The following is a 1,142,664-nucleotide window of genomic DNA, read 5'->3' as shown; positions in this document are numbered from 1 at the left end:
GCTTCTCACCACGTCGGTGTTTTAGGGAAATAAAGCGATTGATTCTCTTGGGCGTCTGGTGGAGCGTTAATCGCAGCCGGCAAATTAGAACGCGCTCATTTAGTCACGTGATCCTGCAATGTTCCCAAAAAGCCCGTCCCAGCGCGAGATAAAGAGGACGGTGCGGCCCGCTGCGTCCGGTGATGAGGAGAGCGCTACTTGACGCCTGTGTCCGAGTTGACGAGGCGTCTGGATGCCCGGGGCTTCCATTAGAGGCCCAGGATGGCGGCACGGGTCGATGGGCTAAGGTTTGGTTGGGGGTCGGCCATCTCACAACGGTGTGGTTCCTTTTCCCCCTGATGTGAAGAGCGCTGTAAACCTGAGCCACAGTAGACTGGAAGGCAAAGAGGGGGAAGGACTGCTCCTCGCAGTGCCTCATCCAGCAGTGTCCCGGTGCAATTTAAAAACAACAAAACACATTTTTAGGTCCTGACATGCTTTGCCAAAGTATCAACTTGCAACAATTTATCGCTTTAATATGCTAGGCTGCACTTTGCATTGTAGTAAATACTCTAAATCAGTGTTTTTCAAACTTTTTTTTAGTCAAGGCACATTTATTTCATTGAAACAATCCCGCGGCACACGACCAGCTGAAATTGTGAAAAAAAAAAAAGCTTATTTTAACAATATAAGTGTTATATTGTTTATATAAGCATTTTTTAACATTGAAGAATGACGTCATATTATAACTTCTTGAATAGGAATTAAAGTAACACAAAGAAAAAAATATTTTATAATGTTTCATATTGATTCTTAGTGTGAAACATGAGCCTGTTTGGATAAACATGCGTCACTAATTCACTTGTCTCTAAACAAAGACAATTAGCTACCTGCTGCTGCTGCTGCTGCTACCTGCTGGTATGAAAGAGTACTACAATGTAGTAGAGACATGGTTACACTGCCAGGCGCTAGACCGCACAGGCACACAAATTAGATCATTTCCCACGGCACACCTGACAATATCTCGCGGCACACACTACACAGTTTGAAATACACTGCTCTAAATTGTCCATAGGGATGAATGTATTTGTCTACATATATGAACAATGAAATTGATAGGCGGGTAGTCCAAGGTTTTCCCCGTTTCTCGCCCAAAGTCATCATGGATAGGGTCCAGCTCACCCACATCCATGATGAGGATAAATTCTACCTCAGATGGATTACTGTAATGCACTTTATTTTGGAGTCAGCCAGTCCTCCCTTGAGCGTCTCCAATTGGTCCAAAATGCTGCTGCTCGCCTCCTAACTGGAGTGCGTAGTAGGAAGCACATAGCGGTACCTCCATTTCTGGCCTACCTTCAGTGGCTCCATGTACATTTTAGAGTTCATTTTAAGATTTTTTATTTTATATTTTATTTTTAAAATATATTTTTAAAATTTTTAATGCTGTCCTGCCGCATTATCGGAGCTTTTTCCTTTGCTGGTCATTCCAAAGGGTAGGCATTTAGAATGACCTTCCGTTAAGCGTGAGGCAAGCTCCCTCTCTGTCCATCTTTAAAACTCATTTTAAAACACATTTTCTCTGGCTTTTGACTCAGCATGAGACTCGGCATTGCTTTAATGTTTTATTGTTTTCTGTTTTTTAAGTTAATAATTTGTGTTAACTGCCTTTGTCTTCATATGTCTAATTTTTAATTTATGTACAGCACTTTTTATTCAGCTGTGGTAATTTTTAACGTACTCTATAAGTAAAATTGAGTTGAGTAGAATAATGTGTTTGATCAGCGCAGAGTTGGGCGCTGATTGCGAGCATCACAAATTGTGATGTGAAATGGAATGAAGATCAATTAGGAAGTGAGCTGAAGCTTGTGCCATTGCCGTGCACAAATAGAGGTGCAAATAGTTGTGTTGAGTGTTTGTATGCCTCCCTAGTCATTCACCAAAATATAAACTTGACAAGGAAGAAAAACTATTGCAACTGCAAAAAATAAAGTTAGCTAACTTTTAGCCTAGCATCTTATACTTCTTATGCTCTTTTTCCTTCTTTGTGTTGTGCGGCACACTGGATGCCCTTTGGCTCCCATAGTGAGTGTTTGTGAGAAGTTTCTGTGCAAAATTGATTTGAGTTTCGATCAACTGTGAAGGATATTTTAGAGGGTATGGGGGGTGATTCAGCCTCCAAGTTAAATATGGCAGACATGTCTCTCATGAGTAGACACACACTCGCACACTGTCTCAAGGAGCCATGTCTGAAAAAACATAGGTAGTCAGCCATTTTGGTTTGGAGCGGATATTTGAGCTTATTTGGGGCCCTTTTCAGGCATCATTCAAAGACAAACATGTTCAAGAGATTTTGTCTGATTGATACCAAATTTGAGCCATATATAATAGAAGGGCACCACCAAATATCCATTTTTGTTTTGCTTTTTTTTATTGTGTGTGGGAAGGGCAAGGTCGTTTTATTTATTTATTTATTATTATTTTTTTTTAGCCTTTGGAGCAGCTAGGGGTCACCAACCATTTGAAACTGAGAGCTACTTCTTGGGTTCTGATTAATGTGAAGAGCTTGCCGTTTAATAGATGCTTCTGAAATAACAAATTTGCTTCAGTAATTTTATTAGATTTTATTAGAATTTACTGATGTCAGCGTAGAAGTTTCGGCAGTTCGTACTGGAACCATCACAGTACTGGCAAGTTGATAACAGATATAATGCAGCAATGGAACCTATTTGGTGGGAACAATGCAATGGATACTTTAGAAACGTAAAAGTCCTCAAAATATGATGTAAGTGTTTTTGTTTCATGGGCTAAATTGCCCTTATGTATTTCCTGGATAAATGCATGGAACTTTCAGCCAGTAAACCACACATACACACATATGTACACGCACACACACACATAGAGGCACTGTGTGACTCCACTCTGCCAGTTGGAAGCTTGGAAGTTCTCTGCCCCAGTTCTGTGCGTCCTTGAGAGTTGTGCCTGCAGGCCTCCACTGGTGAGGTCCTGCCGTGCGCAATGTGTGCTTCTCACCCGGGCTCCCGCTGTAGCTCTGCTGCCCCGGTGTGGCTCTGGAGAGTCGCCAAGCTCAGAGGGGGCTAACCATACGAGGGAGGGGTGTCTGCGTGTGTATGTGTGTGTTGGGGGGGGGGGTCTCGTGACGTCTCACTTGCTTCCCAAAAGAAGGCAGAGCATGAAGAGATCGTGTTGCTTGCTTGGGAAGATGGCGGGAATGAGGCGGATGTTGTTTTCCCCACATTATCTTTACATGTGCATAACCACAATTAAGGATTCCAATTTATACTTTTTTAATCAGGATATGTGCATTGTCTTTTCTTTGGATTTTTTTTGTGATTTTTCTTTTCTTTTTTCGGGGGCTAACCACAAAATGTCAAGTGTCTGGCCTTCTTGGTATAACGAGCAATATTGCTTGTTGTTGATTTAGTATGCAAAAAAAAAAGCTGAATGTTTAGGTTAACTACAAATAAAATAATTTTAAATATATAGAATTAAAAGAGCAATAGGGTCTTTTAGGATTTGTTTTTTTTCTAAATATGTCCTTTTGGTTTAAAAAAATAAAATAAATTCGACCTGCAATACAGGAGGATTCACTATCAATGATATAATGTACAGTAATTATTTTCAACATGATAATGTAAATAACCTGTACTGTACTAGCTATTTCAAAGTGAAAAAAGTTGATGAGGATGACGGCGTTATTCATTCTCTCAGTGCATTTAAATCACCACTAAGTGCCACTGTTTCACTCTGCAAATCTATTCTCTCTCCATTAACTGTCACTGTCTTCAAGGGAGAGTAATTTTACTTAGTTTTACTTTGTTACTCTAACAAGCAAAGTTAGAGTAGATTGCAGCTTTTATATTGTGTCCTTGGATTGTACCCATTGGGAATTTTTCCCTCTTTGGCCAGCCTGGCTGGGAATTGGTGGGATGAGAGGCTATTCCCCGACTAGCCCGTGGCGAGAGGTATCCTGATTAGCATGCCGCCTGCTCTTTGGCAGCCCTCCTGCAGGCCACCGGCGCTATCACTTACGTGCTGTTTGTATTTGTACTCGATAGTGTGTGCTGTTATAATTGGAATGAGCTCAGAACCCGCTTTGCTTTTGATCCGCTGCCAGCCACTCGGAGTGCTATAGTGGGCCACAGCTCTCACCTCAGCACTCCCAGAGGATTATGGGAAAGTGTGACGCTTATGTTCAGGGAAGTAGAAAAAAAAAGCTCCCCAAAGCAACGCAGTCAAGGTCGAACTATATGCTGAGGGAGCTGCAGGAAAAAAAGAAAATGAAAGGTAGAGAGGCACAAGAGGTAAAAGATGTGTGTGATGCAATCCTTTGACGATCAGCGTTGGGATGACGTGACGAGCTGGGGTAAAATCCACAAAAATCGCCATGGGACCTCACGTAAAAATACTTAGCAACTCTTTAGGTTGGCCTAATTGGTCCGAATTTCAGCAGTTTCTCCGCCACTTCTGATCAATATCAGATGGCTTTCAGTCAAGGAGATCATCCTGAGTGATTGTCCTGTGGTGTGGGGTGTGTTACATTTTTCCTGCGTGATCTGCCCCTGCAACCGCAGCAATGTTTCTGATGACAAATTCTAAAGTGTGAGGTCAGCATCAAATTTGGCCAATCCATGAGCTCCGAGATTGTGATGTGAAATGTAACGAAATGCAAAAAAAATAAATGTTTTCATTCATAGCACTTATAATTGGATTTGACTAAATTGGTGTACCTAATGTTGTGGCCCTTGAGTGCCCGTGCTGTACAGGATGTGGAAAATAAAGTGTACTCAACAGGAACATGCAATTAAGAAAACACCCACAAGGGTGCAATCTGGAACATAAAATACACAGCTTGTCATAAACTATGAATGGCTTTTATGCATTGTCGTCATAACAATAACTAGCTACAATCTCCAACATAAAACATGAAAATGAATTATATAAAACGCAAAATAGTTACGCATGGAGATAAGCTTCGATGTGGGCTTTGTTGTTGTGAACTTTAATGCCACATCTGTAATCGACTCCCAAATGATACACGCTTGTCTTTTTGTGTCCTCGTTATTCCATTTACTCGTTGATGTCAGCATTCTTGCGAAGTGGACTTGCTCGAGAGACGCGTCTGAATTTGATGCTGCCACGCTAACAAATAGCAGCAGGCAAAGGTAAAATAAAATGAAAAGATTCATAAATTATAATCGATAATTATGTTTTTTCCACTCACATTTACATTAGGGAGAGCATCTACTATATTTATGTATAATAGTATCGACTGTCTAGAAATATGCGAATGTGTTATTAAAATAGAATAATGGAAATGAAAAGGAAACATCGTCATTTATGCTAGTCTTTTGTAAAACATCTATAAAGGTCTCAGAAAAATCTCAATAAAAATACTCTTAGTTCAGTGAAAACGTTCCTCTTTTTTTCCATCTTTGAATTTGCCTTTTTGTCTGGCGGTGAGGTCATTATGCTCCATATCATCGTCATTAGCATTAGCGCCATCATTAGCATGATCATCCTTCTTTTTTGACCATCCACAAGGTTGGTGCTTGTTGCATCCTAATCACCAAGGACCGAGAGATTCAGCAGAGAATACCTCTGATGAGCTTGTTCCAGGAGGGCATTACCATCAGTTAAGTACAAACACCTGGTAAAATATTGGCAATTAGCACATAATTAGCTACTAATGTATTTCTAATCCGTAGCGGGCTGTAGAGTTGTCTCTTTTTTTTTTTCCTTGCGTAGACACCCCCCCTCCACTTTTTTTTTTTTTAATGTTCTCTGCTGTTATTGTTTTCCTCAGGTATTTGTATCCCAAGAACATTGACTAAGTGCCCTAGTTCATCATATGCAAATGATTTATTAATTACACATGCATTATGCCCATTTCCCAAAGACATCAAAGGGCCTGTGAGTCTTCTTCAGATGGTCCCTGTCTGTAGCGAGCTTGCTTTACAAACGCCTGCGTGTGCATTTTGCAAGCGAGGCTTTTCGGGGCACAATAACGACATCTTCAATTAAAAATGTACACAGGAACCGCTCTACTCCCCAATATTTGACAAACACTTCTGGTGCTCTTTGCTTGTTTAGTCGCTGTAAATAGCAAATAATCACTTGAGCCTGGATTGCAAAGCGCTGCTGGAAAAACACAACACACAAAGCAGTTTGAAATGATGCCAACAACATATTTTGTAATGGGAATTTTAATAAGGAGACATCGCACTATAATTTTGTACTTGGTGTTTTTTATTATTTATCAGCATTAGCATTAAGCTAATGGATTTACAGGCTAAGCAATGTGTTTGGGCTCTATTTTCATGACCAGTGCAGAAATCTGCGTTGATGGATGTTAGACCAGGTGTTGGTAATTTCACAGACGTGCCAAGCCGGAGCATTTAAGAAGGTTTTCTTTTTACGCCGTTGTGGGCGTGAACACAGCCGATTCCCATTCACCTCTAATCAAAGCGGGTCCTCTTATTTCCTTTAAATGTGGCACACTCACATCTCACATGGAGACATCTGTGAGCAAACAGAAGCAGCGTTCTGTATGTGACCGGAGCATTGTTAGTGTTTTGGCCGGTGTGGCAACAGACAAGCGCAATGAGTACCCTTATTAAATGAGCTAGTGACAACCAATAGATATGTCGACGTACTTTATGTTTTTATCAACCCATAGCTGTGTGCCAGCTAGTGGGATGATTTAAAATCTCTAACAATGCTGACATTAATAATAATAATTACAATAATAATGCATTCAATGAACTGATTTCTGCAATGATTAATAGGGTTTGAAGCCCACTGTTGTCCTATTTATGAATGAAATACGACATCCATGCTCATGGCCGTGGGGCTCAGAATCTGTCTGCCTGTGCAAAAATCAAATTAAAAAAAAATCGCGTTAGACCAGCAGTCTACCGGTGCTTGTGTGGTCCCCTTTTTTTTTTTTTTTTTTTAATGAAATGGAAAAATTAAACTCTTACGTCATTGGATGCCCTAGCTCTGCCCCTGTTGAAACAAAGTAATAAAGCCGTGCTCAGCATTTGCAAGAGACAGAAGCACCCTACCAAAAACAACTATTTGAACCATAGCATGATAAATTGATATTAAGATGACTCTAATTTTATTCAAGCCACCTCATAATACCACCATCCAGTTACATTTGTAGAAACCATACTTCACAAAATGCAAAATTATAGCACTGCACTTTCAGAATCACTATTTATATGATAACATAAGAAAGGATTTAAAAAAATAAACAGGATACATCATACCCACTCAAAGATGCTAATCAATAAAAACATTCATGCGTTGTCGGTCACTAAAGATATGCTTTGCTCATCAAACCTTCTCTGACCAACCACTCAGAGGAGAAAAATTCTCTTGTCATTGTGGACCAGCTAGCTGGCCCTGTGAGGCAAATTTGAAATCTGATTGGTGAAAGAAACAGACCCATTGCTAATATAATTTAATTTACATCAACAAGCACTTCTGATTCTGAAGGCCTTGGGCAGATTAGATTGACACGGCGGAATGTAGAGCAGAAGAGATTTCATTTGTATTCGCCATAGTAGGTTCAAAACAGTAAGCCGGGTGCAAACAAACAATTACGGTATTCCTGTCTACGTCATTAAAATGCTAAATCGTAACTGATCTGGCCAATGAATCTGCTTTGCGGACGTGATAATGGTGTTTTGGTCTCCGTTGTTTAGCCTGAGCGTCACATTGTTTGCTTCGCTCACTCGTCCCCAGTGGCATCCCCCTGTTAATGAGCCGTACGGCGGAGTGTGATTTATACACACCCTAAAGTCTCACATTGATTAGCGATAGAGCTGTAATTGGACGCCAGCTTTCACACGAGAAAAATAAGAAAAGGACAAAGAGAGAAATGTTCATCTGCGCCATGTTACTTGTCCAATGAGGTGGCATGGAGTGTGTGTGTGTGTGTGTGTGTGTGTTTGCATGTGTGTATGAAATCACTGCCCAATCCTGAGCGGTTATCAGTCTCCGGTGCGCCGCCCTGACTGGGTGCTGCTAGCGTAATTAGCACAGCATTCGCTTTGATGATAAAAACCGGTAATAGAGCATTTCGCTCCTCCCTTGCCTACCTGTTTTTTTTTTCTCCACCGTTTATTGATCTAATGAAAATAAGTACGCTTTAATGGAGTTGTTTCAGCTACAGTAAATCTTTTTTGATTAAATGCACTTAAAGAGAATGCCTACTTGTTTATTACTTTTATATTACAAAACTGATTGGAATATCCATCTATCCGTTATCTTGTGGTTGTCATGTTCGGTGTTTCTAATTAGATTTAGTTTTGGCACGTTCTCCCTGTGTCCCTTTGTTCATGTCTGTCTTTTTAGGTTTTTTGTGTCCACCTGTTCTCGTCAGCCCTGTTCCTTGTATCTTCCAATCAGCTCCCTCAGCCACTTGTGTCTTTTCCAGGTGTTGCTCGTTGTCTTGTCAGTTGGCTTGTATTTGGGTTCCTTGTTTCTTTCTGTCTTTGTTGGATCGTTGGATCACAGTTTCCTGTGACACATTTTTTTTTGTGTGTGGACTTTTTCTTGTTTAGAATTGATCATGCTGCTCCAGTACCTTTTGTTTTGTCTTATTGAACATAAATTATTTTTGACACTCCTTTCTTCCCTGCATTTTGGGTCCTAACCCCACAATGTAAACCCCCAAACACAACATTGGTAAGTAGAAATGGAAGCTAAAAGCCTCACTGTAAGGCAGCGTGACCATGTGATTTTTCCCAGACAATCAGCGAATTACAAGCACATAAGAGGAAATTTTGAGCACAAAAAAGGGGTTTGAATGCAGCCGAGTACTCATTTACCGAGTGCCCACACAAGAAGTGAGCGATGTGTGTGTGGCGAATACACGCCGCCAGATGAAAAGTGTGGCTTGTGTTCAAATAAACAACTAGTCGATAATAAGATTAATAATTAATATAATATTGCTCAAGATTTTATAGGTCAAACTTGAAAACAAAAAAATGAAAATACCTCAGCAACCTGATGTGCTTGAAAAAAGTAAAGACGTTTTTTTTTTTAAATCAGAGTCAAAAATATGTTTAGGGACACATCTCTGATTAAAACTTAGTGTTCTGACTATGTGTCTGTTTTTAAAAATTATGCGTTATAAAGGTGTGAACTAACGTTTTTATATTTTTTTTATTATGTTGGATATTTTGTCATTATTATAAATGTATTTTTCTTATTTTTTTTCTTATTGCTTATTGGCTAGGAGACAGAACTCTGTGATTGGGAAAAAAAGTTTCCCCACATTGTCTCCTCCACATGAGGCCACCAGGTGGGGCTACTTCTCCCCCAAATCAAGCCCACAGTCGTTTTACAGCAAGACCTTCTGTGTGGTACTTACCAAACTATCATTTTTCATGAGGAGAGCCCACACAGTCTGCAGTTGTCCTCATTACTAAAAAGGTAGTATGCACCGCCCCAACCCCCCCCAAACACCCACACACACACACGCACACACACGCACACACTCCAGCCGTCTCCCCCCAAAGGTAACTTCATCAACATGGCAGACAAATCTATCTTAGCTGCTCTATTTATATTTCTGACTCACTGCCATGAAGATTTATTCTACACTCCTGTCAATCTGTCTCTGTAATGGCCAAAGACAGTCTTTTTGGATAAGGTGTGTGTCTAGACACAAAAACACACACCTTTGAGTCCCAAAGCAAAGAGAGTCGTCGTTAAGATGGCCAACTCAGATGTCATGTAATTAAGATGATAGTGAAGGGGGGAAAAAAAACACATTTCACGGGTTATTAATGCGGACTAATGATGCTGAGATCAACTGGAAGATGTCTGCTAGTTATGTGGGGTTAAGCTCCTCATTTTCACCAAAGTCATCCAGATAACATCTTTACACGCACACACACGTGAAGCCCTCTTGAGAAAACGTGCGGCAGCGTCCCAACTTCATCAGGAAAAGTTAAGACGCACCAAAAATAAAACTGCTGCGTGTGCACTCATTTTTTTCCCCAACATGTAGGCAATGCCTGTTAGAAAGCACAGCACCACATTAGAGATTGGGTGTAACAAATGAGTTTTCTTCACTGATGGTGTAGTATAGTGAGGACATGCATGTGGCATCTGTTGTGAATGTTGTTTAGAGTAGCAAAGATGGTTCAGTGCCCTATGAAAGGCTAATCAATGCTTCTAATGACATAATTTAGATTTATTTTACTACTTGAAATCCCCGGAGGGAGATTCAATTTCCTCGGCTGTTTATATTGTGTCACATACTATAGTATTGTAAATGGAACATAAAATCAATTACATCCCCCAAAAATAAATGGAGTCTGACAAATGTGGAAATTGAGTTGACTTTAAAAAAAATTGGAATCTTAAAGAATTTTTTAAATATGTTTTGCATGTGTTATGTCTAGAAACACTGACTGAGACTGTTTAAGCAAATTCATAATAATAATAATAATAATAATAATAATAATAATTCTTCTTATTATTATTTTTATTATTATAATTATTATTACTGTTTTATTTATTTATTATTATTATTATTTTTTTTTTACAACAGCTTAACTATTAGAAACAAGGATGATTATAAAGAACTGCAGACTGGACTAATACGTCACATGACTTGCCGGAACATAAACACGCATGGTGTGGAGCAACCACAATGTGTTTACAACTTGCTGTACCCACACTTTATTTGACTGTTTACATGCTGATTTGGTTAGCCAGTGAACTCCAAAGGTCTTAGCAGTTAACTCTTTAATATCTATGTGTGAACAACAGCTTTTATGAACTGCACCATATACAGTTACTAACATACTCCTCTTTTTCATGGGAAAAGGGAGGCATTGTGTTTTTGCTACTATAAGACTCATAGGGGACATATTATGGAAAATTGACTTTGTTTTTATACAAATAGTTGCGTCTCTGGAGTGCTTGCTTGCCAATCAAGTGTGAAATTAAACAACCAAGTAAATCTTTATGAATATTTCTAAAAATGCCTTGGAATGAGTCTTTCTGAATTTTGCCAAGTAAGAGGTCACAATTCAGCTAATTCAAATAATGACCACCCCCACTCTGAGTTCCTCCATCTATAGTAAAACCGCACGTGTCATTCATTGGCAGTCTGGAAGTGAATAGGCTGAACATTTCTTGCTGTGGAAGGATCTCAGAATTTCAAGAAGTTAACACTATGAAAAATCACTAGATTTTATGCTCTTTGCTTGAGAAAATAGTCAAAGAAAACAACAAAGTTGGCAACACTGAATAGTGTTGCATGCACTTGGTTCCATGACCTTGCTTGTCATGGTCATGCAATCCATAATCAACATTTCCTTGAAACAGAACCGCAGGTGCAGCAAATACAATGAAAACAGCAGGGGCCCCAAAACTGAACCCTGAGGAACACCATACGACAATGGCAAAAAGTGGGACTCAGAGCAACCAAGGCTAACACAAAAAGACCTGCCTGCCAAATAGAATCTATATCACTCAAAAGTGCTCCCACTAATGCCCACTTGGTGCTGCAAACGAGCCAGCAGAATACTATGTACAGAAAACTGTTTAAAACTCTGGAAAAAAATGATCAATGTTCTCCACCTCGATGGCATTTGCTAACTTTCCCTAAAGTGAGCCTAAAAAAATAGACAAAAACGAAAATATTTATAAATGTCATTCTTTTTGTATAGGTGCTACAAAGTTAGTGTGCACTGTGTCGTGCCGTGTCTACTAAAATGGATTTTGGGTTTACTATTTTGTGTTGAATCAAGAAAAATCATGGCATTGATGTGAATCTTAAAACCGTGAAAACAATACAGTGTTCATAGGGGCATGCACAGTGTTCACAGGGGAAGTTTTCAAACATCATGTCCCCTTGAGTGTCCGGGTGGGACGTGGAGGGTTCGACGGCATCAAAAACGAGGGAATGACAAGGCTTGTGATGACTTTGTCATGAAGGCTCTGATCATTACCTTGTCATTAGTTACCCCGGATGCTTGCACCTCGTTAATGTAACACAAACAACAAAGGCGGGGGAGCCTTGCAGATAATGTGGTGCTGTTTAATGAGGGTCTGCATTTGCATACTGGCCTCCACCCCCACGTGCAGCCCCATCTCTCATTTATAAAAATAAATGGAGGACTAATAAAGTCCACTCCCGGCCCTGCAGCCCACGTCTTCACCACAGCACAGGAAACACAATGCGCTCTCAGGAGCACCAAGAACCTATTAGGCAGCATTCTCATATGGCGGCCCAACATTTGTCATATTAACACTCAAGTAAATGACGCCTGTTGTTGTGCAGGCCACAATCAAAATCGTCTCATGTGGAAGTTAACGTCCGTGTTGAAAGTCAGGCTGTGAAACAATTCAGCCACTTAGACAAGTCACATTTAATTACATCTCCCATCTACCCAAATAGAAGTAAAACGGGAGTGTGTTTGATTTTTGAACTAGTTTGTTATCTTGATTGCGTGTAATTGTACAGGATGCCACCCGAGGCGAGAAAGTTTTTTTCTTTTTTTTTTTTTGCATTATTGAAAAGCTTTGATTTTGGCGAAGAAAAGATTGCGCTTTGATTGTGGGACAATTAATAGGAAGGCTTACAGTTAAGAGTCAGCTAATGAAGCCTGTTTAATATGCTTCCCCGATAGCATGTGGTGCTCAGTATTATCATCACAGCCCAAACTAGTAGAGAGGTCAAGACATACACCCTTGGAGGAGTACTTTGTCTACTCAATAAAGAGTGTGTTTCCTGATGCCTAACGGTGTACATGCACCACTGATATCAATCCACCCAGGACCACCAGCGGACCCTCACTTACTCACTTCCTTGGCTTGCTCCATCTTTCCTTCATGCTCAAATTGACACTTGGTGCACAGGCGGGCAGACAGCAAGTAGGAGGGTGGGGGGCCCATCAGCAGCCTCCAGAGATGTGGCCCAGCTGTCAGCCGTCTAATCCAGTCCAACGTCCCCACGAGTCGGGTCTCGAGGCGGAGACGCGCGGCCTCGTCTTCACGCCTTCAGAGGCACGGCAAACAAACGCCGCCTTCGTCAAGCGGCCGCTCTGCTAGTCAAATCCATCTAGGTGGTGCTCCATAAATCAAGTGCAGCCATCTTCAAAGACTACTTCATGTTATTGTGTGAATGTCGAGAGCGGGGCATTCACCTCGATATTGTTGTGTTGTCTAAAAAAAATTGTCCTTTTGATTGCCTGCTTAACTCAAGTTAGCAAATATGCTTCCTTTCCCTAATCAATAGCGCTAATCAATGCTTCTGCTAAGATCCTTTTGACTACAATAGCTTGTGTTAATTAAAGCAGACATTCAGCCATTTCCTTTAATGCTCCTCTTCATTAGTGTTGTGTCGTACTACCACAAGCATTAACTTACATATCTGCAAAGATATAGCAAAGAGAGCAATGCGCTAATGGAATGTTAGCATTGCACTGAAGTATGAGGCATCGTCAGATCATAATTACGCAAACCTGGCAGTCAAGCTGGTCATAAAAAATAAAAAACGGCGCCAGTCACTCGTTGTTCTTTCTGCTTCTAATAACCGTGTCCAAAAATGTTGCATCGTCAACATTTAATTTGTAGCTGTCTATCACGTTTATGTCTCAACAATGTGAACAAAGCACATTGTGTCTCTTTGCCATACGTGCAACTGTTAGCATTGTTGCCATGGAAACAAGAGTTAAACCATTGACGGCTTCTTTTATGCACTTTAGAAGCAGTCATATCGACACTGTGTTCTCTTCGATCATCGGACCTGGGTTAAAATACTGTACTCTTAACATTCTGTATCAATCTGTGTACAGTATTTACATTTATTTGATAGCACAAAGGGGGAAATCTTGCTTGTTTTAAATTATGGATATGTTTCTGTGTGGTTCCTGCATGCTCGGGGCACAGACGTGGGCACGCGTGTGCGTTTTTTCTTTTTTCCGTGCCTTTTGTGCGTTTCCCCACGGCATTCCCAATATCAGTATTCCCGTAGACGTGTTTGAAGTGTTTGAAGCTACATTGCCATACCTTGGAACATGACAGTAAACATGGCAGAAGCTTTTGCTCCTGAGAGGAGCAGCCATTCGCGCCACCCGCCTCACAAGTATGTGACGGGTGTACAAACCAAACCAGTCGGGCCACATCGTCAGCCGAGGACCCTCTGCTCTCTCTTTTGCTCTCACTCGCAGGCGGAGCTGTGCTGACTCGCTGGAAAAACAAAAGAGGGAACGTTAACACCGGATGCCAAACGCGGGCTCGTGACAAGTTATGGCACCCGCTTAACTGCTTATCTGACCTAGCAACAGTACATACGCTACAGATATCCTATTCGAATGTTTTCCCTGCGTTTCATCCCCTGGAAAATCACTAGTGTCTGTTTCCCGCATGCTTCCCAGGGGAAATTAAGAGGCGCACTATGTATCTCTGGAGGAATCCCACCAAGAATGAGAATAAAGGAGGCAGCATGAAAGAGCAGTGTTGGCATGAGCGAGTTATTGGGCTAGCAAAGGGACTGTCGGCACATCAGCTACAGCGCGGCTGTTGAACAAGACACAAACTAGAATCATTTACCCCTGCCATCCTGACACCGAGCATTTCAATGTAAGTAAACGCACGTATACAGTAGTGTCGGGAAGTTTCACATCAGAGAGGATTTGGCGGCGGATTACGCGGACATGAGAGAGCTTTGAACGCCTCTCGCAGGTTACTGAGAGAAGTAATTTGTACTATAGACCTTTTCAGTTTCAGATGGCTCCGATGGCAAGTAAATAAACCATTCTGTCATGTGACCAAGGCAAGTGTCAATTGAAATGATGTTACATGAGGTAAATGAAAGAATAGTGGCCATCATTTACATTTAAGTAAGGCAAGTTGATTCAAAATTAGAAAGTCTACTTGAACAAAAAACAATTACTATGCCGGCCTACACCATACATCAGCCAGGAGGCGTGGCCTACAATGTTAAAAATATCTTAATATAGTATAAAATATGTATAATATTGGTAATATAATTTGTTTGTTTGCACTAGAGTCCTGGGTTTTTGATTTTGACTTTTGAGACAATAAATATTCTCAAATTACATTACAGGCATTTCATTACATTACATCTTGGTTTTGTCAAACTCTATTTAGCTTTGCTTCGAGACAAGAAAATACAGTTAGGTGTTATGCTTAATTTGCATTTAAGAAATAAAAATTCTTGATTATATAATGAAAAGAAAATTGTTCATTCGATATACTGTATTAAAAAAACAAAAAAATTGCTCCACAAAATTAGAAATTTGCTCCTCAAATTGATTCGCAAATCTGCATTCGCAGAGATTTTTTTAAATGATTTTGAGCCTTGATTCAGACATAGTTAACATGATCACTGAGGACTCAGGCTAATTAACAGATTTTTCTGTTGCTCAGAATAAAGGCACAGATGAGCTCTGTTGACCCTCAAATGGAGAGCATGTTGGAGGGCTGACATTAGCTAGCAGGCTAGCCATTGTTTTGCTGAATTACGCAAAGACAACCCACCCCAAACATTTTACACATACCTATGATGAATAGCTTCCATAAATCCGATGTTAGCGGTTTGGTTCACTTTAGAAGTCCTCTTTGTACAATCCCATCCACTAAATTGATCCTCACCCACAAGTTCTGGATTATTATTCATATTTTATTAAGGAAATTGAAAAAAAACCAAAATCAGGGTTCAGTGTCTTGCCCAAGAAGACTTCAACAGCGATCACAACCTGTGACACTTTGGTCACGGGACAATCTACTCTACCAACTAAGCCACAGCCATGAATATGGGACTTAAAAGTACTGCGTCATCAGAAACATACTGAGGTAAAGTACAGATAACCGAAAAATCTACCGAAGCCCAGTAACAAGGTATTTGTACTTCATTACTTCCCACAACCACCCACAAGCACGATCCATTTTCTAACCGGAAAACCGACCACTCTGTTACCGAGGCGAGCGGAGTATCTTGTGTGTTTTGTTGTCATTTCAAAATTGACGGAGAATGCCAGGAAGCGAGCTTTAGGGGATGTCGAAGGAGTAGCAGGCTGGTTCAATGAGGTCAGGATGACAGTGAAGAACAGATGAGGTGGGGACGACTAGGAGTGTTTTGTGGTGCAGGGTCGGAGTGAAACTAGGCCAGTGTCCAGACTCGGAGCACCAAAGGCACACCCCCGGTCCCCGGACGTTCCGTGTCAGCCCTCTGACAGGGCTTCATGTGGGACTTCAACACAGAGTTTTCCACCAGCAGACGCTTCTCTGAAGAATACCCCTCCCTCCTCTTCTTCTTCCTCCCCCTCCTCAGCAGTCAGAGTTTTGAGGAGAAATGCTCTCGTTACAATAAGGAGGTCACATGGCATGGGACCCACGGCTTTTGAGTGCCGCCTCCTCTTCTTCGACTATCTCAAGACATTTGTGCAAGTCGTGTGTGTGTGCCCCCACTCCTGCAAGAAGTGCGGTAAATACAAATGTTGACTCCATATTGTTGATTTCTACTCTGAATGACAAACTTGTTGTCAGACTTCATCAGGCGCTTTGTTACTTTAACATTAAAGCCTTGTTAGAGATATAAAGCCTCCATGGGGGTCCCTGGTGAGTGAAGCCGCTGAGAACACCCTTAAACTAAACAACCTTCCAGTGGGAGCACTTCTTCTCTGAAGATAGATGTTTAATTATCTCTGATTGTTTAGTCCGGGAGAGGAAACGCTTTCATTCCCTCTCGTTTGTCTTAAAAAGCGTGTGTGTATTTATGAGAATGACATCAAAATGAGGAGTCGGAGCGCTGTGTCTTTTACACTCAAATGCTGGGACGTTCTCTTAACCTCCCCCCCGCTGAGTAGCTGTGGATTTTGAGCAGATTGGGATACTTTTACCCAAGGTTGGGTTGATTATTTTAACTCAGCAGATTAGGTTGAAGACTGGATTTGGGCGGTCTGAAGAGCTGAAGCTGGTCACCGTTTTGGACAGAAGATATCTCAGAAGATATTGGTGGTGGCTGGATGGCTCGGTGGGTAACACCGACACTGATGACCTTGGACACAGGGATTGGAGTCCAAACCTTGGTGAGGGCGCCAGCCCAGCCGTGCAAAATGGGCGAGCTGCAGGAAGGGCACATTCAGTGTGAAATCTAAGCCAAATATATTGTACTATGTGAATGACTTGCTGTGGCGACCCCCTGATAGGGCAACCACAGCTATACTGATGACCTGGTAATCCATTTCTCGGTAGCTTTAACTCACCAGTTTGGATAGTTTTTACCCCTTGTTGGATCGAAATCTTGACCCAATGTGCTGGGTCAAATTCTGAACTTAATGCGCTGGGTATAAATAACCCAGCACGGGCTTGTTCTCTTTTGGGTTAGCTATTTCACCCAATCTGGGTTACTATCGGCCCAACATTTCAAGAGTATCCAGGTCATTGTTTAAAAGAGATTTGTTTGAGTGCAATGTAAGTGTCACGATTTGTTTTTGACTAGATTATAGTTATTTTTGTTTCATGTTATGTCTTGTGTCCTTTGTTGCTTCTTTGGTTTTTTTGTTTCCACCTGTTCTCGCCAGCCCTGTTCCTCGTGTCTTCCAATCAGCTCCCTCAGCCACTCATGTCTTGTCCAGGTGTTCCTCGTTGTCTTGTCAGTTGGCTTGTATTTGGGTTCATTGTTTCTTTCTGTCTTTGTTGGATCGTTGTCGCTGTCACATTGTCTCATTGTCATTGTTACTTGTAGTGGTGATTGTTTTGTTTCCTGGTGTTTCTTAGTGACTTTGAGTTGTTTTCTTTTTTTTTTAACTTTGTTGATTTTGTTTTTGGGGTTCTCGCCAATAGCCTTGCTAGTGGTTTTTGTTGATAAATTGTTTTGTTCAGTACACTCTGCATTGCTGCCTTGCTTCCGTGCATTTGGGTCCTCAGCCAAGCACATCCGTGACAGAAAGTCAGGTGTAGTGTAGAAAGGCTTGGTGTAATGTAGTCTGGTGTTTGCTTTCATGGGTTAAAAAGCTTTCAATGTTGTTTCGGGCCTTTGCATTTTTTTTCACACACTGGGGTCATATTTGCTGGTGAGGTCAAGCCCACAATTACTTACAGTTATCTGCTGCCCAGCAAAATCCATATGTATGTGCCCTGTGATTGGCTGCCAGTCCAAGTTGTATCGCAACACCAACATCACAGTGTTAATATATTTTTTCTCCACAAAAATTCCAAGTCCTACCATTTTTACAGAATAAATACTTTTTCATCATAATATTATAACATTATTGTAAGATTGCAAGTGGTTTCTAAAACAAAGTAGAAATTTCAAGATCATGAATTTCTCATTCTATCAACATTTTGTCTCAAACATGACTTTTACTGCAATGTTCTATTTTTGCATTATTTTGTCAATACCTCATTACAACTTTTCTCATAATACTACATTTCAACATTTTTCTCATTAGGATTTATTCCTCATAAAATTTGTATTTAGGATCCAGATGATTTCATTTCATGCAAGCACTTAAAATAAGATTGCGTAAATTCAACACACCACTTTTTTTGGTGTATTTCAATATAGCGCTAATATTTAATATCTTAAAGGCCTAAATGCAACAACAGATTGTATTTTTCTTCTAATAAAATTATTTTGTTTCTCATTGAGTGTAATGATTTAATCTTGCAGTTATTCGTGACCCATTCATCACATAGTCCCACCTGATGCCATCAACCATATACGCCTATGACGCTAACTAGGCCAACAATTTTCCCGCGTGAATATGTATTTTTTTGAGCAGAATGAAGTGATAATTCATCATTATTTAATGATCCTGTATGTCACACACGGCGCAGGTGGCGGCGATATTGATGATCTCGCTCCCCCTAACTTCTTTGGTGACCCCATATTTGTGCCTTTTCTGGTGCTGTCTTCTCTCAAGCTCACCTCTCTTTCTGCTTCTCCTCTGTTTTATGACACTTGGAGCTGGCACACATCCCGCTGTCTAATGGAGGTGTGTATGTGTGTGTGGGCGATGTTTAGGGAGGTGAGACCTTCTCTGGGACACACTAATCAGCTCCCAACCAAGAAGGCCCAGGCCGGACAGGTGAGTGGAAGCATATGGTACAACCACTTTAGTTTGAGGGTCATCCTTTATGTCTCAGTCAGACCCAATCACCCTGGAAAATGTCCTCGGTTCCTAGTTTTCCTGTGGGGGGGTTTCAGGGCAGCTCGGAGGGAGGGAACCAAGCAGATGCTCCACCAAGGGAGACCAAGCGCCCGCCCACCCCGGAATGTGCCTCCCGCCAGCCTCGTGTGTGTTAACCTTTTCTTTTAATTAACGCCGTACCGGCTCCCGGCTCCCGCCACCGTGGTCCGGAGAGAGGTTCCGTGGGCTTATGCAACTGTCAGGGACGTGCAGGGAGAGTCACGGGGGAGCCGCAGAGTCAGTGGGCTGGTGGGAGCGAAAAAGGTGAAGAGGGGTGAGGAGGAGGAGGAGGCCAGGATGAATAATGCGCACATGGCGTCGCCCGGGAGCGAGAGTCAGCCCTAATCCTTCCGGGCACGTATTATCCAACATGCCTTCATGGAAGTGTTCGGCACAGCTGCCGGTTTTCAAGGGATAATGTGCCGGAGTAAATTGGACCTGCTGAGGAGGAGAAGATGGCTGCTCTCATTTGCACTACTGCTCATTGCTCTCACAACCAGATTTTTATTGAGGGGCTCTAGTAGTCACTAACTACCCATGTTCCACAATTACAAAGGGGAACAATGAAAAAAAAAGAGAATACATTCATAAAATTGTGAAACTTAAGTCAGAATTGTAAGAACAGAAGTCATATCATGAAGAATACTACACCACTAAAGTAATTTGACTCTGAACTTTATAGATGTTTTGTAAGAAACAAAACAAAAGAAAGAGTCACAATATGAAGAAGTCAGCATGACAACAAATAAGATGCAATTTTAGTAAGACTTTCATACATCACTATTTTGCAAAGATATTAAGTAAAAGGATATGATGAAAAGAATCTTACATCAGTTAATCTGCCATATACAGATATACGTATATATATATACGTACTAGCATTTTTTTTTTCTTAGAAACAGTTTTTACCGCTGCAACAGTTCAGTAAAATTAATTACTTTTTAAAAGGAACTCTGTGGGGCAGGTCTTTACCGTTATTGATCAAATTCTATTAATTGTCATTGATCTAATTGTATGAAAATTATATCTGCATATAAATGCATACTGTTTATGAATATATAAGTGAATATACAAAAAATAAAATTTTGAGCATAAATAATAATGATAATTATAATATTCATAATATGATGGATACTACTTTGATAAAGTTGCGGTTTCAATCAGACTTATGTATTTATTTTGTGAACAAAAAATAAAAATGTATCATATGAGGAAAAAAGTGGTAGTATTAAAACAATGAAGCTTTAGTTTTAAGCATAAAAGAAATTTGCACAAATAAGGAAGAAACAAGTTATCTGAGTTATGAAGCATGTGATGTGTCCTCATTAGAGCTGCATCTAATGGTTATTTTAATGATCGATCGATCTGATGATTTTTTTTATTCGGATAAAACCAGTTTTTAAGTTTCATCCCTTGATTAAAAATAAGACATTATTTCAAATGGCAAAACTCATGAAATACATAATAGTAATAATTATACACAGTACCGCCATAGGATATATGATTACGTAACAAAATAGCATAATTGTTGCAAGTATCTTAATTTCATCTTCTGTTTTTTTTTTTCATGTGTTGAAAGGTTACTGTTACTTGGCATTGCCAAGAGTTCTTTTAAACTCTGGGATGTTTTTTTTGTGTGTCTTTTATGACCATGTTGGACTGTGGTACCACCCCCGGGAGGGATTGTCTTTCTTGGCGTGTGGTGGCCATTTTACAGTGGAGGTCAAAGCCATTTCAGAAGAGGACATAAAAACCAGCAGAATGATTTTTGATCGCGCTGTGAATCTACCACGTTGTGGCTAAATGGTGCCAGGTGCCAACTGCACATCTTTGTGCATGTTTAATGTAAACTTGTAAAGAATTCAACTATATATATGTGTGTATATATATATATGTGTGTATATATATATATGTGTGTATATATATATGTGTGTATATATGTGTGTATATATATATGTGTGTATATATATATGTGTGTGTATATATATATATATATATATATGTGTGTATATATATATATATATATATGTATGTATGTATGTATGTATGTATGTATGTATATGTATATATATATATATATATATATATATATATATATATATATATATATATATATATATATATATATATATATATATATATCCACAAAGGAGGCTATGTTTTCATTTGAATTTGTGAGCAATCACAAAAATTGCATACTGTGTTACGGTATTACCCATCAAGTGTGAAATTAAACAGTCAAGTACTGTAAATCTTTATCTGCCTTATTCCAAAAATGTGTCTGTGAGAGAGCCCTTCTGAAATTTGCCAAATTGTGTCATCACAATTTTAATTTACATAATAACCTCCCACACAACAAATTTCTTTGTCCACGGCTTGGCAGCTGTAGGCAGGAAGTACAGAGAAGCACTATCATGTCAAAGCCAAAAGGTAAGCAGAGCAGCTGTGCTTGCACAAATTAGCGTCAGCCAACACTTTTTCGAGTGTGAAATTCTGACAACCGGCACATATTCAAATGTTCGGCTAAGTTGTGGACGTGGAGGTGTGGGGGAATTTGCATTTGGAGGTCTCATGTGCTGCACTGGATACACGGATTGTGTAATTTGGCCGCTTGGTGACGAAGTACTTCCTTCACGAGTGAAAATGCAGTCGACACTTTCGTAGTTGGGAGGATGTGGTGAAATTAGAAAGCTGTTGCTATATTTGTTGCACAAACCTTTTTTCTAAATAGTTGCTAACTGGATCGGAAAAGTTGCTAAATTGGCAATATATATATATATATATATATATATATATATATATATATATATATATATATATATATATATATATATATATATATATATATATATATATATATATATATATATACATATTGGCAAGTAGATGAGTTGATGTTTACAGTACACTGCCAGGCCACAACGTGACTTAGCATTTTTAGTGAGTAGTTCACACAAACACTGCACATAACTCTGAACACTAACGTTAGCATCAGTGCTGTCAAGTCAAATTTATTTATGTAGCCTTTAATCACAGGAAAGTCTCAAAGGAATTCACATATGCACCAGATCATATACACGACATCCCCTGATCTTAAACCCCAGGAGGGCAAGGAAAAACTCAAAAAAACCCATCTGGGGAAAAGTGAGAAACCTTGAGAATGGACCACAGATGGGGGAATCCCCCTTCCAGGATGTTCAGGCTGCAATGGATGCCGAGTGGGCAACACAGAACACACATTAAAGTACTATACAGTGTTTGTTAAAGTGATGTGAAAGTTAATCAAATGAAGTGCTGCAGGAAGATGACATCGGTGAAGTGAGCAGGGGCCCAATGGTCAATGTAGAAACCTCCATAGCAGCGCCTCCGAGGATGTGGTCAGCAGTGCTAAGGCAAGAGTGGTTCTGGCTAGTCAACCAACATCATAGACCACAAGTTGGTTATCTGGGCTTGCTGTGGCAATGCCACAGATGCTATTTCCCATTACACACGCGCATGCAAAATTGTTGTTTTATGACTATTATATATTGCTGCTTTAATAGGACTATTAATGTTGCAGTCCTGCGGCGCAGGTCGTGATGTGGCAAGCCGGCCGAGTTTTATGATGAAGTAAGCGAGCGGGGGAACGTTGCCAGGTCCTTCCCCTCACGAAGACCCAGAGCAAGGGCACTGTCTCCCCAGCCCCATAGATCAGCCAGCCCTGAATGTCAAAGCGCACAGCAGCCACCGTGGTGCCAGGAGTCCCCCTCTCTCGCCGCCTCTCTGGCCCGTGATCTGCTGTCTGGTGACACCACTGCGCTAATGACCCGGTCTGGGAGTTGCTCTGTGGGCTCCTTGGCTTGGGAAGATGGAAGTTGTGGATATCTGACTGGAAGGTCACTTTCGAGGAGGACCATTCACTCCGTATTACAGCTACAGCAGAACCTGTAAAGCTTAACGCATTCTGACTTGGAATAGTGGGTTGAGAAATACTAAAGTTTCCTCATTTACTATAGGTTGGCATGTGCAACAGTGGCACAACAGTGGCACAGTTAATTTCTCATGAAACCAGATGTGGAAGTTGATCTACTAACTGGGCGCACCCAGGGTCGCAACATCCAAAGGGGCAATGTTGCTACGATGTTCATTTTGTTCATTCTGGATCTGGGAAGAGTCAATGCAAATAGATAGTACTAGCAATGGGGATTTGTCAAACCTCAAAACAAATGTGATGGCGGCTTTTGCGTCTTTAAATACTGCATCATGAATGTAAAATGAGAGGCAACGAGGAGAACTTTTCGGCTTATGTATATATTTTTGAAATGCCAGAAACAAAAATGATTATAGCATAGTCTGTTGAACAGTGAAATTTTGGGAATTTGGGGAATTTTCAAAATAATTTTTAAAGAATATTCTAAAATATATTTGAAAAAAATAAAGTTTGCTTTTTGTTTTGTGTTTGGGAGGCGTCCCCCATTTTTCATGGAAAATGCTCATTGGAGGTTTATCTGTTTTTAAAATAATTTTTTGGGTTAAAAAAAACAGCTCTATGCCGGTCCGGCGGCCCCTGTCCCCCACAAAGCGCAGGGATCCACTGTACTTCTTTTATCTAACTCAGTCATCTTTGTTTGCCTCTTCCACTAACACTTCCAATTCCATCACTTCAAATGTCATTTTGCACTTGCTGTACTCTCGCATGTTCTCTATGTTGTATGGTAAACCAACAGAGCTACATAAAGTGCAAAATGGTCTTCTAAATACTAATTAACCAATCACTTAAAATAAACTACACCTATTGCCAGCAGGGCACATAATTTGGTAGAGCGCACCAACAATTTTCTTGTAAGTATTATTATTAATTTAGTGTATTTACATGCGGTAGGACCACCCTCTGAAACATCAACATTTCATCAAGACAATCAATTGGGCATGTAATGTATTATAATTGACACTTGAGGTAATTTGACAGAAAATGTTAAAGACAAATCACCTGGGAAATGTTTCATATAATCGAAAAATGCATAATATGTCACATTAAAGTTTTTGGATGAACTCCAAATTGTGCTTTGACTGTACCTTGCTGACTTCCATCAGTTTTCGAGGATGTGTGACTGAGGGCGTGGCTTCCTTTCGGCTTCTTTATGGAATCACTATCTTGAAGTCAAACTCCACGCACATGATCACTTTTGCTCCAGTGTTTAATTTCTCAAGAATTTGGATGAGAACAAAGTTGGAAAGCCGCACTCTCGCTCCAGCTCGCCAACTTGTAATGTTTTTCTTTTTTTGTTCTTTGTTTTAATCAGTTTAAGACAAGGCCTAAGCGCAACACTCTCAGTCACTTTACCATCGTAGCTGTTTTTCTTTTCCGCTCAGCCTCAGGAGTTTGGCTTGTTAGAAGAGAGTGTAAAGTCCCCGGGGGGTGCTCCTTCTGGTGATGGGGGCGCTGCCTCGACCTCACTCATGCCCGGTGTGGGTGGCGTTCCGACGGGGGAGCGCGCACACAGCGGAGAGTCGGACTGGAGATGGTGATGTGTCTGGTGGGCTCTCGTAGGACGCAGCCTTATTCTCGGGGTCATGCATTCCGGCAATGTCTGTAATTACAAGCAAGTGAGGAGGAGAAGGAAGGAAGGAAAAAAAAAAAAAGTTGAATATTTCGCCTTTCTCGAAACGAACGTGTTCAGCTCCTCAAGGGAGGCATTCACATCTCAGACTTCTGCTAGCTGGATGGGTTTTAATGAGGCAAGTCAAAGTGTGTGCGTGTGTGTGTGCATGTGTGTTTGGTGCACATGCATGTCTGTGTATGTGCCCTCCTCTAACAAGCATAATTGATCGACTGCATTTTTAAGACGCCGTTTTTCACCATTTATAAGCGAATTCTTCTAAATAGCCTTCAGTGATTATTACTTTCTTCAGAAGTCATCACGATTCAAACTTTCTTTGAAAAGTTAAGTCATGACTTTTAGGTGGGTTTTTTTCTTCATGTTATGTTGTACTTTTTTTGGGGGGAGCCAAATGGACAGAGGACGAAGAGGCCACAGGTCACGGAAAAGCCTCCAGTTGAGGGCAGAGGATTCTGGGAGTCGAGCAGCTCGTCCCCGCTGAGAGACAGAGTGGAGGTTGAAATGTTGCAGCGCACACATGCAGCTTCTTAGTTTTTGTACAAACATTCTCTGGCGCCAAGCTCCTAGTCAAAAGATTTAAAGACCCCCAAAGTGAATTCAAATATTTCTTTCTAAATTCAAGTACATGTTTGAAGATCATTGTTGAAAACATGCAAAGATTGACAGCTATGTAGGACTGAATTGTGGAGATATATCGTTAAAATATCTTTCACCATTTCAGTTTTCGTGATTTTTTTTTTTTTTTTTTTTTTTTTGTGCATTGGCCAACATGGTGTCAAGTGATTCACTTTGGAGTCCAGAATGAGTCCCTCCTCCCTGACTTTATAAGAACTTGAGTGCCTTTGTTCGCATCAGTAACTATGTAGTAAGTTATTTAGTTTTTAAGAAGAAGTCAACACCCCCAAAATTCTTTGCAATAATATGTTCTCTGCGCCTTCACTACTCTAAACACGACATTCTGATTATTGCCTTTGTGGAATATGAGTTAAACAGCAAAATCCACCCGTTTTTAGCCATCTCGGGGGCGGCCATTTTGTCACTTCTGTCACCTGAAAATGACATCACAGTTGCTCAGGGTTCATGTAACAACCGATCACGGCTCACCTGTTTTCTGAAACGGAGTCATGATTGGTAGTTACCTGAGGCCTGAGCAACTGTGCCGATCGACTATACCCTGTCAATGCCAATGTGACATCACAGATTAAAAATTACATACTGTAAAATGGAATGCAATCTGTTTCCTATATAGTCATGTGCGTGTCCTGCCAATTAAATCGCAAAAAATCATCAAGTATATTTTGCCAGAAGACCAGTTTCAAGAGGCTCTTAACTGAGGAGAAAATTACCAACTCCAGACAACAAATGTATCTAAAAATTGCATGTGCATGAACCATTACAATGCTATGAAAGGCACATAATAATAGAATGGTAACTTTGTAACAAGTAATAGATTTGAACATTCAATAAATATCAATCCAAACTGAGTTTTATTATTCAGTAGTATTTATTTTTCAATTAGAAAAATGTCCATTACACTTAAAGCAAGTAATACTGATATATGGCGTTGTATTTTTCCTTATATCCATATTTTTTAAAAATATTAGGCATTTCATCCTTTTTTTGTCTTGTATCTTCCAATTCGGAGAAACAAATTTATTTGTGCTGTTTATCCTTGTTCCCATTTGTCCCCCTCCTGTAAAAAAAATGCATATATGATTGTTTTCCCTTCCATATTTCAAAGACAATTCCTGGGGGATAAACAGTGTCAGACAGTTTTTGGAGCGTCTTGAGCAATATTCCTCACATGACGTAGGGGGAAAAAAAACTTGTGGTTAAGGGAGTATTGAGTAACTTTAGAGACTGGAAGCAAGTCAACCCTTTTCCTAGTTACTTTGTCACTAATGAAAGTAGCAAAAAGCCCTGGAGGATGTTTGTTTGTATTTTAGAGAGCACTGGATGTGTGGTGGTGGTGGTGGTGGTGGTGGTGGGGGGTCTAGGTGGTAAAACTTTGGGAGAGACGTCTGACAGTGTGCCGAGACAGCGAGGGGGAACTTTGAGGGGAAGCGTTGTTGGGATTGAAGCGTTAAGGCGGCTGAGACCTCCTGACAGAATCCCAGCGCCGACAAATAGACCTTTCATATATGCGTGTTTACCAAGTTTACTGTAGTTTGTGAGGCCTTTGAACGGAGCAAAGCGCCTCACGTCAATCCCTGTCACGCTTTGTCTTATTGATCTTTTGGTTTGTGTGGCAACGTGTGGGTGGGGTGTGTGTGCGTGTGTGTTGGTAGGGGGGCTCATTTGAGAAGCAAAGGGTGCAGATTAAATAAAGGATGAAAATTGAGCATGTAAAATGAGGGCTTTCCAGGTGTATGTAGGTCACAAGTCCCTCTTTAATGCTAGTTTTAAGCAGGATGCGCACAAACCGATTTGAACATCTTCACCGATGTTGAAAACGTGAGCGACCCCTCAGATGATGAAGAAAAATAATCACGTGTGCTTCTTGTTTTTATGTGTGGTGGACTCAATATCTCCTAAATCAGGTGTCTTTTGTATTTCCAAGACTAACCTGTGAGTGGCAGTATGGTGCCACAGGGCATCCAGACTAGCAAAATACAAAGAAGAGGAAGCAGAAGAAATTAAGATGCCTGTTAGCTGGTTTCGAGGCAGGCGCGGAGCCACGGGTGGGCCTGGGTGTGTACAAGCCCACCCAGATTGACACACTGCCCACCCAGTGAGATTCATGAAATATATACTTTAAAATTTTTTGTAAATTATTATTAATCTCCGAAGGACCAAACTGTGTTTTTACATACATTTTTTAATTTCTTTCTGCTATTTGGATCTTATTGAAACCTAATTAGAAGAAAAACTAAGCATCGTCTTTTTGTTTTTTGTATTGAATTGTACTGTATTTTGTATACTGTATTTTGACTGTAGTATGCAATACTCTTCTGAGACCACAAGATGGCAGTGTAAGTGCCCACATATGTGTCCAAAACACCCACAGTTCCACGGTGCACACGCTTGTCGACACAAGAGCTAGAAAGTGTTGTCCACATATGTGGCCACTAAGCCTGAGGAGGTTAAATCATTTTTGAATTTGTGTTTCCTTGTGTGTGTGTTTTTTTATTTTTTATTTTATTGAATATTAAGAATGGCATAATTGTGGTTGTCTAAGGAAGATCTGAACTTCATATTATTCAGTTTGTCATTTTATTTGAATATACGACATCGGGACAGGAGGATTGTGCTCAGTGAGAGTAATATTCAGGCCCACCCATTAGCCACGTTCTGGCTCCGACCCTGTTTTGAGGTCATGTTTAATTCTAGTTTGCTCACACTATCACACTGTCATCGTATTTATCCACGCCCACTGAAAAAAATGTAACACGGCTGATGTTATATTTGGATTGCCGAGTGAGTGCGTGTGTGGGTGGAACTTCCATCTTTTGCGGTCCACAGCGAAATTTATTGCTTGGTTGAGGAGACAACAAGTTAATTTTTTATTTTTTTTATTTTTGCTTTTATGGCCAACAGTAACCATTTGTTGTCTCAAATAAAGTGGCACTTCAATACTTTACAGTAATTCCACACTCCATCACGGTTTTGAGTTCACACTCCCACTATTTGGAAGATTTTTCTTTTTTGGTACAGTTGGTAAATCTATTTTATACTGACTTTTGTTTATTTTGGGTGTAATTCCACTATTGACTACTAGGTGCTATTTAATTTGACATTGCAAATTTGAAAGAAGAATGATAACAGGAAGTATTTCAGGTCAGCCTAGTTTTTGCTGAAGGTTATTTTAGGTCAACCCTCTTCAATCTTGTTTTTTATGTCTACAAAAAGCAACGGCTATAGGGTCATTTTTATAAAGTCCATCTTTATAACAAGTGAAACCCTGTAAAAAGTTGCAAAACAGTTAACCCGCATTGCCCCTAATACATGATAAACATTTTTGGGGATCATTACACCACATTTTTAAAATCTATTTAGTATGTGCGGGTATGTGTAATTTAAGGACCCCCATCATAATTTTTCTATTTCTTTGCTTTCTGCTAGCACTTGTGTGTACTGTAGTGTCTATACAGTAGAAACTCAAAATTGAAATGTTGGGATACCCTATAGAAGAGAGACAGTTTAATTATGTACTCACATCATTAATTTTAACTGTTGACTTTTATGGTGTGTGTTTTGCTTTTACAAAGTCAGATTGCTCTGAACTAAAGGCCATCAAACAGTGCTGCTATTTTCCATCCAACGCATTAGACTGGAACAAAAAATCTGATAAAGGCTTAGTCGCCACCAATAATTTTTTAAATGTAAAAGATCGTACAGATTTTAGATTCAGTTCGGCTAAGTGTCCAAACGATTGCTCTCCATGAATTCTGCCTAGCAACAAGAGGCCCTGCAAACTTTGTAGGTCGTGTCGTATCTTAATTGTATGGTATATATCGCATCCCATTGTATCTAAGTGTACCCAGTTGCATCTATCTGGATCACACTTTAGTATTGTCTCTGCGTTTTCACTCAATCGTGTTCCCCTAACATATTACCTGCTCTGAAAAACTTGGAAAAGTCCAAAACTCACATGGTCCACACGAAGTTGCATCATTCAGGTCCTCAGCAGGCCACGGGAAGGCCAAAAGTAAGTTCACAAACGTATTTTTCTCTATATTTGATGATCAACAATGAGGAGTGGTTCAAATCTTGGCACAGTTTAGTTACCTAAATTATTTTTGGGGGATGTTCTTTCTTTACTTTTAAAATACATTTTTTGTTGACTCACTGTAATGTTTTAGTATCAAATTGTTATTATCATGGATGTGAATATATTTCATGCTAATTCTACACTGAAAACTCAAACTTGTTAAATGAGGACTTTCCATACAGTAAGACAGCGACATAAAAAGTAACATTGCCTATAGATGGGCCAATCGGCTTTGTGCAGATCTTCACAATACACATTTTGATTAGTCAATGTATTATCAGATTTAAAGTTGAGGGGAAAAAGCACAAAATTTAGAAACATTTTGAATTACAAAAAGCAAACAGCAACTATTTGGTTAAATGGCCTGCATACTCTGTCTGTCTGTCTATCTATCTATCTATCTATCTATCTATCTATCTATCTATCTATCTATCTATCTATCTATCTATCTATCTATCTATCTATCTATCTATCTATCTATCTATCTATCTATCTATCTATCTATCTATCTATCTATCTATCCATCTATGAAAATGAGAATCATCAAAACCAAAAAAATACAATGTCGTGTTATGAGATTACACCATGCATTTAAAGCTATAAAAGTTTATGTGTGGGGGGGAAAAGTGTATGACTGTGTGCGTGCATGAATGAAGGTAAATGTGTCTTTCTTCTTCCACCAGAAGGGGGACCAGTCTGTCTGCCGTACAGGCTGATCGACGGACGGAGTGTCCGCCGTCGGCCTGCAGGAAGAGGCGACGCCAGCCAGCCAGCCAGCCAGCCAGCCAGCCAGCCAGCTAGTCAGCCAGGCCCATTTTGTGGGGCTGGGAGCGCGACTCCGGATCCGGGGACCGATGTGAATCCAGGCGTCCACATCTTGCGGCGCTCCCTCGGATTTTAATCATGCCTCTCTGTCTGTGTGTGAGTGCAGGCAGGCTGACAATGATTTCCTCAGTGATTACGTACAGAGCGAGTCCCTGCGGGGTAGGGGCCCCCTCTGGAGCCATCCTGATGGCTTTGGGGGCCTTGCTTCCATTTTCCATTATTATGTGGACTACCGGAGCGACAGCGCAGTCCAAGACCTTGCAGGTTTGTGATGAGGAGGGAGCTTCCATCTTCTCTCTGCTTCTTCATCCTCCTTTTAAGAGCAATTTAGACATAGACTCGGAGCACATCCGCGCACCTAATTCTACATTAGCTCTACTCCTCTGACGCGCGACTACTTTTCGTGTGCTTAGCTGGATATCCCCCCAAAAGTCTTATTTAGTCGTTTTTTTTTCTTTTTTTTTTTACGGAAGGGTGTTTTGTTTTGTTGCACGTTTTTTTCTTTTGCACTCTCATAACGGAGAGGTGTTTTCCACCACCGCGGATTATTATGATGACGGTGGCGGGGGGCGAGAAAAGAAGCAAATATTGCGCTTTTTATTCCTGAGCGTGCACACGCGTGACATTTTCACGGGGAATGGCAGCACGTGACGGAACCACCACCAGTTCCAGCACCACCAGAGCCACATTCTCGCACTTTTCCCGGGGAAATTGGACCTTTTAAAAACACGTCTTGTCTACCTGCTCATCACAAAAACAAGAAATTCCACTCCTCCAGATAAAACGCTTAGCGTCGCGCGCCGGTGATGGTAGCGAGACAGCCGCGGTCGAGCCCACGCGCATTTCGAGACGTTTTTGCCACTGAGCCGTTTTACGCACATTGTCAACTTCAACGTTTTGTGTAGGATCATGTCGCGCCGCAAGCAAGCGAAGCCAAGATCCCTCAAAGGTAAGCTGGCTCTCCAAACATTTATTTCCTCTTATTCTTTTGAACAACAACAACAACAGCAGCACCAGCAGGGCGAAACGCTGAAATGTGCTGTATCGTGGACGCATTTCTGCTTGGTGGATATGTTTTTGCGCATGGAAAAATCGTTTTGGACCGGTTCGTTGAGGGCGGGTTTGTGTGTGTGTGCGTGTGCGTGCGCGCGCCCGCGCCCGCGCATACACGCAAACATCTGGAGCCATGCTTAACCAGACAACTTTAAGTAAAGGAATGGCGTGCACGGCAGTCACGTGACCAAAGTAAAGCAAGAATAAGGATGAAAGTGACTTTTTGTATGTATGCGTGTATGTGAGACAAAAAGTTGGGCACATGGTAGAAAATAACTTTAAAGGTTCAACTTTTTTGTACATGTTCAGTGTCTTGCGTGTGTTGGCAATGTGGTCAGAATGCATGCATCCATGCGTATTTTGGTAAAGTGGAGCTCTAGTTCATTGATCTGGCAGCCATTGTATTTTGCTCAGCACACCATATTGTATTCCACAATTTTGTGATCATGCATCGGACCCTTCCCCACTTTTTCCACATCTCCTCGGAAGTCTTCATCACAAAGGAATGCTCTGCAGTACACAGTATAGTGCATAGTGCATAGCAGCCACCATTTGCAATCGATACACCCAAGTCGTCTTCGATTCTTAGATGTCCTATTTTCCCTCTCACACTGCAGCCATTTGTTTTTTTGTTTTTTGTCTTTGTCACTTGTGTGCAATGCCGCCTGCTACATGCTACAAGTGTGTGGTGCACAACATCTGTTCCGACTAGTGTGCATGAGCGAGAGAGAGAGAGCGCGAGTGAGCAAATCAGTATGCAAATGAAGCCAGTTTGTTTTGTTATCGTCATGAAGCGAAATCGGCATTTGCTCGACTTTTACGTCTACATTCCGACCGGCTGCTGCCACTCGGGCCGAAAGAAAGCAGGACGTCATAGATATTTCCTTCTTTCTTTTTTAAAAAAAACAAGGGGGGAACCAGATGTTATTTACTGCTCTTTGTCTGTGTGGCTCCTCTGGGAAGGGGGGCTACACTTATACAGATGTCCACAATAACTTTCCTTGTCATTCCGTCTGCCTTCCTATTGTTCAGAGAGGAAGCGTCGTCATCTCCTCTCTGTCTTTCGAAAATGTATTTTTGCCCGCAAGAGCGTTTTCGCCTGCAGTCTGACTTTTTTCTATGCCGAAAGAACTCTTTACCACGCTTTAGGGCTGGGGTCTCCAACGTGGTGCCCACCAACGATTACATGAGTAGCCCGTGGTCCTGTCTTAAAAATAACTGACTAGTGATGGGACATTGTGATTTTTCTAGGTTGTAGTTATTGTGAGAAATCATTAACACGATCAGCGTATTCTCATAAATGAATAGCAGAGACTACACAGATCTGATCCTCTGGATCGGATCTGCAGATATTTAGCATTTTGTGCAAAATCGGCGATCGGATGTAATGTCAAAATTTACCGATTGACGACATTAGGAAATAATATGGTTACTTTGGGGGGGGGGGTGTCTGGTCCCCCCCCCCATTTTACGTGAATTGAATGTTTATCAACGTTTTGGGGACATTTTTTAGGGTTTGCAGTAATCGTTATCATTTTATCCCACTGCATTTAATGGGTGTCAATTATACGCAAATTTTGGCTATTCGCGGGCCGGGCCGCTCCCTTGTGAAATGCGGGGTTCGACTGTAGTAAATAAACAAGTTGTTTAAATAGATTGGATAGATTGGTCCATCTTCTGATCGGTGATCGCTTACCGTTTTTTTAAAACTCTCTGATCGGTGGTCAGATCCAAAATCCTGATCGTGTATTGATATCGTTCATTATTAATAGCATGTTGTTATCCTTTCGGCTTTTCCCCTCATAATATTATTCAAAGATCATTTGAGCAAATGTGTTATTTCATCAATGCCTATGGAACTGGTAGCCCTTTGTGCATTAATCAGTATCCAAGAAGTAGCTTTCACTTTCAAAAAGGTAGATGAGCCCGGCTTTAGGGGATGTAAACAGAGGTTAGGTTCGATGACAAGCAAATGCGGTTGTTTTGTATTATTTCATTTCGCCGTCTCGTCAGTGTTGGCTGCTTGAGGGAGTCCAAGTCTGCTTTTGGTCCCATCGAGGAGAAAAAAAAAAAAAAGAAAAAAGGGGTGGGGGGGGCAACAATGCAGCTCCCGTTTCAATTAAGTACGCGAGACAGACCGGGCTACGTTATTGCTTGGGGGAATAAAAAACGGAGCAAGGCGACGACGTACGTCATCGGCTTATATGCAAAGGCTTCAACACTAGGCGGTAGTTGTTACTCAAATCTGTGTGACTCCGTGTTGTCCTGATGTGCAAGGTCGAAAACCCGCACGCGACGACTGCCACGTCGCCTGTCCCGACAGCACACTTCTTGAATAAAGAACGTCAGCCAGCCTGGATGTTTTCATTCGACGCACAGACCGCACTCTCAAGGCCCTCGGCACTGACGTGTTTATTGGCGGAGGAGCCGAGTTTCCACGTCGGCCATGTGCATATATAAATATATTTTCCGCGCCATTTGCTTGTAGAGTGCAACGCTTGTCCTGAAATCGGTCCTGTGTCATGTCGGCCTTCAATATTTCATGTTGTGGAGGAGCTGCAATTAGTCTACATGGGTGAACTTTGGGTAGTATGTGAAGTTGATTGAGTCTTCATGTATGGATTGAAGACTTTCAGGGATTTTGTAGAGGTGCATTTCAGTTCCTCCAAAGCTTTGCGACTGCAGCTGTAATTCAAAGATGAATGCCAACGAAATGTGACAAATTGAATGAATTGTAGCATAAGATGAGTTTTAGCATCAATCTGCTCTGTTTTTTGCAGTGATTGCATCACAATCTGCTTGTTTGTTTTTCCGGGCTGTTGACCATTAATGGACCATCGCATAACACTCATTAACACGTCTGTAATATGACACAAAAATACGGTTAGTACAAAAATACACACACCCAAAAAGTTTTTCAATGTATAGTGATGGTATTTTCTCTCAAATTTTTCCAAACTGGATTAAAAAATAAAAACTTAAAAGCATGCAATTTTTTGGGTTGTAAATTTTTACATTGCAATTCCCACCTTGTATCATTTAGATCAGGGGTGCCCAAGCCTGATCCTCGAGAGCCCCGATCCAGCCTTGTTTTAGATGTTTCAACTCCAACGCACCTGATTCAAATGATCAGGATTGTTATCAGGCTTGAATCAGGTGTATTATTGATTAGAAACATTAACATGTTTCTAATGTGACAAAAACAGAGGATTAGTACAGAATTAGGTTGAACTTTTTTGGGGGCGGCATGGCTCAGTGGTAGAGTGGTCGTTGGCCAACCCAGAGGTTGTGGGTTCGATACCCGGCCATTGTGACCCCCGTTGAAGTGTCCTTGAGCAAGATGCTGAGCCCCCAGTTGCTCCTGATGCTGCGCCACCAGTAGGCAAATGTCAATTCAGTGTGAAGCGCTTTGAGTGCCTTAATAGGTGGAAAAGCGCTGTACAAGTGAAAGACCATTTACCATAAAATGTCAAGAAAAAACGAAAGATGGTTGATACATGCCTTTCTATTGGCAGTGGTGCATTTTCCCCCCTCAAATTTAACAAATCTTAAAATGTTGAATTTTTTAAACAACCATAGCCGTATACAAAATCAGACTTACGAAAATCGAGGGTTAAAAAATTTATTAATTTAATTAATCACATTAAAAAAGTCACAACATAACACAATGAAACACCAAAACAATGGCGATAAAATAGCGATGAGATTTTTCTCCAATTTAACCCCTTTGATTTTTTTTCTGTGATTAATCAAATTCAGTAAAAAGCTCTCCTTTAAAATTAGCATTCAAATCATTATATTGCAAATTTCCAATGTTATTCTCACCTTGGATTATCAGCTCCATCCATCCTATCAGGGATTCATCTTTTTGTCCTCCAAGGGTTGCGTGACCACGCCCCTTTTCACAACGTTGACCCTGCTAAAAAAAAAGACTGTTGAATTAGCGATAGCATTTTAAGGCAAAGTTGCGCTCCATTTCCATCGTGGTTGCATCAGATTGGGCCGTCTTCCGGGCTGTTCGCTGTTAATGGACCATGACATAACACCCATTAACACATTTCTAATGTGACACCAAAATATGGTTAGGATTATCATTAAGGAAAATTATGATGGAGCCGTTGGTTTAAAGAAGAAAAAAAAAAAAAATCCCATTAGCACGGCTGTCAGCGCGCTTGACACGCGGCTGAGGCGTGCCGGACGGGAGCGTCGCGGGAGCTGGCCGATATCTCCTCTTATTTCACGCCGTGTGTCTGTCTTGTTGTCATGGATCGTCTGATCGCCAGACAGTGATTGATTCCCCACCGTTTTCCCTTTTAAAAAACCAAATGAGATGTTGCTTGGCTTATTTGCATCGTCTGACTTTACTTCCACACTGCTACATTTGCAATAATTGCGCCATGCTGTTAATGAATCCTCCCTTCTATATATAAATGAAGGATTACAGACATTATGCAACGTGATTAACATGCTGCTCCATTGCAAATTATTTATGACACTAATCATCAGTTCAAATAATGCTCATTAAGAAAGTTAGTCATGTGTGTGTGTCCTCCACCCGCCTCCTCCCGGGCCTAATTGAAGAGGGTTGACCTGCGGACCCCCAGCTAAATTGAGTTGTAGTCCCCGTGGCGAGCGTCTCCTTCGCGGTCAGTCAGGGCGGATTACAGCGCCATTGTGCTCGCCAGCGGATCGTCCGGGCGGCTTGTAACCAAGCGGATGAGTCACGCATATCCGGGAAGACACACGCACACACGTAAAGGAAGGAGCGTGCACGGGCAGGTGCTCAAAGTTGAAAAAGGGACATACTTTATCTTTTATTACTGTAGAAATAATTTAAATATAACGTAGGCAAAATGCTAATTTGGGGCCATTCGATACAAATAAGTATATGGCTGGTAGAGTTTGTATGGTTTTATATGGCACAGTGTATTAAAGCAGCACTGGGCAAGAATTCGACCTTAAAAAGTTTTCACAACTATTTTGATGAAACATTGACTTACAAGTAGTTGAATGGGACTTTCGTCAAAAAAATACAAATGTCCTGAATTGCTTTACGGCATACTCACTTCCTCCTTTCGCTATAAGGACGGAAAGTTGATTCGAACGTCTAAGCGCTATTACTGATATCATGGCAGAAGCCCCAAAACAAACAAGAAAGCAAAAGTATTGTTTGAACAAAATTAGATTCATTACTTCATCACTATTCATCTTTCACACAGCCACTGGAAATAGAAATATAATTCAGTCCAACTTGCAGGCCAGCGAGAACTCAGGATTTCACAACATTACGCGCTGGCGCGCATGGGAGATGCGGTTGACTTTTGTCAAAACACTACCGCTTTTGTCCACATGGTGCCGTCATAATCAACAAAAACTGACATGACACAGTGTTGTGTTAAAGGGATTGTCCCGGCTGGGATGGTCCATTTTTCACTAACAAACTCAATTTATGATTATTGTTTTTTGTTTTTTTCTTTAATTCGGAAATTGATTTTAGTTTGCATTTCCGATCTTCCCGACTTTGTTTTGGAGAAATCAATAAATAACTACTTTCAAAACGCCCCTTTGTAGTTAGCAAGTTAGCCACGCCCCCTCCCTCTTCCCATGTCTTGGTGGGAGTCATGGGACAGTATTTGTTAATATTTTTCAAAATCATACCATAATTATTTCCAAAAATAGCAATCAAGCAGCACCAAAATGTATGCGGACATCGCTACTTAGGCCCACTTCACCCTCTGAAAATATCGCAGGATTAGCCTCGCCATAGCTGACTTATAAGTGAATGATGAAATGAGGAGTTTGCATGCAGTAATTATCTCATGCCAGATTTACTTTCTTTGATAAGTCCCCAAGATATGAACACGATACGTTCCGAGAGGCTTTTCATGAGCTGAATTGTTCATAGGTTCTGTATTAAATTTCAATCTATAATGGTTAGCTTGACTTATTTTTTATCCAAAAGTGAGATGCTCTAAATGGCCACACTCGACTGCAAGGTCTTCTTACCATTCTAAAATAATTTCGGACCACTAACCTTGATTGTATCAGTGGCCCAACGTTAATTGCTGCCCGGACAGCAAAATTGTGTTAGCCTGTTAAATGTCTTATAAATTTTAGTACCACTAAATGTCAGAAAAATCCTACCTTTCGCCACCAAATTTCATATACACATTCCTACTCTTGTCCACTTCAACCTGTAAAAATAAAAAAAAAAGATCAACACAACATTTTCAATTTTGTGGAAGTGATAGTGTTTTTTCCTCATAGAAACTCACATTTAATGTTAATAAAATCCAAAATATTGAATAAAAATTTTAAAAAAGACAAAAAATGATTTTTTTACATATCGAAATAAAAATACCAATATGTGCATCCTCAATTGCCGAAATGCGAGTATAAGAAGCACATGCAAAATTTATTTTATTTTATTTTTTTATTTGGTGGGAAAAGTGGCCTATGTCCAGGCACCCATACCCCTCTTCTGCACGTCCCTGCTTCAAGGCATCCACGTGATACGCAGCAGGATTGTATGTGATGGACTACCAAAATTTGTCATTGTCTACTTTTTCGAAACATTTGCCGCATATTGTGTACATTTGTCAGTTTGTCCGCGCACAATTAACTCATTCCTAAAAAGCAAAGCATCCCGTCTGGGGGATTGTCACTCACAGGAAAATGACAGTTACTTTCCATTCATTCCTGTGTGCGGGTGTGTGTGTGTGTGTGTGTGTGTGTGTGTGTACAGTATGTGGCCGCTATGTTAATTAGTGGCCTTTAATGCTGCAACACTTGTTGTGGGATTAGACGTTTGTTTTTGTTGCATTACCCACCCCTTGGTTTGCACTTTGATAATCAAAGGACAACAGTCCCGTCTGGGTTTGTATCAACAAAAGCTCCCCCCCCCTCTCTCCTTAACAGTCTTAATACTACATTGTACCTTGTCAAACATTAATTAACTGATAGCAGTGATTCTGTCGCCGCACGGCTGCATGACATGTCCGCTCCGTGTCGTTATGAGATAAGCTTTCGGAACGTGTTCATTAAAACTGTCCACTCGTGTTTGCCTTCGCTGTCCGACGACGGCCCATTACCTGACAGTGCACCTTCATTCAGTCCCGCAGCAGCACACTTTAGTTCACGTCACTTCAATAAAATGGAGAGCAGGGTACAGTGAACAGCCACTTTATAGTCGTTCATCGTTTGTACCCGGCACATTTTTAAGCAATGTTTAAGTGCAGACGGTCAAAAACCTATGCTGTAGTCCACAACAGGACACACGTGATTGTTGCTCACACAGAGCAGAGATAATATAGCTACAGTAGTTGTTGTATGCTATTTCTTTATATGTGTAGCTTTTCTGTGTCGTGAGTCGCCTGTAGTTTGAAGTTGTAATATCAATATTCACCACTAGATGGCAGATACGGCTTGGTTGCGCTTAGACTGGGTCTTATGCTTCCCAATACGACAATGTGAGTAGACCTAATGTTTTTTTTGCAGATTTGGAAAGATATGCAGGACGATAATAGTTGATTTTTGGGAGGTCCTTGAATTTGAACTGGATACAAAAATCACAGTATATAGTTATTTTGTTGATTGCTTCAAACGCTTTGTTGTTGGCTGAGGATAGTCGATGTTTTATGCATGAATTGAGAAATGTACAATATACAACCTGAAGATAGACAATCTGGCCCAATCCCAAAATACGGTCTACGGTCCTCATTGAAGTGCACGAAGTGTTCGAGAGCACAGATTACATGCATACAAAAATTGCAGAATTGGGACAGTGCGTGTGACGTCATGGATTTACGCCCCCCGCGTCATCGAGCATGGCAGCACGGGTAGTTGTTTGGCAATTTTGCTGTTTATAATCATATTAAAACTTCAGTAAAGTGGTCATAAAGTAAAAACACGGGCTTGGTCTTTGAGTCGATGGGAGCTATGGCTCCATTATTTGGATTAGTTGCGGCTCCTGCACTATCTGCGATGCATACGCAGGAAATCACTAAGTACGGCAGCTACACTAGGACAAAATACGTAGGTGACTTTAAAACATTGTTTGAAATGACACATTTACACAGGATAAACTATGGGTTAATTTGATATTTACACTTGAAGAGATATATATTTTTTTACCAAATATAATCATTAGTTTCCCACGATTTTGGTCAAATCCACAATAAGTTTTGGGTAATTATGCTTTGGCTGAAGAGCCATGGAGGCGGGCTCAGCTGAAGTGTAAGGCGCAAAAGGGGTGGGACGACGGAGCATTTCTGAGAATTGGGACACCGTAGTACTCGCAGACTCGCTGGGAACACGCAAATGAGCGGTACAAGGGTGTAAGTGTGGGTATCGGGATTGGGCCTCTGCTGCCTGTCGATTCGCTGACCACAAATTGCTACCTTTCATGCAAGAGAAATTGAATGGGAAACACACATTACTGTTCTTGTGCTCAAAAATTTAAAAGGAAACAGATTATTGCAGATCCTTCATTGTGTGGATTTTTTTGAGGCCAATTCCAATATTTTGGCGAAAGAAAATTCTGATAACTGTTTAATCAGCCGAGTAATTCAAAAAGGATAGCATGAATAAAATAACCTATATATTGGTTCCTTAGAATTTATAACAACAAAGATATGAATTGCATCCAGACCATTTGACTGTTTTTAATACCATGTCCTTGAATATTTAACTTCACAACAGAGAAAAATCTGAAAATTTGGGATTATTTTTTTGGGCGTATCTTTTTTTCTCCTTTGGGCGAATATTTGAACATTATTATCATTGTTGTTATTGTCTTGTGTTGTAATGTCTTAATCTGTAAAAAAAAATAAAATAAATATATATATATATATATATATATATATATTTATTTATTTATTTATTTTTAGTTTTTTTTCAAAACAAGGATATTAACCAATTAAATTGGCTGGCAGGTGGGCCCTAGTTAAAATATCCACATATGTTTGAAGGTGGGACAAAACATCAATATCACAATGTCTGCTGTCAATATTTTATGATATATTATCAATCCAACCGGCTGGAATATCAATATTGTCGCTGTTTGATGGCACACTAACTTAAACATGTTGTGAATCTCCGTTGTCTCCAACTGCGTTTTTAAAAAAAACACAATCGGACTAACCCTGCATTATGCTTACGTAGCTGTAAACATCATTCATTGAATGACCTTTAGTGATATCATATGACTATCGTAATCTGATGCCTCCCTTGTTTTTTTTTTTCAATGCATTTTCCCTTCTGGTTACACAAATGCTGTGATGTATCATACTTGGTTGTCCCCCAATACATCGACTGGTTTATTGGAATGTTTTCCCCGTGTAGTACTGTTTAAGTATGTTTTTTGTTGTTGTTTTTTTTACATATAATTACGTGCAGGATTATCGTTCAAATAGTACAGTGGCTTACAACCACATTAAATAAAACTTCTTCCTGATTTTTGATGAACATAATGACCTACTATGCTAACGTATATTCATGTTGATCATTATAGTGGTTCTTAAATAACAAAGTACTTTTATTATTTAGGTGAAAATGAATTAATGGATGAACTTTCTGTGTGATTAATTTGCATATGAGCATCCCACAGTAGAAAAAACAAGTCAGGTCAGCAATTTACCGCTCCAAACACTTCCGTGACAATACCGGGTGTTTCAGAGACATGAACGTGCACTCTACTCAAAGTTGTCTTAATGACAAAACTTTTAATACGCTTACAGCGGGCGACAAATCATCCCCCGACCGCCAGGGCTTCTTATGGTATCATAAAAGAACATTTTCTGCCTGAACTCCCTCATCTCACCAACAGGGATGGTAATCAAAACAAAAAGAAACCTCTGCCACCCATCGCTGATAGAACCACGGGGGATTTATTAGGACCCCCCCCCCGCCCCCCATCCCTGGCCCCATTTAAATGATCTCAGGCGCGAGGAGCTTGATGGTGTTGGAGAAACTCATTAAACTCTCAGGGCGTCAGTCACCGAGGCCCGCTCCAGCGGGAGCGTCTTGGCTGATTCCGGCTTCTGCGGCGGCGCTGAGGGACGTCGCTCCATGCTGTCCGACCGTGCCTCCTTGCATTAAATGACGCCGCTAATTAATTGCCGGCACCGTGATTCGTTTGGCGTATGCGGCGTCAGGCAAGATGTACAATCAGAGGACTGATCATTGGCAGTCCTTCAAAAGGTTCAACGAAATTCGTGTTTGGCTGGACGATAAAAAGGATTATTCGGGATGCACTGAAATGAAAATAAATAGTAAAGTTGTGGAAAAGCAGTCATAACGCGAGAAGAAAACTATCGTGATTTACAATAAAAAAGTATTTTTTTTTGTCATGATGATATGATATCCTCCCAAAATGTCAAATTGTTTCTTATAATGTTACAACTAGGGCCTCAACGATATGGAATTTTTTCAAGCCGATTCCAGTAGTATAACCAACTAATTAGTCGATTATTGTAAAAAAAAATATATATATATATATAAATAAATAAAATAAATTCTGCTTTGATCCTTTTACGCTTACAACAAAAATATATGAATTACAAGCAGAATATTTTGCCGTTTTACAATAGTTTGTCCTTTAGTATTTATATAACTTTACAATAAAGAGACAAATCACTGAACATCGGTAGGTATTTTTATATATTTTTTTACAGATTTCTTTTTCTTTAGTTTTGCTTTTTCAAAAGTTTATTTATTTATTTATTTATTGTCTACAAATGATTCTTTAACTTTATTCTTGCAAAATGTATTTATGGAAAAAAAATTATCTCATGGCAATAACGCTGCAATAGTATTTTAACTGGTCATAGGTTTTGGCTTCAGTCAAATAAAATTGATTTTTTTCCCCCTTGAAATGTTACAGCTTTATTCTCTTTCACAATTTCACCCTTGTAAAATTTCTTTTTTTTTTTTTTTACCATGTTTCAACTCTATTCTCATAATATTTTGACTTTATTATTATTTTGTAATACTGTGACTTTGTTTTCGTAAAATTACATTATTTTTTTCGGTAACATCACGTCTTCCTTCTCGTAACACGTTGACCTTTCCCTCTTATTATGTACCCACTTTTTTGTTCTGAGCGTGGCTCCAATTCGCCTCTGTGACAGCCAAACTTTTCCACTTCATTTTTCACGGCGGTTCGACTCCCTGTTTGCATTTGACTTGCGCTCCCCCGAGGCGAAAGACTTCTGCCGTCATAGGATCTCGTCTTAATTATGCAAAGTACAGGCTATTTTGCGCGCTTTTAAAAGTGCTGCACTTCCTGCGTCGGCAGTCATTGTCGCGCTCCCCTGCCGGGAGGTCCTGTCACACTCCCCCCTCCGTGCCGGCGAAAATGAAAGGCTGGAAAATACATAATGGAGAATGCAATTCGACTTCACGGGTGGAACGCAGAGGCGTAAGAAGCCCTTAGCGAGACCTTCATTTTACATGGAACAGGTGGGAGACTCTTTTGTACTCTTCCCACTGTTAAAATCCATTTCACTCCTCGTACTTGACACGCCGCTTGGAAACCTCACGCACCCTCTGACGCGAAAGCTTTCCTGGATGCTTTTTGACTTAAACGCAAGCCGTTCTTTTCTCGTGGTTGTCGCGGTCGTTAAAAAGTGGTTCAAGTTTCCACACAATAGGCAGGGGCGTAGCCAAAAAAATTTTCAGGGGTGGCCAGGGTAAGACAAAGTCTCACTGAGCACACATGTACTGTAATTTGCATGCTTGTAACCCCAATCTCTAGCCGAGAAGTGATTGTTCATCATACCATCCACAGTCAGACTTTCATAAAGTCAAACATCTAGAACGTTGCCCAACACACTGATAATACAAGCAGGAACAAGTCTAAGAAAACAAAGCAATGTTTTGCTGAGCTTAATTTACTAGGTAATGCCGTTTTCTTTGCCGTTGCTTTGCTTTTGTGTACTATTTCTACTTCTATCCAGTGCCACCAACGACCAACACCAATTTTCTTGTAGTGTAGGGCAAGATTGGTATCTGTGTGCAATTTTTTTTTCATGAAATCATAACTGTGGATGGTAGGATAAACAATGACTTCTCTGTCACGGTATGAAAGAAATATTGATTGACATTGACTGTAAAACTGAAACATTCATACTAAAGACAGGTTGTTTTAGAGTTTGCATTCAGATCGACTGTAAATTCATCGTTGAAATCTACAATTAATATAAATGAATTGGGTTAGTGTGAAAATGGCAGTAAAGTATCTAAATGTTCCACTAGTTGTGGGGGTGGCCAGAGAATAATAACCAGGATCATTTCTGATTAATTTCTATGGGAATTTTGGAAATGTTTCAAATTGGAAACTCTTGAAGGGAATTATGGGAGTTAACCGAGGATCAAAGGTCATTTAATGGAAAGGTATTCAAGCATAAATATAAACATTTTGTATTGTCATAAGCTGCCGTTCTTGCAAAAACAGCGCTCCCTGACACATGCAAGGACATTACAGCAAAAGACTTGAAACAAAAAACTTTCATGTCAAGTAGGGGGCCTCAAAATATCATCCAATGGGCCGCAAATAGCACCCCGGGCCGCGAGTTTCAGATCGCTGGTTTAATGAGTTCTGATCAACTGTTACTATTCTGCATGCCGGGCCTAAAAGTGGGAAAAGCGCTTGACTGAGACTCCTGCTTGTTTTGGCATGTCCAATTTCAAGTCAGCATCCCTTTAAGTCTCCTCCGTCTGATGTGCCTTCTTATCAACCGAAGGTTTCACTCGTCCGTGTCTGGGCGACGTTTCACCGGACGCGTCCTTTATTCATGGATGCTATTTACGTGGTGGCTCTTTGCCTTGTTGCCAACAAAACTCATCCATACGCCTCGCGCGGACTCCAAGTCTCAGTTGGAGCTGCCGAAAGCAGTCCAAATATCCCGGCAGTTTTTTCCTCCCCTCCTATTTCAGTGATAAATAATAAAAAAGAGGGAAATCTCAATGTGTCAAAGATGTTTTTCCACGATTAACCATGTCTTTCCCTGACTTTTCCCCGTTCCCTCCCTCCCTCCCCCTCTCTCTCTTTCTCCGTTTGTGGCAGTAGAAGACAATGTGACAGAGGAGCAGCAGCAGCACAGTCCCGGGCACACCGCCATTCCGAGCGGTAATGCTCCATTTCATATTTCATCATTTTCGTCTGGAAAGTGGATCATGTGTCTGTGTGTGACCGCGCGTGCGTGCGTGCGTGTGTGTTAGGTTCACAAGGATATGCGTTTCCTGTTGTTGAGGTTTTTATTGAGTAACCTGCATTGCTGCTGAGTGTGTTATGCTCATACAATTATGACTTCACTCTTGTGAAATTTGAGTTTTTTCTTCTAATATTAGGACTTCATTCATGGAAAATCGAGATTTTTGGGGGGGTAATATTTCAACTGCACTGCTAAAAATGGTGATGAATTTACTCAATTTTATTTAATTATTTATTCATTCATTCATTATTTAGTTCATCTAGATACATTTTTAAATGGATGTTTAGCCTACTTAAAACAATTTTCTGTAAAGTGCAACCACTTGACGATATAAAATTGAGTAAATTCAACTAAATCTCTTTTCAGTGTGCACTGAAAAAGAAATGGTGTGTGTTGACATTATTACAATTTTATTTTGTCAAGTGGTTGCACAAAAATCTTTTGGATTGAGATACATTTTTTAAGTGGATGTATTCTTCTTTTAATATTAGAACTTTATCGTGATTATGACTTCAGATGTTTTCCTATAAAATATTTCAATTTCATTCTTGTAATACTAATGACTAATGTTATGTCCTGTGAGATGTATTCCTCCTAAAGTAGCAACATATAAAATTTACCTTTTTCATAAAGTACCGGTAATAGACCTTAATTTTCGTAAAATTAGGATCATTATTCTTGTAATATAACAGCGAGAAAAAATTTCGTCAAGAATATCCTTCATAATATTAAGACTTTGTTCTCGCAAGAATTTGTTTATTTTTCCTTGTAGTATTGTGTTAATATTATGACGGTTGTACATATCTGTTGTTGTTGTTTTCATTGCATAACCAGTACAGAATTTCCTTTTTTTCCGCGTTATATTGCTATTTTTTATTCTCGCTCTGACTTTTGATAAACATTTTGTTTTCTCATGAAATTTTGCTTGTTTGTCTGTTTTTGTTTTGTTTGTAGCATTACAACTTTATTATCCTCGTTTCATTTTTTTCCCATTCTATTGGGACTTCAATCGCTGAGTTTTCAGTGAGTAGGCAGTGAGAAAACGCATGCACAGAGTTGTGTTTAAAGTGGTCCTTGTGTGTGTTTTACTTTGTTTCCCGCTACCGTGTCGTATGTAGATGAATGCGTCCCGTCTCCAAGCACGGCATTAACACTGGCGCTCCAGGACTTTCGCGGCTATTCAGGTCAGGCTATAGTAGAACTGCCCCGCCCCCACTCAAACCCAAAGTTCCCCTATGAATGAAGGCTGCCCCTGATGCACCACACTGTATATTTTCATTTCATTTGTCTTTGCTAAAGGTTAGGTCTCAGGTGTGGCTATTTTAAAGGAATATGGATGGTTTTTAGCCCAACAAGCTGAGGACCTTCCAGGTAGCCATGCTTACTGTCTCTGCTCTACCACATTGCAGCTCCACATTTAAAAGTTGAAATTAAGGCAGACTTAACGAAAAGAAGTAACATTTAGCTAATTTAGCATTTACCTAGCAGCTAAAGTCTGTTTGACCAAAAGGAAATAGAGGCGAAAAAGATATGTCAGAAACTGCAAAAGCAATGCTAATGATGAAGTTGAATGCTAACACGCTTGATATAAGTTCAAGATAAAGGTGATTTCAGTGTGCTGCATGTAACTCTGAACAGTAACATTAGCATCTTTGCCAGTGCTTGCTTCTCCTCTATTATGGACCATAAATGTGGTCCATTTAGAGTTGGCAAAGAGGCAAGAAGCCTCCATCAACATAATTGTGATGTCGTTATTGTTGTGTTAAAACAAGAAAATTAATTATTGTGTACAGACTCATTGTTCTTTCTTTCGGGTGGAAGCGCAACCAGCGTTTACCTGGTGGGGAAACTGATTAATTTGGCTTTCATTGACACTTAACCGCCAAAACTTAACTGGGGTTCAACTCTACTGTACAGTAATGTTAGCACTGACGCAAGCGTTAACTCAACATGAGCAATAGCATCATCCTGGCTAGTCCGCAGAGATGGAAAATCCGGGTCCAGAAAGTAAAAACCCTGCCACAATTTGCCTTGAGCCACAGGTGCTTCTATTCAACTGGCAGGTAGACGAGCTCAGTTGATTAGAAGCACCTGTGGCTCAAGCCAAACTGTGAATTTCCCATCTCTGCTAGTCTGCCAATATTGTAAATTGCTAAAGTAGGTGATCTGCGGTTGGTAATGAAAGAAGAAACAAGATACAAGTACCATTAACATGATTTGAATGCTTGATCAAGTCTACTTAAATTCATCGAAATTGGAGTAGTCAGTTCAACTCAGAATTATTAATGTAAACGTTAATGCTAGCGCTAAAGCAATATGTGTGGTGTCTTGGCTGCTCTATCAATATTACAGACAACCAAAGACAGCATTTGCAGAGTCCCTTTTGCCCTTAATACAAGTGAGATTAGTGGCGCTGATGCTAGATGCTAGCATTCTTATAGATCATATTTTGACTTTGAGTTTCACAACTCAAGATTTGTGTCTTATATTGTGCATCAAGTCTTGCTGAGGATGATCACTTTTTCTGATCTGACCTTTAAAGCCTGCACTAGAAGGACCTAAATGTCAGCAGAACAATATTTGTGCGCCATTGTCCTAATTTGTATTGACGGATATTAGCGGACGGTTGTGTAGAATGAAAGTCTCTCGGTCTACCCTAACCCCGATTTGTGGAGGCCTCTCATCTTTGTGCCTGATTACAAGGACCCTCCTCAGACACATGTGTCTCAGCGAGTGAGAAACGGGTGGCCGTGTGATCGATGTCTGCCTGCGGACAAATCGTGAGGGCGCGCACAAATTAATTTCTCACTTTTCCTCATGTGAATTATTTCGGTCTAGACAAGTGTCGATGATGTGCGATGTCCTAACAACCGTCGTTCAAACTTATTCTTATAACGTTGTTCTCATTGTTCCATTTCATTATTTTTATTGATATTTTTTTCTTATAATTTTGCACATTTCTCCCTCAAAAGTTCTCACAATATAATTAGTACAATGTTTAAATAAATAAAATTTGTAATTTCTTTGTTTTCTCTTTATTCTGTGATTATATTTTTGGCCAATCATTTTACCACTTTAGTAGCTTAGTAGTTATTTTTTTCTCGTAATATCAGCACTTTATTGGAATAAAATTTCCCTTTTTTTTTCTTGCAATTTAATGAGAGCACATATATAAAGCAGTTCTTTTTGGTGGGGCTATTTTTTCCCCATTTATTTTTCCCCCCTATAATATTACCACTTTATTTTTGTATTTTTTAAAACTTCACTTCTTAAAAATTTCATGTGAAGTGTGATTTTTTTTTTTTTGTCGTTGTAATTTTATCTCTGGTAAAATGTTTTTCTGCTTATTATTACAACTTTGTTGTAAGAGTATTTGGAATTTAGCATCTTTGAATTTTATGTTGTTAATCTCCTAATATCCCCACTTTATGCTCATAAAATGTATTTTTTCTTCATTGTCCTTGCAACCCTATGTCATTTTCCTAACCTTCTGACTTTTTCCTCGCATTATTTTTTCTTTCCAAGCATGGCCCTAATAGTCCTTGGTGACAGCCCAGCTTGCCACTTTTGATGGACGAGGCCACAATATCTATTAAGACCCCCTGACAAGTTTCAGGCTTAATCAGAGCCACCTCTAAGAAGACCCCCATGAGTGGTCTTCAAGCCCCTGCTTCCTGTTTCTCATTCATGTTTGACAGGACGCTAAGCCAAATGCTAACAAAAGACAGAAAGACGGCATAATGCGCCGTATAGCGAGAACGCTGAGATTTAATGAGGCTTTTTCGTAGCTCGAGCGTGGCGTGCAAGGCTTAAGACGCTGCTGCCCGTGTGTAATTATAACCACATGCCCAACCCTCTTTCTTTCCTGTTGTACTGCTCATATACGTCCATTATAATTTGCCCGTTTCTGGAAACACGGTGCCGTCATGTCTCCTTCTGCTAGCCTGTCAGATAGGAAAGAGATGCAGTGTTGAAATGTTCTTAGTCAACTGCTTTGATTTCCGCTCGTCTTTTTTAAAAACTTGGAATTGCTGGGTTGACTATTTTTCTTTAGAAGGATTAATTGCCTCAAAATGCACCAGAAGTCACAGATTTTCGTTGTTCTGGCGAACATGAATATATTTCATGGAGGTACCAAACACAACCCCCAGCCCAACCCCAAAAAAACGTGCTCACGAGTGCCCCATGGAAATATGAGAGTATTGTTTTTGCTAAGAATTTTTTGTTAGCCTTTATGATTTGATTCTTGTAATGTTCCAACCTTATTCTCATAATGTTACACCTTTTTCTTGTAATACTTTGATTTTTTTATTTTTGTCTTTAAATAACAATATGGCTCGTAAAATTTACATTTTGAAAATAATCTTGCAATATTACGTCTTTACTCTTGGAGCATTTTGAGGAAAAGTATTGGTCTCTTTTTATTCTAACATTATTATGAAAATGACCACTTTATGACTTTTCCTCTGTATTTTTTTTTCTGTAATTTGAAGACTGTATTAAAATTGAGGAAGTTATGTTTTTCACCTATAGACAGGATTACTACTGCTACACCAAGGCTAAAAAAATTAAGGGGTCCCAAATACGACCTATAACCCCCCCCCCCCCAAAAATAAAAAATCTTTTAGTGGTGCCTCCTGAAAAGTTGAGAAAAATAGCTTGTTTTTTCACCAGACTTTATTCTCATATTATGACTTTATTCACATTAATTGTTGCATTGGAATTTTCATAACAATGTTATTTTTGTAGTAAAAATAAATAAAAAGGGTCTATGAAGGCTTTGATTTATGTAATTGAGAACTAGATATATGCATTAACTTGACACTTAATTTTTAACCCTGTTTAACAATGCATGGCGCTAGGAAGTGTGACCTACTGTACATGCGGATGTATGTATATACGGTGTGGGGGTGTACCAAAGTTTTTCAATTTTTAAGTAATGAGGTGCTGCCAAGCGTGTGAAGGTTATTCAATCTTAATGTCCTCCTATTTCTGACAGCTCCCAACCTACCCCACATTGATAAAGGCGCGCGCTCACCTTTGATCAGGCTCGCCGACATGTGTCGACAGAAGCCGCTCGCTGGTTAAAATAAATTCTTAATTTGAACTTGGGGGTGGTTTTTGCGGGGAGGGTGGGGAGGTTGAGGAATCAAGGGTGGGGCATCACAGGATCATGATCTCCGGGAAGTGATGGGGAAATAAGGAGAGGCGCTTGAGCGGGTAATTATGTTTCCAACGGGTGCACAAAGAAGCTTGAAAGCCCTGACGGAGTCTCGCTCTATCCACGGGCAAGCTGAGTTGAAATCTCTGCGGTTTCGTCTGCTTTTTGTTTTGCTGTCACATTTCAATGAAGTTGGTTAAAAGACATCTTTTGCCTTTCGTTAGCCTTTTAGCCGTTAGCTGCTGTTTACGGTACATCACAGTTCTGGATGGATGTTTTGTATGCTAGCTTGCCAGAAGGAGGAAAACATGTTTGTCTTTGGCAACCCTTGATTACTTACTTATAGGAGAATAGTATCTAGGGATATTACTAACACTAAATAACTTCATTAGATAAGAATATGTTGAGCCTGTTTATATTATTATTATTTCTTTCATCGGATAATACCGATCATTTTTTAAATTGTTAAATATCGCAATAATATCGATACTGCAATATTCAACACCCATATCGCATGTTTTCCCAATATCGCGCAGCCCTACTTTTGATCACCAAGAAAGCTTGGTGTTGATAAATTCCGTCTAACCCGTCTTAATTGATTTCCTGTTCATATACTGTTTTAGTCAATCTCCACGCAGGGGTGACAGCCTAAACAGTGTCTCGGCCTTGGTCTTAACTGGTTTTAACTGGTCTAAATTCAGTGTGCAGAAGGTTGCAGAGAGAGGAAATGTGCAGAGCGTTCAGCAAAATAAAAGGTCACGGCAAAAAACTAATCAAGTTAAAATCCCACTATCTAATTATGTGCCAAAGCGGCCTAATCTAACAGTGTGAAATATCAATGGACCAGCCAGGGCACCTCATGCTGCCTTAGTGTATTACATGTATCCATCTAATTTTCATTGATATAGCATGGAGATAGCAAGTCTAGTAATTGTACATTTAGAATATTTTTAATGAGGAGAATGCCTGTGAATGTACTGAACTCCTGTTTGGACACCAGTTGACTATAATAATGCTAATGAATGTTCAATCTCAACTACCATCGAAAATCCTAAAACTAAAGTCATACTCTAGAGTTTAACCACCCTAAACTGAAGACATATATCTCTCTATTGCTGTTCTGGTGACATTTTATCACGCCACAACTTTCATCCTCCAAGAGTCCCCTGGACACCCCCACCCTTTATATTATTGAATATTTCTGCACTTAAATATTTATAAGCCTTTAACTGATATTCTCCTCTGCGCTCCATTAGCTCCACTTGGGACCTGTGGTCCCTAGCAGGGGATCCCACTGTACTTGTACCCCCTTCCCCCCCTGCGGTGGTCTGCCCACACTGAGACAGGTGGTGACAGTGGGAGGAGGAGGAGGAGGTTGCAAGAATATAAAAGGAAAATATTACAGTAGTGGTGAGATTAATTGAGGTAGTGAGACAAAGAAAGCCTGAGATTGAAGAATATGTGCTTGAACCATGCTGGACTTGGCCTTGGTCCTTGCATTGTTTTCTAGTTTATTTCTATTGTGCAAGGTGGTGATTGTCATTCATAACCGGCGAGAGGAGTGATCACATTAATCATATGACATGTGCATTGTGCCTAACCAATTTTGTTACAGGATTTTTTTGGGAACTTTGCGTATTCTTTCAAATCATTTATTGTGCAAGGTGGCGGTGGTCAAGAATAACTCATAGCAGCCGTGACGGGCCAAGTAATCATGACGTGTAGGTTGTGAATAACCGAGCATGCAGGGTATAGACTTGTTTTGTATTATTGATAATCATTCTATACAGAAGCATCACATGACCAATCTTTGACTGGTACATACGTTTAAACGTAACTGTGAGTATATTCGAACGTATTTGTAAGTACGTTCGAACGTACTTTTGCAATTATGTTTGAACATACTGTGAGTATGTTTGAACGTAGTTCTTGGCTAAATCCCACAAACGTAGCATTTTTTCCCATAATGCCATGAGGTATGGACTTGCGCAGGTAAAAAATAAAATAAGCTTTTTTTTTTTTTTTTTTTTTTTAAACATTTGACCTACATTATACCAACATGTATGAAAATTAAGTAAGTAAACACTGTATATTCATAATTGTATGGTTTTATTGCCGTATTTTCCAGACTATAAGCCACAACTTTGTATAAAGCGTACCCACTCTATTTAAAAAAAAAAAAAGAAGAAAAAAAACAGAGCTGGGCATTTATTTGACTAAAAAAATGAGCGTCCGTTATTCATCATCCATCTGCAGCGTGGGTACCTTTCCGTCACCTGTCATTCACCTATTTTCCCAGGGGCCGGTCCACCTCTTACTTTAAACTCCACATTGCCAGTTTTCTTTATGATTCCATAGTTCTTTGTTTTTCTATTGTGCAAAGTAGTGAAAGTATCACATGTATTTTCAGACTCTCCTGCACGTACGCGCCAGTCACCGACCGTAACTCTTAATAGTGTGTTATTTTTGGTTGCTCTGTTTGGTGGCTGTTATAATGAATAACTGACAAGAGTGCATCAACAGAGGAATCTCACTTTCCAAACATACCAGACTTTTAATTGTCAAGTGGGCTCAAGTATGATTCGAGAATGCTCTGAAATCAATGATTCGATTAAGTGTAATGCTGATTGTTGATTTGTTGATGAATCATGAGTTTAGAAGGCAAAATGCAACAAGCAGAGGTGCAAGTACTTTGTTGTCGAAACATCAACTTGCAATCAATTACTCGACAAAAACTTCTCAGGTCTGCATTTTTTCTGTTCTGACAGCATCAACATAGGAGTTCAGAACATATAGAGAGATCGACAGTAGATCTAGAAAATTCAGGCAGGACTCCTGTAACCCACTCGGAAATCTCTCCATCCAATCTTCATTCTATTCCCCCTCATGAATAATTTCCTACTGGGCAAGACGATCATTTTACTTTGGCCTTATCAGAATCTGGATCAGCGCTCAATACGTCTTCCTTCTTGTCCTTTGCACGTTGGCGAGTTCATTAAGAACATTTTTGCAGAACTCAACGTCATTTGCCTCACATGTCGGGATGAGCGTCAGCCAGCGCGTGCGCGCGCCGCTATTGATCCGCTGTCCGGCCCGCAGAGGCTGTGAGGAGATGTCGTGATCTGATAGATTACTGTAAAGGCCCACGGGCACAGGAACCTCAAGTATTGACGTGGCTCTTTAATCCCAGGCTTGGACGTGACCTTGCAGTGTCAAGTGCTCCCAACGCCAGCCCCCATCATTGCCCTCCCCTGTCCTCCTTAAAGCCCTCCCCCTGCAGATGTGCCATCTGCCTCTGCCACCTCCAACATGTTGCATCCATTTTCGCATCGGAAATAACTGTTTATTCCATATTTTTATTATGTTGTGTACCTACCGCAAATGTCACTATTCAATCATGTGCTATGTCTACACAGTAAGAAACACAGCTTGTTTTTTCTTTGAGGGCAGGGGGGGGCTAAAACTGTCATTCAAGTTGGACCAACTTTAAAATATAAATGATTGACATTTATGACAATTAAAAAAAAAAAAAAAACCCAAACAACAAAGCAAGCAAGTTGTTTGCTCCAAAACAAATTGCTGAGTTGTATTTCCTTATATCTTTAAGTTGGGGGGACAAGACAAGGGACAACAGTTCTGTAAACTCTTTTTCTTTGGTGTTTCCACAACAGCAAAACTTGAAATATTGAGATAAATTGCCCAATTAAAAAAAATATTGAAGTTTGTTGCCTTGAAATCTGAGTTCACACAACGTTATTATTATTATTATTATTTTTTTTTTTACACAGGGTCCTACACTGAAATGGTCAGACAATGTTGTTTTTGGTCAGTGTATTTAAACCTTAAAAAAATACTACATTAGAAAGTGTAACTTTATCCCCTTGTTGATAGGTCATTAGCATACTTTAAGGAGAGTAATATCTCCATCGTTGCCATGGTGACCCCTGAGCGGTAAATAATACTTGGTGGATTGCGTCTCTGTCATTGCGTTGTGAACCCGGATTGCCTTCTTTGGTGCTCTATACTCATTGGTGAGCCAGCAAGTACATCTTTTATCTTGTGTTAGCACTAGCATTGGCGCTAATATTACTGTTCAAAGTGTGTGAGGCTCTTGTATGAAATTTTTCCCCACATTTAAATAGTCATTGTAATGACTTTTGAACCAGCCAGGCAATCTCTTATATTGTGTCACATCTCACTAATATTATATTACTTTTTAAAGTTGTGTGAAATTTGTGCAAACCTCGTCCCACCCTAAAATGGTTCTGCAGTGTTGTTGCCGGTCAGTGTATTCATGCGTTAAAGTATCAAAATGTAATAGTTTGACCATGAAGTAACATTTTTAAACTCGTGATGTTGGGTAACCCGCTAATAATAATGCTGAGTCTGGATTATGTCATTTTGTGGTCTGTAACATTGGTCAGGACACATCTCATGTTGCATTCGTTTACATTATGTGTAGTCGTCAATCTCAAAGAAGAGCGTTAGCAGTATTATCAGAGAAATTAAGGATTCCAAACCGCATTCGAGGTCAACAAAATAAAAAAAGGATTTCACTGGCATATGCTTGAAAAAGAGTTGACTCTCTCATGCCTATTGTCATTCTGTGTCAGTAGATGAGGTCTATATAGTGTGGCGTTTGTCCCCCAGAGCGACAAAGGCTCGCGTCTGTGAGGATTGGGTTGGGATTTTCATTTTCATGAAACACCTTCCGCTCTCTTCTGCATGCTCCCACTGGGGACCACCAGGCTGATATTTTTAGAGGGCATGTTCAGTCTGAGGGAGGGAAGGACAATGGAGGCTGTGATGTGGCATCAATACTTTGCTCTGAGTTGGAGGGGGTTCAAAGGGGGTGGAGTGGAGTGAACCGTATTTCCTCAAACAGTGGCCCCCACTCGAATAAATACTTGTTCTATTAATCATTTTTTATAAAGAGACGCTACGATTCACACATGCACCTCAAAGTATGCACTTATGAGCGCATTTGAACTCAGCTGCTAACCAAAACAGCAGCACATGCTACACATTTTCTCAGATTAATCAACGTGAAGAAGCCAGTAAGAAGCTGCTCTCCTATTTGCTACAAAATTCATTTTGTTTAAATATAAGTTTTCAAAGACACATTGCACTATACCATACCAATAAGTATTTCTTTATTTTCGGACATATAAACATACTTCGTTCATTCACACTTGGTATGATCTGGGTTAGTATTTATGCTCAATTTTATGTTGTTTTACCCTATCACTGTTTCGAGTTTCCCCCATGACCCTGAAAGGACCAACGTGGTGGAAACACAGACAGTACTAGGGACTGTTTCAAACTCTCCCGTGAACACTGTCCCTACTGTTCTACATAGTTGGTTCGTTCTTATTTTCGTTTTGGTTCAGTTTTATTTACATGTAATTATTCATATATATGTGTGTGTGTACATATATATGTATATATATATATGTATATGTATAGATAGATAGATAGATAGATAGATATACACTTATAGTGTACGTACGGTTCGTTATCATGTTTTTTATAAGCACACTCATGTTGTGTTTATTTCTTTAGCAAACATTTTTATTCTTTTATTTATTTATTTTTTTTGCGAACTATAATAACCTACACAGTGCACGGTGTTTGGCAATCAGTGCTTGAGACGATAGTCACTGTATCATGCTGAAAAAGAGGCTTCCTTCTTCATATTCTCTGAGTCCAGGCATGCATGATGGAGGTTTAAAATGGCTGCCAGTGAAGTACACAAGCTCCTTCACCCCACAGGGCCTCGGCCACGGTGGTGATGATTGTAAGTGTGGCTTTTTAATCAGCCTTATTGTGAAGTGCATTGGTCACAGCAGGGGAGGGCGAGAAGCGCAGCTCGCCACCCGCTCATAAAGCGCACGTTCGCCTGCACAAGGTTTTCGGCTTCTTGTTGTTGTCACGCGGCAAAGTTGTGATTAAAAAGTGGGACATCGGTGGTCATCCTTTTGGCTTTCAGATGCGCAACGCCAACCAGAGACAAACGTGCAGATGGATTGAAGGATATTGATGTGCGTGACCCGCTGCTGCTGTGAGCCGGGCTGAATAATTTAGGGAAGTGTGGCATGATGGCAGTAGAACACACACACACACACGGGCGTCACTTTTGTGTGTATCTGCACTGTTATGGCCTGGAATGTCTGCTTAATATGTTTTGTCTCCTGACTCATGCAGTCCACAACTACTACCTTCTATTTTTTTGGGGGGGGGGTCCAGTCCAGCCAAAAGCTGCAGTCCAGGATTTATTAACTACACTTATTCCCATCAGTCTGCTTTCATATACTGAAGTTTTCCTCGGGTGAAGCAGGGCAAACACGGCATAAAACCATTTCTAATAACAGAGGTGTGTGTGTGTGCGCGTACACGTGTGTCTTTCACCTGCCCAACACTCTTGCTATGGCACGAATGGTTGAGTTACAAGGGTCCAAAGTGAACCTGCATTTTTATTACACTTTTTATTATTGTTTTTTTATTATTATTATTATTATTATTATTATTATTAAATCCAAGCTTTGGAAAAATACTTTATTGCTGCCCAAAGGATGTTGGAGGGTTACCCCTTTTTCTTTTCCCCTCCTTTCTGACTATCATTTCCCGTGGCTCCCCAGATCCAGAGTGCGCCACCGAAAGGGCGTCGGAGGACGCGGAGAGCGGCCGTCTGAGGAAGAAGAGGCTGCTCTCTCCCGAGGAAGTCGAGGAGGGAGAGGAGGAGGACGACGAGCCGGCGCTGCACAGCTGCGACAGCTGCCGGCAGGTGTTCGAGTCGCTGAGCGATCTCACCGAACACAAGATTAATCAATGCCAGCTGACAGGTAAACAACGCTCAGCCCGCCGCGCCTGCCCGCCACTCTGCCACTCACTTGCTCACCCTCGCCGGAGAATACGCCGTCGCCGCGCCGAGGGGGAGCCCCGCGCCAGACTGCCACTTTGGCTCGGCCTGGCGCACATTAGTCATGTTTGCTGCACATCAATACCTACAGATGTCACGTACAAATAGGCTGTCCTTATGCTACTTGACTGCAGGCTAATGAGAGCACAATAGGTACGTTGTCTGTGCGTGAGGATGGGAACCTTTCACATTTTCATCGGTACAGTAGCGATTTCCGGTACCTGTGAATTAGGGCTGAATAATTAATCAAATTCAAATCGACCTCGCATTGTAGTAAAATTCAATTTTCAAATCAAAAAGGCTGCCATTTGCAGCAGCAACTTTTCATCCTTTCGGTCACTCGGTAGGCGTTATTATTTTTGTGATTACATTATATTATGTTATATTCTATTCCATTGTATGGAATAGAATAGTTGTCCTTTTGTTCTTAAAACAAACTTCATCATGAAGGGATTTATTTGATATGTCACATTAGAGCTACATTAATTGGTCCAAAGCTAAACTGGGGAGGAGCAATTGATGTATTATGTTTGCTTTATTGGCCACCGGTCCCCATATGTAGGGATGCACTGGTACAACCTAATTTATTTTAAAATGATTGTGCATATCCGCAAGCCACTCATGGCTCACAAGCGCATGGAAGTCCCCAGACTCTAGTTTGCTAACCCCCGCCCTATAGTAACAAGGCCAGAGAATGGCGGGAGTCCCAATGCTAGCGTGCTGCCAGTGGAAGCGAAAAGGAAGGGTGCCATTGGCAGTGTGTGTCATTGACCTGTTGATGGATGAATGCTGCTATAAATATTCTGACAAGGTGGCAGAGAGAACTAATGATGTGATTTGAAGGTTTTTGTGTGTATGTGTGTGTCTTCCTCCCCCGGACATGCTGTCCTCCTTTGCACATCCGGGTTGCTGTCACCACCACGAGCTCTTATTTTCAAATCCAGTGGAACCTCCAAAAAGACGAACACAGTCCAATCTGCACCACTGGTTGACTGCTAGGTTGTTCTAATTCTCTTTAAACTGTTTTTACCTTTGTCATTGGGTATTGGATCCTAGCCCAACATAGCACTTGACTTTTAATGCCATCACCTTTGTCAGTCTCTAGTATGTCATTTATGTGTCTTGTAATGAAGTAAAATGTATTTGCAGTAAATAGCATCTTTTACATAACGATGACAAAGTAGCCTAAAATATACAGTACATACAAACAGTCTAAGGAAGCTGCCAAGACAGCTGACCTGAGTGAAAATGTGTGTGTGTGCGCATGTGTGTGTTGGTTTGTTTGAATGTGTGGCTGACATACCAATTTTGAATGGGCCCCTGGGCTACAAATGATTAAATGCCACACAATCTGCCTAGCAACTACCAATGGGCGTTTTACTACATTTCCTCCATCAAATATGTATCAAAATGACAAAATATTATTTGAATTCATAGTTTTACTGAGATGTATAATGCTGATAATGATAGCATAGCGCGCACATACGTAGGCCGTAGCTGAAGTTCAACAAGTTGCCACTGAATCAACACTGCCTCTGTTGGTAAAAACCAAGTAGTGCACTTAATTTTAGCTCACCCATGACTTCAAACAGAATTCTTAACGATGGATTAATAAATTAGAGCAATCCCGCTACTCTATGTTGCTGCGTCTGCTAGATAGTTCCAATTGTATTCCAGTTGAGAAGTCTTATAATGAATCATGAATGATTTGTGTTGTCTGTGCTATTTTTAACATTTTAGGAAGAGGCAGTACTGTACTGTGGTGCCCTCCCATTTTATCCAGTCATCCATTTTCTACAGCGCTTGTTCTCATTATGAGCCCAGATGACTTTGGGAGAGAGGCGGCGGACACCCTGGACTGGTTGCCAGTTAACAGCAGGGCTCGTAGACATAGACAAACAAGCATTCAAACCTATGTAAGATTTTAGATGCTTCAGTCAAACTAACGTATGTTTTGGGAATGTGCGATAAAAATGTCACTTCATGTATCAAACCAACGTCAAGACCGATGTGAAAAACGCCACATTGGCAACAAGAAAATGACCGGATAGCTGCACAAGAGAGTTTCAATAGATTGACGATACAAACGTGCATTCATTTGTTCCTTCCGTTCACACGAAGAGATGCACACACACGTGCATTATTATTGCAGGCGTGCGCACGCATGTGCTTGTTGGCCTCGGGTGTGCGCATTTGCAAAGCGCGACTCGCGAAAAATCAAAGCAGGCTTCACTTTCATTGCCAGCCAACTGAAGCCTTTTAGCGGAGCGTATAGGTGCTGAACCTTCTTTAACACGGCTGTCCTTCTAATCCAATTTCATCCGTCTAACTCTTGATTTGGCTGTTTGGGAACATCAAGACACAAAGGGCATTATTTAAGAGGCGGCAGGGGCTGGAATTAAAATTCTCTTTGCTGTAATTAGACTTATTTTGTGGCGTAATAGTCGGGAAATAGTCTGCGGTGTTGTGAGAGTTCGATATTTGATTGGAAGCTTTTATGTCGAGCGCTGGCTGTACTTTGTGGTCACGACTGACTCAGCCATATTGTTCATATAATGAAGCCGGGCTTCTATAAATGTCAATCTTACGGACAAATAACTCTTAATTGCTCAATGCTGATAGGAGGGGAAAAAAAAAAAAAACAGAGTTTAGATAAGAGCCCCCGTGGAAAGCAAACAAAAGATTCTAATTGCCATTAGGGCATTGTGATTGTGCAGAAACACTCTATTAGTATTCAAACGCAGTGGGAGAAAAGAAACTTGGAGATGGCATACTAAGTACTGCTCGGTGTGCGTGTGTGCGTGCGTCTATCTGTTTGTGTACACTCCGAAATATGGGAGGAGATTTCCTTTGTGGCATTATGTAGACATCCATGACCAATTAATCTGCCTTACATCCAGCCTCCACTCACAGATGGATGCTTTATTAAAGACATTTTCTAATCAAGAAGCGGCACCTGCTAAGAAAAAAAAAAAATCCAGTTTTACCTGTTTAAACCTTTTCTTTTTGGGATGAAAATGGACAGATTTTTGCTTTGCGATGGATACCATATTTCCACAAACACTTACCTGAGGGCATTTATTTACTCAACAGTGGGTGGGGGGTATGCATTTATTTGTACCGGTGTATATTTGGAATAATAATAATAAACAATATCAGAACATTACACTTCATGCCAATTGAAGTGTAAAACTAAATAAAAAGAACTCTGAAGTGACCCCCTGTCCAGTAAGCTTGCACGGAGCAAATGCACAGAGTGCAGTAGAGAAGGTCTTCTGATTAAGACAGCAGCTGCTGTGCCGCTTATGCTAAGCTTCCCCGCGATGACTGATATACAATTGTTTACAGTTCCAAAATAAAGCAGATTAATGAGCCGCATGCTGCTTCACCATGTCTGAAAACAAAGGATCTGATAACATGTAACAGCCCGTTCTGATCAATTCCATTACATTCTCTTTTGTATGTCTTTTTTTCTATGGCCCCGAAACAACCACTTGGCAAACTTCAAAAGTTATCTTTGCATTTTATTCGCTGCAAGGAAGAGGAGAGCTTGTACAAAGTCTTTCAGACTAACACGGCAGCGGCTGTCTCACTTGTATTCAATATTGAGCCCCATGACAAGCATGCAATTTTTTACAGTTACTTGGAACAGTGCGTACAAGAATAACCGAGTATCCACATGCTGCTTCACCAAGACAAATACACTATCGCACGTGGCAGCCTGATCTGGTATAATTTCCATGCCACTATGTATCTATTATGGCATTGTTTTCTACATAACTACACCTGGGGAAACACTAAGAGTTGAATTTCTTGGTTAGTCCTCTTGGTTAGTCCTTTTGTGCAAAGATGACACATATTGCTAATGCTATGCTATGCATTATTTGACCACAAGTATCACCCCGTTCTGGTAAATTTCCAATACAACTTAAAGGGGAAGTCAATCCAAAGACATTTTTGACAATAATATGATCTATGTGCCTCCACTAGTCTAAACAAGGCATTCTGATTGATATTGTGTTTGTGGAATATAAATGTAAGTAGTAAAATCCAGCCGTTTTTGTTCATCCCAAGGGGTGGCTATTTTGCGACCAATCACGGCTCACCTGTTTTCTGAAGCTGAGCCATGACTGGTCGTTAGCTGAACCCTGAGCAACTCTGATGTAATTTTCAGTCGAGAAGAAGTGACAAAATGGCCGCCCCGCCGAGATGACTAAAAACGGGTGGATTTTTCTGCTTAACTCATATTCAATATTAATCGCAATGCCATGTTTAGACTTGTGGAGGCGCGTAGAACATCTTATCAAGAAAATTTCAGGGTTGACTTCCCCTTTGATGGTATATCTTCAGTTATGCCGTAAGAGGCTAGTCATGCTTCCATACAAAATAGAACCACTACATAGCAGAATTCCTTTTGCATACTTTAGTGTGACAGAAAACTCAGAAGTCAAAAGCACATGCTGACCACACCCAAGATAGACAGAAAGAAAGAAAAAGATGTTACAAGTCCCCACGATCAATGGCGACCATTGTCCACCCCCTTCCCCCGGTCCCCCGGCCCCGCCAGCCCCCACCCCGTCTGGCGGAGGTATAACACCTTTCCGTGCACTTAAGCCATGACCACTGCAGTGCGCTAAGGGAGCGCATGGGTATGGATTGCCTTCTGTCCCAGATGCAATCGGCGCTATCGATCGCACTAATGCTGGACTGCGGAGGAAGGCGAGAGGCGGCGAGGGGGCGGGGGAGAAGGAGGGGAGGAAGGGGAGAAGGGGAGCGAGTGCTGCAGGAATGCGTCCCCAGGGAGTCTCCGCTGGGCCGGGGCAGGGCTTCAGGAATGCTCCCCTGGAGATCCCAAGTGAAGGCTATGGGCACGGCTGCAAGAATGCTCCTCTGGAGAGTTGAGGCCGGCTGGGGTAGGACTAGAGGAATGTCCCCCCCCCTCGCCCTTCCCCCCAACCAGAGCACCCCTTCAACTTCAGGGGCTCCAAGGGGAGGCGAGGCGAGGGGAGGCGGGGTGGCCCCTGCGGCTCCAGGATGGCTGCGGATCAGGTTTCCATACGGGGATCAGCATCCTGCCGACAGGGCTTTGGGCCGCCTTGGGGAAGAGACGCAGGCCAGAGGCTTTTTTTTTTTTTTTTCCGCAGGTCTCGCCAGAACAACACTTCACCATTGCTTTGTCTCTCAGCAGAGGAAGTGAAATTGTTTCGAGGCCAGCAACCGCACTTCTCCGCGCTCCTGGTTTACTTGTAAAAAGAAATAAGAAATTTCAGACTAAAAAGTTCAATTCAAAGCGAGCCTTTCACTGCACATCTGAAGGCATCTGAACGGCCATTCTTTCATTACGGCTCCAGCTCCCCGGAGCAACACCTTTCCGTATGTCCTTAGCCCCTCCTTCCCTCCCCTCTCTCAGGAGATCGGCGCCCGGCTATTTTAACCCTCTGCGAGATGACCTTTTTAATAAGTGTCTTTCTCTGTTTTCCTGCCAGCCACTGTGCGAGCAAACAGAGCATGTCTTCTGCTTCCCCCAGATAAAGGAATCAATCAGAAAAGGGTGCGACGGAGAAGCAGAGAGAGATAACTGGGCCACGTATGGATTTATATTATGTAGATTTTTTCCCTTCTTCCCCGTAGACCTTGCACTCGGCTTCAATAAAAGCGCATCGCGGATTTATGAGAGAATGCAATGCTAACACTCCAAACAATAACATCGGCAAAATGCAGAGCGTCGAGGTAATGTGATGGAAACAGTACGGACACATTTCTAATACGCGATCTGACGGCGAGTGGGGTGAACGTTCCTGAAAGCCGTGATCCGTGCTTTCCTCCCGTTTGAATGCATTTACATCAAGTCTTTGGGTCAGCCACATGGAAACATTTAGTAACATCCCCTGACTATGAGCAGCATGCTGGCAGCCGGTCTGTGTTTTTTAACAGTTTCCAACAGGATCCCATTAGCTGTACTCTGTAACTTTCTGCATTGATCCAACATCTACTATGCGAGTGCCAAGAAGACTGTGCCAGGGCTATATTTGCTTCAAAATGGCTCGCACAAGACTGGTAAGTGACAAGAGCAAGAGCTGATTAGTCCAGCTCTGTGCTGAGTTCCGCTGTTTTTCGCATGTGTCCGGCGTCTTGGGCGTCCCAGTACAAAGAGGCGGCACGCTGATTACAAGGATGTGACAAGACGAGAGGTGGTCGGTTGGGGAGAGAACGGCTCACTTCTGGCATGCCATTTGGACTGGGGTCCCGTCTAACTGTGCTGGCATGTAGGGTGCCTGTTACATGTGAAAAGACGAAGGGAGCTTTCAAGTCGCCGGCTTTGGCTCTCGGTGCGCCTGTGCCAGTAACATTAACAGGAGTGTCATTAGGAATTCAAAGCATATGCCCTCATGAGAATGCCCCTCTTCCTCTCTCTCCCCCTCTCTCTCTCTCTCTCTCTCTCTCTCTCTCTCGATACCCTGTGCCGCACACTGCACACATTATGCACTGTATAAAGTATTTATCGGCCTTTGTCAGACGAGGGCTGCGTTTCCTGCTGAAAAACAATCGCAATGAGAATGGAGAGCCTTGGCTTGTATGCCCAAGCCAGAAGGCGATTCTACCTTTGCATCATCATCATAACCCACACCCCCCTCCACACTTTTTATTAAACACTCCTGTATCCGCGTGCTCAATCAGCCATCCACTCGGAGCACTCATTCATGCACACATGCTACATGTTAGCAGCACCTGCGTGCGTTCACGTTGGAGTTTAGATGAGACGTAGTTTACTGCCCCGCAGGCTTCACTTGACCTCCTTCACAGAGCATGTGGATAACAACCACTCACAAATCAGCCTTTGCTATCAGCTGGATTTATTCGTATGGAAAACATAATGGTAGAACCGACATTTATTAGACCGTGCGTTTTCAACGTAAGCCCGAATGGGACAATGCTGTTATAATAGTTTTGTTATTTTTGTATTTGTTATAGTTAGTTTTTCATTTGTTTTTAAATTCAGTAATTTCTTATATATATATATATATATATATATATATATATATATATATTTTTTTTTTTTTTTTTCAGAAAGAAGGAAAAGAATTAAAAAAAATAAAATAAAACTCTTAACTTTGTTGAAACATCTTTAAGCATATGTTTATTGAACCCCCACCGACTTCTCCCGCATTTAAGTTGCACATCCCCAATCTAAATTGTTCATATAGGTATGAATGCAATTGTGGACGGATGGATGGCTGAATGAACTTCATCTGCCAGTCTTGGATTGGTACCTAACACAGGGGAAAGTGAGCTGGCTAATACACGAGAAGCCAAGAAGGTGTGAAGGGTCTTAAAACTCTGGGGTGAGTAGAAAATTCATCGCATTACACAGTCACTCCACCATGTAGCACCCTTGCATCGACTTCAATGAGGCTGCCTTGGCCAAAAAACAAGTTATCTCGTTTTGCGGCCGCGGCTTTGGCTCTGCCTTCTCTTTGTTCGCTTCTTTTTCGGATGCACGGGCGTACGGATGGCACATTAAGTCTTTATAGCGCTGCGTCTGGCCGCGTTGAATTGCCGAGCGTGTTAAGCCGCCGCTGCTTTTCCTCCCTCCGGCAGGGACACTTGCTCACGGAAGTGGAAAACAATTGTGAAAAAAGACGTCCCTCCCACCCTCTGTACAGTGCACAAGTCACTTGGGCTGCTCTGCCGAAGCTCAGAGACTGAAAGCGACTCCAGCTCAGGAGTGGCTTAAGACTCGTGCGAGGTAACTCTAGCCGTAATTGCATTAGCCCTTGACGTTTGCTGCGAGGAAGCATCTCAGCTCCCACACGGTAACTGTCGCAAGTTCACGTCGCATGCAGAAAACAAAGGGAAAGGTGACGTTTGCAACAAAGAGAGTCCGTGGCTGCTTTGCGAGGAGGCTTGTGGTGATTAGTCGGTGATGAGTTGACCAAGTTGTGCAGCCAGTACACAACACTGCTGGGTGGGGCTGTGAGAGCCAGATAAGCCTGGCATCGGCCTTTATCTTCAACAAGGACACGACGCTCCAGCCCCGCCAGGCAGACCGCTCGTATTTCTATTAACAACATTAGTAATGCCACACAGGTTATGTGCAGCGACTTGGAATAGAAACCAAAACAATCACTACTCGTCTTGGTCAGCATAAAAGTGTTTTGAAAGCAAAGTAGTACACTGTTTTTGCCAATAAACGATGACTTCAAGATGTGATTTGACAACACTCAGTTCCACATAATCGTCTGGATTCTTGATGGTCAATTATTTGACGATTATTACAATTTCTCTGTTAGCTGTCCTTCATCGGTCTAGGTTTCTTTAGTTGTGCTTTTACTTAGCTAGTTGTCCTATGTGTGCAACTTCCTGTCAACACTTTTTATAGCCTAAACATATTCATAGATTTTTATCACTAAATCTTGCTGTAATATATCCAACAATCTCAATTTCCGTATTAAGATTTTGGTGGATTGATTTATTTGTTTTTGTTTTTTTTATGGAAAGATCATGCAAGGTCATATTCCCTGACATTGAACACAGCACGCACGGGTGATAATCCTGTCAGTTTTAGAGATTTCAAACATGTTTTCCCTAATACAAGAAGGTATTCCTCAAAAGAACCGCTTTTGCCGTTTTAATGTTGACAATTACACAATTTAAGGGTGAAACACAAATTAGTATTATGAAGAATTGTTTTTGGTTGATATTTTTCCAAGGATATTCCCATTAAATTGTACTGCAAATCCAGACAGTGAGCTAACAACAACACACTGAAAATGACATCTTTATTTTTCCCAATCAAAATTAAAACTGCCAATGAATGCAAGGTCAGAAGCTGTCATGTTCAACTTGTTTCAACCAGATCTGTTCCACCAATTTAACCCTTCATACATATCGTATCATGTCATACCTCACCAAATACAGTTTTTTTTGTTGTAGGATCTCTATATCTTGACATCTTGTACCTTGAAGTTGCTATGAATATGGATTAAACACACATATGTTTGCCCAGTAATGAAATCATAGACATTCACTCATTATCCTGGTAACAAATGGTTAAGCCTTGGTGGAAGTGTTCTTGTTGATTTTTGATTGGCCATATACCAACCAGAAACGTCAACTGGCCCCACTGAATCCTGTTAAACTCCCAAACAGTTCATAAAGGTTTGCATGGAAATGTGGCGCGCATTGATCCCCGTAGGGTTGTTTTTCCTTCAATGGCGTCTATGGCAAAGCCGCCAGTAATGGGAGGAAAGGAAAGAGGGAAATGGAGGGCAGTGGAAAGACTGACCATTCAGACAGGTTTATGTCTCTCGGGGGGGTTGGCGCTGTGCGGAGCCAGCTGTGACGGCATCCTGCTAGCCACTGTGCTTTGGGAACTTTTTGGGGCTATCATCGACTCAACATTTCCCTTCTCCTGCGCCTCTCCCTGGGGTCGATGTTTTTGTTGGCCGGGCTGTAGCGCTTGGGTGGGGGCTGTTATAGGGCTCTGCGGAGCAGCCACTCCCAAACTTCAGGATGCGGGGAGTTGAGCCACCCACAAGGACAGGGATTCTCAAATATCATGTGAGGCAAGCGCATTGGTTCCTGAGTGCTAATTGCCATTTTCAGGCTGGAAGGTGGCATTCATAAATTGAGTTTTATGTGCAGGATGGGTGTCGTTGAAGGTCTCTGAGGCTGACAGCTGGAGTTCGCCTTAGCGGCGGGAAAAGACTGTGTAATGTCGAAGCCGTGCAGCCAGGTAGCAGCTGAGTTGTCGCCTTAATGTTAGGAACAGCGCACAGTGGCGCTCGTGCAACACGGACAAGAAGGTAAAGGTCATCTAATCTATTCCACCTACAATATGCCCGGCCGAGTGATCGTTCCAGAGAAGTCGATCGATCGATTGGAGAGCCTCTCTGAAGAGAGAATGGCAGCCACTCGCCAATGAGTCAGCTTGGCACGTTTCTGTGATGAACCCAGACATTAAGGCGCACAGTAAAAAAATGTTGGGCGGTTTTCCTAACCCACTTGCTGGGTAGCTGGGGATTTTCAGCAGATTGTTCATTCTTTTGACACAGCAGATCGGGTTGAAGATTAGATTTGGGCAGACTGAAGAGCTAGCGCTGGTTGCCATTTTTGTTGCTGACACTTTTCTGCTGTTTTCCGGTGTCTACTTTACATATTAATTTGTGTTTTAATTTATCGCTTTCACTGGTTATAGTATTGCTATTTTGTTTTTGTAATGTAAAGTGCTTTGTTATAGTTGTAGCTGTTATCAAATGCGCTACATAAATAAAGTTGTATTGTATTGTCGTGTTTAAAAAACATTGAAAACTTGGTAACCCGATTCCTGGTACATTTAACTGATCAGTATGAATTATTTTGACCCCTTGCTGGTTAAAAATCTTGGCCCAAAGTGCTGGGTTCAGTCCTCAACCCAATGCACTGGGTATAAATTACCCATCATTGGCTCAATCCCTTTTGGACCCAGCACTGGGCTAGCTATATCACCCAATTTGGGTTACTTTTGACCCATCAATGTTAAGAGTGTGTAGCTTTCCCAATTTGAGTTTGAAATCGAATCATTGTTAAAAACAAAAAGAAAAATTCTGGTTGTCAAACTTTTTAGTTAGTCGGATAAAGCAATGACTTCGTCTAAAGTTCCGATGCCCTGTTCCTCAATTTCAATTCCATAAATGTGTATCCAAAGTCAAACCTATGAAATGAAGTGCTCCCTGGGTCTACCGGGCCAGCAATTCCGTCCGTTAATGTCCACCTTAGATCTTTTTCTCTCTTGACTTTTGCAATGCCAAAGTCAACCATCACAAGTCAGTCCGCATATGCTCACCTACCGATATTTTCTCAGTTTGTAGCATCAGTATGTCCATTTACATGCACATACAATGTAAATGTCAGTCTGGGGAGTGACAAAAAATGGCGGTCCCAACCTTAGCCATGACAGACAGGGATTCAATTAGAAGAGGGTAAAGCAAGGGCAACCATTTCAAATATGAAATTGTACTACTACTACTCTATGTATTCGAACGTCTACAAGTACAATAGATGAGAAGAATAATCAGACACTTATTACGTCGGCTTACTGTCTAGCACTTTGCGGTAACTGTCTAGCACACTAGCACGTTGTGTTGATCATCACCTTGTCTGTCAAAGCATGGCACAGTTGACAAAAAAAAAAGAGTATCGGATGTGATAATGAAAGCTTTACTTGCCCTTGGCATGAACTCGAGCTTTAGATGAAATTAGGCTATGTTGCAGTTTCACATAGGAAAGCAACTCATGAGCTGCATGAAGATTTTTGCCATTGTCCCTTGTGGCCTTTTACGCCTATAGTACAGCATCATCAACAGAGTATTCTAAACTAAATTCTCGTGAAATCAAAACCATATTATGCAATGGCAAAACAACATCATGAGCCTCCTATGAACTCCTGGCAATTCATTTGAGTAGTTGTACGTGCAACATTAATTGAGACATTCTCTACATAACCTAGTACTGCTGTTATATGTACACTATACTTTTATCATCAATTCTATATGCAATGCATGCGCCCAAAAATCAGATCATCTGACGGCCAGTACAGATGGAGGTGAAGTAAACAAAGTGTCAATCTCCATATCAGGATATTATGAGTAAAGACATGTTACACCACCATGCTTTGTTGAACATATCCCACCAATAAAGTCAACAGAACAAAACCCGCACTGTGATTGTATTTTAATCCAATTGCCTGATTATTCGGGCCTCCCATTGGCCGTTCATTACTCTTGCATGGCACCCGTGTGGGTTGTTATCGCCCAATCAGGCGCAGGACTGTATTCTGGAGAGCGCGCTTTGGTTTGCATCCTTTAAACCCTGTGAGCCTTCCCTCTCTGCGGACCCGCCAACGGAATGCCTAATTCCAAAGTAAACTGATTGCTCTCTGCAACCAGATTATGCTGTGATGATGTTAGCCAAATGAGATCGCTACTCGGATGCAACCAGGGCAGGCGAGTATGCTCGCTGCAAGATGACTGATCAGCATGTTAAGGGAAACAAGGTTGGAGGAAAGGAAAAAAAAAAAAAAAAAAAAGTGGTGGAAGTGGCGGTTGGAATCGAAAGAGTGCGAGTGAGTTGGGTGTGTGCGGCGTGGGGGTGAGCAGGAATGCAATTTGCTTCTCACCTCAGGCGACTGGGCTCTGAGGCCAGTAAATATGCAAACAAGCTGAGCCTGGCCATCAATATGAAGACCCTGGATGATTACTAATCTCCATCGTAGAAATAGATTGAGATGTGCTCAGCATCGCCATGCAACTTACCGAAACAGAACATGCAATGGAGCTCAAGTCCAAACTTAGTCGGAGTTTTGTGTATACCGCACCTTTACGAGTGATGCTGCATACAAATCGGCACATGTTGTCACCCTCCTAAAAATACAGGTGTCCTTTTTAGTTAACAATAAATATTTGTACACAAACTAGATACAAAATCTTGAGGAAAATGTCTTTCGAACTGTGTCAAAACGTTGACCTCTGCCACGATCATACTGGAGTGATATTTGTTACATTGCACCTGGATTGTGATCATTGAAAAATTGCAGGAAACATCAATATAAATATGAATGTATCAATCTTGCAACATTTACAAGAGTATAAATGAATTATGATGGTAAATAGTGGCGCACGATTGACAGATGTCTTTCACTGTCGATCACAAAAAACGATGACCCGCAGCTCGTGCTTTGCAGCCTGCAGCCAACTCGGGACCAAGCCGCGTGCGGTGTAGTGTTCCCTCCCCCTTCTTTACCACTGCACAATACAGACCAAACCAGTTGGTGAAACATAACACACGTTTGTGCATTTTCTGCACAGCCAATTTGAAATTATGGACATTTGGATAGAATGTTATTTAAAAAGTTGATTCATCCATTAATCAAAAACAGTAATTGACAGATTCATTGATTATGAAATCGTATTGAAATCGGTATTGGCTGATCTCATTCATCGATGATCGACTGCATGAAAATTTCACAAGATATCCCTAACAGTTTGTAAAAAAAAGAAATAATAATAACAAAAAAAATAATAATAATACCGATAAATGAAATCAAAATGGAAATAACAAACATATTAAAACAATTATAATTCAAATAATCTAAAAATATTATTAGAAAATTGATCAAATAAATATAGATAGTAACGAGCGTCTCAATATGATGCCGTTCACTGGAAACCACAAAAATGAACATTGCCAAATGAATATCTCTTGGCCACTGAGCATCAAAAACTCCTTATTAGAATATGCAGCAGAAACAGAGGCCCTAACCTCTGAGTAGCTTCTCAGACGACGGGTTGTCGGATAGGAACTTTTAAATGTGAGCTGCCCTCATTCAGCATTCTATTGTCGTTGCCCCTGCGTGATCCATGGAAGAGAAGCCCTTTGGGGGGGGGAAGTCATTAGGTGTGTGTATGGCTTAGCTAGACAGCCTGATAAACCAGATGCCTCAGGATGGCCAGGGGTTATCTTTCAGGGAGAACTGGAAGGGGTTAAGATTAGCCAAAAACCTGTACTCAGTGAAGTAAAAGTAAGTAAAAGTAAAAAGTATTCTTCCAAATAAGTATTCTGTAAAAAACTAGTCCAACAATGCTGCTACTACTACTGTTGAGTAATGTATGAATGTCAGAGACAAAAATGTAAAATAGGTAGATGCAAATTGTATACTGTGTATGTATCTCTCTCTCTCTCTCTCTCTCTCTCTATATATATATATATATATATATATATATATATATATATATAATGTATATATGTATATATAATGTGTGTATATATATATATATATATATATAATGTGTATATATATGTATATATATATATGTGTATATATATGTATATATATATATGTGTATATGTATATATATATATATGTGTATATATATATGTGTATATATATGTATATATATATGTGTATATATATGTATATATATGTATATGTATATATATATGTATATATATGTATATATGTGTATGTATATATGTATATATATATATATATGTATATGTATATGTATATGTATATGTATATGTATATATATATGTAATGTGTAGAGAGAGAGATGTACTTTGTATATGTATGGTATACATATACGTGTATGAATTGACTCCTTGACTTAATTTGATTGGTCAAATGGAGTCAAAACATCAAGTCGGACTAAATAGACTGCACAAGTAATAATGAATACCTTTAGTTAAAAGTACAAGGAAACTCAATGTTACAGAATAATAGTAATATTTCTTCTTAACAAAAATACTCAAGTAAAAGTAAAGGTTGCAATAAAACGACTCCGACAAACTCAGTTGAGCAAAAAAGTTACTTCAGTAAATGTAACTGACTGACTACCCACCTTTGGCGGGACCAGGCTTCCATGTCCTTTTTTCTCCCCACTTTCTTTTTCTTCATCTCCTCCTTCCTCCTGCCGCCTGTCTCCGTCACACTTTCCCCCGGTCTCCTCTACCTTGATTGCGCCGCGTCGCCATCACAAACACGGCCGTCCGCGTTGGAGCTTAGCAGCCCAAGACCCTGTCAGCTACAAGGAAAGGAGAAAGGACAGACAAGGGAGTTGTCTGTGGCCCTAGGTGCAGTGCCTGAGGGTGAACTACGTGTGGAGGATAGTTAGTGCGGCCAGTAGGGGTTTGCAGGTGGATCCGTTTACTTTTGGAAGACTTTAAGTGCATTTGCATTATCACCTTGGGGCAACGCTTCAAAATAATACCAAAAAAAAAAAAAGACCTTGACAAAAATCCTGCCTAAAGTTACATCTTTCTTCAATGTTTTATTCCAGAATGCAACACTTTGCCCATTCAAGATGAATACATGCAGAACCCTGACAGGCCACAACATTAGGTACGCTTGGTCAAATGCTTCTCAGTGCCTTTACAAGGACAATAATCATCAGCGGGTGGTTAAGAAATTCGATTTTGTGAGCTAGAAAGCAAAGCAAACCTTGTCCAGCGCTCCATTATGTCACTAATTGAAACCACCAGAAAAGCCTTCTCCAAATAACCGCAAACAATTGTTTGTTTGTGATCACGACGTGGCTTAACTCATTCACTGGCAGCCCGTTAAAATGGATCTTGGACATCTTTAGCTGTCGATTGTAGTGAATGAGTTCATGTTTAGTGCAAGTGGGAGAACAGAGATCACGTGATGTTCGCCAGAAAACATTTTGTACTGCATTCAGTGCATTTGATGAGCACAATCTCTTCACTCTTTTCAAGGACCGAACTAGAAAGTAGACTTTGCGGCCTTTAATAACATACTATCGGAAATATTGCCGCAAGAGTCCAATAAATTTACCAGAACAGGCTGCTATGAGTTTATGCATTTATATCTATCTGCATGTGGCGAAGCAGCATGTGGCTCTTTATCCAGGGTTATTTTTGGACGACGGGTGTCGGTGACTTGCTCATAGGCACTCAGGACTCAAGCCAATGTCCAGGTCCTTACAGGTGAGCTGCTCCCGCCCTAAATTGTGCACTGACTTTAGGGATGACCCTTTTCTTGCTACTGTTAGTATAGATTAATCTATGCATACGGAACGTATATTTGTGCACGGAGGGAAAGGAGTGTGCATGGCAATCGATTAGGATGGCGAAGGTCAGCGAGTGCATCTCATCCAACCAGTCATCTCACCAGCCCCTCGATTTATTTCAGTGGCGGGGATGCGCGCTGCTGGCTAACTGGGCTCTCTGAACCATTCATCTCTTCGGCCATCAATCTCCCGGCCCCTCCTGTTCATTTACCGCACCGGCCGTTTATCCGTTCTCACCCGTGGCCAAAGGGCCGCGTCGCCTTTGCGGCCCTGATCATCTCCTCCCATCTCCTCTGCCATTTATTTTCCCCACCACTTGAGCGAGCAGCCTCTCAAGGTGGAGCCACTCGTCCCCAGCAAGCCGCTTTTCCCCGTCAATCCCGGGTCATCTTCCAACCTCCTTTTGTATTAAGTTGCTTCAACGCATCCTCGGAAGGTTTCGTTTACCCACCGTCTCCGTCTTTGTTTTATTCTGTATGAGTCTCCTCCTCTCTGCATTCCCTCTTCTCCCTCCCTCCATCCTGACATGGCTCCTCAGTATTCCGCTGCCGTCTTGTGCGGAGTGATTTTGCCCAGACACGTCTGGCTCCGGGTAAAGTGTGGTCCCTGGAGTGAGTGCGCCGCATCCCCTTAGGTCGCCGGCACCATGAATACATTATGATCCCCATTTCCATCCTGTTGCCACGGCAGCACTTTTGGAAGCCGCAGGGCGATTAGGACGAGCGCTGTCGATATAGCCTGATAGGAGTTGGGTGCGGGAGCTGGTCTTTTTTTTGTTTAACCCTTATATACCGTTCATTTCCACACATACGTAGTATGTTTTGGGTTGACAAGGGCAAAGACATTCCTGTTGTTGTGTCGACCACAAAAATTAGTCAACACAATAATATACGCTTCAAAATTAGAGTTAATCATTTTATATATTCCTATATTCCGTGTTGCCGCACAGATATTTGTTGCTGCAAACGGCCAGATGCACATCACTCATGAGAGAAATCCATCCATGGATTAGGCCCAGAGTTTGGGTTGTTTTTTTTATCCTCAAAATTGACTAAATTAAAACTTTTATGTCAATACTGCTAAGAAACGGGATCACAGCGACATAAATACAGAATGTTAGCTCGAGTCGGTGGTTGGGTCCATCCACCAAAAAGGTTAGCTTGATTCTCAAAACATTAGCTTGTGACAGTCCTAGTCAAAACCCATTTTATCGAAGTAAAGAACAAAAAATGTTTTGGTTAAAATTAGCCTCCGTACCGTCAAGTGTGTGTGTACCGTAAGGATTATTAAACACCCTTTCAAATCACTTTGACATACCGCCAAAAGCATATTGCTAGCTAGCTATGATATCCAAAGGTTGCGCTTGCATGGCATTTATTTACAGAGTATCTAGTGAACAGAGCAAAAGTGTGTCACGTTTACTGACGCTTCCCCAAGATTGTATGTTCTTTGGGGGAACTCGGTACTGTTCTGAAAAAGTCAGAATACGAATACAATAAATTTTGTACGAGCTATCCATGACCCACCTTTGGTTCCTAAACCACCAATTTAGAATCATGTGTGCATTTTGGGTCACTTTAAGAAAAGGAAGGACATTTCATTCATGTTAAAATGGGTCAAGTTTGACCCAAACATGAAAGGCTTATAGGAGATTGGCTGTTCTTTTTTGTATATTAATACATTTCATATCCGCTAGTAAGATCTCTTCATAACTGCGGCCATGTGATGTCATGACGAACTGAATTCATCCTACCTTCCTTCCTGCCTCTTCCTTCACTTCCGTAGCATCCTGCACTGACTGCTTTTTTTCACATAGCAAGCGTCTCTCTTACCTCTTATATTGCTCCGTCTTTTGCGTGAGGGTGGGTGGGAGACTTGGTGCACATGATGTATAAAACATGGTGCCTCAGGTAGAGGATGTTGGCGAGGAAGCCATGTCCCCCCTCTAAATGGCCGGCCGTGTGCACGCGCCTAACACTTCACTGAGCAATCTGTCAACATGTCAGCAACACATGTTTTGTAAAAAGCCTCTGGTGGGAGCCAGGGGAGGAAAAGGAGGAGGAGGAGGAGGAGGAGAAAAAGCACTCCTGCCAGACCAGAGAGGAAATGCTTTTTTTTCTTCTCCATGCAGTGGATTTTCTATTGCTGGTGCTCAATCCCGTGGGGACAACCATCCACATACATACACACACACACGTTGACTGTACTTCAGAAATTTGAGCTGCGGTGGTGGTTGGGGGGGACCCTCGAGGGGTTTTACCACAAACCACCCCCACTTTTTTTTTTCTTTTTTTTTTTTTTCTAGAGCCTCTGAAATTGTGAAGGTATATTGTGGCAGGTCCCCAAGCGGACTTTTCTAATACCTGAATTTCTGGAAATTACCAGCAGCCCCCCCGAGGGAGGGCTTTATCCACACCAGGAAGGGGAGCAGGGCTCAGTAGGGAGGTGACTTAATGCATGGCTGAAATAAAAGAATTTTTCTCCCTTTCTGTTTTAACTTCCTTCCTTCAGTCCCCATACTCCCCCTCTCCTCTCCTCGCCCCAGTCGTATAGTTTACTCCTCTTGACGGGCCTCGAGTTTAATAAAGTTTCATAGGATCCTGCCGCTGCCGACAGCTCAACAAATACCCCCGTGTGTTCCCTTTTGTCGGCGATACGAGCTTTTTGTTATGTGCACGCGCGCCAATGTGATTGCTGCCTTTTGCTTTTTCTCTCCGCTGCCCTCTTGTCTCGCTCCCTCTCTGCATTTTGTCTTCTCCCCCCCCCCCCGCCGCCCCCCTCCTCCCCACCCCCGCGAGTTGTCTCCCACTTCAACACGCACACACACGTTGCAAATGCGCACACAAAGTCAAACTCTGTCACATGTGGTTGAGCTTATTGTTTGCTCTGTCTCGCCGCTCCCCCCAATGTATTCCCTTTTGTATTCTGCATGTTTTGTTGTATTGTGCAGAGATGCAGATAGAATACAAACAGTTTGCCCCGAGTTAACCCTTTGTGCGGCGCACGTCGAAATACTTGGCAAGTCCAAATAATACACAAACTTGCCTGCCATTGGAAGATCGCATCATTGGATTTCAGTCTACACTGATGAAAAAAAAGCCAATTTCAATGACCTAAAAAATAATGAAGGAAATATGATGCTACAGTATTTCTACACAATATAAAACATGTCAATTAAAAAAAAATACAGTGGGACTCTGATTTACAAGATTAATTCGACTTGGCCAGTCAGTTCAGTGTGAGCGTCTGGATGTGAGTTGTGGCCTACAGCATATCCTTGCAAGTGCTTTGGATTTGTGTTTTTGGTTGTTTGTCTCATTCGGTGAACATGCAAGGGCATTAAAGAACCTTAATTATTCCTTTTTATTTTTTAATTCACTCAAGCTGCGGTGTATCAGAGGCTCGCTCGAACTCAAATTTTGGCTCGCAACACATTGAAAAAAAAACGACCAAGCGACAACTCTATAGGTTTTTTTCTGGCTGCGGTAACTGCTTGTGATTGCTACCATGTACAGTAAGATCATGAAGTGTGTTTTAGTGTTCACAAGAAGCTAACTCTGATAGCGCTACTTCTTGCATTGCTAAGCTTTTGGCTTTAATGAAACACTGGCAGATTTTCGCTCGGGAAGTTGCGAATTTGTGGATGGAAGACTCACTCTCGTGAAACCGATGTTAAATAAATTAGCCCAAAATGTGACATAAAACCATTATAAAATATATATTTTAATAATTGATTATATTTTTGATTAAAATTCCAATTTCCTTTTTTTCCCCTTTAAGTATAATACTCATAATTCCTAAAGGCAAAATGTAACTCTGACAGTGTTCTATAGTTGAGCTGCATGCCACACACAGATCACACTCATGCAATTATGCAAGGAGAGATGTCAATATGTGATTTATTGATTCCTGTTATTGGATGTGGAGTCCTACTTTACAAATCAATTGCGTACTTGTAATACGATAAGAAGTAATAGTCAAATAACAGCAGCTTTACAATGGAAGATGTTTATTCATTCTCTCATGGCTATATGGCATTCTAATGGAAGGAATTGTGGTGCTGACTGATTTTTTTTTTTTTCACGTTTGAGCTGCAAGGCCCATCAGTGAAATTGTTTTTTATTTTTGTGATATCGTATTGGAAACAACTTGGGGTTGCTCGGGGACCACTATTGGTCACACACCACACTTTGGGAAACACTCGTCAAAAAAGGTGCAGGTATGCTCCCAAGCTAAGGTCAAGCAAACAAAAGCTCTATCTTCAAAATGTAAAATCAAACAACCTCTCTGTTTTTTATCTGATGTGATGTTTTCTGGCGCCACATACACACATTCTAATTGCTGTCTCCCTGAAATGTTTTCAATGTCTTTACGGACGCTCATGGTAACAAAATCCAGACTCACCATTGGCCCAGCTATAATATGAGGCGGGATAAAACAGGGTGAGCCTCTTAAGAATTCTCACCCTTACGTGGAAGGCATGGCACCACTTTTCTCATGTGTAGGGAGTCCTTTTTGAGCACCCAACCTCCCAAATATACTTTTGCCGTGCAAACTATCCAGTGATAATAAATCTTCATTTATAAACTCCAAAAAAGGTCTCCCTGTATAAAATACTTTGCTCCCTCCCTTCTCTTGTGTTGGTAAATAATTAAATCATCTTCTTGTTCCAAGTGCAGGTCTTAATAGGGACTAGAAGCTATGGTTGTGGCTAAACAAGGCAGCCTGGCTCAGCAGTGAAACTGAGGGATTTGGGCTACAAGAGGGCAACGTCGCTCCCTTCAAAAAGGCTAACATTAATTAGACCCTATAGGATAAAGGTTAGCTGAGGCAGAGGCTGAAGAGAGCGGTGGTTATATGTGTGGCGAATCTTAACACATAGTGCTTATGAAAGTCATGTGTGGGCTCACAGAAAGAGCTATAGATATTCTCATGTTTTTTTTCTAAGTGTTTTATTTCTTTTTAATAGTCTGTTTCACTTCTATTTTGCCTTATATTTATTTTGAACTAGTAAAACAAAGACAAAAAGGTAATTATAACTTAGTTTTGAGGCTGTAACTGATAAATTACATTTCCAGTCATTTCAATGGATTGCGTTGCATCGATTTATGAACATTTCAGGTTGTTAACGGAACCAATAAAGTTCTTAACTTGAGGTTCGACTGTATAGGGATCCGACCGCTTTGTGTTTTTATATACGGTGTCGCATAATCGCAGTGCCGCAATTAGTTTTACACCTCAAAAACACGACTCTTTTCCCATCTGAAAAAGAAACCAGAAGTGTAATCATCTTTTCTCATAGATGCTATTGTATTATAGCACTCTCATAGATGATATGTATGTATATCTACTGTATATATCTATTATATCTATTGTGTGTGTATATGTGTATATATACATATATATATATACATATACACATATATATACGTGTGTAAATATGTATATATGTATATAATGATGTGTATATATGTGTGTATATATATATATAAATGTGTATATATATGTATGTATATATATATATATATATATATATACGTATATATATATATGTATGTATATATATATATGTATGTATATATATATACGTATATATATATATATGTATGTATATATATATATATGTATATATATATGTATATATATATATATGTATATATATATATATATGTATATATATATATGTATGTATATATATATGTATATATATATATATGTATGTATATATATATATATGTATATGTATATATATATATATGTATATATATATATATATATACGTATATATATATATATATATATATATGTATATATATATATATATATATGTATATATATATATATATATATATATATATATATACTGTATATTCGCCAAAATGAAATGGAACACTAATTACTGAAGCCTAAATATCTTCTGTTTACTCTTTCACAATGTTAATTTGACTGCTATGAAAGGCCATTGAACTATAAATACTACCTGTGTCTTTTGCAGAGTACTGTATGCATTTGTGAGAGTCTTATTTTAACATTCACACATATAAAGGCCAAGGCAGAGTGCTAACTCAAGAGAATTCCATATTTAGAAAGCCATGTTTTCTTTTTGTCACGTTGCATTACAGTAACCAAGTTCTTGCATTTTCTGAAGGGAAAAAAAGTGTTCAATGGTTGGATCTGGTGCATTTCATTTTCTAGAAGTAAACAGAACACCTTACCTGAGCTCTAACAGAACACTCACCCCGGTTGCACAAGATCACCTCCGTCGCCCTTAAAGAAATGCAAATTGAGAAAAAGGCTGCACACCTCTGACCAGTGGAGTTTACCACTGTTGGCTTTACAACGTCTCTGCAACTGTCCCTTGCTGATTCATCACCATATTTGCACACCAAATTTAATTAAAGGTCACCCTAGTTGTAATATTCTCCTGGTAATTCAGATAGCAACTTGAGCACTTTTATTACCTTCTCACTGTATATTCCAATTATAGCCATACAGAAGCAAAATACATTAGCCCCGTATTAGCACCGCACTTCCTGTCTGCGACAGGCAGATAAAAAAAAAAAAGAAAAGAAAAGTAATTATCTGATATGGGTGTTGCTGTCAGTGATAGATGATATTGGGAGGTGATTATATATGCAGTCACTATCCTGTATCAGGATCCCTGGAAGGGGTCCATCACTGTAAGATGCCCAGATTGATGGATTGTTCCTACAGATTCAGTAGAGTTGGATCGCACTAATGTCGCTTAAGTGGGGTACAGTGGACACCCGCATGCTCTTTACCAGCGTTTTTAAAAGAAAATAGATTTCAATGGCAGTGAGCGGGGATCCATTGTCCGTACACACATACCAATTTTTAACATCTGACTTATTTTTCAAATGAAAGGGACCCCACAAGAGGAAAAATCACCAGGTGTGCTTACTGCTGTAATAGTGTGTGGTGCACTCGAAATATAACACGCCACACACCTCATAAGATAATTGAAAGAGGCATGGTGCCACAGAATATCAAGACTGCCAAAAAATACAAAGAAGAAAGAATAGTAGTAGAAAAATAAACGTAAGAAGCTAGGCTAACTTAGCTTATCGGGTAATGACATTTGGGTTGCAAACTCTTTTCCTTGTCATTTTTTTTTGTGGGGAGTGACTTTTAAATGACTCCTAATTGGCTACAATTACGTTTACGTGGTTGTGGTGATCACAGATTATAACACAATCGAAAAATCAGGGCTGATCACGATATTTTCAAAAGCTATAAAGAGCCTGTCAAATGGAACAGTAACAGCTACATTTTATTTCATGCAATGTTGCGTTTTCTTTTTTTGGACTCTGACTCGGTCTTGGGTGCCCATTTAAGTGTGATGTCAATTTATGTAACTTTTTTACACTTGTGTGACAAAAATGATAAGTGTTTTAAGTGCTTATTTTTGTAATATTATTTACATCATGTTGAATAGCGCGCAATTCTTTGAGACAAAATTAAAGAACAAGCGAGAAGTAGTGATCCAAGTTCGCCTGTTTGGCCTTGGCGGAGGTCTTCACTCCTCTGAGTGCCTCTGTGATTTGGTGTTGGCTGGTGTTTCTGTCAAATTCCTCTCCTGGGAAGGAAACACAAATAGCCTCCCAGGTGGTGGTGATGTGTTACTAAGTAAGTAAAGCCTAGCAGTGATTGCCTTCTTGCAAATTAGGAGCTCCCATTAAGGATCTGGGAGGAGGAGGAAGGTTTTTAAAATGTAGGATCATCTCTTTTTCCTTCCACAGTGACCCTGAAAGTTTGCCACTTAGCAAACACAATCAGAAGTTGGTTCCTTTTTTTTTTCTGCTGATAAATAGCTAAACAGGAATAAATCAATTTGCAGTGATGGATGAATAAGTAAAAATGCCCCGTAGTCATTCGCCTGCTTGTATTCCGTCCGGCCTCACGAAGATGCGAGTGAGGAAGAGTCGGGCGCGTGCCTGCGCGAGTGCGTACACATGTATTTGCGTTGCGCTTTTTAGCATTAGGAATCAGCGTGGACACAATGGAAAAGGGAAGGCGTAAACAAAGCAAACCCTGAAATCTGTCAGCCATTTGTGCTCACATACTGTACACACATGTTGGGAGTCTTCTGGCACGCTTTAGTGGGCCCAGGGAAGTGCTGGTCCAGGGCCTGTTTGGTTCTCCAGGGAGCATCCGCCTCCCCAGCAACCCCCAACCACCCGCCAACCTCCCATCCCCTTCCCCCTTCCTGTGCAGTCTGTGGACACAGTGTGAGGCAACAAGGTTGCACAAAAAGCTCAAGCATGTCTGCCGGAGTCTACTCAAAGACAAGGAGACTCATCGCAGTGGTAATTGTGTCGAGTGAGAGATCAGACGAATTATTGGAAAAAAGCAGAAAATCTCGCCGCGGCTTTTGTTACGTTGCCGTTTGCGCCGTTTCCCCCACATTGATCCACCCTTCCATCTGTCATCTTTCACTCGCGCCCCGGCGTCGTCGTCTTCTGCTGCTGCTGCTGCTGCTCTCTGCTTGAAAGTTGGATTCAAGAGTGCAGAGAGGAGCCTTCTGGCTCGCACAGAGAGGAGGGATGAAGCTGTTTATTCATCTGGAGGGTATTAGAGGCATGATTAAGGAGAGGAGGGAGCGGCGAGGCTGATGCGACATCTGAATCGCTCGTTCATTGACCGCCGCTGGGATTCAGTCCAACATAAAATAGCAGAAGAGTGACTGGAAAAGAACTTGTGAAATTTGATTCTCTCAGGAAAAAGAAAAAAATGTCTGTTTTGAGCTAATTATTAATAAATTCAGGTTCTCTTGGACCTTGGAGAGGTGTCAACACCGCAGTCACTGAGGGTTACGAAATCTTGACATTTAAGACAGGGATGCATGAAAATACATCGCCTTGCTTGAGTAGATGCTTGTTTTTTTTTCGTATGTGTGTGCGTCTTTTTTCTTCCCCTCCCGCTCTGCTCTCTGTGTTTTTGTCTCCCTCCCGGGCTGTCTCCTGTTGTTCTACCACTGACAAGCATGGACGCCTTTGAGGAGATATCAAATAGAACCTCTGTGTATTAATCAGGGGAAAAAAACAGAAGTCACAGGTCAAGAAGCAAGGGGCAGATTTTTCTTTTCACATGTCGTTGCTAAAGCACACAGACTTTTTTTTTTTTTTTAAATATCTGAGCCAATTTGTTTAAAAATGGAAGACGCCACACAACGAGCAAATGTATATGTGCTCACTGCTGTTATAGTGTGTGGTGTAATAGACATAACACACATGGAACACCACATGTGGTACATAATGCCTCCAACGACAATTGCCAAACTCCTCCCCAAATCAGTTGTCTGCCGTAATACCGAGACTGACCTGTGAGAGGCAGAATGGTGCTATGTGGTATCTAGATTGCTGGAAGAAAGAGTATTGGTAGTAGAATAAATAAAAGGCTAAGTGTTAGCCTATGTTACCTACATTAAGGTTGTAAGCTCTCCTTGTCATATTTTATGGTAGCCAATGACTTGTGAGAAATGTTTTACAGACACTCATTTGCGTTTGTTTCATATCACAATCACGGAGTCCGTGGCTCCACCCAACTCGATTTTGATCACATATATAAGGATTTGTAATATTAAAGGTGGAACTAACAGGCATCATGTTTACGATTGTTGGCGTCCAACCGTTTTCTGAGCAGATTGGGATTTTTCTCATTATAATGACTATTTAGGATATATTTTTGTCTTTATTTGAAATTACGCACTCTCCCAAAATTGTGCACCCAGGCGCCTGCCCCCCAACACTACCCCACTGAATTCACTTGACAGTTAAGCTCAGTTTCGAGTCTTGTCCCTTGAAACTTTCTAACGAAGTGGCCATATAATGAAGTCTCCATACGTATAAATCAGCATATTTCTACACGCCCAACAATTCTTTTTGTCCAAGCTGATACATAAGTCATATTTACTCGAATAAGTAAAAAAAAAAGAGAGGGAATAGAAGTGTACAGTGCACGCAGTGAGCAGGCATTAGCAACAGCACAAAATGGATTGCTGGATCTTGCACCTGATCTGCCGCAGTGTTGAGGGAACAACACACACACACACACATACACACACACGTCCTGCCCACCTTGTCCTCCCTTAGAGCCAGTGCAGTGAGGCGGGCGATGGAGGGGCCATGCTGTGGGACAGATTGTCATCCTCCTCTCTCCCCCTGCGAGACTCACTGTGGCCACTGGACAAGCCAAGACCTGCAGGACAGCCTTCTTCCTGTTTGCACTAATGCCTCAACCTCCTCTCTCTTCTCACTCTACCACAAGCTTAGACCAGACTGCCGCTACTAGCAACTTCACAAAAAAGCACTGCAAATCATGTTTTTAAATTGTGCATCTGTTCTTTAGTTTGGTTTGAGCCATTAGCTCACCATCTGGCTAACTACCTGACTGATGGACAGATGAGCTAGCCACCTGCCAAACTACTAACTAGCCCATTGGTAGTGGGACTAGCTTGCCACCTGGCTAACTAAGTAACAACTAACTGACTGAGAGACAGACTACCATGCCAACTTCGTAACAAACTCACTGGCTTTTCAGACGGACTAGCTCGCCACCTGGATAAATAAATCACTAACTGAGGCTAGGTTTACAACCACAGGCAAATGCGACCCAGATCTGATTTTTTTTTTGCCCATACGCGACATGTATCAGATTTTTTAATGACAGACTGAACGGCTCAATTCCGAGTGTTTCAAATGCGACCTGGGCCACTTTCATATATGGTCCTAGCTCGGATGTGTATCAGATTTTTTGCAATGGGACCAAAGTCGGAACCGTTGCGTATATCCGACATTGACATGATCCTCAGCCCAAAATGCGCTACTCGCGGGCGGAGAAAAAGTGCTGGAATCTCTCGAATCTGCAAAGTTGTATTGAGTAACAGTATTAACTTTATATTTAACTTTAATTTAATCCCACTTCAAACATGAAACATAAAGTGGACATTTATGGTGATAGTAGAAATTCAGCCACGGTTCAGATTGATTCATTTTTTTACATACGATTATGACATGACATCCTCTTTCATGACGTCTCCGTGAAATGAGATAGCAAAGCATCGCCTCATAATTTCCCCCAAATACTGAATTTCTACCTCCTACTGAATCACTCCACTGTAGAAATGCCCCGACAGCTGGACCACATTTACTTTGGTAATCACTACATCGTGAGTGACGTCATCTCTTCTTCTGCGCATGCGGGTCACTTTGGAGGAGCATATGTTCATACACAAGAGAAACCGAGGTCTCATTTATAATGTAATATGAACGCTTACACAAAAAAAATGGATTTAAAAAACAAAAAAAACAATTTGAGCATTAAGACCTGTGGTGTGAACCTAGCCTAATTGACAGAGTCTTCAGCCACCTGATTAAATAATTGTCAACTAGCTTACCGACTGACTGCCTTACTATATAATTTTCTAACCAACTAAGTAATTCATGAGCTCAGTGACCGATACTCTAGCTAGCCGCCTGCTGAACTAACTAGATCATTAGTGTAAAGACGAGCTAACCACATAGCCACTAACTAACTAATCGTATCCTAACTGGTTAGCTGGCAAAATAACTTTGCACCCCCATAAAAAAGTGGAGGTAAGAAGCTAAAAGAAAAAAAAATAAATAAGAACTACAAATGCCCATTGATTTTCGCTATTGGAGGGCCGGCACGTATTTTGTCCATATTCAAAACACATCTGTTTAGGAAGTGCGTGGTCCCCCTTCTATGTGAGCATGCTGATGAAATATTCATTCAACACTCCTAGAAGTAAATATTACTATTGTTTTTTCATGTCATTTTTTGGGAAGTATATGAGTGTGTCAGGGGCATGTCTGCCATACAGTATGTAATCCATTTGTCATGGTGTCTCACTATCATAGGCCACCTAATAAAACAACAGCAAAACAAAAAAAAAACAGTAAATGATGACCGGTCGCCCTACTTTTCCTCGGATGTTGCCTTCCATTTGTCTAACTTTCCAGTGTGCCATTGGGGCACTGTGATTTCTGGGACAGTGACCAAGTGTGCATGTCTGAGCTGGGGGACATGGCTAATGTGGACAAAGTAGTTGACGCTTTGCCGCGTTCCCCGTGACTGAAAGGCGGGGCCACGAGGGTGCTGGCGTAATGAACGCTCAGACCTCAGAGTCCAGACTCCAGACGGCGCTTGGTGCTCGTCCGTCTCTGATTGCACTTTAAGGCTTGTGATGTCAGGAACTTGCTGATGAAACCCCAGGAAGTGAAGTCTTATTTCATCGCCTGACTTCCTGCCTTGGCCTCTATCTAGCACTGCTCATAAATACACACACTCATGCACACGCACGCACGCACCCACACACACACTAACCAAACCCCTCCCTTCTCATCCTGTAGCATTGATTGATCTCTCGTATGCGGAGGGGGACCTGACATTTGTCAGTTATGCGTCAAGGTATGTTGTGTTTAAAGGAATAATAGGTGCAAAACATTTATGATTTCTTCACTTAAATTAGTCATTTCTTCCTGTCACTATCACTGTCACCTAATCTTTGTACCTCCAAAACAATCACTTTTCAGGACACCCCAAAAAACAACGTTTGTTCAACCGTAAACATTACATAGTCATCCGGTATGATGCAAAACTGTGGTACGTAATTATCTATCTTAATAACTGGTTTGGACTGACTGATAACTAGCAACTAAGATGGCAAACTAACAGCACACTAATTAGCTGGCAGACTTGACTGCATTTCTAGCTGGCCACCTAACCAACTAGCTAGCTGGCTAACAATATAACAACAATAAAAACATTTATACTATACTATCTCACACATCTACTAAAAGTGATTTCGTATGCAAAACTTGGTGTGGCTATGACAGATAAATATTTCGGTGCCATATTTGGATTATGCAGAGGCAAATGTCACAATCTCAGGATTACCTGCCGCTAATATGCTAGCGGGTAACAGCAGTTCTTAAAATGAGTGGCAGGTATTTGTGAGAAAGAAGTTATTTCAAAGTACCCTTAAACACACGTTCAGTCAGGGTACTGAGATACTGTATAATGTGAAAATTCATTTTGCCGCATCCTGCATTCGATCTTAAGTGACGGTGTCACAAAGCGCGCTGTACATGACGAGTGTGTTGTTCAGACACACGCCGCTATTTGGGCATCAGAAAAGGTAAAGTGCTGAGATGACATGTGGTTGTCTCGCGGGGAAATGCTTGCTACTTCTGGAATAATAATATTACAAAAAGAAACGATCATGTCTGTGAATATGAAGGGAGGTCACGGTGTTACATCAGACAAGTTGTCATCTTTTTGTTTATTCAATGAATCCCCAATCCCCCATGTGCCAACAAATACAGTCACACTCAACACATACAGTATCTCTTATGACAAGCATACACACAAAGATGTAGTTTACAAGAGCTTTGAACTGGAGTCTGCCACACCTTGGAAGTAGTGGATGAAGCTACAATGTGGATTTAAGCGTTACCGTCAGTCCTAAACTACACTTTGGACTGTTCGCCGTCCAATTGCAGGGTACATGGACACAAATAAGCATTCGCATTCCCACCAATAGACAATTCTTTAATAAGCTTGCAAACTTCACATATGAGAGCCTAAATCAAGACGCAAACCGCGAATCAGAACTGCGAGGCAGCCTTGCATAAATCCATAAATCTCCACCTCATCACATTTCTCAGGATCTGATCATTATTATCCAGAGGTGATGAAAACCAAAAATGTTTTTCACCACCGTATGCATTTCTATTCCAAATTAATGTCATGCTCTCTTAAAAATATGCCTATGTATTTTGTTAAGACCCCAATATATTAATAGCAGGCATAAATCAAAACATATCCTCTGGGTTTGGGAGTCCAAAAATGGCAGACGACCTGTTCCCAGATTTAAGGGCTTTATTTGAACAGGAGTATTTACTCTGGGAAAGGTTACTATGAATGAACCCAGAGGAAGCAGAGCACAAAGAACACTTCACTCTGCTACGGGAAACTTCCAGACCTGCGTGCGAGAGAAAAAATATATGGTTATTACTTCTGTAAACAGAAGAGGTTTTTTAATATAGTGCTCTGCATGTATGGAACTTGATGAAATTTACTAGAGCTAAACTAAAGGATGAATACAAGAGGTATTGCATTCGCATTCGCCGATTAGTTTGTCGGTGCGTTGTTTGGGTTGCATTACGCAAAACAACAAAACCGCTGATTTCCATGAACCTTTGAGTTTGCTTTGGCTTCTCCCATTACCACTAGTTGAGTCTGGTCCTGGAATAAATCTTGGAAAGGAGCCACAAAAAGCCAAAGAAAAAAAAAAGGGTTAACCCTTTGATGGCTGCTAAATCGAGGTGAGGTATGCTGAGTCGCACATGGTGTCATGCATGGCAGTCGTTACGACTGCAAATATTTGTGTGAGTTTAGAGGCATATTTTTCAATGAAATGTTGGTTGAATTCTGAGTTGTATGACCTCAGGGTAGTTCGTCTTTAGCGTCTTATCATCAAACATTTTGCTTGAATTCCAAACTCCACTACCACAGGAGTGTTCAGTCATCAACAGCATATCTTTTCCTGAAAAATGTCGCCAATATGTAGGACTTTATTGGCACTCAAATCTTGAGGGATATTTTTCCAACATATTTTCGTAGAATTCCAAATTGTCTGATATCAGCGACATTTGGCTTAAGAGCTAACCTCTTAAAGGCATAGTCTTCCTTGAATATTTGAGTTGAATTCCAAATTGAAAGATGTCAGAAGGGTTTGTCCATGTATTTTGTTTGAATTTCGAAAAGTACATGGCCAGGGGTTTTCGTCGCCACAAAAGTTGGCTAAGTTAGATTCCGGTTGTATGAAATCAGGGACGTTCGACTTGGGTGGAACATGCATTGTACGGATGCATTTAATATTAGCGGATGTTGGATTGAAAATGTGGGTCCAATATAAATTCTCTGTTTGCTGTCAATGGCCTTGTCATAAAATTGTCCCATATAGACTATAGAGCTTCATGTTACACTGCTGCATGGGCCACATTTTCTGTTCGTGGTACCTTAGCTTTTGGTGTGGATGGCATTTTCCTATTTCATAACCCCGTTTGAGACTTTAATTAATACAATTTCCCATTTGTACATGAAGGATACAAATATTTGTTGCTTGGATTCCTTTGTGTTTCCATCAGTCCAAAATCTTTGCACCTTGGTGGAGGTCTCTGCACTACTGAATGCCCTTCCAGTTGCTGTGCTTGTTTTTCCGTCATCTAAGTAAGCTAAGATCTCATCTCCCCAGCTAATGTACGACGATGGCACACTCCCTACGGTTGGGGTTGTTTTGTTCCATATAGGAGACATTTAACGGAGTGAGTGGGAGGTGGAGGTGGCGGTGGCGTTGAGGGGTAGGGACACAACTCCCAAAGAGAGACAAGCCTTAAGATGGAGGTCTTCCTCCCAGGATGTGACAGGCTGTTGGCTGAAGGATGCTCAGGAAGGCCTTGGCAGTCCAACAAAGACAGCCCTTCAGCTGCAGGGTGTAGTTTTTCAGGCCCCAGCATCCCCTTTGGCAGCAGCACAGAGAGCGCTGGCGTGCACAGGCCCCCGGCCCGAGAGACTGGGAAGTAAGGCCCGTTCTTTTATTTACTCAGGCTGCTGCTGAGGCCTGGGCATTTCTTGTCAGGGTGAAGAAGGGGGAAAAAAACAAGTCTGTCTCTCTCTTTCCTCTGACGGTCTCCTGAGGAAGGATTGCGCTTTCATCCACGGTTGTTCACATACTTGTTTTGGCCATTGGACTTCTATCTCTGTTTTCTGTGTATGTGTGGGAGAGAGCGAGAGAATCAACCTGCACTAAAAAAAATATATTCTTCTTGGTTTTATTGTCCTGCCACTAAAACAAAGAACTAAGTCACTATGTCTTTACAGCAGCAGAACCTTTCAACCTCGAGGGATATTATATCGTTCATACATCATAAATAGTTCAACTTCTATGGTCAAACCTCTTTTCTTTGGACTTTGATTATGGTACACTTGTTACTTTTTTTCCCATGGTAAATATTGGCAACAGAAACAAATCTGTCACCCTCCAAAATTGTTGCCATCTCAAAAGTATTATATATCATAATTATATATATATTTAGAAAAAACCATACACCTCCTAAGAGACATTTTCAATTAATATTCTGGTCCTTGTCCAAACTGTACGCCATCATAAGCCTTGTGTGTTATAGGTAATTTTTTTTGCTGATAATTTCGGTCGGAGAATTGTACAATTCGTTCATTTCCAGGATATGTTTGGCCTAATCCGGGACCGTCAATTTAAAGAGAAAATGTATTCAATTTCTGAATTGTACAAATCCTGGGCTATTTGACTTGAGAGGTATTTTTCATGTTTTTTCCACATAAATGTTCTTCAAATTCCGGACTACACAACTTGAGGGCAAATTTTTATGCACAAATTAGGTCACAGTCTGAATTGTACGACGTCAGGGTGGTTGACTTTGGAGCACATTTTTCTCCGAACATTTTGGTCGACTTTGAGTGGCAGTTGTCTCGCTGTCTTGCTTTCATATGCGAGAATATCACTTGGGAAACTATCCGAACATGATCATTCATTCTCTTTTCTAAAGACAAAATCCTTTTACTATGTTTTCTTTCAAATTCATGTTTATATGTCCTTGGGGTAACAGCACTAAATAAATAATTGACATCAAGCAAATAAGCAAACAATGAAACGACAGCTTGACGGCGTCCCAAGGCAAATGCATCCTCATTTAGGACCGTCGAATTTCATTTAACCTTGTATACAGGCCCATTTGTTTGTTTGTTTTATAGCGTTGTCTTAACGCCAATACGTTTGACTGTAAGGCATTGACTGGGGTCATTCTTCATGCACTGTCTCCATGGCAGAGGGAGAGAGGGCAGAGCCGCCCCCTCTGTGGAGGAGGGCATCGCACTGAGTCAGCCACCCTCCCGCAAAGCAACGAGAGAGGCACGTATAGAAGCTTGCAAACCAAGCGAGGTTTGCACCTTGAGAGAGATGCGTAGAGTGGGCGCCTCGCCAGCGGGGGAAGGTATTCAGGAGGCCCGTGTTGTGGAGGTGGGCTCTCAATGTGGTGCTTTCAGCAATTTACAGTGGGGGTGGGGACAAGGGAATGGCCTCCTCCGACTGCATCTGTTTCCTGAAGATAGGCCCTGATGGGGGGGCAAGTGTTCGGAGAGGGCATGATATCCTGATGAAGGGCAGATCACGTTGTAAAAACAACAGCGATGGGAAGAGGAGACACTTGGTTTTGTCAGCTCAACTCTTTGCAGGTTGGCTCCTGCAAAGAGCTTTTCCTTCACCACCACCCCTCCTTCCTTCATAAATCTTTGCAGTTTCCTCTTGTTTTTCCATTTCTAAGTTTTGGCCTTCTGACATAGCTTTTTCTGAAGGGGTTGGGATTACACGGTTTTATTTAGGTAAGGAAGTCGAGAGCACTTGGAAGTGGACAGCAGGAAGAAGTGGCCTGTAACCTTTTGAACTTGTGGAAGTGGTGTTTTCCAGTCATAATACTGTACAATGCAACATTGCTTGAATGTCAGCACATTTGCGTATTAAGAGACCGTCAAGTATTTGTAACACATATGGAAGCAGTATTGTTGGCGTCCCCTGTGATTCTCAGCACCTGCTTGCCCTTGAATGAGTGAGGTTACGCACACAGGGATTTTCAAGAAGTAATTTCCCCCAGAAACATACAGTAAATGCCACAGCAACAGATGGCGCTGTAAGTCTAACTGCAAAGTCATTTTAGCTAGAAAGTCAGTAGCGACAATAGAGAAACAAGGAGCATAGTGTGGAGTTATTCCTGAAAATAGTTAATCCATGCATCTGTTTTCAATACCGATTTTCCTGTTCAGGGTCGCAAGGTGCTTGAGCCCAGCTGTTGGCGAAAATCAAGGGGTTGCCTCTGTCATTTTAGCGATGCTTAGAGTGTTCGTAACATTCATGCGTGTTGGTAACATTCATGCAGATCTTTGGGAAAGTGTTTGCGAAAGACAGACGATTAGTGACAGTTTTGAACAGTATTAGGAAGATCAGCAACTATTTACCACTCCTTTGCTACTGTTTGGGAACCTTTGTCACATTTCCCAACTCCTGGAGTACACTGACTTTTTACCAAGTCATTAGACCACAGAAGCTCACTTGTGTTTTGTCCCTTGTTTGACTCCTCTTCGAAACATACATTCTTTCAACCATTGTCACTTGCCTTGCAGCTTTGCATGCTGATAAATATGATAATAATGTTCATTCCATAATCGGGCATGTATTGACTGATGCTCTGAACACTCAACTTTTCATGAAAATCATTTGTCTTGCGGCGGAGGCTTCCTAAAGGCTATGTATGGCTGTGGTTGAAATTGCACGTTTAATCTTCCCTCCCACCGCCACCAGTGTAGAATTTTTCTTCTGCGTTTCATCTGGCTTTAAAGTTGTTTCAAAGGCTCTTGTTTTTTAATTTTGTATTTATTTGTTTTATTTTTTTTTATAGTCTTGTAGCTGTTCAGAAATAATAGAAATGTTCTAATTTACCTCATGCCAGGCTTACATCCTCAAGTACACCCACTGTCTTGCTTTGGCTTTAAATGTCAGAGAGATTGTGTTATGAGTCACAGTGGGCTAAGCCATTACATGGCCACATACAAGGTTAATTGTGGTAAAAGTATTTCTTCGTATTATCATCTCTAATTATACTTTCAATTGTGTGTTTTACTGTAACTTTTTGGATAACACCTACAGGGAGGCATTGTTCAATGTTATTTAAAATACAAAACAATTCACATCCTACCTGCAATTAGCATGATCGACAACACAATAGTGACCCACCTTTTAGTGTATATGCAAATGAATGAGACTAATGGGTTGCTAACGTAAACACGTGTATAGTCCCCCACCATTCCCCCCCCCCCCCCTCCAATAGCCTCACTGACAACCTTGTTTCTTTTTCCTTTCTATTTCCTTTCCAGACGGCGCAGACATCGAGGACGACCCGTCATGCTCTTGGCCGGCGTCATCACCCTCCAGTAAGGATCAGACATCTCCGGGACACTGTGAGGACTACGATTTCGGAGAGGACGAAGGAGGACCAGGCCTGCCGTACCCGTGCCAATTCTGCAACAAGTCTTTCAGCCGCCTAAGCTTCCTGAAACGTCACGAGCAGAGCCACGGTGACAAGCTTCCGTTCAGCTGCACCTTCTGCAGCCGTCTGTTCAAGCACAAGCGCAGCCGCGATCGACACGTCAAGCTGCACACCGGTGACAAGAAGTACCACTGCGGCGAATGTGACTCGGCCTTCTCCCGCAGCGACCACCTGAAAATCCACATGAAAACTCACGCCTCCAACAAACCACACAAGTGCCCCGTGTGCCGCCGAGGCTTCCTTTCCTCCAGCTCACTGCACGGCCACATGCAAGTGCACGAAAGGGGCAAAGAGGGCGGCGGCACGAGCCTCGGTAGAGTTGACGACTGGAAGCTGAAAGAGACGCGCAAGTGCAGCCGCTGTGAGGAAGGCTTCGATGTCCCGGAAGACCTTCAAAGGCACATTGCCGAGTGTCACCCTGAGTGCTCCCCATCAGAGGACGGAGGGCTGGGTGCCACCCTTCAGTGCATCTACTGCCACGAGCCCTTCAGCGACGAAGGTGCCCTGCTGACCCACATCGACCAGGCCCACAGCCGGGATCGGAAGAGCCACTCCTGTGCTATCTGCTCCGAGCACTTTTTGTCTGTTGAAGACCTCTACGCTCACATGGACATCCATCAGCTCCCTGAATCTAGTAACCATAGTAACAGCCCTTCTTTGCTGACTGTGGGCTACACTTCTGTCTCAAGCACCACTCCTGACTCCAACCTCTCTGTTGACAGCTCAACAATGGTGGAAACAGCGCCGCCTGTCCCCAAGACGCGGGGCAGGAGGAAGAGGGCTGCTCATAACGCATCGGACATTGGGGGGCGAGCTGCCAAACAGCCGAAGGTTTCTTACAGTTGCATGTACTGCAACAAGCAAGTGTTCTCCGGTTTGGCTGTGCTTCAGATTCACCTACGGACCATGCACCTGGACAAGCCGGAGCAGGCTCACACGTGCCAGTTTTGCTTGGAAGTCCTGCCCTCCTTATTAAATCTTAATGAACACCTGAAGCAGGTACACAATGCCGAAGGCCACGCGGCCCTACTGGCCGGCTTATCCGACTCTCTCCTTCAGTGCAACTTCTGCCCTGAGATACTGAGTGATCTCAACGCCCTGCAGGAGCATATCCGCTGCTCGCACGGCTTTCCAAGTCCCGTGGCCAAGGAGAGCAACGCCTTCTTCTGTCCCCAGTGCTTCATGGGTTTCTTGACAGAGACGACCTTGGAAGAGCATGTTCGTCAGACTCACTGTGACGGGGGTAGCCTGCGTTTCGACTCTCCTTTGGCTGTCACCCCCAAGGAGCCCATTGTAGAGGTATACTCCTGCTCGTACTGCACAAATTCGCCCATATTCAACAGTGTTCTGAAGCTCAACAAGCACATCAAGGAGAATCACAAGAACATTCCCCTTGCACTCAACTACATCAATAATGGAAAGAAGACGCTGCACGCTCTCAGTCCCTCGTCTCCAATAACTGTAGAACACGCGTCCATGCTCAAGCAAGGCGGCGCCGCAACACGCTCTTCTAGCGAGTTCATATGTAACCAGTGCGGGGCCAAGTACACAAACTTAGATCTTTTCCAGACCCACCTGAAGACACACCTCGACGGCCTGCAGCCTCAACTCACCTGCCCGCAGTGCAACAAAGAGTTCCCAAACCAGGAATCTCTGCTCAAGCATGTCACCATTCACTTCACAATCACCTCCACCTATTACATCTGTGAGAGTTGTGACAAGCAGTTCACGTCCGTGGATGACCTGCAGAAGCACCTGCTGGACATGCACACCTTTGTGTTCTTTCGTTGCACTCTTTGTCAGGAGGTGTTTGACTCAAAAGTCTCGACTCAACTCCACTTAGCTGTGAAGCACAGCAACGAGAAGAAGGTGTACCGCTGCACCTCCTGCAACTGGGACTTCAGGCACGAGACCGACCTGCAGTTACATGTCAAACACAGCCACCTGGAAAACCAAGGCCGCTCCCATCGTTGCATCTTCTGCGGGGAGTCATTTGGGACGGAGGTGGAGCTGCAGTGTCACATCACCACCCACAGCAAGAAGTACAACTGCCGCTTCTGCAGCAAGGCCTTCCATGCGATAGTCCTGCTGGAGAAGCATTTGAGGGAGAAACATTGTGTGTTTGAGGGAAAGGCCCAGAACTGCGGTGCCAACGGTTCTGCTGTCGGCGGGGCGGATGGCCATCCGAAAGATGAGGCGGAGTTGCAAGGTCTCCTCACCAACAGCCATGGCACAGGGGCTACAGGAGGATCTGCAGTGGAGTCTCAGAACAGCCATGACGGAAGTGAGGAAGAGGTGGAGACTGCCGAGCCCATGTATAGTTGTGACATCTGCGGGGCCTCTTACACAATGGAGTCACTTCTCACAAACCACCAGCTGAGGGACCACAACATTCGCCCTGGCGAGAGTGCCATGATGAAAAGGAAAGCTGAAATGATCAAAGGAAACCACAAGTGCAACGTATGCTCTCGCACCTTCTTCTCTGAGGCTGGTCTAAGGGAACATATGCAGACCCATCTTGGGCCCGTCAAGCACTACATGTGCCCCATCTGCGGCGAGCGTTTCCCTTCTTTGCTCACCCTGACTGAGCACAAGGTCACCCACAGCAAAAGTCTCGACACGGGCAGCTGCCGCATCTGTAAGATGCCTCTCCATAGTGAGGAGGACTTCCTGGAGCACTGTCAGATGCACCCTGACCTGAGGAATTCCTTGACGGGTTTCCGATGCGTAGTGTGCATGCAGACGGTCACCTCCACATTGGAGCTCAAGATCCACGGGACCTTCCACATGCAAAAAACGGGGACCATGTCCGCAAACCAATCCATTGGGCGCGGCAATGTCATAAATCACAACCAGCAGCTACATCACGTCCAAAAACCTTTCAAGTGCGCCTCCTGCTTGAAAGATTTCCGTTCAAAGCAGGACCTGGTCAAGCTGGACATAAACGGTCTGCCTTATGGACTTTGCGCATCGTGCGTGGCCAGCGCTGGCTCCAAGAGCTCCAGCCCGACGATGAACGGAGGCAGACAACAGCAGCAACATGGGGGTGCCACCACTCCAGCGCCCAACACGGCACAATGGATCCAGGGAGAGAGTCTCAGCCCTGGTGAGGGGAAAGGCAAAGCCATCTCCTCATCGTCCTCGTCCTCTTCGACATCCTCGACGGCGGCTGCAAAGACACGGTGCTCGAGCTGCAACGTGAAGTTTGAGTCCGAGGCAGAATTGCATAACCACGTCCAGACGGTGCACGCAGGGGACAGCGGCAGTGGACAGCTAAAGACACCCCAGATGTCCCCAATGCCCAGATCCAGTCCATCGCAAACTGAAGAGGTATTGTGCCTCGTTCTTTATGACCATTATGTTTGTGCTGTATTTTTATTGTTTACGATGAGTCATATTGTCGGTCTTTGTCCTTTTTTACAGAAGAAGACATACCAGTGCATCAAATGCCAAATGGTATTCTACAGCGAATGGGACATCCAAGTTCACGTGGCCAACCATATGCTCGGTAGGAGATCATTTTCATTTGTGTGTGAGCCTGTGCTATCGAAATGAATTCGCTGTCGTAACTTTCCAGGATGCTTCTATAATATTAAACAGGTTGTTTCCAAGCATGTCATCAACATTCTGCATTTAAACTTTCACTTATGTAAGAAATGCGGTGTGTGATTTTCTGCTGTATGTCATATGGAACAGACTTGAGACCGTGATCAACATCATCCATTTAAACATTCAAATTAAAAAGAACATTTTTGAGGATGAACCACATAGTGTGAAAAATCTAATAAAATATTTGACCCTGTCTCATTTAGGCTCACAAGTTTCTGGATCACATCACAAACTAGGTGGAATTACTTTAATATTTTAACTTCATCCCCAAGTGTTGTGCATCCATAAACATAAGCAATTCATTTTAATTTCCCCATGCATGTGAATGATCGAAAATGTTGTGAGCATGCTTGTGGAGACTGCTGAAATGTTTCAAATGATTCAAAGTGGGAAGAAAATGTCTTGACGGTCTGAATTTCTATGATTTGGGTTTTTGGGTCATGCATCATTACTCTTCACCTGGTTACTGCACATTCATTCATATATGTATTAGGGCTGCAACTAACTATTTTAATTGATTAATCTGTTGATTATTTTCTTATTTTGTCAATTCATTGATTTAAAAAAAAAAAAAAGTTTTAATTTCCATTCACAACAGGACAATATTTCAAATTGACAGTACAGAAAATGCACACACGTAAATGAATTAAGATTTAGGAACTGGTTTAATTCGTAACAATATCAGAAAATTGGCAAAAATGTTGATCATCACTTTCCAAAGTAAAAGGTACCGGTAAATGTTTTATTTTAATCCAACACAAAGATAATCAGTCAGCTTTTATGGAGGACTACAAAAATTGGCGAATATTTTCTGTTGAGAAACTGTAATTCTGAGGATGGGCACAATTTTAAATTAAAAAAGGTTATCTAAACAATTAGTCGATTATTAGTGTTCAATTAATTTGACACTCAAGTAGTTGTTGATTAATCGATTACTCGTTGCCCCTCTAATATATATATATATGTGTGTATATATTAAAAAAATTACATGATGCAGCCCAACAATCATGCAAATTACATATTATTTTACCCCACATCCATTTGACAGCAAACGCAAACATCCGCATTTGCCAAAAAATCTTTGGTTGCCGTTGTTTGTCATCTGTATGCAGGCAGAAGCATTTGTAAAGACGAGACAATTGGAAAACATTTTTTTTTTTCCTCGCCTGCAGTAAGTAGGCATCTGAATTCTGGTCTCACATTCCTTTATTCATTCATTTATTCAGCTCGTTTGGCGGCTCTTTCATTACACTGCATTATCTGTTGTCTTCAGTGGGGGAGAGACTCATTGATCTGGAACCAAACCGCCTCTCTGTTTGGGACACGCTTCTAGGCGCAGGTGAATTTAAACACGGTGGGCAATTCTATCAGGGCCGCTAGGCAATTCTATCAGGGGCCCACTGTTTGTGCATAAACAATCAGAAGCATGTGATTTGTGATTTTGATGCCGCCGTGCATTTGCAAAGGAGAGAGATGAGCCCAGAGTGTAGGTGTGTGTTTTGTATTCATCTTTGCAATCTGCTCACCCACTATTCTACTGGGGGTGCCTAATACAGTACCATGCCAGCATTAGTCCTTTCTGTTGCAAAGGCGGGCACGGAGCACACTGGGAGGGTAGAAAACAAACCCCCCTACTGGTTACTTTATGTCTTTCAGCAGCGCGAGCACACAGCTCCCCCGTAATAGTAGAATTCGGGCAGCTTAAGATAACAGGAGGATAGGTGATTGGGTTATTGTCTGATGTCTTACTCCTCTGATATGCCATCGCTTTGTATTCCGCATGATCACGCGTTCCATCAGACTCCTCAAAAGGGTGTCTGCTGGATGTGTTTGTTTGACGATTTGTAAAATGTGGAGGAAGCCACACGTGTGCTTCACTGTTTGTCCTAAAGTGACTTTGTAATATCTGTGGAACAAATACACAGAGCGGAAAGAAAGGAAAATGCACCGACTGGCCACAACATGAGCACCTGGACAATCATATGAGATCCAACACAAGATCTGTATCCTATTTTCTGACTTTGCAAAAGTAATAATGTTCTCTTTTGATCGACGCCGTCAGACTGGTATTCATAACGTTACGCTTATTATGCTCATTGAAGTTTACGGTGACTCGGCTTGGTTGGTTTTCCACCTCACTCTGTTGCATAAGTCAGTCACTTGACGTTCACTTATACTTCAAATACTGTTAAAGATATGAAAATCTAAAATATATTTCCTGAAAGCTTTTGATCTTACACTTTTGTATAGAAATGTGAACACAAAAATCCAAGAAATAAATGGTTTATTATATTTTTCACAAATGTTCAATATTTACCAACCGTTGGTTACGCGGCATACACCGCAATGGTGTTCGGTTTCTTGCCAAACACTCTATCCGTAATCTGCGTTGAACACGTGCCCAGGACTCATTCTTACGGCGGCAGCACGGGTGGCTTTAAGTCTTTCAAAAGAACGCGACAATTCTAATGCGGGCCACATCGAACCAGTAAAAACTGAGGACTCTGATGCGTTTTATTTTCTAGAGTAAGTCTTTAAGGTGGCGTAGTGACATTGGCGGGATAAATAATTGTTATTTTGTGTAAAAGTGTTCATTTCCACTTTGTTCACAAGTTGAATTGTACTTAGGAGATTAGAACTCTAAGACACAAAACACCTTCTACTTTCCAGTGAACGTCGTCATCAGTCAAAAGCAATGAAATCAATGCAAACCACGCAAAAAGTAAACACATTGATTGGAACGTAGCAATGGCCTGACAAAGACCACCGCTGCAGAAAACTTGAAGATTTTATCTTGCTACTCTTAAGACATGAGTTTTTGTAAAGTGATACAGACTGATGAAACACCCTGTCTTAACATCTTAAGTGCGCACTCATATAAACGGTTTACTACAACAAAAACATGGACAATTAAATACGGTCTAAATCTACTACATTAGAGGTTTGTTCACCATAAAATAAGACAAATAAATGCCAGCGGAGTAATGAGGTTGTTACCATCATTGAAATCAGAAAGGGAGTGGGGGTCAGCTGCCGTGACCAGGTTGGTGAAAGTTAACTGAGAGAGGTATCAAGCAAAAGTGTCGGTGCATCAGCCGAGTAAAATGTTAGCATCCCTTTTAACATAGAATGTGGGTTGAATCCAATCCAACCTATAATCACCGCAAAACTAGTCTGGGCCAAAAACGCAGTGAAAAAAAAAACCTACTAATTTGGAAAAGCTCTAAATACCTTCTCTGGTGGAAAAAAAGGACACTTTCTCTCTTTAATGGCCATCTGCACGGGAGAGGGGAAACAGGGGGGCCGGGGTCATCTCCGCTCAGCTGTCAGCGTTATTAGCGTAGGTAATGGAGCAGACGCTGGATTCATAGGGGTGTTGTTTTCATCCGTGGCCCGTTCCTCCATGGTGTCACTTCACACTGATAACTCTATATATAGTCATGTGGCCCTGCATAACCATAGCGCTAATGTAGCTACGGAACAACGGAACCCCATCCCGTCCCAGCCGGACATGTCCATATGAGGCGACTTTGTAATGTCATCGGCACCCTAAACACAACCTTTGCTACACGTTTTCATGCATGGATATGACACTCGGACGGTCACGGTTGTGAATGGCACGTAAAGTGACCGGCTACTCAAGATTGTGGTATTAAAAAAAAAAAGTGGGGGGGGGGGGGGGGTCAGGTGTGGGCAAGGTGGCGGTGCACAGCAGCGTCTTAAGATGGAGGTCGCAGCCCGCCTGGGCCCAGATGGATCAGCGCACATTTACCGTACAGCTGGCCGCTCTGCTTGGGGACCTGGTGGGATACTCCTTTGGAGGGAGAAAAAAAAAAATGATATCGCCACCATCCAAGGAGCAATATAATAGCAGGCCAGAAGACAGCTGGCCACTCTTTAGTTTAGAGTTTTGTTGGCATGGCACGGTCGCAGAATCGAGGGTGTCCAATTTTTCTCCAGAGACGCGCAGATTTATACTGCTTTCAGCTGCCGCCGTCGCTGTATAATCTTTTATATTTATGTATAATTCAGACAGGAAACCTCACCGTAGCTCCATTTGGGGGAAGTTTAACAGTGGAACATACAAATTCGATTGCACCGGTGGACTTCCAAGTCATAGCATTTTTTTTCCCCCCCGGTGAGATCAATTTTAATCAAAAATAATCCGTGCCAGGCCTTTACTTACCTTCATGAACTGTGCAGGTAGGGTTCAAAGGAACATTTGAACATTCATACAGTATCTGTCATAACAAAGCGTAAAATAAAATATAGAGTAATAAAGTACAACTAAAATAAAGTAAATCTACTCACTGAGCATGTATATGTGATAGTGTGTGTCTGTAATTATTTAGGCCATTTTTTTGGGACTACTTTTTTGTCTATATCCATATACTTTACTAATGACGCATACTATTTCTCATTTGGAGTTGGAGTTATGTGCTCCCTCCTATGAGCTCCAGTTAAGAGGCAAATAAAATAATATTATAACAGCATAACATCTCTGCTGGAAATCGTGTAAGTTATTTAACTATGCTTTAGCCGTATAGATTCACAACGGATGTTTATCAAATGGGCAGACACAGGTGTGTATATGTCACCGATAGAATTATTTCAGTGAGGCCAAGATTGCATTTATGCTGCACTCACATCGCAATCGTAGGTACTGTACCTGACCCGTATCAGATATTTATCCACATTTGTAAGAGGCCTGATTCTGATCTGAAGTTATCCAAAGCTGTTTTTTTTTTTCTTTACGCTTCCCAGACTTATATCCCAAGAGTGCAAGCTGACAGGAAAAAAATCTTAATTATTTCACTTGCAGTCTAAATCCAGCCTTAGATATGTTCTTGTGAGATATGCCGAAATCTGAAGTCATGGTGACGAATGACTTTTGTGTCACATCTTTGACGGAAAATAGCTTGAACTCCTAATCGGACAACGTTGCGGACATTCGGCTTTGAAGGTTCCAATGTACTTTTTAGGTGATGTTTTAAGAGGACGTTTGGAGGTCTTCCAATGACACAAAAGCCTGCTCGGGGTTTTATCAGCATGCTATCACGAATCCCCATTGCTTTACTTTGACCCCACTGTAAACTATGACATTTGGAGCCTCACATGGGGGGTCGCTTGTGCTCCATTTATCATACTGTTTCAAATGTCCCTCCGTGGCGCACAGGCTGCCGTCTCAAAAGGTGAAAAGGCTTTTCTTTTCATTTTCCTTAGATTTCTCCATTCGCCCTGAAGGACACCTGTAAACAAAACAAACCACATCCTAGAGAAGTTGTTGTTGTTAGGCAGGCGAGGGGGGGGGTCACCTCTACAGTTTAGTCGGGGCTGGTGATAGCAGTGAGCCGCAAGCCAAGTCAGGGCGGAGCCTTCTTCCTTTACTGAGTGGGGCTTGTGACCCGGTCATCCCGGGTGTAAGGGGGGAAGGGGGGTGGGCACCGACCGGAGGGGCGGGACGGTTTGGGGCAGAGAGGGGAAAGGCACATTTGCTGTACAGCTGGCCGCTCAGTGTGAAGCAGGCACTGTGGACTGTTACGTCGCTGGATATGGGCGCGAGTGAGCTCTCCTCTAGCTCTCCTCTCTCGAGTGCTCATGTTTGCTGTGTATTAACCAAGCTGCAAGCTCGCTGAAACGCACTGTGACGACTGATAGTGAGGAGCAGACAAGACGGTTGTTGGTGTTTGTTTTGTCTCCCTCTCGGATAATGTTTGCAAGCTATCTTCGTACCATTACTCCTGACTGAAATCTGTCTAGGGTAGGGTTGTGCGGTATTCAAATTTTGACACCGTTTTACTGTCTGCTCATTATACCCGTGTGTCCGGGAGTACCGCCACTAATTAATAACCAAATTGCGCTATATGCATTTTTGCGGGAAAGCAATGCGCTTGAGTTTGGGCGCTTGTCGCACAACTGGCCATTGGGCGGTGACATGACTAATAGTAGTAATTGAAAACACAACTATACATTTATAAGTGCAATCAAAACACTATATTTGACATAATGTCTGGTCCTTATGCGCTGCAGTTTTTTTTTTAATAATAGTGCTGAAAGTAACACGGTTGCTATTTTTAGACGCTGTGAATGATCGTCTTGCTAATACTGCCCAATCATAGTGTGCGCATATTTAGATTTTTACGCTTCCAGCTCAGTCGTTAATCAGATCTCTAATCAGTTAAGTAATTTTTTATACAGTAGGGGCCCTCCTTGAATGGTCATGGGTTAATTTTTTTTTATGTGTGATTTTATTTCATTTTCGTTTTTAAGGCCAGAATTTTTCACTTATCATATCACATTTCTCATAGTGCAAGAAAAAGCTGACAGAATAGTTTGCCCGACCGTTAAACATGATTTTGTTTATCTGTAACATTATACGATTCCATCTTTGAACTATTTAATGGAGCTTGTTTATTAATGTAAAACATTTTGCAGCATTGGATCGATCAGGTTTTATACAAATCGCATTGGATTTCTTCTCTGTGTTTTGCATTAATTGTATCTAAAACCCATAGTACAGGTGAGATCCAGAAATTTTGCATACTACAGAAATAGTGTAGTATTCTGGTTGCTCCTTCTATTGTAACTTCACCCACAACAAACATCCAGTCAAATAGTTTACAATGATGTTAACTAACAGTGATTAGTGTGTTCCACATTCATGGTCTCTCTGATGGGAAATAACAAATTCCAAAATGAAATCGTGTTAATTAGTTGACAGAAATTGTTCAACTTTAATTATTTACAAAAGACCCTAGCCGATAAAATGTTGTCAGAAACATTTTAATGCCAAACTTGAAAAAATAGACCATTAAAATATCTATTTTGATAGAAGTTTTCAACTTTAAACATTTAGAGATTTCCCTGGAATTTTTCAACCAAACGAATTAAAATGTAAAGGAAAAAAATCATATTGAAAAATAATTCAAAGGAAATTGTACAACTCTTAATAATTTCACAATGAAATTGAATCATTTGAAAGATTTTCAGACAAAAATTCCAAATTTATTTCCTGATCATCCTGGAAGGGGGATTCCCCCATCTGCGGTCGATTCTCAAGGTTTCTCATTTTCCTCCAGATGGGGTTTTTGAGTATTTCCTTGCCCTTCGAGAGTTCAAATTAGGGGATGTCATTAATAGTTGTCAACTGTGGTCATGTAAAGCCCTTTGAGACTTTCTGGTGATTAAGGGCTATATAAGTAAATTTGACTTGACTACTATTAATATCAGTGTCAGTGAAAATCATTAAAAAAAAAATCTCATTGTTTCAAATATAAATTATCCAACAAAAATAATTCTGGATCTGTACTGGAGTTTTTTCACCAAACAAAATCAAATTTAAAATAGTTCCAAAAAAAATCCCAGACAATATAAAGTGACCGTCTGTTCCTACTGTCTCTTTTTAGCTGATATTTACTTGAAATGTTCCCAGTTTAATTAGAGAGCTATTTTATGATAGCTAGATAGAAGTATAAAATGAATCTTGAAAATGCTTGTGCAAAGGTTGTACGGACCAGGCAAATCGATTGGTTACTTCTGATGGCATGAGTGGTTCTTTTATAGAGCATGCACACACGTAATGTGCAAACAAACACTTCTCATTGGACTCTTCGGGGGTTGTATGTAAGGAGTCAATAGATCAAGAGTACTGCAGGATCAATGTAATGAAAAAAAAATAAAGAGAGAAGCGCATTGGAGCATCAAGCGGAAATAAAGGAAGCCGTACGTGCTACATAGTGAGTGTGATATCTGCCCGACTTTATTAATTGGTGATTAATAACGCCTCTCCGTTCGTTAGCGCAGTCACCTCCCGCGCAGCCAAGTGTGCTGCCGCTAATATGCAATTATGTGCACCTTACCGCTTGTTACATTACACCGCTAGCTGACTAATGTGGCATCCATGAGGAGAATTGAAAGCAGAATGAACTGGGGGGTGTACCAAGAACTAAAGAAAGAAAAAAAAAAAGTGCTGACAATACAATTCTCACATTTATTCAGTGATACTAACAGTATGTCTAGGTTGCAACAAAAATAAAGTTTTCTCCATGCGCCAAGTTTTGCAGACACTTTTCATGCTCTTGTGTGTTTTTTTGTTGTAAAGCAGAGATAATTGACATCACCATAGGGATGCACCCTCACTAGGCCAGACAAGAAAGGTCTGATGTGGTCCTTATCTATTGATTTTTTTTTTTTTTTTTCTCTCTGACATTTCCGCACACCTCACAGACTGGGCCAACATGTGAGAAAATATCGGATTCTCTCAGTTCATACGATCTGTTTGTACAAACGCGCTGGCCGTCGCTACGCTGCATTGCAATTGGCTGGCCGGATGTCTCCATGGTGATGTGTACGTATGCCGAGCCAAAGACAATATAATATAATATAATAATGTATATAATATAATCATTTAATATAAAACCCTAACCTTGTTAAATCAATTCAACAAATGGTACAAGACTCCTAATAATTTAAATGTCTGGTAGGCCTTTTAAATAACCGAGTGGACTGTAGGTTCACATGGGACAATACATTTTTCACATTGTTTAGCTGTTAACTAGGACCTAGGCAGTACCTAGGGGTTGAAAAAAAAATGGAATGATTGATTTACAGCGCAGTTCGTACACTGAAAAAACAGTACTTGATGTTTTGTTGCACATGATTAAAATGCAAATGCATTTAAGTAATACATACAATTTGTTTATTTTTCAGGAAAACACGGGTAAATTACATATGTTTACCACATTTGAATCATGTGCAAGTGACGTACATGTTGAAATTAAGCAAATTGAAAGAATCTTTTTTTTTTTTCAGTGTACGCAATGTTACCCTATATGCTTCACATATTATAATTAAAAAAACAGCATTTTAACCAGGTACAGAGTTAAACATATTTAAAAAAAAATAGCTTTCTAAAATTACTGAAAGAAAGTACAAGAGTTACAAAAACATGATTTTAAAGATACTTTGAAAGACCTTAATCATAGCTATGGAAAAGGAGCATAGTTTTTAACTTGGATTTAAAAGCATTTACTCTTCGCCGGTATGCTGTGAATCTTTATTCATTCATATTATTCACTCTAAAAATAAAGGATACAAGCATTATACACAAATACAGAGGGAAAAAATGCTTTTGAAGGATGATTTGTGTGTGTGGGGGGGGTGGCAGTATTATACACGGGTGCGTGTTATTCATTTGATTTTATGGTATTTTTATTAAAATGCAAAAACATGTCTGGAATGGATATTTACCATAGTAGACTGCTAGATGAAGCAGCATGTAGTTCAGGGTTATTTTCATATGCAATTTTTCCAAACAACCATAATCAATTGCATATTTCCGATCATGAGTTCACTTAAACTTACCATCTGTTTTGTCACAAACAACACCACGTATACTGCGTTCTGTGCATCGACCCGCTCTCTCCCAGCGTTGACGAAAGTAATATTGAAACAAGTTCCACAACAATGTCATCATTTTTGAGAGCCCATACCTAATGGAGGATTCACTTTCAGGGTCCTTTAATGCAGTCTGAATGAAGGTAGCCTCCTCCTGTGCTTCTATGTTTTATTGATATACAGGAGGGATGTCTCCTTTAGAGTGTTAATGCCAACCCTTGTTCTGAAGTGAAGCCCATAAATAGTGGATGATCGGAATTAACCTCTGCATTACTCTGCCCCCCTGTCAGTCTCTGGAGTGTCACCCCTGGATGTGCAGCCCTGGTCTGATGCTTAGCAGTCTGGCCAAAGGTGGATGTCGGGTGGCAGGGAGAGGGGGGCTGATGGGAGAAGTGCAAACAGATAGTCCCCTCTCGCTAAAGGTCAGAGTTGCGAGCTACACCTCTCAAATCCGACAACTGGCCCTGAAGGGTCTGAGCTTCCAAGCCTACCTGGCGATGCTTATGTGCTGAAAGCGTTGCACTGCTGTTGAACCGTGATGCTTTTATAAGTTGTCAGCACTAATAGCGCCGTGACAGGAGTGATTTAACTTTGCGTAGGGGCTCATACTTAAGCCGGGCATGCATTGTGCTGTTATAGAGGTGTTGTCAACAGAGCATGTGCTTACTTAATCGTTTGTGCCTTTAAGTGCAGCCTTCTTTTCCTGTTGAATGGAGCACCGGTCTTAACTGGTTTAGACCAGAAACCAAGTCTGGTACTCATACAGACATTGTTTAGGCTGTCAACCCCTGAATGGGCATTGACTAGGACAGTATATGAACAGGGAATTATTTCGGATGATAGTTGGATTCCCAACAATGAGCCAGACGTGTTATCACTTGTGCACCATGCTATAGTCAAAATATAATGTGTGAATTACAGCTATTGGGTGCAGGAAAAGCTTGGGAATATTTCTTGAAAGTGCTTGAGGAAGCTTTATGACCCCTGAAAATCGATTAGTTTTGTCTGATTGGTAAAAACCTTGTGAGAAAAGACATACTGATGAATAGCAAAGTTGTCAAAGTTGTCGGAAGTGCAGAGCGAGAGCTTTTTGGTGGTAGTCCCCCCCCCCCCCCCCCCCCCCCGAAAAAAAGATGAAAAACCAGCTAGGACTATTCTCATCTAACTTTTACGTCGCCAATGGCTGACAGGGGAGGATGAGGAGCAGGAGGAGGAAGAAGCAGGGGGAGGAGGGGGGGGAGGTGCATGCGGCTCTGAAAAGGCCCCCCAGCGTCAAAGCCTTAATAATCATGTGAGCAGCACTGGACTTCATTACCCTCCTGTTCGACAGGCCGAGTGCCAGCCCGGATTGCTGGCTGGCTGTGGCAAGGTCAACGGCGGAGGAAAAACCAGTTACTGTGTTACTCTGGAGCGGAATGGAGAGAGGGGCGGCCATCTGTCAGCTCGGGCCTGCCATACCCGCAGAGCAAATGGACACGGGCGACCAGAGGAGAGGCCACAGACACCCATAGAGCCAAACCCAGTGAGCATAACGCTGAGGCGTGGGCTCAGCCAAAGAGACGGGCCTTGGTACCACTAAAACACATATATACACACAAAGCCGAGCGTGCAAGACTATATCTGCAAGAAATTTGGCAGGCGCTTTTGTGTGTTTATGCTTGTTTGTTTTCAGTGTCAGCACACTACTGGGCCCTACTGTTTTAAGTCCAGATGGCAGACCATGTGATAAATAAAAAAAAAAAAGTTGATAAAAAAGTTTTGCTTGGCTCGCCAATAGTAAATGTTTTGATCATAGCATAGCTTTGTAAGGACCACATATTGTACTGTAAATATTGGGAACAAAGGCAGGGGACCAGTGGGTAAAACTCGTTTTCCTCCAAGTGACCAAACGAACATTTACTTCCATATCTAGTTGAACTGTTTCACCTTGTTGCCTGTTTTTTTTTTTTTTTTTTCTTTTTTGGTGCTGCTCAGCAAGGACCTTTATGATGTCCTCTGGCTAAAGTGGAGGAACCCTGTGGAATGTTCCAGAGCTCTCTAATAGGTTTCAGGTGCTGCAGGCCACCAGCCAGCCCCCCCTCTCAACCCAACCATCACCGCCCCATAATCCCCCCCCACCCCCCCACACACTCCCTGTGTCTTGTGCAATAGGACTTTCCTCTAAAGGTCACGGCAAAAGTATACAATTCTTTTCTGTCAAATGTTCACCTTGCCTTGGAAGTTTAAAGCAGCTAAAAATCAATCAAAATCCCAGTGATGATTTACACTGGTCTGTGTTGTTGGACCTGCCAGGATACCTCTCATGTATTGTTAGCGCAAGCATCCGTCTAACAATCAACAACCTCATCAAAATCATGGTGATGGAACACTTGCTTGCAGAAGTGGGCATTTTACTCAATTTGGCTGGTCCGTTTTTGTCATCCATCAGCAGCCAGGGTACCCGTCCGCCCTTCGACTGTCCATCATTTTTTCGTGTCGAACTGAATTGTAATCGTCTGTCCATCGGCCAGTCCGTCAGTGAAGTGCGTCAGTTAGTCCATCAGGACTTTCACAAGTCCGTTGGACCATCATTCGATCCCCCCAAAAAAACGTCAGAAAATGGGCGTCCGGCAGTGACTGACTCATGGTCTTTCAGTGCATTCCGTCAGTGACGGACTGACGGACCGGTCCTTCAGTCTCATGGAGTGCCCACCTCTGCTTGTTTATAACAAGGAGTGTGGTGTTGCTCACATTTCCATGGCAACCAATAATCACCCAGCTTCCAATATCTGCACACCTCTCAGCCAGGACACTTCTCATTCTGTGTTCACACTAGCATTAGTGCTTTCTTTCAAATCTTGCCTTTCCTTTCAATTTCAAATGAGAAGTCAACGCAAACATTTTTTTTTTCAGGAGTGTGTTCTTTGCAAGCACACTAGTTGAAACAGTGCATTCTAATAAATATTGCGTTTGTGAAATAAGTGTTAATCCACTCGTTTTTAGCCATCTCAGGGGGCGGCCATTTTGTCTTCTGTCGACTGAAAATGACATCACAACTGCTCACAACGACCAATCACGGCTCAGATTCAGAAAACAGGTCTGCAGTGATTGGTCGTTCTGAGCAGTTGTGATGTCATTTTCAGTCGACAGAAGACAAAATGGCCGCCCCCAGAGATGACTAAAAACGAGTGCATTTTGCTGCTTAACCTATATTCCACAAACGCAAACTTAATCAGAATGCCCTGTTTCAAATAGTGAGCCTGCTGGGAAAATATTCTTGAAAAAAATATGTTTGGGTTGACTTCCGCTTTAAATCAACCAGCTGCATAAATTTCTATGTTAAATCAACCTCTTCAGAATCATGTTAATGGTACACCTGGCTTGTAATAAAGGGAGTATCATCTCTATTATCAACTACTTTAGTCGGTGGTCTGCAACAGTGGTGGACCAGCTCAGGCAACACATTGTCTTAACTCAGCTGTAGCATCAGCGCTAATCTATATAGCAACCATATGTACAATTTCCAGCTTTAAATCAACCTTTACAAAAGTATGTTGCTGGCACACTGGCTTGTAATAAGACCAATAGCATTCCTCTCATTGCCATGCAACGTGTGATCACTTACTATAGCAGTCTGTAATGTTAGTGGACCAGCCAGGACATGAATCATGTTAACACTAGCATCAATACTAATGTTCAAGGGTTTGTCTGGTGTTTGTGTCATCCAGGGATGGGAAACTGACAGCCACATTCTGAGTGGCCCCTTGATTAATTAATCCCTCCCCTTTTTTTTTTTTTTTTGCGGGGGGTGTAAAAACACTGCTAAAGATTCAGTACACTTTTTCCATGCTACATGGAATTGAATGGAGGAAGAACATCCCAGAAAAATAATGTAAAATAAAAAAAATATATAAAATATTGGGGAAAAAATGAAACTGCAAATACATGGGTGCTGAACTGTGAATATGCAAGCGTTGACTGTACTTTAAAGTTGTAATATCAACAATCACCGCTAGTTGGCAGACATATCTTAGTAGCCCTTACACTGGGTCTTATGCTGCCCTATACTACAACATGAGTAAGCCTAATAAAATTACATTTTACAAAATGAGTTCTCGCACTTATGTTGGTTTGTTTTCCAGCAATTTTGAATGGTACATTTTATGCAAAAGTCCTGGCAAATGACAGTCTGTGGTTGTTTTGTTTGCTTCAAACCCTAGTGGACAGTGGCTCATTTATACATGCATTGAAAAATGTACTATCAAAAATGAAATATATTATTTTGCACATATTTTGTCCGTATTTAAAATAGCATTTTTGTCAAACATCTGGTTAGGAAGTGCGTGGTCCGATGTTAAATGTTTGATGAAAAAATGTGCCCCGCTACAGCATTTAAGTTGCCCATCCTTGGTATAAACTAAAATAGTCATTGTTTCTTCGATTGTCTTCTCCAAAATGCTACCTTTTTTGAAGTTGTTAGGCCTGCCAACACCTCTAATGTTGTTCCCGTTTAGTATCTGGCGATAGTTAAGAATTGTATGAAGTGGTTCGAAGCAAAAAAAAAGAAAGAAAATAAAGAAAAACAATTATTCGTGCCTGCTTGCTTTAAAAGGTAGATCTCAGAGGTAAAATCGATGTCTTGAACACTAATTGGTGAAGTTGGTGCAGAAACGCAGCTTGTATCCTCAACATTCCACAACTCAGCACAGATAAAGTTGCTTGTTTTCCTCTCGCAACCCCCCGGCTTCAGCATCCACATGCTCCGGAAAACAGGGAGATGGTCCTGGGCAATTCCCCCATACCCCCTCCTCAAATTAATGGAAATCACACAGGAAACTCCCTGGATGAAAGCCTTATTAGTTATTAAGGTTTAATATGTAGCACTGCTTCTATACAGTATTCGCCAGATATTTTGGTGCTGCTGATGTGGAATTGTCAGGGAGGTGCCGATATAGACAGGAATTGGTGTACACCCTGGGCTTAATTAAGGAGATCTATTTCCATCTTGTTAGCAGGAGATAATGTGAGTGCTGCCATGCATCACGAGTTCTCGTATTATACGCTACTTCCTGTCATATTAGATCCACCGCTGTTCGCACTTCAAGGCTGGAGTGCCAAATTCTATATCCAGGTGTGATAGGCTAAAAAGTGCAAAATGTGACACATTTTTACATTTCTTTCTTTATTTTTTCTTTTTGCCTTTCTGTTATTTTAACACTGCCTTGTAATAAGTATCTCGAATTGTCCAATTCATGTTGGACTGGCCAGGACACCTCGCATATTTCCCACAAATTCATTTTTTGAATTCTATTTTTGACATGAGAGTGATTGTATTCCTAACGGCACGTTCCATTTCCAGAGCGTGAACACGATGTGGCCTCTTTTTGTCTCCGCGCTTTTTGTCCCGGTCGCCGCCTGGAGACGCCAACCTTAAGCCACTCACTCGCTGATTAATCTTTAACATTCATAATTACTAATTAAGTTAGTAAGAGACTTTTAATGTAGTCTTCCTTGAGAGGACAACAGATCATTAGCTTCAATAATGAACGCGGATGAGATGCATAATGGCCTGTGATAGGTGAATAGTGACAGTATGAAATGAGGCGCGTGCATGGGTGATAGTCGCCTGCATGGACACCCGAAAGGTGCCAAAGTGCTCTTACGGATGGTGCATTAAGAAACGCATCTTAGGGTTCATTAAAAAATATATCATCAAGTCTGTATTTACATGAACATCTGCAGTGGTAACCGTGTCATCCCCACTTTTTAAATACAAACATTATTTATTGATTCATCCTGGTTTTGGTCTCCCTAATGCCTTCACTGTATCTCATTATCACATTATTACATTAGCGTCGGCATTATCATGGTGGCTGTAAGTTGCTGCCCATTAAAAGAGTCATTTCATCTCTTGTTTTGTTTTTTTACATTGTTTTTTTGGGGTTTTTTTCGACGATGCTACTCTGGCACATTTTTGTGAGCCATCCCGCATCGGGGGAAGGTGCTTATGCCGTAATGATTATTATCATTAAGAAGATATTAATGTGCTTAGTGTTTGTGACCCAGCTGCTCACGGCGAGCCCGAAGGGGAGGGGCAGGGTGGTTGGGCAATAGGGTTGCCAAAAAATGGACAGTTCGCAGAGGCGGCCACCGCCCGCCTGTCCGGAGATTTCAGGGTCGCTAAAGGTTTAGCCTACCAAGGACTATTAAACAAAAGGCTGCAACTTAACAGTTTAACATATTCAATTTAGTGGGGGAATGTGAATGTGTTGTGTATGTTGCTAGGACCACTTTACTTACAATAGAAAATACCAAAAAATAAGTAGAAATTGAGTACAGGGCTTCCAGTACAACACATTAACAATGATATAGTTTGCGCAGAGGAGTAAGTATATGTCGTCAGGTGACACAAAAAGACACACTTAGTTATCACCATACAAGTACAATCATTTATTAAGTACAAATATTAACTGCCATCATAATTTTACTCTTGACTTAAAATACGGCGCAGCCCTATGATACATGATCACGTGGCACGAGAACACGCTCTGTTACTACCGTGCTTACTGTTTCTCATTTGATTTCTGTGTGTTTATGACCTAGTGTTTCTCAAACAAATACATTACAATTATGACTTTACTCCTGTGTTTGTGATAGACTACGGCCCGCTCCGCCTTTCCAATTCGGGTTACGTTGCCCGTATAGGAACGCAACTTCGAAATGGAGTAGAAAGAGTAGTGTGTTAGCTCATCTCAGCTTAGACATAAACAAGGCAACTCAAAATGGCTGATACGTTAGCTTAGCTGGCTCAAAAGAGACATGTGGCAGAGGAATTAGCATTTGCTTAATTAGCAGCAGGAGCTATCGCAAAACCTACTGCTACTAAAGCTGCCACAACATAACAAGACTCATGATTTGTGAAAATAGCAGCTTGTTCATCACTTACTTCGTTCTAAATGCATTTGGAGAGTCTCCATAAGGACTCGTCGTCTACAAAAGCGCCTGCCTAAAAAATGTGTGAGTAAATAGAATGAATGGAAGGCAATGTGACCAAAAAAGATACATTTACAAACAAGAATAATACATTAACTGACACCCACATTGGGTACGCCTACACAACTGTTGATTTATATGTTTAGAATTGTGCTTTGCAGTTGCACTGAAGTTACGAGAAGTGCAACGCGGGTTCTGAGGGTCCGGTGGGAGGTAACGCTGAATGCTGGTCCGAATTTTTCATCCCTGGAATTTGTTTTTTTTTTCTTTAAACAGTGCATTTAAGCAGTGATGCTCCATTGTCGCGTGGTGCAAAATCAGCCTGGCTCTGTATCCTCCCGTGTCTTTGTTTCATTAGAATTCGTGAAAAACAAAAACCCATGCTCACATTTAATCAAATGAATTGGTATGCAAGACCTGCATAATCAATCAAAATCCTGATGCAGCCAATATGCTCCATTCTGCAAGCGGCAAGCAGGCTTGGAGGAAAGTCGATTACGTCCCCCTCTGTCTACTCCTCTGCTACTGCACTCTTTCCGCACTTGTTTTCATTATGCAAACTAGGATTTGAACGTCTCACTTCATGTGCATGTTTCCTATTATTCCTTTGTTAATACTATTTTTATAATGATAAACGGGTTGGGAGTGAGTATGACGCGCCATATCTGGAATAATCAGTTTAACTATTTATGAGGGTGCTCACAGTCTGCTGCAGTCGTTCTATGGAATGCTGCTTTCTCCCACCGTAGCACATTGATGCGGATGCAGCCGTACAAACAGCGTTACTGTACACACACTCAGCCGACACAATCCATCAGTCAGTGCCTTTCTTCTTCCTGTGTGTTCCTGTGTGTGACACCCTCATCATGCAATACACACACGTGAGGAGGTGGAGTGGCGGGGGCCGTGGAGGCAGCTCCCTCCGTGGCTCCCGGGGCCCGGCTGCCAGTTGTTTGCCAGCGTCTCCGTGTGGAATTCATTCAAATTAAAGCGGCGGAATGAGGCCCGGGTCCCAGAATGCCTCGTCCCTCTCCTTCATCAGCATTCCGCCGATGAGAGTAATTAAAGCAGAAATTAATTCTGCTGTAAGCAGAGGAGCCACAGAATAACTGATATTAGAGGCTGAATGATGAATGCTTGGCATCAAGGGAGGTCTCGCGGGGGAACGGCGAGAGGGGAAAATCACAGATCTTTCTTTCATTTCTTCGTCTTTCCCTCCATTTTGCCATCTTGTTCTTATTTATTTGGTGATTGTATTCCACTTTCCATGCTATGTGTTTGCCCGACTGAAAACATTGGCGCAAAGCACTCCTTGCTCTCTAACACTGTTTCAGATTCCGTAGAGCACCGGCCCTCTCATTTGTAGCCAACTTGCCCTTTGGAGGGTGCCAACATTGCTCATGTCCTTTGGTCGTTTGTCACAAGATTGCTTACATTGAATCGAAAATATAAGACATAACATTAGGCGCACTTAATCTAATCTGGAGCCATATCAAAACCTCTGCCTTTGAACATATTAGTGCTCTGTTTTGATGAGGGATATTCATAACAATACATTGATTAATTATATAGAAAAAATGTTTGATTCTCATTATGATTATTGCGACAAATAATCTGCCTGTTCTCATTCAACAATTTACTCAGTAGTCCCACACGGAAAGTTAAAAATAAAATTAGTCCCCCGCCGCCAATTTCACCAAGCAGCTCCAATTTGGTGGACATGTCTGTCATAACAAGATCCACAAAAAACTCTCGATGAACGATGACCAAATTTAAAACGAAAATCGGCCACTTTGGTTTAAAGTTGCCTTTTTTTGCATTGACCCACATGAGCCCTAATTAGAAGCAGGTATTTCTATGGGTAGGGGCAAGGAGGACTCAATTTGGAAATGTTGCTCCAAATCTGGTGACAACTGTAAATTTAAGTTATTTTGCACTATTATAAACATTGCAAAAACACGTATTTTTGGGCGAGGGGAATTATTCAGTGAATAATGCTTGAATCTTGATAATATGGCTCTCGAAGATGGTGGACACTTGCTGGCGCATCTTTGAATGGTTTGGCCTCAACGAAGGTGCTAGTTAGAGTTTTAAAATGGATAGTTTTTTCTAATTTTTTGATAGCAAGATCCCAGTATCTGGATTCATGGTCGTCGTTTCATTTAACACTGTATTGTATAATCCCCAAAACAAATAGAGGATTCATAATGTAGTCATCCACAACTATGCATTTCTCATCATTCAGCTTGAAGAGAAGAAGTGTGACAAAGTACACGAATACCAAGAGGATACATTTACATGTGACTATAACAAGATTTATTGCATCAACAGACTAAAACGCAAATCCCTCCAGATGATCCTTATACCTGGTGTCCCGTGATGCTTTATTTTTGGAAAGGTGTATCCTTAGTGAGAACAGTCACAAGGCCAAAAAACAAACTTGTCAATCGCTCACCTTCCTTCAAATGGAACTGAACAAAGGTTAGCTCTGTGGGGTGTTATGCTAATGCAGTAAAGTTAGCGTTGATTTTGCCATCACGTGTCTTAGGCAGACTGTCTGACTCGGATAGAGAAGTGAATGGTAATTTAATGACCTCTTTCCCCTCCCTCTCATATTTTGGCCTCTGGGTAAAAAGCCTGAGGAGGTGATAAACAATAGATAGATTTGTCTTGTTTGGATTTCACTTGCCTCTCCTAATGGCACGAGGGATCAGCCTCTATTTCAAAAATATTGCACACCAAGATGCGCAGGTATCTGTGTTGCATTTTTAATTGGTTTTGTGCTAAAGAATATCTCAATAAGATGTTAATGAATGGAAGCTCAGCCTGAGCGTTGCTGACTGTTATTAAGAATTTAGCAGGCCGCCTTCGAGTCGGAGCAAAATGAATTATTAGGAGCCCTAAAGGGCGCCAATGCTGAGGAGATACTAAGTGGGGCCAACAGGAAGCCAGGATGGCGGTGAGACCTACCACAAACTCAGCTGATGAGGTCATCTCGGGTGACGGAAAGGCAGCAGGATGAGACTAGAGTCATTTGCTCCAAAATATGAAAGTTTGCTTATTCCCCAATCAGCAGTCACAGGGTATAGAAAGCGCTTCTCACTAAGAATGCGGAAGGTTTCCTGCATGACCAGACCAAATATTTGTCTGATTTTAAAATCTGACTTCTACTTGGATGCATGATGTTTAATTAGACCAAGATTAATGTGTAGATCTGAATGGACGTTATACTTTTTTTTTTTTCATTGCTTTTAAATTGCCAGTTTTAAAGCATTGGTACAAACAAAGATAATTATAGAGTAATTCAACATTTTATTAACATATATTTTTTTCATTTTATTTGACATTTTATTCAACAGTACAACAAATGTAGAACATGTAAAATAACAGTGAGCTACTGAAAATGAACTGCTCGGGAATAATTGATTAAAATGAAAACATAATATTTTTCAAGTTATGATCTTTCATACGACGTTAAAATCATTGCTACTTACAAATATGATCAGAAGATGACACAATTGATTGCTGCTTTTGTCCGGTGCATGCCAGTTAGTTATTAGCAGCTAAACTGCTAATGTTTACATGGGCAGGCTGTGCAAATTCTGCTTGCATTCTAATGCATTCCACTTCATCACTTGGGTGCTACTTGTTCAAGTTATTAAAAAGGTTTGTTGAATTGCCCCGTTTTTGATGACACACCTTGCACAAGGAACCTCTCTTGTCAAACCGGCTACATCTTCGGAAGCTTACGTCAAGTTATGGCCGCCCATCAGATGTGCCTTTAGCTGCATGTTTGGTCATTGTTACCATTACTTTCTGTTTACTGCTGCACAGTTGATCACGTAATATCTCGATTACAGCCCTACTTATATTGCCCTTCAGGAAAGTAATCAATGGAGTTGGGGGTTGTGGTGGGTTTATGCTCCCCAAAACAAAAACAAAAATATTGGAGACAACTGCTGTAAACCAGATATTGATGAGTGAAGGGATGGTTGGATGGATGTACTCTAATAAGATGGATAGTATATACCAGGGTGGATGGATGGATTAATGAATGGATAGGCTCTATATACTGTTGATCGGATTGACGGTCTCAGATGAAGCTTCGATGATTAGATACAGCAATGGATAGATGGCGGACACACTATATGAGATGAGTCTTGGATGTATGGATGATGGATAGATGATTGAGATGTGACTGAATTTGATGGATGGGTGGATACAAGGGTAGATAGATGGATAGAGGTTGAAGGGTGGGTGAGTGAAGGAATGGACGGTGACTATAGATGTGTGATTGGTGAATGGATAGGAGAACAATGCTGTATGGAATGGACAGCCTTATAGATGAATGGACCTATGGATAGAGCAATTAATTGATCGATAGCTAACTGCTGAATCATTCTGCAAGATTGCTGCCTATCATTCTCAAAATGTCAATTTGTGTGTTTTGTTGGGCATACCAAAAAATGAAAACATCAGCGCTGTGCTGACCTTAGATGAAATGAAACTGTCTTATAACACAGTCCTGTCCAATAGTCCAATGGAAGTCCCCAAAGAGGACTTGGAGGAAGTCTAGGAGGAACCGAATGAGAGTGAAATCGATGACGTTCCTCTCTCCACTGTCTCTGTCCTGGCTGAATTACTGAAACAAGATGCTGCACTTAGACGAGTCTTTGGAGAGGCAGATGGAAGTAGAGGAGAGAGCGAGCGAGAGAGAAACACTTTTCGGGACATGGGTGCCATTTAGACGAAGACCATCTTCTTACCAAAAAAGCCACTAAAAGCAGTGAATGATCCTTTTCCTGTCCCTGGCCGGGTGGCGGTTAGCATCCTGTGGTCGAGTCAAGACAGAACAGCCGCTCTGCTTTTGAGGTCACGGCAAAAATGGCGAAAAAAAGATGGCAAAGAATGACTTTTTTTGAATATCAATTCATGGCCTCCTGGAGCATGTTGCAGACACGGCGATGTCAAGCGGGTGCTGTTTAACATCCACGCCAGGTTTTATCCTCCGAACTACGAAGATGAAAATGAATCCCGCTCATTTGCTAGACAGAACAGGGTGCTTAAGGGACCCAATCCCTGTAAGTGCCATTAAGTGGAAATTGCCGTTCACATATTCCAGTGGTTTGATTAATTACACTCTCTCATGTGCTTTCATAAAGGCCCAATGAAATATGGGGAGCAAATTGCATTGTGTTCCTGTAGCCTGTTACGTAAAAGCAGTTTAATTATTGACACATGTTTTGCCACCTGGCAGGGGAGAGGATAGTCGGACATGAATAGGAATCACACACGACATGCTATGGACAGGCAGAGTGAGCGCTATAAAGTCGCTTGGTGTTTCTCTTTGTATTGACCTCCCCTCAGCTTCTCTTGAATCAAAGAGTAAAGTTGGATGGCTCGCAATCATAATATAAGCATTTTATGGCTGTGACTGCGCTTAACATAATATAAGCAGTCTCTTTTGATAAATATGTAGTTACGGAGATATTTTGTGAAGGCAGCACACACTCTCAAGGGGATAGACGGATCCCTGCCGGCTTTGTGTGATATCTTAACATGTCTCTTTTGATCAGAGTGCAGGCTTAGACGCCGCTTAGTTACTGATGCACTGCTACTTTGAACTCCAGGAAGCATAAGAAAACAACAACCCAACGTCTTCATTCCGTGGCTCGTTTCCGTGCTCTGAGGCATTTACTCAGGAAACAGCACCATCTACAGTCAATAAGACTAACGACTGGTTTTAGCTAGCAATATTTTGGCCAGAACTATACATGACAACAATGAGGCCTAATGCAAATGCCTAATCTGTGGGTTGTTTCGGTGCACTAAGAGCAGCACCTTAAAGTGTCACAGAGACTGAACAGCATCAGGATGTTTATTCTGATCAATTTTAATCAACAGGATTGAATTTAAATCCGTACACTTGAAGATTATAGCAAACGGTTATATTCCGTAGCCTGTTTCTGTCATGCATTGCCTTTCTTCCGAGTTGTGCAGTTTCTCTAAGATCACATTACCGGCATAAGAACAAATAGTTTGTACACATTTATTTTTTTGCTATCTTCTACCTTACTTCTTTGCTGCTGCATGTTTTCTGACAACAGCGCCCTCTAGAGCCATGAAGACTAAATAATAGGTTTTACTTAGTGGCATTTAGGCTTGAATTCACATGAATTCTAGAAGGAGACTACAACTCATCTTAACACAAAATTATTCTTTCCGTGGCTTGTTTATGTGTCCGTGCATTATTTTTCTGAGAGGAGTGCCCTCTAGTGGCAAGGAGCTTTCGCCATTAGTATTTTGGCCTGAACTCAGAAAACCAAACCCCCAAAAAGAGATTATTGATAAATGGCTGTTTCTGTGACCTTTCAGCACTCTAAAGTGTCAGGAAAACACAAGGATGCAGCTTCTCATCTGTTTTAGCCAGCTCTATTTCAGCATGAACTGACATACTTGGCATAAGGAGTCAGCTAGATTTACAATAACTCAAGTGATATCATTTCTTGGCCTGTTTCTTTGCTCTTGTGCTTTTATTTCCACCACGAGCTGCATCCTACAGTGTCACGCAGGCTAAGTAACATCCAACATCAGCTTTTTATCTGTTTATATGAATAAAGACATGTTTTTACCCCCAAGAGCAGTTTCCAATGTGTCTGAGACTAAACAATAGGATGGATCTTCTTATTTGGCATAAACTCAAAATTGGCATCAGACCACAAATGAATATTGTGCCGCAATTCTTTGCTACCCCCCAAAAGCAGCGCCCTCTACTGCTGTGGGAACGAAATAACATTGCTGCTTCCCATCTGTTGTCGGCAGCAGTATTCAGACCCAACTCAATTCTGTATTCTGCTGTGTATATGGAGGTATTAGCTCATAAAACCCTCCTACTGTCATATGATCCCTTCGCCATCCCAGAGCTGGATAAGAACAGCAGGCTTCTGGTACTTAGTCCCAAGCTGTTCCTGTTTGCCCAAAACGACCATGGCTGGCCCTGTGCACACGACCTGATCTAGTTGACTGGGCTGTGTTAAGTTAGCTAGGCAGTCCTTGTCTCCTTCCCCCTCCTCCTCTGTTTCTCCCCCAAAAATACGCTTGGACCCGGGCTCAGGCTGCACCTTTTGAGTTCCATTGGGACCACGGGGGCCAGATGGAGGAATTTGATTAACCAGCAGTGGAGGACCAAATGTTCAATTGGATACAGAACCAGTTGGAAAGTGAGAGGGAGCGAGGGATGAGGCAGGGTAGAGGGAGGAATCTAAAATGGCTGGTCATGTGCGCCGGCCAACACTTTCCAAAGGGGAGCCCAAACAGACACGGAGGTGTAGTAATGCACAAGCTCTTTTCCAAGTACCAGCTGGGCCTTTTAGGAGCCTCTATCCCCACAGCAGACACTCGGCAGCCTCCGAGCAGCTTGACTTTACCATATGTGGAACTTTTTTATGCTCCACCTGGTTTCCCCGGGGGAGCTGTGCCGCTGGGATGCCGGAGGCAGGTGAATTGCTCTTAATGCAAGGCACTGAATCACTGGGCCAACAACATGGGGGAAGTAGGCTGCCTGGGGAGGGAAAATGGATCTGCGGAATGACTGGCATGGACTGGCGCGACCTTGGAGCCAGTGCCCATTGTGGAGCGGAAAACGTGGATGTGTCATTGTGCCTCTGCTAATAATATACACACTTTTGGCAGCAGGCATTTATTTCTTTAATAGAGATTTCACTGCGGATGCGGATTACACAGTATTTGAATAGGTAATGGGGTATGACTGTATTATAATTAGCATAATAGAGCCATCTAGCTATTGATTTGAAATGAATTTGAAAAATTCAAAGTCGTCCTCTTTCCGGCCCCATCAGCGACCATCGTGCTTGGCAAATGTTAGTGTTCTTCGAATTGGAAGTCTTTGCTTCGAGTCATTGTGTCCAAATATCTTAATCTTTCTCTGACCATGAAACGTTTGTACAGAAGGCATTTGACTCAGTGTGGTAAGATGCAAATTTAAGTCAAACTTAAAGGTGTTGATTTTGGTGCAGTCTTCTTTCTCAGTCCATGGCAACAGACACTGGTATTCCAGCTGTTTTCGCTTCCTTGTATTTAGACAGGATAAAAAACACAAGAAATGTGTCGCTGATAGTTGGTGGCACTCTAGTAACAGATAAAAAGGTCGCTGACATTGAATATTGGCAAGTGCTGTCAAGCAAATGCTTACTACTGTAGCAGAGAGAAACTACCAGCTGAAAAATATTGTAGAAACTTTCCTGCCACATGTTAAAAGATTTTGGTGTATACAGTAGATTTGACCTTATTTAAATCATTTGACCCCTGTGTGGAAGAGGAAGTCCAAAAGAAATTCAAACAGCAAACAATTCCTGATCTTTTAAACTGTATGATGTTTTATAATCCACCCTTGGAACAATCATTAAAATCCTTAATGGTGGTTGTCATTGTGAACACTCCAAGCAACTGTATGTTCCAGCTTTTGTACGTATAGGGAATGATTAGATTTTAAATGCCAGATGATCGTGGCAGGTAGGTGCACAGTACAGGATTGTTGGCCTCAGAAGTAAGTGAAGGTCACTCTTGTTCATCGTTGAGTCTGTGGCTCAGAGCCAGAGGTCAGGGGTCACCGCAGGGGGGCAGTCAAGGTCAAAAGGTTTATCACTCTCCGAGGGGTCTTGGAGCCATCACTCAGGCCCTGTGCTACTGTCCGGTTATCTCCCCCCCCGCCCCCCGCTTTTTATTTTTTCTCCCTAATCCTTCCAAATGGCTCAGGCCGAGCGTCTGACAGTAGCAAGAGAAACAAACTGTGGGGTGTGGAACTCTAAGCCGTCAGCTGGAGATTTCACTTTGAAAAGATTCCCTTTCACTCACTGCCCTTTTCCTGCGTTTCCGAAGGCCCGCCAGAGTCCAGGCACCCGGGGCAGCTGCCCCCCTGACCCTGCCAGCGGTGGCTGCTTTATGTTGTTGAGGAAGCTTTTGACAGGTCAGCCAGGCAGCAGGACTTGGACGAGGTCTTGGGCAAAGTCAGCCGGAGAAGCCAAAATTTCACACATGGATTTACCCCCAAACTAATGTTGCATTTCCATTCATATGAGGCTTGTCATCTTCATCGAGACATGTGGAAAATGGTCCATTTTGGCTCGGGGAAAATAGAGGCCATTTATGCAAAGGCAATTCCATCAAGCAGGCAGAAATTCCTTGATGTGCGTGTTAGTACAGCTGTGCCCATCTATGAAATGATGCCAATCCTTTGGCTACAACCACACCTCACTTCTGCTTTTTTCCAGCGCCTTCATGCACTTGCAGAGTCAGTGAAGTTTACCCTTGGACATATGGAAATTTGACCTAACATTTAAAGACAATTATGGTTACAAAACAAAACAAAAAAATCCAAATCTAGGACCCTCGAATTGTTTCAGACAGGAAACCTTTCATAAAACTCTGTTTTGACATTTTGGAGCATTTTGTGTGTATACCCTTCACAAGGTTATACGGGATGCCAAATACAAAAACCGGTAATGACGACATAGAATTCAACTCATTACCAAAAGCAGTAAGGCAAGGATTGCCACACATTTAATTGTTTTTTTCTATTTTCTATTAAGTCATTTTTTTTCTTATATTACAAGTACTAAAATAAGAATTTAGTCAAATTTGACTATGCAGTATAGAAACATTTTACCATGAAGGAATTTAACCGCTTGAATGGATTCAATATAATTACATTGTCTCTTATTGCAATGTGTCCTGCCAGTGTTAGTCTTTCATTTGATTTTACAAAATTAAGAACTTAATTATCCCTAAAAAAATATGCGTAGTTCTTCAAGCTCCGATCTTAAAATGGACATCTTTTCAGGGTTAAATACATTGTCACTGGTGTGCTACCGCTCCACTGCACCACTGTTTTACCCTTGATGCTTGAATTTAAAAGCTTGGCTACTTACCCGTACATAAAAAACATGTTATTTTGTGACATAAGGACTGGCGACTTTATTTTGTATTCGTCCCTCAACAAGATGCACTTTAAATCACAGGCTTGTTCTGTCGATTTTAAAATACTTCATTCACAAGCCTAAGTTGATTGGATACTCTAAATTGGCCCTAGGTGTGATTGTGAGTGCGGATGTTTGTCTCTGTGTGCCCTGCGATTGGCTGGCAACCAGTTCAGGGTGTCCCCCGCCTACTGCCCAAAGACAGCTGGGATAGGCTCCAGCACGCCCCGCGACCCTTGTGAGGAGAAGCGGTACAGATAATGGATGGATGGATGGCATTCACAAGCCATGACATTTATTCAACACCTTTTAGAGGACAGGAACGATAGTCATTTAGGAAGCCACCTGAAGCTTGTGCTGTTGCCGGGCACAAGTGGTGTAACTAGTTTGGTCAGTGTTTGTACAAAATGTCTCAGAAGTCATTCAATCCAATCCAAATGACAAAGAGAAGCTTTTGCAACCACAGTGTGGACGTCCAGATTAGCTAACAGTTAGGTTAGCTTTTTCTACGACTACTCTTTATTCTTCTTTGTATTTTGCAACAGTCTGGATGCCCTGTGGCACCATACGGCCTCTCACTGGTCAGTTTTGGTGCTTCGGCAGACATCTGTTTAGGGGAGAAGACTTACGATTGTCAGTGGCGATACGGTTATGTGTGAGGTGGGCTGTGTTGGTTAGCTTGAAGTGGCCACACAGTAAAACAACATTAAGCACATGCGTGATGATTTCCTCAAAACACGCAGCATCTTTCATGTTTTAAAATGTGGTTAAAATGTTAACAATGGGTAGTTGTGTAGCCGTCTTCACCAAGCAGAAAGCGTCCTACCCACTGGTCATGCTAATTGGGGCAAAGCCACATAGCTTCTATGGGTCATTGGAAGGGCTTTCAATGTGGACCATGCAGTCAAGGGAGGCACATCCTGAGGGATGAGGTACTAACTGCCACGTTGTAGTACCAAGTGTGAAAGACCTGCAGGAAATGGACCTGTCTTATAGGGAGCCTGTCAACTGATCCAGCAGCAAAGTGATGGTGGCACCCTCCACAGGGACTGTATTACTTCTGACTTCTGACTGTTCCACCTTGTTTTATTTTTCTGGAGAGGGCAGAGTTGGGTGCATGTGTGTCGGAGTGAATGTGTGTGTAAGGTGTGTGTGTGTAGGGGCGCAGGGGGTGTCGAGCGGTATAATTGAGAGCACAGAGGGAGTTTCTTCACTCCATCTTACGATTTGAAGGTGAAGACAAGCGCCCTCGGGGGCCCCCTGTCAGAGCTTTTGGGCGCACTTGGCACAGACTTCAATAAAAACACACAAAAAGAATTCCCCCCACAAGGGCGCCTGGCTGAATTGCTGACGCCGATGTAAAAGATTCTGGTTTTCTGTGAATCATTTAGTACGCAACCCTTGGCTCCCTCCGTATAACATGACAATAAAGGAGGAGCTCCCAGCCCACCCGCCCTCTGTGAAGGAACACTTGCAGACTAAGTCACATGGTTCACGCGCTACATTTCAGATATGGGCCATGGCGGCGTAAAGAGGAAAGCATGCATGAAATTGGATATCAGGACGCAGCCCAATGTGGATCAATTCTAGGTCCAACAATACGGGTTTTCCCGCCTATGTTGTCTGTTGCCATACCGGCAAAGCGCATCTGCGAAATTACCAAAACCCGCACCGGGTTAACCCTAACCCACTAATCCTAACCCTCAGCACAGGGCTAACCTTAACTCTAGCTCACGCCAAGCCAGCGCTGGATTGGCACTAGTCATGAAAATAGAGACCTGTGTGTAAAGCCAAGCGATGCTAACACTTATTCTGCATATAACTGACATTAAATGTTTTCACTGCTCTCAGACTAACATTAAACATATGTAAAAGAAAAAAATTGTGGCGGTTTTCGGTTGGAAGGCTAACTTGATTTGACATCGCTGTCACCGAACAAATCAAACATGTAAGTCGAGGTAGCACTCTACATAGGCACTCAATCCAAATTTTGATTTAGTTGACAGTTGCAGTGTAAAACCCAGCTCACTCCTTGTTTTGCACATCACCTTCCACCTCTCACTTTCCTTCCTCCCACCTCCACTTTCCTGCTATGAAAAAAAGTCAAATGTCGTCAGATTTTTGTGTGCGCGCGTGTGCTGGGACGAGGATGCAGCGGAAGCATCACAGTGGAGCATCAGCATCAGATATTTCTGTGAAAGTAACAGAAATGTTTGAAGGTGTTGTCACAAGCTCACAGGTTCCAGCTGTTTGTGTGCGCCGGTGGGACACTACGCCTTCTCCCCTCTCGCTAGCACCACCTCCTTGCACTCCCTTCCTTCTATTGTTGTTGTTTAAAAAAAAAAAAGTTAAAAAAAAAAACACAAAAAAACTGTATTTCTCTGTTCGGTTTGTTATCACTTTCATTGCACTTAAGCATCTCAGGGTGGCTGTTTTCTGTGGTTTTGACAGAGGAGCTCTGCGTTGCAGTTAAAATTAGAGGAGCGTTCTGTCATCTCCTTGAAGCGCCGGAGAGTCTGTCAGTCACCGCCGCCGTGTGTTTTAATCATCTCTGTCCCACTTGGTGAGGCGCTGACGGTTCGAGCGAGGGTTCCCTCCCCTGGACAATACCAGCATGCTCCACTCGCATCCGCTCTGATGTGAGACGCAGCCACCGGTTAAGAAATGCGAGACGTCTCTTCCGCGACTTAATCCGGCAAACGCAATTGGGGAATGGATCCACGTCTGGTGAATTTTCAAGACGCATCACACGCACGTTTGAAGGCTTTTTTTTTGTTTTTTGTTTTGTTTTGTATTTTTTTTTTATGATCTTTCGATACACATGACAAGCGCGAGGAGATTGGCAACAAAATAGCAAGGGTTTGTCACTTTTGTAAGGGAACAGAGCGGATAGAAATCATCAAAACAGGCGACATCTTACAGGCTTAATGACTGAGGTCTCCCCCCTTGCGAGCTGTAATAATAGTGCGTTGTAATTCCATACCCCTTTTAATGATACTCAAAGGGATTGAATAGACGTTTCTTTGTAGAGCAAAGTAGGTTATGTTTTCAATAATGTGATGACGCCGATGCGGATGCACTGTAGCTAAGTCAGGCCGCAGATTCCGTTAACCCGCGAATGCACGCACTAGCGTGACTGCTCACTCCCCCCGTTAACCCCCGTCGCTCGCCCGAGCGCGCTCCCTGCAGACCTCTCCAGAGATACTGCCTCTCATTTTCGGAGAGAAAGCTTCATCTGACAGTCTTAATGGACAAGTATTCTCTCCGAGAGGCCAGGAGAGCTCTTGCTGGAAATACCACTGTGGGCCAGTCTGGCCTAAGTACTCCTTCCTGTTCGCCTCATCTCGGGCCCACCTAAGATTGTGTTTATGGCAGGGAAATTAAATGGCCGCAAACACAAAAGAAGGAGGCAGGGGAGGGGCTTTTTCTTTTCTTGAGAATTTAATCAAAAGAATATTTACTGCACAGTGCAAGTCTTGGTTTTTGATTACCTTTTTTCAACACACTCATTTTGACAGAGAGCAAATACAGGGCACATGTGCGTGCCGACTTTTCACATTTTAACCAATTCTTTATTGCATTCCATTTTGCAGCGGGCCACAGCATGTAGAAAAAAAATGCCATTCGTCACGGCCCAAATCACTCTTTTAATTTTCTTTAAAAGCGAGCGTGAAAAGTGTGAGTGTCAAAAAACTGGGAGGGTTACGACACACAAATCCCCAATTCAAAATTGATACAACTATAACTGAGACTAAAAATTCTCTTGTCCGGTTGCCTCGATTCAACCTTTACGTATTATCATGACCTGGATAACAGACATTCTACGCAGACATAAAGGAAAACATTTTTTAGCAATCACATTGGGATTTTTTTTATTAACATTGTGACAGTAAGTTAAAAAAACTGATTTGGGCCGTTCCGCTACTATGCTAACAATAAACAAAGATGCAAAGAAAAATTTTGACATCTAAGAAGCAAAATTTCTCTTCATATCTGCTCCTTGTTAAGGTCCAATTAATGATCCTAAAAATCTTAGCTTAGTAAAGATTTCTCTTGCTTTGTACTCATTGTGGAATCAACATAATGCAGGGGCGGATCTTTTCTAATGGGTCACATGGCTGCGGACCACCCCCAAATGATCACCTTTAACAGAAAACTGTGATGTAGTATTTTTTTCTTAATAACTACAGTTTATCAACAATATGAAGTTGCTTGGTAGAGTGGATTTCATATTTTATAAATGAAAAGTGAAGAATTCCAAAGGGCCGGGCCTTACGTCCTTCTATCCTTCTATCGTTGTCCTGCTTTGCTGGGTGCTGTGTTAAAAAAAGAAAAGCATGATAAACGTGGGGTGTTCTGTTACGTCTCTGTCAGGGCTGTTTTGTGGAATCTCTGTGTCAAAGACGCTGTATAGTCAAACCGGAAATAGGACCTCCCAGGAGTTAACATCTATCTGCCTTGGACACATGCTCCTCTGTGTAGTTGAGTGAATAAACGGCAGAGGGAATCATACAAAAACTTAAGCCAATCCATTCATTTTCTGTAGCTTTTGCCCTAATTATGGTCAAGGGTGAGCTGCAGCTGACTTTGGGCGAGAGGCCACCAGCTAATGGTAAGGGCACATGTTGAAAAACAAGCATTCACATTCAAAACTAGGGACAGTCTTCGAACGTGCAGAGAAATCCCACGTGAGCGCAGCACAAATATGCAAACTCCACACAGGAGGGCCAAAGCTGAGATTTGTACCCCGAACCTAAGAACTGCAAAACACAGTTACACACTGTTCATCCACCATCCTGCCTAGTAACGTAACGTGGGTGACAACATTTTGCTGTTTTCTAATTGTAGTCTCGTGGCTAAATGAGAGCTGGCAGAAGACTTTTTTGCAAAGTTCTTTATTTTGTTGTCATAATATTAGGCCTCTAATTGTGTTTAGAGATTGTACATTATTATAATTTGTTGTATCTCTATTCATAAGAGCAACAACATCACCTAATTGAGCTTTAAGCAGTGGGAAATTGTTCCAACCAGTCCCCAAGTAATTAGTGGGGCCGCCTGCTTTTGTCCACCTAGCCATTGTAGACTGTGTGAAAGACGAAAATAAAAAAGCATCACTTGAACCTTCAATAACTCCATCCTTGGAGACGCCATTGGAAAATCCAGTCCTGGCTCTTAAACCCACAGTTGGTTTAAGCGCAGTGAAATGTGTGTCATGTCTCTTGCTCCCTCTGTTCCCTCCCCGCCTCAGACTCCATGGAGGCACTACACCCTTGACAGGGGGGCCTCAGTGGCTTTCTCTGCACTGGTCTTTAGCCCCATCACGTCCAGTTGACTATTTAAGGACACCCCTACCATTGTAAGGTTGGCTCGACCGTTCACTCACTCTTCGCAGCACGAGTGGAAACGCGGAATCAAAAGTGTGATGTGCGAGCCCTTGAGCTTGAGGCAAAACCTAACAGGGTCTATGGTGCATGTCTTAGTTGCGTTTACATTGTCTTATACTGCCCGAAACTACAATGGGAGTAGGCCTAATATTTTTTTGCGGGTTGTAATAATAGCCATGGCAAACATAGTACCTCAATAATATTACAATTTTGAGTGATTTGATTTTTGTGGAAAAAATGCACAAAATTAGTTCTTGCACTTAATTTTGGTTTATTGTTCAGTAGTTTTGTGCCATCCTTGAATTACCATTTTTGTGCAGGAAAGCTCTTTACCCTTTTTTGTTTGTTTGTTTGTATATTTCACACCCTTTGTGAAATAAACAAACAAAATTTTATTTTTGTTATTAGGATACAGTGGAAACTACAAAGTGAAACGCCACTCACAAACTTGTGGAATTTGGAGTTCAACCAATTATTTTAGAAAGAATATGACTCAAAAGTAACAAACAAATTGAAAAAATAAATAAAAAAGCGGTTTGAAAATGCATTCTACTATATAATGATGTTGATTTAAATTTAGTAAATTTTTCAGCCCTAACATATATGCACAGTATGTACAGTATTCGTGCAGATACATTTTCTTCTGAACCATCCCGAGGAACTGGCAGGACAAAGTTAACTATTATCTTGTAGAGTTACAAGATCATGCCAGTCTGTAACCTAAATGTAATGTAAATGTAATTATGTCATTGCTATCGTGTCTTTTCGACCATTTGCCATTTCATCATGCCAGAATGACTGCTTGTAGAAGTACGTATTTTTACTCAGCAATATTTTCAGCTCATGGTTAACACCCGCATAGAATAACGCGCATGTGAACACTGTGTATGTTCATAAGGTTGTGATTTGCCAGAAGCGTTTTTGCGGGTTCGTGATTGTGCCTTTTATTCCCAGCGTGCGGCGCACACTGATATTGCGGCTTGCAGCCCGCGTGAACGTCCGCCATATGCAAGGTAGCACGCGAGAGAGAGAGCCGCCTCGTCGCCGCGCGAGGACCCGCTGTGTGTTCAGAGCTCTCGGCACCAGCAGGGTGCGCCATTCCAATTTAGCCATCAGCCGCGGAAGTAGGGGGTAACAACGCGGGGGCTTCGCGGGCGAGGCGCGAGATTACAAGTCAGGAGACTCCTGCGTGGAGGTGATGAGGACTCGCAGACCGCAGGGGCTTGGTGTGGGGAGTTAGGACTGTCGGGGGAGCGGTGAAAAGGGGGAGGGAAGACGGAGTTGACGCCTTCCTAAAATCCACGGGCTCTCTGTTTTGAAGGAGAGAGCTGCCAAGCTGCACATCTGTTTGACACCAGACTCCGTGGTATGGCAGTCAGGGGCTGTCTGTCCTTATTCCCATCTCCTCCCTCTGTCTAGCTCGGAAAGAAAATCAGGATAAATCTCTTTGAAAGCTTGAGTTGCCTGAAAATGATGGTGTATGCACTTTGCGGAAGGCAAGGCATGGAGGCTATATTTAAATACGGCATTTAAAAGCATTTATAAACAAAAAAACTCAATACATTTCAAAGCTAAGTACAGAAATAAAAGGCATCTTAGTGAAATTATCCAAAAGAGCATACGGTGCAAGGAAAATATTTGGGAAAATAGATCATGGGTTTAGGGTCTGACTTGGATTGGCAGTTTATTCCATTTCCGCGCAGCATCACAGCTAAATGCTGCTTCACCGGGTTTGCTTTGAACTGTGGGGTCCACCAACGATCCACCTTATTTCATAGAAATGAAATAAACATTAATAATATGGATGGGGTTGTGAATAAATTCAACAGTTTTTTTGTCAGCGTTGGATCAACGCCGGCAAAAAAACCCAAAAAACAATCATGACACAGCGAACAATACTTACCGTTACACTGACTTAATTGAAAGTAATTGTTCCAACTCTGCTGACCTCAGAGCCCAACCGGGTTTATATTTAATCAGCATTTCTTTAATGTATTCAGGACCCAAACCATTCATTGATTTATAGACCAGTTGCCTTGAATTTTAAAGTCTATTCTACAATTAACTGGGAGCCAGTGTAAAACCTTTAGAACTGGGATAATATGTTCTGATCTCTTTGTTCTGGTTGGAACCCGGGCTGCAGCTTTCGGAATGAGCGGCAGCTGTTTGATGCTCGTTTTAGAAATCCAGTCAGAAGACCATTAGAGCGGTCAAGTCTACTGGATGAGCTTCTCCTTGTCTGCCTGGAACATGCAACCCTTCACTCTGGATTTAATAAACAATAACTGCATTTCATCTTGATAAAACAAGACGTCATCACAGCAGTCATCTGATTTGCTAATTGGCACTTTTTTTTACATTTTGAATCAGTGCTTTTTATATTGTGGTAAATTCATTTGTGGTAATGTTTGGGTGCCTTGCACTGGATGCACAATTGTGTCTAATATTACATACTTATTCATTCATTCACTCGTTTTGTTTTTCCCAAGCGTGATAAGAATTGTGTTTATTACTATAGTAATGATTGTTTTTGTTGCATTTGTTTTCCTTTTATGATGTTTTATTTTTAATGTTGTTCCAACCTCGAGGTTGTCAAGGCCACATATCGACATGTGTTCTGATCTTTTAACTCATAAGCTTAATATGCTTCAGTTGACACACATACCCTTGACAAAGCATTCATAGGCAACATGAATTTAAAACTACATACTAACAATTGTCGCCTGGGAATAAGCACTGGGACTCGCAATGTGTGTCACTTGATTATACATTTTTACTTTGCGACCTAATAAAGTCAACGAAAGACAGTCTCCATTATCTAGAAACGGGTCCTCCATTTTAGAAAGATTTAGAATTTGAAAATGAAATGGGGATACAACAAGCGACTGACTAACAGGCACATCTAATACAAGATGCCACCAGTCTCCAGGTGGTCAGGCATGTTGTTTGGTTATTGTCAAGTGGAAGGTTTTCAGGTGGGCTATATCCTACCTCCACGGAATGCAGCATTAGTGATGGCATTGTAAAACGGTCTCAGCGGTTGCCTCAGACCCTTTGCTCACTCAGCCTGTGCTTGAGCATCGGCCAAATCCATTGCGGACTCCTCCAGAGGCCTCCGAAGCCTGTCGGGGAGAAGGGACATTCCACGCAGCATAAGTCATCCTCTACACCCTGCCATGACTTAATTATATGCAGGTGTTTGCCTTGCTCCGTTTTTTTTTTTTTTTTTTTTGCTGTCAATCTAATAAAAATGTGATGGTAAGTGTATACAGACAGAGAAAAGAAGGCAATGGAGCACTGGGGAGGAAGTGGCTGAATGTGCTGTGTGAAGCAGATGATTGCCCCCACGTAGATTCATCAGTTTTCCCGGCTGGATTAAGGAAGGGCCATTCTAATGAAGTTCGCCTCGTCAAAATGAAGGGACTAATTCTGATTTAGCTGAGGTAATGAACTTCCCCCTCTCCAAGAGAGAGCCACACCGTGGGGCGACGATTGAGTGCAAGCTCGCTGGTGGGATCGGAGGGGAGGGCGATGGGAGAGTGGCAGTGAGACAAGACGAGGAGAGAAGAAACATGGTGTGAGAAGCAAGGTAGAGAATGAGAGAAAAAAATTATGCAAAACGCCTGTCTGGTATTTGCTGAGGTGTATTAAATTTCCAGTGCGGGCGCCTGTGTTATATAAAATTATGCAAATGTCTTCCGGCCCGCTGCGAACGGCAGCTTGCTGGTCCTGAGCATGCGTGGCTGGCCGCTACATGGAGCGCACTCAGTGGGACTCAGCTTTTCTATTAAGGAAAACCTCTAGACACCTGATGATGAATACTCTGCCGCCAAATGTTCCTCTCTTTTTTTTTTTTTTCCTGCCGAAAATATGAGCGCTTTCCTAAATGACTTTGGAGATCCCGGCGTGGCGCTCGGCGGCCTGCGTCGAGCAAGGGGGGGAAGGTGGGATTGGTGGTGGTGGTGGTGGTGGGAGAGGGGGGGGGGTGCGGGGGGTCCCTCTGCAGCAGGCTAGGGGAGTCAATTAAGGCGAGCACTGATAATTATAAGCCGGCAGAACGTAGGGGCTGGCTAATTGTACAGAGTTCCATGCGGCGAGCCCAGCCAAGGGGCCTCTCTGCAACGCTCCCCCTTCCCTGATCCTTTGTGTGGACCACAGAGCCAGTGGAGCTGCATACCTCAGCCTGACAATGCTGCATTGAGGCTAGTAAGAAAAAAAAAAAAAGACAGGCATGAGCCAGTAATTAACTTTTTACATTCAGGCCACTCAGCCACTTGAAAAAGACTCATTTAGACTCACACCTCAATCTGTAGTTTGCTGGACAGAAAACATTTGTTTGGGCTTTCTTCTTGCTTTGAAGGTGGTAATAATCCAGTAGACCTGAGTTCAAATCAGGGTTGAGGGTATTACTGCATATAAAGAGCCGTGACAAATTGCATCAGAAGTAGGATGGTTTTGGCCACCGTGGTGTGCCCACTTGGAAAAAAGTAACTTCAGCGTGGTGAAGCGGGATTAGAATTGAGCTCATGTGACAATCTGACTCAATGTAAACTTTTTTTCAACCAACAGACCTTCGTTCAAACATTTGAGGCAGGTGATCAACATGCGATGGTCCCCAGAGATTGATGACTATGTAGACTGGAGCATCTATGAAAGTGTCCTGTAACTGTGGTTTAGTATGTTCTTTGGTAGTTCGTGTTTCACATTTTTGATCCATAAAACCTGAGCTCCAATCGTTGTTGAGGGTAGTACCTCATGAAGTCTCTGTGACAAATGGCCACAGAAATGGGATGGAAGGGTGACCCAGGTAGTGCTGAGTAAAATGCAATTAAACTTGTGACAGTTGAGTTCACGATGAGGTTCACAGATAGACATTAAAACAGGGTTGGATCGTTATGTGCTTTTGCAAAGCGTGCTGATCAGCCGATCATATGAATCAGGTGTGTTGGAGGAGGGAGACATCTAAAACAGGCTGGATAGGGGCTCTTGAGTACCAAACTTGAGCACTTCTGCATTAAACGCTAAGAGGGATGAAGGGCAGTTCTCCATCTGTGAAAAGTTGGTGAAAAGGTATTGGAAGTGGGATCGTTTAGGCCACTTTGGGTGCACCTATTAGAGGCAGGTGACCCCTGTGCATTTTTGGAATAGGTTAGGCCACCTGTGACAGTGTGTTATCACTACAGCTTTGAGTGTTGTCCGGTACTTTGGTACTCATAGTATTTGGTCTTTATTACAACAGACGTAAATTAAAATCATGTGTTGAGGCTATTACTCCCTCCGTGAAAAGCCGTGTCACAAGTAGGGCAGTTTAGACAACCCGTTGGAAGGAAGGATCCCTCCTGCAAGTACAATCGTCTCTTTAGATCATTGCAACATGATTAGGGTTGGGCACTGGTGAGAGTTTTGTGTGTGATCTAGCAACGATACCAAAGAGGCATGGTTTTGCATTCAGTGTACAGATATTTTGATTAACCCAAGTCGAAGGTGTTTCCTACTTAAACTTCGGTGACAAACACTTTATATGAGCACTTTATCTGACCTTTACTCCCCCCCAAGAAAAATCACATCAGTTCACAGTACATGTGTTGCTGAGTAAATTAGAGCATTTAAGTGTGGAATGGCATTTGTGTGGCTGCACGGAGCTCCAACGATCCCTTTTGATCCACCAGACTGTTTGTCCTCAATGGGCACCTGTGCCTACCTTGTTGTGAAGATATATGTCATTTAAATCAACTTGTTTTTACAACAGCAAATGAGTTCTAAAGCAACTCATCTGTAATCCTTCAGATGCTGGCTTTTACTCGAGTGGAAATGCACTCATTCAATTGCTTCTAAAGGAGAAAGTCCTCTCTGTTTTTGTCAAAAAGTGTAAATCACAAAGCTGTTCCAGTGGTCTCAAACCTTTTGTCACATCCGTTCAGGCGTTACGCATGTTTATGTCGAAAGCGAAAAGGTGTCATCTCGGGCTTGGTCTTGTAGCTGGGGAAACGCTGCGGGCCGGCAAACCTGGGCTGATCTTAGCAGGAGATCTGCTCTGCTCTGATTAGCACCTCCAACGAGCCGCCATGCATCAGAGCTGACATTCTCCTAGAGACGTGGTACCCCAGAATTCTTTGCTCTCGCTGTGCCAGGGTTTCTCCACCCCTGGCGTGTCAAAGCTTCGCCCTCCCTTCTCCCCCTGGAGAACACAGCATCAAGCATGCAATGAACCTGGGGCCCTGACATGAGGGCTTTGGTACCTCGCTTCTCTTCCACTTTTCCTTCACACGCACTAAAGATTTCTTTTACATGCCCACTTCCCCACCGGCAAAACGCAGCAGAGCTTCCACTTTGAGTTTTTTGAATTGCTTTGATTTTCTTTTCTATTTGTCTGACACATTCATTCGCGGATCGAATGGGGGGGAATTCACGGTATCTCGATTTAATCTCCTTCTTTCATTGCCGTATTTTGCACATGCTTCCCTCTGTCCGCTCCTAACTGTGCAGGCAGGAAATAGATATTAGCAATGTTCCCCACCGGCACCGGTTCTCCAATCAGCTTTGGTCGAGAGGGGGTATATCCCTCTGCGCTCCCACCCACCATCTTCCTTTCTCCCCTATCCGCCGCATTCCGCCAGCCTTAATGGGCTCTGGAGCTCTTCAGAAATGAGTTTGTTTCTATGAGCAGTATTTCTACCTCAGGAGAGCACATCACACGGAGGTGGAGTCAATTTGTATTCACCCATAATTCCCTGGGCCTTAATCACTCTGATTTTCCTCCCATTATCTGTTAATGGATAGTTCCCGCGGAGAGAAGAGAGAAGTAAACCCACCTACTGTTTACAGGCCTGAAGCTGTCGACTGTGCTACCATCCAATCCCATAGAGGTTTGCGCATACAGCAGAAAAGCCGACAAAACCCAAATCTTCCAGCCTGATTAATTGAGAACTCCTATATCAGGCAGGAAATTATGAGACAGATGCTAGGCCGGAAAGTAAACTAGCGAAAGGTGAAATTGCTCATAAACAGGATGGCAGTGAAAGGTCTGGTATTTGAAACGCTGGGAATCTCATTGACCTGTTTTGTTCGATTAGACCTCTTTTAATTTCTAGGGTGCCCTCAAAACAACCCACTGCTGCCTACTAAATATTCCCAATTTTCTCCCTCCCTTGTTTACTCATTACTTTCGGCAAAAGAGTGCCTTGATTGATGTCCTTAATATCATTTGGGTGAGCTGCGTTGGCCACACAAGCAGAGCAGGCTTCAGAGAACAACACAGCAGCGATTAGCATAAATCCATCTTGACTCCCCACACCAAATGCTTCAAGTGATTCCGAAAATAAAACACTCAGCTGACACATCAGAAAGGTGAAACTGTCTGGGAGAAGACTGGAACTTTGGGGTAATTTGAAAATGTTCGGTTACGTTCAGAATAACAAATGCAACGGGAGCAGAATAGTTATTCCTTGTCTAACAAGCCAGTGTTTTATTTTTTCTTTGCTTGTTTGTTTTTTTCATGAAGCAAGTCGGGAGAAAATTATTTACATCAAGGCAAACGTCACAGTTTTTTTTTTATGTGAGTAAAGAAATACTGTTCTGATTTGACAGCCCCAGTTTACAAGATTGAAAAGTGATTTAGGAACATCTAAACCCAAACCAATGGCTCTCTGCCCTTTATCATCAATAAATGCCAGGGTTTACGTCTCAGTTTATGAAACAGGGTTTTGTTAGGGTTATGATTCGAGGGTTGGGTCGGGGTGTTAGGGTTAGAGTTTTGGGTTGGGTTAGGGTTTGGGCTTGCACGTTGGAGTTGGGTTTTTGGCCAGGATGTTAGGGTTACAGGTTTGGTTACTTAGATTAGGATTTTGGTCAGGTTGTGTTTGGTTTGGGTTAGGTTGTTTGGTTTGGCCGTCAGGTTGTCACAGTTTGAGTAACTGTCGGCTTTTGGTTTGGATTAGGGTGTTTTACTTAGGATTTGCGTTTTGAGTATTGTTATGGGTTTGGCGTTTTGGTTGGATTTTGGTTATAAGGGTTCTGTTGTTAGAGTTGAGATTTTGATTGTGTTTGTTTGGGTTAGACGTACGACTTTTGTGTTCGCAGTTTGGTTAGGTGGTGAGGGTTTTGGTTAGGTTGTTTGATTAAGTGCTTGATCTTGATTGCTGCGGTTAGCACATTAGGGTTTTGGTTTTGGTTCAGGTTGGGCATTTGTTAGGGGTTTTTAGGGTTAGAATTTGTCTTATTGTTTAACGAGTTGTGTTTCGATTTGGATTACAATGGTTAGGTTAGCAAATTCAGGGATTATAAATGAGCATTCTCAAATTCAAAGTGCCCCTCATCCGAATGAGCTCAGTAGAGCATCGGTGGCCTGATCTGTGGTGTTGGAACCATATGAGAGTCTTTAATTAATTGCGCTGCCTGTACTTAATTATTAACTGGAACATCTTTAGTTACTTTGGTCTTCTTTACTCACTGTCAGTTGATCCGCTCCCAAGCAAAATAAAGACGTGTCTATTGAATTCACAGAAGACTTCAAGTTCCGTGTTAGCCTTCCAGAATTGACTATGCAGCAACTCCTGTCCTGTTACATAAAGGTTTTAGCAAACCGTGCAAGCCTGAGAGCGGCGAGCTCCAGCTCCCCAAACAACCTTCAACGGCACATGAACTTCAGCCTGGATGAAAAAAAGTAAACAGCGAGGAGAAATAAAGACAATTCTTTCTTTCTTTTCTCCCACTTCTCCCCCCCACCCCCCCCCCCCCCCCCCACATGGGAAGGATATTAGTCGTTTGTGTTTTAAGGAGCTGTGAAATACATAAAGCATGAGCCCCAGGAAGGCGAGGCCCTGTGGATATGCAGATGGGCTTACTTTTCTGGTGTCAGAGATGCTTAGAGGGAGCAGGCCCGGGAGAAGTCGTCATCTGAAGGATTTTCTTAGCAGTGCGCAGGGACACGGCGATGGCAGCCCACAACGCTCCAGGGACTCCCAAATAGAGAATGGGAGGAGGATGCTGACGGCCCCCTGTGGATTTGGGACTGTATGCTGAGTCTGCGCAGTGCCATTCATGCAACCATGGGTACCACTGATGGGAGGAACAGGAAGTGACATCAACACCACAAGTTAGCGTGCTCCTCAGACTTTCACTCAGGCTCAGTCCACGAGTATTCTATTCTAGTATTCTAATCTGCTGGTTGTCATGTTTCATTAAGCCTGAAAAAGCAACAACAACCGCCTCGGTTGCCACTTCTGATGCTTCCAAAACATCCATCCATCCATTTTCTATACCGCTCATCCTGTTCTGGGTGGCAGGAACCTGAAGTCTATCCCAGCTGAGCTGACTTTGGACAAATGCAGACTACTTCCGACTGGTCAGCAGTCAATCACAGGGCAACAACAACCGTTCACAATCAAACTGTCTCTGAGTGGGAAATGAGCGCAGATAGTGCACAGAAGTCAGCAAAGTCAAAAATACATCATCCAAAATGTGTTCTTTTAGGATACGCAGTGGAACTGCAAAACACATTTTCACCACCGTGCTGCTCGCAATTAAAGCACGTTTTCATATAAGTATTCGTGTGTATAGTAGGAGCCCTGCCGTGATTAGCGAAAATATGTCAATAATTGATGCCCCCCTGCCCCCCATTAAATAGGTTTAAACTTGCCTATAGATGCAACAAGGTGGTGGTCAGTCGCAACTTTTTGTTGTGTGTGAAGCTACTCAACTCACTTCATAGTTCCTTGGAACGAAGATTCCACAAGATACTAGCAAACTTTTTCTCTCAGTGAAACTCCTCAACTCAGTTCAACGTAGTTCCTTGGCACCAAGATGTCACTAGAGTGCAGCAAATTGCTTTTGCATGAGCATAAAAACAGCAAACGATGATTTTCAGTGAATAACAGAGGGTAGTTTTCCCCCCAGTTTCACTGTATTCCGAATTGTAAAACCTCACCTCTAGTGGTTCCTCTGCATTTCTAACACTGTTAGCTATAAAATAACAGCACCCAGCTGTTTATTTATTTTACGTAACACAAATTACATAATGCTTTTTAAAAATAAACCTACAAATGGAAGGGCCCGCGGTAACAATACTTAGTCCACTGTTGGATTCGTTCAGAGGTGACGGAACACAGCAGCGTGACCTGTGTTTGCCCTAAAAGACGTTGCATTCTTTGCTGCATTCTTGCAACTTTGCCTCCACGCACCTGCTCCCAAACACACACGCACACACACACGTCCACAGGTCAGTCGGGTTTCTGCATAATGAAGCAGGTTGGCAGGTCCGACGGGAGCGCGTTGTGCGCCGGGGTCAAGCGAGGAGCTGCGCATATGGCGGCGGCGTAGATGATTGAACCCTGCAGCACGCTTGACCTCAGCGTACTCCCCAACACACGCGCGCACACTCGCTCGCACACACAATCCATGTGAATGATGATCAAAGAGGGCAGACGTGCTCGTGCTGACTGGCTAGATAAACTGGCGCTACCCTCCTCCTCTTCTTCCTCCTCTTCGGCTGATGCCGGCTGCTCCACTCAGACCTATATTTAGGCTGCGCTAGCTCATCTGTCAAATGCGCGGGCTGCAGCAAACAACACTTTTTTTTTTCCCCAATCCGAATTGTGATTGGCCTACCTATTTGTAGCCGCCTAACCCCTTAGCAACCCGGTAGCTTGTCATGTCGTGCTGCACAATTCGTCTGTAATTAAGTGGAAAGTTTGAAAACCGTCGTCTACCTCAGGGGTCACCAACTCCGATCCCCGAGAGATGTTTCCCTCCTCCAACACACCTGATTCAAACGATGAGCTCATCAGCAAGCTATGCAGAGACCTGATAATGATTCTGTTCATTTGAGTTCAGGTGTGTTGGAAGAGGGAGCATCTAAAACCTGCGGGACCCTCAAGTTGGTGACCTCTGATCTGCCACATCTGTCAAATAGGCTACCAAAAACACTTTTAACGTTTTGAAACTCTGATTGGCCTTTTTGTATACAGTCATGTTAGCCTGCCATCTTATTATTGACAGGAGCGTAAAAGTGCAGCATAGCGATGTGCATGTCTGCCTCACATTCTGGAGGTCCTAGCTTCAAATCTGGAGGTTTCATGTTCTTCCCATGTTTGCGTTGGTTTTCTCCAAGTACTCCGACTCCCCCCCCCCCCCCCCCCCGTGTTTCAAAAGCATGCATGTTAGCTTTGTTGAAGATTCTAAATCGTGCATTGGTGTGAATGTGTGTATGAATGCTAGTCCATTTTTGGGCGTGCTCAAGCACTCCTAAACTGAATCTCAGCGCCCCTTAGATTAAAAAAACATATTCTGTGTCCTTATAAAACAAGTAAGAAAAGTCTATAATCATATAGCACGTAGCTGAAATGTATTTTCTAACAACAAAAATACAGGACCCGCCACAAAAATGGTTTGTTCCGCACAGTCGCCCTCCGATGTTATACAGTCTTGGTTTAAGTACTTAACATGTCTTAACTACTACCAATCAATACAAACACACTTTCGTCGTTAACATTCGTGAATTCGTGGTAGAATTCATTTACTTTGCATCCACCAGCATCTTCCTACTTCTGGTATCGGCGTCATGTGCTGGCCAGGCCACTTGGTTGCAAAGACCTTGGATAAACCCTAAAGATGTGTCCCTGGTGTATCTATCCTTCCTGTAGCAATAGATGACCAGCGGGAGTTTAATCGAAAAGCCGTCTGGCCCCAACGCAGACAATATAGGCCTTTTATCGACATGCTGGAGATGAGTCGTTCGGCACAAGGCTGACTCTGCAAGATTTTTTTTTCACTGGAAAAGGAATGTGTGGAGTTTGTCTAAATGATTTAAGACAAGTGGCAAATTGATGTATTCCAATGTGGCAAAGCAGAGAAGATAAATGGAGCATCTGTGCTTTTCTGGGCTGAGATGTCGTCCAAGTTGTAAAAAGGAGATGTAACGGTCTGCATGAGATGAGTTTTGGTGGCATTAATAACTTTAATGAACAATTTTTGAGTTATGGGCTGGAATTTGATCAGCAAAACGTCTTCTGATGTGTCTGTTTCTTTTCTCTTTTTTCGGATGGTTAATCAGCTCCTTTAAGGGGCTTGTTAAAAGAATCATTAATAAACTATCATTGATCATTTTAGTTGTGTGATTTGTTCACAATGCCGTATTATTATAACCCTATTTAATTATAATATAATATAAATAACCCTATTTAAATCTTTGCTTTCTATGATTTTCATTCTTTCTCATTGTTGATTGGCTGGGTAGCTAATCAATTTGAAACATCCACACTAGCATAAATGGTCCATGTTATATTATTTTGGATCATCAGCATCACAAAATATCAGCTTGAACATTCACGAATGAAACCTGAATTTCGAAGATCAGTTTGTGAGGCCTTCATGCATTTTTGCTCTTTCTTATCATTGTGTTTGTTTTGTTGTCTTGCAGAGGAGGGCCTGAACCACGAATGCAAACTCTGCAGTCAGTCGTTCGACTCGCCGGCCAAGCTTCAATGCCATCTGATCGAGCACAGCTTCGAAGGCATGGGCGGAACCTTCAAGTGTCCTGTCTGCTTCACAGGTGTGTGTCGTGCGTGCATATTTTTAGAGGCTATTTCTCCCCAAAAATGGTCAAAACAGGAGCCGCTTTAACAATATTCCCTCTAAGCTGCGTGCGCGAGCAACTGCGTACATCTCTTACCGTCTCAGCGCACACAGTGATGCTGGTGCCAACCACGCACACACATTACATTTCTACACTCATTCCTTCATTTCCACCCCAATTTAATCTAGAAACTGGACACCACACCATTCCCACTTCCTTGACAGTTTCAGTAGCCCGACCAAGGGTGCACTCTGCAGGCGACGCACAGATTGCTCCATTCAGGAAGTCCAAACATGAGCGTAGTTTACGAGACTCTTTCACGCATTTCAGAGGTCAGGTGACTAGAAATGTATGTGTTTTATTGGATGACATGGTTTCCATTATTTATGAGTCGACAATGTGTGACCAAATGACTTCTGTGCTAAAATAAAAGGAACAAAATAGAGTTGATTTTATTCATGTCAAAAATCTCTATTCAATTATTTGCTCTATTTTGATTATTATTATTTTGTTTTTTGTTTTTTTTCACATCGTGTAACTTGTTATGTCTGTGGTCAGCTGTGTGCATGTCTGATGTTGCTTACCGTGGATCAAGGAAGATGGTCCAAGGCTCAGGAAACATTGCTCTTTAATGTGTGTGTGAGGGAGAGATTGAGGTTACATGAGTGACTGTAGCCTCTTTCACACTGGTCATCCAAATCATCTTTTTCCCGCCTCACTGTCCTGTGTGTAAGATACAGATGCAAGAATGGGGCAAGGGCAGAGCTACGTGGTGGCCAGGGGTGGCCCAGGCCACCCACGGTCACAATCTGGCCACCCCACCTCTAGGTGAAATTTTTGATACCTCTGACTTGTCATTTTCACATGGGTGCAGTATTATTAGATCCCTCCGTACTCTGCCACAATTCATTCGTATTAATTGTATATTTAAATAACACATTTACAGTTGATCTGAGTACAAATTCAGTTTTCAGTAAAGAACATTTGGTTCTTATAGTCAATATCAATCAAAATCATTACTTTTACACCGAAACAAGCAAATAACATGGCTGAGAAGTCATTGTTTATCATACCATCCACACTCATGGTTTCATGAAATAAAAGGCATACCGTTCTTGCCCAACACATTGAGGATACAAGCATAGTTTGTTCACGTGAAGTTACGTCCAACTCCCACTGCAAAATTAGTCCCGTGTACTTAGCTCCATTGAGTTCAAAGGGTCTGCTGTTTTGCATCCCCACGAACATGTTGCGACAGCTCAACAAGTCGGCTACGCCTCCATTTCGAATCAACTTTGCATCTCCTAGCCGTCTCGCTCGTGAGCGTTAAAATGTAAATGGACTCCAAATGAGTTGGGAAAGGTCAGAGCAGGTGGTTGGACTAAAGCGGAGAGCAGTTCTCCCGCATGCGTCTCCTTATTTAGTCCAAATGGCTTCCGTTATCGGGGTCTTGTGAAGTGTCGGGGGGGGATGACATCACGAGGCAAGCAGAGGAAGAGTAGGTGGTGTTTGTGGGGGAGTGGGTGGTTGGGCGGGTGGAAAGGACATGTGCTAATTGTGGATGGCAGTGGCGCTGATAGCTGTAATGATCTCATCTGTCTCTGTGCGTGGAGGTGGAAGGAGCGCGCTCCTCTCGAGAGGAGAGCGCCCTCCTTCAGTGTCAACAGGGTTAACTATCTCCATAATGAAATCTGCAAAGTCGTTAACTTGGGCTCTTCACTGTTATTTCCCCGCCTCAGCTCTTTAGTCTTCTTTTGCACTTTGGAAGTTCTCAGCTCATTTCCTTCTCTTTTGCCCAACACACTTGATACATCAATTAACACCATTAGCTCCCTTTTTTATTATGTCTCCATCAAGGTTATTATAGTTAACAAAAACTCATGAAATAACTAAAACTAAAGTAAACTAATGAAATAACTAAAACTCAAGTCGAAAAAAACAACGAAAACTAACTAAAACTTCATATTACGTTTACGAAACTAAGGAAAATGTCCTTTGTTATCGTCTTGGTAAATTAATTTCATACATGAGATGTCAGGGTTTATTTTAAATGTGTTTATTTCGGTATTGTTGTCAGGTCAAAGAGTCGTTAGTGAATTGCCGTTTACCTTCTTTTATTTTCAATATTTTGTGACCTTTTGTTTATCTTGCACCCAACAAATACTTCATATATTTAAAACCTAAAAACAACACTAAAACTATTAAAGACTCGACTGAAATGATGCATTAAAAAATAAATCAAAACAAAACTGAAATGAAACAACAAAAGTCAAAACAATATAACAACGAATTCTAATGAAAAATGCAAAACTATTTTAACCCGGGTCGTCATCCACTATCGTCCTCTCCTCACTAGTTTGGCTTTACCTCTCTTTTTAGCCGGAGCCTATTGATATATGCTCATCCCTCCTTGGCTGACGTGATGTGAGTGTTTAATATACAGCGCATGTCTCCTTCATCCGAGCCTTCATTTTCCTCCATCAGCTTTGACGGACCGGTAATCACCCCGCTCTCCCTCCGCGTCCGTATCGACCACGGTGCACCAGGGGGGTGGCGCTGAGAGGTGGAGGAAAGGAGGGAAGGTGGAGACCCTCAGGATAGTGGTCACAGAGTAGATAGACAGATGGGTGAAGGCGGAGTAGGCCCTGAAAGTTTAATGGTTCATATAAAAATGGTTCCATCAAGTTTGGAATGAAAATATAGAAACATTTTGCTCTATTATTAAATAAGCCACTGGTAGCGTTGCCCAAGTGCCATTTATTTGCCGTCTGCACACAAAGGGGTGAACATCTCCTGCTGTGGAGGGAGTCTTGAAATCTGCGACCCGTTGACCTCACCGGACTGTTGCATTCGTCATTTGAAATGCTTTTCCACGCCTTGATTGCGGCCTCTTTAAGTTCTCGTTTGTTTGTGGGGGTTTCCCCCCAACCGCTTCAAACAACATAGCGTATGTGGGGATGAGGGATTTTGTTGATTTGTTATGTTTGTATTATTGTTAATGTTTTATCTCACGTGTTAAGCGCCACGTTACGGTTTCAGCTGTTGTGCGTATTTTGAGATGCTTCATGCGACTTGGTGGGAGGTCCAATCGGGCTCTCGTTCTTTGACGCGCCTGTCTATCACCACCACAGGGGACAAAAAGAGGACAAATCTCACCCCAAAAAGTGACTGGCGGGAAAGTGTGAGTCAAAGTAAGTCATAGACGAAGGGAGACAAACTAGAGGAGAAAAGGAGACCAAAAAAAAAAACTTGGTAGGAGGCTGAGAAGGTTGCAACCGGCAAGTTTGGATGTGAGATGAAAGTGTGGAAGAGGGGGAGGAGGATGAGGTGGCAGCGGTGGGAAGGGTAAACGGAGAAAGAGAGCGAGCGAGAGAGAGGGGTCCACAAGCCCCTGGATGATGAGAGGGAGGCTGACTCTCCCAGGACACATTTGACAGGTTTCAGAAGTGGGGGAGCCTGCAGCTAGAAGTGTCTGCCTGCACCCTTAGGAGCCGCAGCCAGGCAGGCAGGCCTGCCGCGGAAATTGTGATTGGGAATATGCGCTTAAGACAAACAAAACAGAAGAAAGTCTGCCTGATGAAAGTAGCACACTTGTGTGTGTGCGCGCGTCTGTCTGTGTGTGCTCTTGGAACTTGAAAAAGTACGACATGCTCCGCAAAGCTACGAGGTTGTCACAAACGCAGAAGTTTAATTACCGTATTTCCCCGAATTGTGACCCTCCCTGTAATGTATAAGTCGCTCACTGTATTAAGGCATTAAAGTGGAAGTCAACTCAAACATTATTTTTTTCAGGAGTGTGTTTTTTGCAAGTGCATTCTAATAAATATTGCGTTTGTGGAATAAGTGTTAATCCACTCGGTTTAGCCATCTCTGGGGGTGGCCATTTTGTCTTCTGTCGTCTGAAAATGACATCACAACTGCTCACAACGACCCATCACGAACTTTTGATTTTATAAAAAAAAAAAAAAAAAAAAAAAAAAAATCACAAATGTTGCACTTAATGTGGGTTTCTTGTTCGGTAGTTTGGTGCCATCCTTGAATTGTATTTTTATTTGTATGAGAGCCCTTTAAACTGGGAAAAAAATGTGGTTATTTTGTTTTTTTTGCTTCAAACGCTTGTTTGTTGGGTTAGGATAGTGGATATTTTATACATGCATTGAAAAATGTATTATCAAAAATGGATATAAAATAAATTTACTAAGAGCATGTATTTTGCACATATTTTTGACATACTTAAAATATCATTTTTGTCATACATCTGGTTAGAAAGTGGGTGGTCCTACGAGGCCCCCCAGTAGCACAGGATGAAAAATTGTGAGACCCCTCCAGTATTTAAATTTCCCATCCCTGTTTAAAATTATGGAAGTTGTCTGCTTTTGACATTTAAATCACTATGGACACATTCCCCCTTCCCCCCAATCAAAAAACGTACAGTACCGTCATCAAGTGACCATTTACCACAATGATGTGACATATCCTTACATTTCATTAAATGTCCCTGATTGGCTAGAAGACATCACATGGCTTCACAGTACGGCTTTGATATCCATTTCTGAATTTACATGTGCCTGTTTGCTTCCCTGTTAAAATGGAAAAGTTGAAGAAATCATCTTTTGACTTGTTTGGCTGCAGAACAGCCTCCGCATTTGTGATCAAGCGGGAACAAAAACACGTAGGTTAGAAGAATAAATAAATGAAAAGCAGGTCGAAAGAGTGGGGGTTGTTAACTTTGTTTCCCTCTCTGCACAAACAACTTAGTATTGCTGCAGTGCATCCTGCAGAGAGCACCACCCTGCCAAAATAAAGATGAGCTGGGGCCTGTAGAGTAGGACTTGTCTGCCATGGGTGGCCCCTGAGAGCCAATCAGAGGGCTTAATATCCCCCACAGCGAGGAGACCTTGGGCCCCCGCAGCCCCGTCAGCCATGACACCCTCGACGGCCCACTGACTCCACTAAGTTGTCTTTCTCTTGCTTTCTCTCAACAAGCAGAGAAACAGTTGCTCTCCTCTTTGAATGAGGTTGTAAATTATTGCTCAGGATCCAATGTGTAACCGGTTCTCTGCCTTGTGTTCTGTGCGTTGGTCAAGTCGACTCAGACTGGCTCTCACGCGGTGTTTTATTAGTCCACCTCAGCCACATGGAGTACGAGAGTCCATGGAAAACAACAACAGTAAAATATACAGTAAAAAAACATACCTGGGTACATGTAATGACGCGTGAGACTGATGTGGCTCCCCTAGAGATCACAAACAATGCGAGTAAGGTGTGTGCTAATCGGCGCTAGCGGTATTAGCTTAGTGCGCGATGGACAACGGCCCCAAATGTCTCCCCGCGACTACAGCAAACGGCCAAAATCACCCAGAGCATCTCCAATAGGAGCACTAATGACCACAGCACGACCCATTTGTCGGAACACCGAGCTCTACCACGTCAATTAGTGCGGCTATCGGGAGAGAGCGACGCGCGTATCTTACCTCAGCCACTTGCCGTACGAGAGTGACCGGGCTCGCACACGCAGCGTGACGTCACTACGCGAGCAGCGCGCAGATCAGCTCACGTCATTAATCTGCAGGTATGAACATATAAACAATAACAAGATAAAGAAAATATACATTCAATCCCAACTGCAATACAAGTGTTTTGGTGAAAATTAATAATATACTATAACCTGTTACTAAAGCATACCACGTCCTGTCGTCAACATGGTGGAGGCAGTGTTATGGCGTGCTTTAGCGGCTAACAAGTTATTTTATAATGTTGCTAAAAAGGAAAGTAACATCTCATGATCCAAAACATACCTAATCATGTGTCAAACACGGTGAATGACACTTTGTTAAATAGTTTAGTGATCCAAAGCATACCACATCATGTTTTGAACATGGTGAACACAGTGTCATGGCATGTTATAGGTACTAAAAATAAATGTTTTATTATTATTGCTTAGGAGGGAAGGAACATTTGATGATCCAAAGCATAACACATCATGTGCGAAACATTGAGAAGCTGTGTTAGAACATTTTACAGAAACTAACAGCTAAGTTCATTTTTTATTTTTCCTTAGAATAAAAGGAACCTCATGATCCAAAGAATACCACATTATGTCGTCAAAACAGTGGAAAAAGTGTTATGGCATGTTCTAATTGCTTAAAAACACATTTGTTCTGGGGTTTTTTTTACACAGAGAAAAGGAACATCTTACAATCCAAAGCATACCACATCATGTGCCAAACACAATGGAGGCAGCATTGTGACACTTACTGTTCTTAACATGTTAGTTTTACATTATTGCTTTGATCACTGCATTATCAAAATTATACCACATCATGTGTCAGACACGGCGTAGGCCATAAATGACATGAAAATGACTAACTAACTAAATTACAAAAAAAATTACTAACAAGTTAGTTTCTTTTTTTTTTTTTTTTAAGTTTTGGCTTTGCTCAGAATGAAAGGAACATTCCATGATCCAAAGCATACTGCATCAAGCACCAACGTGTTTGAACCCAGCATTTTCCAGTCCTTTGTTGCGGCTTGAGCTGTGCATGTACAGTAGATGTAGAGAAGGGGCTGACTCTTGTCATCACCATTTGTGTTGAGCGTCTGAAGGCCCCCCACATCTCGGATCCATTTTTATTTTCGCTGTATCGACTTGTTCCTCTGCTAGCCAAAGACATAATGAGTGCTTCCTGCAGTTGCGCTGACCTACTGCTCTATAGCATATGGACACAAAAACACACTACTAAGAAATAATCCCAACATTTTGTCTCTCAGTGTCACTGTTACCACACAGGCAAAAGATGTTATCTGGACCTTCTTGCACCAGCCGCCTGTTAAATAACAATAAATAAATAACCCTCATTGCGCCAGGATAACTATAATATCTACTTTGCCCATATATATATATATATATATATATTAGTCACATATATACTTTACACATTTACCTGCTTTCATTGGCTGAGAAAATAGAATGCTGTTATGATTCAGTGCAATAATACGCTCTATTTTTTCCTGTCGAATGAAGTGTAGGCAAAATAGCACTTTTACTTACTCATGTGTATTATTTTACACTAATTTATTTTGAACAAAGACTAAAAGTCAGGGAGTTGTCAGTTTTATTTTGCTCTTTGTTAATTTATTACAAATGAATCCTAAATCAGACTGATTTTTGTAACTCTTCAGCCTTTAGGTCAGAATTATATGGAAGGTCTTTAAAATTATCTGACGTTGGTACGATAGAAATGTTATGCATCAGAAGTAATAGTGGTATTGGTTACTTGCTATCGGTGAATACTCAAGGGTTTATTACTCGTACTTATATTGGTCTGAAAAAAAGAGGTATTGAATATTCCTAGTTTACAGTACTATAAACAGTCCAGTTGTTTCCAAACTAACAAACTTTCAAGCTTTCTGTAGCGTTAAAAAGCAGGATGACAGAAGATGACATTAAACATTTTCAACAAAAACTAGGCTGTGCTGACAACCTCTGTGTTTTCGTCCTTCTTCTTCTTGTTCTTTCAAATTGAAACCATCTCAGAGTAAATTGCGTGCCACCATCAAGTGGTCAAGAATAGAATTTAGACCCAAAAACTTGATACAACTTTTTTTTTCTGCTAATATTACCCCTTTAATCTCATCGAGCTATGCATTTTTTTTCTGTTCAGTGTGGCCCTTGGTACAGGTGAGTTCAAAGCGGGGCGTGTGAATGTAGCAGAGCCATGCCCAGGGGGCCGCCGTGACCCCCATCCCCGTCGCCGCCTCACCTCGCCCCCCCCCCCCTGCTCCCGAACGCCTTCCTCCCTCTCCGCGTGGCTCCACGGTGCATTTATTAGAATTAAAGTTATTTTGAGCTGTAAGAAATTCAAATGAAGGCCCCTGCATGATAACTTTTTTTTTTTTCCGGCGTAGCACGCAGTCCTTTGAGATTGGACGGCCGTCGTTAAAGCACAGGGGTCCGGGATAACAAACGACACGTTTGAAGTGCTCCTAGGAGGAAGCTGAAACACACCCACACATTCAAGACACATCCCCTTGGCTCTGCCAGTGTGGCTTGATTAAAGCACAAAAATATATATATATATATATATATATATATATATATATATATATATATATATATATATATATATATATATGTGTATATATAATATATATATATGTATGTTTAAAGTGCCAGTGTGATTATAAGGTGGCGGCATGAATAAGTAGTGCATGCACCACCATGAATATTTATATTGTCAATATAATTAGCCATGTTGACTAATGGAGGCCATGTTTTGCACTTGAAGCCATGCCAGTTTTTGCGCTTGTTTATTTTCCTCCTTGTTGGTGCTAAATATGGAGCGTTATTATTCCCGTCACACAATATGCATTCGGGAATGTTCATGCCGTGGTTTTGACCGCTGTCGCATTACTTATAACATCTCAATTGTTACATCGTTGTTGTTGTTTTTTTGTTTTTTTTCAATTATATCACATAACAAGGTTGTTGTACTGCAGACGCAGCACTCATTTGTTTGTAATTAAGTCATTTTCCTTGCCATTTGACATATTCCCTTCAATTTCCATTCAGGCAAATGCAATTATGATGTTGCCTTTGTTGCAGGAATGCTTGCAAGGTTCCCTGCATTCCTATTTGTTTTTGTGCGGGGCAGCAAACAATCATAATCTTAGAAGATTACGGTCGTATTAAAAAAACATTTTTAAACCTTAAAAGTTGTAATATTACAAGAATGAATAAGAGTTATGATTTTATTTTTTTTAATGAAAAAAAATCATGTTTTGTTTTCTTTTTCAACAAAAACTGTAGCAATATTACAAGAATGAAATCAAACCGTTTTCAAGATTCATGATTTAAAGATTTTTTTCTTTAAAAAAAAAAAAGTTAAAGTAGTAAAGAAACAAGTATTCTAAGAGGAAAGAGGAAAGGTGTAATCTTATCAGAATATATGTTGGGCGAATGCAATACAAAAAAATTTACATACATTGGGGCAAGTAGTAATTTTAAAAGAATAAAATGTTTTTGAGGAATAAAGTTGTAATCTGTAGTGGGGGAAAAAAGGCCCAATTTTAGTCTGGGGGGGAATAATCTAGTCTACATTTCAAAAGGTCTTTTTGAGGAAAAACTGTTTTATATGTAAGTATTAATCTCTTGAGGAAACATGAGTTTTATCTTCTCTGACTGGTACAAAAATGTATCATACTATTATAAAGTTGTATTTAGAAATTGGAAAGAAAAAATCATGTCATGCTTTTTCTATGATGAAATAGTTATCGTACAAACTTATCCTCCCCCTTGTTGTTCCCGCCGCATACTAAGAGCATCATTTATTTGAATTTGATCACTGATAACGCATCAATTGTTGTTTGTCAATTAAACCCCATGACAATGTTGTTATATCGTACATTGTAATTCAGTCATTCTCCCTGACATTTGGCATATTCACTTTATTCCATTTATTTCCATTCAGGCAGACACAATTATACTGGTTCCCGCTCTAATTTACCCGAGCGGAGGCATCGTTTTCTATTCGCCGATTGCATACAGCGAATCTTAATGCCTCTTCTTCTTCCGCAGTGTTCGTGCAGGCTAACAAGCTTCAGCAGCACATTTTCTCCGCTCACGGCCAAGAGGATAAAATCTACGACTGCTCGCAGTGTCCTCAGAAGTTCTTCTTCCAGACGGAATTACAGGTGAGCCACGTGACGCTAAATGCCCCAGCTATCCCCTCCCTAACGCCGCGACTGCAGATTGGGGAAGGAATAACTTCAGTCCGTTGGAAAACTCATTTGTGATTCCCAGATATGATTTGATTTGCTTATTAGACCGGCAGAGCAGTAAAATATCTGGAATTAAAGGGATTAGCCGAATGCTCGTTTTTGAAGCAGTAATTACGCATAGCGCAGAGGCAAAAACACGGATGGGGCATTTCAGAACGGCTGCATCTCGCCTTCTAATCGCAGTGGAGGCCTCGTGGCTAAATATGAGTGTTTTCCTCGAGGGGGTGTTGGGGGGGCATATCTGCCCTTCAACAAAGTTACTAGTTGGACTTGTGAACTCGTAGCGTTAGAGAGATAATCCATTTTCTGGCAATCTTTTTTCCCTTCTTTTCTCCTCAGGGAGTGTGAAAAAATGAAACCGGCCTTATTATTTTATTACACTATAGTGTGTGTGTGTGTGTGTGTGCATGCTGCGTGTGTGTTTGGGGCATTCTCCATAGTGCACATGGCATCATTTTTTTATTGCCGTTTGAAGATGAATCATTAAAATCTTACTCCATAAAGCACCTTGTTCTGCTCTAATCACTGGCGTTTTCCCTTAATTTGCCAGCGAGGGTAAAGAGAAACAAATGAGGTGCTAGTCTCCAAACGCAGCTTCCTGAATGTGGGATTAGCAGGTAGCCAGAGGATGCACCTTCCGCGTTTATGCATGGATGGCCAGTTTGTAAGTCTGCCAGGAGGAAGGCGAATGTGATCATTATCTGATGGTCATTTGACTTTTGTAAACATGAATTAAACAAACCCTGATCCTGGATTATTTACCACAATATCACTGCTACATGCCTAAACTATATAATTTTATCCAGCCAAATTCAGTGATCTTAATGCTAACATATAGGGCCCTATTTTCGTGCCTAGTGCAAAATGCAGTCTAACTGTGTGCATGAGTTTTCTTTCTTTTGGTACTTTGGTGGACGGGATCAGATAGAAACGGGCGTTTGCATCGTTATGGGAGTGAACACAGCTGGCTCGTTTCTCGGCCAATGAAAGCGGCCCCCCTCCTCGTGCTCTTTAAATTCAGTGCAGGAGATGCGTGTACAGTCTTTGACATTGCAGAAGCAGAAATACACTCGCTGGAGTCCATGCAGAGGATCGAAGCATGCAAAGTAGCTTTATAAGGAAATGCAAGCAGACTTCCACTTGCGGATGATGTAAAGTTGGCTGCTGTGAATTGGGCACTTGGAAACCGCCTTCCACACTCGATCACACATCCATGTGTAGATCCTATTTGGCAGGCAGGACTTTTTGTGTTAGCCTTGGTTGCTGTGAGTCCCACTCTGCCACACTGTCTGTCTGGTGTTCCTCAGGGTTCAAATGTGGGGCCCCTGCTGTTATCATTGTATTTCCTCCCCTGGGTTCCATCTTAAGGAAGCAGGGTATTTCCTTTGCTAATCGATGACAGTCAGATCTACAGTATGTCTCCGTAATGCCACTTTTGTCCTGTCTACTGCTACTTCAACACACACGGAGTAGCAACGCATACTGACAGAACATACGGACATAGTCACTGCTATATACTCTTTCTGCTCTTTGGGAATGGCTATTAAGTCATTCTTCTGGTCAACCACAGTGCTGCTCATCATGTTGCGGCACAAAGTGATACTGCACTGACGGCGCATAACTCTCAATTTAGACGTGCCTATATACTGTAAAAAGTCATGAACAATTGCTTCAAAAGCTGCGATATAGCAGGGGAACACTGCGATCAATGCACTGCCATGCACATAGCGGTCATCGGACAAAATAGAAATCAGGAAGATGCACACAATTGGACAAGCCTATGCTGAATCAAACCGATTCTCCTTAGAAGAACTAGGGGGGTTCAACATGCGCCATGTCCCGGAGGAGATGTTCCACGTATGATTAACACAGTTTTACAGGAGGAGATGAGAGCAAAACATGACAGACCTGTGGCACTTTGTTGTGAAAGCAAGAGTGAGCTTGGGGGGGCAAAGATGATCATTAGAGTCAACCTGTGCTCGGGTAACTCCCAAGTGAGTTCATCGCAAACAACACCAATAGAATAATGCAACCAACATGCTTGCCGTGCACTAGAATACAGCAGTTGAAAGAATTTGCGTACAATTCTTTTTCAAGAGGTAATAATCGCAAGAAAAGTCAAAATTTTACAAATAAGAAGAGGACAAAAAAGTAAGAGAGGGTTTAAGAAAATTAGGGAATCTTACCAAGATAAAAGTATTTTTGGACGGTCTCTCAGGAGAATAACATCATAAAGGAGTAGTAGGGTCACTCTGAAAAAAAAACACGACACGGCACACTATCACGAGAATTACGTTTGAGTTATTTTTTTTCAAGAAAACAAGAAAAACAACATTGCAATATTACCAGATTAAAAACGAAAAAGATACACCTTTTTGAGTGAAAGTAGTACCTTTACAAGAATAAAGTTTTTTGTTTTTTTTTTTAAGAAAAAGTAATCTTACAAGAATGAAAGTCTTTTTTCAAGAAAATGCAGTGCAAACTTGTTTTTCATGATTGTAATAGAGCCAAAAACGTACTTAAACTATTATTATACTGAATGCTTTTATTTTGAAGGATTGACTTTTGACAGGATAGTCAAGCTTTTATTTTAATTTCAGTGTGGCCATCATACACCAAATGGTCCAAGTTGTGAGTTGTCCAAGTTGTACAGCGCCTTCACCATCCGCATCTCCCTGACACACGCTGCTCCTTTGTCAGTCCTTGTGAAGTCGAACTGTCTTCCAGCCGCGCGAGAAGTGGAAGCTCCCGGTGTTTGCCACGTCTCCACTTTGCACTTTTCTCCTCGACACTTTGGCTCCTTGTCTCTCGCAGTAGTTGCAGGGGTCAAGGGGGCGGCCATCACGTAGAGCCGATGCGGCAGGTACAGGCGAGCAGGAAAGATATTTTATTAATTTGCTGCCGAGATCCTGGAACAGACCAAAGGCTGTGACAGGTATCCAGCGTGCGGCGCCTCGCAGCCTCTTCCCCCTCCTCCTCCTCCTCCTCCTCCCCCTCCCCACGAACCCCCCCACTGGTGAACTCTACCCTGCGCGGGGGCTAGCCAATTTTCGCCAGCCTGTCGAGATGGATGATGGGAGTGCATCCATCTAATCAGCCCTCCGAGGACCCCCCCCGCCTGGCGGGCCCCCCTCAGACTGGTCAGATTGACTGACTCCTGGGCCACTGTGCCTCGGAATCCACATTCCAAAGGAGAATAATCTCCTTCCCTTCACAGACAAAACAATACAAGTCAGATGCATGCGTCGACGTTCCTTCCACAGCCCTCCAGAGGCTAGCCCATCCTCGTCTTCACCCTCTGCACCCCTTCTCCCTCACCCCATTAAAATATAGAGCAAAGTTTCGATATTTCATGAGGTGCTGATGGGGAGGGCAAGCACTCGCCGACCCTCATCGGGACACATCCACGCCGTGATAGAACCCCACGCTTGTCTTTTGGTTGAAGCAACTCCCTCCTCCTCTTACGAGACTGAAAAAAAAAAAAGTCCCACGGGTGATTGCGAAAGCCACACTGCAACGCGAGACCTGATAACAAACTTCCTCCGCAATGCCGCTCGGCCCGGATTAATTAGGCAGATTCATTAACTGATGGACGCGCGCTATTAGCCGCAGCTTAAATCTCACATCTCGGCAAGAGTGCGGATAGTCGGTTTAAGAAGAAGCGCTTTAAGTTTGGATTCCGCAGCGATGCGGCGTAGCAGAAGGAAGCGATTGGGGGCGTCTCGATCCCGATTCGGGGGCTGTATTTGAAGACTAGACTGGCTCAAAGGCTCCCTCATGCAGTCTTTTTTTGGCAGGATTCTTTACAAGAAAAACATTAACAAGTCAAACCTTTACAAAGAAATTAGGCACATTTTTTTCTTTTTTTACAACAAAAAGTTCCATTAAAAGAAAAGTTGTAAAGTCGTAAACTCTTGAGAATAAAATTCATTAAATTAATAACGTTTGAGGAAACAATGTCATATTTTTAATGAGAAAGCATTACGTCGTGTGTAAAGTCATAATCTGACAAGATTAGTTAGTCCACTATATAGTAGTTGTACTTTTCATGAAAGTTACACATTTGAGAGAATCACATCATAATGTTACCAGAATACAGTATTTTTTAAATAGTCATAATCTTACAATAGCAAAGTCATGTTTTTGAATAAGAGAAAAAACATTATCATATTATTTTAAAACAGACAAATTTATCAGAACACAAACATAATTTTACTATACAATTAGAGAGATTTTTCGAGTAAAAATGTCCTTTTTTTCATGAGAAAAAATAGATGTGGATAAGTATTATAAAGCCCAATGAAACAACGATTAGTCATTTACAATATATACAATAGTTATTGTTGGATATATTTTCTAGAACAGAGTCATGATTGAGTATTAACGTCACAAGCTCTCAATTTTTTTAAGAATAAAATTGTAATATTACAAGTACTCATATTGGATGAAGGAAAAATCTTTCAAGAATAAATGTATAACTTAAAAAAAGACTACAGAAAAATATTTGATGTTGTCATAAGATTAGCTAACTGTTAGCCGAGCTTCTTCGATTTCTTCTACTACTAATACTGTTACTACCTTCTGTTTTTTTAAACGTTGCCTTTAAATGTTCTGTAACTACGTGAAGCATATTCAAACCCGGTTGAAGACACATTTCTATTCTCTGGCTTTTGATCCGACCTGAAATTTTCGGCTCTTTTCCGGTGTCTATTGTATAGTGTTTTAAGTTGTGTTAATTTATTGATTCCATTTTGTTGTATTATGGCTATTTTTTTTGTTTGCATGTAAAGTGCTTTGTTACAGCTCTATCTGTTATGAAATGCGCTATATAAATAAAATTGTATTTTATATTGTATATTGTATTGTACTACTACTACTACGACTACTACTACTACGACTACTTCTACTACTACTACTACTACTACTACTACTGCTACTACTACTACTACGACTTGTTCTTCTTCAGTCTTGGTATGATGACAAACACCTGGCATTCTCTGCAGGCCTAAAAGCACTTGACCTACATTCACAACCTAAATTGGCCCTCACTGACATCAGCGTGTTTCCCTTGGTTGGTCAGAGCAAAACTTGCTACAGCCCACTCTGACTAGCAAGACACGTTTTTAATGAGCATCACATAGTGAGTATGATGTACAAAGTATTTTATTTAAATGTTTTAAATTGTCATGGTAATAGATAAATATTCAATCAATCAATCAAACTTTATCTACAAAACACTTTTCATACCAAAACATGGACTTGCCTTCCAAAAGGATCCCTTCATGGACAATCCCGACATCCTTAATAAGTGACGAGCGCACATCTGCATCACGTTCTGCTCAAATGAGAGTCTCCTCTCCCCGCATGATGCCAGTGATTGCCACGCTGTGACCAATTCCAGCGTTTTAATTAAGCGTATTTATTGGCTTGGCGGTCACCAGGTCAGTGTAAACAGCCACGCGGCGTCCGCCAAGCGCCAAAATTGAGAGAATGGACAGCCAGAAAAGAAAAAAGTGGGAGAGTAAGTACATGCCACGAGTGATTAAAAAAAACTGTTTTGGGGGGATAGTTGATAGTTGACGTTAAAATAATGCATAAAAAGAACTGCTACAGTTTTTTCACAAGTCGGTCTGAAGGGTGACCTTGCCGTTCCAAGTGTGTTTTATTTGCCAAAGACAACTGAAGTGAGGACAAGAATACCTTACAGCACATCATAGAAATCAACTAAAGCGTTTGCAAAAACAATTTGGGACAACTTTGTAAATGTCAAGGAAAGGTAACATGACGATTAAATTAGAAATTTGCAAGAATTAAGTCAAACTCTCACAAGGAAAGTATTTTTTGAGAATAATATTGAAATCTTTAAAAAAAAAAAAGTCATAATATGTTGGCAAAGCGAGGTGGTTACTTTAAATACACAAGGTGTAATTCTTTTTTTTACATTTACTTTATTAACAAACTTCATGGCGTCATAATCTGACAAGATTATATTTAGTTGTAAAATATTTATACCATAGTAGCCTTTTTTTAGAATAAAGTTGGAATATTATGAGAAAAAAACACATTGAAAGAAAAAAAACATCACAAAAAAGATAGTAGGGAGAATATAGTAGATTATGAGAGTAACTTTAATTTTACCCAAAAAAGGTTTTTATTAAAAAAAAAAAAAAAAAAAGTCATACATTGAATGAAATGTGGTTTTTCCCCCGAAAAAAGACATGATGTCATAGAAGCCATAATTTGACTTGGGGGGGGAAATAATAATAATAATAATAATAATTTAAAAAAAATTTAAAAAGTCATAATCTCTGAAATAATAATGTTAAAATTGTACATCAAAAAGGTGTTATTTCAGGAATTGAAGCAATCTCTTGAAAATAAGTAAGTCACGATATAATGTAAAAATATGACAGTAGTTATAATTTTTCTCAGTCGTAATCATATGAGAATAAAGTCCTTTTCTTTAAAAATTACTTTGTTCTATCAAAATTGCTTTATCTCTTCTTTTAGTGGTGCTCGACAACACATAGTGTCTCTTCTTTAACCCTGATTGAATTTAATGCACTCTTCATACTTGTTTTTTCATAATATAATTCTTTCTGAATTGTAAAACATTCCCCCCAAAACACCCCAAATGCCCCGCATCCCAAACGTAAAGCAAAGCTCTCCGTGTTTGTCCCTAAGCGTCTTTCAAACACTGCATTTTCTGGAAATATCTTGATCTGCCACGTGTGACAGCTCTTCACGCTTTTGAAAATTACATACGTATTTTTCCCCCCCTTTTATATGACAACTTGTTTTCGTCTTCGTCACCCCAGGTGCTTCGGATACTGTCACCGTTTCAAAATGTTACACGCCAAAAAAACAGCAACAATAAAGGAACAATGAATGAGAAGGGGTAGAAAAAAAACGGCACCTTGTGAGGAGCCATCATTAATATTTCAGCTTATATCTAATTATCTACAGAACTGTACAGGCATTACTGTAAACGGGGACGTAAACAGCTTCAGATGGCGAGTGATGTGTCACCATTGTGGCGTTTCTTGTTGTGGAGGTGCATCAGAATTAGACAGCATGACAGACCTCGCCATCCTGGGAGGATTTTCTCCCACTCAGCGTGCTCGCATGTGCGTGTGTATATGTGTGTGTGTTTGTCTTTGTGGCGGTCTCTCCCAGGGTCTGATATGTGCACGCAAGCACGTTGTCTGCGGGGAGACATGACAAAAAACTCCCAGAAGCCTTTGAGCTCTTTTCTCTTTCCTGTGTTGCGCCACCAGGGAAAGTTAAATCCAAACAAAGAGGAGATGCTCGGCGCGCTGTGCCCCAATCCGTCGACGCATCTCTTGTGCAAACATGCCGCCTTCACTTTCCGACTTGACTTTTCGAACAACTGTGAAAAATCAACAACTAAAACATGTTTGTGCTTCTCAGGAAAATCAGCGTAGGTGCTATTTGCTGTCGGAAGTGATTTGAATAAGGCTGGATATACCCGGGAACTTTCAAATGCCAAACTATGATTGAAATAATTATAACTTTTAAATATTCACAACTGACAAATACGTAGGGCTGCACATAAAAATTTGGGAATGAGCACCAGAGGTTGTTTGGTGCTCATTTTTTTCCGGCCCACCAACCTCACGGATGAACTTAGACTTATTGTTAATATGTGTAGATATGTCATTTTAATATAACTGAATAAACTTTTTTTCAGTTTTCAATGACATCAAGCTGCTGTCTATGGGGTACATTGGATCTGTTCTGCACTCGTAATGAGAAGATATCCGATCCGGATCCCGTGATACGTATAGAAATTGTAACATTTCACAGCAAAAACATCTGAACTGTCAGCTGTTTAACCAGTGGTTCCCTTGGTTTTTTTTTTAACATTTGACTGATTGTTAAAAATTCTAAATGTGTGAAGCTGATGGACAAGTTTGACCTCGGGAGAGATTCTTTCTTTTCCATAACATCCAACGGTCGATCTTAACGTTTGACTGTAATATTAAAACTAGACTACTTTAAGTAGTCAGACTGTATGACACTCAAGAGGTTGTGGGTTCAAATCTCGGCTCTGGCCCTCTTGTGAGAAGTTTGCCTCAATCGCTTTTCTCCAAGTATTTCAAATTCCCAAAACTTGCTAGTTAGATTAACCGAAGACTTGAAATCATCTCGACAGGTGAAGGTGAGTGTGAATGGTGGTGATGAAGCTGAAACACTAATTAAATGAGGACAAGGGCTATTGAAAATGGATTTCCGAAACCCATCCAAGCACGACAAGAAATTCCATATCGGAAGGCCATAGCTGAGATTTGGCCCCCGAATCTCAGAACTGTGAGGCAGACATGCTTACCACTAGTACAAAATGCTACCCTGCACTCTAAATATTCACTCAATTATTCCCTCTTGAATTCCAACAGCGGAGTGATGTAACTCTCGAGTTGTGAAAAGGGGTACCGAATGACGCCCATCGTCAGTCAATTAAAAGCTCGTTCTACGATTCGCTCTCCAATTTGGTGGGAAAACACCAGCGTGCAGATTAGCTCTCGAGCTTCCACGTCGAATCGATCCGGAAGGTGCGCCGTGTCGAGGTTATCGGTCCGGCATCTCCTTTCAAAGCATGTCACAGACTGAAGTGGTTAAATGTGAGAGTAATTGTGTTTTTGTTTCTGGGACTGACATGAGGAACCCCACGGACCCCATCTCCCTCCCAGTGACAGGCAAGGATCCTCCCCCCTCGCTCTGTCTAATTAGAGGATGTTGCCCAGGGCTCATGTCCCAGGAAGACCCATCCCCCTCCCAAGATGGCTCCCCTAAGAAAGCCTTTAATTGGCTTCTTTAGTCATAGTCTTCATTTTGGCTGGAAAGGCATCTGTGTGTATGTGTGTGTGTGTGTTGCCATCACCTCAAAATACACTTTGTATCGCTCTCTTGTGTTTCCTCTTTTCTTCTTTTCCTTCCCCTCGCCGGCCCTCTCGCTGACGCTTCCCCTCGCCCGTCTCCCACCTTCCCCTCACTTAATGAGGCCCCATAATAACACAGCAGTTGCGCACTTGTTTTGCTACCTCAGTCAAACAGCGGGATCGCTGCACGGCCCAATTCGAGCGCCATTCGATTGTCTGCTAAGACAGGCTAATGACTATCATTCACAACAACAAAGCAACCCCTCCCCCACCCCCCCAAAAAGGTGGTCTGTCATCTCCGGTTACCCCTCGGAAACATCTCGTTGTTTGCCGCCATTTCCAGCACGCTGTTATACACGAGTATTCCGTGGGAATATGACAAAAGGAAGCCATGGAGATCAGTGGTTGTTGTCGGCTGTTACTGTACCGCCACGACTCCCCCGGGCACCTCGCCTCAAACAAGACAGTCTGTTGCCAAGGAAACCAGGCGGGTTGTGGCACAACGCGGGTGTTTTGGGCGGGTCATCCCTCCCCGCGGCCCGATAAGTGATGACTGTGGAGAATGCCAACTGCTCAATTATTTATTTATTTATTTATTTGATTGTGTTCTTCGTCGGGCTAAGTTGGCCGGCGGTAAGCCTGGCCTGAGGTCAAAGACAGGGAAGGTTTACTGTGGGGAACGCTCAGAGTCGATACTGGACTGAGTTCAACACGCCATTAAAGATCTAGCCCGGATGCAACGCCCTTGTCTTTTTTTAACACAACACAAGTAGAACTTTTGCACATAATCTAGGATGCACTGCAGCACATTCATCTCAATGATGAAAAAAAAAATGGAGCACATCTAAACTGATTTTTAAATGTGAGAAGATGTAGTACACCGCAAACATAACCATATCTCCTCCGACAAACGTGAGTCTCCTTCGCCAAACCTGTTGTAGTACCTGCGAGTGGCAGCGCGGTGCCACGGGGCATCCAGACTGCCAGAAAATACAAAGAAGAATAAAAAGTAGTTGTAGACGAAGAAATAGAAGAAGCTAGGCTAACTGTTAGCATATCTGTGAACGACATGGTCGCAAATTGCCCTCCTTGTAAATTTCATTTGAAGTGACTTGTGAGTTTTACAAACACTCAACACATCTGGTTGATCTTCTATTTACGTGAAGCAACAGCGCAAGCTTTAGGCCGCTTCCTAATTGGCTATCGTTCTATTTCACAGTAATCTGTGGCTCCTCTGAACTTGGTGTTGACCACGTGCATAAGAATTTGATATTTACACAAAAATCACTCTCTACACACCCAATACCACGGGATGATTGCTCAGGATAATCTTTAGACACATCAGACAATAGGACCTTTGCTGACTTTTTTTCTGAAAGGGTGGGGGGGACACTTAAATGTGTCGCAATTATCAGTAGGGCTGGGAATCCTAAACCATTTTTTAGAGCCAATGCCTTATAATTCAATTCCTATTGAAGCACTTGATTGCGTGCCTCTTCCTTTTAAATGAGTGATGACATCACACTCAATAAGTATATTTTGGTTCAGAAATTTTCTAACATGGCGTCAAGGCAGAAGCACTGTAAGGCTTGACACTATTTCACGCGAAAAGACTTAAAGCTTTAATTTCGTGAAAGGGGGATACTTTGAATATGCAGAAATACAGTTGTTTGATGTAATCAGTGCGATACGAAAATCTATCGGACTATATAACACTGTCATTTATATTGTTATTTTGATGTGTGGGATATTGTGTTAGCTCTTTTGCTACATTAATGTTGCATCCAAAATGGTAGCATAACAACAGTTGCCTTTCATCATTTTGCCTCATTTTCCAGGCAAGGCAAATAGAAATCCTTGATAGACAAAATTATTGTGACTTTTGCGCTTAGAGGAAGTGAAAATGGTCTTCTGGGAAGATTTTGGAGTGGGTTTTGGAGATTTTTTTTTACCCAGAGCTTGATTAACAATATATTTGAAGGGCTTCTTCCGCACCAAATGCATCCAACCATGCCGTTGTGGACCATGCCGTGTGCCCTCAGGTCAGAAAATGGGTTTTTGAGTTTTCCCTTGCCGTCCTTGGGGGGTTACGATCAGAGGATTTCGTTAATATTTGTCATCAGCGGGCATGTGAAGCCCTTTGAGACTTTCTTGTGATTAAGGGCTATATAAATAAATTTGACTTGGCTTGACTTCCCCAAATTGTTCCCACAAAGTAGATAGCCTTGGCATGAACTAAATGATTAGTTCATTTAACATGTCCTCAACAATTGTGAAAATGATCATAATTTCTGCATTGGTGTATTCTGGTGTATGTATTTTAGGACTGAAGAGAAAGTCGCTCATGTTGATTTGAAACTTTGACAGACTCAATCAGAAGCAGGTATCCGAGACAGTTGTAAGGTTGGGACAATGTAAACAAGATTTAGCTTCTCTAAGACTTGCCTCCAGGCAGACCTTTTTTTCTATTATAAGTGGAGCATTGTGTCAAAATGTTAGGATCTTTTCGACGATTCGCCATGAAAAAAGGCCTACGGGGACCAATTCGTTACTGCTTGTGTTGTATTTGTAACCGTTTTTTTTGTTTTCCAAATTAACAGACGACGCTAAACTAGAGGCTGGTGGAACGCTGCCTGCGTGAACTCTGCTTTCTAACCACTGGCTAAAGCTCGGCTTTAAAGTTACATGCTGCAAAACACCAGGCAAGCGCACAGGCGCAGGCTGCTTTGCAGGTATTAACATTATACTAATCAAACATTGTTAGAGCCGCGATTAAGCCCGACATCTTCCCTCTCTGTGATGTCGTACAATAAGAGCTTGTGTCTAATGCGGCTCGCTCAGATGAAAGCGAGGAGAAAAGTCGGTCCGGGTCTTTCCTCTGCGGCGCTGATGCAAGCCGCTCACCTCGCTTGCCTCACTGGAGAACGGACGCTCTCGGCGGAGGCCGCACAAACGGGCTACAATGTAAAGAGTGATCATAAATCAACTCCCCATCCGGCTGCTTCCCTCCAACTTCTCCTTCCAGCCGCAGCCTTAAATTCCGTAGGACACGTTGCACCTGTTTGCATGCTGCAGGGTGTTCTCCCGCCTCCTCTTCGTGCCCTGAAGGAGGTTGCTGTGGGGTGATGAAATCACATGAAAGTGGGGGTTGAACAGAAGCACCCAGGGAACGGAGAGAAGAAGCAGCTGGCACTGCCCATCTTGATGTAGTGTCGAAGCCCGTCCGTGATAGAAGCAAAATGTAATTTAGTTGTGACTGCTGTGTTTTGGGGGTTTTTTTGGGGGCGGAGCCTTCCAGCAGGTGGTTGAAAGTGTGGAGGAGGAGATTAAGGTTTGGAGGGAATGGTCGAGCTTCCGGGGGAATAGGACGCCATCGAAGGAGGGCGTTGAGACGAGCGCTAAAAGGCTTAATGGAGGCCATCTAATCCTAAATTGCAGTCATTCTGGTGTGACACCATTAGTGACATCCTGCTTACCGCCTGGACGTATTTTTTATTTTTTTTCCCTCCGTTCGTGTTCCACGTCTAATCTGCGACCGCGTGCTTGAACTCGTGTCGAGCTCTCAAAGAAAGAAGTCCACGTTAACTCTCCGTCACTCACAATAGCGACTGCGGAGTTGAGCGTCCGCGGCATCGGATTCATTTTCAATCTTTCAGCAACACCCTTCATCTCTCCCCCCATTTCCCTTTAGTCTGCATGGTTGCCACTGAAGGTGTTTAACACCGTCCTTGAGAAAGCCCTCAGTGAGGGAACTAGTGGCGTGTCTAAGGAAAAGGTAGGAATGCGGTGTGTGTGTGTGTGTGTGTGTGTGTGTGTCGGACAAAGCTGGGACGGTGGTGGAGGGGGTAGGAGCGTTCCCCAGAGGGGTTATTTTCCCCTCTAATAGCTGTTACGAGCCCTACATTATATCCAAGGAGCTGCGTTCCTTTGGGGTCCGCGCACACGCACACACATGCACGCCGATGTGCGCGCGCACATTTTCTGTCTGTTTCCCTCTTCCCACACGTACACAACGACACGCACACTCACACATGGAGTCCTAGCCGCTTTGCTCTCTCCGTGTCAATATCCTGCCATTTGAAGTCACGTACTGCAGGGGCTTCTGGGAGCAGTCGAGGAGTCAGGCTGACGGGTAATGGGCCGCATTCATTAATAAGGTTGCCGCGCTCCTGTCCCTCCTCGGCAACACCAAGGATGTCTTCACCGGAGGGGAGGGGAAAGGGAAGGAGGAAGGGGGGGGTGGGCTTGCGGGAGCGTCCCAAGGGGAGTTTCCTCCCAGACTCACTTAAAGGAGCTTTATTTCTGCAAGAAGGCAAGCCGAGAAGCCAGTCCAGGGCCTTCATTTTAAGAAAAATCAGAGTGAGGGAGGGTTGGGCCCTACAGGGGGGTCACTCTCCCTGCTCCCCCGTCAAACTGCTTATTACCCCACCTGTCGGGGAGTAATCGCCGCAGCTGAAGGGAAAGCCGTGGAGGTGTTTAAACGCTTCATCTGGAGGCAGACGGAAGGGTAAAGAGGGAGGGAAGCAATGCAACGGGGGTTAATAGTCGCCCACCGGTGATGCTCGAAAGGGTTCTGCAACAACAGCGTAGAAGGGGAATGATACACAATACCACCTCCAAATAATAATAATACCTTTTTGGTTTTTTTAAATACGATAGGAAAATATTTTCAGCACCTGAGCAACAGGCGCTCTTGTACTTGTAAGAGGATTAAGGCAGCGAAGGCGTGCTCACCGTTTATCCGCATTTGTCACTTACCGTTGGTACTCCGAGCGCTAATTTGCTAGCTAACAGCCAATTAGAGTGACTATATGTCGCGACTCACGACGCCGATTCAACATGCTGACACGCCCACCAGACGCTTCCTGACCGGTTTCGACGCTACGACGATGGTCACCAATCAGACGGCGCGATCGGACGCCATGACGCTTCACGTCCTCCGACGTCGGATTGGTGTATCTAGGCCTTCGCCATGAAAATGAGGGTGCCAAGGTCCTGTCATTGATTGTTATTGTTAGTAATTATAGCAGTATTATTTCATTAGCATTCTATTCCAACAAGTCCGTGTAGCTCACTTTATTACGTACACTCGCACAACTTAATGGCTTCCCTTACAACAGGGGTCCCCAATCACCGGGCCGCAGGCCACTTTGGACCAGGCCATGGCGCGCCGTACAGATGAAAGAAAGAAAAAAAAAAAAAAAGTACAGTGCTTCATGTTTATTTATTATCCGAGGCTGAAAAACATTTTATTTTGAAAAGTGACCGGATTCTCTCAGTTACATCCATCCATGACTGACTCTCAACGCATGTCATGTTGTCTCCGTCGCGTAAAGCGAATATTAAATGCACAAGTGAGTAAATGAGTAAAATAAATGGACGTATTTGGAAGGTTTCTGAGATGTGTGTGTGTGTGACAGGTGTGTCTAAGTCCATGCCAGTCAACGCGAGTCCAAGGCCGTGTTTTAAAGTGAGCGCAGCAAGTGGGGCATGTAGTTTGCATTAAAGGGATTAGCAGTCACTTCAAAAGATGACCTGGATTCCGCCCACCAGGGACACCAGTTACACACCCCCTGGTCCACGCTCCCTTTAAAGAACCTGGCACAGCTGCCCCACTACAACCACTCTACAATGATCTGAAGTGTGCATGTGTGTGTCAGTGTAGCTTAATGAATGTGGATGAAATAACACAAACAAAGTCAACCTTTTGCGGCGTTACATATGTACAAAAAAGCCACTGTTAACTTTGATAGTCCCTTTTTGTACATTTTTTTTTTTGTAGTGCAGACATTGATTAGATGGCAGCCCAGGATAAATAAACAAGACTCCAAGGACAGTATTCCGTCCGGTGTGCCAGTGCCTCGTTATGGATTTGTTTCCATGGCCACAGCCTTTGATTGGGATGTGATATTTTTCCGCATTGGGGTGGGGTGGGGGGGTTATCTGTCAGAGGTGTTGTGCTTTGGTGTCAGAAGCGGGTTTTAGCAAGCTTAATCCCGGCATCCAGCGGGTATCGATCCGCCAGCGCGCACGTCTGACTCAGGTGCAAGTTAATTGGAATGGGGATAATGAAAGCCTGATGGTGATGATGTTGAAATGTCAAGATAATCAAAACATGGCGTGTACCTATAGAAGGGGATGTGGACAAAAAGAGCACCATATTTGTGTTGTGTATGCTTATGTACGCCCGCCGTTTGTTAGTAAGCAGGGTCATCGGGGACGACGTGGTACGTACGACATCAGCGTTGCCAGTACGATGAAAAATGAAAATAGCTTTATTGAGATCGAAATTAAAATGATCCTCAGCTCAAAAGCTCCAATCTAATCTATTTCCAAATGCTGTAAGACCTCCCATTTGTTCATATTCTCAAATGGTGAATCCCTTCTAGCGTGCCGGATACGTTCCAGACGTGAAGATCCACTATATTGAGTCATGTTTTTGAATGTAGTTTTACCCCTAATACATGCTTTTAACTAGACTTTACACATGTCTGATCGCCTGAATCGGATAGTCAGATATTTTTTTGCATTTTTTACAAAATCGGTGATTGGTTGTCATCTCATAATTTGCCGATCGATCAATGATGTCATTGATCAGATCCAAAAATAAGACATTACATCAAACACAATCTTATTCACTCCAGGAATGTTGTATGCAGCCATTGTTAATAATCCAAGGTTTCTCACCATGTACCGTCAGATTTTTTTTCCAATATTTTAAAATGATATTATCTTTTTTTGGAGGGTCTATGAATTGATTGTTTACTGGCTTTTGGGGAAAGTTTTTATGGTTTAATTGTTTGTTCCCCCCCCCCCCCCCCCAATGCATTTCAACGGGCGTCAATTATACGCACATTTTGACTTTTTGTGGGCCGGGCCCATTCCAGCGCGGATAGCGAGGGTCATCCGTAAAGGAAATAAACAAGTTGTTTAAATAGATTGGATGGATTGGTCCATCTTCTGATTGGATCGATGATCAGTTATCATTATTTTAAACTCGGTGATCACTTAACAAACACAATTTTTAAAGTATTCCTCATCACCTGTTCTCACTCTCTCGCTGTGAAGAGATGGAAAAGTACAGCATATCACTTTTGAGAAAGTGTAAAGACCTCCAGAGTCCAAGCGTGCTTCCTTCAAGCTGTTTATTTCTCACTCCAAGTTAAAGTTGACCGTAAAACACATAAAAATGAAAGAAATTAAACATTGTATACTTTAAAATCAAAAATGTTCAACCAAACCATTTAATTCCATCCAATGAAATTTGCTTAATCCTAAAATATAACGCCAAAAGCTATAAACGGGCAAGTGGTAAGTGACTCGCAAGGGAGGGAAAATGCTCAAATTCAGCCTGACTCTCAATATGTCTGCACACTTGTTTAATCGTGCAGAGGAACGGCAGCGACCATTAAACATGTTTCCTTGTGTGTCCTTGCAGAACCACACGTTGACTCAGCACAGTAGCTAACCCGGCCCAGACGAGCACCGCCGACGACCAAACGGAGGACGTGACGCGGAGAATACAGCCCGAGCGCCAATTATGGCCAGTGCACCGTCCCGCTCGCTGTCTCGCTTAAAGGATTCAGCTGCGTGGGGAGGAAGCGATGCCACTGCGTGGAAGCAAAAAAAAAAAAAAAGAAAAAGAAAAGCAAGAAAATAAAGACATGTGAGCAGGGGGGCCACAAAATGACATTGCCCATTGTTGACTTTAAAAAAAATGTGCTTGTACATAGACTTCTTCATGTGATGCTTCACTACAGCTATATTGCAATCTTATACAGTATTTGCCAATGTACAGTTTAACATGTTTGTCTGTTAAAAAAATGACAGAAAATTACGTCAATCAGCTTCAATTGGGCTTAAAAAAAGGAAAAAAGAGGGTTAGGCGGCATGTCGCTCCGCATCCCGCATCAATCATGAAGATGAGGAGAAGACAGCGTCTTCTTCAGAAGCAAAGCGGGACATTATGCTGACATATGCAAATACGGCAACTCCCATTTGTGGAAGGTGAGGTCCTCCTGGTCCTGGTGGGCTGCTGAACTGAGGCGTGAAAAAAATCCCACGTGGCTCCGAGAGCATGGGGAAGTCTCCAGCCCGCTGACTCGACCTGTACATTTCTACTCTTGATGTTTACTGCTCATTGAAACCTGGAGATGACTGGATTTTTTTTTTTTTTTTTTTTTTTTTTTTTTTTTTTTAAATGTTTTGTTATCTCTACGTTTTTGTTCAACAAGGGAGCAAGAATCAATTGAAATGCTATGGTTATGAAAAGGAATACAGTTGCATCCTGTATTAGGGATGTACTCTACCCAGTCCCTGGCTCTCCTGGAGAGTGGCCGACATAGTTTCTCCCCCCCCTCTGTCTTCTTTGCAGTGTTTCATTGCCCTCCGCTCCAGCTGGAAGCCGCTGAGGCAACACACGTTAAAAAAAAAAAAAAAAACATTCGGTTGTGTAAATGTTTTGCATTCATTGAACCTGAGATGCACTTTTGTATGAAACTTTGATGTTTTGACATTTTGACTCAAGAATCGTTCGTACACCGTTTACAGGAAATCTCCGGCTAAATCTCCCCGCAGCAAGAGGACAGTTATTGCCAATGTTACTCAAAAGTATTGTACAAATATGGAGCTCTGTATTTCAGCAGAGCTCATTTTTTGTGTTGCACATGTGATGGAAATATTAAAAAGTATGAGGAAAATGCTTTGGTCTTCATTTGCTTTTTATTCAATAGTTGCAACATTGGTGTGTAGATGCACACACACACACACACACACACACATACAGTACATGCATAGGTATGCGTGTGTAGTCACTTATTTTCCAAAGCTGAGTCATGAATGATTGTTAGCTGAGCCCTGAGCAACTGTGATGTCATTTTCAGTTGCCAGCAAGTGGCAAAATGGCCGCCCACTGAGATGGACAAAAACGGTTGGATTTTACTGTTTAACAGAATGCCGTGTTTAGACGAGTGGGGCTGCATAGAACATATTATTGTGAAGAAAGTTTTGGGATTGACTTCCCCTTAAATGACGTCGGTAGATTTCTGTCCTATGATTGGTTTGGCTATATTTAGCTCTCACATTGTTTGAGTTTAAGATGTGCACCAAAGATTGGCTTAGGACATGATTAAATATGCATTTTCAAGGTGCACCTTTCAAGAAAAACTACACTTTATGAGGCTAGGTCAACCAACACCGCTGCTGACTGGCTTGGTTCAGCCCGTAAATTAAGAGCAGTATGTATTGTTACAATGGAACGGCCTGTGACTGATGTCTGTGTGAAGCAGTCTGTGGCTGTTTAGGTACAGGTCAGAGCAAAGAGAATGATTTTGAGTCAGGATAAGCATAGTCTATTTGTGCCATAGAATCCATTTCTGCAGTGCAACCACTGTTTTCCTGTGTTTTGCTTGGCTACCAGATATTCCCACACCATCGCTGGCAACAGATGGCTATCTTATCCTTGTCGACGGCTCCCTGCGTCTTCCCCCATTCAAGGTTAGGCGACACAAATTTTACCATAGTGTAGAATTTGGTTCCATGTACAATTTTCTTCCTGTTTACGAACGTGATGATACTTCTTCTGCATGTTCCCGAATATCTCAATTATGTGTGGTCGATATCCAGTAACAGTTGCAGCTAGCTTTCAACGCTGCTGTCAAAGATGAGTTATCCTACCGTGCGTGCGATAAACATCGAAACACTGCATGAAAATCATCAAATTGAGAGCGAGGCGACAGGGGAGATTCCACTGTACATCATAACTAAAAATAGATGCAGGATTTTTTTATTTTTTTTTTGTGCTATTTTTTCTGAGAGAGATTGCGAAACACACCTGTGCGACGTAATCACACGAAAATCACCTCACGAAAAATGTCAGAGATGAGTTTATTGTCAGGTCCCTAACAAATTGGTGAAATGCTCTGTCTCTTCTTTAATGCCACGCATAGTTATATCGCGTTTTTGTGAATTATTTAGCGACGTGATGATGGTATAAAGAGGTCACTTAAATGCCCACTAAAGGCCCAGGTCCGAAACTTACTGCCCACCACTATATTCTTCTGGTACAAAATTGCACTAAAACATATCACTCAATAAATAAAAGCTCTCAGTATTATGCATTGTAGTACTTCTACCGTAGTGGAAACCACAATAATAAACGTTTTTGTTAAATTAATTAAGCATTATTAATTGTCATAAAAACAGAATATTTGATACAGCTCTTGTATTACTTCTCATTAGATGTGGTACTAAAATCCTTGAACACATAGGGGTACCTTTTTTTACCCTGGAAAAGGTGCAAACACTTCCACTGGCATCCAATAATTAGTCTCATGGGATACATTAGTGAAAGGGACACAAATGGTTTCCTATTTGAACATTATTTTTGACAGTTTGGGGCCCCTCAAGGTTGCTCTCCATGTACACAGTCTATAAATGTGTGTGCTTGCAATTAACCTATCAGACAAGACCTATGACAGCATGAACACAATCATGAAAAAGAAAAAAAAATCTGATATTAAAGTGCTTTATATTTCCCTGTAGCTCCCTTGTGGCTCTGGTTAACGAACATCTGAGCTTCTTGAGGGAGGTCCACGTTATTAATGACTCCATTACCCATCACCCTGTGCGGTCCCATTCCACACACTCACCCTCGCTCTCGGTCTATTTAGGGAGGCGCCAGCACTACAGGAGACCGAGAAAAAGATTTGCAGAACGGGATGAAACAGACAACATCTGCCCATCACCTCTGATGATTCATCAGCGGTGAGACTTCAACAGCATTCATTCAAGCTTTTGCTTTAGTTTTTCAAAGCTTGTCGGTTGTGAAGCTACAATGACAAATGATGCTTACTTGTCTGCCCCAGTACAATAGGTGCATGTGTAAAATTAAATTACATCTTACATGAGGGGAAAAAATGCTAAAGGAAAAATGTGGTCATTGTGAATTTTTTTGGGGGGGATTGCAAATTAATATGTGATTATTTTTTCAAGGTCCTTTTCCCGTACATATATTTTTGTAACAAACACAAGCAACAAATGAATCTGTATCACAATAAACAATATCAAATTTATTATACATAAATGTAATTACCATGAATTCAAATGAAAGACTGTTTATCTACTTCAATTCGAGTTGTTAACTTACTACACACTTTGACTCGCATTCTTTTGAGCGTTCACCATGACAATTTAACAAAACTTTACCAAAGTGTGGTGTAAACAGAAATCCTACATTTTTCAGATTACAACAATGTTGCAAACATCTGCGGCTTTATCACTTCCACTTTAAATGTTTCATGAAACAATAATATGTTAACATGTGCACAGCACCTCTTCAACACTGAACTTATCTAAGGAACTATATAAATAAATGATCAAATATATTCAGATATCCATCCATCCATCCATTATCTATACCGCTTCTCCTCACAGGGGTCGCGGGGCGTGCTGGAGCCTATCCCAGTTGCCTTCGGGCAGTAGGCGGGGGACACCCTGAATTGGTTGCCAGCCAATCGCAGGGCACACAGAGACAAACAACCACACTCACAATCACACCTAGGTGCAATTTAGAGAGTCCAATCAACTTACCATGGATGTTTTTGGAATGTGGGAGGAAACCAGAGTACCTGGAGAAAACCCACGCCTCTGCAATTTGAAAATTGCGTTCTACTACTACAACATTGCAATGTCAATTTGAATTCATTGAATTGTCCAGCCCCAAAGATAATGCTTTTCCAAATATATTTTGCACTATTTGTTTTAGCATGAGAGTCATAGTTTGTAGTAGTGCAGAGGTTCTCCTGTACAGTATGTATTAACAGGATAAGTAATATAGAAATATTGATGGATGGATTAATTGACTATTAAAAAAATAATAATAATTGTATTTTTTTGTATTTCTAATTTAATTTTGTATTTTTATTTTGTATTATTATTGTATTGTTACTTCTTCATCTGCAAGCGTCATGTATTTACGTTCTTGTTTATGTTTAAAAGTTGTAATTTTAAACACAACTTAAGTGTCTTCTGTTGAGACCTTGGAACACCCCTCAATCAAAATTAAAGATGGTCGATTCCAGGTTGATGAACCGCCTTACTGAAAGCAAGCCACGCCATCCATTTAACAACTTTGCTAGCATGTCCGCGTGCCAAACACTTTTAATAAGCTTCAAGGGCATTCGATCGAGTCCAGAACTTTGCTTTGCCAAAGACGGACTGGCCCATATCATCCATTACATTAAATTGGGTGGCGGCCTCCAGCTCATATTTATGATTTAATTAAATTCACTTGTGAGGCGTTTCAGAACCACTGTGGCCTCTCTCTTAATGCCAGCCTAAGCAGACACACACACACACACGCACACCGACAAGTGCAAGAGTTGCCTTTCTGACGCGCGCCAAAGTGTGAGACTTTGTGGGCGCTTTGGCAGGAGCGTTCTCAGGGGCTCATTTAAAGCGATATAATTACACAGCCCCCCAGTATTCTTCCATCAGAAAGCGGCAGAACGGATGGCTCGTTCAGAGATAACTTAAAACCTCGGCGGTGTTGTGGCGCGAACGCCGGCAAAGAGCCCAGCCAGCCTTTTGTTGGAACCGGACTCTTTGAGGCAGATGTTACAGAGGAGCTGCAATGTGCAGGATGTGTGTAGAATTGTGTTTTAGTTTTTTTTTTTTTTTTTTTTTTTGTTCTTTTATATATTCAACAGACTTTGTATCCAAGGGAGGACTCTGAAGCTTCAGCAGGATGATACCATCCCGCAGGCTGGCACAAATATGGAGAGCTGTAAATCCTTAATATTGACAAGTATACTTGTCAATTACGGTACATTTTATTCAGCGGGGATAGGTGGGGGATGAGGTAGAAGTTGGTTGCATTTTGTAGACGCAAACAGAAGCCCATTTAAAATGACAGTCTGACCGGCCGATAGGCTATTTGTTCCGGCCGGACTAAAAGGCGGATAGACAGACGTTGCAAGGGTACCCTGGCTGCAGAGCGGAAGGCGATAAACGGACCGGGAAATTTTAGCAAAATAGTAAAATGCCCAGCTTTGCCTAATACCAGAGAGTTTTTTAATCACCTTCGGACAGAAAACAGGTAGTAACTATCTAGTCTAAATTGTACACTGCCAAGCTCAGTCGAAGTCTTTTGCTAACCAAAACAGCAGCACTGACATACCTGTACATATGTGGTCTCAGATTAATGAAATTAATTAATTAATTAATTAATTAAAGTGTGTGTGTGTGTTCTAAACAAATGTCTTGCGCACCATTTGTGTGGAGAGGGTGTCTTTAATGATGTCTTCAAGCAGGTGTTTAATAGTCCTTTTTATTTTGTTGTAAAACTGCACTTTCACTTGACATAAATTGTAATATGTAACCCCCTTCTCCTGAGAGACATCTCCTTATTAATAGATACCCACCCCCATCTGCAGTTGAGTAACTAAGCCAAACACGAAGCTGTCGCTCTGCTTTGGTGTAAAAATGTAGCTGGGTGCAAACTCCACATTGTTAGGCTGCACATTCCTCCTACTGAAGGAGACCTCGGAGACCTCTTATGGCATTCAATATGGGCGCCCGAGCGTGAGATCCAGATCCATTTGGCCGGCAGATCCACTGGGAGTGTCTGCGGGGTAACCCAATCTCTCACAACGGCACTCCACATCCACGGAACCATCTTTTCACCGCCGAACTGTGTCAGCAAAATGGACGCCGCGACCTTAAGATTCGCTCTATGGTTTATTGTTGTTGCATGCGTGTATCCAAGGTAACTTTATGTATACTATTTTGTTTGTGTCTATACATTGCATGCAGAAATCGAGGTAGATAGATAGATAGATAGATAGATAGATAGATAGATAGATAGATAGATAGATAGATAGATAGATAGATAGATAGATAGATAGATAGATAGATAGATAGATAGATAGATAGATAGATAGATAGATAGATAGATAGATAGGTCGATGGATGGATAGATGGATTGATTTTTTTAATCTTTGTTAACATATGTGTGGATACGTGGTGGAACGTGAATCAATAAATGAATTTCAAAAGATTTTTGGATTTCCCATGCTCAATGCTGACTTTGAACGGCTTGAGGCATTTTCCTGTTTGCTCATTGGATTACTAGCTATCAATCTTTTCTCTCAGCAAATCAATTTCTAGTTAATGCACGATTGTAGCCTATCAATGTTTTTAAGGGGGCGGGGCTACCTTTTCACCAGGAAAGAGTGCCAGGAAAGAATGCCAGGAAAGAAACCCGTAAAAGCTGTCCTGATTATATTTGTAAAATTGCCAGTTTATAACTTGTATAAATATAAAAAAGGATTATGCAGATTTGGGCGTTCCACTCGAGGAATTTCGAGCAAAGCTCTTTCACTTGCTGAAGCCGAGTGTTGTTGTTAGCCAAGTAGCCGTATGCTAACACCACTGAGGCAAAGCCAGTACAGTATTACATGAAACGTCTGGGTGAGTTGCTTTCTCATAGACAGCGTTCAAAAGTTTTATGAATCTTATTATTTTAAGTTAAACATGTATCACCTCTTATAAATCTTGAACCGACATTGAGGACTTACCTTGATGTAATTCATTTAATTTGGGGAATTGGGCCATGCACATTATATGTCCATTGCTTCCTGAAATTACACTCCAATGCAAAGCAGAGTTTTTGTGGTTATAATTTTTGCTTAACCAATTAAGTAGGATTCACAAACTGTGGGGGTCACAGTAGTCAATCTGAATCTATATTTTTATTATTATTATTATTATTATTATTATTATTCTGTAACTGTGCAAACAAGCAGTCATACCGTGCAATTTTTTTGTTGTTTCCCCGGGTAGGAGAGAGTGGGTGCAGACTTTTCAAAAATGCATGTACTGTAACACCGAAATATAAACCAGCTGAGGGTAAAAAACTTGCTGCAACTTTGCTGTGATGAGGCGAGGACAAGGATCTTAACAAGCGGAATGTAAGTATCAATAATGCAGAATACACACACTGTATCCAGCTGGAAAAATTAAACAACCTGCCAGAGAGGAGGTCATATTGAGATCTACAACATTGTTTCATTGGACGCATGCTCAAATGTCTCTGTGTTAAAGGCGTGTGTGTGAATGCACCACTCTTCAGAAGTGTTGTTAACGAATCAGCATGGGTGTTGATGAGGATGAGCTTGTGTTTATTGATGGGACACATCTACTGTAATTAAACTGTTAAGGTCCAGATACACCAATCGGAGGTCGGGAAGCGTCGTGGCGTCTGATTGCGCCGTCTGATTGGTGTAGAGACCACCGTCGTAGCGTCGTAACCGGTCAGGAAGCGTCTGGTGGGCGTTTCAGCATGTTGAATCGGCGTCGTGAGTCGTGACATTTAGTCACTCTAATTGGCTGTTAGCTAGCAAATCAGCGCTCGGAGCACGAACGGGAAGTGACAAATGCGGATAAATAGTGAGCACGCTTTTTTGCTGCCTTAATCTTCTTACAAGTACAAGAGCGAGGGCTGACAATGTAGCTTTCTGGTTGGATTTTTCTAACCATGACGAATAGTGACTACTGCCGCCAATGGTATGGAAGGGTATTACATCTCTCGCATGCGCAGAAGGTACTTTTAATGGTCAGGGTCGCCGGCTGTCGTTGTGGTGTATTTTTCCAGAATGATGTGCAGACAGCCGCACCAACACCACAGGGGGTAAGCGTCGGTCACAGTTGGCCAACGTCGGATTGGTCTATCTAGGCCTTTGAATTGTCAGTCAATGGCATTATGTGTAGTTTTTTTTTATCGTAAAAATAACAGATTCAAACTGTTTTTTTTCTGGCTCCTATTGCGGAACATACTGAACATTATGAGCTGAAAAACTCACTTATGCAGTGCAGAGGCCAAAGAAATAAAAGTATTGCTTTGGCATCATCTTGTGGCAATCTTAGTGTCAATGAACGTTGGCGGGCTGGCCATCAGGAATTTCAGGGAAATAGATGAATTTTCCAAACGGCCGGGTTATTTCCGGACCGGTCCTGGCCATCACGGCCTCCAGTAGCCGTTAATTCCGGTGTGTCACGATTACAGTTACATTAGCAATTAGCCTTGCTTCTCCGTCCTGTTAATTCCTACTCGTCATCCCTTTGTGAGAACGATACTTGTCAGAGTAGAAGTGTAGCTTATTCGCCACCATTGGAGGCGATGATTACTGACTCAGGAATGAGTCCGCAACGTGTTTAGCTGCACTAGTAGCCAGCTGAAGCTCATTGGTAGCTAACAGGTAGCAGCAATGCTCACTGAATGGAAGTTTAATGAGGTAACTATTTTGTGGCAGGTAATATGTTTGTTTGTACGACTTGAGGTTTCACTTTATGCAATTCCCTTGTTTGTTTATTTCTGACGTTCGATCACAGCTTTCCCTGCACTCCACCTTTCGCTTTGTCTGTCTCAATCGTACCCTTGTCCTTTTTAATTCCGAGCTTCCCATTCATCCCCACCATCTTTTTCATCCTTTACCCCTAGCCGCCCCTCTTCACCCAACCATGTCTCCCTCCATGCACCCCCCCACCCCTTTGCATCTTGTATTGTAAACAGCTCACAAAAGCATAACAAGGTCTCTCCTCATGTTCCCCCAGCCTCCTGCTCTGTTCTCCCAGCTATTTATTGTTTCCCCGTTATCTCGCATGTGTTTGTCTCTTTTGCGCTTTCTTTATTCAGTTGTTTTTTTTTTTTTTTTGCTCTCCTCAGCGCGTCAGAGAGAGGTAAAAAAAAAAGCAAAAGTTAATTAAATATGGAACGAGACGAAGCAGGCATCTCTTTAAACCATCATGTCATTAAAATGGCGTCCCAAAGAGATCCGCTTAAAAGGAGACGTGGAACAATGTCTTCTCAGTCAGATATTTATGGGTCTGGTTATGTAAACATGCCCCCTTTATTCTCTATGTATATTTCATGTAATTATCACTTTTTGTAGCACTTCCCCCATGAGGTTTTTGCAGAGGCAAGGAGGTACTAGGGGAATGTCATTAGAGGAGACGATTGCTACAGTGCTGCTATGATGCCACACTAGAAAAAAAAATGTCTACAGTCCCGCCCCGGTGAAAGCTTTTATCTATATTTGACTGCTTCATGTAAAATCAGTATTGTTTGTAATGCTGCTGCCTGAAATTAATGACCAGATATATATTCACTGACCACAACAGTAGGTACACCTACACAACCTATTGAACTCCACTGTATGGTCCAGTATGAATAATTCTGCCTTCACTCGAATAATAACCCAGAGTTTTGGTTAACTCTCTCAATGTTTGGTGGCATTATGTCTGTGGTGTGAAGTGTTGGTTATCTCAAGTACACTACACACTAGTAGCGCAGTAAGCACATGCTTGTTTTTTTTCTTTATGTAGTTTTATTTATTTTATTTTTTTTGCTGAAAAAACCCCCAGTGACATTCATAATAACCGTAACATCCCGTGCATACAATGAATTTCCCCGCCCAAAAATGATACCAAATCAGGGGAAAGTATTATACATGAGTGTTAATATGACACAAACATTTAGACGTTTACCAGTGCATAGGCACCGCTGCAACAATAGTTCATGCTGTGCATCATGCCGCCAACGCGGTAAAAATGCCAACTACAAAATAAACCTTACCTAACCAAATAACATACAGACATCAATGCCAAGGGATGCTTTTATTTGGAAGTTGCTTTGTTTCCAGCGTTTAGCAGCGGCCACACTAGTGGCTAGCATCGCTAGCATGCTATTATATATGCTATTATAGCTATTATACATGGGAGCAGAGAAAAAAAATACATTTTAAGGTTGATTTCGGTGGGGCTGGCGCATAGGTGTATTATACACAGGTGCATATTACACATTGGATTTTACGGTAAGCATTATTGTCTTTTGGGGGGACGGTGACAGCTCACTATTGAATCTCATTTGGATGTGCAGGTCTACTGAGTGAGCCTGTGATGACTCACGGTTTATATTCCTGTGTGCGTCCATTCCCCAAAAGCTGTTTCATGTTGGAGGCCAGGACTGGCATTTTGAGGGTGGGTGCCAGCTGATGAAGAAGCTTGGAGAGTTAGCGGGGTGTCTTAGAAAAGAGAAGCACCTGGGTTCCATGTGCAGAGGGAAAAGCTTTGTTGGCTCCAGCACTTTGCCACCTTGCACTCAAACATGATGTACAGCTAACACACAAGTGCTTTTAATTCAAGCCTTGTGCACTTAGGTGCAAGTACATGAGTGATTATATATATATACCATAAACACTATGCACACACACACATTGCCTCACATAGAATCTGGACTCCCACAAGCATAATGTAACTAAATGCTCCTCCTAATGCTCCTCTCCATTCTATTGTTCTCTGAGTCTCTCCTACCGTCGGGTCAAAAGGCCTCCAAGTAATCTAACAAGCTCCGATTTAAGTGACAATAGAAGGTCTGCCATTACCGCTTTACCCACAAGAGGCGGTAACGCCCCCCCCCCCCAACGTCACCCCCCCAGGAACTACTGAACTTGCCATATTGCTATCCGGCCTGACCCCGCCGCACAGACGGCAGAAAACCTGAGCCGAGTTGCCGGCGTCGGCAGCAATAACCACTGAAGAATTGCTTTTAATCAACGTCTGAAATGAGGGTGACTTGAAGCGTCGCCCCATGCTGATTAAATGTAATTGTTTAATTGCCAAGTGCTGGTAACCCATCCTAAGAGGATTCTGATGGAATTATTTAATCTCTAGTCAGGAAATGCACTGCCGGAGAAAAAGCGGTGAGAAAAGGGAAAGCGGAGGGGGGTAAAAAACCTCTTTTTATTTTTGAGTACTCATGAAATATGAAAGGCGCTTTGCATTAAGAGAAAGTGAACACTACAGTACCTTAAGTGAGGCTCCAGCCTCAAAAGTGGTCCTGCTCTGACCTGCAGTAGGAGCGTTTCAGTGTGTTTGCTTTAGTGCCAAATACCACAACATATCAGTCATGGCTTTGTTGTGCGCAATGCTCGGACTATGTCGCGTCATGCTTAACATCACAGTGGGCTCGCTCCCTTTTTTTTTTCTTCTTTTTATTTTTGGTCTGCTTTGAAGGCCACGCTGTTTATAAGATTAGACAAGGGATGATTTCAGCATTAGGTCATTCTAACAAAGGAGTTTAGATATTCTCAAGGGGTTGTCTCACAGTCCCCCTTTCCCTCTGATCACCGGCTGCTTCTCTTCTAATGCAGCTCTATAAACTTAAAGGGCACAGGTGCTCTCCATTAGGGGCCACAGCTCTTAGATATAGACATCCAAGCCCCCCCCCAATAAACCCAGTGACTGTTAATTAGGGCTGGGGGGTGAGGGGGCAACAGCAAAATCGTAAGCATGCGGACATGTTTCCCAGATTAACACCTTCCATCCATGTTTTTCACAGCACTCCAATGTAATCCCTGGGACGATTCCCAGCGCAGCCTCGGCCCGTATCCTAGCGCTGTGGCGCACATGCCATGACATTTCAATCTATCATCAAAATCAATAGTGGCTCTCCCGCTGGTAGAACTGCACACAGTGCAAGTGTCCTCACCCTCACCAATGAACCCCGGCTCTCAATTCTGCTGATAAATGCAGCGCTGTCATCCCTAGGGAAATGGGGCCTCAAGACCCCACCATCCCCCCACGTTTAGTCATAAGGGTGGGTCGGTCCTCAAACACCCCGAACAGAGTAGTGGGGTGCAGAGGCCTGGTCCCTGCAGCTGTGCCTGTCCTCCCAGCACCTGACCAGGGGCCTGGATGTGACAATTTGAACAATGGGAGTCCCCCGTGGGACGCTGGCACCTGCAAAATGTAACCCCGGGTATCTAACACGATGGCGTAATTACCGCTCCAGTGAGTCTACATCTGGACAAAACTCCTGGAATCTATCAAGCTGAATACAATAATTCAGTCTGCACATTGGGGGGGAAAAACGCACAACTTTGCAAGGAAGTGGGTAAAATGCACACGTTGTGGTTAAAAGGACAAAATAAAGCAGTGATTCCCAACCACTGTGCATTAGGGTGCCATGAAAGTGTAGAATTATCCAATTTCGCTTAAATGAGTCAGATAACTGGTATTTATATACTGAAAATAATTTGTCTTCTCATCAATCTATGCTAGTGACAGGCAGAACAATTAAATGCTCTTTCACTAGGTGGCAGAAGGTACAGTTAACCTGTGTTGCCATTCATACATCAGAAAAATAATAAACTATTATTCTGTTGTATGAATGGCAACTTGTTCAATTTAACAGTGCCAGATTTCATACTGTGTAAATGAAGACAAGATCATCATTTCAAATTTCAATGTATACAGTGTGTGTGGGTTTTTTCAAAAGTAGAAAATGTCCCTTGGCCTTGGCTCACTGAATTTGGGAAACATTGTAATGGTCATTTATTTAAAATCATGCATAGGAGGCACTTTTTTTTTTTTTATATCGAAATCTACATTTCAAAATTTGCCACAAAAGTGTAGAAATACAGTAGGCTACAGGTTCCTCTGTTTTTGTGAATTGTGGCCAGAGGTTTTCGTTTGCTCAACTGCAGAAGGGGGAAGCCTTCATTTCCACACAAGTTAAAATAAAAAGCACTTTTATGAAGTACGGCCAACTGAACCAAGCCCAGTAAGTGGTGTCGCTTTACCGTGACATAAACGTGGATAAGCAAACATTGTGGAACGGCCATGTCAGTCTCCTATTATACGTTATACACGTTTTCATCCAAGTATTTTACCCCAAAATCTAATGCTACCTACAAGCACGATAACATTAGCAGAAATACAATGCTGCTCCTATAAATGAAAAACAGTAGATGCATTACTGATGGAACTGTGTACTTTTTTTCCTCAGGGATAATTAAGTGACATTGTGTGCCTGAAGCTAAAACAACTCAAGACGTTGGTGCAAATACTTTTATTACTTTGCATTTAGGTGTTAATTCAAACATTCACTGCAGTCAGTCAGAGAGCAATTTGGGTCAACGATGGTTTGAAGCAAGGGAGCACGCCACACGCTAAAAGCTGCAAAGATAAATAGTGACATCTAGTGGCACTAAAACAAACACACAGCCGCCTCTACAGTTAAATGTTACAATAACAATTCAGTCATTATGGTTGTTAACTTTTTTTTTAATTGTTTTTGCTCTCTGTGTCTCTTCCCAACTTATTTTAGTATAAATACAAAATGTAAACATTTAGAAGAATACAAGTGAGGATGCAGTCCAACTTACAAATGCGTTTGTTTTCCAGGAGAAAATGTCTGTTTTATAGTCTAAGGATATTCATGATATGCCATTGTTCTATTGTGTAATATAGGCCTTTGCAAAAGTGATAATGACAAAAGCAAGAGGGGGGAAATGCTTTTTACGAGCACGATGGCATCATAGATGGATTTCCCATAAACCCCGATTTATGGAACATCACGGCGAGAGCAACGTTTATCTTTTATGCAAATAGACTCATGATGTAGAATTCAGGCTGAAGTTTGCAAGACACAATAAGCAATTTATTGAAGATGGACTGAATTCCACAGTTTCTCTTTTTTATAGTGCTTCCCTTTCGTGGCACCTGGCTTAGCGACTAAACATTTCAGACATTTAGTGTATACAAAAACATAAATCATGTGCAAGATATCACATTATCATACTTCACCGTAAATGAGCTGTGTGTAAATACACGAGCAAAACCACAATGCTGATTCGATGCGTTACGTTTGGAATACTTCACAGTTTGGCCTGTCAGCTGGGGAGAGTCTGCTGGTCACTGGCCCGCTCGAAGGACAGCTAAAGGGCGAGTCGAGCTTCGCCGCTTATTTGGGCACAGAATCTTAGCAAAGGCCCGGCGGAAGCTGCTGTGACACAGTGGGTAGAGGAAAGGGTTAATGGCAGAGTTGAGCCACAGGAGCCAGAAGGTGACCTCATACCAGTGATGCGGGATGCATCGCCCTCTGCAGGCGGCACGGATGATCATCAGTAGGGTGTACGGTGCCCAGCAGATGGCAAACACACACACAATGATGGCCAGCGACTGAGCAATTTTCTGATCTCTGGACAGACGGTTAGGCTGGGCCGCCCTGCCGCTCGACGGATCCATTTTGCCCAAATTGGGAGACGAGGACGGGGAGTGGATGGAGCCTCTCACGGCCAGTTTCCCTCCCGTCCCCCAGGTGTGGGGAAAGGGGTTGGCTTCCCCTTGCGTCGACACCGGTTCATTTAGCTGAAGGTTGAGCTGGGCCTCCCTGCAGCGGAGCCTCCGCCGGCGTATGTTCAGATAAATGCTGAGGTTGAAGAAAGCCACCGAGATGAAAGGGGAGAAGAACTCCAGCATGGAGGCGCACAGCAGGAAGTACCAGGAGTGATAGAATTCGGCAAAGCACTCTTCATTCGGCACCCGACTTCGGCCCACCGCCAGCTCCCAGAATATGATGGCCGGGCTGTACAGGAGAAATGCCAGCACCCACACGACAGTCATCTTGATGAGTGCGGGATGAGATGTGCCTTGTCTGGCCCGGTAACTCACCTGCAGCAAACAATAGCAAAAATCTTGACTTGCCATCCAGCCATTCTAGGGTTAAACAATTATGGGGGGAAAAAAAATCCAATTGCGATTGACACCCCCACCCCTCCAATTGTGATTGCGATTTAATATGCAATTATTTTTTTCAAGGTCCTCTTTGCATGTTTTTTTTTTAACAAAGAAATTAATTTATTAAAGAGTTTGCTTATCTACTTTAGTTTGAGTTGTACCAGAGATTACAGAACTAATTCCCCCACCCCCGTCAATTTAAAAAACATAAGTAAAAACAATTGTTTTGGAGCAAAAAGAAATTGCTTGCTTTGTTGCTTACATTGTTGCCACTAATGTCAATAATTACTTATTTACAGTTTAAGCCCCCCAAAAAGTTGTGTTTTTTACAGTGGCTTGTGGGTAAACTACAGTAGAAACTGGAACATGTAGAAATATTGTAAACCAGTTAAATGTTATTCTTACTTAACGAACTGAACCAATCATGTTAATCACAAGTCAACATAGCTAAACATTTGTGATACTCTGTTGCTTAGTGACGAATAAGACGTGTCTTCCCTTGTAGTGAACATTAGCCAGTGTGCTTACCTCTCGCCCAACCTGAAAATACGGAATCTGCATCTAATTTGACTGCAGCTTTTGCTTTCAAAGAGACACTTTGTCGGGTCACTGCTGACGACCTTTTGTCTGTCAGCGTTCACAGAGGCAGGCTTTTAAGAGAATGCTGTTTGGCCCGCCAGTGGCCTGCTTCTGGCGCGATTGATCTCTCCATGTTGGGAGGACGATGGCTGCGTAAGGAGGAGGAGGAGGACCTCAATGATCAAAGGTGGCTAATTAAAGAAGAGCCCCCCGCTTTCTCTTTGTGGTGTTATTTGTATTCATCGCTCTGATGTAAAGTGTTTGCTCGTGAAAGGAAAGAGAACGCTGCCTTTGTGTACTACACCAGGCCTCGCCCCATTTTGGCTTAGCAACACGTGGACGTGGATTCAGTCTCTTCATGCACACAGGCCCAAAAATTAAAAGCTTCAATGGCGATGTGGAGGGTTTTGTAGAAAATCAACACGGTTTAAGTAGGGAATACAGATGCCAAGAAAACGGACTGAATTTCAGCATTTTATCTATTATCGGGCCCAATGCAAATCTAGCGCAAAGTGCAGTCTAACTGTGTGCATGGGTAGAGTTTTCTTTCTTTTGGTATTTTTGTACATGGGAACAGGTAGAGTGGCAATTGCGACGTTGTGGGAGTGAACACAGGCGACTTACTTCCTGGCCAATGAAAGCAGCTCCACTCATTCTCTTTAACTTCAGTACTAGTCGGGCACGCACACAGTCTTTGACATTGCGGACTGGCCGACGGACGGCCATTTATAAATAGAGGAGGACCGGCCTATAGACAGGTACTATTTTTTTCCACCTGGAAAAAAAGGCGAATGATGGAAAACGGAGGGATATCCACGCTGCAGACGGATGATGAATAACGGACGCTCAATATTTAGTAAAATGCCCAGCTCTGACTATTAGCACAGCACGCATTAAAGGTAAAAGAACCGGGCAAAGGTTCCCCCCAGAAACCTGTCAAGAGGCATTATCTTTGTGCACTATGAAGTTGACGTGCATTAAATTACAGGAGCCTGACACATCAAATAATGTGGACATGCTCACGACCACAACAGTTTGTAAAAAGGAATTTATGTATAGTCTATACTTAAATAATAATTGTTTTTTTTTAATGATATGGTTTCAAGATAACATTCTCCACGCTGTCTAAGATAAGACTTTATATTCTTCTCAATTAAAGCATAACTGACATCGAGTTTAGTTCTTATTTGACCAGCTACTAGAGAGCTAAACTGTCAAGTTATTTTAGCTAGCTTGGCTTCACAGTTCCTACAGCTAGCTCACCTGCATCTGTCAAATGAAGGTAAATGTGTCTGTTATGTTCAAGTTTCAAACCTTGCATATTGCTATTTTCTTTTTCCCGGTTTCATTAAACGTACCAGATTCGTGACACGCACAACACAAAGTAATAATAACTTGTTTCACAAACAAAAGGCATACTATATTAAAAAAAACATTTCAAATTTAAACAGAATGACTTGTGAAGTCATAGAGTTCAAGTCAAAGTCGAGTCGCGTTCATGAATGTCAAGTTGAGTCTTTAATGCGTTTTTTGCCCAACAAGTCGCAAGTCATAAAATGAGCGACTTACATCAACTCGAGTCAAAGTCATGTGACTCGAGTGCCCCGCCTCAGGTGTGGGATGTGGTTTTAAATATTAAACCGCAATGAGTTACCAGAATAAGGCTTATCTATTAGCTTATCTAATAAGATAATAGTTAGCCTAATTACTTCTATTTCTTTTTCTACAACTACTCTTTCTTCTTCTGTTCATTTTCCATCATTCTGGCTGCCCTGAGTTATCATGGTGCCTCTTACAGGTCAATCTTGGTACTACATGTCATCTGGACTGGGGGAGGAGACTGAAAATTGTGCGCGAAGAGCAATAATAAATGTGGTTTATTTTTTTAAAATATTGGTGGGCGTACATTAGCATGGTGTTGTCTTCTGTGTTTTATTTTCCAAAGACAATTTTGTTTTTGTCACTGAGCAAAGAGTCTCTTCAGGGAGTGGCACAGGGCCAAACTGGGTCAGCCATGATTAACCTGTGCAGATGGGCCCATTTGGGAGAATGAGGTGATGGTGGTGTCACTGCCCCCACCACTAACCTGGCATGGTGACCAGTCAGGAATGAAGCCACAGACTGTACGCAGTTGGGCATCTGCACATCACCTCTTTGTGTGGGTTTTCAAAGAACATAACAAATGTATTAAATCTGTTCCAGAGTGTAAAAAAAAAAAAAAGTCGTAGAACTACTTGATGATTTGTGACCTAGGCAAAACAATTTAGGAATAACATGCTATCACACTTTTTAACATTCTTAACTGTCACACAACTTTAACAAGAAGTGGATTAGGGATAATAAAACCATGAGAAGCATTTGAATAGGCATGGCGTAGGCAAGCTATGTACTGTACAAAACTGCTGCATAATAACTTAACTACATTACTAACTAGTATGTTCCCACAAAGGCAGACAAGAACCACGGAAATTGGGGGAGTTCTACTCACCGCTCTGGTGACGGACAGGAAGCGGTCATAGCTGATGAGAACAATGCTGAAGACGGACGCGGAACACAGCAGGTAATCCATAACCAGCCACAGTTTGCATAGTCCCCTGCCCAGCGTCCACCGGCCGGTGAGGATGTAAGGGATGTACACCGGGATGCAGAACGCACCTGTATAGGATAGGATGGGATGAACTTCATAATCCCGGGGGGGGGATTTGTTTCGGACACGACAGCATTGTAGGCAAACGGAAAGTTGCAGGTCAATTTTAAAAAATGTCATAATAATTGTCTAGATCAAGTTATTAACTACATATCTTTTCAACATGTGTTAATGCCTCGTCTGACATAATTAAATTGTGATTAGGCCTTATCAATCTTTCAGAGAAAAGAGGACTTGTACTGTATTTTTTCATATTTTAGGCCACTTATTTTTTGGATGGGTTATGTTCAAGTCCATCAAGACGTTATCTGTGATTTTTTTTTTTTTCATTGGAGATGTGGTGGCTGGGAGGGGGAGTCAGGTGTTGATGGGCGGAGGGGGGGTCCAAAATGCATGCTCCCTATTGCACAAGAGAATGTCCATTGACCATGCGCATTCATCTATTATCGATCACCAACATACAGTACATGCCCCAAACACATTTTCTGTAGATGCCCGAGGCCACCGCACCATTGGCCCCACTCTCATCATGATTGTCAAATTATGCTGATTGAGCTGTTTCAAGATTCCCCCATGACCCTTCAAAGACCAACAGATGCATGTTTCTGTGGGGACCCGTGCAAATGTGATAGGTACGCAGACAAATCTTGGGTCTGTTTCAAGCTATCTTGAACAGTGTTACCCCTGGGCCCAAAAAATGCACACATTGAACAGTTTCAATATTCCTGCCATTCTACAGTTTCTCTTGATTTAAGTTTACACACTTTCAAATTTAAAATCCATTTTAGTATGAATGAGTCCCAGAAGAGCCTCAGTGTACACTTTTACAAAATGTCATTTGAAAATTATCTTAATTTTGGTGTACTTTGAATCACTTCATTAAAAGCCATGAAATTTCAAGAAAGAATTACATTTTGATGAGTTCTATTGATGTCAAATGTCAAAACGGGTCAAATTTGTCACGCAGAGTATGGGTTAAATAAGATTAGAATGCAACACAAAAAAAACAAGAGAGAATGAAAGAAAAGACTTACGGTGTACTCACCTACAAGAAAGTCCGATATTGCCAGATTCAGAAAGTAGTAATTACATTGCCTCCTCAGACTCTTGTCCACTTTGAACGCGAACATGACCAGCGCGTTGCCCAAAACCGTCACGACCACCAAAGTCACCATCATCAGCATTAGAATTGCAAAAACCGGTCCCGAAAACGCCAAGGTGCTTTGCACTCTTGCCGGGCCATTGTCCAAATGACGCCCGCTGGAGTTGGACTGGCTCCGCTCCTCCATTCGCTTCTTCTTTCCTCAGAGCTGACGATGAGGCGGCAACAGGTGCGCTGCTGTCCCACAGCCGCACATCCTCAACTGAGGCACTCGAATGCGTCAAAGTTGTTAAAAAGCGGCCTTTTGTGTCCGGATGTGCCCATCGAGTGCAGCGAAGGGTGGGCGACGACCTCGACCGACGCAGCCAGAGGACGGTTACTCATCTCCCAGCAGTCGCTCTCTTGCCACCCGGTGATTTAGCCAGAGAGCATCAACAAAGTAACAAGACACGAATGACTGATGATTTGAAACACACGCACGCAACCTTTTTGATACAATCGCAGTTGCTCAAATTAAAATTCTCTATCATGCTATGCAGATTAGTTATGTCTAATTTATTCACGTGGAGGCAATTTTACCCACATATTTTGGACAGAAATTTGTGGGGGCACCCTAGTGCCCAATTCAGCGTAAGTGCTTGTATTGAATTGGTTTTCTGTTCAATAGGAATGCATTTCATGCACAATTAACGTTTTAATTCAATGTAATTTTACTCGACAATGTCCAAATATAACTGAGGTCATTAAGTTATTACTTTTTTAAATAATATATTCATGTTTAAGTTTGAGTGCAATTATTCTACTGTATTGTTTAGTCTGCAGTTTTGTGATTCCCCCCCCCCATTAAATACAAATTAACTTAAAACTTTTTTAATGTTTGTTTTTCAGGTGGCCAAAAGAACTACTATTTCATACAATAGAAGTATATCTACATAGTTGTACCAGAAAGTTTGAAGTTAGGCTAGACAATTCACAACTAGTTAGACTTGCAGGTAAAATTAAATGATGTACCTAAAATAGTTTCCTTCCTTTCTTTCTTCCTTCACTTTTCCCCAAGACCAGCTTTTTATTCATGCATCTGTAGATCCTTCCTTCAATTAAATCTACTTTTTCTTTCTTCCTTTGTTTCATCCTTCCTTCCTACCTACATCTGCCTTCCTTCCTTACCTTATATGTGCTTTTATGTATGTGTACACAGTGCATATTGAGTGTATATTGTGTAACTGCTATAAGATATTAGATAATCTTTGTAGGGCTGTGTCAGCTAAACCAAAATTCTGTTTTGCACCCATTGCATGCAAAACACCACTGACATGTACATGCACACCTTATGGTTTTGTTCACATTTCTCCCAATTCTGGAGAGAGGTGACAGAATCACTCTCTGCCCTCCTAGACTGTTGCATCCCACTTTCTTCCTTACTCTGCCTCCTGGGAGACACCTCAACTTTGACCCTGGCTCCATCAAATAATATGGCTCTAACTTTTGCCAAGAAACAATACTCATAAACTGGAAAACAAAAGACAAAATTAACCTTCAACAATGGAAAAATCTTCTTCTTGACCGTATCTCCATAGAACAGACATTAACCCTCAGACACAGTAGATTCACCATTAACTGGAACTCACTACTACAGTTCTTAAAACACTGACCATCCACCTTCTTATTGTCCTATCCTTTGTCACTGCCCTTTTTCTGTGTGCCCACCTTTATTTATTTATTTAATTTTTTTTTCTGTTAACCATCCTCCAAATTTACATATACACACTCACTTATACATACAAATGCACTTTATGAAATAAGCACTCATTGTATCTTCTAGTATCTATCTAGTTTGTTGATTTGTATCTTTATGTACTTTAAATAAAGTATATTTAAAAGAAAAAAAAGTTGTATATATAGCCTACTAAAAAAATATCAGATTACATTTTTAAATAGTTGTATAGTCTACATAAATATGTATCTGGATCCTGAATATTTTATTTTGTGCAACCACTTTACAAAATAAAATAGAGTAAATTAAAAAAAAAAAAAAAAAAAACTTTACTTGACCACAGTGAATGAAGACCGCTGCATTCTTGACAAGATATGCATACATAATTTATAGTATATAGCTGTGTGACGCAGCACCATAAGTGCCATTATCCAGGCTGCGGCGAAATAACGGCTTACTTTGTTGTTCCCACATTAACCTTTATATGAATGATCAGGCTAATTTTCCGTGATCAGAGACCACACAACGATGGCTGTAGTGGCAACGCCATGGAAACGTGAGTTAATTACAGATATCACCAGAGTGAATTAGTCGTGCACCTGCCTCCACGAACAGAGATTTCACAAGAGCAAACCAAATTATTAGATGGTTTTGTGCACGGAGATAGGGACTTGCAATTTCCTTGCTGTGAATCACCGTGATGATGCACCCATTGAGCGGCGTGTTACGCTTTTTCACTTCTGAAAAACATTCACAAAGACTATAAATTGAATTCCCAGATGACACACTCAATTGAATAGTTATTCCTTTCTCTGAACACACACACACACATACTTAACCATATTATGCAGGATTTAAGCAGGGGATCAGACTGAAGTCCAAAACAATTGTTGATGAGTCAAATATTTTTATTTACCCTAAACAAGTGTGGTTTAAAAAGAATTAAATATTCTTTTTGGAAAGTGCACACAGCATCTCACAAGGGCCCCAATTTGTATTTTACTCTGTGGGAGGCTTTGTCTGCCTTATTTGCATTCTGACTCTATGTTGTCGGTCCTCCAGCTGAGGTCCGAAAGAAATGAAACACACTACAGATTGCACTGCAAGCCACTGAAGGAGCCCAGGAAGAATTACTGTTATCTTCGGCCAAATAGGACACACTGACATCATCTCACAGAATTGCTCACATTGTAACACGGGGAGGTGGGCGAGGGAAGGTTGGCACAATAATACAAGAAAAAAACATGTTTTTCGAATTACAGCGTAGATTATTGTTAGCAGATTTTATTCACAATGAGCATTGAAAAAATACAGTTGAGGGCAGATAATGGAAGTGTACTTTTCGATAGGGACAACATTGCATGCAATGCATGTATATAGCTATCGAACCCAATGTTTTTTTTCATCAATTGAATATGACCTTCGGAGGATAAAATGGTACCCTTTTCTTCTTAATTAATCATGTCACATGTACAAAAATAGCAACCAAAAGAAAGGTCTCATATCAGATTAATGGCAAGCTAATATAAAGCATACAATACTATTCAATATTCAGGTCAAAAGATCTGTGTTCGTAGAAAAAAAGGCCTCAATGACAAATACCACTCATTCAGAAATGTAACAAAGAAGCTGCCACACTACAGAAAACCGTGCTTTCATGGAAAATAATGTTGCACATCCATTTTGGAAACCGTGACAGCTGTCCTCATGTGTGGGTTACTGCTATGAATTGATACTGAAAAACATAAATACAACATGCTCAGCATGCAGTTGGCTCGATGTGTGGTCTACTTACAGACGTGTAAGCTTGTGTGTGACATGACTGAACATCGCATGTTCAACACGTGTTGGGTTTAAAAATAGATAACACACGAAAGCAAGTGCTGCAGCTGGATTTGGAAAGACCTGAAGTGATTCATTTGAATATGGAGGACACTCTGAAACAAAGCCCAGCGGGTCCGTCTGTAGTGTTGTCGATTACGCTGAGCCTGCTGTGGCATTCCATTATTTTACCACTCGAGTGTTTGCATGTGGCTCTTGCTCTGGAGTATAGTGACGATAGCGTAGCATAATAGCATGCGTAGCCGGCCCCCGCCCATCCCATTCGAAATAACAGACACAATTAAGTGACAACCTAATGATCAAGTGTGAAACACCCAACGTGGCTACATTTACTTGTTAAAGAAATCAGGACGCTAAATGCAAGCAAACCGCCGAGAATGTGAGGAACATCCCGTGTGGATGGCCACGAGTGACTGGAAAGAGCCGATTGGAAAAAAAAATTACAACTCCAAACAAATCGGCGGGTGATCATTCTCTCTTTTTGCTCGCCCAACTAATTAGAAAACCTTTTTATAAACAGATGAATGAAACAATGCAAACATTTGAATTGGACCTCACCTGGCTTCTTATTTGAATGGCATAATACCTGATAGCAATAATCTCATCTCTTGTTTGGTGCCATATAAACAGAGTGGTTTCTTGCCATGAAGGTTGGTCACAGTTCACATGCTAATGTAGTCACGCCAGAGCCAAAGCCAACTCGGATGACTTCCGAGTCCAACAATCCGTTACCTGCTGCTGACATTTAGTTGACTTCGGATGTGCCGTGGGTGTGCCCTCATCGTGACGTGAGCTTGTTCAATTTTTCATTAATCCGTGCGCCACTGCACTCCACCTTATTTTTATAACGGCAATGAGCGAGGCTCCACAAGTGCTGTATTGAGAGCACACATTCAATTGGAGAAGTTAGATGCCAAAGAAACATTTTGTTCCCAATATGAATTACACAGGTCTTTTATCCTAATTGCTATTCAGGTGCTCAGACGGTGTACACACTTGCATATACAGCACTGTAAATACTGTTATGTTTCTGTCTACAGTTATCATGGTGATTTACCATTTAGCATCTTTTTTTTTCTTCTTTTTTTTTTTTGGTGTTATTGAATTTGGTCTCCTTGCAAAGAGAGTTCATGAATATCATTTAATTTATTGTACCTTTTCTCTATTCTGGATATTAGAAGCATACCCGTTGAGCACAACAACATCTATTCAAGTCTATTTACCATTAGAACGTAGACCTTTAAAGTATTTTCTTATAAAGACTGGGTTCCCTGAGATTCCTCCGTCCTGATAGCAACGGATGGGACAGGCTTTGTTTTGACAGTGACAAACGACTATCGACGCGATAGCACGACAACACACTTATCAACACTTGGTGGACCATCAAAATTCATCACCGAGATTGACGTGTCAAACTTTTTGGTGCGTTTGTCATCTTTTGAGCGATTGAAACAAACTGAGTTATTATGCTCACAATATAGACCAGGGGTGCCCAAGCAAGTCCGGTCAAGAGCCCTTATCCAGCCTGTTTTAGATCTCCTTCCTCCAACACACCTAATTCAAATAATCAGCTCATCAGTTGCCTTTCCAGAAGCTTGATGGCGATCCTGAATTGTTGGATCAGCTGTTGGATGAGGGAGACATCTAAAACACGCTGGTTAGGGGCTCTCAAGGACCTGATTTGGGCACCCCCGATCTAGAGAAAAGCAATGACAGGGTATCCACAGAGGAACTGTGGTACTGCATCAGAAACTCTGGAGTGGCAGGGAAGTATTTTAGAACAGTACAGGACATGTGTGAGGGCAGCAGATCAGTGTTGAGGTGTGCTGTAGGCGTGACAGAGAAGTATAAGGTGGAGGTGGCACTGCATCAGGGATCAACTCTAAGTCCCTTTGTCATTTGCAATAGTGGGTGAAGGTCTTTAAATATTTAAGGTAAACAAGTGAGGAAGTGTAGAAAACAATCCAAGCAGGTGGAGGAAATTGCCAGGTGTGTTACATTAGAAAAACGTGTGAAAATAAGAACACTTTTTTTTTTTTTTAATATAACTTGTAAAGGTAGCATCTCCAGGCACAATTCTTGCTTTGGAGTTGAAGTGTCAGGTTAGTGTATAGTGATCCATTTTTACAACATAAAAATTATTCAGTGTTGAAAGACAAACTTTCAGACCCATTTCACGTTCCTCCAGGGCCATTTACATTCCCAAGCAGTCAAATAATTTTCTCCCACTCTAGTTGCGAGGGGAATATGGGCCTCTGTTTCATTCATACTTCCTCTCATTGTCTCTCCCAGTCCTACAGTCTCTCTCCCTCTCCCTAAAATGTCCCTGTAGGGGATTCTATCGCCTGGCTCCTTTCGATGCGGTGGCTTCACTTTGCCTCCATTATCTTGTCATTTGTGAAGGATTACGCTCCGGAGCACCCGCAGTCCGTCCCCTTTGCTTAAAAAGTGTGACAGCTTACAATAATTGCCATGCTAATTAGTAGAAACTTGAACAGAGAGCTGCTTGCCCCTTGCCAGACCTGATATGATGGATACACATCAATCAACGTATACAATTGAGTTATTTCTGCACCGTTCTTCATATATACTCTCAATATATAAGAAGTCCATACCGCTTCACTTGAGTTGTCAGGTGTGCTGGAGCCTAGCCCAGCCGACGTCGGGTGAGAGTCAGGTCTGGTCACCAGCCAATCGCTGGGCACATAGAAAGCATTCACACTCACATTCGCACCTAAAGACAATTAAGTCTTTAATGAACCTAAAATGAATGATTTTGCAATGTGTGAGGAAACAGGAGTACATGGAGAAAACCCATGCAAGGATCAAGAGAACAATATAAACGCCACAAAGAAAGGCCGCCACCCAGATCCCACCCTCAGAACTGTGAGGTGGATCCGCTAACCACTTGAGCACTGTACGAAACATGAAGTCAATCATATTTATGTTTTACTGATGGGGCAGTATAGAAGATGGATGGGACCCAAGTATTAACATAAATTAAGTGAAACTAATTAGGATCAGATCAAATGAAAATGTCCCTTTGGTCTAAAAATGCAGTTGTCAATTTTCAGAAGCAGATGGCCATCTATCTATTGAGGTGTTTGTAAAGTGTTGCAATAATAGACCCATAGCCGCATGTGTTCATGGGCTGACATTTAAAAGGAAACCGAAGTGTTTTTTTTTTTTTACACAGCATGGTGCACTCTCTGACCTGGTGTGTGCAAACATTAAATAGAGCACATCTTCAATAACACCTCTGTGGAAGGAATACATGTACACTTATAAGAGGAGAAATTTGCCCATTTCTCTCAGCAAAGATCTAATTGGCGGATGTCTCTTAAAGACTACCCTGAGCAATTATCGTGCGGTGTGAGGTGTGGTAAAAGTACGTTTTCCTCACCAATCTTTTCAGAAAATGGTAAGGACCAACCATTTTAAATGTTAAACTTGTTCAAAATATATTATCGCAAATCCTTCTGTGTGTGAACAACAATGAGGTGAGTAAAAGTAGGATACAGACATACTGTACCCATAAATGGGCCTGGTTGGAGCATTTTTTTTCCTACGACCGGACTACTACTATGGACTCATCAGAAGCCTCTTAATTGTTTCAGTTTCAAAAATGTGTAGTAAGTATTGTCTGCTTGAGTGTTCATATTTACTTTTTTTGTTAGTATTTTCATTATTTATTTTGATAGATTAATTAAAACCCCTTTTAGTGCTACAATTATAGAAGTTTCTCTGATTTCAGAATCCGTTGGAATTACATTCTAGCACAAACAGTTCAGTAGTTACAGTGATTTGAAAACCTGTCGGCGACGACAGGTCTGCATCTCTAGAGGATTTTAAAGCATATGTTTATATTAAAGTTCAGAATAAGAATAAGTGAAGTGGACATAAGGACTAAGGAAATCAGAAAGTATTTACATTTGAGAGGCTGAAATAAAAGGATTTGGATTTCTCAAACTAATAATTTATTTTAAAAAAATTCTGAACCCTTTAATTTCCTTCCCATTTTGTGTGCAATAAACCTGCTAGCAAGAGCCATGTTTAGCTGAATTTCTCCGTACCGTTTCACCATTGGACATGTAATGATCTATAAAGCTACTTATCCTTTTACCTCAACCAGAGTTTGACAGTTTAGTTACTTGGTTATTTGTCTGCCACTAAGAGAAGTTGTGGATCTGGGCTGGATAAACATGATCTTGCTCATAAACAACTCCTGGATTAGGGAGGGGAGGAAGGTAACACAAACGTGTTGGTGCCCCTTTGAAGTTACAACCCAATTCTTAATGATGGGGGCCTAGATTTTTGTGCGGCACCCACGATTAGAAGTGAGTAAAATGTATCAGTTTTTCCATTATCCAGATTTTTTTTTTTATATGTCTTGTTGCATGAATGTGCCATGCTTTTATTTTTGTAAAGCCAATAAAACTCCAAATCATGATGCAAATCAATAAAATTAAAATAAAAAATAAAATCGGGACATAATGGCTTCATTAAAAATATTTTAACATTTGTGTTTGAGTTTAATTTCAAAGTGGGGTCTTGGGTGCAACTCGACTAGCTGCTGCCTTGTCGACCACGCTCTCGAGACGCGTGGTCACTGTTGCCCACAGCTGTCAGCTGATTGGGCTGCTAAAGATTAGCTAAAAGTGTTCCTCTCGGCACACTATTCCTTTAGGGGTGCACATAAAACCAATGTAAGTCTGAAATATATTATTTTGACCTGTTATTGTCGTTATGGTTTTTCATAATTTCAGTTGAGACGCTAACAAACGTGTTATATTATTGACGCCTTGGCGTGCGCGTTTTGTTTGAAGGAGAAGTTTTGAGCATTTACGGTAATTTCACAACGAATCTGATGGGTGACCAGCAGCTGCTCCTCAAGTCGGCAAAAGACGGCAGCTCCTCTCGCATTCGGTGGCTTCTTAACTCGCGGATCGACCTGATCAACTGTCGATGTAAGGCAAATGAAATGAAATGACGTTAAATGTGTCGTAGAGTGTTGATTTTTTTTTTCTTTTTTCCCCTCACAGCAAAGTCAAAGGACAGCTCTGGGTGGGCGCCCCTCCACATAGCATGTTACTATGGAAACAGGGAAGGCGTGGAAGAGTTACTAAAAGTGAGATTTATAGTTGCTTTGCTTTTTTTCTGGAACAGTCTAAATGCGCTTGATGTAAAAAAGTTTAATATCAGTTCGCGATTTTCTGGGGGGCGGGGCGGGGTTGTTTTTACCTGGCTTCTACTCCTTCCAAATGGGATTGTATCCACAGCTTGTCTTTAGTGGGTCACTGGCCCTAACTGAGACCTGCTGATGAGTGCACTGGCATGCAGAATGATTAAAACACCAGCGGGACATTTATCACGTACATCAGAAACAGTCCAATCATATACTTCAACATCTTCTGTTGCAGCTGTGTAAATCCAGGCCACAATCTTGAGAAGTGGTGAACTGTATATTTTAGCATTGAATTGAATTATGTAGATGATAGCATCCCGTGTAATCCTGCACTTGCACATCTGTGTTCAATGGAATCAGTACGGTATCAAAATTCAGGACCGTTAGTGCTGCACGAAACTGGAAAACTAGATCAAAAATTGAAACTGCAGCCAACTGGTAAATGTAAGTCGGCACACATAAAACACATTCCCAGTCCTTAACGTGATTAACTATGAGCAATGGCCTTATAGTCTCCCCTTCGATCCATGTCTTTGGGTTAAGACACTGACTTCTTGAACACGTAGGCTCAGCTGGATCTATGTAGACAGTTTCTTCATGGTGTGTGTACAATACATCTTGTGCAGCATCATGACGGCTGCTGTCTTGCTGCGCTATAGTGAGCGTCTATGGGGAGAAAAAACTTTCATGCCCATAAAATCCAAAATACCGTACTCTGGCGATTGTTGTGATATTTCCCGAGATTCAAGTGGGCATGAGTATAGGTGTGCATGTGAATTTTGGGGATGAGTTATTGCAATTTTCTGACATTACGCTTTTTTACATTATGCGTTTTGGACGCTCCCTGTTTTTTTTTTTTTGCAAACATTTGGTTGAACAGCTTACTAATTATGTGGTCTGTATTGCAGGCACATGCTTATGTGAACATCCAGGATGACTTGGGCGACACGCCTCTGCACAAAGCAGCCAGCACTGGAAGAAAGGTAAATCACAAAAAACATCCAAACAAGAGAGGCACAGCCAAGCCTCGCTATCCTTATGGGGTTATGGACCGAGCCAGCACATGAATAGCGCAAATTTGCAAGTAAATGGACATAGTCTCAAATCTAGAAATTCCTACGCTAATAGTTCAAACCCTAAATATGCCCCAAATTATCTTCCTCAATCGCTTTAATATCAGTTCAAACTCATCTTACTACATAACCCTTAAGAATAAACAGCTGACTGAGGATTTGATTTTAAAAAGAAAAGGCAACTCAAATGTAAGGACACTGGAGTATTTGTCACACATATACTCAACTTCTAGTACCAATTACTAATTTCCTATCAGCAGGTTTATTATGTTTTTGACTCTGTGATTCATAAATGCACACATTTTGCCAAATTATGTCACACGGTTTGAAGTGGAAGTTTTTGTTGCCCCTTGATCTGCTCCTTCTTTTAGAATAAGTGTTGCAAAAGAGAGCCAATGAATAAGCAACCAAAGGTGGTCTTTTGCTTGCTGAACTGAGGTTTCTTTTTTTTTCCTCTTTTTTTTTTTTCAAGCACAAGCTCAAATAAACTCAAAGCGCTGATTCAATACCCAAGATGAGCTTTTGGGAGCTTTGCTGAGGTCTCCTGCGATTGCCAGCATCGTCTCAACAGCTTTAGTTGGGCGCATTGGATTGTAAATGTTCGCCTGTGCTTTTTTTTTTTTTTTTTTTTTTTTGGTGTTGATCCTCCTCAGGAGATTGTTCTGTTGCTGCTGCGTTACGATGCCTCTGCCAGTGTCATCAATGGAACAGCGCAGATCCCTAAAGACGTCGCAGAGGACGATGAAATCATAACCATGCTCGAGGGTACAATGACATTATAGAGTATTTGGAATTGATTGTCCAAAGACATTTGTGTGTTGGCGCTCTTGTTCTGACTCAATTTGTGTGTGTGTGTGTGTGTGTACTTTAGCCGCTGAGAGAAGAGAGACAAGGCAGCGGGAGGAGAGACTGCTGGATGCCGCCAGAGAGGGGGATGTCTCCACTATGTCAGAGATAGTTAGTGTCAGAGTTTTGTCATCTGAAGTTTATTTTTGTTGAATTGATGATCAGGATGTTGTTCAGCTTGGCGGCGAATGCGGTTAGCACATCGGCTTGACAGGCATGCTAGGATAACTTATGATCAATTGTTCCATAGGTGCGAATGTGAGTTTGGTTATGTGTCGTGCGATTAGCTTTGTAGCCTGCCTCTTGCCCAAAGTCAGTTGGCATGAGTAGTAGAAAAATCCAAATATTATGGAAGTAATACAATGGAGTCTCACTCACTGAGATTATCACAAATATTGTAGGATACAATCCCAAATCAGCAAAAATCATAATTATTGCAAGTGGGAGTTTCTTTGCTAAAACTGAAGTTTCAAGAACTTACAATGACTGTTTTGAAAAAGGAAAACCTGTGAGGTACATACTTTTTCTCCAATTGTTGCTTTAGGCAGCAGCATTGTGTACAGCTTCGAATGTTTGATTGTGCTCAGTTTGACTGGCATAGGCAAATGTGAATTTGACAATATAATCTTTTCAGAGGGGCTTCGCATATTTCCCCCAGTCCTTTAGCTGAATTTCTTCCTTCAATTGAGACCATGTTACTTTTTTTTACCTATTGTCATAAATATATTGTTCAATTAAAAGCTTATCTGACATTGTCAAAATGGAACACACCTAATCAAATGTACAGTGAATATAATTGTGTGTGGTAAATGCATTATATTCTGGTTTATGTTCTCCTTTTTTAAGCTTGGTAGAAAAGAAGCCGTGGATGTGCACTGCAAGGATTCGGTGGGCAATACGCCCTTACACTGTGCTGCCTACAGAGGGCACAAGCAGTGCATCATCAAACTGCTTAAAGGCGGCGCCTGCCCTACTGTCAAAAACAACCGAGGTATACTCTCAAAGTCCATCAAAACTGTCATTTTAACCTTTCCTGTGTTCAAATAAATGCATGCTGCCTTACAGGGCAGACAGCATTGGACCTGGTGCGCACTCATGAGCTTAGGCAAATTCTAACTGACTATCAGGACAAGGTGAGGACTGAGAACCAATAGTTCAGGCTCTTTGCGGGGTGCTTCATGACCTAATTTATACTAAAAATAAATATTTGACAGTTGAATAATGCCTCATTTGCATGGTTTTGCGGCACCAACATTTTGCAAGTTTACAGGCCTCTAAGGCACGCAGAAAAACACTCGTGAAATGTAACATTGACACTTCATAGATTTCCTATCACACAATTTGGCATCACTACCTTTGTTGGGATTGTCACATGTGTGTGTTTTTGTGTTCCGCTTCCTCTGCCTCTGTGGCTGGCACCTGCTGCCTCGTTCAGCCTTAAAATAATTGAAATAACAACACTGTGCGCTCGGCAGTCTGACAAATTTCTTTTTTTTTTTTCTTTCTGAAAAAAAAAAGGAAGTGAGCAGCAGAGTGCAGAAGATTGAAGGCCCTCTTTGGAAGGTACCCAGATGTCAGAGTGTGTTCCTGTTTCTTAAAAGGACAAGCTATGTCCCTGGTCAGACATCAGCACATTTAGTAGATGGAGCAAGCTTTAAAAACTGTACTGTGCACTTATTTGAATCCATATTTTTCACGAGAGAATATTTTGTTCCGACTGTTTGTTCTCCTGCTTATGTGTAGTCTTTCCCTGCCACAGAGTTCACGCTTTATTGGGTGGCGTCTCCACTGGGTGGTAATTGAAGACGGAACGGTTTCCTGGTACTCCAGACAGTAAGATTGTTTTCTATTTTACATGTTCCCATGGCGGTTTCGTAATGCAGGGTTACACATATGCAGAGTTGTAACATCTTTGTTGGAGGACGAGCAACTCACGAGTCGGCAGTTGTGCGTGGTGGCCGTTTGAACCTTTTTAGTTTTTTTTCATGCCAGCGTGTGAGCACAGAAAGCTAAACGGATTGCATTTGAAGGTCAAATGTACCGTTAATGTACCCTCCTTCTCTTTCTAGAGGTGAATCAGGATCTGGTGTAAGAAAACAGGGCAGTAGATCTTTAGGACAAGCTTACTGCATGGTATGTAGAGAAATTTGCATCCCATCTGCCATGTAGTATTTGTATTTATCAAATCCATATTCTGTATATGCATCAGGGATGTTATGATATCCAAATGTCACGATATGATAATGTCACGATATGAACCTCATGATACGATAATCATCACAATATTGAAATAAATAGGCTTGGCCAGTCATGGGCTCCTACTGGTGATTAGCGTGGATCTTAAACATAGGTGGCGTCAAATTAAACTGCACGAACAAACTAACCACCAGACGGTGCTGGAACTGCATAAATGGAAAACAATTTGGACTTTTTGAAGTCAACCCAAACATATTTTTTTCAAGAACATGTTCTATGCAGGCCCACTTGTTGAAACAAGGCATTCTGATTGATATTTAGTTTGTGTATTATAAGTTAAGCAGCAAAATGCACCCACTTTTAACCTTCTCTGATGGCAGCCATTTTGTCACTTCCGTCGAATGAAAATGACACCACAAATGCTCAGGGCTCGGATAACGACCAATCACAGGGCACCTGTTGTGTGAAGCTGAGTCGTGATTGGTCGTTACCAGAGCCCTGAGCATTTGCGATGTCATTTTCGGTCGACATAAGTGACAAAGTGGCCGCCCTCAGAGATGGCTAAAAACGGGTGGATTAGCTCTATAACGCAATTAACGCAATATTTATCAAATTGCCTTGTTTCAACTAGTGGGCCTGCATAGAACATATTCATGTAAAAAATATGTTTGGGTTGACTTCCCCTTTTAAACAGATTTCCTGCTATTAATATCATGACATTACGACGACGATATATTGTGGCGATTTTAATGTCACGATATTGTGACATCTCTAACATGCATGTGCTCCTATACATTCTTGACCATATGGTCTGACAAGATCTTTCTGTCTTTTAAATGATTGCCCACGTGTACTTGCCAGTATAGTTTTCTGGATGATGATGTGTACTTTTGTAATTCCAGGTCAAACCATGGGATCATTGCTTTTTCATGCTGAAGTGCGCCGACAACTCTGCATTGTGTTTTAAAGTCCCCTCCAAGACGGACGCGGTGGCGTCACGAAAAGTGAACCGCTTCTCTTCCTGCTGTGTTGCTTCATATAGACGCGATGGCAGATTTCACGTGTGTTGAAATGCCACTTGCTCATTCTCCTCTCAGAGGTGGTTGGATGCCTTTGAGGCGCACTCCGCTTACAGCGCTCAACACTGCGCCCGCCGCCAAAACGTAGACGACGCCGATGGGGACAGCAGCGTTGCGACGAGCAGCGTAGCGCAAGAGCTACAGGTAAGATTAAAACTTAAGAGGCTGATGATGGCGAGTCACGCGTGTGGTTGGTTCTCAGCGCCGTGCCTCCAACGCCTTGGAGGCTGCCAGTGCGTGCCAGCAGAAACTGGAGCGTGAGGTGTCCATTTTTGTTTCTATGGTGGAGAATGAGAACTGTGGTGAGCGCAAAAAGACACTTTCCCCCCTTCTAGCTCTTTTTTGCTCATTTCATTTTTCATGTAACTTCCATTGTTCCTTATTTTTTATTTTCCAGTACTGGCTGCACCGCTTCTCCTGAAAGCCAAAAAGACTAGTGAACTCTCCGGTGAAACTTGTGCTGCTCTCCAGCTCTGTCTTCAGATTTTGTCCAGACAAGAGGAGGTAGTGTCATATTTTCCCCAACATTTTTTCTTTTTTTTTTTCAACATTTGAACAGATTTTGAAAATGTGACAAGCCACACACATGACGAGGGGAAAGAAAAAAACGGCATGTGTTCTTATTGCTCTCATAGTGTGCGATTTACTCGAGATGATCGGAGCGAGCCACGCATGACAGTATTTCCACAGACAACTGGAGTCTCCCCCAGACCAGACATGTGTTGTAGTACCAAGACTGACCTGTTAGAGGCAGCATGGTGGCTCAGGGCATTGAGACTGCACGAAAATGCAAAGACGACAGACTGCGGTTAAGAACTCGTCATCATTTTTCAGTGATGCTCAACATGCTCATCTATTTGCGTCAGTAAGAGCTTCAAGTTTCTTCCTATAGGCTGTCGTTTAACGTCACGTCAAGGATTTGTCATTGTAAAGAGTGAACAGGTTAAACATTTGCGATTGTCTACAATGACCGTTTTCCGAAATGACTGGGGAGGGGAAAAAAAGTACTGGATAATCCACTAAGCAGAATCTTTCAGAAACATCCGATAATCGGGTCTTTGTGACTTTGATCCTAAATAGAGAAAATTGCCCAAATGAAGCCTGATTAACAAAGTGTTGTACCCATTTGAGCTTCCGGGATGTAAAAAAATATGCATTTTTTCCACCCCTCGATAATATGCAGTATGTGATCTGAACTTATTGAGTCTTATTAGTGCATGTGCGTTTTTATTGGCCTCTGGAACGATACTGAATGGTTACGAGATACTTGAGCAAGCCGCCGCTCTGGTGCATAACCTTCTTCATGTACGCCTAAGGGTTGAAATTGTTGCAGGCACTTGCCCCAGGTGGTTGTAGCATTTGGTCAGTGTGGTAATCACCGGTAAAAGATCCCCTTTTATGCTTAGGTTTGCATTAGCTTTGCAGATCAGTGCACATTCACATATACTCGAGGGGGTCGGTGAGGGAGGAAGCTGAGGTTAGTGTGTGTGTGTGTGTGTGTATGTGTGTGTGCGGATATTAGCCAGTGCAATTCCAGGCAAGCGTGCTCATAACACACGCTGGCAGACTTGCTTTTATGTGTTAAAGCGAGGTAAGAGGAGACTCAAGAACAGCTTTCTCATCCAGGTAGAAGACTGTCGATTCTATTCTTCACCCAAACCCGTTTTTTTTTCATAGTCGCCAAGTTCTGTTTGGCCTTAATGCATGTTGGCTTGATCTTGATTGCCACAAAACTTTCAGCTATATTTTTTTCTGCACTGCCTGTCTCCTCTTTTTATCTGAAGCCGGCCTTTGATAGATTCAGCTGAACACGGTAGAAGCGAATTTCTGTGCTGAATCGATCACACTAAAGGCTTTTTTTCTTGCCTGTGATGTAAGGTAAACTTCTGAAATTCTATGACTAAACTTTCATGTTTACGCAAGGACGTGCATTGCCTGTGCTCGATCATCATCATTGCATGAATTGCCAACAGCTGCTCTCCTGTCAGAAGGATGAGCTGGCCTTGTTATCAGAGGAATTTTACAGAGCATGAAGTGAGAAAAAACGCCACAACAATGCATGCTAAATTAATCACTATCAGCTGTATTGTGTAAAATGGACCACTCAATGTCTTTTTTTTTATTTTTTATCTGTGCTAAGCTGCTGCTACTTATATACTAAGTGGATTATATTTTCGCCAGTGCTGAGATTGGCTGTATATGGCATTAAAACTAATTCCACCATCCCATTAGTCTACGTAACATCCTGCAGTCGTACACTGCCTCAGTTTCACTCCAAAGTCTCGGCAAATATCGAATAGAGAAGCATGGCTATTTCCTCCGCGGGTTTCACAGGGAACGTGACGTTGCCCCTAAGCAGCATATGCGCAGTCTGACCCACTTGGGCAGCAGCTGTACAACTAGACCAAGTCTGCCTGACTGTTCTAGTGTGCGCAAGGTTGAGCTCCTAGTAGACAGTAAGCCAACAGACGGTTTAATTAATTGATCACAGTGAGGCTCAATATGGAGTCAGTCCTCGTTTTGCTGCTGCCACTCCTCCTGACAACAAAAGATTGTGCAGCATGTCTGGGAATCTCTGTTTTCGGTCTTACGTGATGTGTTGGACGGGATTTTCCTCACCAAACTTATCCAAGCATCCCTTTGCTTTGTGTACTGGGAACAGAAAAAGTTTTTTTTTTTTTTTTTAAGAGACCCCACCACATGACAAGGAAAACAAATGTTGTCTGCATACTGCTCTTATGAGAGATACCATATTCTTGAGCTATATAAATAACATTGCGTTGAATTGAGTGTCCACCACCAAACCAGATGTCTGTCGTAGTACCAAGACTGACCTGTAAGAGGCAGCAGGGTGCCAAAGGCATTGAGACTGCCGGAAAATACAAAGAAGAAGAAAGTATAGTCGTAAAAGAATTGAATGCTCAAATTTTGCGCGATTATCGTTGTGTGTACCTGTGGGGTTGTTCCATGCCAATTCACCCCCAAAAATATGAACATTTTAACCAAGGAGGTTTTGGTTTTAATGAAACTTGGTGAACTTGTTTGAGTTTGCACAACACAAAATCTCAAATTTTAGGTCAATCGGAACAAGGTTTTGGGAGCTACGGCCCGCTGAATTTGCACATTTTTGGCAAAAAGGAAAGTTCCTTCTTTATCTCAGGAACTACCGGGTCAATGTTCACCCAACAGGTAATGTTGGAAAGGGAATTCAACAAGGATTCCAAAAATGCCTAAAATCCGTAAACCCTACCCTCACCTTCAAATTAGCTCCTCCCATAAAGGGTTCAAAGGAAGGCGGCCACGCCCCTTTTTGCCACATTTGGCGGCCCGTAGCTCCCAAACCCGAGCTCATAGATTCACCTAAAATTTGAGATTCAGCATCCACCCCCCCCCCCCCCCCCCCCAATTCTCCCATCGGCGCGGCGATGGAGCACGGCGTCAACAGGGCTTAAAATAGACGCGTTTGTGCTCAGAACGGGGACAAAGTGTTTGTTTCCTCTTCAGCCAAGAACCTGGAACTGTGTCTACCAGATTATTTCTTACATAGTCAAACAAAGTCGTCTTTCATTTTCATACTGTTCAGCTGTTATGAATGTTATGGATAGGGGAGCAGTTGCAGTGTCTGGTGAAGGAAGAGACTTTAATGGGTTTTTGTGACGTTCTGCTTCAGTCAGAAAGATCAAACAAGACATATCAATCACATGACTAAACATGTTGGTCGCCTTTTGTGTTGCTTTATCCATCATGTCCTTCTCTGCTACACTCAGTAAGATGGAGCTGCTGTCTGGAAATGGAAACTTTGGCTTCACTTTAATCAGCCCTGATAAAGACAATCACTCAAACGTGTTTTTTTTTTTTTTTTTTTTACCCAAATGACCACGTGGACTGACTTAACAATGCTCATTTTAAAAATTGGTTCGTGCCACGGGACTAACAAATATTCTACATTTACGATACTCAAAACATTTGCATTCCTATCAATCTTTATTCACGTCAGTATAGAGGCGCAACGGTTATTCGAATAATTAACTAATCAATTATCAAATTAATTGATCATTATTTCTGATAATCGATGAATGGTTTAGATGGTTTAAAAATGGCAGAGGTGGGTGGGCATTCCGTCTGACCAATGAACCAGTCCCTCTGTCCGTCGCTGATGGACACGCGTTTTGCTAACGAAAGACGGGAAATTGAAAGATCTATTATGCTCAATCAAGTTTTTTGAGCATTTAGCAGTGTTCAAATGCCCTTTCCTCACTAAAAACACTCCCAAACTGCTCTTTTCTCCTCTCTAAGCACCAGCCGCACCCAACCGTTTTTTTTTTTCGGATTGACGATTGAGGGGCTGGCAGACCTTTGTATACTGACAGAAGCGCGGTTAAAATAACATGACGGACTCACCGACAGACAATTACAGTTTGGTTCGGATTGACGGATGGTGGATGGGTACTTAGGCTGCTGATGGATGATGAATGACGGACTGGCAAACTTTGGTAAAATGCCCACCTCTGCCAAATTGTTGGAATTTCAACTTCTCAACAATAAATATCTGATTTCTGTAGTGAATCTTTTTGTTGAATCAAAACAAAACCATTGATCGTTTTTTTTGTTGTTGTTTTTTTTTTACCATTTTCTGACATCGTACAGACAAAAACAATCATTATCAACAAATCATAATTTGTGCATTGTCAAATTGAAACAATCTCATGTTTTTGAATAAAGGGATGAGAATTTAACCTTTTTTTAATCCTAATCATCGCATAATCTACGCATAAACGCCGCACAAGATGATAGGAAATACTGATCTGCTGCATCTCTGTGGCGTGGTTCAGGTTGCACTAAAGCGACACTTAATCCTGCCATGCACATCGCTGGCCTCAGGGTGTTTGGTTCTGATCAGAGGAAGTCGGATCTGGTGGCAGGATCACAACAATGCAGAACCACCACGACTGATCAATCACTCCTCCACCCGACAGGTTGCATCCTGGTTGGTTATTGTTTGGTTTCACGCCACAATCACTGAGTCCATGGCTCGGCCAAAGTTGTTGAATGCACACTTAAAGTGGAAGTCAACCCAAGCACGTTTTTTTCCAGAATATTTTCTATGCAGGCCCACTAGCTGAAACGGGGCATTCTGATAAATATTGCGTTTGTGGAATAAGAGTTAATCCACCCGTTTTTAGCCATCTCCCGGGGCGGCCATTTTGTCACTTCTGTCGACTGAAAATGACATCACAGTTGCTCAGGGCTCAGCTAACGACTAATCACGGCTCACCAGTTTTCTGAAGCTCAACCGTGATTGGTCATTACCTGAGCAATGAGCAGTTGTCATTTTTCAGTAGACAGAAGTGACAAAATGGCCGCCCTCTGAGCTAGCTAAAAGCAGGTGGATTTCTCGTATTCTACAAATGGACTATTAATCAGAATGCCTTGTTTCAACTAGTGGGTCTGCATAGAACATATTCTCGAAAAAAATGTTTTGGGTTGACTTCTATAAGTGTTTATAATGGGAACTATTGCATTTAATGCCATTCTCAAAATCATTCCCTACACTTTCCACACTATCGGGCCTTTTCTGACTGATCAGAAGGGGGGAAAATGCTCCCACCAAACCAAAAAAAAAAAATCTGCTGTGACAGTTATAGTGCCATTTGTTGCATTCGTGCAGGTGTGGAGTCTGAAATTAGAGCAGGAGGAGGAAAAGAACAGAGCTCTGAAAGAGGCGCTTCAGACCATCGCCACCGAGCACCACGAGCTCAAGCAGTCCCTGAGCAAGAACAGGAGGTCGCCCACCCTCTGCACCCTCGCCGAAGATGATTTCTATGATGCCGTGTCAGGTCAGCAGAGCCAAACTGAACAACTGCTCGCTCGACAAGAAGCAAAACACTTGAATGAAGTTACCGATATGTATGCATGACTCTCCTGCATGTTCTAGATGTTTCCCTCCTGCAGCACACTTGATTGAAATGATCAGCTCGTCGGCAACAGTTTCCACTACGCTGTAAAGACTAGTCTACAATATCCTTAATTTCATTAGTTTTGCGTCCTTTCATTGTTGAAGTGGAGGTCTCTGAAGGGTTCTTTTATTTTTCCACACCCCAAAAAAAATGTATCACCGGTAATTCAGTCAGCGCTTTGGTTCGGAGTTTCCTTCCTGTTAATGAGTGACCGGACATGGCCATTCTGTTGACCTTAGCTCCCTTACCCTTCAAGTGTCATTATCTATTAAGTATCATCCTCATGATACTGCTTCTTTCAATTTGGCTGTTTTGTGCCGGTTTGATGAATTATTTTGCTTTTTCTAGATGTTGAAATTAGTCACTAATTCATTCAAAGTTTGCGTCGATGTCTTGCGCAGACTTGCTAGAATAAATATGGACTGCCTACTCCCCACCCCTCCCCCCCCCCCCCCCCAGCCCCCCCCCCCCCCCCCCCCCCCCCAAGGTGTTTGTTCACGAGCAGTCCTCAGGGAATTGGCTGCATTATTCATGTTGCACTCCGAGCACTGACCGCACACGGCGCGGCCCCGTGAGACACTAAGCTCAGCACTTCCTTGGCATTTCTGCTGAGCGTAACGCCATGCTAAATCACAATAATGTAATTCTATGCCCGAGTGTAGCTGCTGAACATGTAATGATGTGGTCCCACAACGCATTGGAATCATAACTTCGTCACAAAGTCGTAATGACTGAGCTCGCCGACGCGATACTACGGATATGGCCGTGATGTGCCGCTTGGAGCGCCAAGCAAACAGCGTTGTGGGAAGTGAAGCCTCTGCATGGCTTCTCATTGGAACACAACGGTCAGGCGGGGTTGCAATGGGGAGGAGGAGGAGGAGGAGGAGGAGGGGGGAGTTGGCGCGCAAATGGAGTTGCTTATTTGCGAACGGCAAAGTGACGAGGCCGTCATCGTCCGCCCCGCAGAGTCCGAGTCGGAGCTGTCCGTGAGCGGCTTTCTATCGGTGGCCAGCTACTCCTGCGAAGAGGACGAGGGGAGGGACGCCCCCCTTCTCAGCAGCAGCCGCCGCCGCCGCCGCCATCCCAGCGCGCTCGCGGGGGCCGCCGGAATGTCAGGGGAGGGTAACCGTGGCAACCAGAACAATGCCGCCAAGAAGCACAGGTGGGACATGCTCCGGTTATTTGCCAATAGATGACAGTTGCCGACTCGCTGAGGTGATGCGTCCTCGTCTCAAAAGATGTCTGCATGTTTTTTTGGGGTTTTTTTGTTTTGTTATTGTTATAAGAGTGCACTGCCAATCTTCAAGCGGTACCTTTTAGCGTGCAAGTATGATAACAAGAGTAACACACCCCAATTAGCACGGAAGATGTAACGGGATACGATCTTTCCGTTCCGTTGCGCTTTTGTCGGCAGGTGTGTTTTTGCGAGCATCCGATCCACAGAGAATCAACTGCTTTGTTTTTCCTTTCGGGGACAACGAAAGGGACAATCTTTCATTTCCGTAGAGGCTCATTCCAACTTGGCTTCTCTTGTTTGATCCAACAAGTGATCCTTGAATAATTTAGCACGTTCTGGCACGGAATAAAAAATAAAAAAAAAATCAAGCTGACTAGCTCTGAAAAGGACTTTTTAATAAATCGATAAAAGAATCACAAAACAAATCCCAATATCAATCAATCTGTTATACAAAGCTAGTTTTATTCAACCTGTATGATCACTTTAATACAATGATCATTTTTTTTATGATGACCGACTTTTTAGACATGTTGACCTAACGCTGCCGAAAACATTCGTCATCATTTCACTGGGGAAAAAGAGGCCGTATAGCCGGGGAACGATTTTAATCATGTTGGGACCAACAATATGAAAAAGAAGCCCCCCCCCCCCCCCTTAATAAACACAAATGTCCTCTATTTGGGGCAGAGGCAGGAGGAAAACAAAGTGGGCCAAAAGCGGCTCCGTCTTGCATCACTACTCTGTTCCTACTAGCACAGATGGAACCAAAGCTCCCCCCACCACCCAGCCTCTTTCTGTCTTTGTTTATTTAACAGAAATAATGGCGTGTATTTGGGTAGACACCATCTGCCTGCTGCACAAATAATTGTAAAACGGCCTCGTACTTGTGACAGGCAGAGACACGCCACCGCGTCCGTTTGCAAATTTGCACTTAACGTCTGTTTTGCCGGCGATCAAATCGTACGTTTCCGCTCTCCAGAGATGAGCATTTGAAGATATCGAAAAGTGCAGCGCAAATGCCTGACGACGTCCGTGGACGGGCTGGAGCAGCTCATTAGCTCGCAGGTGTCAGGTGGCATTGCTCAACTGGATTATCTTGCATGGAGCTTTTAAAATGGCCCAAACGTTTATCCAAAGGCAAAATGTCCTCATGCGTTGTCCCCAGGGGTTTTAAGCATGTGCTATTAGCATTATATTGACTTCGAGAAAAGTGTAATAGTTTTCGTGCATTCGCAACAAGGAACTATCAAATTCACATTTCCTGTGTATGTATACACGGTACGCTAATGCAAAATGATAGCTGACGTTGTTTCTCCCTCTTAACAACCGCTGTTCCCTAGAACATCTCTACCGGCGCCGATGTTCTCCCGAAATGATGTCAGCATCTGGAGCATCTTGAAAAAATGCATCGGCATGGTGAGGACAAACCAAAGTGATTTTTCACATTGATCCGCTGTTGCAAGTAAATTGTTCGCGGACTTGAGATTTCTCGCGTGCTCAATGGAGGCAAACGTAACTCAGGTTTTCGCTTCCTCTGTACTGTTTTGCATAATTAAAAGTCTCTGACAATCTTCTGTCCAACACACACAAATGATAATGAATTACAGTTCACTTGGGGCAGTTCTGTCTCATGCAAATGCGGAGTATGGCTTTCGTTACCGCGACAAAGTAAGCGGCCGCTCAGTGTGTCCAACTCAAGGACTTTGCGGCTATATTTAGCAAGTAACGAATCGAGCGACATTTTGGAGTGTTATTGAAGACTTCTGGAGCCTCTGAGACCCCCTTGTGAGAAGACTCCCTTATTTGTCCAGACTGCAAATAAATGGCGTTTGCAAAAAGCCGCTGCTGGCTAATAAAACGGAGACGTCCCAATTTGAAAAGATACGCTCACTGATACAATTTCCCACAAAAGTGGATAATCCCGAAAAAAACAAACAAACAGTGGGTTCATTTCACACCTGGGTGGGTAAGCACTTCTTAGACCCAACTATTTGCAAACAAGCAATTAAAATGTCCTCTTTTGATATTATCATGCCAAAGCTTTGAAACTCACATACGCCTCGTCAGTCTGGATGAATTATGTCCATCCACCGTGGCCCATGAAAGGCAAGCATGATCTCAACGTACAATGTACACAAACCTCACTCATTGTATCAAGCTTAACTCTCATTATGAAAAGACCCAACTCGGTCCGTATCGCTCAATGAACGTGCTTCATCATATTCATGTCGTCTCTCAGGAGCTGTCCAAGATCGCCATGCCGGTAATATTAAACGAGCCTCTGAGCTTCCTGCAGCGGATCACCGAATACATGGAGCACACCTACCTCATCCACCGGGCCAACGCCACCGCTGACTCCGTCGAACGGATGAAGGTGACACAATGCCCACGTTCACGTCAGCTCAAATGGTCTTTAAAGCAAAAGTCAACCCCAACATATTTTTCCCAAGAATATGTTGTATGCAGGCCCACTAGTTGAAACAAGGCATTCTGATTAATATTGTGTTTGTGGAATATGAGTTAAGCAGCAAAATCCACCCGTTTTTAGCCTAGGGCCGGCCATTTTGTCACTGTCAACTGAAAGTGATATCACGCACCCTCGGGGCTCAGATAACGACCAGTCATAGCTCAGCTTCAGCAAACAGGTGAGTCGTGATTGGTCGTTACCTGAGCCCTGAGCAACTGTGATGTCATTTTCAGTCGACAGAAGTGACTAAACGGCCGCCCCCTGAGATGGCTAAAAACGGGTTGATTTTGCTGCTTAACTCTTTCATATGAATCGTAATGCCTTTTTTTCAACTAGTGGAAAAAATATATATGTTTAGGTTGATTTCCCCCCCTTTAAGGTTCTTTTTGTTGCCATTCATGTGTGTAGTGGAAGTGTCGATATTGAGCGTCATTGTCTGTTGGCAGTGTGTTGCAGCGTTTGCAGTGTCAGCTGTGGCGTCACAGTGGGAGAGGACTGGCAAGCCCTTCAACCCGCTACTGGGCGAGACCTATGAGCTCATCAGGTTGGACGCTGCGCTCGTTAGCTTGATACGTGCACTCATATCATACACAGTTTGCACTATTAAAAAAAAGTCAGTCTTTGTCTCACTCTTCTCCAGAGATGATTTGGGCTTCAGGTGGGTTTCGGAGCAGGTGAGCCATCACCCCCCCGTCAGTGCCTTTCACGCCGAGGGCCTCAAGGAGGATTTCGTCTTCCATGGCTCAATCTATCCCAAAATCAAGTTTTGGGGCAAGAGTATAGAAGCAGAGCCCAAAGGAGTCATCACGCTGGAACTTCCCAAGTGAGTGCGGAGCTGTGCGTTAGCTTTGTCACGCCCTCTTTCGAACCTCTATCTGTCGTCCTCCAAAGGTACAACGAAGCCTACACCTGGACAAACCCCACCTGCTGCGTCCACAACATCATCGTCGGTCAGCTTTGGATCGAGCAGTACGGCGGCGTGGAGGTCGTCAATCACAAGTAACGACAGTTGGTCCCGTGGTGTGAAAGCCAAACGCCGAGCAGGGCAACGGAGGAGACGTGATCCAAGAATGTGACTGTGTGACAGGACCGGTGAGCGATGCAGCATGAGTTTCAAACCTTGCGGCCTCTTTGGGAAGGAGCTCCACAAAGTGGAGGGATACGTTCTGGATAAAAGGTAGCATCTGACTCCTCTTACTGCTTCTAAGGAAGCGAGTTGTGTTTCTTTGGGTTGTCTGTCATGAAAGAAATAACAATACTCTGGCTTTTACCGCGACTACAAAATACTACCGTTACACTGGGCAACAATTCTTTTTTTATTTTTTTTTTTCAAAATTTGGTGTTAGAGATGCAAGAAAACTTTGCGAGATTTTTTTTGCGCCGATTCCAAATCAGCCCTCATTTCTTATCTAGCACATCAAGTTTTCATAATATATTACATCATGTAATTTAGTAATATTTATGTTTAGCAACAGGTGGATTTTTTTTTTCTGAAACACCATATCTGTAAGTTACAACACATGGTAAAAATGTGTATTGAGCAGGCTTTTCTAGGTCAAAGTTAAAAACAATGCAATTCGTAAATCTCAAAAAACAGACGTGCCAGATAAAAGTAAAGACATTTTTTAAATGTTATAGAACACAAAAAGCCATCTCTGATGTAAAATTTGCTGTTCACCAGTGTTAAGAATGGTTTTTATTTATTTTTTATTTTTTTAACTTGCGTTTAATGCTAGATGTACCAAAAATTAATTAGGCCTGGGTTAATAAAAAATCGAGCAAGTCGAATAAGTTGACTTAAAGATGTCGACATTTTTGCCCCAAGGCTTCATCGGCAACATGCACATCATTCACGCAGACATTTCCAGTCTGAAGAAACATCCATCCTACTTTATCTAAACCAGTCATCATGATCTTTTCACATCTATTAGCACCCTCTATAGGTGTAAAGATGATACTGAGATATATATATACTTTTTATCTTCATTATTTGTTTAGATGTATACTCTGCTTTTGATATCCACCCAGCCTGAAGCATTTTTATCAAACCAAGTTTCAAATGGCTCTGTTCCATTTATTCATTTTGCGGGTGACAAATCCTATATTCAAGATCTTGTTATCTTTGCAGCAAGAGGAAAGTCTGTGCCATCTACGGCAAATGGACCGAGTGCTTATACACAGTGGACCCCTCAACCTTCGACGCCCACAAAAAGTCAGACAAAAGGAGTTCAGAAGAGAAAAAGACCTGCAAAAGGGTAAGGGTCGTCTTTTTTTTTTAACATTTCTCGCCACCAGCTGGGTTTGGATTTTTTTTAGTCATTGGAGGCTTGAGCATCTTTCTGTGTGTCACCTGACCTCAGAGCAGTGTAGATGAGGAGCCCGAGGAGATGCCGCCGCCTGACGCCGAGACGGTGCAGGTGATCCCAGGAAGCGAGCTCATCTGGAAGATAACGCCTCGGCCCGACAACTCGGCCAAGGTCAGACAGCTTGAAAAACAAAAAGGATCTTGCGTCTTGTCTCTCACACGTTACCCCCCCTCCCCCCACCCCCACAGTTTTACGCCTTCTCCACGTTCGCCATGCAGCTGAACGAGCTGGACAAGAAGATGGAGGGACTTCTGCCGTCCACTGACAGTCGTCTCCGACCTGACATCCGCGCCATGGAGAACGGAGATATCGGTATGACCTTCATCTGACCTTCACTTTCACACATGCTAGTAAAACAGCCGATTTTCAACATAGTAACCGATTTTTAAAATGTGAGACCCCCACGACAAGGATACATTGGGCAAGTGTTTTCTCTTTGCTCATCCAAAAATCGCGACCCTCCTCCCGCCATCCAGATGTCTGTCGTAGTACCAAGATTGACCTGTGGAGGCAGCAAGGTGCCAAAGGGCGTCCGGACTACTGTAAAAGACAAAAATAAAAAGTAGTAGTAGAAGAAGCTGGCTACAGTGCTATCTTTTCATTTCAGGTCACAACTACGGAGTCATTGGCTCGGCCCAAATCTGTGTTGGCCACACACAAAAGGATTCCACGTTTAACATTTGGCCGACAATTGTTAACCACGAACAAAGATCAGGGAGTAAAAATCGTTATTTTTGTTCTTTTCTTCTTAAGCACCGAACTTACCTGGACACTTTAAATAACTAAATAAAATACACATATACAGTATATAAAAAAAATAATAAAGCCTACTGACTGGCCTAAATGAAGCAGTTATTTTTCCTTTCAAAGTTCTAGCCTTTGCGATTTGAAAATCGCAACTACATTGCTATGTTGGTTTGAGTTTGATGAATTGTTCAGCCCTAACTATTGCAAACTAGTTTGATATGCCCCAATTTATTGTTTTATGTTTTCACAATTTCTTTGTTGTCTTGTACGGATTAGGGCCAGTGGGGGAAAAAAATAAGGTTGGTAAGATTCTCACTTATTTCAGAATTCTGACTTTATTCTCAGAATTCTGACTTAGTCAGAATTCCGACTTTAAAGTGAGGATTTCCACTTTTCCGACTTTAAAGTGAGAATTCTGACTTTATTTCCAGAATTCTCACTTTAACCCTTGGTTAACCCAATTAGTTCATTTGGAGAATTTTGACTTTCAATTCAGAATTCTGAAAAGTGAAAATTCTGACTTTAATCTCAGAATTCTGACTTTAAAGTCAGAATTCTGAGATAAGTGAGAATCTTGCCAACCTATTCCCCCACGGGCCCTAATCCTCTTCTGCAGTCTTGCAATATGGTGCTCCCAGTTTTAACAATCTAACGCAAGTGTGTCATTTCACATACGGTATTTACATTGCCACTGTGTATGTGTGTGTGATCGTTTGGTAGACGTAGCAAGTGCGGAGAAGAAGCGACTGGAGGAAAAACAGAGGACCGCCCGGAAGAATCGCGGCAAGTCGACAGACGATTGGAAAACCAGGTAATAGGGTCGTGCGTGCGTGTGTGGGCGGGGGGGCGAGGCGTGTGTGCGTGTGCACGCATGCTGCCATTTGCACTGCTCTGTACTGCCCCCATCAGGACAGACCGCACTACTGTACATGTGAGTCTATCATTAATAGTTTTGTTAAAACATCCACAGGTGGTTTCAGCAAGGAGCCAACCCGCACAATAAAGCTCAAGACTGGCTGTGCGTGAAAGGTTACTGGGACAGAAAGTTCACACAGCTGCCCGACATCTACTAAGACCAGGAAACGCAAAGATCCCGTTGGACTTCCTTGAAACGTTCAACATGTCAATTTTGGTGTGGCGCTGCCATTAGATGATCACTAAGTTAATAGATGTTTAAATGCAGGCACTTTAGGTCCAGTGTGAACGGTAGAGCACAAAAAACGCATTGAGACATAATTAAAGGAGACTTAATATGCAATTTAAACGTTTCAGATGTCTTAATAAAAGGTCTGACATGCTTGGGTCAAAATAAAAACTGATCAAGAATTACATCAATATGCACTTGAAAATGGTTTGGGTTGGCAGTTCTGTTTCAGGCAAATACAGAGTAATGCTTTTTTGAACATGATTGTGGGTGAAACTAGGGTGTTTCAACAAAGCAAGCAACTGCTCAGTGTTGCTAACTAAGCAACGGTTCCTTCTAAACCTGTGAAAAATAGATATCTTGACAAATCAATTATTGGAGACGTTGAGATCTACTTTTCACAGACAACACACACACACACACAAAAAAAGATGTCAACCAGTGCCAGTTATTAAAAGCCAACTCTGGTACCACTGTTATTTAAGGCTCATGTGCACCAACACTGCAGCTCTGCTTACCTTTGGGCTTAGGCATGAGAGAGCTTCTCTGTGGTCTGTTCGTTGCTTGACAATGGGACTAGCTGCCAAGGCTTACGTTAAGAAATTGTGTATGGACGGTTATGTAAATTAGCCCAATTGTGATAGAATACTCCAGAGATTCAAGCCACTGAAAAGTCCATTTTGCGTAAGACATTCCCTTTAATGAGGGTTTCATTATAATTGACTTTTGGTTTCGACAATGAGAATCAATTATTAATTTGTAATTTTCCGTGTGCATTGACTGCTTACTTTTACTATGTATAGATAGTCCAGTTTTCAAATATACTGTAGGTGCTTTTGGTTGTCAGGGTGAAAATTTGAACTGGATTAAAAACAATACATGTCAGGAACATGTATGACGTAAGAGCACTGCATTGTTTTTTGGTTGTTTTTTTTCTCTCTTACTGTGACAGGGTCTTAAATACGATAGTATGTATATTTCTAGCAATGTATGCATACGTACATACAATAAGTGCATGTGAATCACTGTAACTATGCAACCACCTCCACAACCCTCATCATGTGAGTAGCTGCTCTTTAAGAATATTTCTATTGTTCAATAAAAGCTCAATTATAACAAGCTCTTGGTTTTATTTGCTTTAATTAAACAAAAATTGAATAGTGCACCATTTGGTCTTTCGTGGCCTAATTTTTAGCCCTTAACCTTTGCTGCTGAAAAAATATCACACCTCAGGGTCCCATAAAAATAATTTTAATAGCTTAAGACACAATATATGAAAGAGAACCTAGTTCACAGCAAAGTAATGTGAACCATAAAATGTTCTCTAAGAAATACGTGCAAAACATTTCCACATGGGGGAAAAATGTGCAGTATTGCAAAGGCCAGTAAACCTTTTCCATACAAACCACAGAATCCGTTTCAAAAAGACGCCACCAAAACATAAATACTTTAAACTTTTGTTATTGGTTGTCTTTTTTTTTTCCTGCTAAAGTCGACACGCTTCAAGGTTGAGCTGCCGCTCGCACCGAGGCGAGAGCCGAGTGGATCCGCACGTGAAGTCTGTTCTCAAAGTCATAGCCTGCATAGTCCTCCTGCAAAAGACAAAATGTCCTTCAAAAACCAACAGCACGTGTGCCAATTTCGTGGCAGCGGCAACACACTGTTATACCTTCGCCTGAAGCATCAACATGTGGCCGTTGGATGCAGACTGTAGGGGGACAAAAAAAAAAAAAAAAGAAAGACTGTCACCTTGAATAACCCAACATGAGGCACTGACACGATGAGCTCACAGGAAATAGATGTTGAGTACCTCAGAGTATATTATGACCACGATTATTGGTATTGCAGTATTGCTAAAAAAAAAAATGACAACAAAAAAAATCCAACATACATGCTTTGAAAACATGTTTCAATTTGGAATACTAAAATCCGAAATCAGAAAATGTCAACATAACCAAATTCATTTTTTTTATGCATACATGAGCCAAAACATCTGTGTCTATATTCGATAGTGGCGGAATTCTATTAATCATTATTCTAGTTAATTAGTTATCAATTCTCAATTTAAAAAAAAATATTTGACACAATGTTCAGTAACAAGTTGATTTGCCAGCAAAAAACGAATTTGAAGATATAAAACAAAATTCGTCATTTTATTTAGTTTACTTACTTTTTGAAAATGTCGAATTATTTTATTTATCAATGCTTTTAAATGTTGTACTTTTAATGACATGAAGCACAGTTACCTTGTGTATGAAATGCGCCGTATAAATAAAGCTGCCTTGCTTTAAAGAAATGCTATTTTTCCAATAGACTGCTACTAACAGAGATTTTTAAGCGCAATTCCACACCATTATATAAACATTACATGATTTCAAGCTAGTTTGATTTGACTTGTTAGCACGCGCGAGGCTCTAACTCTTAAATTCACAACTCAAGCACTTAATCCTGATGAAAGTCGTTCCTGCGTGAGGCTTCAAGACTGAGGCATGGGGGAGCTCTGTCTGCTACTTGAGAGCTGAAATCAGGCATTTCCTACCTCAGAGTCGTTGAGCAGCATGCAGCCCAATTCGTAGCAGGCGTAAGGCTGCACGTACGAGTTGCTCAGCAGGCCCATCTCATCGCGCAAAGCCACCTGGAAATACTGCACACGCAAATCCAGTTCCAAAACGAGATTTGTATTTGGATTGTATTATCATAATGATCATTAGTGATGTGAATACCTGAATGGCATCTTTGTTGTTATGCAGGTATTTGCTCACAGTTCCCAAAAGCAGGTTTTTCAGCCCTGCGCAGGAGGCGTCGTCGATAGCCTGCAGGACTACGAAAACACAAGACTCTTTTTATTTATTCATTTTTTTAAATACCAAAGAGCAGATGACTATCAAAGACTAGCGTGGTACCTTGCGCCATTGTGTGTAATTTGCTGGGGGAGCAGTTGCAGAGAGCTTTCCAAAGATAAAGGATCTCAATGACGGAGAGGACGCACAGTTCTTTGGACAGACTGGGGATCCTCAGCTTCTCAGCCTGCCACAGAATCAATCGGCCGATTAATCAGTCATCGCAATTTTATTCTACCGAATATCACAATCAGCATCGGCCCCCCAAAAATCCGTATCGGTCGGTAACGTGTATCCACCTTCTTCATGGAGAAGAGCTCTATTTGATTGTTCTTGCGTTTGAACAGTTTTTGGACATCGTCGAAAACTCCGGAGGCTCCCTGCAGGTCGCCCATGGCTCCTTGACAAACTGAAAAAAAAAAAAAGAAGAAATAATTTTAAAATAAAGAAATAAATATAACCGAAACACGGATTAGGAGCCAATACAAACACTGTGGAGGATCTAAGCAGGGTTAGCACCTGCAGTCAAATATGCGTAGTAGCACTGGGACCAGCGAGACTCGTTCTTCAGACGCTCAAAGGCCTTGAAAGCCTCCAAGTAGTTCAGCTCGATCATGTTGCACCACCCTAAAAAACATACGACAGACAGATAAAGTGCCGAATGTACTGACTCCTACTTCTACTAACTACTAGGGAGGTTGGCAACAACTCCATGGATATTCCATTTCTGAATAACATGTGCAACTGTAGTCACAGGAACTTTGAGCTGTTTGGAGACAACTTTCTCCTTTGCTTCCTCTGGTCCAGGTTTAGTGTGGTACACACCATGTCCCCGAGTTTGACAGTGATGCTAATTTGAGGACATATATCGATTCAACATGTTCCAGTGGTGAAATTATTTCCATCTTTTAAGACAACCGTTTTGTTTTTTTTGTCCAGTCCTGTTCCATGAGTTTGTGTTCAAAATAATAACAATTCTGTTGAACCACAATTCAAAAGCAATGTCTGATTTTCAATGGCTAATTTTCATGACATTTTTATTCATTATGACTTTTGTCAGATTCAAGGTATTTCTGTGGCCGATGTGGGCTTTTCTTTCATTAACACGGGTGTACCGACAATGTTGTCCATGTGTGTACACGTAAGAATCAAGTGGAGAAACCGTACCTATTTCATACAAACACACATGCTGGATCTCCCTCTGCTCTGAGGCCAACTGTAAGGCGTCGCTGAAAGACGTCAAGGCGGCGCTCATCTGGCTCTACGCACACACAGGAAGTTGCTTGTGACACAATGTTGCGTTTTCAGCAAACCGGTGGGTGGGGGTGTCTGTCGACAGACAGGCGCTCGCCTCGAGACGCTGGACTCTGCCTTTAAAGAACATGAAGAGCGACGAATTGGGGTAGATGGTCTCCCTCTGCCGAAGAATGGCTTTGGCCTCCGCCAGGCCCGAGTGGGTGTCGCTGTCGTCCAGGGCGAAGAAGGGCTGCACTACCGTGTGGTACCACAGGAGGGCCAGGCTGTCGCATGAAGAATACGAAATGTCAGCAAAAATGAAATAAAATAAAAAATAAATGGAAATGGAAAAAAAAAATTTTTTTCCCCTAAAAAGTTGGTCCAATTCCAACTTGTTCAACCATTATGGAGGTCCCGCAAGGGCTGGACGAATCGTTGATCACTACTAGCAATCGCAATAAATTTCATGTCCATCACAGTGATCAGCTGCGAGCATATTTACTCAATTAAACATTCCGGAAATGTGTGTGACAACCGGTAATCTGTAAAACACAAAAATATAACATTTCATTTCACATTCGTCGTCGCACCACTGTTCCAACATGACGTGTGGCTCTTGTTTGTTTTTATGATGTAAGCCTCTCTCGCAAGGCAGCAAATGTTGTGCTGTGCTCTTTGGAGATAGACAATGTACATTATTCTATATTTTTCTTCATTTGTTGTATTGTTGAGTAAAAATTGTTGTCGTATATTTCTGTTCATCTTTTTCATTTTTTTATTTACAGTACTTCATGTGACTAAAATGTTGTACTGTACCCTTAAAAGTACTCTTATTTTTTGTTCTGTTTTCAATACCGGCAATTTAAAAACAATATGAATAAAATTGTGATAAATCAAGATCCTACAACGTGAAAAAATATCTCTGATTATCATTACTGTTCTGATTTATTTTGCCATACCGTGTGTCTTGGTCCCGCTATATTTCAACGGTAACTGCTGCAATCCGGATGCACTCGCACTCGCACTCACGTGGCTAAGGGGGCCTTCATGTCTTTACTCTCGCTGGCGCACGCCAGCGCCGACAGTCCTTGGAGACGGTCGCCGGGGAAGCCCAGCAGGTTGACGATCTTGAGGAGGTGCGGCGGCACCATGGAGATGCACAAGTGGAAGAGGCCGTAGCCGAAGCTGACCGAACCTTTGAGCCGCTCCAGGTCTTCGGCGCCAACGGCGTCCGGCCGCTGGCAAGGGCTCGACGCAGCGGGGGACGGCGACGACAAGGCCTGCTGCTCGGACGCCTTCCTCCTCCTCCTGCTGCTGCTGCTGCGCTCCTGCAGCTGCATGATGTCGCTGTAACATTTGTCGTAAACTTTCCAGGCTTTGCGGAGGATCCAGCCGCCTTTGATGTACGCTGTGGGGGTCAAATGACAACGACACAAATTAGTCTAAAAGGTCTGTACTACTTCACCCGTCCGCCCCACCCCCCACCCAACCAATTAACCTGAGAGTTCTTGTTTGGTGAAAGCTAGCACGGCGAGGTAAACCTGGCAGTCGGCAATGATGATCTGCCTCTGGAGTCGCTCCACGGTGGCCGCCCCCGACCTCCGAGAGTCCGCCTACTCGCACGAGAAATAACTCACACTTTTCAAAGCACACACAAGGCCACTGGGAGAACTTAAGAATCACCTTTGCTTTTCCTTAGAGCAGACACATTATGGAAAATTAACTTTTTAATGGCTTGTACACATATAGATGGATCTCTGGAGTGTTTGCCCACCCAGCAATTATAAAATGAAATGAGTAGATATTTTATTTTAGGGCTGCAACTAACGGTGACACTCGTCAACAAAAGTCCAGACTCACAGAGCGCTTCATCTTGTTTTTGAGGGTTTGGATGACGCCGGCGTTTTCGCTCTCGCACAACCTCTCCGTCGCTTTGAGGTCCTCGGACGCCTGCTGCATCTTCTCCTCTTCAAAAGTCATCATGGCGTTCTCAACAACAAAACAAAACCAAATCAAAGACAGAAATTGCATGTACGTTTTAGGGGGGGGGAAACTTTGCCAAACATTGTCCATGTGATTACACATGAAGTGCTCAGTGAAAGTGAGCAAAAACATTCTAACCCTGGATTAAGTGTTGGATTATCACGAGTCCAGAAATCAATATTAGAAATCCGAGGAAAAGGCCGCGCAATTAGCAATGCTACAACTCCTCCTGACTGTTATGTTGGAATCGGATACACTTTTTATTTGCCAAATGCATCATATCACAACGCTTAATAACAAAAGACCATGAAAAATAGGGCTAAACAGACAATAAATGCACATTCGCAACAACAACAAATATGTAGAGTATGTACTTGTTATTGAATAGGTCTAAATAATTCAATCCATAAAAGGTTATGTTGAAAAACCAAGTAACACGTGTTTGGCGTCGACTCACCAGAAAACTTACAAAACTGGCACCGAAGCTCATGAGAGGACTGTGGTTCCTGTGGCAAAAAAAAAACACAACAACAAAAAAAAGCATGTCAGCGCGTCACAGAACACGTCGCACGCTCAAACACATCGTTTCATAACATTCAAACGGCTGGACAATTCAGTCGGATAGTGTGCAAAAAAAAAAAGTTTAGAACGTCATAATGTGGGACTAAGAAAAAAATTCTGTATGTTCTTAACTCCTGTTTGGAGCAAGCGTCATTCAGAGCAGAATATTGGAGTGGAGCAAAAGTAGTTAAGACTGAACCAACAGCGCCTCTGCTGGTTGCAAATAAGAACTGCATGTCATTTTGCCTCAACCTCACACGATCAATGCAAATCTTTAAGGATCAATTACAATTTCAGTTTACCACGGTACTGACATACCACCTTGTGACGAGTGACGCACATGAATTTCATATCATAATTGTACACGGTCACGTGGCACAAAAAGATATTTAGGGCGGCCAATATTAGCTCCTGTAAAATCAGATGCTCTTTTTTTTTTAACACATTACAACATAAAACAAAGATTCAAAAATCCGCCCTACAAATGGCCTATTCTTTTTACATTTGTTATCCTACAAATATTTACTCTAGTTATGACCGAACAACTGTGTTAACATAAATTAGTGACAGACTTTGGCGTGTTCTACCAAACACCCAAAAATCTATCCGTTTTCCAGTCAATGATGTGACAAATGGTAGTAAAAAATTGGCTTTAAATCAGTCGATTTGCTGCCTAATATTCTTTTCTCCCTTGATGCAACACAACTGGCAGCTGGGCAACAAGCTGGTTAATACAAGCGATGCATATTTACGTGGTTCAAAAGCAGGACGGCCCCCAAGTGTGCAGTGCAATTAGAGAGCAGTTGGGGGGGCAGTTTATGAGGGGGGGGGGGGGGGCTTTCCCCCTCTGCGCCACATCAGCACAGCCACCCACCACAAAATCAGCCCATATGATATCCATACAATAAAAGGACTCAGAGAACCATTATTACAGTTTTGCATTACTTGAAAATATTACCCAGAGTGCTTACTTTTTAAAGTTTTGGGATCTTGGGAGAAGATAAATAGTAGCGATGTCCTGATCACTTTTTTGGGGATTAAAGAAATAATATTATGAGGGGAAAGCCCTAAGCTAGTTTCTGACAAGTTAACTCCTCAAGAGCACAACAGGAGACACACTCATGCAGAATACAGTCTAACTGATACTATGATGCATTCATTTGAAAATGCTCCACTGCTCACTACTGAGTAGTGCACATGAGTATGGCAATGCATGCAAGGAGAAAAGGCGGACAAGATGATTATTGTCAGGATCCGCATGTTTTTTGCAGTCACGCGGCTGTTTGAACATCAGCAGCTCAATGCTAGCGTGTGAACATTTGCTGGAGGCTGTTTGAAGATGGCAAATGTGTCTTCTTGTGACCTGTCAGACTGCTTAAACATTAGCTACTGCTTTGGGTTTCACCTTGAAAATTGCATTTGCTGTTAAGCAAACATGAAGACGAGTGAGTTAAGTGGGTGAAAAGCAAACCATTTTGAAGTTAAAATCAGAGCTGTTGCGCAAATATTGGGCATGGCCAAAACAACAATTTGGTCCGGCTTAGCTTGCGGACATCACATGACCAAACACAGAAAACAGGTGAGCCGCGACTGGTCGTTACTAAGACCTGAGCAACTGTGGTCATTTTCAGTCGCCAACAAGTGGCACAATTCATGGATGTGTATAATAGCTTGCACTGCCAGTCACCTGTCACGGGTGAAGCCTCTCGCTCACATGTCTCTAGCTAGTCTAAAACAAACAAAAGTTTCAGTTTTTGACTTGGCTTTCCCGTTAAAGGTCATAAAAAAGTTAAGTGCTGTAAATGCGCTCATAACAATAAACATAACAATGCCTAAACTGTATTTCTATACTGTATTGCGGATTTGACTTACCGCAGTGGGGTTCCGGAACATAACCCACGAGGCGGATTTACTGTACCTACTTATTCAAGATTTTTCTTTTTTATTCCCAAATGCACTATAATGGCCATAAATTATTCGCGGCTTTTCGCGGGGCGGCCCAATTTCTGTCCACTGTACTGTAACAGACATTTGTCAGATACTTGTTACACAGACAAACGTAACAGCTAACGTATAACCAAAATGTAAGTAACGTCACCTAGATTCTAGACGCAGCAGACATGTAACGCAAAATGGAACGTGTAACGCAAATCTCGTAAGCAAGCAGTCACTGGAATGGACGCTGCTTGACGTCTCCACAGCACACTCACCTGTACGATCTGAAGAGCTTGTCGCTCTCCTTGAATCCATTATTCAGAAGCATGTTAATGCCTTTCAGTGCCAGCTCGGCGTCGTTGAAAGCCTCCCTTTCGTCGTCTTCCACGGTGGCTTCCGTCGGGGCCGCCATTGAAGTTGGCCAACACCGGGGGGGTGGGCGAGAGTGGCCGCGAGAGGCTGCTTCGAAGGCGGCGGCGAGGCAGAGCTGCACGCGCGCTGTCTGGCGGCTGACTTGACTTCCAGGGGCTCAGCTCAGCTGGAGGTTTGTGTTCCAGTCAGTCACTCACAGTGCAGGAAGTGTGGTGCCTTCGGGTGTCACTGGAATTCTGAGAACTACAGTGACATATGCAGTGATCTCTGTTAACGCTACGTAAAGTAACCGTGATTAAATGACGTCACATCTCAAGAACATCGGAGGATGTACAAAGTAAGATGCGCAAATAGAAATGTACAACAATAAAGGCATATTCAGCTTGTACTTTGATTACTCTTCTAATTACGTGAATGATTTTAAATGTATAATTCGAGTGGGCGTGGTGTTGGTCGGAAGACGTCACTAAAGAAGACGTGCTTGTTTAATGCTATGATTCCCTCCCAACAAATGTGAAATTGCACTGGGGAACACAATTTTTGTTAGGTCTGACAGATATTTTAACCAGGGTTAGAGTTAGGTATTTCTGGGTGCGGAGTCCTAAACTGAGCTCAGTTTTTCACTATTACATCAAGTTTTTGAGTGGTAAGATCCTGGGTTTCTTAAAAAAAATATGACAATTTAAATAAATGTGTATGTATGCAAATAAAACACAGATGGAATAGTTACAAGCTTTGAAAAAAATGCATAAAACAAAATAGATTTTACAATGCTATGTCCATGTCTCCTACTATGCTAGCTTTCTGTTTGCAGATATTGATAGCGCTAGGGCTGCTCGATTATGAAAAAAATATTAATCGCGATTGTTTTGGTAATAATTGAAATCACAATCATTCAAACGATTATTTATTTTTTGCTACAAAAGAAGAACAGGTTTAAACATGTAAAAAATATTAAGACAAAATTCTTTGAAACGCTATAATAATTTAAGTTCGTTTTGGACCCAACAACATTTATTAAATTAATTATTTAAAACAAATTTAAGTGTAAATGTATAAATTCAAGTATGGTTTCCTTGTATAAACAAAAGAGTTAACTTGCGATGCACCTATAAGTAGTAAACTGCTTGGAGTAAAATGCCAATTTTGACAGAATACCAGACATGCTATACATCTATACATTTAGACCTTTGTCTGGAGCCTTTTTTGTTTTGTTTTTAAAGTAATATTTGCATATAGTAAAGAAAGTTAAAGTAATTTGCTTCTGATAAATTATAAATTTAATATGCTGATTGGGTCAAACTAATCTAAATGTTGACTGTTACATACTAGTACGTAATCTATACAATACTTCTAAATTACAGTAGGCCATATATAAACTGCATTACAATATAATGACCAATAATATGTTTGCAAACTGCATTTGAAACAATTTGAAACAAAAATGAACACACAAAAATTTGACTTCATATTATATACTACACAAGAAATTTAACTTAAGTCACAGTTTAGTTTGGTTTCTATTTTTGTGCTGGTTAAAGTAGTGTATATTTGCATAAGATATGTTATTTAAAATAAATCCCTCGTGCCGATTGCGAAGTGGAGTCTGTGCCCTAAACATTTGGAAGCCTTGTCCAGGCAATAGAGTCTGTTATCTTTTTGTGTCTCTCCGATGTTTATGGGTGGGGGTTGCTGCGTACAGTGATTTAGAGATTTGCGTTGCAGACGACGCCAAATCTAACTCGGTGTTTTCTTGCTTAGGTGTACCATAACATCATCGTAAACCAAACGATGGTTGAATAGATTCGTTGTGTTGCCGGTGGATGCAGAGGCAAGTTGCACTTTATACGTCTTTGCTCGCCATCTTCCACGGCAAACCCAAAATGTAACCAAATAAGCGATTTCGACTTGCCTTGCTTGTTTACAAGTCGTTCCTGTGTCGGGTCTTGTGCCATTTTTAGGTCTGTTACCGTTGAGTAGGAGCATGTGCAGTGTGACTTGCGGAGTGCGGGCTGACTGGCTGGCTAGCTAGCTAGCTAGCTTGGAGAGGGCGGTGAGGCGGAGTAACTCGTGTGCGCATGCCTCAAAAACAACTCAAAATTAATATTAATTGTTTTTTTTTATGGTTATGCCAATTTTGTAATCGTGGAGTGTGCTAATCCAATTCGTAATTGAATTTTGATTAATTACACAGCCCTAGATAGCGCTGACCTGTTGGGAGCTGCACACACCTCTCACCACACTGACTACTGACATGCAGTCAATAACCCTTTTAAAACCCGAATATTGGGAGTATTTGGGGTTTTAAACATGCAAAATAACCCGAATATTCCCTTATGCAGATTTGTAAAATTCTGAATATCATGCCTGGGTTACTCGTTTTCCAACCCGAATATGTGCGCAAGTATATACACCGATCTGAATTTCCCGACTTCCCGAGACACTCTGCGCATGCTGAACCGCAAGGAATCTTGGTCTTTGTAGAACAGGAAGCGGAAGAACAAGCAGAGATGATGGATAATTGCATCATGACGTTGTCCGTGCGTTACCGTTTCAATCGGGTTATTTAAATGCGGAGATAAATCAAGCCATGTAAAAAAAAAAAAAAAAAAAATTCTTGAATAAATGGAGCTAAACCTCCAATAGTGGGAGTTTATTTATTTTTTTGGCATGCACAAATTTGTTTGATGTGCTGAGATTTATTGCAAAGTAAACCTGGCTCAAGAAAGGTTGTCTAACACTGTTTGGACTGCTATTAAATACTGATTAACAAAATAAATAAACAAAAGAGATTTCAGAATTAATTTCTGAAGTAATTTAATTGGCGAAGTTAAAAATGGTTTACAAACCAGTGGTCACAAAACAGGAATGCAAGTTTTAATAAAAAAATCCAATCTTGATTAAATTTTCAGTTTTTTTTCTTTTGCATTCAGAGGCAAACACTGTCTGAATCATGCAGCAATGTCTTTTTTGGGGGTATATTGTTCCATTATTAATCTTAAACTCAGGACATGCCATTGTCGGGTGTAAACCACATTGAGAACCACTCGGAAGAATGCATGCAAAAGGAATGCAAAAAAATTGGAAAAACGCAGTCATAAATGTGATTTCTTGGCCTTTGTGGGGACTCAAATGATGCAATAGGGAATCCAACACGCCAAATGGGAGAAGTAGCGAGCACCATCAACTGCAAAGTATTTTTACATAAATGTTTGGGTCCAACCATTTTTCATCTCCAAGCACCAACGCAATATACATACTGCATTTACATATATATATATATATATATTATCAATAATGTTGTTAAAGTGCTCTGTTATTATGTACTGTACACTGCAGCTCCAACTGACTAATCACATATGCACCCCCCCCCCCCCCCCCCCCCCCCCCCCCCCCCCCAAAAAAAGGAGATGCATTGTGGAGCTGGTGCTGTACATTATTTTAAAATAATATTTTAAAATAAATACATCCATACACACACACCTCACAATATATACATTTTGACACACACACACACACCCACACACACACACACACATACTCTGTCCTCTTGGTAACAGATTGCACATGGTTGTTTGGAGGTGGTCCCAAGTTTTGGCCCAAAAAAAAACAAAAAAAACACTGCAGTGATGCACTTCAGCCCGGACATTCCTTGAGGTTTACTGGCCCGACCACTGAGGGCAACCTGGAGAACATAACGGAGTCACCGTTGACCTTCATGTCCTGGATGCAGCCCACAAAGGACGACGTGATAGGCGGCGTCCGCAGCAATGACATCCCTTCTGTGGAGAGTGCAGTCAACGTGAAGTATTTCAATTCGTAACGGGCTTTTTGTGTAACTGCGTGACAGACACCACATGGGTAAAAGCATTGAGACGTGCTGTGTTGGATGCTTCCAACTTCATAGGAACAATTTTGAGGAAAGGACTTCTTTGGAGGCTTTAGTGTATATTTTCTTCTATCTTATTTCCAACTTCACATTTGTCCCAATACTTTTGTCCACATTGTGGAAACACATTGATAAGTAGACAGGCACTGACCAGGAACGCCCCCCACATAAAGTGGATATTTGGTCAGATTGGCGTAAGACGGTGGTCCTATCTTGTATGTGTCCACTGTGTCCACGTGAAGTTGCACAACATTCTTCCTCTTGATGACTGCAAGATTTATATGTAAAGTGATATACACGCATACATGTTTGTAGGGACAAGTATGCTGAAGATGGCATTTTACCAGAAATTTTATGAAACGTTCCATCGCAGAGGGTCATTTTTGGCCGCACAGATGCCATGAACTCCCCATTGCCATTGTTAACTACAGCCACAACCTGTAAAAAAGAAAAAAAAAAAAAAAAAGAATGTCACTGACAATAACAACACGCTCATAGATGTTAAGAACAACAAAGAAAAAAAATATCGTTCAACATGTATAGTATTTCATATTGCTAAGCATAACTACACATGCTGACCAAGGTTATTATAGTTTACAAAAATCAACAAAATCATTCATTGCTTTCAAGGGACAGTTTGTAGACGTATGAAGACGCTAACGTAACGCCAGCCTGTACAATGATGTCGTCATGTTCTCTCAGTAGGCTTTAGTGCATCATTGGAGCATCACAGACGCGTGTTCACATTCTGGGGCATGCTTCCACAGTGTTGGAACATACTGTAAATCAATTGTTCAGTATATAAAGAGTGTATGCTAAGTGAGGTCATGCTAAGGAAAACATTAGCATAATGTCGTGTCCTAACTATAATAGTACTTCTTTGGCATCGGTTTTGACAATAAAATTTAGATTCTAATTGTCGTCATTGTACAGTAGATTGTTTTAAATAGTCGCTACAGCTTGAATTAAATCATTGATGTACATTTCATTTCATTGTCTGTTTTTAGCAAAAGTCAACAAATCATTTGTGCTCACTTGCATTGTATTTTGCCTTTTTTTTTGTTGTAAAAATTTCAACTGGGAAAGTTTTAGCTGATCTAGTTATTGCTTATACATAACTATATTAAAATACTTTACGCACTTGAATTTAATTTGAACTTTAACTAAGTCTTTTCTTTCACTGTTTGTAATAGTCTTAGCTAACTTAGCATTTTTTTAATCTTTTAGTTTATTTGGTTTCATTTTACTTTATATTATTGTCTTATTTGGTTTCATTTTCACTCCATTAGAGTTACACATTGAACTTAATTTGATTCCCTTGTTTTGTTTGAATTTACTGCCTTGTTTTTGTTTCGCTGTTTTTTATCTCCTTACTTTGCCGGCTTTACTTTACTGTCTTACGTTTTATCTTACCCTTTATTACCATTTTATTTTCGGCCGCCCTACTCTGTTGACTTAGTTGTAAATGTATTTTACTGCCTTATTTGGTTTAAATCAACTTTATTAACTGTCTACTCGGATGCTGTATAAATTTGATCACATGGTTTTACGGAGAATATAATGTTAGTTCAGATGACTCCCAAATTGTACTCTTACTGCACTTCTCAATTCAATTCAATTGAGTAAAATGTTGGATGGACTTTGAGTTCATTCCTGTATATCCGTGAAAGCTTTTGTACATTTCAGGACCAAACAGATCTTGGCGTATACTGTACCCAAGCTGTTGATAACCCTAAAATGTTAACATTTCCATGTTTTTTTTGTCATAGTACTCAAACCTGTCTGTCAGTCCTCACCTCTCCTCTGAGCAGGTAAATACTGACATAATGTCCTGTGGTCAGTCCTTGAGTTGAGTTGGTCCGTTGAGTTCCGCTAGAATCGCCAACGTGCAGCAGGAGCCCAGTTGGCGTCCTTGGTCGAACGTTAAACAATAGCTCAAAACTGGATCCCACAGCAAAGGAGTCATCTGGAAGCCAAAAAAAGGAGTCATTATTTGATACTATTGAATAATTGACTGAGATTATTTGTTTTAAGTCATTTTGGTTGGATTATTTATGTAAATAGAATATGTGTAAAACCAGAATTCTATGGACTTGACTTGAGATTTACTACAGCTCAGAGTGCGCCTAATGTTGTGACTATATCATGAACTATTACACAGGACTTATTAGTGAGTTCTCACTGATGACGACGTGCGCTCCATTCCCCGAGAAGTAGGCCCCCCTCTGAGTGTGGCCCTCAAAACAGGGGCCGGCCCCGTGGTTTGTGGATGGATTCAGCATGGCCGCTCCGTTCATTTTAAAATGGCGCACACAGCCGGACACGGTTTGCTTTGGGAGGTTCTTGGACTACGAGTGACAAAAAAGGTACAAATCAAAAACAGAGTATAACACTCTAAATATGTGCTCTTTATGTTGTTCTATACCTTTAACTCTTTGTGGAGGTAGTCCGGGGCACTGCCCAAGAACACAGGCGGCATGAAGTGCTTCATGGAGGCCACATCATCCGCACTCAGCTGACCGTCCTGCGCTCGTATCCCGTCCACCACCAGGTGGAATTTCTTCTTCTCCAAACTGAACATCACCTGCAGGAGGTACACCAGAGCGTGAGGCACATACACCTGAGACTCATTGTGCAGTGGAGTGTCAGGTGTGTCATGAGTAACAACAAAGCTAATCTGAGTGTACTCACTGAATGCCACTTTCCATCGTTGTACTTCTCCCTGTTGAAGATCTCATTGTATTTGCCAACAGACAGTCTGATTCTCCCTTTGGACACGTACAGAGCCAAGTGAGAGTTCCCACCTCTCGTCGCAGCGAAGAACAACAAGCCCTCTGGGGATCGAGTCCGGATGTCCAGAGAGAAATGCGGTCTTGGAGGGAAAGAATAATCTACAGTGAGTGAACTGTCTCACGCGCCGCTATGATGTGTCTCAAGAATGAAAATATGAAAACGAGTTTGACGCCGCCGGTCTCACTGTGAAGGGACTCACCTGGGCTGCAGCACCTGCAGCGGCAGGCTGTAGCTCAAGCGGCTCACGGGGCCCCCCATGTGATACGCGTCTGGCACCAGGCCCGGCAGCGTGCACGGAGACGCACTCTCGTTCGTCACGCGCAGCGCGACCTCCTTAAACACAAGCGGAAAGACTCAAATCAAAGCTGGCTCTTTGGAAAAACGGGTTTCCTGTCAACCTTGTCGCCGCGGCCTCCTGGGATGTCCTAAATACTAAATACAGTACGACCGTCGCGGGGTCAACTTATAGATTGTATTAGATATTTTCATTCATCAAATATTTATATTGTGTGTGTTAACAGGTGATCTACCACGGCACTCTACCATTTTGTAACATAATTCATTTGAAATGTGCTGTGTGCTAAACTCAAGTCTAGGGCCTCATGTGTACCAACGGGCCCTGGAATGACGGTTAAATATATATATTTTGATCATATTTTAAGTCATACAAAATGGATGGAGTAATGAACAGATTATATATATATATATATATATATATATATATATATATATATATATATATATATATATATATATATATATATATATACATATATATTAAAAAAAATAAAAAATAAAATAAAAATATATATATATATATATATATATATATATATATATTTTTTTTTTTTTTTTTTTTTTTCGGGCAAATTGAATTAAATGTAATTTTTTTTCTTAACGTTATATTCTGTATGGATTTGCGCAAAGCAAATGATGCGACCAGATCAACAGAACATAATATTTCAGTCTTAAAGAGCTCAGGGGATGTGTGTTTTTGTTATTTACGGTAGCAGCTCGTGTTTCACACCACTTGGATCTGCGATGTTAATCCACCATTACGGATCATATCTGTCAAGTTTATGCAGTTCAAGCCATGTGGGTCGGGAAGACACACTATGATTGCATATCTTTATCCAGCATTGGTTTCAAAAGCGTTTATAAGCAAAGTATCTGAACATTACTAACAAGGCTGTTATATATTGTCACTTAATCAAAAGTAAATGATTCTAAATATATATTTTTCAAAACGCATAATGCAGACATATGGGGGTCTTGCCTGTCCGCCAGACATACAAATAAAAAATGCGTTATGGTCACATGGACCTGGCATGAGGGTGACGATGAGTTATGATTCTGTTCATCCATCCATCCATGTTCTATACCCCAATTCTGTCATCACTGAGAGGAAAATGAAGCCATGCTACCTGCACAAGTCAGGCAAGTGAACCACTACACTATCAATGACTCGAGTTAATATCCAAACTATGCTTATAATCAAAATGGTGGGTGATGTGCATGGATGGAGTGCTTGTGTGTTACTGTTAACATGGAAGAAAGAGACAATGAGATGATTTCAGTCAGGCTTGTTATTTATGAGTGCCGTTTAAGCATAGAAACATCGGAAAAGATCAAACATGGCGTTGAATATTTATTATATTTTGAATTAGTTCTGATGGTCCATAGGCTCATGCAACGCGTTGCTTTTATTGAAGCGTGCGGTACAATGTTAGGGTTAGACTCTTGACGGCAGGTCTTTAGGCTCCTCCTTCTCCGTCATCTCTGGAAATGAGGCAGCGGAATAAAGTCAGTCAAACACATCAAGTCACACGTTTCAACAGCAGTGAGCAGCAGGGACGGGGCCCAATAGAACAGGAATTTTGCTCATTGTGTGGAAGTCAATGGCAACGATGCTGGTTGGTGTTCAGGAGGTGATGTTGTGTGCTGCCTAAAATGGCTGCCAGAGAAATCAGTACGGGAAGAACTAAAACAAGAAAATATTAAATACAGACAAAGAGCACACTCACACAGGAGCTGTTGTCATCCATGTCACTCACATGCACAATTGGCTGATTTTGGGAGGAATATATCCTCCGGTATGGATGAAAAGCTCAACTAGTTACTGTTTTTTCTAGATCAGGCAATTGTTTTGGTGTTTTCTGGTGGTTTCTTGGTTTTAATTTCAATCCCTAATGAGCACAATGCACTTTTTTTTAAAACTGTCATTACCAAATTGCATGTTGCTGAACCGATAACTGAGCTGAATTTGAGCATTTTTCCCCTCTTCCAATTTAATCCAGCAAAGGCCTCTCTGAACTAATATCCCTATATCCCTAACAATTGTAAATGTTCAACATATTCGAGATTTACGATTTTCACAGTTACGTCTGCAAAGTCACAAACTCTGTGAATTGGTATTTGTGTCCGGTAAAGTGGAAATGCATGTTGACGCAGCGCAAGAGCAACACTCACCTTCTTGGGGAAACGATTGATCATCTGTTGGACAGGACGTTCGGGGGTGCACACGTTCAGCAGGACGTCTCCGGACGACTTGAAGTCAGTGAAGTCCTCAGGCTTGTACTGACGGCTGGGCCTGCGAGCGGAAATCAATTAACATGCCGTTAAAAACACGCGACAGCACACAGCGGACGCGGCTCGCCGACGACAATCACCGTCCGGTGTAGAGGTTGGAGATACAGCCTTTGAATTTGTCGCGTCCCAAAATCACCGAGCCCCCCGAGTCCGGCACGGTGACGCTTCCACTCTGCTCCACTCTGCCGCTGTCGTCGTCATCAATGAGTACCGCCGTCCTGTCGGGAGCAATCATATATATATATATATATATATATATATATATATATATATATATATATATATATATATATATATATATATATATATATATATATATATATATATACATCGTGTCGCGATGTATCGTGATAATTTTTATGCCGATACCAAGTATCGATACGTTGATGAAGTATCGATACTTTTGATACCTTAAGTTATGTTTTGCACATTCTATAACATACTTATGGAACATTTTAGGTCCTTAAAGTTGCTATATATATTTTTCTTCTTTTTTTTTCCAGATAGTGCTCTTTTTTTTCCCCATTCTAAGCATGTAGCAAAATTTCACACCTTTTACTTTGTCGCTGTAATTATCATGCCCATGAATTGTCAAATATTCATATTTGCCCTTGCTTTTTGTCAACATTTTCTACAATGATATGATTTATTCGTTTGTATTTTCACAATAGACTTTACCAAATTGCCATGGATTAACGTGCATTTCATACCTGCCAGGTTTTCTGACTACAGTCAAATAATGCCAGTGGCCATCGTTGTATTTGTTGTTGGAAATCCACATCATGTTGTTAAAATACACAATCACATTGCCATTTTCTAAGGCCAGATGAATCCCGTTAGCCTGGATGAACAAAAGGAGTAAAACAAAAAATTGTGCAAGTCCGATTTGAAGGAAAAGCAATGTCATGGTTCAGGTTTCAGGAACTGACCGCTTTTTTCGACTGCAGTAGGATCCCGTCATTGTCGGTGCTCATGAAGCCCAGCGAGACCGAGACGTCGCCGGCCAGGCTGAAGTCCGACAGGGCCGCCGACAGGGAGCTTCCCGGGCTGAACTCGGCTTTCCGAGAGGTCTGCACAATGAGACATGAGCACACTCAAGCGCGCATAATTCATAAAACACAATATTAACCCCAATGGCATCTAAAGGTCATTTGCACTATGCAATTATTATTATTTCAATTATATTTACATAGTTTCTTTTTCTCATTAAAAGCATGCAGCAAAAAGGAAGTTAACTCAGTAAACCAAGGATCTCCTGTACTGTCTTTCAATTTTGTATTTTTACATTAATCCACCAGATGGGGCAGTTTTCCCCATTCAAAGCATAACGCAATATTTGAAATTTTTGACCTTTTTTGTATTTTGTAATTATCGAGCACATTAAATAATTGGTTCATGTATTTTTTTTGCAAATAAAGTCAAAAGGATTAGTAAAACAAACAACTGCTCATATACATTTAACATGTTTAGATTCCGTTTTTTAATAATTGGTTAATAAACAACCGACCTAACGATTCAAAATAGCGTTAAAATAGGAATGCATTATCTTTTTATTAAAATATTTTTTACGTAATTTACATGTATGAGTGTTTTTTACTTCTATCATCTTAACACAATATTAAAAAATATTAGAATATACAATTTAACATGCTTTTATTTATTTGACAAAATAATTAGCTAATGAATAAGAATTAAATGAATAAAACAGGATAAATTACATTGGTCACTGGTTTTCATAATATTATAATAACAATAATATATTTGTAATATTGAAGAATTAAGGGTTAGATTCAGGAACAAGTGGTATTTTTTTCAAAAGGGGTCAAATGGGGTCAACATTAAAAAATATCTCCGAAACCTGATGAGCCAGAAAAAAAAAAAAAAAAAAAAAAAAAAATCAGCATACGTTTCCAGACACACAAAACCATCAGTGATCAAAATTTGCTGCTGGCCAATGTTACTGTATTATCAAATTGAACCATTTTACATATTTGACATACCCATATTATATTAATAACTATTGTATTCAATTTTATGTATTTTTATTGTCTTTTTTTTTACCTCAACTACAAATGACCAAGCCGATCTATCGATCTTAAAAATGAAATGTGGTCTTTGAGGCTTCAGTCAAAGTGCGTGGAATCGTGACATACCAGGGAATCTTTGGGACAACCTTTGCTGATGCCCACTTTCTCATCGATGAATTTAAAGTTTCCGCCTAGCTTCACGTTGTTCATGCAGCCTTTGAAGGCTTGTATGGTGATGTTGTGCCTGTCAGCAGAGAACGCAGTTAGTATGACGCTAAGCTCTCTTTACATGAAGCAAGAAGCTGGAATCTGATGTGCATACTTTTCCCTCATTTCTAGGGGTGCACCGCCAATATAGTACTCCTTAAAGTCAGCGCTGGTGAACTTGGCTTGGGCCGTGGCCACCTTTTTAGCGGCTATATGGACTGTAAACTTCCCCTGGTTGCTTAAAATGATGAGCACGTCCACCCAGTCGCGTTTCTGGGGGAAAAAAAAGAAAAAAGAATGTGACTATTATAATGAATGTCATCAACTCGCTATGCTTTGACTTACCGGGAATATTTTCAAGTTATTTGTGGCTGGTTCTTGCAGCAAGTTGCTACGCAGGTGCACGACACCCTTCTCCATTGTTACAGTGAAGTAATTGTCCTTTGAGGGGAAGAGAGGAGAAGGTTAAGGGCCGTTACATAACTGAGGGACATTTTATGTTACCCCCATGAAAATTCAAATAACACAGGTCAACACGTTTTTTTTTAATTAGAGATGCAAGTAATCTTTTCTTGATTATCTGTTCCCATTAATTCCAAATCCGCCCTCGTTTTTTTCCAAGCATATTAGGATTTCGTAATAATATAATAATAATAATTATAATACTAATATAACAATAATATAAAACGTAAAAGTCATACATTTAGTAATATTTATGAATTAAGCAACAGTTGGATTTTTTTCTTCGGAAACACAAAGGGACACATAAAACCATATCTGATTAAAATGAGCTGTTAACCTGTGCACAAAAGACACGTTATTACTTTTTTTTTTTTTTTTTAAGAAAAAAAAGCCCAAAAAAATGTAAAAGAAATGGTCAATTTTCCTAAAATGTTGTCTTTTAATTCTGTAATGTCCCTTGCACGATTGCAAAAGGGCAAACATTTTGCGATGTTATCAAGAAGAACTTACCGCGCTATCAATGTACAAAAGCAGCCCATTTTCTGCATGCGTCATGATGGACATGCCGATGAGGACTGATCCTCTCGTGTCGATATTCATGCGGCCATATCCAGAGCCCTCGAAATAAAAGCCCGATGGAGATACATACCTGTGTGCAAGAGAGCAATCAGAATTTTGAATCATATTTTTTTAAATTGGAGATTAAAAGTGGTGGGGGGGGGGGGGGAATTTTCATCTTTTTTTTAGGCGGTGGCATTTTCCAATATGTGTGTGTTTAAATACATTAAAATGTATTGGAAATGTCCTTGGATGAACCAAGGTTGTTATGTCAAGCATAATATAAAATAGTCTTATTGAAGTCTTAGAATAGTATGCAATTGAGAGCATTAAAATGCCCCTTCAAAATTAACGTTAAGACTACATTTTTATTGTATGTACGTGCTACTATGGCTAGTGGCTAATTTCTTTTTCCGCAATGCTAAATATTTAAAAAATGCTTTTACAGTCACATTTTTACAATGGTGACAATGGAGCCGATTTTTTTCCATATAAATTCCAAATACAAAATAAAATAAAAATTTTAAAAAATGTAGTTTCTATATCACTGGTGTCGGGGGGAATCATTCTACCTCCAAAATCATCAATTTTCAGGAGACCCCCAAGATGCATGTTCGTTCAAACATTAATTTTCAACAAATGTGCAAATGTGTAGAAAATATGTTAAATTTGCAAATAATACAGCATAACAATATATAACAATTATATATCATAATTCTATATTCTCCATCTCACGGGATAAATGAATGATGAAGGATGTGTCAACAACTGTGGCCGGAAGTTGCACACAAACCGGGACCAACCTCTTGCATGGAGTCTCGACATTGATGTTGTCTTTGTGCAGGAAATTATACAAGCTGACAACCTTGTCGTTAAGATAGGCCATCTCGATGCAGCCTTTGTACATGGGGTAGTTGAGAGGCGTCGGCGGCTGGGGAGGAGCCACAGATGGATTGAGAAAACCAAAAGCGTTTTAGTTCACCCCGTGTTGGGATAGTGGCATCATTGTTTGCTGTTGCCGTGATCTCACAGTGAAGTTGGATGGATAGCCTCCCACGTAGAAAACCAAATCGTCTGGAGTGAGGTCCAGAAGGTTTTTGAGTTCGTCTCCTCGGTTGTCGCTGACAATCGGAATCCCGGGAGTGTCGGATGTGAAGTCTTTGGTGAGGATCAACTTTGCATCTTGATAAATTCTAAATGACAACAAGCACAGAACGAAGCATGGTTTGAGATCAAAAAGAAAAAGATGTCGGTGTGAACATAGTTTCTGAATCAATTCTGCAAACAGAAGTGGACGTGCTTTGCTGTGATTCCCGCCACCTCTCAATGTCCGTCCGTTCCCAGCGTTGTGTGGCAGCAGATGTTGCTATGGAATCAGTATTCTAAAGCGCCATTGGATTGGGTGCTAAAAAGAAATTATTTCAGGACAAACAGTACCTCGATAATATTAACATTTTGAGTGAGTTGTTTTTTGTGAAGAAAATGTAAAAAAATAAATTGCATGTTGCTTTCTCATTCAGCAGTTTTGTGCCATCCTTGAATGGTAATTTTTATGTTAGAGCACTGGGAGGGGGATAAGAATACAGTATGTGGTTATTTTGCTGTTTGCTTCAATGCCTTTGTTGTTAGGTTAGGATAGTGGATCTTTTATACATCCATGTAAAAATGTATTTTCAAAAATTAAATATATTAAAAGCATTTTGTACGGATTTTGTCCATATTTAAAATAGCATTTTTGTCCTACATCTGGTGGGAGTGTGTGTCCTATGCGGCTCCCCAGTAGCATTTAAGTTGCTCATCCCTGACCTAGAGTATCCTAAGCAAAACCATTTTTCTATTTTTTTGTTTTACTGGACACTGTTATAAAAACATTCAATTCCAGCGGCCGTGCAAACGATTGAGTCGCCACTGTTGGCGGCCACACGACCTCTCCACCGTACCTTTGCAGGTTGACTTTATCAAACTTGGCCGGCTCAGATGGAGACGTGGTGATGGCGTCGGTTTTCATCACATGCTCGATTCCGTTCAGCTTGTAGACGCCGTACAGCACGTTGTTCCTCAGGACCATGCCGATGTAGCTCTTGGAGGGCTAGAGAAGACCTTTCGTTAATCATTTTAATTCATCCACCGGGAATCCCCGCCCCTTATACACACATCCTTGTTGCCGAGGTACATCACAAACATGTCGCCTTTGTCTGCGGCCTGCTTGCGTCGGCGTCTTCCATCGCCCCTGCCCTCGGGCCTCTGCAGTGACAGCGACAAGTCTGTGAAGGCCTTCAGCTCCTCCAGGTTCTTGGGCGGATGCAACTGCACGTGGCTGTTGCCTGTGAACTTCATCGGGATGGGAATCTGGGGGGGATGCACGGACAAATGTTAGCTAACAGCAACTTAGAGCGATCAATTGCCATTGACGGCCGATGCCGTTTTGCTTACAGCTGGCTCCACTGCTTACTAAAAGCACAAATACTTCTCTTCTTCGATTCCAAATGTTTTTTTTTTAACTTAGGTTTATTCCTGATGTATTTGAATGGGAATGTGTTTGTCGAGATTGGTACATGCATGCATTTTTTTTTTTCCTGAAACCAAAATAAACAATGACTTCTCAGCCATGTTGTTTACTTGCTCTGGTGTGAAAGTAACAATTTTGATTGACATTGACTGTCAGAATATATATATATATATATGTATATATATTTTTTTTAGCAGGCCGATATTTTTAAAGAGTTTCAGATCAATTATGGGTTTGTTCTTCATAAATAAATTGCGGCACAGTATCACGGGACCTAAGGTTGCTGTGTTGTGAAAACGGCAGGAAAGTGACAGGCGTCCATGTTTTAGTAGCTCCGCGACAGTGCATAAAGTTTGCAAAGAGAGTGAAGTCACCCTGTTGGCTGCGTCGCGCGCTTTGTCAATGAGCTCCTTGAGTTTCTTGACGCTGTCGGTGATGTTTTTCAGCGGCTTAAACTGCGAGGTCAAGGTCTCCACCTCCGTGATCCTGTCGCTCAGTGTCGGGATGGTTTTCAACAAGTTCTTCACTGCAAACGGTTGACAAAATGGCATTTGTACAAATATGACAAGGACAATTGTCGTCTTCTGTCTTTTCACCTGTTTTGTCCACGTCGTCCAATACGCCGCCAAGGTTGGAATCCCCGGGGGTGATGTTGATCTTTTCCATTTCCTTCCTGATGGCCTCCAGCTTGTCCATGGTGTCGCTGGCCGAGTCGTTAGCGGAAGCGGCCTTCGTCTTGGCTTCGTCGATCATACCTGCAATGTCATCTGAAGGGGGGAAAGCGAGCAAAACGCTGGAGGTTCCTACAGACTCAATCGTCACAGCGGCAGCTCGCAACGGACGTCGCTACCTCTTTTAATGTCGTTCAGCTGCCTTTGCGCATCCAGAAGGTCAGCCTCAAGATCATTCTTTTTCCGCTCTGCGTTATTCAGGCGCCTATTTATGTCCGGAATTTCATTGACAGCATCTGGGAAAAGAAGGAGAAAGAAGAAAAAAAGAAGTGAGCAGAGCTGGGCATATCGCCTTATATGTGACGGACTGCTCCGCCTGTCCGCCTATGACGGATGCCCATTTTGTCTGCGATGAACGATAAACGGGAAACTTAAAAAAAAAAAAGTGTCTGAATAATCCGAAGCCCATTTTTTTTCTGTCTTTCTGTCTTACCCCGGCTGTAGATGGAAGGCGATAAACGGACCGCACATTTTTCGTAGAATGCGCAGCTCTGTAAATGTGTGTGTACTTTTTTCATTATTGAGCAAAAGTGAAAAGAACAGGTGATTACCTTCCAGGACACTCTGTGCTTCTTGTGCATTCTGCACCAGTTCTGCACCATTTTCATTCTGGTCTTTTGCTCTTTCCGCCAGTTTTTGTTTTTTTACATTCTAAAAGCAAACATTCATGATACATATTTATCAATATATTGTGACATGTAATTTGTGCATCATTCATTTTTCCCCACTTTTAATTGGCAATCAAAAAAAGAACAAGTAACTTTTTTGCTATTTAATCTAACCCCCCCTCCCAAAAAAATTGAAAAAGAATGATTGATCATTCATCATTTAATTTTTGGCTTACAAAATTGCTGCAGCTAACACATCTTCACCAATTCGTTATCGCTACCAAACTTTCTGGTCACTTTGCCCTGTGGCCTGTTTTCCATTTTGTGTTTTATTAAAAGAGAAACAAAATAAACAAGTGACTTTTGGGGGATTTTTGGTCACCGTTTGAAAATGGAAAAAAAACAATGATAGATTATTCAGAAACTTACGTTCAAGGCTTTGTCGGCAGCTTCTTTGGCTTGGTTAGCGGCGGCCTCGGCGGCTTTAACGGCGGCAGTGATGTTCTTATAGGCATTGATGGCGTCATTGGCGTTGCGTACCTCGGGGCGTTCACTCGCAGACTTCACGGCACTGCAAAGACGGAACAGCTTGAGTGCCATGTAGTTGTAAAAGTACAGCTACAACCACAAACCTCTACTGTACCCCTGTGACAGTATAATTTGAACCAAGCATGATTACATCTACCATGGAGACTGTGCTTTCATCGCCATTTGTTTGCCATTTAGACGGTTGATGCAAGGAAATTTAAAAAAAAAATGTTGCGGTGCAATTTAGTGCAGATTTGCCTTTACATAAATCAAATATAAATAATGATTTATTTTGTGGTAAATGAAACAAATAAATTGCACAATAATAAATAAATACAATTTAAAAAAATAATTGATTACCTAATAAAAAAATAAATAAATACCTTAGTTAAAATACAATGTAAAATCTCTGTATAATTGACGGCCTTTAAAAAGGCATTGAAAAAATAAAAAGGGACTTTTTTTTTTAACCCCAAAATTTCTTGAAAGACAATTGCATTTTCCACAAAAAAAAAAAATATACTGAAAAAAAATGGCAAAAGTTGAATCTGTGGGTGCCAAATCACGATCATTTTTTGCTTTAAAATATAATTAGAATAAGTCAACTAATTAGTTAATTTAAAATAAATAAATATTTAAATTAAAATACTGTACATAAATAACTTAAATGGGTACATAAAAGTACATGAATTTAAAAAACAAAAATATAATGAGCCCAGTCGACTTATTAATATTTAAGGGTTTATCTAATTATTTTTTTCATATTTTTCTTTTCTATTTTTTTTTATTTTATTTTTTTGGGTTTTTCCTTTCCAATGTCTAGGTTTGGGGCTGTCCAATATTAGGGTTGAGTGCTAAGAGGCAAATGTACTTCAGATTAAGCAAGTGTACCCAATAGGGCTGTCCCAATAGTGACAATATCGCAAAATTAAAATTGCCACGATACATCGTCGTCATCAAGTCACGATTTTAATAGCAGCAAATCTGTTTAAAAGCCCAAGTTGTTTTCCATTTGTGCAGTTCCAGCACCCACTGGTGGTGAGTTTATTAGTGCAGTACTAATTAGGAATTAGTACTAATTTTAAATACTCATTTTAATTAGTACCAATTAGTACTACGTTTAAGACCCACGCCAATCGCCACCTTAAGGGCAACACACATTTGAGTTCCTCAAAACAGAATATTGTGATGTTTTTTTTTTTTTTATGCGCTGTTTTTTACAATATCGTGAGCTTTTCCACATCATCATAAGCTTTTTTATATATCGCCAACCTCCCACAATATTGTGATATTATTGCATCGTGACATTTGTATATCGCGACATCCCATGTACCCAACATAATGTCCTGTGAGTGACTCATTGTCATGAACCTACTCCTCCAGTTCCTTCGACAGCTTCTTGAGATTGTTGGCGTGGTCCTCCGCAGCCTCCACGACGTTCTCCTTGGCTGCCACTTTGGAGATCTCGTTGACTTTCTTGGTCAAGTCGGCCTTGCCGCCATCCAGCTCAGCGGCCAACTTTTCGTACGCCTGCCGAGGGCAAAGGCAATTTGGGCAAACGATATTTACAGCATTCCAGTGACCTCACCTCAGCAACAATAAAGAGACACAGCGATCTTTGTCTGCGGGGGCTGCGTGTTAGGACCTGACAGCTATCTCGCTTACATCGCGTCGTTTATCATAAGCTGGCAATAATATTCTCAAATTCTTCATGCGTTTTTAGTCCTCAGGGTGTACTCAGAGTTCAATAAGAGTTTCATATTCATGTATGTGGAGGTTGCACAATCTCCAGGCTAGAGTGCAGTACCAGCAAATTGTAGCTTTTTTTCTTCCTTTGGAATCAAAAGCCAGATTATCAGACATCATGAAAAGACTATCCTGAGTGATTATCCACTGTTGTTGGGTGAGTTGAGAGTGATTATTACGATGTATTATTTCTGAATGCGCTGTGGCACCATGCTGCCTCTCATAGGTCAATGTTGGTACTACAACAGACATATGGACTAGAACGCCCAGAAGGTGGTCATTTGACTGCTTGTGCTTTACATTTGACGATGTCACCTGCTATTTTGGCAGGGAATGGCTAATTTACAAATTAAAGTCATCTACTTGTAGCGCCAGCAGAGTTGTTTTTCAAATATCACCCGGATTTGTCGTTCAATCGTTGTTGCAAAAATAGGTGTAAAAACCCCTGGGCATTCTAGTTTAAGGGAAGGAGACTCGCGATCGTTGATTGAGATTCGGTTATGTCGAGATGTGCTGTGTTGCTACGCAAGATACTACACGAGCAGTATAAACACACATGCCGATTTTTTTCCTCATCATGTAAGAGTGGAATTCTCTTACAATTTAAAAATCAGCTACGATTGTCAAAATTGTCAACGCACTTTACACGCACCGTTTTGTTGTTGGAAAGCCCTTTGACTAAATCTTGGATTTTTTTCAGCTCATTTGTCGCAATCGTCACTTGGTCCTTGACAGTCTTGCGCTCCTTCTTTAGGTTATTGATGCGATCCTGTGGGGAAAATGCGAGGAATTGTCACTGGTCAAAACATTAGGTACACCTAAAAGAGCTTTTCTGAAGAAATGAATTGGTTCCCATCAGATCGGTATTAATCACAATGCATGAAATCAAGTAATGTGTCCCGATTCTGCGGTTCTACTGATTATTGTCGACTGCGTTTAGTTTACCTGCAGCTCCGGTACAGCTTGGGCGTTGAGTCCATTCTGGGCTTTGGCTTTCTTCACCAGGTCCGTGGCGTCCTTCAGAGACTTGTCCAGCTCCTTCAATTTGCCTTCGTAGTCCTTCAGTTGCTCTTTCAAATGTGCTGCTGAGTCCTCGTTCTGATCCAACTGCTTACTCACGTTGCTCTTGATGTGCTCCAGGACTGGATAAGGGAGTAAAATATAGTCCCGTAGTTTAGACTTAATTAACTCATTCACTGCCATTGACGGATTTACTTGTCTTTTCACAGTCGAGCCATTCAATCCCAGCAATTTATTTTTCTATTTTTTTGGGGGTAAAAGAGTGTCTGAAAATGTCTGGCAGTGAATGACAAAACTCAAATTTGCGCTCACATGAGATTGTTGTGGAGGAATCTGAGGGCACTCAGATGACACATATATACAGATTAATTTAGGATGTTTTTTGGTCCATAAAAATCTTACATGTTGTGTATGATGATATCATATATTAGTGCTGTCAAGCGATTACATTTTTTTAGCTATTTAATCGCAAGATTTTCCATAATCGATCGAGATTAATCAAATTTTTCAACTACAATTTTTTACGAAGCTTGGAACCCATATTTACTTGAATAAAATCTTGGAATTAAGGTTGATTAAAAAAAAAATCACATTTAGATTCAAAGACTCTAATAGCTTTCTTTGATTCTTGAATACGATTCTTTTCCTGTAAAATACAACAGTTGAGCGATACACCAAAGACGTACAACTAATATGGTATTTGAATTCGGCTGTGTGCAAAGTGTGCAAATTATTTGGGATTTCTCCAATGAGCCATCCAGCAACTATTTAACGTAAAACCACGTAAAAGTCCGTCTTTGCGACAGTGACTCTTCTCTAAGTTTGGCTGCACAGTGAGCAGAGGTCAGCTGCTACAGGAAGTAAATAAAACTGAGTTAACTGAGTTCATTTTTCTTTGTGCGTTATGAAATTTAAATGAATCTCCATAGTATGCCCTTGTGATTTGAAACCCTACGAACGTGCTATACATATCAAACGCACTCACCACACTTATATCTGTCATCAGATCAGATCTCATTTGTTATGCGTATTGTAGGGTGTCTTTATATTGTGTTTTCTTTGATCCTTTTAGCTAAACATCCCAGATGACAGTTGTTATTAATCAACTCATTAATGGACACAAATGCGGAAGCCTTGGATGGGGTCGACTGCCCGAGTGTTAAAGGCGTGTACATAACATTATCGTACGTTTCCTGGCGTCGTCTCTTTCCTTGTCAGCAGCGGTCTTCTGGGGCGTGAAGTTCCTGTTCTCCATCTCCTTCACCATGCGCTGGGCCTCCTCCAGCATCTTGGCCGCGCTCTCACTAGTCAGCGTCCCCCCGCTGGAGCCCGCGTCTTTCAGCTGGTCCAGCAGACCTGGAAGCATGAAGCAAACGAATGACGACACTTCCACGATGAATGAACGTCTCACAAGCTTTACCTTGGATTTTCTTGAGCATGCTTTGAATCTCGAGGGCCATATCCTGAGCCCTCTTGTGGGTTTTTTCAACCCCTAGAACTGCTTTGTCAGCGCCCGCAACTGTCTTGTCAGCCTGAATGTCAATGGAAATCGCAGATTTTTACACACAATACAGAAAATGGACGGATTTAATCAAAATATTTTTTATGACCTTGTCTTGAAGAGAGGCAATGTCATCAGAAAGATTCAACATGTCGTCTTCCAGCTGCTTGACCCTGGAACTTTGGCCATTGACAGAAATACTGAATTTGTTCACTAGATCCTGCAAAAACAAACAAAAAAAATAGAGATGCGTATGTAATTTTTTGAAATAATAAAAAAAAATTTGTGTACAAAATAATAACCCAATAAATGGAAAAAAACAATGATAAAGTAATCCATCCATCAATTATCATATCCGTGATTATCAAAATAATCAAAAAGACCCATTTAGTTAAACCACACCAAGTACGTGTACAAGTACAAGTAAATATGCAAGTACTAGACTCTTGCCCTGTCTCACCTCTGACATTTGGATTTTGGCCTGTTTTACTGCCACTTCTCCTCTCTCCTCCCCTCAAAATATGAGTTAAAAATAAAAAAAGTAAAAAATAAATAATAAAACGACATATTTTTTAAGGTGGCACGGTGGTCGACTGGTTAGCACGTCCGCCTCACAGTTCAGAGGTCGTGGGTTCGATCCCGGCTCCGGCCTCCCTGTGTGGAGTTTGCATGTTCTCCCCGTGCCTGCGTGGGTTTTCTCCGGGTACTCTGGTTTCCTCCCACATTCCAAAAACATGCATGGTAAGTTGATTGGACTCTCTAGGTGTGATTGTGAGTGCGGATGTTTGTCTCTGTGTGCCCTGCGATTGGCTGGCAACCAATTCGGGGTGTCCCCCGCCTACTGCCCGAAGACAGCTGGGATAGGCTCCAGCACGCCCCTTGTGAGGAGAAGCGGTATCGATATTGGATGGATGGATATTTTTTAAGTAACATTAACTTCAGATTTCCGCGAAATACACTGTCTATCAAGAAAATGAGTATGTTTTCCATGTCTCTAAACCAAATTGAGGCACAGTGCGGAACAAAATGCATTGTGATTACTTATCAGTGATCCCATCTGGAATGTTTGCATAAGCACACCCATCCCAGCATTTGGCACGCAAGCATGACTGTCAACGCGTGCATATGTGTGTGCCGCATATGTACATAGAATGAAGAGAAGTATGTACATTGCACTTGCAGCTACGCATGAGGCACCGGGATATGTTAAATGCGTCTCGACTTGTCAACCGGAATCCCGCAACTTAAAAGTAAAACATCTCCAGTGGAGTTACTCGGACTTTTTTCCCTGTTACCTTGGTGTCCGATAAGGTTTGCTCCAGCTTCCTGAGCCTGTCCTGGGAGGAGGCGCTGGCGGAGGCGTTGTCCAGTTGAATTTTGATCCGCACCAGCACGACATCCAACTTCTCTAAATCTTGTAGTAAAGTCTGGGCGCAGTTATCACACTCTGAAAATCAAGAGAACGTTTAAAGTAGGCATTAGGGAAACCCTAAAAACTCTTGAATGTTTATTCACCTAGGCAGCGGTCATCTGTGTTTGTGTCCCCGGGTTCCAGTGTGCTCTTGCAAACTGCAGGGATTGAAAAAAAAAAATGATATCAATAAATATATAGAGAAGACTAGGAGCAGGAATTCCTTTAAAATCTTTATTATTGGGATTATTTGTCTGTATTTTAACATCCTGGTAAATGGCACTATGTATCTGTCATTTAAAGCGGAAGTCAACCCAAACAAATTTTTTTCTAGAATATGTTCTATGCAAGCCCACTAGTTGAAACGCGGCATTCTGATCAATTTTGCGTTTGTGGAATGTAAGTTAAGCAGCAAAATGCACTCGTTTTCAGCCATCTCTGGGGGCGGCCATTTTGTCTTCTGTCGACTAAAAATGACATCACAACTTCTCACAATGACCAATCGTGGCTGACCTGTTTTATAAATCTGAGCCGTGATTGGTCGTTGTGAGCAGTTGTGATGTCATTTTCAGTCGACAGAAGACAAAATGGCCGCCCCAGAGATGGCTAAAAACGAGTGGATTAACACTTATCCCACAAATGCAATATTTATCAGAATGCCCTGTTTCAACTAATAGGCTTGCATAGAACATATTCTTGAAAAAAATATATCTGCGTTGACTTCCCCTTTAACACAATGGACACTGGTAACTAGTCTTGTGTGTCTCTTCTTTTTGCATGTTTTGGTGCAAGCGATCGATTAGCGAAATGAATTAATATTAATATTATCAAATATTTATTGAGCAATAGTATGTGCCTCCGTGTGCTGACGCCGACTCTGGAGCCAGCCCCGTCAGCGGCGCTTCATTCAACACTACCTGGACCCATAAGTTGCCCGGTGTCCATGTTTCATTCGTAGAAAGCAGACAGATCATTCGAAAATGTGAGGGACCACGTCACGACGTGGCAGGCCGGGAGCAAGCATATTGGCATTTTCTCAAATGGATTATTTTGGCTATATAAAGTAAATAAAAGCGCTTTGATGGTGCCACACGATTTTTCGCATTCAACGTAATATATAAGCAACATAAATACGTATACTCAGTGAACATGAATTGTTGTATTATATTATTAGATGGACGATGTAACCTCCAGTCCTGGGATCACAGGTGTTGCCATTTCCGTTACAATTACAAGGGCGGCAGCTTCCCCCTGGAACCACCGGGTCACCATAGAAACCGGCAGCGCACCTGTCGGAAGTAGGAATGAATAAGGTGGAATCAGTTCAACGGTACAAATCTATTCCAGTGGAAAATAAATGCTACCGTATTGCGGATTTTCAACCGCTGGTGGCTCTCACCAAATGAGGGTTTCACTTACTTTTCGCATTTGTCTCCGGCGTATCCTGTTCTGCAAATACACTGGAAGTCTCCGTAGATCTCTCTGCAAGCGACTGCAAAGCTAGAAATGTAACGAGTGTGTTATGTAACAACAGAAAATCTGGTTAGGTGCAGCTTCTTTGTTTTTGTTTTTTCTTAACTCACCTGTTTGTGGCCGTACTGAAAGGGCAAGGGCACGCCCGGCACGTCCTCTGAGCCGCGTTACCATAGTAACCTTCCCTGCAGTATTCACATCTGTCTCCAGCTGTGTTGTACTGGCAATTCTGAGGCAAACAAAGAGGACAAAATTGGACTTTCAGGCATGCACTTTGCAAGGCTAACCTTAGTGGACCATCAAGTCTTTTCTTCCCAAAGCGGGCACACACACACGGCGGGGGGGGTTAAAAGGAGTGACGCCCCCCCCCCCCACACCAAGAACGTATTCGATGTTGGTTTGACTTGCGCAGCGTTGCAAGGGCGGCGCACACGCGGCAACGCAGGCCCGGTCTTGCATGACGATAACATAATGGAGATGGTTGAAATGTTCAAATGTGCTCAGGCTCATCCTCCCTTCAAGGAGAATAATGACAAGGAGAAAACCACCATGCCATAGGAAATATTTGTGGTAATTAAAAAAAAAAAAAAAAATGGGAAAGACACAAGATGGCGAGGTGGCAACACTATATTCAAACTTGTATCCATTTTCTATTTATTTCTCTTTTTTTGGGTCATATTTATTTTCTGCCTGCGTGTGTTTAGAATTGACAAAGCCAATTTGCATAAAACTGAAGATGATGAAGGTGGCAAACCAGCAATTTTGTTGCATTCTCTAGTTGAGCCAAGGCCGTTATTTTACAGTAGAAAAATGTCACGGCACAACACCATACAAAAATGTCAAGAGTGATATGAATATCGCAATTTTAAATCGCTCATTCCAAATATTAAAAGCAGCTAATATTTTTTGAAAGAGTTTAATAAGGGCAAATATAATAAACGATTGGGCTTGAGGAATGTTAAGCCCTAAGGTACCATATGTCATTTACCGACTCTGCATTCATTACTATAAAACTCATCATATGCTGTGTAAACGTATGACCTTTTTAAAATAGCTTGTGATTGGAGCATTAAATGTAATCGAGTATTTGAGTACTGTGAGTGTAGCTCACCAGACACCTGCCGGTCCAGTCCTCGCATTCGTCTGCCAGACCGTTACAATTACAGCGCACGCAACGGCCCAGGTATGGCCCGCTGGCATCTCGAAAGTATCCAGGGGCGCATTTCTACAAAAGAAATGAAAAAAAAAGACAAAAAGTTGATTGTAGTAAAGCCAACTTGAGACTTTGAATTCAGCCAATATATTTCTTATCCCACATTTCCATGGGAGAAATGTAAAACCTCTTGTATGGCGATGCCTGTCAGAGGGCTGAACTTGAGGAAACATTAACTGACATGAGCGCAGCCTTTGCCCTTTTCCCAGATAGACAAACACACCTTAAGAGCCACCATTTACCTCAAACGGACTAAAGGCCGAGTCGTCATTGACAGAAGGGAAGCGGACCACTTGACCCCCGTCGCCCCGCTGCTCGTTTAGCCTCGGATACTCTAGCCACTGGTCCGCCTGCTGTCTTAACCCCCATCTTCCTTCATGTCTGCCGCGTCGGGGTCGAGACACCCCTCCCTGACTGGGCCTGCTGCCGGCCCAGCACAGCACGATCAGAGATCCCCACAGCACAATCCTGAGCAGAACCCCTCCGGGGCGCCGGTGTCGGGCCATCGAGCTATCTGGCATTCCTGATGTTTAGTCCGATCGAAAGAACGCTCCACTTTCCCCTGCTTGTGCCTCTTAAACGCACACACACACTGACACACACTGACAATGAGGACACGCCCCATCTCCAACTGAGTAAGGGCACTGACTGTACAGAGGCGCACAAGCACGCACATGCAGGTGGTAACGTGCGCTCTCATTCCTTTTTCAGTCCCCTCTCTCATTTACGTACACACACAAACAAACTGCACGCACGCTAATAACAGCGAGCATTTTGATTCAGATCCACTGCGGGATATGGTCAGGTGTGCTGCAGGAAATAATCCAATTTGTTATATATATATATATATATATATATATATATATATATATATATATATATATATATATATATATATATATATATATATATATAATAGATACAGTATGTTGTATGTTAGGGCTGTGCAATTAATCGAAATTCAATTACAATTACGATCATTACACTGAACGATTACAAAAATTGGCATAATCGTAAAAAAAATGGTTATTAATATGCATTTATATCCAACAAACTGTTTACACACAAGGAAATCATTCTTGAATTTATACATTTGCACCTTTGTTTATTCTATAATAACTAATTTCATAAAGGTTGTTTCGAACTTACATAATTTTCGTGTTTCAAAGAAATGTATGTCTTTCTATTTTTTTTTATTTTAAACATTTTCCTGCTTTGCACGAAAAAAATAAATGATCGTTTGAATAATCGTGATTTCAATTATTACCGAAATAATCGTGATTCATATTTTTTTCATAAGCGAGCATCCCTATTGTATGTTAGATTATTTGTTCATATATACGCAAAAGCATTAAATGCTAGAACAGGGGTCTTCAATCCTGTTCCTTGAGGCCTGCTGTCCTGACTGTTTTCCATCCCTCCCTGATGCAACACACCTGATCCAAATGATCAGGATCATTATCCAGCTTCTGCAGGGCACCAGGTAGCCCGGGAGGACCACATGAGTAGCCCACGGGCCTGTTCTAAAAAGGGCTCACCGGCGATGGGACATTGTGATTTTCTAGGAATGTTGTAGAAGTGATCATTTGAAAATGTAAACATGGAAAAAAATAAAGATGTGCTATTTCAAGTCAGATGTGTGTGTGTCAAACTGGTAGCCCTTGGCATTCATCAATGGCCAAGAAGCAGCTCTCAGTTTCAAAAAGGTCGGTGACCCCTGCTCTAGTCCATCACACTTTTCACGAACACACTTTATCGCAAAAATGGCATTTATTGTGTCCTGGTTGGCCATTTCCCAAAAAAGTTTTTTCGATGCGACAAATCGGTTGTGGACGTGGGATGAGGGCGTGTGTAAGTGTGTATGTTACCCTGTACGTGTGTGTGGATTTTACAATTGTGTCAGACACCCTCAGACAGTAGAGTCACACCTGAATCACACTCTGCAAGCAAACACACACACACACACACATGCTTGTGGGTGTGTCTGCTGGACTATCAGACTCACGCACACACACCCTTGAATTGTAGGGGATCGAGTGCATACACAATCAAACACAGTCAGGTTTATGAGTAACAGTGAGGTCAGGTGAGGTTTCCCCACCTGAAGACTCAACTTCCTCTAAATTGACCAAATTAACTCATTCACTGCCATTGACGAATTCACTTGGCTTATCACAGTCCAGCCGTTCAATCCCAGGAAATGATTTATATTTCTTTCAAATATTTTTCAAAGGTTAGAGTAAAAGAATGTCTGAAAATGTCTGGCAGTAAACGAGTTAAACGTTACTTCATGCGCAATTTCCAACTCATTCATCCATTTGCTCTACTGCTTATTACGGACTTCACAAGCCAATTACAGGGTACACAGAGACAAACGCCACACAGGGAGGGCGGAGCCAGGATTCAAACCCAGGACTTCTGGACTGTGAAGCAGACGTGCTAAGCGCTATCTCACTGTGCCGCCGTTATATGCAGAACTGGGAAACAAACACAAAACCTCAACAAAGATCCCCACAGACAAGATGGAATGCATGTCTAAAAAACAGACTTAAAGCACAAAGACACTTTTTTTTCCCTTAACAACGGAATGCCGGTAGCGCCTCTTATGAGTTGTAGCCATGGCAGTGATCCCGGCTTTATAATGGCTAATATTATGTCTGCGTGATTGTGCATTTCATCCCGTCCTAGCCTGAGGCTACGTCGTTTTGGCCGACTGGTTATTTTCCAGCAGCACATTCCGCCCAAGTCTCCTCAGCTGATGACTCCGGGCCCCGGGGCAAAAGGGTGCAATGTTTAGTTCGGGCGTGTCGGGACAACCTTACAAGAACGAAGAGGAGGTCCCGCTCCTCCAAGATGACACAACGCTATTTCACTCAACACCTGAGAAGGTGATCCTCCCCGTTCTATTTCAGTGGTGCAAATTGAGGACGTTTGGAAGCGGGCACAGATGTCATGCGTTGCAACGCATTGCAGTGGAACTGCACGAGATAAAAATGATAAGGCTTAAAAGTCGAAGGAAAAAAACTCAAAGATCAAATGGCGGTCATGACCTCAGCGTAGGAGGCAATAGTCATCTAACTCTTGGAATATCTGAGCATTATGTTTTTTCTTTGGCTTTTTTGCAACACTTGTTTCAACAGATGAAGACGGACAAAAGGTTACAGACTTGAAGGGAAATCAACCCAAACATTCAAGGATATGTTCCTAGCAGGTCCACTAGTTGAAACACGGCATTTTGATTGATATTGTGTTTGTGGAATATGAGTTAAGCAGCAAAATCCACCCCTTCTTCTTTTTAGCCATCTCAGGAGGCGGCCATTTTGTCACTTCTGTCAACTGAAAATGACATCACAACTGCTCAGGGCTCAGGTAACAACCAATCACGGCTCAGCTTCAGAAAACAGGTCAGCCGTGATTGGTCGTTACCTGAGCCCTGAGCAGTTGTCCAATCACGGCTGACCTGTTTTCTGAATTTGAGCCATGATTGGTCATTTTAAGCAGTTATGATGTCATTTTCAGTCGACAGAAGTGACAAAATGGCCGCCGCCAGAGAGGGCTAAAAACGGGTGGATTAACTTATTACGCAAACGTAATATTTATCAGAATGCCTTGTTTCAACTAGACGCCTTGCATAGAACATATTCTTGAAAAAAAATAGGTTTGGGTTGACTTCCTATTTAAGTGAGGGACACACATGCCAATAATTGGGCAAAATTTCTGCATTTTCCACCTTCAAGTCAGTGATTATAATGTAAAAGATTGAAAAGAATACACTATGATTATAATTTCCCTTCCCATCCTTACAAAATAAAGAAGACAAGCTTCCTGTTGTGTCGATATATTTGACTCACCTCGCAGGAGTCTCCGGCAAACTGAGGTGGGCAGGAGCAGACCTCCACAGTGTTCCCGGGACCCCCGGTCCCCGTATCGGTGGCTTCCTCCAAGCCCACTTGGCCCAGACTAAGTCGCTGGCTCTGCGTAAAGTACAAGGCTCGGATCCTCAGACGCGCCAGGCCCGCAAGGACCATCATCAGCTCTTCTCTAGTCACGGGCCTGTTGGTAGCGGCATGGCGCCAGTTTCCCTGTGGACAGGGACATTGCTGAATCAATAAGCAGGATCCGGAATTAAACACGATTTGATGACACGTTTCCAATTTAAAAAAGGAATCATTTTAACTCATTCACTGACCGACATTTTCAGACCCTCTTTTACCCCAACATTTGAAAAAAATTGAAAAACATATAAATAAGTACCTTGGATTGAATGTAAATTCGTCAATGGCAGTGAATGAGTTAAATGGGTAAAGTATCAAGCAAAGCATGTGCCTATTCGACTACTAAGGTTGGAAAATAAATATTTTGAAGTTTGTGCAACCAAAACCTATGAATTTAAAACTAGCCTGACAAGCTTGGGGTGTTTTGAAACAAAATATTCCGCTGTTTTGTATTGTTTACCTCAACAAGCTGGACTCTGCCTTGATACAGTCTGTCTGGCAACTGGCCTTGAGGGGCTAAATGGACCAGCGTCAGGTCCTTACTCTAGAGCGGAAACATGGAAATGTATGTCAACTATATCATTAATTACAACAACGACAACAATAATGAAGGCTAAAATGGAACTTGACATACAATCAGTAAGACATCAGGTGTTCTGTCTATCAGAATCATTCCCTCAGTGGGAATACCAAAGGATTTGGCCTGGTAGGTGAGGAAACCACCATAAGACGACACCTAGGGGGAGAAAAAAAAATCACATACACAACATTAAATAAGATATAGGAATCACTGATGACTAGCTCATTAAAGAAAATGTCCAACATACAGTATTTTACTTCAGTAATTCTTCTTTCTTGTTTAAAAGTACGTACTAAAAAAAAAAAATGACGAAAAGTGACGGCAACCTTGGAAATAAATCAGCGTGCGAGCTGCAGGAAATTAGTTTTATTATTGATATAACATGAGTGCACTGAGTGCAGCCTTGGACGCACCCTGTCTCCTTGGTATGAGGCCGGTGCCACCCAGTGCAGAGCTTGAATGGAAGGAGGAAGCTCCTGGACATCCGACACCACGGTGTTACTGGCCACGTTCAACACGGACGGAACCTCTCGGCGGTCGGAGCTTTCCAACCTCCAGCCGCGCATGTCCACAAACTAACAATAGAAAACACGGAGAAGCGTGTGGGACGATGAATGACGGAATAACTGTCATTGGGTGTTCACGTTAGCTGCTAATGTTCACCTGCTCGTCATCATCTAGTGGATGAGGTTACGCAACAGCAGACAGACTACAGGAGGATAAGCGGTATAGATAATGGACGGATGAATCTTTGAACCAAAAGTGGCATTTAGAGGGGTCAAAGTGCTTCATGAAGCTTCATTTGGCCATCACTACTTCCAAATCTGCAATCTCAACATTATCAAATGCAGCGTCTACCTTCCCTCTGCGTTTTCTGGAGCTGTGACACTCGTCAGTGGCTCCAAAACAGAAGCAGCCTGTGCATCCGTTCGCGTTGGATGGGTCGAAGTAGAAGGAGCCGTCCCGACAGGCGTCGCACCTGACGCCGGCTACATTTTTCTACAGACATGTGGCGGGAAAAAGAGAGGGTAAAGCAAGCGATAAGCAATATAGCATGCTCTATAGCAGTGATTCCCACATTGAAATGCCATTTATTCATTCAACTCCCATCCCCAAAACAACATTTTTTAAAAATGACTTTTTAATAAAGGAAAGTAGCACTATATTGTATTGAAAAGAATAAAACAAAATAAAAGACAATGTGGAGAAATAGACAGGTGTATAAAGTGGAATCATCGTACGTAATGTAGTATTTATGTGTTGGCTATCTATAGTATATATGTATAATTTTTGTGACTAGCTTGTTTGTTGATATGCTGTGACATTTTTCTGATGTAAAATATGCCTTGGCATCATCTTCAATATTGTATCATCACAAGTAGCTATACGGAATGAGTCACCCGAGAGTTTAATCAGAGAAATTAGTAAATTCATGTCGCTAATTATTTGTTTTATTGGAAATTTGATGGCAAATACGTAAACATTGAAGTGTTTTGTGCTTCTTTGTGAGCAGTGAAAAGCAGTTATTGCAGGCAAACAAAATGACAAACAGACAAAGGAGACGAAACATTTAGCGTATTCGGTGTACCTTGCAGAGACACTTCCCCGTGTCGGGGTGACACACGTCGGGCGTGACTCCCCCTTGCTCGCAGTCGCAAGGGACGCAGTCGGGAAAGCGGTAATAACCTGCGGCGCATCGATCACACTTGCGTCCGCCAATCCTGGGCTTGCAGCTACATTCCATTGCGCACAAACACACACATACGCACACGCTGTAAAAAACAAAACTTGTATTTTGGGGGACATAAAACAGTAATTTAAGTTGGAACAGCTTTCAAATAAATAAAAAATATCTAAGGCAACAATGTTAGTTAGCACAACAAAGCAAGCTGAAATGTTTTTACTTGTATCTTTAAGATGGGGGACAATACAAGTTCTGTTCCGTAAACCTTTTCTTTGTTGTGAAATGTGGGAAAGTCAATTTTCTAATTTTCACAACCGCAAAGCTTAAAATATTTTGTTGAATTGTCCAATTCAAAATGTTCGACACTTTTTGTTGCCATGATATTTTCAACCAACTTTTTTTTAATTAATTTTTTTACAGTGCCCACATAAGGTCAGGTATTAGCAAAGAGAAGAACATCTAAAAAGCATTCTGAAAACACAGACCTCAGCCAAAGCTTCAACATTTGTCACCTCTGGAATCACACAACTGTGTCATATTCCCGGCTAAATGTTTATTTCGTTTGAATTAACAACGGCCTACAATAGCTCAACATCAAACTATAATGTAAGACCAGAAATGCACGTCCAGAAATAACCATAGACAAGGTAGCCTACCAGTCTTCCTCCACTTGTTTATGACACTGTATATCCTGACATGAACCATGTAAATTAATAAACCAAACAATACAATAATTGCCACGTGCTACAATAATAGTGTGTCACCCAGCAAAGCATCAGTTTGCGTTCACCTGCACTGTCCGGTGACACGGTGGCAGCCGGGCCCAGCGTTGGCTCGCAGGCCGTTCCTGGAGCAGTCGCAGCCCTCGCAACCCAGGAGTGGATGATAACTGAATGTCTGGTTCTGACACACGTCGCAGGCCGGCCTGACGGTCTGAGGCGGGCACAAGCAACGGCCCGTCACCTCGTCGCATAGCCGGCGGCCGCACTCGCACGCTGCGGAGGAAGACAATTATGGTTCTTGTATAGCATATTATACAGTGACTTCGATGTTCATTAAAACATTTTCGAGATGCCAAATTTAGAGTTGAATGCCTTCAGTGTTGTACAAAGCTGTGTGGCAACATGCCAGTAACATCCATGCTAATTTCCATTACTATGAAGTTTTACATCATATGCTAGCATTATGCTAGCAGACTTTTGCTGGATGAAACCATATACTTGGGTTTTTGTTCTCTTGTGTTTTGTATCTTAGTTTTACTGAAAGCTTCAACTAAGACTGACAAACCGCTTTATTTTCCTTTTATTTAAAGGAAGAATGCCATCGAGAAAGTGAGAACAAGTGCTACAAAATACTTTGAAACATAATTTTCAATAAGTTTAACGCCTCGATTCGGTCTAAGTCCTGCGCAGAGTCCAGTTAGACACATTTTTGGCGTATGACTGCATTTTAGTATGTTTAAATGTGTCTATATGTGTTACACTTGAATAACAGTTTGATCACAATAAAAGCCAGTGGATGTAAAGCGCAATTTGAGTTTGACTCACGTCTGCAGTAGGGGAAGCCATAGTACCCCGTGGCACACTTTGTACACCTCCGACCGATGACGTGAGGCCTACAGGGACATTGTCCTCCGGCTGGGTCACATACAGATCCAGTGGACCCAGACTGGTCACAATCGCAAGGCAGAGCGCCATTGTTGTAAAACGCCACCAGAGAACGGGATGAGTCTTTGCAGAATTGGGAAGATGTTCTGGGGCTGAGGAAACACGAAAGCAAGACTGAAGCCCCTGAATCCATTTGATAGAAATTAAAGTGGTGGAATTTTATGTTAAATTTCAATTTCTGCCAAATCTGATCTAAATTTATGTCAGGGTAGTATGGCTCAAACTCACCTGTAGCTGTTATCAGGATTTGCAGTATAACATGGATGGATTTATGTTAAAAACAACATTTTGATCATTTCTTTTTTTTTTCTTGTTATATCATTATTGGACAAAAATTACTGAACATTTTATGGGACTATCCTGGGAAGAACATCAGTAAGAAAACAAGGTTTGTATCAAAAACTACAGATAGAAGCAGATTTTTATCATCAGAGGGCCCAAGGGGGCACTAGTTAGTTGGATATACATCTGCTTTTCTGTAGGGCCTCCAGTATAGGCTTGTTGTTAAAGCTGCTGTTTTAGCTCATTTAACTACTGAGAAGTAAATTCATATCCAAACCAAACGAAGAAAAAAACAAAAACATCAAGTACACAATTTGCTATAAGCAAGGAGACTTCAGGATAGAAAACAACATTTCAAATCCTTCAAGGTGCCATTTCAAGGGGATTGAAAATAAACACCTACTCAATAAAGAAGCCTTCTCCACGGCACTGCTGGATGAAAAGTGCTGACTTATCCAGAGGCTTCTCTCTCAAGAGTTCTGGGGTGTAACGACTCTCAGGAACCAGCAGTAAATGATCCTATACAGAACAGTGGAAAGAAAAAAAAAACATGCCACAAAAAAGAGGCAAGTCACTTCAATCATAAACTATAATAACTAACGATAACAAGCGCTATTAAAAAAAGTGTACGAATAAACCACCGACCAGAATGAGAGTCTTGCGAGCAGGAACAATCACAGAGATGCTTGGCAGCTGCCCAGATTGCCGGGTAAAGTCGAGGATGGTGCGCCCGTCGGCGACCAGCACGTCTCTGCAGCCTGACACCGAAGGGCAGAACGACGCATTTATGGAACCTGCGAGAAAACCACAGGCTACATTTCAGGAACTGACGAGAAGATGACAACAGAATCTTTTGATATTATAGTAAACAGAAATTTCGGTTTCCCAAATAAACATTTCAGTGGCAGCTTAATGCACCCTTCCAGTTGTAGCCAGCATCCACTCGGACTTCCACAGGAAAAGAAACATGCTCCGGCTGGCGATAATGCACGACAAGCGCATATCTGCCAGGGAGGGGCACCTTGGGGGTGAAGCTTATCTCTGTCTGGAGGGACGGAAGGATGATGCCTTTAAACATGATAGATGTGACCCAGTCAAGGGGACAAGGTGGCATTCTCTTGATACCTGAGGGTATTTCAGTAGGATCTTGTCACCGTGAGGGGATGAGTCGGACTGTCGTCTCTGCCGCCAGTCTGCGTTGCCTTCTTGTTGGCGGACAGCATTCAGCTTTCCGTCGCGGGCCGCGTGCAAAATCCAGCCCGGCGAAGGCTTGTCCAAGTGGCTCGGAACACAGTGCTGACTAGAAATATAAAATGTGACGCCTCGCTGAATACGGTGACATAAAGATTGCGATTGAGATTTTTCAAATGGAAAATGGCTGCCAAGGCAGGTTAAATTCCTATAGTTGTAATGTTACAAGAAAAATGGAATCGAGTCCAAACTTTACATTAAAAAATAATCTTTGAAAAAATGTAGGTTTGAAAATTTTAACAAAATGACTTCTTGCACTTAATGTTGCTTTCTTGTTCAGCAGTTTTGTGCCATCCTTGAATGGAATCTTTATGCATGAGAACCTTTTACACTTAAAAAAAAAATTACAGGATGGAGTGATATTGTTGTTTGCTTCAAACCCTTTGATAGTGTATATTTTATACACGCATTGGAAAATGTATTATCAAAAATGAAATATATTGATAGCAAATATTTTATAGGTATGCACGTATTTTGTCCATATTTAAAATAGCATTCCTGTCATACATCTGGTTCGGAAGTGAGTGGTCCTATGAGGCCCCCCAGCAGCACTGATGATAAATTGTGGCCCCCTCCAGCTTTTAAGTTGCCCATCCCTGCACTAGAGGGTGCGCACGTACCACGAGTGGTACTCGAACCATGCTAACATGGAAGAGTCCCGAGAAATTAATGAACGTGAAAGAGAATTTGACTTTAGCTATGGGTAAAATCGTCAAGACGGATGCCACCGCACCTGGAAAGCAGATGTTCTCTTTATCCTCTTATTCCACGACAACAGCAGAAAAAAAAAACGAGTCCAACAGCATGACATCTTAATTAAGTCTCATTTTGGCAATTTAAGGCAGCATGTAGAGGTAAACATTTTAGGATGCATTACCTGTCTCCAGTGAAGCGACCGTGAGTGGAGACGCAAAGTACCTTGGCCTCAACATACTCCATGGAGAACTCCTTAGCAGGAACTGCGTACACTTTGTGCTACACACAAACACGTTGTCGGCTCAGCATCTTCAGAAACCGAGATGGTTGACCTGCAAAAATGCATCTCACCAGCAGGAAGGAAGCGGTGGACGTCTGCAGGAGAAGTTCCGTCCTGCGAGCGAGCTGCAGCACGGCCACCTGATTGCCGCTGTCCACCAACACGCTCCGACACAAAAAGCTGCACAGTTGGCCAAAAAAAAAAAAAATGTTTGGTGTTATTTTGACACGGCTATGATGAGGCGAGATGAAACCTTTGCTCACATTTGATTTTTAAAATGGGCAGAACAACCGTGGTATTAATTGATGGGGTTAAATAAACAAATGTGGAAATGTGGATCTAAAATATGTAAACTTGTTCATTTTAATAATAAAATGAGACTTTATTTTATTCGTCATTTTAATTGGATTATTTACAATGAATTGAACTATAATTAATTACGTAGGTACTTGATACAATTTCAAAAAATAATATATCAAATTTTATTTATTTATTTTTTTTCCAATTTCATAATGTACAAGTAATTTCTTAATGTGATAAATCAATACATAATAAAAAATACACTAACCAATGTGGACAGTGGACAGTCAGAGTCAGGAATCGAACCACAGCCAACTGAGCCACAATCACCCAGAGTTTTTTTTTTAGATACATTTTAACGTTTAATTAAATAAATGAAAGAAGTCATATGTATGTAATACAGCTTTCATTTTTTAAAATTTTATTATTTACAACAAATACATTGATATTGAATAAAATAAATGATTGTTTCAAAAGTATGTGTAACTTTTACATATTATTTAACCAGTTTGAAATGAAAAAACAGCCAAATGGGACGTAGCAGGCTATATGTGGCCATACTGGCCTACAACGTCGTTTTCAGGCCTCACCTGTAGTCACATCTGTAAACGTTGGCTCGGGCTCGCATCTGTCCCCCATGCTGGACACCCACCAGGATGTTGACATTCTGGACACTGTCCACCTGGCTGGCGTACTCCAGGATGAGAGCGTGAGGACCAGGATGAGCCACGCGCAGACTGAGCTGCAGCTGAGACTGGAGGACACACAAAGAGGAACACATGACTTGTTAAAAAACACATTAGAAGCATTAAGGGGACATATGGACGCATTCGATTAGTTGTTAAGTCCACACAACGCATAACACATTACCAGCATCACTGCCTAGGACCTGTTGTAAATTGCAAAAGAATGTACCATTCATAAAGTGGATTAAACACAAAAATCAATGATAAAACAGCGGCTATAAAGGCAGTAGTCTGTCACCTGTGTGCCGTGCAGGGAGGCCATGTCGGGGTGATCCGGGGTAGGCCGACGCACTAGTGCCTGCCTCCTCTTGCGGCCCCTCCGGCTCGAGAGGCTTCCCTGCGATCCCAAAGCCGAGCCGTACGCATCCATGGCCACGTGCTTGAACAGCAGACAGCTGGGAGACACAACGGGAGGTTGAATAAAAACAAAAAAGGTTGGGTGCCTTGTGTGAATTTATTCTACTTTTTATTCCTTTGTGCCGTGGACACATATGTGCAGGGCTCTGTGATCTCTTCGTGCAACAGCGGCGCCTCGTAGTAATCCTGAGGCAGCAAGACCAAATAGTCCTGAGGAGCAAGAGACATTTTGTCATTGTCGCAAAACATTTGGAAATGACACTACGGACCAAAAAGTATTGCGACATTAAGTACGTCTTCACGAGAGCCACATTTGATTATTTTTTATTTATTATTATTTTATTTATGCTAAAACTTGACGTGCATCTCTGATGTAAAAAAAATATAGTAAACGTGTTGACCAGCGTTTTTATTAGTACTAGTAGTAGTAATTTTAATTGTAATTTTAATATTTCAGAACTTAATTAATTTTTAATATTAATAAATAGTTCTATTTTCCAGACCAATTACTGAATATTTGTAACTAAATAAAGAACAAATGTAAAGCATGAATTAACCACTTGAAATAAATAAAAACAATGTTAAATGTACAGTTTATATAAAACTGGTTATTTTTCTAATAGTTTTACAATAAATAAATAAAGAAATTATTTTAATTAACACACATTAATAACAAAAACACATATTACAGGACTAAAAATAATGTTATTGATGTTGACAATAAAAATGAGCAGTGGGCTGGATTAAAGAACGGAAGGCCCAATGTAGGCAATGACAAGACTTGTGTGTCTATGGCGCCACACAGTGGTCAACTTTTCTTCTCTTTTGGGCAACTCACCAGGAGAACCCCAGGCGCTTTGATGCGGATGATCCAGTTGCCAGGCGTCAACGCGAAGGGCTCAGCAAAGCCGTCGCCGGGCACAGTGAGGAACGATGGTTGCGGACTATCAGGGAAAACCACTTCCTTACTCTGCTCTGACGCTACAGGTGCACAAATGTGGCATTTGATGAGACACTTGTGTGAATGTCAATGTCTTTTCATCAGTGATTCTCAACTAGTGAGTCGGGACCCAAAATTGGGTTCGGACCAACTCTGCACGCATGGGACATGAATTGTAATTTTGTGGGTTGATTCTAAAATTAGGGACATTTTGTTATTTGATTTTACTGTATTTTATTCATATGTATTTATTCATACACAAAAATTACAGCTTGATTCCTTGGTTAAGTAATAATGTGCTCTAAAATGAGCATTGAACATGCCATTATGTGCATTTGACTTTAAAAATATATTTTATTTCACAACTACTGAATTTACTCTGCATGGTTCAAATGACAATTCCGATTTGTTTTTTTTGCTCTGCCAATGCGAGTGCATCGTAAAGGCGCAGATTGCATTGACCCCGTCAATGTTGCTGAACTACAGCTGAAGGATAGACATTTAATAACTCATTCAGTGCCAGACATTTTCAGACCCTTTTTTACCCCATCATTTGAAAAATATTGAAAAATTGTTATATATAAATTCCTGGGAGTGAATGGCTGGACTGTGAAAAGACAAATAAATATGTCCTTGGCAGTGAATGAGTTAAATAAATATTGATTGATTAACTCATTCAATCCCAAAGACATATTTCTATGCCAAGACATATAAATAAAAAACGGCTGGCATATTTCTATGCCAAGACATATAAATATGTCCTTGGCACTGAATGAGTTAAATATGGTCTAAATTAAGAAAGGGCAGCCGAGTACCGATACCAAGCATCGGTATTCGGCCAATACTAGCCTTATTTCAAGGTATCAAGTACTCGAAGGATGCCAATACCAGCCACCGATACTTATAGCAAAAATAATAATAATAATAATCATCTGACATTGAGTAAGTCTTCTTTGCCTGTGATTGGTGCTACACTGCGGCCGTTTGACACCTCAGAGAATCATCAAGGTCTTTGTTCACAATTACATGTCAATGTCTTAATTGAAATGTTACGTATCAGTATAAACAAGGTTGATTTGAGTTGAGAACCTGTGATTTGGATTTGCAAAGGTGACTCGGGCTGCTTTAATGGTACAAGCGTCACTCTTCATAGGTTGACTTACCTGCATGGCCTCTGTTATTAGCCGCCTTGACGCTACCACTCACACCGGCACGGCTCGGGTTAGTGAATCGCAGCACCACACGGAATAAGTTGCGCCTGGCATCTTTCGGCTCAACATGCACTATAACTCGAACTTCACTCTGCATGGGGAGGACGACAGCGACAAACAACTGGCTGGGTGAGACATTAGATGCACTTGGCGGTGGGTTTAGGAGGCAAAGCAGTTGCGCAATCACACGAGGGTTAATCGCCACACGGCAAGCACGGGAGAGGAAAGAGGCAGCCAAGCGCCGCCCTCTACTTACAGTCACAGCACGGCTGCGAGCCGCCTTCATCCGCCACTGTGACCCTTGCTCTTAATCGCGTGGCCCTTCCCTTATATCGCGGGGTGGCGTAGCGCATTACAATTTGGAAAGTAGCAGGAAAGCCAAGGGGAAGGGTGAGGATCACCTCTGGCTGGAAAGAAACAGCTCAAGAAATTGCTGCAGAAGAAGGGATCAGAAACTACAAAAAGATTCTCAGTGGTTTATTGCACTATTGTACTCACAAAAGGTGAGATTTGGGGCGGGAATGGAATTTCAAAATGAAACCAAAATGTGCTCTGTATACCCTTTTCGAGTGAACTTATTTGACCTTCTCTAACGTTTTTCAGGCCCATGTCCAACTGTTCAAAGTTGCAGTACGTTTTGCACAAGGTGAAATTCTGTTTGTTTTAGTCCTTCTTCTATGCCTTTCTGTGACTCCTCCAGTCTATCCGATCGCTGTTGCAAACTGCCGATAGCACTCAGTGACTCTCTAAGCTGAGTGGCCACTACTGTCTACATGAGCTGCTGCTGATCAATTGAATATTATCGCCTTGGTCTCAAAAGGTCAGCAGCATGTTTAAATACAAAATCGAATTATCCGAATGAATTTTGCAGTCCGGCTCCTTGTTAGACGATAGCAAATTGTGCAAAGGGGACCATTCAAAAGTTTAAAGAAGGTCATAATCATTCCTACTGTAACGACTACAGTGTTTTAGGAAGAAGTAGCTGATAGAAAGCATCACAGAGAAGAGAAGGCGCGGGAATCATAGAGTAAGAGGAGGAAGTGGTAAGGGCATTTATTATGGAGAAGGCATTTAATTGTACAAAGGCATGTTTATGATAACACACCATTACATGTAATGATATCTTTTTCGCAAACCATAATGACATACAAGTATTGCTTTGTCGCTATCTCGTGGCATCTTGATGCCAAGGCTCCATGCTGAAGCGAGTTGAGGAGCTTGATTTGGACAAAAGTAGTGCTTTACCACCCTCCTACAGCAACTTTAAGCCTTTCGGGGCAGTGTCAATCACTCATGGATTTTCACTATTTGTCGTATGTGAAAACACTGTAAAGTATTTGCTTGGTAAAGCTGGTATTGTTATACTACAGACAAAGAATACGATAACAGTACTGTACAATCATTTATTGATCAGTCTTATCGGTTCTCAAATGGACAGTTCAAGTGCATGCTCACCTGTGCTGGGGACAGCTCAGCATAACCTCTCCAGCTGAACTCGGGGAACTCTTGGGGGTCGTATCCAAAACGCACAGGCCTGGCGTTTGGTGCGGTGCCCTCCTCCACCTCAAACTTGAACTGATGCAAGCTGGGGAAATAATAGCCTGGGGCTGGCCTGAGAGGGAACACAGTTTGTTGAAACAAAACTCATGTGCAACCTCCGCAATGTGCTAGCCCATCGACATGTTTGTAAAAGTCCTACCGTGTGCACATCCGGTCGTCTATGTTACTACGGCAACGGCACTGGCCAGACGTGGCGTCACAAGCCGCGCCGATGGCGCCGCCTACATCGCATTCACAACCTGCGCAGGATTCAAAATTATCCGAACGATTTTTCATCAAGGAGAATGAGTATGGTACCGAGGACTCACCTTGGCAGCCGAAATAATTCTTTTTCTGCAACAGGAAGTAGCCGTGGTTGCAGGAGTCGCACGTGCGCCCGCCTACACGAGGCTTGCAGTGGCACTGCCCGTTTCTCTACACAGGTGCAAAACGATCGGCAAGGCGGTTTTATTTCCATGGCACGTTTTAGACACAAGGCAATTCATTGCTTTGCACAAGACAAAATTCAAAAGTAAAAGAGAGTCATTTAAACGAAACCTAAATTCTAACACTCAAATTCAAACAAACAATAAATCATAGAATGAATGAATGTTGCGACTCAAATTACCTGCGCACACTCTCCAACACCACTCAGCGTCCCTTTGACATCACACCTGCACACTGGAATGAAATACCAAAAAAAAAAAGAAAAAAAAAAAAAGAGGAGGAAGGTTATGAGCTGAATAGACTCTGATTGCAGGATATCGTCACTTTGATGGGGGAGGAGCAAGAGCACAAAAGCTCACCGGGAGCTTTAAAGTCAACCGAGTGAAATCAAAACATCCCCATAAATGTTCAGCCTCAAGCAATCAGAGGCATTCTTCGGATATTAAAAACGTTTTTTTTCTGTCTCGTTGTAGAGGTCACATTCTTGCTACAGAGCGGATCGGTAACACTGTGAAAGGTATCCAAGAAAAACATGAAGCCCAGACCCTTTTTTTTCATATTAAACACATTTGACCATTACACCATTCTGGCAATGGAGTGCAATGTGTTTTCAAACGTCTCATGCCTTATCCAGAGATTTAAGATGCTTTAGCTAAGGAAAAGAAAATGAGGTCTTCTACTGCCCATGAAAAAGCAAAACACCTTAAAGCGGGGTGTGTTTAAAGTTGGTGTTTTTTCTCTTGAATTAACATAATAAATGGCAGAAATTGGAAATAGTGCAGACTTTTTACGTGTCACATGTCACATTTTACAGCACTGCACTGACCACTACGATTCCTAAAGACCAGTTCGAGCGATTCCGACATGTTGCTCATGTGGAGCAAATGACTACATGCCAGACTTTCCCTTGTATGACATTGACTCATTGTACAGGTCGTGTTTCAAGTCACATTTTAAATGGTTGTAAAAATAACAAAAGTGTCAAAAATAAGTTAACCCCTGTTAGTCATTATTAATAGCTAATGACAAAAACCAACACAAAGCACACACTTTACACATATTACAAATCTCACTTTATACGTTATAAAGTCACAACACGTTTCGAGTCTTACGTCACTTTTCAGAGCCAATTGGTTGCTGCGAGGCAATGTGGGAGAAAAGTTCAATTTTTCTTACGAATATGTGAATGTCCTACCGCTTCAAACGCATCATCCGGCCACCCCGCACACAGGGAACAAAGGGTTGCTATCATTATTGATCTTTGGGGTATTTTTGACAAAAGCATTCTTGATCTTTGGGATATTTTTTAATAAAAGCGTGTCACAGACATGTTTGAAAGATACCTGGGAAATGTTTTAAATGGTGACAAAGATGCGTGATTTGAAAAGTTACCTTCACAGCCGTATGTGTTGTCAGCTGCCAGGTTCCAGTGGAGAGGCTTACACCTGTCACATAAGGCTCCCTCCGTGTTGGCTCGGCAGCGGCACAAACCCTGAAACAATAGAGGAGGCCTCAGTTGACCACAACGTATGAACATACTTTCTTTTTTTTTAACTATCATGACTGAGTGTCTGCACTGCTACAAATTTAGTCCACTAGAGGAATTATTTTCTTTCTTCCACACATTACAAATGGAGAACTCAAATTTGGCAACGCATTGCTTCAAGTTCTTGTTTTGCTTCCTTTCTAAAGGGCAGGAAGTCTCTTTTCCTTCATTTTAATTACACTAACATTTCAAGGAGGAAAAGGGCACTTCCTCGTTCAATCAATTGGCTGGATGCAGTTTTAGCAACACAGTTGCGCTACAGTTGCCAGAAAAATAGCCAGAGTTTTCAAAGAGCTGGATTGAAAACGGAAACTAGCTAGACAGCTAATCCAACAGTGTAAATAAATACTAAAAGTCACCGACTCACACTAATGCTATTGCCCTTCAACAAGTGAGAGGCCACTCAATGATATCATTTTTCCTCAACGGGGTTAATGAAGTGGGTGAGGGCTCCCTGACATTTAAAAAACAATCAGGTAAAATATTAAACATCAGTACGTGTGCACACCACTCAGCTTTGTGACAACATTCTCCTTATTATGAATACTGTAATCTTCATACCGTTTGATGTCCCATGCTCTCGGTCCCATGTGGATTGCATTGACTGATGGAGGCTGTAGGCACAAAGTGATAAATATATAAAGACTCCAACCCCCAAAATATTACATTTTTCGTGCGCGTGTTACCTGAGCACGAGGGGAACCTGAGTCCAGAAGCGCAGTGGTCACACTGCTGGCCCGCCACCCCAGGCAGACACAGACACTGACCTGACAGCGGGTTACACGTGGTGCCGTACGAGCCTTCCGTGGAACACTGGCAGGCTGCAGGAATGAAGCATGCAAAAGGTCAGATATATTCACATATACAGTCCAAACAGTTGTCTTTTCTGGGGGAGTTGATTTCCTTAAAAGGAAGATGGGAGATGACGCGTCACTCAAAGTATAGTATATGAAGTTAAGCAGATTTGATGCAGGACGTTTTGGGGACAGCGTGGGAAATGAATACAGACGAGTGCTTCACCAAGGAGGCCATAAAAAGATGCATGAGAAGAGTCAGTCCCTTTTCCATTTGCGAACATTTTCCACCAGTGATTACGATTGGAAAATAAAGCAGCAAGCTACAATGAACAGGGAAGGTGTCGGTGCTAGTTTCGTTGGATCTCAGTGCAGCATTTGATACAGGTGATCATAATATACTGTTGAATAAATTTGTTGAAACTTGGGTGGGATTAAATGGAACAACCTTGAAAGGGTTCAGGTCCTGCTTAGAGGAAAGAAGTAATTTTGTGACCAATGGAAATTTTGAATCTGATGGAATGTGGGGTCCCTCAAGGGTCCACCCTTGGACCCCCTTTTGGTTCTGTATGTATGTTACCTTTGGGTCAAATGCTTCAGAACGCCAATGTTGATAATCACGGCTATGCAGATAACACACTATTCTATTTTTCAATTTCCCCAAATGACAAAAGTTCAATTAACATGTTGTGTCACTGTCTAGAGCAAATTTCTAGACTCCCTCAAAAGAGCATCAAACAGCTGCAGCTCACACAAGGAGATCAGAACATATCACTCCAATCCTAACGGCTTTACACTGACTCCCAATTAGCTGTAGAATAGATTTTAAAATGCTGCTACTTGGTCTATAAATCACAGAATGGGTTGGGTCCTGAATACATTCAAGAAATGCTGATTCAATGTAAATCCAGTAGGGTTCTGAGATCTGAGCCCAGAGTTCAAAACAAACATGGTCATGCGGCATTTAGCTGTTATGCTGCACACAAATGGAATAAGCTGCCACGTGATGTCAGCCTTGAGTGTAAATGCTTTTGAATCCAGGTCAAAAACCTAGCTCCAAAATACATTTGATTAAGGTCTAGTAAAGGTTTTTAAAACAATTTCACATTAAAGTCTAATCTTGCTGTGTTTGAATCTCATCAACGCATGTTCTTTGAGTAATTTTTGGGAAGCTACTTTTGTCTTATCTGCTTTGCTTCTGACTGCTGTTAGCTGTTGTGTTTGTAAATGCTTTTAGGTGTTGGGTCTTTGCTTGTGTGAAGCATATTGAGTTGCCTTGTGTATGAAATGTGCAATATGAATAAAGCTGCCTTGCCTTGTCTCAACTTGAACTTTAATTTGGTTTTTTTTTGCCCTTTCTGCTTATGATAATACTGACTGCAGATAACCTCAAGGTTGCCTTGTACACAAACACAGTCATTGTTTGAGCCCAGTGTGGCCTTGCGGCGGTTTAGTTGCATCAACTGAAGATACTCAGAGGTCCCCTTTTAGTGCTACTATTTGTGTAACATTGCCATAAATGTACATTTGACATGTTTGATACACTGTATCATGTCACTCGCTGCTGTAAAAAAGTAGAATTTCCCCATCGGGAGATCAAGGTCAAAAGAAGAAATTATGCATTTGTTTCCAACACAACTCACCAGCGCATTCCGGGTACCCGTAGTAGCCTGGTGCACATTGCTCACAGCCCTGGCCTCCATAGTTGGGGAGACAAATACACTGACCGCTGGCACTGCAGACACTCTCGGCCACACCGGCCCCATCACAAAGACACGCTGGTGATGGGGAAAGAAATACAGTAGAATCTCACGTTACAAACTTAATTGGTTCTCTGATCCCATTTGTCACCTGAAAAATTTCATAAAACCAGGTGATGTTTCGCAAGGAAATGAATGAAAATGCAATTATTGTCCTTATTATAAGCCAGCGTTTTTATCAACATTTTTCTTGTCATCGAGTTAAGTTGCTTTTTATTTGCTTTCGCGCAAATGATGTGACCTGATAGTGTTGAGATGGCGAGGAATTCTCTTGGCCGGAGATAACAAGGTGATGACGCACATTTTAAAGCAGTTATAAATTGAACATCACAAACATTGATAAGATAGTGTTACACAGTCTTTCATGTGTATATGTGTCACACCGTGGCAATTTGGGAAGGAGTGGAAGCCCGGTCCGCAACGGTCACATTGCTGGCCCACCACAGTGCGACGGCACAGGCAGCGTCCCGAGAAGTCACACACCTCACGCTCTGTCCCCCTGGAGTCACACGCACACCCTGCATGCGTGCACACACACACATAAATGTAAGGGTAAAAAAATAAAACTGTAAAATAAATGCTTTGACTCACAACTGACAATTGACCTTTAACTTAAGTTCTTCCAGAGAACTACTTCTACTATAGTTTTTGTTAGCTTTATTACCACTAGATGCACAGTAAGTATGTTCAGTTAGCTTTCTTTTTATTTTGATTTTTTTAAATCATTTTCATTTTTATTCAATTTCAATAACGAAAAAGTTTTTTCAATTTTAGTTCTAATTTCATTAGTTCTTGATTGTACTCACGCTGACAATTGACTGAGCCAAAATAACCCACAGGGCAGCCAGAAGTCACTAAACAGAGGGGGAAGAAATACAATAGGATTAGATTATCATTCGTATAACAGTATTTTCAAGAATATTAATCATATACCAAAGTTACATTTACCTATAATGGGTCCTGCGGGAAATTCAGTGGTTGTCTGGTACGCAGGATAACCTGATTGCAAATGCAAAGTACACAAACAGAAGAAAATCCATCGATACACATGAGCCAAGGGGGAAGTAAATATTTATCTATTTTTCAATTTGACTCTTAACTTAATCATTTTTATTCAGACACCTTTCAGACGCCTGTGACAAAAGAACAACAAATTGAGATAATTTTGATGGCTGTCTGGAAATAGTCGTAAGATTGCAGCAGAATTCAGAAAACACAAAAACATAACACACGATACAATGGCGAAACTTATTTTCTGTTTTATTTATTTATTTATTTTAATGGGATTGTTGAAGATTAAAGAAGAAGCCATTGCGTATGGCCAAATAAATAACTAAACAAATAACGGTGTCAAGAAAATCAAGTTTCAGTACGACCCACCCATTTCCATTCTCAAATGGTTGCCAATTTAAAAAAACTTCAAAACTTAAAGACAGCAAAAAACTGACAGGTAAAGTCAACCCTTGAAGAAAAAAAAAAATACTCAAAGCTTATCTTTCCGCCCTGGCAGACTTTAAAAAGGTGATAAGATTGAGGAAACGCTACTTGTGTGTCTAATATGGCTCCCTCAGTTTAAAAGCTGTCCGGGCATGCAGACGTGAGACATATGGCCTAAACGTCGACGTGTGCGCATTTAATGCATGTCTTTAACATTTGCCTTTGTCACCTCAAGGCAAAAACAGACACAGACAACAAAAGCTTAACATGAAACAGGAGCGGTTTAGGTTACCCCAGGTCACGTGACACAACAACAACATTCACTTATTTCCAGTGTGGATTTGCATCAAAAATGAACTTACGAATGCACTGAGGGTAGTAATAGTGTCCCTCTGCACACCGCTTGCAGTTTTCTCCTGCAAACTGCACTTTGCAGATGCATTTCCCGGAACCCATTTCACAGCCTGCCGTGGTCCGCTCGTCGCACCTGCAGGCTGCCGACGCACACACACCACACACGCATCCGAAGACCAAATCAACAAACACAAACGATGCAAAAGTGGAATATAGGTTTTGGATTTCTCGATGAAATTCTATCTTGTTTTCCCCCCCAAAAAAAAATCACATTTGTTTTTAGGATTGCATGATGGGCCGGGTCAAATGCCAGTAATTTCCCACCCCTGACTTAAATCCTCCACTTTGTAGAGGCTATTCCTATGAGGAGGAGCAGGCATGAACTGCAAGAGAAATGTAAACAAGAGAAGGGCCCACTTGAGAACGATGCCGTACATTTCTATATATAACTGTTTTATGTTGCATGCACTCGTATTTTCTTTTTCATACATTAAGCGAGCAAGGCGGAGAGTCTAGCAAGACTGAACGCACCACTAATAGTCCTGCTTTAAATCCCACTACACACACACACACACACACACACACCTGCTGTGTATCATCAGCAGAGCCCTGCTCCCATTGTTCTTTTATCCAATCAGCTCCCTGCCCGCCCTTGCACAACGCCACCTGTTGCCTCATACGCCATTTCTCATTGTGTTCAGCAGCAACTGTGATGTGTCAATGATGTGTCCGCGCACCACATTCACACAGTGTAGTGTATGAAGTGCTGCTTTCACAAACGAAAGTGCTTTCATTGTCTTTGGTTGCCTGCTTTGTTCTATACTCTTGGCTCTGCTTCGCAAGCAGAAGCACTTGCTTGCCTGTTCAAGCTCCTAATTCCATGACTGGTCGCCATGGTGACCAAAGCCAGCAATATATAGGGTGGGGTAAACAGTCACTCACTTGCAAGGGACGGGGCTGCTTTCTCAAATGGGCAGTGTGCAAAACAAATTGGGTGAATCGAGTGTATTTGGATGAAATCATGTCAGACATATAAAAATAAAATTGATAACTGCAGTCAATATTTTTTTTATAATTTTTTTGACCAGAGATGCAAGTAAACTTTTCTGGCTGGTTTTTTGGCGCTGATTCCAAATCTGCCCTTGTTTTTTTTTTTTCTCTAGCACATCAGATATTCATAATAATAATAATAATAATAACAATTATGATAATGATAATAATATAAGATGTAATATAGTAACATATTTAATAATATTTATGTGGTTTTTTTTATGAAGGGTTCAGCAACAGGTGGAATTATTTTCTGAAACGACACAGCTATAAATTACAACGAATGGTAAAATTGTGCAAGCTTTTAAAGGTCACACTTAAAAATAAAAAAGGAAATATCTCAAAAACCTGAGTAAAGACATTTTTTAAATCAGCGTCAAAAACACATTTAGGGCCACATAAAGACATGTCTGATTATGAGCTGTTAACCATTGTAATATAAATTTGGGTCGAATGAGCTTTTAATATGAGTTTGAGTTTGAGTTTCTCCTTTTATGTTGGTGTTCAAACAAAATCTATATATGACAGCAAGATAAATATTACTCACGTATGCATCCTTTGGGAGATTCGGGGGCGACTCCATAAGGTCTGAAGTAGCCTTCAATGCATCGCTCGCAGTTCACTCCAGCAGTGTTGTGCTAGAAACAAAAATATTCACTTTGTGCTAGGTGAAGGCCCCCCAAGAGGTGATTCAGTGGTCAGAAGAATAATGATGAACACAAACATTTGTTGAACATATGCTGTACTATTCAAAAACCTGAGCATTGTTGTCTCAGCTCTTGTTTTGATCTCATTCAGTTTTGATAGTGGCCAATGAGTGTACACTATTTGCACTATACAATAGTGTGTGTTTTTTTTAAATACAGCAGCCAGTGAGGATGAGTTGAGGTCACACTGTCTAGATACTTCCTCCCCGACTAAACACACACATAGACACACATGTACACACACACACACATAGGAATCAGTTCAGACTTGACGAGCGCTTCATACCTGGCAGTTGATGCACACGCCTCCTCCGCTGTACCCGCCGGAGATGTCTAAACTTGCTCCTCTGGCTTCCACCTCTGGGTCGTAATAACAGTCGGCGGCATGAGCAAAGCACTGGCAGGCTGAGGAGGAAACCCCCAACAGACATCACACATAAAATTAATCTATATGCCCTGGCAAAACTCACATAACTGTGCTTAAGATCCATAAGGACTGAAGAAACTGGTTGTTAAGTTTAGAGAAACAATATACGTAATCCAAATTTAGTAGCATATCCTCTTCCTGTTTCACCAGTGATTATGCATGCAGAGCAAATCCATCAGATTTTATAGGAGATTCCCCTCTTTTGTCATTAGACGTTTAGAGCCCCACCACTCCCACACATAAACAAACAAAAATATTAAGTGAATGCCACTGCCACCTACTGTAGTGAATGTGCAATTAAACTGTAATACAGTACAGCACAAAAAAGATAAAAAATGATCCCCAGGGTCACAAGCGCCCACCCTGGCATCACACCGTAGGCTACCCCACCCCCACACACACACCAAAAGGGTGGGGCCCTACTTGGAAGGACTGGTCTAATGTCTCTCATAAGTCGTTCACCACGATAAAAATAATAATTAAAAGATATTGCAACCTGCGATGTTATCACATTAGCTAGCAGTTAGCATAGCTGCTCCTTTATTCTTTTACTACAATAAACTGCTGCTCGAGGGAAAACAAACACCTCGGTCTCTCAGAGAAGATGTATCACTTTCATATACAGTACTTCCTTGACAACAATTACTATGTTTCCTATTCGGTCAGGGTTTTGCTGCCATCTTTGCAGAAAGAGCACAAAAATGCCTATATGGTAAATAGACGAGTATTTCAGCGAAGAGCTGACGATAGGTTCCTTAAAAGGTCAATTTGTGACTAGCGAATCGCAAATGTTATTGTACTAATAATATTCTTGCAACTTGCTGCCTCTCACTGGTCAGCCTTGGTACTACAATGGCCACCTGATGTTCGGAAGGAGGCTCACGATTGTCGTGGACCCATGTGTGTGACATGATGTTTTGGTTAGATACACCACAAGCTATTAGCTGAGTAAGCACACATGCCGACTTTTTCCTCTTTATGTATGGGGGTCTCTCACATTTCAAAAATAGGTAAGGTGTTAAAAATAGATATGCGTGTACCCCGCTTTAGTAGTTTGAACTCTTCCGCATGCATGCCATATGAGGAATGCCCTCCCCAGTCTCAATGAGGCACTGAGTGATACCATATCAGGGCATCGACAGCGGCAGCAAGTGGACACTTCACTTCTCAGCACAACACAGTCAGACGGCACGTCGCGCACTTACGCTGACACTCGTTGAGGCTGTCGACGGTGGCGGCGCGCCACCGCGTCTGGCTGAAACCCGGACAGCAGCGGTCACATGACTCACCGCAGGTGTTGTGTCGGCACTCACACTGGAGCCTGACGACAGGACATTAGAACACATGGAGCAAGCCAGGAGTATAATATAATAAATAGTTGTTATGCTTTAATGGAATTGCACACCACCTACTTGACTTTCATTACATTAGTGTTGGTTTGAAAACAATCTGAAATTGCGCAATCCCTTATGCGTATCCCGCTTCAGTTGTTCAGCACATAGAACATTGCCATTGACATTACACCATTTGTTTACAATGTGAGCCGACAATCATGTCTTTCACCATTGTGATGTCCAGAAACAAACACATGAGCTAAAAGTAGGCAGGAGGAATGTCTTCACTGTAGAAAATGTCAGTTAATGAATAAACGCAGGCGCTTGAAGGAAGTTAACGTTTGACAAGCTCCGGAGAAGACCTGCTGGAGGTGCAGTACGATTTTTAGCAAGATGACGTACTTGTTTGGGTTTTCCGTGTTGCGAGCGGCCCCGCACACCTGAGCGTGGCCATGACACACGCAGCGCCCACCGATGCTGATGTCTTTGATACTGTAGTAGTACTGGACAAAAAAAAAAAAAACGTAATTAAAGCATTTGGCTTGGTCGCTTGGCAACAGGAGTTAATCACGCACAATGAGTGTCAATAAGAATTTTGTGGGCTGACTCACTGCACTGTGAAGGACGATCAAATCATCAACACCTGTCAGCACACTCATTTCAACTCGATGCGGCAAAATTCAGGAAGGTTACGGAGATAGATACATTTGTAGAATTTGCAATGCTACTTTTCGTGATATGATACAATAAATAGCTTTAAAAGTGGCCACAATATTAGGGAAACCTTCACAATAAGTATAAAAAAAATGGAACTGCACTGTACTGGGACATGTGTCTCATGTTTTATTTTGACTATCTCTTCATTCACCTGCTACTTAAAATGTCAATAGTGCTCATCCTCATTAGGGTCACAGGATTCATAGATAAATTTGGATACTAGGCGGGGTACACCCTGGTCTGGTTGCCAGCCCATTGCAGGGTACATAGGGACAAACAAGCATTTACGGTCACATTCTCACATTTGGACAATGTGACAAATAAAGGAGTATCAACTCTAATAAGACTAATTAATTGACATTAAATGAGTTTTATGGTGTATTCAGTTCACTTTCAACAGTATTCAGAAGCTGTTCAATGTGCATGCCAGCACAGAGACTAGTATCATCAACAAATAAAACATATTTAGCTAAATATTTTAGGAACACAGCATATATCAATAAACAATATGAATAATTTAGTACCTATGGCAGACCCTTGAGGTACCCCACAAATCACCTTTAATAGATTTTTTTACTATTAAACAGAACATATTGATATTTATGTGCCAACCCTTTTATACCATATCACTCATTTTTTTACATGAGCAAACTATGATCAAGAGTGTCAAATGATCTTTTTTTTTCAGTTCTATAAATACACCAACCAAAAATTCTTGCTGATCTATGCTCTATGCTAGTAGATATCCCTTCCACAAATTCCATTTTTGTTCTAAATCCATATAGTGATTGTCAGTTAAGAGATTATGTTTCTTTCTTACGGTAATCTATCAAGTCTATTACTGAATATTTTTTTCTGAGATTTTTGAGAATTGTGGGAGTGCGGTTAATGTCTGCAATGTGTTAATTGATATCTTTGTCCACTTTTATAGATAGGAACACGTTTAGCAGTTTCACGTTAGGTTCAATGAACATTAAAACGTATCCATAGGTCGGGACATTCTCTGAACTCAGGAACAATCCTCTAGTTCAAATATTCCACAACATGAATGTGAGTGCGAACAGTAATTTGCAACCCGTGATTGATTCATGACCAGTCCAGAGTCAAAGTCAACATGTGGTGGTCTCACCCTGCGTGTGACGGTGGGGTCTCTCTGGGCCTTGGAGATGAGGTGGCCCAGCAACGTGTTGGTGCGCAGGAATTGCAGGCGCACGTTGGTGGCCCTGGTGAAGTCCTGCAGCAACGGGGAGCGGGTGAAGTCTCTGGAGCCGGGCCGACCGTTGATCAAGGACACCACAACCTGGACAACACAGAGCGCATGTTTATTTTTCAGCACTAACCCCAAAAAATAATAGAAATCTTGATTAAGATTGGTGACATGATGCTTTATTTACCTCTCCATTCTCCAAAGGGACAATTCTAGAATAATCCGTGGTGCAGAGCTGATCATCGTCGTTAACGAGTCGAGCATTGGGATGCTTTCCAAACCTTTCGATGCACTCACGCTTTGAATCTGCACGCAAATCAGCAATATTAGTTTGCTTAATGAATTTGAATAATTATGGTTGCAAATTTGTTTGTCGTAAACTGAGGACCGTAATAACTTTCAAGGAGACTTTTAAGGGTAACTAAGTGATAAACTACTGGTAGTCAGATGATGACTTATTGGTGAGGAAATGATTAATGTAAATGAATTTGACCTACAAAGGTCTAATAATTAATTCCAAAGAGGTGGAACTTGTCAATTGTGGAAAAAGGTTATCATTTTTTAGTGGTGGATAATTTAACCACTTTGATTTTCCACATGACGGTAGTTAGCAGAGTAGTGTGTGGGAGTTTCAAAAATCATGTAGGAAGCACATTTTAAGAGTTTTATCATTGTACTGGTATGTGTATAAATGTATGGTTACTTATAATGGGACCTCAGAGTTTCATTATTCTGTTACGTTTCATGATGGCTGAGTGATTCTGATTAAGATGTTAAAGGTTAGTGATCTTGACCCAACCATGAGTGAGTAACACTTCTCCTTTTGTCTCCAATTGTTGGCAAGAGTTGCACAATAAAAGTGAAATGGGGTACGCCCACATTCCTGTTTCCGATAGAAGTCATCAAAGGCCTGATTATCCTGAACGGTTATCCTGGGTTGTGGGGTGTGTTAAGAGTGACTTTTCCTCCCCGGTTTGCTCCAAAACCATTTTTTCTTTGTTGTGTCTGTGTGGGGGGGGGGGGGGGTCTCTTAAAGTTACAAAATTGCCTAAGATGTTAAAAATCGGTACCTGGCTATGTGGTAATTTCATGCTCATTTGCAGACATGGGCATTCCGTCAGACATTTCGGTTCGTGACGAAAAATAACGGACTAACGAATGACGGACGGGTACCTAGGCCGCTGACGGATGACGAACGACGGACATCTGCTCATTTGATGATTTTACAGCTTTGTCAACAAAACAATACAGGCGCATTTTCTGATTTGACAACTTACGTGCGAAATACTGCCAGGGGGTAAAAGTCTTCCCGTTGTCCACGGAGCGTTCCAGCACCCACAGGTCGGGTCGAGGGGAATTAGCAAACTTTATGATGACGTAAGCAACATGAAACAGCTAAAAAAAAAAAAGAGAATATAAAATATGGTTCAAATTGAAGAATAAACTGCTACAGCTTCCTGTGGCAACATATTTAAAAATACTTTGCTGGTCACTAGATAATTACTGAGGAAACAGTGGTTAAAGCGTGCTGACTTTTCTCTTTGCAGTTTATACATGATAGACAAACAATGGTCAAAGGTGTCTTTGAGGAGTCAATAAAAGCAGCAGAAGGGCCACCAGGTTGGTGAGAAGAGCTCAACTTGAGCCCACATGATCTGCTCCCTGAAGCCTTTATCTCCATCGCTCATCAAAAGCATACAAGGGCGGAACATCTTGTCTGTGATTGTTTCTGGCAAAGCGCAGATTTCCATTTTGTCTGCAGCGCGGCATCAACAGGCAGGTGACATCAGCTTGATGGCGCGTCACACAATGGACAGGTAATTGATGCTCGTCAAGGCTCTCTTTGTTACAGCCTGGCGCGGGACCGTGTGTGTCTTGGCGCCGCAACGAAAAGCCACACCTACACTTGACCACCAGCAGGAGTGGAGAAGAAGATTTGGAACGTCAACAGTTGGAGAGGATCCTAAGGCAATATTTAACATGTCAATAATGGGGGCGCCATCAGGCAGTGCTTTCCAAATTCTTTGGCATTGAAGTGATTGATGAAAAGCGAAGCAGGAATATTGCGTGCTCCTTTATTTCGAGACATTTGTATAGAATATTTCCCTTGATGCGTCCAAGGCAGGCCCGCACTCGTCTCACATCCATCAGTGCTGTGATGAAAAAACCCAGCAGGCAAGTTTTGTTTTTTACTTTAAAGGAGACATAGGATTTTTTTTCACAATTTGAAATAGTTCACAGGTGTCTTAACATCTCTGCATTGCGTTTATCAAAATACCACAAAGATCCAAATTTATGGTACACTTCAAACATCTTTGTTTTTGTCTGAGTGGAATGTGCACGTTTTTGGGGGCGAGCATGTCTCACGCAAATGAGTGATGTATACCCCCACCCCACATACTGTTGGGCCAATATCAAGTCAGTGACAAACAGTCGAGTGGGTGAAACAATACAAAAAAAAGATGTTCACTTGTAGAGGCAGCAGTTCATACAATACAGTGATGGGAAAACCATTTTGCCCAGTCATCTAAAACAAGAATGAGCAACTAGAGGCTGTGTAACCACACTCTGAGTGGCCCATTGATTGATTTATATAAAAATAAAAATTGAGATTTTTTTTTTTTTTTTTATAAACCCAGAGAATTCTGCTAAAAATTCAATACACGTTATACACAAAAAACGGGCAGAAATGTGTGGGGGAAAAAATCACGGAAACAACAGGACAAATTCAAAATATGAAGCGGCATAAAAAAAAAAAAAAAGAAAAAAATCTGTGAGTATGCGAAACTGCAGGTGCCGAAATACTAATATGCAGGGGTTAACTGTAGTTTTGAGATGTAATAGCACCAATCACCACTAGATGGCAGCCATGTCTTACATTGGCTAACATTTGGTCTTATACTGCACTACACTACAACGTGAGTAGGGCTACTAATTTTTGGCGGACTTGGAATGATATGAAGGACAAACATAGCACCTCAATAATATTAAAATTTTGAAAGAGTTGATTTTTGTGGAAAAACATCCAAAATGAGTTCTTGCACTTAATGTTGGATTCTTGTTCAGCAGTTTTGTGCCGCCCTTGAATGGTCATTTTTATGCAAGAGAGCCCTTTGCATCGGAAAAAAATGCAGGATGTGATTATTTTCATATTTGCTTCAAATTCTTTGTTGTCGGGTTATGCTAGTGGATCTTTTATCCATGCATTGAGAAATGTATTAAGAAAGATTTTGCATGTATGCATGTCATTTGTCCATATTTAAAATAGCATTTTGTCCATACATCTGGTTAGGAAAATGCATGGTTGTATGTGGCCCTCTCCAGCACTTAAGTTGCCCATCCCTAATCTAAGAACCAGTGAGGTCACTGATGTTGAAAGTAAACTTGGCCCTAGTCGCTCACGATAAATTTTCCTCCCTCCGAAAAGTGTTTGACGGGGTTCTTCAACATGAAACTCGTGCTAGCATGCCTTAATGAACAGGAGAAGGCCTTTCTCAAACAAAATCAATTTGTCTATTGTGTCTCAGAAAGATGACGATTTAGCATCCAGGGGAAATCAATCCAAGCCTAAATGATGTCCTCATTAATTGATAAGGTCCATGTCTCCATACTTTTGTCCATATCAGACCCACTTCAAACAACATGTGGGCACTGGGTTTGTTTCAAGTGTGTGTTTAGACTGGCCTAACGGAGTTACAGGGACAGAAATGAAAGCAGGCGATGTCACATCAGGGTTGGTCTTATCCGGAAAAATTCCTCTCAAAGTCACCGGCATCAACAACACAGCCACATTTAGCCTATTTAAGAGTTTTTATATGAGGTTGGATGCATAAATTGTGGAGTGCCCTAATGTAGCACAACCTAAACAGAGTCACGTTCATTAAAAAGACACTGTTGAGATGCTGGAGCCAGACTTGCAGCTAACATCTTAATCCGTTGTGTATCTATCACACAGGAGAGAAGATTTTCACCACCGTGAGTTACGGCTAGTGACGGGTTGCCGAACGCGGCGGCACGCTCGGCTTCGCGCGGCATTAGGAGGGGGCGGGAATGTGGCGCTATGTCCGGAATTTCAGATGGCTCGGCGTGCCAGCCAGCACGTCTTTGACCACCCTGCCTCACCCCCAACCCCTCCTCCTCCTCAACTTCCTGGCAGTTTTTTTTATTGATGGCGGTGGGTAGCTCCCCTGCAAAGCTTTGGTGCTATTTTCGGCACTGGTGTTTGTCTGTGCTCCTCTGTTTGCCCATCCTGTTGCAGGAGCGGAGGTTTTCTCTGATTAGATCGGGTAGCACAGCCAACACGGCGGGAGGTCAATCTGTGTAGCATTCGTTCATTCATTTTTCAAAACAAAAAATAAACTGAAAAAAAATGAACCGATGACTTGTGTTCTCAATATTCCTTCCCAAAACCAAAATGAAAAAGGTAGCCGTTTTCCAACTTCTGAATTTGTGCACAAATGGAAAATGGGAAAAACCAGATAATGGCCGATTTGGACATTTCATTCAATACAGTAAATTTCATCTGCCACAAGTTGTGTGAACCAGGAGGAAACTTGAACTGGAAGAGAGAATTCAACTTCAGTTATTTATTGAGATTGAGGCAATCACACTGAAGAAATTTTCGTGCAGTTTTTTTTTTGTTGAAAACGTCAAACGTTTGTTGAAAATGTTTCTTTCCTAAAAAATTGTGACCTTTAACCCATTAAGGTCTAAAGCGCCTGGCGCAACATCTCCCTCCCCACAACCTAAGAACGACTATTGAGTCACCCTCTTAAACCTGAGGTTCTACCAGAAATTCAACACCTACAAAAAAAATTGATATCTCATCCCCTGTAGCATATAGAAACATTATTCCAAATTTTTTTAGACTTTTACACCGGCCCGAGTGTATTATTATTTACGGTTTCAATCAAATATGCAAAAATAAAGTGACAGTGCAAGAGAATCACTATTTTATTTTTTTTTAAATCGAGTGGTAATTACCATCCTCTATTCTGTTACATAGACGTCGACATCGTCGTTGTCTACAAACATATCTTAACCATATATAACGTTCCACTGGTTCCAAGTCCACAAGCGTCTTTTTCACTGGCGTCACTTATAAAAAAGACTCAATATCGGGGCGATCGTTTCAGCGTCAGATCATTCCGGAGTTTGAAATGGGCATGATTACAGATGTTCACATGAATTTCGGTGACAACAGTTTTCAGACATTACACATAGTTTTCTGTGGCTTTATCACATCAACTTTTCTGTTTAAGTAAACAATGACATCTAAACATGCGGCGTGCACTTCTTAAACACTGAACTTATCCACACTGAACTTATCCAGGCGCAGTATAAAAAAAAAAAAATGTAATACTGAATACATATACTTTTAGAATAAAGACTACAAGCCATCCAAAATGAAGCATTTTTTTCCCTCCAATTGTAGCCCTTGTGATTTGAAAATTGCTTTCTACTACATTGTGAAATTGATTTGAATTCAATGAATTGTTCAACACTATTTATTTTTTATTTTTTAAATAATACAGTCCCTCTCTATTGCAAAGTTTCACTGATAGCGGGTGAGTCTGGGATCCACAACGTATCGACCGTGGTTTCAATATTCACTATTCGTCTTATTATACAATATTATTCGTCTATTTGCCCGTGTTCCATGGTAAGCATTACACATTTCCTCTTTGCCACCAATATACCCCGGTGAATAAAGCACATTCAGAACAAGAATAGACTTTCTCCAAGGCCAAAAAATCCTGACCATGCCTGTCTGATTTATATTAGCCTTGTAGCTACGACTGCATGCGCTACCTCTGTGAGATCACTGCACTACTTGGCCCTGATTGTCACAGCAAAATGTGTTTGTTTTTTTTTCTTTCCCCACCTAAATTCACTGGAAATGGACAGATTTACAACCAGCGTGTTCATGTTTAACATCGATAATAAAACAATGATAATGGTGCGATGACTCTATGCATGGATGATTATAGCACTAAGCAAGAGTCCTATCAGATTCACTGATGTCATTTCATATTATTGCTCTCTTGCTATGCTGTGTTGTAGTAACCAGTGTTATATTTCTGGATTTATCTACAGTATTTCTTGGTGACAGCTTCTCTCAGCATTCATGCGTCATTTAAAAAGGACTTTCTATCTCGCTATTCCTAGAAGCACGTTTGATAAATTGCTAGCATTCATTTGCTGTACTGTGATTCACACTAACAGCTGACTGGAAGCCTTTATGTGTGCGGCCCCGTCCTGAGAGTACCTGATGCATTTTTTTTTTAGATCCCTCTAATATATTGTAGCATATGAGTGTGTCTTTCTCTTTTCCTGATGATTGAATTGCTGTCAAGTGTTAATTTGGAGGTCAGAAACCCACGCAGGAGGCAGCTGGCCCGTAGCATTTCACACCTCAGGGTGCTCATTTATCACAACACATGAACTGGCTGTGAGCTGTCGGTGCTCGGTAATTCAGAAATTACAACAAACCCACATGCAAATATACACTTGGCATGTCAGGGGGCAACCACTGTGGGAATGTTTTGACAGCACATCAGTGCTTGTCAGAGGCATTTACACATGCAAGGAAGAGAAAACGTTGACTTGGAAAGCTGTTTTGTGCTGACGTGTCATGAGGTTAACGGTTGTCTGGACGCTTTACGTGTTGTATATGTGACGCTTTTATGGGGGTGCAGGGTCAGGAACTTGAGATGCACACACACATCAAACAGTCCATACATGTCACAACTCATCACCTGACCTATTTTGACACCCATGCGCAGCATCGTGTGCGTTAAGCTTGCTGGCATCACTCACAAGCAAGGTTGATCTGAGTTACATTTAAGTGTTTTTGTTTACAAGTCTGAAAATCTGTTTTGTGTCTTTCTGGCTGATATATATATATATATATATATATATATATATATATATATATATATATATATATATATATATATATATATATATATATATATACTGTATATATAACACCCTAACCCTAACCCTGTATATACATAGTATGTACATACATATACATACATACTGTATATATATAAAATGTAGTCGAGAAGCCAAAGTTCACCCAAAGGGCACGACAGAGGCCAGAGGACTAAGTCTACATCCTGGCACGTACAAGTCCGCTGAGAGTCTGATGTGAGAGCAGAGGAATGCCATTCAAAGAGGAGGAGGCATCACCTTCTGTCATGGCGGATCAGACCCGTCGGAGGCTTGCGGCGACAATGCATCAGTGCAACTGTTTGTGTGCGTGCGCAACAGGTGGACAGCGGAGGGTGGAGAGTCCACTAGTCTGGTGTATTTTTCTCCATGACAGCATAGTGGAATTAGGCAGTTGGCAAAGAGTCATCGCAGAGCTGCAGTCGGGAGCGTGAAAAAACAAACAGTGGATACGCATCTCTACGTGATTGTCATCATCTCGTTGCGCAAATTTGCGACTGCGATGAAAATGTATTGTGCTTGGGGTTGATTTTAAAGGGTTAGGATTGTTTTTCAAATAATATTTTGGTAGAGTTTTTACTTCACAATACTGATTTTTTTTAGGCTTGCAAACAAGAAATATACAACATTTCTTAAAAACTAAAACTAGTACTAAAACTAAACTGTGTGTGTGTGTGTGCGCATGTTGGACTACAATCAACCTTTGGCTCGTGAAAATGTTTGCACCGGTACTGTTTAAAATCACCTCTTCCAAACCAGTCAAAATATATACGTTTACGACAACACATGCTGATGCTTTTTGATCCAAAAAGCATGTTAGAAACAACCTCACCATTAAACAAGCGTGTCATAAAAACCAGCCGACTATTACAAAAAGCACAATGGTTTAACTGTATGGAGGCCTGGAAAAAGATGGAAAGAATCTAAATTAGCTCACATACTTTCCCACAATACAGCAGCAGATTTATAAAAGGACGTGCAAGCCAGCATTTGCTGGTGATGCACTTTCCCAGCCTCCCGTTAACAAACCCAGGGCGGCTGTAGTAAATATCTGCCACGTTGGCCTGGCGCCCCAGGAAGACGGGCTAAAGACGGCCACTTACATCACCAGAGCAATAGGTGGCCCGTCTAATAGCCAATATCTGTCTCTGGAGTTGGAGAGAACCAGCTGCACCATTTGAACACAATTTTACACTGGGATAAAAGAGGAATGTGTCTCAAAAAGACAGAACATGACAATAATCATAATAACTATTAATAGTAGTAGTAGTAATAATAGTAGTAGTAAAAATGATTTGAAAAAAATATTTTGAAAGACCTTACTCATAGCTATGGTAAAAGAGCAGCGTTTTTAACCTGGATTTAAAAGCATAGTAGAAGTACACTTTTTGGGTTGTGAGTAATCTTTATTCATTCATATTAGTCACTCTGATCATAAAAGATACCAGCATATCAGGGGGGCGTATTATACACGACTACAGAGGAAAAACTCCTTTTTAAGGGGACATATTATACATGGGTGCGTGTTATTTACAGGGTTTAACAGTATTGAGGCCACTGGTTAAGATGTGTTCATCAGCGTCTAATACATTCAGTTTTGTTCTAAATAATACAGGACCAAAAGTGGAAAAAACAAATGCAACCTTAAATTTAAGTGTATTCATTCAGTGTGGGGGAAAAAAAATCACGTTAAAAAATAATTCGTTTCCATCAAATCATGTACTCCACAATTATTAGCACTCTTGATTTTAATACTTCGTACAACCCGCTTTTGCCCCCCTCCAAAAAAACCCGAATCTTCTCCTCTCATGTTTCACGAGACGAGAGAATACAGAAAGAGCAATATTTGACCAATCTTCTTTGCGACCTGGGTCCTCTCCTCTGCACTCTCCTCTTAGCTCACTCCACAGGTTTTCAATGGGGTTGAGGTCAGGGGACTGAGATGGCCATGGGAGGAGCTTGATTCTGTCTTTGGTGAACCATGTCAACAATTTTCAGTATTCAGTAATTTTCAGAGTAAGCTTCTTCATTAAAAATTCAATTTATTTTAAGGCTTTAAACACATCTTAACCAGGGGTGCCAAAAATTATGGAGGGCACTATGAACATTAGTTTCAGAATATTTTTCAGACATTTCCTTAATGTACGCCATTTTAGTTTGACTGTGTTCATGAAACCTGTGTGGGGCAAAGGAACAACACACAAGTTAACCTAGAAACAGAAATGCAAGCGCTTTCACTGATCTTATGCGGCACAAACATTTCCTTCCAACAAATTTTGCCTAGCATTAAGCGGGCATGTGATATAACAAGTGGGGCAAATAATCACTGCGAGAAAAAAAAATGTAACCGTTATTGTGGTTATGCTTCTCAAACAAGACCAGTAGCTCGAATTTGGGTTTCAATTTGAAATTCCTCATTGCTGATCAAAGTGGGAAAATGTTGAGAGCCTGTAAAATACATCGGCCTGTACGAACGGATGTAGTTTCCAATTTAAAATAAATACAAAGTAATTATGTCCTGATGGCTTTAGTGTAATTTCCTTCACCGTTTACTTATGCCGGTCCTATGACAGCCCAGAAATGTTTGTAGCTTCTGTCTGCAGCCATGTACATACTGTGTCTATTATGTGCTGCATGGTTGTTTTTGTTTAAAACTCTCACCATCAATTATTACCTCTATATTTGTTTGGGCTGAGAGGATCAGGTAATTTTTTAGCAATGCTTTAGGAGGGGGGACCAAACTTTTGTAAAGGCCTGAGAAGCACAGAAAGGACGTGACACAATAAAGCCTGGAAGGACACAAAAGGGGGCGACGGCAGCAAATACAACATTCACAGCAACTTTGGTGGGAAGTGGAGTCCTGACTAAAGGGATTAGGTTCCGAGGGAATGCTCCTAAAATTGCATTCTTGAAAGCAGATCACTCAGCTGAGCCAAAGCCATTCCCTGTACCTGAACCTAATCGACCTCTCCTTTCACACAGAGTGAAAAACAAGCACACTCCAAATCATCACCCACTGAGGGGGAAAAAAAAACGAAACCTTAATTATCAGCAAACTACATAGTGTGCAGTGCAATTAAAGCAACAAAACCAACGCATGGTAACAGGAGGACCGTTTCAAAGGGCCATATGAAATTTCTTTAAAAAAATGTACAGAGTGATGGACAAGGCTGGACTGAATTAAAAGCTCTCACAGGCCGCAACAACCCCTCATTATTTGACGGAGACAGTTTTGATACCACTGTCAAAATCCTCCACTTTTGAGACACACTTTTCCCACAATTCCGTTGTCATGACAACAAACAACCCAAACAATTCATGTAATGGGCCCTTGATTGCTTTACTGGCATAAAAATGCCAATAAATTAACAGATTATCAACTTTGTCCCCAATCAACTCCTCAGTAAAAAACAAATGGCACCACTTCACAATACAGGCATACATCCAAGAGTTTCCCAATTGTTCACACATTAGTTATTAATTAGGTAACCCGTTGCTATGAGTATGATAAAGTGCTACACGTCGTCCGATAAGATTGGCAAGAGTGACCTCCTACTTGCCAAATAGTGAGTCCACATTTAGCTCCACCACTTTGGCCCCTTTGTTTGTTATAAACGGTAGAAGCTCATGGTGACAGTTGGATTACAGATTTATCCCAATAGATAGCTATGATGCGCGGCACTAGCTAGCGCCAGCTAATGAGCCAACTGCTAAACTGCCGTAAGTCATTTACAACTGTTTACTAATGATTAAACAGTTACAACTAGTGATTTGTAACCTATTTATAAAGCTTTCAAAAGGGTCTCCTTAGTGTAAAATGGGAGCAAAAACCGCTAAAGTACAACAGTCCTTCATCAGCACACGTATCAGAATAAGCTCCGGCTCATCAGATGAACCACTGACAGCAGTAAAGCCCGCTATGTTTGCCTCACATGCTCAGCTCACTAAGTCACATAAGCACAGTATATGCAAGCCTCTTAAAATAAATTCCCTAGAAAAATGGAGCGGCTAACACGTCTGATACGTGTCGTCCATGTTTACAGCAACGATAGCCGGCAAGTGTTCCCGGAAAAATTGTTTTTATTTTGGTGTGGACAGTGATTTAAGTTTACCACAAAGGCAAGTGAGGTAGAGTAGCCAAAAATTGGACTCAAGTAGGAGTAGGCTCCAGTTACTTTAGTATAATATGACTAAAGCCAAAGTAAAAAGTAATCTTTCAAATTATTACTTCAGTAACAGTAAGTATTCATTGGAAAAAACACTACTCAAGTACTACTTTGACAAGTACAGTGAGGAGCATCTAAGCCTTGTCGGGGATCCACTGGTCCCTGCCACTAAAACAGCGGCCACAAAATGTCTTCCAAGTTGGAATGTTATCAACATTGTCTATAAAAATCTCAGAGTTCAAACTTCTATTGTACATGAAATCACACAAGGGCCTCTATTTTCATGACCGGCATAAATCCTACGCAGTGCATGGTGTAAGTCTGTGTGGAGGCGGATTAGACCCGATGTTGGTAATGTCACAGACAAGCACAGGCCGGCGGTTCTGCGAGAGGGAGTGCTGCGCAGCTGTGTGAGTGGTCAAAGTCGACTTAAATAACGTCCAATCAAAGCAGCTCTTTTCATTCGCCCAAGTAATTGCCTGCTGTGTTAGATGACAGTCGATTAGGAAGCGTCCTGAAGCATGCACTGCTAAATTACACATAAACACAAGATGTACAGTAGAGGAAATCTATGGACATTCTGGTGCATGTATTAGTCTCAGTCAATTTTTCTTTTCTCTCGCTTGAGTTTAGACTGTCATCTGCCACACTTCTATCGTTGCAGTGACGGTTGAGAGACCGTGTCGCCAACAAAACATACATTCGGAAAGACTTGTCTCTCAAATAACATGTTTCTTTACACTTGGTAGACCATCAACTCTTTTTTTCAAAGGATCAGCGGAAACGACTTGTTTAAAAAAAAAGAGAGAAGAAAAGCTAACTTTGAACCTCAGCATACACATCAACAGTGCCATTATCTTATTTATCTCCTGGCAGCGGTATAGAAAAGCCACCTGCGCTGGCCTTGAAAGAAACCACAGAACTCATTCAGCTAGTTGCCGCCCACATATTGCACCGACAATATAAATTATCCTTCAGAATGTGTGTTTTCTTTCATAATATCCACAAAGCAAGCATTGATCTGTATTCCAGAATTATTGAACCACGACATCCAACTAGGCTTTAATAAGAAGAATGTGAACTCCATCATGGCCATGGTAAAATCAGATAATGTTGGTGGAACCAGCCAGGAATCAATAAATTCATGTCACTCCATTTGTCAATCAATGTGCATTTTCTGATTTCAAGTTTCGAAACGTGACTAATGATAAATTAATTTTCACAACTGTAAGAGCAGGCCAGAAAACCCAAAACAAATAAACGTTCCTGACTGTCGCTATGAATGAGACATATTCATGCATTTTTCGCACAGTTTAAAACAGTTCCAAAGTGTCTTAAAGTGGAAGTCAACGCAAACATTTTTTTTTTCAAGAATATGTTCTATGCAAGCCCACTAGTTGAAATTCTGATAAATATTGCGTTTGTGGAATAAGTGTTAATGCGCTCGTTTTTAACCATCTCTGGGGGCGGCCCAGAGACTTTTTAAAAGTTAAATGAATACTAAAGGACAAAGTATTGTATAACAGTCAAACGTTCTGCCTGTAATTCATATCGCTCTTGTTGCAAGAGGTACCTAAAAAAAAGTTATTTTATTCATTATATATATATTTTTTAGTTAATCAGTTATTTTTCTTTATTTTATTCTACCAAAGGTTGGAATTGGTCATCATGCTCAAAAAAAAAAAAACCAAAAAATCCATATCGGTCGGGTCCTACTATCAAACCTGTCCCATATACTGCTAGGTCAAAGGTGAATCCGGCATTCAATGCCTTGACAGGTCAGTACCCATAAAGACAATACAACATTTTTACTCTGCACAGCACTTCATACACTACACTGTGTGTATGTGGCGGATGGCCACATCACCAAACACAATCACCCCCACCCTGATTGTTTAATTTCACACTTGGGTAAGCAGCCGCTCCACAGACCAAACTATTTGTATACAAGCAATCACAAAGTCGGTGTTACATAACATGTCCCCTTTACGACACTGAGAGAAAAAGGTATGACCCCGCATCAAAACAGTGATTATGATTTGTTTAGCAATTCAGATATTTGCAATATTTGCTTTTTTTTAAAAAAATGGCTAAAAAACACAAAATGCAACAATGGCAGGTGAGCATTGTTTATAGTCATGCTGGTAGTAATTAAAGCTGTTAAAAGAAAAATGTGTGCGACAGGTGTGAGTGTTTTATTGTGGTAGCACGCTGTGTGCTGTGTGGCTGGTCGTGACAGTCAAAGAGATTGCGCCATACCCTTTATAGCGCGCTATAATACAGTGTAACGCTCCCAAATACACAGAGCATTACCACATATTAAACTCAGGCGTCCTCAAAGGCCCTGCACGCGTCCTCGCACATGTAGCTGTATTATATTTAGCTATGCGAGATCTTTGCTTAGATTAAGCATGGAAATAGAAAACAAAAGCCAGCTCCCATTAGGTGGCATTATGAAGGTGAAAAAAAAAATGCAATATTCAGGGCTCCAATGTCATGCCTTTAGTCTTCAAATTCGTCTTATGCTTGAACCCAAAGCAGAGAATTCCTGTCTTTCCTCAGAGTGGATAAATGGGCGTGATGTGCAAATTTAACAGGCCGCAAGCCGGACTCCTGCCACAGGAGCCACGAGTCAAGACGGAAGCGTATTTGCCAGAAACAGTGACATGAATCGGATTCTTGGCACGCATTAACAGCATTGCTCACGTGAACGCCAAAGGGCTGATGACTCTAAAAAAAACTTCACAATAAGCCTCAATTTCTGCGGCCTATTTCAATGCCATTGATCAAATGAGTTCGTTCCAATCGTGTTGAATCCGAAAAAAAAATCAACGGTGACATTTACAGCCGATCGAGATATTGCAAAATGACCCACCAGCAAACACGATGATCAACTTACCTGCCCGAGGTCCAGGGTGAGGTTGACCTCGTTGTAGAGTAACCCCTTGGAGAGAGGGGGGCTCTGCCACCAGCGCTCCGTCCCGTCAATAGCGTTGGTCACCGGGTGGGCTTTGCTCGGGTCAGCCGCGTTGCAGTAGTCACAGAACTGGCCCTGTGTTATATCAAATATTTGGTTATGACAGGAAGTTAAAAACATAACTCTTAATTATGAACAGCCACCATGTAAGATGTCATGACAGATGTTTTTCTTTGGCTTTTGGGGATTTTTTGTGTCATCCTCAACACATGCAGATGGTGGTTGCTGTCTATTAAAGGAAGGCCTTCATTTGCATAAATGCATTTTTGGTATACGGTGAACCGGCATTCATGTAGAAGGACACGGTCCAGACCCACCCACACAACAGGTGAAAATTTGCAATAACAAAAGATCTTAAATAAAACGTTATTATATACTCCAACACATTTGAAACATATCAAAACACACTTTTTATATTGTATTTGAACACAGCAACAAAAAAATTAAAAGCATGAAATATATATAAATTGAGTACAGTATAGTACAGTACATAAACGTTCAGTACATTTTATGTTACTTTTAAAAGTTTATTGCCTAGTTAATTAAAGTTTTACACTAACATCTTCATTTCCGGTGGGTGGATAATTCATGATCCCCCCACCCACCCACAAAAAAAAAATTCTTTGTAGTTCAGATGTTACCACAAGAAATTTGATTAGTGTCGTTCATACCTTGAGGGACATACGTGTACTTTTGGATTTAAAAATCTGTTTGCCTTTATGCGCTTTGACACTTTTTAACAGTTTGGGAACACAAGTGTAACTTTTTGGGCTCTGGTAAAGGTTACCTTACAGTCCAGTTAATATTAGAATATTAGCCTCTATGCAGGGACATCCCTTCTAGGGGGCTATATCTCACTCATGGACATCCTTCATGACCAAGAATTAAAAAAAAAGACATCATCAAAAAATCTACTGGAAGCATGTTACAGCCAGATCATAATTTGAGTTTATTATGAAGATGATATTTCTCAAATAAAGGCAAACAAAAACAAACAGAAAGCATGGAAAAACAAGATATTATGTCTCCAGGGATTAGGTTTAGACCTTAAGGGACAGAAATGGACTCCTATTGTCCTCCCTACAGTGCATTCAAATACAAGCATTGTGTATGTTTCATTGTGAGACTGCTATTATTCCAAAAGTGATGTCGAGCCCTTACACTTCTACTGCTGAAGGCTATTTCCTTCACAAACAATGGAGTAAAACTCCAAGGAGTTCTGGCAGTTGAAACCTTGTCTGAGGCAACAGGAAACATTCAGAATGGTGGCTATATAATGTTAATACAAATGGCGGTGCAACTTACCCGAATATTTTGAGTGAGAAGTCCAGTGGTTGGTCCCCCGACAAGTTTACAGTACAAATCAGCCCTCGGCGTCCCGAACTCATCCTTCCCACAGGTTGCTGTTGCAGAAATCCTCGCTCCTTGCGCCAGGTTGAAGTACGGAGGGCTCAAACTAAAACCAGTGAGTCCATTGAAGGTTTCTTGTGCACGCGTGCACCTGCAAACAATAATAGCGAGCAAAAGTGCAAGGAGGTGCGCTCCCGTCACCTCTCTCCCCATGTTCCACACTAGAGGTCCCTCCCGACTGTGGGTCTGGTCAGCTGGAGAACCCCGAGGAGCGCCGCGTCCTTGTGGGCTGCGCCATTTACGCGCGTTACTTCCTCGAGCAGAACACTTTGCCCAAGTCCAGCCTTTACCGTGACGACCCACCGCAGGAGGAAGTGTCCCACGGAGGCATGTTTCTTTGTGGAAAGCTTCAGGTTGTCTGTTGTCATGCAGCGGTTCCGCTCCCTGACGCTCTCAGGTGTCACTCGTACGTCGACTATTGCCTGCTTGTGTGGTCCTCTTGTCACGATTTGTCAATGGTGGCAAAACGTATTCACTCTCTGTACTTACGTAAAAGTACAGTTACTTGAGTAAAAAAAAAAATGCTCTGGTAAATTTAGAAGTACTGATTGAACTGATAATCGAAAGTGAAAAGGTACTGGAAGCACAGGGCTATATTATTACATTTAAAAGTGGGCCTGAATTAAAGTAAAAGGTAATTTTTTTTTGTTTTTACTGTCAATTATGTACAATGACGATGTTGGTGTCCAAGCACATTCTCCAGACTTAATACCACCACCCTCCTTTATGTAGTAACTTAACCCCTAATTGCGATATCAATTAGAAGAAGGTACTGATATATGTTTGTAAATAAAGAGAGTAAAAGTAAAAGTCGTCAAAAAAATAATAGGTTACCCAAGTAAAGTAGTATTTATATTTTCGTCTACTAAGCCAATTTCGTTACATCCCACCACTGTGATTTCCATACACTTTTGTAGTAAAATAAACTCTTTTTACAATCATTAACATTTGGACACGCTCCAAACTACAATCAAAACTAAAAACATTACATATCTTGGAGGTATAAATCTCTATAAATCGGGGCGTTTCTACACATCTGTTGTTTGTGCGTGTCCGTGCGTGATCGCGCGCAAGTGTGCGTGTGTTCAACTCCACGTTTAAACAATCGCAATTATTTAAACTAAATTATAATCAAGACCGAAATCCGGCTTTTGGCGAGGTAATTTTGGTAGGTCACCAGTCGTGGCGAAAAGTAGAACTCTGGCTCACTCTAGTGTCTCTGCTGTGCATAACCTTTTTTTTTTTTAGGGGCGTTACACAAGACTTAAGTTTCAGATATCGAAGTGAAATGAGAGGGGGCTTACAGTGTTTCACTTTGGGACGAGTGCTATTTATTTAAGTACACTATGTAAAACAATAACTAAACACTTGTGTTTGAATGGGTTTCTATGGTAGGTGAGGAAAAGCAAAGGCTTCGGCGAAGCAGTGTTTGGAACTTGCACGACAACAACTTGTGACTCACCCACTGGACGGCATTATTTAGCGTGTGGCACGTCTGTGCCACCAACCAGGAACTAAAGTGCGCTGTCATTTGTGAGTGACTGATTTTCAACAAATTCAAACCCGGGTTTGAATTTCAAATTTGTTGCTTTTGGGTCCTATTGGACTCCGACATGGAGCCCACAAATCTGCAGGTAGGAGGAACGAACTTTCGGTGTTGTTTAAATTTTCAGCGTAAATGACAAACTCAAATCGTCATTTTGTGAACAAATCACGTTTTCATATTCAGTGATCAACCTGGGAAAGCTCATGCGTTGACTATGAATTCTTACTGTCTACTTTTTCAAGTGAAGAAGCTTGTGGAAGCCGTGCTTGACTGTAATTTAAGGTTCAAGTACCACATTATTACACTACTTATCATAACATCTGTGTCCCCGTCTTGCAATAAAAGTGACCTGAGTTTATGTAGTCCATAATAAAAACATATTTGTTGCCCTACCCAAGCTAATTGCAAGCTTCAACATGATACTATAGCAAAATTGTTTAAAAACAAATAATAATAATAATAATAATAATAATAAAAACGCACGAAAGAATGTAAATAAGTAACTAATAAATGAATAAATGGAAATTACTGTACGTTTAATACAATTCATTACGTCAATGGGTTATCATTAATTAGTCACATTTTTCACTTTACCACAAAAACCTCCTCCTAATCATGAACAGTAGTGACAATCTTTTATGTTATGACAACACATCTTTACTCCCCTCCAAATGTTTTGGGACAGTGAGGCCGTTTCCTTTAGTTTTGCTGTCGACTGGAAATATTTGGGATGGACAACAAAAGATGAATATGGGACAAATGTTCAACATTTCAGCTTTTATACCCAGCAACTGACATCTGGATCTGATACACAATATAAAAGGATGGTATTATATATAACAAAACACCTTTTTCCCTTTTTTTTTAGGTGAAGAAAAATATTGTAATTGATGGACTTAAAATACATTGACACAAATAATACCGTACTGTATTTTGCATCACATCCTCGGCTGGTCCTACCAACCTTTTGCATACTTATTTGTTTTTAAATTTTTTTTTCTTTTTTTTTGCTTTCCCAGGCTTTTCATTGCTCCCAGCTCAGCCTCCTTTTATTGTTGTATGCTCTGGCCCGTTACTCCCTTCAGTCTTGTTCTTTCGCTGATAAAATGCATGCTCTGTAGGGTTTAAGTCTCTTCTAGTGACACCTTCTGCAGACAAACGCTTGTGATACCTTCATTCCTGGTCATTGCTGATGTCATTAACAGTTGGTTTTTTTTTTGTTTCTTTTCCTTACAGCTCTCACAATGTTTCTTTCATCAACCGCTGCAGCCTTCCATGAATTGCACATTTTTTATTTGTTTCTTATTTGTGTCTGTCCTCTTCAGAACATTCCAAATGCTTGTGATTGCTCTGACCAATGTTTGTGAACTTCTCTCAGCTTCACAATTGCTTGTTCTTTACTCATCGACCACTCCCTGGGTTACATGTTGGTTACATCTCTTACTAGTATGAATTTAGTTAGGGGGAAATCCAAATTAGAAACTGAGCATAAACATTCAGATATTAATTGTTTGAATGGTCAATGGATTAAGGCACACCTGGGCAACAAAACATATCTGTCAGTCACTTGTTCCAAGACTTGACCTCACACGAAAAATAAATGGGCTATAACAAAATCTAATGTTCTTTACCCCACCCTCCCTAAATATTTAAACAATCCTACATCCATTGATTATCAGATGCAGATGTAAATACTGGAAAATAAAAGACGACCTGTTGATCTCTGGACTCATATTCAAATTTTATGTCAAGCACAAATGTTTTCAGTCCACACCAAAAAAAAAAAAAAAGGAATTGGCCTCACTGTTCCACTAAATAACTTTTGGAGGGGAATTCAATGCAGTGGTACAATGAAGTAAATAAGTGCTGTCCAATTTACATTTATTAGAACAGCACAACCCAATCAGATCCAATACAAGAGCAGATGTACAAAAAATATAATTGTTCAATTTTGGCTGACATTGTCTGAAAGTTATCAATTTAACACTGTTAATTAATTATTGTTGTTGTAGTTTGACCCGCTTTACAACCACACCACATTAGTGGGCTGCTTTTAACACATTGCTCCTCATATGCAGCCCAATAAGCAGATGTAAGAATAAGAAACATGTTTCAAGCAACTATGATTGTCGTCTTTCAGAAAGCCATAGCAGTGGCGCAGAAGGCCGCGCAAGAGGACCAGGCGGGAGACTATGAAGAGGCCGTTCGCTCCTACAAACACGCTGTCAAGTACTTTCTCCACATTTTAAATCGTGAGTCACCAAGGCAGGTACCTCATTGTGTCTGATGTCGGTCAGAAAGGCTCCGATTTTGACTCTTCACAGTCCACACATGGATGTGCATCACTGAGATTGCCTAAAGTTTCGACAAATGATGCATGTTATTCTTCTGTGTACCTTGAAACCTTAAAATTCCGACACCCCTTAAGTTGTGCAAAACCCTGTCATCAATATGTGTGAGACTTCAGCTCAGTGAGTATCTTAATGATTAACTCATGCATTAATTAAAGTGTGTTTTGTGTTTTCTTCTTGTTTTTTGGGGAAGTGGGGCGGGGGGGGTGAATCTGTGATGGCAAAGAAATTGAAGTGTGACGAATGGATCACTAATGAACATGCTAATGAACATGATGTCTTTCTTTCCATCAGGTGAACCCCAGGGTAAAAATGGCAATCAGAAAATCAGAGACAAATGTAAGGAGTATCTGGACAGAGCGGAAGAGCTACAGGAGTACCTAGAGTATAAAGAGGTTGATATTGAATAATATTTCTTGTGCAAATGCGTGAATAACTATACACGTGGGGGACTATCCTGACATACATGGTTTTGAGGTTACAAAAACCACGCATTTAACTAATTTGCACTGTGATCGACTACATTGTGCTGTAAGAATACTGGTCATGCGTAGAGGTGGTTAAAGTACTCACGCTCGGTAAGTAGAAGTAGAAGTACTGATACAAGTCCAACAGTCAATCAATAGTTCAACCACTGTTGACTTTACCTCTCTCCAGTTACTTTTTTTTAAACTTTGTGTCATCTTCACAAACTGAAAAATGCAATAAGACTGTTTTGACAGCGTAAAGAGTAGAACATACAGGTGTTTTCAAATGTGAGGGAATGCAAATAAAAAGTTGGCAGAAAAATAAATCTTCAATGTAAGTACAGATACAGTACATGAAAATCGACCTGAATAGGTATTTGTACTTTGTTACTTCCACAAGAAGCATGCTCAGTTACCGCTGCACTCAGTTTTTTATATTTGATTGTTTTATAGGTATGACCCTAAAAGTGTTTTTCATACATTTTCACTGTAGTATTTATGACTTAAGTATTGTGTTAATGATAGTCTAGTGCGTAAAAAAATGTCGGCGGTGGAGCAAAGTCGTAAATCGATGACCTGCTGTGTGTACTTATACAAACGGTATGAATTTGAAGCAGCCATGGATTTTAAAGGTTGGGGGGATTTAAAGTTACAATATCCAACATTTCAATAATTTCCCAAAATTAATGTATTTGTAAGCCAGCAATAAGTAGAGGGTTGAGTAAAAAGGTAATATTTATCATGTACGTTTTGGTGTGTTGTTTAAAAAAAAAAAAATCATTGACGTGTGCGGAGCGTCGTCTGCGTCGTGACGTCATCACATTCCCCGTGCGCAAGTCGACGCTCTTCAATGCGGAAGTTTCCTCCTCGAAACAAGTCGGGGACGATTTCAGAAAAGAAAACAAGCCAAAAAGCTGCGATAAATACATGTTGACGAGTTGACTTATCGACTAAGTTTTAAAAGCAGACTTTTTGAAAGTTCTGTTGATCGTTTCGGCTATCGGACAAGTGATCAGCCCTCATGGCTACCAACAATAATTTACAGGTAAGTGAAAGCTCAAACCCGACGCTGCCGAAATGATTGGGGAATAACTAACGAGTTCACTCGACAACATTAAATAAATGTGTTGTTTTGTCTTGGGTTGTTGAAATTTGAAAAGCCCCGTTTAGTATTTGGACGACAGTCGAAAGAAGAAAGAAAATGTGTGCTGCTAATTAGCCATTTTAGCTTTCTTAGCCGTTGCTATCTTTGATATTATTTGGTAAAAGTCGTCTGTGGACAACTTCAAGTATCGGCCATAAAACCATTCACGCACAATAAAGGAGTAAAAAACACGTTTTTCTTGTTGTATCTAACAATGTGTTATAACTGTGCGCTTTGGTTGACAGCGCGGCTAACGATTATACTAGCATGTTGTTTATGGCCTGTGCGATGACTCCATCTTACATTAGAGAGCCACATTGTTGTTATTATATCACAAACTGGCTGTTATGATTAAAGATAGCTTTAGAGTCGTACTGTAAAGAAAAACAGAGGAAGTGGATGCCGTCGTCAGGTGTTGGCACACCTACCTTGATGTCGTCACACGGAACCACTGTGTGCCTTTCAGTGCACAACGTCAGATGGGACATGAAACCCAACAATTGAACTAGTACTTGTGTGTGCTAAAACTCATACTTGTCATTGGAAGTCGCGCACTTCCGTATGGGAGTACCGATAAAATGTTTTGCCATTTGATTTTTCAAATATCAATGATCACACAAATCGCCATGTGCACCACTTAAATAGCAATATATGCCTGTTTTAGTACCAAGACTGACCTGTGAGGGAAATGTACAGGGCATCCAGACTTATGCAAAACACAAAGAAGAAATGGTGTTACAAAGCTACGTTACACTTGCGAAGCCTTCGCCTTGTCGTTTTTAGTGTGGCGAAAGATATGTGAGACACAGCATACACTCAAAATATTTAACGTCACAATCATGGAGTCCATGGCTCAGGCCGAATCAGCGTTGACCGCACATGAGGATTTGCCATTTTATCCATTGAACACGTTTAACATTCGCTATGCTGACCCTAACTGTTTTCCAAGCAGTTACAGGTGGAAAAATAAATCATAACACATCCTGCAGCACAGGACAGATGATCACGATAATTTTTCTGAGACATCCGATGATCGGGTCTTTGTTGACTTTGATTGCCATTTGCAACAGAGGGAAAATGCTCAATTTTGCACCTCTTGTTCTCTTTTGTGTTTTTGTTTCTAGAAAGCCATCGATCTTGCCAGCAAGGCGGCTCAGGAGGATAAAGCTCAGAATTATGAGGAGGCTCTGCGGATGTACCAGTCTGCTGTACAGTACTTCCTCCACGTGGTCAAATGTAAGCTTTGACTCACAAAAGTATATTTTATTCAGCCTGCACGGATGACAAAGCTTTGACAAGTCACACTCTATCTCTATACGTTTGTCTGATGTTCTCCGGACTCTTTGCAGATGAAGCTCAAGGTGACAAAGCGAAACAGAGCATCCGCGCAAAATGTGCTGAATATTTGGACCGCGCAGAGAAGTTGAAGGAGTATCTCCAAAAGAAGGAGAAAGCTCCTGCTAAACCTGTCAAAGAGTCGAATGACAAAGGGTGTGTTTGTGGGCGGGGCAGTGATGTATGGACCCATTCAGGTCAGACTTAAGATCCTCAGTCTTGTTGATTTTGTCGGTCTGTGTGCTCAGGAATGATAGCGATGACGCTGATGATCCGGAGAAAAAGAAAATGCAGAATCAACTCTCAGGTTTGTTATTTACGTATTTGAGTAGTAAGTTGTGAAACAGCACGGCATCAAACCGGGGCGGGGGTTGTATTTGTTTTGAATCTTGGCTAGCTTAGCTAGAGCGGACTCACCAAGGTTGAACACGATCTTATTTGTGACACTGGTCAACTTCCAAGTTGTCAATGTAGTAATAAATGAATTTGTTCCAGAGGCAAACTATCGCAATCATCAAACCTTAATTTAAGTAGAATTTTACCCATCTTTAACTGCTATACACGTACAAGGAGTTAGCTACTGTGTAATAAAAACTAGGTAAAACTCAAATAAAATAAAACTGCTACCTTTTCTAATTCTAGCACACACACACTTGAGAAAAGGTTTTACAAGTGTTGTGTAGTGTATAATTGGCCCTGTTAAAAAATATAATAATAAAAAAAAATAAAACCCTGAGATTGGCGTCTAAGATTGAATAGAATAAAAGGCTAAGTATTCTGTAAAAAAATGCATTAAAAGACGATGGATGAATTAAAAAAAGGATTAAATTGTACATGTACGTTTTGTAAAATAAGAAACTATTGTCAGTGTCAGCACAAAAAAATGAAACACTTTGCGCGTGTTTATTTTTGGTGCCATTTGTTTTCAGTCCCATGTCAGTCGTTCTATTTATTTTCATTGCGTCTCAGCCAACGTGATAACCAATCCAAAACATCTTTCTGTTCGGCGCTGAACAAAGGTTCACTGTGATGTTGGGCAGGTTAGATAGAGAGCTCGACACGTATGGCATATGAAGGAAAATAGAAAAGGCATAGTTTGTTCACTTGTTTGTGAACTGCTAAATTGACATCTGCTTACATTGCTTTTTGCACAATATGTAATTGATATCAATGAGGCTTTTGCATTGCTAATAATGTCCTGAGCAGCCAGACATTATACTATGTTGCAGGAGAGTTCCATTCACAAAAGCACTCATTGAGTTCATCCTACGACGTTGTAAAAGATTTGCTTTTGTCTTGTGTGATGTCACAAGGAACGTAATATTTGGTTGAACAACTTTTGACGTGTTCAAAATATCGCGCGTGTTACTTCACTTTATCCAAGCAAGTTTTTTGGCTGCACATTGTGTTTTGCTGTACCTAATCATGTGGCCAGTGAGTCTATGTATTATTCAGGCATGTAAATTCTGTAATTTTTTTTTTTTTTATCCAGGTGCAATTGTTATGGAGAAGCCAAACATCAAGTGGGATGATGTTGCAGGTTTAGAGGGTGCCAAGGAGGCCCTGAAAGAAGCTGTGATTCTCCCAATCAAATTCCCTCACCTATTTACAGGTACCGTATACAAATTTAGTGTTCAGACCAGGTCTCGTGTTCCTAATCACCAGTTAAGTTCCAAATTGCCACTTTGGTGATTTAAAGGCAAGAGAACACCCTGGAGGGGGATCCTGCTCTTTGGACCTCCAGGGACAGGAAAGTCTTATCTTGCTAAAGCTGTCGCCACAGAGGCAAACAACTCGACCTTCCTGTCTGTCTCCTCTTCTGATCTTGTTTCCAAATGGTTGGGAGAAAGTGAAAAGTAAGTTCCCTTATTGGCAAAGCACCGAGTCCAGAGTGAAACGTGACAGTATGACCAAAGCAGCGTTACCTTCACGTCATGAACGCGTGATCTCTGTCACCCAGGCTAGTTAAGAATCTGTTTGCCCTCGCGAGGGAACACAAGCCCTCCATTATCTTCATTGATGAGATCGACTCCCTCTGCGGCTCCAGAAGTGAGAACGAAAGCGAGGCGGCGCGACGTATCAAAACAGAGTTCCTGGTGCAAATGCAAGGTAGGTCTGATGAGCTTCAACTATTTGTTTATAACATTTGATGGGGGGGGTCATAGTCCATCCACACGATCATATTTTGTTCAATTAAATACCACATTCTAGAAGGAAAAGAAGAAAAATATTCAGTAAACTACATATCCAGAACCATTGTTGTCAGAAGTCTACATAAAGATTTATTATGCCGTTTAACAATTTGGGACATCTCAGATGATGTCATGTCTTTGGAAGCTTCTGATGTGTTGGACTACATTTAGGTTAATTAGAGACGCACGTGTCGTGGATGTTTTTGAAGGCACGCCCCAAAACACACTGCTTTTTGTGTAACATGGAGACGTCAAAAGAAATCAGTCCAGATATCAAGAATAGAATTGTGCAATTGAACAAGCAATTTCCAGATGCCCGAGGGTGCCACATTCATCTGTTCAAACAATTATACGCAAGCATTAACAGCATGGGAATTTCCAGGCATCATCCACTCAGGAAGGAAACAGGTTCTGTCTTCCATAGATGAACGGGCTTTGGGAAGAAAAGTGCATAGCGACCCTAGAACAAACGTAAAAGACCTTGTGAAGATGCTGGCTGAAGCTGGCATCGTGAGCGACAGTCAAGCTACAGTTGGCAAATGCACACAAGGACATAACTTTTTTTTTTTTTTTTGAAGACGCGACTTATAAAGACGTCCTTTGGTCTGATGAGTCTAAAACTGAACTGTTTGACCACATGAGTATCGGTCCATTTGGCCATGGTATCATGATGGTATGGTATCATGAGGAAAGATCAATTTGTTGGAAATACTGAAGCAACATCTCAAGATAAAAGCCAGGAGGTTAAAGTCTGGGTGCAAATGGGTCTTATAATTGGACAATGACCTGAAGAAATACTGCCAAACTGTTGAAAATAGGCATATGTGTCTTTCTATATATCCGGTATCTAAACTTCTCTTCTATTTCAACTGCATTTTGAGACTGACGGACATTTTAAAACACAACCAAAACAAAGTCACCCTAATGTTTTGCTGCTGATCTTTTTTTTTTTTCAAAGGAACTAAAGTAATTGAGTGGCAAGTAAACACCCTTTAGCAACTCACTAAACATACAACTTGTATTTTAATTTCTAGCCGACGTTTCACTTGTGCTTTAGACGCTGACAGCCTAGATTCCACCCCTCCCTATCTTTCCATCACTCCGTAAAATGTTCACAATGGGTTGCTAACCCGAGCACATGGGGCAGAAAAAATGCTGCTCCTGCTGTTGTACTATAAATAGAAGCAAAGTTTACAAGGCTAACACTTGATACAACTTTTTTTTCTGACATTTTATGTCACGCAAAAAGATGCAGCAAATACATAGAAGTGAGCGATTTCCACAAAAAGTTGGGTGTTTAAATCTTGTGCCTTGTCACCAGTTAACATGTCTACCTCACAATTGTGATGTGCATGTTAGGGTCATTGAAGACCCTTAAAATTGCCCATTGGTGTGAGGGGGAGTGTTTGTTTACATATTTTAGGCGTCCCAAATGCATGCCTGAAATGCAAATCAATAGCACTCCTTGAAAGTTAGAGAAAAAAAAAAATTGGCCCCAATACCGGTTTTATCATGCGATATAAACTGGGTAAACAAAGACATCTCATGGACCCTTGTCCTAAAAGGTCGGCCATTTTAGTTTGAAGCAGCCATTTTGAATAAATTCAAGGGCTATACCTTGCAGGCAACAAAAGGGTCAACGTATGACAGTATAAAACTCCGATAATAAGTACAAATGAGCTCCACTTTGAATTGAACATTGAATTGAAAATCCCAAAATGTATTTTTTCTTCTCGGCCATTGAACTTGTTTGGTAGAGTCTTACAAGACTGCAAGTCAATGTGTTTAGTAATTTAAGAACTGAAATAGTAGTTGAATAAACTGTCTTTCATATTAATTCATGGTTCATTTGCCCTTTACAGTAAGCCTAACCTCTAAGACCAATATATATTATTAAATCACAATATTGAGGGGGGAATACCAATTAGATAATTTTTCAAAATTGTTCAGAACTACAAAGTGTTGTTCTCTCCTTACAGGTGTGGGAAATGACAATGACGGAGTGCTGGTACTCGGTGCAACAAACATTCCCTGGACCCTTGACTCTGCCATCAGAAGAAGGTACTGCCCGGTTCTGCTCTAGTTGGTGCGAGTTGCATAACGTGCTCACGCCTCTGTCCACTCATCCTCTGTTCAATCAAACCATGCTAGATTTGAGAAGAGGATCTACATCCCGCTGCCCGAAGAGCACGCTCGTGGCTTCATGTTCAAACTCAACCTGGGCTCCACCCCCAACAGTCTGACTGACTCGGACTTTGTCACACTGGGCAAGAAAACAGACGGCTACTCGGGCGCGGATATCAGTATCATCGTGAGAGACGCGCTCATGCAGCCCGTTCGAAAAGTGCAGGCAGCAACCCACTTTAAAAGGGTACTTTTTAAAAATTACATTTTATTTTATTTTAAGTCATGTCGTTGTTTGAGACTTGATGTACCATTTCTTCCTGACCATTATCACATTGTGTTTGCGTTGATTGTTGTTTCCAAGGTGAATGGCCCATCGAGATCGGACCCCCTAATAATTGTACACGACCTCTTGACGCCCTGCTCGCCTGGCGATCCCAACGCAATTGAGATGACATGGGTCGACGTCCCCGGAGAGAAGCTTCTGGAACCTATAGTTTGCATGGTGAGGCGTTTTTCAAGACAGTGCTGTGTTTACTTGTTCTGGTGAAATAATGCTCACGATTGATTTGGTCTTTGCAGTCTGACATGCTGAGGTCTCTGTCCAACACCAAGCCCACCGTCAATGAACAGGATCTGGAAAAACTGAAAAAATTCACAGAGGACTTTGGGCAGGAAGGCTAGTTTAATTTTTGGGGGGAAGCAAGCCAAACCAAAGCAAAATAATTGCAATGTTCTATTTAGTGTTTGTGGTTTTTTTCCTTTTCCCATCTCAGCTATTCACCAGAGCTCTGTCTCGCTCTCTCTGACAGTCTGATGACCACAGAAAGGCTGTAGGAATTACTTTTGACACTCATTCTTCCCCAAATACAATAAATACAACCTTCATGACAAATTTAAAGGGGTGTTGGACAAATGTCCCATTTCTCTGTTTTGTATAAATAAGAAACAAGCATTTTATATTATAATGTATTTTGTGGTCTCATGTGGCTGTGGCAATTGAAGCAGCATTGGATTTCTTGTTATACGTGTTCATAATCTCTGTGGTATTTATAGCACAGGCATTTTAGACTTGGTGAGACACTAGATGAGAGCCACATTAGAACCTAGGTTGGGATCGTCTGTCCACACTCACAATTGTATGCATTGAATGGATCACCAAAGGTGCCAGACCAGCATTATTTGAAAAAAAGGACTCTTCCGCTTTGTGTCACTCTTTTTATCACACCCTACTAGACATTTAGTTTTTGTTTTTTTTTTGTATCACAACTGATGCTGGTTACTAACTACTAAGAAAAAAGCCTTATATAAAGATAAAGTTGGATTGTGAATTTTGACGTAACACTGAAGTTGGAGGCTTGTTTGTACATTGCGGCTAATAGATACATCTCCAATTAAAATTGACGCTGTGCATACTGTGCCTTCTAGAGAAGCTGTTTATTTTTCTATGGGTTTGTCTCAGTTTGTCATAGTGCTTTACCATCAACGTGCAACGTCACTAGTCTACTACTATAAGACATGTATAATACTTTCCTTCTTACTGTATAAACCCATTTCCTGTACACTCTTAAACGGAATGTAAACTACTGTATTTTTCTTTGCGTTTTGATGGGGAATTTCTTTACGCTATTCTATATACCAACATAAAACCATTTTTGTCTCCGAGGTCAACTTTCACGTGTTGTACTCACGTTATTTTTTTTCCATTTCTGAAATGTAAATAAAAGACAAATACGTTAAACTTGAAGGGTTACCTTAAATGTTTACGATACTGTACATAACAGTAGTGCGTGCGTTTGTACGGCAACCCGTGACACCCAAAGAGGAAGAGGAACGTTGCATTGTGTGAGTTGTGGTCCATTAACGCTCGCGGCTTCGTGTTCGGAATACAAGCCGGCTGCATTTAAGAACTACATATACCACATACAACTGGAGAAGGACCGTTTTCGGTGGACAATTTGTTTTGGTTAACACGGACTACGCTTTGTTACGCCGAGCCAAGGTCCAACGCTGGATATCAAGCTACCTGTCACGCACCTCTGAATATTTGATAATCGCTTTGACACAACTCCTCCGAATCATGCGTTTCGTCTTCCCTCTCTGAGGGCCACCGCCCCCTCCTGTCGCCGCTGCGTTGTCGACCCTCCAAAGCTTGCCAGCTAGTTAGCAAACAAGCTAACCACTGCCAGTCATCACCCATGTCCTCAGAAGAAAGCTTGAGCTCAACAATTACGGGCTGGCTTTTTGTTCATTCCTGGTGGCTGCTACTGCCGTTCATCATGCTGCTGGTCGTCGCCGCCTTCATTGTCGCCTTCGTGCTGCTTTTGTACATGATATCGCCGCTGATTAGCCCCAAACCCCTCAAACTGAACGGGGCCCACGTCGTGGTAAGTCCACAGGAAAAGCAATTTGCATGCTGAATAAGCGCGTATATATCGACATGTTTGTGGCAGCCGCTTTTTGAATCCTGTTCTGACGTTTCAATGTGAGGATTGCTACGATAGAACCACTGTCACGAGTGCGGCCAAAGCATGGCTGGTTAGCTGTCATGCCGAGCGCCTTCCAGTGACACTTGAGCTATAAGGCTACAAGTTAAGGAAGTACGGTCCTGTCAGCTGCCAGCTACGTCATCTAACAATTCATGCATTATTTACACGTGTATCGTTGTATGTGAGGGTCACACAGCAGCGCCGCATGTCCACGCGTGTGTAGATAAAACATTAATAGTTCATCTTACAATTTCCAGGTGACTGGAGGTTCCAGTGGTATTGGGAAATGTATAGCGATGGAATGCTACAGACAAGGAGCTTTTATTACGCTGGTGGCAAGAGATGAGGTGAGTTATTACATAGTTTTTACATGATCGTGGTCTTTCACGCGTAGAGGCTTAATGACATTTAAAATGTAAAATGGTGGTATAGACCAGTGTTTTAAAAACTTTTTTCATTTATTTCAATGAAAAAATCACACGGCACACCGCAGCAGCTGAAATTGTAAAAAAAAAAAAAGAAGCTTATTTTAACAAGATAAGTGTTATATTGTTTATATAAGCATTTTTTTAACATTGAAGAATGACGTTATATTATAACGTCTTGAACAGGATTTAAATAAACTCAAAGAAAAAAGTATTTTATAATGTTTCATATTGATACTTACTCAGTGTGAAACATGGGCCTGTTTGGATAAACATGCGTCACTAATTCGTTTGTCTCTAAACAAAGACAATTAGCTACCTGCTGCTGCTGCCACCTGCTGGTATGGAAGACTACTACAATGTAGCAAAGACATGATTACGCTGCCAGGCGCTAGACCACACAGGCACACAAATTAGATAATTTCCCATGGCACACCTGACAATATCTCAGTGCACACACAGTTTGAAAAACACTGGTATAGACTACCAGGTATTTACAATCCCATTTACACCTATGTGTGGTAAGAGTCCTCAGTGAGCATGTATGTTTTTGGAATGTTCGAGGAAGTCTAGTACCAAACGAAAACCCATGCCAGGACGGGGAGATGTAAACTCCACGTAAGCCTCAGAACTGTGAGGCAGACGTGCTAAATTTACACCACCTTTCTGCCCAAATGCAGTTTTATCAGTACTGTATTAAATATATTCTAAATTAAACAGAAAACATCTTCCACTACAGAAATCCCTCAATGTGCATACTGCATAGTTTCTTTTTCATATGGCGACGACTTTACCCAACTTTGTAACTCAAAACGTGTCGTAGTATATCACCAAGTCACTCTAATCATGGAGTAAAGTCATAATTTATATAATTGTATTAGAAACACTTAATGGACATAAATATAAATGAAATGGAAATATGATATTCAGCTGTAGCTGCAGCTGGGCATGCCCTCTTGTGTCACATGACCGCAAATCCTTATGCCACTGTTCACTGGGCGCCGTTTGTAACCTGGATGCTGTGTATTTTGAGACGGTCGTAAACCGAGGACACGCTGTAATCCCCTTGCAAACGTTTCTCGTAAGGCCGCACAAGTGCTTGCTTCAAGTTTGTACATTCTGAAAGTGGATATTTGCCTTCTTGTAGGCCAAGTTGATTCAAGCCAAGAAAGAGTTGGAGAAATTTGCCATCAACGACAAACAGGTATGATGTCTTTCAAATACACCTTTTATTTAAAAAAAAAAAAAAAAAGCCTGATTTCGATTGCTTGGGGTCATAATATGAAAATGTCTCTTTACTTAGGTTGTGCTTTGCATATCAGTGGATGTTTCCAGCGATTACAGTCAGGTGGAAAGTGTAATAAAACAGGTAATGCTTTACTTTTGTAGGAGCTGATATTCCTTCGCTGAGATATTGAAATGTACTTTTGTACTCGCGCAGGCTCAAGAAAAGTTGGGGCCTGTCGACATGCTCGTAAACTGCGCCGGAACGTCTTTTTCTGGAAAGTTTGAGGAAGTGGAGGTCGACCGTTTTAAAGTGGGTAACCCTGAGACGGGTGTCTCACTATTCCCCGTTTACATTCGTCAGCAAGCTACTCTCGCTTCTCTTGTCCAACAGAGACTGATGGAAGTGAACTACCTGGGCAGTGTTTATCCAACACGTGCCGTTATAACCACCATGAAGGAGAGACGAATGGGCCGCATCATGTTCGTGTCCTCCCAGGCGGGGCAGATCGGTCTATTTGGCTACACGGCTTACTCGCCGTCCAAGTTTGCGCTGCGCGGTTTGGCCGAGTCGCTGCAGATGGAGGTAAAGCGTTAGGAGGCCCTTTGTTTACATTGCCTTCATTTGAATACGTTTTTGGAAATGATTCCCAATTTTGCACGGAATAATTATTTGTCCATGTTGCTTGTACCAAATAAACAACAATCATTTGTTGCTAAACAGGCATGAAGGAAAATTGGCTTTGTAATACACTTGAATGCGAAATAAAATGTTACTTGATTCATCGATGGAGGAATTGATTCTAAAAATATTCGATAACGACGGCCCCACTCCCAAGTCGTTTTCACGTCACAGGAGGATAAGGATTTGCCATCGTAAATATTAAATAGGTTTACCCTTCGCGATTGTCCGCTCTGACCGGTTCCTGAGCAGATTGGGGAGGACCCCACATTATCTCTCGGGATAGTGTTTTAGAGATGTCCGATAATCTGGCATTTGTTGGTTTTCATATGGAGTGAGGCGGCGGCAATGTTCAAACCCGGCTATGGCGTGTAACTCGCTTTTCAGCGATCGTTGTTGTTCCCCAGATAAAGCCATACAATATCTACGTGACGCTGGCCTTCCCACCTGACACAGACACGCCAGGACTAGTTGAGGAAAACAAGACGAAGGTAAATGTTGCTCATGCATGTTAATTGTCCTACATTTACCACTTTTCTTTTTTTAATCACTTTTCTCCTGTTTGATTTTTAGCCTCTGGAAACCAGATTAATCTCTGAAACCTCCGGAGTTTGTCAACCGGACCAAGTGGCCAAGATTGTTGTCCGAGATGCCGTGGTAAGAAGCGACTCTGCTGTGCAGTTAGTATCCCGGTGGTCAAAAATGTGACATAATGTGAATGCTTATACTCGACGTCACCCAGTGCAGAGATATTCATGGGACCATTTGACTTGTTTTGTACAAATCGGCTAGCAGCTGCTAGGAATGAACTAATTACTAATGTATGAATTTAAGTGTAAGGTTTGTTGTCTTTTTTTGGGTTGCCACAGCAGGGCAACTTTAACAGCTCTGTGGGTCCCGACGGCTACATGCTATCAGCCCTCACCTGCGGGATGTCACCGGTCACCTCCATCACGGAGGGTCTCCAGCAGGTACACACGTGAACTTGTTTTACGGTAGGGGTGGGCGATCTGGCAAAAATATCAGATCACGATTTAAAAAAAAATAAAATCACGGTCGCGATTTTATCACGATTCTTTTTTTTACATCGTTTTTTTAATACTCGTTTGCACATTTCTGACCATTTTCCTCATGTTAACCAAAATAAAACATATTTAAAATGTGTATAAAACTCTAAAAGAAAAAAAAAAGACATTTTAAGTCAGCTAAGCTTCCTGAACAGGTTTTAATTTGAATAGTGACAATTTTTATCAATATGTGCAGTGAATGTAAACATAAAAGGTAACATAATGTAAACATAAAAACACAGCTCGTAACGCAGGTGTAGTACTTTGAAGAGTCTTTTAAAGCTCTCGTTTTCCACTGTTTTAATGGGAATCATGTCTTCCGCATCGTAATAAGTCACTGCCTCAGTTACTTCTTTACACTGCTTGCTTGTTTTTTGGCTGTGTTACCGTGGGTTGCGTTAGCTTGGAGCTAGCGGCTCCCTCTGGCTAGCCATGGTCTGATCTCCGTTTGCTTTGGCTGTCGGCGCTGACGTCCGAACCGAAACTCTGCAAACTATGCAAGCAACTGGTTTGCGCTTTGTCCTCCGAGGAAAAGCCAAACCAAACCGACACTGTGGATGTGGAGTTTCTTTTCGGGACCAACTTCGTGGTGACTTTTCGCTATAGCTACCCGCTGTATACAAACAAACAGTGAGGCGGGGAGTGTCACGTACGGTGCAGTGTGCGTGCTGTGATTGGTTGGTCGGGTATCCGCGTCAGCGGCTTAGCGCCGCCATCGACCTAAACTGTGTAGAATGTGCCATGTAGACGATCAAACGATCTTACGGCTTTATGAGATCGTGAACACGTTAAACCGCTTAACGATCTAATATCGTCATATCGCCCACCCCTATTTCACGGTTTTCTTGTTGAAGAGTTTTGAAGTGTCTTATTGAGCTACACGCTCTTGAATATATTTAGGTCCAAGACCAATCCAGGCTCTTTAGACCAGGGGCCGCCAATCTGGTCCTCGAGAGCCTCCTATCCTGCATGTTTTAGATGTCTCCCCCCCCTCCAACGCACCTGATTCAAACGATCAGCTCCGCAGAAGAGAGACATCAAAAACATGCAGCCTGCTTTAGACCATCAGTAAGATTTTAGAATCTGGTCTTTGACACACGGGAATTTAGGACCGGTTTGATGTGGTCTAATATCCAGGAACTGTGCCAGTAAGGACTCGAACAGCAGCATTCTTGACCAGTTGCGGCGGTTAGATTGAGTGATTCATACAATGGAACTTGAGCTATCTTAAAAAGATTTGGCATGCTACTGATTATCATGTCTGATGGTACCAGAGGAGTGAAAAAAAAAAAAAGTGTCGACAGGCCGTCCTCGGTTTACAGCATCCCAACATTCAAGTTTATGAGCTAGTTGCTTAGCGAGGAAATCAACCAAAACATATTTTTTTTCAAGAACATGTTCCCAGCAGGCCCACTAGTTGGCCACCTTTGTCCCCAGAGCAGTCCTGCTCCTGAACAATGAACCCTGCCTTGTCCCAACCGGCACTGATGGACTGAACGCACACAGCACTTAGCATCAAGCACAGAGCACTTTTTATTTGGCAGTAGATGGAGATATATATTTTCATTTATTATTGTAAGCGATGTATGTTTTTTATGATGTTGTTTTGTCCTACAATGCTGCTTGTTACGCCTTCTAAATTGCCCTTCGGGGACAAATAAAGTGTTCTGATTGATTGAAAGACGGAATTCTGATTAATATTGCGTTTGTGGAATATGAGTTTAGCAGCAAAATCCACCTGTTTTTAGCCATCTCCGGGGGCGGCCATTTTGTCACCTCTGTCGACTGAAAATGACCTCACAAATGCTTAGGGCTCAGGGAACGACCAATCATGGCTCACCTTCAGAAAACAGGTGAGCTGTGATTGGTCATTAGCCCTGAGCAACTGTGATGTCATTTTTAGTCGACGCAATTGACAAAATGGCCGCCCCCGGAGATGGCTAAAAACAGGTGGATTAACTTTTATTCCACAAACACAATATTTATCAGAATGCCTTGTTTCAACTAGTGGGCCTGCATAGAACATATTCTTGAAAACATGTACTATAAAAAATATATATAAATATATCCTCAGCACAAGGACCCCTTGTATGCTTCTTTCCTTGTTTGAGGATTACTCAAGTTACAGTTGATACGGGAGAACACACAAACCTGCAAATCCCACAATGCATATGAATATAGCGGAGGGTCACGTGTGTTCTTTCGAGCTGCAGTCGTGTGATGGTATTTTCTTTGCAGATCGTCACCATGGGTCTGTTCCGTACCATCGCCCTCTTCTACCTGGGAAGTTTCGACAGCATCGTGCGCCGCTGCATGATTCAGAGGGAGCAGTCCAAGGCGGCCGACAAGCGAGAGTAACCGCCGCCGCTCCCCCGTCCGAAAAGGCCGGCCCAAGCAGCGAGGTGAACGGACAGCGCGTTTACTCTTCGCGGCTCCACTACTCGTGCCCCACCCCCCTCACCCCCCTCCCCCACCACCGTCGCGCAGTGAAATGTCACTTTTAACGTGCACGTGCTCCTTGTCACGGGAGCAGCCTTACTTTAGCGGGTGTATTTTGGTGTTGTGATAATGGAGGGAGGCGATAGTAAACAGTAGCGGGCCTCCCTGCCTCTTCTCGCGCAGGAAAAGCAATATCCTGTCGGACCGGTTTTTGCCAAATATGGCCTGAAATTCCCTCCCACGGGGGCTCGAGTGGAAACAAGACCCATTTGTCACCTTTTGTCCTCACGTTGCATGCTTCTAAAAACGCAGGGGCCACCGTGTTAGAAACGGATTGTTTGACCCAATAAGAAGCTTTTTCAGCCTTTTGCGACCATGAAAGTCTTTGCGGGCAAAGACCACTTAATCAGACCACTCAGTCGGCACCGTGACTGTTTTGCGTGTGCTCAGCTGTGGTGTTAATAAGAGTTTCAGTCATACAAATGGAATTGTTGTATGAAAGGAACAATGACTTGAAAACCACATTTCCTCCAAGCTGCCAGTTCAGTTTGCCACAATAGGACTGGAACGATCGTGATCCGGCTCGTGTTTCCATAGCTTTATACCGTAATTTTTGTGCTTACCTCTTTCTCCTTGACTTGTTTAGAAGAGGAAAAAGTGCATTTTGCTGGATTTACAGTGCATGGTTCGTCACACAATTCCAATGTTTAGCTGTCAAGAGGGCTGCACCATATTGGAAAAACATGCGATATGGATGTTGACTGTCGCCGATATTATTGCGATTTAACATGTACCTAAGGAAATTACATTTTTATTATCTAATGAAAGAAGTAATTTTTTTTTTTCATGCGGCGAAAATGAATAAGCTCAATGTGTTCTTAGCTGATCAATTGTAACTCCCCTAGAGAATGTCCAACTATTGAATGGCAATGCGCATTTAAGTTCTACTGGTCGAATTCTGATAAAGGAATTCAATTCCATAAGAAAATTATTGCATGTCTTTGCGATATGCATATTGCATAGGTCATTAGCGCGGTGTCGCTATTTTTTTTCGATGCATTGTGCTGCCTTAGCTGTCAGCTATCACAATTAGGGCGGGTGTCGTGGTAGCGTAAACAGACAACACAAATGGCACGTAAAAACACAAAACACCCACTGTAAATCTAAATTTCAGGTGGGGATAAAAAAATAAAAAGCTGAGCCGGCTGGCACTGTGATGTCAATTTCAGTCAACACCAGCGGGCCGTGCTGCGTAAAATGTCTGCCTGGCTGAAAACCGCTTAATTCTTACTACATGAATGCGATATCAATCAGAATCCAGAGTTTTGATTAGTGGGTGCACATAGAACATATTATGACAAAGAACAATTTTTGACTCGGTGTCCAGAAAAGACCCATCCAAATCTGATTTATTATACAGACAATTAATTGGAATTGGGCACTACAATATGAATACAGAATATTTCTCTTTCGCACAATCAACAGTGACAGTTGCTCCAACTTTTCAGCACCCTATGACAAAGGTGCAAAAAAGCAGGTATAGGTGGCACTAGTCAAAACAAATGCAAAAATGAAACATCCTACCAGACTGAACCGAATTGTGTTGCTTGGCGGAAAGTGGACACTTACAAGCGTGTGCGTGCGCGCTTCTATGTTGTGACTGAGCCAAACCTTGTCCAGAGAAAAAAAAGCCATGATCGTTTCCTTACTATCCCGCTTTATTTCTGCAGTTACTATTATTTCAAGTCATGGTGGACGAAAGCTCAAGTGACTGTTCGCCTCTCAATCTATGACACTTTGTTGTTGTTGTTGTTGTTGTTGTTGTTGTCGTTGTTGTTCTCTGAGCATGCACAAGGAAGCGTACGTGCACATTTTCTGTGTCGTTGCACATATTACGCCACGCAGTCTGCGTTGGCGCCGACCTCATTTAGGACACAGTGCGACTTGCTGGTTCAAGTAATGCCTGTGCAGGTCCACGGAGGGCGCTAGAGATTTGTTTGACACGCAGACAGCGCACAAAACATTCATGTCCCTCAACTTTTGACGTCCTGCCAAGCACAAGTGGAACATCCCCCCCTAAAAATAAATGATTAAATATACTCAAGTCCTTTCAAAATGGTCTCCAACATTGTGTTTTGTAAGTCTTCCTTTGGTCCAGAATGTAATTTCATCAAAGTGTGAAGTTAGAATTCTTCTTTAGAAATGTGTTGTGACAATTCCTTTGGAGTTGTCTTGGGCGGCCGCGCGGAGATGAGCGGCGACCTGTTTGAACCGAGCCTTAAGTTGTGACTACTGATCAAGCGACCACAACGGAGCCCGTCCACACCGACATACGCGGGGTGTGTAGTTTACCAACCACATCAGTTTTTCATTGTGAAAACGTCCACTTTTTGTTTTGTCTTCTGTGAGTTTGTACGTTGTCAATGGAGAAAAGACGCCTTGTGGAAATCCAAAACATGAAGGTGAGAAGACGTGACTCGGCGACGTTCTCATTGGATTTTTGGTTTAAAGGCGTGCCGAGCTTCTCGTGTCGCTTTCAAATGTCCTGCCGCGGGGGGAGCACATGCCGGCACATCCCAGTCAATTAGAATATTGTAGAAATGTCATTAATCTCAATCGGGGGGAAAAAAAAAATCTTGTTCAAATGCCAGGTTTTTTTTTTTGTATGTAAAGAAATATATATTTCACCAAGAGGTGTTCCAATCAGGGTTTTATAACTGCCCATTCTTATACCGATCATCCATGAGTGAGATGGGACGATCACATGGATTAGCTGCACACTTTTAAATTTTTCGAGCTGCTTACTGATGATTATTTTAATAGCACTGGTCAACAGCAAATTTTAATCAGATTTGGCTTTATGTGTCTACAAACATGTTGGTGCTGATTTAAAAAAAATGTCAATTCCTTTTTTTTTCTTGCACATCAGGTTTTTGGAGATGTTTTCAAATTTTCAAAGAGGAAGTCAACACAAACATTTTTTTTCAAGAATATGTTCTATGCAAGCCCACTAGTTGAAACAAGGCATTCTGATAAATATTGCATTTGTGGAATAAGTGTTAATCCACTCGTTTTTAGCCGTCTCAGGTGGCGGCCCTTTTGTCTTCTGTCGACTGAAAATGACATCACGACTGCTCACGACGGCCAATCACGGCTGACGTGTTTTCTGAATCTGAAAACACGTCAGCCGTGATTGGTCGTTGTGAGCAAACAAACGCAAAATCAATCAGAAAGTTTCAACTAGTGGGCCTGCTGGGAACATATTCTTGAAAAAAAAATGTTTGGGATGACTTCCGCTTTAAATTTGACCTATAAATGCTTGCGCGATACTCATTTTACCATGTGTTGAAATTTATAGCATCTTAAAACATTTTTGTTGTATGACTTGACTTAGCACAAGACTCAGTATTCTTTTAGTGTTTTTGTGCTGTTAAATATTGCTAATTTTCACTCCACATACAGCACTTTGTATGCAGCTTTGGTTGTTTTAAAGTGTTCTTTAAATAAAGTGGACTTGATGTGCTAAAGAAAAAGCAAAGGCAGTTTCAGAATCGGTGCAAAAACTTTATCTAAATTTTATTGCATTTGTGATTTAAAAAAATGAGTAGTGTAATAGATAAATGTGTCACTTATGTTTTAGATTAATTGAATAAGATATTATATATATAATCTATCCATTTCTTATTCATAACAGGATATTTATAATTGACAGTGCAAAAAAATGCACAAACATGTAACGTGCAGCGGTAAGGAAATGTTTCAAGATTGGAAATACAAAATAAGCAGCTGAGAATGTGGCTGTGTTCACTCACATTCAAACTCAGTTCAGCTCTTCTAGTCGGCTTAACGTGACATTTTTGTAGTCAAATGAACAGCAGAAGATACCATGATCCACAGAGACCTTCCACAGCATCGTGGCAATGTCATTGTTCAAAGTCAGCAGCCAGAAAGATACAAAATAATTTCCAAGTGTCACGCGTACTATGGAACCTTCATCACCAAGTGGAGAAAATATAAGACACCAGTGATAATTCGTTCGGGAGGCTTTCAAGAGGCCAACGGCAACTTTGAAGCAGCTGTAGGAATTTGTGCAACCACCGTATCTCGGTTGTTCTTCGATTTCTTTCTTTTTTCCCTCATTCGGTTTGAACAAGTTAGTGCTCGCATTAATGGTGGAAAAAAAGTTTTGAAATTATTTAAGTCTGTCTCATTTTTATATCTCAAACGCCTGGCATTTGAACAGAGGTGTGGAGGTTTTTTTTTTAATGCACTGTAGAGTGAGTCTTAAAAAATGTCCCGATTTTATGATCGTAAATAGTTTCAAATCTCAAAGTAAATTAACATTCTTAAAATATATATAAATAATATATGAATGAATGAAGTTTTCTGCAATACTGTAATTCATTGAGATGCCCCTGTAGTTAATGAGAACACGCAGCCTGCTGTTTTAACACCGTTAAGCTATGCAAAGAAAAGCCTGTGCTTTCAATGTCTTTGAGCATTTCCGGTCACGATTGGAGTCTTAGAACAGGCCGGCCGGCTCTGTCACCACTTGTCATTTAATAATCATCAACATAAACGCAATTTATGTTCAGTCTTTTGTTTTTCTTCCCCCCCCCCCCCCCTTTCACCTTGTGTGCCATTGAAAGCAACCTGTCAGAAGTAGAACATCACTGTTGTGTTATTTCTGACAGTTGAACTGAATAAATACATGTGAGGAAATTACAACTCCCCATGTTTGATTTTTTATGATGATTGTAGTCCTGGGGGCATAAAACGCCCTGTTATTTTTTTGTGTGTGTGTGTCATTTTGAACTGCCTTTAAAATCTATAAAAAGTTTTAGGGCTACACTGAAAATACGTAGAAAAATGTCTCTGACCATAAAGTACTATTTTTTTCTTGTAAATTTACAGCGTATACTATCAAAAATATGACTTTATTCTTACTGCGTTATGAAGTTATTCTCAAACTTTACTCTTGTGTTGAACAACGTTTCCTCCTAACACACGGGGCCTCTTTTTACATTGAATGAACAAGTTAGAATGCGCTGTTGCTTATCCCTAACCAATGACAACACTGTAGCAAAAGTCCATGAATATAAAACAAGTGAAAAACAGTAAGTATGCCTTCATTTCCCACATGACCATGTATTCTGATGCCACTACACAAATGATACTTCATCGGCATCTATTGATGATGTATATTGGGAGATGATACGTTTATTTTGGAAAAATTGGGATTTGTTTACTGTAAACACATAGATTGTGTGTGTAAAGACCCAGAAAAAAACTGCCGTAAATGCTAGAAAAACATGCCAATGGAGTATTTTAATAGGGTATTTCTGTATCGCGGATTTCACTTCCTGTGGGGGTGGTGTGGAACAAAACCCCCGCGATCAAGGGGGATTACGGTATTTCCCCACATCTGAACCCAATAATCTATTTTTGTGATCTGCTATGGTGCAAGTCAGCCCCTTAGAAGCCTGGTGGTCTTTTTTTTTTTGTTGGAGAATTTAAATATTCCGTTTGTGCCGGAGAGACGTTAATCTTCCTTGAAGGGGCTTTTCACATCTGCATAAAATGGGCTATTCCAGACTCGCTCTTTTTTTTTTTTTTTTTTTTTTTAAATCCCAAAGGAGAATACTACTACATGAAGATGAAGCCAGATAATTAATTTTCACAAGAAGTGAGCAGAATTGAAACAAGGGACATGAGGCCCGTCTCTACATCCACAAAATGTAATGTCCTCTTGCGGCCAAGTAGATAAATGGAGGAAGAACCATCGATCCATTTTCTTCAGCGTTTGTCCTCATGAGGATGGCGGGTGAGCCTATCAAAGCTGACTTTGGGCGAGAGGCGGAATATACCCTTGGCCTGGACTGGTCGTAGGCCAGTCGCAGGGCACATAGACAAACAACACGTTCACATTCACAGTGGACAATTCAGTCTTCCGTTTAACCTAACCTAATGTGGGTGGAAGCCCGAACATGGGGTAGAACAGAGATGGGCAATTGGCGGACTGCGATCACTGAGTCGCTCCTTACTTAATTAAAAAAAAAAAAAAAATGCTGATAAACATTCGATGTTTTCCACAGGAAATAGGAAGGGAAAAAATCCTGAATAGGAAAAAATGCTGTGGATAAAATCCATGGCCCAAACTACAAATATGCAGGGGCTCATTATAGTTTTAAGTTGTAATGTCAACAATCACCACTAGATGGCACGCATGTCTTAGTTGGGCTTACACTGGCTCCCTATACTACAACAGGAGTAGGCCTAATATTTTCTTACGGATTTGGAATGATATACAGGTCAAACAGTACCGCAATAATATTAAAATTCCGAGTGAGTTCTTTTTTGGGGGGAGTACTAATGTACAAAATTATTTATTGGTCTTAATGTTGGGTTCTTGTTCAGCAATTTTGTGGCAACTTTGAATCGTAGTTTTTATGCAAGAGAGTACGCACTGGGGGGAAATGCACAATGTTTATGTGGTTATTTCTGATTGTGGTTATTTTTTCTCCTTCAAAATGCTTTTAGTTTCTCATCCCTGGGGTAGAGCAGAACAGAACATGCAAATGCCACACGTGATGCCAGAACTATGAGATTCGTATCCCGAACCTCGAAATGCGAGGCTAACCATTACCAAGGTCACCGTGCTGCACAGAATGAGTCTTAATTATCCCCATTAAACCAAAAAATCAGCAGACGTGCAGCCATTGCACAGATGGCTTCTAAGCATCTATTTTAATGCAATTAATGATTTAGTCTGTAGTTCCTCATGCACACATGGAGGCTCCAAAGCGCAGCCAAAGGGTGCACTTTGCGTACGTGACGTCAAGAATAGCTCACGCGCATGGAGCAGCCCACTGGCGGAGCAGGGGGAGGAGGAGGAGGAGGAGAAGGAGGGCTCTGTATGGAAGTGAACCTTGCCAGTGGTCTCCGAAGTGTAGCTCACTCGCCGCCTCAACTAACCGTCGGCGACGCGGCGCTGAGCGGCCATTCTGGCGCAGACAACTTTGCGCTACATTTTTTCCCCTGCGCAACTCTTCCACGTCTGGCTGGCGCGCACTGGGAATACATCCGCACCCGCTCCAGCCTCTTCCGCGTGTTGGATTTCTATGCAAAGACAAGCTCACCAGTGTGCCTCGCAGCTTTTTGCGGGGACTTTTACAACCTTTTATTTCCTGCTCGCGCGTGGGATTTAGGCGTCGATTCGGTTCGGTCGCGCTCCACTTTTTGATGAGCCCAGCGCAGAGCGGTGCATCGAATGGATGCACGATGCGTTTTATTTAAGAGCCAAATCTGAGAGTACAAAGTGCCAAATTAAGCCCAGATGGCGAACGAGCGCAATCGCACCATTGTGGAGAATTATATCTGCCATAAACTCTCCAAACGCGGCTTCGCGTGGGTGTTCGGTGCCGCACGGGAGGAGGAGGAGGAGGACGATGCCGCCGCTGCTAATAACGGCTTACTGGTCGCCCCCACGCCGACTTTGGTGCTCCGGTGCCGCGAAGCCAGCGCCGGGCCCGAGCGCGACTGCGCCCCTAAGCGAAGCCCCGGTTCCGACCCACTCGCCGACATCCACCGGGTCCTGCGCGAGGCCGGCGACGAACTCGAGAGACTTTATCAGCCGGACTTCACCGAGATGTCTCGGCAGCTGTACCTCTCGTCCACCACAGCTCAGCGGCGGTTCGCCGAGGTGATCGACGAACTGTTCCGGGACGGCGTCAACTGGGGCCGAATCATCGCCTTTTTCGAGTTCGGCGGCACCGTGTGCGCAGAGTGCGCCACTAAGGAGGAGATGACGTCGCAAGTGGAAAACATAGCCGAGTGGATGACTGAGTACTTAAACGGACCCCTCGGCAGCTGGATCCAAGACAACGGGGGCTGGGTAGGTGTGATTCGGTGTAATTTAGTTTTTTTTTTTTTTTTTTTTCTTGGTACCGCTGGAGCAGAGCTCCTCCATTGCCGCTGTGGTTTGAAGGCGTGTCGATCCGCGATTGCGCGCGCGTGTGTGTGTGTTTGCAGATGTGACCTCACACGCCACATTATATCACGTTTGTAGTTAGAGCTTGCCAACGAAAAAAGCTCGAGATGTTCCCATTACGCACGAAGGCGCAGGATGGGCGGCCTCCACTCGTGCGCCGCTCTGATTGGACGCTGGTCGTGGCCGTCAAGCCGCTCCGACGAATCAGAGAGCGAGCTGTGTCACACCTCCCGACGCTCTCTCCCAAGCCCCGCCCCGCTGCCTAGCAGTCACGCATCTGTCACAGAACTGCAGTATGGTCATACCTACTATATAAGCACCCCGAATACATTTTGTAATCAACTTTAACATCAAAATGCTTAGTAATATTTCAACATTTAACATTTGAGAAGACTGCACTTGTAAAATGGTACCTGATTAAAGCATAAAGAATCAAATGGCTTGTGGCTCGGGTAGTTTTGACTTTTACAGTTTAAGAACACAGCTTTTATGGGCTTATTGTGTACATCCAGCATTCTTGTTGGCATTAGCTGTTTTATTAGAGGAAGCATCCAATTCCGTTCCTCTTGTCACAAGGAAGTGATGATTGCAGTGGCGGCTCGAGACAGTTTTACCTGGGATGGTGATTAGGTGGCAAGAGGTTCAGTTGGGAGGTCGGAAGTTATAGCCTATAGCTAGCTAGCCCTTATTCAACCATGGTTAGCTTACGGAATGAATTCTTGAAATGATGTGAAAACTAAAAATAACTATAAAACTAAAATGATAGATTTAACTTTTATTAAACTTTTCTACCAACATTCCTCATGTTTATAAATGATGGTGCAACTTAAATTGAAAGCAATACTGTGGCCTAAAACATTTTGCCCTGTAAATCTTTTGTGCTTTTTAAAATAGGTACAAAAAAAACATACAATGTGCATAGTTTCACTTTGAAACTATCTTTAAATCCAAAAAGACATATTTGTAAATGTATTTCACTCTTCTCGGGCATTTGTGAATTCTCAACTGAAAGTTTATACACACTAACGAGACACTATCAGGAACATTTATAATACAATTTCGAATTTAGTGAGTTTCGTAAAGATGGCAGCTGCCCCCTCTTGCCACCCTGTAAAACCATCTATGGACAATTCACCAATTAATCATCGTCAGCAAGTTTAGCTTCCATTGTAGGGGTGTAAAATGGTCACTTATTCCAGTAACCCTGACAATTTTTGACCAAAGAGAAAATAGCATGGAACCGTACCATACTGCAAAATTGAAAAGGGTTTGAGGTTCATTAATGTGCGAAAGGCCATTCGATTGGTTTTAGGAAACTAAAATGACCATCTTAAGTTGGAACGGTGGACATTCGAACGCGGCACATTTTTTGACATCGGGCTCGCATTGCGATCGTCATGTGACGGGTCACCTGTTTTCTGGCTTTGGTCGCGATGCGACAGCATTTAATAAAAAAAGGCATTGGACAGAAGAAAGAGAGGAAGACTTGATAGATTGATGCATGCACGGCTGCCTTTCCTCTCTTTGTATTCTCCACGACAGGAAAATATTGTAGCTATAGCTGTCAGGGCAATCCACTTTTTCCTTGACAGTGACTCACAATGTCGCTTGTGGTCCATCAAAATAGCAGAGGCGGCACATGAGAATCCTGATCGCCGGTAGGGCGTTGAGGGTTAGCCATTGAATACAATTTGTTTGCGATTGTCCACTTTTGCCAGCGTCGGTTGGTGTGTGGCTATCTTTAGCTTCAGGTGACCTCACCCGTGTGTTTACATTACACGCAATCACGCAGTGTAAATTAGCAACCATCCATCCCGGCACGGAACTCATCAGACCAATCTGCGAGGAATTAGCCTCTTCATTAGTTGAGGTGCCTTTAATGAGAACATAACATTTGTGGCGCTCGCTTATTTTGGCCCGCGGGTATCGGATTTTGGAGTGTAAAAGGGGGGGGGGGCGGCATCAATGATTCATTTGGAGGATTCCATCTTACCGTTTAACATTTCCCTTGAGTGTCTGTGTGTGCGTATGTGTGTGTGCATGTCTTTGCAAGGTTGCATGTTGTGCCACATATCAAAGGCTGCTCGGCCTTCCAGCAGCACCGAGCGCTAATCCGGAGCTTCCGCCAGCGCCGGGCTCAAACCCTCCGATTTACGCTGGTCCTGAGCGTGTTTTTCTTCAGTGCGAGGACGGGCTGCCGAGATAGATGGTGAATGTCTCCGGCGCCTACGGTTCAACAATGTAGGTCATCTTCCAGTGTGCGATGCAGCTGCGAGGAGATGACGATCGGTGGGAGACAGAGAAAGAGGGAGAGCATCCCGTGGATTAGTCGGGATTATCTCAATGTAGATGTCCGTATGACCACTTTGACAGATGATCCATTCTGAATTTACAAAGTTCACGTCCATAATATTTCAATGTTGTTATATCTTTAGGCTATGTGTGCTACTTGACTGGATTGTCGTTGCTGAAATTGGAGTAGTTGTCAACTGCTCGCGGGTATGTTGTCTTCAATCCACTAGAATGGGGGAAGATCGCAGTGCCATTTTCAAACAACAGATGAAGACCGTATAATGGACGAGACTGTCGGAGTTGCATCAAGTTTTGTTTAATGTGCTGTTTCCAATAAGTGGCGCATACATACAAGTTCACAGTGTAGTGTATGAAGTGCTGCCTCCATGAGTGAAAATAAGTTGTATTATCTCTACCGGTGTTCACTTTTTTTCCCCCCAAACACTGTGGCCTCTGCTCCCGTAGGTAGGAGCCACTTGCATGCTTGTGCAATCTGCTAGTTCCACCCTGGTTGTCATGGCAACATAATCCACATCCACCATTGGTCCAGCATTATACGGTGAAGGGTGTTCAATCGCTTACCGGCACAGACTAATTTCAGGAAGACGAGAAATAGCGTGCGCAAAGCGTACTACTAAATCTTGATGTCACAGAAGTGTCATTAAAACACCTGAAAACAGTTTGAAAAAACAAAGAAACATTTCTGTCCTTTAATCTAACATACCCCTTGGGCACAGACTCCATCTGGTTGGTTCAATTTGTGCTCATGCTCATATTCACGCATGCAGCAACTTTGTAAAACAATGGCATCCAGCATCAAAACTCTTGTCAGCTCTTGACATACCATGGCGGGTCATTCACAATTTCCTGACTGTGACACACATTCCAGGGTGTAGTCCCACTTTTGCCCTCAAGTCATCCGGCCCAGGCCCTGCCGTGACCCTGAAGCAGCTTGGCGGACAGACATAACATCACTTCCTTGTTCCAACATGTGCTGCTACACATGAACTGACCCCCTTTTTTTTTTTTTTTTTTTTTAATCTTTAATCTGCTTCACATGGATTAAAAAAATGTGCCACATTTGCCCCTTTTGGGACCGGTTCCATCTATTTATTTAGGTACTTATGCGCCATCTGCCAAATGACACACAAGCGGGATGATACCTCAGTCACTCGGATTTGGCCTGTAAAAAACTCCCCAATACGTGTGTTGTTTAGTCTCTTGTTCTGTGTTTTCCACAGTTTTTTTTTTTTTATATATTTCAAAAAACTGGAGGCCAATCAAGCTTTTTGACACGCGAGAGTGGCGTAGAAACAGCTGTCTGTCAGCCACCCACTGTTTCCTGTTGTTTTAGGACCAACTAAGTCCAAATATGGGAACAGCTGCTAAAGGCTGCTGACTCGAATGCACTTTTAGTTCCACAAAATTTGCCCGGTGGCCACTACAAAGCCTTTGGTGTGTTATTTACAAACATGTCCTTGCGTTTGTCCCGAACATTCCGCTTTCTACTTGGGAGGTGAGTTCATCCTTGTCAATGGGGGGATGACGGCACCGAGGCGGCAGGTTTACCCGCACGTTTTCCACTTGTGTTTGTTTGTAGGCTTCTAAAATGATGTTTGAATGTCTTGGAGGTGGGGAGCTTTGTTCGAAGTAGGAAAAGTGACTAGTAACAGCTAGAGCAGCCGTGCCGTCCTTCAAAACACCGGACCATTTGAATCAGGTGCGTTGGAGGAGGGAGACATCTAAAACAGGATGGATAGGCACTCTCGAGGACCGGATTTGGGCACCCCTGAGCTAGAGAGTGTAATTTTAATTGTATAGTGGTGCTTCCTCATTTACCTACAAAGGTGTATTAGGGTCAAATGAATTTACGAGATTAAAGTCTTGATTTTACCAGAGGAAGGTTGCATGTTTTTAGTAATAATATTGATTTAAAAAAATTAAAATTGCAATTTTAGACATAAAAATACATAATCCCGAGATGAAAGTGTTACTTTTATGTAAAGAAAGTTCAATTTCAGTTAATAAAATGTTATATTCTTTGATCAAATGTTTACAAATTTGACTTGGATAGTCTTTTGATAAAATGTCATGTATTTATATTTTGGGGAAAATATATATTTTTGAGAATAAAATTGTACACTGGTCAATAAATTTGAACAAAAATTTTAAATCAGTGATGTAGGTAAACTTTTCTAGATATTTTTTTTTTTTTTTGCACTGATGCCCAATCTGCCCTTGTTTTTTCTCTCGCACATCAGGTTTTCAAAATACTACTACTCCTAATAATAATCATAATGATCATAATAATATGCAATATTGTAATATTTTATATATTTAGTCATATTTAGTCATATTTAAGGGTTGGTTTGAGCAACTGGTCAATTTTTTTTACTTTGACCTAAAATACTATATATAAAGCTTTTTTTTTTTTATACTGTATCATCACGACTTTAATCGTGTGGTGTATTTTTTTTTTTCCGTTTTGGATGTGACCCCGATGCTCAGTTGTATTCACCCCAGTGAGAAAGGAAGGAGTTAATGCACCTGGATGAGCGCCTTTTTTAACGAACTTGGATCAGGTTGCCAAAAAAGAATGCATTAAACCGCCAGGTGGTCTATTTCAGCGGTGGGTGGGGAGGTGGGGGTAGGAAGGCAAATCCACGCACGTTGATGCCAGTTGACAGGTGAGCCTTGCATGTTGCCACAATGCGGCAGGCATCTGGACCGCCATACCCCCGCCCCACCTACCAACCCTCGCCTCCTCCAACTGAGGCTGAGTGGTTGTGGGATGGCGGAGGAAGTCATTAATCTCCATTTAGGTGACACGTTGAGTGGCGGTGAAGCAAACTGGCAAAGGAAGCGCATTTAAACACTCGCGAGAGGGCCAAAATAAAAACCTCACTTATCTCCAATTTGCGTCTCCCGGACCGTTTAACGCATCATTGGCGCCGCCAAGCACCGTTGGGTGGAATCCATTCAAACGTGTCCTGGCAAGTGATCACAATTCAAGTGCGTCGGATTTGTTGGATTCCCAATGTGTAAGGTCATGGCGTTCCAACCGACGCTCCATCTCCTGGACCTGGATTGTAACGGCAAAAATCGTCACCGAACTGGAATGTGTCCTTGCCGCCCCCCAAAAAATGTCATGGAAATGTAGTTTGTGCTTTGTGTTGCTTCGTGTGGTTTAAAGCAGTCATCCCCCAATCTACTCCTTTAACCGCCGAGGCCTCAGCCCTTTGCCGTCTTCCGCCATGTTTGAGTCCACTGTAGCTTCTTTCCTATGGGCCCGGCCTGACATGAAGAGTTTCATTCTGGAGTGAAGAGATCTGACGTCCCCCTTGAGATCCTCCGAGCACAAAGAGTCTTGTTCCAGACATTCTTGTCTGAGGAATTCGGGAGGGGGAGGAGGAGGAGGAGTTGGGAGGCTAACCCGTTTGCAATGTAGACCGTCGTTTGAATGACACCACAGAGGTTCCGGCTGTTGATTTTGTCGAGATGAAATGATATAAAAACTTCATATCGAGCAAAACCTATCACGGTTATTGGTATTATCACCATATTGCAGGCGTTCGTGCGTGCAAGACTCCAAGAAATTGAGATGCTTGTACACACTTTGTACAATGAAAATTTCCCCACTGTGGGATCAATAAAGGCATTCTTATCTTCTTATCTTATCTTATCGTAATCAATGTCTGTGTCCCGCCATGTCTGGCCAAAATGCATCACAGTAATGTAAACGGGGGGAAGATTTGGCATTTGTTATCTGTATCGATGAAGTGGCTAATCTGGCAGGCTACAATGCCATCAGCAAATTGCCGATTGCACTTTAGAAGCACAACTCCAACACATGCGGTGAAAAGACGGCACTACAATGCTAAACCGAAGACCCTCCCTTAAATCGTGTTCTAATCTGCGTCACCGTTTTTATTCGTAAACACGGTTTGAACATACGCCTTGCATCTCTGTTACATTATGATAAGCCGATTACAGGCACTTAAGATGTGCTAAAGACGGGATTGTCGATCATTCTAAGTTGAAATGGTAATACGAAATATTTGAACTGTCTTTACAGTTTATCGTTAAACACGAAACTGTCTCAACTAGTTGAGACTGAGATCTTTGTGAGGGCTTCACTTCACTATACGCATATAGATATCCGCAAAGTGGGCTCGGTACGTCAGAATCACCTGTAGCAAACTGGTAGGAATGCTCATATTGTCTCAAGTGCACCTTTCTTTTATCTTCAGTTGTTATCTTCAATTGTAATCTTCAATTGTAATCTTCTGTTTCATCGTTTGGCCTTGTTCTCTCTCTGAAGAAGCTCTCCAACGAGTTGCTCATCTTTGCTAGCTCGCGGGTTGATCAGTTTACTACTGTATCTCATGCCCAAAATTAGTGGTTTGACACATGCAGATGCATCTGATTTTCAAAATAAAATTTCTTTCAGTACCGGTACCAGTCCACGGGCCTGGGTTGGGGACCACAGCCTCAAAGAGAAAGTCAACCCAAACATTTTTTTTCTTAAAAAATATGTTTTATGCAGGCCCACGAGTTGAAACAAGATTAATATTGCGTTTGTGGAATATAAATTAAGCAGCAAAAACCACCCATTTTTAGCTATCTCAGGTGGCGGCAATTTTGTCATTTCTGTCGACTGAAAATGACATCGCATTTGCTCAGGGCTCAGATAACGACCAATCATGGCTCGGCTTCAGAAAACAGGTGAGCTGTGATTGCTTATTCCACAAACGCAATATTAATCAGAATGCTGTGTTTCAACTAGTGGGCCTGCATAGAACATATTCTTGAAAAAAAATATATGTTTGGGTTGACTTCCTCGTTAAAGGATAGACAGTGACTCTTACTGTACCACCATTTCTGATAGTGGAGTGGCGTATGATACTGTCTAGATTCTTTTTGTTGTTTTCCTCTGAAGTCAGTTTGATCGTCTGAGCTGTCAGTCATCTTAACAAACAGGCTGACATACGACTAGACGACGTCTACCCTCTAATGATGCAAAGACAAGAAGACTTGATGTTTTCTTCTTTTTGTATTTCGCATCTGCACGCGCTCCAACTGCTTGCGTCGCGTCCCCGAGCATTCCGGTCGTGCCGAGCGTTTTACGGAACACGTCACAACTATTGCACCTGGGCGACACCTCATAAAAAAAGCCGCTCCGGTAATGTCCCCGAGATTTAGTGATTTGTTTTTGTTTGTGTTGCTGCGCCCGTTTCCACCCCGTTCCCGTGTGACTATTCTCGGGCCTTCTCTCCTCAGGAGAGCCACAGGAATGTCTGCTAGGGGAAGCGAGACTGTAAATAAATAATGGAGACGAGCTGGGTGTTGCTTTCCTGAGTGGCCAATGAAGGGTGTGGGCCATTTTGCTCTTTTGTCAGCTCGCGGCTCAGGAACAAAGCTAGGCAATGTGCTTGTGTACGTATAATAATCCATATGTACAGAAGACGTGTTTTGTCCGTGAGTATCGATCAATTGCCAACAACTTCCTGTTTCACAAGGTTGGTTACACATGCCTGAGATGTTTAAAGGCAGCAGAGAGACAATCAAGCCAAATTTGAGCAGTTTCTCTTTCACTCAAAGCGAGCAAAGTACAGATTCAAGGATAGGGTGTCTCTAAATAAAAGATTGTCTGGTTCAATTATCCCGTGGGTTTTGGATGTTGTTAAGTGATTTTTCCTCCCCTGACTGCTTGGAAAAACGGGCGGGGCCAATCATCGTACATTTTAAACCTGTTCAATATTTACTATATCCAATCCTTATATGTGTGGTCAGCCTGCCCTGTTGGCAGAAACAAATAGAGGAGCAACTAGTTGAATTAAGTGCTTGTCAAGTCATTCAGCGCAATGAAAATGACAAGATATGGGTATGTGTGTGTGTGGTGTGCCATGTTGGTCTTCATGGGTATGTGTGTGTGGTGTGCCATGTTGGTCTTCTCAAATTGGGAATTGGGATTTGTGTAGTCCGGTTAAGATGGAAAGATATTGACAAGTGTCCAAACTGTACAATGCAAACAACGCGGACTAGTTACTAATAACTTGAGAACAGTGGGACCTGAGGGACTTTTGTAATTTGGGGAGTAACCATTGAGAAATAATGCACTGTAGCCAAAGGCCAACCATGCAACAGTCTGTTATGCTGTTGGCTAAAAACAAGTCTTGGGGAAGGAAAAAAAAAAAAAAAAAAAAAACAGCCCATCTGACCACTGTTGCACCAGCAATTAATTGAGAATACAGCCCTGTATCAGATCTTTTTCAAAAGGCTTGTGGGGGAGGAGGGGGCGAGGTTGTCCTCAAAACAGACAATCGGAAGAAACGTTTAACCTTGCTCTATATATATATATATATATATATATATATATATATATATATATATTGATATTCTGTGCGGCTCACCAGGTTGTGCCCGGTGGCAAAGTCAGTCGGCCTCCCAGCGGGCTCCTCGTTATCCTGCTCCCACCGTGACGGGAAAAGGTGGAAAAAAAACCTTTCATCCGCCTTCTCGGATAGTTCATTAGGCTGTTTTTTTTTTTCTTCTTTTTTTTTATAACTTAGAGGTGGTGTTTTTGTTTGATAAGAACATAATGATTGCACCGTAGCGAACGGGGACGGCATTTACACCTAACATGACAATTAAGCTGCTGCAATGGGAGCAAGTGATGCTACCGCCTCTATATTTAGAAGCCTCTCGCATGTCCCTGCATTTTTCAGGGATCCGCAGTGTTACCTGACACTGGCGGCCAGGTCTCAGGGTATTAGGCTGTTGTTTGGATGTGCTGCTTCTTTCGGTCCGTGAATGCATGCAAATATGAGAAGCGCTTAGAGAGGGAGGTATGAGATGTGGAGGGGGAAAAAAAAAAAAAAAAAAAAGGTCATCTTGCACTTTGTTTGGCTGATCATTACACAGTGGGACCTCAACTTTCAACCACCGTTAAAACTCTAAAATGAGTAGTCGGACAAATATTTTCAAGAAAAAATAAAGCTTAAATTTACACATTCAGGGCAGCAAATGACCAGACCTTATTTCAGCGAACATTAAATTAGTAACTGTGCGAGTGTGTTTGGCTTTTTGCCACTTTTCTGAAGGAAAGAAGGTGGTACTGATTGCTAGTATCCGCGTAGATGACTGAGCAGCTAAAAGTGTTGATTTGCAAAGATTTCGATCTTTGGCGTTGATATTATTTTTTATTTTGGTAGGATTGCCGATATGCACTTGCTTTTAGTTGAAAGCAACTGTGGAAAGACTAAGTGATTAATATATAGATTGCTATGTTAGCTTCTCACGCAAGCCGCTAGCTAGGTACCCTCAGACACTTGACACTGTGACGAAAAGGATTCAAATAAATGATGCTTGAGCAAAGCCACCGCTTGCTAATGTAGCAGAAACACTTTTAGAAATAGACCAATAAGAAAGATATAGTGTACTTGGTTGTTGAAAATCACACTCACATTCACACCTGTGGACAATTTTCAGCCTTCATTGAAACTAGCATGCATTGTTGTGAATGTAGGAAGACGCCGCGGAACCTCTCACAACCCTAGCGTTGCTGTCCTGTGAAAAACAGGTATGTTCAATTTTCTAATTTGTAAAAATTCTCGTTAATGCGATGTAACGTGGAAACCCCATTCAAGTAAAACATTTTTTAAATGGAAAAAAAAAAGAAAATCACAGGACAGCGACGATATGCAAACTCCACTCAGAACGGTCACCCTGAAAACAATTATAAAGTCAATTTTCCAAAATATGTCCCCATTTATTCATTGGGTGCATTGACCCTTTTCAGCTTTGCAAGAGTTCAAACACTAACACACACACACATACACTCATAAGTAAACACAGAAGCGGATGTACTGGTGCAAATCAATTATTTGCTGCGCGTACACGCTCGCCCATACACACGGACAGTGCGGCACGCCGGCGTGTACACACACAAGCGGATGTGGCGGTGTGAATCAATAATGCCGTGTTGTCACAGTGTGATATGTGAGCATGGCGGGGAGCAGATGGCCCCGGGGTGCCTACTCCCTCTCTCAGAGCCGGGACACACACACACACACACACACACACACACACACACACACACACCAAGTATCAGTACCACAGCTGGGATTTCCCGGCGCAACACTGGCCATTAACAAACAGTATGCTATTATTATTGTTCTCGAAAATGCATGGGTAGTGTGTGCCCTTGGTAGCATCTGGAAATGGGATCTGTCCAGAAAACGCCAAGTGAGGTCAGCCATTGCTCGGATATCATCACCATGTACATGCTCTATTGATTTGGATGTTTCAATGCACTCCATTAAGTTGCACTTGCGCAATCAAAGGAGAACCTCGGTTGAATCAAAAAGTCAGCCTTTACATGTTTACTCATGCTAACTTTTAGGGTAGATGAGCATGTTAATTGTTCCGGGCAAAAATTCTGGAAGGCACACTCAGTTAATGCAATGCTTGCTGCTTTTCACTAGATTTGGGGGGGCTTTCACATGGGCAGGGGCATCAATTTCACTCAATGCGCACATTTTAATTGGTTGTCGGTCTGTCGTTGGAACTTCAAATAATGCCATCTAGTTCAAAGAACATGGCGAGAATTGGAAACCAGAGGACTTGACAGATTTATTTATTTTTTTAGCCCTCTGAGCTGTTTTGAGTAGCGTTTTTTTTGACAATACTGAACGCTTGTAGGAATTCCGCCGCCTGTTTTCTGTCACAGCACATTTTTCCGACGCCTTAATTCATTTGTCATTTTGCTGTACAGAGGACGTGCCGGCATGTCTAGACAAGGGCAGAGGAAGCGGGCGAGTCGAACCACCTTCTTCTAATTAAGTCTGCAAATTGACCTATAAAGTGCTTCATTTGTCTTTCACATGTGATAGAACATGGTTATTAAAAAAAGGAAAATCTAATAAGAATCTATTTTCTCTCTGTTACATGAGACAAATTAAACAGGCCTGCGCGTCTACCCTCATTTACTGCTTTTTAAATTTGAATTTGAGCACATCTATTCACTTCATGGAAGGCAAAAGGTTGACAAATACTGCAAGACAATACTATATCTGGGTTCAAATGCATGGAATTCCACGGCCCGACTTGTAGTTTCGAGGTGAAGAATGGCATGCAATGAGCTAGTCGGCGCAGTTATGACTTCATTCCTGCATCAGCGGTCCTTTGTGATTTATGATGTGGTGCGTTGTTGCAAATCAGTGGGAATGGAATTCACTTGGAAACAGAGTAGCCCCTGTAATAGACAAGATAATATTGACCTAGTAGAGGTGAAACAGTGGATTTATGCGGTCAGGTTGAGAGCTTTCTTGGTTATTTGATTCTAATATGACCATCAGGTGTGAAACTGCGAAATAAGACAAATAGTCGAGATTTTTCTTGCCGAGTGAGTAAAAGAAAGCATGGGACGAGTTGTTCAATTTTTAGTCATCTGACTCAACAAACCACCTGATTCTCAGCTGATGGGTCTGCTGACTGCAAAGTCATGTACTCATGCAGCCGCCCATTGCACTAAACAGTAGGGATGGACCGATTATGGGCCGGGCCGATTATCGGCACCGATATTTGGCTTTTTGACGAATATCGGCATCGGCCTTTTTTAAAACTCTGCTGGCCGACAATAAATCAATGTAAAACTGCGGAAATCAAAACAAAGATATGTGAAAGTTTCCAAAAAACATTTCTGTCATTTGGAAATTTTCATTTACTGTAGAAAACTACATGGAGCTATTGTTTAAGTTTTCATTCATCCTTTTTAAGACATGCTGACAACCCCGGGTGCTCCCTGAACTTTTTGTTAGAATTTTATAACAGAGATGTATACTGTCAAAAAGTTCTTGTGATAATGATCTTTAAAAAAATTCAACATTATGCAAACCGAAAACATTGTTCAATAAACATGCTTAAAGGCATTACAACAACGTTAAGAGTACATTTTTCTTTAGATTTTGATGCCGATTTTTTCCTTTTTACTGAAAATTAATATCGACTCCAAATATCGGTTATCGGCCTCCTTGACTACTAATAATTGGTGTCGGTATCGGCCCTGAAAAAAAGCATATCGGTCTATTCCTGCTAAATAGCCTCTTGCAAAGGAACGTTTTGAATCAATAGGACACCAGAGTAACATGTTGGGGTCACGGGAAGTGCAAATGGAAGAAACACAAACTTTAAACCTAAGCTGGTGTTAAAATACCAGTGAAAATTCCATTATCTGGAGCACCATGTTAGCATGGCTCGGCAGTTCAAGATGTGCTGTCTAATCGGGTCCTTCGTTCGGTGCGAACACAGTCAAAGATTCACTGGCTACTAAAGGGACAAACCCGACCCATATTTATCTCCATTCTTATGTCCTTATACAACATTTTGGCAGTGTCTTTCCTGCTTGACTTGCTGTTAACCTTTGGCTCACAGAAGCATCCACAACAGGAAGTGCCTTAACTAATCACATTTTGAACACGGGCAAAAATGCTTCCTCCCACACATGATGGACCTCTGCCGACCTGGTGCTTTTCTCCCTTTGATGAGGGCCACAGTGAGGCCGTTTGCGTAATCCAAACAGATGCGCGTCTCACACAGACAAAAGAGAAACGACCGGCGTCAGATGGCGTTGGGTCATCGCTGAGGAATGTTTAGATGAAGTTATTCAGTTACATCATGGTAATGTGTGGGGCACGTTCCTCTTTAAGACAGCAGACTAGCTTATCTAAAGGCTCGCTCTGTCTCACTCGTATCAAACGGCTTGTTTGTTTCCCCGCATCAATGCATTCCGGGCATTCCTCTCCATGAAAATCAGCTGGTTGCCTGAGAGAGGTCATTGAACTTTTATCCAGACTGAAAAGAGGAGGGGGGAAGGGGCGGGGGATGCAGGAAGGGAGGACATAGAGACGATCTCAGTGGAGATTGGCAGGGTTCATCTGATTGTTTTGAAGAGAGCTCGTGAAGTGAAGCGGGGTACGTAACCACGCGTGATTTTAACAACGTGAACGATCCCGCACACGGCAAGGAAAAAAAAAAAAAATCATGTGTTCGTACTGCTCTTATAGTTTCGAACCAGATGACAGACAACACTGACCTGTGGGAGGCAGCGTGGTGCCACTGAGCTTCCAGACTGCCGGAAAATATAAAGTTGTAGTAGAAGAAGAAATTTAACATGCTAGCTAGGCTCATTGCTTCCAGACTGCCGGAAAATATAAAGGTGTAGTAGAAGAAGAAATTTAACATGCTAGCTAGGCTCATTGCTTCCAGACTGCCGGAAAATATAAAGTTGTAGTAGAAGAAGAACTTTAACATGCTAGCTAGGCTCATTGTTAGCTTCCCATTTAAGAACGTAGGTAGAGTCTCACATCGGGAGGTCACAAGTTGAAATGAGAGGCCTTCCCCTTCTGCTAATTTCACCATTTCACTTTTCCCTACTGGGCTTCTTTTGTCCTGACCTTAACGCCAACTTGTGACACAGCAAACAGAAAACAATAGACATCACCCAGCATGTTGAGGTCTTTCTGTTTATGTAGCTGTTTTATTACGAGCAAAAGACAAGTAACACATTGTTGCTTGGAATGCTGTTGACCAATCAGCCTGCATTGGTGTTGAACACCACCCTTTCGGTACCCTAACTCTGCCGTTGATAACATAGTGATAATAGTAGGGTGCCAAAAAATGGGTTAGGGTTAGGGTTAGATTGATAGATGGTTAAATGAGACTATACATCATGGATTCAGGATGCTAGGTAGCTTAGTGCTACCTACACATTGTTGATGTTTATGAATATAGTCTGGGTTTTGTTCCCGGAGACTGAGGATCATCAGTGACATTCCCACAAGGGTGAAGTACAAAATAAAAAACGCATTGATGTCGTTGGGATAGTTGCCTTCTCTTGCTTTTTTTTCCTTGGACCAGTCCCAATAGGAATATGTCTTGGGCAACATTAAGTCCTTAATTTACTGCTGCCCCTGGCATGATTTGAACACAAGATATATATAAATACATTTTATTACTTAACCATGTGTCTTTTCCAGTCAAAAGACTAGACCCATTTATCGGTAGTCGATAACCCAAAAAGCTAGTGTGTTTTTTTTCTGACAACAAACCTAATCGTTTTTGACTCATCCTTTAATACTAAGTAACATTCGCTGTCTAGACACCAATTTCTATGCTAAACGGTTGGTGAGATACTGTTTATTTTAATGAACTTTTCACATAGGGAGTGCATCGTATACTTCCAATGTTGCGTGATGCCAGAATTCTTCATCTTGTAGTCAGGCTAAATCCATTAGCCATCGGTTTGCGAGTAGGAATGGACGTTTCCAGCTCCCCAGTTTTCTTGAGTGCAGCACCCGTCCAGGGGCAAAGCACCGTCATACCCATAACTACCGCAAAACTCCCCATATTGATGACTTAACAATACCAAGGACTAGTTTACCAGGTTATCAAGAAGCCTTATGGCTGTGGTTAAAAACAATGCGAATTTTAGTATCAACATTTTCTAAAAAGAAGAAGAAGCAACTCTCCACGGTCAAGGGTTGCCACAGCAAGTCACTCACATGATATGGTTGGCGAAGTTTTTACGCTGGAGTCGTGCTGCAACCTTCCTATTTTTATCCAGGATAGGAATCGCCTTTAACCTAGCAATAGCCAGATTGATACGTGAATCAATCAAAGGAGTTCTCCACAGTATAAGTCTGGGACTACTTAGTGATCTGCTCAGGGAGGGCGGGGCATTCAGTCCAATGCTTTGTGTTGATTGGGCGATGCAGCAACTTGTTCACGCCTACCAAACTTTTGTTTTGGCCAATCCCGGCAACGGATGAAAAAGTCATCGCCTTGTTTTGACCAGCTGAATCGTGTTATCTTGATGACTGGCAAAGATGGCGTCATGCCGTTGAGCGATAGTTGTCATTTGTGCGTTGTAAATATGTGGATAAAGGAAGTCTTAAATAAGGTTGTTGTTGTTTTAATCAAGCCACTCCAATCAGGCCATTCAAATCCAATTTCCAACCCAATCTGCTGTTTCAGAATAATTAACTCATTCCTTTTTTATCAAAAGTGGTGCCCCTTGACAACTTTGTTCAGTCAAATAGTACCACGCTGAACTGCTTGCTGGCTGGAAAGCCTGTTAATAAGAACTGTCTTCACTGTGGCTTTGTGGGAGTTTCTTCAGAGCACGTCGCCTCCTCTGTTCCCACTTCAAAGATGCTCCCGAGGGAGCTGAGCCTCAAACGCTCAATTGTCTTCTGTGACATTATCGGACATCTGAGATGTTGGATTGGCTTCGCTCTGCTGCGCTTTGCTCACGGCGCCCACCGGCGACTCCCACCCGTTCCTTCTTCCTTATCCCGTCCCGTACAGCGGGGCCTCTCTCCGCGGCGCAAACCTGAAACCACATCCAGTTCTCGACAGCGAGCGAGGAGCCCCCTCCCGGATGAAAGAGGACACCGAGCGAGACGGCGGAACTTTGATGTTCCTCTACTTTCTCCTCGCCTGACATGTTGAATTCTCTCTCAGATGTCATTAAACGCCGCTTGTTTGGCGAAACTCCCTAAATTACAGGGCCAAGTTGGGATTCCGTCAAAGGCCATGCATTTCGTTTGAGAAGAGTCAACTTTTCTCCGGGGTAGATCTCAGTAAACGCTTTCAAACCAGCAGAAAATCTCTAAGTTACGACGCCTTATACAACTCTAGCCCTCCCTCACTTGCTTTGTCTCCACGCTTTATGAGTGCATGTTTGGCCCGCCTGCACTCTTTCCCTAGTTACACACTCTGACTTAACCGTACTTGGATCTACCACAGTCCAGTTTAAACCAGACGATGATGTCATGCCAGGGCGTCTGGCACAGGAAGTGACTTTACACGAAGTGAACTTTTGAGAACTTAAAGTTGAGCAATCGCTCCATGAAAGGGTTCTTTTAAACAAAATGTCAGGCTTGTACTGCGTTACTCGGGAGACAACAATGGAACACTTGAATGCATGACACCGGACGAAAGCCAAAACGTCAGTGACGTTTCTGTCTCTCTTTTCAAATTGAGAACAATCAAGCTACCTTACACCCACAACCACACACACAAACAGACACAGTTTCTAACAAGCAGTAGTCTGTCTATTTTCAGCCCCTGCCTGTCGAGATTGCGATTGCGTGGTTGTTAAAGGGTCATCAAGTGTCACCTTTAAAAGGACATACGATGTAAACGTCACTTTTTAATGGCTTGTAAAATAAATACTGAGGTCTCTAGAGTGCCGGCACACTCATCACGTGTTAAACAACCAAGTAAATCTTTTCTCAGGCTAGTTCTGAAACGGTGTCTCGAAACGAGCCCTTCTGAGGTTTCAGTTAAAGCCAGCAAGCGCCATCAAGTCAAAAGCCAAAAGGTAAGCAGAGCTGCAGTGTTGATACAGATTACATATTAGCCAGAAGTGCTAGCAGTGTTAGCTTCTGTTTACTGGCATTTACTCAAATGTTCAACTAAATTGCAGGGATTTGTTTTTGGGGATGTCATACAACACACTGCTAGCGTGCAAGTGTAATTAGATATCTTGGTGATGAAGTGCTGCCTCCAGGAGTGAAAATACAAACAAATCTGTATGGCGCACGGATATTGTTATATTAGCCAGTTGTGGTGATTTATTTGTTGTGTGGACACGGGAGGTGTGAGCGTCTCCTTTTCTGGAGTCAAGTCTCCAGCAACTCCACATAAAAAAAACACTTGATACGTTGTCAGTCCCCATCAAACTGATTCCAACCTGATAAGTGGATTTTAATATAATTTGTTATCCTTTGTGCAATTTGACTGAATAATATAAAAAAACCTTTTATTAAGATACCTGGAAACTGTTTTAAATTGTGAAAAAAATTCTTGTTTTTAAGGGGGCTATGGGTTAAATTAGCAAGCGCCATTCATTTGCAGTCCGGACGTGGGTGATCAGGATAGTGTAATTCTTTAACCTTTGTGTATTTTGACGGAAGAATGTTCCAGACATGTTTTCCAGACCCCTGGAAAGTGTTTTAAAATGTGGAAAAAAAAAAAAAGCAAACTACGTCTCCTTTAATGCTTCCAGCGTCGGGGGAAATAAACATCACCCATGAACTGGGCTTTTGTCACGGGAGCACCGACCTGGCATCTTCCCACGGTTCACTATCAGGGCATTCCTATCTGAAGCAATCAGCCTCATAACTCCCGAGTTGTTTTCCACGGCTAGCATTCCGCTTCCCGTACGCTCTGAATTAAAGCAACGCGGTGTGTGATCATTAACCGCCTAACAGATTCTTCTTTCATTCACTCAAGTGACTCATGGATGTATTCCTGTATACTCATCAGAACGTCATGCAGCTTCTCAGCAAAAGGCTGCGTCCATGGAAGCCGCAGGCACGTCATGGCAGCAGCTGACGCTCTTTGCCAGGGAACCATTAGCCAGCGGTGTGAGGGACGGGCGGACACACTGGCAAAGGAATGCTCAAGCCAGGTTTATTTGGCTGGCCGTGACTCAGCGTCAATTTTCCGTCTTTTCAAACGGGCAGCTCGGACGAGGTTGGTTTTATTGGATTTGTCGGCGCTGCACTAAGAGCCGAAGCCGTCGTTATTTATAGCGAGCGACGCAGCACTCAAGCCTTTCCGTCCGACTCGCCTCGGTCACTTCCTCCTCCGACCGAGTGACAGAGGTAGAGGACGTCGACTCCTTTTAGACACAGACAAGCAGCCATTTATAGAGCCGGTGTTTAAAGCGGGATGTCCGACTGACTTTACCTTGCTCAGCTTGTCCATTAGTGCACATTTCATGCTTTCAAATAAACTCGAGAGCACCTTCACTAAGGATCAAATCGTACAAACTTAAAAGGTAGATACCAACTTCCTGGATATCCCCCCCCCGCCAAAGGACATTGATTACTTTTTATTATTACACAAATGCGTTTTTTTTTAAATAAAGCCCTCAGATGCATATGAGTAGGTAAATGCCCCTTGGACATTATTTGCGGAAAGAAATAAAACACTGAACAAACAAAAATATACTTTGGCATGGTCTTAAAGCTGTGCAGCAAGTACAAACTTGAATGGTTCAGTGTTCAGGCAGGTGAATCCATCTTAAGTCTCTAACTGCACTGCATTATTGATGTGAACAAGAATAGAACGTCCCAGTGTGAAGTAGTTCATGCGAGCGTTTGTACAAGTACAGCTCAAATAGACGCCTTAACTTTAGTAAATAGGACTTTTATTACTGCTGCACAAACATAACACTGTACTGTAGTTGGTTTCCCCCAGAGCAGCGTTGTCACTGTCAAACCATTGAACTGTACACCCACCTCAACACATTATCATACACACACCAAATGCATAGCACGTTTGGAAATCAGAAGTCAAGGAAAAGGTTGAATGTTGTTCAAATGATTCTAAAAGTGGGTTTCTCGATGTTATTAAAAAAATAATACAATTTGAAAACTGGGCTCGGATTTAGATTTCGAAGTAGATGCACGTGACTTGCTCTAGCAGGTCACTTAAAATGATGTGATGGACCAGATCTGGCCTCAGGGTCTTGGGTTTGACACCCGTGCCTTTATCGCTTTCGGTTTCAAGGTCGGCCACACAAGTGGTCCTTGTTAGAAACAATGCTGGTGTGCTTCAGAGGAGACATGTTTTATAGTCTCTGCATGCTAAAGAGAGTGAAAGTAAATGATGAAAAGGAGGAGGGAGCACAAGTGACAGGAGAGCAAACAGTCTGTATCCATCCCGTGATAGTCGCCGAAGCCCCAAAGGTCACCTTGTCGAGCGTTTCACGTTGGATCAATATATAAAGCATTAAGGTCGTAAGTGAAAGTTGTAGCCATCCGAGGTGTGAGATATATAAGAAGGGCATTTCAGACCTCTTTACCTCATCTACGGAAAAATCTCTACACGGAAGAAAGCAGAAATTTCCTGTGACGTGTTACAGTTTCTCAGGTTAGACATCAGATAGTAATAGAGACAATAGAATGACACGAGGCGTGTGTGTGCGTGTTTGGAGTTCCAGCAGAGCGGATCACTCCCACGGGGGGGGGGGGGGGAAACAACGTCGCCGTGTGTTTTGTAAACACACAAATGCTGCTGACGCGCATTTGAATATTGATGAGCCTCCGAGGTTGCAAGCGCTGTGGGAAGAATTGTGCTTTACAAGGCCGCGTGGACACAACTTGCACCGCCCGGTGACAGTCTGTTTACTGACCCACTTGGACCTTTGCAGTAGTCACACAGGCTGTGCAACTATGGAACATAATAGAATGCCATTTATCACCATTTCAAAGGCCAAGGTCTAAATATACCAAAGCCAACAATTACAATCTAAGCGATTGTTTGTTTTAAGATGCGACCACCATTCAACCATCATCCATTTTCCGTGAATAATACACACATTTTTTTGTCCTCAAAAATTAAATAATTGGACGGACAGATATTTTACAGACAGCACAGTATTTACTTCCTCCTTCCACATTTTCTGACCTATATAAACCAATCCAACCTCAACTGTTCAGATCATTCAGGACATTAAACAGACTTAAGTTCATCCATTTATGGGATGAGTTGGGGTCTGTCCCATTTGACTTTGGGTGAGAGGCACAGGCCACCCTGGTCTGGTCACCAGCCAATCACAGGGCACATACAGACAACCATTCAGACTTGCTTTTAAATCTATGGACAATTTTTTTGTACGTCTTGCCGGTTAGCAAATACCGAAAAAGAAGTGATGACCTTGCTTTGTATGGGCGAATCCGCCCAGCTAACGAGCAATGCCACAAACGCCTCTGTCATCTCATTCTTTGGCAGCGGGTCAACCAATCCCACACGGGAGACACGATGGAAGTCGACCTTGCTGGAAGGTTATTCTCCTTCCTGCCATTGTGTTTGCGGGAGGTGCGTCCACATAGTGTAAGTGAATGAGTGTATGTATGTGCATGCTTAGACTTGAATTGGGAGGGAGAACAAATGTCAAAGAAAAAGGGGCAAGCCACAGAACACGCAAGGGAGAGCTGGATCTGGGCCGCGGGCCTTGAGTTTGACTCCTTTGCTATAAAGTTTTCTGATGTCATATCATTTGTCATTGCCATCAAAATGATAATAGTAACACAAAACTTTGCAGTAGCCCGGCATACCTCATGGGGCATTTAGTTCAAGGATTCTGCTTTTTAATTCGGCTATTTTTTTTTTTTTAACATTTATTCGAAAAGAAGTTATTCAATTATGTGACGTATGTAAATGTATGTCCAGTGGCACAATGAATACAATATTTTAGTTGTTTTTTTGCATTTACACTTTTATGTACTGTTATATAATTAGGGCTGCAACTATTGAATATAATATTTTGGTATTCAGATATCCTACTGAAATTTCTATCAAATAATCAGGTATTTGGCTAAAAAAAATATATCTTTTTTTCTTGGTTATTAAAGTATTAGGTTATTAAAAAAAACATTTCCACTTGATCATTAATGTCCAACTGGTTTTCATTTTTAGATATTCAACATTTTATATTTAAATTCAAACTATGCATGTATATATATATATACATATATATATAAATATATATATATATATTTTTTTTTTTTGTCATACATTTTCTTTAGTAGTAGTATTATTCATAGGCCATTGGCTGGGCAAAGTTGTGTAATTGTGCTTGTAGGATTAACTTCAACCTCTTATGTTCCCAAATACAAAAAAGCCTATGAGTATATTTGTCCAAAAACAGATCTGTTACACAAGACATAAACGTCAAGCTTGCATTTTTTTTTCTTAAATCCGATTACCCTCCCTAGACTTCTGCAATTGGGCTTTTTTTGTTTTGACTTTAATTAGCTGAGGAGAAGTCAGCTGGAAGCTCATTAGGAAATCAAAGCGAGCCAACGAGTGGCGTGTGCAGTATTTCAAATTATGTGTGGATGGCTTTGGAAATAAACAGCGTTTAATACGGGCAGCCCACATCGGGTCCCTTTAATTACGAGCTGAACTTTAGCCCACATCCCTTTCTCTGTGCTCTTGGCCGGCCTGCAATTACCACCAGAACGTACGCACGCACACACGCGCGCACCCCCCCCCCCCCCCCACACACACACACACACTCGAGGCTTGTTGTGTGCTATGCACAAGATGACTCATTTATTGTCCTGCAAGGCCTCTAGCGGGAGGATGCCCAGTGGAAGGGTCTGTCTGAGGCGGTCCGAAATCATGCCAAAAGCAAATGTGAGGCTGCCCGCTGCTGGGAAAAGCAAATGAAAGAAGGTAACCATGACGCTCAGGCGGCTCCCCCAAAATACTAACTTGTTGCGTCTCTCAGAGGGTTTCTGCGTGTGCCAGCAGCCAACCTGGCAACCCCGGCTCCCGTGACCTTTAAAAAGGCATTGATCTCCCCCACCCCTAAAGAAAGAATACCGCAGAGAAGCGTTAACCGGATTTCATTTCCCAGGTGCACACCTGCTGTCAAAGGCAGATGCTTTGCTGCAGGCTAGAGATGAATGTGGAGTTTACGCGCTCTATTGTGGTTGTGATAAATGCTGCTGTTTTCGTCCTCGTTCGTCACCCGCTTCTCAACTTTATGCGTGTGTCTTCCTGCTGCCAGCTGCTTATTAGGATTCCTCCAAGTCTCATGTTTCCATAATAGAGGTCACTTCAAGAGGAAAGGGACAACAAGTGGGAAGGACTCGAAAATGATGAGGTTTCAAAATTGAATGATCTTCTTAACTGCCTTTTTTTAAATGAGAGAGCAGTATAGCAACAACTACCACAAGGAGGATTTTTTTTTTTTGGTCCTAAATATCTGTGGCTGGTATCAGCAGCCTCCACGAGTACCCGATACCTTAAAATAAGGCTGGCAATGGCCCGATACCGATACCTGGTGTCGGTACTTGCCCATCCCTACTTTCTACTACTTTGATGGGAACATCGCCACTGCCAACATGGCGGCCACGATGACACGTTTTATCATGCTCTAGTCTACTGTAAGTCTGTTTACCTATGATGAGAGTAGGGCAACCCGCAAACATGTGACCAGTCTCTGTTGATGGCACAACAGCACCATTTAGTGGCCCTGCAGCGAATTGTGGTAAATTCTGGAACATTTTGAGCGGACTGGAACCAGGGTTATAATAGTTTGGGCTTTTTTATTATAGCTATATATTATAGTTTTGTTTTGACTTTTTTAAATTCAGTTAGTTTTGTTTTTTAGAGCATTTTTTTTCTCATTTTTATTACTTTAATTTGATGATTCATTTTAGATTTTAATAGTTTTAGTATTAGCTTTTTAAAAATTGGAATATTTTTCAAGTGCAAGATAAAAAAAAAAAAAAAAAAAAAGGTCACTAAGTATTGTGTAATAAAATAAACTACAAAACGACTGTGAAACCTTTCTTCGTCCGTACGGACGAGGTACGGCAATACTGAAATAAATGCACAGTATTTGAAATGAACCCCGAAAGCTCATTAATTACCAGAGATGGGCACTTTACCCTATTTTGCCGGTCCGTCCTCCGTCGGCGACCTGGGCACCCTTCCGTCATCGTCCATAAGTCCTTATTAATAAAAATAAAAGTCCTCCGACCCCGCCCGTCCCCACCGCCACCCCCTCGAAAAAAGCAAAAAAAAAAAAAAGTGTCCGTGCAGAATTGAATTGTTTCCAACTGTTTAAGTCTCAACCAAGATAGCATTTAGCTGCCAACACAACCACTGTCGGTCACCAGACTACGGAGCTCGCCAGGGGACACCACGAAAATATTTAAGTTTGCGTTATAATGCAATACTATTGCGTTTTATTGTCTGGGAGTGATAAAACATTTTTTAAATATTTTATAAGGTCTCTCGTTATTGTGCATTTTCCCCTATAGATTGTACATCTATTTCGTGTATTTTGAATGGGAAAACCGAGCAGTGGTGACCTTGCGTGCCGAACAGTGTTGAATTGTAACAATGGGAACGACTGATCAAATGCGAAAACCCACTCCCCCCCAAGCCCCCCGACCCCGCCCTCATTTTTTTGTGCCCGTGGCAGAGGTCAACATAAACGTTTGTCTTTCCACAAAGTCACATGATTGTCTTCTGCTCTGGACAAAGTGAGTCAAAAGTCCAAGAGGGAAAAGTGAAGCACGCTGAAGTCTCATGACATCCACCTGACAAGCCTCCAGTATCAGCAGCCACGGTAAAGAGAGCCACAGTCATACATCCTCTTCCTCCTCTTCCTCTCAGTGCATGCAGAGTTATCACCATCCGTGCCCTCGCGGAATCTTTTGAACATCCATCAGCGCTCGTGGCAGCCTCTTACTGTAATTGGTTGTCTTGTGTTTCCGATGGGAACGCGGGATAATCTGCGCGGACCGTCTGGGTCCTCGCACGCGTCATGAGCTCGTATCAGCCAGTCACGTGACGCCACTGAGATGTCGTTTTTTTACGGGACCGGCCAGGAAAAAAAAAAAAAAAAAAAAAAAAAATGAGGCTGTGTTTTTCCAAGCAAAACATTCCCCTCAGCTGGAGGTCTGACTGGAGCAGCTTGTTCTCTAATTAATACCCGCATCCTGGAGACCAGGAGGAGGAGGAGGAGAAGTGGAAGGGGAGTTTAGAGTTTTCCAAAATAAAAGTGCTCAAAAGGCTCCAGTGTTAACCAAGGAAATGCCGTGCGGTTTCACAAGTGGTGACTGTTTTGGCACCCGAGGGCCCAGAGTAGGAACAAACTGCTGATACTTCCACTTGTGTGGCACACACGCAGAGATCACCTCCAACTCCACATGCACCTCCCCAACACACCCGCATGCCCCCCCCCCCCCCCAGCACACACTCCTCTCACCCCCCGGCCTCAAGAATGCCATGGGACAGGAAGGGAGGGGGGAAGGGAAACAGGAAATACTTGTCTCCCCAAAGCACATATTAATAATAGACGTTGGCTTTTTATAGTCTTTTGTTCCATAAATGTAGCACGCTGTGCCACGTTTATTCTCAATTTTTGGTGGAAGCTGAGAATCAAGCGCTCTGCTTTTTTTTTTTTTTTTCTTCTCCAAACTGTACTAGTTTGAATCCTTGTTTCTTAGCATTCAAAAAACCATAGTCACGGTTTTAATTCCTTTAACAAGAACTAGGCAAAAGATGAAAACGTTTGGAAACCACTGCTGTAGGAGTTTGCATTCCATTGTATTTATTTGATACATTAGCCAAAGTCGCAGTCGGGAATTGAAGTTTTCTTAGCGGCAGCATCTCTCAGCATTGGAGTTGAAATCTAGCACAAATGAGAGTAATCAAGTACGGACACAAATCAAATCATACGGCATTCCGGCGGGACTTGTCGCAGTCGTGTCGCCGGTCACGCTGAGGTCAACATACGTTAGCCTTTAGCCTCGCAAGCTAACACGTACAATAAGAAAGCGTTGACATCTCTGCATTCCCGTTTGTTTTGAGCTGATGTGCTGCACGACGCTCGCTTTAGCAGCGCGACTTCCTGTCCAGCTGTTGCTGCTGTCAGTACCCGTCAACAGATGTGTGCGTGTGATAAATAGACACACGCGCACATTGATAGTTTTCTCCCAGGCGCATTTGATCGCGGAGTCATTGAAAACACTTGTGCTGGAGAAGCGTAGTGCCACAAAAATGCGCCATCTGTTACAAGAGTTGGCGAGTTTTTTGGGTGATTCCCGTGTTTGTCAAGTGCGTGTGTGTGTGTGTGTGGTGTCTGAGTGGGTGTGTGGGCGAGAGTGTTTAGTGTAATGGTTCTGCTGGCAGCTTGGGTGCAATAACAACAACACCCACATTGAAGGGTGTTCTAAGGGTTTTTTTTGTTTTTTTTTTAAATAGATATGTATATACTGTATATGTATACTTCTTTTGGTGTTTATCTTGTGGATGCAGTCAAGATGATAATTGTGATTCTGTTTGGCCGGTCTTTTTGTCCCAAACTGATTCTGACTGTGTTGTGAAGACTTCTGGGGAAATGTTTTGCTGTTGAATGTTTATTCACATGACTCTTTAGTTCACATGACTGTTTTTGATGGATGGCTGTGTGACTTTGTGCAGACCTTCCACATCCCCGGACAGATTTATCATCTCTTAAATAAAGTTGACTTTTGGCACTGCAATGTTGGAGCCAACGACATCAACCAAATCAAATGAACGTCGAAAATATCATACGCCTGATTTTTGCCATTAACATTAATGCTTTTTTCACGGCCAAAAAAAACAAAAACATTTTTTTTTTAATTTGCCATTTCCTAATGGATCAAAATTATAATGTACAATACCTAATTATTTGATAAGAAAAAGGATAGAAAAACGTTTAAAAACACAAAAAAAGCAACACAATTAATTGAACCAAAAGTTGTATAATGTACTCCAATTGAATTTTTAACCTAAAAATCATATTGCACTCACATAATTAAAAAAGTATTTTAATGTATGCCAATATTTTTTTTATTAATTTATTAATCAAATCATCTTGAAATATTTTAATATAATCAAAAGGTCTGGTTGCATACTGCAACTCTTACTTTTTTGGTTAAAAAAGTAGAGTACTCAAATATTTATTTCAATTAAAAAAAAGTGATTTGTACTGTACATTTATTTTTATTTCAATTAGTTCAACAGAAAAGTCACTATGTATTCCAATAATTAATAATAAAAACAGGGATGGGCCAGCACTTATACAAGTCTTATTTTAAGGTATTTAGGGCTTATGGAGGCCGCCGATACCAGCCAGCGATACTTAAAGCAAAAAAAAAAAAATCCTGACATTTAGCTCTCTGCAGTGGATGGCGGTATACTGCGGCAGTTTGGCACATCGGCAAATCACCTGCATCAGGAAGAACGGTCTGTGTTCACAATTTTTTGTCACGTGTTAAAGGAAATTTGATATATCAAAAGTGTCACAGCCTTACGATCATTTACGAAGGGGCATCCGGCGATCGACTGCTTTAGATACTCGACCGTGCACGTGCCCCCAATGTCGTTTTGATAGGAAATAACACCGAAATGAAAAATGAGACGCCAGTGTGCCGTCTAGGAACTGACCCAATAACAAAAACATGCGGCGATGTTGTTGTGTGCAGGATGCTTTTGTGGAGCTTTACGACCGTCAGAGGGACTCGGTCTTCAGCTGCTCGTGGCCGTCCATCAAGACCGTCTTCGGCCTGGCCGCGCTTGGGGCGGCCAGCTTCACCATCGGCGCGTACCTCACCCAGAAGTGAGCGGTCTTTCCCTCCACTTGGCTTTAAACACTCATCTTTCCTCACCCCCCCGGCCCCCCACCTCAACTATTCCCTCCAATAAAGAACACACTAAATGATGACGGCGTGCACGTCCTCACGCTGACAACACCGAGGACAATGGAAGATTCTTCTTTTTTGCTTTCCCAAACCTGCCTGATTCTCTACTAGTAGTAGCATAAATTTTGTGTTAGCATAGACAGTAGTTGCATGTGTCATGTGGGGACATGAGACGATGGGGACGGACGTTAGCGGCGCCCCTGCTTGTTAAGAGTGGAGGACCCCGTTTGAACCGTGGACTCCGGTTACCCCCTTAGACCCCCTCCCTCGGCAGCCACCCATCAAAGGACTTCCTGTGAAGAACAGCTGCTCGGAATGTATAATGGACCAGCGTGGTAAGTGTGTACGTGTGTGATAGTGTACGCCGTGCAGACAACTATTGGGACACCGACAGAAAGCTGCAAATAAAGCGGAACCTCTGAGAGTCAACACGATCCACTTTTCGCCAGTGGAAATGAAATGAAAATAGAAATACATGTTCCAGACCAACCCTTGCGATAAGTTACATTTGTAATACTATATTAAAAACACACTCTAGGCTTGATTTTCCAAGATAAACTTGTCAAGAGACTTTCCAATAAGAACTCATGTGTCATCTTCCAAACCGCTTCCCCTGCACAGGGTCGCGGGGAGGTGCTGGAGCCTATCCCAGCTGACAATGGGCGAAAGGCGGACTACACCCCGAACTGGTCGCCAGCCAGTCGCAGGGCACACGCACAGACACCGTCACTGAGCGGGAACCGATCCCACGCTGCCCGCACACAACTCAGGCGTGTGTACCACTACACCATCGCCGACTCCAATAAGAACTCCTGTACTATATTTCATTTCATTTTAGTAAAGTAGTTCAATTTAATTCCATTTTCCACTCTTTTCCAAATCAAAGCAAAGCCAAGTTAACACAAGACGGTCAACAAACTAAATGCCGATCCACACACCTGACATTTATTTCATTTTATAGGACATGCGTCACCATGTCTTAGAACCAATGACTTACATTTCAAAAGAGAAAAAAAAAAAACAAAGGATGTTGTTATATGAGTCCAAAGTCTTTCAATACATGTCAATTGTCAAGTCCAAATATGTACATTATAAAATTAACCAACATGAGTCACAATCTGTAGGCATAAAAAGCAGGACTGATTAGGGGGGGTTGACATTGAATAATCTTCGGCAAACACTAGGCTTAGCTTGACATGGTTCCTTACTTTTACACCACGTCAAACCACAATGTTCCATCATCTAGTGCTTGAGAGTGGAATTACACCCAAAATAAACAGGAGGCAGAGCAAAATCGTTACAAACTGTACAAAACAATATGTGAACCTGTACCCAACCATGGAGGCGGGATTGCTGAAATCCATTCCTGGATCCTACCATCCTCATCATAAAAACTTAGACCAGGGGGCACATTTTTTTCTCTCGGAGCTAGTTGATACATGAGCGAGGGTCAAATTGCCCGGCGTGCAGGTGTGAGTCACCGACTGCATTCACCATCCTACAGCTCATTGGTGTCGCTCTTTGCATGACGCAATATAACAGCGTGCGTGCTTTGTGGACTGGGAACATAAAAAGGGCCTTCGCACAACTTGTCACATATAATTGGACATGGAATTGTCTGAAATGGGGCAACTAAAACATTCTGGCTCATTCATTGATTAAGACGCGTGTCCCAATACTTGTGTGCATATAGTGCACTCCAACAGCTGGATGTTCAAAAGTTCTGCGAGTGGTTTTTTTTTAGCTCCAAATCGTTCAAGCACAGAGAAGTGAACGTTTGGAGGACACAAAGAGAAGACGGTGAGGAGAAGGAGGAAGAAGCATGTTGAATCGAGCACAAAAGGAGCGAAGCAGATGGGGCAATTTAGCGTCTCAGAGAAGGGGATTAGCAAGGAAGCATTCCCGGTGTAAAAGAATCCTCCGGAGAAGTCAGCGCCAACTTGACGTTATCCGCGTTATTTGATTTTATTTTTTTGCTTTCCGCCTCTGTAGCATGTTATATACATACACGTGCGCTGCAGCTGCTGCGGTACCTAAAGCAGGGTACACAAATACTGACTTTTTATTTTAGTGTATTAAACAATCTCGGTGTTGATTACACACGAAAGGATTTGTGATCGTAAATATTGAATAGGTTTAATATTTACGGTCGGACATATGATAATCGGGCCTTTGCCGACTTTGGTAGGAGGGGGGAAAAAAAAAATTCCACCTGATTATCGGTATGTTTGTACCCTGCTGCAGTAGTGGTGTGGTCCAGTAGCGACCTCACCCACTAGGATTTATAATCACAGCAGCACACTCCCTCCCCCCAAAAAAAAACAAAACAAAAAAAAAAAAAAAGGAAGCAGTTCCTGTGTGCTGGAACCTGAGAAGAAGTCCCTGCCCTCATCGAACAGCTCGTGTTTTATTGATGTTTGTCTTGTGTTTCAGTCCAACAGAAAAACTGGAAGTGATCCATGAATTTGTGTGCGTGTGTGTACAGTTTTTTTTTTTTTTTTTTTTTTTAAAGTCTTTGCATGTGTGACAGACACTGATGTCTCAATATTTATACATCAGAATTGCGTAAAAGGGGACAAAAACAACAACATTGTCTATTTATTGAGAGGTACCACATTTTTAACAGTAACGTCAGTGATTTTAACCTGTTTTTTTTTTTGTTTTTTTCCTATGAAATAACACTGTAACAACATTATTTTTAGGGCTGCTATTGTAACAACACCATGTTTTGAAAGTGAATTTAAAGTGTCCATACCGGCTTGAGGCTGCTACACGGTTAATTTCGTGTCAACGTATTCATCTGAAACTGCCACAGTCTCGTCCTAGATAGCTGCAAACCAAAGTCAACTTGTATTCATGTTTAATTTCAATCGACACCAGTAAAGTCAAAGATGTGGCTTCACCTCGTCTATGTTAACTGTACAATAATCCGCTTTATGCTGTAAATGGTTCATTTATGTCCACGGCATCATCTCCTGCTGTATGTATGTGTGCTCGCGCGTTGGTGTGTAGGGCGTCGCGGGCCACGACGCAAAAAGCAGCCACGGCTATAACAGCAATACAACTGTATTTTTAATTGTTGCAATGTATAAGAATGTAGGCACTATGGTTGCTGTACTGTTTTACACCTATAATCGCAAACCTGTAGCACTTAAAGAGGAAAAAAAAAAAAAAAAAAAAAAAGGAAAGTGAAATGTGTTTTCTGTTGTTTACTGCTATAATCCACAATAAGCTAGGGGATCCCATTGTTTCTAATAAAAACACATTTGTTGAGTAGCCGCCAAGTCTGCTTGCAGAGTCTCGTTTTTATACATTTTGAATTTCGTCGGGCACTTCGGTCAAGATGGTAAGGGCAGATTTAAAGGGGACATGTTACGTTACACGCATGCAACAAAATGCTGGGTCTCCGGAGTTCTTGATCAAATGCGAGCTTGAATAAGTCATATTTATCTGCCTATTTCTGTGAGCCAGGCCGTTTGGTAACCGTGACACTAATTTACATCATAGCCGAGCCTGTACCAAGTTTCTCCGCCCATGACTTGGCAGCAAAATTTATGGTACAACTGGCACATAAAATGAGACAAAATTAATCATTGTAAATTTAAACTCCAAAATGGTCAACCACACCATATCCAATGAAAATCTGATGGCTTAATAAAGTGGAACTTGATTGGGCTGAATATTGGCACATACTATGCAAAAACTCTCAGCGCTAAAATTCACCCCTCTGAAAAACTCTTTAGTGATTGAATGCATTTTTTTAGACTTTATTCAGAACATATTAATGACGCTCATTTTTTTTATGGGCGTGGCCTGCTTTATTTTTTCCCATCTCAGCCTGACTAGGTCATTGAGGGAAGGAGGAAAGCATTGTTATATATTTTTCCTGGCTTGCTTTGTCGCATTCCGTTGTCACTATAGGCTGAGATTTTTTTGTGAATACTGCGGGCCCCATGAATCGCGTGGGATTCCTGCAGATATATGGCTGACAAGAAATGGGTGTTTTGGGAGTAGGTATTTACTGATTTCACCAAGAGAAATTGATAAAACTGAAAATGCAAACTAATATCATTTTCCTGATCAAAAAATACATAGAGTTTTTTAAGTGAAAAACGGGCCATCATCATCCAGCCAGGATGGTCCATACATAACCATTCCTTTTTGCTAATTCTGTACTTAAATTCTACATCATCATGAGCCAATATTAAGCCAGGAATCTACAGGATTTGCCATAAACAATCCCCATCAACTTTAGCATCACAACTTTTCATGACCCCACCAAGTACGTACTGGCATCTTATCGGTCTGTTGCTCTTTGTTCGGGTAATGTAATAGGCAAGGCAAGCGATGGTTGATATATCATGGGAAAACTGAGATCATTCTTTTTTTTTTTTTTTTGATTATGCCAAAACATAAATTCTGAAATATCACTATTACAACTGAGGATGAAAGTATTACAGAATTCCTGGTCCCTCAAGTATTTTGACAAAAGCATGTCATAGAAAACGGCAAAAACAATGAGTAAAATGTGATGTTTGGGTGGAGTATATCTTGTCCATGTTTGTTCTCCTTAAAAGTGAGCCTCGCCCAAACCACCACCACACATCAAAGCTGTCCCCAAACACTGCACTTGCCAGACTGACTCCCATCCGCCGCTAAACACAAGTGCAAAAAAAAAAAAAAAATAGGCTCAATGCCCTGCGGCCAGGTTTTGCACCCCCCCCCCCCCCACTGTATCGCGCCCCTCGCCTCTGCTCTGATCACACATGCCTTCAAAGGCAGCAGCGGCACTGCTCAGTGGAATTTGTGAAAAGCATGATGCAGTAAAACTAATGTTGAAAGAGTGCAGAGAAAATGAGCGCAGGGAAAGAAAGTGTGTGAATGCTCGCGGCGGAAGTCGAGTTCATTTGGGCAATCCCTCCTCTCGCCGTGCATGGAAAATGCATGACATGCTCTGAAGAGGAATTTTAAATTAGCCTGTGGATTTTCAAACGAGAGTCCGGCCTGAGTGTGGATGCCCAAGACGGGTGGACGAGAAGAAGGAGGAGGAGGAGGAGGAGGAGGAGGAAACCCTCCTGCATGCCTCTCCTGCTCGAGGGCTACAAGGTGGAGTAGTAGGAGGCCATCCCAGCACTGACTGGGGGTAGGTACCACAAGGGAGGATTGGGAGATCAAAGCAGATTGTGTGGAATCACTCGGGTCGAGTTCTCTTCCCTCATTTGGAAGTCCATCACATCCACTCACAGCCCTGCTGCCTCATTTACACGCCAAAAACTTCCTGCTGGAATGGATATTTTCCCAAGCAGAGATCAAACATGCACAGTAGTGAAATCACGCATCTCATATTGACAGAGAAATATCCAAGTAGACGCGCAGACAGGTCATTGCCTCTTCTGCAATGATGGAATTGGACTGCACCGCCCAAGCGCAATTTCAAGTGTGCTACATCGCCACCTTGTGGCCTGCCAGGGTTCAACATGTTTTCAAATTCAAAAGTATGTTGAAAACGTTTCAGTGTCTTGGAAGAGGGAGATCACGATCTACGGGTCGAATGCAAAGCCAACGCTCCACTACAGAGCTTCCAGAAACACCCCAACTATTTCCAACAACTATTATGTTTGGCATCGTCTCTTCAGCATTTAGTTTGATTTTTCAAAATATGCTTGTGCAATGCTATGATCCCCAATGCTTACAATTTGCCCCGACTGTAGGTATGTGGGTACCCCATTTAAAATAAATAAATAATAATAATGCACAAGTAGACAATGTAAGAAAAAACTGAGTTTAAAGTACATTCAGTGTCTTTTATTTTTCTGCAGGCAGAAAAATAGAGGGAAAAAAAACAACAACAAAAGAACATTCATACTGCTGTAAGTGTAATTTGTCATGCTTGCACATTTACAGTACATGTGGATCCAGCAGGATATTTACAAAAAAAAATAACCAGAAAACTGCAGTCTCATTTTCATGACGCGCTCATAAAAAATAAAGCTTTCTGTGACACAAACGCAATCCTATTTACAGGTCATCGAGGAGATGAGTCACATGTGCAGCTGCAGACATTTTTGTTTTGTTAGCATCATATTTTAGAAAAAAAAAAAAAATACTTCAGTCACTGTCCAATGGAAAAGCATGACACATATTTCCTCAAATAGTGGCCGTCGCTTAAATCAACAGTCACAAATTGCCTCATCCACTTAATACAAATAAACACCTCCCTCAAATAGACAGCTCACATTTCCACCAAGAACAAAACAGTTTATAATTGGAATTACCTCATAGATGCTGTTATGTTGACATATTAAAAAACATTAACTGCTGAGCCCTTTGAACTCTAATGCTTATCAAAACGGCAGCAACTACCAAAGCATGTTAACAGTCTGTCAGATGAATTAAAGAGGGGAGACGCATGCTGTAATCTGCACAGTATTGATGATGATGATCTTACCTTATGCGGAGACGGTGTTTTTAATGACAATGCGCATGACTGCGGTCATTACACAACATTGTGTGCCTAGAATTTTTTTTTTTTTTCCTCAACCTTCCCAATAATGGATTTCTCCTTTGAAATGCTGCTTAGCAACCTTGACCACTACTTTCAGAAATACATTTCGAAATCTGCCACATTTTGCCTTTTATCCAAAACTTAAAAAAAAAGCCAGAACTTAAACTTCTTATTTGCCAAAAGTAACACTTACTGTACTAATGTTATATTCTCACCTGTTTTAAACATTGCTGACATGGAAATTGCCTGGAAACAATAATCTGGTCTCAACTGGAATTACAAGATAGTTATTTAATAATAATTATTTCACTGAAGGTGGACTGTTTTTTGTTTGTTGTCTTTTGAACCTTGTGTGTGACAAAATGTTGACAACTCAAACCACTCAACAATTTCAAACCGATCTGATCCACCTTTCCCCTGCAAGGTGACTAGAATAGTGTGTTTTTATAATACTTATATTTATAGATAGATATGTACACAGTATATTGTATGTACACGTACTGGTCTGATTAGAACAGTCAACACGACAGTACATTCAACAAGTGCAGTCCTCAGTGCTCACTCCTCTTTGGTTTCTATGTAGCATCAACTCGCTTTTGTTTTTGAACGTTTTTTTGTTTTGCTTTTAGCTCTCACCACATCTTGTCTTTAGCGGATGCTTCCCCTCAGTCGGTCAGGTTCTCCTCCTTACAGCTGTCTGAGGACAACATAGAAGAGCAACGGTAAGAGGGACACGGAGTTCATGTTGGCAGTCGTTAAGAACACAAGTTGTTGTTACAAAGGCCCAAAGAAAATGTCTACATTTAGACCTGGGGGGGAAAAAAAGCAGCATTACAGATTGTTTGTGCACAAGGGGTGTCAGAAAGGGTCTAGGACTGGTGTCACAAAAGATATTTCAAACCCAAACTTCAGTTTTGAAGTTTGTGCTTGGAGTCTACAACACACTTTAACAGCCCTCTCTGCCATGCCTTAAAGCACTTCTGGAAAAAAACAAAAAACAAAAACAAAACAAACAAACAAAAAAAACAGTCCAGATGAGCACGGAGGTTGCTCCAGCACGGTGATTGTCTTCTCAGCCAGGAAGTGTCGGATGCTCAGGGCATTGTGCGCAGTGCATTGTCATGGTGGAGCGGCCACGAGTCATACTACCACAGATCTTGCTGCTGATCTTGGGTTTGAAATACGTTTATGTGACACAAGGCCTGGAACTTTTCAGACACCGCCAGTATTTGGAGCATCAACCTGTCACAAACTGCTGCAGAATAATCAGTTTTGGGGATTTATCAAAATGCTTGCATCATTCATAATTTGTACTTGTGCAGAAACCCCAGGTGCACTATGTGAGCCAATGTTTCCGACTCCACATAATTCACACTGAAGCTGCATTTCTCCAAGCCACGCAGCATAGCAGAAAAGAGTGCACGTCTACTGAATGTAAGCAGTCAGTCGTTCCTACGCGAACGTCAATGTTCATATTAAAGAAGAAACAAGACACGATGGATTCTTCTGTATCTGTGCACTCCATTAACCACAGCACGAATCTGCGTGTATTTTTTTTTTTTTACTTCACTCACTGCCATTAACTCACTCTGATATTTAAAGACAGTCTCATAATGTAAAGAAGTGCAGACACTTGTAGTAGAATCTCCACGTGTGTGTACGTTACTTCATTATGTATATTTCTGGCGACTTGCACATTTATCTCAGTACATTCCAGAGAATGCATTTTAACTCCAACCCATTTCCCCACAACTAACTTTGTTACTAAAAAGTAAAATCCAAATAAATTGCTTCCTTGAAGTAATGCCTGAAGCACAGAGCACATAGTAGAAGAATAGACCTGCCTGATGTGCCAAAGGGGATACTGGTAGTGACAGGTAGGATTGGAAAGTACGGAAAAAATAATAATCAAGGTTAGTTTGATTGAGATTAAAATCACAATTATTAAAATGATTATTCATTGATTTGGAAAAACTTTGGACTCAAAACTAGCATCATAGCCTCATGTCCAATCATCCCTGCACGTTGAACGCTTCATTCTTGAACATTCTATTATTTTTGTCAAGTATATAATGACCTTGTAAACATGTGCAACTCAAGCCTCTTGCATTTTTCTTCTGCTACATCCACACCTTTGATGCCTTGCATCTTCACATCCATTGAGTTCTTGAATAAGCATTACCCTGACGTCTTTATCACATTTATCTTATGTTATTTTCACAAGTCTTGGGACTTACTGATAGCAATTGAAGAGTGTTCCTACGCGTTTTGGACTCTTAGGGGCAGTGTGGTGCTGTTCATGGATGGAGTACACACTTAGCATGAGACCAGAAGAAAGTTGCGATTGAACGCTATAAATAACTTGGTTTTCACAGACTGGGAAGAATTTTTGCCATTGAGTAGTGTTATCTTACCTCTGTGTACGCGTTTCCGAATCTTTTGTGCGTGAATATTCGTTATTTGAAGGAATATCCCTCCTGAAGTCGATGTTAACTTTCCGTTAGCATTTGAATGGGATCATCCGTTGACTTGGCATGAGCGCTAGCGATGTTTTAAAAACGAAACATGTTTTGTTTAAATATACGATGTGTGTACGTCTTTATGTTGTGTGTTTATTTTTAGAGTAAACTCCGACTAGGGTGTCATTAAACGGCATAAAGCACGCTCGGGGACGAGAGAATCACACACGCTCGCTACCCATTAGCAACATGGTGCATTCAGGGTACTTTCACAATGTCGGACATTTGTAATAGCGCTGAGCCGTTGTGCACATTAATCGTTTTTCTTTGATTATAACGTTTTGAATATTTAGAGAAACCAAAATCGAAATCACGATTTAAATTTCGATTAATCGTCCAGCACTAGTGGCAGGTAATTAAAATGAGACGCAAGTTGTCAGAAACTCTGTGTCTTTCTCTATTCTCTGTGCCGCTCCCAAACCAACAAATAAAAGCAAGCACAATTCTAAGCACCATGCTGGCACCATCAACTCCACACACTTGAGCGTCTCACACACACTCAAGCTTCCAGCGACATGCCTCCACACAGCTGGCGGATGATACAGCGTGGACGCTTCCTACCTGGGACCAAGTGAGAGGGCAGTGCGGGAGAGGAGAGAGCTCATAGTGAGGGTGGGGTGGGGGGTGCTTTTGTGGTGTGTCCAGGACTGAGAGGAGTTGCGCTTAGCTATGCTGAGCATCTATACCTGCTGGACTGAGAACCAGGGACTGGAGGATGTCCGACAGGGAGACGATGCCCTCGATGCTGGAACGCTCGTCCACCACCACCAACCGATGCACCTTGTTGGCACGCAGGTGGAAAATACATGAAACATACTTTAGTGGGTTACTTCAGTCATGCCTGACTACTGTGCCCTGAAACAACATCAGGTGTACCGCGGGAAATCTTATCCCATTTCATTTACACTGAATTTATTACAGTGGTGCCTGGAGATGACATTTCAATTTGTTCTGTGACCATGCTTGCAACTCAAAACACTTGTCTTTCCCCATTGAAAGGAATGGAAATGCCAATAATCCATTCCATCCTCCCCCAAAATATAACCAAAGTGCTTTCTTCGTACTTTATAAAAATACAGTAATGACATGCATTGAATGTAAAAGAACAAAAAGTTTTCTAGTTTTTTTGATTCAATTCATTGGACTTGGCGGTTCTCCTGGTGTGCGCGCCTTGGCCAACTGGGGGCAGTATAATACGGATACTGGGGATACTCAACGGCAATGCCAAACCTGGCTCATCTTGGGCGTGTATTTCTCTTTGTTTTATGTTGCGGTTAACAGTAAACTTGGGAGTAGCAATAAACAGCTTGATGAAGAATTGTTCACTGTCTGCCAGCCAATCGCAGGGCAAATATAGACAATCATACCTACAGTCAAGTTTTCAATAAATCTTTTTTAAGAACTGATAAAAGAAACTCACTTCTGCTTTGACAATTCTATCCACAATGGTCTCCATTGTTTCCATTTTATGGCACTTCATGACTCCTTCGAAGTACTGCGAGCGATGCTTGAGGGCCTGGGTCACTGTAATGTCCAAGTTGTTGTACGTCTTCTCGGCTGCCAGGTTCTGCACACAAGCGAGCTCTTGTGAATCATCAACACAACCGCTCAGTCTCTCCGCCGGCCCAATGTTTTTCCACTTACGATGACGTCAAACTTGGAGTAGATGTCCACAACTTTGCCTAGAGGCGAGGGAGAGGGGACAAAGTGAGCTTTGCAAGCCTTTTTTTGGTACGACTCCTAACCGGGGCATGAATATTCCGTTGACCTGACTCATCGACCACGGGCAAAGCAGACACTCTCCTCTCTACAAAGATGTTGAGGGCTTTGATGATGGGGGTGTTGGGGTGGATGAAGGCAATGTCCTGGTACGTGCCAATGCCCAACTCTCCCAGGGTCTGCTTCATGAAAGCTGGCTTCGGCATCTCACACATCTGGATGACACGACACAGAGAAAGCAAGATGTCGGCCACCAGGGGGCAGTAGACGAATGGAAGTGAATGGTGGTACAGGGACAAAGGCCAATGGGACAAAGGGTTGGAAAGAATATGTGATTCAGTTTGAAATTAAATCATGCGCTTCCAACTTGGTGGAAACAATTTGGGGAAGGGCCTTATGTGTTACAAAACAAGATCCATGAATAACTTCGATGTGGAAGAACATGACAACTCCATCGAACACCTTTGTGATGAACTAGAATGCATACAGGGGTGCCATGGTTTAAAACTGCCTGAGCATATGAAACAGGGCTGGACAATTATTAGAATTCAAATAGAATCGCAATGTAGTAGAATGCAATTTTCAAACCCAACGTCTTGTGCTTAAGCCACAAGTGTTTGGTAGAATTTTGTGAAGTTGTCTAGTGAAGGCTTAACTCTATAAATAATAATAAAAGTAAATTCCTGGGATTAAATGGCTGTACCGTGAAAAGTCAAGCAAATTTGTCAATGGCAGTGAATGAGTTAATAGACTGCAAGCCGAAATGTTTAGTAATTGACCAACTCTAAATGAAGTATTTAAATAAATTGCCTTTATTTTAGAAAAAGACCAAAACACATTTGTATGTTAAATCTGATTAATCAGATTAATTTAATGGTTGTTTGTTGAAAAATTAGATAAGAAGACCTTTTAAAAAAATTATTGCAATATTAAATGGGGAAGAAAGAAAAAAATTCCAATTACAAAATTGTTCAGCCCTAACATGAAATTAGAAGCGGCGCGCGATTAACTAGTTTGAAAGAATACATCGACATGCAGCACAAGACTGCGCGCTCACTGCATTTTCATTTGTTTTATATTTATGGCCTGAAAGTGTTTCAACACAAATTCCTTATTCCAATTTTACTACTGCATTAGCATAGGTTAGTGATAGACTACTCACTTCCTACAAATCATGGTTATGTTGCTGCTGTAGGAATGGAACTCTGTCATAAAAATAGGATCCCCTGTATTATAAGACAGGCCCTCTCACGTATATTTCTGAAGGGGGGGGGAGAAAAAAAATTAATAAATAATAAATAAAATTAAAAAAACGCACAGAAACGCCAACACCTTTTACAAAGCCTTCCCAGAAAAGCTGCGACAGGGTTCAAACTGACTTGGCTTCCATATCCCTCCCAGTGAAATCTTTTGTTTGTGATGGTGTTAGACTCACAAAGAGCTGGAGGAACTTGAGGATCCTCTTGTGCGTCAAAATATAAAGTGCGTTCCCGGTGACGGGGTCGATGACAGGCAGGCGGTGAATTTTGTTTTTGATGAGCGTGTACACGGCGTCGAAAAGGCTGCGACACAACAAACACGATGATGGCAACGAACCAAACGAACAAAAGGAGTGGCTCTTGATTTAGCCATCCAGGCGGCGTACCTTGCATCAGGTGATATGTTGACAAGAGGTTTGAACGTTGCTTGAAGGTAAACCTCTGCGGGGACAAAAACAAACACGAGACACTTTAGAGCTGCATCAAATTACGACACATGTTACCAAGATATCAATACTGCATTGTGGCTTGTTCGGGTTTACAGTGATGTTGAACTGTGCAGCATCTTTGAAAGGTGTGTCTAAATTTTACACTCTAAAATATAGGCCAGTAATTGTTCAATTGTGGTGTGAGGGTGTTTTTGAACATTTAAGTACAACTTTATTTTTTAATTTTTATTTTTTAACTGAAGTGGAATACATTTTACTGTAATTTTAAATGGTGCATCATGTTACAGTGACTTACAATATTTATTTATTCATTTTATACACTTTTAGGAATAAAACCTCTGCCACGTTTTTGATGGACACTTGGGCCCACTACACTACTGTATTTTAATGTTGGTCATTATGGTGTAACTTGGACGAGAATGTATTTTTTCTAGCACTTCAGGATTTGAGATATTTTCATTTTTTGTTTTCAAGTTTGACGGATACAAAGTTTGTGCAATATGGATTTTACCATGCGGTGCAATTTAGAGCTATGACATTTCAGGATTTAAAGAAAAAAATAAGATTAATAATCCGCCTGTTGCTGAACCTAACACTTAATCCATAATTACTAACTATATTATTATATCATCTATTATATTATTGCTAGTTTATAGCAATAATATAAGATGATTATGACATTGGAAGCTATTTTATAGCAATAATATAATGGCTAATATATTATGAAAACAGGATGTACTAGAGAGAAAAAAAAAAAAAATCAGGGCAGATTCAGAATCTCAGCATAAAAATGAATCTAGAAAAGTTTAATTGCACCTGTGATTATAAAATGTAGTAAAAAAAATTGTTGACCAGTGTAAATCGGGCCAACTTTGAGAGCATTCCCCTTCGTCCGATCAATATCAAGCAAAGGCCAGATTCATAGATGACTAAAATATAACCCCGTGTGACTATTCTGTGGGGTGGGGTGTTTTGAGAGTTTTCCACAAATAGCGGTCGGTGTTACGCATCTCACAAGTCATTGACCACAATAAAAATGACAAGCGGAAAAGTTTTACATTGACATTGCGCAGGAGTTGCTAAGCTTGAGTCGGGCTCACCTCGCCACGTCTCAAGCTTATGTTCTTCCAACTCGTATATTTGCACCTGAAACAAGGAGAAGGGAGTCAGTTGAATATAAAGCAGTCTGAAACGACCCCAGGGCAAATCTTAGTGGTTAAATGGAGCTACCATTGGTGACTTGTAATATCTGTGAAGGATGATGATGAAGTCTGTGATTGTCAGCATGCCTGTGACGAGAAAACACGGCATTAACAAACTCAGCGACTGATGCTAGTGAGGAGAGAACAATATTTAGAGGGGCACATCTGACTCCCTCTGCTTTATGTCCACGCCAACTTGGTATTCATTATTTAGCACAAGCAGTAAACCCTATCCAGGAAAATGAAGGCACAACAAAACCAATTCACTTGCCGCGTTGATCGTTTTCTTTGACTACATGTTCAAACAGTCTGACTGCTATTCAACACAAGAGGAGCCTCTGCTGAGCTTAATGGTTTGTAGCACTTTTAATGAACTTAATAAAATCACGCTCCACTAGCCATGACCAGCGGCATAATACAAAGTTTCCACTGTGCTCATTCACCAGCGGCGCAGGCGCACTGACAGGATGATTATGACATTGGAAGCAGACAAGAATAAATGTAAAACATTGAAGCTGTAAATGCAGACGCTGAAGACTGGAATGAAAATAGTCATTTCAAGACATGAAGCATCTCCATCAACTCAAGACTGTAAATAATGGTGGGGTACGGTGGATTTTGGGGGTCTTACCTACAAAGCTTTGCTTCTCTGTGTCCCACAGAGGAGCCGCTCGCACTCCATTGGCAACCAAGGCAAAGAAGGCTTTCTTCACCTGTCAAACATCATTTTTAATGACAAGATCCGGTTTTATTAACACTTTATTCCAGAGAACATTCCCTCGTTTATGATTGAGATTGCACAGCTAAAGCGCCGTACGCCGATCATTTTTACTACTTTATCCACAGGTACATGTGAAATTATAAATATGGTTAAGTATTGTTGGAGTGTAAAACGTGCAAAAATGCATCTGTATAATATCCCATTTTATAATGGGGAGACCCGAGGCTATCTTAAATGCTAACATACAATGGGAAACACCAGCGCAGTCCTGAGGTCACTTTTAACCATCAAACAGCAGTTATTTAGCATAAACACAGCAGTAACACATATACAACTTCCAACAATATTAACAGGAACATATTTTCTCGTCTCTGTGGAAACAATTGGAACCACTGGTGTTTAGCGTTAGTTCACTGGGGTCACACGACTGCCACCATCAGGCTAAGATGTGCACATCAGAGGGGGAAGCACAGTATGTGTATAAAAGTATGTGAAGCTTGAGTGAGAATTCTTTTTTTTCTTTTTTTTTTTTTTTTTTTGCATGTATTTAGTCGGTGCAACCTAGATTCCAGTGCACTCAAAGGAGCACATTCTACAGGAGTTTGAATAACGACCCAGCAGATAAATACCCAGCATTATCTTTTCCTGAAGCCGTTCTAGTGGCATATTAACACAATGATACATCTTGCATTTCATGTTTTAAGACAGTAAACAGGCTCATTCTGTTCTGTTTTTTTTTTTTTGTTGTTGTTTTATGGGTGGCCTCTTTCTCATGGGAAGTGGGAAGCAAAGGAAGTTGTGAGAGGTGAAAGCCAACTTCTGGGTTGTCTTTAATCTGCGGGGAGTATTTCCTTTTCTGTCAGATAAGAGTTTATAACCCATGTCTCTGTGGATTTAGTGGTTGACGATATACACTTCAAAGACCTGGCAGGATTACTGTTTAACAGCTTTACGACAGTCTCATCTCAATTTCAGCCCAGAGCCAAAAGGTGCGCCGAGGTCTCCATTTAATATTAACCCAGCTGTGCCAAGAACAAGCACACTCAAAATAAGACGGTCAAAGAAGAGGACTTTATCACACATACAGTGACGGAAATAATTCTCTGACCAAGTTTGCTCACTTGCACGGAATTGAACAGTCTTAATTATTATGGTTGCAAACCAAACACACACATAAACATTCAGCAGGTGATTATATCATTATTCCCCCCACTGCATGTATGCACAGTATGTACATATGAGAACCTTACAATGATACAACATAAGATAAGGAGACAAAGACAACACAAACTCACTTGGAGAGCTGTGTCGAACACGACCAGCTTGGAGCTGGTTGGCACAATGTCGTAGCACTTGTGTGATTTCATAAAGCGCATGTAAATATCACTCTCGGGCTCAGCAGCTGTAAGGAAGACACAAAAAATAAAAAAGGAAAAAGAAAAACACTTTGAGAGCAGGGAGACATTTCACAGGGTAATGAGCACTTGGAAATAACACGTGCGTCACAGCCTAAACAACCATTATGGCTCCACTTTACCCCCCCACACACTTATCGTTAAAACTCTGTAAGAGACAATGTTAGAGGGGGAAAACATTGACACTTTGCTACACTTTAAAAGCCTTTGTGTGAATGTTGATGGATATATAACCCACTGCAATGCCAAGGTGCAGCCCAATAAATGAGACCACTATCATAGAAAGGGTAACACACGCACACAAAAAAAAGTGTCACATGCTTACAGAAGTAAGTCAGGACGCCGAGTGTAGTGGTTCATCGAGACTGACAGAGGGCCAAGGTGGGGGGAGGTAGAACTACATTTTGGGGAAGACGACACTCCTCAGTGTCATTTCACGGAAACGAATACTTAGATGACTTCACGTTGCTGCGCCTAACAACTGCATGGGTGAAATACTACTATCGTCACAAATGACAAATTCATGTCTCATGTTTCAAGTGGGATTAAAGTCAAATAAATATGAAGTCAACGCTGTTAGCTAGTCAAGGAAACAACAATATTCACGGGTGTATGTCGAGCAGTAGTGTCCCAAGCATTCTTGCCAGTCCGCGTGGCACGCGGACTTGGCTTTTGATGATGGATGAACATTCATACTGAAGACGAATCCGATTTACTGTACATCCATATACGGAAGAGGCCTGGGTCAGATTTGAAAAAAAAAAAAAAAAAAAAATCTGAATTGTACTGTTCACACTGCATGAAAATAATCAGATACATGTTGAGAAAAAAAATGTGCAAAAAAATAAAATAAATTGAAATTGAGCTGCAGTGTTAACATATGACTTATATTTCTTGGATTGAACTGAATTAAGTGCAGAAGTACTGAACAAAATTAAGTTTTGATTCTTTTAGATCAGGGATGACCAAGTCCGGTCCTCCCCTTTCAGCCTGTTTTAGAGGTCTCCCTCCTCCAACACATCTGGTGATCACATCAGCTCATCAGCAAGCTCTGCAGAAGCCCGATAACAATCCAAATCATTTCAATCAGTTGTGTTGGAGGAGGGAGACATCTAAAATAGGCTGGAATTGGTGCTCTCGAGGACTGGACTTGAGGAACTCTGTTTTAGATGTACTTGTGCAAAATATGAAATGGGATTAAAAACAAAATTCAAAGGGTGCAGTGTAACACATCAAATCGACCATAAATTGAAATAAAAGAGAAAAATACAAAGCACAAAACAAAAAATATGTCAGGTGAGTGTAACATGTAAATGTTAAAGTGATTTACTATCATGGAAGTTGATTTTTAAATATTTTCTCAAAGAGTAAAGCTATTATTTTTTGCATGAGAATACAGAAGATAAACACTGGTCCCCACCATGTGAATTCGAACTTTTCTTTTGATTTAACTGCACTTGCAGGAGCAAGTGCAATGCAAAAGCATCACACTGATGCAACGCGCTGTAAACATTTAACATGAGCAAAACTTGCAGGCAGCCACCCATGCGAGTGTGTGCAGAGTGGTAAACTGTGTCCACACGTCCGGAAGTGGCAGCCACAGCTAACAGTTGTCTTCTTATCTGATGCAGTGCTAATTGTCGCTTACCACGGATGACCCTTTCACGTTCAACTTACCATCGTCGTCGAGTTCAAGTTTCTCCAGCATGCCTTCGAATAAACCGGACACCTAAACGAGACAAAAACAAGAGGTTTGTACGCTGGTGACAAAAATAAATAAATATAGGTGAAAAGACGGAGAAAAGGCGACGCACACAAAGAAACTTTGCACTAAAAACTGTCGCCGTGACGCTCGTTTCCCAGAAGCCCCTGCGGCGACAAACGACGAGGACGACGTGCGCAGCACCGGCGTTTCGACCCCGAGCCACCGAAACGCTCCGGTTTGGCTAAATATACGCGCGCGCACACACACACACACACGCGGAGAGAAGCCCGTTCGCTTTGCGGCAGCAACTTCAAGCGGTGCCTTATTTCAAGAGCACACACCCTCTTTAAGAGTCATAGTGGAATAGTCCTGATGCACTTGACTCATGCAGGAAGGGGGACCGGCAGGGGTTATCCAAATAAAAACAGACGCGTGTGAAATAGCCTAGCTTCCAATACGCCAAAGTTATAAAATCATCAAAGTCGTATTCCGTCACTTGGCAGTCACCGGAGCGGAAGGACTCGCCAGTTATGGTGGACTAAAAGCCGGAAGCACCACGCCACGTGCGGACACACCCCTTCACTGTTTGACCATATTAGGAAAGCCCTTGTTGCTAAGCAGCAAGAAGCTGGGGATGCCTTTCTGCATCATCGTGACAAAAGGCGGGGCCCATCGGTGCTGCATTCCATTAAACTGGGAAGCCGGTTCATCAGCACTCTGACTTGGAAAAGTGCAACGGAAAACCACTCAAAAGACAAATTGATCTACCCAGACTTCCGATATTAAGTATTCTGACATCACATAAATACATTTCTTCGCCCATATAGACATATGAAGAGACTTACTATAAACTACCTGAATGGTGGTACATTGCTTTCAAGTGCCCCTTACAATTTTAAATTACAAGCTGTTGCTTGGTCCCGTTTTTGCTTTGTGTTCCAAAACAAAATTAGATTTATGAGCAAGTTGCCATTTGAGTGAAGTGGGAAAAAAATGGAGCAATTAGCTTTTTCAGTGTCAGCCATTAAAAAAAAAGAGAGACAGAAACAATTCTATGATTGTTATCAGGCTCCTGAAGAGCTTGCTGATGAGCTGATCATTTGAATCATATGGGTTGGAGGAGTGCAACATCTAAAATATGCAGCATAGTGGCCCTCGAGGACCGGAGTTTGACACCTGTGTCCAATTGAGTGTCTGCCAAATTAGAGCATTCTGTCTGAACTCTCACAAAATATTGTAAACAATATTGTAAATAATATTATAAATATATGTAAGCAGAAACTTCCAAATGAAAGAAAAGACTATCTTCTTTCATCCCATTTTTTTCTACCTTATTCCATGTTTAGTAATCAAAAGTAGAATATGGGTTTGTTTCACCTATTTTGGACCAAAAAATATGGGGGAAAAAGCTGTTTAAATGGACAACAGTTTCTTTCATGTTAATAATTTTTACTTAGTGACATCTGAAAAGTCCTTTTGTTCGATAAAATACCAACAACAATGAAAATGTGTTTTTGATGGCAAAATAATGTGGTCGCAAAAAATGAATAAATCACTATAATAATTTCACATTTGGCAAACTTTACAAACTGTTTGCATGCTATTTAGTAGTAGTAGTAGTATTTGGTAGTGTGTGTTGCGTATAATACATCACCACTTCTACTTCTAAATGTAAATAATCCCATCATTTTTTCTCTCTTTTGTGACACTCTTTGTAGTGGATTTCACATGACAAGTACTTTGCTCAATCACAAGCTCCTTATAACGGCCAAATTTCCAGGTCTGCCATGTTCACAAGCGTCAAGCATTGTTTTGATACAGGTGATCTCATCCAAAAGAGACCCAATGCTGCCATCTGCTGGCCATATTTAGTTTTTTTTTTTTTTTTAACTTTCCCATCTTAATGATCAAACCAGAGTTGGCCAAGGCCTTTCTCCGTCCATATCATAAAAAAAATTTAAAAAATGTAGTTGACAGCAATTGACGTCTATGGCGTGTCTAATTAGGATTCCTGTTTACAGCAATTGTGGTCGACGCCGTTCAAAGAGTTCAGGTACTGTAATGCTCCAACAAGTTGACAAGGACATCAACGGTCACCGATGCTATTTCTTGAAATAGTAGAATAAAAAAAACACAAAATGAGAACACCTGCAAGGAGCTGCTGTAGGCCACAACTCACGCCCAAACACTCACACTGAAATCAACCAACCAGACTCCAGCTCCTGATATCACTCACTAAGCCACACCATTAAAAACACACATCCAACACATGAATACTACAGTAAGTACAGTAATTACATTTATTTGTTCAAACTCACTTTTGTTATATTTTGTTTTTATATATATTAGTGCTATTTTTCTGGTACTGGTATTCTTCAGGTCTGATCTAGTAAACTTCGAGTGAGAAATTTCCTACCTCCCTGCCATCTCAATTGCAGAATAAAAAAAGAACCTGGGACTTCTAATAGCGCACCAGAGTTACGTTCTGAACTGTTTCCTGGTGTGAAATACTGAATTTCCCTTTGGATGCTCCATTTGCAAAGCCAATGTGCAACACGACCACTGCAGCAGTGAGGAAAGACTGCTCAGGGATGCTTGGCCACATCGCACTGCAATGGTGACACAGCGCTTCTCAGGCCAAACACTTCCATAAATCTGCCGCATCCCACCGGGCACACAGCCCTCCTTGCTGCACAGCAAGCTCCAGAGGTTTACGATCCATTAAATTGATTGCTTTTAAAATTTCGACTTGGAAAAAAACATATATAACACAGCTACAGTACATCAGTGGATTATTTTATCAGGGGAGAGGACCGAGTGGCCCTCCCGGCGCTTACCCACCGTCTCTCAATCACGATCGGCAGTCCTTGGGTGTTAATATCAGCAGTCGACAACACTGGAGATGAAATATCGATTCGCCCTGGCCATCTCCGAGCAAGCATCCATCACTGCTTCAGATGATTATTCATTAAATCAGCACAGTAACTCCTCACACACTCAGCACTGCCATGACTCAAGTGTGAGGTGAGCTCTGGATACTGTTGGTCCACATTAATAGTGTATGAGCTACGGCTAACATCCCAATATAATATTTACATCTTACATCAGCACGGGCCACACATACATGCACGCACAAAGGTATTTAAAGTTAAGTGTCAGAGCAGAGCAAACAGTAAAGGGCTTCTTCCTCCAACAACACCATTAAATTTATCAATAGTAATATTGATTGATGGTATTATTAGAAAGAGTAATATGGGCAGTTGTCCTGATCATAGTTGCATTTACATTATGCTAGCAAATCCATACAAAACATTATACCGTGGATCCGCGAATGTTGAATGTCTTCAACAATTTGGAATTTGACCAACTTTTTACAGAAAATTTAAAGCCTGAAATCTACTGTACAGGACAGTTACGCAACTGCATGTCACCATTAAAGTAAACATCATTAGGTAATTGAATATTACCGACCACTACTAGTAAGAAAGAATTATAGGAGTTACGAATTAGAGGGAGAACGGAAACAGCCAATCACTTTAATAGACAAACAGTAACAAAATAAAGTAATCAAAAGCATTCTTAGCACACCTGCTATGAAGCCTCAACTGACACCATCACTCTAAACCACAGTGGCTAATGCTAGTGGGGGTGCTAGCGGGGGTGCTCTCATCCGCAGCACCTTCTCAAGGTTTCTCATTTTTGCCCAGATTTGTTTTTGGGAGTTTTCCGTTGCCCTCCTGGGGTTTAAGATCAGGGGATTTCATTAAAAGAAGGCCTTTGAGATTTTTGGGTGATTAGGGGCTATATAAATAAATCCGACCTAACTTGACTTTACTGTTGCCGGGAAAGCTTACAGTACGTAGTCATATGATAAATTCTACGTCAGTCAACAGAGTAGACCCACCATTTAAAGGCATACACATGTTCACTGTCCTAGTTTGTACTGTATATGCTGTACTGTAGAATATGTGGCGACACCAAGTGGACAAAAATAATACATTCACCTCACATGCTTATACTGTATGTATATATATATATATATATATATATATATATATATATATATATATATATATATATATATATATATACTCATTTTATAATTCTACATCATTAAGAGCCTAAAATTAGCCATGATGCGTTTGGTTTTATTTAAAAAACAACACTAAGGGTTATATCTTTCACTTAAAATTTCACATGCGTATGTCACTTGCCCACTTGTGAAGGTTTCTAAAACTACGTGACTCTGTCTCCGCCTCAAGACCCCAAAACAGCAATTTTATGTCTGTGTTGTCATATGGTTGTCATAAGTGGTGTGATAACTCAGTCACAATAATCATGAGGAGCCTCATTTAGTAATAGATTAGCATTCAAAAGCCCGTTAATGGTCCTGCGGTCAACACATCTTTAAATAGACAGCTTCTCCCTTTAAAGGCCTTACAAGATTAGGAACATTTTTTCAGGCTGACTCACTTGTTGTGAGGTAGAGTACACTGGCACGGGGCTGGAAGAAGGTTTTGGGGGTTTGGCGGAGGGAAGTCCGAGGCGCTGTCCCGTATCCAGAGGCGTGGACACGGAGCGCGGGCGGGAGCGTTCCCCCAGGCGTTCCGGGCTGGGGCCGCCCTGCTGGGCCTCCTGGGTGAACACAGGCTGGCTGGAGGCCTGCGTTGGGGTGCTAGGTGGTGTGGAGAGCCCAGAGGCTAGAAAAACAAAACAACAACAAAGTTTCATTTCAATGCATTGCGGTGCTTTCAGTGACGCTAACAGCGTGATTTGACAGCTTAAAGGCACTGGAAGGATGTTGCGGATAACATCACATGCTAGAGATGGAATGTACGACTGAGATAAAGTCTGGCGCAGCGGCTGGCAGACAAGGATGAAGTAACTCCCACTTGCAAATACAATTTAATTATAGTGACATTGTAATATTAAAAAAAAAAAAAAAAAAATGGCACGCCAGGAAAACTGCGGTAGTGTTGGATTTGTGCAATCGTTACTAGTCAGCCCCTGAGACACACTCAGCAAACTAATGACTTAATTTTTATCCAAAATAATTAATACTCGGTTACGTCAGCAGTGGAGAGCGGGTAGTTCAAACCGTCAGTCAGCTGTTTGTGATGCAGCTCCTGCTTTGAGCCCAAGGTCTCAGTCACATGACCGGGCCACCACCGCATGCTTCCCTTGCATGAGGTGTCGCAATCTCACGTCGTGACACGTGACACCGCGGGAATATTTGCCAGGCCAGACAATGAGTGACACGTGTAATGGAAGATGGACTTGGCATATAAATAGCTAGCTAGGCTAGCAGTGGCCATTCAGGCACATCTCCTGCGCTGGGGGGATTCTCAGTCTCGCCACAAAAAGAAAAACCCAAACATGAAGTCAAAGGAACTGTAGACATCTGAGACATTATTGTCTCGAGGCACAGATCTGAAAGGGAGGAGGGAGGACATTTTTGCTGCAATGAATGTCCCAATGAGCATAGTGGCCTCCGTCATGGAAGAAGTTTGGCGCAAACAAGATTTGAGTTGGCCGCTTGTCCAAACTGACCGATGAGGGAGACGAGTCTTAGTATAGGGGAGGTTACCAATTTCTCAGTGGTCTCTCTGTTAGAACTCTAGTCTTCCTCTCTAGATAGAGAAAAACCTTCCAGGATGACAAGAATCCACTCGGAAGCCACTCGTTAGTAAAAGCCACAAGGTAGCTTGCACAGATTTTGCTCGCAGGCTCCTGAAAGATCCAGACACTAAGAGGTTGTCTGGTTTAATAAGACAAAGATTGAACTCTTTGGCAAATGCCAGACATCATTTTACAAGTAAACCAGGCAACGGTCACCACCTGGTCAATAGCATCCCTACACTGAAGCATGATGGTACAGCGACAGGAACTGGAAGACAAGTAAGGGACCAGGGAAAGATGAATACAGTAATGTACAGAGATATCCTCGATTGAAAATCTGCTCCAGAGTGTTCTTGAGCTCACACTGAGGCGACTGCTCATCTTTCAGCAGGGCACCCCGAAGCACACGGCCAAGATATCAAAGGGTGGCTTCAGGACAACTTTTTCAATGTCCCAGCCAGAGCCCTGACATGGATCCGGTTGAAAATCCAGAGATATCAAAATGTCTGTTCACCAACCAAGATTTACACGTTGTGCATTCAAATAAACCACATATGTTGGTCCTGAAAAAATATGCTAGTTTAATGCTCACGCATAATGGGAAAGACCATACACGAGCTAACCTAACTATTAACCTTTAAACATCTGAATTGGAACACAAACGGTGCCGATATTCATGCGGATAGAACATATAACATTAATTACAGGCATGTATTATTCATGCACTGCAAAAAAATGATTAATATTACTTAGAAACACTATTTCAAGTGCGTCAACATTAGCAAAAGTCCTAAATTATGTTCCTGGATCTAAATCCACACCAGATTCAACTGTAAACAGTTTAGGTTTTTTTGTTATCCCGCGAATAGGCTCCTTGGTGGGGATGACAAAATATACAGGTGCAACAATTCTAGGAAATGGCGGACCTTGTGTGTTGTAATGCATAGCAGTGGGCCGGCAGTATCTCTTGACATTTAGTTGGCGCGCAGCGGGCCCTGCTCCCGCCGTTTGGCCTTCCTATTTTAGTCGTGCTGTTGTGGCACATTCCACAGGAGGAAATAGCGCGACCGGGGGGCTCGCTCTCCTCGGCCCGCTGGCAGCCGGGGCGACGGCTGCGGTGGCGCGCCACCGCGGACCTCATCGTAGCTTATCGACACCAAACGACATCTAACCACTAAAGACATGAACCGTCTGCAGTCGGACTTAACGGCATGAAAAGGGGTAAAATGTCAACAGTACAGCTGTACACCACAAGTACGACGACAATTTAAGCTAGCATCCATCGCCTTTTCCTCTTGGAAAGATCTCTCGAAAAGATCAGCAAACTTTGACACAATGATATGCTTACATGAGACAGGGATTTTTTCTACGATACCTGCTTCCGATCGGAAATTCCCTAGTTGGTGTCCCAATAAAATATGAGCCCTGGAATCTAGTTAAATACTTTCCTTGGATGCCAACATACAGTAAGATGAATTTGGATTTAAGTCATAATATGGTAATAGAGTAGTAAAGTTATACCGGTAATTATAGTAAACACTTATAAGAAAAACACTTCCAATCTGTAAATGTAAAACAATTAAATGAAAAACAGTAAGTGCTGCGGTGCATGTGAGCCCAGAAGACAGCTGACCTCAAATTGCCCCTTCCTTGTAGATGTGAATAGTACGGCAAAGACACACTCTTCACATCACATAACTGACGCTTTGAGCCGAGCAGTCAGCACGTCACACCGTACAAACCAACAGAGCCACATATGGCTAGCTGCGTTTCGAGCAGGGCAGCGCTCTGCTCCGCTCAGCTCCTCGCCGCACTAAATCACAGAGCTTGGTAAAAGTGCTTCCCTAAACACAACGACAAGGAGCTGTGCTACGCATGCATCTGTTTTGGTTTCTATGAGGTGGAGTCAACCGTTTACCTTCACGCCTATAGACAATTTGAAGTCTTTAAGAGACATGATGTGTATGTTATGTGTATGGAATGTGCAGGGTTAGTAGGGCTGAACATTTTATCAGTGTAGTAGAATGCAATTTTCAAATCGCATTGGCCGCCCCCCTCAATTTCAGTTGTTCGCTAGGATTTATTTCATTTAAATGGGCTCAACTTCAGAAAACAGGTGAGCTGTGATTGGTTGGTACCTGAGCCCTGAGAAACTGTGATGTCATTTTCAGTCGACAGCAAGTGACAAAATGGCCGTCCCCCGAGACGGCTAAAAACGGGTGGATTTTATTGCTTATCTCATATTCCACAAATGCAATATTAATCACAATGCCTTGTTTCAACTAGTGGGCCTGCATACAACATATTTTTGTAAATACATTTTTGGGTCCACTTTCTTCTTTAAAGACTGTTAGTCAAAGTGTATAGTAAATTAACAACTCTAAAGTAGAAGTAGAGTAGTAGTGAAGTAGATTAAAAAAAACGGTCTTTCATATAAATTCATAGTTCATTTGCTATTATTTTAGCATAAGCTATAAGACCAAAACATTTATGTCTCATACATCTGACATTGTTAATTGGAACAAAGAGTAATTTATTGCTTGTGTTTGTTACAAAATATATAGGAAGATGACCTTGAAAAAGTAATCGCATATTAACCCTTTCATGCCCAGGGGTCACTACAGTGGACAGCTATTTAAAAGTTGCTTTCGCCTATATTAATTAATCAAAATTTAAAAAAATATTTCAACCCTTTCATGGATTAATTATGATTTGATGTAATTATTTAAAATATACATATATTTTTTAGATTACTAAACATAGGCGAAAGCAACTTTTAAATAACTGTCCACTGTAGTGACCACTGTGCATAAAAGCGTTGAATCGCAATAATGCAGAAATTAAATCGGCGTTACATTATTTTACTAAATTTTCAAAATTGTTCAGCCCTCGGTGGAAGCCGGAGAACGCGGCGCAAAAATTGGAAACAGGAAGGCCCGTGTCAAGATTTGAACCCTTAACCTCAGAACTGTGATGCGCAAACCAGTCGGCCACAAAAGCTCCATCCATTCTCGACTGCACTTGTCCTTATCAGGGTCGCACACAAAAAGGGGCCCCTGGAATGGTCGCCAGTCAAATTGACACTCACTCATATGGACAATTTTGAGTCTTCAATTTACCTAACATGCATGTTTTTGGAATGAGATTCCAACCACTACTTCACTCACACCAGATCAAAAGTGGACGCCAAACAACCTTCAGTGATCATCACCCCGATACCGTCACCTGATATACTGCATATGGAAGAAAAAAAAAATGCATGCAAAAGCGTGCGTTACCCGACAAGCAGGACGCTTCGGACTGCTGCCTCCCTCCGAGCCCATCTTGCTCCTTGCGTTTCTTGCTCCTCCTCAAGCTGCCAAACCTCTTCATGGAGCGCAGCGGCAGGTCGCAGGCTCAGCGCTGAACTTGGCCGTGACCATCCGCATTACGACGGAGCGAAACGACAAACGGGCTCACTCGATTTCCCTTCGTCGCAAGCCGTTTGTCCTTCGGGGGGGGGAGGAGATGATGCACTTTTTCTTCAAATTAGATGCAGTGATCAGACCAGGTTTCCAATCATAAGGCAAAAGCCCCAAGGCCTCTGGAAAGGTTTATCTTGCATATCCAGGCATAAAGAATCCACAATACATGAAGCTGGACATGACAAGTAGTTGAGTTGTAATTATTGCAGTCAAAACTTGTCCTCCCCAGTGATGTATACGCCTCCCCCGGGGACCCTCCCACCGATCAGCCGCATCAGACTCGTAAATTGTCAGGTGCAGCTGTGGGTGGCGTCTCTTTTAATACAGCACCCGCGGGGGGGGAAAAAAAAAAAAGAGGCCACCCTGCCAGGGCAAGTGACAGCGATTGGTCGGCGTCTGTGCCCCCTCCCCCACTGCACCTCCCACCTCTCAGAGAGTAAACTCAGCCAAGGCGTGACACGAGCTGCTTCTCGAAAAGCTCCTTCCACACTGGAGGAGAAGAACAATCGAGCGTGCGGCTGTGAGCTGATTGCTGCTGCGGACATTTGCGCTGTCAGCTGTCGCTAACTTTTTTCTTTTTTTGGGGTGGAGACCTTTAAGAGCCCCCGTCAGGTGACAGTTAGGGGGCGGGTGGGATGTCCAGTGTGCAGTCAGCTGGTCCATTCAGTGTTGATGACTGATGATGTTAGCTATGACTTGACTTCGATTAGTGTTACATAAGGCTGGCAACACCATCCTTCCATTTTCTACAGAGCTTGTCCTCGGTGTCACGGGTCAACTGGAGCTTATTTAAGATTTAAATAAGACTCAAGATTTCACACAATGACAAAAAAATTTGTTGTGATGTGATGATTCGCCGATGTGTCAAACTACTGCCGAGGAAAACCTACAGAATGTCAGATTTTTTTTCCCCTTAAGTATCAGTGGCTGGTATCGACATCTTCCACGAGTATCCGATACCTTAAAATAAGGCCACTATCGGCCTGATACGGATATCTGGTATCAATACTCACCCATCCCTCGAGCTTATCTCAACTGATTTTAGTCGAGAGGCGGCATACACCTTAGCCTGGTCGCCAACGAATCACAGAGCAGCTATAGACAAACAAGTATTCAGCTCTATAGACATGTAAGATCAAATCTACTGTAGTTATGTGTCTTGTAATTCACCGTTCCCTGAAGTTCTGTCCCACCCATGACCCAAATGAGGACACTGAAGGGCCAGAGCTGAGATTTAAGGCAGATGTGCTAACCACTCAGCTACCCCGAAGCACTAGTGGAGAACAATTTAAGGCCTTGGATATTAGTGATAGCTTGGTTTTATCTATGTGGGTTATTTAGTGAAATGTACTACGGTGTATCACGCTGCCCTTGAAAGGACCATGTTCTATTCATTTTTGGAAAGTTAAAAAAAATGCAGTTGCTTTATTTACTGACAACAAGCAGCACACTATAGCAACATGGAGTGAGAAAGAGGAGGGGACGGAAGGAAAGAGCAGGAGCGGCTGGGAGAGCCTGGTCACTTCCAGATAAGGCCATGTGCAGAAAGACCAACAGTTGGCTTCAAGCCAGAGCCTTAAAAAGGCTAAGGAGATCCTAGTTGGAAAAGATCCTACTATCATCCTAGAGGACCTAGATAGGCATCAGACGACCTGAATAATATGAAACTAACTGTGAGAGCACGTCACTGCAAGCTCAAGAAACAAATTAAGCTTACAGCACACCCTTGTGGCCAGTGTAAGAAATCTACAAACATGTCCCGCCATAAGAGAATAAAACAACACAAAGTGCTTTAACTAAAAGGACGTCTCAGATTCACTATAAGGGCAGCATTTTGTTATAGCTCTCTGATGTACACACAATATATATATCTATATATGTCTGTATATGTATATATGTATGTGTGTGTGTGTGCATATATCAAATGTATTTGTGTGTACATCAGAGAGCTATAACAAAATGCTTCCCTTATAGTGAATATGAGACGTCCTTTTAGTTAATTGATAAAAGCAACAAAATGAGTTTGACACCCTTGCCATAACCCTACATACAGCACATGCTATACCCAAGTCTTTATGGTGCCTAAGCAGGATATGATTTGGGTCTTCCTTTTCATACAGTATATATATATATGAACCTAACGTATATGTTTTTGGAATGTGCGAGAAAGCCAGAGTACTTGGAGAAAACCTACGCAAGCATGAGGAGAACATGCCAACAGCTCCCATAAAGTAGAGATTTGAACCCAGTACCTCAGAACTGTGAAGCAGACATACCAACTAGTACACTAACTTTCTTTGTATTCAGTTCTAGCTGTTATTTTTGCATTTCACTTCCTGTTAGGTGTAACAGTGAACCATCCCAATACTTCTGTCCATTTACGAGAACAGGGCTCCTGAAGGAGAACATTTTGAGGCTCGGTCGTCATCTATAACAAGTACTAACTTTGCCATTCCAGTCAGCCACTCGGAAAAAAAAAACAGTGAAACAAAGAATGGTAGCTTGTATAAGCCAAAAACATATGAGTCATCTCTGCGTAGATTGAGGCTCGATGTTTCCAGCAGGACTGTCTCCATGCAATTATGTAACTGTTGAGCAAACCAGTGTTTGGAGACATCTTCCAGTCACCATGAGATCACTAATGTGTTCAAATAGCGCCCCTCCCCAAGTATACGGTATAGGTGCTGTGCCCACCTGTGGAATGCCAAACCCGCAGCGAAATTCAAATATTCAGCCTTGCGATCACAGACTGACAGGAATACAATACAATACAATACAAGTTAAAAAAAGAAACACCAAACCAAATGTTTCCATTTCCTTGTTGACAAAGGAAGCATTGCACACCGCACAAGCGATCACTTGCCTGGCGCACCGCAAGACTGCGCTCACAAAACAAAGCAGTGGACGGTTCATTGCGAGGGAACCGTGCCTTGCTCTTCCTTGTTTACATTTTGTTGGAAGTCAGAAATGCAGCATGTACAGATGAAGTGGACAGATGAAAACACACACAGGAGTCAACTGCCAACAATAACTGCTAGCTAGCTAGCTAGCTAGCTGACTATATACTGTACATGACTAATTCTCAGGTGGAGGTTTTCTCTGCATGCAATATGTGGATTTTTGTGTCTTTTTATGTCCTATACAGGTATTGTGAGTAATGTGAGTCAACAAACCACCACGGGTGGGAACGCATGGTTAAGACTTCATTAAGCTACTTAAATAACACGCTAGCACACTTGGTGGACTGATGAGCGCGAGTCATGACAAGAGAAGAAAGTACAACAAAAACTGGAGACGAGGAGGAGCATCATGGTGAGAAGCGAGTGGCTCCAAAAGAATCAATATCTGCTGTCTGGACTTCGTGTTTGCGCATTGTCATAGCCTATTTACTCAGTTGGCCCTTTGTAAATGAAGATTTTGAGCCAATTTAATTTTTTTCAATTACACTGGTCAACAGCAAAATTTAATAAGAGATGGCTTTATGTGTCCATAAGCGTGTTTTTGGTGCTGATTTAATTTTTTTTTTTTCTAGCACACAACATGTTTTTAAGATATTTTCATTTTTTGTTTTTTTAAGTTTGACCTATAAAAGATTGTACAATACAGATACCGTACATTGTAATTTATAGCTATGTCATTTAGAAAAAGCCACCTGTTGGTGAACCTAACCCTTAATTAAGAAATATTACTAAGTTATTATTATCAATATTATTATTATTATGAAAACCTGATGTGCTAGAGAAAAAACTAGGTAGGATCCTGAATCAGAACAAAAAAGATCTATAAGAGTTTACTTGAACCTACGATTAAAAAAAAAAAAAAAGTAAAATTCTTTTGACCAGTGGTATAAATTATTATTTTGCTGAAAGGTCGTCCAATGAAATGACAGATGTTATCCTTGACATAAAATAATTGTGATTCATAATTGTGATTACAATATTGATCAAAATAATTGTGATTAGAATCTTGGCTATGACCTATGGTGATTGAATTACATTAGTGATTAACTATCGGCGGGTTGATAATTTATCCAGCGGTGGCTTTGCGTATGTGCTATTTATGTGCAGTATGAAACTCTCTTGCTCTGAAAGGAGATCTGTTTTGCTCATCACTTTTTTTCCTTTTTTTTTTGGAGGGGGGGTGATATACATCAGAGGGGTCGAAAAAGTCGTCATACATACAATATACAGCGAGAAAGCTGGCTTCTTTAAGTCATTATTTGGTCATTATTTGGGCTGACACAAATGGACAACTACGTGGCGTTTTTAAAACCTTTGGACAGCAGATTTAGGGATTGAGTGTATTTGTTTATGACAATTAAAATCATTTTGGAACATGAAATAGTTTATAAAACATTTTAGGGATCCACAGACCCTGAAGAATGTTCAAAATGTTAGTCAAAACTAAAAACGTTTTATGATAGCAACAGACACAGTACACAATATAATCACAACAAATGCTCAGGCATGGTGGAAACTATGGATGTAGAAATACTTGAGTTTTTAGGCTTACCTCTGCGGGCTCTGGAAAATATCTTGATGCTTGCAGGGTTGGTGCCGGATGAGGAGCGGAAGATGCCACTGAAGCTGAGGCGGCGGGGGGATTTGACTGGGGAGGTCTGATAACAGGAAGAGAGGAAGATGTTCTTTGGGGAACCCGAGCTGGACTTGTATTCCACTGGGTCCGGCTGCGGGGACGGCGGCGGGTTGGTAGCGGGCTCCCCTTTGGCAGGGCTGGCTGAACGGATGCAACGCTCCCCCTGCGACACCATTAGGATGCACTTTTACAATGCTGCACTAGGGCATGTGGAAGAGTTATGACTAGCAGAGGTGGGCATTCATCAGTGCTTTAGTCCGTCTATGAGTTCTTGTCTATATTTCAGGCCGGCCCGGTCGGTCCGAGTTAGCCAAACGGCGTCAGGAACAGACTTAACCGGTACCATGTCACACGCAGGTGCTGCACTCCTGACACGTAGCCAAATAATGAAAAAAGAAAAAAGAAAACAGTGTTGTGTCCCTTTCAGACCGATCACCACGCCGTGCATGTGTCTGTTGTTTTTATTTGAATTTTTTTCTTTATTTGGCGGCGTGTCTGCTTGAGCGCGCGTGTGACGTGAAAATAATATTCTCGACGCCGATTGGCTGTCGCCGACGAGGGAAGGACTGAGACCACGTGGGTCGGCCGGAAACATAGACCGGAAGTTAGCGACGGATAGACAGTGCCCGGCTCTGGTGAATAGCAAGCAGTGTTGGGGACATATAGAAAAGATGTATTGTGAAACACCAGAAGCTGCCTGCACTTTGTAGATGCAACCTGGCACTTCTCCTTTTCACAGATACGCAACATTAAACAATAGCTCATGCATCGTCATGCTGTTACATTTCACACTAGTGCCAATTTAAGATTTTTGTTAGCAAGGTCAACAAGGTGGAGAGTATTCAACTACCGGTACGTACTAAGTTAAGAGGGAGGACGTGGCCACTATCTTATATTTTTGTTTGGCCTTGCCAGCAATCTGTGAACGACAACATGATGAGGACAACATTCAGTTGTCGAAACACGTCATTCTGATTAATATTGCATTTGTGGAATATTAGTTAAGCGGCAAAATTCATCCGTTTTTGTCCATGTCAGGGGGCGGCCATTTTGCCACTTGCTGTCAACTGAAAATGACATCAGAGTTGCTCAGGGCTCAGGTAACGCCCGATCATGACTCAGCCTCAGAAAACAGGTGAGCCGTGATTGGTCGTTACCCGAGAAAGTGGCAAAGTGGCCCCCTGAGATGGCTGAAAACGGGTGGAATTTGTTGTTAGAACAAAGAACGTATTAAAATAGAACATATTATTCTAAATAATTTTGGGGGTTGACTACCCCTTTAAGTGAAGTCTAGAAATACTCTTTCAAAAAATAAAAAATAAAAATTTTGCCCATTTATGTTAACTGAAATTCAGGAAAAAAAACAACAAACAAAAAAAACAAAACAAAAACAAAAGTACTTATAGTAAGGCAAAAAAGTTGTCTTTATTTTAGTTTTAAAATAAATTTCATTCTTAAAAATATATATATGCTAATCAGGGTCAGTATGATCTGAATGTAACTATTAAGGTAACTTATCTGTTATTTTTTAAATGAAGTAACCGGTAAAGTAACTAAATTACTTTTTAAAGCACATAATCAGAAAAGTAACTGTTCAAGGTAATGTGGCAACACAGATTAGGAATGTTTTTTGCCTGGGCGGAAGTCTGAGCTCTGCATTCCAGTTGAATGAATCTGTGTTCCCTTTTAAGATGTTATTGTTGACCCAACCTTGATAATAAATCTCATTCTTCTCCACTTGCCCCTAATAAATATGTCATGCCAGGCTGTGAACAACATATCAGCCTCGACCTCACCAGCACCATCGTGCTCACGAGCCGACAATCATCCTCACCATGGGTTTTTACACCTGCCAAGGTGGACACACACGCTCATTCGTTTGTTGTGACGATAGCAAAGCAGAGCAGCCATGGCAGCTGATCAAGCCGCAGACAACGAGAAACTCCTTCCTGGTTTGCTTGTGCCAACAGCTAATTTTTTAACCATTTGTTTACCATCCAAGAGGCTGGTCGACAGTCAATGTGGTCAAACTAATTCCCCCATTGGGATCAATAATTTGTTCCAGAATCCAAAATGTTGCAACGGTAAAAGTGTTTGTAACTTCATTTGAACATTATTAACTGTCAAACAGATATATTCAGAGGGTAAGCACTCTGATATGAATGTAATAACCAAATAGGAGGCATAAGAAATATTGCACTGCTGGGGTACATCTCATGCTTACATTCATTACCTTTTGCAATTGTAAAAAAAACACACACACTTTTTGTACGCTATGTGGAGGAAGTCAAGCCAAATATATTCTTTTCAAGAATATTTTCTATGCAAGCCCACTAGTTGAAACAAGGCATTCTGATACGTTTGTGGAAGAAGAGTCAATCCACCCCTTTTTAGCCATCTCTGGGGCGGCCATTTTGTCACTTCTGTCGACTGAAAATGACATCACAACTGCTCGGGGCTCAGGTAACGACCAAGCAAGGCAGACCTGTTTTCTGAAGCTGAGCCGTTGTTGCTTGTTAACTGAGCATTTGTGATGTCATTTACAGTCGACAGAAGTGAAAAAATGGCCGCCCTCTGAGATTTCTAAAAACGGGTGGATTTTGCTGCTTAACTCATATTCCACAAACGCAATATTAATCAGAATGCTTGTTTCAACTAATGGGCTTGCATAGAACATATTCTTTTGGACTTGATAGCAGTACATGAGGAATATGACCTGTGGGGGAAAAAAACAGCTGTCTGTGGCCCCATCTTGTCGCTCTAATTTGTTCTACATGAAAACATCACGCCTGAGGAAAAGCAACCAATTAGAGGCAGAAGGTGTGACTTAAGCGGTGTCAATCATTTGCAGCACACTCAAGGGCACATACAAACAGATAACATTTAGTGTTATAGTTAGGGCCCAACCGAGATGGATATTTTTTTTGGGGGGGGGGGCTGATGCAGATTCCAGTAATAAAATTCCGATAACAGATTGATGGCCCGATTTATTAAAAAGATATAACAATAAAATAACTTCTGTTTTGGTCCTGTAATGCTTCCAACAATAAAGATATGAACTACAAGCAGGACAGGACGGCAATTGCTCAATGCGGCCCCATCCACACGTTTATTTCCCCTTTTTAAATCAATCCTGTGACAAATCAGAACGTGCGAGAGCAGACGCCCATCTCCTCTTGTTTGCGGGCAACTCTCACTCGTTGCTATTGTGCAAGAAGACCTTGTGAAAAGGGGGACGGGACAAGGAGTGACTCGCGTGAGCTGTAAAAGGAGTTCAGCGATAAAGCCGCTGTATGAAGTACATGGCCATGCTTCCAGGGCAGATAGTTGGAAGAGGCTGCTTTTGTTTACGCAAATCAATATCCTGTGCCATGTGCTCCAGATATGCACAGGGTGTTAAGTTACGCAAAGCCCAAAAAGGTTGGAAGAAAATGAATGAAGGCCTTGTTAAAAGACAAAAATACTAAACAGAAAATAGTTTGAGCTCTTTGTGCTATTTTAATTTATTTATTTACCATGTTTTGAAATGTCTTTAAATCTTTTGTTTGTATACACATTTAATTGCTGTCAACGTGCGTTGTTTTCATAATTCCTAATAAGCTACTTTTGTTCTCTTTGCTTGTCCTTTGACAGCTGGTGTTCAACTCCACCAAGGCCAAATAATCCTAATTTGGATCAGCAAAAAACTGCACCCACCTCTTGCATATGCCTGCATTTTGTTATCAAAATCTAGGAATTATTCACAAAAAGCCGCTTTAAAAAGATCTTTATTTTAATACATATCAAAATGTAAGAGTGCTGGAAATTCTTTACCGTGTTTGGGCTTTTGGCTGAGCAACTCGTTTCCACCTGAGGTGAAGCAAATGGCGAGAAGTCCTGCATGAAAGCAAAGTGACAAAAAGTGCATGAGGAGAGATATTGGAAGGCCAGGTGCTTCAGTTTTGACTAAAAGAGCAGCAGACTATAAAACAATATTGCATTTCTGTGTAAACATGATGGCATTTGACCATGACTTGGGCAAATAGTTTCCTTCATGCCAAAGATACAACTTGACATTCCACACTGACTGACACGCAGAAACAACAGGAGTGCAGCAGAGAAAACATGTTGACTTGATTAGGGGACATGCTCAACTCCTCTTTTTTTTGGTTATTGGTTGTTGTTGTTGTTTTGTTTTGGTGGACCTGACTGCAGCGTTTGAAACAGTGGACAACAGTGTTTATTCTGTTGGCCCGTTTGCAGCACCAGGTGGGCATTTAGTGGTAGCGCTCTAGAGTGGTTTGGATCCTAGTTGTCAGGCAGGACTTTTTGCATTAGCCTTGGTTGCTCTGAGTCCCGCTCCGCCCCACTGTCGTATGGTGTTCCACAGGGTTCAATTTTGTGGCCCTTGCTGTTCTCATTATTTTTTGCCTGTGGGTTTCTTATTACGAAAGCATGGAATTTAATATTTCGTTTCACTGCTATGCGGATGACAGTCAGATCCGTGTCCAACTAAGCAATAAGGATAATTTCTCCTTAAGGCCACGTTTGTCCTATCTGGAGGAAATTAAACCCTGGAGGGTACTAAACTTTACAAATAAAAAAAACTTTTGTCTTTTTATCTTTAAATGGTCTTGTTCCACCTTACCTCTCTGGGCTCATTCCACCACTACGTACGTTCCCAGTGCCTCAGGTCAGGGGACCAGACGCTACTGGAGGTACCAAGGACTAAGCGGAGCCTCAGAAGGGATCAAGCTTTTTCTGTTGACGGTCCCTCCTTTTGGAATGACCTTTCATTAAACGATAGGCAAGCCCTCTCTCTGTCCATCTTTAAAACTCGTCTAAAACACATTTTTATTCTTTGGGTTTCGACTCAGCATTGTTGTAGTGTTTTATCGTGTCTACTGTTTTTATGTTATTCATTTGTTTTAAATGTATGTTTTTATTTAGCATTACTATTTACTTCATGTACATCTCATTGTATGCAACTGTGGTTGTTTTAAAAAGTGATGTTTGAATACAGTTGAATTTAGTTATTTCCATCAGAAGAGCAGATCTTCACGTTGCTGCAATTAAACTGAAGTGTGGTGGCATTGGCTAATAAGATGGCCTTCTGCCATCAGGAATATGTGTAAAGTCCACTTTACAGTGATACAGATGGAGTTCAAAAGTCTCTTTGGGGGTCAGAGGAGGTGAGAAGGTGGTGGAGGTGGGGGACAATTTAAAAAAAAATCCCACTTCTCAAGCGTGTTAATAACACATCTGTGGCGTACTTTCATCAAAATACAGCATCAAGAACTACAGAAAACTTTGGACTAGGGCCTAACCAATTTAAGTGGCTGAGATGAGCTGTTTTAAAATCTTTTGATGTTTTTTTTAAACACACTAACACATTACAACATAAGACAAAGAGTGTGCCATTCAAACATTTCCCCCGACTTTTCTCTCTGTTGTAAAGTTGAATACTACAAATACTATGAGACAAATCTTGTGCCTATAATTCAAAACTTTGTTGTAGTAAGTGTTAATGGACCAAAAATAAATTATTCTATTCATTATATTTTTGTTAATCAATCGTCCGATAAATCGTTTATCGTAATTCTATTCTGCCAAATATTAGAATCACCTAAAAAAATCCATGTTGGTCCGTCCCTACGTTGCACATAATTTAGGCTACTAGAGCTTAGCCTGTTTTAAAGGGGCAGGCCTGTCTCATAAAAATGAACAATCCACTGCCGAGAACAGCTTTTGTTAGCATGTCCACCACGGGAGAAGGTAGAGGGTTAAAAGAGGTAAGCGGCTTATTAAATACTGACACAGTGTCATTTAAAATGATCATCTTTATGAAGGATTTTTTTTTAAAACAACTCCCTTGTTTGATCCAATTTAAATCAAGGACGGAGAGCCTCGTCCTAGGAGAGCTTTTGATCCCGCCCACACTGCAATTATAAAATAAAAAATACCATTGAATACAACAGGTGTACCTAATAAAGCGGCCGGTGGGTGTAAATAAACAGCAATCTATACACAAACTTTGCTGGCTGAAATTGAGTGTAATGGGATGGTAATGATGTAGAAAAAGCACGTTTCAGTTTTATGTCAACCAACCCAAGCGTCGCGTGCACTCCCGCTGTCCATTAATTAGCCGATGCCCTATTTTACAGAAGCCAAAGTACACTTGAGCGACTTACGGGCATGTTAATACGCAGACTTCTCCTCCTCTTGGGCAGCTTCTTGGAGCCTCTCTTATTGCCGGGCTCCATCAACGTGCTCCCCATTTTTCCAACCAAAAGCGTGCCGCCGAGTAAAGGGCTGAATCACCACTGCGGAACATCAACAAATCTCCTCGGAGCGTAATCAGTGGACAGGACACCTAAGTGACAGGACGGCGGCTGCTGCTTCACCAGGAAGTAGGTAGGGCCGGTCGTCAGAGGCAGGGCACGCGTCGACGAATGGCATTCGACCGCAGCTCGCTTACAGGCGTTACGGTAAATCCGCTGGTGAGGAAACTCTAAACGCGGCTGTAGGCAAACCTACTGTATGTTTATTTAAAAAAAATCAATACACAAGACAGACAATGATGCGAGTTTTAATTAGCCCACAAGAACCCAGACCCATTCATCTTCACCCGCTGAAATGATGGTAATGCCTTTATCAATTCCAGCCTCTGAAAACACAATTTTTGTAATCTGATTTTCAATGAGAATAAATTGCACTCTATGATGCTGCACTTCATAAAAATGTATAGTAAATGCAAACAAACAATGTAAAGAATGTAATCCTTTTTTGTCACACTTTTTGCTTCAATTAAATGAACATTGCATGTGCTGCTCCTTCTGGTGTGGTGATTGCACGTTGGCCACCTGAGGGCAGCATAAGAGAAATACGAATACTGTACTGTATACACCCATTATCTGAACCGCTTGTCCAATGGAATGGAAATGTATAGTTATTGCACAATCACGAGTACACAGTTTTTATTTTTGGTTTGCCAGTAAACTTCATCTAAAAAAAAAACAACAACCCAGAAATCTGGTCAATGTTATCTCAATGCGTCACCTTTTTATTTGTTCCTCCGTGGTGGCATCCAGGCACTGTCTCCAAAGTTTACGACTCTATGTCACTATCAAGTGTCTGACGGCGTCCTCAGAATCATACAGACTGCTAAATTATGTGAACAGATTAGATTACTAATCTGTGGGCACATATTGATAAACTGTGAGAGCAGATTACTAAAGTGTGGTAGCAGATTACTGAACTGCGGAATATTTTCTTCCCCTCATACCCTGGCAATAGAGGTGCTCCGTAAGGACCACCAACACAAGCTAGTAACGTTACGCATAATTGGCCCGCTCATCACCGTAAACTGTTATAACGTGATGCTAGCAGATGTTTCACCAGCAGATGTCACTAAAACCCCCTACAAAGTATGTCTGACTAGAAATGCATGAACATTTAAATAATAGTCCTCCGATAAGACACTCGATGTACCATTAACGTTCAACCTAACAGTCAGACATCAATAATAAGATCAAATACAAATGAAACAAATTCTACTTACCTTGGATTAGAAATTTTAGGACGTCAACTTTTGACCTTGTATTGTCCTTCACGAGAACAGATTTTCAGATTATGAGGCGCCAGTGAAGAAGCAATATCAATAAGGTTGTATACTGTTTGCAAGATGTTCAAGGACAGAAACTATACTCCGGACTCAATATACGGTACACCTGTAAGAATACTAATTAGCAGAGCCACACCACTAACAGCTACAACCACAACACTTAGCATGGTACATTGTTAAAAAATAAACAAAAAATATGTAGTATAACATTAGATTGTCATACCTTTTTTCTGGGAAAATATGCCTAAAAAAATATATTTTATTTCATTTATTTATTTGCTTAACTCCATTTGTTCATTGAAAAACTCACCAATTCGCTGCTTCGGTGCTCTGGCCCCAAAATAATGTATTACCGTGGCGCTACTTTAGCGCCAAGGAACTATGTTGAAGTGAGTTGAGAAGCTTTATGTAGGAAAAAGTGCTGCTTTGTCACCATCTTGTGGCATCTTTAGGCAATTACAAATAGATTTCAAAACATTAACTGCGGAGTTGAAGACAGTTAGGTATGCACACGCACACAATATGTTAACATGTAAAATAGTTTATTTTTGTAAATGTTTCTAAATTCAATTCCACAAACTCCATACTCTGTACACTCCAAAAGGCATTTTCAAAAACAAACAACAGCAACAAAAAAACAAAAAAAACAAAGTGGGGTGTGGGGGAGATAAAAAGAAACAAAAATGGGACTACTTTACATGACCAAGAAAATGTAGCACAAACACACTGACAGGATGATGTCATATCATACAAGAGAAGAAAAAAAATATTCAAGAAACAATTTTGTTACAACCATTCATTGAGAAAATATATACAATTGAGTCTTCGGAAAGTTAAAAAAATACATGCCATTTACATTACAAGTTCTAAGACTGTCTCCAAAATTTTACTTGAAATTGTGCACGCAAAAAAACGTTTCCATTTTCTACGCATGTGACATGTGACTGTGTCAGTATAAGAAATAGTTCTGATTGAAGACAATGCCATTTCTATCCAAAAGAGAGAAGCGACGGTGGCAAAAGTTCCCCGGCAATTCTTTCTGTCGCAAACATACGCACGCATTCACACACGCACGCACGCACACACTCTGGTTTGACAAAGTCGTCGTCCTCATCAGACACTTGCACCTTGTTTTCAAAAGCAACATAAAAACAACAAATATACGTCGGTGTTCCTATTTGTGTTAAAAAGTTAAAAAGTTGTCCTTTTGGGATTTCAAAACCTAATTCACAGTTCATTTAAAATCAAACCTGATTAACGGCTAACAGACGCAGACATTCTGTCGCCATTTGGAGAGTTGATATTTTCATTCTGCGACTGATCATTTAGCAACAAAAAAATAGCATTTTTTTTTAAATGTTTGTTTGAGTGGTTAAAGTGTGTGTAAAAGTCACAAAACACTACAGCTACAATACCTTACTTTTACAACAAAAATACTTTGTGAATTATTGTGGTTATATTACAAATTCTGTACAGAATAATCATAATATATACTCTCAAAACAGAAATGTTCCATCTTAAATAAATTTCATTGACAAACAGAACAGGAAGGTGAAGAAAAAGAAAACAAATTTAAAAACACCTAACATCGAGAAGGTTAAGGTAGTATTTGGTCGGTTATTCCTATACTTTTTCTTTATGTACATTTATACAAAAAAGTAACAGCATGTCTTCTAACTTCACAAACATATCTGGCCTTCTTCAACTCATCATCATCGTCACGTAGAGAATCAAATTCATTCACTCTGTAATAAATACAAAATTCCACACAAATCACATGACGGAGACCTATGATAAAACTGACTCATGGAATCAAGTATTTTTAAAGTTGTGTGTGTGTGTGTGTGTGTCCATTTTTTTTTTCATTTTTTTTTTGTTTTTTTAGTGCAAGTTAATATTCCCTTCGCAGTATTCATTGCTGTACATTCCTCATTCAGTGATGTCTACATTTAGTCATACACATAGTACAACACACACACACAAAAAAAGGGCCTGCCCTTAGTAAGCAATAAGGCCGCACCCTGCACAGTGCTTTCTCATTCGTTGGTGAATTCCACACCCCGCGTAAGCCGCACACGCGTTTGCACACACACACACAGACTGACAGACACACAGACAGAGGCGTCGCAATGGCAACGGCCTCACACATATGGCACACATCGCATCCTGCTACTTGGGTTCCATTCACCTCCATCCAACGCGGATGCCTTCTGCCCCTTCACAAAACCACTTCAGTGTGAAACTGAGACTCCTCGGCATCCGCAGGCGAGAAGCAGGGAATGTTTTCTTTTTTTTCCTTTTTTTTTTTTGTAAGGTTTGTCATCATCGCCGCCTCTTCGCTCAGTAGATCCACTTCCTGCATTCAGGAGCGCCGCAGTGGCACGCCAGCTTGTGCTGACTGGCGACGGGGTCGAACTGGTGGTCGAAACACAGCTGGAAAATGAGGGAGCAGATGCATGAGCGACAGTGCCGCAATTGGGATATGCGTTATGGCAGCATTAAGAAGGGGGGAAAAAAGGATTTTCACAGAGTAAGGCAAGTTAAATTCAAGACTTTCTATTAGAAATCAAACTGAAGACCAACTTCCTAATGTTTTCAATGTCCCATGTTGTCCCAAGTTGCTACAGTGCATAAATGATATGCATCTGCTCTCCTGACCAAAAACACAGCACACTGTTTTATTGGTCCCGCTGTCATCATTGCGTGATGTTCACTAAATTAATTCTTTTAAGAATGTTCATTTATTTTAAGATTTGAGACTATTTACAACCACCAAAATCATATTAATGATGTGCTAGCATTAAGACTTTTGAAAGATTGATTTAATACATTTTAATGCCAATTAAGGCCTTGTTTTAAGATTTCATGGATTCAATGTCTTTGAACATGAGTGAAATATTTCAAATATTTTCCCCTCTAGTCTAAACACGGCTTTCTGATTGATATTGTGTTTGTGGAATATGAGTTAAGTAGTAAAATAAACCCGTTATTGTCCATCTCAGGGGTTGGCCATTTTGTCACTTGCTGTGGACCGAAAATGACATCAGGTAACGACCAATCACGGCTCACCTGCTTTCTGAAGCTGAATCATGATTGGTCATACCTGAGCCCTGAATAACTGTGACGCCAATTTCAGTCAACAGCAAGTGGCAAAATGGGTGGCCATTATTAAATTTTGAGGTTGACTAACCCTTTATCGAACATGGTTATCAAAATACCGTACAGTCAAAGGTTTCATGATGACAACATTTCTATTTCCATTACAGGGGGTCCTCGGTTTATGACGGTTCTGTTTCTAAGGAAATTTGAAAGTCAAAAATGCGCTTTGGCAGCTTGTCCCTAACCTAGACGAATGCAGTTGTAAAGTCATGATCATTGTAAATATCAGTATGAAAAACACTTCTACACACAAAACAAAAACAACAAGTAGTATGACGGTAACTGAACATGATTTCTCGTGCTATGTGAACAGTCACTCTTACGCCACTGTGCCAACTGAATGAAATGTCGTATGTCGGTACCGTCATAAACCGAGGATCCCCTGTAATTCCTGTAGGAAAAATTGTTTGGAAATCCAAACCAGCATCGGACGTTCCACCAAAGTGTTAGTCATCTGAGGGAAAAAAAGGGGTGGGGAAAAAGACAAAAAGAATATGCACCTCTTCACCCCTTTCAATTCGGCGGATGCAGCTGATGATGATTTTGTAACCCCTTTCAAACGTTACCACCTCGGCAACACAGTTTGGGGCACAAGAATGGTTGATGTACCTGTTAAAGATGGGGGAGGGGGGAGAAGAAGGGAAAAATGTCATCAGCGCAAACCCAATGAGTGCATTGACGATCAGTCTCTCAATTTCACATATAGAATGGCTACAAACAGTTAACTGAAAATAGACTTGTCTGCCGAGCTTCATACTGCATGTGCCCTTTAGTCAGGATGATTTACAAGTCAGAAATGTTTTGTGGAGAGCATTATGCCACATGCAACAAGCGAAACAGTCCCTCATTTTAGATGAGCTGACCGTGTACAACACAAAACACATTGACCCCCGGCAGCCCGAGGCAACCCGCCTCCATGTATTCAAGGTCAGGGTCACGAGTGCAATGGGACGAAACAGAAAAGCCAAAGGCAGACACATCACATTCAGCTTTCTCAGAGCTTTCTGCATAATAAATGATACGTTGAGTGCTTCGTTAAAGTAAGCCATTCCTAATGAAAAAGCCTAAAAGTAAATGTCGAGTGGTAAAATGTCACGTACCTGGCGAGCCCTCCTGATCTCGTTGCATCGACAACATGCTCGCTGTCGATACGGAACATAAACACAGCTCGATTCTGGAAAGGTGACGCGTGAAATCATTGTTAGTTTTTGCTCAAATAGCCTTTAGCCGATTGACATTGAAATGGATGTTTACCTGAGATCTATAGACCCTGTCCTTCCTGATGGCTACCTCATTACGGAGGACGGTTCCATTGTACTCAATCACCATTGTTTGTTTTTCCATGTCTCGAGCAGCGAACAGGCCGAGACCCTACGAATGTGTCGTTACAGTACATTTTCATTATAATCCAAAACCCATTCCATAAAACAGAGTAATTCGAGTTTTAAGCACTTCATTTAAATGGAATGTACTCTAGGAAATATTAGCACATACACTTGGGGCGAGGGGTTGCTCACAAAGAAATGAACTCATTCACTGCCAAACATTTTTAGACCCTCCTTTACACTAACGTTGGAAAAAAAGAGAAAAAAAAAAAAAAAATCCTGGGATTGAATAGCTGGATTGTGAAATGACTAATAAATACGTCAATGGCAGTGAATGAGTCAACAACCTTTAATGTTCATGGTTGTTTGTTGATTATGGTAATAGAATATCAGTCAAAATCGCACTTAAAAAAAAACACAATATAAAATTTTGTAGCATTTTGTTTGTTTTATTGATCTCACCGCCAGTAACAAATACAACTCAGCAGGAACTCTGGCTCCCACGGATTGGTCGGTGCTTATGTGGTACACTGCTGAGCACATTCAACCAATTACCAACACTGCTTGAACTCTACTGGTCATGCGCATAAAGCACAACACTCCAGAGTTAATGTCTCCTCTTCCAAGCGCTACACCGACATGGGCAAGACTAAAGATGTAAGGTACAAGGTTGTAAATCTGATTTACAAAACATCACAAATCAGCAAAAGGCTTAATGAGATGTCAACTTTTGGTGGCATTATACCCAGAGTGTGGAGCACCATACGATGCCATCAGACCTCGGTCATGGTCTGGACACATTTGGAACCTCACCTCAGACACCAAGAAAACAGTAATACACACCAAACCTCCTTTTATCAACAAGAACACTGAAGATGGATCTTCCAACATAATAATGACCAACAACAAACTGCTAAGACAACGGAGAAATTGCTCGGGAAGGAGCATATTACGGCCTAGACTACAACCCAATATAAAATCTGTGGCAGGATCTGAAGCTTCAACTTTCCAAGTGGTAGCCAATAACCATGAACGATTGAAAGTGTTTCTGTGAAAAGAGCGGATTAAAATTCCTCCTGAGCTGTGTGCAATGCTATCAGATATGTATTTCACTAAATTAAATGCACGTCTTATGTTGTGTTTTTTTTTTTTAAACTCACATTTTTGACCGATATTCTATTACCATAATCAATAAACAGCCAATACGTTAGAAATCTTTATAATTCAGAAGGGAATTACATATATATCTGTATCCTCTTAATGGACAATGGCAATAACCTAACAAAGACAGGCTTAAGAAAGAAAAAAAAAGGCAACGGGTTATCCAATTAGATTACAGGTTCATTTGACAAAGTTGAACCGAAAAGGATGGGAAGTGTGCGAGACTAAAGCCCCCGCCCGTAGTTGGAAAACTCACTTGGATGCGGGAGCGGGCCAGGTAGACATTGGCTCTCCACTCACTCTTCATCCAGCGGTACTGGGAAGATCTCGGGTGCACTACTGGCGGCTTGCTGTGGGAGGCGCCACCTTCTCCCTGGGCCACATTCTGGTTAGACCGGGCGCTGCCGCCTGATACAGCCTGCGCCTGTGGCCTGTAAAGAAACCGATATAAATTCATAATTAACAATGTGAACATATAAAACACAGAGGGTCCCTCTGTACGACGGTAGCAAAGGTAAGAACGGTGAGCGATAAAGTATGTTCAGCAGCGCTGGATGGAGCATAAAAATGTGTGGTCACACGGCTCAAGAGGGCACGCTTCATTAACTGCTGCACTTATGCGTTTTCACTTGTCGCTTTTTTCAGGCTTGGAAGTATTTTCATGCAAATATTTGATGCAATTATGACTTTGCTACTGCATTAGCATAGGTCAATGACAGACTAAAGATAGAGAAACTACTTATGTTAAAGTTCAGGTTAACTTGACGGCAGCGGAATGAACCGCCGTCGTCAACCGAGGACCTCCTGTAGTGACGCTACTTTCGCCAAATATTACCTGATGACCAACGAGGTGCGAGGAGAGCTGGTTCTTGGCTGGGCCCTGGCACTGCCAGTGGGATTGAACACGAGAGGCAGCTCCATGAGTGGGTTGCGCCCGTAACGAAATGAGTATCTGTCACAAGCCTCTACTCCAGGGAGCTGGAATAAAGAGTCAAACATCAGAGTCATTCTTACAGTTTACAGTCAAACTCAAAGCCTATGGGCCACATCTGACCCACCACGTCATTTTATGTGGCCCGTGAAAGCATGTGCATCACCTTCCATGATTCAAAACACTTTAAATCATCATATGTAATAACGTTGACATATCGCAAGCATTATATTGCAAACAAACGCCTTATTACAGTAAAAACTAGTTGAACAAACTGTTATCCTTGACTTCTGATTTTAAAACTAGCTATCCATCAATTTGTTGTGTACATGATGAGGCTATGAAACAACTACAGTACTGTACATGGTTTCAAAGTCCTAGCGCCTTTCTGCGGGGAAACTGTGCCTACAATGTGGCCCTTGACTCAAATGAGTTTGACACCCGTTTATAGTTTCACAATCTACGTATGGCAGAGGTGCTACAAACCGATTCGGTGATCTTGGCAACAGCCGATGCCGTGAGCCCAAATAGGTCCTCCCCTTTCAGATAAACTGGGAAAAGCTTCAATGTGCCAGATTCATTTCTTTTTTCCGCAACAGGACCCAGAATCTTATCCCACACTCCTAATACGAGGGAGATCAGAACAGGAGAATGTTAAGAAAAAGTGAAACACACTCACTACGGCTTAAGCATATATTTAAAGCGGAAATCGACCCAAACATATTTTTTTCAAGATGTTCCCAGCAGGCCCACTAGTTGAAACACGGCATTCTGATTAATATTGTGTTTGTGGAATATGAGTTAAGCAGCAAAATCCACCCGTTTCTAGCCATATCAGGGGGTGGCCATTTTGTCACTTCTGTCGACTGAAAATGACATCACGCACCCTCAAGGCTCAGGTAACGACCAATCACGGCTGAGCTTCACAAAACAGATCAGCCGTGATTGGTCGTTACCTGAGCACTGAGCAACTGTGATGTCACATTCAGTCAACAGAAGTGACAAAATGGCCGCCCCCAGAGATGGCTAAAAACGGGTGGATGAACTCTTACTCCACAAACGCAATAATTATCAGAATGCCTTATTTCAACTAGTGGGCTTGCATAGAAAATATCCTTGAAAAAAATATGTTTGGGCTTATTTCTCACTTTAAGGAATGTGACAGGAAATTTTGTGGGCAAACCTTTAGCAGAGGTGTCCGTCAGAACTAGATCTTGGTAGCCCTGTTCAATGACTCTGACGGTAAACTCGGGTTGTCCATCTTTTTCCTCAACAGAACAGACATAGCGGCAACGGCGGTTGCCATGGCGCATGCTCCAGTATATACGACAAGCCTCGTAGCCGACTGGAAAGATGGCGCTCGTGGAGTGGAAGGCTGCCATTTGCATGGGCGTGAGTTGGCCGATGGCGTGTAGCACCAGGCTACCTATTCGGAAGGTGTAGCCCAACTCGGGTTGCTGCACAGCCGTGGCCATCTGGCGCACTTCGTCCCTTTGGACGTAAACGCGTCGGAAGACGGCGAAGCAGCGCAGCTCGTGCTCCAGAGCATGTCCGGCCGTGCCCCGCGGTCGGTGGGCGTGGCACAGCATGGTTTTGTCCTTGAAGAAGGTGCAATGGGCTTGCAGGGCACACGTGAAATGGTAGACATTGGTACAACGCAAGCGGTGGCAGCCGCTGGTGGCGCCCGTCTGCTGGCAGTAGACGCAGCGCACCGTTTGGCCGCGACGCAGCGCGAGCTCCACGTTGATAAGGGCGCCGGCTTGCGTCTCGTACACCTCTGTGGACCACAGGGCGCAGTTGAGGTGCACCCAAGCGTCCAGGTCTAGATTAAGCAAGCGAGCGGGACCGTCAGTGATTCCATCTCCAAACTGGTGGCAGAAACAGCAGCGCCGGTGGTCCCGCAGTGACACGGGAGGCCGCAACGAGGCGCCGAGTTTCTTCAGGAGGTCGTCAATTTTATCTTCATCTGGGAGTTGAGAGTTTCCTCTAGGTACCACAACCTGGACGGTCCACTTCCTCCATCGAAGACCCTTCGGCCTCTTTACCTGATGCCAAGTCTCGTGGGACCTTGGCCGGGCCTTCAGCTTCACCGTCACTTTGATGGCATCAGACCTGGCTGTCTCACCAGCCATGGGGAAGGGGATTGGAGGGGTGGACGGGGGAGAGTGTTTCGGCTCGAGCTGGGCTAGGCAATGAACATCCATTGAAGACATGTTGTTGTTGTACTGGTGCTGCGCTTTGGAGAAGATCTCCGTCTGATCCGAGGCGGCGATAAGGGTCAGTGATTCCTGGGGGTGGGGGGGAAAAAACTGTGATACATAAGAAAGAGCAATGAATTACAGCACCCCCTAACCCCGTGAACATTGGCATTGAAATGTAGAACAACAATACAAATACCTTAGATAAATTAAAACATATATAACAGACTCAGGCTCTGTTCATAAAAATTGCATTTTAGCTCATTTTAAATACTTGATACAAAGGAAAAAAGAGCCACTAAAACCTTCCTTCTCCAACCCTCGAAAAGCTGGTTGCATCGGTGCAACCTCTTATTTGTATTTGAGAAATTTGATTGCCTGGGCACTCAAATTTGTGTCTGTCAAGAGCCTTGTATTTAGTTACAAACCTTTGATTCTGTGGAGGACCTGGAATGCACTGGTGAGGAGCAGTAGAGAAGGAAGCAGTTCTGACTGCAGAAGACCAGCTCATCTTTGAAACGGCCGACTGATTCCTAATGAGACAAATTAGTCCAAACATTGAGAATTTGAGGAGGGTTTAAATCAAAGCTCGACATCTATGAATTATTAAAATCCACTCATGTTAAAAGTAAGAGTTGGCTAACAACGCTATTTAATAATTTTATAAGACTGATATCAGGGTGTTAAAACTCAAACATGCAAGAAACATTTGAGTGTAGATGTATTAATTCATTTCCAATATGTATGTAAGGAGCAAATAACAGAGATATGCAGTACCTTTATGTGTGAGGGGAGATCTTTGATGTATTTCTGCACTCCATTTCCCAGGACCACCACTTTACAGTTACAGCACCACTGAGGTTTACATCCAGGGCTGCCAGGAACTCTCTGGTCAGGTCCTCGAGCTAGGGCTGAGCCTAAAGCAAAAGAAAAAAAAAAAAAAAGCAAACGATTCACAAATTTACATTTACATGCAGTTAACCCATTAGGGACTAAAGCGCCTGTCTCAACAGCTCCCCAAAACCTAAGGTCGCCTTTGGAATTACCCTTGTAAACCTGAAGTTCTCCCAGAAATTCAACACTTACAAAATGATTAATATCTCAGCCCCTGTAGCAGACAGAAACATAATTCCAAAAGAATTAAAGAGCTTAGACGTGGCTTTCACATAGGCAGAATTTATTATTATTTACTGTTTCAATCGAAGATGTAAAAATAACGTGTCAGTGCAAGAGAAGCAGTATTTTAATTAAAAAAAATAGAGTGATAATTACCATCCTCTATTCTGTTACAAAGACGTCATTATCGTCATTGTCTACAAACCACATCATATCACGTTGGACTGGTTACACTGGTCGTGCGCGTCGTCTATATGGCACTGCCGTTACTTATCAGAGCTCCGGGCGATCGATGGCGTACGCCATTAGCCTACCTAAGGCTCGAAAAATTCCACAGTCTCGCGACACCGTCACATGTATATTCTGATGCATTAAATTGGCTAAGAGACGGAGAATTGGATTAAAAAAAGACACCGACGTATCCGCTCTCCCGGCTTTAAAGGTAGAATGACACAACAGCGCTCCCGGCTCTAGTGGTAGAAACGCGGTTATGCGCTCCTGTCCTTAATGGGCACCCTGCACACGCTCAACCACAAGGAATCTTGGTCTTTGTAGTACAGGAAGTGCTTGTGATTTTTGTCTGGCGTTTGGCAATTAGTGATAAACTAAACATGGCGAAAGCTAGCGTAAGTACGATGCCACACTTGGAGCAGGAGGAAACCGTCTGCTTCATTTGTGCGGTGAGTGACATGAATATAATGTGTATAATTGAGAGTAGAACGTAAGAAGCGGAAATAACTTCTATTTGCGTCACGACGTCCGCGCGTCGCCACTTAAATCGGATTATTCAAATGCGGGAGTAACTGTCTGTTCACGCACATGTGAACAGGTTATTCTAAATGGAAATCAGAAATGTTGACCCTAAAGACGAAGTCAAACCAAACATATTTTTTCAAGAATATGTTCTATGCAGGCCCACTAGTTGAAACAAGGCATTCTGATAAATATTGTGTTTGCAGAATAAGAATTAATCCACCAGTTTTTAGCCATCTCTGGGGGAGGCTGAGCCATGATTGGTCATTATCTGAGCCCTAAGCATTTGTGATGTCATTTACAGTCGACAGAAGTGACAAAATGGCCGCCCTCTGAGATTTCTAAAAACGGGTGGATTTTGCTACTTAACTCATATTCCACAAATGCAATATTAATCCGAATGCCGTGTTTCAACTAGTGGGCCAACAGAGAACATATTCTTGAAAAAAAATATGTTTGGGTTGACTTCCTCTAAGATGTTAAAAATCATGATGGATGTACCCTGGGGGAAATCTGTTGTTCTCTCATTTCCTCACCTGGGCTGCTGGGATGGAAGCGGAAATGATGCGCCTGCTGTTGCATCATTCCAATCGCACCACCAGGCCTGATAATCTGTCCCGGCCGACCATGAAGGCCTCCATTGTCTCCCTGGCCATGGAAAAGCATAGGCGGGCGAAGGTCCCCGCGCGGGTAAGTGAGCATAGATATGGGCCCCCGGTCTGGGGTGCTGCTGACCTCGTAGCTATTGGGGATCTTCACACAAAGCAGCTCTGAAATTGCTGCCACCACTCCAGTGATGTTCTGAAGCAGGGAAAAAGAGCAGGACTTATAAACACTTACTTGAACTTGTATTTATAGGAGGTGATCAGCTTTGTAAATTGTGTGACATCATCATGGGTGATATAAATCACCAATAAATTCAAGAACGGAAAAAATATGTGAGATAAGTAAACAGGAAAACTATGGGCGGCAACAAAAAAATTTTGGAGTATTTCTCCTTAGCACGTACTAGATTATTACAAAGGGGAGGCAAGCTTTTTCAATTTTTTTCTTTTTGCAAACCGATGATTATCTGTCGACCAATCAGTGGGCTGCAGTAAGATGACCCTGCCTTTAAGGTGCCAAACCACTACAATTTCTAACATAAAAGCAGTATCTGTTTTATTATCCTTCCCATTTTTTCCAATGGAAACCAAAAGTGAAAGACCCACACTGGCTAATTAAAGTACATTTTGACTGAATTTGAGTATTCTTACCTCAGCTGCAGCTGGTCTCAACGTGATAGCTACAGAAACCAGCCCTGATTTGGAATTGTGAGACATGGGACCAAACGGGGGTCCAAAGAAGGCTCCTGAAGGCTCCGTTTTAATATCTTGCAATTTGACTTCTGATCCTAAAGAGGAAATTTGTTTTTATTTTACATCAGTAAAAAAAAAGCAATGGGAATTGGTATTCTAATCTGGGTGTATTTACAGGTACACACCTTTCCCATCCGGCGCAGGAAGCATGGGGAGCACAGGGGAGACACAGGGGGATGGTGGCTCTTGCTTCACCAATGACAGATCTGGATAACGACTGATTTCCATGCCAACCACACTCTCAGGAGACGAGGATGGAACAAAACTGTCAGGTGTGTCCCTCTCCTTGCAAAGCTCCTGTCCTTTGTTACTGTTACATTGCAGGGAAAAGCCATGCAGTTATATTAGGAAACAAAGCACTGTATTGCTCTATCGTGTGAGTCGGATACCTCAGTTCCTCCTGGTTGTTGTGGGGAGGGGTTGGAAGGGATGCGGGAACATCCACCGTTTTGGGTCCCTGAGCAATGGCCCGAGCTAGTAGATCTTCTTCGGTCCTAAACGGGACATGTAGTGGCTTCGGAACAAGGCCTTTGGACACTGCACATAGAAAAAAAGCATGAAGTCATACTATGCTCTTTGAATTATAAAAATATCCATCCACCCATTCTCTTCTGCTTATCCGAGATCAGGTCATGGGGGCAGAAGCGTAAGCAGGGAAGCCAAGACTTCCCTCTCCCTAGCCACTTCGTCCAGCTCCTTCTTGGGGATCCCGAAGCGTTCCCAAACCAGCCGGGAGACAAAGTCCCGCCAGTGTGCCCTGGGTCATCCCTGGGGTCCCCTCCCACTGGGACGTGCCTCGAACACCTCACCAGAGAGGCGTCCAGGAGGCATCCTAATAAGATGCCCGAGCCACCTCATCAGGCTCTTCTCAAGGCGGAGGAGCAGCAGCTCAACTCTGAGCCCCTCCTGGATGACCGAGCTTCGCACTCTGTCTCTGTGAGAGCCCGGACACCCTGTCTCATCCCAACCACTTCACACTCAGCAGCAAACCGCTCAAGTGTGAGTTGAAGAGCGTGGCTTTATGTAGCCAAAAGTACCACATCATCTCCAAAAGCAGAGACATAATACTGTGGTCACCAAACCGGAACTCCTCAACGCCTTGGCTGTGGCTAGAAATTCTGTCCATAAAGGTTATGAACAGAATCGGTAACAAAGGGCAGCATTGACGGAGTCCAACCCTCACTGGAAACCAATCCGACTGACTGCCGGCAATGTGGACCAAACTCTGACTCTGGTTGTACAGGGACCAGACAAAGTTGTGTACAGTAAACCTCTGCATTTTACCCATGGCTGCTGCTTTGTTGGCCAGCTCTTCTGTTGTAGCAAAGCCATTGATCATCTTCTGCCGATTCACTGGTGGGGGCGTGGGAGGAAGAGATGCTGGAGGTGTTGGTGGATTGCTCAGGTTACTCTGCTGTAGGAAACAGTCACGTCCCGGTCAGTTCATGAATTTACCGGAACAGTCCAAGAGGATCATACATGTAAGCAGATCTCACCTTGTAGGCCAGCTGGGAGTAATAGTCAGAGACCCCATCCAGTGAGGCACTGCCAAAAGTGCCTGACAGGAGGTTCTCCCCATTGAGCTGACCACTGCCATAGGGAGCAAAGTGGGCAAAGTTGACCCCAATCAGTGGCTCCATGAGGGGGAGCAGAGAAAGCTGCTGTGGAAATGCAGAACCAGGGTAGTCAATGAAACCATTGGTGTAAAACAAAGCACAAGAAATGCATTGATTCTTTGTTTGATGTGACTGAATTCACCTTTTTCTACACACATTTGAGCCACATTTGCACAATCGGCTAGAGGTCCGTTTCATATTTGATTTAGTTACTGTTCTTCATTATATGTTAGACAAAGTCTTGCATCAGTTGATTAGTGTTACCTGTTTTATTTGGCTCATGACTGTGTCAGGGCCGGAGTGCATCAGTTGCCTCTCATCACCTTCCTTCTTCCTTTTCTTGTAGCGAGAGGGTGGTTTCTCCCCACCTTTTGGGGTTCTTTTATTTCTTCCTTTCTTCTTCTCCTGCTCATTGAAGAGATGCCCTTGAAAGTCCAGAGTGCCATCAGAATACGCCTGAAAACGAAAAAGATGTCTCAGAACACAAACGTTCATTGTCTTTAACAAAAGCCAAATAGTTGACTTCATCATATACTAGGAGGTTTTCAACCACATAAGTGAGTCATTCAGAAACAGGTGTGCAACTTGTAACATTTATCTTCAGTCAGTACACAACTTCAGGAGGATAATCTCTCAGAATAATGTTTTCGAGACATCTCTCAATTGGGCCTTGGCCGACTTAACGGAAGGGAGGGAAAATACCTATTTTTGGCCTGATATTTGTGTAACCTGCTTTGGTTGCTGTTATGACTCACTATGCTGCCCAGTCCGTCCGCGCTACAGAACCACGTGACGCAAATGAACAAAAAAGACTGACCCCATTGCTGTCCACAGAGCTTTGCCTGAGAAGGGCTTTGCAGTCGGCAGGTTCCTCCTCCTCCGATCGCATGCTCTCCTCCAACTGCTGCTGGGAGAACTGAGGTGGCGTTGCGCTCTTGTTCTTCAGTAGGTGCTTCAGTAGCTCGTTGCCAGCTTCACCCTTGTTTGGACTTTGCCCAGCGGGGAAGGGAGACGCACCCCCTTTGCCGCCGCCCTCCTCCTTCACGGAGCTCATCTCGGCGCCCACGGGCCCTTCTCTTGACCCGTGACATTCGCTGCTGTCAGTCTGCTCCAACTTTATGTTGCTGAGGATCCTGTCATGCTCCTGAGCCTGCGCCCTGGCCGCGTCCAGCAAAAGTCCGGCTTGTCCTCCAGAAAGTTGCCTCTCGAGCTCAGAGTGACCCGGAGTAGAACATCCAAGCGGGGATCGCGACAGGTCATGTTCTCCAAAGAGATGTGGGTTCCTGGTTGGCGTCGAAGACGTGTCCGATACGCACGGCGTCAATGGGGCAGTGAGGTCCGAGTGTGGCGTTGAAGGAGTCTTGATCGAATCGGCGTCGTCATCTTTTTTCTTTTTGCGGGTTCTTTTCTTTTTCCCTTTCTCATCTGGGATGATGTTAGAGTACAGTTGAATTAATGATTGACCTGAGCCAGGGAAGTTGGATGGAAGCGGTGTAGCCGAATCACTTGCAAAGGGTGGACCTTCGCCGCCTGTCATTGGAAGCATCACTCCCGGTCCGCTAAACTGACGAGGTCTGGGCTGACCCTGCGGGAAGTTGGACGCCGGTAGGCCGAGGTTATCAGGCGCCAAACCAGACCCCATTTCTGGAGGTATCATCCCGTTTCCCATAATGGGCCTCCGTTCACCTTGCATAAAAGTGCCAGTTGATGAGCACATGCCTTGCTGCTGGGGGAACACTGCTGTGTGTTGTTGCTGCTGTTGTACAGGAAGCCTCTGGGGCTGCATGAACTCCTGCGGCAGGTCCGAGTTAAAAAACGGCATCTGAGCGAGCGGCGCCATGTTCCCATCTGGCGCCATCATACCTTGCTGCTCCATTTCCATGCGGTGTTTCAAGGCCCTCTGCCGTTCAACTTCCTGCATAAGCTGCACCCGCTGTCTCTCCTGCTGTTCCCGGAGCCTCTCTCGCCTCTCCCGCTCCTGGAAGCCCTCACTGAATGGATTGTTATCATCAAATTTCACACCACCAGCCTGAATGGGTTTAACAGCCCCTTGAGGAGCTGCTGCCAATTGGGACTCCACTGGTATTTGAGAGTGTTGAAGCATGTTACCCATCGGCATCTGATGGGGCTGCACTGGGTTTCCCGCGTGTACCTGCGGGGGCATTACAGGTGGCATTACAGGTCCTCCCATCGGACCAGGAGTGGCAGGGTGCCAGCCTGGTGGTGGGTTGGGCATTCGAGGAGGGGCGTTTGGTGGGCCAGAATGAATCGGCATTTGCATCACAGGGTTCACCGGAGGCTGGACCATTGGTGGCCCAGCGGGAACGAGGCCAGTAGGACCCGGCACTGAATGCATTCCAGGCATTAAGGGGGTCAGGTTGTTTTGTTGCTGTTTCACTCTGTACTCTTCGATGAGTTCAGCATGCTCCTTTTGTTGCTTGCGGATCTAAAATACATATGATATGTCAATGAAACGACTACAGATATGGTTTGTTTGTGTACCTGTGAGTGAGTGAATAGATTTTTGAGGGAAAAAAAATGCACAAAATTTGTTCTTGCACTTGTTGCTATACTGATCGGCAGTTTTGTATTTGTACTTGAACGGTATTTTTTATGCAAGAGAGCCCTTTGAAGCACATTGAGTTAGCTTGCGTATGAAACGCGCTATGTAAATAAAGCCGCCTTGCCTTTGCACTGGGGGGAATAATAAATCACAGTATGTGATTATTTTTTGTTGGCTTCAAAGCCTTTGTTGTTGAAGAGTGGATCTTTTAAACATGCACTGAGAAATGTATTGTGAACAATGCAATATATTAAGGGCACGTATTTTGCACATATTTTGTCCATTGTTTATAATTTGGTAAGGAAGTGCATGTTCCTATGTGCACCTCAACTAGCACTGATGAAAAATTGTGGCCCCCTTCATCATTTAAGTTGCCCATCCCTGGTCCAGGGGGTGCTATGTATTACGACGGTACTGACATACAATGTTTTGTGATGACAAATGGCGCATATTGAACTAATTTGAGCAAGGAGGGTCCTTTGTTTACATCTGTGTTTATCGCTATTTGCTAACCTAAGCTGACACAGTAGTAAAACCTTAAATACAAGTAAATAGCACGACGATCGTAACGTTAAGTCTGCAATCTGCAAAAAAAAAAAAAAGATCTTTTTTTTTTTTACTTAGGTGATTCGTTACAGATGCTATAGTGTATAAACATTTACTGTTCATTAAATTGCAATAGCTTTTTAAGTTATTGAGGAGTTCTTTTGTGCAGTTCTGTTTAGGGGAACCATTTTTTATGCGAGAGGGAAGTCAAACGTTCAGTGGAGGAGCTAGACAGGTCAAGCTCTTCCTACCTGCTCTAGTTGTTTCTGCACTACACCCTGTTGCTCCGTCACATGCTTGAGCTGCTCAGCATCCTCCTCGGGGAACTCTCTCCCTGCCTTCTTCGCCGTTCTTTGCTTGGCAGACAAAGCTTTCTTTGACTTCCTGTGCGCTCCAATCTTCTCCTCCAGAAACTTCTGCTGCATTTGAAGTAGCTGCTGAGTCTCCTGCAGCCACTCCTCATACTGTGCCCTTTGAGCATTGTCTGAAAGAAGGGTAAATTTTGTTAGCAAGCCTGGCAGAATTGGAGGGAAAATCACATTAACAAACATTTGACGAAAATATTACTGATGTACATTCATTTTTTTAAGAACTTACTGACAAATCCCGGTCCAAAATTAGGAGGGTTTGGTCGTGATACTTGTGTCAATCTGCCATCCTGATGGAAAAGTACAGATATTTAGTACGGTGCGTAGCTGTTTAAACATTTTTTTTTTATATATATATATATAAAAACACTGGTCAATTTTTTTCTTTTTTTTTTTTGTGAATGGGGTTTTCGCTAAAGACATCGCATTAAGGTGAAAATTAAAAACATTTCCAAAATTGGACATACGTGTTTTTCACAGGACAATGACAATATTTAACATTAATATTACCTGTCCTACAACTTGTGGGGGAAGAGGTGTGCTTTCAGGAAGAGGTGTTACGGGGCCAGATGGAAACCTGTGAGACATCAAGACAAAAATAACTGTGATTTCTTCTTACAAATAAATGAACGGTAATAATCTACACGTATATAAATTCAGTCACAGTAGCATGAGTTAATACTGGTTCAGGCCAGAGAGCCAACAACAACAAAAAAATATCTGAAGTTTATTTCTGACAACTATATTAATTGCATAACTTCTTTTTGTATGTGTGCATTCTCAGTTATGCATGAGTAACCAAAAAAATACCTTACCTGTTCATAACCATAGGAGCCATTCCAATGTTGTTTTGAACCATGACTTTATTGATGCCTTTCAGAGCGACCATCTTGGCTTTCATGATTGGGTCAGTAATTGCGTCAAAATCTTGGCAAAGACAAAATATCACAATTACAGATTGTTTGTTCAACATTTAATTACGCAACGTACACATATACAGTTGCATCTCAATAAATTTGATTATTGTGGAAAACTTAATCTATTTCAGTTGTCAAAAAGTGAAACATAGATTCACTACACAGTGGAATAGTGAATGATTTTATTTTTAAAATTGATTTTTGAAAGTTAGTTTGAAGCTTACAGTGAATGAAAACGCTCAACTCACCGTGAAGAAATAGTGTAAATAAAATCTTAACAATTCAAATAATTTCAATACGCAAGGTAGGACTTAACCAACAATGTTTTTTCCTAGGTGTTTAATGAAACAATAGTTTAGCATAAAGCATAAACTTTTCTGATACAATCTAGATTATTGAGATGCACCTTTAATTAAGCAAGAAAAAAAAAATACCAATGTTGGGGAAGAAAGAGTCACTGGAACGCTGTCGTATCATGGCCTGCATCTGTCTCTGCTGCTGCTGCTCTTGCTTCTCCTGATCTAAGAGGTCCTGCAAAAGGAGGGGCTGCTCCTCCAGCAGAAGTGGACGGTGTTGGCCATGCTGACCCAAGGCCTGGTTCAAAACCTGCTGCTCCACCTGGTGGTCTTCTCCAAAGTCTGTTATCGAAGACTCTCCAGCAACAGTGGTGCTGGGTAGTGTCTGGTTCACAGGAGGAGCGGGGGTATGCTCACTCTCAGTGACTTGGTTCTGCTGGGGCAAGAGGTCACCGCCTTGAGTGACAGATTCAACCATTGGGTTTAACGACTGCTCTTCAGGCTGCTGCTTAATGAGTAAACCTGACAGCACAGGGGTAGAGTCAGAAAGGGCTTCTTGCTGGTTTGATGCTATGGCGTTCCCGGCGACATCGGGAGATTTCTGACAGTCTTTGACTTCTGTTTTAATTTCCTTCCCATGTGCCAAAGGAGCTGAGTCCTGAATTTCAGGAGTGTCGAATTTGACATCAGTTGATGATTTTTCACCTGTAGCATCAGTCTTCTCCGGTGCAGTTGTTGAACTGGATGAGGCTGCGCTTTCACTGGGGTCCAGGTTTTTGTTCATCTCAGCAGTGTCAGCGCTATCATCCATAGGATCACTGAGATCCAGTTCCTCGTTGAACATGTCTTTTTTTATGTCATCCAGATCAGGGTCTGTATAAGCAATGATGTCAAATTTCCCAGATGTTAGAAAGTCATCAAGGTGCAGGTCATTTGTCTCAAGGTCTAGGTCTTTGCCATCTTCAGGATCCAAATTAAGGTTTTCCAAGTCAGCATCCACCAAGTCTTTCACCTCGACATCTTCAAGATCTTTTACTGCAGATTCCTCTGCATCCAGTTTCTCTTCTCCTGTTTCACTAGTGGTCACAGTATCATTCTGGCCAGTAGGAGGCGCAGATAGGATGATGGATGACATGTTCTGGGCCTCATTTGGAGCAGGCTGGCTCATGGATCTCATCAAAGGAGATTGTTTGAGTGTGGTGTTCATTGAGATTTGGGATTGCTGATGAAGATTGTCCATACTGGAGGAAAGGGGTGCATTTACAGTCTGGCCGGCCATTGGATCTAACATCCTGGGTCCTTGAATTAATGAAAACCTGTTGTCTGGAGTCCCTGGAAAGCCTTGTGGCCTTTGAGCTTGAATGTTGGGATCCATGTTGCATCCATGCATCGCAACTGGTGGAAACGCCATTCGTGGCCTGTTTTCTCCTGCTCGGTGTCGCAGTTCGATGAATGGCTGGCCCATAATGTTATGCTGCTGGACTGGCATCCCGTGTGGTGGAAAGTGCTGGGGCAGAGCCATAGGATTACCGCCAACTCCCTTTGCCATTTCTGCAGACATGGATCGTCTCATCAGAGGAGGAACATCTTGCATTGGATGCTGTCCGCGGGGAAATAGTTCTTGGGCTGAATGAGGTCCTAGAGCACCAGCTGGAAATGAAAACCTACAACAGGATAATAATATGTGAGAACAAAGCCAGCACAGTGGAAGCTTGCCCTTAATTTCAAGATAAAATACCTCGGTCCCTGGTGTCTCAAATTAGGATCTCCGGGGTGTGGGCCCCGAGGCATTTGTCCTTCATGTCCTGCTGGAAAAGGTCCAGGAAACCTCATTGGCGGCCCTCTTAGGGGTCCTTGTCCAGGATAAGGTGGAGGAGGTCGGTTGAACATATCCCCTTGTGGTCCAGGGTCTTCCTGGGGCCACGATCGTGGTGGTCTAGGAGTCAAGTTGCCAGGAGGCTCTTGAGGGCACCTTTCTTGTCGAATGGCACTCCTTTGCTGCTGCTGCTTCAGGATAAGTTCTCGAATTCGTTGCCGCTGCAAAACAAAAGCATAGCAATGGAAAGTGTTTCAAGAAAGGTTTGCTAGATCATGCACGAAAGCATTTTGTGAGACTGTAAAAAGGGAACAGAATGGCCATTGTATCTCTTCAATATGAACGATGGCCTATGTAAAGTGCTATCAAATTACAAATTCCTTATACAGTAAAGACAGCAAAAGGCAAATGTTGTATCACAATGTCTAGATTGCTTGATACAAGATGTCCACTAAAATTGCTCTTAAAAATAAATAATAAAATTGAGGGAGGCAACAAGTTAAGATATACAGTATGAGATAAAGCAATCTTCTCCATAATGAAAAAGAAAATCATGATGACAGTTGGATATAGCAACACATTTCTGTACCTGTCTGAGTCTCTCTTCATTTTCAACCATAGCAACTTGAGCGTCAGAGGGCACAGCAGGCATTTGGGGGTTGTTAGTCAGCTGGCTCGGGTCTTGTGGGACAACTGCATTGGTACCCAGACTTGGCTGCTCTTTAACTTCCATCTTCTCTGACTGTGGACGAGGGGTCATAGGGGCTTGTTCAAACGGGTCATGACCAGGCGTCTGACTGTGTCTTCTGGAGGGTGACCTGGTAAATCCATCATCTGCCACACAAGGATGTTTCGGTGTTTGTGAGCCTGGATGAGGGAAATGTTCCTGAAGCCTGCCTTGGGGGGCAGAGAATGGGTCCTGAGTTCCCAAAGATCCTGGTCTTAATCCTTGTCTATTGACTCCATCAGGCCCAGGATGAAGGGTCCCAGGAGACTGGGCATAGGGGTCATTTATCATTGCCCGTGGATTCCCGGGCTGGGAAAACATGTCATTACTCCCTGGTCTTGACGCCCCAGATGCACTAGTAAATGCCTCAACTGGCCCTCGACTGGTACCCGGTGACTTGGAAAACCTCTCCACAGCAACGGGCCGGGGCGTACCTGGTGGTTGAGCATAAGGGTCCACAGAGTGGGAAGGTGACGTCCTCTGGGCAGGGTGAGGAAACTGGTTCATTCCAACAGGGTGAGGTGTGGTGGGAGCATGCGAGTAAGGATCCGAAGATGGGCTAGGCGTGTTTGATGGTTGATTATAGTTATCGTGTGGACGTGGGGTGCCAGGAGGTCTAGCATAAGGCTCAAAAAAGGGGCGAGGCTGAGCATTAGGTTCGGGTCGAGTGTTACCTGCAGGCTGAGAAAATGGGTCATATGTGAAGTGGTCTGGCCTTGGAGTGGAAGGTGCGTGGGAATAAGGATTTCTAGACATTTGAGCAATTTGTCCTTGCTGTGCAAACGAGTGTGCTTGAGGTTGATGTTGACCCATACGAGGAGGACTGGCAAAGTTGTCATTCCCAGATGGTCTTGGGGTGTGCGGGGGTTGTGCATAAGGGTCAGCCTGTTGATTCTGGGAAAACCTTTCTGCAGGATGTTGACCTGCTCGGTATAATGCTTCATGAGTCTGTGGAGGTGGCATTGGTGTCTTGAACAGCGGTACAGAGCCAGACTCGTTACTTCCAGGGATCGGTGTCAGTAGAGGTCTTGAGTAAGGGTCGGACAGTATCATCCTGTTCTGAGCCATGCGTTGATAAGCCTCGTTTCTTATCATGGGTCTAGAGTATGGATCTCTGCCTGGCGAGCCCATTGGGGGTCTTCCCTGAGCAGCGTGGCTGGTCCTGGGAGGTCCCATGGGCTTCAGAAAAGGGTCCATTTCCCCAGAAGGCCTTGGAGTGTCAGGAGGTTTGGCATAAGGATCATTGCTCATGGATGGTGGAGACCCAAAGGTATCATGGGCAGGGGAAGGCCTCCCTCGGTCCTGCTGTTCCATCAAGGACGTGGGCGATTTACCAGATTCCATAGGCATTCTACGACAGGCATTTGGCCCAAGAGTCGGTGGTCTTGGAGTCCCTACCATCTTGCCGTATGGATCCCATGGAGAGGAAGGTCTGGAACCAGAGGAGCCCGGTGAAAAAACCTGTGGGGACTGAGGCTGGGAAGACGAGCCAGAGGGAGGAGGAGGAGGGGGTCGTAAAAATACATCATCTGAAGGACCAGATGTTGGCGTCCCTGGCAACTGTGGCCTCGCAAAGTTGTCTTTAGCATTTAGCTGTTGCATTGGGGATGTGCTTCCATTGCTAGGTAGCGAGGCTGGGCTCTGGTTGCCGCTGTTATTGCCATCTCCCTCAGTCTGCTGTTGCAGCTGCTGTTGCTGTTGGAGTTGCTCGTTCTTAACTTGCTCCAGTTTCTGAGTGGCTTCGATTTTGGCTTGCTGTTTGCTTTTCTGCCTCATTTGCTGTTGGGAAACCAAAACAAAATGTTGGGCATTAGACAAGATGTTGAAGGCAACAAATGCCATTTGCTAGTCTCATGCAAAAAAGTGAACTGGGCCTACTAACCACCAATGTCATCAGGGTTAATGCGGAGGGATAATGCAGTTGTTTTGGGAGCTTTTATTAAACCACCTCTTAGATGTCTTAAAATTAAGTGGACCTGCTGCTGCCCTGACTTAATTGCATACCCTCTTACCTGTCTAAACTTCCACTCTTGTTCATGCTCTGACTCTTTTGGTTTCAAAGGGTCTTTAAACAGCAGTTCTGTGTCTAGTGGTATGTTGGGATCAAACACCTCAGGGGGCTGTGGATGCTGTGGGTGGTGCCTCTTCACTGTCTCATTGGACATCTGGACTTTGTTGATGCGCAGGGCGGCTCGGTTATCTCTTGCCTTTTGCTGAAAGGCACATCAATACAGATCATCAAGACAAGTGGCATATCATAGATGGCAAAAATAACTAGGAACTAACTGAAATTTTAATCAAAACAGCATTCTCATAATTACTGCTTACAATTTTTTTTTCTTTCAGCAAACATTTCTAGACAAATCAATAGTTGTTCAACAATTTATGTAACGAAGGCAGGGCATTTAATTCTCACTGATGGAAGGTAAATATATGTTTTTGGTCACTTCAAACACTTGAACGTGATTACTTCGGCTATTGTGGACTGAGCAAGGCTGGCAATATTAATCAGTTAATCACTGAATGACCGGATTTCAAATTTTCGGATTTCAAAGTGAGTTAATGTAGAACTAAAAGTGTCATTTACTGCCTACGCTTAGTTCATGGTGTGTTTAAGGGTTGGGATATTTTAAATGTACCGGAAAGAATGATCTCACCACATATGGGGCCCTGTCTTGTGAACTAGCTTTCCGCCACAGTTTTGCAATTTGCTTTACTCTGGTGGACCAGTCTGTTGAGTAGAAAAAGATAAAGCCCCATAGTTAAATTGAACGTTGGGGACTTTGGTAAAAATATGCTATTGTGCCATGTACCAACCTGGGAATTCCTCTTTGAGGTTAGGGAAATTGATGTTGGTGTAAAGCACAGGTGCTACAGTGGCAAGCTCCCCGAGTGTCTCCTCCTTCTCCCACTTGAGTGTACTCCTCTGGGCATTGGACATGGCTTCAGTTTCCCCCTCAGGCAGTGATCCAGTTGGTGTGGGGCCAGGGCCAGGGCCATGGGCAGGGGAAGGCCACGGACCAACTGCTTCTCTAGGCATTTGACAGAATTTTCTATCCCTTCAAAGACAAATAAATATAACCGTTAATTAAAGACAAAAATTACATGCAAGCATCATGCAATACAAGCATTAGAACATTACCTGGGACTGTCACTGAAAGGCATACGGTTGAGGGGGGAGAAATTGTCTGGGATTAAAGGCCCTGCTCCTGAATTGGAAGGGAAACGGTGTCCTGGACCCATCATTCCATTGATCATTGGCATCCTTGGAAACATTGGATTGCCTGTAGTCGAAAAAATAATGCATGGACTTGTTTGAACATGAAAACATTCAGATATAGAATCGTGAATGTAGCAAATAATGTACCTGTGTTGGGATGAGGGATACACGTGCCAGGTGTGTGGGGGAGGGGCCCAAGACCCTGAGGATGAGGCATCTGTGGCGGCGGTGGTTGGCTTGTGCTGGGGCTCAGGACCGCAGTGAAGAGATCTTCTACATCCTTGCCCTCTAGCTCTGTAACATTGTAACACCATAAAGCGCTACTTAACATGCTACTGCTTGTTAAAGAAAAATATTTCACGACGGACAACACGTAAGAATTACAAACCTGGGATTTTGTAAAGTTTGCTGAGGATTGATTCTGAAAAAGCAAAGTAACATAATTTTGAATAGCTTTAACCTATGGGCATGAAGAACTTGTTTTTTGCCACTGTATGGCAAATGGTCTCCCATACTCACCATCAGTGACCATCTTGTCTAACTCCGGACTAAGAATGCCATCCAGTGGTTCTTCTGGAAGGCTTCGAGGTGTCCTGCGACCAGCCTGAGAGTGGGGCGCCGCTGGAGAACTGGCTGTGAGAGGCCCAACATCCAGACCAGCTGTGGAAACAAACAGACATACAAATGTTTATTTATTTAGTTATTTTTTAAATACGCTTTACACCATCAGTTTCAAACATATGGCCCGCGGGCCCACTAAGGTGTCCAATTCAGCCACACATTTGGTTTGTTAATTTTGTTGGAACGGCAACACAGAGTTAGAAGAAGCCCAAACCATCCAGTGACATTACATACTTACTTTCCCAAACAAAAACTCTCAACTTTGATCACAGTTTAACTAAGGAACCCAGACTGATAAATCAGATTTTGGCAGCAACTGTTATGTAATCTTTTTTTTTTTTTTTTTTTTTTTTTAAATAATGTGCAAATATAGGATGAGTAATGCAGCGTGCCACAACTTTTTAAGGATAATTATAATGAATTTCATGAAAGCTGCCCACAGGAGATCTGTAAACTAAACAATTGTATGGATTCATTTACCAACTTATTATCAGTGTCTTACAATTCTGCAGGGTACTGCCAATTTAAGAGATCTTAGACTGAAGTAGACAAAAACAAACGCCTTCCCTTTTTCAGTCACCCCATAGACTTGTTGGCTTATTTATGTATTACGTTGCATCTAGGCTTCAAAGGGGTTAACTGAGCTCACAAAAGGTTAAACACACACACATTCGGCTGAATACTACACACTACGTTAGAGCAATCCAAGAGGTGGGGGGAAAAAAAGCATTGCATGAGACACCTTACATGCTACGTCAGATAGACATTAAGTGTAGTAAGGCAAGACTGCATTGATGCGAGGGGACTAGTAGACCAGTGAACCCTTACCAAAAGGTGGAGGTGAGCCATCAACCTGGAAGGAGCAAAAATCAAGACCTAAAAGAACCCAAAACCAGATAATGAGTGGAAAAACAACTTAAAGAACAAAATATGATTTGGACAATGCAAATGAGGATAAAATCAAAGATGAACAAAATATCTTGTTTATAAATGGTGGGTAAAAAAGCAGAGACTTCATTTTGCTGCCTGAGGATTCTTCAAATTGGAAGAAAATAAACTGAAGAGTGGATTAGAGTTTCTTGCCACTGAAACCGCCTAAAGAATTAAAGACGCACCAGAGTCACCGCTTGGCTTTCCGAGCATTCCCAAGATGTCTGCATCAGTATTCAAAACATCAGATAGATCAACTAATGGCTCCTCAGAGGTCTCTGTGAATGGTGGGGAAAAGAAGAAAAAAAAACAAGAAAAAAAACAAATGTCACAAATTATAACTGGAGATGATGGCGAACAGACAGAGACATGAGAGTGGCACCAGGAGAACAAAAAAAATGTGATGTAACAACCTTGACAAAAGACAGTAAGTGAACAGCCCAACATCTGTAAAGGTTGGAGGCAATTTTGCTTGAGTAATAAGTCAGAAATGAATGCCTTGCTTGAGTAATAAGTCAGAAATTAATTGTTACGTAGGCATCTTGAATACAACACAGGGCTAATGCATTCCACCAAATGGCAGCAACCAACTGAGGGTGCAATTCAGGCAGCATTAACAGGCTCATTGAACATAAACAAAGAAAGCAAAGGAAAACTTGGTTCCAAGGCTGGATTTACAATGCAGGTCTGTAAATCTGACCTGTACACTTATGTCAGATACCCAAACCATATCAGATTTTTAATCAAAATTTGTAATAAACATGAGAGAGAGAAAAAAATCGGAATTGTCTCACATCCATGCATTTTAACGGAGAAATGTGTATAGTAAATTAAAGTACATGATTGAACTCTGTTGAGTGTTCCAGCAACAATGTAAAACAACTACAAATGTGATTTGAAGAAAACATTCTTGCGAAGTGAAGACACCATATGAATTTAACAAAAATCACAATGGAGGTGGAATGAATAACAATATAATAGCCCGGTATCAGCTTTCTGCAAGTTTGTAAAATTGCTCAAGCTATTAAAAATAATTTTGAATTGGCCTGAGATGAATTTCACAGTTTTACCTGAATCATTGAATTGAAATATAGTACGTACGTTCTGCAAGTGGTCTGGTAGGGAGGGATGTCGCAGGGGCGCTGAGCAGAGGGTCTGCCGAAGAATTCAGGAAGCTGGCGGTAAGGCGCTTCCTCTCGAGCTGGCTTTGCCCTTCTTCGATTAGACCAGACTCCACCCCTTGCTGCCTGCTCTGTTTACTTTTGTCCAGGAGGTCCTTTCCAAAGAACGCCTCCTGAGGACGGCAAGGCAAGGAACTCTTGAAGTACTGCTCCTCTGCATCTTTTGACATCATTATGGCAAACATACCTTTCTCTTGGGCATCATTCAAACATGCATTCAAGGACGATGAAAACATCAGCTCTAAAACCAAGAGTAATAATGCAGCTAACCCCACTTTTGCCAGCACCTATCAAACCTCAAACCACTTATTCCCACACATCATCTGCAACCTTAGAAGACGTAAACAGTGTCAGTCCCAGCTGCACTAGGACATTAAAAGCCGAATGTGTTACTGTTTCAATAATGAATGAAATGTGCTTTGCAGAGTTGGGACCTTTAGCTTTGACAGGGCACCAGCCGCTTCCGTTGTGGTGGGATAAAGAGCAGCGCTGACATCTTGCCTGTGACTTTATGCGCATCACATATCTGTGTTTCGGCCAACACAAGGTGACAGAGAGATATTGTCTTGAGACAAGGAATGTTGAAGTCACATCCATTTAAGCTTTTTTTTGGGAGGGAGTGACTTCACAACCCAGACGGAGGCCATTTAAAGACCATGATATTAGAGTACCTTCTCTCTCTCTCTCTCTCTCTCTCTCTCTCTCTCTCTCTCTCTCTAAAAAAAAACTTGCAGAGGAACTATGTGCTCAAAATTTCAGTAAGTGGTTACCACGCAATGCACTTTGAATTACCCAGCTTCCCCAAGGTGAGATACAAATGCATCTTAAGATACATTCTGGGAAAAGGAATCATGTTAGAAGAATACTTCACCAATCATATTAAGAAATAAGCAGAACTAGACAAGGATAATATTATGGATTATTGTGACTGCTTCATTACACATTCATTTTCCCATTGTGACAGACCTGTAGGTAAGTGGGAAAGGCCTCCTCCAGTTTGGTTTTCTTCTTTCGGTAGCGTTTTTTAATTTTTTCCGCGACCTCTGCTCCAGGAGGTGTCTCATCCACGGGCGTGTCAGGCAGCGCTTCTGTCCAACCTCCAACTAAAAACAGAAGAATACATAAAAATTTGGGGGGTGAGGGGTTTCTAAAGTTACAAGAAAAAGTGTTGACAAAAATAACCACAAATACAAGGGGTCCTCTGTTTACACCATTATTGAACTTTATTAATAGCAAGTAATGAACTAGTTTGGCGTAAGAATATGTTGTCATGCAGAACAAAAGGCAGTTACCGTCATACTTATTAGAGCTCGTACGGGCACTGTGTTGCCGCATTCCATATTCGTGGACGTCCCAAAAAAAAAAAAAACCACAAAAAAAAAATGTTATGCTATTGTCTTCTTCGTGATGATTTTTTTTTTTTTTTTTTACTATTGCAACTTATACACCGGAGGAGGATATAGGCCGGAAAAAAAAAAGGTATTTGTTTTTCAAACAGATATTTATAGTAATTAGGACTTTACATCTGTGTTACCATAGGTTAAGGTTAGTGATAGACTATGGCAGGTTCTGCCGCCAGAGGAACACAACTCCATTGTAAACCGAGGACCCTTCGTATACCATTTATGTAACTGTATATGTTAATGCTAAGCAGCACAAACCCTCATCTTTTCCAATGTTACACTCCGACACCGACACCGAACCAGATGAATCCTTTCTACAGAGGGATCGTTTAGCCTTGCCTGGACCTTGGCCCGGTCGACTTCTCTGGCGCACCATGAACCCACCAATGCCTTGAAGAGATTCAGTGGCAAATTTAAAGCACAGACAATCTTCTTTCATCACAATCATAATAGGATTTTTATTGGTGCTGGATTTTGTGTGTCTTTCTCAAGTTTAAGTGTTTGGTGTAAAGGCCAAGAAACACTAGACAGAAGCCTGCGTCTTAGAGGGAGCACAGTACTTGCTACGGCCACAGTGTCAGGCTTGTACTGTTACATTTCACGCCTCAGAGGAGCTGTCTCCTTCAATCAGGTGTCCTACCCGGCCGGTACGGTTTCCTCTTCCTCTTCTTGCTGCCGTCGACCCCCTTGGAGTCGTCTTCCACGGGCTCACGCTCCGGGCTGGAGTCAGACTTGCCTTCGCAATCCAGGAGCTCCGTCTCCACTAAATGAAGAGAACACTGATGATGAGTGACAGCGCGGCGGCGGAGAACACCATTGCCACGCCCTGGCTCCCTCAACACAGCACTCGGGGTCAATTTAATTTGAACCCCACTCCAAAGAAGGACGTTAGCCTGACCGAAATCAAGTTCATTTCATTTTCTCATTACTTCAGCGGTAGCTGTTTCCTGTTTAAATCTCTGAGGTCTTTTCCTTTAGTGCTCAAGGGTGTTATGTGAAGATGTAGAAACAATTAATGGTTAGAAATTAATAAAATTGTGTGACCCATATATAAAATATATCTTAAAAATATATAAAAAATGCATATATGACTTTCACCCCACCCCTAGTTGAGCTACTGAAATAAATTAAGCTTTCCACGGTATTCAAATTTATTGAGCCGCACTTGTATATAATAACGTTGACTAACTGGTTAGAACACATGACTGCATGAGTCAGTTACCTCTAGTATCCTCAATGTCCTCATCCCGGGAGTGTTCTGAGAGGGGGTCCGAGGGGGCTTGAAGGACCGCCACACTGTTCTGGTTGATTATCTTCAGTTTGAGCTTGGGTTTGGGCTTCCTGCGCCGTGACGCGGTGGCGGACAGGCTCTGGAGCTGACAAAGCCCCGACTCTGTCAAACAAACACCATCCTGGGTGTAGGTCCTCGATAGATCTGAGAAGATTAAATAACCATATGAATATGTCAGAGAAGGCGGGTAATACTTGATAATGTTTAGTTCCTCTAGCATAATATTGTCCAATCTCTGTTAATTGTTCTGGTTGTAGTGAATATACCCATTTCTCTTGCTTTGGTGACAATCTGTGTCATGACAGCAGGCTCAATGGTGTCTCTGGGTTTGGTCAACACTGCAGGAAACACACCAAAAACAAGAACAAATCCAATCAGAACCAGTTAAACAAAGGGGTGGGGGATATTCAAATTAAAGGGACATATTGGGTGCTCAAGGGCCACATTGGATTTTTAAAATGTACATAGCGATGGGCCAGGTTTGAAAGTGTACATAAAATATTTTTTTTTTTACAAATGAATGTAAAATTGTTCAATTTAAACCGTTTTCATATTATACAATCAACCAATACATTTTTAATGATACATTAAATAATACATATTCATAATAATACAAATTCACTTCAGCTAATGTATGTGTATACGTACAATAGTTTATTGTGGAAATATTAACAATAAATTAATGAAGGTTATCTGGCCATTTATGACATCCCTGTGAGCTAGCCCTTCTGCACCGCCATCCCATGCTACGTAATTTTACATAATTTATGTAATAATCTGTATCTAATATTAGCATTAGCTAACAGCTGCTTGGTGAAGTTGTCAAAACGGTGACGCTGGGGGAGAGACAAAATTGGTGTTTGGTTGTGTGTCTATGTGATCCTCTAAAATGAGATGATTCATCTCAACGGTTAACTCCACAATAAAGATTTAAAAATACAAACAGTATAATGTGTGAAGTGCTACCCCCATGAGTAAAAATGATTTTATTTTCATTAGGGGGGGGGTCTCCCTTTTACTGACATACTCTGGGTTCTGCTACAATAAAGTGGAAGCCACTCTAGTTGCAAGGCTTATGTTGCTGGCCATGAAAGTAAAAAAAAAAAAAAGAAAAAAGCTAGACTATCCTATGTCCCAAAAGTACACGCGGTGGGGTATACAGTCGCCGACTTGCATGAGACGGGATCTGACCTAATAATTAGCTAATTTCTGATAGAAAACACATCAGGTGCGTAAAGTATTTTATAATTTGTGACGTAGTTTGATGAAAGCATATTACAGACATGTTATTAAGACATGTGGGAACTGTTTAAAATCATAATAACAAACAAAAGAAAACAATGCACAATAAGTCTCAAATAAAACAACTGCTACCGCCCACCTTTAGTAGTCTTGAAATTTCGGCACATTGTGCAATCGAAGCAGTTCTCTGCAGCCTTCTCAACATCTTCCTCTGAATGGAGACCCTGACAAGAAGCATGAAACCACCTGTGGACAAAGCAACAGGTTCAGACATCATTTTAAAAGCTGTCCATTTGAACTTATTGATAAAGGTTGCACACCTGTCACATTGTCGACACTGGACAATGATGGTGCCTTCGCTGTAGATGATGAGGCAGACAGGGCATGTTGAAAGGCTTGCGCAGGGAGCACACTGAGTGTAATTATTCTGCCAGTCACACCTCAGACCCGGTGTGGTGGCGCCACACTGCGTGCAGGACACACACCTGCAGGGGACAAGGAAAACCCGAGGTCATTCTTCTCTTCATAGTGGCCAAATCAGCCAGACAATTCCACTTCATCACTTGCCATTTGCACTTCCAGCTGTCTTTGGGTACGTTCTGCAATGGGGGGTTGAGGCAGTATGTGTGATAGCTGATGTCGCAGTCATCACACAGTAACAAGCGGCCAGGGTCGGTGGCCTGGCCACAGGCCTCACACACTGTGCACTCTAAACAACGCCAGCCTTTACTCAGCACCACCTTGGTGATCTGAGGATGGAAATAATGAGACATGTTGCATCCATATATGAAAAGACTAAAGACCACATTAAATAAGTATTTTTTTTCTCCATTTTTTTTTTACCATTTTCTACTGTCATTTGAAAATGGAAAAAAAAATAAACGATACATGGATTTATCTCAAGCAGAATACACACAAAGCAGTAATTGAGCCAAATTTCTGCATTTTCCCTGCCTTGCGATCAAAATCGGCAAAGGCCAGATTATTGGATGTCTCCAAAAGATTATCGTGAAAAAATATCCTATGTTATGGAACGTGTTGAAAGGTTATTCCTCCCTGACCTGCATGTGTCTATCTCACTTAAACACAATAGTAGAAAAATAAACAGTACGTGCAGCATGATATAAAAGGAGAATACCTTTATGCCTACACAAAATGGATGGTAGCACTGGCCACACTGAGCACAAGCCAAAAGACGACCCTCTGCACCAAGGCCAAAACTCCCACACACCACACACATGTCCTGAAGGAAGGAAAGACTTCATGAGGAGCCCATTTCTTTGAATAATTTTCACATCCAGCCACTTAAATACAGTATATTACTTTGTAATTAGCTCAATATATTGAATACATCGTGAACAGCATTCCTACTCTTCATTTCAAGTAGTACAACAGCGTTATAAAAACATGCAAACACCTGTTTGAGTGTGAAACTGTCATTGCTGGAAAATATGACCACTGTGTTGTGCATGGCATTCTCCTCCTCCTCCTTTATTGGGTACGGCGTTTCTATTGTGGTGATCTATCGGGGGAAAAAAGCACCAACATAAGGAATTGTACGACGACTCCTCTTTAACATGCTCAATGTTGCGAGTGAAATTGTTTATTAAATAAAAATCGAATTTAAAAAAAATCTGGAAGAAAAACAACCGAATCTCAGTGCACTCCAAATACAATTGCACCTTATTCAAACACATACCCCGGGTATGATACTGGGACACACTCCACTCTTGCCCCTGGCCCTGCCACGTCCGGTTCGACCCGACAGACCAGCACCTCTCGGCCTCCGTCTTCCTGGGAAGGCTGAGCCTCGACCCTGTGGAGGCAAGGTAACAATCAGGAAATGTGTGTGGTCACAAGTGAGATGAGGATAACCCCGTCTGGGTGGGGGAATATTACTCTTTATGATCCATCCAACCTTGTCCATTAGGGGTGCAACGGTACACGTGGCCGTATTAATACGTTTCGATATGGCATGTTCGGTTCGGTCCACTTATTAGCGCGGGTTTACGCACGGGCGCGTAGAAGTCAACCCCCCCAAATTCTTTGCACTATTATGTTTTATGCACCTTCACTAGTATAACTATGGCATTCTGATTAATATCTTGTTTGTGAAGTATAAGTTAAGCAGCGAAATCCACAGAATTTTATCCATCTCAGGGGGCGGCTATTTCGTCACATTCTGTTGATTGAAAATGACAACACATTTGCTCAGGGTTCAGGTAACGACCAATCACGGCTCGACTGTTTTCCGAGCCACGATTGGTCGTTAGCTGAGCCCTGAGCAACTGTGACGTCATTTTCAGTCGACAGCAAGTAGCAAAAAGTCTCATCTGAACGCCGCGTTCCGACTAGTGGGGATGCATAGAACATATTCTTGAAAAGAATTTTTTTGTGTTGACTTCCACTTCAGGTTAAAAATCAATGGACATACCCCACCTTAATTGTGACTGTCAAACCTTCCAATGCAAGTCTGATAAAGCCTTCACACCGACTCTTTGCTCAAATCCCAATACTTGTCCTCTTTACAGCCAGACGTACAATACTATATAGTGGAGATCAATTACCACCATGCATCAAACTTCCAAAGACAACTCACGTCAAGCCAAAAGGACAAAATAAAAAGGACATGAATCAAGAAATTAATATGAAAGATGTTTGGCTGATAGATGAGACAGGGAACAATTATAGATCACTGAAGGTTACTGCCAAAATCTCTCTGTAAAACGGGGAGAAAAATGTCCTGTTACTGTACACCAAGCCATATATCTCTGAACAACCGAAGAGAATCCTTTGTCAATATCCTTCACCTCCAGTTTATCCACCGGTCTGTGAGCCACCGCCTCACAAGAAGGTGTTTGGAATTATGTAGGCAACCATATAGATCATCGTGACGTTCAGGAACACTCGGGGACTGTCAGTCACCCTGGTAACTAGGGGACCATCTCGTAAAGCCACGGTATTTACCACTCTGATGCTCCAGCTGGGGCTGCCAGAGTACTGCCTGGTCTTTGGGACATCCCACCCCTCTGGCTGGTCTGGAGACCAGGACAAGGGGGAGTTCACACTGCTATGGGGGCTCCATGCACCCTAAGGCAGGGGAGGGGAGGTGAGAGAGTGAGAGAGAGGGTAGGAGGAGGGCGACAAAATGCAGCAACGTAAAAACAAAGCCAGCAAAGAAACAAAATGTACAAAGAATGATGTTAGAATGGGATGTGGTAAGTGTTCAATATAGCCATATGGGATTATTCAATACAGTGGAACACCCCAAAAAGCGGTATAATTTGGACTTCAACCTACCTACCTGTTCCCTCTCCGTTTTGTGTCTGTCAGGGATTTTCAAGGGTTGAGTACTTTTTTTTTTCATTTTGCTCTGTTTGCTGAAATTATCTTGTGCTTAAGTGGTTGACAAGGTGAGCCTGGAACTGATTCATCGAAACACCCATCCATCCAGTTTCTATAGCGCCTCATTCGGCTCGCGGGTGTATTTTGGGGAGGAGGCAGGGTACACCTTGTACTCATCGCCAGCCAATCACAAGCGGCATACAGGCAATCAACCATTTACACTAGGGATGGTTCGATCTCTGCACGGAAAAATATGCCCCTTATGGACGGACGATTTTTTTTTTTTCTTCCCTTTTTCTATTTTGCAATCCACTTTTTATTAACAATGTCTATTCACCCACTCACCGTTGTAACTGTATCTGGCTTCAAAATGCAGCCGACAGACCGATGAGGGAGTGAAAACTGTTGATAGACATTTTACTGTCTGCAATCACTGTAACGTGTGCTGTACTTTTAAGGAAGCGCAGGCAATATGACGAAGCTTCTCCTATGTTCGCATTGTGATATAACACTTGCTTGAGTGACACGAAACGTTAACACCGGCAAAACAACTGTCTATTGAGAATTCTTGCGACTTTAAAAAAAATGCAAGAAACTAACTCATGCAAAGTATGAACTTTTAATGCTAAAGGGTGGCAGCTCTTTTTTCTGTGCTCGAAGATCTGTTGTTTGGACACTTTACACACAAACAAGGGGAGACCATGTAAACTGCACTAAGTAAGGCCAGGACCGACAATTGAACCTTGAATCGCAAAACTGTGAGGCAGTGTGCTAACCGCGAGCCAACTGTGCTGCCCCCTTTGAGAACATTTGTTTGTGTAATTATTAATTCTGTGACTCAAAGTCACTGAATGTTTTGAGAAGTGTTGAACTGCGGAGGTTCCACTGTATGCATCCACCAATGCAGAGGTTTGAGATGGCAAACAAACGGTTGACGTGCAAAAATGTGAAAGGTTGATAAGACTGTTGTGTTAAAGCGAACCATTTGACCCCCCCACCCCCCTTCATGCATGTCGGCACCTTTTGAGTACAGATGTTAAACAACCTGCAAAGCCAATCAGTGTTAAATGCAGTTCATGCAGCAGGACGCCATGGAAAGTAAGGAAGCCCTGAAATGATCCAATCAGGCATGTTCGCACAAAAGGACAAAGTGCATTAGAACGGCAGTGAAAAGCTTTCATCTGAGGAAAGACCACCAAAATTCTGAGGTGCCCCAAGACCTGTTGCAGTCAACTATTTAACATCTCTTCAAGAAGAAATGAGACTCAGGTACAGATTAAATATATCCGTCCCCACCAACGTCGTTAATAATAGTGTGTACAAGGGTAAGATTAAATTCTAATAGCTATTGTGATGGGCTGTTATAATTTATCCGAAACGACACTAAAAATTTCATAAGGTAAAAAGTCTAAAAACACCTCTGTTCAAATGCAGGTTTCTGTGATATGACTTTTTAAAAATATATTGTATTATTATTACATTTTATTTGAAAATAAACAGATAATATGATTGCATGAATATCACACCTACCATCATTTTAAGAAGTCCCCCTAATGAACCCCAAATAAGTTCAGCTGTTCTATTAGGCTTTTCCGGACATTTTTAGCAAGCCATGGTCCCCCCCCCATGGGCTTCCACGCCACGAGAGCATCTCATTGTTCGAAGGCTATCAGCCAGCAGAAGGGTACAAAATAATTTGTAAGGGATTCAATATATTTTAACATGGAACACGGTGAATCACAGAGAAATATATGTCATAACAACGGCATTATCAAGAACTGAATGTCCCTCCAAATCCAAAATTGGTGAAAAGACGAGATAAAAACTGGTCAGGTAGGCTGCCAATAGGCCGACAGCTACATTGGAGAGCAGCGATTTCTGACAAGTACTGGCCGTTTAGAACATGTGACAACAATCTCCAGGTTGTTTTTTATCCTCTGTCACATGGTATGAGGTAGGGTGGCAAGACCAAAACCATTAAGCTCGCCCAAATGGATGTGGGAAAATGCATTTTGGACCACCATAGCTACAGTGGAGCATGGTGGTGGAAGTATTGTGCTTTAAGGTCATTTTTCTTCAGATGGAACCAGAGTTTTAGTCAAAGTCGAAGGAATTAAGAAAAGATCCGAATACCAGTCAGTATTGGCACAATACCTTCATGCTAAAAAATCTTAATAAGAAAAAAGGCATGACAAATGACCTAAAGCACACACCCAAAATAAACTAAAGAATAGCTTTACCAGAAGAATAAGGTTTTGGAATGGTCCAACCAAAGTCCAGATGCATATTTCCAAGGAAGAGCAAATATTGCCACACTGAGATGTGCCACACTGACACACACTCCTATCAACAAAGTCTAAGTTTGAGGGTGTGGGCATTCATGCAACAAGGCTTGTGTTACCCCCACACCCCTTAAAAGATTAATATTTTAATTGAGTTGTACTGAATGAAGGTTATAATAATGAATTTATCTTGGTCTCTTTTTTCATATCATAAAAACCTGGCATTTCAATAGGGGTATCGATACTTTTTAAATCCACTGCATTTGAAAATGAGCTGATGGTGTCACAAGAAAAACTGGTGAATGAGAATGAGCGTAGTGGTCATTTGGGTCTACAAACACTCCATCTCGAGGTTTTGAAGTGTTTGTCGTGGGCATGAGGTGAACAGATAGATGACATTGGGAGGTGGTTGGTGAAGAGTCTTTGTGAACGTTTTGTCAATTAAACGTGATTCTGATCATAATCACACGAGGTCTGCATCAACACTGACACTGGCGATGCAGCGATATGCAAACAGGTCACTAAGAGTTACTGTACCATTCTCCATCTGTTTTTGTATATACAAAATAGGATCATACAAAATCTCAACAGAAAAGTCAGTTGAAGCAAAACATAGTAAGACCAAGCACCATATTCACCTTAATAAAGCAGAGTCCCGAAGTAACCCACAAACAGACATAACATGGGGTAACAATATTTTCTACACCAATTGATACATTTGGCCAAGACAGGAAGACGCAGACATAACCTGAGATTAAATCACTGATAAGACATTGAGATTCAAACCTGTTTTACACGTGGCCTCCCTGGAGAAAACTTCCTTTTGGTGATGGCAGGCTTCCCCATTCCGATCTTCGGGGTGAGTGGTATAAGGGTAGTGGTGGGTATTACAATGCTGTGGTCGCCAAACGTCTGTGGTGGCTCTCTGGGAGTTATCCCTCGGGCCACGGGCATGGAATGGGATGGAGCGGCAACCATCTCTGTCAACTGCTCTACAGTTGTCTTGAGTGCTTTCTCCTCCATAGACAGGCTGGGCAAAGAAAGATGTGACATCTTCTCTGCTGTCGTGTCAAGTTCCTCGGATGCAGAGGCCTGACGGAAATTGCCCTCCGTTCTGTCCTTAAGGTCTTTAGGAGTACTTTCCAAAAAAGAAGCCATGGCTACATCCAGACACAAAGCTTGGGAAAGTGAGACTTCCATTGGTTGATTCGTGAGAGGTACTGATACAGTACTTAGTTCTTTGGTGGTTGAGATGATGGCCTTAAAATCCTTTGTGCTGGGGGTGACCGAGCCCTGCTCGGGACTGGTCTCTGTATTTGCTGGCTTGGTTTGTAAAGCGATTTCCTGTGTCGGTTGTGCCTCCGTTAGACATTCCGGGCTCAGAATCGCCGATGCCGCAGAAGTGTCTGCAGATGTGACCTGGGTTCTTGCTGCTGGTTTAATTTCTGAAGGACGAAACATGCCGTGATTATGACTTAAGACTTGCATTAGCACATCAAAATACAAAATTTAAAAAAACGAACCTGGTTTGAATTCTGTGGGTCCGTACACCTCACCCTTATTGTCTGGTCCCATGGAGACATCTGAAAAAAAAAAAAAGAAAAAGAAAAAAGTTTTGAAGGAGAAATAAGGGCTGACCAATCAAAGTGTGTCCCCACTCCCGACTGATGTGCACTACTTAGACTAACAAGATGGCTGCGACCAGAGAGGCGTTAGTTTATAAATGCAGAGCCAATGTTGCCAATTTAGCGATCTGGTCACTATAGTGACTTGTACGACTCCTTTGTGATTCTTTTTTTCCTTTTTCAAAAAAGCAACTAGCAATCTTATTTCCCGCTAGGAAACAAGACAACATGAGTGAAATCAGTTTCATATTGTTATAAACATAACAAGAAGGAAATCCGGTCTGTTGCGCTGAACACGGCCATTGATGTGACAAAAGCAGTTACAGTAACGACAGCGTTTCAGTATCTTCAAGTAGATAAAAAACATTTAAAAAAAATGTTTTGTGTGTACGGGAAACTTTTTACAAAGTAATAAGAAAATGATCAGCTGTTTCCATGTGGACGGGGCCCCTCAGGCAGTGGTGACGACACACAAGGATTTGACATTGTAAACATCAAAGTGGTCCGATTTACAGCATGTGTGCAAAGCTTCAATAGTCCAAAAACCTACACACTACACAGTTGCGTGATAAGTCAAAAGCAAAGCCAGAAAAAAAAAAAAAGGAGAAACCAAACGAAATCAAGGCAAAGTGTGAAGTGTCCCCCACCCCCCCCACCTCTATTTAGTCCATGTTGGTCTTTAATTGATGGGTTCGGTATCAAAGATATCAACACCAGCCTGGCATGAATGGAAGTAGTCAGGCCTAGCTTTCAGGCAAATCCCATTGAAAGAAATACACTGCCAGACACCCACTGACAGTACACACAGTTTACTCTTACCGGGCCACCCACCATTTCTATCCACAAGTTCCCATGTCACACTGATTCTGACACACACATGCATGCACCTGCGATGCATCTCTGCCAAGGAAGGGGGTAACCATGACAACCAACATCCCAGGGCCTGTTGCTCTGGACTTGTGACTGTGCAGCTTGCAGGTGCTCATCCGGTGCCCATGCCAGAAAGTCATTTAGGAGATGGCCCTCCAAGACTCTTTGGTGCTTCGCTATTGACCGAGCTGAACACACACTCTCATTCATATTAATGCCCCACTCCCCCACTTCCTACGTAGCCTACAGTGAATGAGGTGATGTTTAGATAAATACACTGCTGTGATTAATGCAGCAAATCCTTTAAGTCAGGCGTACTTAAGCTTCCGGTAAAGATACTGTACTACATTACTTCATACACTGGGGTGTTTATATACTAATGGTCAATTAGAGGATTGTCTGTACAAATGCAGACCAAGAAATGCTTGAGGAAAATAATATGCATCACAATTCACGGCAAGTGAAACTGCACTATCAATAAAAGAATTATATTCCTATAAATTATTACGGAGAAAGGCATTAAAAAGACAAGAGCCAGGGTTGACACTGCAGAACTATTGGGGTGTGTTGCTCTCTGAGAAATCAACATGGCCACACAGAACATTGTGGAGTAAGCACATGTACTGCAGTTTACGACACCATGTCAGCGTAACATGTTTACATTGGGCAGTGGACTTATTTATATCATTAATGGTAAAAAGACACAAGAACGCAGCTGAGAGACTGTTAAGAGTGATCATACACTTGGGATGTCCCGGTCACATTTATTTGCAACCGAGCAGAGTCGCTTGATTTTGAGTATCAGCCTATCGTACCAAGTCCGATCTGATAACTCAGCAATACATTGAGAAGAAAATGAAAAATAAACAGGTACATACATATACAAGGGCATGTGATTTCTCTTAGGGACATTTCTGTATAGTACTGTACATAGTTTAGATTAAAAGCGTGCGTCTTAATGACAAGGCCATGCAGCTGCATAGTAGGTGGATGAGTGCGTGACTCCACTTATTCACAGAGATGGGAAATTCAGGTCCAGAAAGTAAAGACCCTGCCACAGTTTGGCTTGAGCCACAGGTGTTTCTAATCAACTGAGCTCGTTTACCTGCCGGTTGAGTAGAAACACTTGTGGCTAAAACCTAACTGTTGCAGGGTTTTTACATTCTGGACCAGGATTTCCCATTTCTGCTTATTCTCAAGCAACACTATTACCATGTCAAATGTAATGAGTGTGGGCTCAGATTTGCTTATCACAAAAATAAATCACACTCATTAGACTTCTATTTGACGGTATGTTGTTTAACTTATTCACTGCCAGACATTTTCAGACCCTCTTTTACCCCAACGTTTGAAAAAAATATAAATTAAATAATAATGAATCATAATAAACACATTCTTGGGATTGAATAGCTCGACTGTGAAAAGACATGGAAATGCGTCAATGGCAGTGAATGAGTTAACTGCATCACATTTGTGAACCAGTCTCTCTTTGAAGTCAATGAGCTGTTTTGTCATACTGTTCCCTCTCGTTTGGCTCTGCAGACTTAGTTTGTAGTATCTTTCGGCTTGCCCTGACAGTCTACCAGGTAAGCAAAAGCTTGACCTTCTCTCCTCTCGCTTGCTGTACTGTTGGTGTGCAGGAGCCCAGGAAGCGGCAGAATAAAGTAACACTACAGTCTACAGCAACATATTCGTCCGACTGTCGTTAGATGTAGCTACAAATAGACAGTATTTTACAGCATGAAAATGGCTCTGAGAAAAAAAAAAATATTTTTCAGTCAGTCAGTTTGACGGTTATTACTGGCCCACTGAGGGAAACCATAACTGCAATGAGGCCCGCGATGAAGTCTGACACACCTGACTTATACATTGAAGGAGTTGATGACCACAGACATGTTCTGTATAGAGCAGAATGAGCAAGGTGTGTGATAAGTCATGAATAAGCCAGCAATGCTCCAGGGCAGGTTTGCAGACAGATATCACAGCCGTAATGCTACTCCAATTCTCCTCTCCAGAGGAGTCTAGACAGTGTGGGCAGTGCAGCGCCAACTACATCCCCAGCACACCAATCTATTTTCCTGATGCCACTCATTTACTCTCAGACGACCACATGCATGCCAAACTGGAGCAGTGACGCACACAAGCCTATGTCAAGAAATCTCTGTTCCTCTTTGATACGATGGAATTAAGCTTCACATGTAATAGGACATAAGGTTTGGAAGGCAGACAGAGGGGTCTAGGTGTCAACAAGATATACAGAAGCAAAATCCCTAGTAGCTGAAGGGACTCTCCAAACGAAATCTGGGGAAATCAAACATGATATGCCAGCCAAACGATGAATGACCATACTGGTCTATTGGCTATTGGAAATTGGAAAACAATAGCTTTATGATTCAGATTGACAAGCACCACAAAGTATATTTAAGGGGGAAAAGATACCAGGTACTGGTAAGCTATCGGCTACTCCTAGAGACTGCCAGTACCAGACACCTATGTTTTAGGCAAAAAAAAAAAATAAAAAAAAAAGACATCAACTAAGTCCTCCTCGGCAGTAGTTGACGCTATCAGCAAAACATCATCCCCATCAGAAAGAAAGGTCTCAGTTCAAAATGTTGTCATTGTGTAAAAAGTACTAGAGGTATTGGTACTCTGTATTGGTGAGCACTGGTATCAATCTAAAAAAAAAGTGGTATACAATGTCTCTACAAATAAAGAATTTTGGTTTAAACTAACACAGTTGTGTAAATGCTTTCCAGCATTCACACAATAATAAAAGACAGAAAATCACACACAAAAAATAATGATGATTAGAATCTCAGTAAGTATGCTAAATGCAAACAGGGACCCACCAGGCTCTTGGACAGACGTAGCTGGCTTCTCCACCAGGAGGGCATCCTCAACAGGCTCTGGATCCGAGGGCGACTGAGCAGCGAGTAATTCCGGTTTGGGGTCATTGTGCATTTCAGGAAGTGGCCCAATGCCAGGCTCTAGGTCCATGTGCTTATGAGCCAGCTGTGAGCCAGTCTCTGAGTCTGTGTGCGTTGAGGCAGGCTGAGGGCAAAGCTCTGGGCCAGTATCCATAACCTCTGCTTGAAGTGCCCGCACTGTAGTGGGAGACCTGCAGTTGGAGCAAACAAAGTCCTCTCTGGTGTGGTTTTCTGTTTGGCCCGAGTTCTGACGCTCACAGTCAATGTGAAGCCATCTGAAAAGAGTACAAGACCATCGGTCAAAAGTAATGCGGTAATATGACACAAGGAGATTGACCTAAATGAATAAATAACATCATCATAGCTAAAAGAGTGGTACCTCTAAGCTCATAAAAATGGACTCCAACCAAAATTTGGGGGGGAAATGACATTATATCACAATGTGCGATCGTCTTTAAACAGATTCTAACAATTTTTTTTTACTCATTTATTTTTTTTCTATTTAACTTGCATCAAGTCGCACAGAAATAATAGAATTGGTTTTTTTCTCCACATTTATATTATTCAGCCGTGGGATGTTTATTTCATGCTGCTTCCGCTATTGATGTGGATCGATTCACCATATTGATAAATCACCGCTTTTGCACTGCATAAATGGGCACAATGTCTTTGGCAGCGTTTGGCACGAGTGACTCCATTTTGTGATTGCCTTTCACCAGGCTCCTCTTGTCATTGAACAATATAAAAATGATTCTGCCCTTGTCGTCCACTTGTTAGCAGGAGATTTTGGATTGCCATGTTCTTTCAAGTTGCGCATAGGACGACGCTTCTATCAATCTGCTGCATGTCTCCAATTCAAATGGTGAACCTTTGAACATACTTTGCAGAGGATTGTTTTTTGCTCATTGTCTGATGCTGCAAACCGAAACCAATTCTATATTATGTATGAAACTGTGGCTCTTTTGTAAACTAGCACCACTCTGTTTGGAGCCATGATGTTAAAATGCAAACAAGCGCACATCGCTTTGAAAACCCATTGCAAAGAAAAAAAAAAAAAAAAGAGTTTTTGAAGGTAATACTCAAAAATTCCAATTGACTTGACAAACCAAGTCCTATGTCGTGCCTCATTAGACATAATTTCAGCTACTATCAAATGATTAACTGCTTGCGCGTTTTGTTTGGCTGTTTTTGTAACACTTTTTCTGAAAGAAAGATGGTGCTAAGAAAAGAAGAATATGAAAAGAAACTAGGAAAGCTGTTGCATTTGGAAGGTTTCCACCTTCTGTTTTTCTTTCCATTCTTGGTGGCTTACTACAACTCAGATATTGACTTTTTTTCGGGGACTTTAATTTGGATTAACCAGAACTGGTGTTGAATATTTTAAACCCATTTGCTTTGTTTGACAAAGAAGAACTGAGAAAATTTGGACTGCTAAGTTAGCTTCTCACTCCAGCCGCTAGGTATCTGGTGACTGACTGGCTTTTTTTTTTACTTTTCTTTTTTTTTACCCATTTGTAATATACAGTTGATAAAACATTTATGATGGTGAACATTTTGACACCTAATTATGACAAATCTAATTGATCTCAAAGGGAAATCTGAGGTCCAGGAATGTCACGGAACAGATTGTGATCGACTTTCAGGGTAACAGTAACTCAATTTTTTCTATGTCACCTTGTTAAAAACAAAAACGTTTTAGCTTACCTCTTACAAGTGTGGCAGAGGAGTAGGTCTTTGTGATGCTCAGGGTCCAAGATGCAGGCACACATAGGACAGCTCAGAGCGGGATCCTGATTTTGGACACAACTCTCACACAGCAGGCTGGTGTGGTGCCACAGCCCGCTGGTTCGAGTTCCACACTGGATGCATACTCTGCAGTTCTACGGGATAAAAACAAAAACAAAACACTTCTATAGTAAATTAAGCCACTTGGGCATTTTTGGTATTGTGTGATGTGATGCTTATGCTTTAATTGCTGTGCTATTTTCAATAAGACTATTTACACAACAAGGTCCAAGTGACATTTCAGGTTTTCACTCAATGGTAGCACAATTGGGATATGAGTCATAGCAGCAGAAAGAGGGTAAAAACACAAAATCAAATATCCTCAGATCAGAATCAGGCCTATCCCAAAAGTGGATCAGGATCTGATATGCATTGGATATCTGCCAGTGTACGCACAGAATAAACACAGAGAATGCAGACAAGACCGTAAATGGCGTCAATTGAAATATGCATGGAAATAAATGCCGGCATTAAATCGTAATTGGGGCAAGTGGACCTGCAGTGTAAATCCAGCCTTAGAGAGGCACAGAATGAGGTTTCTCCTACCTTACATCTCCACCCATTAGTAGGAAGAGTATCCATGGCAGGTTGCAGACAGAATGTATGGTAGCCTTTGTCACACATGTCACATACCAGCATTTTAGTGTCCTCTCCGGGGTTCCTGCAGAATGCGGTTGGATAAAATGAGAGCGTGGCCTACAACCCACTACGAAAACTGCTTCAAGATGGTACTCTTTTGACTAATACCATCAATGACTTGTGGTGTACACAACTGATATAAGTTTCAATGGTTAACTGAAGGATAACAGTTTGAGGACAAAAACTTGTGGTTGTTTTTTTTTTGTTTGTTTTCAATCAAGGTGACTCACTTGCATGTCTGACAGACTTTGCACTCAGGACACTGCCACCCAGCCCTCCTTAGAGGGGTCACGGCCATGTCCAGGCAGATCCCATGATAATGCTGTCCACAACTGGTGCAAAAGAGTTGGTCCAGTAGATCCCCTGGACTGTCGCATAATGCGCAATTTGCATCGTCAACAACTGCGGAGAGAAAAATGTGAGCGTTACATAACACGGAATAATCTACACCAATTGTTTAAGTAAACAGCGAATTATCTAATTAAAACCCGACTTACATTTATGCATGGCCAAATCAATGTGTTCCGGGCAGAGGAGCGACAGACTCCTGATATCCTGAAAGGCCCCTGCTGCCCCAGCACAGGGGTAATGGTAGAGTTGAGTACATCCTTCAGCACAGCACTTAATGGATGCTCCAAGGCGCTTACAGTATGCACAGTGCTGCAGGGAGAGAGACATTTGGGGGGCGGTGGGGGATGGGGATGGCGGGGGGCGCGGATTGTCAAACAGTCAAAATGTGGCATTTTCTGGCTCGACTTATAACTGTCTGTTCATCAACATGTTTTTCAACTCAAAATTAAGACGCTTGTTAATAACACTCCAGGTAAATCCTTAGCCGGGCACTTTTTCTCTCTCTGTGCTATAAGTGCGACTTGAATAGCCACTCTGGAGTTCCAAGTGGAAGATTTGCTGACAGACTACACAACCGATAGACGACAAACACAAACACAGCAAAGTGCCTTTGCTCATGCTACGTGGCTAAGCTGCCATGAGAGCTCAGCCAAAGTTGAGTGGCATGACCTTTTCCATTTCACAGTTGACAGAGCCACAGTGCTGAGCTGACCTTTACCATCCAGACTGATCCATCAGCTTTACTGGGCCTCAGTGAGGAAGGCTGGCCTTCCCCAACACATTAAGATGGTGTTAATACTCATTAGGGCACGGATGCTCCCCATCCCCCCCGACTCACCTTTGTGCTCCCTGAGTCAATGGCTCTGTCCACATTAAGCAGAGATTGTCCCTCGCCCTCACAAACACCTTCGGACCATGAGGCACAACTCTGATGTGCCCAGCATTGCCCTGTCATTCGCAAAACATCAAAAGAAGGAAGACCCAATCAACATTCCGATAAGCAGCACTAGCAAAATGGTGATTTACAAACTTAACTGCAGACTATGCCATTGACTCCTACCTGACTCAAAGAGAGACCGGACCTTGAGATCTTGTGGAAGGCCGACATGAGAGAGCTCATCCCAAAATCGACTTGCTGGGTCTGGATCGCCCTCGCTCCGTTCAGACCCGCTTGGCATAAAAAGTACAGAGACAGAAAGTCAAACATTTTTGTTTTTGGAGTGAAGACAGCAGAATGATGTGCAGTTTTCACCAAAATAAAAAGATAACAGATGGATGGAGTGCATCTGTGGGAGGGGCAGAGGAGGAAGAGGAAGAGAGCCATCTTGGCATCTGCACAAAGACGCTAGCTGTTGAGTCTAAAGAAATCACTTGAGAAGGGCGACACTGGCAGCTTCACATTTGCGGAAAAATCATATGAAAGCCTTCAGCCCCGATTAGGACGCTAACTTAACATTTCCCTCCGTCACTTACAAATCAATTCCAATTGTTCACGCAGCCTTCCCTGTGGCCGTGTGACATAAGCGAGGGCTGGCCTTGGCCACCAATCACATGACAACACAAGAAAATCAACTGTTGGCTTGGCGAGCTGCCAGAGTGCATGATGTTCTCCCACTACTCATTACGCCACTGGGAACTCGGAATGAAAAGCCCCCTAGTTGCGCCGCACCAAAACAAATTCGGCAAAGAAAATATAACTTACTTGGTAAGTTCCTGCTGTCCTGAGGTGGTCTCGCCTGTCACATGTGGCTCAGTGGACCCAACACCGTTACCGCCACTGTTCATCGAGTCCTCTCCATCTTTGTGTCTGAGGAGATCGTCGAGGGGCAGCGTGGTGCTGAACACTCGCAGTTCCCCCTGACCCAACAGGCTACGCGTCCCGCAGTAACAGAAGGCACAAAGATGATCACTGAAAAAGAGAGAACTGGATGGTAGAGGGTGTGTGATAGCCAAAATCTTCCCGATAACGATACATATCACGATTAATAACCTTTCTTTAAAATTACATGGACTTATTTTTTTTCTTAAGAGTATGTTCTATGCAAGCCCACTAGTTGAAACAAGGCATTCTGATAAATATTGTGTTTGTGGAATAACAGTTAATCCACTCGTTTTTAGCCATCTCTGGGGGCGGCCATTTTGTCACTTCTGTCGACTGAAACTGACATCGCAACTACTCAGGGCTCAGGTAACGACCAATCACCGCTGACCTGTTTTCTGAAGCTGAGCCGTGATTGGTCATTCCCTGAGCCCTGAGTAGTTGTGATGTCAGTCGACAGAAATGACTAAATGGCCGCCCCCCGAGATGGCTAAAAACGGGTGGATTTTGCTGCTTAACTCATATTCCACAAACGCAATATTAATCAGAATGCCGTGTTTCAACTAGTGGGCCTGCTGGGAACATATTCTTGAAAAAAATATGTTTGGGTTGATTTCCACTTTAATGGCAAATCTCTGAACGTTTCTCCAATTATCAATAAAACACATTTTATATAGAAAACACATTCAGATAAATAAAAGTTACAAAAAAAACTTCAGAGGTGGGTATTCCGTCTGACCGACGGTCCCTCTGTCCGTCACCGACGGACACCCGTTTTGCTGACGTTAGACAATAAGACGGGAAATTTTAAACAAAACACGGGACTAAACAGACGGAAGTGGATTTACGTACGTCTGTGTAATCATCACCAACCTGGTCAAGTCCGAACGGACCTCACAGTCCATCATTGACGAACGCCCGTTTTGCTGACAAGAGACGGAAATACGACCCAGATGGATGGATTTTTCATCTGATGGACCTTTCTTTGCCCGGATTGACTGGCAGACCTTTGCTGTTTACTGACGGAAGCGCAGTTAAAATATGACGGACTGACGACGATTCCAGTTTGGTTCGACTTGAAAAATAGACGGATAACGGACAGGTACCCAGGCTGCTGACGGATGACAAATGACGTACCGGCATACTTTAGTAAAATGCCAACCTCTGAAAAATATACTAAAACAAAACAAAAACATTGGATTTGGATGGCATGGAAACTTTAAGGTTCTCTATGTCATGGAATCAATCATCTTTTGTGTAATCCATCTGATCTGGAGATAAACAGCCATGACAACATAACTTCCTTGGTGGAGGTACATGGGAAAGCTCGACATTTTTCCCCTGTTTGGTTGGAAAGACGACCTCGTTAATAAGCTCCCAGGAGGTGCCATTGTTTTAGCCTTCCATCACAAACGTCGATAGCATGAACAGCAAAGACAGATAACAACACTGAGGCACCCGGGAGTAACAGCTGCCAGTCAGCTGATGACTGCATTTCATTAAATGTAGGCAACACAGCAAGCAGAAAGTAGTTAGCACTGAAGAAAATTCACATTCAAGGGCTTTGTTGTTGCTAACCTGCTTTGGACTCCTTTACTTGCTGGGACGGACGGTCCTGCAAGAGTCTCGGGTGGAGGGCTCTGGGCCAGAGGAGGAGGAGAGGGCGTGTCCTCCTCTGGCGCATCACTGCTCACCACTTCCACAGTCTCCCCTGCTTGGATTTCTGTTTCTGAAGGTGATGGGGAAAATGGAATGATAAGTCTGTCAAAAAGATATTACAAAGATTTTTTGGGGGCCAAATATGACTGTAAAGCACAACACTCTCTCGAACCTTTTATTTTCAATGCAACATCTATTCCGCATGATGTATACAAATAGTTGGGTCTCTTGAGTGCCTTAGCAAATGTGAAATCAAACAACCAAGTATATCTTTCATCAGGCCATTGCTGAAAACGTGTCTATGAGCTTCTGTCCCGCTGTTATGTAACGTTTTGCTCATTTAAATAATCACAAAGTTTAACTGCCCATGGCATCATCAGCTAGGCTGGGGCAAGGGGGATTGTGAGCCACTTTCTAGCAATGGCCAGACTACACTGATTGAAATAATATTCTGCAGAGTAGGGGCGGGCAATATGGGCAAAAAAAAAAATATATATATATATATATATATATATATATATATATATATATATATATATATATATATATATATATATATATATATATATATATATATATATATATATATTTATTTATTTTTTTTTTCCAAAGACTTGATAACGATAATTTGACGATATTCTACCAAAAAATATTTTAAATCTGCACTTGCGTCACAGACCAATTGTGGATAGACAGCGTTTGTGAACAACATGTCTTAAATTGCTAAATACAGCTACTGCAAAACATAATGATATTCTATGACAATATTTAACAATAAAGAACAAAAAATTATGTATAGACTTACATTGATTTTGGGGAATATTTATGTCAAATGCAAATAACACTGCTGATATTATAAATATTTAGTATTTTACTTTTGACCTTATAATCCCTTTGTCTTTGCCTGAGGTCATTTCCCTCTTTCGAGCGTCTACTTACTATGTAGCTGTTGTCTTATTTTATCTCTAGATATCTATCAATAACAATACTAACTTGCTGTTCGCAGCTAGTTGCTCTCTGACTTAACGCGGGTCCAACCAGACTTCTGTGAAACATCTCCTGTATACCTAAGCACTTACTCTAGTCTTTTGTGACTCTGCAATTTAGTTTAGCAATTAGCATTATCCTCTATGGACCAGTATATGGTGTGGACAGAGTCTTACACATGAGATGTAGCAGTCCACCAAAAAGGGGAAAATGTCAACAAGACAAGAAAATATATATGTGAATAAATACACCTGTTGTGGGTGTTATATAGACCTAACAAAAGAAATTGACGCCAGTGGAATATCCCTACTCCCCAGGGTATCTAGCATGAACGGGGGGGGGGGGGGGGGGGGGGGGGGCATCAAAATGAATGAGAGCGAACATCACATGACTTGATGTACACTACACTCATTAAAAAAGCACAAATGTGTCTGGAGACACTGATGGGATTTTAAAAAGCTTTTAGGGGGCATTAGCCTTGGGCTCTTTCCCACTGCTCCTCTATGCCAATCTTAGTGCAGGAGGAGAGGTGGAAGCTGCGAGTGAAAGACTGAAGTGAGGGGGAATACAAACCCACTGCAGCTCAAGATGAAGCCCTTCATTAATAGCCCTGAAGAGGAAGGCCAAGGTAGCCTAAAAAAAGCTCTCATCCACCCTCCACCGAATGACTATTTCACAAGGAACGGGGACGTGCAGTCTCACCTGTGTCCTGAGGGCCAATGGACTCTGTTATCTCTGTTCCATCCATACTGTCTTCCTCATCCATGATAGCCCTACCTCTGGTGCGGCCCCTAAGGCAAGAAAGAGGCGAAAACAAATAAATGCATGCGATGGAAATTAGATGTAGCCACAGCTGTCATTGGGCTGGAAAGGGGGAGGAACAGTGGATAAATACTATCTGTCAGTGTTGACGGTACATGCCTTACAGTATTTTGCCATTAGGGAGGAAAGGACCCATTTTAAATACATTTACATTAAAAAAAATGAATACAATTTTATAGAAATGCTAGAACAGCCATCTGTCATTAGTAAGGACTAGGGCTGCACAATATAACGAAAAAAATATCGATATTGCGAAAATGGCCTATGCAATATGTATATCGCAAAGACATGTAATCATTTTCTGATGTAATTGAATGCTTTTATCTGAATTTGACTGGTCTGATGCAAGCTTAAATGCGCATCGCCACCCAATAGTTGGACATTATCTAAGGTAATTACAATTAATTTGCTAGGAACAAAGTGACTACGATTACATGGACAAAATGTTTTTAATCCAATCAATGTTCGGATTAAAATTATGATCGGATGCACTGTTTTCATGGACACTAAAAATATTGATCTGATTAGGACTTGCGTGTTCATGCATCACACGTTCGATCGGAACAAATTATTTTGACATGCGCATACTGACCAAATATACCGGAAGTAGTAGTAGAAGATGTAGTGACTTCGGTTTCAACAAAACATCGCTCTGTCCATTTCTACTTTAAACGTTAGTACTATTTTGCGTATTTTCCTATTTGCGCTGTTACGTCAAGTCAACACTTCATCTAATGGAGATACATTCATTCTTACGCCCGTTCATGTGTACATGAAGCATTTTAGTCTGATCAGGCTTTTAATCCGAATAAATGTGTCCATGTAAATGTAGCCATTGACCTTCCTTATTCTGCCACATGGAAAAAAAAAATCTGCTCCATTAGATATCAAAAATGTCATTTCTTTAGGTACATGTCTAACATCACTATAGTCAACATCCATATCCCATCATGTTTTCCAAAATCGTGCAGCCACTGTAAGGACACAACACCATTTTGCGTTTTAAAATGAAGCACACTGTACATGACATGAAACAGCTGTCAAATTTAAACACAAATGTTAATCATGTATAGAAGAACTTTTCACTCATGTTATGTTCAGCCCGTTTTACTGTGACAAATATAACCAAATCGAAAATCTGTTTTTTGGGCAGAATAAAAAAATGTTACTGTTAATTTCAGGCTCTATCTCCCAGCCCTACAAGCAGTATGACGGTAGCCAAGAATGACACATGATTATGCATTCCTCTGCATACTACCGGTAGTCTATTGCACGCCGTAACCTCCAAATGACGTCTGCATACACTAAACAATGAAAGAATACTGTAGTTAAAATCTTGTCAAACTGCCAAGTAAAAACACCAATTCCTGTGTTCAAAAGCATCCGTGTGTGACACCTGGCACAGTATTGCACATTACATTGTGCTTGTACATGTAGATCATGAAAAAAAAGCAACGCGGCCCAGTGCATAACTTACTACTTAAGCTACATCAGCACTTCAGACATCAACACTTCCAACCATCTGACCGCATACCAGCTCATAAAAATCACATGCACGTGTGCACACACACAAAATAAATACTGTAGTACGGAGCCTTTGTCAGCATCCTCCAGTAGGCTGAGGTTGCTGTGCTGACATCATCACGGAGACAGCACGTGGAGAGCATAATCATGGCGGATACGACTGTTAAACATGTTAAACGGGAAGAGCAAACACCGCCCAAACGAGAGCAGTTGTGTCTCAGTGGTGCCTGGAAGTATACATGGCGCTCCGAGGAGGAGGAGGAGATGGCAGGATGTGGGCTGGCATCGTTTTGATGTCACCAGAGAGAGACGAGAAGAAAAAAAACAAACAAAAAAAAACAAATCACAAGTGGCTGGATGCCAAAGCGACTCCTCCCTTCAAACAACTTCCATGTCAAGATAAGTGGCCACCCGAAAGCATGAGGAGGATGGAGCCAAACTTTGTCGGCATTTATCACAGTTACCTGCAAGCATAGATTAATTGAGTGGGCCGATTCATCCATCAGAAACATGCGTGCGCACAGCTGAGCCAAAGAGGCGGTGTTTATTGTCATTTTAAGTGCCAGCAATATAAAAATATGATGCGCAATTAATGGTCGTGTGACGTTCTGATCAACCACTCACCAGTGACATAAACAAGGTGTGCGGATCATAGATTCATTGGTCTGATATGTTACGATATCTAGCAATGTATCATTTATTTCTTTGAACGTTCTCATTACCGGGCGGAAAGAGCTCATCAAATGAGATATGAAACTAGAATTACAAAAGGTTTGACAAGTAATTTTTGGGAGTTTAATATGAAATAGAGCTGGGTGATTAATTGATCAATTTGAATTGTCAGGAAGACTTTTTTTATTTAATTACTTTTTCAGAGGCTGTCATAGTTCAAACAGAGCACATTCATGCTTCCATTAACAACATGGCCCCAAACAGAGTGGAGCAAATGAAATTAGAAAAACAGAAAAAAAAAGCAAAATAAAATAAAATAACATGAAAGAGGTAAACTTGTTTGGAATAATGTAATGTAATGTAATAATGTCTTTGGCATTTGACTTTTCAGACGGGAAAGGCAAATTATTACAAAGTGATATGGAATTTTATTTTTTGGTCATATTGCCCGGCCCTAAACTGAAACAGCAAAACTTACAATCAACCGACTGTGAGACTTAAAAAAAAAATAAATGAATACATAAATAAAAATATACTGCAGCTTTACAGATGTACTTTATAATAACTACCGCATAGAGTTAAGCAACATGGACATGTATTTAGTTCCCCTTTAAGTAAAATCTAAATAGGCAGGATTTGCACTGCTTCGCCCAAGTGACAATTTTTTTTTTTTTTGCTCTTAAGCGGCACATTTGGGCTCGGCGTCACGGCAACATAGAGAGAGAGAGAGAGAGAGAGAGAGAGAGAGAGAGAGAAAAACACAGATTCAGATATGTTAGAAAGGAATCAGGCCTCATCCAAATGTGGATAAAACCTTGCCAAGTATCGGATATCTGCCAATGCGAGTGCAACGTCAACCAAACAGAGCGGTGAAACTACATCAGTGCCAGCTGGTCACTGAAATACACCATTCGGTGACATATACGGACTGACGTCTGCCAAAATTACCCAAATAAACAAAACAGTCAATCTTAACTATAGTGAAAGCATAGAAAATTAAAGATGGTCTAAATATGTTATATTGGATGTGTGTCGTTAAATAAGCAAAATAATTGTCAATTATAGCCACTGGAGTCACGCCAAGATGACCTCATTTAAATCAATGGAGAAGTAGCCCAGCCAATTGAACACGGTAACTTTTTATAGTTGTATATATCGTCGTTTACTGTCACAGCCCAGTGTTGACGTTTAAATATTTGAGAATAAAGAAAGAAGTGACGACGACACATTTTTATAAACCAATAAACCAATAATGCGGGCAAGCAAATCAACACAATGCAACACGTTTGCATACAGTTCTGCACAGTAAAGTGAGGCAGATGTGAAGAACGGCTCACTCAGACACATTTTTAGAAATCAATCGGTAAAAGATTTACTTGGTTCTTTAACTTCACACTTAATTTGTGGTCAGGCGCTTCAAAGACCCAATTGAATTGGAATCGGGCACTTGGACCTATGGGGTGTCGGGTTTGTACGGATGACATTTAGAGCGTGCTGTCGACTAGTTGCTACTCGCGTGTTTTCCGCTTGAGGACAAGGCAGAGCCATTAATAGCAACAGGTGTGTGCACCGAATGAAATTAGTCTGTCACCCTAATTGATTTAAATTGTTTTCTATTTTTGAAAGCGCGGCTTTGGCAAGTAAAGGAGAACCACCCAATAAAAGGATGAAAAGCACAGCTCGAGCAGGAATTTGACCAATTTTTCAGCAGCCCACACTGGTCCAATCGTGTTGTTGTTCTGCAGGCTTTTATTTTGAAGAACTGACTTTTCTATGCCGTCGATGCCCGAGTGTTGCCAAGCAGTCTCAGAGGGTCGCTGTTGCCTGTAGTTGTGAATAAAAGCTCGCTTTGCGAAATGCGCCTTGCCATCTGTTTGAATCTCTTACGATACAATATGACACACTATCGTAGTGAAAGGATACCATGGAGTTAGTCCACGGCCCACGAAGAGGACCGTGATTATTTGCAAACATCTCAAATTTCCACCATGCACAACCCGCTGCTGTGGTGGGCACAGAACGATGGCAGGTTGCCTCGATTGACCAGGTCGCGCAAGCCTTGGCTGTCCCAGCGGCACGCACACTGAGCGAGAGGTTTTACTTCTCCGGCTGGAAATAAGATCATACGAATCGAGCCTTCACCCAGCCCACATCGATGTGCTTGTGTTCTAACGTGTATGCTGCGTAATATAGATTGGAGAATATAGATTGCAAAGCATTCCCATATGGTGTGATTTAAAAATGATATTTAAAAACTATCAATTACAGTCACTAGTCAACTCAACCTTCATCAGCATCATCTTTAAAAAAAAAAAAACACAATCTTTAATTGTGCAACCCCATTGCAATTGAGCCAAAAATCAAGCCTTAGTAATTGACATCAAACATTATGGCAATTTAAAGTTATCCTTCGCCCCAAAAAATTAATTTGTTAGGCATGATTAAATACGACATTTGTGTACATTTCAAACATTTCATCCGCAACCTTGTTTGCTGAAAATACTGTATATGTCTTAGTCCTGTGAGAATGGCGTTTTCAGTCCAAACCAGAGAGCCATGCGGAAATCGGCTGTGCGACTTTTCATCTATGCATCCCCCCTCCTCCTTCTCCCCCTCGTCCCCCTCCTCCTCCTCCCCTCCCCAGTCCCACCACAGCAAGGGAGGAAAAAAAAAAAAGGTGAAAATAATGCTGTGGTAAGTAGACCCAGCTAGCAGTGTGCTGCCTGGAAAATCTGACAGGGAACACGTAGCCCTGGAACGGACGGACCGGCAAGCAGATGGAGCGTGGGCCAACGAGTGTATTTGAACAACCACTTCGACAAGAGCCATTTGACGTGTCTGTGTCTCAGACGACCAAGTCGTAATATTTGACGGAGGAAACATTGAAAGCTGTCCGATGTAAATCCTGTATTTTCACTTTGAGATGACTTTTTTCACAAAATTGGATTCAGGTACAGTTAAACGTATTATAATTCCATGTTGATAGCAAGCATCTCCATTTGCTGCCAAAGCCTTTAAAGCACACCTGCTCCATTCGCTTTGCTTGGGAGAGGAGACAATCCGCTAAAGGGAAAAGTCAATTGCCATCACTTTATTTTAATGGACCGATGTTGCAACATTATGAATGTAATTTTCAGAGCGGAGGACTGGCCATAAAAAGTTAACTTTCGGTGAACGTTCCAAAATAAGGCAGCTGCCCGATGACGTCACTTATGTTATAAGTTGTAGTGAGCATTCTGTAACCATTTGATTGTGTAAACGTGAAGCTGGAGTCTCGGGACAGGTTTGAAAGTATTTTAAAGCGACAACAGTGCAACAGCACTCGCAATATCTAATATTACTAGACTAGTTGTCTAATATTACTAGAATAGTAGCTATCATTTGCAGAGCGGCACACCTATAGAAATGCACTTCAATTTGATCCTAATTTCCATATATTGTCAAGAACATTACTGCAGGACAGTTATTGCAGTAAATTATGTAATAGGATAAAAAGAATAATTTGGTTCAATTGCACAACATCATTATTACTCTGTTCCACAATTGTAAATAAATGATGGCTCCAATATTTATTGCAATCCATCCATTGCATCGACCTTGTAATGGTGCACGTAGTTGCCGTCTGAATCAAACGATATGAGATCTCCGTGTGCAAGCAAACATCTACCTGTATATATAGCTGAATTAGCCTTTACAATTCTGTTTTCAATTGTAGTAAAGGAAATCAAGTGTATTAAGTCTGATCTCAAAAGTCAAAATGTAAAATCTATTTTGCAAACAATATTGTTGATGGATTGAATTAGATTAGATTAGATTGAAATTTTGGGTTCAAGTTAGTGCAATGTACTTCTCGTACAAATGTCTTCGCTTACATGCATTTGTGTATTTCATGTATTCACTATTGCTGGTGAACGGATGTCCATTTCCACCTTGTGGGACTAATAAAAGTTCTTATATTATAAATAGGTATTATATTAAGATACTTTTACCCTCATAGGCCCGTCCTCTCAGCTGAGGTATGTGGTGACGTGCTAATTCATTTCCTGTCACATGTAGTGTAGCTGTGTATTATTTTCTCTCCAGACATTAGTTGGGGCTGCAGTCGTGACCGCTGATATTGTAAAAACAAGGATGAGCTGATACCTGATTCAAATGATCAGGATGAGCTGGAAAAACAAGCAGGAAAGTGGGCCCTTGAGACTCCTGATGTAAACGGTCCGCAGTGGAGTCCATCACTCCTTTTTGAGGACGTTTCAGGGGAGCGAGCAAATTGTCCTTACTTTAGTGGCATCTATCAGTGGCAAAATGATACACGTATATTCTTCTTTCTGGGATAATCTCTCTGCACAAACTGCCTCCCAAAAAAAACAGGGTCATAATCAAAAACTGCAGTCTGAAAAAAAAAAAAAAAAAAAAATTGAACATTGAATCCCTATGAAGGGAGAATTCATCGCAGGGCAGTTTGATGCTGAAATTGTCTATTTGACCGAGAACGCTTAATGATTTTTGTGTAACTAATTATCAATATAGGCTCTTCATCTAAGGAAGAGTTTTCCATGACTCAATATCTGGTTGCGTCATGGGCACCAGTCAGCTGCCTACTCTTGCACGTCACATCCTGTTGAAACAGACTGCTGCGTGTTTGACACAAGGAATAGAGTATCAGTTTTGCCCTCCTCCATTGAGACCTCCTTTTGATCAAGGTTGGACAAAGGTCTGAAGGCATTTCCAACGTAGACATCTACACCACTGAAAAGCAATTCAATCAACAAGTCGAAGCTTAAGAGAACAGAACCAAACAAAAACTGAGTAGGAAGAGTAGGACCAGGACCTGGTAATGACATCACAATGACAAAACGTCTGCCTCCTGACGTAGACAAAAACAGGTGGATTTGGCAACTTAATATTCCACAAACGCAATATTATTCAGATTGCCGTGTTTAGAGCACATACAACATATTGTGAAGAACATGTTTGCCTTCATTGCCCTTTAATGCAGGATTGCATTGCACAATATATTAAAGCACCATAATATTCCACCAAACCACAATTTTGTAGTCTGCTACCTTAATGCTAAAATATAAGGTGAAACACCGTCACACCACATCGGCACTCGGCGGGATCACGTGCCATGCGTTTGTTGTTCCTGCGGAGCCAAGCTCCGGCGCAGGGCTGTACTTGTGTCCCGTGGTCCTACATGCCCACAAACGGTTTCCCTGACGCCTGGACTAGTTTCCTTTTGACCCAACTCTGTGACACCAATCCACTCTGACCACTCGCCAGGTCTACGAAACAGAACCAATTTATGACACCATGTCTGGCAATGTGACATAGCGACGGTCATGAAGGACAAAAAAAGTTGTATACCGGTGATGAGGTCGGCGTCACTGGCCAAAGACACAACGCCGGACGAACTTATAACCGTGCACCCTCAGTCTCTGCGTCACACGTACCAATGTGCATGTGCAAATTACGTGACCTAAATTCACACGACTTTACTTTATACAAATGCATGCAAATTAGTCAATGGTTAAAGAAGAAGTCACGTCAAACATTTGTTTACAACAACATTTTCTATGACGTACCACTAGTCAAAAACACGGTACTCTGATTAATATTGCATTTGTGGAATATGAATTAAGCAGCAAAATCCACTTGCTTTTATCCATCTCAGTGGGCGGCCATTTTGCCACTAGCTGTCAATTGAAAATTGCATCACAGCTGCTCAGATAACGACCAATCACGACTCAGCTTGTGAATGTCACATGACCAAACTGAGAAAACAGGAGAGCCATGAATGGTCGTTACCTGAGCCCTGAGCAACTGTGATGTCATTTTTAGTCGACATGGAGAAAAATAGAGCTATTTTTCTGCTTAAGTCATATTCCACAAACACAATATTTATCAGAATGCCATGTTTAGACTACTGGGGGTGCATAAAACATATTGAAATGTATTTTTTACTTGACTTCCCTTCAAGACACCTAAATAAAAAAAGATTAACATCCATCCATCCATCTTCTGTACCGCTTATCCTCATAGCGTGCTGGAGCCTATGCCAATTTATCTTAAAGAATAAATTACTTATGGGACTTTTCTAGAGGATTAGTAGTTTTTGTGTGACTTGGGCTTCACAACGAGCCGTTAGAGAAGCAGCATTTCCAGTATGCTTTGTTGCAATTATAATTAACGTGACTAACTACGTTTACTTGCAGTCAATATTCGGGTTACGGTCCAAATTCCGATTTCTGAGTCATTTAGTAAAACTTGTTTACATGGCTTGAGCGGAGAGAGTTTCCCCCCCACATTTAAATAACCCGACTGAAACGGCGACGCACGGACGACATGAGACAATTTACGCCATCTCCGCTTGGTACTTGCTTGCGTCAATAAAACACATTATATTCATGTCACTCACCGCACGAATGAAGCGGACGATTTCCTCCTCGCTTTAAAAGTGTGGTGTCATATTTACTCTCGCTTTCGCCATGTTTAATTTATCACTAAACATGTATTTCCAGTGGGTTGCGCATACAAGCACTTCCTGTACTACAAAGACCAAGATGCCTTGCGTTTGAGCATGCGCAGAGTGTCCCGTGCAATCGTCATATTCCGATTGCCGTATACATGCACGCATATTCGGGTTAGAAAGGGAGTAACCCAAGCATGACATTCGGAATTCTAAAAACCCAAATAAGGGCATATTCAGGTTACTGTGTGCGTTTACATGGCTTTTAAAAACCTGAATACTGCCAATATTCAGGTTATAAAAGGCTTAGTGGCTGCATGTAAACGCAGTCTGTTTTTTATTGATATGTGTGCTATTTTGTACAAGCAGCATGTAATAATTACAATGGTGTTGTCTCTAGTTGTGTATTAAATTTTTACGACTTTTATTATTCAATTAAAGTGAGTTCTGCTGAAAACCAAAGTAACAAAATAGTGCAGTCAGTGCTAGATTATATTTCAATGGACTGCTTAACTTTCACAATGGGGACGTGTACTTGTGAGGAGGCCAGTCAGTAATACCACAGTCCGCTTTCTTTGCCAAATTCACAACAAACTCGCGGGCCGTTATTTAATGTCCTCTATTGCCCAATATTATTTTGAATAAGGAAAAATAAACCGAATTTCAAGTTCCATGTTCTGTCATCGATAGGCTCCACCACACACAATGTTGATGAGGATTAGCGGATACTTATAGTTGTATATAGATTTATTATTTTTTTTCACGGCTTTAGTGATGTTTCAGGTTTTTGCCATGGTATTGTTTCAATATCAGTATTGAGATACTTAATGCTGCTTAATCTGCTTGCGATTAGGACTCATTCGTGTGAACTCTTCTTTTAGAGTTTGCCCAATTAAAACCCTAGAATTCACCCAAAACATCTGCTTTCAACCAAGTTCAGGCCTGGCTCTATTTTCGCACATCCTGTTGTGATAGATGTCCACCAAATATTGTGCCACTCTGCTAAACTGGTGACTAGCTCTAGTTTTTGTTTCTAATTTTCCAGTGGGTGTATTTAGGTGAGTTTTGGTTGATTCGGAGCCTGCCCTTTGAACACACCGCCACTCGTGAGGCCCACGCAAAAAAATGAAAACCAATTCTGACTGCACCAAATTTCTACACCCCTCCACAAAGTTTCACGAAAATCACTTGTTGTTTTGTTATTTATAGAGATAACCACGCAAGGGCTAAAACACGCCCTCCTGCCTCACACTGTGAGAATGTAAGGCGGCACCCAATTCAAAATGGGTCCGAGACACTCACCTCAACATGAAACTATAAAAATGACGTGGTTACGTAAAGCGAACACATACTTCTTTCTGTTCTTAGAGGAGGCTGAGAGTTGCGCCTGGGGTAGGCAGGCGGCAGCATCCTTGCGTGGCCTGCCACGTGGTCGCTTGTCGGCATGAATGGGACTCCCTGTGGATGTTGACCCTGCACAGCTGGAGGGTGGTGAGGGTCCCTGGTCAGAGGGTTCCACAGTCTGTTCCTCTGATGACATTCTGACACAAACAAACAAAGATGCTATAACGGTGTCAAATTCTCGCAGGCATCCCGATCAGAAATGTTCCCATTACGAGTATGCATTTTTTGTTCCCATTTGTTTTGATTCTATATTGCAAACTACATTTTAGAGAGAATCCACTAAATATAAGGAGAACTTTAGCGCTTACACTGCAAATGTGACCACCAGTTTTGCTAGGGTTAGTTATGTATTATTCGCTTATCTGGTGTTTTGTTGACATAGGTGGTGACGTCCACACAGTTAAGGGTGGATTTTGGCTAAATTATGATGCATGAAAATGCCATACATCATTTTGCGCAAGACGTTTTCACACTCCGGCCGCGCGTTTCCCTTCGACTGTAAACTACGCATTCACATCGTCCTTGTCCGATTACAACCTAACAAGGCTACTTCATGGCGATGTATTTTTTTAAAGGTAATCCCAGTAATCTCCTGCAGTTACTGTTGAAACCGCGACACTGTCACAAACAAGATACTCAACTCAGTTGTACGTACTCAGCTTTCGAGGGAAATTTCAAGATGAACTTAACCTTTAAAGGTGAACTTAATTTTAATGCTCAAACCAACCCGTTCAACATTTCAGTGCTTTTATTTATTTATTTATTTTTTTGCTGTTCACTCACAAGGAGCTAAACGGGCAAAATTCACAAGTCTTTGAACCATGATTCAACCAATGCATTTCCTGGTTCAATTAGTATTGGTATTTTAACAGTCCTCTGCATCAAGCCACAACGATGACTAACAATCTCTTAACGGTGCCTCGAAATTGCAAAGCTTCAGACAGGGTATTTTATGGGAAGCGGCAACTGGGGTAGAATGACTTTTTCTCATCTGTGATCGTGTAATCACAAAAGTTGCATTTTTTTTTTTCAGCACTCCTGACTGAGCCAGGATCTGTTGGGTCAACTACTTTCCACATACATGCCATGCCGTCCCTACCATCTTTCGAAGATCACCAATAAAAAGCGGCATGCTACTTGAGGACAGGTAAAACTAACCAATCTGTTACCAATCGCCTCATGCTTCGTAATGTTAAGATAGCAGACACTCCCAGGCCACAGCGATAACACCTTCCCACTTCAGTGGGATACGTTACCCAACATTTTCCCGTACAAAGATGGCAGGCTCGGGTTTCATTGAAATTGTCAAATACAATTTCCAACATGGTTTGTTTATCAACAAAAAATGCAAAAACTACACAAGCCATTTCAGTTCAACTTTGTGGAGGGATGGAGCTCTGAACCTCTTAAATTCTGGTGCAGATTCTCAACCAGGTATGTCATTTAGCAACAAAACCCATAAATTGTTCATTTTCAGTGTGACTCATTCACTGACCTTCTTTTACCCTAATGTTTGAAAAATATAGATAAATAAGTTCCTGGAATTGAATGGCTGGACTGTGAAAAGACAAGTAAATTCGTCAATGGCAGTGAATGAGTTCATGACTGAACGCAGGGATAAGCAGTAGGTCCGTATTTGTGAAGGTGTATTCATCTGTGTTCATCCTAATTGGGATCATTTGGACTTATCTGAGATTTGTGGTTGAATGTGAGCAAATAACCAGGCAGCATTTTATCATTCGAAACACTTTTGGCACAAATACGACCTGAGATGTCAAACCTTCTAGGGGAGCTGACACCATCTGACTGCCGCATCTCTTTTTCGCTTGTCTCTGATTGGTCTCAGTATACCTTAGAGTAGGGGTCAGCAACCCGTGGCTCCGGAGCCGCATGCGGCTCTTTCATCCTTGTTGCGACTCTGCGCGGCTTAGGGAAATAAATGATAAGTGTCCGACTGAAATGTATGTTATTTGTCTCCAAAACATGTATCATGTATTTTTATTAAGTCAACGTTTTGGGCCAGGTCGCATAAATCTGAAATTGACGTCAGGAGCCCAAAACGCACTCTGCGCGGGCGTAGGAAAAGTGCTGACAGCGGGGAGATAGACTCTGCAGTTGTTTTTAGTAACAGTACTGGCTTTATATTTGAATTTAACTTAATCCAACTTGAAGCATAATGTGGACATTTATGGTAATAGTAGTAATTCAGCCACGGCTCGATCGGCTCTTTTTTTTTTTTTTTTTTACATATACGGTTATGACGTGACGCCATCTTTACTGACGTCTCAATGAAATGAGATCGAAAAGCCTCGTCTAATAACTTCACCCAAATACTGTATTTCTACCTCCGACCGATTCGCTCCACTGTCGAAATGCCCCGACACGCTGCACTACATTTACTTCCGTAAACACTACATTGTTAGTGATGTCGTCGTCGTCTCTTCTTCTATGTATGCGGGTCACCTTTGGGACGCATATGATCACAAACACCAATGAGGTTGAGGTCGCATTTATAATTTGGAATATGTATTGTAGAGCTAATTACCGGTATGCATATTAGAGAAGCAAAACAAAACTTTTCAGATCAGGGTTGAATAAAAACAAAATTAAAAACCAATACAAGTGTTTAGTTTTATTTAGCCGCAATTTACATATGATCCGATTGGTCAACTATTCGCGACTACTGTTGGTGATTAATCGACTAGCAAAATAATAGTTTGTGGCAGCCCTACTTGACAAGCTTTTCACCAAACGCAGACAGATGGTGGTCCAAAAATGAAAGATAGAGACGTCCTTAGAAGGACACCACTATACGAAAGAGTACCCAGATTATGTTGGCAAGAAAATAACAGAATTATTAGAATACAATTTTTGGGGGGGCAACTGACATTTGCAAAGCACTCCGCACACCAAGTGAGGTGGCCAAACGCCAGTCGCAAACAAAATGTATCACGCGCCTACCTGGCGATCGACCTTGGCACACCTAACGATGCGCTGTAACAGCAAAACTGCAACCCCCCCAATATTCTTTTCAGGAAACATTTTGAGGTGCCACTGATTTGAACAGTGTTATATGTATCTAAAGTATTTGCACAACACTGCATGACAGTTCAGTCAGGTTCGGCCGTGCCGCTCTGTGTGTGCATGGTGGGCCTTGGATGGATTTTAAAACAATTACGGTAAATAGTAAATACTATCACACATCAATACCAGCTGTATGAACAATTTTAATGATTGCACAAATCTTTGTGAGAAAGCTCTAAACACAGACTGTAATGAATTCTTTTGTTGTCTTTGTTCAATCATCATGGGATCCATCTCTCTATCGCCCAATTTATGAGAACTTTCATTTCAGTTCTGTCTTTTTCCCCATCAACAAACTGCCCGACCAAAACAAATGCTTTTATTCCTGTAAAGCAACAAGTAACTAGTATAGTTGGACCTCATTTGATTATCAAATTTGAAAATCAGCAAAGGCAAGGTTGTAGGATGTTTTGAAAAGATTATCCTGTGGTGTGGAATGTGTTGAGCGATTTTTTTTTCCCTTTGCCGACTATCGCTAATGTTGAATCAGTTCAGTATTTTTTGTACTTTTTCTCACATTACCACCACTTCATTCTCGTAACATTGCAACATTATTCGGCTGACGTCATTATACATGACCTTTTCCAATTGCCCTACACATCCCACTAGGCCACGCCTCTTAAAGATAGACTACAAAAGATTCAATATTTTGTTTTTTTACATTCAATATATATGGCAGTGAACACCTGTATTTCAATATGTTTAAACATGCTGAGTAATGCAGGTGTGTCTGTTAAAAAAAAAAAAAATCGGGGGTTCCCAACATTTTTATATATAAATTTACAAACTCATACATATAACATTTTCCTTACAACATGATGACCTTCAAGTCATTGCACTTTTTGGGGGTTATTTGCAGTGCGGACTTGATGCTTCATTTTACTGTCAATGGCTACTGCAAAAATGACACAGATTTGAACCTGTTTACAGAATAAAAGGCTTGAGACGCTTCTCTGGAACTTAGTTGGGTCCAGTCACAACTGGACCATGTCTCTCTTCTGACGGCGATGACACCCAACATGGGAGCATTTGAGGTGAGCCCCCAGGGTAGTCACGACTACCATCACGGGTTCCAGAGTACACATGCAAACGTAAGCTTTTGTTAACTCCAGCTTGGGCACAAAGCACTTGCAAACACACACACACACACACACACACACGCACGCACACAGCTAACAAACGATAGCTGCTAGCCCGTTGTATTGAACCGTAATGACAGAAAGGGGGGAAAAAACAAAAACAAAATGCTTGGTATTGGAACTTAATCCACTCGGTTCTGGGAAGAGTTTGAAAGTGTTTCACTGAGCAAACAGGTTCACCTTTGTGTGCAATTGCTTGCAACTAGTTTAAGTGAGAGACAAACTCTGCATGTTTGCAGCATTTTCACCAAAAGCTGCGTTACATCAGTCGGAGGAAGATGATAATAACCAGGCAGTCTATGAGCCAACTTCCCAGGCGGCGATGAGCATCTGTGCCCAACACGCGCGCGCGCGCGCACACACACACACGCAGACACACACACAAAGGCTAGGTCTATTGAATGAAACGCAACTGTGTTGGTGAACTACAATGCCACACAAGTGGAGAGGATGCTTACATAATGGCGTGGCTTTTGCTCGCGTTGCACACAAATAAAACGAGCACAGTCAGTGTGTGAATGTTTCGATGGTGTTGCAACTCCCATGTAAATACAGCATACGAAATACATTCGTTCGACAGAATGTTTCGTTTAATAGTCCGAGTCACGGAGGCGACAAGCCCCCCACCGTCGGGAGATGGATTTTGTAGCTTCGATCAACCATAAACAATAAAGTTGAACAAAAAAACACGAATTTGCCATACCTTCCAGCCCCTAAGAACAGTGAATTATCCTCTTCATGTCCAGAATTGCTGGAGGGGATGAAACGTCAAGGTTTGATCAACCAGCTAGCTAGCTAGCGAGCTAACCAAGCTAGCTAGCTTCTCTCGGATGAAGCGCAGCTCTCAAAAACGCATCGCGCGTATCGTTATATTCCAGCGCCGCAAGGTTATTCCCAACTTTGCCCATTTGATGCAAGGTGCGCTGCTTTTAAATCCGTCAGAAAAAGCGCTTCCCTGGCACACGCATTTGGGAGGAGCGGAGGTGGGGGATCACTTTCCTTTCTCCAATGACAGCTGTCGTCGCACGAGTTGGGGTTATGTAGCTACTTGCTGTTAGCCACCCAAGTCTACTGCCAGAAATGTCTCGCATTCACCTTCGGCAAAAAGCCCCCCAAAAATCCGAGTCAACGCTCCATGACGGCGTTGGGATCCACAGCGAGGCGCCAGGCGACGGCTCGGAGGGGGTCGCCGACGGCTCTGTTGGCAACTGGTTCTATTTTCTTCAGCTGCGACAAGCTGCGGGACCCAGCGGCCAGTTACGAGAGGCTCGCAGCCACCCTGCCACGCAGTAACAGGCGCCTCGCCACACATGAACGAATAAACATGAGCTCGATGGGACCTCGGCGTCGGATCCGGCGAGAAATAACTGCGAAATGGAGGTGGAAATGTCGCAAAATTAAGTTGATGCTTGCGCCTCGGTCCAGTCTGGAACTGTGGCCATGGCTAATGATAAGTGGCACCGAAGCACGCCCCCCTTCTTGGCTGCTCAAAAAGTAGATCCACCTAACATCGAGTGTAAAATTATTTCTGCCTTGGCGCTAACATCGAGGGACAGATATGTCATAAATGTAGCGATTTCGAAACAACGTCGACGGGACACTGAAGCAAAAACATCGCTCTAACCCGGATGCCAATTTCTTCAAAATACTCTCTGACCCGGCGGAGTGATATCGGCATTTAGTAAATAAAATAATGGCGAGCAGGGCGGAAAATATGGCGTACGGGAGAACACCGGGCTGGAAGGGAGCTTGTCGAGGATAGTACGTAATGCAAATTAGCACAACGACTGGTTTCAAATTCCCATAAACGGCTTCATTGACACAAACAGTTATTAACAATTCTCTTAGGTACAGTATAATGGACCAGGCCGGGTGGAGTTTAACACGAGAAATGGTTGTTCCGGGCTCGTTCGGGTGGCTTCCCGTGCACGACACGCGCACAAACCTATCGCATTCACTAGCGATGTCATTCTTCCTCAATTCTCATTCAAAGAAACACACGCTACCTGACACATTTGCCGATTGTGCTCTGTGTTTTGCAGAAGTGGCCAACAAACAAGCACACGGGCCGTAACGCAGGGGTTAAATTTCGGAAAGGCCCTCGGGGTTCGACTTCTAGTAAATATACTGTACATAAAATGCAAAACGCATAGGGCGTTGTGTATTGATGTAAATAATGTTCCCTGGTCGTTTTAAACAATTCGAACCCGCTTTTTAAAGTCTAAATACGCTAAATTGGTGGGGCGGGTGGCTATCTGTCTTTAAATGGAAGACGAAATATTGGCATCTCTTCCTTGGACCACGAGCTCCCCCTGTTGGACACCATGACAATAACACAGCGACTCTGCAATTTATTTGAAATTCTTTAATCAGCTGTGAGGAAAACAGCAAACTGTTGAAATTAGATTGCAAACACAGTTATTGTTATGCGTCCTTTGTGATGAAGAGAAACATCAAACCAAAGCCATACTGATTTCATATTAAAAGCGTATGTTGACTTGCTGGTAGACTATCTTTTAATGCTGGTAGAAACCACGTGTTATCTTATGGTGTTTGTATCTTATGGCTTTCATTCAGTAAAAGACACCCGAGACAGGAGAGGAAATGTAATCCAATCAACAATATTTCAATACAAGTCCACCGGCCCGAGGTTCTTGTGATAGCAGAGGATGCTCTATCTCACCGCTGGGTGGCGGTGTCTAACCAATTCTGCTCTCTTCTCTCCCGGGCCAAAAGATCTGATGACGTAACCATATTGCTCAGCAGCTCTATGGAGTCAGGCTGCTTCCCTTCAGGATACCACCCGTGGACTTGAGAGGCAGCCACAGAATACAGAGTAAAAGAAAAACGAGTAGTAGAAGAAGAAACTGCCAATTGTTAACTTATCTGGTGGCAGTAGACTTGGTTTTTGTAATGGTCTTCTGACTGGACTCCCTCAAAAGAGCATCAAACAACTGCAGTTTATTCAGAACGCTACGGCTTGGGTTCTGACCAAAACAAAGAGATCACAATATATTATTGCAGTCCTAAACAGCGATGGGAAATCCAGGTCCAGAAAGTCACAGTTTGTTTGGCTTTAGCCACAGGTGCTTCTACTCAACCGGCAGGTAAACGAGCGCAGTTGATTAGAAGCACCTGTGGCTCAAGATAAACTGTGTGGGCGGGGTTACTTTCTGGACCTGAATTTGCCATCTCTGGTTTTACACTGCCCGCCAGTCAGCTTTCGAATACATTTTAATGTTTTGCTACTAGCCTAGAGGTCGCTGAATGGATTAGGTCCTGAATACATTAAAGCAATGCTAATGGGATATAAACCCAGGAGGGCTCTGAGGAAGCAGCATTTAGCTGTTATGCTGCACCTAAAATGAAATAAGATGCCAACAGAAGTGAAGTATGTGTGTTTAAGTCTTTTGTATTTAAATTATTTTAAATATTATGTATTTAATGATGTGACCACATCCTGGCCCTTCATGATATAATAACCTAGGTTTCAATGATTGATTCATATTTTGTGTCTTTAAACTGTGGCATTTAAGACTTTAAGAACATATTATTTCTGTGTAGTTAGCATGCATTTTCACGTTTTTTTCCCCAGTATAAAATCTAATTGAATAGTTAATATTCAAAATTTTCTGGGCTGTATATCACATTCAAGCTGTTCCTTAGAGAAGGATTTAACCTGATGCACAAAAAATGTGTGATTCACGATAAAAACATAAATGATGATTGATCAGTTAAAAAAAATACAACTCAAAACATTGAATATGAAATCATTTTTAAAAAGCAAGAACGTGTTGATTTCATCACATTTATTTCTAAAATTGGAACTGGCCTGCGTCGGTAAACTTTGGCTGGCCTTGCCTTAGCTGCATTGTATTTGGTAAATGGGCTGTCATTTGTATAGCTCTTTTCTACCTTTGATACTCAAAGCGCTTCACACTGTAACTCATCTACCTACTGATGACACAGCATCAGGAGCAACTGGGGGTTCAGTATCTTGCTCAAGGATACTTCGACATGGTCACAATGGCCAGGGATTGAACCCACAACCTCTGGGTTGGAAAACGACCTCTCTCAGCCATGCCGCCCCTATTTGTTTATGCACTGCAGGAGTTGGTAGAGCGCCAGGCAGTAAAACATCCTGTCCCTTCCCTAATAGCCCCTTCATATTGTATAATTTCACCTTCAATTGATTATCGTTTTAACGATGGATAAGTAGTTTAGAATATAAAAAGGCAAGGAAAAATGTTGGCAAGCATTCACAGCAGATCGGGTTCTTGTGTGACACCTGTTCCTTAAAACTAAACAAAATTTTAATTCAGCCATGTTCAACTTGGTTATTTACGCGCCTGTTTTCAATAGAAGAAATGTGGCACAATAGCAAGGCTACCTAAAAAAAAAGAATCAGTTTAACAAAAGAAAAGTTCTACTTGTATTTTCAGTAACATTTTGCATACCAGTCGACCTATTTTTTCTAAAATTCCTCCAACATCAGTGGAGGATATAGCCAAATCATCTAAATGATAGTTCTTCCAGAATGACCCAAAGTTGAATACAATCTGTTTTGTCATGCTAGTTGACTTCCAAATTGTTGTCATTTCAAAACAATTGTTCACATTGGAATTAATATGAATTAATTATTGTGAATTCATTTGTTCCCGGCTCAGACCGACAGTATCACAAAACCTTTGTGAACTGTACAGGCAATGATTTGATGTCAATTTGATTATCCTCCTGTAAAACAGGCAACAACCACATAAAAAAAAAAATACTGCAACTCATCCTTGGCAAATGTGTACACTTCGTTATGGTAATTGTGTGCACTTTGTTAGGGATCTTCTCTGGTCATTTTCATGCCATTTTAATTTTCAGTTATAGTATGTGATTTATATTCTATACGGTACTTAGTCAAGTTAATTAGTGTATGTATTTTTATTGTACACTGAGCACCCAGACCCATCTTAAGTTGCAAAAAGTTTGATTTAAAGTTTTAAGGTTATCGTCACGTCACACTTTATAAAAAGAATTGCTGCACTGATACCTTGTGTGATGACAAAAAAAAAACAACACTTGTGAATCCTTGAGACTTCAGCTCAGTGACCATGAGCTGAAGTCGCCTATAACAGGCAGAGGGCAGTATGGATCCATTTTCTACAACCCTTTGAATGACAGTAAATTCAAACGGGTTGTTCAATTATTAGATGAATGAAAACCTCTGCATCATCCTTTTTAAATCTATTTGGCCATTGTTAATATATTGGAGTTAAATTGCACACTTTGGTGTATTTTTTAATCAACCTAAGCAAAGAAGACGAAGGATCTGGCTATTTGACGAAAGGCCAGCGAATAGGTAAAGGTAGAAAATCATTCCAGAAATAATGTCTCCTTGAAAGAAGCTTATGTAACTATTTGCAGACAACTGAGTTCAAATAGCACTCTGCCACTTCACCAAAAGAGGAATATAATTAATTTAACACTGATTAGATAAAGGCTTAAGGAGCTCTGTTCACATTGCTGCACTTACTTGATGCCCTTTGGCTATTAGCATTCGGAATCTTTTTTTTTTTCCAAGTCATTGTGTGACTGAGAGATAAAATGGGCTCATTTGCAAACTACACATTGTTAGCCCCACACCAGCAAGTGTTAGTAAAAGTACAAAGCAGCTGATTTGCTGTACTTTCATGATAGGTGCCTTCAAGTGGTTTGTCACAGCACACAGTACCTGTATACAGAGCCTTAAACAGACCCATTGAATTAGTTTGGTTAATCTGTAGACAGGAAAGCAAAACACACTTGAGGTCGCTGAATGAGCTGGAGCCTCATGAGATTTGTTGACGTCTGGCCAAGGTTATTTTAATGAACAAAAACTGACAAAAATTTTGTAACTCAAACTAAAATTGAAAAACATACAAATGAGTGCTTTAAAAAAAAAACTATAAATAACTGAAACTACATCTCATATTTATAAAACGAACTAAAAGGAAGTCTAAAAGTCACAAAAATATGCCTTGTTTTCATCTTTGTCAGTTAATACCCCATATGGGCTTTTGGGGTTCATTATAAATATCTTGCAGTTTGCAGTAACAGAAAAACACAACAGACAGCTGCCAGGTGATCAGATGGATCATATTCATATCGAAACATGAAACCAGACACTGGCATCCGCACTTTGTCTTCATGACAATAACCATTGTATGAACCCAGACAATGATAATTCCCTGGACTAAAGCTAATTATTTTCCTTACTTCATTCCAATGCAGCTCTTTTGTGTGAGTGCTAAAGACCCCAGAGCGTCAAAAAACCTCAAAAGCCTTCAGGATAGAGAAACACTCCCTTAATCTTTAATTTTCAAGAGATAAAATGTTTAAATATTTCAGTTACATTTGCAATGTAAATTCCGCTCTGACATCGAAGGGTTTTGAGCTCATTATGGAATGACTTTGGCTTACCTTTTAAACGCTGGAGGTTGAAGTAAAAGGCAGAGCTGGTTCAGTCCGTCCCGGGGCCGGACCGGTCCGGCCCTCCGACCCGGCCGGACGCCCTTGCTTGGGGCGGGGGGATTGGGGGTGACGAGTTTTAAAAAAGGGCTGGACTAAGCAAGGCCGGAGGTGAATTTTAGTCCGGCCCACTAATCGGTCAAAAGTTCATCTGAACCTACTCGGCGAAATGGGCAAATGACAAAAATTGCCACAGAACGCATCAAATGGGTCACTACCAACTGTGCGTACTTACTTGCATCAGAAGAAATTGAATCATTTTTCAACAAATGGAGATACAGCACGAGTTCTACAAGTGGTGGTAATATTGATGGCCTAAAGTAAGATAATTAATTAAAAAAAAAAAAAAAAAAATATATATATATATATATATATATATATATATATATATATATATATATATTCAAGTAAGCTATAGTTTTTCTCGCTAACTCATGATGTCGTTTTAGAAAAAAAAAAAAACGCTCTAGCAGGTGAAAATGTGTTTCCCCCCCACTTTTCCGCTTCCATTTTTATATATGTTACAGTACTGCATACTGTAGTCCCCTTGTTGCCTCATTTTAGATGTGATGAGTTTTATGCAGCATTTCTATAGTTTATCACAGGCAAAAGCCGTTAGCATCCCTCCCGCAGCGGCGTCATACACGGACACCTTTTTTTTTTTGGCTGGGATGCGGGCCGGAACGGGGTCTGGCCGATCATTTTTATGAATAAGGCCGGAGTGTCCAGGCCGGAAGGGTACCCGGGTCGCGGCCGGAGTGGCTGGGGTCTGACCAGCGAAAAAGGGTCAAGTGGCCAGCTCTGGTAAAAGGTGAACTTACTTGATAGTCATAAAAATTCGGGGATGATTCAAATGTGTGATATCAGGCAATGTTGGTCATGACAACCTTTGAAGCACGACAGATAAGAAAAAAGAGGTAGAAGACGTAAGGTTCTAGTAGACTTAGAAAATTTTGCCATTGTGCTATCACTATCTCTGCAGTCGGCTGGGATCACTGTAAACAAACATCGTTGGGGCCAATATCGAGACTGGCTTTTGTTACCATGACGACTGGGGGTGGAGCCCTGGTATAACAGATTCAAGGGGAAAGCAAGTGCCGCTGAAGCCTATTTAGGTATTTTCACTTGTGGAGGCAGCACTTCCTACTTTGTTGTTCTGTACTGTATCACAGTTTTTCTGTATTTTGCTGACTGAAATGTGGACTTTGCTTAAATAGTGTTGAACATGCGATCGTCAGCTTGTGATATGGTCATATCTTGACAGCCATGTGTATGTACCCTTGGGTGATTCACCATCTGGGCCTTCCTGTTCTTGTAACTTTCACTCACGCTTTCATGTACTGTATAAAGGCTTTTTGAGTGTTCTTCCAAACTTGATGAACAATTCCATTGGCCATGGCTGGAACTGCTAATTAGAATCTATTTATACTCATGTGGGAAGATGTCCAAAAAAAAAGAGCTACGGGGATGGAGGAGTGGCGTGCCGGTCCGGAAAAAAAAAAAATCAGTCTGCATGCTGTGATAGTTAAAAGAAAAAAAAGACTGTTTCCCCACAGATGGGATTGTGCCTCAGAGTTGAGGGAATAGAGCGAAATGGTACTTTATGGCATGGTTGATTGAAACAAGAACATAAGCCACCTGAGTGTCTTTCATTTCATCATAATTTCACCAAAGTGGTCCACTGGTTATGCTTGCCTTACAGTTTTGAGCTTCTGGTTTTGAATTTCATCTCTGGCCTGTGCAGTCTACATGTACGTCCATTCTTGTGTAGGGTATTCCCAAACCATGCATGATTAGGACGTTAAATTCAGGGGCGTTGCCAGAAATTGTTCAGTGGGGTGGCCAGGGTGACACGACGTCTCACTGATCGGCGCTTGTGTACATGCGCGTAGGCTGTGTGTGCGTGTAGGTGTGCAGAACCTGGCTCAACGCATCGTAATACAAGCAAGATGTGTGCATTTTATTTCATGAAACCATGACTGCGGATGATATGATAAACAATAACTTCTCAGCCATTTTCTTTGCTTGCTATGGTGTGAAAGTAAAGATTTCAATTGACAATGACTGTAAAAATCAAACATTCATTTCTAAGACGTTATTTTCCAATTTGCATTCGGATCGAATGTTAAATGAATCTTTAAATATGTGGTTAACATAAATGATAGTATCAAGGAATCTATGTGAAAATACTGCATCCATGTGAAAATAGCAGACACCCAAATTCATCCGCCACCGACTAAATGTTAGGACTCAAACAAGCAGCCATTCATCCTGACAACATTAGCATCTTTCTTTTTGCAGGATAGCAGGCTGAACTCTCAAGACACCTTATTAAACTTGCCTAAATCACACTATATCCACTGGGGTTCAAATATCCAGGATTTTCTCCTGCTCCTCTGAGATACCAAGATGGAGACAGAGCTGGACTTGGTCTTAAGCAGTCGGAGTTTTGTGCCTCACTGTTTGGGATTTCCAGCTCTATTGAGGTTCTTATACAGGTGCTTTTTCGAAGAGGTTTTACTGCTGCAGCCACCTGTTTTGCAGAGTCTCTTCAAAGATGGCTTTTAATTTGTTTGTTTGGGGTCGAATCTAACAATCCCAAAGATAAGAAAGAGTTGCTTTGATGTGATTGTTGACGAAGCCATAGCCAGCTGTGAGGTCTCTGGTAGTTGGACCTTTTTTTACCTTTTTTTTCTCCATTTTCACACTGTGAGTGTGTGCGTAATTATATTGTTATTTTTCTCTCTCAAAAACCTGTTGTGTGCTTGTTGAATAATTCATATTATATTTAATAACTTCAAATGGCAACGCTATGTATGTATGTTATGTTAATAATGACTCAGTGAGATCACTATATTGGCCCAAGACTTTTATTACGCAGTGGTAACAGGAAGCATGATTATCCAGAGATTTTACAGTTAAGTGTTTCTTTATCATTTGAAATGTGCCTTTTTTAAAAAGAGGCTCCACCCAACTGAAGCAGCCTTAATTTAGTTTAGCTACTTTTGCCATTTAAATGTAGCTTAGCTTGCCACATTTTCCAAGTAGTGTAGCTTGCAGAATACTGGGTTTAGTCAAGTCAAATATGTTCTTTACAATAATATGTTCTTTGCGCTCCACTAATCTACCTGTTGACATTCACAAGCTGAGTCGTGATTGGTCGTTACCTGTGCAAGTGTGATGTCATGAGTCGACACCAAGTGGCAAAATGGTCGCACCCTGAGATGGATAAAACGTGGATTTTGCTGCTTAATTCATATTCCACAAATGCAATTTTAATCAGAATGGCGTGTTTAGACTCATAGGGGGCTCATAAAACATATTATTTTTAAGAACATTTTTGACATCACTTTAAGATACTTGGCATCTGTTTTCTACACAGTATGTTACTGTAGCTTTGTTAAATCTGTCCCAAAACATTGAAAAGTAATTTCTCTGTCTTAAGTTATTGTGCTTCTCTTGGGGGCTAGCCCCTTCTGTACATGAAAACCGAATGACGTCCTTGTGTCCAACTAGAAACTGTTATGTTCCCCTTTAAAGTATGAAAAATACAGAATACAAGACAGTTCATGCCTGTTATTTTCTTTATTATTTGTGGCCATCAATTAAAATGTTGCCATGATATTGGCCCTGTTCGTCATATACAGTCTATCATCATATTTATGAACTTAAACATTCCTTCTGCTATTTTCCATCGGACTAATATCTAAATCTTGAATTTGTGCTTGCAACAAATTGGCCCTTGACGTTATTGAGAATGGGGAAATTATTTTCCTGGACCAGATTAGTAAAGCAGTCCTGCCTGTTTCACAATAAGCGCATTAAAGATCTTTCTAATTTTTCGCACTGAAATCATGAGAGGAATACAGAATAGAGCATCGCGGCCATGTTCTATTTAGGTCAGGCATTTTTCAGCAAGTACCGGTAGATATTTTTTTTTTTTTTTTGAAGTAGGCAGGCTAAAAGAGTGTTAAATCCTGTATCTCAGGGCACCACAAAGCAGCCCTTTGCTGCATCTGAGTACATTTAACGCTGTGTCGAATGTCTCCAGCCCGCTGCAGCTGTGGAGCAGATGAATTCACGGGGCTCAACTTCCTTCTCCCACAAACTTGTGTGGACGGGTTGTGGGCTGTAAGACACCAGAACAGATGCTCTGTCCTCGAGCCATATCTGCACATAAAATGAATGTGACACAAAAATTCACAAGGATGAAACTGTCTCTGTACAGCTGGTTCTTACGGGGAATGTGTATAATAATAATTGATTAATTGATTATTAGGATTTTTTTTTGTGTGTTTTGCACTGATTGGTTTTCCTCACAGGTTCTGAGTAGGGAGAATATTATATGTTGTAACTTGTACTCACCTTTGTCTTCTTCATGCCAAAGCCCGCTGAACATTTTGGCTTATATCTAATAAATGTGATTTTGACAAATAAAATTTCCATTTAAAGATTATGGTTGTTAAGTTTTTGTCCTGATAATATTAGAAATGGCTATGGGGAATAGTTTTACCTGCATTTGATTTACTGGGCTGATATTTGAAAATCATCACTGTTAGTAGTACTGAACTATTGTTTCAGGATATTTTTCTTTTATCTCCTCCTTCCAGTTGGCAAATAAAATGATGTATTTTTTCCGGTTACTTTCCTGGGGTGATGTTTTTTGTCTTGTTTCTGGTTCCCTTCTCGCAGCCGTCACAATGTATTCTGAATACAAAAAAGTGAAAAGGAGCAACAACCGCTTCATCTTGTCAAGTTTCTACATTTGTTTGGACAACAACTGGTTACAAAAAATATGGAAATGTTTGCCTTCTCGCTTTCTTCTTCTTCTTCTTCAGAAATACTAAACAAATCGACAAATAGCAGTGGGATCAAAAAAGACAGATCAAAACGTTGCTCCAATGCATAATTCATCATCTGGATGCATACTTTTATCATATCAGGACATTTCTGAAGTAATATCAGTAGCCAGCCATCATCTGTTTACACATCTTGGCATTCCTTGCGCACATCCTACCGTGTGCCATCTACAATGATGTTAGGTTTTTTTTCTTTTACTGGGAGTGTATGCTGTCCTATGTTATGTGTAAGTGGCCAGTAAATGGCACTGCTTTGAGGAAATATGGTATCAGATGAGCCGTAAGGCATTCAGTCATGTTTAAAAATCCATGCAATCAAGCATTTCTTATTGCAGTGAGACAAATGCAACTTTTAAGGTCCATAAATCAGCGTAGGCCTGTTTTCTGTGCAGCTTGTGTATCAGGAATGGGAACATTTATTTTGGAGTTTGCCTGTATATTACAACAAGAGCTCTGAGCTCGCTTTAAAAGAATTGACATTAAATGGCCATTCCTGTGAGCACCAAATTGGTTTTTAATATGAGTGTTGTCGGGGATATATCGCATTGTGCTTCATTGCCCCATGTAGGCGTCATTTAAAAATTAATACTAATTTGTTTTCATTGTGAAATGGAAATATTATGTTAATTCAATTAGGACAAAAATATGCCAATTCAACAAAATTGTAAGTACCATAATATTACATTTCCTAATGGAGCTGAATGTAACTAGTAACTACCACATTTAGCACTGCAGCCTGCTAATTTGGCTCCTTTTGTGCAGTTCAGTCAGTTATTTCTCTCTCCAGCTCTAGTGCACCCAATTCTTACCATGTGGGTGACCTCACACATAATGAGGAAAATGCAACACTCTACATGTAACGTGACCACCCACAATCATTCCCAAACCAGATGTCTTTTGCAGTACCAAGAATGACCTGTAAGAGGCAGCAATGTGTCACATGGCATCCAATATTCTGGAATATACAAAGAAGAAAGAGTTGTACAATTGTAGAAGCTAAACTAGCTCTTTAGCTTATGTGGTAACACCATTGCAGTCTCAAACTCTTCATCTTTTCATTTTATTGTGGTGAATGACTTGTGAGACATATTACCAATTCTTGGTGTTGACCAAGTGTGTGTGTGTGTGTGTGTGTGTGTGTGTGTGTGTGGGTGGGGGGGGGCGCATCCGTGTGCCCACTGTACTTAAACAGAAATTGAAAGGAATCACTACTTTGTCACTTGTCTTGTCTGGCTCCAGTTTTTATCCTTTTAGACACACACTAATTAGCGAGACCTAAGAAGAACTATTAGGTTACCAGTGTTTGATAATGTTTCCACTACTCTTCTTCACAGTCAGATGTGAAATTCCACATGAATTATCTCCAAAGGGAACCAAACCTCCTTTGAAACGGGCCACCTTGTTGAGCTGTGAGACGCAGCTGTCCTGAATCTCTCCACTGGGTAAGGTAGTGTGGAGTGCATCTGTCAATAATTAAGCTTGTTCTCATTTTAAACTGTGTTGCAGGTGTTGCATCTTCAGAAGTGCCATTTTCTTTTATTCATATAAGGCACAAACATTCTAAAGCATTTTTACTTCTTTCAGAGACCACTATTTGGTACCATTCCTACTTTTCCGGGACACAAACCATGATTAATGTAACACTTGTCTCATTAATCTTGATGTTTGAAACCTGAAAACGGAACTATATATTTTTTATCTCTTCAAGTTCACCTTGTGAGAGTTTGCTGGAGTTATTTCCCCTAATAGTGGCCTCTGATCAAATAGACACCATGCCACAATTAACTTTGAGTGCATATACACTTAAATGCCACACCTCAAATACTGTAGATGGGCCCCATAGGAGTAAAAATAACAGGTAATGTCATTGGGTGCCTGTTATAACCTACTCCTACACAGTTCTTTTGGTGACTTTAGTTATTATGTATATATTGTATATTGTAATATATTTACATGCAATCATGTCAAATTATTTGTGGGTAAAAAATGTAAAACAAACAAAGAAACAAAAAAAGAATATATATATATATATATATATATATATATATATATATATATATATATATATATATCCAAAGGTGGGCATTTTACTCAAGTTTGCCAGTTCGTCATTCGTCTTCTGTCAGCAGCTTGGGTACCTGTCCATCATCCGTCAAGTCGTCTATTTTTCAAGCCAAACCAAACTGTCTGCCATTATTTTAGCCACGCTTCCATCAGTAAACATCAATGGTCCACCAGTCCGTATAGCGTCAAGCCAGGAAAAACAAGAAAATGGACAAAATAGACGATTACATAAACTGAAAAAAAAGGACTTTCGTCTATGCTTAGTCTGACTATTTATTTTTTCAATTTCCTGTCTATCGCCTACAAAATAGGCGGACCGGTCCGTCACATATGCGGTATGCCCAGTTCTGAGTAATAGTAATACAAATTGTGACTCATGTTATTTAGAACAACAATCATGACATCATGTTATTGTGCCCTTTAGTTACAAAACTTTAGTATTCTCATTATTATGTACATTTCAATGACCTACGGCGTGTTAAAGTAGTCCAGAGAGTAATCCAGAGGACCAAGAGGATGAAAACTGTCCCAAATAAACGTGCTGACCTAGATGTTCTGAATCCTAAATAAGTCATATGGTCCCGGTCCATTTGAGAAGTTCCATAATTCTCTGGAGTTGTCAATGGATTGCCTCAAAGTTTGATGAGATAGACAAAGGTTAAAATCCCCCACAGGTATTATGGAATGTAAAAATATGCAGAAATCATCGTAGTGGAAATTCCCACCATTAAAGCCGAGTTATGCACACCTTAAAATGTAAGCAACATTTCAGATGGAACACCTTCTCTAATCTTCAGCAGAAAGGCTTTTAAGCTATAAATGGCTCAAGCAGGGTGTCAAGAGTAAACAACATTTAGCTGGAGGCATATGCAACACCTCAGGCTACTGAGTCGGAGGAAATGTCTCCCTTGAACCAGCTGTCATTTGGTATTTTAGTACTACACTAACTGGACACTGGAAGTCATGAATTAACATGGTTTTCACTATTTCGCTTGTACATTGCAGTTTAAAATATCAACGCACGATACCTAGAGGTGTTTTAGTTGTACTATGGAAATTACAACCAAAATGATAAACACATAAAGAGAAAGCCAATCAAACATTCCCTTACAACAAAGTTTACACCACAGACTTTCAAATAAGTCCATCCATGCAAGACAAGATCATTTTCCCAACTTAAGGAATCCTCATAAATCACGTGCCGTAAATCATTTCTGTCTCCAAGCCAATGAATCCGGCAGCGTCGATTGTGGCTGAGAGCCTTTCGGAAAGTACTGTACTGTACTGTACATCGGAAATACACAGCGTCTTCCTCCATTTAGCATGATGAATAGTTCTACTATCTTTGCCAAAACAACAAAGCACTTGGAGACAAAAGACTCTGATGATGAATAGTTTTTTTTTTTCAGCTACTATATGCAAAACTGTGTGTGTATGTGTGCGCGTGTGAGTGCGTGTTTGTGAAGGGTATTTCCGTCATCATGAGAAACTTTCCATGTCATTTCCCCCATGATCCATCCATGAGAATCGCAAAATGTGCTTGCAAATTGATGCATGAAGGTGGCGGTTGGTTCCCCTTGCACGGGTCCGTTTGGGGGTTTTAGTGGTTAGGGTTAAATGAGCAGGCAATTATGGTTGCTATGGCAAAAAATTACCTTCAAATACACTTAGCTGACAGATGGAGCAAATGACTCTTTTGGCAGTGCAGTACTAAAAGGCCAAACATTTGTTTTTGTGTGTCTGTGCTGGTTTTGTGTGTTGTTTATGTCTAATTTTGAAGAGTGAAGCAGCATTCTTACTATTGGTACGACTCTGAAAGAATGTCACACCATGTAATACGCCGCGCACAAATGGCCCTGAACAGGATAATTGGTAGAAAATTAAAGAATGAATATCAATATCACAGTCACTGTACCGAATGTGTACAATTATCAGTTACATTTGTAAACACATAAAAATTGTGAACATGTTCAAAATAGAACTGTGACCTCTGTACACAGAAAAAGGAACATAAATGCAGTGGAATACACACTCGACGAAATAAAATTGAGTAAATTCAACGCACCATTTTTTTCAGTGTAGGGTCGCGCAGTGTAGAAGCCATCAATATTTTACAATGTATAAAAGTACTCAGCTGTGCCACATCTGGAGCAGTTCAGAACCAATATTTATCTAATAACATGATAAAAAATCTAAACAGTGTATATAAAATATATCATACTCATCAGATATGCTGATTAAGTTTTCAAGTCCGTTTTGCTAGTCGAAATTGGCTGTACCAAGTTTTGCCCTGGCCAACCAATCAGAGGGCTGAAAAATGCTGACATCATTGAGGGCCGGCTCACTGGCCTGGTGGGGATGAATTTGAGATTTTAATTGGTTAAAGTAACAGTCCCATTGCTAAAATGGTTGAAGTTACGGCCAGAACTACTGAATGAATGACCCTGGGTAGATTAGATTGGCATGGGAGCTAGAGGCTGAAATCTGATTGGACAACAAATTTTCAAACACACAGCCTACTAGAAGCAATGCAGCCAAGAGTAAAGTTCACTCTGCTTTGTTGTTAGGTGCATGTGTTGGCTATATCCATGTTTTTAGAGGACACAAATTTAAAAACTCCTCATGCACTACCAAAATGAACTGTCTTTGGTTGTGGTGGGGGAAAAAAAAAAATCATTGTGTACTTTTGAGAGCAGTGATGTAGTGGCGACTTAAAATATTTCATGGCTGATAGCGTCTCTGCAAACTAGGCGGATAGGTTTGCGTTTAAATTCCAGTGAACATATACTGGAACATTATTACATCATTTAGTTATTACACACTGAGGTGCTAAAACGCTCAACATCGTAATTAATTACACAACGCAGAAACTTCTCAAGGTCATAAGCGAGCCACATTTGACTATGGATGGTGCATACATAAACCTTTGCTGTAAATGAGCTCTCACATCTGGCTTTATCATCTTTCCGCTTCGCGTTACATTGAGGTTTTTTGTTGTGTGTGTCTGGCACTCTAAAGTGGATTTTACTAAATCACACAGTGCAAAGTATAGTAATCCCGGGCAAAGCGAGAGTGGAAGACGGAAAATGAATGCTAAGGACAGCGCCCGTATTTACTGTAGGTGGCCATTCAACTGCCCTCATATATGGGGAGAGACACTTTTAAAAGCGCTTGTTCTCTCAACCTTTGTTAGTTTGGTGATTTTCTGTAGCTACCTGCTTCCACGTCTTCCCTAAAAAGAACACCGTGCACTGCTAAATTCCACACGTCAATTGGCCTGTTACCAAGTGCAAACCATGTGGCAAAAGTCTCATGAGTGCTAATGGAGATCTGGAAATGCGTGTGTGCTGTGCTGTGCTGGTCATTTGACGTACACCACACTATAAGAGCAGTAAGCACACGTCGATTTTTTTCCCTCATCATGTGTGGAGTCAAATTCTAGAAAATCAATAAGATGATAAAAATTGCGCGTGCAGCACATTATCCAATGCTGTATAATTGATGTCCACAGTTTGTTGCGGAGCCGTGCATTGGTATTTGGGGCAAATCTGGATAAGGGTGGAATTAAAAAAAAAAATTTTTTTACATGTTGCTGTCTGCTTACATCGGGACCAAGTGGGGCTGTTGACATGCATGTTGTGATATACTGTATATCACTGTGTTGCCTGGCTGGCATGACACTATTTGTATTCGTTTTCAATCAAACAAGTCAGACAGGTTTGGGATTGTTCAGCCTTAGCAAAGGTCTGTCTTTGTACTTGCTATTGTCATGCAAAGGACATCTGGGAGAGAAATTGGAAAGTCCATGATTTATCCTTTATTTTGCTGCATGATGGAGGAGGAATAAATGAGGCATATGCAAATCCGGCAAGTTAATTTTCGCTCTGACTGTACGGCTTTTAATGCACCCTCCTGTGAGTTCCATGTTTTCAGTCTTTAAAAAAAAACATTAATGCAGTAAACAGAAACAAAAAAAGCACGAGGCGTGTGTACGTGCAGGGACAGACAGTATAGTATAGCAGTTCCGGAGCTGATTCAGCACTATCTGGAGAACATGCTTCAAGCACAGGGCCTGAAAGAAGATCTGTGCTGGCGGCTAGGCTTTCACATCTCAAATTTATATGATGGAAAATGCTTTATTGAGAACAGTAACCTTATAATACTGATTTTTTTACGGTGGGCAGCACGGCATCTGCAACAGTATCTGCGAGCGCTTTTCCCTCAAACTTGGATGGGCGTATTTTTAGGTTTGAAAATATTGAGCACAATTTGTTTACAGAATGTGGTCACTGCAGCGTTAAGAGACGAAAACGCATTGTTCTTCATAGCGTTTGTTCTCAGGGTCATGGGCATGCTGGAGCCCATCCCATCTGGCTTTGGGCGAGAGGCGGGGTCACCAGCAAAAAGAAGGACACACACACACACACACACACAAAAAAAATCTTTAAACTTACGTTCACACCTGTGGACAATTTACATTCTTCAATAACCCCCACACGCATGTATTTGAAATGTGGGAGGAAGACACAGAAGCACGCAAACTACACACTGGGATATTCAAACCAGGATTCGAACCGGAAACGTCTGGCAAAACAAACACATTATTTAAAAAAAATGACAGATGCAAATTTACACTGCAGTGTAAGCACCGACAAATTTGATGCAATAGGTGTATCCATCTTTAAATACTGTCAGCAAAATAATTACCGAGAGCTCATGTGGAGGTTACCCTCATTTAAATCAGTGGGGGGGGGGGAGACTCAGTCCAGGTTATATAACAGTTAATATTTTGTGTTGTGTCTTGTGGAGTTCAGTGTTTGTAGATTGTTTCATGTCAGTGCAGTCAAGTTATGTGTCACGTGAAGTCCACGCGTACATGAAAATAGCCAAAATCGCCTGTTACACATGTATGCATTGAATCAGAATCGGACACTTTGACTTGCAGTGAAAATCCAGCCATCGTCTCATGAAAGCAGAGAGACTGAGACCATTCGATACAAGGGAGGAACTTCCTAAAGCACCCTCAGGGCTCGTTCCTTCATCGGCCCCCACAGAGCCTCATCTGGCCGGTTTCCTTGGCGCAGGTTCACAGTCTGCACTAACTTCTGTGGTCTGAAACATTTTCTTAACTTGAGCCTTCCTACCATAATGGAACAAGTGTAATTGGCCTCATGAGGCTGTAAAGCCTACTGCTCGCTCTTCCGTGGACACCGGCAGTGAGCTTGGCTGCTGTCCATGGTGCTGATGGTGGCATCGGGAAGGCAGAATCCTTTCATGCTGCTCAGTGTTGGGCCAGACACAAAACTTTGTGTACTTCAGAATCTCTCGTATATTATTTTACACCGCCAAATGCACAAACAACTCCATTTGTATTGCAACGTGACCGAATGTTTGGATGCTAACCTCAATCCAGCATACCAAAAATGTGTACTTTTTATCTTTAGTGCATTGCGTGTGTGGAGTGTGACTGTGTTGCTTTATAGGCTTGGATCTACTCAATTGAGGCTCCTCATACCAAAATATTTTCTCTTTGGGTATTATTTTTCTATTTCGCTGTTCTCATTAAAGATGGCAGATGAGCTGGAGCCTATGCCAGCTGACTTTTGGCAAGACGCTGAGTATGCTACCACCTGGACTGATTTCTGATGTCAGGCGTAATCCTTGCATCTCTAAAACTTTTCAGGAAACCAAATGTCATCTGTCATGTGTCTTTTTGTTGACTTTGCTTAACCCATTTAGGCCGGGAGCGCATAACCGCGTTTCTACCACTAGTTCCGGGAGCGCTGTTGAATCTTACAACCTCTACAGCAGGCAAAGCGTATACATTTTCCTTTTTTTTTTTTTTTAAGGAGGAAATCAACCCAAGCACATTTTTCAAGAATATGTTCCCAGCAGGCCCACTAGTTGAAATATGGCATTCTGATTAATTTTGCGTTTGTGGAATAAGAGTTATTCAACCTGGTTTTAGCTGTCTCAAGGGCGGCCATTTTGTCACTTCAGTCAACTGAAAATGACACCACAACTGCCAAGGGCTCAGGTAACGATCAATCGTGGCTCAGCTTCAGAAAACAGGTCATCCGTGAGAACATGCCAACCCCACACAAGAGTCCAGTTTTGAACTCAGATACTGTGAGGCAGAAGTGATAACCGCTATTTCACTGTGCTACCCGCAGAGTCAAATAAATGAAAAAAAATGTGGGTTTGTTTTTTCACTTCTTCACAGACTTTCTCAAAGCTGGACTTTAATCAACGGAACACATGTGCAATTATAATTGCAGAACTCCTTAAATGATCACAATAGCAATATTTTTAGCAGAACAAAACTTTGTCCCATTTCCCCTCTCTAATTAGCTACAGAAGTAATACAAAAGGTCCCTCCTCTCCCATCATTAGCATTTGCTGTGCTTGGCTTCTTTGCTCCCTGTGGTTCTGCGACTGCATCCACATTTTACTGCCTGTGTGTGTATGTGTGTGCGTGCCCCCTCCTCATTATGGCCATAAAGAATATGGCCCACTGCGGAGCCAGCGAGGTGACAGTTTCACCCCTGATCATCGTAAAGATTGAGATGAGAAACTACAGTAAAGCTGAGTACACACATAGCGCCAATCAGGCCAAATCGGAACATTTGCTGTCCATTGCGATCAAAGCTGTAAAGGACTGATTATTGGATGAGCGATTATTGTGTGGTGTGAGGCGTGTTAAAGGTGATTTTTCCCTTCCCGATCTGCTTGGAAAGAAGTCTGGGTTGACAATCATAAATGTTGAAGTTGAAACTTTCCAAATACGTCTGTTTATTTTACTCATTTGCTAGCTTGTGCATTAAATATTAGCGTTACGCGACAGAGACAACTTGACATGCGTTAAGGGTCAGCCATGGATGGATGTAACGGAGAAAATCCGGTTACTTTTCAAAATAAAATGTTTTTCAGCCTCAGATAATAAATAAACAGGAAGTACGGTACTTTGTTATTCTCTTTCCTTTCGTTCATTTGTGCAGCCGGTCCGCGGCCCGATGGTTGGGGAGCCCTGCACTACAGTATCTCATTTTCCATCCGAGTCCATTCTGTGAATTGAAGGACTTCCGGAATTATAAAAGTATGGAGGCATATGACAGGTTTGTATCTGGCTGGCTTCGCGATGTGTCTGTTTGCAATTTATATGATGGCGACCGGAGGGTTGTGAGAGCTAAGTGCTTCATTCATTCAAGAAATACAGCACTACCTAAGAAATAAGATGCATGCTCGATTGGCATGAAATCACTTTCCTGGTTTCATCGTTTTGAAATGGGCTTACCCAGTTTAAAAACAACATAGACCAGTATGGTTTTGTTTTGGTGCTAGTCTCATCAGCTACTAGCGGGGCAACGAGCCCGCACGAACACACTACTACAGGACAGTCCGTTTTTTAATTTATCTTTTTTAGCAGGGTAGTCTAACTAAATACTACCGTTAAAGAATAGAACAATGAGCGATCGTATTTTAGCAGAGAATCTTTTACCTGTGACAAAGTGATCCGAGCAAATTCGAACATAGTCGGAGTTTGGTAGGTTGGGTCCGTTTATTGCTGCCAGACACGGTCATCTTCATCTTTCTTTTTTTATTTTTTTTTATTTGTGATCACTTTCGTTAGTCTGTAGAATCCTTTTCCATCTTTCCCCCTTGAATTGTACAGCCAACAACAGCACACTTTGTAGGCATGGCAAACGTCGTTCCTGCTTCGCTGAAGAATAACAAATGAACCGGTAAAAAAAAAAAAATGGACGCGGGGCAGTGCATTCTGGGCAATCCTGAGAATTCGAAAGGTTCTATCGGCGAAAAAAAAATCAATCAATTGCAAAACATGGATGCAAAGTGCACAGCAAAAACGCTTGCTTCATGAGACTCTCACTTATACGAGCAAACACGTATTTACAATTTGCTGATAAAGCTTGACTGTATGCAGCGTGTTCTCCTTCCCGTACCATCATAGCACAAGTGTTGTGTGGGATTTTTTTAAGCAGCGCTAAAGCTCAAGAGGACAATAGATGTTTCCCACCCCACTTTTCAATGCAATTTGTCAGTCAGCAGCGGTTATACAAACCAGAGAGAGAGAAAGAGAGAGAGAAAGAGAGAGGGGGGTTACAAGAGAGAGGAGCTGCAGCACGTTGAGATTTACCAATCGGAACAAGTGAGTTCTACAGGTGGGCAGCATTTTTAACTAATCCCATTGCTGCATTTACCAGCGTTCAGTGGCATCTAAAGCAGAGGGGAAAGCGCGTCAATTCCGGTGTGGATCTCGCTCGGTACATTCCTACTGTGCTTGCCTTGCACGCACCGTGCAGGGAGAAGTTGCTTTTAGTGGTGCAGTTGCAGACTCCGCCGGAACATGAACTCGTCAGCAGGTGTGGGCAACTACCGCCGGACGTCCATCAAGGGAGAAAAGGTACATGTTTCTCATGTGGTTATTGACTCGTTAAAGAAATAACGTGACATCGATGTGCATTGCTGTTCTTGTGACATGTTGTTCTTATGTATTTTAACGGAGACAAACCACATCAGTGTTTCTATCCTTATTTCTCCTGCTACCCAGGTCGAACTTTTTCCAAATGTTGCTTTGACTAACATAGTCCATCATTCACAGTAGAAGTTCTCGTGCTGTTCTACTCGGCCAATCGTTGCAATAACACATTGTGACAGGGAGATCGTAAGATGAGAAATGCAGTTGCTGGGCTGAAATGGATGATTAACACGACTGCCTTACAGTCAAAGAGGTTGAGGGTTTGAATCTTTGTGCAGGCCCTCCTGTGTGTAATTGCATGTTCTAATCGTGATTTCATGTGCTTTTTTGTCGGGTAGGTTCCAGCTGCCTCCCTCGTCCCCAAAACATGCACGTGAGGTTAATTGAAAACCAAGTCACCTCTGTCAAACTCAAGGCCCTTTGCATCATTTTTTGTTGCCCATTAAACCAATTAAAATGTTCTTTCATTTTGACAAAAAATCTCTCCCAAAACAGAAAATTGCACCCCTCACACTAAATTTGCTAAAGTCGTTGCATATGCAAATATATTTTTTTTTTTTTGCTTGACATTTAATGTCAAATTAAATTTTTCAAAAATGCACCACGTTTGACATGTGACCCCGCCTCACAGTTCTGAAGTTGGGGGTTCAAATGCAGGCTCCAAACTCTGTGAATTTTCTCACTTGAGGGAGTTTTTGGGGGGGAACTCCAACTTCTTCCCAAATTCCAAAAACATACCTCTCGGATTTAATGAAGACTCTAAATTGTCCTCGAGTGTGAATGCTTGTTTGTATACATGTGCCCTGCAATTGGCTGGCAACCTGTTCAGGGTGCACACCGCTTGTGCCCAAACCTCTGCTGGAATAGGGCGCAGCTACATGGATGGATGGATGACCTTATACTTCTATATAATAACAAAGGGGCAATTGTGGTTACATAATAATATCATGAGGTGATTATATATTCAGATTTTCACTGATGTCTTGGCCCTCTGAGGGAAAGCACGATCTGCCCACAATTTAGTCGAAATTGTCCAGGTTTGACTGGTTATTTCTCTTTGTTGCCAGTCCAGGGCAAGTGCAATTAGAAAATGGATGACTGGGTGAGGTAAAATGCCAAATAAAAAAAAAAATGAATTCAGAATGTATCGGAGCATCGGGAACATACAATAAAGACTGTGACATTATGACAATTACACCAACCAATACTGGGATATCCTTTTCTGTTATTTTCAGCTTTATCATAATTGATCAAGTTGTGCACCTTTGCTAGATTGTGTAATGCCTACCTAAAGAGAAGTCAACCCCAAAATTTACTTTAGAAGAATATGTTCTATGCAGGCCCACTAGTCGAAACATGGCATTCTGATTAATATTGCGTTCGTGGAATATGAGTTAAGCAGTAAAATCCACCCATTTTTGTCCATCTCACGGGGCGGCCATTTTGCCACTTGCTGTCAACTGAAATGACATCACAGTTGCTCAGGGCTCGGGTACATTTTCAGTCGACAGCAAGTGACAAAATGGCCGCCCCCTGAGATAGACAAAAACGGGTGTATTTTACTCATATTCCACAAACGCAACATGAATCAGAATGCCATATTTAGACTAGTGAAGCCGCACAGAACATATTGCAAAGATATTTTCTGGGTTGACTTCCTCTTTAAGCTGAACGGATTTCTCCCCTCAGTGGAAAAATATGAGCTATATTCTTTTCTTTCATGTCGTCACGGCCCAGCAATAGCACTCCCACAATGCCGTTTCCATGAAAGACCTGCTTGAAAGATCCAACGTTAACGTGAATTACACAGACACGTCTATTGTTGGGTTCACTAAAGGGAGAAAAGAAAATGTGTCAGTGCATGCAACTCTTTTCTTTGTTGAAGCAGAGGAAGTTAAATCATCGCAAGCCCGTCTGCCTCCGGAGGGCATGTCGGCCCACAAATTGCTTTGAGTTCATGCCTCCAAGTTATCCTGAGTTTATACACAGGTTTACAAAATAATATCTGCTATTTTCTATTCCGCTTATCCTCAGTTGGTTGTGCTCAGCTGACTGGCAAAAAGGCAGGCTATACCCTGGACTGGTTGCTAGCCAATCACAGGGCAATGTCTGGTAAATTATGCATTTTATTTTTATTTTTTTACAATTTAAAACACTTCTCAAATGTCTCAATAAGATGTCAGTGACATGCTTTTATCAAAATCCCCACGGGGAAGAGTGAGTCAATAAAAGCATTTCAATTCGTGAAGGCAGCACTTCATACATTATGCTGTGTATGTGGCATATGGACACATCACCCAACTTTTTGTATACAAGATCTTAAAAAAGTCAGTTTTTTTTTTCAAGAATATGTTCGATGCAAGCCCACTAGTTGAAACAAAGCATTCTGATAAATATCATTTGCGTTTGTGGAATGAGAGTTAATCCACCCGTTTTATCCATCTCTGGGGGCGGCCATTTTGTCATTTCTGTCGACTGAAAATGACCTCACAACTACCCAGGGCTCAGGTAACGACCAATCACAGATCGCCTGTTTTCTAAAGCTGAGCCGTGATTGGTCGTTACCTGAGCCCTGGGTAGTTGTGAGGTCATTTTCAGTCGACAGAAATGACAAAATGGCGCCCCCCTGAGGTGGATTTGAATGCTTAACGCATATTCCACAAACGTAATATTAATCAGAATGCCGTGTTTTATATATTCTTGAAAAAAAATATGTTTGGGTTGAATTCCACTTTAATATTTAGATTTCACACTTGTTGCTATCTTATGCTAAAGGGTATCCCATTCATGTTGGATGCGCCACTGTAAAAAGAATATCCTGGGCCATAAATGGCACTTACGCCTATTTACTTTCTGTTCAGATGCACCCATGCGTTGTGTTAGTTTGCCCTCTGCTGGCGGCTTAAAAACAAAGCGATTAGTCATGTGTGACACTGCTACCCCTGAGGTTTAAAACTTGCCATATTCAAGTTTAGTCAAATCTACAGCGTAATAAAATAGTAAATAATTGGAGCTGATCGCCCTTGGCCATTTTGGAGGACAAGGACATTTGGAGTGTCATAACATGAGCGTGAGTGAGTAAGTGTGTGAGGCTATTGGATGTTGAACTGCTATGTTAGAGGATTTGTTGCTTTTATAAGCTGTTGCTGCTGCCTCTGATGTGATGATGCTTTCTTGATGTGTTGCTGTGGAAATGGTTCCCCAAGTGGCTCCTTTTCCCCATCATTATACAAATGTGTGCTTTTTCAAATCTAAACTAGCTGTGAGTGTGTAACTTTTATGTCCATTCCCTGGTAACCTGTGCTTAGAAAGTCAAAGTTATAGATTGATAATTGCTATTTTCTCGCCTTTTTCTTTTATTTCCTCATCGGTTCCATCGAAATGTCTCAAATCATTGGCCAGTGGCTCATCCCTCTGCTTAGGATGGATATTGATTATGTAGTTCTTGCACCATCCTACATACTAACAGGCAACACCTGAGGCAATAACACTCAGTGCATTTGATTGATTGTCTCAGAAGTATTAATTTGCCCAAAACATGCTTGTCAGGTTCCCTGAACACTCAAAGTGGTCCAGGTGGGAATGTGGGTGTGAATGCTTGTTTGTTTCTGTGATTGACTGGCAATCAGTCTAAGGTTGTGTTCCACCTCTCACATAAAATCAACTGAAATGGGCTTTAGCTCACCCGCGACTCCTAGCGAGGACACAGGCTTTAGAAACAGCGGAGGATGGATGGATGTTGATTATTATATGCTGTAGTTTGAAGTTGTGCTGAACTGCAGTGAATTGAGAGGTATTCCTAATATTTTGATCTCTTCATTTGCCTCAACCATAATAATAAAATAACCCGGGCGACCATGTCGACAACTTAACCAAACATTTGTGGGTGTGGGTGTGTGTGTAGGGTTGCCAACTTTCTCACTCCTAAATAAGGGACAGGTGCACGGTGCCACGGTGGTGTGAGCATGATGTATGAATTTGGGGTTGTTTTTTTTTCTAATTTTCACGTTAATGCTGAAACCCCATTCACGTAAAAATGAAAAAAATGGACAGCGATGATTTGTCACCTCATATGAAACCACAATTTGGCTCTTTTCATCAAAAAACGGGTGTAAGAAATCTGAAATGTAAAATAGGAGTGTGACTCACCAAATTTATTTTTTCCATGGATATTTATGGCTGCTTTTGACTGACTCAAGCTGTCTTCTGTCATTTTGCGCTGCCAGAGAAGTCCCTATATGACAGGTGGAGTGATTGCCGCTTGTTCTGTGATTGACGCTTTATCTGAGCTAGGATCTGACATCTGTAGTACCGAGAGTCTCCATTAGGGAGCGCTGTAATGTGATATCACATTGTGTAATGTGATATTGAGCTGCCAACCCGTCAATGTCCGTCTTATTGACAATCGATCGCCATCCAGAGATTTACTAAAAGCATCTTATATATAGTTATCTGTATTTGCAAGAGTTGATAGTCAATATACGGGACATTTAAGGTCCCGTATGGGACAAACCAAATTAGCCCAAAATACGGGACGTCACGGCTAATATGGGACAGTTGGCAACCCTAGGTGTGTGTGTGTGTCTGTGTTCGATGAACAGAAGCTAACGCTAGTAACACTGTTAGCATGCTAAACTGTGCTGACTGCACTTCTGCTTACATTTTCAGAAATAGGCAGATAACAAAATAATCGTTAAATGAACACTTTGATGGGTGGACACGCGCTCCAGCGGCCCAACTATTTGTGCTATTAAAAGGGCACTTTTCCACATTACGTTCCCTTTGACGTAGTTAAAAAGGCAAAGTGAACGGACAAACTTTCACTGACACAATTTGTATGCAGAAAGGAGGACAGAAGAAAAGTCTTTCAAATACATTCTGTATTCATGTAGGGAACTGTGTGTTTTTCACCATCCAGCCATTGAAGCGCCTGCTTAAAATGTTTGTATTGCTGCTCTCCGCTGTCATTAGCCCCTGCAAAATGACTTTCAATTTCCTGATATGTGCACACACGCCCCCACACTCACACTCTACATACAATACATGCGCAGTTTGATAGCATCTGTTTATTCTAGCCAATGACCGTACTTAGAGTGATAATGCTGTGGCGCACAATAGCACATTGTGTCACTGAAATGAAATCCGGAGACAAGCGAGGCGAGCCTGCTTGGAAGGGACCCCCCACGCGACTGGAGACCGGTCATTTGTCTGTGCTAACTGCCAGGCTTGAGGGTTGGCTTCTCCGGAGAGGCCTTCGCTATTGATGAGAAGTGCGTTTTTGCACCTCCAGGCCAACGGCCAATCTCTGCAATGGGGATGCGGGCATGTTGTCGAGCTCCCCCCGGTACGGGAGACTTCGTCTGTAGCTGCCACCTGAGACAGATTACCTGAAAGAGCCCCGTCTGTGCTAAACGCGCTCGCGGATAAAGACCCATATCTTATTACGGCGCATATCGCTGCTTAGCATTAGTATGACCGCTGTTGTTTCGTTCCTCACGCGTGTCTTGGCCACGCTCGCTCACCTTGATCTCAAAGCGGAGTGGCTTCAGTGGGCTGAGGAGCATACCAAGTGCACTTTGGCCTCCTCAGGGGAGGTGTGCTGGTGGAGAAAGCTTCGGGGCCGTTGAGCCATTTCGGCACTGCGGTCTGAAGGACGAGCTCAGAGCCGTAAGAAGGACACATAAAGGTTTTAGTGGCATCAAGGGGGACAGAAAGTGGAGTTTTACAGTGGAACTAATGCACATGTCTGAAACACTCGTCACACAATGTGCATCTATTCACGTTAATCTCATGTTTTTTTCTAATTCTAGTTCTTGATCTCCCCCCCTAAAAAAATAATGGCTCTTTCAATTCAGCTGAATTCCAAACGGAACAGGACCAAAAATCTTGAATTAAATACTTATTTTTTTCCCCTTTTTTTTGTCATTCCTTGATTATTATTATTATTTATTTATTTTTTTTAACTTCAAATAAGTATATTTTCCTGGTCTCTTTTATTTTGTAATTTGGGAATTATTTATGTAAGTATTTTTTCCGGTTTCAAACTGGATCAACGAGTGCAACTTTCTTACCATGTCGTTCTGATTGGTTCTCGTCCACTCCTCCAAGCTCTTCAAACAAAATTAGTTCTGATTGGGTCTCCTTTTTGACTGACATGTTTGTCTTGAATACAGTTGTTTATGTCTCATGGGTTCGTGATTGTGTACATTGTAGCTGCATGGTGTTGATGCTTTATGAGCCTTTCTGTTAAGTGTTTTGCTGCATCTGTGGCGTTTATATGCAATTACAAAGGCTGCGTTGAGGGGACATCAGTCCCCCTTGAGTTGCAGGGGTTTACTGTAATGTAATCGTTTCCAGTTTCAAACAACTTTTACAATCACTCATACTTCTTTTGTATTTTAAGAAAAAGCAAAACACATACAAGTGGTCAAAAGCTGAGCTATTGTACGGTTGCATTACATCAAGCGCGACGAAAGCCCTTCTTTTAGCCTTACCAAAAATTTGGACAAGTAATCTTAACTCTAATTCTAGCACAGCACACCTCGAGAGTTGTCCTGGCTGGTCCGCTGATAACCAATTATGGAGGCAACACTTAGTACACTGTTCTTTCCAGAGATGTGCATTCCGTCCGACCGACGGACTGATCCATCTTCGCCCGTTTTGCTGACGTTAGAGGATACATGGGAAACTTTTAAAAAGTGGACTAAGCATAGACACAAGTGGATTTTTGTCAGTCTGTGTAATCGTAACTAACCTAGTCAAGTCCATACGGAACTCACAGTCCATTATTGACGGATGACCGTTTGTTGAATAGAGACGGAAATGTGACCCAGACTGTTTTTACTGTATACGTACAGCAGGTGGCGGTATGCACAAAAGTGTTTCTCAGGCTGACCCCCCATTATCCACACCGCTTATCTAAGAAGAAATATAGTACCAGTAGCTTTGAATAAAGATAGTTTTTCAGAGAAGTTCTTGTGGGCAAAGTTTTACATTTCTGTTTTTATTTTTTGAAAGAGTGGAGATAGGAGGTTGTGAAATGGTATTTTTCAGGCCCACACTCCATTTCATAAACTGTCAGTAATGCACCAAAAGTTGTTTGCCAACCACTAAAACACAGAAGATGGAAAAGAAGATGAATTTGAAGGGAAAACATTTTTTTAAAATTGTAATTTATGCTTTATTTTGGTCTGCAAGGACTAGAAGCATTTTAATCCACCAGGACTGTACCTTTGGCAACAATGTGACACGGGATTCTTGTTCAGGTAAGCAAAACGATAAAATCATCTCCATAATATACCCTCTCTCATATGTTCATTCAAGTACATATTCCTTCATGCCATTATTTTATCTCGACAGCAGCATTTTTTTTTTATTTTTGTTTTTGCAAAACCAGCAAGAAAGTGACAAATGGAGGAAATTAGGATATGAGCGAACAGAGCATCACTGCACAGTAATGTAAATAGAATAAGTAGTAAACTAAATTCAAGCATCATTGTGCATCGTTAATTTCTCATCAGGCTGAAACAGCATAAATGGCAATAGTGACCTTTTGTATTAATTACACTCACGGTGAGTTACCGTGAGCCATCATCGCCCGTAGTATATGTCAGGGTGGTAAATGTGACAAAAATGTAGTGTCAGGGGGGTTTGTTTAAAGGACCATGGGAAAATGTCATGGCACAAAATCAGCTTGTTAATTGTACTGGCTGTGGCTACAAGCACTATGTCTGGTTTTAACTCAAAGGTCTTTATTATTCCACTCTTCAGTTGCTGTAGAGCAGGGGTGTCCACATTTTTTGCAAAGAGGGCCAGATTTGGTGAGGTGAAAATGTGGGGGGCCGACAAATTTAGCCTGACATTCTTTTTTGCATGGAACACCAATAAATCCAAGTACGTTTTAGCAAATTAGTCTGCCTTTCGACTTTTTTTAATTGAATTTTCAAGATTCTTAAACAAGTCTTCCAGTCCATTTGAAACATGACATATCACTGGCAAATAAATGCTCACTGAACTTTTTGATCTAAAAACAGAGAAATAAATAACAGTATTCACCAGTGCAAATTACATTTCAAACATGAATAACAACTGACAATTAAATGTTCTCATAACTTTTTAATTCAATAAGAGGGAAATATGTAAAACATATAACATTTGAAACATGGCATACTGTTGAAAAAAATGTTCACTGAACTTTTAGATTTAAAAACAGGGAAATAACTAGCAGTCTCCTTGCAAATGAGGCAGACGCATTTGTTACATATTTCAGTGAAAAAAAAGGTGAATTTCCACCTTTTCTTGAATTGGCTGCCCTCACTGTGAACTTTCATTTTTTTATTCATTGTCGCCATTTTAGAAACTGTCCGGAAAGGTAATGGTAATGGACAGTTTGCTGCCCTCTTGTGTGTAAATGTGAAATTGCATTTAGAGTATTTTATACGCTTGTCAACGTGGTTGCGGGCCAGATGTTATTAATTTAATGACAGAGGCTGCAGGCCGGATCAAATTTGACGGCGGGCCACATTTGGCCCCCGGGCCTGACTTTGGACATGGCTGCTGCAGAGCAATTACACTTTGTGATAGAACCTTATCGCCTGTGATGCACATGCAAAGATGAACTTTATTTAAATGGAGCAAACAATGACACTTATTTTCTAGTTCTGAGATTGAAATTTGATGTCAGCAAAATGACTCAATAATGATATTAGGCTTGTTTTCCGGTGTGTTTTAGCAGATTTTGAAATGACTATTTTTATTTCAGAAATTCCAGAACCTGATGACATCAATGTGAGAACGACGAGAGCTGATTGCTGTGTTACTTGGTGTGTTGCTGTGTTGTCATTTCCTCATGAAACTCAAAGGATTTAGCAAAACAAAACACATCAAGCAGAGGAGTGTCATTTGCAGTGATCATTTCAATGATTGAGACTTAGATTATTAGAAGATTACGTGTTATACCTGGAGTATGGAAGGAAATTGCTTACTTGATATTGATTTAAAAAAGAAAGAAAAGGACCACACTGGCCACGCTTTCCCTTTAAACAAACACATCTTAATATGCAATGAAGCAATTTCACAACTAGTTTAATAATCTTGTTTTACCAGCCACAGATATATTTTAAAACCGCAGCTGTCGTCAGTGATTGTGCAAATCAAACATGTAAAATATGAGTGGACGCGAGGCAGTCATTAGCGATGAACTACTACGTCTGTCTGTGGGCAAAGGAATTGAGCAGATGATTTATGGCGAGGTATCAAATCTCAAACCTATTTCTACCATATAGGTTTTAGCTCCCGCTCTGGTTCCTTTCTCCCGCCATAAGAATCCGGTCTCCATGTTGCGACGCTCCACATAGAGCTCTCGTGTTAGGAATAAATAGTGGAGGGCCTTGCCCGCCTGTGTGTGTGTGTGTGTGTGTGTGTGTGTGTATATCGATCCATCTCGATCTATCGATCACTCTATGTGTGTATATACATGTGTGCGTGTATATTTCCTTGCTACTGTACTATATGTTTTGAGTTTTTAATGCAATGCTGGTGTGAAGCACTTGTCCGAAACGGTGCCTGTACAAATCAATATTAATGCGCGCGCACACACACACACACATACACACACACTGGAAATTACTGATGCCTCACAACTCACATGCAATACTATTGGCATCGCTGCTGAGAGCAGTGTGTGTGTTTCCAACTCATATCGTTTGGGCTGTAAACGCCCGTATGTTTTGCTTGCAATTCTTTCATTTAGAGTCGTTATTTAACTGAAAAAAAGTCTTCATAAGAGCACGTGAGCAAGGGCAGGGGGGAGGGTACGAGGCAGGGTGGGACCAAGCGCAAGGAAGAAGAGAGGCGTCAGAGGCACCCTAAGCGAGGAGAGAGACCCCCCCCCCCCCCCCACCAACGATGCTGCATCTTATACATAACGCCCCCTCCCGCTCTTGTGGAGGTGCGTTCCCATTCTCGCTGTGATTGATTTACCCAGCGAGGAGAGGGAGACACCTGCCCGTTTGGGACCCCTGGGTCTACTCCTCCCTCACTGGAGGTGTGTGAGAAGTGCAAGTCGCATCTAAGACACAAGTTCTCAACGCTCAAGTGCTACGGACCATGTCCGTGTTCGTCGCCGCCCAGCTGAAGATAGACAGCTCCAGACGGGTAAGGCCCACTTTAGCATACAGTGCACGGATTTCGGAATGGGGGGCGGGGGGGGGGTGTATTATCGAGGGGGGGGGGGGGGGTGATGTGGTGGTCTGGATGTGTGCTGGCTGTGCATGATAGCAAACAGGCAGGCAGGAAGGAAGGGAGTGGTGGCCACCGATTATGTGCCCTGCGGACCAGTAATTTTTTTTATTACTTTCCCTTTCTAGCGCCTCCAATGAATGACTTAAGCGTGTGTCACATTTGCAGCACAGAATCACTAATGACTTAATGTCGCCTGCCATTCCACGAGGCTCCAGTTTTTGTCTTCATCGGGGGAAACCAGACAAAGTTTTGAGTGGTTGTGTGAGCTTACCAGTTGCGTTTTTGACATGTCACGCTCTGCTTTTGAATTGTGCTGGACTGCAAGGGACTGGCATTAAGCACCCCGTGTTTCTCTTACATTAAGGCTGACATTTTTTGGGGGGGATTTGTGCATGCTTTTGTGAGAATTTTTAGTTTAATTGTATACAGACAGTAATATATTGTCCTGTTTTGTGTCATCCCCAAACTATTATTTTTTTTAAACCTATTACTGTATATTGCGGGCCAACTTGATGTAAAGAAATGTATTATTTGTTTTTAACTGTACACAAATTGTTAGACAAAACTTCTAATGGTCTTATTTTTGTCCTCTTTTAAAAAGCGATCCATTTGAAATTCGTGTTAAATTACCATTTCAAAATGCCGTAGGTCACATTGAATTGTGAAACAAAGATGAGAAAAGATAGTGGCCCTAATGTAGAACCCTGTTGCTGTGTGACTGTGGGCCACAGTTTTTTTTTTTTAAATTGCGATATTTAACATACGCAAAGAAATGACATTTTTATTATATAATGGAAGAATTATTTCATTTTTTATGCGTCAAAATAAGCAAGCTCAATGTATTCAGAACTAATTAATTGTAATGCCCCTAGATGCTGTTCACCCCATTCAAGGTTGCATGTGACTGGTGAAATTCATACCTATTCCACGTCTTTGCTATATGCATATTACAAGGGCCATTATTACGATAATGATTTTTCTTCAATATATCGTGCAACCCTATTAGGAACCTTTAACGAACCCTGGTGAAAAAAACATTTGCTATGTCCTCAAACACTTGCAAACCTTCGCCTTCACCAAGATTCTTGAAACTGATTCAGTTAGTTGTTCGATCATTGTTTTCCAAATTTAAAAGCAGGTGTTTACAAATGTTTTAATTTGATGAAACACAAAAGATAATCAGTCTGATTTCATGATGGACCACAGAGAATAATTATTAATCATTTGAAGTCACACAACAATAATCATGACTTGATTTTTAAAATAGTTGTCGATTAATTTGACAATCGATTAGTTGTCGATGAATTTTAACACCTCTACCTATGGCTTGCGGAACCTTGGCGGAGGAATCACTGTTCAAGAAGTTAAGTTTCTAGTGCTCGCTTTGGTGTCAGTTGTGCTATTTATGATTATTTTAATCCGAGAAGGGGAGTAAACTATCTTCGGTGCTTTAAATGACTGTCCGCCTGATGACAGCCCAAAGATGATTTAGAACGCTTTCAATCCAGGCAACAGCAGATGTGTTCACAAGCGCGCTCACGCACACACTGAGGCAGCAGGATGATAAGCCATAAATAAGGAAGCATGTCGCTGCGGTCGACTTAGCATCACATTCACGGAGATCATTAGTGTTCAACCAATGTCACACAGCAAATGGTTGAAAATGTAATTATAGCTATAACTAAATCCAATCCATTTTCGAGCTGGGTGATGTTAGGAGGAAATGAGATATTACTGCACCCTCTCCAAACATTTGATTGACTGATCTTGTTTTTTTTTTTCCCCTTCCAACCAATTAATTTGTGTCACTTGGTGTGTGTCAAGCAGGCTGATGGGAACAACTTAAGGCATTTGCAAACAAACACCTTTAAGTGCTCCATGATATTAATGTTTGATTTTTTTTTTTTTTTTTGAAAGAATTTGGCTAAAAACGTGAACATGAAATTGCACCTGATGAGATATTTTACTGGCTGACTGTTTAAAAGTTTTCCAACAAACATTTTGGCATTATTCCGTGTCATCCATCGCCGAGGGAAGTGATTTCCCTCTGGTGCTTCTATTGTACAACAACATCTGTGCATCTTCAGGAAACAAAATCTTCTCGTCACTCGGGTGCAGACGTGCCAAAACGAAAGTAAATCAGCTTGCCGCAGCGTGTCAGAAAAAAGTTTTCCTTTTGAACATTTAAGTTCCTAGAGTGGAGCTCTTGTTGTCATTTCAACTGCCTGTTCTCAGAATAATTTAATTGGATTTGGCATGAAAGCATTAGATAAGCAACACATTGTAATTAGTAAACGTCAGATAATTGTGTGACTTTTTGCTGAGTCCATTCCAAGCATTAACTTTTTGTACAAATTATCTGAACTGTCGTTTTCGTTTCATAATGAATCATACAGACTGTGGGCTCTATTTTTTTAAAATATTATTTAAGTCCCCAACAACTCATTCTGTATTTGATGAGGACACCTGCTTACGTTGTCTGTTGCCACACCGGCAAAAAAAGCAGTGAAAAATGCCCCGGTCACACAGGGGTCGCTGCTTCCTTATCTCCACGCAAATGTCTCTTTGAAAGATGTGAGTGCATCACATTTGAAGAGAATGAGAGGAGACACTTGGCGGCTAATGCAGTCAGCTCTGTCCACACCCCCAATGGCGCAAACAGCCCATTAAAAAAAAAAAAGAATACATCGACTTGCGTGCTTCTGTGTTCCTACCAACAACTGGTCTAACCTGCCTCCATGCAGAGTTACGGTCTTTGTCTTTGTAGAGGGGAAAGGGTCGTATAGTTAATTATTTTCCAGCTTAGAGGTGTGCTAGACATTTATAGTGTGGTCCAGTGAGAGTTCTTAAAGCGACTAGGCTGTTGATAATAGCTACCCTACAAGTTGAACGTCTGTGCTATCATCTATCTGGGAAGCTCCGATGGATATCCGGAGGATTGGATGTACAGTATTTCCCGAGGGCGTGCCGATGAAGGGTGTTTACGAAGTGGCGAAACAAATGATGACAGGGACCCATATGAACCTTTGTAGGAGAGCAATACCGTCGACTAAATTCATCTTCTGGAATCCAATGAACAAGGAAATGAAATGTCCTCCTTTTGAAAGATTGTTCAAACGTTTGCAGTCAATATTACTTATTGAATGATGACAGATGAATCAGGATGGTGCAAGTCCAGCTATGAATTAGGAGTCTCGACACTACGGCGGCAACATAAACACGAATTTGCATGTACGATGCAACACAACTGCTAAGCCAGTGTTTCTCAACCTTTATTGAGCAAAGGCACATATTTCACGCCGGAATAAAATTCACGCCACACCGCTTAGCAAAACGATTCACAAAAAGCGGATGTACAGGTTAATGTACGTACCTTTACCTGTAGTGGAAGAGCATTTAATTGTTTGGCCTGTTGCTATACATGCTTGGCATGCATAAATTAAGCCATTGACAAAAAAATGACAAAATATCTTTTTGTCAAAATAATTGACATTGAGTGATTTTCCGCGGTACAGAATCACTGCGCTAAGCTACGCTAACACAGTAGAAAGGTTATAGTAAATATTTGCATGAAAAACACATCGGTGGCTGTAAATATAAAACAAATGAAAAACTTGTATGACTGTGGCACTTCCTATGCTGCATGACGACGAATTCCTACGCCGCCGCGCAAGCTAGTTCATTGCTTGCCATTCGTATGTCGTAAACTGCAAGGGCCACTGTACTGAGCTGTTCTCACAAAATTCCAGAGTTTCAACTTCTGTCTTGTATTTATTGGACTGACAACAAATGTTTTTCTTTTTATTATTTTATTTTTTTTACATGGCTTTTTTGGTGATTAAACCACAGCAAAGAACACGGGCATTTCCTCTTGTTTCTGACGTTGTCGATGTTAGCAAAGGGTTCTTAAGTAGATTTTTACGTGACTTGAGCTGGAATTCTTCACTACTGTAACTTTCCACTTGCATCTGCCAATCTAAGGCACCCTAAGATTGCAGGGACCAGTTAAGACCATGGAGTCACACATATAGGAAAATACCAACGTATTGTTCAGGCTGTGTGGGCATGACTAAAGACAACATATGACTAAAGACAACATATGAACAGGGAATTATTTTTGGACCGGTTAGACTTCCTTCCACGTATGTGTGGTTGATAATCCTCCATTGCCATGTACTCGATCTTCCGAGTATTCATCTCTCTCTCTCTTATTAAACTTGTTAGACTTTGACTCACAGTCCTCCGTTTGTAGTATTGTGAGCATTAAAGACGAAAAAGATCTGGCTGAATTTTGGACCGAATTTAAAATAAAAAGAAAAATGATGGCAAAAGTTTGATTTTTTTGTTGACTAAACCAGTTCAATTTTATGCGGTTTAAATATGACGATGACTCATATTAAATAAAAAGAAAAACACTTTTTTTATTAAAGAGGATGTTAATTTCTGCTGAGGCAGCCAGTCACCCTGCAATTTGCAAAAGGAGCCTTATCGTACGAAATGGGAAATTTCAACAACGGGATTCAATAGGAGGACCTGAGACACATTACAGTATGCTCCCAGTTTAGAAATTGCCCCCCCCGCCCACCCCCCGTAAGGATGACCCATTTTCCCCAAATGTATAGAGATAGCTTGACAGAACGACAGATTTAAAGTCATATACCTTGTTGGGTTTCGGAGTTGCTCTGCGAGCCGTAAAATCATCTGCAACGGAGTGTGTGAGATAGGTTCACTCGTGGACTCCAAATGACTTCAACCGTGAGACGCGAGATGGGAAAGTGTAGATGTTCAGGGAGGAAGAAATCAGCTCGATACAAGTGAGATCCAGTTAGTGCTGACAAAGCATTACTCACAGTTTCTAGCACTTTTACAAATGAATATCTTGGTGGACTGAAGGAGGGAAGAACAAGGAGAAATTGAAATCTATATCCATAAAATCCATATCTCTGGAAGCTGAAGAATATGTACTGTAACTTTAAAGACATTTTTTTTTTCTTTCTTCACAGTTCAAAACGGTTCTGGCAGCACAGTAGATGAGCTGTTAGCAGATTTTGCCTTACAGTTCTGAGATTCAGGGTTCGATTCTCGGCTCTGGCTTTTTTGTTTGGTGTTTGCAGGTTCCATGTAGATTCTGATATCAGATAATCTGTGCAACCAGAAAACCTCAATGCAGCTTTGCTTACCATTTGGCTTTGGCAAATAGCAAGTGCCTCCACATGATAATACTATTTCAGACACCAGATGCCCCTTGAAAGTGCCTCTGGATCTTCACCCAGCCCAGCTGGTAATATCTTTGGCAGAGAAACTTGGTGTGGGGTTGATTAGAATGTAAATTAGCCCCATTTTTATGTAACAGTGATGAAGAAATAGGCAGATAACAAAACATTTTATTGTTGAGTGAGCAGACTACAGAAACACAACTGTCTGCATTTCCAGCAATTACAAACTCAATCTTACACTTGTCCCAAGGGAATATGCTAACTTCAGCTACAATAACAAACCTAATCGTTAAAGTGTAATCGAAATTCACCAAAATAGAAATGACATGTGATTAGGTAATGTTTGTTTTAATTGCCCTATTGGACTGATATTCCTTTGTCACAGCCTTTTTATGCCTTTTAGAATGTTTTCACCTTTAGAAGTGGTGAAGTAGCATGTGGCCCATTACCCAACGTTTATTTGGAGCGCCTTGTTCCGGGTAACTGTCAACAATTTTATGTTTACGATTGCGAGGCGGCGGCTGCTAAGTACATGTGGGACGGCAGCTGGCATTTTTGTCAGAAGACCTTCTGCACTGCACCCAAAGCGCTCCCTCACTGTATGCAAATGCAAAATATAACTCTTGGTGTCCTAACAGTAACATAAAGTTGAGTATAAAAATATTCGATTAGAAACACATTTCAATATGATTCATCCGTGCAACCACAAAAACAACCACATTGTTAATTGCTTCACGACGTTGTCTATCTTAATTGACAATTATTGTTTTAATTGAAAATGCAGAATTTTGTTAACACGGGTTGAGATTTTACATTGCAGCCTGTCCTAAATCAGAGTGCCACAGAGAGGCACTCAAGCTCCGTTCTGGGACCACACAACCAAATAGTTGAAAAACACACACACGCCCATTAAACAAAATACAGTCCGTGCTCTTTTAAACGTGATTTGAGGTAACGTGTGTGCGTAAAGAGAAGCTCTAGCGTGGCTGCTTCATTGCAGACCGCTTCGCATGCAATGCGTGTGTGTTTGTCTCTGTGGCAGAGTGCATGTGCGGCATCCTCTCTGCGTCCTTCACTGGCCCCACGCGTGAGGACGACATCATCGTAGACTCGTCATTATTATGACCACGCACATTGTGCTGCGGAGAAATCGTTGATGTGACGGCAAAGTGGGCGCCTCCGTGTCTTGCCTGCCTCTCAGTCGCCGCTGGTGACATCGTGGACGTGGGGGGGGGGGGGGGAGAGGAGGGGAGACGACCAACGTGGTGTGCATGCAGAGGAGGACGCGCAACCCTCTGGACAAAGCTGAAGAGAGCAGCCGTGCCAATATTACGCACATCAAGCGCTCTGGGGCTGCAAGAATCACGCGCTTTTCACACTGACATATCCACATTCGAGAACCCAAGTGTCTATCCTCCCCGCGTCATGGCTTCGTTGTACCAGAGATTCTCCGGCAAGATCAACACCGCCAATTCTTTCCCGCAGCCGCCCGAGGCCAGTCGCCTGCTCGGTGCGCAGGTGGCGGACGAGGAGAGCAAGACCCTCCAGCCCCCGCTGGATGCAAGGCTGCACGTCCAGTGCCGCAGAAAATGCACGCGGGACGATGAGGATGTAAGATGTGATTTACTTTGCTAAGTGTGCGTGCATGAGGTTACTCCAGACTCGCGATGCAGGCTTTCGTTGTTGCTATAATTGTCCAAGTTTTCATTTTTCACCACTTTTGAGTGACAGTGTTGGTAGCGTGTGTTTTGGCTTAAGGGTGGTCACATGTTTGTAGAGATGCATACTGAGAGTTTTGGGGCACTCGTGGGGGCATTTTTTTACCTATCAGTTGCCATTTCAGTTCAAAAGCTACGATGCAACAATGGTACAAATGTGTGCTTGCTTACTTTAGTCCTAAACAGACACTTCGTTCCACCACAGGTGCTAATGTTAGCGTGTGTGTTCGTATTTGAGGGTTAGCACGTCTGACTCGGTTTGAATCTGGGTTCTCGTCTGGTCCTGTGGGGAGTCTTAATATCCTCCTTGAGTGGGTTTTCTACCAAGACTAAAATAAATTGTCCACAAGAGGGATATGATTGTGAATGCTTGTTGTTTGTCAAGATACAGTGGAACCTTGACTTATATCGCCCCTGTTTACGAAAAATTCAAACTAAAAGTTCATGCCGCTCCCGGGGTCATCTACTTAAAATGTTAATTGAAAACTTAAAACAAGTAGATTGTTCCCTGTACTCTTCTACAGTAAATCAAGTTTTCCAAAATTTCTAAAATTCCCAGTGTCAGTATCATCTTTAAATTTAACTGAAAATGTAATAAATAGTTGAAGTTAACAGTTTTAAATAATCTCTTGACGCCCAAAAGATTTTTATTAAAAAATTAAAAAGACTGATGCCGATATTCATCAAAATGTAGAATAATGTCGCAGATAATCGGCCCAAACAATAATTACTCTATTCCTATAAGGCATTGCTGTAAACTGAAAACTAGCTGTATCTGTCCGGAGTACAATGCAGTGGGATCGGTCGCATGTGTAGGCAGAAATTCCACCTCCGCATCATTGATAATCCAATCAAAAATTACATATAGCCTAATAGAAATCCGAAAATCAGTTGTTGTTTTTTTTTAAAATAAAAAAACACTATATAAAATACTATACACAGTAATGAATTCTAGCTTCTCTTTAATGAAGCAACGGATGGTTAATGTCGTAATCCCGTCAAAACAGACATCCAAGCGTTGTCACGAGGCAGAGGTTTGTACTTACAATACATTCACCCAATCATAGATGCCAGAAACAGCTATGTCCACTCCAAAGAATCACTGCTTTCTGTAAATAGAAAGTGTTCACTGTGACAAATGGCTCAAGGAACCAATTTAGTTCCTAACTTGAGTTTCCACGAAACACACCCTGTGATTGGCTGGCAACCAGTCAAGGGTGTTCCTTCCTTCCTTCCTTGTCCAAAATAAGATTAGATAAGAGGTTAGGCTCTGGCTCACTTTGAGAAGACGAGATGGATGTGAATTTGTTGGTTAAATATTTTGGAGCTTTAAATGAGAATACTTCTGAGGATTTATTTTGTTTTAAAAAATGCCCGCAGGCCCTGCCTTAGATGGTGTTGCGGTCAAATTGAACACCCTGAAGTCCCAGCTTGGATGGGGTGCATTTGAGACACAGTAAGACAAGATCTGTTAGGTATTTCTGTCTTAAAAAGAGAAAGTCAACCTAAACATATTTTTTTCCAGAATATTTTCTGTGCGGGCCCACTAGTTGAAATACGGCCTTCTGATTAATATTTGTGGAATATGAGTTAAGTAGCAAAATCCACCCGCTTTCAGCAATTTCAGTAGGCGAACATTTTGTCACTTCTGTTGACCGAAAATGACATCACAACTGCTCAGGGCTCAGGTAACGACCAATCATGGCTCATCTTCAGAAAACAGGTGAGCTGTGATTGGTCGTTACCTGAGCCTTGAGACACTGTGATGTCATTTTCAGTTGACAGAAGTGACAATATGGCCGCCCCCAGACATGGCTAAAAACGGGTGGTTCAGAATGCCTTTTTTTCAACTAGTGAGTCTGCATAGAACATATTCTTGAAACAAATATGCTTGGGTTGACTTCCCCTTAAGGGCAATAAAGGGTAACAAATTTTCCCCCATTTGGCAGTATGATTGCTTTCCATAGTTAATGTTTGCTGGCATGCTTTGATTAATTAGCAACAACGTGAACACAGTCACACTGACCTGCATGTGTTGAGAGATGACTAATACATTTGTTACAAGTGGCCCGCTAAAGAGAAGCAGCAGCGCATGGTTATAAATCTCTATTTGTGACCCACAAGACGATAAATGCACCCTATAATGGTTTTAAAAGCCTCGCAGTGACAGTACATGCGCAAGGGAGTGGTTGTATTCAAAAGTTTGCCATTCAGTTACTGCACCCAAAGGTCTATTGATTAGGTACACCTGCTGAACATAAAGCTGTGCACACGCTGCGATTTTTCAAGTGTTATGTCTTCAAATTCAAACTTGGGACAAGGTAAAGTTCAAGCTAACGCCTATTTCTATTTCTGAATAAGAGTCTGTATACAAGATCTTCTAAACTTCTTTTTAAGAAGTTGAAGCTTTCTGTTGCCCTACCTCCACCCTTGGTCGTCATGGTAACTAAATCTGACTAAAGGGTGAGCAGTACGGTGTCCAGCTGCGTTCATTCATGCGACAGGGACGCACTCTCGAGCTTTTTAAGAGACCCGGGAAGTGTTTTAAGTTGTTAAAAAAAAAACAGTTATGCAAAATACGTTCTTTAACGTCCAACTCGAAGACGCAAATGACACTTGATTTTCTGTGAACATCCTGCTTGCGGTCACTGCAGATCATTATTGTGGTAGCCTCTCGCTTTGTAGTGCCGCCCCTGCATCGTTGTAACCACCTTTCCCTGCTTGAATTAAAAAGCAAATGCAAGCATTGATTGCCTTGAGGATGCACCAACAGGTTGCATCAAGGCCACCAAAAGAGCTCTTGATTGCTCTCGTTGGCTGATTTACTAATTCCATCCCCAAAATGGCTGCCAAGGCGCAGATATTTCTCAGCACTATTGATGTCTGGCAGCTAGCCGTAGCTGGCCGTCAACATCGCGCCTGCTCTTTAGCTTCCTGCAGCGCCGCGCCTGTTTAATGAGCCGCGTCATTGTTAAGAAATCCCAACAATTGACCTCCGTGTTGGTTGCGGCGCCACGCTGTTTTGCGATGCGACGTTAACCTTGAGGTGACCTTTGCCCCCCAAATTGAGTCGTGCTAGAGCATGAAATTGCTTGAACCCTCTCAGCGACCCATAAAAGCCGAGATTGCATTCCGTGGTCAAAGTTTGCTGTTGTTGTTCTACTCGCTGTTGTTATTTGTAGAGCTGAAGTTGGACATGGAAATGGCGTACTATTGATTTCCATCTCCGTGTTTATAAACCTGTTTTGGGGTCTTTGTGTTGGCAGCATTGATTAACTGTCCACTGCGTGTGAGCAGCAGTGTTTGGCTGCTGAGTGGCATCACTGAGGGGGTTGGGGGCGGGGGGGGTCTCAGCAGCAGTTCTTTACACTTTTCTCTTCCCTTCACTGCGAATTGAGGCCCATGTGATTGATTGTTGTGTGTGGAAAGGTGGAACATGTTGACATTTAAATAACAGGAATGCAATTGGGATGTGGTCGAAACTGATAAACATTTCATCTGTTTTTCTAACACAGTGATAGCATGTGAAGTATGCACAGTGGAATGTCTGAGACGGACGGTCCATTTTTGATTGCATTTTTATGATTGCCACACAAACCCTTTATTAACTGTGCAGGCAATGTTTTCTAGGACAGAGGTGTACTTTTTTGACCATTTAAAACAGGTCCAAGGTGAGTTAATAAAACGTCTTTAACATTCTTCCATCAAAGGACACAAAAGATAAAGCATTACCGCTCAATTAACTTCCATTGATCACATTCTAGTTCAAATCGATCGGTTTTGCGAGGTGGGCGCGTTGTCGTGACAACCGGGCATGTGATGAAGGGAAGGCTCCTCGGTGTTGCCAACTTAGAGATTTTTCAGACCCCAATAGCAGCATTTTTAGCAAATCCAGCCCCTTTATGTAGTACAGTAAAGTCCCCCTCCATCGTGAGTTCATCATGCTTATTTTTTTCTGCCTCCCATTTATTTTGGGTGTAATATCACTGTTGGCCACTAGATGGTGGCACACTTAGGTTTGACACTGTGCATTTGAAAGAAGAGTGAAAACGGGAAGTATTTGAAGTTCAGCCTAGTTTTAGCTGACGATTGAATGTGAAATAATGAAATATTTTGTCTTATATAAACAATTTATTTCAAGAATATGTTCTATGCAGGCCCTTTGGTTTAAACACGGCATTCTGATTAATATTGCGTTTGTGGAATATGAGTTAAGTAGCAAAATCCACACGTTTTTCGCCATCTCACGGGGCGGCCATTTTGTCACTTCTATTGCTCAGGGCTCGGATAACGACCAATCACGGCTCACCTGTTTTCTGAAGCTGAGCCATGATAGGTCATTTACCTGAGCCCTGAGCAGCTGTGATGTCATTTTCAGTCGACGGAAGTAACAAAATGGCCGCCCCCTGAGATGGCTAAAAACAGGTGGATTTTGCTGCTTAACTCATATTCCACAAATAGAATATTAATCAGAATGCCTAGTTTCAACTAATGGGCCTGCATAGAACATATTCTTGAAAAAAAATGTTTGGGTTGACTTCCACTTTAAAGCACACTGGATTATTTTTGGAGTATGCAAAGTACAAACCTGTATCCATCACTCAAAAGCAGTAACAGTCGAAGCTTATTTCATTGCCTGACGGCTCAACTGTCACGAATGATAGCTTCATCCCTGCAGGCCTCCCTAAAGGCACCAAATGCTGCTTAATTGTGATTTTAAGATATTCTGGAAGTGTGACTTGTAATGGAGTGAGGAGGTGTGATATTGTCCCAGAGGAAGATTTGAGAAAGTGAGATTACACAGCTTTTCATCTGGCAGGAAAACAGTTTGCGCTTGTAACGCTCTCAACATCTTTCAGGTTATCTTCTCATAGCTTGAGGCCATCAGATGTCATCCTTTAATTGAACGTGTTTGAATTTCACGCCGGTATGTTTTACTCTCCAACCCTTTGCCTACTCAGTGTCTCATCCTGTGAGGATTTTGGAAGTTCAGAGGGAACTAATCAAGCAGTAGCGTCTGCAGGTGGCGCATTATATGCATGTTGGCTTCATACAAAAACAGCAACTGCAAAAATCGAAAGATAACGCGTGATACTTATTGAGAAGAGCTCAGCAATGTGTTATGTCTCCCCTGACTGTGGTTTGTACTCTGAAGAGGGTCGTTTTTGGTTGAACTACAAGTATGACTCAAGATTTAGCGGTTCCCATTATGTAAATTAAAAGTGAGCATTATTATCTTTGTAAAGGCAGAAATTTTGACAAAGCTCTTGTGTTGGATCTTAATAGATGATGATGCAGGTATAAAAATTGAAGTGGCGAGTTAGTGATAATATTCATAAATAAAACAGCCTGACTCGCTCTGAATTTAATTAGCACATAACACAATACATGCCATGCAAGCAAATGTGGATTAAATATTTTACTCCAATAAATTGCTTGATATATTTTAGTCTCCCTCAAAAACATTGATTTAACCAATGTGCTTTGCGAAGGCTGAACGATTTTTAAAGTAATGCAATTGTGATCTCCCTGCCAATATTATGATTACGTTATAATGTGTGATTCTTTTTTCAAGCTCCTCTGCCCATGTATTTTTTTGTTTAACAAAACAACCCGTGTGGGAAACTGTATGTCATCGCAACATGTGACGTAATGGACCGATCAGAGCAGCAACAATTCCTGATGGGTGCGTGGCATGTGTTGCAGACCTGTGGGCAACAGCACAATGCGTCGGTCACGTGAATCCATGCGGCAGTTGTCGCTCGCGCCGACGCGGCGGTAGAAAGAAGCCTAAAAAGAAGCCTTTCACTGAGTGGGCTGAGATGAAGTCAAACGCATGAGGGCCGATTACTGGGCCGGACTAGCCCAAAAACGTTTTCATATGTCTTTTCACAGTCCAGCCATTCAATCCCAGGAATCTATTTCTATTTTTTTCTTTCTTTTTTTTTCCAAACATTAGGCTAAAAGAGGGTCTGAAAATGTCTGGCAGTTAATGAGTTAAAAAGCCTGTTGACCGAAATAAAGCCGTGCCCCCCCCCCCCCCCCCCCCCAAAATTGCCGCCATTGCAAAGCTAATTTGAATTCAATTAATTGTTCAGCCCTATGCTGGTCCACGCCTGCTATCCACTGTCTTCCTGGAATTTCTTATGGCTGAAAAGTGAAAACAAGGAAAACTGATGTGTCGTCAGCAGTTCAGAAAAAGACTTTATGTGAAAATTTGGGACCAATAGAAGCAGGAGACGAACATCTATTAAGGTAGTTAAAAGGACATCCAAGGTAGTCGGTGATGAGCCCCACCCCCACCGCAGGACAGTAGTGCAGCATACTCCGCAGGACCTCATGCTCAACGTTGCCATGGATGCAAAGGTGGAAAGGGTGAGGCTGAAAGCTGGCAACACACACACACACACACACACACACACACACACACACCCTGGTGGTTCTTGCTGCCATCTGGAGATGACGCAGCCCTCGCGTTGCAGGCTGCCTGCCGTCTGCTTGTGTCCACTGTGACGAGTCTGATGGGATTTTTCCGGGAAAAATGATCAATCTGACTGCTAGTGACAGCGCTTGTGTGTGACGGTGGACAGAATTAGTCGGTATCGACCCATCCCCTTCTCCTGTTCCCTTGGGGCATAGCAACAGGTCATCCTTCCCCCCCGCCAACAACTTGAAGCGATGCTACAGCCACGTTTATCAGTACTGTCACTCCTGTCAGCAGCACATCAGCGGTCCTGCCTCCTCCTCGTTTCCTGTATTATTAGGCCGCATGAAAGTGAAATAATGCGCTCTGAGCCTACAGTATGAAACATCATCCACAGCTGCCATTTGACACATTGGTGCAATCTGTAGTTGTGCTGATTAATTATACATGTAGTAAAAAAAAAAGAATCCTTGTTTATAGCTTTCACATCCCAAAATTGCTCATCACACGAGAGTTAATTATTTACCAGATGGAAGTTGTCCTTGGACGTTAATGGATGGATGTTAGGAGATGTAAGTCAGTAAAAGCATTTTAATTTGTGGAGGCTGCCGTTCATTTGTTCATACATTACACCGCCACTGTTTCTACATCTTCACCGAGCAATACAGTGTGTACCTTTTTATCAGGAGCTATTGTAACTCTAATCAGTGAATCCATCAAAACACAACGCAGCTCTGCTTATCTTTTGGCTTTGGCACGATTGTAGGGATGACAAACTGTGGGGATGTAGTTGCAGCTGCATGATTGTGCCTCTGAACGACTGTTTGAAAGTGGCTCTGGATTTTCATCCAGACTGGCTAGTCATGTAATGGGAAGCGAAACTTGGTGAGGGGGCAGACATATATAAATGACAGTTATGTAACAGCGTGGCGGCTCACTCAGACACATTTTCAGAAATTCGATTGAACTTGGTTGTTTGAATGTCACACTTAACGGCTGAGCAAGCCCTCAATAGACCAATTTGCACATAAGGCTTTAAAACTGTTTTACAAACAATGTCCCCTTTAAAGACCTTGTGAAGTGATGTCTGAGATTTTTTTTAAATGCATTCTACATGGTAGACAAATAATTGCAGAAAATATAGTATTCAATTCTGGAGATAGCGTTAAACTGTTTTTCAGCATTTGAGTTTAACCGATTTTTTTGGGGGGGGTGGCTAAGGCCTGGCCGAGGTGTGCAAAAAAGTTGTTATATTTGAAACATTTTGTAATTTGTTCCATTACTGAGCTAAAATTTGGGCTTTATACAATCAGGATTTTGGAGCCGATCACCAATCAGGGGAGGGATTGCTTGTACTTTTTTTGGGGGCAGGGAAAAAAACAATCCGCAGTGTTGCGTTATTTGAAGACATCACGTTGGTTTTTGAGGGTAAGAGGCACATTTCAGCATCTGGATGCCAAATATACTTGCGAGAATGGAAATTTTTATTTTTGAGGAAATGCACTCAAGCATTCCCTTTGCTGCCTCTGCTTTAAATGGAATTCTCATCTTCTATTCCCTTGAAGGCGTAAACATTGTGTTTAAAAGAACATTCCTTATCAAAGAGAGCCATCTGGAGAATAATTATTAATAATGAAAGTAGAACTTTAAAGCAAGTGCAGGGGAATTTCGACAGTATTTTTGTCAGCGAGAATTAGAGCGGCAGAACCTCTCATCAGCCATTCCTCCCGAGTCCTCTCGCTGTCTTTTTCTTGGCTGAGACCGGGCACGACTAATCTGTTGTGTCACACAGGCGCATTCTCTTATCGAATCCGCCATGATCCTGCAGCGACACAGTTCTGACACATAAAAAAATTAAGTAGCACTCACCGGCAGATCAAGACTCATGCTTCTCAGAAGCAATGTGGCAACACACACACTCTAAGTGTATAAGCTCGTCTTGAATTCCTAAAGATGCAACAGTTCGTTTAATGAAAGTGTGAGTGAAGGAAGAAATCTTGCTGGTGGTTGGTGGGCACATGGTTTGGTAGCGAAGTATGCGTGTAGGCAATTGTACAAAAAAAGGACAAAAGTTAGGTTGAGTTGAAGTGGGAGTCAACCCAAAGTTCCAAACATATTTTTTCAGAATATGTTCCAAGCAGGCCCACATACGGCACTCTGATTAATATTACTTATTGGAATATAAGTTAAGCAGCAAAATGCACCCACTTTTAGCCATCTCTGGGGGCGGACATTTTGTCACTTCCGTCAACTGAAAATGACATCACAGTGTCTCAGGGCTCAGGTAACGACCAATCACGGCTCACCTGTTTTCTGAAGCTGAGCAGTGATTGGTCGTTATCTGAACCCTGAGCAACTTTGATGTCATCTTCAGTCGACAGGAGTGACAAAATGGCCGCCCCCTGAGCTAGCTAAAAACGTGTGGATTTCTCATATTCCAAAAACGCAATATTAATCAGAATGCCGCGTTTCGACTAGTCGGCCCGCATAGAACGTACTCTGGAAAAAAAAGTCTGTTTGGGTTGACTTCTGCTTTAAAGACAGGCAGGGTAGGAGAGTGAGGTTAGATTACAAGGCAGGTAAATTGGTAGTTATGTAGACTTGAAGAGAGACTGGTAGGTAGTTAGACAACAATGTCGGTCGGTCACTGAGTAGGGTTAGGGTTGTGTACATTTGTAGAGGTAAGTAGCAGAGATGGGCATTTTACTAAATTTTGCTGGTCCGTCATTCGTCGGTCCGTCGTTTTTCGTGACGAACTGAATTGTAATCGTCTGTCAGCCAGTCCACCAGTCCGTCACAATTTCGTTGGTCCTTCAGTCGGTCCCCCCCAAAAAAATGTCAGAATAACGGACGTCCGCCAGTGACTGACCCGGTCAGACATGATTACACTGATGTATGTAAACACATTTCCTCCATTCATCAGTCCGTCATTTTTAAACGATGTCCCATCATTCATCAATCGTCAGCAAAATGGACGTCCAACTGATGGACCGGTCTGTCAGTCTGACGGAATGCCCACCCCTGGTAGGTAGACTTGTATCTAGAGTAGTAGGTAGGTTGATAGGTTGAGTGATTAATAGGAAGATTTATTGCCCCATAGCCATAGGGAGTTCGATTTGTGGACAAATGGGTAGTTCATGATGAGAAATAGGAAGAGAGTCAGTGGCCGGGGAGAATATCAGGTAGGTAGTATTGAACACCAGGTTGGCAGGGAACAGTAAGATAAGAAGGCAGTGGATTTGTTGTGAATTCTAGGCCTTCGCTAAGGACCCCGTGGTCTCATGTTCTAGTCGTGTTCGGGCAGTCATAAAAGTAAGTTTGCGCCTTGTTGGCGAAAAGCAGCCGGTCAGAACAAAGAAACCTTTTTGAAACTGAAAATGTTGTCAGATGTGTGGATACGTGCTGCCTTTGTTTTGTTTCTCTTTTGTTACGACTCGGTTTGCACCCTCCTGTGCGCTCCCGGGCACTGCTGTGCTTATCCAGCATGCGCATCATCATCATTTGCAGGCACTCCTCATGGCTCAATGAGGATTCAGGGTGAGATTTGGAGCAGTGTGGAAATGGGAGGGTGGAAGATTGCTTTTCCCTGAGCCAAGAGTCGATGGCTGGCTTATGATGAAGTTGAGTGTGTAGAGCTCGCATGGAGCACAACGGTGATGGGGGGAGTTGATAACGATTATTGGGTGTAGGAGTGTATGGAGGGAGGTGCAGTGGGGGGGTTTCGCAGTATTGAGCGAGTGACTCTCCTGGAGCTGGCAGCCTGTCAAATTATTCCCCCTGACAAAGACTGCAAAGCTCAAGTGTAATGATTGATGTTCACCCCCCGACCCGTATTGCTTGGTGCGTCATTAGAACGGAGATTTTGCTTTGTGCCCGTTTGCTTGAATGTCTGCGACTCTCTTAGCAAAGTTTGTCCGCCTTAGCCTCGCTGGATTTGATTTTGACATGTAAATATGACGCTAACTCTTTGAGCTGCTTATTCGCTAAGTTTGTCAACAGCTGTCGGCAGACGGTGTTTGTGTGCAGCTTGGTGGCGCGTAGGTGGGAGTGGGGGGGGGTGGGGGTGTTGGCGGGGATGTAAATGACACTGTGTCAGAAATAGCGAAACAAAGCTCATACCTGTCCCTCAAGGAGCGACACAGCAGTGGTGAGTAGCAAGGCCTTATCTGCTTGCCTAAACACTATCAAAAGCACTGGCATAAGTATTGACAACCTATAAATTGTTTCCTGAAACTACATTAATTTATTTGCGACAGCCTATTCTCTTCATTTTGTCGCGTTTCACTTTGCTGCACTGCCCACAGCATGTGAATGTGGCTGTTAGATTTATTGACCAATCGGATATCAGGCTCTTTGTGTTGCCATGTCGAACTAATCTGCCCAAGGCCTTCAGAATTAGTTTTGCCGGCTGATTTTCCTGCAAAGTGATGGTTTTGGAGATGCGAGAATTCTGCCTGACACCAACAATCAGGATCGTTATCAAGCTGATCATTTTAATCAGGTGTGTTGGAGGAGGGAGACATCTAAAACATGCAGGATAGGGGCCCTCGACGACCGGAGTCGGTGACCTCTGCTCTAAATTGTCCTTTGGTGTGAATGTGAGTGTTCATAGTTTTCTGTCTATGTGCCCTGTCCTGGCCTTTCGCCCAAAGTCAATTGATTTCACCCGTGACTCTAAATGATGAAGAGCACAATAGAAAATATAAGCATGGATTTTTGTATTCTGGGGTTTCAGTCCAAGGTTGTATTCCAAATCAACAACACTGTAATTAGAATGCAGCCTGGGCAATGGCAATTATATACACTATCCTTATCTTCAAATAGATTATTTCCCCTAATAGGTGCCCCAATTAGTCGCTAGGTGTCTCATCCGCTTTCGACAAATTAAGGCCTCGCTCACATTGATGCTTCCCTTTTCCAGGGGAAAAAAAACCGCAACTCCTTGACTCACCAAAACTGAGGCACATAAAATAGTTTGTGGAGTCTTTCTACATATTAATTACAGAGTATTAAAACTTTGGTGGTAGAAAGTCAACGTGGTGTGTTATTTAGCCCCACTATTCAAAGGGGCTTGCTTATGAAAATAGTTAGATAACAAAGGTTTTACTTGGTTGTCACTTGTCCATCATTTGACCATTCCCATATCAAACTCCTCCCTACATAGTGCTGAGCCCGTTTGAACTCCATCGCTAACCAAAATAGCAGCATCTTATGGGAGCATAAAGCCTCTCAGATAAATGAACATGTAGCAGCCTAAAGCATGTTGTAAACGAGTTCCCAAGACATTATAAAAGAGGATTTTGTGTTATGTGGATGAGGCATCTTTGTCAATTAGTTGTCAACTGTGACTTGATCACATTCCCATGTTGTGTGTGTGTTGTTTGTTTCTGTTCGGGGAGCTATGCAACGTATTAGTTCAGCCAATCGGCTTCACTTCTTGCTTATTTTATAAAACAGTTTGAATAGCAAAAATGCCAGTAACTGCCTCCCCTAAAAGGTTTATAATTGACTACAGATGCCATAAGATGGCGGCAAAGCACTCCTTTTCTATTAGACAGGGCTATGGCCTATGCAAATGAAGCATGTTCCTCCATACAAACAGTACTTCCTTGGCACTAGGATGCCACAAGATGGTATCAGAACAATAATGACTAGGTTGGGGAACACTGCAGTGTTTTTCAAAAAATGTTTTTAGCTCCACTTTGACTTAAGCAAAATTAGCAGTTCAATTTATGCTAATGTTATTTCTAAAAATGTGTTTGTTAATAGATTTGCTTGGTTGTTAATTTCACTTGATGGGTGGGCAGGCACTACAGAGACCAAATGATTTGTGTACAAGCCATTATAAAGTCACTTTTCCAAAATGTGTTCCCTTGAAATGCATCCATCAACATGAAGTAATGATGGCAATGACAAGTCCCCTGGCGGTAATAGAGAATAAGGAGTTAGCTTTGTGTATAAAACTGATTTATTTTGGAGCTGGGAGCAGTTTTTCCACCTTCATTTAATAAATGACAAGTGACAGAAGCTCGTCACCGAGCAAATCCGTCAGCGCTGTCACATTTGAGCCCAGTGACGCCTCTGAGGCGCAGATAGAATGTGACTCCTTTTTCGGGGTGTTTACTTCTCTCCACCTTTGCCGTCGTCCATTTAAGCAGTTGACACTTGGTTGCAGGTATATAGGGCCTCTTTGATGACAAGAAAGATGGTGTTGAGGCTGAATTGTTGCTGGGTGGAAAACAACCACCATTGTGGGGTGAAAAGTAGCTGCGTGTAGTGTCTTGGCAGCGTGTGTAATGCTGATCTTTGCTGAGCAGCAGCAAGATGGTGCTAATGGTGCAGGTAAGTACTTCACTGTTGATTGTTCTCTCTGCCTTCATCCGCCGTTTCCTTTGGAGAGCTTGTTGTTTCAGCGATTAGCCTGTCTGCTTCTGATGCGACTTAAGTGGGGTACAGAGTTTTACCACCTTAACCGGTTTTGATGTGAGATACCCCACACATGGCTAGAAAAATGTGCATATGTTCTTACCAGGGTTATAATAGTTTAGGATGTTTAATTAATGTGAGGTTTTATTTTGTTTTTACTTTAATTTTTTAATCTAATTTGTTTGAATTAATTTTTAGAGAGTTTTCATTATTTTAATTGCATTTTTATTAGTTTATTTATGTATGTATGTGTGTGTATGTATATCTATGTACAACGGGTACGGAAAGTATTCAGACCCCCGAGAAATTTTTCACTTTCTGTGTCATTGCAGCCATTTGCCAAAATCAAAAAAGTTCATTTTATTTCTCATTAATGTACACTCAGCACCCCATCTTGACAGAAGAGATGTAGACATTTTTGCAAATGTATTAAAAAAGAAAAGCTGAAATATAATAGGGTCATAAGTATTCACACCTTTTAAAAAAAACCTTCGTATTTAAGTCACATGCTGTCCATTTCTTCTGATCTTCCTTGAGATGGTTCTGCTCCTTTATTGGAGTCCAGCTGTGTTTAATTAAACTGATTGGACTTGATTAGGAAAGGCACGCACCTGTCTATATAAGACCTTACAGCTTACAGTGCATGTCAGCGCAAATGAGAATCATGAGGTGGAAGGAACTGCCCAAGGAGATCAGATACAGAATTGTGGCAAGGCACAGATCTGGCCAAGGTTACAAAAGAATTTCTGCAGCACTCAATGTTCAAGAGCTCAGTGGCCTCCATAATCCTTAAATGGAAAAAGTTTGGGATGACCACAACTCGTCCTCGACCTGGCCGCCAGCCAAACTGAGCAATCGTGGGAGAGGAGCCTTGATGAGAGAGGTAAAGAAGAACCCAAAGATAACTGGGATTGAGCTCCAGAGACGCTGTAGGGAGATGGGAGAAAGTTCCACAACTATCACTGCAGTCCTCCACCAGTCGGGGCTTTATAGCAGAGTTGGCCCGACGGAAGCCTCGTCCGCATGTGTATATGTATATGTACATATCGTCGCTGCCCTGTGAAAAACACTTATCTCAATTTTTTTCATTTTCGACAGTACGATAATGGCTGGCGCTCATGGGAAATGTGGTTGACTTAAGGCAAAACACTCCCGCTTTTGTCCATATGGCGCCACCATAATCATTAAACACTGAAAAGTTATCCGGTGTTGCTTTAAAACTTCGACTGAGGGGTTCAGCACGGCTCGGTGGTAGCCTGGTCGTCTCCCAACCCAGAGGCTGTGGGTTCGATCCCCAGCCCTTGAGTGTCCTTGAGCAAGATACTGAACCCCCAGTGGCTCCTGATGCTGCGTCATCAGTAAGTGAATGCAAATTCAGTGTGAAGCGCTTTGAGTGCCTTAAATAGGTGGAAAAGCGCCATACAAGTCGAAGACCATTTATGATGACTGTGGACGTTCAACTCAAAATAGGGGAAAACGCTCAAACTGGGAGCAATTGTTAGTGTGTGCGTGTAGCCCGCTTTAAGCTGCTGTGACAGTTGAGCTATTGCTGTTGTGGCGGAGTGCTATTTGGCTCACTTTAACTTAATATATGAGATTCATGACCTAGCTCCCACTGCCGATGACAGGGATTATTCCCACGCAGGGCTGAAGGTGTGTCTTTTTTACGAGCAGGTCGTTATTCAGTATCGCTCTCTCTCTTTCACTCACTCGCTCTCTCTCTCTCTCTCTCGTTGCATCCTCATCACTGGTCCACTCTCTCTCCGTCTTCTTGTGACGCTCGCACTCAGCCGCTCGGCCAAAATGAACGCACGAAAGTTGTCCCGAGTGGAGAAAATATGGAAGGTGAGTTGTTGGTTGCCTTTTGACTTGTTTTCAACTCCATCTCTTCTGTCATACTTGTTTCCAATGTAGTCTTGAGTGACCATTCAAGTGAATAACAAGTTGTTTCCAATGATTTTTTTTAAATTTTTTTTCCACGTCGTTTGTTAGCTTTGAAGTAGTGATGAAATAATAAGCACTTGAGTTGACAGCCAACGTTGTGTAATGGCGTTGTAAAATCACTGTCATTGTCCGCCGTTAGTAAAAAGCAACTGCGTGTGATTAAATGTGTATCATTACGGTTTATAGCAGCTGTTTCTCACTCAATTTGTTTGATTTGTAGCTGTGAGCGTGAATAAAAAGGGTGTTTTTATGAACATTTTCTCCTCATTACCTTACTTGACTCATGCGGTAAGATGAGAAAAAAACAGACCCACTGAGTCCAGAGGAAAAATACCTTAATGCACTTTACTTTAAGACTGTGGTTAAGCAGTGTCTGCACTATAATGCACAGAGTGCCTCAGCATTCCCATCGTGCTTTGTTAGCTTTTTTAGGTAGATGCATATTTAATAAGCACCCCCCCCCGTCAAACAGTGATGGCCCTAACCAAGCATTTTAGGGCCCACGCAGAACACATTTTTAATTCTTGTTTATTGATTTCATATGAATAGCGTTCATCTTGTCGTTCCAACAGCATGTTTTGGTTGAGGCACGTTAGCTTAATTGCCACATTTAAATTGAAAGTTGAGATTTTGCAACTTTGCAGGAAAACACATCTCCAGCCAAGTGTCTCTGCACATTTAAATTGGCTATCTCCCATCATTTCCCATGAAGCAACATGAGGGCTCAGCTTGTTGACCATTTGCACATTGCCTGATTCAAAGCACTCATTGAGTGCATGACAATATACTTCCTGCAATTCTATCAGTATCACACGCAGAGTCCAATAAAACCAAAGTCAAACACATCCTGTTCCACATTTCATTTGTTGGTAACTACGTAGCTCCAATAGAAATAATGGAAGTGGCATGAAAGGAGACGTTATGAGGCGGACAATCGAGAGCCCCGAAGCAAAGGTTGAGCAAGTAAACAGAGCTTAATTCAACACAATAAACAAAAAAAATAAAAATAAAAAAAACGGAAGGAAAACAATGATGGGTAAAAAGCCATGATGATAATAGGGATGGGAATTTGTGACAATTTAGCCATTCGGATTCGGCTTATTGATCTTGATCTTTTTCGATTCTAATTGGCTGAATGAAATGACACTGGTCAACAAATTTTTGCAAAATGTTTAAATCAGAGACGCAAGTAAACGATAAACAAATATGTCATAGTAATATACAGTATGTAGTAATATTTATGAATTCAGGGTTAGCTGCAGCAGGTTTATTTTTATCTAAAACGTCATAGCTATAAATTACGATGCATGGTAAAATCTGTATTGTATAAGCTCTTATAAGTCAACTTTTTTAACTTGTTGTCAAACATACATTTAAGGAAACAAAGGCATTGCTGATCAAAATTTGTTGTTGACCATTGTAATATAAATTTTAAATGAGAGAGCTGCACCAATTGGTTGACAGCTAATAAATTATCAAAAAATTGATACTGTTTGATAATCGTTTAATCATTTTGAGACCTAGTTTAATTTCAAATGGTCCAAATCTGAATTTCTGAATTACAGCCTCTCAACAGTAAATTAGTTAAAATATTCTCAATTTTCTCCTCACGGGTGACTAGCGTAACGTAACAGTGACTGTTTAGCATAGCAGTTGAATTAAGCGCAGGTTGATTGGTCATTCCTGGAGAGTGAAGCACAATTATGACTTGGTGCAAAGGCGACTACTGCGTTGTTTTTGGTTTTTAGCCTGTTTTGTTCGCAGAAGGTATGGAGAGTGTTCACTGCATGAAACGCATTTAAACTCGACATTCTGATTAATAGTGCGTTTGTGCAATATGAGTTAAGCAGCAAAATCCACCCGTTTTTAGCCATCACAGCTTGCCTGTTTTCTAAAGCTGAGCAGTGATTGGTCATTAACATGAGCACGGGGTAGTTGTGATGTCATTTTCAGTCGACAGAAGTGACAAAATGGCCGCCCCCAGAGATGGCTAAAAATGAGTGGATTAACTCTTATTCCACAAACGCAACATTTATCAGAAAGCCTTGTTTCAACTAGTGGGCTTGCATAGAACATATTCTTGAAAAAAAATATGTTTGGGTTGATTTCCGCTTTAAGGTATTTATGTTTCAAGGTAAAATTTAAGATGAGTTTTAAAAGCTATCAAAGTAGTTTGTGATAATAGTTTGTGGCATATTTATGTCTAAAACTACAATTATTTTAATTATTTTATATTATTTGAAGTATTAGAGTTTTAAGAAAGATATTTTTGGTGTTACAATCCAAGGAAGGAATGTTGTCTGTCAATTGAAGCGCATACTCATCCACATGTTGCCATATCTGAAACATAAAGATTCTCATCAGCAATGGTGGCATTGGAGAAAGTGGATTTGGCCGAAATGAAGATAGTGTGCTCACTATCTGACTTGTGCACTGTCAGCGCTGCATCAGTCTCACAGGAGATGCGGAAGCAGTTTTGTAAGCCCTGCGTCAGTCGTATGTCAAAGCCAATGCATATTTCATGCTTCAGTACCTCCGCATGGACCCAACTCGAAGCTGCAGAGGTGAATTTGAACAAAGTTTCTTTAATTCCTTCTATAGGGGTACCTAAAAATCTAAACAACACAATGGTTGCCCAAGTAATATGCCTACAAAGTCAAATAAAGCTTCTTCGTAGCCGGTCCTATTCATGAAATGGTGAGCTCTGAGCATTAGCTTCAATGCTATTGTTCAGTTGTCAACTAAATTCACACACAAGCGGTACATTTTACACAAAGTGCTCTGGCCCCTCCAGTGTGCATGCCCCAACCTGACGGTGGCTGTAGTGTAACACAGTTAGACTTGATCGATGACCCCAAGTAGAAAGCAAAATAACTGATGCTACGGCTCAACTCCAGCAGGTGTGATTGTTTCTACAGAAAATTCAACCTGCTGTATACCATCGAGTATTGTTGCCTGTTCTATTTTTATGTTACTGCAGTGATTTGATTTGGTTTAAAACGGCCGCAATAGCAATTTATTTTTTAGCTTCTCCTGGTGTTTGCATTGTACATTAGCTTATGCTAATGATGTGATGTGATGTTAAATTGATAGTACTTTGAATCAATATCCAAATTAATGAACGGCTTGAATCAAGAACATTTGGCCTCTCATTGGGCCTAGATACTGAATCTTTGGGTTCGACTGGACTCGATTGCCCTTTTCAATCGCCATTTTCAACTTGAAAGCTGAATCATAGGCAATAGGGTTCATTTTCAGCAGGATGAGTTGAGCAAATCTGAATACCAATCTGAAAGCTTTATCATTCACGGATTTGATTTAAAAGGTGAATTGGAAAAAATACAACATAGTTCCTTAATTGGCACCATGATACCACAAAATGACGTATAGCCCATTTTATACAGTGCTTTCACCTGAGCGCAATAGCAGTCAATAGGTGAATTTTTCAGCAATGAAATGGTGGACGGTTTGTTAAAATAAATGAATCTGCAAATGGGTGATCCCTGCAGATCAAATGCATTTTTTTTTTTTAGCGCGGTGGCTTGAAAATTACTTCAATTTCACAGCTATTTTCTGTATATATCCCCTGTTGTAGCTTTTCTTTGAGAGTCGTTCCGAGTATGATCATATACGTCGTGTGTATTAAATGCTTTTCATGAGAGCTAGCAGGAGTAATTAAAGACGCTCTCGGCGCCAAGGTCTCTGTCGGCTGTTGGAGTCCTTGGAGATGTGGAGTAGTTTGATGATGAAAACCTTTTCAGTCCCGGCTGAATGGAGCAGCGTTCATTCACATCCTTTCCACTCGTTTTCTTTTAATCACACACTTCTGCCTCTCTGCTCCCCCTTGCTTTCAAAGGAATAGAATAGTCCTGCATTATTAATTATCCTATCCTTGAATATAATTAATGATCATGGTAATGTAATATATTGTACTGTGTTTGCTATTAATTCTATGTTCAATACCCTGCCTCACAGATCTAAAATACATATTGAAATGTATTGTGTTCCATTTAAAACCCTAATAAAGAGCTTACACGGTTTACATACTGTAGATGGACCTGCAAATGGGTTGATGTGCAATGTGCTGACTGAGGCTACCTATCTATTTTTTAATGCGTGCCTTGTCTGCGCTACACTTAATGAACAACTTTACTGCCTTATCATTGGTTTTATGTTCCTTCTGTGGGGCTTGATTTTCTGACTCATAGCCAGCCCACCACACTCATGTTTGTTTGGTTTTGAACGTGTGCAGAATGGTGTCTTTGCAAGTACTTAGATAATCAAAGAAGACACTTTAATGGAGCGATCCAACAAGCGATATTCTCTTGGATTTGTGACAAAGGTGGGAATGAGAAGGTCTGTCAATGTTGGCAATTGTATTTATGCAGGCTTGTAAATGGACTATCAATGAATAAATATATCATTTTAAACCACCTAATGAGCACATTAAATCCGACAGTGCGTGAGCCCAACCAAAATGATCACATTTTAACAACAATGTAAAAACTTATTGCAAAGTTACCGTACAATTTGAAGTTGTGTGTTGAGAGTTTGTAAACAGTCTCGCAAGTCATTCCTCACAATAAAAATGACATGGAGAAGATTTTGCTTCCGCAATGTAGTTGCAGTTAAGCTAACAGTTAATGTTGCGGTATGGCTTTGGACAGTGTAAGAGCGCACGTGCCAATTTTTTTCCTCGTTATGTTTGAGGTCTTACATTTTAAAACACGGTTACGGCTTTAGAAATCATTAGACAATTACATTTCTGAAGAAATTGCATCTGAATGTTAAAATGCTGAATGGAAAAATATGGAAGCATGTGGAATGATGTGGAATGATCTGGAACAAGCTGAGCTGGTTGAAGTTGGAATGGTTTGAATTGGTCAATAAATGTGGAAACTGGAGGTGTTTATAAAACAATTTTGAAGTTGAGGCTTTTGAAAATGTAACTTGTGACATTAGGGAAGGTTTGATTTGACCAATGTTGATGCTGCAATGGTTTGAATAGGTCAAGAAATGTTGGAGGAGGGAATCATGTAGAACATGTCTTGGGAATTTTGTTGGTGAAAAAAAATTAAATTCTGATATGTGGTAATATTTGACAATCATTCCCAAGGTGACTCAAATGAGCAGAACATTTTGAATTTCAAATTGCAATGATGTGACTCTGTTTTGTTGAATGTGTTATTAGGAGTGAATGAACAATTTTCTGTGGTAGTTTTAGTAGTGGAAAATGTGAAATTTTGAAATGTGTGGGATTATGGCAACATTGAATTGAATGAGCTTAGCATTTTGAATTTCAAATGAAATGGCATGAATCGATTATATTGAATGAATGGGTTTCGTGTGAAAAATTTTAAATGGTGGGAAAACTTGAGAAAAATAGTACCAGGATGGCATGAATTTTTGTAATACGTTGAAACTGGAATATTGTGAATCATATATAAAATGTCTACAGTATTCACACGATGTGTGTTCCCCTGTTAAAATAAATAGTAATAAATATAATTAAAAAAAAAAAAAATTTAAATGTAATTTCATTGCATCTTGGAATATCTTATTTAGAGGCAGTTCAGCATTGAAAGGAAGAGGCTTGAGAGTCAATCAGAGGTGAACCTGCCAGGATGAAAAAGAATAATGAAAGTGGAAAATGGACAAAAAAATATCAGCAATTGCACACATCACATGGTCCTTTTTTCAATGCAAATCAACAATGTTCTGCTTGACTCAGCTTCAGAAAACAGGGGAACCGTGATTGGTTGTTACCTGAGCCCTGAGCAACTGTGATGTCATTTTCAGTCAACAGTAAGCAGCAAAATGGCTGCTCTCTGAGAAGGCGGGTGGATTTTGCTGCTTGGAAGTGGAAGTCAACCCAAACATATTTTTTTCAAGAATATGTTCTATGTAAACCATTAGTTGGAATAAGGCAATATGATTAATATGAATTATGAGTAAAGCAGCAAAATGCACCCGTTTTTAGCCATCTCAGGGGGCGGGCATTTTGTCACTTCTGTTGACTGAAAATGACATCACAGACCCTCAGGGCTCACATAACGACCACTCACGGCTCACCTGTTTTCTGAAGCTGAGCCATGATTGGTCAGTATCTAAACCTTGTGCATCTGTGATGTCATTTTCGGTTGACAGAAGTGACAAAATGGCCGCCCCCACGGATAGCTAAAAACGGGTGAACTTTGTTGCTTAACTCATATTCCATAAACACAATTGTAGTCTAGTGGGCCTGCATAGAACATATTCTTAAAAAAACATTAGAAATGTTCGATACCACTTTTTTCAGACCAATACCACAACAAGTATTCACTCTTTGAGTACATACCGATACCTCTAGTTCTTTTGATATATAAAATTTCATTCAACACAATGACAAAAAAATTGTGAACAAAGACACAGATGATGATGTGTCAAAACCGCCGTAGTATAGCGCCAACTACTGCTGAGGAGGACCTACTCGATGTCAGATCGATTTTGTTTACCCTACGTATCCGTGGCTGGTATGACAGCTTCAACAAGTACCGGTCCCTTAAAATAAGGCTGGTATCGGCAACAATTCCGATAAATGCTGTCAGTACTCACCCATCTCTAGTTCACATTGTACACAGGTCATTTGTTATTATCGGTATTATCTAGCCCCACTTTTGTCTCAGGAGAGAAAAAAAATCATGTAGCCATCCCCGGAGGCAGTTTGAGCTATAAAAGCTCGCCCAGTACTGATTTTACCATGCGTTGTAATTTATAGCTATAACGTTTCAGAAAAAAAATTCCACCAGCTACTTAACCCTTAATTCATAAATATTCTGAGTCGACATAGATATCATCTCGAAAGGTTTACTTGCATCACTGATTTAAAAAATGTAGTACATATTTGATGACCAGTGTAATAGGTCAATGCTGAATGGTGAACCATCTTTTTGCATCAAGCCTATTTACCAATTGACTGATTCTAACAGGAAGATACTGATGAGGGTCCAAAAGTCCTGCATTTGTTTCCTTCTTCACTTTTTACCCACTGGGACACATTTTGACTCTTAAGTACACCATCCATCTGACGTCTCCGGTTTAAACCTTTTATACGCCGTGATTTACAGCGGCAGTTCCACAGACCAAGCTGGCCCTCCGTGTTGCCCTCGCGCCCCCCAACCGCATCCCAGCCCCCCGGGGTGCAAGTGCAGGTGCACGAATGCCAGCAGACAACAGGGACGAATGTGATTGAGCAGCTGCCCGGCCACAACAGCTGATTTAAAAAATCAGCAGGCCTTTGACTGATGGCCTTTTGAACAACACCTTGGTGAATGTGACTTTAGTGTGAATGTGAGAAAACACTATTACCTGAAAATGTGGCCAAGCAATACATTACGCATGGGCCTTACACACAAAAAAAAAAAACATTGTAGCATCGTGAGAACACATGCGTTCATAATAAAACACGGCAGAGAACGACTTCCTGTCAGGCCTTATTGGCGCTAACTGATAACGATCCGTGTTCTGCTCTTTGTCGGGTGCTCTCGTCTGTGCCGTTCAGTTTTCCCATCAGTCTTTTTTTTTTTTTTTTCCCTCCGACTGAATGTGCATCTGTGTCCTCTGCATGGCAGGAAGGATTGAAGGATTGAAGAACGATGTCAGTCCACTAGTGAGCACTAGGGGGAGCAAGCATGCAGTGCGTCTGCAGTTTGTGTTGGCGTCTCTCTCTCTTTCTTTCTCTCTCTGTCTCTTTTTTTTTTTTCTTATCTGTCTTAGCATCTGGAAGTGTCCTTGCATTTTATTAGCGTACTGCATCAAACTGAAAGCTGTTTGTGTTATTTTGAATACTGGGCAGCATGGCAGATGAGTGGTTAGCGCATGCACCAAAGAGTTCTGAGGTTGGGGGTCCAACCCTGAAGCAAGGGTTTTAATAAATAAGAAAAAATATGTCACTGTAACGGGGAGGACGAATGTAAGGCTGCATCTATCGAAAAGTATTTGAGTATCCTACTGAAAATTCTATAATATGTGTTCAGATAAACGTCCGGTTTTGCTCATATTTTGCTTACAGTAATAACCAACCGTCAATTGTTTTTCCTTTTATATAATCACCATTTTTTATTTCTTGAATTCACAATGTGCAAAGCAGCAAATTGTATTTTATCGTTTCTGGGAGGGTGAAACAAATATAAATTTAAACTTAAACTTAGCATTTCTTCAAAAACAAAGTATTGAATTAAAAAAAAAAAAGGCTCTAACAGCCTTTGTTCAACTTCACTCGACCAGCTAGCATTTTAGCATGCAACATAATACAATAGGTTCATGGCTGTGCGTTTATAAGTTTGTAAGATAAATTTATAGCGGTTAACTCAGAGTGAATATTCTTTATGCTACTATTTTCGAACGGTTAAACCTAAAATCAAGACACCTTGTTGAGAGGAGACAGTTGAAATGGTAATCTTGATTAAATGTTGATTAATGTTCTCATCAATTACAGTGAAAGTGTTTATCTTATTCACTTGTGAGATAATAACCTTTAATAAGGGTTTTAAGGACTTTATCTAGTTCAGGGAATAAGAGACGTTTCTAAAATGTGCATTTTGGTGGTAAATGTTAGGCAGGTAATTTAAGATGTCAGTTAATTGCAACTCACCATCGAGGCGCAAAATGTCAATTTTGATTCGCAAACTTGTCAATATGAGCCTGCCAATTGGCTGGGGTCCAGTCTAGCGTTTAGCTTGCCGCTTCCCCGAAGTCAGCTGTGAAAGGCTCCAGCTCCAGCTAACAAAGACAGCTACTACACAAAATGGACTGATGGATGATTGATTTTTCATTCATCATTTGTTTTTGTTGTATCACCGTCAGACATTGCTAATGTTTTTGTTGAATGCTCTGGTTACCAAGGTAACAATGGCAAACCATCACTGTCAATGCTTGACGCATTTTCGATGCCATGTTAACAAGCGATCTATGTAAATAAAATGAATTTGACAAGAAAAGACTCACGCGTATGAGGATTACAGTGTAATCCTCTCGTAACATTTTTACAGGTTCTTGCTGCTGCCTCGCAACCAAAACTGGTACAATGCCGCATTCAATATACTACATCCCTCAATTTATTTACTGTATTATTGCTTCTTTGCTGCAGTTCTTGATTTGTGATTGTTGCTTCTGCCTCTAAAGCATCCATCCACCCATTATTGAACCTAGGGGCAATTTAGAGTGTCCAATCAACCTACTAAGCATGTTTTTGGAATGTGGGAGGAAACCGGAGTACACGGAGAAAACCCACGCAGGCACGGGGAGAACATGCAAACTCCACACAGGGAGTCCGGAGCCGGGATCGAACCCACGACCTCTGAACTGTGAGGCGGACGTTATAACCAGTCGTCCACCGTGCCGCCCGCCTCTAAAGGAGTGCGTCTCAATTATTTTCCAGTACACTCCCCAGGAAAAAAAATTGCGCTCCGCCAACTATGATTTATTTTTCTATTAAATTAAGTGCACTTATGTGTAAATTGTATCCTTATTAACATTAAAGAAAGAAACAAAAAAGAAAATCGATCCTTACTACCAAAAATAACTTTATTAACATTGATTTTTAATCCCTCTCTGCCTTTCTTTTCATCCCTGTTAATTCTTTTTCCATGGTGTCGCTTAAGGGTTTGTTTACTGCACTTCAAATCACCTTCGAGCTAATACTCCCTGCCCACACTCTGACAATGAGAGCGCCACTGCCACCTACTGTAGCGGAATGGAAATGAATCAAATGTAATGTCTATTATGCACAAGTGGGGAAAAGCCGAAAGGATAACAACAACAGAGCAACCAAATTCACCAAAGTTACAACCAATCCAAGAGACATTAAAAACAACGACCAACAGAGGGAGACAGAACGGAGAAGCCTGGCGTGTCGCCTGATTTTCTTAGATGAAAAGGAAAAACATAAGGAAGGGGGAGGAGGGGGAAACAAGTCACAAGCTTTGATCCTATAAGTGAAGGGCACGGTATGGGATTGGAAAAAACTTCGACGACAACAACATGAACTGGCGGTGTTGGGAAAATTCATTTTGTACGCAAACTACGATGAAAAGCCGTTGATGATAGGGTTGTGTATTGCGTCGTGTGATCATGTGAGTGTGTGCGCTTACATCTGTGTCCTCAGTATGGCGTCATATGTCTCTTTTTTGTAAGTGAATCTTGAGTACCTCTATAGAATTCAGGATGCTCAGATTTGTATTTATTTGCCATTACAATGACTCCGTAATTAATTATAGAGTTGATTCTGCACTTATACTTTCGCAAATGGCCGAGATTGAATGAATCATTTCCTTGCTGTGTTTAAAAAAAAAAAAAAAAGCTAATAATGCCCCTTCAGAGAGCATTAATGGCACTAATGGGCATTGGTGTAACGAGGGAGTCATTTCCGTCCTCCATCCCGCTTGCTTCTGCCTCTCCTCCGCAATATTGTTCAGCTCCTTCTCTCCCCGCAGACAATTGGATTGAAAGGCCAGCGGCTGTGCACAGTCTGTGCATGACTTCTGAGGAAATACACTCTAGCTTATATTCCTGTGTGCGTGTGCGCGCGCAGTGCAAATAGGCAGACAAGCTGTGCTAACAAGAACGTGGCTTGTGTGTGTGTGTGCACAGACTGATGTGAAACACACAGAGCAGATAGAGCTCCGACACTAACAATGTTTTGTTACGAGCAGCAACTATTTCTGCTGTATGTGGGAGGACACTAACAGTGTCTCCCAAGAACCAGGCCGGCAGCAGCGGCAACCGCAGCAGCAGCAGCAGCAGCAGCAGCAGCAGCAGCAGCAGCAGCCCTCTTTGTTTTACAAGCACACACAACACAGCTGCACACACAGCACAGCCAATCTCATTCTTTTCTCCACTGGTAATATGCAAATGTATCCTCTCCTGCCTTTTACTGTCAGCCGGGAATTGGGCATTTCAATTTGGTGAGAAACGATGAGAACGCTCCCGAAAAGAACATCGGCGATACCTGGAAGGATATTTTTTTTTTGTTGCATTCACACTTGTCTCCATTTGCTTGGTATTGGTGTGAAAGTGAGCAGTGATTTGATCCACGCCGACAGCTCGTTTAGATCGTCAGCTGAGCCGTCAGATGGAGCCTGTAGATTGTAACGGACGTGTGACAAATTCATGGGAAAATAAATAATTTGTACTGACAGGATTGGGAAAGGAAAGTCATAATATGATCATATCTGAATATTTTCCAATGATAGCAATCATGTTTCAGAACATAAAAGAACAGCTAAGTGACCTTTCAATAAGCCAGCCCCCACTTGTTGCCAGGTTAGACAAACGTTCAAATGATGCTTCCATTTTCTGCACTACAGTCACAGAAGTCTTCAGAAAAAAAACCTCTCACACGACCCAAAAAATACTCACACCAAACAAAAAAACAAACTCACTCACACAAAAAATACTTCCGCCGACAAACCCCTCACTGTCACCCAGAAAATGCTCACAATCACCAACAAACATCTCACGCAGAATAAAAACAAACACACTTGCCAAAATCTCAGCAATACAAAAAACGCACCCTTACCAAATGACTCAGGACAACAACAAAAAAAATCCACTCACCTTTCATCTCCATAAAAAAGGGTCACACCAAAACTCTAACATTCACTAAAAGCCTCTCAATCATGCCCCAAAACTTTCCCACGCACCAAGAAAAGCCTCATCCCAAAAAACAGCTGTCACGCTAAGAAAACTCACCTGCACCCAAAAAACTCTCACATTCACAAAAAACACAACAAAAAAAAACTACATCAACTCTCACCAAAAAACTCACACTCACATTAAAAAACTCTCACACCCCCAAAAAATCACTTACTCACATCAACAAAACTTTCACTCTCATCCAAAAACACACACAGCAAAAATTGTCCCAATCAACAAAAAAAACTCTTACTCATATAAAAAATCTCTCATGTGGAAAAACTCTCACACTCACAAAAACTCTCATGCTAACAAAAAACCTCAATCACACCCAAAAACTGTCACCCCCTCCAAAAAAGCATTCACTCTCACCAAACAAAACTTTCACCCTCACACAAAAACTCACACAGCAAAAAATTGTCACAATCAACAAAGAGCCTCTTACACACACAAAAAATCTCTCATTAACAAAACGTCTCACACTTACCCAAAAACTCTCACCCAGACAAACTGTCGCCATCGTCAAAAACCTCTCATTCACGTCCTCACAGTCACAAAAAACTCTCACACTCAATCACGCCAAAAAGCATTCACTCAAACTCCTCAAAACCCTTTACACACAAAAAGCTCCTAGTCACATCAAAAAGCCTCTCACACTTATCCAAAAGGACTCTCCCCCTTAGAATATTCTCAATTGGAAGAAAAAACCTGTCACTCACACCCAAAAAAAACCTCACCCCTAACTCACAACAAAAAAATCATAACTGACAGGAAAAAAACTCACATTCTCACCAAAAAAACTGTCATAACAATCAAAAAACCTCTCACTCACCAAAAACCTCCCACATAAACCAATAAAACTTTTACACACTACAAAAAACTAGCACACAAATCTCAGTCACACCAAAAAATCTCCTACACTCACCAAAGTGTGTGAAAGATTCAGTCAATGTTATTTTCGGCCCATGCGGCATGCACCTCATTTATAATGCTTTGACTAATAGCATGCTCTTGAATAATATCCATCCATCCATTATCTATACCGTTTATCCTCACAAGGGTCGCGGGGCGTACTGGAGCCTATCCCAGCTATCTTCGGGCAGTAGGCGGGGGACACCCTGAATTGGTTGCCAGCCAATCGCAGGGCACACAAAGACAAACATCCGCACTCACAATCACACTTAGGGGCAATTTAGAGAGTCCAATCAACTTACCATGCATGTTTTTGGAATGTGGGAGGAAACCGGAGTACCCGGAGAAAACCCACGCAGGCACGGGGAGAACATACAAACTCCGCACAGGGAGGCCGGGGCCGGGATCGAACCCACGACCTCTGAACTGTGAGGCGGACGTGCTAACCAGTCGACCACCATGCCGCCCTCTTGAATAATATAAGAGGTTAAATTAAATGTGATCATTTTCAACAAAATAACATTCACCTCTCACATTCACCCAAAAACCCTTTTCAAACTCACCCCAAAAAAACTCTCACACCCTCAAGTATGCACCTCATATCATAATGCCTTTTTTTTTTTTTTTTTTTTTTAAACCATGTCTTATACTATTGTGAAAAAATAGAGCAAGCAATAATCACCTCCTGTTTGCGGGCTATTTATCTTCTGACATTTGCTCCCGAACCCATTAGCATGTTCTCACATCTATGAAAAGCAGTGAGGTGTGTGGTGGGTCAGAGGAGCCCATTCATTGAGCTGCAGAGGTAAAGTGAACCTCCCACGTGGCAGCGCGTCAGCTGCTGTCTGCGCCCACGGTCGTCATTATTTTAGCAAATCACCAGATATCCTTGAACACTCCTGCTCGCTTGCTCTCCTCCTCCTCCTCCTCCTCCTCCTCCTCGCTCTGCCTGCCTCTCTCGCTCTCTCTCCGTATCTCTGTAGTCTTCATTATTCTGCACCTGTCAGCAGTGGACGGAAGCTGCACGCTCATCCCTCCTTCCTCTCCTCCTTTCATATTTACGCCCATGACTTCTGCGAAAGATGGCAACGGGCCGGCTAAAGGCGCTCAGCAGCCGGACCAGGTAGGACCTCGCGTGCTTCTCCTCGCCATCTCTTTCAGTTGTCTTCACATCAGCGGATATTTGACATGGGGGTCGGGACACTTGTGTCTCGGAGTTGCTGCCACGCGAATGTCGAAGGTGCTCAGCTTGGAATAACTTGGGCACAACTTGAATTTTAAATAATTCACGAAGTTGTTGTAACCTCAACCCTGTGCAGCAGCCTGAGCCAGGCTCTCTAATTGAGCCTTAGATTTCAGGGACCTCATCAGATTTTGGAGGAGCGCTGACGTAAAACGAGGGTGGAGGTGAACAAGAGTGGGTGATAAATGATGTGGGTGTCATTGGGAGTGTGGATGAGGCCGGAGGGAACGCTGGGACTCGATGTAATGACGTGTTTTCACAGGCGCGCGCGCACGCACGCACACTCTACACAAGTGAGATAGTGGCTCGGTTAATGTCATTGCATGGCTATGAAGAGCTTGAGTGCAATAAAATTAAAGTCGTTTCGTCAACAGCTTGATTGTTAATGTTGCCGCACAGCAGGTGTCCCATTGTTATGTTGTCAGGACATTTTCAAGGTCTGTAAGCATGAGGAGGCTAACAAAACTCTGAGCTTCAGTGGATGTAAACAGTGAACGCACCACTGTTAAAATACTGCATATATATATATATATATATATATATATATATATATATATATATATATATATATATATATATATATATATATAGTCCATAGTCTGTAATTTTTTTGTCCACTTCTTTTACTGCATAAAAGTTGAACGCGAACATCAGTTTTTGTCATTTGCATAAATGATCCATTCATTTTTATTTTTTAACCTTTGAAATCCTGTTTTGATTGCATAAAACACCTTGTAAAACAACCTCAAAAATGACATATTAATACATTTTTAGTGCCAACTTTTCTCTCTTATGGTGTAGTTCAGTAAGACTAGCATAGCCTAGCATAGGTATGTTTGGCGCGAAAGCAACCCTATACACCAGAAAGTCTATGTTCACTTTTTTCTACCTACTTTTTTATACCCATGGCGTGTGCATCACATCACATGTAACTATTTCAGAGGTTTTTTTTTTTTTTCTTTTACTGCATCCCGCTCACACATTTATGAGCAGCGCCTTGGAGTTTTCACCATGCATAAAACCTCCCCGAAAATGAGTTGTGTAGCTAATTTACAAGCGCTGTTGAAAAGGTGGCAAGGGCGTGTGTTGTCAGACAAATGGAGGCTCTCCGATGTACGAAAAGTGTTTATGTCCGTCTTCATTTGTTGGACAATGACCTGTATCACCTTTTTCACCATCGACAGCTTGTTACAACACTGTTTGCATCTAGGGAAATGAATGAATTACTGGGCTACACATTTCAACGCTGACCTTGCTAACATCAACTAGTGATCCGGGCTTGCTCTTAAATGATGCAGAGATATCATCACCAGCGCGGGAAGCACAGCTGAGAGGCACGGCTGATTTTTAAACCCTCCTGCTTTGAATGCATCAGCGCATCCTTCTTTTAATCCCAAATATAAGCCAATAAATAGACAAGAAAAGGGCAGATGTCTTCATTAGCGTAGTTGTTAAGAGCACACGGGAGGACGAATCTCTGCTTTCCTTCTCTGATACGTGATCACTCGCTGTCTTGTTTTGAGCGCCAAAAGAAGGCACATGCTTGATTGTGATGCTTTGAAGACAACCCGGAGCGAGAGAGCATTTCAATGGTCGCTCTCTCGATGCTTTTTTTTTTTCCACTTGTCAGGCTGCCGACAGTATGGCTGCAATTACGTTGCGGGTCCAAGTGCCCAAATTCACTGATTTGATTTTGTTGTTTGCTTTTTAATCTATTTCCATTTGGAACATGTATGTGGGGCAAAATACTCTAGTAACCTTTGGGCCACAATACTAAAAGTAGGTAAAGTTTATGTTAGCAATAAGACAAGTATCAGAACATGATCTGGCTCACGGTGCATGGATGTGTGCTCACTTTGAACAATATGCTCCACTATGCACTGGCTGACCCAGGAATTATTTTGCTTTTGTTATGATGGAAGCATCTCTCGCGTATCATATTTAGACCATATTTAGTGTTGATTCAGATTTTCAGCAGGTTTCCCCAACCTTCCTCCCCCACTTTCTGTGTTTAGGAAAAATCCTATGAGAGTCTGATCTGGGCATTTGTTACACCCGCATTGGCAGGTATCCGAGATGTATTTTCTCCCTCCTGATTGTGTCACTTGAAGCACCTAATTGAACAATCAAGAGGGACCTCTAATGACCGATGTTACCTTTGACCTCATCTTCTCCAACGCAGTCGTCTCAGGGCAGATGTCCTTTCAAATCAATAGGCAATTACCTCAGCTATCCTTTCAAGTCGATAGGATTCTTGCTTTGATAAGCAACAAAAAAAAAGGGCAAAGTTTTGAATTGATTGGTTGCAGTTGGTCTAAACAGTGATTATACAACTACTTATTAGTTTAGTGATTTTAATGCTATAATGACGATAAGCGGTCCAATGTTATAGCAGTTCACAGGTGAAATATTTCTCGGAAAAGAGTCCCAAAAAACGTTTTCTATAACACATTGGTTGAGTTCTTTTTTTTTTTTTTTTTTTTTTTTTTTTTGATTCAAAATAGAACAAAGAATGTTCCTAATATGTTTACATGAAGCGAAATTGTTATTTTAAGATCTTTGTGTTTTACACACTTTTTTAAACTGCTGTCCTGAACGCAACCGTACACGTTGTTGTTTGTCTCGGGTGAAACATCCACAATGCAGGCTTGGGGGAGCATGAAAATACTCACTAAACAATATCGGTGATGTTGCCTTTGTAGCATTGAGTCTGCATTCAGTGATTAATTTACCTTCCCTTCAGTGAGCGAGCATTGAAGAAAAGGCTGATTTACTTCCCGCTGAGCCAATCACAACTAAATCAATGGTCTTTTACTTGCTTCTCTGAAGATTAAAAAGACGCCAGGAGAAATAACTTTTTAAAGATATTTCACATTTTTACTTTGCTTTCTCATTCACTGGGGATGGCATTGTTATTCATTTTATTTATTTATTTATAAAGTCCACACAAAGCCTGGAAAATGCTGATTGACATGTTCGCGTTTTGTAGTTTTTCTCCGTTTTATTTGGAACAAAGCCATCTTGTTCCCCTTTGTTGTCGTGCAAAGAAAATCTCAGCCTGCGCGTTTTTTGTGACTTGGCATGGATTTTTTTTTTTTTTTTTTTTAAGGTTTCACTTTTTTCAACAGACACAGCTGGATAGTGGTGACTATTTGGTCTCTGAAACTATTGTTCATTTATATGGTGGCTAATTTACTTTGCTTGCAATTGTAATGGTTGAGCAAAGCGCTTGTACTTTCTTTTTACAAGTCAACACAAACACTTTATTTTTTCATGCTGTTGTGGACAAGATGACACTTTAAAAGGACGATTGTGTGTGTAATCGTGCATACCAATGAACAACAAGACAATTCCAGCATGCATACTCACTGAACACAGTGTATATAATATACAGTGGAACCTCAGTTTACGAATGGCCTGATAGCCAAACAGTTTGGGGTGGGTTATAAAAATCTTTTTTTAATTTCACTCCTTTAAAATGGCCAGTTTTAAAGCATTGGTACTATCAACCAATATATTACAAAGTGATTCAACATTTTATTAACATAGATTTTTTTTTTTCATTCATTTCAAGCATTTTTATTCAACAGTACAACGAATGTAGAACAATATAAAATAACACTGTAAACTACTAAAAGTGGACTCCCCAGGAATACACCTTAAAATGTAAATATTAGAGATAGACCGATATACTTTCTTCAGGGCCGAGACCGATACGGATTATTAGTAGTCAAGGAGCCCGATAACCAATATTTGGAGCCGATATTCATTTTCAGTAAAAATGAAAATATTGGCATCAAAATCTAAAGAAAAATTTACTCTTAACTTTATTGCAACGTCTTTAAACATGTTTATTGAATAATGTTTCAGGTTTGCATGATGTTGAATTTTTTTTTTTTTTTTTAATATTTCAAGAAATTTTAGACATTATACATCTGTGTTATAAAATTCTAATAATAAGTTCAGGGAGCACCCGGGCTTGTTAGCATGTCTAAAAAAGGATAAATGAAAACTTAAACAATAGCTCTATGTAGTTGTCAACAGTAAATGAAAATTTCTAAATTTTTAAATGACAGAAATGTTAAACTTTCATATATGTTTGTTTTGATTTCCACAGTTTTAAATTGATTTATTTTCGGCCAGCGGAATTTTTAAAAAGGCAGATGCCGATATTCGTCAAAAAGACAAAGATCGGTGGCGATAATCAGCCCGGCCGATAATCGGTCTATCCCTAGTAAATATGATAATTTGAAAATTATGATCTTTCATAAGGTGTTAACATCATCGCTAACTTTCAAATTTGCATGAGCAAAAGATGACATGAGTGATTGCTGCTTTTGTTCTGTGGCTGCTGGTTAGTTATTAGCTGTTAGCTGTGCTAACTCTGCTCGCATTTTCATGTGTTCCACTTCATCACCTGGGTGCTACTTGTTCAAATAGTAGGTATGTTGTATTGCCTTGTTTTTGACGATATATCTTGCACAACGCCGTCCTCTACGTCGCTCTGGAGATACCGCCACAAAAGCGATGGGAAGGAACTTCTCTTGTCAAAATTAGCTTTATCTGGGGAAGATTACGCTAAGTCATGACTGTCCACCAGCTGCGCGTTTAATTGCACGTTCTTTGTTGCTTTCTGTTTACTTCTTCTTTCTTTTATTGGCGGATTCTGTTTACTTCAACTTGCAAACCAAAGTTAGAAGGAAAAGCTTGACTCTGATTGGCTGCAGTCGCGCACATTTCTGCCACGCCTGATGGAGTAAATATGCTTACAGCTCACAGCTAGCCACGTAAAATCATGATTCTCAAACATATAATCAACAGGCCTTTTTTTATATTACCCTTTGGAAGGCAATTGACGAGGCTGACGTTCCGCAAAAAAAAAAAAAAAATGACAAAAGAATGTTTTTTTTTTGTGGGTTTTTTTTGTGTTTTTTTAAAATTGTTTCTGTACAGCACGGTACCAATCGTCAGACCGGTGGTTCCGGACCACCTATATAAGGTATGCAATACACAGTATACGTGTTTTATGATTTGGGTCTGCTCCACACAAATACACACAAAGAGCACTGCGGAAGTATGTACTTCTAAACATTTTGGGCTGTGTTGTTTTCATGGGTAGTGACACACACACTAAAATAAAGGTAGCTGAGTTTAAGTGTCCAAACGATGGATGTGACCTGAAGTTAAATAATTCACTGTCAAGTCAAATCTGATAATGGAGCTAAGGGTAAGTCGCACGAATCATTAAACACTATTTTGACTTGTGCTCTTATCTCATATTATCAGCAGTGCGACTGCCGCTATTACTTTTTGACATCGCTGCAATTGGACAAAACAAGCAAAGGAGCGGTACGTGTCGCCTCGTTATTTTCACCAGCAACAGCTCCAATGATTTTGTGTCCAGCGGAAGGACGTGCGCGGTTGTCCGGTGGCGCAACACAACAGCTCCCTTTCCTTCACTTGATTGTCCAATCAGTGTTTGGACTCAGCGACTGCTGCTTTTTTTTTCACTTCACTTTGCTTCCAGCTGCCCCACTTGGGTGAGCGATTTCCAAGCCGTTTGGCCACAAAGACAGTCAACAAATCGACATAGAAATCTGCTGTAGTCTTTCAATCAGGAATCTAGTCACGTCCCCTGCAAAACGATATTTTTAAAAAATCGTATTTTATGAAGATAAAAATGCTCGGTTTGGAGAGGTTTTTGGTTTAGGTATGAATTTTAACACTATGCTTAATATTGTTGTGATAGTTTGCAGTATTATTGGGAGGCACAGTCAGGCGGAATGAAGGGAGGTGTGGCTCCTTGTCTTGAGTGAATGACGCACCCAATAACTAAGCAGCACAGCCACTATAATAATAATTTTAAAAAAACAATAATAGCAGGGCAGCGCGGCGGAAATGTTTAGTCAGTCTGCCTCACAGTTTTGTTAGGTTCCTTGAACCTAAATCAATAGGCGTGAACGTGAGTGTTTGCCTATGTCATTTACTTATCTGTGATTGGCTGGTGACCCTTTCAAGGTATACTTTATAAATGTATTCTATTTATTAGGGCTTTATGATTATGAAATAAAATGATAATCATGATTATTTTGATCAATATTGTGTTCATGATTATTAATCACAATTATGTGAGGGAAAACATCTGTATTGTTATTAGGGCTGTCACTATCGAAATTATCCTTTTTACGCCTTTTTTTTATGACTTTTCCTTGGAATAATTGAAAAATTGTTGTCAATTTTATGTTAACAAGGGTTGTTGCCATATGTTGAGTGTAACAAATGAAGCAAATTATAATCTAATTGACTTACTTTTAAAATCAATCACTACATGTTACTTTTAAAATCCAACAATCAGTAAAGTAACTGTTACTTTTTCAAGGTAACTGTGGCAACACTGGTCAACACATCTTAATAACTCAGATTTTGGGTGCGAGTCCCAGCACTATCTAAAAATAACATTTTTCCCAATGGACGTCAACAATTAGGTCCCATAGTTGTGTCCCAACAACACGTCCCTTGGCTCGCCTCGGGCATCTCTAACGATGCTTGTCGATGTTTGCCGAGGTGGACCAGCTGGATAGACGAGACCTGAGGAAGCCAACCGGCATAAATTCTTAATTCCCTCTCATGAGCGGCCATGATTTATTGATGCCGTGCCAGAGGAAAAGTTTACCCTTGTGTCCGAAGGCCCCCGTTTCAACTCGTGTTTTGCACAGAGTCACGGATCCTGTTTCCAGTGTCCAGTGTCTGTGCCGGATTCAAGTTTAAGACCATGGGCTAACACACGTCTCACACGGTTTGGTTCACATGCAATAATTGTCTGTAATGGTTATTATTCATTTTAATCAAGCGTGCACTGTACTGGACTGTAGATGTAGCTCCAGTGGGTGCTCGGGTTCCCTTGGCAACCAGGTGCTGAGATCAGGAAAGATCCATTTCACACTTGAGCAGCGAGCAGAGGCAAAGAGATGCTTAGACAAAGGGAAAGTGGGAGGCAGAGCGGATTAGGGAGAGTGGAAGGAAGCTTGACCGGAAAAAGAGCCTTCACTCTTAAAGTGCACGTTTCCAAGTGACGGGAAGATTTTAGCAAATGGATTTGGAGATAAGTTAACCCTCATGGAGAACAGTGAGGTAATGTGGGGGGTTTGTGGTGAGTATGTCAGAAATGTTCACGCTTAAATAGGGGGTACACTTATTGACAACCGTGCCGAAATGCAGCATTTTCCTTCCCTTGCGATCAAGGACAAATTCTCGGATGTCTCTGAAAGAAGATCCTGAGTTAAACACCCGGAACTACAGCATAATCTTTTCAAGACATCTGATAATCAGGCCTTTGCTGACTTGGATAATTAGTATAAATGGACTGCACCTTAGCAGATCTGTGCATGGCTGCACTTCAGTATGTGAGAATCCAAGCAAAAAGATTTAACATATCTTTCAGCTCACACCCCCACTGGGAGGTCAGCGCGCAGAGAGGACATCAGGTCTACTAGAAACAAAACTCCATGTGTCTTTTTAGAGGTTTTTTTTTTTTTTACGTTTTCCATGATGCTCCAACATTTTTATGTTCATTTCAGAGCCCCCTTTTGTTGAGTAGGAGGATAAAAATGCTCCACAGGCATAATAATAATAACGGATTGTATGGAGGAGCATTCTTAAGAGTGTGAAATGTGAATAAATACATGTCATTAGCTGTATTGCTCTTAAAATTCTGGGCTAAAAGGTAGAGAATTCATCTTTTCACTTTTTGTAAGAGAACAAAGTTAACCAGGTGTGTGCTGTAGGTTAGTAACTGGTATCATGTTTTCCATGTTTTAACTTACCTTTCTAGCATGATAAAATGTGTTGATTGGACATAAATATAAATTAGTCTGATTGTTGTTGCTCATATCATTTCTGCATTGGTTTTCAATCGTGGTACCCTGTTCATCTTGGTAGCCCATTTAGCTTCTTGCTAGCATGTTAAAATTTGCTAATTGGTACTAAATGTCGACTCGAGCTGTTTCAGATTTTATTGGCGCTGTTTTCAATATACGTAGCTCATTAGTCTTCACTCTATTGTATTTCTATACTGATCTTTAATGTTGGTTCCCTGTTAATTCTGATAGCATGTTTATCTTAGCTTCTTAGTATGCTAAAAGTTGCTAACCATAACAAAGCACCTAGTACAGTTCATTCTTTGTATTGCTACATACAGTATTATATACATGCTTGTTAGAGCTTTCCAGGTTGCGATTCTCCACCAATCGTCAATCTCAGAATCGCATATTTCATGGTAGCTTATATAGCTTAGCTTGTTATAATGCTAGAGGTTAATAATTATTACAAAACACCCAGTACAGTTGATTCTTTGTAATGCTACATACATACATGTTTCTTAGCGCAATCCAGGTTGAAATTCTCCACCAATCGTCAATCTTGAAATCCCATATTTCATGGTGTCTTAATTTATCTTAGCTTGCTAGCATTCTTAAATTTGCTAATTGATACTAAACATAAACAGCAGGGACGTGTGAGCACTGTGGGAAGCGTGAGACAGTACGTCATGTGATGATGGAGTGCACTAAGTACAGTGAGGAAAGGGAAACAGTAAAACGGGCAATAGAGAGGACGAACACGGAATTTAGTTTGGAATGTGTTCTTAAATTAGCCAACACGAGCTGGTGGGGGGCATATAATTGAGTATCTGTGTTGGACAGGGTTGATAAAGTGAATCTGTGTTCATTTAGTCTGTAACTGCCAACATCTCTCGTCCAAATTTCAACCCAGTAGGTGGCGGTAATGCCCCAATGATTGGTGGTAGACTGCCATAAAACAGAAAGAAAGAAAGAAAGAAAGAAAGAACATAAACAGCAGTCGACCCTGATTGGTTGACTCTCTTTTGGTCGCAATTCTTTACTAGTCTTCAATCTTGGTTTGCTTTTCATTGTTGGTAGTCTGTGAAGGTGAGTTTAGCATTGTTAGCAATAGTTGCTAACTGTTATAAAACACACAGAGCAGTTTATTCCAAATGTAGCTTGGTTGTGCTTAGTTGCAATTTTACACTTTTAATGTTGGTATGATGTTCATCATGGTGGCCTTTATAGTTTCGCATGCTAAAATATTTACTTTAACTTTAGCAGATTCCAATAATCGTTGAAGCTTGTTAGTGTTCACCCCATTGCAAATATCCACTAATCTTCAATCTCGGTATCGCCAACATCATGGTACCCTGTTTAGCCTAGCTTGCCAACATGCTAAAAGATGCCAACTCGTACAAAGCATAGAATCCAGTTGATTCTGTACACCAGTTTTCAGTCTTATCATGGTCGTCATGCTCTTTTTGCGTAGCTTACTAGCATGGGCCTATGATGGACAACAATGTAGATCAGTTTGCCTGAATTACCCTATTTAAGGATTCAAGCTCCTATTTAAGGATTCAAGCTCATGAATCTGTTCAGTGTCTCCCAACCCTCTACTACTGCCTCAACCAGCTGCTGGGCACAACCACGGGCGTGATGCGTTAAAAATCTTTTTTTAAGTAGCTGTCTAGATCGTTTTCACTTCTTTCCTTGTGATCAGGCGCACAGGGCCAATTAGTCAGGGGGGGAGAGACGCGACCAGAACAAAATATTTACTCACACACGCCTCCAAACCCGCAGGGCTGCACTGCAGAGAGTCATTTCACCACCGTCATGGTGCACACATACAGCTGTCACACTCGTGTACTGTATGGACATGCCTGTACGTGTGCATGTGCGTATGTGTGTCTGGCTGATGCACTCCACTGGTGCATTAAAAATGCCCTCAGAGTGATGGAACTCTTTAATGGTGGACGCCCGTCACTGCATTCTGTTGCTCTATTTCAGGCACAGGCAGTAATATCCATGACATCTTCAGCAGTGTCAGTCCTATCACATGTCAGATAACTGCGCAGGTGAATATCTTTTGAGTGCAATATACGAATGTGCGCCGAGAAAATCATTACCCTCGCTGCAATAAATCATCCTATTGACAGGCCTGCTGTTTTCTGTTTGTACTCACTGCTTTCATTATTGATCTGCAGCACAGTGCCTAGACAGTCATACAGACACACATACACTTACACAACATGATGTAGGTGTTCAAATGGAGCTATCTTGCACCATAAGAGTTAATTGTAGGTCTGAGAGGCCCCATTTTTTTATACAGTGTGATTCAACGTGTTTTACATACATTAAAGCAACACTGTGTCATATGTCAGTTTTTGTTCATTATAGCGGCGCCATGTGGACAAAAGCGGTAGTGTTATGACAAACGTCAACCACAATTCCCATGCGCGCCAGCGCGTAGTGTCGTGAAATTCTGAGCTCTCGCTGGCCTGCAAGTTGGACTGAATTACATTTCTATTTCCAGTGCCTGCGTGAAAGATGAATAGCGACGAGGTAATGAATCAATTTTTTTTAAACAATACTTTGTTTTGAGGCTTCTGTTATGACACCAGTGATAACGCGTAGATGTTCGAAACGAGTTCCGTCCTTATAGCGAAAGGAGGAAGTGAGTATGCCGTAAAACAATTCAGGACATTTGTGGGTTTTTTTGTGTGCCCGGGTTGCTCCCATCCTCCTCAAAGAGTCTTAGTGCCAGTAAAAACAATGCAGAACCCCCCCCCCCCCCCCCCCCCCCCACAAAAGTCCCATTCAACTACTTGTAAATCAATGTTTCATCAAAAGAGTTGTGAAAAAAATTTATTAAGGTTGAATTCTTGTCCAGTGCTGCTTTAAAGGAATGATGGCTTTGAATGGCTTGTATACCAATAATTGGCCTACCCGTCAAGTGTGAAATTACACAACCAATTAAATATGTTGTTACCTGCCACATTGTGAAAATGAGCCTGTTAGAAAGCCCTTCTGGATTTTGTGATGTCACAATTTAGCTAATTTACATAATAACCACCCCAACTGACTTTCTCCACCTGTGATTTGGCAGCTAGGCTGGTCGAAGGCCTGCTATTTTCAAGCCAGATATTTGCAATTAAAATGTAATCTAAAAGTGGATATTGAATGTAATGTATGTCACTGAATATGAAATCTAACTATATCAAAGATACAATTACAACAAAATGTTAATATATAAAATATGACTCAATCAGTATGTGAAAAGTGAGAATGTGGATTTGAAATTGTCCACAATTTCCACAATTATTTGCTTTGATAGTGCAGGTTCTTCAAGCATAGAAGATAAATGCTGCTCCACCTTGTTGAGTTCGGACTCAATTAACAGACCTGACTCAATGCATCAAACACTTTATCAGCACAGTATTGTGGGCCTGGACCATTTAGTGACACACAGACTAACAGCAGCACTTTAACAATCTATGACGTGACTAATTACTTTAGCAGGTAAAAGACGCCAGTGAGTAATGTGCTCAGCTCTCTCCTTGACATGATTACAACTAGAAAGTTATATTTGGAGAGCCCAGTTGGAAGACCATCGTAGTAGTTTTTTAAGTTTTAAGAATCTGGAAAGCGGCACGGTGGTCGACTGGTTAGCACGTCCGCCTCACAGTTCAGAGGTCGTGGGTTCGATCCCGGCTCCGGCCTCCCTGTGTGGAGTTTGCATGTTCTCCCCGTGCCTGCGTGGGTTTTCTCCGGGCACTCCGGTTTCCTCCCACATTCCAAAAACATGCATGGTAAGTTGATTGGATACTCTAAATTGCCCCTAGGTGTGATTGTGAGTGCGGATGTTTGTCTCTGTGTGCCCTGCGATTGGCTGGCAACCAGTTCAGGGTGTCCCCCGCCTACTGCCCAAAGACAGCTGGGATAGGCTCCAGCACGCCCCGCGACCCTTGTGAGGAGAAGCGGTACAGATAATGGATGGATGGAAGAATCTGGAAAAAGATGCAGACACAGAAATTTGTTCCAACCCGTCGATTGGTCGTCCTTCATGAACCATGAAGCAGCCTGCTAACTATAAACAGTTTAGATCAGGAGATGTATATCAGGAGATCAGGAGATAATAATTGTCAACGGTGGGCTTGTGAAGCCCTTTGGGACTCTATTGTGATTAAGGGCTGTACAAATAAACGTGCCTTTCCCATAGAGCTTGGGTGTTTCATTCCCTTATACAAAGTCACCGTTACCCCCTTGTTACGGCTATTGATACTACCACTGAATTTGGAAAATTGATGTGACAACTTTATCTCTACCATTCAATGTCAGTGGCGGTGGCAGTGAAAAAGAAGGACTTTTACTGGCAGCGTAAAAGATTAGTGAACGTAAAATATGACACACCACCAACAGTTCAGCTGGCGGAGGAACATTATAACATTGAGATGAGGCTACATTCAAATTTTGCTAGCAGCTTCAAGGCTGCAAACTGCCTTCAAGCAGGGTACATAAAATTTGACCATCAATCGCCACGCCACAGACTTTGTGATTGTGACATGAAATGGACCGAGAACTAGTCAGGAAGCAACCTGAAGTTGGGGCTGTTGCCGGATATGAATAGAAGCGCTAGTGGTTGCGTTGAGTGTTTTTGGCAGACGTGTGCAGTCCGTCAGGTCCGTCTGTCTGATGACGAATGACGGACCGGCCAAATTAAGTAAAATGCCCACCTCTGACGTTTCTCACAAGTCATTCACCATATTCATTAAAAATGCCAAAGTGAAGAGTTTGCCACTGCAATGTAGTGCTAGTTACCAGATAAGCTAATAGTTAGCTTAGCTTCTAGCTCTTCCACTGATTTCTTTTTTTCTTTTTTGGATGACCAGATTGTCTCACACTGGTCCATATTGGTTCTTGAACAGACATCTGGTTTGGGGAAGGAGACTTGCGATTGTTGATTTAATTGTTTTTATGGGTCTGGTGCGTTGTGTTTTTTTTCCCTCACCTCATTTGTGGGGTCTGTCGGATGGCGTGCGCCACGTTTAAAAAATCTCTCACGTTTAAAAAACGGGGTAATAAATTAAAATTGGTACGTGTGCACCCTGTTTAGTGATCTGTACTGATATGTACACGCGCACATATGCGCAGACACACACCTCATTAAATCCTTGACGGTTCAGTGGGACTATGCTGCTCATCTGCTTCATACACATACACAGAAGGTTTAATTAGGTACAAGGATATCAACAGCTGGACTGATGTGGGTGGTTGGCTCCTTTTTTTACCGCGACCTCTTCAATTTCAATGAATGTATGTGTGTGTGTGGGGGGGTGGGGGGGGGGGGGGCGGTGCTATACCTCTAGCTCACCGATCAAACTAATGATGAGCTTTGTCGGAATCGTGTTGCCATCGGGTGGCTGATTGTAAATGATAGTGTATAACTCCATAGTGCTCAATACAAATGAGTGCTGCATTTCCCCCGCACAGTTGCAATTCGATTATAATTATTTTGTGGGGGCTATCCTCCACTATTCAAGAAAACCAATTGTTCATTCGTTATAGTGTCATATTTTTATTTTTTAATAAAACCCTTGCTTCAGGGCCAAGAGATTAACCTGAAAAAAAAAAAAAAAAAGAGCTCGACAAAATTAGAAAGTTGCTCCTCCAGTGAGGGATTTTGAGCCTTGGAATGTATGAAAACTGAACATTATTACCTCTTCTTTTTTTTACACGACTTGGAGTGTTATTTTTCAGCTGTACCTAATGTTATGTCCCCTAATTGTACAGTATATCTACTCTATACTAGTTGACAGGCCTGAGGGCTGAGGCTGGTGTATTGACAAGTGTGTGTGTTATGTAACGTGTGATGTTGTTCACATCAGGACCTGGTGGGCAGTGCGCCGCCGCAGAGGAACTGGAAAGGAATTGCCATCGCCCTGCTGGTCATTCTCGTCATCTGCTCCTTGATTGTCACGTCCGTCATACTGCTGACCCCTCGTATGTATCACACACACGTACACACTTAACACTCGCTTGCATGTTATTTTTCTTCAAACGGCTTTTAGTCAAACTGCCGTGGCTTTTATCTAAAGAGAAAAGAAAAAAAAAAACACTTTTGTGGAGATCTCGCTCAGCTCCCTCGTTCGTCTCCTGCCCGCGGCTGATGACACACCGGCACACGTTTACGTGTGAAACCTGACAAAGAGCTTCTCTTTTTCAGCGTCTTTTTCAACTCCAGGGCACTAAAAGCCACCGCAAAAGACGTCCCTGCTGCGTCAGTCCGCATTTACGCACACCAGATTTGGGTCTTTGAGTGTGTTTTGTCTTTGTGATCCTTTGCTCCACTTGCTGCCTGTTTGTTTTTGTGGCTGAGGAACTGCACTGCTGATGCAACGACATCAACGGAACAGCAGCAGAGCTCCCTTTCTTATCGGTGTCCAAATTGCTCTTTGATAGCCAGTGTTGCCACAGTTACCTTGAAAAAGTAACTTGGTTACTTTGATTACTTTCTTTAAAAAGAAACGTAGTTGCTCGACTGATTACTTGATTTTTAAAAGTAACAAAGTTAGATTGCAGGTTACTTAAAAAGTTACCATCATCAAGATACCGACAGGCTTGCTGGCATAAAAATGACACCCGGTTTTGCCTTTTAATTGGACGTGCATTTTTAACAGTGACATTTAAGAATAAAGTTTGTTTTTATTCAATTTAAAATAAAGTCAACCTTTTTGACTTTCCATAATTATTTTAATTAAATAAAAAAAGATCATAGTAGTGTGTCATAGTAGAAAAAGCTTGATGTGGGATAGAGAACCCTGTCACCCGAGTGACACTGGGATTTAAAAAAAAAAAAAAAAAAACCTGCATCAAAAAAAGTTCTCGTCACCTTTTTCTTTCTTTCTGACTTGTAAAAGTCGTTTGAAATGTAAATCCAATTTCACGGGAGCAATGTGAAGCTTTTCCCCCGATGCACGGCGACGCTATCTGCACTTTACAGTCCCTGACGACCGCCTGACACTTTTGATTTTTCCTTTGCTCTTTGTCATGCTCTTGACAGGTGAAGATGAGAGCCTGGCCCTCAAGAAGAAGGTCACCCTGGACGACGTGTTTGGTCCGGACCTCCGCATCCACGACCCCGACGCCGTGTGGCTCAGCGGTGAGTTGGACGACAACAACGATATTCAGAAATATTACGCTGGCCGATTCTGCTTGTATAGTTTTAAAAGGCAGCGGTTTGTTCTTGGGCCGGATAGGATATTTCATCATGCGGCCAATTGCACATCCAATTACAAACAACGTGGCCAGGAAGGTTTCCAAATGAGTCACAAGCATGCCAAATAATATCTGTAAGGTCCATTAAATGTGTTTTCCTTGTAAATTACTTGACATGAATCAGGAATTAAATTGTTGTCTGTATAAAACACAAGCCAGTCAGTCATTTGAAATTTCAGGGTCATTTCATGCCATTTGAAGTAAACATCTGGAAAAAGAATTACTTTTCTTTTTTAAATCAGAATAATTTAAATACAATTTTAATTGTGTTTTCTAGAGCATATTATTGCACGAAAAAAAAATATTTGATTGAATAGTTGTCTTCATAAAATACAAGTTAGTCATTAATTTCCCTTTCAATGAATTAAATTAATTAAATCCATTACAATATATGTTCTAAAAAATCTTGACAAAAAAGTATAATAATAATTAATCCTTAACAGTGCCAAGTCAAACATAGACACAAGCTTGCAGCTAATGTGATGCATATAGAGGTCATAGCTAATAGCAATGATTTTAACTGTTTAACAATTAATCAATGCCATTGACGTATTAGAGGTCATAGCTAATAGTAATGATTTTAACTGTTTAACAATTAATCAATGCCATTGACGTATTTATTTGTCTTTCCACAGTCCAGCCATTCAATCCCAGGAATGTATTAATATTTTTTTCTATTTTTTTTTAAACATTAGGGTAAAAGAGGTTCTGAAAAATGTCTGGCAGTGAATGAGTTAAAGAACTATTTTTAAATATTTAGCAGTAATTTTATCATAAAGGTCTTGGATAAAATAATAACATTGTCTTAAAAGGCCATTTATATCACATCAATTTGGCATAATTACTTGGCTCACAAACAAATGTGAAAACAAACAAATCGCTTGCATATTTGAAAAGTTACAAATGAAATAAAGTTTAAAAATGAAGGTATATAAAGTCTTGCCTCATAACCCGAGCCCACATTCAAACGTATCCAGTCATTAAAAGTTAACTGAGGGAGAAGTGCATATTGTCTTTCAGTGACCAATAAAACCCTCGAATGCTTTGAATGCTAATTGCTTCAAATGTCATATTTGAACTTGAATTCCAGTGAAACAAAAAGTTAAAACATGATCAAGTATAATTGGTCACGGTGGTGAGGTATTCAATTAGTCATGCATTTTTTTTCTGCAAATAAACCCAAGAGCATCATCATTAACAAGTGAATTAGCTTTTAAATGGCCATTAAAACATCTCGTGTAGAAAGAAGGGTTGATATTTATCGCTGTTAAAAATGTACTTCAATTAAGTATTGTCAAAAGTGGTTGTCGGCAACTGATGAATGTATATTGGAATTTAACTCGGTTACTTTTAAAACAATCCATAAGGTAACCTTGCTACTTTCAAAGTAATCAGTAAAGTAACGAAGTGGCAACACTTCATATGAATGCGTGACAAGCATCCTAAGATGCCCTTCATTCAGGAAGCTGATGAAAACGTTGTCAGTGGCTGACGAAATCATGGCGACATCGCATCTCGCCTCTCGATTTAAAGCGATCCAGTCCCGTTTGGGCCGAATGACCTTCCGATAAGCGGCCCGGCCCGCTCGCTCCTCAGTGGTCCTCATCAATATTTCTGGGGGCACATGACTGATCCCCCGCCGGGCCGCTTCTTGCCTCACTCGTCTTTGGACTCACCTCTGACACGCCCGCTGCCACGTAAAGACAATGCAAAAGTGTTTCACCGTCACGTTCATCTGCACAATCAAGACGAGCCAGCGACTATAGCGCAACATTATGTGCTCCGACTAAGATATTGCACTATCACTAGGCAACATCTGGGACTTAATCTCTCTTAATCGTATGCAAATCTACTTTAAGTACAAACAGAATGGAAGTTTGGCAAGCGGAACAATCGGTGCCACTCTGCCTGACCCTCCAGCTCACATCCGCCAGTGTGAAAAGGATTTTACTTCATTACTTTAAGAGCTCTAAGTCGTACATTTAATCCCACAAATGTGAGCAATTTTATACTGTGAATACATCTGCTTGGTAACTCTGTCGATCTCCATTACCTCTTATACCATCTTTCGCAGATTGTTGCTCAAAGGACCCATTGATTTTGAATGTATACAATTCATATATATATATATATATATATATATATATATATATATATATATATATATATATATATATATATATATATATATGGTCTTTGACTTGTATAGCGCTTTTCCACCTATTATATATATGTAGAATTTCAACCAAGCCGTTTTTTTTAATTAAGCACGTAAGAGCAACTACTTTGTGATTAATACAGATTTTTTTTTGGGGGGGGGGGGGGGAGAATCCATAATTGTCCCCCTGTATTTGAAAGGGTTGATAAACTAAGTACATGTTACTGTGCTCGTTTCCTGCAGTTAGACCATATGGGAAAAAAAGGAGCAAATTTTTTAACCTGGATTTAAAGAGGAATTCAACTCCAACATACATTTTTTCAAGAACATGTTCTATGCAGGCCCACTAGTTGAAACAAGGCATTCTGATAAGTATCGCGTTTGTGGAATAAGAGTTAATCCACCCGTTTTTAGCCATCTCTGGGTGTGGCCATTTTGTCACTTCTGTCGACGGAAAATTGTTTTCTGAAGCTGAGCTATGATTGGGCGTTATCTGAGCCCTGGGGGTGTGTGATGTCATTTTCAGTCGACAGAATCGACAAAATGGCCGCCCCCAGAGATGGCTAAAAACGGGTGGATTTTGTTGACCAGGCTTGCTTTGAAAATACATTTTGCGCCTTGAGAACAAACAAAAGTTTATCCAGCCTTGATCTGGAGAAATTAATGAAGTGACAGAAGTCACCATGAACATGTGTTTTCTTTCCTCGGTGCAGGTAATGAGCTGCTCTATCGTACAAGGGAAGGCGATGTTGTCAAGCTTGACGTGGACACGGAGGAGAAACGTGTTGTCGTGCCAAACCAGATGTTTGTGAGTTCACCTTAAATGTCTCACTTGGCACACTGCATAGTTGCCACTTGTTGTATTGTTGTTGTTTTTCCTCTCCATCCCTTCCAGGAAAGATCTAAAGCTGCCAGGTATCAAGTGTCACCTGACCTGCAGCAAGTTCTCTTTGCCTTTGACTTGAAACCAGTGAGGACATCAGCTTTTTTCCTTCTACTGCAATTCTTTTTTTTTTTTTTAACCAGATGTTTCTCAGCATTTGATTGTGATCTTGTTTCTTTCTGCAGATCTACCAACACTCCTATGTGGCCAAGTACATTATTTACAGCCTTGTAACACAGTAAGACTTTATTTTTATTATTTTATACTGTATATCAATCAATTATAAAGACAGCAGGCCAATATGAAATAATAAAGGACAAAGCAAAAAAAAATGACCATGGTAACTGCATAGCAACTGATAGGAACAACCAGTCATCAGGTCATCAAGCCTGACAGGGTAATTAAACATTGAACAGAAATTAGCTTTTAAAAAAGGTCAGTAAAGCCTTGAGACCTTATTCAAATTATTTTCAATCAACCCCCACTTGACGACATTACATTTGCCCATGAATAATTGTCACAGCGTGTTGAATTCCTCAAAAAAAAAAAACGTTTTTTGTTTAAAATCAAATATTAATTTTTAAAACATTTGAATCATCAATTTAAAACATTCTAAACATACAAAAATGTATTAACTGTTACACATTTATTCTTCAGAGAATAAATGAATGAATGTTGTGACATTCATTATACATTAATGGCGACATTATGCCACCGCCCCTGTGTGACCTATATCTTTGCTACTGTAACAACGAAAATTTCCCCACTGTGGGATCAATAAAGGCATTCTTATCTTATCTTATCTTAAAATGGTCGCCCTCTGAGATGGATACAAACAGGTTGATTTATTTATTTTTTTTCCTGCATAATTCATATTCCACAAATACAATATTATTAATCAGAATATCATGTTTGGACTAGTGGGGATACATTGAAGGAAATTTTTTACTTGACTTCCACTTTAAGTGGAAGTCTTTAGCCACGCCCAGAAAATAAGCAAAACTAAAATGGTCAATTTTCGCTAGTTAAAATGATCAGCTCATCAACAAGCTCTTGAGAAGCCTGATAACGATCCTGATCATTTTAACAGGTGTGTTACAGCAGGGAGAGATTGAAAACCTGCAGGACAGGTGCCCTCGAGGACCGGAGTTGGTGACCCCTGCAGTGTAGCAAGTAGTGGTGACACAATAAAAGTCTCCCAGCGCGTTGTTTGAATGGCACGGTTATACAAAGCATCCAACATACAATACAATACAATTTTATTTGTACTGGGCATTTCACAACAGCTAGGACTGTAACAAAGCACTTTACAAACAAAGAAGAAAAATAGCCATAATACAACAAGTGGAATCAATAAATCAACATAAAAAGAGCCAAAATTTCAGGTCTCAGGTCGGATCAAAAGCCGGAGAATAGAAATGTGTCTTCAACCGGGTTTGATTGTGATATTGTTTGCCTCCACAGGGAAACTTGGCCCTTGAACCCACCTGAAGTGCACGAAGCTGTGCTGCAGTTTGCTGGATGGGGACCCAAAGGCCAACAGCTGGTAAGGACACACACACACACACAACACACACACACACACACACAACAAGTGTTGTACTGTGAAGCCAACCTTAATATACTGTACTGTGTGTGAAGTGAACTTTAAAATGCATTTCACCATCTGGACTGAGGGGGGCGCACAAGAGATGGTGAGCACCAACCGACATGGCAGATGGCTCCTCATGGCAGAACCAATCATTTGGATTGTTGCCACGGGAACCAAAAGACAGACTGACGTGTGTGCGAGAATGTCGGTGTGTGTGTCGTCCAACACTTTGGGCACAGATTCTTTTAGCTGGGTACAAGCGGATAAATAGAACTAGTGTGTTCAATTACTTGTTGTTTGCATGCGTTTGGCGGCACTGGCGGAGCTATGATTTCTTTTCCTTGTGGGTGTTATGTTATGGGGGGACCAGGGATATTTCAGCGGGTCCGCAAAACTATTTATTTATTTTTTTACAACCCCCAAAAATTCTTCAGAAAACGCTGATAAACATTCATATTATGTTCCCTAGAAGGGGAAAACTCTCGGGGAAAAATCGGAAAATACCCAAAGGTCAATTGGCACCTGGGAATCCAAGCATATTTCAGGGGGTGGCAGTCCCCCTGCGACCTCCCCGCTTTGCTCCGCCAGTGTTTGGCATTTCCACGCACTCATTGATATGCTGGGCCGGCAGGGTCAGGATCATTACCACTTTGTTTGGTTTTCTTCCCTTAATGTTTAAACCTAAGAGTTGAACAACAGACGTTTTGTTATTTGTTGCTCCTGGGCTCCCTGTGCTGTTGTGAAAGGCCATTGACTTTCCCAAGCCAGCATGGTAGCTACAAATCAATAACATGCATTTGTCAATGTCAAGTGACATGACTAGAAGCTAACTCATGCATGCTAAAGGCTAATTCAGTGGCATCTTATAATGTAATATGGAAAGCAGTTTGAGCATTTATTCCATATATTGATGTCTAGTATAAGGTCCATGTACACGCTTTGTTCTCCCTAGTAAGACAATTCAGTGCATGAGCGAAGGCACACCAGTAACTGTTTTATGAGGAACTACTTTCACTACTGGTCTCACTTTTTCCACAATTAAACTACTGTGCTGCACTAGTAACCCAACAAGGTACAACCAACCAGGCATTTGTCACGCAGGAATAGCCTCCTAGCACTAGCTAGTAGCACCAAAATGCTTATTTGTAGTTTTACCTCTCTGGTAACATTTGTTCTACAATTTCGCCAACATTGTCCTGCTAGTGTGCCAAAATGTCATACATTAATGGAAACAACTTTAGTAGTAAACCACAGTTGTTTTAGTAGTGCACTGAATTGTCTTACTAGTGAGGACAGAGAGCATAATGACACACTGACATCAAGTTGGATATCAAATAAATAACCAAATAGTTTTCCATAACATCATGACATGAATATTGTTGGATCGTTTCAGTGTTTAGCCACGTTGTACACGGCACTTGTCAATGTTAGCACTGATGCTAGTAGTAGCACAACATGTCCTGGCAGGAAAGGCCCATTAATATTAAGCACAGCTGTCCAGGGGTTGTCCTGGCAATGACAGATAGGAGACAGTGTTCCTGCCAGAGGATTTAGAAAGTATTGTTTTAAGCTACAATTATTACGTTTTGTTAAGCTAGTGGACCATTGGCATTACTTGAAATCAGCTGGATTCAAGCTCATGATGCTTGTACTTTGTAAAACAAAACAAAAAAATTGCAAAAAGTTCATGTTTATTTTTATCTACTGAATAGATGCTTTATCAATTTATTACAAGGCTGTCATAGAACATTGCCAGCTGGAACTTGACTAAGCATTATGTGAAAGGTGACACGAGTAAAAACGAGACATGGAGCTCTTGTCGCTTGTCTCCCTCTGACTTGTTTACCACCATTTTTATTCCAGCTTCTTTGCCAACAAAATGATGTGGCCTTAAATCCATCAAAGATGGAGGCATTAATCGCAACGCACAGCGCCAGCATGCAAATGTGCGAGCGTGTGTCAAATCAAGCATCAGATGTACACATAAATGAGGATGCCCTCATCAAAGCGCAAGCAATTACTCCGCTGCGGCAGAGCAATCAGCGAGGCGCACGCGCACACACCTGAAAGTGAGGTCATAGCGATTTACCAAAAAAAAAAAAATGACAGTGATGAAAGATGCAAATGAAAGTATTATTTGACAAAATAGCCAATAGCACATGCCCTTAAACCACTCCATTTGTGCCACATTGGGATTGTGGATGTTTTTTTTCCGCCTTGAATTCAATTGCATTTATATCTCTTTTAGCATAACGCTAATTAGAAGAGTTCATTTCTTCAGTTGGCAAAGTTTGATTTTACCCTTCACAATTAACGAAGCCGATCAAAAGCAACGTTTGCATCAGGAAAGCAACAACATATAATGTAGAGTCCATGGCAACTGTAGATCACCTGCTTTAGTGGTCTATGAAATTGTTGGGCCTGCATGAGCACCTCCAGTGTACTAAATGCCATATGACTGTGTCAATTAAAATGGAATATTATTATCTTTGCCAAAACAGAATTCTTGTACTGAACTGGATATCATGAGATAATGCAGGTGTATGTTTAGGTTGACCATTTTCTTGCATTTGGATCCAGATCTTCATATTTGAGAACAACATCTACTACAGAGCAACAATAGAGAGTCGCACCATCCGCCTGGTTTCTACCGGAAAGGAGGGCGTGGTCTTCAATGGCCTGGCTGACTGGCTCTATGAAGGTACTGCTCACTGCGCTTGGAACCGTATTGCAACCCTAACACGCTAAGCCCTGCATATAGAGTTGGATTTTTCCACAATATTTTTAAATAATTTGGGGCGGGGTATTGGGGGGTTCAGGTACTCACCTGCACCCTATTTTTCATGTATTGAATGTTTATCAGCATTTTGGGAATAATTGTTATCTTTTCCCAATAATGGACATCCATTATTTACAAATTTTGGCTATTCGTGGGACGGTCTGGTCCAAATTCTCTGTGAATTGGGGAGGGTCGACTGTACAGTAAATAAACAAGTTCTTAAATTAGATTGGTCCATCTTTTGATCGGATCGGTGATGAGTTGTTTTTTTTTCCCCTCACAAATCTCCTCCAAAATCCTGATCGTGTAAAGCCTAGTAAGAAGAATATTTTACACACGGTACTAGGGATTTAACGATTCACTCAAGCCCAGATTCCATTCGATTTTCGATTTTCAGTTCCCGATTTTCGATTCGATTCGATTTTTAAAAAATTGCTACCATGCTTGTCTCTGTGCACTAGTGTCGTTCTGCAGCCATCCACAAACACAATGATGTTTGGCTCAAAAGCATCATTTGATCTACACATTCAAAATGTGCTATGTATCTGGAATGGAAAAAACGTTTCAAGACATAATTTTCTAGATTAATTTAATCAACTAGATTTTTGATTGATCCAATCGATTAATCGGGGCGAATCGATTTCGAATCGTTTTTCGATTCATCGTTACATCCCTACATGGTACTGTATAGCACCATATTTATTCAGTCTATTTCACTCCAGTCTTCTGCAATAAAAGGAATGTTGAGTGGTTTGTAAAGTGTTTCTGTTGTCTGTGCAAAAAATGCACTGACAGATTCAGCACAGCTGCTCTTGCAAGTGATATTCGTGTACAGCAAGCATTGAATGTAGCCACTTAAAGTGGCCTCGACTCCAAATTTTGTAGTGTGACACTGACCTGACTGGCAATGCATTTATGGCGAGGCACTGAGGTCTTTAGTGTATTATAAAGAATTTCCTAACCATGACTAATAATTTTCTTGCTCATCTAAAAATAGATCATTTATTTCGCAACATTTTCATTTTGATTATGATTTATTTTTTGCGGCGTCTCTTTTATAGTCAACATGGATTTTGCTAATAGATTTGTGGTTTTTAGCACCCCGCTGTCATTTATGATAAAGCGTCTAGGTTCATTTAACCAGTCAATGGCGACTGTTATCGTTCCCATGGGGCTTTTAATAATAAACACCGAATGTTATGAATGTGTAATGCAATTACAAAAATGCCAGTTATGAAGGGAGGATCTGTAATTTTGGTGAACTGCAGCGGGGGTCGGCTCTAATCGTGTCCTTATTAATAGGATTATTTCTTTTCTGTGGCCCCCAGAAAGCTCAATGAAAGACGTAATCCATTTTCATTACCGTGCAAAGATTTGTTTTGTGGCGTTCTTCCCGCTGCCTCGTAAGGCTTTATCACCCCAACACAAATCATGCAGCTTATTCGCACGCACACACACACGGAGTGAAGGTTAGGTTGTATTCTCCCTCTGTGCTGCTCTCACCCTTGAGCCGCACAAACCAAACATGATTTATTTGCACTTTATTTTCCGACGGCAACTTTTAGACATCAACCCAGGGAAACGTGCGAGCGCTGTGCCAGCTGCTCTGAGCGTCCAAGATGATGCGAATAATTGTTCCTCCTGGATTCCAGCTGATTGCAGTACTGTACACTGATGCACTGCAATTAACTCGACTATCTTGAAGCACTGCATAATATCGCAGCATTCGGCCAATACGCTTTTATGTGATTCAATATATACAAACAACCTTCATAAATCAAGACGCACGGTCATTCCTGATGATGTTTTATCCCTTGCAAAAGATGAAGAGGGGCTATCAACAGGCTGCTTCTCATAAAGCCATAGTGCCCCCTGCTGGATGGCACGTTAATGTTCTATAACAGTGGATTCATAAATTGGAACAAGACACGTCAGATTTTTTTTTTTCTATAGAATATTTTCAAATGTTTATTTATTTTATATGTTAACATTTTAATTATATATAATGAAGGGTCACAAATAATTAATGAAATTAATTTACAGGAAGACACCGATCATGTTCATTATTTCTCACAATAACTAGGAAAACATCAATGTGCAACACAATTCCTTTCTATAAATCTCTGCCAATGATCACTTCTACAACTATCCTAGCAAATCACAATGTCCCATCACCGGAGATGGTATTTTTTCAAACTCAGGAGGTCCTTCTGGGGCCACCACGTTGGTGACTTCTGTATTATAGCATATCTTTTACGCACTATAAATGATCATTTTCCATTTCTGTATTTTTTTTCATTATTTCATATTGATTTGTTCCACATTTTCAATAAATGTGACAATATCCATCTTTTAATAGTACCTTTTTTTATTCCCACCGTAGGTTACATTTTCTCAATATTTTCATGATGCCACACTCAAGACATATTCCCATCATTCAAAATTTGTACATTATTATTTGTTGTATTGCTTTTTTTTTTCCCCAGAGGAGATCCTGCAGAGTTACAAGGCCCACTGGTGGTCTCCCGACAGCCTGCGTCTGGCCTACATGACAATCAACGACACGCTGGTGCCAAAGATGGAAGTCCCCTTCTTCACGGGAACGCCATATCCCAACACTTTAGAGTACCACTACCCAAAGGTAACCCGCGACACTGGCATGCTGATGTCGCTGTTTAACAGCGAAACCGGTCGCACGCTGGGCTTTTGGTGTCGCACCTGAAACCCAGACGGACATATCTGCTTTCCTTTGCGCCTCTGCAGGCTGGGGAGGAAAACCCCGTGGTGCACCTGTCAGTGGTCAGCCTCAACGGTCCTCTGCACACTGTGGTCATGAAGAAACCCGATGACCCCCGAATCGGGTGAGAGACCGTCTGAAGGCGTCATTAATATGCTCAAGTAGCCAAGCCCGGCGGCGGCTTGTCCAGACTGTCCCTGTTTTGTTTTTTTCCAGGAGGGAATATTACATCACCATGGTGAAATGGGCCACCAGCACCAAACTGGCTGTCAACTGGCTGAACAGAGCCCAGAACAACTCCATATTGACACTGTGTGAGGCTACCACGGGAGTCTGCATCAAGGTTTGCAAAATAAAATACAACTTTATTTATATGGCGCATTTCAGAACGGCTACAGCTGTAACAAGGCACAAATACAACAACAAAAACGATGAAAGCAATCAATTCAAACGCAAACTATTGTATGCAGTAGACACCGGAAAACAGCGCGAAAAGTCTCATGTGGAGTCAAAAGCCAAAGAATAGAAATGTGTTATGTGTATAGGACATTGACAGTTTATTATCATATTAATTGTAATTTACTCAGCTGTTCCAATTGAATTAGGGAAAACTACTAGAATGGGAGGGAGATGGCGATTATTATTATAATGTGCAATGATTAATCGACAACTCATCGATGATCCTATTAGTCGATAATTAGTTTTGGTAATCTATTTGTCGTTATGTTTTTTAATCAAAAATTGTCAAATGTCCAACATTTTTATCTCATCATGTTATCCAATTTCCGTCGTCCTCCATGAAAGCAGGCTGATAATAGTTGTGTAGAATCAAAATATAACATTTGCTTTAACTTTGGAAAACAATGATCAATCAATTTTGCCTCTTTTTTGGCATCTCACCGAACCAAACAGGTAACTGAGTCATATTTTTTTTCCTGCGTTTTCTGCACTGTCCCTTTGAAATAATGCCCTGTCTTTTGAATAAAGGGATGGAAGTTAACCATGCTTTTTAAATAATAAAAAATAATCGAAACATTGATCAATTATTCGAATAACCGTTACTTACAGCCCTAATGTCAATCATTCATGGTTTGTTTCTCAAGAACAGAAATAGTGTTCCAGATGCCTTGGGCCATTTTGACTTAGCCTTATGAGAAGTGTCATTAAGTGGGGGGGAACAAGAAGTGTCATTAAGTGGGGGGGAACAAGCCCCCAAATTGTGTTCATTTCTGAGCATTAACATAATCTCTCGCGGGATAATTTCTTCACCAAAAAGAATGCATAGTAAAAGTACAAACATGTGAACTCGCCATTCAAAATGTATTTTAATTTATCCTCCAAGTCAGTAGAGGGCAGCATATTACCCAAACACTTCAAACGCACAGTCAATGGTCCAAATTGTAATTGGGTGTGAGTATACGTCAAAAGTTGAGCCTTATCTTTGCCATTTCCCTAATGAAAAGCTTGAACAATATTCGAATGTGACTTTTAGAAACATGAAGATGAGAGCACAAGCTGGTTGCACAGACAGGTAGGTGTGATTTTGCAGCGCACACATACAGTACAAGATGATGTGGACTAAAAGTGTAAATAAGCGCAATTTCCTCCCTGTTTACAGAACGAAGCGCCGCTTTTCTCACACGACGGACACAAGTTCTTTTTCACGCGAGCAATTCCTCAGGGCGGGCGAGGGAAGTTCTTCCACATTTCTATGTCCACCTCCATGGTATGGTATCGCGCAGTTGTGCAGTATGTTTCTCCTCCGAGGTTGGGTGTTGACTTTGCGATCGCCGTAGCCAAACACGAGCTTGGACATACTTCAATCGCTGACCTCGGGAGACTGGGACGTCACCAACATCTTGGCCTACAATCACCAGAGGAACCTCATGTCCGTTTGGCGGTTTACTAGCATGCACGTTTGCAAGGAAGGTTCAGACTATGGGCGCTCACTTTTTTGGCGGCTTTTTCTCCAGATACTTCCTGAGCACAGAGGACGACCCCAAACGGAGACACCTGTACAGGTAGGGGCTTCCTCGGCCCGCTGCTATGTGAGTGCCGTTAGGGATTTAGTGTGAAAGTAGCATTGAGTCACGTGCGTATGATGACGTTGTACAGCACGGACACGATTCCGCCGTTCAACCGCTGCTGCCTGTCCTGCCAGTTCAAGTGCGGCTATGTGGACGTGTCATTCAGTCACAACATGCGCTACTTCCTACTCAGCTGTAAAGGTGAGTCGCCTCCAATACAGATTGTTTTTTTATTTTTTTATTTTTTTTCTGGGTGGGGGGGGGGGGGGGTATTCAAAACTATTTGCGGTTTTGTGATCTTTCTGTAATGTCTATTCCACAAGATGCCACAGAAGACCTGGCTTAGAGGAAAGTAGTAATTGGTGTCAAGCAAGCATGTAGAAGGGGCACATCTCACCTGCTGTACAATCTTTGTATGTCCGGGAGGAGTTAAGTTTAGCTCGAGTTGTTAGCGGATGATATTACTGAGAGTTTTTGACGTTTTTGCTCTGATGAGTGCCTATTAAAAATTTTTTTTAAAAAACTCCAGCTAATAAACGGCATAGGTCTTACGGCTTGACAAATTCTATTTTTACAGGTTTCGAAGGCATCATTAGATGCACATTTTAGGTGCATTTTATATATATATATATATATATATATATATATATATATATATATATATATATATATATATATATATATATTTTTTTTACATTTTCAATTGAACACTTTATTGTTTGGAATAAATTATCTGATCTTATTTCAATAAGTAATTGTATAGTAATGTAATATTATTGCAATGTATAAAATACATTATTATTAATTTATTATATTATATTATTATATATTACTATATCTGTTAGGATTTGTTTATTTTTACCATACTGTTTGTAGTAAATGAAAATAAGGCTGTGTGGTGCAATTATTGCAAAAAAAAAAGAAAAAGGAAGATGAAGGGTGCTTGTCATTGGACAGCATAGATCAAAATTGCTCTGATTAGCAGGTGTCAAATATTCCATTAGATGCCAACGGCAACGATTAAACGTACTGTAAAATAAAGAAATAAATGACCTCTGTCGTGCCATGACTTAAAACTGCCTCTTTTTTTTTTTTTCTTTTTTTTTTTTTTAAATCTGAACTCTTCCTCACAGGGCCTGACATTCCTAGTGTGGCCATCTACAGAACAGAAGACAAACAGAGTAAGTGTCCTGCCTGAGACATTTTATATTTGCAGTAACTTAGCTCATGCGCAGACGACGATCATGCACAGCTTGTGTGGCGTGTTTATGTGCAGAGCTGCTGGACGTGGAGACAAACGAGCGAGTCAACACCACGTACAGCAACATGCAGATGCCCAGAGTGGAGTACGAGACCATCACCATAGACGACTACTGTAGGCGTTTGCGTGCCCCTGACAACTATAGTACTGTCCCGGCTTCCAAAAAAATAACATTCCATTAACTGTTGTGTGTGTGCTGCAGCCCTCACCATGCAGATTCTGAAGCCAGCTGGATTTGTAGACACGGCCCATTACCCCTTACTGCTGCTGGTGTAAGTACGACTAGACGCAAATGTCTACACGCGCTCACTTTATCGTCCCCCTGTTTGGGAGATGAGTTCTCTGAGATCAGATGAGTGGAACATTCATGGGGTTTTTTCCCCCCGCACAAAATTATTGTTTACCTAGTGAACCGCTTGAGCGTGGTACTGATTTTGAACATCTTAAAAGCGAGAACCCACAATCTCAAAGAACTAAATTGGCATGTGACAAGGCTTGTAAAACATGGGTCCAGTAAGGGACATTTTGGGGTCCATGAACAATATCGTGGGGGTCCACAATTTAATTTTATAATAAGTTGTTATATTGGTAAAAAGAAAAAAACTGCATACTTACCTATAGCGACTTGCAGCCAATAACACAAAAGGCACATTATTATAGGAATAGTCTTTTTTAGTTTTAGTTTAGTTTTTTTAAAATTCTTTTTTCTTTTTTTTTCTACAGAATGAAGGCGTGCATCCTTTGTAGACCAAAAGCTGTCATATTAAAAAGTTGTATTTTTAAATTCACCCGAATCATTAAAATTTGACTATTTTCATATTACAAATAACTTTTTCTCATAACATTACAACTTTGAAAAATTAAAAAATCTAAAAAAATGTGTGTATATATATATATATATATATATATATATATATATATATATATATATATATATATATATATATATATATATATATATATATATATATATGTATATGTGTGTGTGTGTCAGTATATTGTAACATTTGCACATCTTTCTCAAAAATTCGTAATATTAATATTAAGACGTAAAAACAATAAAACAATGTTTACTGAGATAATGCCTGCACCTGATTAAACACTTCTTTCCACACGAAGCAAAAAGTAGTTGTTGCCCATTGTAAAGAGCAAAAACCAGAGTTGGGCATTTCACCAAATTTTGCTGGTCTGTCATTCGTCATGGGTCAGCAGACTGGGTACCCGTCCGTCATTCGTCAGTCCGTCATTTTTCGAGCCGAACCGAATTGTAATCTTCAGTTGGTCAGCTACATCTATCAATTAAATCCATGCTGGATTGTCTGTTGAGTCGGAAATGCATCTTGAGCTGGACTTTGTCTTCTCGCAAACAAAGCGACGGGACGCCCGGCGGCCAGATGGTCACTGAGCAGTTCCAGGTGGACTGGGCCACCATTCTGGTGAGCAGCTTCAGCACCGTGGTCATCCGCTTCGACGGTCACGGCAGCGGCTTCCAGGGTACCAACCTCCTCCACAAAGTGCACCGGAGGTTAGGGAAGCTGGAGGAGAGGGACCAGCTGGAGGCGCTCAGGTCCGACATTTTTGGTGGATTCAAAAATCCATTTTTTAAAAAACGTTTTTTAAGGAAAAACTGTCATTTGTTTATGTGTCCTGTTTCGTTACCAGGTTCATATCCAAAGAGCCTTACATTGACAAGACGCGTATGGGAGTGTATGGAAAGGTAATACTTTGTGATTCAGCAAGGTCATTCTCGGTCGAAAAGTAAATCTAATGTACACGTCTAATTTTGTTGTGCAGGCTTATGGAGGATATTTAGCCACACTGCTGCTGAGCTCAGATGAGTTCACTCAGCTTAAATGTGGAACCGCAGTCTCGCCCATCACAGATTTCGAGCTTTACGGTGAAACTTGATTTTATTTCCCTAACCGGTCTCCGTGCCAGATTTGATACGAACGGAATTGCTAAAAAAAAATTTTAATAAAATTTGAGTTACTTTTTTAACTCATTCACTGCTAGACATTTTCAGACCCTCTTTCACAATAACGTTTGAAAAAAAATTGAAAAAAATATAAATAATTTCCTGGGATTCAATGGCTGGACTGTGAAAAGACAAGTAAATTCGTGAATGGCACTGAATGAGTTAATAGTGAGTCAAGTGTGCAGGTATATTTATGAATGAACTACTAAAGATGTTAAGATCATTTAAGAAAATATTTTATCGTACATAATCCAAATAAACTAATAAAATAATAATTATGAATAAAATAATCCAAATATGACATTATGTGCCGTTTCAATACCTTTTTTTCCTCTTTCTGAACCACAGTGTCGGCATTTTCAGAACGATACCTGGGCTCAAAGACTGATTCCAGAGTATACACGGTATCACTTTAATGTCTTGTCTTGTTTTGTTTTTTTATCCCCAAATCATTCATCAAGTAAGAGTATGTTTATGACTATGAGCGTTTTTTTTTGTGTGTCCCTCAGATGTCAAATTTAGCTCACAGAGCAGGTCAGCTGGTGCAGAAGCAGTACTTGATCATCCACCCCACCGCAGACGGTATCTAATGACTCCTTTCAATGCTCGAACAAAGTCAAGTTGTTGTTTTTTTTGTTTTGTTTTTACTGTGTCATCATTTTCTCTGTCTATAGAAAAAGTTCACTTTCAGCACACGGCCAAGTTTATCAACCATTTAATCAGCAAGAAGGCCAATTACACTCTTCAGGTGAGATGTGTGTGCTGGGTTTACTGATGAGGTTTCAAATGGACTATCTTCATTGTCAGTTTATACACAAACCTAACACTTCATTCCCTGCGGAATCACATATTCGCTGATTTGTTTTTTTTTTTCAATATGTTGAGCTATTTTTTATTTTTATTTTTTTGCTTTTCCTCATGTCCCACTGTTTTGTTTGTGGAAAACACATATTGAATGTTTATCAGCGTTTTTGGAAGAATGATTTGTTTCCCGCCAATGTATTTCAATAGGTGTGAGTTTACGCGGATTTTCACTATTTGCGGTCCAGCGTCGTCTGTAATCCTTAAGTGATAAAATTGTTCCCCTGATCAGATCTACCCAGACGAGGGCCACTTCCTGCACAGCAAAGACACCCAGAAGCACCTGAGCCGCTCACTGGTCAACTTCTTCGGGGAGTGCTTCCGGCTACCCGAAGTGGCAAAGGACGAGCAGCAGGATGTGGACGAGGACGACAGCTAAACCTGATCGCCGAGCCGCCCCCGCCCCCTTGGCCAGTTCACACAGCACAATATGCAACGCGTAACAAAATAAAGCGCACCCGAGTGTGAAGTGCCCAACCTGCACGTTGCGACGGGGCTTGGCTTCCACCCTCCCTGCTGTCCTTGGCTGCTGCCCCACCAGAGGGAAAGTGAACGGATCTCCCTGCACCTTTTAAAGAATTGGACTTGTTAATGGAGCCTCTGGTGAGGACAAATGGAAAATCCTCGGTTAACAGTAAAGACCTGCTGGAGTATTGACAACCTGCAGGCCAGAAAATACACTCAGCGGAAAAATTCTTAGGTACAATCTAATGCGCTCCATAACAAAACCTGTCATATTTTTACATGGATTCTAATGCTCAGTTTTGATAGCTTACACAGTGCATTTATTAGTGTGGTTGCATCTTACTGACAGCTGTTCCTAATATTTTGCTCAGGTTGACAAACATCTATCGTAGTTACGATTGCCCTCATGGGTCCGGTTTTAAGTGTTAGGCTGGTGTTTATTAATCATGATTTCAAGATCAATCAAAATGATCTTGATTATTAATTTTTCCATCATTACCCAGCCCGACCAGATGCTTCCTTTCACATTAGATACAGTAAGGAAACAAAATACAAAGCAAACAGCAACATTTAAAACAAAACAACAGCATCCTGTTATGAAAGCTCACATCAATAGTTTGATGTGATCTTTTTAGTAAATGGATAATGCAGTAACATATTGGACAGTATTAATTATTATGCTATAAAAACTCAAATACTATTACAGTCAATTCACTTTTATTATACTTAATTTAGTTTTTCACATCTGGGGGAGTGATGATCGTGATGCCATGTTACTTTTAACGTCCAGTAATCAGTGAAGTCACTTAAAAATTACTTTTTTAAGGTAACTACTGCATATATTTTTTAAACCGTATACTCAACCAATACCTTTTACCCATGTAAATCAAAACTGAGCAGTATTATCTTTGCAACGGCACAATTTTGAATAGGACTTTTGTTTTGGATGCCATGAGACAGGCGCAGGTGTACCTAATCGTGTGGTCTATAGGTTTTATATGAAAGTATACATTGAAAATAAAAGTGGGCTAATATTCAATGGTACGCTGTTTTCCACAATTTAGTGTAAGGTGGAGCGGTGAAAGAGTACTGACACATCGCCTTCAGGAAACCAGCACTTTTCAGCATAAAATATCGCCCCCTATCGACATGGAGACTGAACTGTCAGTTTCTGGTGACCTTGCCAATGAATTAACTGGTTGTTGTGTTCACAAGTACAGTACTCTGTTTGGTGTTTTCTGCCCTATTAGTGCTGTGTGTCTTTTGTACAAAGGAGTATTAAGGCGAAACTGAAAGGAAAATATAATAATTACACAGTGAGATTGACGTCGTAATATTAAAGCAAAGTTGTTGTTTTTTAATGTTTGTATTTTCAAGACACAAGTACATTTTTGAGAATTTATAACTTAATTCTCAAAATAGATATTTCATCTTGAAAGTATGTTTTTTCTTCATTCAAATTCAACATTAAAGGCATCATTAGATGTTTTTTTCCTCAAATATACTTTATTCTTAAAAATATACAACTTTTTATCCAAAAATGAACTTTTCTATTTTCGAAAAAAATATGCAACTTAATTTTCCTAAAAATACAGCTTTATCCTCTTAAGAATTATGACTATCATCAAAAATTTTGAACTTTATATCTTGGAAAATCAACAAACTTTTTCTCAAAAATATACAACTTTATTGTGACTTTCATCTTAAGCGCACAGCAAATTACTTTATTCTCCTAAAATTAGAATTTTATTTTCAAAAATACACAGTTGTACTCTTATAAAATTGCCGTAAAATAATCTCTAAACGTCTCTAAAATATATTGTATCTTTAAAAATACATACTATATCATAAAATTGCAACTTAAATCTTAAAAATATTCAATCTTGGAAATATAGAATGTTTTTATGTTTTTATAATTTGCATCACCAATCCGAAAAATGTATGACTGTACGGTTTATTATAATGACATTAAAACTTCATTTGCATCAAATCATTAATTCAATCTTCAAAGTATACAACCTTTTTTTTTTTTAATCGACATACACATTTTTTTTCCCGTAAGTGACTGTGATTAATGGCAACATGCAAGTCCAGGACTCTAATGAATATTTATTTAAAGGGTGGCCATAATACTCCTTTGTACGTTTGTGTGCTGCATCAGTTTGACAGATCAAAGGCACAATGTTGTAGTCCATCAAATGTGTAAAAATATTCAATAGCGTGCACTTTTTTTGTGTTCTTTTTAGTCACCGTGCCTTAAAAGTGGGCGGACATTCAATGTTAGAAGCCCACTTGATAACGGAAGTGAGGGATTTTTTTATTTTATTTTAATTCTTTTATTTTTTTGTCTGTTCGGGAGAAAGTAAACATATTTTACATGGGTACATTTGGCAATGTGCGTGGAAGATATACTGGTTTGTAAATGTAGATTTACAATCAGCTTCTCCGAAGAGTCCTCCATGTTGAAGTCTCATTATGTTGTGAATTTTGTGTGCTAAATGGCTAAAACTCTCTCTCTACAAGTCAAATTACTTAGCGTCAGTGGTTTGTAGTCAGCAAATGTACAAAGTGTATAAAATAAGACATTGTTGGAGTCTTTCTGTTGTATGTGCAACTTGTACATAAAGCATTTCGAACCTTACACTTTGGCGGCGGTTTTTTTTTCCCACATTCCTAATCCACATGGGTGGAACCAATTTGTGGCACGGAAAACAGCGCTCTCAAGTGGACGGCAGCACCATTGCAGGCCAAAAATAACAGCGCTCAACAATGTACTGAATGTGTTGTTCTATTTTGGAAGTTTATTGCAACTACTGTACTCCACAGGGTACTGTCGGTCGTAACCAACGGCAACGACAGCACACAAACCTCGCTAACAGCAATAACATTCTCACGTGTGTAGCCAGCTCGCTTCCTCATTCTCCGCCAATCACAAATGACGCTCGCACGCAAATCGGCGTGAGGTGCCTTCAATAACTCTCGTAATTCACTGCGGTCAGGCATCACGCTTAGGTTTTTCCGTGGTCAAACTATCCGCTCCTAAATAGTTGAAACCGTAACCTTACTTTGAAACCCCAACCCTATTTTAAAGCCCTGCTTTGAAAGACGAACCCTAGTTTGAAACACCACTCTTAAATTCAAACCCTCGTTTGAAACACCAATCCTAGTTTGAAACCCTAACCCTAGTTTAAAATCCTTTGAAACACTAACCCTATCTTGTAAGCCTGCTCTGAAACACGCACGTAGTTTTAAAACCCTAATTTGAAACTCCAACCCTAGTTTTAAACCCTATACTGTAATTTGAAACCCTACTTTGAAACACTGTCCTACTTTTAAAACCCTATTTTGAAACCCTAAACCTAAGTTTTAATTTTAAACCCCATAATTTGAAACCCTACTTAAATCATAACCTAAATTCAAAACCCTAATTTGAAACCCATCCCTTGTTTGAAACCATACTTTGAAGTCCTTCCCCTACTTTTTAAACACAAACCCTTCTTTGAAACACTAACTCTATTTAAATTCTTACCGTAGTTTGAAACCCTAACTCTAGATTGAAACCCTACTTTGAATCACTACTTTAAAACCCTAACCAGTTCAATACCTTAATTTGAACCACTTACCCTAGTTTAAAACCGTAATTTGATACCCCAACCCTAGGTTTAAACCCTTAGTTGTTCACATCCTTATTTGAAACCCTAACCCTACGGTGAAACCCTACTTTTGCTCTGGATGCCTGGGGCCTCGCACCTGAGCACAATAATGAACATTGCTTAATGAAATCAACACCAACACATCATTGCCACTGACACAATTTATTTCCAGTGTTTCCGGAGTCTGTGCACTCATCCCCCGATCAAGAGGAAGGCAGCGTTTGTACTATCCACATCGAGGTTTGTGCTCCCTCGCACCCCGTACCAAAACTGTCCATACACATACACACATGGGCGTCATCAATCAGGGACGTGCGGTCAGGGGGGGGCTACAATTCTTTCCCATCCGAGTTCTCTGGTTTGGGCTTCATATTTATTTGCTTTTTCAATTCAATGATGTCTATAATTTCATCATTAAAACTCAACTGCAGAATGTGCACATTTTCTGTTCAGATACGTGAGACAGGAAGCGCGGCAGCAAGCAGCCAGCCAGCCTCACCTCAGATTGCTCAATCACTCAATAAATTCAGAAAGAGTTTGACAGCACCATCTATTGGTAAAACGTCACCAATATGTTTTTAAACTCTTACAAGATGTATTCTGATTTTCCAAAGTCAGGCTATTATTTAACATTTGTGTGAAGTCAACTGGGATGGGCTGCGTTTCACACCGGTGCCGTTCTTCTACGCAGGCACCGAGCAGCGAGTTTGCCTCTGTTCAAGTAAAGGCTGATCTCATACAACTGTACAGCTCACAAATGGAGGGGAGTGACCGCTTCTCATATTTTTGGTCCAAAAAAGATTTGATAATGCCCTAGTTGACTTTTGCGCGCACACACAGCAGTTTATGTTGTCCCCCTTTAAAAAGCTCAAAACATTCATTGGGACTAGGACTGATCAACAAAAACTTTCTTTACTGGGAATAATAGACGGAGAGACCTTTGAAGCTCAAATGAAGGTAAGACTAAAACATTTTATCTAAATTTGACCTAAAACTAAACTATGAAACAACAAATACAAAATTAAAATTAAATTGTAGACTTTGAAGTTTTTTTTTGTTGCCATTCTTTTGTTAGATGTTTCTCTCCAACACACCTGATTCACACCTGATTAAAATGATCAGGATCATCATCAGGCTTCTGCAGAGCTTGCGGATGAGCGGATAATTGGAATCAGGTGGGTTAGAGGAGGGAGACATTCAAGATAGTGGCCCTCGAGGATAGGATTTGGACACCCCAGGAAATCACTCGAACTCTTTTCATTATGTGTGGAAAGAGAATGCTGATGTAAAGGTTATTTTGGTTGACCATTTTTTAATTCCAAATACATCACTCTGTTTGTCTCAAAGTTGTCAATCAGCAGCCTTGAACCTCACCGCACGTCACCGATCAATATCATCCTGCAATGACTGTACTGAATCCTGCGATGGAAATGTCAAGTAAAGCAGCTAAAACATGGCATCTCTATGTACATTTAAGTTATTTATTTTACAGTGAATATTCAAAATTCAAGTTGTTAAAAATAAAATGAAAAAAAAAACAACAACTATGGAAACAAAGTAGAAAATGTGTTAAGACCAGAGTGGAATGCCTCAGGAATGGAAGCTCGGCATTATTCTTAGAGAGAACCTGTAGAACAACAGTCAACAATTAAAAGAAAAAAGAAAAAAAAAAAGTCATTCACAGTACTGTACTGTAGAACAAGACAATATGGCACCCGAAACATTTCATTGTCAGGCACTTCCTATTGTGAAGATTTTTTTTTGCAATTTCATTACCCATTTTCTGCCCCCAACTTTTCTTTCGTTTCAATCCATTTGTTCACTGCTCTTCAGAACCATGAAGAAGTATATTATTTAACATGTGCATACAGTAAGTCTACGCTGTTCTGGTCAGCGTTGTACCTTTGGGAAAGCCTCGTCGGCACTTCTTGCGCATGTCGTACCCAAACTGCGATTCAAGTACACGCGTATGCGATCTGTACATTTTAGCATCAACACAAGCGGCTAAAGCTTTTAGTCGGCGGTGCGGCGAGCACGTTTGTACATTCTTCATTTAGTAACCGGTTCACATATTGTGTAACTTTTCTTTGCACAAAAATATCTCATCTGCAAAAACTAGAAATCTATACCTTTTCTATTCTTTCTTAAAATGGAATCCTGAATTCCACCTGACTAAGCGTTCATTCGTGTGTCACTGTGCTTCACAGCCTGGAAGGGCTTCCCGTCAGTCTTCAGTGTGACAAATATGGAGCGTGGGCCTGGTCCGTCCCCACATCAGTTCTCTTTAAAAAAAAAAAAAATGGATGTATGGACCGTATTTGTCCCATGCCTTAAACAACAAGTAAGGTCCACAGCTGTTGCTTCACGTATACTTCACATGACAATGTGTACAACATGCTCACTCACCAACATCACACAGACTTGAACAAAACTCCTCTTTCACACAAACACAGACTCACAGGTACTGATAGGAAAATGAAGCTTCAAATTTGCCTTCATGAACCAGTTGTTGTATTTTGGACTCCTCTAGATGGCACTGTTGGTTCAATTAAAGGGATTTGAGACGTGGCAAGTCAGTGTACTTTTAGCCCAATATTGAAGGGAGAGTGCCATCGAGAGGGCTCAAAAAAGACTGGCTCATGAAGCAAATTTTGAAGCTTCATTTTCCCACCACTACTCACAGGTACTGATAGAAGCGCGAGTGTACCACCTGAGAACTCGCCAGTTTGTGTGGATGCGCCGTGGCCGACAAACTCAGACTCTTCGCCTGCGGCACATCGCCGTTCAGAGCCTCGGCGGCGTGGTGCGAGAGTTCTGAGGACGTCGACGCGCGGGGGTTGCCGCCCGCGCACAGTACCCCCTGCTGCTCGGCCAGGTCCAGGCTCACCTCGGGATTGCTGGTGCGATGGCGTTCGCGGGCGATCCAGTCCCCGATGGAGAAGTCCTGAGAGCTGCATTTGGGTCTCAGGCGGTCCACGGCCGACAGTTCGGAGCGCGAGCCCGAGCAGAGGGCCCGCTGCGGCCAGTCGCCCAGAACCGACAGCTCGGCAAAGTCCCGCTGGCCGCCCATGGTGTGCCTGCGTCGGATGTTCTTCTTCTTACCGCGGCCCTCGGCGTTCCGCTGGCTGCCCACGCCGAACATGTCGTCCACCGAAACGCGCAGACGCACTTTGAGCCGGTCCGTGATCTTCAGTTTCCACGCCGGCTCCGCTTTATCCAGCTCGCCGCGGGACGACGAGCTGAGGCTGCCGGTGGAGCGACCTTTGCCGGAAAGCTGCGACAGTCTGTTTGAATCTTTGTCGCCGCGAGAGGCGTCCAGCGACGACTCGCTGTCGGTTTTCTGTCGGGCGGCCTTCTTTCTGGAGAGTGTGTCGCAGTCGATGAGCCGGTGGGAAGCCAGCGGTCGAGGGGGCTCTCTCCGCTCGGCCGCCGCATCTCTGGCCACGGCGAAGACGGAAATGTCGCTCTCGCTGTCCGTCTCCGCCGGCCTGCCCTCGCTGAAGAGCTCGCTGCGCTCGTCGTCGGCGTCATCGTCCCCTCCCCGACTCTCCGCTACCGAGCGCACTTCCGCGCTCAGCGCGTTGAGCTCGCCGCCGGTCATGAAGGTCATGGACGAGGTGGTGGAGTAGTCGGAGGTGATGGAGCACACTTCCGCTCCCGGCCCGCTGCCGCCCGCGTCCTGCCCCGTCGCCGCCATCCTGCAGCGCCTGACTCTAGGTGCGGAGGCCCGGGAGCTGGTGCTGTTCATCGTGCCGAGGTCGGACACCGTGTCCTCGTAGTTGGAGGGCGGGTCTGACGCCGCCGCGTGGCAGTTTAGTAGGCTTGGGGAGTGGGAGGGCGACACATACGGGGAGCCGGCGCGACCTGAGCCGGGCTTGAGTTCGGCGGGCGCTTGGGTCCCGGCGGTTTTATCGAGCTGTTCCTCAGAGCTGTGCCTCAGATGCTCCTTCTCACCGGTGCCGCCCTCCTCCTCCTCCTCTTCGGTGCGACTCTCTGGAGACCAGGCAGGCTGCCTCTGGCTCTCTCCCGAGATCTCCTTCCTGGGGACCGCGTCCAAGTCATCATCCGAGCTGCTGGGCTGCGCTTTGTCTTTGGGCTTCTTGCGCTTACGGCTGACGAAGAAGGAGGAGCGCAGCATTTCTTTGCTACACTGATCCTTCCCGGACGCCCATAGGCTCTGCGGGAAAAAGACAGCAGACCACACGGTCACGTGACTGCGCCGGGGCGGGAGCTCACAACTTGCGAGGAAGGAAACAAAAACGAGAACATCACCTTTGATTTGGAGGAGTCACTACATGGTGAATCTGTGTCAACAAGGAGAGAATTATTAGTAGTCTGCCACCAGTGGCCTTGTGAAAACAAGTCAATTAGATGTAGAGAAGGACGGGGGGAGCGGATTGATGGCTTGCTGATATCATCACTGACAGACATAAGCTTTAAGGAGAGCAGCTGGATGGAAGCAAGATGGCAGACTTGACAAGGACTAGTAACCAGACTTGGTAAGCGGTCGGTGGACACGAAGAAGAGGAGGCGGCGGAAAACTAAGCCTGAAATGACGGATGAGCGCAGAGATAGAGAGAGAAAGTGGGGAGATGAAACCCCCCCCCTGCCGGCTGTTCAAACAAAAGACGAACACAAGCGGCTCATGCTCGGGTAACGATGGAGGCAGCGACGGCACATCACGGACACAAACGTCAGTCACGGAGCATCACGTGTCGCCCGCCACCAACCAGCCTTGTAGGCATCCCCTCCTCCCCCACCCCAACTTAAAAGACGTCACAGAGGGGAGGGTGTGATGCGCTCGCACTGACTCAAGACACTTGAGAGGGGCCTGAGCTGAACAGATCAGCGGGTGTGTGTCGCCGGCAAGCCTTCACATTAGATCTGCGTCTGAATGACACAACTACACTGCTTCCTGTACTCTCCCTTTAACGCCGCCGTTATTTCAATACAACATAAGAAAACAAACCCCCAGAAATGGTTCCAAAAGAGAAAATGAGTAAAACTCCAGATACGACCTTAGAAATAAAAGACGCTCACGCTGAAAAAAAACACAACTTGAATTTTTGGGGAATAAACAGTCATTTAAGTTGGAACAACTTTAAAATGTAAATGATTGACATTTATGGCAATAATGTTAGAGAGCACAACAAGGGAAGAAAGTTGTTTGCTCAAAAACTATTTGCTGAGCTGTATTTACATCAATCTTTAAATTGGGGGACAATACAAGGGACGGTTCTGTAAACTCTTGTTTCTTTGTGTGAAAGGCGGGAAAGACAATTTTCACAACAGCAAAACTTGAAATATTTAGTTGGATTGCCCAAGTTAGAATTTTATCCAAGTTTATTGCCTTGAAGTTTTGAGTTCTGAACTGATTTTTGTCAGCCAGTGTCCCATCCTCTGTTAGATTTCTTATTCGCTTAGTTTACAGCATCTCTGTGTAAAAGAGTGACAGCCTTCAGATTACGAATTCTTTTTTTTTTTCATCATTTTACATTGTTACATTATCTGTCGTTGACTTGGGACCTTCGTCTCTCGGGTGCTTCAGTGGTTCCAGGGCCATCAGAGAGGTGAAAAGGCAACCACAGTAAGTCTATCACATCCAAGTGTAGCCATCAGTGTCTGGTTGTAACTTGAGTCAAGTTCCTGTACAGAGTTCCTCAAGCGGCTCTCGCGCCCCTGAAAATGTTCTTGGGGCGGAATCGATTGGTCTATTTACAGTTCCGACGAAGGCAAGTGTTGTGCCGGCGAGACTGTGAGCGTATCAACGGGCGAGCGTGTGTCCGGCCTATCGCTGCTCTAATGAGAAAATACAAAAGACGAGCAAACGAAACCGCGACGGACAAAGAAAAATCAGCGCCCACAAGTGCAGTCGATTCAATTTACTGTGTTTGTTTGGAATTGTGCGTGTGTGCCTGCGAGTATCCAGCTCAGTCCCACCACGATGGCCCCGCCCCTCCCCAGACATCATGACAGATTATGCCACATGACCGCAGAGAACCTGAGGTTGACCATACCATGCTACTTGTCCTTGCGATGAGCTTTAGAGACAACAAGAGACAGCAAAAGGGCTTTGAGAGAACGCACGGCAGCACGGCTGTGTATCCCCTCGTTTGCGGGGTATTGCTTTGAATGTGAGACGTGCACACCACAAGGAAAATGACAAACATCGACTTCTCTTTCTTTCTTTTTTTCCATCTCTTTTTCCTCCTTTTCGCCCCCAATTTAAAAGAGCCGCGGGTTTCTGCAGACTAGGCAGCTACACTGGGCACAACACTCGTCCTTCTTCCTACAGTCCCAGCTGTCCACCACTGACAAAACAGAGTCCATCAGTGACATCATCGAGTGATAGACGCCGCCCACTTGGCCTGTGTCAAGATGGGGTCATGTGTGAGTGCTGGACAAGGGATAAGGGAGAGAAACAACACACTACACACAGAAGGGTTAAAGAAAAAACTTCCATCCGTTTGTTGTTAAGTTTGATTTTCTTTCGGGGGAGAGAGAGAGAACGTGAGACGAGGAGGAAGGGAAGAAAAGAACTGAAAGAAAAGGAGTCGTCGTCTCAACACGAGTAAAGCACAGGGAAAGGAAAAAAAAAATGGCTCGGGTGAGAGGAAAAGCAAAGAAATGAACAAAAATAACAACTTGGACAATTTGAGCTATAACAATGAAACCAAGACAGATTCAATAAATAAATAAAAAAGACTTACATTTTCCCCAATGGCTAAACCCCAAATAATAAAACTCATCTCAAATCTCAGCCCAAAGCATGTTAAAAAAAAAAAAAAAAACTAACAGCCATGAAGTTACTATTTAGTACATCGACAAATATGTGCGTTTCGATAGAATAGCAACGGAATCAAACTTTGTTGGCATGGGACAAATCTTTGCCGTGTTGATGTTATGGCAGCACGACGCTGGGAGAGACAACTCGGCGGCTTACCTGAGACTTCGCCCGGCGACGCTGCCGTCCGGCCGATGTTGGACAGCAGGTGGTCGATGTTGGGCACGGGCTGCGACTGCACCGTGCTCTCCTGCTCGGCGGTGGTCTGCAGGAAGGAAGGAGGCCAAATAAATATGAGGCCGAAAGCGCGGGGGTGCGAACAAAACGCCGAGTCCACATACGACGGGATCGTCGTCGCAGTCCTCGGCGAAGAACCAGTCATATTGTTGGATTAGGTTCTCGACGATCTTGCACTGGTCGGGCATGTGATTGACCATGTTTGTCATGTTGTCCTCGGAGGTTCGGACCAGCGTCGGGCCAAACACGATTGCCAGGTTTCGAGGTTCCATCTAAACAGATGTCGTTGGGACAAATGAGACTCCTTTCCGAGGGGAAAGCGGATGTGAAGAATATGCGTGATGACGTGACAGTCGCACTGCTGATGTCACAACACACCTTGTTTTTCTCACAGTTGTCAGAAACCCTCTTGAGGTGAGCACAAAGAAATTTGAGAGTTTCATAGTGGTGATCAGGCAGTTTGTGGATCTGAGGGGAAAAAAAAGAGGAGAGTTGCAGCGTTCCTCAGAACAATCACATTTGACAAAAGTGGTGTGCAGATTGCTGCCAAGATTCCTTACCAGCTTCTTTAGCTCCTTAAGTCTCTCGACAGAGTCCTCTGTTCTGTTGGCTTCAATAAAGTCAGCATACTTTTCTGTTGAGCAGAACCCAGAAACGTCTTACAGCTCATGCAGTTTTCAACAGAAAATTTCCACAGAGTAACTTTTGGGGGGGGGGGAAAGTTTTTGTTACCGCGCTTTGAGAGTCTCACCATTTGTAAACAGGGGCTCCGGTAGATTTCGGAAAAAAGACTTGAGTAAGCTACTGATGACATTGAGATCCCTCCATTTCTGTGGAGAAGTGAGCAATTTTTCTCAGACCGTTAGGCAAAACGGAATGAAAAAGGTGCGGCCAACTCACATCTTCTTGGACGTCGATGTCAGCGATTCCTTTGGTGTTGAGTTCCTCCTGCATGTTGGAGATGGCGGCGTTGTTTCCGGGCACTCTGTAGATCCCCGTGTACTCCAAGCCTCTGTCCTCCACCACATTGCAACAGACCTCCACAATCAGAGGAACAAACTAGAAAACACAACATCGGGATAATCGTTAACTCATTCATCGTTAATCAATTCAGCTAAGAAAAAGAAAGAAATAAAAACAAACAAACAAAAAAAAAAGGAAACGATGACTCACCCTATTGCTTTGGGCGGGCGGACAGTCATCCAGCCGCACTCCAAACGTGACGCCAGCTGGTGTCTTCTTTTCGAACGGCTTTCTCATGATCCCCGGGATGCCTATTTTCCACGCACCTCTGTCCCTCGGTGGACTGGCCTCATCTGAACCACGAGACACTTGTAAGTCACAATGTCCTCCGGCAAGTGCTGTGACAACCTGTGTCATTGTGGATTTTACCACACCTCTTAGTGCCCTTTGCTCTTCTGATTTGGGCGAATGAGGGCTGTGGCTCTTGCTGTCCGTCTTCCCACCCAAAAAGGCTTGCTTGATGCTCAAGGACTGACGGGAGGTTTTCGGCGAAGGTTCAGATTTACTGCTGGGTGCGCTGTAAAGAATGCAAAGGATGAGATTGATCATTGGGAATGTTTGCTCAAGCTGTAATAATAATCGGATCCTGCGTACCTCATCATGTTGTATTCTTTGATCTTTCGACTGATCAAATCCTGACTTGTTACGGCCGCATTCTGAAAAGACATAAAAGGCGTACACTTTTTGACCTTTCGTTTAGGGAATACGCTAACGACAAAATGATATTTGGATTAAGATGTGATTCATCCGCAGCGGATTTGGCAACAAACACACACCTCTTCATCTGGATTACTGTTCTCCTGAATGACTTTAATCCAGGTCAACATGTCTTCCCTCCCTTCAGCCTGGAACAAGTACTCGCTATCGGAGGTGGTCAGGCGCAGCACATTCTTGCGCCGCGTGTCGCTATAGGAGATGTCAATCAGGCAGGCCTTGATGCTGATTCGCAGCGGCTCCTCGTCGGGCAGCGCGGTGACGTGCAAGAGCGCATCTTTCCTATCCTTGAAGAGGGTCAGCGTGTGACCTTGCAGAACTGCATACATCTGCTTCCAGGACTTCATTCCTCCACTAACGCGCTACGGGGAGGAGAAGCGGCACGCATGTTACACCCATCAAAACGACCACTTCATGCGCAGCATTGTTTCCCCTCTTTTGCCAAAAGCACAACGACCCAGCTATACCTTATTTTTATCGGTGCAAAGTTGTCTAAAGTTGAGCAACCCTTCCTTCGAAGAATCAGAGAAGATATCTGCGGAGGAATCCCTTCGAGATCCAGAGTCCCCGGAAGATTTATGGCCATCCAACGCCTGTCACAAAGACGGAAGTCAATCAAAAGTAGGCAGTTTGAAAAGGATGCATGCATGTCGCTGCTTGTCTACAATGACAAAGCACCTCAGGCACTATGCCCATTAGTTAGTACACAGCATTTAACTAAAGATGGCAACGGTAATTCACCTTTTTCAGGCCTCTGAGACTTGGCATATGCCGACTAGAAGATCGTCTGAAAAAAATAACAGATAAAAGACTGAAGAGGAGATTGATCACAAGATCACATTAATTGGTAATAAAATGATGCATGCAATCAATGAAAAAAGAGCCAAAGAGCAGTGGCTAGATATTATTTGAACATTTGAACATACCCTCTCCCCTCTTCTTGGTAATTGTCCAGACCTTCATCATAGGATTTAGACCGCTCGGTTTGGCTGGCAGATTCAGACTCCAGCAAAGCACTTCTCAGGGACTCTGGAGCAGAGCATATGAAAGATCAGTGACTTGCAAATCAAACTAGTACTACCAACATTGTTACCGCAAAAAATAATGGCTTGGCAAGACTGTACATGACTATGACCCAACCAAGCACGGAAGCTTTTACCTTGGTCATGTGACAGCTGTCGGCGAATGGGAGGACATGGTGAGTCAGGACTTGAAGGACCTGTCGCTACGGATGGTGGGACAGATATGACAGCGGAGGGTGGAATAGGAGCAGCATCTCTGTCAACACTGGGGCTGACGGGTTCGTCTATTGAAACAGAAAAAAAGCAGAAGGGAGCGTAAAAAAAAAAAAAAATTCAATAGGCCATTGTTTGATTTGGTTGCAACTGGAAAGAGCAGCAGCCCAATTCCCTCCCCTTCTCTGACCAAGCGTGTGAGTACCTAGCGAAACCTAGACGTTATTGCATCTTAATATGATCGATTGCTTGCATAATGACGGTAACTCTGAGGCAGGGGTCTTCAATCCTGTTCCCCGACGGCCGGTGTCCTACCCGTTTTCCATCTGTCCCTGCTGCAACACACACCTGATTCAAATGATCAGGATCGTTATCCAGCTTCTGCAGACCTTTGGTGAATATCTGTAGCAGGGAGAGATGGAAAACAGGCAGGACACCGGCCCTCGAGGAACAGGATTGAAGACTCCTGCTCTAAAGGATGATCTTATGATCATGTCAGGACACGACATTGTGACCGCTTCATTAATAAATTGTAGTATAAATGTCAGCATGTGAGCATGAAATTAAGGAAGGAAACCGTATTTTTAAAAAAAACATTATTATTATTTTTTTTTTTTTTTACAATTTGGATGTAAGACTGAAGCGGTTCTAATGCTATTACATCGTCGCTGTCCTGTGAAAAAGGCGTATGTCCAATTTGGGATTTTTAAAAAATGTTCACATCATTGCGATGTCTGTAACGCGGAAACCCCATTCACGTAAAAATAAGAAAAATGAAAAAAACGGACTGTGTTTTTCACAGGACAGCGACGATATGTCACCAGCAACTTCAAATCATCTCAAATCAAAACTTGACGTAAAAAAACAACAATGATTTTGATGCATCAATACACTCTGATAAAGAAGTTAGCAATCACGAGTATGCCTCACCTCCTTTTGTGCTACAGACACTGACACAGCTCAGATTATAAAGCCTCTCCCTGCAGACGCATTTGGAGTTAAAATTAAAGCCACTGTCCCAGATCTAGCCTGGACCAGACTGTGAAACAGGGCAAACCAAAAGCAACATCATCATCTCCATCAACGTGAGGTCTATGCGGGGTCAATATTATACAAGTCCTTGATAGTAAATCCCATTTAATCAACACAGCTTCAGTCTACTCTGTACTATTCCAGCAAGTGTGGCAAATAGATCGTGTTATTGTGACGGGCAAACAGTATTTCAAATCTTAGTCAGAGTCCACCTTAGTCGCACACAAATACTATCACCCCAATTCCGGCCATAAAATACATGCAGAATTCATCACTTAAATGGGAAGTCAACCCAAACATATTTTTTTCAAGAATATGTTCTCTGCAAGCCCACAAGTTGAAACAAGGCATTCTGATAAATATTGCGTTTGTGGAATAAGAGTTCATCCACCCGTTTTTAGCCATCTCAGGGGGTGGCCATTTTGTCACTTCTGTTGACTGAAAATGACATCGCAACTGCTCAGGGCTCAGGTAACGACCAATCACAGCTCACCTGTTTTCTGAAGCTGAGCCGTGATTGGTCGATACCGGAGTTCTGAGCAACTGTGATGTCATTATCAGTCGACAGAAGTGACAAAATGGCCGCCCCCTGAGATGGCTAAAAGCGGGGTGGATTTTGCTGCTTAAACTCATATCCCACAAAAGCAATTTTGGGCCTGCATAGAACATATTCTGGGAAAAAAATATGTTGGGGTTGACTTCCTCTTTAAGCTATGCAAAATGATGTGGGTGATGGGCACAAAAGCTTATCGATGTGACTGGGGTCCTTTGAAACAGAGCACTGACAGTGGCCCTGCTCAATCAAGACACTGTTTTCCTAGGCCATGGCACCAGTCCCAGAATGGTAGTCCTGGCGTATTAGCACTGTCACAGCTTGCTTTGTATGCACCTGGCCTGTCATGCCAACTCTACAAATCAACAATACATGGAGAACAGCAAGCCAGAACCATTGCTGGCCAATCAAAGTGCAAATCTACAGAAAAAAAAGATTGACTGATGCAAAGTATTATCTCCGGGTCTTTTGGTATTGCTGTAAAAATGCAGATATTGTAAAACATGAAAGCCAGCTGGGCATTGGAGATCCATTCCATGAATATTGAATTTTCCAGTGTGGCCCTGCCACTAACACATTTTAGATGCCACCAATACTGATTAACGTCAACATTGTAGAATGATAACTTTATTTCTGAGCATCTTGGCAGGATGAAATGTACACAAACCAAAATGCACCGAAATGAAATGAAGCAGTTACTCAACTATGCGGTTTGGTAGTCCACAAGCGCAACCAACAGCGTTCATTTATTTTGATCGGTTTCCTATGACAAGCTTTGTTGTTCTGACTCAAGTTACTATGACTGCTGCCATGGCAACAACGAGCATGAAATTAATTTATTTTCCTCTTACCAATGAATGGAATAGAATCCAACGACTCATCGAGGTTGCTGGAGCAGGAGGCGTGACGTTCCCCGAGGCGACGTATATGCATCTCTCGACGCGCGTCGTTAGGAAGCCAGCACGCCGCTACGTCTGCTGTGGAATCTGCGCCATCGTCATCATTCACAGCCAAAATGTAGGAGGGGTGACGCAGAGGGCTGGGGTGCTTTCCGGCGGGCGGCTTCGGCCTCAGGACCACCCCGGACTCAGAGAGGCTGCGTCCAGCAGTCACCTGGCTTCGAGACTCTTCCTGGCCCGGTTTGAGGATGGCAGAGTGCTGAGGCGTCTGTTTTTGAGCCGAACATGAAGAGGACCTTTTCCCAACGGAGGCTACGTCCCTCTCGGCCTCAACAGGTTGCACGCTTTCAGCTCTCACCCTGTTGCGGCCTTGATGGTTAGTGTGGCTAGCGTGGTTAGCTTTGACTAAAGCTTTTTGGTCACCGTTTGTCCTCTTTCCAAAATGGGTCTGTCTGTCTGAAAGCATGGGCGGGGGGTGGTTCTGGAGAGAATCTGGTCCTTTTGTGTACATAGAAGGATTGTGCGGCCCCCTCTGGCCATTGTTGTATGCACCAGAAGGCCTGGACAGCATTGCCTGTCTCGGCATAGACTGTCTAGTGGGCCTCGTACCAGGGTCTGCCCTTCGATATCCTGTCCTCTCTTTGGGCTGAGCAATCTCTGTTTGCTCAACATAGTCAGTGGAGTGTGACCGTACCTTATGCATCAGGCCATCTTGAGACATGCTCCTTGGCGGCCAGTTCCTAGCGTGGCTTATCCTCTCGGAACAGATCATGCGGTCCTGGGAGACACTGCGTGGGGCATTTTGGAAGTGGGGGGGAGGTCGGTGGCAAGAGCGTTCATGGGAAGTACTCCTCCTGCGTATCCCCTTCGCGCCCCAGCCCATCTGGGGAATGTGATGTGAAGTTTCAAAAGCGTTTTGATTGGAAGATCGCAGGCTATCGAGCCTCTCCTGGAGAGTTCGACTACCATGCGAATGGATTCCCTTGTTGTCAATGTATTCTCGATACGTTTGGTAAGTTCGCCAATCAATATTTGGTTGCGGGGCTGGGTAGTGATGTGCTGCGGGGCCTCTGTATGGAGCTAGCCCTGGCGCGCCAGGATAGGCATCTGCCTTTCGAGGGTGAGGATACTGGGCTAATGAGGCGGGCCTCGCCCTCACAAATGCAGGGTCCATGTAATCTTTTCTATGCGCCGGAGCCATCCGCCCCATATGGTCGGGTGGAACCGCCACTGTCCTCACGCTGTCGTTGCGCATGCACACCGCCATTTGACTTTTTGGATATGATTTAGGAGGAAGGGATGGGGGCACGGTGATCTCCTTGCGGTACCCGTGGTCAGAAGGTGCTGCTGAGCCCCTGATGCCCGCACCCAGCGAGTCTGTCGCCTGGGCCATGCCCGAAGGCTTACAGTCTACTCTGGGGTAACATACAGGGGGCGGCTCAGGAATGTGACAGGCATTTCCACTGTAGCTGCTGTGGCCACGGAGGTAGGCATCCTGGGAGTAGGCCTAGAGACAGAGCAATAAACCTGTGTTAAAATAGACAAGAAGGTGTGTGTAATAATCAACAGTGAGCCACGAGATGCTTAAGGAAGTCAAGTGTAACACAACTGCTGCTGGAAGCGCGCGTGTGCGTGCGTGCGTGCGTGCGTGGGTGGGACATGTTGCAGTGCGAGTGAGCGGAGGCATGGCTAGTTCAGGAGTGTCAGTAGTCTTCATCTGCTCCTTATTTTGAATTCACATGCTAATATTTTTTATGAAGAAAATTGCCAGCAATGTACTGTACTGCTGAAGGATTTTTCCAGTTCACGTTTTACTTATAAATGTGCACGTCTTTTTAAGACAAACAAATAGAGAGATGGATAGGATAGATAATTGACATGACTTGTGTGTCCATTTACCTACGTCACACTGACAGATGCCTCAGAAAGACAGGAGGTTCCCTCCCTCATTGTAAGAGCTATATTTAGCCCGATTCTGCTCCAAGGCCTTTATGAACATGGACAGCAATAATTGCTATGCTGTTTATTAAGGAATTGTGTGATTACAAAAGTCGGAACGTTTTTCACTTTTTAAACAATGGAGTACTAACCTAATTGTTCTCAATATACTGTCTGAGCAACAAGCAAAGGGATGCATTGGTATGGGGACTTTGATCCAGCTGGTGTTAAAAAAAAAAAAAAAAAAAAAAAAAAACTTACATAATGCTGTGTGGGCAACAATCAATGTGTTTGGCTCTGTCCCCCGCCCTTTGCGAGAAAGCGTAAACATGCGAGAGAGTTCATAGGTCACTGGCCTTTATCACGATAATGATATGTGACAGGTACAATGAAGAGTGGGCAAGGTTTCACTAAGAAGCCAGCGGGAGGTGTGAATCTAACAGGTAACGCAGTCGAATCGGCCATTTCTCCGGAAACATCTGAATCGTCAGCATGGAACTGCCCAGTGGACAATCAACAGCAGTCGCTGAAATCTGCACGCTGCCTGTAACCATTCCACTGACATGCATGCCAGGATGTGCAAAATGTATGCACCGCGTTAATGTCAAATCGCTAACTAGTCAGGCAGTTTGCTTACCAGATGAGTTGTCTCCGCAAAAAAAGGCTGCCGTGGTGTGAAAACGAGAGCATCCAAGAAATGAAGACAGAAGAGAGAGGGATAGCAGCAGAGTGAGACAAACATGCAGTCAGGAAATGATCAGATTAAAAGGGAAAAACATTGAATGAATTTCACATGCTGAAAATATTCCCGAGCGACAGCAATACACAGGGTGGGAGAAGAAGCGTACGCCAAGCGGAGCGTTGCCACGTTACGACCTGCCTGTGACAGTCCGTTCTGGGCGAGGCGGCGGGAGCACAAGCTTGCCTTCGCATGTTGCTGCTAAGCTTCCACGGTTGTATCCGTTCTCAGCCACATTATTGGGCTAACTGAATGAGGTGCCGCCAGTCTACGGCTCCCTTGCCCTCCCTCTTCTTCTGCTGCTCACATGACAGTAGCAGCAGCTGCTGATTATACATTCCGCTCTGATGGTAGAGCTCCCCCCTCCCAATCTTTCCTCCTCGCTCTCCCCCCCCCCACACATCAACCTGTTCAAAACACAAGGCAACCAGCTGATTTTATCCACTCGACTCCGCTTATCATCCATTTTTTTCTCCCCTTCTCTTGGCATTTCCTCCTCTTCCCCGCCATATAACTCCCTCTCTTTTCTGCTCCCAGATTGCAGCCTCTCCCAGTATCTTTGCTAAGCAACTGCTGCCTGTCTCCAAGCAGTCTGTGTGCTGCCTCCTACAGCATAATGTCATGTCGCTAGTATGTGTGCATATCCCTTATTGGACAGCCTCCGCCAGTCTTTCCGCCTTCACCGACTTAACTTTTATGTGGCTTCAGGGACGCCTGATGTGCAAGAGTGTGGCCGGCAACAAGACGACAGAGGCATGAGACAGGGTGGATGATGGAAAGAGAGGAAGGCCATTGGGAGGGGCTCACACAGTGGAGGGCTGGAGTAGTTTAAAGGAATGATAAAATGACATTTAAGATCATTGCTTGAGGGACATTGTACAAATTCAAGTATGACTTCCATTCAAGTGTTCAACAAACATAAGCTAGTGTTTATTGGCGCAAAATAATGGCTGCTCTTTAGTCGACAGTTGTCTAACCTTGCCTTAAAACCCTAACTTGAAAGTGTATGGCTAATTTGGAAACCTCCCCCTCGTGATAGCCAATTTAAAACCCAAACTCAGGTTTGAAACCCTCAATTGAGACTTAACGAGCAGTGATCAGAAAATGAAGCTTCAAATTTGCTTCATGAATTAGTTGTTGTATTTATTGGCTCCTCTAGATAGCACTCTCTGTTCAACATTGGGCTGAAAGTACACTGATTTGCAATGTCTTAAACCCCTTTATTTAAACCGACCGTGCCATCGAGAGGAGTCAAAAATACAGCAACTGGTTCATGAAGCAAATTTGAAGCTTCATTTTCCCATCGCTACTAAATAGCCTAACCTTGGCTGGCTACCCTAATCCTTGTTGAAACATCTACCCATGCTTGAAAGCCTAACCCTGCCTTGAAACCCCAATTTAGACTCCAACACTGGCTTGAAAACGTAATATGACTTTAAACCCCAAATTGAAACACAAACCCTTGTAATGATTTATTGCATTATCAATAAAGCTATGACACGGCCATAGAGAGTACACAGGGGAGATTTCAGGTTAACAGTGATTGGGTTTCATTATATAAACAGGCTGTCAAACGTACTGTCAGAAGCCATTCCTTTGCATCCGCATAAAACTGTAGCACTTAAGCGCTGAGTGCAGCTTCACTTTGCTCTTAATGTGCAGAGTGCATGCACTGTGGCAGCGGCATGCATTATGCGCGGAATTGTCAACACGAGCTTACGGAGCTGATTTATATCCCCACGCAATTAATTGTTTTGGTGGGGTGCAAAAATGTATCATACAGATTTTTATCATTCAGGCAGAGTTAAAGAGAGAAAAAAAACATTTAAATTAAAGGGAATTGAGCAGTGGCGGTGTAGCGGCACAAGTTTGATTCCTGGCCAGTGGCCATACTGTATACTCCAGTCGCAAACCTGGATTTAAAAAAAAAAAATGGGTAGGTTGCGCCAGAAAGGGCATTTGGCGTAACGACTGTGCCAAACAAATCATGCAAGCAACTTGCTACGGTGACCCCAAATGAGAAAAGCCAAAAGTCTCAACAAGAACATGAAGGTGAATTGGCAGGAATGAACACAACAATCGGCGCATGTATATGAGCACACACACCAACGTTATTCTCTCCCTCCTCCAGCCATGAGTCACTGTGGAATGTCACCACAGATGTTGCTTTCGAAAGCTCCCATATTACATGACCTACGGACAGAGTTACATCGTGGAGGTAGACCTGATCATTGTTTGGCTGCAACGCAGAACAGGTTCTATCATATGTCATCTTTAGCAAAATTATATCAAGATGACCTTTCTTGATTTTTATAGGTCAACAATTTGGACATGCCCTGTATGGAAAACAATTACGCTTTGTTCATTTGGATATTATTGACTGAACAAATGCATATAATGTGTATTTGAAAGAATGGATTTACAACATGACATCTAGGAGACAGAAAACCAAAAAGCTGCTCTGTCCTGATTAGGAGGCCTAGATAGAGAGCTCTGATGGGATGTCTGCATTTTAGTATTCCGGTCCCAGACCAAAACTAGAGCAGCTCTCTGGGACAAGATGTAAGCAAGAGGGTCGTTTCTGTTCTAAAAACAGAACAAATTTGTACTTGTGGTAAAGCAAAAAGGTAGCGTATGGGAGACACATACCAGCTGGAGTATGTCCTCATCTTTTGGCATCACACAAAGTTCCAGAAAGTCGCCGCTGTGAGGAACAGAAAGCAAAAGTAATTCAAATACGAGACCAAGGCAAAATTGAACCATTATTAATAATTCAATTGTTATTGTGTCTCACCTGTCTTGGATCAAAGATATAACCTCACAGTATGCTTTCCCAATGATACTTGCTCCATTCACCTTCACAATGCGATCACCTAAAAGAGCATCAAGCGCAAATATGACACATCGCATTCTGGATATTTCGATTTCGTCAGGAAAATTTGAATTCCTGCCAAAACAAACACGTGCCACAGACACACACAGAGCAACAGGAGTATTTTTTTTCGATTTTTATTATATTCTCTTTGACTAGTTTGCATGCATGTGTGTGTATGTATGATCCAATTACAGTTTCAAAGCACAGTTTGTCTTTCCATTCATTTATTAAACATGTTTTTCCATTCATATTTTACAATACAGTAACACCACCGCATATACTGTATAGTCAGCGGAACCTCGGTTTATAAAAGGCTCTTGTTCATGAACAAATCAGTTTATGAAAAAGCTTTTGAGTCAAACTATGCCGGTTGTCATTTTTCTCACAGTTTCAAAATCACTTGTAGCAAATAAATAAATAAGTGCATTAGGCATCTCAGGTATCCATTTTTGTTGTTGTATTTTTTTTTTTTCTTCAATGGGAATTAGCCTTCAGTGTGGCACCCAAGACAGTGAAATGTGCAAGTGACTGTGCTAGTTCCAGGCGGCATTTGATGAGCTCTTGCTGGCAGGGCTGGACGCATGCCGCCATGTATTCTTTTTACTCTATTGATACTTCTGAGTGTCTTACGGTAAGTTTGTGAACTGAGGTCCCGCTGTATAGACGAGAATATAAATCCTACCTGTACAGAGACCAGCTCCATGTGCGGGACCGCCCTCCTTGACTTGCTTCACGAAAATAGTGTCCATGGGCTCGAGCCTGTTCCGCTGTCTCCCTAACCAAACGTAAAAATGTAAAAGTGTACTTGTTAGGTTCATCTGGTGGTTTTCCCATAGTCACTAAGACTTTAACAGAAACAGGAAGTACAACATTTGGCAGTGAGCAGCAGGCATTTACTGTAAAGGAGAAGCGAGATTGGATGCATGTGAGAACAAGAGATAGTGGGTTTAATCTTGACTAAATCAGGATCAGGCGGGCAATAAAGTACTCTGACCAGTGCTTGGCCCAGCTTTGAACAGAAATCATAAGAGGGCTGGGGCATCGCTATCGAGGGAAATTGTGTGGCGTTTAGCAAGGTGGATGAAAGCTGCTAACACGGGCAAAACCAGTTTGTTCGGCCAGTCGCTGTTTCCTAGCAGCTGCACAGAAGAGGCAGGGGGGCAGAAGAAGGATGGGCGTGAGAGAAAGCGAACAGGAGTGGGTGGAGTGACAGTGGGCTCAGCTGCACGACTCCCACTCTTTCCTTTCACTCTTCGGTGTCCACAGTCAAAGAGTTGCCCGTAGTTAACATTCTGGTAGTGAGTCAGCACACCATGCAACACTAACTAGGGTGGAATGGGAGCCGGAGTGAGAAAAGGAATGCCAGTTTTCTTGAAATGCTAAATGCTCTTTATGCAGTTCATAACAATTCAAGCAGCCATTTTAAATTTCTGGAAAGGGTGACAGTAATGTGTACCTACATTTGTCCTTCCCTCCCTTCCACAGAATCTTACTCATGCACTAGCTCATCGAGGGGACCCACATTATGTAATGTACTGTACCGCAATTAGGCAAGCTCCCTCTAGTGGAATACAAGGGCACTTCACAACCTTTGAGGACAAGAGCCTTGTAATTTAAAAGGCACTGTCCATATTTCTACATTAACATTCATCATTCAGCCAGAACGAGGACAGTAGGTTAATGAAGGCTTCTGTGAGCTTTGCACTACATTTGACTTAATTCTGCTTAACACCAGTGGCCAAGAAAAACACTGAGCAAACATTGCCTAAATTACCATTTTATGATTTGGCATGTAGCAAATGATATACGAACTTGATAAATGTAACTTGATGTAGCGAGGTTGTACTCCACCAAAAATAGTGAGAACACAAAATCTTTAACACCTCTTTGGAATCGCATCACTGAGCTGATCTCCTCATGTGGAACAAAGTCACATTCTCCAAATCCACTCATTAAAAAAAAAAAAAGAAAAAAAAAAAAGAAAAAACTGCACGCAAAGTATTAAAAGTATTTGTTGTGGAACTAAACCTGTGTGACTGTGTCAAAATAAACTATCACTAAACCATCACTACGTATGTCAGATGTAATGACAGTCGATTGTAGTTGACTGCAGCCTCACTAAATGTGGACGCGAGAGTTGACCAGGGAAAATTCGATTCTAAGGGCAGCCAAACTTGAACCGGGCGCTGTAACAGAGGAGCTTTGTCTTGAGAAGCTGCAGACTCTAATACAATAAGATAATTGATGGCGGGGTTCAACTGTGCAGCGTCCATGCAAGTGGAGCACTCTGATTCGTGCTCTGATGCAATGTTTGTGTACATGAATTGCATATGACTGGAATATTGTGAATTTATGCGGACATAAATCATTTCTATTTTAGTTCAGCCAGCATAAGAACTGTCAAATCGCTGTCACTCTGTGAAGTGGAGGCAATTTTAAAGTTCAAATTCTGAGACAGCAGACTCAATTATGACTGGCATCAAACGTCACCGTATTACCAACATGCTTCTCTCAATGTTCTTTATGAGAACACTGAGGAAAAGTGTCGTCAACCGATTAATTGAAAAATTATTTTGTATAAGATTTCACTTCCTCAACATGTGTATGATGAATTCCAGTACGGCTTGCATTCATTTCAAAGTAATACAAACATTACTGGAATTTCTGACACCCACCTGGGCAAATTCCAGGAACAACACGCTTTTATGATCTTTGAGACAATGCAAACAAATGCACTGAAGATCATTGCCATACAAAACCTGGCAAGATACAGGATGATATATATATAAATAAAAATATATTCTGACACTAGCAAAGAGTTTCTACACCATAGCTTTAATCTTTTTTTTTTTTTTTTTTTTCCCACCAAGTCAGAGTTTTGCTTCCACCCAACTACTTACGGTTGATGTGAAATCAAGTGAAAATGCAAACCAGATTTGGAGGGGGAAAGAAAATTCGATTTTATTTTAAGGCCATAATCGCCGAATCCTACTGTAACTTGGTGAAATCTCATTTAAAAATCAAAATGAGAGCATTTTAGTTAAATAATAATGGCGTGGACTTTGATGTGAGGCTTTGTTGCTTCAAAACAGAGCAACGTGTATTCATGGGACAGCAAGGTTCAAACACAAACGCTGCGGTAAAAAGTGAGGCCAGCCCCTTTCTGACGGCCTTTCTATGGCGAGGGAGAAAAGCGGCAAGAACAACAAAGTGGAACAATATGAAGAGGTGGGACACCACAGGACAGTAGCAGAGGGTGCTGACCAAACCGTTCGTGTCGCCACAATGGTCAACCACGCGGAGAGCGATATTGCTCTTTGCATACAAGGAAGTGAAAAGAGCCAGTGTTAAAAGTCATTAAACGTCTGAGGCAACACTCTGACTCAAGTGGGGAACACCTGTATTTTTTTTTTTTTCATTTTTTTGCTTACCTCTGCGCCCAACATCTTCCCCCTGTCAAGAAAACAGAAATAACATTAGTGAATCAGACATCCTAGATGCTTTGTGAATATGAAGTGATATAGAGCAGGCCGGCCAGCCAACAGCGAAAATGTGCGTATAATTGTCACCCATTGAAATGTATTGTGTGTGTGTTAGGGGGGGCGGGGGTTCTTCCGCAAGTGTGCGGGCGTCCATTACAATCTAATGAAAATGACAGGCAGACATTTACCATGAAGTAGTGCATGGACGACTCCGGCGGATACACAATAAAGTGCCGCAGGGTGAAGCCAAAGCCGTGAGAAGTGCGACGTAAAAGCACGGTTTTGGGTCGCGGCCATGAGAACGACTCCTCTTCTCTCGAGTCCAAGCCTCTCCACTCAGAGTCATTCTACAGAAGTAAAAAAAGAGGAAGATGTTTGATGAATCATTTCAATTGATCATGAGGCCGATGATTAACTTTCATACTTTGTTCTTCTATCCGAAGCAAAATTTCTCTCTGATAACAATTTCAGTGTGAAATTGGTTTCCGGAAGATGGTTTGAGGCAAATGTTTCTCAGAGAGGAGTTGAAGACATTTGCACAATACTTATGCCTGCCTTGCTTAGGGCCAAGTTTAATTTAGAAGAAAAAAAAAAAATTGTCATTGCGGCGTAAGAATCCATTGACAACAAGAAGGCATGTTCTTTTATCGCCATACTTACATTTGTTTTTTGGTCAGTGGCCCTACATTTATTTATCCTCAGTTTGCATACAACTAACTTCGTACCTACGTCCAAATACCCTGATCACTCAGTAGTAGTGGTTAAGTCTTGTTTACAGAAAACAGGACAGTTAAGAATTTCAACTTTTTAGGGCTCTGAACACCCATCGTTGCGTTTACCGACTATTTATAACCTCGCACCTTGGTGGTATCAAGTGCGCAGTAACACTGCCTCTTTACGCACTCCAGCCGCATATCATATTCCACGGAACTAAAGCTTCAGGAAACACCCGCAGTTTACAGTTTTCTACTGCACTCGTCTATTGTATCTCATAGCAGCTCTACCCTCCCCTTGAAATGTAGACTTTGCCCGCTGCGTGAAGAATTTGATGAGCTTGCATTGATGCCCTCTGCCTGCGCAGATACGCCGGCCGATAACGGGACTGAATCACCGAAAAATTTCACACAGTTGGACGCTAAAGGTTGTGTGAGGTTTGGATCGCGTTATTGATTGATCACACAAACGCACTCCGGTCTGTTTGGAGCGGCCCGCTCTCATTGAGACAGCTGTTGCAGTGGAGAAGTGAACGTGTGCGGAAGAGTTTCAAAAAAACAAACACGGGACAAATGTTTACTCGCGGCCCCTTTAAAGAGCCGAGAAACGGCTGTGAGTGCCGCCAGATGACAACCGAGTCGTGCACTAAATGGCTCGTTGTAAGTGTATTGCATATGCACAGGGGCAAGCTTTCCTTAACCGTCTACTTTGTATTATTTCTGCCCTACAGAGAATAGAAATCTAAAGGTGGAAACAATAATACTGTAAATATACTCATCAATTGATGAAGAAATCAATCTCGGTCTTATCTGGTTTAACGGTGGAATTCATACTGTCGATGTTTTTCAACATAGTGGATCAAGGAAATGTAATCAAATGCCCATCCCAACACGGCACTTGGCACAATAGCCTGTATTGTATACCAAAAGTGGCTAGGGTAGATTTTATGAGTGCATAAGCCATTGAGAAACGATTCTGGGCTGTCCGACGCTGCTGTGGCTGGCTGGCTGGGAAACGTACTACAGGTGCAGCTGACACCCGAGCGTTTCTCCGGAAACTAGCAGAACCGGTTGTACTGTTTGACTATGTTCACTTGGTTTGTTTTAAGATTACAGTGCTTCCAGTAGAAGTCGGATCGTTTGAGCTCTGGAATCTTTCGTGCCACAGAAACATCATCTAATCCGCCGCCAGAGAGGCACTTCTGGTCGGATGACAACAGATCGACGTGGATGCTTGAGATGCCGGCAAACGGATCCCACTTTGCAGGAAGCGCAAGTGTTCATTCCTGACCCTTCTCATCTTTAGATGGGGACGGCAGACCGGGTGGGGGCCTCCTGACATGCACATGCCGAGCAGTGTTATCATAGCCGCGTGCATATAGTTAATACTGTTGTGACATTCCAGCTCAATGGATCCCAGACATTTCTCTACTTTCTGGAACCCCACCCAGACCTCCCTCCCTTACCACCACCACCACCACCACCGCAACCTGAGTGTCTTTCACAAATTTATGAATGACAAGGATGGCGGTGTGGTATATTTTACACCGCCTGAAGTTAAACTCCCGAACTGAAAGATGATTCAAAGACTATATTTGAGGAATGGGACTTTTTTTGTTTCACACGATGTGCCTCTAAGCACAGATGTCACAAACGGCCTAGTCTGTCCTGTGCAATAAAACTCATGTTTACACTCGCTGACACACTCCAACATTACAACTGCCATGCTGGTGTTTCTATTTGGACACATCGCCGTGCTGGTGCGCTCGCTCCATCCAAGCGGAATGCAGACTTAAACATAAACAATTTACTTCTTTTTTAGTGACTTTTAGTGAAGTGCCTCACCCGCCACCCTTTTAAAAAGTCAAGATCCATGTTGTGCAACAGTTCTGACACAAAACAATACTTGAAAAATCCCCTCTGGAGACTCTATACGCTCACTAAAAAGGGAACTCGAATTTCCACTTAATAATAACAAATCTAAAACACCCCACCCCGTGGCCTGCGTGTGTTTACAAACTAACTTAAATGACATGACCGAATGACATTCTACCGGCACCACATGACGCAGCCCTGAAAAAGAGTCGAAGTGCACAGACCTAAATGTGAAGGACCTTGCTTGTCTGCGGGCTGCTAGATTCTACACCACGCTCCATCCAAAGTGAGCACTTTGCTGTGAAAAGTCTCAGCTAATGACACAAGGAGGTGGGGGCTGCTGGTACGCCCTGATAGTCCCAGTTTTGTGTTGCAGGACAAGGTTGAGGAGTATCTTCACACAGCCAAGGAAGATACGTGACTGACACTGTGATCATCATGTCTCGTGTTATTTTAAGTAATTCTACATTTGTTTAAATTAATCGATCATCATGTTTTTTTGGTGACCAAGTGGATATTTTGATTGCACTAAAACAGCACAAGGGACAGCTGAATCACATTACCTATATGGTAACCACCTCCCCCTTTCCTCCGCGCCTCCTGAGACATCGCAGACACTACCATAAGGCAACAGGAAGTAACAGACTTCTTCTATCCAATTGTGGCTCAATTTTCCCTTCCGATTGCCATCACTTAGCCATGCGATGCCTGAGCAGAGGCTTCTGTGAAAGGCAGCCGGCCCAAATGAGATAAACACTGAGCTTTAATGAGGCAAAGACCATAGTGGTGGGGAGCTGGGTGGGTCGGTTTGTCCAGAGCCCCCCTACAGCGCTAAATATGGATAATGCTTCATTATCCAAAACCATTGTCTATTTCACTAGGCTCTCATTTGCCTCAATCTCTGCTGGGGGCATAGCAAGAGTGCGCAGGTGATATGAATCATATTTTTTTTTTAAAAACAACACCACAAGCCTCCTAAAACAGCAACAAAACCGAATCGATCATCCATCATGACTGTATGCACACTGGAGCCTCAAGTAATCAGGAAAATGTTACCGCAGACATTTCATAGATAAAAACAGATTGATTGGTTCACTCAATACGTGACCAGAGGAATCCATTTTGCGATAGAACCCCCCCCCCGAAAAGAACAGCATGCGCTGAATGGGAGAACTTAACTGTGCAAGAGAAACTAAACAAACCCAATAGATAAAGCCAAAGATGAGATCAATGCTTTTCCTAAGGAATACTGTACTGTTGAAATAAAGAAAGTAAAGAAAATAACACAGAATACACAGTCAATTCTTTAATACACATTATGTGGAAAGGCAATTCAAGCGGGTACGATGTGTAGTTGAAATTAACGTTTATAGGGTGTATCCAAACGGTCAAAAACATGCTTTCACATGCAAACAGTACATGTCGATGGGGTATCAAGCAGCGCTGTTAAATGACAAAATAACCACCAGAGCCAAGGGACTCCAGCGGGTATCCTTCGCAACATTAACACATGAATTGCTTGGTGGTCAAGTCTCATTAAAAGTGGGACTTCCACAATTGAAACTTTGCACCCACAACGCACCTCCGATCAAGCTCAAGCTTGTTGTGATCGGGCAGACTTCCTCAATTTGACTCATACGAGCGCTTAATAGGATATGTAGCTGACTCTTGAAAATAACAAAGATAAGCAGATCCATGTACAGTAAGTATTCCCACCTAAGGACCTCTGTCAAACGGCAATTCCCTCACCCGGAAAAAACATCATATGCATTAAATTTTCTACTCCTATATTACATTAACGATCGATTCCTGACAACGGAGGTTCCGGTATCCGGAACCAATAGCGAGTAGCGCAATAGCGCAAACTCAAGCAGTCCCCGCTCTATACTACGGAAAAACTTTGACGGCTCCGCCATCATCAGATCAAACAGAAATTCCATCACTTGGAAAAAAAAACGTATGCAAATATGATTCCTTACTCGAGAATACTTATTGTATTCATTTTTCTTGGCTTTGTGGTGACTATAAACGTATGCATGATTGTCAAAGTGTTACTTTCACAGTTTGCTTTTATGAAGTACCCAAACCACAAGGAGTGAGGTCGCATTTTTTTTGCAACGAGTCGAGTCACTTGATTTTTTGCCATGTTTCGGCGTCCGGTAATTTGGGTGGCTTTTCAGAATTGATTTTTGAGTATCTTACTTGCATTGCCTGATTGTCTATCTGACCGTAGAAGCAAAATCTTGTGAGAATGTCTTTCTTTCTCCGAACACAAGCTTTCTGGACATAGGCACAACTGTGTAGTGTATTATGAATTTGCCTTTTGTTTTTTTGCGAAAAACGATATGCACCAATTTCAGATGGTGTGATTGGACCGGAACAAATCTGTCCATAAATGCTCATGACATAATAAAATCATTCCTTTTATGTATGATTTTTTACTGATATATTTCTATTTTGATTCATGACACTGCTTCAAGACTTTTGGTATCCTCTCATGCACATGACCCTGGTTCCTAAAAAAACACAACAGACATAAACATCAAACAGAAAGTGTGGGTTAGTGGAAAACCCGGGGAACAGAATCCAACAGCTGGGCCAAAGCGTCAAGCCCCCATAACTCCACCCCCACAACAGACTCAACAGAGGGATGACTCTAGAAACCCTGAATCAGCTGCTCCCACTCCCTTAAAAAAGCCCAAAACATTCATGCTCACATTCTAATAACATAATTGATAGACTGCAACATACCTCACAGAATGATGATCTGGCTTGTTGTCGCTCAAGATTATCTTCACAAGTATGAGCCCAACGTGATGCCATCATTCACCTTGACTTTAATTCCTCTAGCCAGTAAACGCCCACATCGACAAAGGTATCTTCAGGTGGAATGCAATTTGCCTTTGTCCTTGCTGGATTACCTAATCCATCTGGAAGAGAGAGGACAATACAACTTGGTTTATGTTTGTGTATTTTGAAAAAAAATAACTCATCACAAGTGTTCACACTATAGTAGTCCATGCTCAGCCAGCATAACATACTGCTTTAAACAACTTTATGCCTTGTGTTGCTTTATATAAGCGAGGTGATGCTGGGAAAAGGATCATAATTAGGCAGAGCTTCCTTATCTAACGTGAACCAGATGCTGCTTGTGCGGGCTGAGTTAGAGTTTGGCATTTAGTGGAGGTTTGTAAAAGTGCCCAACAAAGCACATGGACAAACGGTCTGGGTTTTGTTGTCATGGGTCCGATGAAGCGCAGCAACGTGGACCGTCGACGCCGCATCTCCAATAACAAGCAACAAGTGAGCCAAGGGAGAAATGTATCTAACAAATGGCTGCCAAGCCTCGAAAACGGAGGTCATTCGTAAGCACGTATGCGTTCACGTACATATGATATTACACGCTACGTCGCCATAAAAGTCGCATCTGGTTTTGCGATTATAAAAAAAGATGGCTATTTTATTGTTCGACTTCGACGCACGGAGCGTCTCGGGTTGTTCTCACGCGAATTACTCTGATGAAAGCAGCCTTTTGCTCAATTTTTTATACGAAAATACCCACCATAATTATACCCCAAAAGTACCTGAATGTCTTCTTGGTTTGCGCGGTGGGTTTAAAGTTGTAAAAGGTGACAATGAAACCGAAATGTGGCGAGCGGCTGCTAGCCTTTTTAGCTGCCATGCTAACGGCTGGAGTTGAAACAAAGTTACCTGAGTAGTTGCGGGGCGTCGATCCAGGCGGCGGCGGCAGTCGATAAAGGCGAGAAAGTCCAATAAAACCATAGCAAACGGGCTCCGGTGTGGGTGTACGTTGACATAATGTCAATTATTTGGAGTTAAAACGGAGTCTCACACGGGGGAGGCGCATGGTGTAGTTTCTGTGGTTGGATTTCTTTTTCGCCCCTCTTGCTTCGAGCGCTCCCAACTCCCTGGGAGTCCACCTTCGGTCAACAGGACACGATTAGCCAATCACAGGCGGCCTTGCATTTGATCCGACCAATCATACGTGACTTTACACAATGTAACCACAGCGTTGCCAGAAGCTTGTGTACAACTTCCCATAGAAATTTAATTAACCCACACCAGAGGTGGATCGGAATACCAAGAGCGTTTATCGGTCTAATAAATTATTCCCTTCCTCGCAATGTCGTTAAATTTGAATAAGAAGCCTGGATTCGGGGTCACGTGTGGTGGTTCAATAGGAGGTCGATCCTGGCTGGCATGTGGATGGTAGTGCATGAGGAATGTGGATTCAGACCGTTCGTCTAATAGTATGTGGCTGGCGATTTAAGTTTCAGCACGAAGCTGGCTGAATCTGAGCGGCTTGCTGTGCTCCAGTCCATGGGGCCCCCCGACAAATGTCCCCTTTATCCCCGTGGAACAGAAGGGGCCACCTGTTTCTTTTGGCCATGGTTGGCTTTTGTGGCGACAGAGGTCGGTTCAGGCAGGATACTTTCACAAAGCTCTCATGTCAATGTCTACATATGCACACACAAGTGTCCATTTGTTACATGATAACGTTCTCCTGTGATGAATGTATTTCTTTTTTTTTTTTTTTCACTCACCTTTAGAAGCGGTAAAATTGTAGCGTGTGGCATTAATGCAGAAGAATGAAACATTACAAACCATGCGATATATCATCAGTCTGACAGCAGCAACCCAAATGTGTGGTTAAGTTACAAAGAGCTAGTAAAGTCACAATTACGGTAAATATTTGTATGGAAAAATACTTCTGGCAATATTTACACAAATCCAAAGAAAAACAACTGAGCATGCCTTAATTGTGTCGCAAGAGTCGTGTCATATTCTCGAAATGTCAGAATTACAGTGATCACTCGTATGAAAACCACTTCTAGGCAGTGAAAAACAATCAAATGAAAAAGATTACCGGTAAATATGACTGCAACTGAGGGCCTTCTTTTGCCACCTTGCGGTGAATTGTTACGCCATACGCTCTCCAAAACCTTGAAATGTGGTAACCGACCAGCCCCATGTATTATGCATTATAGTTTGTATGGTTTGTGTTAAATTCTTCTGTTGTTTTGTACTGCATTGCAGTCTTAGATGGCCAGTAACTCTTAATCCTTTCTTCGCAGATATCATTCATTTTCAGGTGAAAATTCACAAGTAGCAAAAGCTAGTGATTGAATTGATAAAACCACCTATGATAAAATGCTTCATTGAATTGTATTGGCAAACAGTCCAATGCCAGAACTTTTTTTTTTCCCCTACGACTATACCCTACGACCCCATGTCAAAATTCCCTTGTTACATAAAACCTAGACTAAAAAATATATTTTTCCACTTTAACTTAAAAGAACATTTTGCATTGATATCCTATCTGGATAAATAGTTTCACCAGGGAATTAGGATTGCTGGTTAGAAAGGTCAGGCTGTGAATCCATAGCAGAGAGTGAAAAACAGTTGTGTTTAAATAGCACTCTGTGTTCCCAGTTTAAAGACCGGGAGTCATATGTCAGGTGTACACAAAGAGCACAACCATTCAAGTCTTTTGTGCCTTTTTGGATCATTTGTGGGCAACCTCTATTTTCTATTTTGGTGTTGTGATCCAAGTAGCTCCATAATAGGGTTGAACTAGGTTGTGGGGCTGGGGGGGTTATATTAAGGGTGATAATTGACAATGTTTGGAAATATAATAGTCATGACACATTGTTAACAAATGAAATGAAGAAAGATATAAACTCAAAACAGTCCACATTTTAATACATAGAACATTAATTTATAAACACTAACAGGCAGCGCTCCAAGTGTTTTGATACAGAGCACACCATTTCTCAGATACAGTAAGTTGATCAATTATTGAGAAATGCAAAACTAGTACAAAAAATAACGGCAAGGTGTGTCTAAAAAAGCTACACTGTCATCCCAAGAATTGTAAAAATGACAGTAAATAAACTTTCCAAGGTGAGATGAGTCATGATGCATTTTGTTGCTACATTTCCTGCTTAAAAATGTGATTCACTTTCACATTTAGGGAGGCTAATTTCCTTTATTACCAGCACGTTCAGTGTGGTTGTAACAAGTCCCTTACTTTGCATACCTATACATTACAAATGAAATCGGCCAGGGAGAACAGGAGCATAATGCAGCATTTCAGTTGTAAGTCTCATGATTCTGAATTCGAGCAAACAAAACGTTGGCGTTCATCATTCGTGTCACATTGTCCTTCAGCATACTTCAGTTCAGTGTTTAGATTTTTCTTTGGCTTTTTTTGCAAATATTACTCCAACAAAGCGTTTTGTTGTCTTAACTCTTAAGTGGTCAACATCTTTCTATACAATGTTTAGAACCATGCGCATGGTGAGTCAGCTTGAAGATGTCTGTCAAAGTATTTTCAGTATTTTCTACACACGCAATAAAGTTAAGAATGTTCATTATTCCTTGTACGGTTTTTAAAAACTACATCATTCCCTATTGGAAAGTTGTTTAAAACCTGTGTTCCACTAAAAGTATGAAACGATGAGTTGAATGGCAGTGTCTTCGCTGATCGTTTCACAGAGGGAATGTTGGACAGCAATGTCGGAGAAGAACTAATTTCTCCATAGCAACTGTAACAGGTTAAAGGTTTGAGACGACATCTGAGTGTGGCTTCCTTCCCTCATATCTTGTACTTCATCTTGCCACTGTCGCTGATTACACAGATATGCTGGAGGAAAGAAAAAAAAAAAAAGAGGCAAACAATAGTCAAATAGGAGAATATAAGTGACTTCAACAACAATACAAGCTGCAAACATCAGGGTTCATTTGGGCGAATTCCCTAATAGGAGTGCTTCAATGTACCTGTCCTGGAATTCGCCCAAAATGGGTGACTTCCTGTTCAATTTCAGGACTGGGTGATGTACACTTTTTTTGTGCCTATCCTTTTATGATAGACAAAGTGAAACTGGAGTCGAGGGGTACGTTTTTTTTTAAACCAAGAACTCTTAAATGTCATTAATTTAAACGTATGAACGGAATAGAAGATGGTTGGATGGAGGTTTAAAAGCATCAGAATTTAGCGTCTCACATCTGTCTGGGACACCAACTTTCTATAGCTGATGATGACGGCAAAAGTAAACAATGCTGTTTTGGACAGAAAACGTTGCAAACGAAGGCCTAATCTGAATTTTCCCATTCGAGTCAGAACGGTCATAGCATATTGTCGTCAGAGAGGAATGTTTGGATGTCACGTCCCATTCTCCCTATGTCTGACGTATCTAAGTGGTGAGTGCACAGCATGCGTGAAAGCAACGTGTGCGGTATATTCGAGGAGACGCTAGGAAGTAGCTGTTGGACGGCTATCGCTGTCCTATCAACAAACGAAAGGCGTTCGCAAATTTAGCCAGACATGAGAAACGAACTAGCTTAGCGCTAAACTAGGATGAGGCTAATACGATACAATGTCGATGGATTGAAAATAGGGACCAAAGAGAAAAAAGATTCAGTCTGATGTTGACCAGGATACAGCGTGGGATAGTGGAGGCTAAAGTAAGTTCGTTTAAACTAAAAGGGAAAACTTTTCCGTGGGTTGATGCGCCGTGTTAACGACTCGGTGTAGGCTACACTCCGATACGTTTGAATGAGATAAGTGAATATGGCTTTGTAAGCGTGTGATGAAGATAAAGCACTAATACTGTAAGTGCACTCCTTAACATTTTCATCAAGTTGGATTTTTCCTTTGCTGGACTATGATGTGTTTTTGGCAAAAGTCCAATGAGTAACCCATTTGAGTTGATTCAGTCATTCACATTGCTAACGTCTATAAGAATAGCCAATGCGGCTTTTGGGTGAGAGTCCGAAGCCTGTATCCAACCCGTCCAGCTTGCACATGTATCTCATCACGTAGTAAGACGTGAATTCACTTGGAGTGAATGCTGACTGATAAACGCAAATGTTATCACTGCTCTCCATTGCAAACCCTTTGCCTGCCAATATCGCTACTACTATCAGTCACGTGATGTCTGTAAGACTATTAGGGTACATTGGGTCCAATTACCCGCTTTGACTTGATCAACGTATGAAAAGACTTTAACGTGTGTTCTGGTATGATCGACATGTCCACTGAATTTTGTTAATCACTGAAACTGTTGTCAAGGGCTTATGTAACTTTCCAGTGGCCCTACTCAGGGAGTTTTGGGAGAATGTGTGGGGGGATCATGTTCCTGACCACTACAATACATACATTCACTCCAGGATAGGCACGTTTGCAAAAACTGGCAAATAATAAAAGCCGCTCACTTACATTGAGGTCTCTAAAATACTCATTGTAGTCCAAAGCATATCCAACCACGAAGCGATCAGGTATCTCAAATCCGACATCTGAAACGAAACAGGAACATACGGTCCCATTGAGTATTTTCAACATTCATTGACTCATACATAAAAAGGTTCAACACATGTTTTAAATATGAATGAGCCATTGACTCATTAACATATAAAAGTGGGTAGGTCGGACACATACAGTCAGGGAGGCTTGCAATATTGCGAGGCACCCTCTTCACCAGCAATCTGAAGAAAACACACAGATATTATGATAAAATATTTATGCTCTCGCATATGTGACCAAAATGTATTAATTCTTAAACAGTACCACCTGTGTCACTTATTGACTCCGTCTACCGTCTAGACTGGAAGGCGGATATTGAGTGATTCACAAAGCAGGACAACCAGGCTGGTTTTGTTTTGTGTTCCACACAGTCATAACTCACCCGGCAACTTTGATCATTTTGGGCTGGAAAGGCTTGACGTGCTTCAGGAGAGCCCTCAGGGTCTTGCCGGTGCCAATAATGCCCTGAGTCGTGCGAGCAAGACAGGAAAACAGGATTGAGAAAGCACAAGATTACCGACGTGGAATTTCCAGACAAAGAGCTGATTAATTTCACACTGTAACAAGTGGGAGGAGTTCGTCAACTGGGCCACTCTTATGTAAGCTTTTAGGAGTAGTCTCTAAAAGCAAATCTGGCTTCTACTGAATGAACAAAAACAGACCTGACCTCTTGTACTACAAAACGCTGGAGAAGTGAAAGTGACAAATTACATAGAGTATAAACAACTCAAATCACAACAACTAGATCATCAGCAAATTGTACACCCTCATGTGACTTCCTGCATGGCTTAAGTGGCACTATTGGGATGTTTTGCTCTCATGTGGTACAATTGAGATATGCATCATGGCAAAATAGCGAGAGAATAATGCATGGAATAGGATATCTAGCATTACATCGGATTTAGGACTCTTCCAAATGTGGATAAAAATCCGATACGTATCGGATCTCTGCCAATGTGAGTGCAGCGTAAATTCAAACATCAGATATACCGCCGATTTATAAGCACCCAAATCTGCTCAAATAACACAACTAAACACCTGCTGTAAATATAAACTGAATCAAATCACAATTTAATATGGTGTAAAAAGCTACATTAGAGGTGAATCCATCATTAAATAATCAAAATAAATGCAGATGGGAGGTGACCCTCATTTGAATCAGTGGGGGGGGAAAAGTCAGCCCGTGCCATTAGACACTACTGAATGTTAACATTTGTGTTATGTATTACTGTTTACTTCCGTGTTTTCACTTTCAGCTGCTAATGCTCGGGAAGTTATTTACATGCAATTTGAGTGTCTTCGAGTGCGGGTTGTTTCCTGTGCTGTGGAAGTGTAAACACAAGCATATTGGACATGCACACTTGAAATGTACAAGGACATTCAAAAAGGCATTTAATCCAAATGAAGCATTTGGACCTGCAGTGCAGAGACCAACCATTTAGGCTGATGCCTAAATGACATCACATACTGCCAAATTTGGAAGTATTTTGAAAATAAAGACAAGGCAATTTTTATAAAGGTAAAATGAAAAATTCTAATAATTATCTGCACCAAAACTGCCTTACGTGCTTTGTTACAACCGATTTAGACTTGCACAGAACCCTACTGGATAGCAACCACTTGGTTTTGTTTTGGCTTTTTGTCCATCAACAGTTGGGTTCTAGGCATGTAGATCACACTGTGTTAACTGTAGTTTTACAATAGGAGCCCTCCACCAGTTAGTTCCAATGACATTGGAGAGGAAGTTCACTGTTACATCTTCCGACTATTGACGGCAATGAACTAAAACTGAAAATAATAAATCCCTAAGATAGCTGTGAAATTTGAATCCCAATGTAGTTTCATTATTAATTATGTACAACTTATTTTGTAATTTACAAAGAAAAACATTGGGAGTTATTTACTTGAAAAAAACTATTAAAAAAAAATTCACTCAGAAATTCAAAGTCAATTTTAAAAGGAGGGTTTTGAGTCAATTTTACTAGCATTGTATTAGTAGTACCAACAACCTTCAGGTTAGGAAATAGCAGCTCTACCATATGAGCCATGTCACACCTACTGAGAGTTAGTAAATTACTACTGCCCATCCCCACGCCAACCATCCAGATAAAAGACAAAACGGAACTCTTATATATGGACGAACATCTGTGGGCACATATTGGAAAATGTGTGGAAAATGTCTCCATGCAGCAACTCAAAACATTTCAAAAGGAAAACTTGAGCTGGCTCTCCTTGACCTGGAATGCCATCTTTGTCATGACATGGAAGGAAAAAAAAGGGAATGAAAAACACGACTGACTCACCTCCACAATCAGTACGTTCTTGTGAGGGCAGGTCAGCAAGAGGGAGACCGGGGAGGGAAAGAAAACAATTAGTTAGAAACTTTTGACAAACTGGCAAGTCAGCGATTCAACCATGTAAATACTGACAAATAAAAGTGAATAAATACACTGATCCTTGCTTATTTTTGTACACACTAAATCCATATGTTCTTTTTAGTTATGGCGCTTGTCCTTAGGGTCGCAGATGAGCTGGAGCCCATCCAAAGATGCCTTTAAGCAAGAGACGGGGTAAACTCTGGACTGGTCACCAAAATGGATGTTGTCACAATGTAGGGAGGAGCCAGAGTACACAAAGAAAACTCACACAAGCATAGGGAGAATATGCAAACGCCAGACAAGAGGCCTGGACCTGACATTTGAACCCAGGACCAGTCAACTGTAAGGCAGACATGCTAAAACGATCCACTCATAAATTGTATTTAAATCGATTTGAGACAAATCAACCTGGATCGATACCAGTGTCATGAGATTGTACTGGTGGTGTAATGGTACATGCTGCTGCCTTTCATGCGGACATGTGCGTTTGATTCTCACCCGATGCTGCAATACCCAAATGAAGCCAGTACCCTGGATTAAAAAAAAAAAAAAAAAATTAAGGAAAAAAAGTAAAGAAAAGAAGTTGGGTTGCATCAGGAAGGGCACCCAGCATAAAACACACGCCAAAAAAATCATGCAAGTACTTGCAGAGGTGAAACCTGATGGGACAAGCTTAAAATGGAGATCAACCCAAACATATTTTTTTCAAGAATGTGTTCCCACAGCAGGCTCACTAGTTGAAACACGGCATTCTGATTAATATTGCGTTTGTGGAATATGAGTTAGGTAGCAAAATCCACCCGTTTTTAGCCATCTCAGGGGGCGGCCATTTTGTCATTTCTGTCGACTGAAAATGACATCACAACTACTCGGGGCTTAGGTAACGACCAATCACGGCTCAGCTTCAGAAAACAGGTCAGCCTTGATTGGTCATTACCTGAGCGCTGAGTAGTTGTGATGTCATTTTCAGCCGAAAGAAGACAAAATGGCCGCCCAAGACATGGCTAAAAACAAGTGGATTAACCCTTATTCCACAAACGTAATATTCAGCAGAATGCCTTGTTTCAACTAGTGGGCTTGCATAGAACATATTCTTGGAAAAAAATATGTTTTTAAATTCTCCAAACGTCTGTCTAATCAACAGGAGACAACAGGCTAGTATTTATATTAATAGTATGCATGCATCCCCTCTGCAAAGTTAGGACAATATAAAAGGTAATAAACGCCAAACGTATTTATTTTACTCTACTTTTTAAACCAGGGGTCCATCCGAGCACGCGGTCAAACTTTGTGTTCTATTCTCTGAAATGACTGTGTGTTGGACAGTTCTGTAAGGAGGAATAGGTAGGAACATTATTCAATTCCACATTACTTGACAGCACGACGTCATGATACTTCCCACACTGCTTGGCTCACTTCTTCCAGCACAACGCTGTTGCATTTTGAAACGTAAGTGGGCGTGTCACAAAAGGAGCTTGGGGGATTTCACAAGCACATTCAAAATACAAACATGTCAAGTGAGCAAGGCGGCCGGCGTGACTCAAAGCCAGCAACCTCATCACCAATTCATGTTCTGGGTATGTTGGCCACGCCCTTCTGCCTATGCAGGGTGTGTGTGTGTGTTCAGACCAGATCATGTTTATTACTGAGGCACACTCACGTGTCATAGTTGGTCAACACACAAGCACACTAAAAAGGCTAAGCAAATAAATATCCAGGGCCTGTCACGGCTCTGTTCTTACATGTTTCATAATGGAAATATCGTTTTTTAGCCTATTGACCTGACTCACACAAACATGAAAATTCACAAGAGTCGAGACCTCACCTCAGGCTAAAATTAAAACATTAGTCAACTTTTAAACTGAAACGCCCCACAAATAGTTTTTCCTTGACATTGCTACACCTTTTTTTTTTTTTTTTTTTTTTGTGCTTTGAGTAATCTTACTGACAACAGCAATGCTCTTTGGGTGTATAATATTCAACATAACCGCTGTTGTATTTCACAACGGTCTTCTTTTAGGTTTTAACACAATAACTTGTTTTCATTAGGGATTTAAGATTACAGAGAAATGGTGAATATTTAGATCAGCAAGGTGTTCTGGTGAAATGCCCCCCTCCTCTGTTTATTTGATATTACCCTTTGCAGTAATATCAATTGGGCAATGCTTTCATTTGAATCCATTTTAGCTTATCCATTTTAAGAGATAATAGATTTCTCTCCTGAGGGCACATGCTGTACATACAAATGACATTTCATTCTCATGTTCCCATATTTAATGAATCTAATGTATGTTTTTGCAGTGTGGGAAGAAGCTGAGTACCCCCCAAAAAAATAAATTAAAAAGAATATATTTGAAAAATAAATATATTATATTTTTAAATTAGTTAATTTCTCAGGCGGCCACTTTTATATTCCTTTCGACCACAGGAGGGAGCCATGACAGCCATTGACACATTTCTGATGTCTCTCAAGTGCGACTGTTGGTGTAGTGACTCACTTGCCCGACTTCCCACTCAGCAACAGTTTGAATGTGAATGTGACTGTCTCTATATGTTCCCTGTGTTTCTTTTTTTTCCTTTTTTTAATCGGCCCACAGTTTGAACATGTTAACAGAAGCAGTGAACGTTTCTCCAGGAGAGAAAGGCTGCAGATGAGAGAAAATGCTGCCCTCTTGAGGCAATCAGCTGTCAATACAGGATATGCTTGTGCACCAAGAACTGAACATTTGTTTCCATTTCTCAAGTGACTGTTGCTATTTTTCGTATTTAATGTGCAAATTCCACACAAGGTTGGCAATAGATAAGGGCCTGTGTCCACAAAGTTGGAATCACACAATGGTCCAAAAGCTTTTTGGTAAACAAGAAGAATTGATATTTAACGACAAACAAACCTAAATCCTGATAAATTAAATTGGTTGATTAACACGAATGTCTGGTTACTTTTATGTGAACAACATTTCTGTAAAGTTTAACTGTTTTGGACAGCTGATCCATATTTGAGCATTTTTTCCCTCCCTTAAAGTCAGCAAAGATCAGATTCTAGCATGTCTCTAAACGATCCTGCAATTGCGGTTTTGTACGACGTGCTTCCGAAGTCATTCACAACAATAAAATTAGTGAAAGAAGTTTGCAACCACAATAGTTACCAGACCAGTTCTTTGACTAGTTCTCTTCTTTGTAAACATCTGGTTTGGGCAAGGAGAGTTGTGACTGTTGGTGAAGACATGGTTGTGTGTGTGGTGTGTTGGTTATCTCGCATTAACAGCAGAAATAACTAGGGCCTGACCGATATGGATCTGTTTTAGGCAGATGCAGATCACGATCGATTGGTACATTAAAAGAAATACATATTTAATGAATAAGTTAAATCCTTTTGGTCCCCTAACGCTTACAACAATAAAAATATGAATTACAGGCAGAACAATTGACTGTTTAAGATTAGTTTGTCCTTAGCATTTGTATAACTTCACAACAGAGGAAAATCAGCAAACATCAGCAGATTTTATATTTGAATGCCATTATCATTGTCTTATGTTGTAATGTAATGTGTACAACAAAAATATAAAAAATTGGCAAAAAAAATATCAGCAGATTTATTTTTGTGGGGGATGGTCGAATATCCTTATCTTTGCTTTATGTTGTAATTAATGTGTAAAAAAAAAATATGGGCAAAGATCTACAGATTTTTATCAAATTTAAAATAGCTGATACACTGAAAAAAATAGTGTGCATCATTTACTCAATTTTATTTATTCAAGTGGTTGCACGTAATATAATCATGTGAATCCAGATACATTTTTTAAATAGACTCTATACCTACTTAAAAAATGCATCTGGATCCTGATTATTTAATTTTGCGCAACCACCTGACGAAATAAAATTGAGTAAATTCAACCATCATTTTTTTTCAGTGTATTGGCCGATTAAATCGGCTGGCCAATGAATCGGTCGGACCATAATAAGCACACAGGTGCGAATTTTTCATCGCCATGTGTAGGGTTGCTCACATTATAAAGAAATTGGTATATGCTAAAGAGGGGGTCTAACATTAATAAGAATACAAATGAATATATTACCTTTCCAGCTAAAAATGACAAGTCCTCTGCTCCAAGTATGTGAAGGTCTTCTGTCGACTGATCATTCTGGGGGAAAGTCAGGAGATCATCAGCTTTACTTGTTTTCATCGCTCATTCCAACACTTAACAACCGTAACTAGTTATAAAGACACCGCAGTGACAACATTGCGCATTGCTACGAAAAACAATTACCTCATTGTCATGAGACAAGCACCTAATCTGAAGTGATTTTACACCGAAACACATTCCAGGGTGTGTCCTTGAAGCTCACCAGGTAGCTCTTCAGGCGGATGAAGTGGACTCTCATGGGGATGGTGTGGTCCGAGTTGCAGCTTAGCGCCTTGATCTTGTCCACCAGGTCGGCGCAGAACTGGTAGCCCCCTTTGAGCACACATAGCACCACAATGTCATGGTCCCCCAAGTCGTCCATAATGTTGCGAGCGAGACGTTCCGTTCTGAGAAGCAAAAAGTGTTGGGTTGGTTGATAGTCTGGGAGAAAATGACAATTTCACACTGAATGAAAGAGTTCATCCATGTTGTCCCATCATAGTAGGGGAAAATGAATGATTTGTATACATCCGGCAAGGAATAAATGCACTCTTAAACAAATACCAATTCTTTATTTGCTTGTATACAATTAGTTGGGGTCACTGGAGTACCTGCCCACCCATCAAGTGTAGAATTAAACAACCAAGCACATTTTTTTGTGAGCTGTCTATTGTCAGAAGATGTTTCTTAAGTAAACAACTTGCTTGCTTTGTTGCGCAAACTAACATTGGTGCCATAAATGTCAGTCATAAAGTAAAAAAAATCCAACTTAATCCCATCAATAAAAATCGGACATAAAGTAGTCATTGAATCAGAATTGGACATGCATAATAAATCCTTTCCTAACTAACATGAAGATCACTCACATTTCAGATTTACATTAACCACTTTTCATTACGTTCATTCAAAGTTTTCTTATTCTATTATTATCTTTTCATGTGACAAAAAGATATAACAAAAGCGGTTAACTTGTACCTGTCCATGATGACTCCATGCGGCACGACGACACATTGTAAATCCCCGGCATAGTGTGCTGGATAGCTGAAGAGTTCTAAACTGTAACCTGGCCAGTCATCCTCAATCTGTGAAGTGGGAGATTAAAAAAAAAGAAATAAAGGGAAAAAAACGATTTATACGCGTGTTCTTTGCATTGTGCAACTCGACTAAACGTGCAAAGTATCTTTGTGGAGTCGTGAAATTTGCAAGGCAACATGTTACAAACTTTACGGCGTCGAGTATAATCTTTGCACGTTCAAATGTGCTTTTCTCACCACAATCCCGCCGCTTCCTCCCTCGGTTTGGGGAACGACGTCTGCCATGTTGCTTTTCTATCCGCAAAGCGGTCAAGCAAGCTTCCAAAAAGGACTTGGCAAGTTGGAAGGCTGCGGAGTGGAGAAGGAGAGGAGTGCCTGAAGGAATGTTCGTTTGTGTGTGTGATCGCCTCCCTCACCCTCCTCTCCTCCTCCGTCACGTCCATTTGCAATGCAGCAGGCTGCCAGTCTGCCGGGTTCCGCGAGAGGCGCACTTACTCTTTCGATTGATTTCACCACTCACTACTTCAAAAACAAAACGTCAGATACAGATACAGCGGGTCCTCAGTTTACGGGGTTCCGTTCCTACGTTGGCGACGGAAACCGGATTTGTTTGATTTGTAAGCCGGAACACACGTAGGCTATATGCACCAAAAAAAGTTCTCTCCTCATTTAATTGTTATTCAAACCATTCTAACTTCAAATGTTTTTTTTTTAAGGCAATCGCATTTTACAATTATAGACACAAAAAAATGCTTATTAATTAACTTAGTTATAAAAAAAAGAATAAAAAAAAGCTTAGTAATTAACAAGGAGGTCTTTGACAAAAGGTTTAGGGAATAATGGCAGAGAAGAAGAAAATCTAAATGAATCATATCCCACGCCCTTTCTCATCAACGTAGACAATCAAGCAATACCCCAAATGGTAAAACTAATACACCAACATGATGGTAGAAAGAAAGGGAAAGAAAAGTCAAATCCACTACCCAATAAGTGGCAGGGGTCAGGACCCGCCCACGGACACGCGCTGCCCACCCAAAAAAAATGGATGTAGTACAAAATATTTTTCAAAATATTTTTCCACCTGCATGTCCATACTGTTCAGATATGGATGTCTTCAAAGTCAAATAAAATCAAATCAACTTGTATTTGTTTAGCCCAAATCACAACAAATCATCTCAATTAAGGAGAAAACAAAACACGTTTTAAGGTGGAGTAGCCCTACGCTGGATTTTGACCTACTTCAGCATTGTAGCACTTTTTTAGACAGAATGCCCACCTCTGCCTAAATGTTATACAAACTACTAATACTGTGTTAAAATGTTCAATCTGCAACCAATGTATCTTTGGGTAATTGGATGCAGTGGTTGCCATCTAGTGGAGGAAAAAGAACCTTCATCTCATGTGTGAGCCACTTTGTAGTATTAAATTGTAGCGACATTTGGTCTCTTGTGGACATTTGAACGGACAGTATGTGTGTGGCAGGGTGTGAACGAGTGAATATTGCATTCACCACCCGGGGTCTCATCATGGCCACTCATTTCAGCACCATCATCATCATCATCATCATCATCATCATCTTCATCATGATGGTAATCATCATCATCATCATCACCAGCGTGCAGCAATCTGCTGGACACTGCTGAGATGCAGAGACAAGGTGTCTGGGCTCCCCACCCGTGCTCTTCCTCCTCCATAGCAGCAGCTGTAATTATACACGGCGCGATGGTTACATCTGCGGAGGCAGATGTCAACATCAACACTTGAGTTCAATCAGCCCACGTATATAGCGCAATCACCTCGGAGGGATGAGGAGGCGTTAAAGCCACGGCAAAGTGACAAAATCCATCAAGAATGATGGGGAATTATCATCCTCCCGACAACTTTGATCACAATGTGGTCCCTTTTAGCTTACAATGTAGCAGGCGACACGGTACCACAGAAATCTTGACAAAACAAAAGGGAACGTCAACATCAATTTTTAAACTCTTAACTGATGTTTAAAAAGTGAGAGACTTCCACATACCATGAAAAAATTAGTAAATATGTTCTTGCTATTTTCATAGTGTGCAGGGCACCAACACTATACAACACACATACAAAAACACAATGTCTGGTGTAGTACCAAGACTGACCTGTAAAAGGCAGCATGGTGCCACAGAGCGTCAAGACTGACAGAAAAAAAAGAAGAAGAGTAAGGCTATTTCTTAGCTTATCTGGTAACAACTCAGCTGTGCTTAAACTATACTCCTTGTTATTTTTATTGTTGTGAATGACTTGGGGGACATGTTAAAGGTACACACATAATGACAATCCAGCTAATGTCAGCAAGGGATTGTTGTTGTTTTTATTGACCCGGATGACACCCAAAAATACACATTATACACGTTTCCCCCCCACCCCCCTTCTAATATTATGACTTTATTGTAATTAGATCAAACTTTTTTCCCAAATTTAATTAACACAACATGATAACTGCTTCCAGCAATATTACTGGATGTACTGGATGTAAAATATATATATTTAAAAAAATAAAATATGCATTATTATAAAAGTGCGTTTTAAGACAGTAAAAAAAGTGTCAAATGCTATAAAAGCGTACCCAGAGAGATTTAAAGAGGATATTTCTATATTGGTGATTTTATTTGTAATCCCCGCGATGGAAGGAGGGATTACATTGTTTACTGGAAGTATAGGCAACAAGTACTGTACAAGCCACACTTGTATAATTACGTTTGTCTTTTTTGGAGAGGGACAATATTATGATGCGCAGCCACACAAAAGCTATGTGTCTTTGCGGCGAGCCACATCGCACAGAGGCCAGTAGACGGGTTCGGACGGGGCCTTGTCACATTGTTTTTGATGCCTGCGTCGTCGTCGCGGGCGGGCAGGCGGGCTTCTTTGGCCCCCCTCGGGGCACGGGCCAGCAGTCTGGCTCTGGCATTTCACACTCGCTCAGCAGTCAAGGCCTGTGACCGTCTGCAGACTTCAGCGCCAACTGCTACCTTCTCCCTTCACCCCGTCGCTGAGCCAATTATGAATATTCACTTGCGCTGAAAGTAATTCTGTCGGACATGCGACTGTCCTGGCCGATAATGTCAGCGCTGTTGTGTGGAGGATTTCAGGGGACAATCTGGCAAGGATGGGGCCATTATTGCGCGGTGTTCTTGTTATTGTGGTTTCATCACTGTTTGTTTGTGTGTTTGTAGGCAGGATTGCACACATAACGACCAAATCGATTAACGTGACATCCTGGGGAGGGGCGGGGCAAGAAACCTAGTGAAATTGTGGTGTAAATCCAGATATAAATGAGTATCCATTTTTTTCACTTATATTCATTTGTTAGTAAAAAAAATAAATAAAGTAAAAAAAAAAAAAAAGCATGAATCTCTGCAACAAAATTCAAGCATGTCCAAGAGGTGGAGTACTTAGTATTTGGTGTACGAGGTACATACATACCAATAATACTGGTCAACAAATTTTAATAAATTTTTAAAAATCAGAAATGCAAGTAAACACTTTTTACATGTTTTTTGCACTGATTCCGAATCTGCTCTATTTTTAGCAGTCTATCACATCATGATTTAATAATAACAATAGTAATAATAATAATAATAATATATGTAATACAAGGTATATTTAGTTTTACATGAATTAAAGGTTAGGTTCAGCAACAAGTCGTATTATTTTTCTCAAACGTCATAGGCTAACTCATGGTAAAATCCATATTTTGCAAAAAAAATAAAACCAATACACTCAAAAAGCTGATGTGCGAGAGAAAAGTAAAGACATTTTAAAAATCAGCATCAAATATAAGTTTAGGGACACATAAAACCATCTCTGATTAAAATTTGCTGTTGACGACAAGTTATTTTTGGTTTTCTGGTGAAAAGAAAAGACCACATTTGTGCCCAAATTCTTTCAACTTCATGTTTGTCATGTATGTGTAAAAGAAAACAAAAAAATGCAAATTTAAACTCTAAAAGCTTCCTTTAAAAAGCCAGTGCTAAAATGAAAATGCAAATTTTTTTTTTTCGTCGGGGAGTCTAATGTGTTCCATTAAGTCAGACAGGAGTAATTACGAGGAGCGAGATCCTGAGACATAAAAGGAGGACGTCTACTTGCAGTGTGTAACCTTGCCTCATGTCGTTGGTTTTTTTTTTGTAAGGCTGCAATTGATCATGTTTACAAAGGACTCTTTCATGATGTTGACATTATGCTGATGTATGATGCATTGCTGTATCATGTCATCGTTTTTAATGTGCCGAGAACTTCTGGACAAAGCAAGTCAACGAAATGGTAACGACTTTACGAGAGTCGGTGAAGCAAAGAAAAAGTAAGAGCCTACATAAAGCATAACAATTCAAATAAAAGGAACAAAGGTGTATAAAAACCTAAACAGGCCACACAACACAAAAAAAAAAGAAGTGTTGTTTCACGGTGAAAACACATCATCCGATATAATGACCTTGTCGCTTCTTTAGTGGGGATGGTTAACATTTACAATGTTCTTACATGTTTTAATATAGAGAGAAAATCGCTCTGATAGATGCACATGTTTACATCTATTGTGGTGCTGGGCTTACGAACGGCCTGGAGTGAAGTAAAAAGTATATATTGTATAAGTGTTTTTTTTTTTTTTTTTACACTCAAGTGTCCTCAGCAAGTTGAGACGTTCATGGCGAGCATCTGTGGATGGAGCTCCACAGTGCATGTGTACATCACCATTAACATAATGACTTCCTCATTTAAATCGATTAAATAGTGGTCCATGTTGTCAAATGCAAACTCGGTTAGAGATGTCCTTGACGAACTTTCTCCTTGGATTTCTTGTCTTTTTTGGGACCGAAGCGCCCCGTGTAAGAAAGGTCCAAATAGTTCATACACACAGGATGATGATGCAATACAAAAAGTGAGTGCATACTTGTGTATATATGTGTGTGTGTATGAGGACATTTCGCTATAATTAATAGTTACTTTTGTCAACAACAAGTAAAATAACTGAAATGTAACTAATAATAAATGAAATATAGTTTTCTTTTATATATATTTTCCCCAAAATTCCTGTAATGTCGCCCGTCCACGTAGCGCCAAAGACGATAGAATACTCCTCGTCGGACTTGAGGATGTCCTGAATGATATCAAGCTTTGTCGGACGTGATGACAAGTATTTCTTTATTGTTTTACAGATAACATACTTCACAGGGTTACCTTAGAGGTGGACATGTCCCGACACAAACTGGGTTCAAAGACGCCGGAGACACAGTTGGGAAAGGGGGGTGGGGTAGGTGGCGCGGAGGATGGACATAGTTGGATCAAGCACACATTGTAAACAACTGAGCAATATTAGTCTAAAATGGCGTACCATAGAATAGAATAGGTGAGAGACAACAAAATGTAGAATAAGTAAGAAGATGTGCCTCTTGCTCGCAAAGACAACTTTTTACAAAACAAATCCCGGTCACTGACGTTTTTCTACTTTCTTCTTGGAGTGGCTGAGAGGTAGAACAACGACTAAAAGCAACCAACGCTCAGGTGTATTTACTTTAGCGTTTGCTGCACTGGAAGTGGAAACGGTTGAATCAGAAGTAAGCCCAGCCCTCGGAATCGAATAGAAGAGAACGCGTGTGAACGTTGTACAAACCTCTCCACTGATTTCTTTAGAATTTCATTGTTTGTATCCCAAATGTCCAAGGTTACAAGCAGAGAAAATACTGTTGTTGTTTTTTTCTCGTTTCGGCTTTTTCCACTGTACCTCTGCGTGCAGCGGCATAGTGAACTCCTTTTGTTTTTAATACTGTGAAGGTCAGTTCTGCTTTTTATACAGGTGACGGCGGCGGGGTGGACGGATTCAGTTGGAGGTGTCCGAATGAACGCTTCCGGGTCCTTCCGTGGGTGATGTCACTGATGAAGGGGTCGGAGCATCTTGCCAGCCGCCGTTCGTCTGGAAATAAAAGGCAGGAGAGCTTTTAGCATCACAGCAAAGAGTGAAATGAGGACCTACGGGGTATAATGTTCGTTAATACCACCCTGTGTATCATAGCAATCGCCAGATACAGGGCAAAAATTGATCCCTTGTCACTGTGAGCAGCCTATTGACGGCGTCACAGCCATCAGATCTGCCATTAAAAAAATAAATAAATAAATAAAGAGAGAAATATCCTCGAGCTGCTTTTAAGCATGACTTAAAAATAACACAAAAAAAACAAAACATACAAACATAGCCATACATTTTTTTTCACATCAAAAGAATCATTATATAAAGTTAATCTAACAAACTCTAAAATCAAAATAAAAATACTATACTGTACTGTCTACATATATATTTATATATACACTATATATATATGTATATACCGTATACTATACTGTATATACACTGTATATATACATACACATATATATGTGTATATATATATATATATATATATATATATATACACATACACACACACACACACACCCCCCCCCACACACACACACACACGCACACACAAATGCCCGCACGCACACACACACACACACACTATAATATACATTTATATTAAAAATCAAACACATCTAACATATAATAAAAATAGAAAATGCAGTAAAATGCAGTAGGGAATATGTAAAATAAATTATATATCCATTTTCCGAACCACCTATCCTCAGGTCGCGAAATCCAATCCAATTTTAACAAATGTCTTGAATTAAAATCAATATAAAATAATATATTTATATATATGAAACAAGCAACATAAATCTAACAAATGTCTACAATATCAAAATGAATAAATATGATCCTTATACATAAATACCGGTAATACTAATTTAATACTTATAATACAGTATACTGTAGCATGTATATACACACACACACACATTTAGAACATCTATATAAAATGTGGATTGTATTCAATTACTATATGCAGTAAAATGAATATGACAGCCTTGCGATTGGCTGGCAACCAGTTGAGGGTGTACCCCGCCTACTGCCCGAAGACAGCTGGGATAGGCTCCAGCACGCCCGCGACCCTTGTAAGGATAAGCGGATTGGACAATGGGTGGATGGATGAATATGACATCATATATTATACATACAGTATGAAATCGAATAAACAAAACCAAATAATAAACAAATGCAAACAAATATAGCCTACATAATATGTATAAAAAAATCACTATACAATTTCCTCCTTTGTGACTACAAAGGAAAAACTGCTATGAATTCATACAATAAATAAAATAAAATATCCCCAGAGAAAATCGCATCAAAAGACAAATAGCATCTCCCCCAACAACAGTCTTGGTTTTTACTCTTTTACACACACGCACGCACACACACACACACACACCATAAAAAACGATCTTTATTAAAAATAGCACTGTGACAATTGTCCCTAGACGTCAGTTGAGAATAACTGAAGGGCTGAAACCAAAAGATACGCACATACACACACACACACATATATATATATATATATATATATATATACATCTGAATGAAAGAATACATTATAACAATAATAATAATAAAAAAAAAAATTCTCTATCAAAGACGTCTCAAAGGTTGACTCAGGACCATTAGTGACATCAATTGCAATTTCAACTATTAAATGAAAATGGGAACGTGCTTTTCAGCCGCGGCTTATTTCCCGAAGCCTGTTATTTAGCGTACAGACTGTCTGTCATGTCACTCAAAAGTGAGAAAAAAGAAGAAAAAAAAACGTGAGGGACAAAACATTTCTTGGCTTTCTGGGAGAGGCGACGACGCCCACCAGCAATTTGCGGGGGAACAATTGTTGTTCAAGGAGGAAGGAGGAGAAAGAAGGTGAAGTAACAGTACAAGCATCCTCAGCTACTCAAAGGGTTCTCTCATTGGAAACACCAGAAATCGACATTCATCTTCACTATACAGCACTATTGTTTTGGCGTTTAAAAAAAAAAGATTGGCCCATAAATAGGATGAAAGGACATTTCTGTCATGAATGAAAAAAAAAAAATCCTCCTGTTCAGAGTGGTATAATAAAACCAGTAGAAGACAATGATAGGTTGCGCATGCTACTTTTTTCTTTTTCAACATCTTAGCTTCAAGTGAATCACACCGAATTGTTTAGGGTTGAAAATTATTTCATAATTGAGATGGTGGGTAAGACATAAGACATTTTGTACAAATATTTTTTTTAAATCATGGCAGAACAAGATCAGAATAAAATCAAATCATGAATTTGGGGTGGCGCTCCAGATAACCAGAAATTGTTGTTCATGTATTTTAAATGTATCTACATTATACAAAAACAATGTTTTGATAATTTTTTTTAATTCAAATTAAGTGAATATTTATTGTATTTATTTATCATTGTTCCATCTTTGGAATGAAAGGATGACAATACATTTTGCATAAATTACACGGAATACAAAACTGGGGGGGAAAAAAAGGTATTGGGGAAAATATAAAACTCTTGAATGCGGAGTGGTTGGTTATTTAATTTTACCTGTTGGTATTATTTCATCTGGACTTGTGTTAAAATAAATATAATACGGCGGCTGCCTGTTTTGTTTTGGCTCCCGTAGCCTAACATGAAATGAACAAGGACATGATATGTCATCTCCAACTAACATCCTTGTTTAGATTTTCAAACTACCTTCAGGCGCTTTCCAAAAAGCTTGCATATGTATCTTCTATGTATATTCAGGACATATTAGATGCCTTGTTCTGTGATATTATAAAACATGAACTGTATGGCTTTTGATTTCATATTTCAATACATTTCCTCAAGTCCAAACACACTGCTCGTTAGCTTCACTTTAGCATACGACCAAAGAAAGATGTCTGATTTTATTGCTATGATTGGTCAATAATTGCAGTGGGGGGGGAGCGTGACTCGGGGTGGGACACCCCGTTGAGCCTGTTGCACGTTGCAACAATCTCCATGCGTGCATGTTCTTATTATAGCGCGCGCGAGGGCTGTTGCAGCCTTGTCAGTGCGGCTGTTTGTGTAGATGAATGATCGGGCCAATGTGCTTGGACTGTTAGCCCAAAGCCCCGCTCCCTCTGTCCCCGCGACTGTCGTATTGATTCTGTTCAGCGCTGCGCCGCCTGTCGCTGTGGATATACATGTTAACACACCGCCTCCAGTGCCGCCGACGCCGCCATGCCTGCGTCTGGCCCGGCCCAGGACAGCTAGGAGACCCACAAAAAGCTTATTGTGCTCACTTAAGACCAAGAAAAGACAAAGGGCTGTTTATTTAAAAGGGGACACATTATGGAAAATGAGGAGCCACGCCAGAGCTCTGTTCCGGTCTGGTCGTCATGGCAACGGAAGCCTGACAGCCTACCCCCCCCACAAAAGGGAGTGATTTGAAATTAAGAGTATGACAAATGGATATTAAGAGTACTGCAATTCTTGTATCTATTAGATACCTTAGATTGTCAGAGAGCTTTTATAAACTCAGATGAGTTCTGAGGTCAGCAGACTCGGGTCAATTAGTGGAGCGCAGAGTTGAAAGCAAACGGTGCATCAGCATTTAGCTGTTATGCTGCACGAAAATGGAATAAGCTGCCAACACAACTGAAGTTCGCCCCAAGTATAAATGATTTTGAATGCAGGTGAAAAACTGCTTTCGCCCCCATACATATGATTACGGTCTTTTAGAGAATTTCTAAATCATATTTTTATGCTGCATGTTCGTTTAGAAATTTTATTAAACTACTTTTTATTTCCATTCTTCACTTTTAAATATCTTACATTCTTCTGTTTTTTTTTTTTTATCCATCCATTTTGAATTGTCTTAAATTCTTGGGCCTTTAAATGTTGTATTTTGCCTTTAAATGTTGTTTTGTAACCATGTGAAGCACATTGAGTTACCTTGTTGTATGAAGTGCACTATATAAATAAATATGCCTCGCCTTATGAAGATACTTGTGAACTTTTTTTTTTTTTTTAATTTCACAATATTTCTAAAATAAAATAAAATAAAAGGGGAAGATCAATAACTGATGTGGACTGGCCAGATGTCATACACTGAGTTGCTCCCCAGAACATAAATGGATGCAAAAGCGAGCATACATCTACCGGAACTCTAATCGCTTCACATTACAATAAAATCATCTTTTAATGCTGTAGCAAGAACTCATTTACAACACGCGAGACTCCACACTTAAATTCATCTGAGAGCCGGTTTAGGTGCTTTGGTGCTTCTGCTTTGGTTAGCAACAGAGTGCAAAATGTTTTTAAAACCTGTTTATTTCTTATGGGTTAATGCACCAGCACCAGGTCAACCCATTAGTTACACCGGTCACCACATTTTTAGGAAATTTGTTTTAATCAGCGACGCAAGTAACCTTTTGTAGATTATATTTTTGCTCAGGTTTTAATAATAATAATAATAATAATAATAATTTTGGTATTTATGAATGAAGATTTTCTTTCTGAAACATCATACCGATAAATTACAATGGACGGTAAAAAAAAATATAGGTCAAACCTAAAACCCAAAAATGAAAATATCTCAAAAACTTATAATGTGCTGGGAAAGAATTTTTATTTTATTTTTTTAAATCAGTGCCAAAAATACGTTGTAAATACATCTGATTAAACTTTGTTGTTTATCAGTGCTATTTGGGGGCTCTGACTGGCCCATTCTGAAAACGAATCAACCCAACCTTTTTTTCTCCATCGTGACTGTCCTCATTAGCATCGCAGTTAAGCCTGAGCGTTCATAGTCCAGTCAAGCAGATGTATTACCAAATGAATTGAATGCTATTTAATGTTTTCAAATACATTCTTGGGCCATCCCCACCGACAAAGTTTTGTGGCAATCCTACAGTAACAGTTGCGTAATTTATCCTCATCAACAAACAGAAAACCATGGCGCGGATAATTAGCAACTACAAAGCCTCAAGAGATGAAACCCGAGAGAAGGTGTGGGGGGGTTCAACCACGGTTCACAAGGTAGAAGAGCGTTGTTGTGCTCAGATGACACCTGTGTCCTTGTTCCCGTCCACTGCAGGTGCCGCGCTAACGCTAATGTCCCCCGACAGACTCGGAGCGTGTCCAGCGAATTCAGGCCGCTAGCTGCTTCATTGCCTGCCACCCAGGGCACGGCCGGAGCGAAAAATGGGGGGAGCGGGTCGACTGGCTGGACATCGGCCCGACTGAGACAAACCGAGTGCGGTGGCAAGCACGCACGCGCCATCTTTCCATGCGGGCGTACTTACGTTGATGCCCTGTGGACTGTACATCTGGCTGGCGGCGAGGCTGTCACTGTATCCGCCGGTCTGGCTGATAACATGGCGAAGGGTATCCACCTGGTACAATGAAAGAGGGTGGTAGGGGGCGTTGGGGGACACAGAATAAAAGCCCAGGTCAGACAAAAGGTGCGGATAACAAAGACTGGCGTGCAGCTGGAAAGGTCAGTGTGATAGTGAAAGGCTAGCGTAAACAGGCCACAATCAGTGTACAAGCTTGATAACAAGCAAAGGGACAAGATATGATGAGGGGAGAAATTATGAATGTAGTATTGTGCTTTTGGTCGCCCATATAACAAGCTTGACGTCCACGCTGCAAAAACAGGGCTTAACAAACAGAAAAAACAGTAATGAAATGTCATGTCTGTACCGTTGTCCAAAAATTACATGTACTGTAAAATCCCGTGGATAATACCGTGATGTCCGTACATTATTTGGTTGGATGAGGTTCATTTTGAAGTCGTGATGCGTAGCATGAACTATTGTTGCTGCAGTGCCTACGTACCGCCCACGCACTGGAAAACGTCCAAACAAGGTCGAAATCTTTTGGTGTCATATTAACACCCATGTATAATACTCCCATCCCCGATTCGGGCAAAATTTTTTTTGGGGGGGGAGGGGGAAATGCGTATTATGCACGGTAACTGTATTTACACATGTAACTGAGGGGGCGCGGTGCAATGCCAGTGGTGTGGTTTTCTTTTGCCGTACTAGAATACTAAAATAGAATAGAATACTAGAACAAGTAGTATTAGCTCTTCTGCAAAGGTGCAAAGGTGTACTTACAACAATGTTATGGGCAAATGATACAATTTATAGTCAGGAAGGAGAGTTGGTGGGCCGCAAACTATTTTCTTCTTCCAGGGGTGGGTGCGAAACAAAAAATGCTTGAGAAGCGCTGGTCTAGTGTTAAGGAAGAATTATTGATTTTGTTCATTCTTGATGAACTTTTACATGACAGCGTGTTTGGCTGCGATCGCTGTGATGAATATGGTGCACACTACATTATTTAGTTGTAGAAGGTTTTTTTTTTTCTGGAAAACAGCCATTTTCCGTGTTCAGTGGGAGCTACTTTGCAGCTCTTGGCAGCGCAGTCAGCCAGGTTATGCTTGAAAAAGCACACCTGCCATTTGGGTTCCACTACAAATGACTCCACTCAAGGCTCATTTAGCCAAACTTTTTTTTTTCCCCCTTCCTCTAGCGGAATTGCACAGAGCAGGCCTAACATAGTCGTAAAAATAATCCATTAGGGGGAACGCGAGGTTGGATGGTGAGGGGCCAACCCCGAAGACCACTTTACCCCTTTAAGAGTTGTCACATTTGCATATTCATGCTCAACCGCGGGTGTTTCTGGAGCTGATCTGAATAGAAAAGTGTGTGTGCGTGTGTGTTGGGGTTGGATGGGTGGAGGAATGCTGCCAAAAGCACTGAAACCAAACGAGAGAATCACCACGGGTGGTGTTTCCTCAGTTCCCGGTGAAGACTTGTAACACTCCTGACTGCGGCGCCGGACATCTGCGTCCACTGGGGCAAGGTCGCAGAGGCGTGCTACACCGCTGGCTATGCTACGGCTGCGCTACGCTACACGCGTCAGGGGTACTGATGAGTGTTGCGCCACTTCCAGAACTGTCCACCATCGTCTACTCAACAATGCCTTGACAATGGCCAGTGCGTTAACAGAGTGCTCGAGGCCAAGTGCGACCTCTGTGCCTTGGTGGAGGTCGAGCTATTGCGTTCGTCTCAAATTCAACTTTGGTTGAAAGCGTTGACCGTCGAGGTCAAAGTTTGGGAATTTTCACTACAATGAGTTTTATTTGGTTCAGAGGTTTTTAAAAAAATATATATTTTATTTTATTTTAATTAGTTTTCAGAGTGGATTTGTTAGTTTTTTTTTTTTTTTTAAATTAAAAAATGCTTTGTTTTAGTTGACCTTTAATTACATTTAGTATTAGTTTTAGTTTTTAAAATTTTGTATATTCCTTGTGCACAGGATTAAAAACAATGACGGTAAGTATTGCGTAGTAAAAACTCAACACAAATATCATTTTAACATTTTTAAAACAACCATCCGCAAATCAAATACACGTACTGTATAATAGTCCACAGACTTCAAATTATAATAAGTGCAGTGCATAATACTGCTTGTAAAATCACAACTCTAATGTCTTTGACAAAGCTAGGAGAATCTCAGCTTTCCATCCCTTGTTTCCCAAGTTGCCAACTTTTAAAAATATATTTAAAAAAATATTTTTCCATTTTAGGTTGCTATTTCGTTAGGTTTCGTTAACTAAAATAACCTTGATGGTTCTTCAAAATAAAAGACATACAGTATGAACCGTAACGACATGGAAGACTATATGAATGAAGGTACGGTTTCATCCAAATGCATACTTTTTGGCTAACGGACGAATGTTCTTGTTCCACATGCCATCTTACAAACTGGAGAAGAGCCTACCTGGGATTGTATGTTGGCCCCAACCTGCCCCCCTTGGTACGAGTCCCCATTGAGGGACTGCACACTCATGAACAAGTCTCCGGAGTTTGACATGTTAAAGGAACCAGCGGAACCTGAGAGCACGACAGATGCAGAGGAGGAAAAAAAAAAGAGCAAGAAAAGGGACAGAAAAAGGAGTTTCAAAGATCATGCATAAGCAAAAGTGCATTAGGTGGGTTAGTTTACGAGAACAGACACAGTGGGTCCACATGAGAACATCTCTGAAGCATAACTCAGCAGACGCATGACAGATAATTGTCAGAAAACTGCTTAAGTCCAGTTAAAACTAGCCTCATGGATTCTATCACTGCTTGTTGTGCGCGCTGCGAGTATTTCATTAAGGAAGCTATAATTGATCTGCAGGAAGACCCAAAGAACGGCGTTCGGCCTTTAATGGAGCTCAGCTCCCCAGATGTAAAGAGACCAGGGCGTAACTTGATTTCAACACCCGGTCCTAATCCAATACTGCGGCGAAAGTCTCTTTATGACAAAAGACTCGGCTTGCCCTTTCGGCGGCTTAATGGCATGCACAAGGTCAACCGGACAAGAGGCAGGAAGAATTAAGAGCAAAAGGGTCAATAATGGAGAGAGAGGGAAAAGAAAATGAGTGTCGGATGGCGGGCTGGAAAAAAGAAAGGCGAGGGAGACCAGAACAGCGCCTGCTGGGTTAGTTCAAGACAAGTCCAAATAAAACCCGAGGAGACAATGGGACTTTAAGAGCTTATGCAAACATCTGCGCCGGTTGGGAGTGAAAGAGAAACAAATATCGTTTCCAACCCGTCCAATGGCCACAGCTCAGCTCACAGTGAGGCCATGTTCTCGCTCACCTGCTGAATTGGGAGTGGAAGGGGAGTTGGCCTGGCTGCCATGCGCAGACACACTGGTGGCATTGACCGCGGTCCTCGCCGCGTACATGTTGGCCTCCTCCTGGAACTTGCCGATGTTTTTCTTGTAGCGGATTCTCTTGTTTCCAAACCAGTTGGAGACCTTAATCGAGGGCACACACGAGACACAGTGCCTGGATTATAACTCGCGTTAGCGTTAGTCCGCACTGGAAAGACCACTATGGAGCCACAAATGCGCTACGTTTTCTTCAACTTGACAGTTCTGCTTTTGTCTTTCAAAAGTGCAATGTCAAAGACTTAGGCCATCACTTGCTCTGTTGCTTTAATGATTTTTTTCTGTGATTTTAACAACAGTACACCGCATAGTAGACCCCATGCATCTTTTTAGCAATTGCATTCCAAATAGGTGTAGCCATTTCTAGGGTAGATAACTATATTTGCTAAATGGACATCAAGCCTCACTTTAAGGTAGTAGAACAACAGAATTGTATATACGGAGTACATAGACTGTATGCACTACCAGTCAAAAGTTTGGACATGTTTTTAGCATAGCATGAGAAATTGTGTTTAAACTTTTGAATGTTAGTATATCGTCGCTGTCCGGTGAAAAACACTTATGTCCATTGTTTTCAACAGAATACTGTATGTAGAATATACTGTATACACAGTGGACAGGTGCATCTTAATAAAATATAATCATGGAAAACCGTGAAATTTATTTCAGTAGTTCAATTCAATAAGCAAAACTTACATAACTGCAGATTCACTACACAGAGTGACATCTTTAATTATTACATTTTTTTTGTTCTAATTTCAATATGTCGAAAGATGACGGAAACCCCAAATTCACCATCTCAAGAATTCAAACATTATATAAAAACCAAAAATAATTTTAACTATAGAAATTTGGCCGGAAATGGCCTTTTGACAAGTTTTTTTTTTTTTACTGCTTGAACTACTGAAAGAAATGCACTTTTCGATGAGATTCGAATTCATGAAGATGATCAGGATAGTCACGAAAAAAAAAAATGCATTCAGTAGAAAAAAGAAAAAAGAAAAAAAAGGACATGGTGAAAAAGTGTGGTCACCTGTGACACTGTGATGCTGCATTTCTTGGCCAACTCTTCTTTGGCCTCTTCACTTGGATAAGGGTTACTGAGATGGGAGTAAAAGTACTCGTTTAGAATCTCTGTCGCCTGTTTGTTGAAGTTCCTCCTCTTTCGCCTAGAGCAGGAAATAGAACTTGAATTACTATTCTGCGTACAGTTTTGTAGCAACAAAAAGATACTCAAGGACCAATAATGCAGTATTACTTTGACCACTGTATTTAAATGATTAAGGATGAGTGAGAAGGTGTTGCCATGGTAACGGGAGTGATGCTATTGTTCCAGTTGGTGCCATTGTACGACCAAATGAATTTATTATTCCCATGTTAACAATAATGGGAAAAATCTGATGTGAAAAAAATATACATGAAAAAACAACACTGGTCAACGCATTTTTTGCAAATACATTTTTGTAGAAGATTTTTTTTTTGCGCTGATTCCGTACCTGCTTTCATTTTTTTCTGTACACATCAAGGTTTTTGTAATAAAAATAAAAATAATAATAATAATTTAATAATAATAACAAAATATGTAATATAGTGTTAGTAATACATTGAGTAATATTTATGAATGAAGCGTTTGGTTCAGCAACAGGTATAATTTTTTCTGAAAGGTCACAGCTACAAATGACAAGGCATGGTAAAATCTGTATTGCGCAAGCGTTAATAGGTCAAAATGAAAATACCTCAAAAACCTGATGCGCTAGAAAAAAAAGTGAAGACATTTTTTAAATAAGCGTCATCCCTGCTTAAAATTTGCTGCTGACCAGTGTAATGTAAACGTATATTGACGTCAACTTACTAACATGTAATGACTTTCCATTTTAACAATAAGATGGAAAAAAAAAAAAAAGATTTTGCTCAAGATAGAAGCCCTTGGAGCAAAAGACCTTGCGCAAGAATGCGAGGCCACGAGGTGAGAGCGGACCTGGCGTCGAGGAAGCGTGAGCGCAGGATCATGACGGCCTCGCAGGTGCTCTGCTTGAGTTGCATCTGGATGGAGCTGAACTTGCGGTGGATGATGCTGACCATGCGCTCGATCTCTTTGGGCGAGATGGGCCGCGTTCGAGACTGCTCCCGCAGCAGGTTCATCACGTGGGTGGTGAACTCGTTGCACGCCTGCAATCACAAGACGGGCAGGCGTTCGGAGAATATTCCCAGGTTGCGCCTTGATAGGGTATCGTTTCGTTTCATGTAACAATCGCGGGATCCGTCACTCGGCTGCATTTTTCTGGGATTTGCCATCATAAATATTGAACAGGTTGAACATTGACGATTGTCGGCCATGAGGGTTTACAGAGCAGATTACAGGATAATGGCTCTGGATGATTTTATAGGCATAGTCATTTTTAGGATTAGCGGTGATTCCATCAGGGTTTGACGCTACCGATCATCCATGAGTGTGATTCCGATCACATGGATTAGATGGGCAATTTCTCAAATTTGCATCTGCTCACTACCGATTACTTTAATAATCGATTCATCTGTCCATTATTTTCTGGATTAATTCCGATCACATGGATTAGCTGCGCATTTTCAAATTTGCAGCCGCTCACTACCGATTACTTTAATAATCGATTAATCTGTCCATTATTTTTGGGATTATTTGGTTAATTAGATTAAAAAATTGTATTCTATCCATTTGTTTTATTATACAAAAACAGGACATTATTTCAAATTGACAGTGCAGAAAATGCACAAACGTGCTTGGCAGCAGGTTGCAAAGTACAAGTCGTGGTTGATCGTTTTTGTGCTCGGCAATGAAAAGCATTGATCGACATATGTCGATCGTGTACTTTACAACGGAAATCGGTCGATGACAATTGGTGGCTGATCGATCTGAGCACCACAAACTAGGATGCATGTTTTGTTCAATGAAATATTGAGAAGAATGTCATTAAATACTCACATTGTTCTAAAAGTGGCCTTTCTACCACTTTGTGCCAAAATGCAGTTTTGCAATAATCCTTCACACAGCAATGAAACTCCAACATTCTTGAGAGAGGTAATAACATCCTACAGTATATTCAATCAGCCGACACAACGTGAGATGCGTGACGGCAAACAAAGGCGGCGCTGGGAGTCGTACAGTGGCGGTGCTCGTGCGCTTGTGACTACGACAAAAAAAAAAAAAAAAAAAAATGACGTCTTTGAGACAAGTGAAGGGAAACGTAAAACGACAGCAGGCTTTCAGCGCCGCGCGCGTTCAAGAGGTTTTAAAGTGCGTCTCTCCATCCTCCGCGCCGCTCGTTCCCTCCCTGCCTGAATCAGTCACCGCGTGAGACTGCAAGGTGTCTGCTGCTTGTCAACACCGGGGTTACGTCAGTCAAAGTGACGCACCGAGCAGCCGTTTTGCTAGCGCGCGCACACACACGCGCGCACGTGCCCGACACAACCCAGTCATACGTGTGCGTGCCGGCGCTAGGTAGCGTGGTGACACACGCACACACAAAACGGCTCAGGTGTATATTGACTTTGACAGTCGGCGATAACTCGCCGTCCTCTGGAGAAGATGACAAAGCCGCAACGGCGCTTTGACTTCCCCGGGAGTGACGAGACGTTTGAGTCTTTGGAGAGCAGCGGCACTGTCACTGATGTAACAGCTGGCCGCGGTCCAGGTTTTACTCAAACGTCCCTGAAAAGCTTGACTTTGAGCTTGAATTTTTTTTGTCACTTCTTCTGATCAAAGTCAGCAAAGGCCCGATTATCGGATATGTCTGAAAGATTATCACGAGCGATTATCCTGTGGTGTGGGGTATTGCGAAGATTCGGGCAAGATCAAATAATCGGCCGAAATTAGCTCTGTTCAAAATGTGTCTGCCAATTTTGGGGCGGATTTTAATGTATTTATTTTTTACACAGGAGCACATTACAACCTGGGTGGGCAACTTCGGTCTTCGAGGGCCACTATCCTGTGTGTTTTAGATGGTTCCTTCCTCCAATAGTTAACCTGGATTTAAAAGCCTTTCTACTTGGGCCTACCTTCACTCTGTAGGTATCTTATTCCACTTGCGTGCAGCGTAACAGCTAAATGCTGATGCACCATGTTTGCTTGACACTCTGTGCTCACCACTGACCCGAGTCTGCTGACCTCAGAACCCGACTGGGTTTATATTCCGTGAGCATTTCTTTTATGAATTCGGCACCGAAGCCGCTGGGTGATTTATAGACCAGAAGCCTGATGTTAAAATCAATTTGACATCTGACTAAGAGCCAGAGTCAAGTCTATATGTTCTTATCTCTTTTGCTGTGGTACATTCTACTACAGGAGGAGACTCATGTTTGTCAACACACATTTGCTCCTCATCATACAGTACGCGGAGTCGCTCACATTTCAGTTAAGCTGTTCACTATTGCGCTGTGTAGACCAAGCTTCAGCAAAGGCGGAATGGTGTCATTAGATGGCGCAGGTGTGCCTAATGTCGTGGAAACTGAGCTTATATTCACCTCTTGAAAAGGTCAGCTTGCCGACTCTCTGCTAGAAGAGGTCAGCGGCGGGCTGACCTCTGACCTCGCGCCTCGACACACATTCACAATCGACCGTGGCAGCTGCTTTGACCCGTCTGCTGAAAATCAAAGCCACATTACTCTGGTTTAATTTGGTCTTCGGTGGGAGGATGAGGTGCAGGACAGAGCTTTAACCCAGATTAACCCATTATTAAATTTGAGCACACCACTAATAGTCTACTTGTACACAATTATTGGTTGCAATGTAGGGATGCTCATTTGACTGGGTTATTTGGTGTAAAATTGGCAATCAATTATTATTAAATAAGGATAAGTACCAAAAATGAATAGATGTGTTGGAAGAATGAGTGTTCTGAACTCTCGGAATGTTCTGAACTCCCTTTTCAAAATCAGTCTTGTGTCGAAGATTGCTGCCTGGAGGAGCTGTTTCACAGCTGATGTCATGTTGTTCTTCTTTAAACGTTGTCCATGCATTCTGATAAATGGGCCCGGTTGAAACATACACCCTGGCCTGAATACACTGGTCAACACAGTTTTACTTTTTTTTTTTTTTTTAATTCAGAGATGCGATGATAATAATAATAATAATCACAATCATCATCATAATAAAACAATATGCAATATATCTAGTAATATTTATGGATTAAGGGTTAAGTTCAGTTCAGTTTTTTGGGGGGAAACGTGATAGCTGTAAATTACAACGCGCACTAAAACCCGTATTGCAAGCTTTTACAGGTCAACCTTAAAAACAAATATGAAGTTATCTCAAAACCCTGATGTGCTAGAAAAAAGGTAGACCTTTTTGACATCTGCGTGAAAAATACTTACTAGGGACACAAAGCCATCTGTGATTAAAATTTGTGGTTGACCAGTGTTATCGGAGTATTCATCCAGTGGTGTGGAGTGTGCCAAGTGAAGATTTTCACTACGGTCTGCTCAGAAAAAGGTCAAGGTCCGTATTTGTTCTTACATCTGTTCAATATTTATGAAGGCAAATCCTTATGTACGTCATTTTGTTGTCATTTTACAATATAAATGAACTATATATATGTATATATATTAACATTGCGTCGCCAATACATTATCACCACTTCAGATCAAAACATTTGTAACAATAACACCGAGACGTGGTGACTGACCAATTGTATAAAATATAGATTTGTAAAAAAAAAAAAAAAGAAAAGAAAAAAAATGTACAAAATTGTGACATATGAGGTTTCAGCCTGACGCCAGCAATGCACGCAATATATAAGAGTTGTGCAACTGTCCAACAAAAGCCGATTTGATACGTATCTCGATACGCTTCAAGGACATTACATTATAAAGTGGTAGGCTTTCATTTGGTTCAATTTTCACCCATCCCTTCTAAATCAAAATTAATTTTCCGATTCAAATTGGTTTACGTTACGACCCTAATTAAAATTTTAATTCATTTCAATAGAGGAAACTGCTCTGATAAATGAAGTAAATTGATCAAACTCTTAAGTCAAGATGCCACTGTTTATAAAACATTTTGATGTCGAAACTATGCATCAGATGTATTTGTTTTGGTTACAAGGAATACATTCCCGCCCACTGAAGGCTTTCATGTCTGGCCAGAAGAACAGTCCAGCTGGAATCTTCCCAAAAGGAATTAAAGCTAATGAAATAATAAAATGATTCAGCTGATGCGATCATTTTATTTCGCTGCGGTCGTCTCCGGCTGAGCCAACTAACCGCTTGCTATAATTTGCTGTCGTCGCCCCTCCTACCTGTTCATACTTCTCCAGCTCCGTGTGGTAAATCTGTCGGATTTGCGTCAGCTTGGCCCGGTAGTCGGAGTGTTCCGCCGAGTTGTCGGCGCCGATGCCCCCCGTGGCCGCGGCCGCCGCCGCCGCAGCTGCCGACCCGCCGCCTTTCTCAGGCCCGGCGACGCCCTCAGCCAGCAGCATGTTGTCCAGGCGCATCAGCTGAGGATCGGGAGGTTCCTCCTCCTGGGCGCCGCGGATACTGAGCACTGGGGAGAACACACAGCAAGACACGGTGGCGTCAAAACAGTGACATCAACCTGACAAATTGTCACTTCAGGTAAAGCAAGAAGAAAAAAAAAAAAAAAAAGACAACGTTTTACAACGACTTGGGGAGCGTCTTAACCATCTTCCGTGTCAGTCTAGCAAACGATCCTCCTTAAAATATGGCCGTCATTTTAATGGATCAAGTCTGAGCCATAAAACGCTGCGGCTTCAGACAGGCCGGCAGCTCGGTGAGATCATAAAACGATAATTTCATCGATTCTGACGATCATTTCATGTAAAAAAAAAAAAAGAATGAACAAAGCCTTGCACCAGAGTTCGTCTTTCATTGCGCTCCTTATGCTCAGACTATGTTTAGTCTCTGGCTGACGGCTTTATTGGCTTGTCTGGTGGTATTTAAAAGGCACGGCACCAATCAAACATATTATGCTGCTATATTAATGCAAAGACACGCTGCTCAAATTCAGTATATATACTTTAAAGAGGGCAGAGCTAAAGTTCTATATTGAAGAATCTTGAGGGCCGAATCATAAAAACAACAAACAATCAAAATTGATGATCCTAAGTGCTTACGGGCTGAGGAAACACTTTCGAGTGCATTTGAAAGGCTGCACGGCCGCACGCAGTCCAACCAACATAGAGCATGTTGTCAAGCGAACGCAGCCCTCAGTCTGACGTCTGCTCACACTCGCGCCGAGGTGAGAGCGCGTTTGAACCTGTCGTCACACGCCCGCGGCCCTCAACTAACACTTGGCCGGCGTGACGAGGAGGGCCAAGCACAATCATGACAAAGAAGAGATGGACGTGCGAGCTGTGTGTCCAGCAATGCACGATCCCAAGAGGCTGCTCTTGGAGCTGAAAGATGCCATTTTACTGTATAACCATACCACCACACTCACTGGGCACTTACAGTCAACAAATTGTGTTTTTTCCCTCCAAACTAACAAACATATCATCTCAAAATATAGATCAAATATCAATGTACATTAGTAAATGAACTAACAGCCATCACTTTCCGTAGGCGTAAAAAGCAGGATAACATTAAATAAGCTTCAGTAAAAACTAGGCTGAGCTTGAAATACTTCCTGTTTTCACTCTTCTTCTTTCAAATTCACAGTGTACGACTAAATAGTCTGCTTTCTTCTAGTGGTCGACAGTGGAATTACACACACAATAAAGAGAAGGCAGAACAAAATGCAGTTGCGAGCTGTACAAAAAAAAAATTAACTAAATAAAATCGTAGAAATAGCGATACCATGAACATGGAACCTATAATTGAGGCGGATTTACTGTACAGTATCACAAAATAAGAAATGCTACAACACTCACCAACCACAATTAACACACAGTACAATTTGAAATTAGAATAGCACTTGTTGAAACCAATACTAATTTGGATGAGCACTTATATGTAGACCATCATAGAGGCGGTCTGGAAATCTGCATATGGCTGCATTTTGACATTATACATGTTCATGGAAATATGAAGAGGAATGTAAAAATAAATTTAAGATAGGCAAATTCTGGTAATGCTACATCAGGAAATAATGTCTCAGTTCGAACATTGGTTTCTTTTTTTAAACTCACATTAAAAAAAATGCACGTTAGTTTCATTGAAGATAATTTTTTTTTCTCAAATTTGTATTTTCCATAGGCGTGAATGGTTGTTTGTCTATATGTGCATTGGTTGTGACAGTCCAGGGTTTACCTCACCTTCTGCCAAAAGTCAGCTCGGATAGGCTCCAGTTCACCCGTGGCTATATGGATTTTTTTTTTTAACTCTGATGCATATTCTGATATTTTGCGAAATAAAATTCCAATAACCGATTAATTAATCGGTCGATTGATTATTAAAAAATATATATTGAATAAAATAATTTATATTCGGGTCCCTTAATTCTTAAAGATTACGAAGATTATTATTATTTTATAGATTATGAATTACAGGCAGAACATTTGACTGTTTTTCATGCCTTTTAATATTTGTTTAACTTTACAACAGTGAGAAAAATCTCCAAAAAAAATCTGCTGATTTTTGACGATTTTCTGGTTGGTTTGAATGTCATTGTAATGTGTTCATTCAAAAACAAAACAAAAACAACGGAGAAGAAGAAAAAAAATCGGACAATTTTTGCTTATTTTAAAAGAGCTAATCTTCAATCGGCCAGCCGATTAATCTGACCCTAATGAGGATGATGTTAACAGAATAAAGAAATTCTTGTTGAGGTTATGAGCATCCTTCTGACAATCATAAAAAGGCCAGAATATTAGAAAGTGCTCACAGTTCACCACTGTACAATAGAATCACAATAATAAACATATTGTTAAATAGATACACCTGGGATGCCATCAGTCAAAAGTAACAGCTGTCTTTGTAAATGCAGTTTGTTTGAATTGTCTGTCACGTCACAAAGTGGTGAGTGAATTTTTTTTTTTTTTTTTTATTGTCCTGCCTCTTGCCGCCACCAGAAGGCTCCCTCAGTAAAGAAGCCGCGCAGGCTGTCTTCCTGCCAAGGTGCCGAAAAGGGAAAAGGCGACCAGGTGCAGCCCTCCATTACATCCGCTCGTCTTCAAGGACAAAGACAAAGCTGGCGCCGCTTGTCCGCTTTCATCCCGCCGTGTTTTGAGCGGGACGGTGCGATATAATAAGCAGCACATCCTGAAGACGACGACGAGAGTAAATTGTATTGTTCTCCCGCCGTGGCCACTCACAGCGGCGGCTCTTTTGTAATGACGATGTAAGCCGGAGTCGCCCCTGTGACCTTTGTGGCGAGCGGGGGGTCCAGATGGAGAGCTCGTCTGCCCTCTTTTCTTCTTCTACCCTTATTTTTTTTCCCCACTGCCTTCCTCCTCTTTTTCTCCTCAAGCAATATCATCATCCATTCGCATCAGCTCCAACACGCGAGCAAGCTCGACTCGAGAGGCAAATGTCAATGGCCATCAGACGGCTGGAAAAGGTCAGGAGTTCACACGGGGGGAGGCGCACATGCACACGCAAGTGTGTGCGTGTGTGTGTGTTGGCAGACATTTTTCCATGTGAATCACACCAGCGGCAGGAAACGCTCGCCAATTGGATGCTGACAAAATAGCGGCACATCCCGACCAGAGGGGGGAAATCTAATGAGCCCGAGAGTGATTTATTAATTCCCTGCCTTCCGACTCCCAGAGTGCACGGCTAAAAGCATGAAATGGATTAAATAAATACAATTAATAAGGGGGAATCAAACAATCCGCTGCGCTGCGTATAATTACCCTCGCCACAGCCATCAGCTTTATTTATTCCCGTCGGCTAATAGCAAAGGAATCGATAAGGCCTTAATGCCAGTCAGAGTGCGCCTTGTGAACTCTGCAACCGCCGAGCGTACATTAACATAATTACCTGACACAAGCACAAGTGGCCCTATTACAATACATCACATGCGCGCGCTTGCATAATAGCGCAGAGAGCCTTTTTATTGTGCGGCTCCATACCGACTGCCTTTATTTCATAGGGCCGTCGCAGATTAGTATCTATAAAGGGAAGATGGCCATCATCTCATCTTGATCATTACCGACAGACTTAATTGAACAATGAGAGGACACGTTCCCCTCTTTCTCCCGCGCCCCTCCTCCTCCTCCTCCTCATCTCCTCTTTGCTCTTGTATAATCCCCCCCCCCCCCCCCCCTTCCTTCCTACTATGCAATGTGGGGCAGCCGCTTCCACCCTCCCCAAAAAAGGCAACACATTAAAAATGAATAAGCGTCATAAACAATCCTCCAGCCGTATGCAGGAATAATGAATGGAATTCTAAGAATAAGCCTTTGTTTCGCTTATTGACAAAACTAATTTCTGCTGCTTTACTCCCTTTAGAGCTGGCTGGCATCCACCGCCACACTGCCTGCTGCGTGCAGACAACGGGAGCGTAAATAAACAGGCCGATTAAGCCACCCACACAGGGAAGCATCAAGGTAGGCGCGCACAAACACACACACACACACGCCGCACTATAGCGCAAGGCGAAAACACACACTGGCCGGCAACCGCCTCCACGAGAGCGCCTTGAAATAAAAACATGTTTAATTAACGATATTGAAGCACGGTGTCACAATTAGGAAGATGTACGGCCAAACGAGGCAGCGGCCGTGATGGAGTCTCCTCGTCTCGGACTGGCAGCAGGCAGCCGACGCTGGACTGGATCCATTTCCCATCAATAGAGTAATGCAATATACTCTGCAGGAAGCCGACGAGAGCGCCTTTTGCATCCTTCCTCGCCGCGCTCCCGTCCCGCTCACGTGACCCGGCGCTGGCTGTGCTTTCTATTGATTGTGTGGGCACACGTCATCTAGGGTTTCAGCAGTTAATAAATCAGGGCTGCTCCTGACACAGCCGCTCTGCGAGTGCGTGTGTGCGTGTGTGCGTGCGTGTGGGCCTGTCACGGAGCAGTCAGCAGGAGTGAAAGCGACAGCCACATGATAATGTAACATCACCACCATTCATCCCTGCCACGCAGCATTCTGAGACAAAACAACAACCTAGAAACCTGAAGAAGGAAGGAAGGGTGCGGGGGAGGGGGTTCGGTTGGGGGGGGGGGGGGGGGTTGTATTGGGGGAGCTGCGTGTGATTTACAGCAGACATGACAAGTATCACTAATACAAGTCCTCGCCTCCGTGCTCCACCGGGGAGTTCAGCATCCGCTCATCTGCATTTGCTACAAGCACGCGCCGCGTCATCCCTCAAAGTGACCCACGCTGGGACCAAACTACACTCAGATAAGCCGGGCTATTATCATTGCTGGCAGTACAGTGACGTTTGGATGTATGCACCTTATTGTCTGCAGAATGGTGTCAAACTAAACTCAACTAAATAGACAATTTTGTTAGGATGCCTTTTTACTCCAGCCACAGCATGAGATGCACAAGCGAACGAGATTTTGGTTGACCTTAAAGTTTTCATTGACACTCTCGAGCAAAATGTTTGAAATATTTTGCCCCATTTAATGTCATGAAAAAAGCAGAAATGTAAAACTGCAGCATGACAATTTCAAAATCTGACCAGGGGTCAAGTCAATCAAAATTGAGCATTACTATACTTGTAATTACACGATCAGGATTTTGGAGTCATTGATCACCAAGTATAAAAAAAAAAAAAAAAAAAACACAACCATACACACTGATCCATAGAAGGCAAACCCAAAGAACACGAAAATGAATATGTGCCATATTACATCCAATTTGTTGTTTATGTCTTTTTACCGACTATGATTGCCATTACCAAAGTAGCGTTCGCACAGAAAATCGATGGCCCCAAAACTCGCCTGCAATGTCCTGAAAACGCAACATAGTAGCGGTCGGGATGTAGATTTGTGGTATGTGTCAATGGACTCGGGGGAGCGTCTCGTGGCCCAAAATGTTCCCTCCATCACCAGGTAATGGAAAACTGTACAGGCTCAGTACACAAGGGCACAGTCATAAAGTCGCTCTAAAACAGCTTTATGTTTTATCAGCCATCTCGAGTATCATGTGCAGAAAGGGAGCGTTGTATCTGACACTGGGCGGGCACGAGGTGTGTGTGTGTGTGTGTGGGGGGGGGGGGGGTGATACCAAGGACGAGGAAAAACGCCAAAGAAATGCTTAGGGACAAGGAGCGGGTGGGGGGGCGGGGGCGAGGAGACGGGGATGGCGCAGGCGAGGAAGGGGCGAGAGCGACGGAGGGAGAATGAAAGGCGAAAAATAGAAATGGAATAGGAAAGCGAGGTGTCAATTAAAAAAATGAACCCCAGTGCATTTGGGAGGTGACAGCTGGTGGGAGACGAGCTGACAGGCATCACATTAGGCGGATTTGGTGGCCGCTCCCCTCATCCCCTCTTTTTTTTTTTTATCCCCTACCCCCCCCCCCTCCATTCGCCTCCTTCTCGCCGGCTTTCTCCGCCGATGATGGGTACTTTCGCATGCGTCTGCGAGCGAGGCAAGAACTCAGCTTGGTGTTTTCCAGAACAAGTTCCCCCTGCAGCTACTCCTAATAACGGTAATTATCGTCATCATCACGGGCCTAAGCAGGCCAGTTTGAGGCCCGAGGGGCTGGCCTGATAATGAGGAAGCCAGTGCCAGAGGAGAAGACCATTCAGAACACCGCCTTGCCACCATAGCACTGCACTCCAATTTACCCCCACCCAAAAAACCTTCATTAAAATAATTCATTGTTACATCAGTATATATACTAGCCCCCGGCTGTCAGTCTTTCTCAAGGAGTCTTGAAATAAAGATTTCAGAGTCTGTGCTGTATGAAGTCCTTGGGGCCGCGCTGGAAGCCATAGATGAGAAAATTGTGAGCTGGCAGAGACAAAGACTTGTCTATGGACCAGGCAGAGGTAGGCATTTTACAAAATGTTGCTGGTCCATCATTCGTCATCCGTCGGCGGCCGGGGTACCCGTACGTCATTTATTTTTCGCGATGAACTGAATTGTAATCGTCAGTCCGAAAGTTCGTCTGTCAGAAGTCCCCCTCCACAAAAACGTCGGAAAAACGGGCGTCCGCCAGAGACAGACTGACAGTTAGTGAGGAATACATTGACGGATGAAAACTCACTTCTGTCTTTCGTTAGTACATCTTAGGGCTGCTCGATTAAGCGATTTTGAACCGTAACCGAATTTTCTGGATAAAACGATGTTAAAAACGTTCAAATGGGCGCGTTTGATTTTGTTATATCTAAGTGGAGCCCATTTGTACTTTCTGTATTGTGTTCTGTTTGTACGTTCTCTTCGTATTTGTACTTTCCGTTACACTTCCCTTCGTATTAAGATCTCTGTTTTCCGGTGGTTACTTCCGTGTTTGTTATGCGGTCACGTGAGTAGCGCGCTCAATCCAATTACTGAAATGCGTAAGCGATTGTCCCCTGGCCGACGAGAAAGTGACACACGTGGGGGATTGTTTGCTGCAGGAGCCGACTATCTGAGCCGACTGCCGAGTGAGTGAGGAAGTGAAGTGGAGCGTATGCTCAACTGACGGAATTGGCCAGGTCGATGGTGAGCTAGGAGCCCAGGATTGAAACTTGGAAATTGCCTGGAATAGAACTGAACCATTCTGAACCATCCCTGCTCTGGTCGGGCTGGTAGGAGGCTACATTTTAGTCAGCCGATCCCCTTCATAGAACTTAAATTGACTGGCATTTTGAGTTCAAGTTCAAGTTTAAATAAAAGACATTCAAAAATATTTTTCATTATTTTTTATTTTACAAAGAAATTGTAATCGTAAAATCGGGTTTGAGAGAAAATAATCGGGATTTTCTTATTAGGCAAAATCGAATTGAACTATTTCAAAAGGTGTCTTTTCATTCGTCAAACGTCAACAAAACAGGCGTCCGTCATTCCGTCACTGAAAGAAGGAACAGCAAAGTACCGCTCACTCATCTGACTGACTGGGCCAAATTCTCGATAAATCGTAACTTGAGAACTACTGTATGTCTGTGCAGTTGAATTCATATACACTGAGAAGTAGTGTTGTCCGCAAGACCACACAATCTAAGACTAAGGCTTGCCTGAGACCAGAACCCGGTAAAGCACACCATAAGACTTTGAGAAGATTAGGAAAAGATTCTTGGAAAACTATCATCACACTCCTGCTCACGTTAAAACAAAGTTAGTCACAACCTGGTCTCGGACTGAGACTTTACAAAGACTTTATAAAATTTCGCAAGATCACTATTTTCAGGCATTTTTGCTCGCACAACGCAAATGTTTCCCATTAGTTTCCTGTTTCCGGGTTTGTTCGAGCTCATCTCTTGGTTGTTGGTTGTGTCCCGTCACAGCTAAGACTGAAAGACTTGTGAGAATATCAAACACGTTTGATATTGTCGTGAGGCCAAGACTGGGAAAGGAGTGATATAAAATAGATGAGATCACCACCTTACACTAAACGGTCAAGATGACGGGAGCGCGCCGTGACTCCAGTAAAACCTCCTTCTGACTTTCAGTTTTAAGGTCTGAGACTGTGAAAATGGTTCGGTGTAAGCCCAGCTCAATGAAGGACCAAGACTTTTGGGAGTCAAGACCAAGACGAGACCAAGACCATTAACTTGAATTAGACAGCCAAAAACATGGTCACGAAAACCGTCATTATGAAGGGGATCTAGTAACAAATTGCTTGAACTATTTGCTGTCTGACCAAGTGCTTTTCCTACTTATCCTTATTGTCACACCAAAAAAGTTGAAGAATAGCGGATCAGCGCTGATCTTGACTGAAATTCAAAGTCTAGCCAGTCTGCGACCGAAAGAAGGCCAGGACTTTTGGGAGTCTGCTCCGAGGCGATACCAAGGCTTTCAAAATGTGCTCTGAAGATTAGTCTCGAGACCAAGACCGGTCTTGAGTGTTACAACACTACTGAGAGGTCTCAAGTGTATTGCCACAATCTAACAAAAGAAAATAATTTTGTCCGTTTGTATCAGGGCCTGACCAATTATTGTCCAGCCGATTGGACGATCTTTTTTTTTTTTTTTTTTTAGACATTAACACGTTACACGGTAACACAATGACATTCAAAACCTTTTTTTTTTTTTTTTTTTTGGGTTTTCCTGTCTCTGTAAATCATGCACACAATTTTGGATGGCATTCAGAAACCTCAAATCTGGAGACACGATTAAATATATTATATATAAACGTTTTTGACTCTAGGTAAGATTAACAGTTAAAAAAAAAAAAAATCCCACTTGCTTGTGATTGGCCGTCTACCAGAAGCCTGCCAAGGGGAATTGTCTCAATACAGCTTGGTGCTGCGCCAGCAGCCGATGATCACATAAAGAAACGTGTGACGGAATGATGTCAGCTTGACGTGGAAAAAGAAGGGGGAAGAAATGGAACTAAAGCATTCATAGCAATCTGAAGACAAGGAGGAACAAAACTTTTTATAAAAGTTCATCACTTTGTTTCAAACTTTGCCATTGCTACTTTACCGTAGCGCCAAATGAACGCGATTATGACTGCAAAGAAAATGAGCATGATTTATTTATTGGAGTGCATTTGTCTTGCGTTTGCCTATAAATAACGTCTAACCAAATGTCATCCGGCGCGCTGATGCTGAAACGGAGCGTTTATTGACAGATGGCGAGGCGATGGAAGTCGGCGACGGTGGCGGTCCTGCCCTACAAGCGTCCCCGTGCGCCGGGACGACACACGGAACAAGCGGCCCGGTAACACGAGCCCGCCACACGCCTGTGCCGTGTGTTCCTGAGCATGGCACATTTCATAAGGCTCCGCTCTTTGACTGGTGATGAGTTTATGCGAAGGTAATTAACAGTAATTAATCCTTAATTACAGCAATTAGCAGAGTCGCAGTAAATTAAGCCACATCTGGAGGCATGGCACTGAGTAGGGGTGGGAGTGCTTTCTGACAATGGGGGGAGCCACTGAAGCTGATGTTCTTGTTCCGCTCTGCCTGGTGGGCCCGGGTCACCACCTGGGTGACTCTGTGGGCCTCCTCAAGCGCGCGAGAGGGGGTGCGGGGGGCTTATGTCGGAGAGCCCGAGGTTCCTTTCTGAACATCTGAGGGAGAAAGGCTCCCTCAAGCTAGCGTGCAAGGACGGCCGCCATATGGCCGCCGCGAGACGACATCGCTCCTGGTTCTGCTCGGCTTTGCTCGGCTTCACTCGACAACTCGCGACACGCGTTAACCGGCGGGGGAGAAAACTGGCTGGCTTTCAAGCTGGCCTTGCTGGAAGCGCCAAAGTGGAAACGCCGCTCACTTGGGGAAAGGACAGGGAACGGCGATCCAGAGAAAGACGCACAAACGTCTGGAGACGCAACCCTTCATTAATGTAGCGATCAATCAGGGGGTTGTTTACCCTAATCCCCCACCCCGCCCCTTTAATTCTTAATTTTGTTCTTTGAAAGCTTATACACACATTCGAGTTTTTAAAAAAGTGTACTCCCTACTCTCATAGTGTTTAGTGCACTCGAGACGCGCCGGCAATCGCGATTGTCCTCCTCCAAATGGATATCTTTTGTAGTACCAAGACTAACCCGTGAGAGGCGATACGGTGCCACAAAGCACAAAGGCGCATCCAATAGGAGAGGGGCCGGTGGAGTGATTTCAGAGCGCTAACAGCAATACACCAACCAGCGGGAAAAGTGTCCCTGTTACGTCCTGGTTGGTTGCTATGCAAGCACTTCCAAATATGGGCAAGCTTGCAACGGGGTGCTGTCGGCCTTGTGCTCTGCCCGACTGTGAACACCAAGAAAACTAAGTGCAGTGTGAAAAGTCATTAACTGTTTGCTTCATATCGGGTAACTTCTTGTCAAATTTGATAAAATAACAAGGTCATTTTTAATGTCGTTACATCAGTTTAGAGCAGGGGTGCCCAAGTCCGGTCCTCGAGAGCCCCTATCCAGCCTGTTTTAGGCGTGTCCGTATTCCAACACATCTCAATCAAATGATCAGCTCATCAGCACTGTTAGCAAAAGCCCGATAATGATCCTGATGATTTAAATCAGGTGTATTGCCGTAGGGGTACATCTAAAACAGGCTCGATAGGGGATCTCGAGGATCGGATTTGGGCACCCCTGGTTTAGAGTATATCAGCACACAGCTAATTGTTTAACAAAATGAAATAAGAATAAACAAACAAATAAGTCAACTTAGTTGAAGGGTAAAGTGGCATATGTTTTTTTTTTAGTAGCAGATAAAAAGAGCGGCAAACAAAAACATTATGGTTTGAGGTTGGTGGTGAGGAGGGTGTAGTCACTCGTTGTGGCCCATATTGCTGCTGTACACTCTTATTGTTTTTATCATGATGAATGACTTGGGAAACACATTATATAAACTCTCAGCACAACTTGGTGCTCCTCAATTGTTGTCCTGCAACATTGCAAGGCTCAGGTCTTTTCCTAACTAGTTATTGTCAGGATTTGTGATCGTAAATACTCAATGGGTTATTTGTGACTGTGAGTAGATCAGGGAGTAAAATCCAGTCTTAACACACCCCGAATCACATAATAATCGCTCACGATAATCTTTTAAGAGACATCCAATATTAAGCAGACTTTGATAGGAGGGATAAATAAATGCTAAAATGTGGCCCCGATTGTCAGTGTGTGTGTAACCTGCTTAAGCTATTACAAACATTTTGACATCATTGCTGTCCACTCAAAAAAACGTGTGCATTCTCAAATAGTGGCAACCGTTGTAAATGAACTTGACTCAGTAGATGCAAAACACAATACAGCATCGGACAAACAAATTAAAACCTTAGCATGGTCGGATGGAAGCAAATGCAAAATTGAATAGATGCAACTTTATCAGAGCACTCAAGCTTGTTTTCTTCCAGCGTTAGAACCTCGTCCAGCTAACTTCAAATAACAGCCTGGTACTTTCTGCATTTGCGTCAATAATCGCAACCATCCATCCATTTCCATGACGCGTATCCTTTTGAGGGTCGCTAGGAGCTGGGTTCTAAAGGCCTTATTTTTCATTCAGTGTAGATCTAGCGCAAAGCATAGTCTTTCTTTTTGTATTTTGGGAGACGGCCACAGATAGAAAGGGGCGTTTACACCGTTGTGAGAGAGCACACAGCCGAGATCTCCACATGCGGATGCTGTAAAGTAGGCTGCAGTGTAGTCGGCACGTTCGTGTGTGAAAACCCCCACCCCCACACTCCTATAGTTGTTAAGCTGTCAGGGGGGAAATTATTTAAGATTATTGATAATATTAATAATTCATTCAATTTATTTCAACAATAATTCATAAGGATTGAGGCATGCTGTTGTCATATTCATGAATGAAATACAAAAACATCAACGGAGCTAGATTAAACGCAAATAAATCTCGTTACACCACCTGCGCCACAACTTAGACCTGCTTTTAGCTGGTCTAAATTCTGGTCTACTTTCTGTCACCAAATTCTCAGGTACGCCGAGGGCGAGTAAGAGAAAATGCCCTCAGTCCGCCGGAACACCCAGCGAGGCGCAACGCCGTCTGCCAAATTCCGAAACACGATAAATTAGACTTGCCCTGGCACGCAAATGAAGATGCGGCAGTTTTTACAACAAGCACACATGCGCCTGTCTACGAAAATCGGGCCCTAAAGGGCGAAGAACATACTACTTCTAAAGTACTCCTTACTCACTACTAAATTTCATGTAAAAAGAGGGCTTGTACTAAATAGTTAATAAATACATTAGGAAACACATTTTACACAATTCAAATTTCACCCATTTTCTCTTCTTGTAGGTGTAATGGTCCTGTGTCCCAATACTTTTGTCCATCCAGTGTTCCATGGCTCATCCGGCGTTCCGCTCCACTATTTAAAACGATTGTGAATCATTATTTGCATGACCTCGTGATGCATTTCATTTCCACCAGGAGCAATAGATTCCATGATGACAATGCTCCTCTCTATGAGGCACAAGTGGTCACTGAGTGCTTTGAATGACATGATAATGATGTTAGCCTCATGCCAATTCCTCCTCGGTAAACTGATATGATCCGATTGCCTCGTCTATATATAGACATGTTCCAAATGGAGCCTTTATGTGTAGATGTCGGTTATTTCCAGCGAGTGTCCCTATAGATAAAGCCAGATACGATCGATTCTTGTCCTGTTTAATGGTGGCCATTTGTGTTAGCTGTCATAAAAAATAAACACAGTTAAAAAAAAAAAAAAAAAAAAGCCTCGAACCCTTCCAAAAGTTCAGATCACAAAACCGCAAAGCAACAAAGGACACGGTTGTTGTCTCATGACCCAGCACAAAGATAAGTGCTGTGTCAATGTTGTGTGGCCGTATGAAAAGCTGCTTTCAATGTTGAATAAGCCTACATGACTTTTAACATTTTTCAGGCAAATGGAAAAATCCCCGTCCTGAAAACCCCGGAAAAGCCTGTAGGTCATAGTCAAATCACTATACTGTATTTATTATTAGTTTTTAAAATAAGAGCAACTGCATAGCAACTGAAAAACCGGTCATAACAGTCCGCCCCACACCCCTCAAAGGGCACCGGAATCTAAAATAACAAAAGACAAACAAGGTAACAAAAAAAACAACAAAAAAAAACAAAAACTGAAGTATAAAACAACAAGAATCAAAGGAACTAAACTAACACAAGGAAACCAGCTGTACTTGTATAAAGATGGCAAACAAACGGCAGTCAGACACGACAAAGACAATCAATCAACAAAGACTAAAAGAAAACAATAAAAAAAATACAAACAGACGAGACAACGAGCAACACTGGACAAGACACAAAGTGTATAGAGGCAGCTGACTGGGTAACACAAGGGATCGGGTAAACGAGCACAGGTGGACGAAACCTACTAGACTTGGGCTAAAACAGCAAACAAACACGCGACAAAAACAATGAACCGACAAAGACTGAAGGAAAGCGAGGAACTAAACACAAACTGATGAGACGAGGAACACCTGGACAAGACGCAAAGCGTTAGCGGGAGCTGATTAAGTAACTCGTGGGATCTGGTAGCCGAGCACAGTTGGACACAATAACCTTGATTGAGTAACTCAAGGGATCTGGTAACCGAGCACAGGCGGACACAGTAACCTAACGAGACAGACTCACAAAAATCACAAGGAAAACCTGAAACTAAATTCCAAAACAAAATTTGGCTGGGTCCACGACGGGTCAGTACGTTCTGCCACGTGTGGACCGGGATTTGAACCCATACGCAGACATGACATGGAAGTTGCAGGGTAAAAAGGTCTTTATCAACGAAAATACAAAGTAACTACAGAGAGCTGAAACTGGAAAAGAGTTTGCATCCTCACTGGAAGAAGGTTTGACGTACGTGCCACTGAGTAACTCAAGCTTTTAAACTGTTAAGACGTCAGGCCTGTATGACATAATAAAGGACAAAGCATAAAAGGACCATAGCAACTGCATAGCAACTGCATAGCAACTGATACATCACGTAACAACCGGTCATAACAAAAAAGTCAAATAGAACTAAAGAAAAGAAAATAAGCCAAACAAAGACAAGATTTTGGGGGAATAAAACCCCAAAAATATTAATTACACTGGTCAGCAAATTTCCACAATGTTTTTTTAAAATCATTTTATAGGTTAGGATTCAAATCTGCACTTGTTTTTCTTTAATAGCAATAATATGTAACATAGTTCTATATTTATTAATATTAATGAATCAAGAGTTAGGTTACGCAACAGGTGGATTTTTTTTCCCCCTCAAACGTCTTTGCTATAAATTCAGCGCATGATAAATCGGTATTGCGCAAGACGAGGTCAAACTTAAAAATCCAAAATGAAAATATCTCAAAAACCTGATGTGCTAGAAAAAAAAGTAACAACCTTTTTTTAAATCAGCTTCAACACTACATTTAGAGAACCGCGACACCATTTCTGATTAAAATTTGCTGTTAACCATTAACTCATTTCAGATCCACTGTGAAATGACATAAATATGTCATTGGGATGGAATCAGTTAACTGACTACTAAATCAAAAGACTCATTCATAGCCTGCATGGTAGTCTCACGAGCTAAGAATCATTTGGGAAAGGTCATCCAAGTTCAGCGCAAAGTCAAGACGCGGAATTCAACGTGCGACGGTGCCAGGCAAAAGTTTGCCATTGTATAAATATTTCAACACGCGAAAGATTCTCTCCTGCGGGACATACTGTACACACATTCATACACACTCACTGCCGATGGTAGCATTTGTCATGGAGCCTCGCATCAAGGCAGAAGTGGTCCGAGCAGCTTTGCTCTGCTGCGTGTGCACTTTGTTTGGACGCTGTCACAACTACACAAATCCCAGCGAGGTCTGCAGCCTTGCCAGGCCGGGCGCTCGCCAGTGGGAGTGACGCAAAGTGTGCCCCTCGCTGTCAGCGCAGGAAAACAATATGAGGGATCACACTCCATTTGTGAGACCATGCTCGGCTCTGTTGGCTTTGAGACATCACTTCCTTGTGGGATTTGGATTTGGATTAAAAGGAAAGCCGAGATGGTGCTACTTTGAATACATTACTGAGTAGCACTGTGCAAATGCAACATCACGCATGTTTTATTTGATGGGGATGTTGCAGGAGTAAAATGGAGTAAGACAGTAAAATGCATGTATCTGCTCATTTTGTCATTTTTGTCTCCTTTTTTTTTTTTAACCAAATATTTTAGCTAGCTAATTTTGGGGATATAAGACTTATAGGTCACATAAATTGGACAGTGATGGATATACGTGTTGGCATTACGCAATACCGTATATTGACAAAAAATGTCAAGCATAAATTATCACAACGCAGTGGAGAAATAAATATAACACAAGAGAAGACCTACAGTATGTCTTTTGCAAATTAAATATGCAAAAAAAACAAAAAACATTAGAAACAATGGAAAACATGAATAGGGTACATTTTTTTTTATAAACACATAACACAAGCAACAAATCCAAATGTAGTTGTAAACTGAAAAATATGGTGTGTTGAATTTCATTTTGTCAAGTGGTTGCACACAATAAAGTGATTTATATCCAGATACATTTTTCAACTAGATGTTCAGTCTACTTAAAAAAAAATATCTGGATCCATCTGATTTTTTTCGTGCAACCACTTGACAAATTAAAATGAGTAAAGTCAATAAAACATTTTTTCAGTGTACTTTTAGCATTTTAAAATATTTAAGTGAACAGAATGTACATAAAGGAATGAGTTTTGGCCATCTTTTAACGACAGAAAAAAGTACACAACGTTTACACAGAGCTCATGATATTAAATTATTATTTAATTTACGATGTGTGGTCGATCATAATAACAAACAATATATTCACCATCCTATTGTTGGCTAATGTTTTTTCAAAATAAAATATGAGTGATCAGCTCATGTTTTGACTGTGACTCTAGAATAAATAAAACGAATTAAGTAGTGGAGCATCATCTGGTCTAACGATTCACATCATGTAAAAAGGGAAGTACTATGAAAAATGACTTGATAGATAGATAGAGAATTTAAGAGTCTCGGAATGCTTCCAGTAATGCCACAAAAAGTTATTAGATTTGTTGCTAGTCGCTTAAGAAAATAGTTGCTAGAGGGGTCTGAAAAGTCTTTAATACAGCAACAGTCGCTAAGTAGCCGCTTGCCTCGCCACATGTCCAAGCTCCGCCCCTGGTCGTCATGCTAATGAAGCTGCAATCGACACTTGCATGAGACAGAACCACTCCTTCCCAAAACTGAGTGACTTCAACCACGGAGTGAATTAATTGTACGCTCATGTATCCTTTGTGGAAACTATTTTAAATTGTAAAGCATAATAAGTCTCCTTTAAAAAGTCAAAATCAGAACAAAGTATGCATACAGTACTTGATTCAGGTGTATCAATATCGTACCATGAGATATAGACAACGATACAATAGCAGCGCATGCGAGTGGGCCGAGAGTGCCCGAGTGTGTTTACAGCAAAAGTAGTGGTCCGAGCAGTCTAAGTGACCACTCCACCCGCGGATACAGCCAAGTCATTAATCACGGGCCTGTGGGATGGTCCCACTGTAGCAGAGTGGGTCACAGGGAGCTCCTGCTGTCACTTAGCAGTCAAATGTATGTGTCTGCTGGTGAGAGTCGGAGTTGGAGTGGCACTACAGCGGGGGGGGGGTGCTTTTTTTATTTTTTATTTTTTGATGGGATTGTGTCATTTAGCCCGCAGCTAGCAAGAGCATATAGCGCAGAGGATTTAATGCATTAATGCAAACACCAGCGTGCAAGTGCTAGACGACATCTCAATGGAAAGCATATCGGCTCAGCCACTGCAGATGAAAGCAGCATTTCTTTTCTGCCCTAAAAGCGCAGCCTTGATTTAAAAAAATATATATATATACAAAAATCAAGACAACGAGGCTTTATGGGAAGGCTGCAAAACGCTTGACTAATCAGACAGCCCCGTGGCATCCGTCGCACATGACAGAATATCCCTTTCAAATAAGACAAATGTGCGTCTGCTCAATGCACATTCCGGCCACGTTTGACCCATTTTCCAGACAGAAACCGCAGGTTAATATGTGTTAAATCTGCATGTGTCTGTCAATCAGTACACCTCATATTGATTTCTCGGCATTGAGGAAAAACAAGCCGGCCAGCTCCAAATGGAGAACAAAGAATGTTACGCAGCTCTCATCATGATGCAGTGCAGTTATACAGCCACAAGAAAACATTGTTCTAGACATATTATGCATTTACCTGCACCCCCATATGAACAGTTGCAAGATTTATTAAATAAAATACACAAAGGAAAAAAAAAAAATTACAGTGCACTTTATTAACTATATATATATATATATATATTTTTTTTTTTTTTCTTTGCTGAAATTATTTTGGAGGGGCAGGCCATGTCTCATGCAAGTAAGCATTTGCATACCCTGCCCCATTTACTGCTGGCCCCATGGCGAGTCTGGCTTACATTAAATAGTGAAGGAAAAGCAGATCCCAAAAGTGAACAGCCATGAAGTCATTGAAATTATTTTCACTCGTGGAGGCTGCACTTCATATACTAAACTGTGTGTATGTGTGTATCACCAACAGCCTCAGCAAATTCACAGAGCAACCGAGTATGTGCCGCTTAGCAGAAACGAATGCAGTTAGCCACATTTTGCCACTGACAAAACTCAATGCAGTTCTGCTTACCTTTTGGTGTTTACTCATGGGGGAGGTATGTCAATCAAACGTAACATTAAAGCATTGCAAAAGCATTTTTTTTACATTTCTCATAATGGATGTCATTAGAATGTGCAGACCAGTTGGTGTGTTCTGTCTTCTATCTTATGGTAGATTGTATTGGGCATTCGTGGGAGCACTCGAGAGTGGTTTAGATCATATTTGGCAGGCAGGACTTTGTGTGTTAGCCTTGGTTGCTCTAAGTCCCACACTGCCCCATTGTCGTATGGTATTCAACAGGGTTCAATTTTTTTGGGGGGGGGGCCTTGTTGTTTATTGTATTTGCTGCCCCTGGGTATTTCCTTTCACTGCTATGTGGATGGCAGTCAGATCTGTCCTGCTCAGCAAAAAAGATGCCTTCTCCTTAAAGAGGAAGTCAACCCAAACATTTTTTCAAGAATATATTCTATGCAAGCCCACTAGTTGAAACAAGGCATTCTGATAAATATTGCGCTTGTGGAATAAGAGTTAATCCACTCGTTTTGAGCTATCTCCGGGGGCGGCCATTTTGTCACTTCTGTCGACTGAAAATGACATCACAACTACTCAGGGCTCAGGTAACGACCTGTTTCCTGTTCCTGCTGAACCTGTTGACTTGGGCCCGTTGGAGCCGTAATTAAAGCCAACAGTCTTGATTAAGGGGCTTTTAAATTGGACGATGATTTTAAATTGGACCGGCACATTGATGCTGTTGTTTAATACAGCTGGCTAAAGTAAAGCCTCTCCTGTCACAACAGCGCTCAGAAACAGGAATCCATACCTTTGTTTCATCTCAGATGGATTACTGTAATGTACTTTATTTTGGAGTCAACCAGTCCTCCCAACAAGCGTCTCCAGTTGGTCCAAAATGCTGCTGCTCGCCTCCTTACTGGAGCTCACACGAGAGAGCATAAAACTCAAATTCTGGCCTCCCGTCACTGGCTCCCTGTACATTTTCGAGTTATCCATTTATTGTTTTAACTGGCTTTGTTTTTATATGTTTGACTTTTACTTTATGTACAGCACTTTGTATGCAGCCATGGTTGTTTTAGAGTGCTCTATAAATAAAGTTGAGTTGAGTTGAGTATTCAATTAAATCCAAGCAGCGCTGTTATTCTCCTGGACACTGGCTCACTAAATGTAAAAATGCAACTACGTTCACCGAACACAACAGTGCAATCAATGTTGACAATTACCAGGTAAACATAACGTTTTATGATATATTCAAGATGCATGAAATGCGGTGAAATACGACAGTGACTGTCGCATCCAGGTGGGACCGCAACACATGAGGAGGATCGGTGCGGTGGGCAAACTCCAGTCTGCAGGAGATCACTCAGCACTCAGTGGGCCGTAACCATGGAAACAGCATGAAACGTGACATCACATTTTCCACCAGTTCATCCCAACCAGTTCAAAGAAGAGGCTCACGGAGAAAAAATCCCAAAACAAAACAAAACAATTGAGTCTGTCACAAACCGTGATCCATTTACAATTTTTTTTTTTTTTGTACAAATCTGTGTCTTCTAATATTCATGCAGAATACCATTCATAACGACGGTAAAAGTAAGAACATAATCGGTTCTTTGGTTCATTATGCACCACTTTAGTGATCAAAACAGTTGAGGGTTTTTTTTCATAATCACAAAGGCTATGGTTATTGCTTTGTTCAGTTTTAAGTCATTTGTAAGGCTACACAATAATGACTTCTTTGAATTCTTCAGAGTTTGAGGTGGCTCTGGGAGAAGTAGTCAATGTGACATTTTGGTGAAAATCTCGAGAAAAGTAAGAAGCCGCCACCCCCTTTTGACCAATGTTAACATTGATGGATGAGTTATATTTTCATATATTCATGTAAAATGTGATTAACCGTGATTATGCTACTATGGATTCATCTAGTTTTGAAGCAATTTAAGCAAGTATTTCTTGAACCTTATTCTATTAAATTGTATCTATTGTCCTTCCTAGAGTGGTCGCCATGTCTTCTGAGTCATTCAACCTGTTAAGCTAACAGTTAGCCGAGCTTCTTTTTCTACTTTTCGTATCCTCTTTCTGTCTGGAGCTCTGTGGCACTCTGCTGCTTCCAACAGGTCAGTATTGGTACTACAACAGATTCTGGGTTTGGGGGAGGAGACTCCCGATCAACACTGAATTCCACACAACCAACCAATAAGCCATTATCACAGCCATACCTGATAAGCAATGCACGCATATACTAATATGGTACAGTATTGTAGTCATAGCTGCGATACTACACGGAAAAAAAATCAGCTCCTAAACTAGAATAGGACGGCGCTCTACAATCTCCTTCAAGGCCCTTGGGTGAGGAGGCAGCACTTTGTGCGGGTCAGCTTCTACCACACCTGCAACCCCAGCTGGACCCCCCACCGCCCCGCCCCGCCCCCACCACCTCAATCTCCCCGCCTCATCCTCCTTCCTCCCCGCTGTTGCCCCTCCTGCTCTCGGCTGCACGGTGCTATTTATAGGCCCCGTGTTTCATTTCCACACCTGCAGGGAGGCACACTTGTCACAGTTGGGCCCACGGAGCCTCTGTGGAATTACTGCATGGGAAATGAAAATACACCTTGCTGATGCAGGGAGTTGTCACTCTCTCCCCGCGGACGCCTGTGATACCGCGTTGTTGTGGATTTGCAATGCAGTGTGCGGCGCCAAGATAACACGGCAAAAAAAAAAAAGACAAAAATAAACAGGAATCTGGGCGAAGAAGATTTCTATACGAGGACTGCAAGGTGCATAGATGACATGCTTTTTGTGCAGCCGCGTACACGCCCTCACAATGGACGTTACTCCTGTATGAATCTAATTGGGATGAGCCACCAGGCTAATGCTAAGTAAGCTCAACAATAGTGAAAAGTTGTTGTTCCCCCCCCCCCCTTGTTTTTTTTCCCTTCAACTCTGGCAGTTCTGTTTTTTCCTGTCATGCTTTTCTCTCAGGATGTAGTGGGCTGAGGATCCAGTCAGCGGATTACATTATCAGTCTGACCTAGTTGCCAGCTATCTCCTGAGACCTGAGGAGCCGGGCTTTTTCTGCACAGCCTTCCGCTGCTACAACACGCACACTGTGTAACTTTAATTTATCAGGGGGAAGAGGAGGGAGAAATGTGACAGGTTGACAGTTCTCTTTGCCTGCCACTCGCAGCACTGCCTGCCTCTGCAGCGTGCCAGTTAAGGGTCCTCCATAGAGAGAACAGTGCATTACCGCCAGTGACTTTTTTTTTTTTTTTTAACTCGGCGCTCTGCAAACCCATCGGCAAAAAGGTTGGAGGCTTCTTATTAGCGTGCGCGGCTATGGGGAAAGCGTGTCGAGTCCCCAAAGCTGGGCAAAAAGGAGCCGCATTTCATTCTTTCCTGGGTTCAAATACCTCAAAAGCTAAAATATATACAGTACAAAGTAACATATCAAAGTTTGATAATGGCTCAAATTACAGTGGGGATCACAATTTTTGTTGACTTAGGGATGACAGCTGTTTTTAACACATTTTTGAGTGTGTCTCAGTTTTTGTAGGATCCCAATTTTCTTCAAAAATATGAAATGAATGTTTATGTATGCAAATAAAACAATAAGATGGAAAAGTTACAAGCTTTGCAAACCGAACAATCTAAACAAAGGGTAACATGGCAAAGAGAAAAGCCAGCACTAATCCTCTTAATTCCTACTGTATTGATAGTACTGACCTATTGGGAGCTGCACACACCTCTCACCGCACTATCAGTCTCAAATGTAACTGCACAAATAAGTTGCCATGTAGCTGTAGATGAGTGGAATCGTAGTCAATTCTTCGTACTAGTCTTACTGCAGTGGAATTTTGCGTACCTGGAGGCTGAGCTGTGGAAAAAAAAAAACTTGACGTGACTGCAATTTTGGAATCAGCATGCCCATTTTAGTTTGTATAAGCATAAAAATCTAACTCAACAGATTTTTGCCCCCAAAATTGTTCCCCAGAGTTATCATAAATCCCAGTTGTAAAAATGTTTCGTGTTAAGCTCGAGTTTGGTTGTTTTTTTAGGGCACAGAATGACATTCACAAGCAATGAAAAGGCATTTTGTGTTGTGAGGACGCAATTGAAGAAATTCAAAAAAGATAACACCAACTGGAAAACAGATTTGAGATATCTTTGTGAAATCACTTATGCGTGAAATCATTATCCATTTGAATATATTTTGGACATTTTGGGAAACATTTTCTACAGTAATTTTGCCTTAAACACTCACAGTAAACACTACATCTTAATGCAGATTCAATTTAAGACTTTTTATTTCTATTAGAGTTTCAATTTAAAACTTCACAATGTCTCATTTTGTCCAAAGTTGCTACAGTACATAAATGACGTGCATCTACTCTTAAAACGGAAGTCAACGCAAACATTTTTTTTTTCAAGAATATTTTCTATGCAAGCCCACTAGTTGAAATGGGGCATTCTGATAAATATTGCGTTTGTGGAATAAGTGTTAATCCACTCGTTTTTAGCCATCTCTGGGGGCGGCCGTTTTGTCTTCTGTCGACTGAAAATGACATCACAACTGCTCGCAACGACCAATCACGGCTCAGATTCAGAAAACTGGTCAGCCATGATTGGTCGAATTGCAGTTGCGATGTCATTTTCAGTCGACAGCAGACAAAATGGCCGCCCCCAGAGATGGCTAAAAACGAGTGGATTAACACTTATTCCACAAACGCAATATTTATCAGAACTATAAGCTTGAGCTATAAATTTCCTGCTGCTTCATAAAGAAAAATCAGCCATCATTCCTTGTATTGACGTCTGGCTGCTAGCCAATATAATAAAATACCCTCGGCGCAATCAGTGATGGAAAAGGATCGTTTGGCCATTGAAGGGAAACTATTTGAAGCGGGTATTTGCAAAGCACAAAGGAGTAATAGTCATGGCAGAATTGAAATCATCACCGCAATGTTGCGACACCAAAATCGAATTAGCTTTGCAACCACAGGTAAGTAAAGGCGAGTGGACGCTCACTGAACAATTCGTACGAAACACCTGCACAAGCTAATGTGATCCAATTTAAGAACATTCTACAGATTCTGTAGATAATAATTCACAGTTTTGATGGTCGGAGATTTATTCATCTAACAGTACGTTTATTATTCCAGTTGTGGTTGTGCCAGTGCACGGCATCATAATTAGAGCTGTTTCTATCATTTTGTCCTGCCATCTTAATAAGGGGACCAAATACTTAACCATAAAAAGTGCTAGTCCAGTTCTTAATACTGTACAAATCCTTCTATTGTAGCATGGAATTATTTATCCTGAAAGCACAGTGGTGGTACAATGTGAATGTAATGATTTTATCTACAGCTGTCAGTAAGTTCTAATTTAAAAAAAACGGCACTTTTCACATGCTTTTGATTGATGTTTAGCTTTTTCCTTTTAAAAAAAGAAAAAAAGCATACTTTTCACTAAACCTACAGGAACATCATTATCGCATTGAGTGAGCTATCTGGTATGAATATGAATATATGACACTCTGTCCATATCGCCCAGGCCTAGTCATGATGCAAGCGTAGCTTTTATTTTGCACTCATTCAATTGATTGTCCATGAAAAAGTCTAAGAAAAGTGGAGGGCAAAACAACTCAGCAAGTGGTTATTACCAAAAGACACACGCAAACCTGTTTAGGTGTCGTGATACAAACATTTTGGTCTGTCAATCAAAACGGAACGTTTGCATTTGCAAAGGGGCCACATGAGGAACTGGAGTGCTTGTCGAGGGTCACGCCAACATGTTAACCTCCGGTTTTGTTCTATATTATGTTCCATATATTGAGAAACAGCACATTGTCCCAAAAATGCTGCGTGCATAGATATGGTATATGCGGTTATAATTAAGAAATACACATTTTAAACCAAATTATAAGCAGTCGTTAGAGCGACATCTGTACACATTCAAAATTTTAACCAGCAACTCATATTAGCTGTTCCTCGTCAGGACTCACAAATATAAGATATGTGGGAAATATAATATAATTGACAGTAATGTATAACGATACAGTGAGGCCTTATAATAGATCCCATACATACGGTTTATGAAACTGTAAATTTGCGTAGAGTATTATCAGGCCAAATCCTCTTGTCCCTCTTCCCTTCACCATGCAGGAAATAAGAATGTTGCTAACATTAGGACCACTGTTGTCATTTTTGATAGTTTATTTTATGGAAAATTAGTTGCTCGAAGGGCTGGAAAAGCCACTGGGTGGGCGGGCCAGATGTGACCCTCGGGCCGTACTTTCTCAGGTGTGGATGAGTGCGAAGTGAATTCTGCTTTCTTTTTAAATGATTTGGATGACTCTATTTTACAGTCAAGGAAAAACTCCAAAGTCACCATCTGAAGAAATTAGAATATGAAATGATTTTTTAAAATAGAAATCAGGCAGGAACAACAAGCCTTCTGAAAATTAATCTCCGGTGACTGTGTGTCTATATAATAAATCAGTTTTACTTTTTCAATTAAACCACTTCATTAAACAAACTTTTCAACGATATTCTAATTCATTGAGAATCACATGTATGTTCAATGCAATTGTATTTGTTAAGAAGGCATTGGTCTTTTATTGGTTCAAATGACTGTGCCTAATAAAGTGTCCCGTGAGTGTACAGTATAATTCACTCAGTGCAACCACACATGCAATAAAGGTTTGCGAGGGAGAAGTCGGAGGAAAAACATCGACACTTGCATGTGAAACCAAATGTAGCCGAAAACAGCCAAACCAAACTTCTAATTTTACACTCCACATCCATGTCAACAGCACTCAACACTTGAGGCTTTTTTTCCTTTTTTTTTTTTTTTTTATGACTTTTCCTCCCAGCTGAAGTGAAAATAGCCAATCTGGTCTTGTGTGTGAACATTTTAGGGGGTGGAGTTGAGCGGAGATGTGCTGCTGCTGCTGCTGCTGCCAGATTAGACTCCAGCCCGTGCCAAGGTTATAAACAGGCTGTTATCAGGCTTCCAAACAGAATAATCCTCGCTGTATCAGCGCCCAAACATATGGGGCCGCACAAAGCACCAGCAGCCCCTGACAGAAAACCCCTTTTAATTACAGGGGAGAGGGGGGCAGGACCTCGCTCCCGTCCCTCTTTTAGAGCACAGCTTCCTTGTGTCTGGGCCGTGTGACAAACAGTGTATTTTCTTTCTACAGGGAAGCTAATGTGACGCATCAAAAAAAAAAAAAAAAAAAAAAAGAGAAGAGGCCACCAAAATCCGAATCCTAACGATCACATATCATCATTAAACATGAGCTAAAATAATCAAAGAAATCGATTAGCGGATCAACAGGATTAAATTAGCAATTAAAATGATAGATTTTTTTGGACAGCCCAAGCCAATTTTCATCTAAAAATGTTAATAATGCTAATGCTAAATTCCTACTCTAATCCTCCCTCAAAATATTGAGGAACTGTCAACAACTTTTGGGCTGTATTTTGAGAAATATTTTTTGCTTAAATACATTTTTAAAACAAATGATTAACATTTTCAAAGGAGAGAATGTCACTTTCTGGATAAATTGCGTGTGAATGCTGAATGAAAAAATAAGGGTGCACGTGGAATGATGTTGAATGATATGGAATTATATTGAATGATACGGAATGATATTAAATGATGGAGAATGGGAATGAACGGGGTAATTTTTTTTCTTTTAGGGAAATTGACATTATCGGCATGTTGAAAATCGTTGCAAAAATAAGACTAGCAGCTTTCAGCATTCACACAATCAACGGTGACTTTAGTTGTGACCCTCAGGCTATATCTGAAAACTGTATGACCCATACTCAAATAGCTCTCAATTGAATGCCTTCCTCCCTAACTGAAAGAAACACAATACCTCCATATTTTACATACTCCCTACAGATTTTAAAGTCCCATTCAATAAAGTTTAAATGTCACCCCGGCGTAATAATCGGCGATCATATAAAAATGCTGGCTTGGAAAGGCTATGCAAAAATGACAACATCCCCTTTCCACCCGTGCCATAAACTTTTATTTGGCTGAATCGGCCAATAAAAGCTCGCTTTGAGTCTTGTCAATGGGGAGTAATTGGTTCGTTTTACAGGAGAGATCGTATATCTCCAACCGTTTTTTCCCCCCACCAGTGTTGACAAGAGGGAGGATCGTCTCATGGGCTCACAAAATAAAACATCTGGAGAGCAAAAACAGGAGAACATTCAGTGTGGATGGTTTCTTAGGCTGTATTCACACTGCGTGGCTTAAGTGACGATTCAGATTTTTGTGCTCAAGTCGCACAATCAGGATACGTGCCATCTGAAATCTGGCCTCTTCCAAATGTTAATGCAAATCTGATGCGTATCGATATCTGGAAATGTGACTATAGCAAAAAAAATGCACTGATCGGCTCTGCAGTAAAGCCCCACATTTTGTGGTTTGGCATTTGCCAATTCACCTATACATGGATTTTTGGGGAGAACCTATTCCCTTATATTTACTGGAAAACACGCCTATTTGTATCTGTGTCCAAAAAGTCAAAAGTTGTCTCTATTAACCATTATTTTAATAAATTAGTATGTTGATTGTTTTGTCGATTAATCAATGATCGGATAAAAACACGTTTTAATTTAAATCGCTATTTCAAAAAATATTAGAATATTTCAATTTGAAAGGGCAGAAAATGCACAAACCAAATTGATGATGATTGAGTTACTAGTTTGGTCGGTAACATGTCAGAAACCTTTGATCATTGTTTTCTAAAGAAAAAGCAAATGTTTCATTTTGATTCAATACAAAGATATTCAGTCCGCTTTCATGGGGCTACAGAAATCAGATAATTACTATTGAGAAGATGAAATTCTGAGCATCTGAACAATTTTAAATAAAAATAAAAATATTTATCAAAAAATCAAAATATTTTATAAATAAATAATAAATAAATAAATAATCAAATATAATTATCGATTAATTCATTAATAATTGATTAGTTGTCGATGAATCGATTAAGCGTTGCACCACTAATACAATAATACACTAATCTGTCGATTATTTTGTCAATTAATCAGTGAATCAGATTTTTTTTAAAAAGGCCATTTCCTTTACTCGAAAACAGGTAAATAAAAATTCAAAATGGCATAAATGAATTAAGATTCACTTACTGGTTACGTCCATAACTTGTCAGTTATGGGCAAAAATTTTACTTTTTTTTTTTCTGAAGTACAAGCAAATGTTTTATAATGTTTTATTTTGATCCAATACAAAGGTAATAAGTCTGCTTGCATGGAAGACTACAGAAATTGGACAATATTTTGTGTTGAGAGGCTGAAATTCTCAAAGATTTGGACTAATCTCACTAGTTCAGCTGTACTATGCACTGTACCCCATCAATGCCATCTTAACAAAATAGATGATGCCAGAATGTTGACGTTTACACACCCACACCTGCTCAAATAACACAAAAATAATTAAAAAAAACACCTGCACGAAATTTAAACTACAGCAAAAGCATCATCAATTCACTATAGCGAAAGTATATATACTGTATATACATATTGGATATGCGTCACGTGAAAGGAAATACAGTCCCAAAAATTGGAGATGGGCATTCAATTGGACTTTGGCACGAGATTTCAGAAAAGATTTCAACAGGAAGATGAAGACACATGGAACAATCCACACGCAGCCACGATTCAGACAGAGTCTGCACGATTCAGCGAGGGCCAATCCTCTCTGTCACGCCGCGATGGAGCTTCAGCATGAGGGAAAATGGACCGACAGCTCAAAGTGCTGTTAACACACTTTGCCTTTCAACACCCAAAAAAGCCATTGCGGCCCCTCTTCCATTTAAATTCACAAAAATCTAAATTCACAGACTGCCAGAAAATACAAAGAAGAAGAAAGGTTTGCTTCTCTGTTGACTATCTTGCAGCTGCAAATAATTGTCCTTGTCATTTTTTGGTGGCAAATTACTTGTGAGACACGTTTTACAAACATAACCTCCACTACTTGTGTTAGGGCAACACCACAAGCTTCAGTTTACCTCCTGATTTGCTACAGCAATCACAAATACCGAACAGGTTTAAAATTGACGATAGTCAGCCACAACCTTGTTTGGAGCACAATGGTGAGGTAAAATCATCCTGAACACACACCACATCACAGGAAAATCACTTGTGTTTTCAGAGACAATCGATAATCGGGCCTTTCCTGATTTTGATCAGACGGGTGGGGGAACACTCGAATTAAGCCCGATTATTGGTATGTGTGAAAGAGGGCTGGGTAATTAATTGGAATTTTGTGTGATTTTGATTTTGGCTTCTCAAATAATGAATGTGCCAAATGACGCAGTGTGTGCATGGAACTTCTTTTCTGGCTTGGGGCAAGCGTGTGACGTATGTGCTTCTGTATTCCCTGAGTGTGCTTTAAGCTGCTTAATGACACCCCAGTAGAAACGTACTGTAACATTAAACACACAAAAAAGGGAATTACCCAAATACACATTGCATATCTAAATGTAAGGCGTACTTTGTTTTAAGCTACTGTACATCGCCAGCTTATTGCTAACACTCAGTGTAAAACCCTATTGAACGACTAGCAAAAATTAGCATTAGATGTCAACAGGAAGGATTTACCTTCAAATAAGGTATATTCACACACAAACGCTGAGCTAACACATACTGACAAGGTAATATAACAATACTCATGGATATATATTCTTCCGAATATATGAAAAACAAGTCAGAGTAATAAAGTTCGCCACTTTCTCTCTTATCTTCATGTAAGTCCATCATCATGCATTCACCACACTGCCCCGAAGAGGTCAAGGCGCGCACAGCAGGTATCTATTTTCATTTATTGTTTTTTTTTTTTAAATGTTACTTGTTGCTAATTATTCTTTAGCTGTTCTTTTCGGTTACATTAAAAATTGAGTGTTGGTAACTGAATAAAGTTATGATGATAAATGAATAGCTGTGGTTATTAATCAGGATTTCAATATCAATCCAAATAATAATGATAATTATTATTTTTCCGTAATCGCCCAGCCCTGGTGTGTGCCCCGCTTAAGAAGTGTCTTCTTTTGCCACAGACATTGTTTGGATTAACCAAAGGCTTTTCTTCCCTGCGTGCTTTTTAAGTCAATTTGTCTTTTGATGAATTTTCAAGAAGAAAGGCAGTGAGAGTTGCGGTGCAGCTTGTAACACATAGTGTCATAAAATGTATGACTGTGATCTTTGTAATTAACTCCAGTCAAACGTAACATTGATCAACAGAGGCGTCGACGCTTTTTCTAAAGGGGAATAAGTGAACGAGTGAAGGGTCAACGAGTTTTGCTTGCGCGACATCATCACATCGGCGTGCCGTTTGGATTGGCTCCCGCAGCTGCTCGGAGAAGCATTTGGCGAGGCCATATTTGAGCGCGTCGGTTAGCCGGCGTGTCAGCGGCGATCCATTGTCGAGAGAAAGGCCCCCAAAATAATAATCAAACACTCTCGCCTCCGAGGAGCAAAGCTGCCAGCGCCGCGAAAAACCGACAGACACGTTCCCGCTCTGACAGCCGACGCTGGCACGGCGGAGGTAAACGGACGACGGCGCTCGGCGGCCCCTAACGACCGCCCCCACCCCCCACCCCCCACCACCCCCCCACACGCGCCACACACCCTCTGTTTCAGCGGACTGAGAAAAGCCATTAGCTGCCGCCACATTACCCCGCCATCCCTCACATGGTGGATGGCTCCTGACTCTCCCATGAGCACCTTGCTCCAGTCATGCCTGCTGGTACTCGCCTCTTTACCGCCTCCTCCTCAAACTCATCCCCTCAACCCTGCCCCCCTCCCTAGGAAATCCCCAGCTCCATACATCACATTTAACACTTTGACACTAACAGTCTATAATGTTTCTATTCTACAAAATCACTCTGCCAACTCCGGGATAGCAGAGCAGAGAGTGAGGGAAATAAATACCACTCACGGCCGCTGGCTGTAAATTCTAAAAGAAAGGGGAAATGACAAAAAAAGGAGAGCTTCTTATACACTCTTATGCACGCCTGCCTGGTGGGTGGGGTTTCAAGGGACTCTGCCACCCAATCCATCCCTTCACTCCTATTGACAGCAACCGGTCCGCATGTCCACGCCTCATAACCAAGCCATTAAAGCTTATTTTCGGGGACTTGGACCCTCCTCGCTGAGCACTTTACGGCTGTACAAAAGAAACATTTCGCCACCGTAAATTATTAAAATCAAAAAGTGGCATGAATAAATAAAAGAGGACTGAATAAGTGATGTGACATGACCGATTTGAGGCGTGACCTTTGAGAGTGCCTCAGCAGACAAAAAGAGGGGCACACTTAGGACGACATTGTTGATTGCATAGAATGAGGTTGTATTGTAATTCGCTTTGACAGCTCCAAATCATTTCATTCATTTACCAAACAAATGCTGGACCATCCATCCATCAGTGGTGTCAGGGGTGACCTGGAGTCCCTCCCAGCTGACTTTGGGTGAGAGGTGGGATAGAACCAGGGCTGGTCTCCAAGCAATGACAGGGCACATACAGCCATTTACACTCACATTCTCAACTCAACTTCATTTATAGACACTTTGGAACAAACCGCAGCTGCATATACAGTGCCGTACAAAGCAAAAATCAGACATACAAGTACAAAAGCTGTTAAAATAATACATAAATAACAAAAACTGTCCAAGAAAACACGAAAACAATGCAGAGTCTCATGTTGAGTCGAAAGCCTAAGAATATAAATGTGTTTTAAGATGAGTTTTAAAGTTGGACAAAGAAGGGAGCTTGCCTTGTTTAATGGGAGGTCATTCCAAATAGAGGGACAGGGTTTTCATTTCCTCCAGACAGGACCAAAGTCGCTTTGAGAGAAAGCGTCCTTTTTGCATAGTGGGACATAGACTGTCATCCACATAGCAGTTAAAAGAAATACCATGCTTTCCTACGATGGAATGCAGGTGCAACAAATAGAGTGAAAATAGCAGCGGCCCCAAAATTGAACCCTGCGGAACACCATACAACATTGGGACAGCGACACCTATGGCCCATTAAGCACCTTCAATGAACCTAACAAGCATGTTTTTGGGATGTGTGAGGAAACCACAGTACCCGGAGAAACAAATCTTTGCACCTCACTCTCCATTCATGATGAATGGATTGACACTCGATCCAACTATTACACAAATGCAACAATTCGATTAAGAGTACCGGTAAGTTGATTGGTCATGCCTGGAGAGCGTGGCGCAGGCATGGCGTGCTAAAGAAGTGACAGTTATGATACGCTGGTCACTTGTGAAGACCACTTGTACTACCAGATATTTTCAATGGCATTTTTCCCCTGGAAATCCCTTTTATTGTAGCGCTGATTGATTTCAGTGTGTTTTCTTATAAAACGTGTTTTATGAATAAATTGAGAAAAGAAAGTCACCATTTCAAGAAATGTTAACAAAAAATACGTTTTCAGTTTATATATCATTATCGGGATACAACACTAAACAGCGCTATATGTACAAGTATGACTGCTCTCCTTCCGTTTTGTCGCTGCCCAGTGTTGACGCTTGTTAAGTTACTCACGTGGAAATTGAGGATCAGCGGGTTGTTTTAGGCAGTCAGTGAATGTAAACATAGTCATATTGGGTATTTGTCATTTACATACAGGAGTAGACAAAAACATCTGATATCGGCATTAAATGGGAATTAGGCATTTGGACCTGCCGAGTAAATCCAGCAGTAGTATTAACATCGTCAGCAGGTTGGTCTCTGAGAGGACATTCATTTCAATTTTGCCATTTAAACACGCCACTTTGTTGTAATCCTTCATTGCACCGCGTCAACGCTCAAAATGGGCTTATTTTTCAGTCTAATGGGCGCTTGGCCATTAGTAGAGAAAAAGAAAAATAACACACTGCTTCAGCCTTGGTGTGTGCGCCACTCAAAATGTAACGCACATTTCGAAACCAAGTTGAATAATTAATTGCAAGTTAGATATCCAACGTGGAACTGGGCCCAGGAGTTTTTTTTTTTTTGCCCAGAGGCCCAAAGGTCTCTCTAACTTTGAGGACAGAGTATGTAATCTCCAACCAATCTAAAGAAAGCAAGTGAAAGATAACGCCACATTTCATCACGTCGCAGTCAGAGAGACCGACTCCTCCTGCTTTGCCCTTGAGGTGCTCGCAATCCATAATCGCATGAAATGATTCTCTTCATGTAGTCCAGCTATCACCAGTGTTTGACCTGACTCTCAACGCCGTTGATTTACGAGCCCGATGCGGACATATTAACACACTGACTATTGTGATTAAATGGAAAATGTCTTCTTTTTAACAGTAATTGACCCCTAAATTGACAGACATTATATTTGACGTAGATGAAGCCAAAGATGCAGCAAGGTGTACTAGTGGTGGAAAATGGATGGATGACAGACCAAAGATGAACACCAACTGTTCATTATGGAAAAGGGACACTCATGACACTTCATTTAGTACTCACGAGACACTTAAATTCGTACACCGGGACAATCTAATGAGACTCTATATCAGAGGTGCATCAAAAACCGTGCCTTTAAAGTGACCATAATGATTTTTTTTTTTTTAATGTTCTCTGATAGTGCCAATGAGTTTAATATTTTGGAAGTTAAGCGGAAGCTGTTTAATTTGTTGCACCATCGAAGCAGCCACGTGAGTTAATCTAAACTTCGCTCTGCACCACTAAGGCAGCGAACTCCGGGTGTAATTCCATTAGCAATTTCCAGCCATCCATTTTCTGTTGCGATTGTCCTCATTGGGATCAGAAAATCAGAATAGCTTTATTGTCATTGTATCACAAGGTGCAACGAAATGGAACAGACAACCCGTCCAACAGACTTGGAAAAACAATGATCAATATGGGGATACAGAACGGCGGTCCACCGGGTCGCCTTTTATAGCGCCCCATTTCGCAGATGAAAAAAAAAAAACAAAGGGGAGGGGGAAAAAGCTAACCTCAGACTAATCTCCTGTAAGGAGAGCGCCGTATGGATTTGGGGAAAAATTGTGGGTAATCCTGAGTCCGTCCCAGCCCAGATTTTGGGCGAGAGAGGCTTGGTACATCCTAGACTGCCGGCCAGCACAAAAAGACAAGTATTTGCGCTCACAACTATGGACAATTTAGTGCAGAAATGTCAAATGGCATTGTGATATAAGCGTGGATTTGGCTCGCATAGTGGGCAATCAGCAAATTGGGTGCATTTACTGCCCCCAATAAGACTGACATATCATGTTAGAGCTACACCGAGGTTATTTCTTCAAATTGCAGCTCAAATGCAATTTTTGGTTGACTTTTTTGCCAATATGCGACACATCTGATTTTGTCATGCCGTGTGAACAGCGCAATTCAGATTTTTTTCAAATCCGACGTGTGCCTCTTTCCTATGTGGATCGGATATGCATCCAACGCCTATGCAGTTTTGAACGCCTATTCGTACACGTATGACCCATACGTAAAGCAAATATGCACTTGTAGAAGTAATATACACAAGTAAGACCACTTAATATTGTGATAAGCAGACACAACTTCAAACTATAAATTTGTAAAATTACACTTGAGAATGTATTTGTCAACTTTAATTAAATTCTTTGGTTGACCAATGAAAAACATTTCACATTTTGATACATTGATACAGTGACACAATTACGCTGCAATGTTTATTTTTCAACTTCAGTCCCGGTCACAGACTAGCCAGCAACGACCATTTAAATCTTGCAAATTCCGATGGAAAGTTTTTACAACTCCATAACGCCACTTCAACTACAACAATAAACATATTGTTAAACAATGTCAGTGTCAATCTAAAGCTAGCTTTATGGCCTTTATAAAAGGAGGACTGCTCCGCTCAGATCTCATTAGATTGTGCGGCCAACCTCTGAGAATATTTAGCGACACAAATGTTATTACAACACAGCATATTTACAGCCCTGCATTTTAATACCTGTCAAAATGAGATTTTTTTTTTTGAAAGGCCACCTTCCCTTCTCGCTTGTCCTTGGCCCATTCCTTTGCAGCGGGCTTGTCTTTATTATTTAATTAAGCCACTACAGCCGCACATTAATAATTGAGTGTGAGTGGAGACTCAGGGCAGCCGCAGGCTCTGGCGCATTGGGCTTCCTGGTGAGGAGTGTATTAAAAATGTGTGTGTTTATGTCCCCGGGGCGTCTGTCCTGGCTGCATAAAATTGAATTGGTTATATCTAATATATCATCCCCTAAGGGTGGGGGTGTGTAGGGGGGCAGTGGCATAGATGGTCGCATCCTGCCAGCAGGGAATGAGCGCAGTCTTAAGAGATTCTGGGGTGTGTGTGTGTGTGTGTGTGTTGGGGGGGGGAGGGATGAGGCCGTGACGTTAATGTCTCTCAGAATCAAATCGATGGCTGTCCGAATTCTCGACGCGCATGGCCTTAAGCTAGGAGGGCGAGACGAGCCAACCCGGGACCGGATTAAGCCCACTCGTTACCGCTGTCTTTGTTCACTTGGAGTGCCTGCTGATGCGTGCATCGGTGAGGAAGGGTGCAGGGATTACAACCCCCACCCTAAAAAAAAAAAAAAAAAAAAAAAAGTCACAGATAGCGGGAGGATGAATGCTGGTGACTGCAAATACACTCTCTGTGTGTCTTATCTGCTTCACCCACCATCCCCCCGTTGCTCACCTCCACGTGCAGCCGTTATCCCTTTGCCTGCTGCACCTTTAAGGCCTGCAGACTCCGCGGGAATGAGCGTTTTAACACCACCGCCACCATCCTCCATTAAGGTCAGGGCCTAAATTATTGATCGGCCACCTCTATCAGCATAACGGTCACGTAGCCACTATCACAATCTAACCCCGCCGCCCTCGGCCAGCTCTCTGCAGCTCCCTCAATTAGAGCCAGCTTCTCATTACAAAGAGAGACAGCCAGCGAGGGAGAGAGCAAGGTGGAGAGAAAAAGAGACCGAGAGAGAGAGAGAGAGAGAGAGAGAGTGGTCCATTTCAGATGGGGGGAGGAAAAAAAAGGGGGGGGGTAGTAGGCAATCTCTACAACCACCCGCTCCCTCCTCCGCCTCTTCCTCCTCCTCCTCCTCCCCTTGAAGTCTCCCATCATCTCCACCAGACAAGACCCAAAGATGACAGGTCTTATCCTCGCCAAAATGCGGCCGATAAGGCTGCTGTAAAAGAATAATAAAAGAATAATGCATGGAGGATGAAAGAGGAAGGCAGACCGGGTGAGGGCAAGCCAAAGAAAAGGAACGAGAGAAGAAGAAGAAGAAGAAAAAGAGAGGCAGGCCCGCACCATAAATAAAGATGCCGCACATTGGGTGCTGGATCTCCTAATGAATTCGGAAGGTCCCGGATCAATAACATCAGCGCGCTGACGACACTTCGCAAATGCCAACGCAGCTCTCGGCCTTAAGCGCAGCTCAAGGGGAAAAAACAAGCGTTTATCACATGCTCCTGCTCTGAAATGAGAAGAGCAAAAATCACCCAATGTTGTGTCTACAAGGGAAGGCGCATGATAGTCTGTCAATTCATCACCGATTGCGTGCAATTGATTGTTGAGCCAAGTGCAGTACAGATTCAGCATCAAATGGTTAAATAACGTATGACGTGACATCAGTTTTGGGAAGCTGAGCTACATCCGCACGACGACAACGTCGAAGGGGCGGCAGTATTCCGGCATGGAAGTAGGAGTTCAGAACATTTAGAGTGACATGAGCTGAATTTATTTGAAATAATGTCTTTTTCAGACGCACATAAAATCCTTACATTTTCTCAAAAATTAACCATGTGCCTTAAAATCAGGCGCACCTTGCGTATTAACTGCGGTTGTGCTTACTGACCTCAAATCAATTTTATGTGGTACACGACACTCAAAAATCTGTCAAAATGTTTTAGTAGGTCGTAAATCCACACTTGTTCGCAATGACGGGCAAAGACAGGATGTCGGCTTTTCAGTTTGTCGTCTTTAATTCAAATTCCTTCCTATTTACTTTCACATTCTCATCTCATTGCTAGCACGTGTACATGTTTTCGTCATCACGGAACTAAACCTACTTCCTTCTTTTGTGTCAAAGACTCATGGGAAATGTAGTCCTGCAAGCGCAAACCGATTATTTAACTGTACTCCATTTGAATAATTTTAGTTGACTAATAACATACCGTATGACCTATATTTGGCCTATAGTTTTTTTTCATTATTATTTGTAATTATCATTATTTTACTTCAAGTACATTTATTAAGATTATTTAAGTGTCTACGCTCCACTGGTTTGTCCTACTTAAAGGCTGTGGTAAAGTGAAGGTAGCTGTCCAAAAGTGTCACGTTGACAAAAATAATGTTCTGACCGTGCGTGTGTTTCTCCTACTAGTGCTTATACTGTTTGTCGTTTTTGTAACGTCTTCATAATGTTGGTGATAATAAGCGCAAGGCTTTTTTGTTCAATTGCAACGGTGCCGTTCCTTGTTTTTGTCGTTGTGATTATGCGCGGCTCGTCGACGGAAGGCTCACGTCAGCAATCTCATGCCTTGCTGACGTATGACAAAGGTAAAGTAAGTTGCCGCTACACTATCAAATAAACATCCAAATGGCATAAACAATTTAACTTAGTGCTTCACAAAGATAATGCGCCTTATAATTCGGTGGGCCTTATGTACGAAAGTAGACCCATTCATTGATATTGCGCCTGGTAAATGCGCTTTATTGTGCAAAAAATATGGTATCAATGCATAAGTAACATGCCATAAAAAAAATAACAATTCGTTTATTGATAGTTGATTTTCCCCATTGTTGTTCAGGGAAAGCTAGTTAAATTCTTGGTGTGTGCGAGAGTGTGTGCAGCAAAGAGCATCAGGAAGCAGGAAACAGCCTTGACGTCTGCTAATGGGGATGATTTCCACCTAGAAGATTCTGTGATAGAGGCCCGCGCGTGCTATCTGTTATTAGCGGTGCTGATGACAAATGGTTTCTTTGTTGCCATTCAGATTTATTTTATTTTCACGCCTGTCACGGAGAGGAAAAACACAGTCAGAGCGAGAGACGGCACAGCGAGAAAGCGGAAAGCCTTAGACTGGATAAAACCCGACATGAGGGTCAGCCCAGCCTATGAAAATAATGATCTAAAATGAACAAATTGACTTGCGGCCTCGCTCGCTGCATGAATAGTGAATAAGATTTGAAAAAACAACAAAGTGCGTCCATGCCCAAAACAAAAACCATATTGTGCGTGTGCAAGCAGCTGGATCGCCCCTCACTCCCCACCGCCCGCCGCCCTCGCCTCCTTTGCAAAACCACGGCGCCTTGCGAGGACCCCCTGGGAAGGCTCTGGCATCTCAAGGAATGTGACACCAGCATGTGCATGTGTGCGTATGTGTGACGTGTTTGTATGCAGCACAGACATGGAGCGGAGGAGCAGCACAAGAGCTTCCTCTGGAGTGCAAAGCGGTTTGCAGCCTCAGCGTTCAAAGGCTCGCTGCCTCCATGCCTCGACACCAAAACACAACCTGCCAGGCCAAATGAAATTGCCATTATTTCTAATTAATCCCTAATTAAAATATATTACTCCACAGATTCCGCAAATCTCTCTTAGTATGCTAATGTGGCCGATTGGAGGATATTTACATATCATTAATTAAGGCGGGCGCATTCTCTTAGCCTAATGAGCTGTGGCCTGGGTCTGCCAAGGAAAACTAAATGGGAGTGAGTAAGCACAGCCACGGGGGGCGAGGGGTGGATGTTGGTAGTGGGGCAACTCTGTGTTGAGTCAGGACTATCAAAAGCAGGCGTTGGGCTCAAAGCGTGGAGAAAAAAAAAAAAAAAAAAAAAAAAAAATCCACCCTGAAACACTTTAACGTGATTAAGGAGCGCCGCCGGTGCTCATTTAGGCGGGCGGCGTCGCTCCGGTTGCGGAAAGATGCGCGGCCACGAGGACAGGAAGTGACAGCGGGGCGAGGGAGGATATGTTATCACTGTCACCGTCGCTATTAATATGGCCGACGACACCGCCGCGCGGCGAGACCATCCTCTGTCGACTGTCGCGTCGGCTCATGCGAGGAAAACACGGCAAGCTGCTGCTCGCCCTGTAAAACGACGCCAGAGATATTGTTTGGATTTGAGCAAACAAGCCTCATGAAGCTTATACAAGGTCACATTCAAGCACTCTTCAACATCCATTTCCTTCATCACTTATCCTGAGCAGGGTCACTGGGAGGCTGCAGCCTAATGAATATGTACAAGCTCACTCACTAGTACATGAAAAGTACAGTGCAGGGGGGCCCTCGTGTTTTGACCTAACTGAGATTTGTATGAACGGAGGAAGGAGGCTCGATCACAAACCTATTCTGATACAGTACCAAAACCACGATTACAATAAATATTTGTACGAACAACATTTCTAGGCCATCAAAAAAAAAAACATGGTAACAGTAATCTGTGAGTAATTGACACAAAAAGGTTTGTGATGTGCCATATGCGGAATGTCACATGACATTGGTTAGCGGTTACCTGTGTATGTCGTGATCACAACCAATGGTTTGAAGCCGGGCCCGATGTTATCTTTATGACTGGTGACTTTGAACAGAAGTTACATTTGAGTAGAGCAAGGAAGTCAAACTCATTTTTGTTGAGGGCCACGCTCTAGTTATGGTTTTCCTCGGAGGGCCATGTTGACTGTGAACCCATATTAATCGTCTAAATTGCAAGAATTTCTGCCTCATATTGTCATATATACACAACAAATTGATGGATACGAAGTTTTGAGCTCAAAAGCCAATAAAAAAAAAAAAACGCTTGGAACATCTCAATGTTATTTAAAGTAAGTACAATTTGCAATGTTGGCATGTTAGCAAGAAATTTGAAGTCAACACACATGAATTGCCTTTGCGGACCACATAAAAGGGCCAAATCTGGCCCTCAGGCCCCGAGTTTGATATCTGTGAAGTGGAGTAACCCCCCCCACCCCCGTCCATCCAGGTTTGCGGGTATTTTGGCATAACTCTTGTTCATATTGGGTATAATTAGAGGAAGGCACACGTATTTAGTTTAAGATAGTGGAAATTTGAAAAGAATAAATCTGGAAGTATTTTAGCACAGTCTAGTTTTGTACAAGACGAATGAACTCTAAACATCAACTATTGTCATCATTGGTAGCTCTTGAAGACATCGTGTGAAAATCAGAAGATGTAAACATTTCAAGTTTTTAAGGGTGGCTTCGAAGTGGGTTGTGCATATTGCCTAAAGATCCCACAAGATTGCGGGAAAACAATTTTGTTCTAGTAGACACAACTATGGCATAAGTGAATGAAGATCCTCCCCTTCAAATAGTTTCTTGGACCCAAGAGCCCCATAAGATAGCATCAAAGCCATATTTTTATATTAGACTCCGGCACAAAATCTGCGAATAGTTCCACAAACAGGAAAGCTCGCAAATGGAGAACCACAAATATGAGGGGTTCACTGTACATAATTTTCCAATGGACAGCAATAATAATCGTTATCTACGTGGGAATCCTTTTTTACAGTATCGTCAAGATTTCGATGCTACGAACGGCATGCAATGACCTTAGTTTGCACAGCTGTTCCAGCTCACCCGCAACCATAACTAGAACAAGCCCTATAGAAAATGGATGACTGGTTGCTGTTACTTGGATAACTCCTTTCTTCACTCACACAACACTCAACTATGCTAAAATGGTACTTAAAAGGGAAGTAAACTAAAAACAATGTTCTGTGTGCCTTCACATGTCTAGTCTAAACATGGCATCTGATTAATGTTGCGATTGTGGAATAGGTGTTAAACCGCAAAATCCACCCGCTTTTAGCCATCTCTGGGGGCCGCCATTTTGTCACTTCCGTTGACTGAAAATGACATCACAGTTGCTTATGGCTCAGGTAACGACCAATCATGGCTCACCTGCTTTCTGAACCTGAGCCATAATTGGTTGTTACCTGAGCCCTGAGCAACTGTCATGTCATTTTCAGTTAACTGCAAGTGGCAAAATGGCTGCCCCCTGAGATGGCTAAAAACGGGTGGATTTTGCTACTTAACTCATATTTCACAAGCGTAATATTAATGAGAATGCCTTTTTTCAACTAATGGGCCTGCACAGAACATATTCTTGTAAAGAATTTTTGGGGGGGTTGACTTCCACTTTAGAACATTGCAAGTACACTACACTTGGAAAGTTTCACCGCGGCGAAACTTCCGTCGCCAAAACAAATTAATTTTATTTCCATTATTTGCAGCAGGGAAAATTAATTCATTACAGACGAACAGCTTCCAGCATTTTGTCATTGTCATTGAGTAAATCCCATCCTGTCAGTAAAAACAAAAACTTGCAAAAGAAAATTTATTCAAAATGGCACATTAAATCTAAAGTGTGTTGACAATTAATTATTGCATTGAAAAACAATTACTGTAAATGATTTGTTCCCATTGGCTACATCTAAAATGACACAGAGCATGTGATTGGATGCCTTCCAATCTGTGTCACCACTCGGTTGTCTTTTGTGCTGTTGTTGTCACACTGAACTATTGTCTAGATGCAAAACGCAGTAAACACATGAATTACAATCTTTTGTAAATGTGATCGCTGCTGTATGGCCCGGACAGTACAATTTTGCAATGAGGTTAACACTGAACACAGTACATGATCTGGGACACATCACGGGGTACACTTGCACAATCAAATTCAATAATTCAGTTTAAGAGGCAATTTAAGAGCCTTAGCAAAAAAAATAAAAAATGTGCCTATGCAAATTTAATAATGCTAAGACTGATTGAAACGAAACCTCATTAATTTGCTGTAGCGTAGAAGCGCACTGCATCAGAGTTAGCGTTAGGTACAGATGTACTTGAGAAAATGCCTTTTGAAACAAATATAACTCTACACTTTCACTGTTATCTGATCTGTAACTCTCCAAGGAAAAAAAACCCATCATATTGATAAAATATCTGTATTTTTACTGAGAGACACTGCACAGCTTGACCTTATTCGGGATGCAACAACATATTAAACAGTATATAAAAGCTACTTAATGCATCATAATCCAATAATATTACAATACGACACTAACAACACACTCTGAAATGCCTGCACTAGAGCGTGTCCACTTTTATTCATTTGGGTGCAATTAGGCTCCTTTTTTTTAGTTGCATTATTAAACTCCTATTACACTCCAGTAAGTCAGCTGCTCCAAGGATTTGTTCACTATCTGTATTTTTAGTGCATATTGAGCAATTAACTGGGATATCAGTGAGCACCAGCCAGTCACTAATGTGAATATGAAGCACATCCAGGCATTTTTTTTCAATTGTATTTTTGCATAAGGCCTAACATGGATATTGTTCATGAATATCATGTCGTATGAGGAAGACAGGAAGGAGGAGTAGAGTCGCAGGGGTGAGGCGCACCTTTCCCATCTCCTTGTTCTGCCCGTTTCCAGCTGCTTTAATTTGACACCTTGAGCATTGGAGGGGGGTAGGGTTAACTAGGTGGGGGAGTGCGGAGACACAGCGGAATTCATTAAGGATAGCGAGCATCCTCTCCCCTCACCGCTAATGACATCAGAGGTTAGCGGGGAGCAGGCAAGAGGCGAGAGATTGGGGAGCAAGAGCAGCGGATGTGCGGAATGATAATCATGAAGTGTATTTTCAACGGCAATTAAAAGGAATGCGGCTCACCTGCGAGCTGCGCGAAGCCGCTTCCTTTTGCCGAGTGCATTTCTGAGCAGCCTTTTAACACAGAAGTGCTAATTACAGAAAAGATTTGTATGGAAAACATTGCTAGCCATAAATCTAATGTAAAAGAATCTATTTAAAACATTAAGCATGGCGGTACCAAAGACTGAATTGGTGGTGATCCGAACAGGGACTAGAACATATCTTATAAGATTGTGTATCAGAAGTGTATTAGCTAATAAGCTTTAAATAAACTGTTCAGTAGTGCGGTCAAGTCCATGATGCCCATCTTGGAAGTGTATCAACGTCTCTTTCGTTAGTTTGGTGCTATGCACGGCAACAAACGAAGGCCGTTAGCCAACTCCAGTTCGCTAGCTAGCATAGCTATAGGATTTAGCCGGTCCATCGGCAAGATTTATTATTTATCATTTACAACACCAAAAGAGGCAAAAACCAACCCACATTCTACCTTCAGCCACAATGCAGTGCGGGATCTTGGTTAAAGTAAGCCATTTTAAACTAAAAAGAAAGATTTTGAGAGTTAGAAGCGGTACTCTCTGGTTCCATAGATTAAATTTCAAACAAGTGAACATCAGGATTTGCAAAACACTCTGGGCACCGTATGGTTTAGATAAAAAGTGTTATAAGTGCACTCCATTTACCATTTTGATCAAACTGGATTTCTCATTTATTGGACTGTGACGTCTTTTGGGAAAACTACAATGAACATTCAAATCCAATCAGAAGTCATTTGCTGCCATCAACACGAACAGCGAATCGAGATTTTGGGTTCGGAACCAAACTCTAGCGGTAACTGAACATGCCTTATTGTGCTACAGCGCAAATTACTTCTTGACTTTGATGTTTGGAACATCATCAACCAAGCCGGGGCCGGAATTGAACCTACAACCTCTGCGCTGTGAGGTGGACGTGCTAACCAGTTGACCATCGTGCCGCCATGCTTTGAACTAATTAATTGTAATTCCCCTAGATAATTTCCAACTATTGGGTGGCCATTCACATTTAAGTCTGCATCCGGCAGGTTAAATTCAGATAAAAACATAGAATTTCATAAGAAAATTATTGCATGTATTTGCGATGTGTATTGCGTAGGCATCAATATTATTGGCGATATTGATGTTTTTTCGATATATTGTTGCAGCACTAGTTTTAACATTCACACTAAATGAGAGGTTGTAGGGAAGAAAAAAAATCAATTTTTTTTTGGCCCTGACAGGCATAATGCACTATGATGACATACCAGCAACTTATTGCAGGGGGGGAAAAACACATGCTACGCTTTGCAGGTTTGGATGAGCCGCAATCAGAGCCTTTTTACAACATTGTGATTGCACCGTAGTGGCACGATAATCTGCGGCTGAGGAATCAGGCTAATGGCGGTTTCAAAGTGGCCATCTCTCTGGGGATCTTCCAGACAGGTAAAGTGCTGAACGTTATTGAAATGGCCAGGGGCACCTGCAATGAAAGACCTTTCAACAACTTGATTTATTTATTTATTTATTTTTTTTTTTTGCTCCTCCACAAGCAACAGCGCTGTGACTCGGGTGAGCTCCTTTTTTGTTTAGAGTTATTTAACACCTTGCCATCTGTTGGAAGGCAAATAACAAACCGAAAAGTTTCCCGAACAAACAGCGTTTGGCGATCTCTTCACCGCTCATTTGCATGCATGTACCTGTGACATTTTTCATGACGTAATCCCTGGCAAACCATCTGACTCATAAATCCAATTGAAGCCTATTAGTGGAGAACTTTTAAAGCTATCCTTCATTAATGTTAATGTTTTTTTTTAGTGGAGGCCAGTGGTGGTTAGGGCTACATGGCTGCCTTCCCGAGCTTGTTTAACAGGCACCAGACAGAGATGGATGCTCCTGCTAGTCTGATAGGCTCTCGGTGCCATCTATCACCCAAAGGACCCACCCACGAAGTTGGCGTTCCATAACAAAGGGCAAGCAGGAACGCTGGTGATTGACAGCTTTATGTGTGCGGTGGCAAGTCAGACAGCCGAGTGTAGACGTGGGGATCCGTTTCTAGCCTTGGTGCTGGAAATAAGTTGTGAGGAAGAGGAAAAAATAATGAGTGAGCTGCGGAATCAATCAATATGCCTGCACATGAAAGAAATGAGTTTAAAAAAAAACAAAAAAAACATCCCTAGTGCTGCTGAGTAGGTCCAAAACTAATCAGGCAAACGAAGCTACCCGAGAGCGAAATAAAGCCTAAATGAAGAGCTGTGTTGAGGCATAAACAGATATTATCATAAAGATTATTACCCCCGCACCTCCAGACTTACTAATTAGAGCAATAAACAACCATATTCTACAATGTATGGCTCCGGCGGGCCATAAACCCCCCACGACATGTAAATACAGATATAGCACATGCAAAAAATAAAAAATAAAAAGGACTAAAGAGCAGTCAGTAAATCCCAGCTCATCCATCAAAAACAGAACATCACGTGCAGGGAATCGCACATATAAAGTGCCACACAGCTGCCATAGATGTAATCACTTTACGCTTCCTCGTATATATTCTTGAAATGCAGAAGGCAGGCGGGTGAGGGGTGGGGGGTGGGGGGTGGGCGCTGCCAGGATGCTTCAGCAGAGATGCACTAAATTTGGACAGTAAGTAGTATCACCCCATCGGCGCGGTACACCGCACATTCGCAACGCCCCATTTAACTGCACACGGCGCTTCCCTCTGCCGCCCTCATTTGCATACTTCGGCGGGGCCCTGACGGATGAAGACGGATGGGCCGAAATCAGCCTCGGTGAAACAACTGTTTTATCAAGGTTAAACTATCCAAGAAGCTCTTAACCCCCGCGCCTTTATCACGCGACAGCTCGCCCAATATCAATCTATCAATATGATCTTATTGGCGGGGACGGGATAGTGAGGGAGGGCAGCGGCAGGGCTCTTTATAAACTCAAGTAATGGCAGCATAAAGGAATTTTATGTGGTTTAGGGAGGGGGGACTGCCTAACCTGATGCTGAAGGACCATGTCCAATAAAATGGGCTACAAGGTGGTGGCGCCATTGCCAATTGAATAAAACGTAATCGGGGACGAGACACTGGCCTGCGGGCACGGGGAGTGGGGGGGGGGGAGGTCGCCATTTCCGATCGTGATTACAGAGAGAGAAAAAGCAACAAGTGCGGCTAGCCGCCATCACATGAGCACAAGAAGAGCACTGAGGGCAACCTTTCAAGGGGACATACTGTCTTATGGAGAGTTGACTTTTCAATGTCCTGTACACAAATAGTCAGCTGACTTGATGCGTGGTGTGTGTGAATGCCTCCCCACCGATCAAATGTGAAATTAAACAGCCAAGTAAACGCTTTCCATGTTTGAAAATGTGTCAGTGAGCAACTATTACGTATCAATTTATGGTTAGCTTAGCAATTAGCATGGCTTCTCCGTCTTTCTTCATCTTCCCTTCGTGCTTCTCAAAAATTCGTCTGCATCATAGTCAGAACCATAAACAATGAAATGAAAGCAAACCCCATCAGGAAAAAAAAAAATCTGTGGAATGTAACCTCAGTAAGCCACAAGTCACAATACTGAGATACTCTGAATGATCAATGTAAACAGTGAAGTTTGTTTTTTGAGAGGCTACTCCATACACTGATCCTAGCGTCCACGCACTGATAACAGTGTTCTCAACAAAAACAGAAAAGAAATTGTCAAGACCAGTGGCAACGCAAGATAGCTGCCCTCTGCCTTCAGCCACGAAGGGCCAATGGTTAGTCCATCAGAATGTCTATAGTACGTGTCTGTATTCTATGCCCATGACATCATCAGCGAGGCTGCGTAACATTTTCAACCAACTACACTAAAACACAATCCTGTCAGTCAGTGTTAGCATTGATTAGCATCAGCATTAGCTAACAATGTGACTAATATTAGTGTGTGATAACCACTACACTAACTGATAAAGTATACTTCAAGTGTATTTTGGCATGTTAGTGATGAAGTGCTGCCTCCACGAGTGCAAATACAATTAAATGTTTATGAGTGTGTCGCTTTATAGTGAGGAGGTTAGTGTAGTTAAATTAGTCAGCAGCGGTGGCTTCGCACAAGCACCCTTCATTTGTAGTCTGGATGTGGAGGAGCGAGTTACTCCAGGCGCTCCCCTAACAAACCCTGGTAAATATTGTGTACTTCAAGACTTGACATTATAAAAAGACAAATTTAATAGCGTTGGATTGGATTTATATTCACAATCAGTCGATCAAAAGTTACAAAATCAGAGCTGGAGGGACAAAAAAAAAAGGCCTGACTGTTGCTTTAGGGAAAGATGGTTGGTTTAGATGAAGGTTCAGCTCTCATGGGTAAAACAACATAAACCACATGATGAAGTTTATGTGCACCACAAAAATGCACACAGCTAAAAAAGAGGATCATTATGATAGCAAACATTCATCTTGTCTTCCTACTTGTTTTATACTTGACTCTTGCTAGCAATACACCCGTATCTGGTGTCCGATTAAAATACTAGACAATTACAGTGAAATTAATAACAACAAAGATGAAAAAATAAAAAATAAATATGGCCATTATGTGCAAAGTAAACTACGTCATAAGTTTGAATCTGTAGAGGGTCAAAACTCTACTGAGCGCGAGTGTGCGTTGGTGTGTGGCTCTGCGAGTTGCTGATGATGCTCGAGTAAGAAAATGAGCACAATTAAGATCATTTGAGAAGAAGTTAACTGTCCAGAACTAACACTGCTCAAGGCAAGCTGGAGGACACGGGAGACATCGCTGTTTTGGGATCAGGGCACACGGGAGCTTGACTGCAGTTGCCACTTTTCAACTTTTCATGGTGAAACGATACAAACCAGTCCAGTACTAAGTCTACATAATAGCTTTAATGTTATATAAAATGGTGACATTGTATTTGTATTGTAATTAGTTTTTTTCGTTTACTGACATTCCAGACTCAGTATACTGCTTTCTTTCAGTTTAACTGCAAAACAGGTTCGATGGATGGATTTTAATTACAATTTAGATGTTGTAAAACCGTATTAAAGCCCCTTTAAATACCTTTTGTCATGTGATGTGGCTTTCGTAAGTGCGATCAGAGGCTACAAGAAGAAACTGAACTTATTGTGAAGTACAAAAGCAGTGCACGCGTTTATGTCCTAGCTGCTCAGTACAAGTCAACAACAATAATAAAAGAACAGAATGTACACTGTAAAATGAGTTTAGTCTTCTCCCTCTGTGTGTCACAATGTCCATCAAGATGAAGGAGAATGAGTCGCAACCCCCACCCCGCCCCATTTTTCATTCACTTTTTAATGTCCTGTTCCACTTGTATGACAGTTACGAATGTTAAAATGTTGGCTACTGATTTACACTACAGCCCAGCAAAGCATTACTGCTAGCTAGATGAATGCTAGCTGCTCGCGCTAGCTGTGAAATAGCTTGTTGCTAGTGTTACTTGTTAGACAGTCGTATTCCTTTTCCATCTGCAAGTGGTCAACTGAACTCTTTGACTGTCACACATGCGTGACTGTGACGCTAATGATAAACAATGACATGGTTTTTTTTTCTCCCCAGTTTGAAAAACAGTTTCTTAATAACTTGTCTGTGCTTTCATCAAAATACTTCAAGACTCAAACACAGGGCACTCTTTCCGCAACATTTTAAAATTTTGAGGACCATAGATAGTTTTGACAGGACGGTACTGTCTCATGAGCGACTGTGAACTCCATCAGCTATACTGCATAACCGATGCTGAGTGGTGCTTTCGTTACCATGGCGACCAGGCTAGAGCAAGGGGATGCGACGAGGCAGGCGGCCACTCTTTGCAGATGTGGAGTCCAGAGATTGTTTGTTTTTTGTTTTTGTTTTTTAATCATGGAGATGGAACTTCAAACATTATACTGCACACCCCAGCACGTCATAAACTACACTTTGTATATTTTTCATTTAGTGTGTGGATCTGAGTATGTGGCGCATGCAGCAGACACATCACCAAACACGAATACCTCCTCACAACCAGTTTGTTGACAATTTCACTAAAGTATCAAGTGGCGCTGGTAGATAACACTAATCTGTGCCTCCAACAAAACTCAACCTAGCTCTGCTTACCTTTTGGCTTTTATTTAATTTCACACTTCATGAGACCAAACTATTTGTATAGAATACATTAAAAAGTACATTTTCTATAACTGGTAGGGAGTGTTCAAGGGTGCTTTTTTTAAGGTATTAATAATACAGTGCTTGACTTATTGTGTGGTCGTTATGAAAGGTTTTGATGGCCCCAGCTTGAACCTGCCATGGAATATTTCTATTTCCATTATTTCCTGTGGGAAGAATTGTAAAACCAAACAAAAACAATCCATGCTGGGATGCTGGTTGGCTTCAGAATCCCAGCATGGATCTTGTTCCACTTTAGAGGTTCCGCTGTGAATTAATTCTGTCCTCCAGCACAAAAGCTATCATCCACAAACAGCTGCAGGCAAAGCTATCCTCAAAGAGCGCAACCATCAACAAAATCAACTTCTTTTCCTTTCATTTCTGAACAGTTTGCACAACATTATGAAGACTGACATTCTCTAAGAAACACTACTAATAATAAAATGGTTTTTTTTAAGGAACAGAAAGTGAATTGATCACTTAAAATGGCAAAGCAAAACAAAAATATGCACTGATTAGCTGCATTTTTTTTTTCTGTCTTGTCTTTTGTGCTCCTTCACCAGCTGATTCAGGAGACTTTCCCTGATGGACCTTTCCGGGCCGACACTGACCTCCGCACCTCGTGCTCTCGTCCCGCTGTGCTAAACGCTGCCCGCCGTGTCACATCTGTCCCTTATGGGAAGTGATCCAAAAATGAAGGTTCCAATCCCGAGGGAGAGTCTGCCTCCCTTATAACACACACACACACACACCTTGACACACATACACAGGCGGAAACAGCAGGTGCCATTCGGCAGATTGCCGGCATGATCCGTTTGATTTCGCAAGCCACAGAAATAAGATGTGGAAAGTGGCTAAATTTAACATCCTTCTCTGCTCAAGTATTTGTGGCGTTCTGCAGAGTTCAACTTCTCTTCCCTCTTCTTTTTTTTTTTCCCCTACTCCTTTTGTGTGAAGGTGCCGAGGTTACCCGGGCTCATCTGGGGCCTCCTTTGTCTCTCACAGCAACAGAAAGGTTTATTAACATAAATTAGAATAGCTCACAGAGAGAGTAGCTTGTCGCTACGCGTTACCCACGGCAACCTCTCTACTCTCAATCCACCTGAGTGCGTGCGTGGGGGGGGGGGGTGCGCGCGCGCGCGCGTGTGTGTGTGTGTGTGTGAGGGAGAGCACACTCCCCTGCATCTAAATGTGCAAGTACTCTGAAACGAGGGAGACACATCCACACCCATCTCTCCCTGCGCCTGATTAAAATAAATGGCGCTATCTGCACTGCGTGATTCGCTACACTGTGGCATTACTATCAGTAATTGAAACATCCAATCACGACGGAGCCATCAGCCCCCGTTGATACAACCCCCCCCCCCCCAACCCCCCGCCTACCACCCACCACACCATCTTACCTGATGGCACCTGAGTTGTATGGGAAGTAATATGAGATATGGAGAGGAGGGAGACATTCAGTATATTTGTCTTCATGTGCGAGTGCCTGTGTCCAATACATGCACGCTGTATTTAAATGTATGTCTGTGTGCGGTTGGAGGCAGAGTGGCGCAGCCTCATTGATTGGTGTTGATTCCATCTGGAGCGGCAAACGGCGAGTGACAGTGGATGTGAGCCCATGTGGGAGGCCACCATTAATCTTAGTCCCATTTAAGCAGCGTGTATTAACTGATGTCATTTCGACTAAGCAGTCCAGAAGATGAGCGCTTGCCATTTTGGGTTTGACTCTTCATCTAAAGTCAGGTTGGGTTAGGGGGGTGTTGGGGGGGTGCTTCCTTTGTACAAGCCCAGCGTGCTGCCAACACGCCACTTACATCGCAGTGGCAGGGCGCCAGAGGAATGAGATCCCACACCTCCAATTAAAAGGTTAACAACTGCCGGGGCGACCGTCTCCATCAAGGCAAATCGAATAAAAATCTCGATACTCAGTGGGCACTACTTTGGGTACACCTAAAGACTCTAATGAGGTCCAACGCTAGAGTTTCAAAATCATATCAAAACAATGCTTCACTTTGCTTGATACTCATTTAAAGTGGGCATATTATGGACATTGGAGTTTTTAATTTCTTGCATACAATTAGTTGGGCTTCTGGAGTGCCTGCCCACCAATCAAGTATGAAATTAACCCTCCTGTTAGCTTGGTTTCTCAGGAACAGCAATAATGTTGTAAAGTTAGGTTCATATACATACTAAGAATACAAAAGACTCTATTTCGTTTCCTTCCGCAAAATAACTCGAGTGATAGGCACATGCAACCAAAACCGACTGCATACCACAAACAAAGAGAAGCTGCACAATATAATCCCAAAGTGGACCATACAACCCGTGGGAGCACACCGGTGATAAGCGCTTCAACAACACAAGCGTATTCCACTTCCGACACCCAATGCCATGTGCAAATTCCAGGAGAGCGCTCCAAATCCAATCAAATCCAAATGGCACCAATAAGAAAAACAATAGCGGGGGCAATTGCAAGTGCAATAATGTCAACCCAAGACACTAAAAGCAGCTCCACTGACAAACATCTGATAAAAATAGAGAAACTCCACTCCCCCATCCAGCAAATTTCCTCTCCAAAGCCATTTTATATTCGATAAGTGGAAAGGCATTCTTAGCGTAATGGATCAGAATATGATCTCTGTCAGGCGACTAAGAACAGCCCCCACGTGCAGAGCGGCCTGCAGGGCTGCCGCATCAGATAACCACGCTGAGAAGTGCAGGAAGCAAACTATAGATGGAGATGTGATGTAGATACCTTCACTGGGGGGGGGGGGGGGGTGGAGGGAAATGGCATCTTCTTAAAAAAAGAGCGACAAACAAACACCTCGCCGTACGTCAACAGGCAGAAGATGACCATCCCGCAGCCAGATCGGTTATCACGGCTAATTACTGCTCCCACCTCACATATACATGGCCATAATTAGCCTCTTAAAACATGATTAACATGTCTCAATTAAGCCAGTCAACATTTGCATAATATATTAGCCGGCCTAATTGCGAGTGGGTATACGTCAGAGGGGAGAGAGAGAAGAGCAAAAAGACACGCGCACGTGTGTGTGTGTGTGTGTGCCGCATGTACAAGAGCATAAACAGGAAAGGCTAAACGGGAATCCATGTATGATATAAGTCACTTGAAAAGCAAACTGACAGTCAGCGCGTCCCCGCATGGGACCGTCACATGTTTATTCTTATTCACTTAGATTCATATTTCTGCCGCGCGCTTCCTATAAACTCGCAAATCAAAACCCAGCAGCATTTTCTCAGGCAAACTTCACTGCGATGTTTGAAGTTATTTATATGAAGTTATTTATGAGAGAACAGACAGGGTCCTGTTCGGCCTTATTTCCGTGGAAACTAAAACATGGAGGGTTGGTGGTGCGGGGGCGGGGGGTGGTGGTGATGTTGGGGGGGGGCGGATAAACTGCTGCTTCTGCACTTCCAGGCCGGGGGACAGATATACAGTCTCGCAGCCGGTGCAGGGATACCAAGGACATAGCCATTAGTTTCAGGACAGCGCCACATTGGAGACTAATGCCTCCATCTGTCAGTGGAGATGAGAGGAGGGTAACAAAGAGAGGCGACGCTAACCTCTGAACTCATCATGGACAACCGTGTCAATTAAATACTGAAAAACAGCAGCGGCGGGAGCCATAGTGACCACTCGGTCCGCTGCCTGAACTAGTCGCTCCATCGGTGCTACACAAAACATCATAAAAGGCTACATTTACGGTCATTTCTGAAAATAGAAATGGACAAACAAGTGTCCATCCATCCATCCATTTTCTATACCGCTTATCATCGTTTGAACAAAATCCCAGTCCACGTGAGAGAGCATTACCAAGCTGGTATGTGCAGGCCCAAGCAACAGATGGAGCCATACAACACCGAAGCGTCAGGTCATTAGAATCAATTGGAATCCCGTAGAAAGTTATTTACGGAAAAGGCACTCAATAGAAAATTGCGACGTGCAATATTTTCAGGAAAAAAATAGTTGGCGACTTGCTGGTTCATTGATGATCTCATTTGTTCTAATTGGATTTTCGGGGTGGGCTGTACCATTTCCACCCTTAACCAAATCTGCATTCAAAAACGCATCCCTTTGCGCCAACCTTCCACAAGGTTGACATCAAAGACATTCTTTCGTTATCCTACTAACTCACGAAACATCAAAGAAACGGCGATCGGAAAAATCCGAGAACTCACCTCGCGTGAATCACACATGACCAAGTTAAAAATCCTCGTCAAAATCGAGGAAAGGCTGAATAATAAGTGGGGATTAATAGTTGTTAGATAGCCTCACAAGACCTTACATGAATAATGGGCGTGACTCACGGTATAAATCAGAAATGGCCTTTTGTTTACATGCTGTTTGCGCAAGTTCACTTTCTATGACAGTTACAGACTAAACAATGTGGGAACGCTAGTTGTCGCATCTTATGAGAGAAAACATTTCAATCCGGCTTCCTACTAATGTAGCACGCTAGCAGGATGACATCACAAAGTGGCGAGCGACAAAGTACAGTCGCAAGTTTCGCCACTTTCTCAACTCTGGATTTTCAGGCAGCGAGGCGATGAGCAATCACCAAAGCTACATTGCTCATGTAGCCACAGACTCAACTTCTTCTGGTTGTTAACCCGACCGCCAACAAGTTCCCAAAGCTTTGCCGGACAATTTTTAAATGCTTCTGGTCCTTGTGATCATTTAGAAAAGCAAACAAACAAACAAACAAAATGCTCAGAGAAACGAAAGCCGCTTTAACTAATGGCTCACTGCTACTTCCAGCGTCTTACAGGAAGTCGTGCCCATAATTGTTTCTACATCAGAGCCCTCGGGAATAAGATGGATAATAGTAAATTAAAACCACAAGCAGCAATGAGCCGGCGCTCGAACGTCCCTTTTCAAACCTCAAGATTACCAAACTCTGAAGGCACGCTCCATCCACGTTAGATGGTGTATGCAAAAAAAAAAAATTCCCAATTTATCGTCACCCATCCGTCTAGTATATCTACTACGATTGGGGCTAATTTTGCACGAATTCCCTTGTGGTAATTTGTCAAAGTGGTTCTGAGACTTTTTGGTGTGGCAAAACCAGTCTCGTGTTTGAGACCTAGAATAGCTAAACATTTTCACGAGGTTATACTTGCTTGCAAAAAGTTTTCAGACGTGTAAATTTCTCCTGAAAGGCAATTATGTTGGAAGGATACTAATAACGATTCCAAGAGGGCCGTAAGAACAACAAGAAGTGGACAATTCTCACGCTGGATAAAATTTTGCATGGACGACATGTCGTTGAAAAAAAATAAAGTCATTAAAAGCACTTTCCTTTGTGTGGACGAGGCCTCGCGCCAGGCTAAACCACACCGGACAGGGATCAGCTCGTTTCTTGTTATTGCGTCTCGGTCACAAAACAACAAGCCACGATAATCACCAGAGAAATTCCACTGCAGTTCATCGGAGATGAATTGTTAGTAACTCAGCACATTCACCCAAAATGTAAAACTGCTTCGTCCGGCAGTAAGCGTGAAAGTGACTGTACCGATTCAAAGGTGAGGACGCGTCTAATTAGCAGTGAGGGCGCAGTTAGCGGGATGGACTGATTCAGCAGGTCTCCAGCTTTGATAAGTTCAAGTAGCGTAATGCATTATCCGCCTGATCACATTAGCCGCGCAGGAGCTCCCCCTCTGACCTGCGCTGGCCTGCACGGGGGTAACGTGAGGCTGCCGACACTCAAGTGGCCTGACGGAAAAACAGAGACGGAGCGAGCGAGCGAGCGAGAGTACACCTGAAATCTGACACCCACAAACACAAACTTGGTGTCTGCCGTCTCTTCCTTTAACCTGTACGTGCCACCTTCCCCTGCTCTAATGGCTCCACACAAACGAGCTTCAAAGCTTCACGGGAAGCAAGAACAGGGAAACGAGCTCTTCGTTGCTCTCAGGAACTGTTGAAACAATGATATTTTGGAAAAATAAATAAATAAATAAATAAATAAAAAGAACATTGTCGACTTTGTTGTTAGAAGAAATCCGAGCCTTCAAATGGTGACACAAGCTTCGCGCAGCTGAGCTTGTCGCAGCTTGCTAAATACTCCCACCCTGACACGGGCCCGACCCTGGCACCAAAGCACGGCGGGCGGGAAAGGGAGGGGTCATCAGTTAGGGCCGGCTTTATCCCGCCATAGGCCTTGTTTGTCAGCTGCTCGCCAGTGGACACTTCGCCGCTGCAATGTCTCATATTGCTGCTGTCAACACTCCGGCCGCACTAAAGAAGGTACATGCCAGCCGCACGCGGACAGTATGTAACCGTGCCGCCACGGCGTGCAACAAATGATCTGTGGAAGAAAAAATTCCTGACGACCGTTTGAAAATTGAAGGAGAAGTGGAGTCTTTTATAAAAAAGGACATAAAAAAAAAAAAAAAAAGAGCTGACAAATTACAGGCTGCTCACATACACTGCACTCAGCACATTTGCCTGTAAATGCCATGCTGAAGGTTTGAGTCATTTTCTCTGTCACACGCGGTGAAAAGATTTTCACTTTAGGGGCGAAGACGAAGACGAGGGTCGCGGCGAGGTGGCTGTTATTAAGCTTCCCTCCTCAAAATGATTCTGCAACTTTTCAAGTCACTTGAGTTCATTTCCAAACTTGGTGGTTCATTTCGCTGAAAAAGGGGAACCTCTTTTTTTTTTTTTTTTTGTCTGGAGCGCCGCTTGCCAAGAATGGTGGGAAGGGAAGGGAAGCAAAGGGAAGGGAAGGGGAGGCACGGGTAGAAGCCAGGAAAAGGTCCAAGTCACTTTGTTCTTCTTTTTGGAAAGCGAACTCTAGTTGAACCCGGTGAGACGCCAGACAGTTTACAAAGAGCCAGGCATTACAGCCTCACTTTTCCGAGCCTTGCAATTTAGAAAGAGGGCCCCAACCTACTATGGATTCCTCCTCGCAGAGAGCACTCTTTAACCTTTATAAATCTGCAGAAAATCCCCTGGTGTCTTTTCGGTTCCCTCTCCCCCTGCTGCCAAAAGTCTGACTCATAGGAATAAAACGTCCATTTTGAATTAAGTGTTTATTTTCAGCTGTCTGCATGGGCCGCGAACGCAACAACAGCGGCCGCGCAGCCAGACGAGGCTCTCTTAAAAACCTTTGACAGTTTGGCAGCGCCAGCTCAAAGACGAGGTCAAACTGCAGACTTTGTTTTATTTTCCAGCCTCGGAAAGCCATTTCTCAAAACGGGCCGCGCTCGGCCACATCCCTCCCGAGATTAATCACAGGCTTTCATCATGTGAGTCGCTGCGCTTTAATTTGCTGCTAAGTGAGTAATAATTCACACATTCCTTTTCATGACTTTGACCCTTGTTGCAAACATAAACAGAAAATCCCCACTCCAGCCCCCCCCCCCACACACACACACAACCACCCCCTCCCTCCCGACGACTAGCCTCTGCATGTAAAACAGCTCACTTAGCAAACATCATCAAACTAAGGCCGAGGGGAGCTGACAGAGGGTGAGAAAGCCCAGCCCAGAAAGAGCCGCCATGAAAACACTCCTGTGCATTGCGTGTGCTGCGTCCGCTCACATGCACGCTGTGTGACATTTGTCGGGGGACGCAGAAACACAACCATGCTTTTTATGCTTCGATGTGGCTCACGACTATGGCATATACTTTGCAAGGGGGGGAACGGGGAATAGAAAAACAGCAGAATGGTGGAGATGGATAGCTAGATAGATAACACACCCAATGGAGAAAAGAAAAAAAAACTTACCTGTTTTCTCCTTTATTTCACACAAGACGTTGAAGAGAGCGGGTTTCATTCTGTGACAGTTCAACGCATGTTTCCTAAAACGAGAACACTTTCTTGAATAATTGACATTTTTTTAAACGCGTCAGAACACTAATATATATATATATATATATATATATATATATATATATATATATATATATATATATATATATATATATATATATATATATATATATATATATATATATATATATATATATATATATATATATATTGGGGTAAATTGTAATATTATATACACTTAAGCCACCGTTTGTGAGTAATTTTTACAGTTAATACACATTGCAACAACAACAGTGAGCATACATTTGGTGAACTATAAGCATGCAGGAGGGTTTACAACATGTCCAGCTATCTTCCTGGGTGGTCATTTCTCTTTAATCAATTTTATTTATCACCATTAAGGAAATCAACAAGTCAGCATCAACAGTGACATGCTGCACAAGTGATTTGTCCATGTACATGTAGTTAAATATGATTATAAACATGCACAAGAATGCAACATGTCCAAGGGACTCACTTTGGAAAAACACACTTATGAAAAATGTCATATTTATATTTTATTCATAGTATTTTTTTCATCAAATACTCAATGCAACGCCAGAGCTCAAGTGCATTTTGCCAAATATGAGTAAATTCAGGAGGCTATGCAACGTACAGCTGTCATGAAAACAATGAAAATGTCACGTCTATATATTTTTTAATCATTCAGTATATATTCAACGCAAAACGACACATCAGTTGCAGTTTGCTTATGTAATTAGTTTTATAAGATTGGCGGTGCTGGACAATATTCAACATGTTATTATAGGATTATCGTAAGCCTCTTTGTAAAAAGTGAAACCGAGGTGGTGAAATCTCTTTGAGAGTGGTACACTTTGACTTAATACCCTTTTTTTAAGTTATACATTAAAGATATTTGTCCCAACACTCATTTACGTGTAATTGTCTAGTCGCGTGTGCTCTTTAATTCCAACCACGATGTTTGCGTCCATCCTTACTAGTTTACGACTGTGACGTTTTATTGTAGTTACTGTAAATATATACACTATGATGATTTTGAAACACACACGTGTTTGTGTGTGCAGTCTCACCTCGCCTGCGCTTCGTCCAGGCTCTGGTCGGTGATGGTCATGATTTGCTGTAAAATGTCTCCGATGTCCTGCTTCCTCCCCTCGCCGTCCGTCCCCGCGGTGCCATCCGGCAAATGCTGCGCCAGGCCGGGGTGTCCGGCCATGCCTACCCCGTGAGAGTGCATCAAGCGAGGCTGCTCGTCCATCCTCGGCCACGGTCCTTGCTGCCTCGCCTCCAACTTTTCAATCTCGATTCTCTTTTCTTGATTTATTATTATTATTATTATTTATTTTTTTTGGAGGGAGGGGGGGGGGGGGTGAAAAAAAGGAGGGGGGCAATGAGGAGGAGGGATAGGACGGAAGAGCGACGGCTGGTGGTGGGGAAAAAGGAAGGAAATATCCGCGCAAAATTCCTCTGGATTCCTCTCGCCGCGCCTCCTCGGTGAGCTTTTCGGGATTTGGGAGGAGGGAGACTGACTGACTGCCTCACGCACACACTCACTCGCTCGCTCTCTCTCTCGCTCGCTCTCTCTCTCTCTCTCTCTTTCTCCAGCTGAAATCTGATCTGAATCGCTGCTTTTGGCTTTGGCCACTCCTGCGCCGCTACACGGAGAGAGAGGGAGGTGAACATGCACGGTGGAGGCTTCTAATGCGATTAAAAGTGTTGCGCCTCCTTAAATGCGCATCCCCCCCCTACCCCCCCCAAAAAAGAAAGAAAAAAAAAACGCACCGTAGACCCAACTGGTCACACTCCCGTGTGCGGGATTTTTCACGCGTGTGTTATTGTTTCTCTTACGTGAGTTAAGTGACTCCTAATGAGGAGCCCCCGCCCCCGTCGAGCCTCCATTGGAGAAGACGGCGCGCGAAAGTCCCACCTCGACGCTCTCCTGAGACGTCAATCATCCATCCCCGGGAAGGTGGGACACTGTAATAAACATAAAGAGATGTGACCATGCCGTGATGGATAGAGAGTGAATATGGAGCCTAATAAATAACGCTGAGTGGCGCTGACCCAACAGGACAGCATGGAGGTGCTTTGGAAAAAAAGACACTCTGTCAGCCACACCATATTTTAACCCCCCCTTGAATATTTACATCCGTGTAATCAGTCAAAAGGAAGAATAAATCAAAACAGAGTCAGCGGAGCAGGTTGAGGGAGCTGTTGCCACACACAAAGGTAACAATGATGAATGTGCTCTCGTCTGATTTAAACATCCACATCCGACACTTTTGGCCACCTCTCTGGAGTTTTTAATTGTAATGGGTTGTATTGAAGCTCATTTAGACTTCCAGTACACACAAAATAGATGCCTGAATTTAATATAGTGTATACATGCATGATAAGTGTATTGCTGTCAGCAAATGATGATGGGAACGCACATTGAGAAAATCGAGACTAAATCTTTGCGTTTTTAAACCTCTTAGAAAAATGTCCGTAAAGGCAAGATTATCGGATGTTTTTTTAAAGATTATTTTGTGGTGTGGAGTGCGTTAAGAGTTATTATTTTTCCCCAAACTGTTCGGAGCACACTCGGGACCAACAATCGTTAATGTTCAACATGTTCAATACTTATGATCGAGAATCCTTTATTCTGTGGGCTCAACTATACAAACAAGCCTTTAAGGTTAAATTAAAAAACAAACAAACTAGTACTTTATTGCTAAAGCATTAACCAAAGACAATAATGTTGGGCCTTTAACTCTTTCAATGCCAGACATTAAAAAAAAAAAAAAAAAGTGAACCCTTGAGATCCAGCCAATTTAGAGCATTTTGACTGATCTTCCAAAGATCACAGAATAATGTGTTTTATGACTATATGGAAATATAGAAACTAACAAATGAAAGATTAGACTCTCATCTTTCACTACATATATTTTTTCTACCTTATTCCATTTTTAAATAATCAGCAGTAGAATATGGTTTGGTTTCACCCAACTCACCTACTGTGGGCCCAAAAATTGGAGGAAACAAGCTTTTTGTGAAAAGATATATATTTTAAGCACAACAGCATTTTTTTTTTTTTTGCTTTAATGACGCCTCAAACCTCTGAACAGTCCTTTTCTTGTATAAAAACACCAACGGCAACAATGAAAATGTGCTTTTGATGGCAAAATAATGTATTTTCAAATATCACCAGTGTAACTATTTTACATTTGACAAACTTTACAAACTATTTGCATGCTATTTAGTAGTCGTATTTAGTAGTGTGTGTGCGTGCATCGTGACATGCATGTGAGTATGTACATTACATCATCGATCATACTTCTCAATTTAAATAATCTCCGTCAGCTTTTCTCTATTTAGTGACACGCTTTGTAGTATATATTTCACCACAGATGGGCATTACGTCAGACTGATGGACCGGTCAGTCAGTCTGTCGCTGACGGACGCCCATTTTGCTGACAATTGACGAATGACGGGAGATCTTTTAAAAATGATGGACTGATGAATGACGGGAGTGGTTTTTCATCTATCAGTGTAATCACCACAAACCGTGTCCCTCAATGACGGTCCGACACTGGCAGACACCCGTTTTCTGACGTTTTTTGGGGGGGACTGACTGACAGACCAACGGACTTCTGACAGACTAACTGACGGATTTAACTGACGGAGTGACTGACGATTACAATTCAGTTCATCACGAAAAATGACGGACTGAAGAATGACAGACGGGTACCCTGGCTGCTGACGGATGACGGACCAGCAAAATTTAGTAAACTGCCCACCTCAGGAGGATGACAAATACTTTAATCAAATACAAGCCGCTTGTAATGGTTGAATTTCCAGAGATCCGCTATGTTCACAAGCGTTCAGCATTGACACCCACGATCTCATCCAAAAGAGACCCAATGCTGCCATCTGCTGGCCATAATTAGTGTTTTTGTTATTTTTTTAAAAAACTTTTCCATCTTAATGATTAAACCAGAGTTGTCCAAGACTTTGCTCATTACCATAAAAAAACGTATCTGAAAGCAATTGACGTTGAAGGAGTTAAAAATGTCTGAAAACATTGCAATAAGCATGCCAGGCCAGTAGTTGGCGATGTGATGTGAGTAATGTGGATGCTATCCTATTCAAACCACTGGAAAGTAAAAGTCAGCCCAAGTGAACTACAGAAAATGCTACGTAACTTTTTCAGATTTGGATTGTTTTTTTTTTTAATACTTAGTTCTGCATTGTCACTGCACCTAGTTGACATTTGTGTAGTTATTTACGTGCAATTTGGGCACCTGCGCATGCAACCTTTTTCGTGTAAACAGAGCCATATTGGTTATGTGTCACTTGAAATAGACATGGAAATAGAAATTTAAAAAACAAACAAAACAACAACAACAACCAAAAAACATATTTGCCACTTGCACCTGCAGTGGAACTCTACAGATTTGCAATCCACTAATTATTCAAAACAAAGTGAGCAATCTGGCCATTTTGGCGTCTTTTTCATTAAAAAAAATAAATAAAAGAATCAATGCTATTAATAGTTAGCTCACATCGCAATTCTAATTAGTAGGCATTGTAATTCCTTAATCATCCCTGAGTAAAGTCATTTTCCAGTTCTAAATCACGTCATCTTGCGGCACTGTGGTTCTCTTCACTCGTCTCTGTGCTGTGTCCAAATCTGAGCTATCGTTCTTTTACTGGCCGGACAGAAATCGATCAGTCCGTTTTCTCATTACGTGCTGAATAGGGAGGTAGGCCAGTAATTGTCACAAGGGGCAGGGTGAGGTTGAGGGTAGTGGGGGTGATAATGTCTGACACTCGGGAGCTGCAAGACTGCACCGCGCAGCCCTGAAATGGACATCTACGGTCCAGAAGCCATTGGGCTTTATTCCATTGCCTATTTAATAGGCTCGTAAAGTGATGGAGGCTTATCTTAGCCGTGCACGGGAAATGCTGCTTCAATTGCACTCGTCAAACGTGCTGCACAGAAATCCAACATGCGCGAATGATCTCGTTGCATGGAGGCTTTTCGTTAAAGTCAACTTTGAACAGGAAAAACAACAACCTTGTTTGTGCCTCTGATTGCTGTATTCACTGAAGCACCACTTCAGCCCTAATGAAAAAGGAATACATTCTGACACTGAATATTTTCCCTCCATTAAAACCAAATGTGTTGTCGCAGCATAAATAATCCCCCCAAAAAAAAAAAAAAAAAAAAAAAAAAAGAATAAATAGGGTTTATTAGAATTGCAAATGAATGTTGATGTAAAAATATTCGGGTAGCCAGCAGATGTTTTTCTCCTGGAGATTCAATGTTGTTTTCCTAAGACGGAAAATAGTCTTGCTCGGAGTGCTGCTATTCCCATGCCGTTATTCCCAAAAGATGAAGTGAACTAGTTGAATTTGTTGAGTTGTTTTTTTGTTTTGTTTTTTTATAACCCATATGGCACTTTAGATTATAATATGTGCAACACTAGAAAAGGAACAACTTTGATTGCTATTTTATCACCGAGTGCTCCCCCTACTGTTATCAGGTGTTATTATGCCACTTTTATACCGGTAAGTACAAATAAATACAAGTTGACATACTGTACATTTGTTAAGCAAAGACACGACGAGATGTGCCAAAACAATAACACAGATGTAGTGGCTAGTCCACCATTTACTGTTAAAGACCACTACAATCAGTGAGCCGCGGTTGCCTGGACAACCACAATTTAAAACAGTTCCCCGGAGCCTTAATAACATGTCTGTGACATACTTTTGTTAAAACACCCCAAGGATCAAGAATTACAGTCAACTTTAAAATTGTCTTGCGGAAAGCAGCCAATCTGACACACTTAGGCAATCGCAAATATACAGTCCCCTCCAAAAGTATTGGAATGGCGAGGTCAATTCCTGTTTTTGGTTTCAGATCAAAAGATGAAAATGAGACAAACGTTGAGGGGTCCAGGTTTAGTTCAATGGTATTTACCAGTAAATGTGTTTAAATAACTTCACTTGTGAAAACTGCATTTGCTGTTAAGCAAACCTGAAGACGAGAGGGCTGTCTGTGGAAGAAAAGCAAACCATTTTGAAGCTGAGAGAAGCGGGAAACATTTACAACAATTGGGAATGTCCTGACAAAGAAATGAAGTACTGGTGTACTGAGCAAAAGACATTGAACAAGTTGGCCAAGGGTATCAACAGCAGTTAATGACAGAATCTCCACAGATTTGGGCAGTTTCGAGAGATGAAATACGCAGGCCATACAGCAAGAAATCAGAAAGCCAAATTAAATTTTGCAAAGATCAGCAAGAATTGAAAGGGGCTTGGCTCAGGCTTGATGCGGTAATCGCAAGTAAGGGTCATGCCACCGAATATTAAATGGTATTCACCCGAAGTTAATTTAATCATATCTGTTCAGATAAGGTACAATCACCATCGATTGTTGCTTTGATTTTCTCAGTAGGGTTGATTGAGAACTGTTTTGGATGTAGCCAGTGAAAAAAGACCATTGATTGCTCTTATCACAAAGAAAGGAGATTTTGGAACAATGCCAACATGTGCACGACAACTACTGCATGTGTGTCAGAGGTGGGTAGAGTAGCTGAAAACTAGCGCGCAGAATGTAGCAGTACGTAAGAGGAAAAGTAGCGTTTCTAACCAAAATACACAAGGAAAAGTAAAACCTAAGTTAAATGAAAACTACTCTGATGAGGACGACTATTCTCAAAAGTTACTTGAGTAAACAGTACATAGAGTAAAAATAAAACAGAGTGTTACTACTAACGACTGATGTTTGAAGAGTATATACCGGTAGTTAAAAAAATATTCAATAATGAATATGTAGTTATAGATTGCATATATAAATTGGATATTTCAGTACTATAGTTGGCAAAATAGACTAAAGATCCTTTAAAAAAAAAAAAAAAAAAGCCATGGTAACCAGTGCCAGTACATTCAATAATAACCTCAGCGTGCTGACTGCACAGTACACGTTCTCCTTTTGTGGGCCAGGGTCAAACAACTCCTCCCGGAGAGGCGCGCGGGTCAGAACGAGGTAAGTTAGGACTGAGCCACGAGTGCGCAGAAGGAGAACGCTGCAACTGCACCCCACGTCTCTCCAGGAAGTAACCTTGATGAAAAATTCAGTTGTTTGCAGCTCACGGCGTCCCTCAGGCATGAAAAGTAGTGAGGCCTGCTTCGAGAGGAGAGGGAAGGCTGGGGCTCAGCCCGAAGCTACTCATCGGCCCACTGCAGTTCAAAATATCCACACACGCGCGCGCACACACACACACACACACACACACACGCGCAGAGCGGCAGGCATTAGAGATGGGTACGAATTAAACTTTAATCACGCCTCAAATAGATTAAGCGACAGGCGCGCAGTCAGCACTTCCAAGGCCTTGCTCCGGCTTGGTTGACCATCCTATTTTGAGTTTAATAAAACACACGCGGTGCCTTTTCTTCGGAGTTTTTCAACCAAAGAGCTCGCATCTAGTACAGTACATCTTCAAATGATGTCTTTATCAAGGTATGCTTCAACAATCCAATTAAAAATATGCAGCGGAGGGACGTAAAATGTTGCCACACCGGCCAAGAGCAGTGACAGCACTCCAGTTGTTAAGGCACTTTAGATCATAATGCATGCAAGAAATAGACAAACTTTGTCTTAAAAAGAGGAAGGAACAAGTTCCGTCTCACCTAGCAGGTGTGATGTGTCTCTTACTGTAACATTTCTGCGCCAGTATATCTTAATAACATGCACTGGCTAAACGTGGAAAAAAAAAATACCGTATATGTCTGGCTTGTCCACCAGTATTAGAAGATCTCCAAAGTAGGTGATCCAGGGTTGCCATGGAAACAATAGAGACACTCTTCTTATTGTAAGCCAGTGCACCATCATAACGCTGCTATTTATATACTACTTCTGTATGAATCCAGCCAAGTCATGAATGTGTTTCTTAATATAGCGAACATCCCTCTAATAGACGCCCTACACTAATTAATCATTGGTAATGACATCCCATTAAAAATGAATGCCACCCTCAAATAGATACATTGTTTTTTTTCTTCAGGGAACAAAAACAAACATAAGTTTCCATGACGGAAACGGAAAATCATTTGCTAACCAAAAGAGCAGCACCTACTCAAAGTCTCTCGGATGAATGAACAGAGCTGGGCATTTTACAAAAAAATCGAGCATCCGTTATTCGTCATCCAGCTGCAGCGTGGGTACCCTTCCGTCGTCTGTCATTCTCCTTTTTTATCTACAGGCCGGTCCGTCTCTAATTTTAAATCCGACTAAACTTTCACTAGTGTCCATTAAAAGCGCTTTGCCCCTTGCCTCTCCCATCTCCAGTTGCATAAATAATGGCCCCTGGCCAGTGTATGAGAAAATATGGTAATCAAAAAGGTTTAGGCTCTTGACAGCAACATTAGCATCAATGCTAACACAACATGACGGGTAGCATACTGCAATTAGGATGGATTTACACTGGATGGAATGGATACAATCAAATTTATTGCCATTACACAAGTCACATGTACAGAGTAATGGAAATCACTTAACAGTTGCAACCGGTCCAAAAGAAAACAAATACAATACGATACAATTTTATTTATATAGCGCATTTCATAACAGCTAGGGCTGTAACAAATCACTTTACAATACAAGAAATAAAACCAAAACAATAAAAGGCTGTGGTACATGTATTAAAAAAAAAAAAATATATATATATATATATATATATAAAATATATAAATAAAGTATAAATAAATAAAGCCAATAAACTGACATAAAACACTATATACAATTGACAACGGAAAAGAGCCGAAAAATTCAGGTTTGATCAAAAGCCAGAGAAAAGAAATGTGTCTTCAACTGGGTTTTAAAAATGGACAGAGGGGGGGCTTGCCTAACAACCAATGGGAGGTCATTGGTAGTTCGAAACTACCGCAAATTTGTTATTTGTTGGAACATATTGAAATTTTGTTGGAACATATTGATAAAGTCGTTCGCACGATTGTGCATGCTGGAGTCAATACCCCGGGGCATTATGGGAAAAAAATGCTGTGTTTTTAGCATTCAGCCTACATTTTACCAATATGTTAAGTTCGAACAATGTTATCAAGACGTTCGAACTACTCTGTCAATACTTTCGAACGCCTTTATCAAGACATCCAAAGGACATTGTCCAGAGGTTGGAACGACTTTATCACTAGATTCGACCGACTTTGCAGTACGTTTGAATGAAAATTCTTTCTTTTTTAGTCCCGTCTGGAATATGTGTCATTGAGGCATAAAGAGAAAAAAAAGAAAAAAAAGAAGCATGGAGATACGGATATACTTTCAGAATCAGTTCGGAATCAGGTCTCTTCCAAATGTGGATAAGAACCTGAATCCTTATCTGGTAACTGCCAAAGTGAGAGCAGCAAACGCACGGATCAGATATATCCAGCTTGATGTCATCAAAAAAAAACCTTGTGACGTCATCACAGGTCAAATAAACTGAATGCAATGTTTCATATTCTTATAACTGATCTACTACTGTTAAATTCCCGTGTTCTTGCTTCCCGGCGTTAATGCTTGTGGGGTTATTTAGGATCGTCCGCACATACGGGTTATGTCCCGTCAATGTAAACACAGCCATATGGGATATGTGACACTTGAAGTGTTCATGGAAACAGTCAGTCAAAAATCCTAATTGCGGCGCGCCTGCTCTGTGAAACGAGCACTAAAGACTGCCGAAGTACGCGATCCGATGACACCACGGCCGCGACAAAAATGCTATTCTCCTTAATACAAAGCATTACATCATGGGCGTGACCGTTTTATGGTAAAATGATTATGTTCCGCTTTCCCCCAAAAATGCTGGATCCTCCTATTTCTGTCTCGCAGGTAAACTCAGCCATGACAGACAACTGACCTTCTTCATAGGAACGGATTTTTGCGCGGAATGGTGGGCATTTACGCAAGCAGAGGAAAAACAAGCTACCCTGCAAGTGGGAACATACTCGTTAGGATGGAGATTTTATGCCGTGTTGTCTTGTTTGAGTAAGCAGATCCCCGTGTGTGCACAAGCGGTCCGGATAGTCCCGTATCTCGTTGCTAATGCTTATTTTTAGTGTGGAGGAGCTGCATGAGTCTTGGTGCAGCTGAGGCTGGGTCAGGGTGAAGGATGACTGATATGAAGGGGTTGACCTGTCACATTGCATTTGACTTACTATCCTTGAAACCGGATAAAAGGGGAGCCAAATGTCAAGTGATACAAGTGACGCATCCTCTCTCTCACACACACGAACACATCGAAGGTTGAGGAGATGAATGTTTTATAATAAAACTTAAAACCCAACAGCCATTCCGCGGCTGGCATGTAAACGCGGTGCGCTTATCATCTTTTTTTTTTTTTTTTTCTCGAAATAAAAGTCACCGGTGGCACTCGCAATGTGTGCCAGCCACCAAATTTCCATGAGTGTGTCTCTTCTTGCTGCAGGGCCCCTGTAAGCCCTCAGCCCTCTTGGCAAGGCGTGGGTTTGCGCCTGGTGGGGGGGGGGGGGGGGATGTGACGGATGCCGGAGCCTTGGAGCCCGCTAGCTGCTCTGTGAATTTTTTTTTTTTTTTCCCCCAGACTCATTTGCATTCATAAGGAGCCTACTCCTTGTCACAGAGTGTTTTTTCTTTTTTCGTCTGCCTCCAAAAATCCCGCGCGGCTCCTTGTGGGAGTGCGGCGGGAAAATCCGACTGTCAAAGACGACAAGACAAATGAATCCCTGTGTCAGACGTGTGCGGCGTCGACAGCGACAGATGGAGGAGAGCTGTCCCTCCTGTCGATCGGCAGCCTTCACTTTGGAACGAATAAATCTGAATTTCATCCCCCTCGTAATTATAAATGTTCCTTTATTTGACAGCGTTGAGGCGCTGACCAGGTGACAGCTTGATTTAATCTCCCAGGGGCGTGACTGCAGAGTGGCGGTGAAGCCGTTTGCATCCGGCCTGCTGATCAGACACTGATGTGCACAACAAACCGCAGGCCGCTCGTATACCTGTGATTAAATGCGATAGTTTATTTGCAGCCTTGCCAGCCCCTTCGCTCATCTGCTCTGCTGAAGAGTCCGCGAGCAGGAAGCAGCGCCGCACCCAAAACGGGCCACACGAATACCGACAATTTGGTCGATTATGATACAATAGCAAAATTCTGTTGTTGCGGGTGGTAACACCGAGTTAGGTCGAGTCATCGAGTCTGTGACATTTGCCGGTAAGAAAGTGACCTGAAGATTGCGGTGTTGCTGAACAGAAATAGAGGAGCAACTGATTGCGTCGACTTTTTGAATAACGTGTTAGAAAATGACTCGGACAAAGTAGAATTTGCTACCGCAATGTACAGTAGTTACAAGGTAAGCTAACAGTTACCCTAGCTTATTTAGTTTTTCTTCTAACCACTCCCCTTTCTTCATTTTGTATTTTCGGGCAGTCTGGATGCCCTGTGGCACTATGCTACCTCTCAAAGGTTAGTCTTGGTACTACAACAGCTTTTTGGTATGGAAAAGGAGACTAGCGATTTTTTTCTCATTGAATATGGAGTGTTTCACATAAAAAAAAAAAGTTTACATAAGCTATTGCAATGTGGTATACAGTCCCCCCGATTCGATTAATTGAAAATAGAGTTGATTACGTTAATCTAGAAAATGATGTCCGGAAACGTTTTTTCATTCCAGATGCATAGCACATTTTGAATGCATAGATCAAATTATGCTTTTGCGCCAAACATTGTATATTGCGTTTGTGGATGGCTGCAGAATCACACTAGTGCACAGAGACAAGCATGGTAGCAATTTTTTTTTTTTTTAATCGAATCGGATCGAAAATCGGGAACTGAAAATCGAAAAATTAATCGAATCGGGGCTTGAGTGAATCGTTACATCCCTAACCACGATACATTTAAAAGCAGATCTGCACCTTTTCATTCACTTCTGTTTACACCTTGACAACATATTCATGAGTGCATGTGTTTGTAATTTTGTGTTTCTGACACAGCATCTGGTTATTTCCAAACTTTGTGTGTATGTGTGTGTGTGTGGCGGTTGGGGGGGCTAGGGGCTTATTAATAATTTCCAGCCCCTGCTGATATTTTGTGTATGAGCAGTTTTAATGTCTGCGCATGTATGTCGAAGAACATGCAAGCTGTGCCTTGCTAACAACTACACAACACCTATATAATGAATAATTCAAAGACTAAATGAAAATGCCTTTCGTTTATTTTCTTTCTGCTGATTACAGAAGACACAAAATCATCATTTCTATGATACACAAGGCCTCGGGAAGCGTGCAGTTCTTACCACCCCCCCCCCCCCACCCTCCACTCCGCCCTCCATCGCCAAACAGAGGGAAAGACAATGGAACAAGTAGAACATGAGTGACACAGATTCCCTAAACCTCAAAGAAGGCAGAGCAAGTGGAGGATGATAAAAAAGAAGAACATCTGGTGAGTGGAGAGCGTTGCCAGGACAAGACAAAGCCATGTGTCTGGCAAACGCATACCTACACACTTATCCAAAAGACACACACACACACGCGCGCGCGCGCACACACACACACGGCCAAACATTTATTCATGCATGCACATTCAAACCTGTGTGCCTCCAAACTTACAAAACAAATACACACACATACACTGCACATTATGCCCAGCAGGATGCAGTTAGAGGAAAAGGGGGGGGGGGATGTGATTGGAGGGTCCACTGTTCAGACATGACTAATCTGCATACTCGGAGGCTTAGAAGTGAATATGCATGAGAGAATAAAACGATATGCCTCCGAGCGGACCACCCGCTCTCTTTGGATTACCGTAGCCACCTCCGAGCCTTTCATCTCAACGCTGGCGTGCAATCAAGCTGATTTAGCGCGCTCGGCGCCGGCTTTTGCGCGCAAGAGATCGGACGTAAGAGATATTCAAGGTGTAGTTAGCGGTGCCGGGGAAGCCAAACAAACACGCCTCCTGCTTTCAACAGCCACAGTCGGAGACGCCAACTGTCAGGGGGCATGCCTTGCCCCACATTGCCAAAACATATAGTGACTTCTGCGATACACTACAAAGGCACTCGGTGCAGGAAAACGCCTCTGCCAAGACCCGATAGTTCAAAACAGTAACAATGAGATGAACGGAGTGCGATTACCGTGGGTGCCTTTGAGTCTCTTAACACTAAACAGAGTAGACTTTGCCGTATATATTCCGTTCTTGTTTCATTGACTCACAGTTCTGGGATTTTTTGGGGTAAGAATCTTGGCTCTGGCCCTTTTGTGTTGGCGTTGTTCTCACCTTGCTTAAGTGTGTTTTCGCCCAATGGTCATGGACTTATAAATAATAATAATAATAAGAAGGCCTTTATTGATGAATGGATTATGAAGAGGCCTCTTGCAGCTGAAGCCGGAGGGCCGCCATCTTGCGTTGACGCTGTTACTATTTTTTTTTTGTTTTACACCAGGATCCATGTATGGAGTAATGAGAGCCTCTCAAAGAGCAAATTTCACCATTTGCATTAGACCATTCAGAGTATAATATCGCCTTGTCGTGAATTGTGACTGACAGAGGTACGTTTTCGCACATTTTGCAGCGAATTTCATCCCGATGAACTTTTCTTTTATTTCATTGTTCTAAAATCATGATGCAAATGAATCTTTGAGCAGAGCTGGGTACTTTACCCCTTTATGCGGGTTCGTCCTCGTCCCTCCCTCCTTATTCATAAGACTATGCCTCTGAGAACAATACTGCAGGGAGGGAACGCACATGAAAAAGAGCGTGCCGGCATCACCCACTACCCTGACCACCATCAGTACCTCACACATGGCAGTGCGAAAAACTCTGACTTGGAGGAAGTTCTTTCTTCTCTTTATTCCGTTCTTCAGTCATGATGGCGTTTAGCTGCCTTATATTGAGTAATTGTTGTATTCAGACATTCACTTTTGTCACTAAAAAAGCCAAAGAAAACAATCTAACCATGTTCATTTGAAATAATTTCCTGAGCCAAAGTCTCACGAGATGCAGTCTCACGTGACATCATACTGTACACCATGACCGGTGCGTGAAGAGTCAAGTTAGCGCAGACGCTACCGCTAACACCACATCATTAAGTGTCCTGGCTTGTCCAACATTACTAGCGAGCACTCAAGTTGGTGATCCATGGTCACCATGGCAACAATCCACAACGCTACTATCATTTATACACCAGTGTACCATCAACACTATTATCGTATATATTTCTATGTACTGTTCCTTTAATAGCAGGAATGAGTGGAAGACTAGAACAAACCCCCCCCTTTATCTCATATATTATATATGTACAGTATTAAGAGTAGGTATTGGAGGAGTTTGCATCCACAGTAAAAGGACAAAAAAAGAGAACAATCCAATTACTGACACTCCATTTACCATTGCGTTCAATAAAATAAAAGCCAAACAAGTTCTTTTAAGGACCGCTTGAAACGCCGAGGCACAAATAACCTAGAGGCTGTTTTTGCTCATGTTTTCAAGGCTGACATCAAAAAATGAGCTATAGAAGCAGAGCAGTAGGAGAATATTTGGAAGGGGTATTAGACACGGAGCTCTGATGGTCTATCAAATATTGAAGAAATGTCTGCTGGAACCATGAATTCACATTTCAAACAGACTCGCTTCTAAGACTGTCCTCGGCAATGTATGAATATTTCATTTCTGAACATAGAGTGGCCCTGAAAGGCACCATTACCAAAGTCTAATGTCGGAGGGGGGGGGGGGAACATTCTCCACATTAAGCTGAAAGTTAGGCTGAGCCCATGTAAGAGCTGCCCGGGCGTAACATAGTCTAACAGGGTAATATATTGGCATCACATTAGTGTTAGTAGATGGGACTGGATGGCGGCGTAGGTGTGTTGCTTTTCCCCAAAGGACAAACTGGGGAAGCGAGGGACTTGGAGTGCATAGGTTTTCAATTTATCATCTCATTCGGCGGGTGAGGGCCAATGAAAATGTTTAAAAACTCGGTCAGCCCATTAACAAGCAAAGTGACCGGGAATGTTCAGCTTTAAACTCGTTCATGGTGCTGGAATATTGATTTTAAAAAAAAAAATGTATACACATATCAGTATAAGGAACACAATTTTTTTTTTAAATACTTTTCCTGCAGCAATCCCGTTGGACTCTTTGAAATGAATGATGTAAAAAAAAATTATATAGGCTTGGTGTGATGATTTTTTTTTTTTTTAAATCATAACAAGAGCTTTTCAGTCAAGTTGATGTTGGTTCTAAATTGTATTCTATCATTCACGTGGTTATCATATGCAAAACCACATTATACGACTATCTAGTATCGAGTATTTGATGTACAGTACATTAGGATAAGTCTCAAATCAATTCAAATGCTCGCTTTGGTTGGAGTCACTCTGACGGTTAAAACTTATTAACAAATCCACACATAAAAATCAAATATAATAAAGCAAGTTTGTGCAGCGCTGCAAGACAATGCGTCAAGCATCACACAAATGCACGCTGGATTACTACGGTACTTACTGGTTTTCATTTGACCGTTTCATGTTGATGGCCTCGCAGTGTTTTTCATTTACTGTAATTGCAACATTTCAAGGTTACATGACATGCAATAAACTAGTTTGTACCGCAGTGTAAGACTACATGGTCATGTGACACAAGAAGGCACACTCACTGCTGTATTTGCTGTTTTTTCTTTTTTTTTTTTTTTTCAATTGATTATTTATGGCCCAGAAATGTTTTTTCCACAAACATTTACCGTAATTCTTACTACTGGGTAGGTTGAGGTTAGCGATAGACTATGGCATGTTCCTGATTGTCACAACTTGAGGATCCTCTGTATTTTGAAAAAAGAAAGAAAAAAAACCGACTTGCCTTGCATAGCGCCAGTTCGAACAATATCAACCACTTGCGTTCTGTGAAGTGGAATTATTTGTTTTGAAGGACATTTTTGTACTCATGGAGGTAATAGCTACAAACACGGCATCATAAAACCTTTTTCATTGGTTAAGATACACCCTTAACAGGTTACACAGTGTTTACAAGGTCACAGGTTAGTCCATTGTAAATCGACGACTCCTTATACGATTTCAGGGGGAATATTCCTGTCTTTTAATCTGCTCTTGTATGTGTATGTATTGAACTGCATGACTGACACGGCACAACAAACACGCCGAGATGAGCAAGCTGACGTTTCCATGAAATGACCTCTCCCGCCTTAGGCAACACCTGCTTCTTGTTCTTCTTCTTCTCTTTATTCACCGTTGATTTGTCTCTGCACTGAAAAAAGTCCAGACAGAGATGTCGCCGGTGTGGAAATAGTTAAAGCCATAAAGACATACAGTAGCTCAGCCCTGACCCTGCGCCCTCCTAGGTATCCCCCTGCGCAGAATTCTTATTCCCCACCAAACTGACAAAGTGTTTTTAATCTTTTCTTTCCCTCTCTCCTGGAGATTGGGGAAACAAAAATCAATAGCTGCTGGCAGGCGATCTAGCAGGCCGGTGAATTACAGGGCGCGCGCCGCAACCGGTGCGCCGCATCAACGGGGGCCTTGAAACGCGGGACCTTGGGAGAAGCATCAGAGACACGGAGGGTTGAGGAGGTCACGCGGAGTCCGCAGTGCGAGGAGCGGTGTATTTACTGCCCGCGCCGGTTCGCCCGTGATGAAAAATAACCAGGGAGAGAGGAGGAAAAAAAAAAAAAAAAAAAAAAAAAAACGAGAGGAAAAAGAGCAAGGAGGCAGCTTAAATGTTTACGGCAGCTGTGATTTGTGCATGTGCTCATCTTGTGCTACGTGCGATACAGGTATGATTTCACGATTGGTTGTGCGATGTCAAGCGCAAGCACGGCCACGCTTGATTTCGTTGGCTTTTTTCATCCCTAGCTTCTCCCTCCCAAATGGGAAATGATTCATTAGAGCTAGGTGATTTAGAACGTGGCAGTTGTGGCCGATCAATATGCATGGGCCCATCTGTCAATACGTGATTTCTGCTGGTAATTAGCTGATGTGGGCCAGTGGTTGTGAATATTGCCTGGCAACTGACAGCCTGCTTGTTTCTGTCAACAGCGGAGGGGAGGGGGGGGGGGGGGGGCGGGGTGGTTACCCAGGTGGTAGCAGCTGACTGACTGCAGATCAATGAAATACAACGCTTCAAGGCCCAAAGCCGCTTCATAAAGACATCTATTATTACATAGCGCGCAGAGTTTTTTATTCTAAAGATTGGCCTCAAAACAAGTTACCTCTACAAAGGAGGTAATATTCTCGATCCTGCGTGTTAGCTGGACTCCACAGAAACTACTGAAACAATTTCAGCAAAAACCTTGGTGCGAGTCTGGATTAAAAAAAAAAAAAAAAAATTTTTTTTAAGGACATATTGGGCCCAATTCTTGTGCCCAGCACAAGCCTAGCGCAAAGCGTGGTCTAATGGTGTGCATGAGTTTTCTTTCTTCTGGTATTTTGCTAGAACAGCACAGGTAGATGAGGGCGTTTGCGCCTTTGTACACCGTTGTGCGCCTCAATCAAATCCACCAAAATTGTGTTTCACCACATGTGCCACCGTTTAGACCTGCTTTTAGGTAGTCTATAATCTAGTCTACTTTTGGTCACCAAATTGCCAGATGCGCCAGGTCATGTAATAGAATACGCCGTAATTAGCGGAAACATGCACAACCGCATTCCTTACTTGCCCGTGAGAATCGTACACGGCTGGTGTTGTTGACTTGACGGCAAGTTTTCACTGCAGCCGGCTGACTGCGTCTATTCGCTAAAGCAAAGCCCAGAGTGTGGAAAAAAAAGTGACAATGAAAACATTGTCACTCATGGAGACACTTCACCAAACATAAATATCCAATGACTAAATATATACTTGGTTGTTTAATTTCGCACTTGACGGGTGGGCGGTCGTTTTTGCAGATAAACATTTGAAAAAATCAATTAACCATAATATGTTCCCTCTAATATACTGTTCATGATCTTTTTGTAAATATCATTCGATCAAAAACTCAAGATTCCACAAAAAACATATTTTTTTCTTCACGTTTGGCAGGTAGTCATGCACATGATCGCCATCTCCAGGTCTGGAATGGAATAGTAGTCAAGTAACTTATTTTGTGTTTAGTTTGTTTAGCAGTCCGCAAAAACTACCGAGCTACTTTTCTTGAAAAGTTTGTGAACGACTCATGCCTGGGCCAGGGAATATACTATTTTGTGATCAGTCAAGTTTTTGTATATTTCCAAGCATTACTTACATAATTCACAAGAGGCAAATCTTATTTACCTTATGTGTTTGGCAGCCAGAAAACGCTCTGTGACACTTGATCAGTACAGGTGTCAAACTCAAGGCCCAAGGGCAAGATCCGGGCCTTCACATCATTTTATGTGGCCTGGGAAAGCTTGCCACAATATTGTTGATATTAATTAAATATAGACGATATTACAGTATGTAACATTCTTTATTAGGGTTCCCACACTGAACATTTTAGGTAAGATACAAAACGCTAACTGCCTCGTGCTCTAGCCACACACCTGATCCATAGGGAAGACAAACATAACGCTTAAATGCTAAAACTTGCATCCTTCATTTACTACAACTGTTGCAATTTGCCTGAAAAGAAAAAAAACCACAGTTGCTGAGTGTTCATTTTAAATATCATTAAATCTGTTCCTGTTTACACAAAACACAGTAGGGCCTGAGGGCAACCATAATAACTACAGTTTAGCTCATGACGCAAACAAGTTTGACACCCCTGATCTGTCGGATTGAAGCGAAACACAAGTTTGCGGAATGAAGCAAAAACTTTTAAAAAGGAGTGGTGCATGGGCCAAAACGGAATTAATTATATGTGGGTTCTCAGTCATTGACGTCTGACTCTCAAAGAAACACCTTACATATGCACGAGGTTGGCATTTATGGAGGTGTTGACCCCATTACGATTTTCGATTAAGTTGCCATTGGAGTAAGTCGTTGTTTCACAGCAACGTTGAAAAGGCATTTGCGCACACGCGACGAGCATTTATTTGCTCCAGAGGTGGAGAAAATGTATCCGATTACTCGATTATGCCGATGTGAGACAGCTGGCAGCAAGATAATTAAGAATGTGAAAATGATAATGATGATGACGGTTTTTGCTGCTTCGTTTTCGAAGCATGCAGGGAAGGAAGCGTTTATATTCAAACATCAGCACCTTAACTGAGGTAAATTTACGGGGGAAGCATGAAAAAATGCGCACCCATCTTCATATATTTTCAATGACATATAGAAAAATAAAGCATGCAAAGGCAAAGGTGTAAGTGAAGGATGCCTCTCTGCCTCTCATTTGCATTTGCATATTAGAGTGTTTTCTGGGGGAAAATGAGCTGTAGAAATTAATTCAGGATTAATTGGTGCCTTTATCTCATTAGGACAATCTAATTTAGGGGATGATGGAATTGTTTAGACTCCCTTTTGCATAATTGGATTGCGGTGAATGGCTGTCATTACCGTCTTTTTAGCATCGTCTGCGGGCCCCCTCTCTCCCGTGCAGGCCCCAGCCTCATAAAGAGCCATCATGTGTTGCGCCAGTGTTTTCGTAACCCCCCTGCAACACACAACGCAGGCTGCAAAACGCGAGCATGTGGCTAACCGCGCAGCAGTGATTAGCTCCCGTTTCAAAGCCATTAGCATACTGCAAGCAGAGCACCATCGAGGACATTTCTCATGAACGCCTAAGCATGTGACTAACAACGCGGCGATGATCGACCGTTGGCGACAGTGATTCATTTGAGTCGTGGCTGCCGTCAAGTTTTTGTGGTGTATGCTCGCGACAGCGTTAGGAGGCCCACATGGCTTCTACTTGATTTCTTAAGGTGGATTTACACTGCTTGAATTAAGTGACACAATTCTTGTGTTTTGCTCTCAAGAGGCACGACTGTAGGGACGTGTCGAACTACCAATGTGGAGTAAATAATTTTGGCTGGGCTATGTCGTTCGAATGTACTGCAAAGTCGTTAAGACAAGTTGGTAAAGTCATTCGAAAATGTTTGGCAAAGTCGTTTGAACGTATTAGTAAACGTAGGCTAAATGCTAAATACAGCATTTCATATATCCTGGAATATCTAATATAATATAGTATCCTATAATGCAGAATTGTGCGCATGCACAAGTCAATACCCCGTGGCATTACGGGAAAATATTTGTGGCATTATGGGGAAAAAAAGCTGTTTTAAACTTTTAATATTTAGCCTACATTTTACCAATACGTTCGAACAACTTGACCAGTACGTTCAAACGACTTTGTAAATACGTTCAAACAACTTTAGCAATGCATTTGAACAACTGCAGTACATTTGAAAATAGCCCAGTCAAAAATGTTTAGTCCACATTGGTACTTCCACGTTTCCGTACAACTTGTATACGCATCAATGTGAATAAAAATCTGAAATATATCATGTACAGTATCTGGCAATGTGTACGCATTACCGATTGATGAAACAGACACATCCACATCTGCTCAAGCAACACATACAAACACTTGAAAAATAAACCAAATACCTGCTGTAAATCGAATTGATACAGAAAGCATAGACGGTTTAATGTGGTCTACAAATACTACATCAAAGTTCTGTCAAGCATTAAATAAGATACATTTTACACACCCTGGCTAAAAAAAAAGTTCTGCAGGCCACTTAGGTTATTTTCAAGTTATGGACAGAAATAGACTTTGTAAATAGATTTTGCAAAATATACTTTCCAAAAAGTCTCTATTTTCATTTCCCAGCAACCCAAAAGTTAAAATTGTAGTTGAAGTGTAGGTGGCGAAGAGTCATCCCAGTCCAACTAAACAACATATTATTGTTTACATATTATTTATTAGTACGTGTGCGTTACAGTTTTTTCATGGGTTCTCTCCAGGTAAACCAGCTTCCTCCTTCCACAGTGCAACAACATGCAAGGTAGGTTCATTGAAGAATCTAAATTGCCTATGGGTGCGAATGGTCATTAGTCTGTATGAGCCCTATGATTGGCTGGCAGTCCAGGGTCTACCCACCGCCCAAAATGAGCCGCGATAGGCTCCACCGGACCCAATAAGAAATTGACATTTTTTGGCATCTGCACATGTGGGTTGTTTCATGTGTTCTGTGAATGTAAACACAGAAATACTGCATAGCTGTCACTTGAAATATACATGTAAGTAGACAGTCAAAACACTTGATATCGGAATAGGTCACTTGGACCTGCACTGTAAATCCAGCTCAAGTTGCTTCTTTCTTTGTTCAACACATTTTGTTCTTTCATTATTTCCACAATCTCTCGGAGAACGTCGGCAGGAGGCTGCCCCCCACCCCCACCCCCATAGCCCAACGTGGGATGAAAATCAATAGAAGCAGAGCAAAGCGCATGTATGGGATCACTCACTGGAATACCTGATCTTCTCACTTCAACAACATTGATGTAACTATGGAAACAAGCGCGCCAAGATGAACGGAGATATGCCTATCTCCTGACAAAAGGCCTTTTTATATCTTGTCCAGCCGCTTAGCCTATACAACAACAACGGCAGAAGCTTCTATCTGCTGCTTCCCACCACGATACCATCATCATTTGTCTGAAAGGACAAATTGTATAGATATTATTCCGCGGGTTGCTCTCTGGTAAACAAGGCAGGGAGAAATTGAATCTATGGTGCTGATTCTCAGGCTGTGCCAGGCTAATTGAGTTGATGTCCCTGGAGGAGCTGGACATACTGTAAAGACAGACTCAATCAAGTCGTATAGCTTGAGTACTGTACTTACTGGAAGTCACTTGCGTTTATTTTGCACACTGCCGCTTTTTCGTTGCACTGCCATGTAATGTGATTACGGGCTTTTGAGGAATAAAGCAGGTTACACAACGATCTTTAACAACTTCATTGCTTTTTTTTTTTTCCCCCCAAATGTGAGCGATCCCACACATGAAAAAAATTACCTTGTGTACAGGTATGCTTACTGCGCTTATAGTGTACACTGGATAACAGATATAATGGTGGATGTCATAGTACAGAGACTGACCTGTTAAGTGAAACTACAAAGAAGAGTTGGAGTAAAAGAAGAAATGGAAAAGCTAAGCTAACTGTTAGCTTCTCTTGGGAGTTACACTGTGGTGACAAAAGAAGAGTTGAGGGAAAAGAAGAAATGGAAAAGCTAAGCTAACTGTTAGCTTATGTAGGAGTTACACTGTGGTGATAAAAGAAGAGTTGAGGTAAAAGAAGAAAGCTAAGCTAACTGTTATCTTATCTAGGAGTTAAATGGTGGTGGCAAAAGAAGGGTTGAGGTAAAAGAGATGGAAAAGCTAAGCCTACTGTTAGCTTATCTAGGAGTTACACTGTGGTGGCCCCTTGTCATTTTTATTGTGGTAATTGACTTGTGAAACACGTCACAATTACAGAGTCATCTGAGAGACATCTGATAATGCCTTTGTAGACTTTGATTGCAAGAGAGGAAAAATGTTCAAACTTCACCCAATTGTTGGTATGCGTGTGCCCAGTCGTCCTCGAAAAAACTAACACGATGCCCGCCAGGGCTTCCCGTGTGTCGACCGTCATTTTGCCGCCTGTTCGCCGTGCAAAGTGTGTCATGCTTTTGATGCATTTTAACCCCCCACCCTTCCATACCCAAGCCCCCACCCACTCCTCCTTCATCTTGTCTGGTGCCATTTTCATTCTTTGCATAAATGCAGTCTAACAGTATTAAGTATTCATGCACGTCGGGGAAGGTGGTGCCTGTCCTTCAGGGTAAGTGTCAGGCCTGCGTGCGCCACAAGAAAAGCCCCGGGGAGAGGGGGAACATTAGGATCCATCAGCCTGACACACAAATCATTCTCTCATGTAAACATAAATATGTGGGTATGTTTTCACCGTCATCCCGCTATCTGTTGCTAGGCTACCTTGCATTAAGCAGTGTAGCTGTCCCTGTTCATTTTGCTCCAGGGATTCCGGCAATACCATCATATAACCTGCTGAGTCTTAATGAGAAGGCCTGCTCATATGAGTGGATATGAACATGGTGAGATGCGAAATTTATTCAAAGCGCCAAAGAATTCGGCTGTCTGTCAACGACCGCCGCAGCGGGCAGGCGCTTATGAATTTGAAGTGTTTCGAGGAGGGGCGGGGGGCGGGTGGGGGGGGGGAAAGGAGCTTTGAGGGGAATATTTTTCCGCGCAAAACACACCTGAGACAGGAAAAGGTCACAATGGATCAACACACACACGCAAACACAAACGTTGCTTGGGACACACGCTCACACCATAAACAATGTGACATGCTGGGCTCCATAAAGGTCATTTGTTGAGAAATCACTGATCCCCAAATGCATTAACAAAGTCAATTAACTATTCTACAGCAAAGATGAAAAGGAAACAATCATAAAAAATATATATATAGAACCAAGCGCCCACACAATTACAACAACCGCGCGTCCCCAGGTAATTATGTGTGCCATAAAAACGACAGTCGAAGGCAATGGTCAGTGGGAAGAAAGAGCGGGGAGATGAGGGAATGCGGCGCCAACAGCTGCTTTGAATAGATTGTGTGTGGGATGAATTAAAAAGTTGAACCTTTCCCCGGCTGTATTCACACGCCTGCCTCTTGGTGATTAATCATGGCCGTCAGGACCTGTAATCCTTTTCAATGGGAAACAAATGCAGCCACTGTCCTCTCTCCGGCACGCCGCTTGGAGACCCGGGGGCCACCGGCTCGCCAGCCCGGTCACAATACCTGAAGCCCGCGCGCCCCACCCCCGGCGAGCAAGGACGTGTCGACACACTGTAATCTGCTCCCAACATGATGGGATGGACAAAAAGACATAATTGCAGCAAAATTGTAAAGCACAATCAGTTGGTTTTGTGCATCCGCTTTGTATCGGCTGATCAATGGTCGGGTGGAAGTTGGCATGACTGTGAGCCCGACGGGCCCAGCGACAAAGGAAATACACACTGATCGGAACACTTTGCTTGGTACACTTACACAACTGGTTTTAATGAGATTCAATTGAATTGCTGTATTAAAAAAAAAAAGTCTACCTTTAGATAATACAGAGGTTGAACACACATTGAGAATGGCGTGCGCGGCGTAAGAACACATTGTCACAAGACGCAAAAATGCATGCTCAGTTACCGCAGTAATTCCATACGTAAAAGTGCCAGTCCAATGCTGGGTTATTTGTAACCAGCGCGTTGGGTTGAGGATTTGACCCAGCATATTGGGTTAACATTTTGATCCATAGAGGGGTACAAACTACCCATACTGAGGAGTGACATACCAAGAAATGGGTTGCCAGGTTATCAGTCATAGCTGTGGTTAAAAATGATGTTAATTTTACGATCAACGTTTTCTTTGAAAAAAAAAAAAACTTGGTCAAAGGTCGCCACAGCAAGTCACTCGCATGATATGTTCAGAACAGTTTTTACAACGGATGACACAGCCCATCCACTTTCATCCAGGCTTGGAATCTGAATATGGCTGAAAGGATCCCGCAAGGAAAACCCAAGTGGATGTTACTTTTCACTCTAACTGGGATTTGAAACCCAATCCCCAATGTCCAAAGTCAACATTGTTAACCATTGTGTCATCAACATTTACTAAGAATGTTACATTAAATGTACCTCAACTTCAATATGCACCACAGAACTCCAAAATTACAACCAGCTTCATCTCTTCAGTCCGCCCAAATCCAAACTTCAACTTGCTGGGTCAAAATAATTAACCCAACCTAGGTAACCCAATCTGCTCAAAATCCAGATCTACCCAGTTAGTACATTAGGAAAACAGTCCAGAAGTTATTTTCTTTTCTTTACATGTATGGCCTGTGTTTGTCATACAAATATTTACTATAATTATGACATTTTGAGGTTACAAATAGTGCACAATGAACTTGTATGCGCAGTGGCATAAGAACATGTGGTTATACATACAAAAGCTCCAAAACCTATGCCTTTACTAACTGTTTTTTACTTGATGTACGGCAACTTTGTATGCAGCTGTGGTTGGTCTTAAAGTGCTATATAAAGCTGAGTTGAGTTTGTCTGGAAGAAAAAATATTCTTAAAGTATAGGCCCAATCATTGGTATTTACGTAACCCACTTGAGCAATTTTGCCATTCTGGTGGCCTGTACTACTCGCTGCTCTTACACGCAATCCCAATAAATTGTGGAGGTGTAACAAATGTTGTGGCCTCCCAGTTGTTGGCTTCTGCCGCAATGTGACTTTAAAGAAGCTCACGAGGGCCAGTAACTAGATTTGTGATGAGAGGGGAGTTGCTTAAGTCAGTGAAGTTCATGTCACGTCCCCGCATGGCTGGAAACAGCTGATCTAGTTTGGAAAAGACAGTGAGAAAGTCACGAGCCAGCAACACTGAGAGCCTCCGAGGGGAAAGTGTGTCATCAGCATAAAAATAGAAGCCTGCTAACGAATTCCTAATCATACCCTACAACCCCCCCCTGTTTCCTCGAGGGGCTGTGTTAAAGAGGTTAAAACACCGGCCGGTGCATGAGAATATGCGGCACATCATCTCGGGAGATTATTTCATGGCATTCCAATGCTGTTGTTTTTTTTTAATGTTATTACTCGCAGGACTCACTAATTATCGTTCGGTAAGTATGAGCCAACACAAATACTTCCATTTAAAAAAAAAAAATCCAACAATGGATAGAGTTGTCCTCTTTTCCCAAAACTCACAAGGACATCAGGTCTCTTCTGTGCCTTTCTTGTCCATCGAGTGACGAAAACGTCTGAAAAGCAAAATGCACCATTTGCACATCAAAAAAGCAGTAGAGAAGCATCCCTCTTGACTCAAGCCTGACTGAATCAAGTAATGCCTGTGTTGCTTTTTACGAGTGAATAACTTCAATGCCCTTGAGAAGAGATCCCACATGCTGATTGTAATGTCGTACGTGACCTTGGTGTAATCGCTAAAGGAAAAAAAAAAAAAGAAGGAAGTGGAATTTAAAAAAATATCCTTTGTGTTCATCAAAAGACAAATGTCAGGGTTCCCACTGAGTGAAAGAGTGGTTTTACACATGTGTGAAAGGTTGTGAGGGCTTTTAATTCAGAGCGGCTGATGGAGGTGCTGCGTGTTGGCAGCGCGCTGTGAGGAAAGAGCCAGACGCCTCCATGGCCTTTGTGTGTCTCTGTTTGACCAGGCGTCTCCTGGTCCACAGGAGCAGCGTCTCGCACACACACAAAAAAAAAGAACAAAGCGGCCATTATCAGTCCTATCGCATCCTTTCGGCTCTCCCGCTCACCGACACCCCCACGCCGGGCTCGAGCTCGGCTCCAGCACTGAAGCGGACTGGGAGGTCCATTAAAATACACAGGCGACACCTTGAGCTGTGGACAAACATCGACACACAATGGTGTGCGGCGGCGGTGGTTGCCACGGTGATGGGAGGAAACATAGCACAGCGGTGACAAAGAAAGGGAGGGGTCAGGCCAGTGAAAAGCCGCCGCAAACTGCCTTTTTGAAAAATAGCCCTCCTTTTTACTTTGTGTCACCAACACTGTAAAGCATCCATTCATTGACATGTAGATGTTTTCATTAGCAACACTAAAGCCAATGAATCACCGAGTGCATCTTACACATGAACAAATATGCACGCCTCAAATGCACACCTGCTTTTTTCCCCCCCACTCGGGCGGTGTAGGTAGGTGGCTGCAGGCCACTTAACTCTTTGAGCGCCGGTGATGTGAAATGCTGTCATCGGGTATCCTAACAAGGAGCGCCAACGACATTAATTGCCGTCAACTATGTTTACATGGGAATGGGCGGAGAAAAGTCTTGGCAAACTGTGGTTTGATCATTAGCTGTGAAAGTTAAAAAAACAAAAAAAGAACTATGGCCAGTAGAAGGCAGTATTGGGTCTCTTTTGGATGAGCTCATCATGTGTCACAACAATGGGTAAGCTCCTAAAATTCAAAAACACATGGCGGACCCTTGGAAATATAGCCGTTGCAAGCAACTTGAGATTGATCAAAGTGTTTGTCACGTTAAATCTACTACAAAGAGTGTCAAAAAAGAGAGAAAAGATGACAGAGATTATTTAAATTTTAAAGTAAAAGAGGTGATGTAATGAACATACAGACTCAAATACACGCACACACTACTAAATACTATCACTACTACTACGACTACTACTACTGTTAATAGCGTGCAAATAGTTTGAAAATTTCGTCAAATGTTATGTTGTTCCACTGTTGATTAATTGTAAATACGTTATTTTGGCATCAAAAGCACATTTGCATTGTTGTTGTTGATATTGTGGATGTTTTTTGATTTGTCAGTAAGTTCATACATTTTTCAAATGTTTTAGTTTTTTACTTGCAACTCCACAAATACCATGTATTAAAACACAAAAACTAACGAACTAAAAGGAAGCTTTAAAAAAAAAAAAAGATATTTAACAAATTCACTCTAAAAACTACGATAATTCAGTTTTAACTCAAGTTTTTTTCTTTATACATAAAGGTACAAAAATCAAAAAGAAAGCAAAGAAATGATAGATTCAGTGTTAGCCTCACTTTAGATGTTAAAAGGGTTTTGTGGCTGTTGAGGTTGACGACCCCTGATGTCGAGGAAACACAACCAAATCATGCCTTTTTATTAAGTAACAATATTTATTGTAAAAATGCTTAAACACATTACAAACACACACACTCTACTCTTAGTAAACGTTCAGCATTTGAGTAAATAAACGCCTTCGGCCACGATTTGAGCACATGCAACAAAAACACAGGGGTAGTTAACTTTTGACACGCCTTCACTGTTTGGTTTAAATATCACTCAGCGTCCACTAATCAAATTCACACGTTCATTTAGTTCTAATTGGCACAGGCCTGCAAAAACAAACAATCACACATGCATTTAATTTGGAGGGAGATGGAGGCTCCACGTGATGGAAAACCTGAAACATGCATGCAGATGTTTCAATCGATCCTACTTTATATACGGAACAAATTTGGTGACGTGCTCTTGTAAAATTAAACTCTATAAAACCTGTTAGAGAAAGGTGAAAAGTGCCGTTTAGAGAAAGTCTCGTGGTTAGGTTGTGACGTGGTTAGGGTCCTTTTGTGCACCTATGATGGATGTCCGTTGTATAAATTATCAAAGTGCAAATTAGTGCTTTAAACAAAAAAAAGAAAAAAACATTCAACTAACCGTCTAGCAATATACATTTCCAACTCAATAAGTAAATGCATTGAAGTTTTCACAGCAATTCTACAGGTGGCGTCTGTTGTGTAGCTCAAGCTAGTCTTTGCACAGTCATTTCAATCGGCCCTCAGAATCTGACAGCTGGTCTGCAAAACAGCTGAAAAACAGGATGCCAAGAGGCAAGCTGTTTTTGTTTTGTTTTACCCCAAATTCCTGCTGCCTCTTTCTTTTTCTCCTCTTCCTTTACCGCCTTTGTGCACGACTCTTCTCTCCACCTGCCTGCGCTGCCATGGCCTTGTCGGAATCCTCCCAATCCCCACTCCACTGCGGTGTATCCGCCTGGAAACTCCACAGATGCTGGCACTTTTTAGCGAGCACACACACACTCAAAACAAGCTAAGTGATGGGATGAAGATGTCAGTTATGGCAAATAGAACTCTGTCACACGCCTCTATAACATCTTTGTCACTGTTTACCAGAGCGAAGAGGTGAACACACACATTTGCCGACACACACACCCATTTTTGGGGAGGAGATGCACTGTTTTTATTGGCGAGTGGCGCATTAACACGTTGTTTTTGTCATGGGAAGAACAGTGATTAAAGAAATAGGAACAACTGTGGATACTACTTTAACTTTGACTGATTTATTAGTTAGGATTAGACAAAACAAAACCACACACACTTACTGTTAAACTTTGTGGGGTGGTGGCACCCACTAAGCCTATTACATTTTATTATAGCCCATTTTTAGGGGTGCTTCACCCCTGAGAGAATAAAAGCACCCCCAACATTTTTTACTGTGCGGTGTTGTTAGCAGGTTAGAAAATTGTAAAAACCAGACAGTACTCAGTTGAAACTTAATATTTTAATGACAAAAACACAGTACACCTCCCCTTTTGCTTGAAAAATTGTTTGTTCCACTTCACCCCTCCCACCTCTGCTTTGGAGCGCCGAGTGTCAGTGAAGCATGTAGACTCAAATGCCACTTTTCCACCACACCACACGACCTCCTTTGGTCACTATTTTGAGTTTGTGTCATCTTAAGAAAATAATAAAACAGATATAATAATGGAACATATTTTTGTAAAGAAATTTTTGGGGGTAGACTTCCTCTTTACGTGTACCATGAGAGTATTAACAGTTAAATATGTCAGGCTAATATAGACTGCCTTAAAAAAAACATACGTATGTTAAGTGAAGTCTAGAAGGATTTTTTAAAAATAAAAACAAGTAGCCTTTGATGCTTTTTTTTCCAAATAAGCATCAAAATAATTGCTGACAGTATATTAAGTAAAAAAAAAAATTAAAAAAAAGGGTTTTATTTTATGTTTAAAGCTGAAGTAAACCCAAACATATTTTTTTCAAGAATATGTACCCAGCAGGCCCACTAGTTGAAACACGGCATGCTGATAAATATTGCGTTTGTGGAATATAAATTAAGCAGCAAAATGCACTCGTTTTTAACCAACTCCGGGGGCGGCCATCCTATCTTCTGTCGACTGAAAATGACATCACAACTGCTCACAACGACCAATCACGGCTGACCTGTTTTCTGAATCTGAGCCGTGATTGGTCGTTGTGAGCAGCTGTGATGTCATTTTCAGTCGACAGAAGACAAAATGGCCGCCCCCGGAGATGGCTAAAAACGAGTGGATTAACACTTATTTCACTAACGCGATAATTATCAGAATGCCCTGTTTCAACTAGTGGGCTTGCATAGAACATATTCTTTAGAAAAAAAATGTTTGCGTAGACTTCCCTTGAACTAAAAAAGGAACTTTATTCCGAAACACCACTGTTAAAAATGTACTTCTAATTAAGTACTGGCACAACTGGCTGTTAATTTTATGTCAAGCGGGGTTGTTGCTCCCATCTGTTGAATGTAACTAGTAACATGTAATCTAATTGAGTTACTTATTCAGTAACATCAAGTTACTTTTAAAGCCAAGTAATTAGTGAAGTAATCATGTTACTTTTTCAAAGTAACTACGGCAACACTGCTCACCACAAAATGGTCGGACGAACAAGCAAGTAAAGGTCTCCACACCATTTTTTTTCCACCTTTGTTAACAACCTTAGATGGTTAGTTTATTTGTGTGCAGAAAGGATTCTGAGTGGGAGGCAGCCAAAGAGAGGGGGTCTTAAGCACTCGGGTTGTTTTTCTTGAGTCTGTCGGGGAGGGAATGAGGGATCACGGGGTGAGGAGTCAAGGGGAGGACAAGGTGACTGATTGAGCCAAGGCATTAGGTCAGAGTGAGGCTGCTGAATCAAACCCAGCAAAGACCCTCCTCAAGACTAACTATGATCAAATGCATCACGGGCCTCCGTCAACACGGGCGTCCCACCGGACGCTATATGACTTCCACATGTGCACTCAGACCAGGCTTCGGCGCAACACACATTAATGGGCTTATCAGCACGCAGCTCACAGCGCTGCAGCGGCTGACAAAAGGCGGGTTTCGCCAGAATAATGGATGCGTGAAATCAATCTGAGAGTTTCAAAAGGTCATCATGTGCAAAGCGACAGCTCCAGGAGCAACAAGAGGAAGCCATATAATCTGTGAAAGGGGTCCGCACAAAAGCCCCAACAGCAAGACTTTAATTTAAAACGGGTGAACACCAGTTGAGTTGTCGGGAAATTCAAAAACGAGGTTGCTTTATTCACCGGCCGGACAATTAATGCGCAGCAATCATCGCCGGACGCTATTGAGAGGAAAATTATTCTGCTCCACTCAGTTCATTTATAAAAGAAAATGTATTACAAAGTACATGCTGCTTCTGCGCCTGCATTCATCCGCAGCCCTTTCAATACAGAATTCAATTATGCAGAACACCTGAACAAACAATATCTCACAGACAATTATCCGGCACCTTGGAAACCGTTGGAAAACAAATTAGCAGCAAGAGAGTGTGGTGGTATTTTTGGCCGGGTGCACTTACAAAGCTCGCGGCACGACACTTTCTTTGACGACTGTTGAATTAAACCGACTTTTATAGAAAGTTCTTTTCAGACGCCTTTTCTATTAACGCAATTTCTACACAATTTCTCAACTGTAATTAGCACTCTTTGTTTCCAACAGCATTTATTAAAATAATGTGTTTGACCACACTCTTTTGTTTCGATGTTTTGAGGCTAGCAACTAAAACCTCTCAGTTCCCCTTAATTCTTCATTTAAAGCGAGATACTGCGCGCACCCACACACACGCACACACCAATAATGTGGCCAGACTTGAATATTTTGCAACCCTGCCGATCAAAAATCAAGACTTTAGGAGTGGAGGAGTATGTTCTGTTCAAAACGCGAGCTGCGGCGTTCTGAATGAGCTGCAGCTGTTTGATGCTCTTTTGAGGGAGTTCAATAGGAAGACCAATTTATTTTACAATATAATTACAATAACCAAGTCTACTAGAGATAAAAGCATGGATAAGTTTCTCTTGGTCTGCTTGAAGCATGCAACCGTTCAGTCTGGATATTTTCTTTCAGCTGGTAAAAGGCCGTTTTAGTGATCGATTTGATATGATTGCTGAAAGTCTTAAATGTGTTTAATATTCACAATGGTAAATGCTGACATGACGCTGGAAAAAAAGTCAATCGGGTAACAACTGGTTGCGTGGAATGTGTCTCGCAAGTGTCAGCAAAATAAAACTGACCAGGAGAAGAGTTTGTGACCACAAAGTAGTTTTCAAATAAGCTAACACTTAGCCTAGCTTTTTCTTGTTCTTCATGTACCACTCAGCTTTCTTCTTTATGATTTCTGGCAGTCTGGTTGCCCCGTGGCACCGTTCTGCCTCTCACAGGTCAGTCTGGGTGCGATGACAAACATGTGGCTTGGGGGAGGAGACTCGTGATCGTCGATGGAGATATGTACACGACACTACAAGAGCAGCAACAACACACATGCTGATTTTTTTTCCCCCCCTTTGTCATGTGTGGGGTCTAAAACTCCCCCCAAAAAATTGGTCGAAGGATTGAAAATTGATGATTGATTACATTTTGGAAAAGTGGAAGCTTACAAGTTTGCGGGAATTGTTTGGGGAAAGCTCCCTGAAAATATGCTTGAACTAGTCACCTCAACACAGGCCCACCAAACACATTTAAAATGCACTCGGATGGAGATTGTGAGCAATGAAACCCTACCACAGGTTCAACTTCAGTGACCTGTAACATCGCAAATTCTCACAGAGACATTCCAACATCTTGTAGCAGACCTTCCCAGAAGAGTGAAAGCTGCAGAGGCAAGAATAACTTCACATTTCCTCTCGTTTCTACTGCCTATTGGCGTAATAGCCAACCGTAGTTATTCTTATGGTTAGAGAATTATGGCTGTACATTTGATCCATCCCGGGTACCTTTTAATCCATTAAGGCCGTGAGCGCATAACCACGTTTCTACCACTAGAGTCGGAAGCGCTGTTGCGTCTTTCTACCTTTAAAGCCTGGAGAGCATATACGCCACTTTCTTTTTTTTATGATGTATGTTTGTCGACAATGTATGACAATATCGACGTCTAACAAAATAGAAGATTGTAATTACCACTCGATTTTTGACATTAAAAATAGTGTTTCACTTTGTGAAACAGCAAAGATGAATAAACTTGGGCCTGTGTGAAAGCCACATGTCTAAACTCTCAAATTATTTTGGAATTATGTTTCTGTCTGCTACAGAGGCTGAGATATCAATTATTTTGTAGGTGTTGAATTTCTGGGAAAACGTGAGGTTTTCAAGGGTAATTCCAAAGACGATCTTAGGTTTTGGGGAGCTGTTGAGCCAGGCGCTTCAGGCTTTAATGGGTTAAAGCAAACAGGGTGAAACCCTCGTTACTGCTGAGAACACACGTGCGGCATTTAGGTCCTCCAACAATTATCACTATGGTGTATGTTTCGAGTTGATACCTTCTGGGACACAAACAGACTCCTATTGCACCCCTAATTCTACGGCTGACCGATTACAGCGTTGTTTTTTTGCAAGCGTCGGCTCTCAGACCAAACACCGAAGAGCACCAGTGAGCTCTCTTGGCAAAGCTATCGGCCTGTATTGATTGGGCAAAGGCCCAACAGCCCCTCACTAAAAAGAGATTAAAATATCAGGCTTGTCTCAGACGTTTATGGAGTGTGTGACCTCAGTCGAAGCGAGTACATACATCATAGTCCATCTCCGTGAGCCACGCTGAATGTTGAGTGGCACCGCGCGGCGGCGACGGGCTTGAAGTGCACGGGGGAGAGATTCGTTTAGAAATTGCAGGTGCGACGTCAATGTAGCCATGTAGCAATGTGTTCCATTAAAAAGTCACATCACGTGGCCTCACATTGTAAATGTTCAAACGCTATCGCCCTGAAATGTGTCTTTCGCACCTTCTGTTGGGGTAAAAACAACTGAGATGGATGCTGTGAGAACAGGAAAGGAGACAAAAGGCGTCCAAGGATGTGTGCATCCATTCACAGCTACTTTCATTACAGAGCAAGCAGGTCCTGTCAGCGTCTTTTCATTACACGGGCCCGTATATCCACCGCCGGTGTCCGAGCGGCCCGCTCTGTCGCCTGTCAAGAAAAGGCGCTCTCGGGGAAAGTCCGCCTATCTCCCTGATCCCACCCCACGCCACCCTCGGTAGGCGAGAGAGGCCAGGCAGAAAGAGAGGAATCGTGTTTGCCATCAACAGCTCAAGAGAGTAGCATGGCAGCAAGATTGATGACACCCTCCCTGAAAGTAACAAAAGAACTCCTGTGCACGAGGGCCCGCTTATGGAGCTTGATAGAGTTGTCATCCTCTTAATAAACAGCTCGGATATGTCAACCGCCGAGGCAGCGGGGACGCCGACGACGCGCTCACCCACCAAGCCACGGGCGGGATCACCTACTGGCATGGCGGCACGCACGCCGCTCCATACGGAGGCCCCCCGAGGGTGTTAGCGAGGCAATTACTGGAGAAGAATAAATACATGACAAAATGTTCACGTTTGTTGACTTTCGCTCTCGTGTGAGAGACTCGAAGCAAAATTGCGCTGTAACTCCCATGAACATTTTAATGCATCCCAATTCTGGCTGTGGTTTTATATCGAAAATGACACTTTTTGTTTTATTAACACCTGGGGAAGAATGTCAGCTGCGGGACTAATGAAATGATGCGCAGGTTTTCATATCTGGGACTTGATGTACGAGCGCGATACAAATAAGCTCGACGATGCTTTAAGTTTGCGTTCACACAAATCCCCTTTGACCCGGCTGGTTCATTGGTCTGGTTCGTTAGATCAGGTTCTTTGCTTACCTACACAGATGACCAAATTAAGGTGGCCCTTGCATCTTTTGATTGTTTTTGTATGCGGTTTTGTACACCACTGCGCGACACTAATCGACAAAGCGTAATTCAGCAGCTTGGTGATGAAGTGCTGCTTCCATGAGGGAAAATACAATCAGATCTTTATTGACGCTTGATGGTTTTTTTGGGGTTTTTTTTTCACATTCCAAACTATTACTAGCCCTTGCTTCATCACAAAAACAAAAAATACCTAATCTGTCTCCTTAAAGTCCAACTCTAATCGCTTATGACTTAAAGTTTCACAATGGAAGTCATGTAAGTTTCATTTTTTGCTGCTACACTAAATTCCTGTAGCTGTGGAAGTGGAGTTCCAAACAATTGCAGACCATCAAAGCAAATCAAGAAAATACATTTTTGTCCTCTGTGGACTAAGAATTCCAACGCTAAAATCAATGCCAACAACAGGCAGACTGACTGCTAGGTACGTTTTGAGCCGTAGCTGTTCTACCAAAGTCCTGCATCGTTAGTGTAAACCGCTGCTGACAGTATGCCCAGCTTTAGTGCGCTCGGCAACATTATTTGCTGGTAGCCTGCTAGATTGTACTGAAAAAGTATAAAGTAACCTGCACCTCCCAGTGTTGCGTGTTTCTACTAATTTGGACCAGAGAAACCAGACAACAAGTCCAAAGCAAACCAGGAATCCCCTAATGCACAAATGACTTTGTCATAACCATTGTGACAAGAAAACCAGAAAATGTTAACAAGAACTAAGTACAATGCAGCAAAAGCTCCAAAAGTGTTGTTGGAGTAGATACTTGGCATTTTGGGAGCTATGTGAGAGAATGGGCTGCGGGGTTGGCTGGCAACCGGCTGAAAGAATGTTAGGGGTGTTGTTGTGGCACATTTTATTACCTTGAAATAGAGCTGCACTTTTCTATGCTGAATTAAGCCCTATATTAAAGCATTAAAGTGTTAACAACAATGGAATATAAAACTCGGCAGCACAATTAAAGGTTGTGAAGTTAGCACAAAAAGACCCAAAAAAATCCTAAAAAGGGATCTTGGTAAAACTCGTGCTTTTGAGTTTGTGTCTGAACTTTATTAGTTAGTGGAACAATATTGACTCATTTACTATTTTTAAATACAGACTTCAATTTCAACTTCATCCGTTTACGGTCCTGTATTTGATCATGGTTCAACATTCAATCTAATAATTTGAGATTCTGTTGATTTTGATGGGTTATATTTGTTTTACTGTTGTTGTCCCTGTGTTTTAATGCTTTGAACTGTATCCTTGTGTGTAAAAAAAAAAAAATCCTATGAATCAATTTTATAATATAATTGAAACAATTTTCTCATGCTACGTATGGAAACGTGGAGCTGCCAATGGAGTAAAAATACTTTGACTGGAAAATATTTCTGAACGTACTTGCGCGAGTTTAATTTTTTTGACTGTGTAAAAATGCTACATTAGTAGCATTTAGCCTACAACTACGTTGGAACGTACACGCGAGTGCGTTCAAACGTGTTTGCCAGTCAAAAGTTTTTACACCGCATTGGCAGATAAAACGCATAGGCAATTTACGCAATTTGGAAATATCCATTTTTGCAGTACACTCTTGCTATATATATCATATATATTTATAGTGAACTAGTGTGAGACCGTGAAGTAATACCGGTAAGTATAATTTAAAAATGGAAATAAATAACAGGCTTCTATAGGATACAAAAAATACAAACGGAAACCTTGAGATAATCAGTGGTGGAACAATTCTAACTAAAGCAAAAAGTGTGTTGGCTGTCATTCTAAAAAGTAATATTGATAATATCCAACATTTCTTTAGACCATGTTTATTGCCTAAAAACATCCTTGAGATAACTATAGGAAAAAAAAGGCTATAAATGTTATCAAGTGTAGACAACCTATTTGAATGCAGGAGGGCATGACAAACACAAATTCTTGCCAAGAAAATGGTGCAAAAGAAATTCATTTTTATAAAGTCTGCCACTTACAATATTCACTCATTTTTGGGGGGTAAGAAGGTGGAGGGGGAGGGCCGCAATGTTGTTGTCTCAATTGAATCTGCAGCCCACTCCTGGTGTGATACCTAGTTAAAGCCAGCAGGGTGTGAAATGGTATTTGGAAATAAATGAAAGTGACTATGAAACAGTGGAGTTGGAAGATATTGCCGTGTCAAGATGACAGACAAGCCCTGGAATGGAGCTCAAGAAAAAAAAAGTTATTATCCCAAAGAAGAGCGAGGAGGCTGGATTAAATGTAACCCATGATGGCTCACACAGCTCTCTGACTTCGCACACATACACACACAGGCGAGATGATGGAGACGGCAAAAATCACAACAATCCCGGCTGCAATAGCTCGCCTGTTGATTTTCATGTGAACAATCCATCTTATTCCGGCGCCACCGTGCCAATAAGTGTTATTGCAAAGTGTTTGCCTATTGACGCTCCATATAAAAGTGCTTTGAAGGAGCTTTGGCACAACACAATCCCTGGAGGCTCTTCCTCGCCTGATTTACAGCCCAGCTGATGAGTCACATAGGACACGCCGGCCGTTGAAATAGCGACGGCTGTGTTGTCAGCCTTATTCATTTTTAAAAGTAGACTCTTGTCCTGTGGTGTGAATGTGTCTTCGGAGGTCACGATGATATGAGTACGCCGAGGGATCATTTTCGTAGGGTCTAATTGTCAGAAGCTTGTTAAAATATGTGGACAGCTTGGAATGCAAAACGTGAATTTAGCTCATGTGGCAGATTTGCAGAGGAGAGAGGAACAAAGCTGTATCAGCTTCATCCAGACCTACACTTCGTTTTTTTTATCTATTTACGTTTCTTTTCAAAACCATACGTACCCACATAAAAGTGAAAATAATGAAATGCAAGCGTAAGAATTTAATTATTAGGCGATTATTAGGATCCCACACAGAGCACTCCATGAAGGTCCGTGACATGTGAACAGCATAATGTAAATGTGTGGAAACTCTGTCAAATATATGTACACATGCGTGTGTATGCCTGTATATATTTGAATTTCACAGAGGGGACAATAAAGTTAATACTGATTTTGAGAAGAAATTCCAAAACATGAACTGCTTTTCTTGAGTCCATTAACAAACACGGTTCAGCTTAGCTTCTGGCTAGCATATGTATGACTAGCCATGTGTTCAAATTTTTTTTTATAAAAAAACAACTGAAAAACAAAAAAATGAGCGCAGTGCAAAAAGAAATTCCGGCGGCCTTTAAATAGCCTCTCCCGGGATCTTCAGATGGAGCTAAAGCATACTAAATGCCATTATTAAAGTTTATATAGCGCAATAAATCACACTCCTCAAACGTTACAGCTGCCCTTCATTTCCTCACAAGAAGAAACTAGTGATGTTACATTTTGCTTAAAAAAAAAAAAAAAAAAAAAAAAAAGAGCATAGAAAGAAAAACTTATTCACAAAAAAACACTGCAATGATTCCTGCTGAAAGAAAAGAAAAGACATAAGATCCTGGTGTATCATTTTAAATCTAATTAAAATGTGTAAGCTGTTCATTTTGTATTTTCTTCCTTTACTGTACCAAATGTAAGCCAACCGGTGACGCTTAAACCAAGTTACATACCAAACTGGGATAACTGGCTTGAGTTTTGTTACATACCTTGCGCTTATACATTTATCTGGTTTCATTCCCCTGTGAGCAAGCATAACAATGATGTGTCCCGTGAGGAAAACAAATAAGCAGCTCCTAACCTAACGTTTGTGTTCTTTCTTCTTGGCATGTGGCTATTCAAGTGGAGCTACCACACCAATGGCAGAAAAGTTCCAAAAAGTTCAATATTTGCCTCCCAATTACACACTGCACCGCACACCAAAACGATACCATGTATAAAGAGGTCCTTTGTGCATCCCATTTGAATGAATGACATGCAATTATTAATTGAAAGCATGATGATGTCGACGAAAGAGGATTGCAACCCCCCCGCCCCCGACTTTTTTCATTTGAGTCTTTCATCGTACACACAAAAATGTCTCTCTATTTTCTCTATTGAAGCTACAGGATAATTTTGTCCACTGCCTGTCACGTTGTGCAAAAGGCCTTTTAATTACATTTTGACAAGCCAGTTCATTACACATAATACATGTTTGACATGTAATAACTGGTATCAAAGTGAATGGGAATGTTGACTTGGGTTTTTAAGGGAAAAAACACATTTCTTTATTATAGCCTTTCCATTTATTATTAATGGGCATTCGATAAGTAGAGGCTTGAGTAACAGAGCATTACAGCCTGTGTGTTTCAATAGTTTCGTCACCGTTAGAACAAGACTAGGAATGCTGACAAAAGAAATCCTAGATGGGTGACTGCTGCCCTCTCTAGGTGTCTTGAGAGTGCTGCACTTTCTAATGTAGTTAAAGAATGTTAAGGAATGAGCGTTTCTCAACGTCTAGTACCTAATAAAATAGTTGGTGGTGAAAAAACAAGATGATACAGTGTATTGTATAATTGTGACGTCTTGCATTAAATCCCAATCAGAATACTGTATTTCATTGTTTTTCCTTACAGTGGTATTTTCTCTACAGGGTTGATGATTCAACTTAAATCAACTTAAAGAAAAATTCCATTCTTTTTGAGATTCAAAGGAAGTGCTGGATGGACCCGAAGAAGTCATATACTAGTGTAATAGCTGCTTAAGTCTCTCCAATGTAGAGCTCTTTCCGCTCCTCAATACACTGCACTGCATAAATAACATTGCTGAGTTTGCTTCTACGGATTTTTTCCTTGGGGTGAACCAGCTTGTCTAAGGATGTTAGTGGGTTTGAAATGCAATGGTATACTATGGTTGGGGGGGAAAAGTCTTGTTTCTTTGACAAACCAGCCTGCTTGGCAATGTTCTCTTTGATGTACTCTGAGCAAAATGGATGTTTCTGATCTGTCCACTGAGTTGTGTTCAGTAAACAAATCTATTCCAGAGGCTGATCTTAACCCATGTCGTCAACATATTTCAACCAGTGTTGGTATACAATGGGGGAGACCGGTGAGCCCATGGCACAGCACAGCTCTGTTTTGAATTAGAAACAGTCGTTCAATTGGAGGTGCGTATACTTATTTAAATTGAGAAACGTTTCTACATTGTGTTGGCGTTCAATATTATTGTGGCATATCACATTGGCGATTGATTCGCCGAGTGTTACGCTGCCTCAGATCCCTTCACTTTCGTCATGTGAGCAAAACGACATTTAGTCAGCCTGTTTGTGTTTTGCTGGCAGTGCTGGGAGTTGTATCGCATTACAAAACGAGCGAGTTACAAGAAACATTGAGTTTCTCAACAACTAAAAGTAACGCAACATATCCCATGCACTGGGGCAAAGCAAATTACCACAAATGACCTGCCAGTGTTACCCCCATGTCCCGGTGTTACACACACGTCCTCCTCACTGCACAAATGTCTTAAAAACGTAATTAATCTTAACTGTCATGTCCCAGCAGAGGGCGGTCAGTGCACGGAGGTACCGAAAAACAGTTTTAAAAAAGATTAAATTGAAAAAAAATAATAATAATTCCAGCGGGATTAAATTATCCAAATCATAGCTTTCTACATCGACCCTCATTCAAAGTTGGTAGCCGAAGACATTTTTTTTTTAAGTTTCACGTCTATGCTTTATCACCTACAAAATGGGCGTCTGTCATAGGCACATAGGCAGACCGGTCCGTCACATAGGCCGAATGACCAGCTCTGAGTAATGTTTCCTTGCAGAGCTGCTCTTTTACAGTTGGGACTGCCACTCCAGCAAATCATGCTTGGTCAACAAGGAGATTCCGTGAACTCCATGATTGTGACGTGAAATGGAATAAGTGTTAAATAGAAAACAACTCGACGCTTGCGTTGTTGCCGGATGCACAAGAGCAACTAGCTGAGTTGAGTGTTTGTCTGGCAAGTCTCAGAAGTCATTCACCACAGTCAAAATGACTTGAGAGTTTGTAATCACAATGTAGCTACCAGATAAGCTATCATTTCAGACTTTCTTCTTCCCTTTCTTCTTGATTACTACTCTTACGTCTTTGTGAGCCTGGATGGCATGTAGCAGTGTGCTGCCTCTCACTGGTCAGTCGAGGTACGACCACATCGTGAACATCTGGCTTGGTGGAAGTGATTGTCAGTGGAGAAATGTGTGTGGTGAGCTGCGTTGGTCACATTTCAAAAATAGCTGCGTACGTAAGACTACTATGGGAAGTTGCGCTACAGCTATGCTATGCTAACACCTTTAGGCAGCATTGTTCCTCTTAACATGCCGGCATATAAACAGGCATTGAAAATAATCAGATTCTCCCAACCAATTAAAAAAATAAACCATGTGATTTACAGATAATCTTCTACCTGAACTATAACCCCTTCTGACCAATCTGATGCAAGTTGACCGAGCAAGGACTTGACTGACTTTGCATGTGAGCTGTAGCAGCACGTGTCTTTAATTACTAGAGAGAACATTCAGACTGGCGAAGCAAAGCAGGTCATGCCCTCCAGCCCAACATGACAATGAAAAAAAGACAAGTAGGCTGTAATTTTATCTTCAAACTGGGACATAACCTCAGTGTGGTTGAAAGAAAATTTCCCATGTGGGACTAATAAAGGACATGGAACATAAATTTATTGTTGGTTTATGGGTGTTCGGCCCACACTCTGAATCTTAAGCACACGGTACCCTGTAATTACTCAATTATATTAATTAAACAACTGTGGCAGAGCATCAAGGGACTTAATACTTGTTAGTGTAAGTGGTGGTGTGCATGTTGTATACTGACTGGTCTGCTTTGATGTCGCAAATATTTAATATTACGTTTATAGTCTCTGTTTTTATCATTCATCCCACTTAAAAGCACAATGCGGGGGCCCTCAGTATGCCCAAAAACTCACCAAACAAAGCATGTGCATCCTGATAAATGTAGGCCCATTTGTATTTCAAAATGTCTGGATCACAACGCCCCAATACAAACTCAGTAGTTTTAGATAGATTCTCCAAAATAATACTGCACACATTGAAGGATCTCAGACTCCTCGGGAAATACTGCTCAATCTCCTACTTGATCCAGAGAATTTTCTACACCTTAGCCACATCAAAAGTGCAATTTTATTCATCGGTCCTGAGGCCCCAGAGAGAGAAACTTTACCAACCATTGCATTTTAATCGTTCCTCAAGGGTGAAAAACGTGGACATTATTTTAGACCAGCCCACAGGGTATATAGCATATTACACCAATTTTAAAATCACATGTGTTTCAAGATCAAGTTTAAGGTTCTTTTACTTTTTTTTTTTTAAGTGTCTTACTGTTCTTTTGCCTTCTTATCTTTACAGAGTTGCTTTTAGCCTATGAACCCACAAGTGCTCTCAGGTCCTCCGACACTGGCCTTTTAGGCATTCTAAAAGTCAGGACACAAAGTCATGGAGAGGCATCATTCCAGTTTTACGGCCCCCCGACAACAGCCTGCCGAGGCAACTCAATGCTGCATAAAATTAGCTAGCTTTGACAATACTGATCACAGCTCGTCATAAAACATTCATACCAGAAGTAGCTTGGCACTGGCGTTGTGGAACGAGGGCAATGACGGCAAGTAAAGCTCTATCTTTGTTGCCAAAATTTTATGTCTAATAATGCACAGACAACAACAGTGTGCTAAAAAGAAATTTATTCATCATACAAGTTGTTTGCTACAACACACGCAAACATTACTTTTCAACAATGAAAGTGATACTTCTGTCTCTTTACGACACTGATTTCATAGCGTGTTGTAAGACTGGACATTGTAGGCAGGTTCCCAAAAATAGAGAATTTCTTTTTATAGTTCACTTATATTTCTATTTGTTTTTGTAAATGGCGGTCCATGTCCTTAGTTGTGTTTTTGTTGGAAACAAAATTATGTCTTCTGCATCAGCTCCATTTATATTTGTTTAATTGTTTAATGGGCAGTCATGGCATCAAAGTTTGATGATGAGTTCAAGGATTCACCATAGAAAAGTTTTAATAAATAAATACGATTAAATCAATTCTATCTTGTTTAGAAAAAAACAAAAAACAATAATGGGGCATGATGAACAGTCATCCATTCTCACTGCTTTCGGGTATTATAGAGGCAAGTTTGGTGCACCTAGCTAGCAACTAGCTTCAGCTGGCTAGCTAGTACGACTAAATATGTTACAGAACTGCTGCTAAGTCAGTAATCATCACCTCCATGGCAGCACTTCTGAACATTGAAGTTAAGTATTGTTCTCAACAAGGGATAATGGGAGGTAAACAGAAGATGGAAAAGCCATGCTAATTGCTAAAAGTTAAAAATGACATGGAAAATGTGAAACACCCAAATTAAGTGCTTTGGTGAAAAGGACATACAACCCATTCAGAAATACAAAGTTTGAACTGAAAGTTATATTTACGTTTGAAATTGCCCCACTGAAAATATTTCTATGCAAGAAAATATAGTTTACTACTATGCACAAGGTAATTTGAAAAAAAAAAAAAGTTTGTTATATTGTTGTATTTTTAATGTTTAATAAAACCCTTGCTTCATATCCCTGGGATCAATCTACAAAAAAACGCTCTTCAAAATTAAGTTGCCTCTCAAATGAAGTCATTGATTAGCACAACTGCTCCCAAAAGGAAAAAAGTTCTTTCGAGCCATATGTCAACTACTACAGCTAAACACAAATTTTAATTAAATGTTTTTGTTTTTTGAATAACATTCTAATCAATCTAATATAATCTAATTGATTTTGGACAATGGAAGTTTTGAGTCAGTTTAATAGTCTCAAAGTCTTTTTGCCAATTTTGTGTCATTCAAAGCTTAAAAAAAAAAACAATAATAATAATAATCACTAACACAAAAGTTAAGACAGGGGATGAATCAATTGGGGCCTGTCAATAAATGAGTAGTGAACCTACCTTTGCCTGGGCATCCTTCTTCTCATTGTGTCCAAGAGGAGGCGCTGTGCACCAGCATAGAGTATTTTCTGCAGCACAACAGAAAAGCCGAGAGTCATTTTGAAGTGGTGGTGGAGGAAAACAATGGAAGACATGTGTTCATACATGGATAAGGCTATTACCCGGTAACTCATTCGATCCAAATGACATTTAATTTCACAGAGGGACTGAAAAAGTCTGGTACTGAATGAGTTAACATCAACACTGAACCAACCTGTGCAAAGGATGAGAAAGAGATGTTCAATAGCCATCTGGTGCAGCTTTAAAGATTTTCATGAGGACTCCAGCTGGAGGATCAACACAAACAAGGAGATCACCTCCTGGGACAAAATCTGCTGTGGGAACAAAAACAAAACACGGTATAAACGTCCACTTGCTAAAGCTTCAAATGATGCCACTGTCTTACATTACTGTGTGTCTTAAGTAACCCAGACCAATTACATGTTCAAAATCCGCACGTCATATTCTGCTGAGGTCTTCCCAAGTGTGCACATGCACACAATGTCATCAAAGGATTCTAGGGCAAGTTTTGAGCTAAGAGACTCAGAAATCCACACGGGAAGGTGTTCCAATTTCCTCCATGATCACTATATGGCCATTTTAATCCTACATTATGTATACCGTACTCTCACCGGCCTATCTGATGAGTACACCTGTATAATCTCTGTTTCTAGAATTTAAACTCTGCAGTGTAATGTGAATTAGAATCATCTGTTCACATTGTGTAGCTCTATATACTTATGATATTTTTATGCCGTTATAACTTATAATGTGAATGGGATATTGAAGGTAGCAGACAGAAATAAGTCTAGCTCAGCAGTGTCAAACTTATTTTCATTGTGGGCCTCATCACAGTTACAGATTACCTCATACGGATATAACAGTGAAACTACATGAAACATAATTGCCAAAATCACTGTTCAGTTGGTATTATTAATTTTTTTTTAAATTCAGAGTTAAGTTCACATTGGGTATTCCGTGTTTCAACTAGTGGGCCTGCTGGGAACATATTCTTGAAAAAAATATGTTTGGGTTGATTTCACCTTTAAGAGGGTGACGATTTGTTTGATGCAGTTTCCAGTGGGTAAACAAGTTTGACTGCTAAGCATGTTTCCAACTATAACATCCATTAGCCAGAAGTTGAGCTACATTGTGTTTGTTTGGAGGCTAGGAATGTGGCGAGAGCACAAGGCCATTGCACTTCTTGTCCCTTACCTGATATGCTCCAGGTGGGAACCCCAATAATCATTTCATGTGTAAGGAATTCCTAGACAAGGCCGCCATGGAAGAGGCCCTTCGGCCTAGCCAAGTACAGTGGTATTCCTGCACCCCGGTTCTTGTAATGTTTACGGGTGATATTGTGTCCAAATGAAATTCTGATACATTACATTTGTCTTTGAGTATTTAATATAACAAATAGGAAATACAAAAACTACGGTCGAGGAGAAACAGCATCACTGGGTCGTACCTGCGTCTCCCGTTGGATCAGAAAGTGAGGCGACCTCCCCCCCGCTTCATGAGATAATGGGTTATAAAACAGTGCCCCCTCCTTTCATGGAAGAGCTTCCTATTCTAAAACATTTGTCATTATGTGATTGCATTATTATTTTGTGTCATCAGTTTTATCAGAACAACCGCGTGTGTGCGCGTGTGTGTGTAGTGAAAACTGCAGCATGAGGATATGTCAATCCATACATATTTTCACAACTTGCCCTGCAATTGATCATTCATTCACTCACTCATCCAGCTTTCCACTGAAGTTCAGGAAAAATCGTGACAAGCATTCATGGGCCACCAAGAATTACACAGACCCACATCAGGTCACCAGCCTTGAGTTTGATGCTTGCAATTTAGATAGAATGATACCGTCGATGCGATACTTTAAATCTGGGAATCAAAATGGTCTTTCTCCACTCAATAAGCGACAAGCATGACTATTCCTGATAAATTATTTATAACTGTTGCTGCAACTGTGATCAATGGTGACATTTGCACATGTTCAAGCAACATTTCACTAAAGATGTGGGTAAATGAAACAAACTCCGTGGTCGTGTGCTCACATAATTTCCACATGATCTGCTCGCGTGGGGATCCAGTCTAAAGCAACATCGACTGGCTGGGCATGAAGGAATTACATAAGATCTCCCATTCAACCAGTAGTGACGCAGTAACATATTTTTACCACATGGTGGCGTCGAGGACAAGCTAACGTCCAGTTTAACAGATGCCGGGTTCGCTCTCTTTTCGAAATGAATCCGTTTCTTCGAAGGTGACACAAAAACAACACTGTTTACCTAGCTTTCAGTCCACGGGTCCACACCGTGTACGCGTAAGCACAGGGGCAGGCTTTGAATGTGAGAAAGGCACCCGCGTGGTGAAGTAGAGCACACGTTGCTAACGCGCATAGAATCTGCTGAGAAGTGGGCGGACTCTTAAATTCGCTGTCTGGCCAATGAGCGACCAGTATGAGCCGTCAATCACAGTGTCTCTGACGTACTACGACGCTTCTGACCAATCAGACGCTCTAACGCCAGTCGCTTCCGTATAAAATGGCCAGAACCCAAGCTCCGGAACCGGAGAATGGTAGAAACACTAACGGCTCAGCGCAAGACGAAACACTGGACCTGCAAGTCCTTTAGTTTTTATTTCAATTTTCTCGTTTCTCCAGGTAAACTATCTTCAACTACCAGATCGACATATGCCCGCTAATTCTGACGGTTTTGTATTTTTTTTGTTGTATTTCAACCATTATATTATCTATAAATTTCGACACTTAAGTGTAATGTGTAATCGTACGATTTAGTTTTTGTTGTGTTTATTCGAGTCTTGAATGTGTTCACCTCGCGGAAGCTACTGCCTCAGTTGATGATGTAATATTTCTTGGCTCAACGGGTAACCATGACTACAACGCCTCGTGCTAACAGGATGTGCAGTGCTCTACTCTTGACTTCATTGTACTGCTTCGCTTTCCTCGTGTCACCATTTCGACGCCAGCCTCCATTTAAAGACAAATGACGACCACTCAAATGTTCATTTCCTCCAGATTACTGAATTTCGTCGATTAAGTTACAAAAATGAACACAAAGGCGAGTAGGTTTCATCATTTAGTAGTTTTGCGGTGGTGATGTCTTGTTTTTCTGGAAAAGTGAACAATGGTGGTTTTTGGGTTGGTTTTTTTGGGGGCCCCCTAGCGTCACTTAGGCACACCGCGGTCTCATACTTGCTCTGTTTCTCTCCCTCTTTTTCCTCCTCGTCCTGTTGTCCCGCATCCAGGTGTGTTATAGTAGGAAAAAAAAATATGGCCACGTCGTCCAGCGCCAGCTTGAGCAAAGTCATCAAGCAGCAGTACATGGATCTGCCTCAGGGGGGTAAAGTCCAGGCCATGTACATCTGGGTCGACGGGACCGGAGAGGGGCTGCGATGTAAAACCAGGACTTTGGATTTTGAGCCCAAAAGTGTTGAAGGTAAGAAGCTTTTTCCATTGACCTTGTGGACGCAAACAGATTTTGAACAAATTAACTACGGTTGCAAATGGGTGGAAAATTTCCGGTAAAGTGTCTGGTAAATTTCCATGAGAAGTTGAGTTGAGCTGTGGGATTTGGGGAGTACAGTCTTCAAATTGGAAGGATGAATGGAAAGATATTATATTCAAGCGTCAACACAAACATCCACATGCTTGATAGTACAAATTAAAAAGTATGATTTTAAACAGATTTATTTATACAGTATGTACTTTTATAAGTGATATTTTACTTAACTATTGTATTTTCACTAAAGAACAACAATGTGAAGGCAAGTCAATGTGGAGTCGAATATTACTTTTCCCCCAACCTATTAAGAAATGAACCCAATCTAAACACAATACCAACAAATTCCCATTCAGAATGTTAAATAAAGAGCCGCCACCCTCCCAAAAAGTCTCATTCAACATGCAAAAATACTAAAGACTCTTCCCTCTTAAGATTCTATTCATCATCTAACAGTAATTGCATGAATTTATTTATTCATGCAATGAACAATATGAAATCTGATCGTTGGCCAGGATGATGTTAAAATATTTTTTCCCCAAGCATATTTTGGGACCTGTTAGGAGTCGACCTTCAATTTAGTACATTCCTGGGTTTATTACCATTGCTCCTGTTCACTCTCCTTGAAAGTTTCAATGAATTTTGTAACCCTAATCTTCACTTATTTTTCTTTTTTTTTTTTTACTTGAGAGACTAACACACACACACATGACGAGGAAACAATGGCCATGCGTGTTCTTACTGCTTTTACAGTGTGTGATGTACTCAAGTTTGTTAATACCGCACAAATACTGCTGTGTTTGTATTCGATACTCCCTAATCTCTCTACAGGGTTTTTTTTTTTAAATATAGTTGTCAGTCAATTTGGGCGTGCCATTAATTGTCATTGCTGTCACATAATTACAGTGTGCCGGATCAACTGCACCTGGTGGACCTTCTGTGATAAATAAATAAATTGTAATATCGCTGAGTGTATTCTAGCTGGAGGAAAACTACAAACGAAGCACTTTAATTCCCTCAGTTTTTTCTGTATTTGTGCAATGCATCATGGTATTCCTTTCTAGTTAAGAATACCATTATGGGATGTTGGGGACCAACACTCTTTGCACATTAGAACAGCATTGCAAAATTAAACTCTATGTACTATAGGGCATCCAGACTACTGAACAATACAAAAACTAATTACAGAAGAAGCTACATTAACTGGTAACCGTATTGCAGTTTCAAACTCTTGCAGCCATTTGTATTGTGATAAATGCCTTGAGACTTGTTATACAAACACTATGCAGCCAGTTGCTGCTGTTTGTTTGGCAACAACACAAAGTTGCTTGGGGATCTTTGCTTGATGCCTTAAAAATATTGAACGGGTGACATTTTTACAGTCTGTTTTCCAAGCAGATCTGGTAGGAAAAATCACTTGACAACACCCGATGACTGTTCTTTAATGACATCTGATAAAAGTCACTTTGCAGACTTTGATAGCAAGTAATCTAAAATTGGACCCAGTTGTCTATATGACCGTTTTGCCTCTGCTTCTTCAGAACTTCCCGAATGGAACTTTGACGGGTCCAGCACTTACCAGGCCGAAGGCTCCAACAGCGACATGTATCTCATCCCTGCTGCCATGTTCCGTGACCCCTTCCGCAAAGACCCAAACAAGCTGGTGCTCTGTGAGGTGTTCAAGTACAACCGCATGCCTGCAGGTGAAACCATTCACGAAATAACATAATTCCCCGCTAATAGTGTTAGCCATCTACATGTCAGCTGACTGACCTGAGAGTGAACTCTTTAAACAGATGGCCACACAGATGTCATGTCTCCGTCTACATGTGTACACTAGAACTGGGCCTTTGTGTTAAATTACACGCTGGAGTGGCGTACACTCATTAGCAAGCACGTGGTTGGACAAATGCAATAAGTGCACACCATTTGAAGCAAATTTAGGCTTACAAAGTGGCTCTTCATCTGTTTCACTGAAATGAGTCTCACGTGCGGTGAAAATAGCTGACACAGAAATGGCAGTTATAGGGGTATATTTGAAACAAATGTCCTATTGTTTCAGTGAAAGAGGAAATAAGGTGGCTTTTCTTTCATGTCTGTGCAGAAACCAACCTGCGACTGACGTGCAATAAGCTGATGAAGATGGTAGCAGATCAAGTTCCATGGTTTGGCATGGAGCAGGAGTACACCATCCTGGGCACGGACGGACACCCCTTTGGCTGGCCATCCAATGGCTTCCCAGGACCTCAAGGTGAGCCCCCCCCCCCCCCAAAAAAAAAAAAACAACAACACAAATGGAGTGAAATGTCACCGTTCATGTGTGAATAAGAATACGTCTGATTTGTTATCAGGTCCATACTACTGTGGTGTGGGAGCAGATAAAGCCTATGGAAGAGATATAGTGGAGGCCCATTACAGAGCTTGCCTCTATGCTGGGGTTCAGATCTGTGGCACAAATGCAGAAGTGATGCCTGCCCAGGTACAGTAGATCAGGGATTGGTAACTTAAATTTTTTTTATTAATAATTTTTCAGTGCTACTGAGGGGGGCCACGTAGGACCACGCACACTCCTAACCAGATGTACGACAAAAATGCTATATTAAATATGGACAAAGTGTATGCATATGTGCTCGGAATATTTAATTTTTCATAATAAGTTTCTTAATGCATGTACTGAATAAAAGATTGACTATCCTAACCCAACAAAGGATTTGAAGCAAACAACAAAATAACCACTTGCTGCGATTTGTATTTTTTATTTATTTTTTACAATACAAAGGGCCTTTTGCACAAAAATAGCATTCAAGGATGGCGCAAAACTGCTAAACAGCAAATCAACGTTGAGTGCAAGAACTCATTTTTGTAATCCAAAAATAAAAATCAACTCACTCAAAATGTTAATAATTGAGGTAGAATTTTTGTTTTGCGTATCTTTCCAAATCTGCATAAAATTATTTGGCCTACTCGCATTGCAGTATACTGTAAGAACCAGTCTAACCACGTCTGCCATCCTAAAAATACAGTCCACCCCATGGATTTGCATGTTCTCAGATTTATTTTTTATCTTATAAATATAAATCATTAAAATATTTTTAACATAGAAATTAGGGAGGAATTGGCTTTCTGGGAAAAAAAAAATCCCATACCATTTGTTTCATGAATCTCTATAATCCAAGTTAAAATTTTTACATTCAATTTATGAAACAAATTAACTTATTTCTATGCACCTGTTATAACTATTCAGACCCCCCCTAGGATGACGCTTAACACATTGAGAGGAAGAGTGTCGGATATCATGTTTTAATGTTGACGTGTGTGTGTGTTGGCGTGTCCAGTGGGAGTTCCAGGTTGGCCCGTGTGAAGGGATCAACATGGGTGACCACCTGTGGGTGGCGCGCTTCATCCTGCACCGCGTTTGCGAAGACTTCGGGGTGATCGCCTCATTTGACCCCAAGCCGATCCCCGGCAACTGGAACGGTGCTGGCTGCCACACAAACTTCAGCACAAAAGAGATGAGAGAGGACGGTGGACTGAAGTGAGTGTTAAAGAGCTCTCTGCTTCATTTGGAATGGGGATTCCAGAAATCTGGGAAATCCTGACCTTAGACAAGTGAAAGTACTGTGAAATACTACTTAAGGCTAATTCAATCATACTGTAGACCCATTAAGAGATCATATGAGTTTAGTTTTCATTAGAAAGGAACTGTGGTAAACTGAGGACCAGTACAAAATTCCCTTCCATTATAAGGTGACGTTTTGGTAAATGAGCTGTCACTTGTATAGTGCCTTTCTACCTTCGGTAGAAAGAAGAGTTTTCCATTGTACCTCATTTACCTACTGATGACACAGCATCAGGAGCAACTGCGGGTTCAGTATCTTGCTCAAGGACACTTCGTCATGCTCACAATGACTGGGGGTCAAACCCCCAACCTGTGGGTTGGGAGACGACCACTCTACCACTGAGTCATGGCCTATTTTAACAGCGCAGAACTCCAATTTCCCATTGCATCATCAATGTGGTGTTCCACATGGCTCAGTTGTAGGACTTGTATTTCTTAACTTTCGGTAATTGGTACAAAGCAGAAGATGATCTTGACATGAAAGAAACAAGGCTATGAGAAGAATAGATCATAACTGCAAATAACCAGTCGTACGAGAGAGACGAGCTATGTCAATATTTCGTATTGACACCGCTTTTAGCTTGTGTGCCGCCGCAACTGGCTTGTCAAGTCTGATTCTAATTGGCACAGTGTAAACAGAATTCCTTTACAGAGGATTATTAAATACAAGCTGGTTTGCATGGGAATTTTAATGCAAATGTATGTTTATATTTGCAACTAAAACTTCACGCAAATGTCAGCATGCGCTTGGTCTATTGCTAACATTGTAGTGAAGTCATCATTAAAGTCAAGAACTTCTTGGTCAGAAATATGAAATAATCACCTGGAAAAACATTATGTATGTTGGTAACTGAGCATGCCTTCTTACGCCGCTGCGTGAAATTGTTGATTGTATGCTGTTCATAACCTCAAAACTGCCACTGAAAACCAAGTACTCCCCAAACTGTCTCAGTGTGGTTGCAGTCGCGCTTAAGTTTGAATTTGAACCCATTTCAGGCTTGACATTCCAAGTTCCGTGTGGGCCAGTTTTGACATTTCATGCGGTCCCGACTGCGACGTCAAAGATTTGTCCCGTTTACTTCCAGAGCCATCGAGGACTCCATCGAGAAGCTGGGCAAGAGGCACCGCTATCACATTCGCGCCTACGACCCCAAAGGGGGACTGGACAACGCCCGCCGCCTCACCGGCCACCACGAAACCTCCAACATCAATGAGTTCTCGGCGGGCGTGGCCAACCGCGGCGCCAGCATTCGCATTCCGCGTAACGTGGGCCAGGAGAAGAAAGGTTACTTCGAGGACCGCCGCCCGTCGGCCAACTGTGACCCGTACGGTGTCACCGAGGCACTCATTCGCACCTGTTTGCTGAGCGAGGAGGGTGACGAACCCGCGGATTACTGAATCCACAAATCGTGGATTGACTCCCACTGCCAACGCCCCACCATCCTAAATTCATCTTTTCTTTTAACTAGTACTGTATTTTCTTTCCCCACCCCTCCCATTGAGGTGTTTTAACCTGCATTTAAAAGGCTTCAAGTTGGCTGGTCAACTTCAAACGGTTAATTCATATCTTTGGTAGTCCTCCCCTCTGGTCATGGCAGGGTACCTTCCCCTCATCGTTAGAAGGGATTGGCTTTTGTAACAGTTTTTCTAGCCATGTCAAAGCTGTTCCCAACCTCCCCCGTCACCCCTCCTCTAAATGAACTAAAGCACATGAACACTGAAGCGTAGAGCTGCTAAGGCCAGACAGCATGTACGGCTTAATAAGTCTTTAGTTCATGTCTTGCTAATTTACTTTATTGCTGACCTTCCTTTTCCTTACCCACGGTACTAACTCTTTGATTTTTATGATGAAGTGTATTTTTTAAATGGCAACGTTTGTCTTCAGATTTCTGACACACTGGGTCACCCGTGTTGGTATACTTTGTAGATGTCTGTGCCCAGATGGTGTATGACGTTCAAATGTGGTGGATCTGTCCATAATGCCATTTGTAGATTTTCCTCAAGGAGTTTTATCCTTTTGTTAATGCGCCCAATTTGGTAAATTTGTCAAGTTTACTGAACCTGGGTTATTTTTCTCTTGATACATTTAAAACTTATTTTTATCACAACCTTGCTGTCTTGTCTTGTTTGTTATGTGTGTGTGTGTGTGTGTATGGGAATATCTGGCTGGCCCATGAGTGTTAAATTCAACTGTTAAACAGTCAGTCAATAAAGCCTAGCTAAGCAGTGTATCAACGCCCTGCTGTTGGCCTCTCGGGCCGTCCTAGCAACAAACAGTCCTAGCAACAAACAAGGAAGTTGCAAAGTTGGATGACTCGGACCTGAGAGGCGAACTAGCTTTAGTTAGGGACAAGGCTAGCACAACACAATTGGAATAGATTTAAAATGGCACCGAAAAACATTGTGGCTTCTGCCCTTGGTGTATGGCGTGGGATCCTGGAGATTAAATTAAGTTTTTTTTAAAACTATAAAGGAAAACCGGGTTGAAATGCTGCGTTAACACGCCAGTGTAGGCTACGATCCAATACGTTTGAATGATTTATTCAATATAGCTTTGTAAATGTATGATGAAGATAAAGCGCTATATAAGTGCACTCCATTTAACATTTCGATAAAATTGGATTTTTCAGCTGTTTGTTTTTCCGAAAAAGCGCAAGATGTGAATCGATTCAAAGATCGTTTGCTAACATTAACACAAATAGAGATTTTTGGATGTAAATCCAAGAACTAGTGTTTCGACTAGTCGTCTGACATTGTTTACCTGTGTGTACAGTATATGTGCTCTCCCTTTTGCGTCACACGTTCATGCGGGACCGCTGACTCAAAGACTTGCGTGAGATCAGCGTGTCGCTTGTCCAACACGTGACATGGGATAAGAGTGCACACACTCTTGGTCATCGTAGGAGCATTAAGTCAATAACAGTGACTATCCTCTCTCGACTGTATGAGCTGTTTAAATACCAGCTGCTGAACAAGGTTTAAATTAGCCCGGAAAAAAAAGTCTTTTTTTTTAGTATTTTCCCTCCCATGTTATATTTTTAAACTAATCAAATAAAAAATACATCCCAGGAATTCTGTTTCTAAATATAGTAAATGCTATATTGAAACTTACACTGTAAATATATTAAGTATATATAAATATATTTTCAAATATACAATTACAACTTTTAATACAACTTGTGTGTACATGGTACAGTATATAAACACTTTGGCAAGTTATTTGTTAGTGTCCATACGGAATGGTACATTTTTGTCGATTTGTTACCATTACAGATTGTGTGGATGTACCTAATGTTGTGGACTAATTGTGTCCAGGATCTGGAAGGATTCCCCCTACGTACAGTATGATGTTGCAGTTATGCAGATAGCTCCTCCTCGTGTTCTATCCTTCCTGTGTGTATTAAATGAGATTGTTTTTGACACAGCCAGTCTAGTATTTTGTGGCTGCCAGTCTAAAATGGAGACATGCCTCAGCATCTCTTTGTTCAGTCAACATGTGACAGCTCAACAGTTTTGCTTTTCGGAGAAAAGAACAAACTGTTGAGGACAGGACACACATGCTTCAACCTTTTTCCACGGGGAGCTGAAAAGTCATCTCAACAACACACAAGAAAAACAACCTTCCTACGAATGCTGTTTTCCTTTTAGTGGGGGAGGGGTTGCAAAGTTTGCCTTTGAAACCTTTCCCCTACATCCCAACTGAACAGCTAGCCGCTCCCTCATTGGTCTGTTAGAAGCAAGTCAGCCAGGGAAGGGTGCTTTAGTGTTCTTCTAGGAGGTAACGTGCTTCACTTTTTGTTCTTTAAGTTTCCCGTCAGGGAAACTTGTTGGGGTGTTTTTTTCCACACTCAGGCGGAATTCTGTAAAGTGCTGTTAAAGGAAAAATTTTGAGCAGAACATAAAGTTCACAGTTCATTGAGTTCATGTGAGGGTTCACGAATGAGAAAAGGAGTCTTGTGATTGCTAAAAACTGCTCACTATTACAATAGTGGAGTAGTCCTAACACTTTTTCCCATAGGAATTTGTGTGATTAATGTTGTATCTTCATCTTCATGTCGTCTACATCTTAAAATGGGTCAGGTAAGTACGGTAGTTAGGTTGCTCCTGCACAGTGATGTTCTTCTCAGTCTGCAAGTGTCAGATGCTCAAGGTGTTGTGAGCAGGCATGTTGTCATGGCCGTCCCTCTTCATAAAAATAATGGTCCTCCGACTCCGTCCGTCCTCGTCCTTTTAAAGCGCTCCCGTCATATTTCTTTTCAAAATAACACAATAAAAACGGAAAACTTAAAGCTTTATTATTTTAAAGGGACGGACGAAAACCCACTTCCTTAGTCCGTCATTTTTAAAAAACTTATCGTCCTCCAGACGGACGCCCATTTTATGGATTGAAGGACAAACTGTACCGTCCCTGGGACGGAATGCCCATCTCTAGTCATGGTGAAGCAACTTTCACCTCTTCTCTCGCACTGAACAGAGCAATCCTGAGGGTTATCTTTGTCTGATATTTATATGTTTGATCATCTTGAACATAAAAAGTGCAAATATGCAAAAAAGTAAGAATTCCAGAAGAGGGCAAACACCTTTTTCATGGCCTGCATATAATGTCTGAAGATTGTGGTTCCCGACCTGCTCAGTGTTTAAAGTGCCTTGAGAGCTTCTGTAGTGAATTGAGGTTATACAGCAAATGAAACTAACTTCGACTGACTTGAACAGAGGAATTGTAAGACATGTTGAAACACTGATTTTTTTTTCCTACTTGCACTGATGCAATTCAGGCTAGCAGATGTCCCATGAACTTGTTTACCCCTCACATGGCCTTGTTTCGCATTATAGAGTTTAGAGGTTGGACGAGAGTCAATGTAAAGTTATACTGCCTCCTGCACGTGAAACAGAACTGACTGTCGGAGATCCGCAAATATCAAATGAACATAAACCCACAGACCCCGTGGGCTCATAGTAACAGCACACTATAGGATGCATTTAGCTGTACAGGAACCATGCGTGCTCACAATATAGGCAGCCAGAATGTCCTGTCTGATATTTATACAGGCATATTTTAAGAGCTTCATAACCCTTAAACGTCACCAGCTTTAAATGACAGGGTTTTAATGTAAGGAAGAAAACAAGTCGTGCTGATGTTTCACATTCGTAATACTCGGAATGCATTGGACATGATGTCCTTTGAATTTACTCGAAAACACATGGTGATGCTTCCATACCAGTAATTATACTTTTACACTTTTACTTGATGATATATTCTCTTTTAGACATGCTTTGAGTTTCTTGAGAGCTACACAACACAGTTGCCATCCTTTGCTGCTTGTATATATATAAATCTATATATAAAACACTTATTCCGAAATTTCGGAACAAAAACTGTTGAAAAATTGTGGCCCCTTCCAGCATTCAAAGGGGAAGTCAACCCGATATTTTTTTCAGGAATATATTCTATGCAAGCCCACTAGTTGAAGGAAGGCATTCTGAAAAATATTGGGTTTGTGGAATAAGAGTTAATCCACCCGTTTTTAGCCATATTCTGTCGACTGAAAATGACATCACAAATGCTCAGATAACGACCAATCTCAGCTCACTTGTTTTCTGAAGCTGAGCCGTGATTGGTCGTGACCTGAGTATTTGTGATGTCCTTTTCAGTCGACAGAAGTGACAAAATGGCCGCCCCCTGAGATGTCTAAAAAGGGGTGGATTTTGCTGCTTAACTCATATTCCACAAAGACAATGTTAATCAGAATGCCGTGTTCCAACTAGTGGGCCTGCTGGGAACAAAAATGTATTTGGCTTGGTTTTCCTCTTTAAGGTGCCCAACCCTATTGTTAATAACCCCCGCCCCGTTCCGACCCCCGTCACCCCCCCCCCCAAAAAAAACCTGCATGATGCCCCCACGGCAGAGATGCTAACGGAAGAGGTTTATTTAAAGACAATTAGCTGGCTAATTTACTATTCAACCCCGCTGTGGACACGCTTCAAACGCGCCACTTCCTCACGTACTTACCCAGCTGCGTGTACTGTACTTACTTCCATTGCGAGCCCTTGGGTTGGTTTTGTCATATTGTATAATCATTTGGGTCCAACAGACGACAAGTCTGCAAGCATTCAACAAGTTACTTATTTTACACACTTCCCCTCCTTCACACTTCCAAGCCTTCAAAATAAAAGCATGCCAGCAAACCACTACACAGCAGTTTCCGGAAGTAGGAAAGTGCATGATGTGCCATACTTGAGTGCTGCGCGTAGCTTGAATGTACTTCTGGACACAAGTTGTTTTGAAAGAAGCCTAAAAGGAAGCCTTTCATCGAGTAGGCTGAGATTAAATTTGGCCGCCTCGCGAGCATGTCACACGCATTAGTGGGCCGGACTAAAATCCACTTCCGGCCATGCTTAGTCCAGCCATTTTTAAAAAAATTTGTCAACCCCCACCCCTCCGCGCCAAAAATGGGCGTCCGACCAGTCTGGCCCAGGGACGGACTGCCCAGCTCTGTTAATAACATTAAACCAAAAACTACCTTTTATTAAACTATCCTACTTTGCATAATGTAAAAGGTTATATGAGTTAATCACGGACAAGAGATTGCTTTCAGAATTTCCTATATTTCCAATGGGAAAAAAAATGATGATTAATATGTAGTGAAATATGACTGATTGTATTAGAGCAAAACAAATTCATTTTGACATATCCCTCCAACTGTTTCAGTGGTACTCCTTATGGACACGATTGCTACGTGAGTGCTTCTATGTGCCAACCTTGCTGCTCACCCTCAATCCTCATCTTCCTTCCCAGCTCAACTAAGACCTTCCATTTGTATGCGGAATTGATGCCACGGTCAGCCTGGGAAAGCTCTGAGCGTCGGGGAGACGCTGTACAAAGGATGGAGAGGGATGCTGCCCTGTTGCTATGACGACCACCAGAATGTACAGGCTAGATCCTGGTGGTGCGAGGGAGGAAAGGAGGGCGGGGGTGCAGCTATGTTATGTAAGGAGAGAGAGAGAGAGAGAGAGAGAAAAAAAAAAACATGAAACATGGTCTCACAAACGGAAGTGCACAACAGGCCCTCTAGTCAAACGTGGCTTTAAGATGCTAGTCAGAGAGCATGAACACACACGGTGAAGGTTTGATCATGTGTGTGCATTTCATTAAATGCTCTGTAAACTTAGCAAGCATTTCACATGTAGGGAAGACATGCGATATGGAGTTTCAAGATTTTCTGCGTCCACAGTTGAATGTGTTGTTGTGTAACACATCCTACTGGTTCCAACCAGTCTTGCTCTCTGTATGTGCAATGAGAACTGTTGGCCTTAAAGGCGTGAAGAGGATATTTTTTTGAGCCAGCGTGACAAGAGAGGCACTTAGAAGCCAGAAATGTAGGGAAAGGTTTGACGCAGACCCTCGACTGAAAAAATATCAGACTCGTCTGCGCAATCAAACAATGCAGAACAGCATTTTGCAAAGTATTCATTTAACAAAATGTTTATTACTGCAGTTGTAGTTTGGAGGTTTCTTAATTTATAAACATTATTTAAAGAACATTAACTCCCTGCGTGGGTTTTCTCCGGGTACTCCGGTTTCCTCCCACATTCCAAAAACATGCATGGTAAGTTCATTGGACTCTCTAAATTGCCCCTAGGTGTGATTGCGAGTGCGGATGTTTGTCTCCGTGTGCCCTGCGATTGGTTGGCAACCGATTCAGGGTGTCCCCCGCCTACTGCCCGAAGACAGCTGGGATAGGCTCCAGCACGCCCCGCGACCCTTGTGAGGACAAGCGGTATCGATAATGGATGGATGGATAGCTGGCTAATTTCCTATTCACATCCACATAGCGGTTTATCGTGAGTGGATTGAATTGTTTAGAAGTGTTTAAGTGTCGATCAAGATAGTATTTAGCTGCCAACACAACCACCGTCGGTCACCAGACTACGGAGCCTGCCAGGGGACATCACGAGAATATTTAAGACTGCGTTATAGCACAAAACTTGCAATATATACATGTACAATATAATCCAATCATTATTGCATAGTTATGCTTTTTACGCATTTTACATTATTATGCTCTAGATATGTCCCGGACAAGGACATACTTCATATGCAAAAGGATAAGGTATGTCCTAAATGTTAACAGTTAGTGAACAAAACGAAATTTCCTACGCCACATACATACTTTATCCCGGATTAGACACGGAAAACAGGCTGGGCGTGTTTCTGTCAGTCGTCACTGAATTGGGCTTCCTGCGGTGTAATCCATGGTATTATATGTGCTGAACTACGAGAGGACAGACTACGCCTGTGATCACAATGGTACTGCAGGGAACGCACATGAAAAAGAAAAAAAAAGACTCTACAGTGTTGTTGCGGGCAGGCGGCTCCGTGGTATCGCAGAAGAGAATAGTGGACTTTCTTTTTAAAAGGACCCAACACAACACGTCCATCGGCACTTGATCCGATTAGGGACATTACAGGGACGGACGAAAACTTACTTCCATCCTTGCTTAGTTAACCCTTTTAAAATAAAAACTTCTCGACCTCTGTCTGTCCCCAAAACGGGTGTCCGTCCAGGGACGGACGGACGAACCGTTCCGTCTCTGGGACGGAAAGCCCATCTCTGGAAATATGGATGTGTCTTGGTTATGCTTCAAACGCTGCTCTCAGGACAGAAAGGTGCTACACCATGTCATAAAGATTATGCTCTGGAGCTGCTTTGCTACATCCGGCGTACGGTGTCTTGAATTTGTCTAACATAAATCAAATGTCAGGACCATAAAGGCATGTTGGAGAAAAATGTTCTGTTTGGTATCAGACAACTGGGTCTTGGTTACCGTATGTTCTGGGGCTGCTTTGCTACATCCGGCGCACAATGTCCTGAATTTGCATGAGGTACAATGAAATATGAAACATTATAGCATTGCGAAATAAACAAACTAACGGTGCCCAAATACTTCTGCAGCTAACTGTGATTAAACGGTTTTATCTTTTTTTATTCTTACAGATCATGCTCACACGCGCATACATCCACAGGGCACTAAACACGCACGATCACATTAACTGTTACACGCATGCGTATGTGCTGACATGCAGTAACATGACCACAGAGTAGACCAACACCCTTCTTCATGCGCCACACACACAGCTGTTTACTGACGAAGAAGCGCGCCCATTGGCCGAGCGCTCTGGTGTGATTGGCCTGATGCGGCGTCCCGTACGCACCTGCGCCACCATTGGTCACGGCTTGACATATGACACAGTGACACACTTTTCCGGCGTTGAGCTGCAGCAGACACACATATACGCGCCCGCACACACAGTGTAGCTTTGTTGGTTTCCTGTAGTCGGCTGAGAGTCAGCGCACGTGTGCTGAGTGAAAGGCTTAATTTTATGAGGAAGCAAGTCTGTTGTTGAAAGAATCGGGTTTGCAGGCTGGTCAACGGGACTATTCATGACCAATATTGCGCTGTAAAATATCACATATATTTGAATATCGAAACTATTTATTCCCCTTGATAATTTATTTATTTATTTTTTCAAAACCTTGTTTTGTTCTTTTGCCTTTCCTGACCTGTTCAAGTAGTGTGGAATCTTCCTTGCATGAGCAAATGTTTTAACAGAACGTGTGCAAATAAAACACATCAAAGAACACTTTCTTTCGGAGGTTGAGTGCACTGTGACATTACTTTTTTAAACAAATATTTCTTGTCCTTGTTTTCAAGCACAAATATGACAAGTCTACTACAAAATTAGATAAATATGTTTGCACTTGCCACATGGCTGTAAGACATGAGAGCGTTTTGTTTGCCTTGTGTTTTTGAATAATCAAGTTTAATTTACTTTTACTTTACTTTAACACTCATAAAAATAAAGTTCCGCTAAGAACGTGTTGTCACTTTATCTAGTTTTAAAATATTTTTTTTTGTCCTTGTTTGCTTTTCGCGCTTGATTTGTAATAAAGAACAGCATAAGTAGATGTGGCTTGGAAATGTATATGGGTCGATTCAAGGCTCAAACGACCGTTGTGATCTCTGCCATTCAGCTGCTTGTCGGAGAACAATGAAACAATGTTTCCAAAAGTATGCAACATTGAACAACGGGACATGTGCATTCAAAAGTTTCGAAAAGGTCAAATTACATTCCAGTGTGAAGGTTCGCTTGCATTTTAGTTTCCAATTGAAGTTTCAGCTAAAAGCTGAATATCATCCCTAACCTTTTGGGAGAAGGGATACATATGCTTTCCCCACATGTGATTTGCAGGTGTGCCAGCATTGGATAAAAGTGTGACTCATGCAGATTATGTCATGTCATCTTCCAAACCGCTTATCCTATATAGGGTCGCGGGGAGTTGCTGGAGCCTATCCCAGCCGTCAATGGGCGAAGGCAGACTACACCCCGAACTGGTCGCCAGCCAGTCGCAGGGCACACATAGACACTGTCACTGAGCGGGAATCGATCCCACGCTGCCCGCACACAACTCAGGCGTGTGTACCACTACACTATCAGCGGACTTCATGCAGATTATGAATTTCCAAATAAAAGTGCTCTCTCATTCTTGAGAACAGTAAAGGAATTTCAAACACACTGCAGCCACCCTCTCAGGGGTAAACCAGAGCACAAAGAAAAGGGCAGCGTAACGTAATGGACGACAAGATGACTCCGCATCCGGATCCACCCTTGAAGCGTTAGTCAGCACTGCACACACTCATCTGGAAAGTAAAGTTTAAATGACGTCAAGCCAGCAATGACGCACTGTTCACACAATTTGTGTTTGAACAGCAACTGATAAACTAAGCTTCCCAAGTTTAGTTTGAGCACTTTGTGGAGCTGTCGGGAAATTGAAGGAAAGGAGAAAGGAGAGCACTCTTGTAACAAAGCAGCAATCTTGACAGTGGTGAACTGTCTCCAGTCAATCATTCAATTACGAGACAGGAACTAAGAATTAACTTTGTCCTACTTCACAGATTCCATTGCTCTTGCAACAATGAAGAGTTATTTTTTTTCCAGAAAAGTGGGTTTTAGACACTGACTTCATTCCTTCTTTCATCTGTTCAACAGGTCTGGAAAAGAGACAAACAAGAGGAGCCATTAGGTCAAAACGTTTCAAATATCGCACAAGTGTTTTGTGGCTCAGCTTCGTTTCATTTGGATTTTTCCCGTTGGACTGCTAAACCTTCATTTAACTTACTGTGGGCTTTTTTTGTGCTGAAAAATATTTGCAGAATGAGTAAATGGATAATGAATGACAGAAAAACTCCACCTGTTGCTCAACCTAACTTTTAATTCATAAATATTACTAAAAGATTTGTATATTATTCTTATTATTCTATGCTAGAGAGCTGATTCATAATCAGTGCAATAAAGTCATGTTTACTGGCATCTCCGATTAAAAAATGTAGCAACAATTTGTTGACCGGTTGTATCGGGCCGAATTTGAGCACCCCCTTCCGATTACAGCCAGCAAAGACCCGATTGTTTCTAAAGACAGAAAATCATAAATACTAAACATGTTCAATCAATACTGTAATATTAAACATAAAATGAAGTCAATGACTGTGAAATCATTGTTCAACAATTTAGCACACTAGATACTCAATTCAAAATAGCATCTAATGTATCATTTTTTAAAGAATTTATTTTACTTCAGAACCATTTCATTATCGTAATTATAACAACTGAGCCATTTTCAGCATTATCAGCTCCTGTCTTTGCTTATTGGCAATCACCGGGTTCTACTTCCTTATCGCTGGACTCATGACAACCAGGTCAAGTTCAAGTTCCCAAGTCATGCTGCAGTGTAATTCCAACTAAGTAAAACAAAAGCTTGGTGGACGTTTGTGTATTCAGACTGATCCTGATCATCTAATAAACTCTGCTCTCCTCCTTCGATAATCAAGGCGATTGCTTCTATGGATGTTTGCATGCACACAAGCAAAAGTAAATGTACCTAACAGTCTTGACCACGAACTGTTCACAAGCCACACACAAACAGCTAGCCATCAGTCAGTCAGCCAGCCAGTCAGCGTTTCAAGACAAATTTGAAAGCAAAAACAACCCACTGGTGAGGCTGAGCACTCATCCCAAAGCCTAGAGAATGTCAGGGTGGAAAGACAATAAAAGAACAATTGCTCTTTCTTTGTTTATCCATCTATGTGCTTCTAGTGATGACCAGTAAGACAGGAGAAGCCTGTTTGTCATTTGTTCATTGACTATGTTTATTGGACAACACCCATTGTCCACAGGTGTGACAAAGAGATTGCTTATTCTTCCAGGATTCACGTTATTGGCTTTTCACCTACCTTCAAGCTGGCGCGCATAAACACACCTAGTTGCGTTGCACTGTAAACGCATACTGACCATTGATATGGTGCACTTGCGGCGAGCAGCAGCTAACAGCTCTGAATAGTTGGAGTTTAAATTAGGGCCCTTTTATATTTCTTTTTTAGATTTAGACAACACTTTATTGTTGGAAGTGTTTAGGGACTAAAAAAGAAGTCATTTATCTATTAGTATACTGTATATATTTGTTAATTTATCAGTCGATGAATCGGTTATTGGAATTTTGAAATGTCAAATACCAGAATAAGCATTAAAAAAAAAAATCCATATGTATTTGGGCCCTACTTTGAATGGAACCACATGCCTAAAGCACATGCTAAGATAAGTTAATGATGACCGATACACGCCATGTGATATTATTATACAGTGGGACAATTTAGGCACTGACATTTTTTGAAAAATGTATCATTTTTGGACATTTTTAAAATAGATTTCTTATGTAAAGCAGGGGAAAAAACATTAGCGAATTTTATTCGTCCATCTTAACCAACTTTTAATGGGCTGTTTTATTTCGCACATATATTTTGAGGTTTTTGGCGCAGCGCAACCAAGTTACATATACACAGGCACCTATGAAAAAGTGTAATTAAAAAAAGAATACTGCTAAATAAATCTCTGACAATGAAATAGTTACATTAAATTTACTGTGACAGGGTTACAAATCCATGGTAATGTTACCGTTTTTCTGCAAGAGTACACGCTACTTGTGTTAGCTTCTATGCTAACTGGTCAATAACAAACTTAGCTATATATAAATAAGATAATATAGTACTTGTTTCCATTCCTCTAGATGGCTTAAAAGACTTTAGTATCCCATTTACATGACATATACTCAGTAAATCATTAATGGATAAAATATCAATGTGAAATGTAAAGAGACTGCACCCTTTACTGGGAGTGTTTATACATGTCATAAACAGCGTTATAGTCCCTTCCAGAGTTGCCCAATTTTTTTTTTTTTTAATTCTGTTGGACTTTGGTTTTATGAAAGTCACTTTTCGTGCTGGTTTTCCGGTTGCTTCCTTGCTCTCACGCCATCAGCTCCTTACCTGTCTTGGTGGTCTTCTGAGCTCCGTCCAAGCATTAGCTTAAAAAGCATTGTGCTGTGTACTAACCGCTGTCTGTCAATATTTGATACCTACAACCCAGTCAGCTTATCGCTCATATTTACTCCTCTCTGTTTGTATTATTTACACGTAACTTGTTTGTTGTCAAAATAAAACATAGTCGTCTAATATGATCCAGAGACACGTGTTAATGTGTTTAGACATAAAAAGTTTTTAACAGCATCGTGATGAGTATGAACAAAAGTAAGACATAAAATATGTGGTGCTTTGGAAAGTTCTGCTTTTATTTTTAAGTGCACATGTGTGTATACTAGTACAAATGAGGTAGCGAGCAAGAACTTCGACAGTTTTGCCAATTTAGCCACATTTTTGCTTGATTTTGTGAGACTAACAAAAATGACAACAGTGGTCCCAATATTAGCAACATTCTTTATTTTCTGCGCATTGGAGGGAAGCGGGGCTGATAATACTGTACATTACTTAGTTTCATACTGTCATATTGGATGTATTGTAAGTCATGGCTACCATTATACATCACTGTCAATAATATTATACTTCCCACTTATTTATACATTTGGAAGTTCTTACTAAGAACGACTGATTTGAGTTGCCGGTTGGTGCATAAAACGATACACTGAGGATGACTGACTTGACGTAAGCAAACAATAATGACGCAGCTTTTCCTTCTGCAGTGTTTAGTTTTAATACTCGAAACTTCGGTGTGGGAGTGGCAGACCAACACCTGGACAATGCTTCTGCGTGAGTGTCAGTCCGACAAGACAGTTATGTAATAGCCAGGATACACAGTGTCTTTGTCATGAGCACATTTTACGCACCATTAGGCACAAGTGCATAATCATCAGATTTTATGCGATTTCTTCTAAAGGTTATATGATGTGTAAAATGTGTCCAGTAAAGATTTTTTTTTTGTAGGTTATAAATTAACATCTACAATCACATGCATGCATGTAAGTACTTTGGATGAGTGGGTAGCACTATTATGCTGGTCTGTACTTATTCATAAAAATAATCCTCCCCCGACCCCGTCCGTCCTCATCCTTTTAAAGCGCTTCCATCCTTACATTTAGTCAGCCCACCCACCGTAAAATAAAAAAACACAAAAAAAAACATGCTGTGCATAACGCCATGGGAGAGTGGTAGAGAGGCTAATGGCAGAGGTTTCATAATTCATAAACATTATTTAAAGAGGAAATCAACCCAAACACATTTTTTTCAAGAATATGTTCTATGCAAGCCCACTAGTTGAAACAAGGCAATCTGATAAATATTGCGTTTGTGGAATAAGAGTTAATCTACTCGTTTTTAGCCATCTCCGGGGGTGGCCATTTTGTCAGTTCTGTCGACTGAAAATGACATCACAACTACCCAGGGCTCAGGTAACGACCAATCACGGCTCAGCTTTAGAAAACAGGCGAGCTATGATTGGTCGTTACCTGAGCCCTGGGTAGTTGTGATGTCATTTTCAGTCGACAGAAATGACAAAATAGCCGCCCCCTGACATTACGCAATATTAATCAGAATGCCGTGTTTCAACTAGTGGGCCTGCTGGGAGCATATTCTTAAAAATATGTTTGGGTTGATTTCCCCCTTTGAAGCTTATTAGCTGGCTAATTTCCTATTCACATCGACATACCGGCTGGAAGCATCACGAGTGGACTCACGGGATGCTGGAATTGCAATTGCTAATCAAGATAACCAACCAAGATAGCATTTAGCTGCCAACACAACCACATCGGTCACTAGACCAAAGCCCGCCAGGGGACATCACGAGAATATGCACTTTACTCTATTTGTGTGCAGCATAAGAGCTAAAAGCTAATGCACCATGTTTACTTTGACCTCTGGGCTCCACTGATTGACCTCAGAAACCATCTAAGTTTATATTCCAAGAGCATTTCTTTAATGTATTCATGACCCAAACCATTCAGAGATTTATAGACCTTTATAGGCATGATTTTAAAATCTATTCTACAGCTGATCGGGAGCCAGTGTGAAGTCTTTAGGACTGGCGTAATTCCGTTCTGATCTTTGTTCTGGTCAGAGCCTGAGCTGCAGCATTCTGAATGAGCACAAAACGTGTTGCCTGGGTGTAACCTTTCATACAACAAGTATTCAGATGTGGTGATAAGAATCCCAGTATTTCCAGATATCTTTTTTTTAAAGTATATTACTGTATATGGCTCAATCAGTATCATAGATTAAATGATCATGATTAACTACCCTCCTTCAGGCTGGGGGTTGAAACAACAGGAATAGAAAAGAAGAGAATCCTTGCTTTTTTTTAAAAAGCAGGTCAGGGTTAGAGAGCCATTTCAGACAGACAAAAAGCTCACACACACACACAAACACACCCACTGATGCAGTCTTGCAACTTTGAGGAATTAAACCCTGCATTGTATTCATGACAAATGATTAGTTTAGTGACCGACGTCATTGTTCTTTGGGAATGCAATGATGACGCCAAACAGCTGATAAATCACACGACAAAACAATTCAGTGAGATTTAAAACTGATTGCAAGAAAGCAACACACAAACACACACACAAACACGCACACACCCTTCAGCTCTTGGCAGATTAAAAGATGATCATACATTTGACATTGGCAGGGTGAGGTGCCTTCTACTAACAGTCTGTTGCATAGGCGTAATCCTGATAAATCCTTTATTTTCCTTGGAACATCCAACACATGAGCTGCTGCCGGCTTTGAATGAGGCACAACAGTGAGCGGGTTCAATGAGTGATGTCGCGGGAAAAATGAGAAAAAAAAAACTGCTGTGTTGTTTTCAATTCCCGTCTAATCCGTGTCCACTAATGACTGGCGTAAACCGAGAGCAGGACTGACGCAATTGACCATCAGGCTGCCTTCTTGTTGTCCATATGCAAAGCTGGACCACTGCGTGCGCAGGCCAAAAGTCGGGGGTTGCAGGCAAAATAGAATGAATGCATTAAGAGAGCAAGATGGGGGGAAGGCTACATACTCAATAAACACATTCTCATTGCCATTATTTGCCCGTTTTGCTGATGTTTTTAGTTTGTTTTTTTTTGGTGTGGGGGATTATTATTAATATTTTTTTTTTTTACAATGGCTCATGTTTACTACAAATGCAATAATAATTCAATAACACTGTTCAATACATTTTTACAATTTTTTTTTTTTTTTGCTGGGTTTTCTGTGGGATAGGCTCCAATACGCCCGCGACCTTCGTGAGGATAAGCGGTTAGGATAATGGATGGATATAATTCCACTGGAAAAACAAAGCATAAAGTGGACGTGTTGCGATAAGAATTCAGACACAGAGACAATTGATTTGTGACACGTCAGTGATGCGTTATTATGAATCCCACTCGAGTTCTACCCGGGACACGCCCTGCTGTGTTATGATTGGCTGTTGCATACAGGCAGGAAGGGAAAGCTTTGCCAGTGAAATAAGATAACGATTTAAAACATGTCACATTTGTGCAAAATAGAATCAAGTTTGTCAGGATTAACTGGTTTCATAATAATGCCGCCACCACAAGGATGTCTGGTGGGAGGTGCAAATATTTAAGCAGTGGAATTAGGACTGAGGACTTTGCAAATAATGATTTGGCTGTTTACGCTGACATACCCATCCATCCATTATCTATACCGCTTATCCTCACAAGGGTCACGGGGGGTGCTGGAGCCTATCCCAGCTGTCTTTGGGCAGTAGGCGGGGGACACCCTGAATTGGTTGCCATCCAATCGCAAGGCACACAGAGACAAACAAACATTCGCACCCACAATCACACCTAGGGGCAATTTAGAGTGTCCAATTAACACCTTCAAAGGTTCCTTCTCGTGTAGCCTCCGTGGACCGAATAAACCATGGTGAATTTGGACACCGCGTACGGTCGAGTCGCGCCGGGAGTGGCGTCATGCGGCCGCTTCGGAGGACCCTGCCTGTGAATTTGGACACACCAGTAGACTGGCGCAGGTAGAAAGGGGCGTTTACACCATTGAAACCTTCGAGGGGGGATGCACAACCGACTTCTTTGCCGTCCAGGGGGAGCGGCCCACCCTCATTCCCTTTAAATTCAACGCAGGAGATCAGCGCGTGCAAAGTACATTTAAAAAGAACCGCAAGAAGGAGCCACTAGTAGCCTATTAGCCCACAAGCTAGCTGGTGGCTAACGCTTCATGTCGGAGCATAGAAAGCCCATCGACAGCTTGGTCGGATATAGCCTAGCCACTGGAAGGTTTAAGTAAATATGTTTCCATTTCAAACGTAAAGGGATGTGTAGGAATAAGAAAGATTTCAGACGTAGTAGTAAGTGATTGTCTGCTGAACATGTAATTATCTGCTGACCATAGAACCACAGACCACAGTTTCAGCGCACTCAACGGACACGTGTATAGCATTCCAGAGCTCAGAGAATGGCCTGATTTTTCACACTTTTGGCAATCTTTTTTACCATTCAAATTTGGCAAGGTTGTGTTCAACGCTCTTCTCTGTGGTCTGTCAAATTTACAAGACATTTATTTTTTAGACATTTATTTTTTACTTTAAATGAGGACATGCCATGTCCGACTAAGACTAGAACCAGGGTCGTAAAGGGGTCCAATTTCACTAGCACATAACTCATCAGATAACCACTCCTCTGACATGGGCTGTATACTATACATAGTGACACTGCTTTCAGCTTATATGGCACCTCAACAGGTTGCCTGACAAGACTGAAATGTAGTAAAGTACAAGTAAAAAAAAAGTATATTGCATTTTCAATCGTTTTTCTATAGACCAGCTCTTTGACACGTGCATTGGAAAGATGACTTGCACTTTTCACACGTCTCGCCAGCTGTGTGACGGAAAGCTGCAGTTGAACTTTTACAAGATTGAAGCCTTCAAGGTTAAGGACTCCAACCACGTCACCTTCACGGCTCCAAAAAAGTAGAACTTGGAGAGCACCTTGTAACAATGCACTGATCTTTTTCCACATGTCCAAACAAGATTAGCTCCTTAGGTCTCTTCCTCGTCCTAACAACAAAATAAGCATCTATATCTCTCTTGGAGTGAAGTACCAACCTTGAAGCTTTGTCTGGACATGTGCAAACTGTGAGTAAAGTAAATAAAGTGTGTATCACATTGTGAGAGACCAGACGTCGCAGCTGTCTCTGCAAGACAACCCACGTCAGCGAGGCGATCTTTCCCACAGTCCTTAAAATGCTCGCACTGAAAGCCAAACAAACAAGGCGTGCAAATCCACCCGTTTGATAAGTAAGCCTTACTGGTTTGTCAGTTTCATAACGACCTATTCTGGAGCATCATTTGCATATTTTGTTTGTAATTAGATAAGGCCAAAAGGTAACATTATTATGAAAGTCTTACGTATAGGATTAAAAGATTGTTGAGTTCTTTATTAGCTCCTAGAGCGACCATTTTATTTGCGCACCTGTTAGTTTGTTGACATCTCACCAGGACATCTTTGAAAATGTTCCACATTTGGTGGACGGACATGCCATATCCAATAAACCAAGTGCAGTCCAGTATTGCTTTTGCCAAAAGTTACATTCAAACTGTTAGATCACTTAAAGTAGGTTACGCAAATAATTTTTGGAACATCTTAACCGATTTTTAAGGTGTGAGTGACCCCACACATGAAGAGGAAAAATAATTGTCATGCATGATTTCAAACATGGATGGTAGAGAGACACTAATGGGGCCAAATTTGAGCATTTCCCCTTTTTCGATCAAAATCAACAAAGGCCTGATTGTCGGATGTCTCTAAAAGATTATCCCAAACAATTACTCTGTAGTTCCTCACCCGCCTGCTACGAAAACTTTGTAATTGTAAATGTTAAACTGTTCGGCAGTTATGATCATGTCCTTATGGATGTGACTTGAAGTCTTCCAAGTCATTAAACCCAGTCAAAATGAAAAGGATAAGCGTTCAAGAGCGCACGTTACAGGCGAACAAAAACTGCCACACTGGGACAGTCATTTATATCCACACTGGAAAATATATTTTTACAGGAATTCCTCCGAACGCCGCCTGGTTCCTGCCGTTTTGGTCAAATCCGCAATGAATTGTGGGTAATTTGCTCCGGCTGAGGGGTCGTGGATGCGGGCTTAGCCGAAGTGTGGGCCAAGAGCGAAAAAGGGGCGAGGCGACGGAGCACTTTGAGATTTGGGACGCCATACATACTCGTAGCCTCGCGCAATTGAGGGGCACAAGGGTCCGAGTGCGGGTAATGGGATTGTGCCAATAATTACAGTTGTCTCGCTTCTTCGAATTTCTTCATTGTATTTTCCAGCAGTCTGGATAACCCATGGCACCATGCTGCCTATTACAGGTCAGTCTTGGTACCACGACAGGCATCTGGTTTGGGGAGGAGACTCACAATTGTCGATGAAGGTATGATTATGTGAGTGCCGTGGTTTGCTGGTCAGCTCGAGTAAGCGATAAACAAGAGCAGTAAGCACACACTAGCTGATGTTTTCCTCGACATTTGTGGGGTTCACATTCATTCACATTTAAAAATAACACACAGCCATTTAGCAAGGCTAAGGAGAGTCGCGAGTTGAAGCCGATAGACTGGTGTCAATTGTGTGTGTGCGTGTAAGTGTGTGGCAGAGAGTCCAGAGAACTTTAAAGCTTGGGATTGCCCTCCAGTGGCCAGAGGAGAGTGTACTTTTTCAAACCCTGATCTAAAGATGTCAGGGATTTAGTGTAGCAAAACAGGGCCACTGTCTCGGCAAATATAAGCCACACAAAATTACGGGCACACCAGCACTGTCATGTTTATTTTATGTATACACAAGTCGTATGTTTACATACGGTATACAGTAGGTGCCTTGGTTCAATAAAGTGTGGAAACCACTGATCTAAACATTAGTCTCCTAAATAAAAGCTCAAATTATTTAACAAGTCTTACAGTATGATACAGACTGTACATGTTTGTATGAACATAGTGAACTCCAGTGAGCTGTTGCAAGTTCGTTGCATGCACCAATGATCTTGCAATGGAAAGACACAGACTTGGTAAGATGGTCTTGTTCTCATCTCATATGTTATGCCAGTAATGACACGCCCTCGATACAGGTCTTTAAGTTTCCTGTGGGTGGAGAGAATGCCGCGGATATTCAAGTAAATAAACGCTAAACTTGCTTGCTAGCCATCTTGGCTAGCATTAATGCTACTGCTTCAACTAATTATTAAATGAAACAAAAAGACACATGCAAACAGAGCACCCATCTCATTTTTGTTTCATTTACTAATGAAGCGGAGCAATGTACTCAAGTGGGATTCATGACGTGAAACTATGCACGTCGCCATATCAGCAAACTTGCTACTTTGGGTGCATTTGAAAAGTTCAGACTGCTCGGAAACTCGGGGCATTGTTGGAATGGAACATAATGCAACACTTGCACCCTCAGAGTACAGTTAGAGTGTTGGTTTAAAATGGTGGTTGGTAAAGAGTTAAATCAACTGGAATAGTGAAAAAGAAGTAGTTCTCTTAATCAGTACGGTAGGAATAGAAATAGAATAGCTGTTTTCTTCCACAGGTTGTACTGTACTTGAGAACACAGTGTACAGGTAAACACAGAGATACTGTCTTACAGCGTGTCCCAGGTGGCCCGTCACACCGTGGGAACGGTATCCCGGGTGATCGCAGGGGAATAACACCGGAATTGTTTTTCGGCACGAAACAAATTCTGGCATACACAGTGAGCCTGTTCATTTAACAGTACCCACCTTGACCTCTGCTTGAGTCAGACCGACTGATTCATCTGATTGTTGGGTATACGGCTCTATTCAATACGTTGATCTCAGCGTTTGTCATTAAGCCAAACTGACCAGGAAGATGAGGTTTGTTATGCAATACTGCATAACCATAACCCTACTAACCCTATCCCACATTGCGGCCGGAAATCTATCTATCTATCTATCTATCTATCTATCTAGCTGTCATATTGACTCCATTTACATGCCGTCAATATTTGGGTTAAGGTCAAAATTCTGATTTCGTATACACGCTTATATCAGAGGTGGGCATTTTACAAAATTTTGCTAGTCCGTCATTTGTCAGAAGCCAGTGTAAGCGTTCGTCATTCGTCAGTCTGTCATTTTTCGTGACGAACAGTTTTCTTGACGTCAGTTCGTCTGTCAGAAGTCCGTTGGTCCGTCGATCGGTCCCCCCCCCAAAAAAAACTGAAGAAAAACGGGCATCCGCCAGTGATGGATTAACGGTCCGTCACTGACGGACGCGGTTGGTGACGATTACGCCGACGGATGAAAACCCACTTCTGCCATTCATCAGTCCGTCATTTTTAAAAGGTGTCCCGTCAGCAAAACGGGTGTCCGCCAGTATGACGGAATGCCCACCTTTGACATATATAAGTGCCTATGCAGACAATGTGTCATTTTTACCATAAAATAATGTAAAACAATACGGTGAGGGTGCCGTGCATACAAGTACTTCCAAAGATTCCTTGCGGATAAAGCAACAGCAAACCAATGTCCTGTGGGAAGGAGGCAACCCGTATTGGCCCAATATTCACGTTAGGGATCTTATTCTGGTTTTCAAAAACCTGAATAAGAGCATATTTGGGAGTTTGTTTGCGTTTACATGGACTTTAAAAAAAACAGACCACTGCCAATATTCTGATTTGATAAAGGGTTATTGACTGCATGGAAAATTAGTCACAGAGTACAGTAGATGGGAGGGGAAGTCTACTGTAGTGTGTACTGTGCGGGGGTTCCCTTTCACAAGCGCGACACGCAAGGCCGAGTGACATCCGGGCCCATCATAAGGCAAAGTCCAAACCAATTCTGACACCATGAAATTCAAGTCGGAAGCCCATTGTTAGTGGCTGTATAATAATTAGAGGCGAGCTCGCATGCTGTTTATGTAAGAGGGGCTTGTGTATTCATGGCCAGCTCGGTGTGCGCGAAAGCACGGTTCGGATCTCAATGGCTCCATTATTGGACCAGTGCTTAAAAGCCTCTTTCAAACTTCAAACGTAAGACAGCTTCCACTCGGCCTCCAATGGGTTGCTGCATGGTGAGTTGCAAAAAAAAAAAAAACAAAAAAAAAAACCTGGCACAGAATCACACAGCATATACAGCAATGTGAGCATGAATGCGTGAGGTTCCGATTCTGTCGCTCTGACCCAGTGTTATGCAATTTGTTCTCTCTCTGCCGAGCACCTGGCTCACCGTGCGTTCTATTACAACACGTTTCATGTACATTTGAATGAACGGCGAACAAGAAGTTCTTGCATTCCAGCTGACCCGTTCAAAGAGCAGCCGAGCGAGCCCGCTTCCATTTTAGCGTAAAGAACACAGAGCCTGCTTATTGTTCTTGAGTGTGCAAAGCCTCATTATGATCGGATCGGATATCTTTAAGCCTCTTTGACACGCTCTCCCCGCACCGGGCCAGGTAGAGCTCGGTCGGTCCGAGCAGAAACATTATGTGTTTAAATCCTCCTCTCTTGTGCTGCACTAAACAGTCCTACGCAATCTCAGAGTTGCGTTATGGTTGTGAATGACCTTTCCGTTCATAGGGTCATTGGCAACTGAGTTCGACAGGTTTGGAAAGTTGTTTAAAATTGTATTGCTGCTGCCAACTTCCAAATTGCAGGACTAATAAAAGGTTATCTTATCTTATCTTATTTGATGCCTTTGATATCCAGTGTATGGTCCATGCAGTGACATGCAAAGATGGGGGGGGGGGGGGGGGGGGGGTTGATGGATCCGCCACCCCGTTGATGGGAAAATTACAATGGGCAGCAAAGTGTTTTTAGCTGGCCAATAAACAAGACAAACGTCAACCGGAAAAATGGCATTTGCACCGATATTTTTAATTTGTATAATCTTTGATCCATTTATCAGGTTTGCAAGATTTGGATCGGAAATGACCCTTTTCAATCTATTCTAGACTGGAAGATGAGACAGGTGCAGTAAACAAGCTTAGCTCTGATTGGATCGCCGTTCTCCCTAATTTGAATAAGGAAAACAACTTTGCTCTGATTGGTGGTAGGTTGAAAATTGAAAAAAATAAATAAATAAATAACAGTGTGAATGCTTGTCTCTCATCATCCACATAACAATAAGCATTGTCATGAAAGTATCAATGGCGCTTGAGGGGACAGGAGTGTTTGATTGTGTCCTGTTTTGAATGGAGTGTCTCTTGATGGCTTCTTGATTAAGCTGATGTCACAGTCACGCTGGCCGGGTCATACGGCACGCCACGGGCCCATCACACGATGAGCGCCACCGACGCAGACAACACTGCGGACAGCGGCTGGTGGAACTATGTGACAAATTTTGCATATGATCTCACAGATACAGGAGGAATTTGTGTGTGGGTGGCTTTAAATGTCTTCCACAGGGACATTTTTTGGCCATTGTGTTAATTTAGGATGAATTCGCGATGCAAGGTTTAATGAAGGCTTCCGTTGCATGAACCTGCTCAAGATGTTGCCGTTTGTAGCCGTGAAACAAACTTCCAACATAAACTAAAAAGTATTAAAAGTGTCAGGTTTCAAGGTTTTATATGGCGGAGTGCAGAGTGCAAAAAAGGCCAACAAGAAATGTGGAATCAAAAATAATCAACCAAGTTGAAACAAATCAAAAATCCAAGTATCAAAAAGCACAAGGAAACCAAATGGGAAGCATAACATGACGCTACATGATGTGACCACTGACAGTAACAAACAGAACCATTGAACTGACAGGCTGACAGCCGTCAGTGAACTAAATGCAAGCAGACTAATGAGACAACGAGGAACACCTGGACAAGACATGATTGGCTGGAGCAGCTGATCGCTACACACAAGACAATGAGATATATATACGTACGAATACGATGATTTCTTTTTAGTAGTGATTTTGGAGTGATTCTGGTGCATTTATTTGGCCAATCTTTGTTTTAGCAGGCCAATGTTCTGATCATACTTTTATTGAGCCCAAAAAAAAACATGCTTTCCGATTTCTGCTAGGCTGCTCGGTTCCCCATGACTTCTTTTTTTTCACCATTTAAAAGCGACAGTGGAAACTAAAATTTAAATGTTGCATGCTGTGTGATTCTACTATGATGACATGACAAAAGCTCCATCCTCGAGCGTCCCCGCGACGCAGCATTGAGCAAGTTTGACTCAAGTTTGATGCGGCGTTGTTCCTTATGAGTCAGCTACGGCGATCTCATGAGTCAGGGAAAGTGGAGGGAGGAAACAGCTGTTTCCTTGAGTCGCGACATCTTATTTCCCCTGAGTAAATTCAGTTGTTAAGTGGACTTTACACTCACCCTAACCCTATCTCTAATCCTAACCCTAACCGCACTGCCCTCAATAGTAGGTACGGCATGGTCTGGATCCAATTTAATGCAGTGCAAACATAATTTCACAATTTCTTCTCTTTGGTTTTCCAGATGGAGCCAAAGCAATGCCAAATGTTATATTAGTGTCTTATAGCAGAATATTTCACACTGTTCTAAACGTTACTGTGGCACTTGTCCTCCATTTCCTCAGGAGAAGACCAACTATTTGACGTTACGCTTTTCTGTTTACGCTAAACAGAAAATATTTTAGCTGTTGATTTCATTAGATTAAATGTCCTAAAATGTGTTATTGTTTAAACAACACATTGCATTTAATTTGTTCCCTTACTGAAACGAATGCAAATTGAACAACTTTCAAACCAAAGTAGGCACTGAACAATGTTTTTTTTTGTTTTTTTTGCATTCTTCTCCACTCCATACAGTTGGAGATTTTTCTGGTTTTATCATCACAACCAGACGCTTGAGGGCATCCACCGCTACGATTCAATGTGGCCAATATATGAAAGTTTTATGGGTTATATTCCAACGTTATTGTAAGCACTGCAACCGCATCGGGTTTGGGTAAAAAAAATATTTTGATCACTTGATAGCCGGACTCGAACAATACTTCATTGATTCTTTTGATTTTTTGTTCTGTTCTCAGTCACACGCCCAGAGTACTTGTCTCCGGTTTCATGCCAGCCTTTCTTTGCTGCTTTGTATTAGTTGTACGGAAACAACAACAGAACACTTGTAATTAGATAAGGGAGAGGAGGAATTGAATTTAGTGCTGATTTTAAAGATCGAGAGCTATTGAGTAACAGGACATTAAATGAATAGCAAACATCTGCATGAGCCTTAAGCTACCTGTAGATCGAAAACAGTTGAGACTGCCACCTTACACAACATGATGGAGATGACAGGAGCGCGCTAGGACTCCAGTAAGCTTCCTTATTACTTTACGTTTTTAGTCTGAGACTGGGAAATTGATTAGGTGGAAGCCCAGCATTAAATAATGAAATGATTGCAGTAATAATAAAAAAACGTAAGGGAAATGTAGTAATAGAATAATAAAACAGGATAAATGACATATGGTCGCTGTCCTGTGAAAAACACTTATCTCCAATTTTGGAAACTTTTTTGATTTTCACTTTAATGCCATGTCTGTAACGCGGAAATGTGATTCATGTAAAAATAAGAAAATGGAAAAAAAATGGAGATAAGTGTTTTTCACATGATAGCGAGGATATGCAAAATTTTTTAATGTTCTTGTTCATGATCACATCCTGATATAGTGTTAAATTTGATAGTTTTGAGATGAAAGTCATTAAAAAGTGTGCTTATGCCCAACTGCCTCGAGATAAGTTTGCTCGAATCAGATCGGATCCGATCGTTTGGATTGAGTTCAATTCAGTTCAGATCAGGTCAGATCAGATAAGATACCTCCAATAGTCCTGCAAAATATTTCATTGTTTCAGCAGCTATTGTGGATACAGGAAATGAAAAAAAATCGATGTAAGGTGCTGGAAGATGATTAGTTATTAAATTAACAATACAGTTCAGGGGAGGGATGGCCATTGGGAATTTCGAGAATATATGTGAATTTTCCCGAACGGATTTTCCATTTCCGGGCCATTACGGCTGCCATCAGCTGCCTGACCCCCGCAACTCCCCCAAACATCCCCCCCTCAATAATTACATTTAAGCGCGTGACAGCCGCAACGTGTCTGCGACTACATTTCGGCGCGTGACGGTCTGTCGGCAGCAACTGTTAAGCACATGACGGCCGCATGCCATTGCATGAAATACTGTAAATAAGTCCAAGTATGTAAGTGTAACGACACAATCAATGATACAATAAGCATTTTGGTCTGTGTTCTTCCATATATGCCTGCACTGCACATTTACTGTCAATTTCTTGGCATGTTACCATTTAAGAAAAATTAAATAATAATGATCAATTTTAGAACTACAAACGTATTTCCATCCATTATCTGATCCGCGTGTCTTCACGCTTTTGTCCAAAATGCTGACGGCTGAACAAAACACCAACACAACGCAATTTCATTTTGTTTCAGTAAGTGTGTCCAATGGAGTCACATTTTCCTACATCAAATTCTAGACTCAAACATATACGACACAATACAATACAATTTTATTTATTTGGCGCATTTCACAACAACCAGAGCTGTAACAAAGCACTTTACATACAATACAATAAAAAGGCCCTAATACAACAAGTGGAATCAATAAATTAACATAACAAAAGCTGCCCTTGATGTTACATAACTGTCTTTGAGGCCAACAATCATCTTTGATGTTGTGGAGCTGTGTTATATATCGATTCTGTTATGACCAACAATGCATCTTGTGAACACTTCTGTGTTGCGTTTGCTTTGGCCGAGTCACACTTCACATACTTTAGCCATTACATGTAGTATTTCTACGTTAATGTCCTCTATAAGATGACCGGACAAACTTTGGGAGAAGACGTTGCAAAGTGGACAACGGTGGGCTCACGTGGCTAGTTGTTTTTTTTTTGTGCGGGTGTCACAATGTGTTGGGTGCACAGGAACAATCAACCTAGCATGAGGGAGAAGCGGGCCAAGCGGACAATGCTCAGGCTGTCCCCCTGTCGGCCCCACGCCACATAAAGACCTGATTATCCCCCCGTCTCCTCCTTTTCTCTCCTGTTGGCTGGCCTGGCAGAGTGGACAGAGAGTGCTTGCAGTCTTTCCTGTCTTCTGTCGAGCAGCGGGGACTCTCCTGGAGTCTCGGCAATTTAAAAGGGTGCCGCGGCATTGGCGAGCCACTGTGGGAAAGTCATTAAAATGTATAGCGCCGCTCTTTTTTTTTAAATTTGTTTCTAAGGGACTCCTGGAAAGAGACATCCAGGAAGGCAACGGATGCTAACGCTGGTACTCGCTGCCATGGCAAACTGTCAGATTGACAAAAGCCTGAAAGCGTCAGTAGCAAGATGCTTCATCTTTTCTACAGGTGGTCAATGAGGTCCATGAGGAAGGACTTTCAGGGCTACATGGGCAAATGTCTTAATCAGCCAAGAGTTGGGCGAGACCCAACACTTTCTCCCTTTTTCAATGCATGCTACATTGCTACCTACTGAGCTTACATAACGCAACACTAGCAAAAGCAGATACTGTTGACATTAGAGTTGTGAGTAGGCTAAGTCACATATCTGCGAGTCGTAAGTCTCAGGGCTCTTTGTACATGTGTTCAAGCGTAAAAAAAAATGACACGTCCTGAATTTCATGCCGATGCTTAGAGTCTTGAGTGCCGACGTCACAGCCATATTGATGTGGCAAATTGAAGCATTCTGATTGGAGATGAATAAATGGTTTTACTCTCAAAGCCAAAAGACACAGGATTAAGAGTGTATCGTTACTGTTGATTGGAATTGACACTTCTTATGCCATATTACGACTGTAATTTGGTTAGGGTTAAGGTAAAAGGGCCTAAGGGGGAAAAGAGTTTTGTGGCTCCCATGTTGTCTTTTCTGTAGGAAAATGCCACCATCTAAGACTAGCTTGGTGGAGCTGGAGGACCCAAGTGCAAGAAAGCACGAAAGCAATAAGGGGGCGGAGGAGTTATCTCAATAAAGAATTTCTTTTTAAAAGAACAGAAAGAAAGCAATCCTGGCATGTGGAATAATCAAAAATACTAAATAGTATTCAACATTGAAAATTCAAAGTAACAAACGGGACACGGGTACATGACAGCTAACAGAAACATTGAACCGAAAAAGACCGAAACAAACTAGGGAACTAAATACAAGCAAACTGACGAGACAACGAGGACCACCTGGACAAAATATGAGTGGCTGATGGAGCTGATTGGTAGATACAAGGAACCGCAATGACAAGAACAGGGGAAGTGAAAACCCAACGAGTAAGGTACGTCATGAACCTGGAACACAAGAAGCCAAGACAGAACATGAAACAAACGTAAATATAATCTATACAACAAAAACATCAATCATGACAGAAACGGGCTCAGTTGTACTTTGGAATGTACTCGATACAACAAAATAGCAAATTTGTTTGCGGACCTCCAAGTGGCAGTTCCCTGCACCTAAGTTTGAGAACCGCAACACTAAATGGTGCACAGCTAAGAATAAAACATCCATTTTGCATTCTCCAACAAAATGATCCGCGTGACATGACAAAGCCACCTATGCTGAGCATAAGAAACAAAGTACAATAAGTGGCTCGATCGAGCTGCAATGACTGCTTGTCGTGACGGAATACCGCCTTGAAACACATTTTCGCTTCATAAGCTGCTTCCTGTGACAATAGATAATAAAACAATAAAGCAATATAACAAGGCTTGACGTCAGTCGTCTGCTGAATGCTCAGCATATGACCACATCTATGTGGAGCAGGGAAACCAGTCTGAAGCAGTCTGCAGAGATGGCTTTTTCATTCATTCATGGTCACAGGCGACTCCTGTGACAAAGTAGAGCCCTCTGCTGGCAATTACTGGCATGACATGTTGTTTACCAAGCTATTAACACCGGGAGGGCCCAACACACATTTCAAAGGGCTGGTTTTGTTCTGTAACTTACGTCACCATGTACACAAGCCCACGTTGCAAAATAGTAAGTTGTTGGGCCTTGACCTGTGCTCGTATTTAAATACAAGCTCTATTTTTGGGTCCGCGCATCGATTGGATCAACATAACATAGCCGATGCACAAAAATAATAGTTGATAACATTCAAAGAAGGTCTCAAAGGCATTGAGTCGGGCTGGAGAGAAGGGTGCACTTTTATCTATGGGAAGCATTGATTTGATAAATACTTGTCAATGGTCATTGAACTGTGCGTCTCTCCATTATTGCGAATGCTTAGCTATGCGAATGCTAACATATATGGGAGGGTGTTAAAAACAACACTTGGGCCGACAAAATAAAACAAAAATTAATATAAGTCGGATTTATGTCTTAAGTGAGCAGAGGGTGTCATTGGAAACGGTCATTAGTGCGCAGGGCACATTACAGCACTACTGTTACATCACTCATTGGTTTTGAATTAAAAAATATAAATATCTTAACCCTTACATTCGGTTTGGTTATGACTTTTAACAGCCATAAAAATGAATGTCATTCTTTCACCCTGAAATTTGATGAATTTTCCTAGAGACACACAAAATAAACAACCATAAAAAAAAAAAAATTGCTACAAAGTTTGTGTACACTGAGTCTGTTTTGACCCATGTCTACTAAAATGGATTTGAGATTTACCAGTGTGTGTGTTAAATTCAGGTGGGACTGGTGGAGAAATCGAGACTGTGAAATTGTACATGCCATACATGTGGCCCATGGCAACAGTTTTTAAGAGGAAGCTTCAAACAATCCTTACAACTGTTGATGTTCCCGCCACTTTTGCACAGGGTACAGCAGAGATACGCACCTGTTGGTCTTTGAAGGGTCGTAGGAAGAATCTCAAAACAGTATAACTGTCCCGGTCATGTACATCATGATTATTTCAATGGGACAACGAAGAAGGTGTTCATGGGGGGAATTTGAAACAGTCCCAAATTGTTGATTGATTATTCTGATTCTGAAAAACTGTTTTCCCGGCACAGGTTCCCACTGAATGTATATGTTGGTCTTTGAACTGTATCTCAAAACAGTCTCAACTAACTCAACTCTACTTAACTTATGGAGCACTTTAAAACAACCACAGCTGCAAACACCGACATATAAAAATAAATACAACAATGAATTAATAACATACAATAAAACACAATGGAGGGTATCGTGCTGAGTACAAAGTTATCGAATAAAAATGTGTTGATCTTTAAAGATGGACGGACAGGTGGGATTGCCTAACGTTTAATGGGAGGTCATTCCAAAGGGAGGTAAGGGAGGCTCCGCTTAATCGTCGGTACCACCAGTAGCATCTGGTCCGCTGATCTGAGGCAATGGGCAGGTATGTAGAGGTGGAGGAATTCAGATTAGATAGTTAAAAGATTTAAACACAAAACTAATTTTAATATGAACTCTTAAATGTACTGGGGAGCCAGTCCAGGGAGGCCAGAATTGAAGTTCCTACAAGCTCCAGTTAGGAGGCAAGCAGTATTTTGCACCAACTGGAGATTCTTGAGGGCGGACTGGCTGACTCCAAAATAAAGTGCGATACAGAAACTTTTGCTTTTTTTCTCTGAAACATTGGGTCAGGATTAAACATTCATTCATGGATGTCAAACAGGCTGAACGTACATTACGGAAAGATCTGTCATTCATAATTTGGTGTAGACAATTATTTCGAAGATGTTTGAACTGGAAAATGAACCAGATGGAAGGGTTAACCGTATCTTATCACTTATTTGTTTGTAAAGCCAAAGAAATTGGTCCTACGATATCCTCTGAGGGGTATTTTGGGGCCTGAACCTGAACTGAATTTGAGCAACAATACAACCACTGGTATCAAGCTCACAACGTGTACTTTCATCAAGCAATGCAACACGACACCTATTGTCATTTGAGTCAACAGTGCATTCAGGCCTGGTTCATTTCAGTCCCAGCACAAAGATTCGTTAGCTCCTTCCACCGCCCTCCCAGTCTGGCCGCAGATGCGGAGTGAACTGGGTTAGGCTTATGTAACCAGTGTCTGTTCTCATAAAGACCCTCAGCCACTCGTCTTCCCCTAATCTTTTCAGCTTGATTACACTCCCCCATCCCTCCGCCCATCGCGTGTTCTCACACACAGGAACAATCCGGCAAGCACCACACGAACCGAGGGATCTGGTTCGGAGCGGATGGCGGTGGTGGTTGTTTTGGGGGCGGCCGGCCGGGGGGGAGGGGCTCATGATTGGGCAGGTGTGAGTGCAGTGGCTTGTCGTGACAACTGTGGAGCAGATACATCAGAGCTGAGTTGTTCACATCGTATCTTTCGGTTGCAGCTTGCGGCATTACTAGACTGATGCTTGATGGTGCCTTACCAAAGATTAACCTGATCAATTATCTTGTGGTGTGGAGTGTTCAGAATCATGTTTATTCCCTGGTCTCTTCGGAAAAATGGAAGAGAATGACAATCGTAAATTTAAAGCTGTTTAATATTTACGATGGCAGATCCTTTTTTTTCCAATCAAGATGGGGTGCTGAGTGTACATTAATGAGAAATAAAATGAACTTTTTTTGGTTTTGGCAAATGGCTGCAATGATACAGAAAGTGAAAAATGTCAAGGGGTCTGAATACTTTCCGTACCCACCGTAGTGTACTGTCGTGAAATCCTGAGCTGTCGCTCGCCTGCAGTTGGACTGAATTGCATTTCTGTTTCCAGTGGCTGTGTTTAGGATAAATGGCAATGATGTAGTGACATATGCCGTAAAGCAGTCAACACATTTATATATATTTTTTTTGTGTGGCAGGGTTTGTGGTTTCCTCCTCAAAGTTGCCTAGTGCCAGTAAAAGCGATACAGACCCCCTCAAGCCATGACAAAGGTACCATTCAACCAGCTGTAAGTCAATATTTCATCAGAGGACTTATGAAAATATTTTATTCAGGTCAAATACTTACTTACAAATACCTTTTAGTTGCTTTAATACTCAGCTTTTTCCTGCTTCAATTTTTCTTTCAATGAGTGAGATTGAAATTCTCCAGTTTTTGGGGTCAGATAGTTGAGAAGGCACAAAATCACACGTTTAGCTTCGTGGAACATTTGTCTCTTAAAGTGGATACTAAAATTCACTTAAGAAGGAAGGCAGTGACATGGGTGGTCCAAAGCTCAACAGCTGGACTCCACTTGATCTTTTTTTTTCTCAAACCACAGTGGAAAACCAAGACCTCTCTATCAGTACGCTTTGCTCAGCAGAAACAAACATAACTAAATGAAAAAAATCCTCAGAGTCTTCACCTTACCTACAAACCTACTCAGGTGACTAAACATTTAATATCCTTTATGAGCCTTTATGGCCCGGTCAAGGCTCACTATGTCAGGTGATACAGTGAACTTTTGACAGCAGCCCCCAAAATCTGATGCGTAACATTGCATAAACCTGGAAGTGGTTAAAAGCACAGGGGAGGTCGGGTGCGGTGTGCAGCGGGAGGAGTTATGTTAATGTGTTTTTTTTGTTGTTTTTTTTAATCTGCATTCTCCCTCTGATGCTTAGTTACAGAAAATCCAATTATATGATGCTGATATGTGACAGACTCTGTCGCTTGGCTGAGTTTTCCAACCTGGCTAAGCTAGTCAAAAGCCTCAAGCGACCATCTGCTACATCCAACTCTTGATATATTTTTAAAAATCTTGTGTTTATAAAACCCATATCTGATTCTCATTGGACCACTGCAGTGGCAAATAGCACAGATATTCCACATCACTTTTTCAGACCGATATCAGTACTCATTAATACTGGTTACCCATACCTTTGATGCCGTATATACATTTTCAATTGACACAATGACAGATATAAGCAGAAATAAGTACAAACAGAAATAAGTGTCGGCCAAATACTGAGACCTTGTATCGCCCATCCGTTGTAAATAGTTCTGTAGCACCATGCATTCATTGGTTTTCTATCGTCCTTATAAGGGTCACAGTTAAGAGGGAGGGTTCACCGTGGATTGGTCGATCACAGGGCACAACAAAAAAATACACACACGTTCACACTTATGGACAACCTAAGACAATGGTGTGTAAACTTGGTTTAGGGTTGCAGGGGCTAGCTGTGAATCCTAAATATCCAACACATAAGACACAGGTGGTATCTGCAATATTTGAGAGGAAAAAAAAATGTCATGCATGATATAATCTTTGAGAGATGTACCGGTATTTGGTGTTTAAAAATGAAATAATGTGATCAAACTGATATTCCCACTAGGACAATCTTAATTGTCTGCTGACATCTACTGGCTTTTCATAAAATAACAACCATGTTTAAATGTCATAGATGCAGCTCTGCCGCCCACTAGTGGGAGAGATGAATACTACCAGATGGCAAATGGAACCTGTTTTCATCGAGGAAGCAGATTTGGGGACAGATTGAGATCTTTAACAATTCTATTTATTTTATTTAAAGAAAATATATATATATAGTCTGACGTTTGCATTTTTATTTTTATTTCAAAATTTAAAAAATCACGACAAATTTCCATTAAGTTTTTTTTAAGCTATTTAAATTACTGTGATGTTTTGTAACATTTACAGTCGCTATTATATTTTTATTTGAACGTTTACAAATAAAAATAGCCAATATTCAAATTTTCCAAAAATATGATCAAACTATTTTGATATTATCATTTCTAAAATGTTGTATCATATGACAAATTTTCATTTCATCATATCTATAATTTAAACTAAAAAGTGTGACATCTTGGAACATTAACTGTTTTTAAATATATAAAATAAACATTTAATTAAAAAAAAAAATAGTGTGATATCTTTCAACATTTCAATTGCAGCCCTTAAGACTATTTGCAATTTTGGTCAAGATTTTTGCAAGAAAAATGAAATAGATACAAATGGTTTGCTTTAACGGGCCACATGAGATGATTTGGCGGGATGGATCACAGCTACCTTCCGCCAAAAATTAGCGAGGACAGACTCCCAGAAATCACAAGTACCTCCATGTTTACTCAAAGAGCATTTTTATTTACAAACGTACAACCATTGAAACATATATCAGCTTGTTATTCGGAGTTACCAAATTGAAATATATGCACACATATAAACAGTGACAGCAAGTATAGATCACAAAAACAGGCTGCTTGCATTCCCGTAAGAGTGAACATGCAGGAACCGTAGTTATCGGCAGGAGCTTTTAATTACAATCACAAATAGTGGCTCATAACACGGAATGCTGGTATCTACAAGGCTGCGACGCCATATGCACCCGCTGGAAACTTCATTAGGTACACCAGCACAATCAAATGATCCTATCAAAAGAGACCTTATTTATGTACATGAGAGGAGCGATTTCGTTTTGATTGTGCAGGATTATTTTGTGAGTGAGGCAAAATGTATGGCATCCAAACAAAGGCTTTCTGAAACAAAGCGAGCGTGCCCTTTTGCTGTAAAATAGCCCTCTTTAATTGAATCCTTATAGCGCAATCTAAGGCAACGTCGCTTTCACAGGAATTCAGGCTTTTGAATGTCTCTGGGCGAAGACAACAAGGCAGCCCATGTCCAAGCACAGTTTAGCAAGGAGCTGAGGTTTGACGTAAAAAGTCAAAAGGGTGAAGTTAAACAAATCAGCCCTAAAAAATGAATGCAGTCAGTATTAAGGCCAGTCCTCATTCCATCTTATCTAAACATAAATAAGGAATGAAGATTCAGTATACACCGTTTGGATATGGTCAAAAGACACAAGACGGCAATATTGTATACCGTCTTATGTGTGCCTTTCGGACGATCACAATAGATTATATTTATGCGAATACCAAATCTTTTATTCGGTATTCAAATGTCAAATGTCACTGCTAATGCACTTCAACTCGATAAGGTCACTCCTAACCTTTGACTTCTAACCTTTGCAGCAACACAGACACACAGCGGCAGTGAAACATTCCTTTCAGACAAAACATATAAAACAGTGGAACCTCAGCTACCGATCCGCAGTCCAGGATGTATTTTGTACTTGTCTGAGGGCCATTTGATACTGGGCTACAAAGATCGTTAGAGGGGGAAAAAAATAACAGTGAATCCCGCTCCGGGGTGCCGCTATTTCGCTTATTTGTACAGTTAATGACTTTTATGTCGTTCTAAAGCTTGTCTATTCTGGTCGTAGATATATTCTTCACCACTAGATGGTGGCACACAACATACCTAATCTGAAAGATGAAGAACCTGGAAGTCACCCGTAAAGCCTCGTTTTTATCGAAAGCTATTGAATATCGTCCTCTGTAATGTTGCTTATAAACCAAGGCCGGGTCTAGACATGCATGTATGAGGGGGCAGCCACAAATCTTGAGGGGGCATTGTGTTCCAGCACCTTTTACCATGTCAAACTGACAAATCCACTCACTTGGATGCGGGTACACTAAAGTTTGGAATTGCATCGGAAGATCTCAGCTCGCTGCAGACAGCTATAACTCACAGCGAGCCGGCAGCAGGCTGATACTCCGAGCAGAGTGAAAAGGAGAGATTGAGCGGAGTCGTGAAACACATGACATGAGAAACTTGATATATCTTATATTTGAGGGGGCAAGAAAGGCATATATTTTTGGGGGGGGGGGGGGGGGGGGGAATTAGTTTCGGGGGCACAACTTTTATTTGAGGGGGCCAGGCCCCTCTCTTGTCCCTGGCTAGACCTGGCCCTGTTTTGAACGCTACCGAAAGCAACATTAGTTGGCTCAATTTATAATGTACATATTTGGGCATGATTACTGATGTATATTGTGAGATTATACGTTTTTTAGTCTGGGAAAAAAAAAAAGGATCGTTTACAGCACTGTAAACAGAGGGATCAGCATACAGTAATGTGCAGTATTTTTGAGTGTTTCAAGACTTTAAAAATTAAATGCTATAAAAACATGTCTAGGGAGTATTTCACTTGGAATGGTTCTGTCACTTCTTGTATTGGTGATCTGGAACCCCCAGGACGGAGGAGGAATCAGTGTATATAATTTTTTTGTTTTATTTGACGAGTAGTACATACATCCCGATCTGGAATACACCACAGCACATTCCTGACGTCGCTTCGTTTTGTGTGACGGACCCGTTAGGAAGTGCCCTTCAGCTTGTGCTGTCGCTGGACATAAATAGTGGAGCAACAGGTATTTTGGATTGTTTGTTCGGAAGAGGACACTCCAAATTATCGGTGGAAATATAGAAATGCTGTGGTACGTATCCACGATAAGTTACAACACACCTGCTGATTTTTTTCCTTGTGATGTTTTGTGTTCTCTGACATTTTAAAAATTTGCTCAAGATGTTACAAATTGTTATGTCCGTACCGCGCGCTTAGCAAGAAGACAGACTCAGCAAATAAGAAGGTTATGTACACGACTGGAAATCGGGCGATGTGGCCACTTCTTCCCTTGGCAGGTTGAGCCTGACCTCTCCTCCCGAGTAGACGGCGCCAATAGAACCGGGCGAGCCGTTGCTGTCCATGGTGAAGAGCTTGCCGGTGCCAGGCAGGGACGCGTCAGGAGCCTCTTTTCCCGGGCTCGATCCCCGCGACGACGCGGGGGAGGACGTGGGGCTGAGCTGCACGGCCGTGGTGTCCTGCAGCGTGTGCTCGCTGGTCTCTATCTCGAACGCCGCCCCGCCTGCCAGCCCGCCGTTCCCGATCAGATTCATGCCCCGCCCGCCCGTCTTGGCCCTGCGCGAGCTGTGAGGAGGAGGGAGGCGGCTGCACACGCAGCAGGCCCCAAAAAAGGTGAAGGCCACCAGCAGCAGGATGGGTCCGATGACGATGGAAGGGTTGGCAGAAGGCACCAGGGTCCGGAAGGCGAACACTCCCACCAAGGTGATGTTGAGTCCGGCCAGCATGATGCACAGGCCGCAGGCGCAGCACAGGGCCGGAGAGGGCAGGCCGTGAGGGCGAGACGCTCGCCGCTTTTTGTCCTTGGTTGGCTCCTTCTTGGACGCAGCGCCGCCTGCGTTTCTATCAGTGATGACCATGGTGTCACTTCTGGGCTTGCACTCGGTTCTTCACGCCAATATCTTCACCATTGCCCTCTTTTACAAACAAATGTGCTGCGAGTGAGGCCAATTCACAGCGAGGTAACACCTTTGTCTCTAAATGACAATATATAATGAGAGTCAAATTTCTAACTCAATGTGCTTCACATCGTTTCAAAAAAATGCGGCATTTAAAAGTGTTTACAAACAAAAGAATTCAAGACATTTAACAGCGGAGTAAATAAAGAAGTTGCATATAAAAGTATGGATAAGCTTCTCCTGGGCTGCTTGGAGCATGCAACCTTTTAGTCTGCAGATGCTTTTCAGCTGGTAAAAGGCTGTTTTTGTGATTAATTACGTATGATTGCTGAAAGTCAAATCCGAATCAATAAAATCAAACTAAGTTAAGACTTGGTCTCCAAGTGTTTACTAACTGCAATTCTCTTATCTTTATTGTCAAAAACAGGACCTCACTTTTGCTTTGGTTTAGTTGAACTTAGCTTAATTTAACTTGTGCTTAGCGTCTCTGAGAATAAATATTTTGTGTTTATTCGCGCTACTTTATTCATACGTCACTTGCTAGTCAAAAACAGCAAATCTTTACATTTTGTGTCCAATAAGAGGAGATGTCGTGCTGTTTGCTGTGGCACACTTTGTTTCTTTAAGCGTCGTAATCAGCAGAATCCTTTCCGTCATTGTGATTGTGATATCCAATTGTCATACTGTTTTGTGTCTGTTTACTGTTTGGATTTAGTTTGAGTTGAGTGAGGAAGGAACAATTGAATTCATCACGATCTGCCCCACTGAGAATTTTGTAGTTTTTTTTTTTTTAAACAATAGCTACAGTGCATTTAAATTTAGCAGTCGGGCTGATTGAATTTAACAAATGTCAGCATTGTTGTTGTTTTTACGTGGACAAGCAAAGCAACATCAGAATTTCAAAAAAAGCACCACTGCTCTTCTCTACTTCATAATTGTATCATACCTGCTCTCTTTGGTGGATTACTCTTTCAGCATGCAACATTTACCTTAGGTCAAAGGAGCCCTTCCATTACATACGCTGTATAAAGTATAAAGCTGAGTCACATTTAATTCACGTTATTTTATTTCATTTACGTATTAAATTTATCGCTGCATAGGTGTGAACATCAGAGCCAACATCTGCTTACCTTTTATGTCCAATGACGTTCCTTTCTTCAGCAATCTTTTTCCATTTTCTCCCAATGTAGCACCCCGTTAAAAAAAAGAAGAAATGGGTGAGGGTTCGGACAGCAGATTGTGCAGAAGATGCTGCTTCCGAGTGCTGCTGCCTCTTTGCTTGCAACTGTACCGTCCCCGAGGGTGCAAGTCATTACACGCGTTCAATCGGCGGCCATGAGGCGAACCGAGCCCGGCAAGTGATGGGCCACATTCGAACCGATCACTTTGGAGCACCTCGTGCCGATGTGGACCACCCCCCAAAACAGGGAAGGGCTCAGTGTGTAATACGGAGCATGCACAACATATTCCATCCTTCTGTAGTGTCAACCTGTGGAAGTGCGTGTGCAATGACGTGTTTTTTTTTTCTTTTAAAGAGGAACGTACCCGGAAATTTAACAGTGCAACAGCATACGCTCGGCGCCCACAAAATTAGGCACATTTGCAGCCAAAGTAGATTTTCCGCCTCTGTCCTCACAATTTGGTACTGACAACTTGACAAGAGATGTTAATTCTATAGCATGCTCATCCTTGTGTTTATACCCTATTACGCATTTTCAAGAGTACTTATATGTACTGACAGTCGCCTAAAATGTTAGTTTTAGTCCTCAGATTTTTTGCAGTCAGGGCTGCCTGCTAGCGTATCTTGTGGCAGCAGCAAGTTTTCTATCTATCTATCTATCTATCTATCTATCTATCTATCTATCTATCTATCTATCTATCTATCTATCTATCTATCTATCTATCTATCTGTCTGTCTGTCTGTCTGTCTATCTATCTATCTATCTATCTATCTATCTATCTATCTATCTATCTATCTATCTATCTATCTATCTATCTATCTATCTATCTATCTATCTATCTATCCATCCATGCATCCATCATTGATGGGGCACATCAGTGATTTATGCTGCACATTTATTGGCAGCTATGCTATAAAATACAAATCGGATTTTTATCCATTTGTAAGAGGCCACTTCAGCCCCCCCGCCCCAAACCAAACTGGGTCACTTGAACCTTGCAGTACATATCTGACTTTTACTTTGCATGACAGTGTTGGAGAGTGTGTGTCTTCTTTTTGTTTATCATTGTTTAAAGGCTGATAATCAAAACTGCAGGTTGTCCCCCAGAGCACAACACACTCCAGCGAAATTAGTTGTGCAGCCAGGCGTTGATCAGCCACTCAGCATGCCGCCATTTTTGTCAGGCCACAATGACGATGCGGCTAATCTGCCTGTGATGTCCCGAACATCAGTTGTATTCTTTTTCTCTGTCGGGTGCACACAATGGATGTCACTCTTTTTGCTTGCGTGCTGGTGTCTGTGCACAATACAGTACATCTGGTTGTGCGCGTGTCAAACACGAACCAGGCCATGTAAATATCTTGATTAATGTACCGAGCTCTTCGTATAATAACCTAAATGGTTCCTTAATTGTGGGATGAGAACACGATGTGATGAGATGAGCTACATAGAAATGGAACCACTGGGCTTAATTTGTTTTAATCGGTGTCAGGAAGTCGAGAGGCAGTGCTCTAGGAATCTTAATTTAACAAGAGATCTCGAGTTCAATTCAGGATAGGTTTATGAAAGTACATAAATAATATATCATGAATTCATTTACTGTAAGTGCCAAAATCAGGAGGGGGGAAAACAATCAAACGCTTTTCGGGAGTAGATTTTGGCAGGGAGACCAAGACATTGGCCGTTTTTTGAACAGAAACGCGTCACAAATGCTGAATATGAGTATGCGTTTCGTTTTGTAGTTAAATGTGAATGCGCTATGAGAGCTGATTCATTGGCCTGGAAACTCTTGTGTAACAACAAACATGACTTTTGGAAGGAGTTAAAACACGAGAGCCAGTAAAAAAAAAATCTCTGCCGAGAGCAATTGATGGCATTTGTGGCACTGATGACATGTTAGCATGTCAGCACTACAGTAGATTATTCAATGGTCTTTGGCGTGAGCCCTTTGCCTTGAATGATGTTATAATCATGTCAAATGAAGTTCTCAAAGCTGTCACTAAAATGACTAATAATAAGGCTTGTCTCACAGCCTTTTTCATTCATGGATTCTTACCTGACTATGTTAACTGTGTTATTGGCCCCTGTCATTAAGGATGAAACTGGGAATGTTGGAAATTCTGACAACTATAGACCTCAAGCACTTGCTAGCGTGGTGTCAAAAGTCATTTAATCAATCACACTGGACAGGATTTCACAATTTGTTACATGCATATATGAATTAAAAGAGATTGTTCCGAAATACAAGAGACAGAATTCATCAGTTTTGATGTGTTTTTAGATGATTCTAAAGCATTTGATAGGGTGAATCACTGAAAGCTTTTTATGGAATTGACACAGAGAGGTGTTCCCAAATACAGTATATTGTGCGGATTTTAATATACTGGTATGAAAAACAAACTATGCAGATTAAGTGGGGGAATAGTGAGTCCGGCCCATTTCACGTTAGCAATGGGAGTCAGGCAGGGTGTAATTCTGTCCCTGTCTTTTTAATGTGTGATTGTTTATTTTTTGTTTGTGTTGTTTTTGTATGTGTTGTTTTTATTTGAAGTGGACCTTCAGTCTGGAATAAAAATGGATCGATTGAATCATGCTCGGAAGTATGACAAAGATAGCACATCTACTGTATCTGAAATAGAACAATGGCAATGTGGTCAAAGTATGAAGTTTTTGTTGAGGTTATGCGTGATTGAGGACCCAAAAGCAGAGAAGCGGAGCGGCAAGGCAGAACTGCACTCAAACATGGGAACATCAAAAGAACAAAAGGAAAGTAAACAGGGAATCATAAAACACCACATCAACAAATTCCAAAAGAAAGATTCAAAGTTACAAACAAACACTGAGATCAGACTGAACACTACATGACTTGGGAAGGTAACAACTAACAACAAACAAAAAGAAACCAGCAAACCTTTAAATACAAGCAACTGACGAGACAACGAGAAACACCTGGACAGGGAAGGCACAAGTGGCTGAGGGAGCTGATTGGTCAACAAAAGGGACCGAGTTGACAAGCAGAGGTGGACACGATAATGTAATGAAAAAGACATGGACAAAACTGAAATTTAATCAAAACCGGAATCAACACAAGCCCAGATCATGACACTGTCAGTTTTAAAGCTACTGAGTTCCTCTGTAAAGCGGTTATTAAAACTGACAGAACTGTAATACTAACCACTATTTTCAATGCTACTAAATCCTTTGTGCTGTTTCCTTGCTGGACTTTCTTTGGCTGGCTTTCTCTTGAAGCTTGATGATTATAACTAGACAGCTGGCGCAGCTTCAATTTCTTCTTCTATTTGTACCACTACTAGCCTACTCTTTGTTCTCAATATAAAGAACGCAGAGCACGGTCTCATACACTCGCCAAGTACGGTCTCTCTAAAAACGTACACGAGAAAGTTTTTCCTCGGCTGTGTACTTGTTAAGTCTAACATCTCGAAATACATTTTGGGATATTTTCCTAGCTAAGACGTTACAAGTAACCAACCGATGCATCCTTGGTTTAAGCTAGCTAACAAGAACAGCTGGGTATTATGTGTTCTTGGTTTATTTGTACTTCCAATTGGAACATTACTTGGGCTGCAACCGATGAGGTTTCACAAAATCACAAGGACAAGCACGCTTATTGAAAAACGGCCTTTCTCTTTTGTATCTTTTGTTTTGTCCAAATAAGTCTGTTTTTTTTTTTTTTTTTTTTTACTTTGTAGCTATGAAATGTGTAGTGTATCTCTCACTCTCTATGACTTAATGTACATTAAAATACAACTTCTTTGTAAACACTCAGTGCGTATGTGTTAAATCATGACGTACATTAGATGTTTCGCACTATAAACTGCAAGCGTGTGGTCAGTGAACAATATCTGAATCTGGGGTTACCATGGCGACAACATCCAATGAGATTGTCCATTGTACCTTTGCTATGTTCCTGTTAGAAAAAAAGTCCCCATTTCTCCTCTAATTGGCCCGGGCAGGCAACAAAAACGCTATTGTGCTGTTGTTACGTTGTGGTTTAAAGGCCGCGATTTGTTAATAATCCACCTATCATCCACGAAGAGTTTCATAGACACAGACATGTTTGGTTGGCAAATCACGGACTGAAAAAAACACAATTGAGTGAAAATGGTTCACAAACAAATATTAATTTAAGTAATGGTGCTGTTGTAAGTGTAGCACATTTTTCATTTAATCTTCGCTTTGGGTTACACCATGAGGTGGTTCATTTTTCAAAATAGGGGCAGCGCAGTGGGACAAAGGTTCACATCTACCTAATATTCAGGTTCTGGGTTCGAATGTCAGTCGTTGTGTAGTTTGTATGTTCTCCCCTTGCTTCATGTTTTCTCTCACATACCATACATATTCGGTTCGTTGAAGACTCTACGATCGGGATCGTTATCAGGCTTCTCTTAAACTTGCTAACGAGCTGATTATTTGAATCAGGTGTGTTGGAAGAGGGAGATCTCTAAAACAGGCTGCAGAGGGGCCCTCGAGAACCGAACCTGGGCACCCCTGCTCTACATTACCCACGTGTGTTCATGTGAGTGTCTACAACCATAATGGGGATAAGCAGCATAGAAGATGGATGGATGATTAGGATAGATTAAAGGTGGGATCCCCCCCCCTCCTATAATTTAATTTAAATTGAGACTACAGAAAGTACACTACATTCATTCCCCGCCTTCAAATGACATTTGGACAGTGTGCAGACGGAATGCACATTTCAGAATACATTAAGTATTCAAATTCGACATCCATCTGCTATTTTCTCCACTCAGACCGCAGCTGGTGCCCATGTCACACACTCAAAGGTATTAAAAGTGTAGACCAGATAGCATGTTATGTTCTTCCCAATCAACTCGAACCAGAACATAATAACAGAAGCGTAGGGCCCGTGGTCCTCTCTGTGGCACTTCTCTCCGATTTAACACTTATTGATTCCTCCTTATGAGCAGCGCGAGCTGCCACTAAACGCTGGCAGGTCTTGGGGTTGGCTGTGGAGCTTGCGTCTGTTCAGAGTGTCATGAAAGTATTGAAGGAGTGAAAAGATTCTGCCAAGAACACTCCGTTCATGCTCATTAGTCAGCTTGTGTGTCGGACGGCGTCATAACGCATGAAGCCCCCCAAAACACCTAATTAAGAGACGCTATCGGCGCAGCCGCCGCCACGTCTTGTCAAAGCTGCTGCCTGGTTTTGAATCAGCCATCATGTGCTACATTGAAATGCAGACAGAACGGCAAATTAAGCATTCAAAGTTGTTTGTCTCATGAGGTCGAGATGGAAAGCCCCGGCGACTCTCAAGTCAAGCCGTGAACAGATTTCTTTATCCTAGCGATGCCATCAGATGGCTCCTGTTTACACTCTTATCATCGGGTCACATGGTGTGTTTTTCATGTACCACAAATAGAAGATGTTGGTAAAACTATTTATACACAAGTGGCATAATTATGAAATGGAATGATTCGTCGATATAATTATTCATAGCTGGAGGTGCGAATAAAATGACGGGCAAACACCCGTCCACCCGTGGTCATTTAAAATTATGAAAGTTTTGAATGTGCAGCTGTGCAAGCACAGGACATCGGGTATCAGCATCTTGATATGGCACAACTGTGAGGTGGGATGGATTATCTCGGCAAAGGAGAAGCGCTCGCTATCGCAGATTTAGACTGGTTTCTGAACAATATTTGAGAGGAATGGTGATATTGTGTATGTGGAGAAAGTTCATCTCGTAAAAAATGGGAGCAAAAACAAAAGTGTAGCTGAGTATATCTAATATATGTGTATATATATATATATATATATATATATATATATATGTATATATATGTATGTAAATGTAAATGATCACAAAGTGCACTCATTGATAACTATACTGTATACCATTTATCCTGTTCATCCAGAAATTGATTTATATATATATATTCTTAAATGCTTTTACTTTCATGTATCATTTTCATTCATTTGATCTTTGTCTTATTCAAGGTGACACAGCTGAGTGGTGCGGTGGCACCCTAGCGCCTAACTCTTCACTAGACTATCAGGATCCGGATGGAAGCGTTACATTTGACTCAGCTTTTGGTTTGTGCAAGTGTACCTAATGCTGTGCCCAGTGGGTGCATGACAATATTAGCGTTTGAGCACAGCAGCCGATGTTTTTTTTTACTTGAAGAATTTGATGAAGTGTTCGCATTCTTTTACAATGTGGATTGAGCCACTGAAGTTGCCATAGGAATAGCGTATCCACGGCAACAGAGGAGACAGAGGCTAAGCACTACAACCCCATAGTCAATAAACGACGATCGGGTCTCGAGAGGAAATTGAGGATGTTTTCTGTGCACAAAGTTGACAGGTTATTCATTGAAAATGCAGAATTTGCCTGCAACGTTTTTTGTGCATTGGTGGTTTATTACTTTCATTTCAATTTCATATTTATTGTCTAATTTTAGAAATGTTTATATAATGACATAATTTTCACTGCTCACCGAGAATCATGACAGCCTCGCGAGTGTATTTGTCCCAAACGGATCGGAGTGAAGAACAGGGAAACAACCTTTTCTTTTGTTGTTGTTTTTTTTTTTTTTTTTAAACTGGATTTCCCAAATGGCAAGAAGTATTTTTCAAAGCAAGTTTTTTTCGCCACATCACCATTTAACAATACTCTCGCCACTCGGTAAACAATGCCGGAGCCGAGATTCAATCCCTGCAGCTCAGAACTGTGAGGCAAATTAAAATTGTTATGAACTTCTTTTTTTAAAAATCTTACAGACAATATAAAGGAAATCTTTTTTTTTTTTTTTTTAATGACAATATATGGTGAAAGTGTTTGTTTCTGCACTGTTGTCTTCATGTGGAAACAGTTTCCCAAGGGATGACCATCAGTTAGTTGCACCTGTTCTGTTTCCATCATGTAATAGAGAAAATAAGTTAGTCATCTCACCGGAAAATGCTTATCATCATACTTATCATCATTTAATAATGGATGATTATGTATAAAACATGAAACAAAATTTAAAAAAAAAAAGGTCTCATAATAACACTTACATAATAGTGGTCCATGTTATGACAACCTAAGCAATAGAAGAATGCAATTAAGAATTCAATTGTGTATCTGATACTGGCTAATTAAGGGACATTGTGTGTACTTCACTTACATTGGGTAACTGTAATTTTTCCTTTAGTGCACGTAACTCGGCTGGTGAATTCAGGCCAGATACACTGAATTCTCCTGGTTTCTTGTGCTTTTAGAATTATTGTTCCAGATTCTTGGAAATTGTAATTTGTGTACTCGTCAAGGTCCATTTGACAAAATGCTTCTGCAATACGTAAAGAAGGACACAGTGTGTCAATTTCAGTTATTTATACAAGGGCTGTAAGTAAAGTAGCTACTGGTAATGATCTTATCCTTTAGAAATATTGCATTTTAAACAATTACGAAAAACATTCCAATCAAAGTCAATGACATTTGGAATTTTATCCTTTGCACCGCTTGACCATTCATGTACTATGTTCCTAACCTGTTTCTCTTTGCATTATTCATTTATAGTACAAGCATTACTTTGTCAAAGTAGAGGTTAGTTGGCTTACCTTTGCACGTAGGTACTTCTGACCAAGTCCCATTAGTGTAGCACACCACTGTTTCCGGACCGACCCTTTTGTAAAAACCATTGCATGCATATCTTAACGACTTTGTTCTTTTTCGCACAACATCACCGTTTGGAACTTTTGGGTACGATCCACAGTTTTCAACTGAAAAAAAAAAGAGAAGAAAATCTGTAATTTAGAATGTTGAAGTTGTCTAAAACCTAAAAAACTTCCCCTTGGGTTTTAAAAAAAAAAAGTACTAAGTGGCAAGTCACCATCAGCCAACGTTTGCATTTTAAAGATCCTACAAAGTGAATTCTGAGATCTAGTTCTGTTGGAAGATAATAGCTGAAAACATTTAAAAAAAAAAAAAAAAAAGCTAAAATCAACATATTATTGTTATCCATGAAGTGTCAGTGTTTAACAACATTTCTTGATAAAGATGCCAAATTATTGTTATTCACTTGCATTCCTGAACAGAACATTTAGCTTTGTACAGTATATCAATATGAATTATTTACCCGCTGTGACCAGGGGAGGTGTTGTGCCCTCGGTCTTGTCAGAAGTGGTTACAGATCCTTGATCAGGGAAAAAAAGAAAATGTCGCACCAGCCATAAAATGCATAATAAAGAAGAACAAAACATATATAAGTCGCACTTGAGTATAAGTCACATTTTATGTTTCTCTATGTGGGTTACAATAAGATGTGAAATGGTATACACTATACATGTTATTCTGCCCGTTGTAAAGTCAATATGTAATGCAGGTTTATATGCAGCCTTAGAACGCCCTCCTGTGGTTGTTTGGTGTATTGTTTGCTGACGTTGAAAAGGAAAGACATACAATATAATATGTTAATAATTTCACACATAAGTCGCTCCAGAGTATAAGTCGCACCCCCGGCCAAACTATGGGAAAATGCGACTTATAGTCCGGAAAATACGTTTGTTGTCCTGCATAGAACATATTATGGAAAAAAAATGGTTTGTGATGACTTCCTCTTTCAGTAGATTTATAGTCTACTTTAAAAAATTGATTAGATCCAGATGATTTTATTTAGTGCAACCACTTGACAAAAAAAAAATTGAGTAAATTCACCAAAAATGTTTTTTTCAATGTGGCTGCCAATAAAGGTGGCAAAACGCTGATCTAAACAATTTCCACCTACACTGAAAAAAAATATGGTCGAATTTAGTCATTTTTTTAGTTTGTCAAGTAGTTGCATGAACTATAATCATCTGTATCCAGACACATTTTTAAAGTAGATGTATCTGGATTCAGAGGATTTTATTTTGAGCAACCACTTGAGGAAATAAAATGGAGTTAATGATGCACAGCATTTTTTTTCAGTGTACATATTTGCAACAGAATGTTTCCTGTTGCCCACCTGTTTCACTTGCAGAAACACCAGTACTGGTATGGTCACCAGTATTGGCAACAGTAGTGCCACCACCCCGCCCCCTTCCTCTACCTGACAGAAAAGTGAAAAAATGTTCATTTTATACATTCAATTTTGTGTATAATCAATGTAATAATTTATTATGTTGTGTTAATAACCTACTTTCATCAACAGGTTTTGTAATGCCACCCGATGTGTCTCCATCATCTCCAGGAGCTGGTTTGGGTATTGCTTTAAAAAAATGAAAAAGGGTTGAGAAAGCCTGAATATTATGGCTGTATCTTAGGACAATTTTTAAACTTACTGCAGCTTGGAGCTTGTGTCCAAGACCCAGCAACACAAATGACAGATTTCTTGGCGCTTGCGCCCTCAACACTGTATCCGTCTTCACATTCATAGCGAACCTCAGAGTCTGCCGCAAATATGTCCTGGTACTTGTGAAGCATAACAGCGTGTGGGATGTTAGGCGGCTCATTACAAGATGTTTCACTTGCTGTAAAGAAGTAAATGAAATATTGCATTAGCAAGTAAGGTATAAATGGACGTACTTAGTTTGTCAATGTGATGGGACTCACGTTCACAAAGCGGCAAAGCGGACCAGGCTGCCTTTCTACATGTGGCTGTTGCTCCCCAACCTTTGTGTTTGTATCCTTCATCACACTTTATCCTAATGACTGATCCTTCTTTGTACCATAAGCCTTCGGGACTTTCATTGTATTTTCCATTGGGAATGTCTGGTGTAAAGCAGGCGTTTTCATCTGAGGAAAGCAAAATTCAATTTTTTTTCTTTTCAAGAAGTGCATGTGTAGAAAGAACAAATGTTAATTATTTATGTGGCTAGTTATAAAACCACAACCACATCAACAACATGAAGCATAATATAATTCTAGCTTGGGACCTATAGAACAGGGCTGGGCAACTTAAATGCTGGAAGAGGATTTTCATCAGTGCAAAATACATGCTCTTAATATATTTCATTTTTGATCATGCATTTTTCAATGTATTTGTAAAAAAAAGGTCCCCTATCCTAACCCAACAACAAAGGATTTGACAAAAATAGCCACAGACAGTAAAAAAACAAACAAACAGAAACAACAACAAAATCCTGTGCAAAGTACTCCCTCGGATAAAAATGACTTTTGAAGGATGGCACAAAACTGCTGAACAAGAAACCAACATTAACTAATTTTGTACATTTTCTTTCCTCACATAAATTGAGTGCCTCAAAATTTTAACATTATTGAGGTGGCATATTATGGTTCTATGTTTATACTGCTTATCATTCCAAATGAAAACACAGAAAAATATTAGGCCTACTCACATTGTAGTATAGGGCGGTATAAGATCCAGTGTAAGCGCAACTAAGACAAGTCCGCCATCTTGTGGTGATTAGTGATATTACAAATTAAAACCGAAGTTGATCCCCGCTTATTCGCAGTTTGGCGCTCATTCGCATATTCATATTTCTTATTTTCTTTTTTTACTATTTGTAATATAAATATATATATATATATATATATATATATATATATATATATATATATATATATATATATATATATATACATACATATATATATATATAATATGTACTATGAATTGATCATTGGACTTTATCTTGGAAAAATATAACTTTTTATCCCAACTAAATTCATCTTTGTTCTTTTACAGATTACATCTTTTGAGAATTACAGTGACTTTCCCAGATTAAAACATGCAATATTTAGAACTTTGTTCTCATATGATTCAACAACAAAAGTTGAACATCTCAACAAAAGTTGAACATCTCTAAATGTCTAAGTGACGCACACAAAACAAGAATCAATCCTACTGTCGAGGTGAACAACATTATCAAACCTTCCCCCCCAAAATTTGATGTCATCATTACGGTGTCCTATGAGATAACGTTTCTGCTAATACTAGTCGAGGTGACCCAGGGTATCGCAGTAGTCATACAATGTAAGCATTTTTTGCAAGCAGCAAGTTAAATGAGGTGATTTGATGCCAAACTCCAGCTTGGAAAAAAAGAAGAAGCAACCAAACTACATACTGGTAAGGCATTGAATTCAACACAACAATTGCTACTGACTGTTTTGTTCTCACGGTAGAGATGCCAACACTGCTCCTCATATTCAAAATAGTTCAGGCTAACTTACTGCCTACATTATACTCACCAATACATTGTGGCGCATGAGACCATAAACCATTCAGGCATACGCTGGTGGCCCACCAGCCCTCCACTGCTGGTTTCTGTCCAGCGCTGCAAGCATATGTGAGACTACTTTCATGCAAATAGGTTTCTTGTTCAGGCACTAGAAAACCTCCATCTAGAATGGGAGCAGCACAGGGCTCTGCTGGGCTTTGAGCTGAAAAAACAAAAACAAACGAAAAAAATGTCATATAAAGCAAGAGGCTGCAGTCATGTCTGTTGTTTGGCCAACAGCATCAGAATGAACGCGGCATACCATGAAGTTCTCCAGGATAAGACAAGACAAGGACAAATGCAAGACACCTGAGAAACATTTTGCCAGGAATTGTAATATTCTCTGACAAAGTTGAGCAAATCCTCTCGATCAGATCGGGATCGGTTAATAATTGTTCAGTTGCCCCATCACCCACTCAAAAAACAAATACAGAGCTCCTCTGCGTGGGACATTTTGATGTTTGTTTTGAAGAGTGAGACTCCAAAGTGGAAAGAAGGACACTTTTCATGATTTCAACTTTGATTTATGTTCACATACTGTGGATGATCCGAAGCTGAACAGTACAAGTGGTACAATTTGGTTTAAGAGCGTCTCAAAAGTCAAACTTTTGTCTGCAGCCACCCTTAATTGAGCCAATAAAGGCATCTATTTAGCGTTATAAAATCTCAGGGCACACCACAGAAACAAAACAATTCTCCAAAACTTATTGTCTCAATTTACTCACAAATTTATTTGGTGCGAAATCTCGGCTGGTTTAGTTGAACAGAAAGCCACGAGTGGCAACACGTGTTCATTGTTCTGCCATCTAATGGAAGAGCATTGAATTGTCCTGTCTTTCACAACACTTGGCTGGTATAAATGGGTAAATACATGCTGTATATTTGTAATTAATTAGTGATAATTTTGGGATGAATCAAATAAAATTGGATAATTTCTTGCAGTACCCTTGATTGCACTATTTAAATACTCCAATAGGTACGTTTTTATAGCGTTTACGGCACATACATTTTTTGAGGTCTTTAAACACACTTTTAAAATAATACAAACACATTTAAACCCATTTAACATATTGAGAGAAAGCAAGAGCAATGTATACTGTGAACAAACAGTGTAATGATATCTCTGTTTATTATAAAATGAACCTAATAAAATAGTGTGCCACCATTAGCGGTCGAGAGTGGAAATTGCACTCCAAATAAATGGAAGGCCGACCAAAACAGTTACAAAGTGTACAAAAATAAATCCGCAAAATAGTAGGACCGCGAACCCGGAACTCGCAATGAAGGGGAGATTTTTGTGTTTGCTTGTGGCCAAAAATGGCCACGAAAATTGAAAGGATATCGAGCAAAACCCGATTAATGCATCTAACGGGGGCCAATGAAGAACTGCATTACTATTTAGAGGTAATATTATGTTTGTTGTTGTGGATGTAATTTGAAAATGCATTATATTGCTAACTCTAGGAATAATTCAAATCACAAATACATTAAATATACACAAAACAGTGCCCCCCAATCTGAAATAATAAACACATCAACGCACTAAAATAGGAGGACTACTTGAGGACCACTATGTACAGGTCATGTTTAATTGTTCAAGGGACATTTTAACATTACACCACCTAAAAATGAAGTGAAATTTCCCAACCTTCGACGACATTTTACAGACGTAATGGCGAGGGAATGAAGAGTTTCAGAGCAATACTGCCACCTAGTGGTGTTTAGGGAGGGGCGTTATTTGGAGGGAGTTGGCAGGCAGCAAACGAACATACTGTTCTGAAATGGATCCTACACCTTCCTTAGTAGAATCGATATAACTGAAGTGATATTTATGGCGTTAAAATTTTTGATTTTTAACCTGAATTTTAAACACTGGCAACATATGTCAGCATTCATCTAAAAACAAGCCAGTGTAATGGATGTTTACTGTCTAGAATTTTGAGGAAAATAAATGAATCAAATCGGTTTCGGAATATGGTTGTAACAACAAAATGTTTAAAAATGTGAAACGCTGTAAATACTTTCCGGATTCACACTATTTGATGTCTTTCGTGATTGCGGCATTTAGGCGACCTTGACCTGGAAAGAAAATGATACTGATTGGCTTATTTGGGACATTCCGCAATGTTGCAATGTCTGCTCACTCATGTTGTAATAATAACTAAGAAAATAAATAATAAATAAGTGAGTAACAATAATAACAAAATGCAAAGTAAAATACGAATAATATATGAACTGGACCATAAACAGAATCGTTTGTAGTTATTTTGCTCCTCTCATAAGATAACCCAAAATATTAAAAACATCAGCTATACGACACTGCAGAATATAAACAGCTTTTAAATAGCCTGCCTCACTGGCTAGGTACATTTATGAAACAGCTAGTGTACTGGACCTCATTCGATTGTGCAAGCATACGTAATCAAATGAGCAGTATGTACAAAGTATTTCGTGCCATTAGGTTGCTCGTTTTTGTGTTCCTATCATCATCACATGAGGACAATACAGCCAGTCAACACTTGACTGGAGGCCTGCAGTCATTAAGTGTCTTGCCAGCAACACAAGACAAGGCAAACTTGTCACAAGCCAAAAACAGATGTTGGGTCAGTGGATTTTATGTATTTTCCCATCATAAATGGTCTTTTATGCAATAAACTATTGCTATGGAACCGGATCCACTCAATTAGTTACAGCTGATTTAAAAAAAAACCAAAGGTCATACTAGCTAGCACTGCAAATTTGTTTTCAATGCACTGTTCTTATTTGTGGCATTTATATTTAAAAAAAAAAATACCAGAATGCACTTTCTAGTAGTGATGGGAGAATGAAGCTTCAAGAAGCTTCATGAACCAGTTGTTGTGTTTATTGAGCCTCAAGATGGCACTCGCAGTTCAACATAGGGCTGAAAGCACACTGACTTGCCATTTCCTAAACCATGAGTGCCATCTATTGGAGTCAAAGAAATAGAACAACTGGTTCGTGAAGCATTTTGAAGCTTCGTTTTCCCGTCACTACTTACGGGGTGACATTTCAGGATGAAGTTCAAATGCACTGTGACCTTAGCAGGTGAACTTAATCTGACCTTCAGAATGCACGTCCAACTGGTCAGTGTTTCAGTACTTTTGGCCAACACGTGGCTGAACGGTAAAATTGGCAACAGGTGTCCGCTCCATGAAAAATTCCAAATATACCCACTTCTATGCCTTTTTGTGATTCTTCTAATCCATTTGTATCTCTACTACAACTGTTGATGACACTTAAAACCAGGTGTGCCCAAATCTGGTCACTGAGAGCCCCTATTCAGCCAGTTATAAATTCAAATAATCGGGATTTATTAGGCGTCTGCAAAGCTTGCAGATGAGCTGATCATTTGAATCAGGTGTGTTGGAGGGGGGAAACATCTGAGTCAGGCTGGCTAGAGGCTCTTCATGAGCAAATTTGGGCACATCTGCTCTAAACACGAGTGGTCACTTGTCTCTGAGAACATCCTGTTTAAAGCCTTGCAATGGCGAGGTAGTGCAGAGACTTGTGACAAAACATCAACTGCACAAAGGACAGTTAACAATTCTAACTGAAACTGAATTTTGTCATTCAGCTCTACCAAGTTACAAAATAGCAAGATAAGCAACGAGGAATTTAGAAAGTTTGGAGGTCAAATTAAATTCACCTGTAAGGGGTATATTACTGAGCATTTTAGATTCATGGTGAATGTGAAAAGTCAAGCATACTGAATCTGTGTGGAGATTTTAGATTTTTCAGTTTCAAGTGGGATATATTTCAGTCCATATGAAATCCCAATAGCCCCAACTTTAAAATAGTCATATGTGTTGAACAGCTACAACTGCATCAATTACAAAATGGGAGTGGTTTTGCAGCATGGTAGTGTTATTCCTTCCTAAAATAAATGCTTCAAGTTAACTCCAGTCAAGAGGTGAACCACCGGAACGAGATGGTCAGAGCAAACTTTCACATTTGTCTTTTGTGTGCTTCAATTTGTGATTGCAGTTGATTAGTTTTTGAACTCAAAATGAATCCATTGATATTCGGATGCTTTGACAGAAACTTAAATTAAAGCTGATGGCTGACGAGTCGGCCTGTTGTTTTCTCCCTGGTAAATACTGCGCAGTTCATAAACAAACGGCAGCACACAGGTATGTTTCTTATAGGCTTTATTGTCTTTTCACTTCAGAAACCATATTTCCCCTGGCTCTAGGACAACATCAACAAAAGAAACTGAAGCTTGGAACGGGGTCATTGTATGGCAGAGTATCTCAAAAACAGTGTGTCCATAACGGAGCTGACAAGAGCCTTCTAAAGTATTAAATCCGTTCATCTCTTTTCCAAAGCGCTTTGGCTCCATAGGATTTTAGCATGTATATACATCAAACCGCAACACACACTCACAAATGCAAAGGCAATCGTGATTTCGTCAAAGGTTGAGTCACACAATTCCTCTTCACTGAGACCAAACTTGCTGCTTTAAATGTCTTGCTTTTCCACAATATGTCATCTTTAAGATAGAAAAGAGAGTTGCGTGTTTGCCTACGTCGGAACATTAAAAAACAATTCCGACACTGCCCCCACCCCCTAAATCTCCTCTTAGTGAACATTTGCATTACAAGTTGCCAGGAAATCCCCTGGGGGCTCCATTATTCCTCTCCTAGAAGCATCACGTTGGAATATGGGAGGGCCGCTCAACAAGGGTGGAGAGGAGCCGAGCGGAGTAGAGTAACATGGCCGGAGGTTTGACCGGGATTTGGCCGTTGCGATCCGAGTTTAAAACCTGAGGTGAGATTTGTGTTTCACCATGTATCTGGAAAACAAAGAGAAAAGACAAGAAACGCTTGTGAGTGTGAGTCACCAGGTTTACTGCTGACAAGAGTTTGGAGTGTCTCAAAATAACTGATGCACACTTGGTACCATTGCTGGGGTATCAAACTTTTTGGGTCCAAGGGAGAACATTTTCCAAGGATCGCCCTCAAAATCCAAAGGGCAATTAAATATAACCGCCACGTTATATGTTGTACGTAGACGGGAAGTCCTAGACTTACGACGTATAAGACCTACGACGTTTCGACTTTACGACGCCCGTGCCTCTTCCGCCATTTTGTCCCCAGCACCATAGTGACTACGTTTACATGCAGTCAATATTCGGTTTAAGGTCAAAAATCAGATTTCTGAAATATTCTGAATAACCCGTTTGCATGAATGAGAGGACAGAGATGCTCCGACATTTGAATAACCCACTGTGAAGCGCGACGCACGGTGTTTTCTGCTTCAAAACGTTTTTTGGCACACCCTAGAGGGCGACACTGGAGTGGATTTTCACTCCATCTTGTCCCACTCTCACACAAAAAATTCCATACTGTCCTGTCCCGGACCATAGTTAAAAAAATAAACAAATAAATAAAAATGAAAAAGAATCCTGTGCCGTTCCCGGTTGAAACCAATTTCCATCCCATCCGGTTCCTATTCAGACTGACTCCCACTCCGGTACCGTACCCATTTTGGAGGCCAGCTATATAAAAAACAAACAAACAAAAATAAAGTTTGTCTTCCTCATGGATTCTCCAAGGTGTTTTTTTCTACTACTAAATAATCTGGCTCCCGTGAATTTTTTTTATCATATGCCGTCCCAATCTCGTGATTAAAAGTCGCGTTGACTCCCATCCAGCAGGAATCCCGGAAAAATTGATTTGATCAGCCTCCATTATACCCCTAATAGCTACAGAAGAAGAAAGGTCAGTTATTTGAAAATTGGAGTTAGTGACTTTTTTTGGGCGTTATTTTGCACTCCATTCATTTAAAAAACAAAAAAAAAAAAAACTACTACTAGAACGAATAAAAACTAAACTAAAACGAAGCATTTTCAAAAAAATGAAAACTAACAAACTTGCCTCTAAAAAACTCATAAGACCAACTGAATTTTAAAAAACTAAAGTCAAAATCAAATAAAAACCTAACTACAATGAAAAATCCTAAACCATTAAAACCCTGGGCCCCATAAGTATGCATTGTTTTGAAGGATATGTCATAACACACTTTTCTGAAAATATTGATAGGTTATGCAGCTAACCTATAGCTTGTTGATAAATCAATAGATAATCATCATTTCCACAAAGAAGGCGTTTGTCAAATGCTTGGTACCTGTCCAGGGTTTCCCAAAAGCGCAGGAAGACGGGCCGGTCCAGATGGCGCCGGTGGCGGCTCAGCTCCAGGACCGTCACGTCCCACTTCTGCACATTGGGGTCCGTCTTGGCCTCGTCATATTTCAGGTGAAAGGCTCGAACTGAGGGCAACACGTCCATATTGAGTTTGAGGATGGGAAGCTTCCGCAGTCCTTGCAACGAAATCAGACGGTTTATCACTTACTCTTGGCGAAGATGTCGACAGGAGAGCCATCAGGCAGTAGCCAGGGCCAGCCCTTAAACTGCCAGGCAGGACCCTGCACAAACACAGCCACCACTCGGTCCCTGTAGTGCAGGGGAAAAGGTATTTAAATGAAAAACATAATCCTGAAGTGCTGTATTCTCTTACAAAGACATTGAAATCGTTATTGTCTACGAACGTATATCTCTAACCATATATCACATTTGGCTGATTTCACGGCTTTAACGTCCGCAAGCGCGTCGTCTATATCACTGCCGTGACTTATAGCAGAGCTCCCGCGATCCATAACTCCACGAAAAATTCCGGATATCCGCCGATGACTCACGACACCGTTACATGTATATTCTGATGCATTTCATTGGCTAAGAAAACGAGAATTGGATTTAAAAAAAAAAAAAAAAAAAAAAAAAAAAAGAAAAGAAAATGAAGTATATGCTCTCCCGGCTTTAAAGAGAGAAACACGCAAAAGCTCTCCCGGCTTTAATGGGCTAAAGGCTTAAATAATGATGAAATATGAAATCATGATTTAACCTTACCCAGTTACAGAGTCTCAGTATAAGTGTAACAACATCTTACCAGTCCTGCGGTGCTAGCTTGAGAGGCTGGTCGATGACTCTGTAGGGGACGGTGACGGAGAGCGTGTTGCCACCAGGTTGGATCTGGTCCTTGCGCCTCTGAAGAAGAACCTCGTTGTCGCGCTGGATGCCTTGCTTCTTCTTCTCGTCAGATGTGACAAACCTGGTGGGAGGCAGAGATCACATGAGAGCCCCGGCACCTCACTGAAAGCTGCTAACGCGATTTGGGAAACGTACTTGAGATCCTGCAGCAGATCCTTGGCATTTAGCATTGTGACGAGTGAGGTGGTGGCGGCCGGGATGATGATGATGGGTGTGCGCGACCCTGTGAGGAGAATACGATTGTCATGTCACCCTATATATATATATATATGCCGACAGCATTTGTACATGGGTACATAAGCACACGCCCTGGCACATTTATATCATTGCATGCTCATACTCACACATGCAATTTTTATTACATCCATCCATTATCCAAGCCGCTTATCCTCACAAGGGTCGCGGGGGTTCTGGAGCCTATCCCAGCTGTCTTCGGGCAGTGGGCGACTCTCGCTAATTTCGAACAGCTTTTGAGTATTGTGGCAGTATTGCATACTTTGGACATTGTGCTGTAGTGAACTCAACTAGGACATAGAATTTCAGAGTGTTCAGTTTTATAAATAGTGAATTTCTTGGTTTGGTAGAATTCGATTGATTGATAATTCTCTCATTGTTCTTTTTTGTAGTTTTGAAATCAGGAGGATGATTTGTTTTATAAATGTTTCGCCATATTTCCAGACATTAGGTCGGGTAAGGTACTAATAATGAACAATATAACATGTACGATGATCCCTATGCTGTTTTTGTGAGGTGTGACTACCGACATAATTTTACATTACTACTCCGAGAAATTAATTTTCATTTGAATTTGATTTTGTTCATTGAATTGTGCTCTTAATATTGCATATTAGAATCGTTGTTAGCAATGCAATGAGATACGAGTAATCGATAATTTCCTCTCTTAATAGTTGAAACTGTACATATACCACAAACTATGATCTTAAAACGGTTTGTATTATTTTAAACTCATTTTGCAACAAAACTGTTAGGACTAATGGCTGACAAGATTAAGCTTGGCCCCTCCCAAACTTGCCTCTAATACTGCTAGAAATGTAGCTATGTATCACTTCAATGAAATTGATTGAACCCAATTCCCCAACAAACAGGGCTTTAGTTGTATCAAAGTACATTTCACAAAGAGCAAGGAAGCTCAAATGGGTTGGTTTTTCAGCAAATAGCTGGGGATGGGTTCCACAGAAAACAAGTGAATGGCTGAATTTGTGAATAGTCAACCGCGAACACTAAAGTAGATTCCTGTAGTGCACTGACAATGTTGAGTTAAGGCTTACCCTTTTTCTGATTCGGTGGCGGTCTGGCTTGTGAAACTAGAAGACACACAGAAACAGATGCATGATGGCATGTTAATGATGGCACAGATGGCATGCCTTAAAGTGGGTTGTCAACGCTAACATTTCTTTTTCAAGAATATGTTCTACGCAAGCCCACTAGTTGAAACAGGGCATTCTGATAAATGTTGCGTTTCTGGAATAAGCGTTAATCCACTTCTTTTAGCCATCTCTGGAGGCGGCCATTTTGTCTTCTGTCGACTGAAAATGACATCACAACTGCTCACAAAGACCAATCACGGCTCAGATTCAGAAAACCGTTCAGCCGTGATTGGTCGTTGTGAGCAGTTGCGATGTCATTTTCAGTCGACAAAAGACAAAATGGCCGCCCCCAGAGATGGCTAAAAACGAGTGAATTTTGCTGCTTAATTTATATTCCACAAACGCAAAATTAATCAGAATGCCACGTTTCAACTAGTGGGCCTGCTGGGAACATATTCTTGAGAAAATATGTTTGAGTTGATTTCCGCTTTAAGCACCTACCCTAGGGATGAAAAAAAAGAATTCCCACCAACCACATACCATTTGGACAAAAGCTCAATAGTTTTGTTACTTTCCACCATGTTCCTGTTAATTATATACTGTATATTACCGTTCAAAAGACTAAAGTATCAAAGGTATCGATAGGTTGCTTTGCGAATCGATTAAAATGTGATACATAGGAAAATAGAAAGTTGAAAAAGCGACAGGCAATCATCATCCTAAGCAACAAGCTGTTGCTTCACATTGTTGAACTCACCTGGGCGCGGGACAGGCTGTAGTGCAGGGGTCTGGGCCTTCCGAGCAGATGCCCCTTCCTGAAAAAAAATCACCCAAAACATCATATTGTCGTTGTCATTAAATGTGATATAAGGTTAATGGATTAGATACTAGAAATGTAAGCAAAATTTAACTTCCAGGTAATTGAAACTGAAAAAAGAAGCATCCTGAAGTGGGACTAATCTTTGTCCTATCCTGACAATGTGTTGTCTGAGAAAAATCCATCTTCAGGAAACGTACCATTCTTTTGAATGGAAATGTCTTTCGTGGACCTCAAATATTTCAACCATTTCCTTCATGAAAACTGAAACAAGTGTACACGGTATACAATCACTTGAGAATAGGAGGAAGACGTCGAAATTGTTGCGCAGTTTATACCAATTACCGTGTAGACATGGCTGATTTCTGACAGATTGCAGGCAACCAGTCAAACAGTGAGGCGGTTGTTGAGACCATAAAAACAATACCAGATAAGACAATACCCTTTCATGGTAGGTACACTCATCTTTGTGAGACTGACTATTGACGTCTACGGTATCAGCTAACATGTATTGTTTTTTTTCCCCCCTTCAAATTCAATCAGCAAAAATGTTGAGCATGAGCAAGCTTGATATCAAACCTGCCTTCATATTTTAATCCCAATAATAAAACAAAAATGCTGGCGGTGGCGGGTGTTGGCGTCAAGTTGGAAAAGTAAACAACTGAAAAAAACATACTGTACTGATCATGCCAATCAAGAACAGCACTTTTAATAACATTGCATATGAAATAATGAAAATAATGCTGTAAACACATGTCTTGTTTGTGTACTCTATTAAGCAGATTGAAGTAACACTAAAATCTAACGGCCAAAACTTTGACACAATATTGTATCTTTGTTAAATCCGCCCAAAACCATTGAAAAGCAACATCTCAATATTCGTTGGTGAAATTTCTGCTCGCATGCTACATTTGCTCACATCCTGTGGTATTCTTGGGAGATGTGGCCCCTTGTCCACATAAAAGCCTGCAGCCCCCTACTAAATTTTTTAATTTTTATTTTGAAACATGCAGGAGTCTAGTTTCTTTAGTATAACTTTGTAATGATATTCAAAAGATGGCGATTCCATTTTTGAACACTGACAAAAAAAATGTGCATATGCCATGTAAGCAAAAGGCTTCAACACATTCTATTTTCTCCCTTGTCTCCTAGGTTACCACCAGATTTTCACCTTTAACTTGAAACTGGAAAGCCAGATAAAGGATGACAATCCCTTGACTATGTCAACACAAAACAATTCTATGACCTTCAAGAGCGATTTAAGCAAGAGCCATGCAGTTGAAAAGACGCCATTGTTGTACGCAGATAGCCAAACTGTCATTTTCCCTCTCAATGGTGGCGCTGCTGATCTTTCTGCTCCATCACATTCGGCCAAACATCGCAGCAGGCAATTCAGGGCTGTCCAAAGCTGAAGGACTTCATACAGACAAATCAATAGCAAACACAAACATGTCCATCAGGATGACATTCAAAGGCGAAGAAAACACCTTTTTGAAAAATGACACAGCTTTGGAAAAAGCTAAGCAAGCCAAGAATAACCAAAGTGAGGTGGGGGACTTGAATGGCGCTGACATCCAGGGTCTTTTCCCTTACATCATCAACGAACCGGACAAATGTCGAGAGAGTCTCGCGGCACCATTTCTTGTGTTCATAATACCTACAGAGGCTTTGCAGGTGGAAGCAAGGGACGCAATACGACACACCTGGGGGAACGAGAGTTTGATACGAGGTGTGGCGGTCGTCCGAATCTTTCTGCTGGGGACGCGTGAGGGGGCGGTGGGGAGTCAACAGCAAAGGATGCTCCGGGAAGAGAGTCAAAAACATCGCGACATCATCCAGCAGGACTTCTTGGATTCATACAACAACCTGACCCTGAAGACCTTGATGGGCCTGCACTGGGCGTCGCGATACTGCCCACGGGCCAGCTACGTCATGAAGACGGACAGTGACATGTTTATCAACACAGAGAACCTGATTCTGAAGCTGCTCGGACCAGAGCGGGAGCCCAAGAGGAACTACTTTACAGGAAAAGTCATCCGCAACGGTTCGCCCATCCGGGACAAACGGAGCAAGTGGTACATTTCCAAAGAGGAGTACCCAGAGGAGACGTATCCCACCTTCTGCTCCGGGACCGGCTATGTGCTCTCTGGAGACTTGGCTCCCAAAATTTACACAACATCGGCGAGCGTACGCCAGCTGCACCTGGAGGATGTGCATGTGGGACTGTGCCTGGCCAAGCTTGGGTTGGAGCCCGTCGAACAACGCAATGTTTTGCTGTTCAACCACTGGCGGGTGCCCTTCAAAGGATGCAAGTACAACAATCTGATAACGTCACATGGCTTAAAGCCCTGGGAAATAATTCAATATTGGAGGACACAGCACAGCAACAAGACAATGTGTACAACACTTTCAAACTATTTAAGCACAATCCAGTAATAACGGATTTAATCTTACTTTCCTATCACTCGGCTGATCACATTTTTTTAAGGTGCTGAATAGATGCGTGTATTGTATTGTTTCCAGGTTTGCGAGAGGAATTTGACAACATTACAGTAAAGTTCCTTTCCGGGATTCCTGCGGATTGGTCCTTTCCACAATAATGTAACTGCAGTTTTAATGTATGTAATATTGTCATGTTTATTGAACAGGATAAGCATTATTGCAAATCAATAAAGTGTTCATTTTCAGAAAGGTAATGACCGAAGGCGAAACCTCTTTTTTTGTTATTTTTTGAATTAATATTTCTATGCACTGGAAATGTTATCAATGTCTCCCATATTTTGAAAGATTTGTTTCCAAATGCCAAACTGTAATAACTTCAGTCATCAATCCAGTGCTTCATTTTTAACTGGGATAACCTGTACCATACCCACTCAAGCATTTAGCTTTTCCGGACTCGATTTATTAAGCTTTGCAAATGCGCAAAAACGGGCGCAAACTTGACCGCGCGCACAAACAGATGTGAACAGCTGCATCTTTGGATGGCTTATATTTGGGCTATGATAAGAAATATCGATAGGGGCTGATCACCTGACTTTCAGCTGATCCGGTTTCGGGTGAAAAAAAGATCGGTTTTATTATTTTCTGAACATTTATAGGTCACAAAGCTACAAAATAATCCAAATGTGCAAATATCTTGCCTAATAGCCAAAAGGATATACTCCTTAAATAAGTCTGCTTTGCCTGAAATAAATAAGCCTCCTCACTAAGCGGCATCGTCAAAGAGTTGAGACAGCTAAGAGCGCGACATACAGGTTAGCAATTGTGACACAACCAAACGTCATAACGTCAAATTCAAAGTTCAACAAGTGTAAATTATTTGGTGATAAGCAAGCTTGTTCCCTGATGGTTGCATTTAACGAGGTCATAAATCAATAGTGTCGTTTTTTTGATGAGAGAAGTCACGCACGTACCCAACAACTATGGCCCTTCATTTTAGCCAGCGCAAGCCTATAAATAACAATGTAATGTAAATGTTTACCAGTAGATAAATCAAATGTATCAAAGAAAGGAATCCGTCATTCTATGTTAACGCTTATATGGGCCAATGAACCAGATTTGTTCCATTTGCATCCCCAGGCAATTACATGAACACACATTGAGTGTCCTCTGCACATTGATTGTGTTTAAAGTTAACATTGAATTAGGGTAAACGTCATGGCTATAGTGCTGTATTTGCAAGTTTTATGCTAAAAAGCCATTAAGAGTTTCAGTACAAAAACATACTCAAAATAAAACAAGTTGAGAAAACCAATACACATTTTGACTGCTTATTTTGCTGCATGAAAAGGAAATTCTTTCATTAGGTAACAAAAATGTAATTTCGTTAGGTACGTGTTAAATATCACAATAATACGACATCACTATATTCAACAATCATATCACATATTTTTCCAGTATCGTGTATCTCTAGCAGTGCGGGCAATCCACATTGAATAGGCCTGATTTTAACCATGTGAAGCTCAAATATGTTCACATGCAACCATTCTGACACAGTATAGTTAGTAAGTTAAACATGGACATCACAATTTCAGTTTCAACAGTTTTGGTCTCCTGTTGCATGAAAAGTTAGATTTGAAGATCTTACCGTCACTGACTTCAGAGTCATTCCATGGTAGGTCCCCATCGTGTCAATTTTGAAACCCTCAGTTTCTACAACAGACAATTGCAATCGGCATCACTGGCCCGCACTATTTTAGGATTCCAGTAAGCGAAATGAGCACAAGTTCACACTCACCCTCTTTTCCTTTGAATCTCTCCTGATCGTATCTGTTGTAGGCTGCCGGCACAGGCTGCTTGTTCCTTAGCGAAGGGTCCTGGAAAATATCAGCGGTCATTAACCATAGTGTCATAATATTAAAAGGGACATATGGAAAATTATTTTTTTTTTAGCTAGTATAGTTGCTAGCATGCAAATATTTGAGTTGCTGGAGCACCTGCCCACCTACCAGTGAGAAATTACACAAACAAATGAACCTTTCGAGCTGCCCATTTCTGAAAATGTATTTGCATGTAAGCTATTAACTCATTCACTGCCAGACATTTTTATTCCTTCTTTTACCCTAACGTTTGAAAAAAATTTGAAAAAATATATAAATATGTTCCTGGGATTGAATAGCTGGACTGTGAAAAGACAAGTAAATTTGTCAATGGCAGTGAATGAGTTAAGATTGTGAAGTCTAAATCCAGGTTCATTTAAATAATACCGCATCCACAAAAAGTGTCTCCACCCATCACTTGGCAGGTAGGCCGGGTGAAGAGCCGCCATTTTACTCACGCACACTGCCCAAAATGAGGCAAACGTTCTTACCACTTGAGTTGCATTCTGTGCTGGTCTTTGCTCTGGGGCTCGTCCTTCTTCTCTGGCTTTCACCGACTGAAGAATGGCAAAGATGTTCTTGGAGAAGTTCTACAAAAGACGAGTAGTGGCATGTTCAGATTTTGGACAAATGCAGATGCTTATTTGGTCAACAGCAAAAAGGGGAACTGATACATACAGTAGCACATATTGGATCGATTTTTTCTTTAGTGGAAAGCTCACCTATTCACTGCTCTTGCAGGCGAAAGCCATATGTAAAAGAATAGCTTTGACAACATATTGTGGCATCTTTGCCAAGGAACTATGTTGAGGAGATTGGAGGCGCTTCATCTAGTTTGGCCATAGCAAAAGTGGTGCTTTGTCGCCATCCTATGGCACCTACAGGCAGTTACAGAGTGCAATACCATTTCACGTGTGATTGATTGATTGATTGATTGTTTGATTGATCGATCGAGATGAATCAACACCAGCGAAAGTGAATTTGTGTCTGTTGGCCAAACATTCTGTCTTGTTGGATATAAAGAAAGATTACTTGGAAAGAATCATCAAATTGACTTAATACCAGAGGTGGGCATTTTACTAAAGTTTGCTCGTCTGTCATTTTTATTCAAGCCGAACCAAACTGTAATCATTTGTCGGTCAGTCCGTCATGTTATTTTAACCACGCTTCCGTCAGTAAACATCAAAGCTATCCAAAAATAAAAATGTGAAACTTAACTCACAAGAACTACTCTGTAAAACTGTCTCTGTATTCAAAGCAACTTTATTACCTCTAGTGCACAATTAGTTATTGCCCTACAGCCAGCCTAACTCATGATTCTTTCATACGTCTGCATGCAGTCAATGCAGTCTGGATCGCGTTTCCGTCTTTCGTAAGCAAAACGGGCGTCTGTTAATGATGGACTGTGAGGTCCGTTCGGACTTAACCAGGTTAGTGATGATTACACAGACGGACGAAAATCCACTTCCGTCTGGGCTTATCCCATCTTTTTTTTTAAGTTTCCCATCTATTGTCAGCAAAATGGGCGTCCATCAGTGACGGACCACAGACAGACGGCTCCTTCAGACGCAATGCCCACCTCTGCATAATACTATTAACTTTGCATGGACTTTGACCTTTCCAGTGCTCTGGAGAATGGTTGTCCTTGTCCTCCACACCCTCTCCCTGCTAACAATGTCTCTAGTAACATCCACTTCGGCATCCACAAAACTTCTCTGTTTCACAGTTATGTCATCATCCAGATCCGTTTTGATGGTGGAGCGCTTTTTGGCCATAATCTTGGCTTTAATGGCTGCAATCTTCTCCACCGACATGGCCTCAGACAGTGATCTGCAGGAGCAGGAAACATATAGTTTGAGGACCTGCAGAATTTCTCCCACACAGAGTATGTACTGTATGGTTAAACAGTACCTGATCTGGTCGGTCTGTACAATACCCTCTTTGTGGCCCTCCAAACGAGCAGCCAAACGCTCCTTGTCCTTACGCACCTGTTCCTCATCCTGAAAGTGAGGGTAAGATAACACAGAAGACAAAAATGAAACAGTGTTGTGCTTATGACTAGAGGTCACAAAGTGTGCATTATGACTGGTGTTTAGAAATTGACACTAGTATGCAAGATTGTGTATGGTGCAACAAGGACGTCGTCACGATCTGATTGAGGAAAGATGTGTCACTGCGTGAATGCGGACACAGACTGAGAATTGTCCAGATTTGGTGAATTCTTTGTCCAAGGCAATGGATGATGAACCCAGGCTCTCCCGTTATGTGTCTAATGTACCAGTTATGCGATTCTCTGTTTGAAAGGGGCTTCCGATCAGCAAAAAAAACAGTCACCTCATGCCTGGTTTTCTTGGCTTCTGAAGATATCTCATCGGCAGCTCTTTTCACTAAGAAAAATCAGAACATTGTCAATGTGGCCCTTTGCATTTGTTTCTGTACAAACTGATTTGACAGCACATATTTGAACAACATGCATCATGATACTGCTTTCAACAATCAAGCACTGAGCCACAAAATAAATATCGTCTGACTACAAGTTTCACCTTTAAAAAAAATGCATCGTGAAGAGAAAAAAAAGTAGCACTGGACTATAAGTTGTATTTTTTGGGGGAAACTCATTTTTTTAAAAAAAAAACGAGACCACGTACAGCAGAGCATGGACAGGTAACCATAATCGCCGTACCATAATCGTGTTGACGGCAGCCAACACGTTCTAGTTGGTTTGAAACTTTCACTAGTAACTACAGAAAAGTTTTTCTTTTTGGAGAATGCTACAAGCTAAAGAAGGTGGGGAGAATGCACCAAAAGTATTCACCAAAAGAAAGTAGAAGAATTGAAAGAAGAAGAAAAAGAAGTAGTAGTCATGGCAACTAATGTGTGACATATGTCGTTAGTTTTGCTGCCGCGGCTAGTTTGGCACACGGCATCCGCCACAACAAGAATTTACTTGTTACATCATCAAGAGGTGCAATAGCCGACCAGGACTCCACCTTTGACCACATTGCGATGCGGTAAGTCATTTTAAAATACAACCTCAATTCCACTGATGGTTTCATTTGTGGCATATGACATATTCTCTTAAAATAAACAGAGCAAGGTATCAATCTAGAATACAGTAGCCTTACTGTAATTACAGTATGGGTTTTTACTGGTTAAAACTTGTTGTCACCTGACAAGGTTTATAACTCATTCTATCGCAATGAAATATTTATACATATGTCATTTCACAGAGGGTCTGAAAAAGTCTGATACTGAATGAGTTAACATAGTTTTATCGAGTTTTCACTGAATTAAATACAGCCCAAATGTCGTAATATTCCTCAGGCTTCTAGCAAAAAGCCAAAGCACCCCAAGAAAATTCTGACCTCTTAGATATGCGCAAAGAAGGAAAAAACGCCTCGAGTACCCCAACATTAAGGTGTTACATGGAGTAATTATGATACATAAAGAAAGAAATGCTGATAAGGAAGACAGTAGAAGGTAGTTTTTTGCATTAGTTTTAAGAAGAAGTGACAGCAGCTGCCCATTCACTGTTTTCCTCAAGCACATAAAGAAATCAGAATCAAAACAGCTCATCCTAAAGGGCCCAGGGAAGAAGAGGAGATGTACGGTAACTCCTCTGCTTTGATATGCAATCATCTCTTTGTCATTCATGTATGGACATGCATGTATACTGTACTCTACGTGCTTAGGTGTCATTATTTTTTAAGGGTACAGCAATGTTATAGGATGTTTTAAGAGTTGGAAATGACGTAAAAATGTTTAGAGGGGAGTAATTATTTGCGTTTTTCACTTTTTGCGGTTGGGCTTGGCCCCTATTACTGTATTTGGTATGAAACTGCCACTGGCTACGAATGGTATGCATAAAAATGGAGCACTTACCTTGTGTTGGCCTTTGCAGGCCAATTTCTATGGGTGCACTTCTGTCAATACTAGTCGATGTCGCTGTGAACAGACAACATTGAAAGACTTGATTACAATTCCTTCTCAGAGTATACATTAAACTGAGTGACAGGATCATCAAGTGAAACAAGTTCAATATGTCACTTCCCAGGTGCTACTTACAACTTTCGCCATTAAGGTACGAAAGCAAGCCCTTTCGATCAGGCCTTCGAACGACAGGGATGTTCTCTGTCTATAAAACCACGGAAGAAAAAAAACCACATTAACAACCAATAGTGATTAAGATCTACAGATGAATGTAGGTTAAATAAATACAACAATAAATAAATGGCACAGAACCTCCACCTTAACATGATATGTGTTGAGTGACAAAGAGTCGAAACCATCAGTGTTCTAAAGTACTTACTGCAGCTCTTCGGACATAGGACGGATGTGGTAGGTGTACATTGTTAAGCAAGAACAAAATAGAGTCCAATGTATAGTATTCTTTGGGCTGGCCCTCTTTACCAGTTCTGGGAGGATAAAACACAGACGCGGTTCAGTAAATATTTACGCAAAGCTACAACGGTGCAACTTTAATATTCATTGTACAGGGCACTTACAAACGACTGCAGCATAATCAAGTATCATTTGGTCAGTTAGGCTTCCACACATAAACAGCTGGCTTTTTCGCAGTACAAACATTGACAACAACGAGATGATTACCCGAGATTTTAAAACACGTCCTCATAAAAACACAAATAACTGCCACTGTACTTGACAACACGCCGTCATATCACGTTTAGTGTTGCTTGGCAAACCAATAAAATTATGCGCATATATATACACGCGTAAAGATCATTACAAGTTGCCCTTGGGGTCGTGGACACATGCAAAGCAAAGCGATTAACTTATCACAAAGTGCATGAAGTATAGAAGTTTAAGAGTTAGGTTAGCATCTAGTAGCTACCAAGCTATACCTTACTCATAGCACAAACGATACATAAGCTGCAGGCCTGCAAAATACATGGGGAAATAAAACAAACGCTGACGTACCCCCAGATAATATAGTTGGTCTTGACATTTTTCGGCCAGGAGAACTCTCCAAATATAACTTCATCTCCCTTTGCGACGATTTCTTTTTTCTGGATATTATACTGACGAAGAACACTCAACACATCCGCCATCTTCACTTGTCTGTGTAGAAGTGTGTTTGGAAGGCCCTCGGTTATCAACATGAGGTGTCCTCACAGGACGCCTGAATGGAAAATACATAACATGGAAAACATTATTAGACCATCGTTATCGCTTCAGTTTCTTGTTAATTTCTAATGCCCGGTACTATGTTACACTAAACGTACATTTGTTGGGACAAATATAATGACGACAAAAATAGCGCGTAAGAGTTTAATTATCTAGCCAATTACCATGGTTTTCCAAAATAACCAAAATCACGTTCTTAGTTTATTCGCTATGGCATTATACTAACAAAAACCGCGCTTTAGGCATCATATTCTTTATGTCTGTACACATTCAGCGTTGTGTAGTCCAGACGAGACATAATAGCGTACACAGGGAGACATTAGAATGTTTAGATTTATTAGGATTTTACATTGGCACAACTGTCAAATAGGCTATTACTCAAGAGTACAATGAAAGCATTGGAAAAATGTTGTCATGAATGATTTAATACAGCATTTATTTGAGATCATTCATTATTAGCTAGTTCTTTCCAAACCTCGCCTTCAGTGCGTGTCTTACTTACCTTTAAAATGTCATTTAACCAGTGACAAATTAAAAGTGAGTGTTGGATGAAAATTTACTTGTCCAGATGTTTATAATCTTCAAAACATACAATATATGTGGCAAAAATGAATGCTTTTTGTCCTCTTGTAGACTATAAAGTTATATACCCAAGCACAATGTTCTGTATTACAGAAAAAAAAAGCTTTAATACTGAGTTTAACGCAGTTAACGTGTTTATTAAAGTACATTCAGTTATTTTTTTCTCCCTTATGGGTAGTATATTATTATTATGTTAGTATACTCCATCTTACAAACGCTACGTAACAGGTTCAGCAGAGTTAACAGGCGTTAAATAACTACCAATTGCTTTTGCTCGATAACTTACAAATAAACCAGAAATGCGATGCATACATAATTCTGACTTGCTGCATTATGCAGTAAACAGATTCAGATTCTAACAGTCACACTCAAATATTACATGAGAAAAAAAACACATCCTCCAAAATGCATAATTGCAATTAAGAGCACCAATGATATTCTTGTACAGCAAATACAGTATTTCCTTTTCATTCTACCAACAGGACCTGTATTGGATCCATAGCCAGGCTATAAATAGAAACATAAAAGAAAAAATAAATATTCTCAAAATGTTCAGGGGGTGGGACACAACACAAATCCAATAAAACGTCATCTGTCTTGATGTGGACAGCCCTTGAGTTGAGTATCACAGCATTTAAGCAGAAAATAAACAGATCAGTGTTGGAGTTTGAAATTTAACAGCACAATATGCAACTGTGTCCTAATTGCCTTTTCATGAAAGAAAAACATATGAACATTAGAATTCAAGAATGCTGTCCAGCCTGCTGGACACTTTCTCAATTTGTCAGCAATGAAATGCATGTGAGAAATGATGAAGTGGATTATAGCTTTTTAAGCAGCACTCTAGATATTGTACATGAACCCTGTGTGTCGACTGTGTTCCTTCATGTAGTCAAACGATGCCAGTTAGAGGCTGACCACTTTCATATTAGGTCCTGTGCCAAGTTACGAATGACGCTAAAGGCTCCGAGGTCAAAGCCACAGATATTCAGGAAACCTCTGTCCTCTATGTCAGCCATTGTGTGTCCTATGGATGTCAGCCCACACATCACCAACTTGGAATGGCATCCCGATTTCTGCGCAGACAATGTACATACAAATCAAACATGACCAAAATAAATAAATAATATATAAATGTAGTAAATACTTGTCTGTGATTCTTTAGTGTTTCCACCGGGCTTGCAGTGAAAGTCCACAATGGGTTGTTGGTCAAAATGATAAACACATCTACAGCTTTCCCATTCTCTGTGGCCCATGTTATGGGAAGAGTGCAGTCTGTGCTTCCGCCGGGGATCTGGAACATGCAAAGTTCCAGAAAAAATTGAGTGCAAAGCTCAAGAGTAAGATACGGTCACCAGCAGGGAACATAATAGCTGGTGTGCTATACACCTTCGCTAATTTTGTGGCTGATATTTATTAGTGTAGGACTGGCTGACGTTACCTTTACTAGTTCATCGGTTGTTTGTGCAAGAGTCATGTCTGCAGATACCGAGCACAGCTCCAAATCACCTTCAGAGTAGGCCAGTACGTGAGTATCTGCCTCTGTTCTCGCAAACACCTGTGGCGGACATAAAAAGGTGAAAAGGGACATCATGAAAATAGGTGTTGAACAACTCTAATAACAGCAGATACCACATAATTGCATATTTATACATGATGGCAAATAGTCTAGTAGCTCTTGCCTTACTTGAACCATTTTAGAAACCTTGAAAAAGGACTGCCTCCCTCACAAAACCTCTTTAGTGTCCTTGCATTATTAAAGTAATGTTTTTAATGTATTCGATGTTATGGTGTCATTTTCTGTCATATTTGTAAATGTTACTGTATGTTATGAATATTGAGGCTTGATTTCAAGAAAATCGCAAATCGAAAACCGCAATATCTGTCAGAAATATCGCAATACGAATTTTTCCTAAAACCGTTCAGCCCTACCTCAAACTTTCCCTTCTCTTTGTGTCTGTCTTTCAATTACACACTCCTCAAATGAATGAAAATAGCCACATAGTGAAAGGAATTCTATAGGATTCCATGGTATGTTCACAAACCAACTCTATGACATGACTTCCTATAAGAGTCCAAAAAAAAGGAAAAAAAAACAACAAAAAAACTGATGGCATACCAGGTGTTTCTCTTGTACACACACTGGACAATTCTTACCATAGCAATTACTGCAGCAGCTACTGCAGTGCTGATTGCTGTCCCCGGGACAACACTGCTCAGCGATGTACTCACATCCACAGCCACAACAAATCTTTTACTGACGGGCTCAATATTCTGGAAAAGAAAAACATATATTGTTCGCTGATGCTGTTGGACGGTCTTGATGATTCAATCAACCTACCAAGAAACTCTTATAAAAGGCAACGTCCAGGGCTTTGAGGATGCTGCCATCTGCTGCCCATTTGGTTTTACCCTGATAGCCTTGACCTCTTTTGTAGTGTTCTGAAGCCAAGAGTATGCTGAAAGGGTGCAGCTTTGCCTGAAGCAAACACCACACTTGAAAAATGACAGTTGGCTAGCAAATAAAGTTGCATGTACACGCGCTTGTGCGTAGGAGGACGTGCGTGGGTCATACTTTCTTTAGTGCGGCCTCCGTCTGGATTCGCTCACACAGTGCTTGGGTTTCAGAAGCCCCAGGTTGAAGAACCTTTTTGGCTGTCATTTTCCCTAGAATCCTTAGAACTGACTGAAGCGGCATTTCCTTCAACAGCACCCTCCAAACCTAGAAAGAAAAACGGGAGGATTGAGAGTGCAACTAAGCTGCACATCAAGACGCAACCTTGGGGCACGAGGTATATAACGGCGCCGATTTATTTATCCATCCATCCATTATCCAATCCTCTTATCCTCACAAGGGTCACGGGCATGCTGGAGTCTAATCCCAGCTGTCTTCGGGCAGTAGGCGGGGTACACCCTGAACTGGTTGCCAGCCAATCACAGGGCAGTGGCACACGGAGACACAGGAGCAATTTAGAGAGTCCAATTAACCTACCGCACATGTTTTTGGAATGTGGGAGGAAACCGGAGTACCCGGAGAAAACCCACGCGGGCACGGAGAGAACATGCAAACTCCACACAGGGCGGCCGGGGCCGAATTCGAACCCACGACCTCTGCACTGTGAGGCGGACGTGCTAATCACTTGCCTACCATGCCGCCCCCTGATTTATTTGTAAAAAGTACGCCATTCAGTACAATAATCCAACTACACTCACCAATTTGGATTTGAGGTGGTCAGTAAGGAGCTGCTCCCTCTCCAATTTATGCTCCTCAATCAAATTGATGACCTCGATTTCATCACAACTGTGCTTGACCTTCTCCACCACTTCAAGATATGAAAGCACTTGGACGACCTCCTCTGTGTTCTCTTTATCAGCATAGGCAACTTGGACCTCTTTCCATCCTTTTGCAACGTATTTGCTGATCAAGGCAATAGCTGAAAGAAACACAAAAAGAACCTGTCTCAGTAAAAATAAAGAATCCTTGGAAAGCTTGCACAGTTATTCTTGTCCAAACACATAATTGATAACCTTGGAAGATGTGAAATGTGAATGTGCCTAGAGGAGTCCAAGAAAAATGCAGCAATGGAACATAGGAAAAACATAGAGTATAATATTTATACCTCCTCCCGCATCGCTCCTCTGTAGATATAAGATACAAAGATGAACCATTAGAAAAATGTTGTGCACATTTGTGCGACTTTACCTTCATCTGCTGGTTTGGCGTGAGAGAGCCTGAGTACATCCTTGTGTGACCATCCCCCTCTTTGTTTACATCTGGTCACAACTGCAGCTAGACTCAGGGCATCCTGCCCGTTGTACCAGTCAGACACGACCTTCCTCAAAGCACGTCCCCAAATTCCACATTTCATGTCCTCCTTTAACTCTTTCTTATATTGGATAAAAGAAAATAGATGGGCGGGATCCTGACAAATGTCCTTCACGGCTTTAAATGCTGCACGTTTGGTCGTCACCTCGGAGTGCTGGGAGCACAGGGCCAATGCAAATATGGAGGGGTCAAGTCTGACAGCTCGCCCACCTTGAGCAAAGCTTTGGATTTCGTTCACCATTTCAATACCTCGGCCCTCCTGAAGCATGGAAAGCAGGAGTCCTGCTTGCGCAATACCCAAACGTGCCTCCTCGGCGGCAGTGTATACGTCTCCCTCCGAGCCGTAGCACAGAAAGCGACGCAGTCTGACCTTGTCACTGACCTCCCAGTGACAATGATCACCTGCTGCATTGGACGTATGGTTGCTTGGACGAGATGGGGAGCATCCCGATGGTTCCATTGTCAAGCGGGGGGACAACCTTGAAAAAGTGAATGAGATATGGTAAATCATGGTATAGACGTTACTATACAGTAAAGCATATTCGACTTTGTATATTTTTAGTTGTTGTCAAATGTGCATTGTCTCTTTGCAAACGGGCTATCTGTATGTTGCAACTCCAAGGCACAGAGAGCTGCAGTGGTGTATTTTAAGCAAGTCTTTTATTTTCCCAACTCACAAGAATACAAGCACAGTCTCTCTTCCACACCATGCCTCCACTGCTCGAGTCGACTCGAGAGGCGTTCAAAGCCCATCAGAAAAACCTAAATGAGCGATACCTTCAATTGCAATTGGAAAAATCAGCGATATGCAAAAAAACCCCAGAAAATCCATTAAAGAATTAACAAAACAAATTACATGGGGGTGTTTGTGAACCCATAGCAAAGCAATAACTTATTTTAACATCATCATGAACACATCTTTCTGAACCAATCTAGTCTCCCACATGTGGAACACTTGTGGCATCACTTTAATGGCCAAAACAGACGTGGGTCATTCAGTCAGAATTGTTGCCACAAAAGTGCACGAAATTGATAAACAGCTGTATTCTTCAGCTATGCTAGGTGCTTTTGCCATCTTAACTAGTTAATTACTACCAAATAAGTCAACAATTCAAGTCTAGGATGCACCGCAAGATAGTGCGTCCATGATCAAAACCGCAAAATGGAGGACACTGTGAAAAATCAAACAATCCAAGTAGCTCATATACAAAGTAAGTTAGTACACAATAACATATTGTTTGGTGTTGATTTACATTGTGATACATTTGTAATTTAACACAATTTTAATTTGGTGGATTTGAGTTTGAATCTCAGCTCTGGACCTCCTGTGAGGAGAGTGGATTTTCTACAGGCGTCCCCCAACATTCCAAAAACATGCATGTTTTCATTTTCTTGACATGAAATGGACGTAATTTCAAATGAAGGAGAAATCATTGCCCAGCTCAAGGAGGGGCACCACAGAACTGGACAGCCAGAGGAGGATCCTGCAGACCTTGCTTGCTTGAGTCTGTCACGACCTTAAACGTCAACATCAACAGTTGGCCTCCATGCATTGACAAAAATAGATTAAAGCCGATTAGCAAACGTGATCACACAACAAAATAGATACATCCACAGCGAAAGGTTGACAGTAAACCTAACCAATGTGAACCTGACCTGCTATTTGTTCATCATTACGCTATGCTGCTGCTGCTGCCATTGTTGTTGTTTTAAGCTTGAGTTTGGTAACCAGGTTACCATAGCAGTGGTTTGAGTCATTCGGGCTAAGTTACCTTAGCTATCTGCCAAGGGAAACATACTTGGATCCTACCATAGGTCGATAATGACTGCGTCAGTCAAAAGGTAACAGTAGTCAAGTGAAGGAATTCAAAATCCCAGGTCCGAACTTTCCTTAACTGGGCGCCGGTCCGGACTGGACTGGAAGCTGGAAGCTAAGCTAGCTCAACTTGAATTCTGTTGACTTTGCTGCAAAATAACCCGTCTATGAGTCATGCACGTGAAACCGTAAAACGACATGACACAAACCTACCGCAATATATGGGCACTGCGTTGAACTTCTTAGGATATCTGTCAAGGGGTATCCCTCTTGTTTCTCTGTGAGAGAGCGAATTGGAGACTGGGCCGCAGTGGACGACGGGAATCGTAGTTCAACCAGTGGTTGAAACAACTTCTTCTTGTGTAGTTTTTTTGGCAGTTGGCAAATCAACATTTGATGCTTTACCGCTACCTACCGGACTAGAGTGTGGCGCAGTAGAAAGGCAAGCAATCGAAAACAGCGAACCATACTCGATTTATAGTTCTCACTTTGTTGTTTATAATTTTCTTTATTGTAAAGTACATTGATGAAAATCTCAAATCTTGAGAAATGAGAATTTTTCCACGATAATGTAATTTATTGAGACGATGTTTAATATACAATGACATTTCTTTGGTAGCAGTACCCTAAAAGTAGTTTTTCTTCACTTAGTCTATGGCACCAGGTAATACCTTAAAAAATGGTAGCGTTCCAAGTACCGCCAAAATGACCACTATTATAATATAGTGTATTGGGCCCAATGGTTCATCAAAAAACCCATGGGTTTAATTCAAAAAATCATTTTATATTATTGTAAGCTACCGTAACAATATCTGCAGTTTGAACCTTAAGTCCGTGCTTAAATATAATAACATTACTTAAATAAATTAATTAATTAATTACATTCCACATAAAGAGTGAATAAACCTATGATTTACGTAAATGCGTGAAAACAAATTTAATCTCCAGTTTTCATGGTCTCCCCGTGCTTTGTGGGTTTGTACTTTGGATTCCCCAAACATGCATGTTATGTTCATTCAAGGTTCTGAATTGCCCTTAGATGTGAATGTGAGTGTGAATTGTTGTTTAACTTAAGTATGTCCTGTGATTGACTGATGGCAACCAGTTCAGAGTGTACACAACCATAGGCTTCAGCACACCTGCAACCCAAATGAGGATAATCAGTATAGAAATGAATAAATGGATGGCATGCAGTGTTCTTTGTGTCTCTATCGTATCAAGCATCCGATGCTGCCTTTGTAGATGGCTGATTATCATCAAGAGCTCTTCATCCTGAAAACCCCTCTGTTGTGCCATTGTTTCGAAGTGCACTTAAAGAGACCATGGCAGTGTTCAGACTCAACGAAGCGAGGGGAGGATCCGTTGTCCATTAAACTCTAGATTTTCTTTTGTGCCACAACAAAACAGGATGGAGCTGGCTGTTGGAGAGTTTGCCTGATGACATCTTTAGTGTAGAAATCTAAATTGGCCTGTTAAGACATTGCAAGCAATACATAAGTTACACAAGCAGATACTTTGGCCATATGAATGTTTTTCCACTGCAGGGAATTTGTTATTTAGCAATCTGTGAACTGTGTTTGAATTTTACCTGCGAAGGAGAGTCAGAGCCAATGAATTTTTCATAAATGTGTGATGCTCTCTGTTTACGCTCCTCCAGTCTGTCCAAGGTTTTAAATTCTTGACAGGCAAGCCAAAAGTCCAGGTTTTCTTCACAAAATTCAGACTTTAGAAATTCCCGAAAGGCTGATTCTCCAACTTTTTTTTTTGTAATCAAAAGAAGAGCATACCTTTTTTTGTCAAGATAACAATCACAATATACCTTCATTATTATATCATTGAAGTATATTTTGAAAATACCTTTTTGGGAAAGAAGCACCTCAAGAGACATTTCCACTGTTCTTGATTCACTTGCAGCCTTACTGTACAAAAAAAAAAAAGCCAAACTATTTTTCCTGCCTTTGACATAAATTATGAATAAAATTTGACTACCTGTTGATTTTAGTCCATGGTGAAGGATTCTGCATGAAGACATGTATTTTGGTTTTCCATGCATTGTGTCTACAGAAAATAAACAATCAAACTTAATCATGAAGCCTCTTTCTGCATTTCAAAGAAATCATGCAATACTGTACTTACATTCTCTTTGGGGTCTGAAGGTCAAGAGATGTTTTGCTAAGCCTATCCATTGTCGAATACGAAATTGACTTCCTTCTCTTTATTCTAATTTGCAGATTACAGCCTTTTGCATAACGGTACATGAAATAATATATTGGCAGTTTTTCAGAAAACTAACTCATATCCTCACAGCTTCATCGCTTCATCCTGTCTGGCTCTACGAAATCATAGAAGACAGAGGCGAAGTGGAATATGACTGTGATGTCAAGACATCACGCTTCTCCCTCAGCTAAAGGCCATTTGCTATTATTATCTCTATTTACACACATACGGGTTTTAACTGTGTAACTATGCTCCCTTATTGATTAACTCTAGAACTGCTATCGCTACTACATTGTCCCGACTTTCTATTTTCACCGCTTTAAATTGCGTAAAAATTGCAGACAAAGTAGGGACGGACCATTAAAATCGATTTGTAGAAAATAAATGAATTTGACCACATTTGGACACATGAGGTTTGATACGTTCTATGCGCCCCCACTAGTCTAAACAAGGTATTCTGATTAATATTGCTTTTGTGAAATATGAATTAAGCAGCAAAATCCACCCGGTTTTAGCTATCTCAGGAGGCGGCCCTTTTTTCACTTCTGTCGACTGAAATGACATCAGAGTGCGTAAGGTCTCAGTTTGCTAACATCACATGACCAAACCCACAGATCAGGTGAGCCGTAACAGTCGTTACCTGAGCCCTTAGGGCAAATGGCTGAACAAGGCAAAATGGCCACCTCCTGAGATGGATAAAAACAGCTGGATTTTGCTGCTTAATTCATATTCCACAAATGCAATTTTAATCACAATTCCCTGTTTAGACTTGTAGGGGTGCATAGCATTGAACATACTGTAAGGACAATTTTTGACTTGACTTCTTATTTAATGTCATGAATTAACAATTTACACACTGAAATTTTGACCACATCCTGCAAACCATGAGGTTTTGTCTTAAAGCTTACAGATTTGTCAGACAACGATGTATTCAAGGTTAAGTAAAAAAAAAAAAGGATTTGGTCAAAACATTTCATCAGGCAACATTTTCTTTACATTAATCCATTTTCTATGCCGCTTGTCCTTAGTAGGGTCACGGGTTATCTTGACCCTATCCTAGTTGACTTTAGGAAAGAGGCACCAACACAAGGGTCTGGTCGCCAGCAGATTGCAGATAATCAATAATTTTCAAGAAAAAGTGGTCAAGAAACACCGCACAGTCCCCTGCATGTTATCCCGTAAACACTGCATGCGACCATTGCGTAACCGACAGCATGAATTATGAGGAAGATAATTATTAGATTCATGTCCTCAAAATTGTCCTCAAAGGACATTAGTAGTTTTTTTTTTCATTTCATTTAGGGTGCCCCAGTTTCCTCTCCATAACATAACTACGTTTTATGTGTTAATCTACACCATGTGTGCAATCACAAGGATGACAAGTGATATGAAATGCGGATGTGGGCCTTTGCAGTTCCTCCTCATATCTGTCACAGGATAAGCTTTTGTTCTCACACTTTGAATGATGCAAACATGTTTTTATTCCTTCCCCACCATAATGGCTCCAGTTCATGCCGAGCTTGTCAGATTAACTGCAATTAAAACAGTAAAAATGAACTGAAATGAAGAGCCCGACAGCTAGTTAGAAGCTTTTGAAACATTTTTAACGCCATGAAAGTCCAATGACATGGTGCCAAAATTCTCAATGAGTCGCGCATATTCTTAACATTCCACATCAAACTGATTAAACAGTCGCTCACGTGCAGGTTGTTTACACGCTCACATGTATTTGTGGATTCAAAAGAGACCTTCTTGTCCTCATCTGTGCTTTTGAAGTTTTGTACATGCGGAAGGCATCTTACATCCAATATTTAGTTCATGGAAAAACATCCCACAATAACAATTACTGAAGAAAAATGTAGGAAAGCAAAGGTAAATGTAAACCTTTAGTTGCATTTACAATTCTTAAAAACACGCCAGTCGTTTGAGTAGCCAAACCTGCGCAATCTAATGTAATGAGATCCAATAGAAGAGCAAATGTTATACCTTTATAGATATAATAATGCTGAGTATTGATGGAAGATAACTGACAAATAGGTAAGCATACAAATAAGTTAACCTAATTATTACAAACATCTTTCCATAGTGAAGCAGAGCAGTTCTTATATTGTAATACAGTACTGTGCAAAAGTCTTGTCCACCATTTGATTTGCTGTTTTAGGGATGCCATTTTAATGACTTTGTAAAGCCAGAATGATCGATATTAGAGCATAAAGCTCTGTCAGAACTAAACTGTTTTTGAAAGTGAAAAATAATATAGCACCATCTATGTGTTTGTTTGTCACATTATTCAATAGTTAACAGGCTGCACTTCCTGGTTCGTGGAGGATTGTAAACAAACGGGAGATGCCACTATGAGGTGAACGGGTTGCATTGAAAAAAAAAAAATAGACCTTTATATCATGTTCCTGCTCGTCTCATGCACCAGCCCTCGACAAAGTTGAAATTGTTTTTGTTGTTTTTCCTTAAAGGGGCGGTGGGGCCGGGATGGCTATGTTTTCACTAACAAGTTCATTTTATATATTTTGATCAGGAAAATGAAAACAGTTGTCATTTTCTATTTTATCAATAAATTTGGGAGAAATTAGGAAATAAGTGACTCCATGAATAACGCCTCTTGTTAATGAGGAGAATGGCCGCGCCCCCTACCGTTCTATCCTTGTTCGGTCTGAGTCACAGGAGGAACCGATTACAAACTCTCCATTGGAAATCATTGAACTTTCATTGCTTATAACCTCCAAAAACGGTGATCAATTGGCACCAAAATTTATGTGGACATCCTTACTAATGACCACTTCAACATATCAAAAGGATTAACCTCTCCGTGGCTGATTTATATGAAAATGAGGAAAAGTGGAAGTGAGCAGATCTACATAGATTTATGCTGGGACGAGAGCACACTGCTTCTTTGCTAAAAAACAACAACAAAAAAACCCAAACACTACTTCTTTGCTGATCACAGTTAGGACGGGCGAGGCATTTAACACCAGTCAGGATATTTCCAAACACTGATGTGGGAATGAGTGGACGTGCACATTTATTTGGATGAGGAGTTTTTCGACCGACAACACACCGTCCAATGGAACGTAACAACCGAAATGGTGCGTTCCAATGCAACCACACTCAGTTGTGGAGTCGGGTGCGCATGTTCAAGACACTCCAGGTATTCGATGAAGTCTTACCTCATTCTGACGCCGCTTCACTCTTGCGGCTGCAAGTGGTGTCGGACAACGCACGTGACTGCTTGGGAGGCAAACCCGCGACACGAAGACGCAGGCTCATGATCACCTCCACATGCTGCGCGGACAGTAAGGAGCTAATATTGTTGTGCTAACGTCTTTTGTTTTAACGTCCTGAAGCTAGTTGTTGCTATTAGCTGTGCCGTTATTCTACTGTTAGCCAGGGAGAGAAGGGGGGTTGGGGAAATAAAAATCCATGCTTGCCTGATTGCTTGCCCACTGCCAGTCGCCGTCTGCCTACCAAGAGTTGACACAAGTTTAGCGTCGCTAAATGTCCGAAATATAACCAGTCGCGTGCGCATTCATGCTCTTGTCCGCCTCAGCTTGTGAAAGTGGAGGTGCAATCGCCACGGTATTTTGGATTTTGTGGAGGTGATCATGATGAGATCATGTTTTATGTCAATAAATCCAAACTATTGTGCAGAACACTTCTATACTTTCACAGGTTGAAGTGGGCAAGAGTAGTAAAAGTAATGTGCATTTGCATTTTGGTGGCGATCGGTCGCTGTTATAGACAACAGAACTGACAAAGCGAGCAATATTACCATGCTTGGCTCCCTCCCGTGACGTAAACCGCTGAGGCCGAAAACATAACATAAGCCACGCCCCTAAAGGGGGCGGGACAATTTGTCGTAAATCTAATCACAAAAAAAGACCTTAAATCACTGAGTCTTTTGGGTGGGGAACTTTAGTACTGATGTCATTTTTACATGCAAGCCTATTATATAAGCGCCAATGTTAAGATCACCTAAGTGTCACTTTAATTTTAAAGAGAAATACGTACCGTGGATTGGATGTCTGGATTCGTCAACGACATAAATATGTCATTGGCAGTGAATGACTTTAAATCATGTTAAATGTGCACAGGCCCACCCAGATTGACAGACTGCCCACCCAGTGAGATTCATGAAAAAATATATACTTAAACATTTTTTCTAAATTATTATTGCATTATTTTTGAATTTGTGTTTCTTTTTATTTTATTGAATATTAAGAATGGTATTACTGTGGTTGTCTGAAGAAGTTCTTAACTTCATATTATTCAATTTGTCATTTTATTTGAATATATGATGTGTCGGAACAGGAGGCTTGTGCTCAGTGAGGGAAATATTCAGTCCCACCCTGATTTTTCCAGGCCCACTCAATAGCCACATTCTGGCTCCACCCCTGCATTCGACTTTCTTTATTGTCATTCAATAAACAGACACATTTCTGTATCTTAGCACACAGTATCAAAAATTAAATAGAATAATATGTGCATTGAAAAAAAAAATTAAAAAACAACACAGCTTACTGGTTTTTATGTAAAAATGAATGTCATAAATCAAAACAAAGTTAGTGGTGGCCTAAGACTTTTGCATGGTACTGTGTATTTAATATAAGCATTGTTATCATTGCAAAGGCAACATTTTGGATACATCTCATGGATGCATCCACGCAGTGTCATCTTTGTACTTTAATTATTTTGGCAATTGCTGCATTCATTAACCTTATATGAAAACAGTCAATTGTAAACAATCATTGTTTAATACAACAGCAGAACAGCAACTTCAGCAAGCACCACATTTGCTTTTGGTTCCAAAAGCGTCACAGTCTGGCACTCCCGTGGTGAGGATGCTCACCTCCACGTAGGTCGTCAAGCATCTTGCTTAAAACCCAAACATATCTGATATGTGATGTGCGTATTTTGCATACGCCATCACAGATTCAGATTCCAGAGTCCAGAAAAGCCCGATAGATGTCAGACCTAAGGAAGCGGGGGTACGAATCTCTCTCCATTAGCCTGAAGACGATCCTCTGGGCTTCATCAAAGCACCCTGCGCCGCCCGTCTTAAGGTTTCGCCTGATCAGCTCTCTGGTCTTGTGATCAATGTTAATCTGGAGGACACACAACAGGCTTTTACAGCAGGCACTGCCGTCTTCCACATCCAATGTGGGCGGTGAAGGTGTGCACACCTCTCTCGGGGCTTCGGCCTGGATGTAAAGTTTGAAGATTTTTTCTGCCTTGCATGTCATCCTATAGGAGGACCTGATCTTCTTGTATTCCTCGCATACTAACCAGAATTCCATGTTTTCATCGCTGAACTCGGACTTCAGGAAGGCCTGGAATACTTTCGTTCCATCTAATCAAACAAAAATGGCAGCAGTCAAAGGATGGAACGAGACAAACAACAATGGAACTAAAGGATTAACTTACATTTCGATGCGATAAGTTTCTCGAGGGAGTGTGACCACTGGGAGAATTCTTCGAAACAAAGCCTTCAAATTGTGAAGAAGTTAACATGTTACTGTAGTTCACTCTTATTTTTCATCTGACTTGTATTCACTTATTGTGGACCTACCCTCTAGTGCTTGATCCTTGAAATGATCTGCACTTCAGGCGAGACTTTAGGCTTCCTTCTCTGTCCGTGTAAACATCAATTCTTATTTTATTGAAGAATATATCTCATGCTAAATTAATAAATATGAGTATCTAGATAATAATAGGACTGTTGTGTTCACTCACCTCACTGTTGCCTGTTTCGTTTTGTCGGTGTCCATGCTGTGCAATCTCTCCTTTGCTGGTGAATTGACCAGACTTGACATGTGGCATGGCAGTGATGAAGAACTTTTGTTTTGGTCACGCATCTATGAGCCTGTGTGAAGCAGCTCCAAATGAAGAACTCAAAGCGTCGGTCTCGAACTGTTTCGTTCATCTACGGATAGACTTTTTATACGAGCAGCAGAAGTGAGGTATTAGCGTCACAGCTGCGTTTTAGGCTAACCACAGGAAAAAGAGGAAGTTGAGAATTACGCAAATGCATCTACGACTGTGCGTACTGAAAATTGCCAACACGGTTCATTGTTTGATGTCATGTCTGCAGATGCAAATCTGGTAATGGAAAGCAGATAGGCAAATCTTTGCCACACTTTTGTAACAACAAAGAGCATATTTTCTGGTCATGTTTTGGAAAATGTCTAATCGAGGTCAAGCTTGGAGTATATGACTCTCACAAGCGTGACAGAAACACTTGTAAGTACTGTTAACTGAACACGACGTTGGAGAACAGTGGCAGTAGCATCCTGCTTCCTGTATGTCATATCTCAAGTCTCATGTCAACGCTTTAACATGTAACACTTTGATTTCCATGATTTCCATGAAAATTTCTGCATATGTGACATTTGGGTCAAGCAAGACCCCATTACGTTTCAGTGAGGATCCAAATAAAGGCTTGGATACTATAATTTATTTTCATCGTATGCTAATACTGCCTTGAATTGGGGCCAGACAGTCAGTGACGAACCAGATCCAGCAGGTGGAGATAAACCTACACGGCTAGAGTAGAAAAGTATAATCCTGAACTTCCTGTGTTGTTTGACATCGGTGGAGGTCAAGTGCTTTTCTACATGGTGACGTTTTTTGCAGCCAAGAAGCCTTGTTGACCGAAGACAACAATGTTTGGCAGTAATGACCAAAACATGATGTTTCAAATCCAGGGAGGTCAGATAATGTCTGTTCAAAAGCTCAAGTAAAGGAAAACATATACACACACTAAATCCATGTTTACCTTACAGACAAAAAAACGTTGTAACACCATCTCTGTAAACAAAGAAAACTGATTTAAGATATTTCATGTGGCTACATTTGCCTTAAAGGGAAGTAAACCCAAACATATTTTTTAATGAATATGTTCTATGCAAACCCACTAGTTGAAACAAGGCATTCTGATGAATATTGCGGAATAAGAGTTAATACACTCGCTTTTAGCCATCTCAGGCGACGGCCATTTAGTCACTTCTGTTGACTGAAAATGACATCACAACTACTCACAGATCAGGTAACAACCAATCACTTGAGTTTTTAAAATTTATTTTCCCCCCACTAAGAATGTGTTTACTCTTACTGATGCAATTATTTGGAAGACTACTTTTTACTTTTACTTGACTCATATTTTTCTGAAGTAACATCACTCTTGCTTGAGTAGAACTTGACAACTCTACCCACTTTTGGGGCTCTCCACTTTATCTAGCTCAAGAAATAGGAGCATTTTCTCCACTTCAAACGTTTTAGTTGATTATACAACCATTAATATTCAGGATTCCTCGGACCCCCAAATGACTATATGCAACCCTTCTCATGAAAAAAAAGAAAAAAATAATTGATGGAAAATGTGGGGGTGATTTACTTTAATGGAAGAGCACACACAATCATGGTTATGTGTTTAGAGTTAAATATGAGCAAATGTCCAAAATCTGCTTTGTAGAACGAAAAAAGAAATGTGACGGTGGTAAATGGAAAAATAATGTATTAAAGCAAGAATATTTGATGTCTTTATGACTGATTGAAACCAAGAAAGCTTCTCCATCGATACCTAGTCATCTATTTCTGGTTTGCGCTGTGGTCAGTGTTTGTTTGATTGTTGATAGAGCAGACGTCACTATGGGCTGGAATGCACAAATTGATCAGTTGCTGTGATACAAACTCATGTATGATTTTTTTATTCCACTTCCTCCATTAAAATGTTGCTCTCACTCAGTCATATCATTTTTCTTGTGTTACTCACTTCCTTCTCATCAATAAACTTTGATCGTACGCTGCCTGTCCTCTGGTCTCATCAGTGTGGATGGTGCTTTTCGTTAAAAAAAAACAACAAAAAAAAAAAACGTTTTCAGGGTAAATTCCCAAAGAATTTGATTCTGACAGAGAATTCATTACTAGACAAAGTAGTGGGAAGATAATCCGCTAAATGAATGCAAAGCGTGGGATGCATCGATCGCATTGTGAGCAAATCCTGGATAATTTCAATGTACAGTAGTATCACAACAAAATGTGTAGCAACCCGACATAGAAAGAACATGCAAGGTGCCTCAGACAAAACACATATTGCAAAAATATTGGAATCTTTCAGGCATAATATTTCTTCGAGGTTATACTTCTTTATTACATTTGCTCACTAAAAGATTGTCGCACTTCATGGTATGGGTCTGAGCATTAAAATACATTATTGTTTTCATTTGTATTGGCAATGAGAACTATGAAATAAAAACAGTATCCGCACAACAAATGTGTCCATCATTTGTTATTCTGAATGATCAAAAACAAGAAACCAAACGGAACTGCCTGGCTGTAAAAGAAAAGTTCCCTTTGTGATGATTTAAACTAAATAAGAAGTACGGTAGGTAAAATTCCTCTTTGTTATGTAACATAAATGACTTGGTTGCCAAGTGCAGTTCGCTTGCAGACCTCAGCCCTCTGCAGGAATTGGAATACATTTGTAAAAAAGGGTCACACCTATATCTTATTCATGTAGCACACCAAATAATTCTAACATGGTCCAAATCAGAAACTGGACACAGATTGTGGCTTTTCAACAACAATGCTCAGCTTTCAATGCCAACCAGCTATTAATGAAATCTTTATTATTGTGCTTGCAGTTGTGCAAAATATTCTGGTTGCCTCATTCAACTACATCATGGTAAAATATTGTATCACCTCAGTTTAACAGTGCATTAAACTTTTGATCAGTAACACATAAAATGTTTGTAGTTTGCTGTATCTGGAAACAAAATGTATTGAAGCATGTTTGATTTTTTTATTGAATTGAAATTATATGTCAATAATACTTCAGGGGAGTTCTTACGATAGTGGAGTGGGCAGAGAAAATAAATCTCAGCTCACAATCTCTTCAAATACTTATTATTATATATTATAATATTATTTACTTAATTAAAAAAATAAGAGAGTATAATACAAGCTGAAAATTGTCTCCAGCTGCGAGTGTCTACTGAATCACACAGGTTGAGAACATCAGCATTCGTTACACTTGGAATTACATTGCAGGGCAGGAACCAGACTTCAGAAACCAGAAATCACACTTATAGTGCTACTACAGAAGAAGGTGGGAGCAATTTTGCATGACTGATGGTCTGCTGGCTCTAAAAAAGTCACCTTAAGTTAGTTTTCCTCAGGAGTCCTTGATAGATGTCAGACTTGAGGAAGCGCGGGTAGCAATCTCTGGCCATCAGAGAGTAGATGAGCTTCTGAGCCGAGTCGAATGAAGTCAACGTCGGCTGTGAGATGTTCTTTGTAATTTTTTCCCTAGTACCACAATCTATGTTGATCTGAAATCAAACCATAATTACACCACGGAATCTTATAGCAATGGTTCTTTCAACTTTCAGTGTATTCTTCTAGTAAAGGGGAAGGCATCTTGCATGATCCCGCAGTAACATTTAACAGGCATAAACAGTCAGGAAAAGAACGATGTGGTGGTGCTGGAGTAATAGCGGCTTATTATGGCTAATAGTGGCTAATAGTGGTCCAGGAGTGCTAGCATGAGGGGGCCCACCGCTTCTGTTGTCTTATGGATGTGACGTAACTGATCATTTGCTTATGCTGCCATGCTGGCAAGACTGTAGTGATATTGGCTGGTAAAGGATTTACAATGGCGAAGCGTTTATCAGTAATCTTTCTGTCCAAGTGAATTCACATCTCACGTTGATGAAAAGGACATAATGAGATACATGTGCAAGCTGGACAGGTTGGATTTTACAAGGCTTCGGACTTGCATCCAAAATCCAAATTCGCTTTTCTTAATGACATTAGCGACCAAATTACCGAATCAACTTGAATGGATTACTCATTGTGCTTTAGCCCAAAAAACACGGCACAGTCCAACAAATGAAAAATTCAATTTGATCAAAATGGTAAATGGAGTGCACTTACAGTTTGTAGTGCTTTAGCTTCACCATACATTTAGAAAACCATATTCACTTATCTCATTCAGACCTATCAGAGTGTATGTAGCCTTTACCGGCATGTTGACGCAGCATAACAACCCATTTCCTTTTTAGTTGAAACTAACTTACTTTAACCTCCAGGATCCTGCTCCGTATGCTGGCCAACAGCGAAATGGATGTTTTTTCTCTTTGGTCCTTTTTTAAATCCATCTACATTGTGTTGTGCCAGCCACATCTTATCTTAGCAATACGCTAGCTCATTTGCTGCTAGGACGGTGTTAGCCGGCCAATAGCAACGCAACTCCTACCGACAATCTACTCAAATGTAGATCATATGTGGAAATTGGGCCCGTAGGATCATCACAGTTCTACTCCTTATGGTTCTTGACACTTGACTATTACACCTTTATACTTAAGACTAAGTATAAATGGGTAGAATCTAAATACAAATATGTTTTACTTCTTCCTACCTCTTGTACCGGTTGTACACAGTGTTTCAATTTACATTTTAAGTTACATTTTAAATTTGTTATTTCTTTTTTTGTACTGCATGTTTGATGAAATCAATCAATCTTCCTTTTTTGGCCCTTGTACAAGCAGTGACTGTCTCTATAGTCATGTTTCTGACAATGCAGGGCACTTTGTTTTTAAACAGATAATTTTGAGTCTTCAATAAGATAGATTTACTAATTAATCATCATAATCATCATAGAAATCATCATGTACCTGTTTAGGTGCTTCTGTTTGAACAAACTCAGAGTAGATCCTGTTGGCCGAAGAGATCATCTCTGGGACATTCTTAATTTTTTTATACTCCTCACATGCAAGCCAAAACAGGATGTTCTCCTCGCTGTGCTCCGACTGCAAGAACTCTCGGAAAGCTAACTGACCGGCTACAGATCAAAGGCGACAGTAAGCAGAAAACAACCGGAATCAGACGGAGAACATCTTCATTGATCCACTAGAAGTGAGGGAGGCACTCACTTTTACAAGTGAGTACATTGTCCACCGACTCACTCCAAGCGTAGACGTCCTCCAGTGGGTCCTTGAGAAAGCAACATAATCTACCCTTGAAAAGAACATGGAGGTCAATCACTGGCCTAGTTGTATGACAATTATTCTCATCAATGGCTACACAAATGATTCTGTAAAGACTCAATTTGAGCCCTCTTTTCAAAATGAACATTCAGTATAAAACATCACTTACAGACAGTGAAATCCGTCGTGTCATTTTCCACATGGCTGCTGGAAATGGCTGTAAATGGTAAATGTTTCTCTACTGAAATGTACAGAAACTCACTTTATCGCCATTTCTTTGTCCAAAAACAACCAAGGGAGATAAAAGACAAAAGCCTGCCAGATGGATGATGTGATTCGGGTTGTTTGGAAATGAGGGAGACAGGTGACTGAACAAATCCAAATTCACCTTCCCAACATGAATGGAAGGTATGAAAATGCGCATGCAAAGTGTTGTTTTTGTGAGGAGGGGTTATCCCTCCTTGTCTGCCGCTACTCCGAGACAAAGAAGGCTTGACAGTGATTTAGCATCACCTCACCTCTTGACCCATGTGTGCTTGTGCTCAATGGGCGCTCTCTCTGAAGCTCCTGATGGCAGGAACTTGAAACACATGAAGAAAAACAGTACCTTTGATACGCCACAAAAAATAAGAAAAAAGAAAAAGAAATCAAGTTAGGTGAACTTACAATTTCAAGGCAACACATCTCAAAAACATTTTAAGGTGGGCAATTCAGCCAATTATTTTAAGTTTTGTTGTGGTGAAAATGGGATTAGCAACTAGCAAACAACTCAGCAAGTTATTTTGGAGCAAACAACTTGCTTGCTTTCTTGTGCTAACATTGTTGCCATAAATGTCAACAATTTATATTTTAATGTTGTTCCAACTTAAATGACTGTTTTAGCCCCCTAAAATTGAAGTTGTGATATTTACAGTGTACATACTGTACATCTCTATTTTTATGATAGGTAGGTAGGGTAGCATATCCCTTTTTTTTTAGTAACCCATGAACTGATGACATCATTATAATTGATCAAAATACATATTTCATAAATAATATCAACATTTCATCAGGATCTGTGGCAGGCTATTCATACATTGACATTATATTGTATTATTAAATTTCAGCATTGACGCATCCCACTCATCAGTATCCCTGTTTATTATTATCGAGTCAGGATATAACTTTTTGGGGCTTATGAATAAACGAATGAAGTAGTTGATTTAGAAGACCAAATACAAACTCAGATAAACAAAAAAAAACATTTAAAAAAAAGATGTAGTAGTGTTCGAAAAGGAGTAGTAAGAAGTAAAAGCTTAGATGCAAGCTTGTGTTCCCTTTTGGGTGAAACTTGATCTCCTTTTAACAATTAAGAACCAACATTGTCACTGTTCTCTATAGATCACCATTGACAAACGATTAAAGTCTTTAAATTTGACACCACAGAGAACAGTGTTGCTAACACCCCTGCCAAATTTGAATGAGACTCTATCAAAATTGTGAAAAATCAAGCTGTTGAAATCAGGTGCGGAGCCAGAACGTGGCTAATGGGTGGGCCTGGAAAATCAGGGTGGGCCTGAATATTTTTCTCACTTGGCACAATCCTCCTGTCCCGACACATCGTATATTCAAATAAAATGACAAACCGAATAATATGAAGTTCAGCTCTTTCTTGGACAACCACAATTATGCCATTCTTAATATTCAATTAAAAAAAACCCACACAATTTCATAAAAATGTAAAATTATATATTTTTTCGTGAATCTCACTGGATGGGCAGTCTGTAAATCTGGGTGGGCCTGTGCACACCCAGGCCCACCCATGGCTCCACTCCTGGTTGAAATTCCTTTGAAATTTGAAATTTCATCCCTAAGCCCAATATCACTAAAACCACCCAAAAACACAGTTTTGAGGCAATCTTCCAATCGATAGCAGTTGACCTGATGCTTTCACGTGAATGTCATTTTCATTGCAAAATCAATTTAACTCAGCTTATCAGCCATGTTTGCGCTCCATTCATTTTCATTGTGAACAAAATTACATTGCGTCAATATGATACATACAGTCAGCTCTATAAAAATCTGTAAATGTGTATTTGACTCAATGCATTGTGCCTAACAAATTACAATCATTTGGTTTTAAATTGAAATAAAGTGCACATCTACATACTTGCCGAGGCAGAATCAAGAATGTATTTAAGATACTTGGAGAGCTACACTCCATATTTGTACTTTCACATTCATCCCTTGCTCTGATACTGTTTTTACTTTTGCTGTTGGTGTACACAAAGGAATCTTACATCATCTTAACATATGAGCGTTCATATACTAATTTCATATCCTTTGAATTAGAATAGATCAAACAAGTAAGACGCTGTTCATCTGATGCGTCTAATGCAATTTAGCGTGACTTCATTTCTCCTGACATCATCATGATGTGTATTCCTCACTCTTATGCTCCTCACTCAACACATCGTTTTTGAACCATGCTCTCCTTCCTGACCACTGACCAAGAATGTAAATCAGAACAGGTGATGGAAAATACCACGGCTGCCCTTATTTGCATGGGTGTACACTCACCAGGTTGAGGAATTTGATTTTCAAAAAAGGTACAGCCTGGAAACATGATGGCCATAGTAATGGATATTATGTCTAGTTTGAGGATGAATGTGATAAAAGTATTCATAGCTTTGATAAAGTATGGAAACACAACTATTAATGAAATGCTTGATTAAATACAAGTATTTTTGCTCTCATACATATGCAAAGAATTGCTATTCTAACCGTAGTATCCGTGGCTGCATCTTAGAATGCAATTACCTAATCCCACACAGGAGGGCAGTCTAGTTCTCTCCAGTATCTCTAACGTCTTTCTCTTTTCCTGCTTGCTGTATCAAATGTGTTTCCCCCCATGGCTGGTCCACCTTGTGTTATAACAGCATCAACCCCTTAACGTGAGGACGGCCCACCTGCTAGGATTTTGAACCCCTTGAGAGCAAGTCATTTGGCATGCATCTGATGACGTTTTCGTGCATCTTATTTCAAGAAAAATAATTTGTAAACGTCAAATCTGAAGTCAATCATCTTCCTGCAGAAATATATACGAAGCCATGGTAGGTTGTCGAGTGCTGACAATTAAACCTTAGAGAGGAATGCCATATATAGTCCGATAAGTCCAATGAGCACCACTTAACGACATATTGCAGGTGAAGCACATAGCTCAATATGAATACACACGAACCTCGCCACACCTCTACAGGTCCGAAGTAATTGAGCTTTTCTGACAGAAATGTTGTTTAGCCTGGAGCTTGCAGTTGCTGCAATATCCTGACATATGTTCATTGATGGCATTAAGTCCCTGAGCTATGGCCGTTATTACCGAAAGTTTTGTTTCTGACAGGATGCGTTCATTGGTAATTTTTTGTGTGTTCTAAAGACATCAACTTTGTTTGGGAGGACGGGCATTGTAAATTTAAAGCCCTTCACAAAGAACAAGTCACAGGCCCACTAATAAGCTCTATAGGGTGGTGTAGACAACATTTCATGGACTGTAGATACTGAAATATATCTTTCCAGAAAAATGTATTTGTTTGGGTCAAGTTGCACACCCCAATGTCCCAGGCTGTGAGTCAGCACAAGCTACCGAAAATTTGGATCACGTAGCAGCTGACAGCTTAGAGATGGTGAGCAATTGGTTCCTAAAATGTGAATTTGCCAAAGGGATGGCACAAAAAAAGAGAGCGAACTGAATTGACGTGATATTTCATCTAAGATTGAGAGTGACAATGACTACCTTAAAAGGTATCAAGTATTTGGACAAATGTTCTGTCTGATGCAGCCATTAAGCGGGCAATCAGATGAACAAGTAGAAGCGTAAACTGCGCCTCTCTCAAAAAATAAACATATCAACCTGTCCAGTTTGTGAGCATTAATGGTGTGAATGAAAGCAAATGCTGTTGTGCAAATGGAACAGACAACAGGAAGAAATGAGAAAAAATTAGAATAAAGACAAACCCCTATAAAAAAAACAAAAACAAAAAAAACCTCTTAGCATGGTTTTGCAGGTGGTGGTCATAGCTCATCACCGTCTCCCCATCTTTTCTTTTGCTGGCTAGTTATGCATTTTTTTTCACTTGTGGTAGAATGAGGGAGTACCTGCAGCATAAAAGTGCTGAAGTCATGAATCTCAAGATACTATTGGAGGGCTACACAGATCTCCAAGCGCTGAGTCACTGAGTAGCTAATACTTGCTAACGTTGCGAATTTTGGGTGTCGTAAGAGTTCGTAAAAGGTTGCATAAGTGTTTGGAAACAGTTTCAATGAGCATTAATTGTTTCACTAACAGTGGCAAGAGTTTGCAAAACAGTCTAAGCATTTGTAAACGTTTCTTTGTTTGTTTGTTGTACCCCCTCTTTTACAACATGTGTTTGGATGAGTTTAAGGTAGTGATGGGAAATGAAGCTTCAAATTGGCTTCAGGAACCAGTTGTTTTAATTTTTTTGACGCCTCAAGATGGCACTGTTGCTTTAAATAAAGGGGTAATGCTCAATCACAGCTCACCTGTTTTCCGAACCTGAACCACGAGCAACTGTGATGTCATTTTCAGCCGACAGAATTGACAAAATGGCGGCCCTCTGAGATGGCCAAAAACAGGTGGATTTTACTGCTTAACTCGTATTCCACAAATGCAATATTAATCAGAATGCCATGTTCCGACTTGTGGGCCTGAATGGAACATCTTGTAAAGAAAATGTTTGGGGTGACTTCCCCTGCTAGCTTTTCCAAACAGCTTTGTGAGGTTACGTACAAGTATTCATGTTCATCCATCTGTCTTGTCAGGATGTATGATATAGTAGTGATACAGCTGTTATGTATTCCACAGAGTGAATGAGTGAGTGAAGGTATTGTAACTCCTTACATACTGTATGGTATTCACAACTGACCACATTCATCACGTGAACAGTTGTGAATATCATACAATTTGCAGATGATTTCCTGGGGTTGGAGAGCCGATCCAAGAGTCTCCAATCTGCAAAAACAAGAGAAGAAAAGAGGAATCTGCCAAGCAAGTCTCAGCAGGCAACTAATCTTAAGCGGTGATGAATTTGGCACACCAGCAGAGCCCCTACCGTTGTTACCGTATCATTTATTATAAACCCCCTCCCACCCCCCGCCTCGTTCTCAGACTTTCAGTGGGAAAAAAAAACAGAAGTGCAGTACAGGCTTGCCTGTAACATCACAATTGATGCATAATTAATAGGAATTGTGAAGTATCCCATACAGGTCTTTCCTAGTATAACTTAAATTGAGTATGTTCTGAATACAGCCGTATGTTGAACATATATATTCTCCCTATACGCATATTCACGTGACTGGAGGAAGAATCCCATTGGCTTAATGACAGTTTGGAATGAATACATATTTGTCTCTGAGAAAAAGCATAGCTTGTGCATGACTATACACTGACATGAATTATTCCGTGCTCGTGGTGCGAGTTGATAAGGTCTATTAATTTTTCAGTGATGTGATAAAGGGAGCTCCATACCGTCACAACTTTGCTAGGTCTAATATACACGCATGATGGTTTCATGCGTCTCGTTTCAATTTGGTCATTCCGAAAAATTAAGATCACAGACATGCCTCATTAAAACTGTATTTAATTGAGAGTGTCTTACGTTTCACAACAGTGAGGCAAAGCATTGTAATGAATGTGTGTATATGGAATGCGTTCAAACAGAAACAGCAGATCATTATTGAATCAAAAAGCAAATTAGTAATGCATGGCCAGCATACATATGCTGCGACTGATAATGGGATATATGTCAATTCAAACAAACATACGCTGCATTCCTTGTGGTGTGCAAAGTCTCTCATTAAAATAAGTTTCAGTGCCCTCATGTCACCACGCAGACTTTTCACTTCAAGTTAGTTTGGAGATGGTTGGACACCGGGAGAGAGAAAATAATGAATCATTTTGGTTAAGATACGGTCAAATGAGCTTGTAACTCATATCAAAAGTATTAAAGTTGCATAAGGTGCTATTGCCAGTGGAAGACAAATCACTCGCAATGCAGCATGTCTGAATTCAGCAGAACAGAAGAGATGGAGAACAGCAGGCTGGACACATTCCATCACGTACAGGCATCGTAGATGCAGTGCAGCCATCCACACTATTGCACAACTGGCTTTTAAAAAATAAAGGAACGGACAACAAACAGCCCTGTTGTGCAGCATTCTTTATGGCGTAATCTACTGCAATAGCAGCTACTTATACGGCGATGTTTTGTCAATCCGCTTTGCAATTGGCAACAACAACAATCCACATGACTAGAATGAAACGGCATGTAAAAAAACCCAAATATATATATATATATATACAGAAGGCAATGTCACAGCAATAGGAAAAGGTGTTGGTGAAATTGATATGTATGTGTTATGTACACGATTTCACAATATTTATATTTGTGGATTCCAGCGGCGGTTGTTGCATCCTAAGCGGTGTATTTTTGTCCTTCAACCACCCCTACAAGTGAGAACCACAATTATTAATATATCGCATAGTCTATATTGTTGAAAAATATTTCAAAAGTCAACCAAAACGGAAAGTTCAAGAGTGAGATCATTCTTTTGATTGTGTCTTGTTGGTCATTTGTTTGTTAGCAGGATTACATAAAAATGACTTCAATCAGTGAATTTTGTGCTCAGCAAGAACCCATTAAATTCAATTTAGGATTTATTTATTAAAAAATGTTATTTTCATATTATTATTATTATTATTATTATTTTATTATTAGTTTGATAGAAAAAAAAATAATAAAAATCCAATATATGAGATTGTCTGAATTTTAGATTTTAAAAGTGAGTTTGATTCAATATTCAGAAATCTCAATGTTATTTCACTTCACTTTTTTTTTTTTTAATGAAATGCTGGGCGTTTTTAATGTTGTTCTCACATGCACTCGCTGGAACTGATTAACTTCCAATTTTTAATTTGAAGGTATTGTTGAACTTTCTCTGGCATTTCGTTATGAAATGTTTTATGTCTGAAGAGAGATGTTTTAAATTTAACGATATCCGGAAATTTGAAAAGTCCCATTGTATTAAATAAAGGAGTTGTGTGCTCATATTTGTTAGTTTTCAATCAAACAAATAATTATTTCGACTTGGTGTACTTCTGTGCCTTACAGACTGTAGTTAGTTTTGTTAGAGCAGGATTGTTGATACACCTCATTAAAATTGTGTGTGTGTAGTCAAGTTTTTGGTGAGTGTACATATGCTGGATCTCAATACCAAGCGTTAGTGGAAGGAACTGTTTCAGACACTCTTGCTATAAAAATACCTCACTACAATGTTTGGCATCAATCGTCCCCAAGCATGCACTAAACACCCCAAAAAATGTTTGGTTCACGTCTAGGCTCTGTACTTCAATCGGTTTCCAAAAATGAACACAAATTATCACACTTTGATTTATGTGGTGGACTATCATCAAGCGGTGTTTTACTGAGGATTAGGATCTTGCATTATTTGCTGAACAGATGAGGGTTGGAGCAAAACATTCATACAGAATACATGGTCTTAGCACGTCTTAGCACCCAATTAAAATAGCATATTCCTGAAAATATCCCCTATTTGCGTGGCTCGGTGACTTGTTGCCAGGCTCCAATATTGGTTGAATAATCCACTGTGATTGTAAAAGAAAATGATTCATTTGGCAGACACATTGTATGATTACAATCTCAAACACAAATTATGTAATTAAAATTCCACAGCTCACCACTGATTATCACCGATGTAATAATCGCCTTTACGAGTGAGCGGCTATGTCTGAAATGTTATTGCTACCAGGGCGAAGGCTCGGCTGTGTCACCGCCTCGCTCGTTGAACACACAGGAGCGTGACCTTCTGCGGAACATTGTGACTCCCGGCCCTCTCCTCCTGGTCAGGCGTAAATAAAGGTCGGAGTGCAGGAATCTGGGATAGGAGTCTTTTTTCATCAGGCTGTAGACTTTCATCTGGGCCGCTTCGAAAAAGCTCCTTGTGGGATGGGATAAATTTGTCTGGATGGCCATCTTGGTGCTGTAGTCAATATTGACCTGGGTCACATGTAAACAGACATGCGTATATTCACCAAGATGCTGAAATCTGATGTCGCAGAACAATGGCGGTGCCAAGACGGTGTCACAAAAATGATGGAATGTTGACTATGGTATGTGAGGAAATCCATCTTCTCTCTCTCTCTCTCTCTCTCTCTCTCTCTCTCTCTATATATATATATATATATATATATATATATATATATATATATATATAGCTGCACGCCATTATCACGCCGCCCCCAAGCACCAGCGAGGTAAATTTGGATAAACTTCAAAACTTTTCAAACAGTTTCAAGCTTTTTTATTTATTACAATAATTTTGCACTATACTGAGCATTTTTAGGTCACGAAAAAGTCAAAAACAAAAATTTGAATTTATTGCGTGTTTTTAAGCCACAAAAAATGTATTTCAATTTAACGAACATTTGGCTCACCCCTCCCCTGTCCATTACAACAAAGTTCCACTGTTTAAGTTCCCCTTGAGCACATTTGAAAAAGACACTTTGGTTTCGTTTTTATGCTGTTGAGTGATTACCCCTGCCAAAATGAATGACAGTGGAAATATAAAAGCTAAGTTTAATGTAGAATGTACAATGGCATTATATATATATATATATATATGTATATATATATATATATACATACTATTAGTGCTGTCAAGCGATTCAAATGTTTTAACTAATTAATTGCAAAATTTACCATAATTGATTAATCATATTTTTCTACTACAATTTTATGAAGCTTGGACCCGATATTCACTTGAGTAAATTCTTGGAATTAGTGTGGAAAATTGTAAAAGTACAATTCAATTCAAAGATTGTTCTGATAGCTTATCTTTGATACTTGAATACGATTCTTTTCCTGTAAAATACAACAGTTGAACAATACACCAAGGACGTACAACTAATACGGTATTTGAATTTGGCTTTGCAAAGTGCTCAAATTATTTGGGATTTCTCCAATGAGCCGTCGGGCAACTTTTGAAAGTAAAACTACGTAAAAGTCCGTCTTTGCGACAGTGACTCTCGTCTGAGTTTGACTGCACAGTGAGCAGAGGTCAGCTGCTACAGGAAGTAAATAAGACGGAGTTAACTGAGTTAATTTTTTTAGTGCGTTATAAAATTTAATCTCCGTAGTTAATGGTTTAAATTGGCAGCCCCAATAGCTATCTATCTATCTATCTATCTATCTATCTATCTATCTATCAATCTATCTATCTATCTATCTATCTATCTATCTATCTATCATTGATGGGTGACATCGGTGAATTATGCTGCACGTGTATTGGCAGCTATGCTATAAAATACAAATCGGATTTTTATCCATTTGTAAGAGGCCACTTCAGCCCGCCAAAACTAAATGGGGTCACTTGAACCTTGCAGTGCATATCTGACTTTTGCTTTGCATTATATTGTTGGAGAGTGTGTGTCTTCTTTTTGTTTATCATTGTTTAAAGGCTGATAATCAAAACTGCAGGTTGTCCCCCAGAGCACAACACACTCCAGCGAAATTAGTTGTGCAGCCAGGCGTTGATCAGCCACTCAGCATGCCGCCATTTTTGTCAGGCCACAATGACGATGCGGCTAATCTGCCTGTGATGTCCCGAACATCAGTTGTATTCTTTTTCTCTGTAGGGTGCACACAATGGATGTCACTCTTTTTGCTTGCGTGCTGGTGTCTGTGCGCAATACAGTACATCTGGTTGTGCGCGTGTCAAACACGAACCAGGCCATGTAAATATCTTGATTAATGTACCGAGCTCTTCGTATAATAACCTAAATGGTTCCTTAATTGTGGGATGAGAACACGATGTGATGAGATGAGCTACATAGAAATGGAACGACTATCTATCTATCTATCTATCTATCTATCTATCTATCTATCTATCTATCTATCTATCTATCTATCTATAGTATTTATACAATTACATTAACACATTCACTGCCATTGACAAATTTACTTGTCTTTTCACAGTCCAATCATTCCGTCCCAGGAATTTAATTTATTTTTTTCAAATTAAAAAAAAAAAAAAAAAAAAAATTCAAAAGGTGTCTGTTATGTGATGTGAAAGCCTACTCTCGCAACCATTTTGAGTAATTCAGGTGCATTCACCTCAAACAAACCATTCAAGCGGGTGCATGCAGAAGCAGCAAATATAAATATTTAGGCTGACAATCATCCTCTCCAGAAAGTGTGTGGGTGCTGCTCTCTTCGCTTTTGCAGAGAAGAGTCACAGCCACAAAGCGGCTGCCTGCTCTCAATGGTCAGATGCGGTCAAATCATCATCCACGCTGCAAAAGGAAAATCTTATAAACCGCAGCGCTCTCTCACCGGCTGCTTTGCAGTTGTTGTACTTTGTTGAGATGCATGACCAAACTGCGCTTGTGTGGCTTTCAGAAAGGTCGACTGGTTCTCGACCCGATAATGCTTCTGAATTCATCCACCGTACTTTTATCACCGTGTCATGAATATTCTCAACCTCCAACAGCACTCAGTGACAGGCCAAAGAAAAACATTCATTTCTGTCAGCAAATTAACATGAAATACCTCTTTAGGCGCATCTGACTCGATAAAAACAGTATAAATATGTTTGGCCTTGGACAGCAGTTCCTTCTCAGAGTCATAGGTCTTGAATTCTTCACACGCCAGCCAGAATTCTAAGTTTTCCTCACTGAACTCTGTGCGGAGGAACTGAGAGAAAGTTTCCACCCCATCTGACATGGAGAAACAAACACGGACACAGAGTTAGTTACTGGAGAAAACATGAAAGGAAAGTAGATACGGTATGTGTCAATCTGCAGTGGCTGGGTAATTGAGTAAAGGGGCGGGTGAAGGAGGAATCGACTTTCCATGAATTCTTCATTTAAAGGATAGTAATAAGTGCTTCAATGCGCACAAACAATTATTGTACACAGCTCAGAATGATGCATTTTGTTGGTTCTCAGAAAGTATGGTCCAGCAGAAAGTTCAAATGCTGACCCACTTTGACTGGTGAAAAATAGCCGTCGCAACCACTTTCCTTTTGTGAAATGCCAACACACCCGTGTAATTAAGAGGCCTTCATACCATTAAAAGCCATCAGTTTCAAGAATAGTTTTTACCAATAAACTGGCAGAATGTCAACGCTGCACAATACTGTTGAATTGAGTCCCATGCTGTCCATAATGTTAAAATACGTTGGCAGAAAAAAATTACGTTATGCGCGTTACCTTCTGTGTCCAAGAGGTACGTACCTCCAACAATTTACTATTGTAATGAATCAAGAAAATATTTTTGCTTATTCGACAATGACCAGAGAAAACTACGTGTAAATCGTGGTGTCCACTTTTTTTTTTATAATACAATGAAATAGATCAATATATTTTTCACACTATGAGTCAGCAGCATTTGAAAGGCGCACAGTTCGGCTGCTGACATTTCGTATTTTGCGAAGCGAACAGCTAATAAGTTGTGGTGTATACATGATCCTCAAATGTAACGTGTAACAAGGCAGCCATTGTTCACCATTCAGAGATCATTTTCATTGTATAATTGGCCAGATTTGTGCCCGTTTTTCAACTGAACATTGTTTTATGAAAGTAATGAAGCTGTTCAAGTGTAAAAATATTTCATTTAAAAATATTTTTGGACTTGAGTGCAAAGTGCTTGGTGCTCAGGCACCAAGCGCTCCAATATGAAACAATGATGCACCAAGACACTGCTGCAAGATTTGATTAAAAACATGTGTAATTTTGACTTGGTTTTGAACAAGCTCATTTTTGAGCTTTCATGTCACACCCCTGGACAATATTTTCTGAGAACCAATCATTTTCAACTGTTATTTTAATTGTTCCAGGCTCTGTAGTGTAACCACATAACTCTGACCTGCATTCTTCATGAGTTCTTCAAATGAGTTGCTCCATTGCAGAGCTGTCTCTGCTGAGATGCTGAGAAAAGATGAGGAAGCTGTCTTTTAGTGACTCAGCAGCAAAGCTTTAGTGCCTTGTGCATTTTTGCAAGTGACGACTGAGGTCAAATATGATCAATGCTTGTCTAAATATTAGCGACACGTGAAATCAATGGCATTAGCCTCACTTGCTGGATGTCGTCTTTCTCTGGTGACTGACATTTTCATGAGAGCCAGACCTGGTGAGTCGTTTTGTCCTCTCTGTGTCTTGCTGTCTGCATGCATACAAAAAAAAAAAACTCATCAAGGTTTGTAAACACGCAGGCATTTCCCCATGAACAAAAATCGGAATGACTCTCCGCTGACATGTTCCCACTGGTATTACATGACTGCCCAATAAATTACATTTCTGTGTGGTACAAATAAACCTTCCTGAAACAAGTCGCACGTGCACATCGCTTAACTTGCAACAAGGGATTAATGCTTCAGCTTTATGAGACACACTACACCTCCTGACCACAGCTATAATGACAACTGTCGACACTTTCAATCACATTCTGGCTAGTGAACAGGTCGGTTATTATTATAATATGCACAAAATAAGGTTTCTCCGTAGGAAGAGATGATTGCTGAACCATAAAGAAATTCTGACAATAGCTGCAGAAGTAATTCAATTCCAGTTTTTAAAATGATAGTTTAAGAGTCATAGACCAACCTGCTGCTATCAGCCTTCATTGTTGGTTCTTTCCCGTGTTGTGGACCAAGCCTTTTAAAATATGCTTCCTCCTTCTGGGCCATGAAGTTAAATTGAGGAAATAAGAAAACAAGCGTTTCCATGCCGTTCTGTCTGCATCTGCTGTGTGAGGCAGCAGGCCACAAATAGCTCGGTGACAATTGTTTAACCCATCACCGTCGTTCTGTAAACCACGTTTCATTTCCCATATATACCTTTGGTGAGACTTCCTGTCACCCCTTGCAACTGACAGCTCTCAACGTGTTAGAGAAACCCCCCTTGAGTTCAACATCCTGTCTAAAGTTTATAGACGTTTTTTTTTTTTTGTAAGTCATTTATCCCTGTGCAGTGTTTTTCCTCTAAGGTGTTTCATTTCCCCAAAAATTGTACAATTACCAAAATTGGATGCTCTTGCAGAGATAGAAATTGTATACTTTTTCTACCTTATATTTAGCCCCTTACATGTAGCTAAATATAATATAATATAATATAATATAATATAATATAATATAATATAATATAATATAATATAATATAATATAATATAAGCGTTGTTCTGACAGTGGTTGAAAATGACCATCATCCTTGCAAAATCAGAATTTGATCAACAATGGTGTGTCAGTTATTGTGGCAATTTTTATTTCGTATCAAAAGAGTCAAACACCCTTTTTTATTTAAAGGGAGAACACTCTTATTATATTGTGTCATTACCGACACATTTCTTCTTTTTATCTCCACACACCTGCAGCAGGAAATGAGGCGTGAATGTCGGCTTGGCAATAGATTCACTAAATTGCAGGGTAGTGCCAACCAAATTTCCATTTATTACAGCGCGTTCTCGAGAAGAATGTTGGGAATATAAAGCCCCAGAGCACAAACATTTGTACAGACAGTGCAAAGTGACAGTTCAAGACACCTGTGTAACTTCAGGCCCAATCCAAATCTCTCTCAAAGTCACATTAAAACCAACACATTGATTACAAGAGACACACTGTGTGCTGCAAATGTATGCAGCTACAGCCCAATGATCCAATAAAGTGAAAGTGCGGTATCCTTTCCCTTCAGGTAAACAACGGACAGCTGAATCACTAAAACCAAATTGAATAGCAGTCATTTAGTTTAGCTGTATGTATTTGCCTGCTGTCAACATACCAGATGAGAGAAGCAACAAAATCAATACGCAGAGCAGTGCCCCGAAGGTGCTCCCACCAGCTGGGTGCAAAAGATTAGGAATGCTCTATTTTATCATTCTGAAATAATATTCCCATTTGCACTTTTAATTCTGTAACTATTTCACCAACACGGTTCTTTTTGCGGTTGTTCACCCATAAAATGAAACTGGGCAAAGGACAAACAAAGGCAAGTCTGTTCTTCTGCCTTAAAGACACATTTGTTTCAAAGCAATTTAATGGAAACCTGATCGTCTCGAATGCCGCAGGCTAAGCAGGGAGTGTTTTAACAATCAAACCACCTGATGTAAAGTTAACGCAAATGACATCATTGAGTTGTAATATATGCAAAATGATTATTATTTTTTTAAGAGTGAGCATTTAGTAGAAAAGGGAAGTGACGGAAGTGAAACTGCTGCCCTCACATAGTTGAAGCAGGAAGGTGGGGTGTTGTTACTTCCTGTCTGTTGTGTCTAGTCTGCCTCTTCTGAACTGTGGGCCTTCTGGTTTTATCAAATGCAGCAGACTGATCAACAACAACAAGAAAAGCACATACAGTATCCAAACACATGGAGAGAAACAGTGAAACCCCTGGAAAATACAGTGTTTCATATTCACTCTGTGTACATACAAGTAGCTAGCTAGCCAGCTAGCTAGCCAGCTAGCTAGCTGGCTAGCTGGCTAGCCGGCCAGCCGGCCAGCCGGCCAGCCGGCCAGCCAGACAGACAGACAGACAGACAGACAGACAGACAGCCGGCCAGCCAGCCAGCCAGCCAGCCAGCCAGACTGACAGCCAGACAGCCAGACAGACAGACAGACAGACAGACAGACAGACAGACAGACAGATAGATAGATAGATAGATAGATAGATAGATAGATAGATAGATAGATAGATAGATAGATAGATAGATAGATAGATAGATAGATAGATAGATAAAGATAGTATTACTAATATTAAAAAAAGAAAACTATTAGGAATTGCATGTTATTTTAGGAGGAAATGAAAGACTAAACCTACCGGATTGTAGGTTTAATTGTATGGCGGTGCTGGCAGAGATTTTTACGCTCTAGAGATGTCCCGGACAAGGACATACTTTGCATGCAAAGGGATAAGTTATGTACTAAATGTTAACACTTAGTTAACAAAACAAAATAGCGTTCCACCTTTTTTCCTACACCCCGTACATACTTTATCCCGCATTACACACGCAAAACAGGCTGGGCGTGTTTCTGTCAATCGTGAAATGGGCATCCTGCTGCGTAATTGAGCCAATTGTAGTTGAGCCACTTTTCCGTCCTTGCTTGGTCCATCCTTTAAAAAAAAAAAAAAAAAAAAATGTCCTCCACCCACAAAATGTGCCTGCGTCTGGGACGTACGGACCATTCCATCACTGGGATGGAATACCCATCGCTGGTATATGCATATAATACCCATAATACTCTTGCTCGACATTCGTCAAGCAGTTCAAAGAAACCTGTCCAAGGAAACTATTTACATTCCAGTCTCACCATTGACAAGAAAAAAAACTGTCAAAATATATCAGGGAGACAAGATTGTAGGCCTGCACACAGCTAAAATGTGTTACAAAACCATCAGCAAAAGGCTTGCTCAGAAGGTGACAACTATAGCTCTCATTATTTGAAAGTGAAAGAGACACAAAATGGCCATCAATTGGGCTCAGTCTCAGAGTTTCTTGCCTAGCGGAGCGGGGCTGACCATGAGACAGTAAGGGAGCAGCCTCAAAGTACATGGCAGGAACCTCTTATTGATTTAGATGGGACCTCAGTGACCATGAAAACAGTTGGTAAAGTACTGTGGTCAAATGAAGTGAGCAAAGTTTAATTAAAGCTCAAAGCTCAGCCAAAGTTAAGCTATTTGCCATCAACTGTAACGCTTATAGGAAAAAAAGTTGAGTTTGATGCAAAGATCAGCATCCCCACAACCCATCATAAAGATGGAAACCAGAGTTGGGCAACCTAGTTGGAAAATGTAACTAAACAGGTTTACTATAATAATTTAGCTTCAATGTCCTGTTGCTTCCTTTTAACCCTTTCACAAACTGAAGCTGTTGTTCTCTACCCACCAGAGAAACAGCAAGCTAAGATGCAATATAATGACAAAAGTAACTCATCAAGTCAAATTTATTTAGATAGCCCAAATTCAAAGGCGGCGCGGCGGGCGACTGGTTAGCACGTCCGCCTCACAGTGCAGAGGTCGTGGGTTTAAGTCCAGCCCATGCATGTTCCCCCCGTGCCTGCGTGGGGTTTCTCTGGGTACTCCGGTTTCCTCCGACATTCCAAAAACATGCATGGTAGGTTGATTGGACACTCTAAACTAGGTGTGATTGTGAGAGCGGATGTTTGTTTGTCTCTGTGTGCCCTGCGATTGGCTGGCAACCAATTCGGGGTGTCCCCCGCCTACTGCCCATAGACAGCTAGGATGGGCTCCAGTGCTCCCGCGACCCTTGTGATAATGAGCGGTATAGATAATGGATGGATAGCCCTTATTCACAAGAAAGTCTCAAAAGGCTTCACATGCCCACGGTTGACAAATATTAACGACATCCCCTGATCTTAACCCCCAGGAGGGCAAGGAAAAACTCAAAAAACCCATCTGGGGAAAAATGAGAAACCTTGAAAAAGGACCACAGATGGGGGAATCCCCCTTCCAGGATGATCAGGCTGCAATGGATGCAGAGTGGGCAACATTCAACGTATATAATGATGCTATAAAATGTTAGTTGCAAACGTGTGAATGTCCAATCTAATAAAGCACCGCAGAAAGACATTTTGGTGAAGTGGGTCCCTGCCCAGTTGGTCAATGCAAAAATCTCCATAGCAGCGCCTCCGAGGAAATGATCAACCTCTGATCTTGTACCAGTCAGTTGCGATTTTATTTTAGTTAAGGAGCTAAAAAAATTGAAAGACATCCATTGTTTAATCTCGGCAAAGCACACCTCTAGATTACAGCAATTACGCGGGTTTGTTATTTCTAGCGGCATATCTAATTGGGTATCATCATCATAATAGTGAAAACTAATGTTGTATTTATTTGCATATAATATCACCAAGCATTTATATGCTAAAAAATAAATGTCCAAGTACTGATCCCTGCATGACTCCACATACATTACAAAACTCAGAAGACACATTGCCATGAATTACACGGTGCGTCCTCTCTGAGAGGGTAAGAATTAAATCAAGAAACTGCTGAGCCTGAAATACCAACACACGTTTCAAGGCGTTTTTATAGTATGTTATCATTGACGCTGTCAAAGCAGCACTAAGATCGAGTAATAATTGTATCAATTAGGTGTCGAAGTCCATAGCTAGGAGAAGGTCGTCACTTTAGCAACGGCTGTCTCAGTTGAGTGGTCGACTCTAAGTCCTGACTGAACAAGTTCAAATCCATTATTGGCGGCTATGTAGTCATCAAGCTGTTGCGCTACGACTTTTTCAATCGTTTTTGCAATAAATGGGAGATTTGAAACTGGCTTATAATTAGACTCTCTACATCTACATCTACTACAACTATGCATCAAAATGTCTGTTTGAAAACAACACATTAATTAATAACCTCCAAATACACTGCCCCAAGTTATACTTCTACTGTCACGCAGTTTTATTCTATTCCTTCCAAATCATGTAGCTAGCTAGTACTATATGTTAGCTGTTATCATTTGCTGCCTGAGTTGTGATGGTTAACTTAGCTGGTGACTGCATTTACAAACAATTCACAGCCATCTTTTACAACACCGACTCGGGGCGGACAGATATAGGCTACGTGACGTCAAACAGAAGAGATGCAAATAACGTTTACAACAGCCCAGGGAAATGTAGCTTCTGTGCACGCTACTATGATCAAAAAAGCTTACCTGTCAACCCGGGGGTTTACTAAATCTTACGAAAATTGGAATTTGCCCTTAAATATGTGTATATAATCCTACATGTTACACATTATTTTCGAATGGCTACCGTCACGTGAATGCAAATCAGCGATATACGGCGTACATGGTTGAAAAGGCGTTTCCACCTGTACAAACTACGCCAAAAATGTACAACTTGACAGGTATGCAAAAGCAGCAAACTGAAAAACTGTTTGATGTTAAAAACAGCAACATTACAACCACTCTATTGAGGTATGACGTTAAAGTAATGCCGCTACTGCCCAACCGTGGCTTGGGGACGTTTTGAGACTATTTTTTTCTTATTCTTATAGGGTTTATTAACAAAATCCATTGTTTATTTCCCAAGATATCCTTAAGGTTTAACAAATTACAGTGAATTACATAGTTAATCCTCTAAAAGCCTCATTTATGCACTTTCTAGTAGTTTGCATTCCACCTGCATATTGACTCTTTTTCTCATGGGTAGCTAATGAGGCAAAGCCAAAAGGGGCTTTGTGGCAAAAGTGGGCCATTTAGTGCACTCTTTTTGCGAATTATAATTTGACTTAAAAATAAAGATAATAATGATATTTTTTCACCACCGCAGCAAATTTGGTTCAATTCCAATGTTTCTCAGCTTTGGCAGTGCAGTTGTGTCAATGGTCCTCCTCCACTAATGATGACTGGATGGTCCATGCGTGCTTGTACAAGAAAACAAACAGAAAGCTTTTTTACTCTGTAAACCTGTGGGCTCCACTTGAACCGTTGTGACTCATGAGCCCAATTAAACCGGTAGAAAATCTTCCCTTGTATGCAGACCATTTCTAAGAGGCTGTAATATGGAAGAAAAAATAGTTATAATGGCTATTTCAAATGGGGAGAAAAAGAATCAAATGAATGATAATTACACCAAAATAATAACTTGATTCATGAGGTTGAACACAGCCTCTAAAGGATAAAGTTGCCTAGACAAACTCAAAGCACATAACATCAGCCGCATCTATCCCGCCAGACATCTGCAAATAACGCAAACGCGCTGAATGAAGCATGAATGCAATGTTCAAGCGTGGCGTCAAGACAGCTCATCTCAAACGAGACATTTTTTTTGCGCAGTTCAATTTGTTTTAAGTATTGTTCGACACTTTGTTTTTCAGGAGCTACAACGAGATGATCACTGAACTGTCCGTATTCACAGCGTGACGAATATGAATGCCGTACTTCATGAATATGTTTAAGGTTCCAAAAAATACTTACTGTAACAGTAATTGAATTTATATACATTACCATCGAATAATACCGAGATATCAAAAGGGATTCAAAATGAAGAACCTCTCTTAACTTGCGTTGATGTAACCCAGTGGCTTCTACAATTCTGAGCTCAACATTGAGGTTCATTTGACAGTGGCAGACAAACTTGCAAACTTGATTTGAAAAGATACACACAGCAGGCTCATTGCAGCGATTATTCCAATAAGATGACACATTCTCTTCTTTCTTGCCAAATCCATGCATTCTTATTACTTTTCTGAACTACATACAAATATTTCACCAGCTACTGTTTTTGTGACCAAAATATACTGTATTTTACAATTTATGTATATGCTCTCAGTTACAACTTTGACACTCGTGACACTTCCCACCAAAAGAGAAATAAAGTGAAATACAATACAGATCGGTTTTTTTTCCCCAATGTAACTGTTGTGTGCAGGAGGGAAAGAACAGAGATTTGACCACAAAATGAGACAGGGTTGGCTTGTCTCTTAACAAATTAGTTTTGCCTGGAAGTGTAAAATTGTGACTGCCGGTTCACAGATTTTCAATCAGCTGTGGGATCTCCCTGGTTGTATTTTACAAGAAGGTCGAGAGCTTCCAGGAAGTCAACCCCATTTGCAGCTGGCGTGTCTGAGAAGCAACATGGCTTCACATCAGTGGCATCATAAGTGACGCAGGTGACAAGTGCAAGATGCTTTACTCTGTTTATAACCCCCACCCCACCCGAAAAATCTTTTATTTTATTTTCGTTTCCATCATCATTTAATTTTCCCATCCCTGGACTAGAGTATATTGCAGCCACGGATCGAAAATCAGTTTTGACTCGAAAAGGATATTAATATTCGAGTATTCCAAATGTGATTTAAATTAATCAAGTTACCGTATTTTTCGGTATAAAAGGCGCACCAGATTATAAGGCGCAGTCTCAATGAACATTCATATTTTGGGAAATTTCTATATACAGGACGCACCGGGTTATAAGGTGCGATACTGCACAATTCAGGGTAACAAACCTGTACAGTAAATGTGTCTAAAATTTTATTCAACTTCGGTTTGATATTCATACATAAGACACACCTGATTATAAGGCACACTGTCAATTCTTGAGAAAATATAAGGTTTTTAACTGCGCCTTATCGTCCCAAAAATACGGTACATTACTCTTATGGTACTTGAATGATATGACTGACTACATTTTTAAAACAGGTAACTTGTAAATGTGTGACAAAGCATTTTTAAAGTAACCTTCCCAACCTTGATATTTGAGCATTTTTCCAAACATCATCTTGAATATACTGTAGGTTCACATTCACAAAACTATGCAACGTCAGCTATGCTTTATTGATTGATTACCCGCAAGCAGGTGGAAGCTACATTGATTGCACTGAACATTCAGAGATTTTACCGCAAAATAAACCAAAGTCGAGGAGAAGCATGTATTTGAGTTTGTATGAGGGATACAAAAGAAAGGGCAAGAAAATGTCGTTTATCACTTTAAAGTTTGTCTTGCATCTTGATATGTCTTTTTAGGCTCATTACCTCTGGTGAGGAGACAAAACATGCACTTTGTCCACCTAAGTGCATGATGCGTGCTTTATGAAAATATTGTAATTTCAGGTTGAAGAATTGTATTATTCTCACTTTTATGACAAGACTGTAAATAGGATGGATCTTTTGTTTGTGTCTACTTGCTCCATGAGTCAGGGGTTTAGTGAGAGTGGGCTTTTCTGCCTACTGCTGCAAAATGCTAACAGATTCCTGATTACCATACCCGTTGCAGTAAAGGTAATTTTTCACATTTTATTTGCGTTTGTTGCCAGAATAATATTTCAAATCAAAACAAACCACCCTTCCTGCTATTGTTATCACACTCAGCTTTGCTACTGAAGCTTCTTCCAAACAAGTTCAATCTCAAAGCTCTAAGTCGCCCACTTTAGGACATTCGTGCCGTGATGCGGTTTCTCTGGCAGCATTGGGCCATGTTAACGTGATGGTGTCAGGAGGAGGGCAGCAACATGAGCATGAGGCCACACTGTGAGTGATGTGCTTGTAAAGAGGGCTGGACACAATTCTTTATCACGGCTCTTTGAGACTCTCACGTAATCAGGTCCACATGCCAATAGTGATGGATTCCATTCAGCAGTTACACTTTACCTGACAACACCAACACACACTCATACACAAATCCAAATTTACATGCGCAAGCTGTTTTTGATCAATACACATTTAATCTTGAAAAGACATTGGACCTGCAAATTGGTTTTTATAATCAGATGAACCATTTACATTGAAATATGAGCACACGTGCTAGCGAAGCCATCCGCCGCTAAATGCTTTTCTGCTTGCAGCACTGAACAAGAAGGACGTTAAAAATCCTATCTGGGACGGAGATACCGTTGCGTCCGTGGGATGGAAATGTCCATCTCTCCCTCTCTCTCTCTCTCTCTCTCCACAACCGGGCTATCCATCCATCCATTATCGATACCGCTTATCCTCACAAGGGTCGCGGGGCGTGCTGGAGCCTATCCCAGCTGTTTTTGGGCAGTAGGCGGGGGACACCCTGAATCGGTTGCCGGCCAATCGCAGGGCACACAGAGACAAACACCCGCACTCACAATCACACCTAGGGGCAATTTAGAGAGTCCTATCAACTTACCATGCATGTTTTTGGAATGTGGGAGGAAACCGGAGTACCCGGAGAAAACCCACGCAGGCACGGGGAGAACATGCAAACTCCACACAGGGAGGCCGGAGCCGGGATCGAACCCACGACCTCTGAACTGTGAGGCGGACGTGCTAACCAGTCAAACACCGTGCCGACCGGGCTATCCATGTATCAAAATTCTAATCCAGGGGTCACGGTACTGAATAATGCAAAGGGCTACCAGTTTGATACACATTTCTGACATAACAAATTTGCTCAAATTACCTTTAATAATATTATGTTATTACTAATAATTAATGATATTCATTTATGTGAAGAAGCTGGGTCAAGTTAATGATTTCTTACAATAAGTAGACAAATAAATATCTACTCTAATCGATATGCAACAATTTACTTCTCTAAATCTCTACCATTGTTCACATTTTCAAATGGTCACTTCTACAACATTCCTAGAAAATCACAATGTAGGCAGGGCACCACATTAGTGACCCCTGGGCTATTTAACCCATTACATGTATTGAGTTACTCCCCAAGCCTGGTTACACACGCGGACTGCACATCCTTTATTTTATTCATTGGCCTTTTGATCTGACCAGAGGCTGACAATTTTTTGTCTGCTTTCTATTGTATATAGTGTTTTGTGTTTTGATTTCACTTGTTGTATTATGGCTGTTTTTGTTGTTGTACGTAAAGTGTTTTTTTCACAGCTATAGCTGTTGTGAAATATAAATATATATATATAAATAAAATTGCATTGTATTGTCAATTCTGAAAAAGTATTATAATGCACCAATGTGTTTTCCATGATTTAATAAGTAATTTGCCCAATGCTGCTGAGGAAATGAATTTCTTGCTTCTAATGTAATGTAATGTAATGTAAGGCAGCTTAATGGCTTAATGTAGCTCAAGCCACATCAGAGAGCACCATGTTTCTTAATATAAGTTCAGTCAAAGAATCAACCACGATTTCTCAGCTGTTTGTGCTTTAGCGGCTTATGTCACACTGAGACACGTGTTTAATGTTGGTGTGTTTTTCTCTTTGTAAGAGCCTCTTCATATCGAATCACATATATCTCCTCAGAAAATACTATCAAGCTAATCACACCCACTTGGATGTTTCAACACCCCCTTGATCATTATGTGTGAGATTTATGTTTTTCCTCTGAGCAGCTCATGTTGTGCAATTTCGGTACAAAATGTGTGACCCTGCCCTGAGCATATTTCTAATTTCTAAGGCTCCTTTGGTAAATGAAGATGAGGAGGAAGCATTTCCGCAGCATTAATATGCAGTCTCGGATGGCAAAAATGCATGTTCTACGGTTTAACTTGAAAAAAATCCACCTTTGTTTTTAGATGTACATTTTTAGATTTCATTTGCAGTCTCTGCCAGATAGCATATATATGGATGCTACTAGCTTTATTACTTGGCTTCTAAAACATATGCTCATTACCTGCACATCCATTTATAAATAATTTCCAACAAGGCGGAGGAGGAATAGCGGGATCACACCTTTTTCTCCCCAGATACTGTGACGAACCTTGTTATCTGCGCTCTATTGATGACAATTTCTTATACATCTATGCATATGCTTTACTCTGGGTTAATTGAGCTTAGAATTGACTGAACTTTTTCCCCCCTCCCATCTATTATGAAAGCAAATCCTTTGCTCAAAGAGCCCAGAGTTCTGGTTCACATTCATCTTGTTAAAGCTGCTTTCCAAAATCTAGCAGTGCTTGAATTGAATCCAAACTCCTACCAGAGCAGGCGAGTAATAAAATCAGGTACTAGAACCTCGTCAACGAAGGTAGACACACATCTGATTGTGGCTGCCAAAATGATAGGCCTGCTCACGATATTCATCTAAAATAGAGATAATTTTAATCAATGAGCAGATTAGACAAATCAGGAAAACAACAACATTTTGCACTGTAATCCTGAATTAGGTACCTTATTTTCCCTGTAACAGATATGACAGGAGGCCTGAGCAATGAAGGACTGCTAAAATATAGCTTTGATATTGAGATTCCACGCTTGAGCACCCTTACTGTACCATGGAAAAAATACTGTATATTAATATGATAATGTTTCACTACTGGCCAAAACAGTGACGGTCCAAACAAATCAAAGACCTCAGATGAAGCAAGCAGTATTGTTCGTGTGGATAAGTTAGTAAGGGTATAATATGTGAAAAATCCATAAAAAAAAACTTTGATCTGGGGCAGGAACGAATTCATTCTATTTCCAATCAGTTTAATTGGAAAAATTGCATCCGCGAGCAATGGAACTAATTGATTTAATGAATCGAGTTACTTAATTAGTGGTCCTGTTTATTGAGCACAAAATGTGTATTCTGTTGTAAGGATGACAAGAGTTAAATGCACAGGTTAATTATACTTTGTGCTATCTACACTGGAAAAAATGGTGTGTTGAATTTGCTCAATTTTATTTCAGCAAGCGGTAGCGCGCACTAAAATCGTGCAACCACTTGATGAAATAAAATTGAGTAAATTCAACAAAAACATTTTTCAGTGTAGTGAAAACAAAATGGAAGCATTGCAAGGAGCATTGAAAAAGTATAGTTGCATGTTTGAGCAATAAAAATAAATCTGTTGGCTGAATATAATTTGTTAGCTGGAATATATTAACACCGAGTTATTTTCCATTCGAAGCGATGGGGCGCTCTAAAGTGGCCACACCAGCGTAAAGCCCTTGTCCTCATGCTGGCTGTCATTTCAGACTTAACATTTTTTCTTGACCTCATACGGTGTTTTTGTTTGGTTTTGCTATTTACACATGGTACAAGCAAATTGCATTCTAGCGAATTCCACTCTCATCACTATCGTTATCCAGTGAAAATGTTGTGTTTTTCTTTCTTCTATAAAAAGATAGCAACAAATTTGCTACTTGCTGTGAAACAAAAATACGTTTTTTCTTCAAATTTCCCCATTGCGAGAATAATACAGTTTATCTCGGCTCAGCGTCCGAAAACAGGTCAGCCGTGATTGGTCGTTACCTGAGCCCTGAGTAGTTAAGATGTCATTTTCAGTCGACAGAAGTGACAAAATGGCCGCCCCCAGAGATGGCTAAAAACGAGTGGATTAACTCTTATTCCACAAACGCAATACTTATCAGAATGCCTTGTTTCACCTAGTGGGCTTGCATAGAACATATTCTTGAAAAATATATGTTTGGGTTGACTTTCCTTTTAAAGGATGTTTCAGTTTATAATTGTGTAGTGTATCATCCTGCTGCCAAAATATTAGGACTTCTGTAAAGACAGAAGATAAGAGTAAAATCCAAGAAATATTTTTTTTTATTTTCATAGATTTCTTTTTCTGAAGCATAAAATAGTTTAACTAGTCCTACTGGGTGTGAATCTACTCAAAGTTACTGTTATAATGGTACACAAAAAAATAATGGATGGACTTTACTACCCCAAGGCTGCAATGTATCATTTCAAATTCAATTTGTGAAGGATTGAAGCTTTTTGCTGTTTAGAAATCTCCCTTGTTCCATCGGACCATATGGAGAAAGTGAGTTGTAGTTATCCAACTGCATGCTTTTATTCTCTAATTACTTTGGGGTCATGCTCACATTTCCATTACGTCTATTTATGCTACATCATGAAACATCTCCACGGGTCCACCTGCTCCCTCGTCCTCCGCTCTCTCTCCGTAATATTGTGAGCGTTTGAATCTTTCACAAATCATCACCGAGGATTCCATTTCTATTTCTCTTTGTTGCTCATCTCCAGCAGCCCAGCACAATCTCTCCAAGTGCAGTTCCCCCGCTCGCTTTCGGTATCAGGCAAGTCTAATTAGAGTGAATTGTTTGGCTGATGGCATGTGAGACACATTGCTCCAATTATCAGTGTCCCATTATCTGACAAATCCTAATGTCTGGAAGCAGACGACAGATGGGGGATAAATATCCAATATCCTTTTTTTTTTTAATTTTCATTTTTGATGCTTTTCAACTGTGGTAAGCAGCTTTCCATTTTACACATTTATCCGGTCAGGACTGTGCTCAAAATGGGTAACGAGATCAGAAGGAACGCAAACCTGTGTCGAAGAAATACACATTCAGTTTTGTTTTTTTTTAACGTTCGTTTAATGAGACTGGGATGAATGACCAAGTTTTTACATTTATAATGGAAGCAGTTTAAATGTTAAAGGGGGCCTCTACCATCTCGTAACCGAATGGCTCACAATGTTTACAAAATGTACTATACAGTCGCCTGTTATTCCTTCTTCTAATGGCTTGTGCTCCAGTTAACGCGATACATTGGAGTCTCATTAAAGGCTTTTTAATGAATAAAGCACCAAGTTAATGGGATCAAGAAGTGGCCTGTGATGATTTTGAACATCATTAGAATAATCTGCCATCAAAGTGTAGTCTGATCATTGTTGATTACGAGAAATGTGGACAAAGCAGTTTTAAAAACATCAAACCAAACATGGTTTGTTTACAACGTGTTGTATTCCACAGAACATGCAACACAAATTGTGTTGACTGCATGAAAACAATGTCCATGCAGATACACATAATGAGCGTGTACCAGTGTGTGAGTGTTTGAGAATGGCTAATCAGTTTTCGTAGCGGTAGGTTTCATCAAACAGATAATTTACTTGTAATGGTTGCTCCATTTCCGGTGGTACAATTTTCACAGCAAAACCATGCTATTTAAATTAGTTGACAAAGGTAAATAAATAAGCAGTTCAGCAATTTGTACCTGAATTTTTTTTTCTCAAAATACTAATACGTCAGAGTGGGTGAAAATCCTAGAATCTATCAGTAGAGGTCAATCTGGAGAGCACTGGGTTGCTTGGGGGCAGGGGGGCAACCCACAAGAACCTGGTGAAAGACACTTGAATTTCCTAGTAGTAAAAAAAAAGTAAAAAGTAGTAGTGGCTGTGATATATTTCGCATTTTAACAACGTACACATTTCGAAATTATACACATTCGTGTATACTCTTGCCCGCATATTCATGTATTTTGTCATAGAATATTTAGGAAAACCTCTATGGCAACTAAATACAAAAACATTATACCCATCTCAAAATGTAATGGGCTCTTTCTTGGTCGGGTTGAAATACATTTTGTTGTAAAGGTGACATGACTCTGTAATTGATACAGTTTTTATAGTAAGTATTATGTTTTGATTGGGCGGGTGTACCTAATGAAGTGTCCCATGAGTGTGCATTCTGCTTGTTGTTCCATACCATACGCAAACTGTCACTATTATAAAACCTAAGAAAAAATTGTAAAATTCCTAACTCTCACCCAAGATATGTTAAGCACTGTATAATACAACTGAGGTAAAACCGCTTGTTTGCAGAGCAATACTGTCACCCAGTGTCTTTTTTTTTTAAGTACTGCAGGAATGAATAATTCCATCACAATAAGCAAACATCTTGATCTTGAGGATATTTCATAATCCCTTGATTGCGTAATTGTTTGTTCAACAGGGCGTCGACTTGGTAAAAAAAAAAAAAAAAAAAAAAGTATGTAATTGTATTTTATGGCTACAGTATGTTAGGATAAAATCCTAAAACACACTCTTGCTTCAAACCACCTGCAATCTAAAACAAAGATGAGCACATGCTGTAGTGGTAATGGCTAGGAACCACTATAAATATTGATGTGTACACAGGCAATTCTGTCTCCCACATAATCTTATGAAACGCTGTGTTTACAAAGGTACCATATACACAGTGTTCACAATGCTCAATTTAACATGAATAGCCAACCTGATTACAGATGTACCGCATGCAAATCCATACTCTTATCAAAGCAGTCTCTCTTATCCTTACATTTTCAATGACGCTCGGGATTGATGCAAATGTGTTTCTAGGAACATAGAGCAAAAATATAGAATGGCTGTGAGGAATCTTTTTTCTTTGCCTCACCAAAAAAATAAATAAAAATAAATATATTGTGAGCCTGCAGCAAGAAAGGGGGAACTTTCAATTAAAAAAAAAAAAAACACTTTTTGTCATATCTTTTAAATCATATCTTGGTTTTACAGTAGTACATGATAAATATGGTCTGTGGAAAAAAATAATACATAAATCAGCCCTTTATGGCCCCATCTTGTGCCCCTCATTTTATATTAAAGAAACTACTGCACCCGAGGAAAAACAACCAATCAGAGACATAAGTTGTGACTTACAAGGTCACAAGAGAATAAAACTTGAAAACCAACACTTAGTGTTATAGTAACACTGAATTACGAATAAGGTGTGCGCCCATGAGCGCATGAATAATAATTAATGCCTCATGAGTAACGCCTGCTGATTTGGATTTTTCGGATGCTTCAGTGTTCAAGCTGAATAAATTAAAATGTTATTGTAACAAACTGAAGTAAAAACATATTGATGGTCACGTCGGTAGGAAGGATAAGAAGCACCAACAACTGAACTTCTCTGTCAAGGTTCTGCGATGTGGAAATGCAGACGAGCAGGAATATATAAAAAAAAAATTTATTCACAAATAATAAAGAAATAGAAATAGATGAATGAACTCCAACTTGATAGATCACGTGATGTTTACACCCATCTCCGCGTATCACACGGCTGTTACACGGCTGATCTGATTAACAGGGTGACGCGAGTAAACGGCTAATCGGAATAGATCACGTCACATGTAAACAGTTGACCAGGGATCTTCATTTGGAATGATTTCAATCCGAATGACAAAAAAGGCTCCATGTAAACCTGGCTATGGTGGAAAGACGAGGGATTCGCTGGAGTCCGTGCAGGAGATCCGTTAATGCAAAGTACGTTCATAAGGAACTGTAAGATCTCCGCTATCATACCTGGTTCCACTTAAAAGTCTAGTCTAATTTCCGTCACCAAATTGTCAAGTGCGCCGGGGGCATGTATTAGTAGAAGTCCTCGGTCCGCCGGAACTCCCAGCCAGGCGCAGTTTCACCGGCACAGCAAATGAAGATGTGCCAGATTTTACACTGAGCGCATGTGCACCTGTCTACAAAAATAGGGCCCAATATATTCATCCATCCATCCATTATTTATACCGCTTATCCTCACAAGGGTCGCGGGGCGTGCTGGAGCCTATCCCAGCTGACTTCGGGCAGCAGGCGGGGGACACCCCGAATTGGTTGCCAGCCAATCGCAGGGCACACAGAGACAAACATCCGCACTCACAATCACACCTAGGGGCAATTTAGAGAGTCCAATCAACTTACCATGCATGTTTTTGGAATGTGGGAGGAAACCGGAGTACCCGGAGAGAACCCACGCAGGCACGGGGAGAACATGCAAACTCCACAAGGGGAGGCCGGAGCCGGGATCGAACCCACGACCTCTGAACTGTGAGGCGGACATGCTAACCAGTCGACCACCGTGCCGCCCCCCCCAATATATTCAAAACAAAGCAAAAGTCCACCGAAACAGATCATCGTATGGCTCCCATACAGCCCACTACATCTGTCAGCCCATTCCCAGACATTTAGTTTAATTACCACTGGAGAAATAATCTGTACACATTAAATATTTTCATATACTACTCACACTTGGAGATCCAATTTAGATTCGCTCTAGTTTCTACAGACAGCAAGATCGGATTTGGTGGGCCTGCTACCTTAGGTGAGTGCATCTTGACAGTGCAATGTAGGCACAGTAGTCACGCTAGTCATTTCTTTATTTTTACTTAATGCTGGATTCAAAATCTTTAATCGTCCTTCCTAAGGGAGCACAACCAATTTGGTGCCGTGCTGGATTTTTCCTTGCTCTAAATCAGTCATCTTTGCACATCTGGCAGTGTAAAAGAACAGATTGGCATATGATGTCAATGCAGTATTAAAAAAAATGACATAAAAAGCATTTTGTTACGTGAGGGAGAGAATTTGGACCCGGAAGCAGACAGTACATGGAAGTGAAAAAAACAGAGTTTTTATATACAAAAATACGAAGTAACAACAGAGAGCAACTTGAGCTTAAATACTGAGAGATATCAAGCCCTGCCCAATCCTATATATATATTATAAAGGACACATAATAAAGGACCAGAGCAACTGCATAGCAACCGACAACATCAAGTACTCAACTCAAAACTCACTCGCAACCAGTCAAAACACATTTGAGCCCCAAAAATTATACAGTCGAATAAATTTGGTTTTTTATCCAGACAATAATGCAGAGTTTTCAGTAGTGTGAGAAATGGAGCATTAACCTGCATTTTAAACATTTTTTTGTGTGCATGGACAGCTGACCTTGGGACACGTGAGTAAAACACCAAGTCTCTGGATGGTTTACCAGTTTTAACTGAGGCGGCGAGCGTGAACCACCTCAGCATTTTCTTATGAATTAATGACTCAAGCATCACGGCCATCTTTTTTATTTGCTTTTTGTTCCTCTGTCTGTGTGGAGTGGGAGGACTTGAGGGGTGTAATGATTAGCTCTCAATGGAAAAAAAGCACTGTCACAAAAAAAAAAAAAAAAAAAATAAGATAGGTAATTCATTCATTCGCTTTTCAAAAAAATCTATTTCGTATTCATGGGAGACCATGAGGGACCTGTGGAGGTCGGTACCTCCCTCCCAATATTCAGAGGGAATAGCGCTGGCTGTGATAGAGGACACACTTGCTTTCCCACATTCTGCTATAATTAGCTGGCAAAAAAAAGCACTCTAATATTAATTATATTATACCACAGACTACTTCATAAAATTGTTGCTCCCCAATAAAATTGAAGGCACAGTGGATTATTATTTCAAACTTTGCATCAGTCAGATGTTTTCCACCTGAAGATTCTTTTGTGTTTCTTCAAATATGTCCTTATCACTAACTAACAGAGAGCGTGGGAGCGAGCTGTAAACATCAGTTCTGCAAGATTATTTCAACGCATCCAGACTGATTAAAATATAAAATTGTTCCTGAGGCTAGCTCGACAGAAAAGAACAGAAATGTTAATTTCTTGTCTTTTGTCCAACGGCAATCCCAAATGAAAAGTGAGTGGAAAAACTTTAACTTTGGAAACAAAAATGATTATCAATGATAAATATGTGTTTAAACTTATTTTTTGGGTCATCAAAGTTGTTCCTTTGTTTGTGGGTTTCACTTTTCCTTCTTTTACGTAAGTTAAGCACATAAACACGTTTTTTCATATTTCTTATATACAGTCCCCTCCAAAAGTATTGGAACGGCAAGGGCCATTCTTTTATTTTTGTTGAATACCGAAGACATTTTATTTTCAGAGAATATCAGAAAAAGTTGAGAGTTCCAGCTTTTATTTGATGGGTTGTTTTACATTGAGATGTGTTAAACAACTCCGGAGCACCTTTTGTTGAAAGCCACTCACTTCTCAAATGAGCAAAAGTATTGGAGCAGACATGAATAAATTAACTAATAAATTAACTTAAAGTAAATAACATTTCATATTTGGTGGCATAATCCTTACTTGCAACAATTGCATCAAACCTGAGAGTCATTGTTGTTGCGTTCTTCATTTTAAATGCTTTTACAGGCCTTAACCTGCAGCCTCTTCCGGTTCTTATTTGTTTCTGGGCATTTCTCCCTTCAATCTCCTAAAATACATGCTTTATTGGGTTGAGGTCCGGTGATTGACTTGGCCATTCAAAGACCTTTCATTTTTCCCCCTGATGAAGTCCCGAATTTGTCTTGTTGCATGATGAAGCTTCGATGAGCTTTGGACAAAATGGTTTTGTAGACTTCAGAATTCATTCTGCTGCGGCTATCATGAGTTATCTCTACTTGTTGTTTAAATTTACTTTGATTTCAAAATTGAACAAATTGAAAAACTATAATTCAAGTTTGGTATGCTTGTACTCTTTCTTATACCGTTCTCGTTGGTCAGTCAAATTTACAAGGCATTTTTATTTTCACTTTTGAGGGACCATAGACCTTATTCATCCTTCCATTTTCCTGATTGAAGTTGTGGGTAACTGGAACACACCCTGGACTTGTCACGAGTCAACTTAGTAAGTAGGTTTGCCAAGTCCCTAAAAAAAGGACGATTACAGTGACAGGAAAACATGGGCTTCCGACTAAGCTTAGTCTGACTATTTGTTTTGCGTTTATCGTTTATCCCTGCCAAAATGGGCGTCCGTCACCCATCTCTGCTTATTATTACGTATTAATCTGTAATTATTTAATTAAAATGTACGTTAACACAGAACTCAAGTGATACGGAATATTTTACTGTTTTGCTTGTTGGGACATAAATCATTGTTCTATCATAAGTTTACATTTCCCTTGTCAACAAAAACATATGGTTAATGATGACAAATGATGACATCTTTCAGTAATAGTATTTTCAGTAGTATTAAATGTGAACTTCTTCCTGCAAACAAGTCCCAAGGTGTGTCCCTCAAAATTGGCTGCCTGCAGAAAACAGTACTCTGTTGGTGGCAGGTTGTAGCCACAGGCAGGCTTTGATTTGTCTTGCTGAAAAATGCCTTTCATTTTTGGCCCAAAGCAAACAGCATGACTTCTTTTAAAACACCTAACATCTGACCACCATCTTTTCATTGTTGGGATATTTAAAACAGTACTAAGATCGGAGAAGTGTTTGGAATGGTTAGTGCAAGAAATTCAAAGTCCTCTAGCTGGATAATTGCCCTTGAAGCAGTGCAGTTTGCGCTTGCCTTTTTTTACAGTGGAGTTGGGTTTTCTTCATCTTCGACTTGAGTACTTGCCCCCACTACACAAGTAGACTTGTAGCGCTCCCTGGTTCTCGTGTACCAGCCTAATGCTTTTTTTGTCTATTAACCTCACTATTCATATTGCGTCAAAGGGTACGTGATTTCATGTCATGTTTGTTTGTGGCATTGAGGATCGCAGTGTTCACACAAATACACATGGATGGCCTAAAAGGAGAAGTCAACGCGAACATATTTTTTCAAGAATGTGTTCTATGCAAGCCCACTAGTTGAAATAGGGCATTCTGATTAATATTGCGTTTGTGGAATAAGTGTTAATCCACTCGTTTTTAGCTATCTCTGGGGGACGGGGGGGACGGGGGGGGGGTCATTTTGTCTTCTGTCGACTGAAAATGACATCACAACTGCTCACAAAGACATGTCAGCCGTGATTGGTCGTTCCCTGTGCCCTGGGTAGTTGTCATTTTCAGTCGACAGAAATGACAAAATGGGATGGCTAAAAACGGGTGGATTTTGCTGCTTAACTTAAATTCCACAAACGCAAAATTAATCAGAATGCCATGTTTCAAGTAGTGGGCCTGTGTCAGTCAGTAACCCCGCACACCCAATGGTCCATTATCGGTGATCGGTTACCTATATATTTTTTCAACCCGCTGATCGGTGATCGGCTCCAAAATCCGGATTGTATAAAGCCTGAAAGCATCCAAATATGATAGGAAGGCTAGGAAAAAGTTTAGCCCAGTTAACTTCTTATTTTATATCGGCCACATGTTCTGTAAATGAAGGATTCTATTCTCAAAATATAAAACAAACCTCATTTTCCACAAATGTCAAACGCGTATTGTAGAATCAGACCCCGTTTGTTTCATGCTTTTCTCCTCGATGGGGAAGAGTTGAATGAAAAGTTTTGGCTGTGCTTGCTATCAGGCCAAGTGGTTGCTATAGTCTTTTTGATCTTTGGAAGAAGTGTGCGTCCTAGAAAGGATTTCCACTGGGAGGATCATGAACGCCTCATGCTGGAACACTATATTGCGACTAGATAACAATGTGCAGACCGATGGGCGCCTAGAGGTGAGATTACAGAGATTCAAATAACTGCTCCAACTGTCAACGCATGGGAAAACGTGGGCTAAGAAAATAATGACGGCTCTAGCCACTCATGCCTTTCATTGAAGCCTCATCCCATCTGCTAATGCAATCCCATTTCATTTTACGCTCTTGTGTCACTCTCATACTTTTGCGGCGCCATCTTCTTGACAGCAAGTGATGAATGCTTTGAGCTCAAGTTAAATGATGCAACTGCCTGTCGCTTATGTTAAAATGTGGCAAGTCGTGTCAATGAAATAGACGATCAGACGTTCAGATGCTTGGGCGGGAGGGGCGTAGCAAGGATGTCTGCTGACAATTGTTTCAACAACACATCAGTGAAAGTGCCAACTTTTCTGAGGGGTTTCACTGACCGGCACCAACATATACTCTCTCCGCGCTACTATGGGTCTGAAGACAGGGGAACATTTGCACGTCTGTCACTTATGCTGTAAAAAGGGATGAGCATGTTTTCATATGCTAAAGGTACAACATCCCAAAGCCTTGAAATTAAGTATACGTCAAACAGTGGGCGAGGTATTTGCAATTCAAGGGGATCAAGGGAAGATGTAGCGGCTGCATAGCCTGTGCAGTTGGAAAATGAAAAAGCACACACAGTTTCTAGATCCACGCAGAACTCACTTTATATCAGGCATTTGCACTTCTACGACGTCAATGTCGGGTAGTGGACATATAAGACAGCTTTGCTTTCCAATTAGTAAATTGGTTCTGAACACATGAAAATAGTCCTTTCATCTATATTTGGTCACTACATAGATGTTCAAAAAGCACGCTGAGGCAGTAGAAACTTGTGATTGCTCCCACTCTATCAGAAAAAAACGTGAGAATGTTGCTAGTTATGATGATGTTTATAATAATGCATTTCAATGATATACTTGGATATAGAAAGTGAATACCTCTATTTAAAACAAAGAAGTAAACCGCTGGAGGTCACTGGGAGGACTGTGTTCTTCTGGTGAAACACAGTGTTATTTTTGCACCAAATTATCTTTTAGAATCACAAAGACTATGCAATGAAAAAATACTTTCCCAAAACAATGTGGGAAGATGCACTGTGGTATAATGAACCTAGCTTGAACTTTAGGTCATGATTGCAAAGTTTATGCTTCCTAAAAAAACTTCACACCACGATATATTGTGGTCAGGTCTTTTTTTACGTCTAAAAACCACTCTAATTTGTGCGATTACTTTCTAATCAAGGCTCGAAATAAGCGGTTTAGCATCGCAGTTTTCAAGTCAAATTTAGCATTTTGCACCACTCAAAACACATTGAATAGCAAAACTAAGAATCACAGATTTTGAAGTTTGTTTCTGGTAACTGAACTGCTGAGACTGTACCAAAATGCTTCGCTGGCACCGACACACAGGTAGTCAAAAGTCGAGGCAAACTCAGCTAATTATCAGCTATACCAGCTAGCTAGCAGCAAACGCGTGGTGGAGTCAGTAATCATCACCTTCATGGCGGCGAATAAGCTACACTCCTGACAAGTATTGTTCTCACAAAGGAATAACGAGGGAAGACGGAGAAGCCATGCTAAGTGATAAGCTAACCTAAGGATCAGAGTATAAAAACAAAGTAAAACAACTTCATGTAAGGTAAAAATCTTTGATATACCAACATGTGCCCCACAAATGGTTGAAAGAACATGGAAGTTACTGGTTTGCAAAAAGTTGACTTGCTGAGCAAGAAACCATGTATCTATCAACAACAGACTTGAGATATTATAGGAAAGATCCTTTAGATTGGGAGCAGTGAGATGTTATGCAAAGTATTCGAGGACAGCAGTCAGGCTAAAGTTCACCACATAATGTTTGTTTGTTACAATGGGCGGGTCTTGAACACATCTCAACATTTCAGATGTCCTTCTAATTGGAACAGTACCTGGACCACTAATTGTAATTCAAGAACGCAAACAAAGACAGACGGCTTTCCCTCTGCTCATTATTTTTTCATATGCCAATGAGCGATCTGTGGACAAATACTTTCCACTTTGAAAGGAGAAAAAGTTTCTTCCTTTTGCCGCCTTATATTTTCACTTGCGCAAAAGCGTTCACACAGAGCAGTCGACGTATTGAAAGACAGCAAAAGCTAAGATTTCTGGGTCAAGTATTTCCATACAACAATGGTGGTCTCATTTTTTATCATGACAAACCATCTCTCATCATTTATTCAAATTCTACATTTATGTCACCCTAGCAAAGAATAGCATGGGTGTATACGAGTGCAAATATAAATCTTGCAATGCCAACTTTTGTCAATACTGTATCACGAATGTGTGGAACTGCAGCCAAGATCACTTTGCTTGTAACCTTGATTTAAATTTGCTGCACAACAACTAACATCGTCTCTGCTGGATAAAACGTCCGCAGGTCTCTCTAGACTGCCTCTCTACATGATGCTGCAACCCCAGGAAGCCAAAAAAAGCTCATCTTCTTTCATTGCCTTTGCCTTTTATCTGTGCTCATTAAAAAAGACCCTTTTACAAAGAAAACCCAAAAGACAACTCCATTCTTCAATACACAACCTCCCTTATCTTATGGTGCTGGTAAAAAAAAAATCACAAAAAAGAGAATAGTGATTTATTGGATCAAATACTATGGATGGAGCAATCGTGTGACTCGGTTGCCCCGTTATGAATCCCTGGCTCCAAAAATATGTCACCTTGTTCTTAAGGTGAAAGGAATTTAATAACTTCTAATGGACCTCCAATGACCCAATTATGACTGGGAACAAGATGGAGAGGTGAGAGTAGAGGCACAAAAAGCTCTCAGGGCTTCAGCCGCCAAACTCACACCTCTTATGGAATCAAAATGTACGTCAGGCTCAAACTGTATGCCCCCACCCACTATCTTGATCCACCCTGCTCTAAAATGACTTTATAGTTCCAAAACATGATCACGCCGCTCGCACAGCCATCAATGACACGGGCCAACATAAAAGCCAAGATTATAAATCCATTAAAAGGGCTCATACTGCTACACTGCCGCCATTATCAGATGATGTGTCACTACTTTGCCTGTCCGCTTCCACTGTGAGCAATGGCAGCTCCCGGTGAGTTCAAAAGTACAAGTTCTCATCCTGTTGAATGGCTGGCTGGTGAGCACATAAACCATGGTGAGCGGGTGAAGGCTTCCGACTAATGTGGCCTGGATGCTTGAAGCACAAAAAAAGACCGTTGGTCCATTACAAGCAAATTGGTCACAACAAAAATATATACAGTGTATTGTGTTGAGGCCATACTGACAAGTCTAACAAACTTCAGGACGAAACTTTGCGTGACATCATTACTTTGACACAGGTACAACACCAAGGCTTGATTGAAATAAACGGTTTCGCAGTTTGCATGGCCAAAATTGCATTTTGCGCCTCTTCAAAATGCATTGAATAGCAAAACTGAGAATGAACCGCTGAAACAACCATCAAAAGAAAGTAGAAAAAGAAGAAGAACCACAGAGACGGTCCTAAAAAGCTTTGATGGGCTCTCGTCGTCTGTCGCAGGAAGTCGGCGGTGAAGGGATGTGCTACTAGCTACTTGCATAGAAGTAGCTAGCTGGCAACAGCTTCACCTGGCTATTAGTGCCACTAAACTCATTGAGTCACTCCTCATTCAGTAACCATCGCCTGCGTGGTGGCGATTAAGCTAAATTTCTGTCAAGTATCACACTCACAAACGGATGACGACAAAAGACGGAGAATTATGCTAAATGCTAAGCTAACCAAAAATTGACACAGCTAGCATGTCTAACACCGCAATTTACTACATGGGTGATCGATCACACTTTTCACAGACGTCTGGCTGGAACCGCGTTAAAGTGGCGAACATCCAAATTTGACCAGCAAAATCGGAGGCCAGTAATAATAAATGGATTCTGGAACTGGAACCAGAAATGAATTAACTTCCATGAATGAATTAACCTCCATTACAGGGTACGTCAGCCAGGAGGAGTGACCTAAAAGGTTAAAAGTATATTAATATAGTATGAAATATTTATAATTTCTCAGTAATGTTATTTTTTTGTTTTCACAAAAGTAGGTACATGCTATTAAGATATGCATTGCATTAAAGAGGAGACAGAGGCATTTTGTGGATTTGGGGATGAATACCATTATTACTAAAGGAAGACACAGTTACATTTACCTTCCAATATATATCGCCTCCAAGCAACTCCTAACCACTACAATATTACAGTTCACAATCAATATTTATCAATATAAATACTTAAATAAAATACATTATGCTCACCAGAGATGCTGATTCAGATGTAACAGACTTCATTTCTATGCTCCTGCCTGTCTGTGTATGCTAACTTTAGCACTTGCTCTGAGAGAAAATGAATTTCCGGGTTGAAACAAGCCATCTGGTAACAGTGTTGGTTGACCTAACCGCAAAAAGTCTATTTTTTCTTGAAAAGTGCCCGTTGAAAATGCATTTTTATCATGTCCGATATCATCCTACCCTGTGAACCAATAGAGGGTTAAAATAAGATGAACCAATCAGAGAATGGGAAATATTCTTGTCACTAGGTTAGCTAGCAGGCTTTTTTGGGGGGGGGGTTAAATGTGATTGGTTAACAAAGTCAGCTGGGTTACGTTAAATAAGATACTGCTTTATTGATCTCCACAGGGAAAAACAAGTGTTACAGCGGTACAGGATAAGCAGCGCAGTGGATGGGCTCCAGCTCACCATGACTGTGAACAAAATGGATGGATGGATATATCCACTGCAATCCTACTAACATACTACACTAACTAGTGCTGTGAATCAATTACTGTTTTTTGTAGTTAATCACATTTCAACCCTGTGATTAATCACATTGAATAGCAGTTAAGTGTTTTGTTGATTAAAAAGCGGCAACACATTCTTTATTACTACCAGCAGTTGCCAGGCTCAATTGTGCTATTCTGGCTTTAGTTGCAATTAAAGACAAGGTATGGTTTGAAAACCCAGCCCAAATTGCTGTTGTTTTGTTTGTAGCACAGTAGTGGGACAAACAAAAAGCACCCCGCTGAGATTTTCAAATCAAATGAGAATCTATTTACAAAGTCTGCACAGTCATTATAGTAGCAACGCTGATTGGACATAGTCAATAGCAAATAATTGTAGTTACTTATTGTTTTTTGGTTTTGTTTTGTTTTTTTGCTGTGTTGTTGTTTTTATTTTTATTTTTTTGGGGGGGTGAGGAGTGAGCTGTAGTGCATTCCAATTCAGTGAGTAACATTCTAAGGCATATTGTATAAATTAGAACAATCCCAGCGATTGTCTGTTGTTTTGTCTAGTTAACATTTTCATCAATACTGCTATTGCTTTTTTAAAAAATATATCTGAACTCCTAAATTTGTTATACTTCAAGTGTTATTCATAACATTGCTATTGAAATCGAATTTAATTCCTAGTGAGGATACGTGAAAAATGGATGGATGGATGGTTGGGTCCTTATATTTCGGATTTTTCAAAAACGTATTATCATTTTTTACGGTAACAAGGTGCCAGCCCCGGGAAGTCACAATGGCCTCGAGTGTAAAGTACAAGTTTACCAACTATCTGTCATAGTAATGGTTACAAATGCAGTGGTCACATAATGTAGGCCTCTCTTGTTTGTAGCTGCCTGATTCCCTGCATAGCAGTGTTTGAGTATGTGGATGTACGTGACTTGCTTGCATTGTTAAACACTAGGGAGACTTAAAACTCCACAGAACACTTAAGGGAGTCACTGTACTGTATGTGAAGTATTCTGCAACAAAATTCACTGATTTCCCCCTCACTCATTGTCATCCACCTTGACCGCCCCCAAGTTATAATTTTACAAAATGTACATCTTCTAATTCCGTCATTCCATTTGAACAATCTTTCCTTTCATAGAAATTCACTTCAATGTCCATTTACTATATAGTAGCAAGGTTTTAACTCGGTTGTTTTGTTCCGCAGTGACCTTTCTCCCAACATACTTTGTTCAAAAGAATGAAATTAACATGTTGGAATCCAAGGGGTAAAAACATCGATCGCATGTTTTTGTCAGTGAGAGTAAACAATAATGGCAAATGTTTCTTGCTGGAAGGCAGCAAAGAAACAAGGGCTCAGATGTTCTCTCAATCGTGTGGGAAAGGGATCATATGTCTGTGCCAAATCATTCGCTTGTTGGTTTGTGTAGCAGGTGGACTTGTGCAAACAATAAAGCCGACCACAATCCAATATGATTTCCGCTATGTTGTGCAGAATAGATAAGCTATAATCAAATGGCACAGTGACAGGGAAATTATGCCTTGGGAAATCACAAACAGAAGGCTTTTCTTCTGATAGACCCATTGTTGTCCTCTGTAGGGTAAACACATTTCTGCTGTTTTGACTTGAATGCCCTAATATTCACAAGCAGACACATGCATCAAATATTTATTTCTTACCCCGGCGACTTAATTGATGTCTTCTTTAAGCAAATGGCTCGTTTTCACAGTGCAGATGGCCACCTAAAGCTAAGTCCTGTTGACTAATAAAAACTAACAACTGTTAAGAGGTCCTCAAATCCCTCTCTCATATAACAGCTCCTATTCTATAAAAATCACAACATAAAACCAGTGAAAAAGCTAAATCTGTGTGCATAAGCCCAATGCTGATCATAATCTGCCCTGATTCAGACATCAACATGTGAGGCTTTATGGTGTCTGCAGGTCAAGGCACGCAGAACAGTGTACACCTATGCTGCCCTATAAGTCCCACTACATTAATAATGCAAACGAAAAATAATGCCGATTGTCTCTGCTCGGTTTCACAAATGGATTGTGCTTGTAAAGAGTACATTTGGACTAGTTTGATGTTTAATCAACGAGAAAATCTGAGAGCTGTCAATGAATAAAAAACAAAAACGAGAAAAGATAAAGAGATTCAAATGAATCAGCGCAGTTTCTGTATTATCGTCTTCTCCAGACTCTAACCAAGATAAATATGGGCTAGCTTGTTGTGTGCACTGGGCTATTAAGCACACTAGGTCAGAATATACCCTAATGTTTCCCAAACCATGGGATATGAAGTGGGCTCGGTGAGAATTTACCCTTGGGAATTTAATGTGGCATTTGCAAAGGTGCAATTGTAGTATGCAAGCTAGTGTGTCATTAAAATGATTTGTAAGGTCTTATTTTAAAGTAGTCCATATTGTTGCTTTTACATTTCAATGAAAAAAAAAAAAAAAAGCGACAATGGTTTATTATTCTTAACGGTTATACCGCACCCATTTTACATGAGACACTGTATTCTCCTTGCATGTCAATTTCAGCGGCAGCCAGCCTATTAAATGATGCAAGGAGAAATGATATAATGCCAATCATCTTCCCTTATTTGCATCCTCCTCTCCATAAAGAGACATTTCTCTTCTTTTATGACCATTACTGCTGCTGGCACACTCCAAGATGAATTCGTGCAAAAACAGTGTCGCACCAGGATGTTTTGACACCCAGACAGCACAATCGGATATGTTTAAAAATATCTGCAGTACCCAAAATAAAAGAAACATCAAACAAGCCTTTCAGACAATGTTATGACTGCAAATCGCAGCACAATCAATTTACCTTGACATTAATAGTGCAGTTTTAATGTACCACTTGTCTTGCAGGAAGAACAATACAGCGTTTGCTCCAAACATTGCTGCACTTGTGCAAAATGTGCTATCACGCAATATTTTAAATTTCACCTCATGAAATTACCAAGGTTTTTGTGGGGGTGAAAAAAAATAGATAGTTGTCTGACACATCTCAGCTTTCCACTGTTTTCAAGCTGAGAATTGCACGTATATTTTGTCTCGTAGGTCCTCTGTTTTACACCATGTGCACCACCACTCTCTGGTGACTGCTAGCAATGATTAGTTTTACCCAATGTCAACATGAGGTGGGCAACTAAGCAAATCAAGGCATTTCAACTCCGAAATAGACTCATGAATTATTTTGTACCTTGAGCTGCAGCAAGGTCGGAAAGGCAGCCGAATTTGGTGAAAATACTGTATATCCAATTGATATTACCTGCACTACGACCAAAAACTTGATAGTGGTTATGTATTGATTATATTAATGTATAAACAGTATGCAGCAGACACATGACCATCTGTAACGCAAGCACATTTTTATATTTTGGCATGTGCCCGACGACAGCTGGGATAGGCTCCAGCACGCCCGCGACCCTTGTGAGGTATGCGGTAATGGATGGATGGATGGATGGATGCAACAGTAATCTTGCTTGTGGTCTGCTGGTATCAAAAGTGTGAGCAAGTGCTTTCAAGGTGATTGGTTGTTTTGTCATTTAAAAGTGGATGTTTAATGTTTCCAGCAAGTAAGTTCAAGGTTAGAGATGTGAATGGGGTGAGCCAAATATTTAGTAGAGACAATATGAATGATATGCTGATTTATTTCCAGAAATAGTGATGTGCATGATCTGTTTTAAACTTTTGCAATCCCGGAGGTCCTTTTGAGCAAATGGGCAAACTATCTCCCTTGCATGAAAAAGAAGGGCTTATTCTTTGTGAAACAAAAATGGAATTCTCAATTCTACAGTTGATTGAAATGAAAGTTCCAAAAAGTAGAAACTATAGCACTTGATTACTGCTAAAAGGGCCCCTTTAGTATGGTGACCCTGAAGTGCAAAACACACAAAAATATAAGACAACAGGAAAAAAAAGAAAAAACAAACAAACAGTTCAACAAATCAAAAACACAAAAAATAAAAAATAAACTAAGCAACTGCAAATTTAAAAAAATAACGGCAAATCATAAAACAAAACTAAAAACTAATCGCAACAGAAAATAAGTAAACAAAATAAATATCTAATCGCAACAGCAAATACAAAACCCCAAAACAAAATTCTATTTACAACAGCAAATCAAAAAACACAAAACTAATCACAACAGCAAATCAAAAATCACAAAAAACAATCAGAAAAGCAAATCAAACATCACAAAAACAAAAAAAACTAATCATAACAGCAAATCAAAAACCACAAAAACAAAAATAAATAATCAAAACTGTGACAGGGACAGGCACGAGCAGTGGATAGTGAGTACAGAGGAGCAGAGGAACGTTTTCTTCAGGTGGTCAACTTTCTATTTCGACTTTATTTTCCCAAAAATACAAAGTGCATTGGAGGATTAAAATGGAACGTGGCTTTTCCAGCAGTCACTTTAACACTGATGTTAACCGGCGCCTTAAATATGTTAAAATCAATTGGGTAAAAAAAAACCATTACAACTCCTCAGGTGTAAATCATTAGCTCGTTAACCAAGTTAAAACCCTCCAACACTAAACTATAATCCGAAACTAAAGAAATACTAATAAACTAAAGCCTGTATCCCAAACCACAACCACCTAAACAATAAACCAAATACTACAATTTAATAAAAGTCCCAGTGACCACCCCACATGTTCCTCCACATGGACCAGTCCCAGTGTCCGGACCGTGAATTCATATGGTTGCAGGGAGAGATACCAAATGGTGATCCGATTGTTAGAGTCTTTCATCCTGTGCAGCCATTGAAGGGCGCGATGATCCGTCTCCAACACAAAGTGACGTCCGAGCAGTACCTGAGCGAGTCGAAAGTCCACTTCACGGTCCAATACTGTCCCGGGAAGTCAAACAAAAACCTATCATAAAAGCAAATCACAAAAACAAAAAACTAATCAGAACAGCAAATCAAAAATCACAAAAACAAACAAAATCACAACAGGAAATAAAAAAAACACAAAAGCAAAAAGTTTATCATACAGCAAATTAAAAACAAATCCCGAAACAAAGATCTAATAATAACGACAAATGAAAAAAAAACACACAAAAACAAAAAAGTAACAATTACAGCAAATCCCCAAACCCCAATAACTAATTGCAACAGCAAATCAAAACCTAAAAAAAAAAAAACAATCACAACAGAAAAAACAAAAATCACAAAAACGAAAAAATTAATCATGACAGCAAATCAAAATCACAAAAACTAATAATTAAACAAAATACAAAACGTTAATCACAAGAGCAAATCCCAAAAACACATTAACAAATGACTAACCGCATTTGGATGGTACGTGGGGGCAATCTGGCAGTGACTGTCACAGAACTTAACATTCATCTAAGCATTTCACCAAACATAAACACATTTCGAGTTGGGCCGTCCAATCAAACCTCCCAAAGCACCTCTGCAACGATGAAAACATGTAATCAATGTCATAGATTTTACAGGATGATTAAAAGGTCTACAGAACATTACCGCTCAAACCGTGAATGGAATCATTTGCATTCGATTGTAAAGAGTGGGAGTCTCACAGCTGTCACATTTGCAGTATCTTCTCTCCTCCGATATAAAAAAAAAAAACAGTGATTATTTGTATTATGGAAAAATGTTTATTAAACACAACTTCCAGTAGTTTTGACAGGCACTTGACACTCTGATTGATATGGAAATAAAATCGGCTTTTGTTTCAGCGAAATCTATAACCAGACGAACTTCGGCTCGTTCAGATTACACACTGCGATTGATGACTCATTCATTGAATTCATGTCATGGTATTCATAAATTCATGGTATGATAAACAATGACTTCCCAGCCATGTTTGCTTGCTATGACGTGAAAGTGATGATTTTGATTGTGATTGTCTGTAGGAATCAAATATCCTTTTCTAAACAGATTCTTATAGGGTTGAAATTCGGATAAATTGTAAAGTTGTTTTTTAAAAAGGAAGTGAATCCAAACATATTTTTTTCAAGAATATGTTCTATGCAGGCCGACTAGTTGAAACGTTTGATTTAAGCAGCAAAATTCACCCGTCTTTAGCCGTCTCAGGGGGCGGCCATTTTGTCACTTCTGTCAACTGAAAATTACATCACAGTTGCTCAGGGCTCTGGCAACGACCAATCACCGGTTTTCTGAAGCTGAGCCATGATTGGCCGTTGCCAGAGCCCTGAGCAACTGTGATGTAATTTTCAGTTGACAGAAGTGACAAAATGGCTGCCCCCTGAGACGGCTAAAGACGGGTGAATTTTGCTGCTTAAATTATGTTCCACAAATGGCGATATGAATCAGAATGCCGCGTTTCAACTAGTGGAACTGAATAGAACATAATCTTCAAAAAAATATGCATGGCCACCCCTGGCCACCACGTAGCTCCGCCACTGTCTTCATCAGTATTCCATTTGACTTCCTTTTCTGTGCTACCGGAAAGTAACAATTCCAGCCACATTTTTAGAAGACCCTCTCTAACGCTAGCAAAAAAAAAAAAAAGAAAGGTGACCACATTGAGCCAACCAAAAATATGAAACCAGCAGATTGCTTTTTTAGTCCATTGGGAAGAACATGAGGCTCAAGAATAAAATACTACATCTAAATGTGGTTTTGTGGCCAGTGATCTATCTCTAATCCCAGACATCAGTCTCTATGTGACAGCATCTCCAGATGGCAGCCGACAGGGGCAAGGCCGCATGACCGCTGTTTTCTGTGAACTTCCCGCTGCAAGGAAGATGAGAGGATGCTCTCTGTCGGCAGTGACAGATTGCCACAGTTTGTCTAAATTGAGAACAAATAAGCAATGAACCCAGTCCTATGTTTGGGGAATGCTTAAGTTGGACGCGTAAAATGAAATATTACAAGGCTCGTAATAACTGCCGTAATTTTTCAGCTCATGAATTTGATGCATCGCTGATGAGGCGGTTCAAACAGTTCCCGCTGCTGTCATTATTACACTGAATGTGGGTACCATAAAACAATGCTTCACATATGAACAGCTTTAGAGGAATTACAAAGTTGTTCGTTAAAGTAACCGTTAGGAACGTTATTGTTTTCTGATAAGTTCGGTGTGCCTCGAATTTGGAACAAACCCTGTACACATAAAATTATGATAGCATTGCCTGTGCTAACACAACATAGTAGATATCCAGGCTGGTCCATATTAAAGTGCATTAAGGAAAGCAACCGATTCACTGTAATAACAAAGACACATTGTGCTCTATTTAAAGCTATTGTACCCTTAAAATTGAAACATTAGACAAAACGTTCACTTATTTTTGCTTTACACTACTTTGAAATTGTGCACAAAATGGACAAAGGAAGTCTTGCAAAATTCCATAATTTAAATCATGTTATTCATGAAATAATGGGTCTACAGTACACGGCAAATTTGCAAAATTGCAGTTTGGTCCATTTGATCTTAGGGAGTATTTAAACTCCTGCTAGTGGTCCATAAATCACCGAGGTCTGCGGAATCAGGTCAATTAGTGGCGCTCAAGTTTTGAAAGCATACATGGAGAAGCAGCATTTAGCTGTTGTAATAAGTTGTGTAAATAATTTTACAAGTACATCCAGATTGTTCTTTTGGTTGTGTGAAGCACAGTACTTGGCCTTGTGTATGAAATGTGCTATAAAAAGAGAACTGCCTTGCTTTAAACTCTGTTATTGATTGAAAACACAAGACCTTAGCTCGGCGGGTTGTAGATGTTCCTCAAAGAAAAAGCCATTCAATTCTTGTCCATAGCAATAGAAATAACTTTTTGTTCTTGGTCTTAGTTTCACAATAAAGTGTCTCCCAAAAGTCTCATCTTGTTCATATATTAATGATTATTAAAAAAAAAATAAAAGCTTGAACACAAATAGGTTGTCAGGGGAATGTCGTCCAAAGTAGAGAGGTGCAATGACATGAAACAGGACAACGACACAGATGGATGATCCTCCTTCTTTGACATAGTGGACACAAATCAGTCAACCAGCCCAAAGATGAACGTCACGCAAAGTGACAAGACGGAAAGTGACTGAAATACACACACACACGCGTTGGGAGAAAATCAACTACGTTCTCTTGGCTTTCATCAGTGTCTTGTCTGGAAGGAAAATGTGTTTTCTTACAGCCCCCCAGAGATTTATTTGCAAATGTCACACTTGTCAAATCGTCAGTTAGTGTGCCTCCTGTGGATGCTTCATGTGACCTGTAACACTGTCATGGATGGATGTACATTTCAAAACTACCTTCTGATTTGTTACTGCATTTCAACTTTTGAGGTGGCCACTGTGGTCAAGTGCCGGCTAAGTAGGCCTCTCAGCCTTCTTTCCGACAGTCACACAAATGCGCAAAAAAAAACAAAAAACACGGATGCTAAAAGAACTTCACTTCTCAAGCACGTCTTAGTTTGTCTCATTAAAAATGTTTGCCTGGATGACAGCGCTCTGTCGTTAACCAACTGTGACCATGTCAGCTGTGCTGTAAATTTGGGAGAAAAATACACCATGTGTATTCGAAACACATGCGTTCAACATCTTTCAATCACTGAGAGAAACCGAAAATGCTAAACCTAAACTCACAAATGGCACTGCGACCGCGGAAAATGCTTCACTCTCAGCCGTGTTCTCGTTTCAAGAAACTGTAGTTTTCATTGAGGTTTTTAGCCTTTGTTTGTCATCTTTTCTTTCTAGTGGGATACAAACTTGAAAATAAATGTGTATGTGGTTTTAGCAGGCCCCAAAGTTGAAAATACATGTAATGGCGGAAGTACAATGTCTTTCAAAAACACGTCAGTGTGTGGCAAAAGGTTGGCCAAATAATATACCAGATTATTTACAATCTTTCATACCCCCATTCAATCTATTGCAGTGCTATTTTTATAAGAAACAGTGGTGGGGCGCCAACCAAATACGGTAGGTATCGGCTACGTAGAAAGATATATTATTGTCAGACTTGCAGTAACTATGTTGGAAATCACAGCAGTAGCAAGAAAATAATGAAACATTTAACAGTAATTGCTTTTCTGTTTTGTCCAGCAGACAAAGCAATGTTTATGTCGCACGTTTGCGTGGTCTGCTTGGCAGAGTTCATAGGGCTTAATAAGTGTCCAATAAGTCACTGAAAAATGGTATATACCAGTCATGCTGAACAACTCAAATGAATTTTGTCAAAGTTTCAGGAATTTTGCAGAATTTGAAATGTTTTCAATAGAATCAATCCGTATATTAAATATGCAATAGCCAACATACTGTAGCTGGGTCAGTCAAGAATTGGAGAACATTTTCTATCCCGGCCCCATGGAATTTCAAATAATACTGTAATGCACAAATTTGAGAAACATTCACTTGTGGTATAAATGATAGAGTTAAAGTGAAACTCTACCTAAATTCCCAAATATTGTTTAGTCACAAACATATTTTAGATAGTAGTAATTACGCTCTGACATATATGCAACCCTGTTGCTAAAAAGCTTTTTAAATCCTTTAGAGGAAGAGCAAAAAATAGAAATAACATGACCGAGTTAATTGCTCTCATCAGACGCATGTCCTCTATTATATTTTTCCATGTTTTCTGCTAAAAACCTTTTAAGCCATTTAGAGGAAGAGAAAAAAAAAAAGAGTTACATGACTCCACAGAAATAACATGACCAAGCTAATTGCTCTCTCCAAGTGCAAATCCTCTATTCTATTTTTCATATTTTTCTATGTTTTCAGCTGTAGTGCAATCTCTGTCGCTCATACAACCCTATTAATCTTATTATTTTAAAAAAGACAATACTAAACATTTCTTTTTTTGTTATATACAGGTAGCTTAATTGGTTTTTAACCAGCTAGCATAGCAACTAACACAGCTAGCATATGCTATTGGCATTATACATGACATTATGTTGATTCTCTGTTACTGAAACTAGAGCACTATTAAAATTTTATACGTGTACAAATAAATGTTACTTTCTTTATCAAATTGTAATGGGTTTATTCAGCACTATTTTTAAATAAATACTTGTACACAAGTGCTTGTGTACTGTTGATGGTTTTGTAGGACGAATCAAATTGTATGATGGTTTATTACCTGTTTTTCTTGAGAATGTAACAAAATAAAATAAAATAAATTGTCTGTTTTTCAAAAATGCTAACGCCAAATTGTTCTGCAATTCCGTAATAACCCAGTTGTGGAAAAATTGTCAACTTTTCAATGTTTGGGATCAAATTTGATTTTCAACCTTATCTCCACAACAGTACCTCTGCTTGTGTGATTTATCACTTCAGCTGCATGTCTTCAACATCACTTTTTTTATGATCAGGTAAATTATTTTTGTGGAAGTTGTGATCAGGGTCAGGGATCCACAGGGAGAAACACATCCACACGCCAGCTGATGGCATTGAGGTTTAGCCTTCATCCCTGCTTTGATATACAACACTTTTAAGAGGCCCATAACAGGTTTATGCGGGTTCAAGCGCAACCACCGTGCAACCGATTAATCAAAAAAGTTCAGTGTGAGACTGACATCTTTCGGGCACACATGACTTGGATAAGTCAAGTGTTTTTGTGTCAGTTATAATGTACACAGGACCAACTGTCCATTTTAGCAAAAGGAAGGGAAATTTACAGCTGCATACCATCATTTACTGTTTGCATACTAACTTTCATATATCCTTAACATAGTCTGCTGTTGTTGTGTACTTTCAATGGTGTTTTAGAACAATGTTTTTATGTCTTCATTCAGCTACTTTTTATTTATTTTCTTTGATGTATCTTTCTGTACGACTCTGCATTACAAATGTATGCAGGTACTGTACAAATGTATTACTGCCCCAGTAATCCTTCCTCTATTGCAGCAAGTGAAATCCACACGATAGAAACACACCCTAATTTTAACCCTCTCTTGGCATGTTTTTATAGCATTTACAGCATTTATTTGTTCAGGTTTTTAAAAAGACACTTTTAAAATAATACAGACACATTTAAATACATATAATATACTGAGAGCAAAAATATCGCACAGTGTAGCAATCCCTCCATGTGTTTACAGAAAACAAATCACTCTTATCACAATATACATCAATAATCATGCCCCAAGGTGTACATCATAAGATGAACCTACATTTTCCGTAGGCGTAAAACGCAGGATGACATTCGATCATTTTCAACAAAAACTAGGCTGTGTAGCAATACTTCCTGTTTTGTCCTTCTTTCAATTTTACACGGTCTCAAACCTCAGTAAACAAGTGCACCACCATCTAGTGGTCAACAGTGAAATTAAACCCAATATAAATGAGCGTTAGACTAAAATAGTTATTAACTGCACAAAAAGAAATCTGTGAAATAGCGGGACCGCGAACCTGGAACCCGCGATGGTTTGCTGTATTATTATCGGTCACTGATAACATTCCAGGATATTGGGCTATAATTAAAAACGATATTGGTTTCATACAAAATACGACAGTAACAAAGTTTGAGTCATTTTAGTCAGTTTGATGCATTTATGTCTTCATAATCATCTGACATGAGAGGATTAATGTGTATTTTATTGCTTCTTATTAAAATGTTTTTAAGGACACACATTACAGCTATGACTAATATCACTGTCAAACTGACAAATTAACACAATGAGTAAGAAAAGTTTTGCCCTTCAACTTCACGGTGCCATCTGTCATTCATGGCCTGCTTTTCCTGTCACTACATCGACATCAAAACATACCAGAACGCTTTCAATGTTGTCGTGGATGCTCGACGTAGGACCTTGAGTTTTTTTGTCTTTGTCCATCCATCACTATTCCTTCCTTCAGCATCACTTACCTCTTAAACACACACACACACACACACACACACACACACACCCACACACACACACACACAAAGGAACACAGACACATACACTCCTCACTAAGTGGTTAACCTTCACCTCACTTGAACCCGACTTTAAATGCCAAAATATTATTTGTCATTTAATTTATTATAGTTTTATTATATGTCAAGCAATTAGCAAATTCGATTTAATTGATAACTTTTGCATAGTTGTTAGGCAAGTTTTATTTTCCTAATTGTGAATCGATTGTACATGGGACAGTATTACAGTTGTGTATTGTTTGTTGCACCGGGTACGTTAATAGCTTGCTCATTTTGTTTCTATAGTTGTGGAGATAGTTAATCTTCTCTGTTTAGAATTGTCACTTTCTGAAGTGACTTTTCTGCCACGATTTGGAGCTCATTCCCCTCAGGATTATTTGCAGTCATTGAGGTATGTTTTTGCTGCTAACAAATATATTTGCATTCGTTCATTTGATGGCGGTGTTGCACTTTTCTTTTCATTATCTTTGTAAATATTGTGTCATGCAAATTTGTATTTTCTATTTCTATTGTTGCATATGTCTTATAGTTTGATTGTGACGAATAAATGTCAGCTGTATAAGATTATAAGATTCATGGCGTGTGATCGATTATCTGGAGGGAGTGGTACTGACAAACCTTTAAACTTTTTTTTTTTTGTACCATCTGCAGACCGTGTTCCAGTTTGCTCCCACTAAATAAAATGGCACCATTCGGATGAAGACTGCCTTATGTGGGCATGTGGCTTGCTTGAGTGTCAGTTTGTGAGTGATGGCTGCATTCATTACTTTGGTGTAATAATTCAAAAGACATCGTATAACTACTCGGGAAAGTGGGTCAAAGAAAGAAAACTTGAGTGGCACTGGACCCGATTTAACATATGAGAGCGTTTTAAGCTTGGTTTTGGATCCCTCCCCCCCATGACGAATCACAGCAACCCTGAAACTAATACTCACAGTGGGGACGGCGCTGTAACTAAATTAGCTCAATACAGTATATGTGGCCCCACGAGCAGAGACAGCAAAGGTAGAATTCACCTCAGGGTCGAGAAAGTTAGCACACAATCTAGCAGTGTGGCATACCTGATGAGCTGATGTTTTTATGTATGAGCGTTGCTGCCTCTCTTAATACCCCCATGAAATGAAGTAGCAGATGGTAGTAAAAGCCACATGTCTACATGTTAATGTTTCCTGAGTGAGTCTGTGGTTTGTGTGAGTCAGAAAAAAAAAACCATGATATGTGCATCCATCATCTATAAACAGCTTATCCTTGTAGTATCGTGGAGGGCTAGAGTGCGTCGTAAGAAACATTTGGTGATTTGCAGCCTCAACCTGGACAGCTGGTCAGTCAATCACCGTCACCTTACATGTAACATTTCCCGTAGTAAATAATGGCAGTTCAATGAATACAATCCAGGGTCAAACAATATAAAGCCATTACGTACAGCCAATATTTTAAGAAATGTTTTTAAATTCTTAATGGTCAGGTAAGAAAAGTTGTGGTGTGCGTGTACTGCATATTTTGGGAATCGAACCGATACCACGTAAGTACTAGGCCAATACCGTCAATACTGATACCAATATTTTTCTATAATCAAGACGCATCCTAATAAAGATGCATTATCGAATTGCTAATCTCAATGTTCACAATCTTTGCACCTTCGAATGTTTTTATGATTTTTTTTTTTTTAGTTACTAAAGCTGGTATCTCACTGAATGGGGAATGTTTGCCAATGCTTGTGAATGTAGTGAATTTGGGGTTTTTGTCAGAGTTCATAAAAGTAAACAGTTTTTCTTGTCCCAATTTTTTGGAGCATATTAAAAATGTATATGAAAAATTGCCTTTAGCAAGTAAAAACTGCCTGCAAACATTTTTGGAGCCTTTTGCAAACTTATATGCAGAGATGGCCATTCCATCCCAGGGATGGAACAGTTTATCCGTCCGACGGACGCCTCTTTTGGGGACGTTGCAATGCGCGTCACACATTTTTGGGACATTAACATCACCCGCTTGTAAAAAGAAATTGGGCTGTTTGAATTTCGAGGTGGGTAAGTGTTAGGCTTAGGTTAGGTTAGGGTTACGACTGCATTGAAAAAATGGTGTGTTGAATTTACTCAGGGTTAATAATCATCTGGATCCAGATACATTTATTTAGTAGATTTATATTCTACTTAAATTGCTTTGATTTGATTTTGTGCAACCGCTTGACGAAATAAAATGGAGTAAATTCAACAGAAACTTTTTTTTTCAGTGTAGGGATAAGGGTGTGCTCAACAATATCCAAACTAAGATGGGACTGTCTCATCCAGTTTGGATTTCATACACCGTACTAGGTTACCGAGAGAAACCGGGTTATGGTGTTGCATTTTAAATGCGCTGCAGTATGCGGTGGGGCCTCGGCCTTGGAGCCGGAGCGACATATGGGCGATTAGCGCTTCAGATGAAAAAATTAAAAATGGCAACTTGCTGTTGGAGAGATGCTGGCCTGCTTGCTGTCCACCCCCAGTTCAAGTCGTGCAGCACAGTATGTGCGCCTCATTCACTCTGATTGTGTCCGTGCATGCCTGCATCTGACCTGGTTCTCCATGCGGTGTGCAACAAGATGCAGAGTCTTGAGGGATTATAATGAATATGACAAAAAATTACATTCGAATGATTATGGTTGCACTAAGACCTCATGACACAGAAGAGCCATAATTGAACACAATTGGGAAATAACCCTGCGACTTCAACAATAACAATTTGGACGCAAGCGTTTACACTGAAAAGGATGGAAAGCATCTGCGGAGAAAGCTTAAAAACATTTGGATGCATTTCATCCAAACTACTTAGGTGTGGGAACATTGATTTAATTTCGACTTTCAAGCTTTAACTCCCATGTATGGGATACAATAATTTTAATCTAAAATGATCCAAAGTGAAATTATTCTACCCACTCATACATGGGAGCCATATTGATTTTCTCATCCAACATCGAATGAGAAAGCAATGCATTTCATTTCCCAAACTGCTTCCATTTTTTAGTTTGAATTATTTAATTGGTTTAAATGGCTCTTGAAAGAAGTCAGGGCACTCCAAAAGGCAAAAATAATGAGAATACGAACATCGCCTTGGCCACAGCGGGAAAACCAATACTTGCATTTGACCCGTTCTGAATTCTACTAAATAGTTGGCCAAAACGGAGCGCACATGGCCTTGATTTGTGTCCACAGTCCAAAGAAATTAACAGCAACACAGGAGATGCATACAGTACAAATTCCAAACGAAAAGAATGTTATGGTGTAAACTTTACTTTGACCCCACCTTGACCTGTGGCGTGCTGTCATTTTCTAATTTGTTGTCAGAGAATTTTCATTACCTGTTAAGAACCTAATGTCTAAATGAAAATTCATCATTTGATTAGACCTTCAGAAATGTGCTGCTGTACAAAAGTTGTTAAATTAGAGAGAGACAGAGAGAGGGAGAGAGAGAGGGAGAAAGAAAGCAAAAGAGAGAAATTGTATTGATCACGTGGCCATCATCCACTTTTGAAGACTCCGAGTTGGCATGAACTGGCAAGATGCAACATGTACCAAATTTTCTAAGGTCAAATGATTTATTTTCCTTATCAGGTGAAGAACTTTTTCTCTCGAAATCCTTCCCAATTGAATGTGATTCATCCATCTCCCAAGACAAACCGAGTACATGTTGTACAATCAATAACCTTGAATCATGGTTATTATAGTTAACGAAATAACTCAAACTAATATGAAAAATCGATTTTGTTATGAAAGAAAATAAAAAATGAAACTATGTTTTACATTTATAAAGCTAGAAATTTGTAAAACTAACGATATTTAGAGAAAAGAAAAACCTTCAGTTTTGTCTGTGTCAGTTTCATAAATAAGATTTCAGAGTTGATTTTAAATGTAATAAAGTTAAAAATAAAATAAACAGTCATGTGGGAATTGTATTACTTTACTTTGCACAATGCTTAATGACTTTGAAGATTGCACTCCAGATATCCAAAAAACTGAAACTAATACTAAAACTGATAAAAAAATAAAGTAACAATCCAGCGCTAAATTCTAATTGAAACTAACTGAATTCAAAAAACAAAAGTCAAGACAAAATAAAAATTAACTACAATAAAAAATTCTAAACTGTTATAACACTGCAATGTATTTGTTTGTGTAGAAAGAACTAAAAACATGGACAGCAAAGCAACACTACACTGGGTAACACAATTTTTGTTGAGTTATGTCTGACAGCTGTTTTTAAATAAAAAAAAAAATGGGTGCAGAATCCAAAAGTGATCTCAGGTTTTCTCTTCCACATCAAGTTTTTGAGCTATATGATCCCCTTTTCTTTAAAAAATATGAAATAAATGTGTACGTATAAAGCACCAAGGTGGGATGGGTACAAGCTTGAAAAAAAAAAAAAAGTATGAAATGAAATAGATCTTACAACGGTAGACGGTAATGGTCTTATTAATTCCTACTATGCTAGCTTTCCATTTGCAGGTATCGATAGTACTGGCCTATTGGGAGCTGCACACACCTCTCACCGCACTGTCTCAATTGTGACAAGTTGCCACGTATGTGTAGATGAGTCCAATCAAAATCAGCTGACAAGTCTTACTGCAGCAAATCAGTGGAATTTTGCTTATCTGGTAAACTGTGGAGAAAAAAACTTGACATGCTGGAAGAATGTCAATGCCAATTTTAATTTGAATCAAAATAAAAATGTAACTCAATAGATTTTTTTTTTCAAATTGTTCCCCAGTGTTATTGCTTGTATTGCTCGAAGCCTTTTGTAAAGTGACTCAACACAGAGAATGTACATATCAAGACAAATGTGATGTTGTCAAAGCGCTGCGTTTTCCGAGGTAAAAGGAGACAAAAAGACTCCACGATCACAGTCACAACAGGGAATATATTGCAATTCGGCACTTATGGAGTCAGGAAAGGGCAAATTGGTACCATTGAAGCAGCCACCTAAAGAATTTTATGAAAGTGACTTCCTGCACTGTGCGGTGGCAAATTGGACGGCCCTTCTGCCATTATTTAGAATGTTCTCTGAATTAATCTTTCACAGCACGGCACACTATTACATTTTTGTTTTTTTGTTTATTTATTTGAGGTTAAATTTAATCTCATTCAATCACTTGCTCTAACAAGCTCATCGATAGTAATTTGATCTAACAATAGCATAGCCATCTCAGCCGTTTTGCTAGATTTTCTTTAGCTCCCCAGTCTCCACTTATCAAGACCACTCAATGACCCTCCGTTCCAACTTATATGTCTTTGTACCATTTGAAAGGTAGCCATGGAAACACACACAAAGAGACATGAACACTATGATGTGAACTTCTGCAGTGGTAGTAGCTGTTCATCCTGTCAAGCAGAAAAGTGTTCCCATGCTAAATGAATTGATGCTAATGCTAAGGGAGCTCATTCTTGACAAGGCCGCCTTAAGGTATTCCAAACTACAACTGCGACAGGACTTGCCTATCTGTCGCTGACAATGACAATTCGGATAAACCCCTTGAAATGCACTCACATTTAGAAGGGTCCCATAATTCACTTTATGAATTCTTGTAATGAATACAAATGATTAAATTAACATCGGCTTAATATTCTTTGCATGTCAAAGGCTTTATTTCATACAAAATTTTAAACTGGTTCCACAATTTGAACTTTTTTTTTTTAGGTCAGAGGGCTGCTCGCATGGTACAAATAAAACGTTTTGTTTTGAATATGACTGCTTGTACCATCCATACCTGTCAAGACTTGATGACCTATTCCAAATAGAGAGGCAAACAACAAGCGAAGAAGCATTGTCAATTCTAAACTACTGCTTATGGCATCGATAGCATAGATTTCTACGTTTCTCCGGTCTGAAGCTGTGTCTAGAATTATTGCAGTAAAATTAAAGATTTTGCTGGAGAACCACAAAAGTGCATTGAGGTAAGACAATGATAGCAATTATCCAAATAAAACAAAAACAATGTATTGTATACTGAAAAAAAAAAAGGTCAATAAAAAGTAAATTCACGTAACGACCAATCATGGCTCAGCTTCAGAAAACAGGTGAGCTGTGATTGTTCGTTACCTGGGTCTGAGCAGTTGTGATGTAAAAACCCGTAGATTTTGCTGCTTAAGTCATATTCCACAAACGCAATATTAATCACAATGCCGTGTTTCAACCAGTGGGCCTGCTGGGAATATATTCTTGAAAGAAAATATGTTTGGGTTGATTTTCCCTTTAAAGAGAAAAAAAACATTCAGCACTGTTCATATCAAGAGAAAAAAATTAAACACTCAGCCACAACTTCAATTATTCATGACAATTTGTTTTGCAGCTTCAACTCAAATGCCTCATATTTGAAAGCATTCTTACTTGTTAAGCAAATGTGAAACAACTTTGACCACTGTAAAACAAAACAAAAAAGCCGTCAATAGACGTGGTTAACCTGGGCTCTTATTACCGGTACTTTGAAAGTGAGTCAGCTTACTTCATGTCTCTTCTAGTGCAGATTCCTTCTCTTTTCACCCATTGTTGAGGCTTCTTCTAATTATGGAAAAGCCACAAAACGTCTGTACTGAGGCATTGCGTGATATGCTGGCATCTCATATGATGAGGTTTGGTGCCATTTGGGAGCCTTAAATTTGAGTCTTATAGGCTACCATAAATTGTGCTCCATAGGGTGGATCTAAATTCTCGCAGTTATAATTGTTTCCGCAGAGCAGAATAAATATAAACCCGTTAGTATTGTTGTATGTTGTATGAGAATGTGTTTTATTGTCGTATGGCATTTCCTGTTATATTTAGCATGTAGTTAGTGGACTTATAGGTTATGCTAATGATAACAGTGATGCTGTGTTGGGTGACAAATAAGCAGAAGAAAAACACTTTGTGCTTGAACTGTTAGATATTTGCCAAACTAAATTGCATGTTCAGTGAGGGCACAAATGAGGGGAAAAAATGTCATCTTCAACGGTAGGAAATAAATCCAAGTGGAAAGCGCACGATGGAACAGAACAAAATATCCACAGCATAAATAAGGCAGAGAATGTCACGATTCATTGGCCAGGTCAGCCACCTTCAACCGTGATGCGCCATGCTGGGCGTCCAGGCGGACCGTGGGTGTTGTGTTTTACACGCGTCCAGCGCACCTGACAATTTGGTGGCTGAAAGTAGACTGAATTTTACGCCTGCTTTAAGCAGGTCTAAGTTGTGGTTCATGTGATGTAATGCGATTTTGGTGAATTTGATCAAGGTGCAGGCAGGCAGATTCTGCGCTCTGGGCACATGTGTGATGGATGTCATCATATTTCCTTCCTTAAGTGCATTATTAATATGATCACCTTTAATGTATTTTTAAAATCACCAGGCCCAGTCAGGGCTTAGGGTTTCACACGGACCCGATCGATCAGGGTAGAAGGTCTCCAAGTGCCCACTTCACAATAATGATCTGAGATCATCAAGGCTAACTTTCATCATCATCCGCAAATGAAGATTTTGCAGTTCCTTATAAACGTACTTTGTGTGTGACACGTGTCGATCTCCTGCAAGTACTCTAGCGAACCTGCGCATTGGAGCCCTTCTAGTCCGTGCGCATCTCCTGCGCTGAATTTAAAGGGAATGCGAGGAACCGCCTCCATTAGCTGGGAAGCAAGTCGGTTGTGTTCACGCCCATAACGGTGCAAACGCCCGTTTCTATTGCACACATTTATGAAAATACCAAAAGAAAGAAAACTCTACCCTTTAGACTTGCGCTAGAAACAAATATTGGGCCGCGTGTTTGGCAAGATGAGAATGACGAGAGCAGATCTGAATACCAATCGGAATGCTTAAGTGTTGGTGCAGTTAATCGAATAATGCAATTCATGAACGTGAAACTCCTAGGATCAGAAAAATTCTCTAAATGATGAATGTCATTGTGTAGCCACGGTTACAGCTTGATGAAAATTCAGTTTATATTCATTTTACACGGTATAGTATAGTAACATATTCTATAGTATTTTTTTTAATGACAAAAAACGATAAACCAATTCATACCCTCCACTGAATTTCTGAAGGCTCGTATGTGGTGGTTTACACATGCACAAGAGTGCACCAAGGTTTAGTAATACTACTGGAGAAAAGCCTGGTTATTTATGTAAAATAATGCCCTTATTCGTGGAGGCTTTCTTTTGAAATTCTTGTGAGAACACAATGCCGACAGTGTTGCCAGTGCAGACCCGTGTCAATGCCATTTCTCTGAGTCATTCAGCTCAGGGTGTTTTCCTAGTCATGCAAATGTGATTCCGACATGCATCTCCCACTGCAAATTGATGCTTGTTTGGCTCGGGCACTCCCACCCTCAATGCATGATTTTATGTGGCTCTGTTATGCATCCGTCGCAAGCCAAGTGCATCGGGGTGGTGTGAATGGCTTTTTACAGTGACGTCAGTGAAAATTAAGGCAAAGGTGGATAAGTTATTCCAGGTTCAAATCACAACCATATACATGAGCTACAAAGTTATAATGAAAGCCATTACAAGTGTGTGCATATGAGAAACAGAGAGTTGCAGTGCACATGCTTGCAGCATTTACCTACCATCTAGTTAAATGGATAGTGCTTGAACCTAATTTGATGTGGCATTATTATTGCATTCCTACTCGATTTGTCTCAAATGGACAAATTGCTCTTTGAATCCTGTCATCAACAAGACTGCCAAGTGTAAAATCAAAGAGTCAATAAATAAACAGAGGAAATTGCTCTGCACATGGGGCTGTAATGACCGAGTTGGGTTACTTCTTAAAACATTACAGGAAGCGATTGATCTGTTGATGTCCTTTCTCTCTGCATGCAAATTAGTTCCAGTCAGGAGAAGCTGCATATGCAAGATCCTCTCAGTGGAAAAATACAAGTGAAATTCGGGTGTGGAAGTAGAAATTGTTCATATAAAATTATAAATATGCTCTAGTTTCATGGGAGAGAACAAATAACTGAGTAGGTCACTGTTTATTTTTTTTATATACATGTGCAACATTTTGTTATTAACAATGACCTTTTGCTGTATTGAAGAAGCAATTGAGGCTCTTTTTTTTTTACCTCATTAAATTAAGTGGGATGTGTAAACATCTCCCATCTCCCACACCGCTTATCGTGTACAGGCTCGGCTGACTATGGGTGAAGGGCGAACTACATCCTGAACTGGTCGCCAGCCAGTCGCAGGACATACAAGCCTAGATAAAATTGGCGTATTACATCAGGAAAGGAATACAGTGTAAAAACTGTGCCAAACATGTCATGTGAGTGACTTGCTGCGGTGGGGAAAGTCGGTAGTAAAATTTGTATTATTTTTAACTACAGGTGTACTGATAATCTGGTAAATAATTTCTTGGTAGCCTACACTGAAAAAAATGTTTTTTGTTGAATTGTTTTTTTTTTGTTGAATTCTTTTAAGTAGACTATACATCTACTAAAAAAGTGTACCTGGATCCAGACGAATTTTTGTACACTGAAAAAAATGTTTTTATTCAATTTACTCAATTTTTTTACGTCAAGTGCTTACTCAAAAAAAATTACCTCGATCCAGATACATTTTTAAGTTGATTTATAGTCTACTTAAAAAACGTATGCAACCACTTGATGACATAAAATTGAGTAAATTCAACAAAAACTTTTTTCAGTGTAGCTTTAAGAGTGCATGCGTTCCAATTAAAATTGCACAACGGTTTCATTGTTGTTGTTTGTTTTTTAAATTATTCCCCATTAGCTCAACTGGAAACATTGCAGAAAGTATCTGGTGATTTCTGGAAATGTTAATTTCTCAGCGACCAGTACTTACACATAAACAGCTCTGAAGTAATACTACATTTTTACCTTTTTTCCCCACTTATTATTGTAGAGCATGTCACTTCAATTTGTTTCTGGGCTACACTTAATTGACCCATGTCTGCAGATCTCAGAGCCCAACAGGGTTTATATTCCATCAGCATTTCTTAATATATTCAGGACCCAAAACAATCAGTGATTTATAGACCAGTAGCAGAATTTAAAATCTATTCTACAGCTAATTGGGAGCCAGTGTAAAGCCTTGACCGAATTGGAGTAATATGTTCTGATCTCTTTCTTGTGGTCAGAATCCGAGTTGCAGCGTTCTAAATGAGTTGCAGCTGTTTGAAGCTCTTTTGACGGAGTCCGGTAAGACGACCGTTACAATAATCAAGTCTACTGCCGATAAAAGCTTGATACGAGCAATTTGTGGCGTTTTTCCACATTTTAGCCACAAAAAGGATTAGGTCAATGTTTTAATGTTGTATTAAGCATCCGAGTATAAATTATACGTATCACAACAATGAATGGAAACTTCAATGCGGTGTTTAACTTTATGATAGCATGAGCGTTTGTTCTTTCGAATTGTTGCAGGGGATTGTGTTTACCGAAGGAGCTGGCCAGGGAGTGTCATTTGATGGTTTCCTTTCTGTTGTGCAGACAAGATGCTTGTGTGAGTCTGAATGGTTTGTGTCCAGGGGGTGTAATTGTTTGTATACACAAAGCATTTCTTTAATTTAGCTTAGTGAAGCATGGGGACTTGTGTCTTGCATCAGTGTTCATTCATGTCATACTCCCATTTGGATTGCAACATTCAGAATGCAGATGAGTTTGCACGCTGGTGGTATAGTGTGGAACTTGATGTTTGGCTTTGTCCTAATGAGAAATCACTAAATGGTTCCATTAGGATGGATCCAGAGCTTAAAGACTTGTCACGGCGGTGATACACACATAAATTTCCAGCTGCGATTCCTCATTTTCAATCTGCAGATAAAACTCTTCTCATTAGGTATGAAGAGGACATGCGGTATAGATTTTCTTTGGGGGTGGGGGGCGGGGCTATTTGAAAAAAAAAAAAAAAGAAAATCCTCCTCATCCTTGTGATTATTTCTTCCCATTACTACTCTGTTTTGCGGCACTACGAATGAAGCTGCACCCTGTGGGACCGACAATAAGGCATGTACACTTCATCTTAGGCTCGCATACTTGCACTCTCCTCTCAGAGATCCCCTTGCCACAACTCGTGTGGATTGAGATGAGAGGGATCGATGATAGTTATCTACCCCTCCTGAACTGCACTCATGCGCTCTCTCACCTACACTCCAGTTTCTTGCAGCTGTAAGGCAAACAAACAAACAAAAAAAACAGAATTGAAATACCTACTCTGAAAAATGTCTGCGGCTTTTCACGCTCCACAAAAGTGCTTGAAATGTTGTATTTAAAATGTTAAACGTAGAAGAGTCTGATCTTGATCAAAATAGTGAAAGAGTGGTCTAGATTTCTCTCAAAACACTTATGTCCTCTGGAGCCACTCGCCAAAAAATCATGTCATGGAAAAAGACAAATATAAATCTGCTGAAATAAAAAATACGTTTGAATTGAAAACTCAAAATCTTCGATTTTCCATTCTGATTTTTTACATTCTCGCGGAACTTCCATAGACCGCCACTAATCCATCATAAACTGTATTTAAACATTATACACACACTGCTTCATTAAATCGTTAAAATGTGTCATTTTTAGCTTCCATGTAAAATGAGGCCCAATTCTCTCAGTAGCTTATTGTCATTATTATTATTTTGTAGTCATTTGAAATTAAATTATATTGGGAATGCATTTGAAGGTGAACATTTTTTTCCTTAATTCTTGGGACATTCAATATACCACTTAGTAAAAATGACAAGTCTATTCGAGGAACTTTGTTGCTTGCGCCATGTCCTTAATGTGCATATTGTGTTCTTGGATATGTTTTGTGAAACGAACTGATATTGACATATGATTGATCAGATTTTTTTTTTTGTAATGCATTACTCTAATATCGTGATATGCAACAGTGTTGCTGTCGATACACCAGTAAAATAACATGTTCATAGTCTAATCAAAATAGCATAAGCACATTTAGTCTCATGTACTAATAATGTGTACTCACAAATTCGTGCTTAACCGTCCATACGCATGTTTAGTACACAGAAATATGTTCGTATTTTGATTTTGCGTGCTCTGCCAACAAATTTAGAAACTTCTGTTATGGTTACATTTCATTTTTGTTCTTTGGGTTGGAATCCAGTGGAGTTGGTGCCGCTCATTTAGAGAATGAGTGTCACCTGTGTGGAGCCGCACACCTGAGGGGGAGGGCTAATCAAATGTCATGCAAGTTGTAAGAGAAAGTGACCAGGCAGTCTATAATTAAACTAAAGGAAAACGAAAACTATCACTGACTGATGATGTATTCTTTCATTCATATTAGATGGTTTTTAATAGTAGTATTTATGGATAGGCAAGCAATTACATTTTTGACCTGGCACAAAATGTTATTAATAAAAGTAATCAGTATGTTAGGATCCAGTATTTTGGGGGAAAGCAATTATGAAATGATCACTGGAGTCGAGTGATGAAATTCTTTGTGAACACGGGCCCTGATCTGTGTGCCGTGTGTTGTTTTAGCAAGCAATAATGTTATCAGTAATAACTAATGGCAAATAATCAAAGAGGTCTTAATTTGGACTGACAATACACTGGGAAGATTCCATTTCCGAGTGTACCTAAATCAAAGTACGGTGAGGCCTGCTATCGCGTGAAAGTGTTTGCCCATGGGAAAATCTATGATCTGTTATTAGTAACAGAAACACAATGTTGTTCATAAAGAAAGAGCTTATTAAACATCCTTTTCTCCAGGGTGGGAAACATCATGTTAATAATCCCCACCCTCAGAAAACAAAACAAACAGAGGGACAGGTTACCTTTTTAGAATTTGCACCACAAATGTGATGTGTTTTCCAACTGTGACTTTCTCATTAAAATGCAGAGGCTACAAAGCTGACACAGTCCAGCTCAAGTGCATCCAAACTCCGCTGTTAGCACCATCATGATTCATTAACCTAGAAGCGAGTGGTGCTCACGGGCCTGAAGGCTCTCACACAAAACAACTCCTCAGTTCACTTCTGGTTCTGGAGGCTGTGCTTTAAAAAGAAAATCTTCACATTGCTTCATTAGACCTTCAAACACTCCCATTGATAGACACGCTCAGGTCTGTATTCTAACAGGCCTTTTGCTGTTTTTTTTTGCTGAAAGATGGAATCCGATGAGCCCATGTGATTTTTGTGTGTTGCTCACATCACAAAATATTGTACAGTGAAAAGTTAAATGCAGGGCTCGGGGGGGAAAAAATGTCTAACTTGATTAATTCGGCCAGAAAAATGTGTTGGCCCAAACGTTTCTGCCTCAAAAGTATAATTAATAATGTTCGTGGTAAAGCGGAACCAGTGGGTTGCCACTTTCGTGTTTCTGCATGAAAATTTGTTGCTGACGGACCATGTTTGACTTCCTTCCTTCCAATGGAATCATTCGCAAAAATTCAAGCAACGCCTAAAGTTTGGGGTTGCTTTAAACTAAGTACAAAGAATTTCTAAGCTTGGAAATGGCAACACAAAACATGTACGTGCGAATGCTGCTTGAGGTATATAACAACTCCGCTTTGCTGTTAAATTAGCAGTTAGCATTAAACAAGCGGAAGCCTCAGCACTGTATGTCTCATCACTATTTATGCGAGCCAAGCGTCTTACACTAAATTGTTTTGAATGGCTTCTCCAGCTAATTTAGCATACTTAGCATAGCTTGGTCCCTGTGTCTAATCAAAACATCGCCAAGCAGTGATTGAATGCGAGCGTAAAATGACGAGTAGTGATGAGTAATCAATGGGATAGTCAATTCTAAAAGGATTCGTTGGGCAAATGTCACATAATTCAACAAAGAACAAACTGCCACACGGCAAGATCAACACATCACGCACAAACCGACGAGATTCTCACATCAGAAAATCTCGCAAAACCGGGCCCTCGAGATTAAACGTGACTTCCGAGTAAACAAACATGGCGGACGAAGAGGCAGCAAGGGGACTCAAATCGTTTCTTGACGGTGGCGCTAGTTTGTGAATTGTTTTTAGCTGAAATAAGCGACACAAAAGGAAAAGACATTGGGCTCTGTTGCGCCAGGACTGTTTTGATTTTGGATTCCCACCGTGCTTCTTCGCCTCCCCGTCACCTCGCTTTCTGATTGGCTGTACGTCACTGTCAAAAGGGCTGCGTGCTCGTTTGTTCTCGGGGCACACCACACACGGTGCAAAGTCGGGCCAAAACAATCCAACATGTTGAATATCCCCAATTTTAGGTAGGCATCCTTCTGAGCGGTCGAGACCCATCCGAGCACACCGCGCAGGATTATCTGCTAAAATTATCTTTGGGGCCATTACGAGAATCGGTCCCGACCTAGGATTGTCGGGAGGGAAGATTTGGGGCAAATTCAAGGCCGATAATCCTGTCGTGTGAACCGGCCATTACTTATTTTATGATCACGTGACTGTTACCTGTGCACTCAGTAAAGGATTTTCTGATTACGACAGTGAGACACTAGAATCTATTTTTATTTTTTATATGTTCTATGGTAAAAATACTGAAGTCGACCAGCAACCCAGAGCAGATTGGTTTTGACCACTAAGCTTCCACTGTATACACTTTTCAATACATCTATTATAATTATTGCCCTAATTGGTTTCCATGTATCACACCATGGATATTATTGAAGAATTAAAGTGTGCTCATGTCTTGGCAAATTATTTAAACGGTACATAGCAATTCCAGGTCGCCATTTCATCCACTACATGTTCACAGTTTCCTTAAGTTAACATTTAAATGCTGACAGACTATAACGTCTCATTCAGTCTTATCACTGTCGCAGGAAAAGCAATTTCAAGCCAATTTTCTTCCTCCTCCTCTTTCGCGTTTCGCCACTCGTTTGGCTTGGGCTTGTGACAGACTCGCATTCTGGATGTTCAGCGACTAATCAACAGCAAAATTGGCCACCGTGCGATCATGACATACATGTGGGGATAGGGGCATCAACTTATTTGTTCCTTGATTGGATTTACACTACATGGTTGCTATTCTTTACTCCTCACATTGCCTGATACAGCGCGAAGAGAAAAACAAAAAATCTTCATTGGATTGCTGCAGATCAGAATTGGGTCTCTTCCAAATGTGGATGAAAAAAATCTTTATATTGTATACTTTCAGTGTGAGCCTAACATCATAGTCATAGATATGCAATCAATCAAAATTTGTAACTTGGAATTTGGGAATGTGTACATGCAGATTGTTTTAAGTGTTAAGTTAATGTAAACACACACTCTTAAAACTGCTGGGTCAAAAGTAACCCAAATTGGGTGAAATAACTAACCCACCGTTGTGTCTATAATAAGGGACCGAGGCAAAGTTGGGTTATATATACTTAGCACATTGGGTTGAAGATTTGACTCAGCACGTTGGGAAGAGTAAAAACGACCCATACTGATGAGTTAAAGCAGGTAATGGGTTATCGAGTGATCAGTGTAGCCGTGAGACATCCAGCCCACCGCCGACAGTTCTAAGTATGCCCAAATCCAGTCTTCAACCCAATCTGATGGGTCAAATTAATTAACCCAAATGTGGGTAAAAGTTACCCATTCAAATTCACAGCAGCCCAGCAAGTGGGATAGGAAAAAGACCCAGCATTTTTAGTGTGCAGTAATATATAGTCACTTGAAAATAGACAATATGTAGAAATTCCAAAATAGCCCACGAGAACTTGATCCCTTCGACTTTCAGTGTAAATCCATCTGAAATTGTTTAGCCTTTTTTTTTTTTTTTAACCAGAGGACAGTCTCACCCCAAATCATCACTTTGTTCATTTTAAAGGCATTAGTGCTTGTGGAATTGGCTGTCATCTTAAAAGTGACATCTCTTCAAGTTAAGTCTTGCACTGAACTCTTAGCCTGGGCAAATTCTAAAGTGAAAATCAACTCCTAATCCCAAATCCTAATCCTCAACTGCTGACTCAGCAGTGTGCAACAATGACTGGCTAAAATGACCGCACTGCCCAAAATAGTCTTAAACTCAAAGTGGCATGAACAAAACAAAAGTATACACTCCCACACACGCACACACCCCCCACCCCCCCACACACCATAATCCTGATCCATTTTGCAGGCAAGGGTTTGGACACACTTTATTCTCTGGACAGCATAAATTTACCTCCGCTGCCTCCAGTGAACTAAGTATTACATTATAGTGGATGAAAGTGGTGCAGGCATGTACACTGGATGTGCTGCTTTTCCAGATATTCAATGAATGAAGCATTGGTTAATGAGGACAACAGGTAGCGGTGCAGGAGAGGGACAGGATTTCCATATAATGACTTGTGCTGCAGACAAGACGGTGTACTGAGGGACAGGAAAAACATTGTGACTACGTGCTGACGCTCTCGGATTTTTAACTAACTGCTGGGAAGACAAACAGGAGTGTTTACAACATTCCCCCGTAGCCAGGTTTCAGACAGTTTGAAGTAAGGAGAAGAAGCCACGGCACAGATTAACAGATAACTACACGCAGAGCCGCATCTGAGCACATGAAACGGACGAAGACTTAAAATTCAAGAGGCTTAGGTTGAGTCAAAAACTATTTTTAGTTTCTTTCGGTTGTTTTGAAAGGCTGACAGCGTAGATTAACCTGACAGTGTGAGGGCCACAGCCAAAGTGTTTGAGCACCAAACAGCCGCTCGTATCAATAATTCCATCAGACTCCACTGCAAAGTAGATAACACTTGGAGAGAAAAAGCAACAAATCTCAGGAGTTTATCCTTGAAAGTCGAATTTTACAATCCATTTCAAAATGGCTATTAGCTAATTAGCGCTGCTTAGTACAGCCTGACAACAGCCTCTGGACTTCTGACCTATATCCACAATCGTCATTAAGACATCAAGGCTTTTGATGGCGAGCTCCAAAAACGTACAGGGAAAGGGACACAAAAGAGGCTTATTTTTTATCATATTATATCTACGGAGGAGCAATACGGGAGGACGTAGAAATGACGCGGGGCTTTTTGATGTCCTCATTTCATGGAGACATCTATGAAAGATGACGTCATGTCATTGCCGCGTGTTAATAAATGAACAGGATGAATTACTACTATCATCACAAATCTCCACTTTACACTTCATACTCACTTTGAAGTCCTCGGATGTCGCCGGCTTGGTTTTTGTACTCTTTTCGGCCTTGTCCACACGTACCAGGGTTTTTTTTTGCAAAAAGCGGATATTAGCCTGCGGTTAGCCCTATCATCCGCATGTCCCTGGAGTTTTTTTTCATTGAAAATGTAAAACTCCGACCACAGTCGAGGTTTGTGGATATTTCCAGACTATCGTTTGGCTGTGAACAGTTAGACCTGGAGATTTACGTCGTCACTACGCGACAAAAATGCTCTGGCGTCAATTGCACAACTTGTGTTTTCAAGAGAGTCAGCATGATGTCCGCGGATCTGCGTTGGTTAAAGCCATTCTCGAGGCGCTTTTTGCTTACTTATTTGTCTGCAACCAACTACTGCTTCTCGTTGAAAGGTTTAAAAGCAGTTTTGACCTCTTTTCGGTCCTCGCGAAGGAGCCTGGCGCCGTGTTTTCGGTTTCATAGAAGCGATGTCAAAGGACAGAAGTTCCTTCTGAATGGACAGTATTTGGCAACTACTGCCGCCTAGAGGATTGAAAACGCACTTCCGCGGTGTAGTGTCGTTTTTTTTAACAAATGAGGATGTGTATTCCAACACAGAGTGGGGGAGAAATATTCGGTTGTTTAAAAAAAAGGCCTTCATCTTAATCAATTCAAATTATCGAGGAAATGTATTTTGTAGGTAGTAATTTGTGGACTTAAGAATGCAAAAACATATTATACAACTTGAACGAAGCAGTCCCTGGGAACTCAAACAAGCTGACGTTTTTTTGGAGGTTAATGTCAATAAGTGTTTGCGGCTCCCAGTGCTATCTTTTCTGTGGAAACCGGGTCGAAATGGCTCTTTGAGTGTGAAAGGTTGCCTACCCCTGTGCTAGTGGTACGTTGTTAAGGAACCATTCTCCCGCATCTGGCAGAATAAGGCTCCACAGCTGCGTCTCGATTTTTCTGGTATTTGATACAAAACACAAGTTAGGGTTGCAGAATTGGAAGATAAAACCCACTCCCATCTCATTTCAACCATCTACTCCCTTTTAGGTGTACACAAAAATTGCTTACTTCTGCTTACCTTATTTGTGTGTACCAGCGAGCATAAGACCACACGTTCATGGCATCAATTGAAAAGTAATGGGGGAACTTCTACTGGTCTTTTTATCTTTAATATATTGTCAATTGAACTATTTCAGGGATGCCAGAAAGATTGAGAAATGGCCGTGGAGCCTTATTCTGCCAGATGCGGAAGAAAGTCTGATTTGTCCAAAATGATTCCTACTTTTTATACTGTCTTGGCCACCCCCACACAGGAGGGCTTATCTGCCTGGCCCATGTGACAATGTGTCACAATCTTAACTGGATTCAACTGGTAAGTAATCAAGGGTGAAGATAGAGACAGAAGAAAGGTCACAGCGTCACAGCTCAAATCACCTATCTACCTACTGTATATGCCAAAGATGTCAACCCCAACATGTGGTCCAATTGAACTCATCGACTTTTAATCTTGGTCAGACTTGTAAAAAAAAATAATAATACTCCATATGACCCCAAAGGTCTTTTATGCCTGGCAAGTTTCATCAGCTGCTTATAGCTTCTATTGTTGTTTTTCTGACTCTGGCTCTCTTATCTAGACATGAATGCAAATAATGTTTACCAAGCTCTCGGGGGCTCCTCGTTAAGACAGACGATGTGCTCCATACTAATACATATATCATATTACAGGTAAGGACGGTCCAGTACCACCTTGATGAGAGACATGTACCGGTAAATGTAAACAGCATTTTCTAGTTAATCTAAATTTGCTGCAGTACGATTGCAGCTACGATTGCAGTAGCTCTGATAAAATTGTTGACCCCTCAGTGATTTAAGTTTCCCATCCCTGTGTTAGGTATATATATATATATATATATATATTTATATATCTTGAACCTAAATGTCTGTTATATTTTTTTTGGTTTTTGGTACACTGCCAAGGCAACCATATAATATTCCCTTCCATGTTTTCACCTCGTTGATAAGCAGTTCGATTTCAGTCGCCCGAAATTTCGTTTCTTCCTTTTTTTTTGGCTTGTGGCCATGATTTACCAGCATGGACCATTTATATTTGTGTGCTGCTTTGCATTGAGCATATGTGGTTCACTTTTGGCATCTAGAGAACGGAATACATCTGTGCAAGAGAACGGTGACTTACTAAGATTTGTACAGGTGTGCATATGCACAGTTTGATAGGTCTGATTTTTGATTCAGATCTAGAAATATGAACACAAAATGGAAGATTAGCCTATATTTAAATGTTGACCTTCGCTGAAACATATGTTTCAAATAAGATCCAGATTTAACTTTTGAATATTACTTTTCAAAGCATTTAATAATGGTCCAATCAATTCCACACCGTATCTGATAGCAAGAAAAAGAATATTTATTATCAGGTCGAGTTCATTGTTGTTGGGTTGTTGTTGTTTATTTCAGATATGCATTCACCCATTATATGAACGGCTTTATCCTTTCTTTTTTAAAATTAGAATTAACCTTCAGTCTTCCCTTTATATCTAATATATTATGAAATCCCTGATTATAAAATGACCTAGGTTTTTTTTTTTACTCTTCACATGCAGAGAACTGCTTGCAGGAGGCGGCACTGCCTCACTTGCCTACCCGGACCACACATCCCTGCTCTTTGATAAAGGCAACCCCTGGTCTGTTGACACAAATACTGAACTCATTGCCATGCTTGCCAGATGTCACCTTCGGAGCAAAGCAGACACCTCTCATTACCTGGTCAATACCATCCTTACAGTGAATCACGGTGTTGGCAGCATCATGCTGTGGGCATGTTTTTCAGTGACAGGAAGTGGAAGACCAGTCAGCATTGAGAGAAAAGATGAATACGGCAATGCACAGAGACATCTGAAAACCTGCCCCAAAGCGCTCTTGACCTCATACTGAGGTTGTTGATCATCTTTCAGCAGGACAATGATCCGAAGCAGGAGTGGCTTTTGGACAACTCTGTGGATGTCCTTGAGTGGCCGAGCCAGTGCCCAGATTTGAATCCGATGGAAAATCTCTTGAGAAATCAGACAGTGGCTGTGGAATGACGTTCATGTCTACTGGATTGTTTGATTGGCAAATTCGGGCTGATGGCCTTATGAGGGATAGTCGACAGGAAGCAGCTTATTCCATTTGCGCGCGGCATGACAGCCGAATGCCGTTTCACCATGTTTGCTTTGAACTCCCAGCTCCACTAACGGACCCGAGTCTGCAGACCTCAAAGCCTGGTATCTGGTTTATATTCAATCAGCATTTCTTTAATGTATACAGGTCCCAAACAACTCTGTGATTTATAGACCACTAGCAGATTTGTTAAATCTATTCTACAGCACAGTAACACATTTTTAAAAAAACATATGAAATGACTGCACTGTATTAAATATAAATATCAGAAACAAAGAAAAATAGTGCTCCCTGACTGAGTTTCCACTGAATCCATCACGGTAAAATATGATCTTGGGGTGTGTAAACATCTGTAGCGAGCTTTAATAATGTACATACATTTTTACTTTTATGACTAATTCTATTTCGTTATACAGTATTTTCTTTCACTGACGGGGCTGCTTGAATTAACAAATATTCGTCCTCTTGTAATTGGATGCTCTTGAGAATTTGGTCTGATACTGTATGTAAATCAACATGTGAGCTACTGTACATATCTAAGGCATATTGTCATTCTTCTGATGGAGGGCATAAACAACCATGAAACACTATTTGCGCAGTTTATTAAAAGTAACACCGCCGTATGAATCTGTGAAAATGCACCATCATTACTCAGATGTGTTTTTTTTTTTGTTTTTTTGCATGAATATATGCATTGTTGTTGAATACCAACCACCCTTCCACCAGTGCTGCATTAAGGAGATAATTTAATATCTGGGAAAGCAGTTTCATGTTTCTTATGGATTTGCCACAAATTACCTTTCCTGCGCACAGATGTTCATGTCTTGTTTTGTGTGACAGCCTTTTAGTATTCTAGGTCGGCCCCTGCAATGCCCCAGTGTGACTCAAGAATGAAAGGGCATGCACAGGGATGGAACAAAAATAGCAGCTGGGCCACAGAAGCCAAAGATTTGACAAAGCCTCGGACATATGTGTTTCCTGACCTGAATAACTAAGAGAGCGGCAGCTCGTTCAACCACGTTGACCCCGTACATGTTGGAGAATGGCACTACTTTTCCTCTTTCATCCATTTGCACTTCTATTATTATTATTTTTTATTTATCCCCTTTCCTCACGAGCAGAGCTGAAAACATTGTCTGGAAGCTTGTTTAGCACAGAAAAAAAAAATGTTGCATTTGTTACACAAGGCAAGGCAAATTTATTTGCAGAGCACATTTCATGTACACGACAATTCAAAGTGTTTTGCATAAAACATTAAAAGCATGACAGAAAGAGAAACTAAGTTTTAAGACATTGCAAAAATCATTATAAAATCATCAGATAATTTGATTGAAATGATGAAAACCAAACATCAGTCTAGATCTTGGGTGCCAAGTCTGGTCCTCAAGAGATGATTATCAGCAGAACAGAAAGCGCTGAGAAGCCCGATTACTATCCTGATCATTTGAATCAGGCGTCTTGGAAGAGGAATACATCTAAAACAAGCTGGATAGGGGCTTTTGAAGACCAGACTTTGGCACCTTTTACACTCAAAGAGCCATTTCGACCCGGTTTCCATGGAAAACAAAACACACACACTATATATATATATATATATATATATATATATATATATATATATATACGTGTGTGTGTTTTGCTTATGAACTCTATGTAGTCCATCCATGTTTCAGAAAATTGAATTTTATTTATTCAATGAACACATTTTGAACTCTAACAAAAAAAGCGCAAAGTTGAAGGTGTCTTTCAAATGAATGAAAAAGCTGAATTTAAATGATTTAAATGGGAAAAAAGAGCACTAGCACTAAAGAGAGCACTATTTCACTGAACAATGAAAATAAATATTTGCAAAATAACTGCCTGAATATTTATTTTCCTGGTTAATGTGACTTCTGCTCCCAAACCTTTGCGCACATGCAGCGTCTGCAAATCAGGGCTGGAAAGTAATTTTCATCTTCATGCAGGACTGTAAGCGGCCGTCTTTTTACGAAAAATATTTTGTTTTGTGTGTAAGCATTCATATTACATTATAAATGCGACCTCGGTCTCTTTTCTTGTGTGAACACAATTGCGCCCCTAAAGTGACCCGCGTTCACAGAAGAAAAGACGGTTGACGTCACTGATGACGTTGTGTTTACGGAAGTGAATGTAGTGCACCGTGTCGGAGCACTTCGACAGTGGAGCGATTCGGTCGGAGGTAGAAATGCCGTATTTGGGGGGTAATGATAAGGCGAGGCTTTTTCGATGTCATTTCATGGAGACGTCACTTAAGATGACGTCAAAAATGAGCCGATCGAGCCGTGGCTGAATTCCTACGATCACCATAAATGTCCACTTTATGCTTCATGTTTCAAGTGGGATTATATTAAATTCAATACTGTTACTCAAAACAACTGCAGAGTCGCTGTCAGCACTGATGCATCCGACCGCGCGGAGCGTATTTTGGGCTCCTGACATCGATGTCGGATGTATGCGACCTGGAGGTTCAGACTGCGGTCTCATTGCAAAAAAAAAAAAAAAAAATCCGATAGGTATCCAATATAGGACCACACATGAAAGTGGCCAAAAACTGACTTACTAAAGAAGACATGATGCATGTTTTTGAGACAAATAACATGCACTTCAATCTAACACTTTTAATTTAATTTCCCAAGCCACACAGAGCCACCACATAAGGATGAAAGAGCCGCATGTGGCTCCGGAGCCGTGGGTTTCCGACTCGGTCTAGATAAATTAAAAGATAGTGTGCAAATGGGGATTAAAACAAGAGAATAAGGGATGGATTAGTGACAATTCTGCAGTCAACAATATTTTTTTCAGACCTGATTTAATTGAACTGACAGTTTAAGCAAACCTCAGGTGTTTGGGGAGTAACTAAATGTTGCTTCACTTGGTTTGGTTCTTGTTCTGGGAACACATAATAGACATGCAGACAGCCTGAGGGGTCTGGATGTTTTGTAGGGAACTAGTAGGCTACGTCTTGCATGTATTTTGGTCCAAGCTCATTTAGAGATTCATAGACCAGCAACAATTTTTTAAAATATATTCTTTGACACAGAGAAAGCCAGTGTAGTGAATTGAGAACACGTGTTATGTGGTCTAATTTACTCTAGTGGCAGCATTTTGGATCAACTGCAGCTGCCTGATTGTTTTTTTTGTTTTTTTTGTTTTTTATGTTAAGACCTGTAAAGACACCATTACAGCAATCTAGCCTACTGAAAATAAAAGCACGAACAACACAAGTGGGTCACACATAAAACTGTAATGAATTGATTTCAATAATGGCAAGTGCATGTTTAATGTGCTGCTAACGTGACAGCCTGCTCGCACATGAAGGTGAGAGGGCATTTGCAATTTACTGCGGTTTCCAAACAGCCTTTCCTCAACTAATCAGTGTCTTTACTCCAGTGGTGAATAAAATTATGGCTTTTAAGACCAACGCCTCCTCCCCATCCCCTCTGTCACATTCACAACCTGCCAGCATATGTTGCATTTCCATTTTGGAATGCCTATCTGTGGAAAATGGGACTGCAGCACAAGTATGGCCATGGATCTGCTTTACAGCGCCGTGCTTATCAGCAACAATTTATCCTTTCACAATACGAGGTTTCAAGGAAGCAATTACTCAGTAAATCACACTAAGTGTGGCTCAAACAGCAATGTGGCGCCAACAGAAAACACAACTCCAGAGTTCTTGAGCAAACAAACTGAGATGATGCCAAGCAACAAAAGTCACAGCCACAAATAGAGACGTGTGCGTTCTGCCAAAGCTGTTCACATCACATAAGGTGCACTTGAATCTGTCGTCGTTTCCCACCCACAATCTTTTCTTTCTAACATGGGATGAAATCACACTGCCATTCCTGGCTTGTCATTACTTTGGCACATTGCATGTTAGCGAGCTCGGCACATTAGTGCTCAGGCAACTCTGCTGCCATGTCAGATCTTTTCACGTCATGTTCCTGGATTAAAGTCACTTTCTCGCGCCATTTCCTCTCTGCCGGCCAAAGTTGATTCAGCTTCATGGTTGGTGCACGTGTGATCAAAACCGTGTACAGCCATCCTAAAGCTCAGCAGGAAGCCACGGCGAGCAGAAGAGGAGCACGAGGGAAGGGGGGGTGGGCGCTAAGAATGACTCAAATAAGAGATGACAGAGAATTCAAATAAAGAGGAAAAAGGCAAGAGGCTGAAGGAACACAGTGCGGAGGAGAGAGGGAGAGGATTGCTGGCTGGTGGAGAGAGGAAGTTGGGGATGTCAGACAAGGAAATCAGGATATAGAGAGCATGAAGGAAGCAAAATAGTGAGGCGAGAAGAAAGAAACTGAGGGGGGTGGGGTGGGGGGCGCTGGAACTTTTCAATTACAGCACTCGCAGACAACAAAGACCCAGATTTCTGGAGACTATAACAGTCTGCTGCCCAGAGGGAGAAGCTCATTTATCCTCCTTCATTTCTTCTATCTTTTCTCTACACAATTTACAAGTTGGAATATTTAAAGTGTTCCTTTAGTTACACAAGCAAATGCAGGCATTCCTCTCATTACAACTGTCCCGACTGCCAGAACTAGATACTGTGGGAGGCAAATCTTGTTCATCTAAAAAAAAAAAAAAAGGAAAAGAAAAAAAAAGAAAACAACTCAACCGCTTCCTCCATTCTGTATTCAGTTCCAGCATTTTGTTTGTGAGACCGTGTAGCTAAGTGAGTCAGTCCATGAGTCTGTCAGCAGAACTGACAGCAACTATCGCTATTTAGACTTGGAAGATGTGACCTCTTGATATTGAATTGACTGCGCTAATTTGAGATAGAGGCTGGGGGGAAAAAATCATTCCCTGTCTTCCTGAGGGGTTCCTGCCAAATAACATTAACGCTAAATCGGATCGATGCAAGCAGACTATTGATTGCACCTCGTCATGGGTAACAGACGCGCTTCTCGCAGCCCATTTAACACTGTTTTTCACTGAAAATGACATGCGTAATGACTGGAAGGCTCAAGACAAAGGAGTCTCCTGGCAAACATCACATGTAAATGGAGCGACAACCTCCGCTTACGAAATTACCTTCTCTATTGTTGTCAACACCGCGGATCAAACACAAGAGTCTAATTAGAGATTGATTTGCTGTACTGGTCCATGTCAACACACACGCAGGGCTGTAAGCAGCTATAGTATGAGTACCTCACAATCTGGACATCTGTGATTAATGTTTATCTCTGACTTTATGGACTTTATCTTATTGTTTGTTTTGATTTCATTTGCTTAAAGCGGGAAATCAACCCAAACAGATCCTTTTCAAGAATATGCTCTATGCAAGCCCACTAGTTGAAACACGGCATTCTAATTAATATTGCGTTTGTGGAATATGAGTTAAGCAGAAAAATCCCCCCTTTTTTAGCCATCCCTTGGTGCGGCCATTTTGTCACTTCTGTCGACTGAAAATGACATCAGAATTACTCAGGGCTTAGGTAACGACCAATCACGGCTGACCTGTTTTTTGAAGCTGAGCCGTGATTGGTCGTTACCTAAGCCCTGAGTAGTTGTGATGTCATTTTCAGTGGACAGAAATGACAAAATGGCCACCCACTGAGATGGCTAAAAACGGGTGGATTTTTCTGCTTACCTCATATTCCACAAATGCCATATTAATCAGAATGCCGTGTTTCAACTAGTGGGCCTGCTTGGAACATATTCTTGAAAATAATATGTTTTGGTTGATTTCTTTTAAGCAAACGAAGTCAAAACTAACAATAAGAATTAGCAAAAAGGAGAGAAGTAAAGGTGTGGAACTACAGCAACTGGCACATGATTTTGTCCAGTAGGGGTATTCACTTCACACTCCACATGTTGACAGGGATTACTTTTTAGCGGAGGTCCGCTGATAGTGTAGTGGTACACACGCCTGAGTTGTGTGCGGGCAGCGTGGGATCAATTCCCGCTCAGTGACAGTGTCTATGTGTGCCCTGCGACTGGCTGGCGACCAGTTCAGGGTGTAGTCTGCCTTCGCCCATTGACGGCTGGGATAGGCTCCAGCAACTCCCCGCGACCCTGTATAGGATAAGCGGTTTGGAAGATGACATGACATGACTTTTTAGCGGTAACATATTGTGTGTAACAATAATACAACAAAAAATATAATAGTGTACAACACAATTAAAAGAGCTTATTGATCCAGTCTCCCGACATAACGCGAGCAAGAAATATTGTGGCCTTATATGGTGCTTTTTATAAATATAATTTAAGTTGAGTCAAAATGTAAGAAAGCTAAAATCGTTTGTTTTATCAAATTACATCAGTAGTTGTTCTCAGAAATAAAGGTTGCGTACAATTGCAGCCGTTTGATGAGGGTAAATATGCTTTAGTGTCATCTGAATAGCTTGGAAGTGGCTTTAAACAGTTTTGTTTGTGCTGCACTATGCTACGCTTCTTTCACAGACTGCACCAATACTCATTTTGGCGTTTTGCGTGTGACGTTCTTCCAATGGCATATGGCCCGCCATGATGTCCGCCAGTCAGACACTGAGCTGCATTTTGTTTGTTTACAGGCTAGGGCGTGAGGCAGTTACACATCTTGCCCCTTTCACTTGCCACACACAATGACATGAAGCATCACATCTGGCCAACGGGCCTTCAGTTTGAAACCTGTATTCTAAAGTGTCGCAAAGTGTTGAAATCACGCGTAAAGCCCCAGAAGACCAATCCGACATCGGCCAAATGTGACGGACGCCTCCCCCCTGCGCTGGAAAAAATGACAAAAATACACCGCAAAGGCAAACAGCGACGCTGACCATTAAGTAACTTTTGCGCATGCGTGAGATGTAATCCCGCTCAATACCTTCAGCGGCGGTAGCCACTATTCCTCATGGTTAGAAAAAGCCAACCGGAAAACAATTGGCGGGGGCATAATATAAGAACATAAACAATGCTGACACGCCCGCCAGACGTTCCCAACAGGATCCGATGTTACGATGGTGTTCGCTAAATCAATCAGATGGTGCAATCCGACGCTTCCGACGTTGGATTGGTCTATCCAGGCCTTAACATCCAAATCTCGTGTGGCAGCCAGCAGTGCTGAAAAATCTATTTGTTACTCAGACCAGATATAGAACAAAATCCAAACTGTGAATAGAAAAAAAACATTAGTTGGATGAACTTGTGCAGTGATTCTCAAAGAGTGGTACAAGTACCACTAGTGGTACGTGGGCTTCCTCTGGTGGTATATGAAAGACTCACTGAAATAAATGTTGAAACCTTTTTTTTTTTGTACAGTTGTTAAGTACAGTTGAGATGTTTTTAACTTTTAAGTACACACTATTTAATCTTTTAAAACGCGTTGCCTTGAAACATTTATTCAGTTCCAATTTTTGTTTAGCTTCCTTAATAAATAGTAATAATTGTAATACATTGTAAATGAATCGTGATTTAAGTACAGTTTCTTCATTTCCTATATTTAAATGCAGTGTTAATGTTCAAACCGTGCATACAATATGTTATAGTGATTTAAATAAATATCAAACGTACTTTCTTGGGAATGAAACCACCTTGTTTTTGATTATGGCAGTACTTGGGGAGCTACATGCTAGTTCTTCTTGAGGTGGTACTCGGTGTACAAAAATATCACCAGACCAGTTGGAAATATTCCATAATTTTGCCATTTGGATCATATCGTGGGCCGCTCTTTCTCACCACAAACAAACCACAGCAGAACTTGTTTGGAATGCCACAGGGACCACCTAGAAGACTGCGGTTGATTTGATTCTCGCCAGAGTTTGATTACTGTGTTCACACCTGATCAAACAACCGCACCAAGGAGGAAAATGAACTGCAGTTTGATTAAACCGTACTAAGCACCTATAGGAGGCATTAAAAGAGAAGCGCAGCGAGAACAACAACACCCTCAAAAACACAGTTCAATCACAAAACCTGTGCCATAAAGTGCTCCCTGAACACAACCAGCATGTTACTCTGATTAGATGCCACCTTTTCAAAATGTCCATTTAAAAAAAAAAATAAGATAAAATTCTTGCGTGATTTTTGTTTTCCAATTAGGAGACAAACCTATTCAGGGATTTTAAATGGTACACTTTAAAATGTTGCATAGGGTGCGCTTTGTGTGCACGGGGGAGCTTAATGGTGTGGCAGGTGTAAGCTCTCTGCCACAGAACACTGAAATCAACTTCTCATCGGGCAGGCTGATGGATAAGTCTGACGGGTCGGCCAATACACGAAAAAGAAAACATATACCAGCCTGATTGCAACATGCCAAAGAAATTGTTTGGTGGAGGAAGATTAACGCCTCTGTGAGCCAGGCCTTCTTGTCCAACATCAAGGATCTCAGGAGTATACTTGTGGATGGAATGATAAAAATTCACACAGGAGAAAAATTCCAAGACAGCTGGCTGTGTTATTGCTGTTTGGCATTCGCAATTTTGCCCATCCAATGTTTGCTGTTGTCAGGCCAAGGAATTGTTGGAGTGAGTTGAGGAACTTAAATGCTGGAGTCGGCCCACAATTTATTTATTTTTATCCATTCTACTGGGGGAATACATAGGACCATGCACTTCCTCACCAGATGTATGACAAAAATTTTATTACAAATATAGACAAAATAAGTGCTCGTGCGCAAAAACGTGCTCTTAATACATTTTAGTTTTGAATACATTTGTAATACATGTGTAAAAGATCCACTATCATAACCCAACAACAAAGGGTGTAAAGTAAACAACAAAATAACCACATATTGTGATTTATTATTTTTTTCATTGCAAAGGGCTCTTCTGTATAAAAATGTGCATTCAAGTGCGGTGCAAATTGAACAAGAAACCAACATTACGACCCACACATGTTGTAATATGAGGCGGTATAAAACCCAGTGTACATGTTAACTACGACGTGTGTTTCAACTAATGGTGATTAGTGATATTACAACTTAAAACTACAAGCTGCATATTCGTAGTCCGGCACCCCTGTTTTCAAGATATTTAGATTTTGAATTCTCTGCTCCATTATTCATGGAAAACATGTACATAGGATGTTTTCCACTGTTTTGGGAAGCTTTTGGGGGCCAAAACAAAATTTCCCCCCAAAACATTTCAAGCGGCCGCCAGTTGCCCATCTCATCTTTATATGTATTCAGAATGCCGTAAAAGCTTCTCTCAGTATAATTGTGTAGCTGACCCAATGCTTTCACTTAACTATATAATACGTATCTTGCAACTTTCACATCTCAAAGATTTAGCAAGTGATATCGCTGCAAGGAAGGTAGAAAATATCTGCGTGCACACCTGCTCCTACAGCTGTCTCACGAATCGCCATCATGGGGCGGGGGGGGGGGGGTTGGGGGGTGGGAATATGCACTTTATAAGCAGCAGACACTTGATAATAGCCTTTTTAGAGATTTTTTTTTTTTTTTCAAACCTGGACTTTTTCTCAAAAGATGGAGGCAAAATGGGAATTTTAAAGAAATGAATTAGCATTGAAGCGCTGATTAACTTGAATGTGTCAAGAAACCCACTGTCTGATAATGACCAATAATTACTCTCACTGGTAAATCTAGCACTGTCATCTTCACATGAGGTGTCTTTAGTCATGCAAGCCCTCGGCTGTAAAGCTGTGGCACAGGACAATAAAATGGAATAATAGGGGGGGGATAATGAGCCTATTACAAGACTCATTTTAACACATTTATACGCCCGTGGAACACGCTGTGATCCCAAATAATGAGGACGAATCATGTGAAGGTGCTGTTGACTGATAGAAGCATTTCCTGATGCTTATCCTGCTGTCCTTAGAACTGCAATCCACTGAGACTGTACACATCACCCTCTCCCTCACTGGCTCGGGGAGAGGTGGTGTTAGATGGGGGGTGGGGCGGGGAGGGCGGTGGGGGGCTGGTTAGGGTGGTGGTGAGGAGAAAAAGCTCTCTGTGTTGAAGCAGCCGCTCATTCACCAAGCAGCTCACACAGCAGAGGGAGGAAGAGGAGGAGGAGGAGGAGAACAGCTGCTGCAGCAGTGTGCGCGCAGAATTTTGCATGAAAATAGGAGGAGGGGGGGGGGGGGGAAACAGGAGATTTAACAACAGCAATATGAGACTTATGTGGGGATGAAGCCAACGGATGCTTGGACCTCGGGAATAAAGTGTGTGTTTAAGACTTGACCAGTGGAGCGATGCGCGGATACTTGGGGGCTGCATCCTCTTGACAAAGTTGAGCTAGAGCGGAAATCAAGTTGAAAGAAAGAACTCACTGCGATTTCAGCGCCTTTTGTATTCACTGGTTTCATTTCCAAAAGAGTCCATCATTTGGTCCTCTTTGCAAAGTCAGGTGAGTACAATGATTTGAAATACTTTTTTTTTCTTTTATTTTTCTTTTATCTGTCTCTGTCGCACACTTCTCAGCAAAATGTTTTGTTCAACCCTCCCAGTCCGGAGAGAATGAGGTGTCGTTGGGTGAAGCATGAGCCGTCAGAGAATCAGTCATAAGCGGCTGTCTCTGCTATGGACGAGTGCGGCTCTCGGCCTCTGGCTCTGCTGCTGCTGCTGCCGGACCTTGCGGGCCGCCGCCACCGGAGACGAAGCCGCCGGAGCCGCTGGAGCGGCCGGCGGCTCCTTCGGCGGCTCGCTAGCATGGCTTCTGTCGGATAAAGGACCCTTTCACCATTCTTTGGAGTTCACCGAGGCTGCAGAGAGGCATCATCAGGGCTTTAGCACCAGATACAAGATCTACAGGTGAGAGAGGTGTGAGTGAGCCAGTGTGTGTGTGTGTGTGTGTGTGTGTGTGTGTGTGTTTGGGGGGGGCATATAAAATTGATGCATTTTGGGTCAGTGCACCGTGTGTGCGCGCAGTTTCTCATTTCACCTAACATGGCACTGAAAACCAGAGTGGAATTAATCAGTGAGGGCAGCTGCTGTCGAGATGTACTGAAAGCCTGCCCACTCTCAGGATTGCCCTCGCAGGTATCACACCTGCCAACACTGAGCTATGTGAAATTCAGCCAAGCTGTCTTTACATATGCGGACTGAAAAAGAGCAAGAAGATTCCACATAACTTAAGTGAGCTCTTAGGTCTTTTGGGATATTACCACAATGCCAGCAAAACTGTGTCTTGTGTTTTCTTTTAGGAAACAAAATGACTGTTGATGCTCATTTGCATCTTTTGGTCCTTTTTTAATGTATTCCATAATAAGATATAGTAGATATTTATCATTGACAACTGAAATTGAACTGGGAGGTCCGAAATAGCACAACTGTTCAATGGTAAAATAATTTTCTTCTGTTTTCTTATTTTAAACCTCAAGCCATTAACTCCAAATGAAGGGCCCGATTAGATTGTAAGCAATGATGCTGTATTGCATTATAGACAGTGTTTCAATGCAATTTATGCAATTTACAGTGAATATCTTTCAAATACATTAGAGAACAAAACAACATGACAGTGGCATAAAAAAATACAGTTGTACGAATTATGATTCTATTGAAACAATTAGGTATGTTAAATAGAAAATTAAAAAATGGACAAAAATCTGTAGTATTTCTATTATCACATACATATGATTAAGAACATTTAAGGATGCTCCACAGGTTCTCAATAGGATTTAGGTCTTGGGATGAAATGAGGACTTGCATGTGGCCACACTGTGAATTTTTTTTTCTTCCTTTCTACCCACAGCAGCTAAAGCATCAGTGGCCATTTGTGCAGCGTGCGATGATGCATGAGCATTATTTGACAGCGGAAGACTCTGTTCTTTCGTCTTTATTTTACTGTGACGTGAACTGAAGAGTTAGAAACTCCACACATTTTGCAGAGGCCATTCTGACACCTTCAGGCACCCTGAAGGCCTACAATATCGTTCTCCTTTATTCCTGCCAAAAAAAAAAATCACTTTGTGCCCTCCTGGGACATTTTTTACTTTGTATTTTTTATTGAATATCCTGATAATTATCACTCGAGGGGACATTCAATTTACGCTCTGCTGTGTATATTTTGCGCTGCACACCACACACAGAACCAAACACAGAGTGAAATGGGCGCACAAACACTGCTGTACCTCTTGAGCTAGGGGCTGGTGGGTGAACGTTGCCTTGCTCAAGGGCACCCTGACAATAGCCAGGGAACAGACAAGCATAGTAGCATCAAGGACAACATTGCAATCCATCAACATCTCAAATCGTATGACATGTTATTCAAACTGTTTGAAAATGAGTCTTAATGTATCTGGGAGCCGTGCAAACATTTGTCCTTGTGAATTTGGGACTAAGGGTGGACGAAATACAGATTTATGTCTTTGGGGGATCATACATTGAGAGCTTCTTGCGACTCCAGGGACACACAGCTTTGAATACCTGCCTCACCCTCATCAGCGGATTTTTATCGGCCGCTTTCAAAATATGATGCTTTTAGCTGAGAGAAAGTGTCCTTAATACACTTTCTGAGGCACACACAAATTATTTAACACTGCAATGATTTGGCTTATTTAACTTTCTTTGCTTTTCAGTTATTGTGGCTTCAGTCTATCGCAGTGTTTTCAGTTGTGACCAAAATTTCATCTAGTGCGGGTTTAACACATTATTTCACGTTGGGTTTTTTTTCACAGATTTTAAAAGATAGAAGAGCTTTGAAGCTTTCATTTACTGTGCAGGCCATCATCATGTTCATCTCCATAACTATGTGCTAGAGCACCGACTCACACCCACATTCTGCATTTGCTATACCCGTTCATATTAAGAAGCGAATACAGATTGAACTCAAATCAGTTACTCTTTGTACTTCTAATTGTACTAATTCTCCCGAAAAAAACACTTCATTAGTCCAACAAATGAAAACCTAATTTGGCCAAAATAGTAAATTATTTTATCTGCACGACAACTGTGTCCAAAGCGCTTTATAAAGAGTATAGAACCAGAGTGTTTGCACTGGTGCGTTGATGAAGCAACATTTAACCCATTAAGGCCTAAAGCGCCTGTCTCAACAGCTCCCCAAAACCTAAGGTCGCCTATGGAATTACCCTTGAAAACCTGACGTTTTCCCAGAAATTCAACACGTACAAAATAATTAATATCTCAGCCCCTGTTGCAGACAGAAACATAATTCTAAAAGAATTAGAGAACTTAGACATGTGGCTTTCACACAGGCAGATTTTATTATTATTTACTAGTAAATAATAATGTACTATTATGTTTCAATCGAAGATGTAAAAATAACGTGTCAGTGCAAGAGAAGCACTATTTTAATTTTTTTTTTAAATCGAGTGGTAATTACCATCCTCTATTTTGTTACAAAGATGTCAATATCGATCATTGTCGACAAGCCATATCACATCACGTTGAACTGGTTCCACTGGTTCCACTGGTTCAAAGTCCACAAGCGCGTCGTCTATATGTCACTGCCGTTACTTATTTCAGAGCTCAGGGCGATCGACGGCGTCCGCCATTAGCCTACGGCTCGAAAAAAATCTGCGACATTTAAAGGTAGCTTTAAAGGTAGAATGAGGCAACAGCGCTCCCGGTTCTAGTGGTAGAAACGCGGTTATGCGCTCCCGTCTTGAATGGGTTAAGTTAACCAATGGAAATTTTTCCTTTTTAATTTAAAATAGCTTACTTCAACTTCCAGGATGCCTCGTCGAATCCTGGCCAACGATAGAATCCAGGATGTTTTTATTGCTTTGGTCCAGTAAATCACCTGCATTGTGTCATACAAGCTAGCTACCGCTAAGCTAACCTGTAGTCTCCCGGCCTTGATACCCATCTAGCTGGGTTTTTTAACTGACTGATTAACATCTGAGTTTAATGTTTATTAGCCAGATAAACATTCTATTACACAGACAAATGATTGGATGGCTCAAAGGCAGTGCGCTTCATGTGCCACTCCCACATACACTACATCACACATAACGAGACGTGAGTGTGGCCATTCAACATTCCTCGGAGACGCGACCCGCTCTGACTTAAATGGGACGATTCTGATTCGGTGTACGTTGTCAACAGCCAATTCGCTACTCAATTGGAGTCACCACCCATTCATGCATAGCTGTAGCAAATACATAAACAAATCAAAAGGTCAACCACAACGTGGGTCACCTGCGAAAAGTGAGGTAACACTGTAATGCATGATAACTGGGAACAGAGTATTCATTGCATTGGTGCATCAGGAAAACAGATGCTGTCTCTTTAAATCATAAATAGAGAGAAGCACTTTCAAGAATTATAGTTGGGTGGTCTCCTCAAAGGTACTGTTTTGGTTCTATTGACACTTGACTTTTACAGTCATACCTGAAAAAGGTGCCTTGGAGTCCAAATTATCCTTATGGAGTCCTTCAGTGTACCCAAAGGGATAGATATGGATTTCTACTGACGGAGTGTCCAATATGAAGCTACCTTGGGGCTAACATTGCTCTGCTACCTTTCTGACCTCTGCGATGTACAATTTACTGAGCCAAATATGTTGCGCTAGCCAGCCATCCAGCAGCTTCTGATTACGTTGTCTATTGGCTCATGGGATGTTCTCCCATTTCACCTTTTCTCTCTCCACTGAGTTGTTTTCATCACAATTGATTGCTCACAATGCATGTAATAATCTGTCATGTTCAGAATGGAGTACATTCCTTTATCAAAAAAAAAAATCCCTGCTTGCCATATGTGTCTACTATGGAATAGCTGTCAGCAAAAAAAAAAAAAAAAAAAAAAAGAAAGGGGTGTCTTCTTCATTGCCCATCTGTCCGTCAAAGGCGGACTGTCTGTCCAGTCGTTATGATAATTAGCCATAATGGCATACTCCGCATTGTCCTGGTCCGCCAATTATTTCTCTGCTGAGCAGTTTTTCTTATGGCAGTGATTACCTCCCAGAAGGAGAGAGAGTTAGACACAGCAAGCAGCTAGTGACACTGTGGGAGTAGAATACGGTGCAATAACAGATTTCATTCACTGACATTTGTGTCCAAGAAGCGCATAAATGAGACGTGTTTACTTGCAGCATTATAATATTTTCAAACCTTCCATAGTCTATGTGCACATGTGGCAATCGTGTAGCGAGTACACCAATGGAAGCGGAAAGACTGCCTAGTGGGATGCTTGTATCCCCGGGGATGCTCGTACAATCCCCAATTACATCCAACACAGCTTGTTCCCTGATTTGACTCAATGAGGACAGCTGATAGTGAAACACTGACTTGGGGCTATGTTTTGACACAATCTTGTAAAAATGGGACTTTTTGTGTCATTCAAGTTTGATGTATAGACAACAACATCGCCGAAGCAATTTCAGTTTACACAGAGAGGCAGAAACAACTAAACACTCATATGCAGCAATTGTTCGTCCCGCCGGCAAAATGTTTTTTTTTTTTTAATAGTCGACTCAGCGTATATTTGGATTGACAATAAGAATTGTGGGTTAATGTGACACTACGAGACACAGTAGTTGAAGACTTTTTCAGGAGGAGCTTTATCAAACTCATCATGAGTGGCATATGGCCCTATTCCACTATAGATGAATTGAATTTGACATACGCAAGCATTTCCGCATTCTCGTTTTTCGCAAACAACCCTTTTGCAGTTCAGACGACAACATAAAAAAAAAAAAATGAAAAAAATCCACTTTGATACCTGTTTACAAAAGCTTGTCCCGGACTGAGATATGTGAAATTGTGCATTCAGTCGCCGAACTGATGTTGTCAAATTGTTAGCTTAACAGCATAATTACCCAAGTCATCTTTGAATGTTTACAGAAGACAAGAATAAAACATAACAAATTCAACAAACAAGAAGAGTCTGCTTAGATTGTGACTCAACCTGGATGAGTGAGGATATAAACTGACATAAAGAAAGAGCACATTTGTGTTGTTTATTGATATTATGAAGTTAAAAATGACTTAGGATATCAATATCCAGAAGCAGTCAAGATGTTTTTTGTTTCTCTCTAAAGACTACCATTTTATTGCCAAAGTTGCCTCGTTCCCCGCCTCACCATCCAAAAAAAAAGAAGATATATTTTCAATATCCACCTATTCCACTTTGGTTCAATTAACAAATGCTCTTTAGCTGGAATGGGCTAAACTTAACGAGCTGTTTTATATGCATGATTTGAACATCCTAAAAGTTCTATTAAACTCTTTTCACCGTCAAATGGGGTTGAGGGCTTTGGCTAGAGGTTTTGTTTTCTTTGGCCTTGATGTCGTTTTTGAGCAAGCTTTGAGGTATGTGCCAAAGGATCCTGCTCAAAGAAGTAAACAAGTGAGTGCAGCTCATCTCTGCAGTATTTGTATTTAATTGGCATTTTGTTCATCCTGACGCAGGGACACCTTCTTGCTGCGCCCATAAATGCCAAACTTGGATTCGTCAGTAAATCCGGTGAGCTCATTCCAACGCAAGGCAATGGTTCGGCCTTGTTTCCCCTCCAAAGACATTTTCAAGATATAATTATCCTCTGAGAACACTATTATAAAATGTTCTTCTAATGACAATTTAACTAACTGGACTCATGCGCTCTTCATCTCGATTGAAGTAGCTTTTATGTGAATGGACCATGATCTAGTAATCATTTTAGAATGTGTCCTTTTGGACCGAGCGTTACAACTAATCAATTCTCCACAAAGCCTTCCAGAGTGGTCTGCAGCACTCCATTAGAAAGCCTAAGCATGATTTGCTGACGAGAAAGACTAACAATTTGACTTCACTTAGTTCTGATGCCATGTTCCCACAATCACAGCAGCGCATTATAATCAACGTTCACCTAGAAAATCGAGGCTGGGTCTCACTTTTGATGCCGAATGATGACTGCATGCTAATTCACCTGAATCTCATCAGCCCATGCTTGACTGGAAGAGATAAAAACCCAAGAAAATCAATCGTTTAGTTCAAAGGAGTTTAAAGGATTCAGGTCCAAAAATAAGCCTTAAGTTACAGATCTGTTACTTTAGAAACTGCACAGGAGCTTAAATGACTCCATTCAATTATTTAGTCTTCATTTTGTGTGTATAATCAACATTGTATAGTTTAACATTCTGCATATCTTTTAAAGTAAGCAAATATTTTATTTAGGGTTATTTCAACTTTGAAGTCAATAGACTGATGAGGAACTGATTTGTAAAGTCATTTAAATGAAATAAATAATAATAAAAGATTGTACGCTGGCTATCAAAGAAGTTAAAAGATGCTCTTTGAAGTAACTAAATACTGAGCCGCAGTAAGCACATGGTATACTCGTCATTAAAAGCCATTATATATTTTATTTGAGTTATATTACATAATTCCTCTCTATTTTTGTCACACTTTTGGATTCAGCTCTTGGTTTACACAGCTAACGTTAGAAATCCACTGGGAGAAACCAAATTAAATACGACCTTTAAAGCTAGTACAAATAATTCAGTACAGTTTGCCAATCTCTTGATGAGGTGAGATGTTGTGTGTATAAAATGAGTGTCGAAACATGTACTGTGTTTCTATATCCTCCGAAGCTTACAATATTTCACTGCAAAATCAATTACTAAATTTAAAAAAAGCATAATATACATGAAAAACCTCACAATAGTAAAATACCATTGACATAAATTTAATTACACTATTTGCTTGTTGTTTGCTGCTTTTTTACGGGCAGAACCACAGAGAAAAAGAAATGTTTAAGATGTTTGCATCCACTATCAAATTCAAGCCCTCACAATCATTGGAGAGAGATTGCCATCAAATGGATAGATGGTGTCCATTACTGTCACTTTACATTCCTCATCTAGTGTCAAATTTGGCTAAAGTTAAACTGATTACATTGCAGCTTCAACTCATTCGGTTTAATCCGAAAGGTAAACTCCTGCGACCTGCTGGGAAGAATAAGGAAAGCAAACCTTACAATTTGTTTTTAATTGGATTGGAAAGATGGTGGGAGGGAAAAATAGATGTACAAAATATAATAGAAAAGCATCAGCCGCCCACTATGACCTCTGTAACATTGACTTCATGGAGTGACTAGGAGGTGACAAATGCAACGATAGGCTGCAGCCAAGTAAGTGTAGATGTGTGTGTGCGTGTGCGTGCGTGTGTCCAGGGAGTTTGGTCGATGGAAGGTCAACAGCCTGGCGGTGGAGAAACGAGAGAGTCTCGGTGGCAGTCGTGGTCTGGCTCTGCCCCTCGACCCCGAATTCATGCACACCATCCGCCAGCTGGGAAGACGGCCGAGCCTTCGCGCAATTACCGAGAGTCTAATCAAAAAATATGGCACCCATCTCCTCCTCTCTGCCACACTGGGAGGTACGCTAAAACACCCGGGCCAGCATCTCTCACATTTCAGTATATAGGACACCACTTTTTACCATCTATCTTTCTTCCAAACAACAAAGCATATAATTGTTGTTTTTTTTTTTTTTGGGGGGGGGGTGTTGATTGGGTCAAGTTAAAACTACCAAGAGTTGGAATAAGCATGAAACAAATGTGTGCATTTTTTGGTCTTGTGTCATAAACAACATGCAACCGTAAATGGATATTCTTCACTGCTATTGTCTCTTATTGAACAAGTCTAGGGTGTACTTCTCCCCTTGTCTAAAAGGTGATGGGGTAAAACCCAGCTAGGTGATACACTAATCATTAGAAGTAGTATAAGAAATGAATGGTAGGATGGAGATAAGCACATTTTCTCATTGTAGCCTACAGTTTTTGTTGTTTGCATATTGATGCCTTATCCAAACCAGATTTTTGCACTAACACTAATGAGGTGAGGTGACTGATGTGATTACGTTTACTGTTGAAAAGAAAAGACAGCGACAGTGCTATTCTTACCAAAGATTTGTTTTTGTATAGACACATCCATTGTATTTTGGGATGGATCAGATTTGCATTGGTACCCAGTACCACGGAATGTGACATTATGATAATAATCAATTGGCTTTGATTAATGATGATGAATAAATAATCTGTTCCTTTTCTGTGACTTTGCCTCAATTCATCCTAACTGTCAGTTCCTCCACAGTACTTAATTACTACTTTTCAATCTAATATGTAGAGATGCTAATGAAAGGTGATTAGTGTTGCTCTGTCAGAGCTAATGAAGCTTGCTTTCGCTCTGTGTGACTGCCACCAGGGGAAGAATCCTTAACCATATTTGTGGACAAAAGGAAGCTGGGTCAGGAATCTCCGGTGGTGGGGGCTGAGGGCACTAAAAGCAACAACACTACCGGGGCAATTACGCTGGAGGCGCTTCACCAGCTGGCAGCTTCCTACTTCACAGACAGAGAGAGTACCCTACGCAGGCTTCACCACCTCCAGATTGCTTCGACTGCCATACGGGTGTGTAGACACATGTAAAAAGATGACAAGTGTGATGGGAGATGGAGCAGCTCATCTGCCTGCACCACCTCAAGGCGGCCGGGCTGCTCTCCAGCTCAATTCTGTTGGCGGCGTATTCCATTTGCGTGCAGCAGAGCGGCTAAATGCTGAGGCACCATGTTTGCTTTGAACTCTGGGCTCCACTAATTGACCCGAGTCAGCAGACCTCAGAACCCTACTGGGTTTATATTCAATGAGCATTTCTTTAATGTATTCAGAACCCTTAACATACCTCAACCTTAATCCCTCACTGTCAGTGTCAATCAAAGCTAGTTATTATATATGTGTAAGGTACCACATTTGTTGCAACCCTAAAATTATTTTTGTTTGGGGTTTTTTCTCTCAGCATACTGAAAATTACCAAATATACGTGAAACAAGTAAAACCGTGTAAACATCCAGCGTATCTGCAAAGACCTCTTAAAGAGTAAAAAAAAAAATCAAAGTGAAATCACTGAAAATCACCTTTGGTTGACTGTGTCATCTTACCACTTAAGGCGAACTATTTCTTTACCTGTTAAATCAGGAAGGCTGAATACTATTAGGCAATTGTAAATAGACACATGTATGTTTACTGAGTGTGCCTGACAGGCGGTTACATTTTTAAGCCGTGTCTGCCTCTGAGATGTACGTATAATGTATATCAGTTAACAATGTTTGTCAGCTCAATCCTATAAATGTATAGCCAAAAAGTTAACTGTTACATTGAAAGGAATACTTCATTGTTCAATTCAAATGCAAATATATGGCCTTGCCACCCCCAAAGGAAAGCCTTAAGCGAAGTGGACGAGTGCAGCGGTTTCAAGGCCTCACAATGAAACACCAATCATCCGTTTTAACATCTCAAGTAGCTATTAGAGAGAACGCATACATCAACCCCAGGGTAAAACATAGATGCTAAAGTGAGTAGCTGCTGATGAAGACAAGTGCCACCCCACAAACATCTGCTTATGGTTATCTGTCGGCTTGATCGATTAGCAATAGCATCCCATTAATTCCCAGCCAGCCTGTTCTCCATTTAGTGAAGAGCAGATGAGGAAGACGGGGAGGTGAGGGGTGGGGAATGAATATCACTCTTTATGAGGGATGTAAAAAAACAGCAGCTTCCATTGATATCCTTTCATTAAAATCATACAATGTTGGAAATGCCAGGAAGGATTTGTAACTTAAGCTTCAGTAGATTTGTGCTTTCAAATTTCTAGATTCGACAGCAGGGTCAATTACTGGAGGAATGAAGTTAGGAGTGAATCGGTCTGATGTTAGGTGGCCAGAGCAAAGTGGATTTCCTCCCTATAATGGTTCACTCTGAGAAGAAGAAGCTGCTAAATTAAAGACCTTTTGGGGGATTTCATCACAGTGTAGTTGCATTCAAATGTGATTTGAGGTATAAAATGCTTTTCATGGGCTGTTCCGGTTATTTAGATGCACAAGCCCAAGTGAATCAACTTTTGGATGTCAAGGTGGCTAATAACCCTAACTATCTACACAAGGGTGCACATTTTGTTGAGCAGATTCATTACATTCAGTAAGCAACAAATGTATAACAATCCATCGCACATGTATAGAAAGGACAAAAATAAATAAACATGCTAACGTTAGCTTACTTTGCTGTTGTACTTTGGCGCTGGAAGTGGGAGTATTTTACTTCTGCATTGTGATTGTTTGTTAGCGTGTCTCATTCCAACTTATGCAATCTAGGTGTATGGTTTTTATAGTCTACTGTCATTCTATTTTGAAGTGGAAAATTGACTGCACCAGAACCTAGGCGAGTACAGCTGAGCAGTACTGTGCAGTGAAAATGTGGCACTGGTAGGCTGTCGCTAGCAAAACTGCACCTCTTCAGATTGTAGGCTACATGAAATACATAGGCTATAGGCTAATCCCCCTCCAAAAAAAGACATTGTGACATGACAAAAGATTTTTTTTTCCCTTCTTTTTTCTATTTGTACATGTATGCAGGTAACAGAAACCAGGACTGGGCCACTTGGATGCAGCAACTATGACAATCTGGACACCGTTAGCTCTGTTCTCGTTCACAGTCCAGAGAACAAGGTTCAACTACACGGTAAGAAAATGGCCCATTTTGTAATAAAATGAATATTTTGGCAACGTATGTATAAATACTGTATATTGCACATTTGTATAAGACGTTATACTATATTAAAACATCATTTGTCATTCAAAATCAGTTGTGCTTTAGCTGGCATGGCTCCGCTTCAGTTAGCCACTCACAGTTGGCTAAACCCGTAGCATAGGTCATGTTAGCCTATCTTCACTAGGTTTCTCATAGATAGGTTTTAGTCATGGGTTGTTGAGGCCTTACACAAGTACCGCTATTTTTTCTCTTTAGTTTGTACTTTTACACTCTTTTTGTTCTTTAATGTTGTACGCCATGAGGGCCCATTGTTGACTGTTTTTGGCCATGATATTCATTGGAGGAGATTATCGGCGTATGTTGTTTTGCGCCTAAACACAGTGATAGGACACCGATACGAATGAGGGTGGAAAACATCTGCGCTTTTTGGACTGTCCCTGCTTGACTGCGATGGCACTTGTCGCTTTGCACCTTAACGGCCAGCATTCATGCATTAAAAATGTAATCAACACATTAAAAAAAAAAATTGAAATCTGAGATGCAAGTACCGGTAAACTTTGAGATTTTATTTTTGAGGTGGGCGCTGATTCCAAATCGGCCCTAATTTTTTCTCTACATCAACACGTTTTAATAATAATACTATTAATACTAATACCACTAATAATAATAATAATAATAATAATAATACATTTTGTAATATCTATGCATGAAGGGTTAGGTTAGGCAAAAGGTGGATTTTTTATAGGCTTTTATAGGCCAAGCTTAAAAAAAAAATGAAAATATCTCCCAAAAACAATGTGCTTGAAAAAACGGAAAGACCTTTAAATCAGCATCAAAAATACTTTTAGGGACACATTAAAGACATCTTTGATTAAAATTATGGAGAAGAATGAGGGTCGGCACAAAAAAAAAAAAAAGTGAAGTATGAGTGACGACTAGATGGGACAACAAAATTTGACCCGATTTTTCTGGGTGTTATTTGCCAACAGATGAACTACTGCCTGTTAGAAAACTACAGTTGCTTGTTTACTTGCAAACCCAGCCGGTAGCAAACCGTGAGTGACATCATACACTCTCTGATCGCGACATCTATGATCCTGACGCCCTCAGGCGGGTCAAAGAAGACTTCAATCTTTTGCTCCTCTCTCATCTGCTAAAAGCTGAGCTTCAAACATGTGCCACGAGAGGGAAAAAAAACACTGCACTGCCTGTATGACAAGTGCCAATGTGAGCGGAGCTAAAGTGTATTTTCATTGGAGAACAAAATGTGTCTGATTAGTTGTGATTGTATTATTTATTATCATTATCATTTTACTTTTTCTGTATATGTTTTATGTTTTACTTCATGGAAAGTTTTGTGTAGATCACACTGTAAAGTTTGTTGTGTATTTAAAGCACAAATCAAAATCCTCCCGTCAAATGTAGCGATACAGCGCGCCCCTACACAAATCATATGGCACGACAATGCATCAAAACACTTAAACTTGTAAATGAAAACAACAACATTTTCTCCAGCTGTAAAAGTGCTTACCTCCCCATGAACATCACAAGAAAAAGGGGAGTCAAAGGTGTGAACACAACTTAAAAGTGGCAGTGCCACATTAATTATTAAAGTAGGGGAACACGTGGAAAATGTTTGTTCCACCCTTTGGTTAAGGAGGATGACCAAAGAATCAATGAGAATAGAATAAAAAACACGTCAGGTATGGATTCACAGATTTAGTGTAATTAATAATGTCGTACAATAAGTACTTCCAAGTTTTTTTTCCTGTCTCTGTTACACACACACACATTTATATATATATATATATATATATATATATATATATATATATATATATATATATATATATATATATATATATATATATATATATATATATACACACACACCACACACCTACAGTTAACACCGGTTTCTCTCTGCAGAAAAGCAACGCCATCTGACCATTATTTGAGGAAAAATTGTCTTGCTGCTTTCAGGGTCATCTCTCTCATTGCACTGTATTCAAGAGATTCTGACAACTACGCTGAGAGTGCATTGATTTTAATGCACCCAAATGTAGAATTTGCCTTTTAAAAAGTCAATTCTAGTACAAAGTCCATTCTCTAGCATAAGTGTAGGTAATAACTCGGGCTATTTTCGTCAGAACATTCAGTAGCTTTTAGTAAGAATTTCTGGCAGCGGGTTGGTGTAAATGCGATGGCGTCAAAATAAACTGCTGTGCCCATGTTACATATAATGAATTGAACACCGAGGTGAAATAAATATTGGACCTAAATCGGTCATCAGGCCTGGCTGTAAGCATACAATTAGTTTGTCGCGGTTGTCATGCCATTTGTTGATGATAATTATAAGCAGCAGCCTCATTCTCTCATCTTTCATGGGGCAGTATAATAATTGCCTTGGTCCTGTCTTTCACGCTCCACAGGGCTGCAGGTCGTCCTCCCGAGCTACTTGCAGAGCCGCTTCATTCAGGCGGCTCTCAACTACATTGGCTGTAAATCCGAGGGTCATTTTATGTGCCAAAACGGCGAATGCTGGTGTGAGTGCACTGTGGAATTTCCACAGTGTAACTGTCCTCACGCTGACCTGGACACTCTGGAAAACAACCTTGCGCGCATGAGAGAGGCCTGGAGACGGACCAACCAGGAGTTTGAGGCATCCGGTGAGTCAGGGGTCATGATTTATTGTTGCCCTTAGAAGTCATTTGAAAATGTCAGCGTGACACCAACGTGCAATCAACAAGCGCCAGTGGGAGCGCCACTGCATGAAATGGTTGTGAACTTTAGGCGCTTGTTATCCAGAAGAAGCAGAATCGTACTCGGATTTGAGTGCTAACATGAACAGAAAAGCTATGTCTTGTTCTCGTTCTAAACTCTTGTTTGGCTGTCAAGTGGTGCCAGTCTGAATCAAAAGACCTGCCACTCAAAAGTGTCACATCTCACGGTGCGGCTCTCAATAGGCGCTTGAGCTTGGACTGGGTGGAACACAAGGCCACTTAAAGTTCATTTTGTCATACCAAAGTGTTAATGCGAGTCACTAATCAAAACATCTAATTAATGGACTAATTCAATCTGAAATATCTTTAACAAAGTCATGCCGCTGCAGTTCGAACATGACTGCTTATCACCAGGATTTGCAAATATACCTGTAACAGCGTGGCGCTTACTAATTGATTGTGGCCACCACTAAGAAGTCTGCTGTCCTCATTTTGTGCCCCTCTTGTAATTTGCCACAGCTTTGCATTGAGCAAATTGGCTTGTGCGCAAATAAACGCTCCACCGATCAAACAAAGCACGGCTCCCGTTCTAGGACCTAATAATGTAATATTGTATCATTTTGAAACAAAGCTATCATTACCATAAACACAACATACCCGTCCCTGATTGGATTAGCAGCCTCAACTGGCGTTTAGCGAGCAATATACCTAGAGGTTTGCAGAAAGTCTCATTTAATCTGTTTTGCGGCACGAATAAAAAGGCATAACCTAAAATTCAAGGTTATCCCACCCCTTGAGTATGATGGAAGAACACTTTAAAGGATTTGTTGGGATTTTAGGCAGGATGATGCATTGCAAATGCACCTCACACTTCTGACATTGAGGGTTCAAATCCGGGCTCTGGCCTTTCTATGTGGTGTTTGCCGAAGGTGGGAGCATCAGTAAAATTAGCCGGCCCGTCATTCGTCATTTGCCAGCGGCCGAGACACCCGTCCATCATGCGCAGTCATCATTATTTCAAACTATACCAAACTGTAATTGTCCGTCCGTCAGTCTGTTATCTTTATTTCAACCGTGCTTCCATCTTCGCTAAATTACAGTTCGTCACTGCTATTGTAGGACATCAGCAAATTTCACCGGTCCACAAGTCCATCAATCGTCAGTCCGTCAGAAAAAAACAAAACACATCATAGCCCAACAAATGAAAAATCCATCCATCCATCCAATTTGATTAAAATACTAAATGGAGGGCACTATATATCAGTGTATCAACATCATACGGAGCTAACCAAAGAGTTTTACACAACACTTATTTGCACAATCTATTGAACTGTAAAGTACAGCGGGAGCACGTTGCTGGCTACCTGTTTTCAGTTTTTCTAAATTTAAAACGACTGACTTTAACCAGGACCCCGCTCCGCATTGTGGCCAAGGTTAGAATCCAATCCAAGTCGGTCACACTCATGCTCCCGTCTCTCCTGCTCCTTTCTATAACTCTATCCATGATCTGTCACACCGAAGGCGATCTTTTTCTTTCTCAGTTCCTTCGTCCATCTCCCGTCCTCCTTCTTCTTCTCTTAGTTTATTGGCAGATTGCAACTCTTTGGTGCATACCGCCACCTACTGTACAGGTAGAATGTGTTTCCGTCAGTGACTGACTGTGAACTTGGTCCGTACTTGACCCGGTTAGCTGCAATTACATTGACGGACGAAAACCCACTTCCGTCAGTGCTCAGTCCGTCTTTTTTTTTTTTTTTTTTTTTTTTTAGTTTCTCGTCTTACATCATCCGTCGGCAAAACGGGCGTCCGTCTGTCCTGACAGAATGCCCAGCTCTGGTGTTTGCATGTTCTCGCCGTGCTCGCCTGGGTACTCCGGCATCCTGCGTAGCAAAAACATGCCTCTTAGGTTAAATGAAGATTCTAGAAATGAAGATTCTTAAATGAAGATACGTGCCCTGCAGTTGGCTGGCGGCCAGTTCGAAGTGCAGCTAGCCTCTTGGCCAAAGTCAGCTGAGATTCTAGCTCATCCGTGACCCTAGTATGAATAAGCTGTATAGAAAATTGATGGATGTCAGGATTTTATGCAAAATGTTGAAGGAAGGTGCTATTTAAAGTGGAACAATTTGATTTGATGCACTGACATCCTTTAAAACAAGACGGATTTTCCAATTCAAATGGGTTTTGGTTTCAACCCTTATACACACTTTATGTGCTCTCTGTTGGTATTCCTCTTGAGTTGTTTGCTTTTCTGGGACAACCAATGAGAAGTAGTCAGTATTTTAGTTCAGATTGTTATTCTCTGGATAATATCCACCAGCATATTTTGCACCTTGATGCTCTTCTCTCCTTCCAGAGGAATTCCAAAGCTTTGTTGGAAAGCTGCCAACGCATTACGCTGTAAACACATCTGTTGTGGAACACTTATGGAGGACAGATGCCAGCCTGCTCCAGCGCTACAGGCAACTGGAGACCAGCAGCCAGCAGCTCTTCACCAAAGCTCGCCGCACCGTCAACAAGCTCTTCAGCCTCAGTAAGAGGTGCCGTAAACAGCCCAAAATCGTCCTGCAGAGGCCGAGGTGAGATGCAAAATAGAAATAAGTGGAATTTTTAATCAGTTTCCAAGGCGCACGGTGGCTGCTTTTACACAATCGAGTATATTTTTTTTGTTTAATTGTATTTTTTAAAGGCTTATACGCTTGATGATATGTCACAACCATCCCTAACCAAAATGACTGAATCACTGTTAGTGTACAGGCAAGACCAGATATCACATTCATCATTTAAGTATATACATCTTACCCTATCGGCGGTCAAAAACATTCGAATGTATTCCTGAGAATAACATCAGATTCAACATATTCATTTGTTATATGCGGGGTAAAAACACAACGGTAGCACTGAGCAATGAAATTGTTACTTTGCCAGTCTTCCTTCACTTATACACAGAATAAAAATAACGAGGCATATGATGACATGTATGCCAGGTTGGTCAGTAAAGAAGGTGAGAAAGATTTTTTACAGGTTGTCCAGACAAAGAGCTAGAGATGGGAAAAAATGTGCAGCAGGTAGAGATGGAAATGTGTTCACTGATGCCAGTAGTGTACAGGAAAGATGGAAAGAATACTTTGCGGTTATCAGTAAGCAAAACCATCTGAAATTAGTCATCATCAGCCCACTGCAAACATTTCTCCTTGGAGGCTCCTGCAATGAGAGCTTCTTGGGACTCCCGAGACACCAAATGCAAAAACCCATCAGTGACTTTTTTTTCATCTGCTTTCAGCTTAACAACTTCATATGATGTATTAGCCTGACAGAAACTTGCCTTAGTTAGCTTTATAAATAACCCTTTTTTTTTTTTTTTTTTTTTTTTTTTACTATGGTGATTTTCTTGATATCTGGTATTTTCATTCCTTTTGCCATCAGCAGTGAGATCCCTTTTCCCCACATAATTCACATTACAAACTGTGACTTTCTTAATAATGTGCGGCAACAGCCTTAAGTTATTTTCCTTTAATCAGACTCATCTGGGAAAATAATTAGCAATTTTGTCTGAGATTTAGATCGTTCATCCGAACAGAGGAGAAACACGTTTCCCCGCAAAAACTAAAACCCAAGTGTTCCTATACGTCTTATAATTGGGACCAGTGTAAACGTCACTGACACGGAGTGGGAAGATGTAGTCTTCCTGCTAATATATCCAATGTGTGAAGGTAACAGAACGGGATGACAGCTGTGCAAATGACAAATCCCGGAACAGCGGATCAGGGTGGGAAGTTTCAATTTCTCCTACTGGCATACTTCACACCAGATGCTGGGTCGAACGTCATTACACAACTAATTTCCAGATTGGGTGAAGCCGTGTCACTGCGAAAAAGGCAATATCCTGTCTTTATTGGGTTCAAACCAACAGGAGGGAAATTAAAAAAAAAACAAAACAATCAAAATGCAAGTCCGTGTAGAGAAGACAAGAATGTCTCCAACCTATAGTTTTCTTCAACAATTTGCAAAGGCGAACATTCAATCACATGCCTCATTCAGAGTCCTTCTAACAATAATATTCCATGTATTGCAACAAACACATCAGGACAAGTGTTCATCTGGTTGCCAAGTATCTCGAAATTTCCGGTTCAATTCCCAAATGTTGTCAAAGTAGTCCTAAGCCAGGTACTAATAGCGACAGTTGCAGCTTAAGCTGCGACATGAGTGTGTGGATGAGCCATATACTTTATTTCTATGTCAGCCAGCATTCGCCATTACTGTTTGCGAGCACGTCAACATTGTAAAAGCACTCAGAGTAGTTTCAAGTTAGAAAGGTGCTCTATAAATGCAGTCCATTTACCGTTTACCATTTTTTTCAAGAATTTCAGCTGCGGCTACGCTGTTGGTATCCATTACTGCTCTATCTATTCTTTTTTCTTGCGACAGCTGCTGTTTCAGCACAGATCTCACCTGGATGCTTATCACGGCCACTGTGGTCATGAGTGCGGTCGAGTTGTTGCTTCTTGTGGGAGGGACATTAATGAAATTGCACAAACCACCAGCTTACCAGTCAAAATTAGGCAGTGCCTCAGTCTGAAATCCAATTACACTTGTTTATTACACACTCGCTGCTTGTAAAATAAAATAAGGCAATATTGGTTTTGGGTCAGTCGGTACATCTGTTTCTTTTATTGTTTGCGTCCCTCTGAAGCATTTATTTTATAGGTTTATTAAATTTTCCATGTGCTTACAAGTCTTATTGTATATTTAAAGTCCAATAGATGTTTTTAATGTGAAGTATGTATCGTGTAGTAATACGTAATAGCAGTTATTAGACAAGCATATAAAGTGTAATTGTTTGTGCGCGGGTGTGTTTCCATCTGTTGCTTCTCTTTGATTCGATCTCTGAAAAATATCGTCTTTATAAAATGCTAAATGGTCTGTTAACTGTATGATTCGAATCAGTCGGAATAAGAATCGAAAATGCACACCCATTACCCTTCTCTTGTATATATTTACAAGATATAAAACCAGAGACGAGTGGTACTTGTAATTTAGAAGGACCGTGAAGGAATCAAAGTGTCTTAATGGTTCTCTTTTAGCAAAATGCATTTAAAAAGAAAAATCCTCAATGGCAAACTAATTGAGGATAGTATCAAAGGCAAGGCAAAGCCATTTAGAGGGGAGCTAAGAGTCATTAGCCACAGATATACAAAAAGGATGCAAGAAAAGAAGAATGGAGCGCATTTGATCAAATCCCACACTCACAAGATGTGATTTTCTCCTAGGTCTCTGCACTTCTGGTTGAGCTACACCCTCTCCATCTTGTACTGCAGTGAGAACAACCAAGTGGGCATCTACAATGATGAGAGTCGCAGATGCTCCTGTCCCTATAGTCACCCGCCTTGCCAAGGCCTCATCCCATGCCCCACGGGTGACGGACCTCGCTGTTCATCTTGCTCGGCTGAGAATCGCACCCGATGCTCCAGCTGCAATCCGGGCTTCACCCTGAACCAGGGGTCCTGCAGGCACGCGGTGCCCGACCCCACGGAGCCTTACCTGGGTTTGGAGAGTGATCAAGACTTGCACGACATGGAGCTTCGCTACCTTCTTCAGAGGCGCGATCCACGCATCACTCTGCATGCAGTGTTCGTAAGCAACGACGTGCGAATAAACACTTGGTTTGACCCGTCGTGGAGGAAGCGGATGCTGCTGACCCTGAAGAGCAACCGGGTTAAATCCAATCGAGTTCACATGCTCCTTGGACTCGCCTTGCAGTTTTGCCTCACCAGGAACAGCACCCTCGAGCCAGCTTTTTCGCTCTTTGTGAACCCTTTCGGAGGCAGCCATTCAGAGAGCTGGACGATGCCTATCGGCCAACATGGCTATCCCGACTGGGAGCGGACCAAATTGGACATTCCCTTGGACTGTTACAACTGGACTTTGTCTCTTGGAAACAGATGGAAGAGCTTTTTCGAGACGGTGCATTTTTACTTGAGAAGCCGAATCAAGGAGGGCACGTCATTGGGATCCAAGAACGCTTCAGTGGACTATGAGCCTCCGGAGGCGACAGAGCCGCCCAACAACGTAGGTTATATGAAAGTGAACAGCATGCAGCTGTTTGGATACAGCATGCATTTTGACCCTGAGGCAATCCAAGACTTGATTCTGCAGATCGACTACCCGTACACTCAGGGATCACAGGACTCGGCTCTGTTGCAGCTGGTGGAGCTGCGCTACAGGGTAAACCGCCTCTCGCCTCCAGGGGCCCCCCACGTGGATCTTTTTGCCTGTCTGCTCCGCCACAGACTTAAACTCTCCAGCGCAGACGTGACCAGGATCCTCACTGCCCTGCAGAATTTCAGTGCCAGACAACCGAGCTACGTGGAGTATGAGGCGACTAAACTATGTAGCTAATGGCTAATTTGTTTTTTATTTTCTTGCCACATACAGTACACAGTACAGGCTTGCATTCTCTTTCAGCTGGATCCATTTGTTGTCAAGTGAATGGTACATTGTTCAAGGCTTTGTTGTACATAAGCTGTGTGCAATTAAAATCAATGCTAACGTCAATGTAGTTTTATGAATAAAGGATGTTTAAATCTTCGGTTGCAATTATATGCTTCTCATTGGTATTAAATAGCCACAGACAACAAGCACACTCAATCAATTCCATGCACACCATGTGAGGGGGATTCGATCCAATTCGATTGACAACCAAGGTACAAAAGCAGCGTCTTTTGCTCACAATAGGGCCTAATTGTTTTGGGGTGTTGCTCAAAGCTTCGCCTGCAGTCGTGAAGTAAAATATAAATCAAGTGTTGTATTTGTTGACAAACTGACCACGGCGGACAAAAAAAACAAATGCAAAAACCAAGAATCATACTTGCAAATAAACTCTCACCTTTGTAATTTGTTTCAATTTTTAAACATGAAAGGCATCAACACAAATGTCAAATGAAATGAGCAGAAATTGAAAAACGACTGTTAATAAGTTTAAAATGACAAACTACAAATGAATTATTTAGATTACAGACCTAATCATTTGTTTTTCTGCCAGTCTCTACGAAGAAACGTAATAAGCCACATTCATAACATGTCAATACAATTCAAGCATTAGCAAATTTGGATTTTTTTTTTTTCATTTCTGACTTGTTCTGTGATGCTTCATTTCATCATTTTGGCAACCAGTTCCAGGGTGTACCCCACCTACTGCCCGAAAATAGCCGCGATAGGCTCGAGCACACCCGTGACTCTCGTGAGGATAAGCGGTTCCGACAATGAATGGATGGATGATTCCCAGTTTCTTCGTCTTTGCGACAAACTCATGTACACATGCCATCTCGGGCAGCCTCATAATATGTGCAATGTGTGTATGCGAGTTTGTCACCATTATTATAGACCACGAAGGAAGGTGATCCGTAGTTGCCATGGCAATGACAAAAAGACACGTCTGATACAAGCCAGCGTACCATTAAAATTCTTCTGAAGCTCTTTAATTGAATTGAAATCATAGCACAATGCCACCATAAATAGTCATAATAAATACATCGAAAAACATCATAGATATTTTTCTTTGAATATTGATCAGAAAAAGCGCTGGCCATTTTCATCACAATGTTACCGAGCACCAGCATATGAGCTGTCTTGCACTGTTAATATCTTCCCCACTGGAAAGCTGCAGATGTGTGTGCTGTTGTTGTTGTTGTTGTTGTTGTTGTTTTAATCCCATCTGGAGCCTCAAAACACAAGGTCTCCATTCTCCTTTCAGGGACTAGCCTTGGCACAGATTTCTAAGTATATAGTTAGAGAGGGGGAGGGTTGGAAGGAGCCCTCCTCTGATCCTCTGCCGTCCCTGACTGCCATTCACACTTACTGTGATAGATGAGCTTGGTAGGCAGTGAGACATGACCGGCATCAAACAGCAGAAAGTTAGCTATCAGTGACGAGGATGGTGCTCTGGGGTAGCATTGGAGGGACAAGAGCCAATTGGACCAAAAGGAAAATGATCTTAAATTCCCCAGAGGCGGCCATTGCAGGAGCCACCAGCATACAGCACGGCTTTGATTCAGATCTTTGCATCTGAAGACATAGACAAAGATTAATCAAGATTCCCTGAACATGCTTCTCCACAGATTAAAGATCTTGTGGTATGACTCACATTGAATACAAAGAGGTTTGTATGTATTACGATTTGACAGAGGCGATGTTGAGTATGCTCTGTTAATGTACTAGCTTCACAGAGGAGATGCGGTCGAGCTAGTTGTGTAAGATTTTGAAACCACATTTTGGAATTGTACTCCAAAATGATTTCAGGTGGAAGTCATGAGTAACATGGTAAAACATAACTCGCTGGCAGAGATTCTTTTAGCTGACCACAGGCAGGAATGGCTACTTCAAACATCCATCCATCCATCCATTTTCTCTGCCACATGTCTGAACCAGTCACAGGGTGCTTTTAGACAAGTATCCACACTCACACCTAAGGCCAATTTTGAAGTCTTCCATAGAACTAAAAGGCCAATCTCACTGGCCTGCAGACTAGTTAGTAACCTGATAGTGATCCGAGTCCCCCGCTGGTTGAGACATCTCCGCGACTTACCCTGTAGACTAGCCGAGTCGCCAAGTTTGATTTTTTTATATGGCAACCTTCTGGAGACTTTTTGTGACTTGGGAGACAACGCCACAAGGTCCCTACGACATCCCCGAAGCCTACTGGAGTCCAGGGAGATTGAGGAGACATTGCTGAGATGTCTGTGCTAATTCATGGTGCCGTCTACATAACAACACTTGAGCCACTAGACCATGTGACTGAGAGACAATGTGACTGAGCCCGCAATCAGCAGTAAGGCCAAGGCCTCCTTCTGCTCATCTTCCAGGTTGGGGTCCAGCTCCAATAGCATATCAGCTTCATTGTGGCTGTCCAGGGTGAGAGTTCTCGATGCATGTATGAAAAGAGAATGATTTTTCTAGTTGTATACCGGGGAGAAGTCATCTCAGTGAAGACTTCCGGGCAATTTGGTCTCCGTCAGAAGTCGCCCTGGTGATGGTGAAAGCAATATTTTGGGCTCCTGAGTCACCAAAGTCGAGGCGAAGTTCCTGCCAGTGAGATAGGCTCTCAACATGCATTTTTTTTTATGTGGGGAATACGAGTACCCGGGACAGGGAAAACACTCCACACAGATTCAAACCCGGAACTGCTCACCGATTGCACCATACTCCTTCATTCATTTAAATTTAGCTAAGTTATGTGGGAAAAGCAAGTTATTATTGTACACTTTTAAATCTTGCATATGGTTTTAAGGTCCAAAACATCACTATATGGTACCAAAGGGACACATAGCTCCACAGAGCTCCTGTTAATGTTCTTCCAGTAAAAAAAAAAAAAAAAAAAGTTGGTGACTTCTTATAAAGAATCAATGGGTCTCATTAAAATATGTCTTTTCATAAGCCTGATCTTAACAAAAGTCGATAGACGTAGACCCCCCAGCACAACGCCTGAAGTCAAGAAGGAGCTTACTCAGCCATGTCCATCCCCTAACAAGATCCCGGGAGGATACCAGACTGCAGCTATGGTTGGAAAAGCCTCAAAAGGTATCCCACCAGTTGAGGTGCAAATACCACCTGCTGAGGAACGCCCTCCTGGCTCAGATGCACCATGGGTCCAATGGAAAACCCTGAACTGCCTGAGAACAAAAACAGGTTGATCCAAGGTTGCTATAAACAAAGGGCCTACAAGACTAGAACAACCATCTGTGAATGTGGAGAAGCAGACCGGACAATGGAGCACTGTCTCATCTACCCTCTACTACCCAACCCGTCTAGCCAGAAAGACCTTGCAGAGTTCAACTCACATGCGAAGATTTGTGTGAAGAAATAGTAGACTGCTATACAACACAACTTTAAAGACACTAAAAGAAGAACAAAAGTCAAATCCTGAAGAGTTCTTCAATGATAGTCCACTCCTCACCTTGTGAAAAGAACAAATCTTACAAAGTCTTAATATCATACCAAATGTCAAGTTTCTAACAAAGATAATGGTGGTAAACTCCATCATTCCTTCTCTGAACTGCTTATGCTGGTGTAAACTCCAAAAAACTGCAATTAATACAGTCCAAAAATCAAGACACAAAGTAACACATCTAATACAAGTGACAGACTCCCCACCAAAGACAATGAAACGAGACCGACTAAAAGAAAACAGCAAATTAATTAGTAAATTACAGAGACTGACGCTGCAGAGAGGCACATCTGGGCAAGTCACAGTGGCGGGAGCGAGCTGACTGGCAGACGCAAGGAGCAGGACTGATGAGACCCAGTGGAGTTGAAGACATTAAGAGCAGACTAGGACTAAGGCATAAACAAAGGACAAAGGAAAGCAAGACATAAGACAAAATTAATTTAAATAGAATTAAAACAATGCAAAAAAGCAGACTGTGGAATTTAAACAGATTTGAATGCCACATTTGTTTTGTACAGTACAATATCGGGTTTGCTCACTCTACACCAAATGGTCAAATGATTCCAATTACAGAATCATCTAGAAGTGTGCGTCCCTCCACAAAATTTGATATGATTCTCGATAGATCGGCATAATCCAATTTAAAAATGTAACAATTCGATATGGTACGTCTGTAGCTTTTGTCATGTTTTGTCATGTCATGTCATGTTTTGTCTTTGTCAAAGTTCTCCAAAGCCCAAATTACCACAGTTAATTAAATTCAAAGAAACGACAAATCATCATCACCATCAAACCGATATTTACAGTATATCTGGTGTGCGTCTCTCATAAAAGACGATTTGACATGCATCTCGATACACAAGGTGCCATACGATCCAAGGTTACAACGAATTTAAACTGTAACAATTCGATTCAGTCCGTCAAATAAAAAACGATGTCCCGGTTCAAATCTGGTTTTGTTACACCCCTAGAATCAGCATTATAATTTTCTTAAATAAATTACTCAAAAAATTTTCAGAAAACTGTAAGGTTAAGAGAAGAAACCGTTACTTTTCGGTGAAGACTAGAAATGTGTGAAAACTTGAAGTCATTAATGATTGCCAATGACAACAGAACCAAAGCTTTTCGGTCTTGATGGAGTTGTTGTTATTTTGGCACTGTTGTTGCTGTTGTTCCCTAAGATGTCCGACTGAACAACCCCATCTCCCGGAAGAAGGGAGACGTCACATGGTTTTCTCACAGGTCCTCACAAATTGACTATGTGTTGTCAAGTGCGTGCTTTATAGTGTTGGGTGAAGTGTTCTATCCTGGACAGGTGTCATCCATTTTTTTCTGGTAGGCTTGATGGTGACCTGACCGGGTGAACTTGGAAGGGCAGGCGTCAAGAGGGTGAGCATGTTGCAGTGTGTTTTTTTTTCACGTGATGGGATGGCGAGTGATATGATTATGGATTGCGCCAATCAAGATAGGACTGCCACTGATGTGAAGAGAGTATTTCTGTGCGGTCGTGATGCCTGGGTTTTGTTTTGATCTTTCCTGCCGTATGTAGGTAATCTGCCAAGTAGTGTAGTGGGTGGTCTGTGTTTGTGGGAGCTGCTTCTTGTGTTTGTGTGCCGCTCATGTCAAGATGGCCTTGATGACTGAGTAGGTGGGCTGTAGGTGCAGTATTTGTGCAGGTTGTGATTCACCTCAAAGCTTGCCGTGTAGTTTGCGAGGTGTTCGGATAGCCATAGCCCATATCGCTTGAATACTGTGGTTTCTTTGTTGTGTCCGAATGTTGATTCGGCCTGTGATCTCAGCGAATTCAAAAATTGTGGGTGGCATGAGCGTGATTCCTGTGTGCCTTTCTGCACAGGAAGCAACTGGATCTGGTGCAAAAAGGACGATGACATTCTTGCGATCTCCTGTGATGGTTCAAGTAGTCCATTATCTTTCTGAGTTCTTTTATTTTTTTTTAACTCAACAAGGCTGGATTTAAGTGTCCAATTAATATTTGATGTCTCTATCTGATTTTAATTTGACTATTTACATGTACCGTATTTCACGGACTATAAGCCGCTACTTTTTTCCTAGGTATTGAACCGTGCGGCTTATATAAAAGGTGCGGTTTATATCCAGAAAACACGGTATATTTCAAGTAATACCTACACTATATTGCCAAAAGTATTCACTCACCTGCCTTGACTCATATATGGACTTGAACTGTAAGCTTCAGCGTGTTCAGCCTATCAAGATATTTTGGACAATTCCATGCTCCCAACTTTGTGTTTATTTGTGTTGTTTGAGCTGTCGACCGGTGTATTTCAGTGAAGTTAAGCTTGCATTACTAAGTGTATTCTATCTGTCCGTGTATGCTGCAGTTACTTTGCGAGATCTGATATGAATCGTATTTTCATCCACATTTGGAAGAGGCCTGATTCCGCTCTGAGATTATTTGATTTCATGCGTTTCGGAATTGTGTGACTTGAACACTGTCGTGTAAATCCAGCCTCAATGTTCAATTATACATACATTTCAGTTTTAACATATGCTCTCTTTTAAATGGCTAAGTAACAGCTGCAAACCAATTAGAGTTACTTTTAAATAACAACCAGGATGCACACTTTCTCTTACAACTGGACAGAAACGAGACCATAAAGATTAAATCATTGGGCGAAGTACCAAAGCTTTAATTGGAACAAAAAGGTTTTTTTCTTTACTAATTGTCGCATATGGCTCAAGTCCTGGTGTACGTGTACCTTGGGCACTTTACTGGACTCTTCCCGAAGGCACTGACTTTTTATAGTCTCGGGATGAGATGCTGTGATCTATCCTGCTTACATTTCAGTTCTTGATTTCCAAGTGGTAATGTTTTTAATACAGTCTGTAGATATGTTGTCCATTTCATGTGACCTATGAGGGAAAAACGTGAGAATTCATTGACATGGACTTCAAAGTGATATAATCTGTTATAAAAGTTTACTTATATCAAACACGACCTTCTTAACACTTCTTGTGCTGAAGTCTGCATATAGTCGCTGTCTGGCGGAAACCTCATATGTCCAAATATGGTCAAATTATTTTCTTTTTTTTCACGAATTGATACTAATGGTCCGTCGCAGCATATGTTTCAGTGTTGCTGCGGTGTGGCAATACTACTTCTGTTTCCTCATTCTGCGGAAACCATGTGTCATAATTGTTGCCTCTATTTAACGTCTGGGTTTTTTTTTTTAGTTAACGATAAGTGAAAATAGTAAGGGTTGTCCATCCATTTGATGCTTCGTGGCAGACGTGTGTCACGGAATCAAGTCTCCGTTTCATATTGCTATCCACTTAATAGACAGGCTTAGTTGGCTCATTGTTTTATTTATTGCATCACTCATGGCTTTTGACCGTTTTGTGAAGACGTTTGCTTTTGACGTTTTCAAATGCTTTTTGCACGATGGGGGCTTCACATGATCGCGGAATATCTTCATCAATGCCAGCGTTAAATTTAATGTCTTTTTTTAGCCAGTATTATGTTGATGTGAGTGTGCAATAGCAATATAAGGTATTACACAACTTGAACAAAGCGATGCCTGGGAACTCAAAGAAGCTGGCTTTTTTTTTTTTCACCTCCTGCAAAGTTGTCATTGTGACACTACAGCGACGATATACTGTATGCTCCAATAAACCATCTATCACCTGAAGAATTTGCATGTGTCTACACAAACTAATGGATTCCGGGTGCAGTCCTTAACTATTTCAAACATGCAATACACTGGAGATGAACAATACTGCAATTTGGTAAAAGGTGAACCTGCACATGGGGGGTTTATTTGAGGGCAGGAGTTATAAATGCGTGCAAGCAGCTATGCACACATGCTCGCTTGTACACTCAAACACAGGGCAGAGGCTGAGTGATAAGCGGCTGCTTTGGCTTGGCAGTTGTGTGGGTCTCAGAGGAAACATGAGCTCGACTAATGTGAGTGTCTGTTTAACAAGCATACCGGTGAGCGGAAACAGGGGCTCAATGAAGGGGGAAGAGTTTGTGGAGAGGACAAGCCCATGGGAGGCATATGGAATAATAGCTGATGATACGTCAGAGCCACCCAGATAACCAGCTTTAAGAGGACGGAGAGGCATTAGTGGTGTTTGCATTTTAGTATTTTGAATCTACATGGCGTGTGTTGCTAGTGTATGGAAGCGTGGAACCGGCTATGTGGAGAAAAATTTGTACATTTGTATACCACATGACTCCCCACTGTGTCACGGTTTCCAGTGGGAACTGGAAGGGGGTGGATCCCAGAAATGTATTTAACAAAATTTATTTACGGAAAAAAATAATTTCACCACAGCCGCAAAAGTTCATCACAGGTTGCTGGCGAAATTTGCCAGGAGAAAAACAATCAACAAGAAGCGCTTGCAAAACAAAAGCAAGGAGACTACAAATGCAAAATAACCTGTCAACTGCGGGCCAAGAAAAATTCCAATCTCAAAAAAAAAAAAAAAAAAAAAAAACGTCAGAAGATCAGACAAACATTTTTATGCACGAAAAACACATGACCAGAACGAACGACGAACAGGAACTATAGGAAGGCAATAACCCGACATGGGGCAGTTGTGGAAGCAGTCCTTATAAAGGTCTTGATCAGTGATTCACCACAGGTGCGGTGTCAGAAGGCACGCCCGCCAGTCCCGCCGCTGCCTGCAACAGATCAGACTCCTGACACACTATGTGCTGTTTTTGTTCATTATACTAAATTCCAAACTCATTTACATTCAATCTTTTATTTCCTAGGAACAATTATAATAGCATCTATTTATTCATCCTCCTGTCATCCATTTTCTATAATGCTTGTCCATCAGTCACCGGTCAATCACAGAACCATAATTGGAATATTATTGAACAAAGCCGAGGCTTTGTTGCAGCAAATAAATTGTGCCCAATTAAAATCAATGCTAAGGTCATTACAGTTTTATGGATCAAAGATGTTTAAATCTTCGGTTTCAGTTCTATGCTTCTTAAAGATATTACATCACACACACCCGATCAATTCCATGCACATGATGTGGGAGAAATGTTCTCTATTTGCACGCTTTTTGTATCCTGACAGCCATGAAGTAAAATCAAATGTCATATTAGTTGACAAGCTGACCACTGTGGTAAAAAATACATACAGTAAACTTTGCCCCGAAAAAAAACACAAACAAACAACTTACGAATTAAATGTTGAACTAAACACCGTCTCATCAACTACTTGGAAATGAACACAAATATCACATCTTGATTCAAAATGAACCACAAGTAAAGAAATGTAGAAAAAAAAAAATTAGTAAACACAGACAACATTTATTCCTGAGATTCAGAGGTGGGTAATCCAGGTCCAGAAAGTAAAAACCCTGCCACAGTTTGGCTTTAGCCACAGGTGCTTCTAGTCAACTGAGCTCGTTTACCTGCCGGTTGAGTAGAAACACCTGTGGCTAAAGCCAAACTGTGGCAGGGTTTTTACTTTCTGGACCTGGATTACCCATCTCTGATGAGATTACAGACATTGTTCACTCACGTTTCAAGGCAACTCTGAACTGCCGTCCAACTTTATAGCGCTCCAGGTTCTCAATAGGGTTAAACTCAAGATATGAAGGTGGCCACACTAACTTTTCTTTATTCTACCCATAGCAGCTAAAACCTCAATAGTATTTGTTTTGCAGCGAAGGAAAAGGTCATGGTGAAAGTCTACATCGGGGGTGTCAAACCTGCATGTCTTAGAGGTTTTCCTCCTGCAACACACCTGATTCAAACGATCGGGATCCGGCCCCTGCAGAACTCGCTGATGAGCCGATCATTTGAAACAGGTGTGTCGCAGCAGGGAGAGATGGAAAACAGGCAGGACAGCGGCCCTCGAGGACCGGAGTTCGACACCTGTGCTCTACGCCCTGTGTTTCCCAGATTCTACAGCAACTTGAAATAACTGCATCCTCCTCATAAGTGGCTTTTAACAGCTGTTCTTCCTGTTGTAACGAGTTGTAGTGAGCTGAGGGAATACTTAGTCATGGACCGGTGTTTTTGGATAGCCGAAGGAGCGAAGACTTCTTGATATTCCGCAAGCCGTTGTTTAATTAGCAACAAAACAATACTTCCCCAGCATACCGGGCGCTACTTAAGAACATCGCGGTCGGGTACACCCGACCGAGTCCATGGCAAAAGGTGCACTGAAGTTTAGGGAAAAGGAAGTGACTAATTGACGTAATAAACCAAAGAGGCGCCACCGTGTGGCGAGACACCGTACCACAATAACTGACTGTTACGCTGTCATACATTTTTGCCTGACAAAAATTGTACCTTCTTCATCTTTATGGGAATGGACACATTTAAGTGACTCACACATCATTTACCAGTATGAAGATTTTCTTGAAATGTCAAGTGATTTCATTCTTTTCGCAAGCCACTCTTTTCATCAGCAGGAACAGCCTTCTTTTTGTCCATTATGCATGCAAACTGTGACTTGCATAGTAATGCGGAACATCAAATTTTTCCTTTAATTAGGCTCACTTAGCAAAAGGAGCATAGCACTAAATTCTGAACCCGAATATATAAATGTCCAGAAGGGCCTTCACCCCTCGTTGACCCCCAACACACACACACACACACACACACCCTGTAGTCTATCCAAAAGTTGTTTTACCATGGTTTGTGACTTGTGTTGTTTTAAGTTTGAGTCCACAGAATTGGAGGGCCTGCCCTTTAGGCCTATTAGCTCCACCAAAAGTAGACTAAAACACAACTATTATTTCTATCAATTTTATCTTTCATGATTATTTTTCACTTTTGCAGATTTTCAGTGACCAAACGATGTGAGGAACACACCGTGAAGGAAAGAACACAAGTGAGTGACATTCGATGGAGCACAACGAACACGACACTTTTGCCAACCATCGCAGCAATGTTTGAAGATAAAATGTTTAAAAATTCAAACATTTAGGAACTTTTATACTGTATATTCATTTACATGAATTAGTGCTGGGGTGGGGTATTTTTTCTTGGGCGGGGGGGGGGGGGGTCCTTCAATTGTACGCTTCCCCTCTTAGTCCGCTAAATTTAATTTCCACAGTACCTGGACGGACGGACGGACGGACGGATGGACAGATAGATAGATAGATAGATAGATAGATAGATAGATAGATAGATAGATAGATAGATAGATAGATAGATAGATAGATAGATAGATAGATAGATAGATAGATAGATAGATAGATAGATAGATAGATAGATAGATGGATAGATAGATAATAAAATGTCTGAAGGAAACAAGAAGGCCACTGAAAAAGCTACCAAGACAGACTTAATATTTAGAGGAATTTTAATATGGGCAAATAAGTGAAAACATAAATACTGTATGTATTATGTAAATACAACGTCATCTTCCAGAATTTTACCGGCCAGGGAGACACAATCAAATAAAATAGGACATGGACCGCTGTAAACCAAATATTTCCTCCATGCCTCAACAATGCAATATATGGATTTGTTGCCCTCAAGGATGGACCTTTGTGCCATAAAAGCAAATGAAGTTACTGATTAGATGCTTCGGAATAATTCAGTCCTGGCCATTTGCTCCTCGCTATCAGCCATAATCAACACCATCATCTTATTTCATTTGGAGAGCTGTGAGCTGCACAATAAAATGCTGAGGATCACTTCCTTGCCATGATTAACAACAACAGAGGCTTTTGGATTTACATAAAGTCTTTCCATAACGAGTCATTCTGTCGCGCGCGCACACGCACACGTATGCGCACCCGGGAGTAATACAAAGCGAAGGTTGCCGTACTTTACCCCGCCCGCTCATTATTGCCGGAGCGCTAATGACACAGTGAGGATCAAGGAGCTGTATGCAGATGAAAGAGAAGATGGAGAGGATTTACAATGCTTCGCAGATCTCTGATACGCACGGCATAAACAGGAGTGTGCCTGGGGTTCGCACCACAAGGGATTTGGGATTTAGTCTCCTGATTCAGCGTCATCCTCTTTTAACTCTCGGCATTAGAGCGAGAGAGAGCAGAAATCCTGCTGAGGGCCACCGCAGCTCCAACCTGCAACATCTAAGAATACTTTTTATTTATTTATTTTATTTATTTATTTATTTATTTATTTTTAAAGCACTTGGTTTGTCTCTCGTACACAAGAAGTACGCCCTATCTGGCTCTCATTTTCTCTGGAAAGCCCGATTTTTCCTCCAAGTGGCTCTTCAGCGCAATAGTATAATCATACATGAATAAGGATCCGGAGAACGCTCGTCTTCAGAATCGGTTTATTATGCCGGGTAATCAAGGCTCGCGCTCGCTTATGTTACTCGGTTCGCGTAACGTAGATATAACGGAACTTCAGCGAGAGTGACACATGACACATGGCGTTTAATGTCTAGCGATTGTTGTAGGGCATTTCGTCATCTCATTAAGATCTTTGCCGCAGCAGTCCCCTCCCCTTTCAAATGTTTACCCCCCCCCCCCAAAACACATTATAAGCCGCTTAAGCTTTAAAAAGACATTGTTTTCTTTTTCTTTGGGGGGCAACATAACTCCAGCAAAACAAAATACTTCTAATGCGGCCTCGCGACTAGCGCGGTAAAGTCTTATACGATAGCACGCTGGCTTACATATTTGTCCCGTGCGGTGTTTGCAGCGAACGGCTCCATATACTGTGTGCTGTATTTTTAATGGTATTAATGTGCCAATTCTCATACAAACAATTAGTATGGCTCATTTGTTCAGCATTGTTGGCTGCCTGCAGCCCGGCAGCACTTTCTGCACTCCCTGATCACATTAATCAAACTGTTCCTTACTCATAAAAAAAATAAATAAAAATAAAAAATAGCATCTGAAGACCATTTTGTGATTAGGCGGGAATAAGCTCTTTAATAAAAGCCATTGGAATCAGCACTTCCAGCCCATGGGGACTGTTAGAAAGCAGAAGCTGCCATATCTGGACGGACGGTAATCTCATAGCTGGGGACCTGGTGGCCAATTATTGGGAGGAAAGCAGCATATCCGCGCCGAGCTTAGAAAACCTGAGCTGGATGTAGTAATTACGTCTCAAAATCACAAGCCATTGATCTCTCCAAATGTGTTGTTCGCCAGCAGAATCACTGAGCAGATGAAGATTGTTTCGTCACGTGCCGTTGTGCTGAGGTGGCGCTGAAGCCGGGTCACTTAACCGTCGGCGGGCGACAAATCTCACCTCCGGCCAAAATAAACTACCTGAATGCCCTCTGAAAGTTGTTGCCCCCCCCCCCCCCACTCGCTCGCTAAGGCTGTCTCTGCAATTAAGAGAGAATTCACTACAGCCGAGCAGCAAAGACTTCATTTTAACTGGGTCACAGTAAATCCGGTCATATGGTCCAGGCACTTCGTGTCTTTTGCTGGTGGACCGGGTAATGCCACTGAGCTTTAGATCAGCGGCACACGCACTGAGTCACACACACACGCACACACACAGGCAGGGCAAGTCAGGTTCACATAACCTGAGGAAGGGCAGAGAGATGTAAGCATTGACTTTTACTCTCTTTTAACATTCTGCAGCTACAATGTGCAAGCAGCCAAGCATAATCACATCGCTGCTGTTAACTTCGGAACATTTGTGCCGAGTGTGAATAAGTCGTTTCGGAACTGATCGGAATCGACATCGGCTCACTTGCCTTTGATGGCGTTAATAACTAGGGGTGTTACTTGCCTGATTTAAAAAATAAAATAAAATGAAAAACAGTTACGAAGTGATTCATTTCTTGGCTTCATAAGACGTTTTCTTAAAAAAATGTGCCTCAAAAATCAAACATACTTTGAGTTAAAACCGTCATCACGCATGACATAGCAAGAAATTTGCAATTCCGTGTTTTTTCAACCGATTCGGAACCAGGGACCACATTCGTGACGAAGAAGCAACCCGGGGACCGTTTCTGTTCGGAATAAGGACAAGTGTTGAGATTAGTTTTTCTTTTTTTTCCTTCTTGTGCGAGTGCAATTTCTGGCCGTGGGTGGGCTGCACATCCTCTTTCTATTCTTGGCAGCAATAGTGCCAGACAGGGCCAGCCTAATTCTCTTGCCTCGGCTTGCCCTCAACTTATTTTTCCCAAATGCGGAAAATGTACTTCCACAAAGGGGAAAGCCGGCGAAAGCGGTTGCAAGGGTTAAAAAGCACGAGTGGATCTGTTGCAAGCTCTGGAAATTTGACTAGACATCTTATCCATAACTTAAAAAGCTTCTGTATTATACTGTATATGCACCTTTTGAATTTAGTCCTGGCTTTTGGTTTCTTCTTCCTCTTATGTTTCCTGCGAAGTCGAAGCTTTGTCTGAACAGCATGCGGCAGAATCTTAATCGACTTCCACCTCTGTTCACAGCTTGTTTTTTCTACAATGAGCCGATCCATGACGGTGCTTTATAGACATCCGTCCATTCATTTTTTACAGCACTTATCCAATCCAGGGTGAATGGAGCTTTGCCAGCTGACTTGGACGAAAAACGGACTACGCCTGGAATTGGTTGCCCCTCAATCACAATGCGCGTAAAGAAACAAGACAACTATTCACTATCATTGAGTGGGAATTCTGAGTGGGACTTGAAGCCATTGTCCCCCCCGTACAAAAGTCACGTAAGTGAACTGTTACTCTATCAGACGATCAAGTTAGTGCAGCTGCAAAAAGAAAGCAACCTTGTGTTATGCTTTCGGGGGGGTGCAGACCACCAGATGAACAGGTCCGAATATAAGGAATTAATTAATTTCACAAGTGGGTGTTGCTTTTTTGGTTTGTTTGTTTTTTAATGTAGTTTTAACTGACTTAGTGTCTGGCTGCTCGGTACGATATAAACAACCCAGTCATTTGATATCAATTACCGTACATGTATTGATTTTCCCCAGCAGATGCAGACATAAATATACTGTAGCTGAGGCATAATGGCTGAGCACCAGCATGAACGTGACCAGTAAAGCTTGCCAACACTTTTACTGTGATGAAACATGCAGTATATTATTTCAAAGGCAGCAATATTAACATATAATCACCTAATAATGCTGTGAATCGGGGGGGTGGCCAAATAATTTTGCAAAGGGGCCATCCAAGAAACTGGAACACTTGCAGAGGGCCAAGCCGACATGCTAACCTCAGTTTTGTTCTATATTATTTGTGGATATCATATATATTGTTATCATTACCAAATACAATTTTTAAACCAAATTACAAGCAATTACACATTTGGATTTAGACTTAATGGCCTCTGTAAGGGCCAATCAGAGACTATGGGCGGGCCGAATGTGGTCCCCCGGGGCTGTGCTTTGGCAAGGTCTGATATAGATGATGCAACCACAAAGCTCAGGGTGTTTTCTTCAAAAGATGCAATTATTAATTGCACAATACCTATAAAAATGCCAGTAGTTGACAGTATTGATCTTCTAGCATGCCCGGATCCCGTTCCATTACAGTCAGGCTGTCCCTGATTTGTGTTTTTGTTGATTTCGTTTTGTCATGCTTTCCCTTTGTCCATTTTGTTATGTCCTGCCTTGCTTGTTGTTCCCACCTGGAGGCCGTTTCACAAAGCAGGTTCATTGAAACTCAGAGTCTGCTAACCCTGAAATGAGGGAAACTCAGAGTTTTCCATTTCAAAAAGGGAGGCAACTCAAACCAGAGAAAGAGGGGCAACTCTAGCTAGTTTCAGAGAGAGAGAGGTCATTTAAGCTCCCGGTCTGTTACCGCAGTAACAGACTCTCATATGGATTCCGATGATTTTATTTTGTGCAACCACCTGACGAAATATAAGTGAGTAAATTCAACCATTTTTTTCAGTGCACCACCATGAGATTATGCCGAGGTCTTAACTATTTGAACAATGTTTTTATATTTCATTTCATACCGAAATGAAATTAATTAATAGGCTTCCATTGAATCCGTTTTCCCCTGTTATATCATTGTGGTTGCAAAGGACTACATTGAAATTTACCCACCTCTTCCCCGTTGCCATGGTGACTCATCGAATCGGGGCTCCATTGATGCTGTCTTTTCATAGTGCCAGCTGAAGACACTCCCAGTTGAGTGAACTGATTCAAATCAGCTGTTCTGGAACCGGAAACTCTGAGTTTCCTATCTCAGAGTAGATTAAATTCAGACTTCAGATTAGGCTCAGAGTTTGTTGAACCTGCTTTGTGAAACGGACCCCTGTTCTTCAGTCACCCTTTGGTCACAGTTCAGTTGATTATTTGGGGACTTTGTTGATTTAGTATTTTGATTATTCCATGTGTCTAATTTGTTTTTGAAAATAAATGCCTTTCTTTTGAGCATTCCAACCCCACAAAATCCCTCAGTTTGTGGAACAAACATCTTATATAGTTCTAATTTAGTACACTGAGCCCTTGTACCAGTCTAATTCAGTGAAGATTCACAGTTTCTATGCTCTGGGACAGCAAACGAATAAATTGAACAGAGTTTGACAAACAGATTCACATTTTGCAAACCAAATCAGAGTGAATTTACCAGATAAGTGACACTCCAGTGACAGGAATGAACAGCTCAAACAAGTATTTGGTGCCAAACTCGCAACAATCCTCGCATTGCAAATGTCTTAGATTTGACACAACATCAATTAACTGTCAAGTGCACGGACCGTTAAGAGAGTAGAGATTTTTAACAAGTTTGACACATGCATATTTGCAGCAGCCGATGTGTGGAAACCTGCTGTGTTCCGCCACTTCAGATGGAATACATACAGTATGGGAAATGATCCTTTCTCCACCTGTCACAGAGGCTTCAGATGGTTGCAGGGATTGAATCAAGTGCTGGAGATCTACAACAGCATTTACTAGTTTAATAGCTGAATTGATATTGGAGTCAGAAATTGGTTTAAATTAACAAAGTTATTATACATTTGTGTCACTAAATACTAGGGCTGTAACGGTTAGACGAAAACCGATTTAAAATCGAATCGCCTCAATTAATCGATTCGATTAATCGAAAATCGAGTTGATTCAATTCATCTAGAAAATGATGTCTTGAAACGTTTTTTCATTCCAGGTGCATAGCACATTTTGAATGTGTAGATCAAATTATGCTTTTGCGCCAACCGTCATTGCGTATTGCGTTTATGGGTGGCTGCAGGACCACACTAGTGCACAGAGACAGGCATGGTAGCAATTTTTAAAGAATCGAATCATAAATCGGGCTTGAGTGAATCGTTACAGCACTACTAAATACTGTGAGAAAAGCCACAATTTGAAACAGATGTCAGAATGATGTTGTGCAGTTCTTCATGACGCTTATTCCTCAAAACAGTTTCTGATATTGACAAATTGGCGTTAATCCAGGGAAAGTCGACCCAGAGGTCTGCCATGGAACTCAGTATCAACAAAACCTTGGTTGGGCATATGCTTTGGAGAGTGTTAAAGCTTTAAATGTTCCAACTTTAGGTTGTTGAAAGCATTGCAAGTGCAAATGCTTTAATAAATAAAGGTTCAATAAAAAATAAAAAAAAAGATGATGCTCAACAACCTGAAGTCGGGACGGGAAAGTTGCCATGAAACGCATACCGTAAATTGTACTGTGTGTTGGAGTAGGGGGCCACACAAAGTGTTTCAAACTGGCACGGAACTGCAGTCGGGGAGAGAAAAATCTTTTGCCAGGCGGCAATTATGCAACGCTTCACCAATGTCAACTGGCAAGCCATGTGCAAGGCAATGCTTACAAAAATCACAAAGCCGAAGCTGTGAAATTCTGACCGCCTCTGCTCTCTGTCCGAATGATATGAACAATGTAGAAAAAAGTAAGTGTAAAGTTTGTTTTGGGACAACCTTTATATTAAATGGAACAACGTGAATGTATTCATATTCATATTCGCGAAATCCGTTTCCGTAGATAGTCATGATCTGGGCTCCTCTGACTCAAAGATGATTTCTGGGAGGAAAAATAGACAATGTCTAAATCAACCGCACTTTTTTTACTTACTGTTGCCATGCATTAGCTTCAGGAGTTGCTGATGAAATCATCAAATTAGCCATAAACAAATCTACACCACACACTATTAGGAGGAGAGATGAAACATTCCATTTCTGTCCCTTCAAACAAGTACAAATATTCCCAGTAGGACTAATTACTGGACTGCACTGTATGTTCCCAAGATGGGCCCCAGAAAGTCAATGTCAAGAGCGGAATCAGCAAAACCTTTGTCAGTGTGGGTGTCAGACTCAAGGCCCTGATACACCAAAACGACGTTCACCAACAGTGACAGACGCTTACCCCCTGTGGCGTCCGACAGGCTGTCGGCACGTCACGCTAGCAAAACACACCGCAACGACAGACAGTGACGCTGACCACTAAAGTACCTTCTGCGCATGCATAAGATGTAATACCATTCCATACCATCGGCGGCGGTAGTCACCATTTTTCATGGTTAGAAAACTCCGACCGGAAAGCGTTATAACAACGTAAACAATGCGTTCGGCTCTATTCTTCGCTCACGATGAACTCCTACGCGAAGTAAACCCTCACGTTCTTGACACGGTATTGTGAAATACTTACATTGTCAACCCTCGCTCTGGTACTTGTAAAAAGATTAAGGCAGCGAAGGCGCGCTCACTGTTTATCCGCATTTGTCACATCCCGTTGGTGCTCCGATCGCTGATTTGCTAGCTAACAGCCAATCAGAGTGACCAAATGTCACGGCTGGCGATGCCGATTCAACACGCGTAAACGTCCCCCAGAGGCTTAGAGACGGGTTACAACACTACGACGGTGGTCACTACGCCAATCAGACGGCACTTAAAGTCGCCACGACGCTTCACGACCTCCGACGTCGGTTTGGTGTATCAGGCCCATCAGAGCGCATTTGGCAGAGGGGCTGTTTCTATACTGTCTGTGATGTTACGTTAAGTCTCTGTCATGGTTGTTGTTTTTTGTTTTCTCTCTCTCTCTCTCTTGTTTCAGCCCAGCTGGAGTGGGGGGTGGGTACTTCCTTTCAGCCGCGCACCTGGTGCTGATCATAATCAGCAGGGTTTTAAAGGACTCCATGCTCCACCATGATTTGTCAGATTATTGACCTTGCTTGCCTCACAGCTCAAACTCATTTTCTAGAGGCCACATTCTCGATCTTAGTCTCGTTTTTCCTTTATATAGTTTTGTTGCTCGTTTGATAGTATTTTCCGCGCCACTTTGACTGAGCGTATTATGTTTTGTTTGATTGGAGTTTGTCTATCTCGGTTATACTTTGCGGTTCTGCTATTTCCCTTGCTTTTGATTTGAATTTGATATTTCCTGGTTTTGTTTTGTCAGCGCTTTTTGTGCTCGACACCTCTTGTTCCGTTTTTGGGATCCACACAACATTGTCCGCTTCAGTTGGACTTGTCAGTCTCTCTCAGTTGTTGATGGTTTAGACCGCAATAGTGGTGCGAATTTCTTTAAACTATGGCATTTCCGAATGTATATGCATTTAAGCTAGCAGCTAGCAGACTTACGATATTTTAGGTGCATGGTCATGGTCCGGCAGTGATGCTGTCTTGAAGCAGGCATAATGCCTCTCATTAAGTGAACTGTTGTTAGCTAACTGCTAAACTAAACACTGTCGCCTACTTCCAGGGCAGAATATAGAGAAAACAGAAATTGCCAATTTCTTATTGTAAGAAATAAACAAGTGGAAATTGCACAAATTAACACTTAAGTGAAAATAATGCTAGTGATTCAACAAAATATGAACAGCACAGTATGAGAAATGACCAATTTAAATGCTTTAATGCGAGAACGATCATGAGCAGGTGAAATTTCATAATAGAGATAAGCAAACAGAATGTTGGTGAGTTAAAGAGAAGCTACTGTAACACATCTTGGTTTAAACCACATGGGGTTAAAGCTGGGGCAAAAAATTGAGACTAATAGTCCAAACCTTAGGGTACTTTATTTATTAATGTGATTTAGAGTTGTTTTTATTTGATCTGAATTGCGATCCTTGTGAGAATAAGCGGCTTGGATAATGGATGAATGGTTTTCTGAGCTTCTGTGGTCACATGTTCAGTGGTGTCCTGACTGAAATGCATTCACGGCACAGTTTTACATACAGTAAAACCTCTAAGTTTAGGCCTTCTGGACTTTTTGATTTGGTTTCTGTTCAAGTTACAGAGCTCTTGTTTTCTCTGCCATCTGGAAGCTTCTTGGACTCATTCAGCTTCATGGCAAGTTTCTTACTCATTCTGTACCCTCTAGTAGCATCTCTATTCCCCTGAGGATGACAAATGATTCAGTGATTGTTTTTGACTGAGGGAATCGCATCATTCTTTCACATTTCCCATCAGCCTTTGACACACCCCAAACTGTTTCAGACCACCTTGAGCATTTGTCAAGGGGAATGGCCTTCAGTGATTCTAATATCTAACAGTAATCTGTAATTGATATTGATAATTGGTATTGATATTAATAATTCATGAATATATTAAGTACAGTAGGGATGTAACGATTCACTCAAGCCCCGATTAGATTCAATTTTTAAAAAAATTGCTACCATGCTTGTCTCTGTGCACTAGTGTGGTTCTGCAGCCATCCACAAATGCAGTACGCAATGATGTTTGCCGCAAAAAGCATAATTTGATCTACACATTCAAAATGCGCTATGCATCTGGAATGAAAAAAACATTTCAAGACACAATTTTCCAGATGAATTTAATCAACTCGATTTTCGATGAATCGAATCGATTAATTGAGGCGATTCGATTTTAAATCGATTCAAAGATTAATTATAAAGCATACGCAGACACCACCCCTGCTTTGCTTCCTGGTCTTGTAACCTGTTAAATGAGCTAAAATGAGCACATGAAATAGTTGCAGAAAAAACATCCTACAGCTAAACCAGAATAAAAGTTGGTTTTTTTTCCTGTAGGTTATTTTAAACACTGCAACAAATACTCAGGGGCCACTAACACTGATCGTGAACTCCACATCATATGATAAATACATCAAATCTGTTGTCAACATTTGATAACTTTTATGCGTGCTCACTTGCAAAGTTATTCTTTTTGCTTTGCGACAGTTGCAGTTCTCTCTGTAGGATTCCGTCAGTCGCCTGCAGCTTGTTGTTAATGCAGCGGCTTTGACTGCTCGCTGTTGCTGAGAGACCGCGGTGCTCATGTTCTATCCTCTCATCGCTGGTCACAATTTCAATTTACTTTCAAATTATTTTATTATTAATAGTTAATACCGACAGGACTGGCACCATATTATGTCCGTCTTAGATTTTCAGTCACCACAAAGCCTTCTAGATTCATTCATTTTTTTACATATACATTTTCTTGGCCTCCTGTGGGGTTAAGATCAGGGCATGTTGTTAATACTTGTCAACTGAGAAACCCTTTGAGACTCTTTTGTGATTAAAGGATGTATAAATAAATTTGACTTGACTTGGATTTTTCATTACAATTAGTTTTTACTTCATTTTGACAAATTATGTCATGTCATGTCATGTCATCTTCCAAACCGCTTATCCTATACAGGGTCGCGGGGAGTTGCTGGAGCCTATCCCAGCCGTCAATGGGCGAAGGCAGACTACACCCCGAACTAGTCGCCAGCCAGTCGCAGGGCACACATAGACACTGTCACTGAGCGGGAATCGATCCTTTGACAAATTATATATATATATATATATATATATATATATATATATATATATATATATATATTCAGTTCGTTCTAGTTTGTATTGCTTTTTATGTTTTTGAAAAAGCTTTGTTTTTAGTTTAATTTGTATTAGTGTTAGATTTTTCAATATGGAGTATTTGCACATGGTTAAAAATGTAATTTTAAAAAATTGTCATGAATTGTACAGTGAAATACAATTCTTAAACAACTGTTTGACCTTCCTTCTTCTGAACAGGCTACCAAAATAAATGTATTTCAAATGAACCCCGAAAGCTCACGTTTGATATTAATAGATAAAGATGAAGGGTGAGAGGATTTTCACGATAATTCGAGTTTTATTTAGCTTTATAAACGTGAGAGGTCATTTCAGTTCGTGTCCTATTTTGTTGTTGTTTTCATTTCATTGACAAATGTTGTCTTTTTCAATTTGAATTACTTTGTTAATTTCTGTTAACTGTAATACTCTTGAGATTTACCCGTCGCTTCTCTTACTTGCACAAGAACAGGATGTAAGAATTTCACCCTGAGTCATTTGAATGGCATGCTGGCAGGAACCCCCTCGAGTGGTCTTTCATGTTGGTGGACCAGCTGCCGTTGACGAGAATGTTACTGTTGAGAGTTGCGTGCAGTGTTTGTACAAACGTTTCAGTAAAACTACGAACACAATTGACCAGTTTCTATTTCAAAATATATTGCGATATTATATATTGTATAAAAACAGCATGAAACAGTTTTTTTTTTTTGTTATTTTATTTTGTGTTCACTTATTTTGTTCAAATACAGAAATCGGATCAAATATGCAGCTAAAAAAATAAATAAACAGAGTCAGTCCAAGTCAGTTACACACCTGTATATTGTCCAGTTGGAAAGCAGTGACAATGAAGAATCAATTTCACATGATTATGTAAATGGGACTGGTGCAAAAGTGACAATTAGTAAGACAACTGCTAATAGGGAAGGCTTTTACAGGTGGTTGTCACCGTCAATTTTCCTCTCCCCACCCTCTCTGACTCATTCCTGGTTAATTTTTGTTTTTTTTCACCAATGGTGCACATATGGCCAGTGCCATCTCCAGTACAAACTGATTGTCCTTTTGTTGTTTACTTCTAAATGAGCAATAAGCATATTACATTGATCTAAGTCAAACACATCCCAAAAAAAAACACAAAAAAAAAAATTAAGGAACACTTTAATCACTTATACCAAGGGTGCCCAAGTCCGGTCCTCGAGATCCCCTTTTCAGCCTGTTTTAGATGCATCCCTACGGCAACACGCCTGATTCAAATCATCAGGATCCTTATCAGGCTTTTTGCAAACCTTGCTGATGAGCTGATCATTTGAATCAGGTGTGTTGGAATAGGGATACCTAAAACAGGCTGGATAGGGGCTCATGAGGACCGGACTTGGGCACCCCTGATCGAAGTGTTCCTTTTTTAATCTTTTTTTTTTTTTTTTTCATGGCAGTGCAATTTCTCCCTGCCTCCATCTCAGGAACCCATAATGTTATTTATTAACATTCTCACAAGGCATAGTCTACAATGTAAGCGATTCCACTTGTTCAGGTATTTTCATCTCTCAAGATGAGGAAACAGTGGAGCTCCTCTTATTGCTTAAATTCTGTTACCGTGACAACGGACTCCTCCACGCAGGGTGCAGGCACCCAGTTTCACCATTTGATGCTTTCGTCCTTAATTTTACCTCTCATTAATCAAGGCCAATAAAAAGGATGGTTACAGTGAAAATAATCCTTGCCCTTTCCTTTGGAGTGCGCGTGAGCGCTTCGTGTGTGCGCGAGCGTCGTCTTCTCATCTGCTTCGAAACAATGGAGGCCGGTGACGAGCGCTAACAAGGAGTAAAGTGGTTGAAGATCTTTGAAAGTAAGACATGTCTATCCTCTCCGCGGCGAAACACGTCTGCACTGTGAGCATGCACTTTTTTTTTTTCTTTCTTTTTTTTAGATGATGAAGAAAGAGTGGCTCGAGTCCTCGTGGAGATGAAAGAGATGTCTGCTCCTCTCTCTGGATTCATTACTCTCAATTCAGGTGACTTTTACACACTCTGGCCAACGCTTGCCTTCGCTGCGCCCGTCTACCCTCAACCCCACATTGGTACGGTGATGCAAACCCCCGCTCGTGTGTCACATGCCTCTTTGTGGCTCACTGAAGTCATCTTCACACAGAGACGTGCGCCCAGTGGATCACAAGGATGCTCAAAGAACTCTGGTGGGCAAATGGAGACAAATTGGCTGGGTTTCACAGATGCTGGTTACGTTTCACTGACTGGCTTCCGTGGAGCACAACTCGACAGTGAAGCATTTAACTCTTCAATGAACGCCCAACATGCTAACAGAGTGTGGAGGGCAAGTCTCTTTTGAGGTTAGCCTTTCACACCTGGAGAGTTATGCATAATAGTATTTGGGCTATTTTCAAGTGTTTGAATGTTTTTTTTTAATGAATTTTCCTTTGTATCCCACTTTCTTTTTTCTACTATTATGACACAATGGTGACACGTTGAAGGATACTCTGAAGAAAGACGTGTTGACCACAATATACATTACAGGGGCGGAGCCAGAACTATCAGGGCGGGCCTGAATATTTCTCTCACTGAGCACAATCCTCCTATCATATATTCAAAGTGAATATGAAGTTCAGATCTTCCTTAGTCAACCACGATTATGCCATTCTTAATAGTCAATAAAAAAACACACAATGAAACACAAATTAAAAATGTTAAAGTTTTTTTGTTTTTTTTTTTAAATCTCACAGAGTGGGCAGTCTGTGAATCATTGCTCCGCCCCTTACATACAACCGAGAATGAATGTAATTACAAATGGTTTACACTTAATGTTTACATTACAGCAAGGTTCGCACCCTTAGTAACACTAACGATCCTGAAAGCGAGATCAAACTCGTAAAAAGCTTCAGGTGTCCTGGAATCAGACTCCTTCCATGGGTGCAAACCAAGTCAGTTTGTAGGAAAATGATCGGATAACCGAAAATATGCAAAAGGAATTCATCATCATTGAAAGCATCATCATGTCCAACATGGCAGAGGCAATTTTTCCGTAATCACAAGAATCCTCACATTTTCCAAATACATCTGGACTTAAATGTAATTATTAAATCATGCAATCTTATCTTTACAAACACAGCAGTACTTTGAGGAGGCGTACATGTAGGAGTCCAGAATTTGGTGCTACGGCCCTGTTTGAATGTAACGTTTACTCCATCATCTGACTACCGCAAGGCATCATCTGCAGCCTTGACACAAATACTGAAAAACAGATGAGCGTATTTTCTGCCACAGTACATTGGCCTAAGGATGTGTGGCCCTTTTTTCTCCATGGTTGAGTTGGATGATAAAAGCACAGTTGGTGTGAAACTCTGACCAGTCTCTGAATAGTCCTGTGAGTCCCGTATTTATTTTTTCTTTTTAGTCACACAGGTCAAAAAATGTATCACAAAGAAGAAACAAAACATGAATAAGTCACACTGTTGTCACATTTGCAGGGAAGGAGGACCCAAATGCAGGGAGGCAGGAGAAGCAGCTGGTACTGAAGAAAATATTTATTAACCAAAACGAGCACAGACAAATCTAGAAAAGTCCAAAACTCAAAGTAGCAAAGAAACACTAAGAAACAAAACATAACGCTGGGAGAAACAAAACAACCTGACGGCGACAACGATCCGACAAGGACAGAACAAAAACTGGGAATTTAAATAACAAGCATACTGACAAGACAACGAGAAAGGCCTGGACGAGACACACACACACGCAAGCTAGGGGGGAGCTGATTGGCTAACACAAGGGGGTGGAATGCACACAGGTGGACACAATCATTGACGAGACAGACCCAGAAGTAATGAGAAAACAAAACTAAAAAAGCCCAAACACAACACTGCACTGCAAGTCACATTTAAAATGACTTACCTTAACTAGAATGCTGTGTCAAATTGTGGCCAAAGATAGACCTCTGGTGCGTAATGAACTATTATGAGTCACACCTGAGTGAGTAAGTCACAGGACTAGCCAATCGATGAAAAAAATGTGACTTATAGTCCAAAAAAATACGGTTTATGAATTGGTACTAGAACTATACAGGAAATATAATTGGAAACTGTGTAAAAAGTGCTAAGCACATAGTTGAGGTTACGAGTGAGAAAAGTATCCTGTTTGACAAATGCTGTCAGGCCGGCAAGGTTTTGTTTTTTTTACATTTGATAATGTACAAGAGCACATAATGCTGGGAGAAGGTATCCAAAATGAGCAAAAAGTCACGTGCTGCCTTTGTACATGCCGATGAAGTTTGACTAACCAGCGGTTAGCCATGCATGATCCATTCTCAGTCGGCACCCAAAATTTGGATCCCCTTTTGATCCCCATCGTAACTCCGCTGCTGCCACTGGTCACTCCAAGAAACGGGTTTTGTTTTTGCCGCCACATCACGTCATCAACTCATGGCTGGCTTTCCCACCGTCACTCTCTCCCCCTCGAGCCGAAATCTATTAAAACACTGTCTCCATTCGGTTTCATCTCCAAGGCACTGATGTGGTGGAAGAGTTTGATGAGGAATTAAAACCATTTGTCACACCAGCCGCTGTTTCTCTTGACAGCAAGACACCTATTCTAATCATTATCCTGCGGGATACCGCCGCAAAAAACGTCCTCCCTTTTTCAGATCTCACTTACTGTGGTTTCTAAATTTCAATATGGAAAACATCAAAAATATTTCTTCAAAAGGTAGAAATGTTTGACTATAGGTGCAGGTGTTATGATCTTAAAGCAGAAGTCAACGCACACATATTTTTTTTCAAGAATACGCTCTATGCAAGCCCACTAGTTGAAACAGGGCATTCTGATAAATATTGCGTTTGTGGAATAAGTGTTAATCTACTCGTTTTTAGCTCTACGGGGGCGGCCATTTTGTCTTGTGTCGACTGAAAATGACGGCTCGGATTCAGAAAACAGGTCAGCCATGATTGGTCGTTGTGAGCAGTTGTGATGTCATTTTCAGACAAAAGACGAGACAAAATGGCCGCCCCCGGAGATGGCTAAAAACGAGTGCATTTTGCTGCTTAATTTATATTCCACAAACGCAAAACCTATCAAAATGCCGTGTTTCAACTAGTGGGCCTGCTGGGAACATATTCTTGAAAAAAATATGTTTGGGTTGACTTCCGTTTTAAGTTACTGTAATAACCTAACAAGATTTTTTTTTTTGCTGTGCTCTTGCCCCTCCTTGCCTGAAGGTGGTGCTCTCACATTTGTTCTGTCCTTTTTGTCTTCCCCAGGTGTGGCAGTTGAAGTGTAAATAATCTGTTTTTTGTTTGGACTGCAATTGCTGCGGCCTTGGTCGTCTCTGCGATAGGAAAAGATAGGATCACCTTTCATACCGGTTCCCCTAATCCGGTCCGATTTAACACAAATCAACAAACAAATTGATCCGAATGAGCGCCTCACCTGATGTGTTGTTGATGTGTTGTTACTCACTTAGTCCTCCTGATTGAGTGTGTGACAAAGATGATGACACTGATTTTGAATCTGTCACTGGTCACCTGTCTACCTCCACACTAAGGAGAGGAGAGAAACACCATCTTGTCCTAGCTCTATTTCATGCATGGCAAAGCACCAAAGACATGCAGGCTGTCTTTGACACATTTGGCCACCAGGCTCATCCTCATAAATCTTTTGGAAACTGATGGAGCGAGTTAAGAATCATACCCCAAATTCTGTTGCCATAGGAGTAACCCAGGGAGCCATGGAAGGAGATACAAGTTCAAGGGAGTTGAATGTTTTGTGGTGTGCACTAGGGATGTAACGATTCACTGAAGCCCCGATTCAATTCGATTTTCCATTTTCAGTTGCCGATTTTCGATTCGATTTTTAAAAAAAAATCACTACCATGCTTGTCTCTGTGCGCTAGTGTGGTGCTGCAGCCATCCACAAACGCAATACGCAATGATGTTTGGCACAAGCGCATAATTTGATCTACACATTCAAAATGTGGTATGCATCTGGAATGGAAAAAAAATGAAAGACATCATTTTTAGGACTCTAAATTAATATGTCCTAATGATCTCGGTATTTTGTCTTTGTTAGGTGTTGCTCTATCGGGCTTGTGAGTGCTGGGATGTCCAAGTTTGATTCGTCTCGATTCAAATCGATTATTGGGGTCGAATCGATTTTTAATCGATTTTCGATTAATCGTTACATCCCTTGTGTGCACTCTATCCATGCACAGTTAGATCTCACTTTTGTGCTAGACTTGCGCTGGGCACGAAAATAGGACCCAAGGAGTCTAGAAACTGCATGTGAGTGATGTGATGACAAGCAGACGGGACATTTGACAATATTAAACTGACACAAAGTCAATATCTTTTAAATTACAAGGTATCCGCTGGATACTGAGACTTTTTTCAATCGGTATGTTTCCTTTTGGCATGAGATCAGTACCCATCATTTATCTGCCTATCACGGTCACAGGGGACGCTTCAAAGTGACCCGGAAGGCATGTTATCCTCTGTTAGTGCGATGTTACATCCACAGAGAGCATTCACAAGTGATTCTTAATTAAACATAATCAGTGCTAGCTTAGTCTGCCTATCTGTCTTGATAAGCCACAAGAGCTCTCCTGGGTAAAGTGAGAGCTAACATGTATGTGGGCGGATTATGGTGAGCTCCAGCCGCTGCTTGCTTCCGTCGTCTGTCCTTGTTCGTCCTCGACAGGCTGGGACACCCCAGTGACTTTACTTACAGTGGATTTTAGTCCTGTGGTCGTTAAAGAATTCCCGAGTTGCAGCCGCTGTGCAGCCTCTGCGACTGACATTTGAAGCCTCGCTGCAATCGACTGACTCGCATTCGCTGTTGGTCCTGCAAGAGGGTGAAAATTATTCTAATTTGGTATCTAAAGTTTTAAATGTGTGTGTGTGGGGGGGGGTGGGGGTTGGGGAGTGTTATTGCTGCTATGGCAGATGGATAATGACCCTAAAAAAATGATAGAATACTTTATAATTATCAAATTTGGACAGCTCCAGGCAGGACTGCTGGGAGATGGTAAAAAGAGACAAAACAGCACCGAGTGCACAGAGTCCAGAAACATTTAAAGTTTTATATCAAGCGGAAAACGATCATGCTGCTTAAGCTTAATTTGTTGGATTGCCTTTAGTCATGGGGAACATATTTCTGTAAAAGTATGCTGTCTTCAAAAGTATTTTATTTAATCCTTTAATTACCTTGCTCAAGTATTGCTCAGGTTTAACTGGTAGTCATTTTGGTGCTTACTATAATCCAATTCATATATTTTCAATCATGCTTGTCCTCATTTGAGTCAAGAGTGAGCTGGAGCCTGCCATAGCTGGCTTTGAATGAGAATATACAATATCTCTCTCTCAAAAAAAAAAAAGTGAGTACGCCCCAAACATTTTTGTAAATATTCATCATATCTTTTTATGGGACAACACTGAATAAATGACACTTGCTACAATGTGAAGATGTTTGCGTACAGCCTGTATAACAGTGTGAATTTAGTGTCCACTTAAAATGACTCATCACACAGCAATTAAAAAATAATAATTTCAAATAAATGTTTAATTTGAAGTGGGAAAAATATCTTTTTTAAAGATTCATATCTATGTGTGGACATGACGTGAATGCAAAGTATGGTAGCTGCTACATATACCAGGAATGAGCAACGTAAATGAAAAAGCTATTTCAAATATGGATGCAGTACATACATATGTGCAAAATACGTGCTCTTAATATACTTCATTTTTGATCATACATTCAGAAGCATTTATAAAAGATCCACTATTCAAACCCAACAACAAAGGGCTGGAGGCAAACAATGAAATAATCACATACTGTAGTTTTTTTTGTTGTTGTTTTTTTTGCCATTAAGAAGGGCTCCCTTGCATAAAAAAAAGACCGTTCAAGGACGGCACAAAAGTGCTGAACAAGAAACCAACATTAAGTGCAAGAACTCATTTTGTACATTTTTTTCACAAAAATCAACTCACACAAAATTGTTATATGATTGAGCTACTTTGGTGCATATCATTCCAAGAAATTAATAGGCCTACTCTGCTGTTGGAGCTGCTGGACCTTCTCGTGCAGGACGGCACGAGAAGCCCTCAGCCCTTATACTATAAGTATAAGACATGTATGCCATCTTGTGGTGACTGGTGATATTACAACTTAAAACTACAGGGCACATGTACTGCTTATACTATATATATATATATATATATATATTTATTTTATTTTTTATTTTTTTTAATTCATCAAGGGGCCAATCCGCATCCGCCAGGTGCCCATCGCTGACATATACCTTCAATTGAGCCCGTTTTTGTTTTTTTTTTCTGATCGCCTTTACTCATGGTAAATATATTCATTTAAACATATACTTTCTTGAAGAGAATATTTAATTTCATCCTTTTTACATGACATTTCCACCCCACAATCTCACACTGTAAAAATGACATAAAATGGCATGACAATTTTCTCAGTAGGGGAGCTCCTGAGGTTGACTTGGGGAGGGGGAAACCCAATCAAAGACTCGACCACATGAGGCACGTGAACAACTCCAAAAAGGTCCAACCAGTGATGCGCTTCACTCCTCCATCCTGCCGAATTCAAGATGCGCATATGCTCCATATCATGACGGCGTTGAGTTGGCGCCTGTGACCTTTGAGGAATGGGAGTTGTCATCTTGGAAGAGAATTCTCCCATTAGGAGCATATAAAGGCCATCATTCAGAAGAACCTTATAGACGGTTGCCTCTGAGGGGACTCATACGGCAGCACAATGCCTGCAGCAGCACCAAGCACATCCTCTGGCTACACGTCTGCCTCCAATCATTAATTGAGCTTTTTCCTTTGTCGCCCGTGTGTTGCTCCTTGTGTCTAAAAACACTATGAAATTCTCTTTGGAAAGTAGACAAATCACCTTAATGGATTTTATCCCCATTTATGAAATTACCCTTTTAGCTTAAGTGCTCTGATGAATATGTTCAAAAACAGAACATTGTGAAGCTGCAGTTTGCCTTTTTCTTTTTTCATCCTACAGCCGTAATTCTCCTCTAATATGACAGTGAATTACTTGGCATTCTGCCTCAAATGCTAGTTTAAAATAATAATAGCTGCACTTGCGGTAGTGGAAGTATATAATATACTTGGAGGTCACTATGGACACTGTTCAGCCCGCAGTACATACAGTACAGTCGACGACTCTGAGTGAATGGAATTTTTGGGGGGATTGTATTATTTTTAATGGGATGGTGGACTCGCTCTCTGGCTGTTTTTATCTGCTGTTTCCATGCCAGTGTCATACTGAGCAGAATAATGCCGAAAGGAGGGGTTGAGTCTCAGTAGAAGTCCACGTGGATGCGCTTGCAGCCGGATGCAACCTCACACCTCTTGACGTCATGCAATCAATGAGCGGTGCACCCGGTGCACTACATTTATTTGAAATTGCATGAATACACATTAATTGGCAATCAGTTCCGCATACTCAAGACAATCACTGATTTTATTTTCATTGTAGTACGAGTCATGATTGAAAAATGTTTGTATTGCGATTAACTATGACTATAACAATTAATCAACACCTTTGGCAGGGAACTTAGCAGTTGGAACTTGGGACCTCACACATTAAACAATAAAACGATGGACTGTAGTTTTTCTGATATTTTATCTATTAAGTTTTATTTTTACTGCTGCATTAAAATATTTCAGCAGTTTGATGTATCACGACTGAAAGTGATCAAGTACAGTGGGCCAAGCGAATTAACATGTTGCGATTGCTTAGCACACTGGTGTCAAACTCTGTCCCGCCACAGCATTTTATGTGGCCCACGTTGTGTCAACTTCTACAATGCTTACTGAAATCTGTACCAAAATGTCAAATTGTCATGCAAAAAATAAATAAGAGATATTGCGATCATTTTCTTGTTAGGTTATTAGAGTAACTTCAAATGGAAGTCAACCCAAACATATTGTTTTCAAGAATATGTTACCAGCAGGACCACTGGTTGAAACACAGCATTCTGGTTAATTTTGCCTTTGTGGAATATAAGTTAAGCAGCAAAATGCACTCGTTTTTAGCCATCTCCGGGGGCGGCCATTTTGTCTTCTGTTGACTGAAAATGACATCACAACTGCTCACAACGACCAATCACGGCTGACCTGTTTTCTGAATCTGAGCCGTAATTGGTCCTTGTGATGTCATTTTCAGTCGACAGTAGGCAAAATGGCCGCCCCCGGAGATGGCTAAAAACGAGTGCATTTTGCTGCTTAACTTATATTCCACAAACGCAAAATAGAATGCCGTGTTTCAACTAGTGGGCCTGCTGGGAACATATTCTTGAAAAAAATATGTTTGGGTTGACTTCCGCTTTCACTATTATTCTTGACTTCTGATTTCAAAACTAGTGATCCATCAATTTGCTTTGTACTGGATATGTAATAAAATGAGGAGTTGATTAAACATTTATATGGTTTCACAGTCATAATGGCCCTCCGAGGGAATCTATAATTACAATGTGGCCCGCGACAAAAATGACTTTAACACCCCTGGTAGCAATTCACATCTATACATGAATGGCCGAGCACAGGCCAGTCAACACAATGATCTTGCGTCTTTATTGTGACCAGTGGAAACACATAACGACCATGGCTAACATTCCAAACCAAATATATGCTAGGTACGGTATTCAAAATGTGCTTTTGGATTAGACCCACAGGACAAGCAGTTGGTGTGTGCGTTATATGGACAATATGCAAATGACGCTGCATTCAGGTGTTTGCAGCTCCATGTGATCATTTTAATAACATTATACCATCTGTTTGCAGTTTTCAAAAACACTAATAAATAAAATGTCATGTTCAATCTCATGCCTCGGTGTGATCACCATTCCATGTCGCTGCCTGCATGCATAATGTGTTGCACTCCTGGCTACAGATTCAGTTTACATTTAGCCATAGGGGAGGGCGGGGTAAGTAGTGCCAATTTTTACTTAAAGTGCCTTTTACGCAAGGGGATTACATGAATGCCTCCAACTAAAATTTGTATATGTAGTTTAGGATGTTGTGCATCTTACTTTGGAATTTAAATCAACTTTGAGAAATATAACTTTAGAAAAAAAAAAGTACAGTGCAGGGTAAATTATAAATTGTGCCGTTAGTCAGAAATCACTGGGGTAAATTGTGCCGTTGATAACTGAAGTAAAAAAAGATCACTTTCATCTCACAATCATTAATGTACATACAGTAATGTATATAAAGTCAAAGCAAGACAAATTCCACACAAAAGCACTTGTTGAATGTTTTTTTGAACGTTTTAACATCATCAATGCCAATTTGCTTCAACGAGGTCAAGCGCCACATGAACACATGGTCAGAACAAAATGAATATAGCAAAATGAGCTCCTGCTGTAAGTGCATCTGAATATCATCACATATTCGGCCTACTACTGGACATTCCACTTGTCAATGCTGTAAGGGAACTTGCAGAGCTCCATATTTGTAGGAGAAACTTAAGACGAGTTCTTGCACTTAATGTTGGTGGTCCAAAAAGACTTGGAATGTCATAGGCACGTACATATTGCGGCGACGTTGTCATACGTGAAAATGTCTGAGGCAGTTTCAGCTAACTGTGGAAGAGGAGACGTTTTCATTGAGTAACAGCAGAATGTGCACGCTTGCAACGACCCCGCCGCCCGACACCTTCAGTACGACACAGCAGCACAACGAAACCAAAGGGGATGCAGAAGGGCCCGAGCAGAGATTCAAAACCAGGACCGCGACCTCCTGTGATGAACGGCAAGCAAAAAACAAACTGAAGAGAGACCTGGCAATGAGTAACTGTTAGTTATAATCGAACAATATGGAATTAATTTACTTTTACCAGTGGCATTATCAGATCAATGTTTTAATTTGTATAATCCGTTGGCTGTTGACTGCACAAATATTAACGCGCTTATCAAGCTCATGAAAGTACACCAAGCAAACTAAGCTGCAAAACAAATACAGTACATTTTTGTTTTCTTTTAATTAAGTCGATATACTTCAGAAAATGCGAACTGAAACAAATGCCAAACCAAATCACCACTACCATACATTTTCCCACTGTGTTTTTGGTATTCATCGCAGAAAAAGAACACCAAGATGCATTCTTCCATCATCAGTCAGCACTGTCATTTATTCCCATTAGTTTTCGGTCCAACACGGCTAACTGTTGGAAAATAGTTTGAGAAGAAGAGTATTTTTTTTTTTTCCCAGCAGTGAGTGAGCTGAAAGCCTTTCCCTGGGTGACACTGGACTGGTTGGCAACCAATCACAGGGCACATGTAGGCAAACAACCATTCGCATTCACATCTGGGAAAAGTCGAGACTTCAATTTAATCACATGCACATTTTGATCATGTAGGAGGAAGCCGCAGTACGCAGAGAAACCCCACGCAAGCACAGCAACGACATGCAAGCTCCACAAACGTGAGATTCAAACCCAGAAACTCTGACTGCGTGTCAGAGGTGCTTCTTGCTAATGTTTATCGAAAGCAGTCACAAGAACATTGCTCACGGCAGTACAGAGAGGGATCATTTTTGTTCACGTGCATTCAAAGGACACAAATAACATACTGTAGCAAAAATGTTTGGAATTCAAGCCAATTGTGGGCGCCCATGATTGCAAATGTGTGCATAATTCCAGACGTGCATACGATAAAGCATGAAAGCAACATAGACTTTGCCACTTTTGTTGACCAAGGAAAAATGTATGATAATGTTGTCCTTTGGGAAGAAGATGCAAGAAAAACATTGCAAAGTATCCAAGGATTTCTGCAGGGTAAGAAAATTGATCATAAAGACAGAATGCACATTCTCTGTTAGTTTGTGTTCTTTCACACGCGTGCGTCTATGCGTGGGGTTTGTGTGTGCGTGCGCGCGGGTATGTGCGTGCGTGTGTGTGTGTGTGTGTGTGTGTGTGTGATGCAACTACCATCCATAGTGTTAATTCAGTAGCTCGCAGGCATACATGCTCACACAATCCTATTATGTGACACAAAAGCCTGCTAAATGTTTCTAAGGCTTAGAATTTACTGATTCGCCCGTGCCGAGCGCACAATGTCATCTTAATAATGTGCAGTTCAAAGTTATTTTTTCTGTTTGGAATTAATTCGGCGTTCCTTTTTCCAGCATGCCTGTGACAAACCTTTTTGTGTGTGTGTTTGTTGACGTCGAGTAAGGAATGGTGAGTCAATGCATTGCTCTTTGCATAGATAGATGTGACTCTGCTGCCACCACATGGCTATGAAAAGAAATGCATGAATGCGGTAGAGCGACGTTAATGTACATTTAAACGTACAGTACTGTAAAAGCACGGTTTTCACATGAGGAAAATTTCCATACGACGTATCCCAAAATAAGCAATTGGAGTAAAAACCTGATTGTGTCAAGTGACATGTAATGTTGAACAATGTCATATTGACAGAGAAATTGAATAAAATCTTTGTTTACAAAGGATGTATACACATGGACTAGCACTGCGTGTCAACTGTTAGATTATGGGGGAACTGTAGGTTTGATAATGGGTGGTCCTATCCAGGATGATTACAGTACTGAGCAGTGAGTCTATTAAAAAAAGAATAAATAAATGACAGAGCGTCATCAACCAGGTGCAGAGCCGAACCCACCACCGTGACAGCCTCACGTGCAGTGGTGCGCCTAGTTTGAATGCTACCCTGTGTGAAACCCGCCTTTACCAAACTCGCACCCATCGCCCCACATTTCAGTCGTCCTGATGTTTTAAGGGCGTGGCTAAAACAAAGCCAGGGTACGCACTTGCCCCTCACCCTTGACAGGGTCTGATTTTAAACCCTTTTAATTGGCCCTGACGTAAAACAATACTTAAAGTGGAAGTCAACACAAACATATTTTTTTCCAGAATATGTTATATGCAAGCCCACTAGTTGAAACAAGGCATTCTGCTAAATATTGCGTTTATGGAATAAGAGGTAATCCACCCATTTCAGCCATCTCCGGGGGCGGCCATTTTGTCACTTCTGTCGGCTGAAAATGACATCACAACGGCTCAGGGCTCAGGTAACGACCAATCACGGCTGACCTGTTTTCTGAAGTTGAGCCGTGATTGGTCGTTACCTGAGCCCTGAGCAGTTGTGAGGTCATTGAGCGTTGAGTCGTCATGGCCTGGCGAAACTTAACAGCAATTCTTTGCGGTGTGTCAAATTTATCAAACATTTCTATTTTCACCTCACAGGGACTTTAAATTATGCATAAATATTACACCCAATTCCATTTATGGAGATGTATGACTAAAGGTTGCAAATGGTTAAGAACTCATCATGAAGCAGCAATACTGGAAGTGTGAGAGAATACTAATGCGTGAAATTTGCTTAGTCGACCTTCTGGTTTTTGCTGCAGCAGATGCATTCATAGCAATTTCCCTGATTAATTCTCTATTTTGTGTATCTTGGACTTTTGGCTCTTGCACTAATTTCCTCAGTGAAGTTTTCTACGAATTTCTGGAGATGTAAATAATCCCACAATCATTTAGGAGACATTTCACCTAGAATGACTGGTGTTCCAGCCAATACCCTAACGCCCCCAACACACACACACACACACGCACACCCACACACACTCACCCCCACACAAAAGAATTTCCGCCCCCGTGACCAGGGTTGCATCTCACTCAGTGATGCAGCGATTCCATCCCATGGGGAGAGAGAAATTCCCATACATGACTGTGGCTTGCAGTCACATGACTGGAATCCGCCAACATGGGAAAGTTGTTGGTCATTACTGTCACGTTCACTTAAGAAGAAAAAATCACCAGCAACTGTCAGCCTTTAATGTTAACAATCAGAAATTTATAATCCTCCTAAAACGCTCTAATGAAACACAAATATGTGTTTAGGGAAATTAAGGCTGCAATGTTTGCAAATATTTCACAAATTAATTGCTTATTATAGTGCTCTGTGCAGACACAGAAGAGTGACTTCCTGCTGGTATTCAACTGAGTTGAGTGGCTTTACAAATGTCACGTTGTCGCAGTACAAGTGGCGTGCTGTGCGAATCTCTCCTTTTACCCTTTATCGGCTGTATTAGACACCACTTCCACAGTGGAACATACTGTCTTGTTTTGTGAGTCCCACTCGTGAAAGGAGCAGATCAGGTTAAAGGTTCCCCCACCACCACAGGCAGAATTTGTCATTTTTTTTAGAGACACTGTATATTGATTGAAATGTTACATGTTTTAATAGTACATGTTGTATGTTGTTGCAGCAGGCTGTGATTCAATGTTGCAGGCTCGTTTGGTGGGCTGTTTGTCACATTTGAAATTTGACTTTAGCTAAATCTGAATTTTAGAGTATAGATAACTGTTATACTTATTTTTAGTTATATTATTGCTATTTGCAATATTTGTACATAACAGTAATTACTTTTGGCCAGTTTTGTCCTCGTACATCTGTGGCCGCCACGTATCCCAAGTTTGGGTGCACACTACTTACCTAGCAATAAAAGGTTAGTGATGACACGCCAATGAAGTTGGACTTTTTGCACCAGTACAATACTGAACTACATCACATCTTCCGCTCCATGAAACACACATTAAGGCACAGTAATATACATGACTCTTTAAAGTATTAGCCTCCTAAATGTGATCATTTTTAATGGGTATTCATGCAGCTGAAACAGGTAGCCTTTAACGTAACATTTTAATATGACATAATAATTATGGTCCATGTCAGGGGGCGGACATTTTGCCACTGTGAAAATGACTTCACAGTTGTTCAGGACTCAAGTAATGACCAATCATGACTAAGCTTCAGAAAACAGGTGAGCCGTGATTGGTCGTTACCTGAATTTTCAGTCGACAGAAAGTGGCAAAATGGCCGCCCCCTGATATGGCTAAAACCTGTGGATTTTGCTGTTTAACTCATATTCCACAAACATGATCATATTATATATTAATATTAATCAGAATGCCACGTTTTGACTAATGAAGGCTCATAGAACGTATTTTTGTAAAGAATATTTTTGGGTTGACTTCCTACTTTAAGTGCGCCTCCTTTTTGTGAGTAGTCCAGTCTTACAAACCTCAGAGTGAATCTGAATGATATAGAGCAGTGGTCCGCAACCACTGTTTTTTTTTTGTAACGGAGCATATATGTCCTGATCAGGAACATACACCGATTGGAATCTTGACATTCAATATAAATGTAGGATACCATGGAAACCTGTGTGTTTGTTTTATTTTTTTGTAGCGGAGCATACGCTTGCCCAAACACCCCTCGCCACTTCGTTGGCGGCGATGAATAGTTTTCAGTCTACAAAACAATCGGTACCACCATGAACTAATCCCAAAAGGAAAAAAGGTTTTGAGGACCTTTGATTGTATCCACCCACAAGGGAAATTTTGTGTTCCAGTAGTCTCCACAATGAAAATCTTTGAATTATAAAAAAAAAACAAGAACAATGTTTCAAGATTATTATCTCTTTGGAAATGCACAACTAAAAAAGATCAGAGTACAAATATGCACTACGTCAAGGACATGAGTGTGACTGGGGAGAAGTTTGTCTCTGTGTGTAAGAATAGAATGTTTTATGTCACAGTCTTTGTAGGGCTTTTTTTTTTTTTTACCCACCTTGTTTTGTCTTTGGCACCACACCTGAGCTGCAACTTTGTCTGTGCACAACTTTATTGGAGATGTGTTTCATTGATGCTTTTTGTTTCATGGCATATAGTACTTCTATAAAATATTTAACATACTAAAACAGCTACTCAGACATGGTCACTTGTCTGAGAATTAAAGGGGGGAGTTTGCAGGTTCTTTTTTTTTTTTTTTTTTTTCAATAAACCACAGTGCCTGAAAAAGAAAACCGATCAAAGCCAGAAGGCATGACCGACGAGGTGTCAATTATTTGCCTGCACTCACAGGCACAACCCCTTGTGCTGATTTGTTTCTTTGGGCTTCAGGAACTTTGCTAAAACTATAGCGGAATATCCACCTCTAGTTAGTAACAAAACTTCAAAGAAGGAAATGGGACAGATCCAAAGACCAAACAAGGGGAAACATATGTAACGGTAGTGTCCTACATGGGCCAGCCACCGCACCGTCCTCACTGGCTGAGTATGCTAAGCGCTAGGCTAAAAGCACGGCCTGCCGTTTGACTGGCCAGCGCCCTTCCTTTAAGGCATTGGGGGAGCGAGGTTCACATATTTAAGTCGCCGAGTACCTCTGCTCGCTTTCGATACACTTGGAAGCTGCCGTTCAGAGGTGGAGAGTCCACAGAAAGCAGAGAGGATAATTAACAACATTTCTGATTAACATGTAAGTTGTTTTGCTCTTTTAATTGATTGTACATTCCCCAAATTCTATTTTCTTAACCGGCTTAAATCTGTTACATATGTCTGCGCAGAGGCGGGTTAGGCCTCATGTTGGTAATTTCACAGTCGAATGCAGCAGACTGGCAGATTTGCAAGAGGGAGAGCTGTGCAGCTGTGGGAGTGGTCAAAGTCGACTTCAATCATGGCCAATCAAAGCAGCACTCACCTAAAACGATTCAGTTCATGGACAAAGGTTTGCATTGCGTTTTGTCTTTTTTTTTTTTTGTATAGCTTTATACTACTGCCCATTTCTTTCTTATCCTAAATATTTTACCATTTTTGCCAGAGGATATTATTTGCAAAGATGACCAAACAGCAGTGATGCAAAGAGAAGTTGGACAAACAATAATGATAATGCTGGATTTAGATTGGCACGGTCATATTCACATCCATTAAACGTGTTCAAATAATGGTTGGATTGGTGGTACTTCGAATATATACACAACATCCCACAGAGAGGTGTTTCCATTTTTTTTTTTTTTTGTTTACCTTAACTAAATGAGACATGAACCTAATGAAGCCGCCACTCTGCACACAAGACGTGTGTGTCCATTTCCCAAAGAATTCTACTTAACGCTTCACTGTGTGCTTTCTGACCACGCTGCGAGCATGACTTTACAGTCCAATGAGCAGCATACACAGGTTTACTTTCTGAGAAGGGCGCCTGTCTGCCTGCCTGCCACCATTTCTCCACTTAAATGTTGCCAACCAGGCTTTCAGATGATGGACTTTCAAGATGCATCCAGGTTAAGGCCTGACCTGTCTGCAAAAAAAAAAAAATGTGTAAGCTACAGCGCAGACTCATGTCTACCTTTGTTGAGGAAAAACAAACTCCAATGGCACTCAGCAGGTGTGCACAGAAGTCCACTAATGCAAAACGATCCTAAACATGCCCGTCTGACTTGTTTACTGACATGGAATGGGTTCTTGCCACTCCTCCAGTTTGACACAATTAGTCACCTTGTTTAGTAAATAAATAAATAAGTAGAAGTAAAGAAATGATATCTTTCACCCACGCATGTAAAATCATTGGGTATTGCATGAGTGTTATGCCAAGGTTAAGCAGTTTATATCGTATTTATTGTGAAATTGTAATTGACTTTAAATTTGAAAAATAAATGTTATATTAAAACGAATGAAGATTATTATGACATTACGCGGGCGGCACGGTGGTCGACTGGTTAGCACGTCCGCCTCACAGTTCAGAGGTCGTGGGTTCGATCCCGCGCTCCGGCCTCTCTGTTTGGAGTTTGCATGTTCTCCCCGTGCCTGCGTGGGTTTCCTCCGGGTACTCCGGTTTCCTCCCACATTCCAAAAACATGCATGGTGAGTTGATTGGACCCTCTAAATTGCCCCTAAGTGTGATTGTGAGTGCGGATGTTTGTTCTCTGAAAGATAAATCCCTTTGTCAGGCAAGCAGTTAATAATTGATTAGATAAGTCAGTGTTCAAAATGCTATAAGATTATTATAAAAAGAAAATCTAAATAAATATTTAAAAAACAAGTATTCCAGTGAAATCGTGAATGTTCACACTGATAGATGTTTTCGTTTACAAATAATTCCTTATTTTGAATTGCATGCCCGTAACACGTTCCCCAAAAAAATGCCGTTTTCCATGCCATCGATACTAACACACCACCGTACTTTCAGAGATGGTGAACTTTGCACTGATAACAATGCGGCTTTCATGACATTTCAAAAACAATTTGAAACGTGGACTCGTCAGACCACAGCACACTTAGATGATCTTGGGCCAAAAGAAGCCAGCAGCATTTGGGGAAGTTGCTATATGGCTTTCGCTTTGCCTGCTAGAGTTGCAACCTTCCTGTGAAGATCTAGCGATCTTGCCTGCCAGGGTTCGAAACATCAGAGTAATCCCCATCCATCTCAGTGCACACAAGGTTTGAAATGACCATGTTGTGCAACAAAGTGAATCTAATAAACGCTACAATAAATATGGAAGAGACGCCGGCGCCCTCATCACTCGGAGGTGACATCTGTGCCTTGTTTACTGACACCTTCTACTCCCGTTCAACCTATTGTGTCACCGAGCGGCTATATTTCAGAATAAAAGCGGGCACATTAGCGGTATACAGGCGTGCGGACGTTTCCTATAAATCAGCTTTCCCTCGCACACAAGCCCATTTGCAGCAATGTACCCAATTAGCTTTTGGGTCGCACATCCTGCTGGTGCCTCGCAAGCCTCCCTGCGAGCGTATTTGTTTCGGTGCTAGCGAGTCCAAACTTGTTAGCCTCCTGCAGGGTATTCTTTGGAAAATGAAGCTTCTTTTTTTTTCTGACCCATATAATTCATAGAAGGATGTAGCAAACATATTGACATGATGGCGGTCAGTAGTGGAGTCGCAATTAAGTTGCCGGAATGGTCATTAGCGTCGTTATGAGAGAAAACATGTGCAGCTTGATAGCTGTTAGGTTAAAAGTGACTCGTGTATGCATGTATAAAAGTCAGCACAATTAAAATGAGAGCGAGCATTCAGTTGGCCGGCAGGTGCAGAGATCTGTCTGTACAGCCGCATCTTTGTTTTCATGCGCCATCATTGATATTCGATTCATGCTGAGGCTGCTTCACATGGATTTGTCGTCTTGTGCACATGTTCAATGTCCAGTTGACATTTGATAACACACAGATAGCATCATGTGCACCACTGATGGCCCTGAGCTCAGCTTCTTCGTTGAGATGCATCAGGTAAGCCTCCACCTGTTCAGTGAGATGGTTCACCGGCTGAATATGCAGATGACGGATTCTCTGGCCAAGTCCAGATGGCTCTTGAACAGGACCAAAGCTGTGGTTAAGCAAGTCAAAGCCTAGTGTTGGCGTGGTTCTCAGTTTGGACTTTCTACTCCAAACAAAACATGTGGACATGATGGACGTGATGAGAGGTGGAGGAGGTGAAATGCTGGAAATGGGAGGAGGAAACTGTTTTGCTCTTGGGCGCCTTTCCAGATGAAATCTTGGCTCATGTCAGATGGGAAATGGTCAAACGGCGTGACTATTTGGGAATTCCGTGGAGTGTCCGGCTCTTCCAGAAACAAGGCGGAAACAATTCATTAAAATCGTTCTTGCAAGAGAGAGACAGGAAGTGGTGACTGTCCCCAGAGTATCGAGATAAAGATTTTGACACAACAACTTTTATCAACAAAGATTGCGCAACGCTTCATGCCTTGTAGCGTTGTTAGAGTAGCCCATTCGACTTTCGCCATGATTTCAAAGAATTACCACATCAATGAGTCCCGCAGATTACCCCGAAGGTTTGTATTTGAATAGGAACTCAGTTCTTAGGCTGAAACAAGGTGGATATATTTAGCCAGAGATCCGGCAAATAACAATGGTCATGCTCAACTTAAATTTGCCTGCAGATTTGATAATGGGTCTCGGTTGATGCTTTCTTGCTTTTTTTCTTCTTGTGTTGAATTCGATACGCTTCCAAGATTGTACTGAAACATCAAATTAGACCAAACTCTAAAAGTACTCTGTAAAAACAACAAGCCTAGTAACATCTGAGCTCTCTGGATCGACATATGGTGAAAGATGGGCTAAAATATTATGTTATCATCTCATCAGTGAGAGTTGAACCAAAAGGGTAGCCACCCGGGGCGTTTTCAAAAAATAGCTCACCAATGAAGGCACGTGGTGATTTCCTCGGAATGTTGTTGACATTTGGAAATGCAAACATGTGCTGGGATTTATAGAAATAAAGTGTTGTTTTATAAAAATCTATTTGTTTCCTACTTGGATGGAATTATTGTTAGAAATCGTGAACATAGGGTTAGGGTTATTTCCGCAAAAATTTGAGCAAATTTGTCATTTTAGAAGTGTGTATCAAATGAGTTGCCCTTCGCATTGTCAGATTTGAAAGCTGGTTGGTTAAAGAAACAGTCCAATTACTTGCGGTATACTGTCTGAATTACATCGGCCAGCACTACTGATTCTGAAGGCTTGACTCGGCATCACAAAGTGGCAAAAATGTGATTTGACAAAATAAATACAAACAAATCTGACATCCACTAGAAGCAGTGCATCCAAGACAAAAGCAATCAAATGAAGAAAAACAAACATAGGCATAAATAAATACAACTTGAATCTCACAAATATAATTTAGGTTGTGAATGTAGCTCAGTGCTTCTGATGGTGTTTAACCCAGCATGAGCCAAACCAACACAATCTGCGTATTGTTAATTTTGAGTTCTAGGTCAACGATGCATGAAGCTACAGATGACCATGAAACCAATTAGTCTTAACTTTGTCAATGTGATCCAACACCGCGCTTTGTACGATATGTGTGTTTGTGCTTTCATATTTCTATCTGTCTAACCCAGATTTTCGCCATGACAAAATACCCTTGACTATATGTATGACATAAAGTAACTGTGTCACTGGACACAATAAGGTGAGTACACAAAAGACATCCTTTCCTGTTAGATAACACTGGTGAAGCATCACGTATTATATCATTTGTTGTGTCGCTGAATGAAACTGGTACACAGGGACAGGCTGTGCATAAAAGCTAACAGTGTGTGCAGTTTGCAGCCGTATCAAAAGGTGAAAGTGAAAAACATGCGGAGACTGAGGCAAAAGTGATCATCTGCACCGCTGATTTGCAGTGAGGTCAATTAGTTTTAAAAGTCAGTTAGTGTAGAAAGAGCTGCCAAAAAATGTCCGCCTGGATGGAAGTTTAAAACTTAAAAAAAAAAAAGAATTGAAGTTGTTTTTAGTGAAAATTGCTCCAATGGCTTCAGAAATGAAACCTGAACTTAAGAGTTACTCTTAGTTTAGTAATGAGCATTTCATTTCAAATTGTAGCATTAATGATACATACAATCGAACCTGTAAGATGAGACATAATCGGATCCTCGATGCTAGTCAACTTCCGATTTCTGTTTTCACGTTTTCCCTAATGAGAAAAGAGAATGAATCCATCCATTTTATTCTTCCTATGCTGTGGAATGCTCCCTCTTTTAGGAGGAAGGATATTTCATTCTGTCGTTATTCAATAGAAGATGTTTGTGATGTCTTACTAAGCAACGTGTTACTCCAAAATGTCCCAGTAACGACAAATCAGACGTGTTACTTTTTTCCAGTGAAGTAATCGGACTAAAGTTACTCATCAAAATGTCACAAAACATTATGGCACAGAATACATTTACTTCAACCTGATGGCGATATCACTATTTCAAAGAGCAGTACTTTTTCCTCACCATAGGCAATTACTCTAAACCACTTCCACGTTGCAACAGTGAAAAAGAATTGACAACTTGATGAACAATAAAATAGAGGAGGACACTTGATTCCTAACACCCTCATACTCAATAAAGGCACTCAACAAATAACTGTACATTTTACAATACGTAAGAAAGTGAAACGATGGTATTTACAGCTTGAACATAGTGAGGCACTGTGGGAGTCTTCAACTTCCCATTCCCGTCTTAGGGAGTGACGTCACGGATGCGTTGTGTCACATTTTCAGAGTGTTGACGACTCACGTGTCCATACCATACCACATCAACAGCAATGGCGGAAGGAGAGAGATTCATGTTCTCAAGCTGGAAATACAGTCAGTATATTGAGTTTGTGTTATCTAGCTTCAATAACCCTCTGTCCCAAAAAAAAAAATAAAATAAAAAAAAATAAAAAAGCTTATAGAGAGAGTCCCAAAAACATTGTTTGACTGCAGTAGGTCCTAAATGTAATTACTATATTTACGGTGTATATTTTAAATGTTGAGTTTTGCCATTACAAATATTTCAAGTAAAAATCACTATTTTATATTTTATTGAGTCCGCTGATAGTGTAGTGGTACACACGCCTGAGTTGTGTGCGGGCAGCGTGGGATCGATTCCCGCTCAGTGACAGTGTCTATGTGTTCCCTGCGACTGGCTGGCGACCAGTTCGGGGTGTAGTCTGCCTTCGCCCATTGACAGCTGGGATAGGCTCCAGCAAAAAAATCCCCGCGACCCTGTATAGGATAAGCGGTTTGGAAGATGACATGACATGACATGACATATTTTATTGAAAAATGTACTGTATTTATGTTAAGTGAAATTCAGAAAAGACGAATTATTTTTTTATGAATAAAAGTAATTGTCATAAGTCAAAAAGGTTGTTTTTATTTTATTTTTAATCATTAAAAACACATATTTGTCACTGTTAAAAATGCACTTCCAATGAAGTGGCAAAACCAGGTGTCATTTTTATGCTAGTCAGTATCTGCTGCATGTAACTATTAATGGAACTTGTAATCTTAGTTACTTTTTAAAGAAAGTAACCAGTTAAGTAACAAAGTTACTTTTTCAAGGTAACGGTGGCAACATTACTCATGACCATTTTAAACTGACTTGGATCCCGGGAGAGTTTGCCATCAGTAGCAAAGAAAAAGATACACAGTGTATTGTTCTGCGAAGAAAATGAGCTCAGACATCTTCAATGAGTCCCTTTTATCTGTCACCCGACAATTTCATTTCCTAAAATTCTGTGAACTCGGTGATAAACATCCTGCTAATACTCTTTTATGCCAAAAATAGATTTTTTTTTCCTCCACTGTTGGCTCAATCATAACTCTGTCCTAAGTCTATATTTATCTCTCTTCTACCAAGGAAAGAAATGAAAAAAGAAATGCTCGTTTATCATTTCCTGTTGACACATAAAGTATGTGTGACAGGACTTGAACTTTCATTGACATTTAATTGTTTTGTGATTGGCAATTTTAATGATTAATAATGAACACATTCAGTGCCGAGGACATATTAATATGTCTTGATATATAAATATGTCTTTGGGATTGAATGAGTTCCTCAGTCAATATTTATTTAACTCATTCACTGCCAAGGAGATATTTATTTGTCTTGCAGCCCATTCAATGCCAGGAACTTATTCATAAATGTTTTGATATTTTTCAAACATTAGGCTAAAAGATGGTCAGGAAATGTCTGACACTGAATGATTTAAATATCAAATAAGATCAGATAATGACATCAAATCAAATATTTTGTGTATGTTTTTGTGTTGACAGAAAAACACAGCCACACAAAAGCCTATCATCTTTTAATTTTTGTTGTTTCGTTTCATTTATTTCATGCCCCGATATCACTTAAAAAAAATCTGTACAACATAACCTTAAGTAAGAATTATAAATCAGGAGGATGACACAACTCAATGTATACCAAACATTGTGTTCGTTGATTGAATCATGTTGAGCAAGTGGGACTGAATTAAAGATTAACTTAACAATATAAGGAAATCCGGGCTCTTGAGCTGAGTTTCAGGGGGGCAGGCAGGGGCCAGTGCCTTGCTTAAGAGTAGCCAGCATACATCTCTCCAACAACTAGAAACTCTTTTTTGGAGTGGGCGAGGGTTCCTCAGCAGTACTCGAAGAGATAAGCTCCTGCTGCCCCTGTGTGTCATTCATTTGCACAATTAGCTAATGTGCTTCCAGCAACTATCCGCTCTCCTCACCATCCCACTGCTCTAGCTCCGCATTGGCCGAGAGCTGTGATGTCACTGAGTGGACCACCCTATAAAAAGGCCCACTCCCTCACAACCGTCAGACCAACTGAGAGCTATCCCACACATAAACAGGCAGCCAAGCAAGGCTCTTCACATCCTCCCAGGAAATATCCACCGCTAGCCTGCCGTATAACATCCCACCATGTGCCGAGGACTTGAACTGTTGCCAATCACCTGCCTGGAGAGGTAAGCCATGACAAATGACAGTGCGCTCTTCTGACGTACATATGCGGCGATATCATTTTTTTCCTATGTCAGATGTTTATTTCATTCTATCTTTGTCATCACAGGGCGAAGGAACTAAAAGCTCTGTTTGGAGGTTTGCTGCACAAGTCAGATCACAGCATCCCCGTGCAGCCCAAGAAAAGTGACATTCACAAGTAAGGGGCATCTACCTCCTCTTTAGATACACTTCATCTGGAAAGAGATTGTTTCTTCAATGTTTATCTGAAACATTGTTATTGAATAGAAAATGCATGTATTTGGTTTGAACATTGCACTTATGTGGCTCCTTTTTCTTGCAGTGTTGATGAGCACCTGAAATGGAAGGACTCATTTGAGAAATTGCTGTCCAGTCAAAGTAAGTGCAGCTATACTTTCACTGGACACATCAAACATCAAATTAACACACGAGAAATAAACTGTCAAGGAAAAAAGGCAAAAGGGACCCAAAAAGCATGATTCAAAGTTTTACAAAAAAAAAAAAAAAAAAAAAAGGAAATCGATTTATTGAGTAGTTAACGGGGGTATAAAAGTATCAACAACAACAAAAATACAGAAAAGCTGGAAAAAACAATGCAAGAAGTAACAAATAAGAACCTCGGCAAAGCTGTTGAAAACTATATGAACAAAAGTACCAACAAAAGATCAGGATAATATACCAGAGTTGCCCACTTACAAACAAAGGCTGGTTCAAGGGCTCTAAATATCATTTGCATATTTTTATACTAGTTTTTCACAACGTTTGATTTTAGAAAAAGTGCCTCAGCGTGATCATACAGTAATAAGCCTTATTAATCGCAAACCGCAGTTGCATTTGTTGTTTCGAGATGAGATCAAGAGTTAATAGTGATAACTATATAATGATTCCATTATATTTAGGTGAGTTTTTTCCCCAAATGTTGCGGCACCCTCAGCCTTGTCCCACATTGCCTAATGGGTGAGCCGGCTCTGCTGTGGCATACGAAACAATAGCTGCTCTTACGATAATGACGCCCTATTTCAACATCACTCTCTGAGCGCTATTAAACTAGCGCCGTGTTATTATGGTTATTATGATGGTTTTAGGACTGTGCTGCATCATTCTCAGGAGTGCTTTGAATATTTTGGCATCCTCCCTCAGATGTGAGAGGAGAAAAATAACAGAGCTTTCAGTATGATGCAATGCACTTTCACCTTTGAAGAGACAGATTACAGACAGCTATTGTATTGGGTGTTGTTTAATTGGACAGGTTTCATGTTGCAGCTGTTGGTGACAAAAGGTCATGCTAACTTTCATCCTCTCCTCCCCCCAGATGGTTTGTGTCTATTCAGAGCTTTCCTCGTGTCAGAATTCAGCGAGGAAAACATTGCCTTCTACTTGGCGTGCGAGGACTACAGGACTACCAAGCAGTCGAAAATGTCCATAAAGGCCAAGCAAATCTTTGATGAGTTCATCAGCGCCGATGCGCCCCGAGAGGTAAGAGATCGACACCCAAACATGGTCACGTTACGTTAGGGGTGGAAGAAAAAGTTTTTGGGTTTTTTTTTAACTCCTTGGTCCTTTGACAGGTAAACCTCGATCACGTGACTAAAGCCATCACCAAGGAGAACATCGAGCATCCCACCCGGTCATGTTTTGATCTGGCCCAAGCCAAAATTTACACTCTGATGGAGAAGGACTGCTACCCTCGTTTCCTCAAGTCCTTGAGCCAACAGAGCGGACAAGACCGGCTAAGCGACTTTATCAAGAACTGCGCAGAGAGCAGCCGGCAGATGTGATCCTCCTGGCGGCGGAAATGCATACGCTAACGACGCCTAGCCGATAGGTAAACAAGAAAAACCTGAACCGAGGAATCGTGCCCGAGGTTCAGCAGACTGGAGTCCAAGCTGAAGGACATGAAGCTGTGAGGACGCACACTGAGCTGCTCGTGAGAGACATCTGAACAAGAGCCCACGCAAGGCCCATGGCCACGGTGGTATATGATGAAACGGATGTCGTCTTTCTTCATTTATTTATTCTCTTTAAACTAAACGCCTATTTATAATGAAAATAACAAATGTTTGCATTGCACCTGTTTCGTGAATTTGTTTTTTTTTTTTTGTTTTGTTTTTTTATCTTTCAAAGTGTCATGAAATACACCAAATAAAGGGAGACAGAAATGTCTCTGGAATGTTCTAATGTGCTAATTCACGTGTCGCCTCTTTAGTTCCACTTAACAAGTGGGTGGCCAAATTACTCAAAGGAAGGGGGGAGATTACGTCGACATGTTATTCTCATTTGAACATGTTCTTGACACTCATAAGAAGATGGTTAAAGATACATCATGTTCACCGCAGGATGGTTAGAGTGCATGTGGAATGTACAGTGCGTGACACTAGAACTGATTTGGACATGCAGGGCTATATTTTGGTGGGCTGGCGCCCGTGCACTCGGCATAAAAACGGGCGTAAATTCATTTTCAAGCCAGCGCAAAGCTGGTCTAGCGTGTCTGGGGCACATGGAGTTGCCTCGCCCCCGACTCATCTGACAATTTGGTAACAGTTGTCTGCGCTCAGCGTAGAAACAGACGCTTTGTCATTTTCGTGCCAGGGGAATGGGCTAATTTGCCGTGTTTGCAAATTTGGTAGACGTGCTACACCTCACTGGGCGTTTCTGCCTCGCACCTCAGTGCATCTGCAAAGTTGGTTATAAAAATACACTCGATTTTCGACTCGGGAAAATCAGGTCTAACTTGAAGTGCTGTTGTATTTTGTGTATTTTGTTGAGGTGCGGACAGACAAATGTGGCACTCTGTGGATGTGGATGTTGCACAATGCACATCATGGTATTTTATCCATAAATATGACACAGGTGTGGGACAATTCCTCTGAATCATTGTAGAAATCAATTAAGTGCTAACACAACCCCATTTTTAACTGAGACTGTACAAAAGAAAATAAAGAATGGAAAAGTGCATATTGTTTTGACAATCACATTTTTGTTAAACTTTTCAACAAAAAAAATACAAAGTTACTGTTTTGGGTTTTACCTGGTCATTATGGTGTAAAAAATACTCTTTCATATAAGTGCTAAACTATTTTATCGTAAAATGATATAATCTAGTTGGTAATGATGACAATAGTGTTTGATTTTCCTTTATGGGTCTACCGCTGTATAATGTTGACAGAGGAAGTCAGGAGCTGAGATCCTAACTCCGAAATTCCCAACTGTGGGACAGATGCACTTTTAGAGTTGTATGATAGGCTTCTAAAGCAGGTGATATCGATGGTAGCAAAATAAAAAAATGCACACGTAAATTACATAATTTTACTAGTTAAAGCACATTAAGACCATCTTCATATCATTAAAAAAAAATTATTATTTATACGTTTGTTTTGAGGTTTGATTTTATATATATATATATATATATATAACAATCAAAAGTGGGTGATAAGAGAAAAATTCTAATTATCGGGTTACAGATGCCAGAGCAGAGCCATCATTTACTGAAAAAAACTTTTTATAGTCTTTTCAATAGTAGTAATGATATACATGGAGCGATAGGAGGGAAAGGATTGCGTAAATATTTCAAAAATGGCTTTGATTTCAATTCACTGTTAACATTTGAGGTGTTGGGAGGGAGGCAAGACAATGAGTCACCAATTGAGCCTAGCACAGGCGAGTTTGTCTTCTACCTTAGAAGCCACTCACTGGCTGAGTCAGCAGCGCTTTGTCAGTAAGTCTTCTTTCTTTCATTGTGCTGCACAGCCTCATGCAAAAGCTGCCTTGGAGGCGCACATCTCCATTCAGCCGGCTCCCACGCGCGCAGACTGCCAAGGTAGAATCCTGTTCAAATAATCAGGCCCTGAGGAGGCAGAGGCGCAGTCATTAACACCAGTTGAACCCTGCTGGAAAATGACTCCCCTCTACAACCTCTTAGTCATTTCACTTACACACACACACCACACGGACTCACGCACACAAAATAATGACTTTAAATCATCACTTACTCTTAATTTGCCGGAGCTGCACATTACAATACTTTTTGGTGTGGTTCTCAAATGAGCCCCAGAAGGTTGTTTTTTTTGTCCCGACCAACCGACCTCATGGATGAATTTAAAGACTTGAAATCAAACATCACGGCTCAGATTCAGAAAACAGGTCGGCCGTGATTGGTCGTTGTGAGCAGTTGTGATGTCATTTTCGGTCGACAGAAGACAAAATGGCCGCCCCCAGAGATGGCCAAAAAACGAGTGCATTTTGCTGCTTAATTTATATTCCACAAACGCAAATTTGATCAGAATGCCATGTTTCAACTAGTGGGAACGTATTCTTGAAAGAAAATATGTTTGGCTTGACTCCTGCTTTAATTCTTAACATTTTACATGAAAGGTTACCAAGGGAACGTACCGTTGCAGCCCAGATGACTGGCCGTGTTCTTGACCTTGTTTCATTTCAGCTGCTTCTTTATTAGTTAAAAATAGTTTATCACTAGGCCTCGTGAACACTGCTCTGATTATAATTTTACAAAGAGCTATTAAAAGCTAACGTGACCAAGGCCCACTGTTGTAGTTTGTCAGCATCAGTGGTGCATTATTTTCTTGTTTCATGATGATGGTATGGCAGTCACATAATACAGCAAATATGATCACTCATCGCCACAGTACGGCCATGTACTCTATATGTTCTGTTAGTATCGACATACAAGAAATACCAAGTAACAACAGAGAGCAGATCTGAATGGAGGAGGCATGGAAGAAAGTTTGATGCTCTGATAAGTTGTCTATGCCTCATCCTACATGACATAATGAAGGTCACAAAATAAAGGACCATACAGCAACTGACAACATACAGACACAACCAGTCACAACACCAGATGTATGACAAATATTAATATTAATATTAATATTTTGAATGTAAATTGTACAGATGGACAGAATGCAGGGTGCCCCCCCCCCCTAAAAAAAGGGGCCCCGAAAGAAGATTTGATTTGGAAATTTGAAATGGATTTCTGAAGAAAAGGCCAATGAGCATAATGGTTTAATATGATGTTCTAAACACAAAAAAATAGTTATACCTCAAGTTGAATTTGAAAAAGAAAAAATTAAGAAATGAAATATTTCTTTCTATTGAAAGTTGGGGCCGTTTTTTGGGGGGGGTGCACCCTGTATGTGCATACATGCAGAATACGTTCTCTTAATATATTTCATTTTTGATCATATATTTTTCAGTGCATGTCAATAGAATTGGAAGCCGAAAAAATAACCACATATTGTGAATTTATTTTTCCTAGCGCAAGGGTCTCTCTTGTAAGGACAGCACAAAATGCAACCGTCCTGTAAATATTTTTGACTAATCAGATGAAAAATGATATTTGTGTTAGAGAATCAGCCATTTAACTGCCTCCCTAGTTCCAAAAGCAAACTTGGAAAGTTTTGATCTTGTATTTCCCATGACTGCTGTGACCCGGAGAAGGTGGATAAATTTTAAAAGACAGCTTAATGCAATGTTATTTATCGTAGAGATAAATAGATTCGCTCACAACATTATTGCCTTAGACTAATCATACATCCATAAAAGCTGTGTTGTGATACTAGTAGCTGACTTGTAGTATGAAAGGTCATGTCTTGAGATGAGTATTTCCATGGATTTTACAAGCTGTCACACTGTTGCCACATTGGGCATTAAGGAGATAAGCCGATTCATTCGTGCCTCAAAAGCACACGCAACATTAAAAATAGAAGCTCATTTGAAATGTATGCTGTGACATTTTGACATGTGACTGACCTGAGTCATTCTGTCCTACGTATGTGTGTGTATTCTCACCCTGGCCTACAAGATGGAAGGCAGCCTCCAGAAATGTTGTGCCAAGCTACCGAAAAACGAGTTGCCGATTCCAAGTGGAAACACGTTACATGCAGCCCACTGCGCTGTTTTTTAAGCATTTTTATCATTTAAAATAAAATAGCACTCTTTTTTTTTTTTAACTGTCAGTATGACTTTACAGTAGTGCATCATTAAAATGACCTCTGAAAAAGAAACAGCCCTGGCTGGCCAAATCTTGTACCTGACTTGATTTTTAACTCCTTCAAAGCCAGCCGTTAAAAAAAGAGTGAGCCTGTTGAGTGCAGGCCAATGTTGAGCATTATGACTACTCTTTCAAAGCTCACAAAATATTGTGTTTCATGACTATATAAACAGAGAAACTAACAAGTGAAAGATTAGACTCCCTTGTGTCATCATAAGAAAGTGTGGTCTGGTTTCACCCAAATCAAATATTTGGGACTAAAAAATGTATAAAACCAGCTTTTGGTGAAAATACATATTTTATTCACGACAGTGACTTTTTATGCTAACAGTTTTTGGTTTAGTGACACCTCAAACTTCTGTCCTTTTCTTCCATAAAATACCAAGAATAACTATGAATATGTGCTTTTGATACCAAAATAGTGTATTTATAAAAATATCCAATTTACATTTGACAGACTAAACACATTCACTGCCATTGAAGAATTTATTTGTCTTTTCATAGTCCGACCATTCAATCCCAGGAACGTATTTATATTTTTTTCAAATCTTTTCAAACATCAGGGTAAAAGAGCGTCTGAAAATGTCAGGCAGTGACAAACTATTTGCATGCTATTTTGTAGTAGTAATATGTAGTAGTGTGTGTGTGTGTTTTTATGTATGTATGTATGCAGAGCTGGGCATTCCGCCTACTGTATGTGACGGAGCGGTCCGCCTAGCCGCCTGTGACGGACGCCCATTTTGTAGGTGATAAACGAAAAAACGAAAAAAAATCAGACTACGCATAGTCATAATCCCATTTGTTCTATGTAGTCGTCTATCTTTTTTTGTATTTACATTAAAAAAAATGTAGACCACGTCGTTCCTCTTTGGGATTCCCGTTAACTGGCAATTGCCACCCGCGGCGTTCACAAAGAGTTAAATCAACGAGGAAATCAAGAAAATCAACGAGGAAATCAAGCAAATCAACCCAAACATATTTTTTTCAAGAATATGATCCCAGTAGGCCCGTGAGTTGAAACACGGCATTCTGATTCATATTGCGTTTGTGGAATATGAGTTAAGCAGCAAAATCCACCCCTTTTTAGCCATCTCAAGGGGCGGCCATTTTGTCACTTCTGTCGACTGAAAATTACATCAGTAAGGGCCAAAGCCTCAAATTTGTAAGCTGCAAGCTCCCCCTTTCATTTATTGCAATGCTACTATTCATTTATGAAGTTTTAAGCCCTGACCCAAATGCGAGCTTCATCAAGACCTCACGTATCCAGGAGGCCTTTTATGGGTCAGTTTAATTGACTGTCTAAGCTGCATCCCTTTGTTTGGTTTGGATCCGGGGAGCACTGAGTAAACCTGTGCAAGAGTGGACTTAATGCCCGCTGACGCACATGTGCTGCACTTAAGGTGTCAAAATAACACCTCCAGTAGATAAATACACCGTCTCTAAGAACTTAAGGCGTATTTTTTCATTAAATTGTTGCTAATTTTGAGGATGATGTAACTAAATATGTGTGCATTGTAAATCCAATGTAGGTATTGCACTTCTGAAACCATTCATGTCTACTGTAACATGAGAAGAAAAATGTGCAATTATTGTAGTGTGAACATGGCCAACTGTCATCTCCCTACTGACCCGATCTGGCACTGTGCATTTATTTCACTCTTTCCCAAGCTCGCGGGAGGCGCCGAGGGGACCCATGTTGATGTTTTGAAATTGTGTCAAACATCAACATGGCCATTGCAATAAAGCTGCAGAAGATCCTTGAAGAGTCCTTCCAGGAGTGCATGAAGTTGCGTCAGAGAAGGCCGGGAAAGTGCATTTTTCATATATTGTAATTTTTTTTTATATAGTGTGCTTATTCATAGTTTGCAGATTGGATTTGAAATGACATTCTATGACATCTTTTCTGACCTTTTAACGGGATCTGTGAATATAACATTTTTTCAGTTGAAGTGCATTTTTCAGCATGCTCATTGAAGGTTGGATCAGAAATAAAATTCTTTTGTTGTGTGCAGTCCGTGTTCTTCAATGGGACAACTATTACAATAGAATACACATACTCTTATACAGACATACGCGACCAGAAGGTCATACCACGATGGAAGAGGCGCATTCGCTGCTGATCTCAGTTCTCTGGGTTAATTGGTCTCAACTCATGATGGGGAATCTCAGCCGGCTTTGCCACTTAAAGGGGGGAAGTCAACCCAAACATATTTTTTTCCAGAATATGTTCTATGCAAGCCCACTAGTTGAAACACGGCATTCTGATTCATATTTTGTTTGTGTATTATAAGTTAAGCAGCAAAATGCACCCACTTTTAGCCATCTCAGGGGGGGCGGCCATTTTGTCACTTCTGTCGACTGAAGATGACTTTGAAGTTGCTCAGGGCTCAGTTAACGACCAATCACAGCTCACCTGTTTTCTGAAGCTGAGCCATGACATGACACAGACCCTCACATGTTGGTGAGGTGTGCAGCATCACTAATGAACCAGAAAAGAGGTGAACACCTATTCAGTAATCAAGCCCTGCTTAAGACAGCATCATCTATTTCGTAGGAACGTCGTGCACCAAAAAGATAGTACTCCATATGAGTCATTCACATACGAAGGCCTCCTTGTGAACCTGAGAGCGCATTTCTGTTCTCTCCAAGTAATATCTCCAGCACACTTTGTTCCCTAGGTAGGTGACAGGGCCTTCTGCTCTTTTTGACCTTGATGGTAGATGTATAGCAAAGTCAAAAAGTGGGCTGAATGACACAGGTGGTGAAGAAGCAAAGACTATAAGGAGCCTCTCATTACGTTTGACTTGCACTTTTCTGCTGGGTTAACTTGGACTTAAAAAAAACAAAGAGCTCTGTTGCCCCATGCTGGAAAGAAAGCAAAAACAGAACCATGGACAAATCCACTTGCACGTCCATCCATCCATTTTATATCCTGATTGATCTCATTAGAGCCGATATCCGAACCTCAGTACTGTGAGGCATACATGCTAAGCACTTGCACAATATAATGCTATTCAATACAAGAGCTAAATCCTGAATCTTTTTTAATTGAGTTAGAGAGATATTGATTTAACATTATGTTTATTACTGTGGTTGCTGCACTGTAAAAAACAATTGTCTGAACTCACAATTTCAAGACAACAAACATTTTAAATTGAGCAATTCAACAAAGAAATACAAATTTACAGAACTATTGTCCCTTGTATTGTCCCACCAACTTAAGTATATATAAGGGAAAAGAACTCAAATTGTTTTGTCGCAAACAGCTTGCTTGCTTTGTTGTGCCAACAGACATTAGCATTAATGTCAATACGTGATATTTTAAAGTTATTCCAATTTAAATGACTGTTTTGGCCAAAAAAATACATTTATATCTTTATAGTGTCATCTGCAGTAGAGCACAGCGCTTTTTGGCAATTAGGTTCACTCTTATAGCTAAATAAGGTAAGCAAAATATGCGAAACACCTCTCAGCATTATGCAGTACGTGGCGCACTTCTGCACCAAGGAAAACAACAACCATAACAACACACATATTATTTCCTGAATATCTCTGTGACATCTAATCTCGTCAAAGTATTTTCTTCACAAAATGAGGAGTTTTTGATACATTGTTGGTATGGAATCCCATTTGTGGGGGGGTATAGTGAAGTGTCTGATCTGAACTCTCTTTAGTGGAATAAAGCATTAATAACTGCATAATCGTCATTTCTTCCTCATACGGCACTCATTCAATACATTTCTGCATTCCAATACTTTTATAGCCGTAGCAACTCGAATCATTCCCAACAGCATATTTAACTCCATCAGTGCACTGTAACTGTTTCATTATATTCAATTAGAACCTCTAAATGATTGTCATTATCTTCATTTTCCAATTGGCTGGAGGACATTCGTTCATTTATTCATTCATTCATTCATTCATTTTAATACTGGCTCACAAGATACAAGCAGAACAACGTAACACGAATGACCACTCAACGAGCAAATCACCATCGTCCAAAATACGTTTAGGGACACATAAAGCCAACTCTGATTAAAATTTGCTGTTGACCAGTGTAGGGCACATTTGAACAATACTTTTTACAAGACAAGTTATGGTTACCGTTTCAAAGTACGTTTTCAAATGTGTGTATCTCTGTATTCAATCTTTTGCATAAACTTTACATACATCCTAAATATGTGTTTGTAATTCACGTTCATTATAGCTGCATTTTAAAAGCGTGCATGAAGTTGTCGCCTTTGGGGGGGGGGGGGGGATTTATAGAATCAGTATGTTCCCGGTGTTACCGCTAGATGTCACACAAACAAACAACATGCACTCCTGCTGGAAGAAGGCACTTAGCTCTTCTCTTCCACCCACTTTAAAGGATGCGAAGCACTCGCTTCGCTTCCTATCAACGTCGAACATTTGAAAGAAACAGAAGCTTGATGCAGACCTCGGAGCAAACAAGAGCCATGTGTTGAGTCATCTGCAGAGCGATAGCAGCGCGTAAATCTTCCGTCGTGCCTCAGAGAAAGGACACAAGGGGGGTTGGGGGCGGGGGGATGGAGGATGGTGGGTCTGCTGCGCACATCGATCACCGATCAGTTCCAGAAGCCGAACTCTACAACTCATCGATCCGTCTCGACCCGGATGACCTCCAGGGAGTAAGAGTGCGCAGAAAGATGCGCATCCGTGCTCGTCTTTAGTGTTCCTCAGACCAAACAAGTGTCGGGTCCGCAGTCATTCGATGAATGAGCGATGCCAGGGGTGACCAAGTACAATTTGGTGGATGACTCCCTCGATTTGAGGATCCCCATGCATAACGAGGAGGTGTTCCAGCATGGAGTCTGCTTCGAGGCAAAGGTAAAGACCCCAGCTGGGTCATTGTTGGACTCTATTGTGACAAATAGAGTTATGAATTATTAAGCACCTTAGTTGTTCATTGCCATTATGCACAAATGTGTTCCAATTACAATAATATTTTTCTTTATTTTGTCTGTTTTAGATTTTATGACTTTCTTGCTTTCGTCGCAAACATTTTCCATCACTTCTGTCCCAGCAATTCTGTTCGAAGTGTGTCAACAGGAGTTTAAGTTGATGCAATATGAAAATAAAGTAACAAGTGGTAGTGGCTTTCTCTGACATGGATTTCCTTTGGATTTTTACAGTACATTGGCAGCTTGGAAGTGGGTCGTCCTGGCAGCCGCATGGAAATAGTTGCTGCGATGAGAAGAATCAGAGTAAGAGACAATCTAATATGTCATATCCGCGAGTTGTTTAACTACTGTAATAGCTAAGCAAACACACATCCAAGCAATCAATGAAAGGTTTGCTTCCTGACAGAGAGTGTTTAATGTCACACCCTGTGCACAGTGATGGGCCATCCTCTTCACACTTCATCTGGCTGTGCCGAATCATCATTCTCTTGCGCACTCTCTATTCTGTCTGGATTTATTAAATTACATCCTGATTGTGACTTTATGCCTGAGGTTTATATGCCACATCATTTGAAAAATCCACATCTCTCGAGGCTGAGACAAGGCCAGCGACTGCAGAGCAATTACTTCCCACTGCAGTGTTCGGGAGTCACGTTGGAGGAAAGGATTTACTATCTGTTGGTCAGTACCGAGATCTAATCCGACACCCAAGTTATTGAGTCCCACGGAGGTCGGCTGTGTCGTCAGTGACACGCAATGAGGACTTAATCCTCATCTGGGATCGTGATGCCTTATTGGCACATGTCGAGGAAAACTTATCTTCTTCTATTCAAGACTGCGATCGGCCGATCCGGGCTGTCGGACCACCCCCGCCTGATACCCCAATCCCCCTTCCACATGTGCAAGTGTTCGAGTCATTGTTTGTTGTCCTCTATTCAGGTGGCTGTGTCCTGAGTTCTTTTCCAAACCCACACTGTGCCCCTTTCTAATATGAGCACAGTTTGAGACTTGTTTTATACCCTTCCTCCAGTCTCCTGTGTCGCTTTTTCATTGAAGAAAATCGGCGCACTATCTGGCGGCCCATGAATTTATGCAATAACAATACATTCGATTCCATTTGAAAATTATGTCATTTAAAGCTTGTCAAATTGTCATCCCTCAGTCCCCATGCACAAACATGTCGAAAAGAACATACAGAAACATACTCCATTTCTTTCTATTTCTGGTTAGGTATCATTCGGACAGATGTGAGGGCCATCAGCATTTTGACAGCTTTCAGTTTTTGTAAGCATCTCAGTCCCTTGCCCAAAAGTCTCAGCCGGCGAGTTTTTCTTTCCTCGACTGCAGTTCCGCAATTAAGAGGCTTAATGGCTGTCACACTGCTCCAACTACCACAATGGACAAATGACGCGATCCTTGGCAAATACTTACTGTACCGACTTCACGTTGTTGAGCATAATAAGGTTGCGCTTCAAGCCTTTGAACAACCTGAAATCGATGAGGGTCAAGTTTTATTAGTCTGAATCAAGCTTTTGTTTGACGCTGATGCTCTGAATAGACTTTTCCTGGCGATGTGTGAACGAAAAATGCCACAAGTTTGACCTCCATTATACTGGTCAACAGCAAATTTTAATCAGATGGCTATATGTGTCCCTAAGTGTATTTTTGACACTGATTAAAAAAAAAAAAGTTTTTACTTTTATTCCAGCACATCAGGTTTGTGAGATATTTTCATTTCGTGTTTCTTGTTTGACCTATAAAAGCATGCGTAATACGGATTTTTAATGATGTGTTGTGATTTATAGTGATGACGTTTCAAAAAAAAATTACCTGTTGCTTATTTCTTAAAAATTACGAAAAATATTACAATATTACATACTATATTGTTATTGGTATTGTTTGATGTACTAAAAAAAATGAGGGCAGATTCGGAATTAGCACAAAAAATCATTTAGAAAAGTTTACTTGCATCTCTGATTTGAAAAAAAAAAAAAAAAAGGAAAACCATGTGTTATTTTTACCACATTTAAGCCATTTCTATTGTGATCATGGAAAGGGGGCGAGATTCCTGAGTACTTATATGTGAAATATTAAGTGAAATAATATCGGTACAGGTTACGGTATTTCGGTGCATAAAAACACATTAAAAACAAAGCTCTATTGTAAGAAGCCTAATTTTAGCTGCATTGCGATACAGTGACTCACAATCAAAGGTTGAAGTGACCAAATAAGCAATCACATTCATGGAAGTAGTGTCAGTATTTGTAGTAGTATTGTGCAACTGCAGTCGCAATTCATACTTACCTTATTATAAACTCTTCAGATGTTGATTATACTTCACCCCGTTTCCTTTACAAATACGCACTCACACAATTATTATTTTCATCTTACTGTAAATAGCCCTTCAATAGAACACTGGACAGAGGAAACAAAATATGTGAATGAATCCAAACGCTTATTATGTCGCTATGAAGATTGAAGACACAGATGCTGTTCTTTAAAGCAATGTTTTTCTTGTTTAGTGTCCGCTGAATGTGCATGTAATTGTGCAGTAATTTCATCCAATGTTACGCCTCATCTGCCTCTGACAGCTTTTGTGTGCTGAGATGGATGGCATTGCTTCACGTATACTGCATGGAAATAGAATAAGACTGGATACTAGTCTACGCCAACACACCCCCACGCACACGCACACACACACACACACATTACCGAGGGAGTCTATCCGTCACCTGAGCATCCACGCTTCGGAATGTCAGAAAAATTCCCACTCCTTGATGAGATGGATGAGTGGCGAGTAAGAGCATATGACAAGATGTATTATTGAATTTTCTGGATGTTACGCACGCACGTCACTGGCTAGTAGATAAACCGCTTGCTGATTCAATGGCGCTAACGTCATGGCCACTTGCCATTTGACTATAAATAACAGCGATTTCATTTGAAATCCAGACGGATGGATTTCAGTCTAATGTGTCAGGGCGAATGGAAGGATGAGTCGAAGCCGAGTAAAAGGCTCGTCAACACGAGGACAAACAAAATATGACGTATCCTCAATTGACTGACTGAGCTTTGTGATCACTTCATCAACTGATGTTTTCAAACGTGATGTGGGATTTTCAAATACATCACGGCTGCTCAAAGCTCTCCGGGCCGAGATGTCTACGGAGGAAACTCCGTCATTAATCATGAAGAGGGATGAAAGTGTGCCAAACATCTCAACCACCCGCTGTGAGAGCTGAATTTGAAATCTTAAACAGCCTCCAGAAGGAGAAACTTAAAGTGGCACCGTGTTTACTCAAGCTTGTATTTCCTCTAAGGGGACGATAATCAAAACCGTCCTACTATCTTGACGATGCCGTCTCTCTTTTCCAATATATCATCTGTCACTGTGTAAAGAGAGCCGTCTCAGTGGGAGTGTTGCAGTATGCATCACTCTCTCTACCAACATGTTTTTCAACCCCTTTAAATGTGATTGAGTCACCTTGAAATGCTAACACGATTGTTTTGTTTTTCACAGTATGAATTCAAGCTGAAGAACATCAAGAAAAAGAAGGTCAACATTGTTGTTTCCACGGATTTTGTCAAAGTGATATTAAGAAAAAAGAAGGTCGGTCCCATAAAGTGTCATTTTATTACTGCAGCAAAGGCTAATTCAACGTCTCGCTTTTATATGCCCTGGTAGCGAAAAGGCTGGTCGTGGGATGAGAGTACAATCTTGGTGACGCAGGATCCCATATTCAGGTGAGGACCAGGGTTATCATAGTTTTTCATTTTTCATTAGAGTTGGTTTTTATTTCATTTTGACTTTCGTTTCTTAAATTCATTTAGTTTTGGTTCGTTTTTAGAGCGAGTTTTTGTTCATTGTTGTACATTTTTATGGGTTGTTATTTGTTTTAAAATGCTTCATTTTAGTTCATTAGGCTGCACGTGATTGGGATTTTAGAGCAGGTAACTGATCAGCGATCTTAAAAAAAAAAGAAAGATACGATCAAAGATGGTCCAATTTGTCCAATCTATTTAAACAACTAGTTTATTTACTGTATACTCACTGTACAGGGTACACGGATTGGTACGAATAGCCAAAATTGACATAAAATTGACACTCAGTGAAATGCGTTGGGTAAAAAAATAATAACAAATAAAGCCTACAAACATGCCCCCAAAAATGTATTTGCTGTAATGTCAATGACGTCTTTGATCGATCGACACCTGTTTTCTGAATTTGGTCATGTGATGTTTGCAAGCTGAGCCATGATTGGTCGTTACCTGAGCCAACTGTGATGTTATTTTCAGTTGACAGCATGTGGCAAAATGGCCGCCACCTGAAATGGACAAAAATGGGTGGAGTCAACCCAAACATATATTTTTTTAAGAATACATTCTATGCAGGCCGACTAGTTGAAACACAGCATTCTGATTAATATCAGTTAAGAAACAAAATGCACCGGTTTGTCGCCATCACTGGGGGTGGCCATTTTGTCACTTCTGTCGACTGAAAATGACATCACAACTGCTCAGGTAACAACCAATCACGGCTCAGCTTCAGAAACCAGGTGAGCTGTGATTGGCCGTTATCTGATCACTGAGCAACTGTGATGTCATTTTCAGTCGACAGAAGTGACAAAATGGCCGCCCCCTGAGATAGCTTGAATCGGGTGGATTTTGCTGCTTAACTTATATTTCATATTAATCATATTGCCTTGTTTCAACTAGTGAGCCTGCATAGAACATATTCTTGAAAAAAGATATATTTGGGTTGTGCTGGAAACAATCAGAATTCCACGTTTAGACTAGTTGGGCTGCAAAGAACATATTGGAAGGACTTGACTTGACTTGACTTCCACTTTAAGACGGTGAACGTAAGCCGACGCACTCTGTTCTGCCACCAGGATTTTTTATGTCTCACATGATGCACAAGACCTAAAGATCTTCAGTTACATAGCCAGGGACGGAGAAAGCAATAGCTTCCGCTGCAATGTCTTCAAGTCGAAGAGGAAGGTAAGCGATGTAAATTCCCCACAAAACACGATTATGTCAACTATGACCACGCATTAGTAGTTTCACATGGACTTCAATCCAATCTGTAGCTAGTCCAGCAGGCCAGTGCCGATGTAGTGACGTAGTTCACGGAAAAGAAAATATCTGCATACTAAGAGGACATTTTCCTCCAAGACAAAGATAATTCCCCTGTGATCCCTTTATCATGGAGACGAGACAGACAGTGACTTAGCTGAGTCTTAATTTTAATCATCCTCATTGGAAGAGAAATGAGTTTTGTGTGTGCGTGTCTTTCTCTGCTCTGAACAACATCGCTGATTAATGTCACCTCATTGTCTGGAGAAAGTCCAAATTTTTGCTGCTGTCTGCTTTAAACCACGTCTGTAACTGAGCAGGAGGAGATGGAGCAGTTGTTACGAGCAAATGAGATTTGTTTTCAGTGGAGCTCTCTGTGGAGCTTTTGGATTCAGTCTTGGGAGGACTAGCTGCTTTATTTGACGATTTTGTTGTCGTAGGTTTGATGTGACAACAACAAACTATTTCCATTTTTGTTGCTTTATTCTTTCATTTCGCTTTTCATGTCAAATTTAAAGTCTCAAATTCTATAATAATGTTCTTTTAAACATACAAGCACTTAACCAAACTTCTCTCTGTCTCTCTGTCTCTGGATCAAATCCACCAAAATTGCGTTACACTACCTGTGCCACAACTTAGACCTGCTTTTAGCAAGTCTAAAATTAGTCTGATTTCTGTCACCAAATTGTCAGGTGCGCCATCTGCCAAATTCCCAAACATGCTAAAAGTAGACCTTCTCCGGCACCAAAATGAAGCTGCGCCTGTCTATGAAAATACGGCCCTGTAGTGGATAAACTTCTGCCTCCACAAGTGAGCCCCTTTTCTTCTCCACTTGAAGCAACTCCCACACCCGGCGAACAAAATCATGCGACGCAATATTTCGTGTTTGGTCTGAACCTAGCATAACAGACTCGCTGTAGTCCGTACAGGAGATCGACGCGCAAAGTATGTTTATAAGGAGCTGCAAGATCTCCACTTGCGGATGATGTAAAGTTAGCTCCGATTGTGTGTCTGTTTGTGACCCCCACCGCCACCCCTCCACACACAAACATCAGTCGGATCAGAATCTGTCTGCCTGCCACCAAAATCACGTTACACGACCTGCGCCACAACTTAGACCTGCTTTTAGCTGGGTTAAAGTCTAGTCTACTTTCTGTTACTAAATTGTCAGGTGCAGGGGACTGTAATAGAAAATGCCCACCGGAATACCCAGCGATGCACAACACGGTCTGACAAATTCCCAAACACGGTAGACTAGATTGCCCCGGCAAGAAAATGAAGTTGCGGCAGTTTACGAAAATAGGGCCCTGTAGTGTATAACTTGCTGTCTCCACTAGTGAAAATGCTTTTATCATCTTGATGGATGATTGCTTTTTTCCACACTCTAGGCTCTGTAGAAGTTGCTTGCTTTCCTGTTTAATGTCCTAGCTGAAACCAAAGTCTTTGCATCCTTCTCAAATGTGCAAATATGTCATTGAGACACCTCATAATGTGTTTTAAATTTGGGGGGAAAAAATCTGAAATGTATTGTTTAACATAATGTAAAATATATGGGTTTTTTTTTACTTCCTTTCATCACCCTAAAAAGAGTTGGGTTAAAAATAACACAATTTTGCGTCAAAAAAAGGACCGATCCACTACTTGGGTCAATTTGACCCAACTCTCTGGGTTGCAAAAATGCAAACTGCAAAAATGGGTACTCTCTAAAAGCAGTTGGCTTAAAAATAATCAAATTCTGGGTCAAAAATGGACCAATCCACTAGTTGGGTCAATAAACCCTGACCCTAAACCAAGTTTGGTAGTTTTGCACAAAGCATTCCAAAATCCAAAAATTGTGCTGTTTTGTGCAAAACAATGCAAGAAAGTGGGTCAAATTGACCCAATTGGTGGATCTGTCCATTTTTGGCCCACAATTGTGTTATTTTCAACCCAACTGTTTTCAGAGTGTAGAATTTATAGTTTAGGATGTAATTGCTTAATTCTGAGCCACCCCAATTCGTCACTATAGTAGCAGAATCAATACAGAGCAATTGAAGCTTCTCATGCTCACTCCCCCTTTTATTACCTCCCTCTCCCATATACTCCCCCACTGCAGCAATCCTTTCTCCTATTTCACCTCATTTTCTTCCCGCTGGCTCCCTTCATATTTCCACCCTCCCTTGCAGCCTGCACCCGACAAACAACTTGTCTCACGCACTCAAAGACACAACACTCTCGTCTCCCTTCCCAGTCTCAGGCCATGCGGATTGTGCGGACAGTAGGTCAGGCGTTTGACGTGTGTCACCAACTGACCTTGCAGAAGAAAAACGATGACCAGGAGGATGAGGAGGGGAAGGAGAAGGAGCCCGATGCAATGCCAGGTGACAAACATCACAAACTGTCCCTTTCCTCCTGTCACAAATCGCCCTTGCCTCCCACATGTCCCACCAACTCCCCCGTTCCAGCTTCATCGAGCACCGGCTTAAAAAAAAAAGGAGCAGAGAGAAAACATGCCACTTTCTTGAAATGATAGTTTTCATTAGCTTGCAGTGCCGCAGCTGCACTTTATTGCTGGCGAGTTCTTTGAGACATTGATTAAATCATTTGCTCTCGCGGATTCGACACACTGCATTGCCACCATAGATGAGTTGCATGCTGCCAAGCTCCGAGAAAAAAAAAAAAAAAAAAAAAAAAAAACACGCCATGAAAGGTCCCTCATATGTGTCTGCGTTCTTTGCAGCCGACAAGAGGTTTGCATTGTCAGAGGAGACCGACCTTGAAGCCACAACAGAGGAGAGTATCGAGTGCAACACTTCATCAGACCAGGAGAGGAACAAAAAGGTCCTCGGTAATAACGGGAAGGTAGAGAACCGTAAATTATACTTGATCATTTTAGTGCACCTAGTTGTTATTCCATTCAAACAACAGCAGATTTTTAGTACACAGACCACACCAGCCGCTTCCGAGTGACATTTATGATTGCTTTCAGACAATTTACATGCTGCAGACTTTATTTGGTACGCCTGCAGAGTCTGATGAGATTCCGCTGTACCCCCCCTCCCCAAAAAAAAAAAAATATAGGCCTCGGATGTGATGGATCTCCATCCGAGCAGTTTGTAAGCGCAGTCTGTTTGTAAATGTCCTCTTTGCTGCAGGGATCCAACGGTGGCTCTCTGCTGCTGAACTCCCCGGCTAGGCTTGCTTCTGTAGCGGGTCAGTCGGCCGCAGAGGCCCCCTGCGCTTCAGAGCACCAGGTACAACTATTGCAGAAACAGTTACAGCAGCAGGAGCAACAGGCACTGGCGGCATCAGCTCAGGTACTCAGGACATGTCTTCAATGTTCGCTGACGTCGTTTTTTTAAAACATCTCGGTAAAATGTTTCACACTCGAGCTGAGGTAGAAAAAAAAAAAAAAGGCGCGTTGACATCAGGGTTCTTTCGAGGTGGCAAATGTTCGCCAGGCTGTCGTCCGACATTCGCCTGTGCTTTTCTGAAAAAAAATCAGCAAGGCTGTTGGCGGCGAAAGATTTGCGACGTTGAAGGAACCCTGGCGAACTCTGATGTGAACGCAACATTCGTTTCCTCACACACTCGCAATTGTTCGCCCTGAAGTGGGATAATGACAGAGCAACTTTATTAATCCTGTGTCGAAATTACAATTCTCACACATATACTACACACAAAAAGCTATATTACAGATTTGGCTTTCTGAATGAGCCGAGTTTTTATTTTACTATCAATATTTTTAATTAATTTTTTATTTTCATAAAAAGTGATATGGTGATGACTATGCATGGCTCTTAGGTTCGGTCTGAGATTTCATGCAAAAGCTAAATATAACGCCATGTGGGTTGTGTAATTCAAAACGACATTGACCTTTTTTCATTGGCTGTGCTTTTTAACCTTTTTTTTGTCCGGCTGATTTTGCTCTTCTCAGGTGCACGTGCTCCGAGGCCAGCTGTCTGTGGAGGTTTGTGCTCGAAGCGAGGCCCAGACGAGAGTTCAGAGGCTGCTGCAGCAGAACACTGACTTGCTGCAGCACATTTCCCTGCTGGTCAAACAGATCCAGGAACTTGAGCTCAAAGCTGGTGGACATTTATCATCCAGTGAGTGGAACACACTACTCGTACCTTGACTTATGAGGGTTTCAATTTACGAGCTGTTGCTTGGTTGATTTTTTTTATTTTGCTTTGTGTTGCCAGCCAAAATCTGACATACATGTCACGACTCAAGTGAACTCTCACTGATGCATGTCTGTCTGTTTTATTGAACGACAAGCAGCAAGACATACAAATGCAAAATGAAAACACTTGCAAGGAGCATGGAGTATAGCGCAGATGTTAGGCCCCCAGGGATTAAATATCTGGATTCTAAATGTCATAAACTAATGACAAGAAATAAATTAACATTTGTATTAGGGGTGGGAATCTGTGGGTATTTCACGATTTGATCCGATTCAGAGGCCCACGATTCAATTCAATTCCGATTCAGAGGTGATTCGATTCAATTCCGATGCATCACTACATTGGCTTGCATTTTATAGTCCATGCAAAACACTGGTACCTTTTTAAAAAACAAAAACTCAAGGAAGAGCAATGATTTATATTTCACACTTTGACTTCGCTGTGCTCGTATGAGGTTTCGCCTGTTCCGCCATCTTGTCACGTATTAGCTTAGCCTAGCACAGATATCTGACGTACAGACGCACTTAATCACTTGCGCATGCTTTTAGTTTTTTTATTTGAAATTTAAATATCGATTATTAATACCGGGACTTGAGTCGTGACATGTATGAATCGATTCAGAATCTTTTTTTTAATACGCCAAACAATGCATCGAAAAAACCATTATCGTTCCCACCCTTAATTTGTACATTAAGGTACTACTGTATTTCACGCCAACTTACTCAATCATATCCTGTTTATTTTATCAACATAAGTGTCTCTTCTATCCGTGCACGTTGTCATGCCGTTCTGAATTCTAAGTCCACTTACATCACACTTCCTCCTGCTCTGTTCTCAGAAATGTTCTTTCCCATGTTTCCTCAGTGGGCTCCCAGGACAGTCTTCTGGAGATCACTTTTCGTGCACGACCCCCCAGCACGCCCAGTGAACCGCTCACACCGTCTCCCTCTACTGGCCCCTTAGCCTCTGTTTCCCAACGCCAGATCAGTGACAGCGCTTGGGTCTCCTTCCTCCCGGGGTCCTGCTCGTCAAGCACCGCGGGTGCCGAAAGCAGCCCCCTTAGCCTCGGCGGCAACGCGGTACGTCTGGAGTGCTTCCGGTTCTCCTCGCGAGGTCCGGACGGACAGGAGCAAGGCCAAGCCACGGGCGAGACGGGTGAGACGCCCAGCGACGGAGCTCCGGATGACAGCTCACTGATGGGCGAGCAGGTGCTGGGGGCTCTGGAGCTGCTCCGGTTCAGGGAATCGGGAATCGGATCGGAGTATGAATCCAACACGGATGAGAGTGACGACCGGGACAGTTGGGGGCACGGGGAGGGATCCGGGACGGACGGTGCCTCTCGACTCTTCCATGTGTTGAATACTGAGAGTTTGCCAGACTGTTTAGGGGATGAGATGGCTGTGTAGAGGTAGAGGCACCAAAATTGGATTCATGCGTCATCCTGCACATGTGAAGATCATTAATAAACTGCATTGCACATTTTTCAGATAGGTCGCACTCCGTGCAGTTGAAATGAAAGGCAAGTTCTGATGTTTAACATTTGGCGCAGTGGAAAGATGTCATGCTTTTAGTGACTTAAAAAATGTCTGACATTGTGACTTATGTCAAAGCAGGCTCGAAATCACATTTCTAACACATGCATGTTGAATATTTAATGTGATATAAGTAGCAAGAATGATACTGTCCAAACCTCTGCAAATCCTAATGCGAAAAAACAAATGTTATTTGTTTGTTATGTTTTTAGCTAACTTAATGATTGTCTTCGCTCTACACATTTGGCTTGAATATTAAAGGGTTGTCTTTGCTCTCTGCTGCCAGACAGTTCAATACAACATCTGTGGGGGAGGGGGGGGGCCAACATTTGCACAAGCTGTAAATGAGAAGGAGTATCCACGCTTCTTTACTGGTACTGTAGTTCTTAATATTGCCTGGGGGGTCTCTTTGAGGTCAGGCGTCTATTAAGGAGGCCTTATTTGTACAAAAGCATTTATATTTTTATGGTTGTCATAGTACAGGTAACTGCAGTTTCCTAGTGGCTCCGCCTGTCTTTTTTTTTTTTTTTTTTTTTTCTGAAGGGACAAATGAAGGCATGCGATGAAACGGACAGCAAGTGACGAATTGAGGCACGGTTTAATGGAGGTCTCCGATTGGATGCAAGGCGCTCGTAACATTTCTCATTTGAAAAAAGATCATAACTAATTACGTAAAACAAAGCTTCCGCATCCACGTACGTATCTCTCTGCAGCTCCACGTGCAAAACAAATCCGGCGTCGGCATGGATTGCAAAGCGCAAATTGTGCCACAGCTCACTGCTGCGTGTTTAGTAATGTATGCGTGTATATTCACGATTGTGAACAGGTTGGCTTCCCTGCCTTTGCGACATGACAGCGCTCCGTGCTTGTTGCCATACCAACCATACTGTGGTTAAAACTGTGATACGTGTGACACATCCAGCAAGGATATGACGATTTTTGGGCATGAGTTTATTCACATTGTCTTGTTTCTTTTGTGGGATCAGTTGAATGTTAATGTATGCAAGCATCACATTTTGTGTTTACTTTATAGCCCCCATATTAAGAATTATTTATTAACACCGTATTGCAGCGGGTCTTAATTCTGCCGCGCCCCACGGCAACACCTTTGGAGAGGCATATAAAACAAATCTGTGCCTTCCAGTACCGGTGGTCAACTGTCACTCCGGTTTTGGCATGCATGACTGCAAGCCAGCTTTCAAAAGCAAAACTAAATTGTGGACACGTTGTTCAGTTCTTCCCCAAATATAGCCATCTCCTGTTCTCTGCAACCTCTCTGTATTTTGAACCATTTTCCCGATGTTCCATTATTGGAGCCCTCACTCACACCAGCTAGGTCTCGTTACGTCAAGTGCACTGAAAAAGAAAAGTGAATTTACAAACACGCCGTAAATGTATCGCCTTGTGGAATTAAACGCCCTTTCTCATATGTGTTCTGTTGCTTGGTGGTATGTTTTTGTTTTTGCACTTTGGTGTGTATAGTATTTATTCTCATTACTGACATGTTGCCTTAAAGGGAAGTCAACCCAAATATATTTTTTTCAAGAATATGTTCTATGCGGGCCCACTAGGTGAAACAAGGCATTCTGATGAATATTGCATTTGTGGAATAAGAGTTAATCCACATGTTTTTAGCCAACTAAGGCCACTGGCCATTTTGTAACTTCGGTCGACTGAAAATGACATCACAACTGCTTAGGGCTCAGTTAACGACCAATCACAGATCACCTGTTTTCTGAAACTGAGCCGTGATTGGTCGTTACCTGTGCCCTGCCATTTTTAGTTGACAGACGTGACAAAATGGCCGGCCCGTGAGATGGCTAAAAACATGTGGATTTTGCTGCTTAACTCTTATTCCACAAGCGCAATATTCATCAGAATGCCACGTTTCATCTAGTGGGCCTGCATAGAACATATTCTTGAAAAATGTGTTTGGGTTGACTTCCCTTTAATGACGCTAGGCTAAAAAATGTGAAGTGTAAAGGACAACATGTCAGGCGAAAAGTGCTCAATTCAACCTTTCACACATCATACAGAGATCCATTCATATAATAGCGACTGTAGACTGAAATATGTGTTCGAGTAGCGTGGGGGCATTTCAGAAGTTTGTATGCATGTTTAGGAAGTTCCTGTGGCGGGCAATGCCGATTTGTGCTCCCAACGGCCCCACGTAAGGTTTGCCAGCCAACAACTCAAAAGTGCACAAACCTGATGTAGGACTGAGCTAAGACTGCAGATGGGAAGGCTGGGAAGTGTGAAAATCAGCCATTCCCTTGCCCACACTCAGTCACCACAGCAGGCAGCTCCCTGTAGCGTAGCTGTTGACACTTGATAGTGATAGTGGGTGGACCCCCAGGAGCTGACTATTACTTTCATTTCATGTTCAAATAAGCCACCTCCTCACATCAGTCATGTTTCTCTTTGATCACAACAGCGGTTCATTGCTCCTCTGTGTCAGTTCAGCGGATAACCACGAGTTGAATCATCCGCTCACCATTGCACTTATGGCATTAGAGGGTTTTTTTTTTTTTAAGTGAACTATCTGAAAAACCTCTGGCCGAATTGGAGTGCGGTTAGGAACAGATGTATATAGAGATGGATTTGCTCAAAATGCTCCACATTATAGTCCAAAGAGGATGTATCCTCTTAATTCCCTGACTTTTTTGCTGATATGATGGAAAAATTTTAGAGTAATGCTGTATTAGGTGGGCTATCATGGAAATATGAACAATATGAGGAAGAAATCTACGCTCACTTGTATGGAGAAGCGTGTTAGTACTGAATGACAGCTAGAAAGATGTACATCCTAGATTAAACGTGCATGAGGGTGAAACTAAAGTAATATCAACAGATGTCACCACCTCAGTTTGTGGTTACTTTCGTCGTGCCAACACATTCACACCTTAAAGTGGAAGTCAACGCAAACATATTTTTTTGCAAGAATATGTTCTATGCAAGCCCACTAGTTGAAACAGTGCATTCTGATCAATATTGCGTTTGTGGAATAAGTGTTAATCCACTCGTTTTTCGCAATCTCCGGGGGCGGCCATTTTGTCTTCTGTCGATTGAAAATGACATCACAACTGCTCACAACGACCAATCACGGCTCAGATTCAGAAAACAGGTCAGCCGTGATTGGTCGTTATGAGCAGTTGTGATGTCATTTTCAATCGACAGAAGACAAAATGGCCGCCCCCATAGATGGCGAAAAACTAGTGCTTTTTGCTGTTTAATTTATATTCCACAAACGCAATATAAATCAGAATGCCGTGTTTCAACTAGCGGGCCTGCTGGGAACATATTCTTGAAAAAAATATGTTTGGGTTGACTTTAAAGGCGGCTAATCAGACGCCATGAGGCTTTCCGACCTCCGACGTCGGTTTGGTGTATCTAGTAGGCCTTTACACTAAACAATCTAGAGGACGGTAGCTCACTGTGACTCCAATAAAACTTCAGAACCGTCCTGCAATACTGTAATATTGAGAGTCCTAAAATAATGTATTCTTACTTCATAATTCAGATGCGCTTGGTGGGTGGCAGAAAGAGTTCGCTGCCTCTGCAGACCATAATTTCAACCGTTTGTGAATCAGGTGGAATTCTGGGAGGTTAGCCTCCCCCTCAAAACCCCAAAGTGTGTTATTTTCTCTGTTTCTTTCCATCAGCCTCCGTTTCCTCTCCCTCGCTCTCTTTCTCCCTCTTCTTTCCACTCCCATAAAGTCCAGAAAAGTCCAGCGAGTAGAAGATGAGGACTATTTGCCGAGACTGATGGCCTCCTAATAGCAAAGAAAATCACAAGTAAGTCAAATCGATATTTTGCAGACCATTCTCTTCGTACCAGGAGCCATGCCGATTTTTAAAGTTTACGTTGGCTTGCATCTTTGCATCGAGAAACGGTGCGTGTGCACTGAATTGCATCATGCAGGGAAACACGTGAGAGGAAATGCATTCACAGAAGGCCAGATAAGCCAATCGTTACATTGGGATGTTATCATGTTTTTTGATTCTCTTCAGTGTATTCATGAGATGGAACTAATAACAGTGGTCAACAGCAAATTTGCATCACAGATGGCTCTATGCGTCCCTAAACGTATTGTTGACACTGACTTAAAAAATGTCCCAACTTTTTTTTCCAGCACGAGATTTTTTTTTTTTTAGATATTATTTTTTTATTTTTTTATTGTTATTATTGATTTTTTTATTATATTTTTTTTATTTTAAGTTTGACCTAGAAAAGCTTGCATAATACAGATTTTAACATACGTTGTAATTTATAGCTATGACATTTGAGAAAAAAAATCCACCTGTTGATGGACCTAATCCTTAATTCATAAATATTACTAGATGCATTACTATATTATTATTATTATTATTATTATTATTATTATTATTATTATTATTATCACAGTGTTCCCTCACTTTTTTCAGGTGATACGTTCCAAGGGCAGGTTCGGAATCAATGAAAAAAAAAAAGTTTACTTGCATGTCTGATTAAAAATATCTTTAAAAAAATTGCTAACAATGAAATTGCAATTGAAGCGCCCTCTAATGCGACGTTTAGCTGTAATGCTGCACGCAAATGAAATAAGTTGCCAACAGAACTATGAACTATTCTTTTTTTCATATTCCTTTGATTAACGCATTTTTACAATGGATTTAAGTATTTTAGTAAACAGTCCTTTCGTAATGTCAGAACGCTACTTTTAATTTTCTTTTGCTTTTAAACGTATTTAAATCTTGTGTTCTTTTAGTCATTTTAACGTGCTAACTTTTGTTTCCTCTTTGCTTGTAGGTGTTGTGCTTTTGGTTGTGTCAAGCGCATTGAGTTGCCTTGCGTATATGAAATGTGCTAAATAAATAAAGTTGCCTTGCCTTGCCTTGCCTCGAAAGACCAAAATCTGCACTTTTGGGGTGCGTTAAAGGCATTGATCACTTCAAGTACTGACGTGAGACAGAAGATGATTACAAAGAGGATAGTGTGTGCGTGTACATGTGCATAGGTGTGCGTGTGTGTGTGTTACATGTGTTTGCGTCTACAATCAAATCTTATTTTGGAGGCTGTTTAACAGCAAAGTGACATATCCTCAGAGAAGACAGACCGTACGCCTGATTGTTGTGTTTGTTTGGATTTTCTCCACATTGTTGTGCGTTGATGCAGGTGTGCAGCCCCTTGGGAAGTAGCAAAGCTCATGGCGGGGAAAGAGGCCGCACGCCATGTTGCCTTTATCCTGCTGGCTGCCGCAGTACGCTGTCAAGTTAACCCAGGTAGATATTCATCTTGCTCTGTAACGTATCTCTGTGTGTGTTTCTGTTCGTGCGTGTGTTTTGGTGACATATACAAGAAGTACCTTTCACCAGAATGGGGCATCGATATGTTGTAAAAGTCATAGGCTTGCTAGCATTCTTATGTGCAAGTGATCAAACCGCCCAGTGTAGATGAGGCACGTGTGAGGTAAAAATAACCTTGGCATATAGAGATATAATGGCAGGATGGATAAAGAAAGCAATATCAGGTGGGTGGGCTTAAAGTGCAGACTAGCGTGTGCGTGTGTGTGTGTGTGTGGTTTACCCGATGTAAGACAGCAAATATCGTCCGAACAGGCAGACCTTTCACGAGCGGTTTTTAGGCGTAGTCGTGGGCAGCGCACACAGCTACACACTCTCCCCACTTTGAATACTTTCGCAGCATAAGGCGGATTTGTCCTGCTGCTCAAATATAACAGACATTTTAGTGGGAAAGCCAGTAACATCGACAGCTTGACTTTAATCACCAGGTAGCAACCAGCACGGGTAGAGAACGCTGTGACATTTGGATATTTCTGATTTTGTTCGAATTAGCATTGAAGTTAAAAGCTTGACAATACAAAGGCAAACATGTAGCTCACGTGGATGTGGTGGAAAAAAAGAATCAACACTGAAGAGCAAGCCTCCTGAGACTGGCACTTAGACAGTGGCGGCTCTGTTTCACTCGAGAGGCCTTGCGGGGCAGCGGGAAGGGGACTGGCAAAAAAAAAAAAAACACACACACACAGCTCACCTCCACACTTCACTTGTAAATACACAGACTGTATACAAATCCATATGGTATGCGAATGTGTTCATGTATCAAGGATGCCTTGTGTGTTTGTAGAAATGTGTCGCTATCCTCTGGGTATGACCGGTGGGCAGATCCAGGATGAAGACATCTCGGCTTCCAGTCAGTGGTCCGAGTCCACTGCTGCAAAATTTGGGAGGCATGTTCTTGTTTGGTTGATCTCGGTGTTATTTTCAATACGGAAAGCATGCTTGCTTTTGTAGCCGCCATTTTTGTTCTCGGTCTTACCCAACGTTGATTGTCTTGATCCGATGCAGACTTGATTTTGACAATGGGGACGGAGATGGTGCCTGGTGCCCCGACGTTTCGTCCGAATCTGACGGCCTTAAAGAATATCTGCAGGTGGACCTACGCTCGCTGCATTTCATCACGCTGGTGGGCACACAAGGGCGTCACGCTGATGGCATGGGGAATGAATTTGCCCAGCGATACAGGATCAAGTACAGCCGTGATGGCGGAAGTTGGGTGGGCTGGAGTGATCGGAAGGGGCAACAGGTGAGCACCTCAGGTGTCATTTTTTTGCATTGGTTTAGCGTTAGCTTTAGTATGTTTCACTCTAAAAGCAATTGGGTAAAAAATAACACAATTTGGGGTCAAAAATGGACCGAGCAACTACTTGGGTCAATTTGACCCAACTTTCTGGGTTCTGTTTGCAGAAAATAATACAATTGGTGGTTTTGTACAAAACAATGCAAGAAGGTGTGTCAAGTTGACCCAATTAGTGGATCGGTCCATTTTTGACCCCCAATTGTTTTATTTTCAGCCCAACTGTTTTTAGTGAGCGTATATCCAAGAATTTAGAGAATTTTACAACCCTTGGTGGGTACTAATGATATGCGGTATTAGTTTATGATTTTGTCAAAATAAGAACATCGGTACTCTGCATTATACACAGAGATGTATTGTAATGTTTTAGTTACTTGCGTACATTGTAGTCTACAGCTTCATTGTGAAAAGAAATTGTTAAATATAGTGGCGCTACACTCTAAAAACAGTTGGGTTAAAAATAATACAATTTTGGATCAAAAATGGACCGATCCACTAATTGGGTCAATTTGGCCCACTTTCTTGCGTTGTTTTGTACAAAACAGTCCAATTTTAGGGGTTTTTTTGTACAAGACTACCCACCATTCTTTGGGGTTTTTTCTGCATAAACAACCCAGAAAGTTGGGTCAAATTGACCCAAGTAGTGGATTGGTCCATTTTTGACCAAAATTGTGTTATTTTTAACCCAACTGTTTTTAGAGTGTACCACTAAAAACCACAACTGCAAAAAAATGACATTAAAAAGGCAGGGCCCTATTTTCATAGACAGGCGCATGTACACTTGGCATAAAAACCGCCGCATCTTTGCTTTTGGGCTGGAGCAACTGTAGTTTACCGTGTTTTGGGTGTTTGGCAGACCGCGTGGAGCGAGGGCGTTTTGCGTCCCTGGCGCACCTGACAATTTGGTGACAGAAAGTAGACTAGAGTTTAACACAGCTTAAAAGCAGGTCTAAGTTGTGGCGCAGGTTTAAAGTGATTTTGATGAACTTGATACAGGCGCAGGCAGACTGATTCTGCATTGACCATATATGGAAACGTCACCAGAAACGCTCAGCTCGTGCTCAGTCTGACCGCAGCATTATGCTTCTGCTTTGTAGGTCGCATGCCTCTCCTGTTGATTAGCCAGGAATCAACACTCAATTCCACCTGAATTGTGTTAAGTCTTAATGTGCCTCTCCTCCACTAGGTCATTGAGGGAAACAGGAATGCGTATGATGTGGTGCTGAAGGATCTGGAGCCTCCCATTATCGCTCGATACGTGCGCTTCATGCCAGTGACTGACCACTCTTTGATAGTGTGTATGAGAGTTGAGCTCTATGGCTGCGAATGGCTTGGTTAGTCATAAGCGTTTACTCCCAATGTGCATTTTCCATTTTGATGAATACAACTGCGCAATTGCCAATCGTTACGCAATCTCTGTTTTGCTTTTAGATGGTCTGATGTCTTACAACATCCCGGAGGGGCACCAAATGGTCCATCGAGGCCTGGATGTCTACTTCAATGACTCTGTGTATGACGGCGCATCAGCTGAAAAGTGAGGACATTCGACACACACCACTTCGACGAAAGTCTTGAGCGACACCTCATAAGTAGGGATGTGGCGATTAATCGAAAATCGATTTAAAATCGATTCGCCCCGATTAATCGATTCGATTAAAATCGGGTTGATAAAATTCATCTCGGAAATGATGTCTTGAAAGGTTTTTTCATTCCAGGTGCACAGCACATTTTGAATGTGTAGATCAAATTATGCTTTTGCGCCAAACATCATTGCGTATTGCGTTTTCACTCAAGGGTTTACTCACTTTTGTTGCAAACGGTTTAGGCGCAATAATTGCTGTGTTGAGTTGACTCTCCTTTTGTGAGATACTGCAGATATTTTTAAATATTTATTTATCTAATCAATCTCCCTCCAAGAATGAAAAAGGGTCTGGGCCAGCTGACGGATGGAACTTGGGGTCTGGATGATTTTCTCCATAGTCACATCTACGGTATGTGGCCGGGGTACGACTACGTGGGCTGGAGCAACAGGAGCTCCCCCAAAGGTTACGTGGAAATGACTTTTGAGTTCGACCACATCCGAAACTTCACTTCACTGAAGGTGACAAGACAAAATATACCATTGGAGTTTGTCAGATAAAAAATCATTTCGCTTCATAGTTCCAACTTGTCGTCCACAGGTTCACTGTAATAATATGTTCAGTCGAGGGGTCCGGATGTTCAGGCAGGCCGCCTGTTATTTCCGGTCTGGCTCAAACTGGGAATCTGACCCGGTGACCTTCAGGCCACCTGTGGACTACGTGAGCCAAAGTGCCCGTTTTGTCACCGTGCCCCTCGGGGACCGTACCGCCATTGCCATCAAATGCCGTTTTCACTTCAGCGACCTCTGGATGCTGTTCAGTGAAGTTGCCTTCCAGTCAGGTGCAATATCTTATTCAAGTCGTCTTTCTCCCATGCAGTGTTTCTGTCCATTCCTATTTTATTTTGTTGATCGCATGCTGTCACCTCCATATTTATCTTCCTCCTTCCCTTCCCCCACCGTCAGGCTCAGCGGTGTACAACACAACTTTGGCTCCCCGAAAACATGGACACCCAACTAACACGTTGCCAGGTTAGGTTTGATTAGGGCCCGACAGACAATAGCAGATGTTTACTGACTATGTTTGTTGACAAAACCCTAGAGGTCATTGCTTAAATAGTACCATCTCGATGCGGTTTACCATGCTTGATTTAATCTCCAGGGGCAGCTAATTGCATAAAGACGCATAAACAGATTAGCTCGTTTTCTGTGTAATCACACAACGCCCTCTGCTGGTAGCCTTTCATACATCTCCAAACATCCAAATGTAAACCTTCAACTGTGTACACTATCTATTAAAGTTGTGCTAGAGTAATTGAAGTCTCATTTCCCATCTTATTTAGGGGAAGATCCAACCCACAAAGTGGATGACAGCAATACAAGGATTCTGATTGGCTGCTTGGTGGCCATTATCGCTATCCTTTTGACCATCATAGTTATCATCTTCTGGCGGCAGGTGTGGCAAAAAATGCTTGAAAAGGTGCGAAAACAGTCATTTAAGTGCAATTATTTTGCATATATATGCATTGCTAATAAGCAAAAGTGGTAACTATTATCTGCTTTAACACTAAAGGCATCACGGCGAATTCTAGACGAGGAACTCACAGCACGTCTTGCGGTTCAGACTCAGGCCTTTTCCTTCCAGCACGCCTCTCTGTCCTCCTCTCTCTCCACCTCCAACTCCACCTATGAGAGGATCTTCCCCCTTTGCTCCGACTACCAGGAGCCTTCCCGCCTCATCCGGAGACTGCCCGAGTTTGCACATTTCACGGAACACCTGGGTGAGATCACATACAGTGTTGCAAAGGAATGAAACATTTGCGCTAAATCATTGGATGGTTTCCAGTGAATTTACACGGGAAGTTGGGATGGGGAATTTTGAAAATATTCCAAATTGGAAAGTTTCCATGGGAATTGAGGTCAATTTAATGGAAAGGTACAGTCTTAAAACTTCTGGGTTAATAATAACCCAAATTGGGTGAAATCGCTAACCCAGTTTCGTTGTTTTCAAGATTTTGATCGAATAAGATGTCAAAACTATGATGATGATGTATAGTTACCAAGAAATAGTTTATCGGGTAATCATTATAGCTGTCGTTAAAAAAAAAATACTACTACTACTACTACTAATAATAATAATAAGAACATATAATATACTAATATAATATAACTAATATACCAATAATACTAATTTTATTACCAACATTTTCAAAGAAAAAGCAGCTTTCCACTGCTGGGGGTTGCCACAACAAGTCACTCTTGTGATGTTTGGCGCAGTTTTCACATCAGATGCCCTTTTTGACGTCATTTCACATAGGTGGGCCATCTGAACCCCAATCCAAATGTCCAAATTCAGCGGTTCCCAGCCGCCACCACCGTTGATTAAGAATGTTCCATTAAATTTAACTTTAGCTTCAGTACACAACAAAACGCGCCCGGTCTTTAACGCAATCTGCTGGGTCAAAATGGTTAACCCAAACTTTGGTAAAAATAAGCAATCCGCCCAAAATCTGTAGCCATCAAGTGAGCGGGTAAGGAAAACAACCTAGCATGTTGAGTGTGCTTCACATTCAGGCATAAATATAAACATTTTTCTTTTGTCATTAAAAAAACCTAATAATTCATTCAAACTTTCCAACTTTGAAAATTCCCGCAAGTTTGCAACCCTCGTCGCATAATCCATTCTGTTCTGCCCTTCTACCATTCACTGCAATGATCCCTTGCATGTGTCTTCCGCATTAGGACCGAGCAGCTCCTACCGCGCTCTTGCAGCCGGTGGTTCAGATGGCGCCCCCCACTACGCAGAGGCCGACATTATCAGCCTGCAGGGGTCAGACTGCAACAGTCGCTCCATCACAGCTGCCAACCTCAATAACTCTGCTGGCGTAGATCCAACCATGAGAGGGTTCCCCAGAGACAAACTCACATTCAAAGAGAAACTAGGAGAGGGGCAGTTTGGAGAGGTAGCTCTGTGCCTATTTGTGTTTTGGATGGCTGGAAATGCAGTGACATTCATTTAATTTTTTTTTTTTTTTTTTTAATTTAGGTGCACTTGTGTGAAGCAGAAGGCATGCAGGCCTTTTTAGATGACGACTCATCTGGAGAGGGGACTAACCAAGCACCCCTACTAGTAGCTGTTAAAACCCTGCGAGAAGATGCCAACAAGAATGCAAGGTAACTACACTGAAAAAAATGTTGTGCTGAATTTACTTTAAAAAAAATAAATCAATCGCGCCACACCTAGGAACGATTTCCTGGAGGAGATCCGAATCATGTCTCGCCTGATGGACCCCAACATTGTCCGTCTGCTGGCTGTATGCGTGGACACAGACCCTCTTTGTATGATCACTGAGTACATGGAGAACGGAGACCTCAACCAGTTCCTTTGCCATCTCAGACTAAAGGAGGATGATGTGGACTGTGTGGCAGGACAGGAGGAGAAAGACGACAAGAGGACGGTCAGGTAGATGTAACATCCTTTCATGTTTATTCGGCAAGCAGACACTTCAGTGCTGTATCAAAAATTGTTCTTTTGATTGAAGTTGTAAGGTTAACATTAGTTTGTATTGGTGAGAAATGTTTTGAGTCAGACTGTTTATATCCCAATACAAAACATTTAAAGGCAAAATACAATATTCAAGGGCAAATTCATTCAAGACACTTTAAAAAAAACAGAAGAATTTAAGACATTTGAAAGCAAAGTAGAGACATGAAAAGTAGTTTGCTGAAATTACTAAAAGAACAAACAATACAAAATCAAGATTTTGGAGAGAAAAAAATATTATAGGAATGCTGTAAAATACCTTAATCATACTAGGTATAGGGTGAAAAAAGCATTTCATGAGCATTCCTTTAATGTACAGCTTTACATAGGGCTGAAACTAACGATTGTTTTTGATAATTAACTAATCTGTCAATTATTTTGTTGATTAATCGATGAATCGGATAAAAAAAATATTTAAATGCCATCCCTTTATTCAAAAACAGGACATTATTTCAAATTAACATTACAGAACACTTCAAAAATAATTTGTGTGTTACAACCAGTTACTGGTTTGGTATGTAACATGTCAGAAAATAGGAAAGAATGTTGATTGTTTTTCAACATGAAAGCAAATATTTTATTTTGAGTCAACACAAAGATATTCCGTCTGCTAATCATGGATGACAACTGTAATCGGAGAATAATTAGTATCGACAAGCAGCCTGAAACTCTAAGGATTTGGAAAATATTTCATTGAAAAGGGTATCGAAGCAATTAATCGATCATCCAAAAATTATATTGATTAATTTGATTAGTTGTCGATTTAATCGTTGCACCTCTAGAGTGCAGAGAAATGCATCAGAGACAACTTGAAAACATCGATTCCATGCACATACGGTATTCCATGACTGATATTCTCTTCCTGACTTTTGCTCTTCAGCTACAGCAAACTGATAGACATGGCTGTGCAGATCGCCTCTGGTATGAAGTACTTGAACTCTCTCAACTTTGTCCATCGTGACCTGGCCACACGGAACTGTTTGGTGGGGAAGAACTACACCATAAAGATCGCCGATTTCGGCATGAGCCGCAACCTGTACCGCGGGGACTACTATCGGATCCAGGGCCGAGCTGTACTGCCAATCCGCTGGATGTCTTGGGAAAGCATTCTGCTGGTGAGTGCCTCTGAGGAAACAGTCTAAATAAAACAAAAGTGACTCCGTGCAACTCCAGATAATAAAAACATTTCAAAACCTCTCCCCTTTTACCTGACTTCTATTTGGGACTTCCTCTAATAGTATTAGAGACAAGTCAATCAGGCCAGTGGTCACAATAGCACAACCTGGAAATGAGGAAGCAAAAAAAAAAAAACAATACTCTCTATATATTCTTGATTCAATGTATTATGTTTGCGTATGTGATTTCCAGGGTAAATTCACCATGGCTAGTGACGTGTGGGCGTTCGGGGTGACTTTGTGGGAGATTTTGACTCTTTGCAAGAAGCAGCCTTACGCCCACCTCTCTGATGAGCAGGTCATTGAAAACACAGGCGAGTTCTTCAGGGATCAGGGCAAACAGGTGAGCGGCACACCTGACAGAAGATTGCTATCCATACTTATATGGTAACTGTGGCAACACTGCTTTTTATGTGAGAGAAATATAAGCTTGATCATAAAGACTGTATGCGATTTGTTTTCGCTGACAATAATGTTTCCATATTTCCAGGTCTACCTGCCCCAGCCACCTTGTTGTCCCGATGGCGTGTATCATGACCTGATGCTGTGTTGCTGGAGGAGAAATGCCAAACAGAGGCCCAGCTTTCAGGACATACACAGTCAGCTGGTGGAGCACCTGGCGTAATACACGGGACACATGCAATCGTTTCTGTCCGCTAAACACAACCTGCCTAGTCAGAAATCGTTCTGCGTAAATGTCGAGTCACACACAACCAACCCTGCAAATGTTATCCAGTTGTTTTAAACTAGTTTGCGACAAAGGGACTGTATATAGTAAATGTGCAGAGTGCAACTGAATATACCTTTCTATGTAGTACTACTAGTCTCATATTGAATTACTCAATGTATTTATTATTTTGTACTGCCTATTTGGTGTCCATTTATAGGTTAGAGTTACTATTATGGGGTTTGAAACATATTTGTGCAGGCTTTTATAATGCATTTTCATAAATCATATATTCTGTATAACACATTCATAATGTGTCATTTTATTTTATTTAGTAAAGGTAAGCATAGTTGTGAGGCCTTTTTAATCAGCATTTCAATGTTGGCTTTATAATTCTGATAAGATCGGAACACCTAGCAACAAAATGTTTTAACATTTGTTACTTAAATAAATAAAGTATAAAAAATGTTAATTTGGTCACAATAAAACACACTCACGTGACCCTTTGGGACATTTTGACTTGCTTAATCTACTGAACGACAATAAAATAGTTGTTTTAGTTCGTCAGTCTGTCTATTTCACACAGGAATCAACATTCTTAAAAGGTGCGGGTTATACATTCTGTATGTTTAATAAAGTGGTTATAGAATCCAATGACTAAGAACATGGAAAAGCTTTTTAATTTTGACAGCATATGATCTGTAAAGCACTGCAAATAATGGTTCTCTCAGATTTGTTTGTTAAATTTTGGTCAACGCACAGGGTTTATTCGATTTTACATTCATTCAGACGAAACAACTTAAGAGACTTACCAATGTGCCAGTGTGCGTTTTATGTGTGCTTGTGCAAACATTTAGTCACTTAGAATAAAAGTTTAGTTATTCTGCTGCATTTTTGGGACGACTGACTGATACTGATGTGGACACCAAAGGTACTTGTAGTGATAGTACGGATTAATTTGCTCCCATGGAGCGCAACAACGCCTTACATACAATCAAACCCGAAATTATTCATACCCCATATGAATACTTTAGAGCTTGACCGTCTCTAGTCTAATTGTGATAGGCCAACAGCCAATCTCAAAATTCATGAATGAAATGAATTAATTAAATTGCTCATTCATCCCAATTTTGAGTAATGATCGACTTTTGCGTGTGTTGCGCAATGTATTCTATTTTGGCTCTCGTCGCTCGTCGTAGTTGGAAGCTGATTGGCCAGCCTTTCGCACCACGTTATCGCTTGGTGCACGTGGATTGGCTCTTTTGTTTACACCGGAATCGAACCATGACACCATGGGAACTGTACCTCCCCCTCAAGCGGATTCTGTCCGTCTCATTCATTGGTAAACTGGTGTCAGATTTGTCAATCTAACGGAAACAAATCACAGTCAGACATGGAGAAAGTTGTCATTGTAACCGGCGCGAACAGGTACGTTCATCATACACGAACACGTTATCTCATTTCCATATCGAAGGTACGTGATTGTGCGTGATCAATACCAAACATTGTAGCCTACCCTGCTCATCGAGGTGGAATAAGCTTCTCTAAACGAGTGATAGTCATCTAAAACGTCAACATTTGTTTTGCGTAAGGTATGTATAAACGCAATCCACGATACGATAATAACATGCCTAACAAAACAGTATCTTTATGGCAAACGAGCACATTCTTTTATGGATAAACATTGAAGAACGCCCCTCAAACTGAAAATATTTCTGCCTACAGTGATCACGTTAGCTATATAGGCTTTCTTCTGCAGTTGGTAACAGAGCCTGATCTATGGCAGAGTGGTTGGTTCTTGTCATTTAAAAATAATGGTAGTCAACAACCTGTCGGAAGATGCCAGGGCCAGCAAGGCATCCTCTGCTAACCTATGCACTATCAGAAGCACTGGCCTACATTTAACCTAAATTCTAATATGTGCTGCCATGTCAATATAATTTGGCCACGATCTTCAGAATCAGTAGTGCTGGCCAGTAGGGCTGATCGTTTTGGGATTGAAATTGCGATCTCATACAACGCAGAAGTTTGATTAGAACCACGTTAGGGCGAAGAACAAGCAGCTAATTACAATTAATCAGTATCTAGTGATAAAATAAGACGACAGCTACATTAGCACACGCTCCAACATCGGAACACGCCTATGGGTGACGGCAGCCGAGGAACTCGTGGTCAAAAATATATGAAGGATATTTATAATATCAGCAGTGTCCTTTGGTTTTATTTGTACTATTTTGCACTACAGAGTGCCACGTTTTGAGTTCTACACAAAATTACTTTATTTTTTCAAATCAATTTAGTGCTAATGTTTTTTATTTGCTAAATAGGAAATATTTACATTTCACATTAAATGAATCCATTCAGAATTACTTAAATTGTGATTTTTACACTTTTACACTGACCATTACTGTGAAGGGATTCAATTAATACCATGACATGAATTTCAGGCCATATCGCTAAGCCCTCAGACACTGTTTGAAGCAGTTTTGTTTCAAACTAAAATATGTTTTTGTTTTTTTCACATACCTTATTTTTTTTGAAGTAGTATGATGTCATTTTCCATCATGTTTGTAAATGTATTGTATTGAATATTGCACTTAAGCTTGATTTGAAGAAAATCATGAGTGGAATAGAATTCGCAATATCTGTCAGAAAAACACTATTCCATCTTTGCCTAAAATCGTTCTACCCTACTGGCCAATGTAACCATAACATAATATAATAAAACATAATAAGGATACCAGTCACCCGTCGTGCGCGTTCATTCAAACCCAGTAGTGGTTCATTACAATACGATGGCCCGGGTACCAAAAGCACTGCTCACCAGTGTCATCAACAGTATCTGCATTTTTTTTTATATCTATCTTTGCCATGTGTCTTCTTGTTGTAGTGGTATTGGTCTTGCCTTGTGTGAAAGGCTTTTGGCTGAGCACATCCAGCTCCATTTGTGCCTGGCATGCAGAAACATGCAGCGGGCCGAGGCTGCCCGCTCTGCCCTCTTGGCGTCTCACGCCGAGGCCCGTGTGGACTTACTGCAGCTCGATGTGGGTTCTGTGCAATCAGTGCTCGCTGCTGCCCAAGAACTCAAAGCCAGGTTGATACATTGCTTAGTGACACTGACATGGCACATACTGGACCTTGTTTGACACACATAGATTAAGATTTTTTTTTTTTTCCCCCTGCAGGTACAAAAGAATTGACTTTTTGTATCTAAATGCAGGAATAATGCCCAATCCTCAAGTGGATCTAAAAGCTTTTTTCAAAGGTTTGTTCTCAAGGTAAAAGTCCAATTTATTACTAATTTTATTTTGTTAATGCTAAAAAGCAACTTTTGACAATCTGTGTACTGATGTAATGTGTCCCTTCAACAGAAACGCCATCAACATGTTTGCAACAGCAGAGGGTCTTTTAACACAGCAGGATCGCCTCAACTCTGACGGTCTGCAGGAAGTTTTCGCCACAAACCTGTTTGGTCATTTTCTCCTGGTACACACCCAACCAAATAATAAGATCATTTGATCGTACACTTTATTAGGTACAGCATGTGCTTGAAGACAGAGTCAACCTAAAGATATTGTTTTCAAGAATATGTTCAATGCATGCCCACTAGTTAAAACCAGGCAATATGATTAATATTGCATTTGCGGAATATGAGTTAAGCAGCAAAATCTAGCTATCTCAGGGGGCAGCCATTTTGTCACTTCTATTGACTGAAAAAGACGTCACAGTTGCTCAGGGCACAGATAACGACCAATCATGGCTCAGCTTCAGAAAACAGGTGAGCTGTCATTGGTCGTTACCTGAACTGAGTTGCTCAGCAACTGTGATGTCATTTTCAGTCGACAGAAGTGACGAAATGGCCGCCCCCAGCGATGGCTAAAAATGAGGGGATTAACTCTTATTCCTGATATTGTGACCAGGGAGTACACGTTGAACCTAGTCTCTGGACTTGGGTAGCATAAGATATGACAGTCACAGGGACATCAACGCGCCCAAATAGTTGGCGTCAGGATCTCTGTTTCTGTTTCTGTGCAAGGTCAGAGAGCTGGAGCCTCTGTTGTGCGACGCGGGTCACGCGTCACGTGTCGTGTGGACCTCTTCAAGTAACGCCCGCCGTTCTGCCTTCAGCATTGAGGACATCCAGCACAAAAATGGGACCGAGCCCTACAGCTCTTCCAAGTATGCCTCTGACATGCTCAGTGTGGCCCTCAACAGACACAAGAACAGCCGGGTTTGTTTTTGCACGTTTATCCCTTGGACATCACTGCACACACATGAAAGCGCTTTGAAATACCATAATTTCACGAGTGTAAGGGGGCCTCTAGTATAATACATGTAGTATTTAGTACTTTTAATTATGTGAAGCTTGTGTTTGTTGTGTATTATGTCACTGTGTATATGCTGCCCAAAAACTTCAAGAAGAGACCATGTAATTCCACTATCGAGTGGCGGTAAATATAGTTACATTTAGCAACGTACATGGAAAGCCAAAATATCCATCCATCCAATTTAACGTAAATCCCACACCATCCCACATTACTTAACAAGGAGATATATGCAATATACAATATGCAAATAGCTAACAACACGCTCATATGTGCGTATAATATATGCCGCGAACGGCTGTTGCCAATGCTGATGTTGGTAATTTATCCATAACATCGCGGACTATTAGAACTGCAGGATATGAGCACAGATCATGTATATTTATTTTTGTGTCATTAGCTCAATGCTCACAAGTACACCAACGAGGTAAATAATGAGTTATTAGACAAATAAGATCTTATTTAGCTGATTTGCTGCTACCGCACCGCGAAACAGGAAATGTAACAATGCAACAAGAAGAACTAACAAGAACTTCTTATTTTATTATATGCATTTTATATTATATAAATGCGTAGCATTAGACATTGAATATGTATTAAATGTTGTTTTTTTTTTTGTTTTTTTTACAACCCCTAGGTACTGGTAAAACTCTATACAATGTGAAGAATTATTGTTTTTTCGCTAGACCCTTGTACAATTCTCTCCCTGGATTATGGATTTTTTTTTTTTAGGGGGGTAAAAATGTTGCGTATTATTCATGAGAGATTACGGCATTTAAAATACTGTTCTGTAAGGGTTGGGACATCGTGCCAGTAAACCCAGTGAAACTGTAACAACAGTTGCTGCTGTAACAGCATACTCACTTGTGTGAGTCTTTCTGTGTCTAAACATTTTCTTCTTTTCCACCAGGGGCTTTTCTCATCTGTGATATGTCCAGGACTGGTGATGACCAATCTCACTTATGGTATCCTGCCCTCCTTTTTCTGGAATTTCATCATGCCAATCATGTGGCTGGTGAGTGCCATGTGATTTTTGCTGGTCCCCCCACCCTTTTTCGGAAGCGCCACATGGTGTTTTCTGTTTTGAGCAGATCAGGATCTTCACCAACACGTTTACTCTTACACCATATAATGGAGCGGGGTCACTGGTATGTCACACCGTCAAATAACCCATCAAAAGGATTGCTAAAATGTAAAATATTTCAATAATATGGACTCCCGCAGCATTGGCTGTTCCTTCAAACACCAGAGTCTCTTGACCCAAGGGCAAAATATCACAGCTTAACATCAGGACTTGGAGCAAACTACACAGAACCACAACAAGTAAGTATCTCGCAGACGTCAATCGCACTAATAGTCCACTTTATTTGCAAGGAGAAATTTGAGAACTGTGCCAAAAATGTTGCTTTTACAAATGTATTAATGCTCAATGTTGGTTGACACTGTCAGATTGAATAGCGTTCTAAGTGTATTGAGCATTGTGGTGGTTTGTAGTGGTTTGGCATGCTAAGTGCTGTTCATGTTGTCAGTCCAACATTAGAATAGATTCTGATTTGTTCAGTAAGGGACAGTGTTCAAGAGTAACAAAAACGTTTTTAAACTCACTACTATTACAGTCACAAGGCTGAAAAGTGAAAACTGAGCATTATCTCTATATTGACTCTAATTAGAGGTGGCAAGTGTCCCTAATGAAATTTCAATTTGAAAGGATCAAACACTATTACAGCATTAACTCCCTCAAAGAATGCTTTATGTACAGTATATATAACGATCCCCGGCCTGTATTTGTGTTCTGTCAGATGGACATTGACGACAGTATGTGTGAGGTGCTTTACGAGAAACTACTTCAATTGGAGAAAGACACCAGGAGAAGACTCAATGACCTAAATAGGCGTCAGTGTAATGACATAAACGTGTGTTCTAAGTAATGGAAAAACTGATACCAACCGTGCACTCGAGTCACGGTTGCCTCATTTTAAACAAGAAGACTACGGGAAATAACCATTGAATTGTGAATCTCGTTCCAGTCTACAATAGACAACAATGGCGCCATTAAATCAGCTATTGGCTAATTTGTGGAATTAGCCTCTAGCCTAAATGCAGGTTAACAGATCATTTGTGGTCCTAAACATCTTCCACCCTTGGTCAACACTATTTGCCTGTAATGGAAATTTGTACAATTTTCTGTTTGGACATGTTCAATAAAGTGAATCATGTGTGAAATAGATATACACGACGTACGTTTTCGCTTATGTGCATTTTGAGTGACATCATGCATCACACTAAATATTAATGTACCCTGTCACACAACTAACGTTAGCTGGTTTATAGGCTCCAGCCCACCAATTATCCTAATGAGCACAAGTGCTGACGAAAATTGATAGATGGATGGACATTTGGCCAGTGCAAACCTTAGAAGAAAAAAAATATCTGGGTATGTCCAAAAGCTTTTGTTTTTTGTTTTATTGCTAGTCTTCCATTGCTACTTGTGTGAGTCTAAAAGCAATGAACCATCCAGAGATAGATTGCGGATTTAAACGTGAGCTTGATGTTCATTTAAATCAACAACACTTTTGTGAACCACAGTAGCTCAGCAAAGGAGCAGATTCCACAGAGCACAGACAGATGTGTTTCCACCGGCTGTTACTCACCATGCGCCTGCTGACCACATCGTTGCTGCTTTTTATAAACTACAGAATCCCCCCCTAATCTTGGGAACAGCTGCTACAGCACTTTCAAAGTGGAGGACTTTTTTTTGTAATTGTATTTATTTATTTTGCAATAAGACCCTATGACAGCGGTTCTCAAACTGGGGATATGAGGAGGACACCCAGGGATCTGCAAAATAATTCTCAAATATTACATTGTATCTTTTTAAAAAGTGCATATGGGGAGTGACATGACGATAAAACAAAGGTGTCATTCTATTATTGTATTACTGAGGGGTGGGTGAGTACTGATACAGGCCCGATACCTGGCCTTATTTCAAGATATCAATACTTGTGACTACAATCGGGAACTAAACGCATTCATGTCTGTCAAATACCCATTTAAGATGCAATTTTTTGAATATATGTATAGAAATAGATAACCATAATAGAAAATTGCCATCAATTTCATGCAATTTCAAAGGAAAATGCTATTTCGGGAAATGTAGGTCTTTAATATTATCCATCCATCCATTATCGATACCGCTTATCCTCACAAGGGTCGCGCTGGAGCTTATCCCAGCTGTCTTCGGGCAGTAGGCGGGGGACACCATGAATTGGTTGCCAGCCAATCGCAGGGCACACAGAGACAAACATCCGCACTCACAATCACACCTAGAGAGCCCAATCAACTTACCATGCATGTTTTTGGAATGTGGGAGGAAACTAGAGTACCCGGAGAAAACCCACACAGGCACGGGGAGGCCGGAGCCGGGATCGAACCCACGACCTCTGAACTGTGAGGCGGATGTGCTAACCAGTCGACCTGCGTGCCGCCTTTAAAATTATCTGTCATTGTTTTACTAGTGGTATCGGTATCAGTGACCACTCAAGAGTTAAGTACTTGTACTGGTATCGGTGTAAAAAAAAAAAGTGGTATCGAAAATCCCTGGTATGATTACCCAATGGTTGCAGTGATTCTAGAAGTGTGGTATGTGGGCTCCCTCTAGTGGTATCCAAAAGAATCAAACACACAACCTCAGAACTGGGAGGTGGATGGTCTGCACACACGAGTCAGTCACTTTGCCGCCTTGGTTTAACATACATGACATTTACCTGTATGAAACCCTCACAAGCAGGAGGAGATCATGAAAACGTAACGCAGAAAGACCGGAGCCTGGATTCAAAACCCCAACCTCAGAACACAAATGGCCCTCGGGCCGTAGTTTGGACACCTCACCTCTGCTCTGCTGTGATTCAACCGAAAAGTGTTTCAATTCTGATAATGTCCATAAGAGTTCAGTGAAAAGAAAAAGAGATGTTAAGGTTATTCTGACTGGGAGCATTCCGCGCATGGCAAATTAAAAAGAAGACGACTCTCTGAGGACATGAAAGTGCGTCATTACATCATGTCAATAAAAACATTGCAGGCGGCGCGCGTGCGCTCACACTGACGCGCGCCCCTCCGTGTCCCGGATGTTTTCTGGCACCGGAAGAGAAGGGGCCGCTCTCCCAGCCATCTTGTGGCAGCATCCAGCGACCAGCTCGCATCAAGCCTAGTCGAATCGGCGGTGAATCCAGCTGAAGGGGCGCCATCATGCCCGGCCACCTGCAAGAAGGCTTCGGCTGTGTCGTAACCAACCGGTTCGACCAGTTACCGGACGACGAGTCGGACCCATCGGAGATCCTGAAAGCTGCCGAGAACAAGAAGAAGGAGGGGGCCGCTGCTGGCTCCGCAAAGAGCGCCTCGCATGCCGCCAAGCAACCCAAGAAGGAGTCGCAGAAAGACAGGAAGAACCCCCTCGCGGAGAAGAAGGAGGAGTCGCAGCCTCCGGTGCCACTGAAAAAGGAAGGTAAACATTCGTCCATGTTTGTTTTGGTGTGATGCTCAACTGTCCTGCTAACATGCTAGCTCCTGCTGGACAGCGTCACTCGGCGGGAGGTCAACACGGAGCCTTGCCTGCCTGGCCGCTTGTTGTTAGAGGACACACGGAGGTGGAGTCCTTCACTCGGTCTCTCGGGTCACAGGCAGTGACTCGTGCATGCCGCTGGCACGCTGTGGCGAATGCATCCTGTTGGAATGTGTCTGCTAGTCTGGTTCGGATGATGCTCGCTCTGCGCGTCTCGACTGATGAGGATTCCCGTTAATTAACGTTTGTGTGATTGTTCGACATAAGAATCGTCTGAATTTAGTGTGTGGATTTAACAGCGTGTGTTTTGTAAGTTAAATACTGTAGCCCAGGGGTTCTTGAACTTCTTGGGTCCAGAGACTCTTTGCAAGGGAGGAATTCTTATCCAAGGACACCCTCTTGATCGCATGGTCGATTGCAGTTACCTTGGTCCTTGACAAAGGAGTTCATATTAAAGCGGAAGTCAAGTCAAAAACAATTGTTTAAAATATGTTCTATTCTGATAATTATTGCGGTTGTGGAATATCAATATAATTTTCCTTGACGATTAGTCAATTCTTGTGCTATTTTGACAAAAGCATGTCAGAGCCCTGTTATTAAGGCATGTGGGAAGTGTTTGAAAGTGTGACTGAAAACTCACACGGCTCCTTTGGACTCGCATCACAGAATTATGGTTGTCAACCAAAGCTTGACAAACTGTACACCTGTTTGTGTGCTTGACAGGCATGAGGCGAGTGGGTCGACGGCCAGAACCGCAGCAGGGTCACCAGGGCTCCCAGCACCAGGGTGGCCAAGGTGAGGGGCGTCCCGGAGACAAGAGGCCAGACCGCAGACCCCCTCGCGAGCGACGCTTTGAGAAACCCGCCGAGGGGGACGTCGGCGACTTCTCCGCAGACAAGTGAGACTCGCCATGAAGCGCCGCGCCATCGGTTACTTCCACAACAAAGTCATCGTCCAAGTGTGCGATTGCAAGGGCACGGTTGAGCTTCTGTCGTTGTTCCCTTGTCTTCAGGCCCTCTGGAGACCGGCCCCCGAGGGGGCGCGGCGGCGGGCGAGGTGGGCGCGGCGGAAGAGGGCGGGGCATGGGCAGAGGAGACGGCTTCGACTCCCGTGGCAAACGAGACTTTGACAGACACAGCGGCACTGACAAATCGTGAGTCTTGATGTATAAAAGAAGTCGATCAGCTGCGGGGGTTCCTCGGGTTTACGGCGGTTCGGAGATTTCGGGGGTACAAGATGACAGCTGGGATGGGCTCCAGCGCGCCCGTGACCCTCGTGGGGATAAGCGGTTTGGATGATGGATGAAATGCATGTAAGAAAATGTGGTCTCGCGACACAAGGAAGGTGATGCTCAGTTCCGGCTACATTTATTTCCTTAATGTGTTTGATTTATGCCCTTGGGTTAGAGTAACGGGGGTTTTCCTTGCTCAAATTGAGGCAGAGGTGGTGCCGTTCTGATCATTTACACGGGTACCTATGGCCACGCTCACTGACTCAAACAACCAGTTTTTATGTGAAGAATTTGTACCTTATTGTTCGTCAGAATTGAATTTTTTTGCTTTTTTTGCTTTGGAATTTTTTTACGAGACGCCTGAAAATCCAAAATGCAACAGATATCAAGTTCATTATGATTTTTTTTTTCCCCTGCAAAATCAAATGAGCTTGGCTAGAAAAGAAACAATACTTATCTGTTGCACAAAAGCTCCCTTGCTACTGTCGAGGTATAGCGTTGAGCAAGGCATCATCAGACTGCCGATTTGAATTTCCCCTTGAGGGACACAAATGAGCGTAATTTAAAATTTCGAATCCGACCTGCGTGCTGACTCCTGTTATGTTGCAGCTTTGGAAACGGAACTCTGTTGTAAACCGAGGGGCCCCCAAACCACCACCCCCCCCAGTACACACTGTACGCTGCTCGCATCAAGTGTTATTTGACTTGTGTAATGCTCTTGCCTCAGGAATCAGAAAAGCGAGGAGAAGCGAAGTGGCACCGGCTCACACAACTGGGGAAATGTGAAGGAGGAAGTCAGGTGAAAATTCACTCTTGCACACACACACACACACACACACACATTCCTATGAGCTCCAAGTGTATAGATGGAGCGATCGAGGACACCGGGGCAGTGACTAAATTAATCTGCATGCTTTTGCTCCTTTAACCATTTAAGTTGTCAAACCAACACTTGACCAAGATGGCACCCTATTAATATTAAAACATTTCCCCGCGGCCTCAGGCTTCTACTTGAGATCCATTTGCACAAATCACGATAGGATCAGTTAATGGGTTTTATTCTTCCTGCCCCCTAGTTGCAGCAGGAGTTGAGTTTGTTGTCGGCCAGACAAGATCTGTCTTTTGCATCCGCGCCACAATCAAGGCTATTCATCGCCATCTGTTACGTCGTCAGAGCGCATGCTGCCGATTGCACAAACAAACTTTTGTTTCTTGCTCAAAAGTTTTCTCTGTGTTGTTGTCGAACACAAATATCCATATTGTACCTTTTTTTTTTTTTCCACTTCTTTTTGTCTTCCTGCTGTAGCAATCACAGTAGTACTGTACCCAAGTGGTGTCATAGTCATCATTTGTCAACAGAGAGAATTGTCCTGAGGAAGAACGCAAAAGGCATTTTTAGAAATGGAAACCTGGCCATGTTGTTTGTTTCCAGATAATGTCACTTAAAGCACTTGTGGTAGTGCTTTGAATTTACTGATAGTCAATGATAGTAGAAATTCAAATTGTGACTTGAAGTTACAAAGGTATATGATGACAGTTTAAACGTGGGTAAAAATGTTTATTCATTGAATTCTTTCTGGGCTCAACCAATCACGGCTCAGCTTCAGAGAGCAGGTGAGCCGTGGTTGGTCGTTACCTGAGCCCCGAGCAACTGCGATGTCACTTTCAGTTGACAGAACGTGGCAAAATGGCCGTCCCGATGAGATGGCTTAAAACGGGTGGATTTTGCTTGCTTAGCTCACATTCCACAAATGCAATATTAATCCGAATGCTGTGTTGTGACTAGTGGAGGCGCATGAAACATAGTATTATTGCAAAGAATTTTGGGGGGTTGACTTCCACTTTAATGGGCGTTTTGAGAGGATTGACATGGACACAGTTCACTTAGAAAAACTTTCTGTCAGCCATGCATGCCATTTCCTTTCTAATAGTACATCAGCCACATGAGGGTGCTAGTGACTGGTATTGCCAGCCTTCATGAAACAAAAGTGCAACTAGTAGTTATACTTTTGTTGCAGTTTATTAGGGGTGTGCTTTTTTTTAAATTATTTTGTTGTAAGATATGTGCCTTGTTTCAGTTGTCAACATAAAATGGATGCACTTTATATTTCTCAGTGAAGCTGAACCAACTCCTGCTCCTGCTACTGAGACGACCCCAGAGGGAGAGGAACAGGCCCCCGCTGGCTCTGAGAACAAGTGAGTGTTCACTTCCTGTCAGCTTGACTGGGTTTGACACTTTGGATGTGTCGGCGCCCGTCGGGCATCTATTTGCACGTTTGTCCTGACATTCATAAATGACGTAAGAATATTATTATTGACCTTTTTCGGTAGCATGTTCATAACCACGATGTGTAACTTGCATCATGTCCGCAGGGAGAACGAGGTAGAAGAAGTTAAACCGGAAGGTCCCCGAGAGATGACCCTGGACGAGTGGAAGGCCATGCAGGACAAGGAGCGCACCAAGGTGGAGTTCAACATCCGGAAGCCCAACGAGGGCGCAGACAGCCAGTGGAAGAAAGGATATGTGCTCCACAAGTCCAAGAGTGAAGATGTGAGTACGGGCCCACGGGCTACAGTTAGCTAATTGCGACCCCCTCAGTCCCTCCATATTACAATTGCTATTTAATATGCAATTATTGTTTGCAAGTGTTTTTTTCCCACATATTTTTTTTTAACAAATACAAGCAATAATTTAATCCGTTTTACAATTAAATCTGATCAGATTCATTATCAGGCATGTAACAATTAGTCGAAAATCGATTTAAAATTGATTCGCCCTGATTAATCTGTTCAAAAAATAGAAAACTTTAGTTGATTAAATTCATCTAAAAAATGTTGACTTGAAAGGGTCTTTTCATTCCGGATGCATAGCTTGCGCCAAACATCGTTGCGTATTGCGTTTGTGGATGGCTGCAGAACGACACTAGTGCACAGAGACAAGCATGGTAGTAATTTTTTGAAAATCGGGAACTGAAAATCGAATCGGAAATCCGGGCTTGAGTGAATCGTTACATCCCTATTCATTATACATAAATGTTTTTGGTCTTCCAGTTCACAATTAGTATTGTGAACTTACTAAACACTTGGACTCACTGTCTTTTTAAGCGTTGCATAGTTGCTGGGCATCGCTGATCACCACTCGCTCGCTTTCCTATTGATGCACCGGCTCCAAACATGCATTCAGTAATGAGCACAGTACATAACGTTTATGGCATGTATTCAATACAAAATACAAAAACTGAACTTTCAAAGTAGCCTGCTAGATGAGTGGTACTTCCGGATCCACGAGGCAAGTTAATTTCACATTTCAAGTGTGACATTTTTCCCAAATGAATTTTTCACATCTCATGACGTTTCATTATTCAAGTTTCTTAATTTGCTTCAGTTAGCCCATGCTAGCGTGACCTCCGTGTGTGTTGGAAAACTGCACTGACATTTCCTCTCTTTGAATTTTCAGAGGCCTGTTGGAGCTTTGATTGATGCCCCAGAAACAGAAGTAGATGCGCAATCCCTGTACCAAAAGGTCCCTGCAATCTCATATTTGGTTTAATATTAACTATAGACACATGTGGCTATGTTAAGGGTGATGAAATGTCAATTGAAAAAAACCCATGTGAACTTGACATGGTTTGCGCACAGGGCACTGCTGATGAGTCTGCCGACCACCACTTTCGCAAACCGGCCAACGACATCACATCTCAGCTGGAGATCAACTTCGGAGACCTGGGCCGCCCCGGCCGCGGGCGCGGGGGCCCTCGTGGGGGCAGGGGAGGCCGTGGCGGGGGAAGCAGCAGACCGGCGCGTGGCGGAGGGCGCTCTGAAAAGGTAAAATGGCTGGCAGTGACAAAGGATGAAAATGTGCTCGCTGTGGCGCAATGATATTAAAGGCCTAAGCCTAAAAGCACTGATGTGGAAAAGCTGATGTGGAGCTCCCAGAGAGAGGCCCAGTGAGCACACGCAGCGCGTGCTCATCCACAAATGCTTTTCCAGCTTCAGTTATAAATAGGGTGGTATCTTTACTTTTGATATACCTTAAAGAAGGAGTTTGCGGTTTTCAAGAAAAAATCTTTTTGTCATATTTGTTCAGGCACCTTCCTGGGCAGCTAAGGGGTCCTCGGGAAAATGTGTTGTTATTTCGCGTTTTTTTTTTTTTTTTTTTAATCATCAACTGAATGTTTAAGTTGGGGGAAGGGTAGAAAATTAGATATGCTTGTCTTGAGAATTGGGACATGGAACTTTGTCAAAACATTATTAAAACATTAACAAAAACTATTAACACATTTTAATATAAACTCTTAGCACACCTAGTCTCTTGCCACGTTGTAATTTTGAGCTTAAAAAAAAGACCCATTTACCAGATAAAAATGTCTTTTAACCCAAATTTTAGCCAGTGCATACGTGATGAATTTTTTCAATGATAATGATAGCTAATTTTCCATAAGTGATTCTTCCATTGCAAAAACTGTGTAGAAATTTCCAATATGTTGATCTCACGTGCTCTTTAAGGTTATTCTTGACCTCGTGCATGTCAGTAGCTTCTAAACCTTGGACTGTTCGTTTTTGTTTGGAATGGTGAATCCCAAAGCTCATCTCTTGTTTTCCCGCCAGGCGAGTGGCGTGTCGGTCCCCAACGTGGACGACCCCGAAGCTTTCCCCGCCCTGGCCTGAAGGTTCCTTTGCCGCCACCGGCCCTTCCGTCAGCCCCCTGTCCCCACTGACAAGGCTTGCATGCTTACCACATTCTCAAATATTTAAGAAATCCGGAAAAAGAAAAAAAAAAGTTGACAAAAAAAAGACAGTCATCCCTTACTCGCACCACCAGAAGACTTCAATTTTACCTGCGAACAAGACAAAAAAGTGGAAAAAGGACCTCTTGTTACACTGACATTTTGTATTTTGAAACATGAAAGCAGGGATGTTTTCATTGCTTTTGCCCAGAGATTATGCATAATTCATCAAGTTTGTTTGTGCTGCTTGAAATGATGCATTTTCAAGTGTGAGTCTCTCTTTCAGCTCAGTATTATGGAGTCCTAGACGACTTTGAACTGGAGTGCTTTTCTTCCCTCCCAGTGTAACAATACACACTGATGTGGTAGCATTACACTACATATGAAACGTGTATTAGATAGCTCAAGTGTGACTTTTGAAAAGTGTAATTATCTTGACGATCCATCTCCTTCTGAGAGGCACAACGTGAGGATGGGCAACCAGGCAACAGTGACATCCTACAAAAAAAAAAAGCTTTGGATTTTTCTGCTTGATGTGCAGTGAAAGTAAATGCCTCTTGTCCTTTTTTTTGGGGGGGGGGTCGTTTTTGGTGGACCAGTGGTTAGTAATGCTTTGTATCCCCTGATCCAGATGTGCCGCCTGTTTGCAGGATGTGTTTCTCTTTAGGCTGGTCCTTTTAGCTCATACGGACTGTAACTTGTAAATTCAGGACCACTAAACAAATGCTTTTATTTTTATTTCTTATGTTAAGAGTGTGAGTGTGTATGTGTGAGTGCGCCACGGAATGTGCAACTGTGACTGCTAGTTACTTAGAAAGTATTGGTCTGCTTCACATGGTCAAAACCATAAGCAGGTTCTCGCCCTTGATTGTTGAAAATGTTTCTCGAGAGGCGATCGCGAAGTCTCGCGCATCTCAAAAAGCGCTCGGTCTTGATCAGCACCGGCCCTCTGAAGACTCCCACCCATTTCTGTAGACCATATTTTGCTGTGTTTTATTATTGTTATTTTATGAGTGCAGCAGCACTAATGCATAATGTCTGCTGTTGATGTGGAACAATCACGATCTGCAGAATGTAATGTAAACTATTGTTGCGTGGGAACCAACCACCTGCGTCAACATCGCCAGCGAGCCTCATTTTTTTAATGAAGCGGGTCAATGGGAGGGGCTGAAAGGTAGCAAAGTTAATAGTATAGTGCTCCGCTTTGAATTGCTGGTGATGCACTGGTACAGGTGGCTGATTTTTTTTTTTTTTTCCTTGTACGACTGTTTGAGCCACATGACGGTAAAACTTTGTGCAAACATCCCTGTTCTAATAAATTGCTTTAGAGGTGTAAAATGTACTCTCGAAATAGAAAGTGAATTATTCATTATTTAAAAAAAAAATGTGGGTAGTGGATGTTAGGGTAATATAGTTGGTGTTTGAATGGAATCCAACACAGAAACCCTGCATTAATCATTCCAGTGCTTTTGTCTTTTGTAACGTCCCTCACCATTATCAGCTAAAATGAAGCTACTTTGGAGCTACTGTATATTTAATGGTTTTTATTCAAGTCCTGGCTCCCGTTTCTGAATTCTGTATCTGGCCTTGTAAAGGTTAAACTGTTTGGGAAAAAAACATATGCTATAGAATTGGCTGTTAGTGTAAAAATGTAAAATGGTTTGGCAAATAAAGGGTGAAGTCAGGCCTTTAAAAAGGGGAGTCAAGTCAAAAATGTTCTGTACAATTATATGTTCTATGCACCCCCACTAGTCTAACGGTATTCTCATTAATTATGCGTTTGTGGAATATGAATGATGGACAGTAGGCTTCAACAATGAGATCTGTGGGAAACAAATACAGAAAGACAGCAACTGGTTTTCTTTCCTCTGTTCCCATTCCGGTTTGCTAGTAAAGGGGGCAAGTCTTTATCAAAGTCATTCTCCTGGACTTTCCAAAAATATGAATGAATGAAAAACATTCATACAACAGCACGCTCCTCCTGCATGGGCTTATAAGACACCAAGCAATCAAAATGACCCGGCACAAGAACCATAGCACAACAGGAAGTTGAAAGATGGGGTTGTGCGTGTACCGATCCCAGGTATCAGAATAGGGCCGCCGAGAGCAGCCTAATGGTTTCCGACAAGGAAAAGTACACTAGAACGCCCCTTTGAACTGGAAAGTCCAAGTTAGAAGCTGGGAGAAAAAAGGACTCCCGAGTTCACCGAGCGACTTCAACGTGACGTCACTCGACCCCATGGAGACACAGACCGTGAATGGCAAAAATAATTTACAAGATAATAAACATATATTTGGCCTTATTTACATTAATTTAGTTGATTGAAATAACTTGACGTAAAACAACGTGATTTGTATTGGGAGCGTGACGATAATGCCGTTATGTCTGCATGAAGTTATTTGGTGAAATGAATTAAATGTTATGAAGACACGATATTCCTTGATTTATAAAAATTAAGGAAATTACGAATAAGGTTTGCTGGAGGTCAAAATGAGTTGGGATGAACCAGAACAACAAACAATTTATCAGCCATCTTTGTTGTTTACATCTGCCTCGAACACTGAATTCGGAAATGGAACAATCCGAGTGGGATAAATTCGACTTCCCACCTTCCTCTAATGCAGCATTATTGTATGGCTACTACTCCGTCGGCAGATATGTTAATATCAGGTAAAAAGGGTTTGTTTCCATTTGTATGTTCTACGGCTACGCTGTTAAGTTAAAAAAAAAAAAAGTGCGCCTTTTGTCTGAAAGGGGATATTCGCCCTCTTCATCATTTCCGCTTTCGTCGGAAACAATCTTTGTGCGACTGTCTGCCGCGTATGCCCATCGCATTGACTTCAACTCCCACACGCGAGTGAAACTATGACAGAATAGCAGAAGCGTCGACGAAGATTGTCACTTGAAGCTGACGGAGCATCCCCACGAACCAACAAGGACACTTTTGAGTGGCGGCTCCAATGTGGTTCACACTCACCCTCTTCATCATTTCCGCTTTCGTCGGAAACAACCTTGGTGCGGCTGTCTACTGCGCATGTCCACCGCTTTGATTTCAATACCCCCCACACGCGAGTGAAATTATGACGGAGGAACAGAAGCGTCGACGAAAATTGTCCCTTGAAGCTGAAGGAGCATCCCCACAAGCCAACAACGACTCTTTGAGTGGCCGCTCTTTGTTGGTTCCCAAACTGTTGGCTGCAGGTTTTTACGGAGTCAGTTCATTTCTCATCGTCGTTGTAAACAAAAGTGTCCTAAGCAGCTACAGGTAAAGTACAAAGTACGAGAGTGAATAATCGCCTTGGTTTGCACATTTGTACATTTACTCCTAAACAAAAAGTTTGTTTGAGAGGGGCAATGCTGTACAACCAGAGACCTCCTGTACCTTTAAGTTTTAGAGCAGATGGGCGAGGTAAACAATAAGAAAAATAATATAAAGCAAGCGTCCAGGTACAACAATTAATTTAATAATTCGTTCACATTTTAAATGTATGGTTTTTGTAATTAAATTAATTACAATTAACCAATAACACAACAAACACTCTCCCCTCGCGATGCAAAAATGTTGTTTTCAAAAGTAAAAGCAAATGTCTTATGTTGATTCAACTGAAAGATGGTCAACAGCAAATTTTAATCAGGGGTGGCTTTGTGTCTCTATACATCATTTTTTACACTGATTTTAAAACAATGTTTTTTTTTGTTTTTTTTTTAGTGCATCAGGTTTTCAAAATATTTTCATTGTATTATATCTATATTTAATAAAAACATTTAATTCCAGATTCCCCTCATCAACATGTGTTGGAATTGGTCAAGTGAGTAGTTCCAGTGCATCACTAAACTTCTTGTCATGTGACCCGCCATGTTTACTTTGCCCGGCTTGTATTGTTTGGCAGATGCTGGCTGCAGTGGTGGTTCTGAGAGTTGGCAAAATGTTGGGTGTCATTTCCTTTCCAAATATGGACTCAAGTATACCACGCAAGGTATGGTGTAAATATTGAATTGGGATCGAGTGTAGTTGTGTGTTGAGGGAAAAAGGTAGTAGCAGGAAAAAAAGTACTTCATAAAGCAAACCTATTTTTGTCCCTGCAGATCTTTCCGCTGCCTCTACTCCATGCTGGGAATCAGATATCTGGACTGTTTGGGACTCAGCGACTCAAGTTGGTTTTTTTTTTTTCTAAGAATTAGACTCTGTTTCCACCAAGCTGTACAGTTACGTTCTGTTGAAAAGTTTGAAAAAAGGTGTAAGTCTAATTTGAAAAACTAACAAGTACGAAGTACAGTTATCTTCATTCAGATGTATAAAGTAAAAGTGAAAAGTCATCAGGAAACTTTTCAGGATGGCGAATACCGTTACCATGTGTTGGCATCAACCAATACCATCCTTTTTTTTAAGGAAGCAGATTCTCGTGGATGATGACAATACCAGCTAATACCACTTAAGACAATACGACTAAGGCTAAAAAAAAAAAAAAAAAAAAATTGAACATCGAGTAACTCCTCCTCGGCAGTAGTTGGCGCTATACTGCAGCAGTTTCACACAATGGCGAATCATCATTTGCATCAGAAAGGTCTTTGCTCCCATTTTTTTGTCATTGTGTTAAATTTTATATATCAAAAGTACTAAAGGTATCGGTACTCCGTATCGGTGAGTACTCAAAGTGTGAATACTCGTACTGGTATCGGTCTGAAAAAAAGTGGTTATCGATCATCCCTTTAATGCCCAGGTAACATACATATCTGAAAATCAACTTCAGGACAGCAATGAAGTATTTGTGCTCGGTTACTTCCCACCACCGGGAAAGACGAGTTTAATCGGGGTTAATTTGAACGGTACCACTTGGTGGAACCATGAGTATCGTGACACAAGGCAGCTTTTGTAACACTTTTGTTTCTTCTTGTATTAGTTTGCCCATGTTTACAATTCTGCGAAGATTCAGCATTCTCTTCACCATGCTGTGTGAAAGAATCCTGCTCAGGCAAGTGTCATTCCGTTGCCACTATGTCAGTGCGCCAGCAATTCAGCACAATATTCACTTTGGGTTTTCTCATCAGAAAGACGTACTCGACGGCAATCAAAGCTACTGTGTTTACTATGATCTTCGGTGCTTTGATAGCCGCCAGGTGAGTTGGCCTCATGCCAAATGCGAGTACCCTTTATTGACAAAATATAAAGAAATATTTGCCAAAACGTGAGCGAGTTATACTCACTTGTGAGATACTGACTGTATTTGATCCGTGTGTTTGGTAGCGCTGACCTAGCGTTTGACCTTGAGGGCTACACATTCATAATGCTGAACAACGTGCTTACAGCAGCCAGTGGCGCTTACATGAAGCAGAAACTGGATGCGAAGGTGAGCAGAGCTGCTCACATTAAACATTTTCTTTTTTTATTGCAACGAGGGTTGTAATTGTTTGCAATATTTCGTTATAGTTAGTTCGTTAGTTCGGTTTGACTTTTGTTTTTCGAATACGCTTTTCGTTTTAGTTAGTTTTTAGAACAGGTTTATTATTTTTTTTATTTTGTAGAAAAGGCTTCGTTTTAGTATTAGTTGTAGTTTTTTCAATATACGATGTATTTTTCGAGCGCAAGATTTAAAAGTGTTGTGTAGTAAACTAAACTAAACTACAGTTCTCAGACGACTGTTTAACCTTCTTTTTTCAGTACGGATGTACAACAATACTGAAATAAATATTTAAATTGAACCCCAAAAGCACATGTACGATATTAATTGACCAAGATGAAAACAGAGCACATTTTGGCAATAATTATAGTTAGTTTTATTTTTAGTTTTATTAACATAAGATGAGTTGGTTTTTCGGTTTGTTTGTTTGGTTGTTTTTTAAAGCATTTTCATTTTTATTTTAACGAAAATGTTTTTTCAATTTTTAGTTTTAGTTATTTTGTTAACTTTAATAAACCTTGACTGGAACTCTTTGCTGATGTTCTTACAGGATCTGGGCAAATTTGGACTTCTCTACTACAACGCTCTGATCATGCTTTTACCCACTCTGGTGTACGCGTACTATACCGGAGACTTAAAAATGGTGTGGTGGCTCTTGTTTTTGCACTTTACAATAAGCCTTGATGTACAGACCTTTTCAATAATGTATTTAAGATCACATTTTGGCACATTGAAGCTACTCCCACCTTTTATCAGAAGTCTAATGAATTAAGGGATAGGTTCAGAAACAGGTGGATTTTTTTTTCCGGAAACGTCATAGCCATAAGTTACAACACATGGTAAAAATGCATATTGCGCAAGCTGTTATAGATCAAACAAAAAATGAAAATATTTCAAAAACCTGATATGTTAGGGGGTAAAAAGTAAAGACATTTTTTAAAATCAGCGTCAAAAATACCTTAAGGGGCACACAACGCCATCTCTGATTCAAATTTGCTGTTGACCGACCTGAGCTGAATCATTTCTTGTATGTTTTAGAGTTTGGAGTATGACGGATGGTCGGACCAGCTATTTGTTGTGCAGTTTGTCCTCTCCTGTGTTATGGGGTAAAACTTGACACCCGATTATTAATGGGATGTACTTCCAGCACTTGTCTAAGTCGTCATTTTGTCCCTCATCAGATTCATTTTAATGTACTCAATCATGCTGTGTACACAGCACAACTCGGCGCTCACCACCTCCATTGTGGGCTGTATTAAGGTAAAGCAGTTGATCCAGCGCAGGTGTCATCGTTAGAATTGTACAACTGACCCTTACTGTGGTTGTTTGTTGCAGAATGTCGTGGTGACCTACATTGGAATGGTCTTGGGCGGAGACTACATTTTTTCATGGACTAATTTTATTGGTTTGAACATAAGGTAACACAACATCCGGAAAGAATCATTCGTTATTCATTCTAATTAGTACACTAAAACCTAACCTATTTGATTTTATAATTAGTAAAAAAAAAAGAAAAAAAATGGTTTATGGTTTTCACTGAAATGAGCGACAAAAAAATATTCAACTTCATATTATTTTTTAAATGTACCCGTTCTAAATTGGTAAAAAGTCTTTGCTGATCAAACGAACCAGCAGACTGAGCTGCTATTTTGTCATCTTTGTGTCCACAAAGCATCGCAGGGAGCCTCCTGTACTCTTTTATCATCTTCACACAAGAGCAAACAAGTAAGACGGTTTTAAGGATTTCATGTGCAAATGGTCATTTCTATGGTTCAATATACTAATTAAACATTTACATACTTTTAACAGAAAAGGTGTGACTGTCAAGAGGCCTACCTTGAAGAAAGACACCCATCATTTTTTCTCACCTTTATTACGAAGTGCCTTCAATTTCTGATCATATGTTTGAACGACTGACTGTATTCCGCATTGGGGTTATGTTGTTTTGTGTTTTACTTTTATATTGAAGCAGGTGCCAGATTTATCAAATATAACCAACTGTTTTACATATATGATGCAGTCGTTTTTATTCGGGTGTCATTTACAGAGGGGCGAAAAGCAAAACATTGAAAACAAGAGTAGCTGGGCCAATGTGCTTTGAGACGAAACCGGTCTTAGACTGGAGTGCAGAGCGAAAGAGAAAAATGATTTCGAGGCAAACTCACCAAATGTCCTTTGCTCAAATCAACCAGGTGTGTGGGCCCCACGATGAAGACTTTCTAAAGTGATGGTTTAACCTAGCAATTTGAGCCCTGAGGGTGTGTGATGTCATTTTCAATCGACAGAAGTGACAAAATGGCCGCCCCCGGAGATGGCTAAAAATGGGTGGATTAACTCTTATTCCACATAAGCAATATTTATCAGAATGCCTTGTTTCAACTGGGAAGATATTTTTGAAAAAATATGTTTGGGTTGACTCTCTTTAAGAACCAAAAGGTGAACCTAAACCTTTGAAATGGACTAAAAAGTCAAACAAGAGAAGAAAAAAATTGTAATGGCTACTTTTAAAATGACATATTTCAGAGCCACACAGGCAATGTGCTTCTGAAGAAAAAAGAAGAGAAAGGGATGAAGATCATTTTTTTTCTCTAAATGTACCAAGGGATGTAAGAAATCTATACAAAGCTTAGAAATCACTGACATTGACTAGTAAAAAGAAAATGTAAAAACAAAGAAGCCGATTCTGAAAATCCCAAAATACAGCCATCTTCTTCATGCGTTACAATACAGGACATCACTGATGTCAGCGGCTTGACACAAACAAACCTGTGGTGGTTTATTTCTCCAAGTGAAAATTCTGCTGTTGCTTCTTCTCAAGCACAGAAATGTACAATGAAAGTGCAACTCAAGTGAACTAGCGACAACAGCAGCTTTGTCTATGCTGAGTGCTTACTCTGCCTCCTCATGGCAACTTAAGCACAATGTCATTTTAAACTCTGCTGTTCACAAATGTTCAAATGGCTTGAAAAGCAAATACCCATCATAAACATTTTGTTTTTGTTAAAAAATATAAATATCTTGTGTAAAAAAATATTAATGGGAATCATGTGTGTTTTTTTTCTTCTTTTGAGTACAAATAGAAAGAGAGATTCTTGGCAAAATGCTGTCAGTCAGTCAAGTAATTACAGACAACGGGTACAAGTCCGGAGCTACATGGATGGGCTCGCGAGGCGTCGGAATCTTTCCCCTGCTGGAGGATCAACGGCATTTTTGGTTGACTTTTGACACGGCCAGTCATCAAGTCCTCATCGACCCCTTTCGACTAAGAAACAAGAGCTTCAGACTCTTCAGTTCTCCTGCGTTCTGGGAGGTTCCACTTCGCTTTGCGCCAAAGGCTCCGCCTCCACCTTGAACCTCTTGGCCGGCCTGTCCTGCGCCACCGCCGTGTCTCTTTGGTCTGCGGTAGGTTCTGGAGAGCCGTTTTGCTCGTGGCTGGGTGAGCCGGGGTGGCTGCATCCATTGGAGTTGTTGTCTGACGTGGGGAGGGCGCCATCACCTGAGGGACCGTTGCACTGAACAGGCTCAGCTTTCACTTGGTTCACTGGGACAATAGGCGTACCATCTCCTACATGACTGGAACTGTGGCCTGCAATACCTGTCCAAAAGAAAAACGCATTTTGACCTTTGAGCGCCGCCGACGTGAAATGTCAACGGAATCCCTAACGAGTAAGTCGGCCTATCCATTTGGGGATTTTGAATGACATGCAGGACAAACGGCGTAATATTAAAACCATTGAATAGATTTTGGTGCTGTTGCTCACCATTGTGGCCGCTGCTGTCTTCCCTTTCCGAGTGGCTGGCACTACTGCTGGACGTGGTGGGGGGAGGCGACGCCGCCCTGCTGGAGGCCACACTTTCCGTCTCGTCCAGTAATCTGTCCATGTAGTCTCTGATGGCACACAGTGGGCGGATGGGCATGTTACACACATTGTCTCAGACCAGCGACGCCGTGTTTAAGTCCCGCGGGCCGGAACGGCACCCAAGGAGGTTCGATCAGGCCCGCAGGATCATTTAAATGTGGAAAAAAAATGCATAAAAGACACGGAATTCATATTTTGAATACGATGCAATTCATGATTTATCCGCTAGGGGGCACACTGTTTTGATCAGAGTAGACATCATTGTTTAAAAATTATTTTTTTTATAAATCTCGTTTAACCTTTAAGTGAATTACTGTATTTTTCAATACTAATTACTTGTTGAAATTTTGTGCCTTTGTACAATAAGTGGGATCAGTTGCAATGCATATATGTGAACGATCAAAGTAAATTGCACAAATGTTTCATGAAATGTTTTGTAAAAGGAATACTCATTAAATTTCAACATTTTCCTAATGTTCTTGTGCTTCTTTACACCAAAACAGAGGAAATACATGAAATTTTGGTTATTTATAGCTGAGTATGGTATCATTTTAATGGTCCGGCCCACTTGACATCGACAGAGGCCGCATGTGGCCCACAATGTAAAATGAGTTTGACACCCCTGCTCTAGAGCAAGACCAGGTTAGGACTGATTTCCTATATGGCGCATCCGGAAAGAATTCGCAACGCGTAACTTTTTCTACATTTGAGATATGTTTTTTTTAAAGATGTTTTTCTTTGTTTTTGTGGGGGGGGGGTTATGTTTTTAATAGGGCCTCACCGATAAATCAGCTGGTTGATTATATTGGTTATATTATCTATAGATATAATCGTACTTTCAGGGTAAACACTGTTCGGTCGGTATGCGCAGGAAGTAAAGGACATTCATCATAAGTGACAAATGTTATTCTGTGTGAATTAGGGCTGTGCAATCAATTGAAACTCAATTACAATGACTACACTCCACGATAACAAAATTGGCATAATCGTAAAAAACGATTATTAACATGCATTTATATGCAGTGCATTGTTTGTTTACCCAAGGAAATTTGACTTGAATTTATGTAGTTGCACCTTTTTTTTTTTCAATTTTATGGTAACTAATTTTATGAATTTTGTTTGGTCCATTAGGAACTTACATATTAGTGTTTGAAAGAAATGTATGTCTTTATATTTTTTATGTTTAAACATTTTCTTGTTTTGTACCAAAAAAAAGAAATGATTGTTTACTAATCGTGATCTCAATTACCCAAAAAAATCGTGATTATTATTTTTTTTTTATCATAATCAAGCAGTCCTAGTGTGAATTACATCCTTCTCCATCCTCTCAGATGCCCATTAAGACGCAAAGTCTATGTATGTTGATAAGGTTTATATTTATGTTTCATAGATTTTGTACTTTAAAATGCCTCTTCCTGTTTAAAAGTTAAACAAATACTACAGGAAAAAAAGTATTATAAAACAACTCTGCATGTAATTCATATCTTTGTTCTTATAAGCGTTAAGGGAATTTATTCATGCGGCATTTTTAAATTAATCAGCCCATTCTCAGTTCATCTGATTTTTTTTCCTGCAAAATATCAGAATGGAAAAAAAAGAAAAATAAAACAACTTACGTGACACCAGGATGGAGGTTGTATTTTCTTTTTCCAAGTCTGGTTTGCTGTGCAAAGAAATCATAACGCTCAGACTTCTTCCACATGTAATAAAAGGCCACACATTCTCCTACAGACCTAGTTCTCACCTGGAAGATTTAATGCAGCAGACATGAAACAACCGTTATTACCATCGTCAACACAATATACACAAGGAAAAAAAGTCTTATCATCAAAAGGACGCAAGCGCAAAAATAGCACAACATGAAAAAAAATAATAATCAAAAAGCATTGTGAAATTCATGTCATGCTTACCAAATCTATTCAGTGCTTTTATTTTCATTTGAACATCTGATGAAACAGTAAACGTGACTTCGCCCTTCACGATTTCTTATTTTGTAATGTTTCAATCGAGATGTTACGATGTTTTGACACATTTGTCTTGTATTTTCAAACAATAAAGATAATTTGCTATGGCTCATCATGCACGGGTGGAAAGACAACATTTGTTCATTTCCCTTACCTTGTTGGCCTGTATTAAATGAAAGTCTTTTCCATAGGATTTGAGTCCTTGTTCAAAATTTCGACATTCCTCTTCAGTCCAGACAGAAAGCTCCTCTGTGGAGACGACAGCGTTAACGCTCAGAAGTACAACTCGCGAGGTGGACAATTGCCATCAAGAGATGGAAGCGTCTTCGTTTCAGGCCAGGGCTTACTTACCTCTGGCTGCTTTTACATTAAACCGAAGTCTCCTTAAAGCTTCCTCGGTGTCAAAGTCACATTTCACAAGTTCATATAACGCCTGGAGAGAAAAAGATGTCGATTTTTCTCGATCAAAAGATGACGCCAAGTGATGTTGTTTCTATTTGAACACACACACACACACACACACACACACAACCTGACCTGTTCATTGTCCTTGATGTGGGATCCTTCGGGGATGGCGTCGACTCCCTTCTCCTCTCCCGTGCGTCTCGACGCCTCGATCAAGAACGCCACCACTTTGTTTTCAGGTAGACACTCAGGGTTCCACAACAGTTGGTCGTCATTTTCATAGACTACTCAACAAATACGAAAGAAAGAAGCGCCATTCACACTCAGCGAGCTACAGTCACTTTTTGCTTGGCATTTTTTACAGCCTTACCTTTTTCATTGTCTTTATATTTACACAAGCCAGTGGGCGTTTCCGCCTGATACATAGACCCCACCATGATCTCCTGTTGGAATAGAAGAGAAGATAGTTAAACCTATCTTACCAATGGGACGTTGTGATCTTCTAGGAATGGCGTAGAAGTGATGATTTGAATATGGGGTGCATGTTGATGTCCGTTTCATAATTACTGTGCGAAATTGTTCACTTGTTCAACAGCATCAAATTAATTTGATCCAATTGGTTATTTCAGAAGTGTGTATCAAACTGCTTGCGCCGGGAGCGCATAACCACGTTTCTACCACTAAAGCCGGGAGTGCAGTTGCGTCTTTCTACCCTCAAAAGTTGGGAGAGCGTTTACGTCATTTTCTTTTCGTGACCCCTCGGAGGATGTCGCAGAATTTTTTCCGGGCATAACGGCGGACGCGCAGTGATATAGACGATGCTCTTGTGGACTCAGAACCAGTGGAACCAGTCGGTATATATGTTCATGATGTACAGTATGTTTGTAGACGATGACAATATCAACGTCTTTGTAACGGAATAGAGTTTTTTTTAAATTAAAAATAGTGCTTCTCTTGCGCTGACACTATTTTTACATCTTCGATTGAAACAATAAATAATAGTCAACTCAGGACTGTGTGAAAGCCACATGTCTAAGCTCCCAAATTCTTTTGGAATGATGTTTCTATCTGCTACAGGGGCTGAGATATCAATTATTTTGTAGGTTTTGAATTCCTGGGAGAATCTCAAGTTTCAGAGGGTGATTCTATAGTCAGATTTTTGGGAGATGTTGAGCCAGGCGCTTTATGCTTTAATGAGTTAATCAGTGCCCAAGAATGGGCCTCGGGTTTGAAAAAGTTGGTGTGCCGCACTAGAGTATTAAAATATTGTCATGAACAGTTTGAATATGAATCAATCTGTTTTTACATATCCACAACACCATCTTGGATTACAGCCGACCTCTTTCGTGAAACGGCTGAGGTATGCATCGATCAATTTGATGGCACTTTGCGACTCGGAATCAGATGATTTTATTTTTAAACATTGATTGGAGTAGTAAGAAACACAGAAGTGCTCATCACTTCTGTCTAGAGGAATTTTTAAATACCTTTTTCCAGTCTTCAGATGGAACATAATCCTCATCTTCCTCCGACTCCTCCTCCGCATCGTTGTTACCTGACGAACATCGTCACGTTTCATTATCTTGACGGCAAGTAATTCCCGTGGAGCGCAAGAGATGAGCGGCAACATACTTTCAAAGTACTTGTGCTTCTGCGGACGAATCAGTTCGGATGTGCCGAGGCCCCGAACAGAACGCGTGCGGCCCTCCGCGGTCAGCGGGGCCTCGTCCTCCTGCGCCGTCGAGCTCTTTAAGCCTTCATCCTGAAATTGCACACGAGGACGCACTCAGTTCCTTTGCGGTACATTAAGCGGGTTGCCAACATAGTCAAGTGAGGCTACGTCCAAATATTGCTCGCAGTTTTAAAACGACGCACTCGAAATATGAATGGGCCAGGTAATTATTTACTACAAATCAAGTATTTTTGTTGATCTATCTATGCCAATGACGAAAGGACGCAGAACAACCAAATGCTTTACCGCTAAAAAGAAGGGGGAACATAATTACCTCAAATTAATAGGTTACAGCAGTTTTATGACATTGTCTAAACTGTTGTTTATGTACTTCTAAATGTCGTGAACAAACAAAATACAAATACAAAATGGAGATGTATTTTCTGTTATTGGTTCAATAGTGAATACAAAAGGCAGTTTTGGTGTTAAATGACAGTTATTTGATATGTGAAATTTGATATTTATAACTGCTGTTTTATTGCTGCTCTGCCATTTTTTAATTGCTTATCCACATAAATTTAATTATTGAGTTCTTAAAGTGAAATCAACCCAAACATATTTTTAAGAAGTTCTATGCAGGCCCACTAGTTGAAACATTGCAATATTGCTTTTGTGGAATATGGGTTATGCAGCAAAATCCACCCCTTCTTAGACATCTCAGGGGGCGCCCATTTTGTCACTTCTGTCGACTGAAAATGACATCACAGTTCCTCAGGTAACCACCAATCACGGCTCAGCTTCCGAAAACAGGTGAGCCGTGATTGGTCGTTACCTGCCCCCTGAGCAACTGTGGTGTCATTTTCAGTCGACAGAAGTGACAAAATGGCCGCCCCCACAGATGGCTAAAGCGGGTGTATTACTCTTATTCCACAAATGCAATATATATCAGAATGCCTTGATTCCCCTTCAAACCTGATGTGGCGTGTAAAGATTTTGTGTAAAAGTCTAAAGTTTTGCGGCAAAAATTATTAACGCTGTATTGCCAAGATAGCCCAGACACATGAGCGCACCTCATTTCTTTTGAGCTCGCCAGTGCCTCTGCTGCTCTCGTCATTGTCCAGCTCATCATCCTCATCCTCTTCTTCGTCCTCTTCTTCATGTTCTTCATCCTCCTCTTCATCCTCATCTGCGGGCGAAGCGCCCCCATAACCATAAAGACTCAGAAGTTCATGAATGGGCATTTCTCCTTCCTAACGAGAGAGGAAAAAAAAAAAAAGAAAAAAAAGGTGGGACACAAGCAGTTTAAAGAAACAAAAAGGTACAAAGAATCTGTACACTTACGCGTGCAAGATCTGCAATCTCATTGGCATTGGCCTCATCAGCTGCCTCCAACATTTCCTCCTCTTCCATTGTGCGTTCATCATCAAAGTCATGGACAAGCATGTCGGCTGATGGGTCAAAGTCATGGTCAACGGAAGCGGCTGAGCCCCCTATAGAGGCAAGATGGAGGCATATTTAGTTATTAACAAATAAGTCTCACAGGGCAAGAAACGACAGAGAAATTCAAGCATCAGCTTTTGCCCTTCCTCCCATTAGGAAAATTCCAATAAAATTTTGCCTTGATGTCTACTTTTAAATTTAACTGCCATTTTAACTGGTATCAGTCCATCCAATTTCTACAATGCTTGTCATCATTTGGGTTGCGGGTAAGCTGGAGCCTTTCTCAGCTGATTTTGGGGCGAGAGGCGGGCTACACCCCGTACAGCCAGCCAATCGAAGCGCACATATCATATAGACCAGCGATGGGCAACTTAAATGATCTTCGGTTCCCAGGAAGCATTTTAGAATGCAACACCGATTTTTTTATGGAAAGTCATTTAAGACTTATGATTTTACCCTGAAATCTCATGAGTAACACACACCCATGTATTAAACGACCCCACCGACTGCCCCCCCAACACATCTCCGAAAATCTTTTAAAAAATCTCCCATAATTTTTTTTTGTACTTGTGTAGAATATTTGATTTGCTGATATCTCGTATTATCAGAGTGAATAATATGCATGAATAAAGATATAAATAAACATACAAATAAAGTGTAAATGGTTTTTAAAACAGGTTAAAAACTATGCTCTTTCCCCATGTCTATGATTAAGGTCGTTCAAAGCATTTTTAAAGTCATGTTTTCCAAAATCTTGTTCTTACTCTGTGTGCAGTTTTACTAATTTTAGAAAGCTATTTTTTATTTCTTCACTTTGCTTTTAACACTCTTTATCTGTTTGTAAATGCTGTTGTACTTTTAACTGCGTATTTAGAGTTATGTTGTGTATGAAATTCTCCAAAAATCAGTGATTCTGTTTATTTATTTATTTTTTTTAAACAATCCCTAGGTACTGGTAAAGGTCAAAACACTGGCAAACATTTTTGTTTCTTTTTAATCCCCCTCGAGTGGGGATCTTTTTTTTTTTTCTTTACAAAAAAAAAAGAGTGCTACGGGATTTTACAGTACATCACGAATATGCAGGGCCCTTGCTCGTTCTGGTAGAGACAACACAACATGTCTCATAGTGGCCCGGTGTATTTAAGCATTTTTATTAAATCGAAAAGCCAATCTGAGTGTTGGGGCGAGCCACATGCAGCCCGAAAAATGAAAAAATGCAAATTTGAAATACAAATGTGATGACGCAAAATTACCGTTACATACCTGGGCTCGAATTCCCAAGGGAGGACTGCAAGGAAAAACAAATGTACTAAGCATCAAGAGAAATTACACAAGCATTATTTCAAAACAATGAATACGCAGCCTGGTCCACAAAACGCGCGCCTGCCACTGAGCGGTCTGTGAAGACTGTCTGTCAATACTTCTTGCTGGGAATGTAAATCGGACTTAAGAGACACAAAAACACAGTCGTACTTGTGGCGCTAGGTCCGCGTGCGATTCCTCAACTGAACTGCCGTGCAACTGCAACTTGTGCGCTAATTCGATTTAAATAGCAAGCTAACGCTTTCAAGTTATGCGTGGTAACAGCAGCACTCACTCTAATAAAAAAAAAAAAAAAAAAAAGGAGGCAGAGGAAATCGCATCTAAAACGCACATTCACAAGACACCCCAGCCAGCAATAAATGTGGTCCAAATATTCAATCAGGAAAAATTATTTGTTTCAGAACAAAACCGCAAAGTCGCTAACGCCGCAGCTAACGCTAGCTAAATCCGAAGTTTACTAAACATGCTAATATAAGAACAAATGATAACTATCTAGGAAAGCAAGCAAGGTGGTGGGGGGGTTCATGTGTTTAAGATGTACAACATACACCACATAAGCGGCTGAATGCATTAGCTTTGGCTCGACATATATATTTTTTTATTTTTCCGATTATTTACTTCACTTTCTTACCTCCGCCATGTTTGCAATCCTGCAGGGTCACGCGAGTACCCGGATGAAGAACCCCGCCCACCTGAACTCCACAACGACGAACGTTCGTTGATTCGTTCGTTATACGAACCACTGAGCGACTGCACTGCCATTGCATGTGTGGACGGACCACGCGTCATTTTCTTGTCACAAAAGAAACAAAGACCTTAATTTACTGTAAAGGTTAGAATTTATTTCACATTTGTTAGAATTCCTCAGTTTTGATTGAGCAATTTTAATTTAATATTCACAGCTGGCCTAAACCTAAATTAAACTCACTGATGGTCTGGCTGTGTTTATGTTTATTATCCGATTATCAGCATAATCTCAAAAGGTGTCATAATTCATTTACACAACATGTCAAGTAATATAACATGAATTGGGGTAATAAATTATCTTTACTAGAGCAGGGATACCCAAATTTTTTCCATTGAGGGCCACATGCAGGCAAAAAATGGAAGGAAGATGGGGACCACTTCACTTTGTGTTGATGGCACACGCCAAAAAAACAATTCAATATGCTCGAACTGGGACCTATCCCAGTTGACATGTAACAAAAGACAGACTACACAAAGGATTGGTCATGTGAGTCAATCACAGGGCACATATCATACCGTCACCCACCTAAAATAAAGACCTGAGTCATATTTTGACAAAAGAATGATATAATTTTTGCCTTAAAACATCTCCTTAGGATGCTGGCCACCTCTGTTAAAATCGGCTACACCCTTAGTCAAACAAATCATTCAATAATATCCCTGAAATTAAACTATAATATATAAACTGTAAACAGCATTCCGTTCAGTTTATTGTTTTCTGAAATGAAAAAAAATGGAAAAAATGACTTGACTGAAATGACTGAAAAAATAGACTGCTAGATCATCATTGAGTGGGAACTGAATCTTGCACGGAAGTCACGCAACTACATCTGTGACTGGATAAAAGTCATATTAATGCTACGCCCCTGAATTTCAGTGCAAATTGTATTTGTATTCAGAAGTCATAAAAAATAGAGACAACCAAGTAGAAATATGATTGTTCAATATATGTTATAGGAAGAGATTTGGTGGAAAAATGCTTGTAATCTGTGTAAGAAAAACTGCAATTATTGTACAGATTTTTGGCTAAAAGGAAGGGATTAGACCAAATCAATTTATTAAGAAATGTAAAGTCGACACATTTGATTTGCTGTAGTGGACCACAAAAAATGAAGTGGTGGGCCAAATATGGGCCCAGGACCTCATGTTTGACACCTCTGATCTCCGCCAACAGCTCTCCGTCCTTTGAATGTCTTGAGCTGTGTGTTTGTAAATGCTTTTAAGCGATGTGCTTTTTGTTGCGTGAAGCACATTGAGTTGCCTAGTGCTTTATAAATAAAACTACATTGCCTTGCTTAAGACAGACGGACATGACACACCGTTAAAAACAAGACAATTTTACATCCTATGAAAGCCAAAATTTCAAAAAGTCAACATTTCAAAACAACATGTGCATCATTTCCACCTGCTTGTCTACAATCCTAAATCTTCGTCCTCCATAATGTTTATATCTGCTTTTTCCCATGAGTCACTCCAATTTAATCACCTGGAAATGCAAGTGTGCTTTCTCAGAATCGCAGATTCTGTTCATGATAGTATCCACAAACTCTTTTATGTTGCTATGTGTAGAGCCAGGAATACTTCAAGTGCACCATTAAGGCAACTACTAAAAGCCCTGCAATTCTGACATAAACGAGCAATTCTCTCCACGTAACATTTACAAAATGTGTTATGACTCCCCTAATGGCTAAGATTAAAAGGCAATTATACAAGATGACACCACTTCCTGGGGAGTTTTCATTGTAAATAAAAGGTCTCAAAAGGAAAGCCATTTTCCAGGAGAAGTCACACACAAGTCTTGTCTTGTGGAAGTGTATCATGAGATCCGTGCTGCCGATGGCGATGCTGCTATGCGTGTGGTGTGCAGCGCAGGGTCAGGCGCTGGCCAACGCAAACGCGCTGCGGCTGTGCGGTCGGGCGTTACTGCGGGCGGTGGTGTTCACTTGTGGAGGATCCAGGTGGAAACGACTGACGGGAGACGCTTTTACACATGGTCAGTGCGCATCCGCCACTCTTTGCAACAAGTTTGCGGTAATCAGCTTTCGGATGAAATGTTCGAATGAGACTAAACGCATCAAATTTACAGTTGTAATTCATTGTACCTTCCCGAAACTTGAACGCAAACAACCGCGAAATTTTTCAGTACTAACAACAAGCAGAACAGCAGGTGTTTTATCCTTGAATCGACCAATACATTTCCAAGGATGTTTATTTCTTTGCCTTTCTGTGACTCTTCCACTCTCTGAATTTCTGTTGCGACCTGCTGATGACCCTGTGACACTCTCAGCTCAGCGGCAACTTCCTTCTGACAACATCCTGTTTGAAGCCCGGCACTGCACTGTTGATCAATTTTAGGTCTTGGTCTAATGATGTCAAAATGTAGTGGTGGGCAGATCGATTCAAATGTTGGTGATATCGATACCAAGTCAAAAAAATCGACTTATGAATCAATAAATAAAATAATTGTTGGTTGCAGTTCTAAATTACAATGCTGGAGGGCTTTACAGGGCCCACACAAATTTCTTGTTTCTATAACATCTATTAGCCCAGTGTAGCATTGTGCCTGGTTAATGCTATGCTTTAAAAACAGACAGCTTACCATAGTGTGAAATTAAGGCGACGTCTACATTGTGCCGATGCTTTATGCTGAGGTTCAGGAACAAAAATCCTATTTTTACTTACCGGTAATCCTTTTTAAGTCAAGTTGACTGCATCTTAACATGCAATAAAATGATGAACATGCAATTAAATGGTTTCTGTGGTCGACGGCTGAAATGGCTGTCTAAAAAAAATATGTAAACATATTTAAGGTTGCCAACCCTGTTCTAAAGGTTACGCCGCATTTTAGGTTCATCCTGAAATGTCACCCGAAAGCACTGATTCTTTGTGAATACTGTACTGTACTGTACTCGCAACTTGACCAGTAGTTGACAAATGTTTCAGCAGACAGTGGAGACGCAAACCTTCTCAAGGCGACAGATGCAGCGTCGATGATGGCTCGATATCGGCGCGACCAAGACCAGGCCTTGGTAACGGTGTGCTGTCTGAGAGGCTGCCGAAGGAGTGACCTGTCTATGCTCTGCTAGCTGGGCGGCATCACCTGACACAGGGATTAATTTGTTTGTCATGAAACATCACCGATTTTGAGCCAAAAATAAAGAGGACTGAATGTGAGACTAATCTAACACTTACTTTTCTCGGTGAAGCAATCTGACTACTGTTACAATTTTTTACTATATAGCAAATAACAATGATAAACAGTTCACAGAAACATTACTCTCACTTATTAATTAATTAATTAATTATTATTTAATTCATTCATTCATTCATTCACTATGTGGTTGTGATTGCTGTTAACTGCCTCTTGGGTGCAGCAGTGAGTGACATTTGACAACATTTCAATAGGAATCACATATTTTTCAATTACGTTTTTCCCTAATGCATGCACGTAACAAAATTTAAAAAATGATAAAATATAGACCCCATTCCTACAAAGTACATAAAGAAAAACACACAGTAAACAACTGTACATGTAGAACACATAAGAAAAGGGAAATACAGTGTTTACAGCTGGAAGTGATGCATACTGGAACTTGACAATTTTACATTCCTGTCTGCGCCTTGTGACGTTATGATCACATTGAAAATAACAATGGAAATCCAGTCACTATTTTGAATTTGTTTAGAATACTTAGAATATTAAGGTACGTTCCACAGTCTGTGCTGTTGACAAAGCGTTATCTCGTTTCAAAAACAAATCACAGCGCATTCAATTGTAAAGAGAAAGACCCACAAGGCTGAGTGACTGTATGAAGTCCCCAAATTTAATCATTATATACGGAAACAATGTACTGCACATTATAAATGTAAAGTGTGCCATGATAATCAAACCTAGTTACTTTTCAAATCAAGTAATCAGTAAAGTAAGAAAGTCACTTTTTCAAGGTAACTGTGGCAACACTGCTTGCTTCATTCAAAGTAAACAGCATAGACACTGGCAACGCCATACAGAGAGGTGTTCTTGAACGACCACGACGCAAATGTGTCATTTGACGGGTCCCACAGACAGCGGCTGCTGATCTGCATACTCTGCCCGGCAAGCTGGCCAATGTGAACCAAGACAACCACCTTGTATCTGCGGATCATCAGGTCCTTCACCCGGGCTCTTATCACCTGAGGGAGGACATCCAAAGGAATCAGCCTGGACACTCGATCAGCAGGAAGCCTGTTTAGGCTTGCCGTTACTTACGGCTTCCTCATGGCTGCTTACCTCACATATGGTTTTAGTCATTTGCCGTGACCATTCCACTTCATATTTTTCCTCTTCGAGGTAGCTTGTGAGTACGTCCTTAAGTATTTCCAAAACTGCAGGGGCAGGGAAGCGTTTGCGAGGTCCTGTGAGCAAAGCAGCCCAAAAATTAGGAATGGATAAATTATTGTTGTAATGTGATTTGCAGTGGTGCCTTGAGCTTTTCCCAGACACCAGCCATCGTTCAGAAGATTTTTTTTGTTTTCACTTGCGAGCCTTTTCTCAGATTCAAGCAGTTAATTGGCACTCCTAGTTGAAGTTTACTATCAAACTCAACATAAAACAAGAGAATTACCCATTTTGTATTGAGAACAACCATATATCTTTGCCTTACTGACCGCTAGCTTAATGCTAACACACATTTAGTTAAGTAAGAACTCGCATTTCCACCCATTTTCACTATATTACTGATCAGTGGGTGGAAGTGTGGAGCGTGTTTGTCAGCAACAAAAAATATTGAAGAATAACAACATTAATTTTTATTTTGGCAGTTTCCTCAGTGCAGAAGGAAATGTTATTCAAATGAGGGGGCGGCCCTAAATACTAATAAATAAAAAAAAAACATGGAAATAAGAACTACAACAAAATATATAATACAAAATAAAAGTAAAACTAAATACAAAAATTTAGAAAATATTTAAAAATAAAAACTAAATATCAAAATAAATGCGGAAATAAATACCAAAAGAAATATATAAATATAGTTAAATATATATATTTTTAAATTGTATTTTTTTTTTTTTTAATGTTTGGTTTTATTTTTATTTTTATTTATTTTTGATTTCGGCAGTTTTGGCATGAGTAGATGAAAAATTTGCTTGTACTGACTCAGATTTTAGGGGCAAAATGCCACCATTTAGGGGCTGTCAGGAGCCTTGATAATAATAGATAGATAGATAGATATTTGTGTGTGAATTTACCTAGCTGGTAGGTGTTCTCAAGTGTGACAACCATCCGTTCATCATGGTGTTCATCTATGCACGACACATTGCTTAAAGAGCTGAAAGACACGTGATGTCGAAACAGTATCAATTATGATATCTCGTCAGGACTTTTAATCGATGCAAATAGCAGTTTCAATGGGACATTAATTATATAAAAAAAAATGTTTTGCAAAGAGTGTATGAAGCGCTGTAAAGATTGGGGGGTCGACTCACTCCTTGGTTTTTCCAGCCGTGTTTTTGACTCCGTGACTTCCCTCCGAAGGCACCCTGCTGGTCTTCTTGTCTCTTCTGACAGATTTATCTTTATGCACATCAGACATTTTCTCAAAACAATATAAGTAACAAAAACAAAGAACGAGCGAACTCACATCTCAAATCATCACGTTCACATTTATGATCATTTTATTTGCAAACCGACACTTTCGCATCAAATCAAACAAAACACCGTTTTAAACGCGTTAGTAATCCATCCGGTGTTTTACAGTTAGGCGTCGTCATGACAACTGTAACTAGGGGCGGGGCTTCCTAAACGGAAGTTGGATTTATGTACGGATTTTTTTTTTTTTTTTTTTTACAGTTAGTTTGCAGCTACCCAAATGAAACATTGGTGTAAGCGTCACGCGCGTTTGGTATTCATCTTACAAATTCACGATAAAACATATGAATGTCATAAACTTTGATGTCGGATTTACGACATACGCGATTATGAGTAACCGATATGATTGCGTCATTACCATAACGCTTAGTGACGCTGTGCATCTACACATGTAGAATCAAATTAATGATCACGGATGACTGGACTGCTGTAAAAATGTAGCAAACGTATTGTTCGTTAGTCCTTAGTATTAATTTACATGACATAAAAAAAAAATACTCTACTGTCAAAACATTAAACAGCACCCTAAATTGCACAGGTATTTACTCTACAGCTATATTTGACAATAGTAAATTCTGTTTCTTCAAAGTTTTTTTGTATTGTAGATATAATTTAGGAGTTCTAAAGTGCACTGTATACTTTGCAGGTAAACTTAAAGAGAGACAGAGAGAGAGAGCGAGAGAGAGCAAGCTGTGATTCAATTTCTTGCTTTGGAAGGGGAACCACCAGTAAATGTTTTTGTTTGTTCCACAAGCATTCACATCAAGTTTACCTGTAAAGATTATAGTGTATTTTCGAAGCCCCAATATCACAAACATTTTGTGAGCAGTACAAATGTACAAGTGACAGGGATGGACTTGTAGTATTTTCTTCTCTTTATTACCCAAGTAAAACAGGTATTACATTATACTGACTTCTTCACATATTTACTTTCCAAATCTTTGGATGGGAAATGTACATTAAATGTTTGCATATTCTCTGTGTATTTAAAGATGGTCAGCCATTAAAAACAAAATGTTCAATATGCTTAAAAATAAGGCAAAGTAAATCGAAGCAATTTGAATTCGCTTTTCTTACACTGAGGCCTTAACTGTGAGTCAGCATAGTTGATCAACTCCAAAGATGACACAATTAAATATAAAGGAAAACAATATCAGGTGCTTTGTGCGCAGGTCTAATATCTCCATCAGAGAGTGGGGGAACATTAATGACTACATGCCGAATTCATTGACAATATGTTTCTCCGTAGCAAACTAGGGTAAGACTTTAGATGAAGTAATAACAGCATGATTACACAACAGTACACGGCATCATGACGTGATTGACATGGAGAAGCATCACAATGAAACATCTGGTGAAGGGCAATGCAGACTTCATGCGGCACCGGAGTTATTCGTGAACAGTAACACTTGTTTTTGTACAAGAAACACACATGGTAAACAATAGATGAGGAGAAACGGGGTTGTTCCATATCATGATATGATGACATCAAGAAACAAACAAGCACAAACACATATCCATATAGCTATAGAGAAATATTTGAAACGTAGCTCTTTATCTACACTTTTTACACTTAAAATGTTCAATATTGCTATTAGAAAAATAATTAAACATAGAATCAACAGGGTGAAAATAAAAGCAGTTACAGCAGGTACATATTGTAAATATGCAGTTTTTTTCTGGTACATTCATCGCTTTTTGATCTCCGCCAGTTAACAAAAACTTCCGAGATAAGATCACGACCAACCTATCAAGCAGCATTAAAATTTCCTAATACGTACAGTATTACTCTTGAAATGACAACCTCCTTTTTCCAACATATGGCACTACCCATGTCGATCTTAAGGCTCATTCAGACAATCAACACAAAGTGGGGGAAAAAGTGTTTCATCAATTACACGCAGCCAAGGTCCTCTTATTTTTATTTCTTATTTTTTTTGTTTCATTGCACGTGCCCCACAGTGTGGTGATATTTTTGTTGTCCAAATCAAGCTGTTACATCTGATCGAGCGCCAGTCACTAGTCTTTGTCCATGCAAGCCTTTAAAATGAGTGGCAAACAGTTCTTTTTTTTTTTTTTTTTTTTTAAATATATCAGCCTTAATGTAAACTGAGCTTCAGTTTGAGCAGAGATGTTTTTTTTCCGCAAGCATAATTCTATGTAGAGATGATGTATTACAGTATGTGCACTTTTAAAGTTTCAGTTTCACACGCAATAGAAACATCCTTGTGATACTTTAAGTAAATTTAAGAGTCTGATTTAGTTCTTGCCCTGCTAGCGAACACTAACAGCATTTTCAAGTTTTACGTATGAATAATTAGTAAAACAATTAACATTTGTTCAGCAAAAACAGTTCTTGTTTCATGACGGGTGATTCTCAAGGCTGCATACAGAAAAATGAAATAAAAAAGCTCTCACAAGACAATAACAAAGATCAGTCACTAAAACCAAATGGGACTGGAGATGGGAATAAAAATTTGTGTGTGTTTTTTTTTTTTAAATAGTCTCTAAATTAATATAATTCCATTGGAAAGTAACCCTCCCTATCATACACATTTTGTACATTTTCCACTTTAGGATTGCGGTCATAATATATAATCTTTTATCTTTTACAGTAAATTTACAATGATAACAAGTTAGGCAAAAGTAGGGAGGTTTGTCTGTGTGGACCCACTATGAAGTTTCCAAGAGTCAATTAGGAGTTCAGTCCTTTAGGGCCCAAAAATGTTTCAAGTAACAATAAATATTTTGCATACACTCAGCAGTCCTCATTCCAGTGATGGATGCTGTAAAGTTTAAAATATATGAAACGGATTCATTGTTCTTCGGAGTCAAAAAACAGATCGCCCTGTTTGTGCGCATAGGCAGGTCCGCTAATTATCTGCCAAATATTTCCCTGTGGAATAAAAAGTGTTTTTAGTATAAGTAGAATGACTCCAACTGATGTGAAAAGAAAGTCATGTTTCTATTTCATACTAACCTGCAGCAAATCTCTTCTTAATCAGGGATAGCCTGTAGCCAGTCCCGAGCAGCTGAATATCGCAACCGGACATCGTGCTGCCCTCACTGGTGAAGTGAACGGCAAGCTGGGAGGGTTTGCATGGACCCTGTGTCATCTGGAAGCGGCCCAGGAGAGCCCCGACTCCTACGGGACACAAATAACTGATTTCAACATAAAATGATAGTGTGTTGTGAAAGAAATGTGTGGGAATAGAATCGTTTTAATAGCATTTGGAAGGATTTAAAAGGTCATTTACCTCCGTTGTCAGACCTATTTGAAAGGCTGGGAATCTTCCACTGTATCATCTGCTGCTCTGGATTCCTTTAAAATAAACAATTGTTTTTTGTTGTTTTTTTAGTAAATCCAGTTCTTTCAATAGTAAACTTGAAGGTCACAAATGCAAAACAGCGTTTCAAACCACCTTTCCCCATTGAAATGAATGCAAATGCCATTAATCCGTTCCAGCTTCCCAGGAAAAATCAATGTAGTGTTTTTTGATGTGGAAAAAATAGCACTCAATATTATACTTTATAAAAACACAGAGTAATGACATAATTAAATAGAATTTAGAATTTAAGAAATGTTATCATACTTTCTCCTCCAATGAAAATTGTACTGCTCATTCGTGTGTGCATCTTTTGATTCTATACAGTACGTCAGTGGTCGGCAACCTTTTTTCTGCCATGGACTGGTTCATACCAGTCCATACCCTTCACAGCCCTGTAACTATTCCCCATCCGGGGTGCTGAGAAACTTTCCAAATACGTTTATTTTACTCATTTGCTAGCTTTTGCATTTAACATAAGCGTTACCCGCCGAAGACAACTTGACATGCGTTAACAGTCAGTCATTGATGGCTGTAACAGAGAGAATCCGGTCACTTTTCAAAATAAAATGTTTGTCAGCCTCGGATAATAAATAAACTGGAAGTACTGTACTTTTTTTTTTTCTTTCTTTCATCTGTGCGGCCCGGTACCGGCCCGCGGCCCAGTGGTTGGGGACCCCTGCTGTACTGTACGTTGTTGGCATTGATATGACAAAAATAGCCAAAGAAAGCTACATTATGAGTAGTGAATAAGTACTACTGATCCAGCGAGCCCTCACCAAGTGGCAGGTGGGACCATAGCTTGGAGTTTGGCTATGCCTCCATCCACAGGAACCAGAAAGTGGACATTGTGAAGCGGAGCTGGGCTCGCCATCGCCTCTGAGTTGTATTTGTAGTCTATCCTTAGGTCTGTGTTGTCGGCATCGCCGCGCCAACTCACAGCTAGATTGAGAGGAGTGGACTGGATTCCATCTGCTGACACCTGGGACACGCAAAGCCAAGGATTTGATGGATGGACGGCAGGGTGGCTGGATTGATGGACGGACTGATTAAAAGGCAAACGCATGGCTGGATCGATGGTTACCTGATATTTGATCATATCCACATTGTAGTACGTTGCCTGGGGCTTCTGTTCAGCCACTTTCTTAAGGTGACTCATCAAATTTTGCATATTCACCCAAAACTCCTTGGTGTCTACGCTGTCTGTTGGGGAATCACTAAAAGGATCAGAAGATTAGACATGATTCAGTGATTTGATTTTTAAATAGCATCAAAATGTGCATTTTCTGTTGTTGCGGATTCCTACCAGCACAGCAGCTGTGGATTGGGGAGGACCTGCTCCAGTCGAGTGTAGTTGCTGATGCTAAAGATGAGGACGGGTTGAGTTGGGTGGCTGGCAAAATGCCTGGTGATGCCTGCTGGGAAGGAGAGCACTAGTTCGCCGGTGATCTTCACTACACACCTGAAAAAAGCAGGAAAGAAAGAGGTCAGTCAGAGCTCTAACCAATCAAACATGTACTTCAAGAAACTAATTGTAGCAATCAGATTTGTTGTGTGTACTGTATTCCAATAACACTCTAAAAACAGTTGGGTTAAAAATAACACAACTTTGGGTCAAAAATGGGCCGATACACAAATTGGGTCAATTTGACCCATTTTCTTGCATTGTTTTGCACAAAACAGACCATTTTGGGGATTATTTTGTATAAAACTGCCCCGTTTTTGGGTTGTTTTCTGCAAAAACAATCAAGAAAGTGGGTCAAATTGACCCAAATTGTGGATCGGTCCATTTTTGACCCAAAATTGTTTTTAGAGTGTAAAAGCATGAGGTATAAACATTGTTGATGTCATGATCTCCATGAGGCAAAATGCGGGCCTACTTGCTGGGGTCGGCGCCTTTGAAATAGGCGTTGATAGTTTCCGTGAAGGCAGCTGCCACTGGTAGAGTGTCCTGGGGTCCCATGGTAAGTGGGCTGGGCCCCCTTGAACATCCTAAATGAGTCAAACACAGATACAAGTAAGTATCTACCGGTACGTACCAGCTCTGTCAGAGCAAGCATTCACCATTAGATTGTACAGTATCTGCAGCGTTTTAAGGCACAATCTGTCAGGCCAGTTCAAAACAAGGAACATGAGCAGGAAGTGGGATGGGATGAGCAATGAGGATGATTATTACACAGAAGCGTGGACAGAGCTTCAACCCTGTTTTAACCAAGTAGTACAGTTAAATTCAGTTCAAACTGTATTGATTTCCAATGCAAAACATTGTGATTAGTGAGTCACATCAGTATGCAGTAATTCATCACTCTAAAAACAGTTGGGTTAAAAATAACACAATTTTGGGTCAAAAATGGATAGATACACAAATTGGGTCAATTTGACCCACTTTCTTGCATTGTTTTGTACAAAACAGCCCTTTTGGGTTTTTTTGTATAAAACTACCCATCTTTAGGTTATTTTCTGCAAAAACAACCAAGAAAGTTGTGGATCGGTCCATTTTTGACCCCAAATTGTGTTATTTTTAACCCAACTGCTTTTAGAGTTTATAACTACTGTGTTATTTTTTGTTGAATTTATTGGTCAAACTGGTATCATGTCACACTAAAAGGAAGTAAAACTCAACTGCATTGCTTGGTGGAAGCGTATCTAAAGGTGCATATTGCATGCATACAAAAACCGTCTGGCTCCACTCACCCTCTAAAGTTAAATAAAATCTGCCGTGGTCAAACCAGACCAGAGGCTGTGCGGCCTCTGAGTGAGTAGACACAGGAGGAAAAGACCAACGAAGAGAGACATGGTGATGTGATCCAACGACACAGTGATGAGCAAGAAGGATACACACGCAGCCAGAGTCTACCTGTGTGGGATAGATTGAGGTCCCTCCCTAAAGTGGGCGTGGACGCCGCGCTCTGTGACGTGATGGAGGAGATGGAGGAAGAACTCTCTGCCCGGGCCAGTGGTGCAAAAGGTGGTGGGCTGCCAGACACTGGAGGACTGAAGGGCGGAGTCTGGGTGCATACCAGTGTGTGAATGAGTCACAATGTGTTAGACTGCTATATTTTACTCTCATTCATGTGGAAAGATGGTCCCTTACTGTACGTGCAACATTGCCCAATATTCATCAATGTTTGCTTCACTTGTAATATTCATCTGGTATATGACATGCTGTTATTTTATTTCATAGTGAGTGTTAATTTATTTTTTGGTTGTGATAGTGGTCATGGCACACCACGGTAAATTAGTGCCATTGTATTTGTCTGTTAAGTTGTATTTATATTGAATAGCCAGTAAAAATAAGTGACAGAATAATGCAAATGTATTTTTACTCACTGCAATACTTTCAGTAAGTAAAATGCAAGGTCAAAGGTCAAACCTGGCCGCAACACATACCAGGTCTGGGAGTGGTTTCCCGGGGGGCAACTTTGGACGGGAGGAAGGCCGCGGGGGAGGAGGAGGAGGGATCGGACTGCCTCGAGACTGTGGCGTGGCAGAGCGGGCTGGCGAAGACGGGCCTGAGGCACATAGCAGTGTCTGAGGTTAGCACTACCTTTATGTCAAAGCAGGGCAGATTTATGTTCAAATGACAACTTTTCTTGTTTTGCTGAACAACTACAATGACAAGGTCAGAGGTTCTTGTGCTAGAAACCCATCTAATTGCACGTTGGCTGTCACACCACAAGGTGGCAGTTAAAGTCCCCCAATTTTTCATTTCATTTTTTTTTTACTTATCTGTGCAAGGCAATTGAGAACAGATTCTCAATGCCGACCTTAAATATTTACAGTTTTAGTAACTGATTTCAATGTCTTTCAGTAAGATGGTTGAGTTTTAATATAAAAGGTAAATACTGTACTGTTCACTTGAAACATGCTATAACTGAACACCTCTGAAAGAATGAATATAACAAAAAAAAAATCTGCAATTATGGCTTGAGTGTACATATTGTTAGTATGATGCATAGTAAAAACAAAAGTATTAATTTATTCTTTTTTGGTAAATAAATTGAACTCACTAGGGTAGTGGGGAACGGGAGGCATTTTCTGGTGTTCTATGAGTCACAGCCATGTAGAGCCATGCCATAGATATACAGTACACATTGTGTTTTACTTTGTACAATACATAACCATATTTCTATTTTCATGTGTACCAGTGGATATTGATGACTTTAAAGTTGCTGAGTACATTCTAAATTAAAAAAAACTGCACTCTCTACATCCTTTTGGATGATATTTTGCTTTTTCTTTAAAAAAAAAAAAAAAAAAAAAAAAAAGCTTAGTTTTCATTCAACCCATAGTAATATTGTCATTGCATCATTATTGAGATATGGGGCAAGAATATTAAGATATGAAAATGTGTCCATATGGCGCAGCCCTACAAAGAATCATTGATAAAGTCTGGTGGACAATTCAGAGTCTTCAATATTAGGAATGTGGAAGGAAAGTGGATAAAAATCCGCAGCGGCACAAAGAGAATATGCAAATGCAAACAGATTGGAACCTGGATCTCCAGACTGTATGACGGACATGCAAACCTCTACCGTGCTCAAAAAATATAAACATTTTCTTTTTTTTTTTTTTAAATCAAATTTACAGTACATATTCAATTGGCTTACTGGTTACTATTTCTCTGATCTATACAATACTTTTGAGGACATTACACACGACAAGTAAATATTCATTGTAAGAGCTCAATACTCACGGCTACCTGAGTAAGGCCCAGGGGAAGACATAATAGATCGGTACGTGGTCGGAGGAAGAGGAGGTGGCGTTCCACGAAAGCTCGGCGTTAGCTCTCTTGGTGAACCGGTGAAGTCGGAGATGTCATCTCTCAGGTGCACACCCTCTGGAGTCCTTTTCCCCCCTACTCCCCCCAAAACAAGGGGCGATATAACTCCCGCTCGAGGGGACCTTCTCTCAGCTGGCAGAGGAGGCACAGGACTTATCGATGCTGGGGAGGGTGAGTAATGTGCAAACTGTAGCACCTCCTCATCAATCGCCTCCTCATCAAGGCAGACTGCTGGTGAACTTATGGGAGAGAAGTAAAGAGGCAGGGGAGGGGCCGGTTCATCCGGAGGAGGAGGTCCGAACATGATGGAAGGGGGTGAGTCCAGTGGCGTAAAAGGAGGCGAAGACTCAGGAGAGAACAACGGAGGTGAAGGCGGGGGCTCATTGGGAGGCGGTCCAGGCGAGAGGCACGGGGTGGAGGGTGTGGACGAAGGTGTGTCGGGGGCAGGGGAATCCGGCGGAGGGGGCGGCGCGGGCTCATCCGGTGGTGGAGGTCTGTCGTTTGTGAAGGTGACCCATCTGGTGGACGCGGTGTCCTCAGCGGTGCGCGGGCTACCCACGGGGCCAAAGACATCGTCGAGGTCAGGGGCTGGGGAGCCTTGGTAGGAAGACGGGGAAAGGACACTCAGGTAGATGGGGGCAGAACTGCGGGTTGCTCTTCCGTTGGGTAAATCAACTGCAAAAAAATTTTTTTAAATGATAGCAAACTCAGGCAACTGCATTCAAATTCGATACGCAATGCACTTTGAGCACTATTTACCAGCAGATTGTGAAGGATAGCCTTGACGCCGTGATATAATGTTTTTGGGAGGGAGTGGAGGAGGAGCTGCAACGACGATTCAATTCAGGTCTCAACATTTCAGCAATTCAGAATATTGATACACAAACTTACCTCCTGTTGGGAAACTTCTGCTCAAAGGCGACTCCGACCTTGGCCTTGATCCTCCCCAGACATCAGCAGGAACCACTGGAGAGATGATGAACAATATTTCCTCTGAAGTAACTTTATATGTATTCCTGTGATGAGTTCCAATACCGTCATATCTGGCATATTGGCCCTCTGAGGGCAGTCCAAAGAAGGCAGGGATGTTTTGTGGCAGTCTGTCACTGCAAAGAGAGTGGAATTACAGTAAGTCAAATTGTATTGAAGTGACTGATCTCTTCATGTTAATACAACAGAAAGTGGATCATGTCGACCAGATGGGGTGTACATGCAATGTAGACTGTGCAGAAAACCTTTGTGGGCTCTGATATTCCGTATAATCAGGTTGGTTACTTAAAAAGAGAGAATAATCAAAGACCTTGGGGTGTCAGGGGCAGGACTTGGCGTGGGGGTAGAGCGTCTCGGTCGAGCAATCTCTTCACCTAGAAAAAACAAACTGGCAGATGAATGGCTGCTTCGTAAAATCGGCATCAAAAAGCAAACAAATTCGAAACAGATACACTTACATGACAGGTGCCTCTTTATTTGTCCCTGCAAAAAAGAAAAAAAAACACACCAAGGAAACATTGTATTGCCATGTATTTTAAATACAATACAAGCCAGCAAGAAGTATACATAAATATATATATAGTGCTAGGGATGTCACGGTATACAAATGTGACGATATGATATCACGATATGAACCTCACCATACTATAATTATCACAATATTGTGTGAAGGTTGGCGATGTATTAAAAGCTCACTATATTGTTTAAAAAAAAAAAGGCGATCACAATAACATCACAATATTCTGTTTTTGTACATAATAACAGCATTCACAAAGTAATAGATGACCTATAATGACCGAATACCTAATATTGAAGCACTTACTTGCTAATGCACGCACACGTTAGAGGAACTCAAATGTGTTATGTTCTTCTTTATTTGTTGATTAGCATGGGTCTTATACATCTATCCATCCATTATAGGTTGCAAAAATTGCATCAAATTAAACTGCACAAATAAACTAACCACCAGAGGGTGCTGGAACTGCACAAATGGGAAAAAAAACCTGGGCTTTTAAACAGATTTTCTGCTATTAATATCGTCAATGACGACGATATATTGTGGCAATATTAATATCGCGATATCAAGATATTGTCACATCCCTAATGCATGCATCCAGTTTCTTCATACAAGAGGTATCTTGAAGCTGTCAAACAGAGGCTTTTGAGGACTGGTAATCTAGAAAACTAGAAAAAGTTTATTCTGTGGTTGTATAAAGTGCTCCATAAATATGGTTGACTTGAGTTGAGAGTTGACTTGAGTCTACTGCAGGTCCAATTCCCATTTTCTTTCCCAGAGACAAATGTTTTGTCGACCAAGTCGTAGCTGTATAATGATTTCAACTGAAAGTCTTTGAGTGTCATGAAAAGTGCTTTAAATTCGATTAGTAAGTCACATGACCTCATTCATAAGCGCTTAGCATATTTTTTCCAAGCTACCACCAATTGTAATCACTTTTCTGAGCATGGCTATCAGACTGTTTGGATGTCAGTGTTGCTACATTCTGCACTGCAGAAGAGATGAGAAATTTCGGGGTGTCTGCTTTGAAACAGATCAGCAGATGATGATGCCACAAACTCACCGGGCTGCGTCTCTGAGACCAGCAAAAAGGAAGAGAGAACAGACCTGGGTCAGAAAGTGAGTGACAAATCAGTCAAATGTACACCAACTAAAACTGCACACAGTGTTCCTCTTTACTTGAAATACAAAGCTTTTATAATGCAGTATGAGCCATAACACACAAGAGATTCCAATGACAGCACGATCGGTTTAGGTTTCAATGAGACTAGCTCAGTCATCACGAAAATGTGTGTGTTATGTTTGTATGCATTATGTGACAGCTGTATAAGTAAAGCTGCACAGTATATTCACCGACAGACATTAATCATGCAAAATAGGGTGCAGCTAAAAATGTCATTTGTGGCAAACAGCACCGAGGGGAATGTCTCAAGGAGTTCTCATGCAACTTGAATTGTAGTTAAAAAAATTTTAAAAATTAAATGGCTTACCGGACTTCTCTTCTACAAGAACACAGGAGATCAGTTATTAAAGAAAAATGACATGGATGCAAAAAAGAATGAGACAAACAACAACAGAAATATATATATATTTTTTTCTGGTTAATATAAAATAAGAGCTATGTTGACGAGTCTGCTCACCAGAGACGGAGAGAGCGCCAAACCTCCCACTGAGGCTTTTAGCTCGTCCACTGATGGAGGGATGCACTTGGCACTCTCAGCCACCAGTGGTTTGATCTTGATTTTGAACTTTTTCTTGCTTTCTTCATCGTCCTCTGAATCGCTGGAGGAGAAAAACTGCTTTCCTGTGGAAGCTGGTGAACATTTGTTGTCAAGGACAAAGTAAAAAGGGTACTTTACAACCTTGTGCACTATTTGAAATGAAATATCTTGAGATGTTAAGCTTTGTGTGGAGAGAAAAGAGATGTTTACTCGGAGAACTCAACCCAAACATATTTTTTTTCAAGAATACTTTCTATGCAGGCCCACTAGTTGAAACACGACATAATATTGCGTTTGTGGAATGTGACATAAGCAGCAAAATCCACCCGTTTTTAGCCATCTCTGAAGGCGGCAATTTTGGCACTTCTGTCGACTGAAAATGACATCACAGTTGCCCGGGGCTCAGGTAACGATCAATCACAGCTCATCTTCAGAATACAGGTGAGCTGTGATTGGTCGTTACCTGAGTCCTGAGCAACTGTGATGTCATTTTCAGTTGACAGAAGTGACAGAATGGGCGCCCCCAGCGATGGCTAAAAACGAGTGGATTAATACTTATTCCACAAACCCAATATTAACAAATGGTAAATGGGCTGTCACTTCTATAGCAAGTTTCAACTATTACAGTAGGCCTGCATTGAACATATTCTAAAAAAAAAATACGTTTATGGTTGACTTTCCCTTTAAGGTTGTTTTAATTGATCACATCTGTCTTAAGGTACGGTCTGGGTTAGGATGAAAAAGTCGATCCGCAATATTCTGTGTAAAGTTCTCTCCTGACACTACAGTCCAAAACGCACATTAGATCAATTTGATATTCGAAACAGACAGGTGTGAATGGCTGTTCGTCCTTACATTCTACTGTATTTCAACAGGATTGAAATCTCATCAGTCCTGCCTCGGATCTAAGTCAACCAGGACTTGCTCCAGCTTCCCTGCAACAATGTAACCCTTGAGAGGATAAGCAACATTATAGAAAATGAGGTCAAGTATGTCTTTGACTATTGACTTTGAAATTCTGGAAAAATGTTGTTTTCTGGGCATTTTATTGTTTACCTTGGCGCCGTGACGTTCAAAGAACATGTTGGAGCCCAAACATCTCCCACTTGCTGCTGCAGTGGAGTGAGACCTTTGCCGAGTGTCTACAGTGTCCCAGTTAACAATATTGTACCTGAGGTAAACAACACTCTTTCTCAGTTGCACCTTCCGACTTAAAGAGCGGTGTGTCCTTAGAGCGGAAATCAACTCAAGCATATTTTTTTAAGAATATGTTCCCAGCAGGCCCACTAGCTCAAACACGGCATTTTGATTAATTTTGCGTTTGTGGAATATGTGTTAAGCAGCAAAATCCACCCATTTTTAGCCATCTCAGGGGGCGGCCATTTTGTCACTTCTGTCGACTGAAAATGGCATCACACCTACACGGGGCTCAGGTAACGACCAATCACAGCTCACCTGTTTTCTGAAGCTGAGCCGTGATTGGTCGCTACCTGAGCCCTGAGCAATTGTGATGTCATTTTCAGTCGACAGAAGTGAAAAAATGCCCGCCCCCAGAGATGGCTAACAACGAGTGGATTAACTCTTATTCCCCTAACGCAATATTTATCAGAATGCCTTTTTTCAACTAGTGGGCTTGCATAGAATATATTCTTGAAAAAAAGATGTTTGGGTTGACTTCCCACTTTAATGCCAACTCTCTGAATTAAATTATTCACACCCCGCACACTCATCCAGTGGTCACGCCATCACACAGGTCATAAGTTTACACAAGACTGCTGTCACTGCTCACAAAAAGGATATCATCACCTTCATCACCGGGACGTTGGCTAAAACCCTCCTCATCCACATCAGGCGATGCCTGAAATGACAAGGACAAAAATGGTAAATTATCATCAGTTTATTTGGACTGTTCTCACAAGAATTCTGTGTTGTGGTAGTCCTACTGATACTGACTAAGAAATCTGTCTTTAAGATTAGAATGCTTGATAAATTCTTGTGAAAACAAGCTGACGGACATGGCGAGCCTCTGCTCTGTTTGAAACAGTGATCACATGCCTTGTGTGCACTGAAAAGCAAAAGTGAAAGAGGTAAGTAGTGAACACTCACGTATCTGTCCCAGTCAAATTCCCCATAGAAACCATTGGGTGCTCCATTAGTCTTTTTCTGTGCAAAATGACAACAAGTGAGCTTAACATCAGAAAAGTGTTACAAAGAGTAGAAATAAGATATTAAAAAATATATATTTACAAAGGGAAATCTGATTCTGAACAGATTGGAACCTAGACCTACTCCACTGTGAGGCAGATTAACTACTAAACCAGCATACTTCCACCCAATAAACATGGCAGGTCATATTACTACTGTAAGAAGAGTAACGTAAAAGATACCTCTCAATAAATTGAAATTAATTGCAAAATTCTTGTGAGAACAGGTACTTTCCCCAAAAATTATAGCTTTCCATGCCAGACAGTCATACTGTGTGCTGTACAACATGCTAAAACGTACAGAGGAGAAATAGTCACAACAATAAAAATCCAACATATACACACGTTTCCTTTCTTTCCACTTCCAGTCCCTTCGTTGTCAGGTGAGCCCCTGTTCGAAATTACAAGAGAGATATAAATAGTATGACTTCAGCATCCACACTGGACTAGCCATAAAGTTTTTTAAGTTGATTCCATTTGAGAAATGAAAAGAAATTGTAGGAGTAAATAATTAAAACAATAACATTGGGCAAATGTATTTATTCAGTCAAAAAAAACAAAAAAAAAACAGACAGGATTTAGTCCGCCAATTATGATCCGCTAACAGAAAAGAATGACTAAATACCATGGGAGGTTTGGTCAGAATTAACGACAATTTGAATCCAATTAAGAGCACAAATTGTAACCTGTCGGTATGCGTTTGGATTGGTATAAAGAGCGTTTTTGTAAAACAAGATAAAAGCCCAATTTTATAATGATGAATCTTGTTATTCCATTGATTGTGTACAGACTCCATTAACTTCAATTACACACGTTCGGATGAATTGTTTTAAGAGGATGTAATATTGTTCAAATTTGCAGTTCTGGGTAAATGTATTTTTTCTCAGAATAATAAAAAATAGATTCTCAGAAGTGTCATTTTGAAAAATAGCTCTGCAGTAGGTCCCATGCATGAAAAAGCGGGAAGCATGCCCTGTAGATCCATTGTCGTGTTCTACGCATGCAAGCATTATCTAGTAACATTTAGCTTGTGGGCATATTTTTGCAATTTCATACCAGCTCATCCAAGGTAACTTACGTCGTCTCTGTATCCTTGTCTTTTTTTCGTAAACCCAAGGCTTTTCTGGTTCGTTTTTTCAGTCCTAGCACAAACACAGAGGGAAAAAAAGGAGCACAACATCATGAAGATTTAACAATTAGCACCCGGTAGAGTAAAATGTATTGACATTTTAATTTACTGACTACCACTCTAAACAATTGTCAAGTTAGATTTGATGTCCTTTTTGTAGCCTAGGGTTGGGTCACTTCTCTAATTAGAAAGTGTAAATTATTTCTTTGCAACTGTCTTTTTGTCTGGTTTCATCAACCATAACACATTTCCCCACATGTGTTTGAGAGTTTGAAATATTTGCTTTTTAATTGTGTTGTACATGTTGTAGGTCACATTATTGGTGGAGTTTTGAAATTATTTAAAGCACAAAATCCTGGCATTTGAAAAGGGGTGTGTAGATTTATTATATCCACTGTAAATAACAAAGCTAACCCAAAAGTGGGTTGTAGTAGCCTATCATATTTTCAATAATCTCTCAGGCAGAGTAACAAACAAGGACAATGCTTCCCTGCGAGAACATTAGCGTATCCCAATCATATTGACTATTACAAATGGAACACAGCACACCCGATGAGAGCAATTAGCGATATAAGCGCCTAACTGTAACAAAGGCTATGAGAGACGTATAACACGTGAATATCCTCAAGCTCAGGAAGTACATATTACACCATGACAGACTAACTGCAGGACATTTGCTAATTTTAGCTGCCATCCATTTACGTTAGCAGTGATGTACGGTAGTATTTTAAGAGGGGCACCTCTCATTAAGGTTGATGTATATGATTTAGCAATGCCCTAGTTTAAAATTTAACTGACTCCGTCCTTATTCCTTAAGTATGTGAAATAATAAGCAAAAACCGTTAGCACAATACCGTGATGCACAAGGTATAAGATACTGCTCACCTTACAGCCATCCTCAATACACATACAGCACACAAACTCTACATAGCACAGATAGTAATGTGCCACCCTCTACAGTGACAATAATACTCAATCAGTACACGACAGGACACCAGCAGGATTACATTGCACCAGGGCACCATGTTTTTTTTTTTTTTTTTTAAACCACACCTCACTCGCCTTTGCATTCATCGGACATACTGTAGCTGGTCAATGTACAACAAACCTGTCACTATGCTTAGTAATACACAGTCCAAGTGCCCCGGGTCGGCCACACTGCATGACAGAGCACATCAATGAATTCAGTCCTTAATGGCCCAGCAGGACACAAGAGGGCAAGAGGAGGACGCAAGGGGTGGGAGACAGGACAGATGTACAGATTACCTTGCATCATGGTTCCAGATTTTCATCCTATACTGCCACTGGTGTGTAGATGGACGCAAGTGGAAAGGATTCCAGCTGGTCAAAGGATGCCTGGGCACGGCATGGCTAATTGTGCATCCCCGGCGAAGCACGGCGGTTGACTCCCTCCTCCCCCAGAGGCCCAACTCCCATATACTGGGATGAGAGAAGGGGGGTGAACGAGAGCAGCTGTGGAGGACAGCGGGGGAGAGTAAGAGAAAGCGAGGGAGCCACGGGGGTATTCAGCAAATCCTGGAATTAGGGGTCCTATCAGTGCATGCTAAGTCCCGGAGCACCAACGTACGCCATCTCTTAGAGGAGAGATGCTGAGGAAAGGGAAAAGAGAAGCACAGCGCGGTAAGGACAGCGAGGAAGACTGAGACGGAGGCGGGAGGGGAATGGGTGGTTTGCTGATGTCACAGCTGCACTAAACCAATCCCTGCATCCGTGGTCACATGGCTGCTGTCCCCTGATGCCTTTGGCTTCCATCGAACAGAAACATCGGCCAAATTGCACATGGAGGTTACACATGTATTTAAAAAAGTATGACTTTTTTTTTAAAACATAATTGTGTGCATTGTGTTTGCAAACAAAAATCTCAGCTATAGTTTTACTTTCTAGGGCCTCCGTGCAGTTTTACAGAACAGTGTGGAGATAAATTGAACACATTTTATACCTGAGCGTGACCAGAAAACAAAATAGGCCCAATAAAAACGAAAACGAAATACAAACACATTACGTAAATTGTTTGTTATAGAGACATAATGAAGTCGTGATTTGATTATTCCCCAATAAGTAATAACTTAAAGTAAATTAATTTGTTCCAGGCTTAAACTGCCACCAATATAAAATTACTTAGCAATGTTATGAATTTTATTTGAACAGAAATAGAAGTAAGCCACTGTAGTATAAAAACAAAAAAAAATTAAGTACACCTATCCTCACCATTTTACGATGCCTGACGCATAATAAGCATAGAGCTAGTGACAGTTTGTTGACAAACTTTTCTGCTCAGTTTCATGCTAGTCATTAGCTATAAGCTTACATGCTAATATAAATAGCATCTAGCTGCTAGATGCTATTTTCTGAGCATGTTACGTTGTTTGACGGTTGAGGCAAATTATTCCAGACAGTTTTAGCGTAACTCCAAATGATACAACTTTTGGGGGGCTTGACTTTGGGGATTCCATTGTATACAATACGATATATAATTTAAATGCATTGGGGAAATTGGGTGAAACAAACAAAAATTACTTTTTTGTAAATCCCCTAAAATCGTCAGAAACACTGAGAAACCTCCAATATTTGTCCCCCATCAAAACTTGGGGTTGCCCCCCCCCAAAAAAATACACAAAAAACATTTTTTTTTAAATATTGGAAAAAAAACTGTAAATAGATCAATTCAAGAGTATGTGGGGGTCCACTGTAGTGAAGGAAACACTATTCATTGTCGTGCCCCCCCATTAAAAAAAAAAAATTATCCAGGGGGCCATTCAGAGTGTGGACGATGACCACATGGAGCCCACGGGCCACTAGTTGTCCATAACGGCTCTAAATGGCCCATAGCTGTGAGTGTGATCTAATTTGATCAAAGACCAGGGTTAAAAAAATAGATTCCTCCTCTTAAAACCTGTGAACAAAAGAGCTGATCAGAGGTAAAAACAGTAGTGTGACGCAGGAGGGTCTCTACATGTCTATCATGGCAAAGTACAGTGCCATGTGTAATCATAACATGTTGCTTTGGTGTGGAGCAGAGTGACTTTTTTTTCCATATCAGAAAAGACAATGCGTCTTTGGTGGGAATTGAATTGAATTGAAGTGGCCATGTTGTCCTTTAAATGGAGGCATACAGTATGTAAGGTCATTTATTAATGTTTGGACCTGTTGTTAACCTTGCACGTTGGGCTAACTGTTAATGAGCTTACCTAATCTGCAGTAACAGACCATCGGCTCGTCCCGTGTGCTTTCCTTAACAAGCTCCTTACGTAAGATACCAGGACAGGGTCAAATGTCATGCCAGCACGGATTAAGTCGAGGAGAGTATAACAAAATGAACTCCAGAAGCAGAGAATTTCAGGATTGTGGATTGTGTTTGATGTGGCACATACAATGCACAGGAATTGATTAGGATTGTGTGCTCCTCACATGTAGATCCAAGCAGCAAACACTGATTAATATCCAATCGCCCATGTGAATATATTGCAATATGTGAATCATGTGAATTAATTTTAATGAATTTAAGTGTATTTAATTCAGTCAAACAATATAGCCTGACAGCAAGGGATCAGCAGACCTCTTCCTGATGGCAGGAGAATAGGATTACTATGTTCAGTACTGTACGCATTGTACAGTATTGCAAAGCTTTTAGCCCAGTGCAGCCCAACACTGCCACCTACTGAATGGCAATATGGACACAGTGAACCCATGATTGGCGCAAACATTTATGTTGTTGCTCAATACAGAAATGGGCATTATAATTAGGGCCCGACTGATTAATTGGCTGATATGAAATCTTTTTAAATCGTCAAAACTCTTCCTTTCCTTTAGTTAAACAAACACTAAAGGACAGTTTATTGCAAAACAGCCAAATGATCAGGCTGTAATTTATGTCTTTATTGTTCTATTCATTTTTTTTCTTTTTATTAATCGGCCGATGGAGTAGCGGAATTTTATTCTGCCAAATATCTGAACTGCATCGGCCTTTGAAAAGATCCATATCGATCTGCCTCTAATTAGAATCTCTACCTTGTTTTCTATGTTCCTTGGTTTATCACAGCCAAACTCTTCGTTTTGTGTATTGTGCATAGTAAGGCTAGACGACTGAATAGCAAAAATGAAACTTTAGCAGAATATCAGTTGACCATACCTCATGTAAACACACTTTTATTTTGCTAAATGAATGGACATACGAATGAATTGAACACTTTTATCTGCTTTATTTCAATAACACTTAAATCTTATATTTCACATGTGTCAGATTTTTTGTTTTAATTAGTGATTTATAATAGAGTATAAAATAAGAGCTTGAGTCATGTTTTTCTTCATTTGTTTTTTTTTCCAGAAAACACTACAACTGAACCAAAATTCAGATTAGATTATTTTTATGAATAATTCCATTTCAGATGTAGAAATGAATGATCTGTTTAATGCCGCCGATTTTAGCATTAATGGTCAGCATCTCGAGGAGATGTTTAAGGCAAACATATATTTTTTCCTCAAAATATTACTTCGGCCATTATTTTAAGGGGCTGGTGATTTGCTGCTTTGCCATACTGAAGTAGGAAATTATTTGGCATAAAAAATGCAATTGTGGTACTGGTTAAGTCTTGTGTGTTTGTGTGTGTGTTTTATTGAAGCAGATAACAAAGAGGCATTAAGTAATCACGGAACGTCTTAAAGGTACATACCCAGGAATATCAGATGAGCTTCTTGACTACACAAAGAAGCATTTGGCACACATACACGAGATATAAAAGCAATAGGCTATACAACCAAATTTGAAGGTTAAGGAAAACTGACGATATTTTAGTAGCAGATTGACCTACCTTTACCTTAAGAGTGCAATACATATGACGTAAGATGTCAAATTCCTGCGTTGTACCACTAGATGGCACATTAATACCGATTGAACAGTAAATACATCCTCCAGTCGTCATATTCAGTTTACACATACAGTATATGTTCAGAATAGCCTGTCAAAATATGAGCGGAGTGTGATAGCTAAACTTACGCGCATGCATTATTCCTCTATATTTCGAGCAATTTTGTTTGGGATCCAGTCTGTATCAAGGCGGTACTACAGGTTTGCAGGTGGATCAGGAGGTGGCAGTGTTATGCACTCGTGAATGAACCAATTGTCTCTGGGTAGAACAAGCTGAACAAGGCCAACTGTGGTAACGAGAAACCACAGCTAAAAAGATGACGTAACCCATTAAAGGGATATTCACACCCACAAAAAATATGACCGCGACAGACGACACAAGGTTGTGCTGCGATGACCCCCCCCCAAAAACACGAATGCAGACGGAAATGCGAGGAGGCAATATACGATCTCAGGGTTACACATTCTTAAAAAATATAAAAGTGCATGATTTTGTTTACATAGGTTTTTGTTTACATAGGTAGTGCCAGTTCCAAATGCTCATAAGCAATTTCGACAAGGGACAAAAACTACATAATGTGTAGTGTGTACTAATATGTTCATTGAATTTCACCACATATTTGTTTGTATTTTGGAACTACAGTATTGTAGTGTCTGTTTGCAGTCCACTGTACATCATATTTATCATAAAGTAATATTTAATGTTCAGTATTTTTTTAAATAAGTGGTGGGTTTAACAAAAAATGATGGATCCATCCATCATACATTTTCTTTAGCATTGGTCCTCATTAAGGTCATGAGTAAGCTGAAGCCATATCCCAGCTGACTTTGGGCGAGAGCCAACGATTGCCAGCCTATTGCAGGGTACAAGTAGACAAGCAACCATTCACACTTAACTTCACACCTATGGACAATTTAGTTTTTGGAATGTCGGAGGAAGTTGGACTACCCATAGGAAATCCACACAAGAACGGGTAGAACATGCAAACTCTATTACTAATGCCAAACCTCAGGACTGTGAGGCAGACGTTAACCATGAGGCCAAATGTGAAGGTAATTTTTTTGTTGCAGGTTTTTTTTTTTTTTTCAAATTTTCAGTGTTCAAATTACTAAATTGGCTTTATTAAAAAACATGTACTGTACAAATTTGTTTACACTGCTGTATATTTTTGGTTGCACAGAGAACTAGAGCACTTACACACTCACACATGGCAAGATGTTAAAATGATGGTACGCACAAGTGTTGCTACATCCCTCAGGTGGAATGTGAGGGTGGTGGATTTGTTAGATGCCTTGCTCAAGGGCACCTAAACAGTAGCCAGAATGCATACTAGCACAAACAGAGCTTTTGCCACCGAGTTGCGAAATACTTGGTATATCATAATGGTAGACTTCATATTTCCAAAGAAATATATTTCCAAATAATCAATCTAACATTGCATTGTGAGGACAACTGAAATGTATGTATTAAATACTATTGTTTTTAATGACAAAATTAATGTATAGCACCTTCCAAAAGACCTAATGACACATATCTTGGGGTTCACCAATGTGGGCACCAGGGGCAGAGCCAGAACGTGGCTAATCGGTGGGCTTGGAAAAATCAGGGTGGGCCTGAATATTTCCCTCACTGAGCACAATCCTCTAATCCCGTATATTCAAATAAAATGACAAACTGAATAATATGAAGTTCAGATCTTCCTTAGACAACCATTCTTAATATTCAATACAATAAAAAAAAACATACGAAACACAAATTCAAAAATAATTTCATAACAATTTACAAAAATGTAAAAGTATATATTTTTTTCATGAATCTCACTGGGTGGGCAGTCTGTCAATCTGGCTGGGCCTGTGCACACCCAGGCTCACCCTTAGCTCCGCCCCTGGTGGGCACCACATGAGCACCACATGAGTAGCACACAAGCCTGTTCTAAAAAATAGTTCTACAATGATTGGACAATGTGATTTCCTAGAAATATTGTCGAAGTGATCATTTGAAAATGTGAACACTGGCAGAGATTTATAGGGGAAAAAAGAGTATTGTATTTTGATATTTATCTGATTCCTAATTATAATGGGAAATCACAATAATGAATATCATTACAGTAATTATTATTAAAACATATATTAATAAAATTATTCAAAGTAATTTGAGCAAATTGGTTATTTCCGAAGTGTGTATCAAACTGGTGCCCTTCGCATTAATCAGTAGCCAGAAGTAGCTCTCAGCTTCCAAAAGTACTTTCATTTAAAACGTGTAAAATATGATTAGTCATAATGTAAATCCTTGACTTTCATCAAGAATAGTTTTCTAAATCACACGAATTTCACAGCAGAATCAGCAAAGTAATGCAAAATGTAGAACATTTTTTCGTCTGACAACAAGACAGCCTGGGGGTAAACAGCCCATACAGTATATGGTTATGACATTTAATGATGAAAATCCAGGTTGCTTCATATTGGTCAGATATAGTGTGGCCAAGTAGCTTGAACCTTCGTCAGTTTTCTGAATGTACTGTACATATTAAATACATTACACAAGGGCCTCTACATTACATGTATATATATATATATATATATATTTATTTATTTTATTTTTTTCTCCAGAAAACTGAATCCTCTTGGACAACATAGACCTGATCAAACAAAACAATTTGCACTGCATTAAAAGTGGGGACTCGGGATCTGCCTTGTTTGCATATGACCTCAGCTCTGACGCCTTGGGCTAAACAGAAACACCATCCATTATGAAGAGTGGTTAACCAGCTCCCTCCCAAATTACAGTGACTCTGGGCTCCCATTTTACTGATTTAGCGGTGTAGCGGTTTGCCATCTCATGTTACTGACTGTAATGGTGAGATGTACTCACGCAGGCTAGCCTCCCCTTGTAAAAAGTGAGCAGGGCATTTTGTTGGCTATTTAATCGGCACGGAGTGAAGCACAATTACAGATCTGTCACTGGGTCTTTCAAGGTTATTTGCTCAATCTACAAGAGCATATTTAGTCCATTAAACCCTCAAAAGCAGGAGAGGCGGATCATTTCCCCAGCATGTAGGGTTTGAGTGACTGAAGCTGCTGACATGTCATCAGTCTTTCTGCAGTATGACTGTGATTGGCAGCAAAGAAGAAGCATCCAGACAACGGTGCGCTTGCCGAGTTGACCCTGCTTTTAACCTGCTGGCACGACTCTTATCGTCACAACGCCTCCGCATACCCCCGGTCAAGCCTGACAACATTTACCCAGCACCTTGTGCGCCCCTCTTCTACATCAGTCTGTTCAGAAACATCTGCCCCTCTTCAATATCGCACTTTGACCCCTGCAGGCTAAAGATAAGTTAACCTTTCCTACCATGCTGACTAGCTACCAGCATGGTCTCTTTTTAGGACACGTGCAGTATCTGGGACTGAAGAAAAACAAAAAAAAAAGTTTGAAATACTTTTTCAATCGCACAAGTAGTCAAACGTGTGAACAAAACCACCGGTGTCTGCAGTACTGCTGTTTTTGCCCACATTCTACAAACCTTCTGACGGCACTAACCAGGGGATTGTCCAGCCCGACATCTCCAGCTGAAAGCCTATTTCCGGATTGTGTCGTTCGTTTATTTAGTTCGCACACTTCTCTGGAATGAGAGGCCATGGAAAACTAAGGGGTGGTGGTGTGGGCTAGGAAGTTGCGGAGGGAGAGAAAGAGGATGAAAAAAAAAAGAGGTATATTTACGTAAGAGTGCAAGACAAAGCTTGAAGAGAGCTGGATGGCCAGATACAAAAGCCAAACCTGTACTGAAATAGCACACTCAAGAATCTTAGCGGTCAACAGAAAGTGAAATACGATGAGGGGCTCAGCACAATGCGACATGAGCGGCTTTCTTGACTACTTGACGTTGAGTATTGCATTATCACATTTGCTTTGCAGCCTGTCGGCTTGTTTATCTGGCAGGGTATGCGAACATCCTATTACACGAGTACGTCGCTCCACTTAAAGCTGTTAGTGACCTGTTTGTTTACCTTGACATTTGCAGCACTGACAAAAAACTAACCCCTCTCTGACAGGCATAATTATCAAAAGTAGGTGGTAATAGAAGCTTAAGAGGCCTTTGACCTTCAAATGACATTCTTTATCCTCATTTGATGACAAAGATTGAACCCAAGCCGTAAGCTCATCTTTGTCTTGCCTCCGTGGGGTTTATAGGATGAACGTGGCAACAAGTTACGTTTGAGATGCCAAGCAATCTTATCAACTCCATTAAAATATCATTACCTTCATTTGTTTTGCTAGTGCGGGCACCCTGACACCATGCAATCTGTGCCTTGCTTGGCCACACATGAAACCTAAAATCAGCTTCGTTTGACTGCAGCACATTTGGCTGGCCTCACTGTGGTTGATTAACCTATGCAAGGGTGTGATAAAGTATCACTTCATGTGTACTGTCACAGTTTTATTCTATAATTGAATTGAAAGTTGAATTTACTCAATCTTATTTCGCCAAGTGGATGCACGAAATAAAATCATCTGGATCCAGATCATTAAGTATAGAGTATTTAAAAAATGTATATGTATACATATATGTATATGTATAGTCTACTGAAAGAAATGTATCTGGATCCATGCCTCTTTTCTAATAAAAGCTAACCTAGTAATTACCTAATCATATTACATAATTACCCCTTGATTTAGTTATTAGCATTTTCATGGCTTGCTTTGAATAGAGGTCAACGGAAAATTGTGGCCTGTGACGAAGAGGGTCGAATTTGGCCTGGGGACCTTGAATTTCAACTTGTGCTCTATATTATGAATGGATGCGACAAAACAAAATTAGGTTACAACTAGGGCTGTCAATTTAGCGCGCTATTCTCGGCGTTAATCCAACCCCCTTTTGACGCCGTCAATTTTTTTTATCGCGTGATTAAGGTTTCCATAGCAACCAGCGGCTGCATTGATTCAAAAAGAAAAAAGTTTTAGAGTAGAGGAGGCATTACATCTGCTTCAAAATCTTGACCATGAGGATGAATTGCTCGGCTGACACATGCACGGCTGAGTCCGCCTGCCCCGCGGTGATAGTCGTGACGTACGTTAAGTAAGTGTTCTTCCTTATTTTCGGAGGCCGTGCTATATGTATTTCATCTGGCATCTTCCTTGCTAAAGGGAACCGACACGGCAGGACAGTGTTTTGTTGCGTTGCAGACGTGAACAGCAGCGCTCCAATTCACCTCTCTCTCTCTCTCTCTCTCTCTCTCTCTCTCTCTCTCTCTCTCTCTCTCTCTCTCTCTCTCTCTCTCTCTCGCTCTCTCTCGTATTTCCTTCGCACAGGAAATGTGCCGTTCCAAATCAAAAAGGAATAAATACTTAAGCACAGTATACGTAAATAAATATATACTCACAAAACAATATTGCAGAATTTTAGAAAAATTATGAATACAAAATAATATGTATTTTTCTAACAGCACGACACACACGCAGCGCAAGAGCCGCATATGGGACAATCTCAGTGGTACACTAACTGTTTGTCATTCATTTATCCGACACAATTTACATTAAAATATATCCACAACAGAATTTTAATTAAAAAAAAAAAATGTTTATTAGACACTCGAGCAGCGAGTAATAATCTTTTTCGTCGTTCTAAAACCAAGCAGAGTTTGAGCAACAAGTCGCCCGATTGTGAACGTGCGCGCGTGTGTGTGTGCGTGTATGTGTGTGAGTTTGAAAGGGCTGGGGGGCTGTTTGCGTGAGTTGAATCCTGTGCTTGTTTTTTCAATTGAAGAGGGAGTCAACCCAAACATTTTTTTTTCCAGAATATGTTCTATGCAGGCCCCCTAGTTAAAACAAGGCATTCTTATTAATATTTTATTTGTGGAATATAAATTAAGTTGTAAAATCCATCCATTTTTTACCATCTCAGGGTCAGCCATTTTATCACATCTGTCGACTGAAAATGACATCACAGATGCCCCGAGGGCTCAAATAACGACCAATCATTGCTCAGTTTCAGAAAACAGGTGAGCTGTGATCGTTACCTGAGCCTTGAGCAACTGCGATATCATTTTCAGTCGAAAGACGTGACAAAATGGCCCCCTCCATTGATGAGGTGGATTAACTCTTATTCCACAAACGCAATATTTATCAGAATGGCTTCTTTCAACAAGTGGGCTTGCATGGAGCATATTCTTAAAAAATAATATGTTTGAGTTGACTTCACTTTTATAAAGTATTTGCATGAGAAAATCAATCCTCTTATATGTGTTAAGGGTATTAAGATTCAAGAAAATAATGTCACAGAAAAATAAAGGTTTTTTTTACAATAAATAAATATGCAATTAACTATGAGTTAACTATGAAAAAATGTGATTAATCACGATTAAACATTTGAATCGCTTGACAGCACTAGTTACAGCCAATTGTAGCATATCATGTATCAATTGTAGCAGATCATGTACTATAGTATAATACAGAAAATATTTTCATGCTGAATATCTTTTGTTCATTAGTGGACGATACATTTTATTCCCCTCAGAAATTGCCTACAAATGCAGAGAGATTGCTGAACTAACATCCAGTGGTAAAAGGCATAAGACTAGCAATGCTAGTGAATATGTCAAATATCAGAGTAAAGAAGATAGGACATGAGGATAGCAAATATGCACGACATATCACATAGGCCGTGAATAGCATAGGGATGACTTTAGGATCTGAAGCATCAGCCATAATTTTTTCAGGTTTCTCCTCTCTTGAACCGAATTGTTCAGTATTGAGCGAAAGGTGAAAAGCCAGACAGAAATTAGAGTTAAAAGTTATAACAACAAATGTAATCGGTATTTTGGAACAAAATATATTCTGGTACAAACAGTGCAATACAAGCAGGATATAAATACGTTGTGTGGAAGAAAGTGATGGTTAAAAAAACGTTTTAGAGATACGGAAGATGAGAACAGGGTGACTTTTAGTTCATCCCCGAATTCATATCAAGGGAACAGTTTATTATTATGGTAGCTTGAGTGATAATGTTTGGCTAAATCGAATGGCTAAACAGGGGTAGAGGAATCGCACAATATTTGATTTGGTAGTTTGAATTCAACAAAAAAAAATGACAATCGTGCTAAGGTTGCTCTTTGGCCGCTGCTGTTGATTCACAATCTTGTCAGCAGTCCCCGACAAGTCAGGGACAACGTGAAGTCAAACTGATAATGGTTTCTTAACCGTCTGGGACATACATTGCTACCCAGCGTTGAAGCGCCAAGGTAAATCCCAATGCTAAAGATGAGACGGCTTGTTCTGGTTGCGGTCCAAGGCTGTCTCCTTCATGCAGGTACCAACGCTGCTATCGTTGTGCAGGAGTCTTTGTACTCTCCACGTATTGTTATGGCTCCACTGTGAGTGCTTAACACATGTTGAAATAACTTCCTTAAGACCTATGTAAGCAAATACCACTTAAAGTATTTGTATGGCCGCGCATGAGAGTGCATGCGTAAGGAAGGGCACGACTTGCGTGCAGGACAGCGGTGCTTTGTTTTGTCAGCAAAATGTCAATCTGTCTCTGTGAGGTTATCCCATATGATCTCCCTAAATGCACATGGCTTGGTAGCCCATCTGGTTGGCAGTCGAGAGCTCCCCCTCCCCAAACACCCACCGCCACCACCACTCACCCTGGTCTGGAGGTCTTGCCTTTTCTACCTCCCACTGAGAGGATATGAAAAAGCAGACAAAGCTTTCCATTCTCTTCTTTTACTGTCAGATTTTTGGATCAGGGTAATCCTGAAATGGCAGCAACACGTGCACGGCGGTTTGGTTGCTCCCTAACAACTGACTTGAGACGCAAACAATGTGACAAATCTTACTGGAAACGGACATTCAGATGAATTTTGCCAGCACACGCACACTCACAGCCCTGGCAACTTCCCAGCATCCCTAAAACCTACACAAAAAAAAATCGACTGTACACCGCGCCTAAATGGCCTTGGGCTCCCTTAAACTATTCAGCATGTGCAAGTGAAAAATGCATCTTGGAAGAGCACAAGCCTTTAAGAAGTGCAAAACTAGCCTGGCGCAACGATACACACATCAGCCCTCTGGACAAGTTTGGCACCCACACCAGTAACTGTAGGCCAAAACTCATGTTGCGTGCTAACTCCCTCCCTCCCCCCCATCCCCTCACGCTATCCCGCACTGCAATTATATGCATGCTCCCACCCAAACATGCAAGAATAGGCCTTCTCAGTCAACAGACAAAACGAGTCATTCTGTCCTTTAACCATGACATCATGACTATTTAACTCCGGCGAGAAATTCAAGCTTAATTTAACTTTTGTCGAGAGAGGGGAAAAAAGTGGTGTGTGTTAAAGTGGCAGAACGCAGCGGTGGTGTGAACAGACACTTCTACGTTTCAAGGACAGTACTAAAAAGTAGCCATTCTGTGTCGCATTTTCATTTACAATAGGGCTGCAGCTATCGAATGTTTTGGTATTCGGATATCCTATTGAAAATGTTATTGAATAATCGGGTATTCGTAGAAAATAAAATTTCTTGGTTATAAGTACTGAACACAAAAAAACACATTACCACTTAATAATGAATGACCAGCTGGTTTTCATTTTTAGATATTCCACATTTTATACTTGAATTTAAACTATGCGTAGCAGAACGCTTTCCTTTCTAGAAACATTCGTGAAATTTTAGACAAAACTATCTCCATGTGCATAGATGTTGGACTCGAAGTGACGTCAGAACAACAGTAGCTATTTGCAGGCTAAAAATACACAAGTGAGTAAACCTGGCTTGTTAAAAAGTGATCATTTGGAACAGCAACTGTATCAGGCTGTCAGCTTCAAAGTGTGCTGAGTCATTTACGTTTAATACACTGCCTTTGAAAAGTTGCGTAATCCGACAGCTCTCGCCAGCCTATATGAGGCACTTGAGCGGTGCTAGCGCTTGCTAGCGCTGCTACCACACTGGTAACGGGTGCCATACAATACGGTGTCAGCTTGATTGTCATTTTTTAGCGCCCTTGATTTGTGATTCAACCTTATTTCAGGACGTCATAAGTCAGTTTGTGATGGCAAAAGGCCCCAAACAGAGTCAAGTCAGCCACGCGACACGTTGTCGGGAACAACTTCAGAATAAAAGCTTACCTATAAGGTTTATTTTGAAGTTGACTTTCTTACCGCATAGGTGGAGTGTTACTGTCATGCATAGCATAAAAAGTTGTTGCTGTGGTGAATTTGACTACTACTTCTTGGCAGTGCACACGTAAATAAGCACGTACTCGAGAAAAAAATGTCTCGAGACTTTTTTTAATGGAGGTACCCGAATTACTCAAGGAATCGTTCCAGCCCTAATGTACAGTACATACATACACATTACATTAAGAGATAGATTAAAAAAATATAGGAGGGCTGTTTTTTCAACTACAGTATTGCAAGGAAAGGATCTGGAGAAAAATGGGAAGACTTTCTAGGGGTCCCAAGCATGTTGTAAGAACCCGCCCGGTCGACACGGTAGTTACTAGTTATAAACATTTTGCACAGACATATTGTAGACCATTTGTGTTATCATAGAGTGTCAGAAATGATTTTGTTTTATGATCATACTCTCCGCCAATTGAGCCAGCCAAGAACACGAATTTGCTTATAGTGGGAAATGGCTCTGCAGTTTCGAGAAGTTTCATGGTGTTATTGCAGGAGCGGCATCTATCAAACTGCTGACAGCTTTTGTGTCAAGCACACCTCACTCTCCAAATCTGCCTCGCAACAGAGTCCTCTCCTCTGTCCTTGCGGCTGCTCTGGGAGGGGTCCTCAATAGTGGGTGAGTACTTGCGTGTGTCTGCATGTATATGATAGAACTGAACCAATGACAGGAACCTTAGCCCAGCCCAGTCCTCGCAACAAAGATGCGGGTGGGTTTCATTGCAGACCCCTCTCACTCTCCCCCACGCTCATAAATAACCATACGGACTCTCTGCCCTGGCCAGGGGGAGAAAAGAGCCATTTAGGCAGCTCCTCTCCTCTCATGCCTTGTAACTGACCTTTTATAAGGGTCATTCGGTAGAACCACCACCCCCCTGACATACTCACCCCCACCTCCCGACACACACCTCTCGTTCTCTCCTTGCTGACACACCGGCCTGAATCATCGGAACGCTAGAACCGTGGAGAGAAGCCACTTAGCAAGCTTGTGGCATTGTGGAGGGGCCTTTAAGACCCAGGAGGCTGAAATCTTTACAAGATCAGTCCCGGAGCATGTGCGATGGCAGCACGGGTCAGAGGTGAAGGTCACAATATGGGAGGAGGGGAATAAATCCTGTATCATGAACAACAATGGATGCAATCCCCACTGACAATGATGCCATTGTGGGCTATTGGTTGCTTAGTGTGTCCTGGAGCTGTGCCTAATAGAGTTATAGTGCTTATGTGATGGCTGCGTAGCGAGGAGCGTAGTGTCCTTTTATATGAAGGAGGCAACTGCCTAAGAGCTTGAAAAGAGGTCTCAGCGCCTTCTTGGTTTCTGCGTGAAAGCCCGGTTAAGTGTGTGTGTGTGTGTGTGCGTGTGCGTGTCTGTGCACAGACATCGGTGAGGGGGCACCACACGACTCCTGTTTCTTAAGACTAACAAGACGCATTGGTGTTTCATGTGCTGACCACAAAATAAATGCTGTTATGTCAGCACATCTTAGGGAATTGTGTCTTCTTTTTGGTCTAAGCACTGCCATCCATCCATCCATTTTCTACCACTTTACCACTGACTTTGGGCAGAAGGCAGACTACAAGGCAATCGCGGGGAACATGTAGAGACAGAGAACGATTTCAACTCACGTTTAAACTGTCACGGACACATTTATTCGGATTAAAAGCCTGATCGGAATAAAAATGCTTCATGCACACACACCATTCGGAATATTCTGACCCGATCAAACAGGAAAAATATACAAAATAACGCTAACGTTTCAAGTAGAACTGGACAGAGCGAGGTTTTGTTGACATGGAAGTCGCAAAGGCTTCTTCTTCTTCTACTATTTCCGGTATATTTGGTCAATCTGCGCATGTCAAAATAAATTGTTACAATCGAAAGTGTGATGCAAGAGCACACAAATCCTCATCGAATCAATATTTTTAGTGTCCATGAAAACAGTGCAGCCGCTGGTAATTTTAATCCAAACTCCGTTCGGATTAAAGAAATTTTGACCCTGTAAATGTAGCCATTGACACCATTTTTGGTAATTAACTTAAAACTGACAAAAGTAAGACTAAATAAAATTTTGCGGGAAAGTAACTTATGAAAATCAGCCATTGTTTTTTTTTTTTTGTGGTTCAATAGGATAATTTTAAAAACAAACAACTGTAATTAAAATGTCTTGAACAAAAATGATGGAGGTACAAAAGACGAGAGGCAATCACTGACATCAAACAATTTCTGTAACTCACAATCAGACCGGTGCACCTGACTCACTCCTTGTGAGCAAATTGCTCCAGCTGGTTTTGAAGCGCACCTTCTATAGACTGCATGTTTCGGTGCCTCCCACATTTAAAAATCTTAAGATCAGGACTCATCCAAGACCATTTCTAAATGATTCATGTAGTTTCATTTTTGTTCTCCGCCATTCTTGAGTGCTTTTGCTTTGCATTTTGGAAAATTATGTTGGGAAATCCATCACCTGTGACTGAGAACTGACTTTTTACATAAACACAGGGCATTTTTCTCTAGAATGCCTTGATTGTCTTGAGAATCCATTGCACCATGCACTGATTTTTTTCGAGAAAAAAAAACATAAAAAAACCATAACTGAGTCTTTCCATGTTTCACTGTCACTGTTGTTTTTTCTTTCTTCAGACCCTCTTGCTGTTAAGTGACCGTTCCAACCATGGCATCAGTTTTCACTGCTCTACTTGCTTACGTATAACAGTAAGTGTAGTGACACTTTTGACGAGAAATTGTACAAAAATCAAAATGTCACCTTTGACTGTAACTAAAGTGTAAAAGGGCATTACTGGAAAGACAAACTCATTCAGCATCTCGTGAATGTTTGCTTCTTGAACTCTGAACGCTCAGTCCTTCATTTGGCACACCACTTAGTGGAAGTCAAAGCAAACATTTTATTTCAAGAATATGTTCTATGCAGGCCCACTAGTTGAAAGAGGTCATTCTGATAAATATTTCTTTTGTGGAATAAGTGTTAATCCACTCGTTTTTAGCCATCTCTGGGGGGGGGCATTTTGTCTTCTGTCAACTGAAAATGACATCAACTGCTCACAACGACCAATCGCGGCTCAGATTCAGAAAACAGGTCAGCCTTGATTGGTCGTTGTGAGCAGTTGTGATGTCATTTTCAGTCGACAGAAGACAAAAGGGCCGACCCCCGAGATGGCTAAAAACGAGTGCATTTTGCTGCTTAATTTATATTCCACAAACGCAAAATCAATCAGAATGCCGTGTTTCAACTAGTGGGCTTGCTGGGACCATATTCTTGAAAAAAATATGTTTGTGTTGACTTCCGCTTTAAAACGAGATGTGGCAAAGTCTTCAGGAGGAAGTTAGAACAGCGGACCCTCATACCACGACATAACTCAGAAATGGACTGTAGCTGGTAACGTGGTGGCCTGCCACGAGTTCCTCTGTTGTCACCTCCGCTTGTAAGTTTAGGCTGTGGCAGAAAGGAGTGATAAATTATGAGCGGCGGCTATGACCGCTGCATGCTCAACTAACACGGAGGACAGAAGCAGCATGAGTTGACCAACAGAGTCAGACAGCAGGAACGTTTGGAAAAAGTGTAAATCACTTTTTTCTGATGCTCAAATGTGACATTCCCTACACCAAACATTGGTTTTCTGTTTATTTTTTTCTGACTTGTTGGCTTCTCTATGACCTCCTTAAAAGAACAAGCTATGTTTCCCAGGGCCCAGCTATTTGAAGCTCATAGTTTTGGTCATCTAAGGTTTTCAGCTCCATTCAGACACTGTCCCCACTTACATTTCCACAATGACAAGATCCTGGGGGCCAGACCATAGCCGTCCTACACTCTGCCCACAGTTGAGTTGCCTCTGGCAGGACTACTGCATGCTTTGTGTGCTGGTTCTGGCCACCAACCAGGGAAACCCCACAGTCTCTCCATGGTGAATGCCGAACACTCTGCCAAGACCATTATGCATCCCTTCAATGGCCGTGAATAGCGGCACACTACAGTACAGCAGATTGTTAAGATGTGCGATTCACCCTGGGCCACATTGTGAGACCATGACACATATACAAACACTGGTGAACTACACTAATCCCTGATATGGTTTCTCAGTGTTGTGTCTTTTGATGATAGACAACAAACAAAGCAAATCCAGATAAAATGTGCCCTACATTGAAAGCTACAGAAATATGAAAACAGTCGATGACTGATGTTCCTTGACACAGTTAGTGGGCTAAAGCTAAACAAGCATTACTCCAAAAAGCCAAGAGATTACGATGAAAATTTGGTGGCAGCAGGAAGCCTATCACGTGCACATTTAACACTCTTACGTGGGGATTAATGTTCATAATTTCCCGACAGCGTTAACAAACAATATCCAACCGCACAGAATCGAGTAACTCTATAGTGAACAAAATTGTCACACGACACAATTTCATTTTCAAATGATCTTAATGAAGAGCTAGTTCTGATAGACAACTTTTTCAGTAATATATCTTCTGACTATTTCTTTCCTATTGTTATTTCTTGGTTTCCAAGGTTCATTTGCATATTGCAGTTGTGGGTATCGAGATGAGTCACACCAGCCAGCAGGTAGCGGGCTGGCCTCTTGTGTTAATCTTACGATTAGTCCGCACTGATCCCATCAGGACTGCCTAGATCTGTGGTGAAGAGCCTAACGGTTTATCCCAAAAGTGATCTGCCGCTAACCCTAACCACAAGCATGCACAAATGGGCACGCGAGCGAATACAAATCGAGGAATATTCCGGCTGCTTTAAATACTGTTTGTAGGGGTGGCATATCTCTAGAGATCATCATGCCATGCGTGGCTGTCCTCGCTTGACGTATCTGGAGCACCGACACTGTTGTGCGGTAAAGAGTGTAGTGGTAGTGAAATGTGTCACACAGGTCAGACCCAGAAGTTAAGGGGGCAAGCAGTGTGCCCTTCTGACACAGGAGGGTGGGGGGACGGGTTAGCTGCCAAATGACATGCTGTGACAGGCTTCAAGACTTCTCAAAGTGGGAACGGCATGGAAGGCACAAAAGCAAACACTAACGCATTGTATTTGTGCCCAAATGTTCACACATACACACACACATCCTCACAAACACATTTGTCCAACACGCAGCAACACCTGCTGCATTTGATTACCGACAAGCAGTACGCTGTAATATCTAATAATAAATAAACGTGCCATTAGTCTAGAAATTTAATATGTGCACAACATTTGAGTGGTAAAGATACCTTTATAAAGGTTTAATGTGTGTGCTTGTTTGATCCACCTGCGAAAATGTGAGCGTGAAACTCCAGTATGTGTATCCCTGAGACTTGTCCGCTAATATTTTCCATTCAAGCCAGTTAGTTTAGAAAGTTTCATGGACACTGGACACAGGCAAGAATCATCTTACTGATGGGAAAAAAGGAATGCTAGAGGCAATTACCTCCCTGACTCTATGTCCTTGGGTCAAAAGGGGGACCAGCCATGAATGCACGGACACCAACAGAGACAGACCTCTGACCACGCAGACCTTGTTTCACTCTCCCTGCGGCCACAAACATCAGCTGGGGGAAGAGGCCCTGGTTGCTTAAATTTGTAATTCTGTGTCATGAGAGAACAACAATGTACATGACATGAACACATATAATACATTAATGCTAATATGCTGGTAAAAGTCATTGTTTCCAGGTACTCTTTTCACCTCACGGTAGACTCTGCCACTTGTTTGTTCAGCTGAATGATCTCAGCGATAATTACAAGTGGTCTCAAACGCACACACACATGCGCAAACGTTGACAATTTTGCTGCTGAACGTGTTTGACAAGCTCAACAAGAATATAACACACTCTCAAGAACTACGTAGGTGACACCATCACCACTGAGACAAAAGAGCTAAATGAAATGCTTCCTGGATGCTTGAAGAAAAGATGAAACAATAGCTGTTTAGTTATACTAACAACGTGTATAACATGATGCCATCTTAATGCTATCTATACAGTATTTTGAGACAAATTTAAAATGACAGCTAGCATCGGTAATTCGTTGTTTTGAGTGTTAAAACACAGAACATTAAAATAATATTTTATATCAAATGATTCGAACACACGTATTACGTTTTTTATCTTTCATTCATGCCATGCAAGCCATTTTCAGCTGCTTCAGTGCAGCTTGAGAGGAACTGAATGAAAAGGCCTGGAACGTACCATTCCAGTCTCGGGGTAAGATTCATTCTAAAACGACATAGCCGTTCGAAAAATAAAATTAACTTTGACATATTGCAGTTGAGGTTTTATAATTGATTCTGACTACCACAAACAAATATAAAAACGAGTGTTGCGTGTGGTTGAGAAGCATGAGTGGAAAATAACCCCCCTACCGTGACAGCGGGTTGGACCCGTCCAAGACGATGTTAGAACTGCCCTTTAAAGTCGCTGGACTTCCTAGGCGAAGTAAAGGCGAGCTGAGTGCACTGTACTGTAAGAAGGTGCAGGCTGACGATTCGCATATCTATCAAGTCCGCAGACTTCTTCTATTTGGACTTTGGGTCGCTTTCTGTTACCAGGGTATTCGAGGAGATTTTCTTTTGGTCGAATTAATTTTAGGACGTGCAGGCTCATTTGAAGTAGCTGAAATTAGGCTCAGCAGCGAAGGAACAAAGGTGCAATTTTTTTCTTTCTTTTTTTGTTTTGTTTTCTTTTTTACTTTGCGACAACGACAGCAAACTGGACTACTCTTGTGATACGGGAATGATTTATCCTCCTGAAGGTTTATTCTACATCGAGATGGATCCAGCACCACCAGGTAACACTAACTACTGCAGCCATTGTCTGTCTTTAGGGGGCTTAAAATCGCCTGTCAGCTCCCGTTCACTTGGTTATTGGCTTTAATTGTGTCGTGTGACAAGAATGTTCAGGTTGACATGTTCCAAATATATGTAGTTGTTTGAGTAAAACGTTCGAATGGTCATGTCGTGGGGTAGCCTGCGCCTCCTCGGTGCGATTGCCCAGGCATGCATAGCGCAATTCGCTTGCCAATTACGTAATACCTCAGCGGACCAGGCGCAGTGGTTCGCCTCTTTTCTTTTGTCCCAGCGCGTATGACTAATTCACGACAAGCAACGCCGTTGAGTCTCGCCGAACCCTCATAAACCGTGCGAGGACCTAATGGACACCCATTACAAAGCACGGGGAACATTTTGAAGGAAATATGGTGCGTCAACTGATACTGCATGAAACGACCGCTTTGTTCTCCTCTGCAGCCAGCCGTGCTTAATTAGTGCTAGCTCGCAAAGTAGGCTAGAGACGAGCGGGCTAGACGACCCATCTCATGCCGTCATTGCCATGGGGCGACAGGTCCCATTTTTTTCTATGCACATTTGTCTTTTTCCTCATTGTATGACATTGTACTCGACGTTTTAGTTATCTATTTATTGACAACTTGCAAAACTTGGTCATGAACGCTGCTGCGCCATAATTGTTGACGCGCATACTCAGGAGGACTTGAGCTAAAAACGACATTGCCACCAATGCTACGACATAATGACACGGCATCTAAACGATCCATGACATGACTGTCCCTGTAAGTAATGCCTTTGAAGGAGTCCGTTTACAAACAGGCTTTATCATGATGAATTCGTTTCTTTAGTTCAGGGTTAATGACTTGGCTCTGACTCTGTTCTATGCTGCTGGCTGGTACGCGGGTTTTGGAATCCACATAATTTTCTTGGCAGGGAACAAAAAGGGGAAGGTGTTCAGGTTTAATTTTGCAGGAGCAGCAGCAGCAGCTTTTGGTTTTCAGCCTGCCAAATAACTGCTGCTGCTGCACCTGACTTTTGTTTATTTTAAGGTCAGAAAAAGAGAGCGGATGGTGGGTGAAACCCACATTTTTCTCCTCTTACAGGCAGCTCTTGTCGTCTGCCCAACTGCCCCATGAAAGGCACTTTTGTCCTGACGTGAAATATATCGCCCCTCACCTTCTCTTGATGCGGTTTGCCCTCCTTTTTCATCCTTAGGAAAACGCTTAAGATTTTTGGCCAACTTAGATGTTCTTTTCCTTGAAGTCTGTTGGAAAACTTGAGGATTTGCATTTTTGCAAGACTGCAGTAATTAAATCAAGATGGGTCATGAAGTTCAAAATGTAATTTAGTTCTGACTTCTCCATTTAAGCATAATTGGTCAATAAACTAAAAGACAGTGCTCAAACTGTAGAGTATTATGTGGTTAAGGCGAGACCGCGACGATGGCATCATGCTGTGACGAACTTGTTGCATTTGTCACGTATTCGCAGATTAGCCTGAAATATTATTTCCAGCCCCCAAAATGAAATTCGTGTTGCAGTTAGAAAATACACTACCTACCACAATAGTGGGCAACTGCCAAATAATACACAAATTCGTGATTAAGTCATAACACAAGCTCGTGCAACAACTCCCCCTTGGGTGTCAGTCATGATTTGGCATGTGACATCTTTTGGAAACATGCCTGGGCTTGTCCCTGACAAGCCACCAGGCAAGGCTGTGACTCTGGGTAGGAGGTGTGGGGTGATCTCTTTTTATAATCTTTGAGACATTTTAGACCAACATGTATATTTTTTAAACGGATACAGCTCTTTCTAAGAATCATCCTAATCCTTGACTTTCTCTCATTTCTGTCCCGACCAGCCCTCCCTCCTAGGTCAACAAAGCCAATGTCTTCCGCCATGAACAATAACTGCCTTTCCCCACAGTCCAACTCACTACAGGATGCTGAATGGTACTGGGGAGATGTAACCAGGTAAAAGAAAAGCTGATGAATTAAACATGTCTCCTTGTATTGCTTGGTAATTCACTGTTTAAATGTGTCTTCATGTTTAATCTGTTAACTGATTTTCCTTTAGGGATGAGGTAAACGAGAAGCTCCGTGACACACCTGACGGTTCCTTCCTGGTACGTGACGCATCCACAAAGCTGCAGGGAGACTTTACACTGACGTTAAGGTAAAATTAATTGAGAAAAATGTCAGAGAAGTGCTTCATAAATGGTTTTGTTTGCTATTTTACACAAAATTAAGCGACAAATTGTGTTTCACAGGAAAGACGGCCATAATAAACTGATCAAGATTTACCACCGTGATGGGAAGTATGGCTTCTCGGACCCACTCACGTTCTCTTCAGTGGTGGAGCTTATTTGGCACTATCAGCACCATCCATTAGTGGAGTACAACGCCACACTGGACCTGATGCTCACGCATCCAGTGTCTCGCTTCCAACAGGTTAGTCTGCAAATGCAAACACAATTGGGAGGAATTTTGTATTTCTCTGTATTCATTGTTGTAATCTTTTTTTCCCCCTTATTATTACAATTCAGTAATACAGTAGTTGCTTTGTATTTCTTAATGAACTTTTTGCTGTTTTATTAGTAGAAATGACATTTTAACTGCCCCTGACCAGTGACTGTGCATGAGTGTTTGCTCGCGGTGTGTTTTGTAACTGCAATTACTACTACTGATTCCAGTATTTTCAACAGGATTTATAAAGTAAATGCCTAACCTTTATAAACCGGATTTCTTTTCACATCAGGCGAAGGAGAACAGTGTTGATGTCGCCGGAAGAAAGCTCAAAGAGGTCCATTGTCAGTATCAGGAGAAATCGAAGGAGTTTGATCGCCTTTATGAAGCCTTCACTAAGACTTCGCAGGTAATAACTGAAGTTGAAATGACCTGGTGGTCTTAAATGTCTGAGCGAAAATCAATCAACTTTACAAGTGTCCTCTAAATGGATGAATTCTCTGGCGTTAGGAGATCCAGATGAAACAAACGGCAATCGAGGCATTCAACGAGACAATGATGATCTTTGAAGAACAGTGTCGGGAACAGGAGCGCTACGGGGAAGAATTTGAGAGGAACAATCAATCCGAGGGAGCCGACAAAGATCTCGAGAGGTGTGCTACAATGTCCGATTCTCAAAACGAACCCTTTTCGAGTGGATGAGATGACTAATATTCATTCTATTAAGATTTGCATCATAATTCTGAAATGTTTCTCAAAGCTTTTACTTCCTTTCTGTAGCTTTCTGATAAACTACGAGAAGCTGAAGTGCCGTCTCAGCGATATTTATGACAGCAAGATCCATCTGGAGGAAGACTTACGAAGCCAGGTGGAGGACTACAGAGAGACAGACAGAAAGATGAACAGTCTGCGGCCGGATCTAATCCAACTGCGCAACATCAGAGACCAGTATCTCAAGTGAGTATGCCGAGATAGAAAAGTGTCGTCATAACTTGAACTGAATTTCTAATGTTCAATTTCTTTGATTGGCTTTCCACACGCAGCTGGCTCAATCACAAAGGCGTACGGCAGAAACGCATAAACGACTGGCTCGGGATACTAAAAGACAGCCTTGACGAGTACGTATTACCCGAAGTGTTCAAAGAAATTGGCGTCGGAAACGTGGAAAATCTGTAAATGGGATGCAGTTGAATACAAAGTTAACTTTTTTTTTTTGTTTGTTTGTTTGTTTTCTCAGTACATACGTGTTGAAAGGAGACGAGAAAAATTTACCACATCAGGATGAGGCAAGTTGGTTTGTCGGTGAAATGAGCAGGACACAGGCCGAGGAGATGCTTCAGGGGAAAGATCCCGGCACTTTTTTAATCCGTGAGAGCAGCAAGCAAGGCTGCTTCGCCTGCTCTGTCGTGTGAGTTTCTCCAGCGATAACTTGACAATGAATCAACTCCTGATATTCCCGTGCGGCGCTCATTGATGTCTGGCTTTATCTGTTTGTCAATCACAGAGTAAACGAAGAAGTGAAGCACTGCATGATCTACAGCACGCCGCACGGCTACGGCTTTGCTGAGCCGTACGACGTCCATTGCTCACTGAAAGACCTTGTCCTGCATTACCGCTCGCACTCCTTAGTGCAGCACAACGACGCCCTGGATGTTAGGCTGTCTCATCCCGTACACGCCAAAGCGACCGCAATGCCTTCGCAACACGCAGAGGAGCACAAACTATTACAGACTCCCAAACAGACAGTGAGGCTCCCGCCGGCCGCTCCAGAAATGTAACCCAACTGAGATTTATATAAAGGACATGTTTACTGTATCTTGCGGGGGAACGACTGCATCGAGGTGCATTGTAGAAATGTTGCACTAAAGTGATTCCATCAGTTTCTGTGAATGCAATTTCGCAGATTGAAGTGGGACCGGAACTTGAATGTCAGCTTCTGTTATTTTAGTTTTTCGAGAGACTGTTTAAGTGTTTCCGAAAAGAAATTGTACTTCATATATTGTTGTTCGTTTGTTGGACGTTATTTTTGGTGGAGATGTTGACAACCGCTGAATTGCTCCCCAACAGCAGATTGACGCATCTTGGCTTGACTTCTACAATCTGAGCTGACGTTGCCCGAGATTTTGCCTAAAACGGAATCGGCGATGAAAAGTGATCAATAGGTTACATAATCATATTAGATTACTACTACTTAGTGCATTGGTGCGGAGAAAATGGTGCTGTACACAGGCTGTTTCTGTCATCCTGGTTTGGTGGACCAAACCTCTTTCTGGGTAAATACCACTTGTGAATATGTGAAAAATTGTGGTGCATCTTGACAATTTGCCCCATTCATACAGTGGATATTATGTAGCATTAACATTCTATAGAAAACTATTATAAAATCATACTCAATGTTATACCCATTGACCAAAGCACTTGATAGAGAGCAAAAATACATGCCTGTTTTGCCCAATCAATGCATTTGGGCAAGCCAAGGGCAATTATCTACACCTGCTGATGTGCTGATGAAAACATAATCTGAAGTACTGTATGTTATATTCTGTTACTCGAAGAAGTATAAGCTTTTTGTATTCTATATTTTTTCTACAAACATGCCACAAGATGAAAGCTTGAAGAAAGTGCAATCCAACAGTATTTCTATTGTTGCAATGTGTCACCGTGGTGTGATGGTTGTGCTGTTATGAATGGTTGACATGCGCCACAAAAATGCACTCTTTGGTGGTGTCGGTAAGATATGGCCTCCGATGTTCACTGAAACAGTAAGCGGTCCGGAAGTATCCTTGCCTCCATTACTTGAATTGTGGCATCGCTAGAGCTATGAATGTGTTTAATGACATGCAGCCTACATAACTAATGGCGCAAGAAATCTGTTTAACTTGGCACATTTCCACCCCCAAGTTTGTGAAACAGAAACTCTATACTGAGAAATTAAAATGTGTTTCTGGGGTTCCTACTTGGGATGAGGCCTATTTGGCCTCATACAGTATAAAAAAAAAAACTCCAGATGAGGATGGAGGAAATGCCTTGGGTGAAGCTGAGCAATGTGAGATCCTGACCTTTTTCTTGCTGAAAGACAATAAACTGATGAGGGTTTTGTCATCTTATACTATTTGTACTGTTTTTTTTCACAGTCCATTGCTCAAAGAAGGCATACTTGACTAAATTCTGTTTTATGTTAGAATATCTCTAATCAAAACATGCTAATAGATCATTAGTACTTAGGCGGCATTAGGTGGATTCCTCATCTCCAAAGCCTTTCAGAAAATCCCCCAAAAATGAACTGTTGAACTATAATTGCATCATGAATAGCAAAAATGTAACACTTCACATTGGGCAATTTGAAAAGTAAACCGATAGGCTATGGGGACTGATCAGTAGGATTGATTTGTTAAAAAAAAAAAAAAAAAAAAGAAATTCACCATATTTGGACATATGAGGTTTTGGCCCATTGGCAGCGGTTTGTATCTTATATAGCCATTGCATTCCAATGAGCTTTGTCCTGGGTTCAGCTGACATAAGACGCCACAGGAGGACATACTGTGGACAGATGGAAGAGAGAGGAAGTGACAAAGACAATAGCAGGATGTGCTGTGGAACTTGTTGCCCTGCCCGGTATGTCCGCATTATCTCACTCAATGAAAATCTAGTTCATATTAAGCATGAAATCATTTCATTTCAGGGTAGAAGAAAATATCATGTAAATGAAATAGTTTCTAAACATTAGCATGTACTCCGAAGCCTCGATTTAATTTGCAGACGTTTATCACACACAACACTATGGTGTAGAAAAAAAAAAAAGAAATGTCTTCTAAAATAAACCTAAGTGCAATCAGTTCATAAGCACTTGTATAAACACTGATATATAGAACCACTGATTAGAGCAGTGTCCCCAGTTGACACCGCTGTGACCAAGAACAACATGCGGCCTCTTTCAGCCTTCACATAAGGTCCACATTAGGCAGGGATTATTAAGGTGAAGAGGGCAGGGATGTACTCGAGGAGAGCCTCGGTTCCAGGCCATGGATTATTTACCCATACCTGTGTCAGCATAGAGCTGGTGGAAAGGTCCCATGAAGAGGACCACTCAGACGGGCCCCCTTACTGTAAAAGAAAATGAGAGAGAGGACACAAGTGTGGGGTAGACAGGAGGAACTTTTTTTAATGTAAAGAATCATGTGAATGTAGTACTTTGAGGGAGGTTACATTGGGCCCTTGCACATTTCCTGCAACCTGAAATATTCCCCAAACCTGGCTACTTCCCAGAGTAACTTGCTTACACAGCAGTTAAACTAACACAACTAAATCTCTTTTTCCTTCCTCAAACTACCTCCCTCCCGACGTAAAAAGCCAGCCCCCACGCCCTTTTCCTTTCAAAAATTATACACACATACTCCTCCTCTATTTCCTTCGTCCTTCATTTTCATTCTAGATTTCATTTAGCACACACACATTAACTCGACCGTGTACTGAAGTTGTCCATTTAAACAAGTCCGAACTGAGGGAGCAATAGGAGGAATTAGTTTTGTTGTCACACTTCGAATGAAGAGTGGAGGGACCATTAAATGACTTAGAGGCTTTCAGGAAAATAGGTTTAGGCATTCAGCGCGGCCACGTCCAATCACGTCACTCCTCCTCTCTGTCTCCGTCCGATTCCTCCACGTTCAGGCCAGACTCTCAGCCAATGGGAAGCCGAGGACGTGAAGCGTGTCATCCAATCCGGAGCCAGTTGCTATGTTGAAGGAAGAATTGATAAAGTGGATAGTGGGATTTTTTTTAACCACCTCATTTTATTAGCTCATGATATAGCTGGCTCATAGGCTGAGAGCTAGAAGCGTTGTTGCTTACCTGTCCAAGCAACGAGTAAACTGCAGATTTAGACACACGCTTCACATTACTCAGATTCTACTCTCACAACAACACGGCATAGTTATACACTTCAGACGGTTTCTGTTTGGCTGTAGGCTGTATACTCCGTGTTGAGGACAAACAGAGGTGATTTTAAATAAAAGTCCCTCTTCTTTTTAGTTATATTATGCAGGTTTGCAAATTATTTAAAATATTACATTTTTTTCCACTCCAAACATTATTTTAAAAGAAAATAGGCAAGTTCTCAAAAGACTTAAAATGGTACTGCATTTGACAATACTGTACACAAAATATTGGGGACGGATTTAACTCTTTATTTAATTGATCAAATTTGGTCCGCTTGAATGAAGATACTATAGAACAGTTTCAAGATGATAAGAATTTTGAATAGAATTATTAACAATGATTTAACAAGGCAGGAAATACATAATTATCAATAAAATGCAACATTTTATTTCTCTCTATATTTACCTGTTAACATTTTCAAATGATAATTTAATTTCTATAACATTCTAAGGAAATCGCAATGTCCCATCCCCGGAGAGCTATTTTTAGAAGAGGCTTCAGGGCCACTCATGGAGTCCTTGGGGGCTCCCTAGGGTCCTGTGGTTTCCATGTTGGTGGCCTTTGCTTAAAACATGCTTTACAAACATTTAGAGATAGATAGAAAGATAGATAGAAGTGGTAAAAGTACTCAATAAAGTGAAAAAAAAGCGAAGTAAAGTAAAAGTAGAAGTATTGGTTGCAATCATTCATTTCTTTTAAATGAATAAATACAGACTCTAATATTGTATGCACTTCAGTACAAAGGTTAAAATTATTCGTTTTTGTCTATTATATACAATACTTGGCGGCACAGTATAGATGAGTGGCAGCTCACGTTTCTGATCTTCTCTCGTGTTCCAGAAAAACTTGCTTCTTAGGTTAAAAGTAAAAAGTTGTTCAGAAAATAAATACTGATATACATACAGTATGTACCTGAAAAATCTACTTACATTCAGTAACAAAGTATTTGCACTAAAAAAAAGCAAAGATAAAAGCTGTTTATTTTGGACCACCATGTTTGGGTAAGAGCTTCACATCACACTGATTAAAGATGACACTAAATCAGCTACAAGGGACTAATTTAGCAGTGCCAATTCATTCCATTTAAATCCGCTCATTATATTGCGTTTGCCCACCAAGCTTATTTATTGTCAATATTGTGCATTCCCCGCTATCGAGCATGCTAAATATCATCATCACTGCTTGACATGCTAAAGCCACATGAGCGAAGGTCCATAAAAGACACAGCGTGAAAGAGAAGACACGAGGATAGGCTTGTCTGAGGCAAAAAACAAATCCGCAATTCAAGGGCTGCACTAGGACCCATGGTTTCCTTAGAATGCCTGTTCTTCATTTATTTACCAAGACATTTTGGACAATTCTACGCTTCCAGCATTGCGGGGAGAGTTTGTGGAAGGGCCCTCCCTGTCCTTTCCAGTATGAGTATGTGCTGACTCCACTGTGACAAAAAGAGGTACATAAAGGCATGGTTGGATCACTTTGGCCGTCACAGAGCCCACACTCTTGTTCAACCCCAGTGACCTTTAACCTTTTGAATGAATGGACAAAAATTCCCACACTACATAATTGTCCTCTGAGTAGAAGCTGTTACAGCTGTAGCGAAGGGACCAATCCCCCCGCCCCCAACCCCCCCTCCAACTAATCTGTTTGCTAATGTTCATCTTTGAGATTGATTAGAAAAAGATCAAGTGCCCATGGTCCAGTATCGCAGGACTGTCAGTTGGAAGTACTGTACACTCTTTTCTTTGCATGGTGACCTCTTTTGTAATTGCTGCTTAATGTATCAACAATTAGTCCCAACAACACAGTGTATGAGCCTAATGATGTTGCTAAAACCTCACAGCATGTAATTACTTTTCAACAAACTCTAATCTATTTTCTGTTCCCATAAAAGAAATCTCATGATGTTTTCAATCCTGGTGGAGAGGCGAGACAAAGTCTCACCAAAGGCCAGGGATCCAACAGAAAGCTAGACACGCTGCGTTTTTATAAAGAATGATAATTATGGTGACCACTTTCCATAGAATGGCCCTCACACTATTTCTTTTTTTCTTCCAACCTCATGAGATTCTGCGAGCAAGTCTTTCTTTCCCCCATCAACACATTAGCGATCACATGGTGATGGTGACACGAAGATCAGTGGAAATAATGATTGCAACCATGAAAAATAAGCAGTCACACATGGGGGGGATGTTAAAAAAAGGCATTTTAAATATAAATATTCAGTTGGATGGATCACATTCAAAAACACAAGAAAAATGAAAGTCACTGGTAATCCCAAAATTATTTCTGACCTTGTATTCATATTTAATGAGTATGAACAAATGTTGTTTTTCGCCATTCAAAACCTGAATATGTTTCAATATTATTATGTACAACATACAGGCATGCGTATTCCTTGGCCACAATATATTGTATCTCTTGTTTGATTGAATAGAAGCCTTGTGGCACATTACATAGAAACAACTCTTAAATTGCAGAAACAGCACTAATCACCTCCTAACTGCTAAAAATAATATGATTAAAACACCCAGCATCTCAACCTTGTGTATATGCATTCATACTCAATTGAGGTTGATTAGAGGGTGAGGGAGGCATTCATTTTTCAATGCTGTCTGATCAGCACGGAAACCAGAAGGACACTTAGACTAAGCCCATATAGTTTAATCAAGACAGTGAAATGAAATAAAACAAAATGCAGTAGGCTGTCCTGTCATTGGGAAAACTGCTAACCAATGCTAAAAGTTAATTATAGCCTAATAATCATAAACCTGACCATACTAACTGACATAACATAATTACATGATTTAAATGTACATTTGACACTCTGACTGCATGGAGACACTCAAGTAAGCTTTTACATCTCTCTGTTTTCTATGGCCCCTTGGGATGAATAAATATTTCGGAATCTGAATATGATAGAGTGTTTTCTTAGTAGGGCTGCGGGTGAGCTGGAGCCTTTTTCAAATGACTTGGGGCAAGAGGCAGGTTACAACCGGGACTACTCACCACACTGTATAACAGTAATTTAAGGTGGAACAACTTTAAGTATAAATTTGTTGACATTTATGGCCAAACTGTTAGTTAGCACAACAAAGCAATGAAGTTGTTTGCTCCAAAACAATTTGCTGAGTTGTTTTTTATGAATATCTTTAAGTTGGTGCACAATACAAGGGACAACTATTGCTGTAAACTCTTATTTCTTTATGAAACGCGGGAAAGCCAATTTTCACAATAGCGAAACTTAAAATATTTTGTTTAATTGCCCAACTTCAAATTTGATCCACGTTTGTTGCCTTGAAATTTTGATTTCACTCAAGTTTTTTATTTTTTTATTGTTTTTATTTTTATTTTTTACAGTGAGCTGATCGCAGAACATATAGACAAACAAGTATTCACTCCCACATTCACACCTATGGACACATTACAGACTTCATTTATTTAACCTGCATGTTTTTATACTGCGGGAAAAAGCTGGAGTGCTTGGAAGTTATTCACACAAGCATGGGGAGAATATGAACACTCCACACTAAGGCCTCACATCGGATTTTAATCTTCAAAAAGTTGCTTCTGTGATTAGAGTGCTCAGATGCTGAGTCTCAAAAACACAGGCCATTAACAATAACCTCCATTTGTTTTGTGTACCTTTCAAGCACTGTTTTAGTTCCATCTAATATTTCCAGTGCTGAGCACACAAGCCGTATGGTACGGACCGGCTCTCTGTGGAACAATGTATGAGCAGGGGCAGAAGCTACATGGTGGCCTGGGAGTGCCAAGCCCACACCTGGGTAAAATTTTTATTTCATGAAAATTTGACTGTGGGTAGTGTGATAAATAATTATGATAAACCGCCACCTTTCACTGAGGTGTTGTGTCACCCACAATTATGGCCCTGCACATGAGGGAATCGGGTAACACAAGTGCCAAATCTGCCGTGTTTGTCAACTCACGTTCATTACACTACACTTATGCGACATCGTTCTCGTCTTATAAATGACTTGTTGTTTTGTGACAACTTCAAATTGTTGTGAAGTGTGAATGTGAGTGTGAATGGTAGTTTGTCTGTTATGTGCCCTATGATTGGCTGGTGACTATTCCCAGGGTGTCAGCGGGGCTAGGCTCCAGCTCACCTGTAACCTTAATGAGGATGGATAAACATTTTAAATAATGGATGGCTGTTTTGTGAATGTCATTATGAAAGAGGTGGAAAATGTAAATCATTTAAAAAGGACATACAGATGTGACAAATAATCCTAATGTACTGTATATATCTGTAGTATTGATTAAAACAGTTATCACAGTGTCTACCACAAGGTACAAGGACAATTAAAAAAAATTAAACACCTTTTTTTTAATTATTATTTAGCGTACAGTAACACGTAAGTGCAGTATGCAACTTGCAATTTAAACCAATTAAATACGAATTAGAAGCCTGTGGACGTTCAGGTCTGCTGCAGAAGACCTTACTATAGTTGCATTGAATGCCGGCCATGTCCAAAATAATCTTTCTTTTGGGTGTTGTCAAGGATTATACTTATCATACTTTTCATCATTTGTTGTTAAATTCTTACACTTTAGTTTAAACGCAACACTGCCACCTGCCGTTATATTTTATAAAGCAAAAGCACAGTGGAACAAAGAACATGATGATTTTCAAATGCCAGAAACGAGAATAAATATGCTACAAAAATAATATAATAGGCTAACGATTTGACAGATCGGACAAATACAGCCATCCACTCTCGCTCATAAGCGATTGATTAGTTGTGACTGTTGATTGACTCCTAGACCAGAGTAATCGATTCTGGCCGACTACCAAAAAAAAAAAGTATAGGAAGTTATTTGTATCGTCATAAACAAATTTATGGGTGAGTGCGGATTGAACGTTTCTCGGGAATTATAGATTTGGGTTTTGAGCCCAGTTAGCAGGTTAGCAGTCACATCAAAGGTCAGTGGCATATTTTGATCATGGCGAGCAATTTACTAGCATGCTAACTGCCGTGGCCAGCGAGTACTTATAGTTGATGTATCGATCAGGTAGCGATTGCAAAAAGATGCCAAGTGGTCGTATTCTGCTGTTTTATTGTATTTAAACATTAAAGAATTGCGAGAGAACGTGCGAAATGTCTTTTGCGTTTTAGCTCATCTAGATCAGACATCCGTTTTGTCGGATACTCTATACATTCGTTTCCAAGTCATCTTCTCTGTCTGTTTTGTGTTATATAGAGGCTAAGGTTTGGGAATAATGGACTCCATGGTAAACTGCCTCAGCTGTCATGTCCGCCACCAAAGGTGTGTCAACATCCACTTGTGCTGGTGATGCTCCTACTGCCATGACAACCCAGGCTTCTGAGCAGGCTCTGTTGGGCTCAGACCGCTACGCAAGGCTCATTCTGGCCCAGTTGAACAAAATGAGGCTCCGCGCCGACTTCTGTGATGTGCGGTTGAGGGTCGGCGGCAGAGTCTTCAAAGTTCACCGGCTGGTGCTCGCTGCCAGCAGCCCATACTTCTCCGCTCTTTTCTCCGGAGGGATGAGCGAGGCAGATAAAGAAGAGGTGGAGATTCTTGGAGTTGATACTGAAGTCTTTGAGGTTTTGCTGGACTTTGTTTATACAGGTATTCATTGAGTCTGACAGACACATCATTATTTTTGGCACACACAAAAAAACCTCAGTTAGTTTTTTTTTTAAATGCAAATGTGCTGCCTTTCCCATCAGGCACCATCAATGTGACAATAGAGAATGTTCAAGAACTGATGTTGGCAGCAGATATGCTGCAGTTGAATGAGGTGGTCTCCATCTGCGGAGAGTTTCTCAAGGGCCACATGGATCCATCCAACTGTGTGGGCATCTTTCAATTCCTGGAGCAGATTGCCTGCATGGAATTGCTGGAGTTTTCTGAGAACTATATCCATGTTCACTTCCTGGAGGTATGAACCACTCGATCATTTAGGTAATCCTGTCATCCTGTTGTGTGCAGCATGAATCATCCATCCATTCATCCATCCATCCATTTTCTATACCGCTTATCTTCATTAGGATCAGGGATGAGCTAGCGCCTATCCCAGCTGACTTTGAGTGAGAGGCAGGGCACATTTAGACAAACAAGTATTCACTTAAAGTAACCCCTACACTGTAAAAAACATAACTTGCTTTTGTTAAGGTGGGGGGGCTAAAACAGCACTTTAAGTTGAAACAACTTTAAAATATAAATCATTGACATTTTTGGCAACAATGTTAGTTAGCACAACAAGCAATCAAGTTGTTTGCCCCCAATCAAGTTGCCGATATATTTTTACTTATTTAAGTTGGGAGACAATGGAAGGGACAATTAGTTCTGTAAACTCTTATTTCTTTGTTGTGAAATGCAGGGACACCAATTTTCACAACAACTAAACTTAAACTTTCAGTGTATGGTTAATTTAGAGACTTCATTTAACCCACTGTGTGTTATCGGAAGTTCAGCAAAAAATGTATTCCTCATAACAACGTTTTATAACCCTCCGATTATCTTGTTCATTTTGTAAGCCTCCCTCATCATTTGCTTCTCATTAGGTTTGCATTGGTGACGAGTTCAGCGGCCTCTCAAATGATCAGATTGTAAAGCTTCTAAGAAGTGAAGAGCTGAGAATTGAGGATGAGTACCAGGTGTTCACTGCGGCCATGGAGTGGGTTCTGCAAGATGTGGCTAAGAGAAAAAAATATGTGGTTGAGGTGTTGGAACCAGTGCGCTTCCCTTTACTTTCCCCACAGAGGCTGTTCAAGTACATAGAGGGTGAGGAGACTTTTCAAATTTGCAATCTAGTTTTTACATTCACGCACACTTCTTTTTACTTCGTCTTGAAAATGATTATGCCTGGTTAAAACTTAAGTTGCTCATTTTCTCTTTTTATCAAGGCATGACTGACTTCAGCCTGAGGGTGGCACTGCAGACCCTTTTGAAGGAGTACATTGAGGTCACAAAATCTCCCAAAGACAAGATGCACAGCCAACTGCACCAAGTCAAGACGAGGCCGAGAAAAAAAGCCAGGAAATACGTTTATGCCATTGGTACAGTTTAAAGTTGTTGTTTTTTTTTTGGTCTCTCACACTGAATTCTGTGAGGTCTTTTTCAAGCTTTGTTTTGTAACCTTTACAATGTGATAGTTGCATCTTGAATGAAGTAATGTCAGAGACTTGAAAAAAATTAAACAAGTGTGCGTGAGACAAGGGAAATTGAAGGAAGGAAAGACTTACTGGACTTTTGCTTTAAAAAAAAAAAAAAATTCTCATTGCAGGAGGCTACACACGGTTACAGGGTGGTCGGTGGAGCGACAGCAGGGCGTTAAGTTGCGTGGAACGCTTTGACACCTTCAGCCAGTACTGGACCACGGTGTCATCTCTGCATCAGGCTCGCAGCGGCTTGGGGGTAGCAGTGCTAGAGGGCATGATTTATGTGGTGGGAGGTGAGGAAGCTGAGACTATAAATGTCGCATATAAATAAATTTGACTTGACTTGATAATAGGTTCGATAATGAGTTCATAACCATTTTTTTTTATCCGCCAGGAGAGAAAGATTCAATGATTTTTGACTGCACGGAAAGATACGACCCAGTAACCAAACAGTGGGCTGCTGTAGCTTCTCTGAATTTCCCTCGCTGTGGAGTTGGCGTCTGCCCGTGCCATGGCGCGCTCTATGCGCTTGGTAAATACCGCTACAAAATTGTTGGGGTGACTACTTGTGCTGTAAACATAATGAGGTGGAAGGCTCCAGGTGCAGCACTGTTTGCGCTCTCCTCCTGTGTGTAAGATTTGGTTCCATGTGTGATGTACTACGCAAAATATTAGGGTGTCATATTTAACATATTTATGTTTGATTTATGTTCCACTATATTTTTATTACTATTTTCAAACAAACTATCTTTAGGTTGTGTGCAAAACAGTGACATCCAGGTCCATTCCTTGCACAACTTGCACGGCTCACCTAAGCAGCATTCAGATTTGCTTTGTTTTGAATGACAGGTCCCATTGATCACCAATTTTCATTGTGTATAGTTAAGGATACAATGTTATGGTATAGAATTGTGTGTCATAAATAATGAGACCACTGTTACTTGTGTACAACTGCTGTAAATGGTTAGAGTGCATAAAGGTCAAAACAATCGGTCGACATCGGCCATTTGGCCAATTATTTTGGCCGATGTTTGAAGGGCCATTATCGGACGGACGATGAGTCGGTGGGGCCCTACAAAATATTCTGCAAAGAGCAGGGTGTAAAATGAATTCACCCTTGAGCGATTATGATTGGTGTAATAAATTACCGAAGTCTACCGCACATATTCTAGATTTTTTTTAAGCATCAATCATCATAACAATGAAATCATAAGCATTTATTTCTTTCCCATATTAGGTGGATGGATTGGCTCTGAGATCGGGAGTACAATGGAGCGTTACGACCCAGAGGAAAACAAGTGGGAGGTCATAGGCGACATGGCAGTTCCCCGCTATTATTTTGGCTGCTGCGAGCTACACGGTGTGTTACTATCGCTTTGCTCATGAAAACCTTTGGTACAACCTGAAGGCCATAATATGAATTTACCATTAAGACAAGATTTGTGTCTCTTCTCTGAACATTTCTCCAATCATGTCATTGTTTGTCTTTTCAGGTTTTATTTACGTGATTGGAGGAATCAGCGATGAAGGCACAGAGCTATGCTCAGCAGAGGTATACGACCCCATCACCCGTCGCTGGAGCGCTTTGCCTGTTATGCTTACGCGGCGAGCGTATGTGGGAGTGGCCTGCCTCAACAACTGCATTTACGCAGTGGGCGGTCGGAATGAGGCTGTGGGTGCTTTGGAGACGGTGGAAAAATATTGTCCAGAGCAGGTAACCTTGTGACCCTGAACTCTCAACGCCACTTGATTCATTGACAAAATATGGCATACCCACAAAAATTCAAATCGAGGCAACTGGACTTTTCTTGTTGAAGATTTTTCACCGTTACTTCACTTCTAAATTTTAGGCGTGGAGTCTCTCCCTATCAATGCCTCCAAACAAAGACCAAAAAGTGTAGCCAGAAGCCGAAGATTATATTGTCTTATCTATATTGTCAAACCCACCAAAATTATTTTCATATCTCTCTTTCAAACTTGGATTTTAGAATGGAAGTAGTAGTCTTTTGGATTAAAGGTGAAACATTTTCAATAAACAAAAGTCCAGTTGCCTCAATTCTACCTTGGTGGATTCCCATGACCTGTATGACTAAGAATCTACACAGACAAAATATGCCATCTGGCAAATTGATCAATAGTTCACACCTGTGTGGGTCTGTTTTTCCAGGAGAAGTGGTTGGAAGTGGCCCCGATGTCCACAGCGCGGGCAGGGGCGTCCGTGTCAGCAGTTAACGGGTTGTTGTACGCCGTCGGTGGAAGGGCCGCCAGCAGAACCTTCTCAGCCCCCGTGACGATCGACTCTGTGGAGATCTACGACCCCCACCTGGACACCTGGACCGAAGTTGGCAACATGATCGCCAGCCGCTGTGATGGCGGGTTGGCTGTGCTCTGATCACCTGGACTATTCCACTTGAGACTCTTTAAGAACCCGCATCAACGGAAAAGATGCACCTGAAGGTTACACCTGTTCCTCAACACTGCATATTATTTATTCATACATGTGATTGGTGTTATTTCCCTAAGATATAGTTGATGTGATGGAAAAGTGCCCTGACTGTTTCTGTGGTTTTAAATTGCACAATTCACCACATATTTCATCTTCTTTTATTTTCTGTTTGTTTGAGAACAATCTTTGTCTCATTCTTTTTTTTATCATTGTGAGGTTTTTTTTTTTTTTTGCTCAAGCTTGTGAGGACTGTGCATCGTTTTGGGATCAGATAAAAAACAACTTTTTATCTTTCACTCTCTTCAAAGATGTCAACAGACGGTCTTATCAAAACATTTGATCTTATTTATTGATGATAAAGGACACTCAATGTTTTTTTTAACTGAGCCGGTTGCTAAGCATTTGCTGTCACTACTGGATTCATTTCATATGGATGGATAGAAGTAATTTGTTTACGGATGTGGCTTATTATTTACCCAATGTTTTTGATCTTGGGTTAAACAACCAGAGAAATACCTGAAAAGCGGCGGTGCTTCATTCCACTATGGCTGTCCCTTATATAAATCCAACATTGCTGTAAAAAATATTTGATTGGATTTGTTTTAGGTGAAATAAACTTCCTCTTGTGCATTATAAGATTTCCAGGGAAGGTAATGACTAAAGCTTTGACAGTATGTTTGCATTTAAGTGACCTGTAACCTGTCACAGAGGATTGCATTCTGAAAATTATACCGTAATCCAAATTTATTTAGCCGTGTTCCGTATTCATCGTCTCCTTCATCTGTTAAAACTTTGTGATACACTATTTTGTAATTACTGAAGTTAAACCAAGAAGAGAGCAGATCTATTTATGTTGGTTACACTTTAGTGTTACGTTTACATGGATCAAACTGAAACATTTCATGTTTAATCTGTGAACATTTTTATCTTCTTCTCAGTGCAGACCTTCTTCAAAATCAGCGTTGCCACCAGTGAGAAGGTAGCAACCAGAGTGAGGACAGTTCTCATGGCTTTGAACCAGGCTGGGTATCCAGGTAGCAGCGTCAGGTCATAGTGTAAAGACAGTCCCAGTCCCATTATAACCACCATGGCACCCTCGACGACATTGTCCCTGCAGAGCAGAGCCAGCCAGGCCAGAAGCGATGGAACTACGCTGTTGCCCAAATTCATCCAATCAGGTTGCGCAGGACTACCATTAGGAATAGCAAACCCCCAGCGGGCACCTCCGAGGAAGGATACTATACAAGCGCCATACAGCATTTGAGCATATGCAACTTCTGGGAAGAAAGACTGAGTGGTTGCCATGAGGACAGGGGCAGTCACAAATGGGATTAGCCCAGAGAAACCAAGGTACAGTGCTGGTTTGGGAGTATGAGTCATGGCCTTCAAACTGAAACCTTCTTTGGGGTCTCTCTTGTCTGAATGGCAGAAACGTGGGCCAGCCCAGTTGACAGGTTTGATGTGCAGCAGCCTTTTGGTTGAAGCCAGTTTGGATGGACTCAACAACGAAGAGACCAGATGAATATGTGTTGGGTTTGATGTGCTGTCTACCCATCGAGGACGCCACACTGGAATCTGGGAACACAAAACATTTTTATGGTACTAGGAATAAATATTAGGACTCAACCGATATGGCTTTCTTGAGGCCCATGCCGAGTTTTGACAAACAGAAATACTGATTACTCATTGTGTGTGTGTGTATGTATGTATGTATGTATGTATGTATGTATGTATGTATGTATATATATATATATATATATATATATATATATATATATATATATATATATATATATATATATATATATATATATATATATATAATGCTCAAAATATGTTTTAAAAAATCTCCCCCAATGCATTTCAATAGGCATGAATTGTACACGGATTTTCCCCACAAATAGCGGGGACCAAATGTAAAAAAAGTAAATAAAACTTTCATTTTCAGTTCCCAGAATGCTTTGCGTGGGGCAATGCATTTAATTTTTAGATTACAAGGCCATTCATGCTTGTCATTTATGTATTCGTGTTACGAGTAGTTGAATGTGTGTCATATTTAACGAACTGTGACTTAAGGTTGTTTGTAAAATAGTGAGACCCAGGGCAAATCCTTGCATAACTTGCATTTCTGACGCAGGCATTGCAGCATGATTGTAAAAAAAATAAAATAAAAAAAAGCCCTGTTCTGAATGACAATTTCATAGAATGAGGAACCATATGTCAATCTAGGGAAGCAAGGTTATGGTACACATTTATGTGACCAGTGTTACGTGTGTACAACTGCTGTAAATGGTTAGAGTACATTGTAAGGATAAAAATGTTTGAATGAAGTTTGAAGGGACCGATTGACCGATTTAATCGGCCGGCTGATGAATCGGTGGGAATAAAGACTTTTCACAACAATGTCTTGACCAAAATAATAATAATAATAATAATAATAATAATAAATATTTTTTATTTTATTTACACTACCTTCATGAGACATCTACGAGGTGCAAATCCAAACATTTCGAATCTAAAAAAAAAAAAGACATTGTACATTAAGACGTATAAATAATAGCTACAATGCACAGTTCACAGTTTGAATCAATCTAATTCATACAATCCAAATTTCACTTAAATAATGAGTAGTATAGCTAGTCAACAACTTGTAAACCTAATGCAAGATCAAACAATCGTTTAGCAACAATCCACTTGCGTGACGAAGTACCTAAAACAAAAGTTCTTTTGAATGCGTATCACTTGTTAAATCTATATGTACACTAACTTGTCGATGTTGACGTTATGACTAGCTAAATCAGGGGTCTGAGTTACCATGATTATAACATCGGTGTTTGACTTATGTATCTCTTTCTCTGTGTTTTAAAATACAAAGAACACTTGTGTTTACGATGTCTTACCTTCTTATGAAATAGAGTCTGGTCATTTTAGACTTGAACGAATGTGTCCTTGCTATAAAATCGTCCCGTTTTTCCTCAAACCAAAGAGACAAGTTCTGCTATCGACTATTTTGTCTGTCCATGGCGGGGGAGGTTTTATGTGCCATTCAAGAGGGCAAAGACGTACGTTTACCAAAAATCGCCATTGTGTCCTACAAATGTTGCAAATTGTCGTGCTGTATGAAATAAGCGTTTGTACACGATTGTACGAGTCTATTCATCCATTTCCAAAATCTCAACTCTGAGCGGTTAAAAGCGTACCTCACAGAGTGGAACCTCATCTAGTTGCATAATGACGTGACTTCTTGAACGCAGCCTTATTGAGTGTTCGAATCCCCCCCACCTTAGGTGCCAGCGCCAGGGGTAAGCGCACAGAAAACCCAAACAAACATCAATAGCTACTCAACCACGGCGTTATACTCAAACTGGAGTGCCATTTCGTTGTGATCGGACTACTTCGTGTAGCCTCGAATCTATTAAAGGCTGTTTTGCTTGGGAGAAGGTACGCAGAATTGTCAGGGCAACGTTGCAAGTTAGCTCGCTAACACTTAGCAAGCTGATGAATGTGTGCTGCCGCTGCTAAGGTAGCCATTTTGAAACTGTGTTGTTCCAACGATGCCAGGTCTATTTACCTTTTCTGTGTGTTCGTGACAACTGCGAAAATGGGATGTTTACGCGGTTTTGGTTCTGTGTAACTTATTAACGTGTTAGCCGTGCGGGGAGTTAGGCCGTGGAAGCATACGAGCTCATTGCATGACACCTCACAGTTATCGGGTTCAGTTAACAGGCTAGGTAACAGCAGCTATTAGCTAACACTTGCTACGCTAATGTCCACGTAGGTAAGTGCACAAATGAGTTAGCAACCTAGTTAATGTCGATTTTAGAGTGCCGTCCGGCAGTGATTGGCTTCGATTAAGTTTAGACATTCAAATCGCTTTTTTGTCAGAATTGCACCTTTGAACATTAAGCAACTTGTGAGTGCAGTGAAACGTGTGCTCTGCGTGTTGAATCGGTCCCCTGTAGAGCAAGAGGGCACGTTTGTTTGTTTGTTTGTTTGTTTGTTTGTTTGTTTTTTCCCTGCAATGGTAATTAACTTGATTTAGACCGCTAATCCTGCAGTGGAACATCGCTGCTGTCTGTAGTATCTTGTGTGCGTTGCTAACTCATTGATGTTAAGCTATTACGTAACAGTTCAGTGCGAGTGCAATGCTGTTTGGACCGAACTTGTTTATGTTTTCAGTTTAATGTTAATGCTATACTAATATAGTACTATGAACGAAACAGAAAGAGGGTTCAACATTCACAGTTTGGTGTTTGATTCAGCATTACTGCCGTGTTGTGCGCCCACCGTGGGAGAAGTGAGAAAGTGACGGGGATATTTTTGATTTTTGAATTAATATTTCATTAAAAGCCGCCACACTTTTAAGCTTTCGTTGTGTGATGGCTGCAAGAGTACCGAGTCATTTTATTCGATTTACTTTGATTACCGTATTTACAGTTTGGTGGCCGATTTCTGTTTAGGCTACTGGAATGGAAAAGTAGTTTGTTTTGCAGCGTCATTAACATATTTTGCCCAAGCGAACAAAATGTTGAATGTCTGTGGACAAGGGTGTTATTGAATTGGTATTTATGGGGAATTTTGTGATTGATAAATTGTTTTCTTGATTTGCAGGTGCAGACCCTTTGCAGAATCAACTGAACACCAGGAAGTGATCAGAAAACTGTTCAGCAAGGCAAAAGCTACTTCTTAAACAAGGAAAACATCCGTACACATTTAGGGTTTTTGGGTTGTTTCCAAGAAGGCTTAAAAAAATTGGGGTCGTGGAAAAGACTGATCAATATATGGGAGCTTTTTTTTAGCTTGCATATATCTATGAAATCAGAGTTTCTCCAACTTTCATCTTCCAGAAAACTGCACATAGTTAAATGGGCATTCTACAAATGTGAAAGCAAATCACGCAGCGATAAAGACATCTTCACAATGCTTCACCCAACCAGCTCTCTGTTTCTCTAACCAGAAAGGAAAATGACGGCAATGTAGCTACCACAAGTTTTTGTTGTCTTCATTGTCATGTGACTTTGAATTAGCAAGCATCATTTCCTTTCAACTCTGGCAGTCTTTTCACCACATTAATGAGGTGAGCAGTGGGTTTCCTACAAAAGACTGTCCCTGAACTCATTTTCTTCTCTGCATGCGTTTCACTAGATTCTAAAATGATTCGGTAAAAGTTGAATTGATGCCAATACCTACTGGCCCACAGCGTGGCAGGACAACACTTAATTCGTTCTCCCCAACTTGGTGTCAGAGTGGAACTGCGACACAAACTGCTGTCCACGTACATGGGCAAACCCCTTCTACACTTTGACAAGATCACAACTCTTCGGCACCAGTGGGACAAATGACCCCCTCATCAATATAATCTTTTTGCCATTTGTCAAAGTCAGCTCATGTTTCATGTGTCCCAACTAAACCATTGAACAACATTAAACCGTATCACTCGGGAGGGGATTGGCTCAGGAGCATCTTGGGAATCTTGTTCCTCGGAGACTGCTGCGCTCGCGTGTTTGGAAATCCATCCCCTTCCTTGTTTGGCAAGTTTTCTGGATCACCATTTCCAGCTGATTCCTGCAACCCTTTGACCCATCTCCCAGCATTCCACCCTGGACGAAGCGATCTGCCTCTTGGGAAAGGGGCTGCGCTGTCCTGTAATAGGTTTAGAGGGGTAGTGTTTGTGCCGCTGCCCGTCTGTCAGCGCCAACAGGCCTGAAGAACAGAGGCCAGACGGACAAAGGGAGGAGGCCAAGGACTTCAGAGCCATTGACTCTGGGGTGACTATTGCACTCTACCTGACACGAGGAAACTGTTGATTGCAACTGTTTGAATGACATTCCTAATGGCCATCTCTTTTTGCCAGATCCTGGCCATGAGGTTTGATGCCTCAATCCACTGACCAGAAACACTGGACCTAAATGGCGCAGCATGACTTCGTCCCTGCCTGGCTTAACTTCTCCACACCCCAGCCTGCCAAGGTTTGTGTGCACGCGAGTGAGTGCAGCAGAGTTTCAAACCTTACCTAGACACTATGTCCCCGGGAAGTGACATTGCAGTCAACCCAAGTCACATAGATGACATGGACCAACACGATTGATGCAAAGATGCGGCATAGTGTTTTAGTCAAGTGAAGTGCAAAACGCCTCATTGAAGTGCAAGCCGCAGATTGTAGGTGAAATCTGTTGCAGCTCGATGGAGATTCATGCATGGCAGTTGTCAGATTAAGTTGAGCAGGTGTAGAGTGCACAAAGCACGTCATTGTGGAGTTGTTTAATTGTGCCGTGATTGTGGATATGCTGTCCAATGTTGTCAGGAAGTTTCCCAGCTGGGTGACTTGACTGGAAAATGCATTCAAGACTGAGAAACAAGAATAGTCACCGCATTGCCCACAGTGCTCTGTTTGTTCAGTGATTGCGGCACAGTGTTTAATGCCATTGTTTTGGAGCTGGCTTTATGGTGTTTTTAAATTGCGGCGCACAAAGGATTGTCTAGTTACCATGATGCAGTGTCAGATGATGAGGAGGGGATTTTCGTGCGTCATACCAAACCCTTATGCTATATAAGAGTTGTTGGCCTTACCTCCATCAAACATTGATTTTGTTAATATCTGGTTTTTTTGAACTAGGTAAAAAGTTTGCATTTCAATAAAAATCCCCATTGTTTAAAATATGCAATACTTTACTCTCAAAATCGCATTTTAATCTAATCAAAATGTGCTGTTGAGTTTCTTGTGAATGTGATCAAGTACTGTATCCGATTGTATTAAAAAAAAAAAATAATAATAATAATTGGCGTTAAACATGCCAAAAACACATCTGGTTATACTTTTTTGCGCTTATGTTGGATCTCTTTGCAGTCTGTTTTACATATATGAAGAAAACCTTAAATTTGCTTATTTGGATGCTCAGTTGTAGGCGTTCACAAATGTTCAAGCCGTTGCGGAGATCTGTGCTTTCTGTGTGCTTGCATTTACTCATACAACTGCCATATCACAAGCACACTCATTTTTGCTCGTTCACAATTGCGGAATTTACGATCAACCATTGCCAGCTGGTGGTTGAGAATTGCCTTTTCCCCCTCATTGACTATATCTACTGTCTTCCTTTCCACCTCCTCCAGTCCCCTGCTGCCACCCTCGATAAACAAGGCGAGCCCAACCACCACAGAGAAGGCAGAAATGCTGTGAGCCGCCGCCGCCACAACTCTTCCGATGGCTTCTTCAACAATGGCTCCTTGCGCGCTCCAACAGGTACCAGTGGTGAAGAAAATCACTTTGGAAGGGCAATTCCGACAGTCGGGCAGATCAGTACTGGAATGCTTGCGATCTCACTGTAGTGATGCATGCCTGTTATTGGATTAATTAAAATTTGTCTGGTAGATTAAGGGTACATTAAAGGGTACAAGTACTGCTGTGGACGAAGAATAATAGAGGTCATTTGTAGCTCATGGTTTCATGTGTTGCCATTTGGATCATGTTTGCAGTTTGTCGAAAACGAGCCAAACTAGCATGGTGTGTTTTGCATGGCATTTTGCTGCCAGTTTTTCTTGCGAAGATAACGATGCATTCATATTTGTCGGGATGCCGATGTAGACGCTTTTCTCTGTGTGCCAAACACAGGTCGCATTCAATTTAAGTATTACGAACAGTAGTCAACATCCCCGAAAGTGCTGAAAATTGTGTTTCGTTCTTCAGTTTTGATTCTAGTAGGCTTTTGTACAGTTTATGTCATTGAAAAGACGGATCCTTCTGTGCTTGATTTTAACAGCGGGTGGCATTTGTATTGTGGAGAATTGGGAATTACGGAAAGGCTAGAAACTCGTTTGCCAGTGAGGTTACAGTGACTGGATTGAAAGATAATGGGCGACAAAGAGATAAACAACAAGTCAGAGATGCAATGCAGCCAGTCTAAAAATAATAAGATGGTGCTGATGAGGCGTGATCGTGAAGTTGCAGAAGTTGTGATGTACGTAGGGCCCAGACGATTTTTGTTTCCAGATTCTGATATCTGTCAGAATAAAACTCAGATAACCGATTTAATTGGCTGATTTAAAAAAAAAAAAAAAAAAAAAAAAAAAAGGAATCAAATAACTCCTTTGTTGGTCCCTTAATGAATACATAATATAAACAGGTATGAATTCCAGGCAGAACATTTGACTGTTTTACAATATTTTGTCCGAGTATTTGTTTAGCTTTCCAACAGAGAATAGAACCGGCTGGTGCAGCCCCACACACCCAAACTGATATTTCCATATCATAGTCTCCATAATAAGCGGTCCATTTTAAAATTAACCCAAATCTACAGCAACCTGTATTTCCTGCTTCAACAAAGTTGCATCAGCGCCACAAACCCACACATAGTATTCTTAATCTATTCATAATCTGGAAATAAATAATCAATGCTAAAGATAGTCAAATTTGGAATAAAATTTTTTTTTTTTACCATTTGGGGAAAAGTCATTGTTTTCCTACAAGGTACACCTCATTTGATGCAACACACCATGCCAGTCCAATCGTGACCAGTGACACAATTCTGAGATTTTCATTTTCTCCTTTCTCAAGTGGCCAATGTGGCATGGCATCATAAAAAAAAAAAGTATGGAATCGGATATACTCAGACGGAATCAGGAATGCGTCTACTCGGATCAGATTTACAGCTAGCAGCACTCGCTCCATCAATGCGAGCTTCATGTTATTGAAATATACCGATCTGTGACGTGTATATACACCAGCGTCTGCTCGAAGGACACAAAATACACACGCTTCAAAAAGACCCGCTATGAATGCAAGCCACAGTGAAATCAAAGACGATTGTGGTCTAAATGTGGCACATTTAAGGCTCCTTTGAGTCAGCTTAACCCCAGTGACGTATTCCTCCATAAAGTGATTTTAATTCAAATTGTTGCCTAACTTTGTGTCAAATACTATTCAAATAGCCCCGTAAATTTAAAAAAATTAAAATAAAATCTCCAGCTCCCCGGTAAATCCCGAATACCTGTTACAAGTCTGTCGTGGTAGTCTCGTCAAAGATTGACCTCAATTTCAAAATAGGTTTATTTTTAGTCTCTTAATCCATTTATATTTTCTCAAAGTATTTGTGCTCTCCAAAGCGTTTGGGATGAAGGATTTTAAATGTAAAACAATGTCATCAGAACATCACAAAGGAACAGTGCTGTCTTTCTTGTTACCGGTATGCAAAAACAAATTGTCCGAATGAGTCAAGGGTCCATTAATTGTGGTCGTTCCCGCCACATGTGAGAACACTATATTCATTTTGAACCAAAATGTCCATTTTGTTCAACAACAATAACTAAATTACAAATGAAAATAAATGGTCACTTCCATTTTATATTATTAAAATGAATACTAATAAAACCGGAGGGGGGATTTGCTTGGTTTTAACTGTCATGTCCTCTTTTTGTCTTCAAAAAATGAGAAAAGAACGCATGACTGAAGCGATGGACGCAGCGTTGTTTTCTCATTTTTGCATCTGAGAAAAGCTACTTCTTACGCTTTCTCGAAATCCAAGCCACTCATCGGGTGCACTTTGCTGTTTGTTGTTGCGACATCGACGTGACTTCGAGAATCCTGCTTGCAGCTTGATGGGACAATTTCAGTGCATTTATTTTTTGTTGTTCTGACCTCTGAATTTTGAGGCAATGCCTCAACAAACATCCTGCGTTGTCTCATAATGCCGTTTCAAATGAAAAATGCCCATCATAGCGAAAGCCTCCTGGCATATAAATAAAGCACATGGGTCTTGGGCTGATGGGTTTGAGGAAGAATGATTGCAAATGTTCAGTCCATTCTTCGTAGAATTGCTGAATTTCTGTGCCCACTCTGCTTTCAGCAGCAAATTTGGGAAGTGTCATTTGTGTATAATCCCAGCTCCTACAGCAGGCAAAGTGTCAACAATACAGAATGCACTGCCCCAAAAGCGAAAGTGAAAATTAAAACCGTAGCAGTGAACTGTGAGTGACCCAGTAAGAGGCGGTCTTTGTATTGTTGGCATGGAGACAAGCCCGGTGTCTCATGATCTTTTTTTTTTTTTTTTTTTTTTTCCCCACTATAATTGTGATAGGAAATGTTCACATTTTTGATTGGCAAAACTTAAATGTGTGCTTGCTGTTTTTTTTTTTTTTTAGGTGATGGGTGGCAGCAGCCCTCGCTACTTCTGAGACATGACTCTGTGGATTCAGGGGTGGCCAAGGGAGGGCACAGCGGGTTATCGGGGGGCTCGTGCTGGAAGGACACACCCAGCTGGCACGGAGCTCCGCGGGGCACCCAGGACGGCCACCACCACCACCACCACCAAGGACGCCACCCTAAACGGGGAGGGGGCGACAGGGACAGGCAGGGAGGGCACCGGCAGCGCAATGGTAACTTCCATCCCCGTAAGGGCACCTCATACCAGGACAAGTTTCCCAATGAAGAACGCAAAGACAATAAGGATGACAAGCTGAAGTTTGTGGAAGAGGACTTTGTGAGTAGCGTCATTGGAATTTGTTTAATACAACTTTTCTGAAGATTCCTTACAATTTGATTATGACATTTTGTACTCGGATCTAAATAAAATGGGCGCACATTCTCTAAGTATTGCACTGGATTTCACTTCCCAGAATCCATCTATCACAGCCTACAATGTTTAGAAAGTGGTCGTTGTATTCTTCAAGCCTAATGCTGAGGGTTCATACACGTGAAAGTCACACCTTTTCTATTAGAATGCCAGCATTTTCTCCACAGCAGTCAATTGTTCCGCTTCTTTTGTAGCCTTCCCTCAACCCTGAAACAACTGGAAAGCCGGGGACTCAGTTGAGAGCAGTTGCCCCCCATGCCGGAGTGTGGGGTAAGAGCACCAAGTCCATTAGCAAGTCGGACAGTTTTTCTTGTTTTGTAACAGCTGCCTGGATTTTCTTCCGCCACCCCGCAGAAAATCCTCCGAGTGGCAAGCAGATGGTGTCCAAAATGTTGGTTATCAAGAAGGTTTCCAAGGAGGACCCCAGCACTGCCTTCTCGGCGGGCTTCGCCAGTGCCGGCGCCATGCCTGCTAATGGCGCTAAAGCTCCCATCACAGGCTCCAGCGTCTACAAGAATCTGGTCCCAAAGCCTGCTGTGGCCCCCACCAAAGTATGAATGACTGCCGTGTGTCAGAATTCCTCTGGAACATTTTCGAACTATCGCATATAATATTCCTTTTTTTTTTTTTTTTTTTTTTTTTTTTTTTTTTGATTGAAGAGCACCCAGTGGAAAGCCGGCGCTAGGGAGATCGCCAAGTCTGGCCGAGATTCCGTCTTTACCAACCCCGTCTCTGCTGCCAAACCCAGCATCCCGGTCAGTGCACCACAGCACAACACCCCTAAAGAGGTGAGCTCTCCTAATTACTCAACTCAAACTTCAAATACAAATCAGGGCAAAAAAAAAGACAAAGCTAGTCGACCGCCACCTACTCTCGTTTCGGCACGCGCAGATTTGCATACTCGCAGATTATTTCATTAACCTTCTTTTGAAAGAATTTTGCTTTAAAAAAAATAATTCATTGCTTATGAAGTGCAGTCTACATGTTTACATATCACAGATTTGTTTGCATTATTCCTGTAATTTGACTTATGAGTATTTGACTTATGTTTACGCCACACTTGTTTGGAATTTTCTGAAGTTTTCATTGTGAATGTGCAAGTCAATCATTTGAATCATTATAGTGTAAGCCTAACATTTATGTATAATAAAAATGATGTTTACTGTAGTACAGACACATTTATTGCTTGTTTTTTTTTTTTTTTAAATACATGGTGAGAGAAAAAAATAACATTTATAAACCATGAGGATGATGAACCACAATTAGATTATCAAACTTGTTCAGCCCTAATACACGTACAAATCTGCCAACTGAATGTTATCTCAAGTTACTAATTGTCGATGAGGTGGCTGCTCACTTGTGCACACGCAGAACCTTTTTTTTTTTCCTGATATCAAATATATTCACCGCTGGACAGCTGACAAGCTCGAAAACAATAATGATCCGGCGAGTCTTCGGTCAGGAAGGCAGTCGAGAGAGAAAGAAGAGTGAACCCGATTGGTCTCGGTGTCGCCCTGTCTGCAGCATCCTTCCAGCACGACTCCTCCCATAGACATCGCCCCGTCAAGGCTGAAGCTGATGCGCCGCGGTCCGGACCGAAAGAGCGAGTTCCTGCGAGCTCTGAAGGACGAGGGTACCGGAGAGCTGACAACAAGCAGCAGCCCGGGAACATCAGGAGAGGTCAGTCATGCCTCCGTTTGCATTGTTCAGCACCTGCAGCGGATGTACAAAGTCTACACACCTCTTTACAAATGCCAGATTTTAAGATGTATTTTTTTGGTCCAGATTTTTACTTGGCAGCAGTGTAGCGCACGTAAATTTATCAGGCTGGAGTTTCGTTTGGCTGTGTGGCACAGTAGTTGTGATTGTTTTAACACTTTTCTTAAATCAGCAGCTTAATTAAAAGAAGTTACAAGTAGTGTCAAACTCTGGTAGGTCGCTGCCATTTTCAAGTGTGAAAACGATGACCTCGCGACCTATTTGTCAAGACAGCGAATCCGCACACCAGATACGGCTTGGCTATTACGATTCAAATGCTTATATGATTAATTTGGATTCACAAAATGACGATACCAGCCCTGTGATTTCCAATGAAATTCCATTCTGAGTCTTTGTTTTTATTCCGATTGAGGTGTTTGTGTGGAGCATTTTTGTTCCGTTTGGTGATTTGGTTTCATTCTAATCGGAATGTGAACCCGGCTAGTGTCTAAATTGTACAAAGACTGAGATGGGAATATTGCCCCCTCCCCACCAATATATGTCCAGGGTGAGAGCAGCACCCCAGAGCCCAAACCCTACAGCGAGGACGTCTGCCATGAGAACGGGCTGTCCTACTCCCTCAGCGACTCTGACACGGAACACTTGTCCAGCTCCCTGGAGGCTGAGCACAGGTATGACAACACACACACACAAAATTTAACACAGTTTATTGTGTGTGTGTGTGCATCCGACAGAGGTCACAGTTTTATTTGGATCATGTTTAGTTCATTTGAACTTTGGCCAAAAATGGCAAATCCTTTCAATTTTAATGACGTTACAGTTTCATGTCAGCTGTAGGGAGCAGTAGTGTGCACCACTGCAAATTACAACCAAAATGATAAACATTGTCACAGCCATACAGGTGGTCCTCGTTTTACTGTGAGGCGACATAACACTTTGAAATGAATTTTAAAAAAATTATTCACAGCCCATTTTTTTGCAGTTATTTCCTGTAATTGTGACGTCCCAACAGCGATAGAGTACGAGGCAAATCTCTCTTTTGTTGGCGCCATAACAGCGGGACTGTCATGAAGCATTAAAATCAAAGGTCACTAAGTATAATAATTGACAAAGATGAAAAGTAAGGACATAATCTATATTTGAAGTTTGTTTTATAAGTGTAAGATGTAGTTTCGGTTAGTTTTCTGTTTATTTTAAAAGCATTTTCTTTATCATAATTCATTGACAAAAGTATTTTTTCAGTTGTATTTATTTCATTAGTTTTTGTTAAAGGGGAAGTCAACCAAAAAAAGTATTTGCAATTTGCTCTATGCGCCTTCACTAGTCTAAGCAGGGCATTCTGATTAATATTCCGCTTGTGGAATATGAGTTGGCAGCAAAAAACACCTTTTTTTTTTTTAGCCATCTCAAGGGGTGGCCATTTTGCCACTTGCTGTCGTCTGAAAATGACATCACAGTAGCCCAGGGCTCTGCTAACGACCAATCATGGCTCAGGTGAGCCGTGATTGGTTGTTGCAAGTTGCAAAATGGCCGCCCCCGAGAAGTACAAAAACAGGTGGATTTTACTGCTCAACTCATATTCCACAAAGCAATATTAATTGGAAATCCGTGTTTCGACTAGTGAGGCTGTATAGAACATGTTCTTGTAAAGAAAATTTGGGGGTTTACGTGATCTTTAACTATAATAACTGATTCAAGCAGGGATGTCAGCTTGAAGAAAATCAATTTGGAGCTACATGTTTGCGCAGGTTGCTGAAAGCCATGGGCTGGCAGGAGTACCCCGAAAACGATGACAACTTCCTGCCTCTGACCGAAGACGAGCTGAGAGAGTTCCAGACGAAAACCGAGCAGGTGAGCGGCGGTCCTCTTGATTGCCGTCACGCGAAAAGATCAAACGTGAGCTCACGCGCTATGCGTCGGTGTTCTCCGAGCAGCTGAAGCGGAACGGCTTGCAGAAGAACGGCGTTCTCCCCAGGGCCCGAGGTGTCACCCTCCACTTCACCCCCTGGAGGAGTGTGGCGGAGTCACACGTGGAGGAGGGCTCCGAGTCGGAAACCAGTAGCAGCAGCCAGACCTCTGACGATGACGACGACTGCATCAAATCCTAACGGGGCTTTACGGAACAAAAAAAAAAAAAAAAAAGAAAAGAGAAACAACGCAACAGCCAACACATCTCAGCAAGCCACCCGCCCTCCTTTCTCATCTTTTTTTTTTTTTTTTTTTAGAGCACCATTTTGAATTTTTGATTCTTTTTTTGTTGTTGTTCTTGCACAAGGGAAAAACCAATCATATCCCAGTGAAGGGGGAGATTTCTGCTCTGCCAGACGTTGTTTTCCCTGCGTTTCCTCCTTCACTGCAGTCCTGCTCTCTGACCCTGCCCCCCTCCTTTTTCTTCCTCGCTTTGTGGAACTGAAGTGTTCATCAAGGAAAAGGGCAATGAATGCACACTTGATTCTGCTTTAAACAGACTAACTCATTTCATTGATGATGCTGATGACACATTATTAATGATATTAATAAAATTGGTTCCTGACAAGCTGATGTTTCAAGCTGCTGACTGTGATGTTTGAGTCAGATGGATTTAGTCCAGGTTCCTCATCCCCAGTGGCCAAAAAATTATCCCACTTTTTTTTTTTTTCATTCTTACTGGCTCAGAGCAACCAGTTTTAGAGGATGCGCCAATCCACAAAGACAAATTACAATGTGAAATAGTGTGGCCAATAAAAAAAACAATTGCTGTTTGTGAAACATTTGTCACATTTACAAATGTCAAATGTGGGGAAGGTTAATCAATTTTATGGCAACAAGTTGGACCCTGTGGTTAGCATGAGTGCCTCACAGTTCTGAGTTTGAAACTTAATGTGGAGTTTGGATCTTCTGCTATTCTGCCTACCCCCCCACAATCCAAAAATATGTTGAAGACTCTTGTCCGTCAGGTGTGACTGAGTGCCCTTGTGTGAACTGTGATCGGCTGGCAGCTTGTACGCCACCTCTCAACCGAAAGTCATATGTGATAAATTCACTTCAAGCCCCTCCAACCTTAAATGCAGGATAAACCGTATGAAAAATGGATGTCACATTTGAAGTCTTTTATTAGGCAAAATTACAATATCAGAACAGGGCAGTGCAATGATGCAGGGTGGAACAATGCCAACATTTCTGCTTGCATATTTAAAAGCAACCAAAGCTACCAAACGGGTGCAATAAAAGTGTAGCCAAGCTGGCACAAAACAGTTGACATGGGAGACATCAGAGACAAATCCAGCAATGTTAAGAGACCTACCGATGTTGGCATTGTTTCACCACACAACTTGAACGATGTACAAAACCACACTTTAATTCAACTGTACAAAAACAGATCAAGCACAAAAAGACATGGCCACAAGTGTGCACGATCTTGGCAACGATGGCGTGTCCTTTGAGGTAAAGTGAGAACAAAGAGGCCTTTCGCAGACTGCAAGACAAGAAAAAATATTTATAGCCAAGCGAGCAATAGATGACTTCAGGAGACAGTTGAGGAATTAAAAGCAGCCCTCACCGCTACACCTCCATGTGTTGGGCGTTCAGTGTGCCCCATTAGTATCACCGTTTGCTTTTTGCACAGCATGCGTCTCCTGGGCATCATCCTGCTTTGCCTTTTTGACACCCTCTTTCACAGGACTCTCCTCTGGCTTCCTCTGAGACACACACACACACTTAGATTAGACAGCGGCGTGCGGCACGAGTGTCATTCCACTTCCGTCTCAATCCAATCACTGTCCCACCTTCTTTCTGACCAAGTGGCTGATGTTGGAAACTGGAGCATTAGCAGCGGCCCCGTTGGCAGAACTGAATTTGGTGGTTGAGTCGTTTGCCTGAGTCAGGGGGAGGAGTAACAAATAACGTGAGCGCTGTTTTTAATTTTGCGCACAGGACAAAATTGTTCAGGAGTAAGCCAACGATGACTGCCGGCGACACTCACTGGCGAAGTGTCGCCACCCTGTGCAGCGGACGCAGGGGATGCAGAGGAAGTGGAGGCGGCGCCCTAACAAGCGCATGACAAGTAAGCTTGCGGTCAAATCCAGTTTGTCGTGAGCCGATTACTTGTCGAAAAAAAAGCGACCCACCAGCACAGCCTTCACGGCGTCGGTGTTTGGAGTTTTCAGGCCATCTGCGGCGTCCTCCACCTTCTCCCGGATCTCTGGCAGCAGAGCCTTCAGCTCCTCCATCTCCTTCCGCTCCTCGGGGCAGGCAGACTTTGCGATCAGCTCAGTCAGGTTTTCTGCCAAACAAAATGTTGATATTGGGCAATGATAAGAGGAGAGACTGCAGCTACCTTGCGGAACCACAAAGGGAGCAGCAAGTTTAGGTTACAAAAAAAAAAAAAAAAAAAATTTTTGGAAGTGAACCGATAAATGTGAACATTTAGCCTGAAGGTGAAATTTCAGGATTAACCTAAAATGCACTACAACCTTTGCAGGTTCAACTTCAATTTTTGAACTCACAAGTTCAACTTTTAAAGTGGAAGTCAAGTACAAAAAAAATCTTTACAGTGTTTTCTATGCTCCAACATTAGTCTAAACTTGGCATTTGGTTGAATATGCAAGTGGCAAAATGGCTGCCCCTTGAGATGGATAAAAATGGGTGGATTTTGCTGCTTCATCAATGTTATGGAACATGAAAAATCCACCCATTTTTAGCAAGCCCCTGGGCGGCCATTTTGTCACTTCTGTCAACTGAAAATGACGATTGAATTGAAGTTGCTCAGCGCTCAGGTAACGACCAATCACAGCTCATCTGTTTTCTGAATTTGAGCCATGATTGGTCGTTACCTGAGCAACTGTGATGTCATTTTCAGTCGATATTGGTGCCAAAATGGCTGACCCCTGAGATGGCTAAAAATGGGTGGATTTTGCTGCTTAACTCATATTTCATATTAATCATAATGCCCTTTTTTCAACTAGTGGGCCTGCATAGAACATATTCTTGAAAAAAAAATGTTTGGTTTGACTTCCGCTTTATGGGAAAAGAAAATCAACCGCATGCTTGATTTGCTTAAGATTAAATATCAGACGCATGTCGTTTTTTTTGCCTTTTAGCCAATAAGATGGAAGAGTTGACCAAATTCAAGATTCTTCTTCATCAGAGAAATATGCAATGCGACCCAAAATCAAATTTAACAAGAGGCCACCGTACGTCATATAGGACCTTCGGTTACATTTAAACGGCTGCTGAATTTGAAATCAAGTTCAAGAAGTGGATTAAAACGTCTTTTGGAATTACCCTTCAAACTACTGACAGGCAAAAACGCCCACATTTGTATTCATTCGAGTTGATTTGTCAAGTGGATTACCGCTGAAAGTTAAGTGTGAAAACGCACTTTGAAAAAAACTCAACCTTGAAGGCAGCTTGAATTCGAAACAAAAACAGTCGACTGCGCCGGCTCTCGCTCTCACCCAGCCTGCTCTTGATGACGGAGATGGAGCAGTTGAGCTCATCGATGGCCTCTTTGTACTGCTGGTTCAAGCTGAAGGCCAGACCCAGCTGGTAATGCGTCTCGGCAAGGAGTCGGCTGTCGGCGTCCAAATGTTTCAGCTGCAGAGAAAGACACTCCTGGAAGTCCTCCAACGCTTGGGTGTAGTTCCCTGCGGGGCGGCGGCATTTCTCAACAAGTTCCGCAGCATGGCGAGGTGGCGTTTTTAGCCTCTTGAACCTACCCGACTCAGCGGAAACTTCACCCAGCCTTAAATGGGCCTGAGCTGCCATGAGCTGGTCCTCCTTAGACTCTTTTCTATGTTCAGGGCAACACGAGACAAAAAGTTTCGTTTTGTGACAGGCGAGCGTTTTTATGGAGGTGCAACGGTTATTCGATTAAATTTGAGTACTTTTGATCATTGACAAAATCGTTTAGAGACCTTGTGCAATTTAAAATTGTCCAAATACTCTGAATGTCAGCTTTGACAGTACATATTCACTGATTTCAACACATCATCTGTGTTGAATTAAAATATTTGCCTGTACTTTGGAAAATAAAAATTTGTGCAGATTTTCCTGACCTTTTCCCACCCCCTTAATTTTGCACTCCAAAACTGCCGTTTTTAACACAACAACAAAAAACAACCCAATACTAATAAATAGTAAACTACAATGAAACATTTAAAAAAAAAACACACACACACACACATCTAACAACTGCATGAAAAATAGTCAAAATGAAATTAAAAACTAATTATAATGGAAAATCCCAAATCATTATAACCCCGGTCCGCACTGACCTCTTATAGATGACCTTGGCTACTTCCAGCATCTCCCAGGCCAGTTGAAGGTTTCCCACCTCCTCCTCCTCCTCCTCTTCATCGTCGCTCTCCTACAAAACATTCACGTTCAACCTTGCAGACGTGCTCAGCTTTGCAGGTTTTTTTGGGGACGGTACCTTTTCTCCAGCATCGTCGTCCTCGCCTTGCTCCTCCTCCTCATCTTCATCTGAAAACAACAAATTAGTTCAAATATTTCAGGACACCGAATTTTAACCAGTCCAGGCGGTAGACTCACCTTCAGTTCCATCTGCTGGCTCTTCTTCCATCTTCTCAGCCGGTTCTCCTAACTTCTTGTCAGCCATTTTGTCTCCTTCATCGGCTTCTGCCTTCTTGTCTTCCTTTTTCTCCGACAATTCTTCGACCTTCTTGTCAGTCAGATCGTCAACCTTTTTGCCCGTTTCCCCATTTTCTATTTTGTCTGGCTTTTCTACTTTCGCATCAATCAGGTTTTCTTCCTTCTCGTCTGCTTTTCCCTCTTCTACTTTGTCCGATGGCGGTTCTTGCGCTGCGCTGTCCTCCATTTTGTCTTCGGTTTCCTCGTCCTTGTCGGCCGGCTCTTCCATCTTGTCTCCAGTTTCCTTTGGCAGCTCACTTTTGTCTGCATCCCTTTCCTCCAATTTGCCCGCGTTTACGTCACCTGCCACTTTCTTCTGTGCATCTTCAGGTTTCTCCGCCATGGCGTCATAAACTTGAACCCTCAAATCATCTCTGGTCTTTTCTGTTAGGACACGAGGACACAGAAAAAGTTCAAGAATCATTTCAGAACCAACCTAAAATGCATTATAAATTACTGATGTACTTAATTTGACCTTCACTAAACTTTTCAGTAAAATTCATATTCTCATGGGTAATAGGTTTTATAATACATACAAGTCACTTCCTGCAAGTTGTCAACCGCAGATCGACTAGAAAATAGGTTTTACTTACTCATTCAGAGTGTTTCCGAACCTCATGGTAGCTCGAGGAATCGTAGCCCTAGCCACCGCTAGTGATGTAGATATAGCTAAACAGCTCGCTACACCATAGACTGTACAATTTCCATGCGCTACAAACACAGCACATTCAACGGCGAGCGATGTTTTGGAATGAGAGGGTTTTGAAACACACGAGCCGACAGAAGGGGGCGTTATTCGACCGTTCATGATCAGTAGTCACTGAATCCTACGGCTACTGTGACGTCACATCTCCGGAAAAAGACGAAGATGAGGGGGCGCGAGATTCAAACGGTAGACGACACATTCTGAATTGTATTTAGAGATGAAACTGCTGTCTACCAACGACCTAATCACATTTTAATGACAGTTATGCATTGTAAAGAGAGTTGTAGAGGGCTACAGAAAAGTTTTCAATGTTTGCACCCTGACCTTTAAAACTTTGTGAGTAGTGCATTTTACTTTTTACATTATTCACTCACCATCAACATTTTCTGTGCCCTCCACGTTGGAATGTTGAGGTTTCTCATCTTCGTCGCCCTCTGGGACTCCTTCCAAAGCGTTACCGAGTACTGAGTTCTCCATCCTGCATCAGAACGCTGGCATTCAGCTCTGCCCTTGTTTGATAGTTCAATTGACAAACAGAAAATGCTTAAAAGCCTAAAAGGTAAGAGTTCACACCTTGCCAAATCCAACAGCGCTTTGCCACACCAAAAGAATGCCTCTGCACACTCATCTGCAGTGTCTCCATACGCTTTGGCTCTGAAAACAAAAGGCCTCATTGTCAAGCAAACATTTCCTATTACGCTTGCCCTCATTAGGGTCACGGGGCTGGAGCCTATCCCAGCTACCTTCGGGAAAGAGGACTGGACTGGTTGCCGTTTAGGCTTCCGTTAACCTACTATGCATGTTTTAGAAAGTGGGAGCAAGCAAAAAGGAACTTTGTGTGCAGATGTGCTAAAGATTAGTTCACCATGCAAATAAAAAAACATATTTATCATAAACCTTTATGTTGTAAATGATGCATGTTTTTTTTTTTTTTTTAAAACATCTTCTGCACATTTGAAGAAAATAAAACCAACTGTACTGAGGTTTACCCCCATTAAGTAATTTCTTGTTTTTCAATGACTTTTGATTAATAGAATACATTTTAGCCTGATTTAACGGCCCGATGAATAGAGACTGTTTTATTTTATTAATGATTTAATTTATCAACAACACAATGGTCAATTAACCAATGTGTTGACACAATTGTTAAATGTGCCTAGGCATGTAACATTTTTCCATTATGCTCATTTGTTTGACAACTACATGTGCGAAAAGTACCCAACATTCAACAATTGGAAAGGTGCATTCTAAAGTTTAGAGGTCAAGTTGAGTTCACCTGTAGAGATTACAGTGTATTTTCGGTTCACTCCTAACTTTTTTGCAAGTAGTGCGTTTATACACAATACTTTTGGTGACTTTTTTTTTTTTTGTCGAACGTATAACGTGCCTTGACTCATTGAAGTTATGCTGCACTTGTCCCTTGACTGCTTGAGAACATTTGCGAAGAATGAGTACAGTCGACGGCTACTCAGCTCACAGTATTCCGCAGGCCTCCTGTAGAGTGCTCACCGCCTCCACCACTTTGCCCATAACCAGGTGCTTCCTCCCGGCACCGATTAGCTTGTTGGCCTCTTCCATGTTCACTGAAAAGCACGGACAAAAGCAAGGCAAACAAAATGATAACGGAACACAATTTAGGAGCCACTCAGCAACGGCTACAGGCGCGTGACAAACCTGGGCTGTGAGGATACGCGCTTTGAAAGGAGACGTACGACCTCGCGTGCGTGACGCCGTGCTGTCGTGCTGCATTGTTCGTGGTGCTCGCATTTGGCGCCAATTATTCCTTTCGGCCCACTTCCGGGTTCAGCGCGGGACAAATCTTAAAGTGGAAGTCAACCCAAACATTTTTTTTTCATGAACATGTTCTACGCAGGCCCATTAGTTGAAACAATGCATTCTGATTAATATTGCGGTTGTGGAATATGAGTTAAGTAGCAAAATCCACCAGTTTTTAGCCAGCTACGGCCATCCACTAGTATAAACACGGTATTCTGATTAATACTAATTAAGCAGAACGATAATCCACCCGTTTTCAGCCATTCATGTAGGCTAACATTTAATGCAACACCGTCCCCTGCTGTCGACTGAAAGTGATGTCAAAGTACTTGCTCACGGGCATGTTATAACCAAACCCAGAAAATAGATGAGCTGTGACTTTCTCAATTCAAGCTTACGGGCACTTTGGCATCAGTTTCAGTTGAGAGCAGGGGGTGGTGCTGCTTAAAATGTCTGCCTCCTTCGACCAACAAAACACATTTAGTGACATGTTTGTCTGAGGCAAGACAAAGGGTGAGGATTATTTTACAATGTATTATTGGTTAAGCAGGATGTATACATATGCCAACTGTAAAGCTGAATTTGAGCATTTCCACCCTTTAACTATAGCAAAGGCCCAACTATTGGATATCATTGTAATAGATTGTCTTGACTGATTATCCTGTTTTGTGGGCTGTACTGTTAAGAATGATTTTTTTTTCCCCCCCAACTTCCTTTAAAAACTTTCTGAAAAGCGTTACAATGTTAAAACTCACAAATCAGTATGTGCGAAACCTACTTCTCTTAGGGCATGTGTATGCGTGTGTGTGTGTGTGTGTGTTAGTGTGTATGTGAGAGGAGTACATGGCTCTGTCACATCCTGCTGTGATGGAAAGCATGTTTTTACCCTCCCACCACTTCCATGGTGTCACTGCCTCGTTATACATGTCTGGACCTGGCATGCATCGGTGTCACTGAGACAAACCTACAGTTCCCTTCACAGTGCCTCACATCATCATCATTGTCATTACTGCCGTGAGTTTAATATATCGTCGCTGTCCTGTGAAACACACTTATGTCCATTTTTTTCATTTTTATTATTTTTTACATGAATGGTCTTTCTGTGTTACACACATCACATTTTATAGACACATATATATGTATATATATATATATATATATATATATATATATATATATATATATATATATATATATCAACCCAAACATATTTTTTTCCAGAATATGTTCTATGCAAACTCACTAGTTAGTCCACTCATTTTTAGCCATCTCTGGGGGTGGCCATTTTGTCTTCTGTCGACTGAAAATGACACGTTTTTGTCTTCTGTCGACTGAATATGACATCACAACTGCTCACAACGACCAATCACGGCGCAGATTGAGAAAACAGGTCAGCTGTGATTGGTCATTGTGAGCAGTTGTGATGTCATTTTCAGTCGACAGAAGACAAAATGGCTGCCCCTAGAGATGGCTAAAAACGAGAGCATTTTGCTGCTTAACTTTTTCAGAATTCATTAATGAGAATGCCGTGTTTCAACTAGTGGGCCTGCTGGGAACATATTCTTGAAAAAAATATGTTTGGGCTGACTTCCCCTTTAAAATTGGTCAATAATGTGTAAAAATAACACCCACACATGTGGACTGAACAATAGTGTACTTTTTTTTTTTTTAAATAGAAAATTTACCAAAATGTGACATATGAGGTTTTGACCTGACGCCAGCAATATATAGGCACGGATGAGGATGGCACTGGATTTTTTTTAAACATAAAATAAACTTGGGGTTGCTCTGAATTTTTAGTGGATATTTTTAGTAATTCAATAATACCTGCACTTTGAGAGTTTATTCATCTGTCATTAACACACACAAAAAAAAAAACCTTAATGTGTTTTAGGGTGCATCAGGACCAAAATGAAAGATGTGAATGGCCTTCAAACATCCGGATGCAGCAATTACTTGCTTATTGTGAACTAGCAGATGACAACAACGTTTAATCAATGCCGACGCCTCTAACAAGAGCTTATTATTGGTGTGTACCCTCTTAGCTGCCCCTTCATACAGTGCCCATGGCAACAGCATGCGAGGACATCACTTAGTGACAGCAGCCGCGGTGGAGAGCAATAATAATTTGGTAAAACATTTATATTTGAGTTTGAGAGTAGCCGTACACTAAATCATATTCTTGCTAAAAAAGTCAATATTTTGGTCAGGGATTTGGAGTTTGTGCTGCAGTATGTTAATTGAAGACTCAAATGTGAAGTAGTATTCTCACCTGTTGCCGTTGGCAAAAATCACACAATAATTACTACAAAACAATTTGGGGATAAGGTATAGAAAATTGATGGCTTGCTGGATGGCATTTTATTAAGTTTAATACAGAGAATGGTTTGGTAAATTATATATATACTGTATATATAAAAGCCTCAATTATGTACTTTATTCCAGCTATGGAAAGCAGCTTTTGTTTGTTGTTTCCTTAGTTTATATAAATTGCTGTCAATTGAAAGCATTCCTTTCCACAAGCAGGAAATGAGGAAATGCAGGACAGGTTAAGTACAGAGTGATGCAAGAACGCACACACGGTAATGCAAATATAATAGAGCATGCTGGGAAACCGGAGGCAAATTCACCAGCAAAATGGTTATTACATCTTTATTGAGCTTCGTTCTTTACTTTGATACAATTTTCGCAAATATGGTTTACTGATCTACAAAGTGTTTCACATTTAAAATGTTTGTTCGGCAGTTCACTCCAAGCCCTTTTTAAATGGTCTTGAAGGGTTCTTCAATCAGGACCATTGTACTTATCGTGATTCATCAGATTTTTTTTTTTTTAATCTGTCATGGGGAGGGTTGCGCATGACACATGACACTGTCAAAAGTTTTTTTGTCTGTTTGAATCGAGGTTAGTCTTTTTTTTTAACCTAACAACATGGTTAATACTAGTAGGGGCCTAGTTTCATGTCCATAGATGTAAGAAGAAATATTGAAAGAATTTTATGAACTTATCTGAATTGGCCTTACATTTTAAGTGAATCGTGTGACTCATTCATACTTGTGCCACTGTAGGTTAAATGCAGGATGTGTGCTGGGGATTGGGAACAGTAGTCTGTCATGCACATTGCACAGCATGTCAGTACTGCACATCTACTCAAATTTAGAATTCAAGTATTTTCTGTAATTGGTTGAGCTCTTTCTCAACTTGTCTGTGGTGATTCCTCGTCAATACACTGTAATTTGCAGTGGTTTCAGGCCAAGTCTGAGGTCCATACCGAATTTCCTGGAAATGTGCTAAGTCATGCTGTGTAGGCTCACTGATGTGGATGAGGAAGTGGAGGAACTGAGATCCCGTTTCTGAGCCGTATTCACGCGAGAAGTGGTTTGTTATATAAAGAGTTGCATCGTGCTACGCTCAATTCTAAGGCTTTCCTCCTCATTACACGCAAGCGGTGAAGTCCGGCCAAGGCTGCAACAAGGTAAGTGTTGCAAAAATAATACGAACAAACGTCGCTTTCTATAGTTGGTTTACAGTATATCTAACCGTTTTTCTTAAGTAAGAGTTAATTACTGTACAGTATAGTTATCGAAGTATATGTTTCAACAAGTGATTTTCGGGAGATCTTCAACTTGAGAAACAAGTTCATTTTATTTATATAGTACAATTATACACCACTCATTTTAAACTGAAAGTAATGCCTTCCTGCTCCGACGATTGTGTAAGTTTCAATGAATGATATGTTACATCACTTGTCCAATTAAATTTCTTGTTCTGTTAGGATAACTTTTCAAACATATACATTCATTAATCAAGCACAAGACAAGAAAATGTAACTCATCCTAATGTTAACTAATGTTGTATTGTGTCAGTATTGAAGCAGATAGACATAGATTAATAGGACATGGAGAATGGGTGGTACTATGTTTCATAAGTCTGGACTTCTTCCCATTCTGTAGTATACGGTCAAGTTTTTCATCGTCCATCGTTGATTACTTGTTTTGCTTTCACATTCGAAATTACTGTTGATTCATGTTCAAAAGAAACATTCAAATCCACATTTTATTATAAGGCTTTATTATAAGGCCTTTCTGTGTTTGCCATAACCGGTTTGAAATATTTACAGGATCAACCGCTTCTTATTTTTTCAATATTAAAAGTAGCAAAAATGATTGGCCTCCCATTAGATCATGTTGTACGATCCCCAAATTAATTTTTAAAATTTTAACGATTGATTTTGATTTGTCTAAAACACTCTCTAAATCTGTCAAATACAATTTATCATATATATCTGTGTCTGTAAATATGTATGTATGTATGTATGTATGTATGTATGCATGTATGTAATGTACAGTTTATATCTATGTAGAAATGTTTACAGCACCAGTCCCTTTGCTCTAAATGAAAAAGTATACTTTCTGTTTAAAGAAAAAATAAGTACCTCAATTGCCCATCACAGCGTTTTGATATGTGATGTCCATTTATTTGAGTCCATGTGAAAATTGTGTCCCACAGTGATCTGCACTTGACCTCTTTTGTTAATTGGTTTATATGTGTTGAATCTGTTAACAGAAATTAATACAAAAGTTAAATATACAGCTACTATTGTTTTTCTTATTTATTATCTTATCTAATTGTTTTTTTTATTGGGGGGGAGGCTTGAGAGCATCTGCCCTCTAAAATGTTTGTGCTCCTCTCTCTGTACTCTATTTGTATATATATATATATATATACAAATAAACAATTTATTTATTGATTTGGTCTGTTGTCCAGTTCGTGGAAAAGATGGCTGCAGGCAAAGCTCAAATTGGAAAGATGGCTCCAGATTTCACAGCCAAAGCTGTGATGCCAGATGGCCAGTTTAAGGACCTCAAATTATCCGACTACAAAGGTAATGCTTCGTTCAATGTTAATTCAATGTCTCATTCAAGGGATGTACAGCTTTGAAGCCGCTTTTGTATGCACTTCACTCTGCAAAATACATGAATATTAATGTCGTTTTTGTTGTTACATGGCACCTGAATCGCTTGTCGTCATGTTGATGCAGGGAAATACGTTGTCTTCTTTTTCTATCCACTGGACTTCACCTTCGTGTGCCCGACTGAGATCATTGCATTCAGCGATGCGGCCGACCAATTCAGGAAGATTGGCTGCGAGGTCATCGCCGCCTCTGTTGACTCTCACTTCTCCCACTTTGCATGGTATTTTATCATGTTCACACCTGCACTATTTGTGTACACTTTCGCCAAATATTTACATTTTTTTTGTTTGCGCCTCCATAAGGACCAACACTCCACGTCAGCAGGGTGGTTTGGGCGCCATGAAGATCCCACTGGTGTCTGACACGCGACACACCATTTCCACAGATTATGGTGTTCTGAAGGAGGATGAAGGCATTGCCTACAGGTGAGTTGACAATGTAGTGCCGTGCTGGTTAAATGTAATGGCAACATTGTTAGCTGTAGAAGTGGCGGACCTTTTTAATTACAAGACAAAAAAAATCTATGAAAAAAGTTTGTAGGCCAGCGAAGCTAAGATACTGTACCAGGAAAACCATAGTGCAGAATTGAATGGAAAACGATAGAATTCAGTAGCCCTGCAATGGGAACATTTTACAGCAGCAAGTGGACAGTGTCATCACATGAGAATGTATGATGTTAATGAATCACAAGAATGTAAACAATTCTGTTTACATTTACAACACCAGGCAATGTGAATGAGAAGAATGGGCAGTAGTAGTGTCCGTGACTACATGGATAATAAATACTCTGCATCCAGATGTTGATGTGGACAAAAGTCATGTATGTTGCAACTATACATCTATTGAAACAATTATTAGTAATAGTAACTGTCAGTAGCATAATAAGAGTTATACATGAACACATTTTTAAAATTTTGTTGGCAAACAAAAAATGATAACCGGTTTTACAGCACCCTTTAATAGTTTTACGCAACCATTCACAAAGCTGACTTGATTGCAGCGGTTGTCTACTTTAGGATTCATTGCAAATTTGAATGAACTTTTACCTGGACAGCAGACCCAACAGATTGGTCAGATGTTTTTCTTAGTCATGTCACACGTTGCATGGCCGATTACTGCAAGTAATGTTGCCCAAGGCCCAGTGGGAAAACAAAGTCTATTCCAGTCAGGCTCTCTCTATTTCCACGGCAAGATGGGACTGAGGAAAGTTGTCAGGAACATAAGTCAGACTAAGGAAACGATTTCTTAAAATCAGTATGGTGAGATTTCATATGTACAAATTAATTTCACAATTGAATGGGTGTTTGTGAGAAAATATAACTAATAGCACCATCTGCTGGATATGGTGGGGATCATCCTCAAGAGTAAAACTGTCACCTCGTGATGTCAGACCACTCATTTGGCTCAATTGCTTCCACAACCCGGGTTTGGGTCTCATATTTTTTAAATGTATTTATTTTTTTTACATGGAATGTAAACAAAAATAATGAAAGGTAAAGGTAATGTTTTAAGGTGGAGTCATCAAAGCAAAAGCTTACTTTCCCTTCCTTGTTGAAATCAAATTGTGCAGTCAGACGAGTTCGTCACACAGGATACTGACATCATCACCCATCCAATATCTGAATGTAGAATTTAGTGTTGTCTATGTGAAAGTGCACACAGAGGTGTTAATATTCTAACTTGCCACCTTCTTTGTTAAAGGCAGAGGCAGATAAATACCGGGCCTACTTATATGCCTCTTGTGCAAAAACTGTGGTAAAGAGGCTGTATTTTCCACAAAACGCAAAACAGTTCCAGATGTCTCCGACATGCTCAATAGGGAGAGTTGGTCCAATGTCTATTGATCACACACGTTGCCACACATCTTCCTTTGTATTTCAGGGGTCTGTTCATCATTGATGACAAGGGGGTGCTGAGACAGATCACCATCAACGACCTTCCCGTCGGCCGTTCTGTTGAGGAGACCTTGCGTTTGGTTCAGGCCTTTCAGTTCACTGACAAACATGGAGAAGGTACATAATTATTTACCGCAGCTGCCCTTTCGATCATTTACACTGGTCAGCAAATTTGTACATTTTTTTGAATCAGAGATGCAAGTAAACTTTTCTAGATTATTTTTTGCACTGATTCAAAGTTTGCCATACAATTTCCTCTAGCACATGAGGTTGTCATCATAATTATAAGATATGATAATCATATAATATTTAATATAGTAATATATATAGTAAAATTTATTAATTCAGGGGGTTAAGTTTCGCAACAGGTGGATTTTTTTTTTCTAAAACTACATAGTAATAAATTACAATGCATGGTAAAATCTGTATTGCGTAAGCTTTAGTAGGTCAAAATTAAAAACACTTAAATGAAAATTTCTCAGGCGGCACGGTGGCCGACTGGTTAGCACGTCCGCCTCACAGTTCAAAGGTCGTGGGTTCGATCCTGGCTCCGGCCTCCCTGTGTGGAGTTTGCATGTTCTCCCGTGCCTGCGTGGGTTTTCTCCGGGTACTTTGGTTTCCTCCCACATTCCAAAAACATGCATGGTAAATTGATTGGACACTCTAAATTGCCCCAAGGTGTGAGTGTGGATGTTTGTTTGTCTCTGTGTGCCCTGCAATTGGCCGGCAACCAATTCAGGGTGTCCCCCGCTTACTGCCCGAAGACAGCTGGGATGGGCTCCAGCACGCCCGCGACCCTTGTGAGGATTAGCGGTATCGATAATGGATGGATGAAAATTTCTCAAAAACCTGGTGTAATGGTAAAAAAAGGAGAGACATTTTTTAAATCAGCATCCAAACTATCTTGAGACACAAAACTGTCTTGGATTAAAATTTGCTGTTCACCAATAGTTGTACTATTGTTGGCTTGCATATACAGTACATGTACTGTATGTGTGTTTTAATAGTGGCACATTGTTTTGCTTTCATGTAATCATCCGGGAGTCATTATAAGACTTTCTTTTCAGTGTGCCCAGCTGGCTGGAAACCAGGAAGTGACACCATCAAACCTGACGTCCAGAAGAGCAAAGAGTTTTTTTCCAAGCAGTGATAAGGCCAAGGCCAGAATCTGCTGCCTGGTCTAAGAGATTTCATATAGATAGTGTTTGCAGAAAATAACTTTTTATATTTTGTCAGTGGAGGTGTTGCTAGTTGACAGTTTTAGTCAGCCTGTTGCATCTGATTGTCTTGTGTGTACTGAAAACCAAAGTGTATTTGTTTTGGGGTTTCATATAGCTAAATGTCATTTTCATTCCTTACTGTAAAACCAATGTACTGTACCTTACATTTTGTGGAAATTACCGGTAATCCAGAAAATGCTTCACTTCATTTTTCTTCTGATAGTAAGTGGATATGTTAAAATTGAGTGCTCCCAGCCCCACAATTTATTTACCACTTCCTGTTGTAATGAAACTACCCACAAGGCTAAATTATGTGATTGTTCACCAGCTTTTTGTTTCTCTATGACTGACAGTCATGAATATGCACTGGTTTCCTCATACATGTATTGCAGTTAACAACACATTAAAAAGACATGGAGGCAAAGTGTCCAGAGTAGGAAGCTTTTACTGTAGTAATATTGGTTTCTGTCCTTTCCACTGTTAAACGTTATGCAGTGTGATACTGTGTATTGGTCAGTGATGGAAATTGTTTTTTTTGTTTGTTGAGGATTTAGAGAAAATGTGATAAACTCACAGTTTATAGTGAGCTTTTCAGTGACCACTAGGTTAAAAACGTTATGAGACAGTTCCTTAGAGACAATAGTCCTAAATTAAACCTAGCCAGAGCACAGAGCGGGAAACCAATTAGCTCATTTGCTGCTAACACTGGTTATTGCAACAGCAGTCTTAGAGGGTGCAAATTTAGCATTAAACGTGTCTCATATTGATCCCTGAAGCTATTTAAGCAGAAGCTTGGTGTATCGCGAATTTATGATTTATCGTGAATTTGTGATACATACAGTAGCCAATATTTGGTGTCGAACAAAAATAATAATCGTAGGGCTACCACTAATTAGTATTAACAACACCTGGGCAAAATTCTTGAAAAGAACGAAGATGGCAACTGTAACGGGCATCAAGAAGAAGAAGGAGGTGGAAACTGCTGAGGTTTGTACATAACATATTTGTCAACTTCTCGGTTTGGTTTTGAATTTGAATCAATATACGATGTAAAGTAGAACCTTGAGGTTGTATTGAAGCCCATAGTACAATATTGTGTATTTGGTGTAAACCCGCGTCTTGTGGTTTACAGTATTAATTGATCCTTCGCCGTAATGAAACGTGTGCTCTAAACTTTGAAGTGGACTGGATTATTTCCGAACGACCTCAATAACAAGGAGGGGTCCCTTGTCTTCGTCAAGAGGATGATGGCTGTGGCCGTGTCCTCTATCACCTACCTCAGAGGCATTTTTCCTGAAGATGCCTATTGCTCCAGATATTTAGAAGGTGATCACTAACAGTACGACTGTTAACTGTGGGGAATCAGTGAATTCAGACATGCAATAGAAATGTGAATAATATTAAACCGTATATGATTAATAGTACAGCATAACTAAACTGTTGCTGTTTTCAACAGATCTGTGCATCAAGATTTTGCGGCAAAACTGCAGCACTACTGGAGCCAGTAAAGTTGTCAAATGGTGCTCACAATAATTCCACCTCTCTGTTACAGAACACATAACAGTTTTATTACATTATTTCATGGTTCTCGTCCAGTGCGTCCCAGTTTTAAGCCAAGGCACACATTACGTGAGACCAAAAAAAATCTTATGGTACACCTTCAAACAAAAGTACTGAAATAAATTATGATCCCGTCTCAATTTACCGGTACTGAAAAAAATTAACGTACCCTGTGAAGTCTGAGCCTGTTTAATGGAACACAAAGCTGGTATACAGACACACAGGTTTATTGTACCTTCTGCCACAGCTGGCATATATAGATGAACAAGATATGCTTGTAATTAATAAATAATTTTCTGACAAATTATATGTGAATTGGAATTGAACCCCCTGATGATTTCTTATTGTACACTACAGCGTTACGGCACTCTGAACTGGAATCACTACTCTAGTCTGCTCTCTGGTTTATCAGGAGCAGCAATAAAGTTGGATCTTCTCAATTATGTTATTAATCACGTTTTCACAGGTTCAGTGACGGTTTAATCAGAATAATCTCTTTGTTCAGGCTGATTGGCTGTTTTGATGCACTGGAGAAACAATATGTATGTATACAAATTTTTTACCTTTTTTTAATATATCAAATCTCCCATCTTGTCTGATTTTTTTTTTAAAATGTTGTCCCCGTAACAGCTTCAGATTGTGTTCATTGGGGTGAGTAATTCAATGAAGTGAAGACAAACTACAGCTAAAACACAAAATAGCTGCCACTGACCATAGTTTCGTTGTGCCATCTAGCTGTACACCAATCTTGCTGAACCAAATGTAAGTTCTCTCGGTATTGAAATATTTATTTCAAGCTTGTCAACAGTTTAAGGATAACCTAAAATAAAGAAGTTAATCTCTCTGTCTTTCAGCACATTATTGAGTCCTACAGTTTCAAGTTTAAGTACACAGAGACTGGTCCAGAGATGGATATACTTAGGTTTGGAAGGACACTTGGTTGTTTTTGCTGGTATTATTCTAACTTGGCTGAGTCGGTGGTGAAATAACCATTGTGGAATCACAGGAACAATGGTGTTCAATTGAAGGTAACATTGGAAGACACCAAGAGAGCGACTGTATTGCTGATCAGGAAGCTCTTTCTGCTCATGCAGAACCTCGGCGTCCTTCCCAAAAATATCCACCTGAGCATGAAACTTTACTACTACGACGACAGTAAGCTATCACAATCATCCGGGCCGAACCAAATGAGAATGAAATAGCGTTCGTATCTCAAGCATCCTATGCTCTTGTTCTTCCCAAGTTACTCCAGCGGACTACGAGCCACCGGGCTTCAAGGAGGGCACATGCGACAGCCTCTGGTTTGAAGGCACGGCCGTGCACTTCACAGTGGGCGATATCCAGACGGCCTTCCACACCTTTCAAGTGCGAATGTCTGTTGAGAAAAGCCGGCTGGAGAATCTTCGAGACGAAAACCATCTGAAGGATACCAAGCCGATTATCACTTTGGGGAAAGAAACCAACGAGGTACAGTGTGCAGCTACTACTGCTCAACCTGGCTTTGTCATCCATGCACCTTTTCCACTTCAAACACTACTGTTTTTCATCTTACAGCAGTGATCAGTTACTAGCATTACAAATACACGTTCTTAAAATGGTTAGCAACTGAAAATGTGTGTTGTACTCAATATGACATGCTGAAACCAAGCCAATAGTAAGATTTGCATTGTGGAAATGTGAGTCAAATGATACGAACAAACAACATTCAACCACATTGATTAAACACTTTCCAACTGAAACTAAAATAAAGTAACAACTAGTTAATCCAAGCTAACTACAATGCAAGTGTAAATAAGAAATGAAGTTGACGAAACATCTCAAGGCTTCTAGTTTGTATTTGATTTATATGAAAAATTGCAACATCTCGTGAACTATACAGACATTAGGGTGTCAATATATTTCCTACTTCCCTCAGTCGTGAATGGCATGAAAGTATTTGCTGATATGTGTTACAATATTTGAATCCGGGTCACAGCTGTTACGTGTCCTCAAGCAGAAGTTGCTAGTTATAATTTAACACAATTTAAAACACATTTCTCAACTGTGAAGCACAAGATTTAAGTACCGTACTCTCCCTAACGCCATCTTTGATTACATGGACCTGGCAAGACTGTGTGTGCTGAAGATGAGCAGCCCTCTGATAAAGGTAAGTTGATCTGCTGCTGTCATTAGAGATCTGACGGCTATATAAAGTAATTCACTCTAATCTTGGCTTCATACAGAGTCAGCGCCCTTCCAGAAACCCACAGAACTTGCGGTAAAGGTATGCTGCATTCAAAGCACAGTCACACAAAGTACTGACGGGAATGTTGTGCTTACCTTTGTGTGTATTTTAGAGAAAGGCAGCAGCCAAAAATGAGACAAGAAAGAGAGGAAGACTTTAAATGTGACGTTTGCCCAAAAGATAATCAGCACAGTAGTCACAAATGTACTTTTACTTATACAACACTGAACACCGTTCGTTGATTGTAATCTTACATCACAGTACTTCATTTCAATGTTTCATTTCTCACAAAGCAGTCAATGTGCCATTTGTAATTAGAGCAGTGCACATTAAATATAATGCAAATTGTTCGCTGATTTTGCGTGTTCATTAATATATTTTTCAGTCAGTGTTCAATAAATAATGTCATTATAAAATTTTGTATTGGATTTTTTTGTGTGCATAAGAATAAAAAATGATATGCAAAAAGGCACACAGCGCAAATTACGGGAAGGTTGCAAAAAAATCAGTTCCTAAAATCGAAAGCAACTTCACTTGGATGTATTTTCAACAATATTTGTCAGTCATCCAAATATTTCAATGGCCATTTCGTAGCGTCTACTTCAAATATATCTCAGGGACTGCAAGACTATTTGATGGCTTGCTTAACAATCAGTCAACGCTTAAAGCGGATGTCAACCCAAACATATTTTTTTCAAGAATTTGTTCCCAGCAGGCCCACTAGTTGAAACACGGCATTCTGATTAATAGTGCGATTGTGCAATATGAGTTAAGCAGCAAAATGCACTCGTTTTTAGCCATCTCAGGGGGCGGCCATTTTGTCATTTCTGTCGACTGAAAATGACATCATAACTACCCAGGGCTCAGGGAACGACCAATCACAGCTCGCCTGTTTTCTAAAGCTGAGCCGTGATTGATTCATTCTACTTTACTCAGTTAGTGTTCCACTACTTCCATTTTCCTGTTGGTTGGCGTTTCCTAGAAGAGACTGTCAACGTCCCCCATCTCCACGTACACCGTCTTCAGTTGCGAGTAGTGTTCAATTGTCACCTGGCCATTCTCCCGCCCTATACCTGATCAAAACAGGGAATACTTAATTGGTCAAGGGTACACTACCAAGACCATTTTTTAGACCTCAAATTGGTGGTGGTTTGGGGAAAAACATGGTGATTCAGAGCATCAAATACCTGACATTTTGTAGCCTCCAAATGGAACCTCCACAGGAGTGATATTATAGTTGTTGATGAAACAGGAACCAGCCTTGAGGTGTTCAACCACGCGGTGGGCACGCTGCACATCCCTGAACAAACAAGTGAGCACTTTTAAAAGAGTATGTGATACTAAAAATAAGGTCGACTTGATATCTGGTTGACGTGTACATTTTTGGTCACTTACAGTGAATCCCAACCCAGACAATTGCGGGCTCCGGGATTGGGGTCCCTCTATTTTGTGGATTTTTTTGGTACAGTTTCTAAATGTTTTGTTCTTACGCCTGTTTATTCTCGGTAGAGTTCCACTGTGGGCCACTAGATTGTGGCACACGTGTGTCACTAAATTTGAAGGTAGATCAGTTAAAACGAAGTATTTCAAACTCAGCCTAGTTTTTGCTGAAGACTATCCTGCTTTGTACACCTTCAGAAAGAGACGGCTGTAAATTCAATTTATAATAGAGAACTTTGGGCATGTTTATTGATGTATATTGTGAATGTTAAATTAGTTTGGAAAAAATGGGATTTGGTTCATGTAAATACAACGGGGATCGGTACAGCGTAACATTGTTTGTACATTTCTTGTCGTATTCGCTACTCTAGCTACGTTTTTAAATGTGCTTTAAGACCTAAAAACCAAATTTCTTTATCACAGATTTCACTATTTGTGGCGGTGGTCTAGAAAATAACCCCCACTAGTATGGACTGGGGTTTATTGTATATCATTTTAATGTCGACGTCATTGTCAAATCTCATCAGATGAGATTGAAGTTTCTTATGTTGTTCCCTTGGGCTGGATTCAACTTCATCTCGTATCTACCGGTATTAAGATTGTAGCAGTTTACTTGATGGTGGCGAGGTCTACTCTGTCGGCCATTTTTTTCCCCCTATATTGCGATGTTATTGCGCTGCGTAAATCCTAACCTGGTGAAAAGTCCCGCAGCTAATCCCATGGTGGTGTCATTGGCTCGCTGCAGCACCTCCTCTTCTGTGTCAAAGCACAACACGGACATGACGGGACCAAAGATCTCCTCCCTCACACAGGTCATGTCATCTGTGCAATTGGCTAGCCGGAGAACATCACAGATGAGAATGTGGACAGAACCCAACAACCAATAACATCCCTGTTGCATTTGCAACCTAACTATGACTGGGTGGGAAACATATAACGCTTACCCAGTACGCATGGTGTCATGTAGTATCCATGTTTGAGTTTCGGGTCTGAAGGGACAAAGGGTTCACCCCCACACAACACAGTGGCCCCCTAGAAAGACGTTTTCACAAAGGACACAAATAGTTCATTTTCCTGCTTTTTGTGATACGAGAGGCGACACTAATCAGCCATACCTCCTTCTTCGCCTGATCCACAAAGGCGAGAACTTTGTTTAGATGCGTTTGGCTGACCAGCGCTCCCATTCTGGTACTCTCTAAAAGCGGGTCGCCAATCTCAATGGCTTGGGTCCTTTTGACAACTTCATCCACAAACTCATGCAGAATATCCCTCTGGACAAAAACTCTCGTACCATTGCTACAAACCTGTGTTATAGGACAACAAGCAAAAACTGACTTAGTGGTTTAATTTAGTGATATGACTTGAAGGGAAGCAGATTCTACCTGGCCTTGAGAAAGGAAGTTTGCCATAAGAGCACCCCGTACAGCGTTCTTGATGTCACTGTCCTCAAATATGAGCAAGGGGGATTTCCCACCAAGCTCTAATGTCACTGATTTGACCCCTTTGGATGCCATTTCCATAATCTGTGTAATCACATGGAAAAATAGCCATTGGTTATTTCAAATCTATTATCGTTCAATTGTCACGTTGGCATGCTCCATGAAAAGAGTGAAATCCCACAATGCAACATTCCTCCTCAGAATGTAAAGTACACTTCCCCTATTAGTATAATTTAATGATTATATTTATTTTTTTTTAAAAATCTACTGGGAAGCATTTGTGTATAAAATGTCATTTTGTTGCAGTTTTTCACGTGACTTTACTTTGTGTGTCTGCACATGAAGGAGGAAGGATGACGGAACATCATCACAATGTACTTATTTTCTTAAACTGTGGGACTGGTCACACGGAGGGCCAGCAGGTTGCATCTGCCTCGTACTGCTACTTTTAGTACAGAATAAGCTGTTCTCCTTGTGTGCACATATGCACCAAAGGATTCTACAGGCATGCAGTCATGGGACACTAACGGTGCTGAGGAAACTGGGTAGCATTTATCAAACTCCTTCCTACTTTCCATATTTCATCTGCAACTAATTTCCCTATTTTTGTTTTTCCAAACTGTCAAGTCCTTGGGGGACTGAACCACAGCCAAACACACACACAAAAGGCCCCACACTCTGTAAAATGTTAAACTCACTTTCTGTCCAGTTGGCACACTCCCAGTGAAGGACACCTTTGCCACATCAGGGTGGTGGCAGAGTAAGCTACCTGTTTCCTGCCCCCCCTGCACCACATTAAAGAGTCCTTCTGGAGCTCCTGCCTCAGCAAAGATCTCTGCCAACATGACCGCTGTCACAGGCGTCACTGGGGATGGCTTGAAGACCATGGTGTTGCCTGATTCAAGAAATGCGAGAGAGAGAGAGAGAGAGAGAGAGGGGAAAAAAAAAAGCTTCTATGCAGGTAAAACAATGTAAGCATCTGACACATATGGTATTTAATAATATCTTCAATATCCAGTGGAACAACCAAGTCAAACATCCCAGAGGATGTACAATTCTGAATTCACAGAATTAAGTATTTTTATTCTAGTTTTCTAAAAGGGCTGACCTCAACCATTGATGTTAAAAGAAGACCGCGAGGAGAGACGAATACACATGGGAAGTTAGGTCAAATGCGGGGACTCATTCATAGCAACAAAAAGTGTCACCATCCATCATCACTTGCTATCCAATTAAAGACAGTCTTCTTTAATTTTAACTTTTAAGATTACTTTCAACTTGTTTTTACACTCGTATGCTTAGTATAAAGTTACAATGTTAATCAAAACATTGCCTGCCTTGAGAGACAAAAGGCAATAACGGTTTTATGACGGCGACAGTTTGACGCTGAAAAGGAAGTAGGCAAAAAGTGGTTTTGAAACCCCACAATATCGGAGGTACATCAGCATTGTGTCCGACCTTCCAGATTCCACTTAACGACATCATCTTGCTAAAGTGCCATTTATAGGTCAAATATATTTTCAGAGGGGAATGTTTTGGGAAAATCCCATACCACAGGCCAGTGCTGGGGCAGATTTCCAGGCAGCAATTTGGAAAGGGTAATTCCAAGCACCGATGCCAACGCATATGCCCAATGGCTCCCTGCGTGTGTAGGCGAAAGATCCACCTGGCAACTGCACATGCTGGCCTGGGCAAATTCAAAACAAGACAATTGAAAGCAATCATTTAAAAAGTTTTAATTCTATTACTCAAATGTGAAGAGATAAGTAGATATGAAATGGTAGCATGTCATCTTTGTGGTCATCTTCTCAAGTGGTTAAACTCCCGTGTTTTGGTGCACTAACCGGCAAGAGTGCTGGACAGTCCCGCATAGTACTCTATACATAGCCGGGCAGAGTCCACATCCAGACGGGCCTCTGTGATGGACTTCCCGTTGTTGACGACTTCCATTTCAGCAATCTCCTCTCTCCTTTTCTGTGCATGATAAGCAAAATAAGTGGTCAAACACAGCTTTACAGTCGGAATCTCAACTCAATTTTACTTATCGAGCAATTTAAAACAACCACAGCAGCATAAATTAAGGTAAAAATCAGACCTATAAAAACAAAGACAATTAAAACAATAAATTAAGAACATAAAAACAGTAAACATGATAAAACACTGAAATGGGCGAGTGTCATGCTAAGTCGAAAGGAAAAGAATAAAAATGTGTTTGAAGATGACTTTTAAAGATGGACAGTGAGGGGGATTGCCTAACGTTTAAAGGAAGGTCATTCCAAATGGGAGGGACCAGCAGGGGAAAAAGCTCGATCCTCTCTGAGGTTCCGCGTAGTCCTCGCTACCCCCAGTAGCGTCTGGTCCGCTGACCTGAGGTACTGGTCAGGTACGTAAAGGTGGAGGACCTCAGAGAGGTAAGGTGGGGTGAGATCATTTTAAGATTTCAAGACAAATAAAAGAATCTTAAAATGACCTCTAAAATGTACAGAGAGCCAGTGAAGGGAGGCCAAAATTGGAGTTATGTGCTCCCTCTCCCGCTCCTCCGTGCTCCGGTTAGGAGGCGAGCGGCAGCATTTTGGACCAACTGGAGACACCTGAAGAAGGACTGGCTGACTCCAAAATAAAGTGCATTACAGTAATCCAAACAAGATGTAATGAAGGCACGGATTATTGACTTGACTTAACCCAGACAGGACAAAAGTGGCCTTAAGGAGAAAGCATCCTTCATGTTTAGCGGGACAGGGATCTGACCGCGATCATCCGCGTAACTGTGAAAGCAAATACCATGCTTTCTTAATATGGAAGCCTGTGGCACCAAAACGAAAACAGCAGGGGCCCCAAAATTGAACCCTCTGGAACACCACACGATAGTTAGACAGAGTGACTCAAAGCAAACAAGGCTAGCACAAAATGTCCTGCCTGCCTAATAGGATCCAAACCATTCTAGAGCCCTAACACTAATGGCCACCTGGTGCTTGCAAATGAGCCAACAAAATACTATAATAATAATAACAGAATGACAATTTATATCCTCCCTTTATTAATTAATCTGTAATTTAAAGATGTCCAGACTACAGTTGAGCTAAGTACCAAAATTTAAACACACCTCAATGGTATGAGCAGCTTCTATCATCACCCTTGCTCTCTCCATCCCAGACATTTTACTCCAAGGACCAAAAGCTGATTTGGCTGCTTCTACAGCTTGGTCTACCTCTGTGGAACCACATGGCTCCAAAGTGCACAAGACACGCCCTGCAAAATAAAGTAAGTTAAACACACATTTCAATTGTCTGTGTAGAGTCTCAGTCATCCAGGTCATGGTAATCCTCGAAAGGTGAATCGAGGCAACCACACTTTTCTTGTTTGTTGAAGACTCAACAAACAACAAAAATGCGGTTGCCTGGATTCAACCTTTGCAGACAAAGTTCAGTTCTTAGGTCAATACAAATCATCTCGATCTTATCATCAGAAAAGACAACTTCTGCTGAACAACACACATGGCCATACCTGGCAAGTTGTACACTTTCGGCGTAATTTGTACAGGCAGAAACGCCTTTTCAAACATGTACGCCGTACGTCGCTGATTTCCATTCATGTGACAGCAGCCAATCGAAAATAATGTGTAATTTGTAAGATTATATACAGACATGTAAAGGCAAATTACACTTTTCTTAAGATTCAGTACACCCCGGGGTTGACAGGTATGCATGACTTTATTTAACCCCTCAGATGAAATTCAGAGGCCAATAATGATTCAATAACCTTAAGTAATAGTTTTCACTATCGTGTTATCAGTCTGTCCTATCACTCTGGATGAATCTTGACCCACTCTTCTTTTAAATACATTTCTTCAGTTCATTGAGGTTTGCACAGCTTGTTCAAGGTGCCGCCACAGCATTTCATCAGATTGAAGTCTGGACTTTGCGCCATTGCGACACATTGATTCCTCACCCCCTTTTTTCAGCCATTCTCTTGTAGATTTGCTGGTGGTGGGATCATTGCCCGTTCGCATGACCCAATTGTGACTCAGCTTTTTGTTGTCAGACTGACTCACATTCACAATCTAGTCTATTTTAGTCTACTGAGGAGTTAATGGTTCAACTCCAGGTGTTCAGGTCCTGTGGCTTAAAAACAGGCACAAATAATCACTCCTCTATTTTTTATAGATTTTTTATAAGATCTTTATGCTGATATACTCTGTATTTTTGGGGGGTTAAAGATGGCTTTATGCAATATGGACAAACATGTCCTTCAAACCTAAGCAGCATATTTGTTTTGGGGTGAAGACGTGTTCTCCTGGAAACTCCTTTGAATATTTTCCAAATGTGAGCAATACTTCTCAATGTGGAACAATGAACTAAAACTGTTTTAAAAGGGGTTATAACACTTACCAGGTTTGGGCCAACAACAACTTCACTGAAATCATTACACATGTCTTTCTTCCTTTGTATTGAGTTAATGAACACCAGAGTGCTTCAGAGCAGCAACCAGCTAACTTTTAGATAATCACGCCTGTGGATGATCAGTTCATGAAATGCGATGCTGGTTTTAATCTGCACCGGGTCATGTGAAAATACGCAAAACTTTAAAATGCTAAAGAACCTGTATGTTCTTTTCTTAGTGATGGTAGGTGAGAAGTGCTGTACATTGCATACATGTCTATACAAGTCCGAGTTGCATGATTCTTACTGTTTAAAGCCACATGATGTAAAACAACATCGCTGCGAATAGATAAAGTAATGCGCAGAGTGCATTAAATGTATCATTAATGTTAATGGCAATATTAAAAAAACAAATGGCTGTTTTTGACTGAATTTCATTACCCGTGGCAGGCTCGAAGACGTTCTCCCCATTATTTCTTTCTTTGCTCGCTTTTCTTTTTCCACCCCAGAAGTTCAGCGGGGCCGTTATGTTCGCACAGCCCGAGGAGAGGCTTCGTACTGCAGCCGATAACGGAGTCGCCCGCGGGAGCAAAGTGAGCCTCTGGAGCATATTTAGCTTGGTGGTTCCGCTGCTCTCAGTTTCACCGACAACTGCAAAGCACACGCAGTAATTTTACACAGTGGCAACTCGAAAGCGCAAATTTTGGTCTCTACATGCATACACATTTTTTTCAACATGCTGACACTAGCAGGCGATAGAAGTACTACAAAAGAGACACATTTGAACTTCCAGTCATTATTTGGTATGTTTCGGTGTCTGGAGAGAAACTTACCATGAGACTACGGTGACATGAGCCGTAAAAACAGTGCAATTTTATTTATTTACGTTAGCGTGTTCGAGTGTTCTGCGGATCCCAGTTTGGAGGCGGCGCATACGAATAACGTATGATCCTGTTTTTTTTAGCCCAGAAATTAGATATAAAATAGTCAAATTCAAACACATCGAGTGATAACTGCACGGTGAATAAATGTGATTGAAATAAGAATAAGACCATTAATTATTACATTTACATTATCCTGATCTACAAACCTAACTTGGGGGCGGGACATATAAATACGTCACTGTACGTGTCCATACGATTGGATATAATTTTCTTTGACCCAGAAATTGCAATAAGAAAAAAATCAGTCTCATTAAATCGCTGATTTATGCCAGTTTAGTATAGGGTAAATAGTGTTAAAATCAGAATAAGCACATACATTATTGATTTTACTTTGTTGTCCTGCAGATACAACTTGGAGGCGGGCCATATATAACGTATAACCCGAATAACGTCATATGTATTAAACATTTAGATCTCTCTTTTTTTTTTACCCGGAAATTTGAATTAAAATAGTCTCATTACAACAAGTCATGTGCCAATTCTATGGTGAGTAAATACTGAAATAAGAATAAGAACATAACCTGGTCTCCAACTTGAACTTGGAGGCGGGACATATGATACACGTCACTCTACGTATCATTCGATTGGAGGTAATTTTGTGACCCGGAAATTAGATTTTAAAAAATAGTTTCCTTAAAACACCTTAAGTGCCAATTTTGTGATGTGTAAATATATTTAAAAGAAAAAATGAATACATATAAAATATTAAGAATAATTTTCACGAGTGTACAAAGCAACGTGTGGTGATATGGGAGGAGCCCAGTCTCAGTGATCTTCCAGTCCAGTGCTCTCCGCAGCACATTGCAAGTATGGCCGGCGACTCTGAAACACACCTCCGGGACCGGGGCGACAATACCGACGTAATACGACAACCTTTTCTCATCGGTGTCTCTGGGGGCACCGCCAGCGGAAAGGTTGGCATCGTAGCTAGCGACATGGGTGACTTTGTCGAATTGCCACTCGTTTTTAACGAGTTAAATGACGTGTCAGGCGTCATGCGTCTGCTGGTTGACCGCGTGGCTTCGGTGCAGCTTGATTGGCAGCTGTATCATCTGGTTTACTGTCTCGCCCCCAGCATTCACCCGGTTTAACCTAGCGCGAGAGAACGCCATGTAGCGATTTCAGTCGTCGTTTTATTTATATCATTTAATTAAAATAGTCATTTTGACCCTTGATCGCCATTTGTGTAGGTGGGGATTCATGATTTTATCTTAACTTAGCTGCCAGGCTAAATTCCATCACATGTTAGCATAGCTGTCTTTGGAAGACAATGGCCAGTGCTAGCGTTCTCCTTAGCCAACCTCCTGTTTGTAAACAGTCCCCAAGCATATTTTCCTAAACGCGATTTGAAGATTACGCTTTTAACAAGAGTAACGGATGACCCACATTCGACTGCAGTGCTGTAAGGATCTCCCCCCCCCCTCTCTTAACGCGCCCACGGCTCTTTGTTCAAATCAGAAATGAACGTAACGTCTTTAACACCTGGGTTTTATTGACATAACCGGAACCATCCATTTTGTAACACGTTATGGTTAATTTTAAGATGACTCGCGCGCCGTTCCATCCATTTATTAAGAACAAATAACAGATCAGAACCTGTAACCCACTCAGTTGAATAATAAGCATGGTAGAATTTAATAAAATTACGTTTTATAGAATCTGGTATAGCCCCTGAAATGAAAACGATATCGAAATAAGTAACACGCAAGTGATCCATATCAACCAATGGCTGCGTTTTATTATAGATTGCATATCACTAGAGACAATTTCCCCACTGTGGAATCAATAAAGGCATTCTTATCTTAATTTCTGCGAAATGTCAGTAAACTAGATTAGATAATTTTGTGGAACACTCGTGGCCTTTATCTTAATTGATAAACTTGATCTGTGTCTCCTGTCTGCCTATGGATAGAATATAATTGAAGTACTGTACTGTTAAAAAACGTGGGTTTGTCTGGTACCATTTAAATCTATTAATTTATAAAGCAATGAACTCGTTTTTTGTTTTTGTTTTTTGCTGGTAAGGCACATACATTTGATTTAAGCAGCTGCATGGCTTTATATTGCCCATTGTGGTTCTTTGTGCGAAAACACTGGCAAAACCAGTATGATTACATAGCTGCATTTCATCAGTGGGATATTTGGAATAAAAATTTCAACCTTACCCACAAGGAAACTGACAAAACAGATCCAGCCTGCATAAAATAAAATTGGGACAAAAGTTATATAATGTATTTAAAAAAAAAAAAAAAACCCTAATACGAAATTTGTGCACTGCCTGCTGCGTACTACAATATACTAAGTAATATTATAGTTCATATATTTTTTTGCACCTCACTTCACAACAGCCTAATTAGGCACTAGACTAATTTGGTCTTGAAAATTACAATCATGCAGTCCGGTTGGATTGGCTCGCTATGATGTAATCTTACCTGCTTGTTTGAAAGCAGCGCTGGCTTGCTGCAGCACATTTTTTTTAAGTTTAATTTTTTCTAGATTTGCATCAAAGATTTCCAATGTAGATACATTATTAATTGCCATCAAGTCTGTGTGGTTAGGCATCCAGATGGACAATTCTCCACTAATATGGAGATATATTTCCTTGGCTACACCTGCACATTCTAATGTGTAGGGAAAAAAATCTGCCTTCACAAATACCGGAATGTTTAGTTATGACTGACATTCAGAGAAGAATGCATTTTAATTTGAAGTGGTGTGTACCTGCAACACCATACTGAGGTGTTACTAATGGAGTATTAGGGGAAAACCCTTTATGTATAGGGTAACCAAGATATAAGAACGCGTCTCTACAATCTAGATCCACATTAAAAACATTGTTAGACTTTTTTATAGGAGTAGCTGTTAAAAGCTAGTCCTAGATGTTAAATTACAACGTCTGAGAGTATCAACCGTTGCGATTTTGTTAATGTAATGTAAAGTGCTTTGTTACAGCTGTAGCTGTTATGAAATGGGCTATATAAATAAAGATGTATAGAGGTCAGTCTTTAATGTAGTCTGTTTTCGCTAATTGAAAATAGATAAAGGCTATGGTTAACCCAAGTATTAATATTTTAGGATTTTGTTTTTGCCTAGAAATTAAAACGTTTACTAAAGGAAGTTATTAAAAAAAAAAAGAAAAGTTAAATAATTCCCTTCCAATCGGCATCAGACTAGACCTGTCGAAAGATGTTTGACATTTGTGTGGTTTGATGAACACAACAGCAGCACAGCCTCGGGCAGTCTGACAAAATGTCCTGTCAGCATTCACCACGAGACGCGTTTAGTTGTCCAGGTCAACGAGGGCTCTGCAGGATAGGAAACAATCGCAAGTTAATGAAACTGGATTGAGCTGTTGTGATTGAAATGATTAGTTTTTACATCAACAAAATGTTATTCCTTCAAGAGGCAACATCATTTGTCAAAACTCTCTATGGAGGTAAATTTGGTGCAAAGGTACAAAGCAAATGTAAGAAATGCTGTAGCAAAAAAATAACATTAAAAAAAAAAAAAAAATCTGTAGCTGTAGAAATGATAACTTGTACCAGTCGAAAAGAAATGTGTAGTTTTAAGTTGCAAAAATAACTTGTAGGTGTAGAAATTAATTTTGCAGTTGTAGTAAAAAAAAAAAAAAAAAGAAAAAAATCTATTTGTACAAGTTATCATTTATACAGCTCAATTTGTTGTTTTTTTTTAATTATTTTGCCACTTCTACAAATTTCTTCAAATTCTTTTGGACAGATGCAAGATACTTTTGCACCAACTTTACCTCCATATCTTTCCCTTGATTTGTGCTTTCAGTCGTCCGTTTGTGGGAAGATTATGGAGCTACTGGGCCAAAACAAGATTGACCATCACCAGAGGCAGGTGGCCATCCTCAGCCAGGACAGCTTTTACAAGGTGCTGACCCCTGAGCAGAAAGCCAAGGCACTCAAGGGCCAGTACAACTTTGACCATCCAGGTATTCAAAACGTCATTTTGTTGTTGCATTGTCGGAAAAAAAGTAGGTGAGAGTCGCTGTAAAGTGCTTCAGTCCGTGAAAGGTAAAGATATGCAGAAGCATGAGGTCCATTTTAGGATTTGCCTTTATCTCCGTGTAAACCGTCTTCTTCCGGTTTCAAATCCCAGCAGTCAGCAGGCCTTTCTCAGAGGCAGCTGCTCAGAGATTGAACCAAACAGCTGTTGGCTGAGGGTTACCAAACGTGCCGCGGCAGCCCCCCCCCCCCCCCCCCCCCCACGTGTCCCGGAGCCTGGGTTAAGAAAAGTTGAGCCAGTATCCTTCCCTTGCTTTCAGATGCCTTTGACAATGAGCTGATCATGCAAACACTCAGGGAGATCCTGCAAGGCAAAACTGTCCAGATCCCAGTTTATGACTTTGTCACTCATTCCAGGTGAGCACACGTGTGGTTGTGATGCGTGCTTCTTATCGCTGCCTAGTCCTTTGTGTGGTTAATTAATCACAGTTATAGTCGGCAACGCAGGTTTCCGAGCACTCAAGGCGGTTCACTTGGAAATATTTCCTGTGAGTTTCAGGAAGGACGAGTTTATCACAGTGTATCCAGCCGACGTTGTTCTCTTTGAAGGCATCCTGATGTTCTACTCGCAGGAGATCCGTGACCTATTCCAGATGAAGCTGTTTGTCGACACCGACCCAGACACGCGGCTCTCTCGTAGAGGTGTGTGTGGGACAGGGTGGGCTTCACTTTATATACACAAAAACGTCCCTATTATTAGTGTAGAACTATGTTTTTTTTTTTTTTTAATTCATCTGGTGAGCCACTAGGCACAATATTAAATTCTGACAGTATGTTAACCGCGAGCAAAAATATCCCGGTATTAAAATTACAGCTCTTAAAATGGCCTTTTTTAAAAAGAAATGTTTAGGCTAAAAACAGTAATTCTGTTAAAGAAAATATAAAATATTTAGTACAGAAGAAACGTGTTTTAATTCTTAGTAAGTCACAGTGTCTCATCACTGGTGAGCTATTTTTAGGCTACTCTTGATGTCCTTGGGGCTAAATAATACCCGCCGGCACTTAGCCCTGCCCTCAAAAAAGAAAATAAGAGCTCATTACCGGTGACAGACAGTATTAGTGGTTATTGAAACCTTGACTTTTTAAAACCATGGTAAATTGTCAAACCGGCAATCTGCTCATGCCTATCATCCATACCTCTATGTAGCGATGGATTTGAATACATTTCCTTGATCGGCGGTGGAGAAAATTGTTTTTTTTTTTAGACTACACTTGAATCTGTGTGTAAATTGCAGTGTGAGTACACGGTTAACATAGGTTTTAGATATACAGTAGAAACTTGGTTTCAAGTATTTGGTTTTCTGAACATTTTTTTTAAAAGAAAATCACCCCAGTATAAACGCTATTTTCGGTTTGTGGACGGGCTTGGCATGGCATAAAGCTTTGAGATACTTCATGAATCCGTTCTTGAATTTTTTTCTTTAATCCTCTAGATGGCAATGTTGGTTTAAAAGGGGATAAAGAAATGGTAAGTCAGTCTGCTTTCAGCCCTATGTGGAAAAAGAGTGCCATCTAGATGGCTCAATAAACACAACTGGTTCATGAAGCACCTTGAAGCTTCATTTTCCCAGTAAACAACAGTAAAGATTACTAGTCTCGAAAAATCTAAGACATTGCACAGTGATTTGCTCGCAAACCCACGGTCATTTCATCATCGTAAATTGCGTTTTTGCCGTTTTCTATAATACAGAGCATGTATTTTTTTACCACGTGTTCCGAGCTTATGTTTTCCATAGTGTCTCTCAAGTCAAGAAATTGTTCTTCCAGTCTTTTGGCACTTTACCATTTCATTTTCAGCCATTCCCCAGCTAAAAAAAATCACTTTAAATTCTTAATATGGCCTGGTTATGAATAATTTTGGCTGTTACAGCGTGGGTGAAGATGTGATTAATTCTTCACTTTAATTTTATTCCGGTTACTGCCATTTTTGTTGCAGTTTTGAGAGACATTGGTGAGCGTGGGCGGGAGCTGGAGCAAGTGCTGACACAGTACATAACTTTTGTGAAACCGGCCTTCGAGGAGTTCTGCTTACCAGTATGTGACGTGGCCAAGTCAACGTGGCAGTTGCACCATTTCAATTTTTGACAGTTTCATGTTTTCTTTACCTCAACTAGACCAAGAAGTATGCTGATGTGATTATACCACGCGGAGCAGATAACCTTGGTAAAGATAGTCATTAGTTATACTGTACACTGAACTGTTGGCATTCCCCGTGGGGGTTTTAGCCCGTTCATCTTTTTCCCTTCTGCCCGCAGTGGCCATCAACTTGATAGTACAGCACATCCAAGACATTCTCAATGGCGGCCTAAGCAAGCGTCACAACGGCTGCACCAATGGCCACAGCACCCCACGGCAACGACGGACGTCCGAGTCCAGCAGTCGGCCGCATTGACCTCGCCGCACCTCTCTTCCCAGGCCGAAGAGGGGTGACGGGCCAGCGCTGTAAATAAATGCCTGTTGGCACCACTGTATTTAAGATGAGTGAAAGGAAAATGGATTTGCATCAAGAATCAAATTGCCTTTTTATTACTGACTACTCCTTGCTATTAGTTACATTCATTGTAATTGTTGAATTTTGGGATTCATGTTTGTCAGGAGAGTTCAAAAGAAGCTCTTAGTCGCATGATGAACTTGGGTTTATATCGACCCACCTGTGTTTTTCTGGCAGGTTTAACTTTGATTTCAATGTATCCCCTGTGGCTTTATGGAAGTTCATGCTGATGATGAATAAAAGAGGGGACAAGATTTTTTTTTTTTTGCGATCTCTCATGAAAACTTGAACCTCCAACAGTCTGGGAGTCTAATAAATGTTTGTTTGGATACGATCCAGATAAGGTAGTGGGCAAGGTTGGAAAAACTCAGATCGCACTTTGTATTTGTATGACAATCTTGGTATTGTTTTCCTATTGCTTTTCAGTGTTCCCCCGTCTTGTGAAGTGTAATGTGTAAAATTACAACATTTGTTAACTCTGCCGTGTAACATTTGTTTGCTGCAGCAAAAACACTATTTGGAAATGCCAGGCTTATACCTTACCAATGATGCCAATAACCAGTGATCGACTTACTATGGCATGGCTGTTACATCATTTGACTACTCTTAATTGGCTGTAACCCACTTTCTTTCTGTAGTAGTAGTAGTAACAGTCATTGAGAATGGGGACAAGGTGTTTGCAAGATAAAGCTTAATTGTGAACCCATGTTTTTTTTTTTAAGTAGAATTTAAGTTTGCATATGCAGTATACTCAGGTTACTAAAAAGGGTAATTGATGCATCATCAATATCAGTGTGGCCATAAGCCACCAAAATCCACCACAATGCCTCCATGAAGTTGCCTCAGGTTAACGTGCACAGCAATTATCCACGCTAGTTAGCAGTTGGACTTCAGATTACAATAAAACAGCTTTGAATCATTTTTTTCTATTCCCTCTAATGTATTTATATTGTATGATCCGATTTATTGAACCATACCATACTGTATGCCTGCTGGGTAATACTTGAAAGACTTGAATGTGGATGACGTCATCAATCTTCATTGCTTACAGTCAATAAACTGATTAGACTGTACCATCTGTCTCTTATTTTTGTACATATCACCCTACAAATCTAACGCATATAAAAACCTTATGTGCAGGAGCCATGAGTATCAACGGTGAACAAAGCTTGCAAAGCCGATGGATCTACCCTAGACTCTCCGTTTATTATCACGTACCATTTTGTGGGGAATTATATATTTTTTGACCGATAAACCTGGTCTTTGAAAGCGTGTCCTCGCGTAAAGCTTTCTGGCCAGTAGATGGCAATGTTTCCCACAGTTTCACATTGGTAAAGACGCTGGCTTCCTCATTGTCTACAGTTTAAATGCACTGATTTTAACTTGTTCTCATTTCCACAAAACTCAAATGGAGTGGTGTTTCTCAACTGTTGCACACCATGCACTACCCCATCTTTCAAATGAGTCCCATTGTGAAAAATCCGATTAGCAAAAATAGGATAATTTTGATTTATAATGTCCCCCCTCCTTTATTTGTAAATTGGATTGTGTCAAAATACACTTCAATGTAAATGTGAATTTCTTCAGACAACGAATATAGCTAAAACCCCGACATTGATAATCACATCTTTAATTTCAGGCATTAAAATCAAACGATTTATTTGAGTTTTCAAATTTACGGAGGTTTCCTGAAAGCATCAGGGCAACCCAAGATGGTGGTACGTTTGAGCTTCTGCATGTCTCATCATAAACATTGAATCATTGTGCACATCGAAATTTATTTTTTTCGTCATTCTCCTGACAGAAATTCGGGCTCCAGTTCAAAGCCACTCTTGAGAATGTCACCGACTTGAGACCAGTGGGCGACGACTTTCGCTGGTTTCTGAAGGTAGGCTCTCTGTCAAGCTAGTGTGCTAATTGCAACTACTGGCAAGACAAGTAACAAAGTACTGCGTTTTGCCTTCAAATTTGATCATCCGAGCCGACGCGTGCTAAGTAATTTATTTGTTGATCTACAGATTTAGAAAAAGTATTCTCTGATTTCTGTAGTCCTTCGTGGAAGCAGACTGATATTTTGTTTAATCGAAATATGACATTTGCAAACATCAACAACTTTGGAAAACCGTGGCTGAGTCACTAACAGAATCAGTATCAAAACGTTGGTGAGCACATCAATCCCCCTTGTGTAATAATTCTTAATTCTTGTTTAACTGTTAAAAATTACTAAACAATACCAAATAAACAACAATTGGTTAATAAACAGTAATTGGTTAAAAATAAAAGGTTTTGCAATACACTTAAATGCAAAATTAAATTGTATCAGATGAATTGATAGAATAATTGATTCTAAAAAAATATTCAATAGTAACAGGCTAGCCCTACTGTCAGTTAAGTACAATTTTCGTTTTGATAACTTGGCACAACAAATGGCTCATTTGGTACAGTGTGAAGTGCTTTGAGTACCAAAGGTAGAAAAGCGCTATACAAGTGACAGTCCATTTACCATTTGCCATGACTTGTTTTCTTGGTTTGGTCATGTGATGTACGCAAGCGTAGCTCTTTGGCACTGTGATGTTATATTCAGTCGACAGCAAGAGGCAGTACAAAACAAAATGGCCGCCCCCTCAAATGGATAATAACGGGTGGATTTTTTTGCTTAATTCATATTCCACAAATTCAATTTTAAGCAGAATGCTAAATTGAGACTAGTTGGGTCATATAGAACATATTGTAAAGATTTTTTTTGACTTGACTTCTACTTTAAAACAACTGGTAATATGGTGAATTAGTTAATATCTATTCCGTATTTTATTGCTTCTTGTTGGTAATTTATGCCACACTTTACTCATTTGATATAATATTGTAACATGCTTTTCTCTGTTTAGCTCAAGTGTGGAAACTGTGGCGAGATTCCTGATAAATGGCAGTATATAAACCTGGCGGTAAGAATGATGCTCGACATCATGTAGGTTGCTATGTTAATTATTGATGTTGTTAATTTGAGATGTATTTACTCGCTTTGTTTACTGTGTGCTCAGGAGAGCACACCGTTAAAAGGAGGGAGGGGAAGCGCTAGCATGGTGCAGAAGTGTAAACTTTGTTCCAGGGAAAATTCAATCGGTAAGAGCCCGTATATCAGTGTCTTTGAACTTGATAATCCCATCTGTGTAGATTTGATGAAAAAAGGCTTTCATGCAGATATCCTCGGAGACACCATTACGCCATATAACGTAAGCATACAGCCTAAACACTACCATTTGATAAAGTCAGTTTTCGAGTATGCCATTTTTAAACATCTGTCATTTACCCTGGTTTAAATCTGCTTCATCGAAGGCTGAGGACAGTGAAAGGTTTAAGACGATGGTGCAGTTTGAATGTCGAGGTCTGGAGCCCGTTGACTTCCAGCCACAAGTAAGTAAATATTACAGTGGAACCCGGATCTAATGGACTAATAGGGGTGAGGGCTCGTCCGTTATAGCGGAAGTCAACCCAAACATATTTTTTTAGGAATATGTTCTATAAGCCCACTAGTTGAAAGCTCAGCTTCAGAAAACAGGTGAGCCCTGATTGGTCGTTATCTGAGCCCTGAGGGTCTGTGATGTCATTTTCAGTGGCCAGAAATGACAAAATGGCCGCCCCCTGGGATGGCTAAAAACGGGTGGATTTGGCCCGCTTAACTCATATTTCATATTTATCATATTGCCTTGTTTCAACTCATGGGCCTGCATAAAACATATTCTTGAAAAAAATATGTTTGGGTTGACTTCACATTAAATTGAAATGTATTTTTTTTTGTGGCCTAAAAATGCCCAGTAGAGTACAAAGCCATTGTAAAAAAATAAATAAATAAAATAAGTTTGAAACTGTTTGAAAAGTGTTAGTTCATCCCAAGTTATCTCACCATCTGCGGTTCCTACCGAGAACGAGTAAGTAATTTTTCCCTTTCAAACCCACTTCAGGCTGGCTTTGCTGCACAGGGAGCAGAGTCTGGAACGTCATTTCCGGAAGTAAACCTATTAGAAAAAGTAAGTCAAATTTGTCTCGCTGATTGTGCTAGACTGAAATATTGTAATTTTTCTGGGGAATTATGACTGATGACATAATTTTCTTGACTGCTATTTTTTGGGGGTAATGATTAGGCTCTTCTGAAATGCCTTGTTATTGAATTTGAATCCCATTAAACATACATGTTTTGTCTGATCATTTATGTTTTCTTTGAAACATATTTCAAAGGGTATACACCGCTTCTTGCCCCAATAATTTCAGTAAGCATTTTTCACATGTTCGTACTCACAAATGTTGTTGTCCACATTTCAGGATTGGACAGACTACGATGAGAAAGTCAAGGAATCAGTGGGAATATATGAGGTCACGCACCAGTTCATCAAATGCTGATGGTCATGTGACATGTGCGAATGAACACTATTGGAAGATATTGTCTGTCCAGTTTCCAGATGGATTCCGAAGATGCCATGGGGTCACAGCGTGGCTTTAGTAGGAGTGGCAGACGTCAACTGATATGAACATATAAATACACACACATTGCTCAATTCAGCTTTTTTAAAAATGGCCTCAATAAAATTAAGGTACAAATATTGGGTTGATAATTTTTCTTCCTCACCTGTATTTTCTTCAGATTTCACTCAGTAGTAGAGACTGGAGTCAGTGCTGTACATAGAGATTTTCCATCCATAGGGGAGATTACTTTCAATTAATTGACTGAAAAACTGAGTGTCTTGTCTGAAAACTTAAAAACAAAACAAAACACTTTGGACTAAATTGTCCTCTGACTTCGACGTAACCAAAGTTACAAATCACCCAAATCACTTTTTCTGTCCGTCAGACGGTGGAAAAGGTCCTCCGTGCCTTGATTTGACCTAAGGTCGATTATTGCAGTGCACTGCACGCAGGCATCTGCAGAAGAAAAAAAAACATTTGGCGCTTGCGAATACATAATAAATGAGAAATGCTACATCTGCTACATTTCTAATGTGCCCAAAATGACATGAGCACGTCACAGCAGTCCTGAAGGCACTTCAATGACTATTTGGGAATTTTAGAATTGATTTGAATATATTTCTGATTCTTCTTAAATCCTTAAACAGCCAGGCTACTGTCTACATTTAAAACCCATTCAATTTCACTTAGTTGGTTTGAAAATTACACGTCAACTCATTTTTACTACAATTTTTAATCAGAGTTGCAATTACACATTTCTAGATTCTTTTTTTGCGCTGATTCTGCGATTGTTTTTTTCCCCCTTGAGCACATCAGATAGGACAAAGTTGAAAACAAAATATAAAAATGTATTTAAAAAAAAAAAAAAAAAATGATGTGCTGGGGAAAAAAGTAAAGCCATTTTTCAAATCAGCCTAAAAAAATACTTGCATGGACACGTAAAGCCATCACTGGTTAAAATTTATTGTTGACCAGTGTTGTATATATATATTGACTGCATATAATGTGTAATAATTATGTGTGGATTACACATCACTTTGTAACTTGTTTTGAATGATGTAAAATAAAATTAAAATTATATACAGGTATTGGTCATTATTAGGTATCAAACACACTTAATCAAAGTTAAAAATCGTAAGCATTACAATCAAAACTGAGCTTCAGTTTTTGTTGTTGTGAAAGAGTACTCACTCCGTGCATTGTTTAGAGAAACAACTTGGGGTAAACAATTTGCAGTTGACCTCACTATTTATATAAGCACACTTGTCCCCACACACACGTCCACCTGAATACTGCCGATTGGATTATTTGTTTTCCCGATAGGAATGATTGCAAAATAGGCTTGCTACTCGCAAACTCCGCTTGCTACTCGCAAACTCCCAATGACGCATGTCTTTTTTATAGACGATCTTTCCTCAAGAGCGATAAAACCGGAAGTGCTAGTGCATCTTGATCAGTTGTTGACATTCACGCAACAAACATCGTACAATGGCTCCTGCAAGCAGAAATCGAGTGTTTGTCATCGGCGTTGGCATGACGAAGGTAAATTCAATTATTATCTTAATCTTAACAAATAGGTTAGCGAATGTGCAACACGATTTCTGTTTAGTTTCCCAGAAGTTCGAAGTAGCGATGAGACACTTCTCTAAACATCAAAATAAAATTTCACATTTGCAAGATTAATTTGATGAAATGAGCCCAAACGAATACATAGTTGCCCTTCGCCTTCATTTTTTTTTTCAAATTTGGTGGACATTTGTGAGTTTCGAGTTTCACTTAATATGTGTTGCTATTCGGTAGTTATACAACGTGTTCAGCGCCCTCAGTCCGTAGTTCATGTCCAAGGAAAAATGTGTGTTAAGGGTCATTTGACCCCTACCCTCATTTCATCCTCACAGCAGCTTTCTGTCATTACACTTTAACCTCTCTATTAAGAACATTTCTATTTTTAGTGTCCTGTCTTCTCTTTTGTAAAACATTGTCTTGTGTGATCCCTTGATTTCTGGAATGTGTAGTAAAAAGCGAACTTACTAAAAGCTCAAAAATTGTATACAGAATTTAGATGTATAAATTCTTGTGAATTAGAATTAAAAAAAGAAAACTTGGGGATTTCATTGGTGTGTAGTTTTTGTACCATTTAAGCATCAAATGGATTTGTTAAAAGATCCTTTTTCTTTCTTTAATTTGCTTCTAAATATTTAATATTAATATAAAATATTAAATATTTTCTCTGTAAATGCGTTTGTTTTCACTGTGTCCTTTTAATGATCAGTAAGCTACTATTATTCTTTGCTTTGCCTTTGAATGTTTTTAGCTGTTAGTAAATGCTTTTAGATGTTGTGCTTTTGGTTGTGTGAAGCACATTGACTAGCCTTGTGTATGAATATATATATATATATATATATATATATATATATATATATATAATATGAATAAGAAGAGGAAGAAAAAAAAGGATTTTGGAATACAACACACCACTAAACACAAATATCACAAAAGTGTATTCCTGCCTAATTATCTACCTTGTGCCATCCAGTGGAAGAACATTAAATTGTTTTGCGTGTCACTCTATGTTACTGGCATGGATAGTTGAACAAGGATACATTATTTGTAGTGGTAAATAAATACTTTTCGGACCAATTAGGTAAAGTCTGCTGATTTCCCACAGCAAAAGAAAGGAAAGGAAACTTTTTTGTTGGGAATATCCATACGTTACTTGTTGTTAACTGTAAATGTGATGATTATGATCAAATACTTGAGCATTCAATCAATTAGTCAAACATGTTTATGTTTTTTCATGCATTTTTTTGCTACAGTTTGACAAACCCGGAGCTCGAGGCGACTATGACTACCCTGAAATGGCCAAGGAAGCGGGTGCTTATCTGAACAGAATTTGCACATTGCTCAGCTATTCACAAGAATATCAGACTGCACTTTCATTTGTATGATAATTTACAGGAGTCTAATCATCATCTTTTGCAGGTGAAAAGGCTCTTGCAGATGCAGGAATCCCATATTCTGCAATCGAACAAGCCTGTGTGGGATATGTCTATGGTAACGCATTTGCTTGTAACGTTAAAATGTTCAAGGATATCACTATTTATTTAAAATTTTAGCATATTTTTTAAAAGTGAAATGATACATGATATTGACTATTTTTATTTTTAAAAATAGAATAGTTAAATGTTACTACACATCAGCATAATTTTGAAATGGTTAAAAAAACAAAATGGACATTTGTAACGATATTTTAAGGTGAAAAGAAGAATTATATGAGATCTCACACTACTTTTTAACATGCATTCATTTTTGAAGCTTACAAGATATTAGCTTTTTTTTTCTACATGAAAATTAAAAAAAATAGAAGAGTTAAATTGTACTAGAAGTCAAGTACTTTTTAATAAACAAAATTAAAATAGTTAAATGCAATTTAATAACATCACACCTTTTATTTGAACATATTAAAAAAAAAAAGAATCTATGTCAAGTTTTTTTTTTAAATTGAAGATAATTTAATTAACATTTTTCATGTTGAATGTTACAGGATATTGTGTATTTTGTTTTTCTATATCAAAATACCTATTCAATGTCACAAGTTATCACACTAACAACTTTTTGCTCTGATAAATGAAGCTCAAATGTAGGTTGTCCCCCACCTCCAATACATTTAACTTATGTTGACCAAAGACAAGATGAAATGGCCCTCTGCCTCCTTCCATTTTGCTACATGTGGGCCTTAGTGGAAAAAGTTTGTCCATCCAAACCGTCCGCCCCCCTTACACCGCCACTGTCAGCAGAAATCCAAGTCCAATCCATCAACAATGATTAAAAAAAAAACCTTCTTGACTGTGTAACAATAATTTTGATCTGATGCACCTTTCCTCTCCTCCATGTTGCTGTCTTAGGGGACTCCACATGTGGACAGAGGGCCATTTACCACAGCCTGGGCTTGACTGGCATCCCCATCATTAACGTCAATAATAATTGCTCCACAGGCTCCACTGCCCTCTTCATGGCTCGGCAGCTGATCCAAGGAGGTAAGTGAAGCAGGATTATTTTTTAAATGTCGTGCTTTCTGGTGTCCTCTGCCATTTTTACAAATGGTCCTCACATGTAGATTGGTGGATGAAACTGTAATGTAATGTACTGTAAAATTACATGAATAATACTTTACACTTTACAGGGTACAACTGTAACTTGTGTATAAAGAGAGATGGGCATGTTATTGCTTAATTTAAAATGAAAAAAAGTTACTCAAAGAATTTCTAATTTGCCCTTAGGTCTTTCAGACTGTGTGCTTGCACTTGGATTTGAAAAGATGGAGAGGGGCTCTTTGTCCTCTAAGGTAAAAAAGAAAAGAAAACAAAAAACACATCCAAAAGTTGAACAGGTGTTTTGTCTTCCAATTGAAGTTCATACTGTCACGAGTTTTAATGATAAAAAAAAAACCCCAAAAAAAACATTGCTGTGGAAACTGGATCTGTACCAAAACTGAAAGAGTTCTTCTGTGGGCCATGCTACTCCCTTGACCATTTTTTTATTGGTAAATATTGATTACAGAAAATGGAAACGTGCATTCTATACAATTTACCAGAGAACACATTGCTAAATGAATGCAGTACACCTTTGTCAGTGTCATGCGAAACGTAGCATTATCGTTGAATAAGCAGATATAGCTGTTGTGTAGAATCTCATTACATTGTGCAAGTGTATCAAATGTGGTGGCAGGTGAGCATTTGTATGGTTTGAAACAGCTGAAAGGTTTCTTATTCTAGTACATGGATAGGACCAGTCCCATGGACAAGCACATGGAGGTGATGATCAACCGTTATGGGATGGTGGCCGCTCCGCCAGCTGCGCAGATGTTCGGCAACGCCGGCAGAGAGCACATGGAAAAATACGGTATACCTGCGACATTTATGGAAGAACTACCTTTTGAAAGCAACGCTTGATTGCGTGCGTCTAAGTGGGTTTATTTGCAGGCACTAAACCCGAGCATTTTGCCAAAATAGCCTGGAAAAACCACAAGCATTCCACCAACAACCCGTGAGTTAAAAACAATACGCAATGCATTTAAAAGATTGATTTTGCTTCAATGCTAACCTAAGAGTTGGTTATGTATGTGTAGTTATTCTCAGTTCCAAGACGAGTACACTTTGGAGCAGGTAATGAACTCGAGGAAGGTGTTTGAGTTTTTGACTCTCCTGCAGTGTTGGTAAGATACTCCCATTCATTCATTACATTTTTCTAGAAGGCATAAATAAAACAAAAATAATAGTATATTGGCACACATTGTCCTCTCATTAGCCCCACATCTGATGGTGCCGGTGCTGCAGTTTTAGCAAGTGAGGACTTTGTTAGGCGCCACCGTCTGGAGAAGCAAGCAGTGGAGATCCTGGCCCAAGAGATGGTGACTGACCTGACAACTACGTTTGATGAAAACAGCTGCATTAAGATGGTGAGAAATGGCCATTTTGCTTTTGTTCTGTATTTTAATTGTCGCCACATTGTTCATATTCAGTCGTGTGCTCAGAAGATCATGTTTGGTAAAGCAGGTAAACGTCAATGAGCCCCCCCCCCCCCCCCCAAAAAAAAATCAGCTTTCGTTTCACATACATACCCGTACCCTGTTGTAGTACACACATTTTACCAATAGATGTTGCTGTTGCTGTGCACTCACTCGTGCTCTGCTTTTTAGTGAGGTATTGCGTAATCTGAGGTGAGGCTGGCTGCTTTGTGCCACACTTTGATTCTCATCCATTTATTTGAACAAGAAATTCAGCAGTTATGACTATGAACCTCCAAACATTACTGGATTGACATGTCATGTGCAGACCAGAGAACTAAAAATGATTTTTATTTATTTATTTTTTTTAAATAGTTTTTATAGTTTATGGTACAGTGGTACCTCTACTTACGAGCGTCTCTTCATACGAAATTTTCAAGTTACGAAACGCCTCAACAGGAAAATATTGCCTCTAGTTACGAAAGAAATTTCAGGATACGAAAGGTAAAAGTATGGGCTGATACTCGCAGTATGGGTTGCGACTCACAGCTCCGGAGTTTCCTGAACGCACCATACTCATAGCTGCTCCGCCATTGGCTAGCCTAACATCTTCCTGGCATCCCATTGGCTAACAATAAATATTTTAATCTATTAACCCAGTTCATCCTTCCATGAATGTTTTATTTTTATATTGTTTTAAGCAGCAATATTCAAATAAAACACTATTGAACTGCTGATTTTAAATCTATGAATGTTTTGTTTATTTATCCTAGAACCATCTTGAAATTGTGCAGAAGAGAATCAAATTCATTGACAACTTTCATTTCCTTTTGCGTGTCAAAAGTATTTATCTTGACTGTGCATCGAAAGACGCTATTCCTGCACAAACTCATTTTGGTCACTCTCATCCTAAATATATTAAAATATATTTGCTATGAACACATTTCTCCTTACCTCTGTTTAGGTGGGTTACGACATGTCACAGCTGGCGGCCAAAAAGTGTTTTGAAGCATCAGGTCTGAAACCTGCTGATGTTGATGTTGTGGAGCTGCACGACTGCTTCTCTGCTAACGAGCTGATCACCTACGAGGCGCTGGGACTCTGCCCTGAAGGTGTACTATTTAACGGAAAAATGTCAAGCAAACTGGATCAAAGCTTTGTAAAGTCTCTTGTTTTCTATAAATACGAGTGCCTTTAAAAGACTAAATATGACATCTGAATCACTGTGATTGGCAAAAACAATGCTGAATCAATGATAAATCTCATAAATCTAATCTGTAGAATTAACAGACTATACATTTGATTTACCCACTTATCACGACAAACGATATGACGTCGACAGATGATTCAAATGCACAAATAAAGCCAAAACGCTCCTTGTGGATGATACGATTTCAAGAAATACTGAGTAAGGTGCATTTAGAATCCCTGCTTGTTGATTATTCGTACAGGAACTGACCAAACCATTTTTCTCTCGACAGGTAAAGGAGCAGAGCTGATTGACAGAGGGGACAACACGTATGGCGGCAAGTATGTGATCAACCCCAGTGGCGGTCTCATCTCCAAAGGACATCCTTTAGGAGCGACAGGTACATACTTTTTATTTTAGCCACAATTATAGACAGAAGAATCAGGATAATTTCAATAACGTTTAAAAAAAATATATACAGAACAATCCTTCTGATGGCCACTGGGTGGTGTGTGTCCCATGTGACTGTAGGATTCGGCACGTTGTTTGTGTTAGTGGTTGTGGAGTACCGACAGTAACCACCTTAAATTTTAAGCCATTAAGATAAGGGTAAAGCCATAATAACACATATTCTAAATGACTCCCCTTTCACTTACTGGCGGGAAAGGATTTGCATCCGTGTCTTTCTCCTTATGTACTATGAAGCCCACACCAAACCTTGGTGGTAGAGCCCTGATTTAAAACGCCTTCATTTCTCACGAACCCTTGACTGTGCTGTATGTGTGCTCACAACGTACCATCTTTTGACTCAGGGTTGGCCCAGTGTGCTGAGCTCTGCTGGCAGCTCAGAGGTCAGGCTGGCAGGAGGCAAGTCCCTGGGGCGAAAGTCGCCTTGCAGCACAACATTGGTTTAGGAGGAGCAGTGGTTATCACGCTTTACAGAATGGGATTCACACACGAGCCCAGGTACCCTATTTTTCGGCACTATTCGTGTAGAATAAATGTTTGTAGGGTTAAAGAGAAGGGTGTGGTTAATGAGTTCATCTTGACTTCTTATATGTTCAATAATTATTATTTTTTTCTTTTCTTCAGACCTGAGGGTAAATAAAAACCTCATTGTCTGAAGAAAAGAAAAGAAAAAATGAATTATTGGACACAGTCATTCAGTTGACGTGAGTCAGGCCTGCACAAGCTAATAAAAAAAAAGCACGATTTTCATTTAACTCAGGTAAATGAAAACCTCATTGTATGAAGAAAAGAAAAACTTGGCTACACAGGTCTTGTGGCATGTAATCACCACAAGGTGAACTGAAATACAGAACTTTAAACACATCCAGCACATCTCTTCATTTTAACGCTGAGCCGACACGTCATTTTTTATTCTATTTTTACAGTGGGAGAGAAGTGCAACCAACTGGTAGCATGCGCTGTTTGTCGTTGTGTGCTGGAATAAGAATAAAAAATAAACAAAAAAAAAAAAAGATGTACACTGCTCACAAAAAGATTTTTGGCCATATGTATAGATTATATTATACAGTACCCCGCCTACTTATGAGGATAAACGGTTTGGATAATGGATGAATAATATTATACAGTATGTCGCCACCCTTATTGTATATCTTGCTCACCGTTTGGCCTCGGATTGAATCTGCTCAAACATTTTTTGCACAATATGTTTCAACTGCTGTTTTTGCCACCTCAGGTTCCACGTCAGTGCTGTAACCACAAGTGCAGGCGACAACTTGGAGGGCTTTAAATCATACTCTGTTTTCAAGGAGATTGAAAAGCATCTGCAGGAGGTATGTTCGCATAGCAAGCCTTCGACTATAACAATAATATATGTGGCGTAATATATTTATGAAGTAAGTGTTAGGTTCAGCAACAGGTGGAATTTTTTTCTCAAACGTCATAGCTATAGATTAAAATGCATGAAAAAAATTCCATATTGCTCAATCTTAAAAACAAACAAAAAAAAAGAAAATATCTCAAAAACCTGATGTGCTAGAAAATAAGTACCGGTAAGACATTTTTGAATTTACTGTCAAGAATATGTTCCGGGACACATAAAGCCATATCAGACACCTCTCTCAAAGCATGAATTGAATGATTTAAAGATGGTTTTAGGACGCTCAAAGGCTTTTTCTCCTCTTGCAGGAAGGAGCAAAGCTTGTCAAGAAGGTTGGCGGCGTGTTTGCTTTTCAAGTGAAAGATGGACCTGATGGGAAGGAGGCGACTTGGTTTGTGGATGTGAAAAATGGCAATGGTTGTGTCACCAATGAATCAGGTATGTATTTCAGTGCAATTTCGAGACATTCAGCACATCTGTACACAGTTTGCCTCTTTTCTTTTCGAACACGTCACACACAATTCATATCTCTTAACTTGAAGATAGAGTGGAACCTTGATGTACGCTTCACAATTTTCTTTCTTTTTTAAGAAGAGTTTTAAGTAATTATATGAATAATATTTGTGAATATTGTTGTCTCCTGTTTGTTTGAATCACTAATGTCAGATTTAATAATTAGTTTGGCGGAGTGGTGTTTTTGTTGGAATGATGAGGAGTGAGATGATAGGCCACTTTGGAGTACCTGATGGTTTCAATTTGAGCTTTATGATATGAGTTAAGCAGCAAAATCTTCCGTTTTGAGCCATCTCAGGGGGCAGCCATTTTGTCACTTCTGTCGATTGAAAATGACATCACAGATGCTCAGGGTGTTTGAGCAAGTGACAAAATGGCCGCCCCCAAATATCGCTAAGAACGGGTGGGTTAATTCTTATTCCACAAACGCAATATTTATCAAAATGCCTTGTTTCAACTAGTGGGCCTGCATAGAACATATTCTTGAAAAAAAATATGTTTGGGTTGAATTCGTCTTTAAAAGCAAAATCCACAAGGGTGTATGGCAGTATACCACCAAACAGATAAATGGCCCTCCAGTTACAGTGGATTAGAGATATACAGTAAAAAAAAAATCCAAAACAACTAAAATCTTAAACTTTAAATTATCTTTGTTTTAATTCCAAACAAAAAGTGCAAAGACTTCCCAGGGTCAGTAGCACTACTTTTAAGTCAACTTAACATTGAAATGACTAGTCCCCTGAAGTTAACGCAGTTTTGAATTGATCTCTTATCGGCCTTCAAAATGCTGAATCTAAAAAAAAAAAAAAAAACTGTTCTAACGATGGTTTTGTTCAATATTTTTTTAATATGATGGCTGATCATTTTTAACACTGTATGTCGGTAGCTATTATTTATGGATTGGGTGAAAAAACATTAGAACACTACAAATAGTTCAGTTTAGGCACTTGAGCGTGTGAGGGTTTAGAATGCTAATGCAATTCAAATATCGTGTGCTCACGTGTGAAACTGATGTTGCTTTCAGGTACAAAGGCTGATTGCACCTTGACCATGAGTGATCAAGATCTTCTGGATCTGATGACAGGAAAACTGAACGCTCAAACGGTATGTACCAAAATACTCTGTTGGTTGGTTGGTCCCATTGTCGTGATTTCTTAGTTTTGTTTGTTTGCTTGTTTTTTTAAACAATTGCAAAAACTTGAAAAAATCCTTCCTGTGCTATTGGCCTCTGGTGTCAGTCAGTTTTTACAGCCCCAGTATTGAGGGCATTTTTTTTTTTTTTTTTTTTTGGGTGGGCATACTCGACCTTTCAATCAGATTTCTCATTAGGGAATCTTACTAATTTGTGCGTCCAATACATCACTAGTCTTTTGCAACCAGCATCAACCAGTTTCTTTGTATGTATTGTAAATTAAGTGCAAATGCGTGCAATTATATAACCAACAAAACAACTTCAGTAACTACTTAGCAACATTAATTTTTTGGGGGGGAAGAAACATCTTTTCAGGCTGGGTCTTGTTTATAGTCTAGACTTAAAATGGAAAAACCCTCAACCTTTTATTGAGTATTCACTGAACAACCACCAGAAAAGCTTTCAAAAGGGAGAACATGTCCACAAACGGCTAACATAACACAAAGCTAGGCTCTTACATGTTCAATGTCTTTACATTATTTAATTTTATAATCTCTCCCAGGTTTCAATGCTTTGATGAAAAGTATATGTTCTCTAATCCATTTGTGAGAGTTATGTTAACAAGTGGAAATATATTTGGTTTGCAACCAATTTTTTTTTTTTTTTTTTTTGCACCACTGATTAGTGATATCTCCACAGAGGCATTAAAAAAAGTACATTCTATTCAGAAAAAACATACTGGAAGTTATTAGGATAAAGATATTTTCAAATCAGAGATCCTCATTGAACCTATTTCTCCTCAGGCATTTTTCAAGGGAAAGCTGAAGATTGCTGGGAATATGGGCATGGCCATGAAGCTGCAGAACCTTCAGGTGGCACCAGGAAAGGCCAAGCTGTGATCAGTGGGATGGCAATGGAGCCTTACCTTGGAATTTAATTGTTTCTGACAGACATCAGTACTGATAAGATCAATTATAACTGATTCTGCACGCCTCACTCGAATACATAGTTGAGCTATGATGCGCGCTGTGTGTGTGTGTGTGTGTGTGTGTATGTATATATGTATACATATATATGTATGTATATATATATATATATATATATTTATATGTATGTATGTATGCTAAAGTAATTCTAAACTGATTTGTACAGTTTAATGACTAAATAAAATAACGAAAGAAAGACTGAAAGAAGTGAATGAAGAGGCCATCGGACAGTGGCGCATATAATAAAGCTCTATAGTGTGAGTGAGCAATAGGCCTGTCCAGGATAATTAATATTTTTCTGTACGCAGTTAAAAACAGAATGTCGTGATATGGACGATATCGCGGATGACCTTGACATGCACACAAAGCCACAATTAGAGCAGAGCAGCAGCACTCTGGCCTCCGCTGATTATGATTTTGTGTGGAAAAATGGAACGACTTGGAAGAATTGATTTTTACCATCAGAAAATGTAAAGCGTTTAGATCATTTAATCACTTCATTTTAACAGTGCAATTACACACATTTGCCTTCAGTAATTTCTTTTGTGTCCTGATGAGTAAGTGAAACGTCATAATTATTCTGAAAACGGTTGCTGTCAATCTCCCTGGAACATTAGCACATCGTACGTTTAATAAACGACAGAAAGTTTTACGTGTGTGTGTTTTTGAATTCAGGGTGCCACCAACTCCGGGAAACATTAACTTTCAACATAATTAATTAATTATAATTAAAATGAAAAAGCTAACATGTAAAAATCTGAAGCAACCCCAAATCAATATAAATACAAATGATGCGGTGGTAATAAAGCTTTTTTTTTTTTTTTTTTTCATGTGGCTATAGCTAAGCCTGCTTTTAATCAAAATACTATTCCTCTTTTACCCTGTTATGGTATAGATCCGATTTTTAATCCAAGTTGTTAGCTGCGTTACAGTTGAAACTGTCTAAAGCATGTTCATTGTTTTAAATTGAACTCAAAGTGCACTTTAAGTATTATTTATACTCCATAACGTAATATTCACCTATGCAATAATAATAAACTGTGGTCTGCTAATCAACATTTCACAGTAATGACAAGTTATATCTAATCTAATATGCATATCTGAAAAATACATTCTATATTTTACGTACAGAATAGATAATACATGTATGTATTAGCTTATTCATTTTTATTTTTAAAATTTATAATCAAATGTATTAAATGTTATTCTATATTTCAAAGACAGCCGGGATAGGCTCTTGTGACCCTTGTGAGGATAAACGGATTGGATAATGGATGGATGAAATTGGGTGGCATGTTATAAATTAAAGACAATGCTATGCGATTTCTTCTGTAGGCGTGCAGTGTATAAATAGCCAATGGCAGGGCGGCATATAGAATCTTACCAAGGGCGGGCTCAGGTTGGTTATATGCGTGCCTTCACTGTGGCAACATTTATTAGGTCCGTTTATTGCCCTCCGGATTTGCACTTCCATGCCAACATCTTTTTCCACACGGCTCAAACATTCCTGTGGGAGTTTATGTCTTGAACTCTCTTCCCTCTCCTGGTGGAATATCACCGATTTTATAATGGACGATTAAAACTGCATTGAGGGGAAAACGTACGTGGAGTCACGTTGACCTCATTTTTTGGTCTTATGATGTTGTGCCCGCTCAATCCAACTCAAGCAAGTCCACAACACCGCCACAGTTCATCACTCATCTCACCATGTGATCTTTTTCTATTACATGTGAGTCACCCAATCATTTTGCTTCCTAGCAACTGCAGCTTTAGTCTTTCGTTTAAGAGTTATACATAGCTGTCTCCAGTTTTGTGTTCTCCTGAAAAAGTGCTGGTGGGAACAATATTTGCCGTATTAAGCGTGGATTTTCTATTCGTTTTTCAGTTTGAGTTCACTAATTGTTTAGTGATCAGTGATAGTAGTAAGTGGAGTGTACTTCATGTATATATTGCTTTATCTACACCAGGGAAATGAGGGCTTTATATTATCACATACACACAACAATTTGATGGTTAACTTGTTTTGAAATTAGAAGCCAGAAAATAGTTTGTACAGCTCTTTTCAGTTTATTTTAAAGGAGGGATTGGTAACAAATTTTTCCAATGTCTCATATGTAGTGTTAAAAGTGAAGACAATTTAAAAGAAACATGTCAAGTCAACACATGATTCGCCTTGGCGGGCCACATAAAATGATGTCGCGGGATGGATCTGGCCCCCGGGTCTTGAGTTTGACATCTGTGA

The 1,142,664-nt window shown here is 41.2% G+C and overlaps 44 protein-coding genes and 2 long non-coding RNA genes across 100 annotated transcripts; 23 read left to right on the top strand and 23 right to left on the bottom strand.

The window, feature by feature from the left end:
• The first annotated feature begins 30,294 nt into the window (after positions 1 to 30,294).
• Positions 30,295 to 166,725, top strand: LOC147141066 (zinc finger protein 521-like). The gene is made up of 9 exons (XM_086043850.1): positions 30,295 to 30,593; positions 31,235 to 31,278; positions 44,452 to 44,511; positions 56,396 to 56,599; positions 91,251 to 94,753; positions 94,847 to 94,931; positions 139,195 to 139,326; positions 148,928 to 149,043; positions 165,469 to 166,725. The coding sequence occupies exons 2-9, from the start codon at positions 31,239 to 31,241 to the stop codon at positions 165,496 to 165,498; spliced, it is 4,170 nt and encodes a 1,389-aa protein (XP_085899976.1). The 5' UTR covers positions 30,295 to 30,593; positions 31,235 to 31,238; the 3' UTR covers positions 165,499 to 166,725.
• Positions 166,726 to 172,253: 5,528 nt separating this feature from the next.
• Positions 172,254 to 213,909, top strand: LOC147141064 (oxysterol-binding protein-related protein 1-like). Of its 4 annotated transcripts, none has more exons than XM_086044129.1 (28): positions 172,254 to 172,499; positions 172,872 to 172,999; positions 183,637 to 183,747; positions 194,586 to 194,660; positions 195,404 to 195,515; positions 195,622 to 195,707; positions 196,443 to 196,587; positions 196,662 to 196,729; positions 197,115 to 197,159; positions 197,356 to 197,429; positions 197,666 to 197,729; positions 198,695 to 198,796; positions 198,890 to 199,015; positions 199,074 to 199,173; positions 199,269 to 199,375; positions 204,540 to 204,708; positions 205,795 to 205,990; positions 207,406 to 207,481; positions 208,305 to 208,439; positions 208,979 to 209,076; positions 209,173 to 209,355; positions 209,424 to 209,531; positions 209,620 to 209,709; positions 210,661 to 210,787; positions 210,893 to 211,009; positions 211,087 to 211,210; positions 212,366 to 212,456; positions 212,616 to 213,909. In XM_086044129.1, the coding sequence occupies exons 5-28, from the start codon at positions 195,506 to 195,508 to the stop codon at positions 212,716 to 212,718; spliced, it is 2,544 nt and encodes an 847-aa protein (XP_085900255.1). In that variant the 5' UTR covers positions 172,254 to 172,499; positions 172,872 to 172,999; positions 183,637 to 183,747; positions 194,586 to 194,660; positions 195,404 to 195,505; the 3' UTR covers positions 212,719 to 213,909. The 4 variants fall into 4 exon arrangements, with proteins under 4 accessions (XP_085900255.1, XP_085900253.1, XP_085900254.1 ...); XM_086044127.1 differs by lacking the exons at positions 172,254 to 172,499; positions 172,872 to 172,999; positions 183,637 to 183,747 and adding exons at positions 193,072 to 193,198; positions 193,319 to 193,459; positions 193,535 to 193,620; XM_086044128.1 differs by lacking the exons at positions 172,254 to 172,499; positions 172,872 to 172,999; positions 183,637 to 183,747 and adding exons at positions 193,116 to 193,459; positions 193,535 to 193,620.
• Positions 179,022 to 185,309, bottom strand: LOC147141065 (histamine H3 receptor-like). 3 transcript variants are annotated; one of them, XM_086044134.1, is made up of 4 exons: positions 184,880 to 185,309; positions 183,676 to 183,842; positions 179,947 to 180,542; positions 179,022 to 179,874 (listed from the first exon to the last, which is right to left on the bottom strand). In XM_086044134.1, exons 1-4 carry the CDS (start codon positions 185,121 to 185,123, stop codon positions 179,784 to 179,786), a joined length of 1,098 nt encoding a protein of 365 aa, XP_085900260.1. In that variant the 5' UTR covers positions 185,124 to 185,309; the 3' UTR covers positions 179,022 to 179,783. The 3 variants fall into 3 exon arrangements, with proteins under 3 accessions (XP_085900260.1, XP_085900261.1, XP_085900259.1); XM_086044135.1 differs by having other exon boundaries at positions 179,022 to 179,871; XM_086044133.1 differs by having other exon boundaries at positions 179,022 to 180,542.
• Positions 213,910 to 214,024: 115 nt separating the features above from the next.
• LOC147141063 (tetratricopeptide repeat protein 39C-like) lies at positions 214,025 to 221,765 on the bottom strand. Its single transcript, XM_086044132.1, has 14 exons — positions 221,620 to 221,765; positions 219,306 to 219,354; positions 218,726 to 218,854; positions 218,364 to 218,478; positions 217,895 to 218,273; positions 216,981 to 217,149; positions 216,797 to 216,890; positions 216,149 to 216,256; positions 215,929 to 216,038; positions 215,693 to 215,816; positions 215,513 to 215,610; positions 215,329 to 215,433; positions 214,459 to 214,497; positions 214,025 to 214,381 (listed from the first exon to the last, which is right to left on the bottom strand). Exons 1-14 carry the CDS (start codon positions 221,754 to 221,756, stop codon positions 214,292 to 214,294), a joined length of 1,746 nt encoding a protein of 581 aa, XP_085900258.1. The 5' UTR covers positions 221,757 to 221,765; the 3' UTR covers positions 214,025 to 214,291.
• A 3,363-nt stretch (positions 221,766 to 225,128) lies between these two features.
• Positions 225,129 to 290,871, bottom strand: LOC147141062 (laminin subunit alpha-3-like). 3 transcript variants are annotated; one of them, XM_086044125.1, is made up of 78 exons: positions 290,103 to 290,871; positions 289,695 to 290,028; positions 288,312 to 288,464; positions 275,567 to 275,684; positions 274,477 to 274,595; positions 274,212 to 274,382; positions 272,768 to 272,868; positions 272,237 to 272,352; positions 270,891 to 271,009; positions 270,445 to 270,535; positions 268,856 to 268,987; positions 268,005 to 268,055; positions 267,863 to 267,910; positions 267,440 to 267,574; positions 266,940 to 267,074; positions 265,189 to 265,323; positions 265,064 to 265,116; positions 264,349 to 264,448; positions 263,138 to 263,190; positions 262,839 to 262,944; positions 262,670 to 262,769; positions 262,426 to 262,582; positions 260,923 to 261,061; positions 259,658 to 259,800; positions 258,926 to 259,029; positions 258,701 to 258,857; positions 258,307 to 258,470; positions 257,488 to 257,596; positions 257,318 to 257,415; positions 256,315 to 256,489; positions 256,108 to 256,234; positions 255,835 to 255,983; positions 255,593 to 255,708; positions 254,788 to 254,999; positions 254,031 to 254,235; positions 253,145 to 253,289; positions 252,415 to 252,555; positions 251,970 to 252,131; positions 251,611 to 251,712; positions 251,437 to 251,520; positions 250,833 to 251,063; positions 246,880 to 246,993; positions 245,879 to 245,997; positions 245,715 to 245,795; positions 245,484 to 245,584; positions 244,400 to 244,453; positions 244,180 to 244,331; positions 242,994 to 243,104; positions 242,804 to 242,915; positions 242,572 to 242,739; positions 241,309 to 241,505; positions 241,016 to 241,132; positions 239,993 to 240,147; positions 238,519 to 238,660; positions 238,033 to 238,132; positions 237,601 to 237,717; positions 237,347 to 237,517; positions 237,125 to 237,276; positions 236,396 to 236,590; positions 236,182 to 236,330; positions 235,272 to 235,434; positions 235,045 to 235,172; positions 234,194 to 234,332; positions 233,567 to 233,662; positions 233,337 to 233,494; positions 233,141 to 233,258; positions 231,917 to 232,057; positions 231,698 to 231,828; positions 231,068 to 231,205; positions 230,868 to 230,988; positions 228,598 to 228,731; positions 228,297 to 228,477; positions 228,031 to 228,189; positions 227,788 to 227,953; positions 227,402 to 227,571; positions 225,950 to 226,043; positions 225,757 to 225,873; positions 225,129 to 225,495 (listed from the first exon to the last, which is right to left on the bottom strand). In XM_086044125.1, exons 1-78 carry the CDS (start codon positions 290,165 to 290,167, stop codon positions 225,353 to 225,355), a joined length of 10,359 nt encoding a protein of 3,452 aa, XP_085900251.1. In that variant the 5' UTR covers positions 290,168 to 290,871; the 3' UTR covers positions 225,129 to 225,352. The 3 variants fall into 3 exon arrangements, with proteins under 3 accessions (XP_085900251.1, XP_085900250.1, XP_085900252.1); XM_086044124.1 differs by having other exon boundaries at positions 225,129 to 225,498; positions 290,103 to 290,870; XM_086044126.1 differs by lacking the exons at positions 225,129 to 225,495; positions 225,757 to 225,873; positions 225,950 to 226,043; ... (3 more) ...; positions 228,297 to 228,477; positions 228,598 to 228,731 and adding an exon at positions 229,970 to 230,177.
• A 212-nt stretch (positions 290,872 to 291,083) lies between these two features.
• On the top strand, positions 291,084 to 302,699 carry vps4b (vacuolar protein sorting 4 homolog B). Of its 2 annotated transcripts, XM_086042736.1 has the most exons (13): positions 291,084 to 291,433; positions 293,486 to 293,597; positions 293,991 to 294,091; positions 296,432 to 296,543; positions 296,657 to 296,798; positions 296,891 to 296,949; positions 298,135 to 298,254; positions 298,342 to 298,498; positions 298,603 to 298,751; positions 300,814 to 300,895; positions 300,986 to 301,205; positions 301,323 to 301,463; positions 301,541 to 302,699. In XM_086042736.1, exons 1-13 carry the CDS (start codon positions 291,413 to 291,415, stop codon positions 301,640 to 301,642), a joined length of 1,518 nt encoding a protein of 505 aa, XP_085898862.1. In that variant the 5' UTR covers positions 291,084 to 291,412; the 3' UTR covers positions 301,643 to 302,699. The 2 variants fall into 2 exon arrangements, with proteins under 2 accessions (XP_085898862.1, XP_085898863.1); XM_086042737.1 differs by lacking the exons at positions 291,084 to 291,433; positions 293,486 to 293,597; positions 293,991 to 294,091 and adding an exon at positions 294,883 to 295,208.
• A 93-nt stretch (positions 302,700 to 302,792) lies between these two features.
• Positions 302,793 to 311,388, top strand: kdsr (3-ketodihydrosphingosine reductase). Of its 2 annotated transcripts, none has more exons than XM_086042739.1 (10): positions 302,793 to 303,345; positions 303,705 to 303,794; positions 305,020 to 305,076; positions 305,176 to 305,241; positions 305,314 to 305,409; positions 305,491 to 305,682; positions 306,186 to 306,269; positions 306,352 to 306,435; positions 306,651 to 306,749; positions 309,084 to 311,388. In XM_086042739.1, the coding sequence occupies exons 1-10, from the start codon at positions 303,157 to 303,159 to the stop codon at positions 309,201 to 309,203; spliced, it is 1,077 nt and encodes a 358-aa protein (XP_085898865.1). In that variant the 5' UTR covers positions 302,793 to 303,156; the 3' UTR covers positions 309,204 to 311,388. The 2 variants fall into 2 exon arrangements, with proteins under 2 accessions (XP_085898865.1, XP_085898864.1); XM_086042738.1 differs by having other exon boundaries at positions 302,796 to 303,345; positions 306,648 to 306,749.
• A 4,794-nt stretch (positions 311,389 to 316,182) lies between these two features.
• bcl2b (BCL2 apoptosis regulator b) lies at positions 316,183 to 347,119 on the top strand. 2 transcript variants are annotated; one of them, XM_086042875.1, is made up of 2 exons: positions 316,183 to 317,178; positions 317,316 to 317,714. In XM_086042875.1, exons 1-2 carry the CDS (start codon positions 316,621 to 316,623, stop codon positions 317,319 to 317,321), a joined length of 564 nt encoding a protein of 187 aa, XP_085899001.1. In that variant the 5' UTR covers positions 316,183 to 316,620; the 3' UTR covers positions 317,322 to 317,714. The 2 variants fall into 2 exon arrangements, with proteins under 2 accessions (XP_085899001.1, XP_085899000.1); XM_086042874.1 differs by lacking the exon at positions 317,316 to 317,714 and adding an exon at positions 343,620 to 347,119 and having other exon boundaries at positions 316,185 to 317,178.
• Positions 347,120 to 349,625: 2,506 nt separating this feature from the next.
• LOC147141058 (5'-AMP-activated protein kinase subunit gamma-1-like) lies at positions 349,626 to 381,404 on the bottom strand. Of its 2 annotated transcripts, XM_086043094.1 has the most exons (16): positions 381,179 to 381,404; positions 378,822 to 378,884; positions 374,925 to 375,171; positions 365,803 to 366,029; positions 361,302 to 361,353; positions 359,505 to 359,611; positions 358,120 to 358,201; positions 357,517 to 357,575; positions 357,387 to 357,432; positions 356,224 to 356,278; positions 356,014 to 356,140; positions 354,628 to 354,793; positions 354,504 to 354,541; positions 354,280 to 354,426; positions 353,546 to 353,639; positions 349,626 to 351,037 (listed from the first exon to the last, which is right to left on the bottom strand). In XM_086043094.1, the coding sequence occupies exons 1-16, from the start codon at positions 381,263 to 381,265 to the stop codon at positions 351,006 to 351,008; spliced, it is 1,629 nt and encodes a 542-aa protein (XP_085899220.1). In that variant the 5' UTR covers positions 381,266 to 381,404; the 3' UTR covers positions 349,626 to 351,005. The 2 variants fall into 2 exon arrangements, with proteins under 2 accessions (XP_085899220.1, XP_085899221.1); XM_086043095.1 differs by lacking the exons at positions 374,925 to 375,171; positions 378,822 to 378,884; positions 381,179 to 381,404 and adding an exon at positions 370,227 to 370,452.
• A 1,732-nt stretch (positions 381,405 to 383,136) lies between these two features.
• On the bottom strand, positions 383,137 to 448,434 carry kmt2cb (lysine (K)-specific methyltransferase 2Cb). Of its 10 annotated transcripts, none has more exons than XM_086042359.1 (61): positions 447,456 to 448,434; positions 442,478 to 442,666; positions 432,341 to 432,429; positions 430,571 to 430,721; positions 428,876 to 429,082; positions 428,234 to 428,343; positions 428,012 to 428,121; positions 427,320 to 427,482; positions 427,053 to 427,224; positions 426,730 to 426,844; positions 426,103 to 426,278; positions 424,321 to 424,673; positions 420,500 to 420,559; positions 419,763 to 420,421; positions 416,317 to 416,439; positions 415,049 to 415,165; positions 414,767 to 414,871; positions 414,488 to 414,592; positions 413,917 to 414,098; positions 413,670 to 413,834; positions 413,489 to 413,595; positions 412,374 to 412,445; positions 412,039 to 412,251; positions 411,457 to 411,579; positions 411,075 to 411,206; positions 410,380 to 410,516; positions 409,334 to 409,526; positions 408,418 to 408,510; positions 408,131 to 408,178; positions 407,201 to 407,341; positions 407,070 to 407,102; positions 406,829 to 406,975; positions 406,604 to 406,745; positions 406,279 to 406,520; positions 406,119 to 406,192; positions 405,474 to 405,674; positions 403,324 to 405,240; positions 402,657 to 402,955; positions 401,057 to 402,582; positions 400,521 to 400,632; positions 400,216 to 400,282; positions 399,935 to 399,995; positions 399,589 to 399,821; positions 397,046 to 398,674; positions 396,493 to 396,684; positions 396,109 to 396,273; positions 395,897 to 396,023; positions 395,002 to 395,149; positions 394,738 to 394,922; positions 394,511 to 394,647; positions 393,791 to 394,055; positions 392,163 to 392,302; positions 391,814 to 391,918; positions 390,371 to 391,496; positions 389,674 to 389,810; positions 389,092 to 389,234; positions 388,513 to 388,687; positions 387,025 to 387,141; positions 386,871 to 386,944; positions 386,271 to 386,379; positions 383,137 to 385,044 (listed from the first exon to the last, which is right to left on the bottom strand). In XM_086042359.1, the coding sequence occupies exons 2-61, from the start codon at positions 442,663 to 442,665 to the stop codon at positions 384,952 to 384,954; spliced, it is 14,730 nt and encodes a 4,909-aa protein (XP_085898485.1). In that variant the 5' UTR covers position 442,666; positions 447,456 to 448,434; the 3' UTR covers positions 383,137 to 384,951. The 10 variants fall into 10 exon arrangements, with proteins under 10 accessions (XP_085898485.1, XP_085898484.1, XP_085898486.1 ...); XM_086042358.1 differs by having other exon boundaries at positions 395,897 to 396,026; positions 396,109 to 396,270; XM_086042360.1 differs by having other exon boundaries at positions 396,109 to 396,270.
• A 19,827-nt stretch (positions 448,435 to 468,261) lies between these two features.
• On the top strand, positions 468,262 to 548,962 carry dpp6b (dipeptidyl-peptidase 6b). 4 transcript variants are annotated; one of them, XM_086043369.1, is made up of 26 exons: positions 468,262 to 468,595; positions 528,195 to 528,309; positions 529,370 to 529,468; positions 532,456 to 532,550; positions 532,638 to 532,712; positions 532,811 to 532,863; positions 534,090 to 534,171; positions 536,797 to 536,917; positions 539,482 to 539,636; positions 539,759 to 539,856; positions 539,949 to 540,075; positions 541,225 to 541,263; positions 541,351 to 541,458; positions 541,529 to 541,620; positions 541,706 to 541,753; positions 541,848 to 541,960; positions 542,893 to 542,940; positions 543,036 to 543,134; positions 543,223 to 543,292; positions 544,393 to 544,587; positions 544,683 to 544,737; positions 544,815 to 544,917; positions 545,344 to 545,399; positions 545,505 to 545,577; positions 545,670 to 545,743; positions 546,089 to 548,962. In XM_086043369.1, the coding sequence occupies exons 1-26, from the start codon at positions 468,539 to 468,541 to the stop codon at positions 546,233 to 546,235; spliced, it is 2,397 nt and encodes a 798-aa protein (XP_085899495.1). In that variant the 5' UTR covers positions 468,262 to 468,538; the 3' UTR covers positions 546,236 to 548,962. The 4 variants fall into 4 exon arrangements, with proteins under 4 accessions (XP_085899495.1, XP_085899494.1, XP_085899496.1 ...); XM_086043368.1 differs by lacking the exon at positions 468,262 to 468,595 and adding an exon at positions 485,421 to 485,739; XM_086043370.1 differs by lacking the exon at positions 468,262 to 468,595 and adding an exon at positions 514,233 to 514,348.
• LOC147141056 (uncharacterized) lies at positions 541,039 to 541,931 on the bottom strand. The gene is made up of 2 exons (XR_015088412.1): positions 541,683 to 541,931; positions 541,039 to 541,596 (listed from the first exon to the last, which is right to left on the bottom strand). It is a non-coding gene; the product is annotated as an uncharacterized LOC147141056 (long non-coding RNA).
• A 1,158-nt stretch (positions 548,963 to 550,120) lies between the features above and the next one.
• arhgap21b (Rho GTPase activating protein 21b) lies at positions 550,121 to 578,031 on the bottom strand. Of its 7 annotated transcripts, none has more exons than XM_086042964.1 (25): positions 577,785 to 578,031; positions 576,825 to 577,003; positions 571,674 to 571,832; positions 571,435 to 571,456; positions 568,686 to 568,778; positions 567,923 to 568,001; positions 567,778 to 567,832; positions 565,027 to 565,053; positions 562,404 to 563,958; positions 559,892 to 560,038; positions 559,659 to 559,761; positions 559,474 to 559,519; positions 559,200 to 559,325; positions 558,795 to 559,094; positions 558,613 to 558,674; positions 558,393 to 558,535; positions 558,169 to 558,311; positions 557,896 to 558,054; positions 557,747 to 557,825; positions 557,556 to 557,629; positions 557,374 to 557,463; positions 557,100 to 557,267; positions 556,918 to 557,023; positions 554,247 to 554,278; positions 550,121 to 554,151 (listed from the first exon to the last, which is right to left on the bottom strand). In XM_086042964.1, the coding sequence occupies exons 2-25, from the start codon at positions 576,897 to 576,899 to the stop codon at positions 552,652 to 552,654; spliced, it is 5,343 nt and encodes a 1,780-aa protein (XP_085899090.1). In that variant the 5' UTR covers positions 576,900 to 577,003; positions 577,785 to 578,031; the 3' UTR covers positions 550,121 to 552,651. The 7 variants fall into 7 exon arrangements, with proteins under 7 accessions (XP_085899090.1, XP_085899084.1, XP_085899083.1 ...); XM_086042958.1 differs by lacking the exon at positions 565,027 to 565,053 and having other exon boundaries at positions 550,121 to 552,435; positions 552,658 to 554,151; XM_086042957.1 differs by lacking the exon at positions 565,027 to 565,053 and having other exon boundaries at positions 577,785 to 578,030.
• A 1,749-nt stretch (positions 578,032 to 579,780) lies between these two features.
• Positions 579,781 to 590,640, bottom strand: prtfdc1b (phosphoribosyl transferase domain containing 1b). The gene is made up of 10 exons (XM_086043746.1): positions 590,352 to 590,640; positions 590,173 to 590,283; positions 589,877 to 589,983; positions 589,125 to 589,308; positions 588,854 to 588,919; positions 584,703 to 584,720; positions 582,782 to 582,864; positions 582,535 to 582,581; positions 582,316 to 582,392; positions 579,781 to 580,740 (listed from the first exon to the last, which is right to left on the bottom strand). Exons 2-10 carry the CDS (start codon positions 590,218 to 590,220, stop codon positions 580,693 to 580,695), a joined length of 678 nt encoding a protein of 225 aa, XP_085899872.1. The 5' UTR covers positions 590,221 to 590,283; positions 590,352 to 590,640; the 3' UTR covers positions 579,781 to 580,692.
• A 4,450-nt stretch (positions 590,641 to 595,090) lies between these two features.
• LOC147141052 (pre-B-cell leukemia transcription factor 1) lies at positions 595,091 to 668,076 on the bottom strand. Of its 4 annotated transcripts, XM_086042436.1 has the most exons (9): positions 667,417 to 668,075; positions 666,281 to 666,354; positions 610,829 to 611,073; positions 606,538 to 606,728; positions 605,593 to 605,728; positions 604,487 to 604,646; positions 603,621 to 603,733; positions 601,136 to 601,225; positions 595,091 to 595,876 (listed from the first exon to the last, which is right to left on the bottom strand). In XM_086042436.1, the coding sequence occupies exons 1-9, from the start codon at positions 667,599 to 667,601 to the stop codon at positions 595,784 to 595,786; spliced, it is 1,287 nt and encodes a 428-aa protein (XP_085898562.1). In that variant the 5' UTR covers positions 667,602 to 668,075; the 3' UTR covers positions 595,091 to 595,783. The 4 variants fall into 4 exon arrangements, with proteins under 4 accessions (XP_085898562.1, XP_085898566.1, XP_085898563.1 ...); XM_086042440.1 differs by lacking the exon at positions 603,621 to 603,733 and having other exon boundaries at positions 667,417 to 668,076; XM_086042437.1 differs by lacking the exons at positions 666,281 to 666,354; positions 667,417 to 668,075 and adding an exon at positions 623,268 to 623,440.
• A 23,863-nt stretch (positions 668,077 to 691,939) lies between these two features.
• On the bottom strand, positions 691,940 to 712,150 carry LOC147141051 (uncharacterized). 2 transcript variants are annotated; one of them, XR_015088297.1, is made up of 4 exons: positions 712,031 to 712,150; positions 709,951 to 710,071; positions 709,698 to 709,765; positions 691,940 to 692,085 (listed from the first exon to the last, which is right to left on the bottom strand). It is a non-coding gene; the product is annotated as an uncharacterized LOC147141051 (long non-coding RNA). The 2 variants fall into 2 exon arrangements; XR_015088296.1 differs by lacking the exon at positions 691,940 to 692,085 and having other exon boundaries at positions 708,431 to 709,765.
• A 119-nt stretch (positions 712,151 to 712,269) lies between these two features.
• On the top strand, positions 712,270 to 718,990 carry LOC147141050 (glutamine synthetase). Its single transcript, XM_086042441.1, has 7 exons — positions 712,270 to 712,404; positions 713,010 to 713,200; positions 714,805 to 714,966; positions 715,368 to 715,514; positions 715,615 to 715,742; positions 716,599 to 716,798; positions 717,968 to 718,990. Exons 2-7 carry the CDS (start codon positions 713,035 to 713,037, stop codon positions 718,278 to 718,280), a joined length of 1,116 nt encoding a protein of 371 aa, XP_085898567.1. The 5' UTR covers positions 712,270 to 712,404; positions 713,010 to 713,034; the 3' UTR covers positions 718,281 to 718,990.
• A 32,182-nt stretch (positions 718,991 to 751,172) lies between these two features.
• Positions 751,173 to 755,693, bottom strand: tmem275a (transmembrane protein 275a). Of its 2 annotated transcripts, none has more exons than XM_086044190.1 (2): positions 755,340 to 755,693; positions 751,173 to 754,287 (listed from the first exon to the last, which is right to left on the bottom strand). In XM_086044190.1, the coding sequence occupies exon 2, from the start codon at positions 754,168 to 754,170 to the stop codon at positions 753,541 to 753,543; it is 630 nt and encodes a 209-aa protein (XP_085900316.1). In that variant the 5' UTR covers positions 754,171 to 754,287; positions 755,340 to 755,693; the 3' UTR covers positions 751,173 to 753,540. The 2 variants fall into 2 exon arrangements, with proteins under 2 accessions (XP_085900316.1, XP_085900317.1); XM_086044191.1 differs by having other exon boundaries at positions 751,173 to 754,227.
• Positions 755,694 to 762,161: 6,468 nt separating this feature from the next.
• Positions 762,162 to 767,003, bottom strand: LOC147141048 (complement factor H-related protein 1-like). The gene is made up of 11 exons (XM_086042763.1): positions 766,837 to 767,003; positions 766,546 to 766,737; positions 764,947 to 765,129; positions 764,676 to 764,864; positions 764,534 to 764,602; positions 764,360 to 764,443; positions 763,493 to 763,549; positions 762,975 to 763,136; positions 762,542 to 762,703; positions 762,432 to 762,457; positions 762,162 to 762,284 (listed from the first exon to the last, which is right to left on the bottom strand). Exons 1-11 carry the CDS (start codon positions 766,892 to 766,894, stop codon positions 762,270 to 762,272), a joined length of 1,197 nt encoding a protein of 398 aa, XP_085898889.1. The 5' UTR covers positions 766,895 to 767,003; the 3' UTR covers positions 762,162 to 762,269.
• Positions 766,266 to 778,490, top strand: LOC147141047 (beta-1,3-galactosyltransferase 2). The gene is made up of 2 exons (XM_086042764.1): positions 766,266 to 766,423; positions 776,939 to 778,490. The coding sequence occupies exon 2, from the start codon at positions 777,059 to 777,061 to the stop codon at positions 778,220 to 778,222; it is 1,164 nt and encodes a 387-aa protein (XP_085898890.1). The 5' UTR covers positions 766,266 to 766,423; positions 776,939 to 777,058; the 3' UTR covers positions 778,223 to 778,490.
• cdc73 (cell division cycle 73, Paf1/RNA polymerase II complex component, homolog (S. cerevisiae)) lies at positions 770,729 to 785,222 on the bottom strand. Its single transcript, XM_086042762.1, has 17 exons — positions 785,044 to 785,222; positions 784,415 to 784,520; positions 784,171 to 784,240; positions 783,988 to 784,050; positions 782,440 to 782,492; positions 782,017 to 782,105; positions 781,722 to 781,935; positions 780,597 to 780,695; positions 780,024 to 780,102; positions 779,874 to 779,938; positions 775,727 to 775,784; positions 774,931 to 774,966; positions 773,777 to 773,864; positions 773,541 to 773,702; positions 772,947 to 773,047; positions 772,722 to 772,863; positions 770,729 to 771,387 (listed from the first exon to the last, which is right to left on the bottom strand). The coding sequence occupies exons 1-17, from the start codon at positions 785,172 to 785,174 to the stop codon at positions 771,351 to 771,353; spliced, it is 1,593 nt and encodes a 530-aa protein (XP_085898888.1). The 5' UTR covers positions 785,175 to 785,222; the 3' UTR covers positions 770,729 to 771,350.
• Positions 785,223 to 785,565: 343 nt separating this feature from the next.
• Positions 785,566 to 791,823, bottom strand: ro60 (Ro60, Y RNA binding protein). 5 transcript variants are annotated; one of them, XM_086044018.1, is made up of 10 exons: positions 791,688 to 791,823; positions 789,804 to 790,137; positions 789,536 to 789,719; positions 789,046 to 789,266; positions 788,408 to 788,554; positions 788,174 to 788,311; positions 787,990 to 788,106; positions 787,274 to 787,390; positions 786,980 to 787,126; positions 785,566 to 786,908 (listed from the first exon to the last, which is right to left on the bottom strand). In XM_086044018.1, the coding sequence occupies exons 2-10, from the start codon at positions 790,116 to 790,118 to the stop codon at positions 786,756 to 786,758; spliced, it is 1,539 nt and encodes a 512-aa protein (XP_085900144.1). In that variant the 5' UTR covers positions 790,119 to 790,137; positions 791,688 to 791,823; the 3' UTR covers positions 785,566 to 786,755. The 5 variants fall into 5 exon arrangements, with proteins under 5 accessions (XP_085900144.1, XP_085900139.1, XP_085900143.1 ...); XM_086044013.1 differs by having other exon boundaries at positions 789,536 to 790,137; XM_086044017.1 differs by having other exon boundaries at positions 789,536 to 790,137; positions 791,684 to 791,808.
• Positions 791,824 to 798,083: 6,260 nt separating this feature from the next.
• Positions 798,084 to 799,640, bottom strand: LOC147141044 (regulator of G protein signaling 13-like). The gene is made up of 5 exons (XM_086043053.1): positions 799,437 to 799,640; positions 799,273 to 799,332; positions 799,128 to 799,189; positions 798,887 to 799,053; positions 798,084 to 798,808 (listed from the first exon to the last, which is right to left on the bottom strand). The coding sequence occupies exons 1-5, from the start codon at positions 799,556 to 799,558 to the stop codon at positions 798,638 to 798,640; spliced, it is 582 nt and encodes a 193-aa protein (XP_085899179.1). The 5' UTR covers positions 799,559 to 799,640; the 3' UTR covers positions 798,084 to 798,637.
• A 3,215-nt stretch (positions 799,641 to 802,855) lies between these two features.
• rgs1 (regulator of G protein signaling 1) lies at positions 802,856 to 804,890 on the bottom strand. Its single transcript, XM_086043657.1, has 4 exons — positions 804,858 to 804,890; positions 804,635 to 804,719; positions 804,377 to 804,543; positions 802,856 to 803,032 (listed from the first exon to the last, which is right to left on the bottom strand). The coding sequence occupies exons 1-4, from the start codon at positions 804,888 to 804,890 to the stop codon at positions 802,856 to 802,858; spliced, it is 462 nt and encodes a 153-aa protein (XP_085899783.1).
• Positions 804,891 to 810,307: 5,417 nt separating this feature from the next.
• rgs18 (regulator of G protein signaling 18) lies at positions 810,308 to 817,568 on the bottom strand. Its single transcript, XM_086043656.1, has 5 exons — positions 817,365 to 817,568; positions 816,838 to 816,924; positions 816,628 to 816,689; positions 815,311 to 815,477; positions 810,308 to 812,760 (listed from the first exon to the last, which is right to left on the bottom strand). Exons 1-5 carry the CDS (start codon positions 817,484 to 817,486, stop codon positions 812,506 to 812,508), a joined length of 693 nt encoding a protein of 230 aa, XP_085899782.1. The 5' UTR covers positions 817,487 to 817,568; the 3' UTR covers positions 810,308 to 812,505.
• Positions 817,569 to 884,954: 67,386 nt separating this feature from the next.
• LOC147141041 (BMP/retinoic acid-inducible neural-specific protein 3-like) lies at positions 884,955 to 905,600 on the top strand. Its single transcript, XM_086043729.1, has 8 exons — positions 884,955 to 885,220; positions 885,321 to 885,624; positions 892,925 to 893,127; positions 893,954 to 894,159; positions 896,157 to 896,262; positions 898,725 to 898,961; positions 901,369 to 901,591; positions 904,283 to 905,600. The coding sequence occupies exons 2-8, from the start codon at positions 885,353 to 885,355 to the stop codon at positions 905,409 to 905,411; spliced, it is 2,376 nt and encodes a 791-aa protein (XP_085899855.1). The 5' UTR covers positions 884,955 to 885,220; positions 885,321 to 885,352; the 3' UTR covers positions 905,412 to 905,600.
• A 45,945-nt stretch (positions 905,601 to 951,545) lies between these two features.
• On the top strand, positions 951,546 to 953,887 carry LOC147141040 (regulator of G protein signaling 5-like). Its single transcript, XM_086043116.1, has 5 exons — positions 951,546 to 951,685; positions 951,790 to 951,879; positions 952,024 to 952,079; positions 953,014 to 953,177; positions 953,270 to 953,887. Exons 1-5 carry the CDS (start codon positions 951,642 to 951,644, stop codon positions 953,477 to 953,479), a joined length of 564 nt encoding a protein of 187 aa, XP_085899242.1. The 5' UTR covers positions 951,546 to 951,641; the 3' UTR covers positions 953,480 to 953,887.
• Positions 953,888 to 962,029: 8,142 nt separating this feature from the next.
• LOC147141039 (carboxyl-terminal PDZ ligand of neuronal nitric oxide synthase protein-like) lies at positions 962,030 to 974,834 on the top strand. Its single transcript, XM_086044166.1, has 10 exons — positions 962,030 to 962,556; positions 962,862 to 962,933; positions 966,151 to 966,240; positions 966,316 to 966,374; positions 967,523 to 967,631; positions 969,937 to 970,066; positions 970,426 to 970,547; positions 970,841 to 971,002; positions 971,623 to 971,791; positions 972,734 to 974,834. Exons 1-10 carry the CDS (start codon positions 962,452 to 962,454, stop codon positions 973,273 to 973,275), a joined length of 1,560 nt encoding a protein of 519 aa, XP_085900292.1. The 5' UTR covers positions 962,030 to 962,451; the 3' UTR covers positions 973,276 to 974,834.
• A 2,239-nt stretch (positions 974,835 to 977,073) lies between these two features.
• Positions 977,074 to 987,258, top strand: ddr2b (discoidin domain receptor tyrosine kinase 2b). Its single transcript, XM_086042878.1, has 17 exons — positions 977,074 to 977,196; positions 978,557 to 978,663; positions 979,529 to 979,631; positions 979,750 to 979,987; positions 981,225 to 981,372; positions 981,470 to 981,572; positions 981,956 to 982,139; positions 982,219 to 982,459; positions 982,584 to 982,649; positions 982,961 to 983,097; positions 983,242 to 983,398; positions 984,360 to 984,580; positions 984,664 to 984,791; positions 984,862 to 985,080; positions 986,042 to 986,276; positions 986,530 to 986,679; positions 986,827 to 987,258. Exons 2-17 carry the CDS (start codon positions 978,588 to 978,590, stop codon positions 986,959 to 986,961), a joined length of 2,541 nt encoding a protein of 846 aa, XP_085899004.1. The 5' UTR covers positions 977,074 to 977,196; positions 978,557 to 978,587; the 3' UTR covers positions 986,962 to 987,258.
• A 1,004-nt stretch (positions 987,259 to 988,262) lies between these two features.
• LOC147141037 (3-keto-steroid reductase/17-beta-hydroxysteroid dehydrogenase 7-like) lies at positions 988,263 to 993,555 on the top strand. The gene is made up of 9 exons (XM_086042880.1): positions 988,263 to 988,431; positions 989,894 to 990,097; positions 990,189 to 990,281; positions 990,375 to 990,489; positions 991,040 to 991,234; positions 992,239 to 992,343; positions 992,420 to 992,476; positions 992,553 to 992,651; positions 993,128 to 993,555. The coding sequence occupies exons 1-9, from the start codon at positions 988,397 to 988,399 to the stop codon at positions 993,254 to 993,256; spliced, it is 1,032 nt and encodes a 343-aa protein (XP_085899006.1). The 5' UTR covers positions 988,263 to 988,396; the 3' UTR covers positions 993,257 to 993,555.
• Positions 993,556 to 995,432: 1,877 nt separating this feature from the next.
• Positions 995,433 to 1,003,186, top strand: LOC147141036 (SERPINE1 mRNA-binding protein 1-like). Its single transcript, XM_086042879.1, has 9 exons — positions 995,433 to 995,829; positions 996,610 to 996,784; positions 996,899 to 997,039; positions 997,845 to 997,916; positions 999,233 to 999,313; positions 999,491 to 999,668; positions 1,000,575 to 1,000,640; positions 1,000,757 to 1,000,942; positions 1,001,726 to 1,003,186. The coding sequence occupies exons 1-9, from the start codon at positions 995,574 to 995,576 to the stop codon at positions 1,001,783 to 1,001,785; spliced, it is 1,215 nt and encodes a 404-aa protein (XP_085899005.1). The 5' UTR covers positions 995,433 to 995,573; the 3' UTR covers positions 1,001,786 to 1,003,186.
• A 1,397-nt stretch (positions 1,003,187 to 1,004,583) lies between these two features.
• Positions 1,004,584 to 1,009,254, top strand: LOC147141035 (nucleotide sugar transporter SLC35D2-like). Its single transcript, XM_086043315.1, has 13 exons — positions 1,004,584 to 1,005,110; positions 1,005,621 to 1,005,654; positions 1,005,736 to 1,005,822; positions 1,005,932 to 1,005,999; positions 1,006,747 to 1,006,818; positions 1,006,895 to 1,006,963; positions 1,007,091 to 1,007,193; positions 1,007,795 to 1,007,887; positions 1,008,283 to 1,008,350; positions 1,008,426 to 1,008,504; positions 1,008,580 to 1,008,662; positions 1,008,917 to 1,008,969; positions 1,009,054 to 1,009,254. Exons 1-13 carry the CDS (start codon positions 1,004,926 to 1,004,928, stop codon positions 1,009,062 to 1,009,064), a joined length of 1,005 nt encoding a protein of 334 aa, XP_085899441.1. The 5' UTR covers positions 1,004,584 to 1,004,925; the 3' UTR covers positions 1,009,065 to 1,009,254.
• A 475-nt stretch (positions 1,009,255 to 1,009,729) lies between these two features.
• mier1b (mesoderm induction early response 1b, transcriptional regulator) lies at positions 1,009,730 to 1,018,648 on the bottom strand. Of its 2 annotated transcripts, none has more exons than XM_086043313.1 (13): positions 1,018,540 to 1,018,648; positions 1,017,849 to 1,017,873; positions 1,016,487 to 1,016,635; positions 1,016,216 to 1,016,395; positions 1,015,106 to 1,015,235; positions 1,014,961 to 1,015,028; positions 1,013,844 to 1,013,916; positions 1,013,606 to 1,013,757; positions 1,013,420 to 1,013,501; positions 1,013,223 to 1,013,317; positions 1,012,721 to 1,012,848; positions 1,011,006 to 1,011,133; positions 1,009,730 to 1,010,839 (listed from the first exon to the last, which is right to left on the bottom strand). In XM_086043313.1, the coding sequence occupies exons 1-13, from the start codon at positions 1,018,546 to 1,018,548 to the stop codon at positions 1,010,532 to 1,010,534; spliced, it is 1,527 nt and encodes a 508-aa protein (XP_085899439.1). In that variant the 5' UTR covers positions 1,018,549 to 1,018,648; the 3' UTR covers positions 1,009,730 to 1,010,531. The 2 variants fall into 2 exon arrangements, with proteins under 2 accessions (XP_085899439.1, XP_085899440.1); XM_086043314.1 differs by having other exon boundaries at positions 1,012,721 to 1,012,767.
• Positions 1,018,649 to 1,022,027: 3,379 nt separating this feature from the next.
• Positions 1,022,028 to 1,024,674, bottom strand: dynlt5 (dynein light chain Tctex-type family member 5). The gene is made up of 4 exons (XM_086043476.1): positions 1,024,122 to 1,024,674; positions 1,023,885 to 1,023,964; positions 1,022,926 to 1,023,050; positions 1,022,028 to 1,022,828 (listed from the first exon to the last, which is right to left on the bottom strand). Exons 1-4 carry the CDS (start codon positions 1,024,226 to 1,024,228, stop codon positions 1,022,625 to 1,022,627), a joined length of 516 nt encoding a protein of 171 aa, XP_085899602.1. The 5' UTR covers positions 1,024,229 to 1,024,674; the 3' UTR covers positions 1,022,028 to 1,022,624.
• Positions 1,024,675 to 1,025,136: 462 nt separating this feature from the next.
• On the bottom strand, positions 1,025,137 to 1,040,613 carry LOC147141032 (SH3-containing GRB2-like protein 3-interacting protein 1). Of its 2 annotated transcripts, none has more exons than XM_086043693.1 (23): positions 1,040,221 to 1,040,613; positions 1,038,904 to 1,038,967; positions 1,038,171 to 1,038,216; positions 1,037,728 to 1,037,784; positions 1,037,422 to 1,037,479; positions 1,035,541 to 1,035,716; positions 1,035,391 to 1,035,402; positions 1,034,964 to 1,034,975; positions 1,033,842 to 1,033,866; positions 1,033,694 to 1,033,757; positions 1,033,429 to 1,033,499; positions 1,033,285 to 1,033,359; positions 1,033,153 to 1,033,218; positions 1,032,313 to 1,033,068; positions 1,031,001 to 1,031,122; positions 1,030,468 to 1,030,618; positions 1,029,491 to 1,029,602; positions 1,028,917 to 1,029,072; positions 1,028,695 to 1,028,827; positions 1,028,390 to 1,028,592; positions 1,027,542 to 1,027,606; positions 1,027,265 to 1,027,429; positions 1,025,137 to 1,027,180 (listed from the first exon to the last, which is right to left on the bottom strand). In XM_086043693.1, exons 1-23 carry the CDS (start codon positions 1,040,228 to 1,040,230, stop codon positions 1,027,158 to 1,027,160), a joined length of 2,622 nt encoding a protein of 873 aa, XP_085899819.1. In that variant the 5' UTR covers positions 1,040,231 to 1,040,613; the 3' UTR covers positions 1,025,137 to 1,027,157. The 2 variants fall into 2 exon arrangements, with proteins under 2 accessions (XP_085899819.1, XP_085899817.1); XM_086043691.1 differs by lacking the exon at positions 1,035,391 to 1,035,402 and adding an exon at positions 1,030,305 to 1,030,361.
• Positions 1,040,614 to 1,059,435: 18,822 nt separating this feature from the next.
• On the top strand, positions 1,059,436 to 1,065,373 carry LOC147141031 (phosphatidylinositol 3-kinase regulatory subunit gamma-like). Of its 2 annotated transcripts, none has more exons than XM_086042395.1 (10): positions 1,059,436 to 1,059,804; positions 1,061,663 to 1,061,774; positions 1,061,878 to 1,061,976; positions 1,062,071 to 1,062,251; positions 1,062,559 to 1,062,675; positions 1,062,777 to 1,062,919; positions 1,063,047 to 1,063,223; positions 1,063,310 to 1,063,384; positions 1,063,504 to 1,063,674; positions 1,063,771 to 1,065,373. In XM_086042395.1, exons 1-10 carry the CDS (start codon positions 1,059,750 to 1,059,752, stop codon positions 1,064,042 to 1,064,044), a joined length of 1,404 nt encoding a protein of 467 aa, XP_085898521.1. In that variant the 5' UTR covers positions 1,059,436 to 1,059,749; the 3' UTR covers positions 1,064,045 to 1,065,373. The 2 variants fall into 2 exon arrangements, with proteins under 2 accessions (XP_085898521.1, XP_085898522.1); XM_086042396.1 differs by lacking the exon at positions 1,059,436 to 1,059,804 and adding an exon at positions 1,059,974 to 1,060,212.
• A 6,555-nt stretch (positions 1,065,374 to 1,071,928) lies between these two features.
• Positions 1,071,929 to 1,078,424, top strand: ipp (intracisternal A particle-promoted polypeptide). Of its 4 annotated transcripts, none has more exons than XR_015088291.1 (11): positions 1,071,970 to 1,072,149; positions 1,072,428 to 1,072,817; positions 1,072,919 to 1,073,130; positions 1,073,756 to 1,073,975; positions 1,074,098 to 1,074,250; positions 1,074,478 to 1,074,645; positions 1,074,747 to 1,074,884; positions 1,075,590 to 1,075,712; positions 1,075,846 to 1,076,066; positions 1,076,520 to 1,076,809; positions 1,077,742 to 1,078,424. XR_015088291.1 is itself a non-coding variant. In XM_086042388.1 (10 exons), the coding sequence occupies exons 2-10, from the start codon at positions 1,072,478 to 1,072,480 to the stop codon at positions 1,076,742 to 1,076,744; spliced, it is 1,800 nt and encodes a 599-aa protein (XP_085898514.1). In that variant the 5' UTR covers positions 1,071,929 to 1,072,069; positions 1,072,428 to 1,072,477; the 3' UTR covers positions 1,076,745 to 1,078,424. The 4 variants fall into 4 exon arrangements, 2 of the variants coding, with proteins under 2 accessions (XP_085898514.1, XP_085898513.1); XR_015088292.1 differs by having other exon boundaries at positions 1,077,737 to 1,078,424; XM_086042388.1 differs by having other exon boundaries at positions 1,071,929 to 1,072,069; positions 1,076,520 to 1,078,424.
• LOC147141029 (transmembrane protein 69-like) lies at positions 1,077,525 to 1,080,288 on the bottom strand. 2 transcript variants are annotated; one of them, XM_086042398.1, is made up of 3 exons: positions 1,079,999 to 1,080,288; positions 1,079,271 to 1,079,313; positions 1,077,525 to 1,078,373 (listed from the first exon to the last, which is right to left on the bottom strand). In XM_086042398.1, the coding sequence occupies exons 1-3, from the start codon at positions 1,080,016 to 1,080,018 to the stop codon at positions 1,077,705 to 1,077,707; spliced, it is 732 nt and encodes a 243-aa protein (XP_085898524.1). In that variant the 5' UTR covers positions 1,080,019 to 1,080,288; the 3' UTR covers positions 1,077,525 to 1,077,704. The 2 variants fall into 2 exon arrangements, with proteins under 2 accessions (XP_085898524.1, XP_085898523.1); XM_086042397.1 differs by lacking the exon at positions 1,079,999 to 1,080,288 and adding an exon at positions 1,079,699 to 1,079,992.
• gpbp1l1 (GC-rich promoter binding protein 1-like 1) lies at positions 1,079,840 to 1,091,623 on the top strand. Of its 5 annotated transcripts, none has more exons than XM_086042394.1 (12): positions 1,079,840 to 1,079,860; positions 1,081,410 to 1,082,566; positions 1,082,653 to 1,082,767; positions 1,083,909 to 1,084,038; positions 1,086,933 to 1,087,270; positions 1,087,558 to 1,087,633; positions 1,087,718 to 1,087,914; positions 1,088,023 to 1,088,151; positions 1,088,888 to 1,089,043; positions 1,089,629 to 1,089,753; positions 1,090,831 to 1,090,933; positions 1,091,017 to 1,091,623. In XM_086042394.1, the coding sequence occupies exons 3-12, from the start codon at positions 1,082,708 to 1,082,710 to the stop codon at positions 1,091,188 to 1,091,190; spliced, it is 1,488 nt and encodes a 495-aa protein (XP_085898520.1). In that variant the 5' UTR covers positions 1,079,840 to 1,079,860; positions 1,081,410 to 1,082,566; positions 1,082,653 to 1,082,707; the 3' UTR covers positions 1,091,191 to 1,091,623. The 5 variants fall into 5 exon arrangements, with proteins under 5 accessions (XP_085898520.1, XP_085898517.1, XP_085898516.1 ...); XM_086042391.1 differs by lacking the exon at positions 1,079,840 to 1,079,860 and adding an exon at positions 1,079,935 to 1,080,100; XM_086042390.1 differs by lacking the exon at positions 1,079,840 to 1,079,860 and adding an exon at positions 1,080,091 to 1,080,239.
• Positions 1,091,624 to 1,092,156: 533 nt separating this feature from the next.
• LOC147141027 (nuclear autoantigenic sperm protein-like) lies at positions 1,092,157 to 1,098,237 on the bottom strand. Its single transcript, XM_086042092.1, has 14 exons — positions 1,098,093 to 1,098,237; positions 1,097,896 to 1,098,001; positions 1,096,992 to 1,097,072; positions 1,096,793 to 1,096,896; positions 1,095,614 to 1,096,096; positions 1,095,495 to 1,095,544; positions 1,095,337 to 1,095,428; positions 1,094,779 to 1,094,852; positions 1,094,518 to 1,094,706; positions 1,093,189 to 1,093,343; positions 1,093,044 to 1,093,106; positions 1,092,847 to 1,092,936; positions 1,092,621 to 1,092,759; positions 1,092,157 to 1,092,536 (listed from the first exon to the last, which is right to left on the bottom strand). The coding sequence occupies exons 2-13, from the start codon at positions 1,097,994 to 1,097,996 to the stop codon at positions 1,092,646 to 1,092,648; spliced, it is 1,596 nt and encodes a 531-aa protein (XP_085898218.1). The 5' UTR covers positions 1,097,997 to 1,098,001; positions 1,098,093 to 1,098,237; the 3' UTR covers positions 1,092,157 to 1,092,536; positions 1,092,621 to 1,092,645.
• A 3,296-nt stretch (positions 1,098,238 to 1,101,533) lies between these two features.
• On the top strand, positions 1,101,534 to 1,106,708 carry prdx1 (peroxiredoxin 1). The gene is made up of 6 exons (XM_086042099.1): positions 1,101,534 to 1,101,669; positions 1,102,962 to 1,103,079; positions 1,103,236 to 1,103,389; positions 1,103,472 to 1,103,594; positions 1,105,051 to 1,105,181; positions 1,106,132 to 1,106,708. Exons 2-6 carry the CDS (start codon positions 1,102,974 to 1,102,976, stop codon positions 1,106,212 to 1,106,214), a joined length of 597 nt encoding a protein of 198 aa, XP_085898225.1. The 5' UTR covers positions 1,101,534 to 1,101,669; positions 1,102,962 to 1,102,973; the 3' UTR covers positions 1,106,215 to 1,106,708.
• A 156-nt stretch (positions 1,106,709 to 1,106,864) lies between these two features.
• On the top strand, positions 1,106,865 to 1,110,494 carry zte38 (zebrafish testis-expressed 38). 4 transcript variants are annotated; one of them, XM_086042098.1, is made up of 12 exons: positions 1,106,865 to 1,107,271; positions 1,107,466 to 1,107,610; positions 1,107,741 to 1,107,804; positions 1,108,311 to 1,108,386; positions 1,108,475 to 1,108,495; positions 1,108,580 to 1,108,606; positions 1,108,699 to 1,108,766; positions 1,108,851 to 1,108,999; positions 1,109,088 to 1,109,311; positions 1,109,954 to 1,109,990; positions 1,110,067 to 1,110,101; positions 1,110,181 to 1,110,490. In XM_086042098.1, the coding sequence occupies exons 1-12, from the start codon at positions 1,107,095 to 1,107,097 to the stop codon at positions 1,110,226 to 1,110,228; spliced, it is 1,071 nt and encodes a 356-aa protein (XP_085898224.1). In that variant the 5' UTR covers positions 1,106,865 to 1,107,094; the 3' UTR covers positions 1,110,229 to 1,110,490. The 4 variants fall into 4 exon arrangements, with proteins under 4 accessions (XP_085898224.1, XP_085898223.1, XP_085898221.1 ...); XM_086042097.1 differs by having other exon boundaries at positions 1,110,067 to 1,110,107; positions 1,110,181 to 1,110,488; XM_086042095.1 differs by having other exon boundaries at positions 1,110,067 to 1,110,494.
• On the bottom strand, positions 1,110,211 to 1,118,421 carry aldh9a1b (aldehyde dehydrogenase 9 family, member A1b). The gene is made up of 12 exons (XM_086042093.1): positions 1,118,160 to 1,118,421; positions 1,117,768 to 1,117,977; positions 1,116,051 to 1,116,196; positions 1,114,792 to 1,114,921; positions 1,114,500 to 1,114,634; positions 1,113,646 to 1,113,842; positions 1,112,891 to 1,113,031; positions 1,112,624 to 1,112,812; positions 1,112,453 to 1,112,540; positions 1,112,201 to 1,112,342; positions 1,111,256 to 1,111,368; positions 1,110,211 to 1,111,141 (listed from the first exon to the last, which is right to left on the bottom strand). The coding sequence occupies exons 2-12, from the start codon at positions 1,117,934 to 1,117,936 to the stop codon at positions 1,111,047 to 1,111,049; spliced, it is 1,545 nt and encodes a 514-aa protein (XP_085898219.1). The 5' UTR covers positions 1,117,937 to 1,117,977; positions 1,118,160 to 1,118,421; the 3' UTR covers positions 1,110,211 to 1,111,046.
• Positions 1,118,422 to 1,119,033: 612 nt separating this feature from the next.
• uck2b (uridine-cytidine kinase 2b) lies at positions 1,119,034 to 1,125,865 on the top strand. Its single transcript, XM_086043774.1, has 7 exons — positions 1,119,034 to 1,119,184; positions 1,122,069 to 1,122,228; positions 1,122,562 to 1,122,658; positions 1,122,801 to 1,122,943; positions 1,124,238 to 1,124,335; positions 1,124,416 to 1,124,464; positions 1,124,557 to 1,125,865. Exons 1-7 carry the CDS (start codon positions 1,119,080 to 1,119,082, stop codon positions 1,124,691 to 1,124,693), a joined length of 789 nt encoding a protein of 262 aa, XP_085899900.1. The 5' UTR covers positions 1,119,034 to 1,119,079; the 3' UTR covers positions 1,124,694 to 1,125,865.
• Positions 1,125,866 to 1,126,400: 535 nt separating this feature from the next.
• On the top strand, positions 1,126,401 to 1,129,387 carry czib (CXXC motif containing zinc binding protein). 3 transcript variants are annotated; one of them, XM_086043587.1, is made up of 9 exons: positions 1,126,401 to 1,126,510; positions 1,126,597 to 1,126,680; positions 1,127,678 to 1,127,734; positions 1,127,831 to 1,127,882; positions 1,127,964 to 1,128,022; positions 1,128,126 to 1,128,203; positions 1,128,752 to 1,128,817; positions 1,129,110 to 1,129,160; positions 1,129,240 to 1,129,387. In XM_086043587.1, the coding sequence occupies exons 1-9, from the start codon at positions 1,126,505 to 1,126,507 to the stop codon at positions 1,129,285 to 1,129,287; spliced, it is 501 nt and encodes a 166-aa protein (XP_085899713.1). In that variant the 5' UTR covers positions 1,126,401 to 1,126,504; the 3' UTR covers positions 1,129,288 to 1,129,387. The 3 variants fall into 3 exon arrangements, with proteins under 3 accessions (XP_085899713.1, XP_085899712.1, XP_085899715.1); XM_086043586.1 differs by having other exon boundaries at positions 1,127,831 to 1,127,912; positions 1,127,991 to 1,128,022; XM_086043589.1 differs by having other exon boundaries at positions 1,126,412 to 1,126,510; positions 1,127,831 to 1,127,912; positions 1,127,991 to 1,128,022; positions 1,129,110 to 1,129,387.
• Positions 1,129,388 to 1,130,636: 1,249 nt separating this feature from the next.
• Positions 1,130,637 to 1,141,074, top strand: scp2a (sterol carrier protein 2a). Its single transcript, XM_086043585.1, has 16 exons — positions 1,130,637 to 1,130,792; positions 1,132,067 to 1,132,124; positions 1,132,233 to 1,132,304; positions 1,133,156 to 1,133,287; positions 1,133,531 to 1,133,595; positions 1,134,026 to 1,134,152; positions 1,134,233 to 1,134,296; positions 1,134,379 to 1,134,465; positions 1,134,558 to 1,134,708; positions 1,135,721 to 1,135,868; positions 1,136,238 to 1,136,345; positions 1,136,758 to 1,136,911; positions 1,137,648 to 1,137,744; positions 1,138,100 to 1,138,229; positions 1,139,329 to 1,139,408; positions 1,140,240 to 1,141,074. The coding sequence occupies exons 1-16, from the start codon at positions 1,130,739 to 1,130,741 to the stop codon at positions 1,140,333 to 1,140,335; spliced, it is 1,623 nt and encodes a 540-aa protein (XP_085899711.1). The 5' UTR covers positions 1,130,637 to 1,130,738; the 3' UTR covers positions 1,140,336 to 1,141,074.
• The last annotated feature ends 1,590 nt before the right edge of the window (positions 1,141,075 to 1,142,664 follow it).

The sequence above is a fragment of the Filicampus tigris genome, chromosome 10 (assembly GCF_054856515.1).
Source record: "Filicampus tigris isolate MCC_2025a chromosome 10, RoL_Ftig_1.0, whole genome shotgun sequence".
Classification (NCBI taxonomy): Eukaryota; Metazoa; Chordata; class Actinopteri; order Syngnathiformes; family Syngnathidae; genus Filicampus; species Filicampus tigris.
This window is presented reverse-complemented; position numbering and strand designations above follow the sequence as displayed.

What these genes read in the sequence shown, in the direction of transcription:
- arhgap21b (XM_086042964.1), bottom strand. Translation starts at nt 576,899, where the DNA reads ATGATGGCATCACGTTGGGCTCATACTTGTGAAGATAATCTTGAGCGA. An exon ending in AGAGCAAAGGGCACTAAGAG is followed by an intron (nt 558,312 to 558,392) that starts GTGTGGTAAAAT and finishes CTCGTGGTTCAG; the next exon opens with ATGAGGCCAGTCCACCGAGG. An exon ending in ACAACTGTGAGAAAAACAAG is followed by an intron (nt 557,268 to 557,373) that starts GTGTGTTGTGAC and finishes ACATCTGTTTAG; the next exon opens with ATGGAACCTCGAAACCTGGC.
- LOC147141065 (XM_086044133.1), bottom strand. Translation starts at nt 185,123, where the DNA reads ATGGAGGAGCGGAGCCAGTCCAACTCCAGCGGGCGTCATTTGGACAAT. An exon ending in AATATCGGACTTTCTTGTAG is followed by an intron (nt 183,843 to 184,879) that starts GTGAGTACACCG and finishes TATCCTATACAG; the next exon opens with GTGCGTTCTGCATCCCGGTG. An exon ending in TCCTGTCCGTCACCAGAGCG is followed by an intron (nt 180,543 to 183,675) that starts GTGAGTAGAACT and finishes TGTTTGCTGCAG; the next exon opens with GTGAGTTACCGGGCCAGACA.
- LOC147141039 (XM_086044166.1), top strand. Translation starts at nt 962,452, where the DNA reads ATGCCAGGGGTGACCAAGTACAATTTGGTGGATGACTCCCTCGATTTG. An exon ending in GGAGCCCGATGCAATGCCAG is followed by an intron (nt 970,067 to 970,425) that starts GTGACAAACATC and finishes CGTTCTTTGCAG; the next exon opens with CCGACAAGAGGTTTGCATTG. An exon ending in TCCTCGGTAATAACGGGAAG is followed by an intron (nt 970,548 to 970,840) that starts GTAGAGAACCGT and finishes TCTTTGCTGCAG; the next exon opens with GGATCCAACGGTGGCTCTCT.
- prdx1 (XM_086042099.1), top strand. Translation starts at nt 1,102,974, where the DNA reads ATGGCTGCAGGCAAAGCTCAAATTGGAAAGATGGCTCCAGATTTCACA. An exon ending in CACTTCTCCCACTTTGCATG is followed by an intron (nt 1,103,390 to 1,103,471) that starts GTATTTTATCAT and finishes CGCCTCCATAAG; the next exon opens with GACCAACACTCCACGTCAGC. An exon ending in CACTGACAAACATGGAGAAG is followed by an intron (nt 1,105,182 to 1,106,131) that starts GTACATAATTAT and finishes CTTTCTTTTCAG; the next exon opens with TGTGCCCAGCTGGCTGGAAA.
- ro60 (XM_086044013.1), bottom strand. Translation starts at nt 790,118, where the DNA reads ATGGAACCATCGGGATGCTCCCCATCTCGTCCAAGCAACCATACGTCC. An exon ending in CCTTTTATAAGAGTTTCTTG is followed by an intron (nt 788,107 to 788,173) that starts GTAGGTTGATTG and finishes TTTCTTTTCCAG; the next exon opens with AATATTGAGCCCGTCAGTAA. An exon ending in CACTAAAGAATCACAGACAA is followed by an intron (nt 786,909 to 786,979) that starts GTATTTACTACA and finishes TTGTCTGCGCAG; the next exon opens with AAATCGGGATGCCATTCCAA.
- uck2b (XM_086043774.1), top strand. Translation starts at nt 1,119,080, where the DNA reads ATGGCCGGCGACTCTGAAACACACCTCCGGGACCGGGGCGACAATACC. An exon ending in GTACAACTTTGACCATCCAG is followed by an intron (nt 1,122,229 to 1,122,561) that starts GTATTCAAAACG and finishes CCTTGCTTTCAG; the next exon opens with ATGCCTTTGACAATGAGCTG. An exon ending in GACTTTGTCACTCATTCCAG is followed by an intron (nt 1,122,659 to 1,122,800) that starts GTGAGCACACGT and finishes TGTGAGTTTCAG; the next exon opens with GAAGGACGAGTTTATCACAG.
- LOC147141031 (XM_086042395.1), top strand. Translation starts at nt 1,059,750, where the DNA reads ATGATTTATCCTCCTGAAGGTTTATTCTACATCGAGATGGATCCAGCA. An exon ending in CAGTGTCTCGCTTCCAACAG is followed by an intron (nt 1,062,252 to 1,062,558) that starts GTTAGTCTGCAA and finishes TTTTCACATCAG; the next exon opens with GCGAAGGAGAACAGTGTTGA. An exon ending in TGCTTCGCCTGCTCTGTCGT is followed by an intron (nt 1,063,675 to 1,063,770) that starts GTGAGTTTCTCC and finishes TGTCAATCACAG; the next exon opens with AGTAAACGAAGAAGTGAAGC.
- LOC147141058 (XM_086043094.1), bottom strand. Translation starts at nt 381,265, where the DNA reads ATGGGGAGCACGTTGATGGAGCCCGGCAATAAGAGAGGCTCCAAGAAG. An exon ending in ACTTGAACTCGACGACGATG is followed by an intron (nt 359,612 to 361,301) that starts GTAAGTTGAACG and finishes TCTTCCTTACAG; the next exon opens with CTGCTGAGCCCGAGAGTGAT. An exon ending in CCTGGTTCTCAGTCCAGCAG is followed by an intron (nt 351,038 to 353,545) that starts GTATAGATGCTC and finishes TGTTGTCCTCAG; the next exon opens with ACAGCTGTAAGGAGGAGAAC.
- vps4b (XM_086042736.1), top strand. Translation starts at nt 291,413, where the DNA reads ATGGAGCCCACAAATCTGCAG. An exon ending in ATTCCCTCACCTATTTACAG is followed by an intron (nt 298,255 to 298,341) that starts GTACCGTATACA and finishes GGTGATTTAAAG; the next exon opens with GCAAGAGAACACCCTGGAGG. An exon ending in GACTCTGCCATCAGAAGAAG is followed by an intron (nt 300,896 to 300,985) that starts GTACTGCCCGGT and finishes AAACCATGCTAG; the next exon opens with ATTTGAGAAGAGGATCTACA.
- LOC147141041 (XM_086043729.1), top strand. Translation starts at nt 885,353, where the DNA reads ATGAGCCGTCAGAGAATCAGTCATAAGCGGCTGTCTCTGCTATGGACG. An exon ending in ACCAGATACAAGATCTACAG is followed by an intron (nt 885,625 to 892,924) that starts GTGAGAGAGGTG and finishes GCGTGTGTCCAG; the next exon opens with GGAGTTTGGTCGATGGAAGG. An exon ending in CCAGGAGTTTGAGGCATCCG is followed by an intron (nt 898,962 to 901,368) that starts GTGAGTCAGGGG and finishes CTCTCCTTCCAG; the next exon opens with AGGAATTCCAAAGCTTTGTT.
- LOC147141044 (XM_086043053.1), bottom strand. Translation starts at nt 799,558, where the DNA reads ATGCGTGACCAAAACAAAAGTTCTTCATCACTGCCATGCCACATGTCA. An exon ending in ACGAAACAGGCAACAGTGAG is followed by an intron (nt 799,333 to 799,436) that starts GTGAGTGAACAC and finishes TTACACGGACAG; the next exon opens with AGAAGGAAGCCTAAAGTCTC. An exon ending in AGGCCGAAGCCCCGAGAGAG is followed by an intron (nt 798,809 to 798,886) that starts GTGTGCACACCT and finishes TGTGTCCTCCAG; the next exon opens with ATTAACATTGATCACAAGAC.
- LOC147141052 (XM_086042436.1), bottom strand. Translation starts at nt 667,601, where the DNA reads ATGGACGAGCAGCCTCGCTTGATGCACTCTCACGGGGTAGGCATGGCC. An exon ending in TGAAATAAAGGAGAAAACAG is followed by an intron (nt 611,074 to 666,280) that starts GTAAGTTTTTTT and finishes TGTTCTCCCCAG; the next exon opens with TGCTCAGTATCCGCGGCGCC. An exon ending in TTCCACTCCCAATTCAGCAG is followed by an intron (nt 603,734 to 604,486) that starts GTGAGCGAGAAC and finishes TCGTGCTCTCAG; the next exon opens with GTTCCGCTGGTTCCTTTAAC.
- mier1b (XM_086043313.1), bottom strand. An exon ending in GCGAGCTCAAAAGAAATGAG is followed by an intron (nt 1,015,236 to 1,016,215) that starts GTGCGCTCATGT and finishes GTGCAATTTCAG; the next exon opens with GATGAAGGCTTAAAGAGCTC. An exon ending in ACATCAAGGACAATGAACAG is followed by an intron (nt 1,013,502 to 1,013,605) that starts GTCAGGTTGTGT and finishes TTTTCTCTCCAG; the next exon opens with GCGTTATATGAACTTGTGAA.
- kdsr (XM_086042738.1), top strand. Translation starts at nt 303,157, where the DNA reads ATGTCCTCAGAAGAAAGCTTGAGCTCAACAATTACGGGCTGGCTTTTT. An exon ending in CGCTGGTGGCAAGAGATGAG is followed by an intron (nt 303,795 to 305,019) that starts GTGAGTTATTAC and finishes GCCTTCTTGTAG; the next exon opens with GCCAAGTTGATTCAAGCCAA. An exon ending in TCACGGAGGGTCTCCAGCAG is followed by an intron (nt 306,750 to 309,083) that starts GTACACACGTGA and finishes TTTTCTTTGCAG; the next exon opens with ATCGTCACCATGGGTCTGTT.
- dynlt5 (XM_086043476.1), bottom strand. Translation starts at nt 1,024,228, where the DNA reads ATGTCTGATGTGCATAAAGATAAATCTGTCAGAAGAGACAAGAAGACC. An exon ending in TGAGAACACCTACCAGCTAG is followed by an intron (nt 1,023,051 to 1,023,884) that starts GTAAATTCACAC and finishes CTTTGCTCACAG; the next exon opens with GACCTCGCAAACGCTTCCCT. An exon ending in TGACTAAAACCATATGTGAG is followed by an intron (nt 1,022,829 to 1,022,925) that starts GTAAGCAGCCAT and finishes GTCCTCCCTCAG; the next exon opens with GTGATAAGAGCCCGGGTGAA.
- rgs18 (XM_086043656.1), bottom strand. Translation starts at nt 817,486, where the DNA reads ATGGAAACGCTTGTTTTCTTATTTCCTCAATTTAACTTCATGGCCCAG. An exon ending in AGAACTCATGAAGAATGCAG is followed by an intron (nt 815,478 to 816,627) that starts GTCAGAGTTATG and finishes TCTCCATGTCAG; the next exon opens with ATGGGGTGGAAACTTTCTCT. An exon ending in AGTCAGATGCGCCTAAAGAG is followed by an intron (nt 812,761 to 815,310) that starts GTATTTCATGTT and finishes CATGTGACCCAG; the next exon opens with GTCAATATTGACTACAGCAC.
- kmt2cb (XM_086042357.1), bottom strand. Translation starts at nt 442,665, where the DNA reads ATGTCATCAGAGGAACAGACTGTGGAACCCTCTGACCAGGGACCCTCA. An exon ending in TACGTCTGTCCAAGAGCCTG is followed by an intron (nt 420,560 to 424,320) that starts GTGGGTCCCTGT and finishes TTTTTTTTTCAG; the next exon opens with ATGTCTCCATGGGACCAGAC. An exon ending in CAAACTTTACAAAATCCCAG is followed by an intron (nt 406,976 to 407,069) that starts GTTTGTAATTCT and finishes ACAATGTTACAG; the next exon opens with AGCTAGAGGGCAAGGATGTA.
- LOC147141062 (XM_086044124.1), bottom strand. Translation starts at nt 290,167, where the DNA reads ATGACAACAGACAACCTGAAGCTTTCCACAAAGAAACATGCCTCCGTG. An exon ending in CCTCCCTGCACGGCACACAG is followed by an intron (nt 258,471 to 258,700) that starts GTGACAGACTAC and finishes TGTGTCCTCCAG; the next exon opens with TCTCAGCTGCAGCTCAGTCT. An exon ending in CTCGCAAGACTCTCATTCTG is followed by an intron (nt 255,709 to 255,834) that starts GTCGGTGGTTTA and finishes TGTTCTGTATAG; the next exon opens with GATCATTTACTGCTGGTTCC.
- czib (XM_086043586.1), top strand. An exon ending in ACACCATTACGCCATATAAC is followed by an intron (nt 1,128,023 to 1,128,125) that starts GTAAGCATACAG and finishes GCTTCATCGAAG; the next exon opens with GCTGAGGACAGTGAAAGGTT. An exon ending in CCGTTGACTTCCAGCCACAA is followed by an intron (nt 1,128,204 to 1,128,751) that starts GTAAGTAAATAT and finishes AACCCACTTCAG; the next exon opens with GCTGGCTTTGCTGCACAGGG.
- LOC147141037 (XM_086042880.1), top strand. Translation starts at nt 988,397, where the DNA reads ATGGAGAAAGTTGTCATTGTAACCGGCGCGAACAG. An exon ending in ATTGTAACCGGCGCGAACAG is followed by an intron (nt 988,432 to 989,893) that starts GTACGTTCATCA and finishes TTCTTGTTGTAG; the next exon opens with TGGTATTGGTCTTGCCTTGT. An exon ending in ATAATGGAGCGGGGTCACTG is followed by an intron (nt 992,477 to 992,552) that starts GTATGTCACACC and finishes GGACTCCCGCAG; the next exon opens with CATTGGCTGTTCCTTCAAAC.
- ddr2b (XM_086042878.1), top strand. Translation starts at nt 978,588, where the DNA reads ATGGCGGGGAAAGAGGCCGCACGCCATGTTGCCTTTATCCTGCTGGCT. An exon ending in GTGATCGGAAGGGGCAACAG is followed by an intron (nt 979,988 to 981,224) that starts GTGAGCACCTCA and finishes CTCCTCCACTAG; the next exon opens with GTCATTGAGGGAAACAGGAA. An exon ending in GATGCCAACAAGAATGCAAG is followed by an intron (nt 984,792 to 984,861) that starts GTAACTACACTG and finishes CGCCACACCTAG; the next exon opens with GAACGATTTCCTGGAGGAGA.
- tmem275a (XM_086044190.1), bottom strand. Translation starts at nt 754,170, where the DNA reads ATGGTCATCACTGATAGAAACGCAGGCGGCGCTGCGTCCAAGAAGGAG.
- dpp6b (XM_086043368.1), top strand. Translation starts at nt 485,554, where the DNA reads ATGGCTTCGTTGTACCAGAGATTCTCCGGCAAGATCAACACCGCCAAT. An exon ending in TTGCCTTTGACTTGAAACCA is followed by an intron (nt 532,713 to 532,810) that starts GTGAGGACATCA and finishes TTCTTTCTGCAG; the next exon opens with ATCTACCAACACTCCTATGT. An exon ending in TTTCTATGTCCACCTCCATG is followed by an intron (nt 541,459 to 541,528) that starts GTATGGTATCGC and finishes CGATCGCCGTAG; the next exon opens with CCAAACACGAGCTTGGACAT.
- gpbp1l1 (XM_086042394.1), top strand. Translation starts at nt 1,082,708, where the DNA reads ATGGCGCAGCATGACTTCGTCCCTGCCTGGCTTAACTTCTCCACACCC. An exon ending in CCACACCCCAGCCTGCCAAG is followed by an intron (nt 1,082,768 to 1,083,908) that starts GTTTGTGTGCAC and finishes CACCTCCTCCAG; the next exon opens with TCCCCTGCTGCCACCCTCGA. An exon ending in CTGCTGTGGCCCCCACCAAA is followed by an intron (nt 1,087,915 to 1,088,022) that starts GTATGAATGACT and finishes TTTTGATTGAAG; the next exon opens with AGCACCCAGTGGAAAGCCGG.
- LOC147141040 (XM_086043116.1), top strand. Translation starts at nt 951,642, where the DNA reads ATGTGCCGAGGACTTGAACTGTTGCCAATCACCTGCCTGGAGAG. An exon ending in AAGAAAAGTGACATTCACAA is followed by an intron (nt 951,880 to 952,023) that starts GTAAGGGGCATC and finishes TTTTTCTTGCAG; the next exon opens with TGTTGATGAGCACCTGAAAT. An exon ending in GAAATTGCTGTCCAGTCAAA is followed by an intron (nt 952,080 to 953,013) that starts GTAAGTGCAGCT and finishes TCCTCCCCCCAG; the next exon opens with ATGGTTTGTGTCTATTCAGA.
- LOC147141036 (XM_086042879.1), top strand. Translation starts at nt 995,574, where the DNA reads ATGCCCGGCCACCTGCAAGAAGGCTTCGGCTGTGTCGTAACCAACCGG. An exon ending in CACAGCGGCACTGACAAATC is followed by an intron (nt 997,040 to 997,844) that starts GTGAGTCTTGAT and finishes CTCTTGCCTCAG; the next exon opens with GAATCAGAAAAGCGAGGAGA. An exon ending in AATGTGAAGGAGGAAGTCAG is followed by an intron (nt 997,917 to 999,232) that starts GTGAAAATTCAC and finishes TATATTTCTCAG; the next exon opens with TGAAGCTGAACCAACTCCTG.
- LOC147141050 (XM_086042441.1), top strand. Translation starts at nt 713,035, where the DNA reads ATGGCCACGTCGTCCAGCGCCAGCTTGAGCAAAGTCATCAAGCAGCAG. An exon ending in TGAGCCCAAAAGTGTTGAAG is followed by an intron (nt 713,201 to 714,804) that starts GTAAGAAGCTTT and finishes CTGCTTCTTCAG; the next exon opens with AACTTCCCGAATGGAACTTT. An exon ending in GTACAACCGCATGCCTGCAG is followed by an intron (nt 714,967 to 715,367) that starts GTGAAACCATTC and finishes ATGTCTGTGCAG; the next exon opens with AAACCAACCTGCGACTGACG.
- scp2a (XM_086043585.1), top strand. Translation starts at nt 1,130,739, where the DNA reads ATGGCTCCTGCAAGCAGAAATCGAGTGTTTGTCATCGGCGTTGGCATG. An exon ending in TGAAATGGCCAAGGAAGCGG is followed by an intron (nt 1,132,125 to 1,132,232) that starts GTGCTTATCTGA and finishes CATCTTTTGCAG; the next exon opens with GTGAAAAGGCTCTTGCAGAT. An exon ending in ACATCCTTTAGGAGCGACAG is followed by an intron (nt 1,136,346 to 1,136,757) that starts GTACATACTTTT and finishes CTTTTGACTCAG; the next exon opens with GGTTGGCCCAGTGTGCTGAG.
- LOC147141066 (XM_086043850.1), top strand. Translation starts at nt 31,239, where the DNA reads ATGTCGCGCCGCAAGCAAGCGAAGCCAAGATCCCTCAAAG. An exon ending in GTGTCCTGTCTGCTTCACAG is followed by an intron (nt 139,327 to 148,927) that starts GTGTGTGTCGTG and finishes CTTCTTCCGCAG; the next exon opens with TGTTCGTGCAGGCTAACAAG. An exon ending in TCTTCCAGACGGAATTACAG is followed by an intron (nt 149,044 to 165,468) that starts GTGAGCCACGTG and finishes GTGTCCTTGCAG; the next exon opens with AACCACACGTTGACTCAGCA.
- cdc73 (XM_086042762.1), bottom strand. Translation starts at nt 785,174, where the DNA reads ATGGCGGATGTGTTGAGTGTTCTTCGTCAGTATAATATCCAGAAAAAA. An exon ending in TTCTCCAGAGCACTGGAAAG is followed by an intron (nt 780,696 to 781,721) that starts GTCAAAGTCCAT and finishes CGTCTTTTGTAG; the next exon opens with AACTTCTCCAAGAACATCTT. An exon ending in AAGCTAGCACCGCAGGACTG is followed by an intron (nt 773,048 to 773,540) that starts GTAAGATGTTGT and finishes CCTGCACTACAG; the next exon opens with GGACCGAGTGGTGGCTGTGT.
- LOC147141035 (XM_086043315.1), top strand. Translation starts at nt 1,004,926, where the DNA reads ATGACGGAGGAACAGAAGCGTCGACGAAAATTGTCCCTTGAAGCTGAA. An exon ending in AGTGTCCTAAGCAGCTACAG is followed by an intron (nt 1,005,111 to 1,005,620) that starts GTAAAGTACAAA and finishes ATTTAATTCCAG; the next exon opens with ATTCCCCTCATCAACATGTG. An exon ending in AGCAGAAACTGGATGCGAAG is followed by an intron (nt 1,007,194 to 1,007,794) that starts GTGAGCAGAGCT and finishes ATGTTCTTACAG; the next exon opens with GATCTGGGCAAATTTGGACT.
- LOC147141047 (XM_086042764.1), top strand. Translation starts at nt 777,059, where the DNA reads ATGCAGTTGAAAAGACGCCATTGTTGTACGCAGATAGCCAAACTGTCA.
- rgs1 (XM_086043657.1), bottom strand. Translation starts at nt 804,890, where the DNA reads ATGTGGAAAATGACACGACGGATTTCACTGTCT. An exon ending in CAATGTACTCACTTGTAAAA is followed by an intron (nt 804,544 to 804,634) that starts GTGAGTGCCTCC and finishes TTTGATCTGTAG; the next exon opens with CCGGTCAGTTAGCTTTCCGA. An exon ending in AAACAGAAGCACCTAAACAG is followed by an intron (nt 803,033 to 804,376) that starts GTACATGATGAT and finishes GTTTGATTTCAG; the next exon opens with ATCAACATAGATTGTGGTAC.
- ipp (XM_086042388.1), top strand. Translation starts at nt 1,072,478, where the DNA reads ATGTCCGCCACCAAAGGTGTGTCAACATCCACTTGTGCTGGTGATGCT. An exon ending in CATGATTTATGTGGTGGGAG is followed by an intron (nt 1,074,646 to 1,074,746) that starts GTGAGGAAGCTG and finishes TTTATCCGCCAG; the next exon opens with GAGAGAAAGATTCAATGATT. An exon ending in AAAAATATTGTCCAGAGCAG is followed by an intron (nt 1,076,067 to 1,076,519) that starts GTAACCTTGTGA and finishes CTGTTTTTCCAG; the next exon opens with GAGAAGTGGTTGGAAGTGGC.
- zte38 (XM_086042095.1), top strand. Translation starts at nt 1,107,095, where the DNA reads ATGATTTATCGTGAATTTGTGATACATACAGTAGCCAATATTTGGTGT. An exon ending in GCCAGTAAAGTTGTCAAATG is followed by an intron (nt 1,107,805 to 1,108,310) that starts GTGCTCACAATA and finishes ACGTTTTCACAG; the next exon opens with GTTCAGTGACGGTTTAATCA. An exon ending in TGAGCAGCCCTCTGATAAAG is followed by an intron (nt 1,109,991 to 1,110,066) that starts GTAAGTTGATCT and finishes GGCTTCATACAG; the next exon opens with AGTCAGCGCCCTTCCAGAAA.
- bcl2b (XM_086042874.1), top strand. Translation starts at nt 316,621, where the DNA reads ATGGCGAACGAGCGCAATCGCACCATTGTGGAGAATTATATCTGCCAT. An exon ending in TCCAAGACAACGGGGGCTGG is followed by an intron (nt 317,179 to 343,619) that starts GTAGGTGTGATT and finishes TGTTGTGTGCAG; the next exon opens with GATGCTTTTGTGGAGCTTTA.
- aldh9a1b (XM_086042093.1), bottom strand. Translation starts at nt 1,117,936, where the DNA reads ATGCTCCAGAGGCTCACTTTGCTCCCGCGGGCGACTCCGTTATCGGCT. An exon ending in ACTTCCTTTCTCAAGGCCAG is followed by an intron (nt 1,112,813 to 1,112,890) that starts GTAGAATCTGCT and finishes CCTATAACACAG; the next exon opens with GTTTGTAGCAATGGTACGAG. An exon ending in GCTGCGGGACTTTTCACCAG is followed by an intron (nt 1,111,369 to 1,112,200) that starts GTTAGGATTTAC and finishes TTGTTTGTTCAG; the next exon opens with GGATGTGCAGCGTGCCCACC.
- LOC147141064 (XM_086044127.1), top strand. Translation starts at nt 193,360, where the DNA reads ATGGGTGACCAGCAGCTGCTCCTCAAGTCGGCAAAAGACGGCAGCTCC. An exon ending in CGACCTGATCAACTGTCGAT is followed by an intron (nt 193,460 to 193,534) that starts GTAAGGCAAATG and finishes TTCCCCTCACAG; the next exon opens with CAAAGTCAAAGGACAGCTCT. An exon ending in GGCCCGACAACTCGGCCAAG is followed by an intron (nt 211,010 to 211,086) that starts GTCAGACAGCTT and finishes CCACCCCCACAG; the next exon opens with TTTTACGCCTTCTCCACGTT.
- LOC147141029 (XM_086042397.1), bottom strand. Translation starts at nt 1,079,724, where the DNA reads ATGACCAGACTCTATTTCATAAGAAG. An exon ending in AGACTCTATTTCATAAGAAG is followed by an intron (nt 1,079,314 to 1,079,698) that starts GTAAGACATCGT and finishes TTTTTTTTTTAG; the next exon opens with ATTCGAAATGTTTGGATTTG. An exon ending in CTCGTAGATGTCTCATGAAG is followed by an intron (nt 1,078,374 to 1,079,270) that starts GTAGTGTAAATA and finishes TTGTGTTCCCAG; the next exon opens with ATTCCAGTGTGGCGTCCTCG.
- LOC147141027 (XM_086042092.1), bottom strand. Translation starts at nt 1,097,996, where the DNA reads ATGGAAGAGGCCAACAAGCTAATCGGTGCCGGGAGGAAGCACCTGGTT. An exon ending in GCCAGCAGATGGAACTGAAG is followed by an intron (nt 1,095,545 to 1,095,613) that starts GTGAGTCTACCG and finishes TGTTGTTTTCAG; the next exon opens with ATGAAGATGAGGAGGAGGAG. An exon ending in ACGCCGTGAAGGCTGTGCTG is followed by an intron (nt 1,093,107 to 1,093,188) that starts GTGGGTCGCTTT and finishes TGCGCTTGTTAG; the next exon opens with GGCGCCGCCTCCACTTCCTC.
- prtfdc1b (XM_086043746.1), bottom strand. Translation starts at nt 590,220, where the DNA reads ATGGCAGACGTCGTTCCCCAAACCGAGGGAGGAAGCGGCGGGATTGTG. An exon ending in AAAATGATCAAAGTTGCCGG is followed by an intron (nt 582,582 to 582,781) that starts GTGAGTTATGAC and finishes TGTTTTCTTCAG; the next exon opens with ATTGCTGGTGAAGAGGGTGC. An exon ending in TATTGCAAGCCTCCCTGACT is followed by an intron (nt 582,393 to 582,534) that starts GTATGTGTCCGA and finishes GTTTCGTTTCAG; the next exon opens with ATGTCGGATTTGAGATACCT.
- LOC147141063 (XM_086044132.1), bottom strand. Translation starts at nt 221,756, where the DNA reads ATGGCGGCCCCGACGGAAGCCACCGTGGAAGACGACGAAAGGGAGGCT. An exon ending in CACCAAACAAGAACTCTCAG is followed by an intron (nt 218,274 to 218,363) that starts GTTAATTGGTTG and finishes TGACCCCCACAG; the next exon opens with CGTACATCAAAGGCGGCTGG. An exon ending in TGTTGATGCTTCAGGCGAAG is followed by an intron (nt 214,382 to 214,458) that starts GTATAACAGTGT and finishes TGTCTTTTGCAG; the next exon opens with GAGGACTATGCAGGCTATGA.
- LOC147141048 (XM_086042763.1), bottom strand. Translation starts at nt 766,894, where the DNA reads ATGTTTCTCAGGTGTCTTGCATTTGTCCTTGTCTTGTCTTATCCTGGA. An exon ending in TCATGCGCCACAATGTATTG is followed by an intron (nt 765,130 to 766,545) that starts GTGAGTATAATG and finishes TGCTTTCCTCAG; the next exon opens with ATGAAAACGCCTGCTTTACA. An exon ending in CGCTTTGCCGCTTTGTGAAC is followed by an intron (nt 764,865 to 764,946) that starts GTGAGTCCCATC and finishes ACTTCTTTACAG; the next exon opens with CAAGTGAAACATCTTGTAAT.
- LOC147141032 (XM_086043691.1), bottom strand. An exon ending in AATTTGACTGGGACAGATAC is followed by an intron (nt 1,037,480 to 1,037,727) that starts GTGAGTGTTCAC and finishes TTGTCATTTCAG; the next exon opens with GCATCGCCTGATGTGGATGA. An exon ending in TAAGAAGAGATTTGCTGCAG is followed by an intron (nt 1,027,181 to 1,027,264) that starts GTTAGTATGAAA and finishes TTTATTCCACAG; the next exon opens with GGAAATATTTGGCAGATAAT.